At 40.3% G+C, this 1,153,433-nt stretch overlaps 2 protein-coding genes and 2 pseudogenes across 11 annotated transcripts; all 4 read left to right on the top strand.

Annotated features, from left to right (window-relative positions):
* Positions 1-43,439: 43,439 nt before the first annotated feature.
* LOC142852813 (small ribosomal subunit protein uS17-like) lies at positions 43,440-43,986 on the top strand (annotated as a pseudogene).
* A 43,536-nt stretch (positions 43,987-87,522) lies between these two features.
* LOC142852812 (ubiquitin carboxyl-terminal hydrolase isozyme L3-like) lies at positions 87,523-88,103 on the top strand. Its single transcript, XM_075977838.1, has one exon. It carries the CDS (start codon positions 87,530-87,532, stop codon positions 87,962-87,964), a length of 435 nt encoding a protein of 144 aa, XP_075833953.1. The 5' UTR covers positions 87,523-87,529; the 3' UTR covers positions 87,965-88,103.
* Positions 88,104-198,798: 110,695 nt separating this feature from the next.
* Positions 198,799-1,038,908, top strand: Pde4d (phosphodiesterase 4D). 10 transcript variants are annotated; one of them, XM_075976081.1, is made up of 15 exons: positions 198,799-199,553; positions 828,068-828,259; positions 852,975-853,011; positions 858,825-858,898; positions 862,415-862,464; positions 983,773-983,885; positions 1,016,953-1,017,046; positions 1,018,317-1,018,489; positions 1,019,482-1,019,580; positions 1,020,706-1,020,870; positions 1,022,011-1,022,110; positions 1,030,511-1,030,665; positions 1,032,364-1,032,486; positions 1,033,112-1,033,294; positions 1,034,116-1,038,908. In XM_075976081.1, the coding sequence occupies exons 1-15, from the start codon at positions 199,114-199,116 to the stop codon at positions 1,034,530-1,034,532; spliced, it is 2,415 nt and encodes an 804-aa protein (XP_075832196.1). In that variant the 5' UTR covers positions 198,799-199,113; the 3' UTR covers positions 1,034,533-1,038,908. The 10 variants fall into 10 exon arrangements, with proteins under 10 accessions (XP_075832196.1, XP_075832197.1, XP_075832198.1 ...); XM_075976082.1 differs by lacking the exon at positions 198,799-199,553 and adding an exon at positions 345,820-346,114; XM_075976083.1 differs by lacking the exon at positions 198,799-199,553 and adding an exon at positions 512,995-514,329.
* An 83,805-nt stretch (positions 1,038,909-1,122,713) lies between these two features.
* LOC142853038 (non-histone chromosomal protein HMG-17 pseudogene) lies at positions 1,122,714-1,151,846 on the top strand (annotated as a pseudogene).
* The last annotated feature ends 1,587 nt before the right edge of the window (positions 1,151,847-1,153,433 follow it).

Here is a 1,153,433-nt window from a genome sequence, read left to right as displayed (position 1 = left end):
AAGTTTGCATTTCACTGAGTTGTCAATCCAAGATGTAAAATAAAACTCTTTGTGGCAAATGCATGGTTTGTCTTTAACTAACATAAAAATATATATACTGCTGCTGGCTAACAAAAATAAAACCACTGTGTTTGAATCCCTCCAAATTTAAGGAAATGCTTAGAACCAAATTAATTGAATTCGAATATTCTGTGTGTATCACTGAAATTTGGTTCACTAGTGAATCAATGAGGGATGAAAGATGATCATGGGCTGTGAGATAATCCTGCTCATCTGGGTGACTTCGATGTAGCCAGTTGTAGAGTATCAGTTAGGGTAATTAAAATAAAATGCTGGGCCAGTTAAAGCCCCAAATCCCAGTAGCTAAACCCTTTGAAGTTTGTCTCATTTATGCAAAGTCAGTTGATATTTCTGGTGGGTTTTTCACTTTCTACTAGGTCATACAGACACATGGGATTCTCCATGTTCTTTTCTTCTTCATCTTACTTCTCTTAATTTCAGGGTTATCTCCAATCAGTAGGTGAACTAGGGGACAGAAGATGTTTGCATGAGCATGCCTGAGAGAGGCATGTACTGCTTCCATTCCCCTTATATGTGGCATGAGATGTGTAAGAAATTTGGTTTAGCTGTGAACTCAGGGAAAGGAAACAAAATTTTCTGAATTTCTGCCATTCTGTGCTTCAGGCTGGCTGACATTGTGCCATATCTAAATCGATTTGCGTTAATAATCCTTAAAACATGTATGTTATAGACTCACAGGAATTATACTGTGTGCCTCTTTCTTTTGGACAGCATTAGTGGATTTCAATATAACCCAAGATCATCTTTATTGAGTCAAGGTTATGATTTTATGCAAGTTGTTCTTAATATAATAAGTATTGTTCCTAATTCCCTCCAACTGACAATGAAGTCTTTCCCTGGATTTTCGGTCGATGCAGTCCGCCTCTATCTTCACAGAGCCTCTTGGTTTCAGGTATACAGTGACCTCTGCTCGTCTTCCTTTATCTTAGGCATCAGACACTGCTGTTGCTCAGTCTTTTCTGTTTTCCTATTTATTCAATATATGCCGTAATACTTTAGATCCTAAATATCCACAACTGAAATCCTATTCTTATCCTCCTTACATGACCTAATTTATTTCCTACAGACCTTGTAACTGTCCCTCAGCCCTACGGGTTTTACCTTTCACTTGCACAGTGCACCTGTACTTATCTGAACACTAGACGGGCAGTATAGGTTAGTTTTATCTCAACTGCACATTCTCTAAAACAATGGTTCTCAACCTGTGGGTCACAATCCTTGTGGGGGATCTTATATCAGATAGCCTCAATGTCAGAAATTTTTATTATGATTCAGAACAGTAGCAAAATTACAGTTATGAAGTAGCAACAAAGATAATTTTATGGTTGGGGGTCACCACAACATGAGAAACTCTATTAGAGGGTCACAGCATTAGAAAGTTTGGGAACCTCTGATTTAGAGTTTTCAGAGAAGAAGGAGCCCCCGATATATCTGACTCTAGGCAAGCCTGTAGGACATTTTAATTAGAGATTGTTATGGGAGGGCCCAGCACACTGTCAGGGGCAAAAGTAAACCCTGGGCTAGTTGTCCTAGGTTCTATAAGCAAGCCATGAGGAGCAAGCCAGTAAGCAGCTTGCCTTCATGACCTCTGCATAGGCTCCTGCCTCCACGTTCCTGCCGTATGTGAGTTTTTGTCCTGACTTCTTTCGATGATGAATGGTGATATGGAAATATAAGCCAAATAAACCCTATCCTCCCCAGCTTGCTTTGGTCATAAAACATCATAGGGATAGTAACGCTAACTAAGACGAAAATCAGTACCAAAATAGAAGCAAATTGTTGTTACAAACCTAACCATTTTTTGGAGGGGGGAGGGGCAGAGGGAGAACTAAGAAAGGATTGTAGAACTCTGAGCTATGAAAGCCATTGCGTGTTCAAATCTTGGAGAGCATTTCTATGGAAGCTTGGAAGATAGAGTGGAGAGAAATACAGATGATGGAGGCGTGTCTTGTGAAGTTTCAGATGGAAGTCTGAGAGTCATTTAAAGACTCCTATCTGGGCTGTTTAGTATTTTGAGTTAAGAATCTGAAAAAAAAAAATCTGTGATTCTAGTTAGCTCAGTCTGAAGAATCAGCTGTGAAGAATCAGCTGCGATTCTAGCGTCAGTGAAGCGCAAACCTCATTTGCTGGGATAATCCATGCCGGTCATTGGAACTAGCAAATTAGCAGTGACTAAGAGACCACTGTAATCGAGGTGAAATCTTCCAGGAGTGTTTTCTCAGGGTCAGCCCACAGCAGCTGTGTTTCTGAAGTGGTCAAAGTTGTACCTTGTGCTGGCATCCAGATTTGGAAGTATAAGAATCACCACCCAGGTGGTACTGGTTTTGAAGGCCTGAAGGGGTCACAAAGAGTAGCTTGACACTGTGAGAGGCTCTGAAAGGCCACTCGTGAAGGAGCAGCTTCAGTAGCAGTTGAAGGCCCAGCGCCGACGTCATCACGCAGAGAAGTTGAGTCTTGGCACCATGAAAGAGAGCCTAGAGGTTGCTGGTGAAAGTGCAGCCCAGTTAGTGCAGCCCAGTTGCAGCAGAGACTCCATCACTTAGGAAATGCCAGCGCCATGGGTTGAGCACCAGGAACAGCAGCAGCAGCGGAGTGGAGCCTGCCTGAGCTTAGAAAGCAAGCTGTGTGTGCTGCAGAGGGCAGAGCAGAGAAGTGAACCCAAGCCCCTTGAAGGATCCCAGAAGATTATAAGTGGATCCCAGACATTGAATATGGTGACATCGTGTTGTTTATACTGCTGGGAGTTTGGTTTTGCTTTGTTCATATTGTGACTGTGTCCTGGTTCTTACCTCTTGAGGTAAGAAAATATTTATTTATGTTTGACCTTACGGAAGTTCGGAGTTGAGAGAGTTTAAACACACACACACACACAGAGAGAGAGAGAGAGAGAGAGAGAGACAGAGAGAGAGAGAGAGACAGAGAGAGAGAGAGAGAGACAGAGAGAGAGAGAGAGAGAGAGAGAGAGAGAGAGAGAGAGACAGAGAGAGAGAGAGAGAGAGAGAGACAGAGAGAGAGAGAGAGAGAGAGAGAGAGAGAGAGAGAGAGAGAGAGAGAGAGAGAGAGACTAGAGTTTTACAGAGACTTGAGACTGGATATTTTTAAGGAGACAACTCAACTTTTGGGGGGGGGGGATTTTTTGAGGAAAGGTTTCTCTGCAGATTTGGAGCCTGTTCTGGAACTTGCTCTGCAGCTCAGACTGACCTCAAACTCACAGAGATCAGCCTGACTCTGCCTCCCAAGTGCTGGAATTAAAGGCGTGTGCCACCACTGCCCGGCAAGAGACAACTTTTTAAATGGTTTAGACTTGTAAGGCTATGGGACAGTTTAAATTTGTAAAATTTTTATATGGCAATGTCTTTATTCCAAGATATGATCTTGGAAATGAACAAGGAAGAAAACCTTGTGTTGTGACAGTGATGTGTTTGTGTGTCTAGTCGATAAGGGTCAGTAGTACTAGTTTTGTACCACAAGTGAGAGTCACTGGGGAGGAGGGGCCTCAGCTGATAAAATTCCCATAAGATCTGGCTGTAGGCAAGCTGTAAGACCTTTAATTAGTGATAGAGGGAGGAGGGCCTAGCCCCATTGTCAGTGGGGCTACCTCTGGCTGGTGAGCAAGTCAGGAGAAGCAAGCCAGCTAGGAGCACTGCTCCATGGCCTCTGCATCAGCTCTTTCTGCAAGCGCCTTCTCACTTTAAGTTCCTCTCCTTACTTCCTTCAGTGATGAACAATGATATGAAAGCATATTTCTGATAAACCCTGCCCTCCCGATTTGCTTTGGTCATGGTGTTTCATCACAACAATGGTAACCCTAAGACCTTGGCATTGTTACCACTGTCCTGAACACAGGTGTACACTACCTGGGCTCTTTTTCTGCCATCTTTTTTTTGTCCCCATCCCATTTGTTCTCCACACTGTACTATAAGTAATCACAAAGCAACAGTCTTTCCCCATCGCTTGCCACTTAAACTTAAAGCCAATTCCTTTGGTGCTAGAGAGATGGTTCCACAGTTAAGTGTGGAGACTTCTTTTGCAGAGGACCCCAGTTCAGTTCCCAGCATGACACTTAGTTGTTCATAGGCTCCTGTATGCCCAGAAGGGGTCCTGAACCCTCCTCTGGCTTTTGTGTGCACCACACTCAGCATTTACAAACTCACACACATATAGCCATAAATAAAAAAAAATAGATGCATATGTAAACTATTAGGTTCCCATTGTTCATAAAACTATTCAGACCCTACTAGTCTGATTGACCAAGGAATGTATAATTAGAAGACTATCACCCTCTTTCTGCCTCCGCTCTGGCTTGTTTGAAGCATCTCCTGCGTCCCCCTCAAAGCTCCATGCACACTGGCTTTTCACTCAGTAGTTTGTGGTCTTTGCTCATGATTCCACATCTGCCCTTCTGCACAGTTGATACCTTTCCATCCTTCCCATCTTCCAGAATTCAGCTCTCTCAAAAGCCATCTTGGAACAAAGACTCTTGTTATTTGTTGTTTTCTGTGTTGTAGCTACCACACGTCTTAATCACATTTTGTGATGAAATGGTCAATATGTCTGAATCATCAAACTGTATCTTCTGTTCATTATCTTCCCATCAGTGTTTAGGAGGATGACTAGGCCATCACTGTATCAAACAAGCATCTTTTGTTTCCACAGTTTCTCCACTTTGAATCCTAAGCTATGCCTTACCAATTGAGCTGGGGTCTAACAGTCAGAGTTTAAATGTATGAAATTTGAAGATATGCTTTATACAGCTGCCTTGATGCCCACTTCAGTTTAGGCTTTAATCAATATGCAAGTGTGTCATTTTGTTTCAAACAAACTTCTGAGTTTTCTCTTTACAGGGAGGATTTTTACTGATAGATTAGCTGGTTTGGAAACTGTCAAGTTGATTTAGTTCCTTTTCATTTCTTTAGCCATCTGCCTGTTTCTAAACGAGTAGAAGTCTGATAGAAAGAGCAATGCATACTCAGATAATATATTTGTATGATTATTTTATGTAAATTCTAGTTTTTACTTTGAGCAAAAGTATTAACTGGAAGCAAAATATTTTCTGCTTGGTATTTAGTATACTTGTTTTCTGGCATCTGTGACTTAGGTTACAAACCTCAGGCTCAAATTTTCTTCTTCCTTATCAGTAGCTCAATTTTTAAACCATCAACATTTCATAGAAAACCCCAGGATGTCTATATGATCTGACAGATGTATTCAATATTTGAGTCAAATCTTGAATATGTGCAGCTTAGGTTGTGTGTGATGCTTTATTAATGTGGGCACCTAATCTTCTGAAGCTAATGGGAGTAAAATTATAATCAAAGGCCTCTTTAACTCAAAAGAACATGCTCTAAAGTATTCTTTTTTCCCCCTCAAACTATTGCTTTTCTTTGACTAGGGTCCTTGAGATATTAAAAGGCCTATTTTTAAGTTCAAAATAGCAGAAAGCATAGTCTTTATTTTCTTATTTAAGAGAATTTATTTTTACATTCAATTCTTAACACCTATCTTTGCCTGAAATAAGATTCTGTGTCTCGCTTGAGTTTTGACAGGAATGTTGGATAAGCATTTAAGGAAATAAAAATAGATGACTCATTAAACAAGCAAATATACTTTTATTTCTACTGTGTACCCCAAACTGGGACTGCATCAGTCAACAAAGTTTCTACCCTCAATATACATGGTTATTGTATTTTAGAATTGCTGAGGACACAGGCAAGGTAAGAGATATATTGAGAGGTAGAGAACAATGTGTGAAAACATGGGTGGTCAGAGAGAGGGAGCTGAGCAGAAGTGGACTTTTATATAAAGCAAAGACTCTGCCTTGTTACGTGGGCACAATGGAGTAGGAGTACCAAGTTGTCCTCCTTGAAAAAGGTCTGACTTCTGTATCCCCATATAATCAAATCATTCTTGGCTGAGTGGGAGGAAAGGGTTGTAACTTCACAGAGGAGGGAAATCTGAGGAGGGAAAGTTCTACTTGGATCTTCCATGGTAATGCTCCAGAGGTGGAATTATATGCTGTTTATCAATTTATAGCATCCAAAAGATAAAGCACTTGTCAATTAAGAGGGACCTTGGGCAGAGAATCATCACATTAACTACAAATGACAAGTGCACTATTCCAGCCAGGAGGTGATGATGGCTTGAATCAAGGAGCTCTGCTCTCACAGTAAGACATAATCTGGCCATGTTTGGAAGATTTACTACTGAAATGGTGTAAAGCTGCAAGAAAGTAAGAGGTCAATGATGGTGAAATAAATCCTAGTCTGAGAAACTGTATTTTTATTCTAAGACAGCAGTGTTGCTACTTAAGTGAGGTAGAGATTGGGTATTTAATATATTAGATTTAATATATGCAATCAGACATGACCATGGAAAGGTTTAGTCAAGTCAATAAGCTTAGATCTGGTCCAGAATAACAACTGCTTTTATTGATAGTTTTAAAGCTGAGCATTTAGTATAGATTCATAGGAGAAACCAACACAATGTTTTGATTTAGATGTTGTAAAAAGGAAACTTAAAGATACTGAGAAAGAGCAACTGGTATGTTAGAAGATTATCTGGAGTGAGGGTTGTAAGAATATTGGTATTTAGGGTTTCAAAAACAAAGGGTGACCTTGGCATAGTGGCACATGCCTTTAAGCCTAGCACTAGGGCAGACGAGGCAAAGGATGTCTGTAAATTCAAGGCCAGCTCTGGCTATATAGTGAGTTCCAAGGTAGCTGGAGTATATAGAGAGACCTTGCCATCATAAGATGAGGAGGGGAAGCCAGCAATCTCTGAGCCAGTGACCTCCATGGGAGCAGACACAAGCAAGCAACCTCCATGAGAGCAGGCTCTAATGACCTCCAGGATTGCAGAGCTACCTCTGGGAGTGCTGAGCAACATCTAGAAATGCTGAGTGAACTACAGGGTAACTGGAACCATAGCCCCAACTTCACCACAAGAGCAACCATCTGAGCCTGGATCCACTGGTGCATGGAAGAGTGATGACACAGCCCAAATACACCAATCAGAGGTAAAGATGGGTAGACAAGGTAAGAACAACTCAACACCACAAAGAACAACACAGCAACAACAAAAACTAGTGACTCTAAAATAGCAAGACTTGAAAGCCAAAATACAGATGAAACAGAAGAAAATGACATAAAAATAACTTTAGGAGAATATTTAAGGCCCTGAAAGAGAAAATAAAAAAAAATCTGTCAAATAAATGGAGGAAAAGACAAACAAAAATTGGAAGAAAACAACAAATCCCCCCCCCTTTTTTTTTAAAAAAAAGCAATTAAGCAGGTTAAAGAAACAATTCAAGACTTGAAAACCAAAATAGAGACAATGAAGAAAACACAAACCAAAGGAATTATGGAAACAGAAAATATAGGAAAACAATCATGAACCACAATGCAAACATAAATAGCAGAACACAAGTGATGAAATAGGGAAAATCAAATGTTGAAGCTATAATAGTGGAAACAGACTCTAACAAACACCTTGCAAACAGAGACCTGCAAAAGGAAGTTAGCTACATTTACAAAAACACATCTAATAGATAATCTCACAGTAGCAAACCTAAAGAAAGGAAAAATGCACACAATAACATCATCAACAACAGAAACTAACAGGAGCTAGCAATCACTGACCATTAATTTCTCTTAATATAAATAGATGCAACTCACCCGTAAAAAGACACAGGCTAACAGATTGGATATGAAAACAGAATCCATCCTTTTGCTTCATACAAGAAACATACCTCAACCTCATGACAGACATCACCTTAGAGTAAATGGTTGAGAAAAAAAATTCAATCAAATGAACCTAAGAAACAAGCTGGTGTAGTTATCCTAATAGCTAACAAAATAAACTTCAAATTAAAATTAATTAAAATAAACAACGAAAGACATTTCATATTTTCCATAGGAAAAATCCATCAAGAGGAAATCTCAATACTGAACATGTATAACCCAAATGCAAGGAAGAGCACCCTCATATGGAATTGAAACACTAATAAATCATAAATCACACAATAAGCCTCACACTAGTGGGAGACTTCAACACCCCACTCTTCACCACTGAACAGCTCTGCCAGACAGAAACTTAACAGAGAAATACGGGAACTAACAGATGTTATGATGCAGATGGACTTAATAGACATATATAGAACATTTCATCCAAACATAAAAGAAATATACCTTTTTCTTAACACCTTATGGAACCTTCTCAAAAATTGACCACATACTACGTAACAAAGCAAACCTCAACAGAAACAAAAAAATTGGAATAACCCCATATCTTATCACATCACCATGGCTTAAAAGTAGAACTCAACAGCAACACTAATTTCAGAAAGCCCACAAACACATAGGAATGAAACAATGCTCACCTAAATCACCAATGGGTCAAGGAGGAAGTAAAAGTAGAAATTAAAGACTTCCTAAAATTCAATGAAAATGACCATACAACATACCCAAATTTATGGGACACAATGAAAGCAGTGTTAAGAGGAAAGTTCATAGCATTAAATGCCCACATAAAGAAGTTGGAGAAATCCCACACCAGTAAGTTAACAGAACACCTGAAAACCCTAAATCAAAAAGAAGTAAACTCACCCAGGAAGAGTAGAGAGCAGAAAATAATCAATTTGAGAGCTGAAATCAACAAATTAGAAACAAAGAAAGCAATACAAAGAATCAATGAAACCAAGAGTTTGTTTTTCGAGAAAATCAACAAAATAGACAAACCTTTATCCAAACTAACCAAAAGGCAGAGAGAGAATATCCAAATTAACAAAATCAGAAATAAAAATGAAGACATAAGAACAGACACAGAAGAAATCCAAAGAATCATCAGGTCATAGTTTGAAAACCGTTACTCCAAAAAATTGGAAAACTTAAAGGAAATAAAAACTTTTCTGGATAAATATCACTCATCAAAATTAAATCAAGACCAAATAAACAAGTTAAATAGACCTATAACCACAAAGTAAATATAAACAGTCATCAAATGTCTCCCAACCAAAAAAAGGCCAGGACCAGATGCTTTTAGTGAAGAATTCTACAAGATTTTCAAAGAAGAACTAATGCCAAATTTCTCAATACAATAGAAACAGAAGGAACATTCCCAAACACTTTTTTATGAGGCTACATTTACGCTGATACCCAAAACACACCAAGACATTACTAAGAAAGAGAATTACAACCATTCTCTCTCATGAACATACATGCAAAAATACTCAATAAAATACTGGCAAACCAACTCCAAGAATACATCAGAAAAATCATTCAGCATGATCAAGGCAGCTTCATCCCAGAGATGCAGGAATGGTTCAACATATAAAAATCTGTCAGTGTAATCCACTATAAAAACAAATGGAAAGAAAAGAATTATATGATCATCTCATTAGATTCTGAAAAAGCCATCAACAAAATACAATATCCCTTCATGATAAATGTCTATGATAGAGCAGGGATGAAACAAAACATACTTAAACATAATAAAAGCAAATATAGTAAGCCAACAGTGGAACATGAAACTAAATGAAGAGAAACTCAAAGCAATCCAATTGAAATCAGGAACAAGACAAGGTTGCCCATCCACTCTCTTCATATCTATTCAATATAGTACTTGAGATTCTAGGTAGAGCTATAAAACAACAAAAGATCAAGGGTATACAGATCAGAAAAGAAGAAGTTAAACTCTATTTGCTAATGATGTAATAGTTCACATGAGTGACCCCAAAAATTCTACCAAGGAACTTCTACAACTCATAAACACCTTCAGTAATGCAGCAGGATGCAAGATTAACTTGAAAAAATCAGTAGTCCTCCTTTATACAGATGATAAATGGGCTTGGAAAGAAATCAGAGAACCATCACCTTTCACAATAGCCACATATAACTTGGAGAGAACCTCTAACCAAACAAGAGGAAGATCTTTATGACAAGAACTTTAAATCTTTGATGAAAGAAATTGAGGAAAACACCAGAAAATAGAAGGATCTTCCATGCTCTTGGGTAGGTAGAATTAACATAGTAAAAATGGCAATATTAGCAAAAGCAATCTACAGATTCAATACAGTGCCCAGCAAAATTCTTTGCAAACCTTGAAAGAACAATATTCAATTTCATATGAAATAGCAAAAAAAGAAAAGAAAAAAAACCCCAGGATAGCCAAAACAATCCTTTACCATAAAGGAACTTCTGGAGGCATAGCAATCCCTGACTTCAAACTCTGCTACAGAGCTACAGTACTGAAAACACCCTGATATTGGCATAAGAATGGACAGGAGGACAAATGGAATGACTATCAATCCACACACCTAAGAACATCTGATTTTTGACAAAGAAGCAAAAAATGTAAAATGGGAAAACAGCATATTTTGCAAATGGTGCTGGCATAACTGGAAATCAATACATAGAAGAATGAAAATAGATCTATAACTATTGCCATGCACAAAACTCAAGTCCAAATGGATCAAAGACCTCAACATAAAACCAACTGCACTGAACCTCATAGAAGAGTAAGTGGGAAGTACACTTGAACACATTGGCAAAGGAGCCTGCTTTCTAAATATAACCCAAGTAGCATAGACACTGAGAGAAACAATTAATAAATGGGACCTCCTAAAACTGAGAAGCTTCTGTAAAGCAAAGGACGTGGTCAACAAGACAGCCAAAAAATGGGAAAAGATCTTCTTCAACCCCATGTCAGACAGAGGACTAATCTCCAAAATATATAAAGAACTCAAGAAATTGGTCATCAAACAAAAAAAATAATTCAATAAAAAACGGGGTACAGACCTAATCAGAGGAAACGAAAATGAGAGGGAGGGAGGAGAAACATAGAGGAGTGGAGAAAAAGATATAGCTCAATAAAACCAATAAAAAAGGAAGAGGAAGAAGAGAAAGAAGAGGATGAGGATGGAGAAACAGAAGAGGAAGAGAAGGGAGAGGGAAGAGTAGGGGAAAAGAAGTGATTCATTCTGGTAGTACTGATTCCTTTAGTGAGAATTAATGGATTTGGCATGGAGAAGGCAGTACATGACCACATACCCACGGCAGTGAAGTACCTGCCAATGTGAAGAAAGCATAGATAAAGTGGATTCAGGGATGAATGGTGAGAGACAGTAAGGAAAAAGTATGAATTTAGGTCTGATTTTTGAGGAATTTTTCTCTTATGTATTTATACAGAAAATACTTAGATGACTGTTGACCCCACGTGGGATATAACATATGAGGCTACCTTGTAGATGTAAAGGTCCAAGCAAGAGTAATTCAGAGAAGAGAAGAGAAGCACAGAAATGTTTTTGAACATGTGCAAAGAGAGGTTCATGAAGGTACAAGGAGACTTGTATCAGTGTGATGAAGTAATCACAGAGAATCATTTCCTATTTCTCTGCCATAATTTCAAAGACAAAAAGGATCTAACAGTCAACGATAAATGAGGATAGGGAAGATGCTGTTGGAAGTACGGAGACAGTCATGAAGGCATTGTCTCCAGGTCAGGGTGGGAGTCAACTAGAAAACATGGGAGACTTCTGGACAGTTCTGGGAGCTGAGAGGCTCTCAGGAAAAAAAGCCCCTTTGAGACAGTCTCATGTATCTCAGACTGGCCTTGAACGTGTTTCATAGCTGAAGTTGACAATGAGGTCATGAGCCTCCAGCTCCTGAGTGCTGTGATTAAACCCGGGGGCTTTGTTTATGCTAGGCATGCACTTTATCAATGGAACCATACTACCTGTCCTTGAATGGTACTTTTTGAGAGAGAGAGAGAGAGAGAGAGAGAGAGAGGGAGAGAGAGAGAGAGAGAGAGAGAGAGAGAGAGAGAGAAGAAAGAAAGGAGAAAGAGAGGAGAAAAACAGAGACAGAGACAGCAGGCATGTGTGGTGCTGGGCTTTGTAAATACAAGAAAAGTGCTCTACCACTGAAGGATCCCCATAATTCACTTAGATCTTTTAATCATAACAATTCAAAATAGAAAATACAGACATAGATATACAATCCAGGTTATTTGGAATGTTTCGGGGTTTTATTTAGTAGACCAATCCAAGGGCCTCCAGAAGGTTATCACAGTAAACAAGTAGATAGGAATGCAATAGAAAGAGGAGGTGTCTTCTGTGAGCCCAGGGACCGTGTCCTCCATGAGCACCTGAGGTCCACAGGTCCTAGTTCTACCTATAATGTCTGAATTGTCTGCATCCTTCATGAAGTTCAGTCAGCTTCTTCAACATTTGTCTTAAAACACACATTTATTTTAATGAAGTGATAGCTACACTAGGAAATAATTGGCAAAAGACAAATAAAATGTAAATAATTTTAATGATTTTCATATTACAAGAGGATGCACAACAATGTTGTTTTCTGCTAGAAGGTGATGTGTTTATAGATTATTTCGAATTTTGAATATTTTAGTTATTAACTAACTTCAGAGTCCATTCAATGAGCTAGTCCCTTAACTCATAAGTCTTAGTTTTCTGCTCTGTCCCATATCCTCTGTCACATCCTCTATATTATGCCTTTTAGGATGAAATCATCCTATGGATTTAATTCCTCTTTATACATTGATACCATCACATGTTTTTTTTTCATTGAACCAAAGACATAAGTTTCCAAGTTACAGATTTTTATTTACATATTAATATATGTCAAATATTTACTGATCAACTCTAATTTGCTATTTATTTTACCCGTGTGTGTGTGTGTGTGTGTGTGTGTGTGTTTCTCAATAGCATATATCTCTTAGGTGTGTTAGGCATTGTCCTAAATGCTTTGTGTGTATTATCTCATTAATATCTCCCATGTGACCTCATAAGATTAGCATTTTTCTTAAATAAAGATGCTGAGACAAAAGGTTTAAATACTTGTCCATAGTCAAGGACAGCATTTTGTCAAACTTTATGCAGTCCAATCTGGCAGCTCAGCAGGCAAAAGTTGCTGGAGCAATTAGAATATGGACATTTCTATGAGCCAGAGGGCCTTTCTTGACATCTGGGGGTGGGGGAGTAAGATGCGAGAGAGGAGAATACAGAAATAGTCAGGATGGTGATGAATGAAGTGATGATTGATGATGGATTGCTTGTCACAAGATCAGTGTCTTACAAAAATCTGTAAACCAAATTTGAGGACAATAAAGGGGGGCATTTTGTTCAGCTTTATGCAATTGATTTGGTCTTCTAAAAGAGGGTATAAAATTATAAATTATAACTCCATGGTTATAGTTAGCAGTTAAATGCAGATTTATAACATGTCCATGGCTATACTTAGCAGGTAAATGCAGATTTATAACATGTCCATGGTTATACTTAGACAGTAAATGCAGATTTATAACATGTCCATGGTTATACTTAGACGGTAAATGCAGATTTATAACATGTCTATGGTTATAATTAGCAGGTAAATGCAGATTTATAACATGTCCATGGTTATACTTAGCAGGTAAATGCAGATTTATAACATGTTCATGGTTATACTTAGCAGGTAAATGCAGATTTATAACATGTCCATGGCTATACTTAGCAGGTAAATACAGATTTATAACATGTCCATGGTTATAGTTAGCAGTTAAATGCAGATTTATAACATGTCCATGGTTATAGTTAGCAGGTAAATGCAGATTTATAACATGTCCATGGCTATACTTAGACGGTAAATGCAGATTTATAACATGTCCATGGCTATACTTAGCAGGTAAATGCAGATTTATAACATGTCCATGGTTATAGTTAGCAGGTAAATGCAGATTTATAACATGTCCATGGTTATAGTTAGCAGGTAAATGCAGATTTATAACATGTCCATGGCTATACTTAGACGGTAAATGCAGATTTATAACATGTCCATGGCTATACTTAGCAGGTAAATGCAGATTTATAACATGTCCATGGTTATAGTTAGCAGGTAAATGCAGATTTATAACATGTCCATGGTTCTAGTTAGCAGTTAAATGCAGATTTATAACATGTCCATTGCTATACTTAGCAGGTAAATGCAGATTTATAACATGTCCATGGTTATAGTTAGCAGGTAAATGCAGATTTATAACATGTCCATGGTTCTAGTTAGCAGGTAAATGCAGATTTATAACATGTCCATGGCTATACTTAGCAGGTAAATGCAGATTTATAACATGTCCATGGTTATAGTTAGCAGTTAAATGCAGATTTATAACCTGTCCATGGTTATAGTTAGCAGGTAAATGCAGATTTATAACATGTTGACATTGTAGTTTCTGAAACGGTATGGTAAAGTCAAAGTAAAACTCTCAGTACTGTATTGAGTTCACAGAGAATGTGTTAAGGGTTGACCTTGTAGTAGAATTAAGTAACCTGACATGTTTCTACAATGAAGATACTATTAGGGAAAGGAAGACCTAGTAAGATGTACAGGACAAAATAAACTGAACTTGTTATCTCATACAATATATTTTTATCATGCTTTCTCTTTCCCCCAACTCCTAGGTCCTACACACACAGACACACACAGACACACAGACACAGAGACACACACACACACTAAAAACAAACATCAAAATAATGAAAATCAAAGCAAACAAACAAAACTTTAAGGCAAAAAAAAAATGCCCCGCCCAAAAACAAAGAAAAAAGAAAAGCCAATCAAGTTCCCCTCCCTTGTCAGCCCAAAGAGCAATCAGGGTTCCCTGCCCTGTGGGAAGTCCAAGGAACCTCCACCTCCATCCATGTCTAGTAAGTTGAACATCCAAACTGCCTAGGCTCCCACAAAGCCAGTAAGTGCAGTAGGATCAGAAACCCATTGCCATTGTTCTTGAGTTCTCAGTAGCGGGGAAGAGACAGAAATCTTTAATAAATAAATAAATTTATAAAAAAATTGGGGCAGGAACTACAAACATCAAAAATTCAAAGTCAGCATTGATGACAGGAAGATAATATTTTAGTCAGTGTATAAATACATAAAATGAAATGAAAAACAAATACATATCAGAATATAGTTATGTCAAGCAACTTCTTTAAAATTCTAAATAAAAACAAGAATTTAAGAAAAAAAAAGAAAAGTCAAAATGAAACAAAAGTCCACAAAAGAAAATGCAGCCTATTTTCTGTTGACCAACTACTCTTGGGCAAGGGCTGACCTGGACTCTGGTTGACACTCCCAGTAATGCACCATAGGAGAAAACTGATGTTTCTATACCCAACGTTACCATTCCAGAGCACATGCCAAAGAATTTCAGTTTTAATGGCTACTAATGTTGTTGCTTTTACTATAATTACTCCTTCTTTTAGAAAAATAGTTAGTCATATTTAAGTAGTTGAATACCTAAACCAAATTTAAACATGCTGAAATGGGAATATAAAATTGTATCAATATTAGATACTATTTTAACTAGTATGTACAGTATGTTTGTATAATTTGGAGGGAAATACATTTGTGCTGCTGGAATTGTACTTTTCTGTAAGACTAGGATTTTTCTCCGATAAGTCATTTTAATGGGGGTAAGTCTTGAAAGGGTGGCAAAAATCAGTTCGCACTTGCAGAGAGATTTTTCTCAGGCCTTGTAGTTTCACAATTTTTTTTGAGTAGATTGAAAAAAGATTTAACAAAATATTGCTTGCCTCATACACTTCTGCCAAGCTCGCTATGCTCATTAATATGATAAATGAAAACTGGTGTTCGGTTGATTATAATATATGGAGTTGTTTTTGCATCCCAGATGTCACTTCCTGTGGGCAATGAGTTTGCGGATTCCCAAATGGAAAGTGTTTTCTCACATTTTAATTTTTCATATCTTTAATGTACATATTTTTTTGTTTCACAGACATTGGTGCCAACCAGTGTCTCCCAGAAAGAAGTATCTCATTAACCTAGCCATTTCTCCATAAATAATTAACCTAATTATTCCAGTTAATTTCTGCATTATTGGGTATTTATTTAGCTGACAAATCTGAGAATACTTGTTCTTTGAGCTTGTCCTTATCAGAGACAACACAGTTTTGAAGTGGCATTAGAAAACCGTGGGCTTTTTCCAAAGAATTATGTTGTGCTCTTGGGATTATGTGGGGGTGAGTAGTTGCAATAGGTTGAAAGTAGTTTCTTTCTCTTAGTAACATCTTCTATAAGCTCAGAATTAAATATGTAATTTTTCATATGATTATAGAATTACTTACCAAATTTTAGATCTCAACAATTTTCTCCCAACCAAATTTTTAGTGTGCATACAGCTTTTTGGGTTGGTCTCTGATATGTGACCGCTACTGAAGAGAGAATGAATTATGCATCATTTTTCAGGCTGCAAGTATAATTCACTGCTATCTTCCCATAAATCTACACTGTGACACCAAGCCAGTAGTCTACTCCAGGTAAAGGGCCCATGTCAGAAATAAGTTAAATACACACAGGCCAAGAACGGTGACACACTACATTCTCTTACAGACTTTTCTTTTACCCTTCCATCTATTTTTCACTACAAAGTTTACGCTCCAAAGTAAATCTTCTGTAGTTAATTGGGAGCACAGGACTGAGCATAGGATGGCCCCACTGTCTGCCACCAACTTATCATTGTTAGTACGGTGCTCAATAATTTACTTCATCCACCCAAAAATAAGTGTATCACTTTACAGGCTACTATGTGTTGTATTGATAATAATCTGAAGTTGGATTTGTCCATATTCAATCCTCTTATTTCTATCTCAAGTACTTAATGATTCTCAACCTGGAAATATGATGATAAAAGAACTGGGTGTTTAAAATAAAAGTCTGGAGCAGCAGCCTTCGGAGATCCCGTGGATCTGTGTCTTCCTTCAACAGTGTTTGGACGGAACAGATCCGGGGCCCCCCTTTGTTAGCTTCCTCCGCTCCCATCTGCAGCCACAGCCTCCGGGACCATCACCTCGCCTCCTTCTGCTCCCAGGACCAGCCAGCACCGTCTCTTTGCGGGTAGCTCCAGACTGCGTCTCAACCATGACCTCCCAGATTCGTCAGAATTATTCCACCGAAGTGGAGACTGCCGTGAACCACCTGGTCAACCTGCACCTGCAGGCCTCCTACACCTACCTCTCCCTGGGCTACTATTTTGACCAGGATGACGTTGCTCTGGAGGGTGTAGGCCACTTCTTCCGCGAATTGGCAGAGGAGAAGCGCGAGGGCGCCGAGCGTCTCCTCAAGTTGCAGAACGAGCGCGGAGGCCGTGCACTCTTTCAGGATGTGCAAGAAGCCATCTCAAGATGAGTGGGGTAAAACACAGGAGGCCATGGAAGCTGCCCTGGCTTTGGAGAAGAACTTGAACCAGGCCCTCTTGGATCTTCATTCCCTGGGCTCTGCCCGCAGAGATCCTCATCTCTGTGACTTCCTTGAAAACCACTTCCTGGATAAGGAGGTGAAGGTCATCAAGAAGATGGGCAATCACCTGATCAACATCCGCAGGTTGGCTACTGGGCCCCAGGCATCTCTGGGCGAGTACCTCTTTGAGCGGCTCACTCTCAAGCAGGACTAGGAGGCCTCTCCTTCCGAGGGGCTTCCACCTCTGCTCTGCACCAGCCCGCCTCAGGACCTTCACCCAAACCTCTCAAGAAGCCACTAGGCAGCTTTGTAACGCCCTGGAGCCCCTCTCAAGTCTTGGACCAAGTAAAAATAAAGCCTTTTGAAGCAGCAATAAATAAATAAAATAAAAGTCTGCTGATAAATAGCTGAATGTTTTAAATAAAAGTCTGCTGATAAGTAGCTGTTTGATTTAGTGTATGTGGCAGAGTCCTGTGATTTCCATTATAAGTTAAATGCAGTACTTTGCTCATAAGGTTGTAATATGAATTACATGAGATAATACATGGAAGCTTGTCTAGTGTATAGGGCCTCAAATGGTTTACTTAAAAATCATCACCCTTATCATCTGTTGTGTCTAATCATTTTCTTGTACAATTATAATTAAATTTTATGAATCTTGCTGACATTTCTAAGTGAGTCTACTAAGGATGGTACCTAAAGGTACATCTCAGTAATTCTTATACCAGAGGGTAAGACTAAAATGTTCCTAACCAGGCTTGCAAGGAACTGAATCAACCAGAGGCTACTTACTTTAAGACAGATAGTATGTTTTCAATTGTATGGAAGAATAAAGATAGTCCATTCTATCAGTATCCTGAAAACTTTCTCCAAAACATCCACATACTACATAGAAATCTAGTATTTGTTATAACTCTGATTTTTAATTAATAAAATGTCTTTTTCTTATATAGTAGTTTTTAAGAAACTATTATGAGTCTATACTAAGTATTATCTATCATCTATCTGTCTGTTTGCTTGTCTGTCCATCTATCTGTCCATCCATCCATCCATCCATCCATCCATCCATCCATCCATCCATCTAAATATCTATCTTTCTGTCTATGATTTTATATCAATATTATCTATATATCTACCTATCTGTGTAACATTTATCTGACATCTACTATGTATTTATCTAATTATATGTTTAGTGTATATGTCTTCTTATATATTAATGTGTATGTACACCTACACACATGTATAATACATTTATCCATCTTAAATTGGATTAAAAATGGATTGCTATATTAAATTAAATATCTTTAATATATGTTGGCATACTATATTATTTTAACAGTTGGATTTTAAAAATCAAGTGATGATGGATAGTAACCTAGTGATATTCTTATTTTCATTTAATGAAAAATATTTTCAGATAATAAGGGATAAGATTTTAGACTAAATCATTTCTTTTCCTTTAATATACCTCATATACCACCAGATTCAGACTTGATAATTATGTTCTCTGGTTTGTCCTCCAAATAATGCCTTGACCTCTAGCTCATAAGCAGCCAGGTCCCAGGGAGATGCTATTTGTATTTTGTGAGTTCTGAATGGCTAAGTGAATTGAAGTTGTCTTTGTTCTACCTTTGACTAGTCAGAATAGATATGGACAGACTCTGAGCCACTGGTATATTAGAAAATAAAAATGAACAATTACAAATAAAAGAATTTTCATTATCAAGATGCTTCATATTTTCAAAGCACCAATACAGAAGCTTTCTGAGATTCATAGCACACCATCATTTATACTCAAGAAATGAAGTGACCGTCTTTCAGAAATCAATTCATGGCTGTTATTTGTCAGTAATATCAGGAAAGATCTTCTGTAAACAGTATTTGTGAAGTCCATGATATATGACTAGTTAAGTTTGTAGGTGAGAGACCCACAGGATTCTCCCCACATCCATAACTTCCATTGGCTGCCTAACACTTCACTGAGTACTTGTGAACCAGAATACCAGGAGAATTTCACATCAACTTAAATTGGTTATTCACAATCTTTCCTGTAATACAACAGCAGCATTTGCTGGACTATGAAAGCCTTCAGTCTTTGGGCTCTTTTCCCTAAGCACATAGTAGAAGCCCCTCATATGATGAAGATGTTCTTGTTTGATAAGGTATGATAAAATGCTTTTTTAAAATAGCTTACTAAGAAGGAGAAATTTAAGTCTGAAGAGAGAGACAAGTTGTCATCAAAGGTCTCTGGATATAAGGAATTGATCTGGGCTTAGAACAGAGCTAGAGATGAATATTTTATTATGGGAAAATTGTCTTTTTTGTTGTCCAGGGAAGGGGAAGAAACCAAGGAGTCAATAGCCACGCATGTTGAACTGACACATAAAAAGTGAATGCAGTAGACCTGAAGAAGAAATTAGGCATGTCAAAATATGTTCATCACATAGGGCTCTAGTGACCACTAGGGATGGAGCTGCCATAGGTCCTTAACAGGAGCAGAGCACAAAAAAATAGGATGACAGGGAAAGTCTTAGAGCTATGTGGGTAAGGGACATCTGAAAAGGTCTTGGGAATAAATTATATCCTAAGTTCATCTTTGGTCTTTATGGATCGATCTTAGTCCTGTATATTGTTGATATCAAGTATATAGTGCTAAAGAAGAAGCATCCAGATTCTTAAGGAGAGGCTGTCAAGTGGAGGGCATAAAGTACACGTTGTTCTTATGCTCAGGAATGACTCTTATTTTATAGAGTTGGTACACAGTGGCATCGTTTAGGTGGGAGTCAACAAGAGTCTGAAGGTTGTCACTTACTTTATTTATTATGTTCAGTATTTAAGAGGATTATAAGTACATTCTTAATTTATTAATGTACTAATCCAAGCAAGCACATCGACACCATTCAAATGAAGTTGCTCTCTGCCTTACTTCTCTAGATCAAGTGTCCGGTTCTCACCCTCAACCATTCTGCCAATGGCTTAGGCACAACAGAAACAAGACTTTATGGGCCTGCTCGTCTGAAGGTGTTGGATGAGTGCATGCAGTAGAAGCAAAGTTAGTCTTCTTGTTTCTCAACTTGAAGGATCCCTGAGTTGTTTGACTCTTGTGTTTTATATAAACCTTGTACATTCTTGACCATAGCTAGGGACTAAGAGTCCCCAGTGGATTGCACATTGTGAGTTAGATACCAATGCCTTCTTCAGCCTGTAGTCATAAGAAGGGAACCTGTTCAGACAATCTTATAAGAAGACCAGAGTCATATTTTAAACTCCCCTCTCAGCTGTGGCCTTGATATTAATCTTTCTCATAAAGTATATCTTAAAAAGCAATATGATTGCATGTTGCAATGTGCATGCACATTGAGGACCCTCAGTGAATGGACTCACTCACATTGGGCCTAAAATCTCAGATAGGAATCAAAGTGAACAAAGAACTCAACCCTAAACCAATGTGAGTCATACTGTTGATCATAAATATTTCATAAAGTTTGCTAAACCCAATCCCACAGAGTTCAAAAGAGGACTGATTACTCATCCCATGGAGATGCCAAGTGCAGAAAGAGCAATGGCTAATATTGGTTATGTGGTCTGAAACAGAGCAATTGCACTTGCATTCCTGTTAGTAAATAATAAACGTTTCATAATGGGACAACAAACACTGGATTACCCAGCGTTTTCTTCCGTCTACACTATTCAGTGTTGGTATCAAATGTAAAGAAATTTATTCACAACCTTCTGCCATCAACCACAATCTTTTGAGGCAGCTGGCTCAATTAATATTTAAGAAGGTTCATTTGGATATTCTTCATAAATCATGAGAAAGTCAGCTGGGATTTTAGTGATCGCCCCCAAATTTAGTTTTGGACCACCATATGATTAATTTATTTAGATGTAGAGCTAGATAAAATATTTTGTGATTAAGTTAAAATAACACTAATTGCAATAAAAAAGCAAGCCTAGATTTTCAGTAAAGACAATTTTATTAGCAGAACTTTGGTGATATTTTGTTTGTGTTTTAACAAATAAAGCTTGCCTGAAGATCAGAGTACAGAGCGAGCCACACTAGTTAGCCATAGAGGCCAGGTAGTGAGAGCCACACACCTTTAATCCCAACACTCCAGAGACAGAGGCAGATGGATCTCTGTGAGTTCAAGGTCACCCTGGGCTACATGAGATTGATCCAGCCTAAAAGAAACAGAGTCAAGAGGCAGTATACTAATGAGGTGGAGTCAGGAAGTGATATGGCTGGATGGAGAGAAGAATATAAGGTGGGAGGAGACAGGAGCTTAGAATTTAATATGAAGTTTCATAGAGATGACATTCAATCTGAAGATTTACAGGGGGCGGGATCATCCATTCAGTCTGAAGATGCAGTAGAGCTAAGAACCAGTGGCTGGCTGCTCTGTTTCTCAAATCTTTCATCTTTCAACCCCTAATATCTAACTCTGGGTTTGTATTATTAAGACCAATTAGAATTTGTGCTATACAGAATGAAGTTTTTAATAAAAGCAATTTACCATTTCTATATCAATTGAGAAGAAATTTACAATTTGTTAATTTTAATTTTTTATCCCATTACATAATTTTACCACCTTTTCATATTTGTTTCTTTCAACTTGTATGGATTCTCTATAGATTTTACGTCATGCATCCTGACCCCATTCATCTTCCTGTCCCCTCACTTCTGCTTATTGCCTATGCAACCTCACCCACAAAACAAAACAAAACTTAAAAGAAAAACCAAAAACCAAACCAAATATCCCCCCCCCACACACACACACAAAAGAATCTTGTGGTAGCGGTAGTATGGCCCGGTGAGTCACACAGTTACACTTTAGCCCATTCTTCCTTACTTGTAAGTGTTCATTGCTATGAATCATTGGTCTGGTTCAAGGCCTCTGGCTTCTGCTGCACTATAGATAATGGCTTCTCACCGGAACTCATTTTGGATATCATGTTGTTGTCCTGGGCTGTGGGAATCCTGCAGTTTTGGATCTGTAGCTTCCTCCCCTTCACATGCTCACCCACCTGGCCACAGGTTTCAATCCAGACCCCCCAGGAATCCGTGTTATCTTTCGTGACCTCATAGTCCACCAAACATCAATAGAGACTCCAGCTCGGATAGGACCATGGATCCAGACATGATCATAACAGGAACTATGGCTCAGATATCACCTTGGTCCCAGGTAGTAGCACTGGGCGCCCAGATCAGAATTTCCCCAGCCCCAGACACTAGTATGGCCCCGGGTGGCAGCCCAGATCCCTGACATTGGCACAGCCCTCAACGGTATCAGGAGCCCTGGACATCAAAACAAATACTGGCTGGAATACACCTATGGACTCTGACATGGCTCTCAGCAGCAGCCCTGGCCTGAACAACACCACGGCCCCAGGTAACAGTGCTGGCAACTCAGATAGGCATGAGTCTGACAGCGGCACCGCTCCCAGACACCATTGTGATCACTGGCTGTGGCTTAGACCCTGGGAATTTATTTGACCTTTGGTGGCAATATGGACCACTGGACATCAACACAGACCTTGGCTGTGGCAGGACCACAGACCCAGGCTTGATCCTGGGCAGTAACCCAGATCTGGATGTCATGATGGCTCCAGGTTGCACCCAGATCCGTATGGTTCCCACAGCAGCATGGTCCTCATTTACCATTATGGCACCAGGTAGCAGCTCAGACTTCTGGCATCTGCATGGCCCTCAGGGTGACAGGAACCACAGACATCAACACAGGCTCCTGGGCCATTTCAGGGCCTCAAACAAAGACTTGGCCCTTGAGAACAGCCCAGCCCAACCCTGGACTTGGGTGGGAAGCAGGCCATTCCTATTAGCCTGTTCCTCACTGCTCTGACCTCTTCAGATACACCTCCCTCCCTAGTCTATGAACAGTTTTGCCTCTCTATTTCTTCCATTTCCCCACCGTTTACTCTCTCACCACAATGGTCCCCTGACACCTGGGGGGCTTGTGGTTGAGTCACAGGTGGCACTTGGTTGAGTTCTGCCCACCCCAGCCACAATGTGTGGTGCGGAGATGTTGCTTTTTCATCCGTTGCTTCCATGGGCCTAAAAAAATCACAGGCTTGTTATGATGGTGAGCAACTGACCTTTGGTACTGGCATGGATCCTGGAGAGTTCTGGGCCTGCCAGATGACAAGGTGTGGTGGCAGGAAGGGTGAGGGGATGGGGGCATCTGTATCCTCCACCGTTCAGGTCTGAAAAGTGCCGAGTGGGTCCTGGATAGCTGTCCCTGTTTCAGATCCTTGATCTCAAGGTTTAGTTTTCATTATTACATGTCTCTATAGAAAAACTAGTAATGCTTCTATGTAAGGCATAAGTAAAATGGTAACATGTGTACCTGTGTTGCAATTCTTTTTTTTTATCTTTTTTTTATTGAGAAAAAAAAATTTCCACCTCCTCCCAGCCTCCCACTCCTCCCCGCCTCCCCCCACTCCTCCCTGCCTCCCCCCACTCCTCCCCCCTCCCCCCACTCCTCTCCCCTTCCCCCTACTACACGCCCCCTCCCTCTCACGTCTGAAGAGCAGTCAGGGTTCCCTGCCCTGTGGAAAGTCCAAAGTCCTCCCCCCTCCATCCTGGTCTAGGAAGGAGAACATCCAAACTGGCTAGGCTCCCACAAAGCCAGGACATGAAGTAGGATCAAAACCCAGTGCCATTGTCCTTGGCTTCTCAGCAGCCCTCATTTTCCGCCATGTTCAGAGTCCGGTTTTATCCCATGCTTTTTCAGTCACAGTCCAGCTGGCCTTGGTAAGCTCCAAAAGATCAGCCCCACTGTCTCCGTGGGTGGGTGCACCCCTTGTGGTCCTGACTTCTTTGTTCATGTCCTCCCTCCTTCTGTTCCTCATTGGGACTTTGGGAGCTCAGTCCAGTGCTCCAGTGTGGGTCTCTGTCTCTATCTCTATCCATCGCCAGATGAAGGTTCTATGGTGATATGCAAAATATTCATCAGTATGGCTATAGGATAGGATCATTTCAGGTTCCCTATCCTCAGCTGCCCCAGGAACTAACTGGGGACCTCGCCTTGGGCACCTGGAAGCCCCTCTAGGTTCAAGTCTCTTGCCAACCCTAAGATGGCTCCCTTAATTAAGATATGTGCTTCCCTGCTCCCCTATCCAACCTTCCTTTATCCCAATCATCCCGTTGCCCCAAGTTCTCCCCATCCTCCCCTTCTCACTTTTCTCTCCTCATCTCCCCTTACCCCCCTCCACCCCACCCTTAAGATCCCGATCTTTGCCTGGCAATCTTGTCTACTTCCCATACCCAGGAGGATAGCTATATGTTTTTCTTTGGGTTCACCTTCTTATCTAGCTTCTTTAGGATAACAAATTATAGACTCACTGACCTTTATTTATGGCTAGAACCCAATTATGAGTGAGTATATCCCTTGTTCATCTTTTTGGGTCTGGGTTACCTCACTCAGGATACTATTTTCTATTTCCATTCATTTGCATGCAAAATTTGAGAAGTCATTGTTTTTTACCGCTGAGTAGTACTTTAATGTGTATATATTCCACACTTTATTCATCCATTCTTCCATTGAAGGACATCTAGGTTGTTTCCAGGTTCTGGCTATTACAAATAATACTGCTATGAACATAGTTGAACAAATGCCCTTGTCAGATGATCGGGCATCTCTTGGGTATATTCCCAAGGGTGGTGTTGCTGGGTCCAGGGGTAGGTTGATCCCGAATTTCCTGAGAAACCGAAACTCTGCTTTCCAAAGTGGTTGCACAAGTTTGCATTCCCACCAGCAATGGATGAGGGTACCCCTTCCTCCACAACCTCTCCAGCAGAGGCTATCCTTGGTGTTTTTGATTTTAGCCAATCTGACAGGTGTAAGATGATATCTCAAAGTTGTTTTGATTTGCATTTCCCTGATTGCTAAGGAGGTTGAGCATGACCTTAAGTGTCTTTTGGCCATTTGAACTTCTTCTGTTGAGAATTCTCTGTTCAGATCAGTGCCCCATTTTTTAATTGGGTTAATTAGCATTTTAAAGTCTAGTTTCTTGAGTTCTTTATATATTTTGGAGATCAGACCTTTGTCTGTTGCGGGATTGGTGAAGATCTTCTCTCAGTCAGTGGGTTGCCTTTTTGTCTTAGTGACAGTGTCCTTTGCTTTACAGAAGCTTCTCAGTTTCAGTAGGTCCCATTTATTCAATGTTGCCCTTAATGTCTGTGCTGCTGGGGTTATACCTAGGAAGCAATCGCCTGTGCCCATCTGTTGTAGGGTACCTCCCAATTTCTCTTCTATCAGGTTCAGTGTGTTCAGACTGATATTGAGGTCTTTGATCCATTTGGACTTGAGTTTTGTGCATGGTGATAGATATGGGTCAATTTTCATTCTTCTACAAGTTGACATCCAGTTGTGCCAGCACCATTTGTTGAAGAAGCTTTCTTTCTTCCACTGTATACTTTTAGCTCCTTTATCGAAAATGAGGTGTTCATAGGTTTGTGGGTTAAAGTCTGGGTCTTCTATATGATTCCATTGGTCGACTTCTCTGTTTTTATACCAATACCAAGGTGTTTTCACTATGTAGCTTTGTAGTAGAGTTTGAAGTCAGGGATGGTAATGCCTCCAGAAGTTCCTTTATTATATAAGACTGTTTTGGCTATCCTGGGTTTTTTGTTTTTCCATATAAAGTTGATTATTGTCCTCTCAAGATCTGTGAAGAATTTTGATGGGACCTTGATGGGGATTGCATTGAATCTATAAATTGCCTTTGGTAGAATTGCCATTTTTACTATGTTGATCTTCCCAATCCAAGAGCAAGGGAGATCTTTCCACTTTCTGGTATCCTCTTCAATTTCTTTCTTCAATTCCTTAAAGTTCTTGTCAAATAGATCTTTCACTTCCTTGGTTAGAGTTACCCCAAGATATTTTATGCTGTTTGTGGCTATCGTGAAAGGTGATGCTTCTCTGATTTCCCTCTCTGCTTCCATATCCTTTGTGTATAAAAGGGCGACTGATTTTTTGGAGTTGATCTTCTATCCTGCCACAATACTAAAGGTATTTATCAGCTTTAGGAGTTCTTTGGTGGATTGCAATTCTTGTAGTAACTAGTTAAATGAAAAAGCTAATGTCTAGAACATTTTCTTTAAATAGAATATTAGAGTAAAATACACATGTACACTCATAACTATATAAATACTTGTCTTTTGGAGTCTGTAATTTTACAGAAAGATTTTCAAATAAAAATATTTCCAGGTAGGCTATTTAATAAATGCACAATATATTTTATTTCCTGGGTTGATGCCCAACCTAATTTTCTGGGGATTATTTGTTCAGTGCTTATAATACAGTTAATATTTCTGTCATTTAAAAATAAACATAACTATCTTTTTCAGGTGTATTTTTTGAAACTAGTTTTAGATTATACTTTCCCATTATCCTTTACTAGAAATGCAACCAGAATTGTTTAAAAAAGAAGATGTTTTTAAAATGGAAGATTTACATTATGCATCTAATACTAGATGTAAGGAATTTTAATTCTCACTATTAATATTTTATATTTGCTTTTAATTCAACAAGAATGATAGAAGACTGTTAGCCTAGAATATTCTTGCTTTCTGGAAATGAAATTAAGCCTTACTCTTAAATAACTTTTATTGGGTCTGCCTCTGTTTGCCTGGGCTTAATTTCTTCCTCCTCCTTTTACAAATAAACTCCTGGAAATCTCCTGGGAATCACTAAAATTCAGAGCTGTATGGATTTTAGCAGGAGAGGATTTGGCTCCAGTTTGGGGCCTGGTGGTATCTTCATTATTCCTGTTTAATGAGCTTTGCCCATATACTCTTGAAGTCCTGATGCAGGCTATCTCTTGGTCGTCTTTATCCAGTCCACCTGTGATTTTTATATAACTCCAGTGTAAAATGGTATCTGTGGATGAACTCAGAAGTTTGAGGTTCGTATTCAGTTCATGTCCATCTAGACAAAGAAAAGCCTGCTCTAGTCAGCCATGGGGAGTCTGAATCTCTATTATGTAAAATAAAGCTCCAGAACACTGCCTTGGCCTGGGGTGTTCTGTTCTTTTGTGTAATGAGTAACGGATTAACAGACACTTCATTCCATCTTCTGGATCTGGAGGGGTTTCTCTAGTGGCTGTCACAGCATCTGTCAGCATCTGTTCTTGTAAGTGGGACTCGTGATTCAAAGATGTCCTCTTATACAAAGCTCTGTCCTTCCTGAGAGGTAATCTCTCTTTGTCTCTCGCCTCTCTGTCTCTCTCTTTTGTGTGTGTGTATTTGTGTGTTGTATGCCCTTTCTTCTATAGTAAAATTAAAAACTGTTGGAGGGGTTTATTTTTTGGATTTCAGAGCACTGGTACTCATCGGGCTGTTCCCAGGGCGTGTATCTTCAAGCTCTTCACAGTCTTCATCTTCTTGGCTTGTGCCTGAGAATATTGATTTTTAAAACACATCAGATGCGACCTCGTGGTTGTAACTTGCCCTGGCTTCTTGGGCTTTGTAGCAAGCTTTCTCTCTGTTTTGTGTCTCAGCTTTTTGAGTCATTGCCTTCTTATCGTTTTTGATAGATCTCTGTCTTCATTCCATCATGGTATCTGAATACTGAGATATGGATATTGATAATCTGCCTCTGTAGCTCTTTCCATCTTGTATTTTGGTGTCCCTCGAGAAGGGGGCACAGACGTGAAAGTCTTATCCCATATATTTGTCTAAGGCCCTCCTTCAGCCATATGTGCAGCCCTATCTGCTTTCTTTATTTCCCTTGTTACTCCCCTCACTCACATCCAATGCTTCTCTGGTTGGCTGGTGGGACCTTTGAAAACATCCTTTCACCACAATGCAAAAGCTCTGGCTTACGTCTGGACACTCACCATCTAGTTTACTTGTATATTAAAAGCCATTTGGACATCGGAACTCCTTCAGATGATTTATAGTGTATTGTCATTCTAAAAATTAATTTTCGTCTCTGTGTTACCTTATACAGACCAGGTTTCTGAGATAAATGGGAAATCCGTCCATTTCAGTGCCTCTGAACTTAACTGAGCGCTTGCAATTTGCTGGGACTGGTCTGAATGCGTTTTAAAAGGTTGTTTGCTTTCATGGTTTGGCAAGGCCCCGATAGGGAGCAGCTCTCAGTGCCGGTGGCAGCAGAGAGAATACTAATAAGTGTGAGTCATCTGCAGTAAATTAAAAATATAATAATAAAGGGAAATTAAACCGTTACGTGTTTGGGTGCTTTCTCTATTACCATAAATCTACACTCTCCTCTGTTCCCTAAAAGAGAGTGGGTGTGGCAGAAAGCATTTGTGAATTTCCATTAGCATTTTTGGAGACAATTGCTCTATTAAATGATTCAGGATTTAACTGCTAGCTTTCAAAGTTCAGCTTAGGAACATTAGACGTTTAACTCTTAGGCAGCATGTCTACCCAGGACCATAATACATTAGAATGAAGGTATCTGTTAGCCTCTAGCCCAAATTGTTTTCTCTCTCACTCCCCCCTCTTCATTACCCTTGTCTTTCATACATCTTTCTCCCCCTCCACTTCTTCATGAGAAGGAAATGATGGTGAGAAACCTAAAGGTTCAAGACTACTGGGAGGGAAAGAATATACTACTTACTCTCCTTCCCAATGGAGATTGTTAAAAAATAAATACTTGAGAATTTTAATGTAGAGCAGTATGCTTGTTTCATGGTATGTAAAAGAATCAAAGCATTATGCTGTGCCCAGAGTTTCTGACTTGGAAGCAAGCATGTTCCTGTTATAGAACTGTATGTGATGGTTAATTTTGATTGTCAACATGGGTGCATTAAGAAATGAGTAGGGTCAGTAGTGAAGTACATCTCTGGGTATGTATGTGAGGCTGTTTTCACAGAGGATCATCTGGATTCCTAACCTGGCGTGGGTATGTCACCATCTCATGGGTTGTGTTCCCAGACAAAACAAGTAGGACAAAAGAGAACCAAGCAAAAGGCATTTACCTTCCTCTCTTTGTTGAGACAGATGTGAGCAAGCAGGCTCATGCTTCTGTCACCACAAACCAGAGCTCTTCCCTTTGCTATGTCTTCTCCACCATAAGACACTAGACCCGTGGATCCTGACACAAATAGACCTCCTCTTCCATAAGAAACTTCTCAGGACTCTTATCACAGTAACAAGAAGTATAACTAATACACTTAAACTTCTTTAACTTCTCTTGGATAAGTTCATGTGAATGCATATGAGTACAGCCATAGAACCAGATATGGAGCCAGACCTCCTGGGTTTGATTTTGAAGCCTTCTTTCCATTTCTCTAGAATCATTGCTGTCCCTTGTCTCCATTCAGTTTTGATTCACACCAACTTTTATTGCACTGTAGATTACCCAGGCTCTACCTAGTAAAGACTCTGTACTTTTGTCTACTTGCTGGACCAGACAAATAGCCATATGAGTTTGGGTCATATTATTATCAACCCCAGAGTGCAAAACCCTTTTTATTACTAACACCATTGTCTACTGCCACCAATGATGCTAATTTTCTAGGAACATGATCATTTTGGCACTCTGTACATGTTCCAGTCTGTGCCAACCTCCAAATCACAGAAAGCTGTTAATTCCAAATCACCTTTTTATAAAGTACACTTTGATGTCCTCTTCCAAATTGGCATGAATGGCTTAGACAAGTGGGAGGACAACGTGCTTTGGATCTTTGAGGCCTTAGCTTTGGCAAGGGTGTAGCTCGTGTGATGATGTGCAGTGGTAAAATGCTTTCTGTGATCTGATGCAGGTTGAAGATACGTGCCAAAACCAATACCGAGACACTCTGCCAGATGCTCTCAGTGCAAGCAATAAATTAGCTGCAAGTCAATCTCATATTTCAGAAGACAGAGTGTAGTGTTGAAGAACTCAGGAAGGAAGAGTATTAGTTGTTGATGGGAGGAACAGGAGCTGCATATCTTCACCCGTTCCTTTCGAAATATCAAAATGAACATACTGAGTCATTGATGCTATTTCCATATGCGTGCTTGAGAGTAGCAAATTCCAGTGCAAATATCCTAGAGCAACATGGGTTTTTGACCACATCTCCATAAGCCATTGATAAGGATAGATGATACATCTAGCCTACTGGTATCAGGCTGAAAGCTATGATCTCTCTCAGCTTCCCCCGCCCCCATGTGTGTCTCCCACTTCCGTATCTCTATTTTCTGTCTCTTGTTTTCACCAGTCTTTTTTCTTTTTTCACTATCTTATCCTCAACCTTTCTTCTTTCTAGTTAATGATATATACTAGAGAGTTTTTACACCAGTCATGGAGATTGGCCTTATAGTTTGTATAGTATTCCATTTTGTGTACTATGGTTAAATGAGTCCTTAATAGAGAAAAAGTGACTTTTCCTCCACCTGTTTGGTGTGACAAACATTGTTACAGTAAATAACTTGTATTATCTCAGGACCATGTACAATATCCTTGGGATATCTCTAAAATTAAGGTTGCTGTTGACATTCTTATGGCTACATTAGAATCTATCTTAGTGCGCGGTAGAAAGCACATTTCCATTTCCTTATAATTTCCTAAGGCAACACTGTTGTGCTATAAGTATTCTACAGGAAGCTAGGAAAGTTGATGAAATTTTCTATCAAGGTCCTCTTTCACCTGAAGCTATCCAGAAGAATGGTAGATTGGGGAGTTTTCTACCCACATCTCTTGTAACAACAGTAATTTGGAAGTCACCCATAGATGCTTCCCTTAGGAAGACCCATTGAGGAGACACTTCTGCTGGGGTCTTCTGTGGTACATTGGCCTTCTAGTGTGTACAAACATTTTTCTCTGCTGGTTAATTTATATATATATATATATATATATATAATTTTTTATCAAATTTTCTCACTGACAGTTTTATTCGTATATGTGTATAGTACATTCTGTTTGCTGTCACCTTCCTCTCCTGTCTCCCTACATTCCTCCTCCCATCTCTGCAAGTCTCTTTCTCACATTCGTGTCTGTTTTTTGTGACCATTGACTACGGGATTGGAGCTATTCACCGGAGCACGATACACACTGTTTTCATCATGGAGTACACTGTTGAAGAACATGTCTGCCTTGCCTGCAGAATCCATCAGAAACATATGGTTCAGCATGAAGGAGTAGGACCAAGTAGACTCCTCTACAGTCTGTTACTGGTTGTTGAAAAGTCCAGCCTTGTGGAGGCAACCAGCACTATGATCATAACTGCATTATCCGACATACACAGAAGATGTCAGGTCATAGTTCTTAGCTTACGGCTCTTACATTTTTTAAGCACCTTTTTTGCCTTGTTTCCAGAGACATAGAGGAGGAAGGATGAATGTCCTGTTTAGGGCTCAGCCCTAAACCTTCCCTTATTCTCAGAATTGTGAGTATCTACGCATTCAATATTATTCACTGAGCATGGAAGTTTCTCGGAGTAAATTTAAGAGCAGCATTTATGATATTATCAGAAATATTCAAAAGGCAACATGATGCTGTGTCAACTTTGATAAACAATAGCCTAATTTTTTCTCTAGGGCCTATTAACTCCTAAGTGATGGCTTTTTAATTGGCTTTACAATCCCAGACATGGATTTTCTTTTGTAGACAAGGCTCCAAAGCCAATCATAGAGCACTTGGTTGCCCCCTAAACTGTTGTGTCGCTATTGCACCGGTATGCTCATCTTGTCTGGCAGGTTGGTATGGAAGGTCATATGGTTCTCAACTGAATAAATGCTGGGCAAAAGTGCCTTTACACACACACAGACACACACACACACACACACACACACACACACACATGAATGGGTGAGGGGAGATGGAGAGGGAGAAGGAGAGAGAGAGAGAGAGACTGGACAAAGTTTCTAGTTCAGCTCCAGAGGTTGCTCTGTATCATACACCCAAGGCATGTGCTATTTTCACCAAGGAGTCATATCTACTAGTTCTGACGGGCAACACTGAGGAATGTCAAACGCCGATATTTTGAGGGGATCACCTGGGGCCTCCATGACAAATAAGTCATAAGGAGCTGTCCTACAGCTAACTCTAAGAGTTTTGTATAACAACTCCTGGCTTTTAGGTTCAACATTATTTAGCTTTGCTGGCTATTACCCATCCAATTCTAATAATTTTTAGTTGGCTTACAAAGTAATAGGTATCCACGTGCATTCCAATGTGCCCTTCATTTATGCAAACCCTTCCTCTGTGTTCCTTTACCTTTACCATTCCCCTATCCTCATATCTGCTTAATCCCCTTGAATTTAACACCCTCTAGGTTTTCATATTACCTAAGTTCTGCTATCCCATCTCCATTGAGACCTCCATCGTGCTACTGAGCATTTTCTAGTGTCCTAGCATCTACAAGTAATCCAAATTAAATATACAAATCTAAAATGTAGAATCTAGGATCTGTATATGAGGGCATGCAGCATTTGTTCTTCTGGGCTGGGCTATTTCAATCATTATCATTTTTCCCAGTTCCATTCATTTACTTGCAAATTTCATGATCTTGTTTTTCTTTACTGACATTTCATTTTATATTTGTGCCAATTTCCCTTATCCATTCATCCATTAATGTACATTTAGACTGAATTAATACCATAGCTACTGTGAATAGAGCAGCAATGAACATGGTTTAGGAATGGAATCATTTATATTTTGTGTTACATTGCTTTATTTATAGACAGAATTTCTCCTACAAAAACAAGTACTAACTAAAATTTTAGTTAATAGTAATTTTTGCTAATTTCTTGTTTAACAGTTTTCTTTATTGTCTATTTGTTTATTTATTTTATACCTTTTAAATAATATATAATTAACTTACTTTCCCCCTTTACTCTCCTTCCAAACCCCCAAATCCCTCCTTTATCTTCTTTCATATTGCCTCCTCACTGTCAAACTGATAGTGTTTTACTTTGATTATTATTGTGACACATACATATATGAATATGTATGCATAAATATGTAAATGCAATCCATTGAGTTCTTTTTTGTTATTTATATAGATATGGTTTTAGGGCTGGCCACTTTGTATTGGATAGAAGGCTCATCACTAGTAGAAGCTGATTATCAGAAATCGTTAGTTGTCTCCTCCCATTCTCCCTCCCCATTTCCATGGTAGTGGGTTCACTGACCTTATCATTGTTTGGAATTGTTTATGTAACTATTTCTATAAGAGACTCTTTCATACCAGATATCTTTGTATCCTGGTTCTGACATTTTTTTCTGTCTCCTTTTCTGCAGTGTTCACAGGCTAATAAATGCAGGAGCTGTGGTATAGATGTATCCATTGTAACTGGGCTCCCCACAATCCATTGCTCACTGCATTGTGGCCAGGTGTGGTTTTCTGTGATGGTCTCCATTTGCTGCAAAGTCAACCTTCCCTGATGAGGGGTGGTGATAGGTACATCTGCCTGTGGGTATAAGTATAAATTTAGAATGTAGTTAAGAATTATGCTGGTCTAACAAAGTGATGGAAGCAGATTCCCTATTCGTGATCTCACTACTGCCAGGAAGTTTGTTTTCTCTCCTGTTGAGCGAACCGTAAGTCCAATTAAACTGTGGGTTACTACCAACGTGTGAGTGCCACATGTTATACCTTTATGGATATTTTGCTATGCTGGTCATTGTTGTGATTTAGAGGTGTCACTCTGGGTAGGACTATTAATTGCTTTTCTCCCTTGTCAGCTTGCATAGCATATTCTGGTACCATTGGAGCTAGAACACAGGAAGAAAACACTCAGGTTAGAACCCACTTAAGTCCTATGTAATAAGTGTGTAGTGTCCTTAGCAACAAGGGCTTTCCCCCAAAACAGAAAGACAACCAAGGGCAACAGTAATTCTGTTTTGGAGATCACCTAGACCACCACAACCAAATGTTCACAGGGAAATTTCTTGTGCCTTGTATCAGGCTTTTTGTCAATCTATGCTTACTGTAAGTAAACAGTCAGCCCGAGTGGCACAATCTCCCCTAAGCACGTGTGTCCATGCATCCCCCCCACATAAATGTTTATATTTACTGTGTACAACTCCAGGGAAGCACAAAATAATGATGTTCCTTAAGGCTTTATCTTTATTTTCTGAAGCTTTCCCTAATGCATGTAAGGTGGTCAGTAAATGTTCGTTCTTTGTGCTCCCCCATACTTGTTTGTCTTCTTTCCACAGGTAGAGCATGCTACATGCCCATGCTTCTGTCTCTCATTTGTTTCCTTTAGTTTATAGCTAAGTGTAGTCACTGATGATAACTTACTATTACTAAGGTTTCAATCATGCTTTGGCAGTGTTCTCAGCTATTGTTCAAAAGAATAGAGTTCAACAAACTGCACACTGACAGCTTGGATAGCATTTTGTGTCATTAACACTTTTTGGATATTGTTCTATTGTTTTCTTGTGCTGAGAGTCTCTAATACAAAGTCGGTTTAAAAGTTCATTTTATCTTCCTTAAGAATTACTAGGTAATTTTTCTCATGCAACCAAAGTATTCCTTTTTTATTTGTGCTATTTAACACTTTTAGAAGGTTATTAGAGTGTTGGCCATCCTAGACAATTTTCCAAAGCATGATAAATCATTTCCTTTTTGTTGCCTTGTTTATTTCCCTTTTTAAACTGAAAATATTTTTTGCATACACAGTTATGGCATACCATTTCAGTATTTTTCTAAGGGATTTTATTTTTGTATATATCGTTAGTGTGTTCATTACTTCTCTTCCATTACTTTAAAATTATTTCTTTATTTAAATTTCTTGCTCCTTTGATTTTTTTCTTTTTCTAATATGCCATCCGCCGTGCCTGTTTTACGTACTGAAATGTATTATTAGGATGCTTTTTCTTTTTTCTTAGGTTCTTTCCTCAGTTCTGTTGCTTTCATGTGTTTCCGTGACTTGGGTACCACTTCCTCTCCTTTGTCTGACGCACTCTTCACCATTTTGTGTCTTCCCTGCAGTATTCCTCTAGAGCTGCAATTGCTCCAATAGTTTTTTAAAATTCTTGTCTCAAAATTCAAATGATATTTTCCCCTCTTTAGTACTAAAACTAAAATGTTTCTCTATGAAAACATTTCTCATCTTCCTTCCTTCCTCTTCCCAATGGTGTCCCACACAAGGTGATGATTTTTTCTTTTAGAACAAGACATACTAGAACAGGTTGGCAATTCCCGCACTATGAGTTTGAAAAGGACACAGCAAGAAGGCACAGAGGAATTAGGTAGTGTTCCTGATAGCTCAGTTTCCCCTTCCATTGATCTAAGAACCTCTGTGCTACCAGATGTCCTTTGGTCACCAACATCCGGACTTTAGTCCATGTTGTTCTTTCCTACACTGAATGCTCAAAGCCCAAAGCCAGCCACTGTGTGGGGCTGTTTTGCTGATCTGCAATCTTTTGGCCATACCCATGTTTAGAAAACATTTGCTCTCGGGTGTTAAAAAGATATTTTAGTTTTCTAATATATATTATATATACATAAAATATAATATATTATAATATATTAAAAGTTTTCATATAAAACATTATGCTTATATAAAAATGTATTTTATTATAATCAATCTCCATTATTTCTCTTCCATCTCTCCTCTTCTTCCAGGTCCTCTCGTCTTCAAAACTAGTCTCTTTTAGACTTTAATGCCTTTTTTAAAAAGTATAAATTCCATACATTAAAAAACGAAAGCAAAAACAAAAACATGGCATCAGGCTTTCTAAGTCTGGCTTATTTTGCCTGACATGATCTCCAGTTAATGCATTTTCCTGAAATGAAATGTTTCATTCTCCTTTATGGCCAAGAAAAAGTTCATTGTGTATGTACCTCATTTTATTACACATCCATCTGTTTCTAGGCATAGAGAACAATGCCATACTGTGTCTATTGTGAATAGCGCCCTTATAAACATGGTGTGCATGGTAACCCAGATTCTGTATGGCATAGACCCGGGGCTGGTTCAGTTGAATCATTGGTAAGAGATGGGGAGAACATAGTAGGAAATGAAAAAATCAATCTAAATACAGGTCATTCGGTTTAGTTCTAACAAGGATTACAACTAAAATGGCTTCCATAATGATATGAAATACTGAAAGACAAAGAAGAAAATATTGTTTCTCATTCTAATGTCATTCTTAGATCTTTTTGGCCAGGATGAGTATACAGTAACCACAGATTTTTGATACTATAACAGCATTCCATGATTTACTTGTACACTAGTATTATTTTCTTCTCATGAAAGTAAACTTCATCAGAGTTTTAGAACTGACCTGTTAGTGACGTAATGTAATAGCTGCATTCCACTAAGCAAGATAAATAGGAGTCCCATGTGAACCAAAAAACCCAGTCAGATTCTCTATCTTTGGTTCAGCTTTAATTCCTTATGAAGCCCTGTTAGTGTCTCACGTTCCCTTATGTTTGTGTGATATAGCTTGTGCGTTACTAGTTTTACTAAGAGCTTGCCTTAGGTGAGGAGCAATTAGAAGTGAGCGTCTAACCACTGTTTGTGCTGAGAAATTATAACTAAAAATGCAATGACCTAGAAACCATGCAATTAAACACTATAAAAAAACGCAGGTTCCATTATTCCTCCAGGAGACAACAGAATTGCCTTAATCATCAGTTTCCAGGGGTTTGGCAATGGTCCTCATCTTTATAGTTTCATTAACACTGTATATCAGTGGTCAGTGTCTTGTAAAAGTAGATGATCTTCTAGCCAGTGCTATTGGTCCACACTATAAGGATGCCCAGATGAATGCATGGCATGATAAGCTGCTCGGTTTGCATGGACCTTTTTTCTTCCAGCAAAGTCTTATTCACTTTAAATATACAGAAAACCTGAGTCACGGAACGATCAACTGATCTTTATAATATTTAGAGCTGTTTTTCTCTTTTGAAAAGAAAGTAAACATCTCACTCAGAGATTCCATTTGTGGAGAACTAGTCACAATAATAATCTCATAAAAGGTCTATGATATGACTTTTCTTTCTCTTCTTGGTCCATGCCAAATGTTTTCCGAGGTACAAGACTCTCTTTTGTGAATGTTGATTTCCAGGGAGATGAAGACCAATGAAGAGTGTTCACACACAAACATGGCTCGAGGTGTAACAAAGTGAGTGTGTCAGTTTGCTGGGACTGCCAAAACAACGTGGCAAACCGGGTGGCTTAAGGGTAGAAATGTGTTCTGGAGCATTAATGATTCCATCTGATAGCCATCAGGGAGAGTGCTGCTCCAGACTTCACTCCTTGCTTTGAAGAGTGATTACCTTTCCGATATCCTTTCCAATCTATCTGTATCCATAGTCAAATCACACACTTCAGTCACATGGGATGAGAGCCAACCTTACAATGACAATGTCACTTGAAACTGATTGCCTTTGCAAAGATTGTATCTCCATATAAGCCTGCATTCTAATAGGCCACGGATTTTAATTCCAATTTATGAATTTGGGGATGATACGGAATACAATTTAGTCATACGAACCATTTAAACATAAGCATTAGTCATGCTTCCAGCCTTCACATTGTTAAACAATGCTATTATAACGTGTGCTATTTAAGAGTGTCTAAAATCTCTATTTTTATTAACATTTAAGTTACCCTCAGCTTTGCGTGTAATGTTTGAGAAAGTGGTGGCTTGAATTACTGCCTTTTGTGACTCACTCTCTAACTGCAGACAGGTCACATCATAGGTATTCAGTATGTCTATGTGCTTTGTGACTTCTGTTGGATGAAAACTATTGTATAGTTAGTATGGGCAGCACAAAAATTTAAATCTCTATTCTGTTGGCTCCAAGATTATTATCCTATGTATGGTCAAGTTTATTTTAAGTGGTCATTTATCTGCTAATCATTTAAAAAAAAGTACTGATTTCTTTATCATAAAGCTTAGGGCAAAATATTGAAACAAATATTTAAATTTCACTATTTGTACACAAGCCTTACAAAAGCCACATGTAAATAATGTGGTAATTCAGGTTAACATGTGTATGACTGTAGAATGGTACACAGAACTTTACACACTACAGATTCTTTGCAGATATCAATGTTCAGATCATTTGTCTTTTATCCTACCGAAGATCATCTTTTATCCTACTGAAGAACTCTTTTTCTTGTTTAATTACTTCTTCATCCTTCTGGATGGAATATTGTACAAGCCTATTACATTACAGCAGGATTCGGTTTCTTCACTGGTTTTTGTAGAGTTCTACGAAATGGTGTTGTATCTCCCCAACAGTAGTATTGCTGAGTCTTTAGGTAGATTGTTTCCTAATTTTCTGAGGAGTCACTATACTGACTTCCAAAGCAGCTGTGCCAGTTTGCACTCCCACTAGCATTGGAGGAGTGTTGCCCTTACCACACATCCTCTCCAGCATAAGTTGTCATTGGTATTTTTGATCTTAGTCATTCTGATAGGTGTAAGGTGGAATCTCAGAGCTGTTTTGACTTGCATTTCTCTGATGGCTAAGGATGTTAAGCATTTTCTTAAGAGTCTTTCAGTCAATTGAGATTCGTCTGTTGAGAGTTCTGTGTTTAGGACTGTACCCCATTTTTTATTGGATTCTTTGTTCTTTTGATGTCAAATTTCTTGAATTCTTTTTTTAGTTTGGAGATCGGTCCTATGTGAAATATTCCGAGCTTCTTTATGTAAGCATTTAGTACTATGAAATTTCCTCTTAACACTGCTTTTGTTGTGTCCCATAAATTTGGGTTTGTTGTGTCATCATTTTTGTTGAATCTTAGGAATTCTTTAATTTCTTCCTTTATTTCTTTTTTGACTCACTGGTAGTTCAGGTGAATATTGTTCAATTTCCATGTGTTTGTAGACTTTCTGAAATTAGTGTTGCTATTGAATTCTAATTTTAAACCCTGATGTTCAATATGATACATGGAGTTAATTTAATTTTTTTGTATCTGTTGACGTTTGCTTTGTTACCCAGTCTGTAGTCAATTTTTGAGAAGGTTCCATGAGGTTCAGAGAAGAAGGTATATTCTTTTGTGTTTGGATGGAATATTCTATATATGTCCATTAAGTTCATTTTAGTCATCACATCTGTTAGTTCCCCTATTTTTCTGTTAAGTTTCTGTCTGGCAGATCTGTCCAGTGGTGAGAGTCAGGTGTTGAGATTTCTCACTATTAATGTGTAGGGTTTAATGTGCGATTTCAGCTTTAGTAGTATTCCTTTTACATATGAGGGTGGGTGCCCTTCTATTTAGGTACAGATGTTCAGTATTGAGATTTCCCCTTGATGGAATTTTCCTGTGGCAAATATGAAATGTCATTCTTTGTCTCTTTCAGCGAAGTTCTTAAGCACCATAGTCCTGACTCAAAGGTTTAGTCATGAGTAGGATGTCCTTCAGGAATAGATTATTCATCACAACAGCAGGAAGAGGAGATGGTTCCACTGGCGAGGACCTGCAGTGGCACAGGGCAACAAAGCAGAGGCTTTGTGGTGACTCCTTCCATGGCCTCCATGCAGACAATCAGACCAATGGGTCTATAGGAGTGCATTCTGCAACTCTACTCTTAAAAAAAAAAAAGATTTCTACCATCTCAGAGGAAACAAAAGGGGGATTGACTTGCTCTTTCTCACAATGCTCTTCTTTACTACAGTGAAGGTCAAAAGAGAATCATGAAGCTCATGTCACTGCCCCCTGGTACTAAGCCCACATTTAGCAATCTGAACAAGACTTCAGGTTAAGCCACATAGACCCTAAAGGAAAATCGACTCATTCTTAATTTTGGTTTTGTTTTGTGTTTTGTTTGTCTGTTCTGTTTTATTTTAATTGGTATGTGTGTACTTGAATGAATGTACCAAATGTGTGCAACTGCCCACAAAGGCCAAAAGATGCTATTGGTTCTCTGGGAACTGGAGTTGCAGGTAGTTGTGAACTGTCAGATGTGTGTGACAAATCAAACCCGGGTCTTCTATAAGAGCAGTAACTCCTACCCTTATTTGCTGAACCATCTCTCCAACCCAAGATTTGTATTTGTATTGTGTACACGTGTTTTGCCTACATGTATGTATGTGTACCATATATGTGCCTGGTACCCAAAGAGGCCAGAATAACTGCCAGGTCCTCTGGAACTGGACATACGGTGGGTTGTAAGCTTCCATGTGAGTTCTGGAAACCAAACCTGGATCCCTTGTAAAAGTAGCAAGTGCTCTTAACTGTCGAGCCATTTCTCTGGCCTTGAGGGCAAATGACAAACATTACCAGACTGTTCTCAAGTGATCTCTTGAGAGATTCACCACAAAAGATCACATGACTCATTTAAGCATGACATTAAATGGATTCCAAACCTAATTCACCAGAACATTCAGAGTCAAGCCTACAGCCAACAAATTTTAAATGATTAAATACTTGATATTTTGAACATGTGCTGCAAGTGATATAATGGGGTTAAATGCGTAATTCACACAGAGCAAGGCGTTTGACAGGAGACAAAATCAAACACATACAACCGAGATTTCCTCAAACTAAAAAACTCCTGAACAGCAAAGGAATTAATAAACAGTGAAGTCTTCTACAGAAGACTAGAAAGTAATTTCAAACCTGGTACATCAGAGGAGGTAATAACACTGTGTTCACAGACTATATAAGAATTCAAATGTCCAATTTAAATGTCAAAAACAAACAGACATTTTCAAAAGAAGATGTAAAAATGGGTAAGAACTTCAGGGAAAATTCACCAACAGAATTCACCAGGGAAATATATACCAAAAACTATAGCAAGATACCTTTTTTTTTTTTAGTTAGAATACCTATGATAGAAAGACAACAGCTAAAAATGTGTTGACATGGACCACAGCAAAAGCAAAACCATTTTCCATTTTTGGTAATATATATGTATATTTATGAATTTCACCAAGACAGTTTAATAAATATATACTCTAATAACATTCAAATTGATATATCTAACTTTACAAATTATAATCAGTCCTTTATGATGAAAACATTCACAATTCTTGCTTTTAGCCTTTTAAAAATATACAGTCTATTATTTTAATCTGTATCCATCCTACTTTGCAATATAATAGCAAAACTTATTTCTTATTTCTTATATGCATAATATCATATCTGTGAGTCAGTCTTTCCACATCTTCCCCTCCCTCTATCTTCCCCAGCCTCTAGTAATCCTATTCTTGCTTTCAACTTCTTTTTTGGAAACCACATTTGAAAGATCACACACACACACACACACACACACACACACACACACACACACACACACACCATATACACATGTTAACGCAGCCACTATGGAAAACAGCATGGCTATTTCTCCAAAGCTTAGTGTAGAGTTACTATATAATATAGAAATTTCACTTCTGATTATACTCCCCAAGAAAAGGAAGTCAGTATGTTAAAGAGACATTTAAAGGTGCATGTTTTTGCTGAATGAGTCACAGTAGCTAAGAAAGGGAAATGGGCTGTGTCCATACACAGAGACATACCAACCAGGAAAGACTAAATTTTGTCATTTGCAATAGCCTAGTGTTGGAGAGTTTTAGACTGAGTAAGCCAAAGATAGAAAGACAAGTACCACACAATCTCTCTCATATGTGTTTTCTAAAACAGAAGTTGAGAGCAAAATTTGGAACCTAGACAACAAAGAGGACCCTAAGATAGACATACATAGATCTAATCTACATGGGAAGTAGAAAAAGACAAGATCACCTGAGTAAATTGGGAGCATGAGGATCTTGGGAGAGGGTAGAAGGGGAGGACAGAGGAAGGGAAAGGAGAAGAGAAAAATGCATAGCTCAATAAAATCAATAAAAAAATTTTAAAAAAAGAAAATAAGAAACCCCCCAAAATTGGATTACTAGAGACTGGGGAAGGTGGAGGTAGGAGAGGGTAGGGGAACAACAAAACAAAGAGCAACACGGCACCACCAAAACCTAGTGGCTCTACAACAGCAGCTCTTGAATGCCCTAACATAGATGAAGCAGAAGAAAATGACCTAAAAAGTAACTTCAGCAATATGTTTGAGGCCCTTAGGGAGAAAGTAAAAGATGTACTGAAAGAAATGGAGGAAAAGACAAAAAAAATGTGGAAGAAATCAACAAATCCCTTAAAGAAAACCAAGAAAAAGCAACAAAAAGGTGAAAGAAGCCATTCAATAAACGAAAACCATAATAGAGATAATAAAACACAAACTTAGGGAGTTCTGGAAATTGAAAATATAAATAAATGATCAGGAACCACAAATCCAAGCATAAGCAGCAGAATACAAGAAATGGAAAAGAGAATCTCAAGTGCTTTAAATACAATAAAGAAAATAGAATCATTGGTCAAAGAGAATGTTAAATGTAACAAAAACTTAACACAAAATACTTAGGAAATATGTGTCACCATGAAAGGAACAAACCTAAGAATAATAGGAATAGAAGAAGGAGAATAAATTCAACTCAAAGGAATAGAAAATGTATTCAACAAAATCAAAGAATAAAACTTTTCCAACCTAAAAAAGGATATGAAGATACAAGAAGCTTACAGAACATTGAATAGACAGGATAAAAACACGAAGTTCCCTTGCCACACAATAATCAAAACACTAAACATACAAAATAAAATTAAGAGCTGCCAAGGAAAAAGACCAAGTAACATATAAAGGCAGACCTATCAGAATTACACCTGACTTCTCAATGGAAACATTGAAAGCCAGAAGGTCCTGATCAAGTGTTATGCAGATATTAAGACACAATGGATGACAGCTCAGATGACTATACCCAGCAAAACTTTGAATTACTATAGACAGAGAAAAGAAAATATTCCATGACAGAACCATGTTTAAATAATACCTAGCCACAAACCCAGTCCTACACAAAGTATTAGAAGTAAAACTCTAACCCAAGGAAATCAGTTACAGCTACAAAACACAGACAATAAAGGATCTCTCAGCAGCAAATCCCAAAGAAGGGAAATACACACAAAAAAAAACATCACCACCAATGAAACTAAATTAGCAGGAGATAGCAATCACTGGTCATTAATATCCCTTAATATAAATGGACTCAACTCACCTATAAAAAGACAGAGGCTTACAGATTAGATAAGAAAACAGAATCCATCCTTCTTTTTTATAAAAGAAACATACCTCTAACTCAAAGATAGACATTGCATCAAAGAAAAGAGTATGTAAAAAAATCTTCCAATCAGCAGTGAAGAAGGAAACCCCGGAGTTGGCCCACCTCTCTTTTCCTCAGGCTGCCGGGAAGATGGCAGACATTCAGACCGAACGTGCGTACCAAAAGCAGCCCACCATCTTCCAAAACAAGAAGCGTGTTCTGCTTGGAGAAACCGGCAAGGAAAAACTCCCTCAGCACTACAAGAACATCGGTCTAGGCTTCAAGACGCCCAAGGAGGCCATCGAGGGCACCTACATTGACAAGAAATGCCCGTTCACTGGCAACGTCTCCATCCGAGGTCTGATCCTGTCCGGTGTCGTGACCAAGATGAAGATGCAGAGGACCATTGTCATCCGCCGGGACTATCTTCATTACATCCGAAAGTACAATCGCTTTGAGAAACGCCACAAGAACATGTCCATGCACCTGTCCCCCTGTTTCAGGGATGTACAGATCGGCGACATTGTCACTGTGGGAGAGTGCAGGGCCCCTGAGCAAGACCTTGCGTTTCAACGTGCTCAAGGTCACCAAGGCGGCTGGCACCAAGAAGCAGTTCCAGAAGTTCTGACCTGGAACAAATGAAGTTATTTTCTGGCTACAAAAAAAAAATCTTCCAATCAAATGGACCTAAGAAACAAGCTGTTGTAACCACCCTAATATTCAACAAAACAGACTTCAAAATAAAATCAATCAAAAAAGACAAGGAAGGACATTTTATATTGTCTCAGGAAAAGTACATCAAGAAAAAAAATCTCAATACTGAACATCTATGTCCCAAATACAAGGGCACCCTCATATGTAAAAACAAATATTACTAAAGTTTAAATCACACTAATAATGGGAAGCCTCAACAACCCACTCTCACCACTGGACAGGTCTGCAATACAGAAAATTAAGAGAGAAATAAATAAAATAACAGACATTATGACTAAAATGCACTTGAGACATCTGTAGAATATTCCATCCAAACAGAAAAGAATATACCTTCTTCTCAGCACCACATGGAACCTTCTCAAAAATTGATCACATACTCAGTCACAAAGCAAACTTCAACAGATACAGAAAAAAATGGGAATATCCCCAAGTATCTTATCAGATCACCATGGCTTGAAGTTAGAACTCAACAGCATTACTAATTTCAGAAAGCCCACAAGCACATGAGAATTGAACAGTGCTTATTTAAACCACCAGTGTGTCAAGAAAGAAATAACTAAAGACTTTCTTAACTCAATGAAAATCATTGCACAACATGCTCAAACATATGAGTCACAATGAAAGCAGTGTTAAGAGGAGAGTTCATCGCACTAAATGCCTACATAAAGAGCCTGAAAAATACCACACAAGTGAGTTAGCAGAAAAAAAGAAAGGTCCAGAACAAAAAGAAGGAAATTCACCCAGGATGATTAGAAGACAGGAAATAGTCAAATTGAGAGGTGAAATCAGCAAAAATAGAAACAAAACAAAACAAAACAAGTGATCAATAAGATAGAGTTGATTTTTTGAAAAAAATCAACAAATTAGACAAACCATTATCCAAACTAACCAAAAGGCAGAGAGACAATATCCAAATTAACAAAATCATAAATAAAAGGAGGACATAACAGCAGACATGGAGGAAATACAAAGAATCATCAGGTCATATTTTGAAAACCTGTACTCTACAAAACTGGAAAACTTAAAGGAAATGGACAACTTTCTGGATAAATATCGCTTACCAAAAATAAATCAAGGCCAGATAATCAAATTAAGTAAACATATAACCACAAAGTAAATAAAAACAGTCATTAAAAGTTTTCCAACCAAAACAAACAAATAAGCAAACAAACAAAAAACCAGGACCAGATGGTTTTGGTGCAGAATTCTACAAGATTTTCAAAGAAAAACTAATACCAATAGACCTTAAATTGTTCTACACAATAGAAACTGGTGGAACATTATCAAACTCTTTTTATGAAACCCAAACCACACAAACATATTACAAAGAAAAAGAATTAGAGATAAAACTCACTCATAAACGTTGATGCAAAAATACTCAATTAAATACTGGCAAACTGAATCCAAGAATACAACAGAAAAATCATCCACCATGATAAAGTAAACTTCATCCCAGAAATGCAGGGATGGTTCAATATATGAAAATCTGTCGATGTAATCCTCCATATAAACAAACTATAAAGAAAACTACATAATCATCTCATTAGATGTTGAAAAAGCCTTTGACAAAATCCAATACCCCTTCATGATAAAGGTCTTGGAGAGAGCAGGGATACAAGGAACATACCTAAACATAATAAGGGCAACATACAGCAAGCCAACAGCCAATATAGAACTAAATAGAGAGAATCTGAAAGTGGTCCCACTGAAACCAGGAACAAGAGAATGTTGTCCACTCTCTCCATATCTATTCAATATAGTATTTGAGGTTCTAGCTAGAGCAACAAGACAACAATAGGAGATCAAGGGGATATAAATCCATAGGAAGAAGTCAAATTCTTTCTATTTGTTGATGTTATGATAGTATACATAAGTGACCTCAAAATTCTACCAATGAACTTCTTCATCTCATAAATACCTTCAGTGATGTAACTGGATAAAAGATTAACTAAAAACATGCAGTAACTCTCCTTTATACAAATGATAAATGGGCTGATAAAGAAATCAGAGAAGTATCACCCTTCACAGTAGCCATAAATAACTTAAAATATCTCGGAGTAACTCAAAGCAAACAAGTGGGAAGACCTTTGTGGCAAGAACTTTAAATCTTTGATGAAAGAAATTGAGGAAAACACAAGAAAGTAAAAAGATCTCCCATGTTCTTGGGGAGGTAGAATTTACATAGTAAAAATGGCAATCTTATCTAATGTAATTGCAGATTCAATGCAATGTACATCATAATCCCAGCAAAATTCTTCACAGACCTCAAAAGAATAGTACTCAACTTCATAAGAAAAAGCAAAAAACCCAAGATAGCCAAAACAATCCTGTACCATAAAGGAACTTCTGGAGGTATCACTGCCTGACTTTAAACTCTACTACAGAGCTACATTATTGGAAACAGCTTAGTATTGGCATAGAAACAGACAGAAAGATCAATGGAACTAAATCAATGACCCAGATATGAATCTACATACCTACAAACACCTGGAAAAGAAGCAAAAATTATAAAACAAATCTCAACAGATGAATCTAAAATGGCTGAAAGATACTTAAGGAAATGTTCAACATCCTTAGCCATCAGAGAAATGCAAATCAAAACAGCTCTAAGATTCCATTTTACACCTGTAAGAATGGCCAAGATCAAAAATGCTGATGACAACTTATGGTGGAGAAGATGTATGGTAAAAGGAACACTCCTGCATCGCTGGTAGAAGTGCAAACTGGTGTAGTTGCTTTGGAAATGAGTATGGTGATTTCTCAAAAAGTTAGGAAACAAACTACCTCAAAAACCAGCAATACCACTTTTGAGTATATATCCAAAGGATGCTCAATCATGCCACAAGGACATGTGCTCAACTATGCTCATGGCAGCATTATTTTTCATAGACAGAACCTGGAAACAACCTAAATGTCCCTCAACTGAAGAATGGATAAAGAAAATGTGGTACATTTATACAATGGAGTACTACACAGCAGAGATATTTTGAAATTTGTCGGCAGATAGATGGATCTTGAATACATCAGAGGTAGCCCGATCCAGGAAGGCAATATGTAATCACTTATACGTGACTTTTAGACATTAAGCAAAGAAAAACCAGCTTACAATTTCACAATCGCAGAGAACTTTGACAACAAAGAACACCCTAAGAGATTCATATACATGAATCTAATCTACATGAGAAGTAGAAAAAGACAAGATATCCTAAGAAAGTTGGGAGTTTGGAGATCATGAGAGAGGGTAGACAGGGAGGGGAAGTAAGGGAGCGGAGCAGATAACAATATTTAGCTCAATAAAAGCAATAAAATAAGAGCTTCACTGAAAAAGGAAGTTCATAAAAGCATATTAATAATCTTTATTTTTACTTTTTTGTAAATCTCTGCACTGATTTCAAAAGAGTGTGTGAAAGTTTACATTCCTGCCATTTATGTATGAGGCTTCCTCTGTCTCCAAGTAAAAACTATAGTCACTACACAAATACATGGAGACTGAAGTATGTACTCCTGAGTAATCCATGGGTCATTGAAGAAATGTTACACAGATACATGGAAATTGAACAGTACACTCTTGAATACTCTTTGGATTATTGAAGAAACCAGGAAGGAAGTCTAAAACTTTCTGGAATCAAATAAAAATGAAAGCACCTATTACCAACACCTTTGGGATATAGCTAACATAATTAAATGTTAATTAAATAATTTATTGTCATGAAATTTTACATTAAAAATAATAAAGATCTAAAAAAAAACACTACTGATGTAATTTAAGAATCTAGAAAAGCAACAACAATCAAAACCACAAAGCAATAGAGAACAATAAGAACCAGGGAGTAAGTTAGTAAAACTGAGATGAAAAGAACAATTCATGGATTATTGATCTTGTCATCCAGTAGAAAGGCTGGATTATTGGTTCCGAAATGCAAGGAAGTGTTTGTGTTATGGAGCCATGCTGCTGACAAGTGCTCTTACTTCTAAAATAAGAAATTGTTCAAGAATCAAAGCAATAATTTATTGCTTGCTTTTACATCAGAAAGCCTAAATAAAGCTCCCGAGTGCCCTGCTGTATTAGAAAAGCATTTTAATAGTTCTCCCTTGGTGTCCTATATTAATAGTTTCACCAGCCATATTTAAAGCTTTGTTACCACAAATAAGTATTATTACAATCCTTAACATTTCACTAAAGTCTATTAGAATATTTTTGACTAGCAGTATAAATATGGAATTTCTAAACTGCAGACTACTTTCCCTGAGCCAAGTGACTTTCACAACCTTTAATCATGAAGCCATTAAAAAGCAATTAACCCAATATGAGTGTGTAACATCCTGTAGAACCCACTGGCTGTACCTTTGGTTTAGCATTTTATAGCTTAGTTAATAATAGTTTTATTCTACGTACACATGACTCCTTTAAAACAGAAACATGGGGACTCAGAGGTTAAGAACACTGTTGTTCTTGTAGAGGACCCAGAGTCAGTTCCCAGAATCCTATGATGCTTCTCAACCATCCATAGCTCCAGTTTCAGGGGACTGATGCCTTCTTCTGAGCTTGATGGGTTCCAGATACTAATGTGGTACACAGATATATGTGCAGACAAATGCTCATTCGCATAAAAAGAAAATAAATATATATTTAAAAATAGTATTCTCTAGTGTACATGTATCACATTTTCACTATCTATTCATTAAATGTAGGACATTTAGCTTGTTTTCATTTCCTAGGTATTGTTGGATATGACTAAAGAAAAACCACAACCAATTAAAATGCAGAGTTGTAGCGCCTAGTCCAAACCGAACCATCCACAAAACACTCCCAAATCTAAGGCGCAGGGAACATTATAGAAGAGGGAAAGGAAAGGTTGTAAGAAACAGAGAATCAGGGAGGAGTTTTCTGTGAGATTGTGTCTCTTAGTAACATCAGACACTATACCCATAAATTCTCATCAACACGATAGTCCAAATGTGAGCCAGACAAGAATAACACCAATGAACATACTAAACTGTATAGAGAAACCACCCTGTGGCCTGAAACATATGCAAAGAACTATAGGCAACTGAGGAAAGCTGGGAATGGGAGAGGGAGCCTTTACCCAAATATACACAAAAGTAGCATTGTATGGACTGAACAGGTTATATTTAGGAATATGCATACATCCATATATACATTTAATAATAGTTAATGAAAATGAATGCAAGGATTTTAAAGAGTGGGGAGTGGTATCTAGATGGGTTTGGAAAGAAGAAAAGGAAGGGAGAAAAGTTATTAAATTATAATTTCAAACATAAAATAAATACAAAAAAATAGCTATGGTCCCTGTCCTCAACTTTGCATGTTAATCAGAATGTTTTTGCTTGCAAATGAAAGAAACAGAACTCAAATTATGTTCAACTATTTAAACCATGATGATAATATGAACCAGCTATTAGATTAGCTATAAAGATAGAACTCTGTTATCATTCATTTTAACTTCACAAGACTCTTTCCTCTCGGTTCTATTCCCAGAGGCCTTTCCATCCGGAAAGGAAAATGGCAGCACAACCTAATGGGAAAAGAGCCTCTTCCTGTCCGCATTGTGTCTCTCCACATCAACCCTGGGAAGATCCTGCTTAGCTGATTGGAATACGTGTCTACTTCTGAGACATATCACTGCTAGTATGACAAGGGACAGCATGAATGGCTAAGAAATGAGAAACAGGATCTGGGCTAGAATTCTAGTTGTAAAGCAATTAAACTCACTTGCATAACTATATAACCTAAGCTTATCTCCTTATCCCAAACCTGACTTCCCCTTCCATTTCTTGCATTCCCATTGGTGAGTTAACGTAGAAGCAATGCTTTCGGGTTCCTGCCATGAAAAGCTGGGTTTACCCTGCTTATGTGGACAAAAATAAACCAGTGTTCTGTCTTTCCCACTTCAAAGTCACTGGCTGACCCAACCTGGGGTGTTATCTAGGTGATAGTGTTAATTGTTACTTAATGGAGTTAATTTTGCCTAAGTGACTTTAAAAGAACTCTATGTTTGGGTCATCAACAAAACTATGCTATCCTTTTTCTAAGACTTACTCTGTTGCTTCTTTGTTTTCCTTTCTCTGCAAGTATTTCAGAGAAACCACAGATTCATTTGAAAGTATAGCTACTTTTGGTGGGTCCGGAGTATGTGCTTATTGAAGTATGGGGGAAAGATCAATCATCTTCACCAGGTTTGTGGATAGGCTTGTTTCACAAACACACATGTGCATGTATGTGCATAAAGGTGTATGAATGTTAAAGTAGCTTAAAAATCACAGGTATATTTCTGTAAGTGTGGGGGAAATTCTTCAAGCGTTTTTTAACGGTTTTATCAAATAACTCATCTATAGTTTAAAAAGGAAAAGGACACATTGCACACTTATGAAGTATAACTGAAGATTTCCTTTCTGATGCCCCAAACACTATTTGTGGGTTTACACTTGTAGCTGTGTTTCTCTTCCTCTTAGACAGCTTAGAGCAGAGGTTCTCACCCTGTGGGTCATGACCGAGACCATCAGAAAACACAGATTATGATTTACAACAGTAGCAAAACTACAGTTATAAAGTAGCAATGAAAATAATTTTATGCTTGGGGGTCACCATAACATGAGGAACGATATTAAAGGTTCAGAGCATTAGGAAGGCCGCAAACCACTGACTTAAAATGTTGCTATTATTTTCCCAAATTAACCCATGGTTAAAATGCATACGTCTTCTTGCATTCTTCATTAACATTTTTTAGCAAGGAAATGTGGTGTGAAATAGTGTTCAATTAAAAACAATAAGGTCTAAGACGTGTCTACCTCTTTTATAGAACATAGCCAGAGAAGCTGCAATTCATAATCCATGATAAACAATATTGGCTTAGAATCTACAGGTAATGTCTAATATACCAAAAGGTTAAAAGTCCAATGGGGTCAAGAGTTGTCTCGTTGACAAATGGTAAAATCTACCCATTGGCTCCAGTCAGGCCAGACTGTGCCCTTAGACTTACTAAAGATAATTTTCAAGAAACAATCCCATGTTGAAGCAGTTTGTTTTATTCTTTGATTGTTACATATATATTTTTCTAGCCTATTGTCCTCTACAGGTACTAACTCAAATATAAATAAAACTCTAAATTTAACAGTAGGAAATGCATATGAGAGAGAACATATAACACTTCTCCTTCTGGGTTTGGGGCACCTTTCTCAATACAGTGTAACTTGGTTTCTTCCTTTCCAATTTGTATCCCTCAATCTCCTTCAGTTGTCTTATTGATCTAGCTAGAACTTCAAGTGCTGTGTTGAATAGAAACGGAAGCATTGAACAACCTTGTCTTGTTCCTTAGTTTCATGAAATTGCTTTGAGTTTCTCTCCATTTAATTTAATGTTGGCTATAAGCTTGATGTAAATTGCCTTTATTGCGTTTAGGTATCTACTTGTATCCCTAATCTATTGAGTACTTTTATCAAGAAAGGGTGCTGGATTTTTGTCAAAGGCCTTTTATGCATCTAATGAGATTGTCATACTTTTACTTTTTCTTTCAGTTTGTTTATATGATGGATTATATTTACTGATTTTTGTATACTAAACTATTCCTGAAACTCTGGGGTGAAGCCTACTTGATCATGATGAATGATCTTTTTTAATGTGTTCTTAGCTTCAGTTTACAAGTATTTTATTGCATATATTTGCATCTATGTTCATAAAAGAAATTCGCCTGTGATCCTCTTTTGTGTTTCATCTTTATGTGGTTTGGTTATCAGGTATCTGTGGACTCATAAAATAATTAGGGCAATGTTCCTTCTCTTTCTAGTTTGTAAAAAATTTGAGGATTATTGAGATTAATTCTTCTTTGAAAGTCTGGTAGAATTATTTGCTAAACCCAACTAGCTCTGGGCTATGAGTACATTATTAAAACCTATGCTTAGAGTTCTGTGGAAACTTACTTAGCTGACACTTTTTGCATTGTCCGACGTAAGGCTTTTTGTAGTCATCGATTCAATGTGAAAGTACATTTGTAAGACCCAGATGTAAGTGAATAGGGACGCTTTATAAAATTGAGTTCAATTATTGTATTTTGAGAAAAAAGAGTAAAACTTATTGGATATTCCATTTTACTATGAAAGTCTGTGACTTGATTTTCTATAATGTCTAGATGCATTTGTTGACCTACTTCAGGTTTCCCTGCAAAAAAAAAAATCTATTGCCGTGCTTCTTTTAAAAGCATGTCAAATTTCATGAGCTTATAGTAAAATCATGCACAGCATATTTTGAATTTCCCTACAAAAATTTTATATTCTACTATACACTTTATTTTCTACTCTTCATTGTTTTTGCCTCCTGATACATTTTCTAAATAGAAATCCATTTTTATTTGTGTAGTCTAACCTTATAAAATGCTTTGGTTAAAAAGGTAAGAGGTAAAAGTCAATCCTTAAGGTACTTAAAGTAAAAATTCTGAAATTACTGGGCTCCATTATTTACTCAGTAGATGTACAGTATGAAACTGAATGTTAGGGATTATGCATAGTCATATTCATGACAAGAATGGACCTCTTCACTTTTCTCAGGGCATAGATGACAAATGAGAGGGGAATGATATAAATCAATCTGGGTTTCCTCACTTGGTGTAGTTTCTAGTTTCATCCATTTACATAAGTATTTCATGATTTCAGTTTTCTTTTCAGCCACTTAAAAATGTCAGTATTATGATGACAATGCAAATTTTAAGAATTAAATTTCAACTTGCATGGTTTTTTTATGTTGCAAAGAGATACAGCTATAAAATGTATTCAAGGTTAAATTTATTACAAGTTTGATAACATTTCTGAGATAAGTGACTACAAATTGAAGTTTAAGATGAAATCTTAATGAAATTATTTCTCACTGTTGAATGAATGTTCATATGTTTCAATAGACAATAGTTTGTACTAAATTACTATTTCATTTGATTTCGTTTCTAAAAGGAATTTAATAATTCTATTTTAATTAACAATTTTTTTGATTATGTAATCAACACTATGCAAATATTTAAATGTAAAATAAAAGTAAAATTAAACACTTATGGGAAAATATATGAAGGGATAACTTAAAACTGTGTTAGATAAAAGTATAACAAAAAATGAGGATCACTTGCATTAAAGGCCTCTTCTAGTTATGACTTTTAACTTCACATTCCAAACTGTTGGCTAGATTGTGATCAAATGTAACCATAATTTATCCTTATATGATCATGAATATGCTGAACACATTTAAATGTAAGGTATAGACACAAAAAATGAAATATTGATAGTCAGCAGCAGTCAACACAGAGATTTTATCCTCAAAAAATATTATTCTGTGGGTTTTGAATCTCTAGGGACTAGAAATTTGGGGAAATGTATTTTGAAATGCTCATGGAGGTATGGGGGAGGGGTCTTCCTGTAAGGGGTTGAATGGAAGGCTCCTGGTCTTTATGGTCAGAGTCGAGGTACCCTGAGACCAACCTTACTGATGAAAACTAAAGAAAAGGAGGGTATAAAATAGAGAAGATTAGTAGGGAAGTGGAATTTATTTTTTTTTGGAATTTATTTTTATGTGAACAGTAAGATAAGGCCAGAAATTAAAATAAATAAATAGTTTGAAAGACAGGCAGATAGGCAGATAGATAGATAGCGCCCAACAAAGGGCCAGGTAAAGAGATAAGATCCACAGTGGGGAGAGAGAGATAGTTTGGTGCTTAGTTGAGTAAGTAGGGATGGAGTGGTGCCTTTCTTCATCCAGAGCAGCCTGGTTGGTAGCTTGTGTTATGCTTTTGCTTTCGCCCTGGAACTAGCTCTGTAGATCAGGCTGGCCTCAAACTCACAAAGATCCGCCTACCTCTGCCTCCTCAGTGCTGGGATTAAAGGTGTGCACCCGTGTGTTAGCTATATTTCTATACCAAAACCAGATAGGCAAAAACATTGACTTAGCTTTGGTTCCAGTTGGCAGCAATGCTGTAATTTTCCATCACACTGGAAAAGTCATTAAGGCTGAGAGCTTTCTGCTACAGGAAGACAAAGGAAGATGCTCAGAAGTGTGGGAGAGACTGGGAAACAACCTTTGCATCATTGTCCAATTGTCACTTCTTGTATGGTGTTATCTGTGCTCTGGGCAGAGCTAGTTCTTGAATCAATAACAGGAAGGTCTTAGATAATACTTGGACTCTGTACTAGGGGCGGTCCTGCCTACCTCAGACTCTACAAGTAGCAACAAATAGCAAAAACACTTTGGATGCTTCTAACATCATTCTCTCCATTTTGTGTAGCACAGAGATAAAGGTGAATCCAAATCATAGAACAGTCCAAAGTCCAGCATTCCCTGCAAGTGTGTACTACCATGCAAGGGAAAGAAATCTTCAGACAAGCATATGAAGTATGTAAGGAAAAACTAATAGCCTTTGAGTGAACAAGACATGCGCTTATGAGTCGCAACTTCTTCCTTTTGCAATATCAATAACTTCTCTCCCAGTTGCCTAGTGTTCCAACACCTCCTTCCTTGTTCTTGTATTATATCTGCTCTAGGAACAGGAATTTCCTTCCATATTGGTTTTGCAGATTTTGCACTATATCAAAGGCCATTGGCATCATTTCCTTGTATGTGATCTCTCGTTTGATATAATCACTACTGAGGAATAATTGTTGGCTAAGGTATGGATATGCACATGTAGTAAGATGAAAGCTTGGGGTTTTTGCTCCAAACTGAATTCCATGTATTTCAGGAATCTGATATCACTTGTCTTTTGTGAACATTGCTTAAACGATCTGTCTACAATTTGTCAGTTTCCTTCTCTCTCTTGCCGAAGATACCTATCTTGTGAAAGCCCTGTCATTTAGTATATTTTTCTGGTCATTTTTTCCCCTTGGAAGATCATTTTGTGTTAAGATTTATCTTTCTAGCACAGAAGTATATCTGACTAAGCTAAAACATTTATATGGAGATTAAAATATGAATGTGTGCTTGCTGAGTAATATCAGAGATCTTTCTAAAAAGTGTATGAGAAAACTGTGACATCTGTAAAAATAATGAGGGAAATTAAAGAAAAAAATTATTTAACTTTAGTATCAGGACACTATTGCTATATTTTAGGCAGAGCTCGTAAAAGTCTGTGTAATATTCTCTATTTTATTGAAGGCAGTCATTTATGTAAGAGTACGTTTTCTCAGTATGAACAGAGTACCCAGCCTTACAGAGCTAGTGACTACAAGTGAGATCAGTGATGCCCTTGTTTCCATGGCATCATGTCTCACCTCCCCATCTGCATGGCTGTGAACCTGCTTGCTCCAACTTCTTCATTTCCCTTTCCTGCTGATATCTCTCCCCTTTATTTCTTGGGATCCCATGATACTTTCAATAAATTAAGATAATTCAATTCCTTGTCGTTCTTTCTCCCTCTCCTAGTTGCAGTCCTGTGAGAGAGACATGCTGTGTAAGGGCACTGTCACATATGACCAGTCATGAACCAATAGCCTCTGATCTGATACACATGAGATGATAGAGGAACCACTTTGTGGTGGTTTGAAAAAATCGCCCCAAAAGGGAGTGCCACTATTAGGAGGAGTGACCTTGTTAGAGGAAGTTTGTCACTGTGGGGGTGGGCTTTAAGGGTTCTTTTGCTCAAACTTCCCTCAATGTGACTATCAGTCATTTTCCTGTCACCTCTGATCAAGATGTAAGGACTGGCAGCTCCGGCACCTTGTCTGTCTGTCTGCCATCCTCCCTGCCATGATGATAATGAACTGAACCTCAGAACTGTAAGCAAGCCATATTAATTAAATGTTTTTTTTAAAAAATAAGAGTTGCCATGGTCATGTGTCCCTTCACAGCAATGAAAACCCTAACTAAGACACACTTTCATCTCTAATTTCTTGTTATATTCTCCCACATGGACCCTAAAAGTTCTGATATCATAGAAGGTTTTTATGTTTAGTTTTTTGTCGGAACATAGGTACTTTATCATTTTACTGTAAATTATCTCTCTATTTGGACTAAAAACCAAACCATTATAAAAGTGACAGAGGAAAGAAAGATGCAGACTCTGGAAACCATTCTCACATCCATATTGTATTGGCCAGGTCAATATCAGAGATGTGCAGCTTAAGCAATAGAAATGGACTTCCTTATACTTGTCAAGATCTGCAGTGTGAAATCAGAGCCCAGCATTTTTGTGTTCCTGAAAGAGGACTCTCGTCTAGCTTGGAGATGGTGACTTTCTTTCTGTCCTCACATAGGCATGGTAAATGAGAGAATCTCTATTCTCTTTGTAATGGCACTAGTGACCTGGTGTCATGGAACTTTTCTGATCTCCTTCAAGGGAATTTCTCCAAATATCCTGCTAAGATGATATGCTTGCAATGGAAAGCATGGCCCTGGACTTTTTACTCCCTCATGCTGATGTCACTCTCTTTCCATGTGGTGATGTGCCTCAAGCTGAGTGGATGGAAAATCCCAGTCTGTTTCCTAGTATGGAGAGAAAGCATCCATCATGGGCCTCTTTTTGTCCTTCTTCAAGACTCTCCAGAACATCAACAACTATCTCACTGATGAGGAATACTAAAGAGTCTTCGTAATCTAGCTAAGGGGCAGGAGGGAGTGAATAGAAGGTAGGCAGTGGTTTGGGCAGATGATTGCCTTGGATCCTCTGTGATTCAGCATAGAGTGAACAGGAAATAGCTCAAGTTCTGGCATTTGCTGAAGAAAGAACAAGCTGATAGAGGCCCAAGAGTCTTATCTGAGCTAATTAGTGCAAGACCAGTTTATAAAGACTTGGAGGGATACCTCCTTTATCCAGGACACAGACACTTGAACAGAACCTATGAAGATAAAGAGCTAGGCAAAATGCTCCACAGATAGGTCTACAAACTAACCCTCATGAAGTGGGGTTATCTAATTTACTAGATAGAAACTAGACATAATTTTTCATTAAGATTTTCAGTCAAGACACTAGAACAATTTCAGTGGAGACATAGAATAAGCTATGTGTAAATACAGGTGTTGTGGTACATCCTTGTATTTCAAGTTCATTTGGAAACCAAGATGGGATGAGTCCTGGAGCACAGGGGTCACATTTCCCATATTAAAAATCAACCTATGTATCCCTTAGACAGAGGAATGGATAAGAAATTGTGGATGATGCATATATAGAACAACATGCAACTTTAGAATTCTTTCACATACAAAACGAGGACAAACTCTGAGAATGTTAACCTTAGTGAAGCTGGTGACTCACAGGAGGGCTACTTTCTGTTTAGAAAAAGAGATGGGGGTCAGTCTAACACTCCTGTTTTCCTAGTCAGACAATCCGATTACCTGGAGGATTGCATGCCATTTCCCAGGGCAGAGAACAGCTACAGGAATGAGCCATTGAGGCCACGGATCAGCTCACTCAGTTTCTCCCCCAGATTTAGGAGAATTGAGGAATAAAAATGAGCAGAATATAGACAAACATTGAGGACCTCAGGGGACTTAGCCATGAGAAGAAAAGGAGGAAAATATCCTTTCATTGCACTGCTTTTGAAATTTTTCCCTCTTTAATATTATTTTGTTGTTGTTCATGATGATGGAAGGAGGAGAGCAGTGTCTTTGGAACACTGTAGATGGTGATGGATGGGTGATGACAGGATCGTGGGCCAGTAACATGTCATGCTGTGTCTTTAGCTCCCATTGGGTTATGGAAGGAGAATATACAAGGATAGAGGCACAATTTTCCTTTGCACTGTGTCTTATGAGACAACAGTGCATAGAAAATAGTGGAAACAAACAAGATTAGTTAAAAGAAGAAATGTAAATAAAAGTAGATTAAGGCGGGGCATGGATATGAGTGAGATGAGTCACCAAAACTATAAAAGAAAAGAAAACTGTTGCTACGTTTTCTATTTTCTTGGTCATTATCCTGAGATGATTTCTTCCCTTTAGTTAGAAGTTTAACTATAGAATGAAATAGTTAACAAATATATGATTCCTTTAATTACATAATTATAGACCCATAATTTAATATTTCATTTTATTTTCCAGGACAATATTATAACTTCTTAAAATCACCTGAGTTAATTGTAAAATTTCTCCTCTATTAGCAGGAGGTGACTCAGAAACACTCCCATGCATTAAGTAGAATTATCATGCAAGCATATCTTTTGTGAGAACAACATGTTTCAAAATTACCAGTACCAAAGTTAACAGCATGTAGTTTATCCATATGAGTGATAACCATAGGTATCTAAGATGTATTTACATGCACTGAACCATAGATATAATATAAAATGTGGACATGAATGGAGCCGTATGTGTAATATAGAATGTATTCACTTGCACTGTAAAAGATATGTACTATAAAAGAGAATAGGGAAGCACACATAGAGAGAGAAAGAGAGAGACAGAGACAGAAAGAGAAAAACCTTTGTATACAATAGCCTTTAGGTAAAAGAATCTGGATTAGCCATAAATTCTATATCATATTTGCAATTTCCCAATTCCTTAAAAGGAAAACATAAAGACTCTTAGGAGAAAGAAATTTATTTCAAAACCTGTTTTTCTGAACTCTTACGTATTGAGTAAATTAGAAACCCAGACATGCCCAGAAATCTCAATGCCAGTGTGTATTCAAGATCTGTAAGAAATGGTTTTCTGGTGTGTTTTCTTTCCTATTTTACATTGAGCAGAGGCTTTGCCTAGAGGGTGAGAAATACCTGCAATTTCTGTTCATTATGCAGTCAAGGCTGTGTAAGATGATGGATAAGGTGTGTGTTACAGAAGTCTCACCAGCTGCCCTTGAAAACGCAAGCAAATAGGTGATATCACATTTCATGACTTGACCCTGATGAGGCATGACACTTATAATGGGAACAGAAATGCCTGCCAGTAAGACCAAAGAGCTTTGAACACATCCCTTTAAGGCAGGGTGACGAATTATCCGTCGATTTAATCTCAGAGAAGGAGAAGGAGAAATAATATAGGAGGGACTTGATTTCCCATGAAGCTTATTGGAAAGTCTGGATCCTCAGAGTTTTGACATGGCACACGCACAGTTGTGTGTATGCTTGATGTTGGCAGTGACCGCTAAATGAAAACACTCAAAAGATTACTGTAGGTGGGAGAGAAGACAATGAGAAGATTGCTAAGTGAAGGCTACCCATTCCTGTCACTGCCTCTGGGCCTTCTGACTCAGGGCTATACAGATGTGTGGTGTGCTGAGTTTGGGCTCTGGTGTGAGACATGTTGGCTCTGGTATTAGACACCGTAGGATGCAGAAGTTAGGCAGCTTAGCTTCCTTCCTATCTGTGTGAACATGTACAAAGCATTTTATCTATCCTTGTCTTATTTTTTTCTCACTCACAAAATAAAGACAATGAAAACTTCATTGTTTTTTTCTAAATATTAAATGAATAAACACTGCTCTCTTGAGCATTTTTCTAGAAAATAGCTCTCCACAAATGTTAATTGTTACGGATGAAAATTTCCTTGTGTGAAGACCATTAGCTGAGTGCTAAAGCGATTTATAGATGAATGTTGGATTTTAGAAGACAAATAGAACAAAATTACCTTTTCATATTTTATAATTTATTCTTCACAGTCACTTCTCTAAACACTTTAATTTATGATGCCACCTACTCCTCTAATCAATCATATAAACTAGATACAGTTTTCACGTGTGTTTTCGCAGGGAGAAAAATTACTTTCGATCAGTTTACCCTCTGAAACCCATATTCTAGAGGTGTGGCATAATATAATTCTATATGTTATATGTCATTCTGCTTCTAAATCCCTTTCTGTATGTGAAATAAAAATAGTGTCTACAATTATATTGTACCACGGCTCAAGGGAACAATGTACTGCTGACCTTTGTTCTTTTATACCACAAAGTAAACATAGTATTGATTTGTGACACCCATCTGTCAGATTTCACCGTCCTTAAAATCTGTGTCCTGTATAATGCTGGCCCTGAGAACAGCTTTCTCCATTGAATTCCATACTTATCCCTCTGTGTTCATATCCCATGGGGCTCTTACCAAGTTTGCCTTTTCAGCCACCAGTTTTCTTGAATAGTTCTGCAACAGGCATTGCTTGAGGTATGGTGCCTCCGTGGCAAGCAGGGTAACAGAATTCCGCCTTAATGCAACTTTAAGTCTTTGGGGCAAAGAAGCACACTGATTAATAATCCCATATGCACGCAGATCACTTCCAAAGAGTAGCAGGTTGTGTAAGGAGGGTCACAGAGCAATTGCTGTATGATGTATCTGCAGACTGAGTTGCAGACAGTTCTATAAACTGTGACTCCAGAGGGAAGGAAAAGTTGTAGTTCTTTTCATTGTGAGAATGAAGATTAAAGTAATGGAAGGGAGGGTGTGAGGAAGGGAGAGGAAGATAAATGGGAGAACTCTCAGAGGTTCAAAGAGAGGAAATCAAATACTTTTATAAGTAATTCCAGTATCGCCAATGTTTTCGTTTTCTTTCTTAATTTTGAAAGGGCTCTTCAGATGTAATACCTCCAGGTTACAAAAATTTTAGCCGTTCTATCTTCAAGTGATTTTTATAGTGATAAAATTTTAATTTTGAATAAATAAAATTGTATAATCAAGTTCTTAGAAAAAAATCCCTCCATCCCTCTGCTCTTCCCTCCTTCTGCTCTCATTTTCCTCATTCCCGCCTCACTGCATCTACCTGCATCTCTCATAACACACTATAAAATGCCAGGCATTATCTTCATATTTGTTTCTGAGATGAGTGTCTATTCATGGTGGCTTATGTTTGATTTTTCCTCACTTATCATGGTAAGTATTAGGTCTTTTTGAAAAGTGAATTTTGTTAAGAGACTAGAGAGATGTCTGAATGGTTAGGAGCACCTGGGGTGATTACTCTGGGAATAAGTAATTCAAGTTATTGATTGTAAGCTCGAACCAGTTAAAAAAGTCAAGTGTTAATTATTTGGGAGCTTTGTAAAACACTTATCAAAACAGCCACTCTTTTTAAATTAATATACATAAATTGAACACTAATTAAAAATGAAGACGTAAAGCAAAGTTCTCTCCCCCTTTAAAAGCTAGCACTTACTGCACAGGATCCAGGTTCAGCCCTCAGCACCCATATAGCCGCTAATGCACATCTGTAATTGCAGTCAAGGTGGAGGATGCCCTCTGCTGGCATGCACAGGGACTGCACACACGCAGGGCAGGTACATGCAGGCACGACACTTGTACATGTAAAGTAAAAATGAAACTTTTCTTAACTGTAGAGATTGAGATCAAAATAATTGCCTGTGAATAGTTGTTAGAGAAGATACATTTAAAGAGATAGTGAAGCATTGGAATGCTGCAGATAAAATGCTTACCACAAGCCGGGCGATGGTGGCGCACGCCTTTAATCCCAGCACTCGGGAGGCAGAGGCAGGCGGATCTCTGTGAGTTCGAGACCAGCCTGGTCTACAAGAGCTAGTTCCAGGACAGGCTCCAAAGCCACAGAGAAACCCTGCCTCGAAAAACCAAAAAAAAAAAAAAAAAATGCTTACCACAAAAACTGTTGGAACCCTAACTAACCTGATGAAACTCTTTGGTGTTTGGGCAAGATATGCAGAGAAGGCAGACTTGCAGCCATGGGAAAAAAATAAGGGACAACTAGAGACACAGCTTTCAGGGGTTATCATATGCTTGTAATTTAATGGATAAGGATGAGCAATTCTAAAAGCAGTCTTTCATGGGACACCTGGGGCAGTTTCCGCTTATATTTGATGTATTTCTCTTGAAGCTGGGGTGAGTCCTTCAGTCTTCATAGCTTAGTCATGCCCCTCTGCCTACTGTGGATCTTTTCAGTCTGAGCACTTGGGTCTGTCAGCATGGGAAATGTTCGTACAACATTTCTGCAATCATTATCCTTTTTGTTTACCTGTGTTCTTTCTCTGTTTCCAGGGATATTAGTTGGAGTATAAGATGAACACCCTTTAACCTATTTTCCCTTTTCCATCACATTTTGTTTCTCTCTCTTAAAAGTTCTATGTTTTAGAAACTTTCACTGTTTCTATACCAGTCCTTCTATTGAATATTTTGTTTTAAATATCCTACATGTTGTCATTCACTCCTTCCTGTTCTAAGATTGGTGCATTGTTGGAACATGTTGTTTCTGTTTTAATAAGCAATATTTTAACTTTCTTATAAAGTAATCATTAGAAGGATATATAACCATATATATATATATATTTTTTTTTTCATCTCCAAGTTACCTGTGGTTTATATAGTATTGCCTTATCTTGCTCATGGTCTTCAGGTTGTCTATTCTTTTCTCTCTCTTTTTTTTTTATTAATTTTTATTGAGCTCTACATTATTTTCTGCTTCCCTCCCCGCTTCTCCCCCTCCTACCTTTAGCCCTCCCCCAGGGTCCCATGCTCCCAATTTACTCAGGAGATCTTGTCTTTTTCTACTCTACATGGGAAGTAGAAATAGACTGTCTATTCTTAGGATTATCTTTTTCAGTTATGTCATGAGGCACACTTTTTCTATTCAAGTTTAAGGAAAAAAGAACTAGGACTCTGTTGTGCGATTTGCTTTCGAGTGATGTGAACTGACTATTAGACTAGTGAATTCCTATTTTGGAATAATTCTTTATGGAACCACTATTGCTTTCTGTATTTATTTATTTTTAGTGATGTTTTCGTTTTAGTAAAACATTCTCAAATGCTTCCCATTGGCAGGAGACCTAACACTGTTCTGCATGTAGAGAGTTGTACATTTTAATGCTTCATGTTAGATCATCATCTCCTGATACCACATCTTTCTGACCTGTTTATATTTGGTGTTTCAGACTCCTAAGCCTTTCTGGTTGTGCAGGGTTATCTCCCCTCATCTCCCATTCATTCTGACATCCCATTTTGTCTGTTTTCCTCCCTTTCCTTACCTCTCCTCCCTTCCCCTCCCCATCATCTCTTTTTCCCTTTCTTCTCATTCATTCCCTTCCCTCCAACCTCCCTTCCCTCTCTTCCCTCCAATCTTCTCATCACTCCGTCCAGGTACTCCCTGTTTTTTTTTTTGTTATATCTAGTGAAGCTTTATTTTTTATGAGGACTCTCTTCAAGCTCCTTCCTACTTACCATAGCTTTGCACTGATATCCCAATATTCAGTAGTACATGAGATGGAAGATGAATAGATACATATTAATGGATTAGCTGAGAGAGTATAAATCATTCTAGGTTAGGACCATGTGACATAGGTCGTGAAAAATCAAGCAATCACAAGATCTTGGAGTTGGATAATCAGGCAAGCTGCAATTACTAACTCAAAGGTATTTTTGGAGCCTTTTAAGAAACATTACAGATCTTTGAACATATACTACAGTTCCCAATTTTGTGTTTCTATTTGTTTAGTTTGTGTGTGTGCTTCTCATATGTTTTCTTTGTTTGCTTTTTTAAGATAGAGAGGGGGAGAGAGAGAGAGAGAGAGAGAGAGAGAGAGAGAGAGAGAGAGAGAGAGAAGGCTTGGAGTTGGAAGGGTGGGGAAGTGGGGAGAATCAGAGATGATGGAGGGGAAACTGTGATAAGAATAAATGATGTGAAAAATATTTTCAATAGAAAAGGAAACAAAAAAGAGCAAAGATTATAAACACTGTAATTTTTAGGTGCTCAAAAAACAAAATGAGGCAGTTATCAGTAAAATAACAAGTATTTAACACTTTTGGCCAATACTGTATCCACAATTACAGTGTCACAGAGAATAACCTTTTGTTGTTGTTAGTTTGCTTTTTAAGACTAGGTCTCAATATGTAGGAGGGAGTGGCTTGTTTGTCTCCACCACCCAGAACCTAAATAATCACACAGAAACTGTATTAATTAAATCACTGCTTGGCCCATTAGGTCTAGCTTCTTATTGGATAACTCTTAAATCTTAATTTAACCCATTTCTATTAATTTGCATTTCAACACAAGGTGGTGGCCTACCAGCAAAGTTTCAGCACATCAATCTCTGGCGGTGGATCCATGGCATCCCTCTGACTCTGCCCTTCCTTCTCCCATCATTCAGTCAAGTCCTCCCTGACTACCCCAGTTCTGCCCTATCAACAGGCCAAGGCAGTTTCTTTATTCATTAACTGTAATCACAGCACACAGAGGGGACTCTTACATCATCAAAATCTGGATCAAGCTGACCTAGAACTCCTCATCCTGAGTCTCAGCTTCCCAACAGTTGAGATTATATATATGCACTAACGCATCTGGCCAAGAAGTCACATTTACATTGATAACCTACACGCCAATGTCAAACGGGCAGAACTTCTGCTTTCATTGAACTTTAGAGTTTTCTGCAGAAGCCAGAGCTAAGCATTAGTATAGATAACACCTGTCTATGAAACAAGAGAATTTTCAGCAAAAGGGTTGAGTTCATGTAACTATCCAGGCTTCTAGAACAGCAAGTAACTTTGATTTTTTTAAAGTTTGTAGTATTAGACCAAAAATTTCTTATATTGTGTTATCCTATTTTATCTATTTTATAGATGACAATGACTTTTCAGTTTTTTATTTAGAATGTTATGGAGAAAAAAGAAGATGCCAGTATAAGCTGTCTTTTGACTGTATCTTAACGGTAAACTTGCACATTATCGTGGGGCGTTGTGACTTTTACAATCTCCTTTTCATCAGCTCTCGCTTAACTTTATTCCATAAAAGCGCTCCTTACAGAAACGCTTCCAGCAGCTTTTAGGTTTATTTCATCTCCTCTTCCCCAGGAGACAAGTTAAGAGCATAGATCACAAGTTCTGAGGATATTACTTTCATTTATATCTTTATAAATTTAGATAGACAATTTTATAACAACAGTTCTAAAAAATCCAAAACAAAGGGAGTCGCGTGTGTAAGGCATAAACAACCCTTATGGGGATGTTATTATTTAACTCTGAAGGCATTATTCCTTTCCTTTTTCATTATTTTCGTTTGAAAGACTGCTTTCAAAATAACAGTTTCTTACCACAGTGCAAAGCCAGCAGATAAAGCACAGAGTAGCTAGAGTCTAGGTTTATGGTATGATACTTTAGGTCCTTCTCAGAGTTCTGATAACTTCACAGGGAGGACAAATAAGCAGAACTCAAGATTATCAGTCCTTTCGTTACAGATTCCGGGTATATGAGAAGTCCATCTTCGGATCTCATGGCCGAGTTTCAGGCATTTAAAACTGCTGGCCACTTTCCCAAAGGACCCAAGTTTGGTTCCCAGCATCCACATGGGACAGCATACAACATGTTACTCCAGTTCCATGGGATCTGACACCCTCTTCTGGCCTCTGTAGGCATGCATAAACACAAAAATAAATCTTGGCAATCAAATCTTTTAAATGATTTGAATGCACAAAAATTTTTCATTGTTATAATTTTCATGTGTTTATGATGCACTTGATCATGTTTACCCTTCATTACCCCCTCTAAGTCTCCACCCATCTCTGCTGGTCTCTGCTGGTCCCTTTCCTCTTTTTTTCTTCCCTGCCTCTCTCTTGTGAAATCTAGGTTCCTCATATGAGAGCAAACACCACACTTGCCTTTCTGAGTCTGGCATGTTTCATTGGGCACGATAATCTCCACTTCTATCTTTTCCTGCAAATTGACATTATCTTATTCCTCTTCATGGTTGAATAAAATTACACTGAATTTTTGCCTTTTTAAATATTCCCTTCAGATCTACTCATTTCTGATACTCCCCTCTTCCCTGGGCTGGATGAAATCCAGATCTCTTATAGTATTTCCTTGTCACTTTTGCACTTTAAGCATAGACGAACTAGAACAATAACTACAGCAACAACGTGATGCAAAGGTAGATATGGGAGAGTCTGGTTAAGGCTCTTCCCAAGATTGAGTCACACTTACACCAACAGTAGCTGAATACTAGAGGTAGAAATCTGATATTATATTTATATAAATTAATCATTTAGCTCAATATCTATGGATATCTGAACACTGTGGAACTCCCAGTAGCAAGAAATCCCATCTTGGAAATAGAAAATCAGAGTAAGCTGATACTCCCACAATATGAGAGGTGGGCTTAGCAGGTCAGGGGTTGGATAAAATGTGGACACTAGAGGAAGCATTGAGGAAGAATGAGGGGAGTGAAGGGGAATCTTAATTTAAGAGGGAGATCTATGTAGATGTCACTTTTACGTGACTGAGTGCATATTTTCGGCCAGTGGTTCTCAACCTCCCTAATGTTGCACCCCTTTAATACAGTTCCTCAGGTTGTGGTGACCCCCAACCTTAAAATTATTTTTGTTGATGCATCATAACTGTAATTTTGCTACTGTTATGATTTTTTTTAAATATCTGTGTTTTCAGATAGTCTTAGGTGACCTTTGTAAAAAGGTCATTCAACCCTCAAAGGGGTAGCAGCCAGGGGTTGAGAACCATTTCTTTAGCTTCTATTTCTAAATACTTTCAGTAAGTCTCTGTGTTGCTGTATATCTTCAGATGAAGATGGGCACAACTCAGTGTTTGGACTTGGTAACTTTATGCATATTTGCTGCTGGTTACCTATCTGCTTTCCACGGGACATTTTTCCTGCTCATGTTGGCTTAGTGTTGCTTTGACTCTCATTATCCAAATGTCTCCAAATTTTCAAATTCTGCTGTGCAGAGACTTGAGTTTGTCACATGCAAGTTGGCATTCAATTACACACCTAAGTTACGGAAGAATTCCACACTTTTCCTCCGCCTTAATATATGACTTAAATGCCAACTCTAAAACTTTCTTATATGTGAGAAAAAAATTTTCAGTAGTTGGGGTTGTTAAATATTGGAATAGCTTTTCTAGTAAGATATTAAATGTTCCATTGGAAGACATCTTTAGTTAGATAACTGCTTATCTTAAAATAATCTAATGTAGTGAAACTTGGAAATGGAAAATTTTAATAACATCAGACTAGACATGGTGTGTATGTGTGTGTGTGCTCACACAATTAATACACATGTATTAGTTTGGATGTGCAGAATTGTGATTAACTAAGAAGCTGTCTCCAGATGTCTCATAAATGGTAAAATGGACACTTTATTTAAAACATGGGAGAAACTCGGGACCAGAACGGTAAGACTGGTTGTCCAACATCTATAATAACTTGGGCCACTTACATTCTTTTAAAAATATTTGTAGAGTGATATTTTCAATCGCAGGGAGTCAAGGATCAAGCAGAATGCATATGGCCATTTAGCGCTCACTTGTAGTCCCTGCCTGACAAAACTATGCTCTTCACCATGGGAGGAGGTGCTTTGGGACAGGTTGACTTGTAGCGTGTTTATTTCCTTTACTCCTCCTTCACGTTATCACAGACATCTGAAGAGTCTGGGGAACAAACAAACAAAAAAATTCAATGCTTGGAGTTTGGCCCTTGTGGTTTCCAGCACAGCCTGCTAGTTGCTATTAGAGAGGATGTCAATACAGAGCCGTTTTTTTTTTTTTTCCTGAGTTTGAACTGAGATAGAAAATGCTGCAAGGAGTTTCCTCAAGAGAGATCTAATGTCTTCTTTGCAATGAAGAAAGCAGGCGATTTTCCAGAACTGGGAGTGTTAGCTACGTAAGCTGGAATTTTTCTGAGTCTTTTTGATGTGATCCTTATGGAGTCTTCTGCTTAGATGAGATAAAAGGCGGTGAGCAGGTACAATGCATGTCTGGTCTTCTCCTCCTGTTAGGAAAACAGATGCACCCCCAGCTTCAGACTGCTTCTTTTCCTTGTTGCTCATTTATTCTCTCACTCTCCCTCCATGCCTCCCTCCCCCCTTTCTTTCCTTTTTCTCTCTTTCTTTCTTTCCAGGCCCTTGCCTCTCCTTTAACCTTCAACCCAGTGTTATTGTTGCTGTTGTTATTTATATCTTTAACTTTTCTTTCCTTGACCATTTCGTTGCATAAGTGATTTTTACATCTTTGTATTAGCACCTGATCCTGCCTTCTCCACCCCGTGGGGTAGAGGCAGAATAAAGAAGGTTAAGAGCACAGGCTCTCTGCTGCAGACACCTTGCTTTGAATGCTGGCTCATTCTCTTATTAACTGGGGCATCCTGGGCAAGTCACTGAACTTTACTATGTTAGAACTTTCTCACCTACTAAGTAATATTTTACATTGATTAGTTACCATAGCAACAAAGTGAGATACTATATAAGAGTGCTTAGATAAGGAAACAATCTTTCTAATACACACTCGAAAATGCACCACACACACACACATGCGCACCTACATTTCACATTAATGTTTATGCTAGGGTATACATTTCCTATTGGAGCCTTCCTCTATAATCTTAAGTGTTTCAACTTAAATGTTTAATGCTAATAAATAGAAGAGTCAGTTGTTTGAAACAAATTTTTATAATTATTTATGTTCCTCTTTAAAGAAATTTATGAGGAAATCAACCACAGAGAGTGCATAATCCTTAGAGAAAATTGGCCAGCTCAACTTCCTCTTAACTTCTGTGAGCCCAGGAGCCTATGTAAGCTTGTCATTTTTGCTGGGAGTCTGGAGCCTTAATGAGGCAGGAGACAGAAGGAAAGTGCCTGAGTGCCAACAGAGACTTCATCTGTCAACAAATGAGGATTGTGTGTGTGTCTTCATATTATTATTTTTCTTTACATAATTAATTGACTTTAGCAAATAGTCACAATTTACAATTTATGATGCAGTATACTGCAAACAAGATAAATCAAAAGACCCATAGTCTGGCCCTAGCCCTCTAGAAACTACCAGCGCCCACCTGCTAAGCCGTGTGCAGTTTGGAGCAGGTGTCTGTGCTCATTGCTGCCATTGATCTTCATGATGTACTAGCGGATGAAACGTCTTCGAATTTTTGTTAATAACTTCACAGCTGTTATTGTCCTTTATTATTGTTCTGTTGTTTCTTGCTGTCTGTGAAAGGCGCATCCGTCTGGACACTTTATGATCAGAAATAAACTAGAGAAGTTTCTGGGTGATCTGCTAGACAGTCACACTGATTGCTTCTCCTGATTTTGTCAGTTTCTTTCTTGGAGGCAGTAATAGCTAGGTAAGAGAACACCACCCTGGGAAGAACAGCATGCCTGTTTCTGGACAACATAGAAAATGAAGTCATACAGGCATTCTTTAGCTTGCAATTAAACCATTTTCAAAGTCTCCATTAAAACCATGCATCACATAGGATGTAAAGGACTCTTGTTGGCTGAAAGAATTCTCTTTCCTTTGCTTTATATCCGACATGTCTGGGAAAGACGGAACAGAGCAAGTCTTTGTTTCTTGTTTTTCCACCAAGGAAAAATGGAGAGTCTAGACGGAAGTGCTGTGAAGGGGCCGTGGAACCTTGATGACAGCTGAAAAGTCACAGAAATCAGCCCAACCATAGGAATATAGACATTGGTGACAACTGTAAAGTCACAGACATCAGCTCAGCCATAGGAATATAGACATTGGTGACAACTGCAAAGTCACAGACATCAGCCCAGCCATAGGAATATAGACCTTCATGACAGCTGTAACATCATAGAAATCAGCCCAGCCACAGGAATATTGATAGCGATTTGGCTGGTGATCTATGGTGGATCCCATGTTTGTAGAGAAAAATGTCCCGGAGATTTTGGGAATCATTGCTTCTCCAGATAAAATTCGGGACAGTTCATAACTCTATGGTGGGTGCTTCTGTGAGAGATAGCCACAGGGTGGATACATTCTAAAACCCTGGCTACTTCATGAAGCCATGAGGCTCTTGTACCTTTGGGTTTTAGTCAGCTGAAATAATTCAAATATTCCTTTGATATGGAGCAGAGATTTTTTTTCTTCACAGAGTTATAAAAGAGTTCCATTTTATCTAATTATTAAACTCTTAAAGAAAGCAAGGAAAATGCGGTACATTTACACAATGGAGTACTACACAGCAGAAGAAAATAATGACATCTTGAATTTTGGAGGCAAATGGATGGAGCTAGAAAACATCATTTTGAGTGAAGTAACCCAGATACAGAAAGACAACTATCACATGTACTCACTCTCATAGGTGGATTTTAAACATAAAGCAAAGAAAACCATCCCACAAATCACAATTTCAGAGAACATAGATGACAATGAGTACCCTAAGAGAGACATACATAGATCTAATCTACATGGGAAGTAGAAAAAGACAAGATCTCCTGAGTAAATTGGGAGCATGGGGACCATGGGAGAGGGTTGAAGGGGAGGGGAGAGGCAGGGAGAGGAACAAAAAAAATGTAGAGCTCAATAAAAATCAATTTAAAAAAAAAACTAGTGATGGCTGCCTATATTTTGCAGTAAATGGAACAAGTGTATAAATTTGGGGTCACAAAAGAGTTAATATTTACTGATTAGCTAGTATAATACTCAAATACAACTTAAGTTGTGAAAAAATCAAATAGTGACATTAGGATTTCTTGGTGTGTGTGCGTGCGCATGCACACATATATAGATAGTGTCAATTAGGAGTGTTGGCTGTAATTGCTCATTTTGTTTTAAAACACCTCATGCTAAGAATGCACATTGTTAGAAATATGGAGTTAATTGCATGGGATATGCAGAGAGTGGACCATGAACAAGCAGAAAGTAACCCATACATTCGAGTGAAATGAACGACACAGGCCATAGGTTATATAACTGAGAAACTATTATTCTACACACAAAAAATATTACTACCACCCCTACAGTGGACTCTTTATGAAGGATAATGGTGGGAAACTGAGAACAGAAAACCGTAGTGAAGCAGCCCAGCCCTAGACAAGGCCCTTGGAGCTCATTTCAGGCTGGTAATATGCCCGCTTCCAGGACTTTCTACATAGTGACACACACCATAAACAGAGATATTGCTTCCTTCGTGGTGAGTTATAAGTCATTGTTTTAGAAAATTCCAAAGGGAGCTTTGTTCAGAAGCTAATAAAACTTTGGCTTGCGGCCGACAGAGACCAGAGAGATAAATGCATCCAGCGTACTTGGTGCTTGTAGAATTTAAAGTCTTTCATCTTGAGAAATAAAGAAAGTTGGGGAGATTGAAAGGGGAAATGTCTCCAGTTTGATTAATAAGTGGAAGGGGGGATTCAAAACCTATTTATAAACAAATGATAAAAATATTTCACAATATAATCAGACTTTGTTTCTATGACAAATTGTGTTCAAGAATGTTAAGTGGGGAAGCTTGACCAGTCATTGTGCGGTCCCCGGCTCTGTTTATTTGCCTTCATCCAAAAAAGAATGAAAGGAACCTAAACACAATGGGAAAGGCCTTTCCTTTTCTTTAAACCTTTTTTTTCTTTTTTCATACAATATATTTAAATCATGTTTTCCCCTCCCTAACTTGTGTCAAATCCTCCCTACCTCTATCCACCCAACTTTATGTTCTTTCTACTTTCTCAAAAAGGAAGGAAGAGAGAAAGAAAACTCAAAAAATAACAAACGGTACAAACAAAAAAGAAGTGGGGAGGAGGGAGGAGGGACAAAGAAGAAAGCCAAAGGAAACACAAAGTGTCCCCCCCCCCAACACACAAAAAGACGAAATGATAACTCACAAACAGAGTTGGTTTTGTGTTGGCCAATTACTCCGGCGCATGGAGCCTGCCCTTGCATGTTGTTGATACACACAGTGACACTCCATCTGGAAAACAAAACAAAACAAAACTGATTTTTCCTGTCCCAGAAATATCAGATGCAAACAACTCCTTGGTTAGCGGTGGGACTTTGTTTTCACTTCCTTCTCAGTGCTGGGATTTTTGTTTGCCTTGATCCTGTGCAGTTCTTTTATGGACTAAGGCCTTACCTTCTAAAACTAGAAACCATCGTAAGTAAAGAAATTATAAATTGATATTTTGGTATATATTAAATTATAAGGTTATATTAATCTAGGGCCACAGACACTTTTTATTAAAAACACCTGGAAAAGTGGATATTGGTCAAATGATTAAAAAAATCAGATAAATAGAATAAGAACTATACTTTACAATATTATATTGTATTCAAGGATTTTGCTTCTTTGGTAAACTGTAGTTCCACTTGTAATAAGGAGATGATAGCTATTTGAAATACGGAATATTTTCATTTATATAATTGGAGTCTCAATTTCATTAAGATAGTATATTTATGTATAAATATATCTTATGACATCATGCTGTACTCCTCAAATATACACAATGAGACTTAGTTTTAAACGAATAGGAAAATATTCAAATAATTAAAGAGGAGAAAGAATGTGTATAGAACATGAAATTGTGACTTAAAGCTCATGGCAGATCAGACTGTGAGAAAAATTCCCAGAATGTCTTTCAAGGATATCTTCTTAGATCATAAGCCTTGATTTTACTAATCTAAAACCAAAATCTTACCACTCAAAACACAAATAACTAAACACAATGAGGAGATAAAAACATGATGAATATGACCTTTAAGAGAAAAATCCACTTATTATTTGATGTGCCATTTTGATATATCTCAAATCTGAAACTCTACTTCAATTACTTTTTAAACAGAAAATATCATTTGTATTGACTCAAAAACATGAGACTAATAAAAAGTGTAATCATCTTAAAATCTCCCAGTTGCTTTAGAAATCACTTTTCAAGTACAAAAAGCCATTGTAAAGCTGACTGCCTCTGTTCCATATTTAAGGATGAGTTTTGATTTCTTCAGCTAAAAGCCACATGTAAAATAATCAAGAGTCCAGTGCTTTTATAATTTAATGAATTAAGTAGTTTTAGAATAATTTCTCTTTTCCTGGTCTGTAAGAACCTTTGTTAAGGCAGAGAGCAGCTCCCTCTTGCTTGTCATGTGTTTTCATTGATATGACTCAGAGACTGGCATAGAAATATGAATAGGATCAGTGACTGAGTAAGGCCATGGAGCCTGTGATTCTAAGCTAAAAAGGGGTGATTAATAAATATCAGTGAGAGCTGATTATAAGTAAATGAAATAATCTTTATTGAAGCTGAAACTGAAAAGAACATCCATGAACCTTTGAGTGACTGCCCACTTGTAATGCCAACACAATAGAGACAAGGATGATCATCCTTTTGCTTCACTGAGATGCTGTGGGAATGGCTTGGGAAAGAGCTTCAAGGGGATTTGTAGCTCTATACTTTATGCATCTACTAAAGGTGAAATTAGAGGTTTTAACCATTTTTAACACATTACCTGTAAGTAGTTTTTGTTGATTATCCAAACATTAGGTTTGAAATAGTAGACTATTATGTCTCTGCTTGAGCCATCAAATGGTGTCCTCTATTTACATTTTTCCTTGACTTCATTCTGTAGTAGAAAGCCATAAAACCATGCTACCTTAATTAATAAGCATGTAGTTAATTGAAACAAGTGTTGGTATTCTGATCTATGACAACCTAACACATCAGGGATCATTCCTGCAATCAGACATGATGATACTATTTATTATAAGATAAATATCTATGAGTGGCATTCATTTGAGATTTATATTTTTCTGACCCCACCAAGGGCATGAATGAGATACTAAGACCATTTATGAACAGATACAAGTTTACCTGAGTCAACTGTGGAACTTGAAGTGTCCAAGGCAGGCTTCATTTCACAGGATTAACTCACTCCCAGAAATAGAAGGACATGAAGGTAACTAGGCAACAAAGTACTTCAGCTAAGACACTGGAAGGATGGTGGTCACTTTTTTGGTAGAATAAAAGTTTTGAATTAACTGAAAGAGTATCAAGGAAATTCAGATATTATGACTCCCTCTTGATAGTCATGGGGATTTTCAGAAACTGGCAAATCAATTGTTAGAGAAATAATCAGTGTAAACTTAACAACATATAGCAGTTATTTCATCAACCATCCTGTTTAAGTTAATGTGATTCAATCTGACAATGGCTCACATACTTTTTTTGTATTTTGATATGTGAACTACTATGTGCATAGTGGCAGAAAGAAAAAAAGAAAGAAAGGAAGGAAGGAAGGAAGGAAAGAAGGAAGGAAAAGGAGAAAGGAAGAAAAGAAGGAAGGAATAAAGAACGATAGAAAGAAAGGAAAAGGGAGAAAGGAAGGAAAGAAGGAGGAAGGAAGGAGGGAAGGAAGGGAGGAAGAAGGGAAGGAAGGGAGGAAGGGAAAAAGGAAGGAAGGGAGGAAGGAAGGAAGGAAGGAAGGAAGGAAGGAAGGAAGGAAGGAAGGAAGGAAGGAAGGAAGGAAAGAAGGAAGGAAGGGAACCTCACTCTTCAGAGTGGCTTGATCAGTGGGTTCTTACCCTGGTGTGTGCTGTGGGCATGCACAAGAGTGTGTGACTCCACTTTAGAACCCTAGCCACTTGATCGCATCCTCACATGCTAGTTGAGATATTTTGAGTTAAATACATTTAATAATTTTGCAACTGATTTCTTATGCTTATTTTTTCCAGAGAATGAAGTATAAAATCAATCCTATCACACACATACATTTATTTGTGATGTTTTAAGTAATAATGAAGGACTATGGCTATAATAGTCACATGAAATCGTTAATTTGTACCTACTGAGTCATTGTTTTATATTTAGTGGCTAACTCCCATATGCTTAAACAAGACTTTGATAAACACAATTGATTTATTCTGCTGTATAACTGATAGATTCATAGTTTGACTCTTCTGGGAACATTCCAGTGGTAGAAAACCCAGTAGTAGGAATATTAGATGGCCAAGGATTTTTTTTTTTATCTAAGTCCTGAGCTTGATATCATATTCTTATTAGGGCATGCTTTCTCAGATTGTGTTGCAATAGTGCTGTTAGAATCAAGTGAATGAACCTGTGGTCTCATCCCAAGAACTCGCTTAGTCATTGAACATTACATGGTACCCTCTCAGTTTGGGAGCCAGGATGGTTTCGCCTTGACCTCTGTTGCATTATTTTCAATGTTATTTTAAAATTATTATAGTGATAGTCATACTGGCTTTATATTCCATCTGTATGTGTAGATTACATTATTGTTTCCTATTTTAGGTCAGATGAGCTTTAAAACTGATGGGAGGAACAAGGAATTCACCATCACAGGACCTGTCTCTTTGTTTTTAAGATGACTCTCAATGTGATGTAAACACTAGCAAGTTAGAAAACAAAAGAGTCGATAATCACACTCTCAGAAGAAGAAAGTGAGAGATAAATATGATACTTTGAGTAAAATAATTAATAAAGTGCCTCTGTCTACAAGCTAACTTCAAGGTTGATCGGTACTCAAGAGTATGGGCAACATTGCTTTGGTGGTGACAGTCCTGAGAATAGTGTGTAAAGTAACCCCTTTGATCCAGCTGAAGGTCAGTTTTCAGCTCAGACACCTAAAGGCTTCTACACAGAGTCCAATCAAGTGGCTTACTACCCTGGGGTATAAATTTTATACATAAATATCATTCATATTCATAGCCGTATTGTGTAAAGATATCATATTCTGGCTATTTAAATCAGGATAACAGAACAGTGTAGTGAATAGCATGGAATCATGATAGATAGTACTTTGAGTCTTTGTTTTTATTACCCAATGTTGGCTGACTAATGGTCCTTGACAGAAAAAGGCCCATGTCCCATTCCCTAGAATCTGAATATGTAAAGTTATATGGACACTGTAGTTCAGATGAGCATCCACCACTGTCTGAATGGAAAAGGTCTGATCACCAAAATGGTATTATTAGTAGATGGTACAAACGTTAAGAGGAAGGCCTAGTGATAGACCTTTTAGGCACTGGGAATATTCCCCAGAATCAGAGACTGGAGTCCAGTCTGATTCTTTTCTATCTCTCATAACTTAGTCACAAGATGAGTTGTTCACACTTCTACCATGACACCCTGGCTGACTACAAACTCATGTAACAGTATGCTAAACCATTGATGGAAATCTCCAAAACTATGGACTAAAATAAACCCTTTTTTTTCTGTATAAGTGGATTATCTCAGGTATTTGTATATCAGATCAAAGCTAAATAACAAAATTACAAACTGAACTAATTTAAGTATCTTTGGGTAAAGAGATTTACTTTGATTATCCAGAAAGGCAGTATCTTTCATGAGCACAGGTGGCCTTATAAAAGAGAGGCAAGAAGAAAAGGCCAAAGAAGGAAATGTGACAACAGAAGACAAGGTATTGGTGTGTTTAGCCGAGGAATTCTGGTAAACTGTAGACGCTGTAGGGCAATAGGGCTGAACTCCCCTTTGGAAACTAGAAAAGGAATCAATACTGTGACATCTGGACTTTAGTCCATGGGACTAATTTAGGCATCTGGCCTCCTGAACTCTAAGCGAATAAGTTTGTGCTGTTTCAAGTCACGGAGTTTGTTTTAAAGCAATAGGAGATGGTTTATTTCTCATCTAAAGGGCTATGTTGAGGTCTTTACCATCTACCAAAGCTGCCTTCCCTTGACAGTTTCTTGTCTTGGCACGTGTGCTCCTCTGCCCCTCCTCCTGACTTTCTACATTATTTCTTTTCTCACATCTTCTCCATGTCCAAAATTCCTGCGTATCCTATGGGTGGAGGTAGAGGCACAAAGCCAGCTAAGAAAAAGTTTTCTAGAAAAAGAAAGAGAGTTTGGAGAAATGGGTCAGCAGTCAAAAGCTCACAATAGTCTGTGAGAGGACCTACATTCAGTTTCCTGCAGACATGTCAAGATGCTCACAACCCAAAATTCCAGTTCCAGAGGAACCGGCACTCCTTTTGGGTTCTGTGGGTAGCTACACTCATGGACACAAGCACACACCTTAAAAATACTAAAAATAAATGTTTTTAAAGAGAAAAAGAAAGTGTCTAAGATGCCTTAAAAACCTTGTGGTCCTTCTCTTCTCTAACACATGAAAAGGACTCTGCTCATTAAACGAGTTCTTTTTAGCTCATTTAGGAACCACACCTTAGAAATGCTTTTATTGAAAAAAAAAAACACAACCTTCAGAATCAAATTCCATTTCTGCTCCCCACATATCTGTGGCCAAGTTCCTTTCTATAGATTGCTGTCACCACACTGAAGTAGAAATCACAATGAAAACTGTGATCCAGGATGGCTCTTTGGCTTTCCTATACAATATCACAGTGCTTCTTTCAAAAGTGTTCCTACCAATTTTTAACAGGCTAATAACTGTGGGGCTAAATTTTCACAGTATCATTAAGAGTGGGGCTATAGGGAATTAATACTGAGGCTAACAGTGAAAGTTAATGGCCATGTCTGACATTTGGCATATAATATTATAGCTGTAATTGGCATCATCCAGGAAGAGTTTTCTGGTATGATAAAGATGCCCACCAATAGTCACTTCTCCAGAATGTCTGCTTTGAATTCCACAAGTATGAAGGTGGGAAAATAAACACACATATTCCTTCACAGGGAACTATCAACAGTGGTTTTTGGAGTGAATGCTGATTTTTCCCTGGAAATTCCCAATGCAAAGCTCTTTAAACTAAAAGAGATCATCTATGAGATAAATAAGAAATAAAATGCCGAGGTAATTTGCATAATGTTTCTCATCCTACAGCTAAAAGTAGACCAGACTTGATTATTAAATAGCTATTATAATTATTAAAAGGAATAGAAATAATAGAATATAGAATAGAAATATAGATTCAGATCTACTAGAATGATTGTTGCAAGACATTTTTCCTTACCTCTCTATAACTGAGCTACCTGTTGAATTATCTACTCATTCTAAGGAGGGGTCTTCTCCCCATCGTTAATACTTTCTAGGGATGTCCTTAGACACCTACCCAGAGGCGTGTGTGTTAGTTGATTCTAGATCCCATCTAGTTGACCGTAAGTATTAGTCATCACTATCTGGAAATAGATTTTAATCCTGGGTGGCTTTTCAGGAGAGTGAATTGCTAATGAAAAGATAATTTGTTTGACGCTGATAGCCATAATCGGACAACTGGTGTGGGAGGTCCTTCTGTCTGTGTTGCTTTTATTGGTTAATGAATAAAGAAACTGCTTTGGACCTATAGCAGGGCAGAACTTAGGTAGGCAGAGAAGATGGAACTGAATGCTGGGAGGAGGAAGGCAGAGTCAGAGAGATGCCATAGAGCCGCCAGAGTCAGATATGCTGAATCTTTCCCAGTAAGCCACTGCCACATGGCGATATACAGATTAATAGAAGAGTTAGGCAATAAGAAGTTAGAGTTAATGGGCCAAGCAGTATTTTAATTAATATAGTTTCTGTGTGGTTATTTTGGTTCTGGATGGCAGGGATGAACAAGCAGCCTCCTTCTATAGACCACATTATTTTATTTTTTGATTTGAAGACTACATTATTTTATTTTTTGATGCACTCTTTAGTTTTAAGTTAAATTAATTTTTTGAGTTCATAGTTTCATATATATGTATCCATGTTACTGTGATCTTTTTAAGAACTATGAAGCTCCTAAGGCCTCATATTTATATTTGTTTTTAACTGATGCCCAGAACAGACATTGAGGGGATACCAAATAATATCTAAAACATAAATATGTGGTGTTTAAATGAATCTAACACATTTATCTCAATTATTTTATTTTTGGTTAAAATGTTTCAAAACCCTTCCTTCTGACTTTTTGAAGTGTTAAGTACATAGATCTTATATACAGCCACAACACTACAGTAGCATTTTGGTGTGACTTGCTCAAACTTAATTGCAGTTTAGATCAATTCAATATCCCCCCTGCTCACCATACATCTGGTAATCACTATTTGCAATTTCCACAAGATCAATGTTTTTAGATTGAAAGTATAAGTTAAATTTATGAAGTCCTTGACTTTCTTGGCTAGATTCATTTTATGTAATGATCTCCAATTATACTCATGTTGTCATAAGTAATAAGATTTGTATTTTTACTTAATGACTAAATAGTATCCTGGGGTATACATATGCCAAAATTTTTAATAAAACCATCAACCGATACACAATTAAGTTGTCTCCATTTCTTAGCTACCATGAACAGTGCTGAGACCAACAAAGGGGTGCTCATGTTTTATGTACTGATTTCAATTCTTTTGGTGATGCACATAGTAGGAGAAATGCAAGATGGTGGGATAATTTTGCTTTTACATCAAATATTTGCCCATAGCAGGGCTGAAGCAATGACTCATTTGGTAAGATGCTTACCGTACAAGCATGAGAATGTGAGTTTGTATGCACAGAACTAATATAAAGGTCTGGGCACAGTGGTGGAGACAGGTAACACTCATTGTGGGCATGGGTAATAGTGACAGATCCTTGAAGTTCATTGTCCAGCAAGTCTTCTAAGTTGATGGGCTTCAGATTCAGTGAGAAAAAGAAAAAGAGAAAAGAACATATCAAGATGGAGAGTGGCCGAGGAAAGTCAGCTGATACCAACATCTGCCCTCTACACATGCACATGCTCATATGAACCCACACCAACACAGACACACACCCCTCAATACACACACAGCCATGCAAAATCATGGGTTTCCTCATGACATTTTCATACACAAATGTGCGTTGACTATTCTCACTCCTGTTATCCACTTGCATGCATCCCCAGATGGCCTCTTTCCATTTTTAATATTCTTCAGGAACTGTTACACTCACTCCCATCCCAGTATGTATTTATAGCCCCAATGGTGTGCAATGGTTTCCTTTTTCACATTCCAAAAGCCCTCTTGGCATGAGTCTTCTTGATATTAGTCATTTATTTGGCTGAGACATTGTGGTTTTGCTTTCTTTCCTAGATGTTTAGCGTTGTTGACATTTGTTTGTGAACTTATAGGCCACTAATATGCCTTCTATTGAGAATCACTTATTTAGATCCGTTGTCCTCTTTTTAATTGGGTCATTTCTTGTTTTATATATTAAGTTCTGAGAATTTCACATATATTCTTGCAATCAGTGCTATTTCTCACACACATATAACATATATGCTATATATATATTTATATATAAGTGTATACATATGTGTTTGTATAAACACACATTGACATAAACGTGTTTATGTCAAAATATGTCAAAACATAAATATATTTATGGCATATCCTTATAAGAAAGGATTGTAGTTCTTCAGAGTGTGTGATATGTTTTGGTACTGAGTATTTTTCCTCTTGTTAATATTACTACTTTATCTAAAAGGATGCTGCACAAGTAACAGCAGAGAAGCAAACAAGGGTGTTTTATTGAGCTATATGCTTTTCTCTGCTTCCCTCCCCGCATCTACACTCCCCTTGACCCTAATGCTACCAATTTACTCAGGAGATTTTGGCTTTTTCTATGTAGATCCACATATGACTCTATTAAGGTCCTCTTTGTTGTCTAGGTTCTCTGGCATTGTGGAGTGTAGGCTGATTTTTCTGTGCTTTATGTCAAAAAGCTACTTATGAGTGAGTACATATTATATTTGTATTTCTGGGTCTGGGTTACCTCACTCAATTAGGTTTTTTTTTTCTAGAATCATCCATTTGCCTACAAATTTCGAGTTGTCATTTTTCCCACTGTGTAGTATTCCATTGTGTAAATGTACCATATTTTCTTTATCTATTTTTCAGTTGAAGGATGTCTAGGTTGTTTCCAGGTTCTGGCTATGACGAACAATGCTGCTATGAACATAGTTGAGCATATGCCCTTGTGGTATGATTGAGCATCCTTTGGGTATATGCTCAAAAGTGGTATTGCTGGATCTTGAGGTAGATTGTTTTTTAATTTTCTGAGAAATTGCCTCCAAAGTGGCTGTACAAGTTTTCACTTGCACCATCAATGCAAGAGTTTTTGCTTTACCCCACAACCTCTCCAGCATAAGTTTTCATCAGTGTTTTTGATCTTGGTGTAAGATGAAATCTCAGAGTTGTTTTGATTTGCATTTCTCTAGTGGCTAAGGATGTTGAGCATTTCCTTACAACCACCACTTTGAAGAAAAGTCTATGACTTTTTAAAAAATGTATATTAGCTCATTGAATTCTCACAGCTCTCATACCCAGTAAATTGTTTCACACTTTTAAGGTACCTTCTCAGAGAGATTTAGTAACATTCCTGGAAGAAATGGGATTTGAATATAGGGTCTGTACAATTCGAAATTTCCAAATGTGCTAGGCATCACATTAAACAATGTGTCCCTGAAATGAGTGGATTTGATGAGTACTCTTACCTTGGTTAGCTCTAGAAATGACTCAGGAAACAGTGTATTGAGATCTCCAGGGAAGTTAAACAAGTAGTGTTTTAGATCTAAAGATGAGAACACAGTGGAGGAGGTATTATGTTCTCAATTTCATCAAAGTAAAAAGCCTGAATTATTCAGTATGAGTCTAGATATTGATCAAGTTAAATGAATAAATGCCAACTTCCCAATCTGTAAAGATGAGATTCATATTTTTTCCAATAAATCATTAATTTTCTTTCTTACAAACTTCATTTTTCCTAGGCATAGCCTAATCTATAATAAGGTTTTGTTATATGTTCATGAATTATAAAATTCTTTTATTTCAAAACTCAATTAAAATTATCATTTATAACATTGTACTAACTGTTTAATAATGAAGTGGTTCCTTAAAAATCTCACATGATAATAGCTAGAGAATAAAACTAGGTTCTTGATATTCTTGTAATTTTCATCAAACTCCCTAAAAGTCTATTTTATATTTCTTGTCATCAGCCTTGACTATTTTCATAGAAAAATTTTTATAGAGAAAATGGTCAAGACTGATGATAAGAAATATAAAATTCATCTAAAAATTCATCATGTAATAATGTAATGGATATGATATGATACTTCTTTCTCAATAAGTATTTCAATAGTTTACTATTCATAAATATCACATGTTTTTTAAATGTATGATTGCAGTAAAAAGTTCACTGGTTTAGCAGCTGCTAAATAAAGATTTATTTAAAGGGTATATGTATATTTTTAAGAACGGTTGGTTTACTGGAATCCACTTTGGTTTTCATTCAGACTCCTGTCTCAGGGACAGTGTACATATGGATTTATGACTGGTGGTTGCATGCTGTCAATCTGAATTTTGAAAGTGCCTGCAGGCTTGCACTGAGGACTGAGCCTCTTTATTTTTTGGCTCAGGGTTTTCCTGGCTCTCGTTTTGATTTATTCTACACTGGCAGGATATGCTGGGAACTGACGTTATGATGAAGAAAAGAGAGATGAATAGCCTCTGCTGTGTTTGATTTCCTTTAAAAATCTACTTCCCACACGAACAACCTTTAATATTTTTGCTAATAATTATACTTGTTAAATAAGAAGGTTCCTTCTAGTATCTATAAGATAAAGTAGAGCCCCTTCAAAGATGGTTGGTTAATTCTCCTTAACCTTCCACCTAGATAAATTTCATAGATACTGCAGCTGCCAAGAGGATGCTTGCCTCAGAATGGAAGAAAACATCCTCTTCAGAAGTCAGATAAGGGCTCTGAGCAGTTGGCTACGTCTATGTGGTCTATATAGTCCTATTTCCATTTTCCCAAAAAGTATTGAGTCTTAGGTTGCAAAATTATGAAGAATATTAAATCAAAATACTCTTTTAAGATTATGTAGCTGTTTATAATGGCTTACAGAGATGACTGTATAATTTAAACCTCAGCATTAGAATGAAAAATTATTTACAATATTCAAGTCTACCAGTCTTGGATATTAACTTACACTTTCAGCAATGTGTGGATCATGGTTATTGGGAGAAATTCTGTTTAGCTAGGACTTTGGGACATAGAAATTCATTAAGTAAGTTGCTTCAGACTCGTCTTCCAAGAGCTTTTTGGATCACTGTTGATATAGCTGGATTGAGTTGGGATTTGAGGTCTTCCTAAATTCGAAACAGTAATGCAAATATAAACCAACAGTAATGCAAATAAGGCAGTGTTGAGGCTTATATGTCATAACAGTCACACATTAACTTATAAGTCTACCACTTCATTTCTTTCCAAAGAAAACCCACACACTTTCACCCTAGCTATGGCAAATGCCTCTTTTGTATTCATAATTGTTGGGTAAGGTTTTTTGCTTGTTTTAGTGTAAGTTTTTCATATATAATTTTATCTAAAATACAGAATATTAAAATACATTTTTTCTCTTTTACATTCTTATTTTATGATTTTATTTTTAAGATATAATTCAATTGCTGCATTTCTCCCTTCTCTTTCCTCCCTCAAAGCCTTCTTGTATATTCCTTCCTGTTCTCCTTCAAATCCACAGCCTTTGTTTTTATCAATTGTCATTACATGGGCATAAGTATATACAGATACATTCCTAAATAGAAACTGCTCAGTCCATCTAATCTCACTTCCATGCGTATTTGGGGGACTAATCATTTGGCACAGAGCAACAAATTAGTGAACTTATTTTGTTTTCATTTTATTGTATATACTGAGAAAAAACCAAACGGAAAAAAACTCTCTCTGGAGAAAACTCCGAGGAAATGTACACTCTTTTGGAAGTGTCTGTGTCTGCTTTAGTCAGAGTGAGAGTCTCGAGGTCCAGGGCTGGTTACATCAGAAGCTCATCTTTGGATGAACAAAACCACTTGTCTCTGTTGTAGTGAGGACATTGTGCCTTTGATGCTACTAAGCTTTTGCTTAGCATAGATTTGAATTCAACCTGTATCCTAGTTCTTTTTATGATAACTGAAGTGCTCATATTTTCAATTTTGCCAATTCTAAGTACATTAGCAACAAAAATTGTCTAACCAGGTGATTATTTTCCTTTTTAATTGATTTTTATTGATCTCTACCTTTTTCTCTGTTCCCCTCCATACCTCTCCCCTACCCTTCAACCCTTGATTTTATAAATGTAGTTAATTTATTTTCAAAAGTGCATCTTTTTGATCCCAATATCATGTAAAATTCATATTACCTTCTTATTTTTATCACTATGCAAAGCTATTTTTTCCCTCTTTGCTGCCTCTTCCTGAGTTGGAATCAATGCAGTGTAACCTGTCATTGCTGCTCCAACAGTGGCCTTCTCTCGGGAGTGCCTTCACCTTTTCCTGGTGCTTCTGAAGTCAACCCTGGTGATGCTCCACAAACGCTTTACAGCCATTTTGGTTACACTTTTGAAGCACTGCTTATAGGAAAAATCACACTTTCACCTTTCCCCTTTAAACGCTGTTAAAAACTTGTAAATGGGCCTGGCGGTGGTGGCGCATGCCTTTAATCCCAGCACTCGGGAGGCAGAGGCAGGCGGATCTCTGTGAGTTTGAGACCAGCCTGGTCTACAAGAGCTAGTTCCAGGACAGGCTCCAAAACCACAGAGAAACCCTGTCTCGAAAAAACCAAAAAAAAAAAAAAAACTTGTAAATGGTATGTTTCAATGAGGTGAATTATGGAACTCTTTTACAGATTTTTTTTCTTCTGACAGATGTCAAGTAATGCTCACGTATTTCACAATGGTTACAAACTTATATTTTAAGCGAGCATCAAGGTACGCATTGCAATTTGTCACTACTCCTTGCATTTCAGTTGGAGACGGAGATGTGATGTTTGAATCCTTCTGACCCATTCCAGGTTTCAAGGTCATTGGATAGTTTGATTTTTGAACTCCTCCTACTTAACAAGTATTTGTTCCAGTCAGACAAGCTTGTACCCTACTATCAAAGCCCTTGATTGAAACTTTAATTTTGAGTGCTCACACGTGGAGACATTAAACAATGCTAGTTCTCTGATGTTAGACTGTCTAGAATTCTTAATATCTTCACCCCGGCTTAACAGGAAAAACAGCTAAGCAAGCTTTCATATTTGTAAATCAGACAATAGCACAAATACATTTGTAGTTGTTAATTTTTTCCCATCTCTTTGGCGCCTGACACCCAGCTTCCAGATACAGAGACTTATACTTACTTATGAGTGCCTGGTCTTACCTTGGTTTGTTTCTAGCCAGCTTTTCTAATTTAATTTTTCCTGTTTCTCTATAACTAAATTTTGCCTCTGGGCTTTTTACTTGTCTTTTTTCTTTGTATACTTCTTTCCTTCTTACACCACGGCTGGCTGGTTGGTTGGGTGATTGGTATCCAACATCATCCTCTCTTCTCCTTCTTCCCTCTTCCCTAGATTTCTCCTCCCATTTCTTCTCTCTGCCCACCAGCCCTGACTGTTTCTCTCTCCTTCTTTGCTATTGGCTGTTCAGCTCTTTATTAGACCAATCATATGTTTTAGGCAGGCAAAGTAACACAGCTCTACAGAATTAAACAAATACAATGTAAAAACAATGCAACACATCTTTGCATCATTAGACAAATATTTCACAGCATAAACACGATCAACATAGTAAAAATGGCAATTCTACCAAAAGCAATCTATAGATTCAATGCAATCCCCATCAAAATCCCATCAAAATTCTTCACAGATCTGGAGAAGACAATAATCAACTTTATATGGAAAAACAAAAAACCCAGGATAGCCAAAACAATCTTATACAACAAAGGATCGTCTGGAGGCATTACCATCCCTGACTTCAAACTCTACTACAGAGCTACAGTATTGAAAACAGCTTGGTATTGGCATAAAAACAGAGAAGTCGACCAATGGAATCGAATAGAAGACCCTGACATTAACCCACAAACCTATGAACACCTGATTTTCGATAAAGGAGCTAAAAGTATACAATGGAAAAAAGAGAGCATCTTCAACAAATTGTGCTGGCAAAACTGGATGTCAACCTGTAGAAGAATGAAAATAGATCCATATCTATCACCATGCACAAAACTCAAGTCCAAATGGATTAAAGACCTCAATATCAGTTTGAACACAGTAAACCTGATAGAAAAGAAAGTGGGAAGTACTCTACAACACATGGGCACAGGAGACCACCTCTTACGTATAACCCCAGTAGCACAGACATTAAGGACCTCATTGAATAAATGGGACCTCCTGAGATTGAGAAGCTTCTGTAAAGCAAAGGACACTGTCACTAAGACACAAAGGCAACCCACCAACTGGGAGAAGATCTTCACCAACCCCGCAACTGACAAAGGTCTGATCTCCAAAATATATAAAGAACTCAGGAAACTAGACCGTAAAAGGCTAAACAACCCAATTATAAAATGGGGCATTGAGCTGAACAGAGAATTCTCAACAGAAGAACTTCAAATGGCCAAAAGACACTTAAGGTCATGCTCAACTTCCTTAGCGATCAGGGAAATGCAAATCAAGACAACTTTAAGATACCATCTTACACCTGTCAGAATGGCTAAAATCAAAAATACCAATGATAGCCTTTGTTGGAGAGGTTGTGGAGAAAGGGGTACACTCATCCATTGCTGGTGGGAATGCAAACTTGTGCAACCACTTTGGAAGGCAGTATGGAGGTTTCTCAGGAAATTCGGGATCAACTTACCCCTGGACCCAGCAATACCACTCTTGGGAATATACCCAAGAGAGGCCTTATCATACAACAAAAGCATATGCTCTACAATGTTCATAGGAGCATTGTTTGTGATAGCCAGAACCTGGAAACAACCTAGATGCCCTTCAATGGAAGAATGGATGAAGAAAGTATGGAATTTATACATATTAGAGTACTACTCAGCAATAAAAAACAAGGACTTCATGAATTTTGCATACAAATGGATGGAAATAGAAAACACTATCCTGAGTGAGGTAAGCCAGACCCAAAAAGAGGAACATGGGATGTACTCACTCATATTTGGTTTTTAGCCATAAACCAAGGACATTGAGCTTATAATTAGTGATCCTAGAGAAGCTAAATAAGAAGGAGAACCCAAAGAAAAACATATAGGCATCCTCCTGAATATTAACCTTCAGCAAGCGATGAAAGGAGACAGAGACAGAGACCCAAATTGGAGCACAGGACTGAAATCTCAAGGTCCAAATCAGGAGCAGAAAGAGAGAGAGCACGAGCATGGAACTCAGGACTGCGAGGGGTGCACCCACACATTGAGACAATGGGGATGTTCTATTGGGAACTCACCAAGGCCAGCTGGCCTGGGTCTGGAAAATCCTGGGATAAAACCGGACTCTCTGAACATAGCGGACAATGAGGACTACTGAGAACTCAAGAACAATGGCAATGGGTTTCTGATCCGACTGCACGCACTGGCTTTGTGGGAGCCTAGGCAGTTTGGATGCTCAACTTGCTAGACCTGGATGGAGGTGGGGGTTCCTTGGACTTCCCACAGGACAGGGAACCCTGATTGCTTTTCGGGCTGGGGGGGAGACTTAATTGGGGGAGGGGGAGGGAAATGGGAGGCGGTGGCGGGGAAGAGACAGAAATCTTTAATAAATAAATGAATTAAAAAAAAAACAAAAAAAAAAACAAATGTAACACATCTTAAAATAGTATGCCACAAAACATTTATGGTAGCAAACTGAAAACATTTATGTGAGACATAGTTATATGTCAAATGTGAATTCAGTAAATAGTAAAATAGAAATTCCATGTTTTAAGAAAACCAACTAGTTTGTGAGAAAATAGACTGGTTTATAAAAATGATATTCTTAGGTTCAAAAGATATGTCACTCTCTCAGAGAAGGCCCAGTTTTATGTCCGGAGTTGTTGATGCTCTTTGTGATTAAGGTGGGATATAAATTAACATTTGATGGTCATCATAACAACACATAAGTATTCCCCAATCTTGAATTGTGGATATTTCTGCTAATAGATCAGTGTATTTCATGAAGCAAACCATCAGCAACGCCTGCGGGACAATAGGGTTAATCCACGCCATTGCAAACAACAAGGACAAGATGCACTTCGAATCTGGATCAACCTTGAAAAATTTCCTGGAGGAGTCTGTGTCAATGAGCCCTGAAGAAAGAGCCAAGTACCTGGAGAACTATGACGCTATTCGAGTTACTCATGAGACCAGTGCACATGAAGGTCAGACTGAGGCACCAAGTATAGATGAGAAAGTAGATCTTCATTTTATTGCATTAGTTCATGTAGATGGGCATCTCTATGAATTAGATGGACGAAAACCATTTCCAATCAACCACGGGAAAACTAGTGATGAGACGTTGTTAGAGGATGCCATAGAAGTGTGCAAGAAGTTCATGGAGCGTGACCCCGATGAGTTAAGGTTTAATGCAATTGCTCTCTCGGCAGCATAGCTTCTCGACAGAAATGCCAAATGTGTGTTATCTACAACAAAACTTACATTTCTGCTGCCATAACTAACTCAAAATTTTTGATATTTTCATTAACTTGACCGATTAAACTTTATGTGAATAAACTTTGAAAAAAAAATAATAGTTGATGCCCTAGAATAGCTTGATTCTGCTGGTTTCTAGTGGCATTCTAGCTACAACAATGCACACACAGGACACTCACACACCGCTGCTAAGCTTAAGGATGAGGGTGGATTTTGTACACTGATAATCCTTGTGGCACACACAATGTAAGAAACACACATAGAAACTCAATTTAACAGTAAGTAGAAGGATAAGACTCAGAGAAGGAGAGACTTCTGCAAAGGAAGAGGGAGTATGCAGAGTGATGAAGGTATGACTGACAGGAAGGTCTGAAAAGAAAGTGATAGTCAGTGGGGAAATGAAGAACGGTGAAAACAGAAACAGTCCTTTGGAGCCTTGGGAGTTATGGTCATGGAGACCACAGCTGAAATAACCAGGAGTTTTGTCAAGGAGATATGACCAGGAACCACAGAAAATATAAAACTACTTCTTCAAAAGAAGATTGGCATTGCAGTAAGAAAAAACATAAGACAGATACTAAGGAAAATGAAGAAATTAAGAAAACTGTTGAAATAGAAAAATAATTTAAGGAGAGCAAATTATACTTGTAGCCACAAATATTTTTAGTGCTTCCTGCTCAGTGTATAGCATCCTTCATACTTCATCTGATTTCATCTCCATAAAATGCCCCTAGAATGTCCTGTAATTATTATCTCAATTTGGATGAGGAAATCAAGTCAGAGAATTCCTACAAACAGATAAGGTGTCAAGATTTAAAGCACAAGCCTTTAAAGAGGTCTGCATCTAGTCATGTTGTGATACTACCTGCCTGGGCTAGAGAAAAAGAGACATTCTAGAGCGTTAGTATATCAGACCCACTCACACGTGGCGATGGGATTATATATGTGTTGAAGAATCAGCATCCAAAGAAGAAATGGGAAAGGATGCAGGACAACTCAGTGTGTGCCTTAGAAGGAAGATTAATTAGACTCTAATGCTTTCCACTTGATACAGAGAGAAATCCCTTACTATTTAGAGAACCAGGGAAACAAAAGAAGAGCGTCAAGAGGAGAGTATGAATCAGTGATCACCGGGGTGTGTGCTAGGAGTCTGCTAAGATGGAAATAAGTAATTACCAAAGAACAGTAGGTGGCTGACCCGGGATAACACTTCCAGTAGAGGCTGACTGCATCTCAGCTCAGCTTGGTGTCTGAGAGCACAGGCTAAGTTGGCAAGGCTGAGGCAGAAGAGGAGCTGTGATTGCTTAGCCAGGGGAACTGGATGCTCTCAGGAGCTTCACTCTTATCTCTGGAATCGAAAGAGGTAAGAGTGGCAGAGAGTGACAGCAAAATTGGTCTGTGTAATTTCTATTGGCTTATGATTAAAGAGAAACATTTTAAGACCTTATCTAAAAGATTATAAAATGTTTGAGTTTAAGCACACTCCATATCTTCAGTTTTTCTCATTTCTTCCACTGAAATATATTTCATTTTATAGGAATTCAATAAACCCTGTGACTTTATAGTTATCAAAGGGATTATAAGGGACTTCAGGAGTTCGTACGATTGGCAGGGGTATCTATCAGAAGAAACTTTTCATGTCGCCTTTAAAGTTAACTCTTTTCTTGGAGAATGAAGCTGCTGAAATCCCTTCCAAGCTCTTCCATCCTGATCCTAGGCATCTAAGGTAGAGGATACGGCAGAACCACAGCTGAAAAATTGCTGATCCTAGGCATCTAAGTGTGCATCCTTCACAAACACAATCACAGCTCCATGGGTAAAGATAAGAAACAATGGGTACTAATTATACAAAAAACAGAGCTCCATAGATAGGACACAAGGAAGGAGGCTACGCCTGTCGCTCCTTCCCCTTGTTAAAGTGAGAAGAATGATTCGACTGTGAGATAATAGCGTATGTGCACAGTTTCTTTAGTATTCTTGTTCCTCCATTGTAGGAGCTCCATAAAATAGAGTGATAATTTGACGTCAGCTTTTCATTCACTCCGCTAATGAGGGTAATAAATTTGTACTAATTATATAAACAAGCAAATGAAGATGGATGCTAAAAAAATGATCCCATGCTAGCTCAGAATTGAGTATAATAAAGGGTGATTTGTGTAGGAGTAGACTCACAGAACACAGTCCTCTGCACCAACGGGGAACAGGAACCAAATCCCGCATCCAGGAGTGAGCAAGCGCATGCTTTACATTGGCATTTATAGTTTAAGAGGCCACACCCAAGTGAGCTGATATCTTAAAGGCTACTGGCTGAAGGAGTTCCTACAGCAAGAAACACACACCCTCAGATACATTATTTTTCTGTAGACAGGTGAATCACATGCTCCCAAGTACAGCAAATTCTTATTTGGATCAGGATTGCAAAAGGTTCCAGCTCCAGTTATATGGTCTACCACGTGTTATAATGCTGCCTGTGCCCAGAGCCCGAGTCTCTAAGTAGGTGCAGCATGGCATTTTCTAGACAGTGTTTAATTGACATCATTATTCTGGTATTCTCAAAGGCTTCCACAGCGGTACCCATTCACACACACTGCTCTCTTGGAGTGTAAGGCTTTGTCCAATCACTCATGTTACATGGCATCAAGTGACTGCAATGTTTGCAGCAGGACCTCTTTGCAGTCCAGTGCTCCATTTCTGAATTTATTATTGCTCAGAGCCTCTGAGAGACCATGGAGCTTTATGTAGACAGGACTAAGCTTTATTTTACTTATAGAATACCTTTGCCTCCATTTTGCTTTCTTTCCTAATTTTTTTTCTAATTAAGCTCCTAAATGTAAGTTAATGCAGTAAAGCAACCACATGGATGTATCTGTTAAAAATCCACAAATGATCACAATAAGCCAAACTAATTGATTTTATTAAAATTGACACTTCATCTACATTGCTAAAATCCGCAGTTAAAGGCTCACCTTCACCTCTCCTTTAACTAAAACACTGAAAATAACAAGTTTATGACTGGAATGGGAAAGAACAGACAGAATAATAAAGTTTCACATATTAGTGCTTTGCCATACTTCTTAAGCCTATTGGCTTTTTAAAGGGAATGACTTTCCCCCATTTTTGGTGGACGGGTTAGCCCCTACATCTTTGGCTTTTCTGCTTCATATTGCATTGATTTAGCTGCATTCAACTGGCTGTTACTTTGAACTGAGATATTCAAGAAAGCTTTACTCTATGGGACCTTAGCATATCTCTCTATGATCACTGTAACTTTTTTCTACAGCAGTCACTATTTTCTAGAAACAATAAATTCAATAAGGTGAGGCGTGTGTATGTTTATATGCACTGGCAGGTCTAAAGTCTTCATGATGGACTAGAAGTGACTAAGTATTATGAGTATCTGCATAAAAAAAATCCCCATTCCGTTGGGGAAGTCAACTTTTTTACGAGACCTCAATTACTTTATTTGACCATCCTATGATGGAGTATACTCTGCCGTTACTTAAGCCCTACTAATGGAATGTGAACCTCATCTAAAGGATGCCTTCACAGCAACATCCAAGTGCATTTGACCAAAATGTATGGATTGCTCTGCCATAGACAGAGCGACACATGCAGTCAAGCATGAAATGCTTCCGTGGGTTCTCTTCATCTTGTCGTTTAGTTAAAGCTTCTGTATAGGACGGCAGTTGGTTTGCTAGAGAGACGTGATTTATTGCAAGCCTGGGCCTGAGGTTTCAGGACACCATTGCTGCTGTATCTACTAGTCAGGAGATGTCACAGATAAGACTTTGCAGTAGACAGTTGTAGGCCAGAAGCCACCTCACTCTTTCCTCTGGCCACAGTCAGTCACACCCTCCCTCTTAGACTGTTGTTAAATTGTAGCTGTAAACTCATGTTTGAAGCTTATAAAACAGTAGGTTTGGATATGGCTTTTCTAAAGGTCTTTAGTCTCCACTGCATCCTCCATACAACCCTCGGGCAAGAAATCATTCACTACCACATTTTATGGTTTGAAAGTAATCTCAAGGTCACATTTTACTAGCATTGCCTTTGATTTGATCAGAGACAGTTTCTTGCTTGGGGAAGCTTTTTCCATCGGGAAAGATTGAGAATGAGAATTTTATTGTCTAATTAATGAGTTCAGAGTTAGATTTTGTAGCTTCTTATATTCCATCAACAAGACTTGTTAAATATATCTTTGCTTATTTCTCCAAGGTGGTATTGATTATGAAACCTAGCTGGTTACATTTGGATAGTAATAGACCTAGAATGAATGTAAATCAAACAGACAAAAAAAAAAATAACAACTCACTGAAATACCTGGAACCTCTGAGAGTGCCCATATCTACTTCACAGGCAATCACGGTCTACCTTATAACATGACAGATTCAGCCCAATCAGACTTTATTTAGTGGCCTACCTAATTAGAGTTCTTCCCAAGCCCGTGTTAGCACCATGCGTTACAGTGTAAATATGGGAAATAGCCAACTCAGAATTTGCATAAGAGGGATTTACAGAAGAGTTAGACTACCAAGAGGAAGTCTATATGGAAGATATCCTATAGCAATCTTTCATGGAGAATGGTTTGAGTCAAACCCATATGAATTCATATCCTACCTTTTATTAGTGATGTTGTTAGAAATAGATGACTATATTTTGGGGCTTCTGGTTTGCTGCTCATAAAATAGCAAACATATCATAATACTACAGGAAGTGAAGTTCCCAAAGTTCTATACAAAAATGTCAATATATACATTGATATAAATATATATATGACAATTTTCAAATAGACATTAAAATTATCAATGTCGTTTCATCATATCATGGTCAGACCATAATCAAAAATTAGCACTTACCAATGTCAAGGTGATACAAAGGTTAAATGGAAAAAAAAAACAAGGATAGAAGAAAATAGTTGTGGCCAAAAGACTGTTGGGCTTGGTAAAAGTGGCAGTTTGAACTTATGGATCACAGGGATACAAGAATACACAGTAAAGAGGAATATTAGAATTGCAGGGTGGGTCAAGATCCTAGGTAGTTAAACAAAATCAAAAAACTCTGGTATTTGAAATCAGATATTAAAGTTTGGAGAATCCTTCATCCAAAATAATGATCTAGGCAAGCATTCTAAGCAGTTAAGATTTGGATATTTAAAGAAGTATCCAAATATACTTAAAGAAGTAGTATATTTAAAGAAGTGGTTATGTGTTCAAGAAAGGAAAGAGACATTTGATAACTTACATAGATTTCCAAGCTATACTTTAAAAGCTGTTACAAACAATGGTAGAAACTGGTCTTACTATGGGGGCAGATCTTGCCCCATGGGTTGGAAAGGACCTCTGACTAAACTTGACATGGGTAGAATATTGCACAGCTCTCACTGTGTTTTAGAGCTTTGATTTTCACAGTGTTCTTTTCAGTTATTTTCGTGGCTCATCTTTATTTTATGGGAGATATGTATATTAAGTTTTCTTGGCTTGCACACTGACTGTGGCCTTTGTGGTTTCTTATACTTGTAGGTCAGATTAGTCATCTTCTTGAGCGTGCTGCTCCTACCTAGAGGGAAATTGGGATCACCGATGTCCCTGTCTGCATTTCAGGCATACAAGTGAGAATTTTCCTGGATCTGTCTGAGGATCTTATCTTTCCTCACACTGATTATTATTCTAGTCTGAAAGCTAATACTATCTTCTGGAGTCACCCTGTTCTTTCATTTTTCATCGAAATGTTCTGAATAGGATAAAATGGATTCATTTAAAGTCCATGTTTAGGAAAAAGTATGATGTCCTGATGAAAAAGAAGAAAGGAACGTGGGTAGACGCAGACATCAGTGCAGGTCTTTATAGGGCTGCTTGTTTCTTTCTCACATACAGTTCCATTAAAATTTCAGTTTGTTTCTTTAAAGATTGTGATTAGAAATGTACCCCATGTCTTGTTAGGAATATGGTTTTTAATTTTATATTGTTGTGTACAGTGTATTCCACTTCTATGTCTTTTCTGATAGCTCTCTATGTTGGAAATACATCAGTCCACAGATGTTTCTACTCCTTGTCAAATTGCTATTGCTCTTTCATAAGTATACCGCTGTTCCAGTCATGGCTTGGGTTAGTGACCAAGCATCAGTAACTTGAAGATCTATAGTATCTAAAATGTATGATGAGGTTTTTATACCTATTAAAATTATTTCTTTATTACCCTGTTTCTTCTGAGGCCCTACATTTGAGGAAATGGAAGTTGTTGATAATTGTAACCGTCTGTTTTGATACTGCAATTAAGATTTTTGATGAGGGAGTCATAAGTTAGGAAACCAGATCTCTGCACTCTGCTCTGATGTTTTATGTCATAGTCCAGGAGTCAGAAAACTTTTCCTGTGAAGGCCTGAGAGTAACTGTCCCCAGCTTTGCAGGTTAGTCATCTTTGTTAGAAATAGCAAACTGCCATTATTTCAGCACAAGCAAGATCTACTGGATTTGCCTCAACACCTGAACATAGACTGACAATCTGAACATCCCCCTCTGATCCAAAGGTTCAGGTTTTCTATGCTTCAGTGACCAGAATCAACTGGTCTGAAAATATTAAATAAAACATTACAGAAATTAGAACCTTGTAAGTTTTAATTAATTTTGATGACCACCTTTTGTTATACTTTTTTATTTGCTTACCTTTATTGCTAATCTCTCTGTATCTAATTAAGAAATTAAATTTTATTATAGGATTGTTAAAAAGGAAAAATTATATCTCTACAGTATTTAATACTAGCTGTAGTTTCAGGCATCTACTAGTGGTTTTGAATGTGTCCTAGATCAAAGGGGATGGAGATATTGTCTGATGAAGGAAACAGACAATGGTTAATAAAATCTTGGTGTGATACAGTCTCTTCAGCATAAAATTAAGACACAGACAGGCAAAGATGTTGTACTAAAATGTTTGGAAGCTGTGTCCTTTTTTTTCTGTCCCCTTCCTGAATGCATCCACCTTGAAACAGGGCTCTTTGTTTCAGTCAAGTATTATTTATCCTTATATAGTCTTAGCCTAAATGTCAGCAAACTGCTGCCATGGCCTAACCCCTGAACTTCCTTTTCTTCTTGTCACATGCAGATATTCTAAAGGTGCTTTCCATCCCTTGGTGGCATGTATAATAACAGAGCAAACCCTCTGTAGAATTTCATTCATCTCTTGTTCTGGTGCTGACGCCTTAGGAGTCCTTATCTCCCTTTGTATGTTTTGAATTCCCAAGAAGAAAAGCATCTGCTTTGAGGTGATTGGTGAAGCTAATGGAGCCTTCTGTGTCTGCAGACCCATCTCCCTCCGTGAGACTCACAGGGCTGGTCAGGTAGCGGAGTAACCCTCTTGTGCTCATTAGCTCTGGGTTGTGCCAGTTCACTCCCGGAAAACAGTGCAGCCTGGATAAATTTCTCCTGTGAAATGACACAATTCAGCCAGCAACAGCTGTCCCACTTATAATGACCTCTGTGTCACGCAGCATGGATGCCTGCTGTCGATGTAACTTAATTGCAACTAGAAGGCTTTCGTTTAAAATTATTGGACATAGTACTAATAATCGGTGGCCAGCAGTGACTCTAAGGAAGGATTGACAAGCGCCACTGTCTGTAAGACTGAATAAAACAAAGTATTTTAAAATAAAAAAAGTCTCAATTTTTCCCATTAGTTGTACTATGGTTAAGGAAAAAAACCAGTTTGATCACAATATTTAAGTAGAGAGTACCATTTAACACATTTTTATAAATAAATGATGCCAAATGAGAAAAGTATGTAGATGCTGCCATATGGCATTTTTTTTTTTGTCATGCCAAATCTGTTTCTGTGCAAATAAAGTTTTGGAAATGGAAAAATAGGAGTTTTAGAGTTTGCTTACTTTCTGGTATTTTAGTATGTCCAGTTTGAAAAATTTATTAATATTTAATCATAACTAATATTTGTCAGCTTAAGACACAGCGATCTGGGTGCCTGTCTATTAAGGTAGTAACAAACAGAATTTCTGTAAAAGCAACCACATTTAAAAGCATGAATTTAACACTCTAAACCTAATACTGTTCCAATATACTTCCATCTTTGACCCTATGGGTAAGGAGATAACACTGAAAATTTATCCATGTTGCCTACTTGCTTGCTTGCTGCAGTTGAAGTATAAGATACAATTGCTGAGGCAGGCAATCAGGTATAGGCACTTGTCATTCAAGTTTTATGACCTGAGTTGAACCCCCAAATAAAGGATGGAAAGGAAGAACCCACCCTCAAGGGCTATGCTGTTACTACCACTAAAGTACCACAACAGCTAAGCACATGCGCGCGCGCGCGCGCACACACACACACACACACACACACAACAGAAATGCTAAGTGAAATAAAGGTAGATGAAGAAATTCCTCCCTCCAGAGCCTGAAATAAATTGAATGGCATAGTAATTTAGCTATGATTACTAAAGCTGTAATTAATGCTACAGAGAAAAAAAATGCACCAAACGATGCAGCATGTTTTCCCAATACAGCATCCTTAGGCCCACTGGCTTAAGTGAAAATGTATATGGTAAGTAGATGGTAGGCACAGGACCACATGCCTTGCAAGAGGACTGCTCAGCTTCCTCAGTATTTGCACTGGACCTTCCTCTATTGGAAAGCATTATAGCCTGGGGAAAGTCATGTCTTGTCAACAACCAAAGTGACTACTTATCTTGGTGTTAGTACTTACTTTATCAGTTCTCCAAGAACTTACTTCCGCCACAGACATATGTAGCGGGACATCATGCTTTCTGTTATGTCTGATTCTGGGGTGAGCTCTTTGTGAGCCTCACTTCGCTAAGACTTCACAGCCACTACATGAGTGGAAGTTATCAGCCGGCTCTTGTCTCTGTGGGAACTCATGACTAATAACTCGCCCGTGTCTTTGAAGAGCTATGTAACAGTACACTAGAGATAAGACGGAGGATGACCAATCTGTAGGAAGACAAAGAAAGTGAATTCTCTTGTGTTATAGCCTTAGGCACTAGAACATTAATCTTATTTCCTCTGGTATTCTTAGAGAGGCTGATCATAGATGTCTATCTAAAAGCGCTCTGTTCTCTAGACTTCATTTTTATTTTTCTATGGGGGGTCACAGTACAGATATTCTGCACACAGTCCAGCACCAAAATTTACATTTGTCTCGGTTCCTCTGCCAGCGATACACATAAAAACTAAAGTTTATGTCCTAGCTAGCGTGGTTGGAGGGATTCAAGCCAATTAATTCTAGAAAACAATTCAGCTCGTCCTAAAACAATGTCATCATCCCTGTCCTAAAGAAGAAAATGTGAGTTTATAGTAAGCGATCACATGAACGGGAGTGCGGTCCCACACCAGTGCTTATGCTGGGCTGGTGATGCTATGCCTGGGGCTTCTGGCCCCTTTAGGCTTGCACACTCCGAGATACGGGGTCTACTCTAGGATAAGCTTTAAACTTTTAGAATTTTTCTAATGTGATCTTATTTTACTTTTGACATTGTCTATCTACATATTCTGTTATTTTTATCCCAAACAGCTGACACTGTTTAGTAGTGTGTAATGTCCACTGTATTTTATGTTTGAGCTCGATACTGACATTGTATGGAAAGAGACATTCTGGCCATCCATTAATAAATAATTGTCAAGTAGAAAAATAAGTCAGTAATTTAAATTTAGATGCAGTTTTTACTTCATGAACTCTTTGCCTTACAAATAAGATATGGAGGAAATTGCACTATACTATAGTATTAAATAGTGATTAACAGCCTAAATTGGAATAAAGACACACTAGAAGACACTGTAGACACTGTGATTTAATCATTGACTTAATTTCTTTCATTGAATATGACTTTCTTCTTCCAGCTTTCTATTATTTTTAGATGCCTACATGGTACATAAAGTATTTTATATTTCTACTATGTCTGTGAAATAGTTTCATTATATGGTCTCTTCTAGTTTCATTCATTTTCCTAGATGCAGGTTTAAAATTAATCTTTATAAAATATTATGAGCCCTAGAAATTCAAGCGGTAGCCATCTGGGTATATATCAGATAGCGAGTATTGAAGCATGTCAGGTAAAATTGTCTTCTTTTCCTGAAGGAGCAGCATATCAGGTATGCCTCACTCTCTGCCTCAATTTCAGCAAGTGCTTAATAAAATGTTCCATGTTGAATATATGGATAAGATGCAAGCGCCCTTGCAAAAGTCCTAGGTTCACTTCCCAGCACCCATATGGTGGTTCCCAGCTCTCTAGTTCCAGGGGACTTCATGTGGCCTTCTGGATTCTATAGGTTTCTACATTCATATAGGGCATATCAACTTACACAAGCACATACACATGAATATAAAACAAAGACTTTCCTTTTAATATACAAGAGAAAGTATGGAATATATACATATTAGAGTACTACTCAGCAGTAAAAAACAATGACCTCTTGAATTTTGCATGCAAATGGACGGAAATAGAAAACACTATCCTGAGTGAGGTAAGCCAGATCCAAAAAGAGGAACATGGGATGTACTCACTCATAATTGGTTTCTAGCCATAAATAAAGGACATTGAGCCTATAATTTGTGATCCTAGAGAAGCTAAATAAGAAGGTGAACCCAAAGAAAAACATACAGTCATCCTCCTGGATATTAACCTTCATCAGGCGATGAAAGGAGACAGAGACAGAGACCCACATTGGAGCACCGGACAGAAATCTCAAGGTCCAAATCAGGAGCAGAAGGAGAGAGAGCACAAGCAAGGAACCCAGGACTGCGAGGGGTGCACCCACACACTGAGACAATGGGGATGTTCTATTGGGAACCCACTAAGGCCAGCTGGCCTGGGTCTGAAAAAGCATGGGATAAAACCGGACTCGCTGAACATAGCAGCCAATGAGGACTGCTGAGAAGTCAAGAACAATGGCAATGGGTTTTGATCCTACTACACGTGCTTGCTTTGTGGGAGCCTAGGCAGTTTGGTTGTTCACCCTACTAGACCTGGAAGGAGGTGGGAGGTCCTTGGACTCCCCACAGGGCAGGGAACCCTGACTGCTCTTCAGGCTGATGAGAGAGGCGGAATTGATTGAGGGATGGGGAGGGAAATGGGAGGCGGTGGTGGGGAGGAGACAGAAATCTTAAATAAATAAATAAATAAACAAACCACAAAAAAAGATACAAGGATATGAGATCATGAATGAATGGTCGTGTTCATGATGGTCCACAATAATGAATTATTAAAGGTGATCTCTGTCACCATGTTTGTCAATAATTACATAGAAAATTTTTAGCCCATGGGAAGCTAATTCACAGATGATGCTAGGATTACAGGAAAAGCTAATGTAGTTGATAACAAACTGAATGTATAGATAATACTTATATCGTGGAGCAGAAGCTTAACTAGAATAGTACAAAAAAAGCAAAAGTGAAAAATTTCAAAGCACCTAGGTGAGAAGAACCCACTCATGTTTGGAGAGCAGACAGGGAAGAGGTGAAAAATACTTTTAATAGTAATTGAAAGTGCAGGTGTCTGTAAAATAAACATGAAAAAACATTATGACCAAATATCTATTCATCTTTGGGTTTCATTAATAGAATTGAAATTAGAAACCTAAGGGTATTAACTCAACTCTGTGTTTAGTTCTTCTCACCTATTCCTGTGATTGCAGTCTAAGTAGTCCAAGTGACTCACAACAGAATATAGATGAGTGATATAGCCCTTGGTTGATTCTCAGAACTTGAGAGTGGATACTTATTGTTGAGGATAGCATACACTTAAGACAAGGGACTCAGGTTTGAGCTGAATTTAACCTGAAAGTCTTTTTCCATTGGGCTAGCATCTGTGAAAATGCAATGTAAGCTTTCAGGGAAAAGGAAGCCACTAAATCGTCATACCCAGCTGTAGTACCTATAAATCATTATAACTCCCAGCATGGCAGGATATGCATAAAGGTGCAGAAAGACACTCACATGCTGGCGGCCATCAATAGTTGTCTGATTGGAATTAAGGTTCACTTAGCAGAGGGGAAAGTCATGCCTGGTATTGGAAACCTAGCCAGCTTCCAAGTACTAATGGTACTTAGGATGTAATATACTACTGCAACTTGCTAGGCCAGCATAATTCCTTACTACGTTCTAAATGATATTCTTAGACCCATAAACAAGTGTAGTTACTACCCCTCATCAAGGAAGCCTCTCTTAACAGCGAATGAAGACTGTGACAGGAAACCCCAATTGGAGATAATGCAGAGATTTGGATTGTAGTGACGCCCTCCCTGATTGATACATCTATATCACAACTTCCATATCTATGACTCAGAAAGTATCATGGAAGAAGGGGCAGAAAGACTGTAAGAGCCAGGATCCCTACTCTGTAGAGCCAAGATATCTACTATGAAAAAGTCTTTTTATAGAAATGGATACATAAGCAAGAATTGAAAATTGACTATATCAATGCATGTGTTAACATGTAAAAGGGGGAGTTCCATTAGGCTCTACCCACAGACAAATAAAAACTACAGGTAATTTATAACTAATGGAAAAATCATACTAAAAATGAAACAAAATAAAATTTAAAATAAATTTAAAAATTTTAAGAAGACTTTACTGAGGTAGTGCAGTGCATCCACAAATTACAATCATGAATTTCTGAACTGTATTCTGAATTACAAAACTGCAATATCAAGTTTGTGACCTTGAGGTGTGCTTCAGATGATCCATTTATATAAAATTTTCAGTATCTGAATTAGTGACCAAAGTTTCAAGATTGATAAACAACTTTTTCTCCTCCTCCTCCTCCTTCTCCTCCTCTTCCTTCATTTTGAGACAGGATATCTCTATGTAATCCTAGAACTCACTCTGTAGACAAGGCTGGCCTCGAGCTCAGAGAGATTTGCCTGCCTCTGCCTCCTAAGTACTGGGATTAAAAGTGTGCACCACCTTGCCTGGTAGTAGATGTTTTATGTTAAACTCATATTTTTGTATGGAAGCCAACCATGTAGAACTCATGGTTCAGCTTTTTGTCCCTTTTGTCCCACTTTACAAATTTACATTATATTTCTTGAAACTTCAGGAATTTGAATTCTATGCACCTGAATGAAAGAACCAGGGAATAGGGGTAGGTGAGATGGCTTGGAAGTTAACAGCGCTTGTTGTACTTGTAGAGGATCCAGGTTCAGATCCCAGTATCTATATCTGGAGGTTCACAAACTCCTTAACTTCAATTCTAGGTAATCTGATGCCCTCTTATGATTTCTGAGCAGTTGCACTTATGGTGCACAGACAGACAGAGACAGACAGACAGAAACACACACACACACACACACGAAGAATAAGATAAACTAGCTAGTCATAAAAATAGAACTGGGGAATGCATGGATGCATAGTTAACTGTGGCAAGAGTGGAGCAAATGTATTCAGAGTAATTTCATAGAACACAAAAAACCTCATATGCTTAGTCCTAAAAAGGTAAAGCTGCTTGGATAGGATAGCACAATAGCACTTATATTAGAGCAATTTCTCATGGTGACTAAGCAAGTTTCTGTGTTTTGCCTATGACGCTCAGTACCTACTAGTGAGGCAGAACTTAGTTGAGAGTAGTGAACTGTGTTTCAGGAGCTGGTGGGGTATAAGATTTTGCAAGCAGCCACTCAGTCCATTTTGTTTGCTGCATACTTAGACCTTAAATCAGTACCTGTTGCATTATCATCACCACCACCACCACCATCATGTATGCTGTGGCAATGCTTAAGTGTGCATATGCAGCTTGTTTATGGTGGTTCTCGAGTTGTTTCTATCCTGGACAGTCCTAGATGCTTGTGTTATTGTCATACCCAAGCTTCCACAGTCTTCCTTTATGCTGTATATCCAGTGTTTTTTGGTTCTTCTTCTTTCCCTTATCCCATTCACTCCAAGCAGTGCTATCTTTGGGTATGTGCCATCATTCACTGTTATAACATGGCTGAAGTATCTCAAGCGCCATTCCCTGCAGTTTACTTCTGTCTGTAGATGGAGATGTTTCTCAATGTCATCATGGCACAGCCTGCCTCTTCGTGTGATGCCTAGAACAATCCTGAGACATGCCATCTCAAACACATTCAGCTGCTGTTCTGAGGAGCGTTTCATTGTCCAGGGTTCAGGATTGTAAAAATGGTGGCTCAAGACAAGTGTCTCATATACTTGTAATTTTGTTGTTGTTACGTCTTTTACTGACCAAACCTTTCTAGTACCTAGAATGCAGCCCTCGCTGTCCCTATCCACCTCTTGATGTTTGAAATAGCTCCCTCCTTTGGACTGAGTTTTCCTCCCATATAGACAAAGTAGAATGTTTGCTTGAAGTTCTGGTTCTTTATTACAATGTTAGAATCCTGTGTTCCCTTCCCATGTGTTGTGTCTCAGTCTTTTCCAGGTTTACTTTCACATAAGGTTTTCACTGACTTCCATCACTCTATTTACCATGGCCTGCAGCTCATTTGGACTTCCAGCAAGGAGTGCTGTATCATCCCGAAACACAAGTTACTGAATTTCACACCACCCATCTGCACGCCTATCTCCTTATCCTCCAGGGCAGTTGCTGTTATTAATTCCAGGAATATATTAAAGAGCAGCGGTGAGAGGACGCATCCCTACAACACTCCTGCGATTGTCTTAAACTCATCACTTAGTTCCCCACAGACTTTGACTGATGCAAAGGCATCTTTATAGGCATTTTCTAGTATTCTTACAATTTTTTCTGAGTACCTGTAGAAGCTCATTTTTTCCCCAAAGTCCTTTCTTCTAAAAGCTATCGAATGCCTTCCTGAAGTTGACATAGCAGACATATAAGTCTTTTCCAAATTCTTCATATTTTTCTGCCAGTTTCCTTAAAGTAAAAGTCTTATCAATTGTGCTCCTGTTAGCTCTGAATCTGTACTGGGTGTTAGGAAAAGTCTTAAGATGAGCTGCTCCACCCACACAGAAGAACTCCAATCAGACAGGATTAAACCAAATGAAATGCCCATGTTTAATAGACAGTACACTCCTGGGTGTCCAGGGGAGCATGGCGAGGAAAATACAGAGGGATCATATACACAAACCCAAAACCACATGTTCCTTGTTCCCGCATGACCCTAATACCCTGTGGGGTCAGTGCTTGGCAGGCTGGGAGTTGGAGTCCAAGGGCAAAGCACTTGGCAGGCTGGGAGTGAGACTTCCAACTCAATATTACACTAGGATTTCCTGTGATATGCCCTTGATCCTTTGCAGAATAATGGAGGATATCTTGCTGCCTATAATTTAGTTTGTAATAGAACTAACGCTCCTGCAATTTGAGCAGTCCAGCTTGTCCTTCTTCTTGCGTATGGGAATTATGACTGAGTGCTTCCATTCCGTGGGATGGAAAACTTTGTGTTCCCAGATCTCTCTCAAGAGTCTAAGAAGTGCCTTGGCTCCTGAGTCTATTGTAGCCACCTCCAGCTCCACTACAGTGATGTCATCTCCTCCTGGGGCCTTCCTGCATTTTGTTCTATCTCACGTCCCTCATCACCTATGGTGTTCATGTGGCGGCCAAAATGTTTCTTGTTGTATTCTACGTTGATAGGGTCTTTGTATTGTATTCCTATGATTTTCTCTGGGTATCAGTTGCATTATAGATGTCCATTAAATACATTCAGAATTCCTGATTGAAGATACTCAAATACAGAATGAATTATGGTTCGCACTATATAACTATAGTGAAAATTCATTAACTCCACGTAGGTATAGAGTAATGGGATAAAGTAAATATTGAATTGGTTGTGAATTAAAGTCATTTCCAACCCTAAAAATTTTTTTGGCAAATGAAATAAAATGAAAGTGAATTAAACCAAATTATAAATCAAACAAAATAAAAGTTAAATATATGTATATGACTTAAAAATGAGAAGTAAAATATATTACCAAGTCCTTGCAGTATGGATAACAACATTGATTCCTGGATTTTTAAACTGATTAAGCAATCCCTTAGCTATATTTTCTGGTGATTAGTTATATCATTTATTTATAATGTTTTCTGTGGTTTTAAACATTTCAGCTGTGTTGTGCCAATGAAGAAATATTTTATAATGTAATATCTGTAATATAACAAAATTCTTGTTGCCTTGAGGTTTAAAGTGGTTTATTATTCCATCCTTCAAAGAAACCTATGGCAACAAATCAAACCATTGGGAACTGATTTTGATTTCATTGTTTGAAGTAGCAACTGAAAAGCAACATTTTGAAAAATCATCTTATGAATAACTTAGAAAATCTTATTCAGAGGCCAAAATATGATAGAGAAATATAGCTAGTTTTTTTTTGTTTTTAAGTGCTTATAAAAATTGTCTGAACCTTTATTGTGATTTTCTGATTCTCGGAACATTCTGAAAATTAGGGGAAAAAAGAAAACTTCCTTATAACCTTGAAGCAAAGAAAAAATCTAAAGACTTGCATTTGAGTGTCAGGACTGGTTGGATTCAGAACAATACTGAGGAGTAAATGCTAGACACAAAAAACAATAACTTATTAATATCTTAAAGTCTTTCAGTTTATCTAAAGCAGATATGCTAATTAATTTTTGTGGTAAATTGTATTCAAAAGGGATAACATATTCTTCTGTGTAGTCAGTTTCAGGACTACCAAAAGAATAGAAGTGTTTAATTGTGAACAGGTCAGTGACTACTTATTGGTGGGGTTAGACCGGTGAACTAATGTGTTTCAGAAGATAATCAACAATGAAAAAATTCATATAGGCCTAGATTCCTATGTCATCATTAGCATCATTTTGATAATGTTCCTCTCTGAGGAATGCTTAGCAATTTATAGGTTTGTTTTAATTAATTTTTCAATGCCTCTCAGTTTTATATTTAGTCTTTTGTAGAACAGTGCTGCAAACCCTTTCATTTAAGTGACTTCTGCATGCTTTTGTAATTTTGTAGAACCCCCTCCTTGCATAGCATTTTATTTTTCCCTCTTTGATTTGAAATAGAAAAAAATCCATAAATCTTACTTATGAAAGTATGGGGAGTATAATAGACCCCAGAGACTCATTGACAAGCTCTAGCTGTCCCAATTATTTCTCCCTCTGTATACACACCATCCACACTTCCCTCCAATAGATTCTAGTGAAGTCAGCATATTACTTCATATGTAGTTCAGTGTATATCTAATGGCAGAATTTTAATTATATCATTATTTAAATACTTATAAACTTATCTTTGATTTTGTAATGTCAATTTTCTCTACTTTCAGAAACATTTGCTTAAACAAGGTTAACAGAATAAATCATCTGTCTTTTAATTCTCTTTGAGACTATTAAGTTCCCATTTCTGTCCGCTGTAAAAGTTTCATTGAAAATATCTGGGTTATATATCCAAAGAACTTTTCATTAATAAGATTTTGATGATGGCTGCATGGGAGTCTGGCTAAAATGTTTAGCATTGCTCACTGCATTTAAAACCTTAATAACTTTTATGTTTCATTATTTTGAAAGAATGAGAATATTTTATTGTATATTTGCCTTTATTGTGATATATTTAAAAATAAATAAATATGTGCACACAGCATGCATTCAAGGTTCATCGCACAATGATTTGGTGTGTGTGTTTGTATGTGTGTATATATATAGTAATATTTATGTATATTGTCATATCTTTCACAATATAATTATCCACCTCCACATTAATACTTTTTCACTGTGTGTGTGTGTGTGTGTGTGCGTGCGTGTGTGTGTGTGCAAACACATGCATACTTGTTTATTGTGGATTTGACGACATTTGACACCACTCTAAGCAAATTTCAAGGAAATAACTTGATATCATTAACTATGTTTTAAATTATTCCTTGAACATATCAATCTTAAAAAAATAGTGCTCTTGAATGAGAATTATCAACTTTCTTCCACATTCCACACCTCAGCAAACACCATTATGCTATTTGACTCCATAGCCTTGGGTTCCATATGAAAGCATGACCATATAGCATTTGGATAGTTCACTTAGCCGAGTGTCCCCAAGAGCATCAATGGCAGGATTTGCTTCTCTTTGCTGAATAACGTTCCATTGTATAGACACCCTATTTTTCTTTATTCATTTATCTATCCATAGACATTTAGATTGTTTCCATGTCATTTTCATTATGATTATTACTACACTGGTTTTAAAGTGTGAGACACTGTCTTTCTTGGAGTTCTAACAAGGTTATGGAAGTTTTTTTCTTTTCTTTCATATCTTCAACTTTGGTTGCAGATATCCTAATAGATATGAGGTAATGTCTTTAATGCACACTAATCTGTTTTTGAGAGTTGTTGGACACCTTCTTATATATGTACTTGATATTTGTATGTCTTCTTTAGACGAGTGTTCAGCCATTACTCATTTGTAGGTTTGTTTTTATTTTCTGTGTGTTTGTAGTAAACGGTACTGAGAATTAATGCATGCTAGCCCCCTGCTCTACCAGCTGAGCTATATTCTCTGTCTGGTAGACCTTTTGGAAAACAAATCATTCAGATCATGCAGACTCCCCAAAAATATTTTGGGGCACATCCTCAAATATGAAATTGATATGAAAGTCACAGAGGAGCCACATATCTTTTCTATGTACGATTCCAATTTTTCTCTGAATATAGATTACTTAAAATAGAAAAGGAATATCTATTGAACCATTTATTGATTATAGTTGACACCATGTACGCAAGAATATCCAAAGTCCTTATGTCTTTTATGTGATTATAACCATCTGGTTCAGTACAAATGTGGTTCATCTTTAGCCTGAGCAACCCGAGGTCTAGGGGCTGAGGAATATGCTATGGTAAAGTTTTATTACCCATTTGAAATGAAGTTCTTGATTCTGCTTTTGAGTTATAGAAGTTCCTTGAATGCCGTGATACTTATAGCTCTGTGTCAGTTAGATGACTTGAACACATTTTTAGTACTTCAAAAATAGAAAATATTTTTAATTTGCTTATTATTTCATTTCAGTGAAGTTGTTCTTAGCTTGATAACAATCACCTGTGTCCCTTTAGTTATATTTGTTTTTAGAGATACAGCTAATGGATTACTCTATCATGGAGTTTTTCCTCCCTACTTTTCTCTTTTTGGAGATTTATGTTTTCAAGCGTTTAACTGTTTTATGAGCTATTGTATTTTATGTAGGATAAGGCTCATATTTCATTCTTTGTCTTGTGGAGGTCTAGTTTCACCAGCACAGTTTATGGTGAGAGTACCCTCCTATCAAAGTGCACTCGTGGAACGTTTGTCAACATTAGTTGGCTAATTTTAGATGTTTATTTCTGAGATCTCTCATCTGTTGTGTTGGTTTATATTTGTGTGTGTAAGCAACCACTGTACTATTTGATAACTGTAACACTGAGATTTAATTTGAAGTAAAGGATTGTGATAGTTCTAGCTCTGACTATTTTCATTATTGCTTGGGCTATTCAGAGTATCTTGTGGCTCTCTCTAAAACTTAGAATTTATTCCGTTTCTGTGAAAATTTCACTGAAATTTGATAAGAATTCTATTGAATCAATACATCATTCTGGACACTGTAGATATTTTGCCAATATTATTGTTCTAAAATGAATGATCATGTGATATATTTCCATACATCTTTAACTTTTTCCATCAGTGTTTTATAATTTTAAGTTTTTAGAGTTCTAACATATGTTTCATTTCTCTGGTTACATTTATTCCTATGTTTTAATCAATTTTGATACTATTATAAGTGGGATTTTTACAAATATGCTTTCAAAGATTGATTTGCATACATTCTCAATCAAATGTTCATGTTAATTTTATAGGCTGTAATTTAGTTAATTTATTAGTTATATTAATAGTAGTGCTCAATAGTATCCTTCAGGTTTATAACTTATGATTAAGATAGGATCATGATATAATGATATGCCACCTACAAACAGACTGTATAACTTCTTTTCAACTTGGATACTTTAATTTCTTTTTGATTGCTCTGGTTAGGACTCTCACTACTGAAATTCAACAGAAATGGTGAGACTACTCATTCATACTTTGTTCAGATTCAAAAAGAAAAGACTTTCAAATTTTAATGGCTAAGTAATATGCTGTTAACTTCACGCTTCTCAAAATTAATTTCCATTATGTTCAACAGTATTTATTCTATCTTCATATATTGAGTATCATAAAGGGATGTTTAAACAATTACAGGTGCTGCGATCTCATGAATGTGGTAGTCAGGGCATGTTCTAAAGACATCATTTCACCACTCCTTCCCTTCCTCCAGCTCTTACTTCCCACATTCTTTTGCAGTATGCTCCCTGGGCCTTTTTGGAGATGTTAATATCCCATATAGAGCTGAGCACTTAGTCTTTAATTCACTTCAGAGAATTATTCCTTTCTCCATTGATGCTGTCATCTGTAAATAGAAGCTTCTCTAACCAAGGTTGAGGGCAACTCAGGACTATGAACACACACATAAATATTTACAGGGCAATTTGACAGCATGAACATTTAGAGAAACAATAATATGTGTGGTTACCTATATAAGTCCCACAAAAGAACAGACCAGGCATCCTAGAATAGGTACAGTAGATGATCTCCACACTCCACCCTGTACTGAGATGTAATAAGTAATTACATGGGTGTGACCCAGAATTGTTCTTACTTGAAGATGTGGCTTTTAGTAGGTTTCCCATGTTTTAGTTCTAGTAGGTAATCCTCCATCCATGTATGTATGATCATCACTAACTGGAATTAGTGGATTCCCCTCCCCACAAAAAGTGACATTAAATTGGGAGAACGTGTTAAAGGAAGATACGGGAAGATTTGGAAGGGATTTGGTGGGAGTATATAAGATCGTATTTCATTGTATATATAAATGGATTACATGCTTTCCTGTGTATGCTGAAATGATCACAAATCATATCATTTCCTTCCTTATCATCTTACTGTGGAATGTAGAAAGTACTCTAAAAGTTCACATGTTTGAGTATCTCATCTCAAGTCAGTGCTGCTCCTTTAAGGGGTTGTGGAACCTTTAAGAAAGTGGAACCCAGGTGATGGAGACAGCTCACAAGACATAGAATGCATCACTTGCTAGGGATAGCATAAATAAGTTATATCCATCCATCTTTGATTTGGTTTTATCTCTTTGCTTCCTGGTCTAGCTGCCATGTGAGGTCATCTGTCACATACCTCCACATCATTGGAGTCACCCTATCATACTTTTCCCTTTTGATAGACTGAAATTCCCCCGAAACTATGAGCCAAAATCTTTATTTTCCTCTTATGTTGTTTCTATCAGATGCTTTATAACAATAAAAAATAACTCAAGAAATTCTATTCTTACAGTGTGTCAGATTTATTGATTCATGTATGCTGAACTCCACTGGAATTCCTAGAAGTAATCTCACTTGAATGTGAGGAATGGTCCTTTCTGTGTACTGGAGTATTTTGTTGGGAATTTTGGTCTGGAAATCTGGTGTGTTGCACAAGTGCACTTCAGGGATTCTTACTGGTTTATTTCTATGTTTGTGAATGGATATGGCTCCTTCTAATGTCTTACTGGCCCCCGATGACTCACAGGATAGACCCTGGGCAGAGAAGTTTGGTACCAGAATAAAGATGTGAAACAACTGAGTCAGATCAGAACTCACATCTCAGATCAAACTTGATTACTTACTGTCACTTTCCCGCATCTTTAAATTCTGTTCTTCACAACGGATTACAAGATTGGTCAAAAACTCTTAAACAAACAAGTTCAGAATTACATTTTAGTTAAAACCACTGTGTTTTGGTATTTGTAAACCCAGTTTAAAAACCAGGTGTTATCTCTTACAAACAGGGTCACTCTGGACAGTATAACCTCTCTGTGTACCTAATTTTTCAGATCTCAAAAACAGTCAAATACTAATGTTTTGTGCAGTCTTTCTGGGTACCAAGAAGCTGTCTGCACTGCACAAGGTGTATGGTACAACAAATACATTTTTGTCAAAGATGGGATTGATTACATCCTATGTTGTCATTGTTGAAGTTTCTAATAAAGATGACCATGGGTTCAAAGTAAATATTCTTTGATCCACAATTTATCATGGAGATACTTTATCTGAACACTAACACTAAAGCAGAAAAGTCATTGTGGCTCTCTGAGTGGAGAGCAATTACACTTTCTTTACATAGCCCAATATTTGTTACTTTATTTTATATTCTTTTTTTCTTTTTTGGATTTTTCGAGACAGGGTTTCTCTGTAGCTTTTGGTTTCTGTCCTGGAACTAGCTCTTGTAGACCAGGCTGGCCTCGAACTCACAGAGATCCACCTGCCTCTGCCTCCTGAGTGCTGGGATTAAAGGCGTGCGCCACCACCGCCCGGCTTTTATTTTATATTCTTAAACCTGGTTTATTATCATAAATATTTCCTTACCTAAATAATGATTTTAGTTTTGTTATTTCACACTTATAATAATATTTTATTGGTATTTTTTAAACTTAAATACAAACAATATATTCTTTATATTCTTGTTAAGATTGTGATTTGACAGCTTATTCGTCAAGAGACAGACTCCCCCCACCCCCCCAAAAAATACAAAGAGAATAAGGTGGCTAGGTGTTAACCTAGTTTTCTAAGAAGACATGCCTTTTAAGGACCAAATATTTTTGAGAAAGAGAGAGAGAGAGAGACCTTCAACAAGCAGTGTTAGTATTTTTCCTACTGGTGTGAGTCTATTACTATGCCATTACATAGTAAATAATTGGCAGAAGTCATGACTACACTCCATTTTTATCTCTTCTACTAACAAAATAAAATCAACTTCATTGTCATACAGTAAAGTTCAATGCTATTTACAGAAGTTTAGATGGATCCTAAAGTTACACATAGACTTTATTATTGATGAGAATATTACTGATGGAGAAAATTTTTGCATTCCTTTTAGGAAATTTTTGAAGTTTTAGGAAGCTAAAGGAAACGTTCATAGAAAATGCCAGTGATTCTGTCTCTCCTAACCAGCATCACAAAACCACAGTCTACACTTGAGCTGAGCCCTTTAGATGTGAGAGAACTAACTGCTCTCTTTATATTAATCTGAGGTGCAAATTTTCATGTTTACAAAGAGTTCAGGCTACAAGTGCATTTTCTAGGTCAGTATACAAATACCCATTTAAAAATTGATCCTGCTAATTAGGTGCAATTTCCTATTCAATAGGAAAAGCCTTTAGATATTTATGTCTCTTGCTTTGCCTTGTCAGTTTTCTATGGTGTTAATTGGGTGATATTAGCATTTAAAGACAAAACATACACAATCAGTAGTGAGATAGAGAAAAATTTGGCAGAACGGTGAGTGAATCTTATTACTGGTACTCAGTTATTACTTTACTATGTAATTAAGGGTTTTTGAGATATAAAAGAATAGCAGAGAGAGGGAGGCAATCTACTCTTAGCATCTTTTATTTAGATTCCAAGTGTGATTTTCAGTTCAGTTATAGAGACTTGTTAAATTGGATCCTGATCCCTAAGAAGTTAATCCTAGATTCAAAATGATCTTGTCTATTCCATAAATGAAATCCAGGCAGAACTTACTCTTGCAGAACATGGGATGCAACAAATGAATCTGAAAAGAGGACAGAAATGTGATATTGGAAGTAATTAAAAGTCCACCCTCATCTTCAGCTGACCTCTGGCCTGTCCAGTGGTTTAACACACCAAGTCCTGAGAGCTCCAGTAGGAGTCTTTTGATTCTTATTTTAAAATTAGGGCAGGAATAGTCACCGTTCTGTCTATTCACTGCTGTATCTCACATCCACAGACGATTAATTTCAGGATCCTTTGTAGATGCGAAAACCTTTATCCATAAAGTGGCTTATTAGGGAACTGGAGAGGAGAGTCTGGGGTTTAGATTTCTTGCAGCTCTTAGAACTTAAGACCAGTTCCCACTATCTCCTGGGCTAGGGGGCACACAATTGCCTTTAACTACTGCTTTAGGGTAAGCAAAGCCATTTCGGCCACCACAAGCACACATAAACATGACAAACCCTCACATAAACACACACACACAAATAAAAATAAAAATAGACATGCCAAGATAGAAAGGGGGGAAATCACAGGGTCTTATCCCTACAATCTAAGAAACATTAGGGGTGAAAGAAATAGTCTTCAATAGGGAAGGGCATACCAGTTGCTTATTCAGTATCAAATAGTCATCCCTGAAAACATACAGACAGGTAGCATTATACAGACTGAAAAGGTTATATTTAGAAATATATATATATATATATATTAATTAACATATATGTAGGAACTACAATAGAAGCCATGAACAGAAGATCAAGTATATGGAAGAATTTAGAGAGAAGAAAGGGACAAGGTAAGTGATTTGATTATATTATAATCTCAAAATTAAAAGAAATAATAAATTATAAATCTTTCAAATGCTTCAAGCCATGTATAGTCTTCAATATACTTTGAATCATATCTGTTCTTTGTAACATATAATACATTATCGTATCCTATGACTGTATAAATGATGATCAGAGGTTAATGACAAGCAAAACATCAATATGTGTTCAATATAGATAATTTAAAAATATTATCTACCATGGTTGAATACACAGATGTAAAGCAGTTGTCTAACTGTATTTGAAAAGATGTTTGACATGTGAATAGACTAAAGAAATCCAAATAGCTTAAATTTTCAGAGATTCTTATTAATGTGTTTTATAACTTAATAATAGTTATGAAATGTCAAATATTATTACTCAATTTCCCAAATTTTACAGTTGAAAACTGGAACTAATACTCCTACATGGTTAATTAGCTTTTCCAACAAGGTTTAGTTAGCATGTATTTGTCCCAGGCCTTGGCCATAAGAATACAAAGATTGCTTTAGCAAGCTCCCCTCCTTTCCAAAGTAACCATGCTCCCAGTTTATAAAAAGAAATAGAGTTAGTATACATCTATGTCCCTAGAACTCTGGGTAGGAGAGACAGATGGACCCTGGCCAATTGGTGAGATTAGTAAGAAAAAATGTCTTAAAAAATAAGGCAAAAGAACAATTAAGGTAAACCCTGGACATAGACTACTGCCTTTTACACATATAAACACATGTTCAAATACCTCTGTATGAACACAGTCGTTAAAATGTTAACAGGTACACACACACGCACACACACACACAGAGTGTTTATCCTATTTTATGTTTCTGAGAATCTCCAAGTCCTCTGTTATTGCTTTTATTATACTTTTTTTATTATACTTTAGTGATTAGTGATTTTGACTTTATTATCTTTCTCTCTAAATTGATAAGAAACACTTAAAAGAAAGGCACTACCTTGCTTGGCTCTATACTCTTACATCCAGAAGGTTCTTAACTGTGTGTTTAATTACTACTTGTTTGAGGAAACAATGAAGTATCACATTTTAAATGAGCTTAATGAAAATATGTATGTATATATGTATAGCACAGCTCTTTCTGTAATAGTAAACCCCAAATTTTAGTAACTTGTTCCAACAGATGATTACTCATGGCCCATGTAAACAAAATTAAATATTGATGAATGACATTTTATTTTTCTATAAACAATTTTCGATAAACAGGTTTTTTTTCATTTTATGGCTCTGCCATCTGCAAAACATGGAGAGAGATGGCAGCAAGAGAGAGTGAAAGAAATGTGGCATTGTACACAAAGTTGTATGTGCCATGTTGAAAATGTCACATAGCTCGTCAGCTATAAATCCTTGGTATGTAACATAACATTCTTCGACTTGTCTATACATACCTTTAGGGAAGTATAACATGTGGGCTACCAGTCTGCTTGTAAAGAAACATGGACAAAGAACAAAAAGTGAAACTTTGGAACATTCAGTCCTGAATAAGATGTCTCCATCAAACACATGCCCTCAAGGATTGCTATTGCTATAATGAACCACCATGACCAAAAGCAAGTTGAGATTTGAAAATGGTTTATTTGGTTTATACTTCCATTTACAGACCATCACCAAAAGGGAGTCAGGACAGAAAATCAAGCAGGGCAGGATCCCAGAGACAGGAGCTGCTGCAGAGGCCTTGGAGGGGTGCTGCTTACTGACTTGCTCCTCATGGTTTGCTCAGCCTGCTTTCTTATAGAACCCAGGACCATCGGCCCAGAGATGTACTCACCCACAATGGGCTGGACCTTCTCCCATCAATCACTAGTTAAGAAAATGCCTAAAAGCTGATCACAAGGAGACATTTTCTCAATTGAGGCTCCCTCCTCTAGCTTATAATGTTGACATAAAAGTAGCCATACAACAAGTGACCCCTTGTCAGGTTGACACATAAATGCATCATTGTCTTTCCTTGTTCATCTTTAGCAAAAATATGCTCAGCAAAGATATCACAATATCTTTACAAACTTAAAGAGTTTAGCAGCCTTATGAACTCAAATACCTTAAAAGTTATCTCTTAAAAATATACAGCCTCCTTTAAGATCCAAATTACCTGCAAAACTCAAGTTTATATAAAACTAATCAGAACATAAACTTAAAAAAAATGGAAACGTTCACACATACTGATTGATGATTGTGTGTGTGTAATAACAATGAATGAAAAGAAGAGGCCAAAATGTTGAAAGAGAGTGATGAATGGGTTCATGAGAGGCTTTGGAGGGAAGAAAGTGAAGGGGAAAATGATATAAGTATGTTATCTCAAATATTTTAAGAAAGTGAATGTTTCATTTTATTATTTTGACTCCTACTGTGTTTTATTATTTAAAAGTAATATTTTTATTATGGAGTTTATAAAAACTAGTAATTAAGGAAGATTAAAAAACCAAGGAAGTTCACTACCAATAATAACACCCAAGGGGTTTTGACACACACTTTTAGAATTCACTATGAATATATAACGTTTTTATGTTTTCGATGTAAATTTTTATAAAAATGAAGATTACCCTTTCTCTTCTCTTCATTCAACATTTCACAATAATCATATCTTCACAAATCCTCTGCAGTATTTTAACAGCTTCACAGTAATATTTCATCATTTGACATACTGAAGTTTTCGAAGCCAACTCCTCAGTGAGGCAAACACATTATTCAGTTATTCATCATTATGAATGAGTCTTAATGAACGACTTTTAGTTGGAACTTTGTCAAATGTTCCTATTAGACTATTCTAAACTGTCAAAAGCATTTTCAAATGTTATTGCACATATGAATTGGGATTACTATTTTTATTCCTAATCTCTAGTCACGAAGACTGTGACCAGACAGATGTAGAACAGGTCCTGTATGTCTGCACACACCCTCTATTTTGTAGTAGAACTGGTTTCCCTTTGCATGTAGATAGTACGGAGAAAGCTTGCAAGATTTAAGTGTAGTTTAAATCCTGTTGGATTTTCTTTTCTATCTTCCTCACAACACCTTAGCTTAACACTTGGAAAGAAACTTGAAAATGTGCATTATACATCTAGTCCTCCCTAGGAAATAAAAAATAAAGGTTGTGAACTTGCCATGGTGCCACAAGCTATTATCTCAGCATTCAGAGGGTGGAGGTAGAAGGAGTAGGATCATCCTTCTTTGATTGTATAGAAGTATTCTCCTAGAGACAGATGACAAAAGCACTGAGAAAGAAATCAAGGAAACAACACATTTCATAATAGCCTAAAATTGTAAATATGTTGGGATATCTCTAAAGCAAGTGAAAGACTAGTATAATTAAAAAAAAAACAAACCTCAAGACATTCTAGAAAGCAATTGAAGAAGATAACAGAAGATGAAAAGAGATCCCATGTTCATGGTTCTGTAGGATTAATATAATAAAAATGGCCATCCTACCAAAAGCAGTCTAGAGATTCAATCCAGTCCCCATAAATCTACATCGACAATTACAAGATATGCTAATGTAAGGGCGGCCCAAAGCTTGAAAGTAACCAACCCATATCTGACTTGCATAAAGCTCACTCTTCAAGATGAAACCTATATCCAAAATTGCTTGGATGACCAAGACCAAGAATCTGAGACTAGATACTCCAGAGACCAAGAGTGAAATCAAATGCTACTTTTCTAACTATATATATATATATATATATATATATATATATATATATATATATATACACATATATATGCAGCAATAAAATGACTCATAATGCCATTCTGTTATATTCTTGTTCAGCCATCATCAGAGAACCCTTCCCTTACAGCAGATAGAAACAGACACAGGGAGCCATAACTAGACCACATGCAGAGAGTGAGAGATTTTGAAATACTCAGCCTTAAAAGGCATCTATCCATTGAATCCCATCCCTAACCCAGAAGTTACCTTCAAATGACAACACTTGCAAATAAAAACTTTGTTTTCTCCAAGTGAGTCTCACTGGAGAAACAATTACTCCTAAGGGTAGGCTGCCAATGGGAAACAAACCCAAAGGCATCTTTAGAGGTTTCTTATAATGTCCTGTCAGGCTTTTTCTTTTGTTTCATTGTTTTTTATTTTGTTATCATTTTATATATATATATATATGCTAATTATGTTATATTATTATATTATTACTGTATTATTTTTATGCTGTCATTGACTTTCATTACCCTACAGGTTCTTTGGTAATATTTTATGGCTTCCAGTTTTGTGTTTTTATTGGGAGAGCATCTGGATGAGAGAAGAAGTGAGGAGGAGATGCAAGGAGTAGAGGGAGAGGAAGCTATAATCAGGATATATAATATGAGAGAAAAAGGTTTTCAATCAAAGGAAAAAATCCGTGTTTGCCACTACACACAGGCCATTCATAAAAAGCGTTCTTTCAAGTTTGTTCCTGGCATTTCTTCCACCTTGATGTTTTTGGCATCTGTTCTCTAGAGACAATGATTCTTAGCAGGAATCACCTGGTGTTGTTTGTCGTTTTCATAGTTATTGTGTGCTGTGTTGAGGATTGCGTGTCTGTTGAGATGGACAGCCCTTGTAATTTGATGTAACAGCCTTCAAACTAAGTGTTTTTCTCCTGTTCACGTGTCTTGGGGTATCCGCGTATTGTGTGCTGTTGATTTGTTTTTAAGTGACCTCAGTAGTGCACTCTCCCTAGAACTTCTTTGTTTGAGAATCATGAGTTTGGGCACTACTTCACAGAGAAGTCCACTAGGTTTAGACACCAATCATACTAAACCAGACAAAAGCCCACCGTCCTGGCAGGTCTTTCAAGAGTGGAAACCCTGGTGATTTGGGCAGGTGTAGTGAAGACAGCAGAGAATGACAGTCAGCACTCTTTCATGGTTATTTATACAGTGTGAGTCACAGCGGCTGTCAAGTGATGGGGGCTTTGACAGGACTGTTGATAGTCTCTCAGTTACTTAAAAGTGATTGGTTTGTTGTTATCATTAGATTCTTTGATGTCTGTTTGTTTGTAGGTTGTGTGTGTGTGTTTATATTGTGTATGCGTATGTGGTTCATGCTCTTAAATATTCAGCTGTACATACCTGTGCACAAGCATATGAAGGCCAAAGCAGGATGCCAGAGACTTTCTCTCTCTTTGACATATTGTCCTGAGACAGGGCATAAGCTTACCATTTCAGCTAGTCTGTCTGGCATCTGAGATCTTACGATCTGACGGTTTCCGCCCCTCAACAACTGAATTCCAGCTGTGCTTGGCTTTTTATTTGGGTGCTAGAGATTCAGACTCAAATCCACATGTGTGCAAAGCAAACACTCAACCCACTGTGCCATCTCCCCAGTGATTCTGAGACTGACAACTGCAGTCTCCATGAAAAGTCCCATGATTGGATGCTGTTGTAGACCCAAGGGCTTGCTAGGAAAGGACAAGGCCTGAAATCTCAGCTTGCTCTTGATGACACTCATACCCAGTCTCATTGGCAGACCCCAGCCTGATAAGATGTGGTGTACCATGGGTAGTCCAGATACCACACACAGATGCCGTTTTAGCAAATGCTGTAGTTTTTCCTCTGTTGCTGTGGCAGAAGGGTCTCTCCAAGATCAGGACCTCAGACCCCTTTAACTGAGCAGCTGGGGACTTGGTGGCAGCTAGGAACTTATGTGCTCCTGGTTCTTTAAGAAGTGCCCATCGGGGTTCCCTGAGCCTATGTTATGGCTAAAACTGGCTTTAATTTTTTTTCCTGCTGGGCTTATTCTCCCCAAGAACATATTAAAGCCACTGAATAATGACACATACCCGGCTTTTTATTAATTCTGTTGACTCTCTTGAACTTTTCCCCAGGCTTCTGAGGAAACATTGCATTCCAGTAATGAAGAAGAGGACCCCTTCCGTGGGATGGAGCCCTATCTTGTCCGGAGACTTTCCTCCCGCAGCATACAGCTCCCTCCTCTTGCCTTCAGACAGTTGGAACAAGCTGACTTGAGAAGCGAATCAGAGAACATTCCTCGGCCAACCAGCCTCCCCCTGAAAATCCTGCCTCTGATTGCTATTACATCAGCAGACTCAACTGGGTGAGTTCCTTTGGTGATGTCCACAGAATACGTTTTCGATGGTGCTTGTTACATGTGATCTTTGGGGTTTGCCTTTGGTTCATTTGATTTGAGGAGGACAATGGGTTTTTGTCTCCACAGGATGAGACATTTTAGCAGAAATGTTTCACAGGAAAGTGTTGGAAAGTATTGGTGACAGCTCCTAAGCATCCAGGAAAAAACATTGTACCAGGAAAACATACACTGGCCATAAATGATTTTTAAAGTTCTTAAATAATGATAACTAATGGGTTATCATCGGGGCAGACACATGCAGAAAAGGTAGGCGATAATTCATTGAGGCAAAATGAATCTGGAATCAAGACTAGATTACACTGTAATTAGAATAAAGAAGATATGCAATTATATTCATGAGCCTAGTAATTTGGCCTCTGACACTTCGAGGTGTTGCTTACCTGAAGTCTATTTTAGTAGCTATTAGTATTTATATTAATAAAGAATCTCCATTCAACCTCAATAGTTAGAAGAGACTCAGTCAAAGTCTCCTCCTTGTGGCTTCCTACCTAGCAGAATCCTTCTCATCTTTTTGTTGTTCTGCTTGGCAGGGAATATTTAACTCTTCAGTAGCAACACTGGCCCATAATACAGAGTGAATCGGGAGCCAGTGAGATGGGGGCACATCCACTGCTTGCTCACCTGGCCAGCAGCATCTTAAACAGGTTTGGGTGGAAAGGAATGAGAATGAGACCCATATGTACACAGACTAGCAAGTATTTCCTAAGAGATGCCAGGAAAATCGACTTAGGGTCCATAAGGGCCACTTCTTCATTTTCTGCAGAGTGAAGGGAGTTCCTAAGGAAGGCACTTTTCAGATTTACAAAAAGTTGTGATCAAAAGAAATTTGTCCAGTAACTCAACTCCAAAAAATATTGAATTTAGCTCTAAAAATTGTTACTTACCAGCCTTCAAGCCCCACATTATTTAAAAAAGAATATGAAACAATTACTACTCAGTAAGAAGATAATACTTTAATAAAATGGAAAGTAGAAATATGCATTGTTGTCCTTTTTCTTGGTAAAGTATGAATAAAGATTATATATATATATATATATATATATATATATATATATATATAGCAGTTTCATACTACGACAGGTGAGAATTGAATATGGCAACCTGACCTGAAGATTCTTTGGAAAACCACTCTAGGCCTGAACTTAATTTGGATCAGCATCACTGATGTTTAATGGTATAGAGGGATGATTCAGACACCGGGATAACAGGCGTTTCCAAGATCACTCCTAGGTGATCTCCTTGGAGAACTCCCAGAAAATGTTAGTTATACTTACGGTTATGATTTATTATAACAATCAGTTTTAATGAAAAACTGAAAAGACATGCAGGCACCAGGTCAGACCCAAACTTTCAAGACTCACCTCTTATAATGGAGTAAAACGACTGTGACTCCTCCATCCGTGGGTTGCAATAGTGTGCTGTAAAGTCTTCACTGGGGAAGCCCTTTTCTAGGGAATACTGCTAAAATTCAGTATCCAGATTCTCCATTGTGAGCAATCACCATCTCCTCCACCTAGGAACCTAGGATGCACCAGTCCATAGCTGGGAGGAAAGTGGGTGGGAGGCAGAAGCCATAGTGTCTCTGCAAATGGTTTGGGCACAGAGAGCCGCCGTACCTGCTGTATAGCAAATGGTGAGAAAGAACCCGCGTGAAATAAATCCCGCAAACACCAACTTATGGCCATTCTTTCAAATCGACCTTTCTAAATTCAACTGTCAGCCCTGAGCAACTCTGTTCTGTATACAAGGTACATCTTAGAGTAATTACCTTACTTTCTTCACTCTTGAGGAAGAGGTTTTCTAATTAAATTTCAATAGACTAATTTCTGTTTTACAAAGATGAGACAAAGATGACTTTTTCTTCCCAAAGGTAGCCAAGAGAAAGCACAAAGAGTGACCAGTTGGGGAGGGTAATAGAGACTAGGGAGTTAGTTATCCAAGGGACTTCTATGGCCTAAGGAGGCAAAAATTAAGCAATGTAAATGTCAGAAAACGGAAGGTAAAGCTAGTGTTGTTACCCTGTGGCCATTTCATTGAAATTAGAACAGTAAATATCTTCCAAGTCATTTCTGGACGGAAATGAGATTTGTGTCACTTTAGCAAAGCTAGTCACAGAATAGTTAAGGCCAGAGTGCTTCTCGGATTCTCCTGTCATATTTATGTTTTATATGTCATATATGTTTTGATGGGATAGGAGACTTTCATGTCATTTAGATTTATTTTGTTTTCATGGCATCAAAGCTTTTTGTTTTAAATATTTTTTAATTTTAATTAAAACATAATTACATAATATTCCCTTTCCATTTCTTTCCTCCTTCTGATCCCTCTTATGTCTTCTTCTCCAATCCTTCTTATGCCTAAATTCCTCTCACGCTCATGACTTCTTTTTCTTTGATTATTGTTGCTATTTATCTCTATAACCATAAAAATATAATCTACCAAGTCCAGTTTATTGTTGCTCCTGTGTATGTGATTTCAGAGTTCACCACTTGCTAATTATTCTTCAATATGATATGATTATGTAAGTTATCAGGCACTGGTGAGTCTAGAAGCACATTCTTCCGGTGGATACCGCACTGGGAGCAACTGGTATCTTCTATGGTAGGAAACCACACTGTTGCCCTGGGAGAAACTGGTACCTATGTAGGAAACTTTAGACCACAAAAAGGAGGCTGTAGACACTAGCATTTCCTCTCTTTGTGAAATATTTGATTCATAAAAGCAAAACAGAGGGAGGGCTTTCAGTTAGTAAGACTTACATAATGCTCTTTTGAAATGTTTTCCTTTATTCCTAGTAAGGGACTGATCTCTATTTTCAGCTTTTGAGTTATCATTGTTCTTATTATTTTATAGTTTCACATATGTACAGCTTGTATACTGTGACCCTCCTGCCACCTCTGTCCACTAATACCACAAATAACTATCCTATTCATTTTGTTTTGTGATCCACCCAGACTAATGCCATCTGTGTGACCGTAGGTTTGGAACTATCTATTAAAGGCTGATGGATTAAGTAACGTTACACAGCAGAGGACAGAATCTGCACATAGCTCATAGTTCATAAATAAAGGATAGGGGCCCATAAGCCCTTCCCATTTCCTTGGTGATTGTTGATAGGACCAGTCTTGTGTGGACTCAGTGAAGGTAATAACAGTTAATGTGAGTTAATGATTACAATTTGTGTATGGAATCTAGAGAATAGCTATTTTCTAAGAAGTGGAAATGAGTTTGAATATATTCTTTAACTGTGGTCTAAAATTATACCTAAACTGCTAGTTTGTTTGTGTATGTGTGTGTGTGTGTGTGTGTGTTATTGCAAGTACCAAACTAGATTGTTAAGACTTGACACACCATGAAACTTGAACCCATCCATCAGTTAGTGTTCCCCAAAGGGTAGGATATTTCAAGCTCTCTCGAAATTTATTGACTCTCTTTGAAGTAGGAGGGACAGCTGTTAATGGCTTGAAATCTTATAAAGTTGGCAGTGAAGTAATCTTGAGAGCTACGATTTTATATACATCCTTCCTAAGTAATTTACAATCAATTAGTGTTTGAAAATCTTATTAAGGCATGAAGTACACAAAGTAAAATATGTAAATCTTGAGTCTGTGTCTCTTTTCTGACTTTTAATCAACAAAGACTAGTGTTGCCTGTTCTTTGACTTCACAGAGGGAAGAATATATCGCAGCATGCCTTGTGTCCAGCTTCTTTGATTAGAATGTATTTTGCTTTTAATTTGTCAATCTTGGTGAAAATATCATTGGTTTCTTATTTTTCTTAAGATATGGTATTGATTTTGTGAATATATCATAATTTTTATGTTGAATATTTTTTATTGAGCTTTATATTTTCCCTGCTCCCTTCCCTGCCTCTCCCTTCCCCTTCAACCCTCTCCTGTGGTCCTTATGCTCCCAATTTACTCAGGAGATCTTGTCTTATACTACTTCCCATGTAGATTAGATCTGTGTATGTCTCTCTTAGGGTCCTCATTGTTGTCTAGGTACTCTGGGATTATGATTTGTAGGATGGTTTTCTTTGCTTTAGGTTTAAAAATCACTTATGAGTCAGTACATATGATAATTGCTTTCTGGGACTGGGTTACTTCACTCAATATGATAGGATATATCATAATTTATATTTCCATGTCTCCTTAGTGGTTGATAGGCATGTGGGTTGTTTCTGGCTTGGTGATATCATGACTACAGCTTCAATGTATATATTTGCCCAGGTCTTCTTCTGGGTATGTGGATTAATTTCCTTCCATTACAATCTTAGGAATGGAATTTCTGTGTCAATCATGGCTTCCTCTTTTCTCTTCTGAGTTACTATTTCCCTGCTATGTCCCTCATTACTTCATTCTGTAAACCTGACTGAGGTCGTGTGGAAATAAAGAAATGACAGACACTGAAGAAAGAACAGATTTACAAACGGAAAAGCTATAGTCCATCTGATGGAGGGCTCCACTATGCAACCCTTAAACTCAGTGTGTTTGTTGTGTGCAGTACAAGGAGGAGGAGGCGAAGTTTCTGCAGTGGAGCAATCTGAGGTTGCAGTCATTGTTCCTGCTGGTTTGCACACACACTCTTCAGCCAGCCATAGATAGTCTTTTCCACTTGAACCAGAGGAAAACTTTGCTGTTCCTCTCATCCTCAACAGGGGAAGGTTTTATCATCCCTATGAAACTGAGGTTTGGGGATTCTTGGCATGGCTCTGCCCATGTCAACAATATACATTCACTCAGGACTTCTGCCCCAACAATTTCACCCAATACCTACCAATGTACAGAAATTACAGTTATTCTCTATTCTAACCCTTGATACCTTTAGTCTTTTTAAGTTTATACTGGTGAATAGGTATCTTAATGTGGTTTTAGTTTATGTTTCTCTGATGAATATTAATATTATATATTTTGATATGTTTGTTGAACATTCATATATCTTCTTTGTGGTATAGTCACTTGAATATTTTTCTAGTTTTTTTTCTTTTACTTGTTAATTTTGAAGGATCTTTAGGTAGTCTAGACATAAGAGTTTTATTAGATAAATGTGTTGTGGTATGAATATTTTCTCATAGATAGTTTTTTGCATTTTTATTTCCTTTTTTTCCCAACACTTTGTTCTCCTATTTTCCCTGAAAAAAATGTGAACATTTGTATTTAAGAGATAAAGATTATCATGAAATAGCAGGAAAATTAGAGTATAGGAGACCTGGAAAAATAATGGCAGAAGGTAGGAGAAAAGCAAAGGGAGAAAAAGCAGGAAAAGGGGGAAAATGGTACCATGAAAAAGGATGGAATGTGTAGGTTTCTGAATATAGGAAGTAGACCCCTTTAATAAGGAGACAGCAGCTAGTACACATGCCACTAACTTTCAGGGGTGTTTGCTCCTCAGATCGTAGATAGCTGCAAAATGGATATGCAGGTAGTAGAGATACAGACAGAAGAATGTTGAGAATGAAATTACACTGTGTTTTTGGTGGTTGGGCAGTAATTGGTCAGGAGTTAGGGTTCTGAATTAGGCATGGCTGTGAGTTCTACCTAGTTCTTCACTAGCATTCCATCCTGGGAAAGAATGTTAAGTGCCTAGTTTTATAAGGGTAAAGTAGAAACAATGAAGTCTCTCCTTCATAGGTTAGTTTCAAAGACAAAAATGTTAGCATTGTTTTGTTTTTGACATACCATGGTGCTTGATACACACAGCAAGAGCTTCTACTACTATACTCTCTAGAAAAAGTGTTGGGAAAAAAAATCAAATTTGATGTCAATATTGTTAGGTCCCTTACAGAAGCTGGCTTTAAAGACCCTCTACTAATAATGTTTGTGATGAAATGGATGTTGTAACAGATGTAGGAGGGAGGCTAACTTTTGTTTCTGGTTCAGAAAGTCACCATGACTATGGGCCTTGTCATATGCGTGTCAGTAAGTCTTCATCTTGCTTCCAGCCTCTGTTGACAGATGGCAGCCCTGATCTGAGAGCAATTCAGCTATGTTTGAAATGATGGTAGAGGTTGTTTTTCCAGTTTACTTCTGAAAGTAAACACCAACTTCTAAATATTTTCCCAGAAAGAATTGTGAGTTCCATCTGACCCACAAGCCCAGGCACTGGCTTATGGTTCCTGGGTGACCCATGCACCCCAGATAGTCTTCTAAGAGTTTAGCTTGCCACCTACAAGACAAGCACTCCCTGCATAGGCGTGCAGAGGATTGGGAGGGGAGGCGGTGCCGAATCTCTCTAGTCATGCTCCATTGCTGCATCAACAACAATAAAAGGAGAACAGAGGAGCAAGTTGTTCCCCTGTGATGGGATGACACAGCTCTGGATGGATGTCTATCCGGGACTGAATGTGGGAGGAGAATATTACGAGCCCTTTCTCATCACTGGTGTCCTATTACCTGTCTGGAGAAGTACACTGGGTACATTTATATCACGGTGTCCTATTTTAAAAATGAAAAGAATTTAAAGGAAGAAAGGATCCCTCCTGGGGATTCAATAAGGAGAGCATGGGAGAATTATTTAGTCATAAAAAATCCATTTTAAAAGGCTCTTACAGACTCATTTCCCCGAGTTGTGTGTCATTCACATGGGGGCTGGTCCCAGATGCCGGTGAGAGGACAAAAATCTTTGATCAGTCGCTCATCGCCGAGTCTTCGTGAGTACAAAGAGTACGCCAGAGTGAGTACACACAAAAATGAAAGTTAAAAAATACTTTGAGCATTTTGTGACTAAACTGAAATCCAAGCAGAAGATGAACAGAAGAAAATCAGAAATACGATTAGAGCAGATACTCTGTCCTTTCAAGCTTGTGCCTCTAACTCTGAGGGGCATTGACAGTAGGCATTTTGTATTTGAGGAATTTCAGTTGTAAAGATTTATGAAGCTAGCAGTTTATATGTCACGGCCTCCTTATTGAGCCTGCACCTTCATATTGACTATATGCTCAAGTATCAAGAGATTCATTTGCCAGGGTCTTATTGAATATTATTTAGAACATCTATAATCTCTTGGGCTCAGCTGCCTAAGCTTAGCTAGTGGGGGACACATCATGATGATTGTGAGAGATTCAGTAGCAATACACTATACATGGTTTTAAAAATGAATAACTACAAAGAGATGAGAAGCAATATTCCTAACAGTGTTGAAGATACAAGTCACATAGAAGAAACTCAATTCTTTTTGCCTCTGATTCATTTCAATTCAGTTTATTTACATAATGTTCTTTTCTAAAAATTTTAAGATAATCACCAAACATCATAGGCTTTTTGTTTAATTAAGTCTAGTCTACTTTGGCTTTAAAATTTGTGATTCTTCAAGATTAAAATTAGTCTCAGAGTAATGGAGTGCTTTCTTCTTACCGTGTTTCCTGGCAAACAGTATTTTATTGCTATAATCAGTTGCAATTTCTGTTTCTAATCCAAAATAAACAAAAAAGTTGCTTAATGCTTTTCTTTACACATTATAGTTTACAAAATAACAGGGTATTCGTCAAACTCCAGTGTCCTTTCTTCAGAATTTGATTAGTTTTCAATCTTGCAGAACTCCTGAGATCTGCAGTAAAGATTCCCTGACTGTATGATGTACCATGATACTTTACTCTGCGTATATACAATTAGTGGTTTATAGCAGGAGATGTTTTTTATTTATTAATTGAGATGTCACATTTCATGGTCTCCAAAACATTAAAGATGGCAGCGGACATGAATTCATCACATTCTTGCATCTGGTATCAAATGCTAATCGCCAACTTGACTTGTTTAAATCATCTAAGTTTTGGGGGAGTCAAATGCTTTCTTTCTTTCTTTCTTTCTTTCTTTCTTTCTTTCTTTCTTTTTTTTTTTTTTTTTTTTTGATTTTCGAGACAGGGTTTCTCCGTAGCTTTTGGTTCCTGTACTGGAACTAGCTCTTGTAGACCAGGCTGGCCTCGAACTCCCAGAGATCCGCCTGCCTCTGCCTTCCGAGTGCTGGGATTAAAGGCGTGCGCCACCACCGCCCGGCGTCAAATGCTTTCTAACAGTGAGTTCTAATTGAACTCCTTATTTTATTGTGAAAAGTAACAAGAAACAAGAATATGTAAATCCCATTGCCTAACTGATTCTATAGCAACACTGAAATCATATGGATAATGATAGTTCCGTGCTTTGAAAGAAAATGGTCCTCAAAGGGAGTGGCAATATTAAGAAGTATGACGTTGTGGGAGATAGCGTGTCACCGTGAGGGCAAGCTTTGATATCTCTTTTTGCTCAAACTTCCCTCGGTGTGACTGCCAGTGACTTCCTGCAAGATGTTGTACTCTCAGCTCCAGCACCACATCTGTGTGTACACTGCCATGCTCCCCGTTGTGATGATAATCAACTGAAACTCTGAACCTGTAAGAAAGCCACTGCAATTAAATGTTTTTTTTTTTTTTAACTTGCCATAGTCATGGTATCTCTTCATGCAATGAAAGCCCAAGCTAAGACAGACACTCAGGAGGCAGAGGTGCTGGGAAGGTAAGCAGTGGTAAGGGAGGGTGTCAACAGTTGAGACACCAAGTCGATTAGCGTAGACATCCAAAGAAAGCTTTAATCAAGAAGGTAGAGAAGTAATTCCCAGGATATACATGTGGATGATCAGAAGTGCACTCACAGAATCTCAGCTTGGAGAAACAGAACAGCCTTCCCTCCTTGTGCCACAGGGAAATAGCATCCTCAGCAGACACGCCTTTTGAGAAGACATTAGAATGTGAGATGACCCTTTAATAGAAAGGCTGTAAATGAGTCGAACAGAAGAGAGAACCATGGGGAGAAAAAAATCCAGCAGGATTTCACTGAGCAGAACAATGAGAGTAGGATTTAAATCGGGGAGAGAAATGACAGAGAAACGACAGGGTGGGATGTTGAAAGAATAAGAGAGAAAGGAAGCTTTGTCTCATGTGGTCCTCTGACAGGTGGGAAGGAGCACTAAAGTCCCCAACGTTTACAACATCACCCAGCTGTCTTCTACCCACAGATGTTCACTCAGTGAGGAAGGTTGACTCTAGCTTGTAAGCATCTCTGAGAGTTCCACTATGGTACTCTAGCGTTCTTGAGATTTCAAGCATCTACTACAAACAACGGCATCTACTAATACTTGAAGACGTTGACGTTTTCTACATTATTCATCTATTTCATAGAGTTAATATGACAGAATATAGCAAAGAAGTTTTGTTTTTCTCTTTCTTAAAAAGATGGGTTCTCATTTTATGTCATTAGATTATAAAGTATTTTAAAAGTTTTAGAATGTAGCTCTAAGTATTTTACTAGTTAATGTAATAATTTCAGTGCTCTGAGGTAGCATTTGGTTTTTCACGTACAAATTTCTTTTCCTAGAAAGGATGGCTGACTTAAACACTGTAGTCTCCTTTTCTGTTCTCAAACACTATTTCTGGGATGTGACCACTATTCCAACTCATCATGCCACCAATTTTGGCAGTAAAATCAAGAGTGAAATATATTCTATGTAGATAATTCTATTTAAAGAAAGTATTCTTCAATAGATTGGGTCATTCTAGTGGCCTTGATAAAACAATACATGTCCTGTACTTTTTTTTCATGAATTTAAAAACAATATGTTGTTTTCAAATGTTAACATAAAGTAAACTGAGGTCTGCCTTCTCGTTTATAGAAGAAAGGATTCATTTTAGCTACGGTTGCAAAGAGATAAGAGTTCATCGAGACCGTAGTAGGAAGGAATGGCAGCAGCAGGAGGCAGCTGAAAACACACATCTTCCTACTGCACACATGGAGTTGATAGAGCAAACCAGACATGGCGTTAGGCTTTAAATTCTCAGAGTCTGTCTCCAGAAAGGCCAGACGCCTTAAACGTCCACAGACAGCACCACCAACTGGGGACTACATGTTCAAAGGCCTGAGACTGTGGGAGACACTTGTCTCTCAATCCATGACTAGTCATCAGGAGGCTCTCCTGTCTCCATGTACTTTTCTACAAAGTGTTTGTTTCATTTTTGAGATTATAATCACACCACTTCCCCTTCTCTATCCCTCCTCCATACCCTCCTACGTATCTATTAGTTGCTTCATTCCTTCCTTCAGAAGCTTACATGGTACCTTAGGGTACCATGAAATCCTAAGTCTTTGTTTTTTTATTTAACACTATCTGATAGGATTGCATGCTTGAGACCTAACATTACAAGGCTTATATGTGGCATTTATGTGAGCACGAATTTTCATTGTAGTTTTTGTTATTTTGGCAGGGAAGATTTTAGTTTGAATCCAAATGTCCTAAGCTAGTATTTGTGACTAAAATTTAGCAACTGCGTCGTATGCTATATTTGCAAAATAACAGTGTACTCCATAGAGACCAAAGCAGAGAGCACTGGGCGTTGTCTTCACAAGAAATGTGAAGGTTGATTGACTCCCAAAGGCTGTTACAACAAACTAAGACCAGAACCAACGTCTTATTTTGGTTTCTAGTTTCTAGTAAGTTAAGCTCAAGAGACTGATGAGGGCCACTAGCTTTAGTTAACTGCTTCTGTAAGACTTCCCATCTGTCAAAGAAACCCTTTCCTGTTGGCAAGATGGCAGTGAAAATTTACATGCATGGACCATGAAGATGATGGCTATAATAACTATGGATGTCTTTAAAAACCATTTGTAAAAAAACAAAATACACATGTATGTTCGTATTAAAGTTGCAGTACTGCAATTTGCCTGCATGTGCCCAAGTATCGGAAAGCATGATTTCCTGAAATAACTTATTACATCAACAATATTAAAGTGAAATTAAATACAAGCTTATTTATCTGTTTTATTAATCTACATATCTGCGAATCCCTGATCTATGACAGAAACTGAGTGAAATACGAGGGAGAAAAGTATGAACAAGTTTAAACGAGTCTGTGATATGTGTGCTTACATATAATCAGATAGGAAATTTGGCAGGAATGGGGCAAAGACCTTGGACCTTCAAACTTCCCCCAGATTGCTTTATGTAGTTCTCTGTTGACAACTTTCTAGAGAACACCCTCAGAAAAAAAGCAACGAACCAAAGAAAACTAAATATTAGCATCACTGAAACAAAGGAGACGCCAACATCAAACTGTAGACTTTCAGAAAGGCAAAGAAGCCATATTTATAAAGTCCTCTGGCAGTCAGAGCAAAGCTCTGTACCTCTGTGTGGGTCAGGCTGATCCACCACGTAGTATGCAATTCTGATAACTGGGAAAGATCATGGCAATAAATTTATTTCTACTAATTGTGTGGCTAGAGCCAGTAGGCACCATGCTGTTGACCAGTAAACTATACAGTATTAAGCCCCTGAGTGCTTGCTAGTTTTACTTCTTCATGCTCAAGGCTGACTCTTCAAACTCCCTGTCAATTCCAATACTATTCTGTATGCATTGATGAATTTCTACTGTTTGTGTCTAGGTGTTGATTTATGTTGTTTTTGGCTCAGAACCCTGGTAAGCACACAGCCCTTGAATTTATTATAAAAATGCACTGAGTATAGAAATCGAGATGTTGGAAATGCTTGGAGTTTTGTAGAATTTTTTTGTTTGTTTTTTCTGTTTTTTGTTTTTGGGGATTTTTGTTTGTTTCTCTGTACCTTTGGAGTATGTTCTGAAATTCGCTCTGTAAACCAGGCTGGCGTTGAACTCTCAGAGATCCACCTGTCTCTGCCTCCCAAGTGCTGGGATTAAAGGCATACACCACTGCTGCCTGGCCAGTTTTCTAGAATTTAATTGTCCTATCAGTAGTAAATTTAGTTGAAAAAGGCAAAAGAAAAATTAAATTTTATTTCAATGACTTTTAAACATATATATAGTATTTAACATATATAAATGTTTAAATATATACTATATCTAAAACATATTATGTATAAGTATTATATTTATATATAATATATTTATCTATATATGCAACAGAATAAGGGTAGCAGAGGGAAGAGTCTCTTGAGATGGCCCTGGCAAACTTAACAAAGCTCTCGATGCAGAAATATAGAGCTTGCATGTAATTATTCCCCTTTGACTGTTCAAGCTTGTAGGCTTAAAATGGACTCCTAATGAGAGTGGTTTGCATTGCAATTAATTAAGAGCATGAAATTAAAAACTGAATGCTTATCCCTCTGGAGAATATTCTTTATAAGTACTTTTTAACTTCTCTGTCTTGATGTGAACTCTCTCCTTCCCTCTCTGTCTTCTCCTTCTACTTTCTTCTTTCCTCCACCAATAAGAGAATGAACTCTGATCCCTAAGAGTCTACTAAGAGAAGCATTCTTCTTAACATCGGAGCAATCCTTTATCTAACTGTCTTTAGTGCCTCGAGTTTACCGGTGGTTTCTGATATAAATGTTTGAAGGCAATCACAAGGGGGAAGAAAGAAAGAAAAGGAAGATAAAAATGTCGAGAAAACTTTTGGCACAAATGCTCTTGTCCTCTAAAAGTCATTTTTCTTTGTTGTAGTGTAAGAGTGAAAGAGAAATACTGAGAGACAGAGAGAGACAGAGATAGACAGAGACAGAGGAGAGTGGGAAGAAGAGAGGAAGATATGAATATGCATGAAGTTCTTATGAATAATTATTTCAGAGACAGAACACACCTGAAAAGTTGAGAAAATAGAGATTTGTCAAAACAACAGTTTCAGAAGCTTAGTGGTCATGCTTTGCCCCCAAGCCCTTCTACCATCAAAACACATTCTGTCTCTATTCTGCCCTCACCTTTCAAACCTCAGTTATAATCACATGCTTCAGAATTAGTGTTCTTATGCTGTCTTCTCTGCTAATAAACTATCTGCTCTTTGTGGGATGATTTCTAGTAAAACAGGTTGTATCTAGAATAGCCATGCATTGTAACGTGTTTAGTGACTTGCCCTGTGGTTATTCTTAGTATGATGAGAAGAAATGAATTCTAAAAGTCTTCACCATGTTAGTTTAGATGCATCTGCAGTATTATTTCCAACTTCAACAAATGTGATGATTGGCAAACAAAAATGTGAAATAATAGTCAAGAAGAAAATTGGGCAGCAGTATGAAAGCCGAGAAAACTACATGTTAAGACATGATGCCTGGATGTGTACGTGTAAACATACATGTATATATGTGTACGTGTGTATAAATTCTCCAAACCACATGAACAAGGAAATAGTCCTCATTGTTTTTCACCTCCGTATCCTGGAAAGCTGACAAGTGAAGAAGGATGTATTAGCATGTATGTACCTTATGCCAACACTGCCAGCCTTATGTATGCACCACTATTTTCAAGTCACAGCTAGGAAAAGTGAAACATGGAGAAAACAGACACATGGAGAGGTTAAATAATTTCATCAAAGTCAAAGAAAACTGGGCCCTTATTCCGTCTAACAATCCCCAGTTTTAACATGTATTCTAGAATGTTCAGTACCAGTTTTCATGTAATTTTTGTGCTCTATTGCAATCTACCCAGCTGCTAAGGACATGGGACAACCCCCTTGCAATTCCTATCTCCCCTCTAGAATACATGGATGTTTTGCCTTGAGACACTTGGTCTTTCCAAAGAAGGTCCTACTAAACACCAGTAGTTTCTCCAAGACTGAGAGACATGAGCTGAGTATTAATAGGTAAGCATGTTCATATCTGCTATGAAAGCCTATGGCAACCACTGTGGTTCCTGAGACATTTGAGATTTGGAAAAATATAATCTCTAGGTCCAGATGGGAGGGAAAACAGGGAGGAATTAGGTGTAGTAGAGAAAGGGAAACTGTAGTCAGGATCTGTTATATGAGAAAAGAGTTTATTTTAATAAGATAGAGGAAAATTATTGAGATCAGTTCTCTTTAAAGATACCTAAACCAGTTGTGTTTGGTTTTATTCTGGTCTCTGGGGTATCCTGCCTCTGGGTCCTGACCCTCAGGAATAAGCTCCCCTCCCCCACCCAGAAACTGAGTCTTCAGCTGGTCCCATCATTACTTGGTCAGTTTCTGTGCTATCTTTACCCCAGCACATCTTGTAGGCAGGAAAAATGTAGATTAAAGGGTTGTGGCTGGGTCATTGTTCCAGTCCTTCCACTGGAAGTCTTGCCTGGTTACATAAGATGACCAGTTCTGGGCCCTTATTCCGTCTTTCTGGGAGTCCTTGCTTAGGTCACCCTCATAGACTTTTAGGAGTTTCCATTGCTCTAGGTTTCTAGCTCATCTCAGAAATGCCCCCATGCAGCCTCATATACCATGGCTGGCTGGTATCCACGGGAGACCTGCCTGTATGTAAAGGGAAACAGAGAAGAAGGAGTTTATGGGGCTGGTGGCTGGGAGGAGAAGAGAGAGGGGAAACTTTGGTTGTGTTGAAAAAATTAAACAAAAATAGTAATAAAATCTTCCAGAATCTGAAATTCCCCCCCCCAAAAAACCCCCAAAAACCCAAAAAACCAAAACCCTAAACCTAGAGTCTGGCTTCACAATTAGGAAATTACATTGCAAGCATTGCAAGTCCTTAACATACTGCTTTGAAAATGTTAACAATACAAGATAGTTTTGTATAACTATATTAAATACCATAGAAAGGAAATTTGCCTTCACAGTGTTCATCCAAAGTTGGGATCACTGTCGCTAATTGTCACTATAGACGGAAAGTTTTCCAATCAGAGCAGCATGTTGCACAACATGGCATCAGGATCTGTGATTATATTGCCAGTGGTCATTGTTTAAGCAATGTAAAATTAGTTCTAGAAGAATAACCATATAGAACTGCTCTAAGGTCTGTTTACTGATGAGGAAAACAAAACCAGAGAACAGTTTCAAAACAAAATTTTCACCAGTTGAACCAATCCTTACTTTTTTTAATCCTGAAAAAAAAATGACTGAGTAGACTAGTATTACAGCAACAAAATAAATTTTCGGTTGGCTCCTAATTTGCATTTAAATTATTCTTATGACAGCATTGTTGTGAGCTCAGACAACAACAACAAAAAGATTACTTTGACTGACAAAGGCCTGTACACCTGAGAACTATATTAGCTATAAAAAATTTAAATTTGGGGTTTTAGTAAACACTTCTAAAAAGGCATTATGAGACTATGCATAATTTTGCTTCTGGAGTTTATATTTCTAGCAATCCCTCTGAGAAGGAAAAGTTCTAGCCTGTCTTCTCGGGGAGACTCATGGTGTAGATGATGTGTTTGGCTTGGAAAGCCAAGTGGAAGTAAAAATGACTTTGTTATTGCTTTTATCGTAAATTTTATTAAGCTTGTTCTTTATAATTTCAATATGTATATAGTGTTTATTGTCAAGCTCAGTCATTGTCCTCACTTATTTCTCCTCCATCTCTGTCATATCTCCTCCCACACTTCATTCTCTTTCTTATATTCACATACTTATTTGTTTGTAACCAGCTGAATGCAACTAGGACCAGTTGCCTTTGTGTGACCATAGATTTAAAACTGTCCATTTGAGCATGGTGGACTACCCAATGACTGTTCGTTTAATGCTAATGCCCCTGCCTTCCCCAGAACAGGAGTAATTTACCAATAATTTAGCAGAAAGGATAGGACCCTATGCATTCTTCCCCAGCCCATAATTAGCCAATGATAGACCCAATCCTGCACACTTAAGAGACAGGACTAAGACCCTGGTTTAGGACTTCGAATGATGAAACAGCACACGGGTGAGAAAAAGAGCCAAATTCCACACCTGATTGGAGCAAGTAAGTAAGATCAGCGAAAGCCTTGTGGGGTGGGAAGGAGCACTCTCTTATTATAACACTCTCGTAAATACATGCTAGCTACTTGGAGTTTATTTTAAAATGCTTAAATAGGATTGACTAATTTACTTTAAAAGTATGGGTTTCAAGCTTTTTGTTTCCATCACAGAATAAATCAAGGTCAAGAAGAGATTGGATCATAACATGTTCGTTATTAATTGAAGTGTTGACGATGGAGTGTCCAAGAGCCCTGTCCTAGGCTTATCATAAAGAAATTTAGAAGCTTCTTTCATGGAAGTGATTACATCTCTTTTCTTATACATCTTCTAAATGTGTATAGAACATGATTTATTTTAAAAATATATCCTCTTTTACCTTTTAATAGTACAGGGAACTTAAAATATGCTTTTATCGTTCATATTTCTTAACATTTCTGCTGAAAAAATGAATAATCTCATAGATTCTATCAAAGATACAGTTAAGTAATCATTATGGTGGGACTAGAAGTAAGGCTCAATGGTTAAGAGGAATTCTGATGTTTGCAGGAGATCAGGTTCAGTTCCCAGCACCCACATGGGAGTTCACACCCATCTGTAGCTCCAGTTCCAAAGCACATGGCACCCTCTTCTGACCTCCTGTCCTGTCCTCTGTGGGCACCAGGTTTGCACATGAGATACCAAAACACACAAATTAAAATAAAGTTTTTTTTAAAAAAAATAAAGAAATGATTATGGAAATAAAAGATTATGTACTTATCCCCAGAGGTCAGTCCAGTTAATCAGTATAGTCAGTTTGTCATTTTAGAGGCATCTTCAAGATTAAAATAAATAAATAAATAAAAAGAAGAAGAAGAAGCAAAAGTAGTGCCCAGAATAAATCACCCATTCTAAATAGAGCTGTGTTTCTTAACCTGGCACACAACTTAACAAGAAGCCTACAATAAATTAGTGGAATTCTCCATGTAGCACAAAGTATACTTTGCTAATGAAAATCCAAGTAAGAGAATGTTTGGTGTGGGTAGTCACAATCACATTTGCTATACTGAGGAAAAGACTTGTCTTCTCAATTCTGAGGTTAAATTAGGATAGAGGATCTGGGCATTGGAAGCCAGCCTGTTTCTCTGTTCTGTTGTTTTACTGCTTTCAGTATGGCTCAATGCCATTGTGTTCTAGTAAAAATTACCTTTGATGGACTGCTGGGAGAGCATGCAGGGCGTGGGAGTGTGGGAGCGTGGGCGAGTTCCTACAAATGGGAATAGAGTGGTTCTTTCGTCGCATTTAAGAGCGTTGGTCAGAATCTTTAAGTCTATGGAGGGAAGCATTAGGGAATTAGAATATTTCTTGAAAAGAAGAAATTAGATCTAATTCCCGTTCCTCTGAGGCTTTTGTCCAAGTCTGAGAGCATCATCTTGGGAACTAATTTGGAGGATCAGAAGATCTCTGACACCTTAAGCAACGGAGACGTAGGAGTGGAACACGCTCTCGGAAGCCTGTGAATCAGAGTCTTATGCCCTCTTGTTAAGCAGTGTGACCTGCGGTGGGAAGGGAGATAGTTTATGTCCCTTTCTATAGCATTTATGTCCCTTTCTATTGCATCTTAACGGACAGATGCACAAAGGCAGATTGCATCCACATTCTTCTCCTCTTTCTGTTTTTTTTTTTTATTCTTTTCTGCAAAGAGCGTTCAACATTGTAGGGAGGCTGGCTAAAATTTGGAGCTGAGGTCAGATAAGCTACATTGTCCTCTTCAAATGCAGAGTTAAAAATCGTTAATAGGGGAACTGGAATGATGGCTCAGTGGTTAAGAACATTGCCTGCTCTTCCAAAAGTCCTGAGTTCAATTCCCAGCAACCACATGGTGGCTCACAACCATCTGTCATGAGGTGTGGTGCCCTCTTCTGGGTTGCAGGCATACACACAGGTAGAATACTGTATACATAATAAATAAATAAATAAATAAATAAATATTTTAAAAAATCGTTAATAGGAATAAAACAGATGCAAATGAATATTTATAGTGGAAAAAGAAATCAGTACAAATTTTTAAAAAGGATATGACATACAAATATCGGGGAACATTTTTAAAACTGTTTTGTTAGCTATAGAATGTAATTCTATAACTTTGACCCCAGATGTCGGCTGCATGTTTTTTGATGGATTTTTCCAATAATGCTGAAATTAATGTGCCTTGTGTGAACATATTTATTAAAAATTTAAGCTTTTATTATGGGAAGTTTAAAATTTTAAATTTTTACTGGTACAGCCCTTTTGGATATCAGTATGGGGATTTCTCAGAAAATTAAGAAACAACCTACCTCAAGACCCAGCAATACCACTTTTGGATATATAGCCAAAGGATGCTCAATCATACCACAAGGACATGTGCTCAACTATGTTCATAGCAGCATTGTTGCCATACCCAGAACCTGGAAACAACCTGAATGCCCCCTAACCAAAGAATGGATAAGGAGAATGTGGTATTTACATAATGGAGTACTACACAGTGGAAAAAATAGTGACATCTTGAAATAGACAGGCAAATGGATGGATCTAGAAAACCTCATATTGAGTGAGGTAACCCAGACCTATAAAGACAAACATCATATGTACTCACTAATAAGTGGCTTTTAGACACAAAGCAAAGCAAATCACAATCCCAGAGAACTTAGACAACTATGAGGACCCGAAGAGAGACATACATGGATCTAATCTACATGGGAAGTAGAAAAAGACAAGATTTCCTGAGTAAATTGGGAGCATGGGAACCATGGGAGAGAGTTGAAAGGGAGGGGAAAGGGAGGGAGGGTAGCAGAGAAAATTTTTTAGCTCAATAAAATCAATGAAAAAGTTTAAATTATTAACAGTTTAAAAAGTTTGATGATTTTATGTATATTATGAAAGCAAATGTTAAATTTTGAGAAATCTTTCAGCGTGTATTGCATGTATTAATTAGATGATTTTAGAGCAATTGCAGAGTGTGTGTATGGGCTACTAATTAGTGTTAATGTATCTTCTTATTCTGTAAATGCTTTGTCATAGAGATCCTTGCTGTGTGTCATAACTTGAATTTTTGATCATCTTCATTAGTGTCAAAATGCTATGCCACATCAGGAAAAAAATTAAACTTCCTTCAATGTGTTCATTTTGATTCACTCTCACTTGATTAATCCAATTGTCAAGCTATTTGAGAGCCAATTTACCATTTCTTCTTAAAATATATCTCTGTCTCTCAATGAATTACCCCCTTTTTGGGAGTATCTGAAAAAAAAAAGCTACTTTTTTTTGGTATGTGAGTGTTTCTTTGATTTAATCACAGCTTTATTGGAATTTTTATATTCCAATAATAAAATTCAAAGTTCTATTTAGTGATTTGTTTTTCTATTTTTTAATGAAAGGATGTAATGATAAAAGATGTATCTTTCAGACACATCTGTGTTGAGTTCAACAACTTCCCACCTCTATTACTGAAAGATTCGAAACATCTGTCCAATTCTATTGTGAGATATTGGAACACTATATGTTTTAGTCTTTCAGGTCTTTCCAAAAACCTGATAGAGTGAGCCAATTGACAGAACTTTATTTCTCAGAGACTATGAAGATGTCATTTCTCATGTAGACAGAGTCAGGCAGTTTAAACCCAAATCCCCTCTGCTCCTCTCCGTTTTATCGGGCTCCTCCCATAGACATACATACACACACACCACAACACGTGGCTTTATTGCACCCTTCATTCCTGCTGCATTTATGTTCACTTCACACACCACCCTTTCCAACACTATTTGTTGTGTTCCTTTCTTTCTCCTCACGTTAGTATCTGAGTTTCACAGAGACAGGTCTGTTGCTTTCTGTCACTGACGTACAAATGCACGCAGATCTGAATTTGGGAGGCCGGAACTTCAACAAAGTGTCAGTCGACCTGGTTCCTTCACAAGGCTCTCAGGGCTAATTGGCTACAAGCCTCTCTCCGAGCTTCTGGAGGATGCAGACAACTGCTAGCAAAGCCTTGGTGGGAGGCTTCCTAGCTCCTATCTCTGCATCCATTCCCACGTGTCTTTCCTCTGTCTGTCCATGCTTCTGCATCTTTTCCTGTTCTGTTCTTCAAAAGGCATCGTTAAGGAAGCCATAGATGATTGCACTTGGGATCAACCTAGCCTAGGTTGACCTCACCCTAGGATCCTTACCATAATCACATTTTCAAAACCCTTGCTATGAATTGAGGATTCTTCTCATCTGGTGTGTTCTTCAGTTCAGCACATTGCGGAAGGGTAGCTTCTTGTCTTGTTCACTGCCGCATCCCTAGCACCTAGGACAGAACCTGAGAGGTAATTAGTGCTCCTTTATGTTTGCTGAATAAATACATTGAAGGCCTACAACACCCGAGATGTTGAACACATAGAGCACTGGGACTTAACTCATCCTAAGATGGTTCACTTTCTTTGCTCCATTTGCATACAGACCTAAGGATAAAAATGTTATCTCTTACAGTGTTAATATATTTTGGATTTCTTAAAATAAATATAGCACATGTGACTAGAAATCTGCAAATAATAAAACAATGGGCAGCAGACACATCTGGAATCACAAGTAATTTGGTTCCTCTTCCGTGCAAGTATTCTTATACTTTTCTGGTGGTGATGCATCTTTTCAGAAGACACAGTCTTGTCAACAAATGACATTTTCATCTGCAAGGTCTTTCCCCTTTGCCTAAGAGTATATTCAGGTATGAATGATACATGTAAATAAAAATTCCACTTCAAAATGCCAATAACAAGTTTTAATAGTGAAATTTGTTGTAAACATAGTCATGTCATTTTAAATTTGTTTTCTATGATTTGAACTTAAAATATCACAGATGAGCAAAATGAAAATCAGTGGAGGTGGGGGAGGCCAGAAACAATTTCTAAGAGTTTATATTTTCAATTAAGATATCTCCTTCCCTACTCCCATATCTGTCCTTCCTCCATCTCAACCATCCCACTCCCCTAAGCTCTCCCCAACCCTCCCCTTCTCCCCGCTTTCTCCATCACTCCTTCCCTCTACCCCCCCATCCCCCCTGGCCCCAATGCTCCCATCTTTTGCCTGGTGATCTTGTCTGCTTCCAATTTCCAGGAGGATCTATATATGTTTTTCTTTGGGTTCACCTCATTACTTAGCTTCTCTAGAATCATGAACTATAGGCTCAATGTTCTTTGTTTATGGCTAGAATCCACTAATGAGTGAGTACATACCATGTTCATATTTTTGGGTCTGGGTTATCTCACTCAGGGTAGTCTTTTCTACTTCCATCTATTTGCATGCAATGAGGCTTGCCTCTGGAGGGGTTCCCAGGAGTCCACAGTGATGACCCCAGCTAGGATCCTGGGCAGTGGAGGAGAGGGTGCCTGAACTGACCTTGTCCTGTAGTCAGACTGATGACTATCTTGAATATCACCATAGAACCTTCATCTGGCGATGGATGGAGACAGAGGCAGAGACCCACATTGGAGTACTGGACTGAGCTCCCAAGGTCCAATTGAAGAGCTAAGGAGGGAGAATATGAGCAAGGAAGTCAGGAACCCCCACAAGGGGTTGGTCCACCCACCGAGACAGTGTGCCTGAGCTAATGGGAGCTCACCAACTTCAGCTGGACTGGGAATGAACAATCATGGGATCAAAGTGGACCCTCTGAATGTGGTTGACTGTTGGGCAGACTGAGGGGCCAATGATAATGGCACTGGGATTTGTCTCTACTGCATGTACTGGCTTTTTGGGATCCTATTCTCTTTGGATGTATACCTTCCTAAGCCTGGATATAGTGGGGAGGGCCTTGGACTTCCCACAGGGCAGGGTGCCTTGCCCTCTCTTAGGACTGAAGGGGGGTGGGAGGGAGAGAGTGGGGAGGAGTGGGAAGGAAGTGGGAGGAGGGGAGGAAGTGGGAACTTTGATTGATATTATTTATAAGGTAATAAAAAAGAGGAAAAAATAAATTAAAAAGAAGAAAAAGAAGATTTGGATTCACCCTGAAACAAAGAGTTTATATTTTCCTGTGAAAACATTTACTAGAAATGCCAATGGCTCTCATTTCCTTTTGTAAATTTACGTTTTATAAAAGCATTATCCAAATTGCCTGTTTCCTACATAATATCTGTGAGTCAGGAGATTATCCTGACCATGCAGGCTCTCCATTGTGATAATCAGACAGTATTGATAAAACAGCATTATTCATTTTTATGCTGTACTCATTCACCATTTAGTTACTTAATTAGACAATAAACTTAGAGCTTGTAAGCTTGCTTAAGGCAACAGTTTACTCATAAATATTCAGACACAAATGTAGCATCATAATATCTTGAAAAAAAATCTCACTAAGCAAAAAGTAGATTATGTTTTGTTACATTTAAAGATGGCAACCTGATATCCCTTTGGTATGGGAAAATGGTCTGTATTCTGACAATTATATTTTAAATAAACTCTGAGTGGCTAGTAGCCAGGCAGGAAGTATAGGTGGGACAACAAGACAGGAAATAGAGGCAGGGAAATGAGAATTCTGGGAAAAGGTAAGCTCTTTCTGCAGTCCTAATCCAGTCACAGAGCAAGCAAGATGTGACTGCCTTGCCAAAAAAGGTACCAAGCCACATGGCTAACATAGACAAGAATAATGGACTAATATATAACAGTTAATAAGAAGCCTGAGCTAATGTGCCAATCAGATAATACTAATGTAGACCTCTGTGTGATTTCTTTGGGACTTAATGATTGCGGGAACCAGACAGGACAGAAACCCCTGACAATCTCTCTTTATCTATTTACTTTCTTTGGTAAAATTATTCAATTAAAATATTAGTTTTCTATGTATTACAAACTCAGTGAAATATATGTAACAGGCAAGGGCATCCCCAGTCCGTGCAGCAGCAGCATTTAGTTCATCTTATAGACTTGCCCTCAAAGGAAAGATGCTCACATTTAGTTCACTTATAGACTTGTACCCATAGGAAAGATTCTCTCATTTAGTACATCTCGTAGATTAATACTCATAGGCAAGATGCTCACATCCAGTTCATCTCATTGACTTGCACTCATAGGAAATAATGCTCGCTAAAGGGCCCAGAGAATATTTCAGGTAGAAGATTTACATTCTGAAAAGTTGATGCTTTTGCTAGTGAACAAGCCCCACATGCATTCACACTGCATCACATTAAGTTTCTGATTTAAGTGCAAGATAAGCTATCTATAGACATAGTAGTAAAACCGTGTATCCTAGAAAGAAGATAGCACTTCTTATACCACCAATGCATTCATGCATTCAAGAGGAAAACTGCAACTGAGAAAGTTATTTCTCAAACTCTTTTGAGAAAAGGAAAACATTGAAGAATATTTTGTGGACTGATTGATTGACTGGCTACTGAGGTCACGGCCTTATTTAGTTCCAAGAATGACTTTCAGATGCTAATTAGACACGGGTGCTTTTAGGAAAATAAACATTATACAGTGACAGATTTGTTTTAATTTCTGAATATGCAAATGTATATTTTTAAAAGTAAAATGAACTTTTAGAATGCATTCTTTAAGCTTTCTTTTCTGTTCTTTCTATGTATTGAAATGTCTTTGGGTGATAAAATCGGACCAGTTGAATCAATTTGTTTTGGTCTTCTAGTTCTTATTGTTGACTATGGGGGAAAAACAAGCTACAAGGTCCTAATGAAAATGTTTTAATATAGGCTAAGGGACTGAACTTATGACTTAGTGATAATAACTGTTATTGTTATCTCAGAGGATCCAGATTTTGTCCCCAGAACCCACATGGTATTTCACAACTATCTGAAACTACAATCCCAGGGGATTCAAATCTCTCTTCTGATATCCATGACATTAGGCACACATGTGGTATACATGCAGGCAAAACACTCATAAACATAAAATAAAACAAATATATAAAAAGAGAAGTGCTTAAAACCATACTTAAATAAGCATAAACTATTATCAGTGTCTACTTTTTTTTCTGAAATCATAGCTCTTTGTCTTTGAAAAATATGAACACATCAATTTCCCCTCAAAATCAAACTGACAAGAAACAGTTGCATCTAGTTCCTAAGCACAAAGGGACCTCCCTGCCTTTGTTTCTCTATAAAACCTGTATTTTATTCTTGATTGTCTTGTTAGCTTGTTTTGTTTTTTACTAAAACTTTGTTGGGTGCCAGAATATAACTTTTTTTTACTATAACTTTGTTAGGTGCAAGCATCTAAAATAACACCTTTGCTATGATAAACAGATACTGATAGGATCATGCAGGGGACAGATGGAATTGTAATGCATACCTGATGTGGAAAGTCCTTCTGTCTATGTATTGCTTTTATTGGCTAAAGAATAAAGCTGTTTGGGCCAGTGGCTTAGCAGAGTAAATCTAGGTGGAAAATCAGAACAGAGATAGAGAGAGAGAATAGGAGGAGTCTAAAAGAGATGCCATGTATCTACCAAAGGAGAAAGATGCAGCCACCAAAACCTTTCCAGTAAGCCATAGCCTTGTGGCAATACACAGATGAGTAGAAATGGGTTAATTTAAGATATAAGAATTAGCCAGAAATATCCCTAAGCTATTGGCCAAGCAGAGTTGTGATTAATAAAGTTTCTGTGTGATTATTTGGGTCAGGGTAGCCGGGAAATGGATGAACAGATTCTATTTACACAAGCCTTCTAGTGATCTGAGGTCAACGAGCTGTCCTGTAATGGTGCAGGTTGTTTAGCTTGATGGAAGATGTGGTGGTTGCTTAGGTCCGGCAGGACACCATCACTTGTCTCGTTTAAAGCCCTGCCCCCTTCTACAGTATGCCCTGCTCTCTGGGACCCACTTCACAGCGTGTCTTAACTTTTGCTTCTGTGCTGTTATTCAGCTCACACTCTAGTCGATGGCCTTTCCACCTGTCTCTGTGAAGTCCAGAAATAAGATAGTTGCCCTGGAGAGTCAAGCTCTTATTCCTTCTTCAAGAAATCTGTCTGAGGACTGTCAGGAAGGAAACATGACATGGCACAAAGGAAACTCAGACGGAAGAACAATGAAAGGTTATTTAGCTATTCCTTTGAAGAAATAACAGCAGGTCTGCTGTAGAACATGCTCTCGTCATTTTGTAGTAAATGTCCCGATGGAGAAAGGGTGATCTAGTTGGAAGTGTCACCCATGGCAACTAAAGGGGACAGTGTTAAAGGAAGGTGGTAGTTTTCTTTTGACTGAGTTGGCAAAAGATGGCTGTGTAGAGAGACATTGTGCGAAAGAGCCTAGAATTTGCTTGCTCCAGAGAACCAATCCTCCCTACTGGCTGTTGCTGTGGTTAAAATAAACAGGACAAGAATATTAAGCAGGGAAAAACCCTCCTAGCTATAGTAAGTGGAGTCCTTATGCTTGGATGAAGAAAATAGAGTAATCTTGAGCTGTCCTGCAAGCTGAAAGCTCAGATAGCTTCTGTCCAATTTGTGTGCTCTCCCCCGGGATTCCCGCCATATTTGGAGTTGTGCAATGGACTTGGACGGTGGCATGTTCCCGCGAATTGGCAGACACTCAGTGAACAGAATGACTGATTTGCTGCTCGGGCTGCATATGCCAATTGAACTGCCAAGTAGGCATTGCCTGGGGGAAATACCAGCTTCAATGGAAAAGAGCTCTAGTTAAAGAGATTAGGTATTTATCAGTGCCAACTACTATTGTCCATAGGGTTTTAATTTTTCCAAAAATGTACATGCATGACAAATAATTGAAACAATAAAAATATGTGCAAGGATGCAGCTCTTTGGCCCTAGATCCCCTGTTCCCCAGCTCCCTCTTCCTGGTAGGCACAATTACCTTTGTTAATTTCTTATGCAAATTTAGAATGAGTACGTAAACAAGCACACAGCTGCTTTTAGCTGTTACGTATATTGATGGTTTTCAATTAGAAAATCAATTTAATTGTAATAATTACAATCACTTCAGTATGTGTGTGTGTGTGTGTGTTTTTATTCCTGTACTTCACGCATTATGAATGTGATAGCAGGCTAGGAGGGAAATGTTAATATTTCTGCTGGAAACTTAGAAACTTCAGTCTTATAAATTTTAAAACTTCTTTATTTGCATTAGACATATTCATCGTAGAAAATTTATACAGGCATCCAAAAGTATGAACTAATTTTAATGCAGCACTCACAAAACTTATGTCCAGTACTTTAGACTTGTTACATGTGACTTTGCACACATACTTACAGATTTGGATAATAGGGTCATTTTATGTGTCATGTTTGTAGCTTGGTGTTTTCTCCAAACATTCTTTTACATGTTTGATATGATGAACAATTGTTCTAGAAAATTTTTTAATAATTCAGATACCAACTTAGGAAAGCTGTCTAAATCCTGTGAGTGCTGTGAAAATATTCTACACATCTGTTCCTTCTCCTTGGGAAAATTCCCAGAAAAAAAAAAGGCTTACGGAGTCAAAGAATAAATTATTGTGTTAGATAAATTCGTGTGCTGGCTTCCAGATATGTAATCACTCACAGAAACTTTCAATGAAACCAGTGATTTCTGTAGTTGTTTTGTACCTCTGTCCTAATCCTAATACAAGGATTTTCAGGGTGCAATCCGAGAAAAAGGGGCTTGGCGCACCTATGTGACATTCTTCTCCTCTTTTTCATAGGCTTATTTTACATGGTATGGTAAAAATATTCTGAGAGAGAAGGAGAGCTTTCAGTACAGTGCCCTCTTGCCGCTGGGCCCTGGGAATACAAGTAAATTTCTAATGTACTGGTGCCTGCCAGCTCTTATAGCCACAGCCCAATTTGTCAACCTGATTTGTCAATGACCCCTGCTTTTTTCCTACAACCCTCAAGCCTGATTTCCCCACCTAAACCAAGTTCTTCATGATGAAGACTGCTCAGACAACTGCCAAAATCTTAGTTCAGAAAGTTGAACCCAGAAAGTTGGCTTCTTGTGTTAAAACACTTCTTGGGAGGGTCTGTCTTTTAAGTAAAATCCTAGTGTTCTGAACATTCATTTTGTTTCTATGTGTATGTTTTGTGCACATGCAAGCACTCTTGAATATGGGTGCTTGGGAGGCAGGAAGAGGATGTTGACTCTGGAGCTGGAGTTGCAGACAGTTGTGATCCACTCAATATGTATTCTGAGACTGAAATTCTGTAAGAGAAACATTACTCTTAATGACTGAACCATCCCTCCAGCCCCAAATGTCTGGATGTCATAGATTTAAAAATCCATGTCATCAATAATCCCAAACAAACCACTTCTTTCTAGTTCCCTACTTTAAGGAATATTAGAATCATTCATGAAATCTAGGTTTTAGCAAGCTTGTTATGTCTCCTAGTACTATCAGAAGCTACACCCATAATGTACGTCTCACCAATATGACTGGACAAATATGATCTGAGCACAATGACACAAATGGACATACCAAGGTGGATGGGGGAAAGCCCACAAGGCTTCAACCCTACACAAAGAACTATAGACAACTAAGAAAACTGTGAGCTAGAGAGGTATCTTTCCCAGGGAAGAATACCCGCATTGGTTGACAAGTTCCAAATAGTCAGTCCTGGAAAAATATATACAAGTAAAATTTTATGAATTGAATGTTATATTAGGGCTATTTAAGTATGTACATATACATACATTCGTTCGAGGACAACTAGTGAAAAAAAGAAATCATGAATTAGAAGGGGAGTGAGAAGGGGTAAATGGGAGGTGTGGAGCAGAGAAAGGGAAGGGAGGAACATTGTCATTGTGATTATATTATAATCTTAGAAATAAAATAAAAAATTTAAAAAGTATCACTATAAATCTTCCTTAGGCCTTGTTAGCGGATCTTTTCTATTATGGTGAGAGAGATACAGTTTTAGTTGGCTGGGCAGAGGAGGTAGGAAGGGATTGATGACGTTTTAGTCATCATTTATCCAAATGCATTTTGTAATGCTACAAATGTACAAAAACTCCTTATAATATTAGCATTGGAAATAATGAGATTAGCGCTGGGCTTGATTGGCCTGCATAATCTGTTGCTAAGAATAGATTGAGAACGGAAAAGACATTAGTAAATATGGAGTCCCTAGCTCTACTGCAGAAAATATTCTGAAGCATTAGGGCTTATTTTTATAATTGAATTAATATTTAGTCTTACTTCCAGTTTTATCAAGTGAGTGTTAATGGGGAAATTAGTTGGCTCCAATAAAGTTATTTCTTTTTGTATAAAAATAATGAATCTGCTTAAAATGATAGCTTAATACCTCATTTTCATGACTTCTAATTTCTAACGAATGCAGATGTTTAACAAATAAGTATTTGGATGCATAATTAGCAAATTATCATTTTTACTTGCAGTATTTTTCATCTGACTGAAGACAAGTTTTTAAATATATCTCACTTAAAAAGTAGACTTCTTAAAGACTAAACATTTGTATGTAAATAACGAGAACAAACCTGTGTGAGGTTTAAGTACATATCACCAGTGCTTATGTGGTAGATATTTTGAAGTGATTAGGCATAGAGCATGATGAAACATTCACGGTTTGTCCCTCTACAAAGATGATAGAGTAATGAAACTGGTCATGGAGCACCTTTCTCATGGAATGTTTTACTTATACACTTTGGCTATCAAGTAATTCCAAAACGTGGTGCTAAAACGATGTTAATCATATATTACTCTGTGTACCTGGAAGCTGAACATGGTTAAGTGAAATGGCTGGTCTTTGTGTAGGTCTGAAGTTTCCAGCTGCGTTATCTAGAGTGTCTTCCACTCAAGCATCTGGTGGTTGACTCTGGCTACAGTCTGGACTTCATTTGCTCGCTTTGCTCTCAATCTCTTTCTCCCATCCCACCCCCTCTCTTGATGGTTTGAGCTTCTTCACAGCACAGTGGTTGGGATCCAAGAAGCAACATCCTCACAGAGTGAACTCTCTGTACTAACTGACTTGAAAGCATATAGTAATGCTTTAACCACATTTCTTCAGTTAGATCATCAGCCTCCTCTAAGGTTTGAAATGAAAAGATAAAGGATCTGTGAAGAGAAGACCAACAACTATGTGTGATAGCCTATGTCTGTGTATTTCTCTCTGAAAAGCACAAATGGCTGTGGAGGATGGGAATAGGATCCACTAATGCCGGGTGAGGGTATCCCTGAGCACAACACTCGAGCTTAGATGCAGAAATGGTGAGAGAGGAGGAATGGAGGAGATACAAAAGTTTTATAGATTGTATATATTCAGAGGCATAGGAAAAGGAAAATGGAAAATTCTTCTACTTATAGGACAAACCAGAAATAACTAAACAAGATACACATGAAGTTTTGTGGCGTGTAGGTAAAGTAAAATGATTTGGCTAACATCATATAATTTTCAGAGAAAAAGATATGCTGCTGTATTGTTCAATTGGGTTTATATTTAGAAATGATGCAATAAGTTATTAAACGTGGCCTCTAGGTAGATAAAGGGAAACAGAGGAGGCCTCCTAAATCTAGGTTCCATTTGCTTTCAGGAAAATTTAGTAATAAATGTGGCCCTTGTGGCCGTTGTGGCCTGAGGTTGGGTGACTTGCAGTTGAGTGCAAAGCCTCTTTAGCCCTGATGACATCTCATTGGCAGGATTGTGGTCAGAAAGTAGATGACACCGTGCACCCTTCTCAGAGCCAAATCTGTTGTTCACTTAAGGAAAATGACTTTTACTATGAGCTTATATTTTACCAACAATTTTGGTTGGAAATGGTGTTTTCTTTCTGAAATGGTGGTAGACCTTGTGTTTTTAGTTTTTAGATGGCCCTACTTGAAGAAATACATCTTGTAGGCTCTAATACTTAATGCTCCTCTAACAAGGAGGTTTGTTACGAAACATTTCAAAGCCTTTGCATTTGATACTGTTAATCAGCCAGTCTTGAATGTAAAAGGATAGTATACACTGGAATACACCGAAAAATTGTATTTTTTATTTTTTTATACTGTTAAAGGATTATTTCTGGTTATTGTTATCTGCTACTATCAATATCTATCACTAAGGCTGAGATTATATGAATATAATATTATTTTTCTTATATGGGATTTTTGTGAGGATTAAAATGTTAATTCTTAAAAAGAACTCAAGAAACTAGACTGTAAAAAACTAATCAACCCAATTATAAAATGGGGCAATGAGCTGAACAGAAAATTCTCAACAGAAGAAGTTGAAATGGCCAAAAGACACTTAAGGTCATGCTCAACTTCCTTAGAGATCAGGGAAATGCAAATCAAGACAACTTTAAGATACCATCTTACACCTGTCAGAATGGCTAAAATAAATAACACCAATGATAGCCGTTGCTGGAGAGGCTGTGGAGAAAGGGGTACACTCATCCATTGCTGGTGGGAATGCAAACTTGTGCAACCACTTTGGAAAGCAGTGTGGCGGTTTCTCAGGAAATTCGGGATCAACCTACCCCTGGACACAGTGATACCACTCTTGGGAATATACACAAGAGATGCCCTATCATACAACAGAAGTATATGCTCAACTATGTTCATAGCAGCATTATTTGTAATAGCCAGAACCTGGAAACAACCTAGATGCCCTTCAATGGAAGAATGGATGAAGAAAGTATGGAATACATACATATTAGAGTACTACTCAGCAGTAAAAAAACAAGGACTTCTTGAATTTTGCATACAAATGGATGGAAATAGAAAACACTATCCTGAGTGAGGTAAGCCAGACCCAAAAAGAGGAACATGGGATGTATCACTCATATTTGGTTTCTAGCCATAAGTAAAGGACATTGAGCCCATAATTAGCGATCCTAGAGAAGCTAAATAAGAAGGAGAACCCAAAGAAAAACATATAGGCATCCTCCTGAATATTAACCTTCAGCAGGCGATGAAAGGAGACAGAGACAGAGACCCACATTGGAGCACCGGACATAAATCTCAAGGTCCAAATCAGGAGCAGAAGGAGAGGGAGAACGAGCAAGGAACTTAGGACCGAGAGGGGTGCACCCACATACTGAGACAATGGGGATGTTCTATTGGGAACTCACCAAGGCCAGCTGGCCTGGGTCTGAAAAAGCCTGGTATAAAACCGGACTCGCTGAACATAGCAGACAATGAGGACTACTGAGAACTCAAGAACAATGGCAATGGGTTTTTGATCCTACTGCACGCACTGGCTTTGTGGGAGCCTAGGCAGTTTGGATGCTCACCTTACTAGACCTGGATGGAGGTGGGTGGTCCTTGGACTTCCCACAGGGCAGGGAACCCTGATTGCTCTTTGGGCTGATGAGAGAGGGGTAGTTGATTGGGGGAGGGGGGGAAATGGGAGGCGGTGGCGGGGAAGAGACAGAAATCTTTAGTAAATAAATAAATTTTAAAAAAAGATGAAAAAAAAGAAAATAAAAGCTTTAACTCGAAGGAAACATTGAGACTCAACATCAGATTGTAATTGTTCAAGGCCACTCAGTATTGCACAGCTAATTAGGATTAAAATCCATAGAATGAAATTTCAACTCCGCATTCTTTCATTTATGCTAAACCATCTCATTCATTTTTAGCTGATTATGTGTTCCTCGTGTTGTTGGCGTTCTTATATGAATGTATTGGCTTCCTAACGAAAACATAGGCATAGGTAAATGACACCATGAGCCATAAGCTCTAAAGGAAGTTTCTACAATTTTATAGGGACTCACAATTCATTTGTTCATTATGAGCTCTTAGCTCCATAGATGTCAACCTGAAATTGTTATTCATCTCATATTTTTTTCCTTTCCCTTTCAGTAGTTTAGTATATAAGAACAGCAAGCCATGGCAATCTTCAGAACAAAATTAGAATTCCATAGTGCACAGCCACTGTCTCCTCCCTCTTAAATTCCCCAGAGAGGAGCAGGCAATTTTCTACTACATTTCTGTAATATGAAGAAAATAATTTAATTCATCTCTGCTTCAGTTGCATCGGATATATGTATATATATAGAGAGAATTTGTATTCAGCATCACTCAATCACAAAAGAATTCCACACTAATTTAGCTTATTGTTGTGTAAATTCAACCATAACCCAGGCAATAAAATGATCCCAAGAATATAACAAGTCCCCATAGGGACAACCTGGTAGAACATCTCAAGGGTGAAGACTGTTTTTAGCTTTGGACAAAGGCTTTTACATGAAGGAGCTCACACGTGCTCGCAATGCATTAGTTGCACCATTACCTACAATCAGTAACCTAATATTGGAGTATATTTTTTGCATCTCTGTCAGAGTGTCCTGGTGAAATAATCATTATAAATAACTACCTTAATTGCCTTTGCAGCCACTCTGGAGAGTTCATGTTCATCTATCATATACCTTAAGATCATTTACCTAAAGAAGCTTCCACTTAAAGTGTCATTTAGATATAAATTCCTCTTTGTCCATAACTGCTTTTTACCTTTTGAGAATGTACCGGCTTTCAGCAAGTAGGCGTAGCCTGAATCTAGGCATTTCTTGATGCTCGGGATGAGATGAGTGTCCTTCAATGCATATCCCATTAAAAACTCAAAATTTCAAGATGTCTTTTATTCAGTTTTTATTTATTTTTTTTTGGCCACTCTCTTATTCTGTGTTTGACAGAATAAGTTCATTCCAAACATCATTGTAATAATTGCTGAACATGGAAATTGTGGGGTATGTGACTTTTAATTCCAATAAGGACCTTGTAGTTTACCTTGGAACGTGGTAGGCTGCTTGCTCGATGAGATTCTATCAATTTGACAGCATCTAGAATCACCTAGAAGAACAAAGGAGCATGCCTCTAAGGCAGTGGTTCTCAATCTGTGAGTTGTTACCCCAAAGGGGTCACATATCAGGTATTAAAATTATGATTTATAACAGCAGCAAAATTGCACTTCTGAAATAGCAATGGAAATAATGTTATGGTTGGGGGCCAGCACAGCATGAAAAACTGTATTAAAGGGTCACAGGATTAGAAAGGTTGAGAACCACCTACACTAAGGGCCGATCTAGTCTAGATTAACTGAAATAGAAAGACTCCCTCCAACTTTGGGTAACGCTGTTCCTTGAGCTTGGGTCTCAGACTGAATCAAAGGAGCAAGGAAACTGAAAACTTGTATCATCTCTTACTTAACTTGCTTTTTAACTATGGATGTGATATCACAAGCTTCCTCCTGCTACTGCCATGACATCTCACTATAGACATGGGAATTATAAGTCAAAGTATACCTTTCCTTCCTTAAACTGCTTTTGTTGGGTCCCAGTAATGAGATAAGTATTTAATATACCCAACTTAAACCAGTTTGGTTTATAGAGAGGAAGGAAGGAAGAAAGGAAGGAAGGAAGGAAAAAAGGAAGGAAAAAAGGAAGGAAAAAAGGAAGGAAAAAAGGAAGGAAAAAAGGAAGGAAAAAAGGAAGGAAGGAAAAAAGAAAGGAAGGAAGGTAGAAAGAAGAAAGTGAAGGATGAAGGAAGGAGAAAATGTTAATTTGTCAGAGCTTCAAATTAATTTGATCAGAATGAGCACCATTACCAGAATGTACCAGTTCTTACATCCTCTGCAGTGTGGAAGGAACTTCAGACATGGGTTAGTTTCTTCGGGACACTACCATCTGCTGAGGGTCCTCATTCTTTCCTCTTGATGAGAAGGGAGGTATTTTGTAAGGTGGCTGGGTTTGAATTCTGCTGGGATTAGCTGATCTGACGGCTCTTCTCTATCAATTTCCTAATGCTACTCAATTGCCCTCATGAATTTTATGGACTCGCCAAACCAGATTCAGGGCATTGCTTTCAGTCAGTGGTTCTTAGCCTTCATAAGGCTGTGAACCTTTACAGTTCCTTAATTTGTGGTGACCGCCCCCACCACCATAAAATTATTTTTGTTGCTACTCCATAAATGGAATTTTGCTACTGTTATAAATCTTAATGTAAATATCTGATATGCAGATGGTTTTGCCCAACTACCAAAGGGCCCGTGACCCACATGTTGAGAATCACTGCTTTAAGTGAAAGTCATTATGAAGGACTGGCTCTTTTAATTTGAAAATTCCAAGAATTAGTCTAGACAGAGTTTCAAAATTATTATTGTTCCCCATTGCCACCTGATCACTTTTCCTTTCCATTACCTGACTGGCATGAGGCACTGGGAAATTGTCACCACAGAGAAACAATGATCCCTTTTATGTTGTAGCATGGCTTTTAGCGGAGAGCGTGGATGGTAGATGTTGGAGAGGAAAACAAAAGCTTCAAGTACGCACTGATAGTAAGGTGTAAAAGACACAGAATGCTAGCTCTTGATGCCAAACAATGGACTATAAGTTGTCTGTGCCTGCTTCAGTTGCTCCGAAATGAAGCCTCCCTATTGAAAAGCTCACAGGTCTTCATTGGATCCTGCCTCTTTAAGCTTGGTCCTTTTTGGGAAGTGGTACAAACTCGGCACACCAATTCTATCTCTGAAAGAAAGGGCTGGGCTGGGCTCCAAGGGCTTTCTGTGTCTTTCTGGTAAGCTTGTAATGATTTTTCATGAAAAGCAATTGATTCAAATTTTGTATTTCATCTTTTTATTATTTTAGTCAATAGTAAATGATATTCCCTTCTGACATACTTCTTTCTGAGAGGTAGAATTTAGGGCAAATTGCCATTTCAATTATTTATTGTGGTCCAGTAATGCAGTATTGACTACCTCAAAACCAGGGAAATGAACTATTTCCACAAACCTCAATGAAAGAACAGGAGACCTTGCTAAAATAATAATAAATTATATTGCTTTTCAGTGGGTTAATATTTTTAGATAATATTCCAGAAAATAACTAACATTTTAGTAAATTGCATGAAAAAAATAACACTATAGTTAAGGGTGGTTGTTTATATTTCATGTAATCTATGTTCCTTGTACTAATTAGGATCAAATACATGTGGGTTCAAATAGAGATAGCAAAAAGTTAAGAAAAATAAATTAAGATGATCCACAGCTGAACACTGGAGTGAGCTTCCAGAGACCAAGAGAAGGAGGAGCGATAATATGAGCAAAGCGTCAAAACCTTGATGGTGACGCCCACAGAAACAGCCGACCTGAGCTAGTGAGAGTTCACTGACTCTGAACTGATAGTGGGGAAACTTGCATAGGACCAAACTAGGCCCTCTGAATGGGTGACCATTGTGTGGCCTGGGCAGTCTGTGGGGTCACTAACAGCAGGACCAGGATTTATCCCTAGTGCTTTAACTGGTTTTTGGAGCTTTCTTTTTGAAGGGATACTTTGCTCAGGATATAGGTGGGAGGGCTTAGGTCCTGACTCAAAGACTGCCTCAGACTTGGTTGACTTTACTTGGAAGCCTACCCTCTCGGAGGAGTTGATAGGGGGCAGGTGTGGGAGGAAGATGGGGGAGCAGGTAGAGGGAAGGGAGTGGAAAATGGGATAGGTAGGCAAAATGAGAAAATAATGTTTTTAAAAAATAAATTTAATTTTTATTTTATTTTATTTTTGGTTTTTCGAGACAGGGTTTCTCTGTGGCTTTGGAGCCTGTCCTGGAACTAGCAATGTAGACCAGGCTGGTCTCTAACTCACAGAGATCCGCCTGCCTCTGCCTCCCGAGTGCTGGGATTAAAGGCGTGTGCCATCATCGCCCGGCTTCTAAATTTAATTTTTTTAAAGAAGAAAATTAAGATGAAGGTAAGGGGAATAGAGTAGGTCAGAGCAGAGGAAAAAGTTGGGTAGGAAGCAGGAAAGAAGATGGAGCAGGGGATGAAATACTTGAAGCCTGTGAGCATTGACCATGTTACAAGTGGCTGTAGATATCTTCATCTCTAGTGAGCAAGGGGGAATTGCACACTGTGTGATTAAGAAGATTGCGTAGATGAATCTGAACGTAGGTTTCCCTGCGATAGATAAATAGGGCCATCTGGAGAAAGAAAGAAAGAAAAGTTGTAAATCTGTCCAAAGAGAATTTAAAATAGCTCAAGTGCAGATCTGTCCAAGGCAGGAGGTAGACTCCAGGATCTTCCAGATCTTCTACCATTTAACACTGCATCATTAAGTTAACATTTCTTTAGCCTCCCTTTAAGTCCAGTCAAATTCCTTGAGTGGAAGTAGCATTTCTCTGGACACTTTCAGAGTCTGCCTCCGTCTGTCCCCTGGGTACAGGCTCTTAGAGCTTCTTCCACAGATATGTCAGCATATTAATGCATTCTTTGGCTCCAAGTGACCTTCCCTCCCTTCATTTCCTCATTTGCCATTCATATTCTTGCTTCCCTTGGCCTGCATATTAGTCCCATGGGCCCAGCATAAGTGCTTCCAGGGCATGCTTCTAACTGCACAGTGACTGGACAATGACTAAGATGCTTTGCTCTTCCAAAGCAGCCACGCTCTTTAGAATTCTGCAACATCACTCCGAAGAGTCAAGGCAAATAGGATATCCAGGAAGGCACGGAAGTACTAAAAAGGCCCAAGCAAAGAGCTCAGTTGCTGAGTGAGCTGCTGCCTTTCTGTGAACTGCACACAGAAGTTGTCAGTCATTTAGACTGCAGAGCATTTCAAGGAAGGGAGGGGAGAGGCCGAGGTGAGGATGCTTTTTCGATAGAGGAGCCCTGAAGAGAAAATGCTGCTTGTGAGAGTCAGAGGCTAAATGGCTGCAAATAGGTCTAAGAGGATTGAAGTCTAGACTATAGGTGAAGGTTCTCTTCACTACAGGATGCATGCAGTCTTACAAGCAAGCGAGAAACATGATAAAATGAAGAAAATGTGGGCCAGGGGAAGCAGAGCTTTCAGGCAGTAGATAATGGAGATCTTTAATATCATGTGGTTGGTTTTCCATTGCTGATACCATCGTTGTCGTTATCAGTGTATCAGGGGAATAAGAGCTCTTTCGTGACTTGAAATTTCTTACAAAGGCAAATACCCCACCTTCCCTAAGTCTTAGTGTCCCCATAAATATAAAGGGTTAATCACAATTCTCTCCCATAGTAAGGGGGGGTCACAGTTTTCTCTTTTGTTTATCAGCTTCTACTTTATATGAGAATAGAAGCATATTCAAGGATCTACCAGGTTAAAAATAAATAAGACAAAGACCTGCCTTTACCTATCTTTATTTTTTATCAAGGTCTCTTTTGATATTTTGGACTAGAAAAATAGATAGATAGATAGATAGATAGATAGATAGATAGAAGATAGGAATGTGACACCCACCCATAACATAAACATTCATACACACAGGCGTGTATGCACACACACACACACACACACACACACACACAATCACAATTACTGGCCTTGCATGTGTGAGCTCAAATGATCCTCCTTCTTTAGCCTTCCAGACACTGAGTAGCAAGCAAGGATCACGGCCATGTAGCATCATATCCAGCTGGGCTGGTAGTTATTTGGGTTTTAGGACTACACCTTGTAAATAGGACAATAAATAAGCTGCCTCACTGGCCTTTGCTCAGGAGCACTGAGCATCCTAATGTTTTTGGACAATGTGCTCCTCAGTTGCCAGCCAGTTTTTAGTTATGACAATTCTTCCCAGCCTTCTTTTATTCCCTGTTATTCTTGAAGTCTTTATTATTCTATCCATTGTCACCATTCCACTAATAAACTGGCTTTGATTGAGATGAGCAATAATTCTGTATCTAAAATGAAAGAATTTTCTGATTTCTCTGTTACTTCGTCTCCCAGAAAATCCAATTCTTCAGCATCACCGCCTAAAAACACTCTCTCTCCCTGGTTCTCCTGACACTATTCTCCTGCTACCCAAACTGTGAAGTCTGGGACACATGAGATAACTGGAGCCTTTCTCTCTGTGTGAATTTACCATGATTTAGCATCCTCGCTTGGTCTCCTGAAAATGCTAGCAGAAGGATTACCAAGAGCTGCTGTTCTTCTCCGAGGTCCTGTTTGCATCGCGTCATAGCAGCCTCTAGAATAATGCTCAAAGCCACATGAACCGGGCCTATCCAAGGCTGAGGTTCAGAGAAGGGCCAGATTTTGACATGACAGCTTAAAGGTATATATAAAATCATTCTTCACTAAAGCAAGAATAAACCAACCAAACAAAAACTCTATCTTTCTAAAACCACTGAAAGTCATCCTAAAAATAAAGAGCAAGAGAAAATCGCTATGTAAGACATCTATGTAAATTCTGTAACATGGGAGCCTGTGGCACTTGAGCTAAGACTTCTCCCACCCACCCCCTTCTCATCTCACTCCAGATTAGTGTGGCCAGGAGCACTCGCCACAGCTTCTGCCAGATGTTTTTCTGGGAAGGAATGGTTCCCTTACTTTTACCCCTCTGTTCCCACCTCCACCTCAACTGTGTTGCCTCCCAGAGTCCTAGGACAATTAAGAGTGCATTGTGAACTCTCTCCTTCTGGCAAATCCCCCTCCACCATTAAATGGGATGCCTGCTGTAGGCACAGCATGCTGTGAATGTTAAGGCTTTGTCCCCCTGGCATTCCTTTGGTGATTATCTGACTCTGGGATTTACAAGTCTAGGGGAGGCCAGGTTGCTGAGTACCCCTCTGTTCCACTGAGCAGAGCTCCTTCTGTTACTATGTCATTGCCTCCTTTTACTCCTCCTGAGCCTGGCTTAGAGATGTTTCTGGGAGGGGGGGGAGAACCAGCTCATAAAATAAACAGTCCTTGATGTCCTCCGCAGGCACTAGCATCATTAGTGATGGTGCTTGGGAAAGTTCAGTGCTGAGAGTGACCTGCAGACTTGCGGAAACTGTGGGGAATACAACTGGGGAAAGACAGGCTAAAATGCAAAAAAAGGTTGCAGGAGAGAATTCAATTAAGGTAGGGGTAGGAGTGGGCTTTAGGGGAAGAGCTAGGAAGTGTTCTGCTGGTGTCAGAACAAGTACAGAACACTGAACTTGGAGCTATGCTTTTAAAGGCATAGAGGCCTGATTGTTACATTAGTTTACAGAGTAATGTATGCCCGAGAGTTTTGCAGAAAGCAATTATAACCATTAACCACCAAAAAGTGGACTTTAATGACCATGTATATGCAAGGAAAGAGAACGTTGCCAACATCACACCCAAGGCAAGATGTACTCAAAGATGGCCAGCTCTGGGAGCAGGGTGTAGGCAAGCTTGGATAGTTAACTCTGTAGAGGAAATGGATTTTATTTAAATAGTCGAAGCCATTGTTAAAAAGCAATCAATAATACCTCCAATTCTATTCATTGGTCAGACTCAAGGACCTTAGCACCCACACAATATGACTGAAAGGAGAGAGATGGAGCTAGAGGAGGATTATCCTACCAAGGGGATGAGTTGGACCATTGAAGCCGAAGCTTTGGGGAAAAAACTGTACCCCTTTTGATGAATGAGGCAGAATGGATACACTATTAAGCTTCTGTTCTACTTTTTGCTTGAGTAAAACAAACTTGTAATGTCATGTTTTCTAATCTAAATGTATATACCATCTAATAATAAAATAATTAAAATATACTTATTAAAAAAAACAAAAATAGATGGTCCTTCCTGGTGGCAGGGTACAGTGCTCAGAGTTCAATTCCCTAAGGCATATACAAGACTCAAATATCTTATCGAATTAGACTTCCCTCAACTTCAAACCTGTGTGTCACACTGTCTTCTTGGAATTTCTATTCAACCTCAAATGGATTTCTGATGAAGCACAGCCAAAGGTTCACTACATCTATAACACAGTGTTCCTAGTTTCATGTGCAATGCCAGGAGAGGCATCTTGGTGTAGGAGGTCCTTCTGTCTATGTATTGCTTTTATTTGTTAATGAATAAAGAAACTGCTTTGGGCCTATAGCAGAGCTATAGGGGAAAAGAGCTAGGAAAAACTAAGCTGAATGCTGAGAAAAAGAAGGGTGGAGTTAGAGAGATGCCATGTAGCCCGTCAGACAGATGCTGGGAACTTTAGCTGGTAAGCCACATCCACGTGGCGATACACAAATTAATAGAAATGGGTTAAATAAATATGTAAGAGTTAGCCAATAAGAAGCTAGAGCTAATGGGCCAAGCAGTGATTTAAATAATACTGTTTCTATGTGATTATTTTGGGGCTAAGCGGCTGGGAACAAACAAGCAACCTCCTTACTATAGCATCTCACTTCTACACCCAAATTCTGATATTCTTAGCACCTGCTGTATCACTATTCCACCTTGTAGAAGGGAAGTTCTTCTAAATATTTGAGTCTTCCTCTCACCTCTATCAACTAGTATTGCTGCCTAGTTTCTCTTTATGTCTTACCTGTCAATTTACGGTCTCAAAAACGGGTGCCCAAATTAGGGACACTCTCCTAATTGGCGTCCACTTCGATGCCGTGGCGAGAGACATTCTTTGAACTTCTCATGCCGTCACAGGTCTGTACTTGTTTCCTGAAGGCCCTGTGAGGAGGGGAGGGCCCTCCACTTGCAGCAACACTCACTCTCTAGCTGCCTAATTCGGGTTTTGTTCTGGGAAGGTATCTTCAGGGAAGATTCTCTTTCATCAAGGGCAGTCTACTCTATGTTCATAATCACTGTCCTGAACTCCACCCTTGTCCCTGTGTATGTAGGCAATAGGTCTTGTTTTGATCCTGTCTATGGCCTCTGTTAGGAGTTTCACCATCCACTCCAACATTTAGGAGAAAATCTTCTATGTCACAGTGAGGGTCCCTCTCATAACCATGTTATAGTTATTTCACAGCTTCCCTTCCATTTACTTCTGGGATAAAAGCCACACTCTATTTTTCCTATGATGCTCTCTAAAGCCCACTCTTATCTGACTCCTCTTCCTTAGCATCATTCATGCTCCTCCTTCCCCAGCAGGCATCAATCTGCTGCACCCTCCATCTGAAATATTACCTAGTTTTCCTCCGCAAGGCATCCTTATAAGTCAAATCAAAATTGCTTTCTCGGAAAGTGCTTCACCTCACCACCCATCGCCATCCTCTTGAAAGGTCAGAGGGATTGTTTGGTTGCTTTCTTTCTTGAAACAGGCTTCTGTATGTAGCTCTGGCAGTCCTGGAACTCCCTCTGTAGACCAGGCTTGCCTTAAACGCAGGGACACTTTTTTCTTAATTGCACTTAGGTAGTTGTTTAGTAACTATTTGCTTTATCTATGAGATTATGAACAAAGAGAACATGGATTTGTGGGTACTACTCACTCTGGTATCCCTTAGTGCCTAGGCCATTGACTGTCCTCCAGGAGCTATCCTGATAAGTGTTTTTAAGTGTGTGTCAAATGAAGAGCTTCAGTAGTATATATGTGATCTCAAAGGTAGCATATGCTATGTTTTGCTACCATAACAGTCTGTTCTGTAACATAAGCACAAAGGCATATCCTTGAATTTCATTGCCTTAAGGAGGTTTATATCTTGCTCACTCTGAATTCCTATTGTGCTTTAACTGGACACTCTGTCTCTGAGTCCTAGGCTGATGGAAGCTATTACCTGAAGCCCTGTTTAACATTCAGTGTCAAGAATAGTTTAGCATTAGTAATCAATGCACCAGCCAGGAAATAAGGTACTTCATCTCCATATACCAACCAACAGCCAGAAGGAACGGGATGACTTTTACTAGATTTAAGGGAAGCAGTTGATATAATCCTGTCACATGTAAATAAAAAAAAAGAATCAGAAATATATAGCCATTGTAAGACTTCCCGGAGGCATATTAGTATAGGTCTGAGTACGATTAGGATGAAAATTTATCTGACAGTATGACAGAAAATTTCAGGAAAACAAGATAAGTGACTTTAGTTAAGGGATGAGATTTGGACAGTCTGGGCTTCTGTAGAAGAAACTGTAAACAGAATAAATAATGTCTGAAAATGTGTGCCAGGCACAGCGATGTGCTTCCAAATTTGCTTAAGAGTCACAGGGGATAGTAGAAGGATAGATTTGACCTTTAGCATACTCATGATCTTCTCTTAAATATTTTTAGCATAATGAGGAAATGTTCTCAGCTTAATGTATTTAATATAGGGCTTTAGACAATAACTCGAAGCCACTGTACTCTTTCCACATTTGAAGTTTCTAGTTGTCAACTGCTTTTCTCCCATGCTTTGCCAGTTGTCCTGGTGCCTCAGAGAAAGCTGCATCTGACATAGCCAATGGAACTGCTTTAATCCCTCGTTGTCCCATTGTCCATCCATAAGCAAGCAGATGCCAGTGACCCTGTCAATGTGGAAGCTAAGTGTCTTTAATCTCACCTGTAGTTGGTACTTTCAGGGAATTAACCCAGTAGAGAGAGTCTTACCAATGATATAAAGTGAAGGTTGGTGTTGAATAATAGGCTTTATGGGAACTCAGATCCAGTGGATGGATCTGCTTCAGTAAATCTATCCCTGGAGCTAGGGGCATTTAGTCAGGCAATTTAACCTGTTTTCTCTAGGAAAACATTTGTGTTGAAAAAAAAAAAAAAGCAATATCCTGCCATTACAGCTTCACTAATAGAGAACAGACTTTCTTGGAGGAGAATTAGGTGAGAACATGAGAACGTTCTCCAACAGAACCCACCACCCAAAATTGACAGCAGATCAATCAGCAATGTAGAGAGCGATGTCAAGCATTTCCTGATCTTGAAGGAAGTGCGAGATAGTAACTAAATACGGCCTTCTGAGTCAGTCTGCACCATTTCAAACTGAGATACTGTTCTCTGCTCTTTGACCCTGGAGCAAGTTATCTCCTCATTCCCAGTCGTGGTTCCTTGTGGCTATGGAGTAAAACAGACCACTACTCTTCGTATTCATAAGTTCGAGTCTCACCCCCACTGAAAATATATTTGGAGGTATAGTCTTTAGGGAACAATTAAGGTTTAATGGAGGCTTAATCCAATTGGATAGGTGGTTTTATACAGCTGAGAAAGCTGGAGTGGGGCTTCCCAGTTGGCATGCATTGAGGAAAGGCCCCATGGGACTCAACGGAAAGGTTGCCATATACTGCCTAGACATAAACCTCATTAAGACCAAGCATGGTAGCTCCCTAATCTCAAACTTTTTGTCCCCAAGGATGTAAGAGAACAAAAATTTTAACACTCCCTTCCCATCTATGATATTTTCTGGTGACGGTTTGTGTTGATCAATAGACTTATATAAAAACATAGATAATGAGCTCAGAGTGTGGCTTCCGCCTGTAATGCCAGTGAGATAGGACATTCACCATGACTTGGGGACCAGCCTGGGCTAGAGAGTAAAACCATGTTTCAAAAACAAAACAAAACAACCCCCCCCCAAAAAAAACAAACAAAAAACAAATCAAGAATCAACACCCAAACAAAAATCCAAAAATAATGAATGATACTGTTTATGTGGTAGTGTGGTTATGGCAATTGAATGCACTGCTAATTACATAACCAAGCTCTTAAAATGGTGCTAATGATGCTAGCTAATACATTTCTAGTCCCTTGTTTGATAGCATCCTATTTAGGGATTCCTCTTAACACGTGGAATCAGCTTGAAGAGCTTAGAGTCTGAATTTGGCTTCTCATAACCTTGTCAGGATGACTAACATCTTCAAGCCTTCCTTTTCCTCTTAGTTTTCTTGTCTGAATAAACATCATCCTGACACTAATGCTGACTGCCCGGGGGAGGGGGGGGCTGTCATTGGAATTGAAGAAGACTGTATGTAGATGTATCCCAGGCTTTTTCGACCTTCCCTGCATGCTGTTTCCTAACAGCCTTACAGATTGGAAGAATTTCCTAATTTATGCCACCAAATGAAGAAATCCTCTCCAGAAAACCTTGACTCCTGTAGAGGAGCAAATCAAGCAATTGATCCCTAAACTTGGAACTCTACCCACGCTCTCCCCAGTCCTTTCCTGCTTCTCATTTATAATTACAAGAAAGGAGTTTGGTGTATTTTTTGCCACACTCCCTACTTTTGCCCTTAAGATCTTTCCATCCTATAATGCAAATTCCAAAATATCAAGGTTCATCCCACTCCCTGTAAACATCTTATTGAAAACTCAGGAAATTAAGAATCGGGAGTGACTGCCACTATGCAGAGAAGCAGGGCTGCAGAGTGAGGTTTTCTGTTTTGTTTTGTTTTGTCCCTTAAAGTTATTTAGTGGTACCTTAGAATTAAAATTCAGTCTCATATCATGGTTATTGTCGAACAACATGAAGTCAGGAAGTGTAAATAGATCTTTGAACATATTGTTAGCCATAAATATTTTTAAATTCATATGTGGATAAAACAGCATTTTGTGCAGGAATCCTGCTCAAACCTTAATGAGTGAATCACACCTGAAGGTCACATTAAAATGCAGGTTCTGATTCAGAAAATCCCTGAGGGACCAGAATTCTACAGTTCAACAATGCCCCAGATGGAACAAACTGCCTAACTCCAGACTACGTTCTCAATAGCCTGGAAGGAGCTGGTCTGATTAAAGCCAGTGACTCTGGAGGTTTTACTAAAAGTTTTTGTTCCGTTGTTTTTTTTCCATTTTGTATTTGCTAATATATTCTAGGTGCAGGATGCTTTTAAAATACAGATGGCAAAAGGATCAAAAGCCAACTTGGCAAGACTCAGATTTCTTTGATTAGTTTCTCCATATGTTGCGCACACCTAAACCATTTACAATGGCCGTATAGTCTGTCCCTTTCCCAGCAGATAAAACTCTGTATGCCTTTGGTAATTGTTTTTTGTTTCTGTCATCCAGAACATCTTAAATCATCTCCTATATATAAGAGAGGGGGATATGTAATTGTGCTAATACTTATTCTTTTCTCCCTCTATATTTTATCGAAAATAGATTTTTTTCATATAATATAGTCTGATTATTGTTTTCCCTTCCCCATCTCCTCTGAGGAGAAAATTTTACCAACTAAGCTTTAGAAAGGAAAAAAAAATCTCGTATATATATAAAGGGATGCAAAAATTAAACAACAGAATATATAAACTGACCAATCAATTAACAAGCAATGAAATGAAGAAAAACACAAATGTACAAGTACTTTAGAAAGAGTTCAATATCCCTAACCTTTTGAGAAATGCACATTATAACTACACTGAGCATAGGGTAGAGATGTTTCAGCCCTTAAGAGTGCTTGCTGCTCTTGCCGAGATCTGGTGTTCAGTTTCTAGAATCCATATCAGTCCACTTACAACTTCCTGTAACCAGCTCCAGGGGAACCAACACCCTCTTCTGGTCTCTGGAGGACTCCACACACAAGTGCATGCCCACATCATATAGCGACATATATATGCATAAATAAATTTAAAAGGCAAAACTTAGTTGAGCCTAGAGCTGTTTGGCAGTTGCTGGTCACTTGGGGAGGGAGAGTATGTAACAGCATGTAACAGCAGCACTAAACCGACTCAGTAGGATTCTAAAGACAATAAATAAACAGACAAGATAAACAAAGTTAGGAGTAGATGCAGGGTCGGGGGTTGAGACAGCTGAAGACAGATGATAGTGGGTAGACCTAATCAAAATAAATTGTACATACGTATGAGATTTTCAATGAAAAGAAACCTGCTGAGAGAGTCTTGGGTAACACAGAAAAAGTTACAAGGGGTGGATCAAAATGCATTGTATACATGTATGAAAACTTTGAATATTAAGTAAAAATATTTTGAAAATACTACAGTGACAAAGAATATGAAATTGTGTAGATGAAAAAATAAGGAGGATCTGAGAGGAGTTGTGGGAGGGGGAGGAATGTGATCAAAATATATTTTAATGTAAAAATATTTAAAATAGCCAGGTGGTGGTGTCACATGCCTTTAATCCCAGCACTCAGGAGGCCGAGGCAGGAGGATCTCTGTGAGTTAAAGGTCAGCCTGATCTTCAGAGTGAATTCTAGGACAGCCAGGGATGTTACAGAGGGGAATCCCACATCACCCCACCCCCCTGTGGGTCCCGGGGTAGAAGGAAGAAAATGACAAAGGACTGCCTCTGGGTAGAGAAGGGACAGGCAGGGCACACAGACAAATAGAAGTTTATAAAGTTAGAAAGGGAAACCCCATGTTAGGTTGAGGTGTTTAATTTTAATTGGACATATTAATTAGGTGAATCAGAGGGCTTTCTTGATTGCAGGACTTCTGTACTTTGATAGCTGGACCTTCCTCCGGAGGAAGTGGCCAAATGAGGGAATAGACTTGGTAGCTAGCTTTAGGACTGTAATATAATAATTTTTAGCAAGGCAGAGAGAATTGGGAATATGGGCAAGGCCTGCCAGAGCCATGTTTGCCAGGCCCCTGGCTGGTTAGAGTCCCTTCAGTCACCACAGCATGAGGAACTGGATTAAAGGGTCACAGCATTAGGGAGGTTGAGAACCACTGCTCTAAAAGTCCAACCTCAAGTTACATTTCCTCTTTTCTTAAATAAAATTTTTCTCTAATGCCGTTGGTATGAATATGATACAATATTATTTTAGCAAATTTTCTTGTTCTGGAATTTTTATTCTACCACATATATCTTCAGTGAGTTCTCCAATGGCTCTAGAATTTGACCAAGTTTGACAAAACACCATCAACAAAAATACCATAAATGTTGTCATGTGAGGTCGCTGTATTTTTTGTATAAATGGAGTCAACTCCAAATCTTTGCGTATTCCTAACAAGTTTCAATAAAATAAAAGTTTCTCTGCTCTAATACGCATACCAAGTAATGGCATAGGGCTTTCTAGAACCTTCCATGGCTAATGGTACTAGATTTATCATCTGGAATTCAAATTGAATCTTTCAGATTCAATTAGAGCCTGCATTGTTAATAAACATGGGCAAGCCCCTCTTAAACTGTGGGGCATCTAGACACGTTCACAAGGAGGTAGCCATCAGGACATGTTATGCTATGGTAGGAAATATAAGTAGCTATAGTGGATTGACTATCAGATTTAGAAACCCTTTTATCTTAGAATTTTAATATTAATACAAATGTAACAATCCATTTTTTTCTTAATAGAAAGTTTTACTGTTTTGAGTTCCATGCATTTGGATTTAAAACAGAGTTACCTCAAAGATGCAATTCTTTGGGGGACTTTACGAGGATCTTTACCAACCTAAAAACTATTTTTTAAAAAATTATACTGCATAATGAGAGAATGTTTTATATGAAAGTAGTGAAAATTTTGAATCTTTGAAACATGAGAACTTTGGGAACAATAGGAAGTTGGTATATTAAAAAACATCAGAAACATGATTAATAGGAGGATATATCCTTATCCTTTTTTATTGTCTCATTAAATGGTAGGCCAGAAACATTTCTGACATCTAGGAACATATACAAGGGAAAATTCTAGTTATCTCACACAGTTTTTAAAATACATAAATATGAGTTTGAAGAATATGTTGCAAAAGTGAGAGCTGGAGGAATGTTAGAGGAGCTTCGAGTCCAGTTACTTGGGGTGTTCAACTGTTGACACAATTGTTAGTGTGCCATTCAACTTTGCCAATACCCAGATGGATGTTTGGAGTTGGCATGGGTTTAAAGCAACAAATCCAAATGCAAGCATTTCTTTCCTCAAGTCTTGTGGCACAAAAGGTAGATAGAGCTTCCTTTCCATCCATATTGAAGGGACTCTTTAATGTGGGAGTCGTTTCTAAACTGAGAAAATCACCTTGTTTTAGCTGTTGTTCACTTAGCTCCTTGTCTCTTGGAAGGTCATATGCATTCCAGGAACAGAAAAATGCATGACTTCTGTTATGTACAATTTCAACCTACCAATCCCCAAGCATGTCTGAATCCATTGTCTCTCATTAAACTTCTTTCTTAATTTTCCACTGATCTTAAACATGTGGCTCACTAAAATTAGTCCGAATCATTTTGTTCTGTTTCCAGAAACAAAATTGGAACCCCCAGTTGTATGTCGTCATTTTCATCCTCAGTAAAACTCTGTACCAATGTCCATTTTATTTAAACACCGCAGATCTCCCAAGGTTCGCAAGGAATGCTATGTCTTTTGTGTTATGTTCTCTATCCCCAGATGTGAAGGAAATTGCTCCCTCTTCTCCGTTACTGACATATAAGCTCTGCCTCTCCAGATCTAATAAGAGACACCTGCTGCTGTCGCTATCAAGACCAGAAGAATGTCATTTTACCGCTGTCACCCCAAATAATGTTCCTAGGAGATCATTGTCAGTAACCTGATTGTTTTAAAGAGTTTGGGGACATCGCTAACTAATCTAAGCACAAACAGGAGTGAATTGAAATTTTCATGATAAAATGAGTTCTTGGTCAGTTATCAGAAAGAACCTTTATGATCATCCCATGTGGTCTTGAACATAGGTCTCCATTTGCACACATTTCCTATCTAATCTCTTTCTCTGGGTTTCATAATCTTTACAAAATGCCAGAGTTAGTTTTTTCCTTCTTTATACTAGTGGAATAGGTCACAATTTAAGAAAAATTTATTGTTTGAACATTGCCTGTCAATATTGCCCAAAACAGCTTCATCTTTCATAATCAAGTAAATTTTTAAATGTTTTCTGTTATGCCTGACAGCAAGTCTGCCACTCAGCATTCTGCAGACCTATAGCTATATTTGGTTAACTAGTTAATGTAAGCTGATTTACATAACCATAGTACTATAAGAATTATTTTTCTCTATGTTTCATCTTTTGTCTGTCTAGTGGAAAACACATATAGGGGTGGGGGTGTGACTTGACATAGTTTATTAATGACAGTATAAAAATATTAATGTTCAAATTATCTTAATCTATCATACATGATGTAGGGTTGTTTGAAAAAATTATATTCCTTGGGAACCTTTTTTCTTAGCCTACCGATGGGTATAATGACATTATACTAAATGTGTAGGCTTCAGCCATTTCTGAAAAATCCTTTAGTTACTGATGGCATGCAGTAGGATGCCTGACTTCAGAACAAGTGTAAAATGTTTGCCGCATGCAAGATGATTCCTCCAGTGAGCTTTCGCAAACTTCGAGCTGAACATGGTATTTTATTGCAGGATCCCCAAAGCTATTTGATACTATGATTTTCCTTCCTCAGTATCACTCTGTTTACTCTGAAGGCAGCACCACAGAGTTCTACCCTTAATTGAAGAGACAGAAAATCACAACTTCAAACTTAAAAGTACGAAGAACAAAGGACACTTTAGTTTAGAGACAAATCAGTAATTATGGAGGTACCGTCTCCAATTGTAATGTTTTCCTCTGCCTCAGTGCTAGCAATCAAAACTACTGACTTAATCTGAAGCAGGGTCAGGACTTCAAATATGAGTGAAATCGCTTGAATTTGAGGAATTATATGTACAGTACAAGATGTTCCAGCAACAAATGATCTGAATCCTGTTTAAGAGCAATGATGTGGAGACCAGATGCCCTCCTCCAGACCTCCAGAGAACATTTGGCAGGGACGCAGATCTCTTAGATCATGCAGAGTGGCCTCAGCGTTTCTTGAAGAGCTAAGACATGCTCCTGGGCTGGGCAATGGGAAGTAGGGAACAGATAGAGATATTGTCTATGTCTTGGGGTTGCCCAGCGCCCTTCTGGAGAAGTGCTCTCCAGAGGTTTGTCGATTTTAACTAATCTCTTCAGTCAAAATTCATTTTCTGCCATGTGTGAACTTTCTACGTCCACTGGATTTAATTTGATACATACAGCCTTTCCAGACACCCACAAGTTGGAAAAAATAACCATACCTTCTAACATGTTCCCATCAGGTGAAAATATAAGCACTTTCCCTAATCTCCATTCGTCACAATGGTAGTGACAGGTCATTGTAGTGCCAAATAGAAATCAGATTGCTACTTACCAACTACTTGACATTGGGCAGTTATTTAACCCCATTCTGGCCTCAGTTTCTACATCTATGAAAGGACCATCCTAATAGTAGCAAGTTCATGATTTTTAAATCTTTAACTGTGACAACCCAGATGAAATTCTTAAAAGCGGTCGGACTCATGGTTAGTACTTGCAACTATTGCTCATAGACAGCCCTTGACTTACTGGGGGGAAAGCTGTTTTGTAGCAGTGCCCATGAAATACTAAGTTATTTATTGATTTAATCTATGATCAATTAATTATCTATATGAAATTAGTAGAATCCTATATAAGTGTGTAGATTTAGATAATTTCTGTAAAAAATCATTCAGGTAGATATGTGGAAATAGTCATTAACCTGATTTAAATTTAATGTGTCTACATATATTAAGCATATATGTATAAAAGTTCTTTATATAGCTATGTCAATAAACAAAATGGGAAGAATAATATCCTGTATGGTTCTCTTTTGTTTCAAAAGTACTGCAACTATCAGGTACATGTTCCAAACATTACCTAATTTACAATTGAAACATAAAACATTGACAATTTCATCTTAGTGCAACCTGTCTTCCTTGCTTTGAAAGCTGCGGAAGAAAACAAAAGGAAAGATTAGGAATCTATAAAATGTTAGAAATCTTTCCCATGTGCAGCTATCACTACTGTGGTCCTCCATGAAGAAGGGTCTCTCTTCCATGCCACTTGCCTGGAACTTAAGGCTGCCAGTGCCATCAAAACTAAGATGAAGTTTCATTTGGGTCCTTGTTTCTGTGCAGTATTTCTGAGAGCAATTCTTTCTTTCAATGACTCTAAATAAAATTCCTGCTCCCCTTTCAGAAGGCAGAGGCCAGAGCATCCTTTCCTGGAGCAGCTGGGCACATGCTATGCCATACTGTTGGTTTTCTGCACAAATATGTTTAAAGGAGCTCAGAGCCCACATTGATCTCATTGTCAGTGACAGTTTTCGAAGGCTTTGATCACAGGTTTTCACAATCTCAGTGGCTGAAGGGAGGAGATGTTCTTCATTGCAGTTCTGGAATCCAGAGGCCTGAAGTCAGTCTCCGGGTCTTGTTCCATCCAGAGTCTAGTTAAGAACTTCTGATGATTCTAAGCAGTTTTTAGCTTGTGGCCGTCATCTCTTCACCTTTCCTGGGCCTTTATCTCTGTTTTTCTCCTCTTCACATCTCCCTTGTCATAAAGACACATGTCCTTGGAAAGTAGGACCTCTCATCTTCAGATCTTAACCTAAGTGAACTTGTACAATCATGCTACAGATGAATATGTCCTTTGTTATTAATTTTCATTTTCAACCCTACAGATACCTTTTGACTAGGGCTGGCTATGTTCTGTCTACTACTGACTATGCATGCAAACATTGTGTTTGCATGAAGCTGATTATACTACTCAAGCTTTCATTATGACTTCCAAATAGAGATAGAGTTTCCTTACTCATTGCTTTTGTGGTAAACATATTTCCAAAAAAGAGGTGCCCAAATTTTGTGGCTTTTCCGCAAGAGAAGCTGGAATTGTATAGCGAGTAAACTTATGGTTAAGTCTGCTTGTAATCCACCAAGATTCTGTATTAGAGAAATCATGCCCCCAAACAATGAATAAAATCTACAGAGAAGGCACGTTACAACATTATAACCGAATGCATTTCTACATTATTAATGACATGTTTATGTGCTCAGTTATGACCAATAGCTCTCAACCTGTGGGTTGCGACCCTTTAGGGAGCTGAACAACCCTTTCACAGGAGTCTCCAAAGAACATCAGAAAACATAGAGAGTTACATTGCAATTCATGACAGTAGCAAAATTACAATTATGAAGTAGCAAAGAAATGGGGGTCACCCCAACATGAGGAACTATATTAAAGGACCACAGCATTAGGTTGAGAACTATTGCTTAAGACAGTTAACATATAGAAGAAAATAATACTACAGAAAATAGAATATCTAACTTTGCAGATTCTCTGGGATGGGGGTCATACCAATAAGGAAAATATTGCAGATAAAATATTCTTGAACCATTCAAATGTTTACTTGCATGTCTTATTTTAGAGCTAATTCAAGTGGAAGAGGTGATATAAGGTTGCTATGTCTTGAAATATGGAAGAATATTAATTACCAAACAGGAATTTTATCAAACGGTTATTTGATATTTGAGTAGCTCAAAAATGATAAAGAAGAACAGAGGTGGAGTTTTTTCAGAAACCACTAAGACCAAAATTATAAATTATCTGCAGATAAAGGGGGTTTGGAAAATGTCCACATGTTTACTTTGCTAGTCTCATTTGAGAGCTAAAAGCCAGCATAAAGAACTTATGAAGAAAAATTTTTCAGGAGATTAATTTTCTTATAAATACATGCAAAACTTTGGATTTTCATATTACAATAGGTCAAGATTATAATATGGCTTTAAAGGATGTCTATCTTTTGATGACTCAGAAAAGCATCTTTATTTAAACTCTTTCCCTGGAGCCAAAAGTGTCAATCTACACTCCATCAGTGCACTTCAAACTGTCCTGGCTGGGGATTTTTATTTCAAAAGTGAGCAAGCTGCCTTTGGGCTCATACATACAAATGGAGCTTTCCAAAGTCTTGCATTTCAGAAGACATATGAAGTTGTAAACAAAGAAAGAGATGGATACAGACTTAACCAGACAGCCTCAAGAGGAACGCACAAGGTTTGCAATCCCGTATTTGTTCGTCCTTTTAGTAGAACAGGGTACAAATCCAAGAGGCTTTGGATGGTGAACCATAGGTCACTTTCATTACTTCCTTCTGTTAGCCCTTCCTGTTGTTTCTGAGATGAAGACTTAAGAAAGTTTTTCTCTGTCATAGCCTAAGGATCTGAAGAACTATGTTGGGGATGGCTTTATATTAACCTTTTCACTTTAATATCTTTCCTTAGTATTTACCTAAGAGTCCCCTGGACGAACTTCTGAGTCAACCCATGGTCTATACCAGTGCAGGAAACCTAGCAATTGGCATGAGTTTGCCTTGTTCAAACTCCTCACTCATGCAGTTTACGTTATGTGGCACAGCAGGTTTGTCACCCAATCCAAATCCACAAAGCGTTGCTCAGTCTGAAAATTTCCTTTCATACCATGCATGCAAACAAAACAAAATATAATTTAAGACATCAGCTCATAACATTTACAATTAAATTCATTAATCAGGGCAGTTTATGGAAATGTCACACGTGAACCGCAAACTTCATCAATATTCAAAGAGGGAACAACTAGACAATCATATTTCTTAGTAATAAATGCTTCATCTTGGCAGCTTTATTTTCTTATAAGAAATGCAGATTATCCTCATCAGGCAGCTTGCACTCCTGTTTGGAAACTTTTTCAGTTATGTATAGCGATAGAACTTCTGTTGTGGTTCTGCTCCTATTTCCCTGCCTTCTCCATTTGCCTTCTCCAGATTGCTGTGCCTTCATTATAATTAGCATCTGCACCTGCACTCAAGAAGCAGCTCTCAATTTCAACCAAGTCAGTCTGTTTTGAAGCAAAAGGAAAGAAAACCCCTGCCCAGTTCAAGTTCCAACATGTCTAGTTATAGATGTGGACAATATACTCAATACTTTGCCAATGTTTTCTTTCCTGTAGGACTTTTTAAGGCATAAAGAGTTAATTTCTTTTATATACTCAAACATCACGGCATAGGTATTTCTTTCTATTTAAAAATGTATGTAGGGGTGTTTTATCTGCCTACCATGTGGTGGCCAGGGAGAACAGAAGTGGGCATCCAATCTACAGGACTAGAGCTACCAATGGTTACTTATGAGCTGCTGTATTATGTCTGGAATCAAATCTGGATCTTTTGCAGGAGCAGCCAGTATTCTTAAAACTGTAGAGCCATCTCTGCAGTGACTGAATGGGTATTTCCAGACTGTGCCAAAATGGGTTCTAGTTACCCACTTACACTGTAGTATAGGAATACCAGATGGTGTTTCCTATACTGCATTCAGACAAAGCATTAGTCTCCTTCCTAGATTTGGAAGAACATGAAAGCTTGCTTGGATATTGATGCTTTCTCAAGAGATTAAAGCAAGAAGATAAGGAGAGGTTAGTGCTTGAGGGGAAAGGTGTCTTATAGAAGAGCATGGTAAGAATAATTTCAGGAAGAAAATCGATGCTCTAACACTCCAAATGTACAGCATCACCAAGCAAGCAACGTTCAACTCACTTTTGATGTTCCCATGCCATCACCTCTATGGAAATCAAAGACTTCATCTTCCATGATGGTGTTCCTCAATGACAGCATTAATCTATGTGTTTTGTGATTGTTTGAAGTAATTTGTCTTCCTAATCCTTCCTTTGGAAGGCAGATTCCATAGCTTTTCCTGTTGCCTTTCTGGAGCTCTCATCCTGTTGAGTTCTTGCATTATAGTTAGCCCCATACTCTCTGACTACTCTGTACCTCATAACTTCCCAGGGCAGCCTGGATCGCAGTTACAACACAGTGGTTGCTGGGTGGTATTTGGGTCCCATTCGTCTACCTCTTAATTTGTTCCAAAAAAGTAGCTATTATTTTCCTGTCTGACCTAATAACAGGTCCTGAATCTCCCCTACACACCCAGCAGAGAATGTATATATATTGCCCTTTTTGCCATCATCCAAGTTGGCACAGCTGTTTGCACTAAACTAGATCATACAGCATTCAACTAAGTATCCTGTTCCCCTTCCACATTTCTTAAAAACACATCTCTCTAATATTTTCAAACTTTTAATTTGCCTTTTAATTAAATGGAAAAACTCACTGGTTTACATATTATAATTAAATTTTTTGTTCTGTTCAATATTTCAAAGTAATTTTAATTCTGAAATATTCAATTCTATCTTGCAAAAAGAACCGATGATCATACTTCTACATCCTTCCCACCTTGTTGATAAAATCAGACCTGGAATCTTAAGTTATTTTGAGTTTGTTTCCAGGTGATTCTAAGTTATTGATCAATATTGTCTGAGTACAGTGTTTAACAAACAAGTGGCAATTACTTTATACCAGATACTGTCGTACTATGTTACCCAGCTCTACCTGTGAGGGTGTCTTAGAAGACTGTTAAGTCATTCTGAAATTGATCTCACAGCTTCCCCCAAAGACCAAGCTCTGTTAAAAAGAGAAGAGAGAGGTGAGGTGAGCAGATGCCTCTTGAGTGTGTTGTCTCCAGGGTCTGCAGCATGCTCTTAGAAACATTAAAAATCAATATCCTGTATCTGAAAGTGTTGACCCCACATCTACTGCATTTCCATTTGCTGACTTTCTCAAAACTTGAACTATTGAGTTTAAAAGTTGGACCTTATTGTGTTTAATGAGAACTTATGTCATGATTCAATATTATGTGAATAGTCACCACAGAGGCTTTCCTCTATAAAATACAAGCTAACATGCTGAAAAAAAAACTGACTTTTGTGCAAGTTATTTTTAACATTGGACATATTATCTCTTTACTACGCCTGATAATAGTTATTTTAAAATCATTAACCTTAACAAACATCCCACTAAGAAGTGGTTTACATTAGTAGAGATGTCACATAAGTTATTATTTATAGTTATTTGCTGAGGGGTTTATGTGACCCACATCATTCTTAGTACTATATATGTATTAACTGACTTAGAACTTACATCAACCCTATGTTGATAAAGTAAATGCATTAGCTGTTATCTTTTTAAAGATGAACATATTGAAGCTTAGAACAACAAACCCATCAAAAGCTCCAGAGATAGAGAATGGTGTCAGGGATTTAAGTCCAGATAACCTGGCCATAGTGCCTATTTTCATAAATACTATTTCATAATAAAGGTCACCTTTTGCTTATTCTAGGTGTTATATACTTCCAGTTCAAAGCTAAGTAGATAGAAAGAAAGAAAACAACAACAACAACAAAGCCAGATGATGGTGGTGCACATCTTTAATTCTAGCACTTAGGAGGCAGAGGCAGGTGGATCTCTGTGAGTTAAAGGCCAGCCTGGTCTGTAGAGCTAGTTCCAGGAGAGCTACACAGAGAAACCCTATCTCAAAACACAAAAAAAGAAAACAAAAAATAATAAATAAGTCAACAACAACAAAAAGAAAATAAAATATTACTCAGTTCAACTGAAGATTTTCTAAAATGCTTTAGTTCCAAAAGACTGGTACCTCAACAAAGCCTGTTTCTACTAAAAAATGTCATTATTTAAAATCTTCAGTATTTAAACACACCTGGCAGTGTGCAATAATTTGTAAGTAAATACTGGAGTTTATGATATAAGTATAGTTACTTCAAGTATGGGTCTGAATATGATAGAAATAAGACTTAAAAGTATTTACCATTACCATTTTTTCAGGATTAATTATAATCTAAAGCAAAATGGGTTATATGGATGTTGAGTCAGAATAGGTTGTTAAAACTGATTATAGGCTATGTGCTGATGCTAATTCAAGACAAAAGGCTACAAGGTAAAATAAGAATGTGTTTTCAATAGTACCATAAATGTCCAAGCATACACTGCCAACACTAGTACAATGTTGAGGTTTTACCTTAATTGTATCTGTGGTTTCAGTGCATAGTTTAGTATTAAAACAATAAAAGTTTACATCATATCAGTTCAGTTATTCTCTGATTTTTTTATATTATTTTAAACCCACTATATAGATCTAAATAGCAGTTATGCAATGGAACTCCTTTAATACTCTGGTGATAATCCTGTGAAGGAAGCATCTCCCCTATCACTAAACAGACAAACAACTTCACCCTTGTGAACTCACCTTTGCAAAATGATGCCCTTGATGCTCATCAGCCTAAAACAAGTGCTAATGGAAAGGCCCAATCATTTTTTTAACTAGAGGTCCCCATGAGCTCATGAAGTGTTCATTACATGTCAGATGAGAGGAGAAATACAGATAACATTTCTCCCTCAAGAAGAAAGCTGCAGGTCTCCCAGGGAGTTCTTACCAGGTCTGTGATTTGCAGATCTAGAGTGTGGTGCAAAAGGAACTTGATGGGAAATGCAAATCAAAAGGAGAATGGTCACCTTGCCCCAGATATTATCCCAAGGACCACAACAAAACCAGAAAACAGCAAATGCCAGGCATTGCTCTTATTTGCTTTACTTATTACAGTGCTCTTCAGAAAGTCCCTACGCATGCCTATAAGTTGATGTGTACTCTACTTGATCCTCTGGCAGTTTCAATATTTTAATTCGGCATTGATTGTGATGGTGATTCTTCCACATTTTGTTAAGAATTACTTTGGCTACCTTTGGTCTTAAATTTTCAGAACATTTTTTTCCCTGAAATGTCTGTGAGAAATGGCTCTGGGATTTTGATTGGTACTTCATCAAATCTTGAGAATCATAATAGAAATAGAAAGGAAAGAAAGAGTCATGAAGTTGAGAGGGGAAGATTTTAGGGGGTGGGGAGCAGAAATGCAGATTGTGCTATGACCAAAATACATTGAATACACGTACATGAAGTTCTCAAAGAATAAAGAAACTGTATTTTTAAAAGGCAGTAACAAATTCTAAAAATGACTGAGAGAAAGGACTTTACACACTATTGATGAGAGAATAAATTAAACTAACTATTATGGATCACATTTTTGAAGTTCTTCAAAAAAGTTGGACCTACCATTTGAACTAACTGTCACACTTTTGGTCAAAGATACAAAGGAAATGAAATCAAAGGAGAGAGACCTGCATGTTTATTGCAGCGATCTCGGTAATAAAGATTTGGAATTGATCTAGGTTGATCAGTGATGAATGGACCAAGAAAATACAGCATATGCATATACATAATGAAATATATGTTAGCTACAAAGGTAAAATAAAATCCTGTAATTTGTAATAGTGTGGAAAACATAGGAACTGCCTTAACTGACGTTATGACACAGATATCAGTTACCTCGTATTATCTAAACTAAAAGCAGTTGACCTGAATGAAGAATAGCAAATGCTGAAGACAGGTAAGATATAGAGGAATGATTTGATTAAAGCAAGCTGAATAAACCACATTGAAACATATATACTTATAAAGATAAATATTAAAATGTGGGGGAAATGGATGAGTCTCATGTGTAGAACAATGGTGGATGGTACTTTAGGCAATGCGAATCTGACCAGGATTAAGAAAGTGTTATGGTTTGGTAGCCGAGAAAGGGCATTTTGGAGAAAAGCACAGGTATATTTAATCCAATTAGTCTGATAAGCAAGTCCTGGCACATTTAATGAAAGAATAAGTCTACCAGAAAATTCTCCCAATTGGACTGTGCAAATTTTAATTGGTCCCCATGAACAATAATGGTTGAAAGAAAGAAAGTGAAAAGGTATCCCTACGGCAGTCTTACAAATAGGTCTACAGCCTTCATCTATGTACATATCTCAAAGCTAAGTTGAAACACTAGATTGTCATTGGCGGTGAGATTTTTCACAGGTGTAAACTAAATAGATGGTGGTCATACCAGCCAGCTCTGGCAAGAGTTTGCTGAATGTCACCATATGCAAACAATTAGAGAGAAATATTTTCAATTTTAATTCAGCCAATTTTTAGGTGTCATCATTGCTTTTGACATAACTCAACCTGCTCTGCCAAAAATGTAGTTTGCTCATGATAGTGTAGCTTTATTCTGTATGAATGTGTATTGAGTCTGTCTAGGATTGTCTTGCTTAAACAATTTCACTTCCTCAAATATTTGAATATTTAGTGCCTTATAAAAACTTACAAACACTCTCCAGGTTTTGAGAGTTAAGGAGATGAGGTGTGACTTTCTTGACGCTCCGCAATAGCTCCGGTTTTCATCTGCAGGTGCCAGTGGTAGCCAATCCTCTTGAGCTCACTGATGTCAGGCACATACTTAATCTCTGAACCTCTGACACAAAGGAGGGGCACCAGCTTTTTGGTGGCTGTTGGCCAGAGGTTACTCTTTGTTTCTGGAATACTTTCTCAGTTCACCTCCATGGGCTTTTCTATAGGTATAGACTCTCTACAGCATGGTAACCTAGCTTTACCAAGCCCAGAAAAAGAGGGAGAAAAAGGACTTGCAAGCACAACAGAGCAAGCCTTATGTAATAGAAAAGAAGTTTGAGAGCAATGGGCTATCCTTTTGCTAAGTTTCATTTGTTAGAAGTAAGTTGGCATTCCTGTCTACCTACAAAATGAGGAAATGACTCAAAGCAATGGCTAACAGGAGGCAGGGGTCGTGGGATCACCAGAATTCTCTCTGTAGTGTTCCAAGAAGAATACCTAGTCCAATCACAGACATCATTTTTATTTTTTTCTGGAAATCAAATTTAAATAATCAGTTGTTCAAATGACAAGAATGAATGCTTTAAAAAATAACAAATGTTTAATACTTGGTTTAAGTATTCCTACAAAGCATTTGTGTGCAAAGATTTTTAATTTTTTTCTATATTCCAGATTATATTAGAAAATTAGTCTTTCAAATGATTATATATATATATACCAATATATATGATGGTATTTTTCTTCAAAATTTTGCCCTTTCCTGAAAATTATTATATATATTATAAAACAATATGGTATTATATTAATGTTTTAGCTACTTATTAAGTTTAGAAAATGGGTTATATCTTTTAACTAAGTATCCTTTAATTATACTGTGTTTATAACAGTTTGCAAAAGAAGATATGAAAATAATTCATTCTATATTATTTTATTTTATAATGTTTGTGTAGCATATTTTAGTTATATTAGATTACATTTGATATCTACAAATGGTCATCTACAACCATCTAGTGACATTGAAATCGTATGTTTCTAACTTCCAGATTCATTCTGACATCTTATTTGGTAACTCTTTATTAAATAGTGCCCTCATTTTAGAACTTAAAACACAAGCACAGATGGATTGGCCATCTCTTATTTCATTATTTGATGCTTTCAATACTCGGAACCAGGAAGGAGGGTGTTAAAATGGCATAATGGATGAATGAAGACATTAAAATCTAATGTGCCCAATGAGCTTTAGGTTATAAGTTGAGGAACCTTGTGATTAGGGCTGAACCCAAGCCTTCAATACTACAGTATTCAGCACTTTGTGGACTTTTTGTGACTTTGAGATAATAAATCACCCTTAATTTCTCAGACAAGGTGATAAATGACTTGCTATGAGCAGGTTGCATTCCTTAACTTTGTTTCACCAGAAGTAGCTAAAGCTTTTTGTTGAGTCACACAAAGTTGGTGTCCTGGTTTTCCAGAGAGAGCTAATCTGTAATTGTTGGTAATGAGGGCTCAGCTGAGAGGCTGAAACAGACTGAGACTAACTGGCAAAACCATCCTGTGACATCAGCATCCTTAGCAGCATGCTTTGCCTAAATGTGCTATCCACGTGCTGAGGTCAATATAAAATTCAATCAACACATGGATTGTTTTCTGTCCTTTGACCTTCACTATAGTCTCGTCAGCAATACAAGATGAAAGACATCTTTAAGAAACAATCTGATTCAGCGTCCTACATTTGCAAAAACCATTCTATTCACAGTCTGAATCCAGCGATTCTTGAAAACATTTATTAAATGTCAGTGCTATCTGGAGCTGTCTGTGGAAAACATTTCAGGCATAGAATTAGTGTTAATTTGTAGTGAAGCAACAATGCGAATGAAAGGTTCCTCAAACAGGCTCTAGGCTGAGTGGACACTGAATTAACTTGTCATAGTCTGCTTACTAAGTGCATTGATTTCACACTAGGAAAACTCTCATTTTTCTACAATTTATGTTTCATAAGTGAGTTAGCAACCACATTTTGACCAGTATTATTATATGGCTTATTGTTTGTTCCATGTTTATCTCTCTCTCTCTCCCTCCCCCTCTCTCTCAACTTGACTGAATGAAGCAAAATTTCCCATTTTTAAGAAAACACCTGCAAAAGTATCATACAGTGGTTCTTCTAAGCCGCTTACATATATTCCTGACTTTGTTTCCATGTGGATACTGCCAACTGGTGTTTCTAGACTGTCTTGTGGGCCGAAGATTGCTTATTTACCCGACCTGCAGTAAGGCAGTCTTTCCAGACGGAAGGGCTGCTACTTTTTTCCCCCTCTCCCAATTACAAGGGTTCAAAGGAATATTAAATTAAAAAGGTGTCCTATGGGCTTTACTTTGTGATTGACAAAGAACCTTGGGAATAGTGTTTAGTGAAGAGCAGAGGTAACGACCAAGGCAAACATAGCTACAAAGAGTCCTAGGAAGGAGGAGATTAAAAACACAATAAAACCTGTGGGAAAAAGTCATTTACATGCAAGCATTTCAGATAAATAAATATTTTTCTCATGTAGACCAATGTGATTTTTAAGAAACCATGTACAAGAGAACTGCTTTCTTTTATTGGAATGATAAGGGTCCAGATGATTCATGTCAACATAAAGAAATGTGCTCTAAGGAATGAACATTGCCATCAGAGGGAATACCTGATTTGTTCATATTCCTATTAAGAGTGGTTCACACAAACGAAAGCAGAAAATCAATATAGTCCTAACATAATGCAAAGCCATAGTCCCTAGTGAGGTAAAATGTCTGAAGAGACAGATGTTCTATTCAGGTTATTTTGAGGGCCATAACAAGGAGAATGTTGATTATTTACATTGCAACCAGAAAGTATTACCAAAGCATTTTCTCTTTCCCAATACTAAGGCAATATAATTTTTCTTTCCAAGATATGATGAAATCAGCAGCTACCACAAACCTTATTGTCAGTGGTCTGCAAGACACAAGCTCAATAGCTATTGAGTTCTCTGAACAGCTGGATACTGCCATTCACTGGTAATAAAACGAGAGACATTCTAATATTATGTCATGAGCCATTTCATCCCTTGATTGTTAGGATCAAGCTGTGGGGGCACTTTCTGCCTTTAAGATACCAGCCCATTTGGGAATGGTCTCTTATACTATAAAAAACAGCAGTAACCATGTGCCCACTCTCTTGCTTCCAGCTTCCACTTCTGGCTGCTAGACTCTGTTCCTGTTTGCTCAGAGGGCTGTTTTCTAGGACAGTGATCTGTAAGGTTTCCCCTTAAATAAATAACCCTTTTATTATCCATAATTCTGAACTGGTGTGGGATTGTTTTGTTCATCTCTCTACCCCTAGCTGTACAAGTGTTCTGGTGCACTATGCACATGCCTAGTGAGATCAGAAAAGGGAGTTGGAACTCAGAAACAGGAGCTGTAGAGAGTTGTGAACTGCTATGTATGTGATGGATACGGAACTCAGGTACCCCGGAAGCACAAACAGAGTTCTTCATCAGCTGAACCATCTCTCCAGCCCCAAGCTTTAGCTTTTGTGTATTTAATGTCTAGCTATGTTTTTTTATTAAGCAGAAGTCTTTCTAATGTGTAGTTTTAAACAATTGTCTGGCTCTCTTGCATATATAACAAAGTGCAGCTCTCATCAGCTTTCCCATATACGGTATATCACAGCAACTACCATATATGCATCCTTATGAGGCCTGAAGTTCAGGGCATGGGAATTTTCTACTAAAGGATTTAAAAGATTCAGCACTACTTAAAGAGGTAATGGGATTCAACCAAACTGTCTTGAGCACAGATACTAGATTTTGAAAAGCAGAATAAAGTTCTTGGCAATTGCTTCATCCAAAACCTTCTATACAACAATAAGAAATAAAAAATTATCCATCAGGACTTGTGTAATTGATGGTATGATTTTCTTTTTTTCTTCAGTGATTTGTTATCTGCTCAAGAAAAATGGCTAAGCCTATCTTTAAGGCTTTTGCCCTCACTTCAATAGTGCTGTCTCTGTGTCTATATTCTTGGCTCCTCTGTCAATCAGCATCATGTAAAAGTCAGTTGCCAACACAGGTCTTCTCTTGTGACCCAATCTAAAGCAACCTTAGTCACTTGCTAACACACTCCTTATTTGAACGCTCTGAATATCATACCACACTCTGCTTTCTCCAGAGTGTTTGTTTTCATATCTATCATGTGTTGTTGTTCATTATAGTGCATTAAATAAGAAGGTAGCAGCTGTGACTGTTTTATCCACTGCTGCATCTCTGAAGACTAAAATAGTCCCTGGTGGTTAGTTGGTACTCAATAATTGTTTATTCAATAAATGAATGATGTAATCACTGTTACTTCTATTTATGTTGACGATTGAAAACTACCAACAGATTAACAACATAGATTCCTTCCAGCCTTGAATATGTCATTAGCAAGACACAAAACGAGTTGACCTTACCATTACAGGTCAAGGTAAAGTCACCATGCATCTTTGATATTGTTCAGGCTGCTCTGTCATGAACATGTTCAACAGGATTTGCTTATTCATTTTCTCCACAGCATGCGTAGCCCATCACTGAACACAGTCTTGTTTTTCTGTATCTGAGACAAGGAAAACAGTGATTTCAAATTCCTGTTGATATTTTCTTTTCTAGGAAATACTGTAGTCAAATAATTTTCATGAGTTATGTTAAAATATAGAAAATCAGCTTCATTCTTTAGTCATCGGAAAAACAAGCCTTACTTACAGAACTCAGAATTCTTGAGTTTCTTCTAGGTACCAGACTCTCTCTCACTGAGTTCCTTTCTCTTCACTCTTATCTGTTATCCTTTGAATTAGTGGGTTGAATGGGGGCCATTACACATGCTAGTAAAATTAGGCATGTGCTATTAATCAATACAAGACTTTTTAAAATCATATATATATATATGCTATGTATGTGATGTATATATATAGTGTATGTATGTATATATATACATATATATGTATGTATATATATATATATAGTGTTTCTGTCTGTGTGCATGCCTGCAGGCAGAATAGGGCATCAGATCTCATTATAGATGGTTGTGAGTCACCATGTGATTTCTGGGATAGGAACTCAGGACCTCTCAAGAACAGCCAGTGCTCTTCTTAACCTCTGAGCCATCACCAGACCCCAACACAAGACTTTTTAAGTTGAAAATAAAGTGAGACAACAAATTAGATAAAGGCATTTGCCACCAAACCTGATGACCTGGTTTTATCCCTGGAGCCCACATGGTGGAAGGAAAGAACTGACTCTTGAATTTTGTCCTCTGACCTCCACACATGTGCCTGCCCCACCATAAACACCTGTAAAATATTTCACTTTACATAGATTTTACTCTAGTAATGGCGGAGTTGGTACTTTTAGTACTCCAAAACTTCTTTCCTATGTATTTTATTTGTTAGCACATTCTATGTTCTATGAAACATAATAGTTAAAAACCTTGAGTTTTATAAAGCTTTAAAGTAGTTATAATTGTAGATGAAAATTACCGATTCATAGACATTAATTCATTAGTTTATGTTTTCAAACATAGAAATTAAGTAAATACCACCGCCATCATGTATTAATTATACTTCTATAGCATACAACATACTACAAATTGGACCTAATCAAAACATCATTCAAATATCAAATTTGTCAGTTATTGACTGAGTGTTTCTGGGAAGTAGATACCTTATAAGTGAAGCTATTTATTTATTTATTTAAGTGAAGATATTTAATAAGTAAATATTAAACTATGGTAGGTTAAGTGAAATTTTAAGTCACTCAAAACTCATTTGGATCCTTCAGGGTAGCTTGTCTACTCGGCAGACTGTAGTGTAGACCCCACCATTGACCTGAAATTCTACTGCATTGTGAATTCTGACTTGTAGTATGGACATGGAATCTTCTGACAGCAAGGACTCTTTGTGACAGGTGACAAGACAAGAAAATGTTTCTTTAAGCAACGCAGTTTCACATGTTTCTGCAGTAACATGTGAACTGCCCAACCCAAATGTTTAACAATCCCTTGAGGTGTTGGAAGCAGCACTGACGTGGCACATTTCATGTGTATGTGAGCCGGGATCAAGTGGGGAGCCTTTTGCTCAGAACTCCAAGCTTTCTTCCCAGTCAACTCTCTGACCAACTGTGAACAGGATGCTGATATATCCATCATTGGCACTTGGTCTGATTCAGGATCAATTCGTCATTTTGAGCATGGATGTAGCTCCCCCTCCTTCACATGTGAAAATGAGTCAGGCATAACCTCATAAAACAAAACAAGGTGTTTTAAATCATATGCTGAACAATAAAATGACACTAACAATGTCGGTCAAAAAATGCTCTAAACAATGGAAAGAGCTAATCCCATGACCATTTAGTTATTTCAAAGCTTGGTGTTTCTTGTTTACAGGTATACTGGTAACTTAGTTAGACAGAAATCCAAAGGTTTCCACCCTCAGAATTATCAACAAACAAAATGCAAAAATGAAGCATGCAAGCTCACAGCAGAATGAAAATGACAGCTCAAGATAAGCAATATGTTATATGAGGTCATGAGAAGCAGAGATGGAGGAGTTTAGCATTTCAAAGCTGCATTGCCTCTTCTTTGGTATCCATGGGGCAGCATTGAGAAAATACGAGTGTTCCCATTGGGTAGGAGGATGGTAAAGAGCTCATTTGTCCTCTTTCTGAAACAGTGGGGGATCGCAAAAGTGGTTGCTGGCAACATTGTGAGGGCCCTTGATTGCTAAGATATCAAGACTTTATTCTTCGAGTGATAGGGAGTCCTTGAAGATTTGTACAGGTCAGAGGTAGGACAAAGACAGCATTCAGAGTGACTAAGCTGATTAAAATGTGCATAACTTCTTGAAAATAAAGAGATGAACAGGAAAGAAAGTAGTCAGAACACTGGCGTTTAGCTTTAATATGCTTAAGAATCCACCTGGGGAGTTGGCTAAAATTACAAATTCCAGAGCCATACTCCAGAGAGAGACTCAGTGAATCTGAAGAGGGCCCCTCATCTCCATCTTAACAAGGATCAGTGTGATTCTGATTTAAGTGGGCTTCAGACCACGATTTGAATAATACTAAATTTGAAGACTGTCACAATAATACTGGAGTGAAGTGGCCAAAGTTTGTAATGTGATTTTAGGACTACAAAGAAGTCTGTAACTGAAAAGGAAGCAAACAATAGCTGCTAAGAAAGAATTGAGAAGGTCTAGAAATATTCGGGTCATAAAATCAAAGGGAAGTAATAGTCTAATGTGATATTAGGGTGTCCAAGTCAACATGGTTGATGTGTTTGCTTGCAAAACTTGATTTGTTAGTTCACTTAAATGTCAGTGCTCACATAGATTGTGTCCTCATGAAAAATGAAAGGATTATAATATGGACAAAGATACATGTGAGTAAAAGGATGTGAATTAATACACATGCAAATATAATAAATATATTAATATGAATATAAGTAAAATATAAACCAGATTTTAAAATGGTTCCGTCACATTATATTCACACATATGTGAGGCTTAAGCCTTTCACATTATGGATTTAATGAATCCTCAGTCAAGATTCCTGGATTGTTTTTATCATTAGCTTTTCAAACTGTATAACGTTTAAAAAGTTATCAAAATTGTCCCCAACTAGGCCAACTCTAGTGACTGTGCTGGAGCCTCGTAGGTCTGGGAAAGAACTCATTCTGACTTGAAATAATCTCTTCTATTTCCTACAGTTCTCACTGTGAGCCTTGGTGGTGATTTGGGCAATAGGTCACATGTATCCTCTTGAATCTTATTTTAGATGAGAAATTTCCAGGGGTGGGGGGGGAATGTGGAGACTATTGTTGTTAGTATTTAGCTTAAATTAATAGGTCACCAGGAATGATATAAATGAAAAGTATTAGGACAATTAAGTTTCAGTAGAAATTACAGTAATTATCAAGAAGCATTTCCGTCCTGGATTGAAGCAAATGTTGAGTCTGGTGCCCTTACTGGCTTTCATCAAACAGTGAATATTAGCCAGGAGGAATTTTTCCCAAAAGCAATGCAACCTTCTCAAAGTATTTTTTAATTTCTTCTATTTTATACCTTTTTAAAACATATGTGAACAATTCAGCTTTCTAGCTAATAATATCTGATTAGTTTTATAGATTGTCTTCATAGTTAATGTTAGGTAGCATATGTTTGTAGGAGCTAGGAATGCTGCCAAAAATTATGGCAGTTAAAAGACCTAAAATTCAACAATTGAAGGGAAAATGCAAAGTAACTCAAGAATACTGAGCTAAGAGTTTGCATGAAGATTACTTTCTGTTAGAGTCGATCATGATCATAGCCCTTCATGCTACATAAGGAAACCCTGTCTGGAAATGCAGAGAGACAGATAGAGATAGAGATAGATAGAGAGAGAGACAGAGAGAGAGACAGAGACAGAGACAGAGAGACAGAGAATGAGAGAGAGAGAATGAATAATGGGAATTTGAAGAACTCTCCAGACATCCAGAAAAACACTCCAGCTGAGTAGAGCAGGGAGCCATAAAGAAAGTTGGAGAGACAGGTAATTTGTGCTGAGTGCCTTCTGTGAGGAGACCTACATCAACCAGAACTGTACAGATTCAGACAGGTTCTCATCCACATGGGCCTCTCTAAGACTGACATGAAGGACTTTGAAATCATCTTCTGTACAGTGACTCTCAGTTTTCACAAAAACACAACAAGGGGGATTTCATCATGAAGGGAATCTTCTAAGTGGTGATTTGATAGTGACAGAATTTGCTATATTTTAGTCACCAGTGAACTGGTTTTATAAAGATAAATTTAGCAAGTGTTTTAGATTTTGTAGGCTCTACATCATCTGTCTCAAGTATGTCATCTGCCACAGCAATGTGCAGTTTCATGGGCAATAAGTAAAAGAACTGAGCATCTCCATGCCAATAAATCTTTATTTATACAAACAGATGGGAAATTGGGTTTTCAAGATAGCCACAGTTCACCAAATCTGTTGAATTATGTCTCTTGCGAATTAATAGCTGGCTTATAATAAATATCTTTCCTAGTTTCATATGCTATTTTCCCTAGTATAAGTCTGTACCAAAAAGGTCAAGAGTAAAATGACATATGCATATGCCCTCAGGATCTGTTGGTGAATCTCTTAATGACATAAATGTGGAAGAGTTTGAAGGTGCTGCTTTGTATATAATACTGGAAAAGTGTCAGCTGTTGTTTGTGCTCACCAAAAAGCTGTCTTTAAAAAATGGAGTTGCCCCTCATTTTTGACCCAAGCATGTTTGTCTCAAAGTGTCCACCAAGGTCTCTTGTCTGGGGATAGACTCCCTTAATTCTAGAATATTGAGGGGAAAGGGGGAAACAAGTCGAGGAACTTTGTGTTCCTGAGAACAGGAAGGTAGGCCTTTTCAATGAATGTTACTATTGACTATTCTACTATCCAAAACTTTCTACATTGAGAAATAGAACTGAAAAAAATATATCAACCAAGATAAATTCTACCATGGGCAGTTAAGTTGTATAGAGAAAGGTCAGCTGGAAGTGCCAGCTGACTTCCTAAACTTCTCCAGTCAGGTTCTGAGGTGTTGGGGTTTGATGATGCCATCTCTATTTATTGCTATGTGTTCTCGAACTTGGAAACTTCACCCAAAAGGACACTCTGCCTGGAACTCTCAACAGGGGACTTCAGGTGATTGCCTTGAAGGTGCTTCCTCAGTCAATATCTGGTGGTTGTTTGTAAGCTTCTAAATTTAGGATGCTTCCTTTCTGTTTGTTCTTTAACTATGAGGTATTACCCAAGGGCCATTCTGTTAATTTGACATATCCCTCCTTTCTTCTTCCCTTCTTTCCTCTAAAACTGAAGGCCTTAAAGGGGTTCCCCAATCCATTCCTGCTGAGGACCCAGTTTTTTGATGATTTCTTGTCATCCTGTATTTGAGTTGTTGTAGAACTTTAAGCCATCAGTGAGTATTTTAGTGGGTTAGGCACTGTTTTTTGGTTTTTTAAAGTAAAGCAAAAAAAAAAAAAAAAAGTATTTCCAGCATGCAGAGGACCTAGTTTGGTCCCATCCAGTCTCCCTAACTATGGTTTAGAATCTGTGATCTCCCACAAGTTCAGGTCTCTGTCAGTTTCCCCCATCATGATCTTGACCCCAAGATCTATCCCTGGTGCATCAGCTGGCTTTTTGAAGCCCATTTCCTATGGTAGGATGCCTTGCTCAGCCTTGATGTGGTGTGTGTGGGGGAGGGTCAGACTTGGTCCTGCCTCAACTGAATGTTTCAGGCCTTGGTGACTCTCCATGGGAGGCATTACCCTTTCTGAGGGTAGTAAATGGGAGGTGGGCTGGGGAGAGGTGGAGGAAGTAGGAGGAGGGGAGGGAGGGGAAACTGTGGTTGGTATATAAACTGAATAAAAGATATATAAAAATTAAATTTTAAAAAAGTAAAGCTAGGTCAATTTTCTTCTCTCTTTTTTCATCTCTAATTTTACTTCATGTCTTCTCTGGAATTTGGGGGAAAATCAAAAAAGAATGAGTATCAATTGAGCAATATGCCAGATGTTGGAGTGAGCATTTCACTATACAACAACTATTAGTCATGACCTTTTAATGAAGAAGGTATTATTATTATCATTATGCCTATTTTCCTAATGAGAACAAAGGTTTCATGGCTAGAAAACACCAGAAGTTAGTTTCTAATCTATGTACCTATGCAGCATAGTTTACAGAATGATCTATGATAACCAAATATCAAATAGATCAAACCCTTATTCTGGTTGAATGAGTAAAATTATTAGGCATACAGCAAATTAAATTAAAAGAATAAATGGTAAGTAATAGACTGATAGTAATGTATAGAAGATAACGTGACAGATAGGTAGGTAGGTAGGTAGGTAGGTAGGTAGGTAGGTAGGTAGATAGATGGATAGATGATAGATAGATAGCTAAATAGATGGATTGATATATACATATAATTCAACAAAATCATATGTGTGTATATGTAATAGATACTGTGCCAAGAATTTTGTATTTATTATTTAATCTTCACAGTAACTTCATGCAGTTGCTTCTATTATCATCTCATTGATGAATAATGCCTGACGACTAGGGTAATGTAAAACATTCCAGAAGACAAATCTAGAAGACTAAGAGCGTTTCTGCATACACTATCCATTCTCTCAAAACCTATGATAAAAGTTTTAATGCACAAAAATACTATTTAATTACAATGAGATTTCAATTCACCTATTTTGAATAAAAAGATTCATCGTGTTTATATTTTTTGACCAATTGTAAGGAAGAACTTGGTGAACGAACCTAGTCTATAGTTTGTAATTGGTCATTAAGCCCACTTCTTGGTATCTTCAAGAAGCCTCTTGCACATAAAATCTAGATTTATGTTTAGTACACTCCTCAACAATTCTAAACAATTTAATGTGTTCAAATGAAAATCTTTCTATTATTTATGCATGAAGAAAACATGCTGTTTGCTGGGAACTGAGCAAAGGGAAAGCTATTCAACCTTAGCAAGAACATACCATGGATGTAATGCGCATTTTGAATGATAGTGCTATGCTCCTGAGAACAGTTGCTCATGGACTTCTTTCACTACCAAACACTGTGTCAAAACTATATTGATTCAAATAATAAAAAAAAACTTGGGCTGGTGAGATGGCTCAGTGAGTAAAGGCATTTACTGCCAAGTCTGATGACCTGAAGTTGACCCTTGTGATGCACATGAAAGAAGACTACCAATTTCTTTTCACTGCCCTCTGACTTCAAAATATGTGCTATAGCATAAGTGCACATCTGTACACACACACACACACACACACACAACACACACACACACACACACCACTACCACCACCAAGCACAACAATGAATGTGATTACATTTTTAAAAATCTAAAAATCTTACATCACCGTGTAATCTCTGAGAAGCCAGAATGAGCACATGTTAGAGTCTGATTTATAAATCACATGCATATTTTTCTTTCCTTGAAGTTATTATTTTCCAATATTCTTCTCATAAAGCACACAAAGATTTAACGATCGAACAGAAATAATACATTTGCTTTTCTTCTCTTTTAAAGTACTACTTTATTAAAACTGCATTTACAAGTGAGGTAAATTCCTCCCATTTTAGTGGGCGAGTGTGCCCCAGAACTGATCCTAATTTACTATACTTCTGGGAAAGACCTGCATTTCTTGAGGATTGAACACTGGGAGCTGATCTGAGGTATTGTCTTCTTTAGATCTAAAGAAAAATAATTGTGATACTACAGATAAGTAACACATTTGTTATCCGCCAGGGGAAACCCTTTTCTTTTAAGATAAATGAGTTTCTATCTTTCTAATTCAAATAGTTATCACTACATTAGGAATTAAGCTTAGTGGCCTTGAACAACTGTATAAACATATTCACACGTCTGGCAGGCTAATGAATCTAAACTTGGAACAAAATCCAAGGACTGGCTTTGTTACTGTAGTGTGGGTGAGAATCTCCTTTCTCCAGTAGTTAAGGTTCCAAGTTGGAGTAGCTGGTATGCTTGCCCATCTTCTGTACTTAATGGCCATCTGATTCATGGAGGAAGAGAAAAAAGTTATTTATACATACATATACATACATACACACACACGTATATGTTCATATATTATATGAACAGAGACTACCATAGTGTCTTACATGACATCTGAAGTAAAGACAGGCCTGAATTTACACAGATAATCTCTGTTAGCAATGACAGCAGCATCAAAGAAAATTATTAAAATTATAGTTCACGGTATAAGATGGATTGCTTTATTTGCCTTTTATAAAACCATGCCATGTGCACTTTATCACGAATCTGACTCACATTTCTGAGTTTCAAGTTATTTCTCTCTGGCATTTATTTCCTTCTTTTATACAGAACGATTCATTGTCTGGGGATTCAAAGCCTGTTAATAGAGGACCAGGTGCTGGTGCAGCAGAGGAACACACAGGGGATCCAACACAAGAGATGATCTCGGGAAGGGGCAGTCTGAGGCACAGCCCTAGCTTTGCTCATGCCCACTGTGTACCTGGGATATGATGCGGTCTTCCCAGTGTTTCTCTGTCTTTACTGAATTAATTCTTGAAAATCAGGGAGAACAATATCTGCTTAGCTGAGATTCAATAATTACTAGTTATCCTCACACTTTAGGAACCTGCCCTGCCTCTTAGGAATTAAGTGAACCCTCCACCTTCATTCTTGTTCCTCCCTCCTCTGCAAACTCTAGGGTCTGACCATGAAATAACTTTCTGATCCTGTAATGGCTATGTCTGGATATCCAGAGGACATAGGCTATTGAAGGCTATATGCATTCTGGGATCAAAAGAATCACAGGAGATGAATGGAACAGGTTCTCATGTTTGAATACTACAAATTTTCCCGAAATATTTTTATCTTAACTCAGTGTTCATTTAAACTAAGCTTGGAAAGGGATACAGATCTTACTTTTTTTAATCTTGTTTATCTATTCATTTGTTTACTATTTATTTTATATGTCTGAATGTTTGTCTGCACATCATACACATGCACATCAAGCCGCTAAGACTGTGTGGCAAACAATTGTGAGCCACTTTGTAGGTACTGGGAATTGAACCCAGGTCCTTTGGAAGAATAGCCTGTGCTTCTGACTGCTGAGCCATACCTCTAGTTCAGACAGATTCTATTTTAAACAGCACAATTATTTTTGTCTTGGAGTTCTACTTGGATTTCTCACAATTTTTTTTCGTGCTACCACAGTCTGGAAAATTTGCCCAGTGGTTTAATTTGGCAAAGTGTCAAAAATGGAGTGTGTATAAATGGCCTGCAGCTTTCTCTCCTAGAGATGGAGTATTAAACTTCACCAAGCATGCTACTCCTTCCTATTGCCCTCACTTTTGTCTGTTCTATGACGATGTCAGTGATGATGAAAAATTTCTGCCTCTTGGGGATTCTGGTAGGCACTGCTATTTTTATTATGCAATATCTAGCATATGCAAATGTATCTGAAAGGTAAAGATGCGAAGTCCATAATTCAAGAGCTGCAATGTTGTTCATTTGTCTCTCCCTGCAAGCTCCTTTCTCCTTCCCCATACCACCTCTTTCTTTCCTAGTCTCTAGTAGCCATTTGAGGTTTAGTGAACTGAATAACCAACCTTTCAATTCTTAAATACTTCTATAAAAGTCACAAACACATGCATACTCTAAAACACTGCTATTTGAGTATGATCCATACACCTGTCACATCTACTTTGTCTGGAAATATCTTTATAATACTGAACTTCAGTCTTTGCTTCAGAACCACTAACCCTCTATTTTAGTTTAAGAAATGAAATATTGCAACAAAATGCAGCATTGAGTTTTTTCTTGCTACTACTACTTCTACTATATTGTTGTTGTTCTTCTCCTCCTCTTCCTTCTCCCACTTCTTCTCTCTTCCTCCTCCTTCCCCTTCTCCTTCTTTGTAATATAGGTTATTCATAGAGGGTGTCCTGTCACTCATTATGAGGATTAGACTGGCCTTTAACTCACAGAGATCTGCCACCTTTGCCTCTGAAGTCCTGGAATTAAATTATGTTTAATCATGTAATAGTTTGTTACCTCAACATTTAGTTTGTTTCTTATATTTTGTCACAGAACTAATGGCATTTATCTCCATAGATGAGTTTGCATGTAAGACATTTTCTATGCCATGAGCCATGGAGTAGAATTGTGAATCAACTTGAACGTCTATGCTTATATTTTGAAGATAATAGCAATGTGGCAATGTGTTTGCTACTACCCATGCATAAGAATCCCCAGTGTTTATATCTTTTACTAAATCTGGTATTATCTAGCTCTTTTTCTAAGGTATGGAAATAAAAATCCCCAGTTACTGTGGCCTCTGCTCCCTGTGTGATTATTAATAATCCAGATCAGTTTTCTTCTGCTTAATCACAAGTTTCTCTCCTCTTCTGCATAATATCCAAAAGCATTTCACTGTTTTTCAATTTTCAATGATTTATAGGAATATTCATTTTGGAATAGTCCTTTGCAAACTACATGCAATGTGTAATATCATGTCCTGGTTTCTCACTTTCTTGATCAATTTTGGTGAATGCAATTTCAAAACATTAATGCAGTTTAAACTACCAGTCTCTCAATGTTTGTTTGTGCACCATGTAGAAAATACACTCTCCAGTATGTAGATATCATAATACACTGTTAATACTGTCAGTGGATGAGTGGTTTCATATAGATTTAAAACAAAACAATGTTAGCTGAAACACTACACTGCCCATCCACTGTTAGCACTGATTCACCCATCCATGGCCATTTTGCTTTTCAAAGGTCTGTGTTTAATTTATCCCTCTTTCTCATCTTTGAAAGAACACTGGGTATGAGTACAGCTTGGCAAGGTCTCACGTGACACAACAAGTCATCTGACAACAGATAAGTAACCACACTTTGACCTGAAGTTCCCGCCTATGTAAACTGTAGTTACAGCTGCAACACTTCAATTCTGAAACAGTAATTGCAGCAAGGACTCCTTTTTCATAGAGGCGTTTGCAATTTAGAAAGGTTATTTTAACTATATATTTTCACATCTGGTTAAAATGACTAAGTATCTAGCTCTTTGCTCTTGTGGTTGGTCTTGGCTTCATAGCAGCAAGTTCTTTCACACCGTCTCTTTATACACCGTTGAGACCAAGAATGACATTTCAAGGTAGAGCGATTCTCTTCATATGTTTAATTGTTGAGTACCAGAAGTTAAACATCCTTCTCAAGAAGTCAGCGGTTAGGAACACTTGACAGATGGACATTTAGCACCTGAGTAATTATCCTTCAAGTGTCACAAAACACTTTAAATCTTCTGTGACATCTTCTGAGGGATTTGAAAACATCTTCGCATTTTAAGAGTATGCCAGCTGTATACCTGTCCATCATTCTGGAGTCATCTGAGCAAGAAAATTATATACAACTTCAAATACGTATGCCTTGTGGCCTTATACAGAAGCCTTTATATGAGTTTCTCAGCAAAGCATAATCCTTTCCCAGTGCAACAGATGATTCTCTCCACTTACGGTAAATATATATTGCCCAGATATCTTTTTCCTCCTTGTTACATAGAAAGTAAGATTTTTTTTCTCATGACTATAGTGTAATACTTTCTAGACCTTTTAAGTATTATAATTCTTACTTTAAAATGTAACATTGTGAAAAAAATAATGACATCTTGAATTTTGCAGGCAAACTGCTGGAGCTAGAAAACATCATTTTGAGAGTGGTTACCCAGACACAGAAAGACAATTATCACATGTATTCACTCATCAACATATACAAATCACAATCCCAGAGAACTTAAACAGCAATGAGGACACTAAGAGAGACATACATAGATCTAATCTACATGGGAAGTAGAAAAAGACAAGGTATCCTGAGTAAATTGGGAGCATGGAGATCTTGGGGAGGGTTGAAGGGGAGGGGAGAGGCAGAGAGGGAAGCAGAGAAAAATGTAGAGCTCAATAAAAATCAATAAAAAATGTAACAATGTGTATAGAAATATGATTACCAAATCCAAAGTCTTCATCATGATCCAAATGGATCTCCTTTGATGTATTCTAATTTCTGAACAGCCTCCACCTCACTTCATCTAGACCATCTGTGATTTGACTATTTCCCATCCATAACAAGCTTAACAGTTTCTTTGCACTGCTTGACCACAGTCTGTAAGGTTGACTTACTCCTAACATCCTTCAGGTTCCTACTGTTGATGATTCCCTGCCATAATGGCCCTCCTTCTTGGCCAGCCTATAGAAAATAACACACCCAAACATCAGGCTCCAGTTTCTTAAATCATCTGACATATTTATATACAAGTTTGAGTGTCTACTTGCTCCCAGTGGAAAAATGAAAAGGTAGAAATTTTCTCTACCTATCTGTCTTCTACATCCCTAGAGTATGTTTGGCACGTATTAAGCATTCAACAAACATCACCCCAATGAGTGAGCAAGCATTCAATTAAATGAACAGGTCTTTTTCATGTAGAGTCAGAGTCATCCTGGCTACACCAAATATCCACGTAGACTAGCTTAGTTCTTTTCATCTCTGCTGAAAGATATGCTGACATCTGAACATTAAAATGTGAAGAAAATAATATTGTTAGATTTGAACAAAATAGTGTATGAAAATATTTGGTAAAGTGCCAAAATTTAAATGTTCAGTGAATGTAATGTACTTGCTTCTAACCTTTTTCTTTATCTGGTGTCACAAAGGAAATGCTGGCTTCTGTCTAGTTGGGCCTATTCATTTCACCTCTTTCTTAACATCCTCTCCCCTTCTACCATCTTCTCAGGGACAATACAATATTGTTTTTCTTCCCATTCTAATGTCCTTGATTTACCTCTACACTCAGACAATTCACATTGTAACTACAGACAATAACCCAATTCGCCCATAGGGACTCCTTTTGACAATGTAGCATAGTTATCATATTGCCTTGAAGAGATACAATGAAGTGATTCTTCACTTGGTGTCTGTAAACTTGCCCATCTAAATTCCTCAAAGATCTATGTAATTTCTTCCATTTTCAGGATATCCAAGGAACCCTTATTTCTATTGTGTATTTGCTTATGTCAGTTGCTATATATGGTATACAATACAATCACATATGAGCTTATACACCATGAGAACAGTCTAATTTCATTTCAACAAATGCTTGTAGTCTCAGCATCAATTTAGAAGCCATTTACTCTTTGTGAAGACTCACAATGCCTTAATAATAGAATATTCTTCCTTGTGGTTTAGAGTTGAAAGCTTGGTCACAAAAGCAACATTGAGATATGAGGGTTTTTTGGTGGGGGAGGGTATTCAACCATGAAGAATCTGCCCTAATCAAGTGATTAAGCCATTGAGGAATTCCTAACTTGAAAGCATCATTGAGCTATTATCAAAACTAGAATATCGATCCTGGTTCAAGGAAACAAGCCATTGGAGAAGTCTGTTTGAAAGGTATTCCTTATCCCTGTTCCATTGCTTCAACCTCTGCTTTTCAGATGTCCTGAAGTAGATAGCGCTGATCTGCCATATAGTTCCTATGAGGGTCTACCTGACCACAAACTCAGCAACAGCAGAACGAAGCCACCGTGAATCAAAAGTATTGAAACTAAGAGATAAAGTAAATTCTTCCTTTCTAAAGTCATATTTTTGGGTCTTTTGTTACAGCAACAGAAGCTGACTACCATATTCCTATTATCTGGAGCAGATATATATATATATATATATATATATATATATATATATATATATATATGTGTGTGTGTGTGTGTGTGTGTGTGTGTGTGTGTGTGTGTGTGTGTGTGTGTATGTATCTCCCATAAGTTAAATATGGAGGTTTATTATTTCCCCTATAAGATACAAAACTCCTGAGAACGTTATCTCTTTGTGTGTCTTCAATAATTGAGCACTAAAGTAATCATGGGAATTGGCATTTATACAATATTTTCTCTGGCAACAAGTGTCATTATGGTGTTAAACTACTGGTTTCTAATGATACTGAGCCACCAACCAGTTTGATATTGCCACACTGGCAAGAATTTAATGCCATGGTAAGCAAAAAATATACTTAAGGCAAAGGTTTTAGCTCAACATTAATTGAATTAAATGGAATAGAAATTTTAATATTATTTATTCTAATATATGTCTAGATATTGCATAATCTTAAAAACCCTTTCTACATCTCAGTCTGATGCCTGATTCCACGCAATAGCAAGAAACTGGATGAAATCTGAGGCTATGTATGAAATTTTTGAATATTTTTAACTAGATAACAGTTTGGCCTTGTGTAACACAACCTCCAATGCAAGAAATTTCTAACTTCAAATGAATTGACACCAAACCGATGCCCTTTAACAAATGCAAAAACACAACAGTGTAGGACATATGCAAAGTAATAGTCTTGTTTAAGTCTTTCTCTTTTCACCAAGATAGACATTGGCCCTTAAATGTTGCGACATACTCTTTAATTCTGAACTCTCTGCCAAAAGAACAAGTGTTAGCTTTTGGTTAGCTGTGAATTGACATCTTTCTGCTCCTCAGAATTATTGACCAGAATGTTCTCCCTTGCTAATAGTAGCACATTGAGTGATTGATTTTGTCATTAGGTAAGACTTGAAATATGTTGGCACTAGAGGAGGTAATATATACTCTCTATCAAATTCATGGCCATGGCACCAGCCCACCACTTAGTTCAGTTTGTTCAGGAAGAGGGCATTATTTTTATACAGACTTTCTATTTTTATACAGGTGTAGATTGTGGTAAATAATGATAATATTCAAGAATGTTCCATGTTAACCAATTCACAAAATTGTCCCAGGCTGTGTCCTGTAAAATTCTAAGATCTATGATCAATTGAGAGGGGGCAAGTAACTTACCTGACAAAAAAATCAGAGAAAACCAATGAGTCATCTGAGCTTCTTACATTCTTGATTTTTCAACCAGTTGGGGACTCTCCATATTAGTGAATAGCGGTTTGAAATGGAAGAGAGGGGATTCTAGACTTTGAACAGTTCATGGTTTTCTCTAACATGGAAGCAACCAAAGTAATCAATAAAATCAATTTTTCTGTGAGAGCTGTGAATTAAGATGCTTTTGATTGCAAGTGTTTGAGACTTGTGACTGGTTAATTAGTAGCACCTAGTATGTTTTTATAATCGTACAATGATGAATTTGGGTGGATGTGTAGTTACCAATAAATCAAAGCTCTCTGAAGAGTATTTTTTGAAAGAATATTGAGCTCTCCCAATTAAGATACTGATTTAATTTGTCAAGCAAGATTATTGCTTCACAAACTTGATTCTCAATCACATATTCCTTGCAAACTTAGCAAAAGCATCCCTTGTCCTGCTTCAAGGAATCTGTGGCTATATATTCTGAATTAGTTCTCCAGCTTATTCTGACAAGACAAAGTTAGTAAAGACTGGTCTAACAACCAACACCCAGCCTTTAAAACCCTCACAGCTGGTGTTCCCTAGGCACAGGTCAAGTTGCTAACTACTGATGAAAATGATACTTATGATATTATGAAAATGACAGAATGCTTCTATATCTGTCAAAAACCATTAAAATTGCCAGCTTGTATTAGCATCTTATTAAAAATCATTGTTGCGTGTATATTTCCATTAGAAATAATCACAAGATTCTGTGAATTAGTGAGAGTACTATTCTGTACCCAGGAGGCAGGCAGATGATCCAGATAAGGCCACATTAGTAGAAACGAGTCAGGAGCCTGCCCACAATCTCTGTTCTATTCAACAATCCTTTAAAGTCAATAATCTTTAGCAATTAGGGAAACTTGAAATTACAAAAGTAGGCAGCATGTCAAAGGGTCTCTGTGAATTTAAAAGAGCTCCTAACTTGTAATTCCATTGTGAACAATGTGAAGTTTTTTAAAACATAATGGCAAGTATAAATAAAAGAAAATATTCCTGAGTCACCAGGAAGTAGCAAACGGGCGATGAGAAGTGGGCCAGGCTTGATTGTTCTGTTTAAAGGATCATAAATTACTTGACCATTTACATTTCTGAGAAGTTAGGAGTTTTCGGTTGAGTTATAGTGCTACCGTTTGAGGATGAAAACGAGTGGGAAGTGCTTCAGATGAAAGTTGGATTTTGTGTATTTCTTAGAAATAGTTCCAGATGTTAAGAGGGCTAAGAATTACAAGGGAATAGAAATCAGATTATGCTTCAGAATACTTTAATATTTTCTTTCTTCTAATATTTGAGAAGATATTGGTTCAATCCCCTCTAGGAGATGGAAAAATGTTTCCATCACTGTCACTTGTGTCTTTCATGGGAGGGTGTTTTAGTCATGTCCAGTTTCAGACCTCCTTAGAGGAAAGGACGAGTCAGAGACCTTTGCCTCCTTTCTCGCTGGACGTCCTTTCTCAGGTTTTGGACATGACCCCTATGTGAGCAGAATATCCAGGCTAGCAGGCTGCAGGCAAAGGACATGTCCTATCAGGACTAGCCATCTCAGCTGCTCTGGCGTCTTGGGTATAGTATTAAACTGTTGCCAGTTACAGAAGATGTTTGTGTATTTTTACACAAGAAGATGCTTGTATATTTCATGGACTGTTCTGAGGAGCAAAGAGCAAAGAGCTACTTTCCTCCTGGCATCTATACCGAATGTTCACTGTGTAGAGATGATTGAATTTTCATCGCTCTGAGGGTTCCTGATTTTAAGTACTCTTGTACATATTCATTCATGTTATGACATTCTGCAGAGAACAGAATGATTAAGCTGCCAATGACTTATTGTGAGTTCAAAATATCTGACAAATAGCGGATGGTGTACTGTGTTGACTTCCACAGTGACAAATCATAGAATTAATCGTGAGGAGATGGCATATATGATCCTTAAGGACTGTGACAGTATCAAAGAAGTGCATGAAACGTCCTCATAGTGCTCTGAAATATCTTAATGTTTTAAAAATATTTGATCATGCAGGAAAACATTAATTCTAGGAGATTAAAGTTGAATCCAGACTGTAGCATCAAGTGTGACTATTTCTGTGCAATGATGGCACGGTGTGTTTTAAAATACTTTGGTAATAGAGCTGTGTTCCGTCAAATGTGGCAAAAAAGCAAATTGCAGCCAGGCTCCCAAGGTAGCCACTGCTGAAGATAACCAGACGTATGTAATGGAAAAGATACCCCAAGCTTAAGCGTGGCCAGAGAGCTCAGCTGTAGCTCTCTAAGCAAAAGACCGTTCATCTTTATTTTCAGCTAGCTCTCCTCTCCAAGACCAAAACACTAGCTGGAACATCTCCAGAAGGAAACAGTGTGAACATTCTTTCTGCTGTAGGAACGATTCACAGAATATTTAATCTTGTGTCTCAGAGACAGACTAAATTGATCTTAAATATTAGATCTCTATGCAGATTCAAATTTTTGCCACACACACAGTATTCCTTGCAACTTTGACAGGTTGCATCCCTTTTCTTTGGAAGCCCGCTTCCTGCGGCTCATTTTCAACAAGCTCTGAGAACCAGCCAGGAATCATCAAATGCATTTCTGTGAGAGGAGAGGACCTAGTCAAGCAGCGAGGAGCAAACCTCGGGGCAGCGGGGAGCAGGAAGGGAGGGAGGCGCGGGCACAGGGAGGGGAAGGATCTAGAGAGCTGCCCTGACTCCTGACTGGCTGGAGTGGTTTTGGAGAAAGTCAGAGCACCAGCTGGCCAGTCGGGAGCTGTCCAACTTTTCAGCAGCTCTGAGATCCAGTTTCAGGTGCCCGGACTCAAGAGCAGGCTACTGCTGCGAGACAGCTTCTAGCTGCCAACAATTCCTAATCTCCTCGGCGGTGCCCTGAGAAAGGAAGAGAAGAGGGGGAGGAAGAAGAAACCGACCATCAGAGAAGCCGTGCGTCCGAGTCTTGGTTACTTGGGAGCAACCACCGCGCGTCTCTGCCTTGTCCACCCAGCAAGGATCCCTGAGCCATTCCGTAATCGCACCCGCTAGCAGAGCCCCCTCTCGGTGGCCTGGAGCCTCTGGCCGCTACAAGTCGGAAGCTGAGCCCAGTCTCTGTCTCAGGAAGCAGCGGCAGCAGTAGCCCGAAGGCGCTCGGGCTAGCACGGTGGACCCGGCGGGGCAGCGGTGCACGGAGCCGGCCAGGATGGAGGCAGAGGGCAGCAGCGTGCCTGTCCGGGCGGGCAGCGGCGAAGGTAGCGACGGCACCGGCGGGGCTGCACTCAAAGCCCCTAAGCATCTCTGGAGGCACGAGCAGCACCACCAGTACCAGCTCCGGCAGCCCCAGTTCCGCCTCTTGCACCCCCATCACCACCTGCCCCCGCCGCCACCACCCTCGCCCCAACCCCAGCTGCAGCCACCGCCACCGCCCCCACTGCCGCCACCCCCGCCGCCGCCCGGAGCTACCCGTGGTCGCTACGCCTCGAGCGGGGCTAGCCGCGTCCGGCACCGCGGCTACTCGGACACCGAGCGCTACCTGTACTGCCGCGCCATGGACCGCACCTCCTACGCGGTTGAGACAGGTCACCGGCCCGGCCTGAAGAAATCCAGGATGTCCTGGCCCTCATCATTCCAGGGACTCAGACGGTGAGTCGAGAGCGCCCCCTCCCCCACTCTGGCAAAGGGTCACCTCCCCTCTTCTCCAATTCTCCGTGTTAGTTGCTCAACACCAATCTTGGAATCCGGGGTCAAAATCAAGAAACTCAGGGAGGGCGAGCAGGGGCGTGTCTGTCCTTGCCCTGGAAGATACAATTCAGGGGTGAAATAGACCCGAAAGTACAGCATAATTGTTAACTGGTGTGTGTGTGCGTGTGTGTGTGGTGTTTCACTGGTTTATTTGTGCCATGCGCCTCCCTCTCCCCTCTCGTTTCCATCCCACCCCAGCAGTAAGATTAAACCTAATTCAGTTTGTATCTAGTGGAGGGAGGGTGAAGGCGCGAAAGCTGGGGGTGGGGGAGGCTGCAGTCCAAGCCTGGAAACCATCCATAAATCTGTCCAACGCACTCCGAAAGGAGGGCTCAGCCAGGCAGATCTAACCCGAGAGGGCACAGGGTGTGGAGGAGACCAGTTGGTCGCAGGAATTGCAGCACAGGGCTTGCGAACAACTCTTGTCAAGTTCAGAAGTAAATTGAACAGCAAAGGGGAGAACAAACACGTGGGTGACTTGGAGAGTTTGGAGCAAAATGTTCAGCAAACCTTACGAGAGGGAAGGAGGAGGGATGGAAGTGAGGATGCTGTGGGAGTCAGACTGCGTCGGTGTGTGTGTGCGCGCGCGTGTGTACACTCGGAGTGGGGTGGTAGTGGTGGTCCCTGAGCCACCCTGCTAAGAAGTCACCTCGTTTTAGCAGCGAACAAGACATGGAGATTTGATTATAGTGATTTCCCCTTAACATAAAGTGCCCTGGGTGACAGGGCAGGGAAGCCACATGTCAGCTTGGAGTTTTAATAGATGCCACGGAAATGAGTAGTGTAAAGGACAATTACAGTGGCTGAGCAATCACCTCATTCTTAATTCAAGTGTGGAGGTGGATTTTGGCCCCATTTGGTGGTAAGGGCATGTGTCCCTCCTTATACACACACACACACACACACACACACACACACACGGGGGGGGGAGATTTTACATACATGCACACAAAGTAACACAAGGGTTTTAGGAGTAGCTGATCCTTCCCATGCTCATTGGCAAAGCGGGACAGTCATCTAGCCTCAGATAGGGGCAGGCACTGCTGCCTTTCTAGGCAGCTCCCACCCTGGACAATGGGTAATTGTGCATCCGAGCTGGCTGTGTAAACAGGAAAACCTGGGGCTGAGATCATTTGTCTAGCTCTTACTGACAAGAGGTGGCATTAATCAGAAAATAATAATGGTTTCAACTGTATGTGTATGTGAGGATGTGCGTGTGTAAATATGTCTCCCCATGTGCTGTATTCCCTACGAAACAAGAGCATCTAGCCAATCAGTATCCTAACCTTCTCGCGTGGCCATTCTTTCAGCTGGAGTGTATCACTTTGCTCTTTTCCTTCCTGGCTTCCTTGCTTTCCCTGTTGATGACACTGTGTCTGTTAAATGTGCAAACAGAGAACTGCAGCTAATCTCAGTTCAGACCACGGGAAAGTTTGATGACTGATGCTAATTGCAGACATTAATAAATCAATACACAAGTTTCATTGTTTGTGGTGCACATTGCTCCATCACACATGTAGTCTCACTCTTTGTGTAAAGAGGAGGTCATCCTCCCCAGTGGCTGAGCATCAGACCACAGAGGCCCATGATATCAGAATAGGGACAAGGAAATTATTCTGCACATTTCACCTATTCATAGAAAAATGTGGTCATGAGTCCTTAATAAATATTAAACAAAAATAACCATTCTAACTTAATATGTGGGTTGATTGCATTTGTGGAATATCTTAATTGACTACATTTTTAATAAAATAGATTTGTTTTGGGAGAATGGAACTGAGCACAATAAGCTAATTGGAATGGAAGTATTGCATCATTGGTTCGAGTTTATTTTTTGTTATGCTCTACACATTGAAAAATTGTTCTATCTGAAATTACTTAATTGAATTGTTCAGAGAAAAACTAAGATGTGTAATATTTACATGTTGTCTCAATTGTGGTTCATCTGATATATTAATGCCATACTATTTAGAGATATATGACTTTATATGACTTTTTATGATTTTATATTCTTTATAGCACTTGCTGCGTATTTCCCACATGTTCACACACTGAAGGTAATCTTTTCTTGAATAAAATTCATTTGGAAATTAATATGCTTCCAAAAGGGCATGGATATTATTATAATTCTTTAGAAAAAATGCTAGCAGTGGTTTAAAATAATTAGGGAACTTTCACGTCAATTGCCTTAGTTGGCTTTTCCAACAAGGTTAAGTTGAACCATATTATCTCCATTTTATAGACCAGAATACTGAGCCCCAGAGGATATAATTTGTTCAACATCACACAGAGTAGAAGGACCAAAATTGAGACTCAAATGCAGGTCAACTAAGGCCTTTCTGAAATAAATGTGTGTGATTTTTGGCTTAAGTTGACAGCATCAAGAATATGTGAAACCATCCATGTATATATGTATAGTATACCAACCTATACTATAGAGTATAAGCCCAATAAACAAATGGAGATATTTAAATCATCCTAAATATGACAGCATAATCTTCTGGAAGCAATATGGGCTTTTAATCTTTATTCTCAACTTGTCCTGTCCAATTAAGCTGGTATCAGTTATCACAAGACAAACTTTGAATTAGTTCACTTTGTATAATATGTATAATAATAAACATGAATATGTGAATTAATGTCTAGAGACCTTAAGAATAATGAAAAATCTGTGACGACATTCACTTATCTTCTATGGTTCCAAAAAGGGTACAAGTAATACACACACACACACACACACCATGATCTGAATAAGGGTTTAAATTGTCTGTGAAAATTAATGTATGAAAAAAACCTCCTTATGAATGCCGGGGAAAATGATTACCTATGGATTATTAAGAAAGTTATGTCTCTGGAAAGCTATTTCTAGCAGGTACAGCAGCGTGGCCAGATGTTATTATCTTGGCTGCAGTTCTGAGCATCAATTATAATGTGTGAGGTAATGGGGAAGAGGCATCTATTTTTTAATGAAAAAATTGATATCAACAGTAAGGATGTAGCTCTCAAACAATGATGGTCCATTACTTTGATTTCATGGAAAATGTGACTGTATCTAATGCATTTTGTATTAAGATGTATCTAACAAGGTAAATTTATTTGTTAATATCAATGTAGGATGAATCTAGAAGAATGAAATTTCCAAAAATAATAAAATAGTTCTTCAAGAGAACTAAATAAAATACCAACAAATATTAAAATATTCTTTAAGTTGTATATATTAAATTTATTATTTCCAATAATGACTCTTCGAATTACTGTAGCTGTTTAGCTTAACTGATAAGAGCTGTTTCTTTTTCTTTTCTTTATATAACAAAATGGTTTTTTTATTAGTAAAGTATATTTAAAACTTTACAATAGCTGGCAATTCTTATCAAAGAATAATGATTGGATATTCAAACATCGTAGGTGATTTTTGATTCTATAAGAACATTCTAGATAACAGAGATGTAAATATCATGAAAGTGATATTTGAGTTAGGAAAGTTAGAGAAAAACAGCTGAAGTGTCTCATTGCAATAAATATAAATCTAAGCGTGTTGTAACCTTGACATGACATTAAATTTTTAAATGCATGGACTTCTAATATAGGAAAGGAAATTTTACACTGTAATATTACAGTACTCTTAAGATCATCATGAAGACGGATGTGGCTTATGGGCTGGGCACTGTCATAGCGTATTCAAGGCCCTGGTTAGTAAGAACTATAGCCTCACAAAGAAAATATTAATAACAAATTGACTCTTCTGGATTAAAAGAGCTATTTTCCATTTTTTTTTAAAAAAATTGATTTCACCAAAGACTTTTAGTGCAGCGTTTTTCTTCAATGAGGTGTGTAAAGATAATCTAAGTTTGTGGTACAAATTTTGAGTTTCACATTACCAAACAGTCTGTGGGGACATTGGCAATGGGGCCAGGATTTATCCCTAGTGGTTGAACTGGCTTTTGGGGGCAAATTCTCTTTGAAGGAATACCTTGTTCAGCCTGGATATGGATGGGGAGGGAGCTTGGTCTTGTCTGGAAGTGAAGTGCTAGACTTTGTTGACTTCCCATGGGAGGCCTCACCCTTTCTGAGGAGTGGATGGAGGGTGGGTAAGAGAAGGGTGGGATGAGAGGAAAAGAAGGAGTGGGAAAGGGGGTAGCTGTGTAAAATGAGAAAAGATTGTATTAAAAAAAATTTAGTAAAAAATTATAATCTCAAGAAAACAGGAACAACAAAAAAAGAGATGTTATTTACACTGTGTGTTTCAATAAATTCAAGTTTTGGGTTTTATTTTAAAAACCCTTCTTTTTATATTTTTATTCTTTCAGTGTTTTATAGCTTGTATAAGGTTGACACATTTAAAATTTAATTAAAGGAACTAAATATTAACAATATAAGAAAAGGGCATGTTTTTCTATTTCTTTGTGTTTTCAATATAGTAGTAGATGTCTAAAAGGAAAATAGATTTAAACATTTTCTCCTTGTGTTTTTCCACTGATAGATTGTCTTCTTAGCTTTTTAAAATACCTTTTCTGACAGCATGTTCCGAGACGTTAATGTGTTAGAAACACATTGGGAGTCTATCATCTTATAATTTGGCTCTGGAAATTTGAACCCTTCCATCTCTCAAGGAATTGGTGGACAAGAGGAGGCAGAAATTGGTGGTGGGGATAGATTTTAAAAGAAGTATGTGGAAAGAAAGACACATAGAAATTTGTCTTCCAAAATGGAATGCTTGTGCAGTCTTACCTTTTCAAGTTGACTTCAGTTGCTCACTCCATGGCAGTATTAGGGGAAAAGGACCGTTGTCCGCAAAGAAAGGGAACAACTAACCTGCCTGAATACCACCCATCACACTCCTGTAGAATTGCTCATTTAGTTTATTGGCAGAAGCAGAGTGCAATTTCCACCTTCCATATCTCTTGACAATTAATTCACATTTATACATTGCAGCCATCTGTTTTGCTCTGTTTTGTTTCATTGGGACACCAGGTCTTAGGAAGTCAGGGTTGGCTTTGAACTCACTAAGTATCTGAAACTAGTTTGAATTTCTGACCTCCCCCACCCCCACCTGCCTATAGGATTACAGGCATATATCACTATGTCTGGTTATGTGGGCCTCTTTTAATTAACCAATGTCCTCATCTTCTAAGCAATCGCCTTAAACTAAAAATGTAATATTACCGTGGAATTACCCTATCATGCCCTTGGAACTGCAGTATTCAACACTGGTGAAAGGTGGCTTCAGAAAATACTCTTTTCACTTTCCTTTATGAAGAGATTCTTACACTTCAACCCACACCACACCCCACACCCCACACAGGGTGATAGGTTGGTCATTAGTTTAATGTGTGTTTAAAGAGGTACCTGGAGAAATATCCTTAAACATTGCATGAATTAATTATCTGAGAATACTAATTCTTTTTAAATTATTCAAATGTCTCAAGTCTAACATTGGCAAAAGCAAGCCCATCTCACAGCCTATTACCCAAATTCACATTTTAAAATATAGAATCTGTGCATCTATAACTTAAATGCTATCATTTTAGCTCATATCAGCAATATTGCTAAGGGATTATAGCAAGTAGTACTGTATTATATTTCAAAAAATGCCATCGTTATTTTTATTTCAAGGAACATTTTCTGCATTTAAAAATAGGAATACTAATTTTTCCCAGAAAGATGGCATTTTGCTTTATATTTTTAAAAAGCTCATTGACGAAGTTTGTGTGACTCTCTACACATGTTTGCCAGGAGTGTCCTCTGCCACGTCAGATATGTGAGAACTCTCCTGAGCCTCAAGGTTTTCTCTGATCCTGTGTAATCATGTGCAGTTATTGATCTATCTCAATGTATGGTGACACCATTTATCCCATTGTCCTAAGCCACTGGTTTTTCTTGGACCCTTTTTCTCCCATAATACTGGATGTCAGAGACCACTGAGATCTTCCAACTTGACCTCTGAAGTTTGGTCATCTTCCCTTTGGTATTTCCCTCAATGAAACATTTACAACATTCAGGCATTTGCTGTAGCCTGCCATGACCGGCAATTCTCACCTCCATGATCCTCCATTTATTTTCCGTACCATATGTCAATCACATTGTCTCCTTGTTTGAAATCTTAGAGTAACTTCTGTTAGCCTTTGAGATAAGATCTAAATCTCATGGTCTGCATCTTTGGAATGTTAACCTTGTCTGTCTTACTTATAGAAAATCTTACTATTAATCCCCACATCTACCAAACCCATCAAACACTCAAATTCTTGTCAAAGATAGATTCTTGGTGTGTTTAATGCCATCCCCTTTTGTTTCTGAAAAAATGTTCTTCTTTCTGGTTCCTTTTCTACGGCCTGTAGCACCTCATTCTCATCTCTTTGAAAGAATTAAATAATATCTCTTTGGACCACTAAGAGATACGAGACATGAGTGAGAGAAATGGTCTTCCCCAGGGAAGGGCACACCAACTGGTTATCCTACAGCAAATGCTCAGCTCTGAAAACATATACATATACATTGAGCAGGTTGTATTTATATATTTAGGAATATACACATATTTGTGTGAATGTGTGTGTGTGTGTGTATTTGAATTTGAAAATGAGAAAGGGGGTTACACGGGAAGGGTTGAAGAGAGGAAAGGGAAATTATGTAACTATATTATAATTTCAAATGCTGAGAAATTATAACAAAAAAGAACATCCATTTGATTTCATATTTGCCTCCTTTGGAGACTTTCCTACAAAAGAGGGAATGATATTCTTTTGTATGTTATATTTCGGTAGTTACCCACCGTAATTTAATTATTGGCAATATTGCCTCTTCCTTTGGGCATTTAACAACTTTGCATAAAGTATGGCTTATATGGGTACTCAATAAATGATAAGATTTTAATGTGGAAATAACAATGAGACCTAGCCTTTTTCCTCTCAGACAGGATATATTTGATTTCCTTAATAATATCCATGAAGCGCACAGAGCCAGTGATATTTTGCTCATTTTAGAGGTTATGAAAGGAATATTGTCTCTTCGAAAAATAGATGCATATCCATTTCCAAATACAGAATTTAGACATGAGTTTTAAAAGCCCTCGGCTGATGATATCCTCATAATACTGGCATATCTGCTGGTACCCGTTGCTATCTGATGAGAAGCAGCCTATAATTTGATTTAAAATATGAGGGCTGAGGGGAATTACAGTGATTATGAGGAGAGATAGCACTCTCGTCTACCTTGTGAGAATATTACATTGGAATAAAATAACCCTGAAAGAATCCCTCCCCTTTAATTTAGACAGATGCCTGTGGAGTCCATCCTCACTTCTGCATCCGGGGGCTCAGAGAATCCACTGGAATGTGGCAGAGTTCAAGGACATGTTCATCATGTTCTCAGTTCGTGTCCTGGATACATGAAAGTTAAGATACTGTGCTTTAACCTTAACTAAGCCGTTGGCTTAATCCACTAAGGGAACAACTGTGAGAACATTATATCTATTTGGGTGATGAGTCTCGTTAGGGTAGCTGAAGTGAAGCAGCCTGAAATGGTATATTTTTTAAATGTATAATACTGCAAGCAGTAAAGGCTTTGGGGGTTTTAAAACCAACATAGTCTCAATAAATATTTAGGAAATTATTTCACTTGAAGTTTGATTTAAATATTTATAAGAGTAGTAAACATTTTGAAAAAGAAGCTCTTTTGTCACCAATGTGATTTTAGAACACATCATATGGGCTAGTACTTCAGGTGGTATGGTATTAACTCATGAATAGACTATGTATTCGTGGAATGTAAAGAAGTCAAGAGTGAGACTCATTAATGTATAAAATTGGAAGGACTGGTTAGGGTAGCATCCCAACTCAGTATATGTATGGTAAGTTAATGCATGGCCTTCATTGGCTTATTGTACCTCATGGTACAAAACTAATACTTAAAAAGTAATAAAATGTGTAAAATCAATATTAAAATTATGAAAAGCAAAAGAAAATGGACAAAGGACATAAAAAGATAATTTAAAAAGAAATATTAATGATAAATATGTATTTAATTTTTTCATCAGGGTAACTATAGAGTAAAATTGAAAATACTCGTTATGTAAATTTTTTTCATTTATCATTTTTTAAGTCATAGAAAGATGAAAAATTCAAAAGAGCTAGAGGTATAGAGAAGTATCTAGAAGAAGCTAGAGGTATAAAAACAGTTTTAGTGTAGGGTATAAATTAGGAAAATGTTGATGAGTAATCAAACAACATGTATCAATGTTTTATACAAATGCCATGCCAAAATAATTCTAAGCATGAGAATTTGGCTTAAGAGTATAATTAAATGCATAAGCAAAGAAGTGCTATATCACAGCACTGCACATACTAGCAAATATCAGAAAAGTACCCAACTATCTCTCAATGGACAATTAAAATAAAATGATGTTATACCCGCAACAAAAGACTGCTACATTAAAAAAAAATCAAGAAAGATCTTCTATATTAAAATGTAGTGATAAACTGCATGTGTCGTTATGTGAATGAAAACAATTTGGAGAATAGAGCACAGAATATGACTCACGTTATATTCTGCATTTATGAATATTTATATTTACATGTCTCTCTTTCTCTCTCTTCCTTTTCTTCTCCCCCTCCTTCTCTCTTTTCCTCTCTGCAATCTCTGTAGAAGCAAAACGCTACCAATTGTTTCAGGCATTTAAAGAAAAGGTATTTAGGAGGTCTTTGTTTTTCTACTTTGTCTTCTTTTCTTTTACTTGATTTCCTTTAAAAAGTCAGCATAAGCTGACTCAATATACAATATACAAAAATAACATTTTTCTTTCCTTTGTATTTTCTACCTAATTTTGTCAATATATTTTGTTTATAACCCCTTTCCTCCCTCACTTCTAAAAATGAAAAATGTTGCACTATGAAATAATTTAGAGCAAGGTAAAAGAAAACCAAACACCATAAAGGAGAAAATAACAGCATGGAGATAGTGTGCAATATGAAAGCAAACCTGCCATGCCATTGATTCATGATTAATTGCAGAAACAGCTCAGAGATTTGGCTGTGTGCTTCCTAACGGTGAATTCAAAAAAGGAAAACATCACTTTGAGATGCATGTATGCCAGGAGGTTAACAAATGAGTTGATTTATGAACACATTTTTGTTGAACTGTAAGAATCCAAAGAAATATTTCCCTATGGTGTCTTACAAGAAAAACACTATGGGACATGACGCACATGGCTTCATCAGCTTCTCTACACTTCATCAAGTGTGAATTAAGTATGAATTCTGCTTATAGCTGCAACTGTGTTTTTACGAAGCTATGTATTGATGTCCTGTTGTTGAAGACATTCAAAGTCTACCAGTATTGGAGCCTCAGTTGACATTCCTTTTGTGAATCTTCCATTTATTTACTTTCATGGTTTGAGCATTTCATTCATGCATATTACATATTTTGGTCAGTTACACCTCTCGTACCCTCCTCTCCAATTCCTCAACTATCCCCAATGATTTTTTCTTCTCAATTTCATGAGCTCTGTTCTTAAACCCAATGTCTACTTAGAGCTGTCTATTGGCATTCTTCACGGTTCTTTTCCTTCTGCTCCGAATGTGCTACTTGTTATATTAAAGGGAGATGGCTTGGGGGCTGAGAAGATGGCATAGTTGGTAATGTTTGCTGTGCAGTCATGAGGACCTGAGTTCAATTCCCAGGACCAAATAAAAACGCTAGGCATCATGGAACTCTTGTAATTCTAGAATAGGTAAACTGAGATAGGAAGACCCCTGAGTTCATTGGCCACCTGCCCCGGCTAATTGAGGAGGCTCAGGCAATGAATAACCTAGTTTCAAACATCAGGCTGTATGGTGCCTAAGGAGGAGCAACACTTAAGTTTATCCTCTGCTTTCATGTACAAGCATATTATCACATGTACACACACACACACACACACACACACACACGCATGCACGCACACACACAGAAAAGCAGATACTTTTCTAGCATGGTATTCTCCTAAACGTTCTCCTTCAGAGGCAAAGTTCAGTCTTATGTGCTCATCCAGATACCTGAATTTTATGTGCATGCTTTATTGTTTCCCCACAATTAAATACTGTTTGTTTCCATGACTCCCCCAACCACTATTTTCTGACCAGATTTATCTCTGTAACTGCAGCTTTCAGGCAGGTCCAACCTGACTGACTCAAGCTTGGTCCTGACTTAAAGTCCACCAATCTAAATTCAGTCTCTTTTCATTGCTGGTAGGACATGGAGCTGAAGAAACTCAGCCTGGCTCATCAGCTCTCTGATTTTCTGACATGATGTGACCATTTCATTCTCTAGATATTTATAGCTCTGTTTATTCTTTCCCTCTCACTTCCCATTGAATGATCGAGATAAGCTAATAACAAGATGCTGCCCCAGTAAATACATGGGCCTAGGCCAATCAAATGTGAGGGGAATTTGTTCTCAGTCATTCTCTGAACCCTGAGGACACCTTTTGTTTATTGTCATCATTCCATTTACCTAACAGGAAGATGCATTTTTATCCTAATTGGAAGTGATTTTAAATCCTAAGATATAATTTTGGTGTCTTCTCAGAATTTTCTATTTTTTTTCATCACTACTTGGACCCATTTTGATCATCTGAGGTCTTTCACTGTATTGAGGACCAGGTTCTCATCTAGGGATCCTTTTCCAGGGGTTTCTACTACTCTGAAATCAAAATGGGAGTTTCAAGGTATTGACTGAAGAAAGATCATCAAACACTGATAAGTAGTTGATGTTCTCATCACATTTTTGAAAAACAGTCAACAATATAATAATGGCATTCAAGGGAATATATGCTTAAGAAGCAAATATCTATACTTACAACGCAGAACTGACCACAAACACAAGGTCTTTTGTAAATAAGAATATAGGCACAGTTCCACTTGGGTTGGCATCCGTCCCGTCCGTATCAACTGGTGTGTCTTCCCACACAGGAGTTTATGCATGCTTTCCTTCATTTTAGATGTTTGTGAAACCTTTTCAGTCTTTAGCTTTCATAATATATTCATACCTCAAACTTTACACAAAACATGTTCTGGATAAAATATTCTCAGCTCCTCCAAGCCTGTCATATACCATGTAGTTTTCCTTTATAGAATTTGTGATATTTTAGCTGCATGATTAACTTTATGTTTATCTGCTTAATTTCAACATATTTTAACAAACAATAAACTCCTCTGCGAGCATGTATCAGTTTTGTTCCCACCTAAACACAACACTTTCATGCCATTTGCACCCGCAATAATTAGTAAAGAAATAAAACCTAGAGTTTATAAGGTTACCCCCTTTATAAAAGTAGCAATCTATTACTTTAGAGAGAAATAATTCCAAATTCAGGAAATCTTCCTTATGAGGTTGTTTTATCTTTTGGTGGTGGTGGTGGTGATGGTAGCGGTTTTTGTATACAGAACTTACAACTTGTTTTACAGGAAAGGCACTGAGTGCTAGAAGGGGCAAGTCATATCTAATAATAGAATATTACTTCTGGAAAGAAGCCTGTCAAGCAAGAAGTCGGTGTAGCAGTAGCTCTGTAGACTATCAAGACCGTGCTACTGTGGGAAGAGGAAGACAACAAGATATTAATTTTATGCCACTTTGTTTGCATAGTGATTTAACTTAGTGCTAATCATCTAACCTTTACTTATATATTAAAAATATTTTCTTCATATTCATTGGTTTTGTCCACCCAGGTCAAACAAACGTGAAGTATATATAACTACTCAGACCCTCACCATCTGGCAGTTCCTTGGGACGTGGAGATCTTATAAAAATAAATTTTTTATTTATAAATTAAAAGCCAACCAAATTATCCAAGAACTTTCACAACAGTGGGGGTCAAGGAAGTATATGCACCATTATTCTCACAAACTGGTGTTCTTAGCTTCACAAAGGTTTTACTTGGACGATGTACTTGGCTTTTATTTTTTGTAAGGTTAGAAAAGCTAGTGGGTCATTAGTTCTATTGACATGGAGTATTCTGTAGGGAACAGCTACAACAGTGTATTGAAAAATCATTAGTGATAGATTGTAAAATATTTTGTGATCACATTATAATACAGTAGGCAGAAAAAAACCTAACAAGAAAGGACAATTTCATGTTGTTTCTATGGCCACTCTGGCACAGAGATCCTCAACTCACCTGCATTAACATGTCCTTTATGGTGTTATGATGTCCATGTTAGTTCAAACGTAATGATGACACATCTCATTAAATAGACAGAAAACAAAGAAAATATTATAGATTCTTTTATATAAAAAAAATCTACCTCTTTTGCTAACCTTAAGATATGACTACATGAGCAACTGAAGTATATGGCAAGCAAGTTCAAGATGAAAAATTTTAAAGAAGTGATCTGTCTAAGCTGTATAGCAAGTTTAACAATATTGATCCAGAAACTCCATTAAATGGTTGTAATGTATACAAAGTTATGTAAATATTTAAACCAATAAGAAAAGCTACTGAAGACACATCATCTATGGAAAAGCAATGTCACATACTGGCCCCCAGTTAGTCTGGCAGCCTGTTTATTACCTTAAGTATCAATCTTTTGTCTACTCATTTTTTGTGAAAGTTTAATGTAGTTAATGAATAGTTTGGATCTTCTCAGTATGATTAAAACCCTACCTGTAAAAATGAATAAAAAGAAATTGAATTATAGAAGACAAAGCTGAAATACAATCATTTTCTATTTAATATACACAAGCCATTGGTTCATAGTGGGATATCACTGTCAGTTGACTGTGATTAGGTAGACAGTGGACACAGCAAAGATGTGTCTTTAGTAGATGACCAAAGGCCCTCACATCAAATGGATATTCCAATGTTCCTTCCAAAATATGGTTCTCCAATTACTATTCAGCATGTGCTGTGTAGAACAGGCCAGGGGAGCCAAAGAATTGGCTCCTTAATTTTCCCCATGATGTCAGCAAGGCACAGAGATTTTAATTATGGAAGTTACATAGCTTGTTTTGAGATTTAAAGCTCATTTATCAGATATATGGAGCAACAAATGGAAAGAAATTGGGGGTGTCATTAAAGTTTCCATTGCAGCAAATTAGGTAAGATTCAAGATTGCCAATATTGAACCAATGACCTGGACAGACAGTTCTCAGAAAAGACCACAAATGGCCCATAAGTATTTTTTAAAGTGTTCAACACCCTTACTCATCAAGGAAATACAGATTAAATCTACCTAGAAATTCTAACGCAGCCCAGTCAGAATAACCATCATTTATTAAAAGAGAGAGAGAGGGAGAGGGAGGGGGAGAGGGAGAGAGAGAGAGAGAGAATAACAACAACAGCAACAACAACAACAACAACAAAAGAATGAAAAGAAACAACAGCACTTAATGAGGAAAAGATGCTTTTAACTGCCAGAGGAGTCTAAGTCAGTACAGCTACAATGAAAATCAGTCTTGATATTTCTTAGAAAATTAAAAATAGAATTACCATATGATTACCACTTTTGAGCATATGCCCAAAAGACTCTACATCCTACCACAGAGATATTTGCATATCCATGTGTATTGCTACTCTTCAAAAGAGAAAGGAAGTTCCTAGAAGTCCATCATCAGAAGGCTAAACAATGAAAAGGTGGTGCATGCATACTATGCAAGTGTTCAGCCATAAAGAAAGATGAAGTTTGTCAGAAAATGGGTGGATGTGAAATATATTAAGTGAGGTAGTCCAGACTCAGAAAAATAGCTGCCTCATGCTCTCACCAATGTGTTGCCTAGGTTCAAATTTTTACATACGTATATTAATGGGGCAACATGGATATAGTCCAGAAACGTAGAAAGACACCTTGAGGGAGATGAGACATAGAAAAGTAGACTGTAGAAAGTAAAAGTACAAGTGACGTGAAGATATATAGAGGCGGCCAGGCGGTGGTGGCACACGCCTTTAATCCCAGCACTCGGGAGGCAGAGGCAGGCGGATCTCTGTGAGTTCAAGACCAGCCTGGTCTACAAGAGCTGGTTCCAGGACAGGCTCCAAAACCACAGAGAAACCCTGTCTCAAAAAAAAAACAAAAAAAATGTATATATATAGAGGCATCAGGTGGGATGGAGGATTCAAGGAGGGAAAAGGGCAGAGAGAGAGGCAGGGGGAGGGGCAGTGGCAGGAAGAAACAGCCAAAACAAAGTATGCGTACAAATGGTATTAGAAACATGTTACTTTTTATGCTAAATTTAAACTTAAGGTATAAAAAGAAAGAAATGATGATAGTCTGGAGCTACTGATGTAGAAGGAATGATGGCAAAGAAGATCTAAGTTTAAGAAATATTTTATAAAGGAAATAATGCTTGCTAGCTGGTGATTTAACACTATAAAATAAAATAATCTATTAGCTGTATTCAAGGAAAATATGATTAAGAAATCCATAAGTATCTGGGCATGCAAGGAAAATATAAAATATTAATTACCTTTTGGCTTCTCTGCAGTCATCCTAATTGCTAGTTTAGAGTGGCGGCAAATCTGAAATATTAATCAAGGCAAACAATTTAAAAGTATTCAACTGCAGTTTAAATTTGCAGTGCTGTTGTTGAAGATGAAAAATTATTATGCCATTGCAATAAGTAGAACAAATGCTGTTTTATTATGCACAAAGTAGATATGTTCCAATGAAGACCACTACAGATTAACACATTCCTTCAAATTGGTTCTCTGATCACCTTTGAAACCAGCAAAGAATATCATGTCAAATTATTTCCTCTTAGGAGGCTACATAAAGCTTAATGAACTATATGTGTGTGTATTTGTGTGTGTGTGTTTGTGTGTGTTTTTATATGTGTGTGAATTTTTGTGTGTGTTTATGTGTATGTGTTTTATATGTGTATGGGTGTTTATGTGTGTGTTTGTGTATGGGGGGGATATCTGTCTCTTTCTGTTCCCAACTCCAGGCTTTGCAGCTTTTGTTTTCTAATCAACTGTTTCTCTGCATACCAATTCCAGGAAATCCACAGACGATGGTGTATGTCTGCATACTTTGGAAACCTTGCCTAAGCCTTTTTTCCTATGTTCATCAATTGAATTTTGTTTTTGATATCTACCAATGGCTATTATCTGTCTCCATATAATTTCTAACTATACTGCTAACCTTTCCATTTGCTATACCACATTTGTTAGACCTACCAAACACTTACGCTAACAACAACATTCAATCCTATGAACACCCTCTAATTTCCTTTGCTTTTTTAGTTCTGAACAATAATATTCTCTAGGAAGGCTATTCTCATGAACCATTCCAATAAATAATTCCTTAACTTTTCACTTTTTTAGTATTTAAGAACTCCATTAGTATGTCAAGTTTTAAATACACAGCAAACAAAGATTTTTTGCGTGTATATTTTCATATATTTCAGTGATATGTTTATATTCTGATTATATATTTATTTTTATGTCAAATTGGTTCACAGAGAAAACACTATACATTTATGAATTTGTTTTTTTTTCTTTATTATCCTTCTTTTTGGTTACCTTGTTAGTATTAAGATACATACACAACAGCAATTTTCCATTATTCAAAGAGAAAAGGAATTTTACATCTTTCTAGAAAATATTAGGGGCATCTAGCTATCAACAAATATTTCTAGATCTCCTGAGTAAATTGTGAGCATGGAGACCTTGGGGAGGGGAGAGGCAGGGAGGAGAGCAGAGAAAAAAGTAGAGCTCAATAAAAATCAATAAAAAACATAGGTACAGCTGGCCTGGGTCTGAAAAGGCCTGGGATAAAACCGGACTAGCTGAACATAGTGGACAATGAGGACTACTGAGAACTCAAGAACAATGACAATGGGTTTTTGATCCTACTGCACATACTGGCTTTGTGTGAGCCTAGGCAGTTTGGATGCTCACCTTACTAGACCTGGATGGGGGTGGGTGGTCCTTGGACTTCCCACAGGGCAGGGAACCCTGATTGCTCTTTGGGCTGACGAGGGAGGGGGACTTGATCGGGAGTGGGGGAGGGAAATGGGAGGCGGTGGTGGGGAAGAGACAGAAATATTTAATAAATAAAATAAAATAAAACATAGGTACAGCCAACTTAAAAAATATTTCTAGAACATTTTAGAATGCACTATCCTTTAAAAAAAGTCTTCCTAAAAAAAAGTTTTAAGAAAAATGTAACTGGAGGGTTCTCTTCCACTCTCTGGTTCCTGAAAAAGCACTCTGAGGCTTAATATTAATTTCAAGCTGCCAGTATTAATGGCTCAGGCTTATTACTAAGTAACTTTTACATCTTAAGTTAACCCATTTCTATTAATCTATGTATTGCCATGTGGCCATGGCATTACCTCACATCTTGCTGCTCTGGCAGCTGCTGGGTCTCCCTGACTCCACCTTCTTTTTCTCTGTGCCTTTGCTTGGATTTCCTGCCTACCTATATTCTGCGTTCAGTCTATTCTTCACAATCAGTCATAAAAGGGTATATTGGTGGGGAAGAGCAAGAACGTTTTCAGGTTATACTTGTCTATCTGGGTGATATTGCTGGTCAGGTCAGCTGCTGAAAGTTGGAGAATTTGCCTATAAACATACAATTAGAAATGTTATGTAGATAATTGTCACCAATATCGTCACATCATTGTCAACATCATGATCACCATCTTTTCAGCATCATCATTTATTGAATAACAGGTGTGATAGTCCTAGAAGTTTTATATAGATCACACCATGCTTCATCCTTCTAGTAATCAATTAAGCATGCACTGTTACCAATATTCCATCATGGAAAATGGTGTCATACAGAAATTAAAGATTTACTTACAAGTCAAAGCCAAAGACCTTCTAACTCCAGAGTTCTAATGATTTCATTGTGTCAGAGCTCAAGGCTCAGAAAAATAGAATAATGGTATAAACAAGTTGAAAATTACTAGAATACAACCGGCATCAACAAGAATTCACAAAGAATAAGTGTCCATGGAACAGAAGCTCAAGGATAGAAGCCAGAGAAATGATAACAGTCAGAATAGGAAAAGGAAAAGAGAAGCCAGTAATAGATCCTAAGGAGTTTCCATATCCTTTAAAAAAAATGGTTGGGGGGAGTGTCAACAAAAGTCCTTCTTTGTATTCAATGGACATTAAATCTGGACAATGGACAAAGATGAATACATAAGAAAATAAGCTTCCTGCCATGATCTGTGTATCAATCATAGAACAGAGGCTCCGTAGATGTGTCTGCAAGTAGTTATGTTGGCCCTTTCATCAATGGTATACAGAAGGGGAAGAAAGGTACCAAGTACCTAGAACTTTGCTGTGTTGTGCTTTCACATCCTGTTTACTTAATAAGATTGGACTTCAGCTATGCTACCCCCTCAGAGTTGTTCTTTCTGGAATTGGATTAATCATAATTAAAAGTTAAACATTAATGTTGAAGATCCTTACTTTTCAGATTAGTGCTACATTTACTTTATCTTAATCTCATATGTTTGACAAAGGGAAAAGGGACTGCCAAAGTCCTTGAAACACTGAATACAGGGGCATAGATTATAATAAAAATTGACAATGAGGAAAATAAATATATCCTAGTGTAAACATTAGTGTTTGTGCATGAAGAAAAGGTATGGTATTGCTCAATGATTTTCCATTTAACATTACTTGGGATTCTCTGAATAATTTTAAGCTTTTTAATGATTAAGAAGTCAACACCAGTGGAAAGAGGAAGGAAACTGTCTATTTCCTTTCACAAATGTCATCACTCCGGGATTGCTCTGTCTTTCTAGTCACATTAGGATTTTCTCTACTGCTAGCACACCTTTTCCTTTTTCACAGTCTACATTCCCTTCTGGTGCATATTAGATTTTTCAATATTTATACTTTGCTTTTTATTCATATCTTGTGATGGGGACAGATGTGTTCTTATGCTTCCTGAAGACGCCGAGAGTCAGAATGGTAAGACAGCCACTGATTTGGATATTTCATGGGACTTACTAGGAATCTGTTTCTGCCTGCGTGTACTCCTGAAGACCAGAAGGGGGCACCAGATCTAATTACTGATGTTCGTAAACCACCATGTGATTGCTGGGAATTGAACTCAGGACCTCTGAAAGAGCAGCCAATGTTCTTCACTGCTGGGCCATCTCTCCAGCACAAAATCTTTGTTTGTAATGAATGTCATTGCTATATGCTAAGGATTATATTAGACTGTTTTGAATTTTTTTATTTCAATAGTTTTTTTTTTTTTTTACTTATTTGGGAAAATTGTGCTAGCTTGCACATACTGGCATAAGTCATTCATTTTCATAAACATAGTTCAAAGGCACTGTGAGTGTCATGGCTTCCTGTTCTAGCACCACTTATTTTCCTGCTTCTGTATAGCATCGTTGTTTTGTGTGTGTGTGTGCACGTGAGTGCATATGTAGATACATAAACACATTCACACGTATGTATTGTTATAGAAACATTCTGAACGATTCTCTCTTCTTCATGTCTGTACTGCCTGCAATGTATTATATTGAACTACCTTTGTGAAAGTTTCAGATATCGCCTAGTTTGACATGGTTCTGCCTCAAGGAATCTCATATACTTTTAAACCTTGGAGAGCAGGAAACCTTTTATAATTTCCTCTTCCAGATTTTTGGCTCAATCTAGGTTTTTGCATGGCTGGTGTGGCAAATCCCACTCCCGTGTCTGGTGAGCTGTGCAGTTAACAGCCTTAGCCCAGATATCCCACTGCTCAGCTGACGACAGCCCCAAATGGGAGTGTGGCCTTAAAACAAGCTACAGCATAGCATGTGATCACCAGATTGCTTCAAGATCTGCTCAGTCATCCCCCTCGCTGTGTTAGCCTTTAAAAATCTGTGTCGTCTGGGTATGGAGTATGAAAAGAATTGTCCCTTGATCTCTGTGCAAGTTCTCGGAATTTTCCCTTCCAAATCACAGGGAATTAGAATTGAACGCTTACGTTTTGGATTGAAGTCGCATGCACATTTCTTCTTCAAACCTCTCAAGACATATGTATTCTGTGGGAACGTGAGAGGGCAGGAAATGAAGAAGAGGAACACGGGACTAGCAAATTGGCTCCAGAAATGTCCCTACAGCGTCACATCTGCAGAGCAGCTGCTTAGACAGGGGCACTTTGTTTACAGGAATATCTGAAGATGGGAGATTGTCTCAAGCACTATTTGTAATGAAGTTGTAGGTATAGAGGTGACATATGATAAGACTTCTCCTTTTCAATGTAGAAACTGGCATTCTAAATCATTTCACATCTGCCTGTAGGGGTTTTTCTCTCCTGCTCTATTTTTGTTTTTATTTTTATTTCTTTTATTGTTATTTTGTTTTTTGTTTGTGTGTTGGTTTGCTTGCTCTGGGACAGGATGTCATGTTGTTTATCCAGGTTGGAACACCACTATGTATCTGAGGCTGACCTTGAAATGATCCTGCTGATCTAACCTCTTGGATACTAGAATTATAAGTGTGAACCACTTTGCCTGGCTTGTCTCCACTGATGTGTATTACTCATTTAACTCAATGTGAAAATATTCCCTGTTGAAAGCCAACTCTATTTTGTTCTAAGCTTATTCACTAGCAGCTATTGAGATGTTAGCTTCGTTGCTGTAGAAATGTGTATTTTCCTTGAAATGAAGCTCATTCAGTAAATTTTAATTCACTGTTAATGGACAGAGAAAACACCATTTCACAGTTCAGCAATTTGAGGGAAAAGATGCTGAGTAATGGTGGTGACTCAGTCCTTGAACTTTAAGCCCAGCACCTGGGAGGCAGAGGCAGGTGGATCTCGGTGAGTTGAAGATCAGTTTGATCTACAGACTGAGTTCCAGGATAGCCATTACTACACAGAGAAACCTTGTCCTGAAAAAAAAACACAAACAAACAAGCAAACAAACAAAGAAACAAAAAAAAAACAAAGAAAAAGAAAAGAAAAAGGAAAAAAAAAGAGGAAAGAAAGGAAAAAATATAGGGAGAAGGAACCAGGACTAAGGTTCATCAAAGCAGATCTTGTCAGTAATTGCTACTATTTATTCTCCCAAATTCTCTTTGCCCAAAATTACTATTTTTAAATGAGCCAAACAGTTGTTTTATATGTATTTTTCCCAGAATAGAAAGTTAGGGAAAAATTACATTTTTTATCTAATCTCTCCAAGGTGAGATATTTAGTAATCAGATTTTGGTTTGAGAATTTTGCTAATTCATAAGAGAACTTATTTTCAAATTAATAATTTCCCACATTAAAATTTGATGCTGAACTTCCTTTTAGTGTCTTTCCTCTGTTGTAAACCTTATCATGGATTACCACGGTCCCAAGGAAAATGTTCAGAGCCCATAAGATCTGCAGATATGGCCATGTTCTCCACACAGTTCTATCGTCCCCCTTCTATCCTTCCCTCTCTTTTCAGCCATCCAATTCCATTGTCCCCTCTCTGCTATTCTAGAGAGTAACTCTGGAGTTAACAGAGGACTGCAGTCTTCAGTGTTATTGAGAAAATTATGGACTGGGAGGTCAGATGGAGGTGTTGTTGATCCGAGAAGAACTCATGAGTATCAGTAGAGATGGAGCTTTAGTGGGAATAAAGCAGAGTCAAGAGGAGCTTGTAGAAATTGATGACTAATTTGTTCAAAGGAATGAAGTACAGTAAGTGTCAGTGATGATTCCAAGGTGTCTGGTTGATCAAATGAATCGATTTGCCTTCATCCAAGATACATAGACAAAATATAAAATATATTTTGAGATGAAGTTAATGAAAGCAAGTTTGCTTTCTCTCTTGATGACAGATTTCAGTAGTATGGATTTACTTGCATATATGTTCATTTATGGACACGATGTACATTTTTCAGTAATATACAGGTATCAAAGTTGTATTAAGCTTCTACTCTACAAGATGGAACCACTTCCTATAGTACTGAGAAGGATTGCATTAGGTTTCTTAATAAAAACTGCAGCACATTACAGTATCACAAAATTAGCATCTTCACCTCTTATTTTTTTTGGCTCATTGTCCCACATGGAACTTATCTGGTCCTCTTTCAAATTTTCACAAAGCTTCATCCAAAGTAGTAGACATGTGTGGGCACTGGTTGTTCTTTCAAATTCGTGGTCCTTATAACTGTATGATTTGTGGAAGTCTGCTGCTTCAAGGTCAGCAGCATACACAGACTCTGACTCTTCCATTTTTATTTGAAGAACTCACTGGTCAGAACATCTCTTCTTAAGATTACAAATTTGAATAAATTTCAAGCCAGTTAAGGATCTTAAGTGAGTCTGACCAGTCCTTTGCTTTTGCCATATTCCATTACATCAAAGCAAATTAATACTCAAGATTAGGAAAAAGGGTTTATATCATTGCTGGGCTCACAACATTCTGTCCACCACCACCACATTGTGTATTTATTTCTACATAAGTGAGTGAATGCTTATGTAAGTATATAACAAATTGAAATACTCCCAGTGACATAGTAGCATTATACTTCTTGCCTATTCCTTGAGTTTGTTTTTTCCTGAAGTTTCTCCAGGCTCTTCTAATGTCATTGTTAGATATTCATGCTATTGTCCTGGCTTCACCTTTCTTAGACAAGAGACCATTAAATTTTCTCTGGAATGTACTTTTCAACATAATTTCCTCATCTTGGCAGCAATGGTAAGAGAGCCTTTAGTAAATCATTCGTGATCCAGAATGAACTTCGGCAGCTTGGAGTGGGGCCATGGCCTACTTGTGGAATACCACGAGCCTGACTTTTGTAATGTAAAATATATTAATAAGGTAGATATGAAGTCACCTTTTAGTTATCATTTAAACAAATGAAGAACTTTGTGATGTTTATTTGTTTCTGAAGTAGTGCAAATGAATATTAACCTCTTCTTATCTAATAACCCTTTAGTGAGATTTAAAAAGTGTTGGTAATAAAATTTTCACATGGACTTATTCTTAAACATCCTAGAAATAAAAGTAAAAGATTTTTCCATTTGTGCATATTTCTACCCATCACCCAATAAGAGAATTAGAGGTGGCTTAAGGAGATATTTTTATATAAGCAAATTGTTCAATGGCACGAAACAGGAAAGGAAATACATGAGTCACCTCAGTTAATGCTACTGAACCCAAATTCTTACTACGACAGCAAAGATTATAGCATTTTGGCAGCTTGGTTTGCTCTCATTGATGCAAGAGAATAAACATATCGGTTCTTTGGGGAAATCACTGTGCTTGTGTGTACTAAGTGGTAACACTGTTTTTCCACATGTGGCTTTGTGGGGCTTCTAGACAATAAAGTCAGCATTGGTCTAGTAGCTGGTTGGCAACGAATCCAGACACATCTGAAATGGGATCTTTTGTTCTATTCATCTTCTTAGGAACTGGTGCACGAATGTTAAAGCTAAACCTAGGCAGGTGGTCCAAGCGCTAAATTATTATTGACCCAGTACAGGTAGTTCTGGTTCCTAGATAAAGCTCTTGACATTTAGTGGTGATAACATCCCTAAGATGTCTCTCAGTTAAACATGATAAAGATCCACATCTCCCTGAAGCTTAAGTAAAATTTGGGAAGGAAACTTCAAGTGAAACTCTCCATGGGGAAGTGGAATGTTATACCGTACTGATTCAGATTGAGCAACAGTCTCCGAATCCCCAAAAGCAAGGTAGTAAAGGCCACCACGTTCAATTTGCAGTAATGAGGAAATTAGCTATTGAGTTAGACACAGGTCACATTACCTTTCATTCAATCAACATTCAATAATATATACTATCAGAATATAAAACATCTTTTAACATCTTTCTGTTCCTGTAGGTATTAATACCAAATTCCTGGCCATTATCATTCAAGAATTTGCCTCTCTACTGCCTACAGTGAAAATTCATCTTTCATTTTCTGCACATATTAACAGGGAAATATTCTTTAATATATCATACAATATTTAAATCCACTTAAACATAACTGTCAGCTCAAGCATTTTTACTGCTATTTTCACATTTTATTAGTTGTTTGATAATTTTGTGTGATGCAGTTTTATTATATTCAAGTCCCCCACTCCTCAAAGATACTTTCCTTCTTTCCAGTCCACCCAACATTCGTCTTCTTTTTTTTATTATCCCATCAAGTATAATATGTGCTGTTCATGAACTCTTGGTTGTGTGATCAATGTACCAGGGGTCACAGCCTTCCAAAAACTGACTCCCTTTCCAGCCTTCTCTTCCATAATATTCTGTAAGCCATGGGAGAAAGGAGAGAAATATAGATGTCTCATCAGGAGCTGAGTATTCCTATTCTCTGCACCTTGACCAGTTGTGGGTCTCTGTGTCATTTACCATTTACTACATGAAGAAGCCTTTCCAATGGGAATTTAGAGAAACACTAAATTCCGTCATCACGAGTCAGTTTATTATGCTGATGTAGCACAACAACAGGATTAGGTTCTCCCTGGGCCTATGTCCTGCCCTTCAATAAGTTTTTAGCCCCTGTATAGGTTCCAGGTATAGGGTAGACCTTTAGTTCTATCATAAAATGACGGGTTACACCCATGATGGTGTCACTATTACACCAGTGGGTGTGTCTTGACAAGATGCCATTACTGTAGCATGCAGAGTTTACAGCTAGGCAATATTGATGATTCCATTTTTTCCTGGAGAGTGTGTATAGCATCCTCCAGCACTGTGAATATTAACCAATCAGGAGGAAGCTTCCAGGTCAGTACCAGCTTGATTTCTCTGTGTTCTATGATACAAGTATGTAGTGGTTTTGGCTATTGGTCTTCACCATGAAGTTCTGCAGGGAACCCAAGAGCAATGACTATTAATTGTTAGGTTTATGGAGAAAGAAGTAACCTATTGATGACCCTGGTCTTTAATTTGCTATCCTGGGGTGTCTTGTAGAAGCATTCTTTATGCTAAAACATTCCAAATCATTTCTGGCTCTCTTAAATATTTAGTATATTATCACTATCTCTAGTCTTCCTGCCATGCAAAGACTGGAATGCAGCTTGCTACCTTTTGACAAACCTCCCCTCCATTCCCTTCCTAACCAGCTTATCTAATCTCAACTTCTATATGAGTGATCAATTTATCACATTGTACACATAAGTAAAACATATTGTTCTTACCCTTTGCCTAGAGAACTGCACTAAACATAATGTCCTCCAATTCCATCCCTGCAACAAAGTACAACATTTGATTCTCTTTTATGGCCAAATAATATTTTATTGTGTATATGCATAACATTTTGTTTATCTGTTCCTCAATGATGGACACCCATTGTTTCCCTTTCTTTGCTATTGTAAATAATGCTGCAATAAACATGTGGTGCCTCTTCAATGTACTTATTTCATTTGCAAACATGCCTAGGTACTTAATAGTGGAATTTCTGGGTTGTTATATGGTGATTGTATTTTTATTTGGGGGAAACTTCCATCCCATTTTCTCTAATGGGTCTAGTAATCTACATTGAATCAACAGGGCCCAAGATTCCATTGTCCTCCACAACCTCATCAATACTTGTTTTCTATAGTGGTTTTGACACTGGCCATTCTTCCTGGGGTGAGGTGATGTCTCACTGTGGTTTCAACGTGCATTTCCCCAATGGGGAGTGATAATGACCATTTTGTCATTTATTTGTTAGCTGTGTGTGTGTCTTCCTTTGAAAAGTGTTTCTTTAGGTCTGATGTCCATTTATAATTGGGTTAGTTGGGATCTTTCTTTTCTTTTTGTTCTTGCTTACTTGCTTGCTGTTGGGTTTTTGAAGTTCTTTATCCAGTCTATATATGATCTGCCATATGTATAGTTTGTAAAAAAAAATTTCTATTTTGTAGGTTGCCTCATCCTTTAGTTACTTTCTTCATTGTGGAAAAACTCTTTAGTTCGATACTATCTCATTTTGTTCATTTGTCTCATTTTGCTTTGATTTTCATGCTTCTAAGTCTTATCCCACCCCTAATCCTTGCCCATTCAAATGTCCTAAAGCATGCTTAGTGTGAGTTCTTCTGGTTGGTTTATATCTCCTATGTATGTCTTTCATCCATTTTAAGTTTTGAAGACAGTGGATCTCGTTTCATGTATTATTGTGAGTGACAGCAACATGCCCTTTTCCTTCCCACTGAACATTTTTCTCAGAGGAGATAGCCAGAAACGAATGCCTGTCATGTTGCAGGAGACGAAGTACAAATGCAGTTCCCACCTAGCTGTCTTCTATGAAGCTAGCAAAATAGGAAACACTGCCAGTTTGTTCCCTTTTTGTTATTTTGGGGAAAAGTTTTTTAATCGTGGTTACAATCGGTTTTGAGAAGGAAATTGGAAATAAATATTCTTGAATTTCTCAGATCTTAACGGTAACTATTTTACAGAAACTAAAAGCTTCAAGTCTTACAGAATTTTGAGGCTGTAAACAGAGTCAGAGATCAAAATGTTTGAGAAATACTTTTCTAATTCATTTCATTGACAGAGTTTTCCTGACTTTGTTTTATAAGTATTTTCGATAGTTTTTCCTTCCAGAGTTCCATAGAAAACCTTACAGCCAATTGGCTTGAGTAAGATAATACAAGCACTTGAGTAAAAATCTCTTCAATATTAAGATTTTTCACGCACTCTCTTCCCAGCTCAATCTCTCTGGTCTCCTATTTCCTTTCCTGGAGGCAACTGCTATTCTTGCATTTCCTGACAAGAGAACATTTGTTTACTCAAATCCTGGTACATGATCCACCCTGTTTTGCTCTTTGCTCACTTCCCTTAATAACATAACAAGAGACTGTTTCCTGTATGTAGATCCACCGCCTCACTGTTGACAATTGCAGTGTGCTCCACACAGGGATGTGATGTCATTTCAGAAGTCTCCTCCTGGTGAATGTTAGCTTGTTTCTCATCATTGATATTACCTACAGAATCGCAGTGACTAAGTTTGTACTTAATTATCTGTTCAAATAAAATAAGTGTATTTTTCATTGATATCAGAGGAAATACATCTATTTTGAAGTTTGAACTGGGCCATGTGTTATCTGCCCTATAATTCTAGTTTCTGGAGTGACTGAGGCAGGAGAATTATAAGTTCAAGGCCTGCTTGAACTATAAAATGAATTTAAAGACAGTCTGGGTTTTATGACCCTATTTAAAAACAAGGGGGTTGGGGAACAAAGGATAAAGCTACATGATAGAATGTTTGACAAGTCCACATTTAAGTATCACCCAAAACATTTTTTTCTTAAGTATATACATTGTTATCTAATATAGTTTACCCTCTTGTGACTACTTCTACTTTCAAAGCATTTTATGGCATACCTTACAATGTTTAATGTTTGCCAGTTTGGTGACTGACAAATAATGTCTGATTTATTTTCATGGTTATCTCCTTTTTTGTTGTTGTGGTTTTGAAATTTTTTTCAAGACAGGGTTTCTCTGTGTAGCCCTAGTTGTCCTGGAACTCACCCTGCAGATGAGGCTGGCCTTGAAAACACAGAGATCCATCCACCTGCCACTGCCCTCCGACTGGCATCTTCTCTTTTTCCCTGAGGCACATGAGTTTCCAAAAATCAAATGCTTGTGTTGAATACGATATGGAACAGCTTGAAACACTGTCAGGTCGCAGAAGAACATCCTTGAGGAGCATCCCTGGCTGTAGGAGTCCCATCTCCCCTCCATCACTCTATGTTTCCTTTCATTAGATGTCAGTGAAATTAGCTTCAGATCCTATCTCTGAAATCAGAAGAGTCCTTAATATTCCAGATGTAGGTGTCTATGCTATTGAATTGGACTTGTTTGAAAATTAGCTTCAAATAGTGGGAACCGTCCATACTAATACTTTATAGATTTACATGCATATGCTCACATGCTCTAGAAGACCCTTTTTTTAAATTTGTTTTTTTAAATTTATAATTAGAAAACACTGCTTGGATGGCCTCTAGAGGAGAATCATAATTAATGAAATAACTTTCTGTCAGATGGAAACCTTAGTCTAACAAATCACCCCCAAACCTCATTAGACATTGTGTACTCCCCATGGACACCATTGGAAGAGGTTTGATTAGGGGGATGGTGACAACTTCAGTGTCATCTGTCACAGTTGCCCCTGGGACTCTTCAACATTGAGAAAGATTTTCAGAGGAAAGATGTCAGTTTTTCTATTTTACAGATTTTGTCAATAGCGGAGCTCTGCTATGTTTTGACATGCTTTCTTATGTCCATTTACATCATTTTCTGATGACTTCTTCATTCTTGGCTCTTTTTTTTTTGGTGATGAAATCAGCATAGTTGCCCTTGACTTTGTTTATTACAAGACACTTTTGGAATTTGGGCTAGCTCAATAAAAGGGCTCCTCATTTGAGATGAAAGTACTATCTTGCCTTTAACTAGAGTATGGGGTTAGAGGTTTCAGCACCAAAATGGTGAAAGTTTTGGTGAAACCCTGAAATGTAATCAGATAGAATTTGTTAGGAATATTTCTTAGAATGAACCTCTTTACTGATGCAAATAATTCCAATCAGACTGAATCAGACTAAATAAAAGATTCCCATCTTTAATGCAGTATGCCTGCGTGGCACCGGGAAAGCATGGCAAGAGAAAGAGAAGGGGGAGACAATGTGTTCTTTCTCTGGGCAGCAGCCTAAATAGCCTGTGGGAGTGGTCCTGATCCTCCCTGGGAAAAGGTCACCACTTGGTGGGCTTACCGGAAGTGGAGTCCAGACTAAGAGAACTCCCAGGGGAGGGGCTTGAAATGGATGTCAGAGACTGGGGTGATACTTCCACCCAAATAGAATTCAGATAACAAGATTCTCAGTAAAGAAGCTATAAATGAACCCTGCCTACTGCAGATTTGAAAAGTGGTTTTCTGGCAATGCATATCTAACTATCATTGCTTTAATCAAACTTCTGTGAGTAAATAGGGGGATTGTTAAGAAGCGACACACTGAAATTGGAATTGTTGATTGCATAGGCTTTCTGTTCACAGACTTAATGCTCAATAAATCAGTAGTGAATTGCATTTTCTATAGATCTGAAGATTAAAAGAACACAAGGAGCTTGAAGGAATCTCTTTTTTCCCTGCGAGAGCCAGAGACCAAGTGCACTGACTGCAGTGGTAAAAGAACAGCTCATGTTTAAGCCATTAGAGTTACTGTTTCATGCGAATTCAGTGTTCCTCTGTGGTTTGGACTGTCAGCTTCTTTGCCTGTAGGAATAGAAACACTTACTTTGCAGTAAGACACTGGGAGACGTACAACTGACAGTTTGCATGAAATTACACACAAAATAGCATTCAATCAGCAACATTTTCTCCCATTGCTATAATAGTGGTGGTCATCTCAAATGGAATATCAGAAAAATGAATTATCAAGAACAAAAGGCCCTGGTCAATCTGCGCAATCCACTCACCCTGTTTCAAAACAAGAGAGTACAATAAATTTCTGTGAAACATCATGGTATGGTGTGGGATTTAGCTGCCCTGGATGGAGCAGAACACAGGCTATGTATTAACTCTGGCTTCACAAAAGGTTAGCTTGTAAGCCCAAAGTAACTATAAGAAGCCTCCATGGTACTTCAGGATTTCAAATAATGGATTTTGTCTAAAGTAGAATTCAATCTTGAACAACCAAATTGTACCACAGAGCCTTTAAATTCTTTGTTATTGCTTATATTGCATAAAAGAATCATCAAAATACATTCATCATTGAAAAATATATTTTTAAGAACAGCAACAAACAAAAATCTTTAAGTTCAATTCACCTTGATTTTTTTTTTCCTTCCTTTTTCTACTGAAGAATCATAAAACAGGTTTTGCGGTTGAGTTGCTTCCATTCGGTTTAAAGAACACCTAGTTTAGTCACCAAATCTCCACCTTCATTTCTGCCTCCCCGAAAGAAATATAAAGAACACTAGCTCGTTTCACAGAAGTTACAGCTCCCTGCTCTCTTTGATAACAAGCTGGTTATTATTCTTGGCTGATCCTACCCCCAAAGAGAGTCAAATGACCTGATATGGGGCTGGCTAAATCACCGTTCACTAAAGCAGAATGTTTGTTGCTGGGCTTGGCACCGCAGCTCTGAAGAGCAGGCCTATCAGCTCTGAGCGAGTCCACAGGAGGACATTGTAATTGAAGTCAAGTGTCGGCACATTCTACCTGCTGTCCCCATCTTTCTTCTGGAACCAATGACGCAGCCCCAGAAGGCACAGCTGCAATGATTATCCTTAGGGCACGCTCTGCAGGCATCTGAGAGTGAAAAGTCCTGCCGCTCCGTTGGATTTGCTCTTCCCGCGGGGCTATACAGGAAATAATATTACCCAAAATAACACACTCAAGCCCAGAGCGCAGTCCACGGTGAGAATTCATAGACACTCGTCACTCGTGCTATACACGCTCCCAGCTGTTTATCGAGCACACGGAAATCCCCTTCTGAACTGCAATTAATTATCAGCCAGTAGTGAATACGACAGTGAGAGGGAAAGGGAAATATGAGGTAGAACTAGTTTGGTTTTGGAAAGCCAATACTATACAGTGTTGATTGATTGGACAGGTGTGTTCTGAAGCATTTTTTTTTTCTGAATCGATTCACAGGAAATCTCGTCTACATCCAGGTTACAGCCACAGGAGAATAAAAATAGCCTAGACATTTAACAATTTCAATCTTAAAAAGTCAGAGGCATTTGAAAAGATCCAATTAAATCTTTTAATTTGGCAAGTTCCAGCTGACCACTGCTTAGCATCCTCTGGACCCCAGGGGCTTGGTCTTTTAGGCATCTAAGTGGAATGGCTGCCTCACCTCCACGGAAGCCTGCACAAATCCTTCTCTGAAGAATCTTGGAGGGGAGGATGTCTCAGTTAAGTTAAGCTCCCCACTAGCTCAAAAGAATGATGCTGGCCTGTATACTGTCCCCAAGAGCACTGCATGCCGAGCCCTAAGCAGTGACTCACCTTTCCAGGGATTCAGTTGGGGTTTGAAGCTGCATCATCCTTTTTAGAATTTTCATCAATGGCAATCAGGGATATTTTTGAAACAGTGGTATTTCATTTTCTTTCTTTATCTTTCAGGACCAGAAGAAAGCATGCATCTCCTAGACACAATACCCAAACTATCACGACCATCAGTTCAATTGAGAGACAAAAAAAAAACTTATGTCAAAAATTAAAATCTGATGCTTATGGAACTCAAAGACATTTGGCATTTGTTACCATTCCTATTAGAACTCAGCTCCATGAAAGAATAGTGAAAAAGATGGCATTCATAGTTAGGTCACAAATTCAGGTAAATGGGGGAAGAATGAGAATGTAAAGGTAGCTTCATAAGTAAATGTTATTTTACAATATGTAAAGTTATTTCTGTTGGATATCTGACCTTCATATATGCTTTATTATTCAAACTCAAGCCTAAAAGAAAGATACTAGATATATCACTCAAAACCTCCAAGGGGTAGCACTTCCAATAAAGATTTATAACTCTTTAATCCTAAAATATAGGCTATATTGAAGTCAAAACATTCTCTCAACTATGATTTTAGGCTTAAGTTAGAAAAATATAATAAATAAAACAAAAGTTACAACATTACTTAGACACAAAAATAAAGAGCTATTATTTTATCTTATTTTGAAGAAAGAAAGAATCCTCTGGGTGTGATACTACCAAATTCTGGCAGTCTGTTTGCAGGTACCCAAGCAAATACCAATGCTTCAAGGGACTTAATGATAGGGACACTAGTTTGGAATTATGTTAGCTGTCATTCAAAACGAGATTAAGAGAGGATAGATTGTCAAGATTGGTTTTTTAAAAAATTCCAAACATTTGGTCAAGAACAAGTATATACTGCTTTGGCAATCCTTAATATTTCATGGGTCATGTGTCCATTTGACAACTGAAGAGTTTGGCCTGTTTGTCCCTGTGAGGTGGAGGGAGAAGCAATGTTTAAATGTACATAATGAAAACCATGCTCTATTTCTTTGCTTTATGTTTAAAAACCACCTATGAGTGAGTACATGTGATAATTTTCTTTCTGTGTCTGGGTTACCTCACTCAAAATAATGTTTTCTAGCTCCATCCATTTTCCTGCAAAATTCACGTTGTCGTCATTTTTTTCTGCTGTGTAGTACTCCATTATGTAAATATACCACATTTTCCTTATCCATTCTTTGGTCTAGGAACATTTAGGTTGTTTTCAGCTTCTGGGTATGACAAATAAAGCTGATATGAACATAGAAAGCCAGGCTACAAACCACAATCCCAAAGAATTTAGACAACAATGCAGACACTAAGAGAGACTTACATAGATATAATCTACATGGGAAGTAGAAAGTAGGAAGAGATAAGATCTCCTGAGTAAATTGGGAGCATGGGGACCTTGGAGGAGGGTTGCAAGGGGGAAGGAAGAGCCAGGGAGGAGAGCAGAGAATAAATGTAGAGCTCAATAAATATCAATTTTAAAATGTATAAAAAATAGAAAAGAAAACCATGCTGTAAAAGTTAATCTTAGCTTAGAAAGCTGGTAGTCCACGAACAGAGAGGCTGAGTTCATCTCTGACCATCTGTTCATCATTGGCCTTGACCTTTCAGTTCCAGCACCACACACTCTGTGAAGTGGCTTCTATTTGTCACTGCCCGATTCACTTCCTTGATGTTACAGATGAGAAAATGTTGGCACAGGAAAGGAAAGAAACTCTGTCGTGGTAAGAGAGCAGCTAATGATAAAACTGGGTTCAAGTCTAGGCAGCTGGTGCTGTGATGCATATAGCCTCTAACAATAGCATACACTGTAGCTAAGAATACCCACATCTGTGTTCATGAATCCCCAGAAACTGTGTGTTAGTACCCTTACTCTACGATTGTCGAATCCACGCTGTAGAAGCGTCAGGTATCTTACCCAAGATGGCCTGCACACAAATGTGTGCACGCACATGCACACACACACACACACACACACACACACACACACACACACACACACACCACCCCATGAGCATAGGAGTTAAATGACACAGGAGTTAAAATAAGTCAAGGATGTTCATGAATAGTGTGATTATGCATGATTACTCCACTTTTTGTTTCCACTTACTCTGATTTAAGCAAGTATCACTTTCATATAAAAATTTTATATGTTATGAAAATGTAATGAACTCTTTTGACAGCTTAAAATGTGTCAAGTGGCCAACTCTCAGCATTACAGATCAGGGCTTTGAAGAACAGAGACAACTTTGTGAGCATAGGATAAAAATTTGGTGAGTGTCTGTGCATACAGGACATGGGCAGACAGAGCCTGTGACAGTAGCTGGCACTCAAGGTTTTGCATGGCCTGGCCAGATGCGTGCTGGATGGTCCTATGGGCACATATAAGAGAAGTCAAGAGCTTTGGGCAGCTTAGGTTACAAGACAAGAGGGACAAGGGGGACAAGGTTACAAGGACAATGGAGGAGGAGTGGAAGGAGAAGAAACTAAGGTCAAGATGTATTGAAAACAGTAAACAAACAACTAAATAGAGATATATATGCTTTGGTTCTAGTTAATTTTGGTGAGAGCTTTTTTATTTGTAAGTTTTTTTAAAATAATAAAGTTTATTTTTTTAAGTAAATAGAGGCACATAGAGAAAGTAGAGCATGTCATTACTTTTGCCTTTCCTTTTTCCTGTGTAATTGAAGAGACACTCAAATTGATTATTCTCAGTGCTTTGAACAGTCGTTTGATTAAATTTGCTGAGAAGAACTGGTAGTTTGAAGGAATCTTGGGGAATATAGTACCCTTACTGTGAATTAGAAGTACTCTATGACCATCTTAGAATTTTTTATTATTTACAAAATGACTTGGAAACTCTCTTTCACATGGAGGGTGTCTTTCACGTGGGGCGTCTTTAGGCCTTCTTAGAAAAAATTTCGATGACTCAGTAAATTTCTGGGTCTGAATAATACTGCTGGATCCCCAAATCTCCAATAAAAATGCTGCTGGATTAAATACAGGTTATATTGTCTTACTTAAAATAAATAACCAACAATTTCTCAATTGCTTTGTCTATGTCCAGAAGACTGAGAAGCAAGATTGAATTAGCATTCATTGGAAGCTAATGATAATTTAAGTTATATTTAGAGAGAGCACTATCTTGAGAGGAAAAAGAGCTGTATTTTGATTCCTTAGTGTACTCCGTTTGATACACTTAGATCACTGTTTCTGTTGTTTTGTTATATGCTAGTGAAGTATGATTCTCAGATCTCATTTACAGTTTTTTTTAAAATTAGGATGTGATCTTTCAATACTTAAAACTACTTTTCATGTGCTATTACATACTTTTAAAGTGATCCATTTTAATATTGTGTTCAAAAATTAGCACAGATTCTATTAATTAGTTTCCCCCATAGCTAAATAACTTCAATAAATCAAATAGTTTTGTTAGATAGTCTATTTAGAAGAAATCACCTAATAAGGTGTGTGTGTGTGTGTGTGTGTGTGTGTGTGTGTGTGTGTGTGTGTGTTTGGAACAAGAGAAAGACTACCTTACTGTAGAATTCCTCATCCAGAAGAAACATTTTAATTAGATCTCATAGCAGCATTTGAGTGAAGGCAGATCAGTAAGTGAGTTGTTTACATTCTCAGTGCATCCAGGTTTTTCATTCTCTAGTTCACTAAAGCTTTTCCATGGCCTTCCCAGACATAACCCTGTTGGAACATCCTTTGAACATGATGTCTGCTCCTGAAAAGACACCAGAATATTCTGTATCTTGGGAATGTGACCAGAAGATATGATAGACTCCTCATTTGATAAGGTCCTTACAACTTTGTGTCTTTAATTTCTTCAGTGTTCACTTTCTATGCCTAGTCAAGAGGCTAGAACCAACCTATCCAAATCCTATCTTTCCCAAGTGCTGCTAAAGACTCTGGAGCCTCTTCCAGCCACACTCCCTAAATGCCTATTTTCAGTGATAGACATCCCAATTTGTAAACCTGAGCTATGTTTATTTTAGGATCACAGAGCCCAGTCTGATGGCCTTTTATACCCACGCCAAAGAATTCACATTCCTTGAGCACTTTGAATGCTGGAAGCCTTCTCTTCTCACACGTGTACATTCATGTGTGTGTGCTTTCTTTGGTTTTACAGATCATAGGAATTTACTGTCCATATATGTATTTACATTCTTTTAATTCACACTTCCTTGCGGAATTTGTTTCAGTTCATGTTCAGGAATTCTGAGTTAAATTATCTGATTATTTATTATTATTTTCTTCAAAACAAACAATGAATTTCATATTTAACATTAACCAAACTTTTGGAATATCAGAAATAGTCTTACCACATGAAGATGAATGATTATATTCCTAGTATGGTTAATTGAAAGGTTGCTAATCCTACTATTGTTGGAACTGTTTAAAATTTCTTTTGAACCCTCATAAATAGGATATTTTGTCTAAGGTCTAAGAATTTTTTGTCAGATTGAATAGGAAGTTTATAGTAGAAATAAGATAAATGAATGGGATTTGCCCATTAGAAATTGTCTCCTATTCATTTTCTTAAGGTATGTCTTGATATCAAACACAAAACTGTTCTTTAGAGTAGGAAGTCAGAGCTGAGGAGGTAGACATCTGTCATGTCTTTAAAACAATACCTCAACTGTAATGTGTAGAAAATAGATGTTTGCCATGTATTATTCTGACATTTGGCTTTATTGGTTCACCCCAAGAAGGGAAAGATATTCATCTCTTCATTGATAAACAGAGGGTTTTATTTAAGATGACAATGGCTATTAATATACACAGGAGCTTTCAGTTGCCTTCACAGACATCCTTAATGAATTCACAGTAACCGTTATCAACAAACTATATGTCAATGTTGTTTCAGTACTTGTACTATGTTTGTTTAGAGACCTCAGTATCAACCACCAAATAGTAGTTTTTCAGTTCTCATTGTTTACTTGAGTGGATATTTGACAAAGATACCCATCTTAGTTAAGACTTCTATTGCTGTGAAGAGAAACCATGATTACAGCAACTCTTATAAAGGAATGCATTTAATTGTGGTGATGCACTTATAGTTCAGAGGTTTAGTTCATTATCATCATGGCAGGAAATAAGGCAGTATGCAGGCAGACATGGTACTAGAGAAGATGAGAGCTCTTACATCTTCACTTGAAGGCAACAGGAAGTAATCTGAGACAATGGGTGTAGCTTGAGCATGTAAGAGACCTCAAAGTGCGCCTCCATTTTGATACACTTTCTCCAACACAGCCACACCCACTCCTACGAAGTCACATTGTAGGGATAAGTCACGCCCCTTAGGGGGCGTGTTCTCCTCGGGCTAATGTCTGCCTATAAATTTGGCGAGCGTGCTCCGAGCTGGCTCTTCTACTTTCCTGGTCTCCGCGGGAACGGTGGTTCTGTAAGTCTATTTCTACATTAAAACTATATATATTTTTACAAACTGTCTGCATTCGTTTACGCCACTACATCACATCTCCTAACAGTGCCAGTCCCTTTGGGGATCGTTTTCTTTCAAACTATCACAGTACCCCTGAGACTGACACACAATTTCTCTAACCTGAGAAACGAACGGACTCATTTTGTTAGATACCAAAAGAAGGTGTCTTAGGGTTTCTATTGATGTGAAGAGACACTATGACCATGCCAAGTCCTTTAAAGAAGAATATTTAATGGGGCTGACTTACAGGTTTATAGGTTCAGTTCATTATTGTCCAGGTGGGAAACATGACGGTACACAGGCAGACATGGTGCTGGAGAAGGAGCTGAATTCTGTGTCCATATAGGCAGACAGCAAGAAGACTGAGTGGCTTGAGCTTTTGAAACCTCGAAGCCCACACCCAGTGACACACTTCCTCCAACAATGCGACACCTACTCCAACTAGGCCATACTTCCCAATAGTGCCACTCCCTAAGCATTCAAATATGATTCTATGGGGTCATTCTTATTCAAACCACCACAGAAGACATACTAAATAACTGAACTATTACTGTAATGAGAGACAACAATGATTTGTTATTTGTAACAAGTTCAAGGCCCCGATCGCTTGCATTGATTTATCATGAGTTTGGAAATAGATAGTTCTGAGTCTAATAGAGACACATTTGTATAGGCTTAAGAGTGGTTCCACTCCACATTCTCTGAAAACTTTATTCTGGGATAATTATTTCCTACATGTGCTCTTCTGGTGGAAATAAAACAGTTGGACAGAAACAAGAACAATAAACATGCATTCTTACCCACCTCTTTCACAACATTTGGTAACACTCTGTGGCTAAGAGCAAAGTCATGATATAAGCAGATTTTCCTATTCATAACTCAAGAAAATTGCACAGCAAGTAATGTGGATACAAGGCATAAGAAACTGGTACCGAGTCATGTATCCTTCTTCAAAGAGGCAGAGAGAGGGAAATTCTGAGTCTCTATTTAATTTTCTTCAAATAACCACTACAGTTCAGACTTCAAACATGAAAGCATCAAATAAGAATGTCAAGGTCAATTTCAGCTATTGAGCATGTATGCAAATGCATTTACCTCCCCCAGGTATAAAATGAATCTCTTTCATAAATGAGCCTAAAGAAAACTTTGGTATTTGTTTTTCTTAAAAATAGAGTTCAAATAGTTATGAGCCAAACAGGTAACCCCTATCTCTCCTACTTCTCTTATTTTAAGGTGTGATATTCTGGTTATCCAGTTAATGAATGCACATATGACATATTTGGATCTTTTAAACATTACCCCCTTATGCTTCAGTGTAAATTTGGGAGGCTTAGAAACAAAATCCAGATGATACGTTATTGGTGCATCCGATTCATTGAGAACTGACTTGAGCATTCCATCCACTGAAATCATATTTGTCCTAAACTTAGTAGTTGATAACTCACAAAAATAACCGTTGATTCAGAAATGAACTTGCTCATCACAGAGCTAGAGACCTGGTAGCTTTTAGTCATAATTTATTTATAATTCCTCCCCAGTGGTTTTCAGGGATGAAGTCTGAGAAAAAGAAAAAATTCAAGTATTCTTTTTCATATATTTTAAAATACAAGAGACTTTGATGTGCTCTGGGAGTTGGAGTCAAAAAAAAAAAAGGAGAATTGAAAAGAATGACTTCAGTGGAATTAGAAAGGTCTAGAAAGTCATTCAGAAATAATTTAAAAGATGAATGTAATTTCCTACTATAAAAGCATTACAATTGCAACAAATTCTTGTTTATCATCACATGCCGATTATAGGTTATCTCTAGGATAATGCACCTTTTTTTAAACTCCAAAACTATAAAGGCCTTCTTAGGTCTGAATCCCAAGAAATGGCCTTAAATCCAATCCACTTTCTATAGGCCCCAGCCTTTGGCTGACATTGTGACCTTTGCTTTTCAAATTTAATGTAATTCATTTTAATCTCTTTTCTTTTTGAGTCTTATACATATATACAATGTTTGACCATACTCACCCCCTCAACCTCTCCAAGACTACTCCTACTTGCTCCTGACAAGTTCTTGGTCTCTTCCTCCTCTTCTGTTCCCTCTTCTTCCCCTTCTCCTCCTCCTTCTCTTAGTAACTTGCTGATTCCAGTTGGAACTTCTGTAATCATAGGTTCATGGGTATATAGTCAACCTCTGATGCTTGTGTACATATCAGGGATCACACCCCCCAAAAAATGATTTCTCCCTCCTTCAGCAGCTGTCTCTTAGCTAGGGATGGGGCCTCATGGTTCTTCCCCATCCAAGTTGGAAAGCTGACTGGCTCGAACTTGTGTGGGTCTTGTACAGGGAGCCACGCAGCTGTGAGTTCACAGGTGAAATAGCTCTGTTGTGTCCTAAAACAGTGCTTTGTACCAGTCCACTTCATCTTCTAGCTCGTATGCAGTATTTCCACCCCTTGCATTTTCTTGTTTCCTGAGCCTAGTCAGGGAGAGGGTTTTATAGATGTCCTGTTTAAGGCTGAGCACTACACAGACTCCTGTTCTCTATACTTTGTCTAGTTGTGAGTCTCTGTGATAATCACCTTCCACTGAAATATAAAGCTAGTCTGATTAAGGGTGAGAGTTTTCATGAAAGCAGTGGATATACAGGTCAGCATCTGGAACTCAATTTGTTGCTAAATCCATTTAGCAAAGTAATACTAGGTTCTCTCCTAACAGCATAGTACCTCTCCAGTCATAGATGCTTGGTCAATTTTACAATACCAAGTATTAGTTCCTCTACTTTAAAGAGAGAACCTTAAATCCAATCAGAAAGCAGTTACTTATAGCCATAACACACATGCCACTATTTCATAAAGGGGAACATCTTGCCAAGTTAGTCATTATTGTATCTCAGAGTTCACACCTGAGTAAGACAACTGATGACTTTACTTCCCTAAGAAGCCTGAACATTACTTTAAGGTCTGGGATTAAACCTGCATGGAGGAAGCTTCCAGTTCAGTGTCTGGGCTCTTCTTGGTTCTTGGATTCAGAAATCAGAGTCAGAAAATGACAGTTGGTAAGGAGACTATGACGGCAATACCTACTCTTGTTCATGACTCGAACAAAGCTGAATTGAGTGAGTCATCCACTTTCTTCTATTTCCAAATCCATGATTCTAAGCAGCTTATTTGGTGTATAAAACGATATGATAAAATAGAATATGTTTGCCTTTTATGAAGTGGGTGTGATATAGAGAGAAGAAATCTTAATAAGATGTATTTTCACTGAAATATCCTTGTAAAGGAATATTGTGAAAAGGTGACTAAAATTCCTCTCCAACATTTGAAGGCAATGGAGTTTTAATACTCAGAGATGAACACTTTGAGACTTGATCTCAATTCTTCTTGTATTTCAATGTATTTCTAGGAATATATATACATATATATATATATATATACTCTTGTACTTTTTTCTTGTGATTTTCATCCCTTGAAACTTCAACTAGATCTATTTATTTTATCCTTTGACACATTGCATAAGCTCAAACTTAGGTCAGCAATGGGAGGAAAAGGTCTCTGCGCATTGAGTAGGTACCCTGCCAGTGAACTAGTGAGCACAGTGAGGCAGCTGTGACATTACCTGCAGCTGCTGTGACTGTGTGTTGTGTATTCGTGATTCAGAGGAAATGCTTCCATGTAGTCATCACTGTAAGATGGCTCCCCTTAGCCACGCATGGAAAATTTATGCATCACACTGCACTTGTCATTAATGGGAGAAACACACACCTACGGAAATACATTCTTCACATTACTGTGCTGACGAATCCTGACTGTATTTCTCCTACATCCAATCGAGTCATGCCCCAATCAGTTCTCTACCTATGTTATAGATACAGCCCGTCAGAATGACTCCAAAGGCTGGAAGAGTAGAACGTGTGTGGAATACCAATGCTAAAGCAAAAAATTCAATTTCCTATTTTCTGTTTTAGGCAAACAAAAGCGATCAGTAACCAAGCTGTTATAGCAAGCAAGGAGCAAGCTAGATAATCTATATGGTTTCCTCCCGCTTAAAGAATATTGGGTTCTATGCCAGTTACCGGAAGAGTCATAGGAAACTGAACCGAATAAACAGTTTGAAAAACAATAAATAAATCAAGGTTAGAGGAAAATCGTGGAAGTAATTTGTATCTGATTTTATTTGTCATAAATACTGCCTATAAAATTTTAAAATAAAAGGACCATAAAATTTATCACAAAACCTCATATTTATAGACCTTGAAAGCTTTTATGACTGCTGTATAAAATTACAACATTCTTGCCACAGAAATGTTGCATATTTCACATCAGCAGAATTTGTAATTTGCTTGTTCCATTAAAACTATTCTCAGCTATATCCCTCAGCTTGTTAAAAGGAGGGTTAAAGCTACAAATGTATACTTAATAAGAAAAACCAGGAGGTCAAACCAAATGGGCATGATCTTAGGGAAAGTAACACTTGGGGTCATCACTTACTTGTAGGGTCTTCTCTTCTAAGCTTTTTAAAAGACTCTCTCTCTCTCTCTCTCTCTCTCTCTCTCTCTCTCTCTCTCTCTCTGTATGTGTGTGTATTTATAAAAACGATGTGCTAGGCATCTTTACGTTTATATTTACCTGCATTGATTAGTGATATGGAGAGGATGTGTTTCAACACGTGGACAACACGTTTTAGTGGCTATCTAGTGTTCTAGCTTGTGGATGCAAATTACACATTGATGACTAGTTTTCGTTGTGAAACAGTTCTGTTCTCTTTAGTAAAAATGGTGACTGTACATGATTCAAATTTTGTTGATTCCTTGGGTTAAAGTTTTAAAGCATAATTATTGACCTAATGATGTACAAATAAAAAGTGATAGATAGGGACTTTTTCAGTAAACTGTCCAACAACTTAAAGGGTAAACTGGCGATTCTTTACTTCAATGTTAAAAGTGATCCAAACATAGCATTTTGGTCTCTCGCATTTCTTTTGAGCAGTGCACTTAATCTTTTCATGTTTGGCCTATTTAAGGCTGTATACATTTACTTGTTAATATCTTACAATCATTTGCATCTTGAAATGTTTATATTTTTATTGCGTCTTACAAGATAACCGATACTGTGTCGCTCATAGTGTTTTCTCACTTCAGTCGGTGATGCCTTCCTTGTCCTCGTGTCTCTCAAACTCATTGCATTGTAAAACATTATTAAATATCAGGCTTCTCCTTTTGAAGTCGTACTTGGAAAGAATCACCCTCAAGCATCCACCATTTTTCAAGCATTTAGGATACTTACATTTGGGTTTCTTTAAATTCTATCCTTGTAGTTCTTGAAAACACTGCATTTGACCCTCATTTTAAAGTAATGTGTGAGAGCGGAACCAGACGTTTGTCCTGGCAGTATATTTGAAGAAAATTGCTACACAATCAATATACTGTCATCACTAGTAGAAGAGTTAGGGGGAAAGAAAGCACCAACTACAATCCAAATCACAACATTTTAGCCAGTCTCTCTCCATTTCTCCCCATCAGGCTAATGGGATCTTCATACTTTACCTGTATTTTGAGAGGTGACTTGGTATCATGTATATCAAGCCACAAACACTGTGCTTTTGTGTATTTCTGAGTTTACTTCTCAAGCAAGGAAATGATTCTGTCAAATGCAGGGAGGAAGGAAGAGATGTAGGGATGTGTGTGTGTGTGTGTGTGTGTGTGTGTGTGTGTGTGTGTGTGCATGTGTGTGTGGGTTTTTACATGTCTGTTTCTTTCTACCGACCCCTTCTCCTGCTGCTGTCAACACAATATGTTTGTCCCTCTGACTATTTTCATTCTGAGACAATCAAACTCCTGCCCTTACTCATCAGGATAAAGACAGAAGTGAGCACTTTAAAATCTGAAATGCAAAAGGACAAAATGCAAAGAAATTATGATGGCAGAAAACCCAGGGACACATGTTCTAAAAAGTTGCAAAAACGCTTTTTGAAGGACCTTATGAAAGTCCACAATTAAAATATTTTTTGAAGATAAGACAAGTTTAATCCAAACTAAACCAGAAAGGCTGAAATATTCATAATTGGTATTTTATACTCCAGCCATTCTTTAGATATGGAACATTCACAATTATTGCGATGCTAATGCCTATTGTGAATGTTCTTGAGATGAGAACATTCTATTCCCACAATTTCACATCACAATGTATTCTTAGGAGACAGGAAGAAGAAATTACTGCCATTCAATTTTAAGACTATCATATTTTTGGATAGCAGTGACAAAAAGGAAGGCTATTTGTTTTATGCAAACACGCTTTTGGTTCACATAATTATCATCTTAGAAAACTTAATGTGAATTTGATAAAAATAATTGTTTTGAACTATGTGTCAATTGCTTTGGGCAATTGCTCTTGTATTGTCCAAGAGTCACATATGATTTGGACATTATTCTTTCTTTTATTTTCAGTAAAGTGTGCCAAGTAAGGACATATTAAATCTCAGGACTAGAGGCTCAAGTGTGAATTAATTGTCTTTCTTAATAACAGTGTCATTCTGTGAAGAAATGGGGTTTAACTTAGAGCCCCAAATCATCAATTGGTCCTATGGGATTTCCCCTTTATTTTGTTATTCGTTTGTTCAAGTCATAGGAAGGTATTAACAAGATGTTAAAGGTATCAGGACATTAAGGAGAAGAGCCAGGGGAAAGACGATCTCTCAATCTTTTCATCTCATCCAGTTGCCCACGTCTTCTGTCTTTAGCTATCATTGTGTTTTATCAGTGACAAATAATCCATTAACCATGGGAAGAATCTCTGCCTGTGTGGGAATGTCCCCATAGGGGCTTCTGAAAACACACACAGTCTTCTCTACTACAAACTGACTGTCTACTGTAACCTTTGAGCCTAGCCTGTCAACTCCTTAGTAATCTGTTACTAGCATTCCACAAATTACCGATAGGAAACAAGAGCAGCCTTTTTTATACCCACATCTTCTGTGATTCTCTCACTTAACAGATACTTTTCTGTGTGGTTTTAACGGGATCTGTCATGAGATTGCTGCTAAGATATCTATCAAGATCTGGGCGGGGCTGGAAAACTGCCCTACCAGATGTTTTTCTCACATGGCTGGCACATCGGTGCCTGTGGTTGGCAAAAGCTTGGTTCTTTTCCAGGTGGACGAAATCTAGAGGACTGCTCAAACCTCATCTGTGGCACCGAGGCTGCTTCACAGAGGAGATTGCTCCATTAAAAGACGAACTTGGAAGCTGTAGGGTCTTATTTATTTTTTATTATGGAGTGTCAGCAGTCACCAGGTGTCACTTTCTGTGTTCATGTAGACCAAACTTACTCAGTGTGAGGCGGGGATGGGGGGCGGATGGGGGAGAACTCCACAAGAGAGTGAATTACAGGAGGCAAGAGGGATCACTGGGAGCCATCTTGTAGGCTGGCTACCACTAAAGACTGTTACTTGACCCAAATGAATCACTTCTATCTATGTAAAATGTACTCATCATGAAACTCAGCCTCCAGTTTCCTCCTCTTGTGATATTAGCTTATATTATCTTTTCATCTAAGCCAAGGCTATTCATTTTCTACTGCTGGGTCACAAGTCTATCATCTAGAAATACTGACCATCCATTATCTTGTGGGTCCAGAAGTAAACATCTGGGGATAAGGTTCTTTGCTCATGAATTAAGAAAGTTGAAATTGAGTTGTTAGTCCGGGCTGTGGTTTCTTTATTTTTTTTAATTTATTTATTTATTAAGGATTTCTGCCTCCTCCCCTCAACTGCCTCCCATTTCCCTCCCCCTCCCCCGATCAAGTCACCCTCCCTCATCTGCTCGAAGAGCAATCAGGGTTCCCTGACCTGTGGGAAGCCCAAGGACCGCCCACCTCTATCCAGGTCTCCTAAGGTGAGCATCCAAACTGCCTAGGCTCCCCCAAAGCCAGTACGTGCAGTAGGATCAAAAACCCACTGCGATTGTTCCTGAGTTCTCAGTATTCCTCATTGTCCTCTATGTTCAGCTAGTCCGGATTTATCCCATGCTTTTTCAGACCCAGGCCAGCTGGCCTTGGTGAGTTCCCGATAGAACATCCCCATTGTCTCAGTGTGTGGGTGCACCCCTCGCGGTCCTGAGGTCCTTGCTCGTGCTCCGTCTCCTTCTGCTCCTGATTTGGACCTTGAGATTTCTGTCCCGTGCTCCTCTGTCTCTGTCTCCTTTCATCACCTGATGAAGGTTAATATTCATGAGGATGACTATGTGTTTGTCTTTGGGTTCATCTTCTTACTTAGCTTCTCTAGGAACATGCATTATAAACTCATTGTCCTTTATTTATGGCTAGAAACTAAATATGAGTGAGTACATCCCATGTTCCTCTTTTTGGGTCTGGCTTACCTCACTCAGGATAGTGTTTTCTATTTCCATCCATTTGTATGCAAAATTCAAGAAGTCCTTGTTTTTTACTGCTGAGTAATACTCTAATATGTATATATTCCATACTTTCTTCATCCATTCTTCCGTTGAAGGGCATCTAGGTTGTTTCCAGGTTCTGGCTATTACAAACAATGCTGCCATGAACATAGTTGAACATATACCTTTGTTGTATGATAGGGCATCTCTTGGGTATATTCCCAAGAGTGGTATTGCTGGATCCAGGGGTAGGTTGATCCCAAATTTCCTGAGAAACCGAAACACTGCTTTCCAGAGTGGTTGCACAAGTTTGCATTCCCACCAGCAATGGGTGAGTGTACCCCTTTCTCCACAACCTCTCCAGGAAAGGCTATCATTGGTGTTTTTTATTTTAGCCATTCTGACAGGTGTAAGATGGTATCTTAAAGTTGTCTTGATTTGCATTTCCCTGATCGCTAGGGAAGTTGAGCATGACCTTAAGTGTCTTTTGGCCATTTGAAGTTCTTCTGTTGAGAATTCTCTGTTCAGCTCAGTGCCCCATTTTATAATTGGATTGATTAGCCTTTTACGGTCTAGTTTCTTGATTTCTTTATATATTTTGGAGATCAGACCTTTGTCAGTTCTGGGTTGGTGAAAATCTTCTCCCAGTAAGTGGGTTGCCTTTTTGTCTTAGTGACAGTGTCCGTTGCTTTACAGAAGCTTCTCAGCCTCAGGAGGTCCCATTTATTCAATGAGGCCCTTAATGTCTGTGCTGCTGGGTTTATACGTAGGAAGTGGTCTCCTGTGCCCATGTGCTGTAGAGTAGTTCCCACTTCCTCTTCTATCAGGTTCAGTGTGTTCGGACTGATATTGAGGTCTTTAATCCATTTGGACTTGAGTTTTGTGCATGGTGATAGATATGGATCTATTTTCATTCTTTTACAGATTGACATCCAGTTTTGCCAGCACAATTTGTTGAAAATGCTGTCTTTTTTCCATTGTATACTTTTAGCTCCTTTATCAAAAATCAGGTGCTGTGGTTTCTTGGGTGGAGCTTGGAGTTGCTCTCCAGATGCCCTCAGGTTGCTGGGGAAGAGTTCCATTACTTGTGTCTGACACACTGCAGTGTCTAGAGACGACCTACAGCAATGGTTCACAACCTTTCTAATGCTGTGACCCTTAATACAGTTCTTTGTGTTATGACCCCTAATCTTAAAATTATTTCATTGTTTCTTCATAACTGTAACTTTGATACTGTTTTGAATAGTAATGCAGTTATCTGGTATACAGGATATCTGTAATGTGACCCATTGGCTCTTGGGGTTGTGACCCACAGGTTGAGATCCACAGACCTAGATGCTCTACCGTATAGCCTTTGCCACACACAATGTGGTAACTTGCTCTTTCAAGACTAGCTGACCAATCTCCCTATTGCTTTAAATTTATTTGCCTTTTATCTTTACTGCCAGAGGTATTATGATTTGATCTGGTGCGCCAACCGGAGAGCCCTTTTAATTAAATCAGTCTGCTTATTACGTTACATTGTATCTTGACAGTCCCTTTTGCAATGCACAATAACAGAATTGAGATTTAGCATTCAAGGAGTGATTAAATCCTGTACACAAGTAGACACAACCTAAGAACCATGCTGGTGCAGATGGGGTAAGTCTGTATTAGTTCACCCATTACTTTATAACAAAATTCCCCAAAACTGAGTGCCTAAAATAATAAACCTGGCTAAGTTCTCATCCTTCTAGGGTCTCTTGAGCTAAAATCCAGAGGCACCATGTTGCCAGGGATAGAGGCCAAATGTGTTTCTAAAGCAATTCACTCTCATGATGTTCTACTAAGTACTAGTTATGTATTATAAAAGGCCTTACTTGTTTTTTAAGTATGCCAGTCTCCAGACAGCATGAGTATTTCCATGACATGAAGAAAATGTTCACCAGACTGAGCCAGCAAAGTGTGTAAGAGAAAAGTAGCTTCTTTGTAGGACCTAACCTCAACAGTAACACATTATCACTTTGACTCTATCTACTGGATTCACAAGTCAGTCCTGATGTAACATAGGAAGGGCCATGGGCAGTGGGGACTAAGTACCCTCTTCTAGGGTTTTCTGTAGATTGGCCTTTGAAACACATCAATTAACAATAAATTAAATAAAACAATTAAAGGATAGGGAAGGAAATCTGTGTGTTTTCTCTCAAGCCTAGCACAGTCATTTCTTCAGGATCTCCTGTCTGTACAACTTGTGTGCAGTGTCGCAATCGTTCTATTTATTTCCGTTGCTTAAAATTTGAAAGCACTTTAAATGGTTTAGTTAAAAGTCACGCCACCTCTTGTTTTATAGCCCATTAGGTAAAGCCTTTAACCAGGCACTCTGACACGTGCTATGCCCTGGCATCTATTACTCCTTTCATTACCTCCCCAAATACTGCTGCCTTTCAGTCACGCTCATTAGCGTCTTACTGCCAAGCAATGGGGAAAATGCGTCCAGCGTCCCAGTCAAATACAAAGCATGCATATTGGATTTTTTAATATTAGCACTATATCATAATGCCTAGCTAAATTTAAATAATTCAACAGTGCAGGATATCCTCACTACCAAACTCGAGATTTAGATTTATGAAAGAGTTCTTAAAATACTTTTACGCTCTAGATAACTCAGAAATGCTCCAAAAATAAAACAAAATAAATAATTGACAAATGCTTCATGACACGTCAAACATCATGATGTGAGATCTTTCCTACATATGGCTTAGAAAATTGAAAATATATCTGTGTCTGTTACCTGTGGCATTGTTTTTTAAAAGGCTCATTGATTGTCACTCAAGATAGTTGACATTCATAAAAGCTATGCTGAGTAGCTTCTTTGTACTTTCTAAAACAAGCGACTCTAAAATACAAATAAATAGGTGAGGATTTATGTATGATGCAGCCGGTGTACATAAACAAACAATTTAACGAGAAAAGAGCCAAACAGATTCTTAGGCTTCTGTGTTATTTTATTGTCTGCATTAATCTTTCATTCTTGCTGTCTAAATACTATCTAAAACTTTCATTCATCCTTTAAAATCACGCCACAGTAATTTAAAATTACATAAACAAAAGAGTTAAGTATCTGGTCCATATCATACAGAGCTCTGAAACTAGCCTCAATTTGATAAAGACTTTCTTCTTTAAATATTATTTTATTTTTGAAATTAGAACTAAACCATTTCCTCCCATGAAACCCTCTCTTGCCCCCCCCCCCATTATTTTCATTCCATGTCACAGCCTCCTTTTTTTCTTAATTCTTGTTACTTATGGAATACATGTGTGTGGAGCGGGGTTGTCTATATGTGTTCCTGAATACATAAATACAATCTGCTCAGTCTGTATAATGTTACATGTATGTATGTTTTCAGGACTGACCATTGGTATTGGATAACCAGTTAGTATGCTCACCCCCTGGGAAGACTATTTTTCCATTCCTTAGTGGCCTGTAGTCCTCTGTGTATGACTGAGACCTCAAGAGCTTTCTCCTGTCCACATTAGCACATCTATTGTTGTGTTCTTGCTCAGGTTACTTTAGGCAGCCATGTTGATGAGACTTTGTGGGTGTTTCTAGCAGACATGATATCACAGCACTCTCTCTTCCTCTGACTCTTACAGTCTTCCCACTCCCCCTTCTGTAATGATCTGAGCCATTGGAATGAGAGTTGTTTTGTAGATGAATTCACTAGGACTAGGCTCCACAATTCTGTGTTTTGATTGGTTTTGGTCTTTTGTAATGGTATTCATCTATTGCAAAGAGAAGTTTGAGTGAGGTGAGGATAACTCTTATCCCTAGGTGTAAGGATAATTATTTATAGTGTAGTTGGGGATTATGCTGGTTTAGTAAACTGACAACTGTAGGTTCTCTTTCAACATCTATGACTTTCCTACCCCTGAGTAGTTGGCTAGCTTTATTGTACAAGGAATGATTTTCCTTTTGTTGAGTTGTTCTTATGTCCAGTTAAAGAGATGTTGGTTACTGTCAAGATAGGTGTGCCACTGGAGTTACCCTGGCATGCTGGTCATTGTTGTGGTTCTTAGGCATCAGAGCTGGTTACGAGTGTATATTGCTTCTCTCCTTTGGAAATTAGTATGAAACCTTTTTGTACAACAGAAGGCTGGTCATTAAGAAAGAGGCTTCCAGGGTTAGTTCCAACTCAGTAATTTCTTTTGTCTGTATCCAAAGTGCAATAGAGATTTACCTTCCATCTCTAAAGGCAACAAGGGCATTAGTAATAAATAGTCAATCATGTTTAGGGACTTGGACAACCCAAACCAACAACTCAAAAGACAGCTCAGGTCTGATGTTGAGGCTCTTGTTAGATGATCTGTGACTTTTGGGAATGAGGTGCATTATCAGCCCATATGAGAAAATTTCATGAAACAATATATGCGTATTTGTACACTAACATTTATATCATCACTATTTTTTAGGTGGATAAATAGTATGAACCCTTATGACGTAGTCAGACATTCTAACTGCTGCTTTATTCTCCTTCCACATTATATGGTTATCTCCCTCTCCCTAATTAGAGCCCCCTGTTTTCCCAATTCCTCTTTCAGCTCGCCCCTCATCTGATATTTATTCCTCTCTCTGTTGCTCCCCCACACTCCTGTAATGGTGTCTCATTACTTACTTCCAAAGATTGTTTCTTGAGAAATCACCCTCTGCTTTAAAATTCAGTTCCCCAGATGAAAATGGCAATAATTTAAGTGAATAATTTAACTTAGTTCTTCCATCTGCTTACTGATCAAAAGAACAAATGTAGCACATTTTAAAGTGTGTGTGTGTGTGTGTGTGTGTGTGTGCGTGTGTGTGTGTGCGTGTGTGCGTGTGCATGTGTCTGTGTGCAGGTACTTATTCATATATGCACACAAATATATGGAGACCAGATGTTGAGGTCCACTGCCTTTCTCAGTCATTCTCCACCTTATTTTTTGAACCACTGGATCTCACTGAATCCATAGCTCAGTAATGCAGCCAGACTGGCTGGCCAGAGAGCTCCAGAGAGTCTCTTGTCTAATCTCTCAAACACTGGAATTATAGCTAGAACCTCTGCCTGGCATTTGCATGCGGGTTCTGGAAATCAAGCCCAGGTTTCCTGTGGGTATGGCAATCCTTTTACTAACTAAGCCACCTCCTCTGCCTACATTTTACAATTAAACTTTCTGTTCTAAAGATGATATTTCTATACATCCATTATCCTCCCTTAAAAACAATTTTGGTAATAGTCAGCCTAATGGGTATGAAGTGATATCTTATTGTGGTTTTATTTTCCTTTATTCACTCTTAATCCCATCATTAATGGTTATTTATTGCTAACACTTTGGCATATTTCTCATTTTTATGCATCTTTTTCTTTGAAAATAGGATCCGAGGGTAATCTGCACTTAGCAGTAGTCTTCTCTGTCATTAGAAGTTCCCTATGAACATCACGTTCTGTGGCTATAAAAACTTACAAAAGGAAAAATATATCCTACTGCATCATATGCATTGTGTAGCCATTCTAATGATGGTATACCTGAAGGAAATCACTTGAACGCAACGCACAACTATAATGCAAAGAATGCTTGCCATGATATGGGTGAGTTTTCAGAACACTTTATCAGGACATTACATTTTTAAACACCAAATCCATTTCAAATTACAATGAAGAAAATGAGAATACGCAGTCAGCACCCATTAGATATACCAAAGCAATGATCTATCTTTAGGGTCTTTTCTGTATTTGGTTAGGTGACCCCCAGTGTATCATATTTTTTACATAATTCATTTTCAGAATAGGAAGTAGCTTTAGGGATAAAATTCAATCAGATTTAGTCATATGAAAACGTATTTGTGGTTAAGATTTGCCTTCATTGGAACAATTGATTTGTTTTTAAAGATTTCTTTACTTATGTGCATGTATGATTTCCCACGTAACCTTTGAGTTTTTGTGCACCCTCTGCATGCCCATGTCTGTGGTGACTGGAGGCAGAGGCTGCTTGTTCGTGTCCTGGCCACACAGACCCGAAATAATCACACAGAAATTATTTTAATTCTGATACTGCTTGGCCTTTTAGCTCAAGCTTCTTATTAACTAACTATTACATCTTAAATTAACCCACTTCAATTATTTTGTATTTTACCATGTGGTTCGTGGTTTACCGGCACGTCCATTTCCTTCAGCAGCTACATGGTGTCTCCTTGACTCTGCCTACTTTTTCTTCTATTTCTGCTTGGAGTTCCTGCCTTGCTCTATTTTGCACTGCTTAAGGCCAAAAACAGATTCTTTATTAACCAATGGTAATAAGACATATTCACAGCATACAGAGGGGAATCCCACATCAGGTGACCAAAAGAGGGAGGGCATGCGGTCCCCAAACTGCAGATTCAAGAGGTCATAGGTTGCCATGTGGATGCTAGGAACCAAACCAGCTCTTCTTCAAGAACAGTGAGCTGTCTCTCCAGCAGAATCACTTCTGCATTTTTAAATTTTAGTCTCTCTCTCTCTCTCTCTCTCTCTCTCTCTCTCTCTCTCTCTCCCTCCCTCTCTCTTTCTGTGTGTGTGTGTGTTGTGTGTGCACATACACACATGTTCAGGAACGCATGGGCTAATATTCAGTGTGGAGGTGAAAGGACAGCTCTTGGGATTTGGCTTTCTCTCCCTTGCCATGACTAAGGTCATCAGACCTATGCACAAGTGCCTCTACCCATTGAAACATCCTGTGCACAAATGCCTCTACCCATGGAGCAGTCCTGTCAGGTCAGAAGAATTCTTCATTATGATGCTCACCAGTGGGTCTTAAAACATCTGTGATTATCATCAACATTCCAGTTATACATTATGAAATAGAAGGCTAGTTGTGCAATATTTGAGCCATCTTGTTTCATATGTCAGCTTTATTTTTTGCATTTTTGGTGTTATAACCAAGAAATTGTGCTGAAAACCTCAACATATTATTTGATCATAGTGATTTGGGACAGAAAGAATGGCACTATCTTGGTTTTTGAACAATTTGGCACAAGCCAATGGCTTCAGGAGAAACTCTCAGAGCAGACTTCTGTCAAATTTGCCATATGGAGACATTGGGCTCAGATCATGGAGGTTTTTCTGGTGATTTGCCTGGTTGAGGAATTACCAGTACTCTCCAGGATAATTGCCTGACATGGGCAACTCAGTTTAAAAAGAACCAGACACCTCAAGATGGATTATAGTCTATTACTTGGGAGTTAAAAAGAGTCCAGGGTAGACAAAGAAATCTGTAGCTCACAACTATATATATATATATGTGTGTGTGTGTGTGTGTGTATACATATACATGTATATATATATACATGTATATGTATACACACAACTTTGAGTTGAAATAATCTGTAGCATTATGAAATAAATGGGTTATATTTATGAATATATAATATGTACATTATACATACAAATAAATATACATATACATGTAAAATAGCAATTAGTGAAAATGAAATTGTTGGATAGCAGAAAGGGGTATGTGGAAGGGCTTGGGGAAGAAAAGATAGAGAAATACATTTTAACTATATTATGATCACACACACACACACACAAAGGTACACAGTCATAAAAACCTATTTGAGATCAAGGAGGTTAGGAGAGTAATTCTGTGTTTTCATGTTGTAAATACTAGAAGACACTTTCTTCTCTTGATGCCAGTCTGATAAAGTCAGTCCCTACCTTTTATTTTTTTTTTAACAAACATCTGGTTTTTTTTCTTTTTATTGGTTCTTTTTGGATTTCACATCATGAGTTCCAGCCCCACTTATCTCCCCATTTCCTCACATCTGCTCTCTGCCCTTGCAACCTCACCCCAAATTAAAACCAAATTAAAGCAAAGCAAAACAAAACAAACAAACAAAAAACCCAAGCACATAGTTTTAAGCTATATCCCTGTGTGGATAAAAACTATCCCTTCCTGTCTCTTCCCTCCAAAGCCCAGGTTTGTCTCATCACACTGCCATTGTTGTCTATGAGAGATGCTCTTTGGCTTCTCAAATTCTGTGAAGAGTTAATCCGAGGAACCGAGGCAGAACTTAAAAGCTGGCATCTCATAGCCAAATTACAAATTTTATTGTTAAATCCCAATATTGAAATCGTATGGTTTTTATATACAACTCCAGATTTTTCTATCTCTCCTCAAACACCTCTGTTCACAACCCTACCCATTGAGGATCCTGCACCTGCGCCTGCTTACCTCTGGCTCGCAATCTCTGCCTAGGGGAGGCCTCCTGGACTTGTCTTAAGAATCTGCATCCCTGCTGACTCATGGCTTCATGCCTTCTCCTCTTCTCATTTGCCTTATTAGATATTCCAAACAAGAAAACTCCATATACTGTAGGAGTCAGAAAGAGTACAGCACCACAGGAAAGGCCCTCCGGCCCGAGAGGAACTGTGGCTGATGCTCTAGTAGTCCACTCAGTCACGGTGTGAGAGAGCTAGCTGGCCTCTGTCATAGCCAACCCCTGCTGTTCTGTTCTTTGACAGCACATGTCATCCATGCCCGGAGCTGTCCACCTGTAGTCTTAGCTGCTCCAAAGGCTCAAGCAGGAGGATAATAAAACAAGGCCAGACCGGACAACTTAGCGAGACCCTGTAGCAAAATAAGAGATATGGGTATATTGCTCAATGATTCAATGTTTGCAGTATACAGCGGATCTGAGCTTCACTCCCTAGTTTGGCGTGGGGAGAGAAGGGAAAGGGAAAGAAAATCACAAAGTCCTTCCCACACACTCTCAGAGTTTCTAGTGGGGATGGCTGGGACAGCTAAATACCGAAACAAGTATTTCAAGTGGTTCTTGTGAAATACAATTCTTGCATTCTTTCTGGAGATCAAGTAGCCCTTCTGCTACACAACCCGAACTAGAGAAAACAGCTTGGGCTTAGACAGTCATTCTAACCTCCAGCAATGGAGAAGATGCAAGATTTTTTTTTTTATATAAATCTTACTGAGGCTGGCCTTTTTTTGGTGCATCCAGTTTTAAGTCAGGTATAATACGTAAGGAAGATAATTGAGCATGTTTGAACATGACCAAAAGAATGATCCAGGTTTGCCATTGTTTCTTCCTAGTCATCATACAGAGGCAGGGAACCATTGGGCCTATGTGCTCATTTTTACTGAATTATTGTTTTAAATGTGGAATTAAAACATTACACATCTACTTGCTCCATTTCTAATCAATGGAAGGTTTCAGTTAGGTGTTATTAGTATGTAGCGTGTTCATCACCTGCAATCTCCAATCATGCGACACCCCTGCGCGTAACTGCTTCTAGGATCCTGTCAGCTGATGGGGTACTGAAACCCGGGAAAGGACCTTCAGAGGTGATCAACAACTGACAATTACCATAGATGCGCAGTTTCATTCCCTCCAATTTTCACATAAAAACTAACAAGGCTGTGTAACAAATTGTATATGGACGCAGGTTCTGTACCCACACCGTTAAAGCCCACATGAATTATTCAGGGAAATTGGCTTCAGTAGGTTTTCTGTGTCACTTTGATGTGTGACCAGTGTCACATCATATGTTAAATGTTACACGTTGTGAGACATTCACTGGGTTTTTGTTTTTTTTTTTTTTTTTGAACTCCATCCTGTGTTGGTAAATCTGTTGCAGTTCCCACGCACATGGTGATTTCTGCAGGTGGCCTTTCTTCAGGTTTCCCTGTGTGTTTTAGTCCCTGAACAAATATGGTTTCATCATTACAGGTCTGGATACTCACCATTGTTGACTCTGCAAACAACATAAGGGAAAAAAGCAACTACGATTGGCCCTGTGGTTGCCCCTGGTAGAGAAAATAAAATGAAGCCGGTACCATAAGTGGGAGGAGCTAGAGGAGGAGGAGTCCTGAGGACAGGACTTCATGGCTTGGTCAGGATAAGCAGGGTAAGCGTAAGTAGTTGCAGAGGGAGAGGAGGGGAATGGGTGAGGTTTCCACAGCTAAGCAGCAAAAGATCACAGTCCCAGGGGCTTCAAGAATAACTTATTGCCTTAGTTTCTCTGACTTTGGAGTCCGACTCAGAGGAGCCCCACCCCCACCCCTGCTCAGGACCTACTAGGTTACAGACAGGTACCTGTGCTATTCATTCCCACCATTGATTTCTAACTTAGATTTCTTCCAGCCTCCTCCAAGCATAGGCAGTAGTCATCTCCTATCGTTCTAGAACTGGTTCCCATTGTCTTGCTCTCAGTCAGCCCGGCAATGCTTCAGCCCCCACCATTTTGTAGTGTTCCTCTCAGAATATCATAATAGACTCCTTCAAGGCCAGCAGGAAAATATGCCCTTTAGGAGGGCTCTAGTTCCTTAACTGTTATTGACTTTCTCCTAATTAAGTCAGACCCACCCAAGACAAGAAGTCTGTGATTTACTCAAAAGCACTTGATTCAGTACCCTTGATTGCATTAACCAGTCCCCTTCTCCTCCTCCATATCCCGTTAAATGACCCAAGAGAAAGGAATCATATAGGGTGTGTAGATATGATTAAAAGATTGCTGCTGACTACTGTGCAATTCTGTGCATACAAGAAAGCACATTCTAGACAGAAAAAATATGGAAGGAGTTCTATATAAAAATCCAACATTTTCCAGTACCCCAAGGTAAGACTGGAGTAGCAAGTAGACCAGACAATAAATGTGTAGGTTAATATCCAGTGCATAGTCTATAACACAGTTATTAATATCTATATTCAAAACATATTTTGAAATATGGAAAATCATATTCATGAATTGCTGAACAAGAAACTTGTAATCTATATTTAAACAATATTGTATTGGTTTTGAAAAATACATATACACATGTATGTATATGTATATATATGTGTGTGTATATATATATTTAATATACATATCATGAGAAACTAGAGGCAAATATATCCATCTATTAGCCATAACTATTTATGGGTGGGAAATTGAGCATAATTTAGACAGCCTTCATCTTTTTTCTTATTTCTTATATTATTCACAGTCTATATCTCTTAGGACAATATGAGGCCAGATGTGAAGCTTGTTCCAGCACGGGGCAGGTTAAAGCAAGAGCACCACCATGAAGTCAATGTCAGCCAAGTTTTCCTAGTGAGTTAATTCAAGGCCCACCTGTGCTACAGAATAAGAGCCTGTCTTAAGAACACAAGCCAGAAGAAAAACAGCTTACTTGTGGCAAATTCAAAAGCAAACCTGAGTAGTGTTGCCTTCAAAATCTCTCGTGAGTTTGTGCCCCTGAAGTGTGGCCAGGTTGAAAGCGGGTGAATGCATTGTCATCATATTAGCTCAGCAAAGGCAGAGGCTGGTTTGGTGGGATCCTGACTCAGCCACTGATGCCAAGAACTCATGAGCTATCCCCGACATAAGTCCAAGGGCTAAACAATAGGTAGAAAACCTAGTCTTTACATTCTGCATATTAACCTCTCTCTACCCCAGTTTCATTGTATCTAGAAATGCAGAAGAGTAAAATTCCATCATTAATCCAGGCCCAGTTGCAAACAGGATGCAAAAGGCCTGAACTCTCGCCTGTCAATCAAATCTCCTTATGACGTAGATATTTAATTACTTTTAATTGTCAGTATTCACTGGATGTAAATTGACAAATAGGAAGTGATGACCAGGCAAGAAGTGGTGGTGCACACCCTTAATCCCAGGACTTAAGTGGCAGAGGCAGGTGGCTTTCTGAGTTTGAGGCCAGCTTGGTCTATAGAATGAGTTCCAGGATAGCCAGTGTCAAAAAAAAAAAAAAAGAAAGAAAAGAAAAAAAGAAAGAAAGAGATGACTGGTTGCTGGAGATATGGTTCAATGGTTAAGAGCACTTACTGCTCTTGCAGAGGACTTGGGTTCTGTTTACAGTACCCACAAGATGGTTCACAATTGCATGGGACTCCACTTCCAGGAAATCTGTCACCCTCCTCTGGCCTCCATAGGTAGCAAACTGTACATGGTACACATATAAACATTCAAGCTGTGGTAATTTGAATGTAAGTTCATGGAGGGGGGTGGCGCTATTAGGAGGTTGGACTAGGTATGGCCTTGTTGGAAGACCTGTGTCACTGTGAGGTAGGCTTTGCCTAAGCCACGCCCAGTGTCTCAGTTCACTTCCTGTTGCCTGCAGTTGTAGATGTAGAACTCTCAGCTCCTTCTCTAGCACCACGTCTGCCAGCATGCTGCCATGTCCTGCCATGACAATAACGAGACCAACCTCTGAAACCATAAGCCACCCAATAAAATGTTTCCGTAATGAATGTTTCAATGGCCATGGTGTCTCTTCCCTGCAATAGAAATCCTAAAACAGCGGGCTGTGGTGGCACATGCCTTTAATCCCAGCACTCGGGAGGAGGAAGTAGCAGGCTGATCTCTATGAGTTCGAGGCCAGCCTGATCTACAAGAGCTAGTTCCGGGATAGGCACCAAAGCTACAGAGAAACCTTATCTTGAAAAACCAAAGAAGAAGGAAGGAAGGAAGGAAGGAAGGAAGGAAGGAAGGAAGGAAGGAAGGAAAGAAGGGACGGAGGGAGGGAGGGAAGGAAGGAAGGAAGGAGGGAGAGAGGGAAGGAATGACAGAAAGAAAGAAAGAAAGAAAGAAAGAAAGAAAGAAAGAAAGAAAGAAAGAAAGAAATCCTAAGACACAGGCGCGCACACACACACATACAAACATAAACTAACAACAAATGAAACTTACTTTCAAATTTTAAAAGGAAGAAAGAGACAGCTGGAGAAAGCAGATTCTATTTCCTACTTGGTGTCTCCTGTTCACCGAGAGTTTTAGACAGAGGTACTCTACTCCCCGTCGTATTCAGGACTACTCTCAGAGATTCACAGGAAAGAGGAAGAAGGAGAACCAGATGGGAGTTGGGGAATCAGGAGCATTGGCAACCAAGTCCTTCAGACACAGCTCCGAGTTTCAAGAGAGCAGCTAACAGCAAAGAAAAAAAATGAAGTATTTTTAACTGTTGTTTGGGAGGTGAAAGGATTTTTCTTGGGGGAAGGGAAGCGGGAAATGAGCAGATGAGATTTTTTTTTCTGGCACTGCAAAATCTCAGAGATTTTTGAGTTGAACTATGACAAAATGAGGTTTTCATCTCTCACTTAAAAAAGAGAAAGGAAAAAAAAGAAAGAGAAAGAAAAGAAAAGAAAGACAAAAAAAGCAGGCAGACTAGAAAATGTCAGGATGTGACATAAACCAACCACATTTCTAATTCATGGCAAAGTGGCTAAAATAAAAATTCTTAAAATACATATTTTAAAATTAGATTTTTGACCTTCGATAGGGCTTATCATGCTATTTATACTGGGACAGCAGGAGCTGATTCTTCAGTCATTGCGGCATCAAAGGCATGACTCATATTTCCTTAAGCATTTATGCCATATGTTTCCTAGGGTAAAAGAAAAGAATGCATATTTTTTATACAATTACTGAAATATGAACAAGAATACGAGGAATCATTTAAAAGATGCTTTTGAAAGCATGTCAAAAGTTGATTTGTGAAAACGAAAACTTCATTAAACATTTAGCTGGAACAGCCATTAGGTAACTTATGAATATAAATGAGAAGCAATTGGATTGCTAGCTTTATCATTAAGGAAAGAAACGGATTTTTTAAAAAAAAAATATTTAGCAATAAAACACACATACAAGTGAAAGGTACTTTATATTCAGAAATGTAAGTTGAGTTTTTAAAGAAGTATTCTCTCAAATTACCTGAAGTGAATCATTTCAACATTTAAGAAAACAAGAAAACAACAAAAAAGTTGATTGGCATCTAGTGGCATTTTTGTGTCTACAAGCCATGATCTTAGGTAACGAGACCCATCATTTTGTAGCCATTGGAAATTTAAATGAGTGTAACCTCATTATTAGCCTTTTGCTTCCTACCACCCATTGCTAGATACATCCCCAACACAGCACGGTGGTACAGCCAACTCTTCCTCATTCCATGGCTTTGCTCATCCCTTTGGAGCTTCTTGTGTATCTCCTTAGTCCCTTCTTATCATACATAGACTGAGCTTGTATTGCTGAATTCCATGATCCTTCTCTGTGCCCCTTCCTCTCTGAACCACAATCTTCAAATGCCCTGAAGTGTTTCATCCCCAATCCTTTCCTTCTGCTTTAACTATTAACTCTTTATGGAAGACTTTCCTGCAAACAAAGGCCACCTCCAGGAACCCCTCTTCTCCCCATCTCATTCCTGATCAACTTCTCTGAAGTCTGGAGCATTCCACTGTCTCATTGAATTGGAATGATGTGTTCACTCGTTTCTTTTCTAGATTATATTTTTCTGTATACAGGATCCCCTGGACTCTACCCAGCATTCTCCAGTTCCCAGCAGTGTCTGAATTGCAGTGAACATGTAGCACTAATTACCAAATGAATATGTATGCAATGACGTAGGCCTTGCCCCTGAGCGTTGTGAAATATAAAATTAATCACAACTCTGCCACTTCCCATTGTATCTGGGTATCAGTCAGGGGTGCTCTAGGCAACAAGAAAACCCTACAAACCCTTTTTTTAAATGTACAAAGTAGTCACAAAAAGAATCATCTGCTGACCATGTCTCAGTATGACGCTGGAGCTAGCCCCTGTTGTTTCCCTTGGCTATACTGGTTAATATAACTCAGTTCTCAGCTTCCTGTGTCTCCCTTGGTTAACAGAACTCAGTTCCTCACATCTACTTTAGGTTCTCAGAGGAGTGAGAAAGACAATAGCCATTCCGTCTTGTCTTCAAGCATGCAAAGGTGTATTCTTCCAATCATACTTTATGACTCACTGGATAGATCAGTCTCAAGTGGCCACCCCAGCGTCAACAAAAGCCAGGGAAGCTAGTTATTAGAATATCTGGCCTCTATCCTAGAAATGAACAAGAGCCAATAAGTGAAGGGACAATGTGTTCTATACTTTGGGACAAACTATGTTACCTCTCTTAGCCTTGCATCCTTCTTTCCCAAGAGAAGTGAGGTGATTTTAATATATTCTCTTGACAGAGGTGTACTACCTTCTGCACATGAGGGTTTCTCTACATATTGCTTGGGTAGTATGTACCAACAGAAAACTTAGGTGAGCAAAGTAAGCCGTCGTTTCCACAAGACCCCACGTAGTGTTCTCCATAGCTAGGGCTGCACAGCTGGCAACCCAGACTCTTCCTCTAACTGCTCCAATCTTCCATATTGACTATGACAAATAAAATGACTTCTAATCTTTTCTCTCCCGGACTCATATTAGCCTTGCTTAAATAGTTTTCCTGATAACTTCTCCGTGTCCCCTGTAAGCCTGATCAGCTAACACCAGACATGCTCTGCTCAATTATTTATGATTGATTTAACAGATACCTTCTGAGCTGATTGAGTGCTATTATAGAAACTCATGATGGAACAGGAAGCAAAGCACATGAAACTTCTCTTGACATGAGCTGTCAGACCAGTGGAGGGAGGAGGCAATAACATACACATGCGCACACACATACGCAAGCACACACGCATGCGTGCACACACACACAGAGGCACTCAAATTGTTTTCAGATATTGATTCACTAGTGGCACGATGAGAATTCCATGGGGATGGGTGGTAGAAAGATGGGTATGTGTGCATGTCCGTGAAGATAAAGGTCAGAGCTTCAAATTTGGGTAGATGGGAAAACTCTTTTTTTAAAAAACAAAGTATGATAGGAAGGCACCAGAATGGAAAGGGAAGAACTCTGCAAGAAAGAAGAAAAGTAAGTGAAAGACCTTGGATAAAATGATAGAGAACAGAGTAAGAGACAAGAAGATGCTTGGAAGGTAGGATGTTCAGAGATGAGCCCGATAAAGCATTCTGGAGTATGTAGAACAGACAAGAAGAAAGAGGATTCTAAATGGTAATAGTTGGAGTATCCATCTTGAGATGTGTCCAGAAGAAAATAAACTTACAGATGCACATACAGCCCAACTAGAGCGGTCAAATGTATAGCCTCTGCTTATGCTGGCCGTTGTATTTCTAGACAATGCAGGCTATGATGACAGGACTTATTTTGGAAACTGTTATCCTTCCTCTCCCTACTGTGATTTCCCATACGCTGCTGTTCACTGCTCATATGCCTGTGTATGACTCGCACAAATGGAGAGCGTAGGTAGCTATGATGCAAGGAGTTATTAAAATGATTCACATCACATTTCCACAATAAGAAAAATAACATATAGTCAAAGGCAGAGAGGCACCCCAGCACCAAACTTCATGACGAAGCCTAAATTACATATTTGAAATTCAATCATTCATCGGAATGTCATCATCTGGACAGGCCTGAAAAATGTATTTCTTGAGTTCCTACCCCCTCCCAGAGTAAAACTGAATAATAAGAGTAAAATAAATTCTAGGAAGAAAAAAAGAAAGACCTTTTTAAAAAAATTTGATAACTCCAACTAGACAGGACTGGAGTAAAAGGAGTCCAACAGTTGGTACTTAACTGGATGTGAGCCAATTAAATGTTGGATTTCTACTTCCTGGAAACCCTAATTGCCTTTCCTGCAGCAACCACAAGCCCAGAGATCCCCCTCGGCTGTGCAAGTCAGGCATCGGCGCTGACAGCTCCGGTGATTGCTGGGCTCCATTTTAATGCTGAGCTTGGGGCAGGTCTTTGCGAGCTGGCATTGCCAACTCCTCTCCTGCCCTGGCTCCACACTCGCCTTGCACTTGGCACCTGCTGTTCAGTCACGCAAGCAGAGCGGCAGGGATCCCGAGGACTCTCCTCTCCCATATGTCACTGAGTTTTGATTCATCGCTTTCCTCTCTGCTATCAGTAGGTATTCGAGAAGACAGTTTTATGATGACATTCGCAGCTCGCATGAAACCCTGATAAAAATAAAGCAGGATGTCAATAAAGACCTAATGATGTGTGTCTGTGTAAATGTATAATAATAATAAAAAGAATAGACATCCGTTTGCAAAGGTATAATTTTAAGTCACGGGGCTTTCAAGGAAGCCACTTTATAAATGGACCAACATATGTGAATGTTTGCCTACAGCTTTCAGCCATGAAAATCGCCCCGTAGACAGCTGACTTGGAGTGGAAACGCGCTTCCTAAGTACTGGAGAGTCTACTAGAACACCTTTGCTAAGTGGTAATCTAGCTACCTTCATGACGGAAGTTTCAAAGGACAGCTGAAAGCAATTCAGGGGTCAGGGTTATGCAAGGAAAGTTTTAAAGAGGTTGGGTAACCTAATGTTTCCATAAAATATATAGAGAATCCTAAGGAAATTAGGGAACAAACCAAGTGTCCTAAGAGGCAAGTAAGCGCTTTCCTGAGCATGCAGAAGCACTTAGAAGAATCTCAATGAGAATGGCAATGATTGGTGATGCCCCTGTTAGGGGCAATGCCATGTGATAGGTTCATCTCAAAGCTGAGGCCAGGAACCCTTAGTGGCTCCATCACTGCCTGCTCTCTCGCCCTCTTGCAAACTTTTCGTTCCACACTAAGTCAGAGGTTGATTCTCAGGCTGAGTCTCCACTAGTAAAACAAACTGCCTTTCCTGAGGAGCCTGGAGGAGAAGATTCCCTGGATAGGGTGAGGTGGGGGTCTCTGAAGCAGAACAGCCTTTCCCACCCTGAGTCCTTAAGGTCACCAGAACAACTATTCTTTTCTCCCATTATGTCTTAAATGTTTTGTAGGGTTCTAAATTCTCTAAGAGTTTAAATGGATTTAAAAAAAAACTTCAAGATTACTAGATGTTAGATAAATTCTTTTCAGCTTTAAAATATTATAATTTAATGTTCTAATCAAAATATGTAAATGATAGAAAACTATCTTTAGAGGTTATTGCCAGCATTGTTCAGTGGTGACAGCAACAGCAAGCAACAGATCCAGCTACATCCTAGAAAGCAGAGGACATCAATGAGAAATACATACTCCTAAGAGGCTATGGATAATCTAGAGAACCAATTAGCAGGTTTCCTTTGGCAATTATTTGTACTTTCCTGAAGATGTCTGAGCTTTATTTGTAGATGGCTATCATTATACCTGTTATAATCTTTATATCTCCAACAACTGTATGCAAGCTATGGCATTAGCCAATGAGCCATAATTCTCCAATTTTTAAAACTTCTCTAAAGGATTCTTTTGCTTTGGGAACATAAGGGAGGTGCTCACAGTCAATGTTAAACACTCTGTTATTTGGGTAGTGATCAAATGTTCACACTGTGTACTCAGCACCCATTAGCAAAGATTTGCTGGGCATCTTTTGTGGGTCAAATATATTCCTGGTATTTGATTTCATCACTAAATAAAATAGTACCCATCTCACCTCTATGTTGTGTACATTATAGTTAAGAAGTAGAAGATTTAGGTATAGCTAACATAACTCTTTCTTGAAGGGAACTTGTAGTTCAGATGGTAAATCTAATTTGCTAGTAAATATATATATATATTTATATAAATATATATATATATATATATATATATATATATATATATATATATATATATATATATTTAAGTGCTAAAATACCAGAATAGAACTTGTGTAGGGTAGTTCTGTGTCAACTAGATAGAGTCATCTGAGAGGAGAGGACTTGGGAAAATTTCTCCATTTCTCAGTTGAGTTGTAGGTAGGTCTTCAAGACATTTTCTTAATTAGTGCTTCATGGAGAAGGGCCCAGACCATTGTGGACGATGGCATCCCTGGACTGGTGGTCCTGGGTTCTATAAGAAAGAAGACTGAGCAAGTCATGAGAAGCAAGCTAGTAAACAGTCTTTTCATGGCCTCTACATCAACTCCTCCCTCCAGGTTCCTGCCTGTGCTGTTTGAGTTCCTGTCCTGGCTTCCTTCAGTGATGGACCACATTGTATACCTGCTGTATACCTGCAAGCCAAACAAATCCTTTTCTCCCCAACTTGCTGTTTGGTTACAGTATTTTGTCACAGCAATAGAAACTCTAAGAAAGGACCTTAACTGCTATGGCAATTTCAAAGTTGTTAAGAGATCTGAAGTTGCCTAGACCTTGAACATAGAGTAGAACTAGTTACGTAGTACTGACCTAGTGTGCGGTTCATAGTAGTAATTATTTGATACAGATATGTTGAGTGAATGAAAACTGGGATGAACTGGATTGGGAGTTAATATAGGTGAATAACAGAGAAGTAGCTGAGGGTAAACGTCAGAACGAGCCCAGGTGAAGGAATTTTTGAATGAAAGAAGGAGAACTATGGAAAGGAGAACTATTGTCTGGCTTGTGGTAGCGGGTTCTTGGAGAATCAACAACATGAATGTTTTTCAGAAAGGGTTGATCTGATGATGAATCAGTATTCTAGAGGGTGTGTGGACGAGAATGGATGAGAGAGAGGAGGTGCTGCTGGAGGAGGAGGACCTGGAGAAACAGGTGTAACATGGGAATTTTATCAAGAGGCTCGCTTTTCTTCCACATGTGAACATGAAACAGCAAAATCAAAATTTGTGATCTTGTTCACTTCTCTCCCTTTCTCTCTCATCCTCCCTTCTTTATTTTCTTCCTTCTTCCATTATCTTTATTCATTCTTTCTCCAAGAAAGATAGATGATAGATAGATAGATAGATAGATAGATAGATAGATAGATAGATAGATAGATAGATGATGGATGGATAGATGGATAGATAGATGAACGGACAGACAGACAATAGACAGGGAATAAAGAAGGTAAGTAAATGATAGATGAACACTCTCAGAAATGGCCTGACCATAGCCACTTCCTGAATTTGACCTTAAGATGGAAATAGGCAATGTGCAAGGAAAGCTCAAGCTTACAGCCAATTCTCCAGACCATGCTCTGTCTATTTATCTGTTTATGCTATTAGTCTCAACTCACATATTCATATCCTTGGTGGGAAGACTATTACTGTTAATGGTTAGTTATTTTGTAATATTTTGTTTATATTATTTATTTATAATTATGTGTACTTATTTTTCAAAACCAAAATACTTTAGGTCACTATTTTAAAATAATTTTAAATATTCCAAAAAATAGTGACCTAAAGTATTTTAGAATGGAGGTCCACATATATGTGTATATATATATATATATATATATATATATATATATATATATATATATGTCATTCCAAAAAATATATATTCTTTGTATAAAGTTTAAGACATACTCATAAGAAAGGAAAACCATAGAATCAAAATTGAGGGTTATCCTTTAGGATAAAGTCACATAAATAATAAACAATGCTACCTGTTTTAATGAAACTAATGATGACTGTATTGAGATTGTGACACTGGTGTCATTTATTGACAGTGTTGACAGTATGCACAAACCCTATCTGACTATGTTTGTTCAAGGTACTATTATAAGCATTTTTACATATCCACACAGGAAATTCTGTATTATGGCTTCAAATCTCACCTATTCTAATTATTATGGTTTGTATTATTGGATAGACAAAACATCTGAGACAAAGAGATAAGCGATGTGATCAGAGTCACCAAAGAGAGCGTGGTAGAAACAGTCAAGTGAGATGGCTCAGCCGGCAAGGACTTTAAGGACACGGACAACTTTGAAACCGCCATGGTCCCTGAGCCTCATGACCTGAGTTCAAGCCTTAGAACTTGCATGGTAAAAGTAGAGAATTGATGCCTACAAACTGTCCTCTGCTCTTGGCAGGCATCCGTAGCATGCACACACACACACACACACACACACACACACATGCCTGCACACCAAACAATCCTGCAATGAAAATTGTTTTAAAGAAAGTAACAGATCCTAGTTTTATGAGCACTCCTGAATTATAACCCTGCGGCAGTTTGGGTGCGAGGTCCTGCTCCCCAGTTACGGAGTAGCATTCAAAATCAGTCATTCTCTTAGAACCATCTTCTCTGGGTGGGAGCTCCTCACCTCGAGGACCACGTCACATGATAATCAATGCTAACCGTAATAAACACCGTGCCCTTGTAGCCACCAACCCAGAGAAACAAAGTGTAGGTACCGTGATCTGTATTCCTGGGCATTGTGGAGGTATGGGCTGTTATTAGCATCATCCTTGCCTACCTTGTGGGCATGAGCCCCTTGTTAGAACATGACGGGGGAAAAAGTGGTCCAAAAGAAAGAAGAAAGTTTTATTTTAGTAATGCATAAGCCCCTAGTATGGCTGCTGTCTTAAAGCACCAGGTGAACTGTACATATTAAAACTAACTAGAACTGAGCAGCTCTTTGTGTGATACAGCACCTCCAAAATAATAGGAGTACCATGGCACAAAAGAATATTCATAACTGGGTGACATGTCAATCAAGGAAAAACTAAATTAAATGAACAGCTTTCCACACGCTTTGAACATTATCAGATATTCCAAAGACCCAGCTTTATTTTTAGATTCAATGGTGTCAGTTATGTTGTTTCTGAGTTGTTAGTTAAAAACGAAGCCCTTCATTTGTTAAGAATAATACAAGAATGCTCTGTGAGGCTCCAGACGGAGAATGGTGTGGCAGGCAGGTTAACTGTTGCCTGCTGAACCCACAGTCCCTAGAACCAGCCTGCCCACTAGGATTTCTACAAACCAGGGACCCCTTGGGTTCTCACCCCATCTTGTGTGTTCTTTTATCCCTGGCAGAGAGATTCATAAACTAAATATCCTCAGAACTCTTGCACGCAGTATGGAAGGGGTACTTACTCATTCTGGTAAATGAGCTGAGACCCCGTTTCAGATCAATGATGAAAAAAAAAAGAAAGAGAGAATCATTATCATTCTTGGAGGAAAAAAATGAAACAGAGTTTTCAATTTAAATGGTACTAATGCATCTGCTAAAGCCTTCACAAAAGGCCATTCATTGTGATTCCAGTGTGTGAATTTAGAAGATCCCATTATACAAACAGATGACTACCAAAAAGAACGCAAATGTGCGTTTCTTTCCCATAAGTCTCTTTCATTTGAAACGCAGTGTTTTATTTCCACAAGCTGAGCTGAGGCAAAGGTCTGATGGCACCCTTACTGTGACAGGATTAATTCTAGCAAGGCTCTTTCTGCAGACTCTGGTGCTCAACTGGTTATTTGGTTGACAAGGAACTGAGAAAGCTGAGTAAGATAATAATTCCCACTTACAATGTGTAAGAGGTTTCTGAATTCAAACACTGTTACACCAGTGACATCATCTCTCAACATAATGTTTCTTTTGGCATTAAAAGCATATTTATCTTCAGTGTGGGGCTTTACCGTCAAATTATGGAAACTAAACAATAACCTTGACAATAGTTTGTGATGCTTGAATGAAGGGGGAGGATCTACAGACCCAGTTGGCCAATGACCCGACATGATTTATCCATCCCTGGCACTAGGTTTTACTTGGTTGCAAAAGATGTATATTTGGGGCCTTGTCTCACTTGTTATATTGTGATTCCATTTAAAATTATCACACACACACATACACATGTGCACATGTGCATGCACACACACACACACACACACACAGAGAGACAGAGACAGAGACAGAGAGAGGGAGAGGGAGAGAGAGAGAGAGAGAGAGAGAGAGAGAGAGAGAGAGAGAGAGAGAGAGAGAGAGAGAAGCTTCTACAGTAGTTGGTTTCCATATGGCTTTGGAAAGGTCCTATATTTCCTCTCTACCCTCTTTCCCACCTTCCTCTTTCAATTTTGTCTTCATATTCTAACTTCCCCCTTTGTCTCTTTATAACTCTATGTTCTATCCTCTTCCTTGAGAGGCTCCTTCCACCTCTACTTTCATCCCCTGGTCCTTTACTTGCTACTGAACCTCTATAGTTATTTGAAACATACCTATATAAAGCTTGAAAAGCTAACATAAACTTATCAGATAAAAGTGCAATGTTTGTCCTTTGGAGTCAGGGTTATCTCACTCAGGTTGATTACTTCTAGTTCTGGGTACCCACAAACATTATTATTTTACTTTTTAATAGCTAAGTAATATTTTGTTGTGTAAATGTACCCCATCTTCATTATCTACCTATCAGTTGATGGACATCTAGGCTATTTCCAGTTACTAGCTATTAAAAATAGAGGAGCAATGGACATGGATGAGCAAGGATCTGGGTAGCAAGAGATTTTTAATGATGTAAGAGTGGTATAGCTTCATCTTGTGGTACATCAGTTTCAGCCTTCTGAGGAGGCCCCACACTGATTCCCATAGTGGCTGTAGAGGTTTGCATTCCCACCAGGAATAAATCAGTGGCTCCCTCTCCTGTATCCTTGCCAGCATTTTATTGTTTGTTTTATGAAGCTTGGCCATTCTGGCTGGAAGAAGATAAAATCTTGGGGTAGTTTTAATTTGCTATATAGTTGAACAGCCTTTAAGTGTTTCTCAGCCATTGGTGCATCGCCTTTTAAGAACTCTCTGTTTACTTGTATATCCCAGTGAAATTGATACCTGCTTGGAAAGGAGAAAATCAGTTGTCTCCAATAGAGTGGCCCTGAGAACATCACCCTCGCTCCAGGGCAGGCCTCATGCTCTGGAGTAGTTGGTCAATGTAAAGCAGACTCTGCATTTATTTTTGTGTGCTTTTGCCTTGTTTTAGTATCATTTGTCTTACTGGGCTGTTTTTTTTGTTTGTCTGACAATTTTTTTGTTTTTGTTTTTTATTTTGCTAGAGAAAGGGAGAAAATATGAAGTTATCGAGCTAGGGTGGTAAAGAGGATCTGCACAGAGCTGGGGGACAGAAGAGAATATGAAAATATGTTGCATGTAAAAAGTTTTTAAATAAAAAATTTAAAAGCACTTTATTTTCTTATCTGATTTATACAATATTGGGGATTACATTTTAAAATATTGATAATCATAATGAAGATCTTTTGGGAAGATGCAGTGCTTTTGTGTGTGCATTAAAGTATGATATAAAATATGTTAGCATGAGACTGTGGTGATAGCCCCATCGGTAACATGAAAATGGGAATTAGAATCCTCGGAACCCACATAAACCCAGGTGCTATTGTACCAGTCTGTAATCTTAGTCTATATACTAAGATGGGAAATAAAGACATGGAAATTCCCAGAAACTTGCAGACCGGCAAGCCTGGTGTACACAGCTACAAACAATAAGCCTTATCTACAAGAGAAAAGAGAGGACCACTACCAGAGGTTATCCTCTGACCTCCACATGTGTAATAAGGCACCCCCACCTGCACTAACACGCACATACCACACACCTGTGATACACAGAGACACACAGCCAGTCAAGGTGACACAGGGAGACCTTGTCTCAAAAGAAATGAATAAATAAATGAACAATGGAAACGTGAATGACAAGGAAAGATAGGCCCTGTGATAATATTATGTTCAGACGAGCCATTGCCTTTAATTGTCCTATTAATCCTGTAAAGTAGCCTTCTTGGGGCTATCATGTGCTGTGGTAAAGTGTGTGCACTGTTTAAAGTTATTTAGATTAGGGAGCCAGTAATGCTGAAATCTGAGCTGAACTCCTCTTGGAAGTCTATGAGTTCAAGATGTTCCTTTGACCCAGAGAGAAGGCCTTCACTTTTACATATATGAAACTCCCTACAGATAATGTTGTCCTATGTGTGATGAGCTATGTTTTCTCCACACAGGAATTAAAGATAGTGAAGACTAAGCTATCCCTGACAATAAGTATATTGTTCAACCCCATGTAAATATGGTTCAAGTCCTTCCCTGCTGCTTATTTCGACTGAAATGCATTGTTTCATGTTCTAGTGCAAGGTTTCCTGCGCCAGTTGAAATGTTAGGAAATTCTAGTTGCATTAGACCCTTGTTTGGTGTGGTATGGTGTGTGTGTGTGTGTGTGTGTGTGTGTCTTATACATGTGTACATGGAGGACAGAGGTCAATGTTAGTTGTTTCCATCAACCACTCTCTACCCTATCTTTTAAGACAGGGTCTCTTACTGAACCCAGTGCTCACAACTGTCTAGACTGGCTTACCAGTAAATTTTAAGGATCTCCATGTCCCCTGTGACACTTTGCCAACACCATGTATGCACTAAAATTAGAGAACCAAACATGCAATCCCATGCCTAGCACTTTTATACAGATACTGGAATTGAACTTGGATCTTCATGCTGTTGAACAGGTATTTTGCCTACTGAGCTATCTCCCTCCTCTGTAGACTCTTTCTTAAAAGGCATATCTTAAGGAGGCCATCAAATAACTGTGAGATAAGAGGCCATATAGTGAAAGTCTTTCACCTTAGAGAAGCTGAAAACACAGATTTCACTTTCTTTGTAGTCTTTGAGAAGACCCTAGTGTGGAGCTGTTGCTGAAATTGTAAAGCGCTCTGTTTACCTGTTAGACTAGTCACTGACTCTAAGTAATTAGTGACTATTAAGCTCTGAGAATGTGTTTACAGTCCATGAATGAATTCGATTTTCACAAGCTTCATGAGGGAACAATGCCCTGTCAATATTTTCTCTACCTGAAGAGTGTCATCAAAGAGAATGAAGCATGACAAATGAATATTTAGCCTTTGAATTTGCAGTTGACAGAGGATAATAATTCACGCGGGGGAGATCTCTCCCCCACTACTCCATACGGCCTCTGAATTCCTCTGACAGCCTTGCATGGTCAGATGCGACATGAAGACATACTGTTTCCTCTTCGAATGGTCTCCTGTACAGTTATCTCATTTTTAATCTTTCACTAACGTGGTCATTCCGGCATGGCCCGTATCATCATTTTATATTTGCAAAAGGGTCAGATGTAGTAGCTTCTGGGTATTTGCCTTTAGTCTCAAGAATCAAGTGACTGAGGTAGGGTTGGAGAATTATAAATTCAAATCCAGCCTAGGCCACACGACAACATGTTCCCTTCCAGTCTGTAAAACAAAGAGAGACTGTAGAAACAAAACGAATCAATCACTTCACCCTCCGTAACCAATCACATTGGCTAACGACAGATAACAAAACTAGTTCCCTCCCTGCAGTGCCGCATACTTGTGATAGCTGCACCCGAAAGCCAGGGTAGGGGAGCAAAGAGTACTTACACAGCAAGTAAATACCACGGGTGCCTGAAGAAGTCACCAGGCTTCCATGTTGACAGCGCAGTTTTGCTGTGCTCCCCATTCCTTGTGCAGTGGGATTTTTTTTTTTTTTTGTCCAGAGAAAATGAGAAAAAGGAGATCGAATCCGTATTTACAACATGGCATTATGAGCGTATAATTTCAAAGGATGTCTCCAGATCATTTTGATATGGAACTCGGTCATGAAAATGACTGATTTTCCTTGCCCAATTATAAACACTAGCTGATTCGTCCGTTTTGAAGTGGTGACAACATTATTTTGCATGTGTTCTCTTAGACTGATGCCTGTCTCTGTTGAGTGACATTGTTGACCTTAGCGAATCAGCTGGCACATGCAAGAGCCAAGCCAGGTTGTCTCTCCTTGTCATAGGCTATGCTGAATGCCTGTGTATGTAAGGCTGGTCTTCCTGGTTTCTGAAACCTCTTTAGCGGACTTTTCCAGAAGACTACATCTGACCTCATTTCTTACAGCTGTCCAGTAACGTAATCACACTTCACACGCCATCCGCCACCATTACCATCATCCTGGCCATGCAGGATGGTTCTGCAGCAAAATGATCAGGACCAAGCATGGATTTCAAACTCACTGAGGTGGCCCATTGCCTAGAGAATACTGTTGCTGCCCATAGCTTCCCTGCAGAAAGATCAGTCAGCTTGTCTGCAGGTCCTGAAGGCAATCTTGGAGATCTCTCTGAATATTCTTGTTTGAAATTTGAAACCCACCTGAAATTTGACCTGCTCCTAATTATCTACCTCCTTCCTCTAGACGTTCCCTGTGATCTCTGTTTACTCAGTTCAAATCTTACCTGCAGAGTTGGAAACTCGACTAGCAATCAAATTCATAATTACAAAAAAGGAATGACCATCATTTCATAAATACAAAAGAGAATAACTATCTTCATTGGTTTAGGCAGAATATAAACCTAGCGGCTAGGTACTGGGACTGGTGACATTCGAAGATGACTTTGATTCCAGTATCAAGTATCAAAGAGAGTTTTAATTATGACTCATTTTCCAGGTTCTCTATTCTTTGATGTCAGTGTCTTCCTTCTGAAGGAATTCATGCTGTCCACTCTGGACCTAAGGAGTAAGTGATGGATCTTCCAGATTCTAGCAAAAGTTACCTAGGGGTCTGTGCTAGTTCAAGAGTTTCTGTGTGAGCGATAGGCACGAATGTCATGCACTTTTTTCCCTTGCACTCTAAGCTGTAACCATCTAACTCTCAGATTCATTCTTTTCCTGGTAGACCACTGCTCTCTCTAGCAGTAAAATTCACAGGGTAGGGAGGCTGCTGCTGTCTGTCGTTGGGCTGTGGCATTGTTTTCTGAAGTTGAAATTTAGGAATGTAAGTTTGTCCGAATGACTCTGGTTGGAACCACTCATATTGGCCGTGTATTTTGTAATTTACTGCACTGTGTCAACCCGACTAGCCTCGCTTTGCCCTCAAGAATAACTCGCAGGAAACCTGTGCCTTCCTCTCCTGCTGCATTTGGTAAGTGTGCCTTCAGATTTCACTCACATCTGAAGCTGTGGTGCAGCTCTGAGTGCAGAATATGCGCTACTGAGAGTTTCAGAATAAAACGTAAGTTCAGATTCTGTCTCTCTCACTCAAGGTCAAGTTACGTAACCTTGCAAAAGCTTGATTCTCCTGCACTTAGAAGATTATGATATTTGCAGTTCTACTACATCAGGTTGATAGAGTGGAAACACGAGACAATGCTTATAAAACTTTTGACACTGAGCCTGGTGCCTATGAAACATTTCATATACGTTGTTATTAAAAACAAGCCATTCCATCAAGGAGTACTGCCTTTAGGCCACACGGCTGGGAATCAGTGAAGCCGTCCATCTCATTTGCCTAGTTTATGACCAGCGTGGCAAACCCGCTGCACTCATCTTGACCGTTCTATCTGCCCATTTAAGTTTTATCGATTGTGTAAGTTTTCCTTCGGGTAAACACAGAAGTGCTAATTTTTTTTCTAGTCCAGATTTTTGTTGGCAAAAAGCAATAATTTCTATAAAATACCTCTTGAAAATGAACCCCATAAGAAAGAATTGTTTTTGTTTCTGATAATTTTTTTTCATCCCAATTCCGAAACTAGTCCTTTTTTCCTTTGGATGTGATGGGTTAGAGACAGCATCTCATTGTGTTGCTCGGGCTAACCTGCACCTCACTGTACAGTTCAGGCAGTGCTCAAAGTCACAGTGCTACTTTCCCTTCATAGTGTTGGTGTTACAGGAATGCTCCTCCGTGCCCACACCTCAACCTTTCTCCCTGTAACTAAGAAAGCCTCCTATTTTCAGTATGTTGGACCTTCTTAGCCATTGCCAGTGCAGAAGGAAATTCCTTTTAGCACAGTTCTTACAGCATTTGCCATGTATGCCCTAACTGGATTGTGCCGTAGGAAGTATTTCTTAACCATGGAAAGGGTGAACGAACAATATTTACTTTAAAAAATTGTTGAAAAGGTTAGTTTCCTTTCTATAGCTGGAAAATGAAAGGGTTCAATTCCGGCTGTCCTCACTGAAATAAGTAGTCCTTACGTCCCCTATCCTGCTTTGTAATACCCTCCTATCTATTCATAAGAGGACTTTCCTATCCTATATTATATAAGTACATAAGTCTGAATTCCTTGATTTGGATTTGTAATATTTTTTCTCTCTCTCCAACTTCTTTGTTTCTTACCCAGTACATAATATTCTCAATATTGCCAAAAGGACAGCAGCTACTCTTAAAGAAGTGTTCAGGGAGTTGTTTGGTAACACAGCCTGAAGGTGACTGAGGCACAAGGACAAAGCCAGGAGTCTGGTTTGAAGCAAGATTTACCCCTTAACCTCTCAAATATCTTCTCCTGGATGCTTTACTTTTTTAAAAGCCAAAAATACAGGCCTTGCTTTATTAGATGGTTATTGAAAGGTGAGTTTGGAAAAAGTAGATTTCTTTTTCCATGGTTGATTTGTTGATTAAGTACTTAATTTTGAAAGCCCAAAGACCCCCCCCCTCCGAATTTCATTTCGAGATGTGTATTTCTTCATTTGAGGAGCAAAGAAGTTACAGAAAGCTCAAAAGGTATAAATCCCATCATGTCTGTTGTGGCTAGAAGTGAAGTGGCTAACCAATGTTCTGGAACACCAGCTGGGAAGCCGCCCTCTCGGCTGGTCCTTTCTCAGTCCAATTACAGGTGAAAAGATGCCACCTTTCAGCTTGTCATTTGAATTCAAATACAGAAAAGGTCTGTCAGTTCTCTTTCATGTGCCTCTTGTCAGGATGAGCGAGTTCCCGACTGAGATGTATATTGATGTTTCCACGGACACTCACAAGACTCGTAAACAGTGAACTTGTCGGGGAGCTGAATAATAACAGTGGCGTCCAGTAAAGTGACACAGAGCAGTTCAGATATATGTCCTCTTAGCCTCAGGACTGCAAGACAAACCACACACACCAAAGCAGAATCCCCAAATTACAGCAAACACTGTTTCCCAGGGTTTAGAAGACACGTTCTAGCTCCGCATGCTCCCATGAAGTATGGCGGACCGTAGTAATGAGTGACAGTCTCATTAGCCCACAGACTTTTAATCAATAAAAGAAACATAAGTACATGTTAAAGCTCCTCAGACTATTCAAAATTTGAGCTCTTTTTTTTTGGTTTATTTATTTATTATTTATTTATTTATTTATTAAAGATTTCTGCCTCCTCCCCGCCACCGCCTCCCATTTCCCTCCCCCTCCCGCGATCAAGTCCCCCTCCCTCATCAGTCCGAAGAGCAATCAGGGTTGCTTGACCTGTGGGAAGTCCAAGGACCACCCACCTCCATCCAGGTCTAGTAAGGTGAGCATCCAAACTGCCTTAAAGGATAATTGTGTTATTAGAGTAAGATGTCTTAATGTAGGCACTGGTAAAATGTTTATAGGTATAACTGACATTTTTGGATTCTTTTCAGTAAAGTGTGTCTCAAAGTAGGCCATTTGTTTCTGCAGTTAGCCAGGACCTCAAGATTTCTTACAGAGAGACCTCCTTGTCTTTCTTTGTGGGGTGCCTGGCAAACTGGAAGCTGGAGCCCCTGAAATTTGGGCACACAGCTGTGGTTGAACAAGTACTGCCAAACCCCCACAGCTGGCGACAGAGATATTAATTATGAAGATAGTGAGCAAGTAATTCACATAATTATATAAATGTTAAGTAATTTACATAATTGGGCATATCTACAAATGGATTTCTTCACAGGATTTTAACAGGAAAAAAAAAATCCAACCTGCTCGTGGTGGACTGTTTAATCAAAAATCTATGTGTAAATAAAACAAAAATGCATATATTCTTGGATTAGAGATGTGACTTGATGGTGTATGTCTAGCACATACAAAGCCTTGAGTTTTCACACACACACACACGGTGGGGGGAGCACCAGAATATATTCTTTAAATGTTTTGTTCTAAAAATAGACCTTCCATCTTGTTATCATTGCGCTCTCTCTCTCTCTCTCTCTCTCTCTCTCTCTCTCTCTCTCTCTCTCTCTCTCTCGTCTCTCGTCTCTCTCTCGTTCTGTATGTGTTTGTTCCTTGTTCTATATGCTTAGTTTAATAATTTATTGCACTTTCTTTCGGGCCACTCTGTGAACAGCAGCACAAGAAGATCTGTCTAGGTAAATAAATATTCAATGTGAAGGGCGACCAATATATGTAAAGTGTGGCTGCTCTTAGCACCACGTTTATTTATTTATTCAGCATGTCTTGCCTGTCCTCCAAGACTTAGCCTCGGAATCTTTCCCGAAGACATCCTCCGCTTTGACAGCCGCCTGGATGAATCATTGATAGCACTTGAAAAGAAGCCTGGTGGCCAACTCCTTTTTAGACATGGCTTACATTTTAGACCACATAGATCAGTGCTGTCTTGCTAGGGCTCGTGAGATGTAAACTTCACTTCGGTTTTGTTCCCCAGGATCTGTATCAGGGTCTTACTCCTCATGGTGTGCTTGTGGGATGGGGCTGGGCCAGAACCTTTTGGCTCCTTGGCCAGGTCTTCCCACCCACACATGTTAGTTAGTGAAGGGATCGTTCAACGAGCCACAAACTGAAGTGAGGAAGAGGAGAAGAGATGCTGAAGGGGAATCTCCAGGATAACCTCCAAACTCTCCTGACATGTAGAGGCATTATTTAAGAAAAGGGTCTGTCCTCTCTAGGTTCTTCCTGTGAAAAATTCTTACATGTATTTATGAAACCATCTTTTTATGCTCTCCAGTTATTTTTCAGCCATCTTTGGTTTTCTTATTCAGAAGTCACCTCCAACTTCCCTGGTCCTCGCCTCTGTGTAAAGAGGAGAAACATGTTCCTATGGCCTTGGTTTGGGGGTTTTACTGTCATAGTTTCCCATTCTCTAGTCAGCATCTTTACAGTTGCTCTAGTTCTAGAGTTTCCCATCCCTTCCTTTTTGGCTCACATCTTTAAATTTTTCAGGATCTCAAACAATTTTAAAAACAAAATAAAAAACTTGTCACTACATTTTCTTTGCAATCAAATTATTTTTATAAAATATTTTATTTTATCCACTTTTTATTTCCCCTTTTCAGCTCTCTTCTATCAACAAACACTTATATTTTCTATTAACCACATCATTCCTTCTAATCTTTATAAGCATTATTTGAAAATAATAGGCTGATAAATACAACACAAACTCAATTTACTGTCCTGATACAAGTGGAAACGACCTGACATAATTTGAAGAGCTTCGTGTTTATTTTAATTTGCTTCTCATATGGCCATTTTCAATGGGGTCTTCCGTGATATTACTTTTCAGCAACACTATTTCAGACAAGAAATTAGGTGCTTTGCATGAAGATGAAGTTCAGGTCGAACCACTTAAATGCCCAGTCGCCATGGTCTTTCCTCCAACGCTCCTCATGAGCGTTCAGCAGCTCTCTCCTAATGAGACCTTCACTGGACCTCATCTGGCTCCCCACTCTGTCGCTGGACTTCTCTTTCAAAGCCATTTCCCCCTAATGAGCGTGTTCTGTCTTTCAATTAGCATGTTTATGCTGATCAGTAAAACTGAGTGTGAATCAGACAAAGCTTGAAATGTGTAGGTAGTCATTGGGGGGCTTAAATATTCAGCAAGGTGCTGTGTGTAGGAACTTGAAAGTCAAATGTATGTATGATGATCCCAAGGATTAATTTTAGAATCTTGTGAGCAGATAGACATGTTTCTGAGATGCCACAATATTTAACATTTCTAAGTTTCTAGAGTGAAATACTGTTTTGGGATACTAAAATCATTCTGTTTGCCAAAGCCTGGGCAGTTTAATGGATTGGGGACTTCCAGCTTAATTTAACCTGTGCCTCATTCATTTTACAGAACTGACATCTGCCTTTAATTAAACAAGCTACTGTTCACCAGTTTTAATTGCTATGGTTCACCTTGCTTTATATTTTTACTGTGTCTGTGTGCGTCTTGTCTGGCAGAAGCTGAGCCTTAACAGCAAGAACAAAAACAAAGAGAAGGAGTAAGCTAAAAATCAAGCTACTATCAAAACCTTTTATCAAACACTAACTTCAAATTCAAATCAGTTGATTTATCTTAAGCTTAAATTGGGAATTACCCACGGCCAAAACTTTCACTGGGTCATTTGGTATTTGTGCATGCATGGGTGTGCATGCGTGTATGTGTTGTGTATGTTTGGTGTACGTGTTTGCTTGCTCATCTGTTTTGGCTCAAGCCCATTAGTCACCATCTTTGCTGTCTGTGACATTCCTATAGACTGATCCTATTCGGTGGAGGATGTTTGAAAGTGCCCTGTGAGGAAGAACTAAAGATTCTCTCAATAGTCAACAACTGCCCTACTGTCTGTTCCTGTATGGCACTAATCTGATAACAGTTTTTCTTGATATGTGCCCTTTAAAATGTCTTTTTAAATGATATATGTCTATTAGAAATAAAAAGGTTGTTATTTCCATTTTTCAGTCCCTGCTCCTAGACTTGCAATTGACTTCCTTGGCAAGTTCTGTAAAAAAAATTGATCTGTATGATTCTATCAGCATGAGACATCCATGCGATATACAAGAACTGATATTAGCTTCTTTCATATTTGATACTGTTTCAGAATGGTCTCAATTTCTACTGACTGTATTCCTGGCTTCCAAGGTCACTATGTCCATGAGTGAGACTAATTTTACATGAATGTTGCTTGTAGATGTAAGTTAGAAGTCTTCAGAGAAAAGCATTATAAATATCATGTTCTATACATTTTTACAACATTTTATCAAAATCTGTATACTGTAGAAATGGAGAGTAGATAATAAAATAACCATTCATTCTAAATTTGTTTATTTGCTAAATTTATTCATTGAATTCTTGGTATTACAGCAATTGCTAAGGATACAGAAGTAGTTTTTTAAAAGCCTGGATTTTCAGGAGTGGGTAATCTGTTTGGGAGAGACATGCTTATAAAACATTAGAGGTTCAACTACCTTGTCTACTTATTTTATATTTAATATCAGATAAACAAAACTCCTTCTTACCATTGAAAGACAGAAAGGACTCATTTAATCAAACACTACACGGGTAAGAATTTTATACCCATTGTCTTAAGGCCTCTGAATGGGGAAAGTTGTACCAGAGATGATGTGCACAATGGGCCTCAGTTTGATGGCCGTGGCCTTATGTGTGTGATATTTGATTTGCTTTGCTAATTTTTTTTTTTTTGGTTTTTCGAGACAGGGTTTCTCTGTGGCTTTGGAACCTGTCCTGGAACTAGCTCTTGTAGACCAGGCTGGTCTCGAACTCACAGAGATCCACCTGACTCTGCCTCCTGAGTGCTGGGATTAAAGGCGTGCGCCACCACCGCCCGGCTTGGTTTGCTAATTTTGATACTATACTAATTAGGAAGATTGTTCTACAATCTTTTACTCCAGTATCTTTATCTGGTTTTGGCATCAGCATAATAATTGCTTTGTAATAAGGGTTTAGAAGCGTCCCTTCCTTTTATTTTTATTGGATGATTTGAGAAGTACTGGATTTAGCTCTCCTTTGGAAGTCAGGTAGATTTCTACGAGAATCTACTGGACTCCCCCATCCACTGCCTTTATTTTTTACTGCTTTTTTTCTGTAATCTGGTAAAATCATGTTTACTGTCTCAGTCCTCTGATTTTATCTCTCGTTACTATCCACCACAATCTCCCTGTTCTGACTCTAACTTTATTAATTTGGGTTTTCTCTCACTTCCTTTTGATTACTTTGATTAGATATTTGTCTAAATTTTTAAAAAACCTTTTCAAAATTTTATTGGTTGTTTGTATTGTTTTTTTAATTGATTCTATTTAATATTTTCTGCCTTTTTTTTCCTAATTGACTCTTCTGGTCTATTGCTTTTATGCTTTATTTGTTCTTGTTTACCAAGTGCTTAAAGGTGCATCATTACTGTATTTAATTTGGGCCCTTACTTTGATAAACTTTATGTGTAGGACAGCTTTCATTGCATCCCACAAGTTTTGGCCTATCACCTTTTCATCTTCATTCAGTTCCATGGATTCCTCTACTTTCTCCATCGTTCCTTCAGTGATCATTGAATAGTTTGTCATTTACTCTCCATGATTTTCTGTAGTTTTCCTTGATTCTAGCTTTATTTTGTTTCTAGCTTTATTCATAACTTTATTCTATTGTGGTCAAATAGAATCCAAGCGGTTATTTATATTACCCTATATTTGTCGAGACTTACTTTATATCCTGATATAGGACTTTATTTAGAGAACGTTTCTTGGTTTTTTGAGAAAAATTTCTATGTAGTGTTTGGTGGAATATAACGTAGATGTCTGTTAGGTTCAGTTGATTTGTGGTATCACTGAACTCCATCGTTTCTCTGATTTTTTTTGTCTGGATGCCCATCTATTGGTGAGAGTAGAGTATTAAAGTCACCACTACTATTGTATAGGAACTAACCTCTGACCATACCTAGTGGAATTGGTTTGGTGAATCTGAGTACACCTGTGCTTGCTCTGCAAGTGCTTAGGATTGCAATGGCGGATTGACAGGCTGATCCCTTTAGTATAAAAGGATCTTCTTCCTCTCTTCTAGCTAGTTTTGGTTTGATTCTATATCATCAGGTATTAGAATAGTTGTCTTAGATACGGTTTCTATTGCTGAGACGGAGCACTGTGACCAAAAGGCAAGTTGGGAAGGAAAGAGTTTATTAGGCTTACACTTCAACATTACTGTTCATCCCTGAAGGAAGTCAGGACTGGAACTCAAACAGGGCCATAGTCCTGGAGGCAAGAATTGATGCAGAAGCCATGGAGGGGACCTGCTTACTGGCTTGCTTCCCATGGCTTGCTCAGCCCACCTTTTTATAGAGTCCATGATCAGCAGTCCAGGGATGGCACCACCCACCATTGGCTAGCCCCTCCCACATTGATCATTAAATGAGAAAATGCCTTATGCCTTCCAGCTGGATCTCATTGAGACATTTCCTCAACTAAGTCTCCTTCCTGTGATGACTCTGGTTTGTGTCAAGTTGACAGATAAGACTAGTTAGTCCAATAGTGATGCCTGCCTTCTTCCTGGTTTCATTTGCTTTACATATCATTTCTAGCCTTTTACTCTAAGATTATGGTATCTGTCTTTATTGGTGAAGTCTGTTTCCTGGAAGAAGCAAAGGGGGGGGGTGTATTCTGTTTTCTAATCCAGTCTGCTAGTCCATGTCTTTTTACCAGGGGACTTGAGGTCATTATTAATTATTATCAGAGTTTTTATAAAAAGAGGTATATTAATTCTTTTCATTATGTTGATTTTATGGTGGTTCCTTAGTCCTGATTTGCTTAACTATTCTCGTATTGTTCATTTTTTCCTGTAATTTTTATTGTATTCATGTTTCTCTTTAGGACCATATAAAGAGGATACCTTCTAGTATCTTCTTTTGAGATGGCACAGTGAACATACATTTCTTTGTTTTGATTTTATCATAGAAAGTTTTTGTTGCTCCTTCAATTGTGACAGATAATTTTCCTTAGTATAATAGTCTGGTTTGGCAATGGTCATTCTTCAGAACTTAAGATATATCTTTCCAATATTTCTGGCTTAGAATGTTCCTATTGAACAATTAGCTGTAATTCTGATTGGCCTATCTTATCTGTGACTTGACCCTTCTGTCTTGTAGCTTTCAATATACTTTCTTTATTCTGTCTTTTTAGTGTTGCAATTATAATATGACATGGGGAGTTTCTTTCTATTCCTTCTAGTTAGTATTCTGTACACTTTTGTGACCAGAACGTTATCCTTTTCTCTAAACTTGAGAAGTTTTATTCTATGCATCTAATGAAAATATTTTTAAGCCCATGGGACTCTTCTCCTTTTATGCCCATAATTCATAGATTTGATCTCTGTATGGCTCCCGAAGCTCTCCCATGTTCTTTCTCCACATTTTCAAAAAATGTATCATTTATTCTGCCTGAAAAGTCCTAATCTTCTCATTTGACCTATTATTCTGTCTTATACATGATTCCATTGGTGAGGCTTTTATTGATCTATTAACATTTTCACTTCCTCCATCATTTGGGTTAAGCTTTTCTTTCGTATTCCTGTTTCTGCATTGAATTCTATTTTCTATATGCTTAACTGACTTCCTTGTTTCCTTCAGTTAATTGTGCATGTTCTTGGAACTGTACATTATCTCTTTGAATTCTTTGAACATATTTGTAGTCATTATTTCAAATTATCTATCTGCAATTTCATCTAAATTATTCTCCCTGGAAGCTATTTCTGTGGGCATTGTACTTTTGGAAGAAGGTATAAAGTCTTGGTTATTCATGTTACTTTTGTTGCTATTAGTATTTGCACATGGGGAATGAGTTTGTTGATTACATTTGTGTGTGTGTGTGTGTGTGTGTATTTCAAGTCACCTTTTTCTTACAAGGGAAGTTGGTCCAAATGATTTTTCTCCATGGAATGCAGTGGTTCGCCTGACTCCCAGAATTGATTTTTTGTTTTAGGTTTTTTTTTTTGTGAAAATTGTTCAGATAAGGGCAAAAAAGTAGCTCAGTGGTCCAATCAACCGTAAACTGCATATTCCTTGATTGTGGGGTACTGAGTGAGCTTCCTGCCACTGTTTGTAATTTGATCTTGCTTCAGTTTGTGCTTCATTTCACTCCATATTTGGGTAGCTTTTCATCTCTGTTACTGTCTAGTATGGGTCCCCATAAGTATGCTTCAACGTGGGTCACCTTTGGGCTGGTCCCTGCCTTCTCCATTGCCTGGTGTTGGCCCCTATTTCTGTTCATTGTAGCCTCAGTCAACTCTGCCACTCCCTGACTTCATTACTTCCTAATATCACTTATAACATGTTAAATTATATTTATTTATTTATTTATGGTAGGCATGTATATGTGTATATATGTAGAGGGCAGAATTATATGCCACACAGCATAAGTGTGGAGAAAAAGACAGACAACAGGAATTTGGGAATCAGCTCTCTTTCTAGCATATTAATTGATTAATTGATTAAGATTCAAACTCGGGTCGTCAGGCTTGGCAACAAGTCTTTATGTACTAGGCATCTTTTTCGGCCCAAGTAAAAGTTTTATACTGATTATATGCTAAAACACTTTGGTTTTATTGAGCTCAATAAGGACAAACCAGGAAGAAATGATTATCTTATGCACTTAGACTTTGGGTCTTAGAAGATGTATGTTGTATGGAGAGCAGGGCCCTTTTTTTGTCCCGACTGCCTGGCTAGCTTTCATCTGAAATAATCACACAGAAATTGTATTAATTAAAACACTGCCTGGCCATTAGCTCTAGCCTCCTATTGGCTAACTCTCACATCTTGATTTAACCCATTTCTATTAATCTGCATTCACCACAAGGTCGTGGCTTACAGAGAAAGGTTTAGCATGTTTTACCTGGCATCTACATGGCAGCTCTCTCTGACTCTGCTTTCTTCCTCCCAAAATTCAGTTCTGTCTTCTCCACCTACCTAAGTTCTGCCCTATCAGGCCAAGCAGTTTCTTTATTGATTAACCAACCAATAAAAGCAACACATAAACAGAAGGACCTCCTACATAAGATGTTTGTGCTCATACTTAGATCATATTCCTATTAGACAGCCCCCATCTTAAGACAAGTAGGGAAAATGTTTAGCTCATCTCTGACGGAAGGATGGGAGATGTTACGTTCAGTTGTGTGCCCATTTAGAGATTCAAAACTCATCGTCACACAGACATGGTTATCTTACTGCGTCATAAAACCAAACAAACATGACATGACAGAAAAAGACCTGTCGATGTGGATCTCTGCATCTGTTTCCAGCAACTGCTAGTTGAAGCCTCTCTGATGACAAGTGGGCTAGGCATCGATCTATGGATATTGCAGAATATCATTAGGCATCATTCAATTGACATTTTCTTCTTTTCTGTGTTTGCCAGTATTGTTTGGTTCTATCCTAGGTGTCTGGGTCATCCAGCCTCTGAGTCCTGTGCTCGGAGCAGCGGCAGGGGTGGGCTCATTCTCGAGGTCTCAATCTAGACCATGTCATTGGTTGGCCACTCTCGGCTCACTCTCGAGGTCTCAGTCTAGACCATGTCATTGGTTGGCCACTCTCGGCTCACTCTCGAGGTCTCAATCTAGACCATGTCATTGGTTGGCCACTCTCGGCTCACTCTCGAGGTCTCAGTCTAGACCATGTCATTGGTTGGCCACTCTCGGCTCACTCTCGAGGTCTCAATCTAGACCATGTCATTGGTTGGCCACTCTCGGCTCACTCTCGAGGTCTCAATCTAGACCATGTCATTGGTTGGCCACTCTCGGCTCACTCTCGAGGTCTCAATCTAGACCATGTCATTGGTTGGCCACTCTCGCAGTTGCTGTGCCACTTTTACCCCAACACAGCTTGTAGGCAGGACAATTTGCAGAGTTCAGGGAGTCCTGAGGAAGAGGGAGAGGAACGATTGTAGGAGCCAGAAGGATCAAGGAAACTACGAAAAAAAAAAATAGTCAACTAGCCCTGGACTTGTAAGGGGTCAAAGAGACTGAACCAACAACCAGGTAGCCTGCCTGGGACTGACCAAGGCCCTCTATGTATACGTTATAGTTGTGTAGTGTATAGTATATGTCTGTTGTGTCTTCTTGCGAGCCCCCTAACAGTGAGATCAGGGGCTGTCTCTGACCTTTTTGTAGGCTTTTGGGACCCTACTCCTCACTGGGTTGCCTTGTCCAGCCTTAACATGAGGGGAGGTGTCTAGTCTTACCACAACTTGATATGCCATGTTTTGTTGATATGCGTGGAAGCCTGCCCCTTTCTGATATGAATAGAAACAGGCAGGAGTAGATTGAGAGAACAGGGTCAAGGGTAGGAGGGGATGGGAGGGGCTGGAAGGAGAGGAAGAAAGGGAAACTATGATCAGTGTATAAAAACATGAAATGATAATGGCAATAAATTATTTAAAAAGCAACTTATAGTGAGAAGGGGTACTGTTATGAGTGAGAGAGATTAGAGGGAATTGGGGGTGAGATTAATAAGAATACATGACATACATAAGTAAAATTATCAAAGAACCAGACGGTGGTGACACACTCCTATAATCCCAGCACTTGAGAGGGAGAAGCTGGCAGAGCTCTGTGAGTTCAAGGCCAGCCTGGCATACAAAGCAAGCTCTGGGACAGCCAGAGCTGTTACACAGAGAAACCCTGTCTTGAAAAAACAATAAATAAATAAATAAATAAATAAATAATCAAAACCAAGTTTAATTATTTAAATTTAAGTTCACCAATAAATTAAAAAAAAAGAACAGTTTCTTCAAACTGAGAATCTGCTGAATGGAAAATGAAGCTTCGTAGGTGTCCTGGAGAATGCCTGAAATAACATTACATTAATAACTAAAGAATGGCTCTCCGAACTCAGCTTTGCTGCCAAAGGGTCAGATGTTTGTGCTAGTTCTGTGGATCTCTGTGGAAGACAGTAATGCAAGGTAAGAAACAGCAGAAGAAGACTGATCACACACACAAAAAATAATAACTCTCCAATAACAAAATAGCAGAAGTCTAGCAAGATTGAGTAACAGTGAGCCTGAGAAGGTGTGGCTTGAGATGAGGCCAAGAAGACGAGCCAGCCAGCTCTTCAAGGAGACCTGGACACAAGACAGTTTGAATCTGAAGTGTGTGGAAAGCCACAGGAAGTTCCCTACACAATAGCACGGACCGATTTGCATTTCTAGAAAGATCTCTGTCTGCCTTGTGGAGTACTGAATACAAATGGACAAGATGAGAAGCAGGAAGGCAGCAGAGGTTTTAGTAGTGCTGGCAAGAGCCTGGATTAGAAGCAGAGCTGGTATTGAAACGTGCATACTATTTGCTGGACACTTCAACCCTCTGTTTCTCACAGTCTTGTGGTTGTTTTGTATATGAAAGAGAAAGAGACGGTGGCTATGTTCCTTCCTAACTTTTGCTTGAGCTGTCTGGATTGGGGGGGGGGGGGCATTTATCATTTTGGTGATGGAAGAACTAATGTCAAGTTAAAAGGTACTACTAAAAAGTTGCTGGGTGTTTTAAGTCTGTGGTTTGATGGAGAAACAGGGAAAGAAATTAACTCTGGGAGGCAGCTTAGGTAGCTGGAGTGAAAAACAAACCCAATCCTGTGAAATGAGGTCAGGAAGGTACAGAGAGTTCTCCTGTGGAGTGACAGACAGGCTGGGAGACTGCTCATCTTTCAGGAAGGAGGTATTATCCAATGAAGAGATACATCTGGCTGAATATTTTCCAGAAACTTCTGTCCCTTCCTCCATTCTTACTTTCTGCAGGCAGTCAGAGGGAAAAAATGAAAAATGACACCATTTTTGTTTAGTGTTGTTTTTTTTCAAAAGATAGGATCATTATAAGCAGGAAATCATAAAATACGGGGGAAATTGCCTCATCAATCCTTGGCTGGAGTCTACAAATTAGAGAATTACACAGGAAGGCATTAGACAGGGGCAAGAGAGATACAAGTCTGATTTTATTAATCTTAGATGAGAGATGAACTTTGTTTTGAAAGCTCCAAGAACCTCTGAGGCCCCAGTTGAAACGCGATACAGTAGGATGTGACAGAGATCAGGGAACCCCAGCTGGTCTCGGAGAGAGTGGGAGGCTCGGCATCTTCACAGCCAGGACAGCTACCGCACACTGTTAGGAGTGTCTGAATTCTAAGGGTGTTGGTCCATGCTTTATTTAAACTGTATAATCTGATTATATATTTTATAATATATTCGTAGGTACTATATAACTTGATTAGCATATTTTATTTTTTCTTTACACATTTGTTTCTTTTTTATTTACTTCAGAGTTATTCAGATCCAAAAGTATTCAGTAGCAACAGGAAAGAATGAAATGGTGTAATCAATAAATTTCATTAATAAATATTAAATATATATAGATATCTATGTTTTAACTATATTATCAAATTATCATCACATATTTTATGTGTGTGAATATTTTGCCTGCATGTCTGTCTGTGCATCACATGTGTACAAAGTGGCTGTGGATTCCAGAAGAGAGTACTGGTGTCCCTAGACCTGGAGTTACAGAGAGTTGTGATCTGCCAAGTGGGTTCTGGGAAAGGAACCTGGATCTTCTGGTGATTCTGGGAGAGCAGTCAATGATCTTAACTGCTTAGTCATCTTGTCAGCACCAGGTTCCTAAGTTTTGAAGTGAGAAGTTTGAAATGAATAAGCAATGACAAAATGAAGTTATGACTTTCATAACATCACCATGAACTGACTTGGCATGGTGTGTGTACAAAATTCTCAAATTTTGTAGCTTCATATTAAATTCCAAATGTCTTATACCAAAAATTGGATTCCATGTGAAAGAATAAAATTCAGGAATTCTTGGCATATTTATAAATTACTACAGGCTTATTGTGTTATGAGTTTGGCAATTCCTTACTAGAGTCCTACATAAAAACTTGAACTTAATATTTCAACAGTAATTTTTTTTTTTGGTTTTTCAAGACAGGGTTTCTCTGTAGCTTTGGTGCCTGTCCTGGAACTAGCTCTTGTAGACCAGGCTAGCCTCGAACTCCCAGAGATCCGCCTGCCTCTGCCTCCTGAGTGCTGGGATTAAAGGCATGCGCCACCATTGCCTGGCTTCAACAGTAATTTTACACCCCAAATAAAGTAGAAACATTTTGAGAGTTAGATATTTTCATAAGCATATAAGAGATTTTTTGTTAGAAAAATAAATAAAAAGTCCCATTAAGTCCTTTTCTTGGAATTTCTATCAAAGAGAGGGATTATCCACTGACAGACTTGATTGTCAGCTGCTCCAATAATGACTCTGTACTAAACACAAGAGACCCATATGAAAGTGGGTGAGAGGATTCTGGTAGTTTGTTACTTCCAATCTGAAATTGCTTGCTACGAGCTACAGCTTATTCTTTTTTTTTTTTTTTTTTTTTTTTTTTTGTTAAATTTAGTATCCAGGAGTTTCTTTCTCTAACTTCAAGAATACATTAGGAATAAGACTGTGAGAAAATAAGTTGGGAGCTACGAGAGGATCCTCTTGTCTGTCCCGACCTCTCCCGTCTTCTTGCTGTGCGAGGAGCATCCATAAACCAGCACAGGGCTGTTATGAACTGTGAATAGTCGCAAGAATAAATGATAGGCAGGAGTAGGCAGAAGGTTGAAACTGATGGCACATTCGAGAAGAAGTAAGTTCATCTCAACAACATTAAGAAACAGGAAGGCCAAGACAGGAAAGACAGACACAATTTTAGAAAAAGGAGTTAAATGATAATTGATTGCTAAAACTCATGAGTATCCTCACCATACCCTGGAGGAGGTAGATATTGTGTGTGTGTGTGTGTGTGTGTGTGTGTGTGTGTGTGTGTGTGTGTGTGTGTGTGCGCGCGTGCATATATATTTCATTTCTGACAGGCTAAGTAACTGTTCAAGGTCAAATGACTAGTGAAGTCACAACCCCTTGTTTGCAGTACTTATGGAAATGAATGCAGAGATGCTGATGATAATTCCATGGTCTTTTCAAGTGGCTCTGTAATCTCCAGGAAATGTTCCCAATATAAAAATGGACACAATCTACTGCAATTCTAATTTAATCCATTTGCCTTAGAACATTCTCATTCCTGGTCTTAGTGCCGTCTGTACTCGCCTCCCTAACTCACTGAATTCCTTTGAAAGAAGCACTAACCATCATAGAGATATTAGTTTTCAATATCTGTTTTTATTATTTTAAGCTATACATGGAGTATGTATACCTGCACAGACCAAAGGCACTGACTGATTCTCTGGAATCCGGGGATTGTGTACCATCTGACATGGGTGCTGGGAACTGTTGTCATGTCCTCTGCGAATGTGTTCTTGGCTACTGAACATCTCTGTGGACCTTCTTCTAAACATTCCTGATGATGGACTTCAGGCTTATTTTTTTCTTTTAATTCCTTTTTTTCTTTTGGGTTTTTATTTGACTCACCATGTAATCATATGAGTGGGAAAGATTTTGTACAGTCATACCTAGAGCCTACCATCAAATTTTTCCAAAAGAAATTATGCATAGACCATCTGATTTCCAGAGCACAGTATTATGAACAAAAACTCTGCTAACACATGAATTGCATCAGCGTTTGTGAGTAAAAGGCCTGCTGACACACAGCATGAGAAGTATTCAATCCCGACAGTGTTAGAAGGAACGTGTTTTGTTTTTTTTTTTTTTCTAAGAAGAATGGGAGAAGAAAAGCAAAATTCCATAGAAACCAGCTTTGGGGTCTTCGGGAAGGAAGTATGCGTAGAGTTGCCAGCAGGAGGCCTGGCTGATACTGCTGACCACACTGGCATGGCGAAGTATCAGGCATCAGAAGGAAGCCCTGGAAATCTGCAGTCTAGCAGGGGAGAAATGATCTCCCTTCTCTTTCTATACTTGTCTATGTATTTCCATGAAAACAACACCTTCAATGGAAGCATTTGTCAAAGCTTTTTTCTTCCTCGTCAATATACTCCAACTGCATATATTAAATTACTTACAGATCTATCAATATGTGTAAAGTGAATATCCACATAAATGACATCTGTAGACACACCAACCCCTTCCCCAATCTCTGGGTAGTGGAGCCCAATAGCAAACTTCCGCCGGCCCATATCTTTGCCATAGTCACTTCCTTTCCATTTTATTTCACTTGTTTCCCATTTCCCTTACCGTCTCTGTCCCTGGGGACATCTAGGGAAAGCTCCATCCTGCTAGCTGTTATTGGTGTTAGGAAGCATTTCCTTTGTGGACGGTAACCTCCAGGTGACCCGAGAGCCAGGACAGCATCCGGGAGAGCTCTGCTAGCCGTAGACCGATAAAGTTAGTCCAGTTGTCGCTATGGATTTGATGGTGGGCAGGTCATAGCATGGATGCTTTGTTGGTGATTGAACACCTCCAATGGAGCCAGAGAAACAGGCGCTAAGCTAATGCCCCAGGGACAGTCATGGCCAAGAAGCTCATGCGGGTTACAACTGAAAGTGCCACAGCTGACATTTCTAAAATTCTGCCTGTGGCTTTCCAATGGTGATAGTAGTAGCTGTTGATAGCAAAGGCTTTGTTCCTCTAATAATCCCCGATGTCCGACGAGCGCTGTTTCAGGCAGACACATATGCTTTGCAGTTATTACCTTATTTATTTAAGCCTCTCAGTAACCAGTGAGATTGCTCCTTTTCACAAGAGAGAAAAGCTAGCTTTGGGGGAGAACAGACTCGCCAAAGCTCACACAGCTAGGTAATCACGTCACACATTTCCTCCCCGCAACAACTATGTCCATTTCCCCCTGTGCTCTAGGGGAGCAGCCAGTCCGGTGCTCTGAAAACCAAGGAAGCTCGGCAACACCTGAATACCAACTACCCTCAGCCTGAGAGTGGAAAATGCCACTGAACTGGTGCCAGCACAAAGTCTCTACATGCTTGAAAGGGTCACCCTAGCCACCCCTTCTGTATCTCTCTACCCTTTATTCTTCCAGCGGTTTTTATTATTATTATTATTTCTCACATCACATATCACTACTAGACCATGTCATTCATCTCAGTCTGTTGTAAGAAAGCAGCACAGCCTGCAGGAGGTCAACAGTAGACATCTATTTGTTCACGTTCCGGGAGGCACTGCAGTCCAAGAGCAGTGCCAGCGTAGCTGGGATCCGGTGAGGGGTTCCCTTCCTGACTAGGGTCAGCCACTTTCACCTTCTCATCATTCCCTTACATGAATACACCACCCACTCTGTGTGTGTGTGTGTGTGTGATGTGTTCCTCTTTATATAAGACCACCAATCCTGTCAAATGAGGACCCCACCCTTATGATCTCATTTTAAAGTGATTATCTGCAGTGAGCTTTATTACAAATATATCCAAATGGCAAGGCTTCAACATATAATTTGCTGTGGGTCAGTAGCTCCAGGCATAGGGCTTACTATCTATCGAATAGCCAATCGATTAGCTTACTGTGTTATTCCCCGCTAATAAGATCAATGTGGGTCAGGACTTCGGCGTGTTCTTTAGTGCATTCCTAATCACACTGACTCATACACAGGGGGTGCTCAGTAAATATGCATTGAGCAGATAACAGAAACATCTCTCTTCTCCATCTATACTCAGAAATCTCTGTGGCCCAAACGAGAAATGGGAAACTCAAACTGCAGCCTCCCCAAATCTCAGAGCCACGCTTGACTGCTGAGTAAGCTGGGGAGCCCGAGCTGCCCACCCATGCAATTGTCCTCTCTATCAACTTTGAGCCCATTCTGGAAGAAGACCCCAGCAGGCAGAGGTGTGTCCTCTGCTGCCACCTGAAGAGGACACATTATAGAATGAGCGTTACTGTCACAGAAAGGAACAGATGTCAGTGGGTGCCAGTTGAGTGGCAATTGTTCCTCTGAGCAGACACCATCCGCCCTCACACAATAGTGTCTCCATCACTAAGGACCAAGTTCTCATATCTTCCTTGTTTGGCATTTGCTAGAGTAAGGGACAGTTTTAGGTTGAAACACCCATTACAAAGTGTGTGCTTTGGTTTTGGTGACACAGGAGAGACCTTATTCACATAAGATACACCTTGACTCAGGGCCTTGTATAGGAAGGAAGAAATAAAAATTGGCAGTAACACTTTCTGTTTCTTAGGAAGGACATACTAGGATTTCTTACCTAGCTCCCCCCAGTACAGAGGATGGTGTTTAGCAAATGCCAATGGCACTACAGGCTATGGTGTTAACATATAGCTTCAGCCTTAGCTAACATCTACACGATATCCACAAGAAGAAGATGAAACAGTTAGGGTCTGTGCTTGCATCATTGGATAAAATACTGCCTGCTTCTATAAACATCTAAATATTAATCTTTTGTTATTGTTGTTGTTGTTGTTGTTTTAGAGATGAGGTGTCACTGTGTAGCCTTGACTATCTTGAAATTCAATATGTAGACCAGGCTGGCCTCAAACACATAGAGGTCCATCTGCTTTTGCCTCTAGCATGCTAGGGTTAGGGGAATGCACCATCGCATGTGGCTAAATATTATTTGTAATGTTAGCTTCTAGATTCTTATGGGTATCAATGATGTCATGCATTTTTTTCTACCTTTTCTCACTCACTATTTCTCCCAAGAGATGATCACACAGAGAGTTCTTGTGAGTGAATGAATGAAGCTAGCCACGAAGAGGCTGTGCTTGTATTAGTGCTTTACAGTTGAGCAAAGGTTAGTGACATGCATAATTAACTACAAGCATTAAAATGAATCTAAAGTCTCATGATTCCCTCGGCCTTCTGCTTGAGGTCCACAAAGATAAACTCTTGGCTTTATGTAAATTCCAAATATTTAGATATGATGCTTGAATTTGTACTCACTCTCAAAAATCCTCTTTGCTTTGGCCCTCAATGCAGCAAACACACATATGGGACTTTGGGGAAATGATTGAATCTTGAGGGCTATGACCTCATTAATAATGTAATGGATTTACAGAGTGATAACATTGCTTGAATGTATGGAACCTTGCAGAAATTTGACTCAGTTAAAAGAAGGCCACTGGTGGCCTACACTCGAGGACCATATCCTGTTCCAAGATTCTGCCTCGTGCTCTCTCTTAGTGGACGTCATAGAGAGAAGCAACTGGCCATCACCACATGGCAGGCTGCTACCTTGGGCCTTAGCCTGGTGGAGAAACAATGGAGCCCAATGACTATGAGACTTCTGAAAAAGTGAGCTAAGACAGACCTTCCCTCCTCTGTTTCTCATGTGTTCTGTCAGAGCAGTGAGAAGCTGGGTAAGACACACGAACAGTGCCAGTCACGTATCAGATGGTTAATAAACATATCGCTACTGAGGTCTTTTGAGGTTCATCTTAGTGCACATGCCCCTTAAAGCTCTGTGACCTCCCTCTACGAGGCTGTCCATTTCTGTTTGAGTGTGTTCTGTGGTAAATGAATCCCTCAGGCTCCAACTGGGTCATTACCTTCATTTGTCAGTTCTAAATGTTGAAGGTTAATTTTACATACTAGGAAAATTGCACAACTGTCAAAGTAAAATAAAGTTATTTCAGGTCCTGCTCATGAAAAAAAAATGTTGACCAGGACAGAGCCAAGGAGAGCCCAGCTGAGAAATTAGCGGATTTACTCAAGTTGATGTTGTTCTTAAAGCAGGGTGCCCAGATACAGGTCTGTTACAGTCAGTCGCAGCATCCCTTCAGCCTGGCCTTGCTCACCGACTGCTAGGATCTGTGCAGGCAGCCCCAGCAATGGGCTGAGAGTTGAACCAGTAGCAACCGTTGATGGGTGGCACCGTACCAAAGTCTGCCAGGTCTGTTCTAAGCCTTTCATGTAATAATGGATCTAATCTTTGTGATTACCCCATTCTATCACTGTGCCTACCTGTCTAGCGGGAAAGCCAAGGGAGGGGCAAAAACTAAAAACCATGTTCCATCTCATGTTCCATGTCAAACATCTCGAGGCAACTCAGAGCACAGCGATGTGGTTCTCGAGCTCTCGTGGCACACCTGTGTACTGCACTGTGTCAGGATCCACCATGACTGCCCCGGAGCATCTGTCCCTTCTCTTGTGTCCACTGACCACCTGCTAATTCATCAGCTGTGTAGCGCCCGTGGGTGCCAGGAGGGAGATCACTCAGGGCAAGCTCTTCCTGACTGCTCTCATCTTTCTCCCCCACTCTTTGAAGATGTTAAGTGCCTTTGCTTGGCTTGGTTTTTAACCAGTTATTTCCATCCACACTCCTGTTCAGTCTCCCTCGGCCACCTGTCTGCCCGCCATTCAATTCCCTGGATCGCAATTGAAAGGAGAACCAGGGGCCTTGTTCCACTTCTGATCTGCACAAGCCTCTTTGCCCATGTCTCCGTCTGTGCCTGCCTTCATGCTCTTTGCTAGTGCTGAGACTTTCCCCTACAGATACCCGCTTCCTCCATGAATACCATTCTATCACTAAAATCTCTCACGTTATTAATTGGGCTCAATAAAGAATTGAGTATGTAGCTGAGACTGTATGGATTATTCTTGGCCACATTCCCCATCCTTTCTTGTGGAAATTACTGCTGCAGTTCTCTCCAGCAATTTTTTTGTGGTTGCGCTCTCCCAACTTTGCCACACGTTCACCCATCTTCCCATTGGCCTGAACAGGTAGCCTCCTTTACAATTCAAACTCCTATGATCATATGTAGAATTACATCTCTGAACAGATGCAGGCTTTCCAAAATTGCACATTGTCGCTTGTCCCTGCAGAAAGCCCTATGCACCCTGCTTGAAGCAGAAGCCAGGCCCATCCTGTGGCAGGCTATCCAGGCCATTTCTTTTGTTTGGTGTAACTCTCAGCTAGAAGCAGAGAAGCAGACAGTTCTATCCCCTGCCCTCCAAGTTCGTTTCCAACCCTGTGGTTTCTGTATAGCTCCGAGGTCTCGTCTGTTGGTATCACATGCCTGGGTGTGACTCACTGGAAATGCCCGCAGACAGTGATCTCATCCTATTCCTGACATGCACTTGAGGAAGCAGGCTCTCTGGCTTGTCTGTCCTGGACTCAAGTTCCTTTTCCCCATGTTCTTATTTCTATGCCCTTCATTAAAAAGTTCCCTAGATGTAGGTCAGCATGCCTCTCCTATAAAGGGCCTGGTGCCAAATATTTTAAGCTTTGGGACTTTGGAGGTAACTCAGTTGCTAAGGCATTTGCCAAACATGAAGACCTGAGGTTCAGTCCCAGGACTCAAGTCAAAACAAACAAACAAATAAAAGGGGGCACGTGGCACATTATTGTAATCTCAGTGCTGGGGAGCCTTGCTAGCTAGTCAGTCTAACCTGCTTAGGAAGTCCTGGGGCCAATGGGAGCTGCTATTTCAAATAACACAGTGGGGAAGACAGCCAGGGTTGTCCTCTGGCTTCCTCATGCTTAGTTACACAGGAGCAGCAGCAGCAGCATCAAAAACAGCAGTAACAATAACCACTAGAAAACAATACACCTAATGAGACAGATATACATAATCTGGTTTCTGGTCCAAAAAAAAAAAAAAAAAAAAACCCTAACTAAATACTAAATAAAAAGCCTCCAAGTCTTGCACTGACTAACAGTGCAATTATTTTCCAAGTCCTGTATCTTTAATTGCTCTTGTTAATAAGTGAAATTGTGTGTCTAGCTTTGAGTTAACCTCCATGAGCTTTGCCCTGTTGGATTATAGTCTAGCATTTTGGGGGTAGTTTTCAAACACGCCAGTTGTGTATCATCTCTATTAGGTGCCCTGCACTGCCTCCCTGTGGCTGACATGATGGTTGCAGTCCCAGCTAGAAGTTCCTAGCATCTCCTGCGAGACTGGTTTGAAAGACACAACCTATTCAGACAGTGATGGGCTGAGCACAGGCTGCCTAGAGAAAGATGCAGTTTGTTTTTGCACCGTTTCCCTCGCATTGCTTTGTTGAATACGGTATTTTATGTTGCACCTGACTCTTCGTCAGATGTTCTATTGTTCCATGGGGGCAGAGGCACACAAACTGATTTATCACCCTAGACATTGGTACAGCAAATAAATATATCTTTCAGAGTAATTATTAAGATTGATTATAAGTTTCTGGTCAAAAAGTAGCCAATGGCAGGTGTAGGGGTGTGTGTGTGTGAGAGAGAGAGAGAGAGACAGACAGAGAGACAGAGACAGAGATACAGAGACACACAAACAGGCAGGAACACATAACAGAGAGAGAAACAGGGAAAGACACACAAAGGCAGATAGACGGACACACGAGAGAGAGAGAGAGAGAGAGAGAGAGAGAGAGAGAGAGAGAGAGAGAGAGAGAGAGAGAGTCCTTTGGATGGCAAGAAGAAATGAGCTATGGAGGAAAACACTATAGTTGATCTCAGCAGTTACCCATTGTCATATATGTTCTATATGCTTGCTATGCTCTTGTGGGAAGAGTCATTGTCTCAGAGATGCGAAGCTAAAGGGCACAGGCAAAGCTAGTCACATTACCATACGAGAGAACTGACCTAATGCAAGGGTGACCTGCTTAGGAAGTTTTACTCAAACTCTCTGCTGCTCTAAGGAAGGCCAAACAAACTAAAGCAAACAAAAGATGTGTTTAATGCAAACAGCAAATAAGCCTCCAAACATATTTTAAATGGACCACGAGCAAGTGTCCAGGGAGAATCATTTAAATATGGAAATGCAGTGCTCAGAAATAAGTCATAGACCCTCTTCACAGCAACGGGCATAGAAGAGATAAATGAGTTTCCTGTTATCCGAATTTAGGAATAGGACTTTGTGCCGCAGGGTGAACAGCGCTGCCTCTTAACCTGGCATAAAATTGAGCAATGCTCCTTCTCTTGGCCAGCCAGGTTCAGCACTTGCCCTCTGGTGTTTCTCCTGCTATTGCCTGGGAGAGCCACTTCAGCTGCTAATAAGAGCGTGCCAAACAATAGCAGCTGATGCTTCAGACAGAAGCGGAGAGATGCCTTAAGCCTCCACTGTCTGCAGGAATTACCTTCTTCTAAACTATCCTTTTATACTTATCTTACTTTTAAAATTTGAAGATTGAATTAAACATCACTCTTTAAACTTATAAAATGATTCCATCCATCTTTCAGAGGTGTCCACTGGCCCTGGACATGGATGACACCTACAGGCACCTTCCTGAAAGGTTTGTGTGGGGGTGAGGTGCAAAATGGACGTCATCCTCATCTCTAAGATAAAGGGATCACAGGACCTGCTGCCGTCTCATGGTTATTAAGATAATGATTGCCATGTAGGGGAGAAGGAGCCTTAAAGAGAAAGTTGTTGGGACTCTTGAAACAATGCTCTGAAGACACACACATGTGAAAATAAATGGTTTGACTAGCAAAGCTGTGGCCTGATGCCATAAGGGACAGTAAAGAACCAGCTGGAACAGGATTCGGCATTTCCCCATCCTATACCTGGCAGAGATGACTGAGGAAGTTCTTGGAACTCCCCAGGTAGCCATGTAAGAGAATAGTTTGCTAAACGTGATGTCCCAATCGCCGCAGGGAGATCTCCTTATTACTGTTTATACAGATGGACACAATCCGAAAAAAACGTAGTGTGCCGTGCTGGGGGGATGCGCACTTAGGAAGTGGCCGGCCACACTGGGAGTCAAACTGGAACCTCTCTGACAGAGGTTCCCACGGCAGCAGCGTTCATCCTGACCAGGGGCTTCCTGCAGCCAGGGAGGAGGCAGACTCCCACAGGCTATGGGTGTGACCGCCCTGGGAAAAGGCAGCTCACTGTGCCAGAGGTCAGGACGGTAGGTCCCAGAATCACGTAATGACGTGGAAGGAGGAAGCTGACAGACAAGTCAGCTGCCTTAGGAGGTGGGAGAGTTGGGATCATCCATGTTGTCTCATCTGAGGGAGTTGGCTTTCATGGTTATTAAGATAATGATTGTAAAGCATACCCGTGTATTTCGGGTGTGTACCTCTCGTGGGAAGTTGTGGGCATGGGTTGGAGAAGCGGGGATTGTCAGTTGATAGCTAGTGGCGAAGAGGAGGATCTTGGAGCTTTCTGGTTATTGGGCATCACTGGTCTGTGCCACGGTAAACAGTGCCAAGAACAAATTCAAGCTCCCCCGGGATGCCAGCTCCCCTTGGCTCTGTCTATGGCCTTCTTTCTCCACGGCACACCTGCCCTTTGCCTTCCACTTCATTAGCCGCTGCACGCCACTCTCCAAGCCCTTATAACTACTTGAACTGTTTTCTCCTGCCACCTTCTGTCCCAGGAATGCATTTGAGGAAAAACGCCCTCGTACAATGTGAATCCATTGCCACAGATATCTACAGGCATTTAATATCAACACTGAAATCATTCTGACTTTTCACTGATTCAAACCACCATGCATCAACATTTATGAAAATACAATTTAATATGAAAAAATTAGAATGTGGGGAAATAAGGATGATGGGGGGGGGGGGGGGAGGTTCCTCTGTGGGTAACACTGGGCTGATAGGGGAGAGGACAGACAGGATTCAAAACGAATGGATTCCGATTGCTGGGAGCTGAATCCAGGTGACAATTCTTGAGAGCTGAGCTGGAGGCTCCCAGACAGGCTTTCATTTGCTAGACAGTTGCTTTTTGTCATGCCACTGAGGGGAAAAAAAAAAAAAAACATTATTTTACAGGAAGAAGTATGGAAGATTTGATCCACTCAGCATTAGTTTAGTTGAGACCTGAAGAATAAGGAAGCAGCAATGTGTGGAAACCCTTCTGCCCTTCACCCCCTTCATGGCTACCAGCAGCTCACATCACTCACCACTACTCAGAGACTCTGACTCTGGAACTGACTTTAATGCCACAAAGCAGATTTGTTTTGTTTTGTTTTTGGTTTTTTTGTTTTTTGTTTTTTGTTTTTTTTTTTTTTTTTTTTTTTTGCATTTGTGTTAGGCTGCCTGTGTGCGCCATTTTTTTCCCCAAGCATCACTTTCGGTATTTCTAAGGATTGATCGCCACCTACTGGTCAACTATAAGACTGCTAAACAGCTGTAAAAGGAGGGTTTGTTTATTTCCATTAACCAGGGGCTGGAGAGATGAGCCCTTAAGAGCAGGGGCTCCTCTTGCAGAGGACCAGGGTTTGAATTCAAGCACTGACAGGGCAGCTCACAACTGTCTGTAACTCTAGTTCCCCAGTGATGTTACTTCTTTTAGACTACGTCACCTGAGTAGAACACCCAAACACATAAAAATGCACAATAAATCATTTTTATTTTTTGACCATTTTTTTAAATTTATTTATTTATTAAAGATTTCTGTCTCTTCCCTGCCACCGTCTCCCATTTCCCTCCCCCTCCCCCAGTTAAGCCCCCCGCAGCCCGAAAAACAAACAGGGTTCCCTGTCCTGTGGGAAGTCCACGGAACCCCCACCTTCATCCAGGTCTAGCAAGTTGAGCATCCAAACTGCCTAGGCTCCCACAAAGCCAGTGCATGCAGTAGGATCAGAAACCCATTTTGCCATTGTTCTTGAGTTCTCAGTAGCCCTCATTGTCCGCTATGTTCAGAGAGTCCGGTTTTATCCCAGGCTTTTCCAGACCCAGGCCAGCTGGTCTTGGTGAGTTCCCAGTAGAACATCCCCATTGTCTCAGTGTGGGGGTGCACCCCTTGCGGTCGTGAGTTCCTTGCTCGTGCTCTCTCTCCTTCTGCTCCTGATTTGGACCTTGAGATTTCTGTCCGGTGCTCCAATGTGGGTCTCTCTCTCTGTCTCCTTTCATTGCCTGCTGAAGGTTAATATCCAGGACGATGACTATATGTTTTTCTTTGGGTTCTCCTTATTTAGCTTCTCTAGGATCACTAATTATAGTCTCAATGTCCTTTATTTATGGCTAGAAACCAAATATGAGTTAGTACATCCATGCTCCTCTTTTTGGGTCTGGCTTACCTCACTCAGGATAGTGTTTTCTATTTCCATCCATTTGCATGCAAAATTCAAGAAGTTCTTTGTTTTTTACTGCTGAGTAGTACTCTAATATGTATATATTCCATACTTTCTTCATCCATTCTTCCATTGAAGGGCATCTAGGTTGTTTCCAGGTTCTGGCTATCACAAGCAATGCTGCTATGAACATCATAGAGCATATACTTTTGTTGTATGATAAGGCCTCTCTTGGGTATATTCCCAAGAGTGGTATTGCTGGGTCCAGAGGTAAGTTGATCCCGAATTTCCTGAGAAACCGCCACACTGCTTTCCAAAGTGGTTGCACAAGTTTGCATTCCCACCAGCAATGGATGAGTGTACCCCTTTCTCCACAACCTCTCCAACAAAGGCTATCATTGGTGTTTTTTATTTTAGCCATTCTAACAGGTGTAAGATGGTATCTTAAAGTTGTCTTGATTTGCATTTCCCTGATCTCTAAGGAAGTTGAGCATGACCTTAAGTGTCTTTTGGCCATTTGAAGTTCTTCTGTTGAGATTTTGATTTTTATTTATTTGCTTGAGTATTGATATATATGTGTTTGAATGTATATAATTATTTATATATATTATAAAATGCACAAGTATGTATAAATGTGTTTGCTTTATTTATTTTTATTTATTATTTATTCATTTTTCTTTTTTAAACTTTATTTATTTTACATACCAACCACAGTTTTCCCTCCCTCTTCTCCTTCTGCTTCCCCCACTTTGCTCCTAAGCCCCCATCCACTCTTTCTCTGTCTTTACTTAGATGGGGTAAGGCCTCCTATGGGGATCAACAAAGCACTGTACATCAAGCTGAGAAAGAACTAATCTCCTCCCCCCTGCATCAAGGCTGAACAAGGCATCCTGCCATAGGGAATAAGTTCCAACAAGCCAACCCATGCATCAGAGACAGGTCCTGGTCCCACTGCTAGGGGCCCCAAGAAAGACGAAGCTACACAATTGTCAGCCAGATGCAGAGGGCCTAGGTTGGTCCCTAGATGTTCATCCAGAGACCCTGAGCTCCCATAAGCTCAAGTTAGCTGTCTCAGAGGTCTCCTACCACAATTTTGACCACTGCCCCTTGCTCATATAATCCCTTCACCTTCTCTTCTCTGCATCTGCTTCCATCAGTGACTGGATGAAGGCTCTATGATGACAATCAGGGCAGTCATCAATCTGATTATAGGGGAAGGACAGTTCAGCCACCCTCTCCTCTATAGCTAGGAGTCTTACTGGGGTCATTCTTGTGGGTTCCTGAGAGCGTTTTCCCTGGCCCTACAATGCCCACCTCAATCAAGGTATCTCCTTCATCACTCTCCTGCTCTGTCCCACCCACAACTTGACCATCCTGATCACTATGTTCCCATCTCAATCCCCACCCCTGTACTCTCCCCTGCCCTCATGTACCCAGGACATCCATCTACTTCCTCTTCCCATAGAGATCCATATGTCCCTTTTAGGGTCTTCCTTGTTACCTAGCTTCTCTGGGGCTATACCTCATGTTCTCATCGCCTATCTCCCTACCTTTACCCCCCACCCCAAGCTTATGCAGGAGGTCTCATCTATTTCCCCTCACCAGGGCGATCCATGTATCCTCTTAGGGTTCTCCTCATTACCTACCTTGTCTGGGGCTGAGGAGTATAGATTGGTTATCTTTTGTTTTACATCTAATATCCACTTATGAGTGAGTACATACCATGTTTGTCTTTCTGAGTCTGGGTTACCTCACTCAGGATGCTTTTATTTTAGTTCCATCCATTTACCTGCAAAGTTCATGATACTCTTCTTTTTTACAGCTGAGTAATACTCCATTGTGTAAATGTACTACTTTTTTCATCCATTCTTTTATTGACTGGCATCTGGGTCATTTCCAGGTTCCAACTATTATGAATAATGCTACCATAAACATAGTTAAGCACATGTCGTTGTAGTATGATTAAGCATCCTTTGGGTAGATCCCCAAAGAGTTGTATCATTGGTTCCTGAGGTAGATTGATTCCCAGTTTGCAGAGAAACCGCCATACTGATTTCCAAAGTGGCTGTACAAGTTTGCACTCCCACCAGAAGCGTTCCCCTTATTCCACATCCTCTCCAGCATAAACTATCATAAGTGTTTTTTATCTTAGCCATCTGACAGTTGTAAGATGGTATCTTAGAGCCATTTTTATTTGCATTTCCCTGATGGCGAAGGATGTTGAGCTACTTCTTAAACATCTTTTGGTCAATTTAGTTTCTTCGGTTAAGAATTCTCTGTTTAGATCTTTCCCCCACTTTTTAATTGGATTACTTGATATTTTGATGTCTAGTGTCTTGAATTCTTTATATATTTTAGAGATCAGTCCTCTGTCAAATATCGGGTTGGTGAAGATCTTCTCCCATTCTGTAGGCTGCTCTTTTGTCTTATTGACCATGTCCTTTGACTTGCAGAAGCTTCTCAGTTTCAGGAAGTTCCTTTCATTGTCAATCTCAGTATCTGTGCTACTGGTGTTCTATTTAGGAAGTGGTCTCCTATGCCCCTGTGTTCAAGGGTACTTCCCACTTTCTCTTCTATCAGGTTTAGTGTAACTGGCTTTATATTGAGGTCTTTGATCCATTAGGACTTGAGGTTTGCACATGGCAATAGGTATGCGTCTATTTTCATTCTTCCATATGCCACCATCTAGTAATACTAGCACCATTTGTTGAAGATTCTTTCTTTTTTCCTGTGTATAATTTTAGCTTCTTTGTCAAAAGTCAAGTGTTCATATGTGTGTGGATGTTTGTCAGGGTCTTCGATTCAATTCCATTGATCCACATGATTGTCTTTATGCTAATACCAAGGTGTCTTTATTACTATTGCTCTTTAGTAGAGCTTGAAGTCAGGTGAGATGATGCTCCCTAGAAGTTCCTTTATTGTACAGGATTGTTTTAGCTATCCATTGGCTTTTTGTTTTTCCATATGAAGTTGAGTATTGTTTTCCCGAGGTCTTGGTAGAATTGTGTTGGGATTTTGATAGTGATTGTATTGAATCTGTAGATTGTTTGTGGTAAGACTGGCATTTTTACTATATTAATCCTACCTATCCAAAAGCATGGGAGATCTTTCCATTTTTTGATATCTTCTTCAATTTCTTTCTTCAATACTTCAAGTTCTTGTCATACATGTCTTTCACTTGTTTGGTTAGAGAAATCCAAATATATTTTATATTATCTGTGTCTATTGTAAATGGTGTTGTTTCTCTGATTTCTCAGCCTGTTGATCATTTGTATGTAAAAGGGCTATTGATTTTTTTAAGTTAATCTTGTATCCAACCACATTACTGAAGGCGTTTCTCAGCTGTAGGAGTTCCATGGTAGAATTTTTGAGGTCAATTATGTATACTATCATATCATCTGCAAATTGTGAAAGTTTGACTTCTTCCTTTCCAATTTGTATCCCCTGATCTCCTTTTGTTGTCTTATTGCTCTAGCTAGACCCTCAAGTACTATATTAAATAGTATGACGAGAATGGACATCTTGTATTCCTGATTTTAATTACTTTGAGTTCCTCTCCATTTAATTTGATGTTGGCTGTAGGCTTTCTACATATTGCTTTTATTATGATTAGATATGTTCCTTGCATCCCTGATCTCTCTTAGACATTAATCGTGAAGGGGTGTTGAATTTTGTCAAGGGCTTTTTCACCATCTAATGAGATGATAATGTGGTTTTTTCTTTCAGTTTGTTCAGATGGTGGATCACATTGACAGATTTTTGTATGTTGAACCATCCCTGCATCTCTGTGATAAAGCCAACTTGATCATGGTGGGTGATATTTTTGATGTGTTCTTGGATTTTGTTTGCCAGTATTTTATTGAGTGTTTTTGCATCAATGTTCACGAGGGAGATTGGTGTGTAATTCTCTTTCTTTGTTGCATCTTTGTGTGGTTTGGGTATCAAGGTAACTGTAGCCTCATAAAATGTCTGGCAATGTTCCTTCTGTTTCTATTGTGTGGTACAATTTGAGAATTATTGGTATTAGCACTTCTTTGAAGTTATGGTAGAATGTTGAACTAAAAACAATCTGGCCCTGGGCTTTTTGTTTTTGTTGTTTAGGAGACTTTTGATGACAGCATCTATTTCCTTAGGGATTATAGGTCTACTTAAATCTGGTCTTGATTTAATTTTGGTATGTGGTACCTATCCAGAAAATTGCCCATTTAATTTTGGTTTTCGGATATTGTAGAGTACAGGTTTTTGAAGTATGACCTAATGATTCTCTGGATTTCCTTGGTGTCTGTTGTTATGTCCTCCTTTTCTTTTCTGATTTTGTTAATCTGGATAGTCTCCCTCTGTTTGGTTAGTTTGAATAAGTATTTTGTCTATCTTGTCGGTTTTTTCAAAGAACCAACTCATTGTTTCCTTGATTTTTTGTATTGTTCTGTTTCTATTTTATTGATTTCAGTCCTTAGTTTGATTATTTCCTGCCATCTATTCCTCCTGAGTGAGTTTTATTCTAGAGGTTTCAGGTGTGCTGCTAAGTCACTAGCGTGAAATTTCTCTAATATAGGCACTTATTGTTATGACTTTTCCTTAGCACTGCTTTTATGGTGTCTCATAACTTTGGGTGTGTTGTCCATTCATTTTTATTGAATTTTAGGAAGTCTTTCCTTTACCCTATGCTGATTCAGTTGAGAGTTGTTCGGTTTCCATGAGTTTGTAGGCTTTCTGTAATTTGTATTGTTAAATTTGAACTTTAAGCCTTGGTGATCCAGTAAGATACAGAGGGTTTTCCAATTTTTTGGATGTATTGAGGTTTGCTTTGTGACTGAATGTGTGGCCACTTTTAGAGAAGGTTCCATGAGGTGTTGAGAAGAAGGCATGTTCTTTTAGGTTTGGGTGAAATGTTCTATAGATGTCTGTTAAGTCCATTTGAGTCATGACATTTGTTAGTTCCCTTATTTCTCTGTTAAGTTTCTGTCTGGCAGACCTGTCCTTTGGTTTGAGTAAGGTGTTGAAGCTTCCCATTATTACTGTGTAACTTAGGATTTAGTACTGTTTCTTTTACAAATGTAGATACCCTTGTATTCGGGGCATAAATGTTCAGAATTGAGACTTCCTCTTGATGGCTTTTTCCTGTGATGAATATGAAATGTCCTTCTCCATCTCTTTTGATTGATTTTAGTGTGAAGTCAGAAAAAGAAAATAAATACAAGTCAAATAATGAGCTTAAGGAACCCTGCCTTAGTATGAGGGTGATCTGCTAATGAGGGGTCACAGTCTGAATGTGTGGAGAGAACCAGAGCCTTCCCTGCGTGCCACTGAACTGAGAAGCAACCAGCATGGAAGCCGTGCACTCAGGGTTCAGCATGGCATTGGCGATGGAATGTTTTTCACACCTCAGTAAAATCTGACCTCTTTTTTCCACTTTCTCCACTGTCAGGTGACTAATTTCACACCATTCAGCTGGTACATTAAATCGGTTTTAAAAGGTTGAGAAGGAGCTGGAGAGATGGCACAGTGGTTAAGTGTACTTCTTTCCCAGAGGGCCCAGGTTTGTTGAGTGTCCGTGTAACACAGAAGACAACTGCCTGTAACTCCAGGAGGACCCCCTCTGATTCTACCTCCACGTGTGTGTGTGTGTGTGTGTGTGTGTGTGTGTGCGCGTGCACACACACACACACACACACACACAAATATGTACAGAAATAAAAAAATAAAATCTTTCCCTAGAAGTTACCAGACAACGTAAGAGTATAAAGCAGGAGATGGTTAATGAATCATTGTAACGAATCATCTGAGAATCTTATGAAAATTTATATTTACTAACACAACCCAAGAGCCTTTGGCTTAGGAATGGGGTAGGGGTTGGAGCAGGGATGTTTAGGACATTTGTGAGGTTAGGAAGTATAATTGCTTTTGGCAAGTGAAATATTATAAGTCTGTGTATTTTGAAGTTCCAGGTGGAACTCACAAGCTGCCTAGTTAAGGAAACTTTATCTCCTTCCATGTCAGAAAAACATAACACAATTACTGGAAAGGTAATGTTAGGTCATCAGAATTCTTTTAGTTTTTTTCTCATTTTTTAGTTCTTTTGATCATATTTACTCCTCTCCCAATTCAAAGCTCCCTTTCCTATCCTCCCAACTATGTAATTAAAAAAAATCTTCAAAAGTGTTTGTGCTGTCCAAATATTCGTGGACACACAGTTTATGCTGGAGAGTGACTGACTCAGCAGGGAGTAGACTCTTGCAGAATCTGTCTCTTCCTCTCCCAATAACTAACAAATACCAGTAGCTCCAAGGGTTTTGGTGAGACTGTGTGCCCAATTCCTCTCTCCCTGTTGTCATTTGGTCTGGCTTGGATTAACAGAGAATTTGACATTCTATGAATTTATGCAAGCACTTCCCTCTGGTGTCCAGAGGATAATATTTCCATGTAGTCATCCACCGTCTTGGGCTCCTAAATTCTTTCTGGCCCCTTTTCTCGTGTAATGATCCCTGAGCCTTGGGAGAGGGATTGAAGTTTATGTGCTCCATTTAGGGCTAGGCATTCTGCCTGCCGTTGCTTGGTCTCTGTGCCTTGGCTAGTTATGGATCTCTGTGATCACCAGTATGTGCTACAAACACCACATACAACCACAGAATGAATCAATCATACCTACAGGCAACATAAAGTTCCATATCACAGCCATCGTATGTGTAAAAGCGCTGTACACAAGCATCCTGACAGTATGACTTCATTTACATAAAGCTTAAAATAGGCAATAATTCCTAGTTTTAGGATTAGTATTCTAGTAGTGGGTCCCTTGGGGTTAATGAAAAGTGGGCTCCCCAGGGGATTCCGGATACTAATCCTGTTACTTCTCAGTTGAGTCTTAGTTATCTCTGTGAGCTAAATTTTGTAAACACTTACTGGTTTTCAAACATAACATATGCTTATGCTTAGACATAGGATACAACATCGTTATACAACAATATGCTCTGTCCCATGTTAGAATCACAGACATCCATAGCCCTTGCTGGATGGAGGGGACTGCTCTTAGTGGAAGCTGGAAAGAGTCTACGTCATGTCATCTGCAGAGTTCAAAGCTGGAGGGAGAGTGATGCTTGAGTCTTTAGGACTCTGAAAACCCAAAGGGGACTGTGAGCACAGTGTTCAGAGGTCATTCTGACCCCAGGAAGGACTAAGCAAGAACAAGGCCAAATCTCAGGACATGAGATCACGGATCACCCCTAAATATCTCTTAAGTGGTCTGTGCATGTTTGTTCCCTGGTCTGTGAGGGCCCCACTCTTATTGAATCTCTGTCAATGTTCCCAACCTTGTTCTGAAGCCTGAATAGATTCCTCCCCTTTCTTCCCCCCCTTTCCCCCTTCCTTCCTTTCTAGACCACCTGCTTTCACTTGTGTTACCAACAAATCTCTGCTCTTGGCCAGCTCCTTAAATCAACTGTACCCATGGAGGGCAGGCCACAACCGTCAACTCCAGTGCCCCAGGGTTTGACAGTCTCTCCCAGACTCTGTACTCACATGCATAAAATCATACATATTCACATCATCTTAAAAATTCTTAAATGCATAAATCATCAATAAAAATCAGAAATTTGATGGTTGGGAGTACTTTCACCATGGACCCAGCCTTCAAGTCCCCACTTAGTAGGTCTGTGGGAGCCCCATTATGGTCTTACAGGGCTAATGGTGCTGCAGATCTGGGGCCCCACTTTGAGAACCCTTCACCATCTTTGTGCTTACAGCATCATGCCTGCACTTCTCCCATTCTCCACTAGGAGTCCTCTTGCTGTATGCTTGCTTTTTTTTTTTTCCTAAATCCTTGGACTCAACCAACCAGGTAGAGATGCAAGTATCAATGAAATATTAATCCCTAAATTGTTAGTGTCTGTTACCTTGCTCTGGCTTTAATTCTGATATTAACTAATGTACATACATTGCTTGTTGTCTGTTCGCATGGTGGTGACCCCAGTTCGTCAGCTCCTGATTAGCGTCACACATTTGCCATGCCCCTAGTGTACCCAGAAGAGTGGGTTGTCTGGATTGCCGAGGTCATTCTGTTCGCTGCTGACCTTTGTTGAAAATCATAGGGTCTTTTTCTCACCGGTGAGGGGTATGATCATCCCCACCACACCTGAAAAATACAATGAAGTTTCCCTCTTGTTCTCGTGAAAATTGAAAAGTGTTTTAAAAGTTCTCTGATACTGACTTATCCCCCAAATAGGCATTCCATGCCTGGCTTAAAGTGTGTGCCCCTCAACCAGCACGTTCCTCCCATGTGGCTTCATGCCTTTGTCATCTAGAGAACTGAAATACTCCTGCTTGGGAATTGACTTGGAGGTCCCCTTCCATTTGATGCAGGTTGGGGGGCGGGGTCTGCCAAAGCTCCCAGGTGATCATGGCATGGAGAAGGTTTGGATATACTGGAGGACCTGATTGTCTCTGGGAATTTCAAGAGAGTCACTGATATTCTTCCACTGGGTGAGTTTGCTAAATCCCCATGTCTGCCTGACTTCCTTTTGTGCCGCCTGCTGAAACGTTCCTTCTGCCCTTGGAGACATGAAGATATAACGATCTGCTCCTTAGGTGCATCGCTAAACAGCGAGTCCACTCTGCATCTTGGATAGAGCCTCACCAAGCCAAAAGTGGGAGGAAAACAAAACAAAACAAACAACAACAACAAAACCAATGGAAAAATTGCTGAGCTCTGCATTTCCAGAGACAATTTAGCTACTCCATAAGGATTTGGCAGAGGGTGGTGTCCTTGTGATTGACAGCTGGAACACGATAGTTTGCAGTAAATGTTCTTTTTGAAACCATTCTTTAATTATTCCTGTGTCTCCCTTAAGCTGGCCTGCAAAGCAATGGGATTTCTTGCGGCATTCTCATCCATAAATGTCATTTCTCTTTGCTCTTCGCTGCCTCCTTTTCTGCCTCTGCACAGTCTCCTGTCCCCTGCTGGTCACCTCACTTCCCTCACATAGCCCCCATTTCTGTCCTTCTGTCACATGGATTCCATTACTTTCTGTTTTTCCTCCTTCCACACCCCTTAAGATCTTTCTCCCTCTTAGAGTTGGCCCCGTTCTACCTGTAGTGCACATGCATGCACTTGCAGACACACACACACACACACACACACACACACACACACACAACTATCATCCATCTATCTATCATCTATCATCAATCTATCTGTCATCTATCATCTTTCCATCTATCATCTATCAATCTATCATTTATCTATCATCTATCTATCACCTATCCATCTATCATCTATCCATCATCTATCTATCACCTATCCATCTATCATCTATCCATCCATCATCTATCTATCATCTATCTATATGTATATATTTGATTTATCATATATATATATATATGTATGTATGTATGTATGTATTTCCACAGATGAGGGATAACCTGTAGTGTTTGTTGGACTGGCTGATTTCACTTAACACAATGATTTTCAGTTGCATCCATTTTCCTGAAAATGTTGTGTTTTCATCTTTCTTCATGGGTGAAGAAAATGTACAGTTCCTTACCCATTCATCTGCTGATGGACAGTCTGCTATGTTCAAGGGATATTTCCCTGGTAACAATAATCACACATACAAGAGTGTCACTTTGGTAGCCATAATAATGTCATCTAAGCTGAAAGAAATTGATGCATACCTACTATCCCAGTGGCTTGAAAATTAATACAAGTTGATTTCTGTTATATAAGACTTCCTGGAAACAGCTTCCATTCACTGAATTAGAGACTGGCTGTTTCTAACGTGATTCATGTTCTAAAAAGAAAAATTAACTTCTGCCTTACCCATGAAGTAAATACATGTCACCTAGTACAACGCCCCCCCCCCCATACCGTGGTCAGGAGATAGATCTCTCTCATATAAGTGTGGTGTCAGGGGGTACATCCACACCCTTTTTGTCCTTTCTTTGGGTTCTGTCCAGTATCTCAGAGGAACAAAGAATGAAATATGTACCAGGCTTTTTCATTTTGGCCACCAACCAGCACCCAAATCATGAACAGAGACTTATTATTAGTTTTGGATGCTTGACCTAGCTTAGGCGTGTTTCTAGCTACCTCTTTTTCTTTAAATATAATTAACCTGTTTCTCTTTTTCTACCTTTTGCCTTGGGGCTTTTGACCTTTCCTTCCCTTCTTACTGCCTCTGTGTCTGGCTGACTGGAATCTGCCTGACTTCTGGCCCTGGGCATCTTCTCTTTTCTCTCATTCTTTTCTTCCTTCTCTCCCTTTGAGTCTAGAATCCTCCTCCTTTTTATTCTCTCTGCCTGCCAGTGCCACCTATCCTTTCTCTGCCTAGCTATTGGCCATTCAGCTTTGTATTAGACCAATCCTATGCCTTAGGCGGGCAAGGGGAACCAAATGCAACACATCTTTCCATAATCAAACAAATGCAGCCTAAACAAAAGCAACACACCTTTACACCATTAAAGTAATAATCCACGCATAAACAAATGTAACCCATCTTTGCCTAGTTAAAGCAATATTCCACATCAGGAATGTGTTGAGAATGTAGCAGGCTCTTTAGAACGACACATTTCAACACTGAGATGACAGACGGAACATTCGAGTTCAGGGGTTGATTGAACCTATAGAGCTGAACAGAGAGTTGGCGTCCCTTTGCTGTGCCAACAGCACAAGAAAAATGAGAATTCCAATTATCACTTCACCAACTCCAAGCAAACTTGTTCCACGAAGCAATTTAAAATAAAAGGCCTGCTTAGAATATATGTATAGCTTTAAAGCCCCTTCAAATGTTAGGGTTACCGGGCTCCTTGTCATCACCTGGGGATTCCATGATCACAGTGGCTAATTTATGTATAGTGTGTGAGTGTTTATAAAGCGCTGTGTTCATAGTTATGTGTTACCTTTAACCTAGTCAGACTAGAGAAAGAGCAATTTATATGCTTTAAAGAAGTGACTGGGGGACTGGATACAGTAGATTTTATTGCTGGTATTTGAGGAAATAGGGCTCCCCAAGCCATACCCCCATTTCAGAGTCTGAGATGAAATAAATGCAAGTGAGTTTAGGCAGACACTACCCAACAGCCAAGGACTTCTCTCTTTCTCTTCTGGCTGAAGCTCATGGTCCGGGACTCCTTACTCCTTGGAGGTGGGGTTATGAGGCCCAACACCCTATTGCTATGCCTAAATCAATGCCATTGTAGGAAATAAGCTAGACAAAGCAGTCACTGAGGGTGACACCAGGCCCAGCATCGAAGGTGGAAGGATGGGCGTCGCTCTTAGTCACAGGATAGCCCAGGATGTCTTTTAGGGGGGCATCCCATAACAGCTTCACTGCCTTTTCGATTCCACCCAATGTGGTATCTTTCTCCGGGTAGCAGGTCAGATCCACGAAGGACATATTATGGGTAGAAGAAACACAGAAGACCATGCCAATGCTCTTCCCTTTCAGTTCTGAGGCAGCCTTGCCCACATCCATCCCTACTAGTGCATGTAGGAATGAGGGGCTGTGCGGCCCCGCAGCTATGTTGCCACAGTTTCCCAGAAGGTTCATCCGTGGGGCTTCTAGGTGACAATGCTAGCAGAGACTGTGGTCATAAGTCCCTCCAGGATGCCACAGTTGTTACAAATGACCTTGGCTGGTGGCACATAATCGGTTGGTGGTTCAGGAGGCATGGCTAACAATCTTGAGCGAGTTACCCTACTTCGCGTGGTACAGGACCATCGCAAACACAGGACCATCAGCAGAAGGGGCAACGGTGATGGCCCCTTTTTGTTCCACCCCTCAAGTGGACCCTAGCCTTCTCCAGGGCAGGGGAAACACTAGTAGACACCACAAACATGCTCAGCTCCAGCTGCATATACGCCAGGAGGTGTCATCAGGTTCTCCCTGCTAGCAGATGGAGATAGTCGCCAGTGGGTGTAGCTTTTCTGCGCCCAGTTTTGGCTGTGTTGTTGAGCTTGCTGTAAGTCGAATCATAACGGAACACAAAGACCATAGAGCTGAGGTCCACAAAGGGATTGCTGATGGCAACGATATCCACTTTGCCAGGGTCGAAAGCTGCTCTGTGACCACGCACACAGTATGACCAAATCTCTTCACACAGTATGACCAAATCTCTTCACCCTGACCTTCACCATCAGGGCTCGTGGATGTCACTGGCATTACAGGGGAGGAGACGCAGATGTTTTTGGTAACGGGGAGGGCAGGGAGCCTAGAAAGCAATTGTTCTCGGGGGTCATGTGAATAATTGAAGCTCAAACAGCTCGAATTTATGAAGCCAGGGAGCTGCTCGGAGTGTGGGGCTGTGAATTGTCTGCTTCTAGCTGCTTGTGAACCAGGTCGTTGAGAACAATCAAAGGGTAGTAAACAACTTGATTCTATATTCGTCTGTTTCTGTCACTTCCGTAACGGGTTTTAAGTTTGTATCAATGTACCAAAGTGTAAGTGCTTTCCTACACTGGGGTTCTAAGCAGGCTGAAAGGGACAAAACTGTGGGCCTGATCCAAACTGTCTTGTGACCTCGTATGAGATTTTTGCTATTTCATAACAACAACAACAACAAAAAACCCACTTAGCACATATCAGGTATCTCTAAGTGACTGCTTCCCTTCAAAGTGTAGGGAACACAGGTTTTGGTTAATTCTTGTCCTCCTTGGCTGTAACATGTAGTTCTTCGATTTGGCCACTAGAGGGTAGTCTTTAGTTAGCATTGTCACATCAGCCTGATTTCATCCTGAGAACATTTTGTGTGTGTTTGAAGCTGTTTTCAAATACAGGAGGTATGGCGTAAGGACTCCATGAAGTCTTCTTTTACAAATCAGATACTACTTCCTCCTTCTACTCCTCCTCCTCTTTCTTCCTAGATCTTACTCACAGATGCTATTTATCAAACAAATTCATTTTTCTCCACTGTAGCTTTAAGTGAGGAATCTTTGAAGTCTTCCTTTTCACCCAGGATTGAGGTCTGTACTTAGAAGGTTCAGAAAGATATATGTTAAAGACAGTGTTTCTGGCGAGGAACAGGGACACTGGGCTTAGGGATCTGCTGCCAACTTTGAGACCAATGAGGGACGGGTACCCACAATCAAATCTCAGAATTCCCTCTTACTCTGCGATCCAACTCATTCAAGCAATAGCAGAGTTGCCTGGCACTGATGTCACATTGCCAAATGCATTTGCAGTTCCTCTGGCCAGCCCGACAAATGTCCTTTCTTGGATGCGCTGAGGCCTTCTGATTTTTCTAGCAAAAATAAAACCAACCAACGTCAATTATCTCACACAGGCTGTTTGCATATTGTGTGTCCAAAGGCTCTCCGTGTTTGCCATGAGTCACCCATTCACGTCAGCTGTCATCATTTCCTCCTCGTTTTCCCTTCCTGCTAACTGTTGATTCTCCTCCCAATACCACCCAATTTCCTTAACTAATTCGCTTTAATAACAAAACCTGCTTTTCAGGTTCTCCCACTCCACACACCCAGTAAAAAAATGAGGTGCCCTTCTTGATTTCACTCAGTATGGCAAATCCGTTGACACACACTAAGAATTCTTCCTCTTCTCTTTTACCACCTGCTTCCTCAAAGTCTCTGACTGTTGAGCTCGAGTCTTTATACATGGACGCTCACGAAATCATTTCTAGTAACCCTGCTAGACTGAGACACTCCAGATGTCTCCGGCCATCTGTCCCGCGTGGTGGCACGAGGCCTAGAGGAGGACATAGTTACTCGAGGGTAGATAGGAACTTTGGGGCCCTGAGCAACAACAGGAAGCTGGATTTCTGCCTACAACCACATTAAATTTAGTTGAGGTTTTTATTGTTTGTGGGTTACGGACGTTTTATTTCCTGAAGTCTAGTAACAATTGGCAAAAGATTCCCTCCAATTTACTCACTGCGAAAAGCCCCGTGATAGCTCCACAGCTACCTAGAACTCCCTGGAGGCTTGGCTGCCTCCCGACCACCAGAGGCCCCAGTTGGTTAAGGCAAGATTAGTTCAGCTTCGGTTGTTTAATGATCTCTGTCCCTATTGGTCTTTTCCTCACCACAGAAGGCAAACGCTCTTTCAATGCCATCCCCTCAAGTCTTCCAGCCACCCACCGTGTTCCTTTCTTGCCCCTCCCCCACAAAATCTTATTTACACTGTCATTTTATGAATTATCGGGCTTTTTGATGGTCTAGGCGAGCTAGTTACATTCATAAGCATTGTGCAACGAAGACACTCATGCTCTTTAAGAGCAGGCTGGCCTCCATTTCTATGGGGAATTGCTAGCCTGCTTAGCCTTTTTATCATCCCAGCTCTTATATCTCTGCCACTCCTGTTCTCTCTCTCTCTCTCTCTCTCTCTCTCTCTCTCTCTCTCTCTCTCTCTCTCTCTCTCTCTGTTCTCTCTCTGTCCTCTCTCTCCCCTCCTCCCTCTCTCTCTGTCCCCTCTCTCTGTCCTCTCTCTCCCCTCCTCTCTCTCTGTCCTCTCTCCCCTCCTCTCTCTCTCTCTCTCTCTCTCTCTCTCTCTCTCTCTCTCTCTCTGTTCTCTCTCTGTCCTCTCTCTCCCCTCCTCCCTCTCTCTCTGTCCCCTCTCTCCGTCCTCTCTCTCTCTCTCTCTCTCTCTCTCTCTCTCTCTCTCTCTCTCTCTCTGTGTGTGTGTCTCTCTCTCTGTCTCTCTCTCTCTGTGTGTGTGTGTCTCTCTCTGTCTCTCTCTCTGTCCTCTCTCTCCCCTCCTCCCTCTCTCTCTGTCCTCTCTCTCCCCCTCCTCCCTCTCTCTCTGTCCTCTCTCTCCCCCTCCTCCCTCTCTCTCTGTCCTCTCCCTTCCTCCCTCTCTCTCTGTCCTCTCCCTTCCTCCCTCTCTCTCTGTCCTCTCTCTCTCTCTCTCTCTCTCTCTCTCTCTCTCTCTCTCTCACACACACACACACACACACACACACACACACACACACACACACTCTTAAAGACAGGGTGTCCCTGTGTATCACCCTGTCCTGTGTATCTAGCTGTCCTGGAACTCACTCTGTAGTCCAACTCTCCTGAAACCCACAGCGATCAGCCTGCCTTTGCCCCCTGAGTGCTGGGATTAAAGCGTGCGCCATCACTACCCGACACCTCATTCTCACTTAGTGGTTTTTAACACTGTCACAGCTTCTGTTCCAGTCCCCCTTTGGCTCGCAAACCTGCACAGATTCTTAAAAGAACACTCGGGCTTTTATTAAACACTGCCCTGGCCTTCCATAGAAGATGCTTTGGGACTTAGCGTTTTTGACACAGAATTGAGACGACCAAATTGAATTTCACCATTTGGCTCTCGTTTCACCAGGAAATTCCACTCAGGCAGTGTTAACACTCATTCGTCATTTAACAAGTAATAATTGAACATCTAATTATGAAAAGGAATGCATTTGCTCTTCTGTTTATCACTAACTGTGCAAAGGCCTACATGTCTGTGTATAGTTCTGGGCTCCAATAACCCCCGTGAAGGAAGTGGGTGCACCAATTTGAGAGTCTATTATGGGAGAAAAAAAAACTTAGTTAACTCAGCTACCAAAAGAGAATGCCACACACTGGGTGGTCCCAGGAACACACACGCATTTTTCTCTTGGTTCTAGAGGCTGGCAAGGTCTGGCAACAGAGCCGAGTTCTCAGGAGAGCTGAAATCCTGCTTCTATTTATTTATTTATTTAAACCTGCCGAGCTTCCAGAAGAGAGCCTGCATTATGAGCAGTCTTGTCTCTGGATGGCTCTGGATGCTTCCTCAGACATATGGACTCTAAAGTTAAGGAGTGATCCATAAGTTTTCACAGGTCTAATTCCTGTTGCTAAAAGGCCCAGAGGGAGGCCCTATAACATTTCATGCATGGTGGCTTAGTGATTTCAGTAAAGCAAGACCCATCCGGGGACATTTATTCGTTTGTTAAAGGCCTACTTCCTAGCTTGTTCACACAGCTGTTTTAGTGAGGTGCCAACCCGTTGGGCACACTGCCCTCTCTTATCTTATAGCAGGCGATGATTGTAGTACCCGTGGATTCAGTGTCTCTGTTTTCTCACCGGAGATATGTGTTCCTCATAATCAATGGGGTCCCTACTTTCCTGCACAGAGTATTCTGTCTCTCCAGCATCTTCCCAGCTCCTAACTTAACTGATTTTATCAGACAGATTTCCATCATGTGCTCTCTGTCCTGAATTGTAGCTCCGCCTCCTCTTGTCCATCCTGCAACAGCTCAGGCAATGTGTGACAAGGAAGTAGCATTATTGTCCTCAAAACCAATCCTGAATAATAAAAGGCAAGAAGGTAAAACTCAAGATATTTAAGTGTGATTTGATCCTGATGTGGTCCAGAGCAGACAGCTCGGCAGCCTTATCTTGGAACATGTCAGAATCCAAGAAAAGGATAACTGTGCTCATAAAATCTTTGGTGCTTTTCTGGGCGTGGATAACTCGATGGCTTAGAGGGCCAAATGTATGATTGAGTTTGCTGTTTATGTCTGACACTCTACTGCTGTCAGTACGCTGAAATGCTACAGAGTAAAAGAAAGAAAAAGAAAATTACATGAGCATACGTAGAACGTACCATAAAAGGAATAAAGAAACAACCCCACATTTTAAAGTTTGGAATGCTTGCCGTTAATATTGTGTTTGTTTTTTTGGTTGGTTTTAAGTTGAAACAGCTCTCCGCCCGTAGCTGTCATGGTGATGGGTAATCTTTAGCCTGGCAGCTCAGTGCATCTCTCCACCCATCCACTACAGCAGCTGCTTGCTGAAGGTCAAATCCCTGGGAGACAGCAGAGCCGAGAGTGGAGCCCGCACAGCCGTATCCTTGTGTCTGGCTTCTCAATGCTGTGTTGCACAATTAGCAGATCCCTGTTGTTGTTTTTTTTTCCCCAGCTATAAACCCAGCTTAAATTTCCATAAATGGTAATTTGATTTTTTTCCTCTTCTCTGGACTGTAAATTTGTGTAATTGAATTTTTATGGACTTTTGCACCACTGGTGTTATTTGTAATGGATTTATTTTTCAAAATTATGATGTTCAATGAATCCTATAATCTAGATGTACCTCCCAGGAAACCGAAGACCTCCTAGTTGGTCTCTCATTTGACCAAAATTCTGTTCACCAAGGGTTCGATGCATGTCCTAGATCTGTGCTGGCAAAGTATCACATGCAGTGGGGTTTAGATCACAAGAGCATCGCCTTGAAGTTCCGGCTACCAGAAGTTCAAAGTCAAGTTCTTCTCCTGAGGGCAGGGGGCGGGGCCTCTCTCAACCTCTCCTCAATCAGAGATAGTTAGCTTCCCAAGTACCAGCCCCTATGTGCTGCTACAACCCCAAATTCCCCCTTTAATCAAAATATCCTCCATATTGAACAAGGCTCGTTACATCACCTTGTTTTAACTCAATTGCTTCTTTAAACATGCAAAGGCACCGAATGAGTTAGCATTTCAGTAGAGTGTGGAGTGACTCACACAGCGCTAGCATCAACGTCCAAGGCATGGGGCAAACTGAGACAGAGCTGGGTTGGGCTCAGACCTTCCTGGTCGCAGGTGAGTGGAAGCCTCCCTTCCGCAGACTGGTGAGCAGGACCAACAGGCTTCTGCTCTGATGTCCTAAGTAACACAGCAATTCTATTAAAATGGAACTGAGGCCATGCACTTAGGAAGTAAGTCCAAAACTTCACAGAAAGATAGATTCATCTTGTTGTCTTTTCTATGCTTGTCAAACTGTAAATGTCTACCCCAAATACTTAAGAAGGACTAGCTTACGAGACACACGTGGAAAAACATACTTGGCATCCTTCCTCTCCACTAGACCTTGATGTCTGTCCTACACCCACAGAGATAAGGCCATAGCAGTCTCCTGTTGTTGGGGGGTGTCTGTCCTGCCTGGTTCCTGCAATCGTTAAGTCCCAAAGAAATCACACAGAGGTCTACATTAGTTATAAACTGATTGGCCCATTTGCTCAGGCTTCGTATTAACTCTTCTAACTTATATTAGCCCATTATTCTTGTCTATGCTAGCCACGTGGCTCTGTGCCTTATTGAACGAGGCAGTCACATCTTACTTCTTCTGTGGCTGAGTCACTACTACGGACCAAGCTTTCCTCTTCCCAGATTTCTCCTGTTCTTGTCGCCCTGCCTCTACTTCCTGCCTGGCTACTGGCCAATCAGCATTTTATTAAAAATCAATTGACAGGGTACAAACCATTGTCCCACAGCAGTCTCCATCTTTCTTGCGCAGCGAGGCACATGCACCACAGGTGTCCAGAGAGACTGACAGCTGTCTGGTTTTGGGAGAGCCACTTGAGGGGCCACTGGTGGCTTTACCAGTTATTTTCAATTGATGGGCTGACCTTGGACATCACTGGCACTTGTCAACAGCAAAGATCCCTGAAAGAGCACCTGGAAAGGCCTTATGCTATCCTATCTGCTTTCCCAGTGACCCAGGACGGGCATCCTGGTGGTATGCTGGAGGAAACCATGTCTCACAGATACACAGAAGGCTATGGGGGTGGGGGCGGGGTAGAGTCACAGGAGATGGCCCAGCTTTGCATTTGAGTGTAGATGGTCCCCCTTTAGTCATTAAGAACTGAGTTCCAGGCAGTAAGAGTCCACGTTCTCCTGGTCTGGTTGCCCCGTATTTGACCCATCCTTGTGTTTTTCCACTGAGAGAGTTACATGAAAGATTTAAAATGGCATCTTGGACCGAGGCTGTACTTCAGTGGAAAAATCCTTGTCTAATGTGTATACTCTCCAGCATCTCAAAAACATAAAATAATAAAATGGTATCTTTAACACATTCTAGCACACTTAATTAACTGTCAAAGCACTGTTTATGTGTGTGTGTTTGTATGGATGTGTGTGGGGTGGATATGTGTGTATGGGTGTGTGTGTAACCACTTGCGCATGTGTGGATGGCAGAGGTTAGGCTGGCCTGCAACCGTCAATCATCTTTGTCCTCAGTACTGGGATGACAGATGGATGGTACGATGCTCAAATTTTATGTGGGTTCTGGGAATCCAGACTCATGCTTCTTGCTACCATGGCAGGCACTTTACTGATTGAGCCATCCCTCCAAGTGACTCTTTTTTAAAGCCATGAGATCCATGTTAAATGCTGTAGGAGCGCCTTTCTTTACTATGTGTTTTGTTGGAGGGCTTCCTAGGAAAGTGTTTTGCTCTGAAGGACAGAGTTTTCCAAAATAGGAGAGGGCAAAAAAAGGGGGTGAACAGAGCAAACAGTGAAAAATGACATAATCATGATGGACATTTGTAGGTCAGTGGAGCATAAAGCCCTGGGCGAAAGCAGAAAGCAGGGAGGAAGTCATGGGGGCAGCGGGTAGGAAGGCCATGGGCAAGAGGCAGGTTAGGGGCAGGGGGCAGAGTTGGAGGGCAGGAGGCAGGGGTTGGGGGCAGGTGACGGGGGACAGAGGGGAAGCTTTACACGGGCTTCAGGGAGCAGGGAGAATTTCACATTTTCCTTGTCCAGCGTAGCGGATGGCGTCTTAGTGACATGGTTGTACTTTTGTCTCTCCTTAAGGAATGCCTAGGAGAAATACATCTACATACCGCTCCTTAACACAACAATACATTTTCCACCCACAGATTTTTGCCTCCATGAGACTTGTTCCCTTTCTTCCTAGGACTATTCTTCCAGGAACAACAACAGAAAGGAATAGTTCCACAGATGAGGAGGAAGCCAGCTGCTTAAAGTTCAGCGAGACTCCTCCTCTGAGATAGCTAAATGTGTGTGTGTGCATGTGCATGCGTGCGTGTGTGCATGTGTGTGTGTGCATGTGCATGCGTGCGTGTGTGCATGCGTGCATGTGTGCATGTGTGTGTGTCACACACACACACCTACCTGCGTGTTTGTATATATGTGTATCTGGAAGCGTGGGTCATGCCACATCGGCAGACACCTATGAACCACAGCCTCCGGCACAGCACACAGTTATCCGTTTTCTGATATTCATGATGGCCCCCAGGGATAGGGATTGGATTATAGTCATCCCGATAAGTAACAGTTTACATTTTGATTGTCACCAAAGCTTTGTCTTCGAACTATTCTGAGAAAGAAAGAGACCTCATTTTAAAATGTCCATTTTTGATACTTGCTAAGCAGATAGGTATTAATCCCAAGACAGATATCCCATCTGTTGGAGCGAAATAAACAGTTTCTGTGATTAATCATAGGACTAGAACTTTCCTTAGCCACTAAAGATATTTGGAATGCAATTTCAGAGACCATTCCTTCCTTTTAGGTAATGAGCCGTCACGAATGAATCTTCACTCCTTAAAAGGCCAGACGCCCATACTCAGCCATGCTGGCTGCTGACCCAAGTCAATACAATTCAGGAACATATTTGAATTTTTTCTGTTAGACATTTGCGACTGCTGCTAAGAACTGAGATGCCAAGGTTTAAGGTTTTCCAAATAGCTCCAACACCTGCTTATAACAAAGAGATTTTTCAGGTTAATTTCTGATGTGCATAAATATTTTCATAACTTAAACATTTTTATCAAGCAAGCATGAACATAAATCATAAAGGCCAGTTATGTCCATTTGGGGATTGAACACCCATGTCAATGCCTTTTTAAAATTTTTTTCTCACTTTGCACACCAATCCCACTTCCCTCTCTCTCCCCTCCCCCACCTTCAATATACTCCACCCCTACCCCATACACTACTCAGAAAGAGTAAGGTTTCCTATGGGGAGTCAACAAAGTCTGGCACATCACTTTGAGGCAGGACCAAGGCCTTCCCCCCTATATCTAGGCTGAACAAGGTATCCCTTCAAGGTGAATGAGCTCCAAAAAGCCAGCTCAAGCACTAGGGATAAGTCCTGGTCCCACTGCCAGTGACCCCCACAGTCTTCCCCAACCACATAACTGTCACCTACATTCACAGGGCCTAGTTAGGGCCTATGCAGGTCTCCCTATGTCCCCACTGTCCTTCCTGAGTCAGTGAGCTCCTACTAGCTCGGATGAGCCCTTTATGTTGGTATCTCAATCATGGCTAACATCATTGCTCCTCCATTTCTTTGATTGGATTCTGGCAGCTCAGCCCAGTGCTAACTGTGGATCTCTGCTTCTGATTCCATTAATAACTGGGTGAAGTTTCTATGGTGACAATTAAAGTAATCATCAATCTGATTACAGGGGAAGGCCAGTTCAGGTACCCTCTCCACTATTGTTTACCATCTTAGCTGTGGTTTTCCTTGTAGTTTCCTGGAAATTTCCCTGGTGCCAGGTTTCTTGCTAGCCCCATAATGGCTCCCTCAATCAAGATATCTTTCTTACTCTACCTCTGTCCTTCCTTCATCTCGGCCATCCAGTTCCCTTATGTTCACCTACCACCTTCCCTTCTCCCCTTGTGGTATGATTGAGCATCCTTTGGGTACATGCCCAAGAGTGGTATCATTGGTTCCTGACTTAGATTGATTCCCAGTTTTCTAAGAAACCTCCATACTGATTTTCAAATTGGCTGTACAATTTTGCATTCCCACTAGAAATAGAGGAGTAATCCCTCACTCCACATCCTCTCCAGCATAAACTATCATCAGTGTTTTAAATCTTAGCCAATCTGACAGGTGTATGATGGTATCTCAGAGTCATGATTTACATTTTCCTGAAGATTAAAGATGTTGAGCAATTCCTTAAGTGTCTTTCAACCATTCAAGATTCTTCTGCTGAGAACTCTCTGTTTATATCTGTATTCCATTTTTAAATTGAATTATTTGGTATTTTGATATTTAGTTTCTTGAGTTCTTTATATATTCTGAAGATTAGTCCTCTGTTCGATGTGGGGTTGGTGAAGATCTTTTCACTTTCAGTTGGCTGCCATTTTGTCTTATTGACTGTGTCCTTTGCTTTACAGAAGCTTCTCAGTTTCAGGAGGTCCCATTTATTTATTGTTGCTCTCAGTTTCTGTGCTACTGGGATTATATTTAAGAAGTGGTCTCCTGTGTCCACGTGTTCAAGGCTACTTCCTACTTTCTCTTCTATGAGGATCAGTGTGCCTGGATTTATGTTGAGGTCTGGGATTCATGTGGACTTGAGATTTGTGCAAGGGGAAAGATATGGATCTATTTTCATTCTTCTGCATGTTGACATCCCATTATGCCAGCACCATTTGTTGAAGATGCTCTCTTTCTTTCATTGTATAATTGTAGCTTCTTTGTCAAAAAATCAGGTGTTCATAGGTGTGTGAATTAATATCGGCATCTTTGATTCTATTCCATTGGCCCTCCTGTCTGTTTTTATGCCAAAAGCAAGCTGTTTTCATTAGTGTAACTTTATAATAGAGCATAATGTCAGGGATGGGAATGCCTCCGTAAGTTCCTTTGGTGTGCAGTATTGTTTTGGCTATCCTGAGTTTTTTTGTTTTTTTTTCCATGTAAAGTTGAGTATTATTCTTTTGAGATCTGTGAAAAATTGTGTTGGGACTTTTAATGGGTGTTGCATTGAATGTGTAGATTTCTTTTGGTAAAACTGCCATTTTTATTATGTTGATTCTACCTATCTAAGAACATGAGATATCTTTCTATTTTTTTGGTGTCTTCTTCAATTTTGTTCTTCAAAGACTTAAAGTTCTTGTCATACAGGTCTTTCACTTCTTTGGTTAGTGTTACCCCAAGATATTTTATGTTGTTTGTGGCTGTTGTATAGGGTGATGTTTTTCTGATTTCTTTCTCTGCCCTTTTTTTTCATTTGTATATAGGAGGGCTACTGACTTTTTAAAGTTGATCTTATATCCTGCAAAATTACGGAAGTTTTTTAGCAGCTGTAGGAGTTCCCTGGTAGAATTTTTGGAGTCACTTATATATAATATCATCTGCAAATAATGAGTTTGACATCTTCCTTTTCAATTTGTATCCCCTTGATATCCTTTTGTTGTTTTATTGCTCTATCTAGACCTTTGAGTACTATGTTGAATAGATATGGAGAGAGTGGACAGTCTTGTCTTGTTCTTGATTTTAGTGGAATAACTTTGAGTTTCTCTCCATTTAATTTGATGTTGTCTGTAGGCTTGCTGTATATTGCTTTTATTATGTTTAGATATGTTCCTTGTATGCCTGATCTCTCCAAGACATTTATCATGAAGGGATGTTGGATTTTGTAGTTTTTTTTCAGCATCTAATGAGATGATCATATGGGGTTTTTTCTTTCCATTTTATTACATGGTGGAATGCATTGATAGATTCTTGTATGTTGAGCAATCCTTCCATCTCTGGGATGAAGCCTAGTTGATCATGGTGGGTGATTTTTTTATGTGTTCTTAGATTCAGTTTGCCAGTATTTTATTGAGTAGTTTTGCATCAATGTTCATGGGGGAGATTGGTTTGTAATTCCCTTTCTTAGTTGAGTCTTTGTGTCTTTTGTGTATCAGGATGATTGTAGCCTTCTAAAACTCCTTTGGCAATGTTCCTTCTGTTTCTATTGTGTGAAACAATTTGAAAAGTGTAGGTATTATACTTAAGTTCTGGTAGAATTCTATGCTAAAATCATACAGTTCTGGGCTTTTTGTGTTTGGGAAACTTTTGATGACTTCTATTTCCTTAGGGGTTATAGGTCTATTTAAGTTGCTCATCTGGTCTTGATTTAATTTTAGTATATGGTACCAATTCAGAAAATTGTCCATTTCTTTTAGATGTTCCAATCTTGTGGAGTACAGGTTTTTGAAATATAACTTAATAATTTTTTTTTACTCAGTGTTTCTTGTTATATCTCCCTTTTCATTTCTGATTTTGTTAGATATTCTGTCTCTGCCTTTTGGCTAGTTTGAATAAGTGTTTGCTATCGTGTTTATTTTCTCAAAAAAAAAAACAGCTTTTTGTTTCATTGATTCTTTATATGTTTCTTTGTATTGTTTGATTTGTTTTTATTTTATTGATATTGGCCCTCAATTTGATTGCTTACTGTCATCTACTCTTCCTGGGCGAGTCTGTTTCTTTTTGTTCTAGATCTTTTAGGTGTGTTGTTAAGTTGTTAGTGTGAGATTTCTCTACTTTCTTTATGTAGGCACTTAGTGCTATGAACTTTCCTCTTAGCACTGCCTTCAAAGCATCCCATAAGTTTGGGTATGTTGTGCATTCATTTTCAATGAATTCTAGGAAGCCTTTAAATTCTTTATTTCTTCCTTGTCCCAGGGGTGGTTCGACTGAGCATTGTTCAATTTCCATGAGTTCGTACACTTTGTATAATTAGTGTGTTGATTTCTAACATTAAGCCATGGTGATCTAATAAGATACAGGGGGTTATTTCAATTTTTTTGTATTTGTTGAGGTTTGCTTTGTTACCGGGTATGTGATCAGTTTTAGAGAAAGTTCCATGAGGTGCTGAGAAGATGGTATATTCTTTTGTGTTTGGCTGAAATGCTCTATATATGTCTGTTAAGTCCATTGGAGTCAAGACATGTGTTGGTACTCTTATGTCTGTGCTAAGTTTCTGTCTGGCAAACCTGTCCATTGGTGAGAGTTGTTGAAGTCTTCTATTAGTGTGTGTGCTTTGATGTGTGATTTTAGATTTAGTAATGTTTCTTTTGCATATGTGGATGTTCTTATATTTGGGGCATAGATGCTTAGAACTAACACTTCATCTTGATAGCTTTTTCCTGTGATGAGTATGAAGTGTCCTCCTACATCCCTTTTGACTTATTTTAGTTTGAAGTCTATTTTGTTAGATATTAGGATTGTTTCTTAGGTCTATTTGATTGGAAAATCTTTTCCCAATCCTATACTCTGAAGTAATATCTCTCTTAGAGGTTGAGGTGTAGTTCTTGTATACAGCAGAAGGATGGGTCCTGTTCTCATATCCATTTCTGTTAACCTGTGTCTTTTTATGGGTGAGTTGAGTCCATTGATATTGAGATCTTAATGTCCAGTGATTGTTAATTCCTGTTATTTTCAGTGATAGTGTTTGTATGTTTCCATTCTTTGGGATTTGATGGTGTGAGGTTATGTGTAGCCTATAGTTTTGTGAGTGCAGTTAACTTCCTTTGGTTGGAATTTTTTTCTAGTACTTTCTCTAGGACTGAATTTGTGGATAGGTATTGTTTAAATCTGGTTTTGTCATTGAATATCTTGTTTTCTCTGTCAATGGTGATTTTTGTTTGTTTGTTTTTGGCTTTTTAAGGGTCTCTATCATCTTCATAAAGTTATATTTAAGGTCATTTTTTTCTGCCTCTTCTGGGTTAGGATGTTCAGGTCTTCCTGTTGTACATAATTGAAAGTATTCTTGTAGAGCCAGACGGTGGTGGCACACGCCTTTAGTCCTAGCACTTGGAAGGCAGAGGCAATCAGATCTCTGTGAGTTCAAGGCCAGCCTGGTCTATAAGTGCTAGTTCCAGGACAGGCTCCAAATCTACAGAGAAACCCCGTCTCGGAAAAAAAAAAAAGTATTTTTGCATTTGCACCTACCCATGCCATCCTCCAGTTGGTGCAGGCATTTGGTCCAAACCTCGCAGTTGCTGTCTGTGTCTCAGGAATCCTCTTTTGGACCAACCATTGCAATTGCTGTCTGTGTCTCAGGGAGCCATTGAGGTCTCCTGGGATCCTGGGATGGGTGGGTTTGGGGGCAGAGTTAGACTTGTAGATTACAGGGTCCAGTGCAGGGATGTTGGAGCAGGCTTCCTGGAAGAGGCTTGCCTGCTGACTGGCTAGTGTGGCTGAGGACGGTGGGGTAGAGCTGTGGGTTTTACCTTGGGGACTCAGGTTTTGCCCTAGAGTCTGGGTTGTGCAGTTGAGGGGCTGGTCACTCACCTCTTGGTTCACTCTGTGCAGTCCCAGTCTATGTCCCAAAGAGCCACTGACGTTGCAGGGGATGTATGAGTTTGGGGGCAGAGAGGGACTTGTAGATTTCGGGGTCCAATGCAGGGGTGTTGGAGCAGCTTGCCTGCTGGCTGGCTAGTGCGGTGGGTGCGGGTCGGAGAGAGCTTGCCAATATCTCATCATTCACTATAACAGTTTTCAATATTGAATTCTGGGTTTGTGACAGGACTCACACAGGGATTCCTGAGTTGCTCTGAGTTCATCACTTCCATAGAACCGTCTGCATCTGTAGGTAGACCAGTAAGCCTAAAAATCCTGAATTTGTGGTCAGATGCTTCCCACACTCCCAGCAACTACCTGGTGACTTCTCAGGTGCTGCCGTGTCTGTGTTTCATTGCCAGCATCACTCTTTCCTGGAGAACCAGCAGCCTCCTGTTTTTCACAGCTCTGCAAGTGTGATTGCCATTCTTTGTGCATGCAAGCATAAACAAAGCCAACTCCTTCCATTCTAGGCTCAAGCCCAAGTTCTATCAATCAGTGTGCTTCCCCAGTTCCTTCATACTGGCTCCTTAGGCCTCTGCTACCCTCAGCCAGAGCTACATCATCGCATGTCAATCATCATTCTATTTTGTCTTCCTTGTCCAATCATTTAACATGTTGTCAAAGCCATCTACCTACAGTTACCTGGATCGGATCCCTCCAATATAAACACCATTCTGAGACTGTATTTCATAGCAGAATAATCTACATACTTGCTCAATCCCCATTTCCTCTTACTCCTTGCTGTTCTCATCCCGCATTGTACAAATCTCTGTGTTCCATGGTTTTTCTAGTCTCAGGCCATACGTAATACTCATTGCCTACCCATTATTAGTGTGTGTCTCCTAGTAAAATTCCTACTTTCTTCCTTCACTCTCTGCGGCTACTTCAAGATGTATCAAGGTGAGGCATATATAAGCTGTGTGCACACACATGCCTTAGTTTTACTAGTGCATACTAATTGTAGCCAATGGGATTCATTGTGACATATTCTGTATGTGTATATGACTTAATTTGATTACCTTGGCTCTGTTATACTTGATCCCCACCCTTCACCCCTCCCCTGCACACACACACTCCTTTAACCCTCCTCTTCTGTACTATTCCCCATAATGCCACAGAGCACTTGGCCAGTGTTTCAAATACCCCGAGTTATAATTAATAAACATGATCTGATTTTATTTTATTTGAGGTCTTTGAGGCAGGGTCACACTATGTAGCCCACGCTGTCTTCATGCTTGCAGCCCTCTCACATGGGCTGAGACGTGAGATGGCTATTATCTATTGGTGTGACTTCTGACTTCTCAGGTCATGTTTCTGAACCTCAGTCGCCACACGGGTTAATGAGTCACCAGGCTACTGTGCATCCTTCACTAACCTTAGCAGGTTTTCTCTCCTCTTTCTTCCCTGCTATAATCTCTTGTCACCTCACCAGTCTGTGTGAGGAAGATTTCATGCATTTAGACACTGTGTTTTGAAACTACACATCCTACCTTGTATGTACTACTGTGTGGGAATACTTCAGCTCTGGGGTGTTATCTCTCTGTACCCCATACCCAGGACACCTTCTCACAGGACTCTCCAATTTATCTGCACACTACATGAGAAATGATTTGTATTAGACTTTGCATTAGTCTGCTTTCTGTTGAAAGATAAAATAGTGGATGCATTAAAAAGAAAGGGAATGTATTTTGGCTTAAGTTTCTGAACTATTCAGCAATGTCCTCATTGTGGGCAGAGGACCAAGATGACCAGGACAGAGAGAGAAGAGTGAGCATTTGTGTGAATGTCAGTCTAGACTCTCACACCACTGATAAACCCAACAGGACTCAGTCATGGGCACTCTACCCTAGTGCCTTATCCACTCCTCATCATTTTCAAACTGAACCCTGGGAGCACACACAGTATTTCCAAATATATCCATATAGTACCGCTCCTGTTTTGTGGGAAGGCAACACAAGAGTTTGAGGCTAAAGGCTTACGTGGGTTGCCTTAGGTCCTCCAAAGAGAAAGAGGCAGAAACAGGGATAAAAGTCAAGTCATGATTCTCGGTTGGCCCCTCCCTCCTAGTGCTTTTAACTCGGGGGCAGGAATTTATTTTTTTGCTGTTTATGTTGGAACATTCAATTTTATAACTTGCCAGGACCAACCTATGGCTGACTGCAATCGAGAAGGGATTCTAGAGATATCTATGGAAAAGCTAAAGTGAATACTACAGACAAGACAATGTTAATAACATAAAAGAATGTTTTGCGGCAAACTATATACTTACATGGAGGAACCTTGTGCTTGGCCTTGCCACCAGTTATTCTGTTTCAATGAGGCGTAGCAGTACAATGTCTGCATTCTAAACCAGAATCCTGAGGTTAAACGAAGCATTCAATGCCATCTGATGGGAGGAGCCTGAATCCCCCTGCAGGTTCTCTAAGGTGCTTTGTGTGGCTCTGAACACTTTGTGTCACCCTCCCACTATTATAGACATTGCTTTTTAGCCTTTGGCCAAGATCAAGTAGAGTGTTTGTTCTTGCGGCTTTTAATAATTGATGTGTTCTCCAATCAAGGACAACTATTTTGACTGTGTGTGCATTACAAAGGCCTAAGCTCAATTTAACAGAGACTTTTAAAATAAGAGGTACACTTGAGTTCTGTCAGATATGATTCTCTTGACTTTGTTCCTCCCAAATGCTACAGTGGATCATTCTTTGATATACAGGATGAAGTGCCCCATATCTGAGCCTGCATTCTTTCTATGGAGCTGCGGGACTTTTTTCCTTTTCAGAGTATGGTCAATGCATGCTTGCCCCCCTCCCCGTACCCATGCTTAGTTAACCTGGAAGAACCATGATGACATGCCGTGAAGATAACATTAGCAGAGGAAGTAACAGATTACACCTGTCCGGGGTCAACATGAGCTACAGGCTTTCAAGCTAGCCAACGAATTCCCCTACCAGCTTCCTTAGCTTCATAATGTGAATTTCATATCATGATCAGTTCACAGACAAATATAGAAAGACAGAGGACAGGAGGAGGCAGGGGGCAAAAAGAAAAATAAAAAAACCGAGGACAATGAGAGGAAGAGGAAAGAGAAAAAGTAACGTCAATGTCTCCGTAGGTTCTGAGCAGAGGGAACCGTTCGCCGGTCACCAGCCGTCGTCACACATCCTGTTATTTTCTTTGGGCATCAGAATACATTTCACCACCCTCTGAAGTTTCCATACACTCTGCAATGATTTTGCACTAATCTTTCTTTACTGGGAAATGGCTTATCCGTGTTTCTTTTCAATCTTTGAGGTCACTTTCTCTTTTAAGGTTTCATTTTCACACATAATGCCGAAGATCTGGAAATGGGTAAAATCACGCTGTTGGTCTTCAGTATTTCCATGGTAAAATTAATTTGGGGCCATTCGCTACCAAGGAAAACAAAGGGGGGGAGGGGGGAAGTGCTATTTCTACATGTTCCCATTGTCATTTTGCTGGGAGTATTGGAAAGTACATACTTATAAGCTTTTGTGTCCCTGGGCTGTGACTTATTCTGGACTCTATGATAAACTAAATTACTGCCCCTTGTAAGTGGCTGTGTCTTTGCCATTGAAGAGCATTGAGATACTGTGTGCTCCTCTGGTCTCTTCAAACTCTGTGAGGTTTTAAACCTTTCTGTCACTGGTCTGGAGTAGAATGGACAGGAATGGTGTCACTTCCTCTTTCTACTCCCCCCCCCCCAGAGTCACTCCCACCAGAGAGCACTGCTGGCTGCTTCATTTCAACTGGCCATACTGCCTGGATGTCACATCAGCTCAGGGCACAGAATTACTTATGAGAGCCGTGGCTCTGAATGTCCAGAGCCCAGAGCACCATAATGGATTCTTGGTGAAGCTGGGCCTGAATCTGATTCCACCCCTTTAGAAAAACACTGATCCCAAACTCCCGTTCTGCAGAGGGAGCCCCTAAATAGGACGACTTTCATGGACCCAGGGCTAATGAAATTGGATTAAGGATTCATTTTTACCCTAGAATAAAATGACATAGGTAGGGGTACGATTTTCATTCACATTGAAAATGAATTTTCACCTCCATAGGAGTTAAAATATGCTGACTAAATGCACTATATGACATCAGGGGAACCAAGAAAATTGCAACGATTTCAAGTAATATTATTTCTCATCTAGAAGAAGCAGAAGGTCTTAATTCTTAGCACAACAAGAAACTCGAACCCGTGTCGCAGATAACTTAGGCAATCGCTCTGACTCTGTGATCTGATAGCTTCCTCCTGGCACAGGTGTACCCAATGTGTACACCTGCCCAGGCAGCTTGACCCACCACGGGGTGGCTCGGGTGGATACCAGCCTTCGTGAATGAGCCGCTTACTTTTGCTTCTTTGTGTTGCCTACCATGGGCTCTTCTTTCTGAGCACAATGTTTTTGCTTCTTTTCTTCCTGGGAATGATCTTCGCAATATGAAACAAATCCCATTCTCAAGTCCAGTAGATTCTTCTTTGAGTGAGGATTCTGGTGTCCTTTCTCCCACCAACACCTCTGTAATTCCCTTCAAGGAAACGGTTATCTGAATCAGACAAATCCTGAATTCAGAACACACACACTCTATCCCATGAAATAGGACTTTGGTTTTAGAAGTTACATACAAACACACACACATACACACACACACTACACATATATTCATATATACGTATTATTGCAACACAGATAACATTGCACAAACAGATGTATGCTGTATTTATTTTAGATTTTGTCTTTTTTAAAAAAAATATTTATTTATTATATATACAATATTCTGTCAGTGTGTATACCTGCAGGCCAGAAGAGGTCACCAGATGGTTGTAAGTCACCATGTGGTTGCCGGGAATTGAACTCAGGACCTTTGGAAGAGCAGGCAGTGCTCTTAACCACTGAGCCATCTCTCCAGCCCCCTTTGTCTTTTTTCTTATTTTCTCTTTATAAAACTCATTTTATTATCTGTAATAAGTTTCTGTTAAGTGAACTTTCTAACCCTCCCTCTCCTTTAGCTTTATAATAATCTATTAAAAGTGAGCATTTGCCTTACTTTTCCAGCCCTAAGTGACAAAGCATCCACACCTGCTAAGATAACTTAAGCTCCACTAGTTTTCCCCCACACCGCTGAAGCAGTTCCTGCCACTGTCAATCCAATTTTTTTCTGAGAGCCCCCAAGGATACTCCAATAAGTTCAGCATTTGAGGGAAGTTTTTGTTCTTCTGTACCAGCCCCAACAGCTAGCTGTATTCCCCAAGGCTTAGTAGGTCACAGTGTTACCCAGACACTACCATCCCCCACCACACCCCAGCATAACAAGGGACTTGCATTGTGTATCTGCTCCAATAAGCAGAGTCATTTCTCCTTTGCTTCCTGGAGCTGTGCTGGATTTTATTCAATGTCCTGCACTTCAAACACTATGTTCTCCCCATGTCCTGGAGGGCCATCCCCAGGAAGGTGTTAGAATCACCGCTGCTGTGTTCTGTGCAGGATGTCTGGTCCCTTGAGATAGTTAAGACGTCCGTCCTTATGGGCCTAAGCTCCCAGTGCCTGGCTCATTCCTCTGCACAAGGAGTGTTTTCCAGAAACGCTAACCCTGAAGACAGTCACCAGTCATTTTCAAAGCCTGCCCTTCGAATATTCTGTCACAGATGGTCTTTTCTTTTTCACTAAAGCAGGAAGTATTTTATTAAAGCATTGTTTAAAAATCCTCACCCTAACCCTAACCCCCAAAATATAAGTATGAACCTTCATTGTGCGACAGATGGAGATAGAGACAGAGACCCATATCGGAGGAGCACTGGACTGAGCTCCGAAGGTCCAGTTGAAGAACAGAAGGAAAGAGAATATGAGCAAGGAAGTCAGAACCCCAAGGGGTTGGTCCACCCACTAAGACAGTGTGACTGATGTAATGGGAGCTCACCAAAGCCAGCTGGACTGGGACTGAACGAGCATGGGATCAAAGTGGACCCTCTGAATGTGGCTGACAATTGGGGCAGACTGAGAAGCCAATTATAACTCTGGGATTTGTCTCTACTGCACGTACTGGCTTTTTGAGATCCTAGTCTATTTGGATGCATTCCTTCCTAAGCCTGGATGGAGGGTAGAGGGCCTTGGACTTCCCACAGGGCAGGGTACCCTGCCCTCCCTTAGGACTGGACGGGGAGGGGGGAAGAGTGAGTGGGGAAGCAGCGGGAAGGAAATGGGAGGAGGGAAGGAAGTGGAAATTTTGAATGGCATTATTTTTAAAGCAATAAATATAAATAAAAATAAAATAAAAAAGTGAAAAAAAATCCCCAAGTCCTTCGTAAAGATCTTCCACTTGCTCCTTTTTTTTCTATTACTGTAAATGTTGCATTTTCTACAGAGCTAGTTATTATAGGTGAATGTTAGCTATACGTTGATATAGTTCTATATTTAACTCAGCCTATATTTCTTTTAGGACTCATGATTTGTTTGCTATTCTAATTCAATCTTTTAGTAACATTACCATACCAAGCCTTGGGCTTGACATGATGTTTTCTGAAAACAAATCTAATATATTTAATCACTGAATAAGAGATACCTGCTATACACACAGCTTTTTAAAAATCAGTCAGGCTCTTTAGACCTTTAATGAGAAGTCTGCACAAAGGGGCTGTGCAAATTTAGGCATGAGTTGAAATTGAACTTGTAATTCATATGTCACTGCATATGAATTACGATATATTCTAACTGATATATTTTGTTCTTATCACTTCGAACATGTCATTAAAATAGATTACATAAAATTAATTGTATAGAGAACCCTTAGATCCAATCTAATTCAATGACCTAGTTACTAGTTAAATCCATTAATCCATCCACTTGTCCATTTCTGTATAGGTCAGCCAATGACCTTCCTTTATCACTTTGTCATTTCATTCTGTATATTATAAAGATAATATAAACATTAAGTACCAAAAGCTAACTCATAAACCTATCCTCGTGATAAAAAAAATTAGCCAGGGGGCTTAGAGCATTGTCCTAATATTAAGAGGTAAATAATTCCCAATGCAAGTGACATTAAAGCAGTATTATCCTAAGAATGAACGGAAAATTGAGCAGAGAGATGAGCGACCAGGTGGATGAGGTGACAGCCTTCAAAAGGCAGGGCTTCTTGGGGAACTAAATTCCTACAGCTATAGTATTCAAGTGTACACAATTTGGCCTGGTAGCCTAGGATGAAATTATGTAGATGGGGGTCTGGTAGTGATTGTGGTGACATAAGATGCATTTAAAAATTATGTATATGTTACCTACCTGAAACAAGGGGGAAAAAAATCAAGTTGATTCAAACAGGCGGTCATGTGTTTTAGAAAGACACCTTTGATAAGATAAAGGAACTCGCAGAGATCTGCCTGTCTCTGTCCCCCAAGGGTGCCACCACCATCCCCCTCCCAGCAGCAGAGGGCAGATTTGTAAGCGAGAGGCAAGAGATAACACTTTTGTGTGTGATAGATGATTCTAGCATTACCATATATAACTGATTCATCTCGATTAGTCCAATTTTATAGGATAAGCTTGATTATACTTTTGCTTATATACATAAGTTGGGGGAAAATGCTGGAAAAGGAGACCAGTGCTGCTTTACTTGGGTTTTGACTGTTGGAAGACTGTGACCAAAGCTAAGTCACCCTCTCACCACGCCTGCGCCTGCGTTTCACTGGACAATGTGTCAAGGGAATGCCTCAGGCCTTGGTCCACTCACAGGCCAGTTGTGACTCACGGTCTGAACATGAGGAAATGTTCATTTACTTTTTCATAGTCATGGCAATGAGACCTTTTTTTTTTTTATTGTTGTTGAGAGAACTATTCTCACCTAAAGTGCCCGTTGAAAAGGTTATTTTCTGCCACAGGCGGGGAGCAGAATGTCACACCTCAATTCCAAGTGCTCCTGCACTGTTCTGATAGCCTCGGGAAGCTGAGGTTTCACAGCGGCCTGGAACACACGGGCTCCATGTGATGTAGATCAGCCCTGTTAATTAGCTGTTTCAGGATTCTTAAAGCCCCGTGGCTTTGGAAACACTTGTTAACCCACAGAGGGAGGAGACGAGCTGGAAGCAATTGGACTCAAGCCTGAATTTATTATAACTCTTTTCAATAACACCTGATCTTTCCAAATCCATGTTCAGGATCTGTTGAAAATTACAGTTGACTTAAGTTGCTCTCCGTGACGCACCCAGGAGATTGCGATTCAAGGCTTCTTGAAGCCACAGAAATAGGAGAGCAGCAGAAAAGAACTGATTAGTTGGAACTTTCTGGACACACGTGCCATTTTCCAGAGGCTACAAACTAGATGGCAGGGGCCGGGAAGAGAGAAACCAGCTGATAAACAAGGGCCACGCAGGGTACCCAATAGGCTGCATTTCTGTCTTAGCAAAACCGAGAGCCACCCTCCCCACCCCGTCCCTGACACACACACCACATGGCAATTAGTGCACAAAGCTGGTATTCAACAGACTCATAATTCTGAGTACAATTCTCGTGACATAACCTGACCAACCACATAAAACCTAATGAAGAAAACAACCGTTGTCACTGGCAACAAACGCTGTGATTGCATCACAAGTAAACCACATACTTTATGCCGCAGAGACAGTCGGGGTCCTGCGAAAGCCAGGCGGTGTCCTTTGGCTGCTGATGGGATTAAAACATCTGAGACGCATGTTTGAAGATGGAGTGAAACTCACGATTCTGTTTCTGGTATTGGAATATGAGTACCCTATCCTAAAATCCCCAAATATAAAAGAGCTACTTAAGAATGCCTGCATCAAATCTTAGAAAACATGCAAACTCTGATTATGTTCCTGGTTTGCTCATAAACGCCACTGCAAGCTAATCTGTTTTAAGATAACACTCAGAACAACCGCCTGTCTACCAAAGGAACATACGTAACAATCCTATTTGCGCATTTTCATCTTCTGAAATAACACCAAGAAGTAAAGGGGGGTGGGGGGGGGTGTCTCAGTAACTTACCCTTGACTGCTGGGTGATAGGTTACATTCTGAGTACTCTGAGATGCAAGTGATCCAGTCCTCTATGTTTTTTGGTTTTGTTTGTTTTTTTTTTTTACTTTTGCACATAATATATTCCTGGGAGATACTCAGTGTTCAGTGAGTATGTGTTGGCTGAAAGATCAGTTCAGGGAATGAAGCGTTTATTTTTAGGAATAGTTTAGCAAGACTTTTAGTATAAAGGATTATCAGGTAGTCACAGATGAAAGCTAAACTACTTGAGGATAATTGTCCCTTATGCCCCATGCCATCCTCTCATTCGTCTCCTTTTATGCTCACTAAGTTAGAAAATATGAGTGTAAGGAAATCAACAATTTGTAGCCAATTCAAAGATCAGAATGCTTGCAGGGTAAGCAACAATCTACAAAATAGTATGTCCCTTTAAATGTAAACCTAAAAGGGCTTGAATTGGATGTCATAGAAATTAATTTGCATATTTTAAAACTTTTTCACCTCCTCTTTATTGTCTGGCAAGTCCATATATACAAGTGTTTTATGGTTATATTCACCTCCATTGCCCTCTCCTGTCTCCTGCATCCCTGAATGCCTTCCTCTTCTCAGCGAGTCTCTCTCTTATTTTCAGCGTTTTTCTTTTTGATACACTGAGTTTAGCAGTGGAGATTGGTAGTATAAGCCTCGGTGGGCTTACTTTCTGGATCACTGCCAACTCGCCAGTAATTAAAAGAAAATAACGCCCCCTCCTCGATGATTGGCTTAAAATATCTTTTTACAAGATTCATTTTTTAAATGGGACCTTCAGCAAACACTGCAGCCACACTCTTACATTAATCCTAACCCCAACGATGTTCTAAAATACTAATATTAAAGCTAATTATCTGAACAAATGTTAAGCTAATTGAATGAGTGCTCTTGTTCCTTCCATATGCATCTTTAAATTCGTGTTCCAGCCTGCTCTATGCCTTGCCCTTCCTTACAGCCTACCGCCAGGACCTGTATGATTTGCCTGTTTGCTCTTTTACGTCACCCTGAAGGAACTGAGAGGAAGTTGGACCTCTTGCACACTTAGAATATCTCGTGACTTTCCTTCCCCCAGTACTTCATCCATAAGTGCCTAAAGAACTTTGATTTTACAAGCACAGATGTCAAAAAAAAAAGTGCCACAAACTTTGTTTGTTTGAGTTTTAACTTCCGAGTTGCTTTTGGAAATCTCAAACACGTGCTTCTTTGTTCTCTGGCGTGATATAAGTTTTATAGTTTCAAATCTGTGTGATTCTCAATTTCCAAGTCCTATAACTGTAGAAAGATAACCCTTCTCTGAAGTGTTTTCATATAAGAACAGCACATGGCTTCAGAATCTAAGAGCTCAGTGTGGAGCTGGGAAGTGAGACCTCATAGTTCATCCTTACACCTACAGGCACAATTGACAGACAGCCTCGCAATCCAGATAGTAAAGTGTCATCAAATAACTAAAAAGTGACAAGTTAGAGTTATTTTGCATAATCTTTGTTGAAAATAATTTACTGAGCTGAATGTTTATATAATTCAATTTAAAAGCAATTTGTTGCTGTCCCAGCTTACTCAGTTTCGGAACATTTTGAGATAGGCCCCTGTGAAGTCAGCAGTAGTCAGTTCTAAAACGCTGCTGCTTTCGGCCTTTATGCAGAAGAGCGGGCTCTTTTGTGGTTTTCCTTAAAGCTGTTGGCTAGATTGATTTTTAGATGTTACTTTATGGTTTCTAATTGTTCTTATCAGTATATACATTGCTAATTTATTTCTTAAGTCTACATTCCATGTGTGAAGAGGGAATGGGTGGGTCTAAGATTATACTGAAGGACTTTCTGAGTACTCAACACATATATGATTAAATAAGGCAGACCTCCAAACTGATTGCATATACCAGTGTTGATTTGGAGGTCTTCCTAACAAAATGAGTGGTGGAGTTCTGGTCCGGAACGGCATCTTGTGTACTTCTGTGTATGCAAAGGCTAAAGGCTCACAACAAAATCTGTCTTTATTACAGTGAGAGTGGTTTGAAACATGGCTTACTGCATAGTGCCAGAACATTCTAGAAGAAAGAGTTAATGCTTTCCCTCTCCAGTGCCTCCTGCAATGTGCAGATTCTGTCACACCAGAGACACCACAGGGAAATGCTTGGTCAAGTGAAATTGCTAAAGAGCCAAATTGTACACAGCCTTGGACGCACAGGGAAATGTGGCTTGGGTTTTGACGGTAGCTGCTGAGGTATTTCTTAATTCCTTTTACCCTAAGGAAAAATAGAAGATATTCTTGAGGGGCGAAAATGGTGTTACAGTGAGGACAGGATGATGGGGAAGGCTGTTTGAGGGGACACATGTAGGAACTCAAACACTGCTGCTGGGGGTGTCTGCAGGATCATCAGAAACTTGGCCACTTTGATAAAAATTTTAAGAATACAGCTATCCCAGTACTCAACAATCTGGCTTCCAACAATCTATATATTTTTTTAATTACCTACAATGTATGAAAAGTGATTTACAAGGCTGTTTATTGTGTTAGAGTGAAAACTAGGAAATCAGAATGCCTTTCCAAAGTGAAATGGCTCATGGTCACACTTCGGCCTAGCAGGCATCAGCTAAAAATAGCAACGGGGATCTTTGCTGCAGAACAAAATAAAGTTGCCAAACGATGGTGACATACAACACCATGACTCCAAAAACATTTCTTTATAGGTACATAAGTATTCATGGAGGCACATGGCCTGTCAGCCACTGTTCAATAATGTAGCCACTAGCCACAAAAGCCCTTTCAAGTTCAAATTAATACCATCAGATAAAATTTCCAAGTCAGTCCCTCAGTTTACTAGCTCCATTTTTATTTGAGCCTACTTTGGATGGGGGCCCCTACCACGGAAATGGAGAATTCAACATAGTAACCATGACCAGCTACCTAGACAGAGGGCCAAGTTTAGGAATGGTGCAGAATAAGAGCTTTAGATTTCTCTTGAAATTTTAAATTTACTCACAATGGAGATAAAATATATGTTATGTAGATACTTTAAAGAACACATTGGTAGGATTTTGAAAACAGTGTCTATTTTCAGTTGATAGCTTAGTGTTAGTTGACTTGGGCACACTATCTCCATGTTGTTAGCTGAAAGTAAACACAGATGATACAAACACGAATTGTTCCCAGTCGTTACCTTGTCCCAACTGAGCAGCTACTATCTTCCAAGTGCTTAATGTCAAGGATCCCGAACAACTGCTGCCGATACAGAGATGATGCTATACTCTTGGGATAACAAGGGCATTTGGTTCTCCGGTAATTGGTTAAACACTTACCAGTTGGCTTTATCCAGGTTTACATACCTAAAGATTATAAATTATAGTTACCAGACATACCGAAATAAATATGCGTATAGGGTTAGTATAAAGCTATTTGTTAGGATGTACAGGGTCAATGTCAAGCAGACCTTGTATCTATAGCTCTGCAGCACAGCATTTTCCTAGTGTATGGGAAGCCTCCTAATTGTTCAGTCTCCAGTGCTACAGAAACATAACAATAGTTTCAGAAGAAGGTCAGATTGCTACACATCATTCAGCAAATGCTTGAGCATTTTCAAGTCAGAATAACTTTTCTTTAAAGCACTAGAAATAAAAACATCAGCCCATTTTTTACAGTTCCCCAGAGACTGGCTGTAAGCAAGAATGAGGACCATGGTGGGAGCACCCTTTCTTGGTTCGTTGGTAGAGAGTTAATGACCGGTGAATTTTACTGGTCTTTTACTGGCAATGAAGGAAGTCTATAAATCCTGGCTGACTGAAGTTGAATATCACCTCTAATAGAATTGGACTATTTTTTAGAATAAATGTACTTTTTAAAAACAAAGGGCTTGGGATTTGTTTTACATAATTATTTTGTCTTCATAATTATTCCTGATGCTGTGATGAAATGCCCTAATCAATGCAATTTAAGGGATAAAGGGATTGTTTGGCTCACAGATCAAGGTTATAGTCCATCATGACAAGGGAGTCATAGCAACCAGAGCTTGAGACAGCTGGTCATTTGTGTCCTTGTGTCTACAGTCAAGAAACTGCGAGCAATGGATGCTAGTGATCGGTCCACTTTCCTTTCTTCTGTCTATGATTCCAGCTCCAGCAATGGTGCTACTTAGGATAAATCTTACTACCCCAAATGAACCTGAATCAGAAAAGTCCTCACTGCCATGCGCTAATCTAAATAATCCTTCACAGGCATGCCTAGAGTCTTGATTTAGATTCTGCCAAGTTACAATCAATATTAATATCAGAGCTAAATACAATTTATTTAGTAATTAGAAATATTAGGAGGTAATCAAACACTATACAAATAGCTGGATGCAAAGAAATAGCATCACCTAGCTCCAAGTTACTGTTCTCATTGCATAGTATTTGCTGGCTACCTATCAAGACGTATTCTGGTGCATAGATAAAGGACAATGTTTCTGGTCCATGAGAAATCTATGGACCACTTGAAAGATTTGGAATTCAGAATTTTGTGTCTCCCACCTGACGCACTAAATCTGACTCCGCATTTTATCAAGGTCTCCAAGTAATTCTTAGCTGCACTGAAGTTTGAAAAAACATAATTATTATGGCATCTAGTTGTCTTTAAATTCCTTCTACAGCAATGTCTTCTCATGTAATACATCTCTAGTCTCTCACTGGCTTCATGCGTGGTACAGAATGCAATCCACACTGCTGTAGTCTCGCTCTCAGGTGCCCCTGTCTCACAATCTTCATGAAGGTTATAGTTTCTACTTATAGATAGCAATTGAAGAGGAGGATGGACTTAGCTTGGAGACTCAGCATAGTAATAAAGGAAGCTAGCACAAAGGACGCAATGAGAGCACTATTCAGTATAGAAAAAGCTATTTGGGTGTGGACAACATACGTTGGAAACAGCTACCATGGGCCATACTCTAGGAAATGTGAGCTCAGTCTCCTCTAATAGCCTCGAAGGTTAATTAAGTCCTGATGTTCTGAAAATCTGTTATTATGTAACAGTGAATATACCTCTCTCTGCAGCTTTACTATTTTAGAAGTAAAACAATACTTTGATTCCAAATATTAAATTAACTTAGGCATTGCTCTCCCACTCTGTCTCCTAAGCTATGACTCAGATGTCAGAACACATATTTTTTTTTTTTGTACCTAGTTAGAGAAGGGATTTTCACAAGTTTCAGGGCCATTTCATAATATTGGTAAGGTACCTGTGTAGTGTGGTCTTGTCTTGCCTGCCATCCTGTATTTCCTAAACATGAAATATATCTCTTAAAGTAGAGGCAGTGGTACATAGTAACCAGGTACTAGTAGAAGGGACTATATTGCTGTTTGATAATGGTTTTTGTAATCCCACATTTTGGAAACTTATAAGCAAATACAAAGACCTACTATTTAAGGCTTTTTTATATCAAAACATTCTGGGGAGAGACATGATTCTTAAGACAGTTTTGAGGTGTAATCTGGATCTCATACAATCAATTATTGAATGCATACACTGAAGACAACTGCATTTTTGAGGTTTTAAAATCTATAGGACCTTAGACTCAATGTAGGTTGAGAGAAGTTAAACGACCAAATGAATGTGTTCATAGTGCATTGGCTTGAGGGATGAGAATACTCCCCTGCCTTGCCAGTGCCTTATGTCAGTGTGCCCTGTAAGCAATAGATTCCAGGGGAATATTAGAGTTAGGTATAAAAATGATATCCTTGTAAGTATGTCTGTCTTCTGGGATTGTTATTTACATACGTTGAAGAATTTCAATTACAATTCTAAGTCACTAAATATAGGTATTTGTAGTAAAATATTTTATCTCCTGAGAAGCAGACCTAAAAATCAGAAGGACTGAGGGAAATGTTATTTGTGTGGATCATAGCAAGTTTACACATTACATTCCACTAATTTAAAAAAGACCCTAAAACCTATCTTCTTGGTAGATGGATGTATGGTGAGTGAGCAGAGATGGGGAGAAGAGAAAATGTGCTTGCTATTGTGGGGTTTTCAAAGGATCATGACTGTATTCTTTTTCTCTGGGCTTTAGGAGACACATTAGATGTTGTTCATTTTCATAATGAACTGTTATATGAGTAAAGACAGAAACTATGTCATTGTTTTATGAACTTTCGTTAAGAACACAGTTGCTAAAAGTGAACCAAAGATCTGTGTTGTGACACATAGAACCATTTGGGCGAGTTTGTAGATCTCTTCCTTTTGACTATAAGAAACTTTGCAGGAGTTTGAAATGTATCTTCTTAAGGAAGCTATATAATTTGTCTTTGATAGCTAACTATTTCCACTTCAGATTGTAAGCTGAGTGTCTGCTACCTTGGAGTGCTTATGGTGATCCCATTGAGTAAGAAAAGAGAGTGCCAATGAGTACCTGTGTGTTCCGCACTTGTGCCTAGTGGCTTTTTCAGTGGTTGAGTGGCTAGGGAAAGACATGATTCAGATATAGGAGGATTGGATTCTGTAAATTGAAGCCAAAAATGCTTGATTATTGTTTACATTGGAAAAAATCAAGTATAAGAAAATGTAATAATATTATACTTTTTAGGGCCATCAAAAGCCGTGGTCATTTCTGATTATCTGAATAGCATTTAGAAAGGGCATTCGAGAGTTTCCTTTAGCAATGAAAAATTGTGGATCCTGGATAGCTCGTTTTAAGTCTGTGTTTCAGCAGGAAAGGAAAAAAACACTAATTTAGGTTATAGTGTCATTTGTCCTTCAGGCATACAGTAAGCATGATTCTTAAATGTTGTTGATACACTGTTCTATATGATGCTAACTTTTCTTTTAAGGGAGGTGATAAAATACTATTTAATAGTTAAATTAATCTGTGACATTAAACATGCTTGATCTTTTCATTGAAAAGAACCAAGACTGAGTTGTATAGTAAAATGTAACTCTAAGATAAATGAGCACATGCATTTGCTCAATGACTTCTAAATACCCTGAAAATAGGAACATGTCTTTGATGATTAGTTAAGTGGATCTTAATTAGTGGTATGTATAATTGATTATGCTAAGTAATATCCAATCAGTTTTGACTTCCTAATTTCATTGTACGCTCATATCAAGCCAATGAACAAATTTTAACAATTAGTTCCTCATTAGCTCCCTTCCACTTCTTTACAAACTCACATTGAACAGGAACACACTTCAGAACTATCCTTTTCATAATTGCAAACCATATTGCAAGCACATTGGCTGCATTTAAATTCCATTATATAATACCTATCCAAGTACCAAGTACATTTTACTGCTATTTTAGTCAATAAAGAGTCTAAAGCCCTAACAAGTCTTAAATCACTTTTCTTTGTCCAGGCTGTTCTTACTCTTTCTATGTAGAATACTTTGACTTTCACTCAATCCCTGCTTCATATTTGTAGCTCACTATCTGTTTAACTATTAGACACTCATTCTAACAAACTAACTGTTCTGATTTTTAATTTGATATTTCACATTTATTGTTTTGGTGGAAGGATTGTATATATCATTCATTTTCAAAAAGATACTTTTTGCTGTCATTATGCTGTAGCCACTGGGAAAATATCTGGGAAGAAGAAGGAGTTCAGAGGGAAAGGAATGGGATGTCAGATGGTGTTAGGGTGAATGTAAGCACACTAGATTACACATAGATATAAAACTGTCAGAAAAGCAAGAAAGGCTAGAGAGGTGGTTCAGCTGTTAAGAGCACTGGCTGCTCTTCTAGAGAACCAGGGTTCAATTCCCAGCACCCACAGAGTGACTCACAACTGCCTGCAACTCCAGTTCCTGGAAAGCTGATGCGCTCTCTGGCTTCCAAAGGCATAGACACACATGCAGGCAAAATATCCCTAAAATAAAATATATATGAAAGGAAGGAAGGAAGGAAGGAAGGAAGGAAGGAAGGAAGGAAGGATGGATTGAGGGAGAGACAGAAGGAAGGAGAAAAAAAAGAAATCTCTACAAGCTAGCCTAGATAGTGAAACTTCTCAAATGCTTCACTCTTGCAGAAGTCTACTGTGTTTTTAAATATAGGACTATAACAATTATGTCATTATAATTTATAATGGTATGAGCTCAGTGTGGTAAACTGTGGTGAAAGGATGGAATAATTTTGAATATGCTACTTGGTACAATGAAAAACTACTAAGGACTTTAACTGAAATGCCCTCACATTAAAGGAACACAGGTATTTAGATGAGAAATGACTCAGGAATTCCACACCCTGCTGTCCTGCCTCCCGAAGAAATCCTTGACATGACAGGCTTCATGGGTTGTCACAGTGTATGTTCTGAGTGCAGCCAGGGGCAGATTTCTGTTAGCTAGAATGAGAATTTGGAGCAGTTAGGGACCCATTACTTTCCATAGTAGTAATCATAATTGATTTAAATATCATATCAGCTTTTATTTGAAACTCAATGAGGCATAAAGTCAAAACAGGAGACTCTGGTACCTCATAGACCTCATATCCCAAGTATACCACTGTTGAATGATAATGACCTTTGGCCTTTACAGTCCTAGCTGTAAAATAGTGGTTCTCTTAGGATAATTGCAAGAATTAAGCAAAATAAAATGCAAAAATCTTGGCATATAACTGGTATCTACTAAATGTGAATCTTTGTTATAGGGACTAGTTACAGGATGCTCATTTTGTACTAGGTATTCCTTGCAGGGTGTGTGTGTGTGTGTGTGTGTGTGTGTGTGTGTGTGTGTGTGTGTGTATGTGTGTAATATATGCCTGTGTTCACACGAGTATTCTTTTATGGATGCCAGAGCTTGGTATTTATTGTATTCTACCTTTCTCCACTTTCTCTTTTGAAACAGGGTCTCTCAATGAACCTTAACAAGGCTATCAGGACAATGAGCACAGGACAATGAGATGTCCTGTCTCCATCTTCCCAGTGCTAGGATTGCAGGAGTACACCACCAGACTTGACTTCTATTTACGTATGTGAGTGCTGGACATCTGAGCTTAGGTCCTCATACTTGTGTGGCCTGCGTTTTATCAGGTCATCTCCCCATGACCCTGTATTTATATGCAAACGCTATTATGCAGACATGATCACTATACTAATTCACCAATAAGGGTCTGAGCCACCAAAATAATACAGAAAGCCCAGAAGCTCAGCTGGGGTTCAAATCAAGCTTTTTCAATCCTAACAGAGCCCACACCCTCTTAGCTATTAAACTGCGCAACCTCACCCATTCCGTGAGCAATTTGAGTGGAATCTCACTTCACTGCGTATTTACCTAATTAAACCAAACTTGGGAGAAGCAAACAATGCTGTTTAGTCAAGAATAAATCATTTTAATTTGTCCATTCTTTTGAATGAGTCACATCATTGTTTCCTTTCAACTGTAGGAAACCCAGCCCTCACCTGAATATGGACCGGCACACTTAATTTGTCCCAGACTTCATAAATTTTGTTTCTTTTGTTTTACAGTTTATGAATAATTAATTAAAAACATATTTTGGAATTATTTGGAAAGAACCCCAAATTTGTATGTGTAGATATATATGTATGTGTGTGTGTGTGTGTGTATATATATATATATATATATATATATATATATATATATATATTTGCCCGAGAGCTAATTTTCTAAAGATTTTGCGTAAAAGGCAGACAGCAGAACGCTTTCGTTGGAAGAGCAGCTTTGATCCTGCCATTAGCGTAAAGAACATCATCATTTTTATCTGAACTTGGCTACCTCTGGTTCTTTTCAGCAGTTAATCTGATTTTCGTAAGGCAGCGATTTTCAAGTGTGGTTTCACCACACAGCGGGGTTTTCCTGGTAGTTTAAGGGGGTAGCAGAGAATTCTCAAAATAAAAAGTTAAATTTTTATTGTAGAAACAACATATACATCCCTCACTTTGGGGACTCAGGGGAGGGCCGGTAAGGCAAGGAGTAAGGCTGCTAGGGCCTTGGAAAAGGCCCTCAGTCCTGCACCTCAGGAGAATCAAACCAACCCAGCCCCCACACCTGAGCAAACCCCACAGCAGTGCAAGATTGGCTGGATAGCTTAATCAGGCTTGGTTCATGTCTAAACAAGGCTTGGTGAGGTCTGAACGAGCAATTCCTCTTTCCCTGTGAGCATGTGCATACTGGGCCATTTAAGAGAAAACCACAGTTTAAACAATTTTCTTCCCTTTTTTTAAAAATATATTTATTTTTGTACATTGGTGTTTTTGCCTGCATGTATGTCTGTATGAAGGTGTTGAATCACCTGGAACTCAAGTTAGGGACGATTGTGAGCTGTCATGGAGACCCTGGGAACTGAACCCAGGTCCTCAGGAAGAGCAGCTAATGCTCTTAACCACTGAGCCATCTACCCAGCCCTCATTTTCTTTTCTTAACAGCCCTATTCTGTGCTTATATCCTCATCGAAAGCAAGAACCAGGATCTAGGTGTACCTAAGCTTAATGATTGTCCCAACAGAGCCCGTGCGATTGTTGGAAATAGATTTTTGTTTGGTCACTCATCATCAAATTGTCTACTTAGAACTATACTCTAAATATCTCTGGCCCCAAATGTGTTGCCCTTGCTGTCTGTCTTTAGAATACAAACTCCCTGGGGACAAGGACAGTCTCAAGCGGTACTTTACTCTCCACAGAAGACCCTGTATGTAGGCTTGATACAAACAAAATACTATTTTTGTGTAAAATAAACTACGTCATTAAAAAGGAAAAAGTTTTTCTAAAATTTTACTTTTGTCATTCCAGTTTTCTCACATCCTATTTTGTTTTGTTTTTAAACTGCTTTATTCTATTTTCTGAATTTTTGTTTGTTTCCTTGAGACAGGGGTCTCTTTATGTAGCCATGGCTGGCCTGGAACTCACAGATCCCTAACTGCCTCTACCTCCCTAGTGCTGGGGTAAAAGGCTTGAACCACCACACTGGGTCCTGTTACCTGAATTTTTAATTTATTTAAACTCGCAAAGAATTGTATATGACTGACTGCTAGACACTGAATTTTTTGCTAACCCCCCCACCCCCACCCCCAGTTTGCTTCTACGGCTTCTCCCCGCCTGAACTTCTATTCTGTCTCTGTCCAGTAATGTCTAAATGCATTTTCATTTATCCTTTTGACAATTTCATACAGTGCATTGAATACGGCGTATTTCAATAATACCCACCCTTCCTTCCAACTCCTCACAGGCCCCTTGATTATGGCTCTTTCCTTGCTCCTGTCCTCATTTTTCATCTAAAACTTAGTTTGTATTATTTTGAAATGTGAGTGTGTGGTGTTTGTTTTTTGTCTTAATATGTGCTTGTGAGTGCAGGGGCCGATGGAGGCCAGAGGCACTGGATCACCTGGAGCTGGAGTTATAGGCTGCTGTTTGTAGCCCCACTTGTGTGCTGGGAACCAAATGTGGGTTCTTTGTCTTTTTTTTTTGCATTTTTTTTATTTATTATTTTTTAATTTATTTATTTATTAAGGATTTCTGCCTCCTCCCCGCCACCGCCTCCCATTTCCCTCCCCCTCCTCCCATCAAGTCCCCCTCCCTCCTCTGCTCAAAGAGCAATCAGGGTTCCCTGACCTGTGGGAAGTCCAAGGACCACCCACCTCCATCCAGGCCTCATAAGGTGATCATCCAAACTGCAGCACAGGCTCTGACTACTGGGTTGGGTCTCAATTCCCACTCTCCCTCTCTCTTTTTAATCTGTCAGTGTGAAATGATTTCTTCCTGTGTGTGCATGGCCATAGGACCCTCCACTGGAGTGTGGGTGATGGTAGATGTTATATTAATGTTTGAGCCTCATACTTTTGTATCATTAAGGGTCTCTTTATAACGTGTGCCCACAAGTGAGTCTCAGCATTTTTTTTGGAGGGGGGAGGTACCCTGATTGGATGAGTATTCTGCTGTAGTTTTCTATACATTTTTTAAAGCTTAAATTAAAATAAACTCCTTGAGGTCAAGTACTACACAGGCATTTTGTATAACCCTTAATGTAACTTTTAGCTTCTCTGCTCACCTTACGTAGATATGTGTATGTGTGTGTGTGTACCAATACTTTTATAATAATTATTATCGTCATCTGCGGCATGTGTAAGTCGATATATTGTGCATAGATGAGTGTCTCTTCTTTCACTGAAGGATGTTGTCACTTAATGTTGCAGATTGTGGAAAAATTTTTGTATTGATAACAGTTCTTTTTGGTTAGAAATAATCGCACCTTAATTTTTCAAATTTCAATCTTTGCATGGAGTATTCAAATTAAACCATGGCATGAGTGTACCAATGAATTGTTACAAATATGGTATCGGGAGGGAGAGATCAGGTAGCTGATCTTAGATTTTGGTGAGCAGAACCTCAGAGTTTCTGTCTATATTAGTAACATTTGAAAGGCGGAGATTTAAATTTTAAGGTGCAGCAGAGGTAGAGAGGGGCCCCCAAGACTAACAGTGATATTAGAACTTCTCCACTTTGAACCATCTCAGAGTCCTCCCACTCCCACTGATGGTCTCTGGTTATTTCAGCCTCCAGTTTTTGGCTGGATGAAATTTGTAGGTCGTCAATGATGACCGAAGTGTGAAACAATTTGAAACCTCCAAAAGTCACCAGGCTGCCGGAGACACTCCTGTGCCAGGCTCCTTTTTTTTTTTTCCACTCCAGGGTTCACAATGCAACTTACTTGTTTTAACATTGTCTTTTACTCTGTTCTGTTACCAAAAAAAAGTGTTGTCTTTATTTGAAACTTTCTCTAAATAAGTTTCTTGAAGATATATTTTTCACCAATTACAATCTTCTTTGAAAAGGCAACACAAGAAAATATGAAAAGCTTGATTTATTTTACTCTTTTGTGATTGAATGCATCAATTATATATAACATATAAAATGATTGAAACCATAAAAGTCGTTTTTAACTATTCCTATGAAAATAACCAGTACCTTGTGGGAGGAGTTTAACTACAAAAAGATTACAAACACCATTTGTGGGTCTAAATAGTGTTGCTTGGGTGCTTTGAAAGAACCATAATTAGCAAGGTTGTAAAACCCAACAGTCACCCTGTGTCCTTCCTGTGTAGCGTTTTGAAACCTTTGGTTTCTATCTGAAGGTGGAGACCTTGTTATTCTCTTGTGATTTCTCTCATGGGATGCTTCAGACTGACTTTAGTAAGCAGGAAAACATTCCTCCTTGTCTAGCTACGGGTTGTTTACTCTTTCCTTATTAAAAAAAAAGGAAGGGAGGGAGGAAGGGAGGAAGGGAAAAAGGAAGGGAGAAAGGAAAGAAGGAAGGAAGGAAGGAAAGAAAGAAGGAAAGAAGGAAAAAGGAAAGAAGAAAGGAAGAAAGGAAGAAAAAGAAAGAAAGAAAGAAAGAAAGAAAGAAAGAAAGAAAGAAAGAGAGAGAAACCAAATCAAAGGACTAGCAATTTTCTTTTATGAATGTAGACCATAGGGAGATAAATAGCCGCTGGTGGAGCGGAAGGTCAAGTTCCAAGTTTTTCTTTCCTTTGCATTCAGAATAAGCGATTGGAAAGGCTGGCCAAACAGAGGAGTAGCAGGCACGATGGTTAAGCCCTCCCCCCCAGGACTTTTTATGTACATAAGCAGAAGTCACTGGAGCAGCTGCGCCGCATTAGTTCCAATAGTTTAACAGGCTGCTTTGCAGGGCTGACAAAAGCCGAGCTAGCGCGGTGGCTTCCCTCCATGTTCCCGAGCCTCCAGAGCTCGTCAGTGATCTTTGGCTGGGGCTGGGGGAGGAGGGTGACGTTGAGCAGGCTTCGGCGGGGGAGTGCGCTCGCCTGGTCTACACCCAGCAGCCTGCGCGGAGAGACTGAGGCAGGGGCGGAATGAACTAACAGCAGCTGGATCCGACCTGTTTCCCTGGACATTTTCTCCAGACTCTGGCCGAGGGACTCACTGGAAACAGGCCAGGCAACCACGTTGTCCTGGATTGTGGCCAACTGTACAAAGTTGACCAGGAAAATGGCTCAGCAGACGACAAGCCCGGACACCCTGACGGTCCCTGAAGTGGATAATCCGCATGTTCCAAACCCATGGCTCAACGAGGATCTTGTGAAATCCCTGAGGGAAAACCTGTTGCAGCATGAAAAGTCCAAGACAGCGAGGAAATCCGCTTCTCCCAAGCTCTCCCCGGTGATTTCTCCCAGGAATTCCCCCAGGCTCCTGCGCAGGATGCTTCTGAGTAGCAACATCCCCAAGCAGCGGCGCTTCACAGTAGCACATACGTGGTAAGGTCTGCTAGGATCACTGAGATGTTAGCCATGCCGGTTCAGTGCTTTTTGCTCCTACTGCGGCTGTGGGGGTGGGGTGGAGGATCATCTTTCCGCTCCTGTGATTTATGGGTAGTAATCTACCTTCATAGTGTGTCCCACCAATGCCCAAGTCAGGGCAGGACTCCTAGAGATAGGTAACAGAAGTGGTTGAGGTGGGTGGTTCTCAGCGCTCAGTCGCTATTGCAAGTTCCTACAAGAAAACTGGATTCCAGATGTCAAAAAAGAATGTATGTTTACTCCCATGCCTAAGTGGTGCCTCTCTTTGATTTCTTAAGCTAATATCCTTGCCAGGTTCTCCTAACTGCTTTACCAGAGAGGACCAGGATGGAGGGAATGTCATCAGACTTAGCTGTCTTCTGCATGACACCCATTTGAGCAGGGATGTTCACAGTAGTGTGTAAAGATTTGCCCCCTAATCCTATGGCATTGCGTTTGCAATCTTCATCACGCCTCTGCAGAAAGAGGAAGGGGATTAGGAAGTCCTCAGGAAGTGACAGGCACTGGGACTCTTAGTGTTCTTTGAATTAGGATGCTTTGAATGTTTTGTGCTTTTATTTTCTTTATGAATATTTGATCATTGTTATAATGGATGAGATTGTCTTGGGAATTTGCTTCCATGTGTTTTTTCTTCTGGAAGACTCTTGACATTTTCTATTGAGTTTCCCCAAACAAGCCAATGTGTTTGAGATGGGAAAACAAAACAAAACAGAAGCAAGACTCAAGGAAGGAAGCCATAAGAGGGAGAGGGAACCCAGATCTAACTGAGTGGCATTGCTGTACCCAGTAATATATTAATATGACAGATGAGAGTTAATGACAGAGCAAATAAAAGACATGTCACACTCAAAGACGCGTCCAATCCCAGAATGTTAATTTTAAAAAGCTAAATGTCTGACTAAAGAAGGGTTTCTATTGTCTTCAGGCTTTTAACTAGATGACAATGATTCTGCGTTCCATTGGCCATACAAGGGCCACGGCAAATGCTGGATTAAGGGTTAAAAAACTTGTATCTGAAAAATGATGAGCCCCTCTGAGAAAGATATCACTGTAAATTTTGCCAGCAGTAAGCAGTGGATGAGAGAAAGGCAGGACACACTATGGATGATGCTTGTACGGAAGGGACTTGGCTCAAAACCAGGCACTGAGGGCCAGGCAGGAAAGCTGGCTTCAGTTCACAAACTAGTAGGACCAGCCTTTGGGTATCCTCTGTCTGCTTTGTGATTATATTTCAGAAGACTGTATGTATTGCTGACAGGGTAAGCCTCACTCACGGCTTGATTTCAGTCTATGTGAAGCTGCCTGGAGTTCAGCTGAAGGTTATCTGAGTTATTTGGACATGCTGAGGAGAAGGCAGGCAGGAAATCTCATGAAAACAGGCTTTCTTCTCAATTCCGCAGCACTTCCTTTCCTGGTGCTGTTTGGAGAAACTCCAAGCACAGGGCTTCTACTAGTATTCCTTCCTGGCCTCTTAAGTTCTCCGTCAGATCAGGTGGCATAGAGAAAGCGATGGACGTGGAAAAGATACACGTGCTATCGGCCCTTGATTTACTCAGGAGGAAAGGGTTCCCTTCTGGGATTGAAACCAACCCAGAAGGAGTTAGAAGTAGCATCCCAATGCTTTCAGTCCATTTCAGTCAGCCCGAAGCTTTCAAACGCCACAGGTATCCTCTGACAACCATCTCATCTGTGCCTCAGGCTTTTTGGACCAAGCAGGAGACAGGATTTTTTTTTCAATTATTTATTTATAAATTCATATATGAACACTAGGTGTTTAAGTATACTCTGTAGCATTATAAATGTATAATTCAAAGTGCACGTGCACACACCCAATTTGCATCTAACTATATCCACATCTCCTACTTCTTCCCAAATCATCAGCTGCTTAAATATATGTTGGTTCCTGCTGGTGGTGTCCCTTCCAGTTACCATGCCTATAAATAGTATGCACTGAGCTTGAATGTTTCTATCTGATGTGTAATGGTTATAAAGGTGAACAAGAGTTATTTCTTGGTTCTAAGTCATTTGCACTCTAGTTGGAAAAAAATAATGTTCGAAGATATCTGTTTCGTATAGAGCTTGTTTCTGTATAAAACACCCTTCCAATCTCAGTGGTTTGATACAGTGAATGGCATTGGTTTGCCCCTGCCTTGTTTGTGGAAGACAGCTTGCTTAAGAGTGCTTAAGGGACATGGGACCCTATCATCTTGTGGTTCTCTCGCTCAAAACACAGAAGCCCCAGGGATGTCAGTCAACACTGAATAAGGATAAATAGCATGAAAGATGGTGAGAACCTACAAGCCTAGAAGTTTGTAGATCACTGAGGCTTGCTTGCCTCTTCTAGACCTTAGCTCTGCAGCCACATCGAATTTCCAAAGAAACATAGCTCAGCTCTGCTCCAAGGAAAAAGTCAGACAGATCCGGTGAACAGTTATGGTTATATAGTATGTTAATGATGAACTGGTTCACTCTCTATATTATAGTTGTACTTCTAAGATTGTTAGTCTTTGGTGTTTGCAAACCTCTGAAGCAATTCTTTTGTTTGTTAAATATGTTGAGCAAAAAGACCTTGACTACAAGTAAACCTTCTTTCTATCACCCACCAATCTAGGATGCCCTCAGCCTGAATCTTTGCTTTTTTTTCTCTCTTTTTTCCCCCTTTTTGCCATATATTATATTATATCTTAATGCAAGGGCTTTGGATTTACCCACCAAAGAGCCAGAGATCTGGTGTACCCGTTTTGGTAATCCATGTCATGACTGACCAATGGTAAATAGTCAATAAATATCTAATAACTAGTCAATATTTTTGTCCTCTGGTGCTTTTAAAAAAGGTCTTCTCTTTCGTTCAATAAGGACCCCATTTTCACCTCCTTGTGTCCTGTGTTTACCAAGCAGATCTTCATTCTGAACCTTCATTTGCATTTCCCGGTCCACTCAAAATGCTGCTTACACAGTTGACCCAATGCACTGGTACTGTGAGACCTGAGCAGAGAACAGCTAAGCCGTCAGAAACCAGACTGCTGAAACTGAGGGCTTTGACTTTGCCAGCTGTGTGGTTTTAGATAATTGCTTAACATCCACTTCCATTTCCTTGTTCCCCAATTTCCCAGGACTAGTACCTAGGCTTCTGGTTTTCTCCAACACAATTAAGTATAAATTAGAGTGTGTTTCATGGGGTAGATGCTTAGCGAGTACCATTGATAATATTTTTATTTTCATATGCTGAATCCTACTAATAATTTTGGTCGGCGTGAACTTTTAGGATGATGTTTACATTTCTAGATAGTTAACTTGTCACTTGTTTATGAATAGATTGGATTAAATCTGTTTTAAGATCCCATGAGCTCAGAGAATGAGTTTTTTTTTTTTTAATAATGGGATAGAAGACAGAGAGACAGCTGAAAGTGGGAGCCTCTCTCTGATCCAATCTTTGCTCTCTGAGATCTTTACTTCTTTCCAAGCAGAAGTAATTTTGTCCTCTTCAGGTTCCTGTAGCACACTTGACTTCTGCTACTCTCTCAGCAATAGCTGGTAACAATCGCATCACTAGACAACGGTGGTGGTTGCCCGAACCGCCTCCTGTGTGCAGGCTGGAACTCTCATACATCTGTGCCGTGACAGTACTGTGGATTCTGATTTCATGTTAGTAGGGAGTAGCCTATGATGTCATCAGGAATTTCAAATCTAATGAATCCCTGCTAGAGAAAACTCAATGTCCAGTCTTAGTTTATTTCAGAGAAACCAGTCAGGAAATGGTTTGCATATTTTAGGGTTGTTTTGTTTTGTTTTCCTCACTCGGTTTTAGCACATTTCCCTTGTGTCAGGCCTGAGTGGAGTCATGAAGGGAAAGAGTTGCTGATTTCTGTACTGGGGATGCTAAAAGTCAGCTTTTAGTCATGATTACATCACAAGACCTTTGTGCTTTCATTTCACATTCTATGTTTTGCTTCGTTTTTGAGACAGGGTCACACTGTATAGCCACATCTGGCCCAGGATACAGTACAGAGCCCAATTTCACCTACGACTCAAAATCTTCCTGACTCTTGGGGTAGAATCACTTCTATCCACTTCTCTTTTTGATAAGACAAAGCTTAATAGTAATTATGCCCGCTTAAGTTATAACATTTTCCTATGGATGCAGTCTAAACCCGAATATCTACCACTTCGATTTTTGTAAATGTCATCATTTTATCACTTTTTGCATAAGGTCCCCCTACCTCATGGTGCTAGGGTCCAAACCCAGAGTCTCCCTGTATATGTAGATCTGAAAGCTGTTTCTAACAAGGTATGGATTTTGCACACCAAATTAAGTTTTTCTCAGACGAATAATCTGGTAGAGATTTCCCTTCCCGATTGAGGACTAAGAAAATTACGTTCAGTGTGTGCTGTGCTCCATACACACTGAGTGGACGGAAATGTCACAGCGAGCTCAACAGTGGGACATTACAGCAAGCATGCTATCTTTTTCAGTTCCATGTATACACATATGCTTTCATTTACAACATGCGCCAAGGTAAAAAGCAGGTGGACCATCTTTAAACAAGAAAACATTCTCTGAGGATTAAGATTTGAACTGTCAGCACGCCTCTTTCAAAGGCTTTTGTGGAATACGAAAGCTTTTTAAGGAGTGAGATAATGCAGGCATATTTATTGATTTATACATTTTTCTCTATCAGGTATGTAATTCCTCACGATTAAAAGTGACAGCTCACTCCTTAGTCACTCCCTTCATCAATAACTGCATATTTTAAGTTTTTATGTATTTATTTTTAGTTTATGTGCATTGGTGATTTGCCTGCATGCATGTCTGTGTGAGGGTGTCAGATCCCCAGAAATGGAGTTACAGACAGTTTTCAACTGCCACGTGGGTGCTGGGAATTGAACCTGGGTCCTCTGGAAGAACAGCTCGTGCTCTTAACTGTTGAGCCAGCTCTCTAGTCCCTGAACTTATTTCTAGAGTGAGACATATGCTATGAATTTTATTCAAGTTATAGGAGAGGGAATAAATGGACACCCATAAAGAAAATGCCCATCCTTCTAGGATGTGGAGGCTAAATACACATAAGCAGACTTTTGAAAGCTGTTACTTAATGACTGTGTTTGAGGACCCTGGATTTGCTCTCATGTTACCTCTTGTATTTAGCCTTTGGGCTCTTGCTATCTCCTCTTTCCCTCTCCTCCTCTTTCCTCTCCTCCCTTCTCTTCTCCTTCCCTCCTCTCCCTCCTCTCTCTCTTCTCTCCTTACCTCCCCTTCCTCTTCTCTCCCCTCCTTTCCCTTCTCCACCCTACCTCACCTCTCCCCTCTTCTCCCCTCCCCTCTCTCGCTCTCCCCTCCTTTTCCTCTTTTCCCTTTTCTCTGGTGGAGATACCAAGAGACAAGCATTATTGTTGCTCTCCTTGCAGATTGGAACTCAGGTGGGGACTTCAGGTGAAGACGTAATCTAGGAAAAATCATTGAGGAAGCATATTAAGCACCATGGCCATGTTTGAAGGAGCAGAGAGCCCAGGCATCAGCTGTGGCTGTGGTGTTCTCTTAGTGGGCAGGTTGAAAGTGTCTTTAGCTTTTGAAGTAAACATGAGAGCTGTTATTAGCTTTCATTCAAACCAGAGGACTTCAGAAACCCTCTTCTCTCTTATAGAGCATGTCAATTGAGCCATAATATTTGCTACATTACAAAAATCTAAATATGGCAATTATTGACTGAAGAAGAAAGTAAGGACCAATGGACCCAGCTTTTATTACTCCTTTGTACTTCCTGTACAATTGTACTTCCTGTGACCATTGATGTTTATCTTAGTGGCAATAAGAACCCAACTTTTGCCTGCTGAAGTTTGCTCCTAATGGTGACTCTGCTTTCAGACGAAAGTTATGAATTTGAAAACACAGAAGAAAGATTGAATGAATGAAATATTTTTTTAAAGGCGAACCTCAAAGATCATTTAAATAATGTAAATTGTAGGTTTAATTTTTAGAGTTATCTTCTGCAATGAAAAAGCTCCCGGGACTGTAGGTAACTAGATGAGCGCCAACACTTTGCCGCATTTTTCCCCCTTAGGCAAGAAGTTACCCATTTTTTCTTACAGTAGCTGCTTCAGGAAGAAGCCGATCATGGGGGAGGGGGAACTATGATTTTTACAAATGCTTTTCCATTGGAAAGGAAAGCCATGTTTTGAAAGCTGCGGCTGACTTAGTAAAGTGGAGCCAGGGCTTGCTGGCCACTGGATATTTGACTTGAGTCATTCAGCCTTTTGAGTTATAGGTTCTCTAATTCAAAAAGTCATATGGCTTCAAAGATATTTGATGTTTACAAGTTTAAAAACCTCACTAAATCTACATACTGATCCCAGACAGCACTTTTAAATCATTAAAAGCAAGTCCCAAGGTCAGTGGGTGGACTCTGTGTAAGCCTGGCATCCTGAGCTCCATCCCAGAAATCCACACACAGGGGGAGAGAGCCAACTTCGGAGTGGTGTTCTCCGACCTCCACCCCCGCATGGTGGCGTGTGCACCTACATATGTAGTACACACCAAGGCACAGAAAAATATGACAAAGTCACACTCATTCAGCTCTCCAGCCTTGAGATCAGGGGGAAGAATGCGAGTCCAGGTCTTCCTGCCTCTCCATCATCTGTTATTACTTTGGATATCACCACTCCTTGGACTGTCAAACTGCTTTCACATTTATTTCCTTCCCCTACATGCACACTGAGACTATTTACAAAAGTAAGGGTTTTATAAAATGGTAGTGAGTAAATCTAAAGGTATAAGACTTTGCTTGTTGTCTACGCGCTTTGTTGGAAAGTTGCCGTCCTTTGTTTCTGATGAAAATGTCTGTAGCTAGAGGAGAGGAGAAGGGATTCAGGATAGAGGGAGGACAATCTGATTCACGGTGGTTTTTAAAATAACACTGGCTTAAACACAAAACCAATCAGAATAATTTTATTTTGAATGATTCAGAGAAAAGGGCACAAAAAGCTTAAAGTCTAAGGAAAAAGATCAAGTTAGAATTCTATTAAGGTTTGGTTCGCTGGTTCCCCGAAAAGCCAGCTGGGAAGGATGGTCCACAGACTCAAGTTACTAAGCAACAAAGCAGCAAACTGCTTGGTAACCAGATCTGGCCTGACTCACAGTCTGACTGCCTGTGACTGGGTGGCCAGACAGGAAGACCAAGGCCCATGCTACCTCAAAACAATTCCCTTCCTTCATGGGCTAGCCTTCTGGCCAAATCCTACTATTACAGAACGTCCCTGGACATAAAATGTTTGATTTTTAAAATGTAAACACCTCTCAATCCAGAAATAAATATTACTGTTTTTCGTTAAAGCAGTTTTTATAAGATTATTGTTAATTGCTTTAATGTGAGTAAAATGTAAGCTTTAGTGAAAAGAACGAGAGTAAACAGATTTGGGACCCTGGGATTTTCATGAACAAGTGTAGACCGACGAAAGTTACCTTCTTTTACCTGCTAAGGGTCCCCTTGAGTTCTCATGGCTTAGTGTCATTTATCTTTCTATTTTCCCCATGGCTCCTGCTACCCCTGTGAGTCCTGACTGTGTAGCTGGATGGTTCCTAAAAATGGTTAAGCCTCAGCATGCATCAATTTTTTTTTACATCCATTGTGAAAAATAGGTACCACCTCTATATGTGAGCATTTGTGGTTTGAGCTGGTGAAGATCAGACAGGCCATTGCTGCAACTCGTACACTGCGTATCCAGAGGCTTGGTGATACTGGATTGGATTTCCATGGTGGCAAGAAGTTTTAGACTCAATGATTAACCATGCACATGGACTTTGTCACTGAGAGAGTGTGTGTATATGCTGTTTATACATACCTGTATCAATATATATATGTATGAACAAATCTACAAATAGTAGCATCATAATAACTGACCAAATGTATGCATTGAATATTAACTTCATTTTTAGAGAAGGATTTTGCCTGTTATATTCCTGAAAGAAAAATAGCCCTACATAAATATATTTATGAATCGTGGGAAATTAATAACTAGCTGGTTAAGCTCTGATGACTAATCCTTATCTCTTAGAATTCATACCAGTTAAATTATACACCAAGGCCTAATCTTATAAAAGAAATGCCAAGATTTAGATTTTGAGGAGGAATTTGAAAAAGCAGCCTCCATAGTTCCTTTTTTAGGATGACAATTTGGAGACATTTGAACTGGCAGCTACTGAGCCCACTTCTACAGCATGTTTCACGATAACTAAAATTCAATAATAGAATATATTTTTGAAGAGCTTTACCATAGAAATATGATTTTAGTACAAATATTTTGCCCTTGTTCAATATGTATTCATTTTAAGCCGACAAATTTCCTTTTGTATTACCTTCATGAGATAGCCCTGGGATCAAATTAGCCATTATTAGAACAAAGTGCCTTCCTCTTTATGTAATTATCAGCAGGGCACATTTCTTTTCGGTTTCGTGTATACCTTATTTTCTATTCATGTTTATAATGCTGAGCCTATGGAGGCAACCTAAAGCCAGCTGCTCTCTGGCTAATAGCTGCATGATTTGTCTTTTCTACATTTTACCTTCTCTTGTTTATAGTATTTGCTTTGCTTTGCCTTTATTCCACCCAGTGGCTTTTTTTATGGCCTTCTGTTGAGTGAGTGCCAAATGGAACAGCCTATGATTTATGGGTTGCAATAACTAAAACATATATGAATTAGAGCCCGATGACGCACAAGGCGGGCTTCTGCGGCCCTTTTCTGAATAGATCCCAGCTTACTTTAATTAACCCTCTTACTAATAACAATGACAGCACCACGGATGATGTGACCAGTCCCATCTCATCGTTGTGGTTTAGGATTCGTCTATATTTGCATTTAATAATTTAGCAGATTTACATCCTTGCCTAGAAGTCCTTATGTTTGAAAGACCAAGTTTTTACATTATTGATGTAAACTAGAAACAAACCATTTATCATGCATTGATATAATTGAAAAATACATGATTAAAAAAACAAAATAGATTCGTGTTTACATAGACACTAAGGAAGACTTGGAGCCTGAGGTCTGTTCTCTATTTAAAGTGGCATTTAGTAAGTAACATAGACATGTGAAAGACCAGTTAGATCTTTCTCCTTAAGGCAATAGGAATAACTGAAAATGATTTGGAAAGGAAATAACCTTCCTATTATTTAATTCACCATTTTCAAATCCAATAATCTACACCAGCTATGCTTAAGCCTATCTTGTTGTGACTCACCCATCTAAGGTACAAATCTAGTGGTCCCTGGACCATTGATATGTTCAATATAAGAACAGGGGTTTGGCAGGTTCTCTTTGGGACTTAATCACTTTGTAAACTGCCTGAGCTTGGACTGGGTGATTTTGAGCCCTTGGCTAAAGCATAGCTTTGGAACTCTACTTCTAAATTCTGGAATGACTGATGTCCAACCTGGGCTTTGCACAGATGGTAAGAAGCATAGACCAGCTCCATGAGGAATACGATACTAACAATGACTTCCCCATTCTACAGACAAGGGGCGCACATAGATGTCCCTTAGGGGTCAGGACCTGTAAGCAAATCAGTAAGAGATGAAGTGGGGAATAAACATTGTTTCCTTCTCTACAACTTGTGGAGGCCTCATTTCTAGAACATAGTAGGCACAAGTTTGCTACAGTTACATAATTATCACAACCCAGGTAAAATGAAAGCTCCTGTAACCCTGTTAAAAAGAATACTAAAATTATTCTGCTGGTGGCAAAAGAATGTTCATCTGACATGGGTCCCTTGCCACTCTGTTGATCATGCCTCTGGAGTATCTTTACACATACAATAGGGTTGAAGTGTGGTCTCAAAAGCTAAGTTTTAAGACAGAAGTAGCTAAAGTCATCTTTTCAAAAAGTTAATCTTAGAGGTACATCTTGATTCAGTCACTTCCCTTCTCAGTGTGGACAATGTGGGGCACTGGAGTTAAGACAATCAAAGATGCAAGTAAAGTCAACAGTGTACCAGCTCTCCGAGGTCAAGAAGTGATGTAACCCAGCATTCACCTTAAGGGATTTCTTTGGAAGACAGCAATTACATACATAAATAAATTAGAAGCAGGATTGCTTTTGCATGTCAAATCCCTTTTTGCTGTGCCGGTTCCAGCCATGGCAATGTCTTGCCGGCATCTGATATCTGTACCCACGCATCCTTCCTAGAGCCATCTCAATTAATAGGTTAAGTGTTTCTGTCAGAGTTCTCTTCAACCTCTGTTGGCTTCATCCCCAGTACCTAAAATTGTCATGTCTCCAATGCTGTCATTAGCTCTTTGACCATTTATTTATGCTTTCTATACCGTAGACATCTGACCTCTGACGCAGCAAATTTAACAAAATCTGATTCATAAGCTTCATGTGCCTCACTCTAGTCCCAGACGACTCCTCTGGGCATTTCCCTCGCCTTGAGTTTGTGTGTACAAAAGCAAGCTTGATGCTTCGCTTCCCTTTTTTAAATTTTTTTCTGTTTCTGTTCATAGAGCCAATATTTCCCCAAGGAACCAGTTAAACTCACCCTTGACTTCCACTTCAGTGTCTCTCTGCTGAGGCCTGTAGGTCATCGCACAGGACAGTGCTTCCTGTCGCTTTACATTTCCTCTGTTTTGCTAAGTGGCCTGAAGTTTGGATGACTCACCCTATACGTCAGTCACCACTAGTGCCCTTAGCTACCTAGCTGTAGGACGTCCCGCTTATCTTTCTATCTTTACTGTCTTTAGAGTGAAGATCTGCACTGGCTGCCCACTACAGCAAGGCTGAGCAAGCGTTTGTCTGTAAAGAGCCAGATTAAGACTTTAAACCGACTGTTCTCAACTGTCTCAAGATTGCAACTCTTTAATACAGTTTTTGATGTTGTGATGACTCCAACCGTAGCATTATTTTCATTGTTACCTCATAACTGTAATTTTGCTGCTGCTAGGAATCATAATGTAGATATTTGACCTGTGACCCTTGTGAGAACCACTGATTTAGACTAAAGGACCTTATTTCTCTTGTAATCCTTTTCTCAGCAGTTGTAGTACCAAGGTATATAGCTACAAATAGGCATACATACCTTCCAGTAAAACCTATCTTTCAAAATAATCTGAATTTGGGACACTGGCCATAGCTTGTCCATCTGACCTATAAAATAAAGTTTATAACTCAGCCTAGCAGTCAAGTGTCACCTATAATTCCAGACTTTTCTCTGTGGGTGACTAGTGGTCTTTCCTCTGGATCTTTCACTATTTTTCATTCTCGAGACAAATCTCAAGCCTGGTTAACGGAGACACTATTGATAATCAAGCCACGACAATGTTCTGTCTTAGGGCCTCTCCTGTGTATTGTTAAGAAGTTCGGCTCACAGTGCTATGAAAATCAAAAATGTCTCCAAACATTGCAAAAAGTCCACTGGGATGCAAATTCCCTCGAGTTGGGACTGACTGGTCTGGAGAGAATCTTTGGAAAGGAAGGAATCAGTTCACTCACTGACAGTTATAGCAATAGCAGCTACCAAGGCCTTGTTTTCCAGAAAGTGCTCTGGAACACTGTCATCTAGACTGACGTGCCATGACCCACTGTGAAATTCTGGGAGCATTATTTATACTCCATGGACTACAATTAATTTCACCTATAAATGGAATTTTTTTTCTGATTCTCACATGCTTCGTAGAATTATTTCGAAGTTCAAATTGGATATTTATTTTAAAAAGGGGGTTTTAAAAAAATAAAGCGCGATTAAAGACAACAAAGAACACTAGTGATGCCATTGCCAAGCACGGTTTGAACCTGTTGAAATTTAGCGGCGAAAATCCACTCCCAGATCATTTTTTGCTCTGTGCACATTGCTGTTTGAAATGCTATTGGGACATAATCTTTGCTGTCCATAATTCTTATCTGGTAGGGGATGGATTATGATTGCTCAAAATAGCACAGAATGGTGGAGTCACAAGACTAAATTCAAGGAGTGCTGGGGGTGACAGGACCCGCTTGCAGGAATTACCTGCGACTTTCATGAATCGGATGGGGTAGGTGTTAAGGCAAGCCGAGGAGTTGTGCTGAGACTTACCTGCTCCCACCTAATTTCACAGTTACAGCAATCTAATAAGATTTAAGTTTGATCATATTTTACAAAGGAAAGAATGGGGACAGAATGACATTTGCTAGAGGCCAGGTGCCAAGCCTAGAGGATTTCAGCAGTGTCTGAAGGAGGTGGAGAGGAGTGGCTTGTGAGGTCCCCTCCCTGGGGGTGCAGAATCAATGAATGGACACGGGGGTCCCATTGCTTTTAGGGGAGTTTGCATATCCCTGAACTGTGACAGGCTGGAACTAGATTTTGAAGAAGAGCTGACATCTTCCCTTTCTCTTCCGCATTCTCTCCCTCCTGTCTCCTTCCCTCTACCCTTACCATGACGGATTTATGGGCTTAAATAAAACATGATCGATTTTATCTTCTTAAAGCTTCACTCTACATAAAAGAGAGTAACGCTTTGAGTTATTACTCCACGCTAAGCCACAAGTATATGTGCTAAATGCTTTCAGTAGTTTGAATGTGACACTTAGTCTAATTAAACAAATCTAAACTATCTTTCACCTAGCTAGTGCCCTGCTACTGCTTCCAAAACAATCGCTCTGAAATAGTAAAACACTCAATTGCATTTCCATCTAAATCACGTTTCGATTCCTTGCTTGTGCTTGTCTCCAGTTGCACAGGACAAAGGCATTTTTTTTTTTGTATGTGAAAATGGTGCCAATTTTTTACTAAATTGCAAACGTATTGATTAGAAGGCCCTTTGCATTTCTGAGAGACTGTACACAGAATGATTTTTTTTTTTTTTTTTTGCTCCAAAGCCAACTCGCTGCTTCATGACTAGCTCATCGTAATGAAAGTTTGGAACTAAATATTCTTTCACCTCTTCAAAACACAATTGCTGAGTGTCTGCTGCATAGCTCTTACTCTCCTGGGGAAAGAGATTCAATAAGAGACATAATCTTGTCCCCATGAAGCATATACCATAATGACGAAGACAGCATACACATAAACAATCCAACAGACCAGAGAGTGACGGATGCAATCAGGAAAATGAATTAGCATGAGGCTAGGCAGACTTTCCTTGAAGATGTTTTAAGAAGACTTTCTATGAGGTGACATTTGAGGAAAGATCTGAAGACATGATTATCTAGGAGAATAATATTTGAGGCAGGAGAAAGAACAGGTACAAAATCCCCGAGGAAAGATGTGATTGGCATATTTGAGGGAGGAAGAGAGTTATAAAAATGCATCAGAGCCATAGAAATGAGTCAGATCACATAGTAGTTTGAGGCTGTATTAGGACTTGGGATTTCCTTGGTGATGATTGTGATATATCAAGGTGAAAAGGGTTAGTAGTGGGAGTGTCTGCCTCGGGGGAAATAAAATATATCTTAAGTTTTGGAATAGTAAATCTTGTTCTTGTGTAGAAAATACAAATGCAGAGAAAGGGAAGAAAAACCAAGACCTATTAAGAAACTATTGGAATAATCCAAATGACATAGGATCATGGTGGTATGGACTAGAGCAGTAGAGGAAGATGCTCCCAGAATGGTAACAATTTGGTCTACAATTTGAAAGGTGAGGCAATGGAATTTTATGGTTAATGTAGTCTGAACAGTGATTAAGAAAAGATTGACTGTAAGTTTGAGGCCCACATGACACGAAAACCATCGTTGCCATTCACTGAGCTTGGAAAATACTGCAAGGCACTTATTAGGGCGCATGGCCAGGAGGTGAGTTTTAAATATGTTGCATTTGGAATGACTTTTAGCTATATGATAATTGGTTATATGAGTCTAAAATATATTCCAAAGATTAGCACAGTAGGTCAACATTTGGAAGTCATTAAAATACAGAAGTTTTAGACATCGTGAGACTGAAATATGATCGCACAAGAAGTATATATGAATAGGAAGGAAGACTGGTGGCAGTTGGGTATTTCAAACATTAGAAATCAGAAATATCACAAAAACACAGCTGAAGAATCCATGAAAAGTGACCAGTGGGTAGAACAAATACCCAGAGACAGTTACAGATCAAAATGTTTCGTGGAGAAATAAGTCACAAATTATATCGGATGATATTTGTGGGCAGCTGAAGTGAAGATCAAATCTGGAGCGTTGAACTGGGTCTTGTTGGCCAATGGCACTAGTGGGTCATTTAGTGGTGATGCCAGATCCCCTATCCCTGGATGGGGATCTTCTCATCTCGCTTCAGACCTCCAACAGCTGTTTCTATTTTCAAGTTGATGTAGTTACTCTTTCAGTAGAGAGGAGGAGCAACCAAAAGAAACTTCACAGACACGCCTACCACTGCATCTACTAAGCTACTGACTGCATAAACTTCCAGACTCTTCTCCTTTGCCTTCCTGTTCATTTCAATGACTGATAAGAAAGTAATATTCTCCTGGAGAATAGCATAGGAAATCACTCCAGAACTTAGTAACCTGTAACAGCAAGCACCTGTTATCTCATACAGCATATGGTAGTTAATAATCGGGTAGCCAGATTATCAGATAATGCAAAATTTTGCAGTCACCTTTTGAAGAAGGCTTCTCTGGGCTATGAGAGCAGTTCCCAAGATGGTGCCATCTATAGGCTACCTAGTTTTTCCCTGGTTATTGACAGAGGACTTCTTTGTGGGTTTCTTCAAAGGGCTGAGTGTCTTGATGCTATGAATCAGAGTGTTCCAACAGAGGGCTATATAGAAGCCCAGTGATTTGGCAGATGTAGTGGCCCAGCATGTATGAATGGTCTCTTTTTGTTTTTCCTACTTTATAATAAGATTATAAACTCACCAGCAAGAGAATAGAAAGAAATGTCAGAAATTTAGGGAAAGAGGACAGGATGTAAAATGATCAGTTATACCAGGACTGAAGAGAGACTATAGGGTACCACCTTACAGGAGTAGTAATAAACTTAAAGTTGCTAGTTGTTCTTTTCCTTAACTAACCTAGAGTTGGGGAAGCATTGGATATTGAACTTGATTGTTGGTACACATCTGTAACTTCATCATTCAGGAGGTACAGGGAGGAAAACTGTCAGTCAAGCCCAGCCTGAGCTACATAATGAATCACAGGCTAGCCTGGGGTACAACAAGAGATGCAGTCTAAACAGTAATGAACAAAACACAACACGATGACCTTCCATTGAGCTGAGGAGCTCCAGTTGAGTCTGAGTCTGGATTGCAAAGAAGCATTTGAGATAACTCCAATTCAAATATCTTCTAAATTTGTTGAAGAAAATAAGACAGAGGGCTGATAAAGATCAATATGATCCTGTAAAATCAACATATTCAAGCAGTTTGATGGATCTGGAACACTTGTAGAGTCAGTACACCTGAGAGAATGAGCCCCAATGAATATGTGTGAGAATACCCAGAAAGTGATGATGGTGAAAGTTGTGGATAATAGTGAGACTGGATATGGCTGTAAAAATGAGGTCGCAGAGGGTAATTGTGGAAAAAGACACTAAGGGAGGCATCCTAGCAGTGGTGGCACACGCCTTTAATCCTAGCACTGGGGAGGCAGATGCAGGCGGATCTCTGTGAGTTCGAGGCCAGGGAAGTCAGGACTAGTATACAGAGAAACCCTGTCTTGAAAAACAAAAGACGTTACAATTAAATTATATTAGGTTTTTCTTGGGGGGAGTGCCAAATCTCTTAGGAATGAGGAGGGCCCAGGAATTTCTGTGAGACTCTTTAACCTAAGTGTAACAGGCAAATAGTGTGAGTTTAAAGGATATTTTCGGGAAAAGAAGGAGATAAATCATGGTCTGTACGCTGCAGAGAAGTGTGAAAACTACCTATTTATCTTTCTGGGACAGGAAGACAATACAGTGAATGGGAAAATAGATACCATAGCCAAGGGCAGAAAGTCAATAAGAGGTATTCTTTGTGTGGTGTGTGTGTGGTCTCATTGATGAGTGCTTTAAATACTTTAAAAGGTCAGAGGTTTTGGGTCCCCCGCCTTGCCCCATGCTTGAGCTAGCAGCATCACAGGCAGCTGTACCCTCTGATTTGCATGCTGGAAACTGAAATTAAGTCTTAGCGCTGAGCCATCTCTCAGGTCCTCTACATTTGCCTTCTTAGTTGTTAGCCAGGAGTATTGGAGAAAGGAAGTGCAAGAAAACTTCAGAAGAGACAGAGAACACAGATTTGACTACTGTTAGACTGTGACACTCAGAAGTCTTCCTGGAGTGTGTAGTAACACTATGGAATACATAGGGCCTTTTGGTGGTGAGTGACCACCTGGTAGTCTTGGATATCCCTATAATAACAAGTATGGCATGTGTTGAAGGATCCTGTTTTCCCATTTGGATAGTCAGTCTCTTGGCTCTGTTTGTCTTTGTTCGTTTGAGGCATTGGAAGGGGTGGAACTCAGGATGACTAGGCATGTGCAACAGTCTGTGTGGTCAGCATTTTCATGTGGGAAAGCCATGTTTCTCCCTCTTCCCTGTCATGTATCTATGCTGTAAAGATGAGGTACACAGTAGAAGCTGCAGGGAAGTCACTGGGAAACAGCCAGTATCCAGATGTGGGGCCACAGGGTAGATTTGCAAACACTGAAGATTCCTTTGTTTTTTTCTTAACCAGACACACAGTCTTATTCTTGAGAACATAAGGCTATATAGTGAGGAACTGACCACACATGTGTGCACGCACGCACACACACACACACACACACACACATGTGCAAACATATTGATGCAGCACACACACATACATATATTGTACATACCACAGCAACTTATATGTGTAATTAGAATGATAATACCTCTTTTACTAACTGAATAAATTTTATGTAATACAAATATTTCCAGAAGATAGCATAGCAGGTCTGGGCCACATCTTAACCAATATTTAGATGCTCTTATTAACATAATAGTAAATAAACGAAAACCAAAAAAAAAATGCACAGAAGATAGCTTTCTCTTTGGAATTTGAATTGCTGGTTTGTACTGCCTGCAATGTGGACTTGAGTTATGTGAGCTGGTTGGCTGTTAGGGAATAGACTCCTCTGTGTCTCTGGAAAAGTGTGCCCTTCACAGTAACTTGCACAAACTTCCCCTTCTCTAAAAGAAAGGGTAGGCCCTGGCACCTTTGAACCTGTAGGGATTATGTAGCTCTGGCTATGATTGATTCATTGGCTCGCCTCAAGAAATGCTCCTGGTATGTGCTCTGTGCTAACAGCGCCAGGCTTTTCTGCTCAGCACGTCACTCCCGTGAAGACGTGGGCATGCTTTTGTGCATTTGTTCTTGTAGCCTGGGAGGCATATTTCAACACTCTGTCCAGAATTGGCTCGAACATGCCTGTCACTCCCAGCTGACTCTGATGACGCTCTTGCCAACGTAGATTTACATCAACACAGTTCTTTACTGGAAAAAGCTCGTTTAGACTATACAGGGTGGCCCATTTAAAAAAACAGGCGCAGCATCAAACTGAAAAGGAATGCATTTTAGCAGTGTGTTCAAAGGAATGTACTGACAGTTGGAGGCTCGACACCGCGGAGAGCTTTAATGAGCGTCCCCCCAGATCGTTCCCTTCACAAACTGTCCTGAGCTCAACTACGAATGTGTGGTTTATTATATGCTACCGTATCCCCTGTTCCAGTCTTTCTCATTCATTCATCATGCTGCACATGTCAGCAGCTCTAGTTCTTCTCGAATTTATTCTCATCTTTGTAATAATGGGGTTATTAAGATGGGAGAGCTAGTAGCCTGCAGTGTGATGTGACTATACTGCTCTTCATCTGCCCCAAAATTTGATTTGAGAATGTAATGGAAGCATAGACTTTCCCTTTCGCGTGAAATCTTTTGGCACTCGTCCATCTTGCTGGTGACTCATCCTCAATATCTTAATGACTGTTTGGGATAGACGTATTACGCAGATGTCTATAGTCAGGAAGCCAGGCGCTCAAATAAAAGCCGTTGCCATAGTTATGCAGCAATAATAATAATAATAATAATAATATATAAACCCAAACCGTCTTTGCTGTTCCAAAGGAAATTTCAGTATCCATAGAAGATGACCTTTGATTAATGCTCCTGTGGCCCTTGGTAGCTCACCTTGCTATTTCATCATCCCACCCTATTCTAAGTTATTAAGGTAATGGCCATGACTGAAGGGGGTTGCAACTTCACAGCTTCTGTCATGATGACCAGCCCAATTTTCAATGACACACGCTTTGATCTGTCTGCTTTTAAATCTCTTAAGCTGCAAAGCTCAAGACAGCTTCCTCCCAGAAGATTGTACAGTCCTAATTGACCTCATCATGAGTTCTATATTTATGCTTGTTTAGACACATAAAAGTCAGACTTTCTATCAAGGGCCACCTGAGAAGTAAAGGTCATCAGCTTCTTGTCACGGCATTTGTGCTATTGCCACCCCTAGCAATGATGATAGAGGACCTTTCAAAGTGACCAGAAGTGGTAGGTGACATTCTGGGAATGCTGTTAAAGGTCCACTGCTTTATTTTCTCTGCCATAACTTGTCTACAGTGAAGAAATTGTGGTCCCGATGAACTATAAATGCTTCCACACTGCCTGCGTCAAATATTGCTGGAAATGAGCAAAATAAGATTCTTCCCTTTCTGAATTAACATAAACATCCAGGGTTAATGCATTGAAGCTGAGGCATAGCATGGTAAAGATGTGAGCTTACGGGTCAGTCTTATGGCCGGACTGCTCAGAATTTAAACTGGCACAAGTGGATCACAGAAGGCATGCTTGCAGGTGTGTATCCAAGCATTGCTAGTGACTGGGGAGCTCTTGATTAATATGCTGGCATTGCGCATTCACACTGCAGACTTCTAACCACATCGCGCGCGCGCGTGCACGCACATGTGTGTCTGATTATATGTCCTTGTTCTAACTCTATACTTATAAAGCAATCCTCTGACTGTAGTCTTACTGTTCTCCACCTCTCTTTACTGAGTACTATATACAGAGTCCTAGGTCAGGATGCAGGGAGCCTGATGCTCTAAGCAACGACTGTAGTATTCAATAACAAAGAAAGAAGCTGTTTCTTGGAGCTTGTTCAAGAGTCTTACTGGCTCTTCTAATGACTCTGCTCCCAAGAGGCCCATCCCATGCCCTGGAGATGCCAGTTTCTGAGTGTACGAGTCTCAGTGCCAGCTTCTGATCTCTGAAATTTCTCTAAGCTACTGCCAACTTTCAAGGCCTTTGGGAGGAATGATATGCCAGCTCTCCCAGGGAAAACCCTTCTCCACCACTATGCCATGAGCACTTTTCAACAGAGTCCTGTCAGCCCACGGTGTATGTTTTGGATCAGTAAGCACAACACGATAAGGAAAAGCTGAGGTCTTTCTCTTGTTGAATGGACGTTGTCATGTGAAACCGTGGTGGCCATGGATAGGAGAGCATCCCCTGAAATATCTCACCTTTAACCCAGGATAGACTAGGCTCTTTTTTATTCTTTTAATTCTGGTCACATGATACCTTTGGGAGCTTCGTAAGCTGTTCTGTGAAATGTATCCAGTACTTAGAGGCAATGTTCAGAGTTGGTGAAACTCTCTTGCTCTGATTTCTCATTCTTCCTCAGATCCAACTGTGTAGAAGGCACCTGAAATATTACAGCCCCAACCTCAGAAGTTTGATCTTTCAGGAAGCTTTGAATTTTTGTAGGAGTTATATAGGACAAGAAAGTCATCAGAACCAGAGTAAGCCAATCTGAAGTTTTTGTCTTGAAAAGCCTAGGTACACTTCATATAACCACATTATGGTAGTGGGGTGTGTGTGTGTGTGTGTGTGTGTGTGTTGGCTAAAAATGTAGCAGTAAGATTCAATAGGCATCTGAAACAATATTTGCTCAGAGCCCAGTCTTCCAGAGAGAATATATTTCTCCTAGGGATGTCATAGCAAACCACCTCAGACTTGGTACCTTCAAACAGGAAAGATTTGTTCTGTCTCTGTTCTGCAGCTGGGGGGTCATGGCATAGGCAGTGTTGCACTTGCCCTGGAGGCTGGAAGGAGAGAGCTTGTTCCATGCCTTGACTAGCTTCGGGCACCCACCACTCCCTGTACTTCTGATGTCATCACTGCAGCCTCTGCCTACATCAACATGTGCGCTCCTATCTTCTACATGTCTGTTGTACACTTGTCATAGGCCTCAGGATGCACACAGGTAATACAGATGATCTCTTTATTCTACTTAACCTCACAGATTAATCTCACCAAACCTATTTTCCATACATAGCTAAATACAGAGGTTTCAAGTTTAAGGGTGCCTCTTGATACACTTCTTAGCCCACTATGCCAATGAGATCTGAGAAAGCCACCCACTGAGCACACACTGGTGGGTATTGCTCTCTGGGAACTTTCACAATTCTCCGACTTCCAGCCTGACTTATAGAGAAAGTGTGTTTCAAAAGTTAAGAAATGGCAGGCTTCTTTCTGGTTATCCTGTTTCGTATGTATATAAAGTTCTCTTGAGAGTGAAAGGAAGAAAACCTGAAGGAATAACAGGTTCAAAGGATAGGGGCTTCTGATTCTTAGTGTAAATCTCAGTAATTAAAGTTAGCATATTGAAACCATACATGGGTCTCACCTACCTTATTATTCTAACTTTAGAGAGGCTGAAACAAGAGAATCCTGAGTTCCAGGGTGGCCTGGACACATAGCAAGACCATACATCAATACATTAAGAATCAAACCACAAAACCTAGACTATGAACACATGATAGATATTTGTGGTACAAAGTTTTGATTACACACAATCAGGAGTCCATCCTCTCCAATGTAGAGAGAGTGAGAGTCTTTGGAGCACTCAGCCCTGAGAGGGATGTCCTCATCAAAGATTGAGGGATCTATGCAGAAGAGGAAGGGAGCAGTCTTTAAGAGCCAGGGTGGTGGGTGACTCCAGCACCTTCAGACATAACACAACTGATACACATGTGAACTCTCAGAGACTGTGATGGAATCCATAAGACCCGCATAGACTCATATCAGACAAAAGTCCCAGCACAGATAAGGGCAAGTGGATACAAAGTCCCACCCTTAACCAGGAAGCTGTCTACAATCTATGCCTGCTGGGAAAGGGAAAAGTGCCCTTGTGTATATTAACTGCATTCCAGAACAGGCTCCATACAGAAGTATTTGGCCAATACAAAATGGACTCCAGAGTTTTGTTGTTTGGACATTTTTCCATTTTTCTGGGGTTTTGCTTTGTTTAGATATTTTTATTTGGGGTTTCATTTTTTTGTTTGTTTTTGTTTTTTGACACTGGGGAGGGTAGAGAGAGAGCACAAAATTGGGTGAGTAATGAGCATAAGTAAATGATAATATATAAATTTACTACTTCACATTGTAGGGATGAAATTGAAAGTTGGCATTGATTCTAATTCTCTGCCCACTACCTATTCGTATGTTTTCCACATTTAGAAATTGGGATTATAACCATATGGAATTGATTTGAAATAACAGGACACACTCAGGAATTGTCTCTGGCATACATGTGTACAGTTATTTTTTTTTTTGCTTTTCTTTTTATTTTGTTTATATTTTTAAAATTTTGCTTTACTTGTATTTGTAGTGTGTGTGTGTGTGAGAGAGAGAGAGAGAGACAGAGAGAGAGAGAGAGAGAGAGAGAGAGAGAGAGAGAGAGAGAGAGAGAGGGAGAGTTTGAAGCTAGAGAGGTAGCTAAGGAGGCCAGAAGAAGGCACCAGAGTTGTAGCTGGAGTTACAAGCACTTCTAAGGCTTCCCTGGATGCTGGGAACTGAACTCTGGCTTTGCAAAGGATCAGCATGTTCTCTTAACTGACAACCTCTTTCTCCAGCACCTTGTTTATGGTCATATATCATTGTGTCACTTTAAAAAGAAACATATCCCAGAACAGAACATACATTTTTCTACCTTGACTCTTTTAAGCGTATTATTCAGTAGTGCTAAATGTATTTCCTTTGCTTTGAGATAGATTGGCAGGAAATTTTCTTCGCATAATTAACCTAAAGTCTGAGCTTGTTAGAGTATACTCACCCCTCTTCGCCCTTGTACAGCCGCTGGGAGCCATCATTCTGCTTTCTGGTGTTCTGAATTTAAGGGTTTTAAGGACTTTACATGGTGGAAGCACAGGTTTTGATTTTGTGTCACCTAACCTAACTTCATCCTTCAGTTAACACCTGCTGTAGCATGTGACTGAATTTTCCTTTTAAAGCTGAATCGTGTCCCTCTGGTTCTCTGCCCACATTTTGCATATCTGCCCTGCTATCGGGAGAGGGTTGTGTGACCTCTGCCTCCTGGCTATGGTGAAAAGTGATTTGGAAAACAGGGTATACAAACATCCACCTCTTTGCAGCCTTGCTTCCAACTGTTTTGGAGAGAGGGCTCCAGCAAGATTTTTACGTGACTTGGAAGAAGTGTGAATTTTCAGGAACCTCCCTCCATAACTTGCCCACTGGGATCTCACTATTTTGTACCTCTCCTAACAAGACAGAAACTTCAATTTTTCCATGACCTCATTAACACTCTTCTTTCCCTTCCTCCCTCTCTGCCCCCTTCTGTCTTTTTCCTGCAGTAATTATCTTAATGGATTCATGAAATAATGCCTTATTGTGGTTTGGGTTTATAGTTCTTCAGTTAGTGATATTGAGCATATTTTATTTAAAAATGTTGATGTAAAAGTTTTTGTCCAAGTATATATAATATGTTGAATATGTTCTTCCCGAGCCCTCTGACCCCCCCTTTCCTTTCCTCTGTCATCAGTCTTGCTTGTTGTCCTAGGCCATTAGAGTTCTACTTTCATACTGTATATGCATGCATGATTTTATATAGCTATATAAGATCTAAGTCCCATCAATGAGAGAAAATAGAATATTATTGTTCAGACCTGGCTTAATTTTCTTTTTTTCTTTTTTTATTTATTATGTAACATTTATTATGAAACATTCCTTCCATGTATGTTTGTATGCCAGAAGAAGGCACCAGATCTCATTATAGATGGTTGTGAGCCACTATGTGGTTGCTGGGAATTGAACTCAGGACCTCTGGAAGAGCAATCAGTGCTCTTAACCTCTGAGCCATCTCTCCAGCCCCCTGGCTTAATTTTCTTAATGTGACTGCCTCGAGGTGTACCTGTTCTCCTTTGACCAGTTTGTCCAAAGCCTGTTAGCTATAGATATTCTGTGCAAACCTTTGCTCAATTTTACTTATCTGTATGCTAAAATGTTCTGAATATTGGAAAATTTTTGCAGCATTTTATCCAGCAATATTTGAACAACAAAAGTTTTATACTAAATTTAGAACCCTGGATAGTCTTACCGCTAACAGTGATATACAGTTTTATCCCTATCACGAAATGATTCTTGCTGTCTAGGGATAGAGATAGAATGATAGTAACCCAGGAACAGGAGCTGCCTGAAGGCTGGATAGCAACACTTTTGAATATGGCTTTTCTCACAAATAGGTGGATGCAAACCACTAGGAAGTTTGCAAAGGTTTCCTTATTGATAATATTTGATCATTCTTAGGAGATATACTTTATTTTATTTGAATGTGTACTATATTGTGGACTGAAATAGGGTGGGCATTGTTATTAATACCCACAATGTAAAGACAAGGTGGTAAGAATATTAGTAATACTTACTGAGGAGTCAGTACATGCTAAGGTTTATATTAATGTTGAGTGTCAATCCTCCTGGGGCTAAGTACGTGATTTCTGTGTATTCCTGAGATGGTTGGGCCAGATTCCCAATCCTTGTGTTTTAAAAAATAAGCAACAACTATTAAGATTATGAATTCATTTTGAACATTAAAAACCAAATGGCTTCTAGAATGTACCACTAAGCATAGATGACACACTACTAAAAAATATGTCCCTCACCTGCTTTTTCTTCCCCAGTTTCTTATTTATTTCATGAATTGTGGAAATCGGAGCAATGTAATTTCAGGTTGCTGACATTGAAAGAAACTGGATATACAAAGATGCTTCTTTGGAGACTAGTTAACAAGCTTCAGGTTACTAATTGAAAGTTTTTACTCTCTGAAAGGGGGAAACAATCATGTTCTCTGAAAGAAAATACATGAAATTTAAAACCAATACCCAACAGAGGTTTCCAAGACCAGCTCCTTGGAAGGGCTGTGTGCTCTCTTTCTGTGAATACATTTTAACAAAGCACCTAACTGTGTTTAATCACAGTCATAGCAAGAGTGCTTGCTATTAGGCACATCCATTTAACTTACTTCTGCTTTTAGGTAGCAATTTCCAGGAATTTCTTTAATATGAGTGCAATGCCAGGACGAGAAGTTGAAACTAGAATAGGAGAGAGGGGCAAGAAAGAAGAGAATGAGAAAGAAGAGGGAAACATGTTAGTTCCTTGGTGATATGGAGAAAGAGGGGCCTTGTGAAGTTCATCCTAAGTTTTGATTAGACGACAAAATTGAGGCCAGGATTATTCATTGGAATACCCAAGGTCATGCATTTTGGGCAAAGTTGGACCTAAAGACAGTTGTGTGATGTATTCCCATGATCCTGATGTCTAAGAATGAACTGGAAGGAGACAGGAGATGGTCAGCCTTATCTTTCATTCAATACTTCGATCAAGACACAATTTTCTCGTTGCTTGGCCCCCCAGATTTGGAATACACAAAGACATTTCAGATTCCACACCATATAGCCAGCTGGGATGTGTACCAGGTTCCCAGCATTCAAGGAGCCATTCTAGAGGAAAAGATTGCTAGAGATCTAGAATTTTGCCTTTGTTCCTTCTCTATAACTAGTTAACTGGGTGACCTCAGGCAAATTGTCTCAATCCTTATGAGTTCAACTTCTTTAAATATTAGTTAAGGGGGTTGGAGATATGGCTCAGCAGTTAAGAACACTGACTGCTCTTCCAGAGGATCTGGGTTCAATTCCTAGCACCCACATGGTAGCTCACAACTGTCTGTAACTCCGAGATCTGACACCCTCACACAGACATACAGGCTGGCAAAACACCAATAAAAAAAATAAGATGTTATAAAAATATCTCAATTAGGTTGTTGATTTCTGAAATCCTTTCTAGTGCAAAATGCTGTGTTTCTACAACCTGTCTAATCTCAGAAGGATGCTACACAGCAAAGTTACCTGGTGGTTCACTGACTGTGTATCCTCTTCCAACTGGAAAGCTACAAAAGTCTCATTTAATCCCACCATTGCTGCTGTAACTGCCTCCCCAATTGCATAGCCTTAAATGATGTCCATTCAATGTATTGAGGCATGGGTAAATGCAGGAAATTGTTAATATGTAAATCCTGAATTAAGCCACTGTTTCAAGCTGCAAAGGGCTTAAAATTTAAAAGTTCATAAAAACATCCTTACCATTCAAATACATAAAGTCATGTTCATAAAGCAATATGTCTTCTTTCCCATAGCATTTTCTATTTTAGAATAAATATCAATAGAAAGAAATTGATGGCTGTTTCAGTAAACACATGAAAATGGACTATTTTATCATTAGTGAAAATAAATAATGGCCTTTATAAAACAAAGAATGGATGTGAGGAGGTTGTACATTTGGAAAGCCCACAGACCTAATAACTTTCTATACTTAGCCCGGAAATATGGGCCAATAGATATTGAGGCACTAAATCATTTATGGTTGAATTCATTATTCAGTTCCAGAGCAACTGTCGTATAGCGTTTCCTCCCCTTATGAATTACTCATGCAGAGTCTCCCCCAATGATCCACTAATTCTTATTCAAGAGAGTGTATAAAGAAGAAATCCTGTAGTGCACTTCTACAGTGTCAAAATAATTAGGACTTGAATCTCCAACTTCCAGTAAAACATTTTAACTTGATTAAATTAACAGTTCAAAGTCATAAAGTGAGACACATTTCCTTTGTTTCGGCCTACCTTACATGGCTCCATAAACTTTGGTAACGTTAATTCATTGCCTGCCCCCTTTGTTCAAACCTTCTCTTTCATATTGGATGTTTGATTTGTGTTTTTATAGTCCAAAAATAAGAATCCTTGAAGATCAGTCCGAGACTGTTGCTTCAGGATGGATTCTTAGAAATATGAATCAGAGTTAAAGCACATTGTAAGAGACATTGTGATCTGTTCTTTGGAAACTCTTGGCAGCAGTGGTGTTCTACTGCCACAGTCCCTGATCTACCAAGTATCAAGGTTTTCATGGTTAACAAAGTTTGCCAAAAGAATTCATTGATTAATAAGGTCTATTGCAGTGGACTAACCCTGAGGCCTCATGTTTTTTTTTCCTCCTGTTCATAGGACTCTATTTCTTCCTCTGTGAACTGTATGCTGTTATTTTACCTTCCTATGAGGACAGTAGCCTTTCCTTCCTCTCTCTTATTTTTGACAAAAGTAGTTTTCTTAATTTGGTATATGTCATTTAATATTTTACATGGATTTTGGATGTAAACTCAATTAAAGATGCCTTCATTTATTGAGTCCTGCCTGCGAAAGCTTTTCTAAAGTAAAAATGAGTCTAAACTCAGTGTTTATTTTCTTCTGGCTTTTGGTCGAATTTTAGTTTCGGTCACTGAAAGTTTGAAAATACTTCAAGGTTGCTCTCTTGGCTTGGAAAACGTTTCATTTGTTTCTTTGTCTTGGGAATCTCTATGGGCACATGGGGGTGTGCATGCCGTGGCATGGGTGTTATGGTTGGATGGCAATTTTGAGGAATGGTTTTTTTCATTTACCATATGTGTCTTGGGGATCAAACGTGGATCACTAGTCTGGTGGCTGGTGCCCTTACCCACTGAGTCATCTTTCCAGTCTAGAATTCACTTAGCGTTATGCACTATTGCGTGTGCAGATGGAGACGGAACTATAGAGTTAGTACGGGGTGTGGAATAAACATAAATGATAAAAAAATAGTATTTTAACATTCTAGAATATCTGATGGACTTGTTAGATGTAGCCATGCCCAACATGGACTCTTACACTTTAAAGCTTGATTATGTCAGATGTGTGGGAATTATAGATGAGAGTATAACCCCTGAGCTCAGGCGCGAAGGAAGCTATGAAGACTGAAATAGAATCAGTAGTTTCCTCTCTCCATTTCTTTGTGTATTTTTGTTTATGCATATGTGGATGCATGCACAATGGTGTGTGCGTGCATGTGTGTGTGTGTGCTGAGTTACAAGTGTGCACCATTGCACTATGCTTTTTACATAGGTGCTAGGGTTCGAACTCACACCTCCTATTCATATTACAAGCACAGTATCAACTAAGCTATCTCCCCAGGACCGTTCCCCCAATTGTGCTACCTTATCTTCCTGCCCAAAGGTAACCACTATGGTAATAACTTTTTATTTATTTATTTATTTATTTACTTATTTCCAATTTAAAAGCTAATAGTCATGCCTGATGCCTTAATTGTACTGAGTACAGCTTACTATTATCTTTAAATGTAATGAACAAATGATCTTTTATCATATTTCTCTCTCCTGTTCAAGGGGAATGAAATTCCTGTCCAGTTCCAAATTCATCATTCTTGTATTTTATTTCCCTTGAAAAAAATATGAAATATGACAAATGTTTTACCTCTGAAATGCCAGCATATGTCCAACATATGGCTGCGCTCAGTTGTATAACATTGAGATATTTAATTTACATCTATATGCATACACACACATACACACATATACACACGTACACACACACACGCTAAGCTTGAAGTAAAGCATCACATAAAAATAGTATCTCTTACACATTGGCTCTTAAAGTGTTCTAGTCATGGTAGCAAAGCACAGTGAGTCTTTTATTTAGAATCTGAGCCACAGAAAGCTGAGGCACTACGTGTTTTCTCTATAAAAACACATGTTTTGACAGATATGGTTATGTCTGATTTTGTCTTTGGATATGTGGAGGAATAAGAGTCAAAAACATTTGTTTTATGTAATACATATGTTTCTACCTTGCTAGCCACACAGAGATTCACATATGCATATATTGTATATTTATTTATATTTACTACAAAAATGGCAATACCCTACTGTATGAGCTAAGCACTGGCTAAACAACAAAATGCTAGAGATTTTTAGTTATTATATAATTGAACATATAAAACGTAAAAGTCACTTCGTCATAGTCTAGTAACAGAAATTTGGAATTTTTAGCTAAGACTAGCAGTGTGCTTTGTGGTTCTGAAAGTTTCTTATATTTTTTATTATTTTATTAATTTCTTGCATCTAAAATTGTTTCTCCCAGTAATGTGGCCTGCTTGAGAACCCAGAATTCTGCCTGTTAACTCTGTCACCTCCTGCATGGTGACAATGCAGTGAGTTTAGGTAACTTCCATAGTCATGATTTTTTTTTAATTTAGATCTGATTTTAGGTCAGTATTTCAGGTATTCTATCTTAATATTCACTATCATCTTACTGGGGGAACTGAAGGAATTAGTACAATATAAAAGCAAGAATCATTATGAAAAAGCATTTTAACCTTTTTTAGATAAGACTCTCTAAATTGCTTGTCGTCCCAGAGGCTATTTTAAAAGTCTCACCCTTATGGTATGTTGCTAAGGACACCAGACCACGTCACCGTACAGAGCTGCAGTGAACAGCTGCTATTACAGCCCCTAGTTCATTCATCAAAGAGAATTTCTAAGGATGTAACCCATTAAAGGTCTTCTCTTAATTATTTCTAATTGTATAAATTTTCCAAGCTAATACACCTATATTAACTTTTTGTGCCACGTTGCATGCATTATGTAAAAATTATATAAATAGGATTGTTTCTGATGGTCAAAGTGACACTCTTATATTAAATAACTGTTAAAAATACAAAGAAAAAACACCCAAAACTATTGTAAGCCTAGCTTTTTAATAAGTATCGTCCAAATATCAGATATGTTGGCATTATTTTTCCTGGTATGGTTGTTACTGTGAGAATGGTGGAGGTTTTCTCATATTTTAAAGTATTTTTTATTCTTTTTAATTTTAGTTCCCTTATCTTTCTTATCCCTCTCTACTCCCTCCCAGCTCCTATTTCCAACACTCCATCTCTCTCTCTCTCTCTCTCTCTCTCTCTCTCTCTCTCTCTCTCTCTCTCTCTCTCTCACACACACACACACACACACACACACACACACACAGACATACACAAATGGACATTATATGTCCCTGCATTTGAACAACAAACATGTTACCAACGGAACCTTCTCCCCAGCCTCGAAGCTTGCTTTTAATATTTCAAAAACCTGAAAACACCCTAATCCATTTAGTTTTAAGTAGAATAAACGGAAAGAAGTCTAATCTCATAGACTTTCAGCCTATCCTTCTTTCTCAGAACAAGTATATCCTAGTAGGATCTGCGAGTGTTGAAACCCTTTGCCCTCTGTGTCACCAATTTGTCCTCACCACCAGTGTCTTCTCTAAGAGAGCCATTCCAGATACTGGTTTTGTCCTCTATGGCAAGGACTTGGCCTTGCCTGTTGTATGTATTTTAGCTCAGTAGGAGTACATTCCCCAAGGCTCATCGCCCTTTGCAGTCCCTTTTCTATATTCTCGACCTGCTCTGCAGTAAGGTTAACTAAGACCTATTAACTAATGCCCATCTGTCAGACCTTTGTACCTGTAGAGCCTGTGTTACTACTACTCATGTGATGGGGGAAGGTGGCATTCCATCTGTACAAAATATTTGTTTCTTTTTTTTTCTCCAAAACAACTTAGCACATGAGCAATTTGAAAGCAGGGCAGTGTCCCATCCACCTTGAATCCTCCATTGTGGAATTTCTACTTCATACTCTTATAGAGAACATTCCTCGTCATACTGAGAGGCCAGATAAATCTTCAAATGAATACCAACACTTTGTCCATGGAATGAATTTTCTTAACTCAAATCCATATAAAAGGCACTTAATAAATATTAAATGCTGTCCATTTTCAATTATTCACGTGTGTATTATTCACCTTATAGCTGCAATATGAGTTTAAAGGTCGTATTTACATAATGAATGATTCTGCCTAGTAACTTAAATGGGTCCTTGTTTTATATCCATCTAGAAAAGATCAGAAGTAAACCTTTGTTAAGCCAATTTCATTAATTATTTCCCACCGACTCTTGTTCAAAAGGCAAGATTTTGTTTTTAGCTGCTTTGCCTCAAACTGCAAGCTGATATTAAACATTGCCAGCATGTAATGGAAGGAGTGGCAAAGTAATGGAAAAGCGAATCTGGGAATTAGAATCCTAAAGGTCACAAGTTTTCCATGCCTCTTTTAATCAGGTCTTTATGGTGAGGTTTTGTCAATTTGTGAATTAAGTTGTTCAGTGAATCCAAATGTCTCCTAATGAAAACAAAACCCTTTTGATAGGAACGAAATATTCTCTCTCTCTCTCTCTCTCTCTCTCTCTCTCTCTCTCTCTCTCTCTCTCTCTCTCTCTCTCTCTCTCTCTCTCTGTGTGTGTGTGTGTGTATGTATGTGTTTCTGCTCCTTGACTTTTAAAATCACAATGCAGTTTGATAATCAGTAAACTGTAAAAGCTTTTGCTAAAAATATCAGCATCGATGAAGACACAAGTTCGCAAGGCTGGATTAGTCATACAGTCTGTTTTCATCAATGGATAAAATCAAACATGGGAAAAAAGTGGTAAATTCTGTTGACACCCACATTGTATAGTGACTTGCCAGAGAAGAAGAGGGTATGCCTAGGTGTGACTAAATAGTACATATTTATTTTTACTTGAAAAATCAAGGGGGCAGCTTGCCCAGCAGACCCCACAGTGATGTTTTCACAGCAGTGATCTCGCTAGGCAGGTTTTGGAAATTGTCAGCAAGTTCATTGAGTGTGAGCATTTGCTGTGTCAAGGACTGGGCTTTACTCGATGCATCCATGCCAGGTAAAACCTTCTTTGCCACAAGCATGTCAACCAGTGCGCAAAAAAATATTTACAAGAACAGCATTCAATTATAGCCCAATTTATGCTAAATGGATTAGCAGTTTAGGAAAGGGAAGCAAACATTAAATTAGACACACAAATATTTCTGCTCTCCCCCATTTCTAAGGTAGGTAATTTGTGTGTGTTTCTTTTAAATTGCTTTCTAAGGAAAGAAATGACGGGCGGAGATATTAATTCTAATAAAAGCTAAATTAATGTGTCTCCAAGTGATGAGCAGTAGGAAGAAAGGCATCTCTTGGGTCACTGTGGCCTCCTTGAGGATGCTCACGTTTTAAGAGGAAGACGGGTATTGCTAGGAGGTCTTGATTATGAGAACATTGAAAGGTCATTCTTATCAGATAGAAGCACCTGCCACGGTAAGGTTTTTATCCATCTTGTGCAGAAAGGGGTTTGAAGACAATGATTCAGGTTTCCCTGTTTGTCACTCTCAGCATGTGTCCTGAGTTCCTCACCTCACAGTCATAGGTGCTGTGACTGCTCATTTCCCCTACTGCCACATCCAAAGCTGGGTGAGCCAGACAAAGATGAAAGGAGGCAGGAAGGGCTATTTACAGTCTAAACCAGGAAAGCCGGGATTTCCTGGGAAGCCATTGCTTATATCTTTTTGTGGTATGTTTACCTTAGCCTCATAAGAGTCTGGGCAGCTTGTATTTGTAACTGAACATGTTACTGAAGACTGCAGATACTGGGCACAGCTAAATTTTAATGAGGTTGGAAAGCAATTAGTTAATAAAAAATGAATATCAATATAATGGAGTTTTCAAACAACAAGGCATCACCTATAAACAATGACATTAGAGTTCTAATACTAAGAATAATAAATTCAGATTAGTATGCTGGCCATTTTCTGCAATACCAAGACTTCTGCATATTGTTTTGATTTCTACATATTTTACACACAGTCAACTAGCTACATAGAGGAAGAGACCTGATCAGTTGTCCTTATCAACTTAGACCACGAGACCCAATATGGACAAGACCAACAGAGCCTCCATATACGGGCTTTCCACGCATGTGTCAGCATTGCCAGGGCATGCATTTCCTTCTCATTCTGCTAGGCACGTGACTGGAATAACTGAAGCTCACCCTTTGATTTTTAATTCATAGTAACCTCTCATTATCAAGCAGTGTTTAAATGTAACCCCCAAATCAGCAGAAAATAGCCAGTGGCTAGATTTGAAGGCTATTTATAGTTAGGTCAAAACCGAAAGGGGAGGTTGAGGGGATTCTCTGAATAGCAGCCACCAAGTTCCTTTTCATCTCTAATAATGAATCTTGAAGCTGGACTTAGGTTAAGGGACAAAGTTCTTACATTGTTCCGTGAGCACAGTCTGAGATGAAAGTTTATCACTGAAGTAATTGTGTTTTGAAGCTTAGCAGTCAAGGTGTTTTTCTCAACCAATAATTGATATTACTGAAGATATATTATTCAAATTGAACATTTTTCTCTTGGTTTGAGGCAGAAACAGATTTTATAGGCAGGCAAGGCATTACCTGCCTGGAGTTTTATAAAGTTCATTGTCTATCTGCCGTTGCTTCATGCCTGCTTGTTGGTCCTCTCCTCAGTGAGGCAGAACTTGGATATCTTACTTCTCTCTTCTGGATCTCTTATTTCTAAAGCTGTCTGGCTGAGCATGGGTTCTGTTACTAGTGCTGCACTGTCATTTAGGTTTGGATGTACCATTCTGGAGCAAGGCTTACTCTCACGCTGCCTGTCTTAAAGTCTGTCTATTCTGCAGCTTGTTGGGTGTCTCTTGTCTGTCACAGTTGCCCTGTGTACCAGGGCTATCGAGATGGATTCCTGGTGCTGTGTAGGGACTCACCATTATGTTTTCAGAGGGGGCTTTCAACGAAAGTATGTACAAAATGCAGATTAGGAATTTGTGTTCTTCTAACTTTTGAGTTAGTCTTTAGTGACGATGTAAATCAGATTGATGATGAAGGCCTATTATCTGCTTATTCATGATAGGAAGCTTAATGTTTGCTGTTGCTCAGTGGAATAGGGACATCTCTTGTTGTTCACCTCACTTCTGTTTCATGGGAAAGGAGGCTCATGATCTCTCTGTCAAGAATCAAGCTATCCTGGTCTACCTACCGCAAATGACAGGATGCAGAGATACTTGCCCTTACCACAGACAGTTTACTTTTAGACATGGCAGGCCGTCTCTGGAAGCCCAGAAGGTCCTGTAAAGCACCCACTATTCCTCAAGGTGTCTTTTTACATCATACAGTAGCCCCCTTTATTGTCTCCTCTTAGCTTACCTTCAACCCAGTTGGTTATAAGAATAGAAAAATCTAGTGCACAGTCTCTTTCCTGACACTCCTAGTTTACACTGTAAAATAGTCCCTTGCTTTCACTAAAGTATCTTCTCTCTCCAGCAGGGTTTGGGGTGGGGGTTATATAAGGAAGTCCCAAATAAACAGAAAACCCTGCTCTATTGGAAATAACAAATTGCCAATTTTATTTCACAGTCCTCCAAATTTTGTCAGTGTATGTGATTTGGGATAAGTTAACATTTGCAAGGAAAATATTTAATGGTGCAAACACAAGACATTATTGACCTAATATTCTGGGACTCTGGGTAGCAAATGCCTTGGCATCTTGAACTTGCACACATATCTACTTGAGATAGCTGAGCTGGAGAGTGTTTCTAGGAGACAGAATGCCAAACATGTGGCCATGTCTAACTTCAAAGGAGGCTGGGAAGTGCAATCTAACTGTGTGCTCAGAAGAAAAGCATTTCCAGGGTAATCGTCGGTATAATGACATTCAAAATCAGATTTGCAGAGGCATACATGAGGCCAGATCACCTGACAATTTCATGTTTTTTTTCAAACCTATAGATAGCTTAAGAATTAGATGAAATCTCTCTGAACTTTAAGCCTTTACCAAAATGACACAAGAAATAGAAATATAAGCTGAAATCTTAGTACAAAATCAAATCACTCACGATGATGCAGGTTGTTCTAATGTGATGTTATATTTCTACAAATTAATTTCTGCACTAGCGATGGCATTTTTCCTGAAGTGCAGTGTTACAGAGAATAATGCCCCCCTTTCAGAGATTGGACAAGTGATTTGTTTCCAGACACAATCCTTTGTAAATTCTAAACTCTGTTCTAAAACTCTTCCAATTTCATTTCTATCCTCTTTCTTTTTGCATCCTTCTAGGTTTAGAAAAAATGCTCATGCTGCGATTGTATTAGCGGCAGCTAGATGTCTGCCTTCCGGCAGCACATTGATTTATGGTAGGGATTCCTTCTTCTTTGTCACTCTGTATTGTAACAGAGCACACACGCAGGAAGCTTTACACGCTATGCACATACCGTTCCTCATGCTCAGGGGACCACACCCAATGACAAGAAGAAACGTTAGGAGCTCCCTTGCTCACCCAGGAGCCCCACTGGTTCTCTCCCAGATACCTCCTTGTCCTCATTTCAAGGGTGGCCAATGTCCTCATTCACTGTGAGGGGAGTGTGGTCTCCTGCTGTGTTCCCTAAAAGGGTGGAATCATGTGACTTTACTTTGTTGGTAGGGGTTTCCTCCTTTTTTTCACTATTAACTTGTGCCATCATTTATATTCCGTTTTTGGAATAGACTAATATTTATTTATTAATTCTATTGTCTAAACCCATCTGAAAAGTTATAGTTCTGGGGCTATTACAAATAACCCTCTCTTCTAGCACGCCTCTTATAGACAGACACATTTCCATTGAGCATGTACCTAAGAGAAGAATTTGTGGCTGTATGCTGTGAATGCCTTTAGCTTTATCAGAAGTGCAGATTTTCTGAGGGGGTTACATCAATACACCAGGACAATGATTCTTAAAGAGAGAGGAAAAAAACAGGAAGATAAATTTTTGCAGTAAAAGAAAACTTTCGGTTTTCAGATTCTAACCTGTTTTCTTCTGTAGGAAAACCTCCCAAAGGCATTGGGAACTTGCTGAAAACATGATGTTAATTAATGTTCCTTGCTTGCTTTCTGCTCTTTCGGTACTCCATTGCATATATAGGTTTAAAATAAAGGTGGTAATTTTGTGTCTGTGAGTTTACTAGCCATAAACTATACTGCCATAACCTCCCAAGTGGTCTGGACTGAGCTATTTTTTTTCATCTCGTCTCTCAGCTTTGTGATAAAGATCTGGAAATGTATTAATTTAAAATAATTTTCTCCTTCCCAGATCTTCCATTATGTTTTTCTGCTTTGCTCACATTTATCATCTTTCCCCTCTATGACCTTTGCAAGATGCTAAATTATTAATTAACTGCTGAATCTTTTATCTCGAAACATGTTTCTTTTCTTGTCCTTTTCATATTAAAATTTTAACTATGAGGCGTGGTGCACATATAAATACTTAAATATCCAAATGCCTCTTATTTCACTTTGATTATATACTTAAAAATCAGTCTAGACAGCTGGGAGATGGTGGCGCACGCCTTTAATCCCAGCACTCGGGAGGCAGAGGCAGGCGGATCTCTGTGAGTTCGAGACCAGCCTGGTCTACAGAGCTAGTTCCAGGACAGGCACCAAAGCCACAGAGAAACCCTGTCTCGGAAAAAAAAAATCAGTCTAGAAAAAAATTATGATCTAGAAAAAACAAGAGATTCATGTGTCTGTTTGTCTAAACAATTGTGAGATAAGTGTTGGTGGCTTAATATTGAGTTTTTAGATTTATCTGGTTTTCAAAAATATTAATTTTTATTTTAAGCGTATGGATGTTTGGGCTGCATGTGTGTCTTTTTCTATAGGAACACAGTGCCCACAGAGGGTATAACAGGGCACTAGACCTTCAGAAACTGAAGGGGTTATTAGCCAATAACATGCCAATACTGGGAACTGAACCCATGTCCCTAGAAGAGCAGCCAGTGCTCTTAACTGCTGAGTCATCTCTCCAGGTGTTCTGAGATTTACCACATAGTGTTAAATCTGAGGGTTATTAAAATATCCCTAAAATACTAATATATTAAAATATACCTAAAATACTAAGAAGTTAAAGGATGTCATCATGTTAAGGATTCCATTAGTATATGTATTTGGTATGGACCAAGTACATTCTTGGCTTCTTCTTTTTCAACTATGGATTTTAAATGTGACTCAGTAGATGATATACTTTTAGTAGGCCAAGTGAAGCCATTTTTTAAAAGAAATACTGCTGTCTTGTTTCATGAAATCATGGGAATCAACCTTTTTAGGCAGTAAATGTCACAAAAGATAGTTCATTAAATGAAGCCAATGGAACTGAATGAGAACTATATGAGACTTTCTCTTCTCTACTGGGACTGCTAAGACCTTCCTCAGGAAGATGTGATGATGTTGTGTTGTAGCTTTGGTGCTTGGAGGTTTTATATTTGGAAGGTCAAGTGTAGAGAGCAGTAAAGTAAAAGCAGGGGGAGCAAAAAGTCCCCTGGTAAGATCCATGCAGTCTAGGCAGGCCTGTGTATCAGGTCAAGCTGCTTCCTGGATTGATACTATCCTAATTCCCTCTCTCTCTGACTTCTTCCCTCCCTCTGTCTCTGTCTCTTGTTCTCTCTAATATCACATTTATGAAAATGAAACTATTACCAACTTCTTGGGCCCATGGATAGTACAAGCATAAGATGTGAAGATCTCATTTAGATGTATGAAATTCTTAATATTTTTTACCTTTCTAATAGGAAAGTAATTTATGTATATATTCATAGTATCTATGATTCCACAATTTAATACTCATAATAACTACAGACATTCATTTTAAATCTTGCTCCACTAAAATAAGTATGAGGAAATAAACTAAATGCCAGTCATTTTAATTAGTCATATCTCACTAACTTCAGAGATTGAGCCGAAGATTCAAACACAACCTTATTTGGTACATTAAAGTGCACTAGCTAGCTACAGAGTGTTTCTCTCTGAGTATCAACTTAGAACCATCAATAATTGTTTATGGCAGACATCGATGGGGAAATCATCAGCGTGTGACAGAAGGAAGAGCATGCCATGGAGTTGACACAGTGCACAGCTCAAGAGCATCCAGTTATGCCCCGTACATTCGGTGGAAAACTTCTAATAGTTGTGCATTTGAATCCTTGGAAAGGGGAGAAAGGGAAGGAAATTCAAGACCCACCTAAATGCCTTTAACTGGGATTCTTCAGCCTCCAATCGAAGCACCGTGTAGGGCACGCTAAATTCTGCTTTTATGGGTCACGCCCTTTGTTCTGTTGGTGTTCACGTGAGTTTCAGAGTGAAGAATAGAGCCTGTATTTGAGGTCTAATTTCATCACTTCCAAGCTGTGTGACTCAGGATAAGGTATTTAGTATGTCTATGCCTCAACTTCTTCCTCTGTCAACTAAAGAGAATGACCTGATTGACTGGAGAAAGTGAAATCAAAACAAAGCCACCCCCAAATACTAGCTGCATCCCAGAAGCACTCGGGAAACGCTGCAGGTGGCAGTCAGTGTATTTACTCACAGAAGTAGCGAAAATGAAAGGAAGACTCAAAGACTCTACATCCATAGACACAGTGTACTCTCTCGCAAATTGCTGGCCCATGGTTATGTCCCTCCCATTACTTGTTATTGTTATTGTCAGCTCCAGATATTAAGAGCTTACCCTAAGTTACACCTAGGGCATGCATTCTTCCTGCAATCTCACCAGCACCTCTCTGAAGGAGGCTCATTTGTTTGAATGCAGCTGACGAGTAATCTCGGCCTCCGAGAAAAACCTTCTCACCATCATGAATCTGGTGGGCACCAGAGCTCCGACTTCAAGCAGCCCTAGGACTCCAGATTCAAGGACCTGCCTGCTCCAATAAAGTCTTCATTCTTGGAATCACATTCTCACTTCTCCCCTCTTATGATTATATTTTTAAATGTTTGTTTGTGTTCTAACTGATTTGAATCAGGCCCTCAGACTAGGGATCTTTACTCCCTAGAAGAAAAGTAGCTGTGATTCCTTATTACAACTCCCTTTTCTCCCCACTTCAGGAGTGTAATCAAACATCAGCTGAAAACTTCCTTTTAATATAGTGAATCAGCCTGCCCACACATTTTATTTTCCCTGAGGCATATTGCTGGGAAAGTCTATTTCCTGTATTTTCAAAATCAACATATGCTGAACCAACTGGCTGTTTTCATTTAAATTGACAGGAGCTGAAACTTGAAAATTGTGTTTTATTTTTTTACTCAACGTTGTCGGTATATTTGATTTTGAGGTAAAAACTTACCCTCTACATTGTTTTCATTTGTTTGACGTGTGTGTGTACATATGTGTTTATATGTGTGAGTGCATCTGTGTTCCTGGGTATGTAGGTGTGTGTGTACCTGGAGGCCACAGGCCATTGACAGTTGTCTTTTTCAATTGCTTCCCCACCTTTTACTGTGACAAGAATGTTTTGTTTGTTTGGTCTTCTATTTGTTTTGAGACATGACTTACTATGTAGCCATGGTTAGTCTGGAATTGGCTGGCCTTGAACTCACAGATAAGAATTAAGGTGTAGCTAGTTTTATGGAAGGACAATTCTAAAGTAGAGAGACAGATTTAATATTCTGTTAGTTATCATCATAGGCAATTATTACATATATTACTTTATGTATGGTTTTCTTTCTTTTCTCTTGGGCTGTGGGTTCAATAAAATTGAGAATATGCCTTGTTCATCCTTGTACACTAGATCTTAGCGTGCTACTTAGAATGTATCAGGCACTCGACCCAAGGACTTTCATTGGTTTTTGATAATATAATTGATTTCCTGATTTAAGCATGTTTTCCTTGCATGTATACAAAGTATTTGTATGTTTTAAAGTAGGAAACATATATTACTAGTCTAATACGTCTGTTACATCTCATAAATATCTCATTTATCTCAGTTTACGTGGACACTGGATTTTTACTAAAATGGTGTTAATGTAGGACATGGATATTTCAGTCAGCTCAGCTGTACTACTAAAATACTAAAAGCTGCGTGGTTTACCCAGCAGGAATCTATTTATCCCCAGTTCTAGAAGCTGCAAGTCAGCCCTCAGGGTGCCAACATAGTCAGAAGAGAGTGAGGGCTCTTTCTGGGTTTCCAGCATCTGCCTTCTCTCATGATTGAGAGGTAGCAAGCATGCTGGAATCCCCTTTCCTCGAGAGACCAGTCCCATCTGTCAGCCCTACCCTCACCATCTCATCAAAACAGAATTGCCTCCCAAAGGCCTTCACCTCCAAATACTATCACAGCAAATGAGTTAAGCGGAACACAATTTACTCCATAATACCGAATATCTTGTATGCTTATGACAATACAGCTCAAAGCTGTTATTCATATACAATTTGGGTAAAGTGTTTTTGCATAATTAATGTTTTAATGAACAAATTCCTGAAGCTTGTGTTTAAAAATTGTACGGTTGGGAAGATGCTACTTTCCCAAGATGCATCTAACATTTGGTAGCACTTAATAGACAAAATATTTACAGCAGGGGAAGACAGTGACCGCAGGAGATGCGTCTGTTGAGAGGCAGGGCATGTGGGAAGAGCTCGGAGAGTGGGGCTGAGCCAAGTTGAGTCCTGTTTGCTCTGTCGCACACTTTCCCACCACATCCTCGTCGTGGTCTTTGGGCTGATTTTGTCAGTCATTTCACAGACACATGGAGATTCAGGGAAATAGAGTTATTTTTTTTTCTAGAGTCACACGGAAAAGATTGTTTCAAATCAAGGCCTTCTAGTCCAAATAAAATAATTCTTAGGGGCCTGTTCTATTACTGATGTAAAAAAGAATCAACTACTTTCATGTTTATGGGAACTATTTATTTTAACAAGGTTTCAGGATTCATAATTGGTTCTTAAGCCCAGAGATTCCAATAAAAAGTACAGCCCTGTCATCCTAGATGATTTTGAAGTAAACACTTAGGGATTGGATCAGGATTTCCTTTTTAGATAGATTTCTGTTTAACATTTACAGATATTCATGATTGTAAATCCATTTTACGTGCAGTGTGAATGTGACCAAGGTAGTCACATTTATAGATTGATTAGAGGACTCATCCTTTTTAGGGACAGATCTCCATTTTGAAGCCAGGAATGAATTCCTCTAGAAAATCCTTACTGTTTTGCGGATTTTTTTTAACATTTTATGGTGATCTGCTGCTTGTTAAAAATATTCTACAAATATTCACTAAGCATCTTCAACATGTAGTTGTGCTTGTATAGTGAAGATCTGATCCACCTTGTTTAAGAGAAAGCTAAAGAATGCCAATGATCCCATCCAATGGCAAAATGTGGGGAAACGGGCTGGATAAAATCTGGCTTGAGTAAATAGAAACCGGTCAAGCAGCTCCGACCACTAACTAACCCCAGGCAAACCAGAAGGGAAGGAAGAACCAAGGAGCAATGCCTGTAATGAAAAGGACCCAGGAAGAATGACAGGTTAAGAACAGTGGTAAATTAGTGAGTCTCAAGATGTCACAGAAACTTCCTATGACAGTGACAGTTATCCCTGTCCTTGTGGACGAGGAAATGAGGCTTAAAGACATTATATCACTTACTCAGTGTGACCAGATTAATAAAAAATGCAAAACTAAAGTCAGATGAAAATATGTTTTGTATTCTACCGCAGAAGAGGTTTTACTATCATGTAGTAACACTTCTTGCTTTTATTGGACTTCAGCAAAAACAGAAGCAGAATAGCTCCATAGAAATCCATAGAATGGATCCAATTTATACAATTATTTCCAGCAACGCTTAATATTCAGAGACTTCTCTCAACATTCAAACTTCTCTCCAACTTGTCAGGAGTTATATGACTGACACACTATGTCACCCCAACTGGACTAACCAGAAGAAAGGTGCATAGAGAACACTGTGGGCATCTGAGAAAAATGCACTAGCATCATGGCTTCCTAATTTAAACTTTTAAAATTATGTATATTTAAGCATAACAACCTTTGCTTTCCAAGCAACCCCTGCTCCATTTCCAGTCCTTGAAAAATAAATTTTCTTCATTACAAAGATATTAAATCTTGACATGGTATTCTCAGGGTTTATGCTCTTTAGGGTTTAGATGTTCAACTCTTCTTTAGGAGCCAGCAATGTTTTGATCATCCTGGATCTAGCGCCTTCATGTTTAGGGTGTTAAATGCCCCCCATCTGCTCTCTCTAGGCTCACATTTGTTACTAGATATGAACCTTGGAGAAGCCTTCAGAGGGGTCTGGGAGGTTCATGGAAAAACAACCACCAAGGCCATCTGTGATCCCCATGAAATACTAGAATCAGAAAATAAGAAAACTCAGTAAAAAGCATAGCAAGGATAGATGATGGTTTTCTACTAAACGAGGGAGGGAAAAGGAAAAAAAAAAAACAAAAGAATCCCCACAGGATGCTCCACAACCTGGATAGTAGATTCTTACTCCCTTTTCGAGATATAATTACTTAATGTAACCCACTTCAAGGAGAAAGGGTAATCAGTATTCTGCTTTTGCTAAAAAGCGCCTTTGCAAACACAGCTGTCATGTCAAATTCACACAGTATTATTTTGAGCAGCTACTTAGGTGACTCTCAACGCATTCATAAATGGGGTGTTCAATATTCTCAACTGTGAAAGCCCACATATCCTGGGTACAGGACATCACCAGGGAATCAGATATAAAGGTCATTGCATTAATAGGTCTGGGTCTCGTCTTCCAGGGTCAGTGCATACAGACACATTGATTTGTAATCCCATTCATAGGCAAATGACAGAATCGTAAGCATCACAACTTCTGTTTGCCTCTTTTCGGGATTTCTATTTGTCAAAAGTAATAATATTACACACTATGTACCTTATGACAGTTCCCCTGCATTTCTTGGGCAATGTGTCTGCCATTTCTGCATGAAATACTTTGTAGGTGATACCTCATTACAGTTCTCTGTAAGGCATTTCCTGACCTCTTACATGCATAGGGAAACACATTTAGCTTTTGTAAAAGAAACGCTGTGCTCACACCCTGAGAGAAGCTTTTCTGCCTTCATTTCCTGCGTATACTCTGCTATCCGTCTGTCCAGGGGATCTGCTCGTACAGTTGGCATTTAAGGTAAAGTCTCTCTTCCCAGAGAGCTTTAGAAGCTGGATACAGCTCCCCTTCTGTCATGCTGTTTGTCAACTAGACTTCGACCTTGGTAATGAAAGGCGGCATTGATTGTGGCATGACCTTGCCACCCTCTGCATTTGACATATTGCTAGGTCATAACCTAATCATCTTTTCAAGCAATTGTAAAGATGATTCATTTTTAAGAATCTGTAATCTGACTATATAAAAGTGAAGCAGCAATAGTGAAAGATATAAAAGCACGCACACTCATTTCCATGAACATAAGCAATAAAAATGGAACTACCAAATCCAACCTATACGTGTATACTCATCTCTTATAATGTTTTTTATTATAAGTAATAGTTTTGAATATGTAAGAGTGTTCTGAATTCAACCAGAATGAAGTCAAATGCCTAGAAATGCCCCAGCTCACCAGGAGTTTATATAGTCAGTATGTAAAACCTCTCAATAAATGTCTTTCTTGTGAGCCTTTGAATCTGACTTGTAACATAAGTGATAATCAACCTTGATAAGGCTTGTTTAATGCAGTGATCTGAGATAAATCATCCTGTTCTCTGACTTCTAAAAGATGACAGCGAGTGTCCCAACCCAAGCTTTAGAGAAGTAAGAAATGTAGAATAAATAAAAGGATCACGGGAACATGTAGGGGAAGAGTTAAAAGACTTATTAGAAAGAAAAAGAGGGGGATGTATAAAAATGAGTATTTTAAAAGTTCTAGAATATTTAATTCAGTTCAGAAAGATTAGATTTTTAGTTGCATTGTGCATTGACTTTTTAAAAACCAAATTATGATTTTAAATGCTGATTATTCATCTTCAAGGATGGATGTAATTCAACTACATCTTGCATTAGAGACTTGTGCATTTTTCACTCACTGATATGATCAAAAGCATCTTACTCATGTCAAAAGAAGACAGATGGAGGCCATTCTTCTGGCGCTGTACTAGAGTCAAGTGTGCTTGCCTTATTAGCATATCAGTCCGAATAATAGCTTGAGCGGCCATGTGGCCGAATGAAGATTAATTACAGGCTACAGAAATTCTAGCACCTATTTTATTTTCATGAATAGTATCTTCTGCTGTCTTATTATCCAAATGAGAATGAGGACTTGGGGAGCGAAGACAGTGACACATTTGGTACTATTCAAGATGCACACTCCTACTCTAGGCTCCCAAAGGATGCCACTTGTCATAGATTTCAAGGCTGTGGAGTGTGTCTTTTCCACAGCTACACCCATGGGTGCATTTCCCTTGCTGTATGGTTCTCAGTGGCTATGTGATCCACAGGAGAGGATTTAAGCCAGAACCTAGATGAAGTCAGCAGGGCTTGGCAGGCAGATACTAATTGCAGCCTGGAACTGTTTAGAATACATTGAATTGGTCTTTTATGGGAGAGTTGAGCCTATTTTAAAAATTAATGCTATGGAACCATTTTTCATTATTGCTTTTTCAAATGTAGTTATTGTTTAAATAGCATTTATAGTTGGGAAGACTAGGGAGAGCAAATATGGCTTTGCTCCAGAGGGCCTGGGATCTATAACCAGTCTAGCTTGGAAAATCATTACACCCCAGGTTCTGCATCTTTTACAGAATAGAGATGATAATAGTATTTATCTCATGTGGTTGTTGAGTGCATTAAATAGATTAGATGTGTAAAGTAATTCTAAGAATGACTGCTACATCACGAGGACCTATCGTATATTAGCTTTTACGTGTCCCAAGTGATAATTCCTGGAGAAGGTGTAAAGACTGCATGGAGTTCTTATTTGTTGTCTAGCATGTGTGATGTCTGTTTTGAGCACTAGGAAGAATGCAGAGAGACGGGCCCTTTCAGTTCCTAATGTTTGGCAATAGAAGTAAAAGAATCAACCAAAGGAAGCAACTCTATGACCTCTCAAACCAAGAGATCAGTGTATGATGAAATCGTGGGAGGACGCAACAAATGGTAAACTTGGACCCGGCTTAGGAAAACAGATGCAATTTAGAAATATCATTTTAAAACCCAAACCTGAGAGGGTCATTCCCTGTGCAAACTTTTTCGGTGTACCTGTTTTTAAAGTGATTTTTAAAGTAATGCTTCTCATGTCTGTGTCCCTTTGTACCCTTCTCACATCAGGGTACTGAAAGTCGATACAATAAAGCTAGGGATTCTGCCTTTGCCGGGAGGTCAAGTGAGTTTGTAATCGATTAAGCAACCGAAATTTCATCTTAGTCTCCCAGATGGTTTTAGGCTTTGTGCAATTCATGGCAGCCACTCCTTGCCATGAACTCTGAGAAAGAGAAACAACTTTCCTTAGCACCTGGTGTAGTGCTTGCTCTTCTCTGAAGAGGCCTCCGGTCATTGGCTTGTGTTTGTCTTTCCACTATTCTCTGGTTGACATTGGCCCTGAATACAGTGATGCTGTACTGCTCAACGCACGGGGTCCTGACTGCTCAGATTTATCCCCGCCACACCAGTTGAGCTTTCCCTTTGTCTCCTACGCCACTTTGAAGTTAAGCTACTTGTCAGTAAATCAGTTGATCTTGAAATGTTAAAGACTGTATGGTCATCCAAGGTCTCTTCATTTAAAAGGCAGACTTTTTGAACAGAGCATTTTCATTTATACCTGCAGTCCCTGCACTCAGGAGGCCAAGAAGGAAGAATCTCTTGAGTCTAGGCCAAAAGCTGGGCAACATTGCAGGATTACATTTCAAAAACAAATAGCAGCAGCAAATGGGATTTCTAACCTGGGCGTGATAACACAAGTCTGTGTGTAGTTCTACTGCCTGGGAGATGGGCAAAATGGGGTCAGAATTTGGGGACCAGAATGGACTAAATTGCCTCAGCAAATCTGCTCCCCCAAAATGAAAGAAGTGTATTCATAGATTCCTCATGCACTGTAAATTCATACTTAAAATGGCCATCTGTATTGGTAGTATTTAGGTGTTTTGCCATCTTTCTCAATCTTCAAAATGAAAATTAACAAATATGACATGGAATCAAAGAAATAGATCCAGGAAAAAAAGAGATGTAACATGTATAGAAAATAATGAAATGAACACTGATTTTCTATTCAGGATGCTGTCTGGGAAAAACTATAAAAAATTCACAGCAGGTAGATATGACCAGATGAACTTAGGATGGCATTTGAGGTACAGTTACAGTACTGAGTTGAATGCTATCCATTGTATAGAGGTATCGGGTGATAGACTTTTCCTAGGAAGACATGAACAAATGTTTACCCATTCCAGATAGGCGACTGAGAACAGACCAGAGGAAGGATATCACCCAAGTCCAGCTTGTTGAACTAGTGCGTTTTATTGGGGTTACTTACAGGAGCAGAAGTGAGGCAAAGGCAACTGCATCACTAATGCGCACGCCAGCACAAACTGACCATCTGGAACACACTGCACAGCCTGAAGGCAGCTCACCTGGTAGGAAGGCTCTAGATAGCTTGGCTGGTCAGAGCCCCTTCCAGGAAGTTCTGCTAGTCTTTATTGCTCCAGGCAGTTAATACTTCTTTGCTTCTTCCAGGTAGCTGGGCTTGTCTGAGAGGCTTGACTAAAGCTTGAGTTATCTGAGAGTAACTGTCAATCTTTTCTGTTTATAACATTTGGAGAAGGAGCGGTATAGCGAATCTGGTCAGTTTCAGGGACGTATGAAGCTATTTTGAGTTGTTTCTTCATGCATTTCTCTGCAGGGGAGAAATCTCAGAGGACATTGCCACTCTGTTGTATGTCAAGCACCATCCATGTCATCTCCTGTAAGACCAGAGCCAAGAAGTTTTTAAAGTTCTACAAGTGGCTGGCTTGGGCTATGAGAGTTGACAGAAACTACTATACAATCTCTCAGTTTATGTTCCTTTAAAAACTAGATTTCGACCTTTCCAACAAACACCTTCTTTGTGCTCCCCAAGAGAGCCACTTCTGCTTTACATTATATACACACATCATTTAATATATCAATATAAAATATAGGATCTACAAACGAGAGAAAAACAACTGGATATTTTGTCTTTTTGAGTCTGCCTTCTTTTTACTTAGTTTATTGATCTCCATTTACATCTATTTTCCTGGAAGTAACAGAATTTCCTTCTATATGGCTGAATAAAGCTCTGTTATTCATGCATTTCTATCAATTTTGCTACAGATAGACACATAGACTGATTCTATAACTTGGTTATTGTGACTAGAGTTGCCACAAACATATAAGTATCTCTGTGATATGTTGACTTGAAGTCTCTCGGACATTTATGTCCAAGAGTGGTATATAATTGAGGCATATGGTCTTTTGTTTTGGGATGTAGAATTCAGACATCTGGGCCATCTGCTCATTCTATTAGAGATTTCTTAGGGGGGTCTTCCTTGATCAAACCTGATTTTTGTTAACCTGGAATGAATCCACAGCCTCTCATTTCCTATGGAAACAAAAGCAAAACCTCTTTTCCAAAGTAACATACATTTTGACTTCAATTTTGAAGTCAACCTATTTTCAAAATACTTATCTTGAATTATTTCAGCAGCATTTATAAACAAATATCTTTTAGCAGCTGTTGTTCTTTCCTCAGCATTCAAACAATTCAAAGAGAACATAACATACAGTATCCAGACTCTGCGTATTTTTCATCTTTACATGGTTTTACTTTAACCTCTACTTCTTTTAGTTTTATTTTTAATTTTTTGTTTTTGAAATAAGGTTTCTTTGTGTATCTTTTGCAGTCCTGAAACTCACTCTATTAACCAGGCTGTCCTTGAACTCACAGAGATCTCGTTGCCTCTGCCTCCCAAGTGCTGGGATTAAAGATCTGTGCCACCACACCTTTAACTCACAGAGGTCTGCCTGCCTCTGTCTCCCAAATGTTGGGATTAAAGGTGTGCGTCACGACACTCAACTATTCTCTTTCTTTTTTTTTTTATTTTAAGGACTTTATCTTTTTTTTTATCCTGAGCCAACATATATTTTTAAATACACTATAAACAATTTAGAGGTTTTCTTCATCTGAATCTATCTTTACTGTATATCTCTCTTTTTCTGACCACATGAGTCTTTAATTTGCTAAGCAATATGGCTTTGACTGCTAGATCCACCCCATGTCTTAGCTTTCTGAGAATATAGCTTTATGGTGGAGGTACTGGCTGGAGCTGTGTTTATTACCACAACTGTATACGTTTCAAGGTCCATGCTGCCATCAAGAAACATGCTGTAGGCTATTCATGAACACCATTTAAGGGTTTTGTGGCAGAGCCTCTTAAAAGAGCTGCAAGGTTTTGCAGGTAAAGCTGAGTCAGGAAGGCCCTCTTAAATGAGAGTCCTTGTCTCTAGCAAGCAGAGACCACCTGAGAAAATGCTTCCAAGAAGCCATCCTTAACTCTGTTCTTTTTTATCTAGAATTCATTTCCCAAACTCTCTCAGGTTTTATGTGGATGCAGTTGTTCACATGGATACCATTTCTTGACCGAGATTTCTGTCCTACCAGGCCCCTCTATGTTAACCATACCACCCACAGCCATTTAGTCCCAAATAAACACACGGAGGTCTATATTAATTATAGAACTGACTGGCCTAGTAGTTCGAGCTTTTTATTAACGCATATAACTTATAGTAACCCATAATTCTTGTGTGCATTAGCCATGTGGCTTGGTACCTTTTTTGGTGAGGCATCCTCATGTTGCTTGCTCTGTGTCTGGGTCACAACTGCAGAATGAAACTTCTCTCTTTCCAGAATTCTCATTGCTCTGCCTGTATTTCCTGCCTGGTTGCCCCACCTATACTTCCTGCTTGACTACTTGCCATTCAGCATTTTATTAAAAATAATACAAGTGACAGGATAAAAAAATCATTGTCCCACATCATACACCCACATACTCACCAGTATTTTTGTTTGTCTGTCTGTCTGTTTAGTGATGGCAATTTTGACTGTGTTGTGCTGGAATCTCGGTGGAGTTTTATTTTGCATTTTCTTGATGGTTAAGGACATTGAACATTTTTCACATGTTTGTTGTACTCTATCTTATGGGAACTATATGTTTCATTAGTGTGTTTATTGATGAAATTGAGCTCTTGGTATCTAGGGTTTAAGTTCTGTATATATCCTAGGCAGGCATTAATCATCTGCCAGGTATACAAACAACAAGAATTTTCTCCTATTCTCCTTTGTTGTGTGAAAGGATTTTCTAATTTTTAACTGTGTTGTCAATGTTTTGGGCCTATTTTCTTTGCTATCAGAGCCCTTTGGTGAACATCCTTGCCAATTAATAGGTCTTGAAGCATTCCCCCTGTTTTTTCGTAATGGTTTCAGATATGGGTCAGGGGAGAATATGCTCTAAGTACGTGCTATACAGTGTATACTTTTGGGAAAATGCATTTGTGTAGCTTATTACTATGAACAGTGAATATAATCTAATTAAAAAAACATTTCCCACCAAAGTGGGATGAGGATGCCTCTTTTTATCATCTTATGTAGCTTTTCATATTTCTATAATTTGAAATGTATTTTAAATCTTCCTAGAAAGCCATGGGCAAAGAAAATAAGTTTCTTATTTCTTTTCATCAAGTCATTCCTCATCACAATGGGTATAAAATAAATTGGTGGGTCAAACAAAAGCTCAATTTCTTTCTATCAACCAGCCTTCCAAGGAAACACTCCACAGAGCTTGCACCTCTTTTGAAGAACCTGCCCCTTTAGTGAGCACTGCTGACAACAAATTGGGGTCTTGTTACATTATGTTCTTGTGAATAGCAACTGGCAAAACATTCTTCAGGAATTTACGACTTTTCAATTATACCTTAGAGAGTTCTAAACTTTACTTAAGTAGCTGTTTATGTACCAAAGGATCTTGAGAGCTTCTCTTTCTTTGTCATAAAAGTTAAGGAAATTATTCTCCAGCCTGGGATAGACTCTCAAAAATGGTGAAATACCTTTGGTTCAAATGGACATAATTAAAATGTAACATATTAATAGAGTTTATTTCTACTGAACTTTAACAGGATATAGAGTAGGGAATCAAAGTCTTTGAGGTCAACATAGAAATTCTTACTAGGAAGTGAAAGGAAATGGAATGTCCTAAGCATGAAAGTGATCTGATGCCAGCACAGAGATGTTGAACACTCAAGAGAAAACTGGACTGTGAACTCTACTCTCTGGTTTTCCAAGTTGAAACTTGAGAATGGAGATTGTAACAGTAGATTGGTAATTGTCGGCCTCAAAGACATTGTGCTGAAGTAAAGTATGTTGTGGAGATAACCACAGAGCTTGCTTTTGCTCGCTGACTCGGATGTTCCAAGGTTGAGACAGTTGTGTAGAACTGCACCTATTTTGTCTGCTGGAAAATGGACTGTGAAAGTAGGGGTGTAGGAGTACTGGATGAGTCTGGGCATGGGAAGTGTTTCTTACAAATGGTACTTAGTAGGAAATAAAAGGATGGAATGTCCAAAGCATGAAAATGATCTGGTGTTTAGTGTTTAAGAGTTAAAACACATGCTTAAACATACCATCACTCTCTTGTTGCTCATTTGTTACATGATGTGTGTATTGTCTGGAGTGGAAATAAACTAGAATATTTCTGGCTACTATAGCTATCAGATGCCTTCAGTATCATTCCGATGCCAACACATATCTGAAGTGCTGTTTTTAATGTAATTTTGGATGTTCAATTTCTGTCCTAATACATTTTCAGAGCTTATCACATATATAAATATTTTATTTAAACATTTTATTTTTCCAAAAGAGTTTCACTTAATTTTATTACATCAGAAATGTTGAATATTGTTCTAGAATTGTCTTTCTTCCTTCCTTTTTTCCTTCCTTCCTTCCCCTCTCTTTCTTTCTTTCTTATTTTTGTTTTACCTTGCACATAGAATCTAGTCTTTCTTTGCAAACACATTGTATTTATAAGAACTTGCAGCAGAGTGATAGTGAGTCATATTAGAAGAAGCTAATTCCCATGGGAGCTGCAGCAGCTCAGCCCTTCTTTGGCATCTCAGGTTCTTGGAGCAGGGGCACTGCTTTAATCTCTGAGAATACAAATAAATGCATGTCTTCTACCAGGAATCTAGGCACTTCTTCCAGGCCATGCTAATTGAGATGTGCCGGATGGTCATGAGTTAGACGGAAGCTTGAGGGGAAGAAATCGGCAAACTAAAAAAATCTGCTAGGATTGATTAATTCGACCACACTGAGAGAGAAAATATACAAGAGCAAATTTTCTGTTAGCTCCCAAGCAGAGACACATCATTTATGCTTGGCACCGAACTTAATGAGAACAAAGATGAAGGGTTTTCTTTCTGAAAGAGAAGAGCTCTCTTCAACCTGCCTTCCTTTGCAAAGTCTTTTCACAATGCCGTGCCACTAATCCCATACCCCTGACAGTCTTTCAGAAACACTGTGTGTAAATTACAAGGTCAGTCACTGTATCATATACTTTCTAGTGAGTGTTTTGTGGGCACACGGTTTTGAGTACATCTGTGTTAGAGTAACTTAAAAAAATTACCAAAGTAAAGTTTATTCTCAAAGGAAGTATTATAAAATTATTAGTTATAAAAACATATTAGATGAAAGTCTATTATTTGTGATTTTTTAAAAGGCATCAAAGTAACTCTTTATTATGAACTTGTAAGCCTCGGGTACAATGTATTGAAAATGCAAAACCAAGTATTTTCCTGCATTTTAATAAAGTCAAGATGACAATACAATATTTATATTTAGGAGTGATATAATGAGTGATTTCTTATTGGATCCATTCTAAGACTACAAAAAAAATTGAATATAAAAATTGCTATTCTTTATAAGACACCGAATGTGATTTGACAGCATTCAAAAATTTTAATCGCATTATATTGGTCACGTTAACAGTTGTAAACTAGTAACAGATCATCACCCAATCTAAATAATTTGAAAATGATTTTTAGATCAATTTACTGTTGTAAAATTAATAAACAAATGGTCTTAAATTTGTGTTTGTTAATCGGTTGCACAAAGTACAAGTTGAGTGCTTTATATTGTAAACAAGACAAAACCCTAGGTAGCTATGACTATTAATAGCTATAGTTTGCAAGTGAATGGGTTGAAACTTAGGGAGGTTAAGCTTTTTCTCAAGGGCGTACGATCTAGTAAGTATCATGTATGTAGGTTTTCAACAGGAGTTCATTAAAGAATGAATTAAGCCATGGTGAAAAGATCTCCTTGTGGCACAATAGGTTAATTCAGTAATCTGATAGACAGAACAAAGTCCAAAACCGAAGATATCCTTCCACTTAACCGATATTGAATGCTGAGGAAAGCTAGAATGGTGGCCAAATGCCTAACATTTTTTCCCTGTCTTTTTTTTTCAGAAGCTCATCTCCTATGTAGCCTCTTACAAAAGTACTGTATTAATTAAAAAAGAAGCAAGGAAAACACTACTCAATATTCATAACTCTATTAAGCTCATGTGATTTAAATAATTGCTTCGGTGCCTCTGATTCATCTCTGCTTGCTCCATTGTGCTCTGCTTATCCCGTAGGCTCTCAGTCATCCCTCTAATGAAGCAGCTAGGTCATGTGATTGGTAAAACCAGTGTTTATCAGATTTGCCTAGTAGATACCTTTGAAAATACAGTTCAATTATCAACAATAAAAAATAATATTTTGACCATAATAGGCCATTTTTAAAGATACAAGTGTTATAAAAATGCAAAGATTAACTTCACACGCAGTCCATTAGAATCAAATTTTCATCTTGCCATATTTATTACATGTATTTAAAATTTTTTTAAATTTGTTATTCTACATTGCCTATCCCATGTCTCAAATATAATTATCGACTCTCATAAAGTAGAATATGTATTCTATTCCATGCTATATTCATTTTATAATCCCACAAAAACTATTATTTTTTACATGGTCGTAAGCTGTACATAAATCACAAATCAGGCATGTTGTATTTGGAGCATGCATGTTTTCCTTTCCTCAGTAGTTTTTATTTTCCCTCGATATAGGACTAGATGCTGCCTCTTTTATTATCCTCTAAGAAATAAATTTGATGGTTTTAAACTTTTTGGCATCACAAAGAGTATCTGGAATGCCAATAAAGGGAAGAGAATTTTTATTTCATTCTCAGTGATGTCTTAAGCACACGGAATAGCGTACTCGGTGAATATCTGTATAATAAATAAACGAATTATTTGTCAGTGTCTTGAGCATCCTTACGGTGTCTTTGCATGTACATTTGCAGGATTTCCTTCAGGTACATGACTAGAATTGAAACTGTTAAGTAGTGATGCAAGGAGGATTATCATTTTTCCCGAAAGCTAGTCCCCAGCGCTCCACAAAGAATACTGCAGCTTATTCTCGATGGTGTTTGACACTTGCCCGTTCCCTAGCTATACACAACACTTGGTTTTATTAGATGTGAGTGTTTGCCTCCGTGTTAGATGAGATGTTTGTCTCACTGTTGTAACTATCTACCCTGTCACTAATTTTTCTTTCCTAATCTCTAGCAATGTTTTCTGTTTCCTCCAATGCTCACTAAGCTTTAGTTCTTTACTGCTGCGACTTCTTGTGTCTTGACCCAGCTGAGCCATTTGACTCCATTTTAATCCTATCAAAATCCTACAGCAGACACTTATGTCGCAGAAACACTAACCAGCGACCCACAACGTTCATGACAGTTTAAAGTCTATATGCTATGCAATGTTAGCCATCAAGTGCCCCAGTGTTCTGTTAAAATATTAACACAGAACTATTCACTCAAGAGCTCTTAAAAATTATTTCCTACTTGACACTTTGTCTGCAGTAATTGTAATTAAATGGGGACTGCGAGTGCCTTGCCTCTGAAAATTGGCCATCTTATTCATTTGTCACACTTGAGGCGTAAATCTGCCTTCTAGTTTTGATAATTGTGAAGTTAATCTTGTGGGCCTCATTGTTAGAGTTCAAGTTGACTATATATCACAGCGCTGTTGAGTTTTAAAAAAGGTTTAAATCCATTGGCTGGGAGATCTGTTTTGGTGGAGAATGAATTCATTATGCTAATAGTCATATTATACATCCTTGGCAAGATGAGAGACATAAAGCACTTCTATTTTCATAACAACTTTACCCCCATATGACAAAGGTTAATTTAGCACTGGCTTTATATGAATGTGTTACATGGTATGTGTTAAAAGCTAGGGACAGACGGTAGACAGAATAGATACTTAGAAGAATAATAGAAAGCAATTATAGGACTGTAGAAACCAACTAACTGTGGTGGGAAGAGCTGAACGTGGACACATAGATGGATTTTCACTTACCTATGGGTTGGGTTAAGGTAACCTAGCTGAGTGTTATGTGAACTATCGGATGCCAGTTTATGCCTGGGTTAATGAGTTATTTTCCTTATTGCTGTGGCAAAAGTAATTTAAGGAAGAGTCTCTTCCAGCTCGCAATTTGGGGGTACTGCCCATCATGGAAGTTGAGGCAGCAAGAATGTGAGTCAGTTGGTCACCGCCTCTTCTGGTGGGAAGTGGAGAAGGTGAATCCTGGCGCTCAGGTTTCCCTCTCCTTTGGCCCCAGCCTACGGGATGCTACTGCCCATACTGAGGGGGTCTGGGCTTCCTACCTCAAGTAACCCAATCAAAAAAAAAAAACATTCCCTACGTGCATCCCAGTGGTACATCCCCAGAGTTATTCTGAATCCACTGATGTTGGCCATGATTATAGCAATCTCAATACTCTAAAAGAATTAGAATACATTATGCTTTTTAACATGGACTGATTTCGGTCAAAACAGGGCCAAGAAGCAGCATTCAAATGTGTAGTCACTGAGGAAAACTTTAAAAAGGCCAGAAGAAAATGCACTCGATTTTGAGAATGTAATAGCCAAAAGAAATTGCATTCAAATACAAGAGCTAAAGAAACAGTGCATGGGTAAATAAAACCCAAAATAATCATGAGTGCTTTTGAGTGTTTTACTTTTCTTTACCAAAGACAATTTCATAAGAATTGCTAATGGATAAAATCTGAACATTACATAAACTTTACCAGTCTTTTCCTCAACCGTTCTTCCTGGTTGAGCTATCAAGCAGAGTTAATGCACCCGTGATGTATCAAAGAGGAGAGATTACAGTTTACTGATAACATACTGTCAATTAACTGTGTTGGGGAAATACAGTTGTGACAGAGGTGAGGGTCTAAGAAAGGGTAGAAGTTAGTAAGTGATGGCAGATGATTAAGACGGTGATAATTTAGGCTTTTAGTCACAGCCTCCACCACAGCAACTCAACATGGAGGGTGGGGGAGAAGCAAATAATTCAGAGGGCGTGGAGAGAGCCGAAGAAAGTATGGCGAAAGAGCAGAAAGATTACGCAACCCGAGAACGTTATTTACAGCCTGGCTAAATAAATGAATGGACATCTTAGTTATTTGATTTTTTAAAGGAGGCCAAATGCTGCAGGGTGAAGAGATCGAAGAGATGATACTGCAGGCAATTAGATGAATTCTTGAGGGAGAATTAAGATTTCTTATCAACAAAAATTTCCTGGGAGAATGATGTGTCAGAAGGTGGAAAACTTCCAGCGTACTTGTAAGAACTCCCTGAAGATATATGAAAGTTGCTAAGACGTTAATAGAAAGTATGCCATGTAAGGGAGATTTCCATGCAGAAGAAATGCGAGAATGGAGTTCTGTATCTCCATCTGCAGCTCCATATCAACAGGACGGGTCAGGACTCTCTGGTATATATGGAAGTAGTGACTATGATCCGGTTTGGAATCTCTTCTGTGAAGAAGGACATATTATGTCGACTTTCTATGTCTTCTTTTCTTGATTCCCTTTAAATGTGTATGGACTACCTTTTTAGTTAACTGTCACCCTCCACTATAAAACAATACATGTTCCCACCACATGCCAGGGTTCATTGTTGCTGGAGAATCAGGGTTCTCTTTTGGGGGTTCCTGGCCTAGTTGATAAAAGAATTTAAAAACAGTCTCAGACAGAAGCTCCAGGGCCAGTTTAGGAGTGTTTGAAAGAAAAACAGCAGGGCAGGCAAGGTATTAAATCCAGAGAGATGCCTGGGAGAAGGGAGACAGACAAGACAAGCTTTGAAAAGCCTTGCCTTTTGAGTTCAGGTTAACAATGGCAACCTCCAAGCAGCTGGAGATGATGGTTTTCAGAGAAACAGCGAGAAAGTCCAGTGTATCAGGGAAAGAACTATGAATTGGGACCCAAAGAAGAGGCAGAAAGGGAAAACCTGTATAGTCTAGAGTTAGGAAAGCAAGCAAGATCAGCAAAGTGGACCCTTAAACAACCATTCATGGAGATGTTCCTGGGACTGTGGGTACATACTCTTATTAAGGGATGGTTAATCCTCCCAGCTTCCTTAGAAAATCTGCAGGCAAATAAGCTTTTCTGAAGGATGGTCTCCTGGCTAGAGGACCGAAAAGTGCTGGTAGAAGAGACAAAAGTGTGTATGCAATGTTCTGATGTTTGGGGGATAGATCTGAATATTATGTTTCCAGTCAAGGTCAGAAATAGAATTCATCTCATTCTTCTCACTAAGAGGAAGTAGCCTTCCTCTAATGAGCCTCAAAAGAGCCCTGATAAGTCTTCTCTTTCATATAAACAATGGGAGCTATGCTCCAACATGGAAGGAGTACTCCCTTAATGGCTCCCAAGCATGCCAGTGCCTGTCTCGCTGCCCAGTAAAGTCGCTGCACTGGACATGGTAGGCATGGTTAGCCCATTACCTTACATCACATTTAAAGTAGAATATATGTCTTTTAAGTTTTAATAGGACAAGAGTACTGATGAAAAATTTTGTATTATCTCAAGTCAGCATTAGAATTACATTAAAGGAGGGGGGTTTGTTCTCATGGCTAATCGGGGTATGGCATATTGTAACAGTACTTACACTAGCAATTCTGATAGCTATGAAATATATCAGACTTGATCCTACTACTTCATTTATACTGTTGACATTAAGTTAAATATTATCTTTTGGTATTTTAGATTAGGTGTGTGTTTTCCTGATAAAAGCATGAGTTTGATTACCTTACAAATGATCTTTTGAGGGTGACTATGTAGTAGACATTCTCACGGAATCATGGAGAGCTGTAGAGTTCTGTTGTTTGCATTTTTATCCTGAGTAAAGGGGGAATTCCCTGCCTGTTAAGTCCTCAGAAAGTTTGGGGTGTTACTGTTACTGTTGTTATGTAGCCCAGTGGGTCAAATCCAGGGCCTTGCACAGCACGGGCAAATGCTCTAATGACTAAACTCTTGCTCTAACCCCTAGCATACTTTAAATGAAGAACTTTTTACTTTCCTGGTCCCCACCCAAAGCAGAATCCCTTCTTATACTTAGCAGTGAAACCAGGTCTTCTCTCAGACATAAAATTCAGCTGACAATTAGACCATTCATAGAATGGTCTCTCCTCATTGTTCATTCAAGTACCTGAATTGAATTCTTCCCACTTCCCTGGGTTCTGCACCAGCACGGCTCTGCCTTCGTTGTGTAATTATTTATATATTGGAGACATAGTCACACACACACACACACACACACACACACACACACACACACACACACACATTTACTGTGATGTTCAGAAACAGAAGCACCTGGGAAAGGCAATCTATCCTCTTTTCCTCAAAAATCCCAAGAGTACTCAATACCATGCTGAGGAAAAGATGAGTAAACCAGCTGCAGTAGTGAGCAACCCTCTTACCACGTCCCCTGCCCCATTCAGTTCCCTTTGGTGGTCCCCGACAGCGCTCTGTCTAAGCTAAAGGAATCTTGGATTTGTGCTCTCTTTACATAAAATGTTATTACTTATTTTTTTCTTAGGCAAGGTGGCATTAGGGTCCCAGCTAACTTTGTCTTTCCCAGCTCTAGTGCTTGTCTATTTGTAGCTTCTTTCACGGCTTCTGCTTCATCTCTGCCGTCTCCCTTCCCCCAGCAGAGGATGAGAGAAAACGGCAATATTTACACTGAGTTGGAGAGCCTGGGTACTTGAGCCCCGAGGCTCGATCTGGCCTAGTGGTTGTGGTCAGCTGCTCCCAAGTTTGTCAACAAGCAGTCAGAAAGCAAGCATGTCTGAAGTATGGCTTCCACAGTGGTGCCCGCTTCTTGCTGCTCCAGGCTGTGTGTCCCGCTCTTTGGAAACTTCTTCATGGGGGGTAGCAAGCTCTTGGAACCACTGGCCTTTCCCTCAGCTGAATTAAGTATCTTCCTGGGAAGATTAGATTATTTTCAACAAATTTTATTTTAGTATAAACCCACCCAGAATGAGTGAGCACTAACGAAGTTTTCAGCAGTGACGTCACTACAGAGGCCATGTCACGGTACAGGAGATGACATTCTGACAGAGTTCAGCATCACTTATTTATTTACAAGAGGGAATTGTGGGAATTTCCGTGCTTAGCTGAAAGTGAAAGACTTTTCTTCTTTTCTTAAAACCATTTCTCTTCCTGGTTCTGCTAGGAGAAATGAGAGCCCGGGAAGGCTCTGCTCCTCTGTGTTCTCTACCTGGGCCATTAGAGGCAAGTGATGCTTGCAGCCTCTGGAACACTACTTCATGTATTCAGTGATGAATAGAAGATAGATACGCAAGTGTCCTTGCCTAAAACGATGGGATTCTATTTTCAAATGCATAGCTTCTCAGCGCTAGCTTTGCTGGACGTGTTTGGGAGTCAGGAGGAACAGCCTCGCTTATGTAAAGAACAGGCCCTAGATGAAAATGAGTTCTTTTAAGTCAATAGTGTTGACTTTACTCAGGGTGACTTTTATGTCCTAGGTTTAAGTAGGACGTTCATCAGCTGGGGCTTAGGTAAGACTTCTCTTGTCAAGATTAGTCATTTATTTTTATCAATTAGTCATTGTAAGTAGTCACAGCCATGCCAAACCTCCACAGTTATCAGATTATGTCTGGAGAAGGATCTAAGGTACCTAAGTGCAAGAGAATAAGCTACCCACAAGCCATCCATGGTATGGACTATGGTAGGGGAAAACCCATTTTGAACTAAGTTTTGATAAGCTGCAAACTGTTCTTATCCTGCAGGTACACACTATCATCCTGCTTGTCCTCACTAGTTTCATACCTGTGAGCTGTGGGTTCCCTAGAGTGTGCCCTAGGGGTCTTACATGGAGAACACTTGCCAGGCTCTTGTGCCAATGTTCTTGAGACAGAAATAGCTGCAGAATCTGGTGAAAAATAAGACCCTACTGGAGTTTAATTTTACAACACTATTATCTCTTCCTGTTCATATTCTATAAAGGTCCCATTTCCAAATTAATAAACACATCTTGAGGAACACTCAATTCACTCATGAAAATTCTTTTTTAACAATGGTTATGTCAACTAACATTTTTAGTGGAATTAAGATAGCAGTAGTTAATACTCCACATGCAAATAGCCAAATTTGAAGTCTAGACTCTACATTAAGGTAATTCTCATATAAGAGATTGTTCCTAAGATGGATAATGAAACTCAATTTCTCTGTCTTCCATGGAACGCTGTAAGTTATTTTTAGCATTAAAACGAACTTATAGAAACTTTAGTAGTACAAAGAAAAAGTCACTCTAGGTATTCCCTTCTAGAAAAGACTGTACCAATTTGTATGCACTGTTCCTGTTAGTCAATTAATATAACAATGTATGTGCCAATAGTTTTTCTCTATGTAAACAAGAAAGTACTCTGTGTATTAATGCTTTAAGAATTTTCTTAGATAACTTTGTATTGCAGCATACACGGTGGCTTTATTCTTTGGTAGTGTTCTTCTTTGTGAACCTCTCATGCTGTCCAACAATTCATGTTGATTAAATGTCCAACTTATTTTTTTAGGATAGAATCTTAGGCCAGATGAATATGATCATTGTTGTGCTCTGATTTTCCACACATCACATCTAATCAAACCTTTGACATGCTCTTATTTGGAGACTACAAGGTTTTTCTGCTAGTTTGCAGAGGGTCAAATTAGCAAATATTTTGGACCTGAAGTGTCATAAAGCTTCTGCCCCAGCTATTCAAGTCCACCATCACAGTATAAAAGCAGCCATTAGGCAATATGTAAATTGATGGCCATAGTTAAGTTTTTATAAAATATTCAAAAATTGACCACAGGCCTGATTAAAGGGGCAGGAGTTTGCAATCAGAACAACACCCAAGAGCAACTGTTTTGTTGATGAGCTTGTGTAGACACGGTGCCCGTTCATGGCAATGGTTGTATCTTCTATTGTCCTCCATGTTTGTCCACATCGATACATACCTGTTGAACCACGGAATTAATTCACTGTTTTACCATTTGCTGTCTCTAAATATGAGCCTGGTTGCTTTGTATCTGAAGATACTTATTTTAATTTTTAGCTAATCCTGCCTCATTCTTATGTGCAGCTAAAATGGTATACAGATTGTAAAGTTATGATGTTACTATTAATAATTATTTTTTATCGAGCAATGTAAGAGCAATTCTGTAACAAAGTCAAGGTTATGCTTACATTTAAAAATCTTGCTTTCTTGCAACTAGTCTGCTGTAAAATCTCACAGAATGCCAAGACTATATTGCCGGTTCCATGCAAAGATTATGATGTGTCCAATTTATCTTTTGTTCATAAAAATTGGTAATAACTGCTAAAATTGCTATCTTATTTAAAACATTATTTTATAAATTTATATATATATGGGAGTGTGTTATGTTGTAGAAATAAGAGTTAAGAAATAATATTTCTGGTGGTCAGTATTTGTTGTTCCTACACCTCTTACAACTATGACATATTGACAATATATCTATATATATATGTTATGTCCTTCAGGAAAATGATACATTGTAGGCTTGGTTTCTTCTAACAGAATAAGAAACAGGGTAAAGCCCTTGAAACATCTGTCAATCACAATGAAAGCAAAACAGAGAGGCCGAGTAGATGCATGTTCTCATTCTTGACAGAGGAGAGAGATTTCTAGCTCTTATCCCTAATGCCCTTATATGACAACTTTAGCATTGAATGTCAAGTGTCCCTTGGCCATTAACCTTACACTGATGCCAGGAAAGCTCTCTCCTGCTTCTAGCGTCCAAGCATGTCACTTTCTGAGTTATAGAAAAGTATTCCAACAACCAGGGGACTGTGTGAAGAGTGCTCCTTATAGCCTATGGAACCTGACCATCTTCTGGGCACTGGTATTGTGGGCATCTCAAGAGCCACATTTCACTTCTGCAGTTTTATAAAGATCACATACCTTTGGAAGCATCCAAAGTATAAGTCTAACTGTGGATAGAGCGCCCAAACACCATACTGGTCTCCCAAATTCTATTGGACTCTGCAGGTGTCACTGCATTGTTTTGTATCTTGCCCTACTTCTCACGGCCACAATTCAAAACCAGGTTAACTCTAAATCACAGCCTTTTACCATTATGTCGTAGGGCACCATGTCAAGTGGTTGATGCTAGAGTAGGTACCATATTAAAATACAGTCACTCACCTGCTATCCCCTAAAGCTATCCAGGAGAATAAGCATTATATTGTATGGACAGTTCCCTCCCTGTGAAAAGCTACACCTTATCAATGGGAGCTATTAGGTTACTCACTCATATGGGCTTCCAGGCACGTTAACAGAACTATCTACTTAATTTACTAAGTAAGGTGCTAAAAACATCTCATTTTATTAGTAGTACTATAAAATAGAAGGTGAACTATGCAAAAATCTATCTTTACCATAGCCCAAGAGAGAAATATATCTCGTTTTCTCTTTTTAGAGCCTCCAGTTCAGGGAAAACAGCTCTCAACGGAGGATGGAAAGTGAGAAGTTCAGGGAATATATCATGGGTTTGCATGCGAGGCCCAACTCCTGCCTGCCAGCTTTATCTTAACTGCCTCCTGACCGGCTCTGTATCTTTCTCAGGCTAAAAAGGGAGGTAGGAAAAGTCCCGGAGCCTTTCTTTCTATGTAATTGGCATGACGGATGGTGGGCTCTTGCAGGGCTCCAGATAGCGGTCGGTTTTTAAGGAAGGGAAGGAGCTATGGGAGCAATTGTTTCTGGTCTCTCTTCTTATCAAGTTCAGAACAATCTTTCATTGACTATATTCTTGCCACAAGAGCACAGTCAATATTAAATTCCACCCAGAGAAAAATCTGACACAGAAACAGCTGTGCTCAATATACAACCAGTTTCTACTGGCAAACTGCAGGAAGTGGAAAAGTTTTCATTCTTTGTGTGTGTGTGTGTGTGTGTGTGTGTGTTTATTCTTGATACTGACAGCGGAGAGCTGCCGTTTGTGAAGAAGGGAAGCCTGGTTTTAAACAGATCTGACTAATACCTGCAGTTGAAGTATTCAGCCCTCCAGAACCTTAGCAAACCAAATTCAGTCTCCTGGAAACACATACACATATATCAAAGCAAATATTTTCAACTTGTTGTCATTGCAGCTTTTTCCCACTCAGGATGGAAGTTGAATTAGGATCTTTTTAGGCTGCACTGTGGTTGACATGAAGCTCAGGGTGGGGCAATACCGCATGCCATTTGGGGTCATACGGATTAATGTACTAATATTTTAAAGCTGGGGCCACTGGTGGCGATGTGGGTTCTTGAAAAACAGAAAATATCCATTCAACAGTTGTGTCACAGAAACACAATGACTAAATTAATACTCTGAGAATAACCATGTTCTTTACTGTTTTATTCGGGTGCTGGAGGCAGTTTAATTTATCAGTCACTGGTCAGAGAACTTAAAAAGAATCCTCAAAATTTACCTGAGAAAGACAACGATGTACCCCCGTGCAGGTGTCTGTCCTTGGAAAAAAGTAAACAAAAATTGGAGAGTACAGAGATTATTACAGACAGGCACCATTGCAGCAAGAAAGACTGGGTTTCCCCCAAGAATCCAAATAAATATTAAACAGTGGCCTAGGCCTTGGGGGAGAGATTTCTGTTTTCAGCCTAAGGAAGCAGGGTTTCATGCTTCCCCGTTTGTACTTGTGAATATGTGACCCACACAAAGCTGTGTGCTTGACTAAAGGTAAAATTTGAGATCTGTGCCCTACGGTGTTAACAGTGATGGCAGATTCATTCTAATGGAAATTGTAAACTGTGAAGGTTACCACCCTCACAGTTCTTGAAATATTCTTCCTCATTAAGGTTTTGTTTCAGCAAGAGGCCATATGTTATGTTTCTGTTGTGCAGGACTGCCTTGTTCTCTGTTTCTGTTCCTTTCTCTCCTCCCTCTGTCTCTTCTCTCTGTCATCAGAATCTGCTAATGCTTGATGCTCAATGGATATTTAACACCTTTCTCTTGAATGTATGTGTCGTGTTCAAAGTCATTTTCGCACACACTGAAGAGGACAGACTGAGCCCCGCTGAACACCACTGGCAAATCTCTCTAGGTCACCTCAACTCTGTAATCTGTACTCTTTGGTTACAGTTGTTCAACCAGTTACTAATCTAACTAATTGTAACCTGTTGAACAACTGAACCCAAAGGGTGCAAAGTTGGAAACATTTCATTGAGAAGTCAGCTGGGGACAAAGGAAGCTCGGCCAATCTCCTTCAGTTTGGAGAGGGGAGGACCTCTTCTCAAGCCTGAGCCACGCCCCGCGGTGCCTCTGAATGACCCTTCAGGGGTGATACTGTGTAAGTCTGCATGTGTTATCTGTTTTTCTTGCAAGGGTTATATGAAGTGTAAGTTACTTCCTCTAGAGAGAGTGCTTCTAGGCATGTGTTTAAAATTGTATGAAAATCACCAAGATTATGAGACTAAAGGTTTGGTAAAAAAATAAGACATAGTCATCTTGCTGGTACTTTTGCCTCAAGGCTGAAGTGGACTTTTCCAAAGGTTGCATGCGATGTGATGTGAAATAGTTCTTTGTGATCTTGGGAGTTAATGCAACCAAGTGTATTTATGGTAAGGAACAGCAGGCTTTTGTGTGATTTTTTTTTCTCGTGCTTTCTACCAGAATATGTTTCTTCAAGATGTGGCTAAATTAGTAGAGTGCCTAATTAGCATCCATGTAGTCCTAAGTTTGGTCCCTGTACAGAAACTAGGCATTGTGGTACATGCTGTAATCCTAATACTCAAGAGGTAGAAGCAGGAGGATCAGTGGTTCAGGGTTGTCCTCAGCTTTGTACTTACTTTGAGGTCAGCTTGGAATACACAAGAACCCTTTCAGAAAAACAGAACAAAACAAAACATCTAAACACAAAATTTACCTTGGTCTTGGGATTGATCAAACCATATTTGTAAAACTTTATGCTAAAACTAGTGTGTCTTGTTTCAGTATTTTTGCCTAGAAAGGTGGGGACCTTTCCTACCTGATGGTCTAGTGACAAAAAAAAAAAAAATTAGATCCCTGAATGACTCTAAGTGACAAACAAGATTGCGTTTCCTTTTCCTATATTCGTGGCTCCTAGGAGGCTCGCTGTTCACAGGGATTGTCTGTATGATGGGTTTTAAGTGAGCATGGCTTTCATTTCCTTCAGCCCTACTGCACTCGTACAGAGATTATTCAGTTTGTAAGTCCATACTAAGTGAACTGTCACTAGCTGAAGTTCCTGGGGTTATATGAATGAATCTGTTCCCCACCTTTTCACATCCCCCACTACAGCACCAGCCAAAGTACTGAGGGAAAGGGCATCATAACACCTGAGGGCTAATGATGGTACATAATCCCAAAGAAAGGCAAAGAAGCAAAGACCAGGCTGGGGGTCATTCCACGCTATGTTAAGGACTTGTGTTCATCATGAAACCAGGAAGAATTCCAAGCAGTTTTGTGACTAAGTTGGGTGCTAGATACTGAACGGATAATAAGCACACAGGAAACAAAGTGGATTCCTTTAGCTGAAAATATATACTGGGCAGGGGGAGGTCTACTCTCGGGGTTCAGGCAGAACACATGGCTGGAGTTAGGCTGTAGTGTTGAGACTAGGAGACGGAAGGGTGACACCAGCAGACTAAAGGGTCCTCTGAGTGTCGCAGAGGGAAGTGGACAGGTCACGGAATGGGAAGTCTTTGGCGATTGGTGGGTTTGGAGGTTGGTGCTGTGGGTTTTGTTGAAGGTAGGGAGGAAAATCCACTTCTGAAGAACTTGCTGGTAGGGAAATCTAGGTGCCAACTGAGCAAAACAAATATAAAACTGCAGATAAATGTGCACCTCTATGCATCTGTGAGCTTTCTCTCTTTATCATGGACGGTGAATTTATGACATCTACATGGAATTTTTTTTCCTTTATCATTTTAGTATGTAATAAATATAAATCAGGAAGATATGGCCATTTTTATATAATCCTAAAAAGTGGCATTGTTATCTACTTTTGAATCAATACTACAGTGATGAAACAATTTTTATTAAACTTTGTTGGCATTATTTCTTAAAAGGAAATGAAAATTAGAAATTGCCTGGAGGCCCAAATTAGTGATCTTGCCAAAATGAGGTACTGTCACAAAAATGTTTCCTTAGGCTGCCAACTATTGGAGATACACGTTAACTTACATTAACTGTTCACAACTGATTCATTTCACTTTAACAGAAACCATGTGATCATTCACCACTGACTTCTGAGTATTATACTTTTCCTTCTATTAACTTTATAGATATTGCCAGTGTGGCAAGGAGATAGAGTTTTGTGATGCTTAAGCAGTGTTGTTATGTGGAGCATGGCCATTGGTCACCAGAGATCTCTGCAGAGCTTAGAATTTTAACCCACCATCAGACTCGGTCTGTCTACTCATGCTGGGGGCACCTGCATTAGGCTGTCAGATCAATACTCTGCAAGTCCTGTGCAGCTATTTAGAATTCTCTCAGGAGGTAGGCTGTCTAAATTGGGTAAACTTGTAGATGGTAATTGTAATGAGATAGATACCTTTTGTTAATTGGCATCAGTATAGCCTTGGGAAGATTTTGTGTAAAAACAAAATGCTTTGGGATCAAGTTTGGAAGGTGGTAGAGATAAAAAATTTCCCTTGTTCTATCAGAAACATTGCAAAAGTCTGGCAATAGACCAGGTTCCACTGACTCATGCATTAAGTCATCCCTCCCACTGAATCTCCCTCTTTTTGTTGAGCTCAGTACAGACACCACAGCCAGAAAAATTACCACTCTTGAGAAAAGGGTTACCACCCTTGAACACTCAAATTCACCTGTGTTTTGAAGCAAGCATCTGGTTCCATACCATGCATATCAAGTTTCATCCTGACCTACCTTTTCTTAATTTTTTTTCTTGCCTTTTCATTTCCTGGTTTTCTTCTTCTTCTTCTAGTCTCTTCTCTTTCCTCTCACTCTCAATCTCTTCTCTTTTCTCTTCCAGACAAGGATTGTTATACAGCCCAGGATGGACTTAAACTCAAAATCCCCCTGCCTCAGTTCACGAGTGCTGGCATCTCAGGCAAACACTGTTGGAGGAAGGCTGCTTATTGGTTGCCTGCTGCCCAGACTTCCAAAATAATCACACAGAGCTGTATTAATTAAATCACTGCTTGGCCCATTCGCTCTAGCTTCTTATTGACTAACTCTTACATATGAATTTAACCCATCTCCATTAATCTGTGTATTGCCACATGGCTGTGGCTTACCAGCTAAAGTTCCCAGCAGTGTCTGTCTCTGGCAGAGGCTGCAAGGCTTCTCTCTGACTCCACCTTCCTTCTTCCAGCATTCAGCTTAGTTTACCCTGCCTACCTAAGTTCTGCCTTGCTATAGGTCCTAAGCAGTTCTTTATTCATTAATGGCAATCACAGCATACGGAGGGAAATCCCACATCAAAACACCATCATGCTTGACTTCCGTGCCAACATACTAGTATCTACAAATAAGAAAATGTATGTACTTTTAAAAAGGAACCTAGGTTCAGAAAGTTCTGGGTCCTTTGGCATTTTTGTACATAATACTAGAAGGCAATGCCAGGAGAGTTCATCTTTTCATTTGAGTTTTACATATTTGATCTATTAGCAGTAACTTTCAGCTACGAAGCCATACTTTATTGTTATGATTGATGTGATAAATCTTTAATTAACATGAACTTCTGATTCTTACCCCTTCCTTACATTCTCATTATATGTTCCAAATACTCTAATGCTATTTATTAACCTATGAGAGACTTATATTCTCTAGGCTATAGATTAGTTGGGAAATGACAGAAATGAATATGTTAAGAAATTCAGTATCTCCCTGGAGCTGTGTTGGTGCATGGCTCTAACCCCAGCACTCAGGAGGTAGCGCAGGTGGATCTCTGAGTTTGAGATCAATCTGGTCTACAGAGTGAGTGCCAGGACAACCAGGGCTACACCGAGAAACCCTATCTTCAAAAACCAAAAGTAAATAAATACATAGTAAAAGAAACAAAAGAAAAAGACAAAAATCTCAGGATCTCAAACAGTCAAAGCCCTTGACATTGAAACCTTTTACATTTTCTTGAGCTGAGGGAAGGGAAGGTGGGTTAACGAAGATGTTCCAAGTTCACCATGGATCCAGCAAGCTAATTGAGCTCTTGAAGGGCTGTTAGATCCAAGTGCCAAGCAAATCTACTACTCTCAGAGAAAATTAGTAAGCTGTCAACATGGTTCCACCATTTCCGGAGATAAAGAAATCATATTCCTTAGTCTTAGAAACGTGTTCAGTCATGCTTGTCTGTGGTAATGAAGGCGATTTTGGAGATGAATGCTTGGTGACAGCAATGTTGGTCTTCAGGAGTAAGATGACCCAGGGCTTCCATCATGGCTATGAGAACACAACTGCATTTGTTGTGTCCTAAGGACACTTTCTTCGGGACTCTAAAGAAAATCCCACTTTTTATGCTCTGTTAACATAAATAAATACAAAATCAAAAACATCTCTAGGCACCAGATGTGGAATGCCTCCTTTTTCATTCATTTGGTGTTTTCAGGCAATGGGAACTCAGTTTGGGATAGAGTTCACTGTGCCAGGACATGAGTGTGAGCACACTGGATGTGTTCTGTCTCTGTCTTGCTTTAACTCTTCTTAGTTGTAGCAGTCTTAAGAGGGCCCATGGCAGAGAGTATTCCACAACACAGGAAGAATTCCATACCCACCTTATATAAAATCCAGGGGCGCATATGGTCACTGTGTGGTCTCCTTTAATGTAGATAACACATTTCCCGTCTCTCCAGTGCATACTCAGGTATGCCCAGCCAACCAAGCACTCCCTCAGTGTTGGAAAAACTTGGCCGACTTTCTCCTTCCTTCCCTTGCCTCCATACCGAGCTGCTCTGCTATCGTCTCCACATCAGAGAACACTTAGTTTCTCTAAGAAGTTCGTAGAGAAAATTAAAAGCCTTGTCTGCTGGGCTAAACGCTCTCTGTGCCTGTTTTTCTTTTTAATTTTTGTCATATGTGACTCTATTTTTCTATTTAAGTGGCTCTGACTTCTCACTAGACTGAGGCTCCTCCAGAGAAGGGCAGCTGTAGTTAATCTTCATGGCCATTGTTCTAAAGCTGACAGCCATATGCTTTCAACATTTGCCATTACGTAGAATCAGTAAGCACAGATAAGAAGGTGTGTTGTAACTTAGTGGATCTTCCAGTTTCTTCCTCTGAGAAATTCAGCTGGGTTTGTCATTCTCGCTTCTAGCCCAGATCAGGCGATTGGGCCTCAGATCTGCGTCTGTGTGTATACTACCATTGCCCCTCCCGTATATGATCTTCACTAGCAGAGATCACAGCAGCAACTTCTTAAGATCTAGAAAATCACTTCTGACAATCTTACTTCCAGGTTCCAGTGAGTCAACGTATTAATCATGCAACAAGGAAAAGCACATGGTCACTACCTGTCTTTTGATATTAAAATGAACGTTTTCATGTGTTCACCTCTGTTTTGGACATGCATCCATTCCGCAGATCTTGAAGGAAGGGCTGGGAAAAGGCAGTGTTTTCTGAGCACTTTGGAAGGATTCAAAAATGTGTGGAGTCCAATTATCCTAGTTGAAGAACTCACAGAATAGTAAGGAAATCAAACATGTGCAAGGCCAGCAAAAACATATTACGAAGGGATAAAGATATTTTAAAAAGATGGCACTGATGCTCTATCCACAACTTTTAATGATTTCTCACCAAATCCACGTGTTATGGGTAACACACGCTACAATTATTGTTAAGATGTTCGTGTTTTCTTTTTTACTCTTCTCTCATATAAGCATCCTGACTGCAGTTTCTCCTCCCTCTTCTCCTCCCAGCTCCCCGCCCCACAAGATGTGCATATTTATTTATTTAGGTATTTCGAGACAGGGTTTCTCTGTGTAACCCTGGCTTTCCTTGAACTTACTCTGTAAATCGAACTCACGCAAATCCGCCTGCCTCTGCCTCCTGAGTGCTTGGATTAAAGGCGTGCGCCACCACTGCCTGGCTAAGATGTGCATTTTTAATGAGGCCTGTCATGACCACTATTTACCAGTGCGATGTGCCGCTCTCTGTGGCCACCATTTTCTTCTGTCTGCTCACAACTTTCAGTCAGTTTAAGCCATGATGCTGAGCTTTTTTCTCAGATGCTACAGTATACCACTGTATCACACTGTGGCTTATGATGAGTCTCCCTCCGCCAGACTGTGAGCTTCATGTAGGCCAGGAGATATTACTCAGGGACTTATTCTTAGAACCAGCATCTGACGGTGGTGGCCTATTGATGGACAATTGTTGAGTGAACGCATTAAACTAAGGAGCTCTCAAGAGTCTGGACAGATGGCCTGGATTGAAACCTGTCTCAAGTGCCCTTGGCTACAGCATCTCAGATAGTTAGTTCACTTTAAGCTCTTTCTGGCACATGGAAGCCTGCTTCCAAGAGTCTTTGGGGGATGAAAAGATATAATGCATGGAATCCTCACACCTGTACGCAAAATGCATGTTTATTCCTTTAACCCTGCCACTTTGCTATTTCTAGCTTAAAAAGAAAAAGAGACGGCTAAGAGCCTTACTACATAGCATCTCCTAAAATAATGAGTGCTTCTACAGTCTGAGCATAAGTGAGCTGCAAAGACTCCGCAAAATGGAAGTTGAAGTCAGATTCACAGGAATAAAAGGAACTGGACACAGTTTTTAAACATGTCCCTGAATAATGCTTCTGCCCTGAGAAATTTCTGCCGCTTGATTCTCTCAGGTGACAGATCCAGGAAAAAAGTCTATACATATTTATATGTACATATGCAAATATGTAAATCTATGCACGGAGTCGCTGGAGCACAAACCAGAGTGAGTTAACCACTGCCTGGGTATAGTCTATGGGGCAATTAAAGAAACCACTGATAGAACATCCCCATTGTCTCAGTGTGTGGGTGCACCCCTCACGGTCCTGAGTTCCTTGCTTATGCTCTCTCTCTTTCTGCTCCTGATTTGGACCTTGGGATTTCAGTCCGGTGCTCCAATGTGGGTCTTTGTTTCTGTCTCCTTTCATTGGCTGATGAAGGTTAATATTCAGGAAGATGCCTATATGTTTTCCTTTGGGTTCACCTTCTTATTTAGCTTCTCTAGGATCGTGAATTATAGGCTCAATGTCCTTTATTTATGGCTAGAAACCAAATATGAGTGAATACATCCCATGTTCCTCTTTTTGGGTCTGGCTTACCTCACTCAGGATAGTGTTTTCTATTTCCATCCATTTGCATGCAAAATTCAAGAAGTCATTGTTTTTTACTGCTGAGTAGTATTCTAATATGTATATATTCCATACTTTCTTCATCCATTCTTCCATTGAAGGGCATCTAGGTTGTTTTCAGGTTCTGGCTATTACAAACAATGCTGCTATGAACATAGTTGAGCATATACTTTTGTTGTATGATAGGGCATCTCTTGGGTATATTCCCAAGAGTGGTATTGCTGGGTCTAGGTTGATCCCGAATTTCCTGAGAAACTGCCACACTGCTTTCCAAAGTGGTTGCACGAGTTTGCATTCCCACCAGCAATGGATGAGTGTACCCCTTTCTCCACAACCTCTCCAGGGGAACTCACCAAGGCCAGCTGGCCTGGGTCTGAAAAAGCATGGGATAAAACCGGACTACTGAGAACTCAAGAACAATGGCACTGGGGTTTTTGATCCTACTGCAGGTACTGGCTTTGGGGGAGCCTAAGCAGTTTGGTTGCTCACCTTACTAGACCTGGATGGAGGTGGGTGGTCCTTGGACTTCCCACAGGGCAGAGAACCCTGATTGCTCTTTGGGCTGACGAGGGAGGGGGAGTTGATTGGGGGAGGGGGAGGGAAATGGGAGGCGGTGGCGGGGAGGAGGCAAAAATCTTTAATAAATAAATTAATTAATTAAAAAAAGAAACCACTGAGTCGTTTTGACAAACATCGCATCTTCCAAGAGCTATGTGAAGGGACAACATAGCAGTAAAAGATAGTTCCTGTCTTGGGGGATCAATTCTGTTGTCTTCTGAGGAGAGTTGCTGGCCAGTGAGTGCCTATTGGGTAGGATAATTATTAGAAAACGCCGTATAGTCCTGTAGTTGTGTTTGAGAACTCACTGGAGCCTGGATGTTTGGTTCTCACACACTCACGCATACACACACACACACTATATGTTTAAGAATGAGGCATGGATTTGAGCTAACCACTGGGTTTTGAACGAAGTGATGGCCCAGAAAGTTAGATACCTTGAGTATTTCCATATAGGTGGTATGGGAGTAAATATCAAGCAGTATAACTCCAGGGCCGAAACTAAGAAGTTTGATTTAATTTAAAATGTGCATAAGGAACTGGTGCCATGTGTAAGATGCTTGTTTGCATGCTATGCAACCACGAGGAACTAAGTTCAGATCTTTAACGCCCATACATAAAACTTGTTTGTCTGTAACCCCAGTGCTGGAAAGTGGAAGGGCAGAGACAAGCACATCCTGGAGGGACTTGCTCGCCGTCTGGTCTAGCCCAAATGGTGAGCTCCAGGTTCAGTGAGAGATCTCAAAAGTGAAACTGGAGAAGCAATTGTGAAAGCCATCCCAACATTAGCCTCTGCCGCCCATTCTTGCCTACACGTACACAAGCACATACACTACAAGCTCACACAAAAGGAAGTGATATACCTGTGAGCATCCCCGTTACCTCCAAGACTCAGAGCTGGTTCTCCTCTCGGTAGTTATGGAGTAGATTGCTGAACACACCTTGGAAAAACTCATTTACAGGGGCTAAGGAGGGGCTCAGTAGATAGAGCCCTTGCCATACAAGCCTGACAACCTAAGTTTGCATCTCTCAAGATATGGTAGTGCAAGTATCTGTAATCCTAGGACTCCTTCTGTGAGGAGTGGCCGGAGACAGATGAATCAAAAATCGCCTAGAAATACTGGGGCAAACATAGCAACAAATGGGAGAGACCCTCTGTATTCGTTAGTTTTCATATAACACCATGGTCAGAGCATTTTAGAGAAGAAAATGTTTATTTGGGTTTATCGTTCAAAAGCGTTGGAGTCGGAGAATGGAGGCACAGGTAACAGACATGGCGATTGGGGAAGAAGCTAAGGGTTGAGATCTTGAACTGCCAGTTCAAAGAAGAGAAAGAAGAGAAAGCACATTGGGAATGGGGTGCAGCTTCTCCCCGTAAGGCTACACCTCGTAAACCTACCCAAACAGTGCCCCTAGCTGGGGAGTGAAGCACCATTAATCGACTCTGAAATGAAAACAGGGAGGATATAGATATGACCTTGTTTGGGGGAAATGTAGTGATATTTCCCTTGTATTTTAATAAATAAAACTTGGCCTGAGGATCAGACAAGCAAAATAGCCAGCGACTTGTTCTTACCTCTCTACCTCAGTCCCAATTGGCTATCCTGCCTCCAGGAAACCTCAGAATTAGACTGAGCCTGACAGCTGTCTCTTTCCCATTTTATAATCCTCTCTAGGGCTAGGATTAAAGGCATGGGCCACTACCATCTGATTTCTATGGCACACTGGTGTGTCTGCTGGGATTAAAGGTGTGTGTTTTTGTTTGTTGCCTGGTCTATAAGGTTGGTCAATGTGGCTGTTTTACTTTTCCGATCCTCACGCAACTTTTATTTGTTAAAATACAAGTGAAATGCCACTACAGGGAAGTAAGTATCTAAACATTTTGAGCCTATGGAAGACATTCTGGTTCAAAGTACCACACTCTGTCTCAAGGTGGAAGATGAGGACTGACCCCAGAGTTTTCCTGTGACTTCCATATGTGCACTGTGGCTTCCATGTACACATTCTCCCTCTCTTTCTCCCTCCCTCCCTCCCTTCCTCCCTCCCTCCCTCTCTCTCTGTCTTCTTCTCTTTCTCTCTGTCTCTCTCACACACATGCACTAAATAATTACAAAATATAAAATAATATTTAGTAAAGGTCCTTCAGAAGCAAGCTTCAGTGTATCACTTGCTTTAGTCAATTAACAAATCTCTTTTGAAATCCTTCCACACAAATGGTGTTAGGCAAATACTGCGCCGCACATCTGAGGGGCAGGTAGTTAAGCCAGAAAACTGTGTGGTCTCTGGAGTTAAGTCCAACTGAGGTAGTTAACTGAGAACCCTCTAGACTTGGCACAGCCGTTCACACGTGTAAATTGCTGGTGGCTCAGGAGTCTAAGGCATGGGCAACTCCTTGAGACTTGGTTTCTAAATAACATAAAAAGGGTGCTGGCTGCCGCTGTAGATCCATGGTAGAACACTCTCGTGTGAACCTGAGGAGAGGGAGTTTCCTTCCCCAAGCTGCCCTGCCTAGCTAACCTTTCCTCCAGGAACAAAGGATGTGGTCCCAAGTAGAGCAGACTAAAGCAGTGTGGCTTTCAAGTCAGGAAGGAACACTCATGAAGCTCCATCCCAGGTATAGCAACTTCCGGGCTTCAAAGGTAGGACAGTGCTAAAAGACACTCAGAGGAAAAGAAGCATTCTGGTGTCCCCAGCTCCACTGGCCAGACCATCCAGTTATTGTTTGTGCTGTTCAAATTCCTGGCTCCTCTGCAGGGGCTTCTGGAGCCTCACTTCTGGTGTACAACAGAGCCTCAGCACTTAGCTCCATCCATCCAACTGATTTGGCCAGTCACTTCCACATGTACAGGGCTGAGCATCCCAGGAAATAAACCCTTTGTCTATCCTGTACCACTTTATCTGCATCAGGGCAGTGAGCCCTCTCTCCGGGTGCCTATCCCACCTCCTCCATGCTCTGGAAATGCCTCCCTTTGATGTGCCTCAGCCATAACCCTCTCTCTGTGACATGGGTTAGAGTACCACAGTCATGACTCCATGGGCTAGTTCATGGGAGTCCCTGATCTTGTCATCTGGCCTTGGCGATTTAGGGCATCAGATTGACACCCCGCGCCCCCCCCCCCCCCCAGTACTTGCAGCCTTCTAGACATGGCCCTCATATACCCATTGGTTGACTGCTTCCAACTAATCCAGGAAACATTAGATTAACAGTTTGTGACTTGGAGGAACCCAAGTTTATAGGAATGCAGAGTCTGCTTGGGTACGGTGCCCCAGAAATCCTTGCAAGGCAGAGGAGGTATCGCATGCCTGTAATTCAGTCACGTGGAGGCAGAGAGAGGAGAAGTGGTAGTCTGAGGCTAGCCTGAGCCGTATAACCAAGTTCTAGGGTAGGCTGGGTCACACAGTAAAACATTTTCTCTAACAGATGACATGTGGACAGACAAAGAAACCAGCAACGGTAGAACCCTGGTCCATCCTAGCCTTTGCCTTGCTTCTGCAGCCGCTCCCAATGTATTCCATGAATCTCTAACTGGACTCCATGAGTGCTGGTGAGAGGAGCAGATACTGTTGTACACCCAGTATCAGAAGCCCTAAGGCTGTCTCAAGGCATCTTATAAGGTTATAGCATATTTCTATAATCCAGATAAGGTTGGAGCATCTTTTCCTTGTTTCTTTAAATTTTTGTGTCATGTGCTGTTCCTACCATGTAATTTACCTTTAATTATAAGTTGTTTTGCTTCATTTACTAAGTTGTCCCAAGGATGAATGTCTTGTCTTCCCAACAAGATTAAACTAAAATGTCTCTAAGATGAGGGGCTCACTGTGCAGCTCCAGGAGAGATTGTGAAAACCACAGATACTGACTTCCCATGAACAGTTCTCATCCTTTTCCCGGCAGAGTAGTCTGGTCTCTGTGTATCTAGCTCCCTCCTCTAACTGCATCTTCCACACAAGGACACACACAGAGTCACTGGGAATTTGAAAACTGAGCATCAAGACTTATGGTAAGAGAAGCTTTTAAGTCAAAGATTTGAATCTTAAAAATTTTGAAAGAAACCGCTGAATGCCCAAGATATTTGGAAATAGACGTCAGTTTATTGGGCTGGGTAAGCTATATAACCACACTCAGTGCTGGAGAAATGTCTGCCTAGTTTGATGAATATATCCGCTTGTTCTTTGGAGTTGTTTATCTTTCTTGAGTATGTATTCAAACACTACCTGCCACTGAGTTGTTCAGGCTTGTATCAGTCTTTGCATCATCACCTTTGTGACTATCTTCCTTACTTGCCCCAGTAACTGAGCCACCGTTTCTAGATAGGCATTCTTCTACATGGACCTACTTATTTACTTAGTCTATGTATGTAGAATATGCACATGCATCACAGCAGACATGTGGAGTCCAGATGTTAATTTGAAGAAGCAGATTCTTTTCTTCTATCATGGGGTTAGAACTCACATTGTTAGACATGGCTTCAAACATCTTTAACTGCTGAGCCATCTCGCCAGTCCATAACCCCCCCCCCTTTTTTTTACCTAAGTGCTTTACATTTTAATCCATATATTATTCGAAACTTATTGAATGTGAGCTTCTTTGTGGTGGAATATTAGTTGAAGATGTTTTACATTTGTCAGTGCTGTAGGATATTTGTTTAAGGATGCGAAGATGTGCTGCATTCTTTTATGTTGCGTTTGTTTAACTCTGTGAAGCCGTGTTACTTCGCCTGACTCAAACACCTGATGGTCCAATAAAGTGCTGAACGGCCAATAGCAAGGCAGGGAGAAGAACAGGTGAGACTAGCAGGCTGAGAGAATAAATAGGAGGAGGAAGCTGGGAAGAGAGGATCAAGGAGCAGGAAAAAAGGGGGAAGAGGACATCAGAGGCCAGTCACCCGGCTACACAGCAAGCCACAGAGCAAGTAAAGAAAGGTATACAGAATAGAGAAAGCTACAAGTCCAGAGGCAAAAGGTAGATGGGATAATTTAAGAAAATCTGGCAAAAGCAAGCCAAGATAAGGCTGGGCATTCATCAGTAAGAATAATACTCTGGGCGGTTATTGGGGAACTTTGTGGTGGGTCCCCCCAAACAGTGAAGAGTTAGAAAAAAAAAAGAAGCAAAAACAGTTCTTTCCCGTTACCTGTTCACTGATCAATCTACCAGAACCTCTTTACCATTGCAAGGAGTTTAGAAAACTAAAGAACAATTTCTAGCTATATTTTAAATAGTTATCTTTATATAGAAAACTAAGTTTAGCTCTCATCTATCATCAAAAACACTTCTATTTGCTGTAGATGGAGACAATGATAGAGATTATCATGTTGTTACAGGTGTATCAGATGGGGCTGGACACTACACAGTCATGCATTCTCTTCATTTATTTATTATGTATACAACATTCCTTCCATGTGTGCTTGCAGGCCAGAAGAGGGCACCAGATCTCATTAAAGATAGCTGTGGGCCACCATGTGGTTGCTGGGAATTGAACTCAGGACCTCTGGAAGAGCAGTCAGTGCTCTTAACCTCTGAACCATCTCTCCAGCCCTCTCTTCATTTTCAAAGGCTATGAATCTCTATCATTGTCTCCATCTACGGCAAATAGAAGTGTTTTTGATGATGGATGAGAGCTAAACTTAGTTGTGTATATAAAGATAACTATTTAAAATATAGCTAGAAAATGTTCTGGTTTAGGAAAATGACTGTGGTGGCTTCTCTTCTTGTGTCTATGACTTCTCTAGTCATAGGTAGTGGGTAGGTTTACAGTGCTAGGCATGCATTTCCTGTTAATCAGGGCTCAAGTCCAATTAGGCAGAGATAAAAGTGACTGTTGTTGCTATCTGATGTGGGTATCTGGCTGGGTCTGTCAATGCTGTAGTGTCATAGGAGCCCCGACTGGGTAGGACTATCAATTTCTCCCCTCTCAGCAGTTTGCATAAAACCTTCTCGTACCCGTTCTCTGGGCAGAGGCTTCCAGATTTGTCCCAGCTTGACTCCTTAAAGTCCTGAGTCCAAAATGTGTGGACTTCAACAATGGCATTTTACCTTCACACCCTTGGAGGCAACTGAGGACAGTGGCAATAGCCTCTCTTATTTAGGGGTCTCTCGGTCTCTTCTGACTAACAACTCAAAAGGAAGTTTCCCATGGCTAGGACTGGAGTTTTTGTAAGATGATCTATGGCACCTGATAGAGCATTATCATCTCAAGTGGCACCACCACCACCACCACCATCATCATCATCATCATCACCATCATCATCATCACCATCATCATCATTTATGCCCTGGCACTCCTTGAGCATGTATGGGCAGCCTGTTTATGACAGGTCTCAAGTTGTTCCTATCCTGGGCTATCCTAGATGCTTGTGTTATTGCCATACCCAAGGTTCCACAGTCTTCCTTTATGCTGTCTATCCAGCGTTTTGGGGGCCTTCCTCTAAGCCTTCTCCAATGCACTCTCCAAGCACTGCTGTCTTTGGGTATCTGCCGTCATTTATTCTCAGAACATGGCTGAAATACCTCCAGCACCACTGCCATATCCTGTAGTTCCCAAGTGGCCATAACCTAGTTTTAATTGTTTATATATGTATATACACATCCTTATTATAGATGTATTTTAAATAAACATAAGATAATGTTTCCCTACAGCTTTCTCAGGCATTCTTAATGTTCTTTATTCTTCCTCCCTCTCTTTCTACATGGATTGGCCTCTCTCCCCCATTTCATTTTTCAGTAGTTAATATTTAACATTTCGAACCACTGAACCCAGTTATTTTTCTAAAATGATATTTTATTTTTAATTAACTATGTAAGTGGGCATCTGTGTGTATATGTGCACCTGTGAGTGCAGGTGCCTGCGGACTATAGAAAAGGGCATTGGCTACCCTAGATCTAGAGTTAGTTCCAGGTGGCCGTAGGCTGCCAGATGTGGAGGCTGGCAACAGAACTCTTGGGTCTCCAGCCAGAACAGTATGTGCTTTTAATTCGTGAGTGGCATCTCCATCCTGAGTCCGAATATCTTTGAAGTTCACAGTGAATCTATAGAAGAGTTCTTTTTCATCTGTTCTGTTAAACTTTGTAGAGATTCACAATGTCCCTTTTAGAGTGGTTCAGTTTGGTCTGGAAGCAAACAAATGGCTTAATATTTTATCTGCTGTCTTGCTTTGTTTCTGTCGGTTTAATTCTTGGAATCAAATTCGATATGTAATTCAAGTAGGTAAGCAGCATTCAAAACATGGTGAAAGACGTTGCAGCTCTAGAGAGTTTCATAGAAACTGGAAGATAACTAGAGTTGTTTGGGGAAAAGACTACATGTTGGAGTGGTAGCACACTGCATTGTGGGTTCATTTTGCTTGGGTAAATCTTAGGAAGCAGAGACTCCATAAATGGCACTTTAATGTGAGTGATTCTTTAATTAAAATTTTGGAAGTGTTTTAAATATTAAAATTAGAGCTAACTGGATGGCTCTGAGGCCCATTAATTCTCTTATTCGCAGTTTATAATATTTCTTGAGATACCCTGTCTCCTTAGCTACCATTTTCTTGTAAGAATATCTGTAACAGAGTTACAAGACTCCTAAGACACTGAGTTGGGTCAGTAGGAAAAACACTGGACACACACACACAAACACACTTGTGCACATGTGCACGGATGCACACACACACACTGTGAATATAAATAAATAATTACAATTTAAAAACTTAAAACAAAAACACAAAACCAGATCTACTCTATGATGCTTTTAAAATTGCTTCCTGAACTATTGTAGGATTTTCATTTAATCTAACATGGGATTTGAGAGTTTAGCAAAACTTTATAGCTCCCTGGTCATTTGTTCTAGACCTGGCTATTATCCTATTCACTCCAAAACTTTCAGTTTTTGCCTCTGGATAAACAGAATGATAAACAAATGCCACCTGACCACTTGCAAGGGAAAAGGACTAGCCTTTGTGTTACCCTGATTTGCAGTACCTTTAATGCCTGGTTGGTACATTACTGGTACATGACTATCCATTATCTTATCATTTGTTATTTTATTTATTCAAGAGGTGTTATTGAGCAGCTGCTCTGTCTAGGAATTGCTTATTGACCTCTGTTCTAAAGTTGTGACCACTTCTTTTAAAATAATATATTATTTAATATGGTGCTTCTCTTGTGTTGTCTTCCATTCCCCTTGGGTTTTGGCAGACTAGCGTGACGATGATGAGATTATACTGTAGAATCAGAAGGCTGGTGGTCGACCTCAGTTCCAGCATTCTAATCATGTGACCTTATGCAGGTTTAATGCGCTACCTTGTGTCACATGTAGTCTTTTATGGGGCCAATGATGATATCTTAATTTCTGCAAACTAATGGGGTAACACACAAATACTGTACTGTATTGTGCTCAACAGACAGAAAAGCTTGCAGTAGATGATGCTTGCTATTGTTAATAAGCCCAGAGCTAGTCTAGTTGAGTGTCCGAATCTTTTTAAAATAACGTACATTGCAAATACCTATTAAGAGTGCTCAGGGTAAACTTGGAGAATGAAAGACATACCACCAACTGGCCTGTGCATCGAAAACAAAAGCCCTGAAATTTGGTCTGACAATGGTGGTTAGAGCATATGCTCAGAACGCCTTCTAGAATGTGTTTGTTGCTCTGTGTGAACTGTGATGAATGTCACTAATGCCTTCTCTCTTTCTCTTTTAGGTAAGTACATCCTCAGTTTTGAAGGTTTTGCTGATGGGTAAGTCTTGTGGCTGGAGCGTTACGCGTTGATTGACGTACTTGGAGAATTGGACCAGACATAAGACTTGCAGCTAGACAAGAGGCTCTTGCTAGATTGGCAGCATTTTCACATGCTTCCTATCTCTGTTTCCAACCGCATAGAAAAAAAATATAGCCACTTTTAAAAGATGGATAAACTACGTTTTTCACTCATTTGGTAGAAGACGGAGCTTTGTTAACGATTGCAAAGTTTCTCTTTGCTGCTTTAAATCACCAAAGGGTCATAAAGCATCTCTTAAGTGACCATGCTTCTCTTTGCTTACACAAAAGCTATTTTTCTGTTTAAGGAATGAACACGCCGTGGTTATATTCTTTTAATGAATCATAATTTTGTAACAAATAGAAAAGGGGCAGGTAACCCTATTAGGCTCCTTGCGCAAGATATGGAGGAGGAAATTCCTGCTTTAAGTGGATGTTGACCTAGTTAATAGGTCTGTAGCTTGCTGAAATCTATCACCATAGAAGACTAAACAAGATGAAATGACCTTAAATCACAAGGGATTTAGTATAGATCTGTCAGACGTAAGAGATGATTAAGCTATGAAACCATTTGCAAAGCGAAGTTATGAAATATGTCACTGGTGAACTTTAAAACTACAAAAGATGTTAAGAAATTAAGATTTATCCTGTCTCCAGGCAAACTATTGAACTGGATGCTTGGCTTCAAAGATGAGGTCTCAATTTGCTTTTTCAGTTTAAAAATCTCATCGATTACTCTGTGCACAGTCCGTACTCCATGTGATAATCCGAGTCTTCTTGAATTAGATGCTGGAAAGGAGATAGATATGTAAAGATATCAGATATTTCTCTTGTAAGAGAGAAAAAAACGGAATGAGAAAAATGTAGGGGGAGAAGGTAGGTGTGAGTGAAACTTGTCACTCACACCTTCAACCTGAAGGAAAGAAATAGAATGGAAACATCCTAGATCATGTTAGGAAAATCCGGGTGAATCCTCAAGCCCATATTGGCCACCATAGGAGTTGCGTGTTTTTCTACAAGTAACCAGTATCCTATATAGGCTCAGTCAACACGGATTGGTAGACTGTGTTAGTCTGGCCTAAGATGAAATGCTGCTGTAGACTTTAAAAGCAGTGGCTGGGCCCTTTATGGTCAATCATTGTCTCAACATCTGGAGTCTGCAATGTATTTGTAGACTTACTGTATCTTAGCTCTTCTTCTTTCCTGTTGTGTTTCAGTGCCCTTTCCTATCATCAATTTGGACTCAGTAGCTATAGTCACACTTTCTTCTAGAATTGTCTACTTCTTTATATTTTCCTATTGAAAGTTGTGCTTGTATCCCAGTTCTCTAACTGGAGATGTGGCGGGAGGGTCTCACTTAAAAAATTAGTGGCTGTTGCTGAGACACTGCTGTAAACGTCATCAACTGGAAACAAACTTCTTGTGCTGTAGTTATGTATCCTTTCTGACACTGTAGGGTTGAGCCTAGGGCCTGACACGTTCAAATCACACTCTACCGCTGAGCTACATCCTCAGACATGTACCGTTTGTATTTTCAAGAAAGCAGTATGAAAAGGAACTAATTATATCTTTCTTCGCTAAATTATCAGTGTCAAAATCTTTCTGTAAGCGAAAGTTGCCTGTGATGGGCGAGCAAGAGCAGGCAAATCGAGCCTTTTATTCTGACAAGGTCAGGAAGGGTAAGAGTTACTCGAAAAATAAGCTCATTTCATTTGTGTGCGGTTAGTATGTTTACACACAAGCCTATGTTCACAGGGGAACTATGAGGCCTTTCAGCTAAACCTTGCTTATCATCTCATGTGTGTTTGTTCACAGATGTTTTCTGGATTTTTTTTGATCACTTTTTGTCCAGTAGGTCACATTCTGTTAGTTACAGGGTCATTTTGTCGTGGCATTTCTTGACACTTCATTGGTACTTCATATTTCAAATCCTTTTAGTTTTCTCTGTTCCAGTCTTAGACTTAGTACTTCGCTAAGGATCTCTGATTTCTGCTGACAGTATGATAAATGGTATTTGTAGTCAAAATTGGGTGATGTAGGTGTCTTTGTTGCTCTTGAGGAAGTTTTGTTTCTTTGTCCTATTTTTTTCTCCGAACTGAGAAACTGGGTTCTCATTTTCCCAATCTAGTATAAACTTATTTAAATCGTAAAATTTGAAAATGGGTTCACAATGCCTACTCCATGCCTTTGTGAGGGAGAGGAGATGGAGAAGAAAGATTGTAAACCCTTTATGTTGATTTTTGAGCATTATTGTGTCTTGGGTGCCTAAGCCTGTCTTCAATGATGGTTTAGTTCATTTGCCATCCCAGTCACTTCAGAGTGGTTGCGTTGCTCACTTAGTTTTCACAATGACAGAAAAGGAATATTAGCACTCGCTGGTGGTTTTTATTCTTGTTTTCATAGCGTAGATAGTTATGAACTAACCCAAAATATCAATAGCAATTGGGTTTAAGCAAAAGTTCTAAATTATGAGGAAATGAAGGGGTGTGAACACTGGCATGGTAGTATTCTCAAGCATGTATCAACCTATAAATACATTTCAGATACATGCTTAGGTCTCTGGCACTGGGTGTTCAGTTATTTATATTTCTTTTCATTTCTAATAGTGTGCATAAGCAATCTGGCAATTAAATCAATTGTTAATCATTTATCATTATATTTAACTTTATGTTTTTGTCTCAGAAAAGAATTTAAGCTATCCCAATTGGAAAGTTGTTGGAAGCATAAATATAAATCATGATTTCTATTCTCAGTTAAATTTAGTTCTGCATTTCTTTAAGTGCATAGCAAAAAAAAACAGGAACCCAATAGTCTCCATTTCAAGACTACTCAAACTGGTTTTACACTTGATTCTCAGGCTTTCTATCAGGCCGTCTTTGCAAAGCAAGACACAGTGCTTTAAACCAGCGCTGTGTTTAACAGTATTTTGTATGAGCTACTCAAGTGCAGATTAGTCATCATGGATAAATATAAATGTTGCTATATTTAATGCTTATTCAAGTCAAACTTTGAAGCTACCGTTGAATAGACACATTGCATGGAAATTTACACGATTAAGGTCTGCTGACTTGATGTTGGGTAAGAATTTAGTGCACACAGCAGAATGACTTTTCAGTCTTGGTCTGGGATTTTATATCATATCACACTTACTTAACTACTTTGGAAGCTGGATGGGTCTCACTTTGACATTTAATTTCTCCTGTGAAAATTGCCTTTAAGCTGGGATTTCTATTAGAAGAAGAACTAGGGGTTATATTGTAGAATTATGTTAATAAATTCCCTAAGACATGGGTTTGGAGGCAAGATAACAATGTATCTGGTCTGGAGTACATGCAGTAGCAGCTACTGTAGCCAGTGTCAAAAGCAAAGCAATGAAAGAAAACTAGGAAAGGGTTTGTTTTCCTTTCTAGTTTAAAAGTAATGAACATATCAAGATAATTGACTATATTTTAGATAATCAGCTATACTTATGACAGAAAAATCATACTTTAAGTTACTAGTACTATGACTTGTAGACATTCAAGTCAACAAAACTTCTCTAAGGCTAGTAATGTTGGAACTGAACAGTGCCCTTTCTATACCCTAGAATCATATGAATAGTAACTGTGTCATCGTCCTAAGAGGGCCTGACACAGATCATGCAGTACCCACTGTGAGGTAGAAATAAATACCAAATTCTGTCATGCTGCCTTTCGCCATAGCAAGGAAAGTAACTAAAAGGAATAAGCTTGTCACCAAAGCTTCTCAGAGAGTAATTTGACATTTACTAAGAACAACTGGGAATACCGTAAAGACTGACAATATTCAATGCGATAAAGGTGTAAAATAGGAGGACTCGTGTATTTAAGACTCTGCTCAAGGTTGATTTTAGTTAGCACTCTCTGTTGAAATCTATGTCAGGTGTAACAGCTCCCCGCCCAGACATTTGTCATCAGCTGATAGAAATGGTCAAAGATCATTTGGCTAAGATGGTTATTAATACGCTGATAACCACCACAAATGGAGGACAGAAAACATGTACACAGTCATTATCTAAAGAGAACCCGATCGAATCCCACTTACTTCTTCAAGGAAAGAAATGACGGTTTTGGAGGGCGTTTGTATCTGCTGAAGGAATTCTTGGAGGATGGACCTATTTTAGTGCTGACGTGGCTTACATGGGCAGGTCACTTTTAAGTAACCATGGCAACATTTAATCATGCACTCGGGCACTCAGTGCTATGGAGCACTGCTCACTTCCTGAGCACTCGCTCATGGAACACTCTCTGAGCAATCATTTACTGAGCACTCACTTCCTGAGCACTTACTAATTGAACTCTTACAATGTATTTAATATTAAGGACTCAAAGAGACAAAGGCCATTCCTAGTTTTTGTTTTCCAAAGCTAAACAGAGACTATAACAATAAAAATGCAAAGATAATTACTAGGTTGTACAAAATTGTGAGCAAGGCCACCAATGGACACAGAGGATTTAAGGATGTTTGGATGAGTCACATCCATGGAGGTTTTCCATTAGGGCTCATCAGACATCGTACCCATTTCTAATTATTGTAATCAACACCGTTATAATAATATCAGTAACTTTACCTTTTGAAAACTTTGATCAGCAAGAGTCATGGAATCGCCAGCATTCTGAGTTTCAGTTCTGTGTGTACTGTATGAAAAAGTGACTTGGAGGCTGGGCGTGTAGAGTTGGGGTTGGTAGAATGCTTGCCTAGAGTGAGTGGAGTTCTGCTTTCGATCCCCAGAACTTCATAAGCCAGGCAACTCTATAATCTCTAATTCTAGGGAATCTTTAGTGCCCACTAGGCTCTCCAAAGGTTACTGTCAGTGTGTCCTGGCTCTCGGTACATCTCTGCATTTCTCCCCTCTGGTTCAGGTCACTCGCTACAGCTCTTGTGTAATCAATAAGATGATTAATACGAAACATACTGGAAGCTTCCTCTTAGAAAGGCTAGATAGATGGTAAGTAGTGCGTAATTTAAGAGGATCAAGAAAGGAGAGATCACTGGAATATTGATGAGGTACAAATTAAATCGCCAGTGTGAGGCTGGCAATGGTGAGTTTTAATGTGTTCTGTCCAGCATTTGCCTCAATTTCAGTTGCCTGTATTTCAGTTGTAAATTTATGTAAATACAAATATAAACAGCTGATACTGCTGCTTTTAAATAACCTATTTTTGTCAGTTCACAGGTTGAGGTGTTTGGAGTATGCTATTCTTCTTAATTTCCCTTTCCTGCTCTAAAGATGTTTATGTTTTCCTTCTTTTACATTCTTAATAAAATATATGTGTCAGTGTATATATTTAATATAAGTTTAAATGAATTCCCTTTAACTAATTTCCCCTTAGAACAGTTTGAGATTTTTAAACAGAAAAGTGATTCTTTGCAGTGTGCGAGATTTCAAGATTTGTCAGCTTGCAAGATATCTGAAGGTTCATTAGTTTATCAGAGATTCAATATGCTCTTCTGATTTTTATTTATATCATAAACTTGGCTAGACCACCCCCAAATCCACAGAGAGGAAGCATTTAATTAACGTCTGTTGACTGAATAAAAGTTAAAGTGAATGAATGCTCTCTGGCCTTTGAAAATATATATATATATATATATATATATATATATATATATATATATACATACATATGTGTGTGCGCGCGCGAGCGTGTGTGTGTGTGTGTATAAAATGGAGCTCCAAGTCAATACTAAGTAATCTTATTTCTAAGGAAACTCCTCAGGTGCAGAGACAGATTGATTTGCTTATTACAACTTGCAATTAAAAGCCTTTATAATTGATTATATTTGTCTTGTTAGCTATACATACTTTGTACTTTCCACAGAGAACTCATGCCTTCTTTCACAAACCCAAATCTCTCTCTTAATATTAAACATATAAGGCAGTTACACCCCTCTGAATTTAAAATGATAGGTTCCACTCTGATCTCTTAAAATGGTGTGTCAAAGGGGTGTTTCTTGGTAGAAATTTCATAGTGGCTGGTGAAAAGCGCTGCCCCCTTTAAGGATTAGTGTGCACAAGAGAAACATCCTATGGCAGCTGCCAGTGGTTACTGCAGGGACACATGGAGGACCGAGGGGCCGAGAATAGTGACGGTGGTGTGCTCAACCGTAAATGAGACCGCTGTGTCGCTGCCTCCGAGACTCAAGAGCATCCCAGACAAGGGGAGCCAGAGGCTGGGGAAATGTGCAGCAAAAGACATCTTCTGGTCATGGCCTAGCATTGCACTCATGATGGTGCTCTTACCTGCCTGCAGGTGACCCCTTAGCAATTCAACATGGGCAGGGAATGAACACACAAGGCCCTTTTCTGCCTGAGCGACTATTAGCAGTTAAAGGCTGTTGGAGCTGTTACTTTCTGCTGAGATTTTGCACTGATATTTGCCCTGGTTCCAGTAAATGACATCACACCTATGCTCGGCTAAGGAGTTCTAAAGCTGAGGGTCACATACAGAAGCCAAACATGAAAGGAGAGGGGATCTTCTTGGGAAGAAAGGTTTCAGCTTAAGAGGATGAAAGTTTAAAATGGTTAAAGTCACTCTATAAACATATGTATCCTAATTTGCTTTCAGTTGTTGCGATAAACACCACGACCCAAAGTTGGAAAGGAAAGGGTTTATTTCATCTTACATTTCCAGGTCACAATCTATTATTGAGAGAAGCCAGGGCAAGATATCGAGGCAGGAATCTGGAGCAGAAACTATAGAGGAATAAGAGGAATGAGACTTACTGCCTTGTTAATTGATTTACAGTCAGCCAGCTTTCTTACATTGCCCAGATCCCCTAGAGCAGCGATAGCAGTGCCCAAAGTGGTCTGGGCTATTTTATATCTGTCTTCCATCAAGACAACCTCCCACAGACACGGCCACAAGCCAGTCTGATCACCCAATACTTCAATCGAGTTTCCTTAAAATCAGGAGGAAAAACAATAGGCAGGTGCTCAAACTATAACTTTTAGGAATCAAAGAGCAAAGACTGTTTCCACATGGTCCCTAGGAAACATGCATTCAGTGACTTGATCAGAATGAAATGGAGAATTGGTATTTGGACCCAAGTCAGGGGTTCTGAAACTCTTCTGTTTCCTGTTGAAATGTTGCTACAATATTTGGACTGCTTGTCTGTCCACTGTCATTTCATATTCTTCAATTATGTACAAATGACAATGTGTGGATAGTTGTACCTGTTGGGGTCTAGCTGAGGAACAAGGGACTGTGCCTTCAGACAGAGGAACTTGTCTGACTGAAATAGTGGGCTATTGGTGAAGAACTTTCTCTCAGTTCCAGTGTCATGGAAGTTTTTCTACTTGAAGAGCGTTGTCTGATGTAGTCCTTGCTACAGCTTACAGAAGTTATTTAGTCAAATTCAAATTGTGCAATACTAGAAAAGAGTTCAAGTACAGTTGAGGAACTTCACAACAGTTGAAGTTGTGGTTTTCTGAGCTTCATTAAATTACACTATGCATGCAGCCCACTGCCTACGACAGCACAAGCAGCTGTTTTGACTATGTCGCAGGATTGAAATCTCAGGGTAGATTATTGATGCTACCCATTGAAAGTACTGCGAAACAAGAACTCCTCCTTCCGGCCCTTTTAGATCCAATTAACCAAATGGTGCTTTGTAATTCCAGACTCTTACAGGTATAGCCGCTGGAAGAAAGGCCATCAGAATGGATATTCTAGGTTCTGAAGGGTTGAGGAGGTAGCGATTTGAACACCAAGTAAAGTGATATGCCACTTACGGAGACAGCATGCAAACAGAACCTAGCAAGCTATAGATATAGAGAAAGATGAAAAGGTAGTGCAGGGTACTGATACTTTAGGAAAGGGACTGGGTGGGTCCTGCCATGCTGGGCATTGCTCTGCTGCAGGGAAGGAAGGGGAGCTGGCCAGGGAGATATGGGATGAAAAAGATGTATCAGAAATGATACTTGTTTTTGTAGAATTTTGCAAAGGGAAAAGCAGAGAGAAAGCTGTCGGGGCAGTGAAGGGGTCTCACCTGACCTCAGCTGGAGTAGCATATCCTATCGATAGCATGTAGTTCTAGAATTAAAATAGAAATAAAATCAGACACTTTATTGTGACAATGAGAAATACATCTGGTTCTATTTTGAGACATGTTTTAATTTTTAAGTATTATGCATTTGCCTCATCTGAATGATTCTTCTGTGTTTTTAGGGGTTGGGGAATTTATGTACCATCCTAGCAGGTTATTCAGGTCAATAAGATAAGACATTTTAAAGTAATATATTTTACAAAGCAGAGTTTGACGTCGTGTTTCAAAAGCTACGTTAACATTCAATTTTAAAAGACAATTTATTGGAATTATCTCATAAAGACGGTTATTTTGGAGACAGTGTGATTAACCCAGTGGTAGTTTGAAGTAGAGAAGAAACTAGCGAGGGTATTGTCGTGACCCGTGTATCTTTAGTAGTAGCTATGCAGGATGGTTCACATAGCAAACGACGTGGTCGTGTTCCTAACCCAGGAACTTTTATTGTGTTTCCCTTTAAACCTGTGATCCAAGTCCTGTGTAACATGACTGGGGGAAGTGGGAGGATATCACAAGTGTGATTTACTTTTTGACCGCTAGATGGCATCATACCTCCCTTAGAATAAACTTGACTTTCTGACTAGTTCCCATAGCAGGCAGGATGGCAATGAGGCAATCGTTCTTCCCATGGAGTTCTGATTTATTTAAACTATTAGGGTAATAATTAGCAGGATCTCACATTTTTCAAGGATATGAAATTTCTGTTTGTATTTGGGAAGCATTTCTCCTGGCAGTAATTCAGTTTTCCTCTTCAAACCTCTCAGAAGCAAGGGAGCATCCCATACCTGCAGAGAGAGCTGAGTCCAGGCCAGCCAGCCAGCCGTGTTGTAAGGAGATGAAAATGCTATAGTAAAATGGCAGGATTCGCACAGTCTGTGTATGAAAAATGAAACTTGAAAAATAAACTTCATTCTGCCCAGAAGTCATGGCAAAAACATACTTGGGCCACTTGGTTTCTCACTTAGTGGCAGGTCCCTGTAAGAACAGGGATATATAACAATTATTTATTTCATCTTCAAACTTTCATGCCTGCTAAGTGAGTAGCATAGGAAGGGCTGTTTTGTTGTAGAGTCTTAGAATTTCAATGCGCTTATTTTGTGGATGGAAAAATATGGATGAAACTATTCCACATCTTTAAGACATTAACACACACACATGAACACACACATGAATACACAGACAAACCAATACACTTGTGACATATTTTTATGATATGAATAAAGCTACTTGTCAATAAATGTATAGGTTCAATTGTCATATTTGGAAATCCAAAATATCACAAGTTTAGAATATCAAATTTGCTTTCTTTTCTCATCTAGAATCTGAAAACAGAATGGTTGGTTTTTACAGTGTGGAGTCGTAAGGTGTTTGGAATGTCATATGCAACTCTCTCCTTTATAGGTGTTGTGGTATGCCAACAAAAAATTAATTTGTAATGCCCCTTGGGCTTTTTGTCTAACTTTCTCTAAGTATCCCCTTCAAGGTCTTGGAGGCAAATATTCAAAACTCAAAAAAATTAAGAGACCATGCAAAAAGAATTATAGATGAAAATATTTCTCAGGATGGTGAATTTAATTTTATATTCATATTTTAATAATATATGAACACTCTCAATCAGAGTAGAGCCAAGTTGAGAAATTTGAGAAGAGTGATATCAGATTATTATCAGCTTCACAGACTAGATTTTTCTTCCTTGGTTCATTGACTCCACAGAATCTTTGTGTTGTGGGCAGTGTAAATTTTTTTCTTTCATTCCTTCTTCTAAGTGGGTCCCTGGGGAATCATTAGATAATGTTTCTTAGTCTTCCATAATAATTATCTCTGAGCCCTAATGTTTTCTGGTTTGGGCTCATCTTCATTCTCCAGTTCAAGGAAGGAGTTCAGAATGATTTCCAGTTGTAAAATGAAATACAAATCTAATTTGCCATTTATTCGCTGTGTGGTCTTGGCAGACTGTATTGGCCCAGCAGGGCATGCAGTTGCAAGCAGAAATGAGACTCTCCCTCAACTGCGGTTCTTGCCTTGTCTTTCAGACTAGAGCTTTTCCAGAATTTAGGGAGAGTCCACAGATGTCAAACATCTCCAAGACAGTGCTGGAGAGATACTGAGAACTCAACTCCTCAGGCCGTTTTAAGATGGCAAGTTAAAAAATAATATACTTAAATATAAATTCATTTAGAACTGGAGGCTTGAATCATTTAGAAAGTGAATTCTGCTTGTGTGTATGAGTATGAATATTCATGTGTAAAAATTCATGTATGTGCTTGCCATGGCGCACATATGGAAGTGTCAGGCTTTGGTCCTCACCTTCTACCTTGTTTGAGAGGCTTTCAGTCATGGAAGCTAATAGGGATTCTTTTGTCTCAGCCTCTCTTCTCCCCTTAAGAACACCGGGATTATAAACCTTGTCATGCTAGGTGTCTGTTTTTTGTGAAGGATCTGGAGATTCAAAATTAGGTCCTCACTGTCACACAGCAGGCATCATTGGCATAGTCCCTCATTTAGAAAGCCCTAAGGAGAAGAGATTCTAACCTCTGCTCAAGGCTGATAAAAATTTTTCTTCTAGTATTAATGACGTCTTGATTTGTTTCTTATAGGAAATTAAATAAAGTAATTAAATAATTAATTAATACCTCTTAATTATTTGGGATCATGTTGGGATGTATTAGCTATTTTTTATTAACCATTGTGTTCCTATCACCTAGTCACTTCCAGACAAGCAGAAATAAATGTAATACTTAAACAAAAGCTCTATTTTCCAAGCTGAAGAGAAGGTCTCCCATTAGGACCAAGTTCAGAACCTACCTCAGGTAGTTCACACTTCTCTATAGCTCCAAATCAAAGGATCCGACATCATGCTGGACTTTGTGGGCACCTGCCAACCCACACGTGTGTGTGTGTGTGTGTGTGTGTGTGTGTGTGTGTGTGTGTGTGTGTGTGTGTGTGCGCGCGCACACTCATGCATGCACACAAGTGAAAAATAAATCTTAAGGGTTCTTTCGTCTTAAGGAACAGACGTTAGTATTCTTTCAGTGACCTACCTGCCTAGGTTATAATTTGAATCTTAGATAATTTCTTCCTGTGATCCTTGAGTTCGGCGAAGTCAGGCTGGGCATTTAGCTCCATCCAGAAGGGGATCTAACTTTCACAAGCACATTGTCCCGTTCACTGGTAACTGAAATAGGTGGGTTGAGCCAGCGGTGTATGTAGGGGGCTGGCATGCTGCTCTTATACACTTCCGCCACAGCTGCTGTGCTCCATAGCCAGAACCCATTCCTTGTGCTTGTCCTTCACAATGAAAATACGTGCTGTGCTAAAACTGCGTGGGTGTACGCTGGGTATATGAGCTCAAAAATCTCATTAGAACAATAATCAGAGAGCAATCTTCATCATTACACTCATTAAACCATAGGAAATGTTGATACTAATACTTGAAAGAAGTTTTTCTATTAATCGCTAGCCTAGAAGTGTGTCCTCATTCATGAAAAATAGAATAAAAATAAGCTGCCACTAATACTGCCCTCCTGAGGTTGATTTAATAATGCCAGTTGGTACTGGTCTAAATATTGATTTCAACTTATACGTATAGGTACAGATATAACTGCATTAGAATAAAATGGATTGTTTGTGCTGCCTTATGCTGCCTTATTATAATTAATATCTCGTGTTTCTCTAGTTCTTGTAATTCCTTTGGCTGCCAAAGAAGCTATGATATTCAGGCATGCCTGCTTTTAGTGGGTGAACTACATTATGGTATTAGCCAGGAAAACAGTTAAAAGAATGATCTGAGGAAGATGCCCTGTAGGTACACAGTGGACACTCAGGAGGACCTTAGTGGGGTCTCCATTGCATGGAGCATGCTAGGCTTTGGACTTGTTTGTATATATTCATCTGATTTAAAGCATTTGTTTGTTTCTATTATCATAGAATGACACAGAAAACATTATCCTTTACTTACATGGGTAGTAAGATTTCATACAGCTCAAGTGTTTCCTTTGTATCAGTTAATACAAAAGGAGAATTAAGTAACTCCTTCCCTCGTATATTGCTTCATTTATTATTGATACTCTGAAGTTGGAGACTGGGTAGGATTTCCATGAATTTACACAGCGAGATTCCAGGCAGAGGAAGAACTGTCATGAAGGCACAACCACAGGAGGCATGGCACGATTTCAGGAAAATGTTAGTGGCCAGTGAGCTCACCCTCGGGCTGAAGAGAGTTAGCGGCCAGGTGGCAATGGAATGCCCTAGAAAGGCCCATTTGGAAAGGTTTCATGGGAGTTTTGGGAATGTAGATGGTCAAAGACCATTAATGCTAGAGGATTACATGGCAGTTGGGTTAATGTCCACCCACATCTGGTGATGGTAGAGGTGCAAGAACTCAGAGCTGGATGCTGGAGGCATTTACTAAGACCTGGTACCCTAGTATAGATTATTTCGTGCCGATAAAGGAGAGAGGCATCTGGGTCACCTCAAGGTTCAGGTTTGAGTGACAGGAAAAGAGGATCAAAGAAAAGAAATAGAAAAACAAATCACAGGAATGTATCATAATTAGGAAGGTGGTGATCAGAGAATCAGAGAAACTGTGATTTTGGTGAGTGTGAGCGAGCCGTGCAAGCGGTTAAGTCTTATTGAAGTCAGAAAAGATCCAGGCAAGTGTGCTATTTAAAGGTGTTGGGATCATAGGTGGCTCTTTAGAGGGCAGATGAGGGTACGCCTGGGAAATCTTTAGAAAGGGTGTACAAGTAGACGTGAAGTCAGTGGAGTGGGACTGAGCTCATGTAGATGGCATTGGGGAGAGGGTAGAGCAGAGCAATGTTCTGATGACTCCGGCAGAGTTTCATGAAGGAGGGGAGACTATGCATGGTTACCCTGTCTTTAGCATCCCTCTGATTAGCAGGTTGGGGTACCCATTGTTTTTAAGTCATTCCTGAGTTCAATGAGAGAAGAGGAGGGTTTTCAGTGACTCCCCCACCCAACATCATTCCAGAACTTATATTTTAATAAAGACCCAGAAATTGGCCCGGTTGAATTAAACTCACATATATTCTATCTGATATCAGAATTTACTCTTCCTTCACCCCATGCCCTTGCTAAAGACAGGAGCACTTCAGGAGAAGGAATGGCTATTTGTCCCTGGGTTGTATCCTGGTGTTCCATCAGGCCTGTCGTTTGTAATCTTTGCTCCTTAGAAGTAATTGTTTTAGTGATGGGCAGGAGGCACAATTCCAGAAAATGAGATGGGAGGGGAGTTTTGTTGGGGGGAACTTAAAGGTGCTCGGGAATATTATGCTGTGCCAACAAAGTATCTCACAGGTAAGCAGCCATCTCACAGGTACATGGGAGGCGCCAGAGGGGTCCTGGCACAACGATGCTGTAGAGCAAAAAGACCCTACGCAGTTCCTTCATGTAACAATTATGTCACTTGAGTCAATCCTGTGCATACTTACCAGTCTCTGGACTTTTTGTTGGCCAGAATTTGATTTTTCCCCCTCATTTTTTTAAAAGCCAACAGAACCACAGTCCTAGAGTTAGAAATCCCAACCATGCAAAATGGCCAAAAATATTAAGTTTTCATTTTAATATAATTCTTGTCTTTGTAAAATTCCCCAAGCCTGTCGTCAAGGAAGAGGCAGGAGAAAGGTTTAATCAGTGAGGCAAAGCCTTCAGAACTGTGATGCAAATCTCAGGTAGGGGTGCTGGAAAAGCTCAGACTAATCCTGACAGCGTCTGTGTTCTGCTGGAAAAATCAAAATTTAAATTGGACACACATTTATATCGGAAGGCAGAATTCACCTTCATTGCCCAAATTCAAGGAATGTCTCCATTTTTATTGTTTATTTTTGGCATTTTCTTTACTTCTACAGATACATTATTCATTTCTCTAGCACCCAGGGTCCTGCCTTGTAGGTGTTTGCAGCACGCACAGAAGCCTGTGCATGCCCTTAGGAGCAGAGTGCTGGCGTTCATCACGTGGAGAAAGGACTGGAATACTGATGAGATTCTTGGAGCACACCCTGGCATCAGGATTGCCCAAAGCATCTGCCATGCCTCTAACACAATCGGGCTAATTATGGGCCATCACTTTCATTCTTTTCAGAATCCAAGAGTCGGAGGGCTGTGGGGGCAAATTCTTAAGCAATTGCACAATCTACCATCACGAGGACCTTTGACAGTTCAGTTGCTGGCTCTTATTAAAATCTGCAGTCCAGCTGTTTTCAAATCCTAGGATGCCCTGTTGTGCATTGCTCTGAATAAAGAAAACAAAACAAAAGCAACAAGCAGCAAAACCATTTAACTACATTGACAGCGTGCTCTGCTTTCTCTTTAGAACTGGTTTTAAATCTGGTAGGTAGAAATCGTTTACTTCTTGGAAAAGTCCAAAAGAGATGGGCTTCTGTGAAGTGAACTGGAGTTGCCAGTGGAGAATCCCACACATTACTTCTTCCGAAATGACATTTCTGAAGATTTCTTGTGTTGCCATACTCTGAAGGGAAAGTTCTGTTAAATTATCTCCAGAGTCTTGAGAGAGGGGGGGATTAGTCTGTGGAGCATTTGCAAGCACTTAGGTTATTTCTGAGCACAGTGGCATGGCTGTAGCAAACACCACAAGCTGTTTTACAAATAGTAAGGACTTATTTTACATACTAAGAGGCTGCCTTCTGGAGGGCTAAAGCGCTGTAGATTTGGCGCCTGGTGGAGGCCTGATTTCTGGTTCATTCATGGTTTCTTTACACAGAGGCAGGAACAGAGGCAATTTCTGGGGTTCTCCTCTAAGGGACCCAGTCCATTCATGCGCTTTCTGTTTTCAACTCTAATGACCCCACAAGCCCTTCCTCAACGCCTTCACGCTAGGATAAGAACTTTAACGAGCATAATTTGAGCCCCGGTGGTCATTTCATTGTTCCTACTATGATTCGCCCTATCTGCTTGGTTCTATACCTAGGCCACATGGAAAGCTAAGTAATAATAAAACATAGCTAGAGGGTCTGACTCATACAATATAATCCTAACTTTTCTTCCTTAGATTGCTTCCTGGGTAGAACGTTTTTAGGTGGGGCTAGGAAAGATGAGATGTTCAGTGTCCCGAGGCAGATGAAGTCTCCAACAACTTGATGTTGCTTAGAATGTCAACATCAACTGTCCTTGGAGCACTGTAACCTCACACTGTGGTGACTACACAACCATAAAGCAAAAATGAATGTTCTTTAGGGTTGGTGACTAGGACATGGCTGCTTTTAAATTCCTTTCTGGAATACCTGAGGAAGCTTCCAGTCTGTGGTATGCCTCTTACTGTTATCCTTGGAGGACTCTGAGAAGACAGAGAGGTGGTATTCTTCTAGTGATACTTCAATTTTATGATTTCTATGTACTATTTGGGTCCAGTTTGGTGGGAGAATGTCACTCTGTATAGAGTGACAGAGGCTATGACAATGAAAAGTATGGTCACCTTATATTGCTGCTTAGGTGTCTGACTTTACAGCCTGGTTCACTTTGGAGATGAACATTATTGTTTGTAAAAGGGTGATCATCTGTTTTGGATGTAGTAGGACATTCTAAGAAGGTCTGTCTTTGGAAAGAATGATGCTAACCACCAACAATGATAGGGACAGAGGTGGTTCATTAAAAGCATATTCAGCTCTTCCAATCTAAAAAGCAGAATTTTTTTTATTAAATGAGATGGCCAGTTTCACCTCTTTTATTTACACACACACACACATACACACACACACACACATACACACACACACACACAACTTTCTTCTCAGCCTTATTTTCAGAGAATTAGAAACTGACCTCTAAACCAAAGATTTTCAATTATTTTATTCTTCAAATTATTTTATCTTTTTTTTTAAGAAAGTAAAAAAAACAAAAATACTAGGTCAGGACTGCAAGTCATGTGGCTTAGCATGTGCGCTTGGCATGGCAAAGCATGCTCTGATCTCCAGAACCACATATAGGCACCTGAAACTTCTTCTTTACAAATACGATCTTGCACTAAACCTTAATTCATGGAAAGTAGGTAAAGTAGAAGCCTTCTTACTGGGTTAATATGGAGAAGTCTGGGTGTAAATATTTGTGATGATTTCATCATCCTCTTTCCATCCTTCCCCCATCAGATGAGTTTTCCTTAAAGGTTTATCAAGGCAATGTACACTTCTGAACCCCCAGTCTGTGGTACCAGCTCAGTGAGTCTGTCTAAGATGGTGAGGACGTCAGCCTAGCCCGCACTCATTCTGGAGTCCCTCTCCCTGTTCTTTCCCCTCTGCCCATTCTGTCAGTCACGATGATGTCCCAAGAACACGCGCAGCCCCCTTCCTTCCTCTCTATTCCTACTACCTCACTTAGGGCTCGGCTTTATTTTACTGTCGACTGTTTTCATGGGCCTCTCCCTGTATTTCTGCTTCCACATCACCGGTTAACAGTTTCTAAGCTTTTGAATCAGTTATGTCGATAGCAAAGCAAAAAAGCAGGTTTAACTTTGTTTAAGTAGGTTTGAGTTTATGTTATATGCATGAAATTTATTAGTATGCAGATTAAGAAATAAGTGTAAGCGGCGCAAAGGCAGATAGCTCAGCAGTTAAGAGTGCTTGCTGCCCTTACAGAGGACTTGAATCTACTTCCCAGCCCCCATGTCAGGGAAGCTCACAACTAGCTGTAATTTCAGGTCTAGGGGATTAATAGCTTTGTTTGCACTCCATCGGCACTCATACCCAGCTGCACATATTCATACAGATATGTAAATAAAAAATAAAATATTTTTGAAGTGTGAAACTAGAAATGAGTGTATGTACATAAATAGATAAATGGAGTACACTCTTCTATATTTTCTTTTAATCCTCTAGGATTGCTTTGATACTCCACAGCACCTGTAGGCTGTACTTTTGTTGTTGTTGTTGTTGTTTTACTTGGTGTATGTGATGTAACTTGAACTCAGGGCCTCACATATGCTAGGCATTCTCTCTGCTACTGAGTTAGACCCTTAATTCCCTTCTTACGGTTTTTTATTGCTGTCAAGAGACACCATGACTATAGCAATTCTTATAAAGGAAAACATTTAATTGGGGTTGGCTTACAGCAGAGGTTAGTCCATTATCATCATGGTGGGAAGCATGGAAGCGTGTAGGAAGACTTGGTGCTAGAGAAGGAGCTGAGAGCTCTCCATCCAGATCAGCAGGCAGCAGGAAAAGAGAGTGTACTGAGCCGCCTGTCTTTGGGATATAAAACCTCAAAATTCACCTCTTCTTCCAACCAGTACACGCCTCCTAATAGTGTAACTCCCTATGAACCTATGGGGACCATTTTCATTCCTACCACCAAAGCCCCTGCTATTGTGAAGATTGTTAAATGATTCATGCTCATCAAAATGGTATATCATTTTATTTGTCAAAATAACTGTATCCCTTCAGAGTATCTTGGCCATCCAGCAAGAACAACATTACAACCAGCTTATGTAGCTTGAAATAGATGTCTACAGTGCTCCTACTACCATATCCCAGTAGGCAAAGGTGATGGCCCTTTAAAAGGGGAAGGAGAGGTAACTGTACATGCAGGGCTCTCCAGTGCATCTTTTCATGGGTAGATGGGGTCTTGGTGAGTGAGAAAGCTTTGGAGGTTTTTCTCACCCTAAAGATTTCTTCTCAACGTTGTGATTGTTCCTAAGGTGATTCAGAATGAAGGAATGGCTTTGAAGGTTGAACACACATTGGTTTCTTTGCTTTGAATTCTCAAATTGAATTCTCCATCCCCTCCAGATTGTGAGTGGGGAGGAGAATGGAGACACTTACTGCATGTATTTTGAATTGGGCTGCAGCTGAGGCACGGAGCAGTACTGGAGGATATGCTATCCCCTTAACCTTTGTCAGGGCTGTCATGCTCACTATCTTCAAATTTCTGCTGTATATTTTGATCCCGTTTCCACAGCCGTTGCTTACGAATGTGTTGCCAATAATGACACTGAAAATGTGGCTTGCATATAAATAGAGCCTGCTCTACATGGATGTCGTCATTTAGAAAGTCCTAGGAGGTTCTGTGGGAGGGTGGGGATGTAGTAAAGCTCTTTATACAAATTAATAGTTAGAAATACCAATACAATTAACTAAACACCCAGCGTGAAAATGATTAATATTTCTTTCATGTGATAAGAAAAATGTCTTAAAATTGATATTCCTACTTGACAACTACCCGTGAAAATAAACAAAGTTGATACCTTCTTATGTTTTTCCATGTAACTTTGTTTCAGTGGCTGAGGGAGATTAGCAGCAAAATACAACAACAAGCATTGGTTCACAATAAATACTTATTTCAGGAAATTCTAAACTTGTTTGTTTTACATCTTAAAATGTATACTCACTTATGAAAAGCATCTCTGGTGTCCATTCATGTATGACAGCTTTGTCTGCATACAGAGGCTTGAGCCAAGTCTTCTGCCCACAATTTACAAACCCTGTTTTGAAAGGAAGAAGGTGGATAAATAGCAGAAGTAAGGTTTGTCTCTGTGGAATCCAGAAGCCCCACTTTTCTTATTGTTTGGATTCTTTTGTTTACACATGACCTGTTACAGAAGCAACAGCCTCTAGTGTCCAAGTACTGTTTGATTCTTCTGGAGTCTGATTTTAAGCCACTGTTTAAGGTGAATTTCATGAAAATACACACGGGAAACTGGAACTAAAACCAAATCAATAGTTTTGAAAAGAAACACATCTTCAAAGTCATTGCAAAGACTGACAGCCAAGCACTCCTCTACCCTGACGTTGTCGCTCAGCCAGTTATTTCTCCTGTCTTTTGCATTTACAGAGAAGAGTTCCAAAGACAGGTTATACTCCTCAGGGTCTTCCCTTAGATCACGTTAACCCCCGCCCCAGGCCCACTAATTCAGTGGTCCGAACTATTCAATTCCTTAGAGAAAAGTAGAGAAAAAGGCTTTTGGCTCCTTTGGAAAAAGCAGGTAAAGATTAGGACAGTGGGCAGTGGACAGTGGGCAGTGGGCAGTGGACAGTGGGCGAGAGTGTACACTGCTTCATTCATAAAGTCTGCCCTGAAGTCATGTGTTGTTATGTCCACTGACGCCCCAATTACTTGAGTGTGTTTATGGGAAAGAAGATAGTAGGCTGCACAGTGCAAGCCGTAATGACTTGTGTGCCAGATCATCAGGACAAGGAGCGAAGGCCTGAGACGGATAAATGTAGTCTGTAGCAGCACATGACGTTCATACAGTTAGCACCTCAGGCAGGCAGAATGTCAGGACGACATCACCCAACCTCAACTTTAACACAAGCCACACCGCTCATGCCCATCTTCCTTCTAGTATAAAATGAACCTCTTACTTCGCTTTTATCTGATTTTTTTTAAACAAACATATAAAGCAGTTAAGAGAGATGCAATAGGCCAAGAAAGTGAGAATGTTGCTCTATATGTAATTAATTCTGGACGGTGTCAGGTTTTGCTTATGTATCTTGGTATGGATAATTAATTGGGTTTAAAACTAAATTACTGATGCACAAGTTTATCTGAAAGAACTTAAGCCAGTTTCTTGCTATAAAAACAGGCAATAAAAAAGGCAACATTGGCCGGGCGATGGTGGCGCATGCCTTTAATCCCAGCACTCGGGAGGCAGAGGCAGGTGGATCTCTGTGAGTTCGAGACCAGCCTGGTCTATAGAGCTAGTTCCAGGACAGGCTCCAAAGCCACAGAGAAACCCTGTCTCGAAAAAGCAAAAAAAAAAAAAAAAAAAAGGCAATGTTATGCTGTTTACACAAGTCTTGTAGACAGAGAAAATATTGGGCATCTACGTTGAATTCTTGACATGCTGCTTGCTTTCTCTTTTATTTTTGTTAATATAAATGACATCACCACTGCCACTGTGTTCAGTCTAAGTCTGACTTGTCCCTTAACTTGGAACAATTAAAGATTTAAGGTCCTCTAATTTTAAAACGTTAAATGCAAAATTCCCCATAGTCTAAAACTTTCTGGACACCAACATAAAGGTTCCACTATCAACCTTGTGACCAATTGTCATCAAATTTTAGGCACATTAAAATATTTATAAAAATTGTGTTCAGGATTTATGCATAAGATATATATATGTATATATATATATAACAAATGATTTTGTGTCAAATACATATTATTGTCACTATTTTAATATTCAGAAGTCTAAAATTCAACACACTTTGCTCAGAACCACTTATATAAGTGATATGCAACCATGAATGAAGTTCCCAAATGTTATTTGATGATTTTCCCTCTGAGGAGAATTCATTTTATTTGTTGATTTTCAATGCCATTTTGTTTGCTAGGAATCTCAATTTTTCAATATGGTCGTGAAAACTTCCCAACAGCAAATAAAGCATGCTAAACCTTAGGAAAAATCTCTGTAGGAACCACAGAAAGAAAAGAAATTTTGAAAAGGTTTCATTGCTGTTAAAGATTGCTTTGGAGGTTGGCCCCTTGTTGTAGAATTTTACTTTACTATATAAAGGTGTCTTCCATTTGTTTATGCTGCAGAATGTTACTTTAACTACGTGAAGGTGTGTTACATTTGTTTATGCTGCATTTGTTTAATTATGTAAAGACGTGGTGCTATTTTATTTTGCCTGCTTAAGGCACCTGATTGGTCTAATAAAAAGCCAAACAGCAAAATAGCTAAGCAGTGGAGGAATAGGCCGGCTGGTGGGCAAAGAGAATAAGTAGCAGGAGAAATCTAGCCTCAACAGGGAGAGTGGAGAAAGAATGAGGGAGAAAGATAGGGAGACACAGGGCCAGCCAGGCAGACACAGAATAGAACACACAAACTAAAAACCCCCAATGCAAGAGGTAGATGGAGAGAAACAAACAGGATAAATTAAGTTTTAAGAGCTAGTGGGACGGGCCTAAGATAAGGCTGAGCATTCATCAATAAAAATAAATCTCCATGTCTTGATTTGGGAGCTGGTTGGTAGCCCAAGAGAAAGCCTGCTAGCTACAGCCCCTTACACTCAATTGCATAGGTAAACTCATGTCTCCTGTACTCTGTATTTAGCCATGATGTAGGCTGGCCAGTAGGGGATACTGTAGGCATTCTCATAGCCGAGTGATAGCCTAAGTTCAAAGAAATGCCAAAGACCATCTTTTTAAATAGCTCCTTGTGAATTCAGGCATGCTACTTAGAACTCAGTCTTAGCGGTAACTTGCTTTGAGCACTTTGAAAGCAACTTTTATGTCATGCATGTGACTGCATCATTGCTAGTCACCTGCACTTCGTTAAATGAAATCCACAGAGCAAAGCTGAAGGGCCCCTCAAATTCAATTTAGCATAGCTGTGCGTGAGAGTGGGGGTGACAGTCTCAATCCTTGAGGTCAAATCCCTGATAGCCTCAAAAAAAAAAATCCACAAAACTTCACATCGCATACCGAGCTTTGCTTGTCATAGAAAAGCAAAAGACGAGCATGTTGAGTGAACCTAAAGATGCTGCCGGGTAGCACTTTGATTTCAGAAAAGAAACGGACTTCAGAGAGACTGGAGAGAAAAGGAAGAGAGAAAACAATTTTCAGGGTCATCTGTCCCTTGTAAGAGAAGGCAAATCCATGGAATTGAAATAGTTTCCATGAACACAAAACTGACAAAGCAAATACTTTTCATTCCGAAGCCTGAGTTGGTAGATACAAACTCTGCTTGCAAACCCAGGGCAGAAAGGTTTTTTTGGGAATAAAGTCTCAGAACCCCCCGCTCCCCCCCCCCCCGAAGTGTGCGCTGTAGGGATAAAATGCAGGCATTATGATGCCAATGATTCTTTTTAAGATAAACAAACAGGACGATAGTGGCACAGGCCTTTAATCCCAGCACTTGAGAGGCAGAGGCAGGTGGATCTCTGTGAGTGTGAGGCCAGCCTGGTCTACACAGCAAGCTCCAGGACAGTCTCCATAGCTACAGGGAAACACTGTCTCAAAAACCACCAAATAAGCAAACAAACAAACAAAAAAAAAAAAACAAGCCAAAAAAGAAAACAATAAAAACAAACAAAAACTCACATTTTTGTTGAGAGACATGGCTGTGTGTATTCACTCCATTGCTGGTATATGGAGCAAGCAGAGCCCAAAAGGGCAGAGCAGGGATTGGACCATTTCATCTGTGCCATGGTAGTGAGCTAACCCTTTGGAGGGACAAGTATGGAAGTTAAAATAAAGTACTTGTTCAATGTGATTGAAAACCCTAGGCATGTGAGTGTATTAATTGGGGTCAGTGGACATGGGTCAGAAAAAAAGACAGAGATAAAGTACTAGGTATTAAAACATGTATTTGACTAGTCTGCCCAGGGGAATCCTGACCTGTGAAGACTCACAGCTTCTCTCAGGAGCATTCTCGAGGCTACATTTTGAGGTCTTGGCAGTGAGAGGAGTGGGCACAAAATGCTGTTTGCACTTGCCCTTTTGGTTTTGTCCTGTTCAGTTAGATTTCAGAAGAAATCCAAGTGTAATTCACCACTTTGTTAACACTCTGGCCCCAAGCTTTCAGCCATGCAAACCTTTTGTGTGCTTCTCATTCTGATTCTTGTGTGATGCAGAATTTAGTTCCCTTCTGCTCACCTTGCTCTTATAGTTCTTGGAAAGAAAGATGTAGATATATGAGCTATTTATTCATTCCCCAGGGACCTGATAGATCTGTTCGTCTACCAAGTGATTCAGTCTCAGCCATTTATCCCATCAAATATTCATTAGAAATCTTCAAAGAAGATAGATAGATAGATAGATAGATAGATAGATAGATAGATAGATAGATAGATAGATAGATAGAATCTTTTATTTTGTGATTGAAAACATTCCTTTCTGGGATGGTGATTGAACTTGAAGGTGGATATCTCTGAAAAATCTAAATTGCCTTGTTTTCCTTAAAATACCCATGCATATGTACATATATGTGAGTTTGCATATAGAGTCAACCATGCAATGTTACAATGTGTTTGGCAATGATATTTTTTACTCATCTACTACTGTAGTCAATTGAGCACCCTCAGACCAAACTGCATATTCTAAAATCCAGCCATCCATTTTAGATTCTTGACAAAACAGAATAGAGTAGAATTTCAAAGCTTAGGATATTAAAATAAATTTAGGATTAATAATATTTTTATAAGAGACTTTAGTAAATAATATACTCAGTTATTCCAGTGGTTTAATCTGTATAGTGAAGAGAATCACACCATTTTTTCTATGATGTTTATAAGTGATTAATTCAAAAAATGACATTTGAAAATCTCGATTGTGACTATGCCTGACATAGTATAATTGCATAGTAAACTATATTTAGCAATTATTTTTAAATATTGTAATTTTAATTAAAAATGTTCATTAAAATTTCACCCTAATCGTAACCGAGCAAATAATTTCAATCCTGTAAACATGCTTATAGTGTTGCTTAGGAGTTTTGAACCCAATGTGAAATTTATGTAATAAATAAATTCAAATATTTTCATAACTGTGATGATTTCTTTTGTACCAATTTGCAAGGAGTATTTAAAATGCTAATTAAAATCAGATTGTTAAAGATCATAACTCCAAATATGAAAAACCCTTCTTTGTATTGCAAAACTAAATTACAACTCTTGCCTGGAGAAAATTTGTATGTGTTTGTGTTTATTTTATAATTTGCTATTCTGATCTTATTAACAACATGCAGGTGAGGCAGGCGAAAGATTCTTCATTTGAGCAATAATCTTTATGAATTTAAATATCCATATAAGCAGTACACTTTGTAGGGATAAACACACAGATAATATGTACTGACAATATACATTAGACATGGAGACTGTAAGCTTTCAAATTAAAGATACACAATGACCCTAATGAGTGAAGAAACATGTGTTATGTTTAAAAGTCCGTCTGAATCTTCCAGTGGTGTAGGTTTGCTGAAACTCGGGGCAGCAAACACTGAAAACCTTCAGGGTAGGACAAATGCATACTCTCTAGCTGTGATTTTAAGTTGTTACCAACTTGTGGGAGCACAGGACTGGCACAGGTTATTTGACTTCCCAAATTTGCAATTGGGTTGAAAATTATGATAAATTTTCTATAGATGGAAGTTTCTGTCCCACCTGGTCCCATAACTGTTCAGCCCCCCCCCCCCACAAAAAAAAACACACAGAGGCTTATATTAATTATAAACTGTTTGGACTGTTAGCTCAGGCTTATTATTAACTAGCTCTTACATCTGAAATTAACCCATAATTCTTGTCTATGTTTAACTAAGTGGCTTGGTACCTTTTCTCAGTGAGGCATTTTCATCTTGCTTCCTCTGTATCTGACTGGTGATTGACTCTCTCTGCCCTTCCTCTTCCCAGAATTCTTCTAGTCTGGCTGCCCATCCTATACTTCCTGCCTGGCTACTGGCCAATCAGTGTTTTATTAAACCAGCAAGTGACAAATATTTACAGTATACAAGAGCATTACCCCACAGCAATTTTCTTTTTGAGTGACTTTTCGGTTTTAGCCATTACAGTAGGAAAGATTGTGATAAAACAGTCATTGGTGATAGAAAACTGTTCTTTATAGGAACACTTCTGAATTAATTATTGTAGTTTAATGCAGTTGTTCATATTTGTTCTTTTTAAAAAGGAAAGCCTTGTAACTGTATTCTTAAGTATATGTGGTAGTGAGAGAAAAAAACGTTGGAGAATTGTCAAAGGCGTTCTTTATTGAATTCTTACTGTGAGTTGTATTTTGTATTGAGTGTTTGCTCTTGGACCCTGGAACATCTGCCAGGCAGATTTTACTCCTACAAGTGGTAGCGGAGTTGAGGACTTTAAGAACCACCGCCAACTCTCTCGTGGCTAGCGACTATATCATAAGTAGATGCGCAGCACCTCCTAACCTGCTAGAGCCTGCATATGATGTATGTGTAAGTCAAGGGTTACCTCTACCCGTCACTGCACAGTCACATCACACGCAGACCTGAGAGATGCTTTCTAACAAACAAGATGCCACTAGAAAGTGGGAGTTCGAAGGCAGGGGGGCAGGGCCTCAGCATTTTGTGACTCCTCCCTACAAAATCTGGCTCTTTCTGAAAGAACAAATGGACCACTTTTCTATCCATGGGAGTATACTCTGTGTGTGTGCGTCTGTATCTGTGTGTCTGTATGTTGTCAAAGCATATGTGACATATGCATTATTTCTATATGAATATATTATATGCATGATATTTTATGTATGTGTGGTATGTATGGGTGCATGTGTTTTGTGTGTCTGTGAGGTGAGCATGAATAAGGTGCATATTTGTATACCTCTGTGGCAATATATTCTTGAGTATGTTTTGTGAGGTGAAGGTATATATAATATGTACCTAGGGTGTGTGCTTATGTATTAGGTATATGTATATATATATTATGTATATATATATACACACACACACATGTGTGTGTGTTCTCTACATGAGGTGAGCATGCATGTGCTTATCTGTGTTTACAATGTCCTGCATGTGGCATTCTGTGTGTATGAGGGTACACTGAGTTTCCAGTTTGAGTTATGTGTGCTGTGTTGTGCTGGGGAATGCAGAAAGAAGAGATAAGTTAGATATGTACCAGTAGACATAACTTAGAGTTCTTTTCACTAGACTGGTTATAACCGAACATGCCGTACTCTTGAACTTTAAAGTCTTGGGTAAAGTCCCACCAGCTCTGAAGCTAGCAATACACATTAGAATGTAGCTAAGCCTGTTTACACATTAACTTCCTCATTTCTGCAGAGGTCTAAGGGTTGACTATGTATTGTGCAGTCTGGAATTACTAGTAACCTTCGAAATGCTAAGCCAACATAAAACCTTGTATATTTTATTAAAAATGATACTGTCCCAGCATTGTGTTTTACAGTGAAGTTCCAGAACAGTAAAATAACATGCAGAGTATCCTGATAGAAAACCTTTATGTGCCTCCATGGAGCTTCAGGAAATTTTGCAATTAATTTTCATTGCTACTGTGTGGCCTATTGTATCAAAAAGGAAAAGGTTTGTGGGGCATCTAATGTGTGGATTTTGCTTATTAAATGATCCCAGTGTTAACTCATGAACAAACAATAGACACTGGGTACGAATGTGGGTCTCTAAAATGAAGCCTTTAGAAGACATGAAGATGTTTCAGATAATTGTTTCGGATAATTATAGGTTAGATAGGAAGGAATGGGTGGGAAAATACAGGATACTTCATTCCTAGAATGGTTGAACATAGAGTTAGCACATATTCCAATAACTCCACTGTCAGGATACATCAACAGAAGTGACAACATCCCCTCCCCAAGCATTATATGCCAATATTTATAGCAGCAATTTTTGTAATAACCAAAAGTAGCAATAATGCATCACATGAAAAATATACATAGAATTGATGTATTCACACAACGAACATTAATAGCATTGATGAGAAGTTCTGCGCTAATGCCTGCTGTTGTCACATAGATAAACTTTGGAAGCCATACGTAAGTAAGAGGAGCCAGAATACCATTTTCATGATTCGCTTTATATGAAGTGTTTAGAATAAGTACATCTACAGTCAGAAGCAAGGGGTTATATGTGGCTGAGTGAGGGATGGATGCTGAAAGCCAAAAGGATAAAAGATTTCTCTACATGGTAAAATGTTCTATACAGTGGGGATGTATTCACAACTCTGACTATCACAAGGTCGTTGAGGTGGACCCTTAAAATGGCTGGATCGGGTAACGTTTGAATGCTCTATGTAAAGGCACCCAAACAAGACACAGAACAATCTTCCTAAGTAACGAGCCCTCCCTTTTATTGAATCAATAGCTCTCAGAAGAGCTGGTCATGACCTCCCTGACAGAATCATCATATGCAGAGAGGAGAGATGGCTTTTTACCACAAAGCATTCCAGACCACAAAATCAGCCTGTAAGGCGATGCTTAGTCAAGGGCAAAGGAACAAATTCAGAGGCTCTCTTCCCCTCCCACCTTTTCTTTCTCCATGTCTACGTCTACTCCTTTTATTTTTAAATCCTTTCTATATATAGAGAGACACTGCAATGACTTAATTGAGTTATGGCTACTACGTTTTCAGAGTATCTGGTTTCTGTATTTCTGTGATTTTGAAGTATTTCCTGATATGAGAACAGGGGTTTGAAGTTAGAGAAGATCCCCTGAGTTTAATTGCTGCAGGGAAAACTTTTCCATCAGAATACTCTCGTTCCATCCTATTCCTGTGCCTTGGCAGTGTGTCTCCCACCTACTCAGTGGTGTGACCTGCCTCTGCTCCCAATCTCTGCTATCTCCGTCTCGTCAAACAGACACACACATTCATTCATTGCAGTTCCTGGTGCCTTCCCAGGGACGAGCTGGGATGGGATGTATTCCCCTGTGACATCCTCATATAGAGTTGCTGACTGGGAAAACATCTTCCTGTGTCATTTAACTGAAGACTTGCCAGTCCAGTATGCAGTTATAAGAACCTGCTCTCGAGATGTATTTTTCTAGTTTTGACTTTGAAATGTTGGGTGAATTGTTTCAGTTTTAGAAATTAATATTTCTGTAAAATGTCTTAGTGAAATGAATGCTTCTGGAATGTTCCCCTTCAATTCTAATTGCTATCATTAAATTCAGTTCATCTGTTTTGAATAAGTGGTGAAGGTATATTTTTGTGTAATCCTATCTAACTCACTTAATTGACAGGATAGATTCACTGGCTTGCCAGGTAAGATAACATATCTGCCATATGTCAGTCTTGTGTTAAGTGCATTTGTGTATCTCATAGTTTCCAAAGTATAACTTAAAGAAAGAAAGCAGTAAAGTCTGAATAGATCTGAATTTCTTCATGAAAATGGACATTTCCTGAGCTCCAATTCATTAAAGTATTGAGATGTGGGCAATAAATGAGGAGAAAAATTATAATTGCTCTTTGGAGGGAAAGTGTACAAAATAACGCACTCTTTACATTTCTAATATGGGAAAACTTAAAAGACTGCTTTCAAATGCACACTTGTTAATTAGCCTAGCGTTGGATGATGTCTGTATTTTAGACAATTATTAGTGGTTGTATGAGAGTTTTATATATTTCTCCAGATAGTTAATGTATCCTCCATGTTTATCATGATGTATTCAGAACACTCAACCCAAGCATGTCCCTCAAGCAAAGGCCCTGAAATATTCTTTGTGTGTCTGTGGCATATCAGAGGAGAGGATGTCCATAAGAAAAATAGAACCAAAGCATTTTCTGAGGCTCACTTCATGGTGGCCTCATGTAAAACACGAGTTTATAATGAATGGATGGCAAGAGGCAGGGACTAAATTATACCCCCTCTGTGTTTTTATATGCTTCACAGATTAACTTTCCAGAACAGCAGATTCAAAGAAAGAGATCATGTGGCAAGAGGCTTATTTAGAAACTGTTCGTGGGATCACCGTCTATGGAGGGAAACAAGAAGCAATAAAGCAAAACTGAAGAGTTCAGGAAAATAGCATGCTCTCCAAGTGCTGCCTCCAAACCCTTAGTATACCTGTCAGGACATTCTGAAGCCGGGTACCTCTCGGAATGTCCTGTGCATGTATGCATGAGGGGGCTGCACCTGGATGCCCTACTGTTAATTTGGCACTTGGTACTTAGGCAAGCTTGCCTTGTTTAGCTGAAGTAACTTGCTAAGAGAGTTGAGAGCACTTCCTGAACACAGAAATGAGCTGTGTTCTTGAGGGGAAGTCAGTGTAACATCATTCACCCCCCCCCCCAGCGTGCGCTTTCTCTCTCTCTCTCTCTCTCTCTCTCTCTCTCTCTCTCCCTCCCTCCCTCCCTCCCTCCCTCCCTCTCTCCCTCCCTATCACTTTCCAAGTGTGTCTTGAAACACTAACCTGTAAATTATCATGAAAAATAAAGAAAATAATTATTCTAACCTCAACATAAATTTATTAGTACTCTCAACAAAAATAATTGTGTTCTACTGAAAGCTGAGCAATACCTGTCTGGTCACCTTAGTATTCCCAAGAAAGACAAAGTTTTTGTCTCTCTCTGTCATAAGAATTCCCACAACCACTCTCAAAGGTCAGAAGAAGGCCATGATAAAATTAGTCTCCTTTCTTTAGGTGATAATTGAGAAAAATGATTTTTGATTGAATATTAAAATATGATATTAAGGGCAATTACCAATATTAAAACTTGATAACAAATGCACTATTACTCTGATTTTTCTCACCATTCATCCATTGTTTTCATTAAGTAAATCAATTATTGATCAGCATATGAAATGGTGCTTTATAAAAAATTCAGCATACTCATTTGGAATGGGCTTGCGGTTGACTATTTTATTTTGTTTTTGCTTACTTTTTCCTTATTAGCAAGTTCATAGCCTTTGAGACGCTCATAAAACTTCACTGTAGAGAAGGTTTGAATGGATAGATGCAATGAACACTGCAAACTGGTAGCAGGATGAATTCATTATTAAATGCTGGCTTATCAAAGCATTGCCATAAAGCAGACGGTGTGATTTTTTATGTGTTTAAAATGTTATATGTACACACATGCATCATGCAAATATACTTGTTTATCTAGAGCAGTTTTAGAAGGCCATCAAACAGTTCCTAAGAACAGATCTGGACCTAGATGCTGAGTCTGTTGAGAGTTCTGCATATTTCTGCAGGTGGCATAAACCTTACTGACTGCCTCCATAGACTCAGTCTTTGCAGGTATCCCAAAGCATCTTCAGCCACTGACTTCTGATTTCTGCCTCCTTGTTCTGTGAGATATTAGACTCACTTATTCCAGATAACCTGGACCAACCCACACAGCAGAGAAATTAGAAGAGAATAAATGGTTTGTAAGTAAAAGAACAGAAGTGCCTTTCTTCACTTAGCAGCCATCATTTCCTATTGGCTTGTGTACCAATTTCGTCAACCACATCTAGTGGGCAAGCTTCAGTAAAAGCCTCTTCCTGCTTCTTCAGTCTGCCTTACTAGGGCTTCAGGAAATGTTACCCTGCTTCACAAATGGTCTATTCATCCCTGTCTTTTGGTTTCTTATCCCAATTCTCCAATCTCCTCTCTGGCTGGCCATTGCCCTCTCCAATAGTTTCCAAACCAACTTCCCGAGGTAATTTGTCTCACTTTTCTAATCTAACTTCCCACTGCCCATCATTCCGTTTCCTTCTGCTGGCTCCCGTTACTTCCCCAACCAATTTCAGTTGCTTATCTTTATCTTCATTCACCGCCGCTTATGTGGGCTTATCACCCCAGATTCCTTCTGCTGCTCCCTCTTCTGCACGCAGTCACATTTCCTAAGAATAACAAGGCTTTGGAGGGACACACTGCTACTGCCTTGAAGAACTTTAATCTGCTCCTTAGATCTTCTCACGCAAGAAAGTAATCGCTCTGAAGTTCCAAAACCACCAAGGTGACTGTCAGGAAAGTCCAGAGATTGATACACAACTTTCTGGAATGGCTTTTAGTTTATCACATCCCAACCAGCATTCACTTATACATAATTTAAATAAGATCCTTAAATGGCTGTCCTGTGACCAAGTTGTTTCTTCTGTAGTAACAAGAATCTAACAAATCATAGAAACAGCATTTAAATATCAATGCTCATTTCTTAACCGAAGACTCTAACTTCACACTTGTTATAGAAGTCTAACTAAGTTCTTATTCCTTAAATGGCTGTTTCAGGAGAAAATGCCAGTGCATAAGACACACTTTTAGGAAAGTGTTCTTCTAGCTGAACTGTTTTCCTGGTAAGTCTTTCCCTTGTTGGCATAAGACAAAGCTGGAAGCATAAAAACCATTGTAATAATCTCTGCCTCTCTGATACAAATGAACACTGGCATAACTTCCTTAATGAAACCTTTTATGTTCAGAAAAATATGTCTAAGTTGCTTTAATAACTCCTCTTGTGGCAGAGGTTTCTGAGGTCCATGCTGGTGGCTTGATCCTTTTCTGACAATGCCAGTGTGGGCTCCTGTGTTGGTTATGATTACCACGTTAAAGCACTGATATTAAAGACACCTTCTGAAACCTTAAAATAAATCAATAGTTAAGCATCCTCTTTATATTTTAATAAGAGAAAAAGCTCATATTCATAGCATTTTGGCTACTAACCACACGACTTGAGGACTATATATAATTATGATGTAATGGAAGCGCAATGGCCATGTTTAATAGCGTGACTTGGATGAAACTTTGTTCTCTAGCTTAGGATTTTGTCGAGCGAGTGAGATGTCACCAAGTAGTATTTTTAGAATGTTCACATTGCTCACACATGAGCACTTTGGGAATTGCTCAGTGAGTAGGATCTCTTCAGCACTTTGTTCCTTGAAATCTTTGAAATCAAATCTCTCTTGGAATTTTTTTTTCCTTTCCCATGTGGGTGGGATGGGTTATCACAAACACAGTTGAGCTTCATTTTTCTTTTCCTTCTCAGTGAAAATGTACTATTTTATTTTGAAAGTGAAATACTGTAGTGTGTGTATTTTCCTCTTTGAGAGGTTATGGAATCCTCTGAGGGGCTAATATGATCTAGCACTAGAGATAGGGTGTGTGTGTGTGTGTGTATGTGTGTGTATGTGTGTGTATACACATATATATGTACACAAGTTCACACAAGGAATTTCATTTGCTGCTATAGTGACACATAGCCCTGGATTCATGAGCACATTTTAATTTTTACTTCATTTTGTATTGATGCCTTCTATAAAATTATATAAAAATAAAATCATAAGAAAAGTTTACATGTTTTGTTTGCTAATTATTTTTTTAAAAATGTATTTATAAATTAATTTTGGTTCAAATGTTTACATAAATAACATTGGACCACTTAGTGGGAAAAAATTTGTATAATTTTATGGTATAATCATTCTTCTGTATACTTTTTCTAATATATTTTTAGGTAGATATATCAATACATTTTTCAGCAGAATGCCAATGTTTAGCTTTCTTCAGTCTTGTTTCTTGCTGTCTTTTGCATGTGTAAATCATATGATTGAAGACACAGCTTAAGATACTTGTTAATATCTTAAAATGTGTTGTAACATGCACGTATTGTGTGTATTGTGGATATATTTTAGTGGCTATAGGTATTTCTGAAACCACTAATTTCCTTATGTAAGAAAAGTTTGTGAAGCTCCAGTGTCAAAAACAAAATGTATATATAGATTATATATAAAATAGAAATAATATCACAAATCATACAGCATGTCTACATTGTTATAATAAATAGTTATCCTTTACTACCTAAGGATAGAAGCTTGACTAATACCCTACTTCTTTTTTCTATTTTATTCCTCTTCTGATTTTAACATGGTTTTTCAGATTGTGTGCATTTATAGAGTTATATAGCTGAACAAATATCTTACATTTTGTGAAATATGTTTCCTGCAGTTTTTTTCACTTTGAGTGAGAAATGTAAAAAGCCAATTGAAGAACATTACTACCTTATATGTATTTCTTTATATCAAGAACATGAAATCTAATCATTTATATTAAGATTTCTAAAAGCATTTCTGGGTAACCATGTAGATATAACCAACAAACATGTGATAAATTTTATTCAAGTGAAATACAAGAAAATAGTTGTACAAATTATGTTTTATGTAATTATTGTTTGGCAGTGGTACTTATTCTGACTTTGTTCCTGGGTGATTTTAAGACTCAATCCCTCAAAATTTTCAAATCTCACATTTTTTTAAATTATGGATTATATCTATTTTGTCACTTAATTATGATACAATAAGTATTTATTCTGTCTCCCAGGGTGACTTGAGTGGTTGACAAAAGACTGGGTTTGTTTTGTGGCATCTGAAGCTTTATACAATTCAGAGAGCCTTTGCAAAAACAAATAATACATTGGTGAGAGGAGAATATTTATTTATAATATAAAGAAATCATAGCAGTTTTGAGATATAACATTCTCATAGAATGTGGCTTATTAGAATGAGATCCTATTTCTGTCCTTCTTTCTCTAGTAAAACACACATATGCATACATAAACTAAAGTTGACATATTCTACCTGATCAAAATATCTGTGAAATTAATTTTAACATTTTATTAGTTCTTTGAGAATTGTTACATGGATTTTGATCATATTCACCTCCTTCCCACAGCTCTTCCTATATCTGCCCTCCTCCACCAACCCAATATGGTATCCTTTTTTGTTAATATATCAAGACCAACTTGTGCTGCTCAAATATTCCTGAATATGTGGTCTCCCCCTGATGTATGTTCAAAGGCAGCTACACTTAGATAACAATGCCTTAATGTCTTTGAGGAGCTAGCAATAGCCCATAGTTCCTTGGCTAGGGATGTAATCAAATTCCCACTCCCTTATCGTAGGGTCTGGTCTGGCTTGGTCTTGCACGGGTCTTGTGTGCGGCAACCATGGTGAGTTCATTTGTGCAGTTGTCCAGTTGCATCCAGAAGCTACTGCTTCCTTGTAGTCATAACATGCCCTCGACTCATACACCCTTTCTGCCCTTTCTTCTGCAATGATCCCTAAGCCTGGGGAGAAGGAGGTGCAGCATATATGTTCCATTTAGGAGTGAGCTTTACCCAGTCTCTAATTCTCTGCACATTGGCCAGCGTTACTCACCATCTACTGCAAAGAGAAATTTCTTTTTTAAGGATTGAGAGTTGCCTTATTCTGTGGTATAATGATAGGTTATTAAAATTTGGCTTAATAGACATCCATTAAACAAAATAATAGTAGTATGTTCTCCCCTAGGGCATGTTATCTTTCTAACCATCGGCTCTTTGCCTGATGATGGTGCGAGGTATGGGTTTCATCTTGTGGAGAGGACTCCAATCCAGTAAGAAAGTAGTAATAGTTGATGACTCCTATGACAGTTGTGTTATTTGTTGCACCAGTTGGCAAGTCTTTCCATGTCTTGCAGCTCATAGGATCACAACTGGGTAAGACTCTTGATGACTTTTCTCTCCCAGTAGTGTGCATCATTCTGGAAGGACCTATGAAAGCTAGCCTGTAGGGATAAAGTTTTCAGGGCAGCACCAGAGTGATTTCTGCATATTCTATGACTCAAGTATGTGATGTCTTCAGTAACAGGGTCTTTCTGTCATGTTCTGGAGGGTAACCAAGCAATCTATAATGACTGGGGGCATGTAGGGACCTCACTAGTAAGGAACTCCAGTTCCTAGCACTGGGTCTTTTATTTCTTAGTCTTTGGTGTCTAAAAGGAACATTGTTTTGTTTCTCGATAACTATATTTTAACTCTTTATGTACATGAATGTATACATTTTAGGAAGTTTCTGCAGTAGATTTCTATGTGACTTTTTTTAGAAGGCCATTTAATGTTATTTATCCCTCCCCATATTCCTCCATTCCCCTGCACTCTCCCCCTCACCCTAGTTTAACCCTTCTTGTTTCATTTTCCCCTTTTGATCTAATTTTAAAAGTTCATTAGTTTCTCTGAAATATATCAATTTTTGATGTTTTTGTTCTATAATTTTGATATTTATTCTCCAGTTGCATCTTATTTGAACATGTTAGCCTTTCTCTGTGCTGAAATAACAAGACAATGCGGTCTTCCCCTTAGTATTATTGATTATATTCTAATATTCTATTACTAGTAGTTTAGACAAGTTAAATTAAGTTATTGAATCTGTTATTGGTGATTTCATGTACGTTCTTAACATTGTGACCAAAAGTGAAAAAATGATTCATCAAATGTCTTTCATATTTGAGTTGCATGATTTGAGAGAATTTTCAAAGATGTGTTCACATTCAGACCTTTTGGATTTACATCTTTTTTTTTTTTTGGTGTTTGGTTTTTTTCAAGAAAGGATTTCTCTGTAGCTTTGATGTCTGTCCTGGAGCTAGCTGTTGTAGAACAGGCTGGCCTTGAACTCACAGAGATCCACCTGACTCTGCCTCCTGAGTGCTGGGATTAAAGGTGTGCGCCATCACTGCCCAGCTACATCTTATTTCTACTCTACACTACAAAGGTTTTGTGGTGCCTGGAGCCCTGAGTACACTGATAGTGCATCGTAATCTCTTTCGCTGGACCTTTGGATTACCTGCTCTTGGTCATCAGGAGTGTTTACCAGTACTATTTTTCTACCAGGACTGTTATCAAAAAGTTTAGGATCTGTGAAAAGAACAAAAACCTGAGAATGGGTTCCTCCAAGAGAAAGCAACTGTACCTTTACCTCACCTTCCAATTAGCCAGTCTCAAAAGATCTACTGTGGCCACCCTCATGACCCATAGGAAACATGATGGAAACCAAGCAAGCGTGTAGACTTTGCTCTTAAAGTTCTGTAGCTAAAATACCATAGTCTTTCAGGATTTCAAAAACACCTGAACATGTCAGCCTAGCTCAGAACCATTCCCAGTGGGTGGAAAAGAGTTTACCCAGGAGATTTGTAACCTTGTAACCTCCCTTTCTGTTTTGACAATAAATAAACCTCTGTGGTAGACACGGAAATTTATAGATCACAGAGACTGATTGCCTAATCAAACATACCTCTGGGTAGAAAAGATTTAGTTCAACCTTTTGCTAGAGTTCAGCATCATTTCTCAGAGGTGATTTCCCAGTTTTGGATGTGTTCCCCCTTTTGATGGCCAACATTTCAGTTTGAAGCTTACTTTGGAAGCTTCATTGAGTGATAATGATCTTTTGGAGTGGAGGTGATCGGACTTCAGTATGCATTAAGTGTTCATTTGTTTGCTTGTGTTTTGTCTTGCAAAACATAAATACTTCTTGCATGTAAACAATATGAGGGAAAAAAGGAAAATAATGGAATAAGACAGGTTAAATGGAATGTGGGGTTGAGATTGGAGGACCAGGTAGAGAAGTATGTGGACTGACAGCTAACACTAAAGACATTGAAAACCTACTACTGTAGACACTTCCTGAAATATACACACATGCATATACAGATGGAGTTACTCTATAACAGGGGTACAATGCCTCACCCAGATACTATAGACTATCAAATAAATAGGCTCCATGCTATGTATGGGATGCCTCTTTCTGAGTAGTTGGCAGTGGGGTGCCATAGGTCACAAGAGTATAAAATATTGCCGTTGCTCTTGGCTACTCACCATAACTTTATGAAATGCTCTGTTGCTGAGACACCATGCTTGAATCATGGAACTTAGAAAAACCAAGCTGGTATTGACCTGGAAGTTTCATTTGTGCTGTCTAGCTTTCAGATTTCTGAAACAATGCTGTTTCTATGCTACCAGGGGTTAAGGGAATCAGCAGTCTTTCCATCTGTGAACCCTGTGAGCTGCAATAGCAACTATGCCTACTGGAGCAATAGTGGCATGAACATTATGGGAATAACCAACCACTTGTAGATTGAATTGAAGATGAAAGTCACTCCTGAAACTGTTAACTGTCTCCAAAACCTGCCTAAATAATAGAAAGAATTAATGCTATTGTTTTGCTAAGTGGATATGGAAGTAAACTGCCCCTTAAGTTCTTATCTTTATACTCAGAGATTAGGGCATCTTTCAGCCCTCACCAGAGAAGCCTCTGGGTTTTTTGTTTTTGTTTTTTCTTTCCAGTAGATCATAACTTATACAGTGAGACATCACTGGTCAATGTATAGAGAATAAGAGACTATGTATGAGGCACTCAGCTCAAAATAGGACATCTACATCCCACTCCTCCCTGTAAGATTCAGAGTTCAGCATAAAAACGCATGCGAAAGACTGGGAGAGCTGGAGACAGCGGACATCTGCAGTGAAAGAGCGTTTGCCAAACCGGACAATGCTGTTGCATGCACATGCGGGCTCACAGCAGTGACTGCATGGGACCCTTCCGTGCTGGGTCCTCCTCTAGCTGAGTAACTACTGGAAGGTAATGGCCACTGGCTGACTGCAAGTGGGTTTTCTTTAGGTACGTGGTCCTGAAGAGGCTATGTGGGCTCTAGCTGATGCTTTTTAATGTTCCGATACAGGCAACGTTAAGGGACCTCAGTGAGTTTATAAGCAAATCACATGAAATTGAGAGGGAAATGCAGTTAGAGGAAACGGGAAGTATTGCAGAGGATAGATTTGACCAAAATAGCTCATATACATATATGGAATTCTCAGATAATAAACATAATTTAAAAATCTACCAAGGATGAAAATATATAATTTCCAAGCAATAGTGAGGGCCCTTCATCTAATATTTTTTATCATGTGACTTTTATGTTATGCTGACCAAGGATTTAAAAGTCATTCATTTAGCTAAAAAACAATGTTGCTGTGAGGTAGAGAATACCATTTAGACATGGGTTCAAGCAAATAAAGTTTTTATTAGCTGACTTATGACTACACTGGATGTTTGGGATTTGAGTTCAGTCCTGAGCCTTTCTCAGGTATGTTTTTAAGCCCCAAAACTACATCCTGGTTCAAAATACCTCAGTTAGAGAGAAAGTTAACACAAAGCAGATCTACAGTAGCCAAAAAGCAAGGTTAGAACATTAGGCTTCCCCAGAGCCATGGCTTAGATGGAATGGGTCTTTGTTCTCCCTTTGGTAGCGATGCTGCCTGCCTGCTAGGTTTTACTATCTGAATGGTACTTTCTTCCAAGGATCGGGCCTGAAGGCCCACTAAAGTCCAGAAGCCTTTTACAAGATGACAGCATCTCTCTGTAGCCTTCCTCTAACATGATGCAATGACAATTACCAATATATTGTTTATAAATAAATATATTCTACCAAAAAAAACCTTTGGTTTATTTTGAAGAACCAGATGGTAATTGTGATAATGCAGTGAAAACCCAAAGCAGTGAGAACATGATGCTTTTAATAATTTAGTCTTTTGAGGATAGTGCTCACTAAACTGAGACTTCCACTGCTTCAATGATTAACACACACACCACATTTATGTGAAATAAAATTTCAATTCGTTTTAATAAGAGGATATTTTACTTGGAAAGCTGAAATAAATGATAACAAGAACCTATGACTAAGATTCAGTGTAAACAAGCGTGTTATTCAAGTTCTCCTTCAACATAGAAACTTCTAGTGAGCAACCAGAATGACTATGGTAACATAATTCTGGGGGAAAAAAATCTGCAAAGCAAAATATAGAGGGACTAATTTCGTTACTGTTGCAGCCCACACTCTGTGACACCAGGCTTGTTCCTGTCGTTCTGGGTAAAGAGACTGTAGGTGTGTCTGATAGAGCCATTCCTAAAAGGCAACAATTGATTCAGAATGTGAGACTGAGAGAAATTCTAGAATTTTGACCTTCTGATCAGTGCAACTGCAGATCAATAATCCATTACTTAGACGAGTGCAATGTCAAGGAGGTCCCATGCTGGCTGACAACACACCACTTTACCCCAAATAAGCCAACCACGAACGGTCAATATAGAAAGTTTTATTCCAGTCTGACAGTTGGCAGATTTGGGTAGCATGTTACATCCAGTCCTACTTAGATGTAAGCCGGCCTCCTCTGTACCACATGGTCCCTTGGCTCTGTCAGCTCCCTGCAAAGGCAGGGCAGAGGGACAAGCCTTTCCTGTGCAGTTAAGCCAACACCCGCTCACTAGATTATACGTCACACACTACTATGTGCACTTAGCGATTTACCATCCACAGATTGCAGGCATGGACTCTGTTGATCAATGTCGACCAGACCTGTTCTGTGACTCTAGATATTATCAGTGAATTATATATAGTGTTTTAAGAACAAATCATGGTTGAGCAGACATAAACAAGAAAAACTCAGGTCCAGTCTTTAAAACAGTCATACTTTTCTGAGATAGTTTATTTTCTGCAGAGTCTGTGGGTATTTTGATGGCACCCAAAGACTTTTTTGATGATATTAAATAAAATACAATTAAAATTGTAAGCGTATGCTCAGTTATACTGTTCATACCAATAGGCTTCATTGAGCATGGTCTTCTCCCATCATTCCATTGCTCACTGTTGGTGATATTGTCTTTACCAGTCTTTCAGACATTCCACTGAAGTAACTTTGGAAAACACCACATGGCTCTTTCCTGAGCTCTTTACATATAGATTCTGAAATATAAAGGTAGCATGTGCTCCATTTCCCAGTCTTTTTCTTTCTTTCTGTAAGATCACTGTACCGTTTAAATGGCCTTCAGTGAGTCCATTTATTGGTTAAGCCATGATGAATTTTAATCAGTTTATTAATGTCTAAACTTCATACTCCTCCAACTAGACCTCATTGTTCAGTTGTTAATTTCCCTAGTATTACTACTCAGAAGCCAAGTTGTTAGGTTAAAATAATGTATATGCATACATTCCCTCCCACATTTTCCAACATTAATAATGTATTAATATTTCCTTTCTAAACTTACTCCAATTGTGGCATTATATTACTACTTAAAAATCTTTGGTTATGTGGTTTAATAAATGAATACATAATAATTTTTATATCTTGAATTTATTATATTTCAATTTGCTAATCATTGTAGGGAGATGGCAAGTCTCTAACTCTAGGCTTGATCTAGTTTTATTTTGATCTGATCATCTCTTTCTCATTTTGTTTAAAAGGTTTTGTTTTTTAAAGTTTTGTGTATGTTTATCTATGTGACTGTGAGTGTATGTACATGTGAGAGTAGCTACTCACAGGGGCCAGAAGAGGGCAGCACATTCTCTGGCATTACCAGCAGTTGTGAGCTACTTGACTGAGTGTCTGGAACCATGCTCAGTTTAGAAGAGCAACAAGGGTTCTCCAATGCTGAGCCATCTCTCCACCTTCTCTTTTTTGTTTTATTGTAACAGCTCATCTTAAAAATTGTGGTTTTCCTAAAATATTTCATTAAAGTTCTTAATATCCTGTTGCATTTTTGTCATTAAAATAAGGTTAGTTTTCAGAAAACCAGGAGAGAATTCGATGCCCTTACCACACCAAGCTCTAGTTTCAGAAAAATGTTCAGCCTCTAGTGGTTTAATGGTTGCTTGCAGAAGGACAGGATGTTGGAGATTCTGAAGGACACAAAGTCAAAAGCTGACATGTGATGGATACATTCATCATCTTGCTATTGATAATTTTCTCACTGGTATACATCTGTCAAAACCTGTCAAGTTGCACACCTTAAAATATGTATTTTATCTCAATTATGTTTCAATAATACTATTATTTTTTAAAAAGTGGCACCAAGTATGTAATAAACAGCTTTCAACGAAAAGTAAAAATTGAGTTTGATGAGAATATTTTTTGTATTATTTTGGCTAGATTTCTCCTGTCATGGTTACAATAGCTTTCTAAAATAAACTGGAAAACTGAAGAAAGTCATTCTAACCTTTCAGATTATAAACAGAACCAGAAAAATATCTAGTTCTGAACCAGGCTCCCCTTCCAAGCCCCCAAATAAATATGACTTCTCAGTGACCTCATGTAGGAAAATCTGTCTCTTATTCACTGAAAATGAAGGACCAGGGAGGCTGCACAAGAGGAGAAGGAAGAAATAAACACAGAACCATTGCATCTCTCAGATATGCCTTTAAATAATGATGATGACCTCAAGATAACATTTTTCTTAATCATTCATTTAATGCAGGGGTGATAGTGATTTCCACTGGCAGTATAAACTAGAGTCTCTCTTTCTCTCTCTCTTTCTCTCTCTCTCTCTCTCTCTCTCTCTCTCTCTCTCTCTCACCCCCCCCACACACCCCTACACACCATAAGCAGAATTTATAGAGTAAAATTGGAGAATGCAGAAGAAGGATGTGCTTGTTGGCAGCATTGCCAAGTGATAGGCACAGGCTGTGAGTTTGCCAGACCCAAGACGGGGTCCACAGTAACCATGCTGTTTCCACCACAGGGACTGCCCCCCCGCCCCAGGACTGCGGTGTGTTCAGTTTCTAAAGCACAGAGAATTTCTGTCATCTCACAAAAGAGTTGGTTGATAAATTGATAGATTGACTTCATGCAGACGAAGGGTAGCAGGAACAACTCTGGCCTTAGAGTCTGAAAGTTAGAATTAAAACCCCAGTTTGGATATTTACCAAAATCAATTAGTACTTCAGAACTTTAGTTTTGTTAGATGTTTTGCCAATTGTTGACAAAAAAAAATGTGTACTTTCTAAAATTGTGGTAAAAATCAAACATCTTATGCCTGTGAAAATTTTGTTCAAAACATAATAGGTTCAGAGAGCCAGTGGAGTGGTATAAAGCTTGCCTAGAATATGGAAGACTCTGGGATAATCCTAGCACTACAAAGATAAATAGAATAATAGAACAATGGCAATGGGTTTTTGATCCTACTGCACGTACTGGCTTTGGGGGAGCCTAGGCAGTTAGGATGCTCACCTTAGGAGACCTGGATAGAGGTGGGTGGTCCTTGGGCTTCCCACAGGTCAGGGAACCCTGATTGCTCTTCGAGCTGATGAGGGAGGGGGACTTGATCGGGGGAGGGGGAGGGAAATGGGAGGCAGTGGCGGGGAGGAGGCAGAAATCTTTAATAAATAAATTAATTAATTAAAAAAAAGAATAATAGACACCACAAGCACTGGACATTGCTTTGATGGTATTGACTCTCCAGTGGGCTCGCTAATTGGTTATTTGTTACCTGTGGTGTGTTTTCTTCCATATGTGTTGAACTGGGTTAGATTATGGTTAGTGGCCCCTAACCCAGCCACTATCCAAGTATTTGCTGTAGTAGGACTAAAAGATTTTCTGTAAGCTTGAGTAATTAATGATTTAAAACAATAGAAACAGATACCAACAAAGCTTGTACATCAAACATAGTGACTTTGAAATAATAACTAAAGAATATATATATATATCACACTTCTTTAGTTATTATATATATATATATATATATATATATATATATATATATATATATATGAGAGAGAGAGAGAGAGAGAGAGATCTATACCCCACCCTAAATATGTTTAATACAGAGAACAAAAGGAGGGATAATGAAGGGAATGAAAACAGGCATACTGATGTGTGCTAGGCAAGCAGGTGTTATGAAATAAAGCTAGATTTTATTGTGTTTGTTTTGTCTGTGTGGATTGGGACTTGCCTGTGTCCTGAGCTTCTGCATAGCTCTGCCTGTGCCCTGCCTGCTGATTGTTCTACCGGGATGTCTGGAAGGCACCTGGCACTCAGCATATTAAGATTGAAATTCATTATCTGCTCCCCAGGTGTTTAACCAGAAGCCTGGAGTCACCCTTGACACCTCTCTCCTCCAGTCTCAGCTGCCCCACATAGAGCAGCCTAGGGTGCTGTTGGCTCCACTGTCCTCATACTGCTCTGTTCTGCATTTCTATAGTCCCTGCCTGAGCCCAGTGATGGGATCCCCAGGGTCTTGTGTCCTTTTCCCCACAAACTGCCACTACCGACAGCCTTGCTTATGGACTGCTAATTAGTTTCCCAGAATACTTTTTTCTCTCTAGGAATTTAACTTCACAGTATATTCACTTAAATCAGCCAGAATATATGCTTAAAAGCTGATTATCACAGAGTTGTTTAAAACAGAGAAAAAGAAATGGACGCTACACATCCTGAAAGAGATCATCAGTTATACCAGTAGGCTGTAGCATCCTTGAAATGGTACTAAATTCTGTTTAGCATTTTTTTTTTGTTGGTGGTGTTTGGCTTTTGTTTGTATAGTTGTTTCATTTGTTTATCCAGACAGAGTTTCTCTGTGTATGCCTGGCTCTCCTACAGCTCACTTTGTAAACCAGGCTGGCCTCTGTCTCACAGCCATCAGCCTGCTTTGCTCTCTGCTGGCATTAAAGGCATGCACCAGCACTGCCTGGCTGTATTTAGCATTTTTGAATATTATTTAAAGCTGGACAAAGTAGCCCATCCCTGTGTTCCTAGCATTCCAGAGGCTCAGTTTGTTGGTTCACCACAGGGTAAAGGTCAGCTAGGACCACTCCATAAGATCCAGGCTAGCCTGGACTACAGCATATAACCTTGGCTATAAATAAATTTATACACAGAAAATGACTCATTGAACTGTATAAGTCACCGATAATATTGATATTTTTCTTTTCAAACTTATGGTGAACCTCCTGCCTCAACCTCCAAGTGCTAGGATTTCAGGCGTGATTCAAAACCCCTGGTTTACCAACATGATTTTCAAAGTGAAATTATTGAACAATGTGCACAGACAGACCTTTTAGGGATATCTTAGACTAATAGCACCTCTGGCAGCAGTCCAGTGAGCCAGAAGAGCCATGCCCCTTTAGTGCTTGGAAATTAATATTGTAAATTCACTGGTATTCTAAGTAAAGGGATAGGGGAATGAGAACTTCTGGGTATCCCATATTTATCTTCTTATTATTTTTTTCTTCAAGAATTTTTTTGGTGTGTGTATGTGTAAAATCTCTGACACAGAATGTTGTAAAATATCCTTAGCCCACTGTGGTGGTCTCCCACTGTCCATACTGTGCCTTCCTCTTATATTTCTACAAAAAAAATCAATGCAGAAATTTGTTTTTAAACATCAAGAACAATAATGTCGGGACAAGGGTGAAGGGGAACCAATGCCCTGCTGCTCACACGTTCATTTCTACATCTGCTTTTCAGTTAAAGCTGCTGGATGGAGTTATTCTCAGACAGCTGTGTTTGCTCATTCAGTGACCTTTAGGAAGCATTGATAGCAAATTCTGTCATGTTAAGATGTGTTTTTATTTTATCTGCATGTCTGTAACCTCAGTACTGGGAGAGTGGAAGGATGGAGGCAGGAGGATTTTTGGGACTTGCTAACCTGGCAGGTTTTCCAGTTCAGTGAGAGATCCTGGTCCTCACTGACCCCCTCAAATAAGGAGCATAAACTAGATGGTTCACACTGTGTGTGACTCCAGCTCCACAGCATCCAGCATTCACTTCTGGCCTCTGTGAGCACCTGCATGCATATGTAAACACCCATGCACAGACACAAATGCATGATTAAACATAAAAATACATTTATAAAATTAAAATAAATATATCTTAAAATATACACCTTTAAAAAGCAGGTAATGATGGAGAGAGACACCTGATAGTATTACCCCTGGCCTCCCATGAACACCAACAAATACACATGCATATGTGCCTGCACACACATGAACACACATACCCACTCAATAAGTGAACAAATGAAAATTAAAAATTAAAGATAAGACAAAAATAAAAGACTATACAGGAAGATGAACAGGGAAGTCTAAAATGCTAGATAAACAGTACTGATGCATTATTTTATGGTGGTGACTTCCATGTATAAAAAACACGCATCCTTGGAATGCACAGTGCAGCAACACACCAAAATGCTCCCCTCTGAACAATATCTATGGCCTTCAACATGAACATTGATTTTTCTATTAAATTTTACGACTTTCAATTTAAGTAATGATTTTCTATTCCAACATGTGTATGGAATGAAAACAAGTTGTTGGTTTCTTGGTAACAAAACTTTTAAAAACAATAATAATAAACAAGCTGGTCTCCACAATCTCCGACAACTCAGGTGACAGGAAGAGAAGACTGAAGAGCAGAGATTCTGGGGGGCGAGATCAGCCTGGGTTGAGATCCACCCTCTGGTCCTTGTTCCTCGAATCAGGACTCAGCCCCTGTCTATGTAGTGGGCTCCTCTTCTGCATACTGCATGATCGATGACGTCAATGTGAGATAAAACTGCATGGTGCAGGGAATGTAAGAGGCAGAGTGATAGATACAAAATTACAGAATTCAAACACAAAAGCTACTTTAACATAACTTTTCATTATTCTGGTAGCTATTATAACTAGAAACATGTGGGAGTGTTTTGTTATATTTTACTCTCTAGCCGACAAAGTGTCCTCACAGATAGGAAACTAACAGATGGATGGGTCTGCTTTTTTTTTTTTTCAAATGCAGGATAGTGTGAAACCAACTTGCATTCAGTGGAAACTGGAATTTGAAGTCGGAGATTTGCTGATTGCTGGCTGGTATCTCTGTTTTCTGCAACTACAAAGGGCTTTCTCTCTAGGCAGCAACACGAGGCAAAGAGACTCCCAGTCAGCAGGGCAATCACAGGAAGAAACAGAGGGGGCAGTGCGGTGTGCTCAGCTGTGACGCTCAGTAAGCCAAGGGAATTAAGTGCAGTTTTCATTGACGATCTTTGGCCCTCTGATGGGTTGGCTGGGGAATGACGCCATCAGAAATCAAAGAGCACCCAGACATGCTGCCTAGCACAGGCACAGGCATGCCCGGTGTGAGCAGCTGCTGGACTTCTGTGTGTGTGCGTGTCTGGCATCGGATGCTGCTCCTATTATAAAAGTTGTGACCTTGCCACTCATGGAACAGATGGCATTGCCTGATTAAAGTCAGGCCATATTTAGAACATTTTTGTAAAGGCTTTCTCATTCAGGGAACCATTTCTGCCTACGGGTGTGGTTTCTTTTCAACGAGCAGAACTGGGCACCTTCCACCAGGACTTTTCTGTCCCCCCGTTTTCAGGACAGTAGGTGTTATATTTTCACAAGGAAAATTGTCACACTCTTTTAAAAACAAGAGAGAGAGAGAGAGAGAGAGAGAGAGAGAGAGAGAGAGAACTCTAAAGAGTGTAAATACACAGAATAATTCATTAACGATGAATAGTTTTTTCTAGCAGAACAATGACCTTGGGTGAGCAGATGTCTGCTAAAGAAGATGCTATGAATGTCAGCCTGCACGTGAGAAAGGAATGGGAGGCAGCGGGAGGACGGCTGAGAGAATGGCACTTCAAATTGAACACATCTCTTTAAAGTCATCTAAAATAAAAATGGTCTGATTATCATATGCTTATACACCTCTCTCTGTGTTGGTGTGTGGATTGATGTATGTACATTGCATTGTGTATTCTTGTGTGGATGCATGTGTGTGTGCATGTGTGTGCATTCACATCTTCACACTCTGAGATGCATTTGTCCTACTTTCTTTTCAGTTGACATGATAAAATCCTCAGTACCCAAAACAAGTTGGCAAGAGGAAGACTTTATTTTGTCTCACATTCCCGGTTCATTGAGGAAGTTCAGGATGGACATATAAGGCAGGAATCACAACTCAGGACTGCTGGCTATTACAAATTTTGGGGAATCTCTCACAGCCTAGGAATTACTACAGAAAAAAATTGAGAATACTGGTTGAAGGCTAGTTCAGTCTCTTGAAAGACTAATGTTTAGCTAGCTTCCTTGTTCAGTCCTGGACTAGCTGCCTAGGGACTACTATCCGCAGTTGTCTAGGTCCATTCCGTATCAGCTAAAAATTATAGCCATCACCACAGACATGTCCACAGTCCACAGACATGTCCACAGTCGATTTGCTCCATGTGGTTCTTCTGCAGAGACTTTCCTCTCAGGTAGCTGAGTAGCAACAAGTTGACAATTAGAGCTAACTAGAACAATATTATTTACAAATGAGTGATACAAAATACTGAATTAATTTTGAACAAGATGCCAAATAAGACATTTCTACTAGATCTTAAATTTTGAACAGAGGCATTAGAGTCTAGTTATAAATATATAGCTCAATTTATTTACATGCAAACTTAATTGCTTCATTTAATTACTTCCTTGTCATTGAATCACATGTGGTTGGATTTAGGAAAGGGCAAATTAAGGCAGAGTTTGGAGGACGTTCACAATTCAGAGTTGAACAGACTGATTTCTGTCCGTACTCTGCCACTTAAGAGTGATATGTCCTCAGGCAAATACTTTTTCTTTTCAAACTCCTTCCTTTTCTTTATTTCTCCCTCCCTTTCTCTCATATAATATATCCTGATTGTAGTTTCACCTCCCTCTAATCCTCCCTTTTCCTCCCAATCTCAACTCCCCTCCAGATCCAGTCCCTTTCTTCCTTTCTTTAGAAAAGAACAAGCTTCAAAGCAATAACAACCAACCATGACAAAAGTAAAATATAGTAAGATGATGCAAAGACTGTCGTGTTGAAGTTGGACACAGGAACCCAACAGAAGGAAAATAGTTCCAAAGGACAAAAAAAAAAACAAAACAAAAAACGGAATTCGGAACACACAGAAAGGACTCCCACATCAGTAAAACTTCAGCTCCTTCTCCTGTACCATGTCAGACTGCATGTCTGTGTGTGTTCTTCCATGCTTCTTGCCATGATGACAATGTATTAAATCTCTGAACTGTAAGCCAGTTCCAATTAAATGCTTTCCTTATAAAATACAGGGCGGGGGGGGGGGACTGATCCTGCCTCAACTTGATACACCAGACTTGTTGATTCCCCATAAGAGGCCTTATCTTTTCTGGGGAGTGGATGTGAGGTTTGGAAGGAGGAAGTTAGGGTAGAAGTGGGAGGAGGGGAAGGAGGGGGAAAAGTGGTCAGCATGTAAAATTTTTAAAAATTAAATAAAAAAATTTTAAAAAGAGCTGCTGACATCACGTGTCTCTTCACAGTAGTAGAATGCTAAGACACCCCATAAAATTTATAATTTATTAGGAAAAAATTAATTGTATATTTTTTCAGGGTGGATATAGAGGCAGGTGAAGCTACTAAAGAGGTAACAGATATGCGTGTTCTAATGGTGACTTCATTGCTTCCCTCATCCCAGAATGTACCTGAATTTTTATCAATTTCAGCTCCTATCTTAGGTGTACCAGGTGGGCTTTATGTTCAGAGAGTAACCAGATGCTTCTGGATATCTCATCTGGTGGATGATTAAAACTCCTATGGCTTCATATAAAAATCTGGTGCTTCAAAAACTATAACACAATCAAGTGCATCACCAGACCGTGAATCATATTTCTACTGATGGATTCTTTAATATTACCTGCTAAGCAAAAAGGCATACAGGGCATAATTAACTCATAATGCAACTAGAAACTAGTAGAAAGTTTATTGCTTACATAAATTCCAGGGAATAGATAGGAACAAAATATTTATGGAAGTGTTATGGTTTATTTTGATGGACACATTGACTTGATTCAGAAATGCTTTAGGGCCAGATTAAGACAAATCTTTGACAGTGTCTGTGAGGATGCTCTCAGCGAGGATCAACTGAGCTAATGAAGAAATGAAGAGTAGCCAGCAACATGGTCACACTAGGACTCAATAAAAGAGAGAGAGTAACAACCAGATGTGCTCAGATGTAAGAAGCTTTGGACAGCTACCAGGAGCCACTCCATGCCATACCTTCAATGCTGTCATAGACTATACCCTCAAACCAGGATCCAAAATAAACCCTTTGTTCTTTGCTGATTTGTAGATATCTGGGCCACAGCAACAAGGAATGCCACTCATAACTCGTACAATAGTAAGCTCTGGCTATGTCTCCACCTTGAAAAGAGAGCATCAAACTTTTAGAGTTCATTGAAGAAGAATCCTCCTTTACTGCCACCTCATTTCCTGTTTTAATCAAAGACTTGGTGACTTTTGTGATAAGTATAGATTGTTCTAAGGAGTTTATTCCTAGACTAAATCTATACCTTCAGTCTTGACACCATTTCTTTTAGCTGGCGAGATTACAGCTTGCCTTAGATGAGTTCAAGCCATTTGCCCTAGACTACTGGAAGTAGAGAGGTGGAGTCTCAGTTGGTCCATAAATGAGTTCTTACTGTCTGATTTGGGCTATAGAGAAAATTGTTCCCTAGGGGAAAGGGAACAGTGGAAAATTAATTGTGTACAAAGCACAAAACTTCCTGCTAGGTCTATCGAGTCACTTTTCAAAAGAAATAGAAGTTAACGTTTGAGGATTGTGACAAGACAATACTTTAAAATATTTACCAGAAATAATTTGTAATATAGAGACTAAATATTTTATTAGCATTTGAAACACAGGAAGCAGGAAAGGCATATACATTCCCAGGGTTTTGAGATGCCTCTGTTTGTCAATCTGTCTTAGCATTTTAGCTCATTGCTCATTAAAGCTATTACCTTAATTTATTTAATCAAAATATTGACTCTATTCTCACACTGCGAGTAACTTATGACATGACTTGGAGCTTAATATTTTTTTAATCACTGGAAGGAAAACAAAATAATTCTCTTTTCACCATTAAAATGATAGTGCTTCCTGAGGTGTTTATTTTACCTTTCCAGGTTCTTATTTTGTTTTGTTGTGTTTTGCTTTTACGGGGGAAAAAAGCTTTGTTTCTATGTTCTTATTTTTTTGTCATTGTTGGGGGGGGGACTTTAAGCTTGCCATTAGTCTGTATCAGAGACTCTCAAAATTAAAAAGAGACATTTATTTATTCTATAATGCCATGAATATTAAACAAAGAATTGATTATCACACGTTTTGTTAACAAGGCCATGTAGACGGTAATTTATTGAAATTTAATCGACATATAGAAATTGTATTCATCCAATATGTACAGCCTTATGCTTGTGTGTGTGTGTGTGAGTGTGTGTGTATAAAATCATCATGATAACTCTAGACAGCTTTTGATTTATACTACCTAACTCTGCCATTGACTTCAGTTGAGATATTTGAGGAATAGAGATCTCTTTCACTGAATGCTGCAGAGCATCTGTTACTTTATGGGTTTGATTGTTGGATGTAAGTGCAAAGCATTCTGGCTGGTCACCACCTGAGAATGCCTTCCCTGCTGGTAGAAGTCAATACGTGTAGGACACATATTGGGTGCACATACTCTTGGACAGTCCTCTTATGTGCAGGAGCTCACGATGTGTTGTTTATTCTAAGTACAGTGGATTCAGGCTGTAGAAATGGTTTGAACTCTCCAAGATGCTCCTTACGGAAATAGAATGTGTTAATACTACTATTGCTGCTGTTATCATTTATAGTCTTTTGTAATTTTCTTTAGTCGAGTGGGATTGACACAGGACAGGTGACTTTCATTTCCTCTCAAGTTACTCTTTGGATTTGTAATCCCTCATCAGCATGCTGCTAAACTACTATTACTCAGTGAACATGTTCTGTGTGTTGAGAGATGCTGTCATTAAATGAATTGTATTTATCTACTTTAAAAAACAAACAAAAATGGAAAAAAATCTGAACCAAAAACATCCCCTCAATATCTAAGAGATCCTGTGTCATCAGCAACCATTAGTTTGTGATACAGGGAGGATTCTATGAATAATACAGCAATCTACTGCCTGTTCTCCAAAAATATAGTATATTGTGTTTTATAATTAACAAATGAACAAATTTTTATTAGTACTGATAGCTATTTTAAAATCTTTTTTAGAAAGTCAACCTGTGATCAAGATTTATGGTTATTATTACTTACAAGTCTTAACATTAAGATATGTAATAATCCATCATCCTGATCTCTCCTATTTGACATTCTTTCCATTGCATAAATTTATTGACCAGAGGGAAATTGACAAATTGAGGTCCAAAGGTATGTGATAATCCTTCGTGTATGTATGTGTGCATATGTGTGTTTCCTTATGCATGCATATATGTATGTGTGTGTGCATGCATTCATGTGTGTGTGCACGAGTGCACATGCTACTCTTGGTGTGTGGAGGTCGGAGGGCAATGCCTGGTGTTAGTCCTCACCTCCTACATCCTTTAAGTCAGGGTTTCTCTTTTTGTCATTTACTACTGCATTTACCATGCTGTCTGGCAAGCTTCTGGGGAGTCCCCTAGTTCTGCCTGGGGTCACAGATACACATGATACTATGGTTGGTTTATATGTGTTCTAGAGATTTGCCAGAGCCTTTTAGTTACTGAGTCATCTCCCAGATATCTTTATTTTATTTTTTGGTTTTTAGAGACAGGATTTCTCTGTAGTTTTAGAGTCTGTCTTTGAACTAGAACCAGGTTTACCTCGAACTCACAGAGATCCACCTGCCTCTACTTCCTGAGTGTTGGGATTAAAGGCATGCACCACCACTGCCTGGCCAGATATTCTTTCTTTCTCCCTCTACCTACCTTCCTTTTTCTCCTCCTCCTCCTCCTCCTCCTCCTCCTTCTCCTTCTTTTTCTTCTCTCTCTCTCTCTCTCTCTCTCTCTCTCTCTCTCTCTCTCTCTCTCTCCCCTCCCATCTCTCTATTATCTGAAAAAATGACGGTTGCTGCATTAAATCTTGCAGATACCATAGGAGTTTGAATTTTTAGTGCTGAATTGTAAAAGCACTATACATGTAGAGACTTGAAACCTTCTTTTTCTTCCCTTTCATCTTACAGTTCCTTAGATCAAAGACCTAGAAATGGCAGGGCTGGGTTATCTGCTCCCTTAGCATCAGACTGAAAGGCATTGGCCAAATAAGCTCTGAAACCCATGACTCTATGCCAAAGTCATCTCTGTCACTTAAGGACTTACTTGTTTTTGCAGTTGTATGGTGGTGTTTCCTGTTTCCTTCTTAGCTGCTGCCCTTACACCCTTTTCCTCTTACAGGCCACTCTCAAGCCCTTCCCACCGCCATTGCTCACGCCATCTACGCAATAGGGAATGCCTTCTCTCATCAGTCTCCTTTCGCAGAATCCCTTCTCTGTGTACAGCCTCAGAAAACGTTCTGCTTTCCCAGAACTCAAGTAACACCCTATCTTTACTCTTCTTTCCATGTCCCAATCCAGTCATTAATTGGCATTGGCTAAAGATAATAGAGGACATCTTAATCTTTTCTACTAGCTGTGGGATCCTTTATTTTTAACTATCTTATTCTTTGACAGTTTTACATATATGTATAACATATTCTGTTCACACTAATTTCTTCTCCCCCTCCTCCCAGAAGGCCCCCCTGCTGCTTTCATGTCTTGTTTTTGTCTTTGTGACCCACTGAGTTTTACCAGGGCCATCCCTGTAGGGATCGGTGTATAGCTATCCTATTTCCCAATAACTTCTTGGGAAGAATTGGGCTCCTTCACTCCCTTCCCCAAAAATGACCAAATGTTTACAGGTTCAGTTTGTGTCCATCCTACGCAAGCAATCACAGCTATTGTTGAACACTAGCAATACATCTTCATAATGCTAGGTACGGTGTTGCCCAGCACTCCTTCCTATGTACAGACTCATCCATTCTTTCTTTTCTTTCCCCTTATTCCACCTTCCCTACCTTTCCCCTGCTCAATCTCAAGAAAATCATGCTCTTAATACCATGGTCATGTAGCTCAACACCCCCTTAGGAAGTACTTCTAATGATAAAAGTCATTAGCCTGAAATAGCTCATCAATTCATTTCCCAATCAATAGGGGATCTGTGAATCCACCATTGCTCCAAAGTTCCGTCTAAGTGCAATGGCTTTTTCTAGATATAACTAAATTCCTGTTGTTAGCATATCACCTCCGTCTTCCTGTCTAATTTTTTATTTTCTATCTTTATGATTGCTCCTCAAGATGAAACCCCTTCTGGCCTTTTACCTAATATATTTCATTCGTGTGGAGAGACCTGAGAGACATCATTGACTTGTTAAGTTTTTCATGGCAAAACTTAATATTGGAATATGAAATAAGCATATTAATTGTATAACTAGCCTTAAGTTCAGAAATATTAAAAAAGGTTGTTTTTAAATTATCAAAGGACAGAGCGTCCTCCCTCAGACCCTAATCAAGCTTAGTTTCTGCTGTTCCAGCATTTTCCGTGAGGCTCTTTCCCCTCCTGTGGCTTTTGCCCTCTCTGCCCAGTACTAAAGCACTTTGCTTCACACATGCGCCACACTTTCTCCTCCTGACCCAGCTCCTACTATTGCTGCCAGCAACAACCTTAATCATGGTGACAATTTCTTCAGAGTCACTGCCTCCCCTCTTTGGTGAGACAACGGGCTCGGCCATCTGCTTCACATCTCCTATGTTTCTGTAGCCCTGTCTCCTAGATTGAAGCTTGAAACTGTCACAGTCTTATCTTTCTGACTCAATTCGTTGTTTGCTTACCTCTTCCACTGTCTAAAGCACCTCAGTTTTATTTGCAGAACTTCAAGAACGAACAAACTGGTAGAACACGAAATCTCTGAACGTTTAAAACCTCAGCACCTTATTGTCTTTTAAGCTTTATTAGAAAAAGGGATGGACAGAAGTTCAAAGAACAAAGCTCTGCAGTTTTGTATGGTATTTGTTGTCTTAACATGCTCTTATTTAACAACATATTACAAATTTGTGTTTAAGTTTACAACTTTGTCTCATTATATGCTAACACAAAATAGTAGTGACAAGAATGCTAAGATTAGCAGCATTTCTGAGTATTTATAGTGTGGTATATGCTACTCTGAAAACATTATATGTATTACATCATTTTATGTTCACAAGTATTATAAAGGTTATGATTTGTCCCTATTTCTCCTCCCTCTCCCTCATCCCCTCTCTATTTTTCTATCTGATGGGTGTGTGAACTTATTTACCACAATAATTATAGGACAGACATACCCTGAAAAGATTTATCTTAACATCTTCCATCTAAAACACTGCCTCTTTTCTTAGTTTCTCATCCCTTTTTAAGATCTCTTCCTGAAATGAACTAATTCTTTTTTTTTTATCAGCAAAGTAATTTTATTTACCCCCTACCCCACAGTTACATTTAGTACATATGGAAAAGAGTGGAGTGTTTCTTATTTTATTTTTTTTATTTTAATTTATTTATTTATTAAGGATTTCTGCCTCCTCCCCACAACCGCCTCCCATTTCCCTCCCCCTCCCCCGATCAAGTCACCCTCCCTCATCTGCTCAAGAGCAATCAGGGTTCCCTGGCCTGTGGGAAGCCCAAGGACCGCCCACCTTTATCCAGGTCTCCTAAGGTGAGCATCCAAACTGATTCTTATGCTTGCCTTTCTTTAAACCTTTCTATCCAGCAGAATCCTTCTTTTAATCCCATGCCTGAGCCTCTCTTTTTGCTTCTGAGATCTTTAATCTATTCCTTTCCTTACCAATAAACTTCTGTCCCTGTAACATTGGTCTTGATTCTTTCTTTCTTGAGCAAAAGTACTCATTAAACATAAATAACAGCAAAGTGTACTTTACTTAAATATATGAGACCACAGCCTCTTCACTTTTCCCACAGCCTTTTAAACTTCCAGAAAAAAATGAGGGGACTGTGACTCTGTGAAGTTCCAGAAGTGAGGGAGGAGGGTCTACGCAGTGGTAGAGATATGGATGGTCCCGTGTAGCTTTACTGTGCAACAAACAAGCATCCAGTCTGACGGACACGTAGACATTCATGGCCTCTGCTCTCGGAAACAACCATTGAAACACTTCAGCACATAGCTGCTGTCATTGTCAAGAGTTTGTTTTTCTTTGAAGTTGGCAATCAGACGCATGTTTCTTCATTTTTTTTCTGGTACTTTATCATAAATCCAATGATAAAGACTCAGCATCCTGTTGTCTGATTCCCATCTCTATCAGTTTCTGCTGTGACATTAGAATTCTTAAAGTAAAAGGAAGGCCAATATCTGATAAGATTTATTACTATTGATTTTTCTTATCACTTAACTACATGGTGAGTAGCCATCCCAATTTCTTACTTTTAATAAGGCAATTCTGAAGTGTGAAGGGTTGCAGGTTTAGGCCATTGCTCCTCAGCTCTGAAGTCCCTTGATCAGATTATACCTATTTGTTTTTCATGAAAGGTTTCTTTTCAAACTTTCCTTCCACTGTTATATACCGTGGTTTAGCAACATACATCCTTTTTCTTTGCTGATTGCTTAGTCAAAGATGAAAATGAAGTAATACAAATTGAACACTTGAGTACCAGGAACTCTATAAATTAAGAGACAGCCTTAGTAGGACAATGTTTGTGTTCCCTTTTGCTTTGCAGCTTAGATATTCTGTGACTCTTAACTTCTTTGGAAACCCTGAGCTGGACCATTGGAGGGAAGAGAATAAAGGGAATATAGTCCCTTAGAATTAATCAATGAGAAACTACTAGGAATTGCCGGGGTGCCTGTGAATATCCAGTCATTATTTTGCTGCTTTCCTAAGCTGAAGCATCACTGATGCACATGACAGGTTTGGTTTCTAATCATATTAAAAGCTTTCAACTGGTGAACTCCTGGGAAGAGTCATAATTCAGAGAGCCTGATGTCACCATGGTGACAATGATGAGCTCATTGGATCCCTACCCCATGGATCCCAGAGTCACCACAGGCAAGGTGAAGAACATTTTTAATTTTGAACATTAGCATATGAAGCAAACAATAATGCAAAATAATGCTAAATCATCATTCTTTGAGGAACTCTTACTAGTCCTCCAAGCTCTGGTATTGGCTGTTGAGTGAAGAGCTACCAAGGGCAGGGCTATGAAACGATAGAATACATTTTGCAGACTTGAGTGGCAAATGTATTAAGATGGGAATCAGGATGAAAATGTGTGTGAATCCCAAATTGAAGGCATGAAATAAAGCAATAGAGGTGCAAGAGGTTGCCCTAGCTTCACCTAAGAGAGAAGTTTGCTGAGCATGGTGGCAAATGCTTGTGATCTCAGCACTCAGGAGGTTGAGACAGGAACATCCTGAAATTGAAGCCAGTCTGGGTACCATAACAGGATCTTGTCTCAAAAACAAACACGCAGAAATAGAAAAGAAATCTGGCAGCGCTCTCCTGGCTTCATTGGCTGCTAATGAGAAATCATGAAGTACTCAAGGTCTTCCTGCCATTCCTCCTGGATGGGTAGTTGGTCAAATTCTTTGCCTCCCCTAATGTTTTCCTGGGCTCAATCCTGAAAATCAAAAGTAGTTCTCTAATTCCCCATCTCTAGTGATTATAGAACCTGCTTAAAGAAAACAGGCGACAGCGGAACTGAGTAGGGTGGTCCCCGACTATTAAACAGTATGCATGCTAAGGTTATTTCCAAGGAAGCCCCAATTTCCCTAAGCCCCATGCATGGAGAGATGAGGTAGCCCTCAGATGCCTCTAATGTGCACAAAGACCATTGTCTTCCTTTCTTTTCTTCGCCTTCCTTGACTTCACTGACCTTGACTTCGGCTCCACTTTTGTTACCTCCATCAGCGAACTCTGGATCTTCTCGGCAGCCTTGATTGTCCCCCATCAAGGTTGGAATCTTAATCTCAAATTATCCCACACACTCAAGATTGCATCCTCTTCTTTCATCCCCTTTCATCACATGAAAGCCCAAGCTGTTTGGTACTGCAGCTACTCTCTCCTTGAACCACCTATTACTCTGGGGCATGCAAAGAGGGAAATTGTAAAGCAGAGTTTATCTCCCCTGTAATCTCCCCCGTTTTACCCTCGTATTTTCTGGGAAAAGCAAAACCACAGATGTTGGTGGCATGGTGAGTGGATGATCTTCAGACTCAACTGGAGGGAGTCTCTGTTCCCAGAAACTCTTGGTTGCTTTATATCCGGTCTCATAAGCACTTCTCCATTAAGAGCCTTTCCCAGATCTGGGCCTTAACTCTCACCTTTCCACCTTGTCAGCTAACTTACCCTTCCCTCGCCACTTTCCTTTGGCCATCTTCCCTATGTCCTTGGCTTTTAGTATTGGTACTTAAATATCCATAAAGCACCTATAAGAAAGGAAAGAAAAATCAAACATAAAGCAACATTTTACTGGCCCTGCTTTTTCTCCTCACCTACAGCGTTCCTCTGCCTCCTAGTCAAACGATTTTTCTCTCTGACCCCAAATTTGGAATTGTCTTCCAGCAGGATACTGACATTTTTAGGCTAAACCCAGAGGACTCATTTTCATCTCGTTTTGCTCTTTTTCTGCATTTGAAGAGCATTGGCCTCTCTTTGTTCTTTAAAGCAGACACCCTACCTACCCACCCCTACCCTGATTTAGCAGACACCCGCCCTACCCACCCCCATTGGAGCACTAGGCTCTCAGCTTGGTTTGTCAGTTCTTGATCCTTTGAAGTTATGGAGCTTGGGCACACCTCTGAAATGACAGCGACCTGGGCTTTGTTCTGCCCTTTCTATTCTGCTTCTATATCCCAGGGTGCTCAAGTGTGGCCATGCATTAAAGGCACCCACGAAGCCTGGGAAAACTCAGCCATCCTCTCCCAGTGCTTGAGCATCTGAGTCTGGATTTCTAGGGAGTGAGGTCATGCTCTTCTGTGGTTCACAAAGTCTGTGATGTCCAGGAGCTGTGATGTGCATCCTGGAGAACGAGTCTGTCATTGTTTGCAGGACTGCAGATGGAAATCTGGCTTTAGCATGTGCCAGGCAAGCCTTTACCTCTAAACTGGTTCTTAATCATGTCCGTGCCTTTGCATCCAATTCCGTGGCTGCCAGCCTCTAATCTCCATCATCTAAACCCCCAAACCCCAAGCTTGCATCTGCATTCTCTCTCATATATATATATATATATATATATATATATATATATATGTCAACAAATGTGGTAATTCTTTGAAATTTAGCTCTCATGTTTATCTCCCATAAGTAATCCGCGTTGAAGCCATAGCAGTTTCGCTTGTAATGTTGGGCAACAGTTCCCCCTGTGCGCACAGGCCCTGCTTCAAGCGAGGCCACCAACTTCCACTTACAGAACATGACCTGTATCTCCTAACTGTTGCAACCCTCCTGGCTTTGCTTGCTTCTGTTCATTTATTTCTCACGCAGCACAGCTTGGCACACACTTGACATACAAGGCTCCTCGGGATCAGACCCCTGCCTGTTCTTTCTCCCCCGTGCCCCAGACCCTCCCTGAGTTCTGTACATAGTTTGTGTAATAATTATATGACTTTTTCATGTTTCTTCCTCCTTTTACCTAGAACACTCACCTTTTTTGGTCTTCTTTAGCTTGGTCTTCTGCTTTCCATTCCAGCTCAAATGCTATTTTCTAGAAGTATTTTTACCTAAATCTGCAGTATAGACTCATAAGAGCTACCTGTATGTTCCCTCTCATAAAAGTCCATTTATTTCTTATTTATTTATTCATTTATTTTTATGTTGGCATACAAAACAGTTTGTTTGGTTATGGCTTTTCAAATCCATGCATCACTATACTTGTTGTCCAGCCCACTACCTCACTGTTCTTGCCCATGCTCATTGAGCCTCCTAGCTGGTTCCAGTTTAACACCCAGAGCTATCATACACACACCCCCCCCACACCACATGTACATGCACGTGCACACACACACACACACACACACACACACACACTACATCTATTTCCATATTCGTATGTGTGTGTGTGTGTGTGTGTGTGTGTGTGTGTATATATATATATATATATATATATATATATATATATATATTCCCCTTGTGAGATAACACATTCATTTGTCCTTTTGGATCCGGCTCATTTTATTTAATTATCTATAACTACATCCATTTTTCTGTATATGCATGATTTCAATTTTCTTTAGGGATGAAAGGAAGTTCATCTATCTATCATCTATCTTTTCTGATATCATTTATCCTTTTTTGATATCAATTTTTCTGTTGATGGACCCTTAGGTTTGAATATTCACATATCTTCGTGGTATATTAATTTAGAGTCCTTTGTATACATATCCATAGCCTTTGGATATATATGATGTATATACTTTCTTATAGCATGTAAAAGCATGTCATATACATACTTACTTTTTGGCCAACTAATTATATGTTCATTGAGTATAGAATTTTTTACTTATTGAATAATTCATATCATTTATAACAAAAATTTATTGAAATGATACAATGAAACTTTCATAACTCTTAAGAAAAAAATAAGCTCAGAAAGTAATAATTGAGAAAGGCTTAAAGTGTAGTTGTGAGCAGATTAGAAGCCTTAAGTAGAATGACTGATACAAAAAGAAATGTTGACATGTGAACAGCATCCCATTGATGCGATGGGATTTAGGTCTTGAAGGACGGTGCACACACACCCTTTCCTGCAATGAACATAGGTCTTGAGATGCACAAAATAAGAATCAAAGCAGAATTGGAATCTCCATTAAAACTACTTTATACTGAAAATACAAAATAGCGTCAGGATGCCTGGTAACAATTCTCTGTGAAATTCTTAGTGTATTTGGTAACTTTAGCATTACATCCATCTTCAAGCAAGAGACATGAAAAGACAAGGGACAATGGTTTATCACAGTCTTTAGGGAGCATTGCTGGGAGACTGGCACTGCAAAGAGATTTATGATCACTTGGAAATAGACTTTTGAAGTAGCATTGATGCTCAAATTCAATGCGAGTTGCCAATTTGCAAAATTGGGACATTAGATTTATCACACAGTTATAATTTCTAATGGGCTGAGGAGTCATAGATTTGAGCACATTGATACTTGGCTCAGTTTCAAAATGGAAAATGCCAATGCACCAACATACCATGCCAAATTAATTAATTACAAAACTTCAAAACTAGAAAGAACTGGTTTGCCTCTTTGTGTATGGTGAACTAAGAACTCAATCAGGGTAAAAGGCTGCCTTCTTGAAATCACAAGAGAAGGGAGAAGCTATATCATTAGAATTTCAAATATTAAAGGATATCATTTTTTTAAAAGAAATCATGTTTGTAGTCATGTTTAGTGTATATAAGAAACCAAAGGCCCTTGCTGCTTGGTAGAGCATCTGCACAGATGGTGGGTACCTATGGGAATATCCCTCTGTAATTTAAATCCCTTCATGGCTAGTCTGATGCTTTCCCTGATGACTTACTAAAGTATACTAAAACTACCTATTTTATTACTATAACATGTTCTCCCTTCTAAATTCATTTCTGTTTAGCCAGCTAGTCCAGACTGTAAGAAAGGAGGTACAGAAAATTGTAAGCTTGTTAACAACATTGCATTCAAAAGGAGCTCAGTAAAATCAGAAGCTTCAGATTGCCCGAGGAGGTCACTGAGACTGAAATTTGAACTCTGCAGTTGGAGAGTTCTTCATCCAGTGTAACACTTAGAAAGACTGGTTACATCCAAGAAGCGTGGACAAACTTTGTGTTGAGTGTGCCGGCTAAGTATATATCCACTGACTATCTTGAATACTGAAGGGTCATCAGATTATCTTTAATAAAATATGTTTCCTTTGAGGTTTTTCAGCCATGAATGTATCTTGGTGAATTCAGTCTAGGTGCCTGAGATTAATTTACCCAAAGCTCATCAAAATGTCAGGGGGATGTACTGAATGTTCAGGGAACCTGAAAGTTTATGAATCTAGTTCAGGCTTTTTATATCTGGCCTGAGAGTTATATTGTACCAGGACTGTCTTTTTGATGATAAATTCTAGGAAGGCTTAGAGTTGATTAATGACTTATCTAGTCATATACTGATACAATCTGTATAGCAATGCTAACAATATCCAGATACCAAAAAGCCACGCTTGGAATAGCATCATCTCAGTGTCACCTAAGTCCCTTCCACGTGACTAACAACAACTGGTACCTTTCAAATATTCACCCATTGTGAGGAAATCATGCAGAATCACATGAGATGCTGTGGTTTTAACTTTAAATTACACAGTCATCTGTTTACATAAGCACAAATTATAACATTGCTTCCATTTTTAGCAGGTGAAAGTGGAGTGGCTGGAGAGATGGTTCAGTGCTTGAGAGCAGACATTCCTCTTGCAGAGACCCAGAGTGCCATTCCCAGCACCTAGGTCAAGCAGCTCACAACCACATACAATTCCATCTTCAGGAAGTCTAATGCCTTTGCAGGCACCTGCTCTCACAAGCATGTGCTGCCAGCACAAAATTATATATACAAATAAATATTTTTTTTTTGCAAGGGGGAACTGAAATTGCATGTCTTTGCAGGCCTTGCTGTGGTGGCTGCACCATGCAGTCTAAGGTATGGTTGAGCAATAAGAGAAGCAACGCTGAGCACCCCGCAATGCTGAGATCTATTTTTAAACCCTTTCCCCATGCTTGTAAGAACTCTTTTAGTTTGGGTTTATTTAAAAAAACCAAGACAAAACAAAATCCCAAGTCCTCTTATAACACAAAGAGCAAGTACTATAATTGGCATAAAAACGTGGTTCTAGTTTGTCTCTGAAAATAAGATGCTTACCCTAGCATAATTCATCATCTTCCTAAATCTACACATTTGCATTATAAAATGGCCTGTTCCTGTGGGGCTCGGCTCAGCGCAGAGTGTTCTTTGAACTCGATGTGTTCTCCATGCTCAGGTCGGTTCCACCAGGGTGGAATGTAAGTAAGTAATGGGCCCAAACTGACCTGGATTAGAGAATTGCCTGGAAAAAAATTTAAGCTGTACAAAGGTGCAACAAAACATGAATGGAAACTAGTTTTATTTTTCTCTTTTAATAATGAGTTCCAATTCTACTGATTCATACACCAAAGATTAAGGTACTTATGGTTATGTGGCATTAAGGACATAATTTAGTGGTTGTCTGAATATAATCTAATTTTGGTTGGCAGGTATCGAACCAGTTAGTCTTACAGATATCTTCATTCCTCACCTCCTTTTGTTTCTCTCACATCAGTGAAACTCTAAAATAGACCAACCTGTGTTGATTAAAAGGAGTTTATTGACAGAGAATTCTGCAGCAAACTGAAAATTTTCCAAGTTAGTATCTTTATGTTGATGCTCAATTGGTTCAGAGGAAGAAGACACTCTTCACTAGACTTTCAGAGTTTCATTGTTGCGGCTGGCCATCATTTTCTTTTCTCCCTCCTCATTCTCTCCTGGGCCCATAGGCTCATATGTTTAAATGCTTAGGACCCAGTTGATGGAACTGTTTGGGAAGAATCAGAAGCTGCGGCCTTGCTGGAGGAGTTGTGCCACTGGAGGTTGGCTTTAAAGTTTTCAGAGCCCATCCCATCCCCTTAGTGCTCTGCTTTGTGGCTGTAGTTTGCATGTCAACTCTCAGATCCTGCCCCAGTGCCATAACTACCTGCCTGCTATAATGTGCCCCACCATCGCGGTCATAGACTCACCCTCTGACGCTCTAAGCAAGCCCCCAATAAATTCTTTCTTCTAAGTTGCCTGGGTAGTAGTGTCGCTTCACAGCAATAGAAAAGTAACAAAGACACTCCCCTAAATTGATATTACCATATATGAATAATGGCTGACTATGGCTCACCAGAATTGTGGAATGTAAAGGAGGGATGACTGTAATGCCCAAAACCAAGTTATCTAAAACCAAACCCCTTCCAGTGGATGAGCCATCTTAGGCCAGACTTTGCTATGCTGTTTCTCAAGCCACATATTCTGTCCAGTCTCATCATACTGCCTGTCTTCTTCTTCTTCTTTTCTTTTCAAAACAGAATTTCTCTGTATAGCTTTGGAGCCAGCTTTTCCTGGACCTCACTCTTATAGACCAGGTTGGCCTCGAACTCACAGAGATCTGCCTGCCTCTGCCTCCTGAGTGTTAGAATTAAAGGCAAGCACCACCACTGCCCAGCCAGACTGCCTGTCTTAGTTAGGGTTACTATTGCTATGAAGGGACACCATGACCACTGCAACTCTTATAAAGGAAACATTTAATTGGAGTGGCTTGCTTACATTTTCAGAGGTTCAGTCCATTATCACCATAGTGTGGAGCATGGCAGATATAGGACTGGGGAGGTAGATGAGAGTCCCACATCTTGCAGGCAACAAGAAATGGGCTGTGACACCGAGCAAACCATAAGAAAAGAGACCTCAAAGCCTGCCCTCACAGTGACACACTTCCTCCAGCAAGGCCATAACCTCACAAAGGTGCCACTACCTTTGGGGGCCGTTTCTTTTCATCACTACCCTGCCCTACTAGCTTTCTTTCTGGAATCGGGAGCTATCTTGCCTCCTCCATTGCTCTGAGTTTGTCTTTCCCATCTGCCTTGCTGCTTGGTGTCCCAGTTGGTCTCGTAGAGGCTGCCTATTCTCCAGTATCACCTGGATGGGCCTGCTCATGGCATGCTGCTGCTTTGCTCAAAGCTTGCAAACTTCCACTCTTCCTGAAAATGCAGTTGAATGAAGAGCCTTTGAACGGCTGCAGCTCTGACTTAGCTCGTGCAGTACCTAAGCCGGTCCAGCCACAGCCTGTTCCTTTTCTCTCAGTCATCCATTTCTAGTGCTTTGTCGGGGCCTTCCTGCTTCCTCTCACTTCAGCCAGACTCTGCTCGCCCCTGATATTTTTTGCATACTGCTCGCTTTGCTATGTTCATCTCCCCCAACCACTGTAGTAGGTCCTGGGATATAAAACTAGGTAGCCAATGTTTGTTGAGTGAGTGAGTGATAATTCCCCGCCTTCCTTTTGGATAGAAGCAAAGTTGGCAAAATCCCAAGTTTTGAAGTTTCAAGCTTTTCCATATTTATATATAAATAGAATAATTCATATTGATTATTGAGCTATATAAAAACATTGTGAGCACACATTTTTTTTAAAAAAATTGTTCAAAATTTTTTATTCTAAAGGAAAATCCACTGTCAATCAAGGAATCAGAATGCATATTGAATTAATTATTTCTGGGTCATTAATGAAGTTGACAGTGCTGCTGGCCTCAGAGCACTAAATATAGCTGATACGAAACCAAAGGTCCTTCATGATCCTTGAATTTCTATAGAAGTATTCAGGCTTATGGGGAGAAGTTTTAATGAGACATTGTGCTGTTCGGGAGAGAAGAAATCATAGTTTCTGACCTCAGGGGCATTGATAAAATAATGGAACAAAAGCTCTAGGGAAATTAGTTTTTCGGAAGTAGAACCCAGTGCCTCATTGCACATTCTAAATAGCATCAGAGTGGGAATGACAGCCTGGCTGATTGGGTTTAGTGATGCGGATAGATTTGGTTGTTATATTATCTGAATTCAACAGAAAACCCCCAGATACGATTGAGGTTTACAGAGGTATAAAGATTATTGGGCCAAAATGTATTCTAGAGCTTCTTTCAAGTTAGAGTGGCAGGGAGGTCAAAGGAAGTCAAGATAATTTCGCAATTGCAGTTTCAATTAATGAAACTTCATTTAGCTTTTGCTGCCTGTCCTGATTCATGGCAACTGCAGGCATTTATGAAGCAGTTCGTCTATAACAGTCATTGAGTATTCTTGGGAAGATATACAGCTGGGAGCTGACAGTGAACCTGCCCACATGAAGCTTATGTTGGAGGGAGATACATATATTCAGACATGTGAATGTAGCGTGCTTAGAGTGCTAGGAGCAAAAAAGAGGGATACTACCAGAGGGAAGAGCACGAGTTCTGGAGTAAAACCAGTGTTGTCTGGGGTCCCCCACCCCCTCTCCCCAGCCCCAGACTCATATGTTGAAGTCTCACCCTCAGTGTGGTTTTATTGAGTTGTAGAATCTTCAGGAAGTGATTTGATTGTAGAGGAAGAAAGTCATCAATGGTATTATTGTCTTTATAAAACAGGCACAGGAGGCCTTGTGGTGGGTCCAATGAGAAGGCAGCTCATAGGCTCCTATGTTTGGTTGCTTGGTGCCCAGTTGTTTGTAATGTTTATGAAGGATCAGGAGGTGTGGCCTTGTTGGAGGAGGTATGTCACTGGAAGTGGGTTTTGAGGTTTCAAAAGGCTCCCCCGCCATTCCCAGTCTGCCCTTTTTATTTCCTGCTCGTGGTCTAAGATGTGAGCTCTCGTCTGATATTCCAGCCAACATGCCTGCTGCTTTCATACCCTGCTAAGATAGACGCTTATGCCTCTGGAAGTGTAGCCCAAAATAAACCCTTCCTTATATAAGTTTCCTTGATTATGGTGTTTTATCACAATAGAAAAGTAACAAAGACAGGCTCTCTCAGAACAGAAAGCATTGGTGAAAGTTCAGCTGTCCATGAACCAATGGGATCCCCTTCCAGATAGGCCCTAAAAACCCTGGAAGAACCCTGATCTCCAGCTCCCCAGCCTCCCCCACTATAAGGAATAAATTTCTCTTGCTTGGCAGCCACCAGTCTAGCATCCTTTTGTCACAGCAGCCCAAGGGGACTAAGCCAATTAGGGTGATTGGTAAAGCCATGTTACAGTTCAATAACATTTCATGAAGTATTTGAATAAGATATACAATGGTATCAGCCGTAAGAAGAGCCACACTACAAGTCTAGGTCCTATTTCTTCCTATTTTCTAAGTGATTGTCAATTCTGTTGAAACTTAGTTAATTAGAAGTGTGATAAATTTCTGGATGTGGGATGGATGACTATATCAAACAAAGCATTAGTAATTAATTAATAATGAATAAATAACTAAAAATAATAAAGCAATAGATTTTTTACATGTTTACCCTTCAAGATGCTCATTATCAAATGGGCAACATTGAAAATAATTGTTTGATCTCAGTTAATTATTGGTCCACTTCCTTAAAAATAAATTCCATTGACTTACACAATCTTTGTCGCCCAGTTACGTCTGAGATTCACAGAAGTACCTTGAAGTACTCGCCTCTGTCCTGGTTGTGACCTCACTGCATGCTCAGCAGGCACCAGGATGTTTGCACTCTCCATAAACAGCCCATATTCTACCCAAATTTTACTACTTGCCCTCTCCTGCAGGGGAGAAAGGAGAATGTCTTCTCCCAAGGGAAGGTAGCATCTGAGCTACTTCTTGGCCTTTTGACTTTTAGGAATCTAATAAAAATAATTCTTTTTCTTTTTTACACATTTTCTGGTCAGGAGGGTACATGTGTTAATCATAACCTTCTCTCTTTTTGGGAACCTTGGACTGCATAGCCGAGTCTAGACATCCTTATATAAAATACATTTTTTTTAGCTGTTGGGCTTGCTTTCCATTTTAATAAGCATGGACTATCTCATGTTATGTGAGCAACTCCAAAAACATGATGGTTTAAAACCATAAGTGTGTATTTTTCCTTCATGCTATCTGTTTATCATAGGCTGGTGGGAGGTGGAGGAAAGATGTGCTCCATAGTTACAAAGTTGGTGCAAGACTGATATGTTCAAAGATCACAGTAAGTGACAAAGAAGAGAAGGGGCATTATGCTCGTGTTCTCAAAGCTTTCTCCCTGGAGTGACATAGATCGCTATTCACTTTTCTCCTCTGTCTCTCACTCACTCCCTTTTCTCTTTTCTCTTCCTTCTCTTTTCCTCTCCCCTCACGTCCCCTCCTCTCCTCTTTTCCTCTTCTCTCCCCTCCCCTTCTCTCCTCTCCTCTCCTCTCCTCTTTCTCCTTCCTCTCTCCCAAGTTATAGTAATATCAAGAAGACATATATGGTGTTTATACACATTGAAAATGAGAGTGATAAACATAATTTCCATTGCTGCTCTCCTTGCATCATCTTAACGCAAGTGACTGTGTCTGTCCTCTAGGGTGCTTTGAAGTGCAAGCTTACCTTACAGGAGAACTGGGATCCTGAAGAGCCATGCTAATAATGATCACACTCCCTCCCTTCAAATTTTTGTTTGTATGCTCTTCTTCTTGCTTCCTCCCCTAATCTTCCCCATCTTATATGCCTCTATCTGTGTAGCCCTCAGTTACATAAATGGCTCAAGGAAGCCCAGTGCTTGACAGTTCATGGACTTTGTTCATCTTGAGGATCACTCTTTGTACCCGTGAGTCATTGACATTAGTCTCGGAGTCTGGGAACACTCAAAAGCAAAACCACTTCAAGTCTTATGTCTCTGACCTCAAATATGACATACCATCACTCCCGCCTGATGACCAACAACAGAGCGGAAAGAAGCTCCAATGATGTAAATAATGGGGCTAACTGGGCACTATGCTTGAAAGTTGGGCATGAATCCTAATCAAAATGCCCAGTGACTCTCATGTAAACCCATGGCTACAGAAAAAAATGTTTTCTGACTCTTAGCTCTGCCGAGCAGCATACTTAGCATGGGGTAAGCAAAATTTAAACCTCTCCTGGGGGAGGGGTTTGTCCTTTAGACTAGAGTTACTCTTCTGCCTTATAATTAAATGGCTCTCGCATCATAGCATTCTTTTTGTTCTTAAAGAAGTACATGCACTCTTTGGAAGAACATTTGCCTCATTTATAATGTTATAAAAGCTATTTTTAAGTCTCTTGTGTCTAGGTGGTTGCTATACTTGAAACAGTGACAGACAATATATATAGCAAAAGCAAACAAGTAAATATTTGATGTCTTTTCTGGTCCTTTCCCTGTAGAAGCATGAGCTGGGTAAGCTAAGTGTGACTTTAAAGAGGACACTCGGAGGAATCAGAAATAGTGGTGCAGTGGCTGAAACCCTGCATCATGATCTGCCCTTGTCAGCACTCTGTGATTCAACAAGCCAGGATTCTTTCTAGACTAATCAAGAAATCATTGGAAGGTATTAGGGGATCATGCAATTTTGGAACAGGAAGACATTTCTTTGGAAGGTGGGGCTACACATGGCTACTATAATAAAACGGAAAGGAATGTATACATGATTTAATGGGGTTCTTCTGCACCCACAATTTTATAGAGCAAGACTAGATTTACCTCCTCTCTTTTAAAAAATTGTTGTCATAGAAGGAAACCCCACTTATCAAAAAAAAAAAAAAGACAGTCTTTCCCACTCCTTCAGTCCTTGAGTTTTATTTACTGGCTGCTTAAATCAGCTGTTTCTAATGTCAGCAATGTGTCTGGGATTAATCGCAGCAAACCACATGGTGCGACTAATTCAAGTTGTCTGTTAGCATCTCCTGGAAATCTCTCCTCTCCCTTCCTTCTTTTGCTATTGTTCTGCATTTTCGTTACCCTTGTCCAACCCTCGTGTTGAATCTCTGACACTCTAAATTCAGGCATGCTCAGATCATGCAGGGTTTCTCTCCTCCCACCAGCCCGCCCTCACCTCCCTCCACCAAGGGCTGACTTCATTCTCTAGAACAACATTGCCCTCTCCCTCCAAGCTTGGTCTGTTTACATTTCCCTGCTCTTTTCCTCTCCCTGCTTGGCATGCTGGTTTCATCAATTTGACCAAATGACTTTCCTGGCAGCTGAAAAACAGAAAACCCAGGGTCAGTTAATAGCAATCTCCTACTGTACTTTCTGTCATTTTTTTTTCTAAAATGTACAGAACTATTTGGTGAATGGATTGATTTTTAATGATCTAAACGATTAGATGTCTCTAAGCTACACTGCAGCAGCCTGGTAATAAATAAGTAGAAGGGGGAGGGGGAGGGGCTTGCACACTGGACAGTTCTAGATGAACAATCCCAGAAACACTGGCCAAGTAGATTTGATAAAATGTAAGCCATTGCCAAGCTGTTAGTAGCATTTTTAAACAAAGACACCTAGCTGTTTTAGTTTTTAGATGGAATGTGAAGGAACTCAAGAGATAGTGGATGAGGGCTTCAAGAGTAGCCAGAAGGTTTAAAAATCAGAACCCAAATCTACATGTACAGACACGAACAGAACGCCAGGCAAGTGTCTCCCTGTGTCCCCAGATAGCAATGTAGGGTAAATTACTGGTCTTTTTTTTAAAAAAAAAAAATTAAATAAGCAAGAAGACATGGTAGCTTCCCAGGGTGTGTGAGGCCAGTGGAACCATGACTGCTTTTGCATATGGCATAAGAAGAAGAGGCGGTGTGACGGGAAAGGAGGAGAACAAACAAAGAATGAAATACTATGAATTCATCTCTGGGCTTATTAACTAGTGTGTAGCTTTGGGACACCTGTGTTAATTATCCAGCGCTTGTTTGCCTCACTCTTAAACATACAGAACAGCAGTGCTTTGGGGGAAAAGAAAACAAAAACTGAGATGTTGATCACAGTGCCTGGCACTTCCTAGTTACAAGGCTCATGGTAATTATTTCTCCATTTCATTGTCCCCCCTCTGTCCTTCCTGGCATGTTGTGTAAACTGAGGTTTGGAATCCAATCTCATCCCACCCTTTTTATAACTGGGCCTGAGAGGCAACTTCTCTAGATTCTTTGAACTTACTCTCTACTAAGTGAGAGGTGTTAATACTGGCCCTGCCAGCATCAAGGGAAATAACCTGTACAAACTGGAGTGTAGGAAGCTTTCCCCAGAAGGGAAGCTTCAAGAAATATGAGCTTGAATTCAGTTTCTCCCCTCTTTTCTACTTCACGGATTGCCTGTTCCTAAAAGCCAGTGGAAGGAAGTTAATTAGTTCCTCGTGCTAATTATTCATTGAGTGTCCTCAATTAATACAGTGTATTCTTTTGAGAAACTTAGCTCAGCTTCTATTAGTGGAGATATACAAATCAGGAGCTTACATAGGCTGATTTAAGACTCGCACTGAGACAAGGACTTTCTCTAAGCACATGGCTCTAAAAATACTACATCAATCTTACTTTGTGTGGGTGTGGGCAAAGTATAGGGGGTTGTAGTTACAGTCGTATATAGTATTACTCTCCATATACAAGAAGGTGCTTTTCTTGCTTTTTGCTCTGGAATCTTAGTTACTTGACCAGAGCAGACATGTCACTAATAGATGTCTCGCCGTGTCATCTCGAGCCAAACAATGTGACAAAAGAGGACAAATTCTATCACCACTTCTGGGGAAAGTGGCCAGAGGAAGTCTTAGCTGATCATAGGAGGGGCATGGACTTTGTATTTAAGATGCTATCTTTGTTCTCTCTTCATTTCATATCAGAAATCTGATTCTCAGTGAAGAACAGTTCCCAAGATTTGTACCAGTAGGACTAGAAACCTTTACTAGAAGATATTTCTAGACAAATCAGCTTTGCTTTCCTGATAATGACTGCCTTACTTATATTTTTATATTTTTCAAATATTGAGAAGAATTTGGCAGCAAAGTAAATCATTGATGAGCCTGGTTTTGGGGGGGTGGGGAGGATGAAGCACGAAATAAGAGACAAAACTGGGTGTGTGAAGTAGTTCAATTTTCTTTACGTATTAAGACTTGAGGAATAACAATTTTATTAAAATACATGCAATATTTTCAAGGACTAAATACTGAGTATGAAAATCAACTATTGTCTAAAACCATTCCAAAATCATAAATAGATAGCATGAACTTTTGATTACCAACTATTTTGGTATTTTGAGTTCTGAAAAAAAGTAAATTACCCTTGCATTTTATAAATATTGTCTTTGTTTACGATAACAATATTTTGACTATATGCCAGCCAACAGGCATGTTTAAGTGTCTTCCATCCCATTATATACCTGGATTCTGGAAGTCCCTGGGAAGTAGGTGAAAGGTCTTGTGTATCTTCTTCAAATTCAACAATGAGCAAGGAATCAGATGCGGGAGTTTTAGAGTTACAGACAACGCTAGCATGAAAACATATATGCTGCATAACTATTTGCATTTGGGAGATTGTTTTGCAAATGAGACTATTTTAGTCAAAGGGTATGTGTGTTTTCTGCCGCTACAATGTACATCAGAAATGCCATGCTCGGTGCATGCTCCTCTGAACTGCACAGGTCTGCCCATCCCCCATCCCCTCAACATCATTGAATACTACATTTCCCCTCAGCAAACAATGATGGTCCTTATACCCCATCGCGGTAGTACTTCTTCAGTTTCTGCAGAGGTCCCATCTCTAGCTAGCTCCCAGCTGCTGCTTCTTCTCCTTTCGTGCTGCCTATTTGCATCCGTTTCTCACATTTCTTTCCGGTTCTTGGTTTCATGGGCATTAATCTACCGAGCCCCTTTAAGGCGAGCAATAAAAATCTCACCCTATGACTGGCTTTCCAGCTGCCCCTGACAACTCACCTTGCCTCAGTGGCTGGTAGGGCTTTCACTATTCAGCCTCCTTGGTTTTCTACTCTGCATTTTTCCTTCTCCTCAGCTTCAGCATCCCCATTGCTGCAGTCAGAAGACTGGACAGAAAACATTTGATGAACTCAAGGCAAATAAATGAGTCAATTTTTTATACGCTAATTAAAGTTGTCTGGTCAAACCCCAGACAAATCCAAGCCACATAAAAGATTTTGTTTTCTAGAGAAAAATAAACCTTGGTCAGGGAAGGTTAAGAAATCAGCACAAAATAAGCAAAGTCACTATGAGACCCCAACGACACTAAAATTTTAAAATTCTGCGCTCTTCTCACCAAACGTCTTTCTTCCAAAATTCTGTGAGCCTCCAGCCCAAGCGAATTCATTTATATTTGGAGGTCTGGGATGAAAGGGAGAAGGTAGAATTGGGTTTTAGAGGATGCAGGGACTGAGTTGGGCTGGGGGAGACTATTGTTAAAAGTGGTATACTTGTCCCAGGACTGACTGGGGAGGAAAGAAAGGCAAATTTCTAAAGAATAGAAGGCATGGGACTGCCAGAGCACACTGGGGCATGTCAGTCTATGCAGCAACTGAATGCATCTGTGTGCAGGAAGTGATAATAAGTCATCACAAGCAGAAGACAATGACATGAGCTGGGGAGGAGTTAAGATTAGTGGTCACTTGTTGCAGACTGTCATCCAGACAGTGAGGAAAGCCGCTGTATTTCCCCCTAACAGCCCCCAGCCCCACTCCACCTGTCTTCAAGGAAAGAACATTCCGTACACCTTGGCTGGTACTTCCAACACCAAAGAGCACAGCAAGATTGCTAGACATGCCTTCTTAGAGTATGAAAAATGGTTCTGTCAGCTTAGACCAACCCTTCTCAATAAAATTGATCTCTGTACATTAACTCATTATTCTATTCTTAAGAATGTGCTATTCTGCAAACACATTTTCAGAGATTACTCACCCTCTAGTACTCTGAAAGTGATTTAGGATAATCATGCCCACATCATACATGGAACAGCAAATGAGGTCTCCACTTGGTCTTCTAAATGGAAGACAACATAAAGTGTGATTTGGTTTGCATAGGATGTTTGACACACACATGCCATCTTCCGATGTGTCAAAGATGGAAAATGGTCTTTGGTATGAGCATCATCAGAAGAGCGACATAGTGGGAACCCCTTGGGTCCCTCCACAACCTCCAGTGAGAGTCCATCCACTGAGGATGATGGAGTCACCAGATGAACACAGCTTCTGTTTGTTTTTATTTACATGTGTTGTCTCAGGTGTCACTGTAACCGTTGTTACTGTTCCGTGATAGCAGTTGCCGTTCTGAAAACTAACTTGAATGTTTGCTGCCGAAGGTGTTTTCTGTGTGTGTGCTATTTTGAAAGAAAAAGATTGAGACAACCTAAGTGTCCCTCTCCTGTATAATTTCCTTGAGTGTATTAAAGTGAGATTTCAAGTAATCTGTGACAGACAGCATGCATTCCACAGGAAGTTTGGGACTCCCAAGATAATAGATTAAAACAGATAAATAAGGGAACTGTCCTAAAGTTTCATGGCATAAGGTCCAAGGGGCTCATTCTAAAACAAATTGCCCAGGTGTACCGTGTTGCAGGTTCATTCAGTCTGTGTTTTTCGTTAATGTTTATGGGTTTACCTTGTCAAATCCAAGCTCCAGAAGATAGACAGGAATACAGAGAGCTATCTTTGAGCCACTTTCTTTGTATCCTTCCCCGGAAAAACATCTGGGGAAGGCATTTGGTTTCCAATAGCAGGGGTTTGTGGGACAAGATCGCTAGAAACGCAAGGGCTTGGTGGGAGTCTGATTAAGCAGTAGCAGTTGGAACAGGGGACCAAGTCTGAGTCATAGGAGTTACAGTCATGGGCCCCAGCAGGGATGCTGCTGCTGAATCCACAGAAGTACCAGCCACACTTTCAGCATCTGCCAGGTCCTCAGTGTGAGATGCTGTCTCATGATGATGCTAACTGAAGGGGATTTTTTTTAAAAAAAAGGAAAAAGAAAAACAAAACAACAAACAAACAAATGAAAACCCTCCAACACCTTTACCTCCATCCTTCCCCACTTTCCAATACCAGAGCAATCAGAGACAAACTTATCCGGGCAGAATGGGGATCCTGGAACAAGGAAGGGACACCCTGTGCTCTCCCACCGCAAATAACCAGTATGTGAGGTCCCAGCCACAGGGGGACATGATGTAGAGCTTTCGGCTAGAATTTGGAATGAGCATCCTGATTGCTGAACACAAACCTCTTAGCTGTATGTGTCAAAATGTGAGTCTGTTCCCTAACAGTGCTCAGAAACAAATCACAAAATGTTCTCCATAAGGAACAGCGAGAGGCCAAGGAAAATGTGCCAATACATGTCCCATGCTCTCCTTTCCAACAAAGATGCTAGCCCATGCCTGATTGCGAATATTTTCAAGTGTTTCGATACCGTGTTGCATCTCTGTTTGCATGTTTCCCCTGCCTATCTCCCGCTAGTATTCAGGAGGACAATGATTTATACACTGCAGCCAGTATTCTTCTGATCTTTCCCATGCCTGTGTCCCAGTGGAGCCATCCCAGAATAAATGTGCTGCAAAGGCGTGAGAAGCACAGCTTCTTACAAGGGAGCATAGGAGGGGATGAGAAAACCCTTCTCTCACACCCAACTGGGACTTTCCTTTGTCTTCTCATCCTTTCTGCCTTCTTGCTCCTTTCGAGGAACTTTAAAAATCTCTCCTCTTACTGTACCTATAGTCTATAAAGAGGAGTTGTAGGGACTGGGGCCACACCCATCTCCTACTAAAAAAAACCTATCTACCCACCCACACACATTGACTGTCTCATCTCAAGTGACCCGCACCTTTAATCTGTCAGTAATTAAAGCAGGCCAGGCGGAAGGCGAGTGGATACTTTCATTAACTTCATCCCTGCTTCTGAATAAATTCCACTCTTAAAAATGAGGTCGAGACTTCAGCTCTCAATGAAGCTTGCTGAGAATTCTAGTATTAAGATCGTATTCTCATCGGCTTACTTCCTGCATTGTAAATTGTTTGCCTACTCACTGCTGGCTCACCAATCTCAAAGGTAACTGTCAGGGAGAAAACAAGAATTCTAAAGCTGTACCACCTTCTGGGGAACTCTGCCACTTTATGTCGTGAGCAACTTGAAAAGTCTTGTGTCTTCATGCCATCTACAAACCGTGGAATTGGAACTGGGTGAAACCATATCACAGTCAACTTATCTTTCCCCCTTATACCTTGACTCTCACGGAGATATATTCGATAGCAGAGCAAAGGTGATTTCATTTCAAGTCAGCGCTTCCTGGTCTCATCGTTCAGACATTTATCATTTACATGGAGCCTGTTTATATCTAAGTAACTATTATAGTTCCCAGGGAATTGCTAGAGGTGGAATATGCCAGGACTATAGAGAGGTGGGACAGCTGGTGTTGTCGTAGTAACAACAATATTTAAATGGTAGAGAAGATGTAAAATATAAGGTGAAGGAGACTGTCTATCTAAGGTATGCATGGAGGATTTTAAAATTACCTTTGAACTTATTTTACACTCAAATACAAATAATGTTTTAGTTAATTAGATCATAATGCCTTTAAAACTATTAATTTTTCTAACACAGGTTGTTTTAACAGAGTTAATGTCTTTGAGCATTTTAATGATCATTTCAAAATAACCATGTGAATATCTTTTTTACTCCCTGAAGAGAAAATTTGTGTTTTTAGTACTGAATTTCCATACCTTATAGCACACACATACAAAAAAACAAAAACAAAAAAAACAGCATTTATCCTTTCTCATGAGGTCTGTCTTTCTTCTTAGCTCCCAAACCTGTTTTTCTAAAACAATTTGCCATCCAGTGAAGAAGACATTTAGGGGGTTGTGAAAATCCCAGTGCTAATATCGTGACTAGAACTGTGGTAGATGCCACTCAGAACTAAAGCAAAGCGGTGCCATCTGGAACATCTGGATGTGGGTGCAGATGTAGCTACATTGATCCTTCCAATACGTTCTGCACAGATTCAAGCCTCTGTTCCTTCATTGTGGCTATTCACTATCACAACAGATCATTCATTTTAAATTGACATATTTGAAGGAATGAAATTTATAAATAGGTAACATTTTTAAATGATGACTTAGCAAGATTTTGATTGCAAGTTAAAGTAGTAATTGACTCAGACCAGCTCCAAACACACATGCACACACAAACACACACACTCATACACACACACCCGATGAACATGAAACCCCCATGCACAGTGGTTACATAGAAATGTACAGAAACAAGTGGACCTTGCTAGATTTAAGAAATTCTGGGATCAAGTCTCTTCTCTCTTTGGGACCATATGGCGAGCAATTCCATTTGTCCCTGTGTTTCTTCTCTCTGCTGTCTCCTCTAATTGCCACCCACATCTTGGTCATCAGCTTGTACTAAATTCTAAATGGCATCTTCCTTTTGCAGAGCCTCATGAGTGAGTTCTCACCCACCTTGAACTAGTTAGAGTCTCAGTGTTAAGTAGGATCCACCATGTTCTAATAAAAGAATATAAATATTGGAATCCTTGCTGAACATGATGGGGCATGCCTTTAATACCAGCATTTAATGGTGGAGGCAGGAAATTCTGTACATTCAGGACCAACCTAGTCTACATAGTGATTTACAGGACAGCGAAGACTACATGGAGAGATACCTGCATTGTATTTCCTATTGCTGTGATGAAACACCATGACCAAAACCAAGTTGGGGAGCGAAGAGTTTATTTGGCTTGCACTTCTATTTCACTATTAATCATCAAAGAAAGTCAGGACAGGAATTCACACATGGCAGCAACACAGAGGCAGAAGGTGATGCAGAGGTCATGGAGGGGTGCTGCTGATTTTTTTTAATTGTTTTTATTGAGCTATATATTTTTTCTCTGTTCCCTGTGCTTCCTCTCCCCTCCCCTTCAACCTTCAAACCTCTCCTTTACTCAGGAGATCCTGTCTTTTTCTACTTCTCATGTACGTTAGATCCATGTATGTCTCTCTTAGGGTCCTCATTGTTTAGGTTCTCTGGGATTGTGAATTGTAGGCTAGCTTTTCTTTGCTTTCTGTCTAAAAGCCACTTATGAGTGAGTACATATGATAATTGTCTTTCTTGGTCTGGGGTACATCACTCAATATGATATTTTCTAGATCCATTCATTTGCCTGCAAATTTCAAGATGTAATTTTTTTTCTGCTGTGTAGTACTTCATTGTGTAAATATAGCACATTTTCCTTATCCATTCTTTAGTTGAGTGGCATTTAGGTTGTTTCTATGTTCGGCCTATGACAAAAAATGCTGCTATGAATATTTGAGCACTTGTCCTTGTGGTACAACTGAGCATCCTTTGGGTATATACCCAAAAGTGGTATTGCTGGGTCTTGAGGTAGGGTGTTTCCAAACGTTATGAAAAATCGCCATACTGATATTCATTTAGTTTCATGTTAGTTGCTAGCTTGCTGAATATTGCCTTTTTTATGTTTATGTATGTTCCTTGTATCCCTGCTCTCTCCAAGACATACAACTTTGTCATGAAGGGATGTTGTATTTTGTCGAAGGCTTTTCCAGCATCTAATGAGATGATCATGTGGGGTTTTTTTTCCAGTTTGTTTATATGGTGGATTACATTGACAGATTTTCATATATTGAACCATCCCCATATCTCTGGGATGAAGCCGACATGGTGGATTATTTTTCTGATGTGTTCTTGGATTTGGTTTTCCAGTATTTTATTAAGTATTTTTGTATCAATGTTCATGAATGAGATTGGTCTATAATTCTCTTTCCTAGTAATATCTTTGTGTGATTTGGGTATCAGGGTAATTGTAGCCTAATAAACAAGTTTGGCAATGTGTCTTCTGATACTATTGAGTGGAACAATTTGAGGAGTATTGGCATTAGTTCTTTGAAAATCTTGTAGAATTCTGCACTGAAACCATCTGGTCCTGGGCTTCTTTTGGTTGGGAGACATTTCATGGCTGTTTCTATTTCTTTAGCAGTTTTAAGTCTATTTAACTTTAAGCCTGCTTTCCTATAGAACCCAGGACCACCACACCAGGGATGGTCCCACCCACAGTGGCCCAGGACCTCCCCATCAATCACTAATAAAGAAAATGCCCTGCACATGAATCTTAAGGAGGAATTTTTCTCAATTAAGGTTCTCTTCTTTCTTTTTTATCGCTAAGTAGTACTCCATTGAGTAAATGCACCACATTCTCTTTATCCATTCTTAGGTTGAGGGGCATCTTGGTTGTTTCTACGTTCTGGCTATTACAAATAATGCGCTACGAACATAGCTGAACAAATGTCCTTGGAGTATGATTGAGAATCCTTTGGGTACATGCCCAAGAGTGGTATTGCTGGGTCCTGAGGTAGGTTGATTCCCAATTTTCTGAGAAACCACCATACTGATTTCCAAAGTGGTTGTACTAGTTTGCGTTCCCACCAGCAATGGCAGAGTGTTCCACTTACACCACATCCTCTCCAATATAAGCTGTCATTGGTGTTTTGATCTTAGACATTCTGACTGGTGTAAGACGATACCTCAGAGTCCTTTTGATTTGTATTTGCCTGATGGCTAAGAATGTTGAACATTTCCTTGTGTGTCTTTCTGTCATTTGAGATTTTTTTGTTAAGAATTCTCTGTTAAATTTAGCACTTCATTTTTAATTGGATTATTTGGAATTTTGATGTCTAATTTCTTAAGTTCTTTTGGAGATCAGTTCCCTGTCTGATGTTGGGTTGGTGAAGATCTTTTCCCATTCAATAAGCTGCCTTTTTGTCTTATTGACTGTGTCCTTTGCTTTACAGAAGCTTCTTAGTTTCAGGAGGTCCCATTTATTTATCGTTGCTCTCAGTGTCTCTGCTACTGGTGTTATATTTAGGAAGTGGTCTCCTGCTGCCATGCAATAAGACTACTTCCCACTTTCTCTTCTATCAGGTTCAGGGTGGTCATATTTATATTGAGGTCTTTAATCTATTTGGACTTGAGTTTTGTTCATGGGCATAGGTATGCATCTATTTACATTTTTCTACATTTTGACATCGAGGTATGTCATCACCATTTGTTGAAGATGTTTTCTTTTTTCCATAGTAAAATTTTAGCTTTTTTTGTCAAAAATCAGGTGCATGTGTGTGTATGTGCATGTGGATGAATGTTTGTGTATGCATGAGAAAGCATTGTGCATATGTGTTTACATGTATGAGAGTGTGTTTTTGGTGTATGTGTGTACTCGTATGTGGGTGTTGAAAGGACTGAATTTTTATTACATCTGACTAGGCACTTTGAATGCAGCCTCTTCCAACTTCCCATTAAAGTGACAATGAAAGCGTAAGCCTCTGAAAAATATTTAATTTAAAAATCACTGAAAATCATGACCGGCAGTGTTTCATGGTGAGGTTATTGGAAAGACAGTAAGTCAAATTGGAAACACAAGTAGGAGACAGTCCATCCCATTCTGTTTTAAAAGGGGGTAGAAACCAGGGTGTTGTCTATCATAGACTTGCATGGTTCCATTAAATCCTATTTCATTTATTGGAAAGAAACTTATGTTGTCAAAATGTAAATTAAACAGTCAGTTTTTGTCCCCTGAAAGAGCAGTAAGTACTCTTAATCACTGAGTCATCGCTTCAGTCCAGACTGCAGGATTTTTTAACTGGAAAAAACACATGACAGGAGAACTGTCAAGAGGTGTTAAAATATCAAGGAGTTAAAATACCCCTAGCTATATCTAATCAGTTAGGGTGTGTGAGATAAGACAATCAGACAATCTAACACCTCTCTTGGTACTACTGCAGACATCACTTTTCTTGTCCTGACCCACTCTGTTATGCTGTACGGCGAGTGTATCTACAACACTATGTTGTAAAGTGTGGAGGGTGTGCATCTACAACACTGTGTTCTACTGTGTGGAGGGTGTGTATCTACAGCACTGTGATGTGCTGTGTATAAGGTGTGCATCTACAACACTGTGCTGTGCGTGAGGTGTGTATCTACAACTGTGATGCCGGCTGTTTGTGTATACTCACAGACTCCGGGATAACTGAGATAAGGATATTGATGGAATGTTTGCCTTCTTGAGTGTATATTTTACATTCAACCATTGAGCTTTTAGCTTTAAAGCTAAAAGTTCTCCAACCTTTCAGAGAGTTTACCTCACCAGTATTAGGAACTCAAATGTGATATTATAATCTGAAGTTATTAACAAGGATTGATGGATTGATTTCTGTTTCAATTAAGATTAAATATAGTCTCTTGATTTCTATTTTTAGCTATAAAATAATATGTGGATATATTCTTTTTGTCTTTTTGAATTTCACAATTCATGCAATGAAATATTATTATATCCAAACCATATTTTCCCTCTTTAATTCCTCTTGAATGCCTCACAATACTTTCCCTTTTTAACTTTATTTTCTCCTCCTCCTCCTCCTCCTCCTCCTCCTCCTCCTCCTCCTCCTCCTCCTCCTCCTCCTCCTCTTTCCTTTTGGTAACCCACTGAGTCCCATTATTGCTGCTTCTGTGTGCATGGGTGTGTGGCTACTCACTGGAACTTAGGAAATTCACCAATGGCCTCTAAAGTCTTTAGGATTAAAGCAACTCTCTCGAAGCTGTCTCATCCAACAGGTCCTCTGTAAGGGGTGGGACTTAAAAATCTTCTATCTCTAACTTGATCTTGTGTAGGGGTGAAGCATTGATAAAGATGGTCCATTTAAGGCTGAGCGCCTGGTCTTTTGTTTTCAACACTTTTGATTAGTTACTGGTCTCTGAATCTCAAAGAGAAGCTTTCTTGAGCAAGATTGCGAATAGCTCAAGTTTCTGGGCATAACCACATATAGAAGATAACTTGACCATATTGCCATTAATTGTAATAATCCTGGAGGATTCTCCCCAAGGGGCTGTGAACACCCTGGACACAGGCTTTTGACCAGGGTTACTGTGCCAGGTAAAATATGTCCACGGATTAGGTCTCAGTCAGAAAGCAGTTATCTCATTATAGCCTAAAAGAGGTGGGTTTTGTTGAGTAGGTCAGTAAGATGTCATCTCCAGGGCCCAGTGCTGAGGAAGACAGCACTCCACCAGCAGTCTGCATCGCTCCTTAGGGCACCTAAAAGCTAGTCAGCAGGGCGGAAGTGTCCCAGTCAGTTTGAGACTGATTTCTCCACAACTGCTCCAAAATATGTGGTATCTTCTTCAAAGATAGAGTCTAGTGGCGACAATCAAGGCAACGGAAACAGCTTTTCAAAATAGTAATAGAGAATAACATGTTTATCTTTTATATTATATATAAATAAAAAAACTTTTAAAAATGCCCTTTGCTTCTATTCCTTGTACCAGAAAAAGTGTGTTCATAATCTAGTGTTTCTTCTTCATATTATTTCCTCTGCATTGGCATAAGCGTATATGTTAGCACACATACAAATTTGTAAGTTCATACTGAAGATATTACTCTGAAACTCTGAGGTATTTTTCCACGTAACATTATTTCAGATATTTTTCTAAGGAATGTGTTTCGAAAGCCTATAGAACGAGTGCAATTTGAAACTGGTCTTCATTGCACGACAGATACTTTATGGTTTGAATTTCTGAATCATTGTCTTAGAATATTTCTGGAATATTGATCTGTGAAATGTGATGCAAAGCCTCTAAAGCTTTTAAGATTAAAATGAAATATAATTTCACATCAAGAGAAGATTTCTTACGGTAATTCCCTTGAGGTTTGCTGTTGTTGCTGTCTGTTTTTCCATTTGGATAAAAGTAAAATGTAGCCTTCCTGAAGAATCTATATTATAATAAAATAAGCACATTAAAATGCACATGAATAACACAGAAGAATACTCTTTATATTACAATGTGGTTTATAATTCCTTTCAGTATTTATAGTAAAATACTATAAGCTGCTTGTATATGCACATATATTGTACATACATACACATATATGTATGTCTAACAAAATTGTGTTTTAAAGAATTTAGTGAGTTGGGGAAAAGCACACAAAATATGGACTGGAAAAATCTGAAATTAGGGCTGACATCCTCAAACTAGAAGACAAAATACAAATTCTAATTTTAATTTTCAAATGTGGTAGGGATTTTTCCCATACTTTATATTTGAAAATAAACATTAAGTGCTTTTTCTAGATTCCAGTGTTTGTAGTCTACCTGTTTTATTGCTACAGATATTTCTAATGGTATTTAGTGGATGCTCTAGGTTTAAACTTTGACTCCATGATCCCAAAAGACTTACTTTTAATAAATTAAATCACAAACCGATTACCAAAGCACCTGTTAGTTTTTAAGTAATCAAGATAGAGAGGCTTCATCCAGTCACTGATGGAAACAAAGGCAGACTCATTGGCTCCCCTTAGGTGGAGCTCAGGGAATTCTGCAGATGAGGGACAAGGGCACCACAGGAAAACTCACAGAATCAATAAACTTGGACTCATAGGGACTGAACTGATAACCAGGAGCCTACATGGATTCGACTTGGGCACTCTGTGTGTATATATGTCACAGTGGTGTAGCTTGGTCCTCTTGCAAGACTTCTAACAACAGGAACAAAGCCTGTCTCAGACACTTTTACTGGCCTTTGGGACCCTACTCCTATACTTGGTCACCTTGGTCAATATGATGCAGAAGTGCTTACTCTTTCTTTTATTTATTTATTTATTTATTTATTTATTTATTTATTTATTTATTAAAGATTTCTGTCTCTTCCCCGCCACCACCTCCCATTTCCCTCTCCCTCCCCCAATCAAGTCCCCCTCCCTCGTCAGCCCAAAGAGCAATCAGGGTTCCCTGCCCTTTGGGAAGTTTAAGGACCACCCACCTCCATCCAGGTCTAGTAAGGTGAGAATCCAAACTGCCTAGGCTCCCACAAAGCCAGTACGTACAGTAGGATCAAAACCCATTGCCATTGTTCTTGAGTTCTCAGTAGTCCTCATTGTCCGCTATGTTCAGCAAGTCCAGTTTTATCCCAGGCTTTTTCAGACCCAGGCCAGCTGGCCTTGGTGAGTTCCCGATAGAACATCCCCATTGTCTCAGTGTGTGGGTGTACCCCTCGCGGTCCTGAGTTCCTTGCTTGTGCTCTCTCTCCTTCTGCTCCTGTTTTGGACCTTGAGATTTCTGTCCGGTGCTCCAATGTGGGTCTCTGTCTCTGTCTCTGTCTCCTTTCATCGCCTGATGAAGGTTAATATTCAGGAGGATGCCTATATGTTTTTCTTTGGGTTCTCCTTATTCAGCTTCTCTAGGATCACTAATTATAGGCTCAATGTCCTTTATTTATGGCTAGAAACCAAATATGAGTGAGTACATCCCATGTTTCTCTTTTTGGGTCTGGCTTACCTCACTCAGGATAGTGTTTTCTATTTCCATCCATTTGCATGCAAAATTCAAGAAGTCCTTGTTTTTTACTGCTGAGTAGTACTCTAATATGTATATATTCCATACTTTCTTCATCCATTCTTCCATTGAAGGGCATCTAGGTTGTTTCCAGGTTCTGGCTATTACAAACAATGCTGCTATGAACATAGTTGAGCATATACTTTTGTTGTATGATAGGGCATCTCTTGGGTATATTCCCAAGAGTGGTATTGCTGGGTCCAGGGGTAGGTTGATCCCGAATTTCCTGAGAAACTGAAACACTGATTTCCAAAGTGGTTGCACAAGTTTGCATTCCCAACAGCAATGGGTGAGTGTACCCCTTTCTCCACAACCTCTCCAGCAAAGGCTATCATTGATGTTTTTTATTTTAACCATTCTGACAGGTGTAAGATGGTATCTTAAAGTTGTCTTGATTTGCGTTTCCCTGATCGCTAAGGAAGTGGAGCATGACCTTAAGTGTCTTTTGGCCATTTGAACTTCTTCTGTTGAGAATTCTCTGTTCAGCTCAGTGCCCCATTTTATAACTGGGTTGATTAGCCTTTTACGGTCTAGTTTCTTGAGTTCTTTATATATTTTGGAGATCAGACCTTTGTCAGTTGCGGCGTTGGTGAAGATCTTATCCCAGTCAGTGGGTTGCCTTTTTGTCTTAGTGACAGTGTCCTTTGCTTTACAGAAGCTTCTCAGTCTCAGGAGGTCCCATTTATTCAATGAGGCCCTTAATGTCTGTGCTGTTGGGGTTATACATAGGAAGTGGTCTCCTGTGCCCATGTGTTGTAGAGTACTTCCCACTTTCTCTTCTATCAGGTTCAGTGTGTTCGGACTGATATTGAGGTCTTTAATCCATTTGGACTTGAGTTTTGTGCCTGGTGATAGATATAGATCTATTTTCATTCTTCTACAGATTGACATTCAGTTTTGCCAGCACAATTTGTTGAAGATGCTCTCTTTTTTCCATTGTATACTTTTAGCTCCTTTATCGAAAATCAGGTATTCAGAAAATGGGAGGATCTTCCTTGCTCTTGGATTGGGAGGATCAACATAGTAAAAATGGCAATTCTACCAAAAGCAATCTATAGATTCAATGCAATCCCCATCAAAATCCCATCAAAATTCTTCACAGATCTGGAGAAGACAATAATCAACTTTATATGGAAAAACAAAAAACCCAGGATAGCCAAAACAATCTTATACAATAAAGGATCATCTGGAGGCATTACCGTCCCTGACTTCAAACTCTATTACAGAGCTACAGTATTGAAAACAGCTTGGTATTGGCATAAAAACAGAGAAGTCGACCAATGGAATCAAATAGAAGACCCCGACTTTAACCCACAAACCTAATAAGTGCTTACTCTTGCAGCAATTTGATGAGCCCTGTTTTGCTGACACTCCTGGGAGCCCTACCTGTTCCTAAACAGAAAGGGAGAGAAAGTGGAACTGGGGGAGGGGGTAGTAGAGGGTGGGACCAGGACTAGGAGAAGAGGAGGGAGGGGAAAGTGTGGCAATTAAATGTAAAATAAATAAACAAATTAATTAATTAATTTAAAGAGATGGGTTTCTGGTGGATTTTTTAAAAATTTTCAGTTGGTACCTTGTAAAAAGAACATACAGAAATTGAATATAGCCACGATGTGCTGAAGCATCACACAGTTCTCTGATGCTTAGCAGTTGAAACCCTGGCTTCACAATGTGCTTCTCCTGTTTCAGTTATGAATGTGCTGAACAGCATGCCTTCAGCCTTTGCTAGCGCTTGTCAGAAGTAGAATTTCATCACTATTAATATGGTCATTGGTTAACATTTAGTGAGTGCCAATAATGTTTTTTGGTGTCATAAACACACCAAAACACTGAAACAAGTAAGTTGTATCTTACTGAAAAATCAGTATTTATATTAGAAGAAAAACATTAAAACATATGTAACACAATAAATATTTTTGTACCCAAAAGTATCTTATTACTAATTTATTTCAGTAAATAAAATAGTACGTAAGACTGTAAGTTTATACACATACATATATAGTGTAGATATATACACATACATTTTACATACACAGATTTTATTTATGTAAGTACAGGCACCGCACACACACACACACAGAGCTGTATATATAAAAGCAAATGATATTTCAAATAGATTTAGAAACTGATGAAAATTATACAAAACATAAGCTATAAGAACCTAAAACTAAGGAATAACATCCTTAGACACCAAGACAAAATGTAAATTCCACTTTTTGTCTTCAAATTTTCTGTGATATGTTAAGAGATCCAAATGTATCTAGTTTTGATATACTTCAATATAACATACTTTAGTATTAGTATATAGTAACTATAGATACTATGTGCTACAATATATAAAGATATTTTATATGTTAATATATTACATATAATAAATTTATATAAACCAAAGGGCAAAGATACTCTCTTTTAATGACAGAAGAACAAAGGTTAACAAGTCCCTTGAGAGATGGCAGACTCCCTAACACAACTGTACAGATGGTTACAAATTCATACAAAATTAATGAAGGATTATGGTTTAGGTACTTGTCAGTTCATGTCTAAACAAAGGGGTATTTTCATCTTGTTTCATCCAAGGTAACACTGATATTAGCTTATTAATTATTCCAGCCTATGTTGGTGACACAAAGATTTCTGTTGCTATTTAAAATGAAATTTTCTCTGAAAGTGAAACTCACTGGGTAAAATCAATGAGTTAATTCATCTCGCCTCCCATTTCTGATAAGTACAAATGACTAAGGGTTAAGGAAACACCCGAGTTCAGTGACCAGGGTGGGGCTTTACAGTTCTATGATCATATTAGCACGATGGTATAACTTAGCCTTAATACCTGAAAGGCATGTTGAAATTGGAGGAATTCGAAGAGCATGGAGACTTCAAACATAAGGAAATAGGATGAGTTTCTGAAGAAGGTGTTGGCTCTCTGTGTCTCTTTGAGAGCAAACTTTGAGAGGAAGGAGCAAAGAGAGACCCCCTGTCTCCACTTTCGCTCACAGGTGGTTGAAGGCAAAACGTCAAGGTCCTGAGAGTTTAGGCTGAAAAACTGTCACTCTTTGGAGTCAGCTTCCTTCTCACACACACACACACACAAAAAAAGGAAGTGGCAATGCTGGGTAGTTAATTCTCTCTTTGAGCCTGAAGGAAGACTAAGCAGTGGTGTGTATAGGTGTGAACGTCTGTGTGGTGTTTTTGTTGGAGTATGCACATGTGTGTGCCTTCAGGGCAGGTCATCTGGTATTCTGCTCCATCCCTTGGGTCAACTTCTCACTGGACCTGGAGCTATTGCCTCTGGTCCCCCATAAAACTAGTAACTAGGCACCCATGTAACCATACCCAGGTTTTCCATGTTGGTTCTCTGGCCCCCATGTTTGCAGAGCAGTTGTCTTGCCTGAAAGTCACCTCCCCAGCCCTAAGTAGCTTTTCAATGAAAGTGTTGACTAAAGCATTTTCATTTGCTCTATGTTTTGGCTCTCACTTAAATAGTAAATTAACCATCTTTTTGCTCACATATCTTGTTTGAGGGTAGTTAATGCTGGTCCGGCCTCGAAAGGTCAACTACTCCTATGCTTTTTGCAGGACTGAAATTTTAAAGGCCACAAAACATAACCAGTCTTGTTTCTGGTTGAACTGAGGCTACAGCATAGCCACAGGGACCTCATCAAGGCCTACCTGTCAGTGGCTAGGGAGTAGAGAGCCTTTATTGATGGGAAGCAGCCATTAGGCTGAGAACAGCAATAAAACCTGTAATGGCTCACCTGCAATTAGAAGTTGTGGAAAGTAACAGTTATCTTCAAACACAACAAAACAGAGAGGTTGTACCTTAGTCCCTCAATGCTCTTCATCTTATAGAACTCATTTCTAAGCTGACAAACTGCGCTGCTGTTGGTTTCTGAAAGTCGCGCATCCATTAAATATTGTCTCGTGAGCTATCATTTTGTTACTTAATGGTCACACCTCTTAAAACTCGGACTCTATTTCCAAATCGAAAACTGCTCTAATAGACAACCCAAATCTGTTCTCTCATATTTGCCCTGAGTCTGCAAAACTGGGCAGCTTAAGGTTATTCATTAAATTGTAATCTTAGCTCCCTGAACTGTGAGATAAATTATATTTTGCTTTGTTCTGCTTCAAGAGTTTTTAGTGCTTAGAATAGTTTCTCAGTTGTTACTATCTAGCTTTTGCTATTTTATTTGATACAGTTACACATATAAAAGTAAATAAAGTCCACCTAAAACATATTAAACTGAAGGGTAAGTAGAGAATAACTCAGTGGCAGAATGTATGTCTAACATTTGTGAGGCCTCAATTTCAAGGGCCCACACTGGAATATTGATTGAAATATCTTCTCAAAGTATACTTTAATTTAAAAATCTCATTTAATAACAAAGTGATTGAGTCCCCCTGTGTTTTCACTCTATAAAATATTTCACTTTTGTCATTCCTAGCCAGTATCAAATGTTAAACTATGTTCTATCAGGGAAAGCTTGGGGGGATTTTGGCCTATGAACAGAATGGAAATCATATGTTCTCAAACAAACAAAACATGTCAGATGAGAAATGCTTACTAGAGGGGAAATTATAGAGCTACATTATTTTTGTTTCTATCTATGCTACTTTCTAAGTAAGAAGTAGGTGCAGGTTTGGGGACAGTTAATTCTTGTCCCACCATCCCAACCGTAGAAGAGAAGGAACAGCTGCCATAGCCTGAATGGACTCCAGGGCTTCTTCTCCCTGAAAGAGTGATGATGGGCAAATGCTGGCCCTTAGAGTTCCTTCCAAAAGGGGTAAAACACTTCATTTTGTGGAGATAGAATAATATAGGCAAGAATCTTAGAAAACATTAAGCTAGTGCCAGGCCGTTATCATTACTGCAGTGGAGAAAGAAGTTGAGAGCTGTGTGCTCAGCCTTCTTGCTTCAGGTGTGTTAGTCTTCCTGTGATCCCTTTACCATCTAAGTGCCTGCACACTTCATCAACACCCCAAGGTTAGTCACTGTTGGATGGGCTAAAGGAGATTCTGGTACAAAACTCTCAGAAGACAGTTAGGGCATTACTAGTACACCTAGATCTTAAACAATGATGCTATTCAAGTATATGCTGTGATATACCAGTGTGAATGACTGTGTGATTCCTGATTTCAAGCATTCCTAGCTTCTTAAGAACAATTCAAGCTGAAGGGGCCTGGGAAGGATCACCGAGGACCTTAGGAGAGAGATTTTGTCCCTTCATAACAAAGGTGCTGCAAGGACATCGCCTATGCCACAGGAAGTGCCAGTGACTTTCCTCAAGTTCCTTTGTGCTATAGGGCACCATCTTTCTGCATGCAAAGTTCAAATTGCTTTAAAGGAACCACTCAGTTCTTCCTCTTCCCAGGAATGAGTTCTTGCCCTAGAACCATCAATTGATCCAGTCATAGCAGTTCTCAAACTATTTTTTTTTTTACACTTGCTTTAGAATTTATGGGAAGTGAATTCCCCTCTCTCCAAGTAATGCTTTCTGCAAGGACAAGAACTCACTGGGGAAAGCAACTGAAGATAAGTAGCGTGATCTATTAAGTGTTGCCAGTATCCCATTTAATATTAAACAATTGCATAATGGCCTTCTTAAATACCCAAGCTAAAAGTGACGCATTAATGGTGTGTATACCACCACCGAGAAGCCCATTCTCTGGCTGGTAGGCGACAAGCACCATTCAAGTGCCAAGCTACTATTCCAAGAGTTTACTATTTTATTCTGGCTCCAAAATGGCACCAACAGTGATGGGGTGCTTTCAGGGGATTGCTGAACAGGATTCTTTTGCAACAAAAGGGGGCAGGCTCCAGGAAATGAAACAGGGAGCTCTCCTCTGAGGTACACACCCACTAATCAAACAAGAAGCTTTATGACATGCGCAAATGCAATTGAAGTCTAACTGATTTCTGCAGAACTGACTTCCCCAGGATTTCCTGTCTAAAATCATAGTGTGGAAATCTGTAGTTAACTGGTTACAAATCATCTAGTAAGTAAGGCTTCTCCGCCCCCATATTTTTGTTCAAAAAAAAAAATCAAAAAACAAACCAAAAACCCTATTATTTGCACATTCTCTCTGGACTTCTTTTGTTTCCTTTCTTTTCATTGAATACACTGAAGAACTAAACAAACAGAAAAACCCTCCCCCATAATATCTATTTGTTCAGCGTGTCATTTCCCTATGAGGTTATTTACAGGTTTCTTTAGTTTTTCCTGCCTGGTAATTACTTACTGAAAGAAATCGGCTCCTTCGGGGCAAGCTCTTCCCTTTAACCCGCTTCCCTCACTCTCCCTAGGAGGCTAGCAAGGAGCGCGCCTCTCTGCAGTGTCCGGGAACCCACCTAGAGGGCCCCCTTGACGCCAGCACATCCCCTGTCAGGCAGCAGTCTGCAGCTGAGGAAGCGGGCCGCTGCAGAGTTAATGTACAGTACCACGGAGCCTGCAAGTGTCCTGAGCTGCTCAGAGCTGAGGCGGCGCAGCCCAGAGCAGACAAGGCGGCTGCGAGGATTCCAAAGGTTCTGCCGGAAATTCGGTGTGGGAGGGGGACTCCAGCTGGAGCCTGTTGCCACTCTGTGTTTTAAAAGCATGCAAGGTCTGTATAGCTTGGGCATGAGAATCTTGCGGATGTCAGAGCATCAGAGTAAATGACATCTATCCGGGAGCTGAACTGGGGGTAAGGAGAACAGAGAGAAAGGAAAGCCGACCGAGTAAGAAATTCTTAGACAACGTCTGCCTTGCAGCTGTGCAATTCATTTCCTTGCCAAGGCAATATATTAAAAGGTCACACATGCTTTTGATAAGAAATTAGAGGGGATTCTACAGTGAGACAATCGATAGCTTAGTCATTTTACTTAAAGAGCGCAGACAGCCTTATTGTGGGGTTAGGCGGCAGATGAATTTCATCACGACAGCGCCTTCTGAAGTCATGATGGGAGCCGGCACTAACCCTGTCCTGCAAAGCAGAAATTGCTCATTGCCTTCCTACTTGAGCATTCAAAACCAGCGATTCTGAGATCTGGAGAAGAAGTTGGCTTGCGCTCTACGTGGTGTCTAGTCCCTCTGCCCAGGTCTTTGTTGGACAATTCTCAGACTCAGACGGTAGCACTGCGTTAAAGTGACCACACAGGAATATGTGTCTAAGAAAGAAGAAAAAGCAGTATTCCTCCCTAAAGGACAGCATGGCAAAGCAGCGTGAAGTTTTCCATTGCCCTCCTAACACTTCTTTAACAAGGATAACAAGAAACTGTCTTTTGACTCCTTTTTGTCCACATTCCATAGTCCTTTCTGCGAGGATGCATTAATTCATATTGGAGGCAGTTGGATTTCGGCAGGACAATACTCGCCATCATTTAGGATTAGCAGTTGGACTGGTTATTTTAGTGTGTTGACTAGTGGAAGCTACATGGATGGACTCCTACCTGCAGTACTCTGTGATGTTTCTTTCTTTCAATCCTGGAAGGGCTTTTCTGGTTTTTGCTATTTGTGGTTTTTTTTTTTTGGGGGGGGGGTCGATTTGGGGGAAGGGAGAATTCATTACTTGTTGCCATAATTGTCCATGATCGATGCTCAAGCCAGAGGGTTGGGACTCATCTGTGAAAATCACTACATGTAACATAGGAGACAAGGAAAATATTCATGACGTCCACTCTGCCAACATGATGCACGTGAACTCCTTCCCCTTTAGAAGGCATTCCTGGATATGGTGAGTAACCAATACCCCTTCAGTCTGAATGCTCAGAATTCTAAAAGCCCAGGACAAGAAGCAGGGGAAGGTTTGTCCTGAACAAGAATACAGGGTGGTGGGGGTGGGGGAGCAGAAAAAAAAACTAACCTAAGTGTAAAACCAAGAAGACTGAGAAGTAACGATTATGCAATTAAAATTTTCTTGTTGATATAAAGCATCCCAAATAAGAAAATCATAAAGGTATTCACAATAACTAATATTTCATAGTACAAAATAAATAGAAAATGACAACCAACCTAGTATGTAACAGAAATAGGAGGGTTGGAAATTTGCTTCATTTTTTTTGAAAGTGGCCCCAGGAAAAGATATACAAGGATTTTTGACATCTCATATCAATTGGCCTATATTCCACAGAAGGCTGGAGGAAACTTTTAATGCTGACTCAATATTTCTCAAACACATCATAACATCTGACTTGTTCACATTTAAGAATACTTTAGCTGTTCAAGGATAGCACTTCTGGGCTGAACCAATAGAATTCTGATACAATTCTTCTCAACACATGAAGTGCTCTAACTCCTAGAAAGCTTGCTTAGTTCTTGAGTGTTTGGTTAGGGATTAAGGTTCAATTCAATGATCCAATGTGTTGAAGTCTCCAGACAGGGCCATCATGTTCCATTTCTGGTTGGCGTCTGTGCCTGAGTGTGTAGGAGCTAATTGCCGAGGCCGTGACAAGGACAAAGGTGCTTATTTTGAAAGTTGCTTGTCTTCAGTGTCCCTATAGGAGGGCGTGGATTCAATTTCTCACAGCAGAAACTTTGTGATGTATGCATGGAAAAGGCACATTTTGAGGATTTAGTCTTACAACATGCATGCGTTACGCTACTCTATTGAGCCTGACGTTTCAAAGCATGTTTCCCACGTAAACATTTTTGACAGGACTCAAGTAACAGATACACAAACACAAATTTCTGAGGGGTCCATCACTGGTTTTGTGGCCCATCAAAGTCTCCTAGTTTAAGACACCAGCAAAATCACCTAGTGGGGTGTTCCGGGGATTCCAATTCCCAGCTAAAACTCCCTTGCAAAGAACGTGGGGTGGGAGACCTCCTCTGTCATTCTTGGCAGGACCCTGTTTTGTGACAACTCCAGAGTTACCAGAACCACTGCTGAGGTGGGTCTCCTTCTCCCACAGCCTCCATCCCCAAGCTCTGGTGTGTCTGTGAGAGAGGATGGATAGCCTTTCTGCAGGCCCACTTCCAAATGCATCGCCAGAGTTCCAGACTCAGGAGGGCTTTGGTGTCAGTGCCTTGCTTCCTCTGCTGGTGAGGTTCAGACATCAGCATAAGGCTCTAGTTGTTCTTATAGGAAGCATCACATCAGTAGCCCTTGATTTTGAGATTAAAAGGGCTAGAAGTCGTCCTGGTACACAGTAGGCATCTGTCCATCTTTCTTCTGTTTTTACAGCTTTCTTCATGGCTAATGCCATGCTTTGGGAACTTTGCTCTAAACAAAGCAAAGGTAAATTTCCTTTAAAGAGAAAATTACCATTCTCTTTTATATAAAGTGTACCGTTCTGCAAAGCAACAGTTTCTAATCTAGCTAAGTCCTATTGTTTGAGTCCATTTGTTTATGTTGCAATAGCTAGGACTCCTGTACCCTTTGGGTGCCTAGTAGCATAATCACCTTTTATTTTCATTAACCTCCCCTCGACATTTGACATGAAGAAAAGGAGCTGTTCTACACTATAGTTTTGGGGGGAAATGCAAATTTGCTTATTCACGCTTCTGTCGTTCTGTAATAAATGTGTTCCAAAGATGTATAGAGAAGTTGAGAGTCCTGAATGGCTTCTTTTGTGCCTGGAGCTAGGTAACCCTTCATCCATTTCACTGCATGCTGTGCCAATGTGTTATTGTTGTGAAAAAACTGAGCCAGGGTGGGTACCGGTGCTCTGTGCGACTGTTTTCCCCTGGGCTCCTTAGAAGGATTCGGTATTGAGACATTTAACTCAAAGGAGGAAGGTAGTGGTTTTTTCCAGGTGACCCACTTAGCGGTGTGCTTGACTCTTAACTTGCCCGGTTGTTGTTTTCCTTCTAGATTACCCCACCTCAATGCTGCAGTAAGCCAGTCTTACTGTCTGACAGGAAACCTTTCCCTTTGCCCCACAGTTAGAGCCCCTTTTGGATCAGTGTCTATGCTCTTCAGTGCTCTTGTTAAGAAATCCAAAGGTACAAAGGGACTCTGTCTTTCTTCATCTTCACACGCTCCTCTGTTTCTTTGTGGAGGGACGGATCAGAAGGTGGCAACAGACCAATGTCATTTGAAAGGAGACAATGTGCTCTGATTTCAGGAACCCTAGCTCAGGTCCTTGAAGGCACTAAGTCCTTTGGATAGGCCAGGTAGACACACACACACACAGCCTAGCCTATTTCTTGTTTGCCTTATGAGAAGCCAGGAAAAGAGAAAAATTAATAATTGCAGGTCTGGAGAAGTTTCGGGAGTTTCTCAGGGTCCCTATCCAAACAGAAATTCTCATCTTCCTATCCTCAGCCTGGTGCGTGGATGATTGTGCAATCCAAAGACGAGTTCACTGTTTCTCAGTTACAAAGGTAAAGTTAATAAGTGGACTGAGTACCTGGCTTAATAGAACACTACCCGCCCCTTGGCAGTGCTAGCAGGGTGTCCGAAGGGTATGAAGAATGTGTCCTCCTTGCTTGAAGCTACATTGGAAGTATTTGCTGGAGGATTTTATTGCAAAGGCGTCTTTTCCATTACACATTTTAGCCTTTTTACTGCCAAGCCAAACAAAGATAAGGATTAGCCCGACTGAATAAACAAGCAGTCTATACCTCCAGTGTTTTATTCCACCAAGTTGGGAGAGTAGAATGGTAGGTAGCCTGGCAATGCAGGAATGGGGCTTCCATGGTCGAAGAAGGAAAATACAAGTCAGCTTTCTAGGAATTTAAATTCCATCCAGCAGCAATTAAGAGGACTCCTAAGAAGCCTTGCGACGCTATGATGTTGGATTATAGGAAGGGATCTCGCAAGGATGATGGCCCAACACAGTGGCGCTCATATAGGCCTGCAGTTCTTGCACACACATATCACATAATTTGTACAGAATGATTTAGAAAAAGATTATAAAATGCTACAAACCGGTGCAAGAGGCACCAAGTTGAATGCAATCAAGAGGGGTAGTTTCAAACTTTAGGAAGGCCTGCTATTTGGATTCCTCTGTAACCCTTTTTGAATGGGCTCAGCTGACCCAGAGAATGGAGCTGGTAGAAGTCAAAGAACTTTGCTGAAGAAGGAAGGTTTGGGACTAGTAATTATGGATGCTGATTAATTATTTACTCATTTGGTGCTTAGGGCTTCATTTTCATAGGACCAGCTGTCTAAATGCTTCTTAACAAACTTCAGCAGTGATGTTGACAGCTCTCCTTGATCAAGAGGTGAAATGGGGGTGATTATAGCCCCTTAAATCAATATTGAGGCTGTTTCTGCTTTAAGGCCCCTGGACCCCTTTATTGTACAGTCTGCTCCCAAGTATAAGCTCTCAAGAGCTGAAATCTAGTAGACACAGTTGGGCTATTTCTCTATAAAGCAAGGGTTTTACTCATGAGTGAATTCACTTTGTTTTGTTTTGATTGATCCATACCCTCTATAGAGTCGGGCAAAGTATAGATAAGCATGCAATAGTATTATTTGCATATGTTCAAAACTAGGCAAGTATATATTTTAAAGATTTCACCCAATGAAATAACATTTGGGGCAAGACAAGATGACTTGTTGTTTAAAGAAGGCAAATTCTTCCTCTCTGGCCACTTTTCAATTAAAGCTTCAGAAAGAAGTATAAGCTAGAAATAAATTTTGCAGAGTTCATGGTTTTGACAGTAAAAGATTACAATATATGCAGTGAAGGCCAGGCTGAATCAAGTCTTCTACAGAATTATGCTAGTCTGCTCAGTTTGGTAAGCAAAAGCCATCAAGTGTCTGCAGAGTTTCTCTGACCATTGTGTCAGTTGACCTTGTCTCAGAGCTTTCACGTCCTCTTTGGGGCAGTTTTTCCCCAAACACCAGCCTCGAAACTCAGAGCTAGATCCTGAAAGGACCAAAAAGTTGACATGGAAACATTTGGCTAATAAGATCAGGCTGAGAATCATGGGGACTCATCTTGTTCATCCATCATTAGAGTACAGTTGTAAGTTCGGGCAATTATAAGGCAGACGGTTAAGCTTAGATAAAGGTGGTTTTTAAATAGATGATCTTCTGACCTTATTAAATATACTATCTCCCCTTCTTGTCCTTTATTGACCCTCACTGTATCCTTAGTGAATTCTAAGCAGTACCTTAGAGCTTATAAGTGAAAATAAAATGTATGAGGAGTATCGTGATCGAGAAGAAATTTACAACTGGAAACCGTAGTGTGTGCGCACGACCTATGGAATGAAACTCTAGCATTTTAGTCTTCTGTGGCTGCTAAACTGCTGTATTTTTAAATCCTGACTGTGAGCTAAGTGGGGCCAAGCTGGGGAGGTCTTGGAGAATCTTTACAAAAGAAAGAAAGCAAAAAAAATATATTAGCCAAGTATTTGGGCTATCTCTTGTCTGTTAAATTCTTTACTACCCACTCTACTCCTTTAGTTTTGGTACTGTTGAGTTGCTTCTTCTAATACTGATGTCTTTCAGCTAAATGAAATTTAGTCAACTCTGGAGACAAAGAAATGTATTTCAGAATTCTGAAGTGAGAGAATAACCAAAGGGAAAGTAACAGCCACTTTCTCGTTGTTCATAGTTTCGAAGTTCCCTATTATTTTTTAACCCTTGACTCGCATTTATCTTCTTGTAGCCTATCACACAAAATATAACTCTGTCTACCTTCTTCATTCCAGTCTTTTAGGCAATAGCTTCTCTAAGCCATAAATTAACTGACGTCTGATGTCTGATGATCACTCGATGGGCTGTTAGATTGTGTTTCCTATTGATTGAGAAACATCAACCTAGACACATGGCCAAGACAACATGGTTAGGGATAATATCATATAAAAATTGGGTAGTGTATTACATAGATATATACATACACACACATATATATACATATACATATATACATTTATGTATATAGAGGGTTTGAAGAGTGGATAACCAGGATTATACATACATGTTATTGGCTGTGTAGAGCACAATAACTCCCAAGTTTCTAATTGTAACCTAAACTGTGTTACTGCTTTATAGGACCTTGTGAATGCTCTCTGAGCTCTTAACACCACTAGTTAAAATCAATGCACCATCTGGTAATCATTTGTGTTAGAAATCATGGAAGACAACCTCATAGAATGAACATGAGTGATAATTTATTAAAAGGGCATGCTAAAAGCATGTGACTGAATTTTTAAAGAATATCGGTAACAAATGTAACTATTTTATGTAACATGATACAACCACACTGGCTGAGCTCGCCTGCGTGTGCCCTGTGATATCATATGAGCAACATTATTCAGTAACAACAGTGATGTTAATTTGCATTTGTATGTATGATCTATGTTATGGTGTGTTTGAGTATGCAGGCTCCCGTTGTGCACACGTGGAGACTATCTCATGCCTTTTCAATAACTCTTCATTTTCTATTTTTGAGATATGGTCTGTATCTGAACCTATAACTTATTGTTTTGGCAAGGCTGGCTGACAAGGAAGCCTGCCAGATCTGCCTGTCTTCCAAGCCTCCAGCCAGTACTGGAGTTACAGATATGTGCTACCATGCCCAGCTTTCATATAGGTATTGGGAATTCTGAACTCTGCTCCTTAAGTGTGTACAGAAAATACTTGACCTACTGAGGCATCTCACTAGCCAACAGTGGCTTTCTGTTTTCACCTTTTTGACCCATTCTTTACACAATGGAATGCTCAGAGGCTCAGGGACTTTCTCAGGATGTCATTCTGCTGGCTTAATGAAGCTGGCCCACCCCAGGTCTAGCCTAATTTCAACTCCCAATCTCTCTTTAATCCGCCACACGGTTTTTGTAAAAGATGCCTCCACACTGTGTCCATGTCCCTTCTAGAAAACAGATAAACAGTATACCGGGGAAAATTGGCAGATTGTCCTCTATTCGTTAGCTTGTTGGGTAAGTATGCCCGACACCTGTGATGCGAATGGCATTCCTTGTGGAGGTATTTGTGGATCTTAGCACTATGACCTCCGCTTCTTTTATGTCAGCAGCTTCCTCTGTTTTCTCAGAATGAATAATGTTTGCAAGGAATTTGCCGCCAGCTGCACTCCTGAGCCATTCTGGCCCAAAGGGTCCTTTGCAAATTAGTAGAAGGTGCTTCTCCAGGCAAATATATTAGGAGAGTTGCCACACTCAGTTTGGTGAAGGAGAAGCACAAGCTGCAGAGAGTGCTGAATTGGCAGGACACTGGTGCACAGTGAAAAGAACCCTATCCTCTGGACTCACATGTTGTGAGCAGAGAAGGAGGGCCTGCGCCATTGATCGTCTTTACAGGGATGCTGATTGGCCATGTCTACGCTAGCCCCAGCTCTACATTATTAGCTCTACTTGGTTACAGTCAGATGAAATAATTCTGACAGTGTTTTGCTGATCATATAAATCTGGGTGTTTGCTGCCAACATTGCTGCTTTTCAAAGTGATCAACTCACTCTGGAATTCTAAATTTGTTAATGTCCTTAGGAAGAGAGTATGAAGACTGTCTGCTTCATCATACCTGCTTCTGAATAAGGTCATTCTTAGTGTATTATATTGGAACAGGTAGAACACAGTAAGTGTTCTAAGCATAGAGTATTCCCAAATAAATACCTTAAGAGTCCTTCCTTGGATATATTCATAGGTTTGTGCAACAGCCACAGAAAACATGACTACATAGGGAACGGATAACTAAGAGGTATACAAGGCTTTGTAAGATACAAAGGAAGACTCAACTTAGTTGCATTAACACGAGTACCTTAAAGAAGTATAGAAACGTCAAATAAAAACCTATGCTGATCTGTATGAGGACTGCGGACTACTGAAACAATTGTCAGAGTGGTTTGAGGGACTGTCTCAGGGAAAGCTTTATTTTAGGGGTTTCAAAACCAGAAAACTTAGGCAAAATGACTTTCTTTCACAGTTTTGAGCAGAAACGATAGGAGTGGCGACAGAAGGTGGGACAGGGAGAGTAGAAGGGAGGGAAAGCCAGGTACTAGTATACAGAATCACAAGGAACCGGCTTTCCCTCACTTACTGAAGGAAGAATCCAGTGGAGAGCACACTGCTCTAAGAGAGAAGAAGGGTCAGGAGAAGAGATGTAGATAATATCGCAACTATATTGATGCGAGTCTTGAGATCCTGGGAGAATTTGTTTGTGTTACTTCCGTTTCCTATGAGATACGAAAGTTAAAAATCACATCTTAGCAGGGGATGTGGCACAGCAAGGCAAATGAGATGCCTAGCCAGGCCATGAAACGTCCTCTGTGGAGAAAGGAAAGGCTGCAAGCTCAAGGATACCAAGCAAGTTGAAAATAGGACACAGATACTGAAAAATCAAGCCATTGAAAGGTGGTTTAGTCTGGCTTTAAACTTACTGATTCACGTTATGACGGCAGAGGACAGTACAGAGTTCTGACAGACGTGTGGCAACTTCTAATTACTAAATCGTGAATTGTTCTATAATTAAAGTAAATCATTTTGTGATACTTTCCAATCAACTATGGTTTGGGGATTTCCAGCACACGTGGAGTTCAATTGCTGCTGACTGTCTGGCGTGGCTTGAAGCATCTTTGGAATATGAGCATTAGACGGCAGTCCCAGGTTTGAGACCTGAGTTTGCAAGAGCGAGATTCCTTGTGCCCCCTGGAAACAACTCTTGCGAGGCAAACAGAAGGCCTGAGTTGTTTGCTTTGACTTTTGTCTTCAAATGAATAAAATACATAGTGGGAAGAAACAAAACAAAACAAAGCAAAACAAAAAAAGGTTCAGCTCTGCTTCTTTTTAATAGGAAATTTTCTGTGCCTTTGTTCAAATGTCAAAAATTCATATATAAAACCTAATTTTTTTTACAATGATTTCACCCTGTGAAGTTTACTTGAAACTGTCATTGTTCTCTGGGAAGCTTGCTTGCTGAAAACAATGAAACACTCTATGTGTAACTCTAATTGGTCTAACCTCGTTCAAATATTTATTCATGTGAAATTTCTTTTATGTTCCAATGATGCTTTACAGGGTAAATGACAAATATGAGACATTACTAGCTATTATTTAGTGGTCTTATTAGCCCATAGGCCATGATCACAATTTCTAACAGGTTTTATAGTTTCCTCTTTAGTTGTCCTTGCTTCCCGCCTTCCTTCATTTCCCTTCCTCCTCCCTTCCATCTCTTTCTGGGACTGTTGTGATATTTCACCCGTGGCTTCCGAACTCACTATAATGTGCTTAGGGATCCTAATCACTAATAGGGGGACAGTTGTTCTTCAGTTTGAGATAAACAGAGAAGCAATAAATTGGTCAGAAAACTACCTGGGGACTGAGGTCTGATTATTTTCTTTAAAAAGTCACATGTATTTATTTCTTATGTAGGAGCACGTGCATGTCATGGTTCACATGTGAAGGTCGGAGGTCATCTTATATAATTTGTTTTTTTTTCCTTTCTTCTAATTGGGTCCAGGAAATTGAACTCTCAAGCTTTTCTTCAGTATTTAGCTTTTCCTCTAACAATCCCTAGTCTCTGCTGCAGCAATCCTGCTTTATTCATGCTTCAAAGAAGCCTAACTTTAAACAACAGCAATTTTATACATGCCAGTGTTGACATCCACAGTGATAGCGAAAATGCATTTGATAGACTGATGGACAATTGAGACATGCACCGCATCTTAAAGACAGCGTTAGATGGAAAGTAATTTCAGAATCGTGTTCCTAGGATTTATGGCTGTCATGATTCATTTCAACTTCTATGAGACAGATCGTGTGTTTGGACAGGTAAATTTTCTGTATTAAAAAATTGAGAGCTTGAGCTTAAATAATTCTCACACATTTTAACTTTTAACACTGGGGAAAAGTTGTCTGAGTTTTTATATGCAATCGATCTTCTGAATGCTGATTGACCCGAGAGCCCCCTGAGAAACTTTCTTCAGAACTAACTGGCACTTAATTCCCATTCTTTCACTGACTGTGCTTTCATATGTGTATATGTATCTACATATACTTGTATGTTTGTTCTTTCTGTTGCGACGAATGTCTTAAAATTAACCTTGCAACTCTGTTACGTCTGTGCCTGCATTTATAACATTAATGTTGCATATAAGTTCATTTTCGTCATCGGCTCTTAGCATACATGGTAGCACTGTCCAACTAAACTCAAGAAAATAAGTCTTATTATATTTCAATTAGCCAAGAAAATATACTGGTTCTACATTGTTATAATATGGCCTTGGACCCTGCCACATCTGGCCTCTGCCTTTCGAATCTTATAGTATAAGTCTCCTTATCATTTTTAAAAATTTTGTTTCTTTTTGTTTACAACCTACATATCCTATATTTCAGTTTTTAATTTAGATTTCTCATATTATAATCTACTTATATCATTACCTCCTTCCCTCTGCATTCCAACAAAGAGTGAGTATTTCTATGTTTTCCACATCTTCTCCAGCCTCTGCTGTTGTTAGTGAAAACATATGTCTGCAAATAACAAGACATCCTTTTTAATCATAGCCCCAAGTAGCCTAGATAAAATTGATATGATAGTTGATGATCAGCAAATGCACATAAATGTTGTGCTTTTAAAAAGGGACTAAGAAGCTAGAGCCCAACTGGTCACTAACCCTGTGCCTTTGCACCCCTCTCTTCTTGCATAGCTCCTTTGATGGCACTCTACGTCCTATGAAGACACTTTCCACTGCTCAATGAACCTTGTATTAAAATATTCTTCTATGCAAATCCATGCTAACACATTAGCCACCATTCTGCTTTATTTGCCTACTCTGAATTTAGAACAAAGTCTTCCTTCTGTTCGCCTCGAGCCTTTTGGAATTCTTATAGCACAGCTTGCTTTTCTACAGTCTTTAGCTCTTTGTGTAGAAAGGCGGTCTACCTTACAGCTAATAGTACCAGCATGGATACAGATGTCCTGATTCAAATCTGGATGAGTTACTCAGTTTTTCAGGTACCCCATCTGCAGATGGGGGCTGAATAGGCATTCTTACCTCTTGACTTCTATGAGGATGAACTTCTAGAGAACATGTGCTCAGCAATAGTGCTTGGAGCCATTGTAGATGGGTCACAAATTGGTATCCCTGTGAAGCAGCCATGCAATAAGGATTTGAGTATGGATGGCTTGCTTGGGAGATACACTTGGTGAACAACAACTAGAGAGTATTGTAGCTAGACCAGAAAGGAAAGGAAGCCAGTACGGGGATGCATTCATGGGCAGGTAACCGAGATAGCAGCCTGTCTCAATGCTAATAAGAAGCCCTCGAGTAAAATCTTTCTTCAGGATTGCCCCACATGGTAGAAGGGAGCATTGGAATATGGATGCTGTGACTCCAGGGCCTCCTTCCTTCCTGGCAGGGCAAGGCTGATTTGCATGCAAGCAGTGCCTTAGCTGCAGCCCTGCATGTACTTCAGCCAGAACACCACGGGCACGTGACTTCTGAGGGGAGATGGGCACAGCTGCAGAACTCTCACCATTAATTTCCCAGGACCTATTGCACTTTGTTTTCTTTGGCCTCAGATAGCTCATTTTCCCCCCTGAATTTCCATTAACACAAACAGCCTGCACCATTCTGTGTTAGATTATCTGCTGCCTGGTGAGGTTTTCTCTTCGACACATCTATAAAGGGTAAACAAAACATTCATGTCTGAGACACCGCCCATCCTTGTCTCAGAGTTACTTATGCCATACACTGCAAGCAGCATGGTATAGGGAAAGAAAGAAATGTCCTGACTGGGGAGGCAGAAAACCAGTGGTAAGTTCTTATGCTTCCACTTACGAAATACACATCCTTTGGTAGTAGCATAACTCACTTCCATTTGTCTCCCCCCCCCCCAACACACACACACATAGAAAACATGGCAGGAAATCCTACTTCCTTATTGTACTGTCACGATAAAGACAAGGCATCATAGACAGGCGTCTGAATGAGGTCTTGTCAAGGAAGAGATGCTAGGTCAGGGCGTCTGCTAGCTTTTCTAAGCCTCTTCCTCTTTTGTGTTGTCTGACTGTTTCATACATTTATATAGTGCATTTTAGTCATTGCCTTCCACCATCTCCTCGCCTCTTCCTATGGAGCTCTTCTTCCCCACAGTGCCTCTGCTGTTAGCTTTCCCTGCATCACCCACTGACCTTAGTGAGAGACATTTGACTTGCATAGATGTCAGGCTATCCCACAAAGAAAAGTTCACCCCTCCCCCAACAGCCATTACGTGCCAATACTACCTCTTAGTTACTTTTCTGTTGCTGAGTTAAGACACTGTAACCAAGGCAACCTGTAGAACAAGGTGTTAATGGGAGCTTACAGTTGGGGATCCCAGCAGGAAGGCAGGTATGGGGCTAAGTAGTAGCTGAGAGCTTATATCCTGATTCACAAAACAAGAGGCAAAAAGAGAGAGAGGGAGGGAAGGAGAGAGAGAAAGAGAGAGAAAAGAAGAAGAAGAAGAAGAAGAAGAAGAAGAAGAAGAAGAAGAAGAAGGAGAGGGAGAGGGAGAGGGAGAGGGAGAGGGAGAGGGAGAGGGAGAGGGAGAGGGAGAGGGAGAGGGAGAGGGAGAGGGAGAGGGAGAGGGAGAGGGAGAGGGAGAGGGAGAGGGAGAGGGAGAAGGAGAAGGAGAAGGAGAAGGAGAAGAAGAAGAAGAAGAAGAAGAAGAAGAAGAAGAAGAAGAAGAAGAAGAAGAAGAAGAAGAAGAAGAAGAGAAAGAGAGCACTAACTGGGAATGCTGGGAATGGCATGGGCTTTTGAAACTCCAAAGCCCATCTCTAGTGACATACTTCCTCCAATAAGGCCACACCTTCTAATCATTCCCAAATAGTTCTACCAACTGGGGAGCAAGTCGTCAAACATATGATTCTATAGAAGCCATTCTCATTCAAAACACCAAACTCCCTTGAAAAGGGTAGAGCTGTACAGATCCCTGCTCCGCCCATCATGAAATGCTGATGGGCTAATCTCATGAAGCCCTTGTGCAGAGAATCACAGCTGCTGTAAGGTCATGAGTGCTGTGACGTCATGAGTGCTGTGAGGTCATGAGCGCTGTAAAGTCATGAGTGTTGTGACATCATGGGTGCTTGAGGTCATGAACGCTGTGAGGTCATGAGTGCTGCGAAGTAATGAGCACTGCAAGATCATGAGCGCTGTGTAGTCATGGGTGCTGTGACGTCATGAATGCTGTGGCTGTGTCATGTCCAAAAGATGTCCTTTTACTTCATCTCTCCCTAACTTAGACTCTTTCCTCCTTCTCTCTCTTCTGCTAGATTCTTTTCATTCTAAAATAACCAATACCTTAGAGTTTCATCTTTATGAATATATTTTAGCATCTCATTTGATTGTTTTATCTGTTTTTTAAAAATGTCATTAGATGTTAGCTCAAGAAAAATATTCCTATTTCACATATTGAAATATTGAGAATTTTTATGAAAAATAAGTAATGAGGTGAGACTCAAAAGTAATGAAGTGTGCCATATTTGCTCTGTTTAAAATATCAAATATGTCTATTATCTAAGATGATACTTGAACTTTTGAATTCCTTTTGCACATCACAACATGAACAGACTCTTATGAAAGACTGTCAACAACTTTTTTATACTTAGAAATTTCTTGCCTAGAGCCTATCCAGGAAACTCACAATGCATTTAATCATAGTCAAGTTTGAGAAGCATGACTCCCAGGGATTAAAGATGGTGAACACTAGGACTTACCACAGGGCAGGGAACCCTGACTGCTCTTTGGACTGGAGAGGGAGGGGGAGAAAAGTGGGGGGAAGGGGAGAGGGGTGGGAGGAGGGGGAGAAGAATGGGAGGAGGGGGAGGGAAATGGGAGGCTGGGAGGAGGTGGAAATTTGTTTTTTTTCTTTCTTTTCTTTATTCTCCTTTTATCAATAAAAAAATACATAAAAAAAAGATGGTGAACACTGAAGAAAAATGTCAGTGAGGAAGGCAACTGTGTCGCCTATCAGAAACTTTTGCATAAGTTTGTGCAAGGAAATGAAACAAATCTCTTGCCTTTACATCCTAGTAACAAGGACCAAGAAAATCTTAGGCTAGCACGGTGAGCTGAAAGAGAAGCTAGCATATGTATTTTGATAAAGCAACTTGTTCATGACTACACCACTGAAGAAAATGATACCCATTCCCCAACAACCATTAAGTGCCACTAGTTTCTCAATGAGTGGTGGGTCCCTCTTGCCTCACATTTTTCTGTGATAAAATGTGTCTGGGCCTAATCTTGTGTGACTCCTGTACAGTTAACCGCAGAGGCCAGGCACAATTGACTGTTTATTCATCTCCTTAGCATGAGGTAATATGTAGTGGAACCACCCCATATTTGGAGCCCCAGCTGAGTGCAATTCAAAAATGAGTCTGATACTGGCCAGCTGACTTTTTCTGTTTTTGTGCATCACTTTCTCATTCATTGATGGCAAATATGACAGCAACAATTATACAGGATTTTTGCAGGGATTCAGTAGGATCATACATTTACTTGCTTGTTTAAACCTTGCACCCCCTTTCTCTCTGTGTGTGCATGTGTATGTGTATGTGTGTGTTATTATCATAGTATCTAAGAATTGCTCAGATGCTTGATTCATTTTGGTTCCTATCCTGTCCCTTTTGGTCCCTATAAATTTCTCTGAAGATCATGGTATTTCAAAGCTCTTGGAAGATTTTAACAGAATTGTTAATCTACAATGGAAAAAAAGAAACCCCACGAATCCAATTTCATTAAAGTCTGTGTTCAGAAAAGTACAATATGAGCCAAGTGTTGGTGGTGCATGCCTTTAATCCCAGCACTCAGGAAGCAGAGGCAGGTGGATCTCTGTGAGTTCGAGGTCAGTCTGGTAGTTCTAGGATGGGCTTTAAAACTACAGAGAAACCCTGCCTCTAAAAACCAAGAAAAAGGACAATATGAATGCAATTTCATATGAAAAAGGTCTATCTTCCAAGTAGCTGTTCCAGAGTTACAGGCACAGAATTCTCATGGACTTGGAGCCCTTTCCTAGCTCATCATGGTGTTAGCTGTCAAGTCTCAAATCCTACATACTTTTCTGGCATCAGTAGTTAAAAGATGCCATAATTTTTTGCAATGATTATTATTGTTTTTAGAGACAGGGTCTCACTGTGTAACTCCTGCTGGTCTGGAACTCACTGTGTCGGCCAGGCTGACCTGAATTCACAGAGATCCTCCTGCCTCTGTCTGTGTAACTAACTCTTAAGCATGCTGAGGCCTAGATGAAAATGTTCTTAAATGCTCCAAGCATATGTTCAATCGATGCAGAAATTGTGAAGCCATGAAAATTCTAATGGAAGAACAGTTAGTGTAGAGGTCTATTAGGGCCTCTGCTGACCATCAGAATCCCTCACATCTATGGAGCTGGTCTAATAAGTCTCTGTGGAAGGGTGTGTGTGGCATGACTCCACTTGTTTCCATACGAGACCTTTTTTTTTTTTTGGAGGGGGTGAAACAAAACAACTAGAATGGAAAATGCACAGCAGCTCCAAACAATAATAACAATGAACAGGAACTTGGGTAGCAGATGAGTCCATCTACAGCAAATAGCCTTACCTCTTGCAAACCATGGCTTTGAAAGCAAGAACCCTTCTAAAGCTGTTCCTTGCCCCATCTCTCCCCGGAACCTCTTTTCATTCAGCTTCACCACGCGTGTCTCCCTCGGGTACTCTGAGCTGCATCTGCTTTTCCCACATCTTCTGTGTTCTTGGATCCCAGAGATTCTGTAAGGTTTCATTCCCAAAGGACTAGCTTTTTTCAGTTCCTGATTCTTCATGCCAACTTATCTCTGTGAAGTGTTGTAAAACTGCTGAGTGCCATCTTCAGGAAGCAGACAGTACATCAGCCTTGGGTCCTGTTCCTAAACCGAGGTCCCTAGTGCCTTCCACAAATATGCTATACATCGACAAAAATGACATGTGGGAAATTTTATATCTGCCATAGCAATGAATCTCCTTTATTTCTTGCGTTACTTTAAAAATTCTCACATAGAAAAATATTATGGAGGGACCAACATTGTTTTATATGCAGTATTTCTTACATGTTTTAGGAAGGATGCTGGGTTTTTCTTGGACATCTGCATGAGTTGGTTTACAAAATAAACAGCACAGTTTCTCTTGTAAACAACTAAAATTACAAGTATATTTATAGGCGTTTATATATACTGTACATATATATTATATATTACATATATACATTTATATTTCTATTCCCTCTGAGAATTTATTTAAAATATGGACTGACATATTATTTTGTGACTCTGTCTGCATGGTTAACGTATTTTTCCAGCCTGATTCTGATATACAAATTTTATAACTATTAATTTTGTTATAATCTATACCCTCTAAAGATAAGCATCCCATGATGAGCAGTAGTCATTGTGTCCTATTCAAAGCATTGTCAACATTACTGAGTTAGTTAACATAGAAATTTGGTTAGCATGTATTGATGCATCTTTTTGTGTTGGACATGTGTAAGATTTTTGATACTTTATCTCATTGTAGGTGTATGTAATACATTGAGTTGAATAGAGAATGTATGTGTTGGTCATCAGCAATATATTGAGTTGATTATAGAATATAATTGATTGAATGGAAACAGATGAGTTGATCTAAGACCCTATGCATGCCATAAGGAAACCTCTAGTCCGCATAAAGCCATTTTTATCCTGGCATATTTATACAAAATACAAATATTTCATGGCGCCTTACATTGTATCTGTAGAGAGTATAAAAACATTACTTGGCGCTTAAATTTTAGTGCGTTTGGTTAATTTTGCACAATATCTTTCTTTATTGGGCAGGCAGCAATAATTCTCATGGGAATCCGTGTGCTTTGCAATGTCTACAGAATATCAGGAGGTCAGACACTGAGATTAAAGAATATTCTCCTCCCACCATTGTTCCCAGGCTGATTTTACAGCTGCGTAACTGAACAAACAAAGAACGTGGGGGAGGGGACCAGGAGAGCGATTTTTGCTTGTTTCTTTTATCTTTTAAAAACCTCAAACAAAGATAGATGATACAGCATTCGGAGGGTAACGTGGCTGTGTTATCCCTGGAAGGCTGTTACACATGAGTACTCAAAGCCTTCAAAAGCCAACGAGGGTATTCACAGCACAATAATAGTGTGCTAACCTCATTCACGGTAATCACAGATAATGGAGAATTTGTGTCTGCCATTTCATCCGGAAGGTAAAATACCGGACTCACTTTGGGGATTACATATAACATCCTGGGTTGCATCAATAGACCTCGAATAGCCTGAAATAAAGAGGTAATGAGGGCACTTGACTCTGCATCATTCAGACTTTTGCTGGAGCATCAGGCCTACTTCTGAGCTACAGACAAAAACCAAAAAGGACTCGGAGAGTGGCAAAGAGAGGAAGCAAATCCATGATTTGGGCACATATCAAGTGGTTGAAAGACCGTAATTGTTAGAGAGACAAAGCTATGCAATAATCAAGGGCTTCGTTCTTGGAAGTGGGCTGTTTCATTGTGGCCACTAATCTGAAATACAAGTAGCTCAAGCCCCTGCAGAAAGCAGGCTTAAGTCACAGATGTAACGCCATGTTCTAGTGATGAGGGCAACACTTTCTATGGCAAACCTGCATGGTTCAGGTGGCAAAGTAACTATTGCATGCAAGAATCAAAAGTCATGAATATTTAGTATCCTAGCAATTTGCTGACGTTTATCTTATTTTTCTCTCCTGGTTTTAAATTTCTTTCACTAGATTGCCTTTTCATCTCTTCTGTCTTTAAATCTATATTTTGCCTAATTGTTTTCTTGGAATGCTTGAAGAAAAGGTGTTCAGAGACATCAAATCTCTGATAAAGTATTTCCTGTCATTTATTAAATTTTGCTTAAGTGACTCATGTGTTTAGTAATTCCCAAAAAAAATCTAATCAGGTATTAGTTGATAGTTTTTGATATTATCTTCTGTTTTGAAGGAAATGGGGAAAAGAGTAAGTGAACACTGAAGTTAATCTGTGAGGGATATTCTATATTTTCAATTTAGAGAATTAAATAGCAGCTACATTGGTGTGCTTAAACTTTGCTGTTTAATTATGCTGGTTTAAAGTATAATTCTAGATATTTACAGCTTTTAAAATAAGCATTTATTTTAAATACTCTTGATTCACTGAATTTTTTACATGCATATAAAGCATTTTGATGAACGCCATACTCCATGCCCTCCTTCATCCCCCCTACCAGCACGTTTTACTCCCAGTACCAATCAGATATGTTCCCCCTCCTTGAAGACATAGTACCTATATAAAATTTTCAATATAATCCATACAAAATTTGTCCATTTTATATTAAATTCACTTAATTTAGCTATGAAGCCATTTGTGTCAACCAGTAAGAAGTCACAGATATTTATTTCAAACTTGGTTTTGGGATACAGTCTGATAATACTATTTATTGTGATGCTTTCATTATTCCTTCTTTGGCCTTGGGAGCTGTGTTCCTTAATCTAAATTGTCTACTTGCTCAGTTGAGGGAGCCAAGAATATTAGTGAAGCACATCTCTGAGGCTGTGTGTGTGAGAGTTCCAGAGAGAATTACTTAAGGGGAAAAACCCACCTTTCACCTGGGGAACAGTATAAGCTGTTGTCTCTGTGAAATAAGAGGAAAACCCTGTTATATTATGAGTTCTCTTGTTTCCTGGATGCCCTGAAGTCAACTGCAAGGATCAACCAGGTCTTGGCCCAAATCCCTTGAACTCATGAGCTCGAGCAACATTCTTTTTCTCAGGTGCATGTCACAGCAACAGAAACTGCCCAGCACAGTATTCATTGGGGGCTTTTATTTCTTCTTTTGACATGTCTGGATTGATTTGTTGTTGTTACCAGTGTTATAGCATAGTTAGCTTCTCTTTTGTATTTGGAAACCTTTCTTATAATCTGTCATCTTAAGTTTCTTGAAACTTATCACAGATATTATTCTTTCCATCACTCGGACACAACCATTTCTCCAATGAGCTCGGGTTCCTTTTACTGGAAAATGATAGGAAAACCCAAGGTTGGATGAGGCAGGATGCTTGCTGTAGCGGAGTCACTATGTCTCATCTTTCTTCACTGACAGCACGGGAACACACGCCTTCCTCCTAAGACATATGTATGGATGGTTTCTGCAATATTTAAATGTATAGCCGTAGGAACACAAAGATGAATGGGTGGATAAATTTATGGACAGAAAATGTAAGGATGGTGTATGGATAGGAAGACAGATAACCATGAATTCATACTAATGTTTTTCTCTAATTCACTACTACATAGATAATTTGATCTTCTGTTTCCTGTGACCTTGTCTTCATGTGAATAAAACCAGCATGCACAATAGTTACTAGTTTTTTTATACATTGCTCGATTCCAGTGAATGTGCTCCATTTATCTTACTGATGCTGAAGTATGTAAATGGAAGCTGGACCTTTTTTCCAACTTTCAAAAAATCCCAAGGGTATTTTTTTTTTTAAAAAATGATTTCTCCCTTCCAATCTCAACTAAAATATATTACATTCCCAGATATTTTTCATTCATTAATATTAGAGCATTATGATTACATTATATTTTTCACAAAAATTTGGTGTCATGGAATATGGAAATCTTTAGCTACTTCCACAGTGAGGATTATTGACTGCCTTTATCTCCTTTTCTGGCCATCCCAATCTTTGTGTGACAATAGTCCACCTCCAAGACTGATGTGAGGCTTTGTGTCTAAACGCCTGTAGCTTTGGGAAGGATTACCAACCTTCCAGGTTGATTGTCGTTTGCTGGTAGCTCCAGGAGAGAAGTACCTTGCAGGACGCAGCTGTAGCGATTCTGCTGGCCGTTCTTTCAGTTACAAGCAACCTTCTAATCACAAAAGGAAGCAAAGATTTGACTTCAGACTTCAAAATGACTGTTTTTGAGGTGCCTAGGTGGTTAAGTGCGCGAAAGAATAGATCCTTTTTTTCATTTCATACCAAGTAACAACTCGTATTTTCAATGAACGTCATAAGGAAAACCATGTTAAGACCTCGCATAAAATGGTTAATACGCCTATAATTTGCATTTAGTATTTTGTTAAGTTGAAAGCTAACATTAGAGCGGCACTGTAATAAAGTGTGAGTCAGAGGGCTCAAGAACACATTCATTTTTTGACTTGGGTTCTAACAAAAGTATATGTCCAAGTAGTGCTTTAGTTTGTACTCTACGGTTTTAGGAGGAAAAAGAAAACCCTTTCAGCCCACAGAGAAATACAAAGTGAACAGAAGCCTTAAGGCCGGGAAAATAGCAAGTAAAATAAATTGGCCTTTGACATCCTGTTTAGGATGTCAGGATTTTTCCATATCCTGACATTGTCCTCCCATGATGAAACATGTTATCTCCACTCACCATTTATTTGCAGACAATGCGGATAAAAAGGTTTGTGAAAAAAAATAGACATGGTTGATGGCCATATTGAATTTATAATCAAATGGAGACAAGCAAGTATTAATCAAATTCATTCCCTCCTCTCTTTTCCTCCCATCTGTCCTTTCTACCTCCATCCCCTCCTTCTTTCTTTTCTTCTCTCTACCCTGAAGTGGGTCTAATAGTTAGAGGAGAGGCACACATTGAGTTCAGTCTAACACACACAACCTAACACAGGACATTTGACCTGTTTGGGTAGATCAAAAATGTCTTTCTGTGGAAGGATTGTTCGAGCTGTGATTTGAAAGATCAATAAGAATTAACCAGGGAAAGAAAAAAAACAGGGAGAGAACCATATGTGATGAGTAAACTCTTGCCAAAGAGCTGGACTGGAGGCACCACACAGGAGAGAGAGGAAGCTTAGCAGAGGTAATAGGCTACCATGCTGAAGAGCCTTAAAGAATTCAGAAGTCAGTGGGTAGCCATTGCATTTCCAAAGTGAAGAGTTCACTTCCCGTCCATGTTTCTAACACTTCCATTTTCCAGTTTTCTTAGAAAAGAACATTCTGGCTAGGAATATTGTTTATTAATCAATCTACTCTGTGTCTGTGTGTAGGTGTATTTGTATTTGTGTATACATTTTATTTTCCTAGTGGCATTGTTTGGTTGATGGTCTCCGCTGCTTACTTCCTAGTCCCCTGTTCCCATGGTGGGCACTCACTACCCTATGCACTCCACTTCTATGTTTCACTGCTGAAATGAAGAAAGTACCTCAAAACATGGAAAGGGATAATGTGATTGAGACCAGGAGACAAAACAGTGGGGGGGGGGGGCAGCTGCAGCCATCCTGAACATCTGTCCAGTCTTTTACACCATCCCTTTGCCACCTTTCCTGGAGGCTGCGGGGGAACTGGAGCTTTACTGTCTGTTATTAGGCTCCTATTTCTCATCTGAGATCCCTGGGGTGACTCACAAAATAATCCCTGAGCCTCTAGCCCTGCCTCCCAGTCCATTGTTTTCTCTCTCTCCTGCAGTACCCCTCTACAGAAAGGCTGTCTGTCTGTCTCTAGCATCGTTCAGCATCTGTAGCCCATGATTCCACAACCTTATGTGCTCTCCACGAATTTCTCTCTATTCATTGGATGTGTTTCCAACATCCTTTAAATATGTCATCCTACCTCTGTACCAGCTTTTGGCAAGCTGTTTCTTCCAACCAGAGCATCTCCCAAACCTCATCTCTGTACTGGCAATTGCCTCTTCCTTCAAGCCTCATGGGAGGCTTGTCTTTCCACAAAGGCCTTCTTTACCAGTGTCAAGCCCCAATTCTCTGTCCAGCCTCTGCACTCTTGTGTCTTGTGACTCTAGTAAAATGGTACCTGCTTCGCTTCTTGATGATTTGCCTCAAAGGAATAAGTCTCCAAGTGGCATCTTGTCATCTCAACCTCATTTATTATACATCCTTACCGCTAGCATAGATCTTAACAGCCACTTGACATTTGACACATCTCTTGGATTAGTGGATGAATCCTTATTCTTGTTTCCCTGTCCATCATTCATCCCATAATTTCTGTGATTATGTGAACATGCAGAATTATGGCCAGGCCATCTCACCACAACAGGCTTCACTTTCTCATAAGTCACTAGCATTCCTCTCACACTCATGGATGTAAACAACATACTTAATGCAGACTGTAGGACAACGTCTTCATCGTCTTCATGTCCCGTTGTGAACAGCCAAGGGAAGGGTGTTTGCTCTTACTGGGATTTCCTGCCAGACACTCCGTCCATCAGGCCAGCTTAAACTCAACTGACAGAAGCTATAGGCCTGAGCTTTACAAGTTCAGAACTTCCACATACTGTTTGTCTCGTTGAACCTGTCTTCTTATCTCTCCCCAAATGGATAAATAATAAAAACATGAAGCATTTGCCTGTGCTAGTTGCTACAGGTTTCCTACCCTCGCATGTGTCTAAGGCACAAATAGCTCAATAATTCACTGAGGCTCTCATTGGTGGTGCGTGGCAGAGCTCGGAGTTAGAGGGCACTCGCACGTGCTCTCTCCCTGCGGATCACTGTGCCCGTTTTCTTCGCACCCATCTTAAATCCACTGCTTACCTCCTCAGCTTCTGCTGACCCAATGTTGGATGTCTTTTAATGACCATGGATTATTTTTGGCATTCATTTGGCATGTGTATTTTAATACGTTAAGTGGTTTTTTATTTTCATGTATATAATTTTTTTTTTCCTTTTTGAAGCCAAGACTGGGACAGGTGTGCTTTGTAATTTCCTCTCTGAGGGGTGGTAAATCATAGTGTGATCAAGAGCTGGGGTTACAGAGTCAGGCTCCTTAGCTTTTCTTTCATAGCCGCATTGACTCGGTCAAGTCTTTTTCTATGTCTCCTTGTCTCATCCTTACAGAAGAGTATCCGATAATGCTACCTTAGGAAGTTGTAGTGAGGATTGAATGAGGTAACGTCCGAAATATACTTATAACCATGTCTGGTACAAAATGACCCTCCAGTAAACACGACTCATTCCTCCGTAGCCCGAAGGGCCTTTCCACCGACATGATGTTCCTTAGTCTCCACGGAATGGCTGTTATCATTCTGAGGGCTACTGTGACTTCAGGGAAACACATTCTTACTTGTGAGTTATGCTCACTGCTGTGGGCTTGCTGTCCGTTTCTCTGTCATTGAGCCCTGCTGTTCCACTCCAGGCTAAAGAAAATGTTGTGAAACCTTCTCCTACTCAGTGCTTTGCAGGGCAACCCATCTCCTCTCTCCTCAGGTTTGCTGAGGGCATCTGCTGAAGAGTGTGTGTAACACCTGTTGCCACCTCACCCAAGCTCCCGCCTCGGCGACCTGGCCATGCCCAGAGGGTTTGGGTTAACTTGGAACCCCGAGGCAGCACAGTTTGGAATCAGCACACTAATGGCTCTTTTCTCCACATCTGGAAGCGGGAGAGAGTTGCTCTTGAATATTTATCAATAGCAAGTCACTGCTGAGAAAGAAATAGGAAGTCCCTGGCTTCGTCAACATCTTTGATTGTGCAAAGTGGTTGAGCCATGTGTAAAATATCACACAATGCCATGCCCTGTCACCCTGAGAATGTCACTCTGTTGAGATGTAGTTACCCCGTGAGAAGGTGAGAAATGGATTTTCTTTCTCTCTCTAGGACTCAGAAAAATAAGATGTTTTCCCGGGGCCACCAACGTCAATTTCATGCTGGGATTCTGATCTTAAAAATAATACTGTTTTCCTAACATTAAAAAAGTGTCTTTGGGAAATTATTCAAATCTAAAGAGAAAAATTCACCCTGAAGTGTACTAAATACTTGTGAATGATGGAAAGAAAACAGCTTTGGTTTTGTTTTTTTTTTTTTAACTAGCTATTATTCTAATGATTCCTAACCCCATAACTTATTTGGAAATGAGTTCTTATCCACTACATGTTCATTTGTCTTCTAATTTCCATGTCATTTGAAAGGGTCAGGCACCTTTTCCAAGGGGACATTCTGGGCACATCTCAGAGGACTGGGTGCAGCACTCTGATTTTACAGGCAAATTTTTACCTTGTCACTTGAGGTGGCATGTCCTTCTCTGCTCTTGTTTTGAAAATACTGTGTGTATTGCATGGACATGGAGTGTTCTTCCTCTGAGATCCACTCCGTGTAAAACTTTAGATAATTGATTATGATTTTATAAGCATGCAAATCAGCAATTTCCATTCTGAGAGTAATACCAAATCTTTGCTGGGAAAGAATGAAAACCATACCCAACAAAGGACCACTCAATGGATTTACTCATTTAATAAAGAGAATCTCTAGATATCTTCCTAAGCAAGCTAGCTTCTGGCTTGCTTTGCATTTCCCCATTATTCTTAAGCAGAAATTAGAGGAAATTCTGGAAATAAAAGACAGGCAACGAGCAAGCAGCAGCCAGAAGGTACAGAGAATAAAATGGGCTCACATGTACGAGAATAGCTTTTAAACATTAATGCCGTTATTATTGTAAGATATTATAATATTGATACATGTTGTGGTTGAGCTATTTATCTCTAAAATGAAGAAACAGACAAACAAAAGATGTATTAAATGTTACTTCCAAACTCTGGAGTAGATGCTTTCACACTTCACAGGGTGAGCAGCCCCAAGAAGAAACGTAACCTTCTGAATTAAACATATCTTAAACCATATTGTAAATCAGAGCGGATGGCTTGTTAATCTAAATCCATCCTCATCTCATGGATGGGTATATTAGTGAGAGTAGGATCACAAGCGAAATCCCAGTGTCAGCCTGGGCCACCTCCAGGACAGCTCCAGGGGATTGATTTAGGGGAGCACAATCATATAAAGTATAGGCACCATGGACCTCATTACAGGAAAGGGGGTGGAGCTCCAATAGTATCCCTCAGGTTGTTCCATCCCGAAAGCTGAATTATGTTTCTTTCTTTTTTCTTTCTTTTTTTTTTTTAAATCAGTGCACGTTTGTTAACCCCAGGTACCAGAAGGGCAATTCTATTGTGGGGTCAGGAAGTACAAAACAGGAAATGGATGAACTGTTGAAAATGTTACAATTTTTCTTTCTTTGTTTCATTGTTTCTGGTTTTTTGAGACTGTGTTTCTCAGTAGCTTTGGAGGCTGTTCTGGAACTAGCTCTTGTAGACCAGGCTAACCCAAGATTCACAGAGCCTCTGCCTCTGCCTCCTGCCTCCTGCCTCCTGCCTCCTGCCTCCTGCCTCCTGCCTCCTGCCTCCTGCCTCCTGCCTCCTGCCTCCTGCCTCCTGCCTCCTGCCTCCTGCCTCTGCCTCTGCCTCTGCCTCTGCCTCCTGAGTGCTGGGATTGAAGGCCTGTGCCACCACTGCCCAGTTGAAGATGTTACAGTTTTAAGCAACATCTTTCCTTGTCAAAATTTTTGTCTTAAGATGATTTTTTTCATTTTATAAAGTAAATTTTAAAATGATGTGTTTTCTTATGTCATTCTTATGTTTCATACTTTGCTCATACACCCCACCCCCACCCACCCCACCCCTACACACACACATACACACACACACACACACACACACACACACACACACACATGTTATACTCTCTTATTCTTCTTTCGGGAGCTTCCCAGAGCCCTAAAAGTTCAAACTCTTGCAAGGCTGTTTGGCCTTCAGGATGCACTTGCCTCTCACTGATACCCTTTCTGCTTGCCATTTCCCATGAGACTCCAAGAACAATGGCACACTGTTCCTTGTCACCTGCTGGCTTTTACCTCCTTTGCCCTGCTCGCTTCATCTGCCAGGATCCCCTCGGAACCTGTCTAGCCTCTTGTTTTCCTTGGCAGTTCCTCAGTATGCTGTCCCACCCACTTTGTTCCTTCGACTTGATGACTCCAGCGTTCTGGCTCCTCCTCTGAGCATCTTCAACATCCTGTGTGACCTTTGGCACAGTTCTCACTTCACCACAAAGAGCTGCTCACCTTGTCCACCCTCCACTAAGGTTGCTCTCAGAACAAGAACTGGGTGTCAGTTGTGATATAACGAAAGGATTAACCCAGAGGAAGGGCTCGGTATGCTTCTGTTGAATTAAGGAATGAGTTGACCTTGCTTGATCCACATGGTTGTTTATATTCTTCAGTGAAATAAGCTTTTTTTTTAAAACTGTTCTTTTTCCATCATCTAAGACCTGAACTGTCTATTTTAAGGAATAAGTACACAGCGATCGATTTACTGTAGGAATAAGTTTCTGATCTTTTCCCTTGAGACTTTATACAATTGCTATATTTAAAAACACAGAATCACTCCTGAATCAAACCTGGGGAAGGTTTTCATGGATCTGTTAAACTTTTGTGTTTCTTGAGAGGGTTTGTAAGCATGACCCCAGGAGTCATATGCCAAACTAACTATGTCAGAAGCATTATCTGGTACACAAGTTGTCTTTGAGCTTCATAGGTCCTCTGTCTCGAAAAAAAACAAGACAAAACAAAACAAAACAAACAAAATTAAAAAGCAAAGAAAAAGTACCATTTCTTTTACCTTGAGCCTATTAAAGTCTTAAAATGACAGCAAATCATTGGAATTTTCAAGTAACTGATATACATTTTAAAGTTTTGTTTTTGGTTTTTCTGTAGCTTTGGAACCTGTTTTGGAACTAGCTCTTTTAGATGAGGCTGATCTCAAACTCACAGAGGTCTACCTGCCTCTGCCTCCCAAGGGTTGGGATTAAAGGCGTGCACCACCAATGCCCAGCCATAACTGATATTTTTAAAGTATGAGTTTTCTCTTTATTTTTGATGTAAATTATCGCCACAGTCTTTTGTTAAGGAATTAGAAATTTGGAGACATTTACAGCCCTTAAAGAGCATGACTGCTCCTTTGTTATTAATCAATAAAACAGCAAACAGAAACCTCTCCTGAGTTCTGTGAGCATCTTCTCAGTTTCTAGTATATTTACAGAAAGTCTAATTTCCTCTAACCTTCCTTACCCTATGGTCTATGAAGTATATTTTAGCAAAATGTTCATCGTTTGGGAGTGTGCTTCTGAGCCCTTCGCTTTAGGTGACTTTTTTATGGGCAATTGTGGGCAGAACAACCAACTGTTCATTGTCTTATCTCCAGCTCTTGTCTAAGAGGTTCACATGCTTTGAAATCAATAACAAAAAATGTCTCCAAAATAAACGTTTGCATGTCTTCTATTAATTTCCATAAACAAAATTTAGATATTAAATGAAATGATTTTTTCTATCATAAGATTATAATATTTCTATAGGCTAAATATATTCATGGGATCATATTATAGGAAGTCCTACAATGGTTTCTTACACATAGAGAATTCTATTGGTTTATCATCATCATCATCATCATTGTCATTGTTGTTATTATTATTATTCTGATCATAATTATTTTGGTTTTTTGAGACAGGGTTTCTCAGCATGCCCCTTGCTGTCCTAGAACTTGCTTTGTAGACCAGGCTGGCCTTGACCTCAGAGATCTACCTGCCTCTGTCTCCCAAGGACTGGCATTAAAGGTGTGTACCACCACTACCCAGCCATTTTTTTTTCATTTAAAAAATGTCATTGGGCACACATGGTCAAAATGTTTTTCAATGAATATCTTAAATACAGTAACCCATCAAATATCATAAAATAAAGTATGGGCCATGTGGAAAATTTTATATGCTTTATTAATAATAGAATTGCTTGACATGTGAAGTGGCCAATGTCCAGCAACATGCTCATTGTCCCAGAGTACAGAGCCAGGATCTGATTTCAGTATGGGTATTTCCAGCTCCTCCTGTTCTCTCACCGCTTGCTGTCATAAGTCAAGTTTGCACTTACCTTACCGAAAGGAAGTGTCTGGCTTACAACTCCTACGCTTTGTTCACTCTCATAGTTCATTAATTTTCTCACATCCCATGGCTTCCAGAAGTTTTCAACCTATGGGTCCCAACCCCTTTGGGGCTTGCATATCCAATATCCTGCATATGTGATATTTACACTCTGATTCACAATAGCAGCCAAATTACAGTATGGAGCATCAACGAAATGATTTTATGGTTGGGGGTCAGCACAACATAAGGAATTGTATTAAAGGGTTGCAGCGTTAGGAGGGTTGAGAACCCCTGGCTTACACATACTGCACACCCATCTTGCTTACTGTTCCTCGGATTGGACAGTTGCACTGTGCCTGCAATGTCTTGCTTGTTGTGTGAGCGTTGTGAACAATGGTGTCTTTTCATTCCCCCACCATTTGTTGTCACCTCCATGTGACAACTGTCTTAGCAGAGAAATGAAGACTCTGGTGACTCTTTCTCCAGAGCTTTTCATTCCTGAAGAGCCTGAGCAGGTGCCTCGGGTGGTGATATCAGATGCAAATTCTATGCCTTGAAATTTGTCTTCTAAAATCGTCCTTTTTTAAGCTTACTCTTCCCCACACTGTTGACTCTTCTCTTACACATCTCTGTCATCTGTAGGCTGTGCCTTGAATGATACAGTCTTTGAGTAGAGAAAATGCATTCATATTGAAATAACATGCTAGAATTTCTCTTGGGTATCTATATGTCCCACTTTTTTCAAGGTTCCATCTTCAGATGCCTCAGTGTAGCTATGTGTGCCTTATGCATGTATGTGCATACTTGTGCCATGTATGTGCACAGGTGGACAGAGGCTAGAGAGGCACTTCAGGTACCGTGTTCTATCACTGTGCCTCACTCCCTAGAGACAGGGTATCTTACTGAACTGGTGCTAGACCAAGCAACCCTTTTGTCTCTGCCCCATAGAGTATAGGGGTTACAGGCTTATGTGACCACACCCAGCTCTTCTTATGTGTATATTGGGAATTTGAATTCAGGTCCTGCTTGTACAACAATGGTTCTTACGGATTGAACCAACTCTCCAGGTCCCAACATAGCATTTTCTCTTTATTATTCAAGAACTGTAGTCTCCCTTCCTAATTCTTACCACCACCCTTCACATGAATGCCTGCTATGTTAGTCTCTATTTTATTTGATTGTTTTAAATATAATTTGTCAATGAATTTTGTTCAGTATTTAACAATCTATCCTTCCATTTAGAAGGTTAACTACACAAGAAAAAGGGTTTCGTCTGTTTTTTTTTTTTTCATTGTGTCATGAAGTGCTAGAGTAGCATTTAGTGCACGGTAGATGTTCATAAGGTGTTCAGGAAGACAAATGGAAAGAAAGGTGGCCATCGGTCAGTCTGTAACATGGGCTTTGGCGTAGCAGCACTGTGAATGTGTGCTGCTCCCTTATGTGTTCTTTCTGGGGCCACCAACATTGTCCCATGTTAAAGAGACACACAATTTGTTGTATTTTATGTCACACCATCCTATGCCTTTTCAACCAGAAAAGTTAAACTCAGGTACTGCTGGGAACTTGTCTTCCATCGACTCTCATCTTTCCTGACATGGTCATGACGTTTTATTCTTCCCTCCTTGTAGCTGACTTCACCTGCAGATACAGCAGCACGGGCTATGTTTAGCATTGTGTGGTTTCAGGGGTTATTTTCTGTATTTCCTCATTGCTGTTTTCCTTTATTCTGTAATTGAATAAAGTGCCTTGTTCTCTCCATAGAAGAGCAATCAGAGGGCTCGCATTGCCTGTGCCGGCTAGTGTAAACCGATGTTGTCATTCCAGGACACCCGTGCTAGGAGACATATACCTCTAGACAGACTCCCTTCTGGGGAACATTTAACTAGTCACCGTCCTTTGACTCTCTGGCAGAATCAGACAGGCTGCCAGCCATCTTTAGTCCTGTGTGTGTTTTCACAGCCTTTCAGACGCTCAGAGATGGCAGGACTGAGGTGTAAAGATTCTATAGAGTTCAGGCGGCCAATGCCGCCAAGAGTTAAAACTTGCCATCTGATATCATGGGACCAAATGTCTACCAGGGCAAGGGCTGAGCCGGGGGGCATTTAAATTGCAAATGTATGTAAAATAAGTGCATGTGGTATTTTGAATAGTTATTGCGTAGCTGGAATCACACGAGCAGTCTTATGGATAAAGGTGGAAATCACAGACACACAAAGTTCAGCTCTCAAATAGTCTGTATTTTTGGAGAGATTTTAGCAAAGCCTCTGTGGCGTCTGTTTACCCTGAGAGAGCCCAGGGGCACGCTGAAAAAAGCATCAGATGAAAGACTTTCCTACCAGCTGAACTTCATTTATTGCGCCACTCGGCTTGCTCCCCCTTTGTCATTTGACAAAGCTTTATGTAGGAATAATTTCTAGAGGGCACCTCATGAATTTAGGTTGACTAGAAAATTTTCAAGTAAATTAAAACTATGCCGGTAAATTATTGTATGTAGACACGTGTCCTTGTATCTGTCTTCCTTCTGTCCCTTCCCTCTGTCCCCACCCCTTCTCTAAATTCACCTTCCTTATTTAAAAAAAAAAAAAAATCTGTTTTTCCTGATACAAAGAATGAAGGAAATAAAGTCATTCTCTTCAAGTACAGAGTTGGAAAGAGAGAGTCAGATGAAGGAAAGGTCGCTATTGTCATGACAGGGGCCAGCAGTCTCCTGGGGGTTAGTGTGTGGATAAAGGACTGAGGACTAGAAGGGACACTGACCTGACCAGTGAGTGCTTCACAGAAAATCGAGATCCCTAGGGAACGATCAGGCTGTATAAAAGTCACTCTATACTCCCAGTCTTGATTCCTCCACTCTGGAATTCCTATACAGAATGCCTCGATCAGAAAGTTATTGCATTGGGTAAACGGTGGTTCCCTTGGCTCAGTGAGCACCCCATGCTCCCTGAAAACATGGGTGGTCTGGGGCACAAAGACAAAGGCACATATGAGCATTTACACTGCCTAGAAATGAAGGGACAATTGTGCCTGTATGGGCTGAGAGGTCTCTTGCTCAGGTGACCAGGCCAGGCCTAGCCCAAGAAAGGGAGAAATGATCTAGATTGTGCATGTGATTATATAGAAAGATGAATTTTAAATGTCGGTCAAGCTGTGTTTTTGCCTGAAGGATGACTTCTACACCTAGTATAGCATCAAAAATGAGATTATTATTGTCACATTGTAATGAAGTACTCTTTTCCAAGAACTATGTGGAGACAAGGATGTTTTCTTATAGGAATGAGTCCAGGATTAAAAGTCCGATAGAAAGACACATGGTTTTGAACTAAATTACCATGCTGAATATAGAAAGGAGATCCAGAAGTCTTTGTGGCCACCCATGGCTGGCTTTGCTTGGTAAAGTGAGATTTGCCTCTGGCTTAGATGGCTGGGGCTGTTGTTCCACAGTGTGTTGGTTAGGTTTTGTCCACTTGACACAGAGAGGGCCATCTGGGAGGAAACACTTTGGAATTCAAAAACATCACCATGCAAGGGACTTCATTTGCATGAGTCCTAAACAAATGAGTAGGAAGAAATGACCAGACAGAGCTAGCGGGGCTCAAGAGTTGGCATTTTTAAACAACTGGGGACTTCATGTGACAAGGTCACCTTTAATAAGAGCTTGACTTGTCTCTGCAGGACAATGCCTGTTTGGCTAGTTCTACACTTTGCTACAAATAAATTTCCCTTTGCCCCAAATGTTTCATCTTCTTATTCTCCTGTCCTCTGGGGAGTTGAGAATAGAAACCCATTAGCCCAGATGGCTGTGCACCCTTTGTTTTTCTTACATTTGCTTCTTATTCTAAATTACTACGTTGGACAGAGAAAGACCATCCTGCAGCCTTTGTGGCCACACATGGCTGGCCTTGCTTTGGTAAAGCGAGGTTTGCCTCGGGCTTAGATGGGCATGGTTGTTCCCCAGTAATGCTGGTTCGGGTTTTGTTCACTTCACATAAGGGAGGGCCATCTGGGAACGTGGAACTTTAATTGGGAAAAATGCCTCCATCAGAGTGGCCTATAAACAAGCTGGTGAAGTATTTTCTTGATTAGTGATTGCTGTAGGAGGGCCCAGCTCACTGTGGGTGGTGCCACCCTGGGGCGGGTGGTCCCGGATTGTGTAAGAAAGCTGTGGAGGACAAACTAGTAAGCAACACTACTGCCCTGACTGCCTATCATGATGGCCTACAGCTATAGACCACCAAGACTGGAGGATCCTATTTCTATTTGTAAGATAAACCCATCCCTCCCCAAGTTGCTTATGATCATAGATTTTTTTTAATCACAGCACTAGAAATATAAATATGACTCAGGTAACCTCCCAAAGGCAATTTCAGTTGTGCTCTATTGTACCCCTTCCTCGCTTGAGACTTAGAATAGATGGCATTCAGCATGAATTCCAATTATGCCTATAGATTCCATAGCCCCCTTTCCAAGGGCTTTGATTTGTGTTATTCTAATCTTGCCCCAAATCCAGCTATGTTTCTTGGTAGACGTGTCTGAAGGTGTTATGATAAAGAACATAGAGTTTGCAGACATGCACCATCTGCCGCGGCCTTGGATAGGTCAACTCTCTGGGGGTCTATTTCCTTCTCTATAAAACAGAGTGAGAGAACGTGATATTTATTTTTCGTGAGGTTTTATGCAGGGACAAGAAGACGATACAGGGAAGACAGCATAGTTTCTAACACACGATCAACAGCTATCACAACTGAGTTGTTTCTTTTCACAAACAAGTTGATATGAAATAAGGGGACAGTGAACGAGCATGCATTGGTAATTGTCCCTTGAGAGCTCTATGTTCTCAGGGTCTGAGATTCAGGCTCCTCCTCCCATTAGGGAGAGAGTGACAGCTATCCAGCAAGATGTTTGGAAGAGCCATGGGATGGAGTCGGGGCCCCTTACACCAAGGATTTTGCCAGGTTGTTTCCAATAGGACTTATCTCCTATGTTTTCTGGAAACTTGGGGGATGACAGAGGGTTGTGACGGTCTGCTAAGGGTGATGTTGAAATACGTTAGCAAGGTTTAGTTCCTCCACATTCCACCTGCCTTTTGTTTATTAAACAGTAATTTACTACACCAGCCACTAAAATAAAAACTAGAGAGCTCCTACACTCTCTTCCTTTTTCTCAATGGCACACAATAATTTTAACATGTGTTTGAGAGATCCTACTAACCTTTCATTTAGATGTGGCTTAAAAGAAAGCACATCTTCTTCAGATGTAAAGCCCCAACACCCCCACCCCCGTATTGAGAGCCAGGCTCTGAGAATGGAGCCTAGCAATTGAAACAGGTTGCTGCTCTACATTTCACAGCTGTTTTTGAATTTCATGGATTGGCCCTTGAGTCACTCAGCAGCTCGGATGGCTTGAAGCCTGCTCACTCTTGCAGAGATGGACTTGCAGAGTCACCCCTTTGTGCTTAGGAAGCAATCAGTAGGAGAGAGCATTGGGCGGAGCGACCAGTTGTTTCTTTGGGGAGATGGGAACTTCCGAATAGTGGGAGAGGGGCTCGGATGGCACCTCTTACATTTCCCACTGTCTGCTTCAAGAGAAGCAGACAGATGCAGTGTGTGACGGCTGGCCAAGTGGGGCTTTGGGAACAGTGTAAGGGAGGGCAGGTCAGAAATCAACTTAGAAGGGGAGGCCTGAGAATTCGGAGCTAGGCATCCATTTCTGCCAAAACAGGTATTTCTAATTTTGATGTAAAATTAATATCTATTTCTTAAAAGTATGTTTTAAACAAAAATATTTCTAAATGAAAATTTCTGAGAAAGTTTCTGAGCTTTAAATGAATAATTCTTTTTTAAAATTTTCTTTTTCCCTCTTTTTTTTTTTTTGGTTTTTAGAGGCAGGGTTTCTCTGTAGATTTGGAGTATGTCCTGGAACTAGCTCTTGTAGACCAGGCTGGCCTCAAACTCATAGAGAGCTGCTTGCTTCTGTCTCCAGAGTGCTGGGATTAAAGGTACACACCACCACCATCCAGCTGAATAATTCTTTATTTTAAAAGTTCTACTTTATGAAAAGAAACAGCTTGACAATCCACAAGAAATATTGCATCTTTCAACTAATCTATTAAAGACATTCCATTTTAAATACAGCGTTGGTAAACTGAATGTGGTATTTTCAAAATATCTTGCTTACAGGACCCAAGATCAGATCCCAGGACACACGTTTGGTGACTCACAACTACCTGTAGTCTGTGGGTGCATCTTCACAAGTCATGACAGACACACAATTAAATATATGAATGAATAAAATTTTAAATGACAAAAAAAAGAGTCCCACTTATACCAAACCATGTTGATTCTATAAATGCAGGCGTGGTTCAACACAGGAGAATTTCCTCTCAGAAGTCACTTATTGGTAAAAGTTAGCACAGCAAGCAGGAGCCCGTGGAGACGGCATAGTGGGTAAGACTACCTGCTGTTCATTCTGAGGGCTACGCTCAATCCCCCAAACCACATAAAAGCCAATTTAGCACTTGTGCTTATAATCCCGATATTGGTGGGTGGAGTCAGGCAGCATAGAGCTCACTGGCCACCCTATGTAGGCCAAACTGAGAGCTTTGGGTTCATTAACATAACTTTCCTGTCTCAAAAATTCTAATAGAGAGGAATAGAGGAAGGCGTCCGACATTCTCACTTGACTTTCACATGGATGCTTTTGTGCACATTTATCCCATTTCTATATGGGCATATAACATAACATCACACACACACACACACACACACCACATAAACACACCACATATAGACACACACTAATACCCCCACACTCGTTCCCACATAAACACTACAGATACACACACACATCACATACACACACCACATATAAACGCAAATATCCCTCCCCACCCCACACATACACGTACCACATATAGACACACCCAAATACCCTCCAAACTCCACCCCCACATACACACCACAGATACACACCACATATACAAACACACACCATATGTGAACACACACATACACACCACAGATACACACACACCACTTACACACACACACACACACTCCCCCCCCAATTCACCAAACAACGGAAAGAAGCGTTGATTCTTTTAATTAAATAAAGAGAGAGGATGGACTTTTAATAACAGATGCCTTGGTGGCGTTTGACCAAAACTTAAAACTTAGCGCACACTCATCGCTTCTATGTTAAATGTTAAAAAGCACACTGAAATAGCAATAAAGAAGGACAGCATCTGTCCCACAAGCTCGGCACATTGAAAAGTAGGAATCATGTCCGTTAAAGCCAGCATAATTATAAGCCCTATGATGTAATCTAATATATTACACAGAAGGTTTTCTTTTTTCATTTAGGTAAGAATAGCAGTTTGACACATGAAAATAGCATATGAATGGCTTTGTAACAACTTAAGATTTCGTCTGGAAGAGCTAGAGGAATTAAACGTAAGACAATTATGTTCAAGTGGTGATTGGGTAGGATGACCAACTACAGAATTTATTAGCAGTTAAATTAACATCCAGTTAGAAATGTAACAGAGAAAGCAAACTGCCTTTCCAAACAGCATGCGGTTCTGGTATCCAACATACATTGCTCTTCTTTCAAATTGTTTGTTTGTTTGTTTGTTTGTTTTACATCCTGGCCACAATTCCCCTCCCTCCTTTCATCCCAGTTCCTCTTCTCTACTCCCCTTTGTTCCCACCCCTCAATATATTTCCCCCAACCCACTCCTTTCTGTTCAGGAAAGGGCAGGTCTCCCATGGATATCCACAGAAGATGGCATCTCAAGTTGCAGTAAGACAGACTAAGCACCTCCTGTGTACTGAAGCTGAGCAAGGAGACACCGTGTGAGGAGTAGGATCCCAAAAGCCAGGGAAAGAATACCAGACAGTCCCTGCACCCACTCTTAAGAGTCCCACAGGAGGACCAAGCTACATAACTGTAACATATATGTAAAATGCCTAGGTGAATCTCATCAAGTTCTCTAATTGGCGGTTCAGTCTCTGTGAAGGCCTGTGAGCCCAGGTTAGTAGATTCAGTTAGTTTTCTTGTAGTGTCCTTGACCCCTCTGGCTCCTACAATCCTCCCTCTCTTCAGCAGGATTCTTTTAATTGCCTAACGTTTGGCTATGAGTCTGCATCATTGAGGGAGTGGCCCACCAATGACTGGGATAGCCTAAAATCCATACCAGGAGAGGAAGCCTCTCCCCCACCCCACCCACACTACCTGGATCATCAGGACGCATTGGCTGGCTGACCCAGAGATATAGGATAGAACCAAACACAACTGGAGAAAGAATAAAAAGATTTCAATGTAACGGTACTTAGCAATATTCTGCTAAACTCACAGACTGGTTCCTAGTCCATTTGTCATTAGAAAAGACACAATTTTATACCTCTCTGTAAAAATAAGAACATTTTTAAAGAAGAAAAGAGGAGATCTTAACTGAAAGACAAATACATCTTTCAAATTAATCTATAGTAATTAATTATAGCAAACAACAATCACACCTTATTGTGAATTTTGGCATAATGTTTTAAAAATGTCTAAGGGAATAAATATGTAAGAAAATCAAAATAAAATTGAAAATTTCACAGGTAAAGGGTACAAAGATGTAAAACTCACCGCCTGAGAAACCTGTGCTGAAAATGTCAGAGTTAGAATGATGATATAGACGAGGAATTGGGGTAGGACATGGACTCCAAAGATGAACGATGTTTTGTGTGTGTGCATGTACATGTGTGTGGATATACATGACTGTGCATCTGTAAAACTACCTGATGTAAACAGCATTTGAACCAGCACATGAAAAGGTTAGCTATTCAAATGTTAGCAAAATAACCGCCAATCATTTTGGAAAATAATATGAACTTAGATCCTTTTATTACCCATTTACTTAAAAATACACATTAGATAAGGTTTTAATTTAAATAAAATTAAATATAACTTGTTAAAATGTCAGATACATTGTATTAGGATAAAACTAAGAGGTAAGAAAAAGCAAATATTAAAATAGAGAATAATATTTTGAAGTAAGAAAAGCATGGAGAAAATGTCTGGTAAATATGTATACATTAAAAAGTAAATAATTAGCCTAGCATGATGGTCCATGCCTTTAATCCCAACACTCTGGGAGACAAAGACAGGAAGATCTCTGAGTTCCAGGCCAGTCTAGTCTACAAAACAAAGCAAATTTAAGGACAGCCAGGGCTACACAGGCTAAATCCCGCTCCCATGTATATATATATTTTTTCTGTTCATCCGAAACACCATAAATATGATGTAACAAGAAAGGACAAAGAAGAAAAGCTGTTTTCAGTATTACCAAAAGAGCATTTAATGTAACGTAGAGTGAGCTCCGAAGAATCACTAAGGACAAAGATGACTGCCCTTATAGAAAAATCAACAATTCTTAGAAGAAACACAAATGGCCAATAACATGAATAAAATCCCAACCACAGAGAAAATCCACAGAGGCTCATTGTTCTCTCTAAAGTGTTCAAAGATTCACATAAAAACATGCCCAGGACCAGACAAACAGAGTGCAGGGCAGGGTGTGCACCCATTGCAAAGTCTGAGGACCTTTGTAATCATCAATAATTACTGGAAATTTTTATTTTATAAACCACCAATTTTATATTTAAAAATGTATCCCAGGAAAATAACCAAGGCTGTATGAAATAATTTAACTACATCATTGCTATTGCTACTGTCATGGAAGAGATAGGGTAGAATGAACCGAACGTCCTGAAGAGAGGCTCAGTTTTTATTTTTATTTTTTGTATTTATTTATTTATTTTATTGAGAAAAGGAAAAAAAGTATCCGCCTCCTCCCAGCCTCCCATTTCCCTCCCCCTCCTCCCACCCTTCTCCCTTTGCCCCTCCCCCGCTCCTCTCCCCCTCCCTCTCCAGTCCAAAGAGCAGTCAGGGTTCCCTGCCCTGTGGAAAGTCCAAGGTCCACCCCCCTCCATCCATGTCTAGGAAGGTGAACATCCAAACTGGCTAGGCTCCCACAAAGCCAGAACATGAAGTAGGATCAAAACCCCGTGCCAGTGTCCTTGGCTTCTCATCAGCCCTCATTGTTCGCCATGTTCAGAGAGTCCGGTTTTATCCCATGCTTTTTCAGTCACAGTCCAGCTGGCCTTGGTGAGCTCCCAATAGATCAGCCCCATTGTCTCATTGGGTGGGTGCACCCCTCGTGGTCCTGACTTCCTTGGTCATCTTCTCCCTCCTTCCGCTCCTCATTGGGACCTTGGGAGCTCAGTCCAGTGCTCCAGTGGGGGTCTCTCTCTCTCTCTATCTCCACCCATCACCAAATGAAGGTTCTATGGTGATATGCAAGATATTCGTCAGTATTGCTATAGGATAGGGTCATTTCAGGTTCCCTATCCTCAGCTGCCCAAGGGACTAACTGGGGACATCACCATGGGCTCCTGGGAGCCACTCTAGGTTCAAGTCTCTTGCCAACCCTAAGGTGGCTCCCTTAACTAAGAATTGTGCTTCCATGCTCCCCTATCCAACCTTCCTTTATCCCAATCCTCCTGTTTCCCCAAGTTCCCCCCATCCTCCCCTTCTCACTTTTCTCTCCCCATTGAGAAATTATTGTTTTTTTTACCGCAGCATAGTACTCTAATGTGTAGATATTCCACACTTTCTTCATTCATTCTTCCATTGAAGGGCATCTAGGTTGTTTCCAGGTTCTGGCTATTATAAATAATACTGCTATGAACATAGTTGAACAAATGCTTTTGTCATATGATAGGGCATCTCTTGGGTATATTCCCAAGAGTGGTATTGCTGGGTCCAGGGGTAGGTTGATCCCGAATTTCCTGAGCAACCGAAACACTGATTTCCACAGTGGTTGCACAAGATTGCATTCCCACCAGCAATGGATGAGGGTACCCCTTCCTCCACAGCCCCTCCAGCAAAGGCTATTCTTGGTGTTTCTGACTTTAGCCATTCTGACAGGAGTAAGATGATATCTCAAAGTTGTTTTGATTTGCATTTCCCTGATTGCTAAGGAGGTTGAGCATGACCTTCAGTGTCTTTTGCCCATTTGAACTTCTTCTGTTGAGAATTCTCTGTTCAGTTCAGTGCCCCATTTTTCAATTGGGTTAATTAACATTTTAAAGTCTAGTTTCTTGAGTTCTCTATATATTTTGGAGATCAGACCTTTGTCTGTTGTGGGGTTGGTGAAGATCTTCTCCCAGTCAGTGTGTTGCCTTTTTGTCTTAATGACAGTGTCCTTTGCTTTACAGAAGCTTCTCAGTTTTAGCAGGTCCCATTTATTCAATGTTGCCCTTAATGTCTGTGCTGCTGAGGTTATACATAGGAAGCGATCTCCTGTGCCCATCTGTTGTAGGGTACTTCCCACTTTCTCTTCTATCAGGTTCAATGTGTTCTGACTGATAGTGAGGTCTTTAATCCATTTGGACTTGAGTTTTGTGCATGGTGATAGATATGGGTCTATTTTCATTCTTCTACAGGTTGACATCCAGTTGTGCTGGCACCATTTGTTGAAGATGCTTTCTTTCTTCCATTGTATACTTTTAGCTCCTTTATCGAAAATGAGTTGATCATAGATTTGTGGGTTAAAATTCGGGTCTTCTATAAGATTCCATTGGTTGACTTCTCTGTTTTTATGCCAGTACCACACTGTTTTCATTACTGTAGCTCTGTAATAGAGTTTGAAGTCAGGGATGGTAATGCCTCCAGAAGATCCTTTATTGTATAGGATTGTTTTGGCTATCCTGGGTTTTTTATTTTTCCATATAAAGTTGATTATTGTCCTCTCAAGTTCTGTGAAGAATTTTGATGGGATCTTGATGGGGATTGCATTGAATCTATAAATTGACTTTGGTAGAATTGCCATTTTTACTATGTTGATCCTCCCAATCCAAGAGCAAGGGAGGTCCTTCCATTTTCTGGTATCCTCTTCAATTTCTTTCTTCAATGCCTTAAAGTTCTTGTCAAATAGATCTTTCACTTCCTTGGTTAGATTTACCCCAAAATATTTTATGCTGTTTGTGGCTATCGTGAAGGGTGAAGCTTCTCTCATTTCCCTCTCTGCTTCCATATCCTTTGTGTATAAGAGGGCGACTGATTTTTTGGAGTTGATCTTGTATCCTGCCACATTACTAAAGGTGTTTATCAGCTGTAAAAGTTCTTTGGTGGAGTTTTGGGGGTCGCTTATGTACACTATCATATCATCTGCAAATAACGAAAGTTTAACTTCTTCCTTTCCAATTCAAATCCCCTTGATCCCCTTATGTTGTCTTATTGCTATTGCTAGAACTTCAAGCACTATATTGAAGAGGTATGGCGAGAGTGGACAGCCTTGTCGTGTTCCTGAGTTTAGCGGGATGGCTTTGAGTTTCTCTCTGTTTAATTTGATGTTAGCTGTCGTTGCTGTATATAGCTTTTATTATATTTAGGTATGACCCTTGTATCCCTAATCGCTCCAATACTTTTATCATAAAGGGATGTTGAATTTTGTCAAATGCTTTCTCAGCATCTAATGAAATGATCATATGGTTTTTTTCTTTCAGTTTATTTATATGATGGATTACATTGATAGATTTTCGAATGTTGACCCTGCCCTGCGTCTCTGGGATGAAGCCTACTTGATCATAATGGATAATTTTTCGAATGTGTTCTTGGATTCGGTTTGCCAGTATTTTGTTGAGGATTTTTGCGTCGATGTTCATGAGTGAGATTGGCCTGTAATTCTCTTTCCTGGTTGAGTCTTTGTGTGGTTTTGTTATCAGAGTAACTGTAGCTTCATAAAAGGAATTTGGTAATGACTTTTCTGTTTCTATATTGTGAAATACATTAAGGATATAGGTATTAGGTCTTCTTGGAAGTTCTGGTAGAATTCCGCATTGAAACCATCTGGTCCTGGGCTTTTTTTGGTAGGGAGGTTTTTGATAGCAGCTTCTAATTCTTCGCGACTAACAGATCTATTTAGATTGTTCACCTGGTCCTGGTTTAAAATTGGTATATGATATTTATCTTAAAAAGCGTCCATTTCATTTACATTTTCCAGTTTTGTGGCATACAGGCTTTTGTAGTAAGATCTAATGATTCTCTGAATTTCCTCTGTGTCTGTGGTTATGTCCCCCTTTTCATTTCTGATCTTATTAATTTGCGTATTCTCTCTCTGCCGTTTGATTAGTTTGGATAGGGGTTTATCAATCTTGTTGATTTTCTCCAGGAACCAGCTTTTTGTTTCATTGATTCTTTGGATTGTTTTCTGTGTTTCTATTTTGTTGATTTCAGCCCTCACTTTGATTATTTCCAGTCTTCTTCTCCTCCTAGGTGAGTCTGCTTCTTTTTTTTTTTTCAAGAGCTTTCAGGTGGGCTGTTAAGTCTCCAATATGTGCTTTCTCTGTTTTCTTTAAGTGGGCACTTAGTGCTATGAACTTTTTTCTTAGGACTGTTTTCATAGTGTCCCATAAGTTCGAGTATGTTGTTTCTTTATTTTCATTGAATTCAAGAAAGACTTTAATTTCTTTCTTTATTTCTTCCTTAATCCAGGTATGGTTCAGTAGTTGACTGTTCAGTTTCCATGAGATTGTAGGCTTTCTGAGGGTAGCATTGTTGTTGAATTCTAACTTTAATCCATGCTGATCTGATAAGACACAGGTGGTTACTAATATTTTTTTGTAACTGTGTAAGTTAGCTTTGTTACCAAGTATGTGGTCAATTTTCGAGAAGGTTCCATGAGCTGCAGAGAAGAAGGTATATTCTTTCCTCTTTGAGTGGAATATTCTGTAGATGTCTGTTAAGTCCATTTGATTCATTACCTCCATTAATTCTCTAATTTCTCTGTTAGGTTTCTTTCTGATTGACCTGTCCATTGGTGAGAGAGGAGTGTTGAAGTCTCCTACTATTAGTGTGTGCGGTTTGATGGCTGCCTTGAGTTTTAGTAATGTTTCTTTTACGTACGTGGGTGCTTTTATATTAGGGGCATAGATATTCAGGATTGAGACTTCATCCTGATGAATTGTTCCTGTTATGAGTATAAAATGTCCCTCTCCATCTCTTCTGATTGATTTAAGTTTGAAGTCAACTTTGTTAGAAATTAGTATGGCCACACCTGCTTGTTTCTTAGGTCCATTTGCTTGATAAGCCTTTTCCCAGCCCTTTACTCTGAGTAGGTGCCTGTCTTTGTGGTTGAGGTGTGTTTCTTGTAAACAGAAGAATGTTGGATCCTGTTTTCTTATCCAATCTCTTAGCCTGTGCCTTTTTATAGGTGAGTTGAGCCCATTGACATTAAGTGATATTAATGACCAGTGGTTGTTAACTCCGGTCACTTTTTTAGTAGTAGAGTTTGTGTGTTTCCCTTCTTTGAGTTGTGCTGGTGAAGGGGCTCTAGATGTTTGAGTTATTGTGGTTATTGTTGGACTCCTTGGTTTGTGATTTTCCTTCTATTACTTTCTGTAAGGCTGGATTTGTGGCTACATATTGTTTAAATTTGTTTTTATCCTGAAAAATTTTGTTTTCTCCATTTATAGTGAACGAAAGCTTGGCTGCGTATAGTTGTCTGGGCTTGCATCCATGGTCTCTTATTTTCTGCAGTACATCTATCCAGGACCTTCTGGCTTTCGTGGTTTCCATAGAGAAGTCAGGTGTAAGTCTGATAGGTTTACCTTTATAAGTAACTTGGCCTTTTTCCTTTGCGGCTCTTAATATTCTTTCTTTATTCTGTATGCTTTGTGTTTTGATTATTATATGGCAAGGGGATTTTTGTTTTTGATCCAGCCTATTCGGTGTTCTGTATGCTTCTTGAACCTTCACAAATACATTTTTCTTTAGGTTGGGAAAGTTTTCTTCTATAATTTTATTAAGTATATTTTCTGGACCATTGAGCTGCGCTTCTTCTCCTTCTTCCACTCCAGTTATTCTTAGGTTTGGTCTTTTTATTGTGTCCCATATTTCCTGAATCTTTTGTGATGAGAGTTTGTTGGAGTTGCTGTTTTCTTTGATCAGTGTGTTTATTTTCTCTATGTTATCTTCAGAATCTGAGATTCTTTCCTTCTCTTGTATTCTGCTGGTTATGCTTGTTTCTGTAGTTTCTATTCGTTTACCTAGATTTTCCATGTCCAGCCGGCCCTCTGTTTGTGTTTTCTTCTTTGCCTCCATTTCAGTTTTCACGTCTTGAATTGTTTCCATTATCTGCTTGATTGTTTTTCCTTGGTTTCCTAGGGTATCATTCACTGATTTACTCAATTCCTCACACTTTCTGTTATACTTCTCATCCATTTCTATATGGGCGTTTTTTACATGCTGTTTAAGGGCCTCTATCACTTTCATAAAGTCAGTTTTTTTTTACTTCTTCTTGATTAAGGTGTTCATGTCCTCCTGTTGTGAGGTTGCTGGGTTCTGATTGTTTCATGTTGTTTTTCAGATTGTTGGGTGAATTCTTGCATTGGCGCCTGCCCATCTCTTCCTCCGAATGCTCCCCTATGGATCTTCTTTTACAGGATCAGGTCTTCTTGCCCACTGATGTACCTTCCCAGTGATGTCACTCCCCAGTGATGGCTCTCCTGGTGTCCAGATCGGATCTCTATGCTACTTGGGTAGCTCGTAAACAAAGGGCCTACCTTGCTTGCTGCAGGCAGGCTATGGAGACAAAGGAACTACTGCCCTCCCGTTTGCCCTCCCGATTCGGGTTCATCCTAGCGCCCAAGCAGGCTGAGATGGGGGATGTTATGCCAACAAAGAGGGGAGGGAAGGAGGGAGATGGGGGGGTGGAGTTCTGGATGTAAGCTGAGTGGGATAGGAATAGAGAGGAGGTAATGGGCAGTATAGCCCCTGAAGGATGACCAGGTAGTGTAGGAAAGATGAGGAACATCTGAGTTCCCTCTTCTAGGCAGCTGCCGCACTCACTCACCCCAATGATGGCTTTCCTGGTGCCCAGATCAGAACTCCGTGCCACTTGGGTAGCTCATAAACAAAAGCGAGAGGCTCAGTTTTATGAAATAGCATAAGATATCTATAGAATGCTAAAGGAAAAATTCATAAAATGTAAGCTCACTTTTTAAAGATGAAAAAGATGTTTAAGTCAATCATGATAATACATACCTTTAATTGCAGATGTAAGGCTGAGGCAGGAGGATTGTCTCAAGTCTACCTGGTTTGCATAGCAAAATCTTGTTTCAACACACAAACACACACACATACACATGAGCATTTGCACACACATACGCACACAGAAAGCATCTTTGAACATGAACACCCAGGAAGATGTCAGCATCTATGCCTCAGCAATCCTCCAGTTAATTTCTGCACTTCTAGTAAAGTGATGTCTAGAAAGCGTTTCTTCATCTGGACAGGGAAGGAATAATAGTAGATTATTTCTAAAGGGTTTTAGTAAAAATGCCCCACAATTCCCCAAATCGTGATGATGAATAACCTTCAGAGATTTTTAGGAATCTAACTGTGCAGTTATTATAATAGGATAAAAGTTGACTCAACCCCAACTGTACTCAAGTTTAGCTACAATTTAAACCATGGTATTTATTTGCAAGTTGTGTGTAAATGTGCATGTTCCTGTGCATGTATGAATGTGTATCTGTGTGTATGTGCATGTCCAGTGTGTGTGTGCATGCGTGTATGGTGTGTGTTGCTTCCTCTACTAAAATGTCTCTTTTAATGTGGCGTTGGGTGACGTGCATGAACACTGATGTTGGAATTCTGCAGTTTCTCGTGCTCAACACAGGATCTTATTAATGTTAATATGTGTATAATATATCAGTTTACTTGCTGTTTGGAACCCCAATGAACTTTCTTGGTTATGCTACAACTCTGTAAGCACAGCCCACACTGAGAAGCTGTAAGAGCTGCGGGGACTAAAATAAATCCCACCACTAAATAGAGTTTCATCTGTGTTCTAAAAATTTGTAAAAAGTGCTTCTGCTGTCATTATCTGAAGAATGTCACCCGATTCTTATTTCTGGTAGATAGTTAAAATGCTGGCAGAATTATAAAATGTGATATTTCAAATGGGTTTCAGTACCTTGTGATCACACACACACACACACGCATGTGCGGACACATACACATGCGGACACATGAGCACTCGCATGCACACATACGTTTTAATCTGCTATTAAACTCTCCACACTCACAGAAGTTGATTAGAGGTCATACATACCACACACACACAATAGTACAGAATGGCTTTTAAGAAATGATTTGCCTTGTTCTTTCTTGCTTAACCTGGCGGACGTCATGAACTTCCAAGAGGGAACATACCTTATTTGCCTTGCACCACCAGAGGACTTGGCCGCTGGCTGCTGTTTGTTTAATGCTAGTGTTGACAAGGTGCTTTTGCCTGGGGAGCTCCAGGTGCCTTACAGAATTAGTCAGCAGTTCACACAGCAGCTTTCATGCCTGAGAGTGAGGTGAGGATTCGTGGGAGCTCGAGCTTCCCTTACTCTTATTTCTGTTTACCCAGGGAAACAAAATAAACATTTCCTATTCCCTCAAAGGACTGGCAGCAAAAAGTTCTATTGCTCCATCTTTGGGAGTTTACCTCTTGTGTAAACAGATAAATTCCTATGAGGGAAATTTGACGCACACCCTGCTGAGCCGAGACTACCTTCTGGTCAGGACGTCTCTTCACCCTTTTTTCTGCATAACCGTTCTTAATTGCTTAGATTGCTTCCCTGAATATTTGGATGATGTATATTGTCATTGGTTAAATAATAGTCAATGTCCTACTACCAAAACATATAGTTTTAAATGGAGACTGCTGGTCCATTGTGCTCAACTATGAATTTTCAGCATCTAGTTGCATGCCTGAAACATGTTTGTAATGCTGCAGTCTGTTGGATGAATGAATGAAAGAATGAATGAATGAAATTGCTCAGTGCCAGAAAACACCATTAAGTCCCTTATTTGCATTCAGGTTGGAAGGCAGTCAAATGTAAATAAGCAAGACCAACTTGCCCATGAGAAAGGCACGCCTGGCCTTCGCTTTTGCACTAGCTTTTTAAAAAAGTATTTACTCACTTTAACTTCTAAATCTAATACTTCCTCAGTAATTTGATATGGCTGCATTCCTGAATGACTCCATTGAATCAGCTAATTCAGTGTTTTGTTTTGTTTTGTTTAAAGATAAATGGATGAGCGAATCTAACTCAGAGAGATTTTGTTAGGATACAATATTCTGCCATATTGCTCGCTCTCTCTCTCTCTCTCTCTCTCTCTCTCTCTCTCTCTCTCTCTCTCTCCCTCTCCCTCTCTCTCTTTCTCTCTCTCTCTCTCTTTTGGTCCTTAAACTGCGATCATTTTGAAACTGTTCCTGGGATGAGAAGTGAGATTTGTACGTAAAGAGACTTCTCTAGGAATGCTTTTCTGGATTTGTGACTGATGCCCTACCCATGTGCAGTCCAGCTCAGATGAACCTTCAGTCTCTCACATGGGTTGGGTTTGTGGTGAGAAACAAAAAAGCAAAGGAATATATTATTAATGGGCATCTAGCATCTCAATTCTTCATAAAGCCACAGTATGCTTGCAAAAGTAAATATAATATAACTCAAGGCTAACTGTGATGTTCATGGGATCCAGGCACAATGACTTAATGGGTCTCTTTCTCCAATTAAAAAAAAATCACTGCATTTTTGCTATGCTGATATAAAACTGATGTAATCTACACCGATTACATTCAATTTGAACACTCTTTCAAGCACTTGAAAGAATCATGGGCCCCGGGTGTACCAGCTGTGGGGCTAGAGTGCATGCTACAGGCTTTCTTTTTGCTTTAAATTAAAAAAAAAAACTCTTTAATTTTTAGGATTTTATTCATGTAGACAATGAAATATGATTATACTGACCCTCTCATTTCTCCCACCCAGGTCTCCCATTTTCCCCTCCACATTTTGCTGCCAACCTCTTCCTTTGTGTTTGGGGAACGGCACTCAGCACACTTCGTGGCATCCCTAGTGCATGGGTGTGGGGTGTGCACTGGGAACCCGCAGGCAGCCATACCTTCCCCAAAGAATGATTCTCCCTATTCTGGGGCCTGGAGCTCACCTCCATCATGAAGGGTGTGCTGAATTGCTCTTCGGCCACGCTTGCTTGAACTCTGGTGAAGCCGTGGGTGGATGCTTAGCGACTCATTCAGCTTCTCCCCCATCATCCATCTTCGGGTTTGAATCGGTTTTCCCTGTCAACATCAGTCATCACAGGTAGGCATTCCTCTGCTGGAGCAAAGCCTCTCCAGCAAACCCTCAGGCTTGTGCCTGAAGCTTCCTCACAGAGTATTTCTTTGTCTCAGCACATTCTTATTCTTGAATGCCTGATGTCGAGAGAGGCGATGCTGCCACAATTGCATGTACACGGCGAAACTGTACAATAAGAAGAAACTGGATTTTTTTTTTATGCAGAGGAGATTTAGAATTTACTTGAAATCATTCTCCAAAGTAAATGCATGTTTCCTGTAATGCAGGAGAAAGGCAATCTGCTATACAGGAACGTAAATGCTCGGACATGTTCAGTTACAAGCCCTGTCATTGAGACTGCTTTGCTTTTGAATATTTCTCAAAGCCAGTTATCTGTGGATTTAGGAGACAAAACTCACTGGGAACATGAATATCACCACCGCATGTCCGAAGAAACCCTTGGTTGAGACTTAACCAAAATCAAACCAAGGGACATATTTCAACACCCCAAATCTTCCAAACAGCACTAATAAATTGCAGTTTTTTAATTTTTAATTTGGGGCCTATCCAAGCAAATATTTCTGGATTGAAACTCAGCCCTGCCGATTCCTGGCTGCGCAGTGCACGTGTTTACCCCTCATACGGCTGACAGGGTACAGTTCTGGGTGCCCTACTATAGGTACTGAGCCTGGCAGGATGCAGAAGGTGCTGTTCTTTCCTTCAGATGGCAGTGCGGCACAGGCAAGCCTGGCGCCATGGCAGCAGCAGTGAAGCGGGGCTGTGGAAGGAAAGCAACTGGATGGGACCTTACCAATACAAGCTCTCATGCAGGGAACCCGAGAGTGGTATTGGGTTTCGCTCTTTAGTTCTGTGTTTTATTGACTTTGTGTGCGAGTGGGCGTTAGCCTGAGAAGATGGCTAGATGTGGAGATGAGAATGTATAAGTCTTATCAACATAGAATCCTGGATGTACAGATTGCCCAGACTTCAACATCATCACATATCTTGTTTGTTTGTTTGTTTTCTGACAAACAGCAGGGCAGAAAGAAAAGAATGGAGAACAATGCCTTCAGCTATAGAAGTCCTCTTCCCTCTACATGAAGGAGATAGGACATCTCTAAGCATGCCAGTTGTTTAATAGGAGAGTATGCGTGATTTAGCCCAGGGATGGAAGTAGAGACCCCTTTGACCCCATAGCACAAACTGTAAAAACAAGGCAAACAGTATGCTTCTACACAATATTTGTGGAGAAATCTCTGTTTCTACTTGTACATGTGTGTAATAGAGGGAGTTCTCACAAAAAAAATAAAATAAAATGTCTTATATTTACAGAGTCAGTTCATTAAAAACAGGTGAAGCACCTCTGAGGAAGTATATAGTTTCTTATGGCGGGGCCATCTCTGCACTTTACCTATGAATTACTGTCTCGGGTGGGGGTTTCTCTAGGGCACACACTATAGCTCTTCTGTCACCCAACGATCATGAGCTACATCAGCTTTTCCTAGCAGCTCATCCTCTTCCACCGTCCTCACACAGAGAGCTTCCAATTAACAGGTTACAATTGCCCAGACTTGACCAACCACTGACAGGACAGAGTGTCCTGTGGCTGTCGGGAATCTCTCTTCGTCGCTCTGAACGTCACTAACAGAGATGGGCTTCTTTCTTTGCCCTTTCTTGCCCGTGCTACCAGTGGCAGAGATTGCTTTTGCCAGTGGGGTGCTGATTTTAGTGGGCAAGCCACAGCAGCGTGGCAAAAAAGTCTTCCTCTGTAATGGCCAGTAGAACCCGAGACCTGGGGAGTGTGTTTGTCAGTGTTTCTCTGTCTCAGCTATAGACCAAGGCAGCTTTGCCTGTTTTAAAGCCGCCTTGGCCTTTTGGCAGCCTTGTAACGGTATACCCTCTGACATGGTAAGAGCTGGCGTCAATGGGGTAATTCAACCCCTGGCAGCCTTCTTTGATGAATGAGTAAATCCAGGGGTTCTCTGCCAGCTCTCTGTTCCTTGTGCCTAGTTTCCTCTGGTTCACGGCACTGAGTGACGATGGTCCATTTCCACATGTCCCCTCCCGTCATTGCTGTGGGATTTATGACCTTGTCTCAGTCATCGTAAAGGAGGTGTGTGCCCTTCTGATGCACCAGGTCTAGAGATGTTTAGAACTGTGTGTTCATATTTCCAGGACTACAGTTTGAAAACTAAGGAAGCAAACAGATAGCCAAGAATTTACATAGCAGCTCCCTTAGAGACCTTATCTCCTATCTGTCTATTTTATACATAAATATCCGCAGAACTTTTGGCTTTGTGACTTTGTTTTGTTTTGTTACTGCCTAGTGAATTTTTCTCCTTACACAAAGACATGGGAAGGCTTCCAACAGAAGAAGAGAGGGGAATAAGGTGCGAAAATAAAAAATTATTATATATATATATATATATATATATATATATATATATATATATATGTATAAAACTATCAAACAGAAAGAAAAGAAAAATCTCAAAGATGTAGTTACATGAAATGAAAGGGTGTGTGTGTGTGTGTGTGTGTGTGTGTGTGTGTGTGTGTCTGTGTGACATTTGCCTGATCTGGAAGTTCAGAAAATCCCCATAATGAAAAGGTCTGGCTTGTGGGTGGGCACCCTTCCATCCAGACAGACAGGAATGTGGCTCGGCAGCCAGGAGACTCATGGGCTTGCGGTCACCAGTATAGGCACCTAGGTAGGAAACCCCACCAGGGCTTGCTCATCCTCTCTGAATGAAGGAGCAGGCACTTGACCTTTCTCTGCCTCCCCACGATTCCTTTTGTGCCCTTCCACTGTTTCCTATCTTTTTTCTTTTCTCCCCTCCTCACAGAAAAATACCTCCACATGGAAGCCCTTAAAATACCCCTTTGCTCAAGCACCCTTTAGTCTGGGGAGTTACATGTGACGATGGATTTCACCTTTGGTGGTGACAATTAACATGCCCTTCCCGAGGTCGTTTCTACTCTTTGCTTTCCCCCTTCTAAGAATTTGTTCTTTCAAACAAGAATCCGAGCCTAAATGAATCCACTGGGACGTTTTAACAATGAACCTGGACTGGGTGTCCTAAAAATGATTGCTCATATGCCCTCATAAAACTCAGCACAACCCACTGTCCCTTTCTTTCTCCCAGCTCTGGGCCACACTGATTCTTGTCATTGTGCCAGCACCGGAGAACAGAATGACTTATTTCTGTGTCACTTCATGACGAAAAGACCCGGCTGGCATGAGCCCAGATTTTGCAGCTGGCTATTAATTGAAGAAAACTCCGCACTCGCCCCTTAGTTAAACACGGTCTGATTCAGCAGTTCCTTTTTGCTCCCATTCCTTCTTTTATACCAGGGGGGGAAACTCATGATGGCTTTTGCTTGGCTTTGCTTCTGGTGGGTCGTAAATGAGCTGGCAACACCCAGACAGTGGCGTGAATGCTTTCTGGGCTGTTCTTGCCAATTAAGTTTTATTTCTAAAAGAGTTTGGACATCTCATTTCCAGGGCTTTCTCGTTGTCCAGTAGAAGGAAATGCTGTATCATCTGTTTGGTGTCGTGGGCTACACAGTTCATTTATGAAGTAATTTTAATGAAATTTCAAATTCTGTCATCCGTAGGAGAGGTTCTTGTCTTGTGAGTTGGTTACTTTTCTAGGACACTGGACTGTGATTGTTGTTTTATCCTAAATACATCTTCATATAACATCTATAATATATATATATATAATATACACACATACACAGTATAATAATGTATGTAATATATATATATATGCAATATATGGAATGCCAACCTTTTTGATGGGTTTCTTTTGTAATTAAATAAGAAACTACTTGGCATGAAATGATATAGAATAGTAAAAATCGTAGAACTTTTGCAGAAAATGAAAATCTCTGTGGAAACAAGGTGGCAAAATCCTTTTGGAAGGACTAACACTTAATACATTAACTTGATCTTAACTGGGTATGCCAAATCATGAGTTATATTATTCTGGGAAAAATGTGTTGCTGTACCAAGAGCCTCTTTGTGGCTCCTTCACCTCATTTTCTGTCCTCACTGTTCAATCTGCTTCCTGGATGCTGAATTGCTCGTCATTATTATACGGTGCCTCTTGAACAGGAACTCAAGATGGCAAACTTGTACTCTGTCCAAGTTTAAAGAGTCTGCGTGGGATTCAGTAGAACCTGGACAGCAGAAATTGGGAAAGAAATCAGAAACAGCCCCCCCAACCCAATTATTAGGATATAGTAGAAAAGACCTGGGAGAAGTGGTTTATTCCTAGAGACTTGTGAGACTTTAGGGGAAATGTTATCAAAAGGCATGAGGGAGTCAGGCTTGGGTAACAGATGCACCACTTCCATAGGCAAGAAAATGCAGGACGGGGAGGCTGTAAGTGTCAATGTCCATCCAAGGATTTTGTGTGCATGAAGTGTTTCCCAGGGACTGAATAACCGAGCTGGAGAGGAACTGGAGACAGTGGTACATGACAGTCCCTCCAGACCAGACTCCCACCACTCTGAGCTGCTTCTGCCCCTGGCTCTTACAGTGGCTCTCTCTTTAGTAGGACTTTTTCATGAGCTCAAGTCCACTGAGCTGTACTGAGCAGATTCAGCCGAAAGGATGTAAAGCTGTGTCTATGGATATCCCTGCAAAATGGTGCCTAAAATCTTAAGATGCTGTTGATGTAAAATGGCAATAGCGCTTCTCGTATGCCCGATCTGCAAAAATATTCTGGCCAAACTCTATTCTTATATGAAGGGGAAAGTGAATGGTATCTGGTGGGGGAGTTTCTCCTCATATATAAACTAGAAATTTATGTGCACAGAGTTCTATTCTTATGTCCATTATCTGAGTGTGAAGCCAGGGATTCATATTGACACATAATTGGAAAGGTTCCCTAAAGTTCCTTGTGCTTCTGGCTAGTGACAGATGTCTTTGAGTAAATGTAAGATTAGAGGCTTTATATTTTTTGTGCCCTAATTAATTTCCTTCATCTGTAGCAATGATCTCAGCTTTTGGCATTGTTTAGTCTATGAACTTGGGTGTCACGTTACCTTCTGATATTTCTTGGGTTTTTCCTAAATTTTCTTGTTTATCGTAAAACAGAAAACAAAAGGCTTACATTTTGGCAAAAAAATTACATATTAATCATTTTCTGTCTTTTGAAGAACTATTCTTGATTATAAGAATAAAGAGCAAGGATCATGATAGACTTTTATGCTAAAAAATGAAGAGTGTGAGCCATGTAGAACCATTCTCTAAAGATCACAGCAGGCTGAGCCTCGAGTCCTCAAAGGCCATCACTAAGGATATTACTTTCTTCTTTAATACATTGTGAGAGTCCTTGCTGTAGCTACCTAATACTATGATTGATGAGAGCTCACATTGCCCATCAATAAGATTGAAATATGTCTATCAGGTTAAAACTCTGTCTTCTATGCTACATTTTTAACCAATTAGAGTACCCTGATGTCACGGTGTAATGGTGAGAACCATAGGAAGCCTGCGGAGTAAGTGAGAGTTTAAAACCAGGAGCTCGGAAAGGGACTTGAGGCTGTGCTGCATAGGATCTCAGGATGCCTTGAGATGGTTACTCTAAGTTAAAGTTAAGAAGGGTTTCAGTGGGGGACCCTGTGACAGGATTGACGCTCTCCCCTACTTCTGCCATGAGGAGACTTGAGATGAGCAATTGAGGAGAGGAAAGAAGGAACTAGAACTTCAGATGAGCTTATATGCAGGCCCGCATTGTCTTGGGACTCAAAAAGCGCTTCCCTACCAGCCTTATAGACAATGGCTTCTACTCCTCCTGCCCCTTTAATTGCCAGTTTGGCTTCCGAACAAACAAATCACCACAGAGGCAAAAATGTCTTTGCTGTGGAAGGTCAAACCTCTTAGGAAAAAAAAAATTATTGTTTTTTTCTTCTTCTATTTTTTTAAAAACTTACAGAGATAGGATTTTCCATTTTTATTCTATTTCTTTCATTTTTTTGCTTCTCATTTTGTTGTTTTTTTAAGGAAATGATAGATTGCTCTATAAAGTTTTAACACCAAAACCAGATTTCAGATATTAATAACAAAAGAAAAAGAAAGAAGGAGGAGAGGGGAGGTTGTGATAGAGCATGGCAAAGCACCATTATGAAACTGCACACACCCAAACTGGCCCACATGGCAGAAGTTGTGGGCATTTCACGTCTAGACAGCAGTATCCGTGTCAACCAGGACCTAGTTAGAATTGCCATGTCCCCAGTCCCATTTTAGGCCCACGAGGCAGAAACCCTGCAGCTGAGCCCGTAAATCCCCATTTATAAAAGACCTCCAGGAGATATCCAGTGTGTGCTATAGCCTGAGACCCACTGGTGTTGGTGACCCAGGGTAGATCCTTCTGCTCCCCTTAAGATGAATTCGATGATAGTAACAAATGTGAGGGAGACTGCGTGCAAACGTGTGTTAGCGGCTTCCTGTTTCGGAGGAAATGAAAGCTAGGCGCTTTCACCTGTTTTTAAATTTTTTATTGTATTAAGAAGTGAGCAGAGAGGCACAGTGAGCTATTTATGTAATTATGTAGAAATAATGAAGTTTGTTCTAACACAAAAGAGGCATATCTCATGGAAAAGCCTTCAGTAATATTCTGTCTAGACCAAATATTCATTTTAGGGACAAGACACACAAAAGAAAATTACCTTCTTCATCAAGCACAAGGGAAATGATGTTTTAATTCTGTAGAGAAGTAATTTTGTTTTCTTCCAGAAATGGGCAGGCTGATATTAGTAATTGAATTTACTTCTCAAGTATAATCATGGCTGCTATAGTTCTTACTAAGGCTGAAAGAAATACAGGTGAAGATGAAGTTGAGAAAGCTGAGGACATAGCTTGCTTGATAAAGGGCTTCCACACAAGCCAAAGGACCTGAGTTCAAATCCCCGCACCCATCTAAAAGCCATGGGCTGCACTGTCTCTCTGTATCCCCGAGACAAAAGAGCAGAGATGGGCAGATCCCTAAAGCTCATTGGACAGCTGTCTAGCCCAGACATTCAGACCTATCTTTTGAGACCCTTGCTCAAAACCGAGGATGTATCAACACACGATTTCAACAGGGTGTGGTCACTTCCTAGACAAAAGAGAAGATAGATGTTATGAAGGTAGCTCCCACTGCCTAGACTTCATCACATCAGGCCAGAGTAAGGATCAGGAGGGCAGAAACACTGTACCCTTCCCGCTGATGAGAAATCAACTAGAGGAAGGGCAGAACAGAAGAGGCAAAGCCCTATGCAATGTTCAGAAGTGGACCTGACCCAAAGCCATCACACTGAGCACGGCTCCACCTGGTAGATTCTGGGGTTGGTGGCAGCGGCACAGAATCTCGAGAGCCATAGTGGAGAAAGCTGCGGAGAAGGCAGGGACTTTATGGTTAAGGATTTGTTTGCATCAGAAAGACTGGATATTAGTGTGTACTGGAAGAGACCAACAGGGACACGGACAGAAATTCGGACAAGTGTGCACAGCCTGAAACCAGTTCAGAGAGAGTTGAACATTAGAAGCTTTAGGAAAGATACTCTGTGGACCTTTCGACCTGGTGGTTCACTGGGTTTAAAAGCTGGAAAGGGCATTCGTTCAGAGCAGTTGGATGCATGCTGGAGGACCGTGCAGTAGTAGTGCAAGGGAGTGAAGAAAGAGCACGTTTTAGAAAGAACACCTATATTCCTTTCCACGGAGCAGGATTTGAGAACTCTGTAGCTGACCAACTGGAGATGCCTAGAAGAGCACCGGGAAGGCAGCACAGGCCTGGAACTTGCAAAACCAGACTCTCACACTCTCTTCTCTAGCTGCAAAAGTAACCGCGACACCTTTATATGCAGATTTTAAGACCAATGGGCCCAGTAACCCCGGTAGTGAACAGGAACACTCTAGAAGCTGGTTTTAAACACTGCATGCTTTTCAGGACTGTCCAATTCTGAAGAAAATAGAAATAAAAGGTTGCTGGAAAGCAGTTTGATTTGTGCAATAAAATCTACTTGGCAAATAACCAGATCTACTGTCCCTCAGTTAGGACTAGATTTCCACAACAGAGTGCGCCAAGGAACTTGGGGTATAAGATAACTCCGCATTTTTACTAGGGATAATTTCTTGCAATAATAAAAAAATGTATTTTCTGTAGATCTTTTGTTGGTGAAAGCAATAATAAAAAACAGATGATATAATAGAGTGAAGGAGGTGCTCCAATTTTGGGGAAAGGAGGATTACACGTCTCCATAATAATGCTGTATACTACATTTTGGAATAGAGTATTTAAATTAGGGAGGAATTTTCTTCTAATGTGTCAAAGAAGAAGTTGAGATGTCGTTTTTTTAGTGAATAAAATAGGAATGAATATGATGGCTGTCAAAACCCAAGAGCAGTCTCATACAATTGATGACACATATTGTACAATTTTAGTAAAATCCTTCTATAGGTATGAAACTCCTGAAGCTATTTTACTCTGAAGACCACACATGATCAGAAAGGTTAATATATAGGCCCATAGTATCCAACTAGCCTTGAGAACAAAAAGGGGAGCAAGAATTGTCATTAACAAACTTTGGCATGTTGAATGTCATCAATGTGTTCAAATTGCCAAATAAAAAAGTTAGAAAGCATGAATAATGTATTTCTTCTGGCACAGTAGTTTTAATGCTTGCATTATATTGCTTTATTTAAGTGGACAACTCAAGCTACTTCTGTGATAGAGTCAAGAGAGATGGGGCTCGACTTGAAATGATAACTACTTGGACAGGTCAAATTGGTCCCAGTCTTCTCTGAAAGTCTTATTTTGCCTTTGTTCTTTGCCCTAAGGCTGCTCCCTAGAACAGCTACTCCCACTAGTAAATGGTTTCCACCCATCAGTATAATATTTATCGTGGCCTATTATCTTGACAGTGTCTTTACTCAGTAGCAAAGTATCTATTCCTCCTTCCATCCTTGCCTCCCTTTCTCCCTCCCTCCTTCTTTCTCACCCACTTCTAGTTCACATGCACAAATACATGTACGTGTGTGCGTGTGTTCACATGCATTCATTTATGAACACACACAAACTATTAAATATAATTAATCTAGAAACTTTAAATTTGGGATGGGTTCTATTGTCGCTTGTTAAATGCTTCATGCATTATGTAACTACTGTAGTACACAGCATATCAGGCATTGTTATATTTAAAAATCAAGGCTTCGTATAGCATGCCTAAGCTAGCCTGCGCACAAAGAATACAGGAATGTGGATTTTGCATGTTTTCTGTTATAGTCATTTACTATAGTAGGCACATAGTAACTAGCATGTCACGGAAAAGTATGTAGATATTTAAAACCTACTCATTGAAAAAGACCTTAGAAATGTGCAACACAAAGCTTAACGCTAAAAGTGTAAGCAAAAATGGGAGGAGTTAAATATTGCAAATATACGAGGCTATGAAATGCTGTTGCGAGCTAGACCCAGGTGTTCCCTCACTCATGCTAAACCTTCACAGGAAGCTAAGTGCTCCTCTTCATGGGTGTCTGATATATGTGTCCTTATTCACAGACCCAGCACCACACCAGGATCAGGGCTTTTCTCTCGGGTTTGAATTGTTTTAGCGTTAATCCACCTTAAGCACTTGCAATATTTCTTTCTTTTCTTTGTGCCTTCTGGTATTTCCCCCCATTTTTCTTTCTCTTTAGCTTCATTCTCTCATAAAATTAGAAAGTAATTATATCAGTGTGTTAGGCAATATTTCAGGCCTGTATTTCAGATATTTCGATCATTTCAGAGCAGTTTAGTTACACGTCTGTCAGGATTTCCAGTCGCTATGTTTCAATTACCAGAGAGTCTTTCAGAAAGCTCAGCTCAAACAATGCGATACTGTCTTAGGACATCGACTTGACGGATGTGTTTACCCTCTGTAGGCATTTGCAGAGTCTTCACAAGACTCACTTTGCCATTATAGGATTTTTTTTTTTAAGGACTTGCCATTTGTAAGCTTTCATAAAGAAAGATCACACTTTTTCCAAATGAGGGTTAATAATTATTTTGCATATATAGCTCTTCTTTGTGTATATATATACATGCATAGAAATGCATATATGCACATCATACATATATGTACACCATAACTATATATACTTATATAAAAATAATAGAGAAAACATATTTAGTATCATCTGTGGCAGGTGATATTTATGAATGACAGCTTTGTATTATATACTTTGATGGTGAATGTGGAGACATCAAACTACTTCGTCACGTTTTCTCGGAGGTTTGTGTTGAGTGTTTATTCCCTGTGGAGAGCATTGGAAATGCTGGTGCTAACACCAGGACTGGAGTAAGTGCCAACTCTGCGTGCTTTCGTGTATATTATCTTGTGTGGTTTCACATTGCTCCTGTGAGATAACTATCCTAGCATGACCATAGATACACAAATAGGCAGAATAAAATGTGATATACATATCAAGTTGAAAAGACGTCACCCATTTTTAAGCAGTAGTTCTTACCCACTTTAACTCATTGATTAAAAAATCTGGTACCTAGGTCAGGTACCTGGTTCAATGGCATTGGATTTCTGGGAAGAAGACCTAAGTGGCTATTTATTTTCAATGTCCCTAAATGTCTCTTTTACTGTACAGATTCACCAACTTCCGCTTTAGATATTGCCTGTCAGGAGCTATGCCTTTATGTGCACTTTCTACCAAAAATACCATTTTCTTTTCATCCCTGTCATCCCCCTCCCCCAGTGGTCATCTGAACCAGTTGGCTGTGTGATAAAGGCAGATCTTCACCTATTCTAATCTTAACACAAAAGCCCATTTAGAGTTCAATAATTTACATGACTACCTAATGCAAAATAAGTGTCCCATTCAAAGTAGAAGTAACAAAGCTCTACCTTGTTTCCTAATTTCCCTCTGCATTATATCAAACCAGACCAACACATTTCTCTGGTTTCCATAACTACCACCACTGTTTGGGCCTGCCTTTCCATCCTGCTCCATTTCATCTTCAGTCTTGTTCTTATACCTGCCAAGGCTCTACTGAAGAGAAGCTCTTCTGTTCCTTGTCACTGGCTGTTCATGAAGAATTGTCTCTTGTATTCTTCTTTGGGTCTTTGTATATTCGGCTCCACCTTAAATGAAGCAATCATTAGTTGGGTAAAATTGTACTTCCACTTACTAAAATCAAGCTAGAGACAAACGCAATATTTTTTAATTGAGCACATGAGAAAAATGTCTGTGTTTTCCAACATTCAGGAATTTTTTTTAAATTGCTGATTATACCAGAAAGTTGTTAGCCTGTTTGCTTTTCTTTTTTGCATGTGTTCTAATATTTTTTTTTCTGCTGAAAAAGAGATTTAATCTTTGGGAAATATTTTTAAGATATGACTGAAAGATGCTCACAAAACAAGGCAGATTCCAATTAATATGTGGAAAGCATTTCAAAATATTACAAACAGTTCTCAGTTTACACAGGAAAATTATGTGAGCTGATGGTGAATGCATAAGGATTGGAGGCGTGGGTAGCAGAGGAGGGTCTACACTAGTTTCACACAATTCAGATGTCTGATTTCCCTAATAAACTGGCTATAATATTTTTGACATTACCTCTCCTAACTGGTAACTTATCTTCATTTGTAGTCTTTATAAGCAAATACATTTTTTATCCACACCATCCATGGTATGAGCTTGGCCTTCCCTTGCTAATACCATAACCACCTTGAGGGATCAACGTACCTCACAGGGTTCTGTCTGTAGCGCCTCTGATCCTAAAGGTCGGTACTGGAGCCCAGGGATATCTTTCTGACAAGTCCCCATACCATGGTGTGCTGCCTGTGGGTATCTATGCTATGAAGACTCTCTCCTTTAGTACTTATATCAGCTGTTTTCACTACAGTACCTATAACTATCAGCTGACAACAAAGAGTTTGTTACTAGCCAAGCATCTTGATGTTTCCAAAGATCCATATATAGACATTTACTCTGAGAAGCAAACCACATCTATATTAAGATTGTCTTGTTGTTTGGTCTGGTTTCAGTGTATTTAATTATACTCATCTTGGAGAAAAAGAGAGAATTTCTAAATTTGGCCTCACAGATTTTGTTTTTAAAGACTATTGAACATTCCATCTTCAATCTTTGGAATTTTCATTTGTCTTATTATTTTATGAGTTCCAGGCAACCACTAATGTTCTATGAAAATTTAATAAAGTTGACAAATACTATCAATAAAAGTTAAGGTGATCAAGCTTGCACACGTATTCTAAAACAATAATAATGTGGATTCTATATGCTGGGTAATCAACCAAATATTCCTAATGTATTTCAGGCATGCTGTTGGCTATTGGCTATTGACTTGTGCTATGTGAAGGGAGTATACTGGACATGTGTCATGCCGTGCTTGTATCCCCAAGAAGGCCAAGTCTTACTTTACAGGATTGTATTATTTGACAACAATGTTTAATGATGTAAGGCTTAAAGTAATGGCCTGGAGGTAATAAATCCAACTCACCAGTGAGAAGACTCCTAGTAACCCTACCGTCCCCCCATCTGCTCATTTTCCTACATGATTTACTATACTCTGTCTAGGGCCAGCACTCTTAGAATGGAGTATCTAGCACAAGATACCAAGGAGACTCAAGGGAAAAGAAAGCAAGCCTAAAGTTCTGACTTTGAACATGTCTGTGCAAAGTTTATGACTTCGTTTTTCTTTACAGCTGAATAGTAATCCATAGTGTCATAGTGTCATTATACCACATTGTCATTATCCATCCTTTACGTGAAGGACATTTAGGTTGTTTCCATCTCCTAGCTAATATGAATAAAACAGTAATATAAATGGCTGAGCAGGTATCTGGAGAGTAAGATGTTGAGTCTTTAGGTATATGCCATAGAGAGGTATAGCTGGGTCATGTGGACACTACAGATTCATACCATACAGTGATGCTACACGATTCATTTCTGAATATCAACTTTAAAGAACAATAACCACACCAGAATACCAAGCTTGCCTTCAGTACCATGTGATGATTTAGGGAAAAGCGTCAATATCCCACTGATACCATCGTTGATTTCTTAATAAGGAAATAAACACTTTTGTCCAAACAGCATCACTCACCTTTTCATAGCTACTGAAGAAGACATGAAAAAAATGTGATACTTTTTCACTCATTACATATTTGTTTTAAAAAGTACTTTAAATACCTTAAATGTTATAAATAAAATCAAACTAGTTGAAAACATTCAGATGAGTATTTTTGGACCTTCCATTTGGCAGAGTTATCATTCAATGTCTTATAGCCTGGCAAAGTATCTTGAACTGGCCTTGGATCTGAATCCTTGCTGTAATAAATTAAGTGATGAGGAAAGGAATTGTTGCAATTATATTATCATCAGAGATGATGTACATACTAAATAATTGAACACAAAAGCAGGCAGTTAATGCAGTGCAGTGCTCACCACTGATGCTAATGGTGTTGACCCTTCAAGTAATGTGATTGAGTCCAAGTCACTGTGTGCTGGAGGGACATCCTCTGATGTACCTGCAAGGTTAAAACACACTCAACAAAATAACTCCACATGTAGGGCTCTCTCTAAATTTTATTGCATTGCATGTTTAATTTCCAAAAGAATGAGAGTTCAAATTCTACAATCTATCTCAATAAACATGTTAATATATAAAGCAAAGAGATGCACGCGTAATTATTATCATATTAACATTTTGAAGCAAAGAATTGTGAAAAATAAGCCCTCCCTTCCCATTCAAAATGTGACCCATGAACCATCAGTTTCTGAACCCCAGCCCCTGATAGCTTAACATGAACAGAAATTCTTAAACCCTTACCTAGACCTCCAGGGACACAATTAGCATTTTAACAAGCTCCCTGGTGATTCTTTCCACATTTATTGTAAGAAATACTGAGCTGGAGCAATACCTAAGAGGCTCATTATGAATTTCGCTATCAAGTGTATTGCATCCTAATAGCACCCTGTGAATTCACTTCATCCTTAATAGACTGTTCTAGCATATGCTTTGAAAAGCTGTTTTCATCAAGGAAGCTGAGTGGTTTTAATCTCAGTAGCTCACCTTGGGATATAGGCATCTACAGCTATACTTTGAGAGTTTCTCAAACCTTTGGGTCATATATTGCTTATATTTCAAAAACCTTAAATTGGCCAAGCATACTTTTAAAAAGTACAGTGCTTGCTTTAAAGTGGCAGTCAAGGGTACAGAAGAGCAATTAGTTCAAAAAAAAGGCCTATGGGGAATGAAGGGAAGAAGTATAATCTGTACATTTATTGTTATTGTTGTCACTTTGTCACATATGTATGAGTCTCTGTATGTGACTTAGCCACAAGACCTTTAGATTGGAAAGTCCTGGTGTCAAGGGTCTTCTGTACCTTTAGGGATACAGCTCAGGATGGCTGATGTCTGACTACTTAAGGAAAATTTAAGGAATTGTATATATTACTTAACAGAAGGATATTTAAGTAATGTCTTTTAGTTAGCATAGCATATAATAAATATTATATATTATATGTATATAATGTATATTATATAATACAGCATATAATTAGCAAAAGAGATGATTCAAATGAAAGAAGGCTTATTTTAATTTTTCTTTTTGCTACATTTATTTACTTATTTTAGGAGGAGGAGGGTATGGATGTCATGGCATATATATGGAGGTCAGAGGAAACTTTTCGAAATTCCTCTGTTCTTCTTGCATGCTCATCCAGGCGTCAAGCTCAGGATATCATGCTTAGTGGTCAGCACTTTTACTCACTGAGAAGCCTTACTTTTAATATGCCTTTATGTTTTATTCTTTCATCTTCTATGTGTATTAGCTGAGTACCTTTGATTTGAAAACAAATTGGAGCACATGACTCAGAAGTAGGTGACTCATTAAAATTGACTCCTTGCTACAAATGGTTCTTGTTAATTAAATACCCAAGGTAGCAGCATCCAAATAGGCAGGATTGTTATATGGAGTAGAGAAAAAAACCAGAAAACAGTTTCTTTCTACTGGAGACACCTTACCTGCTTAACGTAGAAAGGTTTTGAGGGAATAATAATGAGCCATCTTTTCCTCAGATCTGAGATATTTAGGGATACATTTGATGTTATCTCATTAGAATTGAGCACACCAATGCTTTATGCATTCTAATTCTCAAGTGTGAAAAAGATAAATTGAATTCATCCAAATCTTGTTTTGCCTCTTACTTTTCTTGATTAAAGAAAATAAATGCTTTATGAAAGTTGCTAGACAATGTACAGTGTTTTAATTAAAAGGATTTTACAAAAATAATCACTTATGAAATGTAGGAACCACCCATTTTTATAAATGTGTGCATTTGCTTATAGAAGCTCTTTCTCTTACATACACCACACCACCCCCAACACAAGTAGTTCTTATTTCACAGTAAGAGTGCAGCCACATTAAATATTCACATATTTATATTTTATCTGTGCAATAAGCTCTAAATTGGCAAAGCAAGATAGCTTTAATTTTACAGTCATCTTTGTGATGGTGGAAGTTGAATCTGGATTGCCACCAATCCCAGGACTCGGGATTAGAACTAGGATCAGGAATTTGAAATTAGCCTATGCTGCAAGGGAATCCCTATCTTCAAGATCAGGAAAAAAGTAAAAATGGAAATGAACAAAATATCTTTCAAACAGGAAATGGCAACAAAAGTAAAATAAAAATAAGATGAGATTAAGCTGTGAGGAAAGACCCTGCTGCCATTTAAAAGAACTGTCGACTTCCATTTTTGCTGTGGTTCTGTGTAAAGAGCAGGCCAGCTTTCTAAAACACCACTAATGTTATAAATAAAAAGATTTATATTTGCTTTCCCTGGCTTTAAAAATAAAACTGGGGAGGAAAAAAAAAGCACATCGAAACATACTGCTGTGTTTTAAACTATATCCTCTACATTTCAGGCTGTGTGGTCAACCCCCCCAGGCAATGGTGAGCAGGGTTCAACCACCTACAATCATGTCTGCAGGACAGGCATTGTGAGTTCCTATAGAGACACATCTAGAGATAGGTGGGTGGAGCAGAACGGTTTCAATATTGAGAGCAGCCATCAGCTCCCCATCATCTTGCTGCTGCAGTCTGCACATCAGACTGAGGAATATGATTGTGTGATATGGTGAGGTTTGCATCTGTGACTCTTGTCCTGCACTACTATTCAAGATGAGTTCCTTCAGGGATATTTACAGTGCTCCTCTATGCAGGACCAGGCACAGCAGATGGCACTGGGACAGTTTGGTTTCCTGTCTTCTTTGGATGGTATTTAAGAGTTAATTGAAGAAACAGCTCTCTTTTCAAGGGAGCAGGGCGGTAAGAGAACATCTATTCTGGAGCCAAATACATTTGACCATGCCCAGGAGTGCACATATAGATTAGCCCGAGTTCCGTGTTTCAACATGACAGCAATTTCATTAGGAGTTTAGAGTAAGGAGCAAAGAGAGTCTTAAATCATGACACTTGAGGCAGGTAGGTGCAAGCACCAGGTAAGTGGTGGCTTGCAACACAGCTGGAGAAAGCACTGTGATAGACCTCAGACGACATTCATAGCACTGGGTTTGGTGAGCTAATGGTCTATGAATACAGTCCCCAAACTTTCCCCTGATGGTCACAAGGCATTAGGTCAGACACATTGGGACAAGGAGCAGCTATTACAGGGCTAACGACAGAGAGCGATGCATCCATTATACAGAGGCCCAGGATTTGTAGCGTTTTGCTCTGTTAAGTTGATCAGCCTTATAGAAGAGTCAGGGCAAGGTGTGGCTCCTTTCTGGAAAACGTAAATGCTTATGACTCTAAGCCTGCTTTTCTATGAAAATAAACATATATTTAAAGCCCCCGCTGATTGGAGTGAATAAGCGGTTTTCAGAAAGGTGGCCTGGGAAAGCTGTCCTCTGGGAAAGCAGTCCTCTGGCCAGTGCATTGCCTTGCATTTCGAAAATTGCCCGATTTATATCTTGTACTTTCGGGGCTCATTTCATTATCAGCTGTTTGGCCAGGGATTGAGGATAGGCTCCTGACATGTGTTTTCATAAGGCTAAAATGCCTCTCTAAACCATCAGCCCTGGGAAACTTGGGAAAGTCAATTCCAACCCTTACCTTTTCTGTCCCTTTGGGGGACGATCCCTAGCCAGGCTGACTGCATTCAATCCCTGTGGTCGTAGAGCCCCTTTGTACAGTGAGGAAGTTCCCTGTGTGCAAGGCTGTGAGAATCACAGGCATTTCAGGGTTATCATGAGGATGATTAATGGGACATGTAAGAAAGTCCCCCCTCAAACCCAGCCATGTTGATAATAAGCGTTAAGAATTGCTTACAGCTTCTCTAGCTCTCCTATAAATCAAATATTCTCCTCAAATGACAGCTCTGGTACATTAAGGGTTACTCTTGTTGTCCAAATAATTTAGTTAATGTACAACTTAGACATCTGACACACACCCGGAAGTCGCCGGACATTGAGAGCTTACCCTTCCCGGCTAAGGGGTTATCTTTTGTGTACAGTAGTTCACCATGAAACTGTTTTTGTGTGGCTAGCAACAGTCTCCAGGACTTGAGTTTATGAGAGAGCAAAGTGCACTCCAACACCACAGCTTCCATGCGAGTGTTCACCATGAGCCATAACGCTTGCTTGAAGTCTGCACTTTGAAGAAGCATTCCTTAAACTTAATTTTCTCACCTTTCTACTTAATCTTTGCTCATGAACGAATAAAATTAATGACACTTAAATTGTAGCCATTTAATCACTAATTGCTATATTCTTTTGGTTTCTGAGACAGAATATTCCTCTGTAGCTCAGGCTGGCCCAGGACACGTCGTCAAGATTCTTCTTCTCCTGCCTCAGCCCTCAGTGTTCCAGAACTACACACACGAACCACCATTCCCAACTTCATTTTCTTTTCTTTAAGAAATTAAGTTGATCTTTACTACTTTGTGTTCTTTGACCTCTACTTGCATTTTGAAGTATGTGAATTTGGAAGACCATACAGATGCTAGAGTATTTCAGAACCTGTGTTCCAATTCTTCAAATCACAATAAAGGCTTGTTCCTAGTAACTCAGCATTCTTTTTATGCAAGCTGTTCCTTTTCTGGGATATAATTAATGACAAAGCCTTTTAATGTCCTCAATAAACAACAATTACCACCCTTATATCTTAGTACTCACTAGTAGTCAACATAGTTTGAATGGTTAGCAAATACCTAAGAATTTAATTCACTTACCCTTTCTTCTTCTGGGGAAGGCACATGGAGAATTATAAGTGCATCAAGTATTTCTGTAGTGAAGAAATTGGTAGTGCCAGAGGGTCCATTAAAAGGATACACATATGGCCTTTCCATGTGTACACACCCATAAACACACATGTACACACATACACCATACTCACACACAAGCGAAAAGTAAATATAAGTCAAAAAGATATAAGCATAACCATCCAGGTGGAAGGGCACAGAGTTAGAAATGGCACCGGGTAGGTAAGTCTTCCAGAACTAAACAGGAAGTTAAGTGATTTGGGATGTTTGGAAATGTGAGCCCTGGGTCAGGAAGTGAAGCAGAAAGAGATAATATAGGATTGAGTGTTTACCCAAGCACAGCATCAGGACCTTTCTGGCTGGCTAGTGGAGGATTCAGTGCAAGGATGCATGCATAGATGTTGGAAGTCAATAGTAGCCTGAACTATAATTGAAGGCTAGAGGCAAGGATGGCTTAGATTAGGAAGCAAACGTAAAACAAGAATAACTGTTCTGTGCCTGCAATAGTGACCTCCGGGGATTGTGAAACTGGAGCAGTCAATACTATAAACACATCATAAAATAACAACCCCTCCCCATTAAAGAGGAAAGGCAAAAAAGAAAAAGGAAGGAAAAAAGGAAGGAAAGACGGAAGAAAGAAAGAGACAGACAGACTATCGTCTGCTCCATGTCCTCCCTTACCAGGCCTGTGGATCCTGTCTGATATTATCAAGAATAGAGCTGTCTGGTTTTATTTAGACTTGGCTGTTTTATGCCAGATGGGCCCCACATCACACCAGGGGTGCGCATCTGTAAGGGCAGGTGTCTCCTCCCTGCAGCTCTCCCTGAGTTCAATCCATGGAATCCACATGGTGGAAGGCGAGAACGGACTCCTACAAGCTGTCTAGGAGAGAATCAATTTCTTTATGTTGTCTCTACCTATGTGTGGTGGCAGGAACCCTCCTTCACCCACCTACACCCCATACTCCACCATACCCAAAATAAATGAATTTAGTAAAAATGTAAGTTCTCTTGTACATGTAAAGGGACAATTCTACAACACCCTTAAGACAAAAACTTCTAACACATGTGCACAGGTTCTTTTCTATAAGCAGTTGTTTTTAATCTCATAGAAAACAAAGTTGATGTACAGAAAATTGATAGCTGAAATCTTGAAGTCTTATCATTTTACTAATTTGAAATTTAAAGAGAGGTAGTCAGTATCTAGCCCCTCTTATTCATGTTGTGTTTTTCTTTGAACAAGATTCCCAAACACTTGGCCCCCTTTTCCATTATCTTAAATATATTTTGCTCCCCTGCTTCTCTTAGTTCTCTCCTGCTGTGGTAAAATGCATTCTCCTGTGAGCCCTGGGTTTCTGTGAGAGGCGTTTCTCTGTGCAGCGTGCTCTTGTCACCAGAACCTACCACATGCCTCCTTGCCTCTGTCTTCCATTCTGTCATTCTCTTGTAGTTCAATTCCCAGTTCCTTTTTGTCAGTTTGCCAGGAACATTGTTGGCCATTGATGAACTGCAGATAAACATACGTGTTAAAATAGATAGGGTCTTACTTCATGGAGGTTAGGCTGAGGAGAATGGTTGCCCTCTGTCTAGAGAGCATGTTTCCACTTCCAGTCTTACCCTGCACTCAATCTTCATCTCCTCGACCCCACCAGCTTACTGCCTTCATCCCCTGACTTGCCTCTGTATTTATATTCTTGCTTGCCCCTGATCTGTAGAAGTCATTCCAAACAACAGATAGGTCACACTGCCTTGTTGCAAATAAAATAAAATATATATGTGTGTGTGTATGTATGTATGTATTTATGTATATGTATATATAGGCTTCTCCTATCACTTCAAGGCAAGCTATAGCTTTGTCTTTGGAGCACTTATGTGTTTTGAGCTCAACTACCCATTTCACACCAACTGACTTCTATTCTTCGCAAGCATCTTCTTCTCTTCCTTGACTCTGGTTCCGTTGTTTTTTCTGTGAGGAAAAGTGATTCTGCATCACAACCCTGGAACTTAGTGTCCTCAAAGCTGCAGAGGTCACTTTCCCCAGGGTGACTAATCCATTCTAACCTTGGGTGCCTGAGGGAATGGCAGCTAGTCTGTAGCACTTCCCAGGGCATCTTTTCCCTCACAGGATCTATGCCCCACTACTGCTACAGCTTGCCCCTCTCTCTGTTTCTTCATTAGTGGGTTCTGCCAACAGGAATAAAAGCTCCATGAGTACCTGAACCATTCATTGCCTGTGCTCTGCTTTTTTAATCCATAGAACCACAGTACCTGTTATATCATAGATGCTCAATGAATATTTGTGAAGGAAAGCTGTAAAGAAGTGAGCAAGGGAGGTGTGGCAGGGGATCAGATAGAAGGGAAGGGAATGCTAGAAAGAAGAAAGGAAGAAAATTAGGGAGGGAGGAAAGACAATGTAGAGTCCTCTGCTAGCATTAAATCTCTGGAAATTCTTCAGACCACTCTTTCTTAAACCAGAGCGAAGCTGGCCTGCAGCCCAGACCCTTTGCAAGGCACCATTTTCTGGAGGAAAGCTCAAGTTGCTCTATTGACACCGTGTTTATTTTCATATCTAACCCAGCACTTTTTATAGCAAATGGTATTGATTTTCCATACATATTAGTAGGTTAATGTTTCTCTCTTAAGTTAAGGCATTTTTAGTGCAGTCTACTTTACTTTAGATTTAAAGATCAGATAATGATATTTAAAGAACTTTCATGGCAAAAAGTCTTGAAATAGGAGGGCACATGAGGGAGAGCTATGAACGGGAGGTTAACTGACTTGAAAGAATTTTCTACTTTTCTTTAGGGTCTCTTGTAATTCCCAATTCAGTCACGAAACCTTCCTTGACTCTTGTCCTGTTTACTTCTGTCTCATTTTATTATTATTATTATTATTATTTCACTGTCATAGTCAGTTGAAACTGTCCACTATCACTCACTGTCTTTTGGGTCCTCTAGCTCTGTCTTTTTAAATTGCTGTAAGACCACGATGTGAGTGATCATGTCTCACCCCAGCCCTTCGCAGCCTTTCCAATACACAGCCCAGTGCTGACACAGCAGCACAGGCACAATAGTGACTTATTCCCACAATACGTCACTACGTGTGAAGAAGATGGAGTGTCCCTGCCTCAAAATAACCCAAGCATCTTTACCCCTGCAGTTGCACCATCAACGAAAAGTGACAGAGAACTAACATTTTATATTACAAAAATTGAAGTCACTTCTCTCCTGCTCATACAAAGAATATGTACATTTATTCACTCTGGTGAGAAAAATTAATCACAGGGGCACAATCATGAATTAATAGGAGCTAAGTTCTAGCGCAGCCAGTTTGAATGCTTATGAATTAAAATCTGCTAAAAATGCTGACTGGTATAGGAAGTCATTCATAAACCTGTAAATAGGGCACATTTTAATGGAAGTGAGAAGCAGCAACAACAACAACAACCCCACTTTTTCTAGCTAGTGGATTTAGGTTTTGGGTTCTGTGGGAAGATCTCCATCCAGTCTTAAAGTTAGCAATGGTGCTAGTATCATATTTTTATTAGAATTTTTGAAGGCATAAAATTCAACCCAAATCAGGCACTGGGCAAATGGCTCAGTAGGTAAAGTGCTTATAGCAAAAATATATATTTGTAATCCCAGCAGCCACATGAAATTCAGATGCATGTTCTGTGGCCTGTATCCCAAAGGGCTTGAGGTGGGTGGAGTGTTCAGAGACAGGTGGATCCTAGGAACTTCCTGGCCAACCAGCCTAGCTTAAAAGGCAAGCTCCAGTTCAGAGAGAGCGTGTCTTGAGAAGTAGGGTGGAGGATGATAAAAAAAGACGTCTAATGTCAATCACTGATCTCCGCAGGCACACCTACAGGATACCACATTGGTAGACAGTGTGTACCACACATGATCACACACACACAGACACACACATGGCAGGGGGGATTCTATCAAAGGTAAAAGCTACTTATATTGCTTGCAATGGCCACTGTCCACACAAAATATCTCTCTCTCTCTCTCTCTCTCTCTCTCTCTCTCTCTCTCTCTCTCTCTCTCTCACACACACACACACACACACACACACACACACACACACACACACACAGAGAGAGAGAGAGAGAGAGAGAGAGAGAGAGAGAGAGAGAGAGAGAGAGAGAGGGAGAAAGAGTCTCTCAATGGTAAACTCTACTTAGATTGCATGCAATAACTGTTGCATCTGAATTATTTTCTGCAGCATAACCTGCTGCCATGAGATATGAGCTGTATGAGTAATCATAGCTAGCAGTCCCGAGTCGTGCTGTGACCCAGACTCTGCCTAAGCTTGTGAAGTGTCTCCAGTCATGTGATTGCTATAGTCTAGTAAGGGAACTCTAGCTCCTGGAAGCTGTTACTTATCCTTCGCCACTTGACAGGTTCAGAACTCCAGGGTTCTGCCTTAAATGCTGACCTATTTCTTACCTACCAAGCAAGAGTCCAAGGAGACAGCACTGAACCAGGCCTCCAGCAAGAAAGTGAGAAGAATGACTGCAAATGTTAGCATCAAACCTTAAGAAATAAAAGGATGTGAGTTGCCTTTAGTTATTACGTTTGCAGTTATTTTATAATTTTCATCAAAATTTCAATATCCCTCTTTTGCAAAAAAAAGCTTTCAAAAAGTAAATGTGCATTTTATACAATGCTAATGAATATTTTAATGCTAGGTTGGTAAGATGGGAGCAAAATAGTTTTCCTATATTTTTATTTGTTTACTTGTTGAGACAAGGTTTCTTTGTAACACTGGTTGTCTTGGAACTTGCTCTAGAAACCGGGCTGACCTCAAACTCAGAGATCCACCTTCCTCTGCCTCCTGAGTACTGGAATTAATACAATTTGCCACCACTGCTCATTTAAATATATTTTAAATATCATGGGTCATGTATTAAAATAAAACAATCTTGTGCCTGGGCCTTTTGTTCCTTCATAAACAAATGACATCTTTAAATTGGGTAGCTTTTCCTTTTTCTTAATGACAATTAAGTTCCAATGTTGAAAATAGAAATTGTTTTCAAGCTACTTATAACACAGTTTCCACATTGTAACCTTGAAGAATTGTGTGTACACATGTACACCTATGTGCACATGCATGCACTTGTGTCTGTGTGAGAAGTCACGTTAATGTAGTGTTTCTCAGTGTAACCTGAAGACAGTGGGCTAGGAAGTCATAGAAGGTTTGTAAACGTGCTCTTAAGTTGTCCTTTCTCAGTTGGCATATTTTTATTGAGCTGGTGGTAATAAAATGATATTCCCTTTGAAATTGTCGCTTTTTATTCTTGTGGTGCCAGGAATTGAGCTCAGACCTTACGTGTACAAGGCAGGCATTCAACCCTGGCCAGCTTCCCTGCCTCTGGAATTAATTTTAAGATCACAGAGTTAAAGTTGTAGATGTTCTACCCTAACTTGATGTGGTTTTCTCCTGATTTTTCTTATTCTGATTGATATTTAGGAATCCATTTTGCATTCTGCAGTTCCTTGTTGATCATAAATATTTAGAAGCAAGTTATTCCTATTCAAATGGTGACAACTTTTTCACCATAACCATTTTACTTGCATAACTCAATGCTGTGTGCAACATGAGGAGAAATCCTGTTCCCTCCTCGTGTTCCTTCGGGCTACCTCATTATCTCACTTCATGCCCCACTGACTACACAGCAGCCATAGGCATGAACTGAGTTTCTTACTGTTGACATATTTCTGCTGTTTCTACACTGTTGCATCTGTCTATATTGTCTATCCTTTGACTATTCTAAGCCAACATGGCCTTAATTTCCATAGCATTATAATATCATGTAAGCTTTCTCTGCTTGCTCTTGATTTTTGTTAATTGTGTCTTATCTATTCATTACTCCCAACCATATAAAAGATTATTAAACATCTTTTTGAAGCACCTTGAAACAAACTATCATGGTATGGATTAAAATTCATTGAATCTACAGATCCCTTATAAAGAATATGATATGGCCGGGATATTATACATTTATCTAAAATCATAGTATCTTTATTAATGAAGTCTTCTTTGGTGGTTTCAGTAGATCTAATGAATTTTGACTTAGGCCTCTTGTGTCTCTGTCACTAATGCACATGGCATGCTTCCAGCACCAGTGTGAATGGCAACCATCGTAAGTCATTTTCTAACTGTCTGCTGTAGTTGTATACAAATCCAGTGTATTTTTATGTCGCTCATATACCAGGAAAAAAATTGCTAAACTTTTTTTCTCTTTTTGGAAGAAGAGGAATGTCTCATGTGTCACAGTCTGGTTTATAGAATGATGAAGCCAAAGACGGCCTTGAACTCCTGCCGCTCTCATGCCTAAGCACTGGATTTATACATATGTTCCATCATGCCCATTTATTTTGTTGATTTTTGAAATCTGTCGTCTTATTCTTTTAGTTATTATATGTTGGCAACCAAAGTCTTTATGAATAATAATAAAAGATTTAGTTCCTTCATTCCAACTTTTTTATTGTACACTGTAACCAACCTTTTAAAAATATGTGGGGTTTTTTTTCCTTACAATTGTGAGGCCAGGGCTTCTCAAAATATAAAATATATGTGACTCTTTGGTGTATCATATAATTAATGGTTCAGCAAAGGATCAAAGCTTGAGAGTTTGCATTTCCCTGATGTCGGTTACAACTCCAGTCCACAATGGCGATTGTTTTAGTAAATAATTAACTAGAAATGCCTGACAAGAGTTCTTGACCTGTTCCTGTGGTTGAGGAAAATGCCTTCATGTTTCACTATCAAGTGTGAGGTTGTCTACAAATATATGATAGTTTTCTACCTATTTCAGAAAATTTATTTTAAATCTTTCATATTTTTATTGTAGATAATTACTAAATTAAATTAGTTTTATTCATTTAGTAAGCTGTGTATTGGTCTTTGTCCTTTAGGCTAGGAATGCCATTAATCTTTAAAATAAGTGACATAGACTTAGCAGGATGCATTTATGTATTGAGGATTATATGTGTCCATCTGTCTGTCTGGGTGTATGTAACAACAATTGAAGAAGAGACCATGAATTTGAATGAGAACAAGGAGGGTTAAATGGGAGGGTTTGGAGGGACAAAGGTGAAGGGGGCATGATTTATTTATAATATGTCAAAAATAAAAGAAATAATCTTTTAAGTGATTGCCTACCCCCAAACGAGTCATGCACAGAACCACTGAGCATACCTTGTCTATCAGCTCAATATTGTAGCACACAATGGCCCAGGTAGGTAAGATAGTTGATGTGTTTTCTTGCCCTGGAGCATGCGTAGCCCCTTCTGCTACTGTGTATGCTAGCAAATTAAGCTCATTTCCAGAGTGAGTTCTCTTTTAAAACTTACTCCAATGTAAGCATAAAACATAATAATTTAAAACTACAACAAATGTATGAGGAAGAACATATAGTGTTTGCCTTACCTCAGTATAGCATTTTTCAGTCCGATTCATGTTCCTGAGAACACCATAATTTTATTTTTATGGTTGGATAAAATTAAATTGTGCTTATGTACAACCTTTTCATTATCTAAAATAAACCCTTTCTACTTTAAGAAAGTGTAACATTTCTAATAATTCATAGTATACATATACAAATTTTGCCTATAAACATTCACATACTCACTTTGCTGGTTTATTTCCTAACATATAAGTCTTAATTTTTCATTATGATGTGGATAAGTCTGAAATAATTCTTGGCAAGTTTTAATGTTTAAAGTGTCATAAAACAAACTATATATTTATCCTCTAATACTTATATTTTAACTTATTTAATTTATTAAAGTTTTATTTATTCATGTATATGCGTGCTCTGTCTTCATGTAAACCAGAAGGAATCTGATCCCATTAGAGACTGTTGTAAGCTACCATGTGGTTGCTAGGAATTGTACTCAGGACCTCTGGAAGAGCAATCGAATGTTCTTAAGCCCTGAGCTGTCTCCCCAGCCCTTAACTTCTTTCTTAAAGTGATTTTGAGTTATGTTCTATTATTATCAGCATTTTATCAATGATTATATTGAAGTACACTGAAATTTCTCATCTTGCACAAAATTATGAAGCCTATAGAGGATACAGCAAAAGTTTATGGTGTTGATCACAGAATGAACAAAAGAATTTCATTTAAGTTTTTATTTACTTGAGATTTTCAGATGTGATTGCTATACTCACATTTTTTCACTACCCTCTTCCCCATCCAATTTACTTCTCTATTCTCTCTCAAAGTCATGATCTCTTCTTGTTTGTTATTGTTACACACACACACACACACACACACACACACACACACACAGAGAGAGAGAGAGAGAGAGAGAGAGAGAGAGAGAGAGAGAGAGACACCCAAGCATGTGCATAAGCATGCACAACTAAAGACATTGACTTTTTCTCTCCCAGAATTAGAATTTAATCTTTGACATGAGGATTGCTGTTATTATAAAGATTGTGATAGGATCCCAAAGAGCTCCTTGTGTGATCCCAGAGCTTACATTCTTCCAAGCAGAGATGTCAGGCCTTGGATTACAAAACAAAGAATATTAACACATTCCTCTGTTCGTCCCTTTATGGTCCTGCCTTAACGCTTCATTTTTCCCAGTGATTTTATTTACCATAAACTTTCACTAAATTCCACCAGCTTTGGGAAATCACTTAGCAACTATGTGCTGATGCTTGGCTAACCCATTCCATCACTGCTGCATCTCACTCTACCTAGCTCACTGATGCTCAAACCTACTCTTCACACCTAATTTCACTAAGACAGAATGACTGCCACATCCTTTATGAAATGCTATGACACACATTGAAAACTTTCTGCTATGGCTTTTGTAAGCACTTCCTTAAACTCTGGAGTATTCTTTTTGTTTGGTTTGGTTTGATTTATGAGAGCTGTACCTTTCAACAGAAGTCTTTTTTATTTAACTCAGAAAGTTTTCTTTGATCTGAGGAAACAACAGTAAAAAGGGAAAAGAAAAGCAATGTCATCCTGTGGAACTGGAAGTTTTTCTCCCACCAGCCAGTTCCCAAATAAATATAAAGTCTTATATTTATTATATAAATTTGGCCAATGACTCAGGCTTATTACTAACTAGCTCTTACTTTTAAATTAACACATTTCTATTTATCTGTATTTTACTACGATGCTCATTGCTTGCTACCTCACATCTTGCTTCTCTGGTGGCTACTGGCATGTCTCTCAATTCTGTCTTCTTTCTCCCTGTATTCAGGTTGACTTACCCACCTAGCTATATTCTGCTTTACCATAGGCCAAAACAGATTCTTTATTAAGCAATGGTAATAAAACATAATCATAGCATACAGAAGGGCATCCCACATCAATCCTACCCTTGAAGTTTATGAACTGCACAGTTCATTTTGTTTCATAGCCTCACTGATGAGAAGAGTTCTTAGAAGAGGATCTGCTAGTTAGAGATTCATTTCATCCTACACTGTGGTCAAAATTTATATTATAATAGATTACTGTCCTGAGTGAGAAATCCATTTTTAGACAAAAGGCTAATAATCATTGTCTATCAGCATTCAGTATCATTCTTGTTTGTTTTGGTTTTGGCTTGTTTTCCAAAAGGGTTTCTCTGGATAGCCTTGGCTCTCCTAGAATTTACTTTGTAGACCAGACTGGCCTCAAACTCAGAGATCCATTCTTCTATTTCTAACTCCTGAGTGTTGGGATTAAAGGCACATGCCTTTAATGAAGTCAGCATCGTTCTTAATGCCACTTTAAAATCTCAGAGAAGCAGGGTATATGTGACTGTGAGAATTTAGCAAACTCAATCCTCCTTTGCATAAATCCCTATTGGCAATTTTGCAATTAAAGATTTAGTGGAAGAAGAAAAATAACATCAAATTGTCCATAGAAAAAAAGAAATGTAATGAAATCTATACTCAATTCAGTTGCTGATAATTTTAAAGATAACAAGCAGAAAGCTTCTATGTTGTATCCTATTATTTATTACCAACATTTTGTCCTTCATACTCACCATGGGTGACTTCAAAACACCAGATGTAGAAACTGCGTGTAATATGCTTGTACATTAGTAAGAAATTTTATCAAGTCTAATAAAACAGCTACATTTTATACTTTGACATATTATTTTTCCTTCTAAACTAGACATCATCTAATTTCTTTCCAAAAATATTGACTTTCTTTGTTTGTCCTTGGCACCACTCTGTATTTATTTGTCTGAGGCTATTACTGTAAAATTATGTTCTATTCAAGGAAATGCCCATATTTGTGCTGAACATTAGTGCATTTTATTTTCAGAAAATATCCCTTGTCTTGTCTTTTATCTACTGATTTCTGAATGAATTTACATAATCTTGTCAGTTTCTGCTGCTTTGAAATGGAAACTCTAATGTCAAGCACACCAGTAAAGATGATGCCCCCTCCCAAATATTTAGAATTTGAGCTTTACCAGTTCATTGCAGGGTAAAAATTCTTGAAGGGAAAAATCAATATTTCAAAACATTTCATTCTTGTTTGTTTATAGGGGTTTTTTTGTCCTTATTTGGGTCTGCTTAAAAAAATGTTTTCATTAATTGGTAGCAGCATCCGGTAGTATGTCTTTATAGAGTTTATGAGTCACACAGGATTCCAAGATTTAGCAGACAAGAGTCTATTGGCAGATAAGCGTTTCTGTATTACATGTGCACTGTAAGTTTGAAATCACTGACCCAGAGATAAATGGACACAAAAGATCCCTACCTCATTTGACCTCCGCCCACTCTTTCCAGGAGACAAACTGCCACATCAAACTCAAAGTAGAATCTTTGTCACCTTTGGAACCTGTAATTATTGAGATTTCATGCTCTTTACTCAACAGAAACACTGGATCTTCTTTCTTTTTGTAAATGTAATGTCACTAAAACTTCGTACATTTTATATGACAGTCCAAAGTAGGACATTCAAGCCTGTTATGAATATTGATCTAAACTCTACATGTATATGCCCATGTCATGCTTTGTTTCTATTCTGAATCTTCCAATGCTTTTACATCTTTAAATTTAGTTCATGCCTCAAAGTTTCACATTTTGAATGTCTGTATGCATGTGTGTTTGTATGTGCAGGCATGCGCATGTACATTCCTGGGAAGGCAAGGAGACAAGTTGTTGCTGTTTCTCAGGTGCAATTTACTTTGTTGTTTTAGATAAAGACTCTTCTTTATCTGAGACTCCCCAAGTAGGTTAAACAGTCTGGCCAGCAAGCCTTGGGGCTCCCCCTGCCTCTACTTCTCCAATGCGGTCTGTCATATCTAGCATCTTTACATACGTTTTTCTGCTTGTGTAGCTAACAGTTTACTGCCTAAGCTACCCACTAGTCCCAAGTTATCACAATGTTTTTGAAAACGTTATTGGAGCTGTCACATAGAGTGTTGAGTCTAAAACACAAATATCCATCCATCCATCCATCCATCCATCCATCCATCCATCCATCCATCCATCCATCCATCCATCCATCCATCTATCTATCTATCTATCTATCTATCTATCTATCTATCTATCTATCTATCTATCTATCTATCTATCTACCTCCTTTTTAAAATCCCAATGATAATATTGTAGGAGGAGGCTTAGCTGCCCAGATTCAAAATAATTACACAGAAACTATATTAGTTAACAACACTGCTTGGCCAATAGCTTAGGTGTCTCTTTACATCTTAGGTGTCTCTTACATCTTAAATTAACTCATTCCTATTATTTTATATTTTGTCACGAGGTTCATAGTTTACCGGCAAGTTTCCCGGGCATCTTTCTCCTTTGGTAGCTACATGGTATCTGACTCTGCCTTCTTTCCTCCTCTATCTGCCTGGATTTTCTGCCTTACTATATTCTGTCCTGCCATAGAATAAAGCAGCTTTATTCATTAACGAATAAAAGTAACACATAGACAGAAAGACTTCCCACACCATTTCCCCTTTTTGGTCCAAATGAAAAGGAAGGTTTTAACTTTAACATAGGAAAATTACATATAACAAAACAGTTATCAAGCAAAAATTATAGTTACAATATTTATATCTATTTTATCTTTTATCATAACTAAGAAAAACTATAATTATAACTATCTATTCTTCAACTCTATCAAAGACTCCAGAAGATATAATATTACCTAAGTAAACAGGAAATACATTGTAAACATTGTAAACAACTTCCAAAACTCTAGAATTGACAGAGACTTCTCACTGCCTCAATAGTCACCCAAAGTTCTTCTGTAATGTTGGGGCATTCATCTTCAGCCTACAGGCTCATAGTATCCAGACTTTTCCATGAAGCAGCAAATTTCAAAGACAGTTCTTCCCATATAGGCATTTGTCAGTCACTTTTTTCTTTGTCGTGTAGACTGGTAGACTGTTTCATGAAGCAGAAACCCTGAAGGGCTATCTCACTCTCTTTAGGCAAGTCCATCAGCCCTTTTTCTGTGGGTCCTGCATGTCCAGTTTATACAGCTCACCATCAAGCTGTCCAGGCAAGAGCAGTTTCTTACCCAAATGGCTAGCCTTGTCACATTGAAGGCAAATTCTCTAATGAATTTCTTCAATGCCCATCAACCTCTTTGAAGTAATTGATGCTGGCAGAAGCAGACATGTCTCATTGTCATGAAGAGCCCCATGTTTTTAAAACATTTTAAATGCCATATTCTGTTAGTCTTTGAAAGGTTTGAATACATATCCATCTGAAATATCTCTCTCTGTACATCTAACATCACTACAAGTTTGACTATTATAAATAGCTATTTATTAACCTGTATTTTAGAATATACATTACATTTTAAATGAACCGCATAAACACAATATCTTAATAAAGATCAGAAATATATTAAAATCTACCTTAAACTTACATCAATAAATCAATCAAGATCCATACCCATGCAAAGTATTTATCTCTATAGCATATCCCTCTTTAAATGTAAGCAAACATTTATAAAAAGTCATTTAGGGAATTTGGGCATTGTTCTCTAGACTACTTCCTGGTAATTGGGGATACTCTTAAACAGGTCTTTCATGGGGTATCCTGTGTGGTAGGTCCATCTCATCCAGCAGTTCTGAAGCTGTCATGGATGTTAGACCATCTGGGCCATTGTATCAGGGGATCTTTCTTCATCAAACCATGTTAGCCGGTAAGGAAACCTATGTGGAAAGAAAAGCAGAACCTCTTTTCCAAAGCAACATATCCTTAGACCCAAATTTTGAAGTCAAGATACCTTTTAAAATTATATATATAATTTGTTTGATATATATAATCTTATATATATATATATATAATCTTATATATATATATAATCTTATCAGTCCATACAATGAAATGTCTCTCTGTACTTAGCTAATTCATAGTCAAAAAATCAATTCAAAGAAAATAAAATAATATACACAATCCAGACTCTCTGTGTACTTTCCATCTTTATGTGACTTATTTTTCTTTACTCCTTTAATCTACGACTGTCTGCACTCTTTTATATTGCTTTTATTGTCTCTTTAAAGACTTTGTTTTATTTTTTTAAAACAATTTACTTCTTTTATAACTCTCTATACTCATTTTCCTCTCTCTCCCAAGCCTACATACAGTTTTCTGAACACACTGTGTCTCATATAGAGGTCTTTCATGTCTGAATCTGTCCTATTGCATTTCTGAAATCCTTTTCTGACAAAGAGTATTTTAAAATGGTAACCAGTGTGGTACCCTGCTGCAAGCCAGAGCAGCTATGTTCATTAACCAATAAAAGCAACACATACACAGAAGGAAAGTGTGAAACTTTCCAAAGTCATATGTTGCCATTGGCACTAACTTGGCCTGTTAGTACTTCATCCAAGAAAGTGGAATTAATTGGACATTTTTGTTATGAAGCCAAAGCAGATGTATCTCAACTCACTTCCCTTAGTTACATTGTTTTGAAAATTACTATTGATTTTCATATTTTACAAATGGTCTGGTCATGCTAATTGAGTACTGGTATGAGTTGAGAAATGTATTTAGTTCTCAAATTCACATATACATCTAATTTTTGTATTTTATATACTTTTAAAAGGTGGTTTAACATAACTCTATAACCAACATGAAGCATTTTCATTTTTTTCCTTTCTTGTCAAATGTTTACTGTTTTTATATTTTTGTATAGCTAAGAAGATACATGACATTTTTGCTTATCAAACTCACATCATTCTGTAAACATTTTTCTATCATCTCATGCAATCTGTGTATATGCATTTCATCCACGATACCTGATTAAAGTAAAATCTACTTCTAAAGTTCAACTTTACCTCATTTACTACCATTCAAAATTGTTCTGGAAGCATCTTCAAAAGAATTTTTGGCCATGTTAATGAGTTTCTTTGGGCAAATTCTCAGTGGTGAAATTACTAGGTCACAGTCTATGATCATATTTCTGTGCCTGTCCTGTCCTTATCCCCCAAGATTCTGTTGTTTATTTGAATGACCTACTTAGTAAGATATTTTAAATTTTATTGCTTTTCAGTTCAGGTTTGTCAAATTTTAGTTTCTCAAATTAAATGTTATTACCATGCTGAGTTCTTACATTTTTATTCTCTAGTAAAGAAGAAAATATGGCCTTTCTGCCATATCTGTTGAATCAGCTGTGACACCATTTACAATGGTGTTCCTGCTGTAATTTTGGTAAAAAAAAAAAAGTTTTCATCAAAACCTTCATAATTTCTTCAAATTGCTTTGCACTTTTCTGTTTTTTTTATAAATGTGGAAAGCTGTTTTTTTATTTCCTATTCCTGTATTTTTTTAGGTGCTATATCTCTATAATGCCTTTACAAATTCATACAAATGAGGATAGATTTGACCTTCCCATTTTGCCCTTTCTTTTCCTTTCTCTTCTCCTTTAAAAAGGGCCCTTGTTTTTGTCAACCTGCCTGATTGCTCTAATTGTTTTAAGGCTTTATATTTCTATGGCCATAGCTTCATTTCAGACTTGTTCGTTTGAAATTAGGGACCATTGTTACTATCACTTCACAGTTACTTTAATTTCTTTAGATCTATTTTTAATGTTTTTCCTATCCTGTTACATACTTGGCCCTGGATATTAATTTCAACTGTTATTTTCTTTTTGCACAGTTATTTGATTGTTTCAGCTTCCCTATCAGTCCTACATATCTGATATACCATATATTTACCATGCAGTTTCAGTATTTTAATATTTTATGATGATTTTATTCTGACAAAATTTAAAGTGCTCTTTACTTTCTCAAAGACATCAGTTCTTCATTTTTATATTATGAATTTATTTATATATTTATTTATATATATTCCTAAATTTATAACTTTGTTCTACTTTTTGATATAGTAAAGGCTTATATCTTTGCATATAATATTACCCATCTCAATATGATGAGACTGGTTTTAACTAGAAATATTTACTTATGAATACTAAATTAATTGCAATTATTACATTCAAAATATTGTTGTAGACTCTCCATTAATCTTTCACTTTGCTAGCTATTTTCTTTTTACTTTATTTTCTTGCATTATTTTGGGTCAGATATTTCTCTATGAGTTTGTAAGTTTCAGAGCTAACTCTACTATCAATAATAGCATTCATTTTTTTCTAAACATTCCTCTCAGTAAATTCTAAATTTAAGTACTGTCTTCATTTGTGTCACGTGATGGTTAGACCTCCCTCCTCTTCATCTTCCCTTGCGTTTTGAATTTAATATTGTAGCTTTAATGAGTCTTTTTTTTTTCTGCTCAGTACTTACTGTTGTTTTGTTCTTTTCCTTGTGCCTTGACCTCCTCTTCCCTTAAAGTACCATGTTAGACATTGCTCTAGCAACTGATCATGGTCGAAGAGTCAAGAGTTCTTTTTCTTCTTGTATTTTTATTTCCTTTTGAAAGATCTCGGTGTTCACTTAGTGTTAACAATACTTTTTTCCTATGTACTTCTGAATTTGCAATAACTTCATCTGTTGATTTAAAGATAATAAATTGTTCAAATAATTTCAGTTGTCAATTCATAAATCACTTCATCCCAGTTGTAAAATTTGGTCCCAATTCTTGTTTGTGGACACATTCATTTTTTTTCTTTTCTTTATTGTTGCATAATTTCACTGTGATAGTCCCATAGGTTCACTTAGTAAAAAAAAAATTAAATTTATCAAGCTCTTTCAATGAGTATTTGTTTATTCTATTAATTTTGAAAGACTCTTGCCTACTAATCTGAATTGGTCCCTCATTGTCATTCATTTTATTCTCCTGTAAAGTCCTCAAAGACTTGTTTACCTTGTTCCATCATCCATCCTCCTTAACCTTGTCCACATCCTATCTTCCCTTTTATCTGCAATGCTTTACGATGTTCTTCACATGTGTCTTCTAACTCACAGATTCAACATTGGGTGTCTAATTCATTGTGTATCTCATATACACATTAATTGCTAAATTTCAGATTCTGTTGTTTTTACTTTAAGTATGCCTAATGTGTTTTTAATGATCTCTTCCTCATATGACAAATGTTGTATAACTTCTTTAAAAGGATTAAATTTCTATTTTACTTCTGTGATAATTCTAAGTATTTCAGTCCTTCTGATGGATTTCTGATCTTTAAGATTTCTGCTGATTGTCTCTCATGAACATTTACTTATTTCTTTATGCAATGATTTCTTTTTAATATCTGTAATCCTGCTTCTTAGTATTTTATCTGAAGAAATTATTTATATGCAAATAATATCTTCTATAGAATTTGCCTTTATTTCTAAAATTTGCCAGTCTACTAATTAAGTATCTATTATGACTTATATGGTCATCTTTTAGGTACCCAACTGCAGTAGACACTTGTGATTATAATTTTTGGAAGAAATAAAAAACATTTGGTATGATCTCAGTTGCTTCTCCTTTGGTTGCTACAAAATACTCTGTTGAAGGAAACAAGAAGGATAGGGATTATTTTTAGCTCACTGTTCAAGTGTATGTAGTCCATCATGCTGGGGAAGTCCAGGAAGCAAGAGCTCGAAGCAGCTGGTCACTTGGCATCCACAGTCAATAAACAGAACTGACCTTGAAGGTAGCTCTTGAGATCCCCTCTTCATTTTGTTCCTTCTAAGACCCCAGCACATGAAATGACACCACCCACATGCCTTCCAGGCATGTCCAAAGGCTCCATTTTTAGAGAGCTCTAGATTCTGTCACGTTGCCAATCAGTTTCAGTCATCACAGCTACACAGCTTTTCCGTCCAGACACTCTAGAGTGTCTTCCTCACCTTTTGCTGTGATTCTTTCTCTGACAGAGTGGACTGTCAGATACCCTTTTGAAAAGCATCAACTCTGCTTCCTATAGAATTCTATTGTCTTAATCCCACACCTCAAAAACTCTTAATTTAGACCTTCAAAGCAATTATCCAGTATAATTTTTGTAGTAAAATTTGTTTGGATTCTAAAGTAAATAGAGAAGGATGCAGATGTAAATGCACAATTTGATGGATTTCCACAAAAGGCACAGGCTTTGGCACAAGAGCTAGATCAAGAAGCAGAGCATCCCAACCTGCAAAGATGCCTTTCGATAACACTCTTCATGCTATTCACTAAAGAGTGTTCCCTAGTACCTCCCTCTGTAATGGCTTCCTTATCTAGACGCTTTATCTACAAAAGTCATCTGTCTCCTATATACTTATATTTCACCTTTCTGTCTCACATAAATATGCCATAAATTCTTTGCCCATTTTATTATTGATAAACATTCCAGTTTTTTTATCATAAGTTATTATGAATCACTCAGCTAAGAACATTATTGTATGTATCTATGTGCAAATGAGTATGTATTTCTGTTGAGTATATAGTTCAAATTGCTTGTTCCTGGGGTATATATAATTCATAGGTGTATATATAAGTCATATAATTCGTCTGCTGCCAAACAGATGTCTGAAGTAACTTTTACAATTTGGACTCCGTCTATGGCTTTCTTGTTAGGACTTCCTGCCATCTATCCTTTCATTTCCTTCATTCTGAATGAGTCGATATAAATATTTTCCTTGTTTTCTTGACACGCTGCTGAGAGCTGCTGATCCCATGCATTTCAAAACATTTAAATGTACCACAATGCATTTGTAGATAGACCTTTGCTAGAAATGATTGTATAAAATCATCTAATGATTTTCATTTTGAATCCCTAGCTTTACGTTTTTTCCCTTTTATTCAGTACTCTTGGTTGTCTCCTTTATTTGCCCATGCTGTCCTTGAGCTCCCCCTGCCGTTTTCTGCAGAAGTTTCCACGTGTTTGTGATGGACAAGTGTATCTAAAACAGCAGATTCTTAGATGTTTGTTTTAAGCAGAAGCAACCTTTGTCCGAAGAGCAAGGATATAAGATCAGTTTAAATACTGACACAGGATTAAAAAAATGTCGAAATTAATGCTTAAAGCTAGCACCATAGATATGGAAAATTTCCATGTATCTTCGTAATTGCACTATTGATTTATAATTCTAAGAAATAAAACATTTGAAGTTACTTCTTTAAATGACAGGAGTTGTACTGCTGTGGTACTGTAATTTCCTAGCATCCCAGAGATTCAATATTTGCTCCCTGACACCAGAAAGAATGGAAAAATACAATCTGAACTAATAATTTTAGGTACCAACTCTATGAGAAAGATAGGTTAGTTTATATCAGGGCTTCAGATTATTAAATGCCAGGACACACTGCTGAGCCATATGGTATTTTTTTAGTATGGTTCCAAACACATTGCCACCATTGGCATGAACTGTTCCTCATGGAAATGCACTCCTTAAGGTCTGGAAATTTACTTTTGCCTCTTAATGTTAATCCCCTTAATATTAGCTGTGGAAATGGTGCTGCTTAGCCCTATGTGAGTGCAATGCAAGAAGCCAATCAAATGTAGATATGCAGAGGGTGATTTTGTGTTTCTCCCATTGCCTTACGCTAATGATGCTGTTTGGACATATTCTTGGAAGACTATTGGTATGAGAGCCAGTTCAGAAGCTGGCAGGTGGATGTCTCCAATTTCTGCTAATGCTAATATCATTCTCCAACCGCCAACTGGTGATCTCATAGCTTATTAAGGCTGCAGCCCCCATAGACTCAGTTTTTTATGGCCCAAGAAAACATTTGTTATAGCCATCCTCAGAAGAGCAGAAAAGAGCCACAAACATGCAAAATCTAGAAGGCTGCAGTGGAAGCCATTGTGCAGACTCACTTGAGTGTCCCTTCAAACGTGTCCCCTATACTCCACAGAAGAAAATGGAAAGACTTATTCCTTAGCTCTTCTGGAAGGAGTAGAATAAACATATGGTTTGAGAGGGAGGAGATACGTTTGGGGGTTTGCGGCTTCATAGACAGGGCCCAACAAGCTGTTGCACAGATGGAGATATGTGTGACTTGAGAGTCCCCTCAGCACCAAAGGAAAGAGTTCTGGAGAGTTCTTATAGGCTTGGACAGATCTGAGGCAAAGAGTAAGTGAGAGGAAGGAGACTTGGAGGGCATCAGAAACACAGTATCATAAGAATAGGGAGAGGAGCGGATGGGGTGGAGTGGGAGAAAGGTTGGGGAAGCGAGAGGAGATGAGGGAGGGGGAGCTGGGATTGGCATGTAAAAATAAATAAAAGTTAATTATAAAAATAATAAAAACTAGGGTAGCTCTTAATAATTGCATTGATGGTCCTGCATGATTTAGGCAAATATGGCATTTGGGTTTTTTCCCTTTGAAGTTCATATGTAACAGATGAAACCCTTACATAACAGACGGAGGACTCCTGCTTGCTCTTCATTACTTGCATTACTGTTTATGAGCAAATGCAGCAGAGTTGGCTAAATGTGGATATGTATGAAACTAATAGTTGTCCATTCATATTATGAAATAACACACGTAGCCTTTTAAAATAAACAGAATGAGAAACCAGTATTAGAATTCAATTTTTCTGTCATTTATGCTCAATGTCATGTGTAGATCCTACCATCTGTCATGCACCGTTATATTCATAGACTAATTTTGTCCTGTTTATTTTGTTCATTCAATATTTTACTAGTCTCTAAACACATCCCAGACCCAATATTTAACAATTAAGAAAACAGTCTATTCTTGTTTGTACAAGTCCACCATATTTGGAGGGAAATGGATATACAGAATTGATAGTGATTCCACAATACAGGCTTTATTTTCATTTCAAAATTCATCTGTGCCTAACTAGACACAGGACAGCAGTCCTAGACTATCATTACCCAGTGAATTTTGATTTCTCAGTTAATATATTTTCTGATGCTTGCAGATGGTAAAAACTCCTAGTGATGTTTTTTTAGATCATGTCCTCAAACATGGATGTTTTATAATATTTCTATTAAAGAAGTTAAAGAAGTGTGTTTATCATCCTGAGTATACTGCTTTACATCTGTGTTTACTTAATAATTAAGTGTGTTTATAAATATATAGGTTAATAATGTTTTATTTACTATTTGAGAATCCATGCAATATCTTTAGATCTTATATTTTCCTTCCCTAAGTCCTTCAGGTGCTCTCCCATCTTCTTATCTATCCAACTTATACTTTTAACAGAATTTTAACATCATTATGGGGCAGAAATCTGAATAATATTGATTTGTCCTTCATCCTATATAGACCTGGACAGCTCTGACCCACAGAAAGCACTAGCTTTCACCACCTTCCAAATTGGGGGTGGGTATTAGAAGAGACACACCCACCATTAGAGTTAGGGTTACCATAATAAAAAGAAGGATGAAACCAAACCTGAAAATCAGTGAAGCAAATAGGAGAGTTCCAAGAATATCTTGCAATATTTAAAAAGTGAAGCATTAGAAGTGCAGGTTAGTTACTCTTAGAACAGACTATGTGTAGTGTGTTTTAGCCTACACTATATATGTTGCCTACCTGGTAGCACCTAAGTCCTTTAGCCCGAGCATGTATCTACTTGTATCGCCGTCCTAGGCAACAAGTCTGTAACTGTACAGCCTTGGGAACCTTTGCAGTATGACACTAACAGAGGCACCTCCACTGAGCAAACCTGTATCGGTACGTCAACCAACTGTGAAGAGGGACTTTTTTCTTCATTTGCCTCTTTCATATAGTGGAAGCTTTTAAGGTTTGATTGCAGTTTCTCTTGGAGAGGTCATAACCAGTGGGAGCTTTTACTGTTTGACATACTCTTTGGCATTTCTTATGCACTCTAAAGGATGCACCGGCATTCAGTAATATTGAGGTCTAATCCCATTTCTTCCTGCTCTAAATGATACTAAATTGAGACATTTTCCATAGCCTACTGTCTATAAGTTGCATTTTTGATATCTTCAGAATAGCAACAGATAATTGTAGTTTTATTTTTCTCAACCTAGAATGTACATATATTGAAAAGACAATTAAAAGTTGAAGAAAAAAACTCCTCAGAGGAAATCTAATACCTCAAGGGGGGGGGGGGGAATAACAAGGCCTTTCAGTTGTATAATACATGTTTGTAACTTCAAGGTGTGATAATGAAGTTCACTAGAGAGGGGAATCAGGTGTCAGTATGGCCTTTCCCCTGTAATAGTCCATGCTTATCTTTATCAATGAAAAGAAAAACAACTATTGCAATATTCCCCAATGAGAATTTTATGATGGGAAAAAAGTAACACCTTTAGGAATAAAGAAATTATCTAAACGGAAAATAATAGTCGTTTCAACTTTCCTAAGTGAACTGAAGCAATTTCCTACATCTTATTTTTCTTGCTCTCAAAGTAAACAATCTATTGCTCTCTTTTTAACACTCCTAGTTTTAATTGGAGGGAGGAGCATGGGAAAGTTTCCTATGAGGAGAGGCCGTTTGCAGCTTTGCCATGCTTCCCAAGATAGGCCCGGTTCCTCTGCGTGGTGGAGATGACTAAACTGTGGTCGGCTCTTTTAGGTGCATTTATGCAACCATGGCACCGATATCTCATGTCTTTCTCATGTGGTGGGATTTAAATATTTCCAGACCATATGCATATACGCACCTTGCTTTCCTCTGGGATTCTCCATAAATTCAATCCATTAGTCATATGTTTATGCTGTCGTGTGCCTTTCCATTTAATAAACATTTTTTGAGTGATTGCTCTCCTCTAAGAGTAGCATCCAGTCTCGGAAGACATCAAGGACATGGTTGTGAAGAAAGCATTCTCAGAGAGCAGGAAAAATGAATGGACCAGGGCAGGTTTGCCGGGCCTCCACTTTGAATAATCCTGGGGAAACTGAGAAAGCACAGAACTGTAGCTATCATAAACAGACACGAAAGGCTTCAGGTTTTATTTCTATTGCTAAATTTCTCCCTGAAATTTAGATTCTGACCTGAGTATTCTACTTTATGTTCTGCTTAGCAGCTTCGTCCGGCAGAATTTAAGCTCCCAACACTCTCATGATCATTCCCTGTCCCCACACGGTTAGAAGATTCATCCCATCACTCATCACGGTGTGCGGGGCTTATCTTCTGTGTTCTGGATGGTTAATTCCTTCCCTTGTCATCACTATTGCCAGGTCTGTTAGGACTGCTGGAGTTTAGGTTTTCCTTAGCTCTTCCTGAACCACTTTAATAGCTTCCTATTTTCCTTCATCTGCCTTTATGTTCTCTTAAACTCATTGCTCACAAGGTACAGGGAGAAAGTGTCCAAAGTTTAAATATAACACTGTAACTAACACCTACTTAAATATATTCTATGAGTTCTAGAGACCGGAGGATAGTTTCTTAAATAACAAGACGATCTGCAGGGACTTCTTTCATTTCTTCCAGGATTCTCCTACTTACCATCTTTACCACCATCATCATTAATAATAGACAGGATAGCGTGGCTGACTGGGAACTTGCTGTGTGGACTTGACATGCCTAGAACCCATAAGAACTCACAGAGATCTAGCTGTCAATGCCTCCCAAGTGCTGGGATTAAAGGCATAGGCTATAACACCAGGCTGAATTATTCTTAATATGCCATAATTTGTCATGGAAGCAGGGTTTCTGAGCTTTAAGAACTTTTGAGGTTAGTTATTCTATTGAAAAAAAATAAGTTCTAATGATAATTGGACATCTAGTTACTCTGTTCTTTTTTTGCTACCTAGCTGTGTCTTTTCTTGTGTATAACTTGCTTTAATACACAGATTTTCGATCTCTCTCTCTTCTTAATTGCCTCTTTCTGGCCTTTTATGTTTGAAGTCAGAGTCTTTTGCTCTCTGTACATTTTTCAGTTGTAGGTCTCTGCCAATTACACATATTGCAGGAAGAAGGACTGGATGATGAACTCATCTGTAGGCATAGCAATATGTCGTTGGGTTAATTTTTATTACTTTTGTTTACTTAACAGAATATTGATAGATATTCTCTAAGGGCCCATGACCTGCATCGGGTTTTTGGCATCATTCACATTCCAGGTATGGGTTTCATTTCATCGAGTGGCTCTTAAGTCCCATCAAATGTCGTTGGCTACTCCCATAACAGTTTTTCCACTGTTGCACTAGTATATGTTGCAGTCAGGTCTCTATTGGAGCTTGCATGATTCGTATCTGGGTGAGACTGATGACCGCATTTCTCCTCGGGTAATTTGAAGAGTAACTTCCAACACTACAGTGGTGTTAATCAATAAGGGTGAAGCTTCTAGATGGATACCACCTCAGTTTATCCCAGTTTGATGACACACATATGTAGTATTTTGAACAATAGGGTCTTACTGCCAGGTTGTGGAAGGTGACCAGTATTATTGTTATAATCCTGTAATATTTGGGACCCTTTTGTCCAATAACTCCAAAAGATGCAATCCATTGCTGATCCTGGAGTTTTCACTTGAGAGTGTATGTCGTCTATCTGGGGCATTGTTTTCCCCAATACATAGTAACTCTATTTCATTCTCTTTGTATATGCCTATATTTTTGTAAACTTCTGTAGTAGTTGTTCTTTCTATGGATTTTCAAAAGACCATTAGTGTTAATTGTCCCTTCCCATATTTGTTTTGCTTAGCAGTGGAATAATACTCCTCTGTACACATATACTACAGTCTCATCATTCTTTCTTCCATTGGTGTTCATCTAGGCTCTTTCCAATTTCTGGATATTAAAAGTAGTAAGATGAACATGTTTAGAAAATTTAATTCTAGAATCTATTGTTTTTCAAGACAGGGTTTCACTATGTAGCACAGAATGGCTCCAGACTAGTGATCCTCCTGCCTGAGCTGCCTGAGCGATGTGTTGGTCACTTACAGGTGTTGGTCACTACTTTGACTTAATCCTAGTAGCTAACCTAAATAAGGTTGAAGACAAGTCAATTTGGCAGGGAAAGCCATAACATAAAAAATAAGAATAAACCATAGTACTGAAAATGACGGCTGGGAAAAATAACATCTGCAGGGAAGGAAATAAATATGACTGACAGATAAGAATTTTGGAACGCATCATAAGAAGGGACACATGATGCTTTCCCAGAGGAGTGGTAGACCACTTCATCTCCCAAGCCCGCACCTGAAATAGAGAGATGGAAGTAGCACTGTTAGCGTTTGATAGTTAATTCTACCATGAAAGTTAGATCCGGTCCGGAATAAATGGGAGGTGAAGAAAGAATGGCCTATGTAGATAAGATGGGTTTGCAAAGAGGAAGCCTCGGAAGAGTAGAGGTGGGCTAGTTGACTGTGAAAAGCACGAAGAGAAAATCATTTTTGATGGACATTTTTAAACAGTTAAAACATTGTAAAAGTGAGCGCCTCTGGGAGAAAGCCTAGTTTCGGTGTGGTGGTCAAGGGGCGGACCAGGTTATTTACAGATGCCACCACAGGTGTAGCTAAATGTCGTCCCACTGTTGCCAAGATTAGCAAAGACTCAAAAAAGGCTCATGGAAAGGTAATACTTGGAGTCAAATTAGGGGGCTGACTTTCTCTCCAAGATATCTAGCAGCTCAATTTATTTTCTTATTCAAGATAGTAGTTTATCACCTCTTTTTTTTCTTAGATTATAATTACATTTTCCTCTTTCCTTTCCTCCCTTCAAGCCCTCCCATACACCATTCTTTGTTCTCTTTCAAATGCATGGCCTCCTTTTTTCATTAATTCTTGTTACATGTGTACATGTATAGACAGATATATTTCTAAATACAACCTGCTTACTATGTATACAATTACTTGATGTTTTCAAGTCCATACGTTTTCATTATACCAACCTAACCATGTCTCAGAAGCTTACTCACCACCCCGTTTCTCAATAGCTTTCTCATTGCCTGTCTGACACCCCGCAACACTCACAAATGGAGCACAAATGCCGCCAGTATTTTAGACATAATTTCCCTGACTATTTCTCATTTGAATGCGCTGATACAGCAACTCTCGGAGAGAGAGCGCTACATCATCTGTCTTCCTGGATTATAGATGCTGCCATTTTACACAGCATACTGCAAACTGTTAACGACAATGTTTTTCTAATTTTAATTGGGGTTACTGATATCAAAACAGGATGATACAGCTTGTGCTCTTTCAATTTCATTAGAATGTATTTATGTTAAGCCACTTAGTTTTTGAAGCTATTTTTATTATAACTTGGGGAAAAACCATTGTTCTATAACATGGTCAAATGTGTTCTGCTTCATGGGTAGATATGTTCCATTTTCACCCCCAAATCCTTCAATATTCTGGCTTGTGAACATCTTTCTGGGTTATGTAGCTTATGGTACCCAATGTAAACAGAAATAGATTTTCACATATAAACAAATAGAAACAATTCATTATGGGGAATCTTAAAATATTTTGGTAGATCAATTTTCCTTTCTAACAATTTATATATATATTAAAATATTTTAATTTTAATATTCAAGTTTTTATAACCTATTACTTATTCTATAGAAATGATTGCTGATTGCTAGAGAAAAATATTACTTAATTTCTGTTTATAAATGGATTAGATGCTGGTTATTTAATAAGTAATTTACCTTGAGGGTGACAAAAAATAAGATAGGATGAAATTTTGTGTTTCAATGACTTTAATTTTTGAATCATACAGGGTTGCTAGCATCTGCAAAATAAAATGCCAGTGATATCTCTAAACTTTTCAGAATAGTCTTTTCAGTGTATTTATTGTATGTTTGCCAGGATTCCTAAAATATTATTGATATGAAAATTTTAGTGTTATTAGTCTGATACTGTAGCAAAGACTTCAAATATATATAAGCAATATTAGCCAAAGGACACTTCACTGAATTCCACATGTAAGCCTGTAAGTTCCCTGTGCTATTAAAATGTTATTACTTGTATTGGATACACACACTATTTGTCTGGAGGTATCCAAAAATTTTAAGTCGGCTTAGTAAAAATGAAAATGAATATGCCACACTAATTTGGGAGTATTTATCTGATTAAGCATCTTGTTTGTTTGTATATTGGTTAGTAATTATTGTTTGTGAATATAATCCAATCAGCATCTTGCTAACTCTAAACTACTAATATCATCTACAATTAACTTGCTAGACTCACACAAACTCAGTTCCTGTGAGAATCACCATTAAGACATTTCGTTTGTACAGTAGATCGTTTTGTGACTCACTATGTGTGGGTTACTTTATGCCAAACACTGACACTGGATTTTCTGGCTAAACACAGATGAGTAATGTACTTATACAGTTACCGTTAGCTCTTCTAAAGAGTAGAGCCATATGCATATGAACTGCAATGAGAAAAATACTTTAAAAATTATGGTCAATTAAGTGTCAAGTGCAACAACTACACTCTGAATAATCAGAAAACATTTTAATATCTTTTATAAATGAATAAGAGATTGTTTAATCACTCATAGACTTTTGGTGAATTAGAAGTGTGGGGGAAAGACACTCACCACCAAGTCTGAGAATCTGAGTTCTGAAGATTCGCTTTATAGAAGAAATCTAACTTCACATATTATCCTTGGACCTCCGTGCGTAATTCATGGCACATGCATGCATATAAATATACATAGTAAATAAAGTGTAATAAAAATGTAAAGTATTCATACTCTGTGGAGTTTGTCAGTGGAAGTATTAATGTATTTATCATCCCAGTAATGTGTATAGAAACCAAATCTATATCTCGAGTTTCCCCAACATATGATTTAGTAGCATTTCTCCAACATACAATAAGCCAGATTCTCAGGGACACAGGTATGCCAGCAGAGACTTGTGGGAAATGTGTACAAACTAACTGTTCTTGAGATCTGGATCTTTGGGGTAAGGAGATGGGTAGGGGTATAAACAAGCAGATGCAGCTGTCCCAACCAAAGGAGAGAGAGACTTAGCTAAGAGTCATCAGGTATCTGTTGACAATACAGTCAACTGCTGGAAGAATAGGAACCTGTGTCCTGAATGTGTACCTGGGTTCCAGTTTGGAACACACATGATCTAGTGGTATAATTAAACATAAAGTTACAGCTTTGTTTATGCTTTTCCAACTTCTTGTCTGGGTAACCAAAAATTCATCTACTTAAGTCATGGAAGATTCATTGTCTCCTGTTTCATTACAGTAAAGACGAGCTTCTATATTACAGCCATGTTTAGCTGCCATATTTATTGTTGTAGAAGAGCATCAAAGCAAGATGGGAGATCTTTTTGGATCCATGCAAATTAAATAAAAGTAAGCTATAATATTGAAAGTAAATTTTTTTTTATTTTCGAGACAGGGTTTCTCCGTAGCTTTTGGTTCCTGTCCTGGAACTAGCTCTTGTAGACCAGGCTGGCCTCGAACTCACAGAGATCTGCCTGCCTCTGCCTCTGGAGTGCTGGGATTAAAGGCATGTGCCACCACCTCCCAGCTGAAAGTAAATTTTTATAGCATCTTTCTCAACAGAAACTGAGAAATATACTTTATTGTTCCAGAACCTAGGTATCAATCACATTTTAAAATAAGAATAAAGAAAATATTTCTTAAAATTTTTCAGTGTACGGTATCTCCTTGTGTAATAGTCAGTTTTTATATAACATAATATCTAATTTAGACATCCATGTCGTCCTCCTAGGGGACCTTAGAGATCTTCATATTGTTTACTTACTTTTGGTTTTTTTAAAGGCTGATAAGACATTTTCAACACACAGAGAAGGGAAGGAAACAATGTGAAAATCTCGTTTATACACATTACTCCTAAGCTCAAATAATGCTAACATCTCAAATGTTAAATTTGCTTCAGATAATTAAAAAATAATGAATGGGATATATACGTACATTGAAATACCCCTACAAGTTTGAGTTGAGAGACAAGTAAGGTCAGAAAGAGAGGACCTTGCCCCACGTCCTGGAGTCTGTAAGCAGAGCCAAGAGTCATTCCTCACTATGCAGCTTTTGGTTTGTTCCCGGATGACGTCACAGACCCGAGAGTCTTGTGATGTCATCATCTACATACAGCAGGGGAGTGAGCTCTTTATGTTCAAGGACACATTATTTGCCAATTATTCTGACACATAATGATAAAATACTAAGTTCCTATTTGCTTAATTATTTTATGTGCCCAGATGAGAACAAGATATCTTATTTGTAATAGTTTAATTTACCTTAGTTTCGTGTTATTAGTCATGAGAACACAGAAATAACAAAGGTATACATGAATGGGGAAAGACACAAGTCTGCTGTAGCACATAAGCAAGGCTTGCATTCTTAAATGGTTTAAACTCTCTGCATGAGCAGGTGTCGTCTGGGTAGAGTTATTTTTAAACTCAGAACTGTTTTTAATTGGCTGGTTCCTACATGTGGTATTTACCTTCCCAGAGCCATCTGAAAAGTGGGCCTTGCAATTTCCCATAATGAAGAAAGAGGATGTTCATAAAACCCTCTGGCTGAGTGATTGACATAAAGGAGCTAGAGAATATTGATTTGTTCTAATTACCTGGACAAATAAAGCGCATGCACGCATGCACACGCATGCCTGTGTATCAAGACAGTGTATTCTTAAATATTAACATTTGTTATTTAGACATTATTTAGTGTATGGAAATTCACTTAGTGTATTAACTTTACATCTGCTTGAAAAAAAAGGAAAATGTCTATGGTAAGGATATCTCATTTTTATCATCATCTAAGAAAGAGTACAGGTCGGTAGGTGTCTGAGAAATAACTTCTCACTGTGCTGGTGGTTATAACCAATTTAAGTGCTATTGTTATTTTATTAAGGCAATGCTGTTATTGTAATTTCATTTTCTCTGGAGAAATATCAGAAATTTTATTAAACACATACTTCTGAAAAGTTGAAGTCTTTGAAAACTATTCTCATTACTATGGAAGAGAGGAAACAACCATGTGGGGGGGGGAGGACATGTTCCTTAAAAAAACTGGTAGGTTATTAAAATTTGAGAAGTAAGGGGAAAAAAAGGAACATTGCATGATATTGTCAACTTTCTCTAGAGAGTCAGCTTTGAAACAATTCGTTCATTTTCCATCTTCCTTCTCATTATGAATCATATAAATTCTTCTTTTCTGTGGGCACAAAAAAAATGAATAAGAATTTTTCCACACTGCTGAAGAGTTCACATCACATGTGTGCAAATGTACAGAGTATTGAAGCAATAAAGAGAGAAAAAGAAACACTGGGGGGGCGGGGAATACATCTTTTGTTAAAAGCGCAGGGATCTTGGAGTCTTACAGAAAACTTTGTGGCCTCCAAGTGGAGTTCTCTAAGGCATGAATTTTCAGCTTTGCAATGTGGCTCTTTCTAGATACATGCCTGACCAGTAAGGAATTTCATTTATCAAGTCAAATTGTGTTTAACTTCATGATAACTCTGGTATATTAAGAGTATGGTAAATGAATGCATTATAGAGGTTCCTGCATTTGCAAATAACCGAAGAGCACACCTACGTCATGCAGAGGATTCAGTAGGGAGCAATCACACGGGGATTGGAACCACTGTTTTTATTGTGATTGAAAGAAAATTGACTTGCACAGGAAATAGTTCAAAGTTCATGTGCCACCGATATTTGCATTTTCTTCTTTTTTTAAAAAAAATGGCTAATCTCCTTTAGGAAACATAGGTATTTTCTGATTTGTCTTTCTCCCACTCATCCTCAAATTTTGCTTACCAGCTAAAGTCCTCACACATCCCCCGGCATTTCATTGTGGCAGTGCATTTAACAGCCATTGCATCCAAACGCTTCCCTGAAAGCACACAGCGTTCTAATTTTACTCTGAAAGCTCTCTGAGGGGACCCTTACCAAAAAGATAGCTCTGGATGGCTATGTTTTATTTAAATGCTTATCACTTTGTAGAGTGCAGCTCAAGCTATTCTTATGAATGAAGGCCCTGGATTAAGTGTCTGTGAAGCGTATGTTCTGAGGCTGTTGCTGCCAGATTTATTTAAACCCACACACATTCATGGCAGACAGTAAAGAAACATCCCCATAAATGCTATTTCAAATGCGTGCTTACGCATCCTGTCTACTTTGAACTCATTTATGAAACACTAAATAATTGTATTTCAAATCTTTCAGGATGCGCATCTCGCTGTTTCCCTCTGCGTGTGTCAGCTCTAATTATATGAAACTAATAAAGCATAAAAATGTGAGATGAAAAACAGCAAATTAAAGCATGGCCACAGGCCTAACAATGATAGCTCTTTTAAGTCCATTGCATTTTACTTTACATCAACTGTTAATTTTTTTTCTCTTGCTGATATCAGGGCAGATAACTATCTAAGATGTCTGTCCACTGCTAAAAGACAACCTAAGTGAACCCTGAGAAAACGAGAGAGCACCCAGAGGCCAAACCTACAATGACCTCCAGAATCCTTCTCACAGGGTGGGGTGGGGAATGGAATCCTGTGCATGTATCAAGTGTGTCTGGTATCCAAAGAATGAAGAGGACAGGGAAACAATGGAGAGGCTTGGATATTCTTGCCACAGTCTTGGCAGACCCTACAAGTTCTTGTGCTACATCCCCTAACATAGGGCAGAGTGAGAAGGAAATTCCCATTGTGACATATGGGACCCCAGCTGATCCTTGCTCTGCTGGAGGGAGAGGGGGATGATGGTTTCTTTTCTTGTTCTGTGCGACTCTAGAGTTTTTCACTTGAGCAGTAGTTACAGTCAAGTGTGGAGTTGTGGCCATAGCCAGGGACTGTATCCGTGGGTACTAGCCTCATTGTGGATGCTACTTCTCCCTGATTTCTTCTTATATTTAATTTTCCCTCTCATCGAAATAAATTTCTTACATAATATTTCCTAATTATGGGTTCCGCTCCTCTTACTCCTCCTGGCGTCCCCACCACCCTCCCATCCAAAGCCACTCCTTTCTGACTGTCGTTATAAACCAGCAGACTTCTAAGGGATAATAATACAATGCAACAAAATAAAATATAAGATAAATCAGATCTATCTTATTAGAACTGACTAAAACAAAAAGAAAACCAAAACAAAAACAACAACAAAAAAAAAAAAAACAACAACAACAATGGAAGGGGAAGAGACCAAGAAAAATCACAAGAATCAGAGACACACTTCGTTTGTTTATCGGGAGAACTGTAAGAACACTAAACTGGAAGCCATAATATATACACAGAAGACTTGGTGCAGACTCATGCCGGCCCTATGCATGTTGCTTCTGGGTCTGTGAGTTCATATGAACTTTGATTATGCTGATTTAGAGGCCTTGTTTTCTTGGTTTCCTCCCTCCCTTCTGCTTCCTGCCCTCTCTTTCTACCTCCTTTTCCATTGGGTTCCTTGCTGAGGGAAGGGATTCGATGAAGACATCACTTCTCAGGCCATGTGTTCAAAGGTCTCACTCTCTGCATATTATCTAGCTGGGGGTCTCTGGTTTTGGTCTCATCTGCTATAAGAAGGAGTTTCTCTTATGAGTGTAGCAGAGTGTCATCAGGAGTCATTTCATTGCTACATTATTTTTTACACCAGTGGTGCCACGTACAATGCCTGTCTGCACTCTGTGCACTACCATACAGTTCACAAGCTTCAGGCAAGGGGCTGGAGGTTGAAACACACAAAGACTCACACAGAGGAGACAGAGACAGCACAGACAGGGACCTCTAGTCGCTGGTAAGAAGCGCTTTATTCAATAGCACCCTGGAGGCTTATATACCCAACAGTCAAGTGGGCCAACAAGTGAAAACCTTATCTTCTGATCCTCAAGGCCAAGGCAACACGTGCTCGTGAAGCAGAGCTGGTAAACAGCTTTGACACAGCTTTCAGTAACTCAAATCAGAAGGAAAGTAAAGCTCTCTAGCAGGGAAGAGTAGCTGGAGGCCAGGACTCCAAATGGTCCCAACAAGTGGTATTTGGTTTTACCCTAGGTCCTTCAGCTATCTAGTCTCTGGCTCTTGGTCACCCAAGAAGTGTTGTTTATAGATTCCATCTCACAGAGTGGGCCTTAAGTCAAATAAGATTGTTTGGTTACTCCCTCAAGGTTGGTGCCACCATTGCCCTAACATATACTGTAGGCAGAATACTATTGTACATCAGAGGGTGTGTGTTTGGGTTAGTGTTTATCTTTATTTTAGTAGCATGCAGAGTACCTTCCTACACCAAAAAAACAAAACAAAACAAACAAAAAAAAAACCCCAAAGTCTCTGTGTAGGCACTGGTCCAACTTCTCCATCTTCAGTATATTGTGAAGGTGTCTTTAGCAATGGGGCCTGTATGTCATTTTGTAGAGAGCATACCTATAGTCTTGGCAACAGCATGGGTTATTTGGGGATTGATATTAGTTTCATTGATGGCTAAGGATATTGAACATTTCTTTAAATGTTTTTCAGCCATTTGAGTTTCCTCTTTTGAGAAATCTCTGCTTAGATCTGTACCCCATTTTTAATTGAGTTATTTGTGTTATTGATATTTAGTTTCTTTGATGGAATATATATATATATTGGATATTAATCCTCTATTGGATGTGCAGCTAGTAAAAATATTTCCATGTTGTGTAAGCTGCCACTTTATCTGATTGATAGTGTCCGTTGCCATGAAGAAGCTTCTCAGTTTCATGAGGTCCCATTTGTTTGTTGTTGATCTTAGTGCTTGTGCCTACAATGTTCTGTTCAGAATGTCTTTTCCTGTGCTAATTAGTTTAAGGCTATTCCCCACTTACTCTCAGGTTTACTGCATCTTTTCTTGTGTTGAGGTTCCTAGGGAATATCTGCTGGAGTTGAAGGAGTGGGCTAAAGCAATGAGCATGGGGGAAAGGTTAGAAGGGGATCATCTGTTTGATCCACTAGAGATGGGGTTGGGGGAAGGGAGGCTGCAGCAGGTGGTCTGCTGCAGAGCTGGGCATAAGACCAGAGGATTTGTTTTCGATGAGCTGATGGCAGAGCCTACATGCGTCCTGACTAGAGTGGCCTGTGGGCTCTCAGTAATCCTGACTATTTCTTATTAACCCCACATACCCTTATAAAGTATTTGAAACTCTTTATGAGCAGTGTAATTACACAGAACAACAAATTTATACATGGAGAAACAACAAAATAAGCAAAATATGACATATATGTGATATACATGTGAAAATGTCATAATGAAAAAGGTTCCAACAATAGCCTCATATTTCCCATACGGAACCCCAAATGAACAGATATCTAAAGTCTTCCGTATCCTTTATGTGTATGTGTGGGATGGTAGGGTCTTTGGGCTTAGTCCCTCAAAAATTCGTGTGTTCAAGCCTCATTTTTTCCCTTAGTGATTGCCTGCCTGAGCCTAAATAAAAACTTTACACAACTGTTGATTTTCATATTTCTTTTACTTTGTACTTAGCATTGCATAAGCTTGAAACTCCCAGCCCTATTTCCTTTTGCCAGCTGAAACCCTTCAAAGGCAGAAGCTTTGCTCACAAAGGCCATCTTCTGCCTTCATTCCCACCTGAATGAGATTTTATTCGCTTACATTCAGGTCACAGATACTAAAAACATGATCTCCAGATTTCATAGGAAGGTGCCTCATTATTTTCCTTTCTCTAAAAACAGTCTGGAATTAGACAGTCTTGGCTGGAAACGAACAAGAGGGCTTATTATATATTTTTGCAAAACAGAATTATCTTTTTGAAGTTAAATTCTTGATGCACAGATGAAGTATTTTCTTTGTATTTCTACAACCGTGTGGCAGCACTGACTCACAGTCAGTAGTTTTAGACTGGTCACTAGGGAATTGGATTCTTTATACATTGTAGATTTCCGCCCCTTTCCCTGATGGCATTATCATGCCTCCTTGGACTATATGCTGGTTAGGTTTTGTCAACTTGGTGTAGACTAAAGTCACCTGGGAAGAGGGAGCATCAAATGAAGAAATGCCTCCATCGGCATAGCCTGTGGGCTTATCTGTGGGTCATTGTCTTGATTAATGATGACAGGAAGAGGCCCTGCCTACTGTGGGTGGTGCCATCCCTGAGCAGGTGGTCCTGGGTTGCAGGAGAAAGCAGGCCAACAAGCATGCCTCCGTGATTTTTGCTTCAGTTCAGGACGTGAAGTGTTAGATGAAATAAACCCGTCACTCCCCAAGTTGCGTTGGGTCATGTTGAATATCACAGTGACAGGGAAGTGAGTTAGGACAGGAGGTCCATGCATACCTGTCAGTTTCAAGAATGTGCACACTTTAATCTGGTTAACCTCAACTGCAACACCCATAAGCTATGTGACACAGGGAAATTCATTCGGTAGCCATAGGTCTATATATCTTTATGTATAAAGTAGTGGTAATACTATCTGCTTCATATAGATATTGTAAAAATTAACAGGAAAAGTGTGTGTGTGTGTGTGTTGTGTAGTAGGGAACATGGGCGTGTTTTATTAATGCGAGCTAATTTTATTAACTTGTGAAACATAATGTAAGATGGAACAGGAAGACATTAATGGTGCCTGTGGTAAAAAAGTTTGCAAGCGTTAGAAGAGAAACAATTAGTGGTATATGTATTTTTAGATTATGACAGTCTCTTTCTGCCTCGGAAGAACAACATAGAAAGTCTATCATGATATCAGATAGTCAAGTAGAGGATGGGGAAAGGCCAGGGAAGGTGAGGATGAAAGGTGGGAAGTCTGGGAGAATCAAGTCAAACCCTATGGTTTCCTAGGCAACGCTGCTTTCAAATGCTGGAGGGTGGTACATGCCTTATTGAATCAGCAAGCAAATCACGTTCAGGGCCTATATCACCTACATTTTTAACAGATCACACAGTGTCTTTCAGCGCATATCATACTCTAGAGCACGGAAACAGAATTTTATATCACGCCAGTGATCAAAATAGAAAGGAATCAGAAAGAATTGATGGTTCTCTACAGGCTGCCTATTGTGGGCTGGTGGAAGGCATTCACAAAAGGCTTCAACCCTTCTGCCGATGTTTCAAAGTAGCTTTGATGGTATTTAGATGGCAACCTCATTTCATACTGAATTGGATTTTCCCGGAACCCAGGAGAATCGAGCAGCTGGCATAGCAGTTATCTGAATTTGATCTAAGTTGACATCAGGGGGCTGTGAATGCTCAGGGCTCTCCTGCATCCTGCCTCTTTGTGAAGCATTTTGACAGGAGCGGGCTTGTCACTCCCTGAAAGTGTTGGCTCTGATCTTCTGTGGCTGGAAAGCATTTTGAAACTTTACCCTCTTGGATTTTCAAGCCAGAGATTTCTTCCAGGAAAACCATCCTGTGATATGATTGCATAAAGGAGCACAAACTCCCATACAGCTGACCCAAGATAGAAGCCTTGATCCCAAGCCTTGTTCCCAGGAAGAGAGGTTAGGGTGTCAAACATCATTGGTAAAAATGCATATTAAAAGAAAATTAAGCCAAATTTTACATCTAAATCATGTTAATCTCCTGGGTATGTCTTTATGACCAATGAAAAGATACTTTCAGTATGAGTATACAAGTAGGACTTGGCATTTCTGTGTTAATCATTTCTGTGTATTAATAAACAATGGTGGCCCACAATGAAAATAAATCCCAGATGACTGTGGTGTTGCATAAGTTATTGCGTGCATTCAGATACTCATCCATTCATTCCTTGACTACTAAGAGATAACAGAGTGTTTTTTGTTTATCTATCATTCTGTCCAGTAACAAGAACTACTGTGCTTTCCACAAGCCCTGTGCTAGTAGGCTGCCTGGCTACGGAATGCTGCCAGGTGCCACCAGATAGTCTGATAACACAATTACTTTCATCGCGATCATCTTTAGGCATTGTCTCCTCATCTTCCTCAGGAGCCTGGAATTGCCAGAGCTTCTAGAAACCGATTTTTTAAAGGAATCCATAGCCAGGGTTAATTTTTCTCATGCTGATTGCTTAGCAACTTTGGTTTAATGGGTTTATATCAATGGTAGTTATCGTTAGCTGTCAACTAGTGGCAGGCGACTCATAAGAAACTAGAATAGTCTAGGAAATCGGTGCTCATCCAGGTTCCATTTTACAGATGAGAATATGTGGAGCAAAGAATAAGTGGTTCCATCAGCCTCAGGTAACTAGTTAGTGTCAGGGCTGAGGAAAACTAGAGTCTACTTGCTGGCCACCTGAGGCTCTTTCTAGAGTGTATGTCACCTAATCTAAAAGTGTTGTGGGATGCGTTGTAAGGATTGAAATGAAGTGAAATAGAGAGGACCACATGGACAAAGATGTAGGAACTCAGAGTTCATTGCCATCATTGACTGAGGTGAAGGGAAGGGCCCCGATATCGTCAGTGTATCGTTTTGTTCATTTGTTCTAGAAGGAAAATGCTAGGCTCTGGCTTCACACAGTGTCACAGTGAGGCCTCTGGCTCCTCTTAGCTCACCTGGGATTACGGAAAGTATATTCAAAAGTCATATAATAGTGAATGATAGGGAAGTTAGGTATGTGCAAGAATTGACATTTTTTAAGACCAGCCTAGAAGGTTAAATATGCTAAGTAGTTAGCCCAAGATGGTCATAGTCCATCAAATATTGGGGCATAAGAGTGTTATTTATCCACAAGGTATTATCCTATCACTTAGTGCTAGCATCCAGATGAAAACATGGTATGTTGATCACAAGATGGGAAGGCCCTGGGTAGCCACTGCTTGCCCTTGCTTCTCTGGGGGCTGCTGGGGTTCTAGTGGAGTTTTCCAGTTACATTTTTTCAGAATTTATGTTTTTATCAGTTATTAGCATGAGAAAGCATGACATGAACAAGGCAGACAGAGAGCTGAAAATTATCTCCATCTCTCTTTAGGGAAAGAGGCTCACACAAAAGCTTTACTGTAACTGGCTCAGACCTCTGTAAACTGTTTCCTGTTGAAATTGTCCCTTGAACATCAATAATGATAATCTTTGGTACACTGATTCAGTTTGTAGGAAAGCCCTTGGTACTGTTCACTTCTGTAATGATCAATTACATCAGTTTTAATAGGGAAGATGAAGGTGTACATTTTCTTAGAAATACAAGCACTGGCTTTGAAGGTGAAAGCAATGGCAGAGGTTCACTGGAAAGCAATTTAAACCTGAGAACTGTGTAGATGACCTTGCTTCCAACACAGCAGCCTCAAGACATCACACGTGCCCTTAAGCTCTGATTTTCCTTCCTCTGGCTCCCTCCAGAACCCACTCTTGGTCTTCTGCCTCAATCCTCTTCAGTGCCTGCTTGCAATGACTCTGTCAGCACCAACTGCCTTACTGTCAGCAATCTTGAAGAGTTCTTCCTGCTAGTACCTTCTGGGGGTGGGGAGGGGAAAAATATAAGGAAAACTAAATTAAATTGTAAAAGAGAAAAAGATGTTTTTCTACTTGAAAACATATTGATTACAAATATTTTTTATAAATTATGGCTACTCTTCCTCTGAAGTTCTAGAGTAGAATTTGCAATCAATTGAGGTAGATGAGATACTATTTTTTAAACTTTTTCATTCTCAGGCCTAGTAGGACTTCCCATTGTAGACCCTACATGATACATAGAAAGAGATTTATTATAAGGAATTTGTCCATACAGTCAGGGAGAATTAGAAGTTCAGGATCTGTTTGACAAGCTGGAGACCCAAAAATGTCATATGTATAAGTTCCAATATAATATAGACAGACTTGATACCCAAGGCAAAGTTGAAGCTTCATTTCAGGCCAACGGTGGGCTAAGAGCTCCACAAGCCAACCAGAAGAATCCTGACTGGTCTATTCAGGTCTTCTGAACTGGTCTGCTGTAGGATGGGCAAAGCAATACACCCAGTCTATCAATTCAAGTGGTAATTTCATGCAAAACACCCAGACAGACACAGAACAGAGTACAACTAAATACATGGACATCCATTGATCCATTCAAATTGACACGTAAAATTAACCATCACATATGGCGTATTTATTCATGGTGAACTCACATGGGATGTGGAAAATCAATGGTTACTACCAGAGATGAACAGAAAAAGGTAACTTGTGACTACAAGAACATCTTTGTGTCTCACTATTGAGATTCTAAAGGTTTTGTACTGTCCTATAATGATGTATGCATGGTTTCAAAAAGGGTCCTTCTGTCCTGAGGGACTCACAGAAACTTCTATGAACTTGGTTTCATGGGGAGAATCACCATCCTTACTTTCATTTTCCCAACTCAAGCTGACCTATATTTTTATAAAATTTCTTCAATTTCCAATGCTATATTTCTCTTTTATCACCAGAGCAATAACTCTGTCTCAGTGTTTGAGATAACATTGCAAACTGACTTCTTTCACCACGGTCGGTGAAAGTGCTTTAACTACCACTGTCAGAGCAAGCGACCCCTCCCTTTGCCTTCATGGTCATTCCCTGGAAAGAAGGAGTGCTTGAATTAGCGTGTGTCAACAACACACTGTCCCTCAGTCAAAACTGAAGTTTTAGGACTTCAACACATAGCACTGTATTTCATGAGAAGCCTCACACAAGTCAAGCTGTCTAAGAAATGCCTGTCACTTTGTTAACTGGCAAGCCGGAGAGTCTGAGAATTAAGTGGAAACTAAAGACTAAGACTTCACTCCGTCAAGTCTGACAAACATAAAAGTGTATGTGCATGCGTGTGTGTCGGGGGTGGGGTGGTAGATGGTCCCTGAATAAATGAAAAGACAGTTATGCCTGCTATCTGTGCAATGCTGCAACAGAAAGGGGCCTGATTAATAGTGACAGTGTTGTGAACAGCAAAGTGACCAAGGGGCTTTATGAAAGAAAGAAAAAAAGGAAGGAAGGAAGGAAGGAAGGAAGGAAGGAAGGAAGGAAGGAAGGAAGGGAAGATCATAAACTCCAAGTGTTGGAAGAAATCACACAATTCAGAGATCCAGGATTGCCCAGATGTTTTACAAATGGGACTGAGGTCTCTTTCCACAATCTAACTGTGGCAACAGAACATAAAAGAAGGGTTCATAAGTGAAAATGTTAAGTATTTGCTCCCAAAAGCTTCAATAGGCAAATTCAACTTCTCTTGAAATAGGGGTAGCTAAACCTCAGGCTTTTGATATATTCAGAGACACTTGGCTAGATTATCTTCAATCCTAGACAGAAAAAAGAAAATCTGATTCATGCTGTCCTAATTATTATTATTATTATTACATTATGATTCCTCATTCCAGTGCAGTGTGCAACTCCAGGTGGGAGAGTATCACAAAAAGTCCTATCAGAAAACATCTGTGTTCTTTCTCTAGTCACTCAAGCCCAGTGATGAAGAGAGGGTAAGCATGCCATCTGACCTCAGAGCAAAGCCCCTTTTGAACTTCTCCTTTGGCCTGTGTTACCAGCTACATGTGTGAATCTCATCTGAAGTCAGAGTTGCTTCACTGAGAAAGTCCTAGGAGATGAGCTGGCAATTCCCACAATTGAATTATGTGACCTTGGTTGTTTTGCTCCCCCACCCCCGAACCCCATCTCTGGTGAATTCCAAAATGATTAGCCCCGAATCTTGCTTTGCAGGCTGTCACAGACCCTGAGCCTTGCCTATGGGGTGTTGCCCTGGTGACTCAGCAAACGCTAAAGCCTTTGTGTGTCTTGACTTGTCAAGGGAGAAGAATAAGGAAAGTTGGTTTAATCAGGCACCTAGAAAGGAACAACTCTCGCATTCAGATTATCGCTACCTGCCTGGCACACAGGAGGCCCTCAGTGAGTGAGCAAGTACAGAGAAGCTTATTAAAATTAATGGAAGTAAAGAGATTCCTTGAGAGACTATTAAGAAATTCAAATGGCATGGAAACTGGGAAACAAGGCCGTGCTTTGCAGAGGTCTCTCATCCTGGCGGGATTCTCCGCTGGCCTTCGTGATGACGAATCCTAGCCATCTCAGCTTATGATAGATGCTGCAGCTGCAGTGCCCATCATGAACAAAGAAAAGCAACAACCATCTTGAGTGGCCCAGACTGGTCCAGAGTCTGGATGGTGAATGACTATGGTGGGGAATAAGATAATGGGAGTATCCTATGACATTGACAGGCCAAAGCTTTAAATCACAGACCATTCAGAGAACATGAGGGAGCGCCATTTCCATAGTTAACTTACACAATCATGGGGAAGAAAAAAGTTTCAAAGAAAAATGCATGATTTCTTTCTATGTAAACAATAGCATAACCAAGACAAATTTTCTTTTCCTGGGTGTAAATTATTTCATTCTTTGTAGCTGTGGAAACTTAAAATCATCCCTGAGTAGTTCAATTTTTTTTTTAAATCACAACCTAAAACTCATTAGTGAATAAAATATTTTTTAAAATCTACTTTTTAAAGTTACTCTTCAGATGCATCAACATTTTCTATATTTTTTTAAATTCAGGCTGTAACTCAGTAGTGGAGTACTTGCCTCCAGTGTGTAAAGCCCTAGATTCAATCCCAAATATTGGAAAGAAGAAAGCAAGCAAGGAAGTAAGTAAGCAAGCAACCAAAAAAGACAGAGACAAAGACAGACAGAAAGAGAGAGACAGAGAGAGAAAGAAAGCTACCAAAGAGTTCCTATAAGTACAAAAATAAATCTACACACCGTAAAACATTAATGAGACATTTAGAAAAAGCTAAGAAAATTCTAAACAAAAGAAAATAGATGTTAATTTGCACAATTCCACTGCAATAAGTATGTCCAGGATATATGCTGAGTTTACTTCATGATTCCATTTATTTATTTTTTATTTTAATTTATTTTATTGACCCCCTCTCTATATAGCCCACGCTGGTCTTGAACTCTGTGTTCTGAGAGCTGGGCTGTATAGGCATTGTGTCGTCATACCCACTCTATGATGAGATCTTCTATTAGTTCAGTGTTGCTTTCATTCAAACTGAGGCTGACTGAACTCCTGTGTTCTGTGACATTATTGACAATGTAAAAAGTTTTCTCACAGTGGAGAAGCTTGAGCACCTGGAATTAGCTGAGAATGCCACAGTGAAGGGCAGACGGACATTTGGTTTTCTTTCTTTCTTCTTCTTCTTCTTCTTCTTCTTCTTCTTCTTCTTCTTCTTCTTCTTCTTCTTCTTCTTCTTCTTCTTCTTCTTCTTCTTTTCTGACATTTGGTTTTCTTAAGAGACTGTTCTTACATGCAAACACCTGTGTACGTGCACCTGAGCCCAGAGGTTCACAAACCCCCACTTATTACATAAAGTGATTTTTAATATATTTTGTCTGCTAGTTAAAGTTTTAATAGTTAAATTTGTTTCACACCCTCCCAAATGGAATTGAATCCACAATTTCAAAGAAGGCTGTTAAAAATCTAAATGGGAAATTTAGAGTTCTTATCAAAGATGCAAGGGATTAGTCCACAGAGAGTCTGTACTTTCTCTCTTTTTTGTCACTATTTCCCACAAAGGAAATAGTCTCAAATGTAGTTAATTCATTGCCTGGATTCTTTAGACGTAGGCTTAAAATAAGTCGCGTAGAGCAGCCAGAGAGCACTAATGATGAATACAGCTCAGAATCCGATTTAGCTATGGTTGAATCAGTTTGCTAGTCAGTGCAGTGTTCTGGTGTCACTGGGGGTGTATTATGAATGATGCAGAAGCCAAAGCAAACAAACAGAAACCAGAAATCTGTGCTGGATGTTCTGAGCATGGGCTTGAGGAAGCAACCAGTGTTTTAAAGGTACTTCTCAGGTTAGGTTACTCTACCATGCAGCCTGAGCCCAGATCATTAGCAGGCACCCCAACGAGAAGTTTCCCATGTTCATTGAATACAGTTGTCATCCTGGCCATACTTTCTATGCCTTGTGTAAAGGTATGTTATGTGCACTGCCCAGGAGTAAGGACATGCACATAAATAACTGAGAATGGCCCGAGGACAGAGCACATCGTTAGACCACTTTAGGACTGTCATTATTCTATTACATCTACAATATATTTATTTAAAAGTTTACAAAGAGAAGAGAAGGAAAGATGGATTCCGTTAAAAGTGTATACTGTGCTTGCAGAGGACCCCAATTCAGTTCCCAGCACTCTTGTCCAGTGTCTCCCACCTGCCTAACTCCAGCTCCAGGGGACCTCATGAGGTTTTTCACCTTAGTAGGCAATTATACTCCTATGCACATGTGTGAGCGCACAAATATACATAACTAAAAATTTACAATAAATCTTTCTTTAAAAATTTATGGAGTCCATTGAGAGGAGCAGGTTGCCTGTTGAACACTATTTTTATTAAGAATCTACATTCAGCCGGGCGGTGGTGGCGCACGCCTTTAATCCCAGCACTCGGGAGGCAGAGGCAGGCGGATCTCTGTGAGTTCGAGACCAGCCTGGTCTACAAGAGCTAGTTCCAGGACAGGCTCCAAAACCACAGAGAAACCCTGTCTCGAAAAACCAAAAAAAAAAAAAAAAAAAAAAAAAGAATCTACATTCAGAACTATTTAATCTATTTAATTAATAAGTCAAATAGATAGCTTTTAATAGTTACATATTTTTACAATATACTCAGTCTTCACAGCATATTATTTAAAAAAACCAAATTTATCCTATAATTTTATCATAATTTTTGCCATATATTCTAATCATATACACGCAATCTGTGTTAAGGAATTGGTGGAATGTTTTCCAAATATCTCTAAAGAATTCTGTAAACTAATTTAGATATTTAAGATATTGGCAAACAGAATACTTTCCTGTACCCATTTTAACAAGACAGAAGAAGGATTTTCAATTAGCACAACCATTTCTCACATGTAAACAGGTTACTCTAAAACTTTAAACCAAATTAAATTTATCTCTTAGATAATTTCAGCATTTCTTTGGCAGTCTTATTTCTAAATTAGTTTGGATGTTTAATCTGTTAAGAAAGAAAGAAAGAATGACAGAAAGGAAAGAAAGAAAGAAAGAAAGAAAGAAAGAAAGAAAGAAAGAAAGAAAGAAAGAAAAGTATTGTACCTGTAAACCTGGATTCTGTGCTGACGATGACAGCTGGTATTTCAGTAGTTGACACCCTACAAAGATGGCTCCTCCTTGAAAGAATATTATGTGTTATTTGGTGATGGGATGACTGGTTGCACCAACTGAATGCACGCTTTTGAAATTCTCTAAGAAGTTGTTACTGGACCCTCACCCACCTCTTTCTGTTCATCTCATAAAATTAAACAAACTTCAATTTTAGTTTTCATGGATTGATTTCAGTGGATATGGAAGTGAGCATATTTCTTTCACACAGCCCTTAAAAATGCCTTTATCATTTTAGTAATTGTCTCTTTGATCTTTTGAGGATAAATTTGAAGTATCACAGGTGTGTGACTTTATAAGATTGTTGTACAACGGCCATTGCCATTTCGTCTGTTAAAGTAAGCTGGTTACGGAGACATTTATCTCGGTATCAGTCCAGGTCTTTTTTTCTTTTCAAATGCAGAACAGTTTCCTTTCAAAGTTCTATATGTGCTTGCAACTGCCTTTAAAAGTTTCCTCGTCGGTCACAAAGAGCTTCCTCTATTGATAATTGTGTTCCTGCTGTGTTCCTGAACTCATATTTATAGACTAATGTGCCTATTGTTCTTTTTCATGCGTCACTATTACCTCTGAGTAGCTGCCGACACTTTGTTATAACATATTGTGTGATATTACCCAATTACCTTCTATAATGGCATGGTGTTCCATGTGATAGTGGCAGAGCGTTTTAAAGAGCTAAATGGGCTGCTAAAATTTAAGCTATACAAAGGGACTTAAACTTAGGTATGCAGCTTGAAGTCTTCTGAAAACTGAACCCATCTGTCTAGTTAGGGTTTCTATGGCTTTGGCAAAACACCATGACCAAAATGCAAGCTGGAGAAGAAAGGGTTTATTTGGCTTACACTTGCATGTGGCTGTTCATCATTGAAGGAAGTCAGGACAGGAACCCAAACAGCGCAGGAACCTGGAGGCAGGAGCTGGTGCAGAGGTCATGGAAGAGTGCTACTAACTTGCCTGCTTCCCCTGACTTGCTCAGCCTATTCTCTTATAAAACCCAGAACCAGCTGCCTAGGGCACCCACAATGGGCTGGGCCTTTTCCCATTGGTTACTACTCGAGAATACCTTACAACTGGGTTAAAGGAAGGCCTTTCTTCAACTGAGGCACCGACCTCTCTGATGACTCTAGCTTGAGTCAGGTTGACACAGAACCGGCCAGTATACACCATCTAAATAACTGAGTCAACAGATGGAACCTTAATCAAAGACCCTCTCCGTGCCCAGGATCCCAGGTGCCATACTCCAATTGTTTCCCACTCTCATGTGATATCTGATTCTGTCTGGGCTTTCAGATTGATTGGTTTTGTTTTGCTTTTGTGTTCCTAGTAGGAGGTTTGACTTTTCCTATGCTCTTTCATTGTTCATTGTACAGATTAAGTTTTAATGTAGCTTTTCTTTTTAATTGAAAGGAAGACTAGGAAGAACCCCTGCTTCTCGTATTTTTTTTTCCCACATCAGAATCCATGTAACCAAGATTTCAAATCTTGGCTTTGTGGGTTTTTTTGTGATTTGGGGCAATAGCTTTAAAACAAGCTAGGAAGCAAGGAAACAAACAAAAATATGCAGTTTGGGTTCTTCACAGTTCATATTTTTTTAATTTATATAGTTTTAATAATAAATTTTTCATTTTATATAGTTTTAATAATAAAATTTTTAAAAATATTAAAAGAATGTTTTTGAATAACCTTTGCTCCCTTCCCTTTGAGGAATCTGCAGTCAGTGGGAAATCCTTGGATATATGGGGATACTGGGAAACAGAACAGTTAGCAAACCTGAGCCATCTGCCAGGAAAGTTTGGAAATCTTCGATTCCAACAGCCTGCAACATCACAGTGGGAGAAAGTACAATGTGGAAAGCCAAGCTCACCTTTCTGTGTTAGCCTTTCCAGAGAGGAGAAAAAGAACAGACCTGAGGAGTGGAGCAGAAAAGGCAAACCCCAGCCTCTGTAAAATACTGTTTCCAAGCCTTTTGAAGTCAACTATAATTACCATGCTGGTTAGAATTCAAGCTAGAGTTTCTGCTTTGCCAACTTAATTAGTAGTTTAGGCAGGCAGAAGTAAAATACCGTGCCATGCTGCACGGTGATTTGAAGGTGGAAAGAAAATATGGACTTGCTGTTCCTGAGGGAGCTGGGGAAGAAAATCTGTGATTATGCTTGTGTGCCTCTATTTTTTATCCTATGGTTACTCTAACACAACAGCTCAGAGCCTTTCTTTGGGGCTCTGGGAAACAGAGTAAAGGCATCATAGCACCTCTTCTTACAATAGTGTGCATCCGAGTGCAAGTCTCTGCTAGGACCATATGACGTCATTATTAGCTAATACAGCTCACAGACCTGCTCACTCTAATCCAAGAATTACATTCACACCCCCAGATCTTCTTCTAACGTCCTTCTTCTAAATCCTACAGTTCCCCCAAGAGGACTAGCCTGACGGTTATGGAGGCATGCCCCTCATTATGGTCATCTCAGGAAGGACTCTCTACATCCACCTGTTCTGGCCTTCATCCTCCTCATTCTGACTAGAAGATCTTTTATTTCCTCTTATTCCAACCCTAAATTATCCCAGTCCAAGTTTGCATCCTCTTGTTGAACTGAAAGATATTTCTTTGGAAAAGGTTAAGAAAAACAAACAAGCCTTGTTTTTGTGCTGGATGACAGTAATTAAGTCAGTTCGTAGTTGTGGCTCATTCTTTGAACTTAAAAACATTCTGTGTATAATTAACGTTTTGTGCATGAACTTCCTTATAGCTTCAGTTGTTAATATTTCATTGTTCTGGTTACTCCTTTTGCAAACCAGGGAAGACAAGACTATTCTTTAGGGGTCTGAAATCTAAATGACTTTAATATGGCAGGGGTTTACTTCATAGTCGTCTTCTGTGTCCAGGATAATAGGCCAAAGTCCATGACGGGACAGGGCAACTGATGCTTCAACTCAATCTAGACTTCCTTATGAGGGGAAAGAATCTAATAAGCTAGTCAAAACCAGTCTGAATCTGTGCCCAAAAGTACTACTTTTCACTTTAGCACAAATCCACTGGACAAGATCTATCACAGGGCCAAGGCTGATATCCAAAAGGAGGGTAAAGAAGAGAGCTCAGAGTATTGGATAAGCATTCAGCTAATCATCATTGACTTTTCTAGACTCCCCTCCAATGTCTCCTAACATTTTGCAAATCTGATTAAAGTTCATTAGAGCAAAAAGGGGTATATGGTCTTATTTTTGATAGGAAAAATTATACTCCTGGTTAACTGTATCACATATTGTAATTGATTTAATATAAATAAAACACACAACAAACAGGGGAAAAAAGGACCAGGGAGGAATTGCAAAGGAATTTTGCAGACCATAGTTCTGCTGTATTGGTGTTAAGCCAACCTACCTTAGCTAGTCCTTAAAAATAATGTGTGCGTGGTCCTTTCAGCTTCATAGAATCAAGTCTCTCTCTGTGACCTTCAGCATGCTTAGTGTAGGCTAATCCCTATGGCAAAAATGAGTGGAGAGAATACAGTACCCCAAGTACCACCTGATCCATCTGCAAAAGCCTACGTATGTTTTCCCAGAGCACGCTCAAGAGGACAATCCCGGTGCTGCTTTCTCTCTCTTTTTTCAGTAGTCCTGACTCTTGTTTTCCTACTTAGAGTGACATGTGGCGTGACAAGCAGCCGGCCTTGTCTCCCCAGTCATGTTAGGCTAACAGTTGACTTTAGGGCACCCTCCGTGGTCTACAGCATCCTTTTAGCTTGGCTATTTGCTGGAGGGTGAAGGAGAGCGATGGTGACAGCTGAAGTGAGTGCTGGTTTTACAAATTTCTTAAACGCATCTGAAATAAATGCAGATTCCTTGTCAGGAATAATCTCATCTGCAAATCGAGACATGGAAAAATGCCGGTCAGAGCCATTATCATCGAAGCACGGCTGCTACTGTAAGGCGTGTTTAGAGAAGGTAGCTGAAATAAGAAAGATTCTATTCATTGCTGCATAAGTAGGTGTTTTTAACTAAATCTTCTGAACAGTTCCCATAAGAAGGAAAGATGCCTTTAGTGGATTACATGAATGAATTTGATAGTGGCTACAGTTTTCTCAGGAGCACAAATAACTACAACTTTGTATATATAATACCTAGGGCTTGTATATCATTAAATAATTTCTAAGTGGACACTATGCATTTTAATTGCGATATGATTGTCATATGATACTTCTAGTTTGTCCACTAGAAGCTAAGAATGAGCGCTTGGTTTAGAAAGTAGAGTCTTGGGCCAATGAGATGGCTTAGCATGTCAAGGTGTTTGCAGCACAGTCCTGAAAACCTGAGTTTGGTTCCCCCAAATATACGTAAGGATAAAAAGGAAGAACAGACTCAATAAAGTTGTCTTCTCCCTTCCATACACACACTATAGCAGTCACACACCCACACCACATCCACACCCACCCACACAAACACACACATCATATATATATATACATACACACAATAATAATAAAGATACACTATTGAAGAAATTAGAGCCTACCTGTGTATAAAAGCACACACATGGTTTAAACTGTGAAAGGAAGATAACCTATATTAAGCTGAGTCACATGAGATAACACTGAGTGTATGTCATCATCTGGGCTTTCTTCTATGTCTTCTAAGTCAAAATCTTTTTGATTTTTATGAAAATTTAGAAGATGCAAGCCAAGGTATGACCACATACCTTAGAGGGTATGAACCTGGTTTTTCAGACATCAAAATCTATTTTTTAGTATTAGATTGAATTTCCTTTTATTTCCAGCATCCAGTGGTAATGAGGCAGGCAAAGCTATAAGAAACCGATAATATTTTCCTCCAGTCTTCTTCCATTCCCCTCCCTGTTTCCTCCACATTAAGAGCATCCCTACTCAGTGGTCCCCATTTGGGGCCACTGTCAAGTAGACTTGCATCTAACTTCTGAATCCCTCTGTGCAATATTAGCTCTCTAATTGGGCCCACTATGCCAAATAGGCAACATAGGTTTTAGGATGACATTAGTAAGATGGTATGGAACTGGCCTATCACTTTAAGTTTAGAGCATTCAGCAAGATAAGTTGTACATATATTGTCAAGAGATTTATGTGACTGGTCAAGTCCATTCATAAAACACCCATTTTAGGGGAAAATTAAAAGTCAAAGGTGATAGGTTACACTCATTCAGGTCAGGATGAACAGTGTGGAGGTCTGTCTTGGAAAGCTGGGGAGAAAGCTACTCACACTGGTCCTTGTTCAGGGGCACTGGTGGGAGGTGAGCTGATTCGCTTGGAAAAACAAAGAAGTTGGCCTTGGTCAAGAGCAAACTGGATTTTGGCATATCTTCTTTCCAGCCTTTTTTCTCCTTCACTTTTTCCCCAAACCCCAGCCTTTTTACATGAAGCATACTGCAAATATGGCTTCCCTTCATGCCTGTGCTTGTATGGATTGGCAATAAGGCAATCATAGATGGTTCTGGAGAGAGAACCATCCTTCCAAGTAGCTTGAATTAGAGGCACAGATGACTGTGTATGGCTACTAATAAAGTGTGCTTTCAGAGACATTACATGGAATTAAAAGAATATGTGATTTCTCTTTTCAAAAAGCAAATTTTCTTCATTCCTGGGGCTTGTTCCTCCAACACCCTAATTTTGATACCATGCATTTTCTCTGGCTTGCTTATGACAGGGAATTTATGTCACATTTGATACTATGCATATTCTAACTTGCTTATGACAGGGAATTTATGTCACATTTCTTGATATTAAATCTTTTTTGTTGTTTTGGATTTTTTATTTTTTGAAATTATAATATACTTACAATATTTCTCACTCTCTTCCACTTCCTCTCTCCAACCTCCTGTGAATCCCCTTGCTCTCTCAAATTTATGGCTCTTTCTCTTTGATTTTCATTACATACATTCATATAGATGTATGTTTATAGATGTGTGTTAAAAGAACAGCTTGCTTGTTCTCCCAACAAGTCTATATAACAATGTGTTACCTACTCTACACATATGGCATCAGACCCCTTGGTGTTGGATAGACAGATGGGGATTCTTCTCTGGGGAAGATCATTTCTGCTGATCTCAGCATTCCCATGGTGTCTCACTTCCTTGTCTAGGGTTGAAGGCCTAACTTCCCCTTTCACACTAGGATTTCCATTGGTGTCGTGGTGGCTCGGGCCTTGTTTGGGCAGCCATGTCTAAGATACCATGGGTGTAGCCTCTCTAACATTTCTATAAGACACACTCTCAAAGCCATCATATTATTTATTTATTAGATGTTTTTAAAAAAATACCAATCCAAGATCCCACTCCTTCCCCTCCTCCCATCCCCTCCACATACCCTCCCACCCCACCCCATCCACTCCTCAGAGCAGGTAAAGCACATTGCTTTGTGGAAGGCCCAAGGCCCTCCCTACTATATCTAGGCTGAGCAAGTTATCATCCAAAGAGAATAGGATCCCAAAAAGCCAGTACATGCAGTAGGGATAAATCCTGGTGCCATTGCCAGTGGCCCCTCAGTCTACCCCAGCCATTCAACTGTCAACCACATTCAGAGGGACTAGTTGGTTCTATGCTTGTTCCTTCCCAGTCCAGCTGGAGTTGGTGAGCTCCCATTAGCTCAGGCAAACTGTTTCAGTGGGTGAACCCATCATGGTCGTGACCTTTTTGCTCTTATTCTCATTCCTTCCACTCTTCAACAGGACTTTGGGAGCTCAGTCCAGTGTTTCGATGTGGGTTTCTGCCTCTCACAGCCACTTTAATAGGAAATGAAGAAGTATACTGTCTTAAAACTTAAAATAAAACAAAAAGAATCCATAAATAAATTCTCTTAATCACAGAGCCATTGCTTCTGGAGGCTCAGCTAGGTGTACTTTATTTTACCCACAACTAAAAATAAGAAAAAGAAAAATATAATACTCCACGTACTGCAAGACAAAGAGGACACACCTAGAGCCTGGCTGTTTGTCACCTCTCCTTAAGCCATTTTGAGCCTCCCTCCTTTGGGATGATTCTTTTTGCAGTTGGCATCACTTCTGTGGTTGGAAGGGAGCAGGAAAATGAATAGGATTTGAAGAAGTGCAGAAAGGTGTGAGCCTTGCCATGATCCTTGGGATTTGCAGAAGCCTTTCAAGTTATTTGTACTGCCGTGTGCCTGCCATCAGTTAATATTTCATCTCTCCTCTGCTTTTAGTTTCGAGATGACAGATGTTCTAAAAATCGGTCTAAGTTCTTCTCCCACCCCCACCCCCGCCTCTCTCCCCATGTTTCCAAACCCTGGACCAACCCTGTTAGCTCTTTTGATTTAATCTTCACAGGTCCGTACAGGCACAGAAAGTAGATGCTAATATAACAAGACAGACACTTAGAAAAGTCCTTTTAAAATGATAGCACAGGTTCACCTGCAAATAGGAGCGATAAAAGCATTTCTGTCTCACCTCTGATGACCATAAATATTAGCATGAAGGTCAGTTCACAGCTTGCCAATGTTATAAATATATTTTAAACTTATATTTCATGTAAAGTAAAAATACTTTGCTTGAAGAAGATATCTGTGTATGTAATATTAAATTTTATACAGTTCTGTAAACCACATTTCTTTTCTTGTTTTTAATTTAAAATAGAAAACTCCATCCCCTCTGATTCCTACAATCTTTCCTCCTCCTCTTCCACAGTGTTCCCGATCTCCTAGGAGAGGGAGCTGATGGAGATCTTCAATTTAGACTCTCTCTCCACATTGATGTCTGGCTGTGGATTTCTTTACCCTTTCCTATCTGCTGCCAGAGGAAGGCTCTCTAATGACAACTGGACAGGGCACTGATCTTATGAGTATAGCAGACTATGACGAGGAATCATTTTATTGCTTTTTTATTTTGTTTGTTTGCTTGCTTGCTTGCTCTGCCAGTTGTATTTGATTCTGCCCTAGTCTCTACTATAGTCTCCAGTTCCTGACCATCCAAACTGGATAGGGCATGGACTCCCTCTAGTGGCATGAGCCTGAAGTTAAACCAACCATCGACTGGCCACTCCCACGAGTTCTGTGCCACCATTGTTCTAGTATATCTTGCAAGCAGGACAAACTGTAGGTCAAGGGTTTTGTGGCAGTGTTGATATTCAGATTCATGACTATACTCTAAAGCTGTATTTTATCCAATAGTAAAATACTTTGCTTGAATAAGATATCTTTGCATGTAATTTTAAATTTTATATACTTCTGTAAGCCACTTTTATAAAAGAAGTTTAATGAACATTTATTCATGGGCAAGGTAACAAAATGCTAGAGTATAATCAAAACCATTTTTTGAAAAAATGAAAATTTAATTTCTCACCAGTAACTACTCATATAAAAATAGTTCAGGCTATAGGTGTGCTGAAAATTAATGTCAGTCCAGGCTCATGAGCTTTGTTCTACAGACATGTTACTGTGCACTCTGCCACAGTCAAGCTATTTGTGGGCTTAATTCACTGACAGTGGTGAATGGGTCTTTGTTTTTCATCAAGTGCATGAAGCCGCATGAACAAGAAAATAGTGCCCTCTATGAGTGGAAATACAGAATACATCTTTTAACTAAGACAGCATTCTAAGACTGGAAAACAATGTTAACTGGTGCCATCTCCATTTAAAATGAGATGTTTTCTGCAAGATAATCTTCCTTATAAGTGGTTTACTGATTAGTAAAGACAAAGAGGAAAAGCATGCCATTTCCCGGCGTTTCATTAAATTGTGTCTCATTAAGTACTGACATCACAATGGAGCGCAAACCCTCAGAGAATGCTCTGTGATGAGCATCATAGAGAAGGTGAGGACCCGTGCCTTCTAGTGCATGGTCCCTAAATCGGGATGTGTACAGCAGGGTTGGGTAATGCATGCATTTACCAGCAGGTCTTATTAATTTTACCTCGCCAGAAATCTCACCTCTAAAGATGCCGATGAACCAATCATGTTTGTTCCAAGGGACCACGGCAGGCACTGATTTTCTATGCTTCTGCTTTCTCGGCCAACCCGACATTGAGCAGTTCTCTACTGTTGCCTCCATCCAAATGTAGATGCTCTCTTGTCGGAGAAAGAGGGAGTCTCTTACTCCTCTCTAAAGTGCCATTTCCCTTGGCCGTCCTTTTGTTGTTTGGCTCTGGTCTGTCAAGGATGAACTGAGGAAATCACATTTGGAAGGAGCGTTGTCTTTGGCTTTTGACAACTAACAGAGGGAACAGATTTCATCATTTGGCATCCCAAAAGGCTTCTATCCTCCATTCCAGTATTGTCACTTACCGCAGTTACGTGATGGTCATTTCTGTCTTCCCTGTGCAGATAGTGGGGGTTTCTGCGATTAGCAGACAAATACTAAAGCCAAAGACACTAAAGCCCATATTCAGCTGACATACTAATGACAGCCAGGGACATCTGTCCCTTATATTTCAATGGAGCTTTTTCTTTTTTAATGTGTATGGAATCTCTTTTCTCTGTTATATGCTGTTTCTATGGCGCATTTTAGCTCTACACCATCTGGGATGGTTGTGCCCAGTGTCTCAGAGAGTGAATGAACCCTCTGCCAACAGGCAGTGCCTCCCACTCAGGAAGATGACATAATCAAAGCCTTTGTTTTTTTCATAACCCAACTGTGTGTGGGGTGTCACTATCCGCACTCGATGCTATTGGGACACAGACCTGAAGCTGTGACTTGGGTATTGAATTAAGGTGTTCAGGCTTATAGGGATGAAAACATTATTGCAGGCAATTAGAATAGCTTGCTGAAAGTCTCAAGAGAGATGATAAATCATACTTTCAGAATGGAGCCAGGCAGTTTAGAAAACCAGAAAGAGAGGAAAAATCAAAACTTTACCTATTTTGAGTCTTACCCTTTGCTCCTTTGGAATTGAGAGAATATTTCCTAAATGTGTGCATTCTTCTGTATGTTCTGTTTGCATATGTCCCCGGGAACCGTAGGTGCTATGGATAATTTTTTGGCCCTATCTTATAGCTTTGTTAGATAATCAAATGTGACCAGAATTCACTGTAACCTTTCTCTTTTTGTGTTCTGTTTTTTTTTTTTAGGTAAGTACTTTGATATCCTTCTTGACCAATGTTGAAAGAAAACACACCTGCCTGCCTGATGCAAAACCAGTGGCTTTTAAAAAGTAAGCTAGGATCCGGTGTGAACGGTAAAAAGGGCACTGCTGCTGCTAAGATTGTAAGCCGCGTTCAAACAAGTTTGCTTCTCCTAAGGAAGGGGAGTGGCAGTCTGGGAAGATGGGGGATAGGTGGCATAGATGGTTGCTGTGCAAGTCCAGAGAAGATTCTAAAGAATGTTCATGAAATATTCATTCACATCTGCTTACCGGCTAGATAAACAGTCCTCTTCGGAGCTGGCTCACCACTCCTAAGCTGGAAATTGTTCTCTTAAATGCTATTTTTACACCTTTCCCAGGTGAGAACAAACGTGGCAGGGTGACGGATTATTATTATTTTTTGTCTGTGTCTTTAAAAGGGAGCTAAAGTGGAGGAAATATTTTTACTATTTCATTTTAATTGATACAGCTCTGCTAAAACCTAAACATGTGTAACATGTGATCATGAATATGTAGATAAGCTCCATCCATATTCTGGATAAATTAGAGAAATGCCAGGGCTCTCGAATGACTTATTCCTTTGTTCTTTGCTCATTTTATACATGGTAACTCCTGTGTGCATATTAAGTAATATGCAAAATACAATGATAATGAGTCAATGCTATTTTGCTCAGACACATAGTCATTTTTATGGCTATATATTTCAAATGTTTAAAACATCTGCGTTAAACATTGTGTTCATACTGATGCCAGGATAGCACTTCTGCTAATAACATGTTATACTTAATATAAATTAACATGATCCTATACGGGTGACAACTATATTATTGGAGATGCATTTAACATTAAAGATGAGCAAATTGCAAAGGCTGAAATACTTCAGAGATATGGCCCAGTGACTAAATATTGTTCTCTCCCAGATGACATGGGCCTGGTCAAACTTTCTGCTCTCCTGGGTGCCATCTGCCTTTCCATCATCTGATCATTGTTAATTAGATGCTGTGTCTGGTGCAAATGCTTCCACAAGGGTTCCAACACACCCTGGCTTCTTCTTGTCCTGAAATCATTTGTCAGGAGAGGCCATGAATTACTTTGCTATCGTTATAACAAACTACCATGGACGGGTGATTTGAATGGCAGCCATTTATTTCTATGCAGTTCTGAAGGCTAGGAGTCTAAGATTGAAATATCTTCAAGGTTGGTTTCTACGTGGGTTTCTTTCTTGGAAGACAGCTGACTGAGTGTCTTCTCCCTGGGCCTCTGGGTATCTGTGTCTGTATTTCTCTTAATATAAATGTGAATTCTTTTGGGTTAGGTTCAACGCTAATGACCTCATTCTATCTAAAGGACCTCTTTAAGGCTCTTCTCTCTAAAAACAGTCGGATGACATGAAACATATTTCAGTCAAGAAGTGAGCATGCCCAGTGGTTGTTTATGCATGTGCATCACTAAGCAATTTCTTAGTTTCTCTAGGTATGCTAAATGCACAATAACAAAATTTCCTAATGATGCTTTTCTTATGATATTTCTCTATCGCTAATAAAGCATGGTGGTATAACATACTTTGAAGTTCAAAGGGGCAAAACTTCGGTGTGTGGGTATACAGTTTACTCTGTAGTAGTCGACATATCGTTCCTTGCTAAATTCTTGTCAAATCCTTCCATGTGTCTATATATTTTATTTTCCACAGTTAGTCTATCACAAGTAAAGACTGATCATATTTTGATTTTTATTGCTTCCTTCAAAGTGCACAGAGAGCTGAGGCATGAGATGCTTCACATTGCACACACATAATTTGAAATTACTGGTAGAAAGTAGCTGCCTAATTCAGAGACATCTAAATGTCAGGTAGGACTTTGGAAAGGAAAACTGTGAACGTATTTGTGATTCTGAGGAAGGAGATGGAATGTTCTGGAATTCAAATTCAAGTCCTAGAAATCATGTTTTAAGACCTTAAATTACACCCTAGTACAAAAAACAAGATAATTATTCTAACTAAAATTTCATCGCCAAACAGTTAGTTCCATTTATATTGGCTTTATTTAGTTTCATTCTTTTATTCATAATTTCTAGAGACAGCATTCAAAAATATTTTCTGTGCTTTAAAGCAGGGGCACGTTAAACTCATATCATGCTAATGCTTGTTTAATTAAATTATAAGTATAGTTCTGCAAGTTTATGGAGGATCTCACAATAATAAAAATTCATCAAACTTTAGGATGGTTATATTATACAGATAACTGGATGTGTCTTGGGACTAGTTATTATACCTACATACTCTGAGATTCTTCCTCTGAAAAAAAATGGAAACAAAGTATCTACTGAGTCCTTTCTGGTATTAAATGAAAGTACACAAAAAATTTAACCCAGTCCTGGCAACAGAACAGGAAGGGTAAACATTCGATTTATGTGTTGTTTCATTCCTTTTCCCCCTGAACATGGTAGTATGAGTTCCGTTCCATTATTTCATGCTGCACGTTAGACAAATAATAGGAAGAAGCAGAGTTCTGACCTACCTGACCTACAGAAAGAGATGGGCAACAACTAAAAGTTAAAAAGTTATATGTAAAATTAGCACAATTAAATATTATAAAGCAAAAACATACATGTGCTAGGAGATTTGATAACATGGAGACATGTTACTAGGTTTTTATTTGATGGTGGTGGTTCTTTTTGGTTTTCATCTTTTTGGTTTATTTATTTATTATTTTACTTATTTATTTTACTTTGCTTTGCTTTTTAGACAGGGTTTTGCATTGTAGCCCTCTCTGGCATGGGACTCACTATCTAAACCAGGGTGGTCTTGAACTCACAGACCTGTCTTACCTAATGGGATTAAAGGGCACAGTACTTTCTTTTTAAGGGGTATGTGAAAGGTGTCAGGGAGTACCTGGTTATTATGTAAGAAAGAGTAAACTCTGGAGGGTACTTCGTGTACATGTGCAAGCGTATACACATATGTTTGTGTGTCAGTGTATGCACACATATGCTCATGTGTGTTCCATGAGCAATAGTGGTAAAGCCAAGGTGGTAGAACACGAAAAACAGAACAAGTCAGTATCCGGGAGTAGGATGTGCAGAATCTAGACTTGGAAACAATGCGAAGAGGACTGTTTACTGGAAGAAGGTTGCTGCGTTGGGACAAGGGTGTTCAGGATGAATCTAAGAAGGACAGTTAGGACCACCAGAGGCCAGACTTACGGGCGTGATGGAGTTCGCTTACATCCCAAGAATGATGGTAGCCAGGCTGCTGTGATGGCCAGCGGTAAAGGAACTTGCTCCTACACCTAACAACCTGAGTTTGATCTCAGGAACCCAATGAAGAAGGAGCGAACTGATGCCCTACAAGCTGTCTTCACACATCAAGAGACACATGAGTTGTCTCTCTCACACACACACACACACAATCAAAAATAAATAAAATTTAAAGACTTTTAAAAAAATGATGGTAAGCCAACGAAAGGCTTTGCTGGATAGAAAGTGAGGCCCGTATATATTCAAATTCATCCTTTGAAAAATTCTTGTTTCCTCCCTTCAATTCTTTATCTTCTTTTCCCAGGAGATAGAAATTCATAGTATGTGTACTTAGTGCAAATTCATTGGTACTGCCTACCTTACAAATATTATCGCTTCATTATTTATGTGTTTCTTATTTGATCTGAAATTTTTTAACATCCCAAGATACACATGTTCTAAGTAAATAGCACCCAGAAAGGAAGTTGAATGAATTATCTAAGTAGTACCTCTCATTTGATCCTGTTATTGGTGTGTTCCTGACACACCTCTCTTAGTTTCATTGAGCCCTTGCTTGGTCGAATGATGAGAAACTCATGCTGGAATGATTGTGATAATGTCCTTATAGCGACTTCAGTGACACAGGTGAACCTTTGCCCCTGCACTGTAAGAGAAAGCCCTGGTTGAGCAAGTGACTTCTGTGGCTGCCTTCCTCCACCCTCAGAATAGCCTGTGAATGGTGCTCACACCTTCACAGTTCGCAACAAAGCAAAACTTGTGCTCTGTCTCTTTGGTGCCCTTGCTTAGGGGTGGTGTGTATGTGCTGATTTAATCATGTCCTCCATCTGGATCAAGGACCACCATAGTCAGTGAAGATTCACACCAGAAGTTCAGAACATTGGGAGATTCCCACATGAGTTCACAACAACACTCGTGTTTCAGTTTAATGTGAATGCATCTACCTTCTACCTTTTCAACCAAGCCTTCTTTCTGACCCCCTATTGATGTCATCTAGCTAACAAATGTGCTTCTTCAAATTCCAGTAAAAGGTCCCTACATGACCCTGAACCATGATGTATGTACTCTAGTCATAAAATAAATACCAATTTTAGTCTAATGAAGAGGACTTAAATATACTCAAAAGACTACATATCAGTGATGCAGGAATCTGTAGATATAGAACTCAAATAAATACTTAATAATGAAAGCAGATTCTGCCTGCAGATAGATCACAAAAAACCTTTTTAAAAGGGATTTGTTCTCTTTAATCCTCCTGCGTCCTTTGTTTTAACATATGGGAGCAAAAATAGGTTGTCAAAAATAGTAAGGGTTTCCCTGATCGCTAAGGAGGTTGAGCATGACCTTAAGTGTCTTTTGGCCATTTGAACTTCTTCTGTTGAGAATTCTCTGTTCAGTTCAGTGCCCCATTTTTTAATTGGGTTAATTAGCATTTTAAAGTCTAGTTTCCTGAGTTCTCTATATATTTTGGAGATCAGACCTTTGTCTGTTGCGGGGTTGGTGAAGATCTCCCATTCAGTAGGTTGCCTTTTTGTCTTAGTGACAGTGTCCTTTGCTTTACAGAAGCTTCTCAGTTTTAGTAGGTTCCATTTATTCAATGTTGACCATAATGTCTGTGCTGCTGGGGTTATACATAGGAAGCGATCTCCTGTGCCCATCTGTTGTATGGTACTTCCCACTTTCTCTTCTATCAGGTTCAGTGTGTTCGGACTGATATCAAAACAACTATGAAATATCATCTTACACCTGTCAGAATGGCTAAAATAAAAAACTCCAATGATAGCCTTTGCTGGAGAGGCTGTGGAGGAAGGGGTACCCTCATCCATTGCTGGTGGGAATGCAATCTTGTGCAACCACTTTGGAAATCAGTGTTTCAGTTTCTTGGGAAATTCGGGATCAACCTACCCCTGGACCCAGCAATACCACTCCTGGGAATATACCCAAGAGATGCCCTATCATATGACAAGAGCATTTGTTCAACTATGTTCATAGCAGTATTATTTGTAATAGCCAGAACCTGGAAACAACCTAGATGCCCTTCAATGGAAGAATGGATGAAGAAAGTGTGGAATATATACACATTAGAGTACTACGCTGTGGTAAAAAACAATGATTTCTCGAATTTTGCATGCAAATGGATTGAAATAGAAAACACTATTCTGAGTGACGTAACCCAGACCCAAAAAGATGAACATGCGATGTACTCACTCATAATTGGTTTCTAGCCATAAATAAGGGTCACGGAGTCTATATGGTGAACCTAAAGAAGCTAAGTAAGAACCTTTATCTGGTGATGGATGGAGATAGAGACAGAGACCCACACTGGAGCACTGGACTGAGCTCCCAAGGTCCCAATGAGGAGCAGAAGGAGGGAGAACATGAGCAAAGAAGTTGGGACCACGAGGGGTGCACCCACCCACTTAGACAGTGGGGCTGATCTATTGGGAGCTCACCAAGGCCAGCTGGACTGTGACTGAAAAAGCATGGGATAAAACCGGACTCTCTGAACATGGCAAACAATGAGGGCTGATGAGAAGCCAAGGACAATGGCACGGGGTTTTGATCCAACTTAATGTGCTGGCTTGGTGGGAGCCTAGCCAGTTTGGATGTTCACCTTCCTAGATATGGACGGAGAGGGGAGGACCTTGGACTTTCCACAGGGCAGGGAACCCTGACTGCTCTTTGGACTGGAGAGGGAGGGGGAGAGGAGTAGGGGGACGGGAGAAAGGTGGGAGGAGGGGGAGAAGGTGGGAGGAGGGGGAGGGAAATCGGAGGCTGGGAGGAGGCGGAAACTTGTTTTTTTTCCTTTTCTCAATAAAAAAAATAGTAAGTGTTTTATGTATGAACAATGCAGCTTGTTCTACTATAAGAGAATCACCGAATGGCTCATATCTGGACAGTTTTGTGTACAGCACACCTTCCCTTGTTCCCCATCTGCCCTACTTAGTGGATTTTATGCGTGATGTTTACCTATGAGGGTCAGGCATCTACAAGTTCTCTCCATCCATGGACCCAAAAAAGTTACTAGTTGTAAAATTTTTGTTTGTTTGTTAACCTAGCCTTTAACACCTGAGTCACCCTGCTACCTGCATTTTTGGGTTTAGGGAGTATATAAATCTGCTAATTTAGGAGCTAGGTGGGGGAAACTAAACTGAATGCTGGGAGAAGGAAGGTGGAGTCAGAGGAGAAGCCATGTAGCCCCGCCAGAGACAGATGCCAGTTGGAATCTTGCCCGTAAATCACAGCCACATGGCGATACACAGATTACTAGAAATGGATTAAATTAAGAGGTAAGAGTTAGCCAATAAGAAGTTATAGCTCATGGGCCAAGCAATGATTTAATTTATATAGTTTCTGTGTGGTTATTTCTGTTCTGCCTGGCTGGGACAAATAAGCAGCCTCTGTAATACCCATGGGAGGCCTTATGCTTTGGGAGGAGTGTATGGGGGTGGGCTGAAGGGGAGATGAGGGATAGCAGGAGGAGGGCTGGGAGAGAGAACTGTGCTTGGAATGTAAAATAAAATTTAAAAAAATCATTTTAAAAGAACTGTCCCAAGTTCCTGGAGAAAAGACTCATTTTCCTTGCAGTAATGATTAGCTGGAGCTGAAACTGCTACGCATAGAACCGGTGCAGAACTTTAATAAAGCGAGAAAATAAGGCACATAAAATATTCAGGAGGAAAAAAATAAATTGACAGGTTTTGCAAGGATCAGCCTGTAACCTTTGACCTCTTGTCTCTTGGCACTGGTCTCAGCTGAACTGAAGTTAGGCAGCAGTGGGAAAGCATTCTGACCTAGCTGGCAGCCCAGAATGGTCTAGAACATAAACCCAAAGTCACAAACTGTAGAGTCCCTAACTGTAGACTCACATCATAGTCACAAATGTAGACGCTCCGTTTCCAAATTGAGCTGAAAGAAGTTATGTGGTTTTACTTTTTAACATGTATCTCATTTTTCTTTTCCTTTACAAACATTTTTATTAGTTCTTTAAGAATTTTATACAATATATTTTGAACATATTCACCTCTTTCCCCCTCCTCCCATGAGCGCCCCTCCCCTTCTATTTTTTTCCAACCAACTTTGAGATTATTCCCTTCCCTCACCACTACCACCTCCTCCCCCACCTCCTCTTATTGCTGTTCTTACTCTTTCCACATCAAGTCCATTTGGTGTTGCTCAGTTTGTCTTGGAAGTTAGACCCTCTTTTTGCAACTTTTTTTGCAAAGAATTGAAACATTTCAGAAATGTAACACTTAAAATAAAAATCGAGGATTTGTCATTTGCCATCTCCACCACTAGGTAATTATTTCTAAGAGTTGTATATGCATAATGAGATTTTGAGTGTGCGTGCGTGTGTGTGTGTGTGTGTGTGTGTGTGTGTGTTTGTATGTGTGAAAGAGAGAGACAGTGTGTGTGAGAGAGAGTGTGTGTGTGAGAGAGAGAAAGAGGAGAGAGGAGAGAGGAGAGAGGAGAGAGAGAGAGAGAGAGAGAGAGAGAGAGAGAGAGAGAGAGAGAGAGAGAGAAATGTACTACACATTCCTCTCATCTCAACAAACTTTCAGACAAGATTTCTTTGGTGTTTGTATGAAAACATGTTGCTCCATCTAAGATACCATATACAGAATGAGTGATGTACTTTGCTAGAAGAGCCCCAGGGAGTGGTCAGAAGCCCTTAATAGTTGATTCATTTAAGCTTGTCTTTGCTGAAGGAAACCAGCATCTTCCCCATCTCAATCTGAGGACAGATGTGTTCCTTATGGTAGTCACACATCATAGTGGGCCTATACTATACCAGCATAGAGAACAGGTTAACATGGTAGTCACAGCACAGCAGGTCTATACCACACCAGCATAGAGAATGGGTTAACATGGTAATCGCATAGCACAGCGGGCCTCTATACCGTACCAGCATAGAGAATGACTTAGGACCAGGCTTTGAGTGACTTTGCTACTCAAGTGACTGTCAGAAAAGAGAGGCTTCTCCTCTCCCAGTCCTCCTTCAGCCCTCTTGCCACACCCCTTTTGGGGGAACTAAAAACAGGAATCCTATACTGGAGGTGCGGAAAAACCTCTTAGTTCCTAGGCTGTAAGATGCCATCATTTATAAGAGTTTTCTAGGAGAGCCAGGTGCCCTGAACGCCGCAGGACACATGGAGAGAAGAAGCCCCTTCAGTCAGGAAAATGGAAGTTTTGAGGGAAGGCTTCCCTAAGATGGAGGCACTGGGAAGCCGCCAACAGTTGTCTCACTATCCAGACAACTCAGCATGAGCTAACTAGGTCATTTCGGGTGTACTACTCACAGTAAATCACTACTCACAGGATACTTATTCCATAGTAACAGGCCTGATTTCTTGGATTCACCTTGCTTGATCTCCCAGTATAGTCGGCTTCTGCCAATTCTTATTCCAGATAATTTAGTGTTGTCTTATCCCACTGTCTTCTGTAAAGGCAAGATAATGAAGACTATCCCTTTAATTTGTGTCTCTGTGTATGTTAATTTATTGAGAAAATTTTCTATAATTTCATTTAAGAGAATGTTGCAATGGAATTTAATCTATTTCCTGTGTATTTTAATATTTATATTCCTTTGCAATTTATTTAGTCCACTTAAGGTATGTGATTTTTGTTCCTTTGGACTTTCACTTACGCGGTAGTTCTAAGTGTTTTCTAAATCCTCTACAATTGCACACTCCATGTGCAATGCTTCCTTGACATTATATAACATATATAATTATTATACTGATTATATATAATTATATACAAGGCAGCATCTGTTGGAAGGTCCTCTGGTAAGGAGTTGAAGTGTGTTTGCTCCTGTTAGTTCTTGGTCTTAGTTTTGTGCCTCAGCAGGGAATCACGTCCTTGTGTCTAGGTGACCAACCACCTCTTGTGTGGCAGGTGCAAACTATTGCCTGGGATTCTGGTCACCATACCATGTAAAAATATGGGCCTACAGTGGAACAGGTAGCTGGCATCATCTAGCCTGGAAACATGGAAATTGCCCACAAAAAATGACATAGCAACATTGAGCATGCTGATGCATGAGCCCTTAGTTTGTCAGGTAAGAATACTGGAGCCACACCAAGAAGTTAGTAATACTACGGTGCCATGGGGATTTGACTCAGGTTGAACCAGGGGCTCCATTTTATAGAGTTGCTTAGAAAGCAGGCAGAGGACCATTTAAAAAACAATGTCGCAAATATTGATGTCGATGTGGAGCAGGTTGAGGGCGCAGGTCGAGGAGAAAAGAACTGATGGGAGAGATAGAAGGATTCGGGGAAGTCCAGAAGTCAGGATAAGATAACTGGGTAGACAGAATCCAGCAAGAGAGACTGGGAGGAGGATGAGATCCTTGGTTGAGCTTGAGACATTTGGGGGCTTCTCTAAGTGGAACCTTCTGTGTGCAGGTATGCAGATGTGTCTGGAGTTCAGAAAAGAAATGGAACCAATGAGGCTGACTGTGAACTGCCCATCACAGGAAGCCAGGGGACTTATTAGAGTCAACATTGCCCTTGGTGAGGCGAGGAAGGCGAGGACACAAGAGCTATTGAAAGGGAAAGTTAAGGAAGAGACTGAGCATGAAACACAACAGAGTGAAGAAGAGGTAAAGAAAATCAGTACTGAGGAAATTAAGAGGAAGGAGGAAAGGGTTTGCAGAAAGGAGGGCACACCGGAAGGAAGGGGAGAAGTGTTCACTGGCTTCAGGGAAGCCCATGTCAGTTGGGGAGGGAAATTCCCACAGTGGCAGGGGCAGAAAGCAGGCCAAGGCTGGTGGAAGTGTAATAGGAGGGGAGAATGGAGGTAGTGAAGGCAAGGAAGATTTATGACTTCAGGAAATGAGGCTTGTTGTAAAGTGGCGGTGGTAAGGTTTTGAACAGCGAGATTGGAAATGAGGGTTTTTTAAAAAGAAAAATAATTCTGGATAATCAATGCCTTTTTTTTAACTTTATGGGAAAGATTTGACAATAAATAAAAGAACAGAACGATAAAAGTTGAGGCTGCTTTTTAGATGTTGTAAAGAGATCAGATTTACCTGAGTAGATAAACGGTGTGTGTGTGTGTGTGTGTGTACATGTGCACGCATTGTGTGTATGTGCCTGATGGAAAAATGGCTGTGAGTGTATATGAGTTCATCACATTAGTGACTAGACCTGAATGGGCTTCTTTTGTTTGCTCTTTAGTGGGAATATCATCTGCCATGTGTAGGAAGTGGAAACGCAAAGATTTTTCAAAGAAGAAAGAATATTTGCTGTGATCTTTGGGAAAACTGGGAGATGGGTTGCTTAATCATTGCCAGAATTTAAAAATACCCATGTGATTGCATGTAGGAAAAGTAGGCAGTCCTGGCCTGGTTCCCCTTAGCCTTGCTACATTACATGAGCAGCCTTTGGCCACTAGAGGGAAACAGCGCAACCTGCATCCAAATGCGGATCTGCCTTCTTCCTTTCGTCGCTAGTTGACACTGGCAAATTGATATACTGAGTAGCAAGTCTCTTGATATGAATCAAGATGATTTCTTAAAGGAAAAAGAGTTCTAGCACGTCTCTCAGACGCACGCGCAGCTTACAGAGCAGGTAAAGGCTGTGGTCCCACCTAATGGTGACTGGCTGTCACACCCAGTGGGATGTTCTCAGCAAACCATCTCTTCCAAACCTTAGCTTCGGAAATGCCAATGAGTTGGCACTAAGAGATCATTTACATAGGCAGGATAGAGCTTTTGGCTTTGCATTTTATCTGAGAAATAAGCCAGAAGTTATATTGCTCCAGAGAGCAACCTGATAGATAGAACAAAATGTTGAGAAACAAACAAACAAACAAACAAAAAACCAAAAAAACAAACAAACAAAAAAACCCCAACCAAATAGCAAGGTGTGCGTAGCAGCTGGATTCTGTTACTCAGCTGCCATTTGATAAAGCTATGTGAGTGTGTGTGTGCATGTGTGCATGCGTGTGCGTGTGCGTGCGTGCGTGCGTGTGTGTGTGTGCACTCTTCCGTAGATGAAGGGATAGGTTCCAATTTCAATCTGGTCTTTCAGAATTTCCAGAAATAACGTGGTATAAAGTGAAGTGATTTGGGAAATCGGCCCTCCTGTGGAGATCCCCACCACTTCCTTGTTCAGATGGAGAAGTCAGTGGAAGGGTGAGAGTGAGCAGCGTCTTCCCGTCCCAGCAGCTCCAGCTTCCATGACCACACTCATTCCACAAGAAAATGGCAGCAAACCTAACGATATTGCTTAGCAGATCCACCCCAGGTGTCTCAGTTACTGCCCTATTGCTGCAAAGAGACGCAATATACAGGGCAGCTTATAGTGCTCGGGAGGGTTTGTGGGGGAGAAAAGTTGCAATTGGATTATAATCTCAAAATCAATTTTTTTTTACAAAAGCATTTAATCAGGGGCTTGCTCACGGTTTCAGTGGGTGAATCCGTGGCCAATTTGGAGGGCTACATGGTAGCAGCTAGGCAGACACGGCACTGGAGCATTAGCTGAGAGATCAGTTTTGATCCACAAGCAGGAAGCAGGAGAGACGGGGCCTGACTTGGGCTTTTGAAACCTCACAGCCCACCTCCAGTGACTTGTCTCCTCCAACAAGGCCACACCTCCCAACCCCTCCCAAACGATTCCACCAACCAGGGTACAAATATTCAAACATGTGTAGATATAGGCCATTCTCATTTAAATCACCAAAATTACAAGAAAATGGGAGTCAAAAACCAAGTAGCATGGCTTAGCCATTCTATCCCAGGTAACGCAGGTAAATGTGGGTACCAGTGGAGCGCTCTGAGTGAGGGCACATTAGCTGCTTAGCTTTGAGCATGAACCACATCTCACATCAGCATCTAGGTGCCAGAACATTACCAGCATTGCTCTTCAGTCGGTAATCCTTCCTATTGGCTAAGAGGAACCTCTGGACTTGAACTTTTGGGGTCAACAGAAGTATGTAAAGGGGAAAGGTGTAGGCTTGTACCATATGCACCTAGGGAAAGGGCTTCTTGTTGGCCTGTGCGAAGTACTGTACCCTTCCACGTCCTCCATGTTGACCCAAAAGAAACACCTTTCAGGCTCAGCACTGTAAAGATTGTTCTTTGAACTGCACATGGCATTGAATGTGCTAGGAATTTTAAAGTGTTAGCAATACAGTATAACAATACCCTGGTGTAGTAAAAATGTAAGGAACTCCATAGCCAGCCCAGCCAGCAATCCATTGGCACTATTTATAGGTGACAGAATGCTAGGGCACAGAGAAGATCACAGCCTAGAGCACAAGAAAGGAGGCATTGGAGGAAGGAAATTGGAAAACAAACAAAATCCCTCTTCACTGTCATTAGGGACTACTGGGGCATGACACAGAAATCCCTGCTTCTGTCAACAGTCAGATGCTTAGGGCAGAAGAGATGGAGAAGAAGGGGGAAGAGAGAAACATAACAGAGAGAGTAAAATCGGGGCAAGGCACTAATGCACACCAAGACATTCAACTGCTATAAACCCTAGACTTAGCAACATCACATTAACAGTAACATGTCCAGAGACGTTGCTGTCATAATGATGCCTCAGGAATTCCCCTTTGAGGCTTCTCTTCAGAGCCCTTGTTACACATTTTGTTTCAATTCCTTGATGTCTTATCTCCATCTGGAGAAGGTAGAGCTGGTTCTCCGAGGTTGCCAAAAGTTCTTTGGCAGTAAATCTCTGCTTAAAGTGGATGATCCAGTTAGCTAATGCCAAATAGGGTCAACATGGAAAGTAACTCTCAAGAGGCTGTCGTCTTATGCACCCTAGAAATGGAATGGAATGATAGCTCCCCCGAGACATGTCCCCATGACTTTAACTCTAGCGTCACTCATTTTCACTCAAGAAACAGAATCTGTTTATCCACTGAAATAAACTATTTGGGAAATACTAGTTTGAATTTTCTATGTTGGTTATAGGTTTGGGAAAGTCTTCATACTATTTCATAGGGATTTTATTTAAAATGAACATAGGTAAAATAGCCTATAGAGTGTAAGTATTGTTTATATAATGTTTCATACAGGTTTATATTTTTATATGGAAACATGCAGGTAGCACAATGGTAAAGTTAAATTTTTCTTGCTCGTCTCCATTGTCAGTTTCTTACTGAGCCAATGCCCTCATTATATTAAAAATCCAAATTGTCAAAATGTGCTAGGGGAGTCTTCCAGTTACCTGAGCTATCTTTGAGCCAGCCCAGGGGATTTCTCTAGATCTAGTGTGTCGGTTTCTTTTCTGCTGCTGCAATAAACTGCTACGACAACGCGCAACTTAAGAGAGTAAAGGGTTGAGCTTACTAGACAATTCCAGGGGGGTAGAGTTCATCCCTTGTCAAAGAAGCCATGGCAACAGAGCAGGATGCCGACTGATCATATTTTACATGCACTCAAGAGGAAGAGAGAGAAGCAAGGCGAGGCTCTAACCCTGCTGTCTCTCTTGTGGGAGTGGAGAAATTCCATGTCTCAGACTTTACGAATGTTCAAAAGAAACCACATTTCAACTTTCATGGGGCACGTTCTACATTCGTTAAATGCCATATCAAAGGGAGTAGCGAAGACAGGGCTGGGTGTATGTGAACCTCTGTGCAGGAGTACAGATCTGGTAATCTGTAAGTGACAGGAACCGGTGTGCCCAGCCCACCCTGGGCTTCTTCCATCCACCACACTTTGTTTCCCTCCTCCAATAACATCACTTCCAGTTGGCTGGCAGCTAGGCATGCTGAGATGCATATGTTGAAAGCTTGGCACTGTCCGCCACAGTGTGTCCTTCTATAGGTGGATGTTAGAAAAGGCTGGTTCATCATCAGGGTGCTTCCCTATGAAGAATCAATGATACACTCCAGTGAACGGTATCGCTCGCTCCTGAGACCCGGACTGAATAAAATACAATGCTCTTCCTCTTTGCTATCTGGCTTCTAGTCTCATGACTCTTCTCATTACACATGTATGCCAGTGCCATATCATCTTTATGTCATCCTACATAAGATGTCTATCAGGGCTGGGAAGATGCCACTGAGCCTCCCAAACCAATAAAACTATTTTCTTTTTAAGAAGCACCTAGCTTCATTTAGTTTGCCATAGCCATAGAAATAAACTGATGATGCTAATGGCGACTGCCCAAAGTCATCAGCCAGGATGTGTGCTTGCCGCTGATGGGCTGGATTTGATTACTGCACACTGCGCATGTGTGTTGAAATTTCACATTCAACCCTGTTAACATGTTATGGAATATGCATAGTTAATATATACTGATAAAAATACCAAAATTTCCCAGAGGGCTGTCTTATTTATCTCATTATTGAAACTGATCTCTCTTTGGACCACCTGCTCCCAAATAATGACACAGAGACTTAGTATTAAGCCTGAAAGCTTGGCCTTAGCTCAGGCTTGTTCCCAACTAGCTCTTAAATCTTAAAATTTATATTAACGCATTTATATTCAACTAAATTCTGCCATGTGACTCGTTCCCTCTCCTCCGTACTGTATGTCTTACTTTCTCCATGTCTGGCTGGTGAATTCTCTGCCTCTCTGATTCTTCCCCAAGCTCCTCTCTCTCTCTCTCTCTGGAAGTCCCACCTATCCTCTCCTGCTTAGCTATTAGCCATTCAATTTGTTAAGCCAATCAGAAGATGCTTTACGTTGGTGAGGTAAAACAGAGGCATCATCACACAATGTGATCAAATATCACACAACACAAAATATTGTAAAAATAAATATTGTATATCGATGCTAAGAGACAGTCTCCCTTATCTATTATGAGCTTCCAAGCAGCATGGCACTTGAGATATTATATTCTATATGAATAAGGTATCACTCCACAAAGTCAGTAGAGAGTGGGTTTAGCCATTTTGCTCCATGGTGCCAATATTTCAGGCTTAATTGCTTATCAAAGAAAAGACATTTCTCCACTGTATCACACAAGATAGCCTATCTATTTTTCTTGGTTCTTACGCATTTCTTTTACTAAGAAAACTCAGCTGGGTGATTTTTTTCTCCCATTTTTTTATATATAGTCATATACAAAATGTCTGGAGAAAGAAATAAACACTCCTTAGTTGAGTAGGATTATTGATTTAGAATGTGTAGTAACAAAATATAAGCAGAGGTCAAATACCCAATGTATCTACCCTGCTAACCCACATTCGTGCTTTAGAAAGCCCACTCGGTTGGATGATTTCAAATATGCTTGTACCATCTGTTCTCTTGAGGTTTAATATTGTCTGTGATAGAAAAATAATCATGTTAAACAAATTCTAGATATAGAGTTCTGCTGTTCATAATGGGAATGGCTTTGGTGATTCAGGTGACCTCGCCCCCTTTCCACACAATTACATCATTGATTTTCCTGTATTTGAAAGGAGACCAGCAGAGGACATGAGATTTCCCAAGTGGAACACACAGTGCAGAAATTCTGCCATTTCTTTTAGAGAAATAAAACAAATAAATAAATAAAGTGTGCACCATATGCTGTGAAGTTGGCATCAAATACGTTTTGGGGATGGTACGAGCTGTCCAGACATCTTTGTGTCAGTTTTACGAGAAATGATCAAACTGTCATCTGTAGTCCAGAAGTCATGTGATCAATTTTGTCTTAGCCATTCTGTGTTGTGCCTAGAATGATAGAGTGTGAGAATGTCTGTGCAGATCAAATGAGATTGCTTCAGGGAGGGTGCCGGTGTTTCCTGAAGTCTTGCAACATTTTGTGTCTAACTCTCCAATGACATAGTGGTTTACATTGACTGAAAATGTATGTACTGAAGTCCTTCTCCCCCTCAGAAATATTCTCACTTTGTGAGAATAACAGCCATTTTATTCTTCTTTTGTGTCTCTCAAAGTGAGGTTTAGTAGGGGAAAATCATGATTAAATGCATTGATTTTCAGTAGTGCAAGCTCGTGGCACAGTGACAGACTCTAACCATGTTAATTCACATGTGTAGGACCACTGTCCTTAACCTGGCCTGTTCCTGTGTGACACTCTCTGGCAGGAGGGGCTAGGGATGGTTGCTGAGGATATTTTGAAGGTCTCTCTCAATGAGATCCCAGGATTGTTCATGTCTGCCCTTTCACGAGTCCATGTGTCCCATCTGCTGCTTTTAATTTAACTGCAACAGAAACAAATCTTCCTGAGAGACAACAGGATTCAGTAGACATCATTATTCTTTGTAAAAAGTCTCTGGAACAGGCCATTAAATCACCGTGTCTTCTCCTCTCCAGGCAAAGGGTGTCATTTATCTAAATGCTCTTCTCGGTCACATTGCTTTCTCCTTGGAATTTCCTCTAAATGTCAATCACTCTTCCCCTTAGGGATTGGGTTCTTGTTTAGCCAAGGGGTCTATATCAGAATGAACTCAAAGACTTGGATGTTGTAATTTGGCATTTCTTTTAAGGTGAACCATATACACTTGCTGTTGGCCAACTATGTATGTATGTATGTATGTATGTATGTATGTATGTATGTATGTATTTGGGGAGGCACTTGGGGGTTGAATCTAGGACCTAGGGAATGCCAGACAATCATTCTACCACTGACACATATCCCCTTACCAAGCTACATTTCAAGGTCTTTTTTTAAAAAAAGAAAAAAAAAATCTTTTTATTTTGAGATAGGATTTCACTGAGTTGCTCAGCCTTGCCAAAAGATACCCCGTTACCCAGGAAGACTAAACTTGTCATCATCTCCCTGCCTCTGCCTTCCAAATTCCCAGGTTACCAGGCTTGTTGTGCACAAGTCTCCAGTTATATTACTACCTTAGTCTCCGCTAACCTGATTGCTCGTTCTAAAAGCAATCAAATAACGTCTGATCGGTCTTCTAAGTTACATCATGTCTACTTTTCTCAGGAAACTTCAGTTTCATTGATGAAAAACACCTAGTCTTAACCCCTGTTGCCATTTCAATTTCCTAATATACAAATCCTCATTCACAATATCACTTTGCTGATAAATACTGTAACAAAATGTACTTTTATTGGGGTAAAGTATTTTAGAACCTCTTTTAGTATAGCCATATAATGGTGACTTTATTGGTTGGTTGAAAAATCCAGGGAGATATGTGTTTGACTGGTTGAACTATATAAATTAGAAATTTTGAGTAGATGATTTTTCTAAATGGTAGATCCTCCATTCAACAAGGCAAGCACAGCAATGTGGACTTGAAAGAAACAGTCAATATCCAGCAGAGTCACAAGTAATACCCAATATTTGCTATTGAAAATAGGCAGGATTTCAAGATCATAATTAGTCTGAAATTAAGAATCTGTTGACACTGCCATAAGCCACATTCTTCAATATGAAAACTGAGGCTGAGGCTTCTTCTCTCTGCCCCACAAGACTCATAACACACACCCGATACTAAATTTAGTTCTGACACCATGTTTTAGGAGAAATTGACAAGCAGGACATGTCATTTTGAAAACATGTTTCCAGGGTGGTGAAACCTCTGAAAACATGCATAAGCCAGATGTGATGGTACATGCCACTGATTCCAGTACTTAGAAGGTGGAGACCCGGAACACAAACTTCAAGGTTGTCATTGGTTACAAAGCAAGCAATTTTAAAGCCAGCTTAGGCTACATGAGATCCTGTCTTTGCATATATATATATGTGTGTGTGTGTGTGTGTGTGTGTGTGTGTGTGTGTGTGTGTACACTAAAATAATTAGAAGTTCAAATATAAAGAGTTTCAAATATTAGACTATGTGGCCCAAAATGGAGAACAAAATCTCTAGACAACTGCAGGGATGTAAGGTGTAGCATCGAGGAACAGTACTCTTAAGGACAAATAATCTTCAGTAGTTAGATCTGTCCAAAGATGAGCCTTCTGCTCCATGCATCCATGCTGCAGTTGGTTGCTGCGCCAGCCATTGATGCTGTCTTCTCTTTGTTTAGCCTTGGAAGAAGGCAGCACTTCAGCCACCCTCCACTTGGGAGAATGCATTGTGTGAGAAATCCTCAGTATAAAATTTGACAATTCCAAGCACTCAATAGTCATTTTAACCATAAAAATTCTTGCAGTGGCAGCCCATGAATTTATATACTACCATTGGTGTAGTGAGAATAAGAAAGAATGTTTAAACTTTCAAAAGATGTTTAAAAATTTTGGTGTTTTTATTTTACTTTCTTTTTTATTGTTTTTATTGAGCTATATATTTTTTTCTCTCCCCTTCCCTTCTACCCTCTCCCATGGTCCCCATGCTCCCAATTTACTCAGAAGATCTTGTCTTTTTCTACTTCCCATGTAGTTTAGATCCATGTCTGTCTCTCTTAGGGTTTGCATTGTTGTCTAGGTTCTCTGGGATTGTGAAACCAGCTCTGTCCCTAAATAAGGCAGATAATGACATCGTATGTTAATCAGGACTGACTTAGTCTTAATTTACATTTTCTATAATTGTCTTTACATTGTCTCCTACCTATGTTTTGGATTCACTCATCAAATTTAACAAGAAATCAGTGGGTTTGATAAATCCCGATTGCTTATACTAAACTATCTAGTAACTAAGACAGAAAGAGTTCACCAACAAAGAAATAAAGCATTACCGGAAAAAAAATGGCTCTCTTACATTAATCAAAGAAGATGTTTCAGTTTAGGGACTTGTTAAATCTCAGTAACGGGTAATTTCTAAGTCATTGATTTTATCCCCTTTGTATATGAGATTTGCTGTCTCATGGTTGCACCTGCTACATGTTGAAGGCATCTTCTTTATTTGCTTTGTAACATACTAAATATTGTTCCAAGCACTGTACATTCTCACACTTACTTTCATGTCTGGATCCCCTTTATTTCCTTTTGAGTCAGTCATCATGAAAAGGTCCAAAATCCTTGGGCTCATGGCAGTGAGGCAATCCCCACTCTTGTCGCCATCACTGAAATCCTGTGACCATCTCTTGCCGTTTTCTTTCTGTCAAGGTAACATGCCTTGTGTGCCTTGCTTAATCAGTTCCTTAAAAGCAGGAGTACCTGTCTGGTATGTTTGCTTCTGCAGTCCTAATCCCAAAAACAGGAACTTGACAAATGTTTTCAGAATCGAATAATAGAGCTTAAGTATCATAGAGACAATTGCTAAAAGGCACAATTTCTCCCCTGTGGCTATCTACGCATTCTATGGCAGTGCAGGGTTGTGAATTAAATTTACTTGACTGTGAAACCAACAATCTCATTCATGACCTCTTTTCTATTATAAACAACCTAGGAATTGTACTGAATGAAGTTTTGATAAGACTGACGTCCCACGGCTGTGTGGATTTTATTGCAAAAAGATGCTTTATGTATATCTAAATTGAAGAGGGGATCTGAGTCATTGTTCATCTGGATAATCTCCCTCTTTTTCTCTCGACTTGATCCATCTATAAGTTTATTGTGAGTTTTTCTGTTGTCTACCATGTTTCCCGGAGTTGTCAGGGTCTGAAGAAGGAAAGATGAGCAGCATGCCCTGTTTACATTTGCACTCCTTTTGTCCGCATGGCGAAGGCAACCATGTAAATGTACACTTCCCAAGTCAGTTGATAACTAGATAATCTATAATCCACACCATGCTTCTGAGAGAAAGAGGGGACACTCATTTAATAACTTCCAACACAGCAGCTGTGTATTACTTAGGCTAAGTGGAGAGCATTGTCCTAGGCTTCAAAAAGTTGATGGTAGATTATATGTATATGTTGTAAAATATTTGTTAAAGATGTATCACATTTGTTTATGCTGTGGAATATTTTTTAACGATGCAAAGATATGCTTCATTCTTTTATGTTATATTTGCTTAACTCTGTGAAGGTATGGCACTTTGCTTGTCTAAAACACCTGATTGGTCTAATAAAGAGCCAACCAGCCAGTAGCTAGGCAGGAGATAGGTGGGGCTGAAATGCAGACAGGATAAATAGGAGAAATCTGGGAAATGATCGAGGAAAGAAAGAAGAAGGGATGGTGGGGCACCAGGGACCAACCTCACAGCCGCAGAGCTGTAAAGCCACACAGCCAGACACAGAGTAAGAAGTAAAGAAAAGATATACAGAAATAAAAAAAGGTAAAAGCCCAGAAACAAAAGGTAGATGGAATAATTTAAGAAAAGCTGACTAGAAACAAGCCAAGCTATGGCTGGGCATTCATAAGAAAGAATAAATCTCCATGAGTGTGATTTATTTGGGAGCTGGGTGGTGGCCCCCAGATGAGTAAAGATTCAAATAAAAGCACAGGTTGTGTGTGTGTGTGTGTGTGTGTGTGTGTGTGTGTGTGTGTGTGTGTGCGTGTGTGTGTTAATGAACATTTACTGGGTACCAGCACTGTATAGAGTAACATATTAAACACTGTAGAACTATGTGTATGGCATTCATTATGCTTTACAGATAATTCAAAGACAAATATGCTATGAACTTGTCTACTTTGTCTTATAATCTGCTCCATAAAAAATAAAGACCATTAAAATTAAAATATAAGGAAAAAGTGAAATAATAGGTTCAGTACAAGGTTAAGAATTGTATCCCATTGGGGGCGACATTTGGGGGTTATAGAGAAACCTGGCTCCGGGGAAACTCCCAGGAATCCACTAGGATGACCCCAGCTAAAACTTCTAGCAATAGAGGAGAGGGTGCCTGAACTGGCAATCTATTAGAATCAGAAATAAACCTAATAATAATAAAAAGAATATTATACGTTCACTGTGCTGTAGTGCATTTCCTCTTCTTTCAGAATATCCATTGGAATTAGTTCTCTCCTGAAGCATTCAACTGGACATGAAATGAATTATTTATATACAAGTATATATTTTTCTTCGGTAGACATAGCATCGTCTACTACTACGTATACAAAAATCCATGTTCAGATAATACTGGCTGGCTGACTAACTGCAATAGAAAAATGAATCGATTTATAAAGGTGCAGGGGAAGAAGCAATTTTTAAAAGCCATCTGGCAAATAAGTACAGAGTTGTGCTCGCCAAAGACACCCCTCTTTGCTCAGCTTGTCGACAAAGGATGAACTTATAGGATGCTTATTTTTCATCTCGCGGTTTTATAATGATGCAAGGCATTTGATTATTTGGAAACAGGTTCAAAAGCATTTCAGTTCTCTCCTCTGGCTCCAACTGTTGGAAATTCATTAAGAAATGAACATTGGCAACACTTTGCCTCTTGGCGAATGTTGTGCTTTTTATGTCTGAAAGTGTGGGAAGTAGTGTAGGACATCTGTCAGAGGAATCGTGTTCTCAGATCCTGTAGTGTATATTAAACCCACTTGTTTCCACTTCCTTACATCCTAAAGCAAAACTTCTCTTTGTTTAACACTGAAACAGCTGGTAGCAACCGGAAGCCCTGAATCATGTGGGCCTGCTTGAAGCATTAATGAAGAAGCACCATTTTCTTCTGCTGACTGGGCTGCTACTTCAGTTCAGCCTAAACTTTGGTCTCATTTTAGTATTTCGAGATTAGACTACTGGCACACAGTGTGCCTCTGTATTCTTTGTAACTGGAAAATGAAGTCACATCACCAGAATTCCCAAGAACTTATTAACATCTCTGATGCTAACATTACTTGCCAGTAATGGTTCAGTTACCTTCATCAGTGAAGATTCTGATTTGGATATGGGGAAAATATTAAGGGTAATTACCCAATTTCATCATTTTGACAGATACATGATGTCCTCACTGACCCAATGTTTGTTTTTTCCCACGCTCAGTGGGAAATAAAGCAACACGGATCTTTTTTACTAGTTTAGAAAACACTGAAACAACTTCCATGGCTGTTAACTCTTTATCTGTATCTTTGGTATTCCTCCCTGATTGTGACTATTGTGTACAGGACTTTGAGATGTCTGAAAGCTGTATTTACAGAGTGGATTACCAGAAATTTCCAATGCCTGACCACAGATGGATGACCATTCATAGAAGAAGATTTGCTAACTAATTAACAAAAGTTTACTTCTTAATGTGCTTCCAAACACAGCAGGATTCTATGTTTATTCAAATGGTTGATTGTCTGATTGGATAATTTTTATTTATTGAGCTGAAACTGTCAGCAGCAAGGCAAGCATTTGTCACTTACCTCTGATTAAAATCCGCACACCCTCAACTCTCTATGAAAAGGGAGTTTTTGTATTTGCTATTGCATTTCAGTGGACCCTTTGCAGAAGAGAATCAGATTTCCTCGCAAATGCAGTCTATGGGGTCTGTATTTCTTCCCGTGAACCTCAGTAGTTAACATTAATAGCTCTGTAGAGTAGTAGAGAAGCAAATTAAAAGAGGAGGTAAGTAGATTTTTAGTACACAAGTATTCTGCTACTATAGTTGCCTTATTTAATATGCCAGGCAAAAAACCGTAATGCTGACAAAGTGCAATGGATACACAAGGCCTTGTATCGTCTGCACCAAATTAACTGTTACCCAACTCTTACTCTATCTCCCACCATTCATTGTGACTCAGGATGTGTATCTAAATCCCTTGTGAAAAATGTGCATGCCAATATGGCCCAAACTCATGTGGTTATGATAATTGCATGGATTATTTCATTCCACTAATATTCTCTCTAGAATCTAAGGAGCAGCTGCTCAGTGTTAGCATCTTTCACTGCTGGTGTCGATGTTAATGATATCCATGTCTCTATCACTTGAGGCCCCAGTTATCAGTGGTCAGATCATTTGATGGATGGTGTTAGTCCTGAAAAATACAAGGAGCGGAGTATGGAGAGAGGGGAACTGTAGGAAAAAAGAGTAGATAAGAACCAAATTATCAATGCTCAATGAAGCATCTGTGGGGCTTCCAAGTGGAGTTTTCCTGGCAGTAGTTCATGTTAAAATAGCAGGAAGGTATGGACTCTGAATAAAGATATGCATGTTTTATTTTGGTTTTTGTTTTTGGTGTTTTGTCTGCTTGTTTTTTTTTCAGTACATAAAAGGTATTAGAAGCCTCTTCTTGGGTGCCTTGACCAAGAAATATAGATAGTAGAATCAGCAACAACCCAGAAAGTTGAAGAGATGTTTGATCTCCAGCTTCCCCTTGGTAGAATGTAATCAGGGCTGCCTACCCTACTCACATTACAACCCCTAAAAAATGATTGTTGATGTTTGTGCCCTGGTATGGGCATGGACAGGTGATGTCTGCTGTCCTAAAGAAGTTCTGCCAGATTCCCCAATTGCCAAATTCAAGCCAGACTAAAAGCCAAAAGAACCTTCTTTTAATAAATGCCACTGTCTTTAGACTGTGGGAAATCCTGAGGCCTCAAATCGCTACTTGCTGGCATCTGTGTTGGTAACTACGCTGGGCATTTACAGCTTTAGCGCTAACACGCTGTAGGAAATTGATGTTCCACACACTACTGTGTTATGTCTGCCTTTGTCTGAATGGCCCCAAGAGTTCAGGCTAATGGTGTGATGAATGGGATTTATGTTGGGCTCCATGCTTGTCACCCATGAATCAGAGTGTGCAAATCTGCGCAAAATATATGGGTCAGAGTTTTCTTAGGAAGAGTTTAGCTCTGGTTTTGCTACTAACCTGAATGGACTAAGGTTCTCGCCTCTCGATGAGACTCAGTTCTCCAGGCTGTTTTCATTTTCTCAAAGGTCAAGTGTCCAGCTATTCAGTCTAGACCCACAGCCAGGAAGCTGTTGAAAACAGGAACATTCTGTTTTCCCCACCAGGCCACTTCCTTCATACCAGCCAGAGTTCTCATCGACTCTGGACTCTTGGCAGGTTGCATCTTCACAGTAATCCCTTCTCATCCCCTTTTATGTACAATTAATCCCCAGGAGTCCCTGCCAGAATGTTGGTAAACCATTGCACAGGTATAAATGGAACTGTCCCTGCTAAGAATTTCACCCCTGAGAGGACTCATGTTTCCCCTTGGGGGAAATTTTCATGTGAAAATTATTCTCTGCTACTGTACAAAGCTCCGAAGTTATCTTGCTTTCTTGAGCCGTTGTTGGTAATATTATGGAACAGAAGAGGAAGTCCAATGGCCCCTTAGATTAGATCCTGCTGTCATGCATGTCAAGGTTGACAGTCATTAGGTCCCACCCCCACGTGATAAAATTGGGGATGTGATTCCAGTTATACAATACTATTTCTCTATAACCCATGTCTTTATACTCCGGTGCTTTCAGATTAAGAAGGATGACCTTACCTTTGTAGGCACCTTAATATGAGCTTTGCAACAACAAGGAATTCTGTAAAGTCACTCTGTATTATTGAGATTGCTTCATGTTTAACGTTATGTATGCTTTATCACTTTCGTGGTATGTGTGAGCATTTTATATGTAAGATTCCCCATGTCCTGTGTGCCCAGGTGTGCGGAGGTCAGGGGTCAACCTCGTCTATCATTTCTCATGAGCCAACTCTTTGGTTTTCTGAGGCATCACTTCTTACTGGGACATGGGGCTAATCACTCAGGGTAGGCTGGCAGGCCAGCCAACAAGCTCCAGAGATGTGCCTTTCTCACTTCCCCATCATTGGGATTTCAGGGAACTGCCACCACACCTGAGTTTTTACATGAGCGCTAGGTATCAAACTCAGGTTCTCAGGCTTGCAGGACAAAGGTTTATCAACTGTGTATCTCCAAGACCCAGTTACCTGTCTTTGCACTACAGAGACATAGACTTGAATAACATAAATAATTTTTGTGATAGTGTAGGGAAGTTGATGTGCACCCACAAGATTTATGGAATGTGAACTGCCATAGCCAGTGAGAAGAAAATGCTTATAATTTTTACCTAGTGACTAAATTCAGAAATAAAAAAGCAGCTATCTGGAAAAAAATGAAAATTTTTTTCTTATTAATAGAATCTGAGCTTCTAAGTACCTAAAAAGAACTAGTTAAAGGGCTGGAGAGATGGCTCAGCCATTAAAGGCTAGGCTCACAACCAAAATATAAGAACTAGTTGGAGAAATATTAGCCAAATCATGCTATGTGCTCCCATGTACTATAAAAAAAAACACTCACCAGACTGCCATGCATTGACTTTAAAATTGTCCAGTAGGTACAAAAATATTTACAGATTGTGCGTGACAAGATCCAAATTCTCCAAACCAAATCTCCCCAAAGCATGCACAAACATGAACAAGCACATATACATACACACGTACATGCATGCATATACAAGCACATACACATGCTCACACATGTATGAGACATGTATGTTTGTATGCACACACATGTATGTTTGTATGCACATATTACTGATATGTGTATGTGAACATTTGCTTAAACATATTTGGTAGCATTAATAAAAATAAATATATTGGTAAACATTAAGGAAAAAGCAATTAATGTGAATTAAGAAAAGACAGGTTTGTTTCTATAGTTCTGTGTCATGTCATATGTTAAAATGAATATGGCCGGACCTGGTGGTACCTATCTCTAGTCCTTACAACTTGGAAGATGAGATAGGTGAATTCCCAGAGTCGGTAAATTCATGGCATTCTGGGAACAAAGAGAGCTACATCATGTTTTTAAAAATCTTCCATCATCTTCCTATGATTCATAATATATAAAATAAAATGATTAGATAGAAATATTTATTTCAAACAGAACAAGTCATCTACATTTGTAAACTTCCTGAATTTAAATTGTACCCAGTTTCTCAATTAGTGTCTGAATTTAGCCACTATTGTAGAAGCAATACAATTTTCTTTTTATCACACTGGTTCTAAGACTTTATTTTCTTGAGACACAGTCAGACTACATAACCTGGCTTGACCTGGACCTAGCTAACTGGGACACATAGACATCTGCCTGCCTCTGCTTCCTGAGTGCTGGAACTAAAGGTGTGCTCCACCACTCACTTCCATGACCTTGAATGAACTCTTTGTGTATGGCAGACAAGATAACTAAGATTCAGTGGATAAAAGTGGTTGTTGTGAACAAATGACCACCTGAGTTCAGTGCCCGGGTCTAACTGAGAAGATAGAGAACTGACTCTAATGGTTGGATGTTCTCTGATTTCCATGCACAAGACATGGCACCTCTACCCTTGTATTCACACACACACACACACACACACACACACACACACACACACACACATCATACATATACACATGCATACATATACATCACAATACACATATACCTTACAAACACATGCTACATACATGCACACACATCATACCTACACACACTTCATGCATTCACACATGCATGCACATACCATACCTACACACCCCCATACATACAGACATAAAAACATTATACATATAAACACCCATATACACACATCATACATAAACACACAGCATAAATACAGATGCACAATACACACACAACACACACTTTTTATACATGAAAGCACTAATATTAAAGCCTTTAACAGAATTTGTTTATCTATATTCAAATCCTAACTAAGAAATTGTCTTCACAGCACTGTCTTCTACCTCAGCTTCTGAGGGATGCCATTTTCTGTGTCACTCAGGCTAGGGTCAAACTCACAATCCCTCTGCCTCAGCTTCCGAAGGCAGATATTTCAAGCGTTCACCACCGCATTCAGGTAACAATCATTTTTCACCTGTCAAAATTGCCCCGTACTCAACATGCCTGCTATCTCTAGTCGCACACATAAGGGTCCGGGGTGGCTTCATTGGAGAAGATGACTGAACGGTCTTAAAAGCTAAGGACTCTTAAGGCTGTAACATCATCCTGAGACTGATGCCTTGGGCAGAATTATTTGCAATCTTTTCCAATTTCTCCAGCTTGTCTTTCATTGTGTTAAATTAACAAAGGCATTGGTTCTAGGTTTTTAGTAGTTCTTCACCCAGAAACCGGAGAATTCGCATTTCTGGGTGTGGCTAATGAAGGACGGACTCAGGAATTAGGTAGTATTGTCAACACGTACTTTAGTTTGTATTTTTTCTGCCCCCAAGAGGCTGAGTTCACTGCCATTGTGAACTCAAGTTTTTATCCTGATAATTGGAAAGCCACCCTAATCACTTCCATGTGCCCAGCCCATTTTCTAATATTTTACAGTCAGTTAGAGCAATAATTGATTTTGCTCTGCCTATCACATGCACGCTTGCTATATAGGCAAACAACTGGCTATTCGACCACTATTGCGTTAGGTTGTCATCCTCCGAGACCTTAGAGGGAAATGGACTAAAACCTGCTGCCTCCTCAGAGGGTAGCTCTGAGTGGAAACAGGCGTTTGTGGAGCTACAGAATTTCTTCTTCCTCTGCTCAGCCAATGAGTGGCTGGAGCACAACTCTGATTAGAAACAAGCAACAAGCTTCCGTATCCATGAACAGAAACCAAGGCAGAACATGTAGCCTCTGAGAGACACCCATTTACTCTTGAAGAAAAAGCAGCACCCAGCGACCAGAGCAGCGAATGGCCAACATCCACTGTCTGACAGGTTCTTTCCAGCCTTCCCAGGAATGCTGAGCTGGCCACCGAGATTTGCTTTTACTTCCTGATTTTTTTTTTTTTTTGGTACAATGAGTCTGCCAACCAGCTGTGAGTACCTACGCCTGGGGAAGGTGGCTAGGTTCCGGAGTGCTTATGTTCATGGATCGCCTTGTGCAATCAACAAGCCAATTGATATAAAACCACAGAGGAGACGGTAATTGCTTTCCCTTCCCCATGCAGTTTGTCAGTAAATGTGTGTCCGCTACCCTTTGGGAACTGCTTTGGAGATCGGCTGATCTGCGAGGGTCGGGGAGAGAGCTTAGTTGTTAAATTCAGCACACTGGGGGAGTTAGGAAAAGATTAACCCGAGAGGAAAGCTGACAGATAGTCTTAGTTTAGTTTAGTTTGGCCAAACCTAATCCAGTTTCAAGGTCTGGGGATTTTCAGAATCCGGAAAATTGTTAATGTCAGTGTTACCAGCAGAATCATCCAAGATGATAATTGGAACGGGGATTTAGCAAAATAATGGACTTGTTTATTAGCAACATTTATTTCCAGATATTCAAGAGTCCAGACTCTCTCTTTAATGGCTACATCCAGTAATAGATGTGGGATAATTCCTTGGGAAGCATATGTTACCATGTGGTCACTCCAGAAGAGACCAGTGGATTTTTTTTCTATCGAGAAGTTGTAATTTCTACATCTGTGTTCCAGAATTCCGCTAACTCATACTCCCCACCCCTCTACCAGCCCCCTCCCTCCCTGCCAGACAAGCAAACTTGTGCCCTGTGATTTCAAAGTTGAGCTCAGTATTTTCAGAACAAGGGGCTGTCGGCTAGACGGACCCTTTCTCCTCCCGCAGATTCAATGCAGTGGCAGAATAGAGGTGCATGTGACTAACATGTCTGGAAATCATCTCTCGGTGTTATTTTAAATAGGATTATCGTTTTATTCGGCATTTGCCAATGAATTAAGAGGACTGATAAAGACGCCCCATTTCCCCATGAATAACAGTGCTCCTAATTTTATAATTTTCCAGAGAAAAAATAAAATAAAATGAGCTCTGGAAGGCATTAGATCTTACTTCAATTGCCATTGCCATCCTGCCGCTTCTCCCCTTCTCTTTCTGATATTCTACACACATAGATGTATACGCATTACTCACCGATCATACACCTGTCTTGATTTGACATTAATAGAAATGTTATAAATGTGAAGGCACATTTTCCTCGATGAAAATGAACTTTTCTATTTCAGGAAATATTACTATTTCCCCAGAGTATCAAGTCTTTCCCACTCAGCTCTGGCCGTATGTAGTTCATAGTGGGCTATCACCTATAATCACTTATGGGAGCTTTATTGTTTCCCAAGTCCCCAGCATGGCATGATCACTGTCCACACCTCTACTGCAGGGTGAAAACTCAATCCCACACAAGCTACCAAAGTCAAGGGTAAATGTGTTTGCCTGATCCCTTGTGTGTGTATGTGTGTGTGTGTGTGCGCGCGCGCGCGTGTGTGCGTGCGTGCGTGTTTATAGATACTCAGGAAAGTTCTGACTATTCCCAATTGATTTCATTTATTTTTAACTAAAAAGCCCTCAAAGCATATTTGTTCAGCAACAAAGATAAATTTAGATTTGTAATGCTCAATTAAAAGCAAAACCAAAAACCAACAAGAACAAAAATCTTTGATGTATTGTCTCTGAGTCTCAGAGAATCACATATCAGGAATTTGAAAGCATTGAGAAACTCAGTCGTTTGGTTGGTTTTCACTGTGTGCTACAGTTTTAAAATCAACCACCACAATGTATCTTTCCAGAAAGTAGTTTTAAAAGTCCCTGATAATAATTAATATTTTTTACACAGACCTTGGAATTTATAAGAAAAAAATCAGATCCCCTATTACAATCATTTGAATAGCAGATGTCTGACTATATCTTTCCTTTTGCACCACTGCCCCATGGGACTGAGATAGAAGTCTGTTCGGAAAGCAGTAGCTGGGCAGGATGCCTGAGCAATGAGAAAACATCCAAATCCCAACTCTTTTTTATTCTGTAGCTATTTTGTCAAGTTATAAATTTTTACACCTCTCATTTTAAAAAAATCATGGAGAATTATATTAGAATCTCAAAAATAAAAGGAATATTTTTAAAACTTATAGAGAAACTAATAAACCTGCAATAGTGGTATCCCATGAGCCTGGGTTCATCAAAATCTATCTAAGATGATTGGTCACTTTTCAGGATGCCTGTCTGAAATCATCTAAGGTTAAAGAACAATATCTACACACTTATACAATAGGTCTTAGGGGTTTTGGCAAATAGGAAATTGCTTTTCTGACTTAAAATTATGGGAAGGAAGGGAAGGAGAACGTGGAAGGAAGCAAGGTGTAAAGGAAGAAAGACAATCCTAAGGAAGAGGAGCTCCCTGCAGAGTGGCACATGCTTGTAACCCAGCATTTGGGATGTGGAAACCTTAGCTACATGATGAATTTTAAGACAATTTAGGCTACATTTGACCCTGTCTCAAGAGGCAGAGGCAGGGGGATCTCTGTGAGGTTAAGGCCATCCTGGTCTGCAGAGCGAGTTCGAGGACAGCCAGGGCTACACAGAGAAACCCTGTCTGGAAAAACTAACTAACTAATAAATAAAATTGTAAAAATGCCAGATATAAGAGTTTACTCATATACGTCCAGTACTTGAGAAGCTGAGACAAGAGGATGGCAAGGAGTTTGAGATCAGCCCGGACTTCATAGTGAGTTGAAGGCCGTCCATGACTAAATAATATAATCCCATCTCACAAAAGAAAAAAGGAGAGAGAGAGAGGTAAAGAGAGAGGAAAGGGGGAGGGAGTGATCAAGAGAGGGAGAATGGGGGAAAATAAAAAGCAGCCATGAGTTGTTTTATGATACCCAGAAAATTATAATATTGAGTTGATAAAAAGAAATCGGGCTTTGTAGTGAAACCCTTGGGGGGAATGAAGTTGGGAATCTAATATAGAAATTTGAAATATTGTTCTAGTAAATACAGGTATAGAACACAGGTTAAAACACAGAAAATAATTTCTACCTTAAAAATCAGCGGCATTGGAAGTATAGTCATGTGATCATGTAAGAGCCTCCCATTTTTATCTCAAGTGGCAGTGAGGACATTACCAAAGCAGCGAGAGCACTAAATCTTAATTAAACCCAGCGATGAAAAGCATGACAGCTCTGCCATCTGGAATTACCGTGATTTGCTGTATTTGTGATTTCTAAAATATTTAAGCTTTTATTATAATCTCCGCAAACTCTAGAGTACTTTAATTTTAACTTACAAAAATAAAACTTTTTAAAAAAATCTGTTACTTGAATTTTAATGGATAGAGAGGTAAGAAGATCGGTTATCTTGGACAGGCTTCCCCTTGGGGTTTTCTGTTTGTGAACTTTCCCCCACCCACACTACCATGTCAGTCGGTGTTGTTTGTTCTTCAGGTCTTGCTTGGGTAATGATATTGTTGACATTTTGTGGCTCCACAGTCTCACAGCAGCTCCCCTGGTCCTCTGGCTCTTGCAATCTTTCTGTCCCCTCTGTGTGATGCTCCCTTAGGCGTACAGGTTGGGTTATAAACGTGGCAGCTAAGGCTGACTATCCCACAGTCCGTTGCTTTCTGCCTTTTTGCCAGTTGTAGATTTCTGTAACGCACTCTTGTCTACTGCAGAAAGAAACTTCTTTGATAAGGGATAAGAGCTATGCTTATTTGATGAAGGATAAGTATTTACAATAGTTTGACATTATACTGGATTAGGAAAGTGTTACCAGTAGGCTTTCCTCTAAGCCACGGGTAGATAGGTTCATAGTATTGGGACTGAATCCCTGCCTATTGAGCAAGCCTTATGTCCAGGCCTTAATTCGGAAGCTGTTGACTACCCCAAGATGTAGATGCTCCTATTGCGCCTTTGGTGCTGTCTTGCTGTGCTGCTGGTCATTGTGCTGGTTCATAGGCATCACAGTCGGGTAGGGCTATTGATCGCTTTTCTCTCTTGGCAGCTTACATAGCACCTTCCTATGCTATGAGAGCTAGTTTTCAGAAAGGAGACTTCCAGGTCTGTTCCAGCCAATTTTTCCAAGTCTCATGTTCAAAGTATGTGGTATATGTGGTATTTTCAGCAGTAGGGCTGACCTCAAATTCTAGGAGGCGACTAAGGGAAGGTTCAATACCCTATACTGTTTTGAAGATCTATTTGACTCCCCCAGCCAACACTCAAAAGGAAGTTTCTCATGCCTGGTACTAAGTTTTGGTTAGATAGTCAATGTCTTTTGAAGGGAGCATTATCACTCCAAGTGACATAATTTCACTTGGAAATGTATATGTCCCCCACATTATGCACCAGAAGAAAACAAGTACACATTGAAAACAACCTATCGTCACCAATCAGAAATTTAATTTAGGCTCCATGACTACTCTGACAACATTATATCAACATTTGATGCTTAGATTATCATTTCCTTTTGTGTAGTACTTCAGTGAGTGGGAGGGGACATTAGATTAATTATGGGTGCGTCCCATTGTTTTTCAGTAGGATCGCTTTATTCCTTCCAACCTAAGGATATTTGAAACGTCTAGGAACATATTTGATTACCATGATTTAAGGTGTGATTGCCTGGTTAATTATATCCAGTATAAAGGACAGGACTATCTTGTAATAACCAGACAACCTTCCTACAATAACTAATTACTGAGCCGAACTGGGTGTGCCTCAGAGTTCTCTGAAGATGCTTACTTGCATCCAGACAAATTAATATATTTTATTAATTCATAAAAGTAGCACTTCTCATCTTTTGTGTGGTTATCAATTAAGCCATTGCTCTTTTCATCTGATTAAAAATAGAAAACTATTTTGATTTTCCAAGAGTCTCAAATATTCAGTAATCTCAGCTGTCACATCATCTGGCTCCTCTAAATCAGCAGCTTTATTGCATTTTCAGGACCTGTTGTTTCTTCAGTAGAGGTTCTACTAAGATCTCATTAAAGAGGCTGAATAAATGATCTAATACAGCCCTGTAGCTCCAGGCTAAGTGCCAAATCATGATCCACTTTTCAAAGAGAAGTGAAAAACTCTAGGCAAAATTGCACGGGAGATAATGGAGATGAAGTTGTCCAATGTGTGTGTAGCTTTGCTGAAGCCTTGATATCTGTTCTTATGTCTGGATGTGTGATCCTGCGACAGTGACCATGTCAGCCACGTGGGTGTTTTCATCATAACCAGTTCACTCTAAGAGCAAAGAGGAGGGAACCTTTGAAAGACAAGAGAAGGTTTTTTTTTTTCATTGATAAATGGTCCTTCTTTTCTCTTTAAAACTTCTGAAAACCAACAGTTTTCCATCCTTCCTAAATCTGGATGGAAGATATTGGTGGAAATCATTTCTGTTAAAAAACAAAAGAAGAAACATCTCTACCTTCTCATTCTGTTCTCGGTGCTCATGCTGGGTACCTAGTACTAGTCATTTTAGACTTCATCTGTTTGAAGGTAAAATTACCCTGGGATAGTCACTGTTTCCTATGTCCTTAGAAGTCCATGCTGCAGACTCTGGAGGCCTCCAAGGTGCTTTCTTTCCTCAACTTCACCACCCTCCCACTCACCACCACTGGAGTCAGGTGCATACTTGATCCTTGAACTTACCCTCTCTTACCATTGGCATTCCCAGGGCTGCCATTGGCAGCACATCCTCATCCTTTCTTGCTTGAAGGATGGGTAGCTACATAATTGATTTCTTTGCTAGCATCTTTTCCCTAGCTGTACCCCACAGATTCATTTTCTAAAACACTATCATGAAGCTTTCATGTATGTACTAATAGCATGCTCAAAAGAACCGTGATATAGTCTCCTAAATTATTTTTGTAAATTGCCTAGGGTCATTGACATACGCTCTGCATTCTCAGTGTAAGAAACGACTTGCTATTTTGGCCTAGAGCTTCTCTCTCTCTCTCTCTCTCTCTCTCTCTCTCTCTCTCTCTCTCTCTCTCTCTCTCATTCTTTTTGATGTAGCTTATGCTACATTTCATTAAGATTTGTCCTACATCCCAATTTTGAAATTGAAGTAGTACCTTTAGTTTACTTTTTTCTTTTTCCTATATGGCTACTGTAGCATTATCATAGCAAATTCCGATTATGAGTACATTTTCTGTTGTTTCATTTTAGATTAGCATAATGGAAACTATTGTTTTAGGGAGATGAACTTGGCAAGGGTGCACAACATAAGTTGGAATGGAAAAGATCCCTAGAAGCTAGCAATGTGAAATCCTAATGAGAAAAACTTCATTAAAATAAGAACAGGAAGCCAGATATTTGATAGAAATTTTGAGAACTGCTCAAAATTGTTGTAATTGGAGTGGCGGGGCTGAGTCCCCAGCACCCCAGCTGCCTGGCTAGCTTATGCCCCGAAATAACAACACACAAATTGTATTTATTTAAACACTGCTTGGCCCATTATATCTATCCTCTTCTTGGCTAACTCTTGCACCTGAACTAGCCCATTTCTAATAATCTGTGTAGCATCAGTCTTACTGGGAAAGATTCTAGCCTACGTCCATCCTGGGCCGGAGCTTCATGCGTCTGCCTCAGAGAGCAGAGCTATTACTTCTCTCCAGGAGAGGGGAGCATGGCGTCTCTGAGCTCACTTCCTCTTCCTCCCAGCATTCTGTTCTGTTTACTTCTCCCACCTATGTTTCAACCTATGAGGCCAAGCAGTTTCTTTATTACTTAACCAATGACCTTCCTCCATCTCACCTTACGAGACCTGGATAGAGGTGGGCGGTCCTTGGGCTTCCCACGGTCAGGGAACCCTGATTGCTCTTCGAGCAGATGAGGGAGGGGGACTTGATCGGGGAAGGGGGAGGGAAATGGGAGGCAGTGGCGGGGAGGAGGCAGAAATCCTTAATAAATAAATAAATTAAAAAATAATAAATAAAAAAAACAGGGACCCAACACACACACATGCACACACACACACACACACACACACACACAAACACACTATTTAACATAGTTACTCTAAGGCTGAGGCCTGAGAATGAGTATTAACACGGTACACTGAGAACTCTGTAAATGAAGCCATGATACAAATGTTAAGATAAAATACATGATGTCATGGTAAAAGAGGGAAGACAAGGAAAACAGAAAGTGGATCAGTCAGGTAGAGGATATTATTCTTTTTGGAGACATTAGGTGATAATCTAATTTATTAATATATTCATCTGAAATACAATTTAAATCATATTCTTTGTGTATTGTGCAATTATTTCAGTGTTTTAAAGTACATGATAGGCAAAATTTTTCAGCTGAACTTCAAAGAGAGGGCAAATTTCTAATCTATTTCTAATGGCTGAGAATTAATAAGAAGTCATAAATGGCAACCTTTGTGCTACTTCTGCTTGGCATCCACCCATTCCCCAGCTGCACAGAGTTTGCATTGCTGAAAGCAGAGCAATAGGCCAGGAAAGACCACCTAGATTGTCTATTACCAGAGGCGTTGGTAGAAAAGTCCACATAAAAGTGACCTTCCGTTGTTAAACCACTTAGGTGCTAATTTACTTAAGCTCCTTGGAAGCCTTAAGTTTTCCATAGCCTTGCTTCTATATCAAACAAAATTATTACATAAAGTTGAACTACTAAGGGAGGAGTCTGCCATTGCCCTTCCTTTGCCCACTGGGGTTAATGAAGGCAGTGAATAGTGAAGGTCACAAAGCTACCACAGCCCCTAACTACCCTACAGTGCTCAAGTAGAAAGTCTAAAGGAATAAAAACAGAAACATGGTAATTCCATTCCAGCCCCCTTTGCATATGCATATGTATAGATTTTAGGGAGCATCTGCAAATGTAAGCATCCATATGACTTTTTCAAAAGTCTTTAGTGTTAGTGATCCCACTTCATACTTCTTCTTCTACCTGCCCTCCCCCCCCACCATTTAATATCTCACATTCCATTGTCCCCCTTTCTTTGTTCATACCACCTCAGTTTCACATTTCTCCTCTTGAAATGCCTCCATGACCCCTTACTACATCTCATGGTTTCCTTGGGTATCCCAAATAAAGCACCTTTATGAAATATCTAAAGACTCAAAGTTAGCATCCACATATGACAGGGACATATGACATTTGTCTATCTTGGTTTGGGGTGCATCATCCAGGATGGTTATTGCTAGTTCATTCATTCACGTGTGAATTTCATTTCATTTTCTTTACAAGTGAATAATAGCCTATGGTGTATATGCACCATGATTTCATCATCCATTCAACGAATAGAGCACCAATGAACAAAGATGAGAAAGCAGCTCTGTGGTGAGATTTAGAGTCTTAGAGAATATGCCCAGGGATGATATCGTTGAGATCATAGCTTCTTGAGGAGCCTCTACACTGATATCCATAGTGGATATGCCAGTCTGCCCTCCTACCAGCAATGAACAGTATTCCTTTCTCTATGCCCATGCCATAATTTGTTGGCATTTTTCTTTCTAGTCTTACCCATGTTGACTTGGGTAGAATGAAGTCATAGAGAAATTTTCATTTGCGTTTCGCTGATGGAATTTAAATAGAGTTCCTCTATAATAGGAGGGCAGAGTCTCTTGTAGACACCACAGACTGTTAGACAGTGCCAGCTGTGGGTTATCTCTTTTCAGTTATTGGTCAGTAGGATCACCCAGAACTCCCAACCATTACAAGCTAATGTTATTTTTCTTGGATACTCCAAAACTTAATGGTAAGACACTCCTCCCGAAGATGCCACATATTAGAGTTGTAAGACTGAAAAATCAACTTGACACATACCTTGAAGCCTTCACCCAATTGACTAGTATTCATTGGGATGGAAGGTGCTGTGCACACTCCTTGGGGAGAAAAAGAAACAACAGTCTCACTCAGCTATGAATCCCACCAGTTACAAATACCACTGCTTTAGCAAGATATATCCATTGGGTTAGAAGTGACACAGATGTTATGGAAGTAATTAATCACTTTCTTATTGGATTTATGGCCCACCCTAAAGGGAGAACTCACAACTGGTACTTTTAATTGAGTCATAGACTCATGATCGGCTAGGTTATATCTATCCCTCAGAGAAGAACCTAAGACTATCATTCAACTAAACGGGCATAGCCATCAACTACGTCTAAATTTTTGTTATTATACCCATAGATTTCTGTGTCTCTCAACCCTCATCAGAAATCTTTTTTTTTTCAGTAGACAATGATTAAAACAGAGATGCACAATTACTCCACATGAAAATAATAATAATAATAAAAACCTAACTTTATGCTCATCTCTACATGGGACATATGTATCATCTACTCTCTCCATAGGTTTTAGGGGATCGTGTACGAGGAGGTAGAAAGACTGTCAAACATGGTAGATGCCTTCAGTAAGGCAGTATTTGCCGGGCATGACACGGCCCTTGCACACGTGACCTCACAGTGGCTGTGACTATATTCACCACACCTGGAGCAGATTCATCTAGTTAAGATCCCACCATGGATAAGGGAATGAGGAAAAAAGGTTTGTGCCACCCCGACCCTAGCTGAGGAACTATTTTCAATTGATGGTTGCTGGGGATGAATAATCAGTTTTCTTCAGAAGTATAGCCCCCGAGAAACTACTAATGCTACAGTAGATGGGTCTGTACCCATGTACATGCAAGTAGCACATCCATGCATAAGCGTGGATAGAATAAGGGTAAATTTGATCAAATTATATGCAGGTATGAAATCCTCAGAAAACACAAAGTGAATAAAGAACAATGGGCAATCATTCTGCTAATGGCTTTTGAGACCAGAGCTATAGAGATGGACTTGATATTGCCTTTTGTGTGATCCTATGAGAAAGGCTGATCTGTCAAGGAAGATAGCTTTGCCAATGGTAACAAAGGGAAACACCCCTAAGAAAAAGAATTTGTTCTAGGAAGGTATTATAGAACAGATGATTCCATTCCGATAATTCCACCTATAATTCAGAGAAGGTGCTATGTGTTCTGAGTATGAAAAGACAGTCACGTGTTCTTTCACAGGGCTCTCAAGGGCTGTGATAGTACTCATCCCCAGGCCTCGTGGTCCCTAGGGAGACATTCCCCAAATGCTCAGACTAGGCGAGGTGCCTATTAATATCTTCTTTTGGGGCTGTTGAGCAGTTCTCGCTATTGTAATAGCAGATGCCTGTATTTTGTGGCCCTCGATCTCTTCCCACATCGAATCATGAGACCCTGAGAAGAGATCGTAAGACTGTTCTCCAAAACATCAGGCTGTCCCATGCTTCATACAGGACCCGAGACATAGCAGCCAATCAACCAAATCCTGTGTTTTTCTTTCCTAATTAGGAATGTGAAAGTAACTAGAATAAGTAAATAAATCTACATTCTTTTGAAGATACTTACTAAATTCACAATGAACTTGCTTGATTTTTTTATAGTTAAAAAAATTCAAAATTCTCTTGAAAATTCCTGAAATCTAACCTTATGATTCTATGGGAATTTACAGTAATGCAGTTTATAGCACTTGGCCAGCGGTTCATCATACTCTATGGGAGATAGGAGGAGGATGTGGCGTTTAGTTATTGATTTTTTTATTTCTGGCAAAAGCTGGAAATGCGCATGGACTGAGAAGTCTCAAATCTGTACAACAAGGAAACCTTATTCAACCGGTCCTTATGACAATGTAGAGCCCCGAGATTGCCTTCTTGCCCCTACCCCTCCAAAAGACTAAAATATGTGCTTTGGTCTCCCTGTGATTTCTCTACAACTACATGCTGGTATCCCGTAGACGATATGACGCTCGAGTTACCATGGTAACTCATTTTGATTCTAACAAGAACATTATGAATGTCAGCCGTTTTCTACTCTCCTAGAGTTTCTTGCTTCTTTTCTTTGGCCTTTTTGAGTGTCAGGGTTCCAGCGGCTATGGCAGGAAGAGTGGCAATCCCATTCTCTGTGTCTGTTCCTGTAGCGGGAGTCAGCTCTCCCTTGAAAGGAGTTCTTGGGCATTTTGTCTGGCAAAAGATTTTGCTGACGCTCAGTTTTTCTTGTTGGTGAAATCTTCTTCCCTCCAGGGGAAAATGCTTTCTGATTCCCGAGGCTGATAGATGCCTGAATGCCCTGTGATGAGTCCTGAGGAAGCAGGTCATCTCAACCTTGAGATGGCACTTGTCTGACTCCAGTATGCATTTAAAATAACCTCAAAACGGAATAAGAGGGTGACAGTTAACCTTCACGTCGCTGGCATTTTTTTTAAAGCTAAATTGGCATTTTGACTCTGTCATTCTAGACTGTCCATGAATTTAACTTACTCTGAAGGTGATTAGAGCTAAGTCATTCAGAGGATAATGAGGTTTCTAAGACCCATTAATCTTTCCAGGTTATTAAGGGATTTTACATGTGCTGTGACAAAGGAGGCCCTAACTTTCCCTGGGAAAGGACAATTCATTAGATTGGCACCATCCATGCACTTAAGAATGCAAATTCGAGTGCATATTCTAGGCAAGATAGAGGGGCAGAGGTGAGAGTGGAAATTTGCATAGAACAGCTACACTTCTCTCCACCTGCCTCTGCTTGTGATGGAACTGTATGCCCTCCTAAGCAGGAAGTACAAAATGTGAATCGGCAGCTCTTCATGTCTCAGTCTGTCTTCCCATTGGGTCTGTCGTATGGCCAACATCAAGCCTTGTAGTCTCATGACCCAAGGGACTGTCTATGGTAAGATACACTATCCTATACTTATGTCTTAAAGGCTCCTGTTGGCAGTGTCTAAATAAGAACCACCAATAAACATTTTAATAACATACCATCAAAGCAGACACTTTAAAATTTCAATTTACGATGGCATTCTTATTGTGACAGCAATGTGATTTGGTCCATTCACAAAGATGAAGGTATTGTGATTGTGTGCACTTCTAGGAAGGTCAGTCACACACAAAAGCTCTGTGTGCAGAACTCCAGTGTATAACCCACCTTGGCTACATCCCCACTACTCATTCAGACCTATCATGCACATAACATTACAAGGAAATAACGAGGACCCCACTCTAAAGAGAGATGGAAAATACTAAGCATCTGCTGTTAGATTCAAATGTCAGTATATCCATTCATGTTTTCTCTCACTTATGCATTTACTTGTTCACCAAGAATGGACCAAACAGGACCTGATTTTGAAGATGTCTGTTAGGAATGCAAAACTGAGAAAGACAAATTCTAAGCCTTTTAAAAGGTCATGGAGTAACTGCTTAGGCAAAAAAATAAAAAACAAAAGGTATAACCACATAGGGATTTCCATAATCTTCTAGAAGCACACAGAACTAAAGCCATCACTTGGGCTTCTCTTAACAGGTGTAGCGAGTTGTGGGAGAGGATGAAACGTTCCCCTGAGGAGCACTAGCCCTGTTGCAAAGTAGATTTTCATCTATCATCTGTTTGTTTTAAACATCAACTAATGAAAAACTTAGGTCATGGTGGCCCATAAATCATGTTCCAGGGCATAAGGTTCATTAAGGGCTAAAACTGATATGAATTTGTTGGCCTGTGAATTTTGTTTTCTATATTACTTTAAGCACCATGAAGAAGCAGAAGCCATTGTCATGGTATTTCTGAGAAAATTAATTATCTAACGAGGGATACTGTCAAATGCTCCACCGGCAAAGTTAGTTTATGCTCAGATATGCAAAGGTGAAGATTGTGTGTGGGTCCGTGCGTGTGTGTATGTGTTAACACTCATCACTGGGGGAAATCTGTCAAGGTTATAGATGTGTCAGAATAAATGAACATTTACAGGGTCAAGTTTTGTTTGGCCAGAACTAAGGAGGTTTGAGAAGCAGCCATGGAGGATGATTTGAGAAGGAAGAGAGGACTATGTTTGAAAGTCATGATATTGAAGCCAGTATTTCCCAAAACAAGGTGATGCTTGCAGGTGTTTGAACCAGCTTAAGAAAAGATCAAGTAGCTTTGGTAAAGATATAGACTAATTTGCCTCACTCATAAATTTTAATATTTTAAGATTGGATGTACTCCTAGGAAGATGTGTCTTATGGGAAAGCACAGTGTGGAAGTTACCAAAAACAGAATACTACAGGAGACGATCCATGAGAAGGCGGACAGCAATAATCTCCTCTAGATGAAAAATTGTGCTAACAAAGAAACAGCAACAACGGGTGATAGGTTATGATGGGTTGTTCATTCTATAGTTTCCATAATGTTTATATGAAAATGTGTCTAAAGCAATAATATTTGTGTTTGTTTCTGAGAGAGCAAGTAACTGTATCTGATAAGAATGCCTTTAAGAGAGAATGTTGGCTTCAGACACTGAGGAAGGATTAGCAGGACTTCACAAAATGCTTAAAAAAGGAAAGAGTATTAGCTCCATGTCGATATCTGGGTCCCTAATAAATCCCAACTTTCTTGTAGAAGATATTTTAAATGATCAGAAATAGAGATCCAGGACAGGTACAACTTTGGCAGTGAGGTATGTTGTGACTCACTGGTAGAGAAGTAGATTTTAAGAGGATTTGAATGAAGAGTTTGGAAGAGATGAATACATACATATCAGAGCGCGAGGTGTAGATGGCCCAGTCCTGATTTTCTCTGCACTTACCTTTTTCTATAAGACTATGTGAGTGGTATAGTTGCCAGTAATAAGTGGGAACCTGCATAATAACTAGAATTTGATGATGATGATGATAAAGCTATACAGTTTTAGAATTATAGAGGAGAACAAAGAATAGCCATCAACAGAAAGTGCTATTATCCAGCCACTGGTAAAATGGATGCTTGCGTCTGCACAGGGAAAATTAGCCCAAGATCAAGTGTTCTATCATTTTCTATTAGGTGGCTTGATTTTGTTTTCAAGCAATAAGTTAAAATACTTTTTTAGTTCAGTTTACTGGAAGTTGAATAGTTACAGGATTTGTCTTGTTTGGCTAAAATTAGGCATTTTTGCTGTTCCCGTTCAGTGGTTCAGAAAGCAGTTTCGTCAGTAGTTAGATGTATTGCTTTCCTAGGAACTTGAGGATTTATTGAGGCTGTCTCAAATGCATTTAGTGTTCTCTCTAATGGATTTGTTTATCCTTTCCCTGCTGCTGAGAGCCAAGGATGCTACTTATCATTTGCCTTTAAGACATGGTCACCTCATTGCTATAATCTGCACGAGATGGCACTTTAGTGTACCATATATAACTTGGATGTGTTATATATGACTATCTATAAATACAGATCTGTAGCTAACCCATTGTTCAAGATATTTTTTTAGGGAATTGCGTAAAGGAATTTATAATGGATACTTTAAAATAATGACATTTAGAGGGGTAAAGTAGGTCACTGTGTTTTATACACTTTAATTTCCCATGTAATATTCATAAAAGTTGGTATATCTGTTTAACACATATATCATATAACTATAGATATATAGTTTTGCTAGTACCTAAGTACTGACATTTGCCTGTCAGTGCAATGACTTGGTTACTCTGAGAATAGATGCTAAGTCTGTCAGGACAGCTTGTGCAGAGAAAACACTACTATTAGGATAAATATGGGATTAGTAATATGTTCACTACAGTAAATTGAAAACAGCTGTCTAGAATCCAGGACATAGCTTAATGGAACATCTGCCTAGCCTGGTGAGGCCCTGGGTTCAAAATACAGCAATGAAGAAAACAAAGATACATTTAAGTTAGTCAGTTATTGGCATATTTCCTATATATACCAAATGCCTGAAGATTGATAGAATGTTATTTTTCCTTTGGTCAGTTGTACTTTCCTTAGCTTTAGTAACACCTAAAAATTTTTAAATATTTAACTATCATTCTTCAATTAAAAATTTTTAATTATCATGTGCATAGCTATTAGATCAAACATTTGGATAATTTTCTCCAATTCTCCAACATTGTTTAGAACTTATGACTAGACTAGAGTCCTTCACAGAAACAAACCCAGGCAGTGTTGTCTTTACTTTGCGATGAAACAGTTCCCAATTTCCTACTCACCATTTCCTCAGCAGCCTTAAAGAGGATCTCCCAGAACCTTCTCTTGGGACTCACTGGTAAAACTGGCTCTGCATAGAGATTGACCTGAGGACAGAGCTTGGGGGCTGTCTCCGTTTGGGTTTCTGTCACTGTAGAGACACCAAGACCACAGCAACTCTTCTAAAGGAAAGCATTTCATTGGGGTTGGTTACAGTCAGAGGTTTAGTCCACTGTCAGCATGACAGAAAGCCTGGTGGCATGCATGCTGAAATGCTGCTGGCGAAGGAGCCAAGAGTTCTACATTTGGATCTAGAGGCAGCTGGAAGAGAAAGAGACACTGTGCCTGGCTTGAGCATCTGAAACCTCAAAGCCTGCCCCCAGTGACACACTTCCTCTAAGTTCACACCTCCTAATGGCATACTTCCCTATGAGCCTTTGCGGACCATTTTCATTCAAACCACTATAAAGCTCAAAGACAAAACAGTCAGAGATACCCCTTCAGGAGATAAACAAATGTCAGATACACAGAAAGGACACTAGAGTTGCTGTTAGCTACGAAAACTGTGCTAGCTCTCCCAGACATGAGGTGCAGGCAGAGTAACAGCCTCAGCCCTGAAGGTCCCACAGGCTACATCACTTACTTTGCCAAACAGTTGATTCCTCACTTACATATTTCTCACTATTTGGAACAATGCTAGCCAATACCAGGATGTAAACCACAACTATATTTTGTTTTGCTTGATTCCTTTTGTTTTATTTTTGAGATGATCACATGTAGTGCAGGCAGACATTAAATTCACTGTGTACATGTCTATACTTTTATACCCTGTTACAATATTTGGATAAAATTATTAAGTGTAAATTTCAGAAATAAATAGTTGTGAAACTACATAAAAATATCAAAATATTAGACAGGTAATGACTGTCAAGGAAAGGAGGATTTTTCTTTCTCGGGGAAGATCCCCCTTATTCAATACCAAGTGGTCACTTCTAAAATCACATACACAACATTGGATGCAGCATGCTGTATTCACATATTCATGCATATATATGTGTGTATATGTAACAATAATAATCAAAGAAGAAGAGGCCCTCAGTTTTAGGAGGGCATGGCATAGATTAGATGAAGGGGAGAAAGGAATGGTTGGAAAGAGGAAAGGGAAGGTGAAAGGGATGTAATAATATTTTAATTAAAAGTTCTTTTGAAATTAAAAGAATCAGTTCAACTTGTAACCATTCCATTACTAATGAGGTGTTTAGTATATTATCATACTATCCTTGAAATTGAGTGTGTGTGTGTGTGTGTGTGCAGGTATGTGTAGTGATGCATACATATGTGCAGGTGAAATTATGTATGTGTGTACATATGTGTGGGACCATTCTAGACAGCCTTGTTTGTGACTGTATCACTAACCTGCCTCTATGTCTCCATCCATGTGATATCTCTCCCCCAAAATGCTCCCATTTAGTCTGCTCTCTACCTACCCAAATGCCTTGCTGTTTCCAAGGTGTGGCTCACTCTGCAGTGATGGCATACCCCACCATACTGAAGATTCAGAACTGCCTGACTATTGGAAGGGGTCCAGTCTCAGGGCCCAAAGAATCTGTCTGTTATCTTGTTTTTCCTGACCAAAGTGCCTACTCTCTCTGAGACTCACATTTTCTTCTACCTAATTAGATCTCCAAAACCTAAGTTGCAGGAGAAACTTCACTATTAAGAATAATGTATGTGACATTCTGTGAGGGTCTAGGGAATGAGCTTGATTTCTTTTGTTGGCAGTATAGTCATAGGGTACTTTGCATGCAGATTTGGAAACATCTTTCACTGAAAAATGGTGTCATTTGGACCACTATCCAAAATATGCTTCAATTCCAAACCAGCATACAAGTGTCTGGGTAATAGCTAGCACTTAGTTGAATGGTGACCTTTTGTGCACATGTATATCCAGGGATATTTATATACATCAAAGGAGAAGCACTGTGGGCACATTGGTTCTGGTCCCCATATGAAAGTACTGCTCTGTGAGGGAGTTGATAATGTTTCTATTTTATTCATAAGAACTAAGTCTTCAAAAGCATGAGTCCCTTCCAAATCAGTACAGATCTTAAAAGTCATATCACCTTAAAGGGTTGTCAACTAGTGCCTTTCCCGACTCTGTTTGCTTTTCTTTCTTAACTATGTGTCACATCTGTGAGAGTCTGTTGCCTAGACCAGTGTGTTACTACCTGTCCCATCTTTATGTAGGCAGTATTGTACCCGGGGATTGTGGGAGGCAGGAAGGAGAGATGGGTACAGATAAGGAGTCCTTCCAATAAGACAGCCATGGTAGTCATTTGTTGGGCCACTCAGTGTCTGGAGAGACAAATGACACTTGAGTCCTTCTTCTTATGCAAGAATAAGAACAGAGAGTTGGTAAATCCAATTAGTTAATATACATGCTGAGTAATAAGATTTTGCTGCAGATCAGTGTTCTCTTGGAAAAATCTTACAAGGTAAATAATTTTGTTCTGAATGTTCCCTCACATAAATCAGACAAGTTTAAATTTAGTTAAAGTTTGTATCTGGACATTACAGCATTAACCATGCCAAAATACAGAAAATTTCCATGCTTAACACAAAATAAAGAAAACCATGACTAAATGCACTATTATCTGAAACTATAGTCATAGGAAGCCAAAGAGTTCTATCCATAGACAATTCTAGGGATAACAGGCTATGAATTCTTGAAATTAGAAAATGGATTGTCATATTTTGTGAAGGCCTGGGTTAATTTGTCTCTGAAGAAAACGACCTTGTACTTTTTCTCTATCCTCATTCTGCATGTGATTGGTGTGGTTGGTCAAGTCAAAACTTGCTATTCTAAAGTAGCAAACTCACTGTATTGCCCAAGTTAAGGTTAAACATTAACCTTTTCCCAGGGCTCAATCCCTCAAAGGAGCAGAGGAGGAGGCAGAGTGCTTTGATTTCATATGCTTGCCAAGTGAAAAGTCAGGGTCCAGCTCAGGCTGGGCCCGCCATAAGCTCTGTTGGAGCTGTGTCAATGGCCTTGCTTCTTCTCCATGAACAGCTCTGTCTTCAGCACAGTGTTCCCACCTTGCCCTAAGTAGAAGGCAGACTGTGTGCAGATGCCGAGGGACAAGTCCTTCCAATGGCCTTTAATTTTTCACTTTCTGTTCTTCACTTGAAACCTGGGCTCTTATAGCCCCTGAAATGCAATGCTAGCCAAGCAATATAATACAAAGCATCCTTTATTAGTAACTAAGTACTGAATATCAGAAGAGATATTTAGAAATGAAGAAAACAAAAGATCACATTGAATGCAAAACATGCACTATTTTAGTATCCCTTGAAAATATTTTATGTGTTTTTTAGAAATTACCCTTAAGGAATTGACAACATTGTTGGTTTTTTTTTTTTAGACTACCCAATAAAAATCTGTCACAGGTTATCAAATCAGTCTCCTGTCCATATTCTGCCATGAAATATCATTCAATGCAGGTGTTTCATTTGATTTCTTTTGCGTCCTTTAAGGAAACAAGAATCCCACAAGAAATAGCTATTCAACCGTTGTTATTTAATTCATGAAAAAGTGAACAATGATATTTCATAAGAAGTCGTTGATATGGTTACATAAATCTAGTATCTTTAGGTACAGGACAGAGAATGTTTTTGTCATTGTTTTCCTGGAAATTAAATTCAGGACCTCATACATATCAGATAAAAATTCTACCACTAAAAAACAAAGCAACTGATAGTCATATTCAGCTCTAACAACTGTGAACCCAGAACCAGCATGGTGTGATAACCTAAGGGTACAGGAGTGATACACATATCTTGAAAGTAGCCAACAGCTCTCTAAGTGGGACTTAAGGCCCACTCAATAAGAGGGAAGTCATGTGTGGTACTGGAAATATAACCAACTGCCCAGAACTAGTGAGGTCATGAATCTCAGTTGCGAAGAACCTAGAACCAGCACTTTACTAAACCAGCATAACTTAGGAGAAGGAATGCTTAATACTGTCTACTGACTTTGAAAGAAATCGAAGCCACTTTTCCAAGTTGTTTCAGAAGGTGGAGACAACAAAGACACCAGGCCAAGAAGACCCGATAATCTAGATGTTGTGTTTGTAGTAGTTGACAGCAGGGTGCACTGTTCAGATGTTAGATTACTTGATTTCAGTTCACCTCTGTAGATGACATGTAAGTAGTAACCATGATCAGAAGTCAACATGCAAGCTAGTCCTCAGGAAGGAGAATTCCACATAATACACCTAAGGCACAAGGATTACTGTGGAAGAGAAAGCCAAAGGAAAAGGAACTTTGTTGTGTCTCCAAGAAGGATCAGAACCTCCTCTCTAGTCTCCATACTAGTGAGCACACGTCTATAAAATAGTCAGACCTACCTGCTCTCCAGTCTCTGTGCAAGTGAGCACACGCCTATAAAATAGCCAGGACACAAACAAGTCACTGTATTGAGTGCCTTATTGCACCCATCCTTGGAGTGATTCTCCTTAGGAAATCCAACTGAATCCAACCAGAGAAAATTAGTTTTCTGTGCATAGCTTGTGCTGTATCGCTTTCTTCTTTTGCTCTGTTCCTCAACAGTTGGCATTTCTATGGCCTGGAATGCCCTTCATAATTTTAGAGTTGCCTTTGCCTCAAAAGCATCCAAAAGTCTCTTTGGCATGTAGGTAGTCGACAGAATATATCCTGTGAGTGTTCTTTACTTTGGCAGCAAAGTCTGAAGCTTTGTCCAAAACAAGGACTTGCTATCGCGTTAGTGAAATCCGTTTCTTTGACTTCCAGGTTTCCTGAAAGACAGGTGTGTTGGGAATGGAGGAAACAGAGTCCCCAATGCTCAGAGGCTTCCCTGCCCACAGCCGCAGTGCTGTCAGCTTCTCGCTCACTTTCTTTTAATCAGAGAAGCTAATATCTGGAAGACAGTGGTCCTCAACCTGTTAGGCTGTGACCCCTCCTGGAGGGGGCATCAAATGACCCTTTCACATAGGTCACCTAAGACCATGGCAAAACACAGATATTTTCGTAGCAATAGCAAAATTACAATTATGAAGCAGCAACAAAATAATTTTATGGTTGGGGTCAGCACACCATGAGAAACTGTACTAAAGGGTCACAACCTGAGGAAGGTTGAGAACCACTTCCCTAAAAGAAACATCAGCAAACAAAGTTCAGTAGGAAGAGACAAAGTCAGGGAAAACCTGAAATATTTCAGTATATTACTCCCAGTTCTACTCCATAAACTTAGGATTGCTGTGCTCAGTTAATCTCACCTGTCCCTCGCTAGCTCTGCCACTCCTTTTCTGCCCTAGCGTTACCCATAGATGTGATCTCCCTCCTGAGTAGAACTATGCTGATGACTATGTATTGCCAGCTTTGCACATAGTGGGTCCTTAGAACACATTACGTTTCCAACAGGCACAACAAGCTGTCTGTCCCTCTATGCATTAAGTCGAGTCAACTCTTTCCTTTCGCCTGCGTTTCTAGAGCATGTTGCATGTTGCCTAGCACAGTGATCGAACGGACCATGTGTTCAACTCAGTATCTGATATAAAGACTTAGCATCTCACTGCTGTTTGCCCTTGAAATCCTAGAATTTCATCATTTCAAAAGGGAAGGTATGCCAGGTGGTGGCAGTACACACATTTAAACCCAGCACTTGGGAGGCAGTAGCAGGTGGATCTCAGTGAGTTCAAGGCCAGGCAAGTTCCAGGACTGTTATACTGAGAAACCTTATCTCGAAAAATGAAAAAAAAAATAAAGGGAGGGAGGTGATAATGTCAACATCTATGCAGACTAAGAGACTAAGATAACCTCTGCACTTGCTGGTATATGCCTCCTCAACCTACAATATGAGCTGCCCCTACTATTATTAGCATGATTTGTTATTTCTAGTATTTAGTCTGTTCATTTCTAAACGAACATTATGATGTCAAATTTGCAGGGATATTATGAGAAGTGATTCCAGACTTATATGTGTGTATAAAGTGTATCTGTGTACACTTATGTAACATATATATAGTATCTAACATGGTATTAATGAAGACAATGAATGAACAAAATATTAATGTCATCTCTTATTGCCATCATATTACTAGAAGTAACAACTACTATTAAAGTTTTCTGTTGTTTCTAAAATGAAGTTAATAATGCATGTGTTGTAAAGCTTTAAAAACTTCTCCTGTTACTCTCTGAGTTATGCCTTGTGTTTTTTAGAAGGGCCTATACACTGTTTTCATGTAGGGTTGATGTACTGACTGTGGATGGCTCATGAAAGATCCGAGCAGCAGACAGAATGTCTGACTGTCGTACTTCTTCACTTAACTGTCCACTACCAGCTCATGGTGCTTTGCTTGTTTGTTTGTTTGCTTCTTTTTACTGAAAATAGATTTTTTTTAAGTCATCAGGTTAAGTCATAACGTGATTGTAGTTATCCCTCCTTCCAGTTCCCCCATCCTCCTCTCCCATCCCCTTTTGTCTCAACTAGAAAACAAACAGACTTCTAAGAGATAGAAATAAAATAAAATAATAAAATACAACAGAGCCAACACTTCAGAATAGGACAAAACAAATAAACAAGGAGAAGGAAAAAGCCCAAGGAAAGTTGTAAGTGGTGCGTTGTATTTGATAAGCCGTATAGCTAGGTTTGTTTTTATTATTTCAGTTGGACTAATTTAAAAGGTGTTATTGTGAAATATAATAAGTCTACAATATGGTATGTGCTGGAAAGGTTGTTGATTTGCTTTTATGTTAATGTTTTAGAAGCTGATAGCCCCAATGGAATGAATAGTAATGACAATACAAGTTTTCAAGATAATATTATCTCTCTACACTGGGCCAAGAAAAATTCCGGCTGGCAAAACAGCTTAGCCCAGAAGCCGGTCGTAGGCAACAAGACAAGATGTTGTGAGCGAAGCTAGCAGGCCTATAGAAGAAGTGAGGGTGGCGTTTGCCTTCTGCATCTAGTGCCTTGCCAAATCCCCTCCTGCCGATTGTGACAGTGGTATCGATGACGGAGGAACAACCCGCACAGTGCTGCAGGGGCACATCCCTTTTGCTGAGGGTGCAGTCTCTCTGATGAGACCGGGCACAAGCTTGATTCCATCTGCTGTCATTTATCTGCCAATCCTAATAGTAGATCTTGCCTAGTCTTTGGCAGCTAACATGACAGACTGTATTTTCGTAACTCGAGGGAAACTCTCCAGAGTGTCAAAGGTGGGAAACATCTATGATACCTTCGATCAAAAATACTCATCTGAAATTGGCAGTGTTAAGCCCCACAAACCGATGGCAGTAAATAACGGAAAATAAAATTTTCAACTCTTCTCGCCTAAATGTATTTTAAAGAGCTCAAGGAAAAGTTTATCACAATTACCTTCTACATTTAATTATAGCGCAAACTTTTTTTTGGAATATTAAAACCTTAACTGAATTTAAAATTCAGAGGAAAGAAAAGAAAAAGAACACTCAACTATCTCAGTCCTCAGAGTATGAGCAGTGTGGGCTCTTTTTGGACAAGATGAGTTCTTTATGGTGTCTGAATTAAAATGAGTGTCTTTTCATTGCAGGGGTGCACACAGAGTATATATGGTTTGAAAATACATGCCAGAAATAAACACAAAATGGGATAACCTGAACTAATATCAGTGTTGTCAGGTATAAGGCTATCCTTTGTTGACTGAGGTGAACTGAGATCTAGTCTGGAGGGGAGAGGCCTCATACGGGGTGCGAGTGCAGTTTCAGCTCATGGAATCATTAGCGTGTGTTTATGTAGGAGTACCTCCTTTGTGTGTGTGACAGTCTGCCTTTACCATCTCTCCAACAACTTCTCCTATAATTCCCAATCTTACTGCTCTGTTTTTTTCAATCTTTTTCCTGCGTGTTTGATTCTTGAAGTGGTCCGCATCATAAAGTGCATTTCCACAAGAAGCATGGACAGGACACACGGAATCGAGCCGTCATTTGTAGCTTTGATCTCCAAGTCTGCCTTTTATCAAATCCCTTTCCATCTAGGCCTTTCAGCCCAGCTTCTTCTCAGGTGTGTGTTTTCTGACCATGCTATTTAGAGATAAAGGAACTACCTTGAACTGAACAATAAAAATACTACCCTCACATTATTTATACTCGAAGTAGAATAGAAGAAAAATAATTTAATTGTGTATGTGTGTAGGTAGTAACATTTTACAATTTGTTAGCTGTTACAAGAGTTGCAAGAATGGAAGTACAATAATGATAATCATTGATTATAAGTAAATTATTTTTAGGGACAAGAAGGTATTAAAAATTGCTTCTTGAGAAACTTGAAACTCACATTTGAAGATTATAGAGAGCCATCTTGTGGCCGAGTGAGTTCCTCACTCAGAAATAAAGAATCCTTATTATGTGTCTGTCTCTGTACTTGGAGTGGCTAAAGAGCTGGTGAAATGAATGGCATCAGCCTCTTGAAGGGGAAAATGTGGCCACAGTTTCGCATAATTCTGGCAGTTTCCTCAGCCACTTGCAGTTCACCTATGAACCTGTTGACAGACTTCATATTTTCAGTCTGTGCACTTTATAGAATATACAGGGAAGGTTGAAAGGATTTGAAGAGGACTTGAAGATGCAAAATTAAAACATACACTCAATGCCTCATTCTCAAAACCTGAACTCACATGACTCTCTTAAAATATATCAGTGCATGAATTACTTGATTAAAATATTCTTGCTGTACTATTTCAATGCCTAAGCAAATCTAAGCAGTTATAAATTATATTCTTGGTCTCCTTTGTTCCTGACTTCAACAATGGTGCATTCTCAATATTGGACTCATATTATGGTGTGTGTCAGAAGACACTTTAATGTTCCTTTCCCTTCCATACAAAAGAAAGCCTGAACTTTACATTTTTTCTATAAGATTGAATGCTCAATGATCTCTCTCTCTATCTCTCTCGTGTGTATGTGTGTGTGAGTATGAAACAGATCTCTTGAACTTATTTCTTTTGTAAGTTTGTGAGTGTTTTGTTTGTTTTGTGTTATTTTACTGACTCTCAAATTTAATCTGCATCTTAATTTCCCTTGCATCTATAAATACAACTCAATCTTCTATTTCCATAAATTACACTTTTTAGATTTCATACACGAGTAAGGTCATTTGGCCATTTTCAGATTGCTTATTTGCTATCGTGTAGTGGCATTTCACTTGTATTTTAATAAATAGTACTTGCCTGAGGATCAGAAAAGTAAAGCAGTCACACCGGCCAACGTTATAGACAAGGCAGCAATAACACATACCTTTAATCCCAGTAGACAGACATACTAGCTTGCCATAGAAACCAGGTGGTAGAGGCAGACGCTTTTAGTCCCAGAACTAGAGAGGATTATAAGACAGGAGGAGACAGCTGTAAGTCTCATTCTGAGACTCCTGGAGGCAGAATCACCATTTTGAACTCAGGTCGAAGTAAGAGCCAGTGGTTGGCTGTTTGGCTTTGTGGATCTTCAGGTTGAATCCAAATTTCTCACTCTGAGATTTTATTAATCGTGCTTCATTCTATTTTGCTAATTTCTTAGTTTTGGAAATTCTGTCTTTTGCACTGATGTAGATAAAATTAGTAATAGTTACGTTAAATCAGGTAATCCAAGAATGCAAAGGCAAGTAGTGCGGGGGATTATTTGTTTTTATGTGGACTCTTAAAAAGTTCATCTGGCAGAATTAGAGAGTAAAGTGATAACCACAAGAAACTAGGGGATAGCAGAGATGCTAGCCACAGGGCATTCAGTTTCAGGTGGATAAAAGAGAAGTTCTAGATATTTATTGTATGTCAACAAGACTCATTATTAAACTACTTTATACATGAGATTGACCCAAGAGTAGATTCTAAGCATTGGCTAAATATATAACACAATGATTTTGTTTACGAGCTCAGTTTTGTCATTCTATAATGTATCTGGATATCAAAACACCATGTTGCACATCACAAGATTGTACAGCTATTGCCAATATAAAAATCATGTATTTGGGGGTTGGAGAGATGGCTTAGAGGTTAAGAGCACTCCTTATTCTTCCAGAGGTCCTGAATTCAATTCCCAGCAATCACAACCATCTGTAATGAGACCTGATGCCTTCTTCTGGCATGCAGGAATGCATGCAGATAGAACACTATATAACATAATAAAATAAATAAATCTTCATAAAATACTGTATTTTGGAATTGTAGCTTAACGGTAAGACAATGAAGCCAGGACAGCATGAAGCTGTTGTATCTGAAGAAAGTCCTGAGCCAGGTTGCCCTATAAGTATATAAGTATTGTCAAACTACCTGCCCTTGCTAGTTTCTTTTTTATGGAGATATTGGGTGCCTTCCCCAAAAGCGCCTCATCTAGTGAGGAAACGAGTCTCTGTTTTACTCTTTAGTATTAATGAAAGATTGTCTTCTTTTTCCTCCCTTGTGAGGAATAAAAATGAAAAATGACTCCTTATCATTTGAGTTCAGCTTCACAGACTTAAGCTAATACATCACCAGAAATATTCCCAGAATCTTTCACTGAGTGAATAAATATTTTAAATCTCTAGGAAGAAAATATCATATTCAAAATGTCTTAAACATCATGAAACATGGCCTTTCTATTTGTTATCAGAGTTTCTGAGGTGAGTCAGAGAGAACATTTTCATATACAGAACTAGAAATACGGAACTAGATTCTTAAAATGTAGGCACGTTGCTTAAACAAACTTCAGGATGGTGAAAAATTACCTTCTAATACAGAATATTCTTAGAGTGGAAACGTTTTTACATTAAATGATCGTGATTCAAATATTATGATGAATTTTAATTCAGCAGGCAATTAGCTCTAATGGAGAAAGCTCTCACCTGATGCTGGGTTAACTTACACTATTTCCCAGTTCAATTTGCTGCTCTTCAGGGGACTAGAAATTCCTTCTGCCTCCTTGGCTAAGGTCAATGAGCCCGTAGGAGTTACAGAGGCTCTGAGGTTAGTGTGAAATTGTTTTAGACGTATGGGCAGCAAGCCCCAGAACGCATTTGAAAAGCTGCTTGATTGCGATGTGATTGACGTGGGAGTAGAAGGTGTGTCTGTTCCAGAGAAATTCTCTCATCTTCCCGAAGAGTTACATTCCAGTTAGCATATTCAAAGGTCTTAAAAGTCTAACAACTGGAAGAAGAAAAAACACTTTTAATTATCAAGCCAATGTCTTACCCATTATTTGACTTTCTCTTCTCTGGTTTAGGGGTAGGGATGTAGTTATTATTTTACTAGACATGAGAGATAAACATTCCATGTGATCATTGGTAATTCCCTCCACTTTTTTATGCTTATTAAAATGGTTTTTAATTCAAACTCACAGAAAAGAGCTGTTGCATCAATAATCTTTTAAAATGTGTTCTTCCACTTACTTATAATGAGCAGGTCACATATGCTCACATTATCTCTAATTGAATCTATGGGTTTAAACCAAAGCGTGTAGGAATAGGAAAGACACCTGCCTCTGTCCCTACCCACAGCCCCTACACAGAAATACCCACCGTCTGTTTCCCATGGCCATGGTGTCGGAGTGACTGAAGACTAAGGAAACAGATACACACTGAGAGCCATTGTGAGGGGATGGAAGGACAAATGAGGGGGACCTATAGTGTAAGGTGTTGGGAAGCAGAGGGTGAGAGAGAGCTTGATGTCAGCCGCATTTGTGGGGAAGTGCTGCCAGGATTGGAGGTAGGAGGAAGTGGATTAAACACTCAGTGAAGTCTTCACTGACCCCTCGGAGGCTTCACGATGGAGAGGACTTTAGACAATTGTGTTATCTTCCCTTTCTCCTTCAGCTAGCCATTAGCTGCAGGTTTTTCCATGGGACAGAAGGTGTGTCAGGAATCTCAGGCAGGAGCACTATGCCCCCTGTTGGACAATAGTAGGAGGCTCTCTTCTCAGACCTATGACCTATACAGCCATAGGTTCTCAGCTGGATAATGGGGCCAGAAATGGGTTTCATCTTTCGGAGAAGGCTCTAAATTTAATCAGAAAGTAGTTGGCCACCCCAGTGACATCTGTCCCATGATTGTAAGTCTCCAGGTTCAGAGATGATGACTGAAGTCCACGTTTCTCCTTTGGTAGCTGCTGAGCCATTTTGGCTCAGTTTCATTCTCATTGTTTTAGATTCTTTATCGTCTCCTCCCTCCACCCAATTATATATCAGAAAGGGTCCTTTTTTTTTCTTTAGTCTTATTTGTGTGTGTGTGTGTGTGTGTGTGTGTGTGAGAGAGAGAGAGAGAGAGAGAGAGAGAGAGAGAGAGAGAGAATGTGTGAGAATGAGTGTGTGTGTGTTGTGTGTGTGTGTGTGATGAAAGTATGGGAATATGAGTTCCCCAGTGTACTTACCTGTGAGTGACCGTCAGAGGAGGTTATCAGGTGCCCTGCTCTATCAATGGCTGCCTTGTTCCCTTAAGGAAGCCTCTCTTACTACACCTCAATCTCCGAGAGCCTCCTGCCTCTGCCTTTCCCTCGCTAGGTGCAAACATTAGTGTGCTGGGCTCCATGTCTAGCTGGGTGTGAGAGACTGAACTGAAGTTCTCGTGCTTGAAGGACTGGTCCTCTCCCCACTGAAAATCTCCCCAGGTCGCAAAGTTTGTTTTTGTTGCTTCATGGTACCTCCATCAGCTGGGAGCTCTGCTCTGCTCTATGGTGACCCACTGAAGTCAGAAAGCTGCTAGTTATGCTAGTGTGCCTCACTAGTTCCTCTAGTAGGGGGATGGAGGCAGGACAGCAACTCTCCTTATTGATGTGTGTGCTTTGTGGGCCAGAACTGTTCTCTAGGCTTCAACTACAAAAGGGTCCCAAGGGCCTTGAAGCACTAAGTGGAAACCTGGAAAGGGGGAGGCTGAAGAGACTCTAGCTAGCCCAAGCATGGCAAACATTGCTCTGGCAGGCTTGCCCTTCTCTCCCATTCCCTCTGCTTTGCTAAGAAACCATCCAACTACCTTCCTAAAGCCAGCCACCAAGGTCCGTTCTTTTATTTGACCACTTCCTCCTCCTGAGTCTGACTACCAAGGTCCAGCTATCAAAGTACTGAAGTCCAGTAATCCAAAGCCCACTTTGGCTCACCTAATGAACATGCCCAACCAAAATTGAACACTTTATTCTAACACAGGGTTTCCCTTTTCACCTTTCTAAGCTGCTATTTGTCTCCTCTCTACCTGGAAACAGTCCTTTGCCATGCCCCCAAGACAATATCTCTCCACATCTCCCCTGTTCCTTTCCCCTTTGCCCTCATCCTCTGATCTCCTATTTGTCTCTTATTCCCTGCCTTTGTGCCTCTGGGGTAAATAAATGTTCTTTGTGCTGAGAATTTGCTCTTAGAGCAGCTTATGTCTCTACTGGTCCCTTTAGAGGCAGCTGCTCTAAACATGACCACAATAACCCTCATGGGCATTTTTGGATAAAATGACTTATTTCTAGGTAGTAATTTAATTAAATGTGTGTCTGTATGATAAATATGGTAGGGCATGGAAATAAAATAGTATGTTGTCTGATAAATTAAAGTTTATTATTTTAAATATGCTTGGCTTTTTCGTAGCTATTTTATCCATTCTTTAAAGATATGGCTTTTTTGAGCCGCTTCATTTCCTTTGCATTTCATAGTCCTGGGTGTTCAATAATGAACAAAACACAAAGAAACTCCAGTTTTTGTGTAGCTTGTCTAGGAAGGTAGCATTTAGTGTAACGTATGTAAAGACAGGTAAACTCATAAATGCAGTTAAATAAATGTATGTAATTATGGGGTGATAAACGCATAGAAAATGTGATGCAAATAGAGAAGAGCTAAACGCCCAGGCTGGGAGAACCCTAGGAATTTTCAGAAGGACATAAGCAGTCTCTGCCCAGAAGCGAGGCTGGAAGACACCCGGGATTAGGCAGCAAAGAGAAGAGAGGGGATCCAAGGAGATTGGCTGGAAGATATTTGCTGTTTTCCAGCAATGGCTAGAAGGCTAGAGAGGCTGCAGAGAGGAGAAAGCAGACGTTGTCAAGGAAACAGTGTGATTTTTTTGAGAAGCCAAGGCCTTGCTGGAGCCTACTGCATCCTGAGTTAAGTGAACTCAGGGTGAAGTGGCTGAATTGTCACAGGAAAGTTACATCACCCAGCACTCAGATGGCCGATATTTTACATAAACCACCCTGGTTATCCTACGAAGAAGATGGAAAAAAATGCAGAACTACATTATATTTTATATTCACTTCAATTCCACAAAGCTCTTCCGTACATTAAATTGCAAAGTAGTAGCATGAGATCAAGCTTTCAGGTCACCAAGGCCACCGACCTTTATTGCGGTTACGTGAGGGCTTTACTTACTGTATGCTGTGATCCAATGAAGTAAATATGATGTTCCTATTTTACAGATGGGGCTATAGAGGCTCAAAGGTTTTAACATGACTTGAAGCATCAAACCTATACTAGAGCTGGGACTTAAATCTAGTCAGTCTGACTGTAAAACATATTCTTTTCCCACTGTTGAATTTAGTCTCCCTATATCTCTCATCAAGGCAGAGCTGGGTGCTGGATTTTTTTAATGATTCTCACAGTTCTCCCACTGGCAAACCTGGCTACTAGAGAATATCATTGCCAGTTGTTTCGGCATCAACCAAAGCCAAAAAATGTGGTTTACAGAGAACAATATAGACAGTGATATTTAAGACCTGACTGCATTGTTATAAAAATTTTGGCAATCTATTGAAAATATTAAAGTGCCCATTCATTTGAGATTGACTGCTTTCCTTTTTCTTTTGCAGGTAAGTTTGGATACTTTTCTTTTTCCCTCGTGGAATGGAGGTATGGTGTTAATTTGTGATGAATTTTATTTTAATTCTGTTAACACTTCACACAAAAATTCATTGTTGTTACTGCAGATTAGAAGTCATGTTGTTGGCTTATGCTGCTTGGTTCAGAGGTTTGATGTGTAACTCTATGCTGTGTTTGTGTTTGGGCTTGTGTTTAAGGAATGGAGTAAACTGTCTGGCCAGGCTGTTGTTTCTGTGTATCTATGAAAAAAAAAAAAAAGGAATGCTGACCGGGATTGCAATGGAAATCAAATTTAAATTAGAAAGAGAAAATAGATTCCCTTCTTGAGAAACATTATGAAAAACCTAAATGAGCTATGTAGTGATTATTTCAAATAAGGGGAGAAAATTTCAATAAAGGTACTAGGCACAGTGAGAGAAAGGGTAAGAGAGAGAGAGAGAGAGAGAGAGAGAGAGAGAGAGAGAGAGAGAGAGAGAGAATGTAAAATGTTCCAGGGGCATAAGGGAGTCCTGAGATTTGAACCACAAAAATGGAGTAGCCAGTCAAATTCCCACATAGGGCTATCAATTTTTCATGGTGTACCATACCCTTATTAGTACATAAAAAACCAATTATGTAAGAATTGACTCAAACACAAATTTAATACACTCTGTGTTTGTTATAGATGATATATAGAGAGCAAAAATGCCTTGTATATTTCTAAAGGTAAAACAGTGCTTTCTTTTGACATGCATTAAAATAGAAATGTTGATGAGTTGCATTCTGGCTAATCAATAATAGATGGGTGCTACAGTTTGTGTTTGTAGCGTCCCCAAAGGGCCATTGTATTAACGACTTGATTGATCTAGAGAGTAGTGGTTGGACCTTTAAAAGCTAAATCCCTGCCAAAGTTCTTTGGGTCATTGGGATACACCCTTAAAGGGGATGCTGGAACCTCAGGCCTTTTCTCTTTTCCACTTCCTGCTGTGAAGTGAGTGGTTTTGTTCTCCTAGCACCCCTCTGTGGTGTGTGCTGTCTCACCCAAAGTGACAGGGCTAACTGGGATGGTTAAGAACTTTCCGAACTGTAAGCCACAATAGGCCTGGAACCCTTTGAACTTAACTGGCTATCTTGGGTACTGTGCTAACGATAGGAATCCGTGCGTACACTGAGTCAACACAAGGATCTCAGTGCTTTTCAGATTCTGGTCTTAGTGGGCAAGGTCATATCTTATTTGGTCTTATGTTGTTCCCTCTGATGGGATCATATCCACGTCATCAGGATCAAGTGTATGTTATCTCAATAAGAACATATTACACAAGCTAGGACAGTCTGGTTTCATTAAGGAAGTTAAAGGATTTGGAGCAAATGCCACCTTACTGACTTAGAGCTATCTGTTTTAAGTAGTGTCCTGACAGTTGACAGAAAGGAATGGTATTTAAAAACATTCTAAAATGTTACAGTCTCTAACCTAATATTGAATTGCCTGCCCCAAGTCATGGTCAGTTGGTGCAAATAGAAAGAGTAAAGACTTTAACATCATCAATTCAGAATTCAGCTTTCAACTCTACTATGAAGAGAAAATGCATTGTCCACAGACAACCCTTTATAGGTGTGTACTTTGTGTGCCAATAAAGCTTTATTCATCAAAATAAAGGTTGCAGAGATGGCAAGAATTGTCCCATAGTAATGCCCCAATTCGTATTCTCTTTGAAATGAAGGGTTTTAAGATATAGAGGGGGGAAAAAAGCAACACAATGAAAGTGGTCCCTCTGAACTCTCTGAGTTGACCTTCTCAGAAGTCTTGGTGAATTCAAACACTAGAGGGCACAGAGGATACTTTTAAGTCAAGGGCTTTTTGTAAACAGAACGTTATAATTATGAAAAATGGCTTCAAGTAGAACCTTGTGACCTCAATGGGCATAATTTGTCTGAAATGCTGGTCTGCAGCTCTTATGACCTCAGTGACCACAAGAACTGGCAGTGGCTGACCACTTCTGTGTTGGTCTAATAATAACCTCCTGGCTTTTTTTTCTCTCCTTCATTTTTATTGCTCCTGAGCCTTGTATAAAATATGGTCCAAATTAACAACTTATTTGGTGGAATTTTTTTCTCCTATATCATAAGAGAGGCATCACTGGCCTGTTGTTTTGGGTACTAAGTTTCAGGGAATGAAATGGCTCCTATGCCGCACATTGCAAGTTATTTAAAATGATCATTTTACAAATAATTTAAAGTCCAAATTGTGCATACGAATGTGATTTGTTACCTCAATTTTTGAACTAACTAAAGGTATGTTTTTCCTTAGGAAAATGAACAAAAATAATTAGTTGCCTCAGGCTTCAAAAATAATCCTATGCTTTATTAACTCTATTTAAAGGGATTAGGATTACAGAGGTCTTCTGACATGTTAAGAAGATATGTGTTTAAAGATACTCATCCAAAATTAGTTCTACTACTGATTGTTAATCCCACCAATTGAGGATAAGATCACTGCCACAATTTAAAGTCATATTTGAAGCCAGCTTTAATTAAATACTGGTCAGGAGGATGGACCCAGGTTCCCAGGAAATGGCCCTGAATCACAGTTTACAGTGGCTGAAGCCTTTTCCATCAGGTCCAATCGGGGGTTAGCATACATGCTGACATACCTCTGGTCTACATCCAATCAGGGGCAAGCATCATGCTGACATACCTCTAGCCTACATCCAATCAGGTGCAAGTGTACATCCTAACGTATTTCCTGCCCCTGAACCTTCTGCCCACATGTGATCAAGTACATCAGTGTATAAGGGTCAAAAAAGAAAAAAAAAAACTTGTTTAGGGGAGTGAAACCCCATGGTTTGTTATCTCCCATAAACAACACCCTCTAGCATTTCTGCATTTTAGCTGGGTCCTTGAACAAGAGGCTTTTCAATCAGACACTTTTGTTTCATGGATCTCTATGGTACAGTAATTAAAAATTCAAATGTAACTTTGGCTCTCACAGATAGAATAGATATATTTTAAATATCCTACATAAGCTAATGTTTAGATAAATGTTGGCATTATATAAAAGCAATGGAATTTCTTCAACCATGAATTATTTTTCAAATGAAGTCGATAATATGAGAAAGTGCCTCTTGTAAAATATAAACTAAAATAGAGGCTGAAATCAATAACAGACATTAAAATTTTCAATTAAATGTTAAAATTAGATGTATAGATTCATGTGTTTATATAAAAATGAAAATGAGCCAGATTTCCAAATTAGCTCTGGGTATGGCTGATTTTCTTTTCTTTTGCTCACTTTTCTGTATTTTCTGAACATTCTTTCATGAATATTCATCCTTTGCATAGGACAAATATGTGTTATTCAAACAGGAGCCTGTTTTAGCATTCCAACCTCTGTTTTTGGACATGATTCTTAGGTCAGTGCTGGAAAAAAAGCAGCAGGGTATATGATTGAATTATGAATCAGAGACTAATACAGTCAGATACACCTTGAGAAGCAACTTGCTAATCCCAAAAAGGAGAGAATTGTCCTCGGTTCTATGTTGTGGGAAGAGTTATCATACACTAAGCCATGATGGGGACCAGAGACCAGAGAGACCAGGAAAGCAAAGACCAGTTAGAAAGACCTACAGGACTAATACCTGGTTTTTATTGTCCCTGTGCTCTGCAGTAAGTCCTGGGAAGTGGCCCAGAGAGATAGTGTTTGCTTGTGCTCCCCTTCTCTCCTCTCTGTTCCTCTCCCACTCTCTTCCCCTTCCCTCTCCCCTATCTTTCTCTTCCTACCTTTATCGTCATTCTGTCCCTCACACCCCTTCCCTGTTATTCTCTCCCTCCTTTTTCCCATTGTGTATATCTTTTCCTTTAATACATGCCCTATCCTTGTCATTCCCTATGTATGGATGCAGGTTCCTGAAGACAGGCAGCAGGACAGCCAAGGACTATGCTAAGTTGGACTTCTAGTCGAAAAGTCCTTAGCCCTACACAAAGATGATGAGAAGTCTCACGAATCACCTTGGTAAATGCTATAATACTGTGTGACACGAAGCAAAAGTTGTGGCGAGCTTCAGTTCAACTGTTTTGTTTTTGCTTTCTAAGCAAGATGAATTACTGTCTAAATATATAGAACTCTTCAAAAGTCCTTTTTAGAGCTCAACTATTTTGAAGCTTTAGAATGTTTTAAAGATTGAGAAAACTGGACAGTTCAATGAACCAGTGAAAAGCTAGAGCAGAGACTGCCTAGATGTGGAGATTTGAAAAAGATGTTCCAGGAAGTCTCTGGCATTTGGACACTTGGTCCCCAGTTGCTTGGCACTGTTGGGAAGGCGTGGGAGGTGTGGTCTTGCCAGAGGAAGACTACCACTGGACTTTGAGGTTTCAAAAGTCATGTTCCATCCTCAGTTAGCTCTTTGTGTTTCTTGTCTGTGGCTCCAGATGTGAGCCCCAAACTGTTAGCTTCCAGCTCATACTGTCATGGCCGTCCCCATCATGACAGGCCCTATCTCTCTAGAACTGTAAGCCCCCAATACATACCTCCTTCTCTATGCTGCCTTGGTCATGATGTTTTATCCCAGCACTACCAGTGTAACCAATAAGCCAGCTGATTCCATCGTGTAACCATCCACATGAAAATACAGAGCTAAAGACGGATGGCGTTCTTAGCCTTAGGTCTGTGGCAGCTAGGTGTCCATTCGGACATCCCAAAGGATTTATTTAGCTAATTGTCAGAAAGGTGATAGGTCAGGTACAGAGATTGTCAATAAGTGGTTTTCAAGAGGACTGAGGATTACCCAAGCTGATTTGGCTCTGAGTTGCTACATTCCAGACTCTCCACAGTTATTTACGTTTTGGTCAGCTCCTCCACCTTTCAGAAGGTTGGGCGAGAAGTTCAGCCTCTTTCCAGAGACCTTTGTTCACATATCTCTAAGGTCTTAAACTCTATGCATTTTTTTCACTTCCTTTTAAAAGTTTGAGTGAATTGACATAAAATAAAATGACTGATTTAAGCAGTCGTTTGGGCTTGTTTTCAAAGACATGTTGGGTATTATGAATATATATTTATACCTTCAAGTGATAACTGCATGTTCTTCTCTATGAAATGCTCCTGACTATGCTGAAGTACAGCTAGAGCTATGAAAATTATAAATAAGCATGTACTGCTGTCCACTGTGTAGCTGAAACAGATGGGTAACCCGGTTTATCTAAATTAATTGCTAAAGGAAATGGAGGAGCCTTAAGTCTTTTTTGGAACAAGACAGAATTAAATATGCATCCCATGAAGGAAGGCAGAATTTGGAACACAATAATGAAATTTCTTGAGGCTGTCTTCTAAGAACCCCAAATAACCCATTAAATAAGTTTATTGAGATTCCTTGTACAGGGCAGTCCCGGGGAATCAAGGCCACAGAAAGCTCAGAGCCCATTAGAAAAGTGAGTTTAGAGTGTGTTCTTTCTGTACACACTCTTTAAGACTGAAATATGCCTTCATTACCCTAGATAACAAACTAACTGGCGATGCGAAGAAGTCTTGCTAATACCAAATGCTTTGGGTGTGGCTAATTCTTTCTCATTCCTGCCTCTTGCCAGATAGCAGCAGTGTTACCCTGTCTAGCCTCCTCTGAGTTCAGCACTTTAGCTACGAGTTCTAAGGGAATGGGTCTAAGCTTTTCACACCTGTAATATGTTTACTAGCAGTTTCAGAGGCACCATGGGGAAAAGTGTCCTCATTCAGGCAAACAAATCATGTCAGTTAGCATCTACACTAAGAACAAAAGGCTTAACTGAATTTAAAAAAATAGCAATAATGTGGTCATCTAAAAACCTATGTTGAAAAAGATGCAAGCTGTCTGATGTGTTCTATCATCTTTGATGTTGGAGAAGTAGTGCGGGGATGGGGAATCCTGACCTCGTAATGTAGTCTCTCGACCTGTGGGTTGTGATTCTTTCGGAAATCAGATATCCTGAATAGCAGATATTTTACATTATGATTCATAACAGTAGCTAAATTACAGTTATGAAGTAGCAATGACATAATTTTGTGGCTGGGGGTCACCACAACATGAGGAACTATATTAAAGAGGCTCAGCCTTAGGAAGGTTGAGGACCACTGCTGTAAATAGAATCGAAGTATTGTTTGTTTTAAAATTCTGCTTCTGTAATTTCTTTCATTAGTCTGAAGCCTTTGGAGGCATCTCACTTTTCTACCCCCCTCCTTCTGGTTGATATTACTTTATTGTGTTGAAGTTTCCTTCTATTCACACTTTGCGATAGTTGGGTTTTTTTTCTCCTTTCCTGATAAACTAAGCTTAATCATAGAGCTCAGGTGGTATCTCTTAAGATAAAGTCTTCACAGGTATGCAGACCAAAGTTTAGGTCTCCAGCACCCATGTAAATGGAAGGTGGGCAGTCTGAAGTCCTTCCTGTAATCACAGCATTTATGAGGCAGAGACAAGCTGCCTATCTAGACTGGCCCAGTGGGTAAGCTCTGTGTTCCAATGAGACACCTTGTCTTTCTAGATATGTAATTTAGGGTGCAGTCAGGAAAAATATAGATGTGTCTCCACACACAGACACTCACCCACATATAAGAATACATATACACACATACCATGCACATACATATATGCAAAAATTATTACTGAACTTTGTGAAATTACTTTTCCTACGTTTACTAAAATGACCTATGATTTTCTATTATACTTATTGATACACTGCATTGAGTTTTTGAACAGGAAAATAGATCTGCTTTCCCAGAATGATCAGTTGATTTATCATAGCTCCTTTTATGATACATACCCAAATGAGTAGATAATCTTATCAGTCTTGTATCTACTAAACAAAACTAATGGTAATTACAATCCTTTCCACATTTTTTTCTGGGTGCAGTAGTCGAGGCTCATGGTCATGGTCTTTTAGAAAATAGAGTCCATTGCTCCAAGCTCTTCTGGCTCTCAAAGCTTCCACTGAGAAATCTGCTGTTATTCTGAATGGTTTTCCTTTACACGAAACTTGTTTGGAAACCGCATTTGCAGAGGCAGCATGCTGTTTCAGCGTTTGAAATATGGTGATTCGATTCAAGGGTGGTTTGGGAATTAAGGGGAATTCCAGTGGGGGAGGCACTCCAGCTCATGCACTCAACCAGTTAGGGTTCAGAGTGCTGCTGGCAAGAGGCCTTCAGGGACACTGGGTGAGGACGAAAGCTCATTCTTTAGCCAGGTAGCACAGCCAGCATTCCATTATTACGCTAGTAGGCTTATCTTGCCTGACAGGATGGTATTACAGTGTGCAAGGGGTTACCAGCACTCAACTGCCCGATGCTATGCACTTTCCCCCAGCAGCCTGCACAGCATCCTTCAATGCTATGCGAGCTAGACAACAGAGGGCGAATCTCCTCATCAGTTAGAGACTGATACCTTCATATCCTGCTGGCTCTATTTTTTTTTAATTTGAAAAGGCAACATCTTAATTTTCCTGTTGTCTGCAATTTTCAATATTCACCACTTTGCTTTGTAGAATGAACAAAACACATTTCTTAGCAGAAAGAGCAAATGTTATACATAGTAGGGATAAACATAAATGCTAATTTAAAAGTTCTTTTAAAGACATTATCATAAAGAAATATAGTTAGGTGGATAACTTTTGCAAATATTTAATAAAAATTAATTGTGTGCGTGCGTGTGTGTGTCAGTGCCTATGTGCAGATCAGAAGACAGCTTGTTGTCTTCTTTTACCACAAAAGTCCTGGAGAATGGATATCGAGATTCCAGATTAAAGGCAAGTGTGTTAAACTATGAGCCTTCTTCCTGGCCTTTCAGTAAATATTTACTAATATCACTGGTCCTGGACTGTCCACATCTGTACCCACCAAAGGCCTGGGCCTTGGTTTAAGTGAATGAGGGAAAGCAAATGCTCTGCATGGCTCAGCTGCAGACCTGGAGGGGCAGCTGTGAAACCCTGACTTCACTAGGGGGCACTGTGCTGGCATCCCACTCTCTCTTTCTCTCTCTCTGTCTCTCTCTCTCTCTCCTCTCTTTCATGCAGACACATGCACACACATACACACACTGTCTCTGTGTGTGTCTCTCTTTCACACACACACATGCATTCTTTCTCTTTCTCTCTCTTTGTCTCTCTGTGTCTCTCTCTCTGTCTCTCTGTCTCCCTCTCTCTCTCTCTCTCTCTCTCTCTCTCTCTCTCTCTCTCTCTCTCTCACACACACACACACACACACACACACACACACACACACACACACACACACACCTTTCTGCAGAAAGTTCCTTTTCAGACTTGACAAATCCCTTTAGATGCCCAGAGTGCTCAATTTTTTTCTCTCCTTTGCTCCACCCATGACGTGGCTGCCAGTCCACATCTGGGAGGCTGCCTTGTCTGTTCCTTACAGTTCGTCTTCTGCACACCTCACCATGTTGCTTCTAATTAGATTTCCCATCACATTGTTAGAGATGCTAAATGGTGGGAATGAGGGCTTCCCTCCGAACCTCTAACATCCCAACCACATGTGAAATGTCCTTGAGCAATGCCCAATTGAAAAATGGACTCAAAGGTCTTTGTCCATGATGTTTGGTTGGAATCTATTTAAAACTCATAGTGAGGGCAAAAGCAGTTTTGTTACTCAAGTTTTTATTGACATCTATCCCATTTTATCTGTTCATGACAGTAAGTTGTAGTAGTTGTCAGGGAATGTATAAAAATCCCATGATTCTATTGCCCACAAAAGAAAAGTCCATATTTTCGTGCATATTTTAATGAGTGAGTTTTAAATAGTAAATGATTTTCAATAGTCTGCTTTTGTTGTCTTTGGACAACACACTTCTTGACAAAACATTTGTAATAATGTTTCAAAATAATGCTTCCAATGCACTGGCATGGTGCTGAACAGCCTTGCTGAAGGTTACAAGCCTACATCCTTGAGTGTCCTGCTATTGAATACTCCACAGCCCTCGGAGTAGCTGAGAGCTTGCCAACTTCTTCCAGCATCGCTGAAGTCCCTGGTCATTCACCGGATCCCTTGGCAATTAGACAACTCCCAACAGGCTAAGCATATCCAGGGATCACATCTGTGATCTCTTCACAATGGGGAAGACTGGCCTGGGTCTCCCCCTGAGTCTTATGATGTTTTCAGAAGGCGACCTGCATTTCTAACGGCTTAGAAGACACCAAGCAGACTTGAACAATAGAAGTACAACATAGGATTGCTAAAATCATTAGCGGTTAAATGTGGACTTTTTTCATTTCTTTAAATAATAGATTGTTTTTATGGTTAGCCTAACATTAATACTATATTCACATAAAATATAACAAAAGTTAGGGAAAATTACATGAACAGAAAGCACAATGATTCTCATTTATTGAAATGTCCCTTGTATGAATTTTAGGGGATATTTTGGACAGTGTCAGTAACTGCAAAATTCCCACTCATCCATTACCCAGAACTTGACTGACTCAGTATTTACGAAGAACTTCCCAGCATCAAACATTTCAGAAAGGATTTTACCCGAGAAAAATCTGGAATAAAATCACAGAGTAGCAGCTTTTTAATCACTTAGCTGGATATTGATATTTAAAATTCATAACCTTTGAGTAAATTTTTAACTGTTATAGTTGATTTACTTTTCCTAATGAAATTTAGGAACTCATGTGTGTGTGTGTGTGTGTGTGTGTGTGTGTGTGTGTGTGTGAGCGCCTGCACGTACTTTGCAATACATGGGTGTGGGCAGAACACATTACTTTTTCCAGTTTAAAGTACAGCCTTTAAAAAGGACTCCATAAGAAAGGATGAAAAATTCTAAATTATGTTCAACATAAAGTACAATTCACAAATATTATTAATTTGATATTCTCTTAATTACTTTTAAGTCACTGTGACCAAGCAAGTTTAAAAAAAAAAGAATTTATTGGGACTTTCCATAGGATTAGAGCCCATGGCAGGGAGCATGGCCACAGGCAAGCAGGTGTGATATTGAAGCTGGAGTTAAGAGCTCACGTCTTGAGACAGCAGCCACCAGGCATCAGAGTTGTATGCATGAAAGAGAGAGAGAGAGACAGAGAGAGAGACAGAGAGAGAGAAAGAGAGAGAGAGAGAGAGAGAGAGAGAGAGAGAGAGAGAGAGAGAGAGAGAGAGAGAGAGAAAACACTAACTTGGAATGGCTGGTCTTCAAAGCTAATCCCCTGTGACATACTTCCTCCAACAAGGCCACACCCCCTAATCCATCCCAATCAGTTCTACCAGCTGGGGACTAAATATTCAAATATCAGCCTATGGGAGACGTTGTCATGCAAACCACCTTATGTATTGTTATAACACTAAGCATCTTATTATTCAGGTCTACTATAATAATTACCTGTTGGAAATGATCTCCCAAAGGTTTAGTTTAAGAGTTAAATTCACTGATACACCCAGGAAAATTCTTTAACTGTTCTGTTGTTTTTGTTTTTATTGTTTTTTGAATATTCTCATGGGATTAATTTGTAAAATAAATCTCTCTTTCAAACCATATTATAAATATTTGGTCTTCACAAGTTTCTCACTACCCATTAGCTCCTGCTTCAGACCTCTACCACCCTACCTTATTCTCACCTGCTTTGGTCTTCCTAGCCACACCTACAGCATGCTCATTTATTGCTTTACTCATAAAAGCAAGATGTAGACGTTCAGTTGGGAGCACTTTTGACACTTTTTATTGCTTTGTTTCACGTGGTGGTGGTCGTAGCTGTGGTGACTGTGCCCGTGGCTATGGAGGTGGCAGTGGTGATAGCGGTAGTGGTGGGGGTGCTGATGGTGGCGTGGTACTGCCATCTCGTGTTTTAGAGACGTCTCCTAAGGTGAGATTCTGGATTCAAGTGTCCTCGAGGAGCACCAGGTCTCTGGATCTTCAGCCACTTAGTATTGAACTAACTTCAAGCTGACTGAAATAAGAACTTGTGACTATGTATCTCCCATGCTTTACCCAATTAAATGTGATTTATAAGTCTGGCAGGGGCAAGTGTTTGTCATACCCAGGAGCTTGTGGTTAATGTTGGCGATCTGAAAATCTGCTTTCTGAAATACACAGCAGTAATTCAGCAGAGGGAGTCTCTGTGACATTAATAGAAATGGCTTCTTTAACACTTTGCAGAGAGCTGGGATTTTCATCAAGGCCTTGCTGCTAGCCACTCATCAGCTGGAGGAAAGGCATTTAGCTTCTCTGAACAAAGTGAAACCAGCAGTAGCTTGGGAAACAAAACTCAGAAGCTACCTTTGACACAAGCAGATCTGTTGTAAATGTCTTGGCTGGTTTGGAGAGGAAGCTAGAAAACACCCTCTAAGTTTTGTTGGCCCTGTGATGAAATGAATACAAATTCACAAAGATAAAGGATTCGATTTCACTCTTGACAAAAATAAGTGATTCTATTTCACTCTATATCAGAGGTTCAGATAACTTCGTTTGGCCTTTGGAGAATTGCAACTCTTGGCTACACAGGCTAGAAAAGGTGTTTCTATTTCACTCCCATTGAAAATGCAGGGCACTGAGCAGTCCACACAAGACTGATGCTTGCTCGCTTCTTCAGCCGTTTTTCCCAAAGGCCTCCCAGATCTCAGCCTCTGTGGCTCTTCACATTTGAGGCCACTCAACTTTTGCCTTCAGTTTCAGTACCACCCCAAGCTCCCAGTCTTTCCCCAGTATTTAGGAATTTAAAGAACACTTGCCAATGAGAGAAAAAAAGCATGATCTAGAAATAAAGAGAACAACCTGTACTCATGCATCTGCCGTGTGTTAACATTGGGATAGCAGCAACTTAGTTAAGCTCTCGGAGACTCAGTTTCCCCACCCTATGAAGTATTGATAATAATGGCCTGCTGACTTGTCCAACTATGTATAATTAGGTAGCTGGTACATGCGATATCTGGTCCTTCCCGATGAAAAATCTTAAGCTTCCTCCATGATGTTCCTTCAGGGGGAGCCTCGTCCCACTGATTCCATTTCTTACTCTGTAGACTCCACGAAGGTAGGTTTTACAGTGAAAGGGATCTTAGTTCTAACTGCGTATCTGCTGCCTGTTAGCTTCATGCTCATAGGAACAAATTACTCAAACTTCATAAACCTCCATTCCCGCAGAGATAAAGTAGAATAAAAGTAAGGGAAAGCCCAGCAATTGATTACCAGGGATTATAGAACACAGCTCATGATCTTATTACAAAATAAGCAGAAATTAGTTATTGAAACCATGATGGTAGGATAAGGAACCTACCTGACATTCTGACATTCTGGTGACGTCCGTACACCACTCAACCAATGCCCCATGCATCCGGGTGAAGCCAGGTCATCAATGAGGGATCAACAATAGGAAAGTTTATGACCATCGGCTTTAGAAACACTGTCATGGAAAAAAGTCACGTCACCAACACTGAGCACATGGGATTGTTGTTATTTAGAGATTGCTGGTATTTGAGCTCTTCTTGTCTTATTCCTGAGGGAGCAATTTGCTTCGCAGCCTGGTAATTCCAGAATTGTGTTTTCTTGTTTAATAACATAACTATAAAAAGTAGGAAGGAGCCATTTCTGGCCTTATTTTGTGTGTGGCCAACAACTCAGAAGCATAGTTGTGCTCAGTGTTGCAAATGCTTTACTAACTAAACAATCTCTCTTCAGATCCCAAGAGTTTTCAAATAAAAAAGAAAATGAGAATAGTCCTGCATGTGAACCATAGGATTTTAACAACTGGGAAACATTCCATCATTTTTTGTTTTGTTTTTGTTGTTGTTGTGTTCTTTTCTTGTTTTTATTCCGTCTTTGTAAATAAGTACAGAGGATTTTAGTATTGCAAATAAAATATTAACCTTTTAAAACTTAATCAGACACACTCTATTCTTACATAACGTAAAAAAAGATAACAAATAGAGAAACAAAATTACCAATCACAGCTAATCCTTGATGCGTAGAAGAAAGAGGGAGAGAGAGAGATCTAATAGTATTTTGCTCATGAAGTAACTATTTTTTATACTTTATTATTTTTAATTGAGCTATACATTTCTCCACTCCCCATCCTGCCTCCCCTCTCTCCCCCACCACACTCCCAATTTACTTAGGAAATTTTGTCTTTTTCTCCTTCCTAGGTAGATTCATGTATTTCTCTCTTATAGTCTTCTTTGTTGTCTAGGTTCTGTGGGGTTGTAGACTGTAGGTTGGTTATTCTTTGCTTTATGTCTAAAAGCCATTTGTGAGTGAGTGCATACTGCATTTGTCTTTCTGAGTCTGGGTTATCTCTGTCGGTATGATTTTTTTCTAGTTCTGTCCATTTGCCTGCAAATGTCAAGATGTCATTTTTTTTACTACTAAGATTCCCTCCTTTCTTTTTTATCGCTAAGTAATACACCATTGTGTAAATGTACCACATTTTCCTTATCCATTCTTCAGTTGAAGGGCATCTAGTTTGTCTCTAGGTTCTGGCTATTATGAATAATGCTGCTATGAACATGGTTGAGCAAATGTCCTTGTGGTATGATTGAGCATCCTTTGGGTATATGTCTAAAAGAGGTATTTCTGGGTCTTGAGGTAGATTAATTCCTAATTTTCTGAGAAATTGCCATACTGATTTCCAAAGCAGCTATGAAAGTTTGCAATCCCACAAGTGATGGAGAAGTGTTCCCTGACTCCACATCCTCTCCAGCATAAGTTGTCATCAGTGTTTTTGACCTTGGCCATTCTGACAGGTATAAGATGGTATCTCAAATGTTTTGATTTGTATTTCTCTGATGGCTAAGGATGTTCAGTATTTCCTTAAGTGTCCTTCAACCATTTGAGATTCCTCTGTTGAGAGGTCTCTGTTTAGGTCTCTACACCATTTTAAAATTGGATTATTTTTTCTTTCGTTGTTCTGTTTCTTGAGCTCTTTGTACATTTTGGAGATCAGCCCTCTGTCCTATGTGGGGTTAGTGAAGATCCTTTCCCATTTTGTAGGCAGCTATTTTGTCTTGTTGATCATGACCTTTGCTTTACAGAAACTTCTTAGATTTATAAGGTCACATTTATTAATTGTTGCTCTTAGTGTCTGAGCTACTGGAGTTATATTTAGGAAGTAGTCTCCTGTGCCTATGCATTCAAGGCTACTTCCCACTTTCTCTTTATGAAGTTCAGTGTGGTTGGTTTTATGTTGAGGTCTTTGACCCATTTGGACTTGAGTTTTGTGCATGGTGATAGATATGGATCTATTTGCAGTCTTCTACATGTCGACATCCAGTTATGCCAGCACCACTTGTTAAAGATGCTTTCTTTTTCTATTTTATAATTTTGGCTTCTTTGTCAAAAATCAGATATTCATAGGTGTGTGGGTTGATATTCGAGTCTTTGATTCAATTCCGTTGGTCCTCCTATCTGTTTTTATACCAATACCAGGCTGTTTTCCGTACTATAGCTCTGTAGTAGAGTTTGAAGCCAGGTATTGTGATGCCTCCAGAAGCTTCTTTATTGTAAAGATCGTTTTGATCATCTTTGGTTTTGTGTTTTTCAATAAGAAGTTGTGTATTGTTCTTTTGAGGGCTGTGAAGAGTTTTGCTGGGATTTTGATGGGCATTGGATTGAATCTGTAGATTGCTTTGGTAAGACTGCCATTTTTGCTATTCTGCCTATCCAAGACCATGGGAGATCTTTCCACTTTCTGGTGTCCTCTTCAATTTCTTTCTTCAAAGATTTAAAGTTCTTTTCATACAAGTCTTGCACTTGTTTGGTTAGAGTTACCCCAAGATGTTTTATGTTATTTGTGGCTATTGTAAAGGGTGATGTTTTTTCTGATTTCTTTTTCAATCCTATATATAATCTGTATATAGGAGGGCTACTGATTTTTTTGAGTTACTCTTGTATCCTGCTACATTACTGAAGGTGTTTATCAGTTATAGGAGTTCCCTGGTGGTATTTTTGGTGTCACTTATGCATGCTATCATATTATCAGCAAATAATGAAAGCTTGACTCCTTTTCCAATTTGTTTCCCATTGATTTTTTTTTGTCTTATTGCTCTAGCTAGAACCTCATATACTATATTGAATATGTATGGAGAGAGTTGACAACATTGTCTTGAGCTTCTCTTCTTTTAGTTTGATGTTGGGTGTTGGTTTGCTTTATATTTCCTTTATTATGTTTAAATATATTCCTTGTATTCATAAGGAACATTGCCAAACTTTTATTTTATGGAGCTATAGTTACCCTGATACCTAAATCACACAAATATACAACAAATAAATAGAATTACAGACCAATCTCCCTCATGAACATTGATGCAAAAATACTGGCAAACTGAATACAAGAACACGTCAGAAAAATCATCCACCATGACAAAGTAGGCTTTATCCCAGAGATGAAGGGATGGTTCAACACACGAAATTCTGTCAATGCAATCCACCAAATAAGTCATATAAACAACTAGAAAAGAAAAAGACACATGATCATTTCATTAGATGCTGAAAAAGTAACCATTTTTAAAGGACTTTTTTTTAAACTGAAAATGCTTTTAACAGGATAAAAGTCCCTTCTTCTCCTCTCTTAAAAAATAGCATTGTTAATGGTAGTACCTAGAGTGTGTGTGTGTTTAGGATACTTTTATGTAAAGTACCATTTTGTTCCCCTGAAAACCTCTGCAAAGACCCTGTAACCAGAGTCGATGTGTTAGGCATTGAAAATCAGCAAGGTCATGTGACACAGTATAGCTCTAATGTCTACTTCCTTGGACTTCCCCTTTCCTGAGCATTTGCCTGATGGTGTTTCCTTTTAAAATAAAATTCTTTAAGGCATTTTGGTAGTAATAGTTTGCTTGTAATAGTGATGCTGGTCTTTTTGATTCATTGTTTTATTTATAATTTTTATTTTACAGGAAAGGGAAGGTAATTAAAGTTACACACACACACACACACACACCTGTTCTTTAACTGCTAAACTATAACTCCAGCCCTTCTTCCTACCCTACTTAAGTATTTAGGAGTTCCATCAAAGGCTTGATCTAATTGTCTTTCAAATTTCTAAATCATTTTTATATATGCTTCATTATAGATGGAGACCTTAAGTAAAAAAATTGATCCACAATCCACAGTGGAATTGATCCTTTATTCTTATATTTAAGCATGCCGTTGCTTATTGTGTTTGTCGTGTCCTATTGATCTCCACGTTTCAATGATAATTTATCTACTTGCATCCTGGGACATATAAGAGAGTGGATATATTTACAACTGATTAAAATATAGACCATGCTATCCTAATGCTTTCAACTGCATTCCAGTACATAAATTAATTGGTCTCCATTTTAGAACTTGCAATTATTGACCTGTAAATCAACTAAACTCACATAAGGCTTGGAATGAAAATAGTTTATTTCTATAAATGAAAATGAAGTGTCTGCTGCAAAATAATGCTAAGATCTTCTTTGAACTGCAAAAAACTTCCACCCACAGAAATAATCTATCATTTATTATCACAAGTAATTAATGTAATAAAGCCTTTATAAACCACAGTAACTGGTCTAAAGGGACATTACTTTCAATAAATGTACCAGATTGTTGTCAAAATTTCTTTTGTTACATGCCTTTATAATTTCATTCTAAAATGAAAATTTTATGGTTTTATTTTTAATTAAAATATAATTAAATCACTTCTCCCCCCATATCCCCCCCCCGCAGCTCCTCCCATGACACCTTCCTGTAACCCTTCCCATGGTCCCCTCACCCATCATTCCTTCTCAAATTGATGGCCTCACTTTTTCCATTGTTGTTGATAAGTATACAAAAATGCATAGGTACATAGTGTAACCTGCTGAGCTCTGAGTCTTTTCCTGTGTGTATGTGATTTCAGAGCTCACCACTTTGTGTTGGGGAGCTGATTAAGAGGCTCACCTCAGAGAAGCTAATGTCCCCTTTGATATTTGCCCATCGTTCTTTGACTAGGGCTGTGATACCCCCTACCCCCACGAGAATGTTTTGCTCTTCCACATCAACGTATCTATTGCTATTATCAGTGTTCGGGTCTTGAAAATCCAAATATTATAATTCCAAATATTATAATACTACTCTCATCAGAGGTAACTGCTAGCTATACAGCAAATGCTCACTTCTGTAACTTCTAGCTTAGAGTCTTTAACCAACAACTATTTCAAAACGAAGCATTATCCTGAAACCCCTTTATCTGACTGCTCTGGTTTCCTGAAGCAACACATTTCAACACAGCGCAGCCCAGCTAGGTAATGTAACTCTATTTCTCTGGTCTACTTCACATGCGCTAACTCTCTCTGATCCTGTTTGCTCATGACTCAGTATGTAAGTAAATGAATCCACATGTGCTTACATTTCATTTTTCCCACATCTGTATCCACGAGTCTCAGTTTAACTTCGGGTGGCTGGCTCCTATAAAGGAAATCCCAAGTTTCTGGGCCAGACCCCAACACCCAAATCTGTCATTTGCAGCATCTGGAATCTTGAAACAAAACTAGGAGAATTATTCAAGAGACCAAAAAGAAGAGACAGGATGCCTTATTTAGAACTCTGAAGAATATAAGGTCTAAGCGGCTGCAGGATTTGGGTGCTTGGAGGAGATTTGGGGCAGATTGGGATTCCTGTAATCTTCCCTATATTGGAATAAGTTTAATCTTTAATTATTATTATTTTTTAGAATTTCATATATGAGTATTTTATATAACAATAAGAATTAGAGAGGAAAAATTTTGGCTTTGTGAGATTAATTCAAGTATTTAAAGTTTTCTGCTCTCTTTCTACCTCTAAACATAGGACATGAAAGTTGTAAGTTGCTGGCTAGAGCATAAATACAGCAAAGGTGTCCTCTAGAAAACATTGTTTGTTGTGGTTTGACATTTCATTTGCCTAAATTCTCATGTCTGTAGAGTAATGGCCAGTACCTAATATTGTGGGTATGGTGGTGCATCCCTTTAACCCAGTACTTAGGAAACAGGGCTTCTATTAATTCAAGAATAGCATGGTCTACATAGCAAGTTCCAGGCCAAGGTTGCATAGTGTGTGTGTGTGTGTGTGTGTGTGTGTGTGTGTGTGTGTGTGTGTGTGTGTGTGTAAACAAAGGAAATAAATTACTAGTGAAAATCTGTCTGGGAGACTTGGTCTGGTTGGAAAGATAGGGTTTATCTTATTGTAAATAAAACTGTGGGGAAGGAAATTTGACCTCATGGCTCTGTGAGTTCAAGCTCTTGTCACCAAGCCTGGTGACGTGAGTTCAGTACCCACAAACCATATGGTGAAAGATAGAGAACCAACTTCCTCCTACCTGTTTTCCTCTGACATGTGTAGGCCGCAAACACACAACACTCATGTCTGCAAATAAAATTAATGTGTTTTTTTTAATTATAAAAGTAAGACTATAATAACAGGTAATATTGGGGAGCCTCAAAAGCTTTCCGTAAGTACCAGACACTAATGATGCTGTTTGCCCTGAAAAATGTAGAACCTTGTGTAAGGAAGATTTCAATCTTTCGTGAGAGATGAAAGTATCGGGTCTATTCTCCTATTTCTGTGTGTTCTTCTTCTCCCTTTATACCCAATCTCCTCTTCTCGTGAGCCCTGCAGGACCCCTCCCTACCTGAAAAGTCAACTGGTGTTCCTATACTGCCTAGCTTTAGTATCATACAGAGCCATTCTGCTAAATACAAAGATGTCCATCTACATAGTACTGTGTTAGGAATGGAGCTGCGCTGCCTAAAAGCTACCCCTGCATAGAGATGAATAGATGGATGGAAACGAAGTGGCAACTGTGGAATTTCACACAACAAAAAGACAGATGGCCTAGGCCTTGGCCCCTTCTAATAATCCCAGGACCTGCCTTCCCAGTACGAAATCAGAATTCTTCCCTAGAAGTACAAAGGCCATTTGTTAATCAATAAAATATTGCAGGTTGGTTCCAGCAGAGCTTGTTTAGACTGGAGCTCTTAGCTTCAAGGTTGTTGATATGCCAGGCAGCTACCTCTCACTCTCTGGGTATGCAGGTCAGGTAATAAAGGCATGCAACTGTCCAAATGTTTTGTCTTGCACATCTCCAGAGCATGCAGTTCTTACAAAATCTCCCTACTGTGCGGGATGCGGTTATAATAATTGCCTTGTTTAATGTCTTCATCGTTTTGTCAGAAATCATTTTGGTCAATAAGAATGGTGTTAGGGATCTTTCATATTGGCAGGCACTGAGATGATCCCTTAGGGCAATTGGTCAATTTTGTCCCGCTCAGAGGGGGTTAACCACTTTCCAGAGTTCTTAGAGCTTCTCTAATCTTATCCTAGACAAGTGGAGCTCTGCCTTGGTTTACAATCGAGGTTACAGGCAGGGCAATGCTTAGACAGGGACCGACGGAATTATGCTGTGTGGTCCACATTAAATACCACTGGCTTGTGAGAGGTGATGACGACACCAGGGTCCCTTGACTCCTTGAAGACCTCTTTTTTTTTTACAGTGTATAAGTATTTTAATCAGAGGTAGGACTATATAATACAATATGACAATATATCTGAAAAATTGTATTAATATACAAAATATCTTAAACAGAGGTACAAACTTACATGTATACAAAGCAAAATAACTTTGCTTAGGTGTACAAATATTGTAAATATAAATAACAAATATAATTTGAACTTGTATCAATATACAAAAACTATACCAATGTAAATTCTCCATAAATAATAGCTCACAAGTATTTACTCTATTACCCAGTATTATTATCATTAGTATGAATCAGTTCACACAAAATTATCTATTATCCCATTCAATTTGTCCTCTTATTTTTGAGAGGCAGTGGCGGGGAGGAGGCAGAAATCTTTAATAAATAAATTGATTAAAAAAAATTGTCCTCAGGGTTGGGGACACCATTTAGCAGTTAATTATGACTTGTATAAGGTAGAGGGTTGAGGTAAAAACTATGTAGGCCCTTGAAGACCTCTTGAAATAGAAGTCTTCCTGCTGTATGCTGGACTGGTAAACTGCGCCGCCGAACCCTCTTCCGCTTCATCATGAATGTGTCTTGACTGAGAGTTGCTCTAAGGGATTTGTTCAAGAGTGAAGGACTGTTTCTAGGGAACAGAAGACAGACAAGACATTGATCGCTGTTGTCAAAGTCACTCACAGCTCACTCCACAAGGTGACACGGCAGCATCTCTTAGAAGGAAAAGTTGCCAGAGGCGCTGAAAGTGATCTGCCTGTTTTCTTCTCACAGTGACTGACTGGCCGGGAGATGATGGTTTCCCCACAATTACTAAATCCTTGGGGAAGGCTTGCTAATAGTGACAATTCATCCTTGTATCTAAGAGAATTTGGAATAAGGAAAATGATTTTGGTAGCTAACTTGGAAATTTAATACTCCTTGTCAAGTTTCTCAGTCACGGATACGTGTTTACTTTCTTCTCTAATGACACCCTCTGGTCACTACTTTTTAACATTCACGATTAATATAAAGTCGACTCATTTCAATCATACCTACTGGTTGGTGTATCTACATGTGTGGGGTGTGATACAGTTTTCAGGAGCTGTGTGTGGCCGTGCTATATTTAAAAGCCAATTTTCAAGGGAGTGTCTCTGACACTAATAGTGAGAGAAAGTCTGGGTGAAGCAAGCTCTGTTGCAAAGGGCAAGTGTCACACAGCAGGAAGTGCTGGCCACCCTTTCCAGCCCTGCCTCAGCCAGCCCGCCACCTCGCTGTCAGCACATACCACCACACTGAAGAAATGCCCTCATTCAGCCACAAGTGCCTCTTGCAGCTTGGAGGGCCCTCCCGCCCCAGGGTCCTGTCCTTGCTCTGACGTTCAACTGTTCCTGTGGATCTTGGCTTTTGTTTACAAATGGCTTTTGTTTGGGATCCACTGGGAGTCACAGTGGCAGGACCATCTCCAAGAACTAGAACAAGATTGCGGTTCTTAAAGTCCTACAGGTATGGCAATTTCCTTTCGGTAGCAGGGGAGTTGTTTGCATCTGCCGTGGGTCCCTTGCAAGTAAACTCTGTGGGTCCATTTAATTCGCGAGGTAGGTTTAATTGTCAGCGTTTGAAATCGGAGCTGACTTATTGTAAACATTCGAAATGGCCAGTGGTGTGTGGCATGTGGGAACCCCCAGAAGCTGAAGGAAATTGCCTCACTCTCAGAGCTCATGCTGAGAGTCGAGAGGTTAACTTGGCCAAGCCTCCCAGTCGCAGTACTCAGATCTAGAAAAGAGCAAATGTGTTCCCTTGCCTAATCAATTGCTATTGTTGAAAAATTCCCCTTGCTTCACTGTAAGATAATTCTCTAACTACCAAGAACGTTGTCTGAGCTAATGAAAGAAGCAAACAACAGCTACAAAAACCACAGAAGTTTAAGTGACAGGTTAAAGCCCACATTGAAAAGCTGAAATTAAATCTACAATCCACATGGAGACTTTAAAACTTGCCCCACAGAATGAGATGGCAGAAATTCCAAATTAGTGCTTTATATAATCCTGTATTTCTAATGCTTCCCCCTGGAAATCATAGGAAAACTCTCAGTCACATGCCTGCTACAAATTGTCAACAGTGTTCTCCAGAAAAGCATAGTTAATTTTAACCAAATACCTGGCTGTTCGCTGGAAGCAACTGCAGCAACAGCAAACAAGAGTGAAATTGTTTGCATCATCTTAAGAATGGGTCTTTGTTATTTAGGTCAGCTACAACAAATTTAGATATAAGTGCCAGGCTTATATAAAATTATCCACTATTTTTGAGTTAAATCATCCTCTAAAATTACAGAGAACACATTTTAAGTTTGGATTAAAATGTTAATGACTTATTTGCTTCAAACCAGAAAGGAAAAAAAATTTCACCGTCAAATAAAGTGTATTTCCCCTAGTATTAATTCTTATGTAAATAGTCAGAACATATACAACAGGATAATCTTAACAATATTTAAGAATAGAATATTTCTGTTCTAGAATTTTTTTGATGAACTATAAAAATTGGGAAAATCAAACTACAAAGACCTAATATCTTTGTCTGTAGGCAAACACTGACAAGGGATAAAGGAGCTCTTAGCAAAATATGTAGCTAGTGCTTTCACTAACTTCCATTAAAACAACAATAACAAGCATTACCTTAATGATGTTAATTGATGAAGACATTTGGTTGCATGTTAGAAAGCATGTGCCTTCGAAAACTTCACTTCAAGGAATGTCTGTGGTCTGCTTGTTTATCATTGGCATCCTACACCTGGCTATGTGTCATCCCGGGCTCAGAACTTATTAACAGAGTCTTAAATATTGTTGCGCATGTGTCCGAGATTTCTAGGTTTCTCTCACTTTTCAGGTCCGAAAGCAAGCTCTGTAGTCTTCCTGCCGAGGAGATAGAATGAGAAGAAGCTGTGACTCAGGGAGCTAAAGAATCTGAGATCCCTTCAAAAGTGCAGAGTTGAAGTTCTGCTTCATTTACAAATAATTTATGAAAGGTGCCCCTTTTCTCTATCAAAGACAGGCATTTCCTTGGCCAAGCTCTGGTTCTTTCTAAATCCGTATAAATGAAGGAGTCTCCATTATTGGTGTCCCACACTTTAATTCTTGCATGCTTTATTTGTGATAAGTTGAAAGGTTGATGATAGTATCTCTGATAGCCTTCAAGGGCCAGTCCCTCTGGGAAACCTGAGTAACTTCATCACTTCTTCATTTCCTCTTGATTTGAAGCAATTCCTTCCATTAGGGTGAATTGAACTTTTTGTATGCACTGTGTTCATTGTTGTGGGTCCTGCATTGTCTTCCCAACTGGAATGTAGAACCCTTTGGAGTTAGAGACTTCCTTAGGACATCGCTGGCTACTGTCTGTAACGTACTCTTAAGTTCATGCCTTTCACAACTCAAATTGAGTGGAAGGCCAAAGAGATAGGAATGTACCTATTCCCCAGAGACCCAGAGACTTCTCAGCTCTCTAATAGATTATGCTTGCAGCCACAGTGATACACGAGAATGAAAAAATCATGCCTAACATGTATCTTTACATTTGAAGCAGACAGTACACTATAAGTCATTATGTGTGTGTGTGTGTGTGTGTGTGTAGATGCACACAGACACAAACACAAGCACATATGTGTATATATACTTACATGCCACAGTTAGCTTCTGACTACCATCTAGCATTCTTGGGAGTCAAGGCAATAAACCACTCATGGAAAACATTCAAAACTTACTTTAATTTCAAACACTTTACAAACTTTCTCATTTTCTTTTTAACATACAATATCTTTTAAAACGTGGCAGGAATAAGCTGCTCTTGGGCTTTAAGAGGTGTTGGATATGAGTCCACTATTTAAGCAACTGAAGGACCTGGCCATTAGCCAGTATTTCTTCATTTGATTTCTACGATGTAAGACTGTTTTTCTGGGGCACAATATTTATGTATTTATTTATTCTGTAATAATTCTCAAATGTGCCTAGTATGGTACTGCTTTTTTCTTTGACTGTCAAATGGATAGTGACACGTGATGCAGGTGGACACAGAGCATTAAACTTAGTAAATTTCTGTAGCTAAGTATCCACTCCACGGTGGCATGTGGGCTCAAGGAGAGGCACTTCTGTGAGACACAAAACTCAGCTCCTGGGTCTGATTTGTCCAAGGGCTGAAAAAGCATGTGGTGAATATGGTGGCCTTTGAGAAAGAAACTCTTCATTACAAAATGTTCAAAATAGACTGGAAATTAGATTTTCAGCAGTGCCAAGTCTTTTGTGAGTAACATATATTTGGGGAAGTAACAAAATAATTATATATAGCTTTTTTGTTTTTTTTTTTCATGATAGGATTTCTCTGTATATTAGTCCTGACTGTTCTGGTACTCACTTTTTAGACCAGGCTGGCCTTCAACTCACAGAGATCCATCTGTCTCTGCCTCCCAAGTACATGGATTAAAGGTGTGCACCACCACCACCTGACTTTTTATATAGCTTTTTAAAGTAAGTTTGAGTCCATACAAAAAGAGAAAGTTATGTGAAGCTTCAGCAGCTAAAGATGAAGGATTTCTACCCTGAAAAACCACATGTAAGAAGGAGAGACCGCTCAAATTTGTCTATACACACACACACCCCACATAAATAATAAAAACCGGCTTTTAATAGGGACAGATAGAAAGAGTGGGGAAGGGGAAAGGCAGGCAAGGACACGCAGGGGAGTAGAAAAGAAAGAAGGGAGGGAACATGGGAGGGGAGCAAGGGAGGAGATTACATAATAAGGACCTTTCCTCTGTGGATTCCCAATGGAGTGCCAACAGGGTTTAAAGCCACAGGATCCCTGTCAGCAGCAGGGAGCCACTTGAGAAGGTGACTTCTGTTTCCAAGGACATGCACTGACTGCCTCCCCTAGGCTGGGACCCACTCACTTAAGACCAGTCTCTCTGGAGCGGCCTCTCACATCTGTTTTGGAGAAGAGAGAAGAATATGTTAGATTTGTGAAAATGTGTGATTGATTTATTTTAGGTATTTACAACTAACATCTTTTTTATTTTTTAAAAAGAAAACGAACTATCTCTTTTCATTTTACATACCAACCCCAAGTAAGTCCCACTCCCTCCCCTCCTCCCATTCCCTCCACCTACACCCATCCTCAGAGAGGGTAAGGCACATTGCTTTGGGGAAGGACCCTCCCTACTATATCTAGGCTAAGCAAGGTATCCATGCAAAGATAATAGATTCCCAAAAAGCCAGTACAAGCAGTAGGGAAAAATCCTGGTGCCACTGCCAGTGGCTCCACAGTCTGCCCCAGCCCTGCAATTGTTATCCACATTCAGAGGGACTAGTTTGGTTCTATGCTGGTTTCTTCCCTACCCAGGTGGAGTTGGTGAGCTCCCATTAGCTCAGGTAAACTGTTTCAGTGGGTGTCCCCATCTTTGCTCATATTCTCACTGTTCCCGCTTCTTTACTGGACTCTGGGAGCTCAGTCTAGTGCCCTGATGCAGGTCTCTGCCTCTTTTTCCATCAGTTGCTGGATGAAGGTTCTGTGGTGACATTTAAGATATTCATCAGTCTGACTACAGGGCAAGGCCAGTTCCAGCACCCTCTCCTCTATTGCTTAGGGTCTTAGCTAGGGTCATCCTTGTGGATTTCTGGGAATTTCTCTAGTGCCAGGTGTCTTGCTAGCCCTGTACTGGTTCCCTCAATCAAAATATCTCGTTCCTTGCTCTCATTGCTGTCCTTCCTCCATCTCGACTATCCCACTCTCTCAAGTTCTCCTCCCCACTCCCCTTCTCCCCTCATCTTCCCCTTCTGCCCTCCCTACTTCCCCCACCCCCATGCTCCCAATTTTGTCAGGCAATCTTGTCTATTTCCCTTTTCCAGGTGGATCTATGTGTTCTTCTCAGGGTTCACCTTGTAACTTAGCTTCCCTAGGATCATGAACTATCGACTCAATAGCCTTTGCTTTACAGCTAGTAATCACACAGGTCTCTGCAGAAAATGCCTTCTGACTTTCCTTCCCCCTGTACTGATGATAGGGGTCATGAGGTACTCTGCAAAACTGAAATTCTAAGATAACAGGGTGAACTCGATTTTGCCAATTGTTTCAACATTTTTTACCTCCCCAGAGTTTTAGCAGAATTGCCAAGGCAGTGAAACACATGGAGTGTACTGGAGCCCCATTGCAGAACTAGTAAAATCTCACCACCACACAGTGACACAGAAAAGAAAAAGTAATATCTGCTCAAGTAAGAAAACTTTGATATCTGAAGGCATCTCCTTGGACTCTGAAAAGCGGGTACCAATCTGTCTCTTTCACCTGTGGGCTTTTCACTGCAGCAGATGTGAGGTTCGTAGGGAAACACATGGTCTGTGGCTACTCTTTGCCTCTTACTATACCCAAGAAATAGACAGGAATCGGTGATTATGGAATCAAAGTTGTCAGTGTCTGCCTGGAAACACTGGCTTGATCCCTTCTCTTAGGAAGGGGCTGCTACCAGCCAATCAGGAGATTTGGAACACCGCATTCCATAGCTCTTCCAAGGAGAAGCTATCATATGCCATTTTTTGTTGTTGTTCTGAGAACTTCTCAGGTTGTTTCTATTGTTTCTGGTGATCCCCGGCTCATCTCATTTTCTTCCTTAGTGTTAAGTGAAGGGAATGGGTAAAATTGCTGTCAAATAGTCGAGGAAGAAGAGGGGATTTGTAAACCAAGGACATGCATAGAGGAGAGTCAGGAAGTCAGGACCAAGAACAATAGGAGCTAATTGGAGTGTGGTGGTCCAGGTCTTTAATTCCTGCACACAGGAGGCAGAGGCAGAGGCAGGCGAATCTATGAGTTCAAAGTCAGCCTGGTCTACAGGGCTTGTTCCAGGACAGTCAGGGCTACACAGAGAAACTCTGTCTTGGGGTTGAGGAAGAATAATAGGGGCTCATTTTATAGCAGGTGCTTAATCCATTCCCAGAGGTGTATGCTATCTCATATACGTAGATCTACAAAAGAGCCTCAGGCAATGGATTCAGCATCACCTTGGTTTTATGAATGAAGCAAAACAGTATGTAAAAGCTTGCCTAAGGATGAAGTCTGGCATACCATCCTACAACTTGGACACCTAAGAGGAAAAGGAGAGAAAAAAAGGAGAAAAAGAGGGAGGGAGACAAAGGAAGAGAGGAAAGAAGGGAGGGACGAAGAGATGGAGGGAAGGAGGGAGGGAGGGAGGGAAGGAGGGAGGGAGGGAGGGAGGGAGGGAGGGAGGGAGGGAGGGAGGGAGGGAGGGAGGGAGGGAGAGAATGACACTGTGATTTTATGTGATCTGTTTCCTCCCTGAGGGTTTTTTTTTCTTCCCTTTTTGGACTTCCATCTGACTTTTTCATCTAACAAAAACCTCTAGTCATATTGTAAAATTTTGTTGCAAAAATGTTGCTTCTTGGCCAGCTGCTCAAAGATCAAGAGACCAGTTAGAGACTAGCATCATCTTCCATGGCGTGTGTATCCTGATCATTAAACTAGTCTTCTTATTGTACCTTAAATTGTGAGTATATTTACCAAGATTACAATGAAAGATCAATCACCCACAGTTAACATTTATACTTAATAAAAATGTCAGTATAATCCGTCACTGACATTATGGCGAGGCATAGCGCAGACTAGGTGACTTTGGCTTTTGAGCCAAACACCAGGCAGGCTTAAATGCCGGCTCTGTTGATTTCTCAGTTGGGCAGTTCTCCTGGCCTCCAGAAACCAATGCCATGTCTATAAATGGAAAATGAAAACACCTACTTTATAAGGTCATTGTGCAGATTGAGCGAAAATATGTGCACAGAGACAGGCCTTCCTGCCACCTCTTTTATAGCATTTTCTACACGTCCCTGTCACTTCATGAATTTTGTGATGTCCCTCCTCAAATATGTTTTAGAGACTAGATGCCATTCCTGAGACCACTTCTGGTCCCAGAACCGTATAACATGGCTGACTTTGAGACAGGGTGCTCCCAGGCACTTTGTACATGCATACAAGTTTACCTTGGAAGTCGCAGAAGTTGGCTGGCACTAAAGCCGTAACGCTGAAGTTCAAATTTCCACATCATTACTTACAGACAGCTATTTGACATTAGAAAATTTGCTGAACTCCATGTGCCTTGCTTTCCTCCTCTTTAAAGCCGAGTGCAGTGTGGACTGTGTGGGCTGTGCAAAGTTCCCCTTCCATAAACAGCCCTAAGGTGAAGGCTAACTATTCTTAACTCTAGGACATACGTTCTGCATAGCAAAGACTTTTTTCTTGTTTGTTCTGGGAGTGGGTGGGGGCTTTTGGCATGCCGTCAATGTTTGGTATATGCACTGAGTTAATAGAACTGTTTGGAAATATTTTCAGCCCTCTGCTAAGCATGGGGCCCTCTGGTTCTCTCTGTTGCCTTTATGGTAAAGCAGGGTTGGTGATGATGGGACCTGACTGCTCTCTTGGATAGATTAAGAAACCATAGGCTGTGTCCTATAAAAATCTCTGTCCCATGTGTCAGCCCCATTCAATCCAAAAGTATTTAACTCGATGTCTTCAGTCAGACAGCCAGGGCAGACACTTGGAACTCACATGATAGTGCTGGGTAGCCTAGTTATTAAGAAGTAGTGAATGCTGAATATATATTGTCATTTTAGTATATTTTATTTGACTTTAACTTGCTGGGTTTTTGTTTGTTTGATTTTGTTTTGTTCTTGTTTTCTGAGACAGCCTTTTTCTGATGTGCCTTAGCTGTCCTGGAACTCTCTCTGTAGATCAGGCTGGCCCCAAACTCACAGAGATCCCCCTGCCTATGCCTCCCTAGTGCTGGGATTAAAGATGTGCATGACCACTGCCCAGCCACTTTCTGTAATTTTTAATAGTTTCTGACATACTAACATAAATATTCCTAACATCCATGGCTCTCAGCAACTATGACAGCCATTTCAGCACACCTTTATGCCTGATACATAAGTAACCCTTGGAAACATTCACCTGACTACAATAGTGTTGTAGTAAGGGGTTAAAATGGATGAGGTCTCTATAGGAAATGAACATATTAACAATAAAGAAAAAAACAGAATTGAGATAGGAGGTTTGGCTTGGGAAAGTCAGTAATCCTTTATCAAGAAAGTGATCATTTATTTTACTTTCAATCAAAACATCCATTCCATACATCCATGAATACATTTGCAGTCCCTGGCATCCAACCTGTGACTCAGAATTAATTGCACCACAACAGTGGAACCGTGTGGAAGCCAGCCTCATTACTGACTTTGTGATGGAGCCTAATGAATGAATATTGCCTTTGCTTTTCCATCACTGTGAAAATACAAGAAGAAGAGAAGGGAGAAGAACAAGGGAAGAGGAGGTGGGAAGAGGGACAGTTTTCTGCGTGCTTTCTGCTCCTTTGTTTCTTGTAACTTTCTGAAAGGATCTTGTGTAGAAATATTAAAGTAAAAAACATGTAAGTTAAAATTTAACAGCAGCAGTGGAGCCTATAATATTAGAGGTTGGGACTTGCTGGGTCTTTCTGCACATGTTTCTGCAAAACATCGATGTCAGTGTAAAGGCAATGAAGTAATGAATCCTCCATCTTCCAAAGCAATCGTGCAAGTCAGGTAGGGCCATGGGTCCCTTTAATCCAAGCCCTTGGGAGCAGAGGCAGCAGGATCTCTATGAGTTCCATGTCACCCTAATCTGCACAGGATTGTATAGTGAGTCTCTGCACCAAGAAAAGAGGGGGAGAGAAGAAGTAATCTTACAAGTTTTAAATCTTACATTAAAAGGAAGCTGGCCAGAGCAAACTTCTCTAACACATACATTTTCAGCCTGGAGCTTATAAATATTATCTTCTTCAGGCTTGTCACTTGATCCCTCTTGGCAATTATCTTGTCTTTAATTGATTTGTGGATTAGCCCCTGAACACTGCTATGCTTAAAGAATGCCGTGGTGTGGTCTGTTTATGTAGGGAAGCAAAACAGATTGACTGAGAGGAGAGGCTTAAGTCTATAAAATATTCTTGGTTTGGGGCACTTTTTTCTTTTTGCATACTAACATTGTTTGGAAAGAGGATGAAAAATTAACGGAACCTGATCCATGTTTCATCCAAAGGGAAGATTTATGCACTGTTGAGCAGTCACGTTAACTTGGTGATGTAAGTGCATTCTCTAGTGAAAGGGTACTCACTTTAGGAGAGAGGAAAACATAACAGAAGACAAAGATGCCTTCCTGCCATCTCTAGGTAGACCTGCCACAAAGCCCTCATCGGCTGTTTGCAGGAAGGGCGCCTGCTCTGATCTCGGCACTGCAGGGTGGAAATATCTCCTTACTCATACTCAGAGAACGGCTTTCTCTCATGTCTGACTGACAGTCCTTGGCAAAGGATGAGATGTTTTCCACCATAACTTTGCTTCTTCGTTCCTTGCTAAAACATTCGAGATGCCTGTTGACCACGGGTGGTAGAGAGATTGTCAGGGACCCTAACTCTCGTGGAATCATTTATGACCTTTGGCTCCCCTTACGAGGAGAACAAGGGACCTGGTATAACTGCTGGGCTCTGTGCTCGTGTCTGACATGCATGGGGAAAAGCAGCATGCAGTTTCTCTGCCCAAAGCAAATCTGGGTGGACTGAAACAACCTGAGCATCAGGGAGGTACACCTTGCAGAAACACTAAGAAAGGAATGGGGAAAATGACTAGTTAGGAAAGGAGAGTTTTCAAAAGCTTAATGTTCATATTCATTATGCCTTTTCTTTTTATAAAGCATTTTGCCTACTTTGTTTTGTGACCCTTCACTATCTATGAGACACAACTGTGCCACTCTTGAGAAAAGCGTACAAGTCTCTGTTCACACAAACAAGCAGCACAGCACCTTAATCTAGACCAAATGACATCTGCTCCCCAGGAGGCCCCCTCAGGATCTGCTCTAGTCACCAAGAAGTTTCCTGTTACCCCGACTTCCTAATAGCGTCACTGCCTGGTGAGTGGTTTTGAACTCTACCCAAAGGCTGGGGAGTTGGATGAGCACGCAACTCATAAGGATGAGAACCAGAGTTTCAGTCCCAAGCCGCCAAGTACAATGTTAGGCATAGGTGTGCTCACCTGTAGCCTACACACTGGAGGGGTCATGGTGAATGGAGACAGGAAGTCCCTGAGGCTCTCTAGCCAGTCAGTGTAGGTAAAACTGAGAGCTCCAGGCTCTGGGAAGGCCCTGTCTCCAAAACTAAGATGGAAAGGGATTGAGGAAGACATCCTGTGTCTCTTACCTCCATGTATGCATATTCATGTACAAACACACACACACATACACATGCACACACATACACATAAACACGTTTAAAATGAGATCTACATTAACAAAATTATATAAACACAACAAACTTCAAGGGTTTGGACCTTTTCTCATCAATTTTTCATTCATGAGTTTCTTCTACCTTGCCCTATATGGCTGTAGGCTCTTCTAACTGTAACGGCATTCCATCAAAACAACTAAAACAATTTGCTTATTCATCCTATTATTGAAAAATATTTGTGCATTCCAGATTGAAGCCTCATGACTGCACCTGCACCAAATATTTAAGAACAGATATGCTCGCCGTTTGTGTAAGTTTGTGTACATACACAGAAATAGAGTATATTCTGGAGAATAGAATTTCTCACTTATAGGTCTTCCATGTATTTCTTGACACTGACAAACAAGATTACAAAGTACTGCAACTTTTTTATAGTCCCGAAAGTTGTGTTCTGGTTTTCTATTCACTCAACAAAGTATAGTCTATATGGGTTTTCATTGTCAGTGTGAGCATTTTAATCAATAACACAATTATGTTTTCAATTTATAGAGCTAAGTGTTCTCATATTTGTCCAGGAACAGCATGGGTACCAGTGGTCCATTTATACTTCTTGTCTCCTCATACTGAATAGTACATTATTGACTAAAAATGACTATATTGAAAAGCCTTGTTTGGATATACAAAAGTAGGATTTTCCCTTTCTTTGGCCCATACTCTGTACGGTCCTCGTTTCATTTCTGTTGCTATACTAATATACTCCGACCAAAAAAGAAATAAGTCACCTAAGGAGAAATGGTTTATTTTGGCTTATAATTCCAGCTTGTTGTCCATCAATGTGAGAGAGGTGAAGGCAGGAACTCAAACAGCTAGTTACATCCCACCCAAGAACAAAGAGTACAAATGCATGCGTGCCTACTCATGCTCAATGTTCTTTCTGTGCTTAAACAGGATTCCCAGGGTCCCAAGCCCAGAAAACAGTGTTGCCCACGGTAGGCAGGGTTGTCTCGTGTCCATCAATGCAATTGTGACCGTTCTCACCAGACATGGCCACTGCCCCACCTGATCTTTACAGACCCTCATTGAAACTCTCTTCCTTAATGACTTGGAATTATGTCAAGTTAACTAAAACTAACCATTACTCTCAGTTTCAATATAGAATAACATTTTTACATTGTGTGCAGATGAATTTCCTAATCTATCAAGAATCCTAATTAGCAAGAATAGTGAAATAGGTTGTTTTAGTTTTAAAGGTTTTGTCTCTGACGTTAAGTTCTAACTGTAATATCCTGTAGCCAGGTTAAGTCAAGATTTTACTTTCGTCTTGAAAAAGTTGCTTTAGACTTGATCTAAACCACCTCAACCCATTTTGACGCATCAGTGAATACATGAGTAATGTGTTATGGTGCTATAAATATGTGTTACTTTTCCAATTATTTTTATCCATGTGTGCAAAGCAGCTTTTTCCTTTATACTCTCTTCGCTTTTATTTTTTGATATTGTCATTATGATTTTTCTGTATCAAGATTCTGTTGCTACATCACCCTCCTTTCTAAGTCATTTCCTCTCTAGTTCATCAAAACCCCACCAATGGACCCAGTCTGGCTTTTGGCATTATCAATCAAGCAAATCATGTTGTCCCAGGCTCAGCCTATACCATACCAAATGTGACCATCAATTTCTAAGATGCCTGCAGATGTCTAATTGTAGCGTGGGTTGTTACTCTGGGTCCTGTTTCTTGATGCTTTCAGAGTCCAGTCCTAATTCTAGCTGAGGGTGATGATGTCCACCTGTAATTCCAGCTCTTGTGGGTAGAGACAGTGAAGTAGGGGGTGGAGACACAAAGCCAATGATGAACCACATGGAAAGCCCAATGCCAACAGTAGGAAATGGAGGCCGGTGGCATTCCGATTCGTGATATAATGCGGAATAAATAGCAACCTCAAGGCAGCATAAATGTATTCTAGAGGTTTAATCACATGAAGTAATAGATATTACCATTAACACACTGATTATTCGAAGCATTCATTTTTTAAGTATGTGATTCCTACAGGAGGAGAAATTTAGAAATTAGTTAATAATTCTTTACATCATCTCTTAATTTCTACCTTGGGAGGATGTCTGGGTGGTGTTCTCGCATTTGATTTATTCCTTCAGCTTGTTCACAAATGAGGTTTTCCTGAAAAGGTAATCTTTGTGATCAACATTCCTTGGTGTCTAATTTCTGGGTTTAGTTCTAAGTCCTGTTAATTCTTTCTTGTCACTCAAATTATTTATAGTATTTTGCAAATAGTGGTCTCAACAGTTAATGGTTTCCTCTGTGATAATTATGATGTAGCAAATTAAAATCTGCAGAATTGATTGTATTTATTTGTTTGCTTGGGTTTTTTTTAAACTATTAGACAGGTTCTCACTATATAATCCCCCTGCCTCAGCCTCCAAAGTGCTGGAGTTACAGGCCTGGGCTATCCCAACAGCCTCGGAGGGCTTAATATCTAAGTTATGTTCCAGCCATATAACAGCTTAATATCAAAATTGTTTAGCAAAATAATTAAAGAAAAGCAGAATTGACTCATTCTTGTCTCTAATTCCCCTTAGTCTTAGTATTACCCTAGCTGGAGCACAGAATGAGGGGATTCCAAACATCTTCATTTGAAAGAAAGAAGAGAAACAGAGAGGAAGGTCCTCTCCTCAGGCCCTTAGCCTTGTATTCACCGAGAGACCGGTGTGGTCACCGGACACAGTGGACTTGGACCTTCATGGCAAACTAAATCTGAGACCAGAGAGAGTGATGTGACCAACAGCCAATCAAAACGTTAGAAAACAGAGTAAACAAACAGTAGCGACCTGGTCTCTTCAGGCTGTAGTTCCACTTTAGGAAGACTTTCCCTTTCTTCTTTTTTAATCATTTAATGTGCTTCATTGGATATCTCACAGAGGAGCTATGGAGAACAATATATTATAAAGAACAAGACGGTTATTAAAAGTGCTGAATCCCGTGGTTTAGGCTGGTATTTCTCAAACATGATTGTGGACAAGCATCTCCCGGAAAGCTTGTTAAATTGCTGAGTTTGATTGAGCACATCTCAGTTAACACCTGGATGCCATATCACCAGCAAGCTCCGGGATGATCCTTAGGCCCCGTCCTTGGTCACGACCTAGGATACAGAGGTTAAAGTGAGTTTTTCAGATGCAGGACATTTTACAAATCTGGCACAAACAACTGACTGTGTGTGAAACTGGTTAAAATTAATTGACATCTTTTTAGTGGAGTCCAAAAGTAACATTAATTCTCATTAGTAGAGAAAAACATAATGTAATGTACTTGTAAAATGTCTAGCCACTATAATCAGTCATTTTTCACGTGCTTGAAGAGCTACGTATTTTTAATGTCTCCCTCTGATTCTGTGTACAAAAAGTATTTTAAGAAGTTGGTATTGAGGAAGAAAGATTCACATAAAACATACAAGAAAAGGGATGGTAGGGGAGAACGTTAACTCTCTTTTTTGAGATGTCCCTACTGAGGCTTCAGGAGTTACTGCTTTCACACAAGACTAGTCAGACAAATTGTGGTTTTCTGTAAACGGTATCGGCTTCTGCCTGAAGAGGCCAGAGACAGCTAAAGTAAGAGTTGAAGAGACGGAGTCTGAATTCTGATCCACCTAGCGGATCTACAGTCATGCCTCGAGAAGAATTCGTTATCCTTCTGATAGCCATCCTGTGCCACTCGAGATATCCTGGAGTTTGTGCTAAAATGGGATCACTTAGTGAGCGCAGGCTCCCTTAACTGTGTTCACTCCCACATTACTGTGTCAGTGATCTGGGGAGAGCTTGGCTCTGTTTATCAGTTTTCTTCCCTTGACTTATAGTGTATCCACGCTCCGTTAGGTGGACGGAAGGTTAACTATTAGACTATGGAAAATTTTCCCTAGAGGCTATTTTGTATATTGCATGAAGACTGTATATGGTTTTGATATGCAAATCCAATCTGAGAGCTCATTCATGTACTGCCCTGTAACTGACCATACAAATTGCAATTTCTTACTTCTAATATAAATTTTCTTCATTAAACAAGGGAAGTGCCAGCATCCATTTCCTTGGCCCCTTCATTTGATCATCATAATAAGAAATCCACTAGTGTTTAGTGGAAGAGCATCAGCTAGCTTAAGCAGATGTCCGCTCTGATGACAAGGTCTTTACCTTATCAAACACTTAGTCTTCTCATTTGAAATTCAAATAAATATTATACCATTATTCCCTCCTCTTAGAAACAGTATTATGGGAAAAAAATAAGACAATTCACTATGTGCCTAAATGCTTCAACATATATAAAGCATGCATTCATGAAATCAATACCACGTTCAGGAAAGACCAAATGATGGTTCACTGTCAACGCTGTTGGGAACTATACATGATTCAATTATCCATGCAACAAATGTATATCGAGTTTGTATAAGTTGGTCTACTGATGAAACTCCAAAGCTTATGCTGCATACTGTGAGTCCTATTATTTAAGTTGGGAATGAAAAATTTCACAAGTGACTACAGTACTAACACTAATATTATTTTTAAAATGTATATATGTATATTTATTTATTTAATGTGTGTGAGTGTTTGCCTAGGCATGCATGTATATGCACTTGTGTGCCTGGTACTGGAAGAGACCAGAAGAGGCATCTGATGCCCTGGAACTCGAAATACAAGCGGCTGGGAACTACCGTGTAGTGCTAGGATGCAAACATGGGCTCTCTGCAAGAGCACCAGGTGTTCTTAACTGCTGAGCCACGTTCCCAGCCCCACCGACATTATTCTTTTGAATAAATTCTAGTAAACATAAGTGAAGAAATTAGGTACGTACTATCTCACTTTCATGTAAGAGCTAAGAATCAGAGTCATACAAGCATAGAATAAATGGTGATATCTTAGGTCTAGGAGACGTTGGTCAAATGGAGTTACAGTTAGACAAGAAGAATCAGTTGGGAAGACCTGCTATATTGTGAAGCAAGGTATCTGTAGTGAATAGCAATATGTTGTGTCCTTGAAAATCACTAAGAAAATATAAGCAAAGAGTTCAAACCACAAAATAAATATAAGAGTTGATGTGTATGTTAACCAGATTGCTTTATTCGCTCCACCGTGGATACATGTGTTAAAACATTATACCCCACATAAACATACATGTATTTATTCATCAAATATTTTAAATGAATTTTAGAAAATGAAGAATGGTGTGAAAATGAAGTCCGTCTGTGTGTGTGTCTGTGTGTGTGTGTGTCTGTATGTTTAGGATTTCTAGAAAGAGATAAATGTAAAAATTAAATTAGCTACTTATTTCCTCATGAGCTCAACTGGTTAATGTACCCCTTTTCATAACTTGAACTCTGTAGCATGACCCAAACAAATATGTAGATGCTTTTGCTCATCGCAAAGTTTCCATTATACACAAGAAGGAAAAGCTGTCCTAATAAAAGTTACACAGAGAAGCTGTTCCTTGTTTGGTTGTTGACAGTTCAAAGGAGAAAGGTGTTTCTCATTTCACAGAAGCTACTAGACCACAAAATATCAACATCATAGCAGAGGAAAGGGCCTGGGGAAATGCAGAGATAAGAGGGACCCTGTGTGGCGGGCTCTGGCATTTGTCAGAGATAAGGCCTGAGACTGAACCTTTACTTGGATGGGCCTTAAAAGAAAATGAAAGGAAATGCCATTCTAAGTATAAATCTATACCCTTACAAATTCCCCCAGGAATCTTTGAAGTCATAAGAAATATGAGTGTTGCTTTTTTAAGTGCATAACTCCAAATTCCCTAGTAATCTACTACCAAAGAAGAAAGTGTTTAGATGAGTTTAAGTGGTTTGGCTTCATGGTTGAGCTGCGATGTCTGTGTTCAAATCATAGTTCCTCCAAGATGAGTAATATGGTGTTCATCTGTAGTCTGAGGGGCTCGGATCACTGAGGCAGGAGGATCACAGAACTCACAGATTCAAGGCAAGCTTGGCAAGACTGAAAAACTCCCTCACAAACAAAACAATAGTGGAAGGCTTTCATGCCTTTTGTTAAATTTCTTGAGTGTGCATTTGGAGTTGCCTGTGCACCCAGATACTTTATATTGAGTATAATTGAGTTGAGAGATGAATATCTGTCCTTTAATATAGTCAAATTAAAATAAGCTCCAAACATCTATGTGTATGTTTGTATGTGTGTATGTGGTGTGTATATGCACATGTATGGGCAGATGTGCATGTATGCATATGAAAACCTAAGATCTACATCAATTATTTATTTAACTACTCCCCACCATTTCCTTTGAGGCAAGGGCTCTCAGTGAATCAAGTGTTCACTGACTCATTTAACTAGCTGACTAACAAGTTCATCTGCCTGTCACTGCCCCATCCCCACTAGTACTGGCAGTACAGCCACGCACAAGCAGGGACAACTTTTTTATATTGGTGCTGGGGATCTGAATTCAGGCCCCAATGCTTGGGCAACAGACAGCCATTTCTTTAAATCTCATTCTATCAAAGAGAACTTAAGTAGTATGAAGTTTGCTTAAGGAACAAGACTAATTTTCTGTTTCTCTATAATAACTGTTGTTTTAAAGGAACATACCCTTTGGAGTTGAGCAAACACATGCCATTTATGCAAATCTATGTATGTATTACATGCATTCGTATGTAGTATGTATAAGCTATATGTGTATGTTTGTATAATTATACAGTAGCTTCACTCTGAAAAAAATATTTTTCATATCTACTGGCTTTTTGTGAGGTGTTTAAGTTAGAGACAGGTATCATGTACATCATCTTGATTCAGTATTATTGACAGAAATTATTTTTTATTTCAAATCACTGTTATTACCTTTTCTACTTACAAAATGATTGTAATAATACTCTGGCTGCTGTGGTTCGGGTTATGATGAGACATTCAAGTACTTCTTGGCAGGTAGCAATTTGCTCCCCTTACACAGAAATCCTCTGTGGTTTTAGGATACTTAACTCGTGGATGAATATTCATATCAACCAGTGTCCACACCGCAAACGGCTCACTATGCCGGGAGTCTGGAGTAAGAAACACGGGGGAGCTGTGTAGGAAGATGGGCTTGCATGAAAGCTTGATGCTCATCCAGACCCGTGCTGTCTAGCGAGACAACACTGGCCACCATGCCTGAAACTGAGGTAATGCTGCCAGGATCGGATGCACAGAGCATTTCAGAAGGTTTTACAGACCGAGTGCCTCTTAAAGTTTCTTTTACATGCAGCATCTGATCTTCTGTAAACAGTCTTTGGAAATGCTGAAATAGTTAAATGCACTGCTCCACTTTTTAGACAAGTTTTCCATCTTTAACCCAGGCTGTACTGGCTCCCGGAATGTGCTATGGACCATAATGGCCTCAAGTTTGGGATCTTCTTGCATCTGCTTCCCAAGTGCTACCACTGCAAACATACGTGGCCATGCCTGCTTTTTCTCATCTGTTTGTTTGTTCGGAGACAATCTTTCCGCATAGGCCCAGGCTGCTCTAGGCATAGCCAGCTTTTTTTCATTGCAGTTATTGATTATTAGCAAAAACTGGCCATGAAAACATAAAATATTTAGAGAAATATATAATTTACTGTTAATATAGCTTTCTTTTTAGTTCAATTGAAGCACTTAAGCTCTGGGCTTAAAAAAATATACCAAGATTCATATATTAGTTACCCTCATATCCATGACATGTGGTCAGAGTGACTCAGAGTAACCTATTTTAATATTCATTATTACCTAGGACTTCCTTGGCTTCAGTGGACAAAGATCAGGACTTGCCTTGCCGTTGCGTTACAGTTCTCAGTAAAGGGTTATGGTCTGGAGAGCCAATGGCAAGTTAGAGCTGTCGCCACCATCAGATGTCAACACAGGAATTTAATACTGGTTAATGTGCGAAGGCCTCATAAAGCATTTTTTTGTTTACATTATTTATAATTTCTGAGTGTTTCCAGATAATCATTGCTAAACAAGCCATCGGGGAAGATGACAATAGAATTTCACTAATAATTGCAAGCCTTAGTTGCTTGGCTCTTCAGTTGGAAACCACGTTTCTCGGAATTCGCCCATCACTGGCCTGCTCCCCGGAGACGAGAAACCACCTGCCCACCTCTCCTTGCCCTGACACACACACACATGTTCACACACCTGCCTGATTCCGTCCTAGTGATGCCTGCCATACTTTAAAATATGGCCCTCTGCCTTCCTCAGAGGCAGGACGAGCAAAGGAGCTGAGCTCAGTGGTAAAGAGCTTTAAGAGCTAATGGCATGCAGTCTGTCAACACAGCCACACAGACAGTCTTCAGCTGCCACACACAAACAATTCCTCAGCCACTCCAAACTGTGGCACGAGGTCACCGATCCCTTGTGTTCACCATGCAAATCTAATTCGCTGAGATGACTTTTTTTTTTTTAATCAAGAAAGTCATACATCACTGCACAGAGTGCAGAAGGCCGTTTTCCTCGGCGACATTGTTGCTGGCTGGGTTTGGGAACCTGGTACCAGTTTGTCATTTATTTCTTACTATCCCACAGAGCTCTGCAGTCCAACATTTTCTCTTCAAAACCAGACTATTGCTCTGGTCACCTCACAAGTTGGCCGAGAAGAACAAATAAAAGGTGCTTTTGGGGAAAATAATAAGATAAAGCAACATTTGGGGGATGTGGCATGAACGAACACAGCCTTAAGGACTTCTTGAGAAGCTGTTTTCACCGTGTCCCTGGAAGCACATACGAAACCTGTGGTTCTCCTATTTATCCTTAACATATGACTCTTCCAAGTCCTAACTCTGCAGTATCTTTTCTTGCTGCTAAAGAAAGACAGTTTACAATTGTGCATTTTTCAAAGGATTTACTTCACATTTTTGGTTAATGTGTTTGAGTTGTGTGGGGGCCGGCATGTGTGCCTAAGTGCAGGTACCTGAGGAGACCAGAGGGCTCAGATCCCCCTGAGCTGGAGTTATAGGTTGGTGTAAGCCCTGTGACATCAGTGTAGGTTCTCTGCAAGAGCCACCCATGTTCTGAACTTCTGGGCTGCCTATCCAGCTCCCACACAGTTGTACACCTTGAAAAAAAACCCTGAGTAGCTTGACCGATGACTGCCAGTGTTCACAAAGGGGTGCGGCTTCCCTACCATTCATGACTTAAGTGTACATCCCATAACTTCTTTATGTTTCCTCACAGTCCCCCAAGCCTCCCTTTGGAGAAAAAAAAAACATTAGGTTACACAATTCTACTGTACGGTGCAGCAGAACAAAATGAGAGTTCTAATTAAGTTCACTGATTACACACCCTTCAGACAGGATGACGCAATGCCGATTAGCTGAAGTCTACCACCTTCTTTCTATTCTCTCTCCCCATCTCTGGCTCAGTGTCCTTATCTGTAAAAAAAGGAATCCTAATACTTGAGTCATACGCTGTTATGGGAATCGACTGTGTGAAGGGCCTTGTATCAGGCCTGGCAAGCGCAGTTACCCTGGCAGTGGCAGAGCTGGCAGGCATCATCATTAGATACAGTAATTCATGAATGCTTTTCACTTATGCTAATGCCTTGGGAAATACGATTTAAATAAAAATTGAAATTTAACCAGGTAGCAATTCGAGGAACATGCGAGCTTCATTTGCCACCAGTGTAGCTAGTGCATGGTTGCTTGCTTCTCTAGAATGACTGGTGCAGGAAGCTGAGGGTTTGAATACTTACTCTCTGTCCCTTTCATTTTTCTCACATCCCATGTACATGTCTTTGCTCCTCCAAACCAAGGCCTTGTTTTAGTTTGTTTCCCACGTTTACCTTGGTAGAATCTACTCCCAGAAAATTGTAAAAAATAAAGTATCAAAATGACGCTAAGGATGTGGGTCACTGGTAAGGCTCTTGTGCAAGGTCCTGGATTTGACCCTCAAGCACAGTGGAAGGCAGCATAAATAAGCAATTAGGCAGAAATTAATGCGTTTCCCCCTTAGGACATTTGCAATCTAACATGAGCTAAGCATTGAACAAACAGACTAAATCCCTAGTGAACGATCTTATATTGAACAGCCAGTGCACAGAGCATCCTCGTGGTCAGGGACCTCAGCAGGAAGAATATAAAGCAGCCATGACCTATGGAAGTTGGTCCCTAAACACAGAGAAGAGGGGATGCGAACGGAAGGCTGGAAAGAAATGAAGGATGCAATGTCATCTGATTAAGCCGGCATTGGGCCTGGCGTTGGGCCACGCATTTTTGGTAGTAGCTTTCACAATCGTCTCAACAGTTCTGAGAAGTGACATTATTATCCCCATGGCCATTTTTTTTTGTCCACAGCTGTGAAAATAGAGGTCATGTGAACCATCAACTGGCTGAAGGTTATACAACTCACAAGTAGCTAATGAGCTGAGGCTTGAACCCAGGGTTGCCTGGGTCACCATCAGACACATTAACTATATCTACTTTGGACAAGTAACAATAGAGTTTTTCCACCACAAAATAGAATAATATACCAAAAAAAAAGAACAATACGGAAGAGCGGTCCAAAAATGGGTGTATCGAACTTACTAACGCTTGGCAAAAGGACAATGCAGGGTGTTTCTCAAGGGTTCCCCTGAGGATCACTTTTCCTGGCTGTCTGGCCCTGTGAAATTAGACCGTCCCTAATGGCTTGGGGCTGAGTGTATTCTTCTGTCTGTGAAGGGCAGCTTCAAGTTCATTGAATAGTTTATTTGAAGCTTGTGGGTACCAATTCCAGGCAGCAAGCTACTACTTTCAGACATCAAATTAGCTTCCTTGAACGTCACAGCAAAAAGCAATGCAAGGACATCGATTATCTTAAAGTAGCAGACCGGCTTTTCTTTACTGGTCCCGTTAGCTCTTGAACAAATTTGTTCTCCTGGTGGTGGTCAGCAGTTTGATACTTTCTGTATTATTGGCCTCTGGATGGGGGTCATCTGACCACAGCCACAGACATTTAGTATGAACGATTTTCTCAAAATTACACAGATGGAGGAGATTGCAAACTATACTTATTCCAAAAAGGCTTGGAGTGGCTTAGAGGTATATTTATGGAGCTTCTTGAACTATTTGTATTGTTCATATGAATACAACCACTGTTCACTAGCAATTCTGTTCCTATGAAAAGACAGGGTGGTAGAAAGTTTGTGATAAAGGCAATAATCTGTTACTATCTACCTTTTTCTACTTCTATCTTCAGGAATTTCTCACATGGTTTTGCAGAAAGAGGTGTGTGTGTGTGTGTGTGTGTACATGTGCATACAAACAAATACCAAAGGACAAATTAAGACTTTTTTTTTCATTTGCTTATTTGAGAGAGCCACGGGGAGGAATACTCTAGCTGACCAGGACCTTACTGAACAGGCTAGACTGGTTGGCAGGCCAGTGAGTTCAGGGATCCACCTTCCCAGGGTTGACATGTACACCTGTGTCTAGGTTTATCTTTATTAAACATGGGTTCTGGGGATCTGAACTCAGCTCCCCAAGCTTGAAAGTCTTACACTTTACCAACCAAGACATCTCTCCATCCCCAGAAAGATATGTTTTAAAGGAACAAATTTTCATGCCTGTGTATGTGGTATATGTATTATACATTATTCATCGTCATTATTTTATTTGTATGTATCTACTTTTTTATTTATCCCTTTGGTAAAAATTATCAGTATAGATATGGACCTCAAACTCATTGCAAAAAGTCAGTGCTGCCTACCTGTAGGGGCAAAAAAAAATGCACAGTGAAGTGTGGTTATGACCTGGAGCAAGGCTGTGAAACAGATGTAATTCTTTGTTAGCATTCCCCCTTTCCCCAAGTTCTCCTACTTCCCTCTTCACATCTGACCGGCCTATCCACTGGATACCTCAGGGTCTGAAGAAGAACAGAATTGTTTCTCATGTCCTGGACCCGAGCAGACAACCCGCGTTTTTCATGATTGGTATTTCTTTAGCGCCTGTGCCCTTCCAAGATGAGAGGAAGCTGAACTGTGAGGATACAGCAGCTAAGAGAGCAAGCTGATGTGGATCTGCTATCCTGAGTCCTCACACAGGGGTGGAGGAGACAGATACCAAACACACCAGCCTGTCCTTAAATACGTAATTAAATAAAGTACACAAAATGAGATACAAGATGCCAGCAAATGAAAGGTCCAATTCATATGGGAGTGGGAAATTCAAACATCTGAGAAGAAATATGATTACAACTGAACAGCAGAGGCTCAGCAGAAATTAGCCAATTGGACATCCGAATGAACAGTGTTTCAACAACTGCAAAAATATGTGCAAGGACATCCATTCCAAGATATGAACCCGGTAATTTCTATCATTCTTCCTAAAGAGTAGTTGGTTAGATAAGTTTCTCTCCCCCGTGAATGATAGATAAACATTGTGATTCATTAATAAAATGTGAGCGTTCAGTACCAGGAATCAAGAAAAGAAGACAAAGCTCAGCTAGTGACATGCTCACATCAATACATTTCTATTTTCCCTGCAAAGCTAAGGAAAACAATGTGGTACCAAAGGAGTTCAGGAAGCATTGATTGCCAATATACACACAACAAACATAAGATCAATAAACTGGAAATCCAATGTACTTCCCATGCAAATTCAACTTCCATTAAATAAATAAAGAGAGAACTTCAAATAAAGTTTCTCAGATCCAATCTTCCATATTGTTGCTTATAATTCTGGTAGTCGCATTTGGAGTTGCTAATGCTCCCACCGTCCTCAGATGTCTATGAAAAGACAAGGTGCTGTATCGAGTTCCAGGTACCCTCTGTGTTTTATGAACATTGTACCTAAAATAGAGTCCAATAGTCTAGCCTGAAACACGTGGTATCTTTATCATTCAAACCAGTGGCAATGTTATCCCATCTCAGGGACCCTAGTTTTAGATCAACATAGATAATCCCTCCAGGTTTAAAGGTTTACACATACCCTTTAACAGTTGTGTTGCTTGTGTTGTAAGGACAGAAAATTATATATTTACTTATGGAAATAATTGTCCTGGGGTTTCAGATGTGGATGAAATATAATTAGGACATTAAAATTCAAGATAAATTTTTATCACCTGAAGAAAATCCCAGGGGGTTATTTACTAAAGAGCTCTAAATCCAAAGGATCAAGAAAGAGCTCCCCAAGGAGTGGTTTATTGGATCTCTTTAAAACACAGCAGGGCTGAAATCAACATTTCTTCAAGAAATGAATCTTGCCTTAGGCGGCGCAAATTACAAAGTCTGAAGCCCAAAGAGAAGAATTGCCATTGCAAATTTTAATTACACCGCTAATGATCTGGAGAGAGGCTCTGCAAGCTGCCTCCGTTTCCATCGGAAATGAACTTGATTCTTGCCAACTGTGGGTCACTGGTCTTCTGCACTGGGGGTGTCAAAAATAAAAACATATGGATCCCCACATCCCGTGCCATTCTATGCCATCTTCATTGGCGGGAAGCAATCACAATACTTTGTGAGTAATCGCTGTCATGGGCGCCGTTCTTTCCCTGTAGTGTATGATTAATGTTCTCTCTCCTCAACACATGCAGACAATAGTTAATAAGCCATGGGGAAAAAGAAAAATACTGTCATTCATCCACAAAGAATGACACTGCCAGAGACACCTTAGGGATGGTTCATCCCCATTAGAGATGCTAATTTTGCCTCTTCTGTCTCCTTTTGGCCAATAGAATGTGATCTGTGGATTTGTAGCTGTGTTTTGATTGAGGAGAAGAAGGTCCTATGGATGGAGGATTTCTCTTTGTGGAAAGCTATAAGTTTCAATCCATGGTGGCTTAGTCTTTTTATAATGGTAGGAAAGGGAACTTGGAAATGTAAGTTTGGATTATATAGTATTTGAAATGTCGGATTCATGGGAGACAGCATTGCTCTGGAATAGCCTTTCTACAAATCACCGAAATGGATCTGGAAATGATGGCATCCTAGGTTTAAAAATATGTGACCTACAGAAATCATGATTGTTGCGGGCTGCAATGTAAATGCTTAAGTTGTAATACTAGTACCTTGGAACTGGACTGTATCTCAGTAAGGAGCATCTTAGGATCTGGCTGGATTGCTTTCATTGTTGATGTAATATAAAGTCATTAGCTAGACTGCAATCTAGTGTGACTGTCATCTTACAGAAAAAGAAGACTAATACGTCACCTGCACACTTACATGAAGAGTACTCAGGTGTGACTATATAAAGTCAAAGAAAATGGGGGAGGGGGACATCAACAGCCAACAGAGGTCTTCAGAAGAAATTAATCCACTGAGACTTAATTTCAGACTTTTTGTCTCATAACCCTGAGAAAAGAAGTCTCTGTTATTTATATTAGACTATTTTGACATGTCAGCCCTTGTGGTACCCTGACCAGTTGTCATCTTACTTTAACTAGTAATTGAGTAATAAACTAATTCATAGAGGTTAATTCACCTCTGTGGTTAATGGGGGCTGGGCAATTTCTGGAGATATCACATAGGTGTCCGTGGTTAACATTTTAAGTTTCAACAATGGACTGGTGAAGGCTGAACTCTCAAGACTGCCACCTAGGCAATCTATACTGTTGAAGAAGGAAACAGTAGGTGTGGTTTGGCTAGAATCCCCCCAAAAGAGGCACTGCCTTCATTATATAGGCATCCCTCCAAGAATAGAAAACTGTGCCTCTATCAGAAAGCATGGTGTGCCTGCCACGCCCAACAACGGTGAGCAGGAGCAAAGAAGCAACACAGCCTGAAGCATCCACAAGTCTGTGTTGCCATTCCTTTCCAATAGTGTCAATAATTAGCCTGAACTGGGAGGTTTTGTGACATATGCAAATTCAATGTCAGAAAAAAGTCCACATAAAAACCAAGTGAATTAGATGTGAATTAGATTCTGAAGTCTAATGCTTAAAATTTCTGTCCCCAAATGGAAAATAAGCAGTTAGTTTTCTTATGTTTTCTGTGGGTGTGTCCAGTGTAAGACCCAAAGAACAAATACACACAAAGAAGGTCAAATGCTGATTTGGGTTTGGGTGAATGTTCGTATCTGAGATCAGATTTTTTTTTTTCTCTAGCACCCTTGAGTAGAACAGTAGAAAGAGAACATTAAAACATTAAGACAGAGACCCCTCCATCTATAGGGCATGTTTGTGAGGCAGGAGCTGATGAGAACACCAGAAAGATCGGGTTGCCAGCTCAGGGACACAGCGCACAATAGTTTTCTATCAAATTTGACTTCTGAAGCAAGAGTTGATTTAGTCGTACATTCTGCTTCTGTGCCAAGCTGTACTTAAATGCTCCCCTTTGTGGAACTGGGGGTGGGTGGAGGACTTTTCAAATCCAGAGGGTGATCTTTGCCTTGATCTCTTATTGCAGAAGTGTCCCTGTGATTCTCAAGAGTAATACTTGGCTGACATGCTCACACGAATTGTTTTATGTTGTCCATCAATCACAGTGATGAGTCTACTAAAGGACTCTTTCTTCCTGTGGAGTAACACCACCAACCTTTAAAAAATAATGCTGCATGATTTATTTATAGAGTGCCTTTGACTTATTAATAATAATGCTTTGTACTTAATTTGTAGATTACTTTTTGAGTTTGTAAAATGGTAGTTTAGTGTTATGTTCCAGCAAGTTAAAAACTCACAGATAGCATCCTGCCTCTGCCTCCTAAGTGCTGGGACTAAAAGCATACACCACTACACCTGACAACATTTTATACCTTTAGATAATTATTTATATTGATAATATTTATATTGACCTTTAATGTGTTTGATGCCATTTTGTCCATATGTAAATAGAAACTATTAGTGTTGTTAGAACTCAAACTCTGTGGATATTCAGTTAATGCACAATGATGTTTGCATGTCTAATGTATTTTGGGTATTATTATATGTTTACAAAACGACAGTGAGGATCTACCTTCTTGGTTTTTTTTTTTTACTATGTCTTCCTTACCTTTTACAGTTTTAAGTCCAAATTATAGATGGAAGGAAGGAACCCAAACAACACAAATGCTGAAAGAGTTTTCAATTTTAAAATTAACCTTGTTCTGTGAAAAAGTGAATGCAGTCATGTTTGCATGGGGGCTTTTAACTACCTGACACGTTACCATGACAATACAAATCAATACCTTCAGACACTGCTCTGGACCTGTAAAGACTTGCATGTGAGCCATGTATTACACTGCCATAAAATATTTAGGTATTTCGGTTAGTATTTAGACAAACAAGATAAATGTGATCAAATGACGTCACCTCTAAAGACAGTTTCTTCCTGGAGAAAGTCACCTGATTACATTCAACTGGGGCCTGGTTAACAGGCTCTTGCCAAGGTTTGGTACTAGATTTACTAGCAATAGATCTATAAAAACATGTGTACCGAGTTCCTATCACTGCCATAGCTACCTCACTTCTGGCTTTAGATCAATGCTAATGTAAGAGGAGGTCTGGTTAGATAAGGACCAGATCAAGGCCTTGCTTTCCAGTCAGTGCACATTCATGGAGAATCACCTTTGACCCCAGCAAAGGGCGCGGTGCAATGAGTATCGCCTGGGGGAGATCTGGAAGAAGTCAGGCTCAAGCTAGTCAGCTCCTTCCCCGCCTCACACGCGGGGTATTTCACATTTCCTCAGTGAAATACCCAATGTCGCATTCTTCTCCAGGATGACTCAGTCCATGACGAAATGGCTCACAGCTGTGCGTGGCAGGCATGGGTCCTGCCACCGCAAAGGGACGGCAAGCGCTAGGGAGCATGTCAGTCCCGCCTCAGCCCTCCCAGGCGGCTCAAACAGAAACCTCGGGCTTGAGATCTGCATATATATATATATATATATATATATATATATATATATATATATATATATATATATATATATCTGGCAAAGGGATCATTTATTTTTTTTTCAAGGACAAATATGCAACTGACTCCGTTCCTCCAAGAGATTTGTGAGGGTGAGTGGAAGTTCACTGTCCACCTTTAACGACCCCGAACTTGTAATGAGATAATGGGCAGGAGAGTGACTTTTAGAATTGCAGGGCGAACAGGAGTCCCCTTCGTTCTCTCAGTACCTGAAGAGAATGTGCAAACGGAGAGAGCCGAGCATGCGCTCAGGTCCCACGAGGAAAGACTTTGTTTTGTGGCCTCATGTAACACTCTGCCAAGGGTAGAGTTCAAATTCATTCCACCGTTTCACCTCGCCTCTCGTTGTGACCCACGGCGTTGACACAGCTTGTCTTTGTTCTCCCACAATGTGCTTATCATACGTCCAAGATGTAATGTGTGCGAGAGAGTCTGCGTTATTGCCTTTGGCAGTTAGATAATACCTACTACGTGCCAGCGCCAATCTCATGTTACATAAATACTAAGTCATTTAATCCTCAGAACAAATATGTCAGTGATGTGTTATCATTACCCCCCACTTTACGAATGGCTGAACAAGCGTATGAGGGCACAGGGCTATGCCTGGAATCACACAGCAAGTGAATGACCTTTCCAACATGAACTCCTAGTTTGTCTCAACCCGTGCGGCCAGTGTTAAGGAGCAGCTTTTTGTATATTACGCTCTGCTACCTCTAATACTAGCACACTGTTTCCACTGTATATGCTTCTTCTTGACTTTCACCAGATTTCAACTCCTAAGAGGCTTCCCTGGTGATTATATACGACATAGTCTTTTGCCTTTGCAGACTATTTATAAGTTGCAAATGTGTTTTCCTTATCATTTGATCTTCTTACCAACCGTGAAAATACTTACGCTTTATCTTCTGACTATGAGGACTTAAGAAGCTTGTAGTAATCCTGACACTAAAAAGTCCCTGGCTTTTTGTGTGAGGGAGGCAGAGAGGTTTAGCCCTCTCCCTAGCAAAACAGATCGGTTTATCATATCTTTCTTGCAAAATATAGAATAACATTGAAAATAATTTTAACGACTCCAGAAAATTCCCAGAAGCATTTTTAAAAGAAATATTTAAAATAACTAAAGAAAGGCCAAAGTAACAGGTGGATTGTTGCATTGAGAAGAAGCTTCTTGGAGTGAACACACGCAGCTGGGCTCTGGCCATTAAGGTCCCGTTTTTCTCATTTCTTGGCCTGCCCTATTTGAGCGCCTTTGGTAGCAGAGGCCCAAGTGTCCCTCTGTTCTCTGGTGTCACCTTTTACAGGTAGCTCATTTGCAGCTAACTGTCACTCAGCCACACGCTTCCCTCTGTCCTAGAAGCCACGCTGCTTGCTGTCGACTCTGGCAAATCTCAAAGAGGACAAAAATGGTTCAATGTGGGGCACTTTTTAGTGTAGAATCACAGCGTACCTTCTATTTGTCAGAAGGGTAGAGAATCTGTAGCTGCAGGGGCCAGGGCCCTATTCAGTTACATAGACGTTTACATTTCTGCTTTAAACAATTACAGTTCTCCCTCTCTCTTCAGTACTCCATTAAGAGCCAGCTCTGTGTGTGCACGTATGCACATGTATCAGTTTTACTTTCTGTGTTAAAATGTGAGTCTGCAGTAGAGCAAAAATAGTAATGTGTGCCTCCTTTAATTGTTCGGGGCTGCCAAGAATAATGGGTAATGCTAAATACAGCGGGACTGGGGGGTGTACATGTAACTATAACATGTCACTACAGGTCCTGGCACATGAGAGGTTATACTGGAATGTTTAGGACTCTGAAATGAGCTGCCTCTTATTGGATCCCTGGATTTGAAATCAGGGATGTTATAAAGCCACTAAATATACTGGAATTGGGGCCAGGGGATGGCGATCGTCTTGTCCTTTGGTTTTCTGTTTTTAGATGAAGCAATGGAGACTCATAAAAGTTATATGCTTTTTTCTACATCAGACATCTCCCATGCTTTATTTCATCATAGAACATATGTCAATGATCACCCATATGCCATATCTGCTGGACAGAGCATCACGTGAAAGATGGGTCAACTGAGAGAGGCTAGTAGAAGATCTAACTCAGTCCTGTATATGCCAATACAATGCATTACTCTATACTCAGTCTTATACTGCTCCATAGGCCACATTTTTAAAACATTTTTAAAATGTAAAATTAATTTTAAAAATAGATCTTAAGTTCATCGTAAGCAAATATTAGTATTTCAACAAACATATCAATAGTAAATAGAAGTTGATTAATTAACTTTGTTACTATAGAACTTTTAAGTTATCATGTATTTATCTTTTAGTCCTCTCAAAGTCAAACTGTGTTATTATATTTTGGCTACATCTCGATTTTTGTCATATGTTTTCCATGTCTGTTAGATAGCATGGTGCTAGGATCACAACAGAAAAGGATGGTGCACTTTAAACCTTCAGAATTTTATTACATATTTTTAAAGTTTAGTTTTAAGGACAAAGAACAAGTTTAGTCCATCTCTCCCTAAATTATATAATAAACAAAGCTTCAAATTATTGGTTCAGCTGGCACGAGACAAAGCTGCTACCAAACATTCAAGGAAGAAATACCTTCTGCCTATACAAACAAAGCAAGCAGATTTGTGTGTGTGTGTGTGTGTGTGTGTGTGTGTGTGTGTGCTTGCTCATCCCTTTGCAGCATAAAAGGTAAACTATTAACCAGTTTAAAAATAGTATAAAACAGCCATCTTAGTTTTCTATATAATTATCTTTCATTTATTTTTATGACATTCACTTATTGATTTGTGTCTCTGTGTGCTCATGTGCATGACACAGAGGTCAGAGGTCAGAGGGCAGCTTCCAGGTGTCAGTTCTCTATTTCCACCACGTGGGTCCTGAGCTTGAACTTACATTTTCAGCCTTGCCAGTAAGTGTCTTTACCTCATGGGCCATTGCTGGGGCCAACGTCTTTCATTTGTTTATGTAAATCAAGAGTTGGTTCTAGTGACACAGGAAAAAACACTATTATTTAACAGACTGCCATGTAGGTCATCCTTGAGAGACTTAATATCAAACATAAAAAAAAAATGAGAGTACAGACAGGCTTACTGCTTCTAGCTGTTCCTCGCATTCCTGTTTCTGAGACACTCTACAGAAGCAAAAAGGCTTTTAGTGTTCAGTTCCATGAAAAGTTAAAGGCATTGCAGAAGCAGCTCTCATCTGGACCTTCTCTTGAGTCATCGTGCACAGTTTAGGGAAGATGTACTGGTTTGTCCAGTTTAAGATCCTTAGCTTTGGAATTAAATCCGGGGCTGAAGAGGGAAAGAAGAGTAAAGAGAACTACATAGAAATCTCTGATTTTTGACCACTTTTTTGGTCTCTGAGTTTAGAACAGGACAATCCTCCTAAAGGACTCATATACGTCCATTTAATTTTTTATTTAACTCATAAGGCCCGGACCATATATCCAAAGGCTACTGTTGCTCTTTCTTGAAGCTGATTGGGATTTGCAAATAATGCCACATTAATAAAGCTCTTACTGCTTAATGTGATACCGTACAGCCTTCTGAGTGTAAGGTCTTAGTTCTCTTCCTGATTTAAGTTCTTATCCATGCCAGTGAAGTCAGAGGATAGACTGTTCCCCACACCCCTAATATATGGCTAAATCTTTGTGGCCATAAGTGGCAGAAAGCAGGACCATCACTGACTTAACCCTTTAACAACCAGTGCAGTAACTTGTTTAAGACTCAATCCTTTCTGTTTTGCTATCCATAAATGGTACTGAGTTTTCTGCCTAGCTCTCCCATCATCTCAAGGTATATGCCCCCAAGTAAGTTATTCCATATGTGGTGGCTTGAATAGAATATACACCAAGGCTCATATAGTTGAATGCTTGCTCTCCAGTTGGCAGAACCATTTAGGAAGGTTTAGAAGGTATGGCCTTGGAAGAGGTGTGTCAGTGGGGGTGGGCTCTGAGATTTCAAAAGCCCATACCATTCCCAGTCTCTCTCTCTCTCTCTCTCTCTCTCTCTCTCTCTCTCTCTCTCTCTCTCTCTCTCTCTCTGTCTCTCTCTCTCTCTCTCTCTCTCTCTCTCTCTCTCTCTCTCTCTCTCTCTCTCTCTCAGTCTTATGCTTGTAGATCAGATGTAATCTACCAGCTACTGCCCCAGTGCCATGCTGGCCTACCTGCCAGGTACCACGTTCCCCACAGTGACAGTCATGGACTCAAACCCTCTGACCCTGTAAGCAAGCTTCCAGACTAAATGCTTTCTCTTATGAATTGCCTTGTTCGTGGTGTCCCTTTACACCACTAGAAAAGTAAAACACCCAAACAAGCAAACAAAATAACACCAAGCAAATTGTTATGGTCAGCAGAAAAACAACACTCTTTTCTTCATGTCGGCTTTTAATATAGAAAAACACCCTTTTCCGGCCAACTCTCCCTGGTCAGTTCCCTTCAGATAATTTGCCAAATTTCCCCACCTGCAAGCATCTTAGATGGTCATTGGTGTGAGTTGATAGCTGCGTGATAAGCTCTGAGTACTTTCCACATAGAAGCTGGGGCCGAGCCTGGCCTCTCAGAATGTATATAGCACAAACATATGTAGATGTTTACATCACACTGAGGATGTGGGGCTCTTGATTGGGATAGAGATTAAGTTCCAAATCAACAATTTCCATACAGTGTGCTACAGGGAAGTACATAGATGCAGGACACTGTCAATATACTCAGCTTGCCAGGGTAAACGGGAGGAGAACCTCAGAGTCAACTTCTAAAGAAGGAATTACTTGGCCTGGCTTCTAAAGAGCAAGTGGAGGCAGCCAAGGGAAAAGATGATGGTGATGAGCAAAGTACCAGAGGGACTGAGAGAAAGGATGGGGAGCATAGCGGTCTGTGGGTGATACAGAAAATTAATTTGCCTTAAGTTATAGAGTGCAGTGGTCAGAAATGGGAGGATCCTCAGAAATAAGCCTAGGGGAGCAAAGTTCAGATCATAAAGGGTCTCCTAAGTCCTGGAGCCAGTGAAAGGTGGACAGAATCCAACAGCATAATCAGATACATTTGCAGAAGCATTTTTGTCTGCCGTGGGGAACTGGACTCCAAATAGTCAAAGCCAAGGTTAGGGAGAACATGTAAGAACAGATTACAGTTACCTAACTAAAATGATGAGGCATCCTAATCTAATGTCCATGAGACTGAAGAGACATGGGTGGTTGTTGATCGGGTTTCAGTCCCAAAGAAATACACAGAGGTCTACATTAATTATTAACTGATTGGCCTATTCATTAGCTCAGGCTTCTTATTAACTCTTATAACTTATATTAGCCCATAATTCTTGTCTGTGTTCATCGCATGGCTTGGTACCTACTTCGGCAAGGCAGTCACATCTTGCTTCTTCTTTGTCTGGATGAATCTTTCCTCTTCCCAGAATTCTCATCCCACCTATACTTCCTGCCTGGTTGCCCTGCCTATACTTCCTGCCTGGCTACTGGCCAATGAGCGTTTTATTAAAATTCAATTGACAGGGTCCCATAGTAGGTGGTGTTCCTGGGCTTTCAACGTTTCAGGTAAATGTACGTGGCTGGCTGCTTGGAGAGGAGACACTGGGAAATCAGTACTCAGATGTCTGATTGAGACAACTAGGGAGAAGGTGAAGACATTCTTAGAAACAGGCTATCCAAAGGACAATCAGTTTGGAGGTGGATTGACCTGAACTGTACAACATTAGGTGGAGGGGTCTGCTCTGTCTGGTACTGAGGTTGATAGCCTGCTCCTGGGCGCACATTTCTATGCTTGGTGACACACTCATTGGTAAGTGATAGAGGGGCATTACCGGAGGCATTAGAGTTTACTACAAAAGATAGGAGCCAAAAAGAGGGCCACAGGGTGTTCCAGAAATGAAGGGCATCTCTCTGAGAAGGGAAAATGACAGGGGAGTCTGAAGTACTTTGTTAAAAATACAAATTCTAGGGGAAACAAAATCTTCCTGAGTGAGGAGATCCAGACCCAGAAAGACAAATATGGTATGTCCTCACTTGTAAGTGGATATATGATGTAAAATAAAGGATAACCAGGCTATAATTCATAGACCCAGAGAAGCTAGGTCACAAAGAAGGTCCAAGGGGAGGACACATGGATCTACCTGGGAAGAGGAAATAGAGATCTTCTTGGTGGACTGGAGGAGGGTGGACATGGGAACTTGAGGGATTTGGTTGAGGGATGGGCAGTGGGGGACAGTGCTGAGAGAGAAGACTGGAAAGGGGGCTTTACAAAGTCAGTTAGAGGCCTGAGCTAAGGAAACTTTCACAAGTCTACAAGGATGGCGCCAGTTAAGACACCTGACAGTAATGAGTTGTCTCTGTGATTGGATTGGTGACTACCCTGCTTGTCATCAGAGAGCCTTCATCCAGTGACTGTTAAAGGCAGATTTAGAGACACTGGGCCTCAAGGAGCCCTGCTAAGGAGACTGTAGGAAACAGGAGAGTCAGGAGTATCACAGGAAATCACACAGAAACCACTAGCCTGGCTCATGAGAGCTCACAGAGTCTGAACCAACAGCCAGGGAGCCTGCATGGGGCTGACCTAGGCCCTGTGCATATATGTGACAGTTGTGTAGCTTGCTCTATATGTGGGACTCCCGGCCGTGGGAGTAGGGGCTGTCATTGGTGCTTTGACAGGCTCTAGGGTACCTATGTACCTATTCCTCATCCTGGGTTGCCTTGCCCAGACTGGATACAGGGCAGGGAGCTGGGGGTGCTTGGCCTAAGGCAGTTTGATATGCCATGTTTGCTGAAGCCCATGGGAGGCCTGCCCTGCACCTTTCTGAGAGAGCTATTAGAGAGGGAGAAAGGGTGGTTTGAGGGCAGGAGGAGGGATCAAGAGGGGAGGGGAAGGGAGGCAAAGATAAGGATGGAAGGGAGGCTGTGGACTGGATGTAAGATAAATTTACTAATTAACAATAGAAAAAGAAGAACAAATTCTGGCAGAGTCTCACAAAGATTAAAATGTGGGAACAGAAGAGAGTAAGATCTTCTTGTCACTCGTGACATGAAACTGAGGAACGATAAGGAGCGGCTTGCTAGGATATATTTGAATGTATAAATAAAAGATATATTTGGTGGGTTAGTTGAATTTAAATAATTAAAAACGTTTTCTATATTGATCTTTAATTGTGAGATATGCTAGTCTGTTTTCTAAAGTCGTTGGTTTAGTAATACATAGGAAACAACTTTCAATATTCAGTAGTGTGCAATTGTAAACAGTGGTTTCTTCCTCTTAGGCCTGGGGGAGGAGGCAGTTTTATCTCCCTCTACAGGTTGCTGTCAGGCCTTCCCTTGGAGTTTTCCTTCTCAGACTATCTATCTCAGAGCTTATTTTTGTTGTAACGGTTGGCAACTTGGAGTAGCAGCGGAGACTTTTAATTTCACCAAAACCCACAGCCTAGAAGAGGCAGTATTGCTTGTGCCCACATGCTATTAGCTTTTTTTAAAAAAAAAATATTTTTATGGTATATTTAACTTTATTTTGTATGCATTGTTATGAAGGTGTCAGATCCCCTGCAACTGGATCTTCCGACAGTTGTGAGCTGCCATGTGGGTGCTGGGAATTGAACCTGGGTCCTCTGGAAGAGCAGTCAGTGCTCTTACCCACTGAGCCATCTCTCCAGCCCCCTCTATTAGCTTTTAAAACAATGTGGCCAGGCCCCATGTCATTGAGGAAGGAATTGGGGCTGTAGAAGGATGGTTACTTTTGCTAAACAATAGTATAATTACACAACAACAGGATAGAAAAACACTTACCGTCAGACTTACCTGTGAGCTATATACATTTGGGAGCCTCTTGTTTCCCAACCAGAGTGATTAATGCACTTGATATCAAACAGAATCACAGTCTCAACCAAGGGACATTGCTTTCTGCTCCAAGCTTCAGCTGGTCTCCACAGACATGGCTGCCTAATAGGCTGGTCATTGGGTTGACTGGTCAGAATAGAACCTGCAGATCATATTTCGGAGCATTTTGTGAGTCTGTGTCCCTAGGTTCTACTTGAGGCTGTGCTGTGTCTTGTCCCCACACTACTAGCAGTGATAGCAACTAAAACAATAAAAAGGATATGTAGTTTGAGGGGCTTCTTTCCAAAACCCCAGCACATTTAGTACAGCTAAAGCAAGTCTTTGTGCTGATCATTATTGCATCTTAATTCTTCCTGTGAGCCCCACAGAAGCTATGCAGTCCCTACTGTCCACAAGTATTACATATCTGAGAAATGAGGACCTCCTCAAACTACATAGCCTCCAGATAATAAACTAATGATGATGTAAGAGCAAGAAATTTATATCTGAATCAAAGATACATGACTAAGATACATCAAACCAATATACATATTTTAAAGACTAAATAATCTCATGGTGCTTGAGTACAGTGTGCTTGGGCACATGTCGATGTACCATGACTCATGTATACAGTTTTATAATATGGCAACAATGACATGGTCACATCATACTCAGGGGCTCTCACATCCTGCTGCTACATCCTCCCCAAATTTCACTCAGCACTTTTTTTTTTTATCATTCCATTCTGGACTTTGGTGCTGTTGCAATGAGTACTGACCTGGGGAGGATGCAGACACTGAAGAAAGCGTCATGCCCAAATACACAAAGTCCCCCCAGAAGCCAATAAGGAGACCGAGTCCCATATGTAAAAGCAAAGAGTCTTTATTTTGTGCAAATTTGCAAAATTGGTCTCTCTGCGTGTCCAACGTATTGTAATAAATGGAGAGCCCCAAGCTCAGTTAGAGTTGGGTATTTATAGTAGTAAAGGTGGGGATGAGGGGTTTCTGAGGCTCAAGATCCCTGATTGGATGACATTTGTCTAGGGGTGTCCTGGTGAGTGTGTGCTGGCAGGTGATCCTATCTACAGTGGTAGACTGTTAGGCATTTCTTTTGCATGGTCTGTTCTTGGGTGGTGCTCAGGTAATCTCAGTTTGTGGTTCTTCTTGCAACCAGGTATTGCTTCGGAGTAAACTACTGAGACTCAGGCCTCCATTAAACTTATGGATGGCTGAGTCCTACTCTGGCATGTGATAATGGTTGAAAGCAAAGAACCTCCACTGGGTGCTCTGTTCATATTTAGCTTATCACGGCTGACTCCTACAGAAAGAGGTACCCTTTCAAGCATCCATAGCTCCCCTACAAGATTACTTAGCTATCTTGGTAGTAAATTCTCCTCAGGACTAATGTCCCACTTCGTCATTTTCTGAATGTTGAAGGAGATATTTGAGAGTAGATAAACAATAACAGGGCCAATACAAAGGCATGAAGCCTGGGCAAGACTAGACTTTGAGTAGTCCTTTACAAATGTCGCTGAGACCCTTACATAGTGGAGGTCACGGGGTCGTCCGTGAAGAACTTCATCCAGCCTGTGAACATATGCATCCCTTGTGCGTATTAGGCGACAGATTAGAGGTTGCATCGCTGCCATGTCATAGGGAAAAGGCTTTAATGAAGGCAGTTTCACTTCTTCTGTTGGGAAGAAGGGATGAGCTAGGGACCATGACACAAGCCTCATGTAAACAAGCAAAGGTGCAGACTTAGACTGGTGCAGGAAGGGATAGAAGAAGGAATGGAAACCTGAAGGATGGACAGAAGGTGGACAAAGGGAGTTCGATCTGTCTTAGCGCGAATGCCCTTTCTCCTGCCCCTTGATCCTGGGTTACGTGGTTTTCTATATCTAATGTAGAATGTGTCATTGGAGAAACAGGCTTTGGAAATTTACCTTTAGTCTATTTTATTGGCTACAAACAAATTTATCAATTGAAAAACAAATCCTCATAAACCATACCTTGCCTTCACTTATAGATTGTTATCCATAAAGCCTAAGAAATACAAATGTCTTATATTTTAATAAATGTGTCTCTTTTGGTATATTGATGATTTTAGACTAAGAGCCAAATAATCTAGTAGTTATCATGTATTAATGTACTTAGGTGATTTGGCTAGTATTTCTCTTATTCTCATCCCTAACTATTGAGCTCACCTACACACTTACGTACACATGCACATTTCTCCAGCTGGTAGCCTGGCTATTTGGACCCTGGCGAATGAACACAAGAACACAGTATTGGCCAGAAACTGGAATGTGACCAGGGCCATCTAAGTGACAACATCCTCTGACCCTCAACGAGCGGCTCTGCTTCACTTCTCCAGAAATGGCGTGGAGAGTTTTAGTCTCCTTTTTGTGAGTCTCATTTCCTGTAGGATTGACACTGGTGTTAGCCAGCTTCCTCCCTCCTGCATCTGGAAAAATACTTTTTTCAGAGCTAGTCTTATATGGAAAATTTAAAGCCTTTGAAAAGCGCATTGCAGTATTTGTAGGAACTAGTATAGAGGACAGAGGTGGATACTTCACTGCTTCTCCCAGCAGAAATGTTTAGTGTGCCACGAATTACAAACACATAAGCCTGGAGAAATGGCTCAGTTCTAAAAGGTTAAGGCTCACAACCAAAAAGATAAACACACTCCATACAGAGATTGGACTCTCTGATAAAGCAACTAGAAGTCACCTGAGAAATCTTAGCAATGTCTTTTGAAGAGATTTATCTGAGATTTCTCAGACACATACAAGTAGAATTATGGATTTTCCAGAGAACCTATCCAAAGCCAAGGGTAGCTATGACAGTCCCATGATTTTCCCACCATTGATGGAAAATCCCTGTCAACTGAGCCAGATTCTGCAGACTGTGAGCAAATGTCTGTCTCCTTGCCACAACTGAGTGTGTGACACTCTTTTCAATTGGTGAAATCACCATGAAAGGTCAGGAGATTCAAGTTACAGGCACAACAGAATCCAATTGCTTCTCAAGCATTGCATCCGGAGGGTAGATATTTCCTGAACGTAACATGAAATTAGAATTTATATTTTCGGAGTTTTGAGTCAAACCCAACCCATTTTTTTAAGATGATTTTCCCTTGTGGGAATATTCTTTAGAACAATGAAGAAGATAGCTATGGAAATGACTGAGATGTGGGGACAATGCCCAGCATCGCTGTGATGAACAACTCACCCATCTTTATATTCAGAACACTTGGAGAAGAGGAGTTTGGGATTTAAAATCAATATCATTCATATTTGATAGCCTGTTCTTTTGCATGTGTATATTAATTAATTGTTGCCAAAAGTGACATAAAAGCTGCTTTTTTGTTTTGGTTTGTTTATTTTGTCTTCTCCAGACAAAGGGGGAAGCATTTCCTGAGTATTTCATTACAAAATAAATATAGGAAAGAGATTGTTTGCATATAGATTGAGATAAAATGCATGACATCAGGAAACATCGTCTGCAAATGAAAAATGTTGAGTTTAGATAGTTATTTGTAGTTTCATTGTTAATTAAAAATGCATTCATTAATTATGGAAGAATAAATAAAAACAAAATCATCTTGCCTATATTTCTATCACACTAACACAATTATGCTTACTGTTCTCCACAGCCTTTTGAACATTATTCTATATCTGTAAGTTATAGTTTGTGAATCTTAGATATGAGAACATACATTTTCTCTGTTCAGAACCTTTTTATTATTTTCCTCAGTAGTTCCTTTGGAATATTTGTTACAGTTTCAGCCTAACTCCATAGTATACATTACAGCAGTAAATGCAAAGACATCTTGGTCTTTATCCACAAATCAAAGTGAATACACAGAGCTTTGTAATTTTAATGAATTACTGCATGCCCCTTCCCATGAGTTTCTTATCCTTCTAACTGGAAAAGTACCCGTTTCCCAATGTGGTTTGGGTAAATTGTTCCACTGTTTTCTACCTCTCTCTTCTCATATGTAAAAAGTAGGGAACATACAGAACATATAATGGATGACTGTGACGGTGTCAATACCACTTTAATCTCAAACTTCCTCTAATATTATAAAAAGGCTAATGGGAAGCAACTCAGTAGATTTACTGACAAATGATGTTGTAATTGTAAACATGCATTTTCAAGATATTTAGTATCAGTTTATTAAAAATCTATCTCTTACTCCACCATTCAACAAAACTCAATTATTCTGGCCTGCTGTGCATAGAAATAATGGTCTTTTTAAGCCCCTCTTGACATCTTCATACATGTATATAATGTACTTTGTCCATATTCAACACTATTTCTCTCATTTTCCTGTCTCCTACTGGGTATTGTTTAATAGCCACCTTCCTATTTCCTTGTCTTTTCCTAAAGTCTACATTGTGCATATGAAAGAAAACGTGATTTTTTCTGAGTCCAACTTATCTCACTTAGCATAATAATCAGGAGTTTTATCCATTTTTCTGAAAATGACCATGATTACTTTCCAGTTTGGACTGAATAAAGTCACATGGCCTATATACCACATTTCCTTTATCCCTAGTCAGTTGAAGGGTCTCTAGGATGATTCCATATCTTGTCTATTATGAATCATGTTGCAGTAAGCATGGATGTAAATGGGTCTTGGTATCATTCTGATTTACAATCATCCAGGTATATACCCCGGACTCATACGGCTGGACCATATGATAGTTCTGGTAGTAATTGTTTCAGAGGCCTCCATACTGACTTTTATGTGGCTGGACCAGTTTACATTCCGATAAGCAATGTGTATGTGTTCCTTTTCCCCAGCATCCTTGCCAACTGTTGTTCTTTGTCTTGATGACAGCTACTAATTGGACCGAGGTGGGATGCCAACATAGTTTTGATTAGCCTGCTAGCTTGGTCCAGTGCTTCACTGTAGATCTCTGTATCTGCTTCCATCAGTTGCTGAATGAAGGTTCAATGATGACATTTAAGGTAGTCATCAATCTGATTATAGGGGAAGACCAGTTTAGTCCTATCCACTGTTGCTTAGGGTCTTAGCTGGGGTCATCCTTGTGGATTCCTGGAAATTTCCTTAGTACCAGGTATCTCATTAGCCCTTCAATGGCTCCCTCAATCAATATTTCTCTTTCCTTTCTCTCCCTCACTGTCCTTGCCCCTTCTTGAGCATCCCATTCCCTTATATTCTCTGGTGCAAGAGAGGAAGGAGCGATAATATGAGCAAAGGGTCAAGACCATGATGGTGATATCCACAGAAACAGCTGACCTGAGCTAGTGAGAGCTCACGGACTCTGGACTGACAGCAGGGGAACCTCTATAGGACCAAACTAGGCCCACTGAAGGTGGGGACAGTTGTGAGGCTTGGCCAGTTTGTGGGGCCACTGGAAGTGGGACCAGGATGGATTTATCCCTAGTGCTTGAACTGGTGTCTAGGAGCACATTCTCTTTGGAGGGATACCTTGCTCAGCCAAGATATGGGGTAGGAGAGGTGCTTGGTCTTGCCTCATAATGAAGTGTCAGACTTTGTTGACTCCGCATGGGAAGCCTTACCCTTTCTGAGGAGTAGATGGGGGGGGTGAGGTGAGGATAAAGGGTGAGCCAGGAGGAGAGGAGGGAGTGGGAATAGGGATATCTGTGTAAAATGAGAAAAGATTGTATTTAAAAAATTCCTTATAAAAAAAGGAAAGCAAAAATAAAAATAAAGTTTTGTTTAGCATTTCCCCAAGGTCTAAAGATGTAGGAAATTTCTCATCTATTATTGTATATCTGCACTTAAAATACTTGCCCTTAAAGGCAGTAAGATTGGTGACAAACAAAAGTCTGAACATTGTTTCATCTTCCTGACTCCCAAGACGCTGAGATCACACAGCACAGGCACGTGTGTCCTCTGAGGAGTGACCGAGTCAACTGTTTTGACAAAGGGCCTGTGATGATTTAAAGGTAGGATGAACAGTGTATCACAGTCCAGCCTGCCTCTAGCTCTGAGAATATTAAGCATCTTGACCTCAGGGGACCCGTGTGAAAAAAATTAAGGGAAATGCTTTAGGCAGCTTTAGAGTTTTTCATTTCCTCCCAGCAATGCACTGCCCGCTCTTGTCTCCCCAAATCTCCATGTGTGCCTTTCTGTAGTCTTCCTGCAGCTTCTCCTCCAGCGTCTGGAAAGCTAGGTTCTCACAAAAGGGACAGAGATGTTTTAAGTCACTTTTGCCTATAAAAGCCGAGGCAGCCAGACAGAATTTATCGCCATCTGCCTGATGGGACTGAAGCCCTGTCTTAGACCAGTTTGCCTGTAATTTCCAATGTCTTGGCTATGTAAAAATGTGAAATGGTATAGGCCTAAAACATATGTCTTAATAGAGAAGGCTATCGAGGAAGCCTGCTCGTCCCTGCCTAGAGCGACTAAGTAGAGCAGCGTGCTAGCTGATTTCGATAATGGGTTGAAAAAGTTAGCGAGCCTCCCTCCCCCAACTGAAGAAGGCAGATAACAGGGTGCCTCTGTGCATCGTTGGCCTTATCTACTGCAGAGTGGGAATACAGCTTCTCTATAAAGCACCTTCTGAAACCCTCCCTTGACGGAGCTCCCGAAGTCCAGTCAAAGAGTAGGAGGAGTGAGAACATGAGCAAAGAGGTCAAAACCACGATGGGTTCACCCACTGAAACAGTTTACCTGAGCTAATGGGAGCTCACCAACTCCAGCTGGACAGGGAAGGAAACAGCATAGGTCCAAACAGTTGCATGGCCGGGGCAGACTGAGGAGCCACTGACAGTGACACCAGGATTTATTCCCACTTCTTGTACTGGCTTTTTGGAATGTATTCTCTTTGAATGGATACCTTGCTCAGCCTGGATATAGTAGGAAGGGCCTTGGACCTTCCCCAAAGCTATGTGCCTTACCCCTCTCTGAGGAATGGATGGGGGTGGCGTGGGAGGTAAGTAGAGGGAATGGGAGGAGGGGACAGAGCGGGAACTTGGATTGGTACATATAATGTTTTCTTTTATTAAAATAAAATAAAATAAAACCCTCCCTTGACAGGGTGTCGCCTTTCTTCCCATGAGTGTCATCAAGCCTGGGGCAAAGGTATCCCAAACTAAGCAGTATCAGAAACATCCCCCATGGTTCAGCTGTGAACCCCTGTCCAGAAGCAGCTGGTATGTGGACTGAGAATGTCACCAGCTACTCTATCTCAAGTTATCAGCATGAGGTGACAGCTGAAAGAGGTGATAAATGCCTTTGTACTGAGGCCACCACCAGTGTCTCTTGAGTGACCACAATCTAGCACCCAGAACAGACTTGGAAACACTCCACTGAGGCAGGAAAACAGGATTTGGATCTGGCAGAAACTGAGCCAAAATATGTTTAAAAATGGGTTTTCTCATTTTTCCATTCTTGTCCATGTATAAGGTAGCTGAAATTTCCATGCTGCCAAAGAAGTCAGGTGTCCTGTACTTTAAATGATATGTTTGCCTCAAGTCGGCTCCGTGCCAAGTTTATAGCAGTCATCAACTGAATTTGATAATGGACCCACCCCTACCCCAACACCTGTTACTCACACCAGTGCAGTTGGGTCATTGTTAGAAACAGGTTTCTTTAAATCTAGGGCAGCCTCTTTCGCTTCCATGTGGGCCAAGGTTTCCTGAGCACAACAAAAATAACCCCAAGCTTTAAGCCGGCCTTTTGTTACCCCTGTATAATATTCTCATCTACAAATATGCTGGGCTACTTCATAACTATACTAGACACAGCGGTTCACAAGCCCAAAGATACAGATTGACTGCGTTTGAATCATTTATATCATCCCTATCCTCGGTTCAAATCCTGAGCACGGCTTCAGTAACTTTCTCTACAACACTAAAATGATCAGTATAGCATAAAGAAACGTTTCATGTTCTAAGGCTTAAGAATTTTGGTGGAAATACTTTTAAAGGATTTGGCTTTGGTGATCATAGACATTCATGTCATTTTAAAAATTCATTTTATGGTCACACTGATTCTAAATCAGCAGTTTGCCTTTTGGATGTCAGAGCCAAAAAACCAAAATGATACACACTAATAATATGGAAATTTAAATGATTATACTTATATACCTCTTATCAGATATTTAGTCTCTTTAAGAATATAGTTTCCGTGTAATTATTTCGGGTAAAGCTAACCGAGTGGCGGGAAGCAGCCCACCGCTCTTACTACAACATTTTTCCTTTTTCTTGTTTTTGTTTATTTAGATTTTGGAAGTTTTTTTTGTTTTGTTTTTTGGGGTTTTTTTAATTTTTTGTTTTTTGTTTTTTGTTTTTTTTTTTGGTTAGGTAGGGTTTTGGAGTTATAGCTATTGACTGAATCCAGGGACTCATGTATACTATACCTACACTCTACCACTGAGCCTACCTCCCCAGACCAAGTCTCAAAATGTTTTAAATCTTCTAAGAGGCTTTCACTTTTCTCTGCCACTCTCCTTTGAACAATGTCATAGCTCCACTTAGCAAAATAAAGGTCAAAATCACAAAAATATCTGGTTCCCAATCTGGCCTCCTCATTTCACAATAGGCCTCTTCCTTCTTATTAGTTGAGGGAAGAAAAAATAGGCAAGAAGCTTGTTTACTGGCCTAGGACAAATGAAAGAAATCTGTCCTCTTTTTTGCTTGCTGTAAATTCATTTTATATACCAACCAGAGTTCCCCCTCTCTCCCCTCCTCCAACCCTCCCTACTCTGCCCTCACACACACACACACACACACACACACACACACACACACACAAACATCCTGTCCTCATAAAGGGCAAGGCCTCCCATGGGGAGTCAACAAAGCCTGGTGCATTAAGTTGAGGCAGAACCACCTTGTTGCATCAAGACTGAGTTAGGTGTCCCACCACAAGGAATCCATTCCCAAAAGCCTATTCATGCACCTGGGATAAATTCTGATCCCATTGCCAGGGGTCCCACAGACAGGCCAGGCTACCCAACTGTCAGCCACATGCAGAGGGCCTAGCTGGGTTCCATACAGGCTCTCCAGCTGTAGATCGATCTAGAGTCCTCAAGCTCCCACTAGCCCAGGTCAACTGTCTGTGTGTATGTCCCCATCATGATCTTGACCCCTTGTTCATATAATCACTCCCTTGAGCTGGACTCGAGCTCAGTCCTTGGCTGTGGATCTCTGTATCAGCGTCCATCAGTTACTGGATGAAGGGTCTTTAATGACAGTTAGGGTATTCACCAATCTGATTATAGGGGAAGGCCAGCTCAGGCATCCTCTCTACTATTGCTAGGAGATGGCTAGGGTCATCCTTGTGGATTCCCTGGAATTTCCCTAGTACCTGGTTTCTCCCTAACCCCATAAATGGATCCCTCTATCAAGGTATCTTTCACTGCTCTCCTACTCTGTCCCTACCCCAACTTGACCATCCTGATACCTCATGTTCTCATCCCCTATTCCCAACCCTCTACAGCATCCCCCACCCCCAGTTTGCCCAGAAGATCTCATCTATTTCCCCTTCCCAGGGCTATCCATGCATCCCTCTGAGGGTCCTCCTTGTTACCTAACTTCTCTGGAGCTGTGGATTGTACTCTGGTTATCCTTTGCTTTACATCTAGTATCCACTTATGAGGGAGTACATACTATGTTTGTCTTTCTGGTTCTGGGTTACTCAGGATGGTTTTTTCCTAGTTCCATCCAAATTTCATGATGAGATGACTGGCAATTTACGAACCACACTCACATATCTGAATTCAGTATTGTTGATCAATAAGCAGCTTAACAGATCAACAACACCCATGAAAATACCCCCATTGTGTTTTACTCACAATAAATAATACAGGATTTATATAAACAATTTCCTTACCATACCACATGGGTGTTATGGGCCTTACCACAGGGCTCCCTTGCCCCTTGTTTATTATAAACTCCCAAAGTAAATACTTCCTCTTTTGTTTGTATTAGCCATGGTGACCATAAGCATTCCGTCTGTTGTTTCACTTAGTCCAATCTCATCAGATCTTCCTGCTGCATTTAAGAAAGGCCTGAGCCTAAGCCACCCAATTACATCCCAATCACAACTGGCCCTGTGTTGGATTTTAGGGAGAATAAATAAAAATGAGAGCCTAATCTAGCTACTGCACAGACACCTCCAGGAAGGCAGAAAGACTCCAGTTACCAACCCCAAATCGTTTTCTTTGAATTGGCAATCGGTAGCCGACCTTGCCTACCATAGTAAATTTAATCTTGTTTGGAAAATGTTGTGTGTGTGTTACTGACCACTACTGGTAAGAGCCTCTGAGTTAATTCTTGCTAACATCAATATATTCATTGTGTAGTGGGAGAGCATAGTCCCCAGGAGTTAAGCAGGCCCTCTTCAAACATCATTTTGGAGCCATAAAATAAGGAATAGTACCAAGTACCTCACAGAGGAACTTCAGGTAAAGTGCCAAATGGGTAGGAGGTGCTCAATAAATATTTTCTCTTCTGCCTCCTCTAGTTGAACCCAACCAAATTGCTCATTCAATTTGGTTACTAGTTACTCAATCTAGTTACTCAGAGTTTTGGCTAATGATTAGTGAGACAGTATCAACAAGGGATGATGTTTCAAATCAGAATCCAGTCTCCTGGGAGGAGACACCAATTTTGTCAGAGTTCATTCTCTGACTCAAAACCTTTCTCCTGGAAAGCCTGAAATGTTAGCAATTACAACCTCATCCCACTGTGCTGCATTCTTGCTTCTCATTATATCTGCCATTAAAACACAGAATGTTAAGAGAGTAGATAAACTTGAGCTCACTGTCGCATTTGCCCCTCGCCTCGAATGAGTCTCTTACAGATGAAGGAAATAGTCACCCGTGTTTTAGACAGCGCTGAGGAGAAGCTGGTAACACAGCTGCTCCCCCAACCCCGAATTATTTTCTTTGGCTTTCAAAGGATTTGCCAGGCCGTGTGTTTGGAATTTTGAATGAAACCACCACTCACCACAGAAAATTCTCATCACTGCTTCACAAATGGGAAATGCTGGCCACGTTGGTCTGTTATAGCTGAGAGAGAGAGAGAGGACCAAATATTAGCTGCCTTGAGGTTTGTACCTCCAGTGTGTCCTAATGCCATCGGGCCTGATCATTCTGATACAAAAGACAACATAAATCAGTATCTGTTGTCATTCTGAACCTGTTTGAGTTCTCCACATACACACTCTGTCTGCCTCGCCCCTCTGCTGTCCTGGCATTACTTCTGATAGAGCCTGGGAGGGAGTGCAGGAAGAACACATATTCCTAACGCATGGCCATCCTAACAATCCTCAAAGACACTATATGGGGGACGTGATGTTTTCTCAATTTTTAATTGGCAGGTACAAACCGGAACACACTGAAAAGGTTATCTGAAACCTTCATCAAATGGCTCTTTACCTTACAACCAGTGGCCTGGAGCTTCCTAGCTTATACCACCATGGGTTATCCAGTGTCCAGCAAGGGCCATAGGCAACTTACATGGGAGATGCCTGAACACCTTAGAGTCAGGGTGATGGGGGTTAGGGGATGGGATGAGGACATGTCTATGAAACACCTATCTAGTTAGTTCCAGATAGAGAAGGTCATCTCTCTGATGTCACAGATGACTGTGACGCAACACACAACTGTGCCGCCAATTCTAATTGTCTTAATAATAAAACCCTGAGTCAGATATCGGGGTAAATGTTAAAAGATCAGAGAGATAATGGTGCAAGCCACAGCCACCTCTTACTTCACCTACTTCTCAGCCGAAAAGCGGTATCCTATCTCTACAAGTCCTCAGACTAAATGCCTTGAGCTCTTGTCTCCCCCCTTCTTATAATCCTCTCTCTCTGCCCAGCCATATCTTTTCCAATCCCCACCTTCCTAGTGCTGGAATCAAAGGCATGTGACTCCCAAGTACTGAGATTAGAGGTTTGTGCCATCACCACCTACCTAGGTGATTCTCTTTTAGACTGGATGAGTCTCAAGTAGCCTAGGGTGGCCTTGAACTCACAGAGATCTGTCTGCCTCTGCTTCCCAAATAGTGACACACCGAGGAGGGTGTGCCACTACTGCCCTGGCTTTATGGGTAACTAACTAGTAGTTTTCTCCACACTCTGGTCCTTAGGCAAGCTCTATTTGTCATAGCACAAACAAAATGTCACCACTCTTGGTCAATAGCCCATAGAGCTTTCTTTTATTGCAGATTCGCTTGTGTTTTTCCTGTATCTCTAGGCCAAGGGTCAGAAGCTGAGCTACACCTAATCTTTTGTCAAAGAAAAACAGAAGGTTATTAAACACATTCATCATTCAGCTATAGAAAGATAAGTTGGTTAACTGTCTTGCACGATGACTCTTGGTGAAAATCTTCACAATATTCTGTGGGTTTTTTTTTTTTTTGGTAGACTTTTAAGGTCACCCAAAAGGTGAGTGCATAGAAAGTGACTGTTTTGAATTTTGTAACTTTTGATCAATGTTTGTCATTTTTTACCAGTATCTAAAATGTCCTGGGTTTCTTGAACAGCCTTCAGTGATAGCTAAATTTGAACATATCTAGTAGATGTGAGCTCTCAAGAGAATTCTCTGAAACTCTTAATGAAAGTCCCAGATCCCACTTTTAATTTTTTTTCTAAACTGCCCCTGGTTCTCAGTCTTAGAGATACACAGGAGAAGTTTCTTGTAGAAGAATGTGATTTCTTAAGGCAAAATCGTCACACTATAGTAGTGATGGATTTTATTTACTTCAGAATTCTGATGATTGAAACAAAGAAAGGCCCTGTCTTGTTTATTTTATTTTATTAAAGATTGTTTTTCTTATTGATTCATGTGTGTGTGTATGTGTGTTGTGTGTGTGTTTGAGAGAGAGAGAGAGAGAGAGAGAGAGAGAGATCCATTGCTTAAGGAAGCCAGAAGAAAACATCAAATCACCTGGAAGCAGAGCTGTAGGTAACTGTGAGCTGACATGTGAGTGCTAGAAACCTTCTTGGGTCTTCTGGAAGAGCAGCAAAGCCTCTTAATCACTGAGTCATCTATCCAATCTTGCCATGTCTTCTTTAACAATAAGAGTTAACAGAGCTCTGAAGGCTTTGGCTGTGTCTACACTTTTCTAAAAGCATCTGACCTACATTATCTAACTTAATTCCCAAACACCCTAGTTTCACTCATGTTATGACTGAGGAGTCTAAGACATAAAGACCAACTGTTGGGGCTGACGTAAGAGCAAAGCAGGTAGTGTTGATTTGGGTGGTGTGACCCTAAAGTGTTCAGAACCCCTAGCTAATAATGCTTTTTTTGGTAGTGCCAAGAGTATTAGACCCAGTCATTCAACTTGAGATGGGTTTGTTTATTTAAAATCGAGACATAAGAGTCACATTACCTCTCCATTCAAGAAACTGGACAGGTACATCAGTTTATACAATTCTAAAAGCACCGTTCACCTTGTGGTTCATGTTGGCGGTCCACCCGAAGACCATGTAACATGAACCTCAAACTCGGTGTGGAACTGTTGCCTGCTTCCTTACACAAAGCACCTCGTACTGGTGATTCCCCCAAGTGACCCTGAAACAGTTTCAGTTTACATCTCTCCTCATTCTTAGAGGCCAAGATCAACAGTAAATGTCCCTAAATAATTTTAATCATTCCAAGACTGCTGGAATGTTCTATGAAGTGAATTAAATCGACTTCAGTCGTTTTTCCTCCCTCCCTTCTTTCTTTCCTTCTTTTACATGTCAAGCAAACATTGAACGCTAGCATTCGCAGAACCATTATCTGGAATCAGGGACAGAGTGCCTGCAGATATAAACCACTCTACTACCCCTAGGGCAGTAGAGCCCATGATGACCTCTGGGTGACCCTGCTGAGCTTATGAGAAGAGTGTCTCAGTCCTCAGTGGAATGCACCTGTGAGCCCACAGCCAAAGTGCCTTCAGTTCCCATTGAGTAAGGAGAGCCATTCAGGCGTTGAAATCTGACCTCACAATCTACCTGGGCTGTGCCCAGCCCTTTTACCGAGTGACAAGAGCCCATTTGCGTCACCAAAGCCAGAGTATTTCCATTATATAGTAGATTTGTTAAGAAGAACGACAAAAAAGAAAAAAAAAACTGACTATCCCAACTTCTGCTGAATAGCTTGTGTCATTGACAAACAACACACTCCCCTTTGTCTTCAGAGAGCAAAGTTCATTACAAAGGAAGCTATTGACAATATCCATTGAGCAGCTGAGCAGAATGGGAGTGAGTTTTCAACGCTGGCAGCCTGTTTGCCTTGCTCCACCTCTGCTGTGTGTTTCCTTTTTCTTAATGCAGTAGGAACGTAGCCTTCCTTCAGAACTGCATCCCTGAGGCGGAGTAATGACGGCTGATCATCCTGCTGTACCGGTCCTTTCCTAGGGATTCAGTCTGCAGGGCCACCCATCAGATTCGGGTTTCTTAGTTCACAAGCCAGCTGATAAATATTTTAGAGGAGGATTTACCAAAACCTCTTTTTATTTGCCTGTGTAATATCCCAAACAGGATTACCTGATACTTTGATCTTGCAATATTGTGTGTTCAGTTATGAGAAACAGAAAGAGGAAGGGAGGCAGTGGATGTAGGGAAGGACAGAGGGAAGGAGAAAAGGAGGAAAGAAGGAAGGAGGGAAGGAAGCAAGCTGAGCAAAGAAGGGAGCAAGGGAGGAGGGAATGAAAGAATAAGGGAGAGAAGGAGGGAGGAAGGGAGGGCCAGTGGGCTACAGTTGTGGTTACAGGAATTCATGATTGTGATCCCAGCTGTTTGGCCAAGGTCTCGTGGGTACCCTAAGTTTGAGGACAGCTTAGGCTACAGAATAGCTTATGAACAAACACGAAACAACAAAACATTCTTAAGGACAACAGCATCTTCTAACTCTCAGAAGTAGCAGCTATACCTGAACATTTTCTTTAAATTATCCGTATTACAAAGGCAAACCCACACCCAGTGGATACCTTACTTTGCCTCATTCGCAAAGGTAACTCCAGGGCGCTGAAATGCCATGGAAGCGCTACCTGGAAACAGTCCACATGTCTCTTGACATGAAACACCTCAGACCAGAGTTACCCTCCCTTCCCCACCCTCGAGACTCTTGCTATCCTCAACAGCCGCCTTGGCTCTCAGGCTCCGTGCCTGTACCCCGTGATCTTTCCCTTGGCCTGTTATAATGTCTGAATACTGGGGAGGGATGCATTCAGCAGCTCCAAAATTATACAAAGAAAGCTGCGAAACTGGCAAGGAAGAAGTTTCATTAAGTGTTCAAAGCATAACATTCTGTCGACTTCAATCATTGAAAGTGAGTATTCATAAAAATTTTATGATTTACTTTTGAATAAAAACCTGGGGGATGATGACTTTTTCATTTCACAAATTTTCCCAGAAATGCCAGATGACTGAAAAGGGGCCAGGACTTCCCTTAGTTATATGTATCCAATAGTAGCCACAGGATTTAAAAGCAAAATTAAACAGTCTCTTTCCAAATTACTTTCTTACAGCAAAACCAGTGTATAATGGGGGAGAATGAGCCTATTTTAATCTGTGGGGAACAATAGGACACGAAGGTGTCAGAACCTGACCTCCTCATTTGTAAATTGCAACTAAAACTAGCTTCTACTGTATGTCTTTAAAATGACTGCACTTTGATAATTTGCAGTTACCCTAAGGTGTGATCCTTCAGAAAAAGGTTAATGAACTATTCTCTGAAAAGCCTCTGAGTCAATAAAGGAAGTAGCTCCGGTCCTGGAGGAATCTGATTCGCGGCAGAAATGTCAGCTAAAAAGGAGACTTGATTTCCACAGGCCGGGTGGGAGGATGCCTTCATACAAGCTCTCCATATGGAATAACACTCTGCCCTGAAAATAGCGCTTGGCTTTGTGTCTTCTTTTAGCTTTCCATGAAGAAACTGTGCCAAGTGCCACATTTGAGCTTCAGCTTTCCCGCAGACATAGCAGAGAAAGAAGCTTCTCGAAGGAGGCCGCAGACACACCAGAGCCATTTGTCTGAAGCCCGTGGTCCTGGGTTGTTTGTGGCTTTTCAGAGTCCACTGAACCCTTGGAATGAGCAGTCTGCCTTTCTTTCCAGAAGAGCACAGAATGATAGGCAAGGTCGGGTTAGATAGATAGTGTCTACGTCGGCGTTCACAGCCCCTTTCCCAAAGCTCTTCTGAACAAGTAAACAACTAAGCAAACAGTGAATATGCTAGACTCGTGGACAGTGCTGAGGAGCAGAATAAAGTTAGCTATTTTATAAGGGAGGAATCAACGTAAAACATCTTTTTGAAAAAGTTGTTACTGAATAGCACATTCATTTCTGTATGTATTTTCTCATATGACAATACTTGTAGGTTTCAATTTCTGTGATGGAAATAATTAATTTTTAATGATTTCAATATCAAGCACACCAGAGAAAACTAGGGCAGGGATCCTGACTCATCTAGCCTCCCATTTTTACCTGAGACTCGCTCACTTTCATAGTCAGTATTTCCAAATAGTGGGTTATTTCTTCTTATACTTTGCTCATTATAAACCACATGGACTTAAATTAAGAATTATAAAGTTAAAATTACTTTTTCATTGAAATGCTGCATCCTGTGATATTTGTGTCTTCATCTTGAGATTCAGGTTTTCCTCAGGTTGCACATGGCCTTGGTAACTGAGTCTAAGTTTCCATGTGAGATCTTGAGTGTGCCCCTTACCATTACCTAGACGCCAGCTGTCTCAGTGATTTGGTAGAAGAAATACTGGTGCCAAGCTTATTTGTGTGCCGAAAATGGCAGTCGAGCGATTGAGCCCAGCCAGTGTCTTGCCCTGAGCCTGGTCAGCATAGGATGAGCAGGGTTCCTCTGTGGTCTTCGGCTCTCTTTCTCTAGAATGACAAAGCTCACATTCTGTCCTGGTTCTTCCATTTGCCTCTCTGGGGATGTACTGCTGGCCCCTTATTTAATGAGCATGTCTGCAGTGTTCTCTGGAAGTTGGTAGAAATGCAGGCATGCTAATCCATGAACGCTTTGTTATTAGTGGCTCGAAGTAGGATCAGGGAGCATTGACTGGGATACGGGCTTTCCACCATGGAGACAGAGGCATCGTTCATAAGTGAATAGGTGACTGATTGGGGCATAGTCTCCCACATATACTCAGTCCCTTCTCCATGGTCCTTCAAGCTGTAGCACTTTCTGGAAAAAGCATTCTGTTGAGTTGAGCTTCCAAAAGGTCTCTCTTACTGTCTTGGGTGAATGGCACATTACAGAATGGCTACCCCAGGTTAAAGCTATCTCTCCAAAATGCTAGTCAAGTACCTTTCCTTTCTAAAGAGTGATACTGCCATCAGCTAGATGACCCTTAGACCCTGCCCTACACATTGCTATTGCTTTGAGTGGATGTTTTCTATCATAAGGATATTGCAGGGTCTCTGTTTTGACATGCACAAACATACACACACACACACACACACACACACACACACACACAAAGGTGGCTAGAACAATTTTTAGGAATAGAGGTTTATGAAAAGGAAAATAACAGGACTCAGTTTTAGAAGCTTAGTTCTAGCCATGAAGCAAATGCTACGAAAATACAGAGGAAGGAAATCATCTCAAAGAGCAGATGTTGTATGTCAAAGAAAACATATTGAAATGTGTGGCCAAGGATGAGCTGACCATACTCATGCACCACTTCCCTTAACAAGAGCAGGGAGATGTTATCAAGACGTGTCAAAGGCTTGTCCACCCCTGGTGACCAAGGGTTTGTTCTGTTGTCAAATAAACAACCTGAGAACCAGACACTAGAGTAGTAGTAGTGGTTCTGGCAGTAGAACTATAACTTCCGTAGTATTTACTCTGAACACAAAAGCAAAGAAACAAAGTCTGCTTTCAGGAAAATCCCAACATTACTGGGATCTAAGCATCTCCTCGGGACAGATCCTGTTAGCCTGAGTTCCTTAGTTCCCACCGAGTGACTAGGTCAATTGAAGATAACTTAGTGATTCTGAAGAGTGTCTTCCAGAAGGAATGTAGCACTGATATCTGGGGGAGGAGAGTCCAGAGTTAATTCCTGAGGAAGAATAGAGGTAAAAGCCAGAGGAGTAGTCCTGCCAGAGAAGGGCCAACACACATCTGAAGGGAAGGGTGGGGGTAGGGGCGGACCAGCTTGTGCATCCACCTCACAGAATCTGAAAGGTAGCTATTTTCTGGAAACATCTGCTCAAAATTTTTGTCCAGGGTGATGCTGAATGAGGGTGGGCACATAGTAGAAATTTTAATTTCCTACACAAAGGGGGATGGAAGGGACTTTGTGAGAAATAGTGCACGTTTAAAAAAAATCAGAAAACGTAATGTATCGTCAGTGTCTTTGAAAGATAACTCAATTTGGGAAATAATTTTGATGTAGAAAAGGGGAGATGGGAAAACTATACATGATGAATTCTATAAAGGTAATCAGAACTTTGAGTATAAACTAAGATAAAAGCATAGGATAATGATTTTAATCCAAACATTAATGTAATATTTGTGTGAAATAGCAGCATGCACTTTTAAGTTTTAGAACCGCTTTCCACACAATTGCATTGGTTCTTCTTTCCAGGCATATTTTTAATAGCAAGTATTATTCAACTGGGTGCTTAGTATACATCCAGCAGTGTGCTAAAGTTGTGTGTGTTCCTTTGTCCTCGTAAAATTCTATTTTATCTCCACTTCATAGCTGAGGCAGCAGGGATAGAGAGAAAGTTAAACAGTTTTTGAGATAAACCATCAGCGCTTGGGAGAGTCTAACATTCGATTCAGACAGTCTGACTCCGCATCATTTTCTTACAGACTCTTTCTAATAGCTAAGCATCATCTCAAAGAGCAGATGTTGTATGTCCAAGAAAAGGCGCTTGAAATGTGTGCCAGGGATGAGATGACCACACTAACGTGCCACTCCCCTTAGCAAGAGCTGGGAGATGTTGTCAGAGAAAGGAATGACAGAGCTCTGAAAGAAAGTTTGGTACATTTTTTTTCCATACTTATTACTTGAGGGCTTGGATTATCATTGAAACTTCCTTGAGCAGTTTAGATAGGTTATTTTTCAAACCTGATTTTAATGAAAACCGCAAATTTTCTCACAGTGTTAGAAAAGAAGGGACCCATTTGTAACAATGATCTATAAACTAAATACAAATATATATTTATATTATTCTAATATATGGTCTACTTAATATATCTTATTTTTACTTTATATTCTGGGACTGATATCAAGAGTTAGAAATTACTCGATTAAACATAGATCACTATTAGGGCCTCAGAATGGTGATATTACAATACTATTATCAAGGTATGCACTAAAATGCACATATTTAGACAATAGCAGAGGAGTGTGTGTCTTAAAATACTAAGCATTGGTCAAGACAAAGATGTTTCCTCTTCAAAGTCAATCAAATAACTGGTAGAAAATTAGTGAAAATAACTCTGAGATCCCATCCAGTTCCACTTAGAATATTTATTAGTCAAATTTCTAGAAACAAAAAGAAGAGATAATGGTTGCCAGGGCCCAGGAGAAGAGGTACTAGGAAGCTGGTGTGTAATGGGCACAAGTATTCAGTTAGCCACGTGATATCTGGAGATGGATAGTGAAGATGGCCTCACAGCAGTTAAGATGTATATAGCACCACCGAACAATGGACATAGAAAAGTTAAACTGTAAATAGCAATGACAAATTACTATGTAGGAACTAGAAAGGTGGCCCAGCAGTTAAGAGCCCTTGCTATTCTTCCCAAGGACCCATGTTCAGTTCTTAGTACCACAGCAGATAGCTCACAACCACCTGTAACTACAGCTCCAGGGCATCTATCAACCATGCCCTCCACAGGCACCAGCACCCACACACACAAACCCACATGCAAATGCATACTCCCACACATAATGAAAAAGAATAAAAAGAAAATCTTTAAGAAGTTTGCTACTGAACTTGAATTCCCAATGGAGCTGTATGATAAAGAAAAGCTTAAAGTACTTAAGCTGTGGGAGACAGAGTGATGGCTTCCGTTTGAAAAGAATCTTATGCGTTTCTGACTTTTTACAATGGAAAATAAATTTTGCTTTTCTCATTTTGGTCTAAAAGGATCAATCAAAGTAATAGTTAGGACCGCCCCAAAGGAAAGCAAAGCAACAAAAAGGACACTTTGAGAAAGCTAGGAGATGTCTGTAATTTCTAACCTGTGTGTGTGTGTGTGTGTGTGTGTGTGTGTGTGTGCATGCATGAGCACATAAGGGAATGAGCAATGACATAACTAAATAAAGGGTAACACAATGGAGAAGGCTGAGCTACCCCCAATACTGCAAATAAAACTTGGAAGATGTCTGATTCAAATAAAGAGGAAATAATGATGGGTATATAATATGCTCTTATCTACTGGCCCTTACCGTTTCTCTGCATGGAGAGTTTACATTGCTTCTCATTTCAGAAAGAACAGATTCAAAGATACTAGCCCAAGGAAGCAAGGTACTCATGCAAACAGGAGAACTAAACGATTGTGCTCAAATGCATCACTGGTATCTCCAGGACTATTTCCTCTCACACAAGAAGCAATTCTAAGTGGTTATAGATCCTGCTCTAAAAAAATAGGACAGTGCCAAAATGGGTAGCCCCACAAATAGTGTCATAGGAGAAGGCTCTGGTTATAGGCACATGTATGTGCACACATAACATGGAGAAAAGTTTGGAGATAAGCTATAACTAGCTCAAAATTTTTAAGCAAATTATTGCTTGGTTTTGTGCATAAAACTCTTTTTATTTCTCCCTTGAAGGGATGTGATAGGTCCTTAAGAATATATACACTGCCTAAAAGCTAACATGCAGAGTATAACCTGCTAGCATTGAGGAAGGAATTGACATGTAATACTGATAACTTTATAAAATGACATTTTATAAAAAAGCAAGAAGTCTAAAGGTAGCCTTCAAAATATAGTACTCTGGGCTTCCTAGAATTTGATAATTTTGAATTCTGTTGTATTGCCTCGAGTTGTGTGTATAGGAAATATAATTAGAGGCCAAAAGGTAGCAACTCAAAATTCCCCTCTACAAAATGAAAATGACATGGTTCTTCTCAGTAACAAGGAAATGTTGCAAGAGTTCAAAGTAACTTGGTCATTAAGGTTCAGACACAGTACAGAATGCCAGGAAGCTGTAAGAACGGATATCCATGGTCATTTTTCTTAAGGAGGTGACTTGACATATCTGCAGGTCAGAACTTCATTACATAAGACAGGCTTGAATACTTAGCTCAGAATATGGTTCTACCTTGACACCTGTGCTAGACAGTTTGGAAAGTGAATGGTGTCTACTATAATCCAAAAGTAGAAGTTTACTGAGAAGGCAAAAAACTAGACATTAGACAGGACACTGTAACGTGAAGATTATTTGGGAAAAACTAGATTGTGTGGTAAAAATCACTCCTTAATATCTCCTTGAGCTGGTGTCAGTTGACATCTCATATTTAATTCATGTTAATTGACAAATGTCAGTTTCAACAGCTCCACCCACCATTAAACAATAAGAGAAATAAACCATATCCGCAGGTGCACCTTGTCTATTGGAATGCCCGAGATTTCCTTCAAGAGTTTTGCAGTGCATTGTGGGTCCTAGTAGCTGTATTTGAGAAATGTTAGGTAATTTAAAAATAACGTTTTTCTGTTAGTGTTCAGTTGTATTTCGGAGAAAACGTAATGACCATTTTCAGAATAGATAAAAGTACTTTCTAAATTTAGCTTAAATTCTAAAAATGACTCAGCATAGATACAAATATCAGTAATGATATAAGTGGGTGTCCAAATGAATCAAATTTGAAGAACATCATATTACTGATGTGGGAGTGATTTCTTTCTTATCTGTTGCTTTCATTGGTTAATTAATAAAGAAACTGCCTAGGCCCATTTGATAGGCCAACCCTTAGGTGAATGGAGTAAACAGAACAGAAAGCTGGGAGAAAAAAGCTGAGTCAGGCAGCCGCCATGATTCTCCCACTCCAGACAAACGCAGGTTAAGATCTTCCCTGGTAAACCACCTCGTGGGCTACACAGATTATTAGAAATGGGTTAGATCAATATGTAAGAGCTAGCCAATAAGAGGCTGGAACTAATGGGCCAAGCAGTGTTTAAAAGAATATAGTTTCCATGTAATTATTTCGGGGCATAAGCTAGCCATGTGGGCAACCGGGTGCCTGGGACACAGCTTCACTGCTCTTATTTCTACAAATTACATGGTGGTTTCATTCAAGAAGATATAGATAGAGGGATCCATTAAATTTTCCCACCTCTAGCAATCCATCAAAGGACAGTAACAAGTAATTAGAAGGCGAGCTACACAACACTACGCTACTAAGTAGATGAGAGAAGTGGAGACAATGGCAGCTTCTCATCAACTGTGACTCCCCCACACTCTGTAGACAAAGGCATGTGCTTCATAAGGCCCAGTTCTCCCCACCTGGGCATCCTTGCCAACCTGTACATCATCACACATTGTGTAAAACAGGGGTGTTTGTATCCCCTTAATTTGGAACAGGCATGCAGATGTCCAAATTGTGTTTTTGAAATTTCAGTGGAGAAAAAAAATAGGATAGGAATAGCATTTAACCAAGAGGTAAGTACCACTCTGTTTTATTTTAATTCGGTCATTTCCTTTACTGTTAGCAGTAGGAAAAAAAAAAGAACTCTTCAGGCTGAAGGGAGACGTATCGCTTCTCCTTTATATTGGCAAAATTGCTATGCCATTCCTTGGAGCTGCTTAGTTGCATGTGTTTTCATAATTCTGGCTTAGGACCTGTTTCTGCGTGGTTGGGGAGGATGTACACGAGCCCCTATGGGGCTGGACCTCAGTGTTCCATAGAGGCCCAGCCGTTAGGTGGTTGGGCCTTCTGAGAAAGGTTTTTGGACTCTGGGGGTAAGTGTAGACAAGTAAGTCACAGGTGCTACTTCTGCAGCATGTGTGGCAAAGAAGGGTGTGGCAACAGAGTTAGTAATCTCACTGGGACAGTGTCCTTTCAGGGGAGCCAAGACCATGGGGGTGATTGCTTCTGAGAGCTTAGCACGCAGGGCTCAGACACTGTGCTTTCTGGTCCTTGTAGTCTTTGTAAATGGCAACCAGAAAATGTTTGGTAAACCTTAAAACAAGAAAAACGGTTTTTACAAACGAGGAGGAGCTGTTTCATTTTACTTGGGCTGGAGATTTCCCTCCTCTTAGCCACTTTCACATTCCCAAAATAAAGAAGGCAAACCTTCCCTAAACACCCCTTCTCCCCCATCAAACGTTAGACTAGTCGCTTCATTAGCTTCTTTGGAATTTCTAGAACTGTGTGTTTAGGTAGCTTGCATGAAATATAGGGAAGTATGAAGAATACACTAGACATGGGTCGGGACTGAAAAGGTCCAAATGTCCCTGGGTGGTACGGGAAAACCGAAAGGCTTATGGAAAGAAGTATATAAGAAGAAGTTTATTGACATTTGCTTTAGGAAGCCTGAGAACCTCCATAGAGGACGAAATCAAAATGCACGCTGAGGTGTGAAGGGTTTGTTATTGTAATAAGTGGCCCCCGTCTTTGCCGGACTTTGTTCTTTCTACATCAATTTTCCAAGCTGTTTGGGTGGGTCAGCCACACTCCAACATCCTGTCTCCAAATGCTAAATAAATACCAAGTTCACGTCAGCCTAGGAAAGCCAGGCACGGCTAATGTCACGGAAGATTCAGAATGCTTATTTTCACTTGATAATTCACCTTCAACATAATTGAAGTTGGCATACCCAGAGGAACATATATCCTTTGTGTAAATGTTCGGAGAGGTAGACCAGGCGCGGGGGAATGTTCCTTTTTCAGCCACTGGAACATCTGGAACTAGCTTGCAGTATAGGTACCATGATAGAAGAGTTCTTTTTTTCTTAATATTTTGAAAATCTTAATTAAAATATAATTACAATATCCCCCTTCCCTTCCTTCAACCCCCTCCCATGCTTCCCTTGCTCCCTCTCAAATTCTTTTCCTTGGATTAATAAATATTGTTACATATTTATAAGCACAAATGTATATAAAAGGCTACCTCCTGGTTCCACTCAGGATTGCTTTCTTATATGTATATGATTTCAGGGCTCACCAGTTGGCATTGTACCACCAATTATTTCAGATGCCACTTGTGGGGCAGGTTCTGTTCTTGGAAATAATAAAGGTTGGGCAGGATACAAAGCTTCATACTTTACTGAAGGACTGCTAGGGTTAGCCAGTCTAAGTCTGCATATGCAAATCAATGGCATTCCATGTCACTGTTTTTAAAAATTAGCTTTAAAAAATAACAAGAGTACAGGTAGCCACTTTCCTTCCAAGGTTACAGTATATTTATTTTTTCAGTATAAATACCCCATCAGCTCCTCATCCAAGGCAGTCTGTTTCCAGAAGCTTTGCTGAATTTCCAAGGGACATCCACATCTCTGTACCAACCTAAAGTGTGACTTTTTCTTTTTAATGTGTTGGAAATGAATTTCTGCTAAGTCCTCAAATCCTCTCAACTTTGGTCTTGAAGAAAAATTTCAGTGTTCCATGATTCCATGCGGTACTTTCTTTTGTATTTGATAAAGAAGGAAACTCCAGTGGTGCGTCCCTTCTAAAGGTGCTCAGGGAGGAAGGTTTTCCAGGAGTAGCACAGACAGCTGCTTTTCTAGGAGAGGGCTTGGCTTTGAAAGTCTCCTTGCTCTGCCGTCTGCGTGGCCGCTTTGCACTCCTGCCTTCTGGATTCAGAGTTCCGCCCCTTTGCTTTGTAAGTCAGCAATTGACCAGGCCCGGTTGGGCGCTTTTTTCCCCCTTTCTCACTTCCCTGCGATGTTTTGAACTGCCTTCTCACAGACGTCATTCAGCCCTTGAGGAATAGTTTCTGCCTGGTGGGTGAGACTGGATGATAGTTCTCATTCACAAAGACTTGCAGCCGGAGTCCTCAGGGGAAGCAGCGGAAACTGGTTTGACAGGTACCTCGACCCACCCAGCCCACCACCGAGCTGCTGTCCTCCTGCGACCCCCTTTCCTCCACGGAGAGCATTGTCTGTCGCCGTCCCCCCCCCCCCCACCCGCGGCTGATCGCCCTGAACTGAAACTTCCTTGACAGCTCGCCCTCTGTGTGGCACCCGGCTGCCAGGCACTTTCTTTTTTCTACCTGAGTGAGGCTTGGGGAAAACCTCTAAGTCCGTCGTTATGGAATTGCAAAAAGGAGATTAAGTGACCCATTCGCTGAGCTGGCTTCCCTTGTGATCCAGATGGAGAAACGATTCAAAATCCAGTTCCTCTGTTGGCAAGGCAGGCGGAGAAGGAACTCCCTTCGGAAGAGCCCGGGGCTTGGGCATGAAGCAGGAAAGCCTGCCGGCTGCCTGCAACACTGAGCTGAGACAGGAGGCAGCCTCTCTGACCCTGGAAAACCTTCAAAGCCTTCTTTGTGGCAAGCTAGCTGATGTGTATTGATCAGAAGACTTGAACATTTTCCTTCTCCGTCTCCCCTCTTCAAAATGAGCATTGTTATGAAGCCGAGATCCAGGTCCACAAGTTCCCTGAGGACTACGGAGGCAGTTTGGTAACGTGTTTCTCTCCCACTCCCCCTACTTCTTTCTCCCTCTTCCCCTTTAAGACTGACAACTCCAGTACTTAGTAATTGCTGAGGAGGAGTGATGCTAAAGCTTTGGGGAAGAGTGTATTTAATTGGCAGCTCCCTTACTCTTTATTTCCCTCCTTAACCTGCCCTATGTAAAAAGGTGTGTGTGTGTGTGTGTGTGTGTGTGTGTGTGTGTGTGTGTGTGTGTTAACTCCTTGTGGACCATAGCAATTTATCTAAGAGTCACTTTTAAGGAAGGGAAGAAAGTGGTTGTTTTTAAAAATGGAAGTTTACCAGCTCTCACGTCTGATTTGGTGGTGTGTTTTGTCACCTTTTTTTTTGAGTACTGCAAAAATTGCCTTGGGTGCTGGCAAGGGTTAGGAGTTAATGAGGCTAGAAAGAAAGCTTCAATGACTTAATAGAAAAGCACCAGGAACACAAAACCATGTGGCTAAACCCACATCAAGTTCTTTGCCATTCAATCATCTCATCTTTATTTATTAATATGTTTAGGGTAATATAAAAGTTTTACTTTAACGAAATATAAGTCCATTTCAATTTAGTCTAATACACATTCTGCTTTCTTTTCCCTATTTCTACTTTGATATGCTCATACACATATGATGCCTTAAAAAAAGAACTTCCTATTAAAGTTAGTTTTGCTTCTCACTTTTTATACAATTCTTTATGGCAACTTCAGAGGAAAATATTATGGATTGTTTACATTAGCAGTTGTAAACGAACAATTTAGTTCACTTCTTTGATGTAGGAACAATCACACTGGATAAGGGAAATAAAAGCAGAGACTAAGGTAGAATCAGGCAGGCAGTAAGACCTAGGATGTATTATGTAAGCAAACAAATCAACATCTGAATATGTGAATTATTTGCATAGGATAGCTAACTCTTGTTTACATGGGTGACTAATTGTTCCCTGCTATTATACTAGCCCATCAACTGATTAGCCCATTGACTGAAAACAAGAAGGCCCCCCTCAGTTGTGTTTCTGTAAATTTTAATAAATTCAAAAAAACCAATATATCTTTTATAACGTTTTTCAGCCCTACTCAAAGAACATATTCCATAACTTTGAGTTGATTGAATGAAAATTTATAACTGGAGATATACTTGCAAGGTCCTTTTCTGGCAATCTCTCCCTACAAACTAGTTACTGGGAAATGCATAAAATCCTTTTATAAATTTATTTAGCTGGTAGAAACCACTGCCATAAGCAGCCATATATGTGTGTCTCACACATTTCTGATTTATATCCCAAAGAAGTGAAAAAGAAGAAAGATCTCAGTTAAACAAATAGCACTAAGGCTTATTTTTAGCTCCAGGGCTCAGTTGACAATAATTTATTTATTGCAACTGGCAGTAGTTACAAGCATGGTCAGTCTTTGTGTTTCAGTGATTGCCACAGACTATTTTTGACCATAGCAATTCTGTTAAGTTGTATGAGACAAACCAACAGGTAGAGACACAATTCAAAATACACATGAAAATATTGGCTTTTTCATGACTCTGTCCTTCCACTTAACTTGTAAACTTCTACATGGCGTTGCTATCAAAGTGATTTTTGTATAATAACTAAATGTCACTAAATGCTAGTGATCCCTAACTATAGCTGTGCAGTACAGAAACATCTCTGGTTAAGCTTACCTCTACCAAAGAGTATTGATTAACTGCTTGAATATATCACTGTATACTTCAAGTAACTTGGACTGAGGGTGTCATAGACTATAAACATAATTCTACCATTCTACATACACACACACACACACATACACACACACACACACACTCACACACACACACACACACGTACACACACACACACACACACTCACACACACACACACACATACACACACACACACTCACACACACACACACACACACACGTACACACACACACACACGTACACACACACACACACACACGTACACACACACACACGTACACACACACACACTCACACACACACACACACACACACGTACACACACACACACGTACACACACACACACACACACGTACACACACACACACGTACACACACACACTCACACACACACACACACACACACGTACACACACACACACACACACGTGTACACACACTCATGCTCCCCTGCTTAAATTTTTACATCTCTCTCTCTCTCTACCTCTCCACCAGCCTTGGCAAGCTTAGCTGGGCAATATTGCCATTCTAGGTCCTTAGCCATCTTGTCTTTTTGTAACTGAGTTTACATGAAAGAAACTTGTTAATTTACCTTTTATCCTTTTTTCATTCCAGTTAGTATTTATTTATTTATTTATGACTCTCATCTTTTGACTACACATCTTGCTTTGGTTATGTAAGTTTATTGACCCACTTTCTACAAATCTGCCTACCTTTCTCTGGAATGTCCCAAACCCAAACATGACCGTTAGAAGGTTTTTGCCTGTCTTAAGCTCGTATCCAGCACTTCCGATGACACTCTGCTGTGTTCTCCCTGTCTGCTGCCCCCTGTGTACTGTATCCGGCCGTCCACTCTCAGTTGTCTTAATCAGCCCAGACCTGTGGTGTGGTCATAAGTGATTGCCTGACAAATTTACAGTATCTCACACTCTCCTTTTATGCCACTTATTGAAAAGGTCAATCTTTGTTATGATTAAAACTTTATAAATTAAAAAAAAAAGCCTTGAAATTTTTCTACTGGTGTTCTTGTAATGCGTGTCACAGGTTTTAAGTTTAAATAAAAAAGGGTTGCGTATTCATTCGATGGCTGCTTATTGAATACCCCTGACACATGACGTTTCAGCAGAAAGAGACTATGGCCCAGAGTTTCAAACATTCCTCTAACACTTTTATAGCATGAGTTGAGAAAAGTTTGATGTATAAACTTTCTTGTTCTCATAAATGTCATTAAAATAGCAAGTTCATTGGTGGGGCTTTGCATTTCATTTCCCGTTGCTTCCATATTGGTATTCATTCTTCAAGTCTATGTATTAAAATATGACATTTCATTTTTGGAGATTTATTTATTCTTATTTGCATTTGTGTTTAATCTGCATCTATGTCTGAGTGATGCTGCCAAGTCCCTAGAACTGGAGATATAGACAGGGACAGTTGTGAGCAGTCTTGTGGGTACTGGGACTTGAACCTGGGTCCTCTGCAAGAACAGCCAGTGCTCTTATCTAGTGAGCACTTCACTTTCATAAATATTTGAACTTTACATGTCGCAAATGTTGATTTACTTCATAGCAAAATAATATGATTTCATTCCTTGAAACTGTTATAGTGCTTCTTTCATAAGCATATTCCAAGAACATGTATTAGTTTAATTAAGATGCATGATTTAGTTTAGGTAAAAGAACAAAACTATTAATTAGCCTCCAAACCACAAGTAACCACTTGTAAATAAAACTGCCTTGTAAATAAAACAGCTGTCAGGAACCTTCAGTGCTAGCCGGCATGTTTAAGGTCATTACATAACTGAGTGGAAGCGCTTCAGACCTTAAACATGACTGCAGTTTTATGAAATAAATTTTAAGCTGATCCTGGAACATATAAAATTATATTTATGTGCAAAAGGGCATGGAAGCCCACTATTCCAACATTTTGGTAGTGGTTATTTTATAGAGTAAAAGAGATAGGAGCAGAAGTTGGGAGACTGCGGACTTTTCTCTGTAATTCTGTATTCCATAACCTCTTTTTCATGGGAAGAATACCACACAGGAAACTTTTGTTTAAAATTAGGTTCTGCATTTAAACAAGCTAAGTTTTATATATTCATATATATATATATATATTTCTCCTTATATAAAGAAATATATTCTATTATATAAATTTGTATATAAATATATATATATATATATATATATATATATATATATAGCCAGTTTTCCCAGGGTTCAAAATTGGTAAGCATCTGAATGAAAGAACTGATAAACTTTTCTGAATCACATCACAGCTCAGACCAATAAATGATTGCACGTTGGTTTTTTTATTTGTTCTCTTCGCCTAAGGTCATAAAATTTCAGGTTGGTTGAACACTGTTATTTTGGCTTGAAGACCACAGGGGAAAACACACACACACACACATACGCACACACATTTGCTTAGACTAGCATGGCTAGTTTTATAATTGAGTATTTTAAAAGAAAAAGAGATGTAGCATCACTGATTAATATGTTGACGGAGAACGTAATTATAGCCCCTCGCCCGTTTTCATTTGCTCTTATTCCAATTTAGCTTGCATGCTGTGCAGAGTTGCCAATGCTGCTCCCGTCCTCTCGCTTAAGACTTTAACAGATGACGGTTGTCCTATTTCTCTAGCAACGCCACTTCCCGCTTCTATTTCATAGAGGGCCTTTCGTGAACGCGAGCACTGGGGAATTTAACATATAATGTAACACTATAAACCATTAAAAGCTGGGAGTGGGACTAGCTGGAGTCTACAGATGAGAAAATGACATGGGCCAGGCAGTTTCAAAAGAAGCCGGGGAGCGGACTCCAAGTGTGTCCATTTGAAAGCTAATGTTCTTCTCACGTCAGCAGGTTGCTTCTCTCTACTGTCTGTGTCATTAGCATTTTTAGTGACTACGGAATTGGCCATCTGGCCAGTACAGCTTCAGTGTACCACAAACTGATGGCAGTTTTCTTCTCCAGAGTATGGTGGCGGACGGATTTGAGGCTAGTGTTGCGAACTGTGTGAAAGGCCGCTGTAGCTCCATCATTTCAGCCCGTATAGTCTGTGTGGCAATGAATAAGCTCACCCATGGCTCACCAGGGGGCATACTGAGCCAAAGTTCATCTTTCTAGTTGTGTTAGAAAGTTTAACTCTGTTCTGTGCAAGCGCTGATAGGATGGGGGAGGGGAGGACAAGGTCTAAGACTGGGTGGAGTTTCACACTGTTAAATGTTGGCTTTGGGAGGTATCTGATCTCCCCACCTGTATCTTTTATTTTAGAAACTTTGTGAAAGGGACAGCTCATGGAATTTGCACAGTTACTCCATTTCAAACATACAAACGGTTTGCTTGGGTAATGACTCTCGAAGTGTTTTGCTGTGTTGGCCATGTGGCCCGTCTGTTTAATTCAATTACTTCCATTAATAGATGTCTGTATGGCAGCAGGCCTCGAGATGGACTGCTTTCAGAAGTGATTGCGACGCCTTGGGTGTCCTTTAAAACCTAACAAGAGGAGCCCAGAGCACATTTGCAGATACAGTTGCCTTTTTCATGTCCTAAGTTTGGAGAGTTTCTGAAAATAAACTCTTGTTCGATTCTGCTTCGATCATGAGGCCACTTGGTTCTTTTATAGCTCAATCTATTAATCCACATCATGCAAGGGTAGGGTGAGCCAGCCAGCAGCTTTCCACATGTGCTTTTCACGTGACATGTGGCTTGACTAAGTACATGTGTGTGTTTGAAAGGAGACGCATGTTTATATGTGTGTGCATTTGACACATAGGTACATGTAGACAGATTTTCCTTTGGACTGCCAGCGAACAACCACTCAGAGACTTATTAATTGTGAAAGCTTGGCCTTAGCTTAGTTTTTTTCCCTGCTAGCTGTTATAATTTAATTAACTCATATTTTTTAATCTATATTCTGCCTAGTGGCTCCGTTACCTCTGATCTGTACCATATGTCTGACTTCTGTAAAGTCCCAATGACATCTCTGCCTCTCTTCTTCCCAGAGTCCTCTCTGTCTCCAGAAATCCTGCCTAACCTCGTCCTGACTAGCTATTGGCCATTCAGCTCTTTATTAAATCAATCACAGCAATATGTTTTTATATAGTGTACAAATATCCCACAACAACACGTATATTGAAAGCATAAATGTGGGTGACACATGTAAGTACAAGCACTCATATGAGAGAAAGAAGGAAGGGTATTGTTTTGGGTGGGTAAAGTAGTGGTGAGAAACTGGGAGGAGCTGGGTAAGGGGAATTGTAATCAGAATATATTATATGAAAAAAATCTATTTTCAATTAAAAAAGAAAATGTTCCCTTAAAAACAACAACAATAAACTAGGCAATAAGTTGTAACTTTGTTCCCTTCTGAACCTTTCCCTCTCTTGCCTCCCTTTTGCTTTTAGAATTTTATTTGTAAGTGCAGTTTTCATGACCCTTCTGCCACCCCACATCTTCCCTCAAATTCACGTCAGGTGGCTTGTCCTTGATGAAAGCTTTCCTGCTCTCAGCAGCCATTGCTGCCTGTAGTTAGAACACATGCCTAGTTGAAGAGTTTTGTGCCTCTAAAGAGCCCATGGGGTCCCACAGAATGTTGCTTGAACCCATTAAGCTAAGAACTCTAAACTCGCTCGTTTGCAGCTATCTGCCTTAACCTTAGCAAGACACTCTCTTTTTTGCGTGTTCTAGGCCTTGTGAACTGGGTTGAACTTACTCTGGCTGGCAAGACCTCAGAGTCATAGACACATCTCACAAGAAACTACAGAACAGTTAGGTAGAGATAGATACAGTATTTAATTAAGATCTGCATTATTTCGTGTCTCTGTTTTGCAAATTTACCTTAGACTTATCAAGAAAGAGACTCATTGCTCTTTAAAGCTGTGTGTGACTGACAGGGCAGGAAATGATCCTGGTGATTGGTAAGGAAATGTCGAATTAGGACTGAATGCTTCCGAAGCAGGTGCGTCTTCAATATGGCTATTGTAACTGAGGCTGTCCACACTCTTTCTACCTTCTGCTAATGGAGCAAGTTCCTAGTAAACAGCACCCTGTGCGGTACATTCTTCAGGGGCCTGCATTGCTGAGACAGCTCTTTTCGTGTGTGTAGTAGCACTTAGGTCTAGCTCTTCCCCATCAAGCTGGGGGTGTGACAGTTTGGACCCTGTGACTGAAAATTGCCTTTACCAGAACTAAGGAAGGAATAGCTTCCTTGTTAGTTCCTCTGGCAACCACTCCAATCAGAGCATGGGATTTATTGCAACAGAAGGTATTGGGACATGAATGTAATCATGAAATTAGGATGGTTACTATTGGGTCTACCCAACTGGTGCTTGTAAGATTAAGCAAAAGAGGATGAAGCTGCAGATGAAGGATTTAATGAGATCTTTGTGGAGTTTGCATTTATCTCTTAGAATGATGCCTGAGAGACTCACATAGTTCTTCTGGATGATAGTAATGCTGGACCTACAGAGGTTAGAGGGTCTGCATGAAGCAAGGACAATGGTACCCTAGTGATGCTCAGAAGTGCTAGTGAGAAAGACAGTGACCATGCTCAGTCTTTACCAAAAGCCAATGTAAGAGCTGAGTAGGTTTAAAGGTACAGGCCTGTGATCCCAGGATTCAGGAGTCTGAGGCAGGAGGATTGGGCACTTTAAAGTCAATCTACATAGTAAGACCTTGTCCAAGAAAGAGGGAGGAGGAGAGAAGCAGGAAGAGGGGGGAAGAAGGGAAGGAGGGAAGAAAAGTTCATATTACATGTTCAGTTTTACATAGGGGTTGAAGATGATACTTCAGCCAAAAGTTCTATCTCTTGGCTTGTGAGATGGCTTAGCAGTAAAGTATGTTAGATGACAAGCCTGGTGACCTCAGTTCAATCCCAGTATCCACATGATAGAAAGAGAGAACCAATTGTTCTCGGACCTCCATACATACACCATAGCAGTCACAAGCACACAAGTCCTAAATAAGCAAATACAAAAGAAAACAGCGTAAACAACTATCTCTCCAGAGGTAAGGGGCTAGAGGACAGGCCGAGGCACCATGTGGTTACAAAGACAGGGATCTAGGCTGAGGGATTGTTAAATATAACTGTAGGGATAACTAATGGAAGCTAGGCTTGAGCTATGCCTCGCTGCCAAGTGCCTCTCTGTGTAGGCGGGTTTGTCTTCAGAGGAATGAAGATTTGGGAGGACCGCAGGACTTGTGGGTATGGTTTCTTAGTGCAACCGGGGAAACATAAATTCCAAGTCTTTGATAATCGACTCCCAGATTCCCGAGTGATTGACCTTCTACCCTTCTAGCGGCCTATTCTGTTTAATCACACTACTGATAAATGAGCATTTGAGTTAGAAGCGCCACATACACACATACAGTAAAAGCCCTCCTGTTTCTCTATTACACTTGAGAGAATATAAGAAGTTGCAGAAGATAGTAAAAATGCACACACACACACACACCACTTCTGATGTTTGGAGTTGTTTGGTTGGCTAGTTAGTTTGTTGACTTTTCTCTTCTTAGATAAGGTCACAGTATGTAACTTCTGCTGTCCCTGAATTGTTATATAGCCGAGACTGGCCTCAAATTCACATCCTTTTTCCTCGTTCTTCTAAGCGCTGGGATGAGAGGGCAGCCGACACTCCCACCCTAGTCCCGAGGTTTTCAACCCGCAGGACCAGCAGGCCTTGTTTATACCTAATACTAATCTCCCTGCTTAAATTTTAACCTATCGGCACTGGTTATCAGCAGGCAGGGAGACGGATAAGGTGTGTCTCTTTTCTGGCTTTTGAAAGCTGGTGTTCTGAGCCTCTTTTCATTCTGTACTTTAAAATATTCTTTCTGAGTCATAAATGACACCAATGTGATTCATTAACTGTCTCGTTAGATGTAATTTCTGTATATGATTGTTTTCATACTTCCTAGATAAGACTGGCCCCATTGTACCCAATTTTTCCTCACGTTTAAAAGACATCTGAGGTGAATCATTCAACTCTGTGCAATTAATTTATGTGAAACATCCATGGACGTGTAGTCTCCAAAAGACTGTAATTCCAAGTATCCATGATGTCACCCCACTACAATGTGGCACAGAACGTATTCTTTGTGTCAAGGGATTTACATAAGGCTGTGTTACTTAGACTAAGTCACTGTAAAATATGCCATATTGCAGACAGTGGCATTCTATCATGGCCTAAGCCTCTACTGGCTGTAGCTATTTCTTCGCTCCTGCAACTTTGTCCCAAAACAGCAAAGACCTGATCAATGGATGGCTACATCACGAGCCAGCTAGAGACAGTGGTTCCCAAGTCTACTAAAGCAATTTCATGAGAAACAAATAAGGTTGATAGCCACAGTGTACTGAGCTTTTGTTACTTGTGTGACATCAACTTGGTGCCATCAGAGCCACTGCGTTGGGTAAAACTGAAGCTGCGGAGCTAGTAAAATCCCACAGCTGCAGGGAAACCAGCTCTGTCTATAGCTAAACTTTCTGTGGTTTCTGCTCTTGTCCTTACTGGACCATTCTCCCTTGATGTCCACACTTAGCTATACCTGGTTTTCCTTGGTGGTATTAACCAAACATGTCCAGCAAGCTGCTACTTAGCCTTCCCTTTCTGTCCTCTACAGAAGGCCAAGTGTCTCCCGTTCACATGTGCATCCGAGAACAAGTTTCCTCTTTCTGTTTACTTGACAGCCTTCTCTTCCAGGTTTTACACCCAATCCTTCTACCATGGGCGCTGGAGATGTGTAGGAAATAGAGCGTGGACTTTGACACGGCTCCATCCCTTAGAGAGCTAGCCGGTTCCTCCCGAGTCACGCCACTCGCTGACCCTCCTACTTTGGTCAGACTATAAATTGCACTGTTTTCTTCCTCTCTGGCCCTGGACCAGTTTGGAGAACCATAAACTCTTTTAAATAAATGGGACCACAGAGCGTAACCTATAATCTATTTCTCCCCACCCCTAACCCCAGCTAGCCGCTGGCAACGTTTTGTTAGTCTTTAACATTTCTGGTCAAGTAAGATCAAGAATAGCTGTTAGAACCAATAGCACGGCTTAAATAGCAAATGGTTTTGTTGAAGAAAATCTTTCAAACTCTAAAATGTGTTTTGAAATGAAATAGGTATCTGTAAACTAATCTACTGGATTGGCATTTTATTAGATTAGTAGATTACTATAATAGGTACCTACTTCAGGAAAATGTATGGAGCTGAATTTTACTATTATTTGTAGTAGACTTTAATATAACCCAAGACTTGCACTTAGAGCTGTGAAATCGACCTGTGCCATACTTTTAGTGTAACTTCAGTTTTTAAATTACATTTCTCTCTCTCTCTCTCTCTCTCTCTCTCTCTCTCTCTCTCTCTCTCTCTCTCTCTCTCTCTCTCCTCTGTGTAAGTGGAGTCTGGGGGGTGGGGGCAAAGTGTGCACCCACGCATGAGCACGAGGCAGATCCCATGTGTAGAGGTTAAAGGACTACTTATCAGAATCGGTTCTTTCCTTCCATCACATAGATCCCAGGGACTGCACTCAGGTCACCTTGGCAGCAAGTGTCTTCATCTGCTGAACCAACACACTACTTCCCATAGCGTCCTAAACCTGGGATTTGTAGAAAACAGGGTCTCAGCAATCCCCTAAAAGGAATGAGATGAGATGTCACTTCACCACTACGGGAACTGAACTCTGATCATTAAATTTCTACAAGTCACACAGCTAAGGAGGTACCTGTAATTCATGTCTTGAAATTCTAAATTCACTTCTCCTAATATATCTTCTAAGCTTTTGTTTATTTGTTGATTTTAGCTTGAGATATGGCATCACTATGTAGCCCTTGCAGGCCTGGCACTCACTATGAAGATCAGGCGTGCAGGGAACTCCCAGAGATCCATCTGTCTCTACTTCTTGAGTGTGTGCCAACAGCCCTCGATTCCTTTTTGTTCAGTTTTGTTTTATTTTGTTTGGTTTTTTTCAAGACAGAGTTTCTACATGTAACTGCCTTGGCTGTCCTGGAACTCACTCGGTAGACCAGGCTGGCCTAGAACTCACAGAGATCTGCCTGTCTCTTCCTTGTGTGAGTGTTGGAATTAAATGCGTGTGCCATCACCGCCTGACCAGTCCTGGATTCTTAATATACTCTTGTCAGAAACAAATATAGTCACTTGTCTTGACTAAATGCTTACTGTGGGCCTGTGATGGTCGGGATTTGTAAGAATGAGCCCTGCCAGGTCCATTGACACCTCTTCGTTCTGCTCCTACTACAGAAGAGGAAGCCAAGGTCTACTAGGGCCACTCAACCAAACATGTGACACACAAAAGAATTCCATGCATGATATACTTCTCTAAAAACCTAAGTGAGCTACCTTAATTTTACTTTTTAATTTTTTAACACTTTCCTCTGTTTATATAATAAACTTTAGATGGCTTCACTTTCTAGTGCCTTCTCTCATCCTCCTCCCTCTCACAGCTGTCTTTCTTCTAAGCAAGTCCCCTCCTACTTTTACACCCTCCCTGTGTGTGATACCCTGAGTTCAGAGTTCCTGGTCGGAGTGTGGGTGGGAGGTTAGTTACTGGTACAAGGGCATCTTATCAATGGTCCCACCACTGAAGAAAATGACACCCTTTTCCTTCAACATATGCTTTTTAAGATTCTACAACCTAGCCTTTAACAACCATCTCTCTGTTAAGCACATTAAATAAGTCATGCCTATGGTGTTCAACACAGTGCTGGCTTCCGGTATGTGCACAGGAAATGTATAGCAGGCACTTTCCAAATTTATGAATTGGTGTGACTTGTTAAGTAAACAAGAACTATTCATTTGGAAATTGGTTTAGCCCACCAAGGCTTCTTTTCCGTAAGACATTCTTGGGCACATCTCACAATGAGGCATTTCCACAGAGAAAGCTAATCCAGATAAATCATATTCAACTATGAGATTCCAGGAAGACACTCCTATGTGAGGAGAGGCCAGTGACGCGGAGATGGCAATAAGAAAGCGTCGGTTAAAAGCCAGTGGTAGTTGTTTGGGAGGATGTACTCAGAGATGCACTGGGCTCCTGGAGAAAGTGCTGCTCGTTACTTGGTGATGTCTGCCTAAGGAGAGGGTATCTTTGGCTGCTTGTCATTGCAATGGCCCCCATTTGTAAAAACTCTGACATTTGCATGCAGATGAAATTGCTGTCGTGAAAACATCTCAAATATCATATACCTGTGGTCTGTGACAGTGTTTTGATTATCTCACCCATTCTGAGTATATATTAAAAATGATCCTTTTGGACAGTGTAAATCAAAAAGGGAAAGGTAATTCTAATTCACAAAAGCCATATCTGTAATCCAAGCTCTGTAACGCTAGTCTTAATAGGAACTAGAACTGGATTTCTTAACTTTGAGCCATTGCCCACTCCTTGCTACACATGACACTCACTACGATTTTAAAAACCACAAGGTATAATTTTATGCTTATGGATTGTATAGAAATAGGATAGTACAATGTGTATTCTTATGTTTGCCTACCCAACCCCTTGCAGAATGATATCTGGATGGTAATCCCATGGTGATGTAGACATGGCTCATTCCTCCCGGCTTATGTATAGTTAAATTAAGCCAACTATAGTTTAGAATAGAAACTCAAGTATAATTTGCGAGTACCATTTGGAAAGCTATAGCTCAATGTAAGATATAGGAATAGGATCATTTGATGCTATTACAGAACGCGGACTGCAGTTCAATAAAAAAGCAGGTCTTTTCTATGTGTAAGACCCAAGGCTCTAGCCTGAGAACCAAAACTACCTTTTAAAATTAAGTGCAAATTTAACAGTTGAGTTTGCATGTGGAGAAATATTATGAGATCACAGAATCCTTTATGTGACAGCAACTGTCACTGTATAGCTGTTTGAATAGAATCTTCAGTCCATACTCTGCTGTTTGCTCTCACTCCCAACAGCCATTTCTTCTAGCCAGCCTTACTAGATATCCCATTCAGAACTAAAACCCCTTTGCCTGTGCTCTTGTAAAACCCTGTGTATGTTTCTACTGTAATTCTGGAAATAGTGCCATTTTTATCTGCTGTTGCTCTTGCCACTCCTGTGAGCACCTTACAGGGTTTCCTACTCTTTGCTCAGGGATAGATCTCTGTTCACAGCACTAAGCTTGCTTTCTCCCTGGCTGTCAGTAGGCAGCCCATTGTCCATACAGAACAGTTAATTGTTCTGTAACAAAGACTCTTATCATCTGCTGTTACTTGTGATTTTTAGCAAGGTAGCACTTTGCTAAAGATTCTACTGACCAAGTCATAAAGACAGATTTTTTTTATGGCATAGAGTTATAAAGTCTTTGGGAACATCTTTTGCTGAATTCCCATGGTTTTTCCTTCACTCTTGGTTTACCACCTTTACTGAGATGTCTCCCACCATACATTTCTGAATACCCGTGGTTCCTTCCTATATTTCCCATTCTAGAAGCTATACATCTAAGTAATCCTCAACACTGTGAGCTGCCTGAATAATGCTTTTCAGTATCACCAATAAAGATGAATTACCCACAGAAATGATAGAAGGGGTTGATTACACAGGCCCACCACCCACTTGGCTTGGCCAACCATCGCATGATTGCGTACAGTTGAGAGACCCCTTGTTCAGGATCACTTCATCTTCACTGAGTATCTAGGAAGCCCAATACAGCTGTTCTATCCAGGCAGATTGCAAAACTTCAGCAGGGACCAGCTTATCCCAGAGCTTTAACAAGAACTGACCTCTGACTTCCAAGAAAGGGAGCAATTTAAAGTTAACATTCCTGCTTGTGTTCTGAACTTTTCCCATTACAAAGTCAGCTTTTAACCTTCCCATACTTGAGATTCCAATGTTTTGGAATGCTGAAAAATTAAGGCTTAATCCTTAATTACAGGGGAAGTGATTATTCTAATATTATTCCCAAACTATTTCTAGCCACTTGACCTTTTACACAGTTGTATAGCTTTAAAAACTACAGTCCTTAAAGAAACCTTCCTTTCTGTGGGTATATCATTTGCAAATGTAAAAGTCCATTTTGTACCATTTTGGTTAGCAATGTTTTCAAAGCTGGTTCTGCCTCTAGGCCCTCATTCTTGGGTAGCTGTCAGAGAGACAGTACATGGCCCTTGCCTTTTTAAAATGAGTGCAGTGGCTATGTAGAACATTCCTGTGCGTACAAGAATTCTGATTTTACCTACTGGCTTTCGTGGCTTGTGCTTACTTTCACGGGAGACTATTCTTAGAGTTTAAGAGGGTTCTCATTGCTTTCAGAGTTCCATTGATGAAAAGGGTGTTTAGAAACCACAGTGCTTGAACCTAGGGTTGGTAATATGCAGTAAATCGAGCTATTCTGATCAAAATAATTTCTGTGAGCTGGACATAGTTTTTTTTTGATGGTGGTGATGATGATAGTAGTGGGATATTAGACACCAGTGCTCTTTTAATAAGGGATATTTTCATTCTAAACAAATGGTTTCCTCGGTAGCCTCCTAGTACAGAGGACTGTGCCTGCCTAGTTAAATATTTAAATGTATTTTATCAGTTTATAACTGACAGGTTTATGTTTTTATCTATTTTGAAGTGAGTTCAGCTTTAGTTCTTTTTAGTATAAACTATAGAAAGTAGAAGATTTTAATGTATGTGCAGAGAGCAGGCATAGGTAAGGCTCATCAGAAAACAGGTAGAAAGAAATGAATCTCAAATAAAAAATAAAGCATAAAATGAATGCTTGAAATAATTTGTCAAAACCTGTCCCTGCAGATAATTCCCAGGACACATTTAATTGTGAGTGTCTATGTCAAATTTTGAAATTCAAAATGTTGAAGTTATTGTTTGGGAATAAACTGATAAGGGAAATATCAATTTACGAGGCCTCTCAATGAAGTTTATTACTATGACTGTGATGGGTGCAGTTGCATTAGTTTGCTGCAGTAGTTCACCCATGACCACTTTAGTCTAAGTGATGTGATTTCACCAAAAAGGGGTCAGCCAGGAAAAAGTAGTCAATGCATACATCCCACACAAAAAGTAGGAAGAAAATAGCTTATATGCAATTTATATCATTCTGCAGTTCAGCTAAAATGCTTGCCCGTAAGGATTAAGACAGCCACACAGGGTACTCTGCCATGGTGGAAAACCCATTGGCCCAAAAGATGGCAAATGGTTAGAAGACTTTGATGATGAGTGATGACGTCCCCTGTTTCTGTCATGTGATGCACTAGCATTGCTGCTCCAGCCCTATAGGGCTTACTTTGAGCTCACTGGCTTCAGAACCTGTGCCAGGTCCTACATGTCGCTTTTTCAGTGCATCATGGGAGCAGTTCCCCGCCTCTGCACTTCAGAGTTCACAAGGAAACTGGGTGTATTGGTTATGAAGTGTGTTCTGTGAATCTTACATCCCTCAGCTCCTTCCCCCACCCTTTCAAGGAATCCTCTTAGCTTTTCGGTGTCTTAAAAGGTTATTCTCCTATCTCTGTTTCATTGGTGATTTGAATTGTTTATAAATTGCTTCTATGTATACCACAATGAGTTTCGTTCTTTTAAATTGTCATTCATTTCTTAGAAGTAAAAAAAAAATGATTGGATTTCCATTAGACACAGTTTTAGATAATTTACTTAAGTAGGTTAGATAATTTGCTCAAAGTTCCAAAAGCACGCACTTCCATGACTTGTGCTTTGTGCTTAAATAAGAGACAGAGATAGCAGCCTGGCAGTGGTGGCTCAGGCCTTTAATCCCAGCATTTGAGAGGCAGGCGGATCTCTGTGAGTTCGAGGCCAGCCTGGTCTACAAGAGCAACTTCCAGGACAGGCTCCAAAGCTACACAGAGAAACCCTGTCTCAAAAGGCCAAAAACCAAAAAAACATCAAAGAACCACCACCACCACAACAACAAAACCCCTCATACTTGTATGCTAAGCTTGCTCTATTTTACTAAGCTGGTTTGTAAATTTTGTACAGATGTAAGCCTCCGTGTAAATTTCAAGCCCCCATGACAAAGATCTAATCTAGAAGGCTAGCCTTAATTGAAAGCAAATGAATCGTGTGGATGTGTGCAGATCCTGGGGATGTTAGGGGAGGGAGTATAAAGAAAGTACTCGCGAAGATTTCTGAGGAAGTAAAGCAAATAAATATTTCAAAATCTGCAATATAATAAAGCTCACAAATAATCGAAGACCATGCAAGCAAGAAGCTGTCAGTTGTCTCTTTCAGGAGGGGAACTTCATTAATATTATCATGTTTATATGTACAACTTTATATTAATTTTGGCTCAAGTTAATACTTCAGGATAGGATAAATAATCTTCTTACAAAATGGTATATGATGCCAAATATAACTTAGACTTCCCAATATATAATATATTGGTATTATATTGACAATAGCAGAATGCTTATTAAGAAAATATCATTAAGGTAAAACCTACATATTGTCTAAATTGAAAACTAAACCAAATGTGAGTCTTGGTTTAATCTGAGTTTCTAATTTCTTTAAATTTAGAAGTCGATAAAAAAATATATCAGTGATATTTTTACCCTTATTGGGCCTTGATGTATATGTTCTTAAAGAGATACATATATCTTCTCCTAAATTAAACATTATTTATAGACATGATCCTTTATTTTGTTTTTAAAAGTACATAAGTTTTAATAATGGCCTACAATGATGTTTCAAATTGATTAAAGATATAATTACTTCTATATGCAAAATAATGCAATGATGAACTTTTGTTTAGGGTAACTTCGCACAGTTTTGTATGGGGTAACATCTATATAGACAGATATGCATTTAGTTCCTCTTGTTTGCTGGACCGTAGGGTATAAAATGACACCTTTCTCCTTTACCAGGCTTCATAATTCAACAAATAAAATAACTTCAGATGACAAATTATGATTAAGTATAGTTCCAGGAAAACACAGGGTATTCAGTTAAAATTACGTATGTGTCTGTGCACACTTGTGTGTGTCTGTCTGTCTGTGCACCTCTCGCTCTCCCTCTCCCTTACACCAGGAAGTGTTGAATACAGAAGGATTCAGTCTAGGAAGTACAGATCAGAGGTGGTGTGGCCTTGACTGTCCTGATGACGAGCAATGGAAAAGGGGTAGCCTTTTCAACCACTCCAGGAAGACATGTGCAGCCTCTAAAGCAGTCTTTGCACAGACCTCACATACAGATTCCTAATGAAAATTTGAAATGGTGCACCCTGCTGTGAGTCCTCTGTATATACCATTGACTGTGCTGTTCTCTGGCTCCTTGACCAGTTGTGTGAGATTAACCTGTTCTTGGGTGCCTGGCTTAGTTACAAAAAAGAAAAAATCATCAAAGAAAGAAAGGAACTGCTTTGTAGCAAGGATCTGAGAATGCCATGCTGCTGCAGAATCCTGTGACCTGGGCGGGTAGTCATCCCCAGATGATTTAATAATAGGATCCGCCTACTGTAAATAAACAAACCCACCACAGACAACAGCAGCCAGCTTCAGTTCCCCACACTGCATCATGGGAGCCGGGAAAGCGGCACATATCAAAGGCCAGGCACCGATTTCTCAGTGACACTGTGAGGAGACTGTCTGGACTTTGTACCGCTATCCTTCCATAGTTTGTATGTGGATCCTGTCAACCGCAAACAGCAAATGTACTCGTGCCCTGCAGAATCAGTTCTTCATAGAGCACTGCACCCATCGTCTTCCTGGACTCCGCCTTCATTTCTCCGGGATTTTCTGACTCAAAAATAGGAAAACAATGCCAAGCAATGACAACCAGGAATGACTGGGTGACAGTTTTGGTAGGAAATATGTCATGCTGTCATTTTTCCACATCGTTGTATCCCCTGAAGATGGACGTATAACTCCATTACATCCACCAGCTGTAACATTTTAAGTAAGTATCAGCCATCCTTGAACTATAGTGAAGCAGGGATGGTCCTGCCAAGAAACATCCATTCGTGTGAAGATGACAGTACAGCTGAACAGGATCACTCAAAATGAACTTCAAAATGAGTAGGAGAGGGTGGGAGGCGGGCAGGGAGGAGTGGCCCACATCCAAACATAGCGCTGTGTTCCCTGAACACTTGGGTACATCTCCTATCATTAGACTTCTCACACAGCTAAATGCTGCCAAGTTTACTGCTGTCCCTCTCTCTCTCTCTCCCTACCGTCTCTCTGTCTCTCCTTCTCTCCTTCCCTCCCTCTCTCTCTCTCCCTTCCTCCCTCTCTCTGTTTCTCTGTCTCTCTCTCTCTCCCTCTCTCTGTCTCTGTCTCTCCCTCCCCCTCTCTCTGTCTCTCCTTCCTTCTCTGTCTCTCTCCTTCCTTCTCTCCCTCTCTCTCTGTCTCTCTCTCCCTTCCCCCTCTCTCTGTCTCTTCTTTCTTCTCTCTCTCTGTCTCTCTCCCTCTCTCTGTCTCTCTCTCCCTCACTCTTTCTGTCTCTGTCTCTCTCTCCCCCTCCCCTTCTCTCTGTCTCTCCTTTCTTCTCTCTCTCTGTCCTCTCCCTCCCTTTCTGCGTCTATCTCTCCCTCTCTCTCTGTTTCTCTCTTTCCCTCCCTCTCTGTTTCTGTCTCTGTCTCTCTCTAACAGTTTCATCTTCTGGAAATTCAAATACTATAACTGAATCTTGGTACTTGATGTGAATCTTAATTGATTTGCATTTTCTTTGTCATTTTATTCCAAGACTCCTACTCAGAGGCTAAAAAGTCATTTTAAATGTGGACAGCATTTAGAAAGCCACATAATAAATTCAAATCAGTTCATGCCTATTAAAAGGAGGCTTCTTTTTTTTCTCAAGTCGTACAACTCATGTAGAATACACCATGTAGATTTTGTTTGCGTTTTTAAAAAGAACTTATTATGTTGCTTTTTGTAAGGTGACATCTCTTAAGAATGAGAAAATCCCAGGTTTTCATTGAATCATCTTTTTTAAAAGTGTGTTTTGTTCAGTTATTGCAATTAGACTCCACTGGAGTTTTTCAACTGCTATGGCTGTCAGCAGCTGGAAGAGATAGTCTTTCTTTAAGGATTTGTTACAACATGTGTGTTTAATCTAGCAATTCCACCTTTTTATTGTTTTTATTGAGCTATATATTTTTCTCTTCTCCCCTCCCTTCCTCTCCCCTCCCTTTCTACCCTCTCCCATGGTCCATATTTACTCAGGAGATCTTGTCTTTTTCTACTTCCCATGTAGATTAGATCTATGTATGTCTCTCTTAGTGTCCTTTTTGTTGTCTAGGTTCTCTGAGATTGTGAATTGTAGGCTGGTTTTTCTTTGCTTTATGTCTAAAACCACTTATGAGCAAGTACATATGATATTTGTCTTTCTGGGTCTGGGTTACCTCAATCAGTATGATGTTTTCTAGATCCATCCACTTGCCCACTAATTTCAAGATGTCCTTGTTTTTTTTTCTGCTGTGTAGTACTCCATTGTGTATAGGTACCACATTTTTCTTATCAATTCTTCCATCTAGAGGCATTTAGGTTGTTTCCAGGTTCTGGCTATGACTATCAATGCTGCTATGAACATAGTTGAGCACGTGTCTTTGTGGTTCGATTGAGCATTCTCTGGGTATATACCCCAAAGTATTATTGTTGGGTCTTGAGGAAAGTTGTTCCCAATTTTCTGAGAAAACACTTTACTGATATCCAAAGGGGTTGTACCAGCTTGCACTCAACACCTGCAATGGAGCAGTATTCCCTTTACCCCCACATCCTCTCCAGCATAAATTGTCATCAGTGTTTTTGATCTTGGCCATTCTTACAGTTGTAATATAGAATCTCAGAGTTGTTTTGATTTGCATTTCTCTAATGGCTAAGGATGTTGGACATTTCCTTTAGTGTCTTTCAGCCATTTTTAGATTCCTCTATTGAGAGTCCTCTGTTTAGGTCTGTACCCCCAAGCAATTCCACCATTTTTACTCTGTCTGCTAGGATGTAGGTGCAAGCATACATGCACTAAGGTGTTCTGCAATAGTATTAATAAGATAACACCAGAAAATTCACTAAGTCCACGGCTGTGTCGTTTGGAAGTCAACATGGGGACCATTGAACCTACAAGGAGATCTGTTATGTGTTGGCATGGAGTTGCCTCTGAGAGTTACAAACTGGTTTCGACCTGAAAACAGCATACCCATGTTCACAGGTATCAACTCCCCTTGGCTTTGGGGGTGTTTTTCTTATTGTTGTTCAAATACAGACAATGAGAACAGTACCCACTCCCTCCTTGCACACATGCAAACAATGAGAACACTGCCCTCTCCCTCCTTAACACACACACACAATGAGAACACTGCCCTCTTTCTCCTCACACACTCACAAAGAGAACACTGCCCTATCCCTTCTTACACACTCACAAATATTGAGAACACTGCCCTCTCCTTGCACACACACACACAATGAGAACACTGCCCCCTCCCTCCTCGCACACAAATACACACACACACAATGAGAACACTGCCTCTCCCTCCTCGCACACACACACACACAATGAGAACACTGCCTCTCCCTCCTCGCACACACACACAATGAGAACACTGCCCTCTCCTTGCACACAAATACACACACACACAATGAGAACACTGCCTCTCCCTCCTCGCACACACACACAATGAGAACACTGCCTCTCCCTCCTCGCACATACACACAATGAGAACACTGCCTCTCCCTCCTCGCACACACACACAATGAGAACACTGCCTCTCCCTCCTTGCACACACACACAATGAGAACACTGCCTCTCCCTCCTTGCACACACACACAATGAGAACACTGCCCTCTCCTTGCACACAAATACACACACACACAATGAGAACACTGCCTCTCCCTCCTTGCACACACACAAAAAGAAGAGTCTGTGCATTGTTGCACACTTTTCATTTTCCTCTTGGCAGTCGGCTGGTGTGTGGAGAGGCTCTTGAGGGTTTTGCGTATTTCAGTTTTGTTTTTCAGAACAGTTTTTTGGAGATCTGAGCCATAGAGTATACACATACACACTGTAGAGTCCACTGTTTTTGGTACATCCATAGTTATAAAACCCTAATCCATGCTAGACTTTTTCATTACTGCTTTAAAAAGCCCTGACTCTTTAGATGTCTCAAGCTCCCTTTGTCTCTCTGTGGCCCACACTTTGGTGGATTGCCTGCTCGGTGTATTTGGTATCATATGTAGCATTTGCTGACTTGATTCTTTCACTTAGTATGTTATCAACGTACATACATATGGTAGTATCATCAGTTTTTTTTCTTAAAGATTCTTCTTTTTTGTTTGTTTGTTTGTCTTCATTGAGACTGCAGTCATGATTTCGTCCACCTCAACTCCTTCCCGAGAACTTGGGCTTATAGGAAGGTGTCACTAGTGTAACTTCCTTCTTTGTTATAATCAAATTATTCTTCTTATTAATTCATCAGTTGGTAAAAGTTGGGCTGTCTTACGTATGGCCATTTTGTTCTCACTTCATTGAACATTTATGTAAACATTTTTATACATATTTAAATTCTCATTCCTGGTCAGATGTCTTATGAAGCCCTGGGTTTGCTGGCTCAAATGTGTATTTTTTTTAAGTTTATTTGCAGTCTCATCCTTTTTTTGCTACAGAAAGTTATTCTAGTGAGCAGTGACTGGACTGTTACTCCATTAGTCTTGGTACATTTTCCCATGAAGAAATTGAGGCATGATATTCCTTTCCTGCTACTTGAAAGTACAGTCCGTAGAAGTGTATCTCCCTCCTAAAAATCGTCTGCTGTGCCCCAGAGTAATGGTGAACGTTCCTGTTTTAGGAGAGGTGGCAGACAGATGCTTAGGAACTGGGGACGGAGACAAACCAGATCCTCACCATTCTGAATCTGTGGGGTCCTCCCGCAGGCACAGATGACTTTTTCAGTTGATAATATGACTCTCCATGTGAGAAGGGACTATGTCTTCTTGGCCCTCTCTGACAAATGCTCAGGCTGGGACATTACTAGCCTGGACTTTTCTCAGTCAGACCCTTGGCTCTGCATAGCCCGTCTCGTTACCATCTGGCCAGACCGACGTCAATTTTAGTTGCTAGAGCCAACGTTTATTGACTGATTTCCTATCTTTACAAGCCAAGGTATCAGTTCAAAAACAGATCCTATTTCATTTAACTTGTCCTATGAAATAATGTTTCGTAGATGTCTACGTCAATCAGTCTGCATTGAAGGTTTCAAAAGAAGCTTTCAAGGTTTAAAAGAGTCAACCTAAGTTGATACACAGTTGGTGTCCAGAATTAGCCAGTCAGGGACAGAGGGTGAATCAGATATGAATGTGACAGAGGACAGAAGCAGGCCTGGTATGCCTGGAGACCCTTGATTTTCTGTTTCTAAGTACTGCTAGTAACTATCTGGAAAACATCGGAGGTGTCTCTGTGGTTGCTGTCACCAGTGCAAGAAAATTAGCTGTCATAGCTTAGGATTTTTTTGTTTTCTTAAGGAAAAAACCTAAAGTAACCCTGTAAAACACATCAGGAAATTCTGACTTCTGCCTTTGGCAAAATTCCTTTCACAACAGTGAGAAAGAGCCAAATTTCATTTCCTTTTGATCTGCACTTCCCAGGTCTCCTATGTTAATTCAACAAGCATGTGCTAATTGAACCATCCACATGACACCACACCGCAGTGACTGATGCTTCCTTGCATGGAGCATTAGAGCAGATGATTTCCAGGGATGAGCATAATTCATCATCTTCTTAATGTTCAAGAACCAAAGCCTTTTCAGATATATTAACCGAATAACATGACTTTGGTTCATGTGATATCTTTGAATTGAAAACAGATACCCATAGTCAATATGGCATCTCCTTTAAAGTATGTTTAGAAAGACAGGGAAGTCCAGTGAGATGCTCACTGTGGACAAGTACATGTCACCATGCCTAATGACCAGAGTTTAAGTATCCAGAATTCACATGGTAGAAGGAGAGAACCAACTCGCACAAGCTGTCCTTTGACATCTGCACACACTCGCCTTGGCAGGTGCCCCTGCTTCAACTTACATACAATACATACGTGCCTATCATTTTAAAAATTTAAAGAAAGCTGGAAAGGGGCCAGGCATGGTGGAACCTACCTTTAATCCCAACATTTAAGAGGCAGAAGCAAGTGGATCTCCATGAGTTTCAGGACAGCTTGGACTCCATAGAGAGTTCCAGAACAGCCAGGGCTACAGAGTGAGAACTTGTCTCAAAAAGAAAAAAGAAAAAGAAATAAAGATAGAGAAAAACATATATGAACTAAATAGTTTTACCTCAGCAAATATTTATAAAACAGACTAGGCTTAGAGCCGGAATTCCTCTCTGTGGATTCTTTGCACCTAATGGAGAACGGGTGGAGACTGAGTTTGCAGATGGAAGCAACTGGATAACAAAATTAACCAAGATGCTTCAGAGCAATTGCCGCATCCAGTCAACCTGCTTCTTATCCTTCTGTTTCTAAAGAGACTGTGGGGGGAAAAGAACTCACAAATAAAAAGTGCTATTGTACTTCATTTTATTAAATATGAAGACATTGTACATCTTCTCAAATTAGGATAGGGTTTCCTTTTAGCAGGGCCTTTAGAATGTAATGCTTTTATTAATTCCTTGAGAATTTCTTGCAGTGTATTTGGGTCATATTTGCTGCATTTCCCCAACTTCAACCCCACCCAGATATATCCCCTAGCCCCCCCCATTTTAAACAACCTACCCGTTTCCCTTTTTTAAAACAAACAAACAAACAAACCCACTGAGTCCATTTTGTGCCGCTCATATATTCTTGGGTGTGCATCCTTCCACTGGAGCCTGGTTGACCTACCAGAGGCCACACCCTTAAAGAAGACTGACTCTCCCCTAGAAGCCTTCAGCTGCCAACAGCACCTCAGCTAGGAGCTGAGACTCATGAGTCCCCGCCCCGCCCCCCCAAGCCAGAATCATCACTGACTTGACTGTATGCTGGTCACATGCAGACCACGATGACTGTCATGAGTTGATGACTTCCATGGCCCTGTCATGTCCAGAACACAGTTTTAGTATGGTCCTCCCTAATTCGGGTGCTTACAACTTTTCCAACACACTGTGGAGATGGCCTTGGTGAAGGGGTGACATAGATGTCCTGTTTGTGGATAAGCACACCACTGACATGTATTCTCTGCACTTTGTCAAGCTCTGAGTTTCTGTATAAACAGCCATCTACGGAGCAAAGGGTGAGGCCTGAGAGACACACTTCTCTACGAATGGAAAGATGTGAATCGTTGAAGAGCTCGCAGGCCCCATTATCATCATTATTATTACTACTATTTGACTAAAGTGACCAAGTGTCAAACTACCCTCTAAATGTCAACTGCTCTTGTTTGTCTCTAGAGGTAGACAGTGACTAATTAGAGAAGCTTCTACAGAAATGGAGACCTTGCTTTTCTGAAGCAACTAGAAAGTCCTTTGCCAAGGATCAACAGTTAGCCAAGAATTTTGTGTTGTAAAAGCATCATAGTTGCCTAGTTTAGCCCCTCGGTACCACGCCCCACCCCCAGTGGGGCAAAATTCCTTGACAGTTTTATGTGGACCACGGTTAGAGGAGGAGACTTCACTGATGATCATGATGTCATTGCCGTTGCTAAGGACAGTGATTAGCGCTGGGTTCTGAACACCGCTAAGCTGGGACACTCAGGCACTCAGCGCAGACAGTAATGGCCCCGACTTTTCCTCTACCCTTTCCTGCTGTCACTTGATTTCAAGTCAAGATGACCTGAATCCTTATATTCAGCCATTATTAAGTTATTAGAGAAATGAGATTGTCAAGTCATCCATCCACCCACGTGCGGGGAAGCCTGTTCGTGTGAGGCAGAGGCTTGCTGAGGTAGTCACTCCTACACACTATTGTAACTGCACAGCAATATGGATCCTTGGATAATAGGCCTTGTCGGAAGCCGCCTAAATGAACATTTAAAATGAGATACAACACAATAATGGTTTGCCCCCAAGTATATATGAATATGTAAATATTTCACAAATTCTAGCTGCAATCTATCGCTGAGGGGCCTTTATATTTTATTCAGATGGGGATAAGTCACTGTTTTAGTTTCCTCTCTGCGTCTGTGGTAAAATCCCTCTGAGCAAAAGCACCTTGGGAAGAAGGGGGTTTATGTGCCGTCCGCTTCAATGTTAGTGTCCGTCACCGAGGGCAGGAACTCAAGTAGGAACAGGAAGCAGAACCTATGAGGGTTCCTCCGTGAGGAGTGCGGCTCGCTGGCTCACCCTCTAACTCACTCACAGGTTCATGCTTGTTAGCTTTCTTACACAGCCCAGGAACACTACTTGTCCACGCTGTCCTTGGAGGGCTGACACCCCTTGCTTCAGTTACAGTCAAGACGATGCCCACACAGACATGTGCACGAGCATTGCTGACCTCAGAAAATCCCAATCCTCAACTGAGGAATATAAATTACTTAACTGAGAATATATATATATATATATATATATATATATATATATATACATATATATATATATATATATATGTATAGTATATATATCCAATGATCAATTTTAAAAATTTAAAAGTTTTAAAGGTCTCTCAAAAATCTCAAGTCCTGGAGCTAGAGAAATTGCCAGCAGTTCAAAGATTTAGCACTCTTATAGAGGACCTGAGTTCAATTCCCAACAGCCATGTTTGGATAGCTCACAATTACCTGCGATGGCAGCCGTAGGGGGATCCAATGACCCAGGTAGCCACAGGTACCTGAATTCATGTGCGCATAACCCCCTACATGTATGCAAACTTAAAATAATAAATAATCCTATAATTGTGTTTTCAATTCCAACAGCTCACAATTGTGGGCTTTTTTAAAATACATTTTTTAAAAAATATTTTTATGGTTTAATTAACTTTATTTCATGTGCATTGGTGTAAAGGTGTCAGATCCCCTGAAGCTGGATCTTCAAACATTTTTGATTTGCCATGCGGGTGCTCGGAACTGAACTGGGTCCTCTGGAAGAGCAGTCAGTGCTCTTAACCACTGAGCCATCTCTCCAGCCCGTAAAATACATTTTTAAAACAAGTGAAACAGTTTCAAAGGAGAAGAACAAGGACATGAAAACAATCACTCTTAAGCAAATCCAAGGACAGGCAGTGTAGCTCAATGACTAGCATCCCCTGACTCCTTCAATGATGTAATTGCCTCAGACAGTCCTATTTCCACTGACGTCATACACAGCTTCTCTCGGACTGAAGACTGAGGCTGAATCTCTGTCGCACCTAAGACCGTCATACTTCTGCCACTAATTTCTGTATTGGTTACCTTTCTGTTGCTGTAATAACATGCCAGGACCAAAACCTCTTAGCTTACACTTGCAAAGGGCTGGTCATGCTGGCATGACAGCAGGAGCAAGGAGCTGGCTGCTCACAATTTCAACTACAGGAAGCTGGTCAAGGTTGCAAAGCCCCAAAGCCCACCTTCAGTGGCACACTTCCTCCGAGAAGACTCCACCCCCTAAAGGTTCCATATCCATACCCTAAGGCGTCATCAACAGGGTACCAAGTGTCCCAATATATGAGTTGATGGGGAACATAACCTTAGTCAAACCACCACATTCATCCGTCTAAGATTCTTGTTTCAGGGGATAGAGATGGGGCTGAATGGTTCAGAGCTCTCAGAGGAGCTGGGTTCACTTCCTAAGCACCTACATGGCAAGTTCCAACTTCCTGTAATCCCAGGGGACCCAATGCCCTGTTTTATCCTCTGTGGGCTCCTGCACACATGTGGTTTACATAAATGCACACAGGTCACACACAGGTTCATAAAATAAACAAAGAATCATTGAAAAACTGCTAATATTTAATCTTAAAAATCTTATAGTATTTTCACTAGCCCGCCACACCGTTTTATTAGAAATAATATTTTATAATTGTGGTTAATTGTGTGCATGCTACAACCTTTGAAAATATGGAAACAATAGGACATAAACAATCATAGCTCCCTCCAAAATAACCACTGCTGGTACTTAGGTATTTTCTTAGTTTTAAGTCCAGATTTTTAAAATTTAACATTGTACAATAACCATTACCCCGTGTCATTTAATATTATCTGAAGAATTCTTTAGATTCATACATATTGAAAATATTTCGCAAATTAATCATTTACATATTATTAAGGGTATTTAGTCCAACATTTAATTTTGTATATTTAATTTGTTATTAGTCATTAAAAATATCAGCAAAGAATATTCTTAACTTGGCCTATCCATTCCTAAAATCTTGTTTTATCTCTGATTATGTCTTTAGTAAGCTAGTCATGATAAAGGGTATGAGTATTTTAGTACTATTAGTATTTATTGCAGAAATAGTTCTATTATGCTTAGGCAGGTGATATTTCAAGCACCACTTCTTGGGAGCTCCGTCCTATGATGCTTCAGTCACAACATTCACAGTCACATGTACTCATGTATATCTTGAGCTAAAATACTATTTTAATGTTGTTTTGCCTAGCATTTCTGACCAGTTTGCATAAACTTCTTAATATTCCTCTGTTTTTTTCTCTTCTGTGAATTTTCTGTTTGCTTCTTAAAAGTTTTTCTTTAGGGGTTCTAGAGATTTCCTTGCTGCTTCCATGTAATCTTTCCATGTTAGAAATATGGGCCTTTTTCCGTAATTTATTATGATCAAAAAGTCCTGTGGGCCTTTTTTGCTTTTTGATACTTTCTATAGTTTTATATATTCTTAATTTGCTTTCTTTCTTGGTGTGGCAATATGGAGATTTTTTACAGCCAAACAGTAGACACGTAGCTACATTTTCACAAATAGCAGAGTCTTTGACTTACCTCTACTATGCTTAGAATTTATTTTAACATAAGTTTATTTTGTGCCCAAATAACATTCTGGAACCGTTTGCTCCTTTCTCCCTACTCTACTTACATCCTGATCGTTCATGCAAAATCTTATATACAGCCTATCACGTGCTTACTTCTCAGCTATAAAATTATAATCTTCAAATATAACACTATAAGCACATATAAAAGAACTATGTATGGTGTACGATGAAACTCAGCAAAAAGTGCTATTTTGAGCCTCTCTAATGCCTAACTATTTGTATTTTGCTTTGTACATCTCTCTATGGCTGTGTCCTCTTACAAATCACCACAGAACCCTCTACTTTTCTCTCCTAGAGAGCTGATTAGGATAAGGACAATGGGAGACCTTGACATCTAGAATGAGCCCTTTCACTAGCCTAGCCCAGAGGTTGCTGGGGTCTGATAGCAGCTAGGTCAAGGGAGTTTGATGGATACAAGAACAGTAAGTGGACACAGTGGAGATTGCCAGGCAGCCACAAAGAGCAGCAGTGGCTGGAATCTGTTGGGCAGGGCATCCTGGTAGAAGCAGTAATTACTGTGGGCTTGACCTGGAACCCTGGGTCCTAAATTTGGTCCTGTGTAAAGTCAAGATAACTTATTGAGACTAGAAAGAATTCTGGGAAATGGGTGACATATGAATTCCAACACTGGAGAGGCACAGAGGTTGACTTCTTGGCCCACCCCACCTATGTAGTCAGTTGTAGTTTCTCCCTGTGCAGGTGCCTACTGTATGAAGAGAGAATCCTCAGTCTATGACCCTTAAGGCCTGCATCATATTTTAAGGTTTTTAGAAATCCAGCAATCAAAAACTGTGCAGCTGTTATCAATATTAAAAAAAACGTTATGTCTGGTAATCCACTCAGTCTGTCACTTCTTACTCCACCTATCCTGTAATTACTATACTGAAAAGTCTGGAAAATTGAGTTGAACTTGGCCTTAGCTGAACAGGAGCAGAAGAGAGAGGTTCTTCATTCTTTGAGTTCTATTTGCTAAACATGGGCTTCTTGCCCATGGAATAATGTTGCCCACAGCATGGCCACACCAGCATGTCTTAAAAATAAGAACTTTACTGCTTTATGTTTTTAAATATTCGTGCATAGCATAACTTAAAATGCATTGCATGACAGATGTCTCTAATTGGCTGAAGAACGGCTCTCCATATAATCAACTTCACAGTCCCGACTTAAACAGTTTCATGGCAAAGTTATATTTTTTTCCATTAACCTATGGTTCCTGGTATGGATAAGTGTGATCTACTTTAAAAGCCATATTATAATCCTGTATAGGTGTGTGTGTGTGTGTGTGTGTGTGTGTGTGTGTGTGTGTGTGTGTACAAAGATGGTTCATAGAAAAATGAGTAATAGAAGTGCATCTCTTATAACTACAATAATTTTATAAAACCTAACTAGATTCATTTGGGCATAATGCACGGGGATACATGTCCTTACAATGATAGAGGATTTAGACCAGTGTTAAAAATATTTACTTTCAGAGTTCTGACAAAGAAATAACATAGTCTCCCTTTATCTAGATAAATATTCACATCCGGAACTATAAAAATGACAGAGATTCCAAAACGTTGAACAAGTTGATTGCAAGTTTACTTTTTAGTAGTATGTTGACTTACATGTAGCTTCAACCTTCCGTGCAACAAGGAGCGACCATGCAGAAGATTTCCATAAATGGCCATGTGTCTCTCACCAAGGCAGCTGTATGAAAATTATGTGACAGTTAGTCATTGTGGTTGAAAGTTTCTCCAAAGATTACTGTAGTCCCCATTTGGTGACTGGTTTTTATATCAGAATTACTGAGTACACACTTGACTGACTAGAACAAGGACGTTGACTTTTGTTATTAACTAGGGGACAGATGACCTGATGGGAGGCTGTGTATTTCTTTTGGCTCATTTATGTGCTGTTAGAATAATGAGTCTAAAATTGCCAACGTCACTCTGTCCTGATATCTTTAAAAAGTACCTACAGTCCTAGCTAGTTTTATTTTTAATATTATAACCTAACCACACAGAGAGAACTTGCGAAGAAGCCAAATGAAGGTTGAAATATGCGAATGGCCAGATATAAAGGCCCATATGAGAGACTCGTCTTTGTATTTTAAAAGAAAAAGGATCAGTATGTTTCCAAATTGATGTGTTTGTATTTTTCATATAGAGAAAACTCTCTAGAAAATAAATAGATTATGTCATATTCTGTCAGCGAGCATCTTCCCCTCAAGAAAACTTTTTAGATAATAAAGGATTTGAAAAGTTTCATCTGTTGTTTAAGTAGAGAGCAATTATTATTCTAGAATTAATGATAATGTGTCTGTGCATGTGTGTGTATGATCACTATGAACATTATTGCATCCCAACTCTATAATTCTTTTGAAGTTTCTGAAAGCCTCTTCTATGGCAGGAAAGAAGAGGAATCTGGTTCCAATGTTTATCATGTACCTGAGATTACAGTCTGTGTTCTGCTAGCATTTTCCCAGGTACCAACTTGAGCTCCGTATTGCAATGTCCTATATATATTGCCAAATGTAAAACCAAGATGCGGAGGGGGTGGGCATCTGCCCAAGGCACAGGGCTGTTGGCAGAGCCCGAAAGGAGCCAAGACTCAAGTCCCACTGTGTGCGTTCAGTTGAAAATGGCCTGTCAATGAGGCTAGGATTTATAACTCCATGGTGTGCAGAACTTTTTGTTTGGTAAGATTTTTTCGAGAACTCTGAGATCTCATTGCTACTTTAAGATTTTTCGAGTGGTTTCCCCTACTGCTGGCGTGCACCGTCATAAAAATAAATGAAGGGTAAAGAGATAGCAGCTTCCTGGCTGCCTTCGTGTCTGAGTCTGACACAGATCTCGGAAGAAAAAATACCCTGCAGGAAGGCCTGTGTGATACTGCTTACTTATGGCTGCTTCGGCTACATACTTATAGTATCTAGTTACAGCCACACTGTTCTCCTATGGGGGTAAAAATCACACACTTATTTGACCACTAGTTTAGAGGAAGCTGACACCGAGTGACACGTCCAACATGTCCTTGTGTACCCAAGCTCCGAATCGTGACATTTGAGCTTGGAACTGTCTTGGCAGCCTTATCACCATGTGTACTTTCAGTGGGTTCATCGGGGGGCTCACTTGAAAGGCCTCTTTGTCAGCAAGGAACACTGGGCACACAGGCTGCCAGGCTGCCCTCTGCGTTTCCGGTACACTTCCAAAAGGAGCTTCTCACTGAATTATTTTGCAGTGGCACTTTATTCTGACTATCAAGTAAACACATATTCATCGGAGAAAAGCTGGAACTGCTAAAGGAGTACATTCATTATTTATATATATATATATATATATATATATATATATATATATATATATATATATATATAGCATCTCAGCATTCAAAGATAGCCATTATTGAAGCAAACTGGTTTAGTTCTTCTGTGTGAGTGTGTATGCATCCCAAAATATAGTGATGTTACACATAACATATGTGTATCTACAGATAGGAATTTGGGGGAACCGGGTCATGGATATTCTAACATTTTAAATATTTTGCTGTCATATTCAAAATTGTCATTTATAATGGATTATGTTTCAATAAGCTAAAAATTATTGTACAAAAAAGGTCACTGAATCAGGATATCTAAGAGGAGTCTCAGCAAGGGTCCAGTATTGATAGTGTCACAGAAGCCAGGGACCTCAAGCAAGACCACTGGCTCTTTGCAGTGGACACTTAACAAGTGAAGGGTAAACTGGGTGACTCACTGGGCCACACGACAGCTTCCACACTTTGCTTTGTTTTGTTTCTTCTTTTTATTATAGTTCTGAGGGCTTTTTTGGTCTTTCTTTTGAACTTTATTTTACTGGAGTTGTGGCAAGGGCAGAGGGGATATATGAAGGGATGGGGAGATGAACGGTATCAGGATGTATGATGTGAAAAACACAAAGAATCAATAAAACATTTGTTATTTTTTTAAAAAAACAGCACTGAATACATTTATCTACCCAACACTAGAGCTAAACATTCTTGTAAATTACAGTGAGCAAAACACAAAGCTAATTTTCCAACACAGCATCAAAGATGGCACGTTAGGTGCTGAACACTCAAAGAATGTCTAAAAGCAACAACAAAAGGAAAACAACAAAGAAATAGGTGTGCTTGCTGATCATCACCACGTTGGAAATCCTATGTTGAACCACAGCAAGACAGAGACTTATAGCTATGTAGACCCTACTGTTGCATACTATTTTAGTTGCAAGTGTCTATGTGTATCCTACTGTTTGTTACATGCTGTTTTAGTTGGAAGTGGTAGCACATTCTTGTAACGCCACAGCATTGAAGAGGCAGAGTCAAGAGGATCAAAGGATTCATGCTACCTGTCCAGAGGACCCACGTTCAATTCCCACCACTCCCATGGCAATTCACAATCATCAGTAACTCTGGTTCCAGGGGATCCAATGCCTTATTCTGGCCTCCTCAAGTACCAGGCACACATATGGTATACAGGCATAAATGCATGCAAAACAGCCATATGCATATTTTCTTAAAAAATGCTTTTAAAGAGTGTTCAAGACTAGCTTGAGCAACATAATAAAACAAAACAAAAGTCAGTAACATAACAAGCACTTCCCATATCCTGTAGGATAAGCATCTTCTCACATTGTGTAGAATTGTAGGTATGTCTGACATTCTTGCATATAATATAATAGATATATTATCACATAGTATAATATATTAGCACATAGCAATTGAATGTATCTAGAACAAAGCCATTTACCTAGCTCTTTTTCTCACTGCAGGCCATTTAAAGTTTCCTGCTTTTTTTATTATTTTATTGAGTATCTTTATAAAAAGAAATCTTTATCTTTCTATCTGGCAAAACACTTAGGCAAAATTTTGGGAACCAGTGTTACTAAGTCAAAACTTAAGTGTTTATAAATTCAATGCATGTAATATTGCACATCTTAATCCTACTAAGAAAAAATTCTCTCTAAAGAAACTTTATAATGAATTCCCTTTTAAAAGACTAATAGGTAATCTGCATTTTCATAAAATTGCATGTTCATGTTTTATGCATAGGAAAGTAAAGTGCCCCAGAGAGACAGAAATGCATGAACTAACAAAACCTAAACAACAGAGAAATTATGTCTTTGCTGTCAACTCAGAAGAGAATCACATTGGGCTCTGCTTAAATGCTCTTGAGGCAGGGTTTGGATTTTGTCTTTTTTTTTTCTCCTGAGACAGAGAATCTTGAAACCTAGCTGTCCTGGAACACACTTTGTAGACCAGGCTGACCTTGAACTCACAGAAATCTGCCTGCCCATGTTTCCCAAGTGCTGGGATCAAAGGCACGTGCCACCACCACCCAACTTGTCTTTTTATTTTTTAATATTTGAATTTATAACACAATTGCAATATTTCTCCCTTCCCTCTCCTCCCCATTCTCCTTCAAATTCATGGCATCTCTTTGCACTAATTGTTATTGCATGCATGTGTGTACACACGCACGTCTCCTGCTTGGTCTGTGTAATGTACCCTGTAGGTATGTTTTCGGAGCTGGCCACTTGACAACAGACAACCACTTGGTGTGCTTTCTCCTCTTTGCTGCCTATGGTTCTTTGTGCAGGTTTTAATGAAGGACTGCTTCGGGGTTTCTTTTCAATTCTGTGGCATATTTTGAGACTTAAGAGCACAGCCCCTAAAATAAAAACAAGAATGGTTTTTAAAATCTTGTTCGCCTGGTGGTAAAGAGCTGGGATACCCGTGCTGCTCAGAGATGGCTCCCAAATGTTTTGAACATGAATGATGCTGCGCTTGATGACTTTGTCACGCAACATCCTGGCTCTCCTTTAAGACTGATCAGTTGCTCTGATAGTATGGCTCATTCAAACAAGCACTCCAGTTAATCCCAAGGCAGGAAGCCTGCCCAAGGATGTGTTATCAGGGATAACGGCTTAGTGATAAAAAATGAAAACAAAAGAATAAAAACTTTGATGCTAGTTCTAGGACATTGTGTAATTTATTTAACTGAAATAAGCCTCCAATTCCTTATCTTTGAAGAGGACGTGGGATGATAGAGACTGCTCATTCGTTTCCCAGCTGCCCAGACCCGAAACTATTAATTACAACACTGTTTGACCAATAGCTTGTGCATATTTCTACATAGCTATTATGTCTTAAATTAACCCATTTCTATTAAACTGTGAGTCACCACGAGGGTGTGGCTCTTTCGGTAGCTACATGGTGTCTCCTCGACTTTGCCTACTTTTCTCTTCTATTTCTGCTTGGAATTCCCTCCTTGCTCTATTCTGTGCTGTCATAGGCCCAAAGCAGCTTCTTTATTAACCAATGGTAATAAAACATATTCACAGCATACAGAGGGGAATCCCACACCAGAGGTGGTAATTCTAGTCTCTTGTACCTAGCATTGTAATAAGGATTAAGTTGAATAATCCATGCCAAAAACCAAAAACAATAACAAAAACAAACCCAATCCTTAAGAGGCAATAATACCTCAACCAATTCTTAATCAAATTGTCAGTTACTGTCTGATACCATGTAAAATTGTTGTTCTTGCATTAGAAAGTATAAATATGTAATTTTCAATGATTGGCATTATTGGTAGTTTATTGATTGTTGTCTGTTCTGTTGACTCTTCAAACATGGCTGAACTCGCCTTACCGAGATATCTCTCCCTTCCCCTGTCTTATCCTTACCTATACACCTCATTTGAACTTGAAACTGAACTGAGATCAGAACAGCAGATACCCAGTGCTTGATAAAACACCTTGAGAGGGTATCAACAGGACCTTGTCAAATACAATTGTGGACTCGGTGCTTATGAGATTCTCTGGGCCGCTGCTGAGCTGTAATGGGCACCTTGTGTCAACTCCATCAGGGGTTAGCTTAGTAAATTCTCCCAAGTCTCCCTCCCCAGCATGGCAATAAACCTAAGAGAGTATCCAGAGCAGCCACAGTGGCAAGGAGCCTGCAGTCCCTATATAATGTACTGGAGAGGCTGAGGCTGGAGGATCATCAGTTGAACTTGGGAGTTAAAGATTAGCCTGAGATAATAACTAACCTAGCAAGAACATCCTCAACATGGAAAAAAAAAAAGTGTGTGTGTGGGGGGGGAGATTTGAAAGGACACACAGATATCCATATATAGAGAATTCATCACACAAACAGTTATGAAGTTCTTGTATTTGGTGCCAGAATTGTCCTAGACGCTGGGGACACAAAGACACTTAATTTTCAGTTGCTGCCTGCCACAATCCTTCCGGAGCAAAAGAATATGATGCAGAACCTTTGGGCCCTGTTCAACATGTGGCTCCTTTGTGCTGAAGATTAATGTTTCTGAAACGTCTGGCTAGCTGCAGGATATTCCAGACACTTCAAAATGCACTGATTTGGCCAAGAATCTTCCCGAGCTAAAATAGGCTATGTTGAAACCCAGGTCAAATGAAAGAGAAAAATATCATCACACCAGCGACATCTCTGCATTGTCTCAAAGAAAGCTTCTCTCCAAGGCTGATTGCGAGCCATGTTTAGTTAAACCACACAGCCCATGTAAGTCTCTGGGTGCAGTGAATTCTCCCCGAAAGCTGTGACTTTGTAAGATAGGCTAGCCTTCCCGTGAGTCCATGGAAAGAGACCACACTGACTGCTCACTTGACAGACAAGCTTTTGTTAAAATCTGTAAGAAGTCTTCCTCATTTGCCCAACCTTGTAAAGAACTCGCCAGGAAGACAAGAGCCTTCTAAGGTGCTGGCAACAAAAAACTTTTTCTTCCTCTTCTTCTTTTTTTTAATCAAATGCAAATGACTGCCAAGTTTTTTTATTTGGGACTGGTACAGGCGGATGCCAGAGGCAGCACAATTGTCTCTACATAGAACAACTGATGATGTAGCTGGCCTAGCGTCCTACTTGTCCAGTTGAATGAGGCAGTTGTTTCACTTCAGAGGGATCTTGTTTGTGTGATAGTACATTATTTTTAATTGGTTTGGACATGGTTCTATTTCATACCAGAAATTCATAGTCTCTTCTCCATAAATAATGTTGGGGCTCTGTAACTCCTTAGAATAATAGCAAATGTTTATGCAGGGCATTGCCATACAGTGTCAAATGTATTTCAACATCTTAACCATCATAACAACCCCACCATATAGGTGCTGTTTTTATTCTCATTTTGAAGGATAGGACATTTGACTGTTTATTCTATAGAACTGTAAATCAGTGAAATCCTGATTATAATCCAGATTCTGGCTCTACAGTTCCTAGTCGTAACTTCTACTCCACACTAACTTTCTGCAATTATATTTCAAGATGTGTGTGGAGGGGTTAAGTGGGAGTTGGTGGGCATGTTTGTGATTTTTCAGGCTTATCTTTCCACGTCATCTGATTTTTAAGGATGGGCACCAATGTCCAAAGTTTGACATCCTCTGCTAGAGGGTGGCCATGTGCACGAACTTTTCTTAGAGTGACCTTCAGCCCCTCTATGTCCATTCGGTCTTCTAATGAGCACAGGGCAGAAAAGTATGTACTGGAACTCTTCAATCGCGCTATCTGCTGAATAACTTGGTGAGCAGATCAAGATGAGCAGGCCATGAGCTGAGAGCCTGGTGCTTAACTGATGTGATTCATTCTCATTTCTTACATTCCTTCCCAAATAGCTGTGGGACTCAGTAGAGCTACAGGCAAATGAGAAAGCAAACTCAAATGCCCAGAAGCCAGACATCTGGAACATTCTATGTAACTTTATCATCTCTTGCTAAACCTAACATGTTGCCCAAGCATCTATTTGGATATGCTTAAACTACCCCAAAACTATTTCATTGTCTATAGTAAGCAAACTATCCCTGTGTTGTTTTTCAAGCCAGAATTAAAATTATATCCCCTCTCTGACTTGATCGCATCACACTTACATCTAAAAGCATCTTAATGTCAAAGTAAAGGTAGAATTTGGTCTGAGAGAGACTGTAAATAGCCATTCTTTGAGCTGAGAAAACTGTGTCTTTGCTACCAGTGTTAGTAACTGGGAGGGACTGGCAGTGGTGATTTCATTGGTGCTTTACTCGTACCAAGATGCATACAGTTGGGCTGGAGAGATGGCTCAGAGGTTGGGAGCGCTGGCTGCTCTTCCAGAGGTCCTGATTTCAATTCTCAGCAACCGCATGGTGGCTCACAACCATCTCTAATGAGATCTGGTACCCTTTTCTGGTGTGCAGACAAACATTACAGAACACTGTACATTAATAAATAAATAAATGTTTATACAAAAGATGCATACAGTCAGCAAAATTACAACCATCATAATAAAATAGCAAATCAAGGTCTTTGGGCACTCCAGCGTACTTGTAGGAGAAAGAATAAAATGGGAAATAACATTTATCCAACATGTTCTGCTTTTAACATTCTACCCTGTATACTTTAATAATGGGTTTGTTAACCCATTTCAGCCTTCAGATATGAGTGCTTTGTGTCTAACAAGAGAATCCCAGGCTCATAGAGGCCAAGTAGCACCGGTCTCATATTAGCCAAAAGACATAGAACATATTCAAAGCTAGGTCTGATTCCAAAGCTATTGTGATTCATTTGATACCTTGGGGACTTGTGTCTGTATCTGAATACGGACCACTGGGTTCTAGAGAAGCAGTGTAGAACAATAGATGGAAACAAACTTAAGGCCAGTGACCTTAAACATCATTTCTTTATCAAGCTTAGTTATGAAAACTCCAATGAGATGGTGGATATAAAACACAAAAAAGATATTCTTCACTGCTATTAGCTATCTCTGTAGTGTCACTCCTGGTAGAATGCCCATGAGCAGGCACAGCCAAGCTCATGGATACTGAACCAACCGTCTGCCAGAGATGTCTGTGTAGCCTGCCCTTGGGAGCACGAGTTTTGCGGCTATCATTCTGTTCAGGAAAGACAGACTCAGAGAGCAGGGTTAGTTAGGAGCTTGACAGATGTGCCTTGTGAAGTGCAACCCAGCAAAATCGATATACAGACCACATGTTTAGGGACATGGGCCAGGCTTGCTGTGATGCATCCAGTAGCATGAATGGATTGGCCAACCACAGTTACAACGCTCATACATGGACCTTCAGTGGTGGAACTACGTGTTGAACCCAGGACTGTGTGCTTGCTTTAATCCACCACACTGTGCTCCTTTGACTCCTCTCCAATGTTTGCTATTGCTTGAGCTGTGTTTATTTTGGTAACAGGAATACCTGGCCTTTAGTTGCAACTTAATCTCTACCATTCCAAAGATTACCTTTCTGGGGTCATCTTAACATGATGTCCAGGCAATAAATATCTCAGGTTTCTACTTATCCCAAAGGACACCAAGCTCACATTACCACTGTCTTTAGGTGCATACCTTTGGCCTTACCTTACACCATGTAGAAGGCATTTTCTTATTATAAATTTTAAATATTTTTAAGAATATATGAAATTTCTTAGTGATAACTATATATAATTCTCAGGAAAGTCTAATGCATGGCAATCTTTTCCTCTTTCAGATCTTTCTGTTTAGTTATGGGACCAGGGGAAAGGAATATATATATATATATATATATATATATATATATATATATATATGCACCAGATCTCACTACAGATGGGTGTGAGTCATCATGTGCTTGTCTGGAATTGAACTCAGAACCTCTGGAAGACCAGTCAGTGCTCTTAACCTCTGAGCCATCTCACCAGCCCAGGAAGGGATATATTTTATTATTTCAAATGGAAATAAAAACTATAATATTCCAAGCTTTTCAAAAAGACAAGTAATTTATTTTTCTTACTCTTTTACAAATGTGTGTAAATTTACATTCATGGTGTTTAAATACAAAATGAGCATTCCTCCTTTCATTTTTTGTATGTATGTATGTATGTATACATGTATGTTTGTATATATAGGTAGGCTCTTGCATTTCTCGAGATGCCCATTTAAAGACTGTTCGGCATTAATTCAAATGGGAATATGAAAGAAGCAGTATTGAGGATGCTTTTTGTTTGTCGCCTCATTATCTGAGACTGGGTCTTATTACTCCAGACTGGCCTCAATTTGCTCTGTAGTCTAGAATGATCTTGAACTTCTGATCCTCTTGCCCTAGCACGTATGGGGATTAAAGAACTGTACTTTTGGTCCTGTTTTATAAATTTTCAGTTTGGGATGAGAAGCATAAAACAGTGTTTTATCTGTGTGCCTAGTGTGCCTTTTATTGGCTTTTTGCCTCTGTAATGCAGGTAACAACCACAAGTACATGGGGCTGAACAGCAGACACACTTAATAAAGGCACTACTATACCTCCATGACAAATGAAGACAGATTAAGTAAATTGCCCAACATTAACCAGATAGCCATACCAAACTACATCCTCCCCTCCCTCTCTCCTTCCATGCACCTCCCTCCCCCCCACTTGTCCTTCTCTGATACGTTTCTTCTTAAATTCAGTTATACACAAAACCCCAACAGCACATAGAGAATGTTGTAGACTTGCAGGATATGTGATTGGGTAGATCACCAAAACCCCACATGACTCCTTCTTTCTCTCCCTCCCTCCACCAAACCGTGGGCAGAAGAATATGAATTTTCACTGCTGTCTAGTTGGGATAAGGAATATGAAGTTGGAAATGGTACAAATAGTTCCAACCTGATAACCACCACAGCTTTAGAAAATACAAATTTCTAGCTCTCAATTCAGATCTGCTGATGCAGAATATCCAAGAGTATTTCCTTCCTACAACCCTCCCACAAAGTAACCTGTGAGCTAGCAATGAAAACTGAGTAAGAGTCTCCCCTGCTTTCTCTCTCTGTCTCTCTGTCTCTGTCTCTGTCTCTCTCCCCTCCACTGATAAACTTGATAAACTACCTAAATTCATATGACACCAGGAGACTTGCCAGAATAACAATCAGATGCTAGCAGAATCCAACACTTGGGTCCATTTCTCAACCTAGGATGGTAGGAGGGAATTGACCCTTACCTTGTATCATAGAGACACCTGATGGATAATCTTTTCAAGTCTGTCCTGCCATGTTGCTCTGTACTATGCTTAACAACACACACCCAAATGTAATCTAAATTCTAAGTCATCTTAAACTTTTGCCACATAAGGCTTAGCAATGTCGTTAGGATGATTAACAGCTTTACCAAGGTAGGGGACCCTTACTGTAATCTCTTTCAACTTCTCATTTGGTTTTTTAGAGGCATATAAATATGAAAATGCCATTTCATCTCAGCACAGTGTTCTATTTGGGGCAAGGTTTTGAGTATCGTTTGGATGAATGATGCCTTCGCATTCTCATGGGGCAGAGTACAATAGGACTTTGCCGTTGATTTGAGCTTTATGGAATTAGGACCAATTCAATAGTTTAATACTCCATTTAAATCTTTACACCATATATTGGGAGATATGAGTTTGAGTCACCATTCAGCTTCTTGAATCCATGATATTCTGGGAATAGGATTCCCTTCCTTAAGGGCCCTCACATGAAAACAACTCACCCCCCCCCCCCATAGCCTAGTATCTTAGCCATTGTCTGAATTTCATCAAACACTAAAAATGAGCTTTGAAAATATTTGGGAACAATGGATGCAAGCATTTAAGTACCTGGCTCTGCCTAACCTGTACAGTTGTGTCATGCTAATCGATGTTTTCCTGTGTAAAGTGTTGGTGGTGCTGTCCTGACTTAATTATTATATAGTCTATACATTTTTTAGCACACCATTGTTCATAAATGTGTCCGATTAAAATGATGATAATAATTATAATGGTAATCAAGAAATAAAGGACGAAGTGAGAAAGCCCAGGAGGGAAGAGCTGTGGGGAGAGGGCTTTTTCCTCTGCCTAGACAGGGTAAGAGGTTATCAAGAGCTCTTGCCTGTGGTAAATTGTAGCGTGAATTCTAATTGGTCTTAATAATAAAATCCTGAAGTTCAATTTCAGGGCAAATGCTGAAAGACCAGAGAGGCAGAACAGTCAGCCTTAGTTATAACCTTTATGAAATCCTCAGACCGAAGGGTGCTAGATACTGTCACTAAAAACCCTCAGACTGAACGGGGTGTCCTGTCTCTAGAGGTCCTCAGACTGAATGCCTTGAGCACCTGTCTCCTCCTGCTTTACAGTCCTCGCTCTGCCAGCCATATCCCTTACTTTTCCCACCTTCCTCACGCTGGGATTAAAGGCGTGTGACTCCCAAGTACTGGGATGAAAGATGTGAGCCATCACTGCCTGGCTCTGTTTCATGACTAACTAGTGGCTTAGCTCTGCACTCTGATCTTCAGGCAAGCTTTATTTTCTAGATCACAGGCAAGATATCACCACAGTCCTGAGAGATCCATGTAGCCTGAGATGCTTTTGTGGGATCAGCAGGACACATGGAATGGAAACCCATAATTTCATTGCCAGATTAAGGAGTGGCTTTTTCCTAGGGAAAAATTAAGAGCAGAGCAAGTGTGAACATGATTTGAATTGTTTTCCTTATTAAAAATTAAAATTTTAGTTCTAAATTTCACAGAACCAGAAGGAAGAAAGGGTTACATTTTGAGATTTTTTTAAACATTTTAGATACAGGAGGAAAAAAATGAAGCAAAGATGATACCGAGTATCATTGCTTGTAAAGCCTCTAATTTGGATTTCATGAGGTGGGGCCATCTGCTTACTCAAGGCCTAGTTTCAACATTTGGCCGAAAAAGACAATTTCAGAGGTCAGCAAAAAGTAGCTCAGGGTGGTGTGTGTGTGTGTGTGTGTGTGTGTGTGTGTGTGTGTTGTTTTTGCTCCTCTTAGCTTTAAAAATATAAAAACTATGCCAGGCAGTGGTGGCACATACCTTTAATTCCAGCACTTAGGAGGCAGAGGCAGGTAGATCTTTGTGAGTTTGTTGTCAGCCTGGTCTACACAATGAATTCCAGTACAGTCAGGGCTGTTATATAAAGAACCCTGTCTCAAAACAACAACAACCATAAATATGTGTATATATTTTTACAACATATATATGTTAACTATATTTTAAACAAATATTTTTATTTTAACTAAAATGTTTATTTCACACACACACACACACACATATATATATATACTAGCATCTATTATTTTTTAATTTCATTTGATGTATGGAAAAATAGAATTTATATCCCAACCAATATTTTCTCCTTTTAAACTTTTTATTGATTCTTTGTGGATTTTTTACTTCATCCATCCTGTTCCCATTCATTTTCCATCCCTGCATATCCCCCTTCTGCCCTTGCAACCTCCCCACTAAAATAAAATAAAATTTAATAGAAAGTATCAAAGAAGAGAAAAAAAATCTTGGCATGGAAGCTGTAAGCGGCACTGGGAGTCACACAGTTTACCCTCTAGTCTATACATCTTTACTTGGAAATGTTCATTACAATGAGTCATTGGTCTGGTTCGGGGCCTCTGGCTTCTGCTATTCCCGTCTTTACTGAGCTTCCTCCAGAATATCATGTTGTTGTCTTATATCATGAATATCCTGCAGCTTTGGAACTGCAGATGCAGCCCCTTTCCATGCTCCAGCAGTTCATAGATGAGGTGTATGTTGGGAGTGGACCATCTCGTAGCCCTGGTTCTGGGCCTGGGTGGTAGCTGGGTGTCTAATGTATATTTTCTGCAAAAAAATAAACAAACATACTTGTAATTAGTTTATTATTAATCACCAGTGGTTTTCATAGTGATTTAGACAGGGATTAAATACTTCATACGTGGTACACATCTGTGCTGCAGACTGAGACTAACTACTCCATACAGGGTATATAACTGTTCTGCAGATGGAGACTAAAGACTACATACATGATCTAGACGTGTGCTGCAGACTGAGATGAATGCTGCATATTTTATGGGTCAACGACTGCAGTTATGGTAGCTATTAGGAAAGGCTCAAGCAGAGGATTCTGGCATAAGCTTCCACAGCAAGAGCAACCTTGATGGATTAAAACCCTGTGCTACACAGTCGGTTTTGTTTACACTATGCTTAGATCTCCTTGTACATTTTGGACAACTCAATAAAAGAGAATTAAGTCTTTTTGTAAGTGAGAAATGAAATGAACGCCAAGGTCATACAAAATAAATTCTACCATAAAAGAGTATAAGAAAACAGAATGCTTGTGATTGAATATCTGAACTAATTCAGGAAATACAAGTGCCTTCACAAAAAAAAAAAAATGAAAAATGTGTCTCAGTAATTGAGAGAGGTCATGACATTAAATGGAGAGGAATTTTAGTTTATAGGAAAATAAACCTGCCATGATTTTCTTTGGGCACATAGTCAATGTGAAAGCCCTAAGGGTCAGCAGTGGGCATTAGTGGGTGTGATTAAAGGAGTAGTCAAAGGTAAATAGAAAAGAGCAATACCATTATCTTGACTAAGGACCTGATAGGTTCACGGGATTTATGACCAGCTCTCCATTGACCCCCCATCATCCTGGAAGAGTTAAGTGGGGCCATGGTGGCTAGGAGCTGAAGCACAGTTGCACCACGGTTGTTCGAGTACCATTTCTGGCTTCTAGCCTAGCTGGCAAAGTAGCTGGTGGGTATTTGTGGAATGGACAGATTACTAGTTTCTGTGACTTTGATCGTTCAAGTGATCTTTATGCCAGGAATATATTGGAACTTAATGTTTAACATTATATTTAGCACCGGTAGGAATAGCCTGTGGGAGAGCACGGGAGACCCAAGTGATTTATTTCTTTTTTTTAATATTTGTTTATTTATTTATTTATTATGCATACAATATTCTATCTGTGTGTATGTCTGCAGGCCAGAAGAGGGCACCAGACTCCATTACAGATGGTTGTGAGCCACCATGTGGTTGCTGGGAATTGAACTCAGGACCTTTGGAAGAGCAGGCAATGCTCTTAACCTCTGAGCCATCTTTCCAGCCCCACAAGTGATTTATTTCTCTACTATAGAAGTCCTTTTGGCTCTACAGCTGTCTGTGGGTCCCTACAAGGAAGGGCCTACAGCACCAGATGCAACCTCTAGCATCCCTCTGTAGTAATAAGGACGGCGGTGGGGCTGCATCCCCAACACCCCAGCCGCCAGCCCGGCTAGCTCAGTCAGTAGAGCATGAGACTCTTAATCTCAGGGTCGTGGGTTCGAGCCCTATGTTGGGCGCCATTTGTAGTAATATGGGCGGCTGGGCTGCGTCCCCAACACCCCAGCTGCCTGCTCGGCTAGCTTTTGCCCCAAAATAATTACACGGACACTGTATTCTTTTAATCGCTGCTGTGTCCATTCTGCTTGGCCCATTAGCTCTAGCCCTTACTGGCTAATTCTGATATCCCAATCAACCCATCTCTAATAAACTGTGTAGCTCCGGTCTTACCGGGAAAGATTCAGCATGTCTGACCTGGCGGCTTGCTTCATCGTGTGCGTCTGCCTGGAGAGTGGAGCATGGCCTCTCTCTGAGGCGTCTGCTCCTGAGAGGAGAGCTGTGGAGTCTGAGCTCACTTCCTCTTCCTCCCAGCGTTCTGTTCTGTTTACTCCTCCCACCTATCTTCTAACCAATGAGGACCAAGCAGTTTCTTTTTATTTAACCAATGACCTTCCTCCATCATCCCTCCTTGCAAGACTCGATGAAGAGTGGTCCTGTTTTAGATTTGGATGAACTGTGAAGTCCTTCCAGAATCCTTCTATGGATTTACACAGAGAACAGTGCACATGCAGAATACTGTTATTTTCTGGAATCAACTTTTGAAGGCTAGCCAATGACGTGCTGCTTCTGGGACCCCATAGCTCAAGTGAAGCAGAAGGAAAGATCCCAGTTGCTAGCAGCTCTGATGCTGTGTCTTACCTGCGGCCAGTTTGTACTTTGGCTTTGTGCTTGAGCGGTTGCTCTGTACCTTTAGTGACTACCATGGAGGCAGAGAAGGACTGGACTCACATTTGTTCTATCCAACCTCCCCATCCATGTAATGTCAGCAAGCTCATTTTCTCTCACCCTTTACGCACTTCGTGGATGATAAGGAATCCCTTAATGGCAGCAGATGTTAGTGAAGGATCTATGAAAAACAAAAGAAAACATAAGCAGCAAAAAGGAAAGAGACTGTTGGTTTCACTGGATGCTGGAATGCCTTGCTGTGAGACGTTTGGAAATATAATGTGCCCTTTAGTCTGCCCTGCAAGTTTACTTTAGTATAACAAACTGCGCTGGATATCACTGTGCTAACAAACCCCAAGGACAGACAATTTAAGCAATAAGTTCACATCAGGAACATTCTACTGTAGAACTTGGAAAGAACCTCTCTGCCTTGTTCTCAGGCCAGGGACCAGGAATTCTCAGGCTTGTCTGTCCACTTTCTGCTCTGTCGCTACATATTCTACCTCTACCTGGAAGGGGAAGTGGTACCCAGGCAGGCATGTGGCAGGAGGTATGGGTCAGCCCAAAGACACTTGATGGAGGAAGGTCATTGGTTAAATAAAAAGAAACTGCTTGGCCCTCATTGGTTAGAAGATAGGTGGGAGGAGTGAACAGAACAGAACGCTGGGAGGAAGAGGAAGTGAGCTCAGACTCCACAGCTCTCCTCTCGGGAGCAGGCGCCTCAGAGAGACGCCATGCTCCCCGCTCCCGGGAAGATGCACGCGATGAAGCTCCGACCCAGGATGGACATAGGCTAGAATCTTCCCAGTAAGCGCACCTAGGGGCGCTACACAGATGATTAGAAATGGGCTAAATTAATATGTGAGAATTAGCCTGGAAGAGGCTAGATAGAAATGGGCCAAGCAGTGATTAAATGAATACAGTTTGTGTGTTGTTATTTCGGGCATAAGCTAGCCAGGCAGCCGGGGTACTGGGGACGCAGCCCCGCCGCCCCTATTACTACAGACACTTGTCATATTTCTGCTCACATCCAGTCACATGGCCACAAAAACGGGCCATCTGTGCTCAGGAATGAGCGGAGAATGGAATCTGGCAAACAGCTAGCAGGATTTTCCACACGGATTGTCTTGATTACAGAACTCTTTTCTGAGATCTTATCTTTCATCACAATTCCATCCAAAACCATTTTAAGGTTATGAAGGTTTACATCAGCTTTAAAGTCAGTGTTAAGGGAGATTCCCACATCCTTTTCAACAGCCAACCAATGACTATAATCCCTAGGGAGACAGCCACAGCACACTGAGGAACCCTCGGGGTATGCGCACACATCTTCTTGTTCTTTGCTCCATGGTGTGTTTTAAAACAAGTCCAGAGAAAAGCAGTTGTCTGTGAACAACCTAAGATAATTTGCCTGTAAATCCTTTACCCTAGTAGGAGGGAAGCAGCTGTCTCTAACCCGGGACAACTGTCTGAAACCCTTTTCTGTTCTTTTCTATGCAGAATGTGGAAAGCGTGTGTGTTTGGGTGGTTGAGGTTGGACACTGAGTAATATCACTTCTCCAAAATAGATTTAATAGCAGGGCTCAGGAACGGCTTCCTGACCTGTTTAAGGGAGAGTACAGATCCAGAGAAAAACATGGTGTGTGAGTTTTTGCATTCATTAGCAGAAGAAAAATCAGACTCACATTGTACTTTTAAAAGAAACTGTGGAATGACGAATACAGTTTTGCTTTCGCTATAAGTTTACCTTGACTTCTTTAGTTTATTTAGCCTGCAGTATTTTATTGGTAAGGATTTTCCTGAAAGAGTCATCATTTACTAATTCTTAGCCCTTGAATTAAAGCTTTAGGGCAATTAATTTGTGTAATTTTACCGACATCATAACCAGAGAAGTGATTGAGAATCCTGTTTTCAAAAACCCAATTCCAAAGGAAATCACAGTCTCTAGGGAAACAATACCCTTGCAAGATGAGTCTCTTCAGACATTCAAAGTGATTAAAATGCCCTATTTGATGGGGTCACCCTTATATTCTTCAGAAAGAAGCAATGGTATCCCTGGAGAAAGCCCTGGCAGAACTGCACACAAGATCCAAAGAAAGACTCTCGTTTACTTGTTAGAGAAAGATGCTGTACTGTTTGGGCCATTTCAGTTCTTTGCTGCTGCAGATACCTGTTTGTGGTGGAGCGGGAAAGATCAGGCTCCAGGATCCTGCTTGCTATCTACCTTAGTTCCTTCCTGGTTTGAGGAAGAGGGAGGTACTACAGAGCAACAGATTTTTTTGTTTAGTTTGACAAACATTATGGTTTTGTTGATGGTGGTGATGGGATGTTTTGTTTGTTTTGACATTTTTCTTCAAAGTGAGCTCTCATAATTGTATGATCTTTAAGTGCTGCCAAACCTGGGCACCTCCTGATTATTGGCTAATTATTGGTCAGATATGAAGATAGGCAAAAATATTTCTGGCTAAAATATTTTTTAATACTTCATTCCTTAAAGTTCCATCTCAGATCATTTCCTTAAGTGGAATGTTCAACCTCATTTTCTTAAACAAAAGGCCAATTACTAATCAAACATAAACAACAGTAACATTTACTTGAATAGAGAGTCACATAGATAACCACAGTGGATAACCAGTAGACAGTAGTGCTGTATCTGAAGGGGTTTTATAAATTCAGATTGTTTTTAATGAGCAAGTGCTATGCACAAGGCATAATTGTAGGTGCTGCTGATATACTTACCAAGAAAAAAACAGATTAAAATATCTCCACATGTGGAGCATGCATCTTAATGAGAAGGAGACAGTGATATGTAAAAATTAGTTGATCAGAAGCTAGTGAACACTGCGGAGAGAAAGAGAGAAATAAATGGTTAAGACTCAAGAGGCTAGGGTGGCAACTTTACATAAGTCAATCTGGGGCTAGCTCACTCTGATAAAATTGTATTGATAACTGGGGAAAACATTATCCAGAAGGAGCTACACGGGTGCACAGGTCTTGAGGAAGAGCATTTACACACTTCACACTGGTGGAGGGAAAGGCACTAAGCGACCAAGGTTAGAGAGGCTGCAGGGAACCAGATCTCCAAGGGCCCGTGGCCACTGTGAAGATACAGGGACTGGCTAGTGGAGACTTTGCAGGGACCTGATTATCATCTTAGCAGGATATTCTGTCTACAACTTGACAAATAAGTGTGAGAGTGTGGGAAGAAGCGGGGGCATGCCTCAAAAATATCTGTGTTCCAATGCAAGCTTCTTAAAGCAAATTTAGTTTGTTCTACATTACAGAAAAGAAGGAAGGGAGGGAGGAAGGGAGGGAGGGAGGGAGGGAGGGAGAGAGAGAGAGAGAGAGAGAGAGAGAGAGAGAGAGAGAGAGAGAGAGAGAGAGAGAGAGAAACGTCTTTACCTCCTCTGCCTGTTGGAGTCAGAACTCTGGGAAATGTGGAAAAGAGAGAGAGAGAGAGAGAGAGAGAGAGAGAGAGAGAGAGAGAGAGAGAGAGAGAGAGAGAGAGAGACGTCTTTACCTCCTCTGCCTGTTGGAGTCAGAACTCTGGGAAATGTGGAAATAGAGAAAGCCTGATAGAGCCAGAACAAGGAGAGGGAAACTGACTCAGTCCTCACAGGACTGTTTTTGACTCTCAATTCTGGAGAATTGTATCTTTTTACAGCTTTAGGCAGGCTTTTGGTCAGAGCTGACCAATAACAATCACTGTGGTGCCGAGGGCTTTGTCAGTTAGTTCGGGGCCAGCCAACAATTCAGCAAGTCACTTCTGCTTGCTGTCGTTGGCATATCTGCTGACTGAAGGTGGGTATGGTCACACGGCTTGGTTAGTTATAGATAACGTGTGCAAACGCAGGACTCTCTAATGCAGGCTTTGACTTTCCGATTTCAGCATGGCGGTCTCAGGTTAGCCCCCCCAGAGAGCCTTGTTTGACTTTTTCATTGAGGCAAACCAAAAACACATGGCTTGAAAACTCCCCTGTTAAGCGTTGAAACATGCATGTAACATCCATTATGGCTGCTACAAGCACTGTGGTACACGTTAGGTGTCTGGCATTTGTACACATGATGTAACTGATGCCTCCTAGTAACTGAGGAGGAATTCAGCATTTCCCCTTCCCCAAGCTCCTGCAACCCCTCTGTACTTTCTTCTACACGTCTGGCTTGCTTAGATTTCTCTGTCACCAAGTAGTAGTTGTCCTTTTGTAACTGACATATTTTACTATCTTAATCTTGTCAACTTGCATCCGTATCATAGAATATGACAGGTCTTTCTACCTGCCTAAGGTTCAGTAATCGTGCCCTCACAATTAGGTGCACCAGTTTTTGCTTAGGCGTCCCCCGCTCAGAGGACAGTTGGGCGATTTCCACATCTTGGTTGCTGTGTCTAGTGCTGCGATGAGTGTGGAAATGAAGTTATCTCTTGGCCGCACCCATCTTCACACTTTTGGGTAAAGATCCAGAAATTGAATCGAATCTCTTTTTAACCTTACGAGTAAGGTCTAGGCTATTAATCATAGCAATCACATCATTCTATAATCCCAACAGTGCAAAAGAGGTTCTAATTTTGGTGTAACCTTGCGAGAGTGTGTGTGTGTGCACGTGTGTGTGTGTGTGTGTGTGTGTGTGTGTATGGTTTTCAATGATGCTAGCTAGCATGATGCAGTGTTGTGATTTTCATTTGTATTTCACTGATGATTAGTGATATTACACACATTCTCACATACATGTTGACCGTCCGCCTTTCTTAGAGAAATACTTGCTTCTTTACTTGGATGTTTTTAATTTGGAGACATTTCATTGTTTCATTTTCTTGTTCTTATCATATAAGAGTTGCATATGTATTATGGACATTAACCCTTTGTTAGAAATGTAGTTTGAAAATACTTCCATCCACCTGTAGATTGCTTTTTTCATGATTTTGGCTATTTCCTTTGCTGTGTAGAAGATTACTAGATGAAACTCCGTGAGTCTATCTCTGTTCTCCTTGCTTATGCTGGAAAGGCCTCACCTTCAAGCACGCTCATGTTGTAGGCGATAGCTTCCAGGTGTGACTCTTTAATCCACCACACCAGTCTAATAAGGATCTCCTAAAAATGGGCTCTTCTGTATTATTTGACCAAAATGCACAAGCTTATTTTCTCTTGTATCAAACTTCAGTTCTCATCTTCAGCTTACATCCCTTTTTTGTCTGTGTTACTTGAGACTGTCACTGGCAAGCCATAATTAGCTATTGTTTCCGGAGATCACTTGATATTTTTACTAGTAAACCATCAAATATTGTTTCACTCATATTGTAAGTATCGGGCTTTTGTTCATGAGAACCATATATGAAAATAATAAAATTTACCCGATGTTTTCTCTCTCTGTGTGTGAGTGTGTGTGTGTGTGTGTGTGTGTGAGAGAGAGAGAGAGAGAGAGAGAGAGAGAGAGAGAGAGACAGACAGACAGACAGACAGACTAAAGACAGAGACAGAGAGAGTATTGTGTATAGGCTAAGTCTGTGACATCGATGCTCTCCTTTCATCTTTATGTGAGTCTAGGGGTAAAACTCAGAAGACAACAGGTTCAGAATATCAAGTGCTTTGTTGGTACACTGTGACATTCAGAGACCTCTAATTGCTTTTCTTAAATGCCTACCTCTGTGGAAATACACAAATAATGCCACCTAACAGCCACAGTAACATTTAATCTAATAAGATTGTGAAACTCCCTGAGTATCCTACTTACATTCCCTGTTTACATGTGTAGATCACTATAAAAAATGCAGTTTTCTACAGCTGCTGTGTAAAAAAATAACATTAAAATAGTTACTTTTGTCAGGTGTTTTCTTTATTGCAGAGAAGCTATCTGGCTTGCAATCATTTAGAGTGGGCCCATATTCTTAGTGTTCATAAGAAACAAATTTTGTGTTCAGATGATATTGGTAAGAATGAGTAAAATATTTGATAGGAAGAGAAAATTTTAATCATTATTCAAATGTCCTTAAACTTGAGGTTCAGCCTTCCTCTTCCTCCCCAGTGGTGAAATATCAAAGTAAACCCATTGGAGAGCCAACAGTAAGGGATTCCATACCGTTGGGGAAATTAGGCAAAAAACAAACAAACAAAAACCCAGGTATCCCCTGTGTCTGTGTCTGGAGTTAATGGACTCAGGAGTTGTTGCTGTCCTTCAACAGCTCCAGCCTTACTAGAGGTATTGGGACCTCTGTAACCTTCCATATTTCCAAGTAGGAAACTGTTCTTTCTCCTAGGCGAAGAATATCTAGAGAAAACAGTCTCACCCCCTCCCTGCCAGGATGTCATCACACCAGTCAGTATTATATTGAGGGTGGAGGCCATCAAAGCAACTGAGGCTGTGAGAGCAAAACTGGCTCAGCATCTGACACCTCATGGACAGGCACCGCGCACTCCCCCATCTGTCCCTTCCGTCCCTCCCTCCCTCACGGCTCCAGTTTTGTCTCCCCTTGAGTGCTGTGTTTAGACACACAGGGTGACTCAGAGAAAAACAATGATCTTGGTGGATGATGTCAGTGGAAGATGAAGATTAACAAAAACTAAAACAATGGCCTCAGGCTATCCTGGGTGCCTACTCACTGCCAGGCCTGAGGTAAACGCTCTCCAAACACGATCTCTTCTAATCCTCATAATGGCCCCAGAGCTACCAGGTTTCTTTATCAGGAAGTGGGAGTTTAAGAAGGTGTATGACTTTAGCCAAGAGTACCTAACAGAACCAAGATTCAAAATGTAACCCTGGTTTTCTAATTTAAACCCTGGTAGGATACCGTCCCTTTGTAACATGGAGCAGGGGACCTATCTTGTGAATACACTGCCGTTCTCAGGCCATCATATGAGAAGCAATGTATAGCTGCCCCTGGCTTTAGTTAAGAGTTCCCATGAGCCTTCAGCTGGGTCTTCCCTGGAATGCTTAGTCCGGTAAACCCATGTTGACATGAACTCCAAGGACACTAGTCACTGGACTCCACACTGTGACTCCCCTCCTTCAAGCTCAAAACCTGCAGTCAGTGTTTCATAGAGGACCCTAAGGGCTAGAGTAAAGGAAATGATCCATTTACTCAGGAAAGAAGAGAGATCCTGGCTCAGGAGAGAGGCCAAGCAGTGGTCAAGAATCAAAATGCTTCTCAACAGACCATCAAAGTCTGTCTTCAGGCCAAAAAGGATGAGCAACGAGGAAGCAATTATAACATTAGTAGACGGGAAGTAGGGGAACAGTTGAGGCACTAGATGGGAGGCAGAGAGAGACTTCATTACCACCCATTGATTGCACTAAAATGAAAGACTGCGGAGATCTGGGAGCAGTTCAGCTGATTGGCCAGCTTGTCTGATTTCTGTCTGTCCCTTTAGAAAGGAAGGCTCCACAGAAAGAGATCGCCGGCCGTATACAACCTGCAAACAGCTCTGAATGCATCAGACCAGTGGGTCCTGACTCTTACTGTCCCCTCCAAGGACCAATGCAGCTCTATCGCTCCTTTCCTATAGCCATCTGCTGGTGAGAGCTAGCCCGTGTCAGATGTGTGCACACCTGCCCTGCAAATATGTGAGACAATAGGGCACCTCACCCTCTGCCATGAACTAAGACCTCCCGTGGCATCTCAACCTCTTCCATGAACTAAGACCTCCCGTAGACCTCCAAACAGTCCCTTAATTCCAAGACAGTCCTCAGACTCTGCAAAGAAACCCTCCAAGTAGATTGTAGAAAAGGCTGCTTTATACTCGTGTTGTGTTCAAAATTAGAAAAGTGGTAATTTAGCAAATTCCAAAATCTTAGGTTGTAGAACGGGCTTTGGCATGTGTGACCTGTGAGTTATCAGGATGTCGCTTTCAAAGAGTTAATGCTGAAAGGTCCACCATAGGAAGGGTGCGAAGAAGTGTTCTGTCTTCTTACAGTCACAGGAGACTTTGAAATATAAACATAAACATAGTCCAGGCTCTAGAGTCAGACAGTTTGGGTTTAAAACAGACTCATAAGAATAACTCAGAACACATTGCTTATTATAAAGGTTTTCTTGGGCTTCAGGACTCGTTTTGGTTAAATAGAAAATATGGAGACCACTTCCAAGGGTGAAGATGTGATGAGATGCAGAAAATAGAAAGTGGGACGCATGGAGCATCCTTCAAAATTCTATCATCATTGTCATTATTAGAGTTGGATATAGTTTCCCCTTTTCTTAAACCTTTTGTGACTTTCCGAAGCTTCAGATAATATTGTGCCTTGGCTTCCCCTGACTGGCACTGCGTTCACAGAGAACTCACCAGGGCTATGTGTGAACCAGAGGGTGCTTAGGAAACTCATTACCTATCTTTGACACCAACAACCGAGTTAAGACTGTCTCCCCGACCCCAATCACTTTCTTAGTTTATGAATACCAAGGACTGTCAGTGAGGTCATGTTCCTCAACTGCGGTCATCAGAAGCCATCTCCATTTCAGCATAAATTAGCGTCATAAGGATGCTAAAGTTAAGACAGTAATAAGTGGTCAAGAGCTCGCTCAGTTCATTTTCAGACCCACTGTGCGAAACAGGTAGTGGCTTGTTATTTTTCTTGAACAAGACCTCCCTGAAGGTGTCTCCCACCTTCTCACACTTAAAGGATTTAGGTAAGAAGCCTTTCATTTTGGGGGAGTCCCCTCCCTATCCTTTAGTTCTCTCTCTCTCTCTTTTTCTTTTGTGGCTTTTCTACTCCTGTCATTGCAGAAACAGCACATTTATTTTCACACACCGAGCCATATGGATGTAGGCATCTGAAGAGTAAACAGCCTCCTGCACCTCCCTCCTGGGTTGACAGCTGTTAATGGGGGCTGTGAATCCTCCTCACATGGCTCTGCACTGCAAGCTGCTGCTAACATGCCTTGGCCCGGCTTCTGTTAACATACCCAGCCTACCTGTTGGTTGCACCATGCAGTGCTACCTCTTTTATATATCCCCGTCGCTCTTCAGTGCAGCCCAACACTGTGTCCGATTTGATTCGCGTTCGCTGTCACCCTTTCTCAGTTTTGTTCTGTTGCTTCACTTTGACTGGGCATCCTCCGTCCCTGCCATCCTCAACTTTGCCTGGACCTATTACTCCTTTCATGCGTTAAGCTCCCTTTATGGATGCTGCCTCTTGACATACCTGATTGTCCGATTCATACAGTGTTCTGCTTTATTACTTTTAGGCTATCTGTTTGGCCTTTATTCTGCAATTGCTTTATGTTTTATTTATCCTCTTTCCTAGAATTGAATGCTGTCTTTCATATATCTATATTTACTCTTGTATTAATCTGAGGACAAAGATGAAATGTAAAGCTCATTCACTAAACTCTTCATTATATAAAATCTCTTTCTATAAGGTCGTTCACCACTACTGATATTTGTTAATGCTTTGCACTTGGTATTTTCAGTAATATTGCTTTTTCTTGGTAAGGATTTTTGATCATAGAAGCACTTATTATGATAGAAATCTAGCATGCAGACGACTTCACACCAACTGCTTACCTCCCAAATCAAACTGTCTTCTGAGAAAACTTGTGTTCTGAAACTTAGAAGGCTTCCCCAACCTATCATCGATATTCATGGTACTTCGCCCAGCATAGCATGCATTCAGTGCTGCATTGAAGAGGTTCAGGATGTCTTCCTGAGGGTTTTTTATTTTTCTTTTTTTGTAAAAATCCAATGGGATGTCAGCTACTGTTTTTAGCTCCACCTTGTCAGCCTGGTCCTACAGCAAGCAAATTATTAGTCATGCATGCATGGGTGGTGTGTGCCTTTCTTAGCCAGGCATGTATGGGTGATATGTGCTTTTTTAGCCATGCATGCATGGGTTGTATTGCCTTCGATCCCAGCTAGGATCTAGGAACTGAGATTGGAATGTCATTTGACCAATAAATCATAGAGCAATCTGATCACTCTTTGCAAAAAAAAAAAAAAGAGAAGAAATGATTTAATTTAAAAGTAAAGCTAACACAAATGTTTCTTAGATTGCTGTATTTTAACCAATATTTATAAACAGTTTAATAGATTTGAGGCATTATTTTAGGTAATATTTGCAAGGTTTTTGTGAGTCTTTACTAAGTAATTTAGGCTTTCACATTATTTTAAAATAGATTCTCCATATTTAAGAACATTCTCTCCATCTAGTGGACAAAGTGTAATATTACATGTATGAACAAATGGGTAACATCCTAGCTATATCTGAGACCAAGCATTTTTAACATTTGATAATAAATGTTTTGATTTTCATAGAGAGTATTATTGCAAAAATACTTTAATATATCTGGTGATATTTTTCAAAAGAACCACATATATACTCTATATGCTAAGATTGTCTTAGTTGAATTGAAAAACTAATGTATTTAAAAATATAAATTAATGTTCTTTGGTGATTCAGTTAGCATTGATCCAATTAAACTGAGAAAACATAAATTCAAAATCACACTCTCCTATATCTTTTCTTGTTCATACAGAATATGTAGCGAGAGCACCTTCCTTCTGTTTCATTTAACCCTGACATCATCCTGCTAAATCACAAGGTGCTCTGTAGAGCATTTTTTATCCATGAGTCCTCTGTGATTGTCCCCTTAAAGCAAAATCTACTCCCATCCCTTCATCATCCTCTGGTCTGCTGTGACAGTCTCCTTAAAGGGAGGTCTACTCCCATCCCTTCATCATCCTCTGGTCCCCTGTGACAGTCTCCTTAAAGGGAGGTCTACTCCCATCCCTTCATCAACCTCTGGTCTGCTGTGACAATCTCCTTAAAGGGAGGACTACTCCCATCCCTTCATCATCCTCAGGTCCCCTGTGATGGTCTCCTTAAAGGGAGGTCTACTCCCATCCCTTCATCAACCTCTGGTCTGCTGTGACAATCTCCTTAAAGGGAGGTCTACTCCCATCCCTTCATCATCCTCTGGTCTGCTGTGACAATCTCCTTAAAGGGAGGACTACTCCCATCTCTTCATCATCCTCAGGTCCCCCATGACTTCTTCCTTAAAGCAAAATCTACTCCCATCCCTCCCTACTCTTTTGAATATTGTCTTCCAAATGTGTATTGAGTAGCACTAAAAGCCCCCTTTAGATACTGCTCCTCTATGAAGACATCACCGGTATCCCTGTCTGAGTTAAAACTATTGCTTTTATGTTTTTTAACACAGTGTACTCATAGTAAGTGTTTAATAAATGCTTATTTAATGAATAACATCCCAGAAGAATTTTTCTAAATTCCCCTGATATCCCTCTTTAATGCTTTAAAAAACAAAAACAAAACAAAAAACAAAAAACCTGCCTTCCCTGAATTTCCTGGGGAATGTCTAAGTGCCTGCAAAGCCATGGCCCTACCCAGGGGAGTTAGAGACCTCTCGTTTGGTCCCCAGCTACTAACACATATTCATGTCTCATGGATTCAGGCACTCTTTCAGGGAGGACTTCAGGAGCATTGGATAGCTCAATGACTTTGATCAATCAGTTTTTCTAGAACCTGTCCTCTTTGTCTATAGAGTGAATGTTTAATTAAATAATCCTCCAGTGTCTTGATGGAACCATCTAAATACATTTATAAGATGACACTTTTCTAAGGGAATCAGAAGGGTTGGGGAGATGGCTCAGTTGGTAAATCTTCACCACACAAGCATGAGAATGTGAGTTCATAGCTCCTGCATGCATGTTAAAAGACAGTTGTGGACAGCATGTGTCTATGATCCCATCTTTGGTCAGACAGCCCCCATCAATCAGTAAACTCCAAGTTATGTGAGAAAAACTATCTCAAAAATAAGACTAATAGCAATTTATGGAAACAGCATCAACCTTTGGCCTGCACACATGCATACATATACAAACATGTACACACACCACACTTACCACCACATACACACAGAAAATGTTAAGTTGGAAAGGAGGTTTCTTGAATGACTAAGCCACATTATTACTTTCTACCTTTTCTTTTGTGTTTGAAGATTGGTTCAGGTGTTGCCTGGTCATAGGTCCATATGTGATCAATGATTCACCCACCTCCCCAGTTGGCTGACTTGAGATACGTAAAACATAACACTGGATATGAAGAACCTTAAAAAAAATACAAAATGTTTTAAACTAATGGTCCAACAGTTGTGTATGTGTGTTCATATGTGTGTGTGCATGTGTATATGGTGTGCACATAGACGTGTTGAAAATTTACCCGAGGGCATTCATTGTGCATGTAGGCCAACATTGTACCACTGAGACGCATGTTCAGTCGTGGATAAAGATTCTAATCTGGGAATGTTGGTAAAAATTTAGTTTGAATTTGTTTGTGCACTCAGTGATCTCTTTTAACCTCACACCCCATATGGTCACTCTTCTGTTCAAGGACACATGAGAATTGAATTTGATACATATTGATACTTCATTAGGAAAGTTCATTTGGAAAAGTTTATCTGGGTTATATCATATTGACAGCTGTTATATGTGGCTACTTTTTGTTCTCTGGCTTTAAAGCCTGTATTATAAGTGGAGACTACTTGTTAGCTTCCTGGCCGCCCAACCTGAATAATCACACAGAAACTATATTAATTACAACACTCTTTGGCCAATGACTCAGGCATATTTCTAGCTAACACTTACATCTTGAATGAACTTATTTCTATTAATCTGTGTATCGCCACAAAGCTGAGGCTTACAAGGAAGGTTCTGGCAGGTGGCTGGCAGCTCTCTCCTTCAGCAGCTACATGGTATCTCTCTGATTCCCCTACTCTCGACATATATCTCTATTTGGATTTCCCGCCTGGCTTCACTCTACTAAGCTATTGGCCGAAAGAGTTTCTTTAATAACTAATGATGATAAAACATATTCTTAGCACACAGAGGGGAATCCCACATCACTGTATTGAACTCAATGCATTTCATTCTTTCTATTCATTTACCCCATTCAGTAAAGAGGTTTTGTTGTTCTTTGTTGTGGTGATGGGGGTTGAACACAGAGCATAATATGCACCAGCCACATTTGCATTTTAAGAAGATAAAGATACTAGATAAAGGCAGGAAAATGGATTCAAGAGACAACTGTAAGGGCTACTGCATATTCACAGTGAGGGATGCAGAAACGAATGATTTAATAAGTGCAGTGTGAGAAGGAAAAGAAGCCCAGGTTCAGGTGCCTTGTGACATTAGACGGTAGCAGTTGCTCCGCTGAACTCAAATATTTACTGAATTATATGAATTTATTCTTTTCTAAACAGGAATTCTGTGCTCAGAGCTACTTTTACAGAATGACTCCTTTTTTAAAAAAAAATGAAGTTAGGTTTAAAAAGACTTACGCCTTGTAAATTGTCAAAATCCAAGGAAAATAAGAAGAATATTAAGCCAATGTGATGTTTACAGTTGTGGGTTTGTTTGTTTGCAGTGTTTAGGGCTCAAACTCAGGGTATTAGTCTATGCAAACATGCTACCACTAAGCTACATCTCTAGTTCAATGTTGTAATTCTTACTATCAAGAATTAGATGTAAAAATCTTCCTATCATTCCCCAAAACAGAGATACAAAGAGAACCAGTGCTCACACCAATGTGATTCTGTTTCTTCTATTCACAGTTTCGATGTGGACAATGGCACATCAGCGGGACGGAGTCCCTTGGATCCCATGACCAGCCCAGGATCTGGGCTAATTCTCCAAGCAAACTTTGTCCACAGTCAACGCCGGGAATCCTTCTTGTATCGATCTGACAGTGATTATGACCTCTCTCCAAAGTCTATGTCCAGGAACTCCTCGATTGCCAGCGATATGTGAGTATAGGGGTGGGCAGGAAAGGGAGAAGAACCAGGGGAACCTGAGCAAATACATCTCTGAGTGGATGATGTCCTAAATGAATTCATCCAACCGTGTCATCCCCCTCTGATGCAGAAAGCGCATAAATTTATTCAAGCTGAAAATAAACAGTAGATTTAACTTGAGTACACTGTCACTCTTGATTAAGAGGAAAAACATTTTCTCAGAAAATACATTGCTTGGGGAAAGTAGAATTAAACATTTAATAGAAAATTGGCCTTAAAACATCAATTTGTATTTATGTAAGACTTGTGTTTTAGATACTCAAACACATGTGTATTTTCTAATATTTAAAAAAGCCTTAAATTTGGGATGAATACCCTATGATGTTAGTGTCTTAACTATATCTTAACTGACTTGTGTACAGACGTGAAACTGGCAAGATCTTTCAGGGATTTTGTACAAATTAAACCAGGTTTTGAATATAAATCACTAGAGGCAATATTATACATGAGTTTACTTAGGGGCTGGTATTAAACCATATGTATTAAAATATGAGTACCACCCTTGAGGTTTTACAAAGCACCACATAAGTGCAAAGCATGGGGCTATGGAAAGCTCTCTGCTCAAAGGAAATGGTAATAAAGTAATGGGTTCAAGGAACAGTTTTGCAAAACGTGAAGGCTCTGATACATTGAAGGTTTGACTGTTGGCTGCGTGCAAAGAGTAAACATAGTAAGAGAGAAAGAAGATTCAAAGTCCACGGGAGCTGAGAGCCATCAAAGTTCTTAGCTAGAGTTTTGCCTTGGTCATGCTTCATTTTTATTATATTTTGGTTATTATTATTCTATTTGGGAATAATAAGACAGTGATGTGATAACAGGGAAGGAGTTCCCAATTTCATCAAAGCACAATCGGCCACATGCTCAAGATCCAAGTTACTAAGAGTGCAGCCAAGAGATCAGTCCTGATGTAAGAGTGCAGCCAAGAGATTGGTCCTGATGTAAGAGGCACAAGGCCTAAAGAGCTGTGGGGTGCATGTGTGTGTGCATGCATGTGTGTGTGTGCATGTGCATTTGTGTGTGCATGCTTGTGGGGAAGGTGGCTGGTAGAGATAAAGAAACAAAAGGAGTGCCACAATTGTGACCCTAACTGAGTAAATAAATGACAGTATTTACATGAGGAACAAGGGACAGAGAGTAGACAGTATAATGCCAGACCCTAAGTAGTAGATTCCAGCTTATATAGAATAGTATAGAAAAAATCTTGACAGTTGTTGGCAACGGAAGAACAAAGATGAGGAACAAAAGTCTACTGAACTAAAAGAAATTTTAAAAAATCAATTACCTTGTATAATTAATAGGTGTTTAGATGTCACTTGAGTGAAGCACCTTGGTCAGGCAATGGAGTCAGAAGCCCAATAGGATGTAGTGAATCCAACGTGGTTCTCTGATCCAGTGAATGCATAGTTTTAGAAAACAGATGGGAAAAGAAGTGAGAGAATTCAAGTTAACTAAAGAAGAAATAAACTCACGAGAAAAAATTAAAATGAATAGCACTTGAGCTGACTGAAGGCTGAGAAGCAAGAGACTAAAAATTAGCAGGAAAAAGGATTACAGATAAATGAAGAGTTATTGGATTCAAATATGATCTTGAGCTCAAGAAACAGTTTCTGGAAAAGTAGGAGAGGCTGGGATTGTAAGAAGAAACAAGTAAAAGAAGAAATACAAATATAGAGATGAAGGGGCAAGAGGTTTAGAAAATTCATGCTAAGGATGGCTACTTTTCCACTAACAGGAGGTTTAACCATTGACACCAATGGGAGTGGAATTGGCAGCTTAAGTACAAGGTGAAAGGACAAAGCCACTACATACCCAGGCCTGGTGGTACACAGCTGTGATTTCAGCTACGCAGAGGCTGAAACAGGATGGTGGTAAATTCAGACTGTCTCAGCTATTCAAGGCATTCAATTGAAGGAGTGCAGAACCATCCTGGCATTACAGTGAGATGGTGCCTCAGAGTAAAAGGACAAATAGGGCTGGAGGTTTATCACACGGTGGTAGAGTATCTACCTAGCACAACATATGCAATACTTTAGATTTAAGTGCAGTGAGGGGAAAGGCCACTAAGCAGATTAAGGAAGAGAACAATGCACTAGAGGGATTAATAGAAGACAACTCAATCCAAGAATCCCCGTAGATAACCAATAAAAGCTGCCTAGCCCAACTTCATTGAAAGTAAAGCAACAAAAGACACAGATGTGGCTGTAGATCCCAAGGATCATGGAACACCAAGGAGGAGGGGTGGAAAGAATGTAAGAGCCAAAGGGTAGAGAGATGTGTGCAAGAAGAGGTCTTCTAGCCACGACATGATGGAGCCTTGTATTCATGGGCTCGCAGCACACAGCGGCTGAGGTTATCCGAGTAAGACCTACACAAGATTGGGCCTGCCAGAATTTCCTCATGAATGAGGAAGGTACCCTGGAGGTTCCAACCCTTCCTGTGGGACCATAGGCAATTAATTAACAGGCAAGAAACTCTAATTAAACTCAATGGACCACATACAAAAATAAATGGAGGCATGAGGAAGACTTGTTGAGGAGAAAGTAGGAGAGGGAAGGGAGAGGAATGAGAACAACTAAAATTTCCTTAATTGAATGAAAGAAATTGTCATGCAATTAAAGATATTAAAAGGAAAGGTCAGAGAAGGACATGGAGTGAATAACTGGACTCTATTTTAGTGGTTAAATGTTCTATTCTCTAAAATTCTAGTAAAACAATCTGGGTATGCTAATGCATAGGGTGTGTGTGTGAGAGAGAGAGAGAGAAAGAGAGAGAGAGAGATATCTCTTATTCAAGTTAGAAAAGACTAAAAATGCATCTCCACTTTATGAATAAAGTGATAATATTTCACATTGTAAAAAAGCCTTTATTTCCAAAGCCCTATACAAGAATGGCCTCATTTTACCCTGCGCCAATTCAAGAGCTCCTTTATCTGCTCAGAGAACTCATATACAAATGACAAATTGAATCAGACCCTGTTACAGCTCTGTATATTGTTGAAAATTAATGTCTTGATGTGCTCAGCTTTCTGAGTCCCTCTGTGCATTTTTCTAGGAGAAATGAGGCATTCCTTTCATGCTTGCTGGGAAACAAGATAAACTAAATAATTATGACTTCATATTTCATTTAATGTAGCATTTATCTTCCACATATAGATGAGTAGGCTTTGCCTTTATTTGATAGTTTACATGTCCATGTGTGAACTCAGATTCCTTTAACTAGTTTACATTGATGCGGTGAAGATTGTTCAATGTACATAGCTCCACTCCACAGTTCAACCATGCTTTATAGAGAATGATGTCATTAAAATCTAGTTTGCAGACTTGATGATTCTGTGTATATTGTTCTTATCTAGCTTTTCACCAGATAAAATCCCTAGCATCAATGAGTGTTTGCTATTCTTTGTTTGACTGAGATGTTTTAGAAAAACCAAATTCTATGTATGTTTGTGTATAATTGTTTAATTAGGAAATGAGAAGAAAAAAATAATCATTTCCTGACAAGATGACATCCTCTTATAATCTGCAAATAGATATTAATAAGTAGCTGATACACACAAAAGAAAAAACAACAGTGACAGTCATAACACAAATTATCTGAAGATATTACACTTTACTTTTTTGAGTATTTTGGTACCTGCCATTTCATTTGATCCTTCAGTTCTTTTAATAGGGTTATTAAAATGCTATTTGTGGATAGGAGATCCCCAGGAATTTTTCATCTTTTCAAAATACAATAAAAGTTTTCATCATTTGTAAAGAACATTGCTTTGTTGATACCATTGTGGACAGTATTTGTGAGTGGATAGGCAAAACTCATTTGACCAACAAAATGGCTCTGACACACTGTAGAAGTTAGCTCTATTCAGGAAATAGCCAGCCTAACTAAAAGATAAACAATTATATTTTTATTTATTATAAAGGGAAAAACTCACGAAACAGGAACGAGAAGTCCAAGCTCAGATGTGCTGTGAGGGACCACAGAGAGAGAGCACCTGGGCGGTGCGGCCATTTTTCTCCAGGTCCCAGAAATCCACACCTTAACTTGGTCCCACCTCTCGAAGATCATTGGCTAACAAAGCTTCCCTATTACTTCCGCCTTTTGTTTAAACAAGAGCAATCTAAACCCAGTACAAAATTATATACAATAGGAACAGATATCAAGTATAAAATTACAACCAACATAAACAATATCAAGCAAGGAACACATGACAATGTTTTAATAATCATTCTATTCCTAAGAGTCTAAGTCTTACATTGGAAATAAGCTTGCCTAAATCATAAGAGGAAGGTAACTATGACTGCCTAATCTTCAACCCCATCGAAAGACTGTGAAGGGAGATAATATTACTTGAGTAGAGCAGTATATGATTGAGACATATTGGCTACCTGAGCAATCACCTAAAGTCTCATTTGTAATGCTGAAGCAACCAACTTTGGCTAAGGCCTAGCATAACTGACAGACCATTTTCAGAGGCAGGGAACTTTTCAGAACCGTCTTACCCTGTCTTGGCAAGGTTTAGCAGTCCTTTTCCTTGTTTTCTGCTTATCCAGTCTGGATACCATGTACTTTGTCAGTGTTTGAGACATGGACAGTTCCTTGCCCAAAAGCCAATCATGCGAAGAAGAAAACAAACTCCGAGTGGAGTGTCTTCGGTGCTCAACATTCTCTTAGGAATAGATTGGTGCTGTCTGGAGCAATCATGTCTCATGTCAACAGAACCCTAAATTATTTAAATGCCATGTTCTATAGTTCCTTAAAGTGGTTGAAGATTACCTATCTAGGCAAAATACAATCTCTTTATATCTAAAGAACCTAATTAATCTGACTATATGTAAAACAAACATGAACAACTATTGACCTATAATATTTAATACCTGTATAACTTAAGGACTAAGACTTATGTCAGAATATTAAATAACCTGTAAACAAATGTGCAGCAAATGAGGACAATGACCTAAAAATGTAAACAATATATATGTATCTTGATCAGAGGTAAGAATAATGTATAATTCAATATGAAAATATACTTTAAAAGTTGTATCAGTATACAAAAGGTCCTATAAAGAGGTAGAAACATGTATGTATACAATCTGACAGAAGAACTTTGCATAGGTATACAAATATTGTAAATAAAAATAACAAATATAACTTGAACTTGTATCAGTATACAAAAACTATACCAATGTAAATTATCCATAAATAATAGCTCACAAGTATTCACTCTACTACCCACTTATTATTATCCCTTTTTAAAAAATCTATACAATTTCCACCCCAACCTTCCACCTTATACAAGTAATAATCAACAACCCCTAAATAATATTCCCAACCCCCAAAACAAACTGTTTGGGAAAAAGGACTTCATCCTCTAGAATTGTTTTCCACTGCCGTGGGGGCAATGTTCTCTTTATAGGATCCTGCAAAAGTAAAGTGATGGTTAAGTTTCAAGATTACTGTCTAGTACAATTGCAAACAACTTCCAAAGAGTCAATAGGGTTTTTTCCAAAGTTCTTATTTGAAGTTCTGGCCAGAACATCATGAGAAGATACAACATGTCAGCAGCTGGAACCCAAAAACTGGTTTTATAGCAGTGATAACAGCATCATGATGTCACCTCAACCAGGTGAAGTTGTTGCTGTGGGGCACTATATTCTTTTTGGAAACTTTAAATATTACTGCAGGAAACAGATCTATAGGAAACTCTATTGTTCATCATAGAAAACTTAAACATTATTCATACAGACATTCATTCAATAAAGAACATGATATAGACACAATAGACATGGAGAAAGTAAAATTTTTCCTAAAATCTTCCTTCTGTTCCATACCAGATAGCACCTGATATGACACAGATACTCTGAATGTTCTTTTTAACAACATGCTTGGATTTAGAGAAGTACAGAGCCATTGTCCAACCCCAAAGCCAGTTCCATATATTCATATATGTATATATATATTATTTAATTTAAATATATATGAATATGTTTTTATCACCTGTCCTCATAAGTCATATTTTTTTTCTCAATGATCCTTATTGAATACCTATTTTTCCTTCTGTCAGCATCCAAACATCCAGGGTCCCTTGAATTTTTAAAGATGTGAATTTTCCTGTAAAGACAAGAGCAGAACCCTGCCCCAACCCTATATGGTTTCCTTACCACCTGTAGGGTTGTCATTGTTGTGGATGAGCTGTCAATTCTCTTTCTCAAAAGGTTTCTCTTTTTCAAAGCAAATTTTTCATTAATTTTGATGGTATCCATAGTTTTTCTTCTGTGAAAACAAGAACAAAACCCATTCCCCAATGTAGCACATCTCCTGGTTTCCATTGTAAGGTCAACACATCCTTGAAATATACCAGTTGATTTAATTCAGAAGTTTTTTTTCTATTATTAAATGTCTCTCTGCTGCCATTGTTCCTTTCTCATTAGCATTAAGGAAATTCAAGGTTAATACAGCATTATGCAATTTATTTCTGAGGATACTTTTTATCCCTTTCTGTTTGTTCAGTATATCCTCTATACTTTGATTTGACCTTTCTATAACTGCCTGATCTGTAGGATTATTTGGTATACCTATAAAATGCATTCTATTATAATAAGCAAAAAATCATTTTATTTTCTTAGATATATATGCTGGACCATTGTATGTCTTTATTTGTGCAGAATATCCACTATGGCCATAATTTCTAATAATTGCATTATTACTGAGTCAGTCTTTTCTGAGCTCAAGGCAATTGCCCATTGAAAACCTGAATACGTGTCAATGATTTGGCACACATATTTTAATTTTCCAAATTCTGTAAAGTGGAACACATCCATCTGCTATGTCTCATTCCTTTGAATACCCTTTGGGTTAGTCTCTGCAGGCAATGGTGGTTGGTTAAGAGAGAGCAAGTCAAATATCTTTTTATAATCTCCTTGGCTTGTTGCCATGTAATAGGAAATTTTTCTTTAAACCTTTGTTATTGACATGATGTTTTTCATGAAATTCTGAAGCCTGCAACATAATTCCAATCAATAATTGATCAATTTCTACATTATCTTGTGCTAGAGGACCTTGCAGACCCATATGGGATTGGATATATGTTATATAAATATGACAAAGCCTATTCTTGATTACGTCTTGTACCTGAATGAGTAATGAAGTCAATTCTGTATCATCTGGTATAAATTCAGTAGTTTCAATATGCAAGACAATTCTTTCTGCATAATGTGAATCAGTAACTATATTGAGAGGTTATTTAAAATCCATTAGTACCATAAAAATAGCATAGCATATAATTCTACCTTCTGGACAGAATTATAAGGGCTTTATTCCACCTTACTTAATTCCTTTGATTTGTAACCTGACTTCCCTGATTTATTTGCATTGGTATAAAATGTATGGGCTCCAGTTATTGGTGCATCATGTACAATTTGGGGAAGAATCCAAGAAGTTCTCTTTATAAAGTTAAGTCTATTGCTTTGGGGATAATTGTTTTTAATTTCTTTAAAAAAAAATTAGCACAAGCTCTTTGCCATGGTTCATTGTATTCCCGTAACTTTTTTATTTCATCAGTAGTAAAAGGCACTATAATTTCTGCGGGGTCTATACCTGCTAATTGATGAAGTCTCAATTTACCTTTTATAATTAATTCAGAGATGTTTTCACATAATATTTTAGTATTTTACTTGGTTTATGTGGTAGAAATATCCATTCTAAGATAATATTGTCCCTCTGCATTAAATTTCCTGTGGGAGAAATTCTGGAAGGCAATATGACTAGAATACAATTAAGATTTGGATTCACTGTATCCACATGCACCTCTTATAATTTCTCCCTAACAGTCATCAATTGCTGTTAATTCTCTGGGAGTATTTAAGTCTTTATCACCATTTAAGGTTTTGTTCAAATTAATTATTAGATCAGGTGTTATCCCAACAGCTGCTCATAGACTGGAAATGTCTCCTAACAATCTTTGAAAGTCATTAAGAGTCCTCAACCTATCTCTCCTAATCTGTGCCTTTTGTGTTCTAATTTTCTGTAAACCTATCTATAACCTAGGTAATTAACAGAATCTCCTCTTTGAATGTCTTCAGGCACAATTTGTAATCCCCATTTAGGCAAAACTTTCTTTACTTCTTCAAACATTCTTTCTAAAGAATCTACATTTGAATCAGATAACAAAATGTCATCCATGTAATGGTAGATTATAGACTTAGGAAATTGCTTATGTATTATTTCCAATGGCTGACTGATAAAGTATTGGCACAAGGTAGGGCTATTGAGCATTCCCTATGGGAGGATAGTTCATTGATATCTCCTAGTAGGCTAAGAATTATTATAAGTAGGCACTGTAAAGGCAATTTTTTCTCTTTTTTTTTCTTGTAAAGGTATAGTGAAGAAACAATCCTTTTAAATCATTAACTATGAGAGGCCATCCTATCTTTGGTAACAGAGAAAGCAGAGAAATTCCAGATTGTAGAGGGCCCATAGGTTGAATAACCTTGCGGATAGCTCTAAGATCTGTCACATTCTCCATTTTCCAGATTTCTTTTTAACAACAAATACAGGAGAATTCCAAGGGCTTGTAGATTCTTCAATATGGTGAGCATCTAGTTATCTAGTTACTCTTTTACCAACTGTTCTAAAGCCTGCAGCTTTTCTTCTGTTAGTGGCCACTGTTTAACCCATATTGGTTTCTCAGTTAACCATTTTAAAGACAGGGCCATTAGTATCTTTGAAGGTTTGTCAATTGCTTTGTGTTCTTGTGCAGCCTGAATGGCTGGTGACCTTTGTCTATAATATCTTCTAATATCTTCCCCAGAAAGATAAGTTTGGGGGGGCTGCAGGAATGTTAATATGGGTATTCAATTGCTGCATTAGGTCGAGACCCCACACATTCACTGCAATATTAGCTACATATGGCCTTGGCCTCCATCTCTGTCCCTCTGTCCTTATGTATTTGACCCATCTCATGCTTTGTTTCACTTAGGATAGGGTTCCAATTCCTAGGAACTGAACATCTACCTTTTGAAGAGGCCAATTCAGATGCCAAAATTCTTACACGATACTTAAATCCGCACCTATGTCTAGTAAGCCTTCAATAAAAATGCCATTCATACACATTCTTAGTTTTATTCTTTGATCATTTATAGAAGTCTGCCAGAATATGCTTTTCCTATATCCTACTGGAGTGCTTGATTTATCCTTCACATCTATTCCATCATCCAGACCAGTGTAGTTTTTTACAGTAGGCACTGGATTTTTTAATTTTCCTGGTGACACATGTTCTCCATAGTAACTGGGAATGATTAGACCACATTTGTCATGGAGGACTGCAAAAGGCCCCCCAAGGAATTTCTCAGTGGTATCAGGTTGCCTTGTCTCTCTTTTGTTGACCTACATTCATTAGTTCAATGTCGGCCTTTGCCAAACCTCCTACATATACCTGAAGGCTGAGTCCTCCTGTTCTTGCCATTCCCAGAGGAGACATTATTCCTAGGAATTCCTTGTTTACAGTCCCTCTCAGATGTCCTACCACAATTAAAACATTTGGTATTTTGATGTCTCCTCATGCCATTGGGAAATGCTTCTCTTACCCAAGCTTCAGTACTATAGTCAAGTGTCTCAACATTCATTATAAGCAAGATCCATTCATCCATTGGTACTGATGTGACCTTTAGAGGCCCAAGGATCTTTTTGCATTCTAAGTTGGCATTCTCAAAAGCCAAAGATTCAGTTAGTACACATCTAGGTTCTGGGTCTGTTACCCCTATCCGTACAGCCTTAGTTAATCTTTATTAAAAAAAAGTCACTAAAGGTTCTCTCTGACCCTGTTTAACCCTAATATATGATTCAATTCTCTTTTCTAGTTCCTGAATCTTGTCCCCAAGTATTTAAAGTTGCTGTGCTACACAGGGACAAGGTGTGTTAATCATAAAGAGCCTGATCCTGAGGATCAGAGTAAAATCCCTTGCCCAGAATTTGATCTTGGGAAATCTCAAGTCCTTTTGCTTTTCCCTATTGCTCTAATTTTTTTCTCCCCTCTAGTAACACTTCCAAAGCAACTGAGGTCCATTTTCTAGGACTACTGAGAGTAACTGAATCCAGTCTTGTGGCATTGCTTGATTGCCTAACGTCCACATTGACCATTTCCCTAATGAAGGATGAATATATTCCATAAAATGCAATTGCTTACTTAATTTCCCTTAGATCAGTCATATGTATGGGCTCCCATATATATATTCTTTGACTACCTTAGGGTATTTGGTGCCAGATGCTCTTTCTGATGATATCACCAGAAAAGCAGGTAGAACTCTGGGTAAGCTATCTCAGAGTTTTATACATACTGATGAGGCTAAATTTTGTCTTTGTACCTTTTGTCCCTGGTCATCAAGTTTGATAAATTCCTCAATCTTTTCAAATCTTTTTACCACTGCCTTTTGTAAAGTCTGGATCTCCTGTCCAGTCTTCTGTTCTAATGCCCTCATTGAGGATTCCAAGGTGTGAAGTCTGTCCAGTAGAGATAATGTCTCATTCTTGAACATAATTTTTATAGCATGCATACTACCTTCCTGGAGAGACATTCTATCAGTCAATCTATCATAACCCTTTGACAGAGTCCAATTGATACATCCAACAGTACAAATTCTCTCAGACAATGTCTCAGCTCCCTTTGTCATTAACTGGGTTTTGTTTGTCAAATTGGTTGTATCCTTCTCCAGAGTCCTGAATTTCCCTTTAAGTTGGTTATTATTAGTCTGCAAGACTGTATCATTTCTAAAAGGGCCTCATTCTTGGCCCTATTATCAAACCATGTTTTTAAGGAGAAAATATAAAGGACAAAGCTAATCCCCAGAATCAAATAAGTGATGTAGGAGGGAAATCATATTAACCTTGTATAACATCGTACATGGTATAAGTAAAAAGGCTATTGAACTCCTGGATTGTTAAATTGTTCATCATCTTGCTTTTTTAAATTATAAATTTATAACTTATATTTTAAATTATAAATCTTACCTGTGGTTGAGTTTGAGCTAGGGTAGGTGCAATAACCACTACCTGCCAGTAGGTGTCAGGGCACACTTGTAGCCATGTGGCCCACTTAAACCTGAATTTTAGCATTGAATGCTGAAAAATATGCTCAGATTAAAAACAATTCAGTCTAAATCACAAACTGTGTGCTCTGCGGAAGTACCTGACTAGTCCGCAGTCACACAAGCACAATGAGAGTAAGAAAGCAGGGAAGCCACATCCCTTACTGGACCCAGAAGCCAGCCACACAGTTGCAGGTGGCAAAGGCTCTCTGAGACGTTTAATGAGAAAATAAGAAGAACCGTGGCTAACAGCTACTCAGGGCCACTAAGCAAGAATTCTACACCCAAATGAACGGTATGGATTGTGACAGAAGCTGACTAGAGCTGCTGGAGACTTGAGCCCTACGATTAGGGGTGCCAGCTGTAGAAGTTAGCTCAATTTGGGAAATAACCAGGCTAGCTAAAAGATAAACAATTATATTTTTATTTATTATAAGGATAAAAACTAACGAAACAGGAACGAGCTCAGCTGTGCCGTGGGGGAACCACAGAGAGAACACCTGGGCCATGCACCCATTTTTGTTTGGGTCCCAGAAAGCCACACTTTAACTTGGTCCTACCTCTTAAAGATAATTGGTTAATGAAGCTTCTCCATCAACACACTATAAAAATTTGGTGAAAATAAACTGTGGCAAATTTTGTAGTACATAAAAACAATAAAGGAACCATGTTCCTGGCTCAGAAAATGTGTACATTTTCTGAATTAAACAAAGCTCAGAACCCATAAACATTCATTTATTTAAAGTAGACAGTTACCAGTACTTTCTCCATTTATTACATACAAATGCCACAACAGTGACTGAGTTAGTAGCAATTTTGTCATATGAGCATAAGTCCTTAAGTTTGGATCGCAGCACCCATGTTAAAAGGGGGTGTGTGGCAGTGATACACACCTGTAATGCCAGAGTTTGGAATGTTGAGATAGGAAATCCCTTGGCATTCAACAGTCAGTCTTGTGTGCCAGTGAGCTCCATGTCCATCAAGAGACAGAGATCATGACTCCAAAGTAAGGAGAAGAAGCAATCGAGGAAAGCACTCCCTGTCAATGCCTAGCCTTACACACATGTGTACACAGGTGTAGGCCTCCAACAAATGCCTGTCCCTCCACAGGTACACACACCTAATTGTAAACATGCACACACATAAGAAAGATAAGGAACACGCTGTGTTAGCATGATCATAGTTAGGAAATAAACATAGAAAAAGTAGATGTGAATCACACTTAATAGTAAGACATTTATATCACTGTAGAACACAACCAGAGAAATAAAGCCTGCCTCTGCAGTGACATGGAAAAACATGATAATGGCCTAATAAGCAAATAATCCCATATTTCTCAAAGGTTTTCAAAATTTAAAATGACTATAGTAGGTAGTAATTTTAATAGCAGCAAGTTCTGGTGTTGGCCATTACCCAATGAGCTAAGGTTGTGTGCATTGGAAATCAGGAAAAGATGTGATATATTGCAAAGACGAACAGGAAAATGAGCAATGGCATGAGGTGTACTTATTGTTGTCATTGCTGTGGCAAATACAACCACCACCACTATCACACACACACACACACACACACACACCCCAAAAAATAAGCTTAAGAAAGGGAGACTGCATTCCAGCCCACAGTTTTAGAAGAGCCATCCACCACGGCAGAAAAAGTATGGCAGTAAGCAGGCCTCCGATTGTAGTGGCAAGGGTCTGGAAACCTAGCGGATTTTATTCCCTGGCAAGAAGCAGAGAAAGAGTGGATGTTGATGTTCCACTAGCTTTCTCTCGTTTGTTCAGTCAAGGACTTGAGGCCATAGGATGGTGCGGCTCACAATGAGTCTTCACACCTCAGTGAACCTCCCTGGAGATGTCCTCACAGATATGCTCAGAGAATCGTCTCCCAAGGGATTCTGAGTCTCATCCCTCCTGATGAAATTAAACACCACACCAGACAAAGAGCACTTAATCATAAAACTATAATCCATGAAATGTAAGCCACCTCTCGTGCCCATTAGATTAATGTGGTTCTGCTTCTTCCTCCAGACCATTGACATAATGGTCCATGAGGGTGGAGGGAGCAGAAGCTGGAAACAGGGTTCAGAAGACTGTGGGTACAATGGAGAAAGCCCTACGGGAGATGACTTCAGTGAATTAGCTCAGCTTTATTCCATAGTATAGGAAATATATAGGATGGGGAGCCTGGGGACAAACCCTAGTTTGTAGTAAGTGGTGTGGAATAGTCATAGGGTTTCATATGTGACAGCAGGGCCCTATAGCAAAGCTCCTGGTATAAGTCTTAGTTACCAGAGGTACAGCAGGAGAGGTTTCAGGAAACTGGGCCAAGGATCATCCTAAAGATAAATCGGGCATCCAACTTTAGAGACAGCTTTCAGATAAGGTCAGTCCTCTGGGCCCAGGGACTTTCTCTAGATAAGGGCAGGTAGAAAGCAGAAGTTTCACTGGGCAGGAAGTTCCCAGGTTGCCAAGCTTTGGAAAAAGCTTCCAGGCCATGACAGGATGCTACTTCTGACTAGCAAGGTCTTCCAACAGATTAAAACCAATATACTTAGATAACTGGCCCTCTTTTCCTATCTCTGCTGAGCAGCCCACGGCATGCGGAATCTGGAGATGATTAGACAACTCTTCACTCAAGTTTACATACTGTGCTGCTACGTACAAGATCTGCAGTAGGGGTTGAAGGCATAGTGACACGGGTGGATCCATCTTACCACAAAAGCCTTGGACATACTTGCCTTATTATCTCTGTGTCCCTTACAGTGGTTAGAAAGTTCTGTTCTTGGGAACACTCTTGTGAGTGGACTTTGTGCCTACTTGTGCTTACTTAGTTGCCTCGTAGTGTTGCCTCCAGAGCTGGAACACTGGAGGATAACCTACATATCTATTTTTATTTTTACACCAGGTTAAACAATTCTTCCTTGGACTCTTTCTGAAATGTCCCAGAAAGAAAATCAAAATTAAAACAGACACGGTTCACTGCAAAGATTCTCTTCCTCACTGGACTGCAGAACATTGTGTAACCTCTCTTAGATAAAGTTTAGATTTGAATATACTGTATAGTCAGGCTTCTCTACAGCAACAGAACTGGTAGAATGATAATATACATAAAATACATTAGAGTGGCTTACAGGCTGTGTATGATCTGGGTAGTCCAGCAACGGCTGTCTCACAATGGAAAGGCCAAGAATCTAATGGTTGTTAAATCCAGGAGATTGGATATGTGAGCAGCCCCAGTCCAGTGTCAGAATCCCAAGGAAGTCCTAGAAAGCCGCTGATCTTTAGTCTGTTCTGGAAGAAATAGTAATTCCTAATATCAGTGACTGAATGCCTCAGGAGCAGGGTAAATGAACTCACCAACAAGAATGTAAGAAAATCCCCCACAATTGTCCAAGATTTAGGATGGACCATTCCACCTCAAATGAACCAGTCAAGAAAAGCCCTCACAGGTGGACTTGGGTTTTTTGTTGATTCCAGATGTAGTCAAGTTGACAACCGAAATTACCCATCACATATACTCGTTTTAAAGTCAACTGATTTGCCAATTGAAAGCCGTCTTCCATAAACCTAAAGCAGGAAGGGACGGATGCCTGGCCCTCTTTCCCTGTTTCCACACTTCTCCCTGCTGAGGATGTTGGATTAAACAGACTCATGGCAATGAGCCCAGAGGGAATTTACGCAGGTGCAAGAATGGTTTAACTTTTCAAGGGAAACAAAATATTTGCCAATCACCTGCAACACTAATAGCTTTACATTTTTTTGTGGTTTCACCTTTAGATCATAGCAGCCTTTTGAGCCCCCATGTCTGTGCAAAGCTGGGTTTTCAATGGTTGATGGATAAAAAGCAATTTGCTGAATAAAAGACCATGTGGGATGAGAAATATGAGAGGCAACAGCCAATCTCTTTCCATAGCAGGAAGTTGTACGGTGCTCAGAGGTACTGAATTGTTAGAAGAACCCTTATCAAATTGTTTGGCTCTAACTATTCAGCAGTGGGAATGATTGGCAAAGGGGGTGTTAGAAGTGAAATTAATGAGCTATCAGAAGTACTGTAAACTACTTTTGTAAAGCTCTGCGTTAAAGCGTTTGTTTTATTTACATCTCGAAGATTGGAGTTAGACTAATTCATCTTGTGAGGAGCAACGTATTGGGGCACAGGGTGTGGTGTGGAACCAGAGACAGGAGGTTTAGCAGCATCATCTTTGAAACAGGCTCTGGAGTAGACAGTTTGTCCTGTGCTTCGTTCTGATAGGATACCGGACTGCCCAGATCATTTATGATCAACCAAAGCCACACAATTATGCATATAATCTACTTGGTCCATTCTTCTGGGCCTGTAGTGGACCATCGATGTAATTGTCAGTGTGCAGTGTTGATGCAGACCGACGCAGATGCCTACAATTTCAAGAAGTGCATCTGCAGAGTATGAAAAGACAGTAGACACTGGGATAGGAACTTTTTCCTTCTTTATTTTTGCTCTCCTTTAAGTCTTTCCTTTTTCCTCTACGTTCATCAATAACCGAGCTATTTTGTTACAGACTCAAATAAGTTCTATTAATGGCAAAATCCAACCTAAGCTTGATCTTTGAGTCTACAAACCAAGCAATTTAACACATTAACTGACATATATTTTGCAATTTTAATTTAATTACAGCCCTAATGTTTTGATTGCCTTTAATAAGGTAAGGATAAAGAGTGAATGAGAGAAGGCTTTAATAGCATAAGATGTTGTCATGATGGCTGGCATTATTGCATTGTTCTGCAAGTTTTCAAAATAATAAACTCCTTGAGGCATTTATGCTGTTGTCCCAGTTATCATTGCTAAAGTGAAGACATGTCCCAAAATCTTAGAAGATGTAAGAAGATAAGTAGTAGACTTAAATTAGGGAGAAAAGTGTGTTTTGACAAAACACCCTGAGTGTCTTATTACTATGCATTTCTATTATATCCTCAGAGGAATGTACCCAAGCATTTAACATACACGCTTCTTTTTCCTTTCCATTGATTGATTGACGGATGTAGGGTCTCACTATGTAATCCAGGCTGTCCTTGAACTCACTGCCATCATTTTGCCTCATCCTCCCAAGGGCTGAGATTGCGGACATGCACCACTCAATCCAAATGACAATTTTCTTTATTTTCTAAGTTTCTGTGAATGTGCGAGCATTTCTGTGTATGAGTGTGATGAATGTGTACATGTATGTACAGGTTCTGTGTACACAGGCAGAGACCAGATAGCATCTGGCCCTCCTCTGTCACTGTCTGCATCATTTCATTAGTCACAAACTTGACTGTTGGCTGACAACTCTAGGAATCCCTCGTCTCCCTTCCCCCACAGTGCTGTTCTTACAGGAGGCAATGAGCCATGCCTAGCTCTATTTAAGTGTGGTTTCTGGGGTCCAAACTCAGGTCCTCATTCTTGTATAACAAGTCATATCCACTGAGCCATCTCTCTTGTCCTGATTTTCTCTTCTTGATCTTCTTAGGCACTGTGTTCCTTTTAATGCTTTAAAGAAATTATATATGAGAAAAAAAAGAGTCACTGAGACTTGCTAGGCTACTATATTGTAAAACAAACAGTATGGTAATAAATTATTTTTGTAAGTAAAAATAAAATAAAATAAGCCATGTGATGTTGGGCATTGATCAAATCTTTGAAAAAATAAACACTTGATTGTATAGTTATACTCCTATCTCACCGTTTATGATTTGTAATACCTGCTTTAAAATATGTGAAGTAGGAATAGTTTAATAATGAAAATGATTATCCCATGCTATAAGACATCAGATTCCTGTTAGAAAGTGGTCAAGGAAGTTCTGGGTCATTTCTCAGTGTGCTCTTAGGAAAGAGAATGTCAGAAAGCGATATTTAAATTATAAGCTAATTGAAGTCAGGCAAAACCAACACCATTTCCAAGAGAAAAAAGCTAAGCCATTAGTGTGGATGGTACTTCTGTGTAACACGGCCCTAGATAAAAAGAACCAGAGATAAAGCAATGAATTCATCCTGCCCTCTTGAAGAGAACTTACGGTTTTAACTAGTTGTGGACTTTGGGCCCAGTGGCTCTCACCTTGTCCTCAAAGCCCCAATTATTTTTCTGTAGGTATTGAAAAAGGACAGAGGTGAGAACTCTGTTCCAATGTATCACAAAATGAAAACTTTCTGAACTGTTAAGTCTTGGTGGAGGGTGGTAAGCAGGAGGATGGTGGCAGACTTGGAAAAAGAGAGGAGCTGAATTTTCTAGGAGACACCCAGCGTGTGTTTTCTAGCACATTCTGAGGGAAGGAATGTATAACTAGCTGACGAGCGTGAATGAAGCCCACTCTTTTACTCGCTGTGCAGTGCGAGCAGCAGCTACGCCATTTAAGGTGTCATTTGGAAGGCAAGGCAGATTCATGAAAACAAGACAAAAATATCACATGACGTGAGAGTTTTTGTCTTTGTTTATTTTTTTTTAAATCCTAGACAGGAAAGGAGACAGACAGCTGATATTGAGACACCAGCATAAATACCCGCTCCGCTTACACATCAGTCATTTGAAATACGTATTTTGCTTGTCAGTCTTGGCTCCTTAGCAAACAGTTTTCAGTCCCCACCCCTACTATTCTCTGAGCTGGCTGAGGCGACAGAGCCACACGGCTGGATGGTTACAAGGTGTGTTTCTAGAGGTACCCTTTACCAGGGAGCGTCACTAGATCATTCTGAAGCCTTGCAGTAGGAAACATTTAAATAGTTTATCACAGCTACAGAGGGGAAAAAATACCTCACCACACCCATAGATAGTTTTGTTTCAGGATAACCAAGTCAAGAGAACAGACCTTAAGCTTTGTGTGTGGCCTTCTGGCACGCTGAATGCTTCAGTTTGGGTCTGGTAGAGAGGTTTCTCTCTTGAAATGTGTCCCCTCCTGTGTGGTCTCCCAGACCCTGTGTCACCTTTCCCTCAATTGCCATTAGTCTTCAGGGGTTTTCCCAACCTTGGGCCAAGAAGGAAATGTTGTCTTCAGATACTGTGAAGTTGTGTCTAAACATGCATCAGGCATCAGTTCCTGCAACCATCTCCTTCAAAGCAAAGACTGCACAGTAGAAAGAGAAAGAATAGCAAGTCAACCCCTGCAGATGCCAGAGGCCGTGGCGTAGCAGAATATCATGTGGATGATTCAAAGAATGATGTCTCCTAGCCTTTGTCCTGAGTAGACCGAGGACCGAAGCCTTTTCAGCCCTTATTTCACGGTCAGGAAGAGCAAGGCTAAATGCACAGCTCATCCCTGCATGGCACTCACAGGATGTCAGAATTCAGTGTAACCGCCAGAGCCTGTAGTGTTTGCCCGGCTTGTGACATGTTTGCTTGTAGATGATGGATAGCATATTCAACAGCACACACAGACGCACAGAGAATATTTCCATGACTGCAGAAGTTCCCATCAAGGGCCGTTCTTCCAGAGACTCCGAAATTTACTCCTCTGGGGCTTCATAATAATTTGAAGCCCTCTGAGCAACCGGGAAACAAAATATTTAAGATAAAGCAGTGGAGGCTTTTGTTTCCATGTCTTGGGATTCCAAAGCCTATTAAAATGTCAAAAAGCACCTGAGAGATGAACACAGGTCTCTGACTGCTTATTTTGCCATATAAGGAATATTAACAAGGAAATTCTGGCTAAAATATATAGTCATTTTAAAGACATGATAGAAAAAAAATCTCTCTCTCTCTCTCACACACACAGAAAGAATAACCCCAGGAAAAAGGCAAGTTAGCCAAAGGCATATGACGTTTTTCAGCACTTCACCACATGGCCCATAATTACTCCTACTTTGACAAGGACTCATGAACTCTGCGGGACAAGCTCCAGGTTTCCGGGAAAGCAGTGACCTCTGCCATTTGCCAAGCATGTACTGTCTCTGAACCTAGGTTCTCCAATCTTGGTTCCTTGTCTTGGAGTGGGAGAGTGAGAGTCCCATTAACACAGCAGGACCCTAAGCACCAGTTCCTGCATGCCCTTAGATTGTTGGACCCTAAGCACCAGCTCCTCTATGCCCTTAGATTGTTGGACCCTAAGCACCAGCTCCTCTATGCCCTTAGATTGTTGGACCCTAAGCACCAGCTCCTCTATGCCCTTAGATTGTTGGACCCTAAGCACCAGCTCCTCTATGCCCTTAGATTGTTGGACCCTAAGCATCAGCTCTTCTGTGCCCTTAGATTTTTGGACCCTAAGCACCAGCTCCTCTATGCCCTTAGATTGTTGGACCCTAAGCACCAGCTCCTCTATGCCCTTAGATTTTTGGACCCTAAGCATCAGCTCTTCTGTGCCCTTAGATTTTTGGACCCTAAGCACCAGCTCCTCTATGCCCTTAGATTGTTGGACCCTAAGCACCAGCTCCTCTATGCCCTTAGATTTTTGGACCCTAAGCACCAGCTCCTCTATGCCCTTAGATTGTTGGACCCTAAGCACCAGCTCCTCTATGCCCTTAGATTGTTGGACCCTAAGCACCAGCTCCTCTATGCCCTTAGATTGTTGGACCCTAAGCACCAGCTCCTCTATGCCCTTAGATTGTTGGACCCTAAGCACCAGCTCCTGTGTGCCCTTAGATTGTTGGACCCTAAGCACCAGCTCCTCTATGCCCTTAGATTGTTGGACCCTAAGCACCAGCTCCTGTGTGCCCTTAGATTGTTGGACCATAAGCATCAGCTCCTCTATGCCCTTAGATTGTTGGACCCTAAGCACCAGCTCCTGCGTGCCCTTAGATTGTTGGACCCTAAGCACCAGCTCCTGTGTGCCCTTAGATTGTTGGACCCTAAGCACCAGCTCCTCTATGCCCTTAGATTGTTGGACCCTAAGCACCAGCTCCTCTATGCCCTTAGATTGTTGGACCATAAGCATCAGCTCCTTTATGCCCTTAGATTGTTGGACCCTAAGCACCAGCTCCTCTATGCCCTTAGATTGTTGGACCATAAGCATCAGCTCCTTTATGCCCTTAGATTGTTGGACCCTAAGCACCAGCTCCTCTATGCCCCTAGATTGTTGGACCCTAAGCATCATCTCCTGTGTGCCCTTAGATTTTTGGACCCTAAGCACCAGCTCTTCTGTGCCCTTAGATTTTTGGCACACAGTAGGCTCACAAAAAGTCTCCTGTGTTGAATTAAACTTTTAGTCTAACAGGCCATTCTATCGCAGGCAATCCTTTAAAGGGATCGCCCTCGCTAGCCGTGAATCTCCCACACAGACGAGCATTCTGGAGAGAACCCAAGAGAGCAGAGCCAGTGACGTTAAGAATGAGTGAAGGGCCTGTCAAATGACAAACACTGAAAGAAGAGCCTGTTCCTAGAACACAGAGTGAGGGCACTTGCAGAGGCTCCTTCCCTCTGGGTCCTTGGCCCTCGGCTCTCTCCTCCCTCGTGTGGGGAACAGCAGACTCAGCCTGGTACTCGCTGCCCTGGGTGGCCACTTGTGACATCAGCTCTCTTGGAAAAATCCCTCTGCTTCATCGTCTTTATTAAGTAAAATATTGCAATATGTTTGTGTAATGAGGCCAAAATGTCTTCTGTCTTACAACATACATTCAGTGTCGGACGACAGCACGCTTGCTTATGTCGTACAATAAATTCTCACTCTGTGCTTTTTCGTCAATGCGCACCCTTAATGAGGGTCTGAGCACACGTGAGCCAAAAGACAAAGGATTTGTGCACTTAGTTGGTGTGCTTGTGCATATGCGTGCGTGTGCATGTTTGTGTGTGCAGGTACATGTTCGTGTATATGAGGAACACACATGTGGAGGCCCAAAGACAAGCTGAGGTGTTGCTCCTTAGGCATCATCCTTGTGTTGTTTGGAGACATGGCTCTTCACTGGTCCGGCAGTCACCAAATACAGTAGACTGGGTAATTGGTGTGCTTTGAGGACCCAGGCTTCCCAATGCTGTGATTACAATAATGCAAGCAACTCCACACCTGGATTTGGTTTGGTTTGTTTGCTTTTTTTTTTTTTTTGAGACAGGGTTTCTCTGTGTAGCAGTCCTAGTTGTCCTTGAACACGCTCTGTAGACCAGGCTGGCCTCTCGAACTCACAGAGATTCACCTGCCTCTGCTTCCCAAGTACCGGGATTAAAGCCGTGTGCCCCCAACCACCCGGCACACCTGAATTTTTTTACTGTGGGTTCCATGGATCAAATTCAGGCCCTTGGCCTTGTGAGGCAAGTGATTTTCTGGCTGATCCATCTCTCTCTAGCTTTATTGTTTCTGAGACTGAGCCTTCTGCTCTCAGGCTGGCCTTGAATACCATACAGTAACCTACAGCACTGAACCCCTGATTCTCCTGCCTCCATCTCCCAAGTGCTAGGATTACAGGCATGGGCTACCACATCCGCTGTGATGGTTTAGTTTCGCTAGGTTGATTCAAAAATCAAGCCAGCTCTTAATTCTTTTTAAAATTGTATCCTTTTTTAGCCTACACATAAGACACTGTCTGGGTTTAAGATGCGCAGTAATAATAGGAGTAATAATAAAGTCATAATAGGAGTCTAAGGTGTGCAATCATTAGACCAAGCTAATTAATGCATCTGTCACTTTATATAGTTATTGCTTTGGCATTATTGTCTGTTTTAGCCAAAAATCTGGGCTATAAATCTCATGATTTAACAATGCCTGTTTATGTTAGTTAAGTCTCTCCAGAACGCTATTTCTAGATCCCAAAGTAAATGCTCCTTCACTAGTTTCTCTATGGTTTAGTTTCAGAATGCAGGGCATGGAGATCATCAGGAAGGCTGAGCCGGTTTTATTAAGTCACTGGTTGGTGGTGTATGGCTGTTTTTATTTGCTGTTTAATTTTATTTTATTACTCTGCATTTGTGCCTGATGACATGTTTTCTTAGTGATATTTTCATGACGTGAACACTATACCACATAGCTGGCACCATTTCAGATGTGCTTTGGACACTGGTTACGTGGACGGGAGATGGAGAATCACGTGTGTGTAAGAGCAGAGCCCTGAAGTCATAGCACTTGAATTTGAATCCTCTTCCAAAATCTTCACAAACATGTGATCATGTGTCTTTCTTGGGACTCCTTTTCCTCACTAGGAGATACTCATTCTGAAATTTTTTGTACATTTGACATATATTAATTTTTTTGTATATTGATTGCAACTATTTATAATTATGTGTTAAACTTGTATTGTATTTATAAAAGTTTAATGAAATCTGTGGGCTTTTATTTATTTATTTGTGAATGTGTGTGTGTGTGTGTGTGTGTGTGTGTGTGTGTGTGTGTGTATTTGTTACTAGAGATTGAACACAGGACCTTATGCATGGTGCAAGGTAAGAATGCTCCCAGTGAACTATTGGACTATGTCTCAGACCTTTAGATATATTTTTATTTTTGAGACAGGATCTTGCTAAGTTGCCCAGGCTATCCTTCAATTCACCCTGTAGTGCACCTGGGCACGGAGTATTTGTTCCTTCTGGTTCAACTCTCTTGAGTAGCAGGGACTGTGGACCTGTGCCATCAGGTCCGGATTTGAAGTCTTACTTTAAGGAACAACAGGTAGATGGGCTTGGTGGGGCATGGCTATTACCCCAGCATTAAGTAGGCAGAGGCAGGTGATTCTCAGTGAGTTCAAGGCTAGGCTGATCTACATAGCAAGTTTTAGCACAGTCAGAGTTACATGATGAGACTATATCTAAGATGAAGAAGGAGGAGGAGGGAAAAAAGGAAGGAGAGAGACAGAGAGAGGGGAGGAGGGGAGGAGGGACAGAGGGAGGGAGAGAGGTAGGAAGGGAAGAAGGAAGGAAGGAAGGAAGGAAGGAAGGAAGGAAGGAAGGAAGGAAGGAAGGAAGGAAGGAAGGAAACATAACAAAAAAATAAAACATAAAAGCCTCCAGCACTGAAACTAAGAAGAGGTGATGTCTCCCAAATTCCCACAGTCTGGAAACAGTTACTGAATGAATTGCATTGTCAGGAGCTGAATCTGCCTGAGCTTAGTCTTCTAGAAGGTAGTACCCATCTCCCATTTAAACGCTGCGCATAAGAAGGTTTGCTTTTGGGTCTCTTGGTTTCTTGTCTATGTTTCTGGCTCTTTAGCTCAGAAATGAGAGTGGAAAACAGCATAGTAGGGGACACAGAGATAACGGAAAGATGACGCAGGTGTAGAGAGAGGGAGCGCTGCCGTTTCTCTTGTCAACACATGCCACTGAGCCTGTCCTCCAGGTCCCCAGTAGCACTGGCTTCTCTTGGAAGAGGGGAGAGGTGGGATTCCATGTGGCCACAAGAATGGGTCTTACTTAGCTCAGGGTGACCAGGGTGGGTGAACAGGCATAGAGCACCTCCTTCCAAATCCAAGACACAAGAACAATGTGACACTAACTTCCACAGTGACTTGCAGCGGCTTATTCGGTCCGTCCCGGATGTTGCTGTGTTTGTTTCTTTCTGTAGTATTCCCTAGGTAGCAGACTGCTTTCTGAGATGGTGGTTACATCATCATTAACCCATTATAAGTCTCGTCTTTCTGCTTCTTGTACTGCATGACTCATAGACATTGGTTTGGGGACTTGAGTCCTTTCCAGATGCTTGGGAACAAGCTGATAATCTAAGTGACACAGCCCTCAGTGAGGATTATGTCAAGGAAATATATGTGTAAAATAACTACATTCACTTAAGTTTTTAAAAACTGGCATGTGGCAATACACACCAGAAATCCTGGCACTCACAAGGGTGGGAGCATCAGAAATTGAAGATCCGCCTCATATGCCAGGCAAGCCTCTGTCTGTCAAGATAAGTAAAATGGTATGATTAAACAAGATTGCTTGCGACTGGCTAGATCAAGAAATAGTCCATTGAGGTTTGGGACATCCTTTCCTCAACTTATCCATGCTGCGAAAATACTGCAGAGTCCCAGGCTCCAGTTTCTTACTTTCCTTCAAGGAGAATCTTGTATCAATTCTTGCATTTCCCTGCTTTTCCAAGACACGTCCCATGGACACCTTGCGCTTGTATCTCCCGTGTCCTGGAGCTGATGTTACTGTAGCAACAGCACCTCACAGGGTAACATTGCCCTGTAAGTACAGTGGCTGGAACACTTGTCGGTTGAAAAAGTTTCATGGGGATTTTATTAGTGGATGATGCAGCCCGATGTCATGTAGGGCTCCTGGCCCGTCCAAGGCTTGAACACATGACCATAGAGATCACTTGCTGCTAATCACCTACAAATGTTAGCTAGCCCAGGGTACTCTACTCACAGAAGCCAGTGCTGTAGCTGGTTCTTTGCAAGGCCTCCCTGGCTAAGATCTGCAAGAAGAAATCGAGAGTAAAGTGCAGGTCCAGAAATGAGAGCCCTTTCATACCAATAGCCTGTCCTTTGTGCCTAAAAAGCAACCTTGGCAATCAAGGGTGCCCTCTTTAGACCAAGGGAGATGGACAATGGTTAAGATCCAGAAGACATGTTTTCAACTCAATGGCTGGCAAGGACATATTCTGAAGAGAAACATGGAATTACTGTAATTCCCAATGGGATTTTCTTTCAGTGGAATGTACCGTTTAGTATTGATCAAAAGTGGTCAGAGCATTATTGGAGACGCCTAACACTGGATTTGGTTTGTTTTTCAGACATGGAGATGACTTGATTGTGACTCCATTTGCTCAGGTAAGCACAGCTGGGAGTGTGCAGGCTTCTCACAGACTTCTGCATTTGATGTGGGGATTTTATTCTGATCCTTAATGTAACTTTACCACACACACGTGCATGGATGCAAACTGTTTGGCTGATTCAAATCATTGGATGGCAATGCTGGAGAATGTAAACCTTAGCCCCGCAGAGTGCTTTGGGTAAGGCTGCTAGACCCGAGCGGTGTCTGTACTTCAAATACCAAGTTACCTAAAGGAGATAGTACTCAGCCGGCCCTATTTCCCTAACTGGAATTAGCACCCGAAGGAGAAGACTGTACCATGGATTAGATTACGTCTGGTATAATTAGTACATGATCTGTGTTTGAAATTCAAGAATCCTGTTCAACCTGATACTTTATTTACTCCCTTTTTCCCCCACGTGTGTTATTTGTACAAAGATTTAGCTGAGTGGCACATTTGTGATCTTCGTGCGTAAGAGACAAAAATGTTTCAACTCCGCGGCATAGATGTAGATGATAAAATGACCTAAAGTGTTTGGGAATGTGTCTAGAATGGCTGAGGATCAGCAGTTTGGTTGAGCAAGACGGGACCTCAAACATCGTGGATAGATCTAATTGTTAGAAAGAAGTCTACAGAATCTCTCCATGTTTTGTTCCAATGTACAAATTGTAACAAGACTAGGAACTAACCAGCATCTAAACTCTTCTATGGTAAAGTTTTTGAACTTTCTTGTAGAAGCTCCTAGGCTCCCTGACCCACAGAAAATGGTGCCAATTTAATTTGTTTGTATAGTTTATTTTAGAACGATTCTTTTCTGTGCTCAAATCTTTCGGTTTATTTCCCTAGACATGAAGTCTGGTGTTGGGAGACACCCCCCTCCGATCTGCCCCTCATGCTTACTGATCTTTCCTTCTTTTTGAACATAATAACGATTTAGCCGAAGTCCTTAGATCTGTTGAACACAGGAGGTAAAGCTGTGCTGAAGCTGGCCGCTGTCTCTGCAGTCAGCTGTTTCTTTCCCATGGCCCCATTGTTTGTGACTTTCTTCTAAAACCCACACCCTGGGTTCCTGCTCAGAAGCTTCCAAAACCTGGGTCCCTGCAAACGAACATCCTTGTGTCCTTTAGAAGCCCGAGATATACCTGTTCTGGAAACAACACAGGGGCAGGAATGACCGCATCATTTCATTTATGTCAACAAAACCGCAACACCTAGATAGTTTCAAAGGAGAAAGAAAGACATTGGTTGTTAACACAATGAAGAATTATTGTTCCACTAGTAATAACATCATCAATATATGTTTAAGCTGCATGTCCCTTTACACCTAGTAACAGTTATCTTGTGGCCAAATTCAATGAATACATGGGACCTCTGTTAGGCAATGTGAGACATTGTCTCGTTTCCGTTGCTTTATCAACTTTCATTTAAAAAACAAACAAGCAATTTGTGTATTATCGGGATGGATTACATTCATCTAGGTAGCTCTGTTCTTACTAGACAAAATTATGAAATCACCAAGAACTTTCTGACATATCAGAAAGAATCACGTCATATGCTTTTAAAAAGTATAACTTGTAAGTTGAGCATCCAAACTGCCTAGGCTCCCACCAAGCCAGTGCGTGCAGTAGGATCAGAAACCCATTGCCATTGTTCTTGAGTTCTCAGTAGTCCTCATTGTCCGCTATGTTCAGAGAGTCTGGTTTTATCCCAGGCTTTTCCAGACCCAGGCCAGCTGGCCTTGGTGAGTTCCCGATAGAACATCCCCATTGTCTCAGTGTGTGGGTGCACCCCTCGCGGTCCTGAGTTCCATGCTCGTGCTCTCTCTCCTTCTGCTCCTGATTTGGACCTTGAGATTTCAGTCCTGTGCTCCAATTTGGGCTCAACTTACTAGACCTGGATGGAGGTGGGGGTTCCTTGGACTTCCCACAGGACAGGGAACCCTGATTGCTTTTCGGGCTGGGGGGAGACTTAATTGGGGGAGGGGGAGGGAAATGGGAGGCGGTGGCGGGGAAGAGACAGAAATCTTTAATAAATAAATAAATTAAAAAAAAAAAAAAAAAAAAAAAAAAAAAAAAAAGCCCAAACACCAATGCTACTTGCTACAGAAGTTGATGGAAATAAAATGAAGGCTGCAAGAACAAAAAAAAAAAAAAAAAAAAAAAAGTATAACTTGGAGAGAGGTTTGATTTTCAATCAAAGTAGCTTTCTTTTTATCCTGTGACTAACTCTCCACTGATTTTTTTTTTTAATTTTTCCTGAAGTGAAGCCTAAGTAAGGAAGAATATTTGCCCTCACAAGGACAGGCCACCGCCTCCCTGCCCTGGCTCCCATAGTCTGTCTTCTACTGCCACCCACTGGCATAAACTGAGTATGGACTGGAAAAAAATCCAGAAAATCATTTCCATTCCTTCACTAAAGCTGTTGAACGAAACCAACATTTTTCTATTTTTCTGCCAACTTCAGTGAATCCTATCAATTAAGAAACATTTGAAAGCACCCACAGAGCCTGAAATTGTGTGTGTGAATATTCTCACCCCTTGGCCAGTGAACAGTGTTTCCTGTAGGCTGTCACTAGTCACTGTTAAGATTGACATTTCTTCTACATTCCCATGTTTGTTTAGTTAGCTGTTTGCTTGTTTGCTTTTCTTAAACAATTCTATGATTACTGGGAGTGGCAAAAGATAAAGCAATGATTTTAGTTCTCTAAGCCTGAGCCATCTGGAAGACACTGTAGGGACCCTTTGCGAATAAGCATTAAAGAGATAAGAAAATTCTAGGCACTGCAGAGTATGGATTTCAGCGTCTGATGCTAGGGCTGAATTTATGGCAGAGTGCTGCCCTGGAGCAGAGGGGAATCCATGAACTTGAACCTTTACCCAGGGCCTGGAAAGCCCTGTCCGTTTTATCCTCATTGTATGGCAAGGTTTGCTTCCCTCCTTGTGTCCTGAGAAATGAGTGGGTTTGAGGAAAAACTTAATGATATTTGTATGAAGAATGCCAGAGGCAATCACCAGACCCAGGGCAGCATCGTATATGGCCAATTCATATGGAAGATTCCTCTTTTCATTACTGCCCCCATCGGATACATTACAGAGTGGGAAATATTATTAACATTTCAATACAAAACATAGAAAGCAAGATTTGTCTCTCCGCAAACCAAAACACCTCCAGGTGTTTTTTTATGGTTTATTTAACTTTTTTATTTTATGTGCATTGGTGTGAAAGTGTCAGATCCCTTGCAACTGGATCTTCAGAGAGTTGTGAGCTACCCATGTGGGTGTTGGGAATTGAACCTGGGTCCTCTGGAAGAGCAGTCAGTGCTCTTAACCACTGAACTATCTCTCCAGTCCCTCCAGGTGTCTTTAATGTCACTTACTACATCAAACTTCACAATTGTATAAGTTAAGGGACAGCCGAAAAATCAGCAGGCCTGGGACAGGCAGCCAGTGCCCAAGGAGGTTTTCTTCCCTTGCTTTCATTTTGGAATGTATCATACTGTATGCGTAGTGAATATAGAAAACAGAAATAATAATAATAAAATGAGCAGTTAAATGAAATGCTATCAGGGCTTCAAATGACGCTTGAGTGCCCTTCCCCCATTCCGTGTGTCTTCCTCTTCAAAGAAATAGCCGTCATTGGAATTTTGTCTTGATTATGGCGATAGATACTTTTTGGCTCAACAACACTTTTATTTTTCTGGTTAAATTCTTCAACATCCAAAGATAGGAATTCTTTAAAAATTTACATGCTAAAAATTAAAGTAACAATTCAGTTTAGTATCTTACTAGTATAACCAAAGCTTAAAACTTTCTATAGGCCAGGTGTGGAGAGTACCTTTCACCCCAGCAAACCAGGAGTGGAGCAGGCGGATCTCTGAATTGGAGGCCAGTGTGGTCTTAGACAGCGAGTTTCCAGGCGAACCAGGGCTGCATACTTCAAAACAAACCTCGCTAGAGAAGAGGTTTTGTTCATGAACTAATGTTTTCCTTCATGGGCAAATGTTTTTGTTTGTTTCTTTTTTTTCTTTCTTTCTTTCAAACAATCACAAACTATGAATTACCCTCAAAATGTTTTCCAAAGAAATGAAATACTTCAGTTACTGCTTATATTACCCAGTGGCCGAACATGCTGGGCCTAAGTGTTCTGAAGTAGAGTAAAAAGTCTCAAAATTCAGAGGTTAAAATCTTAGTCTAGAAAAAGGGGAGTTGTGAACTGATGTGATAACTATATTTCAATGATTTATTAACACGTTTGATATTCACATTTTAAAGCACAAATCAAGCCAGCTTGATTTCATGACCAGCTCATTAATCCATTTATTTCTGCATCATTCAGAATTTCATGCCTCATGAGAGACACTGTGGTCTGACGTCAGCAGCCAGCTATTCAGCTACTCCGTCACCAGCAGTGTGACCTTTTAGAGCTGTGTGTGATAATGAGCCAGGTTTTCCAGTGACTGGCTGGCTTCCTAGGAGGCACCAGGAACTCCTTCAGGGGGACCGCTGAAGGTCACTGCTGCCAAGCATAAACAGCTCCCTTCGGCTTGCACCAGTTCCCGTCAGCTTCCAAAAACAAATGCTTGAGGCACAGTGTGGCTTTCGTCTAGATCACTGTCTCATGAAGAAACTCAGGGCACAGTCCTCAAACCCCGAGGTCAATTAAAAATCTAAAAATTCTATGTGTTGTCACTGATAAGCATTATACAGACTTCCCTTGTGCCAGATGATTAAATGGAAGTTTCCATAAAGGACACACAATCACCAAATACTCTTTACTTAGGCAATGTCATTGGCACCAAGCAATGGTTTCCTTTAACCTTCCCACCAGCACTGACATCTCTGTTTTACACACAAGGAAACTGTGGTACAGGCAGTGTCATAACTTGTCCAAGTGTGTGCATTTAATATATGACATATACCAGGACATGTGAATTCTGTGTTTTTTGAAAACCCAGAGCTGTAATAAGCACAGAGGTCTTATCGGCACCTCTAATCTTAATAAAGATCCACCCCAGAGGAAAGTAGCTTGTTCGAGGAGAAAATGAGGGTCAGCAGGCTCCTGTGACTTCTCTCCGGGACTCACTTCCACTCCTTAAGCATCTTCTATTTCTGATTAGAGATAGAACAAAGAAGGGGCTTGCAGAGGTGGAGCCATCTACTTCCTGATATAGCCACATACGTGTGGCTAAATTGCATCCATGTATTTGTTTCTTCAATCCTATTGAACACTTTTCTTTGTTCTGAGAAGTGTACAGAATAGTATAGAACACTTTGTCTAGAACACTGTGTTTTCTGTGGTCATTGTCTTTCTGCGGACTTCTTATATTCCACAAAGTGCACAATTGCTGCAGAGGCAAAGAGTATCTGTGCATTAACTAGCTATATAAGTCCTCTATAAAGATGGAAAAGCAATGGAAGCGTTTCGTAATCTGATGACCTGAGATCATAGGAATCTTGAAGAATTTTCTAAGAGAATTCTCGACTAATTTTAATCACTAAACCTTAGACTGTCACAGTGTTTTGTATTATAGTATGTTATAATCGCAATTTCTGGGGACATTGTGTGGGTGACGACAGGATGTGGGGCTAGGGCTGCTACTGTTAACACAAGCAAAGCCAGTGAGAGGGGGCTTCTACAAAATTCTGGGAGTCTAACCTCCCTGGATTTGATATACCAGGACGAAAAACTTACCTAAGTTCTGGAAGATTCTGTAATGGTATATGAAACTGAGTTACAAGGAATATAAAATTTCTTCCTTACAAAGCATGTTTAGCTGCATTCCCACTGGCCCCGGCTCAAGAACTCTAAAGAATTCTCTTTTTGTCATAGGTCTTGGCCAGCCTGCGAACCGTCCGAAACAACTTTGCTGCATTAACTAATTTGCAAGAACGAGCACCCAGCAAGTAAGTTACTCCCTCTCTCTCTCCCCTTCTGCCTGAACCGTTCCTTGGTGTCTTCTCAACTTGAGCTGAACTCAGTACATTAGACATCTCTGAACCACTGCCGTTGCCCAGCCGCTTGCTCTGTGCCATACAATGCTGACTTCATTTTCTAGAATTACTTTGTGGCGACCCTCCCCGTGTTTGACCAGTGAATGAGTGATCATTCTTGGCAGGAGCGCCCTCTGCCGGTGGCACCCGCGGTGCCTTCATAGGTTCTGCTCACCTTGGGAGTTTGTTCACCGCTGAGTTCCCAGCTCCCATCCTCATACAGCGCAACAACCCCGCAGATGCTGTTAGTAGTCAACTTCTAGGAAAGCATTTGCACCCTGAAGGTGCTCTTTGAGGGACCCATGTCTTGCCGGGGGGCGTTTTCTGTGCAGCACGGCCAGCTGTACTGTGTCATGCTGACCTCTGCAAGCTTCTCGGGCTTCTAGTACTGCGTAGGGAAGGTCTCCTCACTTTTGTAAGATCTCAGCTCAGCCCAAAGACTAGAGCTATTGTTTGCCCCTCTCAAGCTTTTCCGTTGCAAATTTCATCTAAGGAATTCAGTTCTTTCATCTTAAAAAGGCCAATAAGAAACAAACTTCTGCTAAATGTCCTGCAGATGCTGTCACCTTGTTAAGCAGCATGTAAACACATGACAGTTGATCGGACACGCATGCCAGGTGTGAGGGCATCACCCTGACCCTCCCGTCTCTGAAGAGAAGTCCCTTCTATACCACGCAGATTGGCAGGGCCAGAGTGGATTTATCTGGAAAGAAGGAAGTCCGAAAGTCAAAGCTAACCCTGGAAAGTCCATCTAGCTTGCCTGACTGTACACTACCCATGCCAACGGATGCCCACCAAACCAAACACGTACACAGCAGACTACAAGAAGAGCCAGCACGTTTGGAGAGTGTGGATGTGCCCCTCATCCACTGGTTAAAGTTCAACCAGATTCCTGGGGCATTGTAATTCAGGAATCAAACTCCTGGCAACTAGTTTTGTTCAGGGACGGCCGAGGGCACGTTGCATAACTTTAGAACAGCGGCTCTCAACCTCCCCAACAATGCAACCATTTAATATAGTTCCTCATGTTGTAGTGACCCCCAACCACAACATTATTTTTCGTTGTTACTTAATAACTGCAGTTTTGCTACTGTTAGGAATTGTAATGTAAATAGTTTTAGAGATGGTGTGCTTACCAAAGGGGGCGTGACCCACAGGTTGAGAACAGTCGTTCTGGCAGGCTCTGAATTTGCCTGATGAGCACCCCTAGTCCCTGGAACATTTTCAAGTTCACCATCACACTTAGAGGCGGGTATGTGCCTTTGTATTTTTACCAAGGAAGGACTTGATGGATAATATGCCCTAGGTTTGACCCCAGATGGGAGACCTGAGCTCATCACTGACATTTGTGAACACACTGTTAGTTTCTATCACCTTGCTCTCTTGCCATATATAGCCCAGAAGTGAAGTTTGGCTCATTCTTCACTAAATGATATACCTACCAATGTCCTCATGGATCTAATGGTCAATATTTATGGTTATGGGTTGCCAGGTTCCCACATGCAAGTCATAGAACTGATCCTAGAAAAAGATAAATAGTAAGGCAGTAATTTTGCTTTCTAAAGCTATAGAAAAGCGTAACATTTTCATTTGATATTCCCATGCCAAAGGAATACTTTCTAAATTTCTACAGAACAAGGAATGACTGAAAATTCTCATCAATATAAAACGTACTTGGATAAACTCTCATCTACAGCAATGCCACCCTGAACAGACTCTGTCACATGTACATAGTAAACCTTCAGCAAGAACATAACCACGCTACGTAGACCAAGGCAGTTCTAAAACCTTAAACTATTGCTTTATAAAGCATTCATCACATTCACATTTCCACTTTTTATTTTATAATAAATAATACAGACATTAATCTTGGTACATTTTCAATCATACACAAAATTTAAATACAGAACATACATCAATAAACTTAAGAACAGCAGTGCAACTGGGTGCAGTTGAGTGGAGCCTGTGGAACCCTACGTGATTTTAAGACTGCGTTCCCTGGGGGTCCTGCAGCTTGGCTTGGAGACACAGCCTACCAGCAGGGTAGAGGGAAGGGAAGAGCCACAATGGGTTCATGTATGTGACTGCCTGGATCATTCTCCCTCCCTCTTCCCCCACCTTTCTTTCCCTTATATACACACTTACCCATGCACACGCACACACACACACACACACACACACACACACACACACACACACTCCTAATAGTAAGATAGCAGAGCAGAGAGCAGCAGGAGTGTCGCAGTCCGTGAGTTCAAATCTCAGCTCTGATACTCTGAAACTTTCAACTTCTCAAAATGTACTGCTTTGTCCTTAGCAAACCGCACACAATCAGCTCACCTGCCTTGAGGCTTGTTCTAAGGGTTAAGTGTCTCAACTCATTTGAAGTACACAGTGCAGGGCTTTGTAAGAATTAACCACTAGAAAAAGCATGTCTATGCACATGCATGCACACACAGGAAAAGGGCCTGAGATGTTTTGCAGACATCTTGCAATGTATCTGCTTCCTGAAGGATTTTTAAAAATTGCCATCCTTTGAAGGATGCCAGTTATATGAAATAACTTTAAAAAGTTATATTTCCAAATGTGTTTAATGGATGTCTCATAAATGATTTCTCATTTTAACATAATTTGATTGGCATTGACCAAATGGATACTATATGCATCATGTTGGCCTTCCTAGAGAACACAGGTTAATGGTATAGTAGGCATGTTCCTAAAGGTGTTTATAATTGCCTTCTGGGAGCTGGCAAACAACTGAAGAACAGTGAAAGATACCAAATGGAGTCTCTTGAAATACAGTGGGTTTATAGGACACTAAAACTTCTAAGGCATCTGTTTAGACAAGCTATTAATGTACCTCTCTAACAAACTTGCCAGAGATGCTTCTCAACGAAGAAATTAGAAAGGAAAAACATTTACGTACCTTTTCAATACCCAGGGTTGTTTAGAAGGAGTCATTCACTCCTGGTAAATACACAAGAAATCGTGAGACTATAAGCCATAAATGCGTTTCTAATACTGCACCAGGGAAAAAACCATTATAAGCTCACCATATTTCCACATTCAGGAAGTCTGCTTTGCTCTGCATACCCTAGCTTAGTGGAATATGTGAATACAGTCAGCCAATAATAATGCCCTCTCCAGACACATCCCTGCGATGTTCCTGTCTGCTTGAATCTCCTCCAGGGTCCAACCACAGGATTCAAGCTAGCGTTTTTCTTTCTTTTCCTCTTTTCCCATCCACAGTCTGAGCCACAGGGAAAGGGCATCTAAAAACTTTCTGGGTTAAACTCAATGAAGTATTTATGGTCGTGTTATAACTTTAAAATAATTCTTTAGATTAGAATGACTCATTCAAAGCAACTCAGGGTACTAAAGTCAAACAGCAACACACGCTTACTGTTTTGTGTTTTCCTTCTTTGTTAGACGATCACCCATGTGCAATCAACCATCCATCAACAAAGCCACCATCACAGGTAAGAGACAAGTGGGACCTTCTTTGTCTCCTGTCTGGGAAGAAATGCTGTTCGTGGAACCTTAGCCCCGTGCCTTATTCCCAACACCCACGTTATGCCGCGATTCTAAACTTTTGAAGAAATGAAGTTTTCCTTCTCTATGTTTCCTTGTTGTCGCCGGCCTCACAATGTGGTTCTCAACCTTCCTAATGCTGTGACCCTTTACTATAGTCCCTCAAGTTGTGGTGACCCCCAACCATAAAATTACTTCCGTTGTTACTTCCTAACTGTAATTTTGCTACTGTTATTAGTAGGTATATAAATATCTGATATGCAGGATATCTGATGTGGGAGCCCTGTGAAAGGGTCATTTGACACCCCCTCCTCCAAGGGCTCGCAACCCACAGGTTGAGAATCGCTGTCTCATATGTTTGCGTTTGTGTTATTCCTTGGAAAGTATTTCCTGATGTACTATGTTTTTATAGAGGTGCCATTGCTTGGGCCTGGTTTAGCATCACCGTAGGCACTTCTATCTGGATGGTTTGTGTTATTTGTATAAAGATTACCTTTGTTGCTGTGTTAGCTAATTGGTGTTGTAGTAATAGGAGCTGTGGCGGGGCTGCGTCCCCAACACCCCAGCCGCCTGCTCGGCTAGCTTTTGCCCCGAAATAACAACACACAAATTGTATTCATTTAATCACTGCTTGGCCCTTTATCTCTAGCCCTTACTGGCTAATTCTGATATCCCGATCAACCCATCTCTAATAATCTGTGAGCACCGGTCTTACCGGGAAGATTCTAGGTCGGAGCTTCATCGCGTGTGTCTGTCCGGAAGCGGGGCATGGCGTCTCTCTCTCTGAGGCGTCTGCTCCAGGGAGGAGTCTGAGCTCGCTTCCTCTTCCTTTCAGCGTTTTGTTCTGTTTACTCCTCCCACCTATCTTCTAACCAATGAACTGGGCCAAGGCAGTTCCTTTATTAGCCAATGACCTTCCTCCATCATGGTGTGATCTGAATTTCTAGCAACATCGCTTAGTTAAAGGGAAAACGTAAAGCCAGACATAGTGGCACATGCCTGCAATCCTCACAGAGTGGAACTAAGGGAAGAGGATTGTGAGTTCAAGACCAGCCTGGGCCACTACATAGCAAGTTTGAGGCTATCCCAAGCAACATAGTAAGAATTGTTTTAAAAAGCAAACAAAAGCAGAAAGAAAAAGATAAAAACATTAGGGGCTGGCAAGGGGACTCATCAGGGAAAGGTGATTGTCTCTAAGCCTCACAACCTGAGTTCAACCCCCAGTATGATATGGGAGAAATAGGGGCAACTCTCACAAGTGGCTTTCTGACCTCCGCATGGCACATGGCACATATACAGCAACATACGTACACACAAAAATAAATAAATGTTTAAAAATGTAAAAGGATACATCCCTGATTATTCAATGCTCAGTTTTATATACAAGGGAAATTATTACTATCCCATCGGTTCTCATTGGGAATCAGAGAACTCAGACAGCTGAGAACAAGCTTTAAAGTTAGTGTAATATATATACACTATATATATTATAAAGTTCAATAGAAACTTGGACCCAGGACTCCAGAAATGGCTGAGTTCATGAAGTATTTGTCACATAAGCAGGAGGACTCTAACATTTGCATAAATTCTGGGCATGGCCTGGACACCTGCAACCCCAGTGCTGGGGTAGGGAGCTAGGAGGACATCTGGGGTCACTGGCCAACCATCCTGGCAGAATCAAAAAGCCCTGGGTCCCAGGGAGAGAGATCCTACCTAAAAATATCAGCTGGAGAACGATTAGGAGAGAGAGCAGCATTGACTTCTGCTTTCCAGATACATCTACACACACAAGCATGATTATGCTAACACACACACACACACACACACACACACACACACACCGGAAAAGGACCAAAAGAAGTTTGGGAAAGACAATACAAAGGAAGTACAGGACATAAAAGAAAACTACCCCAATCCTATTATTCTATTTTAGACAGGAGACTTGACCTCAACTGAACCAAATCCAGAACGAATGATCTCATTTTGCTGAACTTGAGACCAAATTGAGCTCATTTAATTGTTTCTTGAAACCCCATTTGATTCATTAAAATAATTGCCTGGAAAAGAAAACCCATGATTTCTAAAATTATTACCAGAAGAAAATTAGCATATTCTCCAAACTAGACCAATTTTTTTGGTTCAAGTATCTTCTCTAAGCCTCAATCCATAATATGAGCAGGAGGCCCTTATGTGATTTTCAGTGACTCTGCCTTGTGGAAAAACGACTCTGTCTTGACCAGTGTGCTGTTTTTTTTCTATTACCATCATATCCCAGTTGATTCTGATTTAGTTGTAATGTTTTTTTTTTCATTCTTGAACATTCCATCACGTGGGGATGACATTTTAATAACTGTCACGTTATCAATGCTCCCTTCCTTGCTGCTTTCCTGATCCTGCCTCAAAGGTTTTTGACTGTGCACGGTTCTCCCCCTTTGACTTCTGATCGAATCAAGAGATGAATAGTAAAACTTCCTACCTACCAAGATTAATTTTCTGAGTAACAGACTGTTGCTTTAGACACTTAGATTTAGTATAACTGAGCCTAAACAAAGATGTCAGTATGGAATAGGTCCTTCTTTTCTATGCAGCTTACCGAGGATGGTGAGGGGTGTACAGGCACATTTTGTTTTTTGGTTGTTTTATTTTTATTTTTCAAAACAGGGTTTCTCTGTGTATCTAAGGCTGTTCTAGAACTCATCAGGCTGGCCTCAAACTTACAGAGATCCGCCTGCCTCTGTCTTCCCCGAGTGTTGGGACAAAAGGCATGCACTACCACCGCCTGGCTGACAGGCATATTTTGTGAGCACATGCGTGGTGTTACTAGCGAGCAAAACTCCACGGAGCCTGACCCTGCTCAGGCATTTAGTGCACCCCTCAGGAAAGGTGCTCTCCTCCCCCTACCCCTTGCATAACAGGCAAGATCAGTAGTTGGGGTTAGAGCAGAATATTTGGTCTTCGATGCTGTTTTGTTTTGAGGGTACATATGACTACCTTGTAACTAGAGTGACATCTTCCCAAAAAAACAATTTAGGGTACCAGTGGAATGATTTGTGCTCAACAAGAAATGAATGGTTGGTTTCTCGAAGTCACTGTGCCCTCCCCTGACCCCCACTTTGGTGATGCCCAAACCAGATTCCTAGGACAGTGATTCCACTCAAGGTCACAGAACTGGTCACAACAAGTGAAGGATCTCACGGGATCTCTGTGTGATTTTTACATCACACTGACCTCAGGAGAGGGAGTTATAAGCTCCTGGAGCTAGGCAATTACAGTGGATGGGGCCTCACTTGTACCCAGTAGTTTGTGACTGGAGGCATACAAAAGCAGCTAGAATGGGAAACTAATTAGCTGTCATTAACTCCTTGGAGAAGCTGAGCTCTTACTGAGCATGAGAGGAAATCACCAGACTAAAGAATAGGAGTCCCATTTACTTCCCAAGCTTTGCAAGTCTAGGAGGGCACAGGGGATGAGAGCAATGGAGGGGTTCTAGTTTCTCAGTAATTCTAGAAAAAGCAAGTGCTTCAGCCTAAAAGCTGACAATAACGAGAGCAATAGTGATAATGGTGTTGAGGTTTTGGTGCTGGACCCTCTGAGACTTGCGATACCCATAAAAGATCCCATGTATATGTCTCTTTCCTCAGGGCTTACCTGCCAACTGTGAGTACCTAGTAATCCTTCCACTGAAGTCCTGAGAGAGATAGAAAAGTATTTTAAAAAAAAATAAGGGAGAACACTTTCAGATAAGTCTTCTTAGAAATTTTGTTTAAAGTTTGAAGGAACACTGAATCCTGAGCGTTCTTAGGTTTATGACAGCTAAGAATACTGCTATGGGCAGAGCCTACACCCTTGTGCCCCTAGAACTGTGCAGTGTGGGTCTTTTACCTCTCCAGAGCACAGTTATGTCTCGTTATAGGAGTTGTGTAGCTCCAAGCAGACTTTGTCCCTTTTGTCTGACTCAATACCCTCCCCTGTATAGTGGTAAACTTACACCCATAGATATGAGACAAATTTGTTAACATCTCAGCACTTGGTATTCCCTTTTCAAGTTTTGTTTCTAGGGTCCACTCTGAACACAGAACTGAGTATGTCTAGTCAGGATGCTTTACCACACATGAGATTATTCATGTATAAATCATATAATTTATTTTTCACCATCTTGGAGACGAAAGTCTGAGATTAGGATGTCAACAGGATTGAGTTCTGCTGGTGATCATCTTTCTGGCTGCAGAAGACTGTCTTCTTAATATTTGCACAAGTTAGAAAGGACCAAGTGGCTAGGGCCCTTAACAAAGGCCCTTTTCCCATTCACAAGGCTCTATCCTCGTGATCTGATTCTCCCCCAAAGGCCTTGCCTTCAGCTGCTATCACATTGGGGCTGGGGATTTCAATCTAAACTCTAGGGCCACCCTTACCTACTCAGTCCCCAGTGAGGGGCAGCGGAAAGAATACAAAAATGAAGGAATAAAGGGGAAAGAGGGAGGAAGACAAGCTTTACCGAGTGCTCAAAGCAAAACAGGTAAATATTTCCCAAAGCGGCCCAAACGGTGCAGGGCATGGCTTGCACCTGCCAAGATGAAGCCTTGTTTTTGGCTAGCTCTATGCCCTTTGTCCTCGTTGCTGCCACAGATCCTGGACTGTAGTGACTTGTGAAGTGGGCTTTTCTTCAAGGTCTGAGAACTTACTTTTGATTTATAGCTCCTCAACAGAAAGTCTTCCACAAACTGTGTTAAAAAAACAAAAGGCTTAAGAAACTCAGGTGGCCATGTCTGCCATGCTATGCCTTCTAAGGATTTCTCTGGTAGAATTTTTAACACCCCTAATGTTGTTCTATTTGTTAAGCATTAACGTCTAAGAAAAAAATAAATTTATATCATTGTAGTCAAACCTTTGTAGTCGCCTGCCAGGCATCATCTCCATTTAGGAGGGGCAGATGCATCGTATATAATATGACAGCCTTTACAGGGAATGCGTCTAGAAGGATGTTTACGAAAGAGACTTTTGCCAGCAGGCTGTGCTGTCCTTCAGTGTGGCACACCACAAGGGTGCAATGCTTGCAGCCTGAGTATGAGCCCCGACTGTCTTTAACTTCGTTTTCTATTTAGAGAACGGAGATATGAGTACCTGGCACTCGGGAAATGTTGCAAGAATGCAAACTGCTAAGTTATATAAAGGGTGACGTTGGGTCACTAGGTTGTAAGTAGCTCACCAAGTATTTCTTTGGACAGTTCTGTCCCATGTTTCCCATTTGTTAGTCAGAGCTGTTTTTCACCTGGAAGAGTGGAGGCTGCAGAGGACTGCCATTGCCTTTTGTCTTTTCTCACTCCGTATGTCTCAGTGATGACTATATTTTTATGCCGTATAAGCCACATAGTTCACTACTTTATCACTGACCAGCAAAGGTCCTGAGCCAGTGAATTAAGCCAGAAGCTAAGAGGATGTTGGGTCAGTAGAGGGCAGCAGAGAGGCAGAAATGCCCAAGCCCTGCCAGTGTGGGTACCAAGCATAAACAGTTTTTTGGAGTAGAACCATTATGATGAGGGCACAATCAGTGCTTTTGAGCCTTTGTTACATTTTTATACAATGTTTAAAATTGTTCAAAACATTGTTTAAAAATGTACTCTGCAGCCAGCTTCACAAAACCTTGTCATTCTCAATATCCCTTTCATGGCGTTTCTTAATTTTGTTATTTTCATTCTCTTTACTTTTTCGTCTTCAACTGAGCATTTTCATGCAGGAATGAAACTCAGAGAAAATCTACTTATATGTTTTTATTGAAAAGATGAGAAAAACTGAAGCCACTAAGAGAAAAACGCTACTCTGTACCTGAACCCTCACCTGTCCCCATAAAATAACACATTAGATTAAGCAGCCTTAGGTTTAGAAAAATGCTCGCTTTAAAGTAACCACATGAAATGTGAAAGAATGTTGATTTGTGGGTAACAGGGGCAGCTTTCGATTATTTGCACACAGACTTAAGAAATATCTTGGCCCAGTTTCTCACTGGAAATGCCTTCATAGTTAGGACTATTTGAATTATATCTAGTATCTATCATAGAGGTGGGAAGACAGCCAGCCTAAAACAAAAGGGCTTTTGACTTTGTCCCTAAGGTCTTCTATCAAAGCAACACAACCAGTAAAGCTGCCTCCTCTATGCCTGTAGAGGTGACAGAAAAGGGACAAGCATAACGTGACAGACACACAGTTCTGGTCCAGAAAGAAATACTGACCACTCCACTTCCAGTTGTTTTAACCTGCATAGCCTCAGTTCCAGTAAAAACAAAAAAAGAATATTTGTTCTAAATGCAATTTGTCAACCAGGAAGCAGAGGGTTAAAAAGCAAAGTATCCAAATAGTAGCTAATCAAAACGTCATGAGAAGAAGCTTAATCTTCTGTAGCCATTGTTCTGAAGCCGAAGCAAAAGTGGCTGTCCACCCGATAAGGTAGAAACTCCACTAACCAAGGAATTTAACAGCACAGTGGTCTCTGTTAGCATGAGGACGACTTGTTTAAATGCTTTCAGCTTGCTAAAGAAAAGGAACCAATGACTTTTGGTGATAATGATACTAGTAATTGTTTAGATGTTCTTTTTCAGTTTGTTGTCCCATGCATGTGCGGGATAAAATGAGTATTATATTATTAGTATATTACATGATAATATATATATATATAATAAAAAGGAAAATAGATACACATTCTTCTGAGATCTATATGGGGGACTTTAAGAGAGGAGAGAGATCTACGTGGGAGAAATGCACGGGTCCTAAGGAGAAAATGACACGCAATGTGTGTTACTTCCGTGTGTGAGGACCCCAGATGAGCCAGCCATTGTCAGAGAAACCCCATCCCTCCTCACCGGCTGTGTTGCATCACCTTTTAACTTTGCTTTAGGAAGAGAAAGTCTAGTGGCAAAGCACCAATCGCTATGAAGGAGCGCTAGGGGGCTGTTTCCTAGGAGTGTGTGTGTAATGCCGCTGATGTCTTAGGCGTGGTAAAAAATTAATGAAGATTTCATGTGTGCATGATTGCATTGGGATTGTTTGCAGGCCTTTGCATTTGTATTTGATTCATATAATGATGCCTAGGTATTCTTTTTTTTAAGTTGAAATACTTAACTTTTGTGAACACTCCTCTCCTTACCAATGGAAAGACTTCTCTGGGGAAAATGAACAGATTGTTTGACTGCATGTAGGTAGACTGCATATAGACGATTTTCTTAGCTGACCTTATTAGAGCAGAAAAAGGCTCTTTGCTTCCTTTGCATCCCACTTGGTTTATAGCTTTTGCTGCCTTCTCATGATTTTATTTGGACAGTCGGGTTATACCTATTAATATTTTTTTAAATGCCACAAAAGAAAGCAGTCTTTGCTTTTCACCCAAGGAATTGGTCAGACTTGCACTTTGACTTACAAACAGCAAAGACGAATGGCAAGACGTAATCAGCCCAAGGGCGTATAGCCTGAATAGGATCTGGATCCTCCGTTACAACTTTAGTTGAAAGAACAGGATGATGTTTAAGATTCATCTAGTTGATACAATCTAAATTCAAGACCAGTCACTGGGGTCGAGGATCTGAAACCAGCTCTCCCCTTCCTAGCTTTATAATTCCCATCAATTTACTTAAATTCCTTAAGCCTTTGTCATTTCTCCAGTTAATTCGAAGTTCTTGATGAATATACTGCTTCACATCCAGGGTGTATTCTTAGGATGGTGGTATTGTTCATCTGGTCAGCGGGCGTTTTCCTTTTCTCTTCCACGATGAATCACGGGAAACAACGAGGGAGATCTGACTGCCAGTTTCAAGGAATTTGTAGTCTAGGAAGGAAAAGAGAATGAGTGAGGCCCCGAGAACAGTTCTACCTGGGTAACTCTGGGCTAGGGTGGGGTGTCTCCTGGGCTAAGTATTTAATTAGCATGCCTGAGCCCCTGGGTCTGATCATTAATTAGCATTGCCCAAGAGAAAAGACCATGGTGTGCTGGGCATGGTAGTGATGCTAAAGAGGGACAGAAAGGATTGGAAGGACACAAGGCAGATCCCTTTGAAGTTTCAGTCAGAATCGGCTACATAGTGCATTATAAGCCAGTGAGGCTGTCTTAGAAGAGAAAAAAGAAAAGGAAAGAAAAAATTTAAAAAAAAAAAAAGCAATAACAGCAACAATACAGAAAAGAATCCAGTGTTCTCCTTGGAGTTCGGCGAAGAGTACCTGAAACCAGAAACCAATAAGAATGAGAGAAGGAAGCATGACCAGGGCCTAGCGACCCAAAAAGGATTGTGCAAGTTAAAAGCATATGGTTGTAGCTAAATGTGAGGCTCCAAAGGTAGATTAGCACAACTTTATTGGAGCTCTGTATAAACAGCGTGGATTTCATGATATGTGCAAAATTCTCTTTCCTGTAGATGGAAGCCCTCTGCTGGTTTTTGAGCCCATAACAAGACCATGTGATTTTTCGATTGTTGGGAAAAGCTACCATGTAGCCAGAAAACTTTCTGTTACCAATGCCTACTTCTCTTCCTATTAGAGTGCTTTAAAAGAGTCAGAATTCCGCCCCTTCCCCCTCCGGGGCCTGCAACAAGGAATCCCAATGGGATATTTGCAAACAAACAGCAGAACTGATTCCTAGGCATTTCTGAATCAATCCTTGAGATAAGACTCAGCATCTTATTACCAACAAAGGATCGCATATGAAACATTTGATGCTCCAAACACAGACTAGGAGGGTAATGAATAAAGTAGTTGAGAGAATTGCCCGGGTACAGTGTTATCACTGGGTTGCTGATAAATAGTTGGCAATTCTTATCTTTCTGGAAAATACATAGAACAGCACCCCTCCCATACACACACACACACACACACACACAACAGTACAATCTAGAATGCATGAGATAATGTGGGAAGTGCTTGGGGATTAGAGAAAAGAAATACAAGGTAACATTATTATCTAACATCTTCGTCATCCCGTTCGTCATCCTCAGGGTCGTCATCTCTGATATCACTTGAAATATATACAAGATTTTAGTTAGCCCAGCCTGCTCCAGTCTGAGAAAAGAATAAGGCGTCATATGCATATTTGTGTACGAGTTTTGGAAATATTATGTTTAGTAACTGTATTCTTTTTGTCTCTATAAACACAGTACCAAGACTCCTTTTCAAAGATCCAAAGGGGGAAAAAAATAACAAAAGCTGCATTCTTTGGCCACTCCTTGCATGCACTACGACATGCTTCCCACCCCCTTGAGAATTAAGAATTGTTCTAGGCACACTGGAAAATGCAAAGGCTGTGGGGGACAAAAGATTTAAAATTCCTCTGGAGCTAATTTCCCAGACCATACTGTTTAAATGTTCCCCTGAGTTATTAGCCCTCAATAGACGGAGAGCTCACCCACAGTGTCCTCGCGTTTACTCTCCCAAGAATTGCTTCAAAATGACTCAGATATATAATTAATACCAATATTAAGAAATGATAACATTACCTAGTTAAATATTGTCTTTGTGTGATTGAATCCCAGCCCTTGGGAGGCAGAAGCAGGTGGGTCCTCTGAGTTCAAAGTTAGCCTGGTCTACATACTGACTTACAGGCCAGCCGGAGTTACAGAGTCAAGACCCTGTCTCGAGCAAAACAACACTGTAATAATCCAAGAAGGTTGACTCTATTGCTACTGCATCTTTATCAGTAAGAAAACGGGCTCCAAAGTAAAGGCAGCATGAGCATTTCCAAGCAGCGCTGGAGCAGTGTTTGGGTTTCCTTGCTTCCAGCTTCTGGAAACACTCACCTTTAAGCCTTAGAAAGAACAGCACCACCTCCACTCATCGGGGTTGGGATCTGTATCTTTTCTCTCCTCAAAAGCCCATGTGGAGACCTTCACATCCATTGTTCTCTCAGGTACCACATTTCTAGACATTTCCCCAGATTTCCATCCTCAAGGACCCTCCCTTCAGACATTTCTGATGCCCAGGCATCCAGTGCTCTTTTCAGACTTTTTTTCCCCTGTGGTTTGTGTTTCAGCAGGAGCAGCTCAAGGTAAATATTTCCAATACACTGCCTCACTCGTGGGTAGGAAAGCAAGGTGGTTAAAGGCATCTTTCCCTGGGCAAATCTCTGTAATTTTCATATTACCATGTGGAAAGTTTCATCTCTGAGTGTCTTCCTGAGATTACTGTTTTACTCATTCAGTCCCTGGTCTGTGAAGGATTACTTAAGGTACTCACCCAGGCATAAAAAAAAAAAAAAAAAAAAAAAAAAAAAAAAAAAAAAAAACCACCTCTCCTGGGCCTTAGAAACACTGCCCTAGAATTTTTGGGAACCTAAAAAGCCAAAATGTGTTCCACTGAGTGACAGCGAACATTAATTAATTTTTTTTAAAAAAAAGAGGGCTTAGAAATGAATGAATAATGAGTCAGGAAGGAGGGAAGAGAAAGAAGGAGGACAAAATGGAATAGGATGAAGTCTTTTCCTAGAGAGATAAGATGCTATCTACAGTGTTCATTTGAGAGAGTAGAAATAAGCTGGAGAAGTGGCACCCAGATTTGGGGCCTTTGAAAGAAATATGAGAGCAATAAAGAAGGAATATTTTCAGAGCAACTACGGGAGAAAGTAAAAGAGAGTGAGAATGGAAGTCACCGTAGTGTGAAGTCACTGGCTGCTAACTTGTGACTATTTGGCAAAATCAGTTATATAGAAATAGAACTATATTTCTTTCCATTTTTGTAAAAGAAGACTGCATGCTGGTTTCCAGCCACCCAGACCCAAATAATCACAGAGAAACTATATTAATTACAGTATTGCTTGGTCAATGATTCAGACAAATTCCTAGCTAGCTCATACATCTTATATTAACCCGTTTTTATTTCTCTATGTATCTCCTGAGGCTGTGGCTTACTGGTTAGGTTCTGGCATCTGTCTCCTTCAGCAACTACATGGCATCTGCCTGGCTCTGCCTGGCTCTGCCTTCTTTTTTCTCCTCATTCAGTTTAGTTTTCCTGCCTTGCTCTATGCTGCCCTGCCATAGGCCAAAGCAGCTTCTTTATTAACCAATGGTAGTAAAACATATTCACAGCAATCAGAGGGGAATCCTACATCGCATCTTTCCTTGTTCCTCCCTTTCTTTTCTCGTGTAGTGCTGAGAATTGAACCTGTTCATTACATGCTCTGGAACTAATCTCCATTTCTAGTCTACCCTACACTTATTGGTGCCTCATCTGTACTTTAGGTGAATGCCATGTGTTGATGTCTACGCCCTTTGCTTACTTTCAAGTGTAGGAACCAAAGCAAGGAATGAAGTGCATCCTTATGATCTTTGTTCAATGGGAATCTAAGTGGGTAGTGGTTTAATAAGTTGTTCTCATTTAAATTCTCAATAAGAGATATAAGAAAATAGAGGGGGAATTATAGTTATTCACAACCCCCTCAATTTTCAGAGTATATCATTTAAGTGAATCTTGGTATATGAATGAGTTATGTTCTAATGTTCACCTGAAGGTCTGTTCTTTGAGCTTCTAGGCATGAATATTCGCACACTGGCACTCATCTAAGAGCTTTTGAAGGCAGCCTCATATACATTCAGACAGCTATAAGTTTCCCAAAAAGAAAGAACCCAAAGGACAATTTAAGGTTATCCAGTGTGTTAAATTTCCATTGATGAAACAAAATACATGAGATAATCGCTTAACAGTAAAACACATTGGCTATTTTTGTTTGTTTTTATTCAGTTTCAGAGATTTCATTCCATGGTACATAACTGTGTAGATTTGATCCTATGGCAGCATCACAGTATATAATTATTGGAGAACGTGGAAGAGAAGGGCTCCTCAACTCATCAGAACCAACTATGGGAAACAGAAAGGACAGGATCTCATATCCCTCTCAGTGGGATAGCCCCAGTGATATAACTTCTTTCCACTAAGCCCCATCTATAATGGATTCTAGATATGAACCTAAGATTTAGCATATAGTCTTTTTGATATCCAAGATACATCATCTAGAACAAGGCATTTTGGTCCATTGATGGGATAGGAGGGACTGCGTTCCCTTTGACCAATGGAAGCAAACTATAGAGTGCTATATAACTTAGTCACTTAAAAAAATCAACTCTAGTGAAACACGGTGCCCACCAACAGGCTGGAAGAACTTGAGCATCCTCCCCGCTGCTTCCTACAGAGTCCCTGGTACTGACTTCTCCCTGTATGCTTTCACTTAGCCGCCACATTTCTCACCCCAACAAAACGACGCAGCTTATAGCAAGTCCCTCCCTGTGGTGGGCAGTCCCTCATCTCAACCTCAATCCCAGTCCAGACTTCCCACTCCCTAAGCATGGTCATTGCTCTTACCTGGGACCAGTCATGCTTTTCTCATCACACTTAACAGTACCCAGACTGTCCCCAGAAATGACTAGCTCTGATCTACTCACTGGTATCACCACACTGTGGTACCCAACACATAGAAAGCACAATTAACACAGACAAAAAGTACAGTCGGTATTGGAATTCATTTCTAAAGATGTATATGTGTTCTTATGAGAGGTATTAAGATGAGTGGTTCAGCCTCAGGGAATCCTGGCTGTGCCCCTGCTAACCATTTGATTTTGGGGAAATTTTGCTCCGGCCATTGTTTCTCATCTGTAATTTGAAGGTCAGAGCAGATGGGTTCCGGAATGTCAAGCAAGGGTTGAAGGAGATGAGGAAGCACCAAGCTTCATATCTGGGGCATAGTAGGACAAAGAAGAGCAACACTAAAGAATACGTTGCCCTTGAATGTGCGAGGACACTTCCTCCAATGACGTCCAAAAGCAGAAGGACTATCTTTGGAGTTGGAAGGCCAGCCTAGGAAAAGGTGAGGTGAAGACAGCAGTAGTCTTTCTTGTAAAGTCATTTTCCTTTACTATCTTGTCCCTTATTGTCTGGGTTCCTAGGAGAATAGCTGCGCCTACAAAAAAAAAATTAACAAAATATGCCTGCCTCTTTGTTCGGCCAGTTCTTTCTACATGTTTAAATTCCTAATTGTGCACACACTCTTAGTCACTACATTTTCATGTGCAAGCAATTAGGACTCCTCAACAGCCCTCCCCCACAGAAGGTTCCCTCCATCTGCCAAAAATCAGATCCCTCAGAAAGATGCTTGACTTTGAAACAGTGTGAAAGTGCCGGGCATTTTGTTTGAATTGCATATATATATAACTTTTAAAATGGTGTCAGTGGACAGTCACAGAAAGCTCAGCAGCGGGTTAAAGAAACCATCAAAGAAATGAGTGAAATGGGGCCAAAAGAAAAAAGTTTTTGCAACTAATATAAAAGTAACAAGCAACACAAAACCAACATCTGATAAACATGGCTCAGACACAGTTCACTTATAACTATTTATCTTACAACATGGACATGCACTCCACTTAATGCACTGAATATTAGTTATGTGTATAAATATATATTAGTAATATTAGCTGTGTATATTCCTAGCTCGTAGGAATGTACAAGAGAGAACAGAGCAAGAGAAGCCAAAGGAGAAAAACAGAAAATTATTAAAATTGTAATTTTAAAAGAAGAACTAAAATATAGTACTAGAAGTTTGAATGCTAAGAATCCCAGAAGAATTCAATAGAATTGAATGATGATGCATACTGTTCATCATTCAAAACCAACTCAAGAGGGGGAGGGGATAGTTCCATAAGTAAAGTAGTTTCCACACAAGCAAGGAGACCTGGGGTTTGGACCCCAGCAGCAGTCATGTTAAGGATGGGCATTGTGGTCCATGACTGTAATCCCAGAACCAACAAAGTGGAGACCAGAGGATTCCCTAGAGTTTGTTGGCCATCCAGTGTACCCACATTAATAAGCTCCAGGTTTAGTGAGCGACACTATCTCAAAAACCAAGGTGGAACCAGGCATGGTACACATGCCTATAATCTCAGCACTTGGGAGACAAGGGTTGAGTCCAGGCTGATCTACAAAGCAAATTCCAGGAGATCCAGAGGTACATAGAGTAACCCTTTTCTAAAAGACAAACAAGCAAACAGAAAACCAAGGTGGAGAATGATGAAGAAGACACTAGATATCTATGTCTTCCCTCTGGAGGCCCAGGTACACAGAGCCATGCACAGCAGCATCTAAATGCACACACCCATGTGAGTATATACATAAATATGTACCACAGCACACACACATCAAGCAGTTATTTATCATCACCACAGCCAGAATCCATGTCTATATTCTTTTTCCTATGATTTCCTTTACATTAGAACAAGTCATGGAAGCTAATGCCTAGTTAAATTAAGAGCAAAACTAAACTAAGTTCTGGACACAAATGTATGTGGAAATGATAACTCTAGAGCTCAGCAAAACTAAAGAGGAAACTGGGTGACTTTTCTTGGAGCTTTGGAAATGAAATATCGCAGCTTAGACGTGTCCTGTCTGCACAAACAATGTAGTGCCCTAGGCTCCCCTCCCCACTCGTGTGGGAGCTTGAAACACACCATTCTAGTTCCCATAGTAGACCTCCATCTGTGTATCTTGGGTTACTTTGCCTATCAGCTTCTTAAGGATTTAATAAGGGGAACTGTTTTGGAATCATTGGATGAAAGGGTCTGTAAAAGTTCAAAGTATTGTTGTTATTTTGGGCAGTCACACCTGCAGGTTTCAAATCCTTTGTGCAAAGCAAAGCCCTGTGGTCTTCTCACATCCAGCCTTCAAAGAAGAGCGGACTTGGGCATGTGACAGATTCTCTTGGGAAAGTTAGCGGAGCCGCCACCACCCACCAGCTCTGTTTGTACATAAACATCAAATGGCACCTGAGACCAGTAACAACCTCTGCATGGGAGATCTGAAGCCAAACCCTGACGATCTAACAGAGGAGGTGGGGTGAAGGGCTTGGATATGGTTAAATGAGAGGAAGGGGAAATGGAAACGAAGAAGATTGGTTTGTACAACAGAGAATATTCTCATTAGAAGGGATTAGTTTTTAGGATGAGAAGCACACAGATACACGATGTCTGCCATCAACGAAATGACTTCCCTTCCAAGTGTAATTAATTAGCTGGCAAATAAATGTTGTGCTGGGCACTGAAATGACTGCTCCACAAACTTGTCTGTTGATCAGTAACCTCCCCCACTCTGAGATTTAGAAAGCAAATCCAGAGAGTAAAGGAAGACACACCGGAGGGTCAGGCTGGTTTACAGGTGACACCAACATCCCAATACAAAGGGATTTTTTATTTTATTATCTTACCAATATAATAAAGGTTCTGAACTAGGGAAACAAGGCAGATGTGTAGCCTCTCTTTATCATAGGATTCTACTGAGTAGATGGAGAATACTTCTGAGAATGTGTTAAATCTTGTAATCCTTGCTAATACATGTGGGTGAAAATGGGTGACGTTCTGGATTCCAATATCAAGTATAACACTGGCTTACCTCAGTGCCCAGATGGCCTGCGCTCCAATACACATCAAGTGTAGAAAGCCAAGGATCATGGATATTTTGAGACAGGGTCTCTCTCCCTGAAGCCCACGCTATCCTGGTACTCACTATGTGGCCTAGGCTTGCCTAGGACCCAATGGCGATCTTCCTGCTTCAGTCTCAGAAATGCTGAGTTTACAAGTGTAGCCACAATCCCTGACTGAGACTCAATGCGCATGTAATTCTTTATACCAAAAATTGTTTAAAGGTATTCTGCACATCCTAAACCTCTTGAAAGAGTGCTGGAACCGTAAGGTGACATCCTGATGACTTTAGTCATCCTGAGCCTTCATTCCACTTGTCATTCACAGGGGGGCTAAGAGCGAATGGTCCATGCAGAACTTCTTGCCTCTACCATTTAAAAAGATTGATGGGTAGGGAACAGTTCAGCCATAGAGGATTTTGCTTATTATGTACACACTTTGGGAAAGATTCCTAGAATCTCTCTCTCTCTCTCTCTCTCTGTCTCTCTCTGTCTCTGTCTCTGTCTCTCTCTCTCTCTCTCTCTCTCTCTCTCTCTCTCTCTCTCTCTCATACACACACACACACACACACACACACACACACCCTAAACTGAGCCTGGTACATCCATTGCTGCCGTGTTGTTTCTGTCAATTTGTGGGACCAAAACAAAATACCACAGATTGGGTAATTCTTAAAGAATGGAAAATTATTTTCACATAATTCTTGACGATGGAAAGTCTGAGAGCAACACACTAGCTTTGGATAAAGGCTTTTTATTGCATCCTAACATGGTAGGAGGTGGAAAGGCCAATGAGAAAAACTCTTCCCACTTAATTCCTTTAATCAGATCACTTTATCCCATTCCCAAGGGATGGACCATCATGTTGTCATTACCATTTCAAAACCCTTCCTCTCAATACTCATTGACATCCCTACATTCAGGATAGGACACATTCAAACTGTAGCACTGCTCAATGGTCAAGTTTTGACACCATCAGGCTTTGCCTTGTTGACATCTCTCTTACCTGTGATTCATTATTATTATTATTATTATTATTATTCCACCAAGATAACCAAACTATTGAATTGATCATAAAAATAGAACAAAACTTACTCAAAAATAGGTGGTTTGAGACTAGTTCATCCCTCAAAATAAACCTTAGCATACTGACAATATAGTGAATTCATTTTATAAATGCATTTTCTTGACTGCTCTGGAGTCTCTTCATTCTTTGGTTTTCACTACTATAAATTCCAAGATTATTAAATCTGAATAAGGCGCTAGTATATCTAGAGTTAATCAACTTATTAAAGATTTCTCACCAATCAATCGATAAGAACATGTTTACTTTTGCCTTTTGAGTTTCTGAGAAACAAAAATAAGTAAAGTATAGGTGTTCCCCCTAAAAGCATGACATGTTATAATATTGCACATATTTTAAAAAAAAACAGAGAATCTTTGGTAGTCACAAGACTGGCCCACATAGATTCTCATAACATTTTTGAGGCATCAGAGACAAATTCAGGCTAAGGAAGTCGTGATAGTTTTCAGTCAACATGATACTTGTGCTGGGCTTGAACATTCCTCAAATTGGTGATCAGGTTGTCCAAAAAGAGTATGAATGAGCCATTACCAGGCAGCGGAAGGCTTTCTGATTGCTTTCTCTAGCCCATCGTGCTGTCCCTTCTCAGACAGGACTACTGGCTGTTAGGAAAGAGAGGTGGTCACATATGACTAGTAATTCTCATTTAGCACCTGTCATGGTGGCTATGGTTGTCACAGCACAAGCAATGGCATCAGGGCTTAGAGACCAGAACTAAAATCCCAACTCCATTACTGTCTCCCTATCTAACTTCTGTTCAGTGATTGAACCCCATTTTTCATCCTCTATAAAATGGGGGTGTCAGAAGAAATCACGTCTAAGAATATGACTAGCTCTTTCATGATATTTCATTATTTTCAAAAATGCATGCTTCTGATTTACTGCTTTTATTCCCTTTAGCTGTATCCAGCTAAGACACCAATAAAGGGTGTGTCGGGTCAAATGTGAATTCCGCTCTACCCACTGGGGCTCTGAGAGGGCATCCTTGAGACCATTGTTAGTTTCAGCTTCCACCAAAGAGTTAAATAAAATCCTGGCTCTTGTGGTTAGGCACCCTCGCCAGCTGGCAGAAGTCTTTATGTGGACTTGATGGTTGCCCGGAGCAACAAAATATTAGGGACAGAAACACGTTCAGGGACTCAACTGTATAAGTGACTCAGAGCTAAGCAGCTCAACTGCAGACCACACTTAGCTAGGGCAGGTATCTGCCTATGCCTGTCTGCACCGCTGCTTCCCTTTAGCGTGGTCCAGGGCCGTCCTTGCTAAGATACAGATGCCACACCGGAGCTGTACGGAGATGAGTTATTAGAAGACGTTATTCTTCCGTCAGCATGTCTCACTCTTGAAGGATCATTAGGCAAGAAAAATATAAACAAGATGAGAAGACTGACTGGAACTTTGAAGAACATCTACCAAGAACATTATGAAAACTCAATAAAAAAAATTCAGCCTAAGAGCTGCCGTTCAACACCAATTATCTCTTTGGAGTTAGCAGAAGCAGCCCACAAAAATCAATACCCGTTTCTTTCTCTCTGTTGGAGCCAGACGCTTCTAACTATGGTCTGAATTAAAATGTGGAGTTTTTTCTTTTTAAAGTTTTTCTTTTCCCCAACTTCTTAAATCCTGAGGTCATCCCCTCTCGGTTCCATCAGTCTGGCTCCACGACATCAATTACTACCGCTTGTTAAGAAAGTTACTAGCATCCGGGGCTTGTGTCTTTTGCTCTTATTTGGTGTTGCCTAGAGCAATTGTAGCGAGCAGTATTAGCCAAGTCTTGTTACTTGAAGTCCTTCTCTTTAGCTGTCTAACTAGGTTCCATGTTAATTATGAGTTTGGTTGGTGGTGTTTTTAATCCCCACTGCATATTCTTCTCACTTGCAGAAAAACAGTACCATTATGATAGCAACAGCAATTATATTATAGACTCCCTTTTCACGAGCACTCACTCTGTGTCATTATGAGGAGGACCTGGTCTTGTTGGCAAGCCGAAGTTGTGATTTGAAATGAATATTCTGTTTGCGTGATTGGAAACCAAGTTCTTAACTCAAGTGGTTCACCCCGGTGACTCTTAGCAGGGCCACCACAGCAGCTGTTTGGAAACATAGTTTGAGATCACTTGCTTGCAAACGTCTTTTTTTTCCCGAATGATCTGGGGTGGAATTGAACCCATAGATGGGACTCGACGTGTGAGACACATGTGACCCTGACAGATGATCTGGCCGACCTTGAAAACTACAGCTGTTTAGTTCCTTTTGAAAACAAAGTTACACAAGTGATTTACTAAGCTTAGGGTTAAACCACCCAATGCTGAACTGTAGAGCTTCTGAACCCTCCGGGGGAAACTGTGTCATGGTATGTACAACAGGAATGTTGCGTTCTGTGGGTGATTGCTGTCATTAGGTTTACGAATGTTGTCATTAGTTTTAAAACATCTTTTGCAAAAGCTGAAATAAGACTGTGATGTGTCAGAGTATTTTTTTAAAGGACATGTTGTTTTGTTTTTCTTTGTTATTAAAAAAAAATTAATGAAGAAATCCAAGCCTGACTTTTGTTTCTTTTCCACTCAAATCAAAAGCAGCCTGTGCTCTCCTACAAAGATCAAAGCTTGTGTGTATACTATCAAATATATTCCCTGCTTAGGCAAAAATGTCATAGAAGGCTAAAGTTATCTTCCAAGAAGTTTCTAAAAGTGGCCCGTTCTTTCGGTATACTACTTTAGCTACAATTTCCTTGAGTTAGAATAAGACTTCTGAAATTTTCAATATTTATATCAAGACACCAACTTGTTAAACTGTGGGTACGATTCAATGAAAGAATGCATGGGTGAGGTTTGGGGGTTTGATTCCTAGCACCGCCACAAGGGTTGGCGTAGGGAGAGGGAGAAGCAAAAACAAAATCACAGTAAGTTGTATATCTTAAATACACACAATAAAGTAAGTTAAAAAAAACTTTATTCTGGTATGAAGACTTATCCTGTAATCTCAGAGAAGCCAAGGCGGAATTAGTATGAATTCAAAGCTGATCTGGGCTAGAGAGTGAGTTCTAAGTCATCGTGGGCTATAGATTGAGACCATGTCCTAAAGGATGAAAAAAAAGTTATTTTCTTAATGCCGTTTTAATCAAGATAGGCGTTTAATTCTCTTTCAAGTGGAAAGGATCCAGAGTGGAAAGTCTAAGACAGATATGGGGCTCTAAGGCTGCTAAGGACCCAGATTCTGACAGGTATTTCCTGGTACCTAGATTATGGCTCCTGTCCTTGTTTTCCAAGATGACTGCCTGAGCCAGTACCATCACATCTTAGTGCTCAGTAACAAGGTAGGGGAAGTGAGAAAAAAACCAACACCCCCTTCTTTCTAGAAGACACTACACACAAGTCCCCCATATATTACAGTCTACCTGACGGCATCGAGTAATAATAAAGGTATCCTGGTAGGAAATAAGCTTTGTCCTAGCAATTCCATAATTCAAGGATTTCGGTTTCTTTTCAGCCAAGGAGCCTTTCTTGGATATCTCCTTACCTTCTAGTCTCTCCTGAGTTCCTTGTCGTCTTGCTCTTTTCTGTCTTGGAAAAGCCCAGGCCTCTTTGGTGCGCACAGATCTTCCACAGTTATGAAATGACTGGGACAGACACTTGGGCTTCACTCTGCCCTTTTCATTCCCCCTTCCTGTTTGTTCTAAACATTCCTCCTTGGAGGCTTCGCAGCCTGGTGTCTGCTCATCCCCTTTGCCAATGGCTTCAGCTATGAGAAGGCTATCATCCAGCCATGAACATCCTCATCACAGTTGCTGACATCTGTGGTGATCTCATACTCCTTCTAGGCCTTTCTCCTTGCTTCTCTTCATCATCCCCCATCTGTGTCCCTTCCTGTCTCTCCTCCCATTTCCCCAGGCCCTTGCTCCATCCATCTTCCTGGCATCTCCAATCTTCCTTCTTACTCTGCCTTTTTTTTTCTCTTCCTGTGCCTTAGCCTAAAACTCAATACAAAATGACACAGGAGAGAAGCCGACTCACAGGCTTCTTGCTAACTCTTCCTCTGGTTCTTCATCCTTCCCTCCCCAGACTAGTGGTTGCAGAACTTCTCACTTGTCCATTCACTGTGGGCCTTTCTCACCCACACCTCCTCTCCAATCGCCCAGGCTGCAGTTGCAGTGAGCCTCCATTTACCTTCTTCAGACACAACTTCCAGGCCTTCCTTGCAAGCTCTCCCTCGATTCGTTTCTCAATAAGTACTGTTTCAACAGACTTTTAGGGGAGCTATTCTATCCCAAGTCCCTTTGAAGAACAATCTTCAAAGTTCTCTGTACACACCTCTCTATCTTCATGGTCTGCCTTCCTTGCCTCTTTCAAACAGAAAATCTTTAGGTATTTTTGATGTTTCCACTCCCATCAATGATGAATTATATTTCACACTACCGTGAAAGCAATTCCTCAAATTCACATCACTATAAAGACGATTTCCATAATTCTCTCTCAATTTGAGTAAGTTCCAGAGTTATTCATGCAAAAGTCCAGAATCATATTTCGCATATGATCCAAACTGACATAGGTGCTGCTTTGCTAACGTGTTTTTTTTTTCTGCCTCATCTAACTCAATATTGTTAAGTCAGATTAAAACACGGAAGCCACATATACCTCCATCAAATTGATATTGTTAAAAATTTTTGTTTTCTAAATATTTCTCATATTTGTGGTTTTCTCTGTAGCATTCGAGGGCATCCCCAGCTCCCAAACTCACTGCTTCTCCCCAGAATTGCTACAGTCATTCGTGAGGTATAATTTTTCCAACAGGTAGAGCTAACATTTTATCTCTCATAAAATACAAACTGAATATAAATTAGAAGTGTACACAGCCACATCTAAAACATCAAGGATAAACAATCTGTAAAATCCTCACTGCGTGTGCATTGAAGCACACATATACATTTTGCCATGAGCTCTATTTCTTACGACCGATCCCACAACTAGAGAAAGACATCCTTCAACGTCTGGTTTCTGATTCTCTCTTCTTCGTGTTGTTTTCTGTGCTACACCTAAATCCTTCTCGCTGAAAACTTGACTCTGACTGGGTGGTGGTGCACACCTTTAAGCCAAACACTTGGGAGACAGAGTCAGGCAGATCTCTGTGAGTTCGAGGCAAGCCTGGTCTATGGAGCTAGTTCCAGGACAGCTAGGGCTATTTTACAGCCTAGTTCATGTCTTGAAAATAAAAATCGTAGACCGACTTGAAGAGCGTGCATATGTTTCCACACTCGAATCTGCCAAGAGTGGCGCTGTCAGGCACAGAGAAAAATCCAACCTCCTTGGTAGATCACACTTAAGGCCCCTCTCCAATCATATATCTCCTCTCTGGTTCCTGTCTCACTTAGTCAGTACTGGACTTCTTCTCCATCCACTCATCATGTCTCCCAATCCTGTTTTTCACGCCTTTCTTCATGCTTCCTTATCTAGAAGTTTACTGCATTGTACCTTGGGGTGATGGGGTACCTAAAATGCAAGCTCTTCCCCAACAGCCTATTCTCTAGAATTGTGTGCTTCATAGCCCTGGGCCTAACTCCAGCATTACACGGCTGAGAATAAATACCCCACAGAGTGTTTGGGGGCTGTATTCCCCCAAGGCCCATACTATATCCGTTCCTTAGTTGTGTCATCATCATTATAAGGTGCTGAATCAACGTCATGTCTGACCTCAAAGTGTTCCGTGGACTGGAAGTGAAGGCAGGCTGCTGGCTCTTACATCAGTCTTTACAGGACTCCTTGGAATGACTCAGTAGCGTGTAAAAACAAAATCATGTAGAAACGGGCACAGCAAACATTCTCCCCCTACAGCACTAGGAAATTGGGATGAAGATGTACCTCTTCGCCCCTTTGAGAGAGAAAAATGAGCCAAGAGAAAGAGATGATGGATGGTCCTCTTTGCGTGGTCAGTCCACAGAATGAGAATGGGGAAAATATGAGAAGCAATGTCCTTGCTATATTCGTTTCATTGGCTAATGTTTTAAATAACTCACACTGTCCTGCAAAAGGACAGTAGCCTTACAGTGGTCAGCAAGAGCTGGCCTTCCCCCTCCCCAATAATTCCTGGCTAGTGGGTGAGAATACAATTTATTCAGCACTGTGGAAACACTGGGGAAGCATGTCTGTGATCTGACAGTCGAGCAGCTCCATGTCAGGTGCACACAGTGTTGCCGTGATTAGTGTCAAGTCAACTGGACTCTTTTTTTTTTTTTGTATCATCCATTTTCCAGTTCTGATTTGGACTGAAGCTGCCTCTCTCTGTCCTCTTCCCCGTGAAGGAATAGAACCCCAGAGGCTTTCTCACACCTTCTTCCTTAGTCCTCCCCCCTCCTCTTTTCCTCGTTCTTTGCTCAAGAGGGGAAGATGGTCCCAATAACGCCTTCCTTTCATGTGGTGGGCCGGTTCTGTTGCGTTGTTGCATGGTCTTGGACCAAGAGTCGCCTCTGTAGTCAACACCGAACCCCGGACTGTGAGACTAATGAGAAAAGCAGAATTCTTTCAAGTGAGAGGAAGTGGTTTGTGTTGTGGGGAGAAACTTGGAAAGAAACCTCACCAAGAACACTAAGGGCTCTATTTTCCTCACTGCCTACAGCTGGGTTAACACATTTCAAAATCTCCAGTCAATTGAGGTAATTCTGTCAAACAGCTAGTCAACGCAGTAAAAAGGACGGGAAATAAACAAATGGTTTCAGGAATGACTGGTTTAACTTTCTGTAGCCTTGATCTTACTCATTTCTAGGGAATAATTTCAACTCTAAGGAAGTGTAAACATGTTTTGAGCAAACGACTACTAAGTTAATAAAAACGGATTTTAAGGTGTATATTCAAGATATATACATATATATGTATACGGTTGTTCCCAAGTGTCATTAGGAGAGGTCAAAATCATACCATAGGCATGGGCCTGGGTTACAGTTAGTGAAAAAGAAAAGGCTAAAACTAATAGAAATGCATTTCTTTCCTTTTCATTTTTTCACCCTCTCCCCTTTCCCATAGTTCTGTCCTATGATGCTCTGTCCTTACCTGCTCACCCTAGAAATAATAAGTCTCTAAAGTAGCATGCTAAAACCTGACCCACAGCAAGCTTAGGAAGTAAGCAGAATTATTAAGTCCACTTTATGAAAGAAACGAACTGAGGGCCATTCCCACAGTGGTTATTCTGTAAACTTGTGTGTATTAGCCAGGGTTGTCAAGAGGAATATAACTGGCTGATTGAATGTGTATATTAAAGGGGGTTTTGTTTGACTGGCTTATAGGCTCTGGTCCAGGTACTCCAACAATAGCCCTCTAATCCCACTGTAATAATTTGGATATCAAACCTCCTCCAGAGAATTTATGTTCAAGACAACTGTTCCCTCAGGCTGGTGATGCTTCTGGGAACATTTAGGAGTTAGGAAGGGACTGGGGGAAGGTCTCCAAGGAATTGGGGGCATGTCCTGGAAGGTACCACAAGGGCCCTAGTCTCTGCGTCTTCTTTCCTTGTGGTTCATGGTCCTGAAGTGATTGGTTTCACATACATTCCTGCCCTAGTTTTCTGCCTGCTCCAAGCCCAAAATGTCTTGGTCAATGGATCATTGAGTAATAAACATCACCCCCTTCGTCACTTCTTCATTTCTCACGACAGCTTCTCTCAGTGATGTGTTAATGATCCTCTATATTTCCCTAACATCTTCTTATCTCAGTTAGAAATGGTGTCCAGCCTTAATCACCAGAGAACCTAAGCATAAAGGGGAATAGCCCGGATCATTCTGCTCCCAAACAGAAAACACTACAATTACAAAAAAAAAATGGATTTCATTTTTGACAAATAGCTCAGCAATCAGGCTATTGTTGAGTTTTGGATGGTCTTCAGTGAAATCTCTCTCTCTCCCCCTTTCCTCCCCCCCCCTTACACTAACAGTAAGCACACCCTAGGTCACCAATAAAAGCCAAATTCAGATCTTTTAGAGCTAAACCTATGCAATTCTGATGTGTGATTTACCTGTAGTAATGGGATAGCGTGCCCTATGATGTAGTATACATATATAACCATACTTCGTTCGATCGACCATATTTTGAACAGGCCTATATAGGAAAACATGGTGCCATTTTTTTAATCAAATCTGTTCCATGACTCTTCCTAGAAATACCCTAAGGGCTCCAGAAACATATTCCAGATTCTCAAGCTATTGACAATAAATTAGCATCTTTTCCTCATGTGAAAAATCACAGCTCTCCCTCATCAGCACATGGCAGCACCCTAACTTGATCAGGATGGTTACCAGAAATAAGTAAAGCAAAATATGGCCATGCTCAAATGGATACAGGTGGGCCAAGCTGTAAAGCCTTGCAAAACCATCAAAGCTCAAGTAATGCCAAACTTCATCTTGTGCTTTCAGGGAACACAGTCTCAGTCTCTCTCTCTCTCTCTCTCTCTCTCTCTCTCTCTCTCTCTCTCTCTCTCTCTCTCTCTCTCTCTCTCTCTCAGACTTCCATCTCTTGCTTGTTGGTATACACGAACTCTTTGCTTTTTCCTGGACAGGCCCTATGCCTATGAAATCTGTTTTCTCATTGCTCTAGTTGGTTCATAGCTTGCTAAAGCTCCTCTAGTCCAAATTTTACTTCAAGCCATCTATATGATGATGATGATGATGATTTTGTAATTCTTGCCACCAATTACTTTAGTGTAATTTCCCATTGAATTGCAGTTAAAGCCTATAAATGTATGACTGTAATTAGGTAACTTTCTATTGTTGTGATAGAAATACAGGTTCCTTCACTACTGATGACTGCCTGCTTTGGGGTTAGATATTCACACCTGGTCTACTTAACAACCAGAAGATAATTTGTAAACAAAAAATTTCTTGAGAGTTCTTCATGCATCTGGCACTATACAAAGTTCTTGGGATGCAATGATATCCCCAGATAGGCATTATCCCTGTCTTTAGAACCATGATTAAGGGTAGGTCCAAGGAAAGATGTGTGAATGAAGTTTTAGTAGGACTGAATAGAATATTATAAACTGGAGTGTGTCCTATTAAGAAAAACGTCTGAATGGCCAGGAAAAAGCTCATATCCCATGCTCCAGGAATCTCTTGGAAAAGTACATGGTTATGCAGAGCATAGCAGAGATTCTGAGAAAATTCCACATGTACACATGTGCAAGTGCCTGTGCACATTTCATATATATACATGTGTTTATGTGTGCATGTGTGTGTTATTTTAGTCCGAAGACTTTGAAAAGAAATTACCCAGATGACAGTGAAGACATTCTGATTCAAATTTAAATCTTGGTTGTGAATCTATTTTTCACTTGCAAAGGCCAGCGATAAGAAATAATAACATTGCCAGGTTATTCTGAATTGTAGATGCTCTTGGTTCCAAATTGGATTTAAAAAAAAAAAGAAGTGGAAGAAAGGAAAGAAGGAAGGAAGGAAAGGAGATGGGGGGAGAGAGAGAGAGAGAAGAAAAGACTATGAGGGTGGAAAAGCCAGTGTTTACGCTCATCTTTCAACTAACCTGTGTAACCACAGGGAACCAGCCCTAGGAACCAACACACAGACCATAAGGACAATCTTTTCAAACTCTGAAATTTTCCTAAACCCCAGTCCAGAGTTGGTCAAATGCTTTACAACCTCTATTTGTCCCAAGGCAAGTTGCTTGTGCCTGGAATTCCTGCTCTAAGGTTCCCTTGTGGTATTTTTAATAGTGTTGTTTGATGCTGTAGCCAGCTTTTCTGTGGTTTGAGAGTTAAATGGGATACAGTGATGTGTGGTAGGCTGTAATAGCCCTTGGAGGAATGTTAAGACAAATTAAAGTCCAAACGAGATAGCACCTGGACGAACCTGGTCCTTAAAAAAGAAAATCCGAACACTATAGAAAGTCTTAGCAGTTCCCAATGAACCTTTGATTAAGAATTATCTTCCTATTGATCAAACTGATCTTTGGAATTGGCTTCTTTACTCAAGTGCAGAGTTCATTGGTCTTGCCCATCTAGTCTTTCCTGCTTGCTTTCCTGCCTTATTAAGTCTGAGGGTATACATCAGTTTAAGAGAAAATAACATTGAAAAGGGGAAAGGCATAATGAACACCTTGACTTAAAGCGTCAGCTCTGCTTAACTGATGATCTCCAAGTTCAAGCAACTCCTACTCAATAGGTCCGATGGCAGCTCTCCATCCATATCCTGAATCTCGGGCCCAACCTGGGCACAGGCACAGCAAATTCCATAGCTAAGCCGTGCTCAGATTTTTCTTTGAGCCATAGTTATACATCTATGGAAATGTGCGATAAATCACATAGCATGGTTTTAGAGTAATGAAGATATTTTTCTTCGTTTTTCTATAAAACCACTTCTTCGAAATGTTAGTGTGTGTAGCTGGGTGCTTGTGTGTCCCTCCAGCACTCTGGAGGCTGGGAAAGAAAGATTGAGAGTTCAAGGTTGGCCAGAGCTGTGGTGTGGGTTCCTATCTCTAAAAACAATTGTCTGGATTGTAGTTCAGTGTCTGTGCCCTCACCTAGAATGTGCAAAGTCCTGGGACCAATGCCCACCTTTTAAAGACCCTGTGTGCTTATATGCATATACTCATTCATATGTGTACTTGGTTTGCTAAGAGTATTTTTAAGCAATATATCTTTATCTTTATAGCAGGTGTGTGGAATACCCTGTTATTTATACAGGTCTTTAAAATCCCCACTGATAAAAGGTTTGTTCTGGGGGAACAGGGTATTTGTAAAATATAATCAATAACCAGTTAGCATGATAACAGATAGCTTGTTTTAGGGGCTTACCACGCCAGGTCATAGGTAACACCTTTGATCTGCCCAATTCTGCACTCTCTCCCACAGTGTGAGGTAAAGGACTATCATCTGGAATGGGAGAAAGGGCACTGAAGCTCAGAGACGGCAAGCAGGAAATTGAGGGCTGAAGTAGGGTTTTGGGAGTCCTACTCAGCGTGGGAAAGGGAGAGTCCTCAAGTTCTGAGTGGAAATATGTGTCTTCCTTTCCCAAGTATAATTTTTCTCCTCTACAAGTTGAACAAGGTCACCAAAATCCCATCAAGGCAAAAGTCACCATTTTGAGGATTTCGGCAGGAGGCTGATTGAGGATCACAAAACAAAAACTTCAGACCTGAATACCAATTCATTCCTCCACTGGAAAGCAGGACATCACTCAGCTAGAAAATGAGGCAAATGGCCTCTGGGTTTGAGGGGGGAAAAATTCATAGTAATCAATGGTGTGCTGGTCACCTAACAGTGTGTGGGAGATTAAGTAACACAACAGGCAGAACTTTATCTGAAAAACAACAACAACAAAGACATAACAATTCTTATAATTCTCTGGACTTTATTTAAAAAAGAAGTTGTAGCAAGAACTAGTATTTAAAAACACAGATGATAGAGTTGGGGAGATGGCTAGGAAGGTTAAATTCTTGTCATCAAACCTTAATCCCAGGACCCACATCGGGAACGAAGAGAATAAATTCCTCTTTTCCCCCACGCCCCTCCCTCTCTCTCTCTCTCAAGACAACAGGCATATAATTACTAAAAATTCTCCTATGTATGCTGTACATTATATGTATATTCAACTTAGAGTTGTGGGGGCTAAACAAGCCCTTAAGAAACTCTAAATGCCATTTTCAGAGAAGAGATAAAGATAGAAGTTTAAATGGTGTCAAACTTACTTTGAGGGTCAAATTCAAGGTGATCCTGTCAATCACTTACACCACATTTCCAGGCTGTCCAATTTAGTCACACCATTGCCAACTTGGCATAGAGTTCAAAGAGCTCTGACCCGCAGTGGGTGCTACTGACATGTTCCCGGCCAGATCCATTTTAGACAAAAAAAAAAAAAAAAAAATTTAAAATTTTGCTTAATTTTATTTGACTGGTCTCCATTGACTCAGGTAAAAACTTAGATAAGTATTGCTTTATATAAGTGTGTTTTTATATACATACATACACACACATGTATTTATGATTTTGTGTCATATGTATATTGTGTGGACATGGGTACATAAAGAGCTCTCCCCTGTAAATGCATGCATGGAGGCCAGGGTTCAGCGTCTGGCATCTTCCTCTATGACTACCCACTTGACTTCTTGAGGCAAAGTGTCTTCCTGAGGCCACAGCACACTGTTTCAGCCAGTCTGGCAAGCCAGCGAACCCCAGGATCTGATAGGCCTACCCCCAGTACTGGGGCTACAGAAGCACACCAGCACAGCCAGCTGTTTAACATATGCTGAGGGTTCAAACTCAGGCTCTCAAGTTTGTGCCACATAGGCCCCATGCATGTTACCCGCTGGGAATCTCCCCAGCCCCTCTTCCCAGTATTTCTTCACAACTCTTTGTTTTTCCTTTACATTTCAAATACGTTTTTGTATTTTACCCTCAACTATAGCCATTCATTGAAATTTGATTTAAGTTTATGTGAGAAGATGGTTATAAAGTTTTAGTAACTCAGGGTGTTAAAGCTCAAAAGTTAATTTTCTCTTAATATCTAAGCATTAGGAGTAAGAATTGTCCAACATTTCCTTCTGCCTGTCCATGAAATTCTGAGGTGGGGGCAGTGAGAAAGGTTGAGGTGAGTATGATCTGGAGCCGGCAAGCCCAGGCTTCATCCTACACCTTGCTTTAGCCATTCTCCTGGAAGAGTCAAGACAACCACTGGATCCCCAGGAGTCTCAATTCTATGCCTGTGAGGGGAGACGGGATAATAATGGCTCATTACAGGGACCAGTTCAGGCGGGTGGAGAGTACCTGATACACACAAAGCCTCCAGATAATCTTTCCACAGAAATAGACATGCACTATGTTTGTGTGCCCTTTGTTAATCTTCTTTGCTCTTTCAAAGGAAAAAAATATATTTTCCATTTTCTAAGTTATCTTTAAGAACATATTCTGTAATAACTGCAAGATGTTAATCTTAATAATATCTTTCCAGATGTGAAAATGATCACACACAACTGGGAAGCTGGCTGAGACAAAGCCACCACCGTGAATTTGTGGTCTGCCTGGGTTACGTAGTGTTTGAAGTCAACCTGGTTTACACAGGAGACCCTTTCCCAAACACAAGCACACACACACACACACACCACCACCACCACCACCACCACCAAAAACAACAACAACAAAAAATCCCTTAACATCTCTTCACAAAATCAAGGGTATCCATAAAGCAACAAGAACTAAAGGGGCTTTGTGGGTAAGGGTACTTAAACTGTTAAAGAAGAGATTGCAAGAAGAAAATGCAGAGGTCTGGGTTAAACATGTAAGCTATTTAAGATATACGCCCAAGGTAGTCATCAGGATGAGGCTCGGGTTTTGTCTTCATATGAAGTCTATGTAATTTTGTAAGTGCTCATACACTAGTCATACAGTTTTCTTCCCCATATATTTATTTTTATCTTGAACCCAAATGGTGACTCCATATTGCTAACTTGGCTCCTTGGTGTAAACCCTGCACATCCTGCCAGCTCTCAGCAGCTCTTGCCTAACACATACAAGTCCCTCTTCTATTGCAGCCCGTCAGCTAGCAAGCCAATTTAAATAGACAGAATATAAAGATTAATATTCAAGAACCCCACTTTCCTTTTTTTTCTTACTATACAATCTACAGAATAGCATTCATTGAAACATTTTCTATGCTTTCCAGAGTCCTTCATACCCGTTACTTAGATACCTCACTTTCTCTTCTCTGGACATATCAGTTATGGCCTTTTAGTTCTTGTGGAGAAGTCCTCTAATATTAAATAATACGAGGATATCAAATCAAATGAGAACTGGACAGGGGCTGATGGCTAAGCAATGTGAGATCCCCTTTACGAGGGAGGAAAGTGAGGTGAGAGCCTGTCTGTTCTCAAGGAAGGCAGTGGCTAGAACTCCTGTCTCCTGAACCACACCATGCACGCTGCTTTGGTTAAGGTCGAAGAATAGGATGCTTTACTAATTTACAATAGAAAATTAAATGAGTGAAGAAAGGAAGGTATTCTCTTTTATAAGCCAGAGAGAGCATCCCTATGACAGTTCATTTTCCTGTATTGGCAATCTTTAAAACATCTGTGAGTGGATTAAGTGAAGACGTGGTTGTGAAGGAGGTGAACCAACTGCCTGTACCATGTTCTGTTTTGGTACCACTGTCGAGATGGGGCTGTGTCTCAGGAAAAGCAAGGAAGCCATACCGACCCCATGGGGTTACCACTTTAGACTCCATCACAGGCCAAAGTCTGCCAATTCATTATTGGTTCCAAGACCGGAGTCTAGAAGCTAGTTTGCTGGGCCACAGATATGTTTTACCAAATGCGATTTGAATGAGACACAAACAACCCTGGACGCAAACAAATTAAATTATTGTTTGAATGCTTATCTGCTTAATTAGCTAGGATATTGGAATGTCCTTTGCTTTATCACTTTGCAATGATGTGAGCAGTTGGAGATGTTTCCAGCACTATGCTAATTACAATATTTATTGAGTACTTGCTCTAGCCTAAGCACTAGCCAAAGGTTTTTATGTGCATATTTAATCTTCACCATCAAGCTCAGAGATCACATTATCCCCATTTTAATAGGAAGGCATGTGGTTCGCCTTAATTAACTAACCCAAGGACATGCACAGTCAATGGGGCAGCTGGATTCCAGGCTGGGTCAGGCTGACATGAAAGGCTCTATGTCCCTACGCTAAATCAATTTCTTTGCCTATGCTACACAGCCGCGAGATCCTTCAGTTGATGTATGCATGGTGGCATTCCACTTGAATTTCTTTCAAGTCGAACTCTTACTGTAAAAGCCAGCCACCCCGGCTGGAGCTTGTGTATGAGTGAGGGTGGAACATGCCTGAGCATGCGTGAGTGTCTTGAAGAGAGAAAAATGAAGGAAGCATGGTGGAGGGGTGGCAGGATGGGGACATGAAAGAAAGAAGATGAAGACTAACTTGGTACCTTATAAAGCCTGTTACTGTGAAAGTACGCATTATAACTCATCCATCGTCCAATGCCCTTGTATATTTCCAGGCTCCAAATGGCTTGATGCTTATTGTGACCATTATTAATGAATTCTCAATTTGGTGAGCAAATTCCAAAATTTCTTCTGGGTCCCTCAAGAACTACGGGGAAAAGTTCTGAAAACATGTGGTCCAGAAAGCGACATAAGTTTATTCTACACAAGATATTTTCATTGCAGAGATTTCTACGGTTCTTACCATCATACTTTTCTTATCTCTCATCTCTTTCTCTTTTCCTGCAGCACTGTCAGTCTGATTTCATTCATTCACTCACTCACTTGGATTTCTTGGTTCTACAGAGACAACGGATTGGGGCTAAATTGTAATAGCGTGCCGCTCCTTATTACTATATGTCTCCAATCTGGGAATAGGTGAGTCAGGGAGCAGCTGCCAATGTGCAAGACCGGAAGCTAACCATATCTGATGGTTTAGGGACAAAAGCACAGGATTAACTAGACCCACTTGAAGGAGCCTCTGGAGGCAGAAGCAGCATCGGAGGCAACTGCCTTTGAAGAGGCTTGGGTAGTTCACTGAATTAGATGCTTTGGAAAACCACACACATAGATCTGACTCAGAATAAATTGTGTCCATTGCTATCAAGAATATCTCTCCCACAAACCCATCCGTCATCTCAGAATGGCCTGTCATGTGGGATTTTTAACATCCTATAGAGCAGTCTTTCTTAAACTCAGTGTTCAAGTCAGTATGTAAATCTCAGCAGCAAAATTGCTTTAAGGTAAAGAATGACACCTAGCACCCCCCTACAAACCCAAAGAACCCCACCCTCCCCCTCCCCACCACACCTCACCTGCCCTGCCCTTTAACCAGGAAAGTCCTCTCAAACTTCCTTATAGTCTTAAAAGCACTAAGGAGAACCCCATATTTTCCCACAGCCTTGAATTTGTGCATAAAAAGGCTATGTAAACTTAGAAAAAAACTAATTTCTCAGAACCTTGTTATTGAAACACACATGTTCTCAATCAATTTTAAGATGGCCCAGGCTGAGACCCCTAAAGGAATTTGAACAAGGAGGTTTGACTGTGAGGGAAAACACTGAAAGATTTAGATGGTGATTATCTGAAAGGTGTCTGTTTCATAAACAAATGCGTGTGTCATTGGAAACCTCCATATAACAAAATTCATAGGAGTTAACAACTGGGGGTATAGGTTGCTTGATAGAACTCTCAGTTTGATCCCCAGCACCATATCAACTCCACAGGGTGGTACATACTGTGTACACACCCAGCACTGTGGAAACAGGAGGCTCAGAAAGTCAAGATTTCCTCCCCTACATGGTGTTTGAGTTCAGCCAGGGATCCAAAATAAAATAAAAAGCAACCACTGGCTACGCTCTCTTTTAGTCTGCCAGCTACATTTTCTTCTCTCCTCTAATGTTGCAACTGTCCTATCTCTCCTCTTGCCACATAAGTAACATGCAGTTTCTAGTTTGTTGCTTCTTTTACCCCCTCAAAATAGATGCTTCTTCTAACCTTCCAAGTTACGTGCAATACCAGCAGTGCGACATTCTCCTGAGGCTAGCCAGACTTTTGCAACTTCAAAGAATATCTCCTTGACCCAGGGGTAAAATGTGTGTTAACCTTTTCTAACAACCACGTGTAGGAATGTCGCTTTTCTTCCAGTTCCCACCCCCGTATCTTTATGATAACAATGTTTGCTTGCCATCTCGGAACCTTGAACTTCTGATGCAAACACAAATACCTACCAGGATAGAGATCCTCATTGCTCTAAGGAAAGATTAAGCAGGAAGCAACTTCTTTGAACACCGATCCCCATCCCTGCTAGTTGTCTTATTCAAAACATTCACTATCTTTTTTTTTAACTAGAGTTTGCAACAAGGTAGCCCCTGTTTTAAAGCCCCACTTAGAGTACCACATTCCTTTATGCCAAGTGAACGTGACTACCAGTGTGTTTCTAAGCTCAAGACAAGATTACAGTGACCAACACACTTTCAGTCCCAGAAGCAAATGCAGTTTTACTCCTCCATCTGAATGCATATATAAACCTACCCTCCCCCTTTCCGGACTTCCTTAATTAGATCCAATTTGCAGGACACGACTTGACTGAAATTTATAGCCACATGGCAATGTGCCGCTCAGGACAGCTCTTCGCTCAGGCATCAGCTCAGCCTTTTAAAGCAAGTGGCTCCTCTGACAGAGGTGTAGCCCTCTGTAGTAATTAGACCGGTGCAAGTCGAAACTGCTTCCTAGGCCCTGCCGTCCCTAGTTATTGCCCTTGTGAAGAACTGCAGCCCCTAGCTAGCCTGACCACACAGTGGGGCAGTATCTGCACCCATCCTCATCATGTTTCTCTCCATTTTTCTCCTGTGCTCCTCCCTAGCCCACTCCCCTTGAATTTGGATGGATTTCTGGGATCTATCTCTTTGTTCGGTTACCTTTTAGAGAGGTGTGTCTGTCTGTCTGTCTGTCTATGTGTGTGTGTGTGTCTATTTGTCTCTGTGTCTCTCTGTGTGTGTATTTGTGTCTGTGTAGCTGTGTCTCCTCTCTTTCTGTGTGTGTGTGTGTGTGTGTGTATGCACACACACGTGCTTGGTCATAAGTGGAAATGTGGCAGTATCAAGAATTAAAATACCTAGATGTCTCTGCACACGGCAGCACATACACACACATAGTTATTGTGGGTAAACCCCCGGTTCTCAGTATTAGATATGACTACCAGAGAGGATCTCTCCAAAATCCTTTTCTGATGTCACTTTAGAGGGCCTTTGGGGTAAGGATTACATACCTTTACCCTTTACTTAGAAACAGAGTGATGAGGTAAGGTGACCGGCGACTTTGGTGTTCTGTACACCTGGCTTTAAATAGTGGGTGAGCCCAGCGCAGGCCTCATTGCCTCTCTTTCCTCTTCTGCAATGAAGTAGCAGACACAATCACCACGTTAGAGTACTCCCGCGAGAGCCTTCTATAGAAAACTTGGCAGAGAACAATTACCATCAAAGTTCCTTTCTGGTCATCTCCCCTTCACTCTCTATGGTCTGCATCCTTTCACATGTTAGGTCCCTCCTCCAAGTGCATGTAATTCCTTTTAGGGCTCTCTCATTCAACCTAGAGTTTGATGGTTACAAGCTCCCCCATAGTTTCACACACAGCATTCCTTCAGTCTGGATGTCTCCATTCCAATCTTTTATGAAACCGTTGGTCATCTCTTTGTCTCTTGAAATAGCAAGTCCTGAATTCCTTATGAGTTTAAGTCTTTTCTCGTCATTTTCATAAATCCTTCACACACCATTGTTCTCTTAGAATATCATATAAGTTGGGGTGGTTTTTAGCCTGTCTTCTCTAACCTAACCTGATTGCTAAATGCACTTTATTTTATTCATCTGTGAAACCCTTGAAAATACCAATCATATAAATAAGTGATACAGAGGGCTGTGAGAAAATGAAATTTGGGAAAAGCTGGTGATCTGTCCCTGCAAGTAGCAACAGCCCCCAATCTCTAAACGGACAAAAACATTGGAGGTAAGAGGTCAGATGGCTTGTAAGATAAGTTTAGGCTTTCTTTTCTGTAGGAAGTCTTAGAAAATGTAAGCAAGATGGAATGGTTTTGATTTTTCCTTCTGCAAATTGTTACTGTGAACATATACATGAAATAAATACTAACAGCATCATCAAAAACACATGTGCTCACAGCCATGTTTCTGAGGCCCTTGCTGGAGGCTGCACCATAGCTCACGGCAAGGATGAAAGCATCCCGTGTCCTCAGGGTGTGGCTCCCCTTTTCCTGCGGATGCTGTAAACGAGGAGAATGATGAGGGGCTTCTTTAGTCTTGATCGACTGGCTGATAAGGCACCTGGTACACTGCAGCACATTTACAACTGGGAGCCATTTAAATCATCTGCTAGTCAGCACTTCCTCTTAGACTATCCGGCTCATATGGAACACATCAGAAGTAGAAATCGTTGATTACAACTTGCAAATCAGAAGCTCCTCAGGGTGGTGAGACTTGCTTCGCCATGACCATCCATTTCAAACCATGCTTAATTTCAGAGATCCACTTTTTTTTTCTAATAAATACTCGCCTGTCACTGTCCAATCATACTGTGATACTTTTCTTTGACTTAAGGACCTTTGGGGAAAAGAGAGCTCAATCAGAAAAAAAAATGCTGCATGACCACAAGAACCTGAGTTTTGATCCCAACACCATATAAAGAAGCCATTCTTGCCCTTGTACACATTGGTAACTCTAATGTGAGGAGCTGAGGCAGGAGCATTGCTGTGGCTTGCTGGCTGCCAGACTAGGTCCAGGTTCAGGGAGAGACCCTGACTCTAAAGGCATAAGGTAGACAATGAGTGATAGAGCAGAGCAGGTGAATCAACCTCTCCTCCTCTGGCCTTCACTAGCACCTTAGTGGGTGCTCACAACCACATCCACGGGTGCACATCCCCCCTAAAAAAAGAATGGGGCTGGAGAGATGGCTCAGTGCTTATGGGCACTGGCTGAGGTTCTACAGGACCAGGGTTCAATCCCCAGCACCCACACTAGTGTTTCACAACCACCTGTATATCCAGAGTCAGGGGATCAAATACTTTTGGTTTCTGAAGGTTCTGTATGCATGTGATATTCTCTCTCTCTCTCTCTCTCTCTCTCTCTCTCTCTCTCTCTCTCTCTCTCTCTCTCTCACACACACACACACACACACACACACACACACAAACACACAATTTTAAAACCTCTGGGACTTATTATCCTTACGCCTTCTAATACCACCTGACACCACTACAAACAGTTTCCATATTCCTCCCCCTCAGTTCTTCCACAAATTTCTGTAAAAAAAGACATGCTCCCAAACAAGTTCATACTGCAGAAAATGCCCAATTTTAGAAATCTTGATTCAAAAAAAGCTACAGTGGCATAGCAAGTGTAGAAATCCTATACCAGAGACAGAAATGGAAGAGGCAGAAACAGCAGGACTTTGGGTTCTGTAAGTTGCCAGGACCCTCCAGCATCTGGGCAGAGGAACCAGGAAGGGCAGGAAAATGAACACATGATCGTCTCCAAGCCTCAGTCTCTGCAGTCGCCCCAAGCAGGCCCCAGTGAGCTGCTGGTCAGAGGGAGTCTCTGTGATGTGGCGTGTTCTCTGTTAAAACAGGGAAGCTTCTGGCACACAGGGACCAGTTGACCTCCTATCTCCCCTCACCACTACCCATGACTCTTTTAGAATACTCATGTCTTTGAAAATATGCATCAGTTTTCAATTCTTCATGTTTCTAGGCATTCAAGTAGTCAAAGGTCCTGGGTCCAGCCCATTTCTGTCTGGGAGAACAGAGCAGGATTAGCAGAGGCCTGTAGATGCCTCCTAGACTGACTGATGGCCGGGTCATGGCTGTCTGGAATGAAGTTTTAACAATTGCTTGTGTATCCTGATAAAGAATATTGCAAATCTTAATTGTCTAAACTTCTTTTGAATCTAATATTATATCTTTATTCTTTTAGTTCCTGTAGACATAACATTGTTTCTCTTATTATTTGGTGCATGGTGCTGTTGTGTACATTGGCCTATCTGGCTCAACTAAGGGACTGTGTATAATTTCCATTTTTACTTCTATATATGACACCATGAGCCACCGTGAACCTGAGCATCTTTGAGCCCAGATTTTAGTAAATTTGTCAAATAAGTTGTTAGCTGAGAAACTGAATTAAATACTTTCAAAAATACTGCCAAATTGCTTTGTGAAAAATTAAATTAATTTATAAGCCCATTACTGGCATGCCAAATGCTCTATTTTCACACTCCCTGACCCTGAGATTTACAAACAGAAACTTTCTCCAGTGGAATTGAATTTCAAATAATGTCTGTCACCTATTTATCTATGCATTTGTCGACCACTTCTCTCATTTCCTTTGTGAAAAGGGAATTCAGCTAATTATCTTTGGGTTCTTTATTTTGCTTTGTTTTAGTTTTTCATCTACAAATTAACAAATACCTACTATTCTTTTGTTAACCTTTCCTTCGTTTTATCCCAATTAAGTTTTATTTGGGGTAAACTTAAAAAAAAAAAAACCTCTTTGGGCTTGTAAAATATTTTTACAATTAAATTAATGAGCTTAGGATGACTCTGAACACCCCTGATATCTCTGTCCTTGCTTTTCTGATGCAGACCCATCACAAAATAGATTTGCGATAAATGCTTTACAGATGAAAGATCGCACAAATACAGGCAGGATGGCACGTGCTCACTTTTCTTCCTCCTCATCACGCATACACATCACCTGGAAAACCAATCCCAAAACATACATCTCTGAAGAATTATGTGCCATTTCATCTAAGACCAGGAACTTGTTCCATTCCACGGGATGTCCCTGTCACTTGACACCGGGGCTGGGATGTGGAACAGCACCTGTTAAATGAGTGAGGTGTGCAGAAATATTGCAACAAGGAGAGGTCAGGTTGGTTAGTTTTTGTCCTGCCGGGACAATGACAGGCTTTTCTGGATATGGTAGGTTGTGAATGAGCCGTGACCAGGGAGTTGTGGTTTGGAAACCCAGAATGTCAATGCAGCATCACCAAAGGCTCATTTCCATTTCCTTGACTCCCAGTAAGGTAAACATGGACAGTGAGGGGAAAAAGAAAGGGTTATAGCCACCAATCTGAGGTCGGGGACCACATTTAATTGAATTTAGAATGTGTATAACATCTTGTTGGGCTTGAAAGGTTAAACATTTCCTAGAGAAAACAACCATTGTCACTGCTTGCCAAAGTGCTCATAAAATGGCCTGATTGCTAAGAACAGAAAGCAAACCAAACCAAAATAAAATGAACCAAACAGCAACAGAAATAAATGTGCCCTATTATAATTGAATGAGTATCAGATTTGCCCTCCACAGACCTATAGACCTCCTAGCAAGGGCTTATCCTTCAGGCAAGTCCATCCCTGTCAGGAGCATGCAGTGAGGAGCTGTCGGTCTCTGTCATGTCAGTGTTCTGAGTCTTTCACGGTCTCAGGAAAATCCTCTTGTTGGTACACTGGATCACACACCCTCTATGGAATTTGGTGCAATCCAATAGCTTAGCCCATGGTTTCATAGCCATTAAAATAACGTCACAAACCAAACCACCAACTCAGCAAACATGCCTCTACAGAAAGCAGTCATTAAGAACAGGGAAATAAGGATGAAAGAATCCCGGGTCATAATGTGGAGATCGTATATGTTGATGCCACCAAGCCTGGGAAAAAGAATGTAGCATGTAAGTTGAAGGAAGATAGCAGCAGAGAACTTGGGGACACCAAAGACCATCATCACTATGAGGGGTAGGAAAGAACGTAAAATTAATCAGAGCAAGTACTGTAGGTCCTCATTGGAAAAAAAAAACTATAGTTATAGACAATCATATACAAGCACTAAAAGAAATGCTAGGATTTAGAATGGATGTTGGATTTGTTTTTTATGGAACCTCCATGTGTAGCTTTTTCTATAAAGTGTGGGCCTGTTGTCAGAGAAAAGCTACATTTCACCACCGTGTTCTACCTTATTTTAGTTCAAAAGCCACAGCATTTTGAGGAGAATTCTCTCTTTCATAAGATAGTGTTAGGTGGTTCTAAACATTTTATCTTATGCTATAATTGAATAATTGCAATGAAACCCTGTGGAATGAAATGCATGATAACTTTCCCTCAAAGGCCCTTTGTTCTACTAATTTCTCCTGCTAATACAGTGGTCATGTGACCTCCAGAACTTGATGTCACGTACTCTTGATTTTTTTTTTTTGCTTTCCTCTCTCCTGTTCTCCCCCTCTTTCTTGTGTATAGTTGCCTCATCTACCCAACCCCAACACACACCCCTAAATCTCATAGTCTTAGCCTGATTTTCCTAGAGAAATAGTCAGACGTGCTAACACTTGATGGGCAAGGAGGTCATACAAACCCAAGGAAGCAACATCAGAATGAGGTGGAAAGAATAACCTCAGAGAAGATGAGAAAGTGCAGGCAAAACTCTTCACAAGAAGCGCAGCTAGTTGCTAAGTTACAAAAGACACTGCCATCCGTGAGGCTGCATAAACACCATTGTCTTAGAACATTCTACGCAGGACAGAGGGAGACAAGAAGCAATGTTTCTGTCTCTGCGTTTTGTCTCTAGTTAAAGTTTGGTGCATAGGATCTCATGATCCCTTTACGTGCTAGAATTGCCCCCAGGACACAGAATTTATATGCACATGAGAAGTGACTGGGTAAATCCTGTCCAGTCAGAGGCATTTGCACAGAGGTTCCCTTTAGAAAAACAAAGGCACAGATGTGACAATTGTAGTGATGGCTAAAGTTTCACAGATGCTGCTTCAGCGAGGAAACAGAAAGGATATCGCACTCAAACGGTAAGGTGGTCAGTGATGATCTGGGGAGAACACATACATGGCTCAGTGTGTGGACAAATTTTTCTTTGGGTGCCAGCTCACAAATAATGACACAGAGACTTATTATTAATTATGAAAACTCAGCCTTAGCTTAGGTTGGTTCCTAACTAGTTCTTATAACTTAAATTAACCCATCTTTTAATCTACACTCTTTTATGTGATTCAGTTACCTTCATTCTCTACTGCCCATCTGCCTCCTCCTTGACTTGCTGGCAATGATCTCTCTTCTTCCCAGAGATCTCTTTCTCTGCCTGGAAGCCCCACCTATCTCTCCTGCCTAGCAATTGCCCATTCTGCTTTTTATTACACCAATCACAGAAATACATCTTCACAGTGTACACATATTTCACAACATTCTCTCCTTTTTGGCTAAATGAAAAGGGAAGGTTTTTAACTCTAACACAGTAAAATTACATACAAGAAGAGCAATTATCAAGTAAAAATTACATTCACAATGTCCAATCCATTAGTATTTGAAAAATTCAGAAAAAATACTCTATTATCTATCCTATCTTGGTGAGCCCAAATTTTGTACCTCATTTACTTACTATCATAACTATGGAAAACTATAAGTATCTCATCTTTAGCCCCATCAGAGACCCAAGAAGGCTATAATATTACCTGATTAAACAGGAAGTGCAGAACAGGCAACTTCCAAAACTATAGAAACAACAGAGACATCTGTGTACCTGGACAGTCACCCTGAGTTTTCTCTGTAAAATTGGAGCATCCATCTTCAGCCTGTAGGCTTGGAATATTTGATAGATTTTTTGTGAAGCAGGAATTTTTGAAGGACTGTCCTACCTTGCCTTAGCAAAGTTTATCCCTCATTTTCTTTTGTGTCTTGCTTATCTAATTTGGACAGCATACTATCAGCAGTCAAGGCAAGGGCAGTTTCTTGGCCAGTAGCTCACTTTTGCACAATGAAAGCAAACTCAATGCCAATAATCTTTTTTTAAGCAAATTGGTAGTACTAGAAACAGGTATGTCTCACACTCATGAAAAGCATTATGTTCGTAAGACATCTTAAATACCATATTCTGCATGTCTCTGAAGCATTTGAAGACCATTTATCTATTTAATATATCTCTGTTTGATCTTAAAAATATACCTAACATGACTATAAGCTAGATTATTACAGATGACTACTAACCTTCATTTCCTAATTATTTTAAATAGTTTATAATCATAATTTTCAAGGGCTAGAAATTTACATTGTTAAGTGAGCTGCGTAAGTACAATACCTTAAACAAGAGTCCTCACATTAGATGCCATTCATAGATGGAATTTTTTGGGGGCTGTCATCCCACAAATAATGATATGAGACTTATTATAAGTTATGAAAACTTGGCTTTAGCTTAGGCTGATTCCTAACTAGTTCTTATAACAAATTAACCCACATCTTTTAATCTACATTTTATGTGGCTTAGATACCTTTACTCAGCACTGCCAATCCTGCTTTCTCCTTGTCTAGCTGGCAATGGCTTTCTTCTTCCTTGTAATCTGTCTTTGCCCAGAAGTCTTGCCTTTCTCTCCTTCCTAGCTATTGGCTGTTCAACTTTTTATTTATACCAATCATAGCAATACATCTTCACACAGTATACAAACATCTCAGTGTATCAGTGTATTCAGCTCTAGATCATCTGAAGAATTATAATAATTATAATAATTTAGTCGTTAAGTTATGCTTTCTTTGGGTACTGTAATTTTCATATTAAATGCTCATAATTCAATGGACTCCATTTTACAGGTGAAAAGATACCAACAAGCTGCCTGATACTTGAAATTCTAAGTAGCAAAGCCAGAATTTGAATGTAGATCTCTGTCTAGGCTCATTGATCTATACCATTGACTCAGCATCCTACCATATCTTCTCGAGAAGTATGGATGTTGCTACACATGGCAACCAGGAGGGGGCTTTTCTTCTTGATTCACATAGCAAAATCTCTCTCTTTTCCTTTATTGCATTATATGCATGTGACAAGTTCAGAGAGAGAGAGAGAGAGAGAGAGAGAGAGAGAGAGAGAGAGAGAGAGAGAGAGAGAGAGAGAGAATGTCTTAGGTGTTTTTTCCAATTAATGAGAAACTGGGGACAGAGCTAGGTGAGTGGTATTTTTGATTGCACTATATACTATAATGTACACAGCTGAAAATATGTCAAATCCCGGATGCAGTGCGATTTCCCCTGACTTGTGCCATTATCAAATCAGGCTGGGCAAGATTGGAAGCATCTTTTCTAGGACTTGCGGGTTTAACAGACAAGGGTGTTTGTAGTACATGATCTTGGCCTCAGGTTAATCATTCTCTGAAGCATAGTGCAGAATGAGTGTCTTTTCTCACAGTCAGCAGCGCTGTGAATACCAACAGCAAACCACCAATGACATTGACTCCCACACAACTGTGTAGCTAGAATAACAACAGGGATTTTTCTTAGGGGAGACAAAACTAGTGTTATTTTCATGTGTTTCTTGATTTGGATTCTTCTGTTATTTAAAGTACTTTTTAAAACTTTGTATTAAAATATCATCATGGCATATGAATAAGGTCCTCTGAATAAATAGTTTTGAATTTTGACAGTTTAGTTCAAGACCTTGATGTATGTGATATTACAAAGGTTATTGTAGGCATTCTGTCATGTCACATATGAAGTTCTGTTTCTAGCCAAAACTATAAAAGAAAGGACATGTGTACAGTAGTCAACTTTATATTATTATAACATAATACCAAGATAACTTATAAAATAAAAAGGTTAGGTGAACATTTTGGAGATTCCAATCTGTGATCAAGTAGCTCTGTTATTTGGTACTGTGGTGCTGCTGCTGAATGGCGGTGATGGAAACCAGTGCTGAAGCAGAGTGCTAATATCAGCAGCCCACAGGCAAAGGGGGAAGAAAGAAAGAGACCAGGTCTCAATCACCCAATTTTAGGGAATGTATCTACTAACAAAGGACCTCTCTCTAGTCCCTCTGATAGAAGTTTCCATGGTGCCTGACAAGAGCATCAGGTGTGGACTTTGAAGTATATTCAGCATCCAAACCATAGCATCTCCAACTTGCTACCAGGACTGAGGGAAATCAAATAGGGTTGTCTCCACTACTTGCTGCTCCATGAGGTACTCTGACCCATGCAAACAACACTTGTACATTTAAAGATTATAATGTTAGCAGTGAGTTTTATTAGGTGGATATAACGGGCTCATTAGCGTTGTGTTTATAATTTAGGAGTTAAAATTTAGGCATGTTTCTTCTAAAACTGTAAGATTCATTCGGGAAGGATGGCAGTTAAATGGGCCCTAGAATGGAAGCCACCCCACAGAACTGAACATTAAAAATGTTAACGCTGGAAAACAGCTCAGTTGTAGGATATTACCAGAAAAGGCAAAAATCAGAGTGAGGAAGTAAAAGAAGGAAGGGTTGTAAATTAGAACTACATGCAACAAGAAACGAAGGCTTCACAGACCACGCAAGTCTGTTCTGAAAGGAATTGCAGCTGAATTTATGCTTCCCAGACTATGCAATTTCAAAACAAAAAGCAATAGCACCCAACAGAGAATCATCAACTCTTTATAGTTTTACCAAATAAAGTTATTTCCAACAGTATGGCTGTCATATTACAATAACCATGTGTTATATTTCTCTATGCACTTGAGAGAAGGTCAAAAAGGCCACCATCTTTTAGGTGGGTCTGCAGACACTCTGTGTGTGTGTGTGTGTGTGTGTGTGCGTGTGTGACTGTGTACACAAGTGCATCAACCTAGCTACTAGTCTTAGGGTTTATATTGACAAGAGACCATGACCACAGCAACTCATATAAAGGAAAAAGTTTAGTTGGGCTGGCTTACAGTTTCAGAGGTGTAGTCCGTTATCATCACAGCAGAAAGTATGGTAGCATGCAGGTGGGCATGCTGCTGGAGAAGGAGCTGAGAGTTTTACATCTGGATTGGCAGGTAGCAGAAAAAGAGAATGTCACTGGGCATGGCTTGAGCATCTGAAACCTCAAAGCCAGTGACGCATTTCCTCCAACAAGGCCATATCTACTCCAACATGGCCACACCTCCTAATAGTGACTGCCACTCCTTAGGAGCCTATGGGGGCCATTTTCATTCAAACTACCACACTATTATTTTAAACTTTTCTTAAGACCAGTGAAGCATCATTTTTGGAACACCATATACCCAGGGTACTTGGCAATGACCAAGAAAATGCCAGTTGTCAGGGCAGAGTTATGTCCTAGCCTCTTAAGACCAACTTCCAGTGACAAACATGGCACCGAACATGACATAGCCTACAACTCTATATTACAATATCTTATTGACCAAGTACTTTGTGAACTGGTGTTGTAATAGGAGTTGGGGAAGCAGAAGTAAAATAATAAGATGACAATTCTTATCTTACACTCTAGAAGAGCAAGGAAGACCTAAGCAAAGTACAGAGACAAAAAAAAAATGCCCAGAAGATCCCAAAGGCACAGTGCAGTTGCTATGGGAACATGGAAGTGAATCACAAACAGGTCTCAGACTGAGATTTGATGGGACTGTCCCTGGCTTTCTGTATTCTAAGGCACCTTTGCTCTGGGGAAATAGAAGCTGACGGGATGTCTGCTGAGCTGGAAGCATTGGTGGCAAATGGAGTCTACTCCTCGGACTGGTACTCTCCAGCTGGGGGCATAGTGAGTTGACAGAGCATCCCCAGTGAAGGGAACCACATGACCAAGTGTGTGCTAAACGTCCCTTAGTCATTAGGGGCTGTTTGATGTGGCTGTTACACTCCTTCCTTTGGCTTAAGTGAATAAGAAAAAGGAAGAGGAGGAGAAGGAGGAGGAAGAAAAGGAGAAGGCGAGATACTATTGATTGGAAGTTTGCTGAGACACAGGTACAGATCTGGGTTAGGTAGGTAAGGGCTGGTGATCAGTTAAAAATGAGTTCTTTTTCTCTGGTGCCCCAGCAGAGTTCATTGGTTCAGTGCTAAATTACGAAGATGAACACTCTTCTGTGAATCACACCTCCTTCTTTCAACATCTGGGTTTCCCTGATTCATGTTCAATCTGAACTTACGCAGACCATTTTGGTTTTGCTTGTGAAATTTGGGTGAGCCAACTTAAACTGAGGTGACTACCATTTGTTTCTGACTAAAGCCTTATTGCAATTTTATATGAAGATATTGGTCTGCAAGGGGAAACATTTTTGTACTGATGCAAATCTTGATATTAATAAGAAATTTAGCTCAATTTTTTTTCCACTGCCTGACACCAGTGAAAATGTATTTTGGGAATGGCTTCAACATCTCCCAAGTTTCCAGAGTCTGGTCTCTTTAATCTCTATCTACCTTTAGGATGAAGGAATGGGTCTGACTTCTTAGTGAACATGAAACTACTAACTCAGGTAAACATTGGCAGTTTTTCTCAGAGAGCAGAGAACGTTAAAGCAGGTTTGTCTGTAATCTCTTAACTCAGAAGTAGCTCTCACAGAGCAGTTCAAAATAATCCTTCAAAGATTTTTAAGAGCGCAATTCGATTTTATATCTACTTGACATCTAATAGTAATCAGACACTAAGTGCAAAATGCATTCCACTATCCTTTGTGAAATTCATAATGCAAGCTGATGCTCATGTATTTGCTTTCAATATTGAGTTTCTAGGCAGAAAAAAAAACCGTAAAGGAATAGTGTTCCTTAATTTCAGTGGCACTAAAGATCTTAGTCTTACTATAAGGGACAAAAAAATATCACCTATTATTTGTGGCTCTCCTCTTTCGGACAAACAATAGCAGCCATGAAGCCTATAGCAGCTGTATATATATAGTTGTTTTCCTGCACTGAATTTCTCCTATGTGCCAGGCATTGTGACAGAACTTAGTAAACATCTAACGAAATCTCTAACTCTCTAAATAACCCAGCAAGGTAGGAGTCGTCCTTCGTACTTAACAGAGAAGAAAACGGTAGCTCGCAGAATTAAGAAGGTTCCTAAAATGACACAGTAGCAAGTGAGTTCAAGTCAGTTTCCATCTAAGGTCTGCCTGGCTCTAGAGCCAGCATTTTCCGGCTCTACCCCATCTCTCCATGCTGGATCAGAATAAGTTACATGTGTGTCAAAAACAAAGCATCCGAAGAGGAGATTCATAAAAGTAGCCACAGTCCTCTAAAGCAGAAGAACAGTATTGAGCAAAGGAAAGCACAAACACAAGCCATCAAACAGTAAAGCAATGGTACCAATTAGGAAGCAAGTCAATTATGCTATTTAGCCAGTAGCAGTCCGGGCTGTTTGTAAAGGAACCAAGGCTGGGTCTGAGCCACCCATATATTTTAGAACCCAGAAGAACTTAGCATTTCTTCCCAGAACTCATCAAATCCATTATTACTTTTTTTTTTTGAGACAGTCATACTCTTTAGCTTAAACTGCCATTTTATTCTCAGTAATCCTCCTGCGTAATTTCCTGAGTGTTGTCATCACCAGCACATCCAGCTGTGTGTGTGTGTGTGTGTGTGTTTGTGTGTGTGTGTGTGCACTTGTGTGTGCCTGTGGAAATCAGAAAACAACCTTAGGTGTCATTCTCAGAAATACCATCCAAGTCCTTCAAGGCAGTGTCTCTTACTGGACCCGAGTTCGTCAATAAGGCTAGTCTGGCTGGGCTGGCTAGTGGAGCCCCAAGTACCTTCTTGTCTTTGCCTCCCCTGAGCTGGGACTACAAACACAAACACACGCCACCATGCCTTGGATTTTAACATGGATTTTGCAGGTCCAACTCAGATCCACAAGCCTATAGGTAAACACTTTAGCCACTGTCTTCCTCAAACCCCAACATCACCACACACACAAAAAATGAAAAAGCAATTTTATGCTATTTTTAAAAATAATCTGCACCACGTCGCCTGGAAGAGCGCGCCACTCAGAGTGAGATGGCGCGAGTCTGTCAGCCCTGTGGCTTTATAAGTGTGTGGTCTTGAATAAACCATACAACCGTCTTTAGGTTTCGGTTCCCCGTGTGAATGTAGAAGGGCTGAATGAAGTGCGGGCTGACATCCTTTCTACAAGGGTGCTAAACAGTCCTGGACAGAACTGGTGGCTGGACCTTTGGGTGTTAAACAGAGTTTCTTCTGAACACTTACCCCTAACAAGCTTCTTATGGGCGGCTTGGTAATCTTAAAGGACTGATTGCTACTGTATTTGCTTGTCTGTATTGAAGTCCGGAGGACAACGCCTGCTTCAATGTGTACCATTCTGCCGTGCTAAGTGACCTTGTCTCTTAAAACCTTTCCATTTGGGCTGAGGCCATGGTTGAAATCTGAGGGTAGAGTTGAGCCCTAATAAACTTGACTGCAAACAGAGGGTGTTTCACCAATGGCATAATAGCTGTCTGCAACTCCTCTGCAACTCCTGGGGAGGAAATGAATAATAGACTTACTACCTAGTGAGTCTCTTGTAAATCCAGCACTTCCATTAGACTTTGCCAGGAGTCAGAGGCACAGTAAAATGCTCAGAGCTCCCTGATACTGCTTTATACTGAGCTATGGTTATTTTCTTTATCCTCACAATTTTATTTTATTTTATTTTAAAAAAAAACTTATTTAAAGGGAGGAAAGGGTGCTTAGTGCAGTATGAAGTGAATATAATTCTGATTCAGGGAGTGAAAATGAAGATCACTTCAAGGACTGAGCCTGCAACACAGTGTGAGAGAATAATCTTCTATCAAAAGCTTTAGTGAACCCTAAAGACCGACCAGGAGCAGGGCTGGCTGGCTTCCATCGGGGGTTGACGGACACAGACCGCAGGTCTGCAAGCTCCCACACGGAGGGAGGTCTGTGTTCCACTCAGCAATCTCTTCCCCTTCAGGGTCCTTGAAGGATGAGACACTAAAGGACAGAATCCTAACTGACAAGCCGCAGACCAGACCACGGATGCTGCCTCGCAAAGCCCAGAGCAGGCTTGGCGGCGCGTTAAGGAGCCCTGCCTTGCTGAAATCCGGTCCACATTTTGCCGAGAGCCCAGGCACTGTGAATAAGAGGAGCCTCTGAGGGCTGGTTTCTGATGTCGCACTAGGCACGATAAGAATGCCATTGACGTCAGCAGAGTCATCATCAGGGAGAATGGCACCCCAGCTCTTGAAACCACACCAAGCAATTGCAGTGCTTTTGAAAATTAAAAGCCGGTGCTGGGGAGTGGGGGTGGGGAGAGAAAGGAACTGAGGAGAAGCAGTGGCTCCAACTGAACTGTCTTTCTTTTCTGCGTTTCCTGTATTAAAAAAACGCAGGCACACAGTGCTCCAAGAGCATGCACATTCGCGGTTCGCATCGCGTACACACACACACACACACACACACACACACACACACACACACACGCTGCTGCAGAGGCTCCTTCAGGCTAAATTGAGGGCACTGAGGAGAGATAAGGAGGCATAGGGGGGAGAGACAGAGACACACAGACACACAGACACACACACACACACACACACACACACACACAGAATATGAATTTAATTTGTTAACATTTCTGAATCCAGATAAAACAAACCCTGCCACCCAGCTGCTGGACAGAGGCCCTGAGCCACAAGGGAAAATGTTGGCCACTGAGAATGGAATTGCTGAAGCTGAGCTGATAGCTTACACTGTGTATTGATGCGCAGATGACAAGAGAGGAGCGAAAACTTCAAAGGAACTACTGCGAAGCCAACCCAGTCCCTGCACCCCGCCACACACACACACACACACACACACACACACACACACACCTTCCACCAACATAGCCAGCTTTTAGTACATGTATTGAGGGTTTGGAAAGGGAATAGGGCTGAACTGTGTGACTTCAGCTTTCAGAGGTAGCTCTGAGGACATCACCGCCTGCCGAATTCAAAGGTACCTAAGCTGGAAGAAGTCTTAGAGTTAGATGGACTTTGAAAACATTGTTTTTTAAAATAAAATTGGAAATTGTGACACTTGGAACTTCCCCCATTTAACCTAATCCTTTCGGTTTGCCTCGTCCAATTGTTGGGCCGGCCCCACCCTCATCCCCCACCCCCACCCCCATCCCCAGCACCATGAGAAAGTGATAGCATAGACTTGATGATATCAGGCCAGCCCTGTCACATGCTTTATTTTACAGCATTGATTGGTAGCTTCCCAAGCCCATGGGATCTTCTGCTGACCTGCTTTTCAGATCTGTATCTCCAGATTATGCAGCAAGAATCCTTCTGGTCTGTGGAAATGTGAACAGGGAAAGAAAAGAACACATGCACTAAGGCAGAATCTAGCAGAAAACGTGGATTTAATAAATTGTATCATACAAAACTCCTCTATCAGATGGATGGGCAGTAGGGGGCCACCACTTGAGAGGCGGGCAGGAAGGCTGCCCGCTCTTTATCCGAAGAACAATTTCCTTTTGAAAAGGAAGACGCAGTAAACGGCATTTCTTTCCAAAACATAAGGTGGAACCCACGCCTCCCTCCTTTCTCTCTTCAAATTAAGATGCACCTTCTAAGTGAGATAAAGAAGGGATGTTTAGTGCAGCATGTGAAGTGTGCCTCTAACCTGCCTTCCTGTAACAGTGGAAAGGCAGCTAAGTACCCATATGGGGTTTGGGCTGTATGTAGAGAGAATATTGTTTATCTGTAACGTGGAGCGTTTGGTTTATTTTGTTTGATTTGGGTTTTTCATTTTGCTTTGTCAGTTTAAAAATCCCACCAATAAGTTTACTTCATAATGGGATCTTTCCATCTCTTCCTCCCTTTGCCCCTTCCTCATTCTTTCTCTTCTTCCACTTTTCTGTTTTCCTTCCTGCTTCTTCCCTTAAAAAAAAAAAATGTTCCTGAAGTTTTCAGTCTCTGACGGGGTCATAGACTAGTTCTCAACCAGTGGCCTGTGACTCTTTGGGGGGGTCCAGTGACCTTTTCACAAGGGGTTGCCTAGGATCATGGAAAAACAGATATTTACATTGCAATTCGTAACAATAGCAAAATTACAGTTACAAAGTAGCAAGGAAAATGATTCTTTGACTGGGAGTCAGCACAGCATGAGGAACTGTATGAAAGGGTCGCAGCATTAGGAAGGCTGAGAGCCCCTGTTTGAGCATGTGCCTCTGAAGATCCCAGATCTGGATCCAGAGCATGTGAACGTCTGTGTTTGTATATCACCGCAGTGAAGTGGGGTAGCAGAGAAGAGCTTTTCTACAGTACCCCTTACCCTCTACAGCGATAGAAGGCACTGTATTAACTACTGTGCCATTCCCTTCGGACTGTTTTCTACCTCATTTCTTGATGAAAGCTCGGCGAGCTTCCTGACCTCCCTCTCTGGGTTGTTCCTGAGAGTTGTGTCTGGCGCCCTTGCATCCTGCCCCACCTGTCCCTGTCTAGGATGCTCAGTGAGCCCCCAACCGGACAGTCTCCTCTAGGGAAAAAGCGGTGGAAGCCCTTTGCCCTTCTTTTCTACCTTGTTGCCTTCTTGCCTGAGACACCGGGACCACACTGAATGGATCCTGTTCTGGTGGGCAAGGTGCCTTCCAGAGTCTGGATGTGTTTAGGATCGGTTCAAATGCTCCAAACCCTAATTTGCGACAGGAAAGGCTAGTGCGACAGTTGAGGGCTGGAAATTAGCAAACAAGCTAGGAAGTCAACTGACAGAGGAAGCCGTGTCTGGAGATCCTTTAGGAAATAAATTCATAATAATAATAGTAATAGCAATAATAATAAATAGTAATAAACAATCCTTTTTCAGGTGTGTTAATTTCCTTTGTGGCCAGAAATAGCCTTATGGACTGAGGGTTTTTGAGACTCATTTTCATCTTTCTTTTTCTAAGGTTTGTTTTTACTTTTAGGGGAAGACACAAGGATACAGGTGGTGAATTTGATTATTGACATCAGTCTTAGTTTGGCTTAATAAGCCATGGAAACAAAACAGCTCAGCCTCCCAGAACTGCTGTAACCCAACGCTGGTAGCACTAAGAGCACCATGGCTTTGGTTACGCATGTCTGTAGCCCAGGCCTTGCTTCCGCGTTTGAATTCTGCAGTAAGATATCTGAAGCGCCTTCGTTTATCTCACCTTAGGCAAAAATCTTGTAGAGCCAAGTAGAAAAGCTTTACCAAAATGCAAGGAGGAGAGTCCCCACTTTGACCTCTCTATTAGTATGTGAGGAAGTAGGAAATTAGCAAGTTGTCACGTGTAGTACATGTGGAACATACTTTGGAGGCAGACCCAGAAGCTGAGTTTGCAGTCAGAAAGTTGTTTCTCCTACATTAAGTTTAAATGGCTCCTCTATGCTTTCTCTGGCTTCTAAGGCAGAACATTCATAGGCTCAGGACTTGTACTGGCTAGTTGTATGTCAACTTGACCCAAACCAGAGTCATCAGAGGAGAGGGCCTCAATTGAGAAAACGCCTCCACAAGATCAGGCTATAGACAAGCAAGCCGGTAGGGCATTTTCTTAATCAAAGGTTGATGGAAAGGTTCATTGTGGGTGATGCCATCCCTGGCTGTTGGTCGTGGGTTCTAAAAGAAAGCAGAAGGGGCAAGCCATGAAGAGCAGGCCAGTAAGTCCTACCCCTCCAGGGCCTCTGGATCAGCTCCTGCCTCCAGGCTCCAGGTACCTTCCCTGTTTGAGTTCCTGTCCTGACTTCCTTCAATGATAAACAGTGATATGGAGGTGTAAGCCAAAAGCAAAGCAAAAACAACAACAACAAAAACAACCCTGTCCTCCCCAAGTTGCTCTTTGATCCTGGCATGTTTCATCCCAGCAACAGAAACCCCAACTAAGACAGAAAGTAGGGAACTACTGGGAAGGGGTAGAAAGACAACGCTGTTTTCTTATACTATACAGACGAGAAAGCTGATGCCTGCATGATTCAAATTACTCATCTGAGGAGGTCACTGCTTGTTATGAGCACTGAAGTCAAGACTGTGGACCCAGGTCTTCGGTCTGGAATTGCGGGGCTGTGGGTTGCTTCCATTGTGCGTCACTTCTGGTGGACCTCTGGGCTGTGCAACAGCATGCACTTTTCCTGTATAGGCAGTGTTATTAGAAAGCACACCGGCTGGAGTAGAACATAGAGATGATGATCAAAACCTTGGTTCACTGTGAACGCCCATGCGCAAAGCAGGAAACTCGGCAGCTGACCGGAAATGCTGTGCCTATTTGAATCAAGAAGTAGAATAGAATAAGAGGATTGAAGGAAGAAGCCAGGTGATGTATACACACAATACATTAAAAGGAAGAAATAAAGGTTGCTTGCAAAGAGTTTCTTTTTTTTTTTAAACCTGAATGGACAGAGAGTAAATATCAAAGACGGATTGGCTGATAAAAATGCAACAGGCAACACAGCGGAGGTCATTTTAGACTCAGCTTCTCTACTGTTCCTTGTCAAAGATAGAAGACTCTATGTGACATAGAGATGAAGACCCAATCCAGGGCCCAGGACCAAGGTAAACAGACGCATGCTTTTGAGAATGCCCTTCCCGATTGAGCTTTAAGAATTAAGTATACTGTTAATGACAGCACCAAAGAAAACATCGAGAAGCTTTTGGAAACTGAAAATCTGGAAGCTGGACTGAAGGGGAGAAATTAAAACGTAAGCATCTTGCTGTATGATGCAGAGGCAGATAAACTGACCCACAGTTTAAAAGTGTGTAAAGGAGGGTTACTAAGGCCGCAAGGGCCATGCTGTGGAAAGTTCTTCTGGCAGCTCAGGCCACACAAGGCAGAGTGAGGCCTCCAGTGAGTTGCAAAGATAAGATATACATGAGATGTTTGAGGAACAGCCCTGAAGTTCAGCATGTTAGCCAGGAAGTTAAAAGGCCCTGTGGAGCCTGAACAACAAAAGGAGAGAGAAATGGGAGAATATACATACCTTCTACGGCACCCTGGGCTGGGCACTAGGAGCAGCTGAAGATGGAAAGAGAGACGATGTGCTGTTGGAGACACGCAAGTTAAACTGTACGTGTGGATACATGTCAATGATGGAATTCTATTTCTTAAGAGGATTACTCAGTCTTGGGAGCATTTTGGTTTATGCTTGGGAGCTATATAGTAGGGAACGAAAACGTGTGTTCCGTTTAATACAAATAGTGCGATTAGAAAGTTGACTGTGTAGTGTGCCGGCAAGCTATTTTTTCCTTCCACTCCCTTCCCTTGGCCCCAGACAAAACCAAAAGCCCTGGTCTGCAGTGTGGTTTTATTGTCATGGTGTAAATATTCTCCCCATGCCTGGCTGATATCACACTTTGGCCTAACAGGTTTGTTTTGTTTTTTAGAGAATTCTAGAAAGTTTAATCTTTGACAAGATCGAGTTCTGGTGTACCACTGCATCAGCAATTCTCTGACTCTCAGTGACAGATATCATAGCCATTGCACTGATGGAGTAGGTGCAGCTGTATTTACCTGCTCCATGCCTGTCAGTGTGTCTAAGATTGACTCTGTCAACATTCCCCTGTGGCTTGGGGTGGGACCATCAGGGACACTCACTCACTGAAGGACTGCTGGTGGCTACCATGCCAGGAAAGGGAGCATCCTTTTCTTGAGCAGTGTAGCCACTGGTAAGTTGCTCTAGTTCCAGTAAATAACCTTCCAGCCATGCTCAAGGAAGAAATTCTGCCTATACACAGCAGGTCACAGAGAAAAGGAGAAGACAGGAGAGTGGAGGGGGGGGGGGAGCTTATCAGGAAGGTTCTAGAAGGAAGGGGGTAGAAAAGGGGAGTGGGGTATGAAACCAACTAAAATCCATCATGGGTAAAAAAATATCAAGTAGTGGGGTTTTTTGTTGTTTGTTTGTTTGGTTGGTTGGCTTTTTGTTCGTTGGTTGGTTGGTGTGGTTTTTAAAGACGCTAAGAGCTGAGTTTTTTTTTTTCAAGGCCCTGAATTATTTGCATCACCATAAGAATTGGGGTAAGAGGAAGAGATCTGTAAGTGCTAGGCAGTTTAGTCACAAAGCGCTTGAATTATGACATCAAAATAGAGCTTTAGAAGAGACAAGTAGAAGCCATGGCCCTAAACGTGAAATAAAATGCTAAATCATGTACATGTTTGCCATGCACAACAGTCTAGTAGCAGGCGGTCCAAGTGGGTGAAGAGAGTCAGAACTGACTCAGGGTGTGAAAGCTGTGGCCAGGCACACTATGATGTCTCAAACCCAGGCGAACACAGCCATATTTCATGTCTTTTCTTTTTAAAAGAAAATGTACCTGATAGTAAGTTGACCAATTAATAGCAATGAGACTCCAGAAGAGAAGAACTGGGGAAAGAAATCTGCCTTTTATTAGTGAAGATAATTCCACTCAGCAACAGGGTTGGAATGTTGTAACTTCTGTGTGAAGAAACTGTAGCCTGGAGTATGGGGTAAAGGCACCAGGAAACAAAGAAGCAATAATGGCTAAAAAATTAAATAAATAAATAACAAAAAATAAAAACATTAGTTCAGAGGAGTCAGCACAAAGAGGCCCTGTGTTTTTACTGTAAAACAGGGTTTCTAGGTATTAGTGTCACCATTATCGATGATAATAGCTGTATTGGCATTAACCGGCTGTTGCTAATGGTTTAAAACCAGGTGCCTGCAACTTCCCGTCTGGTGGAAATTGATCTTTTAAATTTTTGTTTAAAAGGTAAATCTTGGATCTGCTCTGTCTCTGCACAGCATATTAAACCCTTTTCTCTCCTTTTTTTTTTTTTACTTCCACTTTTTGGTTAGACAGACAGACAGACAGACAGACAGACACACATACACACATACCACGTACACAGGCACCTCATCGTTCCTCCTGCAAGCCCAGCTCTCCAGCCATCTTCTCTCCCTTAGCTGGCTGTAGATCTGTTCTCCTGCTGCCCTGGGAGGTGCAACCTCATAGCACAGGCAGAGACTCTTCTCACTGACTCCTAAACTCAGAAGGCCTTTTCAGCGCGCACAGCCCAGGTCTTACTGCAGTGACGCTGCTGCCCTTTGGAAGCACCAGGGTGGAAAAGAGAAGATGCCATGATCCATGTATGTGGACGCTCCGGGAACATGTTTGCACACATTCCTGGCAGACGCTCTTTACAAAACCTGCCTGTGAAGGTCTGAGCTGAGTAAGTTTGGAAAGTCATCCGGAAGGCAAAACAAACAAACAAATGACAACAACCAACAACAAACAAACACAAAATCCAGTTTGCAACCTGGACATACAATATATGCGGGAGTTTGTAACCGGATCACACAATATGAACAGCACGCACCATTACATGTAAATGGTAGGGCCTAAACTTTCTAAATGTCACCCCTCATTGTGATGCTTTAAAGTCTTCATTTTAAAAATGCTTTAAAGCTTCATTTAAAAAAAAAACAAGCTAACCTGTATTGTACATTACAGTATAGCTCAGTACAGCAGATACTGAAAACATGTTGCTGACATGTCTGGAGAAAAATTTCCATTTATTTCCTATATTCTTACCCATGCTTTGACTATATATTTATTAGTCAGAACTATGCCATGAGCACCAATTCTCAAAAATAAGAAATAATATGTCAGAATATTATGGAAATTAGTCTATTGGAAGTCTACATAGAATCATAATGTTTGCAAAGCCATTTTAATACCATTACTAATTATTTATGCAATCATAAATGACTCCAGCAAAATTGTTCAGGAAAGTGTAGGTTCTGTGGAAAGCAGTCAGCCTTGGTGGGTAAGCTCAGGCTAGCCCATCCATCTTTCCTCAGTACGTATATCACTTGGTTGATCAGCAATGGTATATTTTACATGCCTTAATTATTAAAAAAGAAGTGTGCAGCCTAACTCTCAGAAATTAAGTCCTCAGCTCCACTAGTGCCTCTTTACTCTTGGACAACAGATGTGCGGAGGAAAGAAGTGAAGGAAATCCGAACGTTCGCCCCCTAAAGAAAATGCGCATCATAACCCAGACAAATGTTTGCTCATATTTTGGTGATGATTCACACAAGGTTGGCCATGCGGCTCCAAGTCTTCCAAATGTCTGTATTCATATAGATTTTGCTTTATGAGCATTTTTTATTGCAAAGACATTTCTTCCAAGTCTGTTGCTTAATGACTTACCTGACTTAGCCATTTGTGTTGAACATTTGTGTCATTGTTACTATGTGCTTTCCCTCTCTGCTCTCTCCTTAAACAAAATAGCTGATGAAAGAGGTGGTACGGGGGTGGTGTGCAATCTCCAATATGCAAATACATCCTGGGGAGCTGTCTTAGTCAGGCTTGCTGGTGCTGTGAAGAGACACCATGGCCACAGCCACTCTTATAAAGAAAAGGATTTAACTGGGGCTGACTTACAGTTTCAGAAGTTTAGTCTATTGTCATCATGATGGTAATCAGGTAGACATAGTGCTACAGCAGGAACCCAGAGTTCGGCACCTGGAATCAGCAGGTGGCAGAAGAGAGACAGACACTGAGCCTGGCTTCAGCAGTTGAAACCCTAAAGACCACACCCCCAGTGGCACATTTCCTCCAACAAGGTCACACCTACTCCAACAAGACCACACCTCCTCCAACAAGGCCACCCCCTACTCCAACAAAGTCAGACCTCCTAAGAGTGTCACTCCCTCTGAGCCTATGGGGACCATTTTTATTCAAGTCACTGCAGGAATGGAGAATACAGTTCCAGTTTATGAAGGCATAGCAACAACTGAGGGCTTGCCATAGTGACAGCATCCAAAGGACTTTGAGATCTTGCATAATCCTTACTACTGATGTAAGACAGAAAATGTTTTTGTTTTTTTTCCTTAAAAGTTATGGAAACTGAGACACAGACAGAGTGGTCGAATGACTAGCCAAGATTCACACAAGTAGTAAGACGCAACCCCTAAAGTTTTAAACACTAACCTCGCTAAGTAATGCAAGTCTGCTTTTATTTGTACTTGAGAATACCTTTTCTACCTGGGTACCACTTGACTTCACATTTTTTAGAGTAAAACCAATAAGTTATGTGGTCTGCTGAGTCCATCAGTAGCTATGTTGTCTAGTAGATAGGGAAACAAAGACCTACTTCGTCTGGAACACAAGAGTCAGTGTTTTATTCATCTGGGATTGTTCTGTATAATATGGTAGAGGAGAAAAAACAGGTTACCAATGGAATGCTAAAGCTGATTTTAACTGGGCTATTGAAGTATGATCAATATATAAGTACTGTTCCATTTTCAAAGTTACAATTAAAATGTTTCTTATTCAAAACAGCTAATATAAAAGTCTAAAATTTTTAAGGTGGTAGTAATCTGGCAAGTTTCTCACCATCAAGTCTACAACTCTACTCCATTTGCCATTTGTGTTCTACATGTAGAGGGGTTGCTTTCTGTTTGTATTATCTCCAGGAATAATGTCTGACATTTACAAGAATGTCTGGGGGAAAAAAGAAGTAAACGAGGAAACAGATAGAGGGAAGAGTACCAAAAGGGAAGGAGAGAGGGAGAGTAGGTGATGAAAGGAAGGAAAGAAGGGAGAGAGATGATGCCAGCTTTTCCAAACCACTTCCAACACAACTTCCTCTGGCTAGCATAGAGCTGCCCATGTTCCCCCTCCTTACTAGTCCATCTCATATCCAAATCTTCCAAATGCTTGGGGTTTCTACTTGCAGAATATACCCAGAGTCAGATCCTCATCCTCTCCATAGCTGATTCTTCATTGCAAGCCACTGTCTTCTCTTGCTTTGATGATGGCTTTAGCATTTAAAGGACACCTCGCTTCTTCTCTTGCTGTACTGTGGTCTACTCAAAACACAACAGGAGATTGTTATATGGATAGGTATATGGTAATATATCTGCTCATCGCCGCTTGCTCCTTTTCAGGCCCTTCTTTCCTGCTCTTCTTCCTCTCCATCACACAGCTTCAGTCAGTCCAGCTTTGCTGCAAATTTTCAAACCCATTGGACAGGCTCGCCTTAATACCTTAACGCTACCTAGTATACACTTTCCTTCAATATCACACGCCAATCAATCTCTTGATTTCCTTGAGTCTTTGTTCATACCTCATTTTATCCAAAAAGCCATCATGATCATGACCATCTGATTTTTAACTGCATTTTGCATTACCCCACTCGTAGTCATTGCTTTATAGTACGCTTGCTTGTTTTACATGTATTTCCTTAGAATGCATAATTTACAGTATTTAGTATATACATTGTCCCTTTCTATAACTAGATTGTGAACCTCTCCTGGGCAATGTTTTAGTTACTAAGAAAGAAAGAAGGAAAGGAAGGCAAAGAAAAAGAAAAAAGAGAAACAGGAGAAAAAGAAAGATAATAGATGTTAGACAGATGGGTCTAGATAGAAATGTATGTGATATAAATACAGATGATACAGATATAGATGAGTACCTCAACCAGGTACTGGGATCTCAGGACATTTGTTTGGGGGTAGCGTTGAACTATATAGCCCTGGTTGTCCTGTAATTCATTAGGTAAAATGGACTTGGCTTGAATTTACAGAAACACGTCTGCCTGTAATGAGTCTTTGTCCCACCAGCCAGCTCCAAATAATGACATAGAAACTTCTTATCATTACAAAAGCTTGGTTTATAGCTTAGGCTTGTTCCTAACTAGTTCTTGTAACTTAAATTAACCCCTTTCTACTAAGCTACATCCTGCCATGTGACTGGTGACTGTGGCCTTTCCTCCTGCATGTCCTGCTTCCTCTGCGTCTGGCCGGGACTCTACTTTTCTTCTTCCCGCTTCCTCTTTGCCCAGAAGTCCCGCCTATATCTTCTGCCTATCTATTGGCCCATTCAGCTTTTTATTACACAAATCATAGTAATATATCTTTATACAGAGTACAAATAACCCACAACAGCTGCCCCTGCCTCTTAAGAGCTGGGATTAAAGTCTTGTGCCACCAAACCAAGCTCAGTACATTTTGACTAAATGAATGTCCCCGTTTCTCCTGTGTACATGACTTGCCTCCACTGTTTTTTCAGTATGTGTCCTCCTATGATTGCCACACTTCACTTATACTCAGTCTCAGCCAGATCAGGGACACTACACATTGTTCTTTTGATCCTTGAACACTGAGGTCCCGGTTTCTACCAAATTCCCTTTGTCTTTAGAGTGGTCTGATGGAGGTGGAGAACACACTCCAACTGTCAGCCTTTGAAAAGGGAGGTCTCTCTTCGTTGTGAGCTTTATGAGTGACTACTATGTTAGAGCAGCTCACTATAGGGGACACCCAGGGGACAGTCATACTCAGAAGAGCCTATGAGTGGAATCTAGGTAGCTTTCTGTTATCTCCTTAGACACCTACTAGAAATTCACAGAGAATAAGCTTACATTTTGTTGTTGAAGATTTTAACATTTTTTTAGGATGGTGTTTGCATAGTCTTGTCTTGGAATTTAGGACATTGAAAAGAGCTGAGAGTACACAGAAACTATTTATCTCCTGTGGCCCACAGGGAAGTCAAAAGAGGAAAGATGGGGTTTGAGGTCAGGAGCTGAATATCAGAGAGAGAAAAACCATAAAGTCCTAAGAAAGAGCGAGACTGTCAAAGCATGACCTCCTCCCTGTCTTGCTTTTCCTTTAAAGAATACAGACTCCCACATACCTACTTTCTAAGCAAATGTATGTTTAAATATCTCTCAAGTCCTCCCAAATATGGAAGCATTGACATCCTTAGAATCAGAGTGAACTGTACCTCAGCCTTGCTGTTTACTAGCGGCGAAACCATGACTTTCAGTTAAACACGAGCTTGGGCAAACAGGCTAAGGCAAGTGTCAGCCCAGCAACGGCACGTTTGATGGTACATCAGACCAGCATAGGGTCACTGGGTTATTGAATAGCATCCTGAGGTCCTTCCCACTGCCCTTTCTTACTCCAAGTGTTCCCTGCCATAGCATCTGCTTTAATATCCTGAAAAGGCAATTTAAGAAAAGATAGATTTTTTAAGTTTTTTTTTTCACAGTTAGAAGTACATATAGGTCCATCAACTTGGAAAGCCACAAATATGGGAACTCCAGGAAGTTAGTCATCTGGCATCTGCAGTAAAGAAACAAAGAATGTCAGTGCTTGTGGTGGGCTCACTTTTCCTTTGTAATGAGTTAAGGATCCCATCCCAGGGGGATGGTGCTACCCACAGTGGACAGGCCTTCACACTTCAGTTGACTTATCAAGGCAGTCCCTCACAGGCATGCCCAGTGGCTTGTCCCCAAGGTTATTCTCAATCTTATCAAGGTGACAATGGAGTTTAACCACCCATGAATGAATCCATTTAAATGTTCCAACCTCAGTAAAGTCTCCCTACCAGAATTTCTCAGAGTACCCAGACGTTTCTTTCTCAGCATTTATTGTGATAAAAATTAATTCATACTTTGTGCTTATTTTATTATTGTTATTTTTAAATCAGTGTTTTATTAAGGAAAAGGAACTGTGTTTGCTTTATTGATCCCTGGACCCAATGGATGAGCACATGACACATACATGAAGATTTGAGGGGGGTAATAAGTACCTCTTAGCCATGTCTTTCAGTTGAGGCTCACAAAACATTCATTAAGATATCAGTCTACTGGGGCACAGCACAGCAAGGATTAAGAAGAGAAAAATCTGTATACAGTAGGAAAAAGAGAGAGTAATACACATAAGGAATTATTAAGTAGAATTTCTATTTGTTTCTGTATGGATGTGCCGATATAACACACACACACACACACACACACACACACACACACACACACACACACCATACCCACACCTGTGTAGAATATGTTACACTCAGTAGATGTCTGAAACTACAGGTACTACCAAACTTTGTATTTTATTTCTTTTTCTTTATATGTATATTTATGATGCAACTCAACTTATAAGTTAAGACTACTAAGAGATTAGCCACAATATCTACTAATAAAAGGAACAATTGTAACAATATACTGAGACAAAAGTTATTTAAAATTTATGAATTGCTTATTTCTTCAATTTTTCTTTTTTATCTTGTTTGTTTTTAGATTGGAATACAAAGCAATAGATTTTATTATAGCATATTCACACATAATTTATTTTTATTGATTCTGCTACTTTCTTCCCTTGCTCCCCAAGCCCACAGCATCTCAGTTTCCATCCCCAGGAGTACCTTTTATGGCTTCTTGTCATATATCATCTTTTATCCTTCCCTTGTTCCTCAAATCCTTGTCTTCCTCTCACGTGGTCTCCTTTCTAATTTCACAATCGAAGCCCCCTCTCATAGCTGTGCAGTTCCTCACACATAAAAACTGAAAGCCAAGAGCTGCATATGATGGAGAACACCCATTATTTGTCCTTACAAGGCTAGGTCACTTCACTTAATAGAATGTTTTCCAGATACGTTAATTTTCCTGCAGATTTTCTAATATCTTTATGTCTACATTTCTTTTTCCCCCAGTGTCTTAAAGTTTTCACTGTAAGAAACTTTCACTTCCTCAGTTCAGCTTATTCTTGACTTTCTTCCTAATTTGAAGGTATTGTGAGTGCAATAGTTTTTCTAATTCTATTTTAGAAAGTAAATTATTGATATCTAGAAAAGACTGATTTTTATACATTTATTTTTGATCCTACCACTTGTCTGTGTTTATCAAATCTAAAAGTGTTCTTGTGTAGTTTGTTGTCTTCAAATAGAGAAAATTTGATTTCTTACATCTCCACTTGTATCTTTTCGATATCATCATCCACTCCTGTTTCTCTAGCTAGGATTTTAAGCACTATGTAGACCAAGAGAGTGGAAAGAGTGGACACCATTGTCTCATTCTAGATTCACAGGAAGTGCTCTCTCTTTCCCCACATTGAGTGCAAGGTTGGCTATGGGTTTGCCACATAAGACCTTTACTACACACATGATCTTTAATATGTTGATATCTAGTTCCTCTATTCACACTGTCTTCAGCACTGTATCATGAAGGCACATCTATCCATACAATCATGTGATTGTTGCCCTCTGGCCTATTTATATCATCTGTTCCATTTACTGATTTGCATGTGTTGAACCAGCCTCGCACTACTGAAGTGAAAGCAGCTGGTCACGGTGTCTGATCTTCCCTGCATGTTACTGAATTCAGTTTACACGCATTTTGCTGAGGGTTTTCTTATGTATGTTCATCAGGGCAATTAGTCTCTAATTTTGTTAGATTATTATCTTATTTTGGTGCCCGAATCATATTGGCTTCAGGGAGTGAGTCTGGTAGTGTGGAAACAATCGGAGGAGGACTGGTGTGAGAACTTGAAAGTTTAGTGACTAAGTGGACCTTAGTTTCCAAGGTGTCTCATCTTTTTGATTCGTAATGTTACTTCAATGTAGTCTGAAAGGCTAGAAAAAACTAAGAAGCTATTTGAATTTAATTAAATTAAGGCTCACTTTGTGGTCAATAATAGGATCAGTTTTGGAGATACTTCTATGTGCTACTAAGAACGTTGCTATCTGACTAGTCTTTGCTTGGAGTCTACTTTATCCGATATCAAAACCACTATGTCAGCTTGTGTATGATCTCTGTTTTCTTGGACCATAGATTTTATACATCTTTGCTCAATAAATGGATTTCACAGAGGAAGTCAATAGCTGGATCTTGTTTATAAATCCAGTCACTTAGTCCATATCTTTTATTTGGTCTGTGATATTCATTTGCATTTACGTTATTATTGAGAGAGTTTGGGCATTTCTTATGATATTTTTAGTAGATTTTCTGATTGGACTGTTGGTATTCTTCCTCACTCCCCATCACTATTAGGGCCCTGTTCCTGGTTTTTCAGTGTTGGACATGATTGACTGTCCAGGCTTTTCATCTGTCCCGCTCATAGAATGTATTCTTATGAAAGAGACTGTCTTCTTCCACCTATAGTTTTCTTTAACAATTTTCTGAAGTGATAGCTTGAATTTCATGCATTGGCCTAATCTGGATTTGCCTTTGACGGTTCTTAATTCTTCACCAATTTAAATGATTACCTTGCTGGGTATAACAATCTTGATGGGCAGTATTTATTTTTAGGGCTTGAAATATTATCATTTCGTACTTGCCTGGCTTTTAGTATTGCTCATGAAATAATTTATATTTCTCTGTTTCTGCATTTGCATATTACTTTGTGGCTTTCTCTTGCATACATACATGCATACATACATGCATATTATACTAGACACATATGCATATATGCTTTCACTCTGATATGGTAAGAAAAGTTCTTTGGTCGTGTCTATTGGAAGTTCTAAATATCTCTTGTCCTTTCATGTCCGGTTCTTTGTTTGTGTTTGGGGAATTTTATGCTAGAATCTGGGAGAGGGTCGTACTACTTAAATTCAATGCAGGTTGGACTGAACCCCTCAACCCTCCTACCTCAGTCTTCTGGGCACTATAATTATAGGCCCTGATCACTATACTGTACGTCTGTCATATCAAGGCGCAGTAGATTGTGGGTGGCTGAAACCACAGAGATTGAAAACTTGAATAAGACGGTACTGCCTCGCTGAGCATCTGTGATTTTGTTAACATTTTTAGAAATAATTAAAAATAGTATAGTAGATCCTCTTTAAACCAGAGGTTAGTATCCAAATGTTCTCTGTACTCACCATTAGACACTAGCCCTTTTCGTGATTTTCCTCGGCTTGGCTATTATCCAGTAACTTTTGTGTGCATACATCTATGCATCTACACACACACACACACACACACACACACACTCACACTTATAATCAACCTGAATTTGTAGATTTTAATTCATATAAGTAATGGAAGCTGTGGGTTTTTTTTAAACATTTACTTCTTTTTGTAATAACTTTGATTTGTTAAGAATAAAAAGATAGTTATATAATGAAGTAGCTTAGTTCAAATTTGAGGATATAAAGATTTGTTACCAAATTTATTTAGAGAAAAAAATTAGCATAAAATTAAAAGATCTCCTAAAACAGAATTTTGCTCCCTCAGCTATTCATAATAGACCCAGCAAAATGATAATTAACTGTATGTTCCTTCTACAATGTGGCATATATACCAAACTATCTTTTTCTCCAGCTCTTGACTTTCATCTCAGAGATTCTAAGGAATTTATGACTTGGTACATTTGATGTGGCACAGTTCCACATGTGAGGGATGGTGATTTGGATAGTACGACAGAAGTACGTGCCAAGAATAATTGGCTTCTGTATTGCGGAACAGCTCAAATACTATGTGTATCACAGTATGTAATTTGGGTGTACAAAATGCCGGCAGTTCAAAGTGCTTTACTCCTTTGCAGTGGCAAACTGAGCTTCCTGTTGGCTGACTCCCTCGGTTTGCAGTCAACAAGCCGGGTGCACACAGAGGGAACAGATCCATAAAGGAAGTGCACTCACTGGCTCCTGCCACTGTCATACCTTAGGGCCAGGATTTCTTTCTCCCAGGCTTCTTCCCTCTTAGTTGGCATTCATTTCTTTTCTCTTTCCTCCTTCCCACTTTCTTCCCTTCCTTCTTCCGTTTTCGTCCCTCTCTTCCATAACATGTGATGACAGTTTCTTTTCTTCACTTCTACCCTGCATAAAGCCTTCCCAAGCAGTTTCCTTACTGGAAGATTCTCTGGAAGTTCTGATGAAATGTGCAGATTGCAAGACTACTCCCTTAGATTTTGCTAGAGCATGCTTGGGAAAGAACAGGTGAGCTTGCGTTTTAACTGGTAACGTGAATCTATAATCAGGCTACTAAGGCACACGAAGGTAGTCACGTTCTCACATGGAGGGAGGTGCCCATGGCTAGCAAAACAGCTGTGCGACTTTGACGGCACCTGGACTTGTTGAGCTCCGATTTTTCAGGTCGCAAAAGTAAAGTCTAATGAGTAGTCTGGCTGGGAGAGCTTCGTGAAACAACGTACATTCAGCAGTGGGAGTCGCACCTGGATCACAGTTCACACTCAATAAATGTCAGTTTCAGTGTTTCATCACAATGTGAAATTGGTACAGTAAAAGACAAGTAGCAAAGCTGGCGAGACTTAATTCAGCGGACATTTTCGAGGTTCTGTAGGGTTAAGAACTCAAAGTTACATGATGTAATCTGTCCATCACAATAACTCCTGTGTATTTATGGTGGGCACTACCATACTCACGTAACAAATATGGAAACTGAACATCTCCTGTGGCAGATCCAGACATTCCGTAGAAGCGCTCGCAGATACCCTTTCTGTCCTACCTACACCTGTGTCTATTTTGAAAACAGTCTCGTCTCTGGGATGGCTCTCACGACACAAAGTGGAGCGAGGTGTCAAGTAATTCCTTTGACTCAAATCACCACCTTTGTCTATTTCGCTGAAAAGGCTTTCATGAGCAAAAGGATCTATCTCAGGAAAATCGGCCTTAAGGGGCAGTGCTCCTCAAACTCAACCGTGCAGAGACCAGATGAGGATTATGAGGCAAGAAGCTCGGCAGTTGTAAGACAGGAGCCCTGGGAATTATGGGAAAACGGAAAGTGCGATCTCTTCAAGTAAAGCAGCTTCTGATTGGACCCAAGTAGTGCTAAGGGGACAGACTGTAGGGGTCTTCTTGTCAACTCTCTTTTGTTCTTTTTAAGCAAAGACGAAAGACAAAATTTAATGTGAGATTTCCCAAGTCTTAAACTATGTGTGGGAGCCAAGCACAGCACATCTGGGGGCCAGGTTTGGTTTACAGACAGCCAGTTAGCAATTTTGACCTAATTACCCTTAATTCTCCACTTCTTTTGACCTGATGAATTGTCCATTAAAGTGGCTTAGACATGTAATAGACCCATTGAGCCGAGTCTTCGTAATATCCACAAATTGTACTTTGCTTCCTGCATTGAGGTAGTTGGTTTTCTCAGAACCCAATTAGGGAGGTACCATTCTGACACCCGGAACTCAGGAGCTTGATACAAGCGGGATCAGCGAGTACCTTGCAGCGAGAAATACATCGAGGGATGCAGCATTAGCCTGCTTAGTTCATTTCCTCCCCGCAGCTCAGTACCCATGGGGGCAGACTCCTAGTTAGGAGCGCTTTGCATGCCAGGAATCGGAGAGTAGGAACGTCATGACTTCTCCATGTTTCCCTCTTGAGACTCTTTCCCCTTTCACGACAGTTTGGCCCATTGGACTGAAATGATAGATAACCCAGGTCATCCACACATACTAAACATACTAGGTGAAAGAACCATGGGTTGGTTCAGCTTGTCCCTTGGAGGGGACAATACTGTTGTCTATGTCTGCATTAATACACCCATCAAGTTGTAAATTCACATCGAATCCTGGCATTTCAACCTTGGTGTAGGGAGAATTTCTAGATTTATTTGCCTTTGCCTTTCTAAAGTAGTTACTTGATTCAACTGAGATGTTTGATTAATTAGTTCATCTTTTCAAATTCAAGATGTCATTGATTGTGAGCTACATCTGGGATTTAGATACATCAACAATAAAGGGATGCACCCTGAATTGGATCATAGAAAACTCAACTGGGTGGACACAGTTGAAGGAAGCTTTCCCATGTCACCATTAAGCGCTTCCTTATATTTAAATAAACACGAGGTGACTTGTAAGCCTCCTCTTTCTCAGTTCTTGGTGGACTTTCTCAGTTCTTGGTGGAAAAAACACCACTCTGACTGATTTTATTATTTAATTGAAACTTATTATCATTGTATTCATCCTCTTCTTCTCCAAATGTGATCTTGGAATGTAAAATATTTACCTTACAATGAAGGCCTTTTTATCTCATTGGATTGGTTAGGCCACCCTTTTTTTTTTTAAACAATTGGTTATCAGAGTAGTTGTGCCCTTGTTCTGTCAGGAAAGGATATTTAGGACAACAGTTTCCATTGTCCTGATTCCACCTTGTCTTTATTAGTTATTCCCAAAGCAAAAGAATTTGGAACGGGAGGTGGTGGTGCATGCCTTTAATTCTAGCACTCAGGAGGCAGAGGCAGGCAGATCTCTGTGAGTTCAGGACCAACCTGGTCTATAGAGATAGTGCCAGGACAGGCTCCAAAGCTACACAGAGGAACTCTGTCTCAAAAAACAAACAAACAAATGAAAAAGAATTTGGGGAAAATGACCCTAAATTGCAATAACATTTTTATGAATATGTAAATGAGAAACCAGAAAGGCAGAAATTCTAAATCTGTATTTCCTTAGAACTTTATTATTAAAAATTTTGTAGAATTTTTATCCATAGAATTTTTATCTGTAGAAATATCATTAAGTAGACTCCCACAGTCCTCTAAATGTGGTATCTATAGTCATACATTTCCAGGACAAAGAGGATAAAAGGAACTGCCCCTCATGATGGTGCGATTTGAGGAGAGGACCAAATTACACCAGGATTTCTGGAGCTGTGGGATTAGAGACAACCCTTCCTCAACATTCTCCCTGCTTTAGAGGTAGGGACTGCCATTAGAAAGGATCCTGGGAGTAACCTGCTCTATTATCTAGAGAGAATGCTGCTGTAACAGACCCTGGAGGACTTAATGCCTCAGGGGCCGGAGCAAGCTGAGATTCCAGCTCCAGGAGTGTTCTTGACATTGCTGAACAAGAACTGACTTAGAATGAGAGAGCTGAACTCTTGAGAGTTCCGGGTTGGTTCATCAGAGATGTCTAAGAGACCTTTGCCAAGAACAGGGGAATATGCAGGAAGCCCATGACAAACGCAAAGAAACCTATTTGCCCATTGGACATTCCTTGACCACCGTAAATTTAGAATGGGTTTACACTGGAGACTGCTGAAAGGCCTCTGAGGCTTTGGGTGACTGTGAAGAGAAACTTTCCAAGGAAAGAGACCTAATTTCCTACAGAAAGGGTAGACCAGGGCTTTCCCTAAAAAGAGGGAAATAATTATGATAATATTTATATCTATGAATTATCTATCGTTTGTGAATGTAGAACCAGATGAGATGAAAATCTGTTATGACAAGCAGTTAGACATTCAAGAAAATTGAAGATTTAATTTTATTTGGGGACACTGACATGCATTCTCTCACCAAGTCATTAACCATCTATCTCTAGCGTCTAGCGCATCAAAACCTGGGATTAAAATGAACACAATTTCGGAGCTCAGGACATTTTCCAAAATCAAGAGAACAAGAGCGATGTTGGATGCATGTATAGAGTTAAGATAAAGTTTATTGTCTAAACTTCCCTGTTCCCTAGAAAGTTATAGATATAGTTATACATGCAAAGTTTTTCACAGATAATGATTAACTTATGCCTTGGCATCTGTAGGCACATAAACTAGCTGTTAGAAACACACCATGAAAAATCTTAGTATCACACACCAAAAATAAATAAATAAAGCAAAAATAGTTCGTCAAGGCAATTCCGTTTGCAAAAGGGTAGCCCCAAACCCAAAGATGAGCAAGGAACAAAACAGGGCCAACATCACTCCAATCTTCTGCCCCTAATGGATGACTCCGTCTCATCCCACTGATAGAAGCTCAACTTCCTGATCTGATGCGATTGGCTTATGGGTGCAAAGGGGAAAGGAAAGCCTCGGGAAATAAGAGTTCTTTGATTTAAAAATGAAACTAAAGAAGGAACCACTTCTCATGTGGATCCTCTCCATATCCAAAGTCATAGATGCATAGAGAGAGGTCACTATATATGTACTTATAGATATTATATAATCTATAAAATACAAATGGAACGATGAACAGGAAAAAATTATGTGTGAGCACAGATAAGGCACTTCCAAGTTTTTATACATATAGGGGCATTATCAAAAAGATATATAAGTGGTTCGCTGTGGTGTATGTTTCTGAAACATGACTCAATTTATCTCAACTATGAGAAGGGGCAAGAGAAGAGTGGAGACACAGAAAACAAGGAAAGAGAATTGGGATGTTGTAAGCATGACCTTGTGAAAGAATCTGGAGAAATCAACATGTCATGGAAAATAAACACACTGTTGGCATTGCCTTCAAGAAGCTTCAAACAGAATAGAAGTAACTTGGAAAATAGATCCCGGCAGTGTAGTTCCCATGATGAACTACACATAGCATGTAAGTTATGACTCTGGACTAGGGTTGGCTTAGATGATTCGTGGCAGGAGAGTCTCCACAAGTCTTGACCACAGCCATAGAAAAGATAAAATGAGATTGATGCACAAAGCATCCAAACTTCTTTGTGTGATGATGGGCACTATTTTGAGAATGTCAGATTCAGGACACACCATAATAATGTGTTTTTATTGAAAAGGACAAGATCGTAAAAGGTTTAGAGTCACTCATGTAGTTCAAGTGCCAGTTTTTGCCCTGCACATGGAACACTCTGTTCTTCTGCAAACAGTAACTCATGCGGTTACAATATCCAGTACAGCCCCCGTTTACCTCTCACTCATAGTAACTCAGCGGCCGTATAAACATGACTTACGGCAAATACGTTGGTTCTCACTTTATAGCCTAAGAAGGTGGATGTCACAGCTTGTGAGCAAGTTATGACTGTAAAACTTGAAGAGTGAGTCACAGGGCACAGCCCAGGTAAAGATGTGTGATTATTCGTGTTGGTTAGCTAAATTTCCTGGTCCATTCTCACCAAAGTTTGCTTTGTCACTACTGGGTTCCTGAGAGACCAAGGGTCTAAAATTTCTGCCTACATCTTTGATTTATAGTTTTAGGGTGACCTCTTGATATTTCTGCTTTCCTTTGTTTCTCTCTAGACCATGAGAGCAAAGCCCATATAAATTTGTGAAATTACATTGTTGGTGCTCTTGACTATCCTTAACAGATTCATTCACTTAACAACCAAGAGAATTAAAGGTACCAAGTACATCTTAATTATTTAAGTAGCATCTACTCCATCAAAAGATCAATTTCCCCCAGACCACCTTAAAAGAGGAGTATAAGCAATGAAATGGAAGCAGAGGGGATTCTTGCCTGAGGGAACTTTTAGCCTTATTCCTTGTCAATTAATATTGACTTGGAAGTGTTCAGATGATGTCTGGATCATCAGTATTCACCTTATAATCACAATGAACTTGAGATAGAGCATACCCATTAAAATGAGGGAACAAAGCCATAATCAGAGCCTAAACTCCCAGTAAACATAACGCCATCATTCCAACCATAATCTATTTCCATATTTTATTATTGTGAAACAAAAGTAAACATCTCTCATATCGAAACCCTATTTGCTTCTTCATCCACTCTCTAAGATATTGAGAACAGATTATTTTTTTGTATTTTTTCATCACCAGATTTTTTTTCTCAGTTGTGTTGTAGGAGACAGTAGGCTAAGATCTCTCCTGAGAACTTCCTCATGCAATGAGAGTGTCAACATAATTTACCAGATCTAAACTACCTAGTGAATATATGGAAACACCCTTGCAGCATGCGAAGAGCTGCTAATGATTAATAGAAATTGCAAATGAGAAAATTGAGGAAAGTTGGCTAATCAGGGCAACCATTTTTTTTAAATATTGACTTTGGAAATATAGAGGAAATAATACATAGTAAATATATCAATTCTCCGTAGCGAGTTCACACTTTGTAATTAGGTGGACAGTCCATTTTCTCAGTGCACCTGCTCTTTGATCTTCTTGTCTGTCATTGCAGCGAGATTATGAGGATTACTGGGTCATTCTCAGCCTGAGTTGCTTTCACGACTTGATTTTCTGGTAGAGGGAGGGGAGTCATTGAAGGATGTCATTAAGAGGAGAGGCACAGGCTGAAAATTGACCTCTCAGTGAAAGTCGTCCCATCTGGAAGATTTTTATCAGCAAATCTTTAGCAGTATCTTTGGCATCTCTGGAGATTCTCTTGTACTTGCCTTTGAACCAAATAAGCCCAAACTAAAACCAAACTATCTAAATACTTCTGACTATGTGTGCATATGATCCATGAGAAGATGTTTTTTAAAAAAAAGATTCAAGAAATAAATTCTTTGCCGATATAGTTCTACAGTCCTCATTGAGCCTCCCTGTGTGATGCTAGGCTGTTTGCCAAAGACTGTGTGCTGTTGTGACTCTGTGCTCATAATGGGAGTAGTAAGAGGAAGAGGGATGGCGTGTTTGTGAAATCTGGCTAGCAGGGACTTTAAAAGCTTCCTCCAGTTCTACAGGTGTGAGTCCGGCCAGCCCTGCTCTGAAATTTCACATCGTCCTCTTCTAGAGCGCAGCGGCTGTTTTCAGGAAGACAGACGTTCCTGTGGTTTTAACAAAAGCACTAACATGACGCATTAGCAGTCAAAGTACATTACCCAAGTGACTTTGTACAGCTGTGCTCTTTGGCCATCAGCAGAACTGCCTTTTTTTTTTCTCTCCCTCACATGTCTGTTTTCGCGTTTGGTTGGCTTTTCTTTTGATGTGTGTCAATACATCAAAACACAATTGTCAATGCAATTTGTGAGTTTCTACATCGGTATCGGCTTGAAGAAAGAAAAGAGAAGTAAATCAGAGTGTTGTTCTCAAATGGAAGGAAAAAAATAAATGCCTGGCTTCCATTAGAACCTATTGCCACAGAACTAGACCTAGAGTACTGTTTCTCAGTAAGTCAGCAACTTTCTGTGTATTGCTCCATGACAAACCGACTATAGTTAGCTCAGAGCTTCAACAGTCTCATGGCTCACTTGATCTTTACCACGGGCAGACGTGTATAAGTCAAAGTGGCTGCCAGAGAAGGATGAGCAGGGCTAAAGAAAGACAAAACCTATTTTATTTATGACCAATTGAACCATGGCAATGCCCCCTTTATTGACAACTTAATTCCTAACTCTTATTTTTCCCAGAAACATATCGTTCAGCACTTCCTTGTGTGGATACCAGTATCACAAATGCTCACAGATTCCTCCATCCCTCTAAAAGGGAAATGCTACACCTCCAAATCTTAATTCCTTCCAGGGTAACTAGTTCAGTGCTTTGGAGTTAGAGGGGGCAGCAAATAAGAATACTTGAGAAGTTAATAAAGAACACTTCAAGAAAAGACCAGCTACCCTCACTAGGGAGAGTTGGCACTCCCTAAAGAGTCTCATTTAGTAGTTTACTCTGAATTTTGCTTTAGTTTCTGTCCTGGAAATTTCTTATTTTGAGTTTATTATGGTTGTATCATGCTAATCTATCAGTATCAGACCTAACTTTAGTGCCCTGAGCTAAAGTAGAGGAAGAAGAAACCCGATGTTACCAATCATTCAAACATACTTTGTAACTTTACGAGGAAAATGCTTTCTTCTTTCTCTTTTGTCTGGTAGTCAAGGCGACACTGAGGTTCGGGAACCCAGAGCAGACTAGAAGTCATAGCAGGAGAGAACTGTCACCCCTGCCAGTCAGGTAGCCAGAAATAGAGAGAGGGTTGAAGAAAATGTCTAACGGAAGTTTTCCTGAACCTCACAGCTGTTTCTCTTTTTGTCTGAAGGAACCAGAGCTCACTGTTGCCTAAGTTTGTCCTTTAGCCATGTGATAGTGTCAGATTGCCAGTGTGAAGAAAATCAGTTGCTGTGATAGGTTATCATTTGTTAGCAAAACGAGAATATCATAACATGCTTTTTTAAAAAAATATGACTACTGACTACTTTTTAAAATTTTATTCCTTTTAAGTAAAATATAGCATACAAGGAAATGTCATTATGGAATTGTGGCTGGATGCTTTCCATCATAATTCAATAGGCATAAAAATAAGATTTTTTTTCCTTTATTTTATTATACCAGACAAAGGTCATGAGTTAACAACAGAATGTTGGTCACGCTTAGTTACTATTTATGACCTGTAAAATTCAGTGGCAACACATAAATACAAACAAACCGGAGTGAGGATCCGCCTTGGTTTCCAGTGATGTGTTGTTTGTGATCCATATTTTCAGCTAAGTACACTTTGTTTTTCCACCTTGAGAAACCAAAAGCCTGACAGTCTTCATTGAATCAACACCTAGTTCCAGGACTCAGTGATGCTAACAAAAATTGAACACTGAGTCTCAATAGCCACAAAGGTTCAGGGCCGTGTTTAGGGTCCCTGTGGTTCTGGCTCATGTCCCCATACTCAGGGTAGGGCTGGAGATAAAATCCAGCTTTTAAGATTTCCTCTTCAGGAATGTTTCTGCTCTATGCTTTATCTCTGATGGTTTTTATGCATTTTCTTGATTTTTTTGTCTCTTGGGAGTCTGGTTATTTTGTGTTGGATTTTCCGTATCAAAATCCTTTATTTCCTTAACAGTTTTCATCCTTTTCATTTTTAAATTAATTGTTCAGATGTACCTAACAACCTTTCTATTAAAGTTTTTGTTTAGTTCATAATTTTTTTAAATTAGCATTTCCTTGTTTATCCCTTTTCAACAGCATCTAGTTTTATAAAAGGAATGTTTTATATTTTAGAGGGCACAAATTTATGTCCCCTTGAGGTTTTCCTCTGTCTCTCTGTTTCCTGTTGATTTTGTTGTTTGGTTGAAACTGCTACTCTTGCTAGTCTCTCAAATTTATTCTGGGAAGTTCCCCCAAAAGACCCTTGGTTCTTCTTTAAAAGTAAGGCATGCTATAATGCTGATGGTCTTAGTCTTGTGCGGGTCACCACTGCTGTGATGAATTTATGGGTGCAACCATCCAGAACCCAGCATCTCATGGTTCCTTCCCATCCTCCAGCTCTTAACATTCTATCCTCCCTCCTTCTGTTCTACAACATTCGCTAAGCCTTAGACTAGGTAATAGCGATGTCCCGAGGCCTGAGCACTCAACTGTCACTGATTCTCAGCACGTCCACCAATTAGATGTCCCTGCAATGAGCATCTTCCACTGTGAATGGAAGCTTCTCTGAGCAAGGCTGAGCACAGCACTAATCTATAGTGTACACAGAAATATTTAGAGGAGAGCCTGATACCATGTCCACTTACCAAAACAGCAATAGTAGGTTCCTTCTAGAGCAAGGTTTTACAGTACCAGATATGAGTTTTTTCTGTAGAGTGGGCATAAAAATCTAACCATGCACAGTTAGTTACCCTATAACTGCCATGGGCAGACTGTTTATGGCAGTTTTCTTTCCAGTGTTCCTATCCTGGGAAGTCCCAGGATGCTTGTGTTACTGCCATACCCAAAGTTCCATAGTCTTCCTTTATGCTGTCTAGCCAGAATTTTTTGGGTTTTCCTCTTTGCCTTATCCCATGCCTTATTTTATGATGATGATGATGATGATGATGATGATGATGATGATGATGATGATGATGATGATGATATTGCCATGCCACTATTGTACAAGCAGATTTATCTTATCTATCTGGTTGGTGATATGGTTTTCAGGGCTCATGGTTACATAAGACTGCTGTTGATTTTTTTTGTCCTCTATCTGTATGTATAACCACTTTGGTGCTGTGCAATCTCTTCAGCAGGAAAAAAGGTTGGGGCTCAGCTCCAGCTTGACTCCTCCATAGGCTATCTGATATAGTAATGGCATTATCTGATTCTGGAGGTCAACCAAGAGAAATGCAAGAGCTCTTATTGTTTGAAGGACCGCTGGGGCATTCCTGACTACAATATATAAAAGGATAATGGGGTTCATAAGCTCTCATCCATTCCAGATGAGCTATGGATGGTTAAATAAGGGTCTATTTAATGAGTATGTAGCCACTATGGTATACATTGTCCCTGCTCATGCAAGTCACTCCACACTCATGCTCATGCAGACAGCACTCATTAAATAGAATCACACACACACACACACACACACACACACACACACACACACACGACATTAAGAAGGGAACTTGGGAAGAGTTTCTAGGTGAGGGAAAGAAACAAGAGAATGTAATGATCAAAGAACACTTTATATATATTAAATAAATTAAAGAATGAGGCACACACACAAGACAATAACATTGCATACAATTAATACATCATCAAAAGTTCTGAGAGCGGAGGCAGGGGCTCTTAGTATGGATCTCACCGTACCATGATTGGTTGTTCAGCTGGACTATTCTTTGAGAAGTTTCTTAATGCCATAAGTGGATTCTTTAATTGCTGTCTGATAAAACTGCTTGGGGCACATATATGATTACTAGTATTTGTGGACCGTGCTATGTAAGAAGGCTGAGTTTCTTACTAGTCACGTATAGACTTTCAAATACACATGTGTTTGTCAACCGAGGGCCCATGCTTCTTTGCCATAGTACCTCACCTCTTAATTTGAAATCTCACCATTTGTTTTCCCTCAGGAAAGAGATCATTTAGCTTCTAGCAAGAGAGGGAAGTAGTTGGGATCTAATGCCTTCATCTAGTCTCCATATGCTTCCAATTCTCACTAAATCCCTTCCTTCCTGGGTATATGTGGCTTCCGGGTCACCAAAGCTTTTTAGGTTTGCTAGTACTTTGCTTCACTTTTTCTTGTAATTTATTCCTTGTATTCAGAAAAGTAGGTGACATCTCTTTTTTTGCTGATCTCCTCTCCCTCTGATATCTATGTTATCTCCAGCCAGGCATAGGAGATGTGCTTTTCTTCCATAATATTCAGTTTAGTTAGATGTGAAGAAATGGTCATGAGAGAGAAGTTGATACATAAGTCTGGTGGGTTTTTTCTAGTTTGTTCTTGGCCCCTGCAATAACCCAAGTTGAAAACAAATATCACTTAGAAGAGCACTTCCTAGTGTATAGGGTCAGCTGGACATGTTTTCCTAATGATCAGCCATCACAATGGTGGTGATGGTCTTAGTGAGAGTTATGGTGATAACTAGCCCTCGTAAAGGCCTTTAAATGGGCTGGCATTTTGTTGAGTTCTTTGTGTGCTTTATCTGCTTTTGTTCTTGTATGAACAAAAGAAGTAGATACTTAAAGAGGTCATACAACATGCCCCTGTAGCAAATGGCCGGCCTGTGTTTAAATCTCATTCGGACTTTAAAGACTTTCCTCTCAATTGCCACATCATCTAGCCCCTATACATCGCTAAAATGAGGATTTTCAATGTAAGCGCAAGTATAAAAACATTCATGATTTAAGAGGCTTTCTACTACATCCAAGCTATTAATTGACATATCAATAATAGAAAAGATTTGGATAAAATAAGAACCTTCTCTGATGCATGGATATTGTCTCTTTGGTAGACCTTTACAAGACACGGTAGTCTTTATTATATAAATTTAGACAACCTTATTTGAACTCTATCCCTTTCCCATATTGTAAAATGAATATACTGACTATGTCAATGGCTGGAGACACATGCAGTGAATGGAAGCTATGTCTATTTAACACCAAATACCTGGAAGGTGAACATCCAGTCAAAACATGTTAAAAGAAGATGTGTAACCAAAGCATACTTTGGAATTGTGAGAAGAGACTCAGTGTTGTGAAGAACCTTCACGGGTCTGTTTTTGTTTCAGACATGGCTGGGAGAGCAGTAGGATTAAATTTCAATGATGGGCACTGTGTTACCTTTGCCACCAGCTTCAGCTCAACTGCTCTTGCTTGTTGTTTTAGGGGAGAAAACCTTTTGGTTCTTTCCCTCGCTCATTTATGTCGCACTATTTAACACCGTATTTCTCCCCACTCCATTTTTGCTCTTTTTTCCTCTCCCTTTTCTGATAACAAACTCATCATTTGGATTTTCTTATGTTTTTCGTCTTTTAAATAACATTGTTTGTGTAAGATTTACCAATAAATTCTACACCCATAATCCTTGTGTGTACAACCAGCTCATGTTCTCTTATATAAAGGGACAATTTCTTTCTGAAATCTTTTCTTAAGTGGTTAGGATGCTTCCAGTTTGATGATATTATGAATGGGGAAGTGGTAATATGTACATACATATATCTTGAAACATAAAATCATGGGTTTCTATGGGGAATACAAGAATAACAGCAAGAATTATGTGTATCTCTTATTTCACTAGATGAGAGAGGGTTGGACCAAGTGTGAGAAGTGTGAGAGAGTTCTTGATGCGTTGAATCTTAACAGAATACTTGGTATTTTGGTCATTCCCCATCCATTTGTTTCAAATATGGATGCTCATTCATGCAAATCACTGTATTTCCATAGTACGAGTGGAAATTTAAGAACATATTAATACATATTCAAATGTCCACTTTATATATTAGACATGTAAAATTTCCTCTTGTCACACTTCTTAAAGAGTACTTCTTAATGGCATTGACCTCCCACTTTGGGAAACCAAGGCCACATACGTCAGAGTACTTGCCACATTATAACAACGGCAACAGAAACTCTACCTATTAATTACTGACAATGTGCTTATAAATGGAACATGTTTGATAGCATATCATAGCTTACTTATCTCATGTTATCATTTGAAATCCTGTGGAACAAGACATCCAGGAAACTGTATAGATTGCAAACCTTAGTTTGAATTCAGTATCACTAGTGTTGTTTGGGTTTGGCATCCCTAGTTAATGTTTTTGTATTATGACGCTGCACTTGAGGGTTGGTTTCCTTTCAACTCTTCCGGTGCATCAGAGAGAAGGTAGCATTTTTTTTGAACGGACCTTTGCAGCTTTTGCATCACTAATCTTCAGGCTATCCCTTTGTGATGAAGAGGCAAAACTTTTATCACAGGAGGAGACAGATCTCCCTGTGAGGACGTGAACACTTATGTACAGACAAGGCACAAAGCTTGGAACAGAACATAGGCTCTGTGCTAGCTCCTATGCTAATGTCAAATGCCCTGGACCGGGTATTAACTTTTATATGCGTGAAACATGAGCACTGTCGGCCACACCATTGCTAATAGCAACTGGCTAGAACATTTCGTTTTTCTAGTCGAAGGAAAAGATACACAACGAAATTATATATGCCTTTGCACACACAGTTCTAAGGAGCTTTATTAAAAACCAGAAAACATTCTTTCGCAAACCTCTTTAACTCTGCTAATCCCCTGATTGTTGGAGTTCCTAAACCGACCAAGATAATAATTTATATTCGTGCCTCAATATCTAGACCCCATACGTTCTTCCTTCTCACTGTGCTCCCTCGCCCTCCTTCAGGCTCAGCAGTAAGTTGTGCGGCTTAACTCGGTTAGTTGGTGTCTGAACATTCTGTGCCAGTGCCCATCTCATCTGCAACTCCTGCCTCACACGCATCAAAGTAATTTTAACAGCCTTCATCATTTTAGCATATTATTTTAAATTCTTGAACCGATGGTTCCTCCTCACATGAAACTCAGAAAATGATACTTAGAAATAAATATGAGACCTTAACATTCACTCTACTCATGGATTGAATTTATAATCAAGAGCTTTCTTTTCTAACCGTTAGTCCAGTGGTCCTTTTTAAGGTAGCATAATATGATTGTAAGTAGTTTGATCTGACTATGTTTGAATCCAAACTTTTGCGCTAACCAGCTGAATTACATGTGGCTTGTGAATGAGGCTCTCTGTGCCTCAGTTTCCCCAGAAAATGAAATGTGTGTAATATTAGTGTGAAGAATCATTGAGATAATATGTGTATGTGTGTTCTTAAAAAACATGCTTAGTTAATATCGAGGCTCAAGAGATGCTACCTCTATTATTTTTCCTCATGATTCAGTATCGGGAAATAATAGCAGAAATAGTTAAATCAGTAAGTAATCCCTTAAAATTACTAAATATTATAATATTAGCATAATGTTGACTAAAACACCATTTAAGTTAGCTCTTCTATCTTCATGAAGTCAATGTCACAGCTTGATGATGTAGAAACACACATAACATTCAGCTTCTTTTCTGAACCTATAACCATACCTCCTGCTCCGCTTAGTACACACACACGCACACACACACACACGTGAACTACCTTTGGGTAGAGTATCACACTCAGAATTTCTTCTGCAGCAGGAATCATTGATATATAAAGGCAAAACAGATACGTCCTAGAATCTTGAACTGAATCTTGAATTTAAAAAACTACCTCTAGAGTAGTTTTAAAGTTATCAGACTTAGAAAAGATTTTGAAGAAAAGAACATTATAATGTGTCTGATCAGAGAGAGAAAAGGCGGGAAGGGCACCAGATGTAAAGTACTCTTTGGGCAAAAGGATGTGTTCCCAGAAATGAACAGATAGGTGATTAATAGTGAATAGCTAGAGGAGTTAGATAATTGATTACAGCAGGGAGAGAAAGTTAAATTCGGATAGAGGCCATTCATTTATCAAGTATGTATTGTATGACTAGGAATTGTGCCACATTTAGAGACTGACCTATGAACTAATATGGTAGGGATAGAAATAGAAGTAGCTCTTAAATGATATCACCATGTGCTATGTGTGCATACCTACCAAGGCTAACAAGGAAGGAGAAAAAAATGGATTTTTTTTTTCTGAAACAAGGTTTCTCTGTGCAGTTCTGGTTGTCCTGGAACTTGCTCTTTGGACCAGGCTGACCTCCAATCTACAGAGATTCACCTGCCTCTGCCTCTGCCTCTGCCTCTGCCTCTGCCTCTGCCTCCCGAGTGCTGGGATTAAAGCACTGCACACTACTGCCAGGCAAAGATTCTTAAAGAATGTCTATTCTTCCATTCTTCCAGAGAGGAGAAGTCTTTGATCTGGGGCTTTCAGGAAGCAGAGGGAAGGATGCAGAGGATTCGCTGGCAATTGTCCAAGAAAAACACTGCCGTGTGAGAAGCTTGAGTGTGGTCACAAACAGTTTACACTCAATGGGTTATGGACAGTGGGGAAATAAGGAGCAATCCATCACGAACTACTAGCGATGTTGGGTTGCTGAGGCACTTGGGTTTTTTGTTTGTGTTTTTAACGACACGGAGCATTGCTCCTGGGTGACTTCATTCAAGGACAGAGTCATCAGCCCCTATGTGAAGGGCTTGCTTACTCTTTCTCTTACATCTTCGAAAATGATCGTTTAATCCTTTGACTGGGAAGCTTCCCAGATAATAGGCGTCATGATCTGTGATTTTTGAAAAAAAAAATGTTGAGTTGAAGTACTCTTTGTGAGAACTTTTAACTTCACTCTTTGTACTCTTTGCCTGATATGTCTGAAACCAAAACAAGGATCCTGTGGCTCAGTTGCCACGATTTAGGCTTTGTTGATGCGTCAGGGCTTGATTAACCACACGTCACACGAGGAAAAGACATTTATTTGGCTTTTAGGTATGATGTTCCTTGTAGTGAGACTGCGTGTTCTGAAAGTGTTCTCAAGAAGTGTGTGACCTCTCAGGTTTGAGAGATCCTGGTTTGGAGTTAGATGAGGGGAAGGGCTGGGAGTCTACTGGGAATCTAATCATGCTAAAAACAAAGAGACTTCAGTGAAGAGTCCTCACGAGGTAATTCGGTAGTTATTTGTAGAGTCAAAGAGGCAGAAGTCGATGACTTTCAGAAGACATTGAGAGGAGGGCTCAAAGATTCCTGGCTTCACAGCCTTTGTGAACGATGGTGGCTTCTATTCTAAATATGGGGCCAGGAACTACAGATTGGGTAAACAGCACCATTACGAAGCTAGAGTTCGAGGTGTCTGTCCTTATCCAGGAGAAACCTGTAGACTGTGAAAAGCAACCTAAGTTGGAGACTTCAGCAGAGAAGTTGATACGTTTTCTAGTCTGGACGATGAATATACCCACAGGGACAAAGAATGGGAAAAGAGGGTGAAAACTAGGAGAAGGATGGGGTTCTCCAGTCTAAGGTAGAAGAGAATGTTGGGCATTTGAATTATTAAAAAATATTTGAGATGCAAACATTATACAAGCTAGGCATGAATAGTCATATGATGTAGGGAAGAGAGAAAATGTGTATTATAGATTCTTACAGAGAGAAACATGCAAGGCTTCTCCCAGAGATTTGGGTGGCAGAGGAGTGCACAAAACTAAGCAAAATGTAGCCTCTGAAAACACATCCCTCGGGTTTGAATAGGAAGCTTTGGATAAAGGTGACTGGATATTGAATTAGCTGAGAAGAAGTCTTGGAATATATATATATATATATATATATATATATAGAGAGAGAGAGAGAGAGAGAGAGAGAGAGAAGTCAACAATAGAAAATATAAGATAATAAATAGGATAAAGGGATGTGAAAATATGGTAGAAATGGATTATGCAAAGGCAGAAAAGTAATGAAAACCCTTTACTGACACAAGGAGTAATTCAAATTCTCAGATTAAAATGTCCACCAAGGTAAAAAGGATAGAGATGTTGGCATGTATTGATGGAATTCTGGAATTCTAAATATAAGAAATGAATCCTAAAGGTCCTTCAAACTCAAAGAAAAAAAAACCTTTCAAAGATATCAGACTTTTCATCAGTAAAACCGGGATCTGGAACAGATGGGGTGATACTGTTGATAGCCAAACTGGCATGATTAGGGGAAACTAAGGATGTATTTAAGCATGTAAAGACCAAGTTTACAAATGTACTCCCTACAGACCTTTCCCAATTTAGGGAAAAAAATACACTGAAGATATCTTCAAGCAAACAAGGTAAACAAAAAAGCAACAAGGATCAGTAGAATAATTAACTTAGTGTACAAGGAGTGCAGGGAACAACCCAGATGCTTTATGGAAACCAATCTCGATATGGCAGTAGCCCAACAGGCTTAGAAAGCAGACAGCCTGCATTAGAAAGACTTCTCAGCAAGTTCTTAGAAAAATGACTTTGAGAAGAAAGGAGACACCACACGTCAAACTGTAGTTTTAAGAGGCTGTAACAACTAACTCCATTGAGCTTATAGAATGACCTAGGATTAGTTATGATATCATTATAATACTGAGCCATCCTAAACGTACACATGTATTTTTAAGTTAAAAATTCTAATTAGTGCCTTGTGATATTGCTTAGAGGATTGCATATTTTACGGAAATTATGCATGGTATTGTTCTTTCTTTTTCTAACTGCTACATAGACGACCTATGGTGGAAGTATATTTAACAACATTCAACATTTCTTATAAAGCATATTTCTTATACATCTTAGGTAATCTCTTGAATTTTGAGTCAGTGGAAACACAATTATTCTGCCCAACTCTTTCAAACATTATCACTGTGCAGTTGATTTTCATGTTTGATTGCTCAGATTATAGTTTTTCAGGCAACATTAAACCGTATTTGAGACAATGGACAAACTTTTCTTGTTTCTGATTAGTTTCTTCATTAATTGTAAATGTTGGATCACAGCTTTCATTTTTATGATAGAAAATTGTTTTCTGTCTTTATTGAATTAAGAACCCTATTCTACTTTACTGTAAGTTCACTGGTAAATAAAGTGGGTTATATTATCGCCACCATTAAATAATGGGATAAAAATTGTGCACTCAATTTTATAGTAGAGGGACTTTGATAGCAGATAAATAAAATGCTTTAAAAGACTAGACCACTAACAGAATAAGTATAATATTGAGGGCAAATAAAAGGATTTCAACCATCCAAAACTGGTTATATGACCATATGAACAGAGGTTTTCTACTACGGATGAGTTTATATGTTACTAGAATTTTCATTACTGGAACAAACACTCAAGATAATCTACTCATAAAAAGAAAAGGTTGATTTGGCCTAAAAGCATTTGACAGTTTCCGTCATTTTCTGTTGGCCCTTTTGTCTTGGGGACAATGACAAGGGAACACATACTAGGGAGAATGCATGGCAAAGCAGAGCTGATCACTTGACAGCTAGGGTACAAAGTAACAGAGGGAAGAAGAGGCTGGGATCAAGCTACCTTCAAGGTACATTACCAAGGACAAGAAGGCCTCCCTTGAGGCCACACCCCTTAACAATTCCACCACCTTCCAGTTGCAACAGGCTGAAGATAACGTCTTTATCATGTGGCCCTTTAAGGGATGTTTAGGATCCAAACTACAGCACTTGACTTTGTTGCAAAGCATGAGTATCACTTAGACATAGAAGGACTTCATGCCTTCTCCCTATTGCTCTATTCACAATAAATGCTAAAAGCGTGATAACCAACAGTTGAACGATTGATTTGGACTAGAATTTGATTAAAAGTATCTAGCACATAATCTTGGGATGTTAGTAAAGACCGTTGTTTATCATCTGTTTCACAATGACTGTAGCATTGAGACATTCCACTTATAAGATACTACCTAGTTATTCGCATTCAATATGACCATAAATTCAAGCACTACCTCCTTTATTTTGCAACTCAGATCTTGAATTATAGTATGACTCATGTTCGATGTGACAGGATTAAGTGAAACACTAGGAAAGCCTGCCATTTGTTTCTTAGTGTTCTGACACCCATTCCTGTCCCAATCCTACTGGATTTTATTAAACTTCAAAGAAGATCAAACCAGGCATCGTGTGGACCATCGCTGTTCTATAAGAGCTGTTAGGCTCTTGCTTTGCATGTGGCCTTTTCCCATTTAGCAGCCGAGTGCTTGCTGCCACGGGAGTGTTACAACTTGAATAGTGAGCCTCAAACAACCCTGTGAGGACTACTGTAAATGGAGAGACTGCTTTACCCCTTGACCATGGTGCGGAGGACAAGAAAAGGGCAACCCAGACAATGGGAGAAGTCTCAGTTCTGAGAACCGATTTAAGAGTTCCCAGCAGGGCATCACAGGGCTGGGAGTTTGCCAGGATTCCTTGTGATCTATAGTGCTATCCCTACTTTATGCTAGAAGGGATTACAAAGATTGATTCGGAGCTAAGACAAGGAACCCACAGAGACCCTGGGCTCTGCCTATCTCACTTGAGTTACATGATATAACCTCTATTCCAAAATATGCAACTACTGTCTTACTTTGAGATTTACAATGACAGATTCTGAGGTCATGCAAGAAACAGACCAGAAGGAAGTACTAGAATTAGGTCAGTGGCTTGAGTCCTGGCTCCTAAGCAATCTCAACTTCTCTGACCACAGGATGAGACTGAGACTAATGAAAATGTGTGTGTGGGGGGGGGGGGCTATGGCATCCTCTTCTGTGTACCATATCCTCAATAGAGCTTTAGCTGTGCACATAGGAATATGGCTTACACAGCCCTTGGTTCTTTGTCAGTCCCCCTATGGGAATATTTTCTTAAATATTTCAACATTTGTGCATTTACTTCTTTATTTGGGGACAGGTATGCACATGCCACCACATGAATGTGCTGGTCAGAGAATAGCTTGTGGGAGTCAGTTTTCTCCATCCTGTGGGCTCTAGGAACCAGACTATCATCATCAGATTTGAAAAGCAGGTATCCTGAACCATCTGAGCCATCTCACCAGCCACGAACTGCCAAATTTTAGAATAAAAAGTCAATGAGAAAAGGCACAGTTGCATTTTAAATTTTAAATTAGATTTTCTTTTCTGGAAAATTACCAATGCGATGACAAGCATTGGATTGTGGAATAATGCATGCTTAATCTTGGTATATCTCATTTTCTGTATTTTTAAATATTTCTACCACAGGCTCTTGATGTATAGTTTTAATATATAAATGACAGATAACATATTAATGCCATAAAATGCTTTAAAACTGACTATAGGAAAGTTATTCGTATTATTTTTGCCTGCTTGCCCTTGCTGCCCTTCCTTCCTTCTTTCTTCCTTCCTTTCTTTCTTTCTTTCTTTCTTTCTTTCTTTCTTTCTTTCTTTCTTTCTTCCTTTCTTTCTTTCTTTCTTTCTTTCTTTCTCTTTCTTCCTTCCTCCCTCCCTCCCTCCATCCCCTCCTCCTCCTCCTTCTTCCTCTCTCTCTCTCTCTCTCTCTCTCTCTCTCTCTCTCTCTCTCTCTCTCACCTACATTGTGTGGGGATACATGTGTACATAGGCTACAAGGAACGTTGTATTTCCTGCTCTATGGCTCTCCGTCCTCTTCCATTGATAGTCTTTCCCTGAACCTGGATCTGGGCTGGCAAGCAGCAAGACCCAGAGGTCCTCCTGTCTCCATCCCTGACAGCACTGGGTTTGCATGCATGTGGGCAGCCACATCCAACTTTAAGTGGTGCTGAGGATCCAAACTAGGGTCCTCATGCTTGTATAAGAAATACTCATAACCACAGAACCATCTTTCCAGTCCTAATCCTCAAGCAATCTTCTTAAACTAAAACTTAAATATGCTTGTCAGTGTGTGTGCATATCTCTCTGTGTGTGTGTTTGTCTGTGTGTGTCTGTGTGTCTGTGTATGTGTGTATGTGTGTAAACCAAATAGCAGAAGTAAATGTACTTCTTTAGGAGTCATCCACCTTGAATTTTTGAGACAAGCACTCTCATTGTTCTAGAACTTAATAAACAGATTAAAATGGCTGGCCAGCAAGTCAGACTGCCTCTGCCTCCCCAGTGATGGGATTACAAGCATGCACCATGCCAGGTTGTTATTTTGTTCTGTTTTTTTTTTGTTTTACATGGGGCTTGAAATTCCTCATGCTTGTGCAGAAACATTTTACTGAGTGCACACCTCTCTAACATCAGTTTGTCAAGTTACTTATAGCTGTTGTTGTACAATTTTCATGTTATGAACAGTATTTCACTGGATACTGTTGTGTATGCTTGGTATGCATGGCACTTATTTTGGAGATGGAGTCTGCTATATAGTCATGGGGGACCTGGTGTTCGCTATGTTGTCCACTCTGGCCATGAACTTGAAGTTATTCTTAGCCTTCTAAATGCCTGGCTTATAGACATCCCCCCACCATACCCAGTTAGTATTGCATTGATTTATAAGTTGGTTAATTAGTAATAAAGATGGAGAAAACATTAAGCAAAGATAGCCATAAGAGGAGATATTGGAGGGACCAAAATCATTTGCTTCTGGAGTACAGAATAGTTATCAAATTTAAAAATTCTTTGATCCACTGCGGAGTACAGGATTTCAGAAACTCAGAGGTCTGGAAGTTTTAGTAAGAGTCCACACTACACATAACCAAGATGTATTTTGCTTTCGTTGTTCTTGTACAAAAGGACAGCTCTTTGATCTACAGCAGGACATTTGCTGTCTCATAGTGTACATGATGCTCTGATGGGTAGGAGGGAAAGACTCATGGCTGATCTTATTCTGAAGTTTCCCTGCCCTATTCCTATAGTACTTTCCGAATGTAGACAACAGCTAGGCATGCACTGATGCTCTTAGAAGCATCGTCTAAGTAAAGAAAATACTGAGAGTTCCTGCCAAGCCCTGAAATTCAGCTCTCAATCGAGGCCAGCAAGCCTTTTACAACTCAAGCCAAATGAGAGAGAAAAAAGAAAATGGGGGAGCTCCCTACATTATTTAAAAGTCAAGTTTTCTAATAACTAAGGTATTATTATTATTTTGTTAAATAATTATTCTCTGCAGACATTATAAGAGCTTTGTAGTTGTGCTTTGTAATTTTCTAAGGTACCATATAAGAGCTATTACAACATTACAAATACAAAAAAAATTAAAAATCAAAAAAAAAAACAACAAAGACCAGAAAGGTTAAGGAACTTGACCAATTATTGTATAGTTCCGAGTTGTAGAGCTGGGATTTGAACCCAGGTCACTAGGAATTTAAAATCCCAGCTCTTAACAACATACAGGAAAGAAATTTATTTGGTAATCAAACAGTTTCATATGAATTTCAATGAATTAGAGACAGATTACTGCTTTGAATATTAACAGTTTTATAAGATAATTGAAATGATAAATTACAAATATGATCATTTGTACTGCTACATGTATATTGCATGCAAAAGTAATTGTTACTTCTACTATCTTAATTTTAGAGTGGGGTGCAATGGAACCGCAGGGCAGAACAAATGAGTTGGGGTGTTATCTGAAACCTGAGTTATTTGACATGTTCAAGGCAAGGAAATGATTATTATGAATACAAAATGACAATAGGAATGTAATACCATCTGCTAGATAACAGTTCTTTGTTCTTAGCCAAGAACATTTGTTTCAACTTGAGAGTAATAAGATACCTACCAAACTTTCCCAGTGCCTGAACTCTTCATAACTGTCAGGCTCGTAAAGATGACGTTTATAGTAACCGGGCATTCCTCAATTTCCTTATAGTCACTGTTGATAGGGCGAGCTTTCTCTTTTCTGCTTCCCTTATTGTCACTGACTGCTGAAAATAGCCCAGTTGGCATTCTCGGTGATTACACGGCAATATCCTCAAACCTAATAATGTACCCAGAATACAGATTAGGGACCTTTTCTTTGAGGTCTCTTAAGTACGTGTTCTCTAAATTTAGACCCCAGGGTTTTGCTAATGAGAGTAAGTTTTCCTTTTATTTGCCAAGAGGCTCCCCTTATGGCTGAAGAATTGTGCTTCTTTTCCTCTTTATAAATATCAAGGTAAAGTGTATTCTGTACAAACTGTAAATGGTGCAATAATGGCCATTTAAGACTACATTGATTGCCAGACTGAGCCAGGGAATTGTGCTTGATTAAACAAGAAAACAAATGTTATTTTTTTTTAAATCTCTTTAGTCTTCCTTCTTGTTTTTTTTTTTCAAGAATCCCCAGAAAATTAATCAATAACTGGAAGTTAAGGCACAATTCTTGATAAGTTTTCTAGAAGAATCTCCAGTGACTGTAAGAATGTCAGCAATCAGGAAGGAAAACCGACAAGAAGATGGCCTCTGAAGAGAATGTTAGTTGTTGATATTGGTTGTTAAGATGGTTTAGTGGGTAAAAGCACATGCCAACAGACCTGAAAACATGAGTTCAAATCCCAGGACTCACGTGGTAGGAGACAAGAGTCCCATGAGATGCCCTTTGACTCTCTCTCTCTCTCTCTCTCTCTCTCTCTCTCTCTCTCTCTCTCACACACACACACACACACACACACACACTCATATACATACTCTTTCTCTCTCACACACGTATATTTTTTAAAAGACAATATTGTGTGATGAAATTACATAAGAAAAATAAATATATATATATATATATATATATATATATATATATATTGAAATCTAAACAGGTGTTTAGGATGTAAAAAGAAGGAAATTAAGTGAATTGTCAGAAATACTTGGGAAATGATCCTCGGAAAGACACAGTGTACATCTGCATCCCATTAACTACAACAGCGGTGGGACAGCCCTGATGCGGTTGTGAGAAGTAACGGGGCTTAAAACGGTTCCATATTAGAAAGTCTTCCCTCTTTGTACTTACTATGAATATGTAGATGTTGAAAGAAAATTTTAGGATTTTTTAAAATTAAAAATACAGTATATTAAGAAATGTCTGTTTACTTGAATAAACAAAGCATCCAAATTTTCATGAGCTGAGTTTAAAACCCATGGAGATTAATGAATTGAAATAAGTTTTAAACATGAATGTTCTATTTGAGAGCAGCCAAGGTAACTAAGTAGCGATTTTACGTGGTCTCGAGTTTGAATACGAGGTGTCTCCGCTACCTAAAACAGCACACTTAAACAGAAAAAGAAATCAGAGTTGAAAAACAAAAATTTCAGGTAATGTAAAATTGAATGAATTTTTCAAGAGCAAATTTGATCATGTAAGGTGAGCCTAAAAGAAGCCAGACCCAGATTACATGTGGTTTATCCTTTTCCTTTAATTTCCATTCATTATTCCTTTTTAGGTGGGTTCTGCCTAGGAGGAATAATTAGATGGCATCTCTTGCTTCATGCCTCAGGTAGACATAATTAGAAAACTATTCTTTTTTCCAGAAGCCTTAGGATCCTTTCCACAAGGCAATTCAAGGAGCCATTATCAAAACTTGGAGCCAAAATCTAATTGCATCTTGCAGATCTTCTGATCAGTGCTTGTTATCCTTAGGCATAGGAAGATAATTCGTATTTACAGTAAGAAGTAAGGAACTGTGCGGTATAATAAAATATCCTCTGAAGGAACCCAGAACATTGTGTACAACTCCTGCTTCACGCGCTAATAGTGGAATCTTCAGTCGTGTGTAACTTCTGCAGGACTGATTTCCACTGTGTGGAAGGAAGAGAGTTATTTCTGCTGCATTTCATAACTCCTAACTTTCTCTATTCTGGAGACATATACAAGTTACTCCTATTTATTACTCCTTTAGGGTAATATATGTTACATGAAGACAAATATTAACGTGTGTGTGTGTGTGTGTGTGTGTGTGTGTGTGTGTGTGTAACCATCTTTCTGGAGGTTTTCAAAACAGAAAGCTATCTTTGACAGCTTAGTCATTTATTCTTCATATAACAGCATGGAGTTATTTTAACAAATATTCCTTGTATTATGAGAAAAATCATTCTCTAGAATGTTGACTCAATATGTATGTTCAGACTGCAGAAGAGTCCATTCAATGCGACTTAAGCAATAAGAGAATTCTTGGATTATAAAACAAGAACCATATGACAGCATTATCCCATCAATCAAACTCAGATCTATAATCCAAGCTCTTCTTTCTACTCATCTATCTATCTATCTATCTATCTATCTATCTATCTATCTATCTATCCATCTTTCTTTCTTTCTATCTATCTTTCTATCTATCTATCTATCATCTATCTATCTACCATCTATCTATCTATCATCTATCTATCACTTTAGGTCTTAATTATTTTTTTCTTATGGTCACAGCAGATCTAAGCATACTGCATTGTCTTAGGTAGGGTTTCTATTGCTGTGAAGAGACACCATGACCACGGCAACTCTTATAAAGAAAACATTGAATTGAGGTGGCCCACTTACAGTTTCAGAGGTCCAGTTCATTATCATCATGGAAGGGAACATGGAGGCACACAGGCAGACATGGTGCTGCAGTAGTAGCCAAGAGTCCTACACCTTGAGGGCAACAGGAAGTCAACTGAGACACTAGGCAGCATTCTGAACGTAGAAACCCTCAAAGCCCACCCCCATAGTGATGCACATCTTCCAACAAGGCCACACCCACTCCAACAAAGCAACTAATTATTTGTGTCACTCTCTATGAGATTATGGGGGCCAGGTCCATTCAAACTACCACATGCATTCATAAAAACCTCCCTCGTACCCCTCATTGAGAAAGATAAATCCCTTCTCAGAAGTACTCAAACAGGCACTCGGGAGGCAGAGGCAGGCGGATCTCTGTGAGTTCGAGACCAGCCTGGTCTACAGAGCTAGTTCCAGGACAGGCTCCAAAGCCACAGAGAAACCCTGTCTCGAAAAACCAAAAAAAAAAAAAAAAAAAAAAGAAGTACTCAAACAGGTTTTGACTTCTGAGGTTTCTGTTGGAACAAAATTCATCAGGTACTCATACCTTAGCTACTTACTGGCAGGAGAAATGTTAGGAAATTGGTGACACCAATCATGGTTCAGCTGGAACTGGAAGAAGCCTGATCTCCCTGGAACCGTTGATCTTCCAGAACCTTAGCAGAAGCTTATGCCTGCTGGGTAAACAGCAACAGTGTCCTCATGACTGGATGCTGACAGACACATTTCTACAACTCCAATCATACGCTTCAACCCCATTTACAACCATTCCCCTCCTCCTGTTCCTCGGCAGCATCTACAGACTTGCTGCTGCTCTTTACAACAGACTTCCCTTTTTTATACAACACTCTGTACTCCTCTCCCCTCTTAGTGTGGAATTCTTTGTCGCCTTTCCAAGCAGAAAACTCATAGGCAAATCAAACATAATGTATCAACCAAAGAGCCATACTCTAAGAGCCAACATGAGGTCACATAGAAATAATTTAAAAATTGAAAGGATATATGATTTTCTAAGATTCACAAGGAACCTAGCAAAGAATGAAGCAATACCTTTTAAACGTATGAGGAAATAATTCTTAATTATATGCAGTCTTAATTTTTCGATTGTTATGATAAAATACCACAAACAAAAGCAATTTGGGAAGGAAAGAATTCAGCCCATCTTATGGCTTGTAGTCCATCATCCAAAGAAGTTGAGGCAAGGACTCAAGGGAGAAGAAACCTGGATGCAGGAACTGAAGCAGAGGCCATGGAGGAGTGCTGCTTACTGGCTTGCTCCTAACGACTTGCTTAGCTTTGCCTTCTTATAGAAACTAGTGCCTCCTGCCCTATGATGCCACTACCCACAGTGAACTGGGTCTCCCCCATCAATCATCAACCATAACCATGCCCCCACAGTCTATTTGCTGGGGGCCTTTTTTCAACTGAGGTTCCCTCTTCCCAGCTTGTATCAAGCTGACATAAAACTAGACAGCACATGTGCAAAATCAATCAAACTACTAATTATCAATGAACATATAACAATGGTTTGCCTCAAATGTGTATTTGCTCAAGAGCCTGTTAGAAACATGCTCACCAAAACAAAAGCATGACCTCCAAAAACATTATCTTCAGGAAGTAACATCTCAAAGTGAAACACAAAACAGGCATGGATGGAAAAGTAACCATTTCAAGTTAAAGAAGTTAATGGGAGAAACTGCTTCAAAAGGACTTTGATATAATTCTTCATTTTTCTGAACTGTACTTTTGCATTAGGAAAAGCTGGAAACTGCATTAGCAATATGCATATAGAAATTCGCAGAAGCAAATAAAGGGCAAGAATTTTCAACAAGGAGAGCGAAAGTTTCTGATAACAAAAGCAATAAGAAATGATATGATATGATACATGTTTTCTGTTCTACACTTCCTCTTAATAGCGTTACAATAACTATTCACCTAATTATACATTGTAACGTCCATCTTCCACCACAGAATATCAACAAGTCAATGACATATTAACAAGTAGGTTATATAATTTTTAGAGACATTGTGGGACCTAGCAATATATGTCTGCGTAAATTTGCTACAAATAAACCTGAAATTTAAAAAACAGATAGTTTGTACTTAGACAATGTTTAAACAAACAAGAAGAATGTGCAAATGCAGCTTTATTTTTGCAAGTAACATTTTCTGATAAACATGTTGAGAATAATCCGTCATGCTACACACAGGACTTCCAAATGTAGAAACTGGCTTACCATCTCAAGAACAATTTGATTAGTGCACGTTCAGACTGAAAAGTGTTTATTTCCCTGTGGGAAATCTCTCCTAGGATCCTCTAAGGAGAGGGGGTAGAAAGAAATACATGAAACTGTCCCTGGTGGTTTTCTCTGGATGGGAAAACTGTGGAAGAAAGAATAATGGATCTTTCCTATTCTTTTCTTTTGAATGTGATTGTATTTTTCCAAATAATGTATAATGAAGCTCAACCATCTTTGAATTTATATCTTAGAGAAATAAAGACTTTTTATTTTTTAAAAAAAAAAAAAAAACACTAGTCTTCACGACAAAGAGCATTATTGTGGCCACACCAGATCAGGCTAGTGGTGCCAAAAAGGGACTGTGACTGAAGGTTACCAAGGCCATCTGGAAGTGTGAGTCAGCCCAGGCGCCAAGGGCAACTCTGCACCTCCCTGTGGGTACTATCTTTTCTGGATTATGAAGGGATCATCCAAAGGACTGAGAGGGCTTCCCCTGGATAAACAATGCTTCCTGTCTCAGAACATCACAAGCAGCGAGAGATAGGCAGGGAAAGGTGAATTCTGATAGAAACTAATAGTTAGGATGGTGGTAAGAGGATCACAGGTTACCTATAGAAACATTTAATTCTTTAATTGCATAGTGCTGACTGAAGGGAGCAAGCAAGCTCTTGCATGGTACAAGTCTGTTGTTAGTTGCATTTCTCATTTCTTTTTTTTTTTGTCTAATTCTGTGAAATTTGCTAATATTGATGAATCAAGTCTCTCCACACAGACGTGTGCACGTGCGCACGCGCACACACACACTCAGAGAGAGAGAGAGAGAGAGAGAGAGAGAGAGAGAGAGAGAGAGAGAGAGGAGAGAGAGCGAGCTATATTTTTATGGTACAGAGAATGAAGAGGGAATAAGAATGACTAAAGAGTCTTGAACTGCTTCCTTTCATTTATGAGTTAACAGACGTAGAGAGACAGATTATTTCTATGGCATTATGCCCCAGCTGCACTGATCTGTTTGCCATTCCTCCAAGAGATCATTTTCATTATGTTTCCTGGAATTTGCTCGTTTTTTTTTCTCCCTCCCCTCCTGAGTCTCTTAACAAACTTTTCAACCTAATAAACACCCACACGCTCTTGCAGATAAAGTTGAAATGTTTCCTCTAGCGCGAAAATTTCCACAACTAAAAATTAAAATAAAACAAAATTATAGCAGGTGCAATGTAGTGGGCTGTCTGTCCTTTCTTGGGTCCCCACCCTGTCAGACACCAGGTACCGTCAGTCTCCCGTCAAGGAGAAGGAAATTGAGACTGAAAGGGCTTAACTGGTTCAAGGTCACACAGCTAGACTTGAAATCCCAAAACAAACAAACCCAGGATTCCCTCCTTAAAGTACTTTCTCTTTCAAATCAGGCATCACCTACTAACCCTGCTGGAGATTTGCTTACTGTTTAGCTGCCCTATGCTGATGTGTTAATTTCCTAATAGCAGATAGATTGTCTTTTTTTTTTGAAATGCTTTTTAAAATGAGATAATGTTTTTTATTTTACTTATTATTGATATTCTTTGCTCTGCTCTACAGGGTAGAAAATTATAGGTGATGTGTTCATCATTGGACCTAATATCCGGCCTAATGTCCGCCAAACAAAAACTGCTTATTATAGAACAAACAATTGAATGGACACGTGAACAAATTATATGTAGCAGAAAATACAAGATGTACCTCTTGCAAGCAATACCTATAAAAAACTTTTCTTGTCCTATTGCCTAGATTAGAAAAAAAAAACAAACCTAATGCTTCTGTGAAATACACTACCAATATCAATAATCAGGTTTGGCCAAATGAAATATGTACCTAAGGAATTCCAGAGTGCATATGGTGTGAACTAGAATAGCTTTTACATTCTATTCCTTAAAGAGATGGAGGTTTTATAAAAGACAATGTTACTTCGACTATTACTCACAGACGATTGCTAATCTGAAGATCTGTTAGGCAGTTTGAAACTGGACCTTAAGCCAGGTTCTTATATTGTCACTGCAGAGTCTACAAGTGAAATTCATTTGGTAGTCTTATGAGATTTTCTTGAGTTTTGAGTTATTAAACATTGTTCACTAACCAGTAAACTTCTAAATTCTGTGTAGTCTTCTACTGAAAAAAAAAATTAACAAAACGTAAATCAGAAAACCAGTTTATAAAGACAGGACATTAGCTTTGCCCATGTTTCCATTAGTGGTCAGCTGACCTCATTGTCCTTGGACCACATTGAATAGGGTGTGTTATGTCAGGAAAATGTGATGTAAGAGAAGCCAGATAGTCCGTGTCAAGGAAGTGAGAAAAGAGGAAGATACCTTGCTCCCACAATCCCTTTTTAGGGCATATCCCAGTCACCTAAAGTTCCACTATGCTCCACCTGTGGGTACACTATAGTGACATAAACCTCCTACTACGCCTCACCTCTGGGCACACCATAGTGGCCTAAACCTTCTACTACGCTCCAACTCTGAAATTTTTCACTTAATAGTGCTATAGTAGGGTTTTTAGCGTGGGGTCTTGGAGTATGTATAAGATAGAAACTTCATTTTTTTGGTAACTAAAAAAATTCACAATCTGTGAGGGTACCATGGTTTTGTTGAAGTGTAGCAAATCCATGTCCTGGATTTTGTTCTGGGGTTGGGGGGAGCAATAATTGTTTGTTTGTCTTCTCATGAATATCCAACAACAACAAAAACTTAGTGATAATAGAGAATGTTAAATTATTTCTTCTTTAACAGCACAGTTATGCACCAGATATTAACACGAAAGGAGAGAGAAAGGAGTAAGTGACACTGCCTTCAATTGTAACCCAAATAAAGCAGGAAACTGGGGGAAATCGGTTTTTCCTTTCATCTTATGTGGAGAAAATGTGTCACATGGCAAACCCATGTGAATCCAATCTGTTTGGCTTATTCATCTTTGCAACGACATCAGACACCAGAAAACTGCACCAGCAAACTAGTCAGTATTTCAGTGTCGTCACATAGTCTTGAAACTTGTACAGTTACAGTTTCAAAAACTATATATTCTGATAGTCTCCTCCTCCTCTTCTTCTTCTTCTTCTTCTTCTTCTTCTTCTTCTTCTTCTTCTTCTTCTTCTTCTTCTTCTTCTTCTTCTTCTTCTTCTTCTTCTTCTTCTTCTTCTTCTTCTCTTCCTCCTCCTCCTCCTCCTCTTCTTCCTCTTCCTCTTCCTTTTCTCCTCCTCCTCCTTCTTCTCCTCCTTCTTCTTCTCCATTTCTTCCTCCTCCCTCCCTCCCTCTCTCCCCCCTCTCTTCTTTTCTTTTCTTTTTTTTTCTTTCTTTTCTTTTCTTTTGCCAACTTGACCCAAGCTAGAGCTATCTGGGAAGAGGGACCTCAATTGAGAAAATGTCTCTTTAAAGTTGGTCTATGGTCAAGTCTGTAGAACATTTTATTGATTAACAGTTGTTGTGGGGGAGGCCCAGATTACTGTGGACAGTGCCACCCCTGGAGCAGGTGACCCTGGGTACAATAAGAAAGCAGACTGAGCAAACCATAAGGAGCAAGGCAATCAACATCAGTGCTCCATGGTGCTCTAGTTCCTCCCTCCAGGTTTTTGCCCTGAGTTCCTGCCTGGATTCTCCTTCACCATATCCTTTAACAGGAAATAAACCTCTTTCTCCTCAACTTGCTTTTGCTCATGATGTTTATGGTAGCAATAAAAAAGCAAACTAACTTATGCTCCCTAAAGACATATTTTCTCTTCTTTTCTTAGCTGCTTCAGGCTGTACTATCAGATAGCATATACTGGATTATGTCTAAGCAATAGAATTTATTTCTCAGAGTTCTTGACATTGGTACCTCCAAGATGAAGGCACTGATCACTTCATATCTGGTGTGGTCCTAATCCTTCATAGAAAGCACCGTCTGACCATGTCTTAACACAATGCAAAAAGTAAACCTCTTTTATACTGCATGCTATTAGTTCCAGTTAAGAGGTTTGTGTTTTTATGACCCAAGTGCTCTGCAAAGCCCTATCTCCTAATACCATTATCTTGCTTTTATTATTTTCCTACCTCAATTTTCCTTTTCGGGTACTTATACTAATAGCTACCCTTTTAGCAAGATTTCAAATACACAAGGATGTTGTGGTTCTTCAGGAGTTATCTTGCAAGACAGACCTCATGCTCTCTGACCATCACCTCCCCAGTGTATCTTTCTCCCAGCCCCTGTGGCCATAGCCCTACTTTCTGCTTCTATAAGGACTGACCATCTAGATTCTGCATGCAGACAAGGTCGTATAATATTTGGCTTGATGCACCTGGTTTATTTCACATGATATAATATTCCCCCAAGTTGATCCATGTTATTGTAGGTGAAAGGAGTTTATTTCATTTTTGTTGCTGTTTTGCTTTGTTTGGACCTGGTTTAGCTATAGTAAATTTTTGCTGTGTAGCCCAAGCTGGCATCCAACTGGTGATCCTCCTACTTCAGCTGAGATGACGTGTATGCCACCATGTCTGGCCTAGGATGTCCTCCCTTGTAAAGTCTAAATGATATTCTATTCTATGTGTGTGCCACATTTGATATTCATTTCTGCATACATGGACATTAAAATTGTTGCCATATTTTGGCTAATATAACTAATGTTCTAAAGACTGCAAGAAGACAGATGCCTCTTAAGCGCCAAATTTTCATTCCCTTGGGGTGTATGGACCAGAAGCTGAATGGCTAGATCAGTTTATTTCTTGTTTTGAAAGCAGGGCACTCTGAACTTCTACAACTGAAGTATTTATTCTTGGAAGTCATTCTATTTGTTGGAAGGATGAACAAAATAAAACTAGTAACTAGAAAGAGAAATAGAAGTCTATCAAGGACATCATCACTGAGGACATTAATCGGAGGGTTGCTAATACTGACTGTATTTTTAAGTTTTGCTTCAGTAATAATTCAGAACATAGGACTTAGGGACACACTAAGTGGACAAACAAACCAGTTAAACAGAATTCACCCTGATTTGACAAATCACTGAAGACTCACTGCCAGTGTGACCTGTTTCCTCTCTGCTGCATTGAGATAGCATTCTACACTGGGACATTAATGTCCTATAGGACCAAGAAGTAAACTTCATTTTATCTGGTCCAGCACTAAGATCTTATAGCTTCTTTGGGAATCTGTGTGTTACTCTAGTCCACAGTGGGTAAATAAAAGCCTGGCTAAGACTGTCTGATGGCTAATCCATGGAGCTGACTGTAGGGATAGCAACGTGGGTAGCAACCTTGGCTAACTAGCCTACCCACTAATTAAAATCATCAAGAGTAGGGACGCACTATCAGCATGCGGCACAACCTGCTGATCTGAAGGTGGCAGCAATTTAGTACACTGATTCTCCTCTGTGTCCTCCCTGCTCTCACGTCTACGTCACCTCATCTCTTCTTTCCTTTCGACCCTGAGAGAAAATATTTGTTCACTCTCACGTTTCTTTACTCGAGGGCAAGAGCAACAATGGCAAGCACAACACACCTCGGACTTCTGGCCACAGTCCAGGTCAGGTTGTGTACAGCCTCTTCCTTAGAGTCGCCTCGGAAATAGCTCTCATCCTGTCACTGGGCTCGGTAGACTTCCCTGTGCTATTCCCCAGCTTGCAATAAGGAGTTCCCTGTCACAGAACAGGGGCTCATCTGTTCTCGCTCATTGGTAGTTTTCATATCCCACACCCTTGCCACTGCCAAACCCTTATCTTCATTTTAGTCTTCTTTTAGACTTTTTTTTTTTGGACTCAGAATTTGAAATTGACTTGCTCAGAAGACCAATATTCTCTCATAGTAACTTGAGGCATAGAATGGTCAGAGTCGATTTGTGGGTGGTTTTGATCATGGAGATGTGGTTTGTAGCCTGCCATTCATAATAGATCACTTCCTAACCTGATTCTAGTCCTGGCCTTGGCCATTTTAGAAAATTTTTCTAGATGGTTGGCATTTAGACTCAGACCTTGAAATTTAGTAGCCTAAAGGAAAATTTCCAGAGGCAATCCGTGAAGAAACGTGATAAGGAGCTCGTGGCGATTCTGGGATATTACGTATAGTTTAGATCCATTCAGTAGCTAACAAGTTCATTGTGTAGCAAATGCTAGTGACTTGTCAGCAGTTGGCAAATAAGGGTGAAACCTGTCCCAACAGGAATTTTGAAAGAGGTTAAGCCGTGAAACTTTCATCTACCCTGGAAGTGAAGTAACTCGCCAGAGATGGGTCATCAATCATAGTTAATGTGTTCAAAACAAGTCATACCTCTTGTGCGGCTCATTGTATTCATCAGCACCGTGGAGGTCAACAGTTCCGAAGAGTCACTTTGGGCCAAGTTGCCAATAGCCTGTGGTTTGGGCAGCATGCCTAGGCTGTCTTGCTCAAGGATGGCTCTCAGGTAGTTGAACCCCATGGGCCAGTTTCAACCAAATCCGAAAGAACAAAAGGGCAGTCTTGTTTAGAAGGGACGGCATTATATTCCATCTTTGAAATGGTTGTCTTAAAGTCAAATCACTGGGTCAAATGTCTCCTAGAGTTGCCCAGTGCCGGATGGCACAGGTAGATTAAAAGCCTGAGTTACTGCTCTCACGCTGTGCCGGCACATGTCATGGAAGCAGAGAGTACGGAAGTGTCCCTCTAGTGAGCCTGTGCGTACGCTCTGAGTGTCTATAAGGGCAAAGCAGGAATGAGCGCTGGAGTAACAGATCATCTAGCTGTTCATTATAAACTCGCCCGATTTCTTTAACCATGACTTTGGAAAGAATTTCAAACACACTGGATGGCATCGCGGGTAATACGAAGAATGCACGCACACAGCCATCAACCTGGCGTACCACAGCATTCTGTATCCGTCGTTTCCACCACTCTTTTCCTTTCCACGTGTGCACACGGGATGTACACATTCACGTATATGTGCATATACCCTTATTAGTTTTATTTGATGTACTTGAGAAAAGGCTGCTCAGAACATCACTTCCCCATCCCTAAGCTGTCCAGTAGTTTGAAACCCTTCTTTTCTACATAACTACAGCATAGTCTCATGCATCCGATAGATTTTCAATTTTTGTTCCTGGCTTATATAAAACTTGTTTTAACTTGGGTTCTGAATTATGGAAGAAACAAACCATTAGTTGAAGCATAACGCAAATAACTGGGAGGAAAACTTATATCACTAACATTTCAAGTTTCGGAAGCACACGGGACACCCCATTGGATGGACAGAAACAGAGTATCGGTGTTAGGGATCCACGTGCCTTACAGGTTCATTTCATGAACAATGCAATGGCAATATTGGGAGGAAGGGACCACCATGAATTAATAAACATTATCTGTTCAGACTATCTTTTCTTTCCATGACTTCATTTGATTTTTCTTCCTTGTAACAATCTGTCTCCAGGGCTTTGAAAGACTGAGTGAGTGTCTACTCAGAAAGCACCATTGCATTGCTTCTTGCTAGGAATCATGCGAGAAGTAGAGGTAGAACTGAATTCGGTTATGGATGGTCTCGAGAGTAGTCGTTCTCATACAGTACCACGACCATCCTCTCACCGAAATCGGTAATGGAACTCGTCCCTCTAAATGGCACTTATAGTTCCTATATACTTTAAAAAATGCAGGCTTATGCTGATATGGTTGATATTCATACTCTACAATCCATACCACTAATTTCAATACCTAACACTTAAGACATTGGCCATCCTTTCCCTAGGCAGCTTAAGCACGTACCTCTCTGTCCACCCAACTGTATCATGCATGAGGGGAGCCAAACTAGATTCATAGCACTTTAAGAATTTAGAATGCCAGAAAGATTCTCCGTAGGAGGGTGTGAGGCTGTAACAATTTATGAACGATGGGTGGGTCCCGAGTCACTGCGGTAGACATTATAGAGCCAGTCCCTGAAAGTCCTCTTTACACTGACTCACTGACATCGTGAGGGTTCCTCAAGCGTGTGCAGACGTCAAACAACAAGTCTACTTTGTCCCTATAAACTCTTCTATTCAGTTTCACATTGCCAAACTCTGCTCTAAGATCAAGATGTTTAGTAATAAGTAGCCACGGTCTGTAACCTCAGAGGGTTTACATAGAAATTCTTTTGCTCAACAATGTTGGACATCCAGAAGTATCACACACTTACAGTTTGTCCTCCCATAAACCTTCCAGGCATTACTTGGACCCACAGGGATTTCATTTAAAGTCATCAGATTGACAGGAATAAAGAACATTTGTGTTAAATGACAAAACATGGAAAAAATGATTATTAGGGGACCCTCCAGCTTTTAATGTCTTAACAAGGATGCTTGGAGACTGTTAGACAAGGAGAAATTTGTAAATATCTGTGCTCTTCCGTGTCTCAGTGAGATGAGGAGCCATCTGGAGGAAAGGGACATTCTGGACAATGAGGATAGTGTTCTTCACAGCAAGGACACCACACTTCGGTTCATCACAAGGCAGGAATGAGTTCCAAGTCAGCTTACAATACCAAGTGTCTGAAGCCTCAGGGAAACTTCAGGGTGGTTCTTAGAGGGTTTTAATTTGGCAGATGGTCTTAAAAATCATTTCCATATAGGTCTGAAGCAAGCTGTTAACTAGCATTCTCTAAGTGCATTAAATATTTAAATCAGGGTAAGCTGGAAAAGTCACGTAATAGCCAGTCTCAGCCTGGCCTATGTGAGCAGCATGCTAACACTACGCTTAGTTCCCAAAGGTTTTAGGTGTTTATGTTCGTATGGATTGCCTTTGGCTGTAAATATAAACACTTTTGATGGTGCTGCCTCAAACAGACGTATATTTCTTACGTTAAAAATATGAATGACTCATTAATATGGAATGTCATCCAACAGAACTTTCCAGATCACATACTACTTCAGGTTTTTTCATTCATTAAATATGGACTCGGTGCCCCAGATCTGCCAGGGTTCTAACATAGCTGCTCCAGCTTCCGGCATCAAATTCAGATTCTAACCAGTAAGACAGAGTTAGGAAACAAGAAAATCAGATGAAATCCATCTAGCCTGTATCTTTTAATGAAAGTTCCTGAAATTTCAACATGCTTCTGCTATGACTTCATTCACCAGAACTTTAAGTGGCAATGCTTGAATACAAAGGAGTCTAGAATTTTCTTCTCTTTGGGATAGTGGTGTATTTACTTGAAACTTGGAATCTAATACTACTGAGTAAGGAAAACACTAATAGAAGATAGTTAGCTGTCTTTTCCTCAGGTTGTTTACTAATAATGCAATATGCATTTTAAATATCAATCCACAGTGCCTTGTTGGTAGAGTAATTTGTGGGATGTTCTTTTCCCATGGGAACACAGTCGTGAAGTTTTCACTTGCTTTTGTCAGACATGTTTGGAGGATAGGCCTAATGATAAAAATATGCTAGAAAAATTAATTTTAATAGCATCCGGCATTCCAACCGTGGAGCTTACATGCCCACTAGGAATTGGGAAAAGGTAGACAGGAAAACAGGGAAAAGTGGATTTGCATTCTCCAAACTTTTTGATCATCTTCATAGTCTTACAAATCATAGCCTCATCTAAATTCAAATCACAGGTCCATTTTGACCTGGCTGTAGAATTCTTAAGTTACCTGTGAGGAATAGGTACATGCCCCGGCAAGATGGTGCTTCAGCAGGCATGCTGAAGTTCGATAGAGAGATGCGAACAGGAACGCCTGAAATGAAAAAAGGCAGGGAGATAGAAACCACTGCTACAGTGTCTTGGATCAAGGTAGACAATGGCTACCATTTTGCTGACACGAGGGAGACATGCCCCTTAATAGGAAGACTGTGTAATCATAGGGCTGTTTTAATGGGGTTTAGAGAAATACCAGAACATGATGGAGCCAAATGTTCCTAAAAGTATGAAGTAATTGCGTCTGTTCCATCATTACAAGAAATTAAAGCCAAGAGCAGTTACATCCCCAGTAGTAAAAAGAACTTGCTAAATTGCCATTGTCATTGACAGAATGAAGTGAGCTTTCTGGTTGCTTTGACCAGCCACATTTTAAAATTTGGCTGTCCATGGATCAGAAATCACATTAAAAGAGCATTAACTGATTTTGACAAAATAAGTTGCGTTATTAAGGTGCCATTTAACTCGAGACTCTTGAGTTTAATTGCTAGATTAGAATTTTCAAATGAGCATGGCTTTTAGATTGCAGTGGATTTAGGAGCCTGATTATTAGTTATTCTTCTTCGCCTGTGTGTACAAGAGAGGTATCTAGTTCTCGGAAGAGAATTCACTGATTGAAAGCTGTATCCACAGAGAACAACACTGGCAGACTGTGGTACCCTGACTCTAAGAGAGATAAATATGGACAGCTGAATGATGGGCAGTCAATCTTCTGTAATTAGGATATCTGGTTTGACATTCATAACAGAGCATTTTTTCATGGTCAAGTGCAGTGCTGTTCATAATGAAACTGGAATAACGGATATCAATCCGTTCCAGAGCAGTTAGGATGTATAAACCGTGTGTGTGTGTGTGTGTGTGTGTGTGTGTGTGTGTGTGTGTGTGTAAGAGGAAAATGGTAAATAAGAATCACTCTACCAGTGATTTCTCTCCCGTGGAACAAAACTTACTCAACTCTAAATTATTAGGTTTACAGGGTGAGAAAATCAAGTATGTATTCTTTGAACTGATGCTCAGATATGTTATTGTACAACAACAATGTTACAGAAAGGTGTTCTTAACAAGGGGAAATGAATAATCCATGCATTTTCAGGGCAGTCATAGCTAACAAGCATTTCTAGACACCCAGTGTCTGGCAACAATATCAGCATGAGTTAGATATGGGCCAACTCTAGCAAACCAGTCTAGCAATGTCATTGTAAAAGTGCATTTAGTGTTTTAGTGGCTTCGAGAATTAACTTCTTATTTGATTCCCTTGCATTAAACATGATTTATCTATCTGTTCCTTAATAACTTAGATTTTCCCCAGTCCCCTCTTAATTCTGCACAATGTAGCAGAAGCAAAAGGCCAATTCACCCATTGGTAAGGTTCTCTCAACCCAGAACTCACTGCTACCCAGAGTGTCAATGTGTTTCTTTTCTACTCTAAAACTTGTCCCTACCATCCAGAATTTTTCTGAGCAAATCATAGATGAACTGGAGATTTAGAATGTCAGGGCTAAAAAACCTTGTTCAATCAGATAAATAATCTGCTAGTGATTTCCACAATTAGTCTTCTCACTTACATTTTCAGTATGAAAAGGCTAAATGATCATCTCATCCCCGTGATGGATAACCGTGTCCCCGGGAAAGATAAAGTGCTGGCATGAGCTCTTGGCATAACTTTTTAAAGTCCCAACATGCTTTCGTTGTCTGCATGTAGGACTTAAAATGTTACAGTTTTCTGAGCTTTTACTATTTTTCAGATATTGCCACTTTACCTTGAGAATAATATTTAATGATAAGAAACACCCCATAGAGTACCTATGCTGTCCTTGCCATTTCATAAAGACGAAGAGAATAAAAGTATGTACCTTAATTGTCTCTCATACAAGCATCTCAAGCTTAAGATGGTGTCCTCTGTGACATACATTGAGTCTGGAGACAGGGATTGTCTTATTCCATAGTCTGAGATCTTGAGTGATGCCTTCCTGGGTGAGCAATCTTTCCCTATCTAATCCAATCAGAATAATCTCTCACAGGCGTGCTCAGAGGCTCATCTCTCACGTTATGGCAGATCTCATCAGGATCACAGTTAGCACCGACTGTCACACTAGTGTGATAAGACCACTGGTGCAGGAGAATTGTCTGTATTCTGTCAATCATGTTATAAATAAACGCTGATTGGCCAGGCAGGAAATATAAGCAGAAAAACCAGACAGAAAGTAGAAATGATATAATGAGAACAGGAGAATTCTGGGAAGGAGGAAGTTGAGTCCTCCCACTCCTGCCCCGACCACCGAAGCAGCAAGATATGATGTGCCTCACTGAAAAAGGTACTGAGCCACATGGCTAACATAGATCAGAAAAATGGGTTAATCAAGATGTGAGAGTTAGCCTGTGAGAGGCTAGAGCTAATGGGCCAATCAGCTTATAATTTATGGAGACCTATGTGTGATTTTCTTTGGGCTAAACAGTTGTGGGGTACTGGGTGGGACAAAAACCTCAACAACAAGCAGGCCTGACCCTTCATGTTACAGACCACCAAGCAAGTCAAGCTGACGGGGGTGGGGGGGGGGAGGAAGGGAGGCAATGGTAGCAACAAGCCAACAATTCACAGTATAAAAATGACTCAAGCTCACAATGTATTGTATTTTCTTCTCTCTACATGGAGGCCATAGTTCAGTTTTTAACAATCATCTCTTGAACTGTCATTCCCAGACAAAGTGTCCTGGGTCTCATCCTCTTTGAACTGACAATACTCTCCTATACTTTTAGGCACTTAGACCTATGCTTTTCTCCTTTGATCCAGTAGTTGGAACCCTCCAGCTTCCCTCCATTACACCAAGGCTTCCACTGTGGACGGTTTGGAGGGTTGTAAAACGAAACACTGTCTTGTTCATGGTATGCAAGAGGCCTAGAATTAGGAGGAAACTTTGCTCCCGTGGACCACACTGTCCTCTAGACCCTAACCAAGTCTGCAAAATCTGGTGTCATGACAAATTCCCAGGGAGTCTCGTTTGAGTCCCCTGACCTTTGTTAACATTTTCTTTATTCCTCTTGCCCTAACTACACATGAATTTCTTTGGAAAATGGCCAATTGTTCCTCTATCAAGCAGTGCCTCAAGATGGTCCACTTCTTAAAGCCAAAGCTCTTCTGACAATAGCTCTGTAGACAGAGCATCACTTAGAATCCCAGGTCACCTGGGAATTCAATAACCTTCTATCGCGAGATAATGAGTGAAGCAAATATTTAAATAGATGGGGTGAATCCTAACAGCACCTAGTCATCTAACTTTGCCTTTGGAAAATAATCAGCTCTAAGTCAGCACAACCGATGCTGCGAATTCCCTTTAACCCTTGAACCTCTACCCCTGATTCACCTCCTGAGTGCCTCCGTCCCTCAGTGATTTAAGGACCAACTTCCTCCATCCTGGACCTTCCTGCCCCTCCTGTGAAGAGCTTGTCATCTGCGTCATTGGAGTCTAAGCAGAGCTTCCTCTAGGGAACTTCCACATGAAGGAAGCAGGCAAAGAAAGGCAGGAACTTGATCATCTGGATGATCCAGTGGCAAGTAAAAAAAAATTAAATTTAAAAATTAACTGTGACCAGATATGCAGACAGGGCTGACAGGAAATTATATAGCCAGGTCCAATAGAGGTGAGAGCATCTATAGGCTGACGAGGAAGGTTGGTTAGAAGAATTTGCTCTAGCAGGGCTCTGCACAGGTTCACTGAAGTTTGGATGACATCCAGATCATTAAAAATCTAGAATATTGTACTAAGTAAGGATACAGATTTCTACTATTGATGAGATGTTTTGGGAATGTAAGATGACATAAGAGAGAAAGAAGAAATGAGCCTCAGAAATATAGGGAATAGTTAATCTTTAAGCTTTCTAAGAACTGCAGAGGAGAGCAAGGGTCAAATGGAATTGGGGTGCTTTCTCTATTTGTTGGTTCATGGGAGGGTTAGTACGCAGGTGTGACTTTGGAAAATAGTGTCGTCTTGTTTGTTGGCTCATAGATCATTGTTAAGCCCCCAGTGTCAAGTATTTTGGGTCAGTGTTTGTTTCTCGAAGCTTATCTCATATAAAGTCCAGTTGTCCAGTTGACAGCTGAAATCACTTGACCAAGGCCATTCCTGAGTAACTGCTGGAGCCAGAAAAAGAATCTGTCTTTTGCCTTCAAATCAAATAGTCTTTCTCTGACCCTATGATAACATTCCACATGTAAAGTCACCCCTCCCTCCCTCCCCCCTTCCCTCCCCCCTTCCCTCCCTCTCTCCCCCTTTTTTTTTCTCTCTCTCTCCCTCTCTCTCCCTTTCTCTCTCTCTCTCTCCCTTTCTCTCTCTCTCTCTCCCTTTCTCTTTCTTTCTCTCTCTCTCTCTCTCTCTCTCTCTCTCTATCTCTCTCTCTCTCTCTCTCTCTCTCTCTCTCTCTCTCTCTCTTTCTCTCTCTTCCCTGAGATGAGATCTGACTATATTGATCATCTTGTCTCAAACTCTCAGCTTTTATGCCTTTCCTGCTCCAGCCTCCTGAATGCCAGGAAGATGTGTGTGTGCCACTCTACCTGGCAATCATATTTAATTTTCCACCTCGAAATTATCAACTCCCTGTGAGATTTGCTAAAATACTACTGTTAGAAAAGTTTCTGATACTGATGTAAAAACCGTGACGAGGAGAAGGCAAACTCACCTGGGTGAGATGGATCAACAAGTATACTTCTTGCTACACGGTTCCCAGAACCTGTAGAATGTGGATGTACAAAGCTGCACTCTCACTGTCCCTATGGGGAAATGGACGTGGAGCAGAGAAAATCCCCAGGAGTTTGTGGACCAGAGAGCCTTGCACATGAAGCAGCAAATAGCAAGAGGCCTTGTCTCGAACAAACCAGAAGGTGCAATAATACCTGAGGTTGTCCTTGGACCACTATACACATGCCATGGAAAACATTTGTCTGTGTGTGTTTCTTATAGACAAATATGCAACATTGTACACACACACGTGGGGGGCATGCATGACCACTGGAGTCCATACTCTTAATTTGTTTGTAACCTAAAGTATTTAACTTCTCTAAAAAATGTAGAAATTTCAAAAAGCTAAATGTGGTCTTAATAGTTTAAATATGGGATTTTTAAAAGACAAATTCTAGCAACAGTTGGCCAACATTCCGAGAGTCTGTTGTGCTCTCTGCAATCCCACTGGCCAGAATTTAAGTCCCACCAAGCACTTCCCTTCATTCATTTATGCAGTCTCATCATGTGCGGGCTTTTGTGTGCACTTAGTGAGTGCCCTCTGCTTTACGTGCCCAGCGGGCACACCTCTAGTGCTCCATGGAAACTCACACGAGTGTGAAGAATGCATTTGTAAATGCGTACCTGTCAGAGAGCTTACACCGCAGGGTGCCCTGTGCTCTACTCCCCATGTAAGGTAGCGTAGAGGAAAAATGTATTACAAAGGGAAGAGAGGAAACATAAGAATAAAGCTTCCATTCATCAAACAAACTAATTCCGACTTTTGTATTTTCAAAGTAATTGGTCTGCTTCAAATTCAGCCTGAGGGTCCAATCAATACTTTAGACTTTAGCAGATTAAGTAGAACAGGAAACAACAGAGTGAACTGCACATTATAAGGATAAATATTGTTTCATATGAAGTTTTATTTCTATTCTCTGTGTACCAGGTCAAATGTGTATCTGTGTGCATATGATATATATATATGCACTTTAATATATACTACTTTAATTATATACAGATTTAATTTGCATCCTGTACGTGTACATATGTAGTACTCCTTTTGTTTTACTTAAATTGAAATCTAGGGCTTATTAATGAGAAGTATAACAAATTTTGTCATAAGTACATATGTATACATGCACATTCACACCCATACAAAACACTCGAATTACGCACAGGAGTCGCTACCACCATCTCATCTTAAACAAACACAACAATCACCAGATTCCTGTACATGACTGTATACTGAAATTAGCACTCATATATCAAAAATGAGAAAAATGAACAATAGTATTCATTGCACCTCCAACTTTAATCAAGTCATCTGTGTCAAAGCATATAATGTGCCTATATTAGTTTGTGTAGACATATCTGCCCCTCGCTGATACACACTAGTCAAACCCTGTGTAAATGAATGGAGACGTCAGAAAGCCATGACACGCCCCACAGAAGTTGAGTTCTCCATAATAGCTACTTCTTGAAGGATACTGAAGGGTACTGAAAGTGTAAGCTGGGGCCTGCAGCTCATAAAAGACAGAACCCTTTCAAGATATTGAATCTCTCCAAGTGAGACTGTGGAAATGCTGTATTGTTCATTTGTTTGCTATGTTTATTTTAATAGCGGTAAAGGGAGGTGTGTCGTCCCATCAGTGTCTTAAGTATGTTCCGAAACAAGACTCCTTTTTAGTATTAGGAAGAGATGAGGAGATGGATTTTTATCTAAAAAAATAGTTCTTATATGTTACATGCAGTAGACTTGATAAATGTTTTACACATAAATCACATGTATACATTTAAGCAAGTCCATTAAAAAGAAATAAGAATATTAATATATGATTTTTTAAATCTTAGTTGGTCTTAGGTGGTGCACACCTTTAAGCCCAGCACTCGAGTGGCAGAGGGAGGCGGGTCTCTGTGAGTTCGAGGCTAGCCTGGTCTACAAGAGCTTGTTCCAGGACAGGAAGGGCTACACAGAGAAACCCTGTCTTGAAAAAACAAACAAACAACATTCCAATAAGACAGCAAGCACTGGTGGCACACACCGTTAATACCAGCACTTAGTGGTCTACAGAGTGAGTTTCAGGACAGCCAGAGCTACACAGACAAACCCTGTCTTAGAAAAAAAATCCAATAAAATGTGTAAACGGCTAGAGTAACCTTTTAGTGGATGCATTTTGGGGGAATCTTACTGTACAAAAGAGGAAACTAAAATACAGAGAAAACACTTGGCCAAAGTTTTCCAAATGATGTTGGTTTACCAAGCTGCCATTTGGACCTAATGCTCTGTGGCTCAGGACAGCAGCACTGAAGGGCATGCCTCCAGAAGTCTGCTTCTCCCTGCATCTCTCCACCACTACAGTGGCTTCCTAATGTCACCTCCTTGTCTCTTCTCTGTTTTATCTCCCGGAACCACCAGTGCACTTACCCAGTGCCCAGAATATCCATTAGCTCAAGGCCACATGTTTGTTTTCAACTTTATTTCCCTCCTCTCCCTGGAAGGAATCTCTTCCATTCGTTTACGGCCCGTGAGTGTAGCCCTTCTTCGGGCTCCAGCAATTTCTTCTACTTGGGAACCATGCAACCTGACCTCCTGTTCCTATAACCTTCCAAGCCACAGACTCTGTGTGACTTCCATCTAGGAAGCTTTCTTCCCGGCTCTCTACTCACTCAGCCTCAGTCTGTACCCTACCCACTCCCTGCCCTGGCCTTCAGCAGCATCCCCAGCTGAATGATTTATATGCCACCTTATACCATCTCTAGGCAGCAGCTGATCTTGTGTGTGATTTTCTCAGCAGGATACCGTAAGGTCTTTCCTAGGTCTAGGCCACTGAATCTTTCATGTTCTTGGATTTCACAGTAACTAGCACAACACAGAGGAACTGTAAATATGTATGGGGATTTTGATTGCTCTTTAAAGAGAGAAAATGAAGACGAAGAGGGATGAGCTTTGCCTTACATTTCTCAATAGTATACATCATAAAGCCAGGAGTAGCCAGACACAGTTATACACACAAGCTTCTAATCCTAAGTACTCCAGAGGTTGAGGTGGGCAGATAACTCAAAGCTAGCTTGAGCCACAGAACAAGATTCTATCTCAAAATAATACATGCATAAACTGTGTGTATGCACGCACACATACATACTAGAAAAGGAACAGAAATGGGCCTCAAAGGCAGGGAGGAGGAATGGAAAATTAAAAATGGAGATGTCCGATATGTAGAAACTTATATATCACATGATTGCATTTATGTTGTAGATGTATCTGACATCTGGGTCAGATAAATACAGGATACTGTATAAAAGGTATAGTTTATCAAGAGGTGATAATGGACATGTGGAAGAAAATACTCCAAAGTTTAGATGATGCTTGCTGGGTGACATTAATTGAACTCCAGAGGGTCTGGGTTTTGATTGGTTTATATCCATTATAAATCTCTAAAAAGCAGCTACACATGCAATTTCTCAAGCTTGTTTAGCCAAAGACCTCCATTACCAAGAATATTGTAAAGATCAGGTTCCCTGGCACATACTTTGGGAAATGTTTGCAGTGGTCCTTCTTATAACCTCATTGTTAGTGATGCTCAGTTGTGACCTATGCTGTACCCTGATTGTATATTTTCATATATATTGATTTTGCATGATTTGGTGTAGGCTAACAAAGGCTTTTCTAGATGTGAGATTGTACATTCACATTCAGGTCATAATTGGTTGGCACTTAAGTGTTGGTGTTGTTGACAGAAAAATTACATTTTAAGATCAAAAATCTGCAAAAGGGAACTCCAATAATCAAAATATCTTTTTACGTATTAGCTTAATTAAACAACTTTGTAGAATCAGGATACTTACTATTGCTTGAGTACTTACTATAAGTCAGATACTGCATTGGGGTTTGACATGTATTTTCATATCCATTTTCCCATAAATTATAAATTAGAGACAGACATGCAAGTGCCACATAAAGATGGTACAGGACAGTAACACAGCTAGAATTCTAGAATCAGATTCTGAGTGATTCAAGAACCTGCTCCTTCCGATTTGTCATTCTGCTTCCCCGAGGAGCCCAAGGAGTATGGGTTCTGGCATGTGTATCTAAGAGCCTCATTACACAAGTCTATATTTCCCCAGACATCCTTGCAGGACTATAGAACTAATTTTGGGGGGCTGGGAAGATGACTGTTCAGCAGTTAAGAACGTTACTGCTCTTGCAGAGGACCCATCACCCACATGGTGGCTAACAACTGTCTGTAACTCCTGTTCCAGGGGATCCAGTGCCTTTTTCTGGCCTCTTCCAGCATCAGACATGCATGTAACGAGCATACACATTCATACAGGGAAAGCACTCATACACAAGGCGTCAAAATAAATTTTATAAAATGTTTCACAAGTTTTTTTTGGTTTTTTGTTTTTTTTTCCGAGACAGGGTTTCTCTGTAGCTTTGGTGCCTGTCCCGGAACTAGCTCTTGTAGACCAGGCTGGCCTCAAACTCCCAGAGATCCGCCTGCCTCTGCCTCCCGAGTGCTGGGATTAAAGGCATACGCCACCACCACCTGGCTATGTTTCACAGGTTTTAGTTATGTCTTTAAAAAATGAAAATTTCTTATAGCACATTGGGTATGGAACCTTGTCATGTGTAAATGGAAAATGGTTATACCTGATCCAATCCCCAGTTTGGAACTTTTTCTAGAATGTCCAGGTAGTTATTAAACACAGACCTTGGTGATTCCAGGAAGGTCAGCAAACACTTTTAGGATTAAAAACATATTGGTTATATGAATTTATGCCATGTTTTCTGGGCACATTTGCATTAGATTCTCGAAAGATTTATTATGCTTCCAAAAAAGTGAAGAATCACTGTGCCTTTAAATTACAGAGACATCAGATGGTACTCCTTCTGTCAGTTGACCCCTCAGCATCTTAGGAAAATACTTGTTACAAAACAATCATATTTTGTATTATTCACATATACAAATTGAAATCCTATAAATGTCAGGAACTACCCTTGACATTTTTTTAAAAGCCTAGCTATAAGTGCAGAAAATCACAGAGACAAAAACTAGCAAAATTGTGTCCAGATTGAACAGCTGAGGTGTAGTTGTAGATGGGCTAGTTAAGAAAATCAGAATTCTGTAGAAGAATATGCAGGCATGAGCTGGCAGTCAGCTTACCTGACACACTGTGCTTTTAAGCCATGCTCTTGAATATCCCCGGAAGTCAGAACACTGAATTCTGAAGGAGTGTGAGTAGCAGGTAAGTGCCCTGCTGATGTGTCTACGTGCTCCCTATCCCCTTTATGTGTTTCTTCTACATAGAGACCCTGCTGGTATGAGTGCTTGCTGTGCAATCCAAGGTAATGTGCTAACCAATCTCAGTCCATTGGCTTCCGCTGTGTAAATCATTGGCCCTGTTCCCTGAAACCATCTCCAGAGTGGTCGATCCATCACGTTCTTTTCCCACCCATCAGCATTGCAGTCTTGTTGGGAGATGCCCCGGTAATAGCTACAATGGCAGAGTTTAGAAAGGTATTTAATACAAGCTGAAGAAAATTCTTCTGCAAACTCAAGCATAACAGCACAAGCAGAAGGGAGCTTGCACATCAGACTCATGACCAAAGACGTGGCATGTTGAGAACAAAGCTTAGGCAAGACTTTTCAGATCTTATAAAGACGTGCGTCCTGAGAAAAAGTGAACCCAGAAAGGCACTAGGCTATGGCATCCATGTAGAAATGAACAGATGAGATTTGGTTACAGTTGGCAATGGTAGAAATTAAGTAGAAACTGTTTATTGGTTAAGTGTTAAGTGGGAATTAGATGGAGACAGAAATGAGTACACATACATATTCCAGACTTCCTATCCACCGTGAATCTTCTTTTCCTGGCATAATTTATGTTTCAATTTTTGATATGAAATGTTCACTCTGTTCCATGATTGGACTCAACCAACAGGACTCTAGAATTATTGTACTGGATCTTTGTCAGCTTCTGGTCAGCTCTGCAATCCCTCCTACAATATTGGGTGACTCGACTCAAGTTAACCGAAAGCAGACAGCCTGTAAAGCAATACCAGAGTAGAGCCAGAGAGCTGGGATGTCTGAGGTGGGCTACAATGGGCGGTCATGTCTTTTTGGGGGGAGTATTTAGCGTAAGGTGTGCGCACGCAGGCTCACACGTGCAAGTGCGCGTGCGAGCATATGTTCGTAAAGGCGCACATTCACAGGTTGAGATATGGTTTGTGTATATGTTTGTGTATGCCATAGGTTGATTTCACATTTATATTGCTCAAGAATTGTCCACTTTTTTTTTGAGACATAGCCTTTCACTGGGCTGGCTCGTTAATGAGCCCTGCAGATCCACCTGGCTCCCCCTTCACCCCGTCCTGGGATTGAAAGTGCCTGGGACTATGTTCAGCTTTTTCTCCTTGGTTCTGAAGATCAACCTTGGGTCCTCGTGCATGCGGAGAAGCACGTTATCAGCTGTACCATCATCACAGGCCTTTATTATGTTTTCAAAAGAATGACGCTTGTAGTCACTCCTAAAGCTGCAGAGACTGTTGCGATGCAAGGCTGATTGCATGGGATTGAAACACAGATGGCCGCCCTCAGTCTCTACAAGGAGATAAAACTGATTCATAACATTGCAGTATTAGAATGTGCATAATATATAGTGGGAATAATTGGTTTGAAGCCTACTTGAAAATTCCTTATTGTTCTTTTTTTATTTTTATTTTTTGAGAAGGAATTTTACTTTCTAAAGTAAACCAGGTTAGCCTTGAGCTCAGGACACTCCTGCCTTAAACTGCTGAGTTCTGAGATTATGTGTGTTTGCAGCTATATCTAGCTTTATTGTGGATCTATATGGCCTATCGTGATTACCAGCAGCAAAACTTTAGTACTTGTCTTAATTCTAGATGTTAAACACAATACCTTCCTTGGGGGCTTTAAACATTTCTTTCCCATAATTCTCGGGACAGAAGGACTGGGATCAAGGTGGCAGGGCCTCAGGTTCCATGGAGGACCCCCTGTGGGTATAGGCTGCCAACTCCTCCTTTTTGGTTCCTCATGACAGAAGAACAATTTCATGTTCAGCCCTCTTCTACACAGTTAACCCCACATGGACAAGCTCTATCATCCTAACCTTGGTGCTTCCAGTTAGCACACTGCAGTAACATCAGTGAGTATTAGACCTCAACATACTGATGTTAGGGAAATTCAAACCTTCAGTCTCTAACAACTATCTCCTTTGAAATGCTCTTTTCTTTACTCTTTGGACACGCTTCCTCTGGTTTTGTTCTTCTCTCCCCTCTCCAGGTCTGGTCTGATTTCCCCTTATCTGTTCACCAACCTCTGAGCTGTCTTGTCAGTTTTCACATCTCCTTTTTTTTTTTTCCAAAAAGCAAATTGATTACATGATGTCCTAGCTTGGAAGAACTGCAAAGGATTCTTCAGGTACAGGTGTGAGCTCTTAGGATACCGTAAGTTCACTTGCCTGCCTTCATCTATGCACACTGCTGCCTGCTTAAATCTTACCTGCCTGTAGCTATCTGAAGAACCCGTGTTCTCCAGATGACATGAGCTCCTCTTATCTGCCTGTAGCTATCTGAAGAACCCATGTTCTCCAGATGACATTAGCTCCTCTTATCTGCCTGTAGCTATCTGAAGAACCCGTGTTCTCCAGATGACATTAGCTCCTCTCCACCAAATACCACCTTCGGTTCTCCACCAAGTCAATTCTTCAGTTTGCTTGGAGGTGCAAGCCTAACATCCTCCCTCACAGAAAGCTGTTCCAGATCTCTTCAAGACTGGTCCAAGTAGCACGTGTCCTGTGCCCCATCTCTGCCGTTTGTACTTCTTCCTTTCCCTTTATTGAACAGACTACAGCGCGCTGCATGCTGATTGCCTTCGTTACTGGTTTGTGAGCACCGAGAAGTCCCAGTTTATCTCTCTGTTATTACGCTCAGCACGTGACACCAAGCAGGTGTTGAGTATAAGTCTATTAAAGGGAAAAAACCAATCTGACCAGCAAAGACTACGTCAACTATGGATAAGCAGGAATTTAAGAACATGTTTGTTTGTTTGTTTGTGTTGTTCCTGTGTATGGCATCGCTCTGGCTCTGTAAGCAGGAACTTGTGTGTACTTCGTTTAGTGTTTAATCTCTTTGCCTTACTTAGAAAGTTGTTGAAAGAACGAATTGGTTTCTCAAAAACAAAAATAACAAAATCCAACAAACACATGCTTCATTTTTCTGGCCTTCCTTGAGAGGAATCATTTTTATCTGAACCACAGATAAAGTCGATGTTTGAAAAGGGGTATGTTCTGTGTTTGCTGTTCAAATAGACAGTTAATATCTGTGTAAATTCTGTGCCTCGTCGAGGAGGAGCACAGTTGGCCCATTTGTACAGAGGATACATGTTTTTGAGGGTGTAAAGACAAAATGGAGAAGAGGAAAGAGTACATTAGTACAACAAGATTATTCAACTCAGAGACTCCTGCTGAAGTCAAAATACCTACAACATTCTAGCTGCTGCCTTCAGTCTTTACGTGAAAAAAAAAATACAGTGTCTCAAAATTAGTGTGTTAATAGAATGTGGAAACTGGTATTCCTTTAATATTAGGGGAAATGTGGTTTATAACTGCATGCTTGTCCACGGAGTCCCAACCCAGGTATCTGATCCCACCTGGCTTCCACTCCAGTTCCTCAGAAGTCCACCCCTTCTCACACCGGGAGCACATTGCTGCTCTTTCTCTGCTGCAAGGCCATCTCAGGCAGACATTAGCACTTAGGACAACCTGGTGTCAAGTTCAGTCTCTCCGATGAACTAAAGTAACTCAGCATTTCACGACTTCAAACTTTCTTAAAGAGAGGAGGAAAGCAAATTTTATAGTATGCATTTACCTCACAAGCCAAATCTCTCTCTTCCTCTCTCGTTCCCCTTTTTTTTCTTCCTTCCTTTTTTCCTTCCTTTTTTCCTTCCTTTTTTCCTTCCTTCCTTCCTTCCTTCCTTCCTCACTCTCGCCCTCCTTTTTCCTCAGTCAGGTTATCTTTCCCTTTACTGTATAGAAGAAATAAACTTGAGAGATATCTTTTGCTGTTGTATTTATTTATTTATTTATTTATTTATTTATTTGTTTGTTTGTTTATTTATTTATTTATTTAGAGACAGGGTTTCTCTGTAGCTTTGGAGCCTGTCTTGGAACTCGCTCTTTTTTTTTTTGTTGTTTTTTTTTTTTTTCGAGAGAGGGTTTCTCTGTGGTTTTGGAGCCTGTCCTGGAACTACCTCTTGTAGACCAGGCTGGTCTCGAACTCACAAAGATCCGCCTGCCTCTGCCTCCCAAGTGCTAGGATTAAAGGCATGCGCCACCACTGCCCGCAGGAACTAGCTCTTGTAGACCAGGCTGGACTCAAACTCAGAGATCCACTTTCCTCTGTCTCCTAAGCGCTGGGAGCCATTTCTGGGCTGAGAGATAGTTTTTAAAAAGAGGAAGTCTGTTCCCTCCTGAGTCACGCTGGGAAGTCCTATTCATGTGTAACAAAGGGAGAACCATTTGCCTCTCTGGAATTTGTTTATTTTGTGTTTTGAGACAAGGTGTCACTGTGTGACCCTGACTAGCCTAGAACTTACTTTGTGGACCACATTGGCCTTGAACTCACAGAGATCCAACTAGTCCTGGGATTAAAGGTGTGCACCACCACCCTGGATGCTTCTACAGGATTTTATTGCAGAGATTGTCTTAGAGTAACTATCAGAGAAGCAAATGACCTTATTGTGGTGATAAAAATATTTCCAAAAGTAATATTCTCATTGACTGGCCTGACCCCTACAATCTCATGTGTTGTACAGCCCTATCTCAAATAAAAAGAAAAAAGATGCCACATCACACAGTACCCCGACAAACTCAGCAGCTCCTACTTCTGAAGACAGCCCAATATTCCTACCTGCTGATTCTGCCGATGTGTGCAATTTCTCCGAATGTTTTCCAGGCTCCTTTCCCTGAGCAAGGCTCTCTGAGGCAGTTCATTGAAGCATATTCACATATCTTATGATCCAAAGGTCCAGGTATTTGCTGCATTTGTCTGAAATGCCCCTCCCGCCTTCTTCCCTTTTCTTCTATGCCTTAGCTACTTAACATTTTGTGACGAAATACCCCACTGAGCCAGAGGGGCAACATCTGGGGAGAGCCAATGTAGATAAGGAAGGCGTGGTGCCATTTGTGAAGGCTGGAGCATATGGTCTCTCATCTCCTGGAGCAAGGGGGTGTACTGGTGCTCACTTGGCTTTCTGCTTTCCGCCCTTTTTCTTCTCTCTGGGGCCCTGACTCATGATCTAGTGCTATTCTCACTGAGTCAGGCTTCTAACCCTTTAGTTAATGCTTTCCTAGAAAGCCCTGATAGTCGAATCCAGATCCAAAGTTGCGCCTCATCAGTGTCCCAGGTGGTCTTGACAGTCTGCATTAACCACCCCGCTGTTTTTCTTTCCCAGGGACTAAGGTTTCTCCACCCCACTTGTGTGCCATTATGACTTGAACACAGCCCTCTTTTATCGTCTCACTGTCCCTCCTTGTCCATCCTTCCTTGTCCATTGCACGGAGTGCTAAAATTGTCTTCAGTGATAAACTCTACACACTCATGCTCTCAATGTGTCTCTGCTGACTCTAATAAAGTTCGTAACACACGGTGCCATATAAATGTTGAATTACTGATCAGAGTAAACGTTAATAGAAGTCAATCCATTTGCAAAATTCTACAAGAGCCTTTGGCAGCTTTCAAAAGAAATCATAGCTAGTGGGAAAATGTTGTGGGGGGAGACTCAGAAAATTACACATATCGACACTTGGAGTGGTTTTTTTTTTCGAAGTATGAAGTGAAAGCTTATATATGTTATACAATTTAAAAATACTTCAAAACAAGAACTTGATGCCACAAATGGCCTAGGAAATGAGGGCAGCTTGCCATGGGCATGCTGCCTCAGCCTGCTTCATATACACACCGAAAGAGAATCCAGGGCTTTCATATCTTTCCCCTCAGATAAAATGCGTAAGACAGGGAAAGTGTGTCAGCCAAAGTTAGAACTGACCCGCACAGATCTTTTCCTATGGCAGAGCCGAGGAACGATTAGCTCACTTGTGAGGCCCAAGTCGTTTGCTCAGTCTGCCCGCTCCAGACACCATCAATGCTTCCCTTAAGCGTGGATTGGGTGAGGAGAAATGGGAATACATTAAAAGGGCATGTTTGAGCGTTTTCTCTTAGCTGTATGATGTGTTTGTTTTAAGTAAAAAAACAATCAGAGTCAGCAGTGACAGTGCTGTATGAATTTTTCAGTGGAGAGTAGCCAATGGTACCCAAGGTTCGCCCGTGGTTTTGCTGCTGCTGGGGTGTTTCTCTGACCTCCTCTGTAGCAGTAGGCCTCTCAAGGATGATGGCAGACTTATGCAGACCTTTAGCCCCACAAGCACTGACAAAGAAGCTAGCATTTACCAAGTTTCGTGTCTTGTAGCGTGGATCGTTTTACATCACAGTAAGTTGTGGGTAAGAGTAATAGGCCCAACATTTCACAAGAAAACAACTTCAGCCCATAGCCAACTCCTGTGGCTCCGAGTTGACGGTGTTTTTCCCTTTCAAAGAGAAGCTGCTGCTTCGGCATCATCTCCCGGAGCCCTTGGCAAGATTTCAGGCCATGTGTCAGGGGATCCCTTGCGCACATAACTATGACGGAAGCCAAGTGCTGTCCCACAAGTATTGAGGACTGCTTATACTCAGGAGACTTAAAGCAGACGCATGGTATCGCACGGCTCAGGGGTACCTTGAAGAACACCAACGCTCGTGTTCTTCCTCAGCTGTCTGTGACATGGCCCTTTCCCAGTTCACGTGGAGTTTAGCCAATAGTGTTTGGTGAAATGTTTCCTTTTCGTTAGCTCCTCAAGTAAAGCAAGATTCGGACAGTTAAATAGAAGCGTTTTCATATATTTTTAAGCAGGGCCGCAGCCTATATGACCCCCTAGGGGGCATTTCATTAGTGAATGCGGTATGTGTTCTTGGTGAAGGCCAATATGAAACTGGCTCACTGTTTTTGTCCAACTAGCTGCAGATGACATTTAGGTGTGTTGTTTGGTGTGGTGACTCAATTTCCTGTAGGATAGCTGGCAGTTCCACATTGCGTCCCCCTCCCCAAAGGAGGGACTGGGGTGTAAAGGTCAGTTACTCGATGTCTTAGTGCAGCAGTTGGAGTTAAAATTCCTGAAAGTGAAGACTTTTTTTTTTTTTTTTTTGGTTTTTCGAGACAGGGTTTCTCTGTGGCTTTGGAGCCTGTCCTGGAACTAGCTCTGTAGACCAGGCTGGTCTCGAACTCACAGAGATCCACCTGCCTCTGCCTCTGCCTCCCGAGTGCTGGGATTAAAGGTGTGTGCCACCATCGCCCGGCTCTGAAAGTGAAGACTTGATAGTGATCCTGGAAAACTGGAGGTAACCATGCTGCCTCGGTCTAGGAGAAGGAAAGTCTTAGCTCAGCAGGTCTTTATTCCAGCAGTGACTTTAGAAATTCGTTTATCCTACTGTATGCAAATAACCCCCTCAGCAATATGTACACATGTTTCATGGCAATTTTATTTTCTAATTAAAGAGAGAGCATGTGGAAGGCTCCGGAACTTATATATGTGATCTTGCTTGATTTCTTATAGTTGCAATAACTAAGCCATGATCTGAATATGAAGCAGATCTTCTGAAAACAATTCCTCCCCATGTCTCTCTTCCACCCCCTCCCAGGCAAACTTTGGGTCGAAGCGCAGGATGTCTTGAAGCATTAACTTGAGACTTTCCCCAAATTACTCTTCCACATTAAAAAAATAAAGATTAACATATAATACATAGAGCCACAAATGCTAGAACCAAGGTCTGAATTCTACTTCTGATTTCAGGAAACGTTCATGAAGATAGGAAAGGTGTGGGCAAGGAAAACCTGCCATACACTGGGAGGTCCCCGGGAACCCAGGCTTTCAGAGAGTTGGGTGGCAGGAAGCAGGGACATAGAACACCAAGCTTGAGAGCTGTGTAGAAGATGGCTGGCTTTGGATAACAGAAAAGATGGCAGCGATGGAGTCTATACAATAGCTATGCCTTTGAATGCATTGGGTGTACAAACTATGGACTGGTCACGTGACCATAAGTTACTTTCCTCCTCTGATTCCCTGTATTGCTGTTTTAGAGAGCAGAAAAAAGAAAGGAGCAAGTGTGAGAGTAAATAGTAAATGAACTGCTGCGGTGTCCAGACAACGCTCTACTTATATATGGAATGGATTCAGTGGATTCAAATGCTGACTTATTGTTCCAGATCTTTAGGTTATGGGTCATCAAAGGACTTTCTATGTTTTGGATCTTTTGTTTATAACAGGCATGTGACATTTTACAGTTTTACAATCAGGGAAAAACTTAATACTCACCTTGTAAATTGTCTTTGATTGTTTTCTTTGTTAAAGAAAAAAAAGTATCATCAGCCTTAAATTTCAATTCACCTGGCAAGGTTTAGGCAGTTGTTGACCTAAGGTTTATTTACAGGGATTAATGATGGACACACACACACACAGAGAGAGAGAGAGAGAGAGAGAGAGAGAGAGAGAGAGAGAGAGAGAGATTTAAATGCATAACACTCAAAATGACGAGCATACAGATCAAAAATCTTGGGTAAGGACAAACCAAGTAGCAAGGCTACCACCGTCTGGAAGTTGTTGAAACTTATATATTTAAGGGAAATACCAGATTTGAGACTCAACCCGCGGGATTGTTTGCTATCTCTAATAATTACTGGAGTCTACACTGGGACAGAATTTCTTTACCCCACAATACTGTCGATTGGAAGATGAAAAGGAGGACCCCATACTTTCTGCTGACAGTTTTGTGGGAGAGACCCCTGGGGTTTCGACTTTTCTCATTCTGAAATAATATTCGTGGTCAGTTTTAAACTGATCACTTTAGGAAAAGTGCCCAAGGTCCCTAGGTCAGCTTTTATCAATGGAACCCATTTCCCCACAATGCTTCTGATGTTTATTTCGTCTACAGTGGGCAGAAACAGACTTCTAAACTTTCTGTCCTGGACCCAAGTCCAGGGTGTTCTTGTGCATTCTGCAGAGGAGACACCCAGGCTAGGCCATGTGTAAATTTTACCCTGTGGTTACTTTACATTGCTGTTCCTTAAGGTGACTCCTCGACGATTAGGAAACACGAAATGTAGCTTGTTGTCAAGCTCGAAGGCATTTTGACCCCACAGCACTATGGTTTGTCTGTTTACATCCACACTAAAATATTGAGGAGCTGGCTGGGTATTGGCAGTCTGCCCTTAATAGAAATTATTTTATTCTCATAATCCTGCCCCTTCAAGAAAGTAAATCCTAAACCCAGAGAAACACCCAAACTTCATCTTGCAGGAAGGGTAGTGATTGTCCTAAGTCACCTTGCTTTTCGCCCCGGACGCCCAGGCCTGGCAGGCTGAGCTGGGACAGAGGGCCCGGGGACTCCTGTGTGCACCGGCCCGGGGTCCCCGCGGGGCAGGTGCGCGCCCGGTTGGTCGCACGCGCCTGCGCGCTGGGGGCCGGCCAGCCCCGCCTGAGCCCCGCGGGGACCCCGGGTGGCGGGCGACGGGCGCTCCACGCCGGGTTTTCCTCCGCCCTGGTGCAGACCAGTCCCACAGAAGCGCCGCACACACGCGCGCGCACGGCCGCGCCTCCCTCCCGGCTGCGCTTCAAAGCAGCGGCGCCGGCTGCCTCGGGGGGCGATGCCGCGGCAAGGAGGTGGTGGTGGCGGGGCTGGCGACACGGGCAGCCTACTGCAATTCGGAATCCTTTCTTAAGGAGTCGCGGGGGGGAGCCAGACAGCGCCGCGGGGCCGCGAGGGGCACGAGGGGGAGTGTTCCCGGAAAGCCAGCATGGAGCGGCGCTGCGCCCGCCCGCCCGCGGACTTGAGCGACAAAACAGGAAACGGCGGCCGCGGCTGATTCATTCGCTTCGCGCGCGGGGCTCGGCGGGAGGCGGCGTGGAGTCGCGCGGCTGCGGGACGCGGACACCCTTGGACCGCTCGCCCGACTGCGGGGCGTCCCCTCTCCCTCCCCCGCCCGCCTGTGCGCGCCACCCCGGGGCAGCATCCCAGCGAAGGAGCGAGCGAGCGCAGGGAACCCCCGAGCTTGCGCCGTTGCGAATTCGCCCGTGTAGCCGTGCCAAAGTTGGCCTGCAGCACTTTGCGCCCCTCCCTGGAGGCCGACCCGCGACGTCAAGCTGGAGCATCCTGGCCAGCCTGAGCCCGGCCCCGCCAGTCCAGCCTCAACCCCCTGCGCGCTGCCGGGCCCGGCAATATGAAGGAGCAGCCCTCATGTGCGGGCACCGGGCATCCGAGCATGGCGGGGTACGGCAGGATGGCCCCCTTTGAACTCGCTGGTGGTCCCGTGAAGCGCTTGAGAACTGAGTCCCCCTTTCCCTGTCTCTTCGCAGAGGAGGCCTACCAGAAACTGGCCAGCGAGACCCTGGAGGAGCTGGACTGGTGTCTGGACCAGCTAGAGACCCTGCAGACCAGGCACTCCGTCAGTGAGATGGCCTCCAACAAGGTAAGCCCCCCCCCCCCCCCCCGCTCTGGTTTGGGTGTCAGGGACGCGGCTAGACTGCTGATTCCCACGCTGGGGAATCACCGATCCCAGTGGCTTGGGGAAACAGAGAGAGAAATTTGTCATGCTTACTGCATGTTAGCTGTTCTGCTCCTTTGGAGGGAGGTTCCTGTTTACATGCCTCCCTGTAGCTAGATAAAACATTTTACAACAGCAACTTTGACATAGTTCTAGCATCCCTAGGACGAAGGGCTTAGAGTGACACTTTGCCCTTGCAGCAGAAACCCAGTAGGGTCTGGTGGCGTTGCGTGTTATCAAAGGTACTGCTTTAAGATCCCTGGTTGGAAATAAGAGTTGCAGGACTCCATGAAGTCACTTAGGACGCCACCACTGACCTCGCACAAACTCAGCAGAGTTCACTGAACTTGCAACCTTCGCTGCCATTTCTCTGGTTCTCGGGGTACCTTTTAAAGATCGGGTTTTAAATAGTCTATATAAATGTTCTAACCCCTGTATGCATCCACAGAGGATATTAACGAAGTTAGAAGGGTCTTTATGCTGCCTTTGTCTCCTTCAGTCTTGGAGAGACCAAATCCAGCTTTCTAAGGTCATTTAGTTACCACTAGGCTTCTGCTGGGCATTTGTGCCCTATGTGCCAAGGTGCTGCTAGTCTTGGCAGTTAATGGAATTTAGGGGGCTGAGAAGTAACCTTCAGCGCCAGGCCGCCTTGCAGTAGCCTAGGAGGAGGTAAGGTAAGGTAAGGTACTTTCAGAGTTGCATTTAAAACAGCGACACAAGTGTGTGCTCTATGCCTTTGGTTATGCAAAGAAATAATTGAGATTATGTGGTCTTTGATGACCGGCTGGCTTAGGGGGCCAAGGAAAGCTGTGTACTTAATGCAAAGGGCTGAAAGAGTCAGTAAGGACATGTGGCCATTAGACGGAGTTGTCTCTTCGAGCTATTTCTGTAGTTTTGGACACCTATTTACAAGGTCAGGAGGGTTATGACATTTTACCGGTTGTATCTGGTCGTTTATTGAATGTGTCTTTTCATGCTGCGAGCTCAGCGTAGTTTCTTCCCCACCTGCTTTATTCCTCCTGCAGATTTTTATAAAAATGCCATAGCTCGTCAGCCAGCCTCTGGGTTGGTGTGTCTGTAACACTGTTCACGGAGATAATGTTGTTGTTGTTTGAAATGAAAAGTGGCCTTAAACTGAAGGGGGTTCTCCCAAAATATTAACTTACTTGCTAACCCCATGGGCCTGCTGGTGTGTACCACATCGGCAATCAAATCTGCATTCTTGATTGTTTTTGTTTGTTGCTTTTTGTCACCTGGGCCTCGTTTCTAAATTTGTCTTGGCTCTCCATTGGAATGACCAGTTCCTGGTCTCGTCCTGGGACTCTTGCTCCCTGCAGCAGCGTTCAGGGCCATTGTTCTCATCTGACTAACAAATTCGAACTTTATAAAATAGGAATCGTTTCCTTTTGACAGTTTGCTTTTTAAAGCCGAAGACATGTGCCGAATATGACCAGTGTTCATATATTGAGAGGGCCTTTCTCAGTAGGCTTGAAATCTCGCGTCTTTTTGCAGCTCAGAACCTGAAAGCCCCTTGCCAGGTGCAGGCATTTGCCTGTGCTTGCATCGTAATTCGACAGCGCTTCTCGTGCACCTGAGCCACTACTTTCCTTAAAATCCATAGTCTTAGTGTTGAAACCTGCGTTTGAGTTGAATAATTGATGGGCGATCAAACAGTATCGTGACTTAAACTGTGAAGTGGCTTTTGTTTGTGTTTTAAGCCGAAAACTTTACGTCATAGTTATTGCTCAAAATAATACCTTTTTAAAATAGGCATTCCAATTAGACAGGCCTTTTGTCTTTCTTAACTCTTTGTTGCAAAAGGTCTTCAAACTTTGTATTAACTGCTACAAGATGTGTGGGAGATGGGTTTATTTGGCTGAAGTAAGATATATGTAAAGTGAGAGGATACTTTTTCAAAATGCATTCCACTATGCTTATGCCTCAAAGTTGAAAGATTATTGACGTGACACGTTTTATACTCACATTGGCTCCGTTAGCCATTGCTTGAATTTTTAGTGTCGAAGCTATTCATTTCTTTGTAAATTCATTCATTTCTAAACTAGTGTTCCACTTGCATGGTCTTTCAGAGATGAGAAAGTTAGCCTAGAAAAAAAGTCCCTGGTAAAGGTTGTAATGTCACCCTTCTGCTTAATAAACAAGGGCAGGAATAAGCCACTTCCACCAGTAATGGAGTGGGTTGGAACAACTGGTCAACCGAGAGCTGTGAGTGACATCCTGCCTTCATTTTGGACTAGCAATAAGAACAGCTTCCTTGGGACATCTCTAGTCAGAGAGAATCTGTCCAATAAGTTACTTTTGGTTGCTAAATTTATTTTCCTATATATTCAGTCAATGTATTTGATTCATTTTCCTTTGACTTAAGAGATCAGGACAGTTGTCTCCTCTGTGGAAGTTGAAAAAAGTTTTCCCTAATATATTAAAAAAACACAATAATTCACTAATAACAAGTTAAGATTTTAAACTGATAAGAGACATGATTTATTATGGAGGCGATTTGAGAGTTAGAAAGTGGGAATCCAGGTCCTCAAACCTGCTAACAAATAATTCATATATTGGAAAGTTCGCGACAAAAGAAATTTGAGTTAATGAGCAGTTCTAAAGTGATGTCTAACAGACAACTAGCTGTATTTTCCATATTGCTATCACAGTGTACGTAGGCTGCTGGTCGATAATGTGGGGACAAGAATATGCTTGCTTTCTCGGCCAAGACCGGGGCTGGCTGTAACACATGTGGGATGCTTGTACTGGGGGCAGGGGGTAAGAGATTCCAGATGGCATTTAATTTGAGTGATTAAATCCATGGCATTTACCCTCATAAGTACACTAATCTCCCTAAGATTTATACAGATTGGCCCCGGAACCTCACTGCTACAATTGAGGGCAATTTTAGTGAAACCTCGGAGCTTTGGAGGTGGAGAGACAGACCTGAAAGTTCAGTTAGAGTTTTGTTCTTTACTTACTGAGTTCTAAAACAAAAAACAAAACATTTTTTTAAGCTTCAATTTCCTTAGCATAATTGAGACATAATAATAATTTATTTGAATGGTTAATATAAGCGTTAGAAGTCAGATTTTCTTGAGTTCCTGTTTTTCTGAAATATTTGCTTTCAGTAGTTTACCTCCCAAGAGTAGTTTCTTGGCCGGGATTTGTGCATGTCATAGATTTTTGTAGTTCGTAGATAACTGACTTTGTCGCCCATAGATAACTAGAACACTTTGAAACTCCGAGTAGATGTTCAGGCTTTTTAAAAGTTCATGTTTAGAATTCCAGACCAAACGAGGTACTACTTTGTCCTGCTGTAACTGAAAACATAGGCCTTCGTAGTCTTCAGGACATATATAGTATCATCGTACTAGTTTGGGGACACTTGCTGTTCTACACAGATTTTGCAAAGTTTACTTTCAAGGTAAAATACTGTAAAATGCAGAATACTTTAGTGGTGTTTCTGGTCAACACAAGCCCTTCCATGGGTAAACTGAGGACAACAGAGTATCCACAGGAGTCCGGCCCTCTGCCATGGAACCCTGTAACAATCTTCTTTCTCATGACCTCGTGCGCATGTTACTAGGTCTTCCGTGTAAGTGCAGTGATACTTGAAGGAGAAAAATGAAATCATTTTGAAATCTCCCTAGAAGCTCTCAACATAAAGTTGTTACTTCCTTCTGCTCTCGAATTTCGGGTGCTATTTGACAGCTCAGCATTGCAGGAAATCTCTGGGCTTCAAACTGCAGGTCCATCTTGAAGTTGGGACGCAAGCATCGTTTGAAGAGACTTAAGGTTTTTCAGTGGTTCATTTCAGAGGCCCTCACGCCAGCTCTGCACACACCGTTAAGGCTTCTTTGAGCATCTTAGTTTGTCTTCTGTTCTCTGCTTTGTCTACAACTAAAGCTGCTCTTCTGGAGTGGTTTTTCTCAGCGATTCCCCCCGCTGGCTCCCCCTGCTGCCCTTTGTGTGCATAGCACAGACTGCCAATTGATGTGGCTGCTGATAACGGTTTTCTTCCAGCCAGAGGGATTGCAGGAAGGAAGATGGGATGTTCATAGCTGTGGCAGAGTCTTAAGATACACCGGCCCTGCTCAAGTATAGGGTTGACTCAGGAAGACTGAAATTCCATTAAGAAAGAAGCTAAGTTAGTTGGAAAAGCCGTTTTAATTTATGGAGTAAAATTAGGGACAGTTTTAAAATTTTTAAGTGTTAAAACATAGAAAAGAGAATTGTCAAGAGTCCATATGTATGCCTAAATGAATACATAAATTTTAAGAGTAAAGCTCTTCTATAGCTATAGAAACTCAAAACGTGGCTTCATGGTGTTTTGAATATGGTGTCGTCTTCTTCCAGCTACTCAATAAAGGAAAAGCATCTTAGTAGTTTTTGTAGCATCTTTGTATCTAAATCCTCGCAATGAGTATACAAGATTTCAGGTCCTTGTTTATATCACTGCAATTAGAAAAAAATGCTTCCCTGCTTTTAGGTAATAATAGGAAAGAAGAAACACTTGTTGAAAATGTTTTAAGTTTATGCGCATGTGCGTATCTGTCCACGTGCGCGCGCTCATTTGGAGAGGAGAGAACAGGTGGTAGTGATTTTCTCCGGCCCTCATGTGAGTCCTGGGATTCAAACTCAGGTGAGCACGTTTGGTGGTGTGAATCTTTTCCTACTGAACCATCTTGCTAGCCTGGAAACACTTCGTCAACTAGTCAGGCCTTTGATTTTAAATAGGGACCAAGGCGGGGAGGGGGGAATGGGGCGAGGGACGGACAAGTGACATTGTCATCAGCTTAGTTCTCGTATCAGCGTTTGGTGTTGGTGAACCTCAACAGAACACTCCTCACTTTTATGCTCCAGTAGATTAATCGTTACTAGAAGAATGCGTTCAGTTATTACCTGTCGATGTGGTGTACAGGAAAGGTGGTGGCTTCTGTGGCAGAGCCTTGGGCACTATCCTCACCCTTTTTAAAAATAAAATCAAAATACAATGGTTGGCTGAGATAAAGCAGTTACAGGTGGATTTGACAAACTCCTTTTGCAAAACGAGTAGACAGGTAGAAGCACCTGATACTTCTGTGATGTGTGGGGGTATCGGTAATAGGAAGGAAACTTCTTCACTGGCAGTGGAAGAGTCTAGATACATTCTCACAGAGAAGACAGCTCTGTGGCCACTAGGATGTTAGTTAACTTGGACGTAGCAGCTAAGGTAGTAATGGATTTATGATCTTGTGCTGTGGAAAATACCAAGCATTTTCTTTTGTTATTGTTTAGGATTCTTGGCTTTTAAAAATGTTTTGCTGAACTTTCTGTGTAAGGAAGATGAGTGACATTTAGTCCCTGGCCGAGATCAGCCACTAGTAGTGCTTACAGCGGCTCTGCAGAGTGGAAAGAACATGGATGTTTGTCGTCAGGCAAACTAGGTTTCAGATTCCAACGCTGCTGTTTCCTACCTAATAATTTGGGCAGCCAGCCTTGCCGTCCCAAAGCTCAGTGTCATTCATTTGTAAACACGAGTAGCAAGAAGGGACATAAGATTGAAATGCTGGGCTAGGGATGTAGGTCACTTGGTAGAGCACCTACCTAGTATTCATGAAAGCCCGAGTTCTATCCCTTATACCGCATAAGCAGGGCTGTGTGGTACATTGGTACATGCCTACCATACTAGCATTTAGGAAGTGGACAGAAGGTTCAAGGTCATCTGCCACGCCATAGAGGTCAAGCCCAACCTCTGATCCAGGAGACACTACGGGAGGGGTTTAGGGAAAGAAGGGGGAGGTAGGGAGGGAAGGGAGAGGGAGGAAGATAGAAGAGAGAAGAGAGGACACAAGCTACAAGTACACAGAGTCCAGCATAGTCCGCATAGTGCGGAGGACACGCTGGGTGCTCTGTCCACAAACGAGGTTAGGAGAATCCAGGATTGTCCTCTGTGTGGTGCAGTACACAGTGATATTTCTATTCTGGTAGCAAGTATAGTCTAAGGTACCGTTTGCCAGATTTGGTGCTTTCGGTATTCTTTGATATCTGCTGTTATATGTTGTTTCATTCAAAGCAGTTTCAAAAGGTAAATCCTCCCCAGAATGTTCCACGTTAAGCAGTGGTAGCTGATGCCTCCCATCTACGTCGTGACGGATGTGTGACAAAAGGAGGAAACTTGCACACAAGGGCCACACGTTTTGCTCCCTTCTAATGGACGCCGAGTGCTGTCATCTATCAGCAACAAAAACAAAGTAGCCTTTCCCTTACGATAAGAAGGACATGGGTTTAAACCGCAATTTTCTTATTTCTCTCTTTTTTCTTTTTCTTTTCTTTTTTTTCATTTTATTTATTTATTTATTTATTTACTTTTGCTACCAATGAGATTTCTCTCCTAGAGGAAGAGAATGGCACACTTCTGCAGGAGAGTTTCTCCATGCTAGGTGCCTGCTGTTCAGGCATGGTGGCCCCTTGATTTGTCTGGGTTGGACCCACCCTCTGCCTTTGGGCTTCACCCTTGGGCTTCAGCTTCCTGGTCTGCCATAGCTGCCACGGTGATTTTCATAAATTGTATAGACAGAATCAGAATCACAGTCAGGACTGAGTGTTTTAGACCCGTTATTTCCATCCGTAAAAGAACATCATCAGTAGCCTTTTTCTGTGTGGGCGGTGGATCAGGAAGGGTTCTGCTTCCCATCCTTCTGGTGTATGTCCACTGCTGGCTTGGTGATGCCGGGACTAACCCAAGGGAGTTATGTTTTCTTTTCTCTTCTTTTTCCCCCATGACCTTTACAAAGCTACAAAACCAGTGCTTTGTTTTGTAGTTTTCATTTCTGTTTTCAGAGAGTTCACCTTTGTTATTTTTGGTAATTTTAAAATATATCCTAACAATCGGACTTGGGCTTGTTTGTAGTTGTCTTATTTTTTGTTGTTGTTTGTTTGTTGTAGAAATGTCTAGAATTCTGAGCTTCTTCTGGCAAAAAAAAAAAATGCTTAAAGCAGTGACAAAGAATAGTCTATCCAGTTTTCCTTATAAATAAATGTTTGCATAAAGCAGAAGCAAAGTAGTCTATCCAGTTTTCCCTATAAATAAATGTATCTCTTATTCTTCTTAATGACACTGGAAATAACCTAGGCACACCACCTCTTGTTATTATTGTAATGTACAAAAAGTATGTTCAGAACATAGCCCTCCATCCACCTTATAGTATCTCAGCCATCTGGCATACCACAAACATTCCCTTGTATTGTCAGCCAGGAGGAGTGACAAGCACCCCTACTCCAGTGTCATGAGCCCTGCTAGCATGGATACTCTGTTTTCTGATCCCACATCGCAATAAGAGGAATTGGGATTCCTTAGGGAAATAGCTGCTTCTAGAGAATTGGCCAGGGAATATACCAGAAGAGCCCAGAGCATCTTGTGGTGCCAGAAAGTAAAGGACGTGATCGCACACACACAGCCCTCCCCTGATGAGGACATAGCAGCCTGATGCAAGAGTGCACCGAAAGAACACCCAATGGCCTGAGCTGGAACAATTTGAGCAAGAAAATGTGATATTAGGTTATGACCCAAATTATAGACCAAATACTTGCAACCCGTACTGATTAAAAACAAAAAGGACAGCAAAACTAAGCTAAAGAAATGATGGAGTGGAGAACACAGAACAATTTCCTGGGCAGGAGCATGCTGTCACTTCTGTAGGTTCTTTCCCTACAAGAAAGGAGGGCTCAAGTCCCAGCCCTGAAATGTGGGGTCTGCACATTCCACCCACACGGGTGCCTCTGCAGCGAGAATACTAACAACCACTGCCTGAGCCAAGTTATCAAGGCCAACACTGGCCGTCGTAAGCTGTCCTGAGCATATATCCTTGATATGATCTGATAAAAACGGCACTCTGCATCTATTATTGTCACGCTCAGAACTTGACCCTTAGTCTAATTACAGGAATAAGATAACAGGCAAATTACAGTTGGTGTCATTCTACAAAATACCAGGTCAGAATTCCTTGCCACAAACAAGGAAAGTGTAGGAAACTCACAACCAGGAGGAGCTGTGACAAGGTGATGTGACGTGGGTGGGCTCCTGGAACAGAAAGGGGACATGTCCTGGGAGCTACGGAAGCCCAGTAGAGAGTGCACCTTAAAGGGCTGCGGCAGTCTGGGCTCAGTAATTGTGATTGGTGTGAAACGTTAGTAATGAGGGAAACTGAGTGTGCCGTATATGGGAATTCTGTCCTGGCTTTGTACGGTTTTTGTCAGTAAACATGTACTAAAACAACATGCCGCTTAGGCATATGGGAAATGCCACCTCCCTAGTGAGGCCTTTTTTCTCCCAGACCTCCCTCTCCAGCCTCTGGCTCTCCTAATTGGATACCAGGTTCTTTTCTGAGTTTTGCAAAGGCTTTTATGGATGATGTCCCTAACTCTTAGCATGGTTTATCTTTTTATTTTGGTGATGAGACAGCCTATAGTGTCTTTCTCCAACACTCGGTTGCCGGTGTACCCTGGTGTCGGTGGGCACTTGAAGTGAGACTTAGCATGCGATATCAGTTATGGCAAATGTCATTTCTCACTTGGATTGGAGATTTGAGAGTCTGGGAATCAGAATTCCTGCCTTTATGAACGTAGTTTTCTTTCAGGCTTAGAACAGTGAGCTGGCTCATCTCAATAGGAGCCTCAGCCATGCTGATAGATACCGGCTTTTCAGAAAAAGCCAGTCACGTGACACAGTTTAACACAATGTAACACAACTCAGCTTATTCTAGGTTAGTCTTACATTGGTTACATTAAAATGTTAATCATGCAGAGGCAAAGCCATACACGTCATATGAGTGGCCTCCCTTTGTTTTCTCCTATGGCTGTTTTATCACTGGCGTTCTCATTATCAGTTTATTCCAGCTGAAAGGGGTGGATTTGAATGTTTTCCCTGCCAGCCTGTGAAAATATGATAGACGTTTTGGTCCTTGCCCGTCGGATGGCATCCTGTGAAGTTTTACCCAGTGTGTGCTTTCGTTCTCATCTGCCTCTCTGGCCTGCTGCACACTAATCCCCAGGGCAGCAGCCCCTTGCTCTTACGGCTGGCAACAGTGTGATGTGCAGGTGTACCCACCATCATAGGAAGCACCTTGACCTGTCGCAAACAGGTCTGGAGTATAGAAAGCATAGTTGTGATGGGGATGTTTCCATAGCAACCAGGCAGCCATACTGCTGCCATATTGGAATGCATTCTGTCGAGTGGATGTGCACTTTTCCCTTTCAGGACGTTGGCCGGACATGCTCGGGGCCACTATGTGTACCTATGGCAGTATTCTGGTTGCATTGTTTTAGATTTAAAGACGAAAAATACATCATAAAGAAGTATGCCTCAAAATATTTTGATGGTATATATCAAATTAGTTTTATTTCGTTGACTTCTTTTTTTTAATTTTACCTGATCATTAGCTGATTACACCAGATACTTCCCCACAGTGGGAAAGCTGCAAAGAGGAAAAAGATATTTGTTCACACAAAAAAAGAGATTCTTTTTAAGGAATTATGTTACACTAAATTAAATAGATTTTTTTTAAAAAAAATCCCATTTCTTAGTAATTACTTATACCTTTATTGCAACTCCAATGCTTAGAAAATAAATACATTCTTTGACCAGGAACGATTCTACTTTATATTGACTAGATTTTTCCCCCAAATTTTGGGAGAAAATGAACCTTCTAACCATGGTGGGCTTTGTAGCAAAATTTAACAGTAAAATCAGTCTCCAATTTGGAGAGGCTTTCTGTTTTTAATAAAGAGTATTTAGTAATATTTGTAGACACATTGATGCCACTTTCTTATTTTTATTTTGTGAGAAATAGTATTTTCTTATTATTTTGTGAGAAAACCTCTTTTCACAAAAAAGACTAAGCTATAATTCTGTTGAAATATTTAATATTTAAAATATTTAAAAAGACAATTTTGAGTGTTTTAATTTACAAAATTATTAGTCCCTTCCTTTCTTTGACTGGGGACCAAGCCTCCTGTATTTTAGTTTTTGCTTTTATTTTTATTTTTTTATTATTTCAAGTCAGCTTCAAAAATTAATGATAAAATGAAAAGGATTAACATTCCCTTTGGTATAAACTCTGACTTCCTATTCTTTGTTTTCATAATTTTATATTCTCTGTGTAGTTCCTCAATTCTACACAAGGGTAAATAGACATGAGTTTTGAGAAATCATAAAGAAGGTTCTAGAAATTGAATTGTTTCTTTATGACACATCAAGAGAGATTCGTTTCCCTGGGGGATATTATTGGACCCAGAGCTCAGTGTTCCCCTGCTGGTGGAGGTGGCTGAAGGATGCAGAGAACAGTCCCGGACCCTGAAGGATGCAGAGAAGAACAGTCCCAGACTCTGAAGGATGCAGAGAAGAACAGTCCCAGACCCTGAAGGATGTAGAGAAGAACAGTCCCAGACTCTGAGCTTGCAGAGTCAGAAACAGTACCGTTCCCTGCCTGAAGCTTTGAAGCCAGTGGGGAAATGACTTCCTGTCACACATTTTAATAGTGCCCTTTTAGTACATATTACTTCCCCTGAAGCTAGTTAGAAAACCCCAGGAAGGCATCTTACCGCCTAGCGGGAGCCTCCCTTTCTGTGTCTTCTCATATCTGAACCTGGAATTTGTAGTGTGCTCCTAGAAGCAATGCATTGAATGTCAGAACACTTTCTGCCACCATTCCCGGATAGACAGATAGATGGGTGGAGAGAGAGAGAGAGAGAGAGAGAGAGAGAGAGAGAGAGAGAGAGAGAGAGAGAGAGAGAGAGAGAGAGAGAGAGAGAGAGAGAGCTTGATTTTTCTCAGGCTGTTTTCCAAGTATATGTAAACAGTTAATTAGTTATTTAGCTTATTCATCTATTTAGTGAGTACTAGATTCCGAAATAGCAATAGCAGTATCAGCAAAATCTGGTTCCCAGAAGGGAACCCTCTGGTTACTAGAGGGTTGTCGATGTCTGGAGTCTAGTACATCTTGTCCTGCCTGCCTTCTTTTCCAAGTCATGTCAGATGGGAGCGAAGCACTTAGCTCAACCTCCTGCTCACAGAAGTGTGATGTAAGAGTGCCTGTGAGGCTAGAAGGTGACCTAGACGAGGCCACTTTTTAACAGGACACCCATCTCTATGGGAAGGCATTGGATAGGACGTTGTAACTCAAGTTGGATTTGCCAAGTTGGTCAAGAGTTTCGGGACTGAGTGGGATGAAGCCTTACTGATGGTGAGGATTGTGGCAACAGACAAAGCCTAAATTCAGGAAAGGCGTAAGAAGGTTTAGGATTTTAAAATTAGCCTGTGGTTGTGAGTTGGCTTGGAGGTAGCTTTTGTTGTTTTTGTTTTCTAGTAGGGACAAAATGAGATGCAGATATGGATTCATGGGGCGGGGTGGGGGGGCAAAACATGAAAACTGAAGAAAAGTTGGGTAGTGCAGAGAGCTCACTGTGGAGTGTGCACGAGGAAGGCGTGGACAGGAGCAGCTGGGGATGACCTGGGGTCAAAACTCGCTTGGCTGGAGGCAAGCTGATCAGTTGGTGTCCCTGCCCTCTCTCCAGCCTCAGGGCTCCTATGGTGAAACGCACTTGTCATGAGCCGTTGGGACAGCCTGGAAGGAAAAAGAGAAATCCCAGACAGGTCAGCCAAAGGGTGCAAACATCTAAGGGAGGGCAGTCAGCTGTGGATGTGGGAGGAGGGGTGGGGCTGCCCGGAGAGGGAGATTTATGGCCATGGTGTACTTCACGAGGCTCGGCCTCTTTAGCACTGCAAGCTAGTGTCACCTCCTTCACCTGTGACCTCCTTGAGTCACGGCCCAGTAGAAGCACGGGTGGGTTGCTCAATCCAGCTCCTGGGCCATCTCCTGAGGAACATGTTGCCTGGGAGTGAAGGGTAGAAGTTGAAGAGGCTTAGGCGTAGCAGGGAGCAAGCTGCAAAAGGAGAGAATGCACCGTGTCAGAATAAGTACAGTGGGTCCTGGTAATTGGTCCTAAGTTGCTAGAGATGCTGGAAGAGTACACTGGTGCAGAGGAGCAGGTGATAGGGAACCATTTTCTCCTCTCCGTGGCCCCCTAAACTCTGATGAGAAATTCCACGACTGTATAGAAATCTACCGCAGACTAGAGATGCCACCTTGGATAATTCAATTGCTTCCATCTCTCCGTGCCCACGGTCTGTGTCACTCGGAACTAATATAACCCACCTCACAGGGCTCTCAAACAGAGCAAAACTTAGGTAAAGCGCTTAGCGCGCTGCCGCATGGAGGCACCATGGACTATCTTTAGTAGGGATGGGGCTGCAGCTATTTTTAAATTTAAAAGGTCAACTTTATATACTGCTGTATAGGTAACCCATTGCAACTGGAGCTTGAGTCAACAGGCGTGGGGAGAGCTTACAGGGTGCCTTTGAAATCCTGATACCCAGTCCCGGTGATTTATGGCGCCTCACTCGCCTGCATATGTGATGCTCACCGAGTCTGTTTACTTTAGTTTTAGCTCAGTAACCTAGCACCCCGGGAGAGCAAATTTTTTATTGAAACTGACCAGTTAACCCTGGTCACTCAGAGAGACTATGTATGCAGGCAGTCACGGGAAAGGCGTGTGTGTAGATTTTCATCCTGCTGGCCCAGAGGAGGCCCCTTTTCTTGTGCTTTGATTTTCCCCTCACTGTGGATGACTTCCAAGGCTCTTGATGCTGTGAAGTATTGAGATGGTGGTTAACGATGTACGAAAGATCAATCAGGATGCTGGCTGTCTCCTCCTGGTAGTAGAGACAAAAGCTACTGGTCAGCCCTTTAATCTTTGTACTGAGTAAAGAAGACAATCCGGCTGGGAACAGGAGTAGAAGAGGTGACCTTGACTTCAGTGCCAGCTCCGGCGATGAGGTTTTGGTCATGAGTCTGACACTAGCCATGGCCAGCGACAAGAAATCCCCTAGTGGTCCCATTGTTACAGGGGTTGAACATGAGTCACTGCTTAGGTGAGTGGTCTACTTTCCTAGTGTCAGCCACTTTGCAGAGAACTCAAACTTGGGCTTCTCATTCCAACTCTGCTTTTTTTTAAAAAAAAATTAATTGCAAAATTCTTTATCCATAGAGGTGAAAGAGATTTGTGAAATTGCCAGGCTTACCCAATTCATTTTACTGCGGTGGAAAAGGAAAGGTGGCTCAGGACAGACCAGTCCTCTGCCTTGTCGAGGCTTCTATCTTTAAGTGAATACAGCCTTGTGACGCTAGATCCGACATTGATTGGAGTCTTTATCAACATCTCTTGTAAATGACATTTTGAATCTGCTGTGTCCTTGTTATTTGGGATGATCTGTCACCACTCTCTGCATCAACGTACCACTTTTGTGCGTAAGACAGCTGACAACCACACACAGTTTTTAGTTTTTCAGGGAGAGATTGTTTTAGCCTTGTTCTTAGGGACCATCTGATCTTTCCAAGGTTCTTGTGTGAGAAATAAGATTTTTTTTTTTTGCGTGTGAGTGCTTCTATGCAAACACATAGATAACTACCGGAACATGCACATCTACCACGGAAGAAATATAGCCACGCGAGCAAGCCATTGTGTGTTAGTGAGCAAACACATAGATAACTACCGGAACATGCACATCTACCACGGAAGAAATATAGCCACGTGAGCAAGCCATTGTGTGTTAGTGAGCAAACACATAGATAACTACTGGAACATGCACATATGCCACGGAAGAAATATAGCCACGCGAGCAAGCCATTGTGTGTTAGTGAGCAAACACATAGATAACTACCGGAACATGCACATATGCCACGGAAGAAATATAGCCACGCGAGCAAGCCATTGTGTGTTAGTGAGCAAACACATAGATAACTACCGGAACATGCACATATGCCACGGAAGAAATATAGCCACGTGAGCAAGCCATTGTGTGTTAGTGAGCAAACACATAGATAACTACCGGAACATGCACATATGCCACGGAAGAAATATAGCCACGCGAGCAAGCCATTGTGTGTTAGTGAGCAAACACATAGATAACTACCGGAACATGCACATATGCCACGGAAGAAATATAGCCACGCGAGCAAGCCATTGTGTGTTAGTGAGCAAACACATAGATAACTACTGGAACATGCACATATGCCACGGAAGAAATATAGCCACGCGAGCAAGCCATTGTGTGTTAGTGAGCAAACACATAGATAACTACCGGAACATGCACATATGCCACGGAAGAAATATAGCCACGTGAGCAAGCCATTGTGTGTTAGTGAGCAAACACATAGATAACTACCGGAACATGCACATATGCCACGGAAGAAATATAGCCACGTGAGCAAGCCATTGTGTGTTAGTGAGCAAACACATAGATAACTACCGGAACATGCACATCTGCCACGGAAGAAATATAGCCACGTGAGCAAGCCATTGTGTGTTAGTGAGCAAACACATAGATAACTACCGGAACATGCACATCTGCCACGGAAGAAATATAGCCACGTGAGCAAGCCATTGTGTGTTAGTGAGCAAACACATAGATAACTACCGGAACATGCACATCTGCCACGGAAGAAATATAGCCACGTGAGCAAGCCATTGTGTGTTAGTGAGCAAACACATAGATAACTACCGGAACATGCACATCTGCCACGGAAGAAATATAGCCACGTGAGCAAGCCATTGTGTGTTAGTGAGCAAACACATAGATAACTACCGGAACATGCACATCTGCCACGGAAGAAATATAGCCACGTGAGCAAGCCATTGTGTGTTAGTGAGCAAACACATAGATAACTACCGGAACATGCACATCTGCCACGGAAGAAATATAGCCACGTGAGCAAGCCATTGTGTGTTAGTGAGCAAACACATAGATAACTACCGGAACATGCACATCTGCCACGGAAGAAATATAGCCACGTGAGCAAGCCATTGTGTGTTAGTGAGCAAACACATAGATAACTACCGGAACATGCACATCTGCCACGGAAGAAATATAGCCACGTGAGCAAGCCATTGTGTGTTAGTGAGCAAACACATAGATAACTACCGGAACATGCACATATGCCACGGAAGAAATATAGCCACGCGAGCAAGCCATTGTGTGTTAGTGAGCAATAGGCAACTTGATCTCCTTGTAGAGAAGTTTGAAGAGCTCTCATGCAACCCAGAGAAGCAGAATGATGGGGAAGAAGCTTCCCAGAGTGAATACTGCTGAAGCCTGAACTGAGCATCCAGGGACTGTGCAACTGTGATGAGTAAAGGGGTGTGTTTTGGTGGTTAGACAAGGCCGGGTAGACTGCACGTGCCTGCAGATTCCACTGTGTTGGGTTTCTGTGGAGGTGGGAGGTTAGTGGTTCTTCAGGAAGCAAACAACTAGAATAGATAATCCAGTTGTGGAACCAGAGGCAGGCATGAGACATGTATATTTGGCAGCACCATGAGATGCTGTAGTTGCTGGTCTACACCACTTGTATCTCCTGGGAACCCTGAGGAATCCTCACATTTGATTGGAACCCAGCAACAGGGATTTTAGGAAGGTCCTACAGGAGGCAGGGAATAGGATGGGACATCTTGAGGGGAAAGACTCCAAGCAAGTAGAATCAGAGAACTAGGCAGCAATGTGATCAGGGCTTGGAACAGGTTGAAAATGACATGAAAGAGTGGATGAAGGTGGCAAGGCACAGAAAACAAGGAAGAGGAGTCGGAACTCTAACCCCAGACAGTGAAATGGCGATAATTAAATATTTAGAAGGAAAAGCCAATAGTGGGTGGGAGACCTTGGATAGTTTTTTCAGTTAAATTTGTAGATGCAGAATTGAGGTGAGGTTATATGTCCACATAGAAGTACCCTGCATATCTTCAATAGTCAGGGCTAAGATTAAGGAGACAAATGGCAGAACTGGAGAGATGACTCAAAGGTGAAGAACACTTCCTGCTCTTCCAGAGGACCTGGGTTGAAATCCCAGGGCTAGTGGCAGGCAGCTCACAATCACCTGTAACTCCAACTTCAGGGGATCCAAGGACTGGCCTCCTCAGGCACTGGCTCACATGCACATGCGTGTGCACACACGTGTGCGCATGCATACACACAATACAAATAAATATGATAAAATATAAGACAGAGAAGAAGCCTTTACTCACATTGGTGGAAGTGCAAACTGGCATCCACTATAGAAATAGAGGTTCCTTACAGAGCTAGAAATAGATCTGTCAATCAACCTACCTTTACCACTCCAGGACATCAAACCAAAGGATGCTGAATCCTTCTACAGACATTGGCTCATCTATGTTGACTGCACTACCCACAATGGCTAGGAGATAAAGTCAACCTGGATTCCCACTGACTGATGAATGGGTAATGAAATGTGGTCCATATACATAATCAACTTTAGCTGTATGCTGCTTCACTGGGAGTTTTAGAAGACAGTTTTGTGACTGATCAGAACTGATCATTCTGGATGCCATCTGCTTGATTTATTTTCTTAGTGCCCCAAATGGAAGTTGATGTGTTCTAATGAACATATGTGCTTATTAACATATGAGGGGAAAGTGACAACCAAAGCTAGAATTGCTCGTGTTCAGCCATTGATCACTGTTCCCAGTGCTTGCAGTGTTTCCACATAAATGGATAGGGGTCAGTACTCCCTTCTGTTGCAGCTTCCAGAATGTAGCCCTGAGCTATGGTTTGTTCTTATTTGCTATGTCCTACCATCAAATCAGTCTTAAGGGACGTAGAAAGCGCCCCATTTAAAGAATGCTGCTAGTGGAATATACTAATACACATTTAGTCTGGTGGAATGGACTCACACAGCAGTAGGGGATGTCCAGGAGAGGGACATCCTTACAAAGACTCACACTTTTGTAGTCTTATCTGGGAATTTGCATTTATGAGCTCAGAACATCCTGAGAAGTGATCCTAGAACTGTGGAGATATCAAATGCCTTCTCAGCTCCTGCTGGTATAACTTCAGTAGTTGGCAGAGAAACCATTGGTTGCACATATGGTTGAGTAGACATCACTGCAGGGCTCTGAAGGCCTTTTATTAATCCAATTGTTTTCCTTGTGATGGAAATGGGCGTAATGAGTCTTTCTCTACTACCAACTCCCAAATAACAACACGGAGACTTATTCATTATGAAAGCTTGGCCTTAGCTTAGGCTTGTCCCATTAGCTTAACTAAAATTAACCCATTTATTTTATTCTATGTCTGTCACATGGCTTGTTACCTTGTCTCTCCATGGTGTTCATGTTCCTTCCTCAGTATCTGCCTTGCCTGGTGACTCTGCCTTCTTTTTCCCAGGGTTCTCTCTCTCTTCCCCAAAGTCCCGCCTATATCTCCTGCCTAACTATTGGCCATTTCTCTTTTTAGTACAGCAATCACAGCGATGCATTTTCTCACACTATACAAAAAGGGAGCCCTGTGAGGCCACAGTGCTTTGACACAAAGATTACACTTTTCAGAACACTCACTTCTCTGCCTACTCTCACTTTCTGTCTTTGTTCAGATTTCCCGCCTGGCTTTACTCTCCCAAGTCATTGGCCAGAACAGCTTTATTCATTAGCCAATAAAAGCAACAACACATATACAGAAGGACTTCCCACATCATCTGTAACAAATGGGTCTGCTGGATAATGAAGGTTAACTGTTGAACTCTGCTTCATCCACTATGCTGGATCACCTGTGTTAGCTCTCATTTTCCTCCTCACAGTGCAGAGCCCTTAAGTCATACACTGAATAAAAATGTATGAAATACTCTGTGTTCCATACCATTTTTGCCCTTTCGTTCTCAGTCAGGGTTGCAAACTTTGAAAGTCCCGTTATTAAACTGTGTTTTCTTTGTTGTTGAGACCCCCCCCCCAATATTGTTTTGAGATAATGTCTCACCCTGTAACCGAGGTTGACCTGTAGCTTAACCCAGGCTGGCCTCACCCTGTAACCAAGGGCTGACCTGCAGCTCACCATGTAATCCAGGCTGGCCTCACCCTGTAACCAAGGGCTGACCTGCAGCTCACCATGTAACCCAGGCTGGCCTCACCCTGTAACCCAGGCCGACCTACAGCTCACCATGTAACGCAGGCTGGCCTCAAACTCATAGCTGTCCTCCCGCCCACGATCATTGGATGCTGGAATTACAGGCTTGAATCACCAGGCCTCCCTCCCACTATTACACTACTTTTATCTCATTGTTTCCTCCTGTTAAGTCTCCTTTCTTGGAGGATTTAAATAGCACCACTACTTAATGAAGATACTGCTCTTTGTGAATTCAGGACTTAAGTGATCTTGAGTGAGGAGTGTCTCAGGCTTTCCCGCTCCTCAGCAGCTGTGAAGTAGGATTTTAAAACAGCCCATTATCTGCTCCATGTCCTCTGCTGGAGTACTCTAAAACACCATGAAAAGTCTTGAAGGAAGTGTTCAGTCTGCCTCCCTGTGGTACCCTTGTAGTATTTGAAAGAGGCTGCCCATTCAGAACTCAGTTCTCTGGCAGCCTTCCTAGTCTAGAACCCTAGAAATGTAGGGGTACAGAGGAGATAGAAGATATTGATTGACTGAAAAGCACATGAAATCTTCATATACTTAAACTTTGCTGCCCTCGGCTCAGGATTCATCATCTTCTCCTGTGAAGCCTCCCACCATGATCCCCTCCATCTTAAGCCTGGCAGCAAGCCCAGTGCCTGTACCTTAGTCCTCCCTATAGTCCTGGTGTTCACCTGTGACATCATGACTGCGCTGTCTCTCTCTCTCTCTTCTTTTCTTGCACCTTAAAATGTAAATCATACCATATCTCCTGCCCTTCCAGCTATACCTCTGTACACTCTCGAAGGCTACAAGGTCTCCCGCAGTCTCATCCTGCAGAGTGGATTCTGCCTCAGATTTTCTTTACTTTTTAAAATCGGACATTGTTTTTTTCATTGATACATAAAGCCATCTTGTGACGTTTCAAAACGTGTGTACATTATGAAACCTTAAATCAGGTGAAATATACCTATTTGGCGCATCTTTGTGGTGAAAACATTCAGCATCCTTTCTTCTGGGTTTCTGAAATATGCGGATTATTCCGGAGGACACACCGGTTTATGCTGTAGGGCACACCAGACTCCTGCTCCTATCCGACCACACCAGAGGGTGTGTGTCAGCCAGCCTTCTCTATCCCTCCCTCCTCCCGCCTGCTCCCAGCCTTTGTATGATACACATTGTCCCTCACTACTTCTCAGTTGGTCCATAGGAAGTGTGCACACCTCCTGACCGGCACTTGGCCCTTTCTAGGTAGTTGGGTCCCTTCTCAACTCTCATCTTAACCTGTGGGAGTTTTCCTGACTTGAATTTCTTCCCTCTTGACATTTATTTATTTACTCATTTTGTCTGGTGCTTTATTGTTTTCTGCCGCCTGGTAGCTGTTTAACAGAAATCTGGCAAAGATACGTGAATGACTGTTCTAAAATACTCTGCCCATAGCGCTGGAAGTCTGTTACTTTTATAGGAATTTTCTGTGAGCCTTTAGTGCTGTGATTTGTTTCTAATTGTTGGTAATAACAAGGGTTCAATAGAGTTTGGAAAATGTTATGATGATTAAAATAAAAAATAAACAAGTAAATAAATGAGGTTCTGTAGCGCACTTCTCATATAGTAACATGGTACATCTTTTGATCGTGTTAATGTATATAATCTCCATAAAGGCTAGCATTGTGTCAAAAAGATAATTTTGCAGTGGAAATCATAAGAAAAGTGTCTTAGTAGATTGATGTTCTTTACATTATATTCTTAGACCAAAGCCATCTTAATAGAGGAGAAAGGGTTGTATGCTGAGGATAGGAGGCAGATTTCCACGGATGATAAAGAGGACAGAGCAGGGAGTAGACACGAAACCTATGACAATGGCAGAGGTCAGAAAGCGTGGAGGTTTTGAGAGTGCTTGGTTTTGTTCTCCGAGCTCCACGCCCCACCATGTTGGAATTTCTTCCTTCTAGCAGGTATAGAACTAAGGACTAAAGTGGGCATACTGTAAACGTATTTTTTCTTTGTCCTTTCAGTGATGAGTACATAACAGTGGCCTGTATCATCATCCTTAGGTGTTGATTTTGTTAATTACTTGGAATACTTTGTTGTTTGTCTTGGTGCTGTCCGTAGCATTTCCTGTGTATAAAATCCTGTCATTTGCCATTGTGATAGTCTGACCTCCTCCACTCAAACCCAGAAGCAAAGAGGCCTCAACGTTTATGTGAAGTTTGGTTATTCTTTATGAAAGCAGAAATCATGTTAGGGATAGATATGATGACAGCATAGTTGGGTAAATCCCTATGAACATACAAGGTTGTCTCTATGAATCCAAACTGTATCCATGGTTGCAAAATGCGATGTGTCTTAGTTACATCTGGTGGCGTGCTAACACACCCCGAGCAGGACAACTCATAGACGGGATCAGAGTCCATGATGGCAGACCAGAAGCATCGTGACCAGAGCAGGAAAACCGAGGGCTCCCATCTTGAACCTCAGCAGGAAGCAGAGAGAAAATGGGAAGAGTGTGTTGTGTGGCTTTTAAACCTCCAGCCTGCCCCCAACAACATCCTTTCTCCAGCAAGGCCATACCTCCTAAACATGCCCAAACAGCACCACCAATGGGGAACAAATATTCAAACGTCTGAGCCTGTGGGGGATGTTCTCATTCAGACTACCGCATGTGCTTGTGTGTGGTTGGTCAGTTGATCCACTTAGCAAAGAAATCCAGCCGTCATCTCGGGTCCATATTAATTCAGTTCCAAGAACTGCTCAAAAGAAGTAACGTGCCTTGTCTTAGAATCTGTCTGTGCAAGTGTTTCAGGTATTTCCTGATTTATTTATTTATTTTTTGACCTATTTACTACATATACAGTGTTCTGCTTGCATGTATACTTGCAGGACAGAAGAGGGAACCAGATCTCATTACAAATGGTTGTGAGCCACCATGTGGTTTCTGGGAATTGAACTCAGGACCTCTGGAGAAGAGCAGTCAGTGCTCTTAACCTCTGAGCCATCTCTCCAGCCCAAATGTGTAGCCCAGGCTGGCCTTGAACTCGTGATCCTCCTGCCTCTGCCTCCTTCAGCAAATCCTACCAGCCTGCGCCACCACAACTGGCGTATTTCCTGTTTTAACTAAAGCAGTTTGGTGAAAATTTTTGGGCCATGATAATAAAAGGATTGATTAATCTTGGATGTTTTGGATGACTGCTTCATTTTTTAAAGTCAACATGGTGTTCTTCCTTTCAGTCTCAAATCTCCATAATACTCTCCAGAGAAGATGCTATTCCTGAAATTGTACGTTTGAGCTCTCTGGGCCTCTGTGATGTTATTATTTTTCCCTATCCAAAACCCACCGTTTTCAAAGTCTGTGATGCCAGTCTGGCGCTCAGGGCTGGTTAAGTTAAATGCATGTGATTTAGCACTAGAGGGCGCCAAATACAAACAGATGCCGTGAATTTGCGCGTGGTCAGACTCAGCATTTTTCAAGAAAGAATTTTTATAATGTAAAAGCGAAATGTAAATTATATAATTTAAAGGAGTTATTGACAATGAATTCTGGATTATTACTGGCTCCCTCTAAAACCATCTCAAGGGACTTGGGAACAAATGGAGTCTGTTCTCACAGCCCTTAGTTTGCTATAGCTATTTATGTCTGGATTTCAATTTCTCCCCAGAATTTTCTCGGAAGAATTTAGTAATCAGATTTTCATTTGTTAATCCAATAAAAGCAGTACAGGCTATGGAAGCTCCTACTTTATATTGACTTGATTCTAAAATATAAAAAGGCTCCTTTCTCTCTTTCATTGTAAGTAGAAAGGTATAAAATGAATATAGATCTATTATAGTATTACATGGTTTCCATCTCCATGAGTGGTACGTAGTAAAATACCTTTCCTGGGAACGGTACCTTTAGTCTGATAAGCCCTGAGCGTCAACACACTCATCCATAACTATTTCAGGCAGGATAATAGTGGGTACAGCTCAGACTTGACGTCCCGGGCCTTTCATGTCGGCTCTAAGCTAAATAAAGAACAAAGTCCAAAATGCTCTTTTCCGGCTAGCATACGTTGCTTGTAGATATCTGTGGAGCTCAGTGGAGCATTTCCACACGTACGTACGTACGTACGTACGGCTTGTACTCGCCCATCATCCTTACCCACACTGCTTCCCCCAAACCTGTCTCAGCCCCTACTGCTCTCTGTCCTAGGTTCAGTCAGCTTTCTTCCACGTGTGATAGACACCTGCGGTGTCGTCTGCTGCGTGGGGGGCTCACGAGGTCGTGTCTGTCACTTAGACAGTAGGAGGTCAGATGGTGGCTCTGCCGCCTCCTGGCTTGGCCACAGTTAATCCACGACCCAGTGCCTTGCAGATTGGCTTCCTTTTTATGGTCCCATCTTAAAGGTGTTTCCTATCCCGCTTGTGGTATCGGGCCAGCGATGCCGGTGTGTGTTGCAATCAGGTGGTTCCTGGGTTGCCAGCAGCTGCAGACTCCCCTGGTTGGTCACTGAAGTGTGTGCGTAGTTTTCTGTGTTTTTTTCCCCCTCCCTGTCCCTCTCTTTTCCATCTCGTCTTTCATAATGTCCACATGGACCTTCTCAGACTCTGCTTCATGCTGGCACGGCTGCACGCTCAAACAGCAAGCTACACGCTGTGAGGCTCCCGTGACCTGGCCCCTCAGTCCTACAGCATCTTGGTTACACAGGCCAGCTCAGACTGTCTGGAGAGGACAGCAGCTTGTCAGGAGCTATCTGCAATTAGCTGCGGCACTAAGCCCCCTCCAGGTTAGGATTGTGTGCCAAAGCAAGGCTTCTTAATCATTCCTCAGTTACTATCATTTTGCCTGGGAAATTTTCGCGTCTGTCAGGTCAGATAACCCAAGGTCATGGGTGGAGTAAATACCCACTTACATACATTAGTTCAGCACTTAACTGATAAATAAGTCAAAAAGAATTGTATTTTAAAATAATTCCTTGATGGTGTACTTACAGTTTTTTACCATTTATTAAAGAGTAAAATAAGTTTGAGTAATGAGGAGGTAAATATATTTGTTTAATTTTATATATAGGATTAAATCGTGACTGAATATTTGATACCGTAGGATGCTAAGTAGCTTCAATACTGTTCATAGTTGATACACATTTTGTAATCATCAGTGTTATAACAACACCCTTTGCATAAATACAGAGAGCAAAATGGCAGAGATGTGATTTAGGTCATTAAAAAACAATCTGTAAATTCTGTTTTAGTCTTGCCACCCCAAAATTTGTCGAAAGATTTAAAAAACAAAGCTGCTTAAGCCAACAAGTCAAATAGCAGTTTTTAAATCACGCATTCTAACAACACAATCCAAAGATGTAGTAACTTGGTACTTAACTTGCCCTAGAGTGATGGAGGGATAGCGAGTGTGTGGCTGTAACTGTGTTTACTGTGTGTAGAACGGAAGTGCTGCCATTCAGAACATGCAGCGGTATCTAACGTGAGCTACACGTTCCCAGCACTGCCCTGTGCTCTTACCCGGCAGGATCTCATGCACAGTGAGAGCAGTGTGCGTGCCTACTGTGTGGTCAGAGCCAAAGTGCCATGATGTCGCCTTCTACAACCCAGCGAGACCAGAAATACCTCAGGCTCACTGTGCAGGATTTCAAGTTAGTTTAGGTTTAGGTTGTCGCGTATGGAGTGACCTTGAACTGTTTTTATAACATGTGCGACCTTGCACTCACTCTTTTGTGGGCTCCTGAACGGCAATTTAAGAAGCCAGCGCTAAGGATTGAAGTTGGAGTTCACGGTCTGAGTATCAGGGGATAGCTGGGAAAATCATTTTCCCCTCCAGCTCTCCCTGTCTCTGGAATTGAGGGATGGAGGGGGGGGGGGGGGCGCTGATCCTGACGCTGCTTCCTGCTTCTCCAAAAGATTAGGATTGGCGTGGTGGGCATGGAAATGAGAAGGAACATAGTACTGGATGGAATGGCATTTTATAGGAGACAGGAGTTGGTCGCAGCGTTGTGTGAATGAGGGGGGTGGGCTACAGCGGGAAACGGGAACATCCCAGGGTTACTTAAGGATTCAGTTGGGTGATTTACACAAAACACCTGATAGCTAGCGTGTGGCTCACATGAGATGCCTACTGAATGGACAGAAAGAGTCACCGATTTCTTCGGGGCCCTGGAAGACACACGGGCCCAGTGACCGCAGCTGCAGTAGTCATGCGAACTACTTTAAATAGAAGAATGGTTCATGGTTTTTGTCAAAGCTCCAGGTGACTGGCAGGGTGTTTGAAATGGGAGAGGATTGTGAATCTGGAAACATGGTACGAAAGTTCAGGTGAGAAGTAGTCACAGACAAGTGTGGGCCTGAAACAGCGTCCGTGGAGCTGGGGGTTGAAGCTTTAATAGACGGCAAAGGCAAGACAGGAACACAGAGAACACCAGAGCAGTGGAGGAAGTGGAAAACGTGAGCGCATAAGACAGGACGTTGTTAGAGGTAAGAGACATGGAGGACAGGAAAGGGAGATGTTCCCGTGCTTTGCCTGGGGTGGAATATTGGGGTGGAGAATTTAGAGGCATGTGTGAGGTGAACACAAAGGTGTGGAGTGACTGAGAACCCCAACCGCAAAGGACCTAGTAGAAATATCAAGGAGGTGATGGTCTTTTTTCCCCCATTCCCCGTGGGATAAGTTTCACGCCCCCCACCTTAAAACTGAATGGTACAGACCCTACACGGCCTGTACCATTTTTTTTTAGCCATGTAAAAGTGTCACAATTTTATAAAGCACAGCAAAAGGAAATAGATAAATGTGCGCTAGAACATTAGCAAAGGTCTACTCTCCTCAGCGTTATTAAAAATTTATGAACGTGTACTTGTGGAATTTTCCGTTTAACATTTTCAGCGTACTATTGACTGAGGGAGCTATGGAAAGGGACATAAAAGAGCTACTGTGCTAGGCAAGTGTTACAGGGAGAACATCCGAAGGCAGAGCTGGTAAGGAAAGCTATCCAGTCAGGGAGTCACAGAAGCCCGGACTAATAGACACAGACAAGAGTATGCCTTATGCAGAAGAAATGCATTTCTCTGATTTCTCATCCACAAAACTTTTTTGGGATAAAAATTACATAGAATAATACTGTGCCAAACAGAGTAGAAAGGTTGGCTTTCCCAAAAGACTATCAAGTTCTTTTTTAAGCCCTCCTGATTAAAGGTGTGATTACTCTCCATTTCAACTCTGCATTCCTTAAAACGTTCTGTCCTTTCTCAACTTCATGTGGACTCATAAAAAACAAACAAACAAAACAACCCTCCTCTGATCAGAAATCATCATTCAGGGATATGAACTTTCAGATACCTCCTCCCTTCCCTCTTCTGTTTTACATTTTGTAAGTTGTAGAATGTAGCTATATAACAATAGGAACAAAGGACGCCAAAAGCAGCCTCCCCAAGGAGGAGGGATGCAGGGATGCATTCTCTTTTGTGAAGGCTGGACCTGTGGCATTTCGTAATTCCTGTGCCTGTGTGTTGAGCAAGGGAGGAAGCAAAGCTGTCTCCATCACCAGGGAAGCCACGTGTTTGGGACTTGAGATAGGAAGGCAATTTAAACGCTGGGAGAAGTCGGAGATTATTAGAATCCACAGACAGCTCTGCGCGGACTGGCAATGCTTATTTAAGGAGCAGCTACAGATCGAGAAGTTTTGCGGTCGCTATCCATCCCTGTGAGAGGGAAGCCCCATTCATCTTTTCACAGGCAGCCTTGTAGCTGCAGGGAGACCTTTATTAAATGGCGTTCACCATGTGGGGAGGAAAGCCTCTTTTCCCCAAGAGGCTCACCTCTGGAACCAATCACAAAGCAGCCTGAGCCGCATCCATGCCCCCTGCCGTCTTAGATCATGGACGGAATGCGATTGGTGCATAGTTGGGTCTATGGGCGTGGTTTTGTGCCTCTCTTCCCGGCTTCCCCCGCAGTTCCTTATTTGGTAGCTTTTGACAGAACTAGTCTTTCTAGATGCTAAGCATCTTGACATACATTATTCATTAAGCCCTGGCGCTCGGGAGAGAAGGATGCAGGTCCTTAGCTCTTTAGCCGGCCCTTCATCAGATGGATGTTCCTTATTCAGAATAGTTGCTGAATTTTGTTCCATTCTGGAGTTTTACAAATGGCATCTTTTTAATGGGAAAACGACTGGATGGGATCGTAGCACGGTGCTTTCTTATTTATACTTAATGAACAAAAGTCTTTAAATTCCCACACGGCTGATTGGCTTGTGGAGACTGTTTAAAATCAAGGTTTGAAGAGATACATATTTTAGAACTTGCAGACCTACCTACACGTATATAGACACATAATCTATCAAAAATGCCTGAAGCAAATTATTTATTGTCAGTGTCTTGGGGCTACATAAAGGTAAGATTTATTTTGTTGTTAAAACTGATTACTCTTGATTGCATAAATGGTGGATTTTAGCAAATGCTAATGGTGTCTGAGCAGTTTTACTTTCTTCCCCTAGATATGAACTAGGAAGACAGTATGTATTTTTGTTGCTGAGGATAAGGTTGTCTAACTGGGTGTCCGGTGTCGTTTGCATACTAAGATAGCTTTTGATTGTGCATTGCTTCTTTCGTTTGTCCTGTGTAGATTTGAGTTATGCCATAAAATAGCAAGGCAATGAAATTAATTAATTGCAAATAAATTGCTGTGCCTAATTCCTTCCAGTGACTGATGAATTCTGTTAGCATGCGGTATTGAAATCTTACCAGCTGGTGTGTGGCTCTAAATATCAGTGCTACTTTTGACTTGAAGAGGAAACATTCATTTTCACCTTTTTGTCTTTAAAGCCAGAGATGATTTACTTGACTATTTTTCATTATAATGCAAGCTTGATTATCTGCCATAACTATAAGAAAGTTTATTCATACGGTGCCTGCCTTTTTTTAAATTCCAAAAAATGAATTCATATAAGGAACTGGTAAGATTGTGTGGATGGATGCTGGGCAAGCTTTTGCCTGCCCTGTGTTAAAGCTGTCATTGAGTTCTGTCTCTGTGATAGAAACGGGAAGTAGGAAAAAACAAAAAAAACCTTATTCAGTTCCAACAGAAGCATTATTTGGCTACTGTTTCCATAGGGTTCAGCCTTGAATGTATCAGTCAGTCGTGGCACATTTTCAAAGATATCTGTGTTGCCTTAAGGAGTTTCAGATGGGAGGTTTTGTTGTTTTTTTTTTTTTTCCTGTCTCTTTATGAGGGAAACCTTCATGTTTGCTGTTGAGATTGATTGGCCTTCTAAGAAAGCTGGAAATCTCATCTCTGGTTTAGCCGCCCATATAGTTAGGATTTCTCAACTCTCTCTAAATCTCTAGGGCAGTGCAGATTTTTTAAGATGCTTTTCATGTTTGCATTGAGTTTTGCTAGTCATTTCTATTTTAAAAATCCCAGTAAAAAGTAAATGTAAGACTACTCATGCCCTCCCGCGGACTCTGTCTCCCAGCTGTTACAGCTCATTGAGACATTTTAAGGACCCTGGGTTAGTATTATGACTATGAACAATGCCTACACAGATCTGAATATAGAATAGTAGGACTTAACGTTTGGAGTGAAAACTTGCTGCACTGTTTTGTGCCTGTATTGACATTCTGCCCCTAAAACCTTTTAAGAAAGTCAAATATTGGTAATTGGTCTTGTGTGTTCTGAAAGATTCATTTTTATAGAGCCAACGTGGTACTCCTTTAAATGGGTCTTAATATTGATATCTCCCCTCCCGGCAGGGCATCCCTTTCAAGAGATCACTAGCATTTCACAGTGAAAGCAGTCGTCGGTGTAGTGCTCATTGAAACAGGTCTTCATATCAATACCGTCCACCCTTGCAGGGTTCATCTTCAAATGACTGTTAGCTGAATTCTGGGATGGAAACTGTAGTCATTTGCTACTGCTGGCCGCACAGCCTCTTTTCATGCATACAGGATGTGCCTTGCCCCCACCCAGCCCTGGTGCACAATGACAGAGGATTGAATTCATAAAGGCTGAGTTTACTCCGCCTTTCACCGTCTTAACTGGAGACTGCTAAGCGGAGAAGGGGGACCCTAAAACACAATCTAGCATTCAGTGTGGCGGCATGTGGACCCCGCTGCATGATTGAGATGCAGCGCACACACGCTCTGGTGCCTGATGAGAACAAAGACCTCAGAAGCGTTCCCCGAGATAGCTTCCTCTTTTTTGCCTAGTGGTAACCCGTGATGCTTTGTAAATGGTTTGAAAACCACTTAGAGTAAGACAGGACCGGTAAGAAATTAATCAGCATAAAATAGAGGTAACTTTAAAACATAGCTCCGTGCTCAGTTAAATGGTTCTTTTCACGGGGTTCTAGTGAAAGGCGCATTTGTGCTTCCCTCTCCTAAATTGGGTAGGGAGTGGAATACTGTTGTAAAGGAGTGGGCATCCTGTTAGCTTTTTAAACCACCCTTTCTTCCTTACCCGTGGTAATTAGTTTGTAAATACCTTAATAAACGTCATTACTCAAAATGACAGAAATTCACCTGGTGATTAAAATGTTTGTTAAAAGCTCCAGGGTTTTGTTCTTTAATGCATCAGACAATCAGCTCCAAGTTGAGAAAGCACTTGTGACCACTTTTGTGGCTATTAATGTAGCATGCCTAGGTTGACATTGTAATTAGCAGTAGCAAGAAGAAGGTAAGCATTTGAACTCTTCACAGATGTCCCTTGTGCTGTGACTTCATTGGCTCTTTGCAAATGGACTTTTGGAAATCCCCCTGACTTAGCTCCCCTGGCAAGAATACCTTGGGGAGTTGCTTTAAATATCATCTCTGTTCTGTTAAGATGAAACCGTGCCTTCTTTGGAACACAGCAAACCTTGGCAGGGAGACAGGTGTGTGATGCAGGGCTTTTCCAGCCCGTGTTTCTGTGACTTGAACAAAGAGGGGAGAGGACGGTGGGAAGAATGGCTATGACAGAGCCCTGTTCAGGGGAGTCTGCGGGGGGAGGGGGGGACATGCAGTCAGTCTGCAGAGACGAATCTGCAGTGGCGTTTCTAGCCTCATGTTACACTGACTGACTATTTTGATGGATTTATGTAAACAAACAGTGAGAAGAATTGCACATCATATCAATACACTTCCAAAAAAAGGAAATAGTTATGTGCCTTGTCTGCAGGTAGTATGAACATGGGCATTTTTCTGCTGTGTTGGACAACAACATATTAATTCTAACTGGTCTATGCATAAGGTAGACAGAGCTTCTGTGAATTCCTGCCTAGTTTTCCCGGTTGGCCTCAGAAAACTGGTGTCTGGTGCTTAGCTGTATGTATAAGGTGGCGGCAGTTCCTGTACTGTCTCCTGAGAGGCTCAAGGAGGCCTAAAGCAGTGCCCGCCCCTCCCCACTTGGTCATGGTCAGGAAGTTCTTAATGGTATCTTCATCTAACTGCATGGACTACTTGAAGTCAGAGAGAGACTACGTCACTGGGTACATGTTCAAAATATTTAGAAAACCTTCTTTTGAATGCATTTTGTCTAATGGGTACATTTTACCAGGGGTAATATTATGAAATAGCCATGATTGCCCATTTGGGTTATTGCCTAAATTCCCTTATGCAGTTGGATAAATGGGGGCTAGCTGTAGACATACCTATATTCAGTTCCACTGATGTGTCCTTCATTGATAAAAGTCAGTTATCAGAATAAAAAGCCTTGGGAGTCTGGATTGATCACCACACAAGGAACTAGGAGAAAGAACTCTCAAATAACACAGTATGCACATCTTGTGGCAAGCAGATTATAAGACAGCCTAAATGGTTAGCTTATATAGTTCATTGAAAATTAATAATTTACTTAAGGAAGCATAACTTGGTAAAGATGACATAATTTTTTTTGGCAGTAGTCAGTGCAAATGCCTTTTGAAATATTCTCAGAGAGCCTGCGTTTACTTTCCTAAGTAGTGTGTGTTGCTAAGTGGAAGCAAACAGAACCTGACATCTTGTAGTGATGGGATGCAGAGTAAATAACAATACAAACGCCCCGGAGAAAACAGAGCTAATTGTCTGTGGCTTATGGGTAATTATCTCTGAGCAGTGGGGTTTAAATGCTTTTATAAAATCTTTCTGTATAGCTTTCTGTATCTTTCTACCATGCATGTATATGCTATGCTTGACAGGAATGTATACAAATATATAGGTTTTTTTAAAAGTAAACTTTGTTCCCATGATAAACTGTACCTGCAGACTGACAAACAGAATTTGTGTACCATAGCCAGTTTCTCTTTTTCATCTGTAAGGGAAAGCTAGTGTTCACCCCTTGTGTCTAACAGTTGGTTGATGTTATCTTGATCAGCCTCAGTGTTTGTTGTATTGTTTGAAGTATTAACCCTAATTTGGATTTTCTAGGGTTGACTTCAGAAGAGATCTGTCAGACTATATTGCTTCTTGATAGCCATCTCTGTATAAATTTTGCAGAGAAGCAAGATTTTGAAATTCTAGATGAGCCAGTTCAGTTCGGAACTGCATTGTGAACACTTCCGAAAGAGGAGCTCATTCTTCCTCTCTAGTGAGATTTTAGAGTGAAATGTCAAGTTTCAAAGTCTACCAAGGATAAGAATAAAATCCTTTTTTACCTGTTGATCAAGTATTTAATAGTACTTAGTCTATACATTGGAAAAATGCATTGTTCTGGACGTCTCAGTTTGCTTGCTGTTGCTATGATAAAAAAAACCCCATGACCAAAAGCAACTTGCAGAGGAAAGGGCTTAGTTTGTGTTACAGGTCCAGGTAAAGTCTGTCACCAGGGGAAGTCACGATGGGGGGTGGGGGTGGGGGATGACCCCTGGGGCAAACACTGAGGCAGAGATTGTAGATGGATGCTGTTTATTGGCTTGCTTTCTATGGCTTGATTGGTTTGCTTTCTTATATCAATCACCCAGGGCCATCTGGAGGCTTTCTCTCTCTCTCTCTCTCTCTCTCTCTCTCTCTCTCTCTCTCTCTCTCTCCCTCTCCCTCTCCCTCTCCCTCTCCCTCTCCCTCTCCCTCTCCCTCTCCCTCTCCCTCTCCCTCTCCCTCTCCCTCTCCCTCTCCCTCCCCCTTAAATATGTGTGAGTGTTATACCTGTCTGTGCACTACATGTGTGCACGGTGGTCATGGAGACTAGAAGAGAAGGTCGGATCCCCTGGAACTGGAGTTACAGACAGTTGTTAGCCACAGTGTGGGTGCTAGGAATAGAATCTAGGTCCTCTGGAAGAGCAGCTGGTGCACTGAAACACTGGGCCATCTCGCCAGCCCTGGAGGAATTTCCTCAATTGAACTTCCGCTTCCCAGAGAGCTCTAGCTTGTGTCAGATTGGCACAATAACAACAGGAAAGACAGACAGCTAGGCCCCTGGATGTTGAAAGCGATTGAGGCATGTTAACCAGGTGGGTGATTGTCAGACTCAGAGGTAGGCTGTACTTTAAGAAGCTCTGTCTATATGGTCTCTGATTAATTCCTTGACTTCTGTGACTATTCCAGGTGAAACACACATGTATCAAGAGGCAAAGCTAATATCATAAATGAGAGAAAACATTGATGTTTGTCTCTCAGGGTCTGGGCTGCCTCACTCAGAATGATCGTTTCCAATTCCATCCATCTACTTGAAATCTGCATAATTTCACTTTTTAAAATACTGAATAATATCCTCTTGTGTCAATGTACCACATTTTTATCGTCCATCATCCCACTGATAGACAGTTAGCTAAGTTGTTTCTATTTCTTGGCCATTGTGACTAGAGCAGCAAAGAACACAGATGTGCAGGTACCTCTATAGTAGGATATAGAGTCCTTTGGGAAAATGCCCAGCAGTGGTGTGGCTTGATCAAGTGGCAGAGCTATTCGTGGCTTTTTAAGGAACCCCCAAACTAATTTCCATAATGGCTACACCAGTTCACACCCCCACCAGCAGGGTCGTCCCCCGCCCCTCTTTCCCCACAGCCTCACTGGCAGGTGCCCTCATATGTTCTCTTGTTGTTTGCTTACTTGTTTTGTTTTTAATCTTAGCCATTCTGACGAGGGAATCAAGTGCACTCAGAGTAGCTTTAGCTTGCTTTTCCCTGTTGTGGAAGCGGATGAGTGAAGTGTGTCTGGATGGAAATGGGCACAGCAGCAGAGGACCAAACATTGGCCTGCTTTGCTGATGTGGGGGGTGGATCAGTAAATTCTATGGTTTCTGAAAAACGAACACTTCTTACACTTTCTGCATGGACACAGCTTCAGAATCAAACGTTATACATGTAGTATTTACTCTGATGTTGTGTTTCTCCAAATCCCTGGAATAACATTCAAATAAATCTACTAAGTTTTTCTTTATGATTAAGGACTATGATACTTTAACATTTGATCACTATTATATTTTCCGTTTTAATAATGATAAATCAATTGATAAAATAATACAATGTTAAACTCAATGGGTCACATACAAAAAGAGAAGACAAGAAAGTAGGGGGGTTGGTGGGAAGGTCTCTAGGGGGTAAAAACAACTGAAACTGACTCTCTGTTTATATATGAAACAGTCAAACAATAAAAAACAAAAGAGAAAAAAAAGAAGAAGAAAATAAACAAGCAGAAGTATAGAATGCAATGTGTGATCTGTATTCATCAATTATATTTTTCTTCTGCAGATGATAATGATATCATTACTTTAAAAATTATTTTATCTATTGATTAATGTCATTAAGTTTTATTATCTATACTATTTTGTGTGGTAGTAGCTGCTAGATAACTGTGAATATGTAAACTGAAGGTAAAGTTAAATGAAGTCCAAAACTCAAATTCTCATTCATCCTGACCCCGTTTCATGGGCTTCACAGCCCCGTGTGCCTGATGGACACCGTTACAACACAGAGCGGCCTACCTTTCCAACATTGGAGAGAGTAGCACTGGTGACCAGTTGTCACGGTTATTTAGACGTTCTCTGGGTGTATTTCCGTGTGTCTCGGGGCACACTTATATCATGACACCCGAAATGTGCTCATTTTTTACCACGGTCCTCCTTTTCTCTTCCAGTTTAAAAGGATGCTGAATCGGGAGCTCACCCATCTCTCCGAAATGAGTCGGTCAGGGAACCAGGTGTCGGAGTACATATCGAACACATTCTTAGGTGAGAACAGCCATGTGCAACTTAACACTGGCCTTAGGCTTGTTTGTTTGCTTGCTTGTGTTTAGAGGGCAGTTAGAGTTTAACTTATTTTGGAAACCAGGTATATGCTAGAAATTCTTTTTTATACATAATGTTAATAAGTTGAGACATTAAATGTTTGAGAATCAGAATCAATCTGGGGTGACATGGCATACTCTCACCTATCTATCTGTCTGTCTACCTATCTATCTGAAGTACAAGATATCAAGCACATGCTAGGCAAGCAGTATAACACTGAGCCACCTTCCTAGCAAGGTCTTTTCATAATACTAGTTATGAAATATTTATCATGATATTTATTCACTCCTGCATCAAACACATTTTTGTTAAAGGCCACCACGGCTGGGCACTGGAAAAATAATGAATTAGAAATGGTCCCTGCCAGGTGCAGTTCCTAAGGGAAGCTTTTGGACTTAGCCCAGTGTGGCTTTGTGAGACAGGTTAGAAGACAGAAAGAATTGGCGCTAAGTGAAAATTAATCACTTGAGTCCTTCTTTGATAGGAGGATTTACTTTCAAAACAAAATTATTGTGTATTAAGGAGTGAACTCCTGTCCATATGATTGTTAAAGCAATACTGTACGGGGATGAGGTCAGGCTGCTCACTGCCTTCACAGAGGTGAATGCACTGAGATACCGTATGTCTAGAGCATTTACTATGGACGGTAGCATGTATGCCTCCACTTACATAGTGTTGTGGATTGTCTGAGGTCCCTCCGAGACTTGGCGACACTGTAGACATTTCCTTCCTACTGCACAGAGAGGGAAAGTAGAAGTCCTCAGGTCTTTCTGGGGTACAGCTTAGGCTCTCTTGGTGTGACTCACTGCGATTATTTAGCTCTTGAATTCCTAAGCTGCTGTTCTTGATCTGTTTGCATATATCAATATGTTGAAACTGGAGTTCTGAGTTGGAAAGGTTGTTTTCAAACCTCTAAATGAAATTCCAGTGGGAATGGGATCAGTGGACACATCAAGTACTCTGCTTTCTTTAAGCTGGCTATTGTATCTTGCAGCCTTCTTCAAGGATAATCTATCAAGCGGTCTTGTAAATAAAGTCGAATTTGTTCCATGTTGTGTTTGAGGATAGCAACTTGTCTTCAACTCTAAAAGTAAAAATAGTGTTTGGAATCATTTTCTAGGCTGTAGGGTGAGCAATTGTACTTTGTTCATTTATATGTTGCGTGATTAAAAAAAATAAAGTTGAAGTAATAATAAATTCTCTCTTTCTTAAGATAAGCAACATGAAGTGGAAATTCCCTCTCCGACTCAGAAGGAAAAGGAGAAAAAGAAAAGGCCGATGTCTCAGATCAGTGGGGTCAAGAAGTTGATGCACAGCTCCAGCCTAACCAATTCATGCATCCCAAGGTTTGGGGTTAAAACGGAACAGGAGGATGTCCTGGCCAAGGTACTGTCATTTCAAAGATCACAGCGGGATTTGTTTCCATGAATTTTCTTTCTTTTAAGTGGATGGAAGAGTTCATTAATTTATATAATCTTTAAAACTATTTTGGAGTCAGGCATAGTGGTGCATGCCTTTAATCCCAGTACTCAGGAGGCAGAGGCAGGCAAAGCTCTGTGAGTTCAAGGCCAGTCTGGTCTACAGAGTGATTTCCAGGACATCCAGGGCTACATAGTGAGATCCTGTCTCAAAACAGCACAAAACAAAACAACAACAGACCTATTTTGTTTCCTTTTAAGTGTGTGTGTATGTATGTATTTGTCGCACATGAACACACATACACACACATGAGCACAGTGCCAATGGTTGCCTGAAGAGGGCATCAGATTCCCTGTACCTGGGGTTATAAGAGTTATAAAATTGGGTGCTGAGAACAGAAGTCAGGTCCTCGGGAAGACCAACAACTGCTTTTAACCTCTGAGCCATCTCTCCTTGATCTAAAGGTTGGAAGATCACTTCACATGCTGTATAAATTATTAGATTTTATTAATATGTAGATTTAGATAAGTGATTTGATTGATATGTCTTGGATTGTTGTTTGCTTGCTTCTTTGTTTACTTTAAGCATTTTGATTTGATTATTTTGGGGGCCTCTTTTTGAAGAATTCGAAATCTGTTGTCCTGGATTTTAGACTAGGTAGATTCTGTGCTTGGATTTTAACTATAGAAGAAATTATTTGAGATCAATAATGAAAGCATATGAATCTGATTTACTATCAGAGTCGTGATTAGTCAGTATTTGGTTTTCAGTACATTTAAGTGAACTTGCCTTAAATTTGACTGTGTTTACATGTCCCATCCTTTACATTTAAAATGAGTGGGTTTTTTTTTTTTTAACTTTAGTAATGTTCCTCATTGAAGTCAGTTATTTTTAAATGCTTCTGTTTATTGTCACCTCCTGCTCACCGTTGTCTTCTCTGGGTGTTTTTCTTCCCCTAGGAACTAGAAGACGTGAACAAGTGGGGTCTCCATGTCTTCAGAATAGCAGAGCTGTCTGGAAACCGGCCCCTGACTGTTATCATGCACACCATCTTTCAGGTAACCAAGGGGCTGTCATTTGCTTCCGCTGTGACAGCATCCCCAAGAAAATCCCTCTAGGAGGAGGAGTGATTAGTTCTGACTACTCTGTGGCTTGAGGCTGTGATAAGGCAGACCACGGGGGGGGGGGGGGGGGCAGAAAATGTGGTACAGTCAAAGAGGCTCCGCTGAGGTTAACAGATCCAGGGAGAGGAGGTGGGCATGGAAATGAGAAGGAACACAGTACTGGATGGAATGGCATTTTATAGGAGACAGGAGTTGGTCGCAGCGTTGCGTGAATGGGGGGGGTGGGCAGAGCAGGGGCAGTAGTCCAGGGAAAAAAACGAACTCTCCAGTGGCCTGCTTCTTTCCACTGGGCCCTACTTCCTGGTTGTCCATTGCGCTGAGAATTCATTAATGAAGCTAGTAGCCTCATTGTCCAATCACCTGTTAGCAATAACGCCTCAACGATCAGGCATTGGGGTCATTTTTCCCCCAGACTGCCCAGCCTTTAAGCTCCGTATCCTGCATTATACATTCTACTCATCCCCTGACTGAGTTTGATGGCTCTGTTCTATTGTGGATGGATGCTTTTTCCTTTATAAGGAACAAATAATAATAAATAGGAGTGTGGGTAAAACACACATAACTGTATTTGTCTCTATTTAAGAACTATGGGAAATGGAAACAGTGTGTTGGCAATAGTTAGAAAATCCTCTTCACAATGCAGACTGACTTACTTTCTCGACGAACAAGCCCCTGCTGGCTCACAGAGAAAATAGTTTCTTGAGTATACTTTTAGTAGACCTCCATCATTTCTATATCTGTTTCTTGGTCTTGGCTTTGTACCACGTGAGGGTGGGATGTACCTTGGGACTAGGAGCGTAGGGCTGGGAGCCCACTCCTGACACTCACTGTACCCCTCAAATGCAGGACTGTTGGTCTCAGCAGGACAGCTCATTGGTGGGTGCCTGCCAGAGCTTCTGCCCTGCCCAGATAGCTCCATTTCCTTGGACAGATGTAAGAAAACATCTGGTGTCTGGGCTGTCTGTAGGCAACACCAGCCTGTGATTCTCTTTTACCGCACTCGGGCAAATGAGTTTTACTAGAAAGACAAAAATGTTAAGAGGATTTCTTTTCTTACAGGAACGGGATTTATTGAAAACATTTAAAATTCCAGTAGACACTTTAATTACGTATCTGATGACTCTGGAGGACCATTACCATGCCGACGTGGCCTACCACAACAACATCCATGCTGCAGATGTCGTCCAGTCCACGCATGTGCTCTTGTCCACCCCTGCGCTGGAGGTCAGGCTGCTTTCTAAGATCTCACTCGCCGTCACTCGCCACTTAGAAACAGCTCTTTCTCTTTGACGTCAGCGGGGTGTCAGTGCAGACAAGAGCTGACTTCCCTGGAAATACACTGGCTGACTTAGAAGGAGGAGAAAAATCATGGTTAATAAAGCCCAGATCGTTTGATGAATTCTGTCTGGGAGAATTGGTCAACGATTTGGGGACCCATCTGTTTGTAATACTGCGTCTTTGAAGTGGCCCAGCAGTCAGGGTACACACACATCTGGCTTGTTGACTCCTCGTCGGGTTGTTTTCTGGAACTTTAGTTTCGTGGCTGAAACTCAAAGGACAGTCATGTTTTTAAAACATAAGCAGCATCTCAATAACTCCCCAAGAATTTTATTAGAAGGAACTGTCTTTTTAAATTTTCCAAATCCTAGGAAGTTATCCCGTTAAGTCTTTCATAAAGGGATTTAATTTCCATAATCATCAGAGGGAAAGATTTTCATTTGCTGTGTAGTGTAGACTCTTCTTGTAAACTTGTGCTTATGCCTCATTGTTTGGCTGAGTGGTTCCCAGATGGGGGTGATTTCTGCCCTGCTCTCCTTCTCCACCCCGAGACCCAGGCACATGGGGGGAATTTCTGGAAACGGTGTTGCTTGTACATGCCCCTAGCATGCTGTGAATCAAGATGAGAAATTCCCTAAACAGCCCGATAACGGGCACGGTGCGCTCGAACCACAGCGTTGATGGCACTGAGGCCGAGAACTGGTGATTTGGGCGACAGGAAGATGAAAGAAAGGAATTCCTTTTCATAATTCCGCGGGTGTGGTTGATGTTGCTTTTAGAGTATCAGTGAGCTGCTTAGAAGCTCATATTTCCTTCCGGCATCATTTCAGACCCTCTAATTTTTTTTTTAAAATATAATGAGCACGAGAGATTCTTGTCATGAGTCTAAAATGCTTTGCTTGAAAGCCGAAGTTTATAAAGACTCACCCAAAGGGCCACTGCTTGCTGGAGCCTAGTCAGGTGCTGCCAGACCTCACCCCACATTCCCTCTGAATGTGGGGGTTGATCTCACTTGTTTATGTGATGCTCTCCCTCGTGCCTTCCTAGGCCGGCATAGTAATATTCCCTGTGCTGTTGGCTTCCTAGGCGGTGTTCACAGACTTGGAGATTCTCGCGGCCATTTTCGCCAGTGCAATACATGACGTGGATCATCCCGGTGTGTCAAATCAGTTTCTGATCAATACAAGTAAGTGAGACCTATTTTGGGGGGTACATTTTAAAAAATATATAACTGAGTGATTTTTATAAGTCCGTGTTCCTCCAGGGCCATGATGTGCTTTGGACATGTGTAAATATGTTTGAGAAATAGTGTAACACTACTTTATCCGCTGCACATGATCGTGCCCTCTTGTGAGGCGGGCAGTTGGTGTGTGAACATAATCTGTGTGCTCTAGCCCGTCTCGAAAAGTCGCTTGTTCCCGTATTTCTGCAGAAGGCAATCAGAGGTGAAAGTGTGTTCAGCGCCGTGGGTAGACCCGGTAAAAGCATGTGCCTGGACAAGGGTGTGGGTAGCCCATAGGAACCAACACTTAGCCTTCGTTGGCCTACAGATCACTAATCCCCATTGGAAACTGTAGCTCTCCGTCCCCACCTTCACAGATCCCAGCCCCCTCGGTTTCTTTTCAGATCTCTCTGTGGAAGTCACAGGAACTGAGTTTCTAGCCTCTTGTCTTTGACTGTTCACTATCCTTTTAGACCCCAGTGACCTCTCAGCGTGTAAGGAGATAGCGCTGTGTCTAAAAATGTAAGGAGTTCTAGAGATCTGGTCGTGGTCTCCGATACACAGCAAGCATCTGTAAGGGTGTCTAGAGAAGGGTTTAACATTACCTAAATGGTACCTGGTACTTGAGTTTACTAGGTAAATGGCTTAACTCTACTAGGACTTAATTCTTTCCCACTGTGCTATGGTAGGTTAATGTTGTAAATTCCCCTTTATATAAAGGGAAATTGCAAAGCAGTGACTCTTTTTCAGGTGAAGAAACATGCTTCAAACTGTGGGGTTACACTCTGTCTTGTGTGCTGTGGAAATCTGGCTAGCCTAGGATCAGGGCCTTCACAGCTTCCAGCATTACTGTAACAAAATTTAAAGAGAGATTGTGTCTTGAGAGGCTTAATTCAGGTCTGGAAGATTGTTTAGATCCACGTTTGTGCCCTTAAATAACCTCCGTAGAAACAACAAAATACACACCAGTGATTCACAAATGGAGCCAAGGCTCGGAGGTCAGAGGACCCAGGTGCCTCCTGGGATGTGTGGTTGGCAGACCACATTTGGGGTGTTAGAGTTAGGTGCTTACTGGTCAGATAAAATCACATTCCTTGTTCTCCTTGCTTTATGAGAACTTGTAACAGGGCTCTTCCAGGAGTCATGAAACATTTACATAACTGTTATCACCATTGACTCCCTTGCTTTGTACTGCAGCTAAGGATAGAGGGAGCATTTTCTAAAAAGGCCTGTCAGGTCACATGGTGCATTGTACCCTGGTACTTTCTTTCAACCTGGCCTGCTTCAGTGTTTTGAGGCTCAAGCATTTCTTGGTATGTTCTTATTGGTATAGGTTTCAACAAATACATAAACATACCTTGTTTAGATTTATTTTTTGACATGTTTGTAACACCAAACACTGAAAGACTATTTCCTTTGCATTCTCCCATATATGCTATTGTATGTTCCCTTATAGTGGCACCAGAATTAAGAGCAGAGGACACATTTAAATCAGTCATAATAAAGTCAGTCTTTTGAGTAGTCTGCTGTCCTTTTGAAGGATAACAGGGACAAGTTCTGGTTTTTTTTTTTTTTGTTCTGTGAACCCTCCAAACCCAGTTGGGACTTGGCTGGCACCTGTGGGACTGTGGTGGGCAGCAGGGCATCTATGGAGTCTGTCATCTCTGCTAGCATAGTTCCATCCTCTAAAGATTGAGAGCCAATAAAGCAGATAGGGGAAAACGCGGAGGATGCCTGTAAACTTAGAAAAGTGGTCCGCGGTGTCTGTTTGGTACGTGTTTCTGGTGACAGTGCCTAGGTAGAGAGCTGATAACCAGTCCTGTTTCTGGAAGTGAATTCCTTCTAGCGTTGTGATGATCGGTGGGACCACAGCCACACGGGAAGCCCTGGGTTCCCAGAGCCACTCTTGTCGGGTTGTGGTGAGGCAGTGAGTCTTCAGCAGCGCAGCGTGGTCCACAGACACATTCCAGGGCTGATCAGAGTCACTGCCTCTGCCTTGAGCGGTGACCACAGCCTGCACTCTTGCCTCCCTGTCCCCCCCCCCTTTTCTCCTTTCCACTAAGACACACGGTTTATATGCACAGCATGCAGCAAACGAATCTCTGGCGACCTTAAAAATAACAAATACAAGACCTTTAAGAAATAATTTGTCGAAATTATGTGTTTATTTTTCTTGGTAGTAACCCTTCAGAGCGAGACTTAAGTTTTTGTTTTCTCTGGCATTCATGAATGAGTCAGGCAAGCACACTCTCAACCTCTTGACTCAGAGCTGGCCCTTCCAACAGCCAAAGCCAAAGGTTGAAGCTGGTTCTTGTTACAAGGAAATCTTGAGTTTTCATCGTCATTTCATACCCCCAGTTAGATGGCTGCATCTCTTAAGGCGTAGTGAACTTAAAAGGCGCGTCCCAGGGTATACTTACTGTTGGCGTGATTTGCAGTGCGGTCATGCCCCTGCCTCTTAACTGTGATCTTAGACTTGATGTGTTAGTTTGGGGACCGCATGGTTTCATACTGTGGGTGTCTGTGCTTATTGAAAGCACATGGAGGTTCTGAGAACAGGGGATCATTTCTACATGGCAGAGATGATGAGATGTGGCCATTTGGGACTTTAGTATACAATGAGAAGTTGGGTTTTAATGGATGCCTGAAGGACGTAGAGGTCTATGGACACAGGGCCTAGAGAAATTGAAACTCCAGGTGGAATGCTGCTGTGTTCTCGTGAAGACAGTGCAGATAAAGCAACCCAGAAAGTGCAAATAGCTTCATAAAGCGTTGACTGCACCATATGAAAGGTATTTATGGTGAAAAGATCATTTGACTTTCAAGTTTTATTTTCTGAAAACATAAACGGTATGAAAGGTACTGAACATGAATGGTGTTATATTTTACTTGGAAAGAGAATGCTTTGTTTATAGGAAAGATGCCTGAGCTTGGGGAGGAAGATTCATTCACACTCATTGGTATTCAAAGCATATGTCTTTGGGTTTCCGAGAGCAGAGAGACATTACATCAGAGTAAGCCGGAGTGGAATCTAGATGCCAGTGTACGTACTTTACAGAGATTATCAAGCTCTCATATCATTTTCACGGTTTCCCATGGCTGTAGTCGTGGTTTATATAGAGATCTTTGTCTGTGCAAACCTTTGAGATAAGGACAAAATCATTTTTGACAATTATGATTATGCAGAGAACAGGGCCGAGCAAGGTCTTGCTCATAAGAACTTGTGTTGTGCTATAAGAGACAACAAGTGATATCTTGAGATGGGACTTCATGCAGGAGGAAGCCAGGCAGGGTCAGGGCATGGAGCACAGATGAAGTGAGGGGGAGAAGGGTAGTTTTAGAAACATGTTATTTAGAAGTCTTTTATATTAAAAAAGTATACTTTATAACAATTTCACACTAACATTTTCATGTATGCCTAAATACTTTGACTTTATGTCATGATGTTATCATACATGTACATAATAGACCTTGATCTAACCCTCCCTCCACCACTGCCTTCTCTTTCCTGTCCTTCACCCCGGCTCCTTTCAGTAACCATTACACGGATGACTGTTTCGTGCCTCCAGTGACGCAGAGACATAATGGAGCCTGCTGTCCTGTCAAATACTGGGCTAAGCCCAGCTAAGTGACAGGAGTGGAGAGAGGGCGTGGCTTTCACTCTTGGTGTAATACCCTCCCCCCATCCCCCACCCCATCCCACCCCTCACCCCTGCACTCTGACCTGCTCCCAGGCTGCGCAGCTTCCACCCAAATCTTATTCTCACATGCAGCAAGTTCCAGACCAGCCAGGGCTACATAGCGGATGATGACAATAATAATATGTTCATTGAAAAGTAGAAGAGACACAAATGAATTAACTTGACTCTGTTAATAGACACTAAATTACGCATTTCCTTCAGAGGATGTCACTTTGAAAGTATATACTCTGAGTAAAATCTCTCATTTTATACTTTTCAGAAATATTGCTTTCTTTTGATCCAACAGAAAGCAGAGATGCATTTACATTTTCCTTATATTTATGCCACCCACATTTTATCTCCTGAACTCTTGCCAGTTCTGAGCTTTTAACAATTTAAGTTCAATTTATCTAAATTTTTGAAATTTTTATAGAGCTCTTTTTTAGGCCATCGCATTTCTCCCATGTTGCAATTAGCTCTGTAGAATAAAATTCATTTAAGTCTATTTACCCTGCCACAAGATTAACAGGAAATTCTTGCCCTTAGTGCACGACCGCAGCATTGGCAAAGCAACAGCAAGCAGGCTTTGCCCTCTGCAAGCTCACAGTCTAAGATGTACAGTTCTAGGGCTACCTAGAGAACTGGAAAATCTTAATTTGTGGTGAGCCCAAAGGAATGTTTCTGCGTGAAGTTAGCATCTGAATTAGCAGACTGAGAACAGATCACCCCGACCCAGGTGAATGGGCACCACCACCAACTCTTACGGGCCCCAATACAGTAGATGGGGTGAAGGGAGGCAAATGGCGTTCTCAGTCGGAGCTGGGACATGTGTCGTCCCCTGCTCTCAGACATCAGTGCTGCTGGTTCGCAGAGCTCCCGAATGGAGCTGGCACTTAAATCATTTCCTTCCCTGTCTCAGGCCTTTGGAAGGACTGAGTTGCCAGTGCCTTCCTTGGCTCTCCAGCTTGTACAAGGCCTGAAGACTGAGGCCATTCTTGGCTTCTATAAGAACCTGAAGCTAATTCCTGCAGTAAACAGAGAATCTATATCTGTCCTTCAGGCTGTGTGTCACTGTGGAAGCATGACTCTTGGAGACTGGGCTTTAAAAGGTGATATAGGAGGAGTGGAATTCTAAGGATGCATTTTCTGGGTTGCTTTGTGTGTTTCTAGCACTGTCTCATCTCTTGGATTTGAAACCCTGATAATTCTATTCCTTGTAGTAAAGAACATACTGATAGGCTGTATTATGAAGTATACACAGAGATACTCACGATGAGCCTCAAGTACTTCATATTAACCCCTGGTAGGATACGAGATTCTGAGTGATTCCATATCTTCCCAGAACTTCTTAGGAGATTCGGGGAAGGTGATGACATTACTTGGTTGCTCCCAATGTCACTGGACCAAATGCTTGTTGAAAATGATGAGCCCTGGGATGGGAATTCCCAGATCAGGCACACGTCAACGGCTTGTGTTTCTGGGTGTGTCAGGACAAGAGCTGCCTTTGCTGCACTCACAGAGATAAATTGCTGAAAGTCCAAGTCAGAACCACTTTTCGTGACTGGCTCAAGTACAGTGAGCTCCCAGCTTTTCTAGGACATCTGCTGCTGGTAAAATGACCTTGGTTGGGAAATAGATCCAGCCAAAGTCCAGGAGCTCCATCCCTTAGTGAAATATGGAAGGGTCCAGTGGTATGGGGCATGCTGGGCCATCCCTTCTAAGGTGGAAGAATAATTACATATCACACTTGTTACACCCGAGAGAGGACCTCGTGATCCCCAGGCCTGGATGGATTTGGGAGCCACATTCTCCTCACTGGGGTGTGTCACTCTGGCCTATTACCGAATGGCAGGAAAACTGTTGCTAGCTTATTTCATGACTCAGAATAAAGGAAGTCTCTTTCGGGGTCTCCACTGTCGTGCAAGTAAGTGCCTTGTGACTTCACTGGTCCAGCGGTGCTTGGGCTTGCCAGTAGCAGATGGAGTGGTTGTTTGGAGCTATGTACAGGGCTCAGTAGGCGATTCATGGCACAGGATTGTAGGATTTTTGGAGCAAGGCCTTGTCGTTTTCAAAATTAAAATCAATAAGATAGAAACGGTTCAGCAATAAAACCGAAACAACAATAAAAAAAAAAAGCATTTTTTCTCAAAAAGAAAAACCCAGGGCTGGGTGGATTCACTGTTAGCTCCTTTTTTAAAAATTATAACATCGTCTTGAAATGAGGACTCTGGAGACAGCTTGCCTTTAAATGAGTGTCCCAGCTGTGTGATATTGACAATGCCACCTTTCCTAAGACTCATTTTCTTCGTTTATGAATGGCTATCACATTCAGATCTTCCTAAGAGAGTTGTGAGCATTGAAGATACACCATGGCAACCACTTACAACACCAGGGCAGCTGAGTCCCCTGAGTGTGGCGACTTAGGATATTTTCTTCTTTGTGCTTTTAAGTTAGGAAGAAGAGAAGTGTCTAGTAGAAACCAGATGACCAGGGGTAATCTTTAATTTTGTTTAGAGACTCAAGTCTCTAAGTAGGTTGGGAAGGTCAAGGAAGCAGACTACGTTCAGAGAGAAGGGCAGACTAGAAGCATGCTCTAATGGTCATCGAATGGTCCACAGTGCTGGGATCATTTAGAGAATGAGTCGTGAAGTGTTCAGCAATCAAGAATGATTTCATAGAACCCCTGACAGAAGAATGGCTGGTCAGCTAGCCTCCCCGCCCACCCTCCCACGCCTTATTGTCTGTGTACATTGTGTTGCAGTGTGAACTTTAAGGACTCTACTTACAAGTCCTGGGTTAGCATCTTTAGCAGGTGCTAGACTCTTGCCTTCTGTCTTACATGTGACCAGTATAGAAAGTTAAATGATGTCCCTGGGGTTCAATTTCTTAAATGCTAGTATTTTTTTTTTCATTTAAAACTAAGATTTTACTACCCTGTCCTGGTTGCCTTCAGTAGCATCAGACTGGAGCAGCTGATTACCCAGACTGAGTAGGTGATCTCCACAGAACAGATCACCTTTCTGGAGGCAGCACCCTCCCTGCCTCTCTCTATAAATAAGAGGGAATATAAACCTGTTAGTATTTCTGTAAGTTCAGGTGAATCCTATGTTAATGCCCCTTATCTACATATATGTTTATTCTCCTAAAAGGACCCTGGTAGAAGTCATATTATTTCTATGAGTTAGACAATATTATGCCTTCCTGCCAGCATTTGCTTGTTTAGTATGATTAAGATGTGTATATAACTGTCTCGTGCTCAGATCCCATATCATTTTAAATTTCTGACTTCTACATGTTTATCCATGGGCTTTCATAGACTATTTAAAAGTAAATTTGATCCCTAGCATAGAAAAGAGCAAGACTTAGTCAGACATTACCTTTCAACGGTATTTATTTTTCCAGACAAAATAAAAGTGAACCATAAACTTGCACATCTACTCCGGAAGCTCTGCACTCTCCTGTTTCTGGTGTGGAGAGCAGTGGATTAGATATGCTCTTTCTTTTGTGTGTAGTTCTCTTGAGATCATAGGGTCTCCTTGGGGAGCACATCCCAAGCCTCCGTTGTCCTAACTCCTTCAAAGCAATCAGTGAGTAGTCTGATGCTTGCTCTCAGAAGAAGCCACTGGGTGTATTTTTTTAGATCCTTAGTGACAGTGAATATTGAATACCTGTGTTCTCAATCTTGACAGCTACCTAAGGAAGCAAAAGAAAGTGTCTTGAAACTCTTAAAGATAGGTGTGGTGAGACGGCTCAGTATTGAAGAGCACTGGCTGATCTCGAGGACCAGGGTTCAAAATCCAGCACCCACAGGGCAACTCTCAATGTGTAACCCCAGTTCCAGGGGAGCCAATGCCCTCTTCCAGCCTACGCAGGCGTCAGGCACACACATGGTACAGATATACACATTCAAGCAAAACACTTATACACATAAAGATAAATCTTAAAAACAAAAGGCCTCCTATATCCAGGTCTGCTGCTGGGATTAGGAAGAGGCAGAGCATCTTCCTTCCATCAATCCACAGATCTGAAGCCATACGTGAAGTACAGAATCTCTCTATCATGAGTCTGTAGATGGGTGTGCACAGGGTGTGCGGAGCCACGGGCAGGCAGGAAGGCAATTCACACTCTTAGAGCACTGAGCACGGCCAGGAGCCTCAGAAGAGGAAACATTTGTGGTGTGTGTGTGTGGGGGGGGGGGGTCATTTAGAAGGACAAGCACCATGAGCAAACCAAATACTGGAACTTGCTCTGTGTATAAACAGCTTTGCACCCGTGATCCGACCCACCATATCAGGGCAAATGTTCCACAGTGATCAGGAAATGACACCTCCTGCCTAGGATGTGGCACAGGTGTTAGAAATAATGCCACAGTCTGTTGAGCTGATGGCTGATTCTGAAAAGATACTGGTCCACTTCTTCCACTCCAGAGAATTACCTCCTAAGATTTGGGCTTTCTTTCAGTTCTTAGATTATTTGACATGTTTGCTTGTGGGTGATGGAAAAGACATTCAGGGGCAACCATATCCTAAACACAAGGCATCGAAAATCTTGGGGGTTTCTTTCCAGACCAGCCTCTAACTCGTTATCCTCCTGTCTCAGCCCCTGGAGTTACCGTACAGTTTGAAGAGTGAGAGAGACACTAAGTAAGTAGCCTTGGTGACATTGCCCCTGCTCCTTCTTCCAGACTCAGAACTTGCCTTGATGTACAACGACTCCTCCGTCCTCGAGAACCATCACTTGGCTGTGGGCTTCAAGTTGCTCCAAGAAGAAAACTGTGACATTTTCCAGAATCTGACCAAAAAGCAAAGACAATCTTTAAGGAAAATGGTCATTGACATTGTAAGTACCTAACAAAACTGATTCACGTTCTTAGAGATGATACAGGGCTAGATTGGGATGTGGACCTGTCAAAACTGCCTCTGCTGCCCCTGAGTGTTTGACTATAATAGCATCTCTGTTCTTAACAGTTGGGATTTAAGACCAGCAGCATCCGTCAGACCCCTGCAGGCTCCCTGATCTCTGCAAGCCCCCTGAGTCCTGGCCAGTTGCTTCTGTGGGCCTCCTCACAGTGCCCCTGACCCCTTGGTTCCTCTGATCCTTCCCCCCCATTCTCTGCAGAACTCCCCAAGCTCCATCTAATATGTGGTGTTATGCTGAGTAGCTTCCTATTCTTGTGGGATTGCTAACAGAGGATCAGGGGCTGGCTGACTATTTTGCCTACTTGTGCGACCCTTTTCCTCCTTTCTCGGTTGTCTCCTCCAGCCCTGATGTGATATCATGTGCCTAGTCTTACTGAAAATAGCTATGCCATGTATGGGTGTTTGGCTGATGTCCCTGGGAGGCCAGCTCTTTTCTGAGAGGAAGTGGAGGGGTGTGGAAATGGCAGAGAAGAGAGACTTGGGGAGATGGGAGGGAGGGGAAACTGTAGTCAGGATATAATATATGAGAGGAACTTAAACCAGAAGACTTAGTATGCTGGCTGTTTTCTTCTCTTGGCCAGTGACAGGCAGAGAAGAATGACTCAGCAAATACAGGCCATTCCCTGCAGCTCCAGCAGAGTCTGTCCACCTCCCACTCACACAGAAATCCCCTCAACTAGACTCTTTTCCCTGCGTACATTATTCAGAGGAATCTCTGGGTAGTATAAAATTATACTTAAGTTTTTAAATTTTTTTATATTAGCATTCATCTTACAGTTTGTTTTTTTTTTTTTGTTTTTTTTTTTTTTACAAATCAATCCCAGTTCCCCTTCCCACCCCTACAACTTCCCCACCCTATCCCCCATAAGCTCCCCAGAGATGGTAAGGCCTCCCCTGGGAAGTCAATTAAGTCCTCCCATCACCTCGTTAAAGCAGGACCAAGCAACTCCTTACCCCCGCTCCACTTCCCAGTGCCTAGGCTAAGGTATCTCTCCATAGAGTATGGGCCCCACAATAGGGCTAGATTTAAATTACACTTATTAATTTCTGTTTGGGTATGTGTGCACACACACACTCCCTGGTGTACCTGTGGACTCAGAGGATGGTTTGTGAGAATCAGTTCTTTTCCTTCCACCGCCTAGGTCCTAAAGATGAGATTCAGATCATAGCCTGCACCTTTACGCATGGAGCCATCTCGTCAGCTCCGGGTGTACACTTTTACCTTTATACTTTATTGTTCACAGGGAGACGTCATTCCTCCTAGATGAACAAAACAAACCAACCCAAATACTTTGTATCCCAAGTCTATCAGAGTAGCCTTGAATCAGCTAGGTACAGTACAGTATGGCTCCCTAGTTCAGAACAAACACAGGAAATAAGACGGTATATTTACCTTGAAAGTGGTGGCCAGGCACTTTAGGTTTCTGTGTTGTATGTGTTTTTCTGGGCTCTGGGAAAACTTGAGAGCCAAGAGGAAAAGAGCTCCCCATTTCCACATATCAGTATATCAGTAGCATTCAGTGTTTCTCTCTTCCGGACTCAAAATAATCTCTGTCCGTTGGCAGTTTTGTTTTCTTCCTTTCAGCCTTCTTCCCTCATGAAATCTTTGCCTTGCCAGGTACTTGCGACAGACATGTCAAAGCACATGAACCTGCTGGCTGATTTGAAGACAATGGTGGAAACGAAGAAGGTGACAAGTTCTGGTGTCCTCCTCCTCGACAACTATTCTGACAGGATCCAAGTAAGTCGGCATCTGTGTTTGTTCTTTATGCATACGTCAGTGACTCTGCATGAGACAGGAGCTGTTTCTTCTGTGTCCCATCTCGTGTGTCCAGAAGCTACAGGCAGAATCTTTATCTTCTTTTTTTTTTAATTGAGAAATGTGGTTTTCGTACAATATTTTTCTGATCATAGCTTTGCCTCCCCACCCACTCAACCTCCAAGTCCTTTTCTCCCTTTCATTTAGAAAGCAAAACAGAATTGAAAAAAAAAATACAAGAAACACATAAAGAAAATCCATACAAGCGCACAATTAGAAGTCATAATATACAGGCAAAAGACAGATGAGACAAAGAAAAAAAGTACCCAGTCCTTTGTACTTAAACAGGTAAAATCTTATTGACCTGTTCATTTGCATATACACTGACAACATCATAACTTCCGAAGACCAGCCATTTGAGCATCATAATTCATGAACACAGCGTCTCTTAGGTGCATAATTCAGAACTGTTAATCAAGTGTGAGCCGCAGAGCCCCCCCCCCCCTGGTTGAGCCGTTTGTAATAAGCCTGACGCCACATGTATTTTTAAGTGTCACAGTCACCTGCTGCAGATTCCTAGAGTAAAGCATGCCTCCACCCGCCTTAGGTCCTGCAGAACATGGTGCACTGTGCAGATCTGAGCAACCCCACGAAGCCGCTCCAGCTGTACCGCCAGTGGACAGACCGGATAATGGAGGAGTTCTTCCGCCAGGGGGACCGGGAGCGGGAACGTGGCATGGAGATCAGTCCCATGTGTGACAAGCACAATGCCTCTGTGGAAAAATCACAGGTAAAGCCCCAACTCGGAGAATGGGTTGAGCCGCAGCTGAAGCGGTTGGCTGTTTTAGCTTCACACTTCCCTGCATTTTATGTTTTCCTTTTTGATAATTAATTTGGATTTGACACGGTAGATTTCACTGCTGTTGATGAGCCAAAGACTCTTAGGATTTACAGTCGTACAGCCACACATATTTTACTATAATTCATTCATGCGACTATAGCCATCTAATGTACTTCTGTAAATAGAATGCTTGGCTTATTTCAATTATCTGGGTTCTCTACAAACTGACTATTCTCAAGTAAGGTCCAGGCCCCAGGCCCCAGGCCCCAGGCCCAACTATGTAAACAGCTGAAAAAATGAAAATGAAACTTATGCCCTGGCAATGCTGAAGTATGCATGGACAGCCCGGATATGGAGGTTCTGTTGAACTCGTCCATATTGGGCTTCATGGTCTAGTTGATGACCACTGACCAAGTCTTTTCCTCAAGAGGGCACCAGATCTCATTACACATGGTTGTGAGCCACCATGCGGTTGCTGGGAATTGAACTCAGGACCTTTGGAAGAATAGGCAGTGCTCTTAACTGCTGAGCTATCTCTCCAGTCCATGTAAATAACTAGTATTCTCTATATTGTAAGCATCCCTTGAACTAAGAGTTCTAACTTTGGCCAGCTAGTAGCCACACTTACACCATCTGTTGACTCCCAATAGTGACGAATGTACGGAACCCAAGTTAGTAGTCTTCTATGCAGGCTCGATGGGGAACCATGGTTTGGTTGAGCCTTTTCGAGGTTCTTAGTCCCCACTGAATTTCTCTTCTTTTCTGACCAGGTGGGCTTCATAGACTATATTGTTCATCCACTCTGGGAGACATGGGCAGACCTCGTACACCCTGATGCCCAGGACATTTTGGACACTTTGGAGGACAATCGTGAGTGGTACCAGAGCACAATCCCCCAGAGCCCCTCCCCTGCACCCGACGACCAAGAGGAGGGCCGGCAGGGCCAAACTGAAAAATTCCAGTTTGAACTAACTTTGGAGGAAGACGGCGAGTCAGACACTGAGAAGGACAGCGGAAGTCAAGTGGAGGAAGACACGAGCTGCAGTGATTCCAAGACACTGTGCACTCAAGACTCAGAGTCCACGGAAATTCCCCTGGATGAGCAGGTCGAAGAGGAGGCTGTAGCAGAAGAGGAGGCAAGCCAGCCCGAAACGTGTGCCATAGACGATGGCTGTCCCGACACGTAACAGTGTAAAGACTGTCTCACTTTTTTTTTTTTTTTAGTAGAAAAATTGTTTCCAAAGTGCATGTCACATGCCACAACCATGGTCACACCTCACTATCATCTGCCAGGACGTTTGTTGAACAAAACTGACCTTGAACTACTCAGTCTGGCGCTCAGGAATACCGCAACCAGTTCTTTCACCTCCATGTCATCGGAGCAAGGGGGAACCGTCGTCACGAACACGATTTTGACGTGATTCTCAGCTTGGCAGAGCTGACAGAGAGGAGAAAATCAACTCCAACTGTGTCTGAGGGAGCTTGGCTCATCGGGCTGCCCCAAAGTAGATGTAGATGGCAGGATTTCTTCCTGGTTTGTTTGCAGAAATTTTAAAGAAGAAGGAAGGCACTTGAGGGACGGAGTGAACTCGCAGATGAAGCAATGAAAGTGTCATGAACAGGACACAGCGTCAGTCTGTGCCCAAGAGGAGGATGAGCCGCAGAAATTGCATAATTTTCTAATTTCAAGTCTTCCTGATACATGACTGAACAGTGTGGTTCAGTGAGCCGCACTCACCTCTACATTTTGTATGATATGTAAAACAGATTTTTTGTAGAGCTTACTTTTATTATTAAATGTATTGAGGTATTATATTTAAAAAAAAAACTGTTCAGAACTTCATCCGCCACTGGTTATTTTTTTCTAAGGAGTAACTTGCAAGTTTTCAGTACAGATCAGTGCTACTACACTGGATAAATCTCATTTACAAATTTTACTTGCACCTTAGAGTTCATAGCAATTAACTGATTTGTAGTGATCTCTTGTTTTATATACCAATGACTTCCATACCTTAAAACAGAGAAACAACTTTCTGTTGCCGGAAACCCTTTTTGTAAGTGTCGGTTGACTCCCGCAGTCCTCCCCCCAACCAGGAGAATTGCTCTCCGTCACATCCGTGGTGTGCGAAGTGAGTATTTATTCTGTAATCCTTTCTGTGCATTCTGTCAAATGTGTCTTAAGCCTCCTGGAAGCTCAGTCCTCAGTTGGTGTTGTCCGAAGTCAATGGGCGATAAAGAAATACCCAGTAGCTGAGAGTCGGTCTGTTTCAGGCATCTTCCTACCTACTGCCTTCTGATGCCTTTTTTCTTTTTCTGTGTCCCTTACAGTCATGACACATTCGCCCATCAGTTTTACTGTTGTTCACAGACGGGTACAATAAGAGAGACATTGGTCCTTCACTGTACTGTCTAATGTGTGTTCCAGCCTCTGCCCGTGTTCTAGGTGGGGTCTTGTCAAGGGTGTCAGTGTCGTTAGGGTTGACGTTCCTTTCTGCCACAGGGTTCTGTGTCATCACTAGCTTTTCCCTCTGGGGTTGCGGAGGGAAACACGCTAAGTTTGCATTCGCAGTTCTGAAGAATGCTAGCAGACTCTCTCAGCCAGGACCGGGACAACTGTGGTTTGAACTGCCCATGGACATAAGACCTCCATGAGGAATGTCCCTGGAAAGTCACTCTAAGGGTAGCAGCTCCTCTCCCAGAAAATCGCCATCATTATAATTGCTCCATAAGCTTGCCCTATAGGAAGGACTACTTCAGACACACAAAATTGAGGGTGCCACTGGCACCAGGGCGGGGTAGTTATGCAATGCAATCTAAAACCTCGGATTGACAGACTCTGTCTCAATACAATATTAGGAGGGAATTCCAGATTTCAGCCCCAGGAACCCTATTGATTTTTATATATTAACTCCCAGTGTTAACTTGCGGATTGTAGTCCGCCTCAGGCAGCATATGTATAGTCTGAGCCTTAGGTGGATCCTCGGAGTTTGGAGCCCATGTTAATTTTTTATTTTTGGCACCCAACCAAATGGGGAGTAAAAGGGAGGATGGTATATAACTAAATGAAAAATCATAAGTCTGAAAAAACATACCTAAAACTTCTCAAGGAAGTTGTGGACTAGTCACTGAGAAAATAAGTCGTCAGCCAGGGAAATCACCCAAGCTGAACTGAAACCCTGCTTCAATCTCTTTGGTCCCAAGGATGCTTAGAACCTTTGCTACAAAAAAGGTTTCTGATCTTTACCATAGGGCAGGATAAGAATCAAATAACTGACCACTGGAGTGCCAGCTTCCCTTCCTTATAAAGAGCAAACGGAACATAATCTGCCTCGTGTGACCAGACTTTTCACAAGACATTTGGGCACCTGTTTCTCTTTTCATTTTATGTATCCCTGAAGGGGCTCCCGAAGGAAGGGCGAAGAGTCTAGAGTTGATTTCCCCCTTCCTAAACATTCTTACTTCTTCCCCTCCCTCCATGTGGCATTTCCCCCAAAGAGTGCCTGCAGTCTTCACAATGAAAAAAAGAACAGCAATATGTCATAAACAGATCCATACCTGCCAGTTGGATCTAACTGGCACTAACGGAGCTGCGTTGGTTCTTAATGGCACTGTGTTACAATGGCAGCCACCGATGGACAATCACGCTGTAGCGGACACATAATATCCAAGAGTTAGAGACTAGCGTCCTATACCTACTATCTGTTCACCACCCCTACCCCCCTTTACCGTGCCCCTTGCTCACTTGCTCTCTCACCAAAGTGTGGTTCACAACACACACTGCATTAAAAAGAACATCTTTATACAAGTGGCTTTATTTCCTAAAATGCCATAAGAAAATGCAATATCTGGGTACTGTACGGGGAAAACCAAGTCCAAGTTTGCATAAAACCAGTACATTTCAGCTTGCAAGTTACTGAAGGTGATAACGCTGTCTTCATTTTGTTTTCCTTCACATCAGCTCAAAGATACGAGTAAACAGTATAGATAGAACAAAATGCAGATAAGGAAAGAAAAAAACTTGAATGAAACAAGATTTTACAGAAAGCTTTATGATAATTTTAATGCATTATTTATTTTTTGTGCCATGCATTTTTTTTCTCACCAAATGACCTTACCTGTAATACAGTCTTGTTTGTCTGTTTACAACCGTGTATTTATTGCAATGTACATAATGTAATGTTAATTGTAAATTATCAGTTCTTATTAAAACATCGTCCCATGGTGGGATGGTGTTGACATATTTGGAAACTCTTGGTGAGAGAATGAATGGTGTGTATACATACTCCTTGTACATTTTTCTTTTCTTCTGTAATATAGTCTTGTCATCATAGAGCTTGTTTATGGAAGATTCAAGAAAAATATAAGATACATAAAGATATATAAATTTAAATATCATAGCTGCAGGTCTTTGGTCCCAGGGCTGTGCCTTAACTGTAACCAATATTTTCTTCTGTTTCGCTGCATTTCAGAGTAAGGTGATAGTAGCTTGGGCTGGGCGTTTTGTATCCACACGCTTCCCTGATGGAATTTCTGGCAATAGCTGGATTTTACAAAGACTAGACGTCACTGCTGGAGAACCTCCTAACACTTTTGAGATGCGTGCTCCTAAGCACCTGTTTCTATGGAGCATGGCTGTACGGATGGTGACTGTTTCCCAGCTGAATGCTGGGAGCCATTTCACTTGGACATACGGCATTGGTTTTCTTACTCCCAAACCTGTACTAGAGAAACGTACTTCTCCAGTGATTATAGAATGGCTTGTTGGCTTCTGAACCTTACAGGAAGATAAGTTTGATTTGAAACAGGAGGCATGGGTCACTCATCTTGGTTAGCCCTCTGCTCACCAGCTTCCTGTCATACCAAAAAATTATACAATTTTTAATACTATTTTTTTCTCCAAGATCAAAATTTATATATGTATAATACATAATACACATGTATAATACATATACATACACACTGTTTGAATATATACGTATGTATACATGTAAATCATCTAACTTAAACATAGTTCTGTGACGATGCCAATTCCCATAATGTAACGAACTCATGTCTCTCTGAAATAGTTTCTGTAAAACGTCTGTCCTTGTAGGATTGTTAAGTGTGACCTTGCACAATGGCAAGTCCTGAAAGCCACGAGAGCTTCCTGGTGGAAAATGTGGCCACGTCTCACTACAGCTCAGCCCTTAGCACGTGTGACACAGTGAAAAGACAGATTCTTTTCTTCTAGGAAAAACGAGCCTCCTGTTATTTTATTTTTTGACACAAACTGTAGATTTTAGCAGCCCTGGCCCAAAGGAATTTGATTACTTTTGTTTTAAACAGTACAAACGGAACACTATACTTACAAAATACATCCTTACAGATTTCAGTTTTTTTTAACTGTTTCCTTTCTTTGGGTGTGTTTTCCGCGTGGTAAACTGTGTGTGAGCATCACAGATGGTGATTCTGTTAGTGGTTTCTTAGCCTCTCCTACAGCCCATGGGGATAGTACTGTACATCAATACCTTCATATAAAATTTTTATATGCAATGAAAATAAAAGCATGGGTTGATTCTGCCTACTTATGATTTGGTCTTTTCCAGAGAAATCATGTTTTACATGGCATTTCACTCAGCACACACATTTCCAGCAGTAGTGACCATTCTGTGATGTGACAGACTAGTTAGTTACCTCATATCAGGACAGATATTCATAACTGGGTGAAACCAAATGATGCTACTCTTTTGATATAAAAATCCCTTAGTTCACTTATATGACAGACAAGATGAAACACACTGCTTTCTAAGGAGGTCTAGGAAGGGGCCACCTACTTTTAATCTATCACTCTGATGTTCAAGAATTACTTAGACTCCCATCTGCATGTGTCAAGCTTGTGGGATTTGCAGTGCAGGAGATATAGGTCTGTTCCCCTGGGCCTTGTTCTCTGGGTGACAGAGGCATGGGATGGTTGGGTACACATGCCAGTAGAGCTGTGGTCAGAACAGGGAAGACTCTCAGTGGCGCTTGAGAGGAGGAAGGAGAGCCAGGCAGAGAAAACATTTGCAAAAAATCCTGAAATGTAAATGAGCTTGAGATACCTGGAGGAGAGTAAGGACAGGGAGGGCCTGCAGGCCTGGAGCCCAGAGGCCATTTTTAGTTGTCCTATGTAAAGAACATGCTGAGCTGTCAGTCCGTCCTCTCAGCCCCGTTTGATTTTCTATGTAACACATCAAAAATTGATAGGCATATATCCTTATTTATTGTCTGTCTTTCTTAACAGTGTATGGGTAGAGACCAGCAAGGTCTTCCTGGCACGTTCCTAGCTCTTACAATAGGGCTTGGAGCACAGTAGGTGCTCACTACATTGAGTATAGCTACTGAGTTGATAATGCATGTTCAGAAATCTTGCATCTATCTATGCTGGCTTGATTCCAAGCCCTACCCCCCACTGACCTAAATGCAAAGATGTCCAGGTACCCTCTATAAAATGGTGTGTTTGCTCATAGCTTGGGTACAGTATTCTATCTACTTTAAATAGTCTCTAGATTTTTTTTTTGCAATAAATGCTAATAATGAAGATAGCCATAACGTATAGTGAATAGTGACAAGGAAGGCCAGTTTTACACATATTCATTATATAGGTAGTGCTTATCGGGATATTTTTGGTCTTTGATGAGTAAGCCCACAGAAGAAGAATCTAGAGAGAAGGCAGAGTGTAATTCAATCTGAAGATATTTGATAATCAGAGGAAACATTTAAAACTTAATAAAAATATTATGATTTGAGTTTTGAGCTTGCTAAACCTAGATAGGGTTTAAATCTTTCTTTATTGCTAGTAAAAACTTCAACTTCTCACAAACCGTAGGATAAAAACAACACATTCTTTATGATAAATGAGAAGTAAAGAAAGCATAAATTTGTTCCCCAGATAATGTCCAAACCATAGGCAGCACAATAAAGGCCATTAAATACAACATCTCAGCACTGCACAGTCCCCTCTAGCAACATCAAAGCAGTAGTCATGTGGTGTCTGAGGGCTGGGGAGATTTCTCACTGGGTAAAGGTACCTGTTGCTAAGCCTGGGGGATGGAGTTTGACCGCCCAGGACTCACATAGTAGAAGCTGAGGAGTGACTAATGGAGGTTTTCCTCTGACCTCCATCCGTGTGTCATGGCACTTTTACCCCTACCCACACACACACACAAATAGAAATAAGTTTCCAAAAAGACGTGCCTGGTGTATTGCACCTTCCGTGAAAGCTTTCCTTTAAGTTTCCAACAAGATTCCTAATCACGATATGAGAGTCCAAAGAACCAACTGCATTTTTTCCCTACCTGTCCCTCATGCTGAGAGGCTAATCCGATAAATTGAGCCTATTCACTTACTCCTCCAGGCTCAAGCTTTGACCCCCAACAGCGACATTTTACCAACAATTATCCCAATCACACCCTCCCATTTGTAGAGAGCATTAACCAGGTCCTCTTACTTCAGTAGGCTGTCCTGCACCTTTTCTTCTGAAGCCAGTGGCATTTTCCCACAGCACTCCCCAAATGTCGAAATATCTCATGCCCAATGAGTAGAGTAGGTACGAACCTTAGTTCATGAACATGGATGTGCAAGAAATACGACATTGTCTCACCTTTAAATCAGCTCATTTATATCTTACAAAACTGATGGAAATTTCATCTCCGTGGTCATTGCACACCCTCTCTCTTCCCTAATGATCAAACTCTCATTTCCACGCTAACTGGGCTACCAGACTAGATAAGCTGTTGTTCTCACCTTCATGGTTCTCCTGGTGGTCCCTGGAGCCTGATTTGTCTCTTATGTGGTTTATGAAAATCATTGTGATTCCTGGAGCTCTGGCTTGGTGTTCTACTTCCATAGGACTCCAGAGTTCTATGTGCCTAAGATGAGCCTGGCCTCCCTTCCCATGTCTCAATGTTACCGATGGGGATCCTAGTATGGGGCACGGGGTGGGGCACTTTTGGTTTCCATGTTTTTGTGTCTCAAAGTAAAGAATTGTACCAGGGCCACATGCCAAAGTAATAGAAATAGAGATGGTGTTCTAAGAAAGAGAAAAATATTCCAAAGATGGTATGAGCTAGTGGACTGGGAAAAGGCATTTGCTCAAAAACCGCCAAGGCATGAGACTCATGACCTTTTATAGGTCATTTTCAGTATATACCTTTTCTTGATTTGTGCATTACAGGCTTCCCTCAGGCCTATTCTGTTTGTTCCCTGCAACCAGGTAGTGAAAAGTTCCCATTTTTCCAACTACCTTCTTTTACATTTGAATCTTGATATTGTTATCTCCAGTTCCTACTTTCCTGACAGAAAGACCCATGGAAATGCGTGCATGCATGTGCACACACCACACACACATGCACATACATCCTTTTCCTATACTGTGAGTCTTCTGTCTCTAGCTCTCTATCTCTCCCCACCCACTTTGTTTCTCAGTGGGTTTTGACTTTGAAACAAACAAGTCCAGAAAGGGTTATGACTTCAGTCTTCGATCTCCACTATATAAAGTAGCTGGCTACTGGAATATAGAGAAGAGAAAGATACAGGAAGAGCATATAATAAACATGGTTGCTGATTGACATTTAGACCCTATGTTGTACACTGAAGGTCTTGCGATGGGGAGAGAGTTGAGAACATCCCCCTGCAGAACTCATCAGACCCGCCTACACATCCTATATGGAATGTGTATATGGAGGTGCGAGGGGACTACCATTCCTTCCTGAAGTATCTCTGGTCTAATTTTACCTCTGATCATCCTTTCTCTCCCCCCACCTCAATTACAGGTTAAAGCACTTGAGATAGGCTTTGAAATAAGGTTTTACTCATTAGCCCAGGCTGGCCTGGAATTCACTATGTTATCCAGTATGGTCTAGAATGCATGATAAACCTCCAACCTCAGTGTCCCAAATGTTAGAATTACCAGGGTGTGCCAATATACACAGCACGCTTGAGAATGTTAATGTTCTGACATGAAAATCAGTAGATCCCTTTTGCATTCTCCAAGATCTCCAAGCCAATACCTTAAATGATTCACCCATTTCATTGCTACAAAAATAATGATGCTAAAGAAGACTGACAATTGAACATGGCATGCCTCACTCATAAATTGATACTAGCTGTAAAGCCTATGTAGTCCATGACCCCAGAGAAACTAAGTAACAAGAAGAACCCTAAGAGAAACAATATAGATCCTCCGCCCCCCGAAGGGGAAATAGACAAGATCTCCTGAGAAAATTGGGAGCATTGGGGGAAGAGGGAGGAGAACTTGAGGGAACGGATGGTCAAGAAGGGAGAAGGACAGACAGAGAACAAGAAAAGAGTTATCTTGCTTGAGGGAGCCATTATGGGGCTAGCAAGAAACCTGGCACTAGAGAAATTGTTAGGAATCCACAAGGACGACCTCAGCTAAGACACTAAGCAATAGTGGAGAGGGTGCCCGAATTGGCTTTGCCCTGTAGTCAGATTGATGAATATCTTAACTATCACCATAGAACCTTCATCCAGCGACTGATGGAAGCAGAGGCAGAGACCCGCAGCAGAGCACTCGGCTGAGCTCTCAAAGTTCAGTTGAAGAGAGGGAGGAGTGAGAATACAGGTAAGGTGTCAAGACCTTGATGGAGGTCCTCACTAAAACAGCTTACCTGAACTCATGGGAGCTCACCAACTCTGGCCAGACAGGGAAGGGACTGGCATTGGACCAAACTAGGCCCTCGTAATGTGAGTGACAGTTGTGTAGCTGGGGCAGACACGATTTATCCCTACTACTTGTACTGGCTTTTTGGGAACCTATTCTCTTTGGATGGATACCTTGCTCAGCCTAGATATAGTAGGGAGGGCCTTGATCCTTCCTCAAAGCAATGTGCCTTACCCTCTCTAAGGAGTGAATGGGGGGTGGTTGGGGGAGGTAAGTGGAGGGAATGGGAGGGGGGGAGGTAAGTGGAGGGAATGGGAGGGGAGGAGGGAGTGGAAACTGGGATTGGTAGGTAAAATGAAAAAAATAGGTTTTTTAAGTAAAATTAAAAAAAGAAGACTGCCAACTAAGACTCCTCAGCCCAAATACTGAAGGTGATTATTTACAAACACAATTACAGCAGAGTCCTTATCACTGCCCCCTTTTTGTATTGATCAAGGAGTAAAACAGATTATTGAAATGTCCTTGACTTCCTGCTACCTTCCTTCATTAAAAATGTCACAGATCATTGTGCAATCCCAAAAGCTGGACGACAGGTTCTAGTTCAGACTCATTTCATTGACCTGCTCACCTCAGCATAGATCGACAGTTATTTACAATGAGGAAAAGACCTGGATAAAACTATAAAGGATGCCGGGTGGCGGTGGCACACACCTTTAATCCCAGCACTCGGGAGGCAGAGGCAGGCGGATCTTTGTGAGTTGGAGATCAGCCTGGTCCCCAAGAGCTAGTTCCAGGACAGGCTCCAAAGCTAGAGAGAAACCCGGACTCAAAAAAAAAAAACCTATAAAGGAAACAAAAGTCAAAATAAAGAAATAAAGATAAGAGACGGACACATGCCACTGGACAGAGGATCAGGCAGGGCATGAAGGCAGGGAAGGTTTTGGTGGTACTGCTCACAGTGTGCCTGATGGACCCAGGGAACAGTCCCGGGTGAGAGAGCAGTTGGCACAGAATGGAGCCCCTTTTTACCAGCAGAGCTGTTCAGCATGGCCTTTGCAGTCTGCTTAGAACAGTTTAGCCAACAAATATGGCTTCTACAGCTAAACCCTGCAAATGCCTTATCTCAAAAGTCCTATCGTCTGACAGGTGATTTTTCTGGTGGTCGTTGTTCTAAATCAAAAATCAGAATGAGTGTAGAGGGGGGAAGCCCTTGCTCGGTGCCCAGTTTATGCCAGGCACCGCTTGTACCTGGAGCCTGTGTTAATCAGGGAAGCAAGCAGTCTCTCACCTCAAGGACGTCTTAACACTTTGCTCACTCTTTTCCCAGCCCTGCTTTGTTTCTCGCTGCTCATTTACAGGCTCTAGTCAGGGAGACAGAAACCTTAGATCACTCCACCATTGCCTCTCCTACCTTCCTGGAAGTCAAGGTCAATGATAGGGATAGAAACCATAGATAGCTGCTGCCGTTCAGGAAACTACTATGTCACTGAAAACCACATTTAGTACCATATGGAATTATATCCCGTGGTCAAAGAAATATTCTAAAACTAGCTGCCTGGATCAGTGATTGAAATACATGATGGGTGGGCAGGAAACTTTTTTTAAAAAGCATGGATGAGGGAAAAATAGAAAGTTTAAAAACATGGGCCCTCTGTTGACATGGCATTCAAGAGCAGTGATGATATCCTGAGTCCCCTGGGGGATCCAGCTCTTAGTTCTTGACATACTGTGCAGTGATTAGAGGATCTCATGGAACTAAATCCCTCACAGGTCCCCCACATCAATCACTGGCAGGTGCCCAGTGCTTCAGCTACATGATGCCCTAATGTCCTGCATACTGACACCTCTCTGCCTATACCTTTAGAGCTAGTTGATATGTACCCTTGTCTACGAAGCCTTTTCCAGGAGCATCTTGTGCATTCTGCTATGGAAAACCAAAAGATCAAACTGCAACTCAGCTTCTGGCCATAAAATCTCCAGGGGTGTTAATAAACATTCCACTTAACTTTTATGTGCCAGAGTCTGGGTGATGACATTCAGGACCCCATGGTGTTGAGTTTCTCTGTTCTGGCCTTGCAAACATAATCTCAACAACATTCTAATGTATTGTATCTGATTTAATGATACATATCGCTATAGGCCCTTCGGCAGGTGACCTGGTCAAGGTCAATCTGGACAACAGTAGAATTGACCTGTTTGGTTAGTGTCCATCAATCCAGAAAAGAATGTGTAGCCAACTACTGACTTCCTTCAGCAGTAAAGGAAATCTGGCATTGGCTGTTACAATGGGGTAATGATTGCCAATACAAGTGACTGTGGTGGTTTGAATAGGAAAAGCCCCCATGGACTCCTGTGTTTGAATCCCATAGGGAGTGGCACTATTAGGAGGTACAACCTTGTTGGAGTAGGCGTGGCCTTGCTGGAGGAAGTATGGAGGTGAACTTTGAGGTTTAAGTCACTTTCTGCTGCCTGCAGATGTAGAAATCACAGCTTCTTCACCAGTGCCAGTCTGCCTGCGTGTTGCCTTGCTTCTCCCCATGATAATGGACTGAACCTCAGAAACTGTAAGCCAGCCCTGATTAAATGTTTTCCTTTCCATGAGTTGCCGTGGTCATGGTGTCTCTTCACAGCAATTGAAACCCCAACTAAGACACTGGCAAAGCTTTAATGGACAAAAATAGTTAAATGTCATAAAAAGTAGAGATGAAACTACATGGAAAAATCCATCTCTCTACATAAGCAGTAACATATTGGACAGAAATCAGCACCTTTTCAGCCTTCTACTGCCCAGCTGGATTCTTTCTTAACAGGTAGGTTTTCCTCTGCTTTAGTAATTGAATGAAACCATAAAATGCAGGGCTTGAGATCGGTCATCACTTGGAGTATCCAGAGGGGCCAAATTATGTAACACAGAAGGTTTAGGGAAGAAATCCCTCTTGGGGATGGAGAGCTTTGATCACTGAGAACCCCAAGATAAGGAGCCAGGTTTATTCGTATCCTTTCTCCATGGATCATTCAGAGGTCTGGCTCCTCTTGGTGTACAAAAGGACCAGACCTGTATATCCATCTCCACCAATAAGTACCCTTCACGTGACCTGTAGCACTCCCTAGATCCTCGGTTCTCAACCTTTGGGAGTCACCAGATATCCTGCATATCATATGTTCATATTAAGATTCATAACAGCAGCAGAGTTACAGCTATAAAGTAGCAGTGAAAAAATTTTATGGTTGGGGGTCACCACAGCGTGAGGAACTCTTTTAAAGGGTCACAGCATTAGGAAGGTTGAGAGCCACTGATCTAGATGCTCACGGTGGGAACATGTCTCATGCCGTTGCCTCACACACACCTGCTTCCTGCTTCTTGCTGTGCGTGCGTGCGTGCGTGCGTGCGTGTGTGCGTGCGTGCGTGTGTGTACCGCTTCACCCTCTTTATTTACCTTAGTCGTGTCTTCCTCCCCACCACTCCTTAGCAGCTTACACTCCCCAAATGAATCATCATCATCCCTCCTCAGGCTCTGGTTGCTAGACACTGAGTTATATGCTGCCTGCTCACGCTGAACGGCAGGTGCCCAGTTTCTGCAGACATGTGCACGACCACTGGTTAAGCCTGAGTTAGAAAACAGGCAAGACGGTGCCTCTTCCTTGGTTTGCAAGGCTTAGCTCCGTGTCCGCGCTATATCTGGTTTTTATTAAATGGGAAATGAGCAAGGCAATTGCCTGAATGGTGGAGTGAAATTGATGGGGAAGGAGGAAGTGCTCTAGGACGGCTGAGATTGATAAGCAGGAGGGGACAGGCACGGAGCCAGAGGTGCCCAGAGGAGAATATGAGAACACAGGGGAAGCAGCGAAACGAAAGGTGTGGGGAGTAGAGATAATGCTTCAGCTTTGGGAAAGTTTCGTTCCTACACTCAGTTGTTACCCCTGCTCAGCATCGTCCTGACTACAGAAGCCAGGGGTTTCTCAGTGAGGGCCAGGGTTTCCTGGGAGATGCAGCATGGCCTTCCTCCCACAGAGTGATTCTGAACCTTTTGTGGTAACCCCAATCCCTCCTGGGTGACTAGGTCAGGAGAGGCACTGAAGACAATAAGGTGCAGGTGACTTCTGAAAAATGATCCCTTGGCCTTAGAAAATGGGAGAGGACAAGACTGTACCCTCTTCTGGACTCTGGAAATAATTCCCAAAGGTGCCTTGGTTGGAATGATCTCTCTAGACCTATCTGAACTATCTGGAAAGTTTCCAAGGGCATCAGAGCAGAGGACTGAAAGATCTTGCCCTGGATGATATATTAAGTCTGCTGAAACCACGGCCCTAGTATGCAAGACGATGGCGAGTTCTTATTTAAGCTGCTTTATTCTTAACTTAATAATGGCTTCAAATTTATTATTATTTTATGTGGATGAATGTTTTGCCTGATTGTATGCACATGCACCATAAGTATGCAATGTGCACAGATGTCAGAAGGGGGCATTGGATTCGCTGGAACTGGAGTCACAAATGGTTGTCATTCTCTATATGGGTGGTAGGGACCAAACCCTGGTCCTCTAGAAGAGCAGCCAGTGCCTAAACTACTGAACGACCTTACCAGCCCAGATTTTCTATATTTAATGCTATTTCAGAACTTTGTTTACGTGGACTAGTTCTACGTCACCCTTGCCTTTCCCTCCCACCCTCCAAAAGTCCCCTATTCCCGTCATCCAAAATTCATAATCTTGTCTTTAACTATTATTGTTACATATTTATTCATGCACATATATTATATAAACATATATGTATATATACATATATATGTATATATATGCATGTGTATGTGTGTTTATATGTGTGTGTGTATATCTGTCCCACCAAGGTACTAATAACTCCAGGCAAAGTTGGTGGGCAAGGGTAGATGTCAGAAAGAAAAAAAATGTTTCATTGCCTCCAGATTAGTTAGGTGACATTAGACATATTAATTTCTCTCTAAATTGTACATTTTAATTTTTTAATTTTGTGTATATCTGTGTATGTTTTGGTATATATGGTATATGTACATGTTTATATATACATATATGTGTGTGTGTGTGTGCGTATACAAGGGGATATAGAAGTCAGACCTTGTGTGTCTTCCTCAGTTGGTATCCAGCTTCCTTTTTTAGACATGGCTGCTCAGCAACAAGAAGAGTCACCAGCATAGCTGGCTAGCCAATAAGCTTCAGGCATCCACTTGTAACTACCAGGCACCACCCCAGGGCTGTAGTACCAGATATTTGCTTTCACACCAAACCTTTGTGTGGGTATTGAGAATCTGAACTCAGATCCTCATGCTTGTGTGACAGGCACTGTGGTGATATTTTCTTTATGTTTTACCAAATAAAGCTTGCCTAAAGATCAGAGTGCAGAGCCAAGTTACCAGAGGCCAGGAAGTAGGTGGTAGCTCACACCTTTAATCCCAGCACTAGGGAGGTGGAGACAGGAAGAGATACTGCTGGGCAGAGAAAGGAATGTAAGGCGGGAAGAGACAGGAGCTCAGTGTAGTCTGAGCTTTGGTGGAGACAGCTGCAGTCTGATTGGTAGAGACAGGATCGCCCTTCAGTCTGAGGATTTGGTAGAGGTAAAAGGTCTCTCTAGTGGTTGCCTAAACTGCTTCTCTGATCCCTCAGCTTTCACTCCCTAATATCTGACCCTGCGTTTTTATTATTAATATTGTTTAGAATTCGTGTTACAAGGCACCTTACCAATTGACCCATCTCTTTTAAATTTAGGAATTACAGTACTAGTCTTCTCTGTAGTCTCCACCATTCTATAAGAGCAAATTACTTAATAAATGCTATATTCACTGAAACTTAAAGCAATACTTCTAAACTAGAGCTGTGTGTCATTAGTGGCCTATAGAGAGGTCTAGCGAATCTAATGAACATTTAAGAGGACAGTATCAGAGTATTATTTACTTAAGTAACCCACAGTTTTTTGTTGGAGAAGCAAAGGAAGGCATGGGCAAAAGAGATTTCAGGAATTTTGTGAACCTGTGGTTTCTGGAGTGCTGTCGGCAAAGGAGATTGAAGCAGCAGCGTGCTGGCCTGTCTGTCAGTGGAAGGCGGCAATACGAACACAATGGGAACAGTACCAGGAAGGCTTTGCTAAAAACTGACAACTGGCCTTGGGTTTCTATTCTTGATACTGTGAGCATATACCTGACCAGAAGCAGTTTAAAAGGGGAAGAGTTTATGTGGTCATAATGTGAGGGTTACCATCCACCATGGAGGGCGAGGCATGGCAGTGAGGCTCCAGGTATCAAGAGTGGGCATTTTGGATTCCTCGGCTCTGCATGTCATGACGTCATGACAGAGCAGGAAATGGGAGGCAGACAGAAAGTGAAACTGGGTTATAAAACCCCGAGGCTTCTTAGTCACCCACTTCCCCTCCAGTGAGGCTCCACCTCCTTGAGAGTCTACAACCGTCTAAAACAGTTGTGACCCTAGTGTTCAAACACACAGGCTGTGGGGGACATGTCACAGTCAAGCCATAAACAATGCTGTGCCCTCTTTGTGGGTCAGGATCTCTAATCATGCCCAGTGTGGTGATGCCTAATAGACACACTAGCCATTCTCTTTGATGTGACTGATCATCATCTAGTACACAAATTTTGGTCTTATGTGTTTGGATCTTTTTTTAATGTCCTTTGTTTTGATTCTTGGCTTGGTCGTTAGAATATGTTAGAATAGTTCAGGTTAGTTATGCTAGTGTTTGGTCATTAGAATACGTTAGAATAGTTCAGGTTACTTATGCTAGTGCATGGTCAGAAAAGAACAACAGGACATAGCCCCCAAGCCCCAGGATAATGGGGTTAGCTTCATTTATATCCCCAGCTGAAGGAAAGTTGGCTCTCCTAGAGACATGTCTCTTGCTGTATTTTGTGAACACAGGACCGTCTTACCAACAGATATCCTAGGAGAACATGGTGAGGAAATAAAGAGAAATTTGCAACCCTGCTCCCTGTCCAGCGGCCAAGTGAAGATGAGATTTCCAGAGAACCAGAGTTCAGCATCACCTCTAATTATGACGGCAAGGATGAGTGTGGGGCGAGGCAATGACAGCAAGGGAAACTCTAGGTGGTGGAACCAGCACAGGAGACACGAGCCATCAAAACTCCTCATCTGCTTCCTCCCCATCCTCCTCCTCCCCTCTTTGCCTTCAGCCCCAAATACTCACAATGCTTGGTCTCATGCACAAAGAAAGGTTATACTGGAAAGACTTCAAGCATACAGGACAGACAGTGGGGAACTTGCTCTTTTAATGTTTAAGATGGGATGGTTAGAAAAGATTTCTTATTCATGAAAGCCCAACCCAGGGGTTGGGGGAGAATTCGCATCATCCAGAGAGAATCTCAAGTTCAAAATCAGCTGACTTTTAACTGCCTCCTTTGGGCATTGTGTCAATCACCACTGAAGAGCAAGGCTTGACTTTCAGTTTGACTGGGAAAGGAATGAACCAAGGAAGGAATCATGGCAGGATAGAGAGTCTTAAGACTTGATTGTACCTTTTTTACTTTCTTATTTTAACTCTGTCTTCCCCTTACTCCTTATCCCTAATCCCTCCATATTTCCTGATGACGGAAATAAAAACTAGGCCTTGCACAAACTAAGTACATGATCTACTAAATGGGCTGACTTTTGACTAAATCCCTAAGATATACATAAGGAAGTGTGTGTGAGAGTGTGTGAATGTGCATCTGTGTGTAAGTATGAATCAGTGTATGAGAGTTTGTATGGTGTGTAATGTGTGAGCCTCTATGAGAGTCTATGAGTGTGTTTGTGTGAGCGTGCGTGTGTTGAATCACTCTGATATCCTTCTCCGAGACCAGTAAAACAAAGGCAAGCACAGCTGATCCTCTCTGCTCATCCTTTGCACTTTGACCTTCCAAAGGCTCTGAGGATGTCCTTCAGCAGCAGACACCCTTTTCTTGATGCCTCCCTTTGTGTTCTGAGATCATGCACGGGTTCCCACTATGATTGGTATTTTCGTTTCTTACTCCAAGAATAGATATCTAAATTACTGAACTGCGCTGTTTACCTGTGCTTCAAACTGATGAATAATAAGACAAGTCTTTGCAGCTGTGGCATTGCACATCTGTGACAAGCAGCTGGGTTCGTCTTCCCAGGCTATGCTTCACTGCTGAGCAACCACCACAATCTCGCCTCCTCAACAGCCTTGGGAATTTTCAGGTAGGGAAAAGAGTCGCCTAGGAGTGCATACTAATAGTGTGCCTCCCTCTTGGTTTGCTGAGGTTCTTAGCACAGTGATGCATTTTTTTTTTTTCAGAAGAGAAACGGATCTGTTTCTTCTACCAAAATAGACTTCAGGAAATGTTCAGTGTCCTGGTTTAAAGGTGGAGTGGGTCTACAGGAATCGTGCCCAGGCTTCTCTGTGAGCTGGGCACTCACTGGCTTTCAAAAGCTATGCTCCTGATAGCGCTTTCTCACTTGGAAAAAGTGCAAGTTCCAGTTCTTGAGGCTACACCTAAAGGGCCATAAAGGAGATCTGCAGTGGTGGCAGAGGAAGATGGGGAGTGCCCTGGGGCACGAGGGCACACTGAGATGTTTTTCTAAGAGCTACTGGGTGCTGCATACAAGCATCCAGAACATACTTTTATGCTGCATGGACCCCAGGAGAAAGCCTTTAATTTTCAGATATGTACTGAAACCCTCCTGGCTTCACACCCCAAGCAGAGTCTTCAACTAATTTGAGCTCCCAAGATTAATTCTATAATAACCATCACATGCTTATTTTTTAAAAGAGATTGTTTTAATATTTTTTAATTATAGAAGCAATACCTTCACAGGATTTAAAATGTTACATTTTTACATTGTCATCCATTCATGGGAATGATATTTTCTGATATTCATTATAGTTTGCTTTGCTCTTTCCATTTACTGCATATCTGCCTCATCTTATTTCTCTTTTGCTGTTTACTTGGTTCATCAACTCCGCTGGAATTGTCCTACCTTCACACCCATCACTACGGTGTCTTCCAACCTTTGGGGGTGTGTATTGAAGAGTGAGATGCTAAGAAGCCAATGTGTACACAGGACTTGTTAAAGAAGAGCCTTATGGAGGCCTTCTTGTTCCGTCACTGCACTGAGGGACATCTAGAGGTGGCTAACACATTGAGCGTTTTTCTGCTGGATTGGTTTTCTCAGTGGCAATCTGTCCAGTCTCCTTACTGACACAGTTTATACCAGCCGAGCTTGGGAAGGAGGCAGAGATCCTCTGTTGGGACAAACACTTTCACACAAGTTTCCTGGTTCTACTGTGCTACATCTTTTCTTGGCAGGAGCCAGGCTCTGAATCCAAGATCCCTATAAACTCCATCTTAATATGTAAGGTGTTAGAACCAGGCAAAGCACAGGGCAATCATCCAATTACATGAGGGACGGTCAAGAGCTCTTGTCTGTGTCCTGTGTAGACCATCAGAAGTCCTCCTGTTTTAGAATCCAACATGTCCCTATTTCCTTAGTCCGTAGGTCCCCAAATCCTCCAGATTCTGAACCATTGTGAGATCCTAATCACTTTGTGACTGAAATAAACTCCTATTGATCTGACCCCAGGTTTCTGCTAACTGTACCATTCCCTACCACCCATCTTCTCACAGATTCATTTCCTTGCCATCTTGTGCCCTTTTCCTCAAATGCTCTGCCTGTAGAGAATTATACTTATCATTTCAGGGAGGAGCACACATGACTTGCTGTACATGTGATGGTCAGAGAACAGCTTGTGGGATCAGATCTCTCCTTAGCATGTGGGTTCTACCTAGGACCCAACTCAGGTCCTTAGGCCTGGGGCCTGCAGGGAAGCACCCTAAACTGCTGGGCATCTGACTGCCTTCTTTTACTATCTTTAGTGAAAAATTCAATTTGTTAAATATATTTGTATGCATTATACATGTACATACATATATATGATACTAAAGAGGAACTGTGTGTGCACATGTGTGGCAGAGGGCTATAGGGATAAATCATTGTTACATGATGATTTAAGGATATTTTTTTAAAAATAAAACTTTTGTGATTAATTATGAAGCCTTTTAAGGTACATTTTCATCGTAAAAACTCATGGATTTCATAACAATATTTTCATTCAAGTCTATTACATAGTCACTCACTACTCCCTGCTGCCCAAACCCCACTTGTCCTTGTCTTCTTCCCAAATGAACCTGCTTCTACTGCAGTGTTGTATGTTATGTGTATACATGCATATTTATATCTGTATATAGAATCTAGGTTCAACGTTTAGGAGAAAGCATGTGATATTTATCTTTCGGAGCGCTGCTTATTTCACTTAGCATGCTGCTCTCCATTGTATACGTTGTCTATACATTGTATACATTTTCCTGAAAACAGCCATTTCATTCTTTTTCATGACTGAACAAAGCTCCATTGTGTATATACTGCAACATCACTTTCTATTTATTTGTTGATGGACACCTACTTCTGAAATAGCATGACTTCCCTGAAGCTACACTATTCTGCCCAGTCCCATGAATCTGTACCAACACTATTGACATAGAAGAATATGTAAGAATGTACCAGATTTTGGCTTGGGCTCAGTACCAGGTATAGTTTTCCATTGGCTTCAGCCTTAGGAAGCAGTTGAGTGTTGTTTCAGCATCTCTGTGTAATCACAGTAGCAACACAGATTCATGAACAAGAGGAGTCATTAAAGATACTACTAATGACTTCATGCTGCCTTTCAGATAGAATAACATTCCAACTTTGATTGATGTCAAAGTCCTCTTGGAATGTCAGTTGATGAATAAACACATGTAGATTAATTAAAAATACAATGTCAAAACAAATAATGTTTGTAAAAGATGCTAATTTATATATAAAATATAGTGATAGGATGTTCAAGTAATTAAGTTTGGGAGAGATCTGTAATAGGAATGCTAAGAAGTGTTGGCTAGATGATTAATGCAGAAAAGCAGTATGACTAAGAGCTTCATAATTTTAACTATCATGGTGAGGCTAGACTATGTCATGGTTCTAACCTTTGTAAAATTTTAGAGCATACTTTTGTAACCCACTCATGAGGAATGGCCTTGTGACAGTTTCTTAATTCCATTACACGGCCAGTGCTATTCCTCATACTGCATGATAATGAATCAAAAGCATAATTCTATTTAAAGATTTCACAGGGAGGCACATATCTTGAATCATGTACAACAATAATGAGAAGAAAAAAAATTGGTAGAAAAAAACCGAGGTGTTAACATATATTATAGTCATACAAATCAAATTTTATATAAGAGTTTTAATGTTGCCTGATAATCATCGTTTATTATAAGACGTTTATGGAAACTAAAATTCAAATGAAAAGCATAATAAGCCAATTTCTATAAATTTCTAAATTTTTTAAATACCTTACATTTAAGGGTCTTTGGTTTACAAATGCAAATGAAGGCAAAATTTCACCAAGAAAATATAGTTTTAAGACATTTTCCAGATTTTTCTTGGACTGCATTGTCCCCCAAGTGGCTAGTTCATTTCTACTTGCTCCCTTTGAAAGCCAGCACTGCCTTAGTGTCAGGCACAAACAAGGACAGCCACAGAAACAAGGAACCTTAAAAAGCCACCCCGCCTCAGCCCTAGAAATGAGAAACTCATAAGCAGGATGGATATGTCCTCTCTCCAAAGAGATGAATATTTATTTAAGTATTTAGATAAACCTAGAAATATAAAACTATATAAATAAAAGAAAATGTCATTTGTTCTTGATTCTCTGATCAGCCTTGAAAGAAGTATGTTTATTCTTGAGAAAATGTCTTATTAGCAACATTTATACTTAGTATACTACTTTCTGCCTAGATCCACCTTTGCTTCTTCCTTTTTTTTTTTGTCTATGAAAAAATATCCAAGAAAGAAGATAGACACAGGCCTGACAAACACAAACTTGTCCTCAAACCAGTTCAAAGACCTGAGGAGATCAGGGAATCTCATTTAAAGGCACCCTTTACAGGACACATGTGGCTAAGGGTCACTTATTACAGTCGTGCTAAAGATCTCACATACTGGTTGTATACCAAGGATTTGAATGAAAATCACTAGCAAACTTTTAGAAAACCCATGAATGCCATCCTCCCACTAAACAACTAAAAACCAGAAAAACAATTTATAAACAAATACGAAAAAATGTCTCAGACTATCAGATAGTACAACGAAGAGTAACCCATAAAATTGAGATCTTGGGGGTGGGGTGGGATGGGGGTAAGGGGAGATAGGGAGAGAAAAGGGAGAAGGGGAGGAAGGGGGGAACTTGGAGAAAAAGGAGGATTGGGATAAAGGAAGGTTGGACAGGGGAGCACGGAAGCACAATTCTTAGTTAAGGGAGCCAACTTAGGGTTAGCAAGAGATTTGAACCTAGAGTGGCTCCCAGGTGCCCAAGCCGAGGTCCCCAGTTAATTCCTTGGGCAGCTGGGGATAGGGAACCTGAAATGACCCTATCCTATAGCAATACTGACGAATATCTTGCATATCATCATAGAACCTTCATCTGGTGATGGATGGAGATAGAGACAGAGACCCACACTGGAGCACTGGACTGAGCTCCCAAGGTCCCAATGAGGAGCAGAAGGAGGGAGAACAAGAGCAAAGAAGTCGGGACCACGAGGGGTGCACCCACCCACTGAGACAGTGGAGCTGATCTACTGGGAGCTCACCAAGGCCAGCTGGACTGTGACTGAAAAAGCATGGGATAAAACTGGACTCTCTGAACATGATGAACAATGAGGGCTGATGAGACGCCAAGGACAATGGCAAGGGGTTTTGATCCTACGTAATGTGCTGGCTTTGTGGGAGCCTACCCAGTTTGGATGTTCACCTTCCTAGATATGGACGGAGGGGGGAGGACCTAGGACTTACCACAGGGCAGGGAACTCTGACTGCTCTTTGAACTGGAGAGGGAGGGGGAAAGGAGTGGGGGGAGGGGGAGAAGGGTGGGAGGAGGGGGAGAAGGATGGGAGGAGGGGGAGAAGGATGGGAGGAGGGGGAGGGAAATGGGAGGCTGGGAGGAGGTCGAAACTTTTTTTTTCTCATTTTCTCAATAAAAAAAAAAATACAGAACTGGACCCTGTAGTTGGCCCCAGCCACTGTGTGGGAAGAGTTTCCAGGCTGTGATACACGTTGTGGGGAGCTACTAGAGTTCCCAGGCTGTGGTATGAATGGAGCGGGGGGGGGGGGGGGGGAATACTAGATAGATTTCTCAGGCTGTGGTATGGGTTGGGGGATACCATACAAGGTTCTCATGCTGTGGTATAGGTTCAGGGAGAGGGGGTGGCTACCAGACAGAGTTCCCAGGCTGTGGTATGGGTTCCAGGGATGGGGTACCAGACAGAGTTTATAGGATGTAGTATTGGGGTGTGTGGCGGGGAGTACAAGAGTCCTCAGGTTGTGGTATGGGCTTGAGGGGTACCAGACAGAGTTCTCGGGCTGTGGAATGGGTTGTGGGGAGGCACCAGACAGACTTCTTGGGCTGTGGAATGGGTTGTGGGGAGGCACCAGACAGAGTTCTCAGGGTGTGGTATGGGTTGGAGGAGTGACAGGCAATAGACATTGAAGAAAAAAAAAATCAGCTGTTTAAGGAGAACATAATCCAGGGCTCTCATGAGTCTTGCAACAGTTCCTGTTTCTATCAGGCAGAAACGGAAGAATTCACAGGAGACTGAATTCTCAGATGATTTCAGTTCAGTAGGGCAGCAAAACTGGAATTAGACTGAATAGAAGTTCAAAATAAGATTAAAAAAAAAACAAACTAGATACAAGTAATTTTAAGGATGATCCAAAACGAAGCTCGAGAACATCTAGAAGCCTATGGCGGTGATGCAAGAGTGGAATCCTGGCTGCCCTAGAGGCTGAGGCAGGAGGATCACAAGCTCAAAGTCCACCTGGGCAACTAAGTGGTACCCTGTCTCAAAGCAGAAATGTAAATTGCAAGACTGGGGATGTAGTTCAGCAGTCAGTAGTAGAGTTGCTTGTTAAGCATTTGTAAGACCCATGGGGTCAGTTCCTAAAACTGAATGATGTATAAAGTTTGTAGAGGATATTCACAAATGTAAGACTTGGGCAAAGAGAAAATATAGCTATTTAAATTGACCTAGATACCAGCCAGTTGTATGGAAAAATAAATAGATCAATCAATCAATAAATAAATAAATAAATTGACTAGAATGGTGATGATCAAATGAACAGACAAGGATATTTCAAGAATTAAAATTGTATTCCACCTGGTGAAAAAACAACAGGAGGATTGAACAGAGATATGTAAAGGGCACAAAACCAAACTTAGATGAAAATGACAGTGTATAAGAGAAAAACTTCACTGATAGTTAAAATATAGATTAAGAACCGTAGAAGAGCAGATCAGTGGGTTAGAAGGATGACGAGGTAATAGGTATCAAAATGCAGTCTGGAAAATCAAGTATCAATCAGGGACATCTTCAAAGTAGGTGACAAGCTCATCATCAGGATGACTAGAACTCCCTCATCCCTTCCTTGGCGCTTGATGTGGGATTTCCCTCTCTATGCTATGAATTTGTTTTAGTACCAATGGTTAATAAAGAAACTGTTTCTCAACCAATGGTTTAGCAAAGTAAAACCAGGTGGGAAATGCAAACAGATATAGAGCAAGAGTGGGCAGAGTCAGAGAGATGCCAAAGGAGTAACATGCTGGCACCGGTAAGCCACAACCTTGTGGAAATAGAAAGATTAATAGAAATGGATTAATTTAAGGTGTAAGAGATAGCTAGAAAGATGCCTACGCTATTGGCTGAACAGTGTTGCAATTAATATAGTTTCTGTGTGATTGTTTTGGTCTGAGCAGCTGGGAACCCAACAAGCAGCCTCTGCCTACAGGCCTTCCATCCCTTCCCTGCCTTCATCCATGCCCCAGCCCTCCTCTCTTCTCTTCCCTTCTCCCTTCCCTGACCCTCCACCCTTCCTTGCCCTCTGCCATTAAGATGGGACTCCATCATGAATATATGATAATGTCCATTAATTTTCCACCTTTTCAAGCAAATATATACATTACTGCTGGGCAAATATGTTCCTCACATTGAAAGTCAGATAGAACATAGGTTACTTAGAAGAAGCCACATGCTCAAAATATAGTAGAAAGGCTCTACAGAATATAGAAAATACTATCCCAGAATCCACCACACAGAGAGATGGACCTAAATGATAGCTAGCTGTAGAACACTCTTGAATATTAGTGCGTCTTCTGGAAAGGATGCCGAGGGAAGTACCACTGGAATTTGGGGTGATGGAATACAGATGTTTTCATAAGTGAATGGAGAATTCCAACCACGATCTCTCTATAACATTGAAGACATGGGACATTTAGAATGATGAAGCTGTCAAGAATGAATGGGAAAGGTCAACCAAAGGGTAATTTTCAAGAAAACTGCCCGGCATTTCTCTTGAAACCTCTGTGTCAACAGAAGTAGCCAGGGAAAATAAGGGGAAAACACACAAAAAAATCTCTCTGGGCTCCCATGTCCACTGGATAATTAGTGTTTCACTAAATATATATATTTTTTTAATCTGAGCAGAAGAAACCAAGAACAATTGTGGGAACTGGGTTTGGTTATGGTTAAAGAGATACCTGACTACAATAATTTCAGAATATGATCACTTGGTTCCCAAATGCAGATGTTAGAAAATTATTTTAATTTTTGTTAATCATTAGTTTATTAATAAGGTGTCTTGGAAGTTGACAGCAATGATAACTTAAGAGGAGCACACGGCCTGCACTTCTTGGACTGCTGGGCTGGTAGTGTGGTGTCTAGCAAGGAGCAGATGCGAGGGAATGGTGGGACAGTGGGAATTTTCTCCCCCCTCCCTGCCTCCTGAAAGTCTCTTTGGAAGATGCTTTTGTTATTGTTGGCTTCCTGCAAGACAAAACCCCAGTATGAGAATAAGCTTATATCCAAATATACATAGGGGCAGCTCACGTTCTCTCCCTCTTCCTCTCTCTTCCTCCCCTTTCCTCTCCTTCCCTCTCTCCCCGTTTCTCTGTGTTTCTTTCTCTTGGTCTTCTCCCTTTATCTTCACCCCTCTACTTGCTAATCCAGTTTCTCTTGATTATTGTCAATTATCCTCAAAATAATGCATCTGCATTTGCAATTGTGTGGTGTTTGGTGAGACTGCTTGCAGCAGGTTGGGAAAGAAGGAGAACTCATTGGCCTTTAAATTTAGCTTAGTTCCAACTCACTGGAGGATTCGCACACTGTGGAGGAACTCGTGGGAGTATTTGATTTGTACACACTAGGAACACCCTAAGAGATATGCCCTAATGTTCCACTGTAATAGGACTTGGATTTTAAATAGCCTTTCATTTGACCTGAGAACCACCAATTCCCACACAGTTTTCTGACACATGGAAAACCCCTATGATTTTCCTGTCTCTATCTTCTTCGCATCCAGCCCACACCATTCTTTGCTCTCTGCACAAAAGAGACAACAGTTGAATGGAAGAAGAGAAAGAAGAGGAGAGAGGAGAAAACATATAATGCTCTGTTTGGGTTCTGTGATGTCCTCTGTGCCTTCACTGTTCTGTTGAGGCTCACACCTTCACAGAAAGGATGTGAAATAAAATAATGGATGGGAAGTAGCACACGCTCACCACCCACGCTGCTGTCCGATCACATAACATAGTCACTTCCTTTTCTTTCATGAAACACTTCTGGTTATAGAGTAATTACAAAGTGAACACCATGTTGTTGAAAGCTTATGAAGGGCCAAAAGTATAAAAATATAAAAGGATGAGAAAAAAAAGCCAGAGCCAGAGAAAGAATGCTATACCAGAAACAGCCATTGTGAAGCTTTGTGTTAGCTGTGAAGAACTGATTTCCTAACCCAGCAAATATGACACCCCATCATATACAGAGAGATGAGGAAACCAGAACCCATTCTTGTGAAAAGCTTGCACCTTTTCCTCAGTATGTTCTTCTTCACCCAATATTAATATGCTTCCTGTCTTGTATTTAGTAGATCTTGGCTACAAAGGAGTGTAAATGTGTGTGTGTGTGTGTGTGTGTGTGTGTGTGTGTGTGTGTGTGTGTAAGAGAGAGAGAGAGAGAAGCCGTAAACTTACAGGACTTCTTATGTTACTGTAAGCCATTGAATCCTTGATCATGCCCCATTACATGTTACCTATCTGTATTTTTGCTTGTTTCTTTGTTTAATCAGACCATGAAGTCTTAGTTTTGGTTTTGTTACTTTAATTGTTGTTTTGTGGCAAGGATTATAGTCATGTATAACCACACCCAGTTCATGCAATGCTGGGGATTGAACCCACAGTTAGGCAAGTATTGTGCCAACTAAGTCTTATGGCCACCATACCAACTTCCCTTCAAAGACATTTTGTTTTTGAGTTCTTCTTTTCCTGTCGGAACTCTTACTGAGCCGCCTTGTCAGACACTGGAATGGCAGAGATCAGAAACATGACAGAAATTCCCTCTCAAGACCAGTGATTTCAGAAAGACAATGACAATGCAGTGTGCTGTTGGAGACAGGTAGAGAACCAAAAGATAGTCACATGGTCTTGGACCAGATACCTCAAAGATGTTTCCCAGAGGGGTAAGGTGTTGTTACTCAAGTTTGTTTTGAAGCAAGTATTAAAAATACCAGAAAGACTGGAAGGTGGTAGCGCATGCCTTTAATCCCAGAACTCAGGAGGCAGAGGCAGGCAGATCTCTGTGAGTTCCAAGGCCAGCCTGTTGAGGGAGGGCGCTAGTTCATTTCCTCACTGCCCTGACTCAAAATAATCACACAGAAACTTTATTTAAATCACTGATTCACCAATCAATTAAGTATATTGCTAGCTAGCTCTTATATCTTAAATTAACCCATTTCTAGAGAGCAAGTTCCAGGATAGTCAAGGCTGTTACATGGAGAAACCCTGTGTCTTGAAAATCAAGAAACAAAATGAAACACACAAATACCAGAAGCTTGTGCATCAGTCCAAGAATAAACAGCCTGTGTAAACACCAACGAGTTCTGAAGCAGTGGAGAGATAACCAGTTAGTTACTCATTATGGTTGGGTGAACAAATGATGGAGGAGGAAACTTGTTGATTGACAGATGCCAGCTTGGTAGAATTTGCTTCTTCTTGACTTGAAGTTTTAGACTCTCCCCCTGACATTTGTGATGGCTATTCTAGTTTCTTTGAAAAATGAGGACAAACGTAAATGCCTAGATAGAGAGGGAAAGGAAAGGGAAGTCTTTCTAAAGGTGAGATAAAAATACAGGCTCAGCAGAGATGAAAGAAAGATAAAATATTTGAGAGATGCGAAGGAAGACGTCACAGATGCTCATGGCTGACTCAGTGATAAGGAAACAAACTCACGTAGGCTCCACAGTCTGTGACTGGCCAGATGGGTGGATAGTCATGGTGTCTGCTAAGAAAAGTGAAACTAATGATGGTGTTTATATAAGAGATGGACAGGGGGAAACCGTAGGAGGATCAAAAAATAAAATAAAATAGCCAGTCAGAAAAAAGAAAAACAGATATCTGTAGGCAATGTGTAACTGAGTCAGGAATAATTTTACTTATGTCTTAGAGGCCAAAAAAAGCTAACTGAAGGCTAAGGTATGTGTAAAGCAAGAGGAAGGCTCAGTAAGAGCTGCTTCACTGTGAAGAGGAGGGGCCATGTGGGGCTTTGCCAGGGGATGACCCAGTGGGCAGGGTACAACCCAGTGGCCGGGGTACAAAGAATTTGTTTTGACTTTACCATCAGACAGGACTGGGCAAGTATCAAGGAGGGAATTTGTGATCGAAGGTGAAGATTGAAGGTACGTCACTAGATAAAACAAGGTCATGGAGAACTTCAGCGCACAGACCAGTAGTTTTCTATACGAATGGCTTTCCCAGGATGTCTTTTGGAAATACAAGGGACTGTTGAGGTTTTCATAGTGGCTTGACCAGTTAAGGTCTGCTGTCTGCAGTGACTAAGGAAGTACTGTGTTCAGCAAGGGAACATCATGAAAATGGTTCTACATCCCAACTAGCTTTATACTGAGTCACCAAGTAAAAAAGTGATACCCTATCAAGAATTGCCAAAGTCTAAAATGTATCTGTTTTTATATAAATGAAAAATAGTTCTATACTGTTTGAGTAGAAACCAAAGTTCCTAAGGTTTCAACTACAGCATAAAGACTGTGATATATTTTGTGATACTTGCCCTGATTTCTGAGTTGCAGTTTGAGCATGTGTACCAGACTATATATGCACACTACCCACCGATTCCAGGTTATCTGAAAGTATTTACATACTGATTTGCCTTCTAAAATAGACAAGTCTAAGGATTTGCATATTTAAATACACATTTATTTCACTATTATTTTTATAATTACAGCATTAAATTAGGAAGTAGTTATGTGTCAAACCAACATCTTAGTCTGTTTTGTGACACTATAACTGGTCACTATTGAACTGGGTAATTTATAAAGAACAGAAACTCCTTAAATGGGACATCTCTATCATGGCTCCTCCTCCAGAGGTTCAGAAAACATTTCAGAAGAGGGGGCGGAACGATTGTAAGATTGTAAAGATTGTGGTGGACAAACTACATGAAAACTGATCTTTGGACACAACGAGGTATTTGCACATACAAATTCAGTGTCGCCACAGGATGCTCAAGATCTGTGCAAGCTCAAGGTAGGCAAAATAACAGCACGGAGTGTGGAGGTGAGCTGAGTCCCTCACTGAGGAGATGCTGGCTATTCCTAGATTCTGGGGTAGGGAGATTAAGTTCTCTTTAAGATTATAGCCCCTGGTAGGTCAACCTTGTTACAATGGAAGATCACACATCTCAAGGTACACGAACAAGGACCTGAGTTCAGTTCCCAGGGCCCATGTCAGGAGGTTCATAGCCACATACAACTCTAGCTTTAGGGGAACTGACACCTTGGACACAGGACTCAAATGCATATGCACACACACACATGTAAGTAAAAATAAGTCTTAAAAGAAAAGAAAAGAAAATTGAGGCTGGGTGGTTGTGGCACACATCTCTAATTCCAGCACTTGGGAGGCAGAGGCAGGGAGAAGATCTGAGTTCAAGACCAGCCTGCTCTGCAGAGTGAGTTCCAGGACAGGCAGGACATATGCATGGATACACACACACATAAATAGAAATAACTCTTAAAAGAAAAAGAAAGATAAGAAAAGACAATTGAGGCTGGGTGGTTATGGCATACATCTCTAATCCCAGCACTTGGGAGGCACAGGCAGGAAGGAGATCTGAGTTCAAGACCAGCCTTCTCTGCAGAGTGAGTTCCAGGACAGAGAAACCCTGTCTCAATACCCCCACGAAGAAGAAGAAGAAGAAGAAGAAGAAGAAGAAGAAGAAGAAGAAGAAGAAGAAGAAGAAGAAGAAGAAGAAGAAGAAGAAGAAGAAGAAGAAGAAGAAGAAGAGAGGAAGGAGGGGGAAACAGGCTCCACACCTTTGTCAACAATCCACTTTCAAAATAATTATGCCACCCTGAATCTTAAATGTCCCACCCCTCAATTCTAATACATAAGATTTCTAACATGTGAACTTTGGAACAACGTTCTAGTCATGGTGGTAGACTGTGTTTCATTTAAACAGTAAGTGAGGATAAAGCTTTAAAAAATAATTTTTTATACTCAGAGTTTTCTAGATCTACTCAATAACAAAGATGAAAGCATTTATGAGAAGAAAACAGCATTTTCATGGATGGTAGAGATGGATGTAATAGCATGGTAAGTCAAAGAAAGGGGGAGAGGGGTGCAGAGCTGTGTTGTTCTTTCTCATGTCCTCTGTCAAGATGTCCTCTGTCTGTTAAGATGTGTTTAAAGGAAGCTTTATACTGGAGACTGTAACATAAGTGAAGAGGAAAAAAAGAGTTAACACTGGTGGCTAGAAACTCCCTCTAGACTACAAGAAGACTGCTAGACAGTGTTGAAAGCCTATCTGTGGTCCTAAACAGGATCTGTCAAGAGCCTCAATCATCACTATGCTGTGACCTTTGCTAGAAGTGCTCATGGGACCTCTCCTATGGGAGCAGGGAAGGAGCATGGTTGCCATGACCCAGGACTGAAGATTTCATCAGCAGGAGTAGTGAAAATATAAAAGAGATGAGTGTAGAGCCATGATAGATGAAGCAGTGAGTCATGATTATGGTCAGGAGTGACAGCGAAGACAGACAGTGTCATAAAAGCTTCTTCCTTTTATATCTCAGGCAATGCTGGGGCCCCGAGCTGTGGTACACATCCTTCCTCTGACTATTCCAAGACGGACAACTTGCTTCTTTATTCCCCACATCTCAGTTCACTGCCGGTGCTCCTAAAGAGGGTTTCAGTGTTCCTGCGTGGAATCTTTGGCATTGACATTTGTGAGTGAATATTCTCCCAGCATTCTATCTAAAACAAATCTAAGGTGAGAGATGTGTTATAGTCAATGACAGCCTCTAGGATAGAGTAGAGGGAGGGGCACAAACCTATGCAGCCACTGTGGAAATCAGTGTGGACTATGGAGGTTTTTCAAAAACCCGGAAAGAAAACAACCTGTAACTCCTGGTTGCAAACTTTGGTGGATCTAAGCATATGTCATAGCTAATTTGGCATTTTGTCGACTTGACATGCTACCAGAGATCAGTCAAGAGTGGGAGGAGCGATAATATGAGCAAAGGGGTCAAGACCATGATGGTGATATCCACAGAAACAGCTGACCTGAGCTAATGAGAGCTCATTGACTCTGAACTGATAGCAGGGGAACCAACAAAAAAAAAAAGAGTCAGAAGGTTTATATGTAGATAGACAGACAGACAGTAAGTAAGTAGATAGACAGGCAGACAGGTAGACAGGTATTTGTCTGTCTGTCTATATCAATATTAATCAAAGTAAAAGAAGGGAAAATGAAGTAATTTTATTATAATTTAAAATGTATTTTAAAACTTAGACTTCAAAAATTTTAAGGCCTGTGGGATTTTTACAGCTGTACTGGATTTTATATTATGGTATTTTACATGAGATCTTGGGGACAAACAAAGCAAATGTTATGACTTAAAGTAATGAGTTTGTCTGTCAAATTTGACAAGGAGTGCAATATCATAGTTAGCTTCCATTGTCAACTTGACACACTCGACAAGAAGGTACCTCAACTGAAAAATTGCCTCCAATGTTTTTGTCTTTTGGCATGTCTATGAGGTATTCTCCATTGATACCTGATGCATTAAGGCCGAGTCCATTGTAGGAAATGTCATTCCTGGGCAGGTAAGCCTGGGCTCTATAAAAAGATAACTAAATGTGAGCCCAGCAGCAAGCTAATAAACAGCGCTCCTCCATGGCCTCTGCCTCAGTTCCTGTCTCCAGCTTCCTGCCTTGGCTTCGCTCAGTGAAGGACTGTAATCTGTAAGATGAAATAAGCCCTTTCCTGCACAAGTTGGATGTGACTGATGGTTTATCACAGCAACAAAATGCAAATTAGAATAGTGTACAACAGAGATACCTGCATGTCCATGTTCATCAGATCTACTTCAATATCCGAGTAACAGAATCGACCTAGGTGGATACAGACAGGTGCACTGATAAAGAAGGTGTGGCATGCTTATAATATGTAGTTTTCTGCAGCCATAAAGAATAAAAGTATAGCCAGGTAGTGGTGGCTCACACCTTTAATCCCAGCACTCAGGAGACAGAAGCAAGCAGATCGCTGAATCTGAGTAATGGATATCTCTGCTTAAGAAAAATAAAACCACTTGGTAAGATAAATATCATATTTTTCTGTAAGATGTGGAATCTATAACTATACATATATGTATGTGTTTATATATAATGTATCTACTTTCGTATATATCATATATATATATATATAATGTTTGTGTGTCTGTGTATATAGAAAGGGGAATACATGAGAAGAGAAGGGAGACCAGTGGAATGGGGTCGTGACAAGAAAACTCAAGGATCACCCATATAAAACAGTAGCGAGGAGCCTGAGAAGAAGAAAAATAAAATGGGATGAGAAAACATGTGAACTTATTGCACAAGTAAGAAAATATCATCATATGGAGACAAGAGACAGCATATCATGAATTACATCATTAACCCAGTCTAGGTAAGACAACCCTGAGGTTCCTTCTCAAAAGAAAAAAAGACAGAAAAGAAGAAGGAAGAAGGAATAAGGAAGCGAGTCAGAAGAGGTTGTCTTGGAAAAATGGGATTCCCAGAGAGCAGAGAGATGGGATCGCAGTTCCATGAAGGGGAGTTCCCGAGTGTCCTAGGGTTAGCTGGTGCAGTAGTTGGGGAGTTTAACCAGTGGTGATCATTGACCACTAATCGATTTCATTTTTCTTAATACAAAAAAAGCCCATTTCAAGGAATATGAAGGGCCAGGGTTTTCCACTGCTCGGCATTCTGTGGATGGGTGAGCTACCCCAACACTGCCTTACAAAGATCAGGGGAAATAGAGGACAGCTATGAAACAGGCCCTGATGCTGCCATGCTCTAGGAAAGAAGAAAGAAAGAAAGAAAGAAAGAAAGAAAGAAAGAAAGAAAGAAAGAAAGAAAGGAAGGAAGGAAGGAGAGAGGGAGGGGAGAGGGAGAGGAGGGGGAGGGGAGGGGGAGAGGGAGAGGGAGAGGGAGATAGGGAGACAGGGAGGGAGAGAGGGAGAGGGAGGGAGGGTGGGGGTAGGGAGGGAGAGAGAGAGAGGGGGGGGTTGTAGGTAGGAGAGGAGATCTAACTGGGCCTGAGAGTGTGATGTGTTTCACTCAACTTATAGAATTAAGAACAACTGTCTCAATAATGATTATTCTGTAGTTAACTTGAAAGTAACTAGAGCAAACGACATTAGCTTCCTAACTATCATGTATCTCTATAGAGGTGAGTTACTGCAGATTTAGCCTACTGCCGTCAATGCTTAGAGTGGAGTAAAAAGAAAAAAAGAGTTGCTTGGTGTTATATATATGCTCTAGTACTATAGATGTACAAACTCGGGACTTAGTGAACCTTAGACCATCTCTTCTTAGGCACTGGCATTGCAACAGAGCAGTAGTTGCTTAGCAGAGGTGCTTAGGGTTGGGTAGATAATGTTCATAAATGTGTTTTCAATGCCTGGCTTACAGAGGTATCCAGAAGATATTAACATTAAGCACTGAATGTTAGTATAAGCCTTTCCTGTGATGTTTAGCTGGTCATTTGGTTAATGCAGAAGCTCATTGAATTTCCAGTACATAAATCTCTGCATTGCACGGATTAGTCCCCTTTTATTTAGTCCATTTACATAAAAATTCTCTATTTTTTAAACTATTTCTTGGGTGTACAGGGCAGTTACTTTGCTCATTGTTCAACTATAGTTGTCACATGCTCCATGAAGAACCAGGGGCGGGGGGTTGGAGCTAGAGAGCACAATGGGATCAAATGACATGATTAAGGGCCCTTTATAAAGTGGATAATTGGGTCACAGCACACACACGATTGGTTATGACAGTAATAAATGCTCATGAGAATGTGTCAAGGAAGAAAGAGTCACTGGACCAAATGCCCAGGCCATCAGGATTTCTGAAGTCTAAAAGCACAGCCATGCTGCTTGGAGGGAACACACAGAAGAATAAAGGGTCATGCGCCAGCCCATTCAGCACTGAGCTTCGTAATGAAACCGAGCCAAGGAGAAGCTCCAGGGAGCTCACACTGGAAACACGAAGCTAGAGAAAGCAGTAATTTTCAGCGAATGACTTTCACCATAACCTTACTTCCTGAACTGAAAGAAAGCTAATAATAGCAAGGAGACTGCTCCACTAGCTGGGAATTTCACAGAGTAATTACATCCCTGGAGCATTAAAGGTATCATCTCCATTTCTTGCTGTGCAAGACTGTGGAGCGGCTTGGCTGTCATTACCTCCCATAGCTGCTTCTTGGGCTGCAAGGTTTGATGACAGCCAAGAACATACTGCATGCATAAGTGCCTATGTGCTTTCTCTGCCTTATCATACAGCTTCTATTTCTTAAGGATAAGGTACAAGTCACAAAAACTAGAGAGCTCACTCACAAACCTTCCCTTAATCCTTATTCCAGTCCAGTAAATTTCAAAGAAATTTTTGACTGTCTCTATGTACGTAAGTATATGTGTGTACATAAATATGCATATATGTATACATACTCAGTTGAGATGTTTGTATAAATGTTTATGTGATCATTTTCTCATAAAAGAATCATCATGAAGTAAGGGGGTACATTTTTCTCCCGGTCATTTCCAGGGAAGAGTTGGTCCCTATATGACTTCTTATACAGAGGAAACTAAAATAGATTATTCCCCTTTTTTACCTTGGTATCCAGATGTTCTCCTCACTTTCTCTGCAGAAGCCTGGACGCATCTACTCTCTGTCTCTTTTACATAGTCACTTTTCTGTCCCTTAATTCCCCTCTTTTACACAGTGTTTCATGTCAGGAAATACCTGAAAAAGCACTGGGCATCCAGACGTTTTTAAATCAGTGGACAAGTTCTCCCCCCTTGGATAAAGCAAGGCTAGTGCCATTAGGCAGCCACTTTTCCCAGACAGAATTTAGTTCTATTTGTGGGTAGAGCCTCTTTCCTTTCTCTAAATGGTTTCTGCATCTGCAGCTTCCTCCATCCCTTTTGCCATGCAGTCCTGGCTCCAGGAATGACTTCATCGCACTTAGATCTCACCACCTCCCCCACACCATTCTCGCTAGCCAATGTTCCCCTCCATTTAATCCCCAAATTGATGTCAAACTGAGTGTCTTTTGAGACAATCTGAGGTCTCTTCAGCCATCTACTCCTATAGCTGCTGATAGCTTTTTTTCCCCTGCTGGCGCCCGAGAATCACCGGAAATGGGTGAATCCAGCCCTAGAGTGATGGGACCAGTTTTAAGAGTCCTTAGAAGATTCTTTTTCTTTTCAGGAACAATTAGAAATTTCACTCTTGAAACAAAATAGAAACTACAAAAATTTTACTCCCTGAAACTGTCTCCTTATCTCACATGTCTAAGTCAAGGAGTAAGCACATTCGTTATGGATATAGATGATACACATTAATACTCAAGGATTGTTGGACATGAAAACGTTATTTACAAATCTGCCACTGAGCAACACCGAGGATCTTTGGACAGAAAGCGTGTTGCTATACCGCATGCCACAGGGGCCCTTTCTGGAGAATCTGGCGTCACATCTGATCGCCAGCGCCGCTAGTTTACCTCTGTGCTCTTGCCAGCCCAGGGTGACAATTGCACAGCTGCTGTGTTTGAGTCCTAGAGCTGCGATGAAACATCAAAAACTGGGTGGCTTAAAATGTGTCTGTTCATCCTCTCCAGGTCTGTGGTCTAGAAATCTGTGATCAGTCAAGAAGTGTTCTGAGGTTCTGCATGAGAGCCTTCTTCTGGCTGCGGGTTATCCTTGGGATTCTGTGATAGCCCCTGCATGAGTGATGCATCGCTCTGCCCCTACATCCACATGGTACATCTTCCTACACACACCTATTTCCACATGGTACATCTTCCTATACACACCTACTTCCACATGGCCTATCCTCCTATACACACCTACTTCCACAAGGTACATCCTCCTACACACACCTACTTCCACATCCTCCTATACACACCTACTTCTTCCTGCAGCATTCTCTTCACAGTCAGAACTGTTTCGCATGGCTCAAACTATTCCAGGAATTTTCTGAGAAATCACCATACTGATTTCCAAAGTGGCTGTACAAGTTTACACTCCCACTAGCCACATCCTCCAGCATAAGTTGTCATCAGTGGTTTTGATCTTGGCCATTCTGACAGGTGTCAGATGGAATCTCAGGTTGTTTCAATTTGCATTTCTCAGATGACTAAGGATGTAGAACATTTCCTTAAGTTTCTTTCAGTCACTTGAGATTTGTTTGTTGAGAGTTTTCTGTTTAGGTCTGTACCTCATTTTTTTTATTGGATTATTTGTTCTTTTGATGTCAAGTTTCTTGAGTTCTTTGTATATTTTGGATATCAGTCCTCTGTCCAATGTAGGGATTGGTGAAGATCTTTCCCCATTCTGTAGGCCACTGTTTTGTTTTGTTGACTGTGTCCTTTGCTTTACAGAAGCTTCTCAGTTTCAGGAGGTCGTATTGATTAATTGTTGTTCTCAGTGTCTGTTACTGGGGTTCTATTTAGGAAGTGGTCTCCTGTGCCAATGTGTTCAAGTATACTTCACACTTTCTCTTCTATAAGGTTCAATGTGGCTATTTCTCAGAAAATTAGGAAACAATCTACCTTAAGACCCAGCAATACCATTTTTGGGCATATACACAAAGGATGCTCAATCATACCACAGGGATATGTGTTCAACCATGGTTCATAGCAGCATTATTCATAATAGCCAGAACCTGGAAGCAAACTAGATGCCCCTCAACTGAAGAATGGATAAAGAAAATGTGGTAACTTACATAATGGAGTACTACTTGGTGGTAAAAAAAAAAATAATGACATATTGAAATTTGCAGACAAATGGATGGATCTAAAAAAAATTATATTGAGTGAGGTAACCCAGACTCAGAAAGACAAATATTGTATGTACTCACTCCTAAGTGGCTTGTAGATATAAAGCAAAGAAAAACCAGCCTACAGTCTAGAACTCCAGAGAACTTAGGCAACAAAGAGGACCTTAAGAGAGATATACATAAATCTACACAGGAAGGAGAAAAAGACAAGATCTCCTGAGTAAATTGGGAGCATGGGGGTCACAGAAGAGGGTAGAAGGGGAGATGGGAGGAAGGGAGGGGAGCAGAGAAAAATGTAGAGTAGTAGAGAGAGCCTTTAATCTCAGCCCTGGGGAGGCAGAGGAAGGAGGGTCTCTATGGGGTGACACCAGGCTGTACTACATAGTGAGTTTCAGACCAGCCAGAGGTGCATAGTGAGACCTTGCCTCAAAAAGAAAAAAAAAATCCACCTAATTAACAAAATGAGCCATCCCCTCACCCTGCCAAAACCAAATATAGGATCACATTTTAACATGCTGGGGGTTAGGACTTCAATGTGTCTTTGAATAGCTTGTTTTATATGATACTACTTGTGGTCAGTTTACCTAAATGTTTCCCACGTGTACTTATACTCTTGAGGGAAAAACATTTCATCCTGAAAGGGTAGGGCAGAGGTCCTGCATTGCTGGGGAGGTTTTGTAGCTGTTGCAAGAACACGTCATCATCACCCCTTTGCTGCGCAAACGGGAGGATCACTCTCTGCTCTTTGACCGAGTTTGCCATGCTTGTCTGCAAAGTGGCACACACCCTAGGCAGTGTCTTAACAAGGGTTCTGTCTGCATTGCTAGAGTGAGCGATCAGAGCAACCAAAAAAACACTCGTAAATCTGCTGGGAGCATGAACGGCAGGCATATCCTGCCCAAATTTTTCTTCTGTTAAGTCAGAAACAGGTTTTTTTTTTTTTTTTTTTTTTTTTTTTTTTTTTTTTTTTGAGACAGGGTTTCTCTGTAGCTTTTGGTTCCTGTCCTGGAACTAGCTCTTGTAGACCAGGCTGGCCTCGAACTCCCAGAGATCCGCCTGCCTCTGCCTCCCGAGTACTGGGATTAAAGGTGTGTGCCACCACCGCCTGGCTTCAGAAACAGTTTTGTAAAAGTACTATGTAAGCAATGAATTCTCCAGCTATAAACCTTTGGAGAGATCCAAGTTTGCAAATAAGGGCAAGATCCCTCTACCCATTCTTCTTAACCCAGGGTCTTTAGCCCAGGAGAGCACCATGCAGTATATGGTATTTCAAGAAAGAAACATTGCTTTTCTGGCTGGGGACCATGCCACAGGGGCATCAGTCTCTATCTCTAGGATATTAGTAGGACTGGGGAGGAAGAGCAAAATCTGTTCTTGACTTTTTAGTATGCTAGAGAGTAGGCAGGGCCAGAGTTAACAGGTTAGAGCCACTGGTCTTCTGCCCAGGCCAGCTTCTCCTCTACTCCTGGTGGCAGTGGTTTGGGTACTCCTTTGATGCAGCAAGGGTACTGAGAATGCCAAAAACAAGCCCAGAGATGTAACCCAGGATAGAACCACGGAAAGGCAAAGTGTGTCAGAGGTGAGGTGCCACGCCACACATTCCTCCCTTTGGCTATTTCTTGTTAACAGCCCATCTTAACAAATCTTGCTCTCACAGTTTGCATAAAATTAACACAGCAAAAATGGAGAAGTGGTTTAGTGGTAAAGCACTCAACACACACATGGAAGCACCCTGCATCCTCCTCCCCCCACACACACACATATAAGAGGGATCCAAACATAAATCTAAGACTTTTCCTTCTTTGTGTTGAAAGTTAAAGTAAAAAAAAAAAACTTACATTGCATTTAGTTGTAGATTTAATTGGGTTTAAATTGTGATCTATTTGTCAGGGACATATTGTCTACTAGGAAAACTGGTTGTTATGGTGAGTTGAGAGGAAGAGATTGACTTTACAGATATCTCAAAGGGCAGTTTTGATGTTTCAGACTTACCTACTTCTCTTACAGTGACAAGTGGGTGGCTTCACAGGGAAGTGAAGCCCCTTTGACAAGGTGTCATAACTTGCCTGTTTTTTTTTAAGGAACCTATCTGCTTCACTTCCCTTTGACTACCTGGCAGCTAGGAGAAATAACCTCATTCTGGCATGATCTGGTTTGCTGGGGCTGAGTGCAGAAGATGAGTGTAAGGCCTTGGAGAGGAAGACATTCACCTTCAAAGCTTCTTAAAGTGTCATTTAAACAAGTGGATGATATTCTTGTCATAGACTATGATGTTTTTAAATTTCAAAGAACATTAAAAAGCCAACAGGAAATGTATTTTTAAACTCCCCCTTTAAAATCTTCAATAAAGTAGCAAGTCGAGTTGCAGAAAGTATCTTATCATGAAGCTGCGAAGTATTCGAAAGCTGATCTTCAAGAATTAGCTTCCCGCTGGGTTCCTGGGGCTCCTCCATTCCCGATTCTTAATGGTTTATTAACCCCTGTGTTGGCTCTGTTCTTTCATAACTAACACAATGTTCTAGATGTTAATTTCTAGGATCTGGCCTTTGGAGTCATCAGAACAAAGGTCTCCCTGCAGAATGTTGGAGGGGGAAACACTGGACTACTCAACTGGTGATGATTTGGGTTCCTGCTCATTCTAAAAGGAAATTGAAAACTTGTAATCCCTAGATATATCAAAGAATGAAAAAAATAGTCAAGCCAGGATGTATGCTGTATAACATTAGCTGTCCTGATACTTCCTTATATGACCCTTAATTGCCTCTTGACTTCCACTTTAGCCCAGGCTGGCCTCAAATTTACAATAATCTGTTTCCCCCTGCTTTCTAGATGTGGAGATAGCAGCTATGCACTACTGCATCTTGCTTTTGAGTCTTTAACATTGGAATTCTAACTCTGTAACAAATTGTGGAGGCAGAAATAAGAGTCAAGGTAGGGGATGAAGAGGGGAAAGCCTGAGGCAAGTCTGGTGTAGGAAAAGTTACTATACCCTCCCCCGGCAGCTACAGGGCTTCAGGACAGTTTTCCTACCCTCTTGGTCCTGGAATTTCTTGTTGAGGCTCCAATTATTTGTCCTCCTGCACGCGACACATGTGGTACCCCAAGAACTCAGCTTTAGACTGGATTTTCTGCCTGTAGAGATCCAAACTGATATCACCTGAGCTTTTAGGCTCACGCTATAAAAGTGGATTCTTAGTGTCTCAAAATATCCCATTTTAATGATATTTAATTTAAAGTGTGGGCAAAATAAATGAGTCATTGAAGAGGCAAGCTGCTGGTACCTCTTGAAAGTCTCAATGAGGCAAATTCCCTCAAGTGAATCTTCTCTTCTGTCTATACTCACCAGACACGTAATCAGGAACCTCCATGCCTGCACACCTGTTCTAGATTTGTTTATAAGTCTTAGCATCTAAGGCTCCAAACTATGGTTCTGAAACAATGGGGGAGTGAGTGAACTGGGTCAACTGGGAGTGGGATGGATAAAGGGTCACCTCCTCCAAGACCCCGAGCCTACTTGCATCTTCAGTGCAGAAGACTTTCTCCCTTTGCCTGGATGCTTCAGTTCATGGGAGCACGTGGAAGAAAGGAATGGGAGGGATGGGGAAGAGCTGGGGGCAAAGGAGTGGGCATTCCAAGGTTCGAATAGAGAACCAAGGTCTTGGCCTTCCCAAAAGTACAAGAAGGGGCATTTTTGAAGTTGCCTTGTTCATTCACAGACTGCATCTGCCAAGGAGGGACACGACTGTCTTCAAAGCTTCTTGCTGAAATTTTATTCATCAAGGTAATATTCATATCTCAGAATAGGAAGTGAAAACCAGACGCCTAGACTAAGAGGTAATGTCTCGGGCCATTGCAAAGTCTGGTTTCATTCATTTCCTTTAGCATTTACTATCTCTCTAATGTTTCCTACAACCCTTCTCTGCATCTTTCCCCATTACAAAGGCAGCACTGAGCTTCAATCATGTATTCCTCTCTTTGGGTTTTATATTTTATATAGCTCCCTAATACACTAATGAATTTTTAATGTAAATAAGGAAAAAAAAATCAATGAATTTACTCTGCTTTTCTTTTGCTAACCTGTCATTTTGTTGCAAAGGTATTGGCTATGACCCTTCCCGAGTCTCTGTCTGTATATTCAAGGAGAGGAAGCTTTGTCCTCTGATGAGAGAATCTGGCTGGAGAGAAAAGTTGGGCAAAGAATGAGGTTTTATGGCTGGTTCTTTCTGTAGTGGTTATTTTTATCTTTATCCTTTCGTCTTGATTTTAGATGCTGATGTTTAAGTTTACCATCCTGTCTCAATGACGGGATGCCTAGAGACAATTTTATCATAACCTGCTGATCGGTATTATTCTTCAAAATGCTCAGACCCTTTCTTAACTGAAGAGATTAATTCTAGAAGATGCTGATCCTCAGGTCAGCCAGTCAGGGATGAGGGAGAAAGAGCTTTATATATGAATGGTTGGTAACATGGGAAACTTGCACAAATTGTTTCTGTAGTGTCAGCTCAGCTGTGGCCACAGATCTTTCCAGGCTCTTGGGATCACAGTCAAGGTTCCATGGACAGACAATCACAAGCACTCTCCCTTAACCCTGGGCTTCCAGTTGGATACGCAATGTCCACCCACCCTACAGTTTGGTTCAAAACACTGAACCTAAATCAGCAGATGACTGCCTGGTGAAGATATAATTCTCAACTAGCTGTCCCATCAGACCCTCACCGACAAAAGCAAGCTTCAGAGACACAGAGAAAGGAGTTGGGACACAATTGGAAACAAAAATTGCTTGCCTCGTATTTGCCATTCTCATAGTGTATCTTAGAATGAGAAACACCACTAAAAGTTTCCTCTTATAGCCTACATCGAACATTATTTTCGATACCTCCAATTCTTTGAGCATTTTATACATTTCACTTGTTTCCATCGCTTTCCTCCAGCTCCTCCTGGATTCACTCCCACCTCCATCCCTACACATCCAAATTTGTGATTTTGTTCTGACAACTGACTCCCATTTGTGCTACCCAAATCCTCTTTGGGTCTGCTCTGGGCTGTGGTTGACTAGGGATTGCACTCTTAAAGAAACCAATTCTTCCCAGAAGCTGTCAATTGCTCTCAGCTTGAGATGGGACTTTGTGCCTAGACCTCACCCCTTCCAAGATGGGATTTCTGTCTGGCTTGAGTTTCTGCTAGTCCTTTGTATGATATCACAGCTGCTATGACTTCATGTGTACAACTGCCCTGTTGTGCCTTGAAAGTATTGTTTCTCAAAAATTGTCTACCACCTCTAACCCTGAGCTTTGGGGAAATGTGTGTGATCTGAATCTCTCACGTAGGGCTGTAGTCTCTATATTTTATACCTTGACTAATTGTGTGTTAATGTTAATTGCCATCTATTGCAAAAACAAAAAAGCTTCTGTGGTGACAGTTGAGGGATATTCTAGTTAGAGCTCAGTTATGAGAAGTCAGTTTAGTAATAGGTTCTCCCCTTGGGCCTAGAACCTATCTATCCACAGGTTCTAGGCCCTGATAGCAGTGCTAGGTATGGCTTCCATCACTTAAATCCAATCACAGTGAACAGAGTGGGCCTTATACCCAATCAGAAAGTGTGCGGTTATTGCCGCAGCGCTCATGCTACTATTACACCAGCAGGCATATTTTCTCAGTATGGTGATGACTGTGGCTCACAAAATTCATAGATGGGCCCTGATGATTAATTTTCTCCTCTTGTGGTTTGAACAACACCTTCCAGCACTCTGAAAACTAGCCAGGGTGGGTGAAGCTTCCAAATTTACTACCAGTTCGATTTCTCCACATTTTATTCTTTTGAACCAAGAATGTGGTCTCTTCAAGAGTAGGATCTTACCATCAAGTTCTTGAAGGTAGCCAAAAGCAATGGCAATAGTTTATAGTCTAAGACCATTTCCGGCCAACTGGCCAACTACTGAAAAGGAGGTAATTCATTCTTAGTACAAGGGTTTTAATTTGTTAGTGTTTGCTGTCTAGTGGGGGTATTGTCCTTCTATTATGAAATAACTATCGAAATTCTATATACGAACATTGGGAAGCTTCTATAGTAGTAAGTTTCAATATAGGTTTTTCAAAAGGCCATTAGTTTTAATTATCCCTTCCCATATTTCCACCTACCTTGCCATCTTATCGGCCACACCATTTAATTTTCTTGTTCCATTATTCCTCTTCTTCCTTTTTTTATGACTGTATTATTTCTTCTTCCCTTGAAAGAACCTCCCATTCTCTATGACTGCTTACTAATTTCCTGACCTCTATGGGTATTCCAAATGAAGTACAAATATCTAAATTTCCAAAATTAGCATCCAAATTTAGAAAAAAAAAAGCATGGTTTGTTTGCCTGGATCTGGGCTACCTTACTCAGGATGCTTACTTTCTGTTCCATTAATTTACCTGATGATTTTATAATTGTATTTTTCTTAACAGCTGAATAATATTCCATCATATAAGTGTACCACATTTTCATTAGTTATTAATCAATTAACGGACACCTGAGTTATTTCCATATCCTGGCTACTGTGAATACAACAGCAGTGAACATGGATAAGCAAGTATTTCTAAGTAAGATATAGAATTCTTTGGGTATTATAACATATTCTGTTTACAAAAAGGTTTATGGGAATACAGACAACATCACATAGACTGCAATTCTCTCAATTGTACAGCCTTGAAACCAAATAATTCAATTGGTCAATTTTAGATCATATCAATATTGACAAACTGAAATATGGTCTCTCCATAGTCAACTCTAAAAGTGTAGAGAAGGAATATAGTTGGATATATCTATCTATCCACCTATCAATATCTATATCTACATATATATGATGATGATCAACACATCATCGATTAGCTGGACAGCCACCACAAGATTTCCTTTTACTGACTTGACTCGTAACACACACAGTTCACTTAATAGATATTTTAAACTAAAGCAACTTTTAAAAAGTTTCTTGATGTCTGTCTCTAACAAGGAGGATAGAAAGCTAAAGCAAGGCATGACTTCAGCTAAAATAAACTTGAATAGTTGTCTCAGTCTTTATTTGCAACTGTCATCTCCTAAAAGAAGCCAAAAGCTTGCAATTCCTCAACACTCTGAGTAATGTCAATTCCTGCAATTGCTGCTCAAATCACCTAAATTCACAGGATAAAGTTTAATGCAGGGTTTCAGGGATCTGAAAGTGCTAGTCTGTTGGGTAGAAGGGAGACATTAACAATTATATTCCAGAAAAAGCTATGACTACGCAAATCTATTTTGCCCTTAATTCTGCCTAGGAAAATATGCTGTGGCTTGTGATTGTGCCATACCTGACTAGTATCGCTTACCTCCCCTTAGCAAGCCTATGGAGTCCCGTGGCAATGACGTAAGGAGCTAGCCCAGGTCCGGAGAGGCAAAGGTGGTTTACCTCAGCTATCCTTGCTACTTCCTGGATCAAAATCTCTTTTGACTTCATTAATAATGAAAAGAGAAAGTGAAGCGCTCTCCTGTGGAATTCGATGATGCTAATGAGTTTATTTTTTGCCATCCAGGATCGCTTCTTCCCCTGTCATTCAGGAAAGCTATTAGATAGCGCCAGAATACGTCCACGGAACCCTGCTTGTCTTCTGATCCGAGACCTGAGCGGTTTGAAGTACTTTCCAAGGTATCAGCCTAGGGCACAGAGCCCAGTTTCCAGTCGTCTATGCAAAAAAACGTGATTGAGTGATAGCGGAGGAAGGCTGCAGTGTCTGGAGGTGGGGCGAGAAGCCAGCCGCAGGGCTCCAGGCTCCTGTTTGGGAGCCAGCTTAGCAGCTCAGGTCAAGAACCCCACGACTCAAAATAGCCCAAGTACCACCTACCAAGAAATTGTTACCCACTGCCTTGCGTGTTTAATCCCTCCCTATGTTTGGGGGCTCAAGACTTACAATTTAAAGATCAACCATCCCTTAAAATAGGTATAGAAAACAGAAGGGGCAGCTGATAGAGACCAGGTGGCAGAAGGGTCTGGCATTTGAAAAATGCTTTGATAAAATTCGTCAAAATGTCTCAAGGATCAAAATAGGTTTTTTTTTTTTTCTGACATCAGGCACCTTGTCAGCATGCCTAGGGCACTCACCTTAGCCTGGAAATGTTAACATTTACTTTCTATAAAAGACAATATTCCCTGAGGGCATGTGAGTGACGTCTGTTCTAGCACGGTTTTTCTAAGTTTTGCTACATTGGCCCACATTTAATGTGGCCAGAACCACAGATGTTTGCTAATGACATCTGGTTTAGCTGGTGGATACAGTAACGTAACAGCAGAACTTGATGTTTCCATATCCTTTTAATTTTCCTCTCCAAGGCCATGGGAGGAACTTTTCTATGTTCATACCCTGATGATAGATAATTAACAGACCACTCCGCCACCCAGGCACCTGCATATTATTTCACATCCAACATCCTTGTAGGCAGCATCCCCACATCTTCTCATCTGTGAGGGGGAGCCCCACTAATGTGGCAGGAAAGATTAGGAAAGATCAATTCATTGTATGGAATGTCTTCCCTTGCAATGAATGACATTGGGATATCTGCCTACCTATCCCACACACAATACTAGATTCCCCCTTTAGGAAGAAACATGATTCAAATGTATCTAAAAAACAGAACTCTATGAGTAGCAAAAACACAAACCTCTTGAGAAGCTCACTATAAAAAATCAGAGTCTGGCTGGCAAGATGGCTCAGGGGGTAAAGGCATTTTTACACAGGTCCAACAATCTAAGCTCAATTTCTAGATCTTAGGAGATAGCGATAAATGACCAACTCCCAAGAGCTGTCCTCTTACCTCTACAATATGCCTACACACACATACACAATAAATCTATACAAATAAATACAGTTAAGAGGGAACTTACGTTTATGTTTCAGTTTGCATGTGGCATTGATAAGGGGGAATCATTTGAAATCCAGAAGTTCCACACCACAGTTTCCCACCTCTCTCCTCATTTGTACCTTCAAAGGAAAGACCAGAAGCAGATGAGTGGAAAGAACACCCAGGCCTCAGACTGATGTGCATCTTTGGTTATAAATGCTTCTCAAGCGCCTAGCTCCATGAGTCCTTGGAGACCCTGCTGTGCTCCCTGCTCCTGGATTTCAAGGATTGCTGGAGCCTTTATTTAGAATCTCCTTCCTTTATTTTGCTTTTTTAGTCTTAAACCTGCTTTAAGTTGTTTCCGTTATTTTCAGATACAACTACTCGACTCGGAGCTTATATTCTGAGAGGATAATTAACAGTGCCTGGTGCTCCTAGAACAAACCACAAACACAGCCAGGTCACCAAGGAGAGGTCTAACATACGGTGGCCAGCTTGACTCGCATGCTCAGCTAACATCTATTGCTTCCGCTTATGGGCAACAATCTCATTTCGACAGAAAACATGTTGTCACCGAAACCAGAAGATGGAAGGTCCTCGTTCAGAGAGTTGTGTTTTACAGAAGTGAAAACTTCATAAATCAAAACCTGGAAATGTTTTTTTCATAGGGTCTCCTATGGCTCTCAGCCTGAGGCACCTGAGCACAGGTAAGAATGAAATACAGCTGGTAGGGCTTCCCTCCATCCCAACACTCAGCTTGGGACGTACAAGAAGACAGGAGTAACAATATCCTATATTAAGCTGTTTTCGCTGGAAAGCTCAAATGTTCAAATCTGTTACTCAGTCGCACGTGCAACAACTGAATCTGGTTTGGCAGAGTGGCAAGTGTTCAGGTCCTAGAATCTTTTAAGAACACTCTCTAGAGCTTGACCTTGGCCAGCTGGATTCCTTTTCTGTTGCAAGAGGAACAAACTGAAAAGCGAAGCCATGGTGCTTCCCAAGGCTGAGGGATACACAATGAGAAGGTCTATTTGAAAACCCAGGGCCACAAACAGAATCTGATAAAGATCAGTCTTCTCCTGGTAGCAGTGAATCTATGAGAGACTAAAAGCCGTTATCTGCGCTGTTCACGCTTATAGACCCAGATTTCAGCTACTCCTCCAGCCTTAACACAATCCAAATGGAGGTTGTTCGGCTGTTCTGTTTGTGATCTCTGGGATGTTTTCACACAGGTGGTGAACAAACTGAGGCCAAGCGCTCCGTGAGGCTTCCTGGAAAGCAATGGCCCTCAAACCTTCCTCATGCTGTGGCGGAAACCTCCACCATAAAATTATTTATGCTGCTACTTCATAAGTGTAATTTGCTGTTATGAATCATAATGTAAATGTTTGTGTTTTCCAATGCTCTTAGGTGACCCCTGTGAAAGGATCATTCAACCCCCCCACAGGGGTAGTGACCTGCATGTTGACAATCACTGCTACGAAGTCTAACACACTCTAGAGGGATAAAGAAAAACCTCTCAGCTCACTTTCAACAAAGACTGGTGGAGCTGGTGTGAGCCCAACTCATTTCTTTAATAAAATTTGCTACCCAAATCTGTTTCCGTTCCTTTTTGGAAAAGAAGAAGGAATCAAAATGACTGGAGAGGCCAAGTATGATAAGGAGCAGAAAAGAAATTTTTTGGAGTCCCATAATATAGCGGCTTGCCAAACTCAACCTTTTTTTTTTTCTATTGTACCTGATCATAGCTATTGGAGAGGAGCTTTCTCTCCGGAAGTTGGCCAGAGATGTACAGGAAATGTTACTCTAACCTTTGCACATTTGGCCACCATTAGTAGTTTTTCAACTACTGGCACTTTTCCTGAAGACTCCTCCTGAGCAGTTGTTTTTTTGTTTTGTTTCTGTTTGTTTTTAATATCTTGGGGGTCTATCACCCAGCTCCCAAATACATATACGAAGACCATTCTTACTTATGAATACTGAACCTTAGCTTGGCTTGTTTCTAGCCAGCTTTTCTAACTTAAGTTATCCCGTTTCTCTTTAACTACATGTTGCTTCTGGTCCTTTTACCTTTCGTTATTCTCAGTATCTTCCTTTTCTTCTTACTCCATAGCTGGTCATGTGGCTGGGTGACTGACTGCGGGGCGTCCTCCTCTCTGCCTCCTTTTCTCGCTCCTCCTCCTTTGCTCTGGAGCCTCGAGTTCTCCTATTTATCCTCTCTGCCTGCCAGCCCCACCTCTTCTTTCTCCTGCCTAGCTATTGGTCATTCAGCTCTTTATTAGACCAGTCAGGTGTTTTAAGTAGGCAAAGTAACACAGCTTCACAGAGTTAAACAAATGCAACAGAAAAGAATGCAGCACATCTTTGCATCATTAAACAGATACTCCACGGCATAAACAAATGTAACACACCTTCAACTAATAATCCACAACAGTAGAGTTTGCCCACAGGAGACTTTTCAAACAGGCCTGTCCATAACCAAATCAAAAGCAACGTTCCGTTATATGCATGGTGGAACAGATTGCTCTCGCTGTCCAATATCGTTATGCCTGGTTGCCTTGGCCACTTTCCTCCAAAAGCAACAAATACACAACATGGAAACATTGACATGAAACGCATGAATCAACTCAAATCCTAATGCACTAATATGGTAAATATATGTTGATTTTGAATATAGATTTTATCAGATGGTCAGATTCTTGGTAGGTTTAAGTCTAAAAATTTTGTCAGACTATCAAACTCAAGAAGTTCTTTAAATCTAAACTCAAATCTCCTCTTTAATGAATTAAAATCCCAAAGTTCAAAATTCTCATGTAAATTTCCCAAAACCCTTCTAAAAATTTCTTTTTCTTTTTTATTCTTCTCTCAGCTATTTCATCCTGACTTTCCCCTCCCTCACTTACCTCCAATTTCTCTCCCCTAGCTTCCCTCTCCCCCAGATCCATCCCCCTGTGTCTCTCCTCAGAAAAGAGCAGGCCTCCCAGGGACATCAACCAAACAGCATGCTATAATAATACCAGGCACATACCATCACATCAAGGCTGGATGAGCAGGAAAATGGATGGAACCAGAAAACATCATCCTGAGGGAGGTGACCCGAACCCAGAAAGACAAAGTGACTAACTATTAGCTGCTACAACCAGGAGACCCAGAGAGTTTTAAGTAAGAAGGAGGGCTTAAGGGGGGATGCAAGGATCTCCATGGAAAGGGGTAACAAATTTCTTATTCTGCTTAGTTTCAGTGATTTCTGAATAGCCCAACAAAGACAGAGTACCACTCATCGGGAGTAGTCTCTTCCTCCCACTTCAAATGATTTAATTAAGAACAAAGCCCTTACAGGTTACTTAGATGTTTAGGTTTCAGCTAATTCCAGATATAGTCAGGTTGACAACCACGAATAGCCTTCACATACTTGGATAGCTTTAATTTCATTTTAAAAGGAGGGGTGGGAATAGTGCCCATAAGATGGCTCAGTGGACAAAAGTTTTCAAGCCTGGAAACCCAAGTTCAATCTCTGGAAATCACATGGAGGAATGAAAAAACTAAGTCTTGCACGTTGGCATCTGGCTTCTATACTTGTTCTATCGCATGTGTGCCCCCCCAACCACCCCATGCCCCTGTAAATAAATAAATGTAATAAAAAAATTAAAACCAGAAACTAAGAATAAAAAAAAATGTGGAGGATGTGAAAAGATTGGAAGCCTGGTATGATGACTCATTCCTATAACCCCAGCACTCAGCAACTGGAGCCAGAAAGATCAAGAGTTCAAAGCCAGCCTCAGTTACATAGTTAGTTGAAATGAACTCATGAATGCTGTCTCAGAAAAGAAAATGGGAAGAATAAAATAAGTGAAAGGAAATTGGAACCATCACACACTGCGGGTTGATGGGAAATGGTTCAGCTCCTATAGTGGAAAATGGCTTGACAGTTCCTCACAATGAAAAAAGAATCACCACACAGCTCAGCATTTCCACTTACGATCGGAAACAGGTTTTCACACAGAATCCTGAACAGGAAGGATTACTGTACTACTTCTCATAATAGAGTAGAGATGGGAACAACCTAAATGTGCACCAGCGTATGAATAGGCAAACCAAATGTGGTATCTTCATACAAGGAGAGAGAAGTCTGCCATAGAAAGGAATAATGGTTCTCCTTAAAACTGGACTCGCTGAACATAGCAGACAATGAGGACTGCTGAGAAATCAAGAACAATGGCAATGGGTTTTTGATCCTACTGCACGTACTGGCTTTGTGGGAGCCTAGGCAGTTTGGATGCTCACCTTACTAGACCTGGATGGAGGTGGGCGGTCCTTGGACTTCCCACAGGGCAGGGAACCCTGATTACTTTTTGGGCTGACAAGGGAGGGGGACTTGATTGGGGGAGGGGGAGGGAAATGGGAGGCGGTGGAGGGGAAGAGACAGAAATCTTAGAGAAAGAAAGAAAGAAAGAAAGAAAGGAAGGAAGGAAGGAAGGAAGGAAGGAAGGAAGGAAGGAAGGAAGGAAGGAATAATGGTGCTGCGTGAGAGACGGCTTAGCCGGCCAAGGCACTCGCCATCATGCTTTAGGCTTGAGTTAAATCCCTGAACTTACATTCAAAGGAGAGAAGTGACCCCCTAAGGTCGTCCTCTGACCTCTATTGTGCATACACACACACACACACACACACACACACACACACACACACAAATGATGCATTAATACATTTATATAAAAAGGAATGAAGTGCTGATATGTGATATAGCACATATGAACCAAAAAACCAGTATGCTAGGAGAAATCAGCTCCCAAGGCCTGACATAGGAGATGTCTAGAGTGTATAAATGCATAGAAAAGAAAAAAGCAGACTAGTGCCTGGTAGAGTTTCAAGAGATTGGGAGTGCAGTGAGACAGGAAGTGAATGCTTAAAAGGTAACCAGTCTCCAAACCTGCTTCTTTCTCTCCACATACGTACCATAAACATATACTACATACACCGCGCACACACAGCACAGACGCAGAAACACATGAAGACACACACACACCCCACACTACACACACATATATATACACACATACCACACACATTCAAACACACCACATACCACACATATACACACATAGCACACACATTGAAACACCACACACACACATACCACACACATTGAAACACCACACACATACACACTCACCACTAATTGCCAATGCCCAGTGGAGGCAGAGGCACACACCAACTGCAACTTTTTCATGGTGGTGTTGCTGGTAAAGCAAAGGCAATGTAGACATTGGGAAAGTGATCACTCACTTTCTTACAGAGGTAAACACTGACCAGACAAGAGAAACAAAGACTGATGTCCTCCTTAAGAATTCCGTGTGTTTATAAAAGCTCTATTGATGCTCTCTTACCCTTTGAAGGAGACAATCCAGTGATCTGCACCTGCTGAATGAATGAACAAATCATGCTGTAGGGGAGTAGGAAAGGAGCAAGTCTTGTCTCATGCTCTGCAAGAAAGCCAGGTGGAAAACACCAAGTGGGAGATGCCAAACTCAAAAGGCTGTTTGCTGTGTGATTCCACTGATAAGGAAACCTGGAAAACGAGTAGGTAAATAATGATATTATCAATGAGATAGCAAATATATATTCTCAAATGGCAAGACCATGGTGGTAGAAAGGGCAAAGCAAGTGGCTTTGAGGAACCAAAGGTAGGGAGGTAGGGTTGGGACTTGTCTCAAAAGGGTGAGAGGAACATTGGAGCTGATGAAATTTTCATGACAATTACACAACTTATATGTTGCCAAACAATTAGAATTTTGCAGTGAAAAGGGCTACATTGCATATGAGAAGCATGCAGTCATTTTTAAAAATGAAAAAAATGCATACATGTATCATCAGACATACAACTAGACATCCAATACAATTTTTACATGAGTTAAAATGTCTTTATGAAATCTATGACTATGTGTACTGAAGATATGAGAAGAAATACAAATTAAAACTATGTCTTATATTAAATAAAAACAAGACTTTTCACATTTAATGCTGCTTCTATGTAAATAAATTATTTCAGACTGACCACTTGGAATTGGATAACCAATTATAGGGCCCGTACCTGAGGCTGATTAATTCTCCCCTGACCGGCCTCTTTCTTAACTGGTGTCCTTGTCTAGGGGTAGAGTCAATGAGATGTCCCTCTTCTACAATAGTATTTTTATACATGTGGTCATTATCTGACTTGTGTTTGGGCCACCATATTACTGAGGCATTAACTGTGTAACTGCCCTGTCATTTCTAGGAGACAGTCCCACAAGGAGGTGTCTTGGTTCTTCGGCTAGCCAGCAAATTTAGGAAAAAGACTTCTTTCATCTGAATTTCAGAAGAATGTTAAATGATAGCTACACAGACAATTGCAGTGAAATTTAGAAAGTGATTGGTTTGTAGGTTTCTAATATTTCTCTCACAGACCTGTCAATAAGCAGAAATTCCCTAGCACACTCAAAAATGTCATTGAGGATGTTTGATTTCTGAGGTTCCATGACACGTGGTAGCCTGTATTGCTACAAGTGTATAGCTTGTTCTAAACAAAAACTATGGCAAAAGATGTCCAGCATTTTTAGATTTGTGTAAGAAACAGGGAGGATGTGGTAATGTCAATGTACTTGGCCCCATGGTCTCATAGAAAGTGGCGCTACTTATTAGAAGGTGTGGCTTTGTTGGAGGAAGAGTATCACTGTGCCATGGATTTTGAGGTTTCTTATCCTCAGGATACAACCCAGTGTCTCAGTTGAATTCCTGTTGACTACAAAATGTCAGACTCTCAACCACCTCTCCAGCACCACATCTGCCTGCGCACCACCAAGTTCCTTGCCATGATGATAATGGATGGAACCTCTGAAACTGTGAGCCAGCCACCCCAATTTAATTTTTCTTTTATAAGAGTTGCCGTGGCCATGGTGTCTCTTCACAGCAATAGAAACCCTAAGACAGAGGGAAAAGGAGCTGAAGTTACAAGTTGTGACTATCCAAACACCCTGAATGCTCTTTGGCGATGAAAAACATGAATAAAATGTAACGAAATTTTCCAGAAACTAAAAACTTCAAAGACTGCCATATTTTCTGGCACTGTTTATGGTCTATAGGTGGCCTTTATCTCTAAACAAATGGTGAGAGCTTTACTTCCTTTGTCACCATGAAGGAATACCTGAGAGAAAAACCTCATGGGAGGAGAGGGTTATTTTTTTTCAGAGCTAAGGGCAATGGAAACAAGAAGCATCAGGACCTCACAGCTCAGTCAACAGGAAAGCAGAGTCCCAGCCTGAACCAACAGTCTACAGCACATTCAAGGCCTACTACCCTCAACAAGCTACTTCTGCTAGTTAGGACATTAGCCAAGGTCTTATAACCTCCCACAAACAATGCTACCAGCTAGGAACCAAGTGTTCAAACACAAGAGCCTAGGAGAGACATTTTTCATCCAAAGTGACAATGGATAATTTTTTCCTATGCATAAATGATCTTAAAAAAATAAATCTGCAATGCTGATATAGTTGGTAGTTATTCCCTGGCCTTCTATCACTCTTTGTCTTTATCTCTTGAACTTATTTACCTTTTACCAGACTTGGAAATCCAAGAACCTGTCAAATTCCAATTAGGACCAGTCCTGAGGGTGTTGCATGCTGGGATACAGGGATTACTGGTTATTCGGCATGCAAGGCCAGCTTCTCTGAGACTATGTGACTCCAGCTTCCTACTGTTCTGGATATCCATCTACCCAGGCCCTTGCTCTCAGCTGACTTCAGCAAATGCAATGACTTGGCATGTTTTAGGGATATTTGGAAAACTAGCCAGGCATTTTTCAAGTTTTAAAAAGACTTGCTCAGAAATGTTGAACTTAAATGATCAAAATCTTGGTTTTGAAGGTCACACATTTTTCCACAAGAAGTTTGGAAACTTCACCCTCTTTGATTCACTGATACTTCATCCTTCCTGCCTAATAACAACCAGAGTAGCTCCAGTTCCATCTAGGCTCCATTTAGGCCACACCTTAGTCTTGTGTTCAAATCAAGATTTTGATGTAGCTACAGGCGTCTGCTTTGCTGGGCTTGCAGCCTTCCTTTATCTAGAAAGATCCTTGAAAGGCTCTACAAAAAAGCATATGACATCCTCTGTGTTTGCGTAGGGCTCTATGAAGTCTTTGTGTGAGCTCAATAGCATTCCATGGATGCTCTGAATAAGGTCATACTTGTTTTTGCAAACCATTAAGACTTTTATAGATACAATACTCTGACCCAGAGAAGTAAAAGAGCTCATAGTCCAACATAGGAATCAGTAAATAATCTGGTGGACAATCGTTTGGTTAATACGTTAGGATTAATCTACATGTATCTTTACAATACGGTTAATAGTTATATACTGTTGGGATAAGCTTTAGCGACACTAATTGTATTTATTTTTGACAGTTTACTGAAAACGCTACTAAAATACTCAGAGAACAGATTGTTTTGCTCACAATCAAGTTCTCTCAAAGAACAAGAAAAAAAAAGGACATCATCGCTTCATGGATCTTATATAACCATGATACTCAAACTAAATAAAAATAGCTACAGGCAAATGGAGAAAAAGATCAACTTTATCCATGAAAACACTTTAAAAAACATGAATATATCAGGGATTGAGTTTCATATGGCCAAGCTGACTTCATTTTTTAAATATGTGATTACGTCAATGTAAGAAAACCTAGCGTCATAATTCATCAGCATATATCAAAGTAGTTTAATCATCTCAAGACAAGTAGACAATGTGTTCAATAAAATTCAACACACACACTTTCAAAACTTCTAAACAATGAATGAATATAAAAGAAATTCCTTAATCTAATAAAGTAAGCTTTACATATTTTATTAGTTCTTTGAGAATTTCATATCATGTTTTGGCCCTCTCTAATCCCTCCCCAGCCCTTCTCAGATCCATTCGCCTTTACCCATCCACTATGCTTTGGTTCTCCTTTCTCAGACCCATCGAGAACAACTTGTGCTGCCCAAATATTGTTACCTTTCACTGGAGTAGAGCCAACATACTTGGGACTACACATTAGAAAAATCTCTCTCTCTCTCTCTCTCTCTCTCTCTCTCTCTCTCTCTCTCTCTCTCTCTCTCTCTCTCTTTCTTTCCCTCACTCCCACTTTCTTGCTAACCCTTTCTCCTCCCCTCTCACCCTTCTTTTACCCTTTTCCCTCACCTCCTCCTACTCCCCACCTCTCAGCAGCTAATTGGACATAGCTCCCTGGCTAGCTTCATGTCCCCTGTTTGCTCCCCCTTCTGCAATGGGATGTGGTATCTATGTTCCATTTAGGGCTTTGCATTCAGTCACAGTAGTTTTAGTATAACATGTATTGTATGTGGCTTTATTTGACTGCTCATTCTTTCTAGGAAACCTTTAGAACTAGTTATTCTTTTCCTAGGAGACAATAACACCATAGGCCCAGCTCTTTACTCACACCCTCACCTCAGTCCCCCAGACTTCTTACAGAGTGGCCATAGAAAAGCTGGCCCCTTCCTTTGATATGGGACTCTTTGGGGATCCAAAGTTTTCTCCATAGGGTCAGATCAAATTTAGACCCTGGTGGGGACCATATCTGGCTTAGATTGCCTCCTGGTTCTTGCCAGCACTGGCTAATTCGACACCTGAGCAAGGATCCCTGTCCCAGGCTCTGTTTCCAAGGAGCCTGATGAAGATTGGTTATGATACCAAGCTCACTACAAATGCTGCAGATATAAGAGTCAATGGCTACCAAAATTATTTGTCAAAGTGATTATACCAGGAATATTAGCTATTACACAGAGATTAACCATTCAGGCTTATCCTCAGGGATAAAGTTGGCCACAGCATTCCAAGCAATTTTCATAAAAATTATTTAAAAAAAAACATTTTTTTTTGTATTTCCCTGTGTAACAGTACTGGCTATCCTTGACTTGCTTTGTAGATCAGGCTGACCTCAAATTCATAGGGACCTGCCTCTGTCTGCCTCCTAAGTGCTGGTTAAGATTAAAGACATGTGTCACCACGTCCAGGAAGAAACTTATTTTTTAAAAGGTCAGTACATCACAACTCATCATTATGTATTCTGTTCCAGGGCCCAAAGGCACCGATGGTATTGGGACCATTTTCAATTACTATAGCTACTGCCTTAGCCATATATCACCACAAGCTTGATGGCATAAAATAGTAAGAATTTATTCTCTGAAGTCTTAGAATCTTGAAGATCAAAGTCGCCCTCACTGGGCTGAAACAAAGGAGCCAGCAGAGCTGTACTTTTGCAAAGCTCCTAAGAGAGAATCCATGTCCTGGCTCATCCAGCCTCCGGGGCCAAGGATATCCTTGGTTTATAACAGCCTTGCTCTGATCTCTACAACGAGACCTCATGGCTTCCCGCTCTCCTACCTGTCATAGATCTCCCTTTGCTGCCCTCAAATCAGAGCATGGAGTTGCATTCAGGCCCCACTCTGATAATCTAAAAAAGTCTCCCAGTCTTGGAATCATTACCTGAATTACAAAGGAAATGATGTTATTTCTATATAAATCAGTATCCACCGGGTCCGGGGATTAGGAAAACAGTATCTCGGATGGAGCACCTTAGCTACCACAAAGAGTCCATTACAGTATCTCTCTCTCTCTCTGAATTGCTGAAAAGCCCCATCAACAATAATCACCCCAATTTCTCCCTTTGTTTGCTTTAAACAACCTGTGCTACAAATGACGGACGATAGATCTGAGGACTCACTGACTCCTCTCTCCAGTGTCTTATCTCTTTCAAGAGAGATGCATGCTGTCTGCTCAACTGAACATAGAGACTTAGATTAGTATAATTTATCAAAAGGCAGAGCATAGTTGACAATGAATTTTTTTTTTTTTATTTCAAGAGGGGCAGAGAAAATCAGCGTGCTGCAGTGGAGAAAGGAGTTGTAAAAATGGCAAGACTCGAGCCAAGTCTTGAAAGTTAGGGGAGAGAATTTAATTACTTTTCTGATACGATTTTTCCAATTCCCATCTAGGAATGTGTGTTTCAAACATTCTTTAACAACCCCTACCAAATACATTTCATATCACAGCCTAATACCTGAAATATACAATAATAATAATAATATTTGTTCATCTTTATCACTTATCTCTGTCTTATTCTATTCCTCCTCATTCTATTAAAAATTCTGCTTGAGGCTCACAAAATTGAATCATAACCATTTCTTTGAGTGACATTTGAAAAAAATGCCACTTCAAGGAAAATACTGGAAAGCAGGGTCTCTGGACATATATGATAATAGCTATTTATTGCTACATATAACCAATTATTCCAAGCATAATGGTTTCAAAACAAAGCTCTTTTAGTATCTGACCGTCTTTGTGGTCCTGGAACCCAGATATTTCTTAACTGAGTACCTCTGCTTCCACGTCTCTCAGAATGCTACAGCTTACAGTGGATGGCAAGCCGTCATCATCTGAAGGATGGATTTCAGAAGCAAGCATCTCTGTACCCAAGTTCACTTGAACCAGACCAGAGGCTCATCCTAGGTTCATACTGGAACTCCAAGACGGAGGATCCCAGATGAGAAAGGAAGAGTCAAAATACAGGAGGGCTTGTTGGTGGAGGCTGCTCCTTCATTCCCAGCCACTTAGACCCAGAAACTATATCATTTACAATACTGTTTGGCCAATAGCTTAAGCGTATTTCTAGCTAGCTCTTATATCCTAAACTTACCCATCTGCATTGATTTGTGCACCACGAGGTTAAGGCGTCTGTCTCTGGTGGCAACTACAAGACTTCTCACTGATTCAGCCTACTCTCACTATATGTCTTTTTTTTAGCCTGGCTGTATTTTGTTAGACCATTGGCCGAAAGCAGTTTCTTTATTCATTCACCAATAAAAGCAACACATATACAGAAGGACTTCCCACACCAATGACTGTGGGGGCTGATGACCCAAACCAACAAGTTTATTAATGTCACAGCTCCTTAGATACGGCTCTAGTGAGTAAACAAACAGCGAGTTGATAAAGAGCATCAGACAGCAGAACCACAGGGAACTTGGAGTGCCTCTAATTCCTCTCTTGCAAGGTGCATGCTGCTACACGTCTCACAACTCAGTGTCTGGAACATCTGACCACAACTTTACATAGCAACAGTCAGGCCGCAGGGCCAGGTCTCAGGCCCCCCAGAGCCCTGGTGCCAGTCTGTGGCTGGCCTTGCCAAGCATGATTCTTGCCAGGAAGGAAAGCTCAGCACTTCTTTCATCCATAGGACTCCCAAAGGACTTCAGCTCTGCCTAGCCCCTGACCCTCACTCCCTGCTAACTGGCAGGATTCACTTGCAAAGGATTTCAAGGGCTTCTTTCCTTCCATGAACTTGAGGCCTTCCTCAGATCACTCCTGTATAGATCTCTCCACCTGGCAGCTAGCAACATGGCAGAGAGTAGCGGGTAAGAAAGGATGACCATGATGAGTCACGGGCTTTCAGAGATGTGATATCGGTACAGTTCCATCCGTTTTGTTGTATTCTAGTCATTAGAAGAGAGTCAAGGTGTCTAGTACAGAGCTTAGGGAAAGTTTGTGATAGTGTGCTACCAGGAAGTGAAATCAGTGGGGACTGTCTCAAGGGTACTTACCACACTGGCAAGTCTGATACCAGCAAGAGAAGTATTAGTGGCATTTGGGATAATTGAGCCCAACCTTCAACCCTTCTGGCCTCTGTGGTGATACATCTTAGAGTCACGCAGGAGTGTGTTGGGGTGTGACTTGTCTTAGTTGGAGTCCTGAAAATCCAATGACGAGAGGTACTGTTCTAAGGTGAACAAGGAAGCAAGACTTAACAAATGGGGGGATGAGCTGTACTCATCAGCTAGCTCTTGCTGTCTGCTGAATTACAACCCTGGACCGCTGCAGTCCTGGGCCCAGTCTCCTGGCCAGGGAGATTGATTACTTGACAAAGATTGAATGGCTCTTCTGAGTTGTTAGTAGACTATTGGCCATGCTTACACAAGTGTGTGTGGATATATCACCATCCCATGTCTCATATCTCAGAATAAAAGGTGACCTAATTATTCATTTTGAGTGAAATTTGTCAATTTTGGGATTCTCTCTCCTCCTTCTCCTTTTCCTCCTCCTCCTCCTCCTCCTCCTCCTCCTCCTTCCTTTCTCTCTCTCTCTGTCTCTCTCTGTCTGTCTCTGTCTCTGTCTCTCTCTCTCTCTCTCTCTCTCTCTCTGTCTCTCTCTCTCTGTCTCTCTCTCTCTCTCTCTCTCTCTCTCTCTCTCTCTCTGTCTCTCTCTCTCTCTCTCTCTCTCTCTCTCTCTCTCTCTTCTCCCCAAACCCCTTTCTGAGCAAAGAGTAGAGTAGAAATCATGTAAGGAGCAAATGGTGATTTCGTATGCCTTGCTCTCCTTTATCAAATCACATTCTTTGTTTTACTGACAGAAAGATTTCCATTTGGGAAAATAATTTAAAGTTCCAGGATCTTTTCCATTCTTAAGGCTCTGTTTTAGTCATACTCATTATTCTCAGCATTCTCAGATGAATAACTACTGAGTCACAGGCCTATCTATTCTGTGTCTAACATTTCCCTGTGCACTTAATTCAGTCTAAGTGCTGGAAGGAAGAAAGTGGCCTCTAACAATGAGGGATGGTGAGAGGCCACACCATTGCTCTATAAGGAAACAACAATGCCTTTCTCCTTAAACCCCCCTGCTTCTGTTGCCATGGTGATCTCTATACCCAGTGTAGTCTGACATAGCTGTGCTGAGACTCACCGAGAATCTTCCCCTGATGACAACCCACTGGAGAGATCTGAAGTAGCCATGCCTGCTGGTGATGCATGCAGCATCCTAAATGGTGCTTCAAGACTTGGAATGCATAACAGGTGGGAGTGTGGTGGGGTTCTCATGGAGTGACCAAAAAGAAAATAACAAAGAAATTGGGAAAGAATTTCTGTTTCTTAACCTAGCACAAAATAAGTTTATATTGCTTATTAATAAAAGTGTGTGTGTGTGTGTGTGTGTGTGTGTGTGTGTGTGTGTTGATCAGATGACAACTTGCAAAAGTCCCGTTTCTCTACCATGTAGGTTTTGTAGTTTAGGGGCAAGCACCCTTATCTGCTGAGTCATCTAACTGGTTCATTTTGGATTAATTAAAAACTGTCATTCACTTACTTGTATTGATTTGCCTTCAATTGCTGCTGGTTAGTTTTGGTGAAAGTGTCTTAAATCCCGGGGTTACCCACTATCAAAAGCCATTGTTTTGCCTGACAGACGTTAGTGGAACGTCTGTCAATGAACATCTTATAAGGGTTACAATTCTTCCAGGTCTGGGATTGTAATTTTTTTTTTTACTCTCCTTCCAGCCTTTCCCCCTTTCCCATGGTTTACTTAGCTAAACGTTTGATCATTTTCAATAACATGGACTGGGAAAAGGAGCTTCAGGAAAATTCTCTGGGTAGGTCTGAAGACATTTTGTGATGAATGTAACAACTGGTTCTACCAGGAGGGCAGGAAGATAGGTAAACCTGGGCCTCCTGGAGTCAGGTGTTTCTAGGCACCAAAACTCCCTGCAGTGAGATTCGTGAGACTCGGTGACTGGCTCCTGTGATTTTATTCCTTGGAGATTCTGTTTGTCTTTCTGTATTCTGGCTGTTATCCCACCGGTGAATCTGCTCTAGGTTTTTATTATTATTATTATTATTATTATTATTATTATTATTATTATTATTATTCCTCTGTCCTTAACGTGAGTTCTAACGGTATCATCTCTTTTCACTGATATTCCCTGACCCCATGGTCTGAAACCAATGGAGTCAGTTGTGTTGAGCATGGCAGCTTCTACTAGAATTACTGGTTGGTGGCTCCTTCTTTAGTGGAGTAGTTTCTCTGGAATGTTCTGCATCTTACACCATGTCTGCCATCAACACTAAAGTTATTAATAAAAGACCCCTCCTAGTGTGTATTGTCCCAAATAGTCTAATAAGATGATATAAAAACGATTGCTTCTTCATGATATTTTCATTTTGTGGTTGATTCATTCCCTTCAAGGAAACATGCAGGTGACATAGACAGGTTTTATTTCTTACTGACAATGGAGTGCAATGGGAAGAAAGAAAGGCCAATGTGGTTTCAGAAAGTGTAGACTTAACCTCAGCGACTTTGCACTCAATTTTACCTCACTAACTCCTTCCGTGTTGGATCAGTGGGCATTGGACAGGTGACTGGCCATGGCTATGCATGGGCACTGCCACGCCCTGTTCAGGCCATGTGATCGGTTGAACAATCTGTGATATTTAAAACTATGACTGCAAACAGGATTGATCTGCTTTCCTAAGGGTGGGTCGTTCTCCCCCTAGCAGCACACTCTACAGGATCAGGATGCAGCATAAGGCAGAAGAATGAGGAGCCATTGCAAAGTTGGGCAGTGCAGCTTTAGCTCCTGTGCCCATTGACGTCCACCCACTTTGCCGCCCTATTGAAGGGTTCAGGATCATACCCTTTGGGAACACGTTATTTCCATTTCAAAATGTCAAATCCCAAGGATGATACTTAAAGTGATTGAAGTCACCCACTTCAGTAGGTTTTCAATGGTTTCCTCCTTGACCCAATTCAGAGTCCTCTGCAACATTTCCTGAATCAGCCCTTAAGATTTAGGTTGCTATTAAATGCCTTCCGTTTAATTTGCTTCAGCGGCTAAATCCCCAGCATCTGGTCCTCAGCAAGTGATGGAAAAGACCTAAATGGCTCATGTTGTCCTCCGTGCAACCGGCATCCCACTTCCTCACCAAGGCAACCGACTGCGAGCCTTGCATTCTAAATGTGAGCTCATCCTTAATACAGCGAGAGAATGCATTTCTGTGAACTTGTGTTCTACACCTCTATTTATATATCCACATTTTTTTTTGCTCCCTTCTAGATAACAAAACTCTGTGGCTGAAAGCACAAATTGCTTTAGTGACCTCATTTAATGTCTGTTCCTTCCTATTCCTTAATGCCATGGTCGGGAATTAAAACTGGGGGGGAAAGGGGAGACACAAGGGGAAAGTTCAGATTTGTCACTGAAAATTCAAAAGGAATGAAGTATCCGGGTAAAGAACTGACTTGCAGTAGCAGAGGGTAGCAGTGCTCAAGGATGCTGTAATGCATTGGTCTAACAATAAAGAAGTATTAGAGCACATTTGATTTAAAAGGAGCTTTGCAAAACTGGTATTGTAACCTTTTTCTGACTCCCAGCTGGGCTATCTGAATGGACATCCCTTGGTCGCACTGTAGTCTAGTGACGCACAACCTGAGCTTAACATGGGCAATCTTCCCAGAAGGCAGGGTCTGGAGTTTAACAAGAGGCACTTTACACAGCTTGAGAAGCACAGTTGTCTTAATAATCTGGTTTCTTCCTTTCCAAGCGAACTGTTTTTCTGTCTGGCCCTGTTGTTCCTTGCTCAGTGGTCTGCCTGGTAAACTATGCTTGCTTTTGGCTTGGCCATAAGACCACACACATCACTCTAACTTGTTTCCAGTCTGCCTCCCATGAGTCTCCACATACAATCTCCATTCAAACAGGAGGTTGTATTTGCCATGGTGTGTGCTGGACCACAAGGTCAGCCACTTGCTTTAGCTTTGCTGCCCTCCCTGCCTGGCATACTACGATCTGTGTGCATTGGCATCATGTAACATCTTCCAGGACTGTATCAAACAGAGCATCCTTTATTAACCCTTTCTATAATTGGGTAGACTCCTCTCTTAGATTTTGATGCCTTTTAGGTCTTTCCTGGTACTATCCTAATGATAACTTGCTTTACTCAGAGTGATTATCTCAACGTATCTTTTTCCCTTATTATATATAACTTACAATATTTCCACGGAACTCTTATTCATCCCTCTTGGTTACTAGCATAGCACATAGCTAACAAATTCAATTCTCAGGTGATATAAATTGGTGAACAGCAAAGAATTATATGCTAAAGCTTCATATATAAGGAAGGTAATAGGTTATCATCTGTATACACCGTGGGCTGGGTCTTGACAGGTGTGGACCATAGTCTGGTAGAGCCCCTTCATGAGTGACAATGTAAGGCTGATAACATCAGCATTCAAGGATGCTAATGGCCCAAGTATGCATTTAGTCTATCTATGGCTTGTCTTCATCAAGGCGGAGTGTTGGCCAAAGTAATCTGACCTGTGTATGACTCCTGATTCTGCTATTTGATAAATTTCTTCCCCTGGGCAAGTAAATTGAGTTCACACAAACATGTAGTAATAAGAGCGGCGGGGCTGCGTCCCCAGCATCCAGGCCGCCTGGCTAGCTTATGCCCCGAAATAACAACACACAAACTGTATTCATTTAAACACTGCTTGGCCCATTCTGCTTGGCCCATTCTGCTTGGCCCATTAGCTCTAGCCCTTACTGGCTAATTTTGATATCCCGATCAACCCATCTCTAATAAACTGATTCAGCATGTCTGACCTGGCGGCTTGCTTCATCGTGCGCATCTACCCAGGAGCAGGGAGCATGGTGTCTCTGCTCCAGAAAGCAGAGCTGTCGAGTCTGAGCTCACTTCCTCTTCCTCCCAGCATTCTGTTCTGTTTACTCCTCCCACCTATGTTTTAACCTATGAGGGCCAAGCAGATTCTTTATTGCTTAACCAATGAAATCAACAGATTGATATATGACACTCCCACATCACAAACACAACGCAGAAAGTGTTTTATATGATGCCCACACATGGGAAACATTCAATAAGTAGCATCACTTTTGATGGTATCAAGATGGTGAAGATAATTGTAATAGAATTCATACGGGCATCTCCTGTAATGTTCTAAAACTGTAAATAGCAGATTTGAAGATAATATATGAATGAGAAGGCAAAGACAGAATCTCTGGGTCAACTGGCCAGACAGATTTTACAGAATTGGTGAGTCCCGGGTTCATTGAGACCTGCCTTAATAAATAAAGTGAAGAGTAATGGACAAAGACACATGGCATCAACTTCAGATCTCCACATACATGTATATACACATGCATGAAAATGTGCATGCATAAACACCTGCTCACACACAATCAAACACACACATAAAAATTTCCCCTTATAAATGGCCTAAGGGCTACTCACTAGATTCTATCTCTAAAGGATTCTGTCACCTTTCAGTTTGGCAAGGGACCAAATTTGCACATAGGTCTTTGGGAGGGAGTTAGGGCCTACCATCAAGTATGTGATCATCCCAAGTGATAAGTTGCTATTAATTCAAGCTGACGTTTCTTTAATATTATGTAAAGATTTCCCTGAATCGTTTATTATCTTTGAATCAGATATTCAGTAAAACAGCAACTACAGTTTCCAGTAACTTTAAAGTGAATAAAATCTACGCAGAAGCAAATAAATAAAGTCATTGCTAGCATCCTGAACACTGAAAATTAATGAGGACAGAGAAGAAATAGATTGTGATGCTATTAGCATCATCATTTTCCACTTGTGATGTTGTCATGGTGATGCACATAAGTTAACATAGCAAAACCTTTTCCTTTTTAACTTGACTTATTCTGTTGTCTGTCATAATAGAAAAGAACGCCACACTTATTGTCTCAGCAGCTGAATGGAGAGCTCTTGATTGAATTGATAGATTTCATACTCTTGTGAATCGCCCATCACCAACAAGCTCTCGTTTTTCTGACTTCTTAGTTTCCACAAGAGGTTTCCTCATTTTTCCTCAGATTTTTCTCATCCTCTTTAGCCTCGGAAATCTCCTCTTGAAAGATAAGTGTGAACACTTACTAAATCTACAACTATTCAAATGTATCCCTCAGTATCTCCATGAAATCAGTGGCTACGTCTGTGTTATCACTCTTTAATTTCTTCAGTTAAAAAACATGAAAAGGAGAAAAGGAATCTCTCATCCAAAAGAGTCCCAAAATATCCCAGTCATGGAAGAGGCCTATGAGTTCATATGAAAAAAAAAAAAACCAAACAACAACAACAACAACAACAAAAAAAAACGACTTCATTTTGCCCCTCCAATGGGGCTGGCACATGGCCCAGAGCAAACTGTTGGGTTCCCTGCTTCCAAGACTTCATCAGGTTCGCATGTGAATGAATCAGGTCTGATGGAAGCTTGTTTTTCCCTGTTGTCAGGAGAAACTCGGGTACACATGAGGCCACTGGGGAGGGACAGAAATGAGGCAGAGGGTGACCATGGTCTAATGACCCGCTGTGATCAAAAGCAGGTTTGTCATCCCAGGAACTATTTCAGTCCCTGGCTTAAACCACTTTGAGCTGTGTTTCTGTCACTGTGAACTGAACAGCCCCTGTCTGATGCAAGCGACTTTGATTCATTCAGAACTCTCTGTGGCATGAATGTTAAAGAGGGAATTGTAATTCACTGTGTGAATTGTATTTTGCAGGGCTCGAGGGATGCCTAGTTTTGCCCTGTGTATAAAAACTTGTAGGCAATTTGATGCAGTGTGTAAAAACAGCTTTGGAACAAAGCAACAACAAACTACCTGTTTCCAAATTCTGCTTCTTACTGCTGCTGCTACTGACTTGAGAATATCATTTGTTATCCCCGACTTTTCCCTTTCTGGTTTTTATTTTTATGAGTAGATGTATTGTGTAACACGTAGTATGTGCACACTTGGGTTGAGAGTAGGAGGAGTCTGGGACAGCTTCTGAGAAGGACCTCATTCTGGACATGGTGAGCACATTTTATAATTCAGCTGTCAGAAAGCAGAAGCAGGTTTTGTATCTCTGTGAGTTGCAGGCCACCCAGGAATACATTGTGAGTTGCTAATTCAGAGGGGATGGGGGGAGGGAGGGACAGAGGGAGGAAAAGAAAAAGGGAGTAAGAAAGGGAGAAAAAGAGAAGAGAGAGGGAGAGGGAGAGAGAGGAAGGAACAGGGATGGAGAAAATGTCCCAATTACTCTGAAGCCATATGGGTCAGGAAGAACCACTGCTATGATCTCAACACACAACCCCTGTGTTCATGGGAAACACATCCATAGAACCAACCAGATTTTACAGCCAGAGTTATTCCTCAACCACCTAAATCTGCTCATGCCAATCCCCTCTATAAAATCCTTCAGCATCTATCCATCCCCATATTCCTGTATGTGTGTTACAAGGAAATTCCTTCCAGAGCTGCCCAAGGCCACTGCCAAGCCACACACATCTCTGTGAAAGAAGCTTCTTTCCTAGGTTGATGCACCAACTTAGGGCAGTGCACACACAGCACAGCCTTATGCGTGCACCCCTGACTCACCCATGCTCATCATGCTTGCCTGATCTCCTAGTCAGGAGATCTGCCCTCCCGGCCTCCAGCCACCAGGAAATGTCTTCCGCCTTTCCAAGCGCCAGACAGCTCTCCTTCTCATGGCTCTGCTGCACCAACCTGTCTCGGTACGGAAGTCGTCTATCTTTGCTGCAGATGTGAGAAACTCCCCGACCTCTTCCAAGTGAAGCACCTCTTACCCATTCTTCTTTGCCCCCCTTCTGTGACACTTACTCAAATGTTATTTTATTATAATCTTTTATTGAATTATCTGATTTCCCCTCTAGGTATTCTAGGGCTCCAATGTGTAGAAAAATCACATTCACTTAGAAAGCAGGTTTGAAAGTAAAGATGATTTGAGACCCTAGTCCTAGAGCTTGTCCTTCATTTATTCAGACCCTAAGAATAATTTTATTCTGTGTTTTGCTTGTTTAACACAAAGCACATGGGCACTCATGTCAGACTTCCAGATTTGAACCACGGCTCTGTCATATTCTCAAGGTATAAGCTAAAGCAAGGCAATTAGTGTCCATTGTCTTCATTTTCCCAACCGTAAAATGATGATACATAAAGCACAGGGTTGGTCTGGTGATGATACTGTAGTCCATGATACTGGGGGAACATAGCATATAATTAGACTGACTGTGGTTTTGATGGAAGCAGTCGCCTGGTCACACACTTGGAGAGGCACGGTGAGGGATGGGGTCTGTTTTGTTCATTTCAGTCCTCAGAACCCAGAACTGTGCCTACTGTATAGCAGTCACCCACTCTGTTCTCCTCTGGTTCCTGAGGGATTCTTTTCTGCCCCAGCCATTTGATGCTTCTCCCTGTATTGTGGAGGATGCAACACGCATTGTTTTGTCATCGTGCCTTGCCTATTGCCTAAGTTAGAAGCATCGAAAGGACAGAGGATGTGCCTGATGCTCCTGTTGTCTCCACACAACAGGGCTTGTCATGCTTCTTCAAACAAGTGGATGTCTCCCTACACGACAACACACAGCAGTTGGCCCTCCCGGAAAACACAGACTGAAGCATCCAACATCTTATTCCACATCCTCTATCACATTGCAATCTGGACCCTGTTCCAAGTCACTGTACCGGAAAGCAGATACAGAACTGTGGGTTGTTCTTGGTAATAGAATCTCTTCCTTCATTGAATCTCAGTGATGCATGGCAGGGCTCTACTGTTAAATATTTGAAGAGTATCTCTTTGAAGAGGGGGTGGAGGGAATCCCCACTTTCCAGTGCTGATTTCAATGGTGTAGATATTCTCACCATATCTGATTTCAAACTACTAATGGGCTGTCACTGACATTGTTGATTTACAAGAGATATATACAATTTGCTCTTGGGAACTGGTAACAACGAGCTCAGAACTGTCATTAGTTGAGTAGCTGGGATCTCCAGGACAATGTAGGTGTGCAATTGGGAAGCTTTCTAGATGACTGGGGATTTCCTTTGGACTTCTAACCACCTCACCTTCCAATGGAGAGCTGCCTTGTTCAATACACAGCAATTACAACAAACTACTGGGATTTGTGGTGAGGACTTAAAGACATCTGTTGTAAAGCTTTCAGCCAAGTGCCACAGGTCAGAAGATGTCAAATGTTCTGCGTGATGTGGGTGTTAGAACCTAGGTCTGATGATGTTCTGGGTCACTGGTTCTCATCCCGTGGGTTTCTACCCCTTCACTGGGGTTGCCTACGACCAGCTGCATGCCAGACATTTACATTATAATTCATAACACTAGCAAAATTACGGTTATGAAGTAGCAACAAAAAATAATTTTATGGTTGGGGGTCACCGCAGCATGGGGAACTCACTGTATTAAGGGTCACAGCATTGGAAGGTTGAGAACCACAGCTCTGGGTGATAACAGTCCCAGTCTTTTTAACTGCCTTGGTGCAGCTGAAAATTTTTAACTCAGATCTATTTTAAACAATTCCATCATTAAATAGTTTCACATTAGCTCAGTACTTACTGGTAAAGCATGAACTGAACAATTTAAAGTTTCTTTTTTATTATTTTTCAGTGAACATATGCATTAGCTCATTTAATCCTTAGATCTGTCTTGAGGCAGATTCTGCATGTTTTATAGGTGAGGAAACAGGAGTATAGGGAGGGAAGGAAGATAAATCATAGGGTCATCTAGGGTGTTGTGAGCCATATTTTTGGGGTGACTTCTGCCTCAATCCTAGGAGCAGCAGGTTCATATATTCCAGGGTAGGGGCACGAGTATTAAAAATTCTAGGTTAGAAGAACAGAGATAAGAAAGAAACACAGCGACACAGAAAGTGACAAAAGGGCAATTCAGTGACTACTAAATGCTGAATTCTTCTGAGTTCTCTGTTAACCCATGTTTAATTTTCCATAAACTTTTAGACCCTAATACCAAAGGGGGTAAGAAGGCAGAAGACTACTTTAACATGACACAAAGGACAACCAGAACAGTTACTTGCTTCAATACTTGAGACATGAATTCATTAATTCCTGAAAAAAGTATTTGATGTTTGGGGCAGTAAACTCACCTTAGACCAAGTATTCTGCAGGCAATCATTCCCTAAGTCAAACCTCCTATTTCAAAAGAAGAAGCAGAAGCAGGCTTGAATTCTCTGACCTTTGGTCAGCGTAGAGCAGATCCACTTCTAGGGGCCATCCTAACATCCAAAACACCAAGTAACCACACCCTAGGTCAGGATCTCTTGTTTTGTAGCCACACCTGTTGTTAACAACTTTTAAGGAGCAAACAGAAGCTCTCTGACCTTCAGAAAAGGTGGAACAGGCTCACATTTTTTGGTCTCCACACAGGGGCTTGAGGGAAGCCTGGGAGACTTCAGCTGCGTACACATGACAAGATGTAGGGGACTGAAGAGTGTAACTAGATTCACCTTCCAGGCTGTGGGTAGAGCTGGGTGGGCAGACAGTGGTGGTGCAAGTTCACTCTGCCTCCTCTCATCTGCCTTTAACACTCCATGGGGAATCTATGCACATCACAAACTGTGAGATTCTCTTGGGAGGCACTGGTCCTCAGTTGCCTCAAGATCTGGAAGAGAAGATCCTGTTTGCACTAGCTTCCTAAGACCTGCTCTTACAACCTGATCATACTTGCCACTCATGCCATAGGATGCTGGTTACCTAGCAACACCCTTCCTCCCCTTTCCCATAATAATAGTAGTTCTGGAGACAAGGTTAGCAAGACCAATAAGTCATAGCTTCCCTTAAGCTTTCTGTGGTAGGGCAGCTACTTTTCAAATGTTTGTGAGAAGTGAAGTGTTGGCGCCCAGGGATGGGAATCCCTTTCACCTTGACTAAAGGTGAGAGAGTTCAGGCCTATTCTTGTTCCTTCAAGGTTATGACTGGAGATTTGACTCAGGGTGTGGCTACCTTCCCCGATGCTTGACCTAGGGTGTGGTCACTGCATGTCCTGCCTAAACAACAGAATACTTTAAGGATATAGTTACTTGATATTTCGGGTAGTGAAGAAGTAATTGCTCTGTTTGTTCTTTGTATCATGGTAATGCAGTCTTTTGCCTCCTCCCCCACCCTTTTGGGTTGGGGTATATAAACATATGGAGAATAAATACGGTCAGATTCTCTACTCACTGGATTGCCTTCCCAACTCCATTCTGTGTCTCTGTCTATTTCTTTTATATCTGTTTTTCTGCCTAACATTTCTAATCCACATGCCCCAACTCTGGAATGTACAACCCAATCAAGGCTGGACCCCGACAGTGAAGTGTGTAATTTCTGGGTTATGCTTTAAAAAGGAAAAGCAGAGGCTGGAGAGATTAATCAGTGATTAATAGCTCTACCAGAGGACCTGAGTTCAATTCTCCTCAGTGACAGAGTAACTCTATAACTCTTTTTTCCAGGAGATCTGATGCCCTCTTTTGGCCTCTGAAGGCACCAGGCATGCAAGTAGTACAGAGCCATATATGTAAGCAAAACACTCAAATACACAAAAATAATTTAAGGAAAAACACATCCCACTTCCTACATTCTTGGACCATATGTTATAGTTGTAAATTTGAAGATGTGCATTGAAGTCTTACCCCTGAAAACTGTGAAGAACATAGCAAGAGCATCATATTGAGTTTTTCAGAGAAGAAATAAACATTTAGCTACTCTTACTTTGGTGTTCTGTGACATGACACACACAACCACCAATGGACCCTCAGCTTATGATAGAACTACGTGTGAACTGCATCTTCCACATTGGCGTCATTATTTTCTGCTGAGGTTGACTCTAACATTTCTGTTTCTAGATTTAGCTACTATCCCTGTTTATCCATGTCTGTCCCCATAAAAATGCCTTTTCCCAGTTGGTGATAAAACTCAGAGAATTGTCCAGATGGAGTTCACAGGACCTGCCAATCAAGTTTACACTTCAGACCCTTTTAATGTTGTCGATACCACATCCTGGCTCCTACGATGTTCATTCAAGTGTCTTGTTTCTTTTTCCACTTCAGAGGCAGGGGATTTAGAGTAGCACCCTTTGAACCTGGTTCAAGACGCAGGTATACACTACTACTGCCGATATGACCTGAGGCCACATCCAGGGAGCTATGCTTTCTTTGCAGTATGGGTGACTAATACATGTTTTTCCTTTGTATCCATGGTAGGCTTTACCTCCCTGGTCCCTGGGGTTACTAATACCAATCAACATGCAACTAAACCAATAATTCATACATGAACAGCCTTTGGATGGCTGATAGGTTTTCTTGCCTGCTATATCAGTCCAGCCTAGACTTAATGGGGTTTACAAATGTAGGACCCAGCCATGACAAGCTCAATAGAGGACCAAGTCTCAGTAGTTTAACCTAAAGCAATACCTGATTCCAAGAAAGACCAAAACTGAGACCAGCCAGGCACCACTCAGGAACAGAGACCATCCAAAGGAAATTTCTAACATTCCAACCATTGTAGATAGGATCGCCTGCCAGCACACACCCATCACCTTTCACCAGGACACCCCTAGACAAATGTCAGCCAATCAGGGATCCTGAGCCTTAGAAATCCTTTACCTCAGTTTTGCTATTATAAAATTCCCACCCCAACTGAGCTTGGGACTTTTCATCACTCCTATATGTTGGACACACTGAGAAACCAAGTTTGCAACTTTTATAAGAATAAAGGCTCTTTGCTTTTACATACAGGACTTGATCCATCTCATAGTTGGTTTGGGGGGAACTCCATGATCTAGACATAACAGCAGACACATCTAGAAGGCACTCCAAATATTCCTCTAGTGCTTAAAATGGGAAGAGTTGGTTATTTTGCTTGCAATTAGCTATTTGAGCCAATACATGCTTACAGTTTTGAGTCTCAAAAAAAAAAAAAAGAAACCAAAACAGGCTGAAGAGACGGTTAAGAGCACTGACTGTTCTTTCAAAGGACCTGGGTTAAATTCCCAGCACCCACATACTGTCTGTAACTCTGGTTCCTGGGAATCCTACACCTGTATATATATATATGTATTCAGGCAACACACCAACACCAAAGAAAGAAAGGAAGGATGGGAAAAAAAGACAGAAGGAGGGAGGGAGGGAAGGAGAGAAGGAGAGAGAGAAAGCTGGGCAGCAGTGGCACACTTCTTTAATTCCAGCACTTGAGAGGCAGGTGTGTCGTTGTGAGTTCAAGGTCAGTCTGATCTACAAAGTAAGTTCCAGGATCAACAAGACTACAACAGAGAAATCCTGTCTTGAAAAACAAACAAAAAAGCAAAACAAACAAACAAAAAAACCACTTTTGGTAAAAAGAAGTCTGAGATCATTTAAACACATTTTCTCTGGAATATTTACAATATTTTCATTCTAATGAGGAAGAAAATATTAAATCAAAAAAATTATTTAGATGATTTAAAAACATTTAAAATAGATTGATGGTAGCACATATATGATTACAAGTGGGTCAGTGTATCGTATGTGAGCAAATGTTCTATTGCTGTTTATAAGAAATAAAAGTAATTTTCGAGATCTCTGGTCTGAGAGAACCCGTGTGGTGCTTTTCAGCATTCGGTTCTGTGATGTGTGGCATCTTTCATAGAGTTTGTGCCATCTGGTGGTGAGTCCTTCTGCCTTCAGTGTTGGGTTCTCAGGCCATTGTGCGGAAAGTGGTGAAGGGCTGGGATGTCCCAGGCCAAAGGGAAAATTAGCGGCTCTGCTCCTGGGAAGGAATGAAAGAGAGAATGGAATTCCACCAGTCCAAGGAAAACAAAAGGGGGGGGAGACGACGACGGAGGGAAATGTGGGCCAGGTGAGGAGAGAGGAAGCGAGAAGTCACAAATTGTACTCGAGGGCACAGTGAGGTGTTGCAAAGGAAATCACCACGGCTCGGGATAGATAGCAGATAGCGGAGGGCACGTTTACAGTTGCAAACACAAAAGCCAGGGTGTGGGTTAGCTTTAGAAGCTGCTCCTGTCGTTTGTCTGCATCCCTTTTGTCTGGAGCCAGGGTGGGGTTCTAACAGAGAATAAGGGCTCTTTATGGCTAACCTTCATCTCCCCGGAAAGGGATGATCTTTAGAAAACAACAACAAAAACTTGCTTCCTAACCACACAAAACAGCCCAAGACTCTCCCACCCCGCAGGCAGCAACGCGACGAGATTTTTCTCCTCTCTTGACCTGCTCTTGTTCTTCCTTGAAAGAACAGCTCCCCTGGGGGAATTCTGGTGGCCAAAAAACTGTTGGAGGAGAACAGCTTTTCTCTTGGTCAGCTCAAGGTCACTCACTGTAACGTCAGAGATGGCAGCTCCCTGGGATCACAGATCTGCACAATGACAATTATGCCTCTCAGTAGCTGTCTGTGTCCTTAATCTGCCTGGTGAGGGAAACAACAGACACGTTGGACCTGGGATGAGGTGTCAGGACTTTAGGGTGCACTGGGAGTTGAAGTCTTATCACCAAAGTCTACCCACCCACTCACTCCCTGTTTCAGAGAAGACTAGATTAGTTCTGAAGAGCTGGGGAGAAGAGACTGAGACCGAGGTGCTCAGAAAGGGAAGGAGGGGGAGGTCAGAGAATACTGCCTGTCCTAGCCCTCAAGGCCAGGCAGCTGAAGCCAGGAGCCTCCACGGAATAGCAAGTAGGAATGGGCAGAGGAGAGGCCTGGAAGGAGGGCCCTGTAGAGCAAAGGCGTGAAGATGTTAGTGTCTTCAGGGTTCTGTGACAGCACCGTGGGAGTGTGCGGGAGAGCAAGCCAGCTGTGCTGACAACAAAAGCCGAAAAGGAGGAGGAACCGGTCATGAGCAACTGTCAGGTTCCTGCCCATATTTCAAAGAAAGGTGACAACGAAAAGCCACGTGGGGTTGTGTGGGGGCTGGGGCCAGGCCCTCAGGATTTGTGGACAGCTTCTTGTTTGCCACAGAAAGACGGGTCAAGTGTCCTTTACCTGAGAGTGAGTGGTAGGCAGGACAAAAAAATCTATTATTTCTCCTGCTTAGCTTCACCTGGGTCCCCGGCAATGGGACCTATGAAGGGAGGTGAGGCAGGGCCATAGTGCGAGCACGAGCAAGCACGTGCCAACTCACGATGAATAAGCAAAATTGGTCAAGACCACCCGTCAGCGGACCAAAAGCACTGTAACTAAGGACGGTAGCCAATCACAGCACACTAGCAGCGATCAACAGTTTCAAAAGGACCAACCAAAAAAGCGTTTCTGCGGCAGCCTAATTTCTCTAACCCCATAACCCCCCTCTCCCCCCTCCTCCCCCAGGACCCTTTGACAGTAAAGAGCTTTTACATTGAAAGCTCTCAAGAGTCTGTGTCGTTGCCTCCACGTTTTCTCAGCCCCGACCCCGGGGAAACCGGGATTGCACAAGAGGCAGCAGCCACAAACGCAATGGGAAGGGAGCTGGATTGGCCTTCAGGGCTCCTGGTTGCCCCTCATGAGGCTTAGAGTTTTTGATGAGGCCTGTAACTTTTCTGGTCTCGTTTCTGTCTGGGAATGCCAGAACTTAGTTCTGTGGTAGTCACACTGCCTTTATTGAGCAAGGACCACATGGCTCACTGCTTGAAGTACACGAAGTGGGTCAGGCCATATCACATGGTGCTCCCACCTTTTCACACACAGAAAGGGCAAGCACAGAAGTGTCAAAGCCCAAGGACACTCAGTAGGAGGGAGCTGGAAGAACTGGTCAGCATTCCCAGCAGTTGATGACCAGAGTCCAAGAGTCCAAGCTCCTATGCTCTCGTCTGCTCCCAGGAATGCGTAAATCACTGTAGTTTTGTTGTTGTGTGTTTGTTTTTTTTTTTGTCTGAAAAATTAGGGTTTTAGGCTCCATGCTCTCTAGGTTGCTTCCTTTCCTAGGATCTGAAGAGTCCACCACGCAGTGTCTTGGGAAGATGGCATGAACCAGAGCACACCTCACGCCAGTGTCCTGGTTGTGCTCTCGCATACCAAAGAGGAATCAGAAATCCCCCATAATGCTCTCTGTTCCTTCAGCCATGGAGCCACTCCTACCAGCCCCCAGCAGCAGACACAGCAATGGCAGGTCCGAGCATAGAGGTCAGGGTTTGTAGCCATAAGAAATGAGGATAGAAACCCAGATTAGGGCAGGGACTGGCTGGGAGAAAACTAGTGCCATAGTGAAATAAGTTCTCAGATTTACCCAATTCTATAAAATCGCAGTTAAAGAAGTGATGAAATCATAGCCCAGGTCTGCTGGAATGAATGATGGTGAACTATCTGAGGCAAGTGGTGAGGACAGGGGAGCCCCCTGCTGACTTCAATGGAGCCTCTTTGTCCTGCTTCCATTTGATTCAGAGAGAGGCTAATATCCTTTAGAAAAAGACTCACCTCCCTCTAGTCCAGCCCCTCGTGGTCTCAGTGTCGCTGAGGACAGAAATGAGGTGAGGACTTGTAATGATGGAAAGGTCACAGGCAAATTCAAATGACCATATAGTACCTTCCCCTCCCTCCCTCCCTCCCTCCCTCCCTCTCCTCCCTTCCCTTCCTCCTTTCCTTTTTTCCTTCCTTCCTTTCCTTCCTTCCTTTCTTTCCTTCCTTTATTTCTTCCTTTCCTTCATTCTTTACTTCTTTTTCTTTCTTTCTCCGTCCCTCTCTCCCTCCTCCCCTGTCTCTCTTTCTTTCTGTCTTGTTTTCTTTCTTTCTTCCTTTCCTTGTATGGTTTTGAAATGAGGCTAAAGAGACTTGTGGCAAAAAAAAAAAAAAAAAAAATTCCAAGGCATCCCCAACCAAGAAGCAACTATAGGCTCCAATGCACTTAAGCATTAAAGAGAGACCACCAGGACTCACTTCCCAGGGGAAGGTGATGTCATCCGCATAGATTCTCAGGGATTTTAAATGCAGACAGAAGGAGGTGGGAAGATTCACTCTACATTTGTGGGGGGCATCCTAATCAGGAATGCTAGTGACCTGGGATTAATTTCAGTTAGAGGATTAGTGAGTTTTTTAATTTGTTTTTTCCTGAGGTAAAGAGATGATGATTAGGTTGGTAGGGTTGGAGTGAGGAGCCCAGGAGAGGCAGGAAGAGGAGCTGGAAGCTACCATGAATGGCACACTGAGAAAAACAAGAAACTGCACTAGGAGAACCCAGATCTGGGCAGCAATGTCAGGAGAGAAGTAGTATGACTGCTCCAGGAGCAAGAACTGAGGTCTAACCTAGGCTACAGGATAGAAACCCACAGTGGACCTGTGGGGTGATGTATCTTTTCATAGCAAGATACCCACAAGTAGAAGCACACATTCATACACAGAAATCCACACATGCGAGGTATGGGAAAGGTTAAATCAAAGGGAGACAAGGAAAAGAGTCCAGAACTCAAAATTATAGTGAAATTTTAAAACAAAAATATTTCTGGAAGAGCCAGTGATCCCCAGTCACCCACCTCGGCTCTGAGCATCATCTGAATCTTTTCCTACACTTTGGGTTTGCTGAGCTGTGAGGAAGTGTTCTATGAAGCTAGAGGTTGAGCTTGACAAGAGTTATAGGCTTGGTGTTATGACACAATGAGGCAAAGAACAGTACAAGCTGGAACTGGATTGGTTCTGGACAGACCTCTGTGTTGTGGGTTGTCTGTGCACTGTGTGAAGGTTTATTGCTGTGACTGGTGCAATAAAAAGCTGAATGACCAATAGCTGGGCAGGAGATATAGACGTGACTTCTGAGGAAGGAAAGGAAGACAAGGAATCTAGGTGTGTAGGAGATGCCAGGAGACACAGAGAGGAAACAGGAGGAATAGATGGAGGAGAGGTAATGCCGCGTGATAGAACATAGATTAATACAAATGGGTTCATTTAAGTTATAAAAGCAAATTAGGAACAAACCAAAGCTATAGGCCAAGCATTCATAATTAATATAACTCTCTGGATCATTTGTCAGCTGGCAACCCAGAGGAAAATCTATCTACGCCACGTGACTTGTCCTGGAAATGATATACACGTTTGTCTAAAATGAACCTGAGCTGGCTACAGACTCGTGTGCTGTGTGGTTGGATGTGCGCTGTGCTCCAACTTTAGGCCCTGCAATTCCAAATCATCTTTCAAAACATAATCCATGGATCTCTCTTCTTTAATTTTCTAACCATAAATGCCACAAGGGGGCAACTGTGACTGAGTGTATAGTCAATCAACTAAATCTTCTATCCATCCATCCATCCATCCATCCATCCATCCATCCGTCCATCATCCATCCATCATCTACCTACCTGTCATCCGGCTTATCTACTAGAATAGGCACACATGCTGAGTCCTTTACGTGAAAGTATCTTAGCGCCATCACTTTCAGGAGTACCTGTTGGCAATGCCCACGGTGAAAAGCTGCAGCTTTGGGCCACTTGAACTCAAGAAAAGACCGTTAGAGACCAGCTATAGCTGCCTTTACAGCAGCCTCAACTCAAGGAGGGGCACAGATCTTAGGCTGAGGATATGCTGCTGGACCAGGACACCTGGCATTCCAACCTGACCAGAGAGCTCCCTCTGGTGGCTCTTTGGTGCAGGCTCTTCGAAAAGTTGAAATGAAGTAATGCCAAGACTAGTACACAGGGGTGATCGTTAGAGCTCAGGTTAGATTCTTTTGTTGATAAAAACAGTGAGCATTGGTTATATTGAACCTTTCCTTGAACGCAAGATCCTAAGTGTATTGATTCTTCCAGTAACCACATGAGGCGAGGAGGTTCCCTAATGGACCGAGATCACCTTGAAATTGAGTTGTTGAGCAGATGTTACAGCAACAGCAAAGCTCAGCCTTGCCTCCCACCCCCACCCTTCGAGCAGTGCATGGAACCATGATCTGCCAGTATGCCTATCAGCCAGTCAGCACGCCATACAGGGCAATCCACCAACTCACCAGGACACTTCGGATTCTTCACAAATCACCATTGAAGATCAATTTTCGTCACCTTTGCTGTCAAAAGCTGTTCGCTTTACAAGACAGCCACCTTAAAAGAGTCTCCGGCTATGTTTTGCTACTATTGCCCAAAATCTAAGCCTATTTTCTGTCTGCAGATACATGTATATAAATTCCGTTAGATTAAAAACAATATAAAGATTGAATTATAGTTTCTTCTTTCTCCCCAAGACAGTGTTTAGAGAAACCTAATGGATTCTGGGGCTTTTGAAAGTTCTCTCAAATAAAGGCTGAATGTGTTTTTGTCCTGCTTCCCTATAGTCTGGAACATTAAATTCCTGAGGTTTGAAAGTACACTGCTCCGGGAGCCAAAAACTAATCAAGCTTGCATCTGGCTCCGCCGCTAGCAGCTGTCTGACTTAGGCGGGCAGTTCATGTTTCTGGAGTCCAGTTTTCTTATCTATAAAACAGAAGAATTTAACCCGATGAATGTTATGCCTCCTAGTAGCTGGAGAATTAAATTCTGCGGTTTGTGAGAGAAAATGCATGAACGCAGTAACGATTGGCAGGTGTGAAGACCTCTCCCGAGAGCTGAGCAACACACTCTACTCTCCGGATGCGGGCGTGTTAGCCTTGCCGTTCCTCCCATCCTGCGTGCAATGGGCAGCTGGGCTTGATGATGCAGTCCTGAATCCAATCATGAAAACGAAACCAAAGCTTCCCTATCCCTCTGTTCCATCTCTAAGCACTTTGTTAGGACAACGAGAGTTGAGATGGGCCTTCTTGTCCCTCAGACAGCATGTACATGCTCTTTTGATAGACCTTGTACAGTGGAAGGTCCTCGTCATCTGAGTGTTACTGTAGCCGAGACATGCCCCTTGAGAACGAATTTTCCCTTTCTTAATGTGAGAACTCAGCCTGCTAGGAAAACCAGCAAATCCCTAATTTATGAATAGTTCTGTCTGTGCAATGCCTCAGAGTTAACCTTCATAGGTGGTGAGGGCAAGAAGCCAGCTGCAGCATCTCTCTTGAAATCACTAATGAGCGGGGCGGGGGAGGTTGAAGGGGAAGGAGGATCCACAACTTCCTGAAGACACAAACTGAGCCATGAATTCTCCCAATTTGCAAGTGATCTGCTTTTACCGAATCATTATTACTATTTTTAAAATCAACTTCCGGGGAAATAACCTTAATGATTGGAAACAAAGAAACCAACTTCCCAGTGAAGCTTGCTTCTCCTTAGTCCCCAAGTGGAAAACACTGAGGGCTCTCTAATCTGCACAGGAAGGAATGTCAGTGATGAACAGGATCTCCAGGGTATTCTCATCCAGTCTCTGAGCAGGTACAAGCAGGTAGGGCTCAAATAGGGAAGCCAGGAAGGAAAGGACAGATACTACAAGGACAGCATCTGTAAAAAACCTTTATGATTCTGGGACCTAAAAGGAAAAAGTGAAACGTGAGATCTGTAGGCAAAGGGGTTTAATTGGAACAAGGTAGCCACTTCTCCCAAGCAGATTGGCAGCAGAAGATGGGCAGATATATAGCCTGGTCTTTCCCTTTCCAGCAGTCCTTAGAGACTTCTTCTTCTCTTTCAACAATGACATTGATGTACTCATTAGACGTGTAGCAGCATGAATGTTCAGGTGCTCCTGTGGAAGTTAGATTTCGCCTTTCATCCTGTGAGTCCCGGGGATCGAACTCAGGTTGTAAGGGCTGGGTAGTAGTAGGTACCTTTGCCCTGCTGAGCCATCCCATAAGCTTTCAAGAATGGAGCAGGATGGAGAAAGGCAAAGTGGCCGAAAGGCAAGCAGAGATGCCCATCACTAAGAGCGTGAACAAAGGTAGGGGCACAGGAAAAGGGTGAGGCTGATGCCTTAGAAGGCAGGCTTTTCCCCGGGTGCAGGGAGCTTTGCGGGCTGGATGGGGGAGAAATGACATCTAGTGCTCAGAGGGGAGGGATAGTCAAAGGTGTTAGGTACCCTATCCCTTTCAGCAAGAGACAAGCACCTATCCAGTTGCGGGAAGCAGTGGACAGAAACGATCTTTTCTGGCTGCTTCCTCTTGAGTTTCCCAGCAGCTGTTCCTTTAACTGACAGCTCCTCTGATTGCTTTTTCTACTTTTAGTTCGCAAAAAGGTACTTTTTGTTTTGTTTTGTTTTTTGCCTCCTTTCCCCAATACATGTGGCTTTCCTCGTTCACTTTCATTCCCCGTCCTTCCTGAACTCCCAACTCTGCCTTTTCCATTTCAGTTTTATTAAAGGAAGAAGTGGGCTGGAGTCTGAATCGTGTGTTCATGTCCCATCGGGGTCTCACCTCCTGCCCTTTCTAAATTCAAGACCACTGTTTCTTCATCTATGAAGTGAGTGGCCTAGATTGATTATCAATCGTGCACCTACTAAAGGACTTTGGTAAACGCTATTTACTTACACATGACTGTGTGTCATGTGTAAGAATGAGGAAAGGACACAATGACCCACTATGCAAGAACCTTTGAGGGAGATGAGGAAGACAGCCATGATGGAAATGGTCAAACCATCTAGCATTTGTAATTGAGGAACTATGGAAAAGTCCAGGATTGGATGCCTGCAAATAATTGAAGTTGACAGCCTTGCATAAATATGTTGGGGCTGAAGATAGGAAAACACTTCTAAGGAAAGTGTGTGGGCTCTGTAAGAGCAGAAACTTTCAAGTGCTTTAGGCTTTGCTCCATCCCCAATGGAGTTCTAGGCCAGCCACAGCTTCTTAGGAAGATGCAGTCTTAAAAAACAAAAATGCAAGTAATGTGACTCCCTGTGACCAGTGAACTGTGTCTGCGATGAGGAGTATGGAAGATACTTATATTGTCTTGCTAATTTCTAAGTCGTAAAATCAGATTGTTTTTAAAATACTACCATGTATGTGAAATAATTGACAAAATACAGTATTTTTCTTTTTCTTTTTTTTTTTTTTTTGGTTTTTCGAGACAGGGTTTCTCTGTGGCTTTGGAGCCTGTCCTGTCTAAATATTGCACATTTTGTAGTTTATAAATCACATGATTCATCTCACAATACAAGGCTCCAATGCCCTACACTGACTCCATTCTCTGTCTTCCTCCACAGGGTTGTGTCCCAAAGCCTGACTCCGTGACTAGGTCTTCAGGCTTCCTTGACCAGTTGGGTTTGTCCCTTGGGAAGCAGCAACTGGTGACCAAGGAGTGGCAGAGGAGGGAGTATGCTGTGGTGGGCAGGATAATCCTCTCCCAAAGGTGGTGGCATTCCCATCCCCAGAGCCTGTGACTATGCTGCTTTAAATGACAAAGGAGCTCTCAGGGGTGTGACATGTTAAAGATTTTAGGAGTAGAGGTTATTCTGGATTGCCTAAATAGACCTAATGTCATCACAAGGTTTTTGCAAAAGGAGGGAGAGAGATTACAAGATACTGTCCTGTGACTTTGAAGACAGAAGAGACACCATGAGGTAATGTGAGGACCTTTTGGGAGGTGAAGGATTAAGAGAACAGATCCCCCCCCCCCCCGCCCCAGAACCTCCAGGAATGCAGTCTTGTTGATGCCATGAGTTGAACCCACTGAAACCTATTTTTTTTTTCACTTTTTATGTCAAGAACTGTTCTATAAAAAGTTTTAAGCTATGAGTTGTACAATAACTTTTTTACTCCTATTGGGAAAACTAGACATCTTTGTAGTCAGACATTCCTCTGTCCTGCCAGAAGAAACCACATGGAGACTTACTCATTATAAAAGCTGAGCTGGTAGCTTAGACTTGGTACTAACTAGCTCTTACAACTCAAATTAACCCATTTTTATCCATCTACATGTTGTCACGTGACACCTGTGCTCCTGCATGTTTCGCTTCCTCTCCATCTGGCTGGCAACTCTACCCTTCTTCTTGCAAGAGCTCTCTCTGCTGGCCCTCCCGCTCGTACCTCTTCCTGCCTAGCTCTTTGCTATTTAGCTCTTTATTAAACCAATGAAAGCAACACATTTTTATATCTTCACAGTGTGCAAAAAGTTATTCCATAACACATCTGAAACATGCACGTTCCCTGAGTCTTGAGTCTTGCTGCTTGACTGAAAACAGAAAAAGGAGAGGACAGAAATGCCCCTAAGTGTTGTGGAGAACGTTCATTGTAAATAGAAGGGAGAGTGTAGGTAGAGGCCGGGACATCTGGGAGAGTCCAGAGCGGACACTACCAGACCGAGCTGGGCCACGTGGGAAGAGGAACAGGGGAAGGAAGAGAGGAGACAGTTGAACTAGGTGCAGCAGTCTGGAGGCTAAAGGTGCAAAGCGGCAGGTAAAGGAAATGTCTCGATTGTGTAGGGAAGAGCCCCTGGGGGAAGGGGAGCCCTGCACCTGGACTGGACAGTTCAGGGTGGAGGGTGAGGTATGTCAGCCCTACCCTATAACAGGTAGGGACTGAGGGATGCTGGGAGAACCTGGAGGCCATAGTTAACGTTTGATATGTTAAATACGCACCTCAGCCTTTGCCCAGGGTTTGAAACGCTACACTCCCTTTTTGACAGTGACTTTATTTCTTGGCAGTAGCTTTCCTTCTAGTGGATTTTCTTTTTTAATGATTTGTCTTATTAGGGAAGGGTGGGGCCTCATGAGCCTCTCTCCTCCATGATAGGCTGTTGACAGCCCAATGTTAGGCAGGCGATCACAGCTGCTGTGAGTCTGAGTACAGCAGCCACGCTGAGCCTGAAAGACAGTGTTCTGCAGCACCCCGCCCTTTCCCCAGACTCTTGTATTCTTTATTGTCCCCTGAGTCTAAGTGGGGATGATATTAAGGTCCAGTTGAGCAGTGAACATTGCATAGTCATTTTTTATCAGCATTTTGACAAGTTATAAGTCTCTAGAAGATTCTCCTCTATGGCTTCAGTTCTCCCCAGACTCCATCAATACCAAACCCTTCTTTTATCCCTTCAGGCCCAGAGGTGGCTCAGGATTCCTTTGTTGCTGGTTCATGTTGCTAGTTTTACCAACTTTGGTTCCATTCATCCATGTATACCTTTAAAGAAAGTCTCTTCATATGGAAAGGCCCAATGGGTAAAGCACTGGTCATGTAAAGCTAATCTGACTGAATCCCAAGAACCCACATGAAGGCAGAAGGGGAGAATCAACTCTACAAGGCTGTCTTCTCACTTCCACGTGATAATGTAGACAACCATGCCCACATGTGCTTCACATGAACACACACACACACACACACACACACACACACACACACACACACACACACACAGATATTACTGGATGGGGCAGGACATTTCAACTACATTTATAAAGTCAGTTTTTACAGACACCTGAAGCACATTTATCAAAATTTGGAACCGACAGCTCTAGAGAAAAAAAGATGTTAGTTTTATTATTGTGTTTATGAATATTATTTGCTTTAAATGGTTAAGAATCCTGTCAAAAACTTGGAAGGAGTGGGAAGCATGAGAAGGGAAAGAGAAGGTGGCCGCAGTCTGAGGAGGGACAGACTATGGTCTTGTGAGGACCTGACTTTGCACACTCCATTTTAAAGAAGGGGCTTCATCTTAAGTCCTATAATGAGTGGGGGCTGATCTCAGCTCCAGAAATCCTGCGGCAACAGCAGAATTTGTACGGATACCCTGAAAGTAGCCAATTAAGGAGCTAGGGAGAAGGGTCATAAAATTTGATGAGGTCCAGATGTTCCTAAGAGGCATCCTGTCCTTGAAGATACCTTGTCAGTTATTAATGGCTCTTTGTTAGGATTTGCGCACTCAAAAACTGACCAGTAGTTTCAGAAACCACCTTACTCTAATCACTCCTTACCCAATTCCAAGAGAACAGGACATAAGCTCCCCTGATCGTGGTGTTTGCCCCTTCCCCAGGCTCGGGGCTGCACTTCCCCCACCCACTGCATTGGTGTGGTGGTGGTGTAGTTTAAACTCAAGTTTGAATATTAAAAACCCTCTTGTGTTCTACACTGGAATCTGGTTTGGTGGAGTTTCTTTTGGGGATAACTAACTAGGGCGTAACAACCTGTGGATCTGGGGTGGGGGGCAGGTGTTGGCAGTGGAACATGAACCTGGAAATAGTCTGCTGTTACTAGGAACTTTGGGGAGGGCCTTCTGTATTTCCTCTCAAATTTCTCAGTCTCGTTCGTTAAAGTTTTTAAAATGAACTCAGAAGGAAGCTGGAGGATCATTTTTATTAGGATTTAAAAGAAAAGGCCTGGGGGCACACACAAGCTGCGAATCTCGACAGCTGCCCAGAAGAGGGAGAAGAGATGAAAAATCCTTGCCGTTTGAGGTAAGCCAGTATGAGGTCAGCCACATGGCTGGGAAGATGGCTTCAGGAAAAGAGCACAAAAACTCAGAGGACCAGGGAAAGTGTACATAGACTTTGGCCAGCACTAGAAAGTAATGCGTATCTGAGTAATTCAGAAAAGGGAGTGGGCTTAACCGCGTAACTGTGGTTTCACGAGTGATGGCATTAGCGCAGGGCTTCTGGGAAAGAAGCTATCTCATTAACACGGTCATTATTCCTTTCACCTGTCTAACCTGATGATTCTGACCTCCTGAAGAATAACCCTTAACCAGGCAATCAGCTATCCTAAGGAGATCAACTGTGGAGGAGACGATGGCATATCTCCACCAAGAGGTGGGCTCCATCCTTTTGACCCGAAGCAGAGAGCTTTCCCTCCATAGGCATCAAGCGCTTAGATAACATCGTGAGTCTATTACAGATGCCAAGATGAGGGGCTGTATTGAACTGCTGCTCGTGAGAACCACAGATGACTTCAAAGGAGTAGAGCAGAAACCAGTGGTTATTCATCGAGAGATACAGAAACTACATTAAAGAAGAATTGAGGTATCCACCCAACAAAGAAAATGATGCAGAGGTGCGGATGTCTAAGGATAAATCCCTGGGTAGAAAATAGGAACTAGGTAGCAAGCACCAGTGTCTGTATCCAGATTCCTCTTCAGGACATATCTTCACAACAGCCATTAAGGCAGTGTGACCAACTTTTTCTGCCAACAGAGAAAGCGAGGAGCAGAATTCCATTAATGAATAATAAAAAAAAAAAGAAGAAAGAAAGGGAAAAGAAAGGGATTGCTCCTAAGTACAGTGGAGGAAAAGGGTTATAGATAAAAGAGAGAGAGTAGATAGAGGCAGGGACATCTGCGAGATTCCAGAGGGAGCTGGGACCTGTGCAGAAACAGGGAACGGAAGGGAGAACCAGGTGCAGCAGCCAGGAGGTTTAAGGTACAAAAAGAGTGGGTAACCAAAATGACTGCATTTATATAGGGAAGAGCCTCTGGAGGAAGGGAGTCCAGCGCTGGGCTGGCAAGTTTAGGGTAGAGGGCAGGGCCTGTTAGCAATACCTTGCAATAGGTAGGGACTTAGATGCTGGGAGAACTTGGCAGCCAGGTCCTCTTTGAGATTTTTTTTTTTATGCCTAAACGTTTGATTACTTTAAATTGGGGGAAGCATTTGTTTTCCCAGATAGCACACATCTGCAGAGGCAGTGCCTCTGACAGTGGTCAGGGATGCCCGGGACATGTGGTGCCTGTACCCTGTGCAGAGAGTGGCTGGCTTGGAACACAGGTTCTCTCTGCACATAGGATGACCATAGCAAATCTGTTCATCCGTGGCAGGTTGGCTATGTATCTTAGGATTGGCGTGGTGAACACAGTGTGTGTTTTAGGTTTTTTTGCTGCTGTCAGAATCCTCTGGCGACAGCTCTCTGGATCTTGGGCACATCTATGGTGAACCCCCAATTTCTCCTCTGGAATCCATCCAGCAGAGCTCATGAGGTCCTGTTCTTGAGCAGCCTGGGAGGGCATGAAGTGTCTGCTCACCACTGACCCTTGGCTTTGTGTCGTGGCTGATAAGCCCTTGAGTTTTTCGGGGGAGTTCTCCTGTACTTTGACTTTGGGGATCAAAATTGAAAATATTAGGCGTTTCGTCCTGTGCCCAAAGTTCTTTTGAGAGTCATTTGACTTGTCCACTTGGTCAGGAATTATCCCTGTAAGACGTTTGTCCTGCCTGAGACTTCTAGTCTCTATGTTATTATTTTGATCAAAGATATGGCAATATCGTGCTTCCTGGGGTTTTGATATCTTGGGGATGTTTCCCTTCTCTAGACAGGAAAGGATTCCTGTCCTGAGAGCCTGACTTGGTTGTAATAGGCATATTCTTGAAGCTGGACCGGGAGGGCCTTTAAGGCAGGATAACTGCAGCAAACAGAACCTCGGGGGCACAGTCTTGAAAGAACTTTCCATGGCACAGTCCTGCAGGATGACGCCAGCGGCCGGGCAGTGAGATGTGCTCAGGGCCGAGTCTTCTGGATCCTGGGAAATAGTCCCCAGCCATTGGCTGTTTTGAGACTTACTCATCTCCCCAGATTCCACGGGGAGCTCGCACTCACGAGACTCCTCTTCTGTATCCTCCAGCTTCCTGCTATCCCTGCTGCTTGGTGACTGGGATGCCACACTGATCTCCCGAACTGACAGCCCTTTGTACAAATCTCCTACAGCCAAGCCCTCACTCTCCTGTGACTCACTGACACCCTTGACTAGGCCCGGATTTGGCTCTGAATTGTCTCTCCAAACTCCAAGAACACTGTGCTAGGCTCGGCTCACAAGACTCTGTGGGGTGGATATACAAGTCATACTGTCCTCCTGGACAGCTGTAGGGGCCTCAGAGGGACGAGAGTTGTCACTATGTGGAGCCTCAGGAATTCTAGCTGGAGGGCAGAAGCACAAGTCTGTGGGGATTCCACAGTGGAAGGTTTTTTGTTGTTTTTTTGTTTTTTGTCATTTCCTTTTTCTGAGGCTTTTTTAAAAGGTTCTCCCAGAGCACTGGCCATTTAGACTATGGAGTCATTTCTAGAGTCCCAGGACAGAAAGGCATTGGAGGACTGTGGAAAGGGGCAAAGCCGTAGCCGCCTTCATGTTTAAAACATGTATGGTCTTGAGGTCTGAGGGGACAAGCTCCATCTGTGCCTCACCAGGTTTCTAATAATATGTGCTTCTAGCACCTTCTGAGTGCCCGGATCTAGGGAGGAAGGCCCATTATAAGTTTTCTTGCTGGTGGTTGAATCATTGACAAATGTTTTTTTTCCCCCCAAGTTTCTGTATTTGGCTTTGAGATTTCAGGAAGGATCAAGGCATGATCTACACATATTCCATGACAAATGCCCACGGGCACCTTACTGTCATTGGTTTGCCTCCACTTACTATTTGAGTGGTTTCTTAGGGTGCCTTCTAGTTGTTTCTTTCCCGGTCCCACCAGGGATCCACTTTGCCCATCACTTCTTGGGAGTCTCATGCAGCAAGTTGCCATCTCTGTCCAGAGACGGCCTCGAGACCTTTGCCTAGGGAACCTCCAGGCTCCTGAAGAGATCTTTCAGGGCTCTTCCCTTGCATGAGGCCCTCCAGAGCCCCATCTCTAGACCCTTTAATGAGACACTCTATTGAAGTTGGCTGCTTTTGTCTGTCTGTGATGACGGACATAAAGTCCCATAAGTAACTTCTGTCTGACCCAGGTCTAGAGATAGCTTGAGCTTACAGAAGGACAGTTGGCCTTGCTGCTGTGTGGACCTCTTTTTAAAATGTTCTTCCAGCTTCTCCCATTGCTTTCTGTGTTTCTATTTTGTTGATTTCAGCCCTCAGTTTGATTATTTCCAGTCTTCTACTCCTCCTAGGTGAGTCTGCTTCTTTTTTTTTTCTAGAGCTTTCAGGTGGGCTGTTAAGTCTCCAATATGTGCTTTCTCTGTTTTCTTTAAGTGGGCACTTAGTGCTATGAACTTTCCTCTTAGGACTGCTTTCATAGTGTCCCATAAGTTCGAGTATGTTGTTTCTTTATTTTCATTGAATTCAAGGAAGACTTTAATTTCTTTCTTTATTTCTTCCTTAATCCAGGTATGGTTCAGTAGTTGACTGTTCAGTTTCCATGAGTTTGTAGGCTTTCTGGGGGTAGCATTGTTGTTGAATTCTAACTTTAATCCATGGTGATCTGATAAGACACAGGTGGTTAGTAATATTTTTTTGTAACTGTGTAAGTTAGCTTTGTTACCGAGTATGTGGTCAATTTTTGAGAAGGTTCCATGAGCTGCAGAGAAGGTATATTCTTTCCTCTTTGGGTGGAATAATCTATAGATGTCTGTTAAGTCCATTTGCTTCATTACCTCCATTAATTCTCTAATTTCTCTGTTAGGTTTCTGTCTGATTGACCTATCAGGAAATATAGGACACAATAAAAAGACCAAACCTAAGAATAATTGGAGTAGAAGAAGGAGAAGAAGTGCAGCTCAACGATCCAGAAAATATACTTAATAAAATTATAGAAGAAAACTTTCCCAACCTGAAGAAGGATGTACCTATGAAGGTTCAAGAAGCATACAGAACACCAAATAGGCTGGATCAAAAAAAAAATCCCCTTGCCATATAATAATCAAAACACAAAATATACAGAATAAAGAAAGAATATTAAGAGCCATTGCTTAGGGTTAATGAAATTATCTTTTGGGAGGCAGACAACAGAACCCTGGCCCTGAGAGGACCTACTGTTGGACACCAGTTGATTAAATGCTTCCTGTGAATTTTTAACTATGGTCGGTAAATGGCTCCTAATTTCTAGGTGCTTCTTCAAAAGGTAGTGCTCTAGGCGTCGAACAACAGGTGGGACAATTAATCAGGATCTTGAAGCTGGAGAGCAGGGGCAGGAAGCCCAATAATCCCTAATTGGGGCTGAATGATGTGGTAGCTTGGGGAGAGAGGATGGGTCACAGGTCTGGGTTTGGATTCCAGCCACTGGTGGAGTTTGGGACAAGGACAACCTCTCAGTTAAAGGTTGGAATTCGACCGACTGACGAAGCAAGGGCTTTGGAGGAAAGAGCTGTGAAGATATGTTAGCCCGAACTTCTAATGGGATGTAAGTAGAGAGTCCATTGAACAAGATAGAGGGGCTGTCTAGTGGGGACCCTGCCATATTAACAGTAGCCACAAGGGACTCATTGTGGAGAAAGGGGAGGTCCCAGAAAAACTGGCTACGTTTATCTTTTAATTTGTTGGCTAAGACCGCCCGGTAAAAGAACTGCTAATTACCTGTAAACTCTGATTGGCAGTTTCTTCTCCAGAAGGGGTGTGAGGTGGTGGTGGCCTGCTTCCTGCTCCAGGACTGCGGCATATGGTCCGTACAGCCCAAGGCATGGTCAGATCTTTCTTTTCCTTGCCCCTTCCAAACTTTTACTTCAACCCTCTTCCTAATCTGAACTTCCAGCATCTGCTGAATATCAGGGTTGATGAAAGAGCCTCTATATGCCTGTATGTGGGGCCTGTCCACATCTCTTGGATGGTGAGAGAAAGATCCTCTTGCAAGGACTCACCATGTGATAAGTTAGAGTGGCACCAGGTTTTGGCAGCTACCTGGTACCTGGAAGGGCCTGAGGTAGGACTGCTTGAGTAGTCCAGGCCTGAGGTGCCTGAGGTAGATAGATCTCTATGCATGGTTAAGGCCTGAGGTGGTTGAAGTAGGTCTCCTTGAGTGGTCAAGGCCTGGGGTGGTTGAAGGAGGCCTGCCTCATTGCATGGTCACAGCCTGGGCTGGTTGACGTAGGTCTCCTTGAGTGGTCAAGGCCTGGGGTGGTTGAAGGAGGCCTGCCTCATTGTGTGGTCACAGCCTGGGCTGGTTGACGTAGGTCTCTTTGAGTGGTCAAGGCCTGGGTTGGTTGAGATAGGCCTGTTTGAAGGGTCAAGGCCTGGGGTGGTTGTGGTAGTCTTCCTTGAGTGGACAAGGCCTGAGGTGGTTGAGGTTGGCGTTTTTTGAGTAGTCAAGACCTGAGATGGTCAGGATGGGAGAAGGAAAACCTGGCAGAGGGGTTCTCTGTGAGGTTTCCAGTGCTTTCCAGTCACACCGAGTAGCTGCTGTGCTGCAATCTGTCATGGAGAAAAAGCTACAGGATCAGCAGAATGAGAAGCTAGTGAAGATGCCCATGGTGGTGAGTGGCATCTTCCAGAAGTCAAGATCTCTGCTGGCTGAGAGGCACTCATAGTTGATTGTGACTCCATGGAAACTGAGGAATTCAGCAGGACAGGCGACAAGATTTTAGAATCTTTGGGCAGCAGGTGTTCCTTGAGAAGAGCAGAAGAAGCCAGTAGGGATAAATTGGCAGCCATAGACTCCTCTGTGGGCTGCCTAGGTGGCAGGTGGACTTTGGCAGCTTCTGGTTTGGATGCTTCACCCGAGGCATCTTGAAGGCGTAAGTCACAAACAATGCCACACCAATTTGGGATTATGATTAATAGGGTGATATTTATTTAAAGGGGAAAAAACTTACAGATCACTGTCCCAGGCAACAGCCCTCTGCGCAATGCAACCAGGAGTCTAGTTGCCGGCGGAGCAGGAAGTGAAGAGAGAGAGGAGAGGGAAGTGGCCGCTTTTTTAAAGGGAGAGAGACCACGCCCCAATGGGCTGGTATCTCAGCAGCTATAGGTTGGAGAAGCGGGAGGACCTCCCGCAACACCTCCCCCTTTTGTTTAAATAAGAGAGTTCTAAACCTATCATGAAATAATATATAATAAGTACAAATATCCTATTCTAACTAGCTTAGGTCTTGTATAATAAATAACTTGGCCAAGTCATGAGAGAAAGTAACTATATTTATATAGTCTTCAACGCCATCAAAGATCTGAGAAGGGAAATAATGTTACCTGGGTAATTAGGAAGTTCAGTAAAACAACTTCCAAAACATGCAACAAATCACAGAGACAACTAGCTACCTGGGCAATCACCCAAAATCACGTTAGCAGCGTTGAAGCAACCAACTTTGGCTAAGGCCTAACATAACTGACATACCATTTTCAAAGGCAAGCAACTTTTCAAAACTATCTTACCCTGTCTTGGCAGGATATGACAGTCCTGTTTTATCCATTGATGCATGCTCTGTATCTCTGTCAGTGGTTGAGGTATGGGCATTTCTTTGCCCAAAGGCCAGTTCTGCTAAAAAGAAAGGCTCCAGGTGGAGTGTCTTTGGTGCTCAACATTCTCTCGGGAATAGAGCAGTGTTGCCAGGAGCAATTGTGTCTCACTACCACAAAACTCTGAGTTAGATTAAAGGCCATTCTCTACAGCTCTTTGAAGAAGTTGAAGATTATCTATCTATACTGAATATAATCTCTATATATCTAGAGAACCTGATTAGTCTAATTATAAATGACAAACTTAGATGACTATTAATCTATATAATTCTCAATATCTATCTAACTTAAAGACTAAGAAAATAAACTACTGTGAAACAAATGAGGACAATGACCTCCAAATATAAACAATGTACAAATATACATTGCAGTGGATAAATATATATCAATACACAAACATTATATAAGTATCTTAATCAGAGGTAGAAATGTACACTGCAATATGGTAAATATATACAATATATATATATATATCTCAATACAATATATGTCAATACATAAAAAATGTTTTAAACAGAGTTAGAAACATGAATGCATACAATAGTCAATATAATTTAACTTTGTATCAATATACAAGAATCTATATCAATATATTTGTCTAAAAACAGTAACTCACAATTACAAATCTATTATCCCATCATCCCTCTTTTTTTTTTCAAAAAGATCCCTGAGCTTATAAAATTCCTCCCCCAACCCTCAATCGTATACTAATTATAATCAACCCCTAAATGATGTCCCTAAACCCAAGGGCAAACTTTACTGGGAGAGGGGACGTCGTCCTCTAGAATTACTTCCAGCTGTCATAGGGGCGACGTTCTTTCTGGGGGATCCTGTGAAAGTAAAATGATGGTTAAATTTCAAGATCAATGTCTTTTAAAATTGCCAATAGTCTCTGAATATTTTGTGCAGGTCTGGCCAAAATGTTATATAAGATGTGCACCATTTCAGCTAACCAAGTTGAAACTGTCTTGTGCAGCTGGTACCCAAAGCAGGTCTTGTAGTAGCGCTATCAGTATCATGGCGTCATATCAACCAGGTGGAGTTGTTGTTATGGGGCCCCATCTTCTTCCTGGAAACTTCAAATGTCACTTCAGGAAAAACTCATTGTTCATTGTGAAAAACTTAAACATTAATCTTATAGACATATATAGACATATATATATATATACATATTCACTGAAAGGCATGATAGATATGTTCAATGAAAAGTATGATAGATATGAAGAAAAGCAAAGATGTTTTCTAAACTCATATTTCTTTCTGTCCCATATCATGACTCTTGACATGAGACAGAAACTCCAGAAACTCTGGGTTTTTCTCTTACTAACAGGCTTGGAATTGGAGAGGGACTGAGCCAGAGTCCAACTTCAAAACCAGCTTTATAAATTTAGAAATATGGTTTAATATTACTTACACAACCCTTTCAGTTTTCTTGATATTTCCTATTGGGCAGGTATTTTTCCATCTGTCAGTATCCAAATATCCAGGGTCCCTTGAATTTTTCAAAGATGAGTGTTTTCCTGTGGAGATAAGAATAGAACCCTGCCCCCATTCTATATGTTTTTCTTACCGCCTGTATGAATATCATCATTGTGGATAAGTTGTCATTTCTCCTTTCCAAGAGGTTTCTCCTCTTCAAATCGAAACTTTATTAATTTTGATGGTATCCACAATTTTTCTTCTCCTGTGGAAACAAGAGCAAAACCCCTTCCCCAACGTAGCACATCTCCTGGCTTCCATTGAGAGGTCAGCACATCTTTGAAATAAATCGGTTGATTTAGTTCAGCAGACTTTTCCATTATCCAATGTCTCTCTGCTGCTGTCGTTCCTTTCTCATTAGCGTTAAGAAAATTCAAGGTTAATAAAGCATTATGTAATCTATTTCTGGGGGTATTTTCGGTCCCTTTCTGTTTGTTCAGCATATCCTTTATAGTACGATTTGATCTTTCTATAACTGCCTGACCTGTAGGATTATTTGGTATACCTGTAATGTGCTTTATATTGTAATAATCAAAAAAGCATTTCATTTTCTTAGATACATATGCTGGACCATTATCTGTCTTTATTTGTGCAGGTATACCCATGATGGCCATAACTTCCAATAAATGTGTGATTACTGAATCAGCCTTTTCTGAGCCCAGGGCAGTAGCCCATTGAAAACCTGAATACGTGTCTATGGTGTGGTGTACATATTTTAATTTACCAAATTCCATAAAGTGGAACACATCCATCTGCCAGATTTCATTTCTCTTAGTACCCTTTGGGTTACTCCCTGCAGGCAACGGTGTTTGATTATAGAAAGAACAAGTAGGACATCTCTTTATAATGTCCTTAGCTTGTGGCCAAGTAATGGAAAATTCTTTCTTTAGGCCTTTACTATTGACATGATGCTTCTTATGAAATTCTGAGGCCTGCAACACACTTCCAATCAATAATTGATCAATCTCAGCATTGCCTTGGGCTAGAGGACCAGGCAGACCTGTATGGGACCAGATGTGTGTTATGTACATCGGACAAAGCCTGTTCCTGATTATGTCTTGTACCTGGATAAACAATGAAGTCAACTCTGTGTCATCTGGTATAAATTCAGCTGTCTCAATATGCAAGATAACTCTTTCTGCATATTGTGAATCTGTAACTATATTAAGAGGTTCTTTAAAATCCCTTAGCACCATAAGAATGGCATATAATTCTGCCTTCTGGACAGAATTATAAGGGCTTTGTTCCACCTTACTCAATTCATCTGACTTGTAACCTGCTTTCCTTGATTTATTTGCATCAGTATAGAAAGTACGGGCTCCAGTTATTGGAGCATCACGTACAATTCTAGGAAGAATCCAAGAAGTTCTTTTTATGAGGTTAAGTCTACCACTTTTGGGATAGTTGCTATTAATTTCTCCCAAAAAATTAGCACAAGCTCTTTGCCACGGTTCATTGTCTTCCCATAACTTTTTTATTTCTTCTGTAGTAAAAGGCACTATAATTTCTGCTGGGTCTATACCTGCTAGTTGACGAAGTCTCAGCTTACCTTTTATAATTAATTCAGAGACTTTTTCCACATAAGTTTTTAATTTTTTACTTGGTTTATTAGGTATAAATATCCACTCTAAAATAATATCTTCCCTCTGCATTAGAATCCCTGTAGGAGAAATTCTGGAAGGCAATATGACTAGGATGCAGCTAAGATTTGGGTTCACCCTATCCACATGTGCCTCCTGTAATTTTTCCTCAATCATTGTCAGTTCCTTTTCTGCTTCAGCTGTCAGTTTTCTTGGACTATTCAAATCTTTATCACCATCTAAGGTTTTGTTTAAATGAACTATTAGATCAGGTGTTATTCCAACAGCTGGTCGTAGACTGGAAATGTCTCCTAACAATCTTTGGAAGTCATTAAGAGTCTTTAACCAGTCTCTCCTAATTTGTGCCTTTTGCGTTTTAATTTTCTCTAACCCTATTCTGTAACCTAGGTAATTAATAGAGTTTCCTCTTTGAATCTTTTCAGGGGCAATTTGTAATCCCCACCTAGGCAAGACTTTCCTTACTTCTTCAAACATCCTTTCTAAAGTATCTTTATTTGAATCAGATAACAAGATGTCATCCATGTAATGATAAATGATGGACTTGGGGAATTGTTTACGAATTATTTCCAATGGCTTACTTACAAAATATTGGCACAGTGTAGGACTATTGAGCATACCCTGTGGGAGGACAGTCCACTGATATGTCTTATTAGGCTGAGAATTATTATAAGTAGGCACTGTGAAGGCAAATTTTTCTCTATCCTTTTCTTGTAACGGTATAGTGAAAAAACAATCTTTCAAATCAATAACTATAAGAGGCCATCCTTTTGGTAACAGAGAAGGCAAAGGAATTCCAGACTGTAGTGGGCCCATAGGTTGAATTACTTTGTTGACAGCTCTTAGATCTGTCACCATTCTCCAGTTACCAGATTTCTTTTTTTACAACAAACACAGGAGAATTCCAAGGGCTGGTTGATTCTTCAATATGGTGAGCATCTAGTTGCTCTTGCACCAGCTGTTCCAATGCCTGTAGTTTATCTTCAGCTAGAGGCCACTGTTTGATCCATATTGGCTTCTCAGTTAGCCATTTTAAAGGTAGGGCTGTTGGTACCTCTAAAGGTTTGGTATTTGCTGTATGTTCTTGTACAGCCTGAATGGCTGGTGACCTTTTTCCATAATACCTCATCATATCCTTCCCAGAATTATGAATTCCTGGAAATACAGGAATGTAATCTGGGTATTCCATTGCTGTAGCAGGTCACGGCCCCATAAATTTATGGCAATATTGGCTATATATGGCCTTAGTCTTCCTATTTGCCCTTCGGGCCCTATGCATTCAACCCATCTTGTGCTTTGTTTTACACGAGATAGGGTTCCAATTCCTAGGAACTGAACATCTACCTCTTGAAGAGGCCAATTCGGATGCCAAGATTCTGGGGCAATGATACTTACATCCGCACCTGTGTCTAATAAGCCTTCAATAAAAGTGCCATTTATACAGACTCTTAGCTTTGGTCTTTGATCATTAATAGAAGTCTGCCAAAATATACGTTTACTCTGTCCTACTGGGTTTTTTGACTCATCCTCCACACGTAATTCATCATTTAGACCAGTATTACTTTTTACAGCAGAAATTGGAGCTTTTAATTTTCTTGGTGAGGCACGTTCTCCACTGTGACTGGGAATGACTGGGCCACTGTTGGCTTGGGGGCCTGCGAGAGGCCCCCCAAGGAGTTTCCCGATGATATCGGATTGCCCCGTCTATCTGTTGTTGACCTACATTCGTTGGACCAATGCCTGCCTTTACCGCATCTCCTACATATACCTGAAGGCCGAGGTCTCCTATTTTTGTCATTCCCAGAAGAGATATTATTCCTAGAAATTCTTTGCCTGCAATCCCTTTGTAAATGTCCTAATTTACCACAATTAAAACATCTGGCAGTTTGATGTCTCCTCATTGCTTTGGAAATCACTTCTCCTACCCAAGATTCATCATTATAGCTAAACGTCTCAACATTCATCGTATGCTGAATCCATTCATCCATAGGTGCTGATCTAGACTTTAAAGGCCCAATTATCTTTTTGCATTCTATGTTTGCATTCTCAAAAGCTAGAGATTCAAGAAGTATTCGTCTAGATTCTGGGTCTGTTATCCCTATGTCCAGAGCCTTAATCAATCTTTGCAAAAAGTCAATAAAGGGTTCTCTCTGTCCCTGCCTAATTCTGGTATATGATTCAACCCTTTTTGCTGGATCTTGTATCCTATTCCAAGCATTTAAAGCTGCTTGGTGACATAGACACAGTACTTCATCGTCATAAAGAGCTTGGACCTGTGGATCAGCATATTCTCCTGCACCAAGAATTTGATCTTGGGAAACCTCAATACCTTTTGCTCTTCCTTGCTGTTACATATGTTTGGATTCTTCTCTGAAATAAATTCCAAACATCAAAAAAGGTCCATTATCTAAAACTGCAAACACTAACTGATGGAAATCATGGGGGATAGCTCTAGCATTAGAAGCCCAAGTCTTTATCATTTCCTTTACATATGCATTGTGCAAGCCAAAATTAACAACAGCTTGCTTAATTTCTTTCAGATCATTCATTGCTATTGGTGTCCATCTAGCTTCTCTGACTCCCTTTGAGCCTTTAGAAGTTGACGCTTTGTCAGAATTAAGTACAGGGTATGTCGCTAGAACCCTGGGTAAGCCAGTTCTAATAGCTGGTGGAGGCATTGTATCCTGTCCTTGTGCCTCCTTACTCTGTTCACCAGCTGCAATAATTTCTCCAATCTTTTCAAACCTTTTTATCATTGTCTCTCTTAAATCCTGAATCTCCTGACCTGTATATATTTCCAGTGATTTCACTGAGGTATCAATTTTTTGGTCCCCATTCTGCACCTGTGATTCCAAAGCTTTAATTTTTTCCTTCAAAGATAACATGTCCTCCTTAAACTTTTCTTGTATATCATGTAGATTCCCATCTTGGAGGTACATTCTGTCTGTTACCTTATCAAAACTTTGTGATAAAGTCTGAAGGTCAAATTCAACAGCCTGAACCCTTTCAGGTAACTTTCTAATACCCTTGGATATGGAATCAATTTTGTCTGTCATAGTATCCACTTGTTCAGATAACCTCTGATTTTCAATAATTTTAATCCTGTCAATTAGTTGTTCATTATTAGTTCGTAAAGATTCTATCATTCTTAGGAGTGCCATATTCTTCTGTTCATTATTAGTTTGTAAAGATTCTATCGTTCTTAGGAGTGCCATATTTTTCTGTTCATTATTAGTACGTAAAGATTCAATCGTTCTTAGGAGTGTCATATTCTTCCTTAATGATAGAATATGGAAAAGAAAACTGAAGCCTAGTAACAAGCAAATTAAGGTATTCCCATAATCATATAAACCTTGTATGATGTAATTCATTGTATTAGTAAATATAAAATTACTAATCCATTGTATTAGTGAAAACAAAGCAGTAAAATTTGCATTAGAAACGAAAATTGCCATATTACCTATTATCCAGCAGGTGGCGCTGTTGCAGAATCGCGATGAAAACATGGTCCTGTTTCAGTGCCTTAGTAGATGTTAAAAACTGGAAAATGCAAGTTTCTCAACAAAGTAAATGTAATTAAATCAATTCCAGAGACGGAACCAGAAACCCAGAATCCAGGGGTAGAGAAGAGCAATCTGGAAGCCGCTTATGCCTCCACATGACAGAGTCACCCTGAGGGGTTGCAGCTTTCAGCAACCGCGTGCTCTGGTTCACGCCACTTAAGAGCTGTGCTTGCAAGGGAGATTTAAAAACGACTCAGAAAAGAGCAAACCACGCGGGCAGAGACTTCACGGGCCTGTGGAGTTTAAATCCACGTGGGGAGGCCAAGGCCGCCGCTGCGGCTGAGGAAGGGAGGGCTCCCGCCAAGCTGAACTAGCGCCTGCCAAGCTGAACTCGCGGCTGCCAAGCTGAACTCGCGGCTGCGAGCCGGGAGAGGTTCTAAAACCAAACGTTGGGTGCCAAAATGAAGGCGTAAGTCACAAACAATGCCACACCAATTTGGGATTATGATTAATAGGGTGATATTTGTTTAAAGGGGAAAAAACTTACAGATCACTGTCCCAGGCAACAGCCCTCTGCGCAACGCAACCAGGAGTCTAGTTGCCGGCGGAGCAGGAAGTGAAGAGAGAGAGGAGAGGGAAGTGGCCGCTTTTTTAAAGGGAGAGAGACCACGCCCCAATGGGCTGGTATCTCAGCAGCTATAGGTTGGAGAAGTGGGAGGACCTCCCGCAACAGCATCTTGTCCTAAGAACTGGCAAAAGCTGATGGTATTGAAAAGCCTTCCTAATGTGCTGTGGGAGACAGGAGATACTACTGGAGCCAGGAGTTCATGAGATCAGGAGGCAGGGCAAGCTGAGTAGGGAAAGACCCTTGGAGCCCAGCACAACCACTGTTCCACATTCTGCTCGACAAGACCTTGTTATCTTCACCTCCAGCACTGTACTCATATCCCACCCATCCAAAGGGCCCCTATTCCCAAGAAAACCTTATGCTGTGGTCAGGTGACCATATATTAGGGAACAGAAGTGAGGATCCAGAGAGAACTGGAGATGGCTCACCTATGCAGAAGTGAAACAACCAGTACCTTGTCCTCCTTCCGTTTCTTCCTGCTGCCTCTGTAAGATGGAAACCGAGACTGGGTTATGGTAGATAAAGGAGGGACCCGGTATCTTACCAGAGACTGAATGAACGGTCCCTTCAGTTTAAATGAACAGTTAAATAGGAGGAGCTCAGTCATTCGTGAGCAAGGTGCATGTTGGGCAGGACTGTGCCATGGACCAGGCACTTTCACTTCTAACAACCTTCATGGGGTTCCTTGTAAAAGGGAGGCAAGGACCAGTGCTCTGAAAGAAGAAAATGTCTCAGAGAAGTCTAACAACCCCTTTGCCTCCAAATCCAGGCAGCATGGCGCTACTTCCTCCCACACCATCCCTCCCCACACAGCACCCAGCCCTGGACGTCCATAGCTTCATTTCATTCTGAGCACAGAAGTGATCCCCGGAAGTGTCTTCAATTCTGGGTTCCTTCCCAGGAGCTGCCTCCTAAGGGGGTTGGGGATTCTGCAACTCATTGGTGTTATCACTGGGGTGGGGGTGGGGGGATCATGTGAGTTGAAGTCATCTTGCCAGGGGAAGGAAGTAGGGTCCCAATTTTTTTCTCCTGACCTTGCTGTGTTTCCTCTTCACCACCTGACAGAGAGAGACAGCACCTGCAGCCCCATTCAAGCTTCTATAATGTGGGCAAATATGGGTTCTTTTTCTCTCAGCAAATAAACACAAATGGGGGCTGTCTCTGTGAAATCTAACCTGGGTGTCATTGATTAATGTTCTTTTTCTGAGGAATAGAGGTTCAGCTCTAAACTACCAGCAGTTGCCTTGGGATGCCAGAGGTGACTCGTCATGCCCTTCCTAACAGCTCCACTGACCCTATAAACATGCATGTTACAGCCATCCCAGAAACATTGTCCCTGACCACTGAGTCACAAGGCCTCCCCCAGGTATAGGTGGTCTGAGAGCAGACATCTTGGAGCCCACTCTCCCTTCTGCCCTACCTGCCAGGTACCCCATCAAGAGGATGGGGTCCTGCTCTTGGCTGAGATCCCGTCAGCCACCTCACTATTTGATTTGGTAAGGGGAGCCTATAAAAGGACAGAGAGGGAACTATTCTCTGCTGGACTGGGGCTAAGGTGTTCTTACCCTTTTGATGGTGGTGTTTTCCGCTGGTGGAGGTGAGCGTGAGTCAAGGTGGAGGAGAGGTGATAATAGGTAGAAGAGCCCCAGCCCACACACAAAGGCAAAGATCATGTCCAATGTCCAAGTAGTGGAGCTGGGGGTCAGCCATGAAGGATCAACACTTTCCAGGAGAGAGAGAAAAGTCTCCATCTGAATCGCACTGTTGCTCTCAGGCAACTGAATGCTGAGAGTTCTTTCTGGGAGTTGGTAACTGGGCCCAGGTCCGCATCACAGAGCTCCTGTCTCCCTGTCACAAAGGGCTCCTGAGTGTGGGGGAGGGGCCTAGGAAGAGCTGACCAAACAATCACTCCCTGTCCTCCAGGCTTCATGTGGGTTCCATCCTCCTCAGGCTTTTGTGTCTGTTTCCAATTCCATCTGCACACTCCATCAGAAATAAAGTCCTGTCCATTTTCTCTTCCTCTTCTACCCCCACAGAGAGGCTTGTCCATGTTCTGTGGGCTTTTGAGATCTCTAAGCCACCTCTGGTGACATGCCTTCTCCAAAAGGCCCCACCTCCTAATCCCTTCCCAAAGTTTTACCAACTGGAGACCAAGCACTGAGATGTATGAGCCTATGGGGTTTATTCTAACTACACGTTCCATTCTCTGGCCCTCCACAGGCTCGTAGCAATATCATAAAGCAGAATTCACTTTGTCAAACTTCAGAAGTCCCCATAGGCTATCCACAGTCTCAACACTACATCGAAGTCCAAAATCTCTCCCGAGACTCAAGGCAATCTCTTCATTGTAACCTCAAGTAAAAGCAAAACTCCAGTTCCGTGTTTCCACATCCAATGTCACAGAATACACATTCCCATTCCCAAAGGGAGAAAAGAGGGTGTCATGAGGAAATAAATACTGGACCAAGCAAGACCAAAATCCAACTCGACCCCTCCATGCCTGACATCAAAGGGCTCTTCAGCTCTCCCAGTCCTCTCAGTCTTGTTGACTGCAGCACACTTCCTTCTCTTGGGCTGCATCCACTCCCTGTCAGCAGCTTTCCTTGGCAGGGATCCACAGCTCTGGCATCTCCAACATCTTGGGGGCTCCAAGGAAATCCAGGCTTCACCCTCACAGCTTCACGTATTGGCCTCTCTAGGCCTCCATGCAGGGACACCCCTGACAGATGCCTGGTCTCGGCAGCTTTCCTTAGGCACAGAGGATGATCCCACAATCCCATTACTCATATTTCCTTTGTGACTCTCTCGCCAGAACCACATGACCAAAGTTGCCAAGTTCTGCTGCCTGCTTAGCACGAAACCTGGAACCTGGACCCTTCTTGAATTGTATTGGCATAGGCGTTGGTTTGTTGTTGTTTTTTAGGGACAAGACATTCCTTAAGGCCTTTTCTTCTCACAAATTGCAGGATTAGCTGGCTGGGGTCTTGCTCTGAGGGGACCCTTCCCTCTACTCCATTCCTCTTTATCTCTTTCAGTACCAAGCAAGGCTTCAACGTTACATTTCTTGTGCTTTGTCCCCTAAAACTGTACACTTGTATTTCCTTCTGCCCTGCTTGATCTTTTTCATTTTAGATGTTATGGATTTGCTGCAGTTCCCCGGCAGCTTACTGCGGGTTGAGACCAGCGGCAGGTTCACAAACCAAGGTGGCTGGTCCCCTGGGCGTCCCTGGAGGCTAGCCATGTGGGTGGCGGATGGGCAAGGGGCAGACAGATAGGTACACCAAGTGGATGGGTTTACTGCAAGCTGCCGGGTCCCAAAAGCGGCCAGTCCCAAGCAGGGACGGTGCATGAGACCACGGGCAGATCTCCATGCCACTGCAGCCGGCGGCGAGAGAGCCGTACGTAGCAATCAATGATTGATATCTAGTAACCAATGATTGATCTCTAGTAACCACACAACAGAGCCAATAGTAAACTGTCTTGAAATCTTCTCTGCCTTGAACGCCATGACATGGGAGACCACTTCCTAAATATAACACCAGTAACACAGACACTGAATGGGACCTCCTGAAACTGAGAAGCTTCTTGGCTATATGATCATAATGCTCCTGCAATGTGGAGGTTTAAGAGAAAACCAGTCTGATTATCCAAAGTATCAGAATTCCTTCCAGAATAAATTGGTATGCCAGAGCAACTAACTGAATCTCTCTATGCACCGGGATTTATCTGCTAGCTCACATTGCTCAATCTCCAGCCTTCATACCTGGTGGTCCAATACACAGCCACTGATCATATATGGCCACCGACACTCACTTTAAAGTGCAATTGCAAAGTTATTGCCAGTGCCTGTTATCACGTGACTGAAGTATGGAAGAGGCCCTTGGGCACACAGACTGTCCATGAATTTGTATAAGAATAATGGCTCTTCACTTTTATATATGGGACTCCTCCTCCTTATTGGCTTTCTGTGGGACTCCTTGGATCTCATACAGTGCCTGCAGCTTCTCCACCAGCACCAGCTCTGCTTCCTCTTTGACATGTTAAGTAGGCAACTGAGTCATTTGTCCTGTGTCTGACACCTAACAATTTCCCTATGGTCACAAAGGTCTGTGCCAGTTGGAGAATTGCAAGGAACAGGCACGCAGAGCTCAGAAGTTAAGGATAGAAGTGAAGCAGGGTGGTGAGGCGAAGCAGTGGTGGCGCAGGCCCTTAATCCGAGCACTTGGGAAGCAGAGGCAGGCGGATCTCTGCTGTGAGTTCGAGGTCAACCTGGTCTACAAGAGCGAGTTCCAGGACAGTCTCCAAAGCTACAGAGAAACCCTGTTTTGGAAAAAAAAAAAAGAAAAGAAAGAGTAGAAGTGAAGAGATCTGGGTGTTAGAGGAATCTGTAGTCTCAGGTAAGCAGGGAGAAGAGACTGAGGGAATCCTGGGCTGAAGAGAAAAGCAAAGCGACAGAAGGTCAAAGGGGCAGTGGCAGAGCGGTTGGGGACAGGCTGTTGGGAGTGAAAGCCTTGTGCGCGGGTTAGAAAGGGAGAAGAGCAAACGGCAGGAAGCCATCAAAGCCGTAAATACCAAAGTGGCTAAGCGGCTCAGTGAACCTGAGGCATTAAATATTTAGCAGGCTCTTTACTTAAGTGTCCTACTTCCTCCCACCTTGGTGTGGCTAAGGATTTTTCCTTCCTTCGTTTTACAGCTCAGTCTGCGCACAGAGGGGGCTCTTGGCTCAGTGGGCTTTTTTTAGACAGAGGAAATAGCACCACTTTGCCGGTAGTTTATTTCTATCTATGTCTATCAGTCTTCCTAATTTGGCCCAGCACTTTTCATCTCGTTTAAAAGTATTGAACCCTCCATTTCACCATTTTTTGTTATGAATCTTTGAGGGGGGGGATAACATGCAGGGACCAGAGTAAAAACATTGAAATGCAGGGTAAGATGGTTGGAACATTGCTGACTTTGGAACTTTAAAACTCATTTTGACTTCTCAGTGCAAGAGAAATTAAAAATGGTTCTCTCTCTCTCTCTCTCTCTCTCTCTCTCTCTCTCTCTCTCTCCTAAGGACTTGCAGGGCGGGCAGTATGGTACTTAAATTTGAGGGTGTCACTGAGACTCTTAAAAACACATCAAGGAATGAGCGCTTTTGTAAACAAGGAAGTTTGGCTGCAAAGCAATTCGTACGTATGTGTCACAACATGTCAAATATATCAAAACATGAAGTTTTCGTCTGAAGTGTGCTGCACAGAAATGGACGTACTGCGAATATGCATTAGGGAGCCAGGCAGCACAATTATTAAGCTGGAGATTTTCTTCACTTACTTCTAAAGTAATATTCTTAAGTCAAGAGAGTAAGATGTTGACCATTTTTGTTAGTTGCCCTCATAGTATTACGATTTTAGCATCTTAATTAGTCAAGTCTTTTTTCCCAAGTACAATTAATTCCCCACCAAGCAGATAGACTGAAGGACCACTGAGCCAGAAACAGGATGCTTGGTTTAATCCTTCACTTTCTACAGTCCTAGGTAAATCAAGATCGTTAGTCCTCTGCCTGAGAGGTGCTTCTTGCTGGGCACCTGTAATTGAGAGCCACAGGACCGCAGTTTATGAGACCAGCAGCCCCCTGCTAGAAAAGGAAGGGCTGGGCAGCCACTGCTTATGCAGGAGATGGAGGCAGAACTAGAGAAGGGAACACAGTGCTTGGAGATGACTCAGCATCCACGCGTAGCTGAAAGATCTTGGGTGTGGCCTTCAAAGGGGACACTGGGGAGGATTGTTGGTGCTAAGAAGTGTTAGGTATATTTCTTAAGATGAGCCTCTCCGCCAATGCAAAAAATTTCAATCAGACCAAATAAAAGATTCCCATGTTTAATGCAGCGCTTCTGGGTGGTCCAGGAAAGCATGGTCAGGGGAAGAGAGCAGGAAAGACCACGCAAAACCACAGAGACCACGTATTCCTTTTTTGGGCAGCAGCCTAAATAGCCTGTGGGAGTAGTCCTGACCCTCCCTGGGGAGGGGTCAGTGCCTGGCGGGCTTTCCCGAAGGTGGAGTCCAGATCAAGGCAACCCCCAGGGTGAGGGGCTTGAAATGGAGCTTCCGGCTCCATTCCTGCTTCTTTGGCACTCGAAGAATGGGAGCCAGGGGCTGGGATGATGCTTTCACCCAAACACCCCCGACTTCTTAGGGGTGTCTGGGGGCTGGGGTCTCACTTTTGACCAAACAAGAAGCTTATTAGAAACATTGTTAATACTACGGACAGACACACAGCAGCATGGTAGGCAGGAGCTCCCAGGAGGAATCAAGTCCTTGTGACAGTCCGTCAGATCCTTTCTACGAGGTCCCAGACGAGGGTTTCAGCAGGAAATATCCAGGCTCTCTGTTTCCTCAGTAAACAGAAGGGAAGGGTTGGGGGAGGGTACGTGGGACAGCGCTGGTCACAGGTGGCCCTTCAATGTCAGAACCTGCGAGTTCACTTCTCCGGTTGAGAAATTCAGGCTCCTAGATGTCTGTTCACTAGTCACAGACAGTGCTCTCAGCGGGGTGCCTGTCACTATAGCAAAGAGTCAGACTGTGCTCTCCATAGGACGCCTGTCACTGTCTGTGGGAAGGAGGAGGTGGGGTAGGGTGGGAGTGGATGTGGCGGGGGTGGGGGGGTGGGGGGGTGGATGCAGGTACTGTGGTCTGGGTCTGAGAAGCAGCCTGATCCGGAATCTAACTATTGCTTAGTCTACACTAACTTGGGAGATCTTTGTTAGATTCAGGGTGGGCTAGTAATCAAATCTGCTCAGAGGTGTTAAAAGTCTACCATTTGGCTGGGGTCAGGGGCTCTCTTTCTGGGAAAAGTCCTTCTTGCTAGAGAAATAAAATGCCCAAATGGAGTTATCTTTTCTTTCTTTCTTTTTTTTTCATCTTTGTGTCATTTTGTTTGGACATGATGCTTGCCTCCAAGGAATTTATTAAGCTCCTTATTTATGGGTGGGATAAATATCAAAGTCCAGAAAGTTCTGCAGCTGGTGCCACTGTGAAGCAACTACTGAAATTATTAGGGAGCTCAGATTGTTTTTCTGTCCATGTTCTTGGTATTATGGATAAAAGGATTTATAGGCAGACACAGCAGAACCATAAGCAAAAGCGTTAACTAGAAGAAGTGAAAATATACAAATTAGGAAACGTTGCATGAGAACACTTGAGTGATGAACCCTGGGATGCTGTCTTACAGGCTAGGGAGTCTCAATCAAGGATTGTTTCTGGGGTTGGTGATACGTTATAGTCTCTTCCTTTGATATAAATTCAGTTTTGAGGTTGTTCCAAGGTTGCCTCAGCCAAAATCATACACAGGCTACATAGGTGGAAGCTGAAGTCACCTCTTTCCGTGGGATCATTGTCTTTCCTCTTGCCGTTTCCCCTTTCCATTTGAGCACCCCCAGTGGACAGGCTATTTATGCCCATTGATAAGGAGGACATAGGGGATATACAAGCCTGGAATTTGTGCTTGATAGTGATTTTCAGAACTTGGAGCATTAGATGAGAGCAGAATGCTTCCCTTTTGATTGTAGGAAAGGAATTGACTAATTATTGGTCTCATTAAAGGGAACCAGCAGGGGGTAGTGTAATTAAGGGTGTGGTCAGCCCTCATCCTGACTACTCACCTTCTAACCCTTTCTTAAAGTCAGCCCTGGAGTCGGTCCTACTTACCAGACATTTGCTATACTTTCTAAACACTTATATTTAAAACTACTTTGAGTTAGATTTTGCTAACTGCAGTCAAATGTGCTCTAAATAATACACACAGAGTGAAAAATGACTTTTCTAGTGAGCTTTGTCCTTGAGACCACAGAACGTTTGACGCAGCCACGTGATTCAAACGAGCAGGTAAGAACCAGGAGGCAATATGACATTGTGAAGTTCACAGAGCAAGTTAGAGACGTGGCTAGAATTCCCAAAAGCTTTTGTGTAGAAAGTTTCACTGAAGGCTGCATGGACCGTATTATCATCCAGCAATTATGTTCACATCCCCTGCATGGGCGGTGATACCGGACGGAAAAGGACACCACATCAGCGTAGAAAGCCTCCCGTGGGATTTACAGGTTGCACCGCTGGGTTTTGCTTTATCAATTTTCTGTATGCTTAAATCAGAACTGGTAATAACAGTCCAGTTTCGACTATAAGAAAAAAAATTAATAGATAATTGCTCAAATTCTTTTTCTTCACACCAGAAGCCCCTAGAGCAGAGCTGAACCTATGATTTAGATTTGGGCAAAGTGGGTATCAGCCATCACGTGATTTTATAAAATTATAACTGGTTCACTATTGATCTGGAACTCTGCAATTGGAGATTGGTTCTTTGGATGCGAGAAGAAGTCTGATACAAAGATGCAACCATCTTTGGGCAGAATGGAACTCCAACCCAGTGCTTTTCCTGCCGATATGATTATACAGTTTTACAGTCATTGGGGAAAAGAAAATGGTTCACCTACAGTAGAATAAACTGTGGCAGGAGCAGGGGTGGGGGTGGCGGCAGGGACAAGGGCAGGGAGGGCCACAGGCAGGGACAGACACAGCACAAAACAGAAAACAAAACAAAGGATAAAGAAGATTGTGGTGGTTTGAATAAGAATGACCTCAGTTATTGCTGTCTGGGGGAGGGGTGGGGCTCCAGCATTACAGAGCTTTTCTGTCTGAGGGGCCTAAGGGGGAAAAAAAACACTCACACTCTCTTGATGGCTTCCTTCTTTATTCTCTGTTCTCATGTTCTTTCTCTAGTGTGTGTGTGTGTGTGTGTGTGTGTGTGTGTGTGTGTGTGTGTATATATATATATTCCTACCTCTTGTATGTTCCAACTAAATTTTTCAGGCAATATAAGAATTACAATGTGATTACATTCTATTTTTAAGTGAGTGATTATAATGAATGCATGAAGTTAAAAACATGTTTTTCATTTCTATTACATGATTAAACATTTTATGTATTGCAGGTAAAAAAAAAACCTGAATTATTCCAAGAATCCATATACATTCATACCCATGCACATTGTTATAGATTAACCATGTGGGAAAGTAAGGTAGGTCTTTTATTGGCAGGCATCATTTTGCAGTTACAAAAACATTCCCTGAAATTCCAGAAGACTCCATAGGCACAGGCACAGCCCACACCAGAAGGAAGAACAGAAGGCTACGCTGAATCTAGGCATCCAAACCCCCATAAACCTCAGCAGAGACACCCCACTGGATCTGAAGACTTGCTAGTCACTAGAGCCCTTGGTGAATGAGGACAGAAGACAATAAAAGAAACAGAAAACAGAAGAACAAAACACCTGCCCAACAAAGACAAATACAAGAATCAACACCCAGACTTACAATTCATCAGAAATGAACTGGATCCTGATGTCAGCTCAGAACATTGGTGCCTGTGTAGCCTCATTTGAAAGGTAAGACCTGCCTCTGTTTTCCCCCAAAACTCAGTGAGATGGTGTTGTGTTTTAGAAGTTCACAATTCAGGGTATTGGATACATTGGATACAAATCTCAATTCACTCCCCCGTTCTTTAACACTTAGGATCCCGACAGGACTTAACTCATATGTCAACACTTACGGCAATATGATGCATATAGAATGTGCAATGTAAGTTTGCCATTTACCCTGTAGTTGTCCCAGGATGGCTATTATAGTTCAGTGGAAGAAGGTATATAAAGTAACTTTGCACATAGTAAATCCTGTGGAAAATGTGATATTGTTGTAGTATATATTATTATTACCCTGTGTTTTCCAGCACCCCTCTAGCTCAGCAGTTTTCAAATGTGTTTATGGGGTTCATTCACTGTAATTAAACATGTACAGTTTGGGTGATTCCATTCAGTATGTCTGGGGTGGGTGTGAGAATGTGAGATTGTCATAGTTTTTCTTCTGTCTACAGTTACTTTTGATTAATGGAATGGATTATATACAGGCACTGGGGTTGACTTAAAAGATCAATAGACGGGCAGGGGCCCTTGGACAGTAAGGTATAATAAGTGCACTTCTGCTTCCTGACAGGCAGCAATGTGGTCCACAGGCTCCAGCAGGTGGTTGAGTGTCTGCACAGCTGAAAGGGATGATGGGAGGAGCCAGAATGGACCACCTCCAGGTGTCTGTCTCCAGCTGTCTCCATGGAAGTTTCCTACAGATCTGTTGGCCTCTTTGCTGGCCTGAGTTCAGTGGATATGAGCGTCTCTCTCTTATTGACAAGAAACGCCACGCAATAAGCTAAAAAAGTTAGCTATCGAACAGAACTTAATCTTTATTTAAAGAAGTCAGCCAAGTCAATGCTCATGACGAACACCATTAAAACTGTTACCACATAGTTGGCTGCCAGTTGCTTGCTACGAACCACAGGGCTGGTATTCCTGAGAGTCATGTACCATCTGCAGGAGAATGTGATGGCAAGTGGCTGCCGCTGGTGAGAGAGACTAAGGAGAGGTGGAAATATCTGCCCCTCCTCCTTCCTTCGGCAGGCACGTTCCTGGGCAGCCTTGGATGACTCAGAACGCAACTCTATTTACAGCGGTTTTATTTTCATTTGGTGTTTGCTCTTCATCTCTCCCACATACACTTATTTTGGGAAATCTTGTTTCTGAAAAATATCTTGTTTGCTCAAAAGAGAAACTGGTGTTGTTGGTTGTGTGAGTCTTCCAGCCTTTCGGTGTCTTCACCTGCATCGTATTTTAGACTAACTAGGAGGGCATGGACAAGTCTTTTTCATTTAAAAAAAAATCCTCATGGTTACTTTATATTTTTCCTGCCATCAAAGTTTTCCTAGTTTGACAATATTTATTTGTGCCAGTGTACCTATTGATGTGTAGGTGGAAGAGACTCTTGCAGCCTTGCAGCCAAGCCTGACAATTTAAGTTTAATCCCCAAACCCATGTGATATAAGGAGAGGACTGACTCCTACAAGTTGCGTTTCAATCTCTCCATATGCACACACACACACATGCAGACACACATCACACACATACAGGTATGCACTCATGCACATGTGCTAAATGTAATTTAAAATATGTAATTGAGTATATTTATATATATATCAATCAGTTCTGTATTTTCAAATTATATTGTAGTAATTTTTAAAAATTATTCATGTTTCTTTTTCTATTGCTATGACTCTAGGGCCCCTCTCAAGATTTAAGAATTACTAAGTGATATCGAAATGTTGCATTCAGATGACGTTGTACTTTTCCCAGTCAGAATTGAAGCAGAAGTCAAATTCATTCTTACTCTGCCCTCTGCTGGTGGAAAGGGGCAACAAACGCTTCCTTCCAGACTTGGTGCTGTGTAGAAAATATTGAGAAAAATATCTAACTCATGCTGAGCATCTCACTAGACACCATGCTGGGTATGTGTCATTTCATTTACCTAACATTTTGTTGCACGGTTCTAAGAAACATCAAGACACTTAGGTGGTATAATCTGGACCAAAAAGCCAAGATTCAAACCCCTATGTCCCTGTCCAAGGCACACACTTATCTACAACACTCTGTCTCAGGTTCAGCATCTTCAACGAAGAGACTTGTTTGAGAGAAGTCTGTGTGGTGTTTCAGAACCATGTTTAAGCAAGGATTATGCTGCATCTGATGACTGTGATCCCCAAAATACGGCCTGTTCAGCAAACTCAAGTTTTTTGGTGGGACATTCTTTTGGTTTCTCTCTTTTGTATGACTCACCATGATTTTAAAATGCGAGTTTCTTAGTGGAAAGGAGTTTATAGTCTTCTAAAACCACTGGAGACCTTTTTCATTACATTTGCTGCCACTCACAGGAATTCAGTGCTAGTGCTACTGACTCAAGATTTTTATCGTCCTTAAAAAGGAGTTACTATCAACGGAAGTGTTTGCAAAGAAGTAAACGAACAGTGCTGAATGGTTGTGGAGATGACAGAAATGTATTTAGATGCTCTAGAATGTCAGGAAAAGCAAATGGTACCACTGAAAGCGTTCTCTAGTGTTGGTAGGAATGCGGTAAAGTGGGAATCACACTATAAGGCCACTGAGTTTGTAAGCTGCTCGGCAGTGTTTGGAAGGCAGTTTTGTAATTTATACTGGGTGGGGACAGAGGGAGAGAGGGGGTAGGGAGGTGAAGGAGAAAGCAAAATTCTGAGAACTATTCAGCACATCATTACTGATGAAACAACCTAAGAATGAGAAGGTGATTGTTTAGATAAATTATACTTTTGAGATTGAAAAGAACTGAAATACTGACTTATCACAGTAAACTATAAGGTACCAAGCATGAATACAACCCTAGGGTCAATCCCCTATACCACCACTACCACCAGTACCACCAAAACACTGAACCAGTAAATAAAAAAAAAAAAAGGAAGGAAGGAAGGAAGAAAAAGGAAAAAGGAAAGAAAAAAAGAAAAAATAATTACTGCCAACAAAATATTAGTGTGGAAGATGACTTGAGAACTTGAGAAAATGATAATAATACAATGGGCGAATGACAAATATAAAACTAAAAACTGTTCATGTCCTTTCTCTCTGTTTCTCTTTCTCTGTGTGTGTGTATTCAAAACATGAATGTGGATTCCACAATAAACACAGCATTCTTTCTCAGCTACCCTGGAAAATCGAACAGAATTCTCCATGTCATTGTAGAGCTAAGTCTTGCCTCAATTACTTTAACTGACAAGAAATGAATTGTTCTTAAATGTCTCTAGTAGGGTCAGAAATGATCAAGTCAGCACCCTTTCTTTTCAGCTGATTGTAGATTGTTTATCTAAACAACAAATAAACCAAAGGTTTGCAGTGGCCAACAGGAAAACGGATCTAGCAGTTACGGTTGGGGATGTACTTCTGGTTTAGTGCAATCAGATCATTCTTGCCCAGATTTTTCTTGCTTGCTTTATCGAGGGTCCAGTACACATCTGCACATTGCGATCTTAAGAAGAAACCAATGTCCTTCCAGTAATAAGTCATGATGCAGTCTGAATATCCTAATCCCATGGTTCAGAATGGAAGTATTTTGGATACCAGTTTTTTTTAATTACTTAGTATTTTTGGATCAATAGGGTGCAAAGGTAATGCATTTATGTCCTGTTAACTCAAGAAGTTTCAGGTGATATAGTGTTTGGTTTAGACTTGATTTACATTCTAGTTGTTAGACTTTTTTTCTTTTAAAGAAAACTTTCAACTAAAGTACGTCTGAGAAATAAAAGTTGGGTATCTAATAAACATATACCCAAAGTTAGTAGTTTGTGGCTCAGGAATCTGGGAGTGGCTTATCTGGGTGGCTCAGACTCCTCCAGTCAGATTATCGGGGCTTCAGACATTGGAAGGACTGAAAGATACTCAAGGGTTTGTTTCTGGGATGCTCAAGCCAGTTGACAGGAATCCATGGGACTCTTAAGTCTTTCAGCAACACAGGAGCTAATTTCCCTCAGAAAAGATCCTGAAGAGAACACAAGGAGCTTCCTGTGACTTAGGTTCCAAAGGCTGCCAAACCTCCACTTCCTCTCCCTTTGTTTCTTAAGGTCACTCTTTAGCCTGCAGTAAAGGGAAGGTGCTTCTTGAAGGAAAAAAATGTAGAAAAGCAACTAAAAAATATTTTTAAAGCTTTCTTAGTGATATGATCATGACAAAAATATACTGTATATTAAATTCTAAGGTAAATTAAGTGGATTTGTCTCCCCTACTAGTTTAATTCTAGAGAAGACGGGGGATTGCGCAGAAGAGCAAATGCCATTACTGTCTTTCAACAGTGGAATATCTGAACTGCTTCTAGAGAAATTAACTTTTTAGCCTGAATTACTTAAACCTTACAGTGTTTTCAAAATTGCTACTTAAGTATTCGACACATCATTTATGAATGAAGCCAGCCAACACCTAGAAATCTCTGGCTAGAACTATCAAAATTCCTTCTAGGGAAAAGAAAGGAAAAGATATCAGACATGATAAATAAGAGCAAACATGTCACGATGTTTCCTGATGCCACACCTTGGGCGTTCTCATAGCCTTGCTTGAACATTTGGAAATGATAAGGAAAAATAATTTTCCCATAAATACCAAACAGGTGTCCTCAGCTAAGATTGCTCACCCAGCGTATGAGTTATTTTGTATTGCTATAATAAAATGCCATGACCTAAAGCAATTTAAAGGGGAAAAAAAAGGTCTATTTTAGCTTAAGATTCCATGATACAGAAGGCATGGCAACAGGGAAAACATGAAGGTAGGAGCAGGAGCCGACTGGCCACGTTTCTATTCTCACACAGAAAGAAGAGATAGAGAGAACAGGAAGTAGGGAAAATCTATGAACCCTTAAAGCCTGCTCCCAGTGACGGACTTCCTCCACCAGAAGGATGTACCTCCGCAAGGTCCTAGTATGTCTCCAAACATCGCCTCCTGCTGGGGATAAAGTGTACTACACGAGGCTCTGGGGCCATTTCTCATTCGAACCCTCATCCTCAGTATCTCTCCAACAAGCACCCTGAGAACATATTGTCCAGCTCTGAGCATCTCTGAGGCAAAGTGGCTTTTCCATCCTTCAGAAGCCTCTGTGTAACAACCATAAAAAAGCCAGATCCAGTGTCATACTATGGCAGCCCTGGTTGGGTTCCGAGGACTACCCATGCTAAGTATTCACGTCGATCCTGAAGCGCTGTAAATGAGAGATTACCAGCCCCGCTTTTATGTTGTCCTGAAAAGAACCATGATGAGATTCAAGCAGTTTCCTTGACACTTCGCTGTGCAAATTTCTTTTACAAGCAGCAATGTGTTCCCAGAGTTCTACGCACCGAGGACACTGCAGGTGCAAACAACCCCAACCCCCTGAAAGAGGAGACGCTTTGAACACATTTGCTCAAGATCTGCATCCCTAGCCGCTGTGTCCATGATTCTCAAACCTTCTATGAGAAGTATCATCTTAAATACTTATTTGTATGGTTTGTTTACGACCTGGAGATCTTATCATGGAAGGCTCAGGAATCCTCTATTTACCCAACTCCAAATGATTCTAAAATAAATGGTTTGTGGCCACACTAAGAAATCCTCCCTCGGACTAGTCCTCTGACTACCGGAGAAGAGCAATCTTCCTTGCTGTGCCGAATCAGGCTATGTCCTCAGTCCTTTCCCCCTTACCCAATTGGCACAAACCAATTTTCTGGGATCTAGAGTTTATATACCTAAAGTTTAGGCAATGTAGTTAGTTGTCTTTTATCTAGATTTTTACCTTCTTGTCTTTATTTAGAAAATGTACTACTCTGAGTAAAATTTGGCACTAATGGAATATATATGCTTTTCGTTACATCTAAATACATCCATATTTTAAATTTTTATTTATAGATATTGTGTGTGTATGGTGGGTGTAGGAATATGTATGTGCTATGGTATGAAAATTGTGACTCATGTATGAAGTCAGAAGACAGTGTATGGATCCTTATTTCATCTTTACATGGGTTTCATGAGTTGAGTTCATGTCGTCAACCTTGTGTTTTATCCAGTAAGCTGTCTCATAGGCCCAGTGGTCTATATTGTAACAAATACGTTTTTAATGTTCAGAACGAGAGATCTTAGGAACACCCAGTAATATACTGCTTTGTTCAGATAAAGAGAAAAGCAGTCTTCTTAGCTTTATGGAATGTTAGTAAGAGAGCTGTAGTTTTAAGTGATAACAGTCATCTATTGCTGTATAATGAATGGTTATACTGTTTAACAGTTTGAAACACTCAAACTCTGCTTCAGTTTCTTTAGGCTCGGAATCTAGGAGTGATTCTGCTAAGGATTTCAGACTCTCATATGGATACAACCAAGATATTGGCTGGATCTGAAGTTACCACAAATTCTACTCAGGGTACATTTGTTCCTAACTTGTTCGTTTAGTGGTGGCCATGTCTAAGATGATCTCCTCTACAGGTTTCATGTCTCCTTCAACACATGGCCACTGGCTTCACCCGAATGAGTGATGAGAAGAGAGAAAGCGTTCAAGAGGGGTGCTGCTGTCGTGGCATAAGCATACTTATAATGACATCTTTTAACGTCTGTTGCTTTCTATTTGGTGCGTTCACTCTGCACTCAACAGTGGGTCCCTAAGGTGTGTGGTATGTGATGATGATGTCTTCAGAGGTCTCTACTGTAAAGTGTTGCATTATATGACAAATATGATGACGATATGGGCCTTTACCTATGGTAAACTATGGTAAACGTTCATTGCAGATTACCAAGTAAGTATAGGGGTTCATGAATGCAGCAGAAGTCAGAGGGGAAGGAAGAAAGGATGTGAAATAAGAGCAAAGCCGTGAGGGTCCAAGTGTGGTGCCGTTCAAGACTCTGACATTTAAGGATGATGCTGAAGAACAGAGACGTGTGCAGGAGTGCTTGCTCTGAGTGTGAGCAAAGGTTCGCAGACTCTCTAGGCATGAAGACTGGTCCCTGGAGGCCAGGCAGCAAAGAACAAGAACATGGCGTTCATTTTGCAAAAAGTTACAATTTGCCAACAACCAGGATTTATTTATTAACCTGTTGATTGATTGTGTATATGCACAATAAATATATTATACACATTAAGTAAATAATTGTAATCTTTTTAAAAAAAGAATCTGCTAAGTTTTCTGTTATATATTTACAACAATGTAAAACCAAGACATGTGTGAATCCCAGGTCTTGGTGTGAGATAAGTTTGAGAGAGAAGAAGGAGGGGTAGCTGAGAGGATTTGGAGGGAGGAAAGGGAAGGGATAGTTGATATAATTTAAAAATAATTTTATATTTATGGTTGTGAGCCTAGCCTTTAACGGCTGAGTTCGAGACCAGCCTGGTCTACAGAACTAGTTCCAGGACAGGCTCCAAAGCCACAGAGAAACTCTGTCTCGAAAAACCAAAAAATAAAAAAATAAATAAAAAAAAATAAAATAAAAATAATTTAAAAAAGAACCACTGACGGAACGCTTCATAAACAAACCTTTATAGTCTCAAAGGCTGAGAGAATGAGATCAGGGTCACAGTGTAGCCCAGCTCTGGAGAGGCTGTGTTCTATGTATGCAGCAGGTGGTTGTGTCCTTACATGGAGCAAAGGGGGCAGAAATGTCTCTTGTGCTGTTTTCTAAGAGATATCTAGTCTCATGACCTGATCACCTTCAAGCGTAATACCCATGGAAGGATGAGGATTTCAGTGTGGGTGACAGTTCTTGGGGACTAGGAGCATAGAAGCATGCCATCCTTTTACTAAGAAGTCAGCCCCCAGGGGTGGCCTACCACACTGAGTCTGTGCAGAGAGTGAAGACAACCCTCATGGGCACCTTGAGAGTGTGTCTGTAGCAGGTGGCTCATTGAGGAATAACAAGCTCCCTCTGCTAATCTGGTTCAATGAATGCAATGCCCCTGCATTCATTTAACTCAAAGGGCATAGGAACTAGAAGAGGCCCGAAATGATAAAAATTCTTCAGGGGTGAATGAAGTCACTTTGAAAGCCCTTGCCACTCATTTGTTGCCTGTGAGGTTGTTTTCTGCTGGGCTCACCTAGTTCTGTCTGTTGGATGTGCAGGTCCAGATGGCAAACCTAATGTAAGGAAGAGGGCAGAGGCAGGAGGACAACTGTAATGACCCTTGAAGACCTCAATAACCTCTGCAGGCAAAGAAAGCCCCAGTTTTCTCTGCATTTGGGAAACCTGTATTGACTTTATTGATTTGTGCTTTCTCATTTTGCTGCAGTTGTTTTGTGTTTTATAAAATCAGAAGCTATAAACACATGATAAGGTTTTAAAAGTACACATTTCCCATCACTAGAGATTCTAATGTAATTGGTCCAAGTGGATATAAGGAGTCAAGTTTAGAATTGACCTAGGCTGGGCCATTATTATCCCTACAATGCTCAAGCTAACCAGTGGCTAAGTTCTCTACCTATGGAAGGAGCCAAAGAGGATGATGAATCATTGGCATGGATATCTGACATGAGAACAGTATCAAACTCTACTCCCCACCAAGTGAATAGACGACTGGAATTATATGCTAAGAGTCTTTGGAAGAAAACCGAAGATAGAAGGTAGTGTTTAACTCTGCTTGCTCTTAGCTGTCAGATCATGGAGTGACTTTGGGATGATCAGAATATTAAAACATTTACATTTCAAATCCAAAGATAGCATCCTTTGAACTGAAACTATTTTATTTATAGCCTTGACCTGAAGATCAAATGGAAATGAAGGATCATGAATCTCAATGAGATGTTATGCTTTTTAATATCACAATGTCCTTGAAAAAGTCTTTCTACCAACAGTGCAGGAAAAAATCACCTAGACCTCCACTGTTTTAAGTTGTGTGGTCTCTGAAGTCTTTTTTACTGTGGATTCAATGTGTCAGTCATGTAGGAGAAACACTTCTGGTCCATAGAGAAACATGGCAATGTCTTTCACAGAGCAACAGTAAAGTTGGGAGACAATGTGACAAAAAATATGGAAGGATTCCTCAAGAGTAGCTGTATTTCAAACTAGTGAGAGAGAGGGAGGAATAGCATCTGAATCTAATGTATTTTTTTCAAGACATTCCTCTTTCCTTTGAAATATTTATTTATTTGTCCTATAATGTGTGTGTGTGTATGTGTGTGTGTGAGAGAGAGAGAGAGAAGAAGAAGAAGAAGAAGAAGAAGAAGAAGAAGAAGAAGAAGAAGAAGAAGAAGAAGGAAACAGAGAGAGAAACAGAGAGACAGAGAGAGGTTAGTTCAGTAAATACCCTCTCCCTTCTCACCTCCCATGGCAAAACCCACTTTTTTATTTAGCTTTTGTCTTTTGTGAATACCAGCCTTTTCTTGTTATAACAATATTACTTGCCTTAATCTCCATAATTTCTACCATTTACACTATTCTCCCCTCTAAAGTTTTATTTTTACTGTCCTTTCAATGTTGGCTTGCTTCGTTAGGTGACTCTTGTCTTTTGACTTTCTGTTCTATATATAGCGGCAAGGGCAAAATGACGCTGAGGGATATGCTAATGATGCTTGCTCAATGGTACTTGAAAGGCCATAGGGACTGCATCACACCTGGTGGAACCCAAGGCCGTGGGGGAGCATAAAGGAGCAGCTGCCGACTCTTCCTCCTCCTCCAAGCAGATTTGTGATTGGCCAGCCATCTGTAGCCTCAAGTTTTAAATTTACCCTTCATTTGACTGATGAAGTACTTCCTGACTTCTAGTGAAATATATCTCTCATACTCTCATGCATATACATATATATATATCTCATATACATGAATATTTTTATATATATTATCACTGTGGAGATGAGATACTTCTTGTCTGGGTTAGCTTGTAAATTATAAGGAAAACCATAGTTTCAATATCTACAGTATAAGCCTCAAAAAGGGTAGTGGTGATTTCACTGTAAATACTTGTTAAAGGGTCAGTGCCCAGTACACCAGTGGAAGTGGTAGGAGAGGCAAAGCCAAACATCAATTAGCTTGAGATAGTTGCACAGAAATTCTCTGCTATGCAGGGAGAGCATAGAGGTGACAAGAAGAGCAATAGAAATGGGAGGCTAAGGCTTGGATGGAAAAGGTCATTGCTTCTATTTTTTTGTAATTCTACCTTTATTGAACTTTCCTTCAACATATAATGACATGTAAGCCTTTCATTTGAAAATAAAACTTGACGAGCAGTGTGAAGAAGCAGCGAGAACTACCCCTGGACGGACCAGAGCCGCGCACCGCTGCAGCCCTGCGTTCAGCGCCGACGTCCCCCCCCCCCCCCACCTCGCCACCGCCACGCCCAAAAGAAAGGCTGAAGGGGATACTAAAGGAGATAAAGCCAAGGTGAAGAAAGAGCCACAGAGAAGATGGGCAAGGTTGTCTGCTAAACCTGCTCCTTCAAAGCCAGAGTCCAAGCCTAAAAAGGCCCCCGCAAAGAAGGGAGAGAAGGTACCCAAGGGGAAGAAGGGGAAGGCCTATGCTGGTAAGGATGCCAATAATCCTGCAGAGAATGGAGACGCCAAAACAGACCAGGCACAAAAAGCTGAAGGTGCTGGAGACGCCAAGTGAAATGTGTGCGTTTTTGATAACTGTGTACTTCTGGTGACTGTACAGTTTGAAATACTATTTTTTATCAAGTTTTATAAAAATGCAGAATTTTGTTTTACTTTTTTTTTAAAGCTATGTTGTTAGCACACAGAACACTTCATTGTTTTGGGTGGGGAGGAACACGTGTCACTAGCAGTGTCTCCCAAGCTGGATGAATGATGGTTCATGATGGAAAACATCTTTCCCTGATAATTTTGAAAGACTCCTCTTGGCTCCCAGGAGAGGCGTCCTGGGGACATGTTGACATGTGTGGGAAAACTCAGTTCATTTATATATCCTCTTCCCCCTGTACCATCAACATAGACTTAACTCCCTTAAGACCAGAGACCTGTTGGAACCTGATCCCCAAAATTGGTTTTGCCAGTCTGTTGGGCAATCCGGACTTTGCAGTGATATCATTGAGTGTCCTCAAAAGCACAGCGGTTCCTTTTATAGAAGATTGTGGATCTGCAGATTGATAATTCTACCATTTTCATTTCATTTCCTGAAAGTCAGGGTCGGCTTGTGAAGAGTTGTGAAACAACATCCTCGAAGTGAAATGTCAGCCCTCACTCTAAACTCCTCCCCCTTTGCAGAGCATCCAATGAAGACTCACCAGGTTTTATAGTGGCTTTCTGATTTTGGTAGTCGATACAAGAAGGGAGTTTGGAAGTTCTTGTATACTGTTACTGATTGTCTGCCCATGTTCTGCCTGGAAAACCATGATTGTTTATGGAAAGTGTCTTTAATAAAGCTGGATACAGTTTGGCTTGGAAAAAAAAAGAAAATAAAAGAAAATAAAACTTGACTTATTTCCATTCGGTCTGCCTCTCCTTTACTTTTTGTTCAACCTACCTTGTAGTGGCATTTCAATTGTATTTTAATAAATAAAGACTGCCTGAAGACCTGACAGCAAAATAGTTCCACTGGTCATCCTTATAGACCAGGTTATGGTAACACACATCTTTAATCCCAGTAGCCACAATGACAGGCCCCTTTAATCCCAGTAGCCACACTAGTTGCTAATAGTGCATGCCTTTGATCCCAGCCCTAGAGAGGAATCTAAAACATTGGGTGTTGGGGAGGGGCAGGAGATGGGGGATGGGACAGCTATCAAACACAGTCTCATTCTGAGATTCCTGGAGCCAGGATGCCATTTCAAGGTAAGAGCAAATAGCTGGCTGTTTTGCTTTTCATAGAACCTCAATTTCTGATCCTGAGTTTTCATTAATCGTGCTTCCTTTGGCGCCCAACTTTTTGTGGCATGAACTTATGAAAAAGCCATTTGTTTGAGGCTTTCTAGCCATCAGCCAAGGCCAGAGTTTGGATTGGAATTCCAGCTCTAGGAATTGGAACTCAAACCTAGCAACCTGGGTTTGAGAGAAAAACTAATGCTACTCACTCCCATCTGCCCCAGCTTAGCTTCCATGTAAAGATAGAAAATACACAGAGAATCTGGATGCTGTATGTTATTGTGTTGTCTTTGAATAGTTTGACTGCTGAAGAAAAAGCAACAGCTGCTAAAAGACATTTGATTATTAATGTTGGATTAATCAAACCTACATATTTTGAAAATGCCTTGACCTCAAAATTTAATTCAAAGATATGTTACTTTGGATAAGAGGTTTTGCTTTTGTCCCCAAAGGAACTGAGAGGTTGCGGATTTATTCTGGATTAAGAAAAATAAGGTTTGATCAAGGAAGACCCTCTGAAAAATCTCCAATGGGAACAGATTATCCAGATGATCCAACACTTCAGAGTACATTTGTTGCAGTTTCCTCTAAGTTTTTCATCCAGAACAGTTTCAAGACTGCTGGCTGAAATGATCCAGCTTCACAGAATATTCTAGTAAGGACTTGACCATAATCCTAAGTTTTCTTTGGGTCCTCATAAGATTATTATCACCCGCAATACCCACAGTCATCAGGAAGTAACCTAGAAAACTGTACCCACAATCCACAAAAATGGATTGTGGATTTTTTTTTTAAATGTGTTGGTTACAAGTTGCTATGGTAATGGTCAGGAAAAAAAGCAAAATAAAGGAAATTAGATATAAGGTTCTTGTTGTTGTTTTTTTTTTAAAGCCAGGCATTGGTGGTGCAGGCCTTTAATTCCATCACTTGCGAGGCAGAATCAGGCGGGTCTCTGGTGAGTTCAAGGTCAGCCTGATCTACAGCTGTGAGTTCCAGGATGGGCTTCATAGCTACGGAAAACCCTTTCTCTACTACCTCTCAAGAGGCTGACATTGGATCAGGCATTCACCTTGTCCAATTTTTGGAGATATTTCACTTCCATAACACGTAGTTTTTCTCTACTAGTTCTCTACTTTCTCACCTAATACAGCATGTCTTCCCCTATTTATCTTACTATAAAACTGTTCTTGTCATGTT

The sequence above is a fragment of the Microtus pennsylvanicus genome, chromosome 6 (genome assembly GCF_037038515.1).
Source record: "Microtus pennsylvanicus isolate mMicPen1 chromosome 6, mMicPen1.hap1, whole genome shotgun sequence".
NCBI lineage: Eukaryota > Metazoa > Chordata > Mammalia > Rodentia > Cricetidae > Microtus > Microtus pennsylvanicus.
The sequence above is the reverse complement of the archived record's forward strand: the minus strand, read 5'-3'. Positions and strand labels throughout refer to the sequence as shown.

What these genes read in the sequence shown, in the direction of transcription:
- LOC142852812 (XM_075977838.1), top strand. Translation starts at nt 87,530, where the DNA reads ATGAAGCAAACCATCAGCAACGCCTGCGGGACAATAGGGTTAATCCAC.
- Pde4d (XM_075976081.1), top strand. Translation starts at nt 199,114, where the DNA reads ATGGAGGCAGAGGGCAGCAGCGTGCCTGTCCGGGCGGGCAGCGGCGAA. An exon ending in CAAGAACGAGCACCCAGCAA is followed by an intron (nt 858,899 to 862,414) that starts GTAAGTTACTCC and finishes CTTCTTTGTTAG; the next exon opens with ACGATCACCCATGTGCAATC. An exon ending in GTGAGATGGCCTCCAACAAG is followed by an intron (nt 983,886 to 1,016,952) that starts GTAAGCCCCCCC and finishes TTTCTCTTCCAG; the next exon opens with TTTAAAAGGATGCTGAATCG.